Source organism: Canis aureus, chromosome X, assembly GCF_053574225.1.
Source record: "Canis aureus isolate CA01 chromosome X, VMU_Caureus_v.1.0, whole genome shotgun sequence".
Lineage (NCBI taxonomy): Eukaryota > Metazoa > Chordata > Mammalia > Carnivora > Canidae > Canis > Canis aureus.
In genome coordinates, this window is record NC_135649.1 from 41,550,864 (window position 1) to 42,524,854 (window position 973,991).

General features: G+C 39.1%; 7 protein-coding genes, 1 long non-coding RNA gene, 1 other non-coding gene and 4 pseudogenes across 21 annotated transcripts; 6 read left to right on the forward strand and 7 right to left on the reverse strand.

Moving 5' to 3' along the window:
* Positions 1–31,855: 31,855 nt before the first annotated feature.
* On the reverse strand, positions 31,856–37,146 carry LOC144307661 (uncharacterized). The gene is made up of 3 exons (XR_013374436.1): positions 37,024–37,146; positions 35,433–35,525; positions 31,856–32,188 (listed from the first exon to the last, which is right to left on the reverse strand). It is a non-coding gene; the product is annotated as an uncharacterized LOC144307661 (long non-coding RNA).
* A 51,100-nt stretch (positions 37,147–88,246) lies between these two features.
* Positions 88,247–88,829, reverse strand: LOC144308040 (methylsterol monooxygenase 1 pseudogene; annotated as a pseudogene).
* A 52,005-nt stretch (positions 88,830–140,834) lies between these two features.
* LOC144308846 (glyceraldehyde-3-phosphate dehydrogenase pseudogene) lies at positions 140,835–150,448 on the forward strand (annotated as a pseudogene).
* Positions 150,449–202,554: 52,106 nt separating this feature from the next.
* Positions 202,555–219,254, forward strand: IRS4 (insulin receptor substrate 4). Of its 2 annotated transcripts, XR_013374373.1 has the most exons (3): positions 202,555–206,380; positions 210,423–210,736; positions 216,620–219,254. XR_013374373.1 is itself a non-coding variant. In XM_077887374.1 (2 exons), the coding sequence occupies exons 1-2, from the start codon at positions 202,558–202,560 to the stop codon at positions 216,622–216,624; spliced, it is 3,828 nt and encodes a 1,275-aa protein (XP_077743500.1). In that variant the 5' UTR covers positions 202,555–202,557; the 3' UTR covers positions 216,625–219,254. The 2 variants fall into 2 exon arrangements, 1 of the variants encoding a protein (XP_077743500.1); XM_077887374.1 differs by lacking the exon at positions 210,423–210,736.
* Positions 219,255–227,171: 7,917 nt separating this feature from the next.
* LOC144309234 (U6 spliceosomal RNA) lies at positions 227,172–227,278 on the forward strand. Its single transcript, XR_013375296.1, has one exon. It is a non-coding gene; the product is annotated as a U6 spliceosomal RNA (small nuclear RNA).
* Positions 227,279–247,706: 20,428 nt separating this feature from the next.
* On the reverse strand, positions 247,707–521,031 carry COL4A5 (collagen type IV alpha 5 chain). 3 transcript variants are annotated; one of them, XM_077889027.1, is made up of 51 exons: positions 520,640–521,030; positions 418,041–418,100; positions 379,457–379,546; positions 371,874–371,918; positions 367,644–367,688; positions 367,297–367,359; positions 364,984–365,037; positions 364,609–364,635; positions 361,935–362,015; positions 359,339–359,401; positions 357,259–357,294; positions 357,128–357,169; positions 356,876–356,968; positions 355,232–355,285; positions 355,077–355,133; positions 354,782–354,826; positions 352,783–352,836; positions 351,188–351,229; positions 348,872–349,004; positions 342,255–342,428; positions 341,873–341,956; positions 329,123–329,215; positions 327,672–327,742; positions 327,182–327,373; positions 326,318–326,486; positions 324,808–324,900; positions 324,612–324,716; positions 323,503–323,600; positions 321,234–321,384; positions 309,109–309,222; positions 304,197–304,364; positions 303,488–303,577; positions 302,775–302,924; positions 300,848–300,946; positions 299,392–299,481; positions 298,837–298,976; positions 282,600–282,726; positions 278,143–278,223; positions 277,429–277,527; positions 276,994–277,044; positions 275,389–275,574; positions 266,089–266,222; positions 262,957–263,029; positions 262,750–262,821; positions 261,720–261,848; positions 260,282–260,380; positions 258,109–258,321; positions 252,767–252,944; positions 250,778–250,892; positions 250,273–250,445; positions 247,707–248,962 (listed from the first exon to the last, which is right to left on the reverse strand). In XM_077889027.1, exons 1-51 carry the CDS (start codon positions 520,718–520,720, stop codon positions 248,881–248,883), a joined length of 5,058 nt encoding a protein of 1,685 aa, XP_077745153.1. In that variant the 5' UTR covers positions 520,721–521,030; the 3' UTR covers positions 247,707–248,880. The 3 variants fall into 3 exon arrangements, with proteins under 3 accessions (XP_077745153.1, XP_077745152.1, XP_077745154.1); XM_077889026.1 differs by lacking the exon at positions 247,707–248,962 and adding an exon at positions 249,954–250,071 and having other exon boundaries at positions 520,640–521,031; XM_077889028.1 differs by lacking the exons at positions 247,707–248,962; positions 276,994–277,044 and adding an exon at positions 249,954–250,071 and having other exon boundaries at positions 520,640–521,031.
* On the forward strand, positions 314,594–315,120 carry LOC144308484 (U1 small nuclear ribonucleoprotein C). The gene has a single exon (XM_077889029.1). The coding sequence runs from the start codon at positions 314,602–314,604 to the stop codon at positions 315,079–315,081; it is 480 nt and encodes a 159-aa protein (XP_077745155.1). The 5' UTR covers positions 314,594–314,601; the 3' UTR covers positions 315,082–315,120.
* On the reverse strand, positions 473,762–474,146 carry LOC144307641 (protein BEX4-like; annotated as a pseudogene).
* On the reverse strand, positions 485,850–486,477 carry LOC144308231 (elongation factor 1-alpha 1 pseudogene; annotated as a pseudogene).
* Positions 521,032–522,234: 1,203 nt separating the features above from the next.
* On the forward strand, positions 522,235–808,709 carry COL4A6 (collagen type IV alpha 6 chain). Of its 7 annotated transcripts, none has more exons than XM_077889762.1 (45): positions 522,235–522,758; positions 522,956–523,007; positions 653,993–654,076; positions 740,838–740,972; positions 742,221–742,265; positions 748,604–748,720; positions 751,916–751,984; positions 753,634–753,669; positions 756,623–756,685; positions 757,503–757,538; positions 757,717–757,758; positions 758,757–758,849; positions 760,588–760,641; positions 767,911–767,970; positions 769,208–769,252; positions 769,939–769,992; positions 771,239–771,308; positions 772,273–772,380; positions 773,285–773,425; positions 774,290–774,394; positions 776,362–776,522; positions 776,991–777,170; positions 777,705–777,888; positions 783,585–783,656; positions 784,122–784,229; positions 785,332–785,553; positions 785,953–786,117; positions 787,743–787,913; positions 788,555–788,698; positions 789,166–789,291; positions 789,726–789,907; positions 791,966–792,029; positions 792,810–792,884; positions 793,350–793,457; positions 793,551–793,658; positions 794,367–794,438; positions 794,759–794,884; positions 799,079–799,195; positions 799,589–799,696; positions 799,889–799,987; positions 801,555–801,701; positions 802,437–802,553; positions 803,598–803,789; positions 804,524–804,810; positions 807,079–808,709. In XM_077889762.1, exons 1-45 carry the CDS (start codon positions 522,748–522,750, stop codon positions 807,337–807,339), a joined length of 5,016 nt encoding a protein of 1,671 aa, XP_077745888.1. In that variant the 5' UTR covers positions 522,235–522,747; the 3' UTR covers positions 807,340–808,709. The 7 variants fall into 7 exon arrangements, with proteins under 7 accessions (XP_077745888.1, XP_077745889.1, XP_077745885.1 ...); XM_077889759.1 differs by having other exon boundaries at positions 522,236–522,758; positions 799,535–799,696; XM_077889761.1 differs by lacking the exon at positions 757,717–757,758 and having other exon boundaries at positions 522,236–522,758; positions 799,535–799,696.
* A 1,966-nt stretch (positions 808,710–810,675) lies between these two features.
* Positions 810,676–865,998, reverse strand: ATG4A (autophagy related 4A cysteine peptidase). Its single transcript, XM_077889494.1, has 13 exons — positions 865,825–865,998; positions 830,370–830,480; positions 828,754–828,825; positions 826,445–826,543; positions 823,939–824,040; positions 823,683–823,755; positions 820,570–820,649; positions 819,644–819,831; positions 819,444–819,522; positions 815,234–815,379; positions 813,940–813,996; positions 811,941–812,049; positions 810,676–811,213 (listed from the first exon to the last, which is right to left on the reverse strand). The coding sequence occupies exons 1-13, from the start codon at positions 865,832–865,834 to the stop codon at positions 811,143–811,145; spliced, it is 1,197 nt and encodes a 398-aa protein (XP_077745620.1). The 5' UTR covers positions 865,835–865,998; the 3' UTR covers positions 810,676–811,142.
* A 46-nt stretch (positions 865,999–866,044) lies between these two features.
* PSMD10 (proteasome 26S subunit, non-ATPase 10) lies at positions 866,045–873,731 on the forward strand. 2 transcript variants are annotated; one of them, XM_077889495.1, is made up of 5 exons: positions 866,045–866,247; positions 868,854–868,952; positions 870,050–870,196; positions 870,286–870,452; positions 872,820–873,731. In XM_077889495.1, exons 1-5 carry the CDS (start codon positions 866,134–866,136, stop codon positions 872,971–872,973), a joined length of 681 nt encoding a protein of 226 aa, XP_077745621.1. In that variant the 5' UTR covers positions 866,045–866,133; the 3' UTR covers positions 872,974–873,731. The 2 variants fall into 2 exon arrangements, with proteins under 2 accessions (XP_077745621.1, XP_077745622.1); XM_077889496.1 differs by having other exon boundaries at positions 866,046–866,247; positions 870,286–870,373; positions 872,820–872,963.
* A 5,449-nt stretch (positions 873,732–879,180) lies between these two features.
* Positions 879,181–924,142, reverse strand: VSIG1 (V-set and immunoglobulin domain containing 1). 3 transcript variants are annotated; one of them, XM_077890269.1, is made up of 9 exons: positions 923,919–924,142; positions 910,577–910,842; positions 907,476–907,639; positions 897,990–898,097; positions 891,838–892,036; positions 886,484–886,639; positions 885,772–885,891; positions 881,083–881,230; positions 879,181–880,664 (listed from the first exon to the last, which is right to left on the reverse strand). In XM_077890269.1, exons 3-9 carry the CDS (start codon positions 907,626–907,628, stop codon positions 880,349–880,351), a joined length of 1,200 nt encoding a protein of 399 aa, XP_077746395.1. In that variant the 5' UTR covers positions 907,629–907,639; positions 910,577–910,842; positions 923,919–924,142; the 3' UTR covers positions 879,181–880,348. The 3 variants fall into 3 exon arrangements, with proteins under 3 accessions (XP_077746395.1, XP_077746394.1, XP_077746396.1); XM_077890268.1 differs by lacking the exon at positions 910,577–910,842 and having other exon boundaries at positions 923,919–924,141; XM_077890270.1 differs by lacking the exons at positions 897,990–898,097; positions 910,577–910,842 and having other exon boundaries at positions 923,919–924,138.
* Between the last annotated feature and the right edge of the window lie 49,849 nt (positions 924,143–973,991).

Here is a 973,991-nt window from a genome sequence, read left to right on the forward strand (position 1 = left end):
ATGATAGAATTAGAGTGAAAGAAGCTGACATTGCTTTACACTGAAAACAAGAATAATAGTGGCCTGAGTTAGCTACACGTTATAATCACTGGTACATAACTCCAAGTCTTTCAATAGTGCCTATTTTCTCAGTGTTTTGTTCCAAGCTTCATCCCATTAACTATTTACTAGTGAATTCTGTTCTCTCAGTCTAAATTTTCTTCTTAATAAAACATTTTCCCCCTGGTTATTTTCTACCATCACTTTTCACTTTTTCTTGTATCTGGCCACTTCTTCAGATAGTCTTCATTACTTTCTAAATTAATTTATTCTTCTGGAGAAGGTAAAAAGAGATAGTACCTAGCCACCCAAGTTTTAATCAGATATATCCACTACCAAATTTTCATGCAATTGTGATAAATTAACTATGTAAATAGTATAGAGTAGATCAGTGTTTCCAAAGAATGACATGCATACTATTTGTGATATGTGAGATGATTTTAAGTAGTACGTTGACGAATATTTTTATGATAATACTTATATATTTATTTTATTTTATCAATATACATTAACACACATACATATATATGTCTAGCACTAGAAAACTGTGATTATTTAGATTCTCTTGCCTAGGATAAGAGTAAGGTTTCTGAAGAGGAGGTAAGCTAATTTTTTAAAACAAGTAAATGATATATTAACAGATACGGCAAAATCACGAAAATGGTACCTCAAAGACAAAGTTTGGGAAACATCTATGTCATGATTAAGAACTCTCCCACTCTCTTATATTTGTTTGTTTGTTTTAAGAAGTCTCCCATGTTTTAATGCCCTGCTCTACAGCACTTGCCAGCTGTGTGACTTTGGGCAAGTCTTCCAAATTGAGTCTCAATTTTCTCATTCATGAAATTCATTGGTAAGAGCACATCTCACAGGGGTGAAAAACAAAAAAAACACAACCTTCCTTCCTGAAATAAATAAATATATCCAAATTAGGGATTCAGCCTTAAAAATGGTCAATGAAGATAGTGTGAACTGAAGGAAAACTATAGTTAACAGATAAAACATACCAACATCTGATAGCATAGGCACGGGGGAATGATTTGAGGAAGGATATTTCAGGCTTTGGTTAAACAATCATTTGAGACATCAGAAGCTATTTTTTGGTAGATATTGGAAGAATAGGTTAGGTTGAATAACAGACTCCCATCTGGAATAAGAAACTGCTCTTCAAACAACCTTTGCATACCTCTACACTTACCATATTGGTTTAGAAGTTACATGTTTCTTTTTTTCTTCCAATGTTTAATTTAAATCCTTATTAGTTAACATTTAGTGTAGTATCGGTTTTAGGAGTAGAATTTAATGATTCATGACTTACATATATGTTGCCATGCCTATTTCCCCCATCAGCTTATGAGCATCTTTAGGACAGCAACTATATCTATTTATGTTTGTATCTCAACATCTAGCAGTGTTTAGCTCAATAAAATGACTCAATAAATGGCTTTTGAACTGAAAATAGTAAGGCTGATTTTGTTTTTAAATTTAGAACCCTTAAAATCCTGGTAGCTTTATGACATAATATGCTATGTGTTGCTCATATATCAGTGCAAAGAGATTCACCTCTTACCTTTTAAATGCCCCCCAGAATATGAGAGGAATGTCTGTGTTTGTGATTAAGCCCAGATATAATGAAAATTGAAGGACTCCTGGGTGAATATAAAGACTGAGATGATAAATATAACGAAAAGGAAAACCACATTATTCCCCAAAGAAAATAGGCACTTTGAGAAATGCCAGTAATCCTTGAGGAGAGAAAAGAAAACTCTGCTACCCATAGATAATATACTCCATATCCCATTACCACAATTTAATTTATTGATAAGAATAAATTTCTATAATTTCCTTAATGAAATCTGGTAATTGAAGCATGATGCCCAAAAACATTGAGTCTCCTCACATAAACTGCTCTACTTTCCCTTATGATTTAAGTTAGTAAGTAAGAAGGGGAAGATAATCTTTATCATTGCTAACTAATAGGGAAATATATCTAAAGAATGAAGTACTATTTTCTTCTGTTTGGAGTTAGATAACAAATCAATTGCTCCATTTTTTCCCCAAGAATTTTGGCACAATTTCAATAGGTTTTCTATCTGCTTATAAGTAGACAATTTGGAGGGATAAAAATAGCACCTAAGACCAAGATTCCTTTCAATATCAGGTTTCATAGAACCTTAGCCTACTAATTATTGAGAGCTTGCTAGTGTGAACATAAATTTATTAAAATTATATTGAGACATGGTGACTAACTTATTTCATATGAAAATTAACAACAAAAGATCTGTGATATGGTAAATAGGAAGACAAATATATTAGATACTATTTATTGAATTGTGGCCATATTAAGGATATAGAGATAAAAGGCTAGGCACTCTACCATCTATTTTATATTTTCTTTAATATGTGAGCATCAATATATTTATCTAGGAGAGATGTAATACATAAACAGATTTGGGAGGCACACCTGAGAAAGAGTTATAATAAGACTTTCTGGTCATCCCAGGTATAAAATGTCACAAATGCCTTGGATTTGGTTCTGAATTTTATGCTACAGTAGGTGCCAGACAGTCTAAAAACAAATAGGCAAACAAACAAAAGCCCAAACTTGAGGCATTCCAATGACAACCCTCTTCTTAACTAGCTGTAGTTGGAGGAACATCTTTTTTATCTAAGTTATCACCTCTGACATTTCAAAAAGCAATAAAAGGAACAGAGTGGGAGGCAGTAGCCCTGGATTCTAATCCTTAGCTGTATCTTTAACTTATTTCACCCTGTCTTTTGACCTTTTGAAAACTTGTTTTTCCATCAGTATACCAAAAACAACATCTGCTTCACAAGATGGGCTTGAAAATTAATGAGATGATGTCTGAGAAGTACTTGAATATCAGGTGTTCTGTGAATTCTAGGTACTGTTATTCGATATTAAAATTCATTGCCCTTCTCAGAACCACCTAACTAACCTGCTGTATCTGTGATCTGATCTCAGCACATAGGTGTAAACAAGAAAACGTCAAAACTGGATGCCATGTTCTCAGTTTAATCAATTATGGTCAAGTTTCATCAGTGATTAAAAGATTTTATTTCCTTGCATTTTTTTATTTAGAATGTTGAACAAGTAGAGTTCATTAATGTTGCATGGCCACCATAGATAAGTATTTTGCAAACTGGTTGTTCTCCAATGTGAGTTCTCAGCAATACTAAGGATGAAAGATTTACACATGTTGTTTTGGGAAAGTCTACCCTTGACCAATTTTTTTCTCTCTGCAGAGGAAATGTGTATTTCCAATATCCAAGAATAACCTCTTGCAGTAATTAAAATATCACGAAGGAATAAATATTACGGGTTTGAAGTTGTAATTAATAAAATAAAGACTACAATTTTATAATTAGATAATTTTCCTGGTAGTCATGACCTGTACTTGACAGTTCCCTGGAGAAATGTAATTTTTTGTTTTAATAAACTAAAAACTTGCACCCTGAAATAACAACAATAATGATAAGTGATTTTAAGCAGGTACTTTATAATATATAATTTCATTTTCATTTGATACATGTCAAAAATACTTCTATGAGACAAATATTACTAGCTTGGTTTTCAAATGTGGAAACTGAGGTGCGGGAAGCTTTGTTACCTTCAGTGAGTGACAGATCTAATATTAAATCCAAAATACCTGAATAAAAACTTGATGTATTTTCCATTATACTGTGATAACTGAATATGTAGATCTTCCAAGCTCCCCCTCCAATCTCTTACAGTGTATCTGTAGCTCTTCTAATGAACCAGAATTCTATTCAAATGACTTTTCACTGAGGATTTATATAGGGTTACCTAGTTGGTCACTCAATCTGCTTTTTCTTTGTAAATCTGTCTGTGTTGACCTTCTTTAGAACTAGGATTGTAGAAATTTAAGGAATAGAGCTTTCAAGAATGTTTCCTGTTGCTATGCATAAATAGCCTTCCATCAACTCAATCACATTGCTTTCTTTGTGCTTCTTGCTCTTCTCTCTATATTTCTTTTTCTCCCTCTGTATTCACAAATTCTTTTGATTGTTTTTCCTCTAGGGCCCTGTCCCTAGCAAAGTTTCCACTTGAAGTGTAGCTATTTCCTATGAGAAATTCCAGGATATGAACAGTCACACCACCAAGTACCATATGCTGTGGCTCCAGCAAAAGGATCTCACAGAAAAACTGTTCTTTAACAATGGCCCTTCTGCTTCAGGAGCCTAACTCCTCCAATATTGCTTTTTTTCAACTTTAGTTTATATTTCCCTTGTCAATAGACTCTTGTTTCCTCTTTTTTGCGGGGGAAGAGTGTGAAGCAAGAACTTCTGATATAAAAAAAGGCAAAAAGTTAGCCAAGTCATTGAACTGGGGGAAAGTTGAAGGGGAAAGACTTTAAGAAAACATTCTTAGTATGGATGGTTAAGTAGCAACAGGGGATAAATGTAGGACACAGGTGGTCAGCATGTGTTTTGAGTAAAGGAAACATTATCCAACAGACAGCAGAATTCCTTTAGAATATTGCCATTTGCTATATAGGCTCAGAGAGTTAGAGGAGAGGTTTTCCTCAAGGCAATTGTTCCTATTGTGTCAGGTTGCATTACACCAAGCCAAGCCTGACTAAAAATCCTGTCTGATCTGTAACAAGTCTGTATTTTAATTCCACTGCCACACCAACCAATCCCTATAAGCCAGCAATCATAACTTATTCCAGGGAACAAAAGTACAGCCTGGCACAGGGCCTTCTGGCATACATCACCCACATTCTCCTTTATCTAAAATATCATCTTAAAGCTGACAAGGGAGATCTGTTATGGATATCAGCTTCTATATTATTCTAGAAAGTGTAGAAATTTCAGGTGACTCCATTTTATCCATCTCAGGAGCTAGAAAAGAATTTTGTTGTACAGATGTGTCCTTTAGGTATAGCTAAAAAATTAACAGATGACTCTAAAAATGATGAGCCCAGTGGTTTGGCTGTTAACTAATATCCCCAGGAAGATCTTTAAAACTGATCATTATGTGGGGTGCCTGGGTTTCTCAGTCGGTTAAGCATCCAGTTCTTGATTTCAGCTAAGGTCATGACCTCAAGGTTGTGAGATCAAGCCCCACATCAGACTCCATGTTGGGCATGGAGGCTGCTTAAGATTCTCTCTCTCCCTGTGCCCCTCTTTCCCCCTCTAAAAAAGCATATTGATCATTATAGTAATGCCACACCTGCCCATGTGACTCTAGACTCCTATGACCCAGGGTCTGTTACTTAAATTAGCAGAAACACACCTTGGTTTGGCTCCTAACTTATTAGCAGAGACAAAGTCTTATGGTACAAATGAGTGCTGTGTAACCACATAGTCATTCATTTATTCATCATCTAACAATTATTTTTTAAATGCATACCATCTGTTAGTACATTGTTCTAGGTGCCAACAGAGTGGCATATGGAATTTGAACTTTTAAGTCCTCATCTAAGTTTGAATAGACACAGGGCAAGGCTGGAGATGTCAAAGCATTAGTAAATCAACAAGCTTGACTCATTTCATTGAACAAGAAATGACAAAAGAACCAATTAAAGACCTAGAGAGTATTGGCCAGTCTCCCTGAATAATCCACTTCAGTGCATTCTTAGTTGTCTTCGTGATTCTTTGATCATGACAATTTGCTTGAGGGTGTTGAGGTGTAATGGTAACAGTTTGGAAAATGCTTCTGACCACAAATTTCTGCAGAAGGTGTTCTGGCAAAAGACAGTGGACTGAGCACATGTATTTACTTCTCTTCCTTTCCATAGTCTCATTGAAATGATCGAAAACATATTTTCAAAATAATTAAACCAAAACAGGGCTAGAAAACAAGAAAGGCATGCAGCAAGAGCCGAGAAAGTTTTGAGGAAATCCCTTAAAGATAGAAAGCAGATGGGATCCAATTAATGGAGGAAATAGAAGAAGGAAAACTGCAACCCAAAACTAGGGTTGTAAGAGTACTACTTTCTTCCAAGAGAGATCCAAGAAGTGCCAAACTCAGACTCAAGAAATACAAGAGTATAAGTGAGCCATGGAAGCAATTTTCAGTGCAATTAAAGAACTGCATTCAGGACAGCTGGGCTAATACAGCCCTTCTTCCTTCACATGGCCCTCTCTCCCATTCAGGGCAAACTGACTGGAAACTTAGACTAGCCTCCAGGATTAAACAAAAAAAAAAACTGCAACTGCATTATAAAAAGTGTAAACTACCTGCTTTGAGTGGAGAGGGTCCAAGGGTGTTGGGGCTTGAAGAGAATTTGAGGTAATTTAAGATCTCCACAACAGATATTTATGAACCAATGATTCTTAGCCCTGCTTTCATATTAGAATCATTTAGGAAGCAGTCAAGTTGAAATAAATTGCTCTAAAGCAATCTTCCTAAACTTTAATGTGCATATGAACCACTGGGGAACTTGCTAAAATACAGATTTTCATTCTCCAAATCCGAGGTAGGGCTTGAGATTATGTATTTCTACCAAGCTCCCAGGCTCCCTAATTCTAAGGATGTTGGTGGAAGGACTACACTTTGAGTAGCAAGGACCTAAAAGAATCACAAAAGTCTTACAGTTTCAAAACAGAATGTAAATACTGATTAAATGCTTGATCATATGATTAGATACTTGATCATATGAAAGTAAAGATATGAACACAAATTGGGAAGTGGGAATAGGAAGGCGGGTAGAGTGAAGTAAAAGGATCCTAATTTCATTATTTTTCATATCTCACCTTTAATGGTCAAGAGACACTATCTAAAGTTAAAAAAAAGAAATACAGATTTATTTTTTTTATTGAAATCCATTTTTAAAACCCTAAAAATTATATCACAACTATGAGGGAATAAAATGGAAAAAAGAGGCCATGAAAGTGAGATAAAATTTTTCTCTCAGGATAATAAAAATAATAACATTTACTGAACTCTTAAAAAGTAGTAAGCACTATTCTAAACATCTTGCTTATATCAACTCACATAATCTTCACAATGATACTGTGAGATGGGTACTATTATTACCTCCATTTTTATAGATGAGAAAATGGAGGCCCAGAGAGAGTAAGGGATTTGCTCACCATCACAAAGCCAGGATGTAACGGCCAAGATTCAAACCCAGGCAGTCTTGGCTTCAGAATCTATGCTCCTGAAATGAAATGAATCCCCAGATGCTATTTAAAAGACCAAGAAATAGAAGCGTGAACGTATTATTTAATGCTAAATTTGAAACCATCTGAAGAATTACATACCTAAGTAGTATCTCTATCTGAGGGACGCAAAGGCACTGGGGGAATGGAGATGAAGATATGAGTTTTACTTTTTATTTTATTTTTAAAAAGATTTTATTTATTTATGAGAGAGAGAGAGAGAGAGAGGGAGGGAGGGAGAGGCAGAGACACAGGCAAAGGGAGAAGCAGGCTCCATGCAGGGAGCCCGACACAGGAACCGATCCCGGGACTCCAAGATCATGCCCTGGGCCAAAGGGCAGGCACTTAAACGCTGAGCCACCCAGGCTGCCCTACTTTTTATTTTAGACATTTCTGAGTTGTTTGGAAGTTTTTTGCTATGTGCAAAGTTATTTAATCTTTAAAAACTAGTTTAATGCTTTTTAATGCTTTGAGGAATAGGGAAGAAACACACCAAGATATTAATGGTAATTACTTTCTAAGGGTGGGTTAGGGGGATCCCTGGGTGGCGCAGCGGTTTGGCGCCTGCCTTTGGCCCAGGGCGCGATCCTGGAGACCCGGGATCGAATCCCACGTCGGGCTCCCGGTGCATGGAGCCTGCTTCTCCCTCGGCCTGTGTCTCTGCCTCTCTCTCTCTCTCTCTCTCTCTGTGACTATCATGAATAAATAAATAAAATCTTTAAAAAAAAAAAATAAGGGTGGGTTAGGGCAGGGAATTTTTTTTCATTTTTTTCAGACTTTCTGTGTTTTTCAAAATTTCCAGTTACTTTTATCTTCTAAATAGTGGGGCAAATTTAAAATCTCCATGTGGAGGCCATATTGTCAGAGACAGTAGTACATATTAATCCATATATTAAAAACAATTGGCACAAAAGGAGTTGGAGGTGGTACCGGGACCCCTTTGGGACATTTTAAGAGGGAGCCCAGCTCAATGAAGAAATTATTATCTTAGAATGGATCTCCAAAATCAATATGCATTCTTATCTAAGTCATCTTGATCCCACTGCTTCTCTATCCTTCCCCCAACTAATGGGAAAGTAGGTATCTTTAATAGGTAATGCCAAGTAGCTTGTCACAGGCTACACTCTTTTCCAGTCTTTTAAATATCAGAATCAATTCCAGGACATCAGAAATAGCTTCTATCTAGGGCTTTCATGTAAACATATCCCGGATATGCTACATTTAGCATGGCCAAGATAACAAGAAAGCTGCCTTCTTGAAAAACGCTACAATTCCCCCATACAAGGCATTCTTTATAGACAGATAACTCATCTTGACAGGCTTGAAGGTCTTAAATTCCTTGGGTGGTTCCCTTATGGATACCCCCTTCTGGTTTAGTTCAAGACCCTGGCTAATCTGAGATCCCTTGCAGTTAATTGTGCAATTTGATCAGCCTAAAGAGCTGAATCTGGGAGATCTTTCAAAATCAAAATTTTCAGTGGAGGGAACTCAATATAACCTAGAATTCTCAGGGACAGACAGCTCAGGATATCATAATTCAACCAGCATAACTAGAAATTAAGCTAGGCACTCCAAACTTGTCATCCAGTGACTTGATACAAAGCATATCTCCTCCTGATTTGAAAAGCAATCCCCAGAGAGAGTTGAGATTAGTACAGATAGTAAAGAAATAGTCATGGAGCTACTTATGGTTCTTCTTAATTTCTGTTATAACAAGGTTGCTTAGTCAAATTGTGCAGAATTCTTATGTATAGATAATATCACTCTTAAGTTGCAACCAAGTGAAAATGTTGGTATAATCTGACTTTGGGGGCTAAGCAGAAGTAGGAGGATATGGGTGATGTCGACCCACCATTCTAGCCCACACATAGAAGCCAATAATTTCTTTTTTCTAAGAAGCCAATAATTTCTTGACTTAATTTGAAAAGTGTCCATATTCTGATAAACGAAACCACATACACTTTATTCTTCATTTTTAAGAGATTTTATTTATTTATTTATTTATTTATTTATTTATTTATTTAAGAGAGAGTGAGAGCATGTGAGAGATAGCATGAGGAGGTGGCACAGAGGGAGAAGGTGGAAGCAGATTTCCCACAGAGCAGGGAGCCTGACATGGGGCTCATTCCCAGGACCCCTGGATCATGACTTGACCCAAAGGTAGATACTTGGCCAACTGAGCCACCCTCGAGCCCCTCCACATACTTTCTTCTTGGTAGAAAATAAAGTGACTCAGAAATTCTTGACTTTTGTAAAAGAAAAACAGAGTAAGGACTGAGTTACCCCCAGGGAGGATTATAGATCTTGCTATTTTAAAAGGGAGGATTCCCTTGCATCTCCTTTTGCTACACATGGGTGGGATGGGATAGGGCTGATACCAATTAGCTAAGAAAATAACACTGAAACAATGGAAGCTTACTTTCTTGGTTCTTGTGTTTGATTGAATTAATCACATCTTGAAATAATACCCTCAGATATCATTGAAATACATTTTTACACCTGGAATCATGAGATGCAGTCTTTATGAAACACTGAAAAATTCCAAAGAAGATGGAAATTCAACTCATGACAGGTACTTGATTCAGGAGACTCTTTAATGAGAATGGTTTTATAGGTATCCTCAGTAGTATGATCTCTTGATGTTTGATTCACTTAGAAAAGGTCATTTTGCTGAGACTTTTCCAGTTTCAAGAATATCAAGGAGTTGCCTGACTCCTAGAGTTGGCTGTAGGGATGGGGTAAGTGCCTTGTTAACAGTGTACTAGTAGTCTCTGTACAGTCTTCAGGGCAAGCATTTGTAACTATTGCAAGGACTTGATGAAATATTCAATTTCTTTTGTAACAATTAGAGTAAAATTCATGGTGAATTGGTGTAATAGCTGAGTTACATTGAGTAACACTGGATACATCTTGAAAATTCCCAGGTCTTTGGAGAATATCTTGAGAAATCTGTTTCACTGCTTACTCTAGCTAAAATGTCCTATTTTTATAAATGTCTTTGACATTGATTTGTGTGGGTATGAACTAATTCCTTCTCAAGAGGACTCTGCATCATTCGGATGTTTCCCTAACAAAATAGATGAAACAACAGTTTTCAAGCATTTGATAGTGGATATGCAGGTCTGCTCTACTCAAGAGAAGAGGAATATTTAAGTTGAGGTCTACATACTCCATGGCTTTCTGCCTGTAGACAATTCCCAAACTGTAGTGAAAAAAAGTGGAGCCTGAACCAAAAGTAAATGCCCCTTAGGTGAGAAAAGAGATTAGAGTTGCTACACCAACTGAAATTTATGTGACAGTTACTTGACATGAGGAGGTTACAGGAATATTTGTAGTAGTACTCCCTCATTCCTTGGCCAAATCCTCAGCTGAACAAAGATTTCAGAACTCACACAGCACAGAGGATTTATTATTAGAGTTCTGACCCAGCCAAAGTGAAGAGACCTTGGTTAAGATACCAAGCATTCCCTTGAAACCTGAGGAAGACCACACTTTAGGAGTAAGAACCACAAACTAGAAATAAAGACTATACCTTAGGACTAGAGGCAAAATAGAAATAACCCCCCTCACCTAAACAGGCCTCAAACCAGGCCTTGACAGAATCAAGATGATGCTCCAGTAATTTAAGTCCCTTTCAAAACAAAACCCAATAATCTTTGAGAGAAGATAACATAATCCAGTCTCCCTAACATATCATTTATAATATCCAGTATACCATAAAAAAATAATACACATATGAAGAACCAGGAAAATGTGAATAATAATACTAAAAACAAAATTCATTAGAAACCTAGAAATCATCTAGCTACTGGAATTAACAGGGAAAAAGAAGAATGAAATAGTTATTATGTTTTAAAAGTACAGAAAATATGGGAAGTGTATAAACAGATGTGAGAATTCAGAAGAGAAAAGGTATCTCCAAAAAAAAATCAGATAGAAAGCATAGAACTAGGGACATCTAGGGGGCTCAGTCAGTTAAGCCTCTGCCTTCGGCTTAGGATCCAGCCCCGCAATGGGCTCCATGCTCAGTGGGGAACTTGTTTCTTCCTTTCCCTCTGCCTGCCACTCCACCTCCTCGTGCTCTCAGTCTCTCTCAAATAAATAAATAAAATCTTAAGAAAAGAAATTCTAGAACTAAAGAATACAATATCTAAGATAGAGAATTAATTGAAATGAAAGAAGACCAAACATTACAAAGAGAGACTGGTGAACTCAAAGCAGATCAGAAATTACCTAAATCAAAGCAGAGACAACAAAAATTAAAAAAAAGAAAGGAGAAATAAACCAGAACAGAACATCTGAGACCTGTAAGGCAATATCGAATGATCTAGCATATATATAAAATTGGAGTCCCGGGAGGAAAGGCTTGAGAGAACGAAGCATAAAAATATTTCAAAAGATAATGAGTAAATATTTTTTGAAAACTGGTAAAAAATACCAACCCATAAATCTAAGAAGCTCAACAAACCTCAATCAGGATAAATATGCAGAACACACTTAGAAAAATCTTAGTCAAATTCTGAAGACAAAAGGTAAATAGAAAATCTTGAAAGCGTCTAGAGAAAGAAGTAACATTTCATATAGGAGAACAATGATAAGAATGATAGCCACTTTCTTATAAAAATAATAAAGCCCAGAATATTGTAAAAATATCTTTGAAAAATGAAGGTGAAATAAAGATATTTTTGTACAAAGCTAAAAGATTTCATCTCCTAAAGACCTGCACTAAGACATACTTAAAGAAGTCAAATAAGCTGAAGGGAAATGTAATCAGATAGAAACCTAGTTGTGCAGGAAGAATTAAAAACCATCAGAAAGAGTAAATTGTTCAATAATATACATAGCCTTTATACATTTACTCTTATTTTAATAAATATATATTATTAAATCTATTTAAAGACTATCACATATTTAATGGGAACATAACAATGAAAGAATGCAGTTTACAGCATATGTGAAAACAAAATTATGACCAGAACACAAAGGGTGGGAAAATACTTGTCAGAAATATATTGTCACAAAATTATTAAATAGTTCATCAAATAATATTTTTGCATGTATGATGTATTAAGTTAAAGATCTATTCATAATTTCCACCATAATCATTAAAACAACACAAAGAAGAATAACTAAATAACAATGGGAAATACCCTGAAATACTTAACAAATTTGATTAATACAAGTAAGTTTAGGAAAGCAGAAACAAAAAAATAGAGAACAGGTAAGATAAATAGAAATGAAGCACCAAGATGGTAGAAATAGACTAAACACTCCAATTAAAAGACAAGATTGTTAGATTGGTAAAGACAAAAGAACAAAAGACAAAATGAACAGAAGAAAAAAGATATTTCATGAAAACCCTAAGCATAAAAATACATATGTAATACTTCATAAAATGAAATATTACTCAACCACAGAAAAGAGTGAGATCTTGCCATTTGCAGTAATATGGACAGGCCTAGGGAGTATTATACTAAGTTAAATAAATTAGAGAAAGACAAACACCATGTAGATTCCACTACATGTGGAATCTAAGAAACAAAACAAATGAACAAAGAAACAAAGCAACAAACAAACAAAAAGACTCTTAAATACAAAGAACAAACTGGTGGTTGCGAAAGAGGAGGTTGGATGGGAGGGATAGGTGCAAGAGATAAAGGGGAATAAGAAGTACAAACTTCCAGTTATAAAATAAATAAGTCACAGAGATGAAAAGCACAGCATAGGGGATATAGTTAATAGTATTGCAATAATGTTGTTTGGTGACAGATGATGACTACACTTACTGTAGTGAGCACTGAGTAATGTACAGAATTGTTAAATCATTATGTCATACACCTAAAACTAAGTTAAAACTGTATGTTAATTATACTTCAATAAAAAAGATGTTATGGATATATTAATATCAGGGAAAAAAGAATTCATAATGAAGAAAAATACTAGAAATAAAGTGGGACAGTTCATAATGATAAAATGATTGATTAGTCAAGAAGAGATACATTCCTAAATTTGTTGTACCTAATTAAAATCCTTAAATATATGAAGCAAAAATTGTTGGAAAATAAAGTATAGACAAATCTACAAATGTGAAGACTTTAAGACCATGTTCTCAGTAATTGATAGAACATGTAGGGAAGCAGATAGAAGGAATATGGAAGACTTAAACAATATCATCAACCATTTGACCTAATTGACATTTATGGAACATCACACCCATTAATAGCAAAGTACAAATTTGGCAAATAACATTCACCAGTGTAGACCACATATTGGACCACAAAACAAGTCCCAGTAAATTTCTAAGTATTGACATCATACAGAGTATATTCTCCAACCACCCAAGTATTGAAACAGAAATCAATAACAAGATCCATAGAGATTCTCCAGACATTTTGTATTTCTTGTAATAAAATCTGAATGATTATTTTTAAAAGATAATAAATCGGAGGATAAATCTAACAGGTTTGACAATAGACAACAAGAGTTCTGGAAACAATAGAGAAGTGGAGAGAAGGAAATTATTTAAGGAACCATGCAAGAAAACTTCCTGGAACTACAGGACACTAATTACTAGATTGAAAAAGCCCATCAAGTTTCCAGATTAAGAAAAAGAGAGTTAATAAAGATTCAAGCAGAACTCAGTGAAATAGGGACCAGAAGAACTGTGGAACAGATCAACAAAACCAGGAGTTGGTTCTTTGAAATAATTAATAAGATAGATAAACCATTAGCCAGCCTTATTAAAAACAAACAAGGAAAGACTCAAATTAATAAAATCATGAATGAAAAAGGAGAGATCACCACCAATACCAAGGAAATACAAACGATTTTAAAAATATATTATGAGCTGCTATATGCAAAACTAGGCAATCTAGAAGAAATGGACGCATTTCTGGAAAACCACAAACTACCAAAACTGAAACAGAAAGAAATAGGAATCCTGAATAGGCCAATAACCGGAGAGGAAATTGAAGCAGTCATCAAAAACCTCCCAAGACACAAAAGTCCAGGGTCAGATGGCTTCCCAGGGGAATTCTATCAAATGTTTAAAGAAGAAACCATACCTATTCTACTAAAGCTGTTTGGAAAGATAGAAAGAGATGGAGTACTTCCAAACTCGTTCTATGAGACCAGCATCACCTGATTTCCAAAACCAGACAAAGACCCCACCAAAAAGGAGAATTGTAGACCAGTATCCCTGATGAACATGGATGCAAAAATTCTCAACAAGATACTAGCCAATAGGATCCAACAATACATTAAGAAGACCAAGTGGGATTTATCCCCGGGATGCAAGGCTGGTTCAACACTAGTAAAGCAATCAATGTGATAGATCATATCAACAAAAGAAAAATCAAGAACCATATGATCCTCTCAATAGATGGAGGGAAAGTATTTGACAAAATGCAGCATCCATTCCTGATCAAAACTCTTCAGAGTGTAGGGATAGAGGGAACATTCCTCGACATCTTAAAAGCCAACTACGAAAAGCCCACAGCAAATATCATTCTCAATGGGGAAACACTGGGAGCCTTTCCCCTAAGATCAGGAACAAGACAGGGATGTCCACTCTCACCACTGCTATTCAACATAGTACTGGAAGTCCTAGCCTCAGAAATCAGGCAGCAAAAAGAAATAAAAGGCATTAAAATTGGCAAAGAAGAAGGTAAACTTTCCCTCTTCGCAGATGACACGATACTGTACATAGAAAACCAAAAAGACAAAAAAAAAAAAAAAAGACTCCACCCCAAAATTGCTAGAACTCATACAGCAATTCGGCAGTGTGGCAGGATACAAAATCAATGCCCAGAAATCAGTGGCATTTCTATACACTAACAATGAGACTGAAGAAAGAGAAATTAAGGAGTCAATCCCATTTTACAATTGCACCCAAAAGCTAAGATACCTAGGAATAAACTTAACCAAAGACGTAAAGTATCTATATCCTAAAATCTACAGAACACTTCTGAAAGACACTGAGGAAGACACAAAGAGATGGAAAAATATTCCATGCTCATGGATTCGAAGAATTAATATTGTGAAAATCTCAATGTTATCCAGGGCAATGTACACATTGAATGCAATCCCTATCAAAATACCATGGACTTTCTTCAGAGAATTGGAACAAATCATTTTAAGATTTGTGTGGAATCAGAAAAGACCCCGAATAGCCAGGGGAATATTGAAAAAGAAAACCAAAGCTGGGGGCATCACAATGCCAGATTTCAGGTTGTCCTACAAAGCTGTGGTCATCAAGACAGTGTGGTACTGGCACAAAAACAGACACATAGATCAATGGCACAGAATCCAGAATCCAGAAGTGGACCCTCAACTTTATGGTCAACTAATATTCGACAAAGCAGGAAAGACTACCCACTGGCAAAAAGACAGTCTCTTCAATAGTTGGTGCTGGGGAAATTGGACAGCCACATGCAGAAGGATGAAACTAGACCATTCTCTTTCACCATACACAAAGATAAACCCCAAATGGATGAAAGATCTAAATGTGAGACAGAATCCATCAAAATCCTAGAGGATAACACAAGCAACACCCTTTTTGAACTTGGCCACAGCAACTTCTTGCAAGATACATCTATGAAGGCAAGGGAAACAAAAGCAAAAATGAACTATGGAGACTTCATCAAGATAAAAAGCTTCTGCACAGCAAAGGAAACAGTCAAGAAAACTAAAAGACAGCCTACAGAATGGGAGAAGATATTTGCAAATGATCTGTCAGATAAAGGGCTAGTATCCAAGATCTATAAAGAACTTATTAGGGACGCCTGGGGGGCTCAGTGGTTGAGCTTCTGCCTTTAGCCCAGAGCGTGATCCTGGAGACCCACATCAGGCTCCCTGCATGGAGCCTGCTTCTTCTCCCTCTGCCTATGTCTCTGTCTCTCTCTCTGTCTCTCACGAATAAAGTAAAAAAAAAAAAAACTTATTAAACTCAACAGCAAAGAAAAAAACAGTCCAATCATGAAATTGCAGAAATTTCTCCAAAGAAGACATACACATGGCCAACAAGCACATGAGAAAAAGCTCTGCATCACTTGCCATCAGGGAAATACAAACCAAAACCACAATGAGATACCACCTCACTCCAGTGAGATTGGTGAAAACAAGACAGGAAACCACATATGTTGGAGAGGATGTGGAGAAAGGGGAACCCTCTTGCACTGTTGGTGGGAATATGAGCTGGAATAGCCACTCTGGAATACTGTGTGGAGGCTCCTCAAAGAGTTAAAAATAGATCTGCCCTATGAGCCAGCAATTGCACTGCTGGGGATTTACCCCAAAGATGCAGATGCAGTGAAACGCCGGAAGACCTGCACCCCAATGTTTATAGCAGTAATGTCCACAATAGCCAAACTGTGGAAGGAGCCTCAGTGTCCATCGAAAGATGAATGGATACAGAAGATGTGGTCTATGTATACAATGGAATATTACTCAGTCATTAGAAACGACAAATACCCACCATTTGCTTTGACGTGAATGGAATTGGAAGGTATTATGCTAAGTGAAATAAGTCAATTGGAGAAGGACAAACTTTATTTGGTCTCATTCATTTGGGGAATATAAAAATTAGTGAAAGGGAATAAAGGGAAAGGAGAGAAAATGAGTGAGAATCAGTGGGTGTGACAAAACATGAGAGACTCCTAATTCTGGGAAACGAACAAGGCGTAGTGGAAGGGGAGGTGAGCGGGGGGTTGGGGTGACTGGGTGATGGACACTGAGGGGAGCACTTGGTGGGATGAGCACTGGGTGTTATGCTGTATGTTGGCAAATTGAACTCTAATGGAAAAAATATTTTAAGTTTCCAGATTAGTAAATGAAAAAGAAACACACACTCACACACACAAGCACACTAAATCTTATAATTGCAAAATTTTGGAATATCAGAAACAGAGAAGTTCCTAAAAATTTCAAATTAAAAAGAACAGTTTTTTAAAAAGATTTTATTTATTTATTATCTTAGAGAGAGAGAGAGAGAGAGTACATTTGCAAGCTGAGGGGAAGGGAGGAGGAAGAGGAAGAGGGAAAGATTCTCAAGCAGAACCAGCACTCAGTGCAGAGCCCAACATGGGGCTCGATCCCACAACCCTGAGACCATGATCTGAGCTGAAACCAAGAGGCAGATGCTCAACTGACTGATTCACCAACTGCCCCACAAAAATGAACAATTTAAAAACGAACTAGGGGTGGTGGAAGGGGAGGAGGGCGGGGGGTGGGAGTGAATGGGTGACGGGCACTGGGGGTTATTCTGTATGTTAGTAAATTGAACACCAATAAAAAATAAATTTAAAAAAATAAAAAATAAATAAAAAATAAAAAAATAAAAAGAAGGCAACAAACACACACACACACAAAAAAAATTAAATGAATAATGCTAACCAAATAAGTCAGTCAGAGAAAGACAAATACCATATGATTTCACTCCTATCTGGAATTTAAGAAACAAACAAAAATAAGCAAAGCAGAAAAGAGAGAGAGAGAGAAAGAGAGAGAGAGACAGAGAGAGATAGAGAGAGAGAGAGAAGAGAGAAAAAAACAAGAAACAGACTCTTAGCTATTAGAGAACAACTTGATGGTCACCAGAGGGGAAGTGTGTGAGGGGGATAGGTGAAATAGGTGAAGGAGATTAAAGAGTGCACTTATCATGATGAGCACTGAGTAATATATAGAATTGTTGAATCATTATATTGTACAACTAAAACTAATATAATACTGTATGTTAGGTATGTTAGAATTTAAGATAAAATAAAAATGAGCAAAAATACTCAAATGAGAATAAGGAATGCTTTCATTTTCTCTAGAGTTCTGAATACTTCTAAGCTGATGGTGCATGATGGTATAATACTTTCAAAATTTGCAGGGAACATTATTTTCAAACACAATTTCTATATCCAGCCAAACTATTAATAAAATGAGATTTACCCTATTCCCCTTTTCTTTTTTAATTAATTAATAACTTTTGGCTTTCTTTTTTCCAAATTTTTATTTAAATTCCAGTTTTCTAACATACAGTGTAGTATTAGTTTTAGGAATAGAATTTAGTGGTTCATCACTTATAAACAACACTCAATGCTCATCACAACAAGTGCTCTCCTTAATACCCATCACTCATTTAACCCCAACCCCCACCTCCCCTCCAGCAATGTTCAGTTCTCTATAGCTAAGAGGTTTTTTTTTTATGATTTGCCTCTCTCTTTTATTTTCCCTTATGTTCATCTGTTTTCCATGCACCTTTTCTTAGGAAGTTAGCTGAGAATAAGCATTAGCAAAAGAATAACAAAAAAAATGAACAAAGAAACAATAGGTATGAGATTCAGGAAATAGTATATCCAATCTAAAGGAACAGTCAAGGGTGACAGCTATGGAGAGAGTAATTACACAGTTGAACGCAATTGGACAGAGGGTTTAGAAGGATTTTTCCTGGAAAGATGGAGGTCAGGGTAGAAGACCTGTTACGATGAACCTTTGGGGGATAAAACAGAAAGAAATTTTAAAGACATTGCAAAGTGAAAAAGGAGAAAAATTAGGAACTCTAGGAAAATAGCTACTCAGCACCTACTACATTGCCCAACTTGCCTCTGACGTGACAAATATTTGAGTAATCCAGAAGAATGTAAACATTGTTTCTTGATTAAACTAAAAAGAATGCTATAACTATAGTAGGATATCGGGGACCTGAAGTGGCAGTAGAGGAACAGAATGAAATCCTCATGTATCATATCTGGAAATAAATAGGTACTGTCTAAGACTGAAATATTAAAAATAGTGGTTTAAGCATATTATTTGAAGCTATGGAGTAAACAGCTAAAAATCAAAAGTGGGGCCTCCTGGGTGACTCAGTCGGTTGAGAGTCTGCCTTCGGCGTGAGTCATGAACCTGAAGTCCTGAGATCAAGCCCCACAGTGGGCTCCTTGCTCAGTGGGAAGCCCGCTTTTCCCTCTGCTCCTCACATCACTCATGCTCTCTCTCTTGAATAAATAAAACCTTAAATAATCAAAGTGGGTGAACATGGGGGAAAGGGAGAAGAAATAAATTGGGCAGAGAATGGTTGCTTTTCATTATAAGACTATAGTATTTGATTTTTAAAAGTCACATGTATATATGTACAGAAAAGAAAGAATTCTATCAAATAATCTCCATTTATATTCTGAAAAATATGAAATAAAGATATAGTAAAAAAGAATGTGACATAAAGAATCTTTTCCTTTAATTTCTGTAACACATATTGGAATGTAATAGACAACTGGAGTCTTTCCTTGGCCCTTTGTAAAACTCTATTATATGTAAGCAAATCAACACCTTTGGGTTCCTTGTTCAAGAAAGCTGATTAACTATACATATTTATCCCCCATTCCTTCCAATAACAATAACAACAACGATATTAGAAATAGTGAACACTTAAATAGCTCTATCTACCAACCACTGCTCTAAGTTCTTTATATACCTTAATTATGGTAATTCTCACAACTCCATCAGTTAGGTGTCATTATTATCTCTGTTTTACAGATGAGAAATTTGAGGCAGAAAGGCAAACTATCTTGCTTAAGGTCTCAAGGGTGGTTAGTGGCAGAGCCAGTAATCTGGTTCCAAAGTCCATTCTCTTAACAACTACATTATACTGCCTTTTATATTAAAATGCCACTAAAATGGGAGCACCTGGGTGGCTCAGTCAGTTAAGCATCTGCTTTCCACTCAGGTCATGATCCCAGGGCCCTGGAATGGAGCCCCACATGGGGCTTCCTGCTCAGCAGGGAGTTTGCTTCTCCTTCTCCCTCTGCCTACTGCTCCCCTGCTTGTGGTTCCTCTCTCTCTGTGTCAAATAAACAAAATCTTTCAAAAAAAGAAAAATAAAATGCCACTAAAATGATCATTAAAGAATTTAAAAATCATATAAAACAAAGGACCAGGGACGCCTGAGTGGCTCAGTGGTTGAGCGTCTGCCTTTGGCTCAGGGCATGACCCTAGATTCCCAAGATTGGGTCCCACATCAGGGTCCCTGCATGGAACCTGCGTCTCCCTCTGCCTGTGTCTCTGCCTCTCTCTCTCTCTCTCTCTCTTTCTCTCTCTCTCTCTCTGTGTGTGTGTGTGTGTCTCATGAGTAAATTAATAAAATCTTAAAAAAAAAGGACCAGGTTGTGTCATTTTCTGGGCAAAATCCCCTTCCAATGATCTTTCTTTACATTTACAATAAAATACAAACTTCTTACCATGCTTTTAAGACCACCTACTTTCATCTCCAACACCATTTCCTACTGTTCTTTTATTTCTTTTCTTTAAGATTTTTTTTTAAGTAATGTCTACACCTAACTTGGGCCTCAAACTTACAACTCAGAGGTCAAGAGTCACATGCTCTATCAACAGCCAGCCAGGCCCATTGCCCCACCCCCCTTTTTAAAGTTTTACTGATTTATTTGAGAAAGAAAGAAAGGGACACACACACTCACACACACACACAGAATGGGGGGAGGTGAGGCAGAGAAAGAGAGAGAGAGTCTTTTTTTTTTTAATTTATTTTTTATTGGTGTTCAATTTACTAACATACAGAATAACCCCCAGTGAGAGAGAGAGTCTTAAGCAGACTCCATGCTGAGCACAGAGCCCTATGTGGGGCTCAGTCTCATGACCCTGAGATCACAGCCCCAGATGAAATCTAGAGTCAGATGCTTAACCAATTATATCATTCAGGCATCCCCCCAGCTTTTTAAAAAAAAGATCTTTAAAAATCATATTTCTTCATTGATATACAGCCATTTGAACTTTTTTTGGCCTGTTCGGGGCTTTCTTACCTGAAGGTGTTTCTACTTTAAGGCTGTTCCCTTTGCCCCAAGTGCCCTTCCCTAGGCCAATCCAGGTTGGCTCCTTCTCATCAATCTATTTGCTCAAATCAAAATGATCTTCCCTGATTTAGGATCCCATGATTTTGGGGTCAGATCAGACACCTTCCTTGACTAGTTTCTCTAAAGTATCTCACCAGATCTCTATATCATACTACTCTATTTTCTTTGAAGAACTTAATACTCTGAGATTGCCTTATTTATTTGTTGCCTTGTTTATTATTACTAGGCTGACTGTCCTTTTGCTTAATACCTGTCTCTTCCACTTATTCTTTTGTCTATCACATCCTTAGTGCCTAGAACAGCACCTGGTGCAGAACCCTCTGAGTGCTCAAAAACTCCTGGCCTGGGGAAAGGGAATGCAAAGAGAATGGAATGGATTGCAGTAGATAAGAGACTTCAACAGATTTCTGGAAGCAGAAAAAAGCAGACGAAAGAATGGTAATTAGTAACTGGTAGAAAAGAAAAAGGCATAGCTTAGCAAATATTTTGAGGGGAACTATAGCTGGGCAATTTTCTCCTGAAAACCTTAGAATGGGAGTGAGAAGTGAGCTGAAAATGGGAGAATTGATCCAGGTCTCTATATGGAAATGTTGATCTCTGACTCACACATTTTCCATTCCCCCACATAGAATGCTATGAAGCTGAGCATTTACCCTCAGGCAAAAACTGCCTGACAAGAACCTAAAGAGCTAGTGTGGGAGTTGGTGTCTTAGAATAACCCCTCCTCCATTTTGAGTTTATCTTTGTGTATGGTGAAAGAGAGTGGTCTAGTTTCATTCTTCTGCATGTGGATGTCCAAAGATACAAATGCAATGAAACGCCGGGACACCTGCACCCCGATGTTTATAGCAGCAATGGCCACGATAGCCAAACTGTGGAAGGAGCCTCGGTGTCCAATGAAAGATGAAGGGATAAAGAAGATGTGGTTTATGTATACAATGGAATATTACTCAGCTATTAGAAATGACAAATACCCACCATTTGCTTCAACGTGGATGGAACTGGAGGGTATTATGCTGAGTGAAGTAAGTCGGAGAAGGACAAACATTATATATTCTCATTCATTTGGGGAATATAAATAATAGTGAAAGGGAATATAAGGGAAGGGAGAAGAAATGTGTGGGAAATATCAGAAAGGGAGACAGAACATAAAGACTCCTAACTCTGGGAAACGAACTAGGGGTGGTAGAAGGGGAGAAGGGCGGGGGGTGGGAGTGAATGGGTGACGGGCACTGGGGGTTATTCTGTATGTTAGTAAATTGAACACCAATAAAAAATAAATTAAAAAAAAAAAAACCTCCTCATTCTGGCTTCTAGGGTCCCCCAGCATACCAGCTAATTCACTGCCTGTTCACCCAAAGCAAAGCCTGACAGACCATAAGCCCTGCTCACATATACTGAGCTCTCAGTCAGCCTATTTTCTCATTCATGAATATTGATGGATAATCACTGATCACAGGACAACTAAGGAAAACCTCTAACCTAAAAGGAAAAGGTCAAATTAATTTAAAAATCTGATCTTTGAGGAAATAGAATATGTAGACCTGAAGATAACCCCAAAATAATAACCACCATCATAAAATTCCAAAACACCAGGAATAAAAAGAAGTTTCTAAGAATTTCTAGTGAAAAAAATTATCCCCAAATAAACAAGAATCAGAGGGTGATAGAACGAAACCTACAAAATTCTGAGGGATAATTATACTGAGCCTATAATTTTTTAAAAAAAGATTTTATTTATTTATTCATGAAAGACACACAGAGAGAGGTAGAGACATAGGCAGAGGGAGAAGCAGGCTACTTGCAGGGAGCCTGATGGGGGGCTCAATCCCAGGACCCCGGGATCATGTCCTGAGCCAAAGGCAGACGCTCAACCACTGACCCACCCAGGTGCTCAAGCCTAGAATGTTTAACCAAGCATATGTATCAACTAAGTAAGATGGAAGAATAAAAGCCATTTTCTGATGTGAAAAGACTGAGAAAGTTGGTCTCTCCAGCATTCACTCTAATCTGCTCTATAACCATAGTCGTTAAAAGGAAGTTCACCATTTCACTGGTGAGGGTTTTTTACTCAGAATATTTAAAACTCTGAACTTTTTTTTTAGTATAGCACTTTTACTTCATATTTAAACCTGTCAGGCATAATTCATCATCCTGCTATTACAGAATTAGAATTGTTGCTGACTGTACCTCCCTTATGTATTTCTCTTCATCTTCCTTCTTTTTGATCTTTATTTTCAACTGCCTCATTTGTTTGCTTGTTTCTCCTTCTCCTTTTCTTCTACCCACGTCTTAGGCCTACCACTGGCACCCAGTGGCACCCCATGGCATTGCTGATTGCACTCAACAATTCTAAGTGATTGCTGACCACTATTGTTCTTTCTTTAATAAGAAAAAGTCTTTTGCTCTTTATAGTCGCATATTAATTTTTTTCTTCAATTTTCAGATTTAATGTATCCTCTACTATAACATATGACTTTGTCCTGAAACACATGCCTTCATTTCTAGATGTCACCGCTCTCTTGTCTCTTTTACTAACACATTTCCCAGTACATAATTACCACCTGCCTTCATTCAAAATTTCTTTTTTTTTCAAGTGCCATACTTTTTTTTTATTGGTGTTCAATTTACCAACATACAGAATAACCCCCAGTGCCCGTCACCCAGTCACTCCCACCCCCCGCCCCTTCTACCACCCCTAGTTCATTTCCCAGAATTAGCAGTCTTTACGTTATGTCTCCCTTTCTGATATTTCCCACACATTTCTTCTCCCTTCCCTTATATTCCCTTTCACTATTATTTATATTCCCCACATGAATGAGAACATATAATGTTTGTCCTTAAGATGGTTAAAAACATCAGTCCAGGGACGCCTGGGTGGCTCAGTGGTTTAGTGCCTGCCTTTGGTCCAGGGCATGATCCTGGGGTCCCAGGATCAAGTCCCACATCAGGCTCCCTGCGTGGAGCCTGCTCCTCCCTCTGCCTATGTCTCTGCCTCTCTCTCTGTCTCTCTCTGTGTGTCTCTCATGAATAAATAAATAAAATCTTTAAAAACAAAACAAAACAAAACAAAAAAACCCATCAGTCCCCTTACCCTTTCCCTTGAATCAGAGTCACAAATATCTTTGCCCTTTGAAATACTTATCATCACAAATTTATTTCTTAGGCATGAGATGTGAGAAATAATGCAGTAGTTTAAGGAAATAAACTTGAAAGTTTAGCCATGCTTTGGCAAACAAACTCTAAATGAGATGCTTATTAGAAAAGCCCAGTCCTTCAAAAGTGAGCTGCGAATGAGGCGAGAAAATGGGTCTGGGAGCTAAAGGAGCCCACTAATGGAAATCAGCACTAGTTTCTAGTTTCTGTTTGTAGAGGCAGGTCAGCAGGAAACCTTGAGAACTCCCATTCTGGTATCTATTTAGTGCACTTCTGAAAGGATACTGGGCATTTTTCAGCTACTTTTCCAAAAAGATAACTTGTAGACAACCCAACTACATCAGATTTCTGTGTGTAAAGTTACCCATGTCTACTTTCATATTATATCTGACAGAAAAATTGCCTATATGGATGTCACTCTAAGTGCATACTACCATTTATTTTATTTTCCAAAAACTCAGTCACCGAAGACAATTTAAAAATAAGATTGGTCTTTCTACTACTCTATTAGTACTTATCTCCTATTATACTGAATGTTTTCCTCAGAGAAATGTTTTCCTGGCTGATAAATACAGAAAGGTAACATAATGCCCTCTCATGATAGACACCTCTGTCAGAAAAGAACATTGTATGGTGTAGTCAATTCTTAATTAACCAGGGTCATTGACAACAGCCAAAGTATGGATTAAGTGTAATTCTACAGGTAAGTCTTACAGTCCATTTTTATCCATTAATTTTAACCTCTTTCCTAGTCACAAGTTTTATCAGAGCTCTTGACAATTAAGTAAATGTAGAGATTTGTGTTTCACTTCCTTTTTTATCCCTGTCTAATGAGCAGGGGAATAGAGAGTAGGGAACAAAGGTAAGAGGTATTATCTACTAATATGATAATCAGTCACTGAATCTGAAAGAGTAGTCTGTTGGAAAAAAAAAAAAAGAGTAGTCTGTTGGTTCATTATATAGCTTTAGTTTCTTCCTGATGTTTCTGGGTTTTTTTTTCACTAAGACTGGACCACAAATCAGGAATCAAAAGAACAAAGCAGAGGTCAATTTTATTTGAAAAATCCAGAATTGTATAAATGTGTGTTATATAGGCTCTAGATATAGATGGCATCTAGAACTACCCATGTGGGTAGTTTCAGTCCTAGTCCTACTGCTACTTTTGTCTTCCTACATGATCTTTCTATTCCCAGGCTCTGATTTCCCATCTATGAAACAGAGATTCCTCCAGACTACTCTAGGATTATTTGGAGAAAACTTGATCATTATTAAAAATCATATTTGGTTAAAAAAAAAGAAAAGAAATGCATAATCAATGTGATTGTCAGCGAGCTGAGTTCTGGAGAGACTCTGATTCCAGCATGCTACCTTGGGAGATTTTGGCTAGTTGAGGATCCATAGTCTCTAAGTCTTATCTATGTGAATATAAATGTGAGCACAGGTCACTGCAATCTTCTGTGGGGGGGTGTGAGTGATCCCAGATCTGTGTGTTGATCACCCCTTCCTGGCACATACAAGCAATCAAAGCAATTGTATATGTGAACTGGGTGCTAATAAGATAGCTCAAAAGTGGGAGTACTGCATCCATTTCTACACACACACACACACACACCTTTACTTAGTCCTGAATTTCCCCTTTCTCTTGACCTAATTCACTCCCTATCTGTAAAATGAGGAGGTTGGACCAGATGATCTCTAAGGTGCTATCTAGTTCTATGAGTCCGTGCTGCTGCTTGTAAAAACTTGTAACTGCCCTTTTTCTTCTTTACTTTGAGCCTTGCCCTCAGCAGAAAATAAAAAACTTAGAAGTCAGTTCGAGCTGTACTGCTGCATAGAAAAAGAAGTATAGATTTTTCTCTCCTCTTTGGGTGCTTTCATTATACTTTGAAAACCAAAATAAGTATTGAAAGTAATGGTATAAACTATAATTTCTATGCTCTAATTCAGTTTCTTTCTTTTTTTAAAGGATTTTATTTATTTATTCTTTTTTTTAAAGATTTTATTCATTTATTCATGAGAAACACACACACACGGGGGGGGGGGGCAGAGACACAGGCAGAGGGAGAAGCAGGCTCCATGCACCGGGAGCCCGACATGGGACTCGATCCTGGGTCTCCAGGATCACTCCCTGGGCTGAGGGCGGCACTAAACGGATGAGCCACCCAGGCTGCCCTATTTATTTATTCAGGAGAGACAGAGAGAGAGAGAGAGAGAGAGAGAGAGGCAGAGACATAGGCAGAGGGAGAAGCAGGCTCCCAGTTGGGAACTCAATGCAGGACTAGATCCCAGGACCCCAGGATTATGCCCTGAGCCGATGGCAGATGCTCAACCACTGAGCCACCCAGGTGCCCCTCTAGTTCAGTTTCTATGCTTGGCAGTTTGACAAATTTTACCAAGGTGAGCCCATATATTAAATGAAACTGAAAAGAATAAAATACTACTTTACAGTGATGACTCAGTCTAGTTTGGTAATAAATAAATAAAACTTTTTTTTTCAGTAAAAAAAAGAAGATGTTATTCTGGTTTCAGAGGTTACATGCTTAGAAAGAATGGATCACTGTTATCTAGTATTCCAGAATAACATAGGCATATACATATAATGGACACCAATCAGGCATGATTTTCTTAAGCTAGTTTACTAGCAACAAAAAGACATGTAAATAAGTAAGTGCACAATATATATCTATATATGGCATAGAAGGTATCATGAAAGAGTAGGTCATCAATTTGAACTAGAGGCAGAGGAGGTAGCTAGGATAGAGGGGAAGATGGGAAAGTAAGGCTCAAAAACCAGATCATAAAAGACGGTATAAATATCAGTAAAATTTTTTTGCTTGATCTTTAGACCAGTGTGCCCCAAAGAGTGTTGTATATATGAGGAATGATATATGGATAAACATTATTTTTAATCATTTGCTATTTATTTTAAAGTATATTAGGAAAAAAATTAGACCTTCAAACCCAAGGTTTGATCAGGGCAAAGCTAAAACTTTTTTTCAGTGAATATACTTAGAGGAAAATGTTACCTAAAATAGTACAAATAGTACACAGATACAGCAAAAAATTATAAGGATGATCTACAAAATGACAGATAATTGGGAATTTCTATGTGAAGGTTCTTGAAGGGTTTTAGGCAATGGAATAAAATTATTAGATTTATTGTTAAGGAGGATCAATCTGTGTGCAGCATGGAAGATAGATAAAACAGGAGCTAGTTAGGTGAGTACTGCAGTAAAACCTGATTGAGGGCAGTAGCACGGAGACTGGAAAGTACAGATAGATATGAAAGATGTTAAGGAGACAACATCTATAATGCTTGGTGAATGGGTGCTTTAATCCATGGTCCAAACAGGAAGATAGAGGTCCTTTAAGTAACACAAAAGGAATTCTGCATAATAATAGGTTACATTAATAATAGAAGAGCTGGAACCCCTGCGTGGCTCAGCGGTTGAGTGTCTGCCTTTGGCCCAGGGCGTGATCAAGTCCTACGTCAGGCTCCCGGCATAGAGCCTGCTTCTCCCTCTGCCTGTGTCTCTGCCTCTCTCTCTGTGTCTCTCATGAATAAATAAATGAATAATCCTTAAAAAATAATATAAGAACTGAGATGATACATGGGGTATGTTGAGGATATATAGAGATTAGCAAGAGCAGGAAGCCCCTACCACTCCCAAGACTGAAAGGACAACAAGAAGGAACTTTTTCACCAGACACCAAGAGCAGAGGTCACCCCATGGAAACTGAGATCATAGGAAGCTTGTCTAGTGTTAGCTGAAGACATGGAGGAGATGCAGCTACTGCCAAGAAACACTGGATTCTCCTTTTCTCCCATTGTGCAATTTCCTAGTAGTGTTTCCTACTGGTTGAATCCAATCAAAGCTTCCTAACATGGAAACTTAGGGAATGCAGCCTGCAGGATCAATCCCTCTGCAAAAATAACAGAAGAATGGATACAAGAAAGGTGAAGAATGGATCCAAGGAAAAACAAGCCTATGATTGGTACAATGTGGATGGAAAGTGAGAAGAAACATCTAAGACAAAACTAGATTTGTGGTTTGGGTAGTGTTGTCATTCTCTGAGGTAAGAAATATAAGAGTAGAAATAGGCCTAAGGGTAAGATGAGTTCATTTCTTAACCTTTGAGTTACTTTTGAGGTATCTGTGGACCATCCAACTGCAGAAGAAAAAGAGGGGGTTGAAGCACAGTGGGAGAGCTGGCTGGTGATGGAGATTTAACCATTTTATGGGTGGTTACAAACATGAGGATAAGTTGCTCAGGTATATTGTATAGATTAAAAAGATAAGAAGGCAAGGGGGATACTTTTGAAGAAACTACCACTAAGGGCAGCCCAGGTGGCTCAAGCAGTTTAGCACTGCCTTTGGCTCAGGGCCTGATCCTGGAGACCCAGGATCGAGTCCCACGTCGGGCTCCTTGCATGGCGCCTGCTTCTTCCTCTGCCTGTGTCTCTGCTTCTCTCTCTCCTCTCTGTGTATTCTCAGAAATAAATAAATAAAATCTTTAAAAAAAAAAAAAGAAACTACCACTAAGACAACAGACCAAAGAAGAGAAGCCAGCAAAGGAGCCTGAGAGGTGGGATTACAATTAGTTTCTCAGGAGTCAAAGAGGACAGAGTTCCAAGAAGGGAATCTTAAAACAGTGCCAAATTCACCCAGAGTGATCAAGTAATATGAGAATCAGAAAAGAGTCTATTGGCTCTGGCTATTAGGAGATCCCTAGCATCTTTTACAAGGGCAGTTTCAATGGAGATTTACGGGGTAAATAGCAGTTTATAATGGTCTGAAGAGAGAAATGGGAAATTAGGAAGGAATTGGAAAGAGTGGTGTGGATCACTTTCTAAGAAGCTTTTGAAAGAAGAACAGGGGAGATAGAGGGTAGAAACTGAGGGGGATTCAGAGTCCAGAGAGGGTTACTGAATTTTCAGCATTACAGCAATTTGGATTTGTTTCTATGTTAATGGGAAGGGATAAGATATATTAAAGATACAGAGAAGAGAGAGAATAGCTGATACAGTTAAGTTCTTGAAGAAATATTAAGAGATAGACAACAAGGCCAGGTGGAAATATTAAACTTGAATGGGAGAAGGAGAACTTCCTTTTGATACCAGAGGGAAGGAAATGAGAGTGGACACAGATAAAGATAATTTTTAGGTGTGGGAAATTTAAAGAGTGCATCCATAATAAGCTCGATTTTCTCTATGAAATAGAGAATAAGCTTCTAAAGAGACAGTGGGGAAGGAAGTTTTGGAATTGTCACTATGAGGTTTGAACAAGGGTAGTGAACAGAAGTCAAACTGGAGAACGCAAATTTGCTGCCACACCAATTTGCACAGCTGTATGGCTTCCTGTAGCAGACTCAGTATTATTGGTTGTAGACGTTGAGAAGCAGGTATTTGGAATGATCCAAAACTCGAGATTAGCAAAGTAGTTATGTCAGAAAAGCAAGAAGTGGAGAACATGGAAATTGTTGATCAAGACAGAGGTTTCAGTGAAGTCTAGGCTCAAGACGAAAGGGATTACTGCAATAAAAGAGGTCGGAGATCCTACTATTGGACAAATTATTCCCCTAAAATTTATAAATATCACACTGGTACACTGTTGGATTCTTCTTGGTTTATTCCATTTTAGTTTTGTGGCCTAAGAAGAGGAATAAAAAAAATGAATTAGAGAGTTAGCTGTGTGGCATGTCCTAGCTACATTAAATACATTATTTTAGTAACCTTTACAACTATTTTATGGAATAAATTGTGCAGAGGACACAAATGAAGCTCACAGAGGTTGAGAAAACTAGTTGAATTTAAGCACAGCTAGTTATTAGCACAGAAAGGGTTCAAGTTCAAATCTGTCTGATTGAACATTCAGTACTCTTTCCACACTATTTCCTGTTGTTTCTCTACCAAAAAACAAAGAGAAGAAGATTATAAGTGAATTTACTGTATGATCAAATGAGCATAAAGTACTCTTGGAAAGCAACACTTCCAAAAATGGAGTACCCAAATGGGCCTGCCTATGGTCTTCAAAGGTTATCCTGAGCAGGTCCATCGACTGATCTCTTGTAGTGTTGACATTTGCAGTATGATAAAGGTCTATACTTTGGTTTCTGGCATGAATACCTAATTCGCTTATGATATTTAATCTAGACATCTCATGGGTATCTCATTTAAAGTAATGCCAGGCTTCCCATTAGTTTTTTTTTTTTTTTTCCCATTAGTTTTAAGGAGCTTCGGTTTTGCTTCTTGGGGCTTTGTTTTTTGTTTTTTGCCTGTGGCAAGGGAGAGTTGGAGGTGCAGGTGATCCACATAGTTTTTACCACTGGAAGAGGTCCACAGACTGAAAAAGATGGAAATCCACTCCATGAGTGTCCGGGAAGCCGTGGCCTGCCCTCAGGGCTTACTTAAAGAGGTGACTGTGTATTTGAGTGAGGTAATGCTTGACACTCAGAATCTTGACTAAAGTCAGTAAAGGCCTAGAGTCAAAAGCATATTAAATTAGCATAGCATTCAAAGCTGGAGAACCAGAATCCAGCATCCTTTCCTCAGAAATACTCCTGGTCTGGGGTGAACATAAAACAGCCAATTCCTCTAGGCTCCAGTGATCAGTAGGGAAAGAAGGAAAGAGTATCATTTTATCTTCAGACTTAGAGACATCCTCACCCTGGAAAGAAAACACTTATAATCAGAATATGATGAATTAGGCAGTGGACACTATGGAATGTGTCAGCAATTCCCCTCTTCCACTGAAATAAAAAGAAGCAAATATTTATCAAACACCTAATGCATGCCAGGCACTCATTTTATCCCACCATAAAACCCTTTGAAGTGAGCAAGCATTATTACCCTTATTTTACGGTTGAAAAAATGAGACACAGAGACACAGAGACACAAATTAAGTTTCTTTAGGTCATGTAACCAATAAACAATAGAAGCGGGACTTAGACTTACATCCACATGGTTCCAAAACTCCTTATAACACAAAGCATTAAATAACAAGGAAAAGGTAGACATTTCTGATAATGATCTAAGCAAGAGACTGTACCTTGTCTATCCTGGAAGCTATTTATAAACAGGGATGCTACATATTTACCTGAAATCTCTTGCAAGAGTTCCTAACATTTTTTGTGTGAATGTGTCATGGACCCCTTTAGTATATGGTAAAGCCTATAAAAGCCCTTTTTATTTAAAAAAATTTTTTTATAGGAGTTCAATTTGCCAACATTTAGCATAACACCCAGTGCTCATCCCACCAAGTGCCCCCCTCAGTGCCTATCACCCAGTCACCCTAACCCCACGCCCACCTCCCTTTCCACTACCCCTTGTTCATTTCCCAGAGTTAGGTGTCTCTCATATTTTGTCATCCTCACTGATATTTTCACTCATTTTCTCTTCTTTCCCTTTATTCTCTTTCACTAATTTTTATATTCCCCAAAAGAATGAGACCATATAATGTTTGTCCTTTTCCTTTTTTTATTTTTATAAATTTATTTTTTATTGGTGTTCAATTTGCCAACATATAGAATAACACCCAGTGCTCGTCCCATCAAGTGCCCCTCTCAGTGCCCGTCACCCAGTCACCCCCACCCCCCGCCCACCTCCCCTTCCACCACCCCTAGTTCATTTCCCAGAGTTAGGAGTCTTTCATGTTCTGTCTCCCTTTCTGATATTTCCCACTCATTTTTTCTCCTTTCCCCTTTATTCCCTTTCACTATTTTTTATATTCCCCAAATGAATGAGACCATATAATGTTTGTCCTTCTCCGATTGACTTATTTCACTCAGCATAATACCCTGCAGTTCCATCCACGTCAAAGCAAATGGTGGGTATTTGTCGTTTCTAATGGTTGAGTAATATTCCATTGTATACATAAACCACATCTTCTTTATCCACTCATCTTTCGATGGACACTGAGGCTCCTTCCACAGTTTGGCTATTGTGGACATTGCTGCTATAAAAATTGGGGTGCAGGTGTCCTGTAAAAGCCCTTTTAAAATACATGAAATAAAATACATAGGATTACAAATAAAGCCTGTTAAGTAATTTTAGTTATTAAATTTTTAAAAATACTCATATGACAATGTATGTGCTTCATATGAAGGTTTTAGTTTTTTAAAGATTTTATTTATTTATTTGAGAGAGGGAGAGTGTGCAAGAGCAAGAGAGAGAACACAAGCATTGGGAGGGGTGGAGGAAGAGGGAGAAGGGAGCCAGACCTCAGGACCGCAGGATCACGACCTGAGCTGAAAGCAAACGCTTAACCAACTGAGTCACCCAGGTGCCCCTATACGAAGTTTTTAAATACAAGATCTACCAGTGGGCCTAGCTATAGTTTCAAAGTACATTCATGATTAAAGAAAATGCAGAATTTCATGTAGAGCTTAATAAAAATAGAGATGTAATTTTCCTTAATAAAAGTTTTTTTTTTTAAGCGTAAACTCTAACCATAGACTCCTTATGCACTCCACAAGAAATCTACATAATGGCATGTTGGAACTAACATGAAGTGGCTTGCAAGAGATGATTGTTGAATTTTCAGTCAGTTTGGCTGTTTGCTAAATGCAACTATCGTTAATCAGTAAGTTATATAAATTTACAATTCAATATATCATATTAAAAAAAAGTAAATACATACTCAAAACATCACTTCCTAATTATTTCACTGTATTCTATTATTGTCCATGTTCTTGAGGTTATTTATCTAAAACTATTTTATCTGTATGGCAAATTACTATATTATGGCATATTACCATTCCATCTCTTTCCAACTCTATATTGGGTGACATCAGACTAGAAACTAGAAATTAGACATGGAAACCAGCAAATGCTATAAACCAGAGCTTTTAACAAGCAGAGCCAACTGTTAGATATTTAATAGCACACTACTGTGTCTATGGGCTCCAGGTAAGAACATCTAGTAGAACAAGTAACACCCCTGAAGATCTCTAGGGAACTCTTTTAATCAAGGGTCCTAGGATAAGCATAACAAAGAATTTTTAGATACAACACCAAAAGCATAATCCACAGGGAAAAGAGAATACTGGCGTTCATCTGAATTAAGAACTTCTGCTCTTCAAAAATACTCTTAGAAGAATGGAAGGACAAGCTAAGGACCTAGAGAAAATATTTGCAAATCTCATATCTGATAAAGGACTTATATACAAAATATATAAAGAACTCTCAAAACTCAGTAAGAAAACAAACAACCAAATAAAAGAAATGGACAGAAGATTTAAACAGACACTTCACCAAAGGAGATATATGGATGACAAGTAAGCCCATGAAAGATGCCAAGTATCATTAGTCATCAGGGAGATAGAAATTAAAACAACAATTAAATGCCACTGCATCTACTAAACTGGCTAAAATTTAAAACATTGACTATACCAAGTGTTGGTAACCACATGAAGAACCAAAATTTTCATACATTGATGGTGGAAATGTAAAATGGGAAAATCACTTTGAAAATAGCTTCTTGGGATCCCTGGGTGGCGCAGCGGTTTGGCGCCTGCCTTTGGCCCAGGGCGCGATCCTGGAGACCCGGGATCGAATCCCACATCGGGCTCCCTGCATGGAGCCTGCTTCTCCCTCTGCCTATGTCTCTCTCTCTCTCTCTCTGACTATCATAAATAAACAAAAATAAAAAAGTGTCCCTTTAAAAAAAAGAAAATAGCTTCTTATAAGGATAAATATAAATCTGCCATATGACCCAGCAAGTCTAGTCCTAGGTATCTACACAATAGAAATAAAATCATATGTCTATGTAAAACCTTGTACATGAATGTTTAGAGCAGCATTATTACTAATAGCTCCAAAGTGACACAACCCAAATGATAAGCAAAAGATGGTATAATTATATGACTGAATACTACTCAGTAATGAAAAGGAATATACTACTGACATACATACGTAACTGTCAGGTTTAATCCGATTGGTAGTGAAATGAAATAGAGAGGCCAGGCAAAATTTGGTCGAAACAGGTTTTTAATGGGACATGCTCTAGGGTGAGGTTGTGCGGCCCAGCAAGGGAGTGAAGCCGGGGAAGTCTCAGGGCCAGGGAAGTCGCGCGCAGGGGAGTATAAGTGGGCTTTTTTAAGGGGGAGGGGTAAGGCATTGTGTGTCTGTATGGGGTGATAGGTATTAGGGCCTGTTACTGGTGCAATCAGTATGGGGCGATAACTGCTTATGCCCTTACATGGGTTCTGGGTAAGGTATGGTTCAGGTTTCCTGCATAGGTCCCCTCTCCCCTGATGACGTGTCCTTGGGCGGTCTGCTGGTGGTGGGGAAGTTCTGAGGTGGGGGTAACAAGATGGAGGATCCACTGCCAGTTTGTTGGTGCCTCCCTTGATCCTGCCGGCCCAATAATAACAACTTGGATGAATCTTAAAAAGAAATTATGGAGATCCCTGGGTGGCGCAGCGGTTTGGCACCTGCCTTTGGCCCAGGGCGCGATCCTGGAGACCCGGGATCGAATCCCACGTCGGGCTCCCGGTGCATGGAGCCTGCTTCTCCCTCTGCCTGTGTCTGCCTCTCTCTCTCTCTCTCTCTCTGTGACTATCATATTTAAAATAAAAAAAAAAAGAAATTATGACAGGGGAAAGAGGCCAGCCAAAAAAAAAAAAAAAAAGTACGTACTCTATGATTTCATTTACAGAAAATTCTAGAAAATGCAAACTAATATGTCATGGCATACAGCAGGTCAGTGGTTGCCTGGGGTTAGAGAAAAATGGGGAAGGGCAGGAGGGAAGGATTACAAAGGGGCACAAGGAAACACATTCATCATCTTGATTGTTGACTGTTTCGTGGGTGTATACATATGTCAAAACTTATCAAATCGAACACTTAAAAGCTATGCAGTGTATTTCGTGTCAATTATCCTCCAAATTAAAGCTTATTTTTAAGAGTAGTATTGATTTTATTAGCAATGTATTTAAACAGACACTTCAACAGAGAAGATATATGGATGGTAAATAAATCTATTAAGCAGAGTTATTTTTTTTCCTAATTAATGTTTTTGAGGCACCTTCATTATGTCAAGCCACTGGAGGCCAATTATTTGAGGAGATAATCATTTCAGATTTGCTGGATGGTATCCTTATAAAAGTCTAAGATATTCTGTCTAAAGTAAGTTACAGACTTTCACCCATATTCCCTACTTATTAAGTGAATGTATGTGGAAGGAACAGAGTGTTTTTCTTTATAGGTGGAGAAGCTGAGACAGAGATACTAACCAACGTATCTTAGGTCCCTCCATAGGTCAATGGCAGAAACGAGACTGAAACTCAGATCTCCATCTTCTCAGTCAAATAATTAAGGGAAAGACCCTGTTGGAAGAAAGAGGTTTCTGTGTGGCTCCACAGGGTGATCCGAATTCATGACAGGTTACTGAAAGGTAAGCCCGCCTGTTGGAGGAATCCGTGTTCTGTTCAATTTTAACACACTCTTGGGAGAGATCGCAATATAATCAAACTTTGGCACTCTGAAATGTTTAAAGCATACTTTATGTTGGGTAGCAGTTTTGCTCCTTAATCAAAAGGTTTCTTATCAATATGCTATGGCTTGATATCACTAACCTGTCCATTTAGTACATTGAAGACTCACATTCATCCACAGATCCAAGAACAGTATCTGAGCCAACATTTCATTAACTTGTATATCTTTCCCAAACCAATGATTGGTTGTGTCCCTCCGCCACTCCCCGCACCATCCCCCTTTCCCCTTAGATGTTGCTGTGGAGATTTTGGCACAGCATAGGAAAGGGAGGAGGGAAATGAGTAGGAAAGGGGGGGAGGGAGTAGTTCAAGTGCGATTTACCAGGGGCCACTACTCTCAAAAAAGACAAAAAGGAAGAAACACAAGAGAGGGAAAAACCATTCTCTCAGAGTCAGGGCCTCCTTATATGGGAAGGCTGCCAGAAAATTTAAGGTAGCACTGAGAAGGAAGGCAACAAGGGATTAAGGATGTTCTTACACTCCTGTTTAAGGACCATTTACAGAGTACAGGCAGCCTATTACACCCCAACCCCTATTCACCAATGGAAGACACACACAGTCACTCACCCATGCATACACAAAGGTAAACAGAGACCTTAGCAACTATAAAGACACGTGCATGCTCTTGGGCTGAAACAAAGGGACAAAGGGACCACATCCAGAAAAGCACACATTTTATAAGCCCTCAAAAAATCAGTTAGGTGCAGAGGATGGTTAGGGGAGAAAGAGTAGGGAAAGCCATAAGTGGCAGGTGAGGCAGGGCAGGGGTGGAGGTGAGAGACTGGATAAACAGTTAAGTGTGAAAGAGAGTATAAATGAGTTAGTCTGAGTCCATAGAATCTCCACCTAAGGGTGGGTTAGAACAGAATGAGACACAAATCTCCTCAAATACTAGTGTTTCAAAGCTAGAATTTTCTCTCAAGCCTTTGCAGTCCCCACACTAAAATAAATTCTAATCACTTTTTCCAGTGATTTTTCCAGTGATAACTACTTTCTCTAGTACATTCACTTCTCAGCACAATTATGTGAGTGCAAAATGATCATATTAGCTGATATATTTGTAGATTTATTTTACTTAAATAATCTACGCCTTTAAGAAATGTAGTTCTTTTTTTACAGGCAGAGGGAGAAACAGGCTCCATGCAGGAAGCCTGACGTGGGACAAATCCCATGTCTCTAGGATCACACCCTGGGCCTAAGGTGTCACTAAACCGCTGAGCCACCCGGGCTGCCCAAGAAATGTATTTCTAAGGAAATGAGCACACGCCTCAGGTGATAGGAGGCAAAAAAGGCAATGTTAAAATTAGACAAAGATAATAAAAAAACCTACCTTTTTTCTTTTTGAATTGTTTTCAATGTTGGCACACATTTGAAGGTGCACATACAGACTTCTAAATCAATGCCCAATATAATCTCAGTATTGTGAGTCACTGGAGGCAGGGCTAAGTTGAAGTAGTGGAAAATCTGAAATACACAATATTTTTAAAGACATACATTTTTATTACTTTCAAGTGCAAACAGTTACTCCAACTATGTTAGGATAATTTGGCCAGTATGAGATCCGCTTTCAACAAAGAGTTCAGAATGTATTGTTTAGTCCCATTGCAGTTGCCCTGAACCTAGCCAGGAGAGTTTTTCAATGGAGCGATTCTACCTTAACACTTCATCTTTTGGAGAAATTACAATAACTAATGTCTATTGAGCACTTCCTACGTAGTAGAAAAGCACTGATCTTAGCAGTTTACTTGGATGGTCACATTTATTTCTCACAATTACTTTATAAAGTAGTTTCAAAAGCTATCCCCATTTTACTGATGAGGACACTGAGACATAGGGAGATTAAGTACCTTTCTTGAAATCATACAGTGAGTAGAGAGTTAGAGCCCAGATCTGAACCCAAATAAGCTGACTCCAGAGCCTGGGCTATTAACGAGAGTACTGTGCTACCTCAGATAAACAACTTTTTGCCTCAGGTAAAAAATTTGATATCAAGGATTTGTTTTCAACAGGAAAGAAACTTCCAGAGTATGTTTTAGCATCAGCACACACTGAACCCTCTCTTCTACTTCCTCGGGTCTCTGCAGCTACATACAGGGTTCCAAACAAAGATCACTGACTTTGGGAACGGTGAACCTCGGGGTCTGTAGGATCCTTTGGCATCAAAGAAAGAGCCAGTTATCTTCAGGAGACTGTATTGCTAAAGCAGGCAAGTAAACTAGCACCTTTCAGAGGAAATTTGTAGCACGGGTTGAAACACAAAGGTTTCCTGCTTAACTTTCGGTGTACCAGGAATATAAATCAATTACAACCTCCCATCCCTGAGCAGTCCAAGTAATCAAGACCTTGCTGAAAAGAGCTTGATGATCCTTTACAGGGACATGAATACAATTTAAGATTTGCACCTCAACTGTATCTGCATAACAAACTTTTCTCCTGTGGCTAGTACAGAGATGTGATTTGGTCCAGTCTTGCCTTATGACGATGCTCAAAGATTGTTAATTAGTGGAGTCAGGATTATGAAAATTCGCGTATTTACTTTTGATGAAAAATACTTAGTAACAATCTAATATAACTATTCAACACTTTTATTGTGTGGGGAGAAAAATAACACCAGGTAAATCAGGAATTATAACAACTACAGACCAAAAAAGGGGTGGAAGAAAACTAAAGAAATCATCTTTAGATAGGTTGAAAAGTTAAAAAGCTGCTGGGCAAGTTGCCATGGAGACCATGTCCTGAATGTAATACTGGGCTTCTCCTCACAGTTAAATACTAAAGGCCAGACTCTCCAGCTGCACACATCCTTTTTGTGCAGACAGTGGCAACTACTTGAAATGGAAATTCTCTGTTTTGATGAATGAGAATGCAATAGGAAATTTCCTGTGCAAGAATCCTAATCTGCTGAAAAGGTATTTGAATGAGATTAATTTCAAAAGCATTTTTATCCCATTTCTATGTCACCCAAGTCTTCTAAATCACACTCACGGCATAATGACCTTTATAAATCTACAGTAAAGAATCAGAAATCAGAAATTGGTCATAACCACAATAGACCTACATGGCCCTTTTTCATCACTGTCACTTGCCATCCAATGTCACGCATTCTTACTGCCCACTTATTGGAGCTGTGTGGAGCCTGAACAGAACAAATAATGTGGCAAATTGGGAATCCCCTCCATAGATCAGAGAGATACCATCCCAGAAACCTATACTCAAATAAGTTACCGTGTCAAGAGTTCACTGCTTTCTTCATAGTCTTTGGAATTTACAAAATGATTCAGACATTTCTGTCAAATTACAGAGTAAAAATTGAGCACATAAGAGGGATCATAGAAAAAAAGCAAAGAAGGAGCAGAAGCAGCCCTGTGGATAACACATAGCCTATAGGATAAAGCAGTCTAAGAGGTTTAAATCCCAGATCTGTCACTTTACTAGCTGATGACCTTGGGTAAATTACTTAATTTCCTTAAGACTCCATTTTACTAATTTATTTTCTTTTTTTTTTTAAGCAAGCTCTACACCCAACTTGGGGCTTGAACCCACAGCCCCAAGATCAAGAGCTGAATGCTCCACTAAGCCAGCCAGGCACCCCTCATTTTACTAATTTATAACATATGGACAATAATAGTACTTACACTATAAAGTTGCTATGAGGACAAAATGAGTCATATATGTAAAACCTTAGAACTGTGTTAATTCTTCCAAAAAAGTTACCAAAGGGTAACTTTTAATATTATTCTCCCACACCTCCAAAACATTGATTTCATTCTGGCTATAGAAAAAAAGCACAAGTTTATGGTGGTGCTAACTTCCACTTTTCATGTTCTGGGAGAGCACTGGCAAAATCCTCATTGCTTACCTCCTTTTGCATGCACCTTTTAAGTTCTCTCTCCAACACCCTGCCCTCCATCAACTTATCCATTAATTTACAAATCTTCAGGCTTTCTGCCTTCCTATCACCCAGTCCCTACTTCTCCTGGCAAGGCCTTTTATGTAGGTCATGTTCTTCACTGTCCCCTCATGTTCCCTGAGAAACCTGCCCCCTCTGTGTGGCCCTGTGACTTCTCTGCCATTAAGTTACATGAATCAGTGACTTTTCACAGTTTTTGAGAATTTGCCTTGTTTTCAAACTCTTGACTCACTGTTCCCTTATTTTTATTTTGCAAGCCCCCTGAGTAATCCTAAATGATCCCTTCTATCTCTGGTGGATATCCCGGTTTTTGCTTACCCATTCTATCCTTCCTCTCTATGAGCCTTGTGAGTTGCTTCTTTCAGAATCTTCATATACTGTAAGCAAGTCTTCTGTACACTTGAGAACACAGACGCATAAATCTTAAATGAAATGAATTAAATTTTAAGAAGTATGATCAAGAAAAACAAAAGAGAAGACACAAATAATGTAATTCACAAATCAAAAGAGAAAAACTACAAATAAAGATTATAAAATTATAAAATAATACTATATATTACTTTATATAAGTAAATCTGAAAGCCTAGATAAATTGGAAATATAAATAAGATGACCCAAATTGGCCCAAAAAGATAAAGAAAATGTGAATTGACCAATACTTACAGTAGAAATTTAAACAGTAGTCAAACATATACTCCCTAAAAAGCACATGAGGCCCAGGTGGTATTACGGGCAAACATTCAAGAAAGAGATAATTTCTATCTTATACAAACTGTTCCAGAGCACTGAAAAAGATGGACACTATCCAACTTATTTTTCACATTTTACCTTCCTAGAGAAAAAGCACAAGGAAAGAAACTATAAGGCTAATATTACTTATGAATTTAAATGGAAAAATCCCAAATAAAATATTAGCAAATAGGCACCAAAATTAAAAAGAATAGTATTTTCCCTACCCCCACCCCATTGCAAAATTGTAACTATATGGGATGATGGATGTGTTAACTAACCTTATTATGTACATAAGGTAGTCATTTTACAATATATACATATATCAAATTATTCTGTTGTACATCTTTAAGTTACAAAATATTATGTCAAATATACCTTAATAAATTTGGGGAAAAAGGGTAGTATGTCATGATAAAAGGTAGATAAATTCTAGAAAAATCTAACAATGAAATTTACACATTAAAAATGGAAAATGCCATAAAATCATTAATAAATTGGAGGGGGAGCAATAAATAAAATTCAACATATATACATCATTTAAAAAATCGTAGAATATTAATTACATCTTCCTTAACTTCACAAAGGATATTTACTAGAAACCTACATCCAGCATCATACTTAACTGTGAATCATTAAAACTCTCCTCATTTTTTTGAAATCCAAACATTTATGTATATATTTATTTATTTATTTATTTATTTATTTATTTATTTATTTATAAAAGGTTTTATTTATTTATTCGTGAGAGACACAGAGAGAGGCAGAGACCCAGCAGAGGGAGAAGCAGGCTCCCTTGAGGAGCCTGATGTGGGACTCGATCCCAGGACCCCGGGATCAGGCCCTTAGCCAAAGGCAGACGCTCATCCACTGAGCCACCCATGCATCCCAAAAATTCTCCCCATTAAAATAAAAATACAGACAAGGATGTGGGCCATTAGTACTATTATTCAACATATTACTAGAGTCTTAGCTAAGAAATGAGAATGAAATGAAATGGAATGAAATGAAATGTACTGTTTGGCAAGGAAGAGGAAAATGATTATGAAACACTCTTAGAGGGAAAATGTCATTATTTGCAGAACTATTGTCTACATAAAAGTCCTCAGAGATAAAAATTAACAAATGAATTCAGCTAAACAGACAATGGAGAAAATAAGTCGCTATAATATTGACATATAGAAATCAATCTTTCATGCCAGCAATAATCTATGTAAAAGTGATGTAGACAGACTAATGGAATAGAATAAAAGTTCAGAAATAGACAAAATCATATGGAAATTTGTATGTGATAAAAGTGGCATTTCAAATCTCAGGGACAAAGATGAGCCTTTTATTACTGTTGGAAGAAATAGATAACCATTTCGAAAGGAAAAAAATTGGATCCATACCTCACACCATAGACAAGAATAAAATCCAGCAGATGAAAAATTCTATGTAAAAAAGTGAAATTATACAAATTGAGTATGGGAAAAGACTTTCTACTATGATTCAAAATCTAGACTCAATAAATGAAAAGATTAATGAATTTAACCATAATTTTTTAATGCACAACATAAAACAACATAGGAATAATTAAAAGACAAATTACAAACTGAAAGAAAATATTTTCAGCATATAAAATTGTGTCTCTACTAACAAAGAACTCATAAATTAGAAGGAAAAAAATACCAAAATTCAATTAAAAAAAAAACAGGCAAAAGATAGGAACACCATTTTAAGTGATAGGAATGGCCTTTGAAGATATGAAAAGATGTTTAATTTTACTCATGATAAAAGAAATGCAAATTAAATTAATCCAGAATATCATTTCCAATCTATCAGATTGGCAAAGGTCAAAGGCTTTGAAGAGGCTGTTCATAAATGTCATTTCTGGGTTGAATAAAAGAATGGTACAACTTCCATGGTGTGGTTAGGGATTTCACATTATTTAACAAAATTACATTTGGTTTTTACTCAGCAATTCCACTTCCAGAAACTTAATCTGATGCAAAACAAAAATAGAAACAAACAGACAAAAAGCAAAAAGAAACAAACAAAAAAACCAACACAGTTCTTTATTGGGGCATTAATTATAAATGCAAAATAAATTGTTTTCTAGGATAAGTTAAGTTTAAAGAAAATTTTAAAGCAAAGTGGAAGCAAATGTGTATATTATCGTGTCTTTTGTGTGAGATATAAGAGGAAATAAGAATACATACACATTCGGGTTTTGCAAAAAGAAAAACATAAACAATGAAAATAGATACTATTGAAACTTGGCTACCTACAGAAATTGGGTGGGAACTGGGTAGAATGGATAGAGAAGAAAGTGACACTTCTCTGTAGATGACTTTTTGTATAGTTTTGACTTTTCAAATTGAGTTGTTTTACATATTCCAGAAATTAAATAAATCAGCAAGGACGACAAATAAACAAAAAGAAAATATAAGCAGAAATAACTTAACTGTTTATTAAATTGATACCAAATTCACACAAAAGAAAAACTGAACAGCTAATTCAGAAAACTTTTGAGCATAATATTTTGAGTATATATCTTCAGCCTAAAGACAAAAAAACTGCTATGAAATTTTGAGCTTCACTTGATGTGTTTATTTTGTCCAGGAATTCTGAAACCTTTGTGTGCATGCATATGCACTGTAGGGTTGAGTAAATAAGTAATTATACTAATATATTCATGAAATTTGCAACAAATCTTCTCAATGTGAGAGAGGGAGATATAAATATGTACATATATAAAAATGGGAAAGACAAGGACAGATCTTATGTTGTTAGGCTGAGGCTAGAGGTATTAGTTGAACTCAGATTATAAATATAACATTTTGGTACAGATCTGAGCCAGTGTGACACTGTAATATGGAAAAAAAATAGAATGTTTAATGATTGTAAAGGAAGAAAGAAAGCATCATTATTTTCTCATGATATGATTCTGTACATAGAAAATTCAGGAGCTCCCTGGGTGGTTCAGTGGTTTGGCGCCTGCCTTTGGCCCAGGGCACGATTCTGGAGTCCCGGGATCCAGTTCCGCATCGGGCTCCTGGCATGGAGCCTGCTTCTCCCTCTGCCTGTGTCTCTGCTTCTCTCTCTCTCTCTCTCTCTCTCTATCATGAATAAATAAATAAAACCTTAAAAAAAGAAAATTCAAAGAACCTTCAAACTATTAAATTTAACAAATAAATTAAGCAATGTTGCTGGAATCAAGGTTAATATACAAAAATCTATTTCTATATACTTCCAAGAAAAACTGGCAAATTTTTTTTAAAAAAATAACATTACAAAAAAAATAACATCACAATAGCGTCAACAATATAAAAGAGCTACTATGTTAAGTGTAACAAAAATGTGCAAGTTCTTTACACTAAAGCAAAACATTGCTGAGAGATAAGGAAGAAATATCAAAGATATAAGTGGCAAAGCCAGATACAACCCAAGTATTCTTCAATGAATGAATGGATAAACAAACTGCAGTAAATCCATACAATAAAATATTAGTTACCAATAAAAGGAATAAACTATTGACACACAGAATAATACGGGTAAATTTCACTGCTAAATGAGAGAAGTCAATCTTCTATTTATATGACAGTCTTGAAAAGGAAAAAAAATAGGGACAGAGAACAGACTAATAGCTGCCAGAGGTTAGATGGAGAGACTGAGTGAAAAGATGAAGCATGAAAGAACTTTTTAGGGTGCTGTAAAGGTTCTATATTCTATTTGTGGTTGTGGTTATAAAATCAGTGAGGGTGACAGAACATGAGAGACACCTAACTCTGGGAAATGAACAAGGGGTGGTTGAAGGGAGGTGGGCGGGGTGTTGGGGTGACTGGGTGATGGGCACTGAGGGGGGCACTTGACGGGATGAGCACTGGGTGATATGCTATATGCTGGCAAATCAAACTCCAATAAAAATATACAAGAAGAAAGAAGAAAGAAAGAAAGAAAGAAAGAAAGAAAGAAAGAAAGAAAGAGGAAGAAAGAAAGAAAGAAAGAAAGAAAGAAGAAAGAAAGAAAGAAGAAAGAAAGAAGAAAGAAAGAAAGAAAGAAAGAAGAAAGAAAGAAAGAAAAAAGAAAGAAAGAAAAAAGAAAGAAAGAAAGAAAATAACAAAGAAAACCCAGGACTAGATGGCTTCATGAGTGAATTCTAGAAAACATTTAAAGAACAATTAATTAATGCAAATCTTTCTCAAAATCTTCCTTCCAAAAAATTAAAGAGGAGGGAACATTTCTTACCTCATTTTCTGAGGCCAGAATTACCCTTATGCCAAAGCCAGACAAAGACACCACAAGAAAACTACAAGCCAATATCCCTGATTAAGATAGATACATAAATCCTCAACAAAATACTAGCAAACAAAATTTAATAGTACATTAAAGGGGTCATACACCATGACCAAGTGGGATTTATCCCTGATATATAAAGATGTGTCACCATATGAAAATCAATTAATGTGATACATCACATAAACAAAATGAAGGGTAGAAATCATATATCAGTAGAAGCAGAAAAAGCATTTAACAAAATTCAACACCTTTTCATGATATTGACTCTCAACAAACTAGGAAGAGAAAGAAATTGCCTCAACGTAATAAAGGCCATATATGACAAACCCATAGCTAACATCAAACCCAATGGTAAAAAATTGAATGTGTTCCTCTAAGATCAGGAATAACACAAGAATGCCCATTCTCACCATTTCTATTTAACACAGTACTGGAAATCCTAGCCAGAGCCATCAGATTAGAAAAATAAACAAAAGGCATCTAAATCAGAAAGGAAGAAGTAAAATTATTCTTTGTTGTAGGTGACATGATGTCATATATAGAAGACCCTTTAAAAACTCCATTGATGAATAAAGTTGCAGAATTCAAAATCAACATACAAAAATCCATTACATTTCTATGTGCTAACAATGAGCTATATGAAAAGGAACTTAGGAAATCAATCCCATGTTCAACAGCAGTGAAAAAAGTGAAATACCTAGAAACAAACTTAACTAAGGAGATGAAAGACTTCTATACTGAAAAATATAAAATATTGATGAAAGAAATTAAAGAAGATACAAACAAATGGAAAGATATTTCATGTTCATGAATTGGAAGATTAATATTGTTAAAATGTCCACACAGTTTTTAACTTTTTGAGGAACTTCCATACCATTTTCAAGAGTGGCTGCACCAGTATGCATTCCCATCAACAGTGTAAGAGGGTTCCCCTTTCTCCATATCCTCCATAGGGAAAGGGAAGAAAAAATAAAATAAGGTGAAAATTGAGAGAGAGGCAAACCATAAGATACACTGAACTCTGGGAAACAAAGTGAGGGTTGCTGGAGGGGAGGTGGGTTGGGGGAAGGGATAATTGAGTGATGAGCATTAGGAAGGGCACTTGATGTAATGACCACTGAGTATTATATCCAACTGATGAATCACTAAATTCTACCTCTGAAGCTAAAAAAAAATTACACTGCCTGAAGTCATATATAGATTCAATGCAATCTCTATCAAAATTCTAATGGTGTTTTTCACAGAAATAGAGAAAACAATCCTAAAATTCATATGGAACCAAAAAGACCACAGATAGCCACATCAATCTTGAGAAAGAAAAACAAAGCTGGAAATATCACAATTTTTATTTCAAATTCTATTACAAAGTTACAGTATTCAAGAGTATGGTATTGGCATAAAGACAGACACATAAACCAAAAGAATAGAATAGAAATTCTAAAATAAAGCCATGCATATATAGGCAACTGATCTTCAAAGGGCTACCAAGAATACATAGTGAGAAAAGAATAGTTTCTTGAACAAATGAAGCTGGGAAAACTGGATGTCCAGATGCAAAAGAATTAAATTCAACCCTTTCTTACACTATACACAAAAATCAACTCAAAATGGAAAAAGCCTTAAAATTAAGACCTAAAATTGTAAAACTCCTTGGGGAAAACTTTGTGACAACGGTCTTAGCAAGTTTGCTTATTGTCTTGTTGTTTCTTGGCTTTTTGGGGTCATATCCATGAAATCACTGCCATCATCCAGGCTACTATAACAAGATAATGGGTAGCTTATAAAAAATAGAACTTTATTTCTTTTTTAAAAAATATTTTATTTATTTATTTATTCATGAAAGACACACAGAAAGAGGCAGAGCCCTAGGCAGAGGGAGAAGCAGGCTCCCTGCAGGGAGCCCTATGCAGGACTCCATCCCAGATCCCAGGATTACACCCTGAGCTGAAGGCAGATGCTTAACCACTGAGCCACCCAGGCATCCCTAGAACGTTATTTCTCATAGTTCTGGGAACTAGGAAATCCAAGATAATGGCATGGGCAATTTTGGTGTCTGGTGAGAGATTCCTGGTAGAGAGACAGATTTTTTTTTTCTTTGTCCTCATTTAGTGGAAAGAGCAAGGGATGCTTCTGGAGCCTCTGTTATAAGAACACTAATCCCACTCATAGTGCTCTTCCCTAATGATCTATTCACCTCCCAAAGTCCCACCTCCTAATCCCATTTCCTTGGGGTTTAGGATTTTAATATATGAATGGGGGGGGGGGCATAAACAGTCAGACCGTAGTAGGGACTACATCAAACTAAAAAGCTTCTGAACAGCTAAGGAAACAATCAATAGAGTGAAAAGGCAACCTATAGAATAGGAGATAATATTTGCAAACCATGTATCTGAAGCAGGTCAATCTCCAAAACTATGGACGTCCTATAACTCAATAGTAAAAAGCGCCTAGTAGCCTGATTTTAAAATGGGCTAAGGACTTAGAGATTTCTCCAAAGAAGAAGAGATGAGTGAGCATTGGGTGTTACACTATGTGTTGGCAAATGGAATTTAAATTTTAAAAATCTGTAAATGATAAAAATAAAAAATAAAGCAATAAGGGGAATATGAAAAAACACACAAATGTTTAACAGGTATATAAAAAATGATCAACATCATTAATATTCAGGGAAATGCAAGTCAAAACCACAATGTGATATAGCTTTGCACCTATCAGGATGGCTATTATAAAAAAAAAGAACAATTGTTGAAGATATGGAGAAATTGGAACACTTTGTACACTGCTAGTGGGAATGTAAAAAGATGCAGCTGATATGGAAAACAATATGAATGTTCCTCAAAAATTTATAAAAATGCTGCAGAAACCAAACTATGGAAAGAGCCCAAATGTCCATTGACTGATGATTGGATAAAGAAGATGTGATGTATTTAGGTAATGGAATATTACTCAGCCATCAAAAAGAATGAAATTTTGCCATTTGCAACAACATCGCTGGAGCTACAGTGTATTATGCTAAGCAAAAAGTTAGAGAAAGACAAATACCATATGATCTCATTCTTATGTGGAATTTAAGAAAAAAAAACAGGAATATATGGAAAGGCGGGAAAGAGAGAGGGAAACATAACAGACTCTTAACTATAGAGAACAAACTGAGGGTTGATGGAGGGAAGTGGGTGGGGGGATGGCCTAAATGAGTGATGGAAATTAAGGAGGGCACTTGTTGTGATGAGCACTGGGTGTTATATGTATGTGATAAATCCAAATTCTACTCCTGAAAGCAATATTGCACTATATGTTAACTAAATAGAATTTAAATAAAAATTTGAAAAGAGGGGGATCCCTGGGTGGCTCAGCGGTTTAGCGCCTGCCTTTGGCCCGGGCGCAATCCTGGAGTCCCAGGATCCAGTTCCGAGTCGGGCTCCCGGCATGGAGCCTGCTTCTCCCTCCTCCTGTGTCTCTGCCTCTTTCTCTCTCTCTCTCTCTCTCTCTCTGTCTATGATAAATAAATAAATAAATCTAAAAAAAATTGAAAAGAAAAAAGTTAAAAATAGAACTACCATATGAACCAGCAATTCCACTTCTGGGTATTTATCTAAAAGAATTTTAAAAGATCTTTATTTTTAAAAATATTTTATTTATTTATTCATGAGAGACATACAGAGAAGGAGGCAGAGACACAGGCAGAGGGAGAAGCAGGCTCCCTGTAGGGAGCTCAATGTGGGACTTGATCCTGGACACCAGGATCATGCCCTGAGTGAAAGGCAGATGCCCAACTGCTAAGCCACCCAGGCGTCTTATAAATAAAATCTCTCTTAAAAAAAAAAAAAAACTAAAAAAAAGATCTTGAAGAGATATTAGCATTTCGAAGTTCATAGCAGCATTATTTACAATAGCCAAAGTGTGGAAACAACCTTAAATGCTCATTGACAGATAAGTAGATAAAGAAAATGGGTATATACATAAAATGGAATACTACTCAGCCTTAAAAAAACAAGGAAATTCTGAAATATGTGACAACATAGATGGACCTGGAAGACATTATGCTAAGTAAAATAAGCCAGTCACAGAAAGATAAATACTGCATTATCCTACTTACATGAAGTATCTAAATTAGTCAAATTCATAGAATCAAAGAGTGGAATGGTGGTTGCCAGGGGTTGTAGAGAGGGTCAAATGAGAAATTACTAATAAATGGGCATAAAGTTTCAGTCATTCAAGATAAATAAGCTCTATAAATCTGCTGTATGACATTGTATATGTATTCAAAAATAATATATTGTATACTTGAAATTTTGTTCAGAGGGTAGGTCTTGTGTGCTCTTTCCACAGTAAGATGAATTTTCTCTAAATATAGGGAACACCCTCTATCCCATAAATAAGCGGCTAGTTAAGAGATTGAGAGATTTGAAACTAATAACAGAAAATATTCTGATTCACTATGCTACAGAGTATAACTTTTCCAAATCTGCCTCTGATACAGTTTATTGAATGTATTAACAGGAAGTTGACTTTCTTACATCATTAACTTGTCTAGGTAATGCTAGTTTGATGTTTCTTGCTTTAAGATTCCTGAAATATCCACTAGTTTTAACTACAGCTAGGCATCTGTGCATACAAGGTCATAGCCAATAAGAATTTGAGTTGTCCTCTTGTGAGGAGTATGATGTCTCCAAGGAAACAACACAGGACAATTGTACCAGCTGCTGTTTGGGTTCTTGAAAAGCTCTTGGAAGCAAACTCTTTTAAAATTGAGACTATTGAACTTTACTGTACATTTTTTCTCCAAGGACATCAGCAGGAGCAGCACTTTATAAGCAAGATCATTATTATCTGAGAGTGGGTCAAAAGCACTGTACATTTATTTGATTCAATTTAACTGTCCCCTCCACCCATCCATCTTCTTATTCTTTTTAAGAGTAGTTGTGGTGTTCTTGTTTATGTACAGCAGGGCATATTTACTAAATTTTAAGTTAAGAGTGATAACTTTGTACCGCTCTAGAACTTTTTGTGAAATGGATCAAAGTATTTTTTAGGGAAAACTTCCTGATGTTGCCATATTCAAAAGAAATTATACAGGTTGTTTTTCTTTTGCACACTTTGCATAGCTAGTGTAATCAATAAGTAATGCTAATGCAAAAATGGAAAATAATGAGAATAGTTGGAAAGGACTCTAGGCCACATGCCTAATTCCAATGGGGAAAGAAGGAACCATGAGATAAGAGATTGCTTCTTAAAACACTTCAGTAAATAATAATACCTTGTTTCAGAAAAGCTCCTTTTACTAGTTGCCTTTACAACAATTCATTAATTAATTGAACATCATAAATACCTACCAGGTAGAGTAGGTATTAACCCATTTTCAGATGGTTAAGCTAGAAACAAAGAGGTTAAATTATTTGGCTGCTAGTGCACATGCAAAAAATGCCAGAACCAACCAGGGGTCTCAGAGCCCTTATAAGACATATCAGTGATTCTTTTAAATATTTTATTAAAGTATAACATACATGCACAAACGTGACTAAAAACCTGTTTTTAGCTCAATGAATTTTCACAAATTGAATGCTCTCATATAACCAGCATCCAGATCGAAAAACAGAACAAAACTAGCATCCCAGAAACCTCTCTCAATTCTTCCAATCACTCCCACATACAGGGTAACTACTATCCTGACTCATAACATCATAAATTAGTTTTGCCTATGTAGGTACTTTACATAAAGGAATCTTGATATATATATGTATGTGTGTGTATATATATATATACACATCACCCAATGTTTACCTGTTACAAATAGTGCTATATGCATCTGATAAATTATTGAATACTACATCTGAAACTAATGATGTACTTACTATATGTTGCCTAATTGAATTTAAATAAAAGAGACAAATAGCGCTACTCTGAGCATTCTTGTATATGTCTGTGTTAATCAAATAAGAGCATTTATGTTGGTTTAGTACCTAGGAATGAACTTGCTGAGATTATATATATGTATATATATATTCAGCTTTAGAAGATAATTTGAGAATTTTCCAAGGATAGTTGTCTCAATCTATGCTCCCACTAAAGCGTATGAGTTCCAGCTGCTTTTGACATCTGCTGTCTTTCTCATTTTGGCCATTCTGACTTTTGCAGTAGTATGTCATTGCGGTCTTAATTTGCATTTCCCTGATTACTAATGAGATTGAACATCTTTGGTTATTTATTGATTATTTACATATCCTCTTTGGAGAAGTACCTATTCAAATCTGTTATCCACTTTTCTATTGGGTATACTGTCTTTTAAAATTGATTTGTGGGTGTTCTTTATATATTCTGGATGTGTCCTCTGTCAATTAAATGAATTGCAAATAACTTTCTTTTTTTTTTTTTTGGAGGTAACTTTCTTACTCTGTGGTTTACATTTACAATGATAGCTAATTGTCAAGCATCAATAATGCCTATTTAAAAAGGCACTCCAGGGCAGCCCCGGTGGCCCAGCCGCCTTCAGCCCAGGGCATGATACTGGAGACTGGGGATTGAGTTCCATGTTGGGCTCCCTGCAAGGAGCCTGCTTCTCCCTTTGCCTGTGTCTCTGTCTCTCTCTCTCATTCTCTCTCTCTCTCTCTCTCTCTGCCTCTCATGAATAATAAATAAAATCTTTTAAAAATAAAAAAATAAAATAAAAAGGCACTCCAAATATCTAATTTATCTTCAGCCAGCCCCTTCAGATAGGCAGGGGAAGTATATTCTGTCCATCTTCCAGATAGCGACACTAATGGCAAAGTTAAGACATTAAAGCTGAAACTGGAATCTTATTACCCTGATTCTGTTAGTATTTCATTAATACCAGATTTTATTTTTAAATCCCTCTGTTTTTAGCAGCTCCTTCATCCCCTCCAATGACCACATGTCTACATACAATTTAACTGCACATTTAATTTCCTCTTGGAGAAAGGTTAATCTTGATGTCAACTGTAACCAAAATCAGTTTCTGGCTCTCTACTCCATTGTATGTTTACAGAAAGATTACATAATCATTAAACCCATCACCAACTAAACAAATGTATAATAATGCTAAACTGAAATACTGGGAGAAAAGTGCCTCACACATTAAAAGTACAGTAACTTTTATTTAATAACAGAACATTCATACTGGAATTTTAAGGTTAGCTGAGGCAAGAGACCAGGATACTCAGGGGAAAAAATGTGCTTTCAAATGCTTGCTCAATATTCATCAAATATTATAAACCCTGTAGGTGTTCAGTAGGACACATTTACCCACACCATAGTAAAGAATAATCATTTAAACTTCAACTTGGCTTTTTGTCAGAGTGGGAGAAAACGTATGTATACCATCACAAGGAAGTGAACCCAATATCCCGATGTCCATGCCCTTCACCCAATGCAAGGCTGGTGAAAGTCATTTATTGCCTTCTAATCCAATGAGTAATTTCAAAGATCTAAGGAACATCCATTCCACCTCACCCAGGCATTTGGGCATCATTTGGTTGAAAATCCAACCAAATATCAGAAAGGGAGACAGAACGTAAAGACTGCTAACTCTGGGAAACGAACTAGGGGTGGTAGAAGGGGAGGAGGGCGGGGGGTGGGAGTGAATGGGTGACGGGCACTGGGTGTTATTCTGTATGTTAGTAAATTGAACACCAATAAAAAGTAAATTTAAAAAATAAAAATAAAAAAAATAAAAAAAGAAAAAAAAAAAAAAAAGAAAATCCAACCAAAATTTTAATTTTCTACTTTAAGGTTTTATTGTTATTAAAATTAAATTTGGGTTTGTGTGGCCATGGTATAAGGAACATTTTTTGAAATTCTTTCAATACTTTCACTCGAATGGATTTGGATGAGGAAAAAATGTGAAAGGAAAAGTAACATATTTTTTGGAGGCCTCTAAGATACTGGGGCTTACATTGAAGATAGAGATTTCAGTAAATCTTTTGGTTTAAATGTAACTTGTTCTGTGTCTAGGCCCCTTCTAGTTGAGCTGTGGTCCAAGTTCGATTCTATACTGTTTTCCCAGTTTCAGTTCCTCCCACAGTAAGTGTCATTACCCTCAAGTACATATTGTAATTCAATGTAAGCCAACAAAATCTGTATCTGGAGAAGTCCTTAAGGAAATCTGCTTTAATGAAAATAGACAAGAATGATTGTTAATTAGGATATCAATTATTTTATATAAAACCCTTTAACATTTTTCTAGGGTCCTTGAATACAGTTACTATTATTTTGCAAAAATGAAGAGAAGAATTTCTAACCAAGGTAATCTTGAGGCTGGTTCATCTGGATTGTCTAAAATTCTGAATTAGTATAATTAGAATTCATGAGGTTTCAAATGTCTAGATTATGTAAGCACCTCATGTCTGATTAGTTCATAATCCATCCTGTACCATATCCAGTGCAATGGGCACTTAATAAAAATGATTTACATTGAGGAGGACATGTTTATTAATATATTCATGATTATTATTTGTGACTTAATGTATTCATGATTTATTTATTTATTTATTTATTTATTTATTTATTTTTAAAGATTTTTGCCATTTACTTGCCAGAGAGAGAGCACAAACAGGGGGAGCAGCAAGCAGATGGAGATGGAGAAGCAAGCTCCTCTCTGAGCAAGGAGCCCAATGCGGGGCTCAATCCCAGAACACTAGGACCATGACCCCAGCTGAAGGCAAGTGCTCAACCAGCTGAGCCACCCAGGAGCCCTGTATTCATGTTTTAAATAACAAATTAAATACCGATGCCAGGCACTGTTCTAGGAGCTGAGGTTATAAAATACATCATTCTTGCATATGAAAGCTGACAGTCTACTGCGGGGGACATACAGGTAAATAAATCATTGGAATAAAAATTGAGAAATGCTATAGTTTTAGCAAAACATTATAAGATCCACTATTTTGTGTCCAGAATCAGAAAAGTCTTCTCAAGGAAAGCAACATATGGGGGTGGTTCTTAAAGGAAGAGTAGAAGTTGGTCAAACTGATGGGAGTGAGGACTACTTGTGTAAGCACAGAGACTAGTATTGTTAAAGGCAGTGACAAGTCTAGAAATTTTATATAGGGGAACTTGGGACCATAATCTAAATGGTAGAAAGGTCTAGGGAACTTATCTTAAAGTAATAGTCATTTTTTTCTGAGAAGACACATCACTTTGAAGGATTGCTGGAGGTTATGGAAGATCCAAAGCTCTCCAAAGCTCTTCATTAAAGCATATATTACATTAAAGCATATATTTAGGAAATAACAGAATTTTTTTAGTTTGGCAGAAACATTTAGGTGTGTTGGGGGCTAGGAAAGGCAATCTACCCTTCCCAGTAGAAAGGACAGGAGATGAAAATTTCAATGCAGCAAACCAAAGCTGAAGGACAAGGAACATATTAATAAATAAGCAACAGTTTCCCTTTTTACAACTAAGACCATTCTTTTTTGTTTGATTTTAGAAAGAGAATCTACCTTCAGTTAACTCATTAAATCCTATGGTTAAACAACAGCATGTTTAAAATTTTTATCAATATTTGAAGTTCATGTGCTTATATTTCATAGAATACATAGCAGATTCCATCAATAATTTATATATTCATCATTATAATCAAGACATAACTACTAAATTTAGTTAACAAATGGTTATTTTCACATTACAAGTATAATCTTAACTTCAAATCATAGATTTACTCATTGTTCCTCCCTGTGGAGGACACGAACTCCTGTCCATGACTATCATCGGGTTATCTATAAATCAACATGCCTTAGTCTAGGCTGACCTACCAAACTCATGTAAGTACAAATTTTTCAACTGCAGTATTTTCTTCATTTTTCTATATACTACATGGCATAACCAAAATTGAGAGTAGCAATTAGAGTCTTTGTTATTAGTTATCATTTTCTTCCATTAAAGCAGAACATGTTAACCACTTCAATTTTATTTTCTTCTCTTGAATGGGCCAGATTTATAGTGGGAGAGAATACAAAAAAATGCAAGAAGAGACCAGGGAAGGAACAGAAATAGCATAAGGTGTGATTAATATGCTTATCAAGATATACTATGGGGCAGATAGTTAGCTTACTTGCCCAATTGGGAGCAATGGATCAGTGGTAGATAGGCAAGTATCTAAATGGAAAGTAGGCAAGTATCCTAAACAGAAAATTTAGGAATAAAAACTTAAGAAGAGGTTTGGTTAATAGACAAAAAGACACATAAGCAGGGACACATTAGCATGCTAGGCAAGGTGGAGATACATTACAGATAGGAAAGCTAGTTCAAGAGGTAAGGGCATACTAGTTAGCTAGAGATTGTTACAGAAAACCAAACCCTGGAGATAAGAATTAGTGAGTTAGACATGAAGTTGGGTTATCAAAAACTCAAGAGCTATAAAAGATACAGGAGTGAGTGATGATGTTCAGGCTGGAAAGGGAGCCCAACAAGGCATAAAGAAAATCAATGATCTAAGTGAAGTGAATAGAGTCAGAACAACCAAGTATCAGTGAAATCAGAGAACTTGTTAAGAAGACTGTGGTTTGAAATAGAGCTAAGCTGAATGACGCATTATTGTTGGTGAATGGCAAATGCCTCATGAAGGCAAACATTAAAGTTTAGAAGAGCAATGACTCATCTTATCTGTGGCATCTGATAGGTCACCAACAATAAATATTGATTGCTAGACTGTTCAGCATAGATGTTGCTGACAAAATGGCAAAAGAAGAAATAGCAGGAAAAGGGATCTTCTAGGTGCTAGTCATCCACAAAAGAAAAGGTAATAAAGAGGTGACAGGAGTCCAGGCTACCATACTTGTGATTAGTATATGAATGAACCTTGACATATACACAGATTAAGTAAAAACCTCTGGCCCTCACATTTTTTCTCTGACAAATGTGGTGTGGGGGAGGTTGGACTAATAATCAGTAGGGTCCCCATTTAGCTTTAATACCTCATGGTATATGTTCTATGATGAAGTTCTGAGTGTGCCACTGCACACTTCTGCAATCCCAGTGAGTTGAAAGGATCTCCATTGAGTTGAAAACGACCTCCTTGGTGAGTTAATAAAGAAATCTGTGTTTGCAGGAGAGAGTCAGAGTTCCACTCTGGTGAGATGTACTGGAGAAGTAAGAGGAAATGGGTTCAAAGATTTGGTAGAGATTTGGGGTTGTCCTACATAACCGATTGAAATAAAGAGAGAGATGATAAAGAACAAGCGGTGGTTTCAGGGATCCAGTATAAGAATGCTATGAAATTATTAGGAAGAGGGGACCTTTAATAAGATGTTTGAAATAGAAATGATAACATACAGAAGAGGGATGATGGAGGGATTTTATTGACTAATATATAGTAAAAATCAGAGGTAAGGAAGGCAGAAATTGTAAACTCAGGAACACAGGAGGGATATTAGTTTGAAATGAAACAAGAGATCTTTCATCTTCAGCTTTCTCTTCTGGTTCCTTTTCTTCCATCTATAAGCACAAACACTTGACTTCTTCATTTCTCTGAGGCAACATGCCACAGTGCAAACACAGGAGCTTTAGAACCAAACAAATCTGGTTTGAATACAGCTATGCACTAGCTAGGTGATCTTCAGTAAATGACTTCAGTGCTCTGTACTTCATTTTTCCTCAGCTGCAAAATGACCACAGCTCATACATCACAAAATTGTTGTTAAGCCTAAATAAGTTAATATTCACTAAGTTTAAGGCTTCTGTTCTGTCCTCCAACCTACAACCAACCAACTCCACACAACTGCTGCTTGATGTTACTCTTGTGCCCAAAGTAGGGACCTAAAAGATAAAAGGCCAGTGGATCTCAAAATCCTGTTAAATGTCATGTGGTCAGCCTCTTGTAGTGGAACGCAAACTACATTTGGAATAAGACAGAACTAGGTTTAACTCCAAGGTCTATCACTCATAAGCTGTTTTAAGTTTGCATTAGTGACTTAATTTCTCTGAGCCTTAGTTTCCACACCTTCATTGTGAGGGAGAAAGAAGATAACAAATATAAAGTGGCAAGCATATAGTAAGCATCAATAAACTTTAAACCTACACTTTTAATTACCAAATTTCTGGAGTGAGTTGTTAATACTGTGTATTAAAAGTCGCTAGATTTCCCTACCCTCGACTTGGCTTGTTAAGGTCACTGAAAACCTCAGTGCCACATCAAAAGATAGTTTTCCTTTATCATATCTACTTCTTTGCTGCTGTGGATACCATGAATAACTACATAATCCTAAACACATTCCCCAATCTGAGCCCCAGGAATATTAGTCTTCATCTGGTTTGCATCTCATATCTTTGGCTTCTTCTATAGTATCTGTTTCCATACTTCCACATCAAAGCATTTCCAATTGGCCTTAAGACTTCCATTTGGGCTTTTTATTACTATACAAATGAGGCCCTGTCTGTTCTTGGAGGAACTATTCGAGGTCCCCAAATCACTTCACTATGGGAAGAGGAGAAAAATTCTTCTAAAAGATGTCAACAAGAGAGATGAAGGTGCCTTTTCCTTGATTGAATTAATAAATCGGTCAAGCTAAAAGTACTATCAAGAGGGATTAGCAGCTACGTGCTGATTGCCCATAGCATTGGCTTCTGCTGAAATTATGAAACCAAGTTGTGCAGTTCTGAACATGGTGGGTTTACTGTACCAGGGTCAATACCATCTGTCTCCTGGATTCAATTATCGTCTCTGTGGATGACACACAAATCTACTTGTCTGCGCTGAGTTTAATCCCTGGGTTCAGTCCTGTATAACTAAGGCAACCATATTTTCTGCACCAAAAATCAGGAGACACTTGCATGGCCTGACAAAGGATTGGTTTTTTTTTTTTTTTCCTGATCTGTGAATTATTCATATGAAGACTTTCAAAGATACAAAAATTCAATCACATTTAGTTGTGCTTTTAATGAATTTACTTTACCAAAAAGATATCTAGCAGATGTCTATCGGTGTCACAATCAGCATGAGCATACATTTATTCTTTGTGGCTTCCTCCAGGCTAAACTTCTCTATCATAAGTAGGAAATTTGATCATTTTTTTATATTCTGAGAAAGGTAACTTAGGGTAATGTTTAACTCCTCTAACCCCTTGCTGCACACACTTAATCGGTTTTCAAATGATCACTTTTTGGGGGAAGAAATACTTTTTTCTCACTACCTTATTCTCCCTAATTTTCATACAGGCTGCTGGTTCCTCAGCTTATGTGTGCACCAGACCCTACTGGGAAGCTTATTAAAATGACAGAGTCCTTGGCTCCACCTCCACAGAGATTGATTTGATAATGCTGGGGTAGGGCCCAGAGATTTGAAGTTTTAAACAAGCTTCCAGTTGTTTCTGGTGCGGGTGGTCCAAGCACCACACTTTGTGTAACACTCTTCTGTGTGAACTATCTACTGTGTTATTAATGTTTGAATTCAACAGTTTTAGCAAAGGCTTATATTTTTTTACCATAAAAGGATACTGAGGGGAAACTAATGTCTGTAATCCAACTTGATAACAAAACATATGCCTTACAGATATAATCATAAATGATATCTGTCACACCTTTAGAAATCCCCCTGTCTTGGGGCACTGGGATAGCTCAGTCAGTTAAGCGTCCAGCTCTTGATTTTGGCTCAGGTCATGATCTCAGGGTCCTGAGAGCGAGTCTCAAGTTGGGCTCTGTACTCAGCAGGGAGTCCACTTGAAAATCTCTCTTTCCCTTTCCCTCTGCGCCCTCCTCCCCAAACAAACGAATACATCATAAAAATTCCTCTGTCTTTGTGATTAGGAGAGAACCATCTTTTTTTTTGTCAGTGATACTGTAAAAACATGGAATGGCTTATATTTTGCACTTATCTTGATGGTATAGTATTCTTTAGTGATATAATCATTTGAATTTTTGAAGCAAAGATTAATTTGTCATGAGCTTGTCAAACAGGGCCATAATTTGAAGTGGAAAAAGTTATCCTTAGTTCATCGTCACGATTTCTGAATTCATGAAATTTCCCTGCTTTTATATTTATACTGTGTTCCCTAAATCTTAATAAAAGCTTTATTGTGCCCTTACACTATGAAAAATATTTATGTACTATTATAATCTAAAATTTCTGCCAGGGGCAGCTCCAGTGGCTCAGCGGTTAAGCACCTCCTTTAGCCCAGGGTCAGATCCTGAAGACCCGGGATCGAGTCCCATGTCAGGCTCCCTGCATGGAGCCTGCTTCTCCCTCTACCTGTGTCTCTGCCTCTCTCTCTCTCTGTGTCTCTCATGAATAAATAAATAAAATCTTAAAAAAAATTTCTGCCAATCTTTGCTACAAATAAAGAGTTATTCTCTATAGATAGGTAACCCAATAGTTTTTTGACATTTGTGGCTAGCTGTAATATTAAACAGAAATTAAATATACTGCACTTACTTAAATGCTATTTTAAACATAAAAGAAGTAAATTTAAAAAGGACAATTTAATGTTGTGAATAATCCAATATCAAAGTTAAGATTTCTAAACCTGAAACAGACACTATTATATAATTTATACAATGGGAGAGATGAAATAAACTTTATAGTTTTTCTTTTTCTTTTAAGATTTCATTCATTTATTCATGAGAGACACACAGAGAGAGGCAGAAACATAGGCAGAGGGAGAAGCAGGCTCCCCATGGGGAGCCTGATACAGGACTCCATCCCAGGACCCCAGGATCACGACTTGAGCCAAAGGCAGACGCTCAACCACTGAGCCACCTAGGTGCCCCAATATTTTTTTCTGTTGGCCTCTTTGTATGTACAGTGTGAACTAACTGAGGCTTTTAATATTCCTGAAAGCCAAAAGTCTAATATTCAATAATTATCGAATTTTCAAAATATTAAGAATTGGGGGGGGGAGTTTTACTCATATTGATATTATCATTATCATCTTTAATGTGTAATAAAAATATCATTTTATTTATTTATTTATTTTTAATAATAAATTTATTTTTTATTGGTGTTCAATTTGCCAACATACAGAATAACACCCAGTTCTCATCCCATCAAGTGCCCCCGTCAGTGCCCGTCACCCATTCACCCCCACCCCCCCGCCTTCCTCCCCTTCCACCACCCCTAGTTCGTTTCCCAGAGTTAGGAGTCTTTATGTTCTGTCCCCCTTTCTGATATTTCCTACCCATTTCTTCTCCCTTTCCTTCTATTCCCTTTCACTATTATTTATATTCCCCAAATGAATGAGAACATATAATGTTTGTCCTTCTCCAATTGACTCATCTCACTCAGCAGTTCCATCCACGGAATTGGATCCAGTTCCATGGAGTTCACCCTCCAGTTCCATCCATGTTGAACCAAATGGTGGGTATTTGTCATTTCTAATGGCTGAGTAATATTCCATTGTATACATAAACCACATCTTCTTAATCCATTCCTCTTAAAAATATCATTTTAAGTAGACCTTAAACTGAAGTTCTAATTCTTTTGCCTTTATGATAAACCTTTCTTTTTCAGATCTTTTTGAATATGCATGTGTTTTCTTTTTAGTAGTGGGCCTAATTCTAACAAATTTCTGATCTCAGTTATGGCATTGAAACTTGAAGATAGAGTAGTTACAAAGAGTTTTGTCCTCTATGCAACCAAAGCCTAATCTATTGCCATTGGTACCTATAGCTACATATCTCAACTACTACCTTGATTGTTGTACTTCCCAGCTTAAACATCTTCATTGTTTCCTCAGTACTCAAAAGATAAGTTAAATTCCTTACATACATAAAAGACCCTTCAAAATTAGTTCTTAGCAGCTCTTCAGCCTCCTTTCTTAACACTTCCTCTCTGTGTCTCTCTCATTCTGCCACGTTTTGTACACACCTTGCAGTTCCCGCATCTATTCCTTCTGCCTGGAATCTCTGTTCCCTTCATTGACACAAAGATAACTCATTAATTTTCCAAGGCTCAGTTCAAACATTACTTTCTCTGTGAAGCTATACCTTACATCCCCAGGCTCCTTCTTTTTAGTCATGGTATACCAGATTGCAGTAACAAATAGATTCCCAAATTTTATCACATCAGCACTATATAAATATTTTCTTTCTCTTTTAACAGTTGTGAACAAATTTCAGGTTGGTGGGATAGCTCTCCTCTATGTCATCATTCAAGACTTAACTGAGAAAGCACACCAGTCTTCAGCACATGGCTTCCATGTTGCCCTGAATGTTGGCACCATTTTAGTATCATACACTTAAAATATAATTGTCTCTCATCAAGAGTATAAGAGGGTTCCCCCTTCTCTGCATCCTTGCAACATTTGTTGTTTCCTGATTCATTAATTTTAGCCATTCTGACTGGTATAGGGTGGTATCTCATTGTGGTTTTGATTTGTATTTCCCTAATGCCAAGTGATGTTGAGCATTTTTTCATGTGTCTGTTGCCCATTCATATGTCTTTTTTGGAGAAATGGCTGTTCATGACTTCTGCCCATTTCTTGACTGGGTAATTTGTTTTTTGGGTGTTGAGTTTGATAAATTCTTTATAGATCTTGGATAATAGCCCTTGAGGATGGAGGTTCCTCAAGAAGTTAATTGCACTAGTAGATGTTTACCCAAAAGAATACAAACATTGTGATTCAAAGGGGCAACTGCACCCCAATGTTTATAGCAGCAATGTCCACAATAGCCAAACTATGGAAGGGGCCCAGATGTCCATCAACAGATGTGTGGATAAGGAAGATGTGACATATATATATATTACTCAGCCATCAAAAAGGATGAAATCTTACCATTTACAATGATGTGAGTGGAACTGAAGGGTGTTAGGCTAAGCAAAATAAGTCAATCAGAGTAAGACAATTATCATAAGGTTTCACTCATATGGAATTTAAGAAACAAAACAGGATCATTGAGGGAGGGAAAAATAAAATAAGATGAAATCAGAGAGGGAGACAAACCATAAGGGACTCTTTTTTTTTTTTTAATTTTTTTTATTTATTTATGATAGTCACAGAGAGAGAGAGAGGCGCAGAGACACTGGCAGAGGGAGAAGCAGGCTCCACGCACCGGGAGCCCGACGTGGGATTCGATCCCGGGTCTCCAGGATCGCGCCCTGGGCCAAAGGCAGGCGCCAAACCGCTGCGCCACCCAGGGATCCCCCATAAGGGACTCTTAACTCTAGGAAACAAACTGAGGATTACTGGAGGGGAAGTGGGTTGGGAGGATGGGGTGACTGGGTGATGGGCCTTAAGGAGGGTACATGATGAGATGAGCACTGGGTGTTATATGCAACCGATGAATAACTGAACTCTACATCTGAAAGTAATGATACATTATATGTTAACTAATTGAATTTAAATACGTTAAATAAGTTAATTAATTTAATTGTCTCGAGTATTTCCTCTTTGTACATTCTGGGCTATTTTGTTCATTGATCTATGTGTGTGTGTTTATGTCAGTACCATGCTGTTTTAATTACTATAGCTTTGTAATATAGTTTAAAATCAAGATATATGATGCTTCCAGCTTTGTTTTTTCTTAAGATTGTTTTGGCTATTCAGACTCTTTTGTGGTTCCATATGATTTTTAGGATGACTTTTTCTATTTCTGTGGAAAATGCCACTGGAATTTTGATAGTGATCATGTTAAATTTATAGATGGCTTTTGGTGGCATGGACATTTTAACAATATTAGCCCATAAAATCTATGAACACAGATGTCCTTCCACTTAATTTTGTCTTCTTCAATTTCTGTCTTCTCAAAATCACATTCTTTTAATTAGATAAATAGAAATCTCATTATATGAAGTGGTCATTTGTTTTATGCAAATATTAATTCTGTATTTCATCTTAATGAAGTGTTTTATGAATTTATTTGTAGATATCTAAAAATCTCCAAAATTACAGCATTGCCTAATTTCTACTTTGTGAGGAAATTTGTATTTTTCTGGCCAAGTCTTTTTTATTTATTTATTTTTTATTGGTGTTCAATTTGCCAACATATAGAATAACACCCAGTGCTCATCCCATCAAATACCCCCCTCAGTGCCCATCACCCGGTCACCCCCACCCCCCGCCCTCCTCTCTTTCTACCACCCCTTGTTCGTTTCCCAGAGGTAGCAGTCTCTCATGTTCTGTCTCCCTTTCTGATATTTCCCACTCATTTTTTCTCCTTTCCCCTTTATTCCTTTTCACTATTTTTTTATATTCCCCAAATGAATGAGACCATATAATGTTTGTCCTTCTCCGATTGACTTATTTCACTCAGCATAATACCCTCCAGTTCCATCCACGTTGAAGCAAATGGGAGGTATTTGTCGTTTCTAATGGCTGAGTAATATTCCATTGTATACATATACCACATCTTCTTTATCCATTCAACTTTTGTTGGACACCGAGGCTCCTTCCACAGTTTGGCTATTGTGGACATTGCTGCTATAAACATCGGGGTGCACGGCCAAGTCTTGTAAAATGGATGTGGGCTACTAACTTTATTAACACATTTTACATTTTTTTTACCTTTTACATTTTTTTAAATGATATCTTTGCACTCACAAAAATTTTAGTGCTCTTTCCTTTTTCAAATATTCTGTTTATACTATGTATGTTGGCTCTTACACACATAGCAGCATTACTTACCTATGAGCCCAAGCTGGGCATTTCTGTAGTCTATGTGTAACTTGGCATTATAAATGATCAGTTTGCTTCTTCTACCAAATTGCTGAAAGGCAAGTTAAATATCCTCACATGCTGGCCCACATTCCAATTTAGCCATTTTCTTTTTAAAGCTTCTAAAAAATGTGTAAAAATACATATATACATATATTATATTATGTTCTTGCTTATTTTAAACCACTTCCTATATATGTCAATTGCACTTTTAAGAGAGTAGCATCCTAAGTTTCCTACAGTTTTCTTTATACCACTGTCATAGCCCTGAACCATTTTCACATGTTTGTTTAGTTTCTTTTATTCTAGTGAGGTCTACACTGGTCCAAATATGATGCTTTTCTTATAGTTTATATCGTGGTTTTTGCTTCTTAATACAAGATTCCTGATGATTTTTTTTAAGAAGAGCCTAGCCCTCCTGTGTAGCCTACAACAAGAGTTGTTCTGGGTTTTGGAGAATTTCTAGTGTTCAGCTTTTTTAAAAAAAATCCAAAACTCTGCATGGAACTGATGCTTTTTAGAAAGCACCAACATAGAGATTTTGGCCTTGAATTTCTTGTCTAGGGCACTAAATTTGTCCTCCAAGACTGTATTTTCTTGTCTTCATATTTAAATGTGCAGTGATTACTGGCATTTAAATTAATGAATGCATTAAAGATGTTATATAATTTTTACTACATAATTATAGTATATTTTATATATACTATATAAAATATATATTAATATATATAGGTATTTACTAATATGTTAATGCTATCCATAACATAGTGTATAGTGTATAATATACTATATAACATGAGTATCCTAATCTAGTCCCCTTTGCTTTTTTTGTTTCCTTCAGTCAGTCACCAGGCACTACAGATTCTGTCTTGAAAAAGTGTCTGAATAATACCTAGTATTTATTGACAATTACTATGTGCTGCACATTCTTCTCAGTATTTTACATGTATTTGCACATTTAGTCATGATAACTGCAAGATGTGGGTGTTATTTTTATCCCCATTTTGCAGATGAGAAATTTGAGGAGCATAAAGGACTAAGTAATTTACCCAAAGATATGTAATCTTCCTAAGATTAAAGTTTCAAACATAAAGAAATGCTGTTGAATAGAAATGTATGATTACTATCCAAAATAAGGTAATGTAGGTTTTACGTAGCAATAGCAGATTCCCAGTTTGAACTTAGGCAGTCTGTCTCTAGAATTCCTATTATTAACCAATATACGTTATTGCCTTTCCTCTATACTTTTCTCTATATTTCCATCATCACCACCATAGACCAGGTCCTCAATTCCTCCTAAAGGATTTCCCTGACTTCTTGTTCTTTTTCCTACAATCCATTCTTCCCACCTTGGTCTGATCAATATTCTTTGGTCACCATTTCACTCACATCATTATCTTTTTTAGGAACAAGTTATGATTCCTAATTGCCCATCAAGTCAAGTCCCAAATTCTTTCCCTGTTAACTCGTTTCTTTATAATATGGGCTTTATTCATGGTCCAATATGATTGTCTGCTATTCATCAATGTGAATCCTTTGCTCTAGTCAGGTGAATGGTTGGACAAAACCTGATCTCATTCAAATAAAGGGAATTTACTAGCTCATATAACTGAAAAAATCCAGAGATAATTCTGGCTTCAGGCAAGGATTAATCTAGCATTTTAGCAATGTTACCAAGGATCCAGATTTACTCTGAATCTCTTATACTCTGCTTTCAATGGTGTTCATACTAACCCTCAAGGTCCGGATAGTAGATTTTCGGTAACTCTGGCATCTGCCCACTACACACGTTATTTGGTTTTAAATGGCTAGAAACTTTGTATATCCAAGGTACACTAACCAATAGAAGGGAAAATTTGTGTTTTAGCATTCACAAAATATACACAGAACTTTAGTCTGACATAATCTTTTCAGTATCTACTTTAAATTAATTACTGGGCCCAGAGGAATAAGATGCAATAATTCATTTAGGCTTGGGTTACATGCCTGTACCAAGGCAATTATGATGTACACCTGGAGCTAGAGTCAACTCTGCCTAAAGCACATGGCTGAGAGTTGCAAATGGAATGGTTTCCCAAACAAGAATCCAGTGCTGTTGCCAGGAGAAAGGAGATAAAGATTTTTTTGAGACACTCAGCAAAAGTGTGCTACAGTTTCCCTCTCTTTCTCTTCCACAATTCAAATTTTATATTTTCTTTGATGTTTAACTTAATTTTGTTCACTCTGTCTCATACAATCGCTGAAGCCATATAGCATGCACCATATTGTGTACTGTAGTTGGGCTATACTGTTGTGGTACTTATATATATTTAGACCTTGTTACTCCAACAAGATTATAATTTCATTTAGGACATAGTCTATATCTTCTTGTTTTTCTTCAGACTATGTCTTCTAACTATAGCTCCCACAGCATCTAGAACATTTCTGGGCATACAGCCAATGTATACAAGTACTTGTTTATTTGACTTATTCACTTGTTGAGTTAGGTACAACCATTTTATTCATTCTGGTCATCCTCAAGATTGATGCTGATTTCTCTGGTTCACTCAATCATTTGGATCTCCACATCAGTCATGAGGATAACCAAAATAAATGGATTGTCTAGGCTTCAGTTCATTCATTGTGCACTTACAGATGGATACAGCCTTGCTGATAAATAGTACTTATCTGTACGTACCCAAATCATGTTTCATAGTTTTGTGTATGTTTTTGAAGATGTATCATTTTTATTTAGCTATAGCTACTATTAAAACCATTTCTATGGAAAACATTCTCTAATAATTGGTTACATCTGAGTTACTGGTAAGTGTTTTCCATTTTGCAGTGTTTACTTACATTAACTACTGTGCCCTATTTGGTGTACATCTGCTTTAATGTTTTTCTATTTCATTTTATTATATTTTTCATGTCTCATAATCAAACTTCTGGAAAACATCATTAGCCATATTGAGTGCAGTTCATCTTGTACAAACAATTTACTATTAGTCGGATTTCCCCTAAGTGGAACACTGAACTTTTCCAAGTCCATGGGAATTTTATTTTCCTATTGAAAAATTAAGTGGATCTCAAAGAGTTGTCTTGTCCTATCTTTTTAAGATTAAATTTCCAAAAGCTAATGAAAAGATGATGTGGTTAATTAAATACTAGTGATATGATTAGTACTCAAAGTAGGGTAATAGAAGGTATAAGATTTTGAGTCAGAAGACCTGAACTACAGTCCCAATTGTGCCCTTCTACTACATGATCTTAGTGAGTTCACTTATCATTTTGTAAACTTAGGTTTCCTCCTAAGTAAAATGGAGAAAATGATCTCTACCAAATAGAATGTGGAAAGAAGATGTGTGTGGATAAGCCTTGAAGACTTTCAAGTACTCCCACAGGACTGCCTATAACTACAGCAAAGGAAGTTTTGGAAAGTGGCTTTTTAAAAAGATATGATTGATTATGTCATCCCTTCCAATGGCTCCTGATTGAGCTTAAGAGTATTATTATGCCAAAAATACCCTGTATGACCTGGCTGCAGTCTCTCCATCTGTATTTTCCTCCTCATTCCCTCCCTACACCCTAGCTATATTCTTCCTCACTCACTATTAGATCTGAAGTTTTCAAGCTTTTCTTACATCTAAAAAATTTGCAGAAGCTCTCCATTCTTCTTTTTTTTTAATTTATTTTTTATTGGTGTTCAATTTACTAACATACAGAATAACACCCAGTGCCCGTCACCCATTCACTCCCACCCCCCGCCCACCTCCCCTTCTACCACCCCTAGTTCATTTCCCAGAGTTAGCAGTCTTTACGTTCTGTCTCCCTTTCTGATATTTCCCACACATTTCTTCTCCCTTCCCTTATATTCCCTTTCACTATTATTTATATTCCCCAAATGAATGAGAACATATAATGTTTGTCCTTCTCCGACTGACTTACTTCACTCAGCATAATACCCTCCAGTTCCATCCACGTTGAAGCAAATGGTGGGTATTTGTCATTTCTAATAGCTGAGTAATATTCCATTGTATACATAAACCACATCTTCTTTATCCATTCATCTTTCGTTGGACACCGAGGCTCCTTCCACAGTTTGGCTATCGTGGCCATTGCTGCTATAAACATCGGGGTGCAGGTGTCCCGGCGTTTCATTGCATTTGTATCTTTGGGGTAAATCCCCAACAGTGCAATTGCTGGGTCGTAGGGCAGGTCTATTTTTAACTGTTTGAGGAACCTCCACACAGTTTTCCAGAGTGGCTGCACCAGTTCACATTCCCACCAACAGTGTAAGAGGGTTCCCTTTTCTCCGCATCCTCTCCAACATTTGTTGTTTCCTGCCTTGTTAATTTTCCCCATTCTCACTGGTGTGAGGTGGTATCTCATTGTGGTTTTGATTTGTATTTCCCTGATGGCAAGTGATGCAGAGCATTTTCTCATATGCATGTTGGCCATGTCTATGTCTTCCTCTGTGAGATTTCTCTTCATGTCTTTTGCCCATTTCATGATTGGATTGTTTGTTTCTTTGGTGTTGAGTTTAAGAAGTTCTTTATAGATCTTGGAAACTAGCCCTTTATCTGATATGTCATTTGCAAATATCTTCTCCCATTCTGTAGGTTGTCTTTGAGTTTTGTTGACTGTATCCTTTGCTGTGCAAAAGCTTCTTATCTTGATGAAGTCCCAATAGTTCATTTTTGCTTTTGTTTCTTTTGCCTTCGTGGATGTATCTTGCAAGAAGTTACTATGGCCGAGTTCAAAAAGGGTGTTGCCTGTGTTCTTCTCTAGGATTTTGATGGAATCTTGTCTCACATTTAGATCTTTCATCCATTTTGAGTTTATCTTTGTGTATGGTGAAAGAGAGTGGTCTAGTTTCATTCTTCTGCATGTGGATGTCCAATTTTCCCAGCACCATTTATTGAAGAGACTGTCTTTCTTCCAATGGATAGTCTTTCCTCCTTTATCGAATATTAGTTGCCCATAAAGTTCAGGGTCCACTTCTGGATTCTCTATTCTGTTCCACTGATCTATGTGTCTGTTTTTGTGCCAGTACCACACTGTCTTGATGACCACAGCTTTGTAGTACAACCTGAAATCTGGCATTGTGATGCCCCCAGATATGGTTTTCTTTTTTAAAATTCCCCTGGCTATTCGGGGTCTTTTCTGATTCCACACAAATCTTAAAATAATTTGTTCTAACTCTCTGAAGAAAGTGCATGGTATTTTGATAGGGATTGCATTAAACGTGTATATTGCCCTGGGTAACATTGACATTTTCACAATATTAATTCTGCCAATCCATGAGCATGGAAGATTTTTCCATCTCTTTGTGTCTTCCTCAATTTCTTTCAGAAGTGTTCTATAGTTTTGAGGGTATAGATCCTTTACATCTTTGGTTAGGTTTATTCCTAGGTATCTTATGCTTTTGGGTGCAATTGTAAATGGGATTGACTCCTTAATTTCTCTTTCTTCAGTCTCATTGTTAGTGTATAGAAATGCCACTGACTTCTGGGCATTGATTTTGTATCCTGCCACGCTACCGAATTGCTGTATGAGTTCTAGCAATCTTGGGGTGGAGATTTTGGGTTTTCTATGTAGAGTATCATGTCATCGGCGAAGAGGGAGAGTTTGACTTCTTCTTTGCCAATTTGAATGCCTTTAATGTCTTTTTGTTGTCTGATTGCTGAGGCTAGGACTTCCAGTACTATGTTGAACAGCAGTGGTGAGAGTGGACATCCCTGTCTTGTTCCTGATCTTAGGGGAAAGGCTCCCAGTGCTTCCCCATTGAGGATGATATTTGCTGTGGGCTTTTCATAGATGGCTTTTAAGATGTCGAGGAATGTTCCCTCTATCCCTACACTCTGAAGAGTTTTGATCAGGAATGGATGCTGTATTTTGTCAAATGCTTTCTCTGCATCCAATGAGAGGATCATATGGTTCTTGGTTTTTCTCTTGCTGATATGATGAATCACATTGATTGTTTTACGGGTGTTGAACCAGCCTTGTGTCCCAGGGATAAATCCTACTTGGTCATGGTGAATAATTTTCTTAATGTACTGTTGGATCCTATTGGCCAGTATCTTGTTGAGAATTTTTGCATCCATGTTCATCAGGGATATTGGTCTGTAATTCTCCTTTTTGGCGGGGTCTTTGTCTGGCTTTGGAATTAAGGTGATGCTGGCTTCATAGAACGAATTTGGAAGTACTCCATCTCTTTCTATCTTTCCAAACAGCTTTAGGAGAATAGGTATGATTTCTTCTTTAAACGTTTGATAAAATTCTCCTGGGAAGCCATCTGGCCCTGGACTCTTGTGTCTTGGGAGGTTTTTGATGACTGCTTCAATTTCCTCCCTGGTTATTGGCCTGTTCAGGTTTTCTATTTCTTCCTGTTCCAGTTTTGGTAGTTTGTGGCTTTCCAGGAATGCGTCCATTTCTTCTAGATTGCCTAATTTATTGGCGTATAGCTGTTCATAGTATGTTTTTAAAATCGTTTGTATTTCCTTGGTGTTGGTAGTGATCTCTCCTTTCTCATTCATGATTTTATTAATTTGAGTCTTCTCTCTCTTCTTTTTAATAAGGCTGGCTAATGGTTTATCTATCTTATTAATTCTTTCAAAGAACCAACTCCTGGTTCTGTTGATCTGTTCCACAGTTCTTCTGGTCTCGATTTCGTTGAGTTCTGCTCGAATCTTTATTAACTCCCTTCTTCTCTTGGGTGTAGGATCTATTTGCTGTTTTTTCTCAAGCTCCTTTAGGTGTAAGGTTAGCTTTTGTATTTGAGTTCTTTCCAGTTTTTGAATGGATGCTTGTATTGCGATGTATTTCCCCCTCAGGACTGCTTTTGCTGCATCCCAAAGATTTTGAACGGTTGTATCTTCATTCTCATTAGTTTCCATGAATCTTTTTAATTCTTCCTTAATTTCCTGGTTGACCCTTTTATCTTTTAGCAGGATGGTCCTTAACCTCCATGTGTTTGAGGTCCTTCCAAACTTCTTGTTGTGATTTAGTTCTAATTTCAGGCATTATGGTCCGAGAATATGCAGGGGACAATCCCAATCTTTTGGTATCGGTTCAGACCCGATTTGTGTCCCAATATGTGGTCTATTCTGGAGAAAGTTCCATGTGCGCTTGAGAAGAATGTGTATTCAGTTGAGTTTGGATGTAAAGTTCTGTAGATATCTGTGAAATCCATCTGGTCCAGTGTATCATTTAAAGCTCTCGTTTCTTTGGAGATGTTTTGCTTAGAAGACCTATCGAGTATAGAAAGAGCTAGATTGAAGTCACCAAGTATAAGTGTATTATTATCTAAGTATTTCTTCACTTTGGTTAATAATTGATTTATATATTTGGCAGCTCCCACATTCGGAGCATATATATTGAGGATTGTTAAGTCCTCTTGTTGAATAGATCCTTTAAGTATGATATAGTGTCCCTCTTCATCTCTCACTACAGTCTTTGGGGTAAATTTTAGTTTATCTGATATAAGGATGGCTACCCCTGCTTTCTTTTGAGGACCATTCGAATGGTAAATGGTTCTCCAACCTTTTGTTTTCAGGCTGTAGGTGTCCTTCTGTCTCAAATGAGTCTCTTGTAGACAGCAAATAGATGGGTCCTGCTTTTTTATCCAGTCTGAAACCCTGCGCCTTTTGATGGGGTCATTAAGCCCGTTCACATTCAGAGTTACTATTGAGAGATATGAGTTTAGTGTCATCATGATATCTATTCAGTCTTTGTTTTTGTGGACTGTTCCACTGAACTTCTTCTTAAAGGGGAATTTTAAGAGTCCCCCTTAAAATTTCTTGCAGAGCTGGTTTGGAGGTCACATATTCTTTTAGTTGCTGCCTGTCTTGGAAGCTCTTTATCTCTCCTTCCATTTTGAATGAGAGCCTTGCTGGATAAAGTATTCTTGGTTGCATGTTCTTCTCATTTAGGACCCTGAATATATCCTGCCAGCCCTTTCTGGCCTGCCAGGTCTCTGTGGAGAGGTCTGCTGTTACCCTAATACTCCTCCCCATAAAAGTCAGGGATTTCTTGTCTCTTGCTGCTTTAAGGATCTTCTCCTTATCTTTGGAATTTGCAAGCTTCACAATTAAATGTCGAGGTGTTGAACGGTTTTTATTGATTTTAGGGGGGGATCTCTCTATTTCCTGGATCTGAATGCCTGTTTCCCTTCCCAGATTAGGAAAGTTTTCAGCTAGAATTTGTTCAAATACATATTCTGGCCCTCTGTCCCTTTCGGCGCCCTCGGGAACCCCAATTAAACGTAGGTTTTTCTTCCTCAGGCTGTCGTTTATTTCCCTTAATCTATCTTCATGGTCTTTTAATTGTTTGTCTCTTTTTTCCTCAGTTTCCCTCTTTGCTATCAACTTGTCTTCTATGTCACTCACTCGTTCTTCCACCTCGTTAACCCTCGTCGTTAGGACTTCTAGTTTGGATTGCATCTCATTCAATTGATTTTTAATTTCTGCCTGATTAGCTCTAAATTCTGCAGTCATGAAGTCTCTTGAGTCCTTTATACTTTTTTCTAGAGCCACCAGTAGCTGTATAATAGTGCTTCTGAATTGGCTTTCTGACATTGAATTGTAATCCAGATTTTGTAACTCTGTGGGAGAGAGGACTGTTTCTGATTCTTTCTTTTGAGGTGAGGTTTTCCTTCTAGTCATTTTGCTCAGTGCAGAGTGGCCAAAAGCAAGTTGTATTGGGAAAAAGAGAAAAAGAGAGGAGAGAAAGAAGGAAAGAAAAGAGAAAGAGAAAAAAAAAGGGAAGAGAAAAAAAACGAAAGAAAAAAAAAGAAGAAAAAGAGAAAGAAAAAGAAAGGAGAAAAAAAAAGGGGGGGTGGGGGAAGGAAACAAATCAAAAAGCAAAACATAACAAACAAAAAACAAAAAACAAAAAACAAACAAAAAAAAACACCAAAAAAAAAAAAAAAAAAAAAAAAAGAACCACAGGGGAGTATCTTCTGATTCTGTGTTCTTTAAGTCCCTTGGCTTCTCCTGGAAGTTGTCAGTCTAGCTGGTGTTCTGGGGGAGGGGCCTGTTGTGCTGATTTTCAGGTGTTAGCAGTTGGGGGAGCTGCTGTGCCCCTGCCTGGTGCAGGGCTCAGTGGGGGTTGTTTACCCCGTGAGGCCGCAGGAGGAACAGCCCCAGTGGCGGGGCAGCTCTGGAAACCTGGATTCAGCTCCTGCAGGAACTCCGTCTGCAGGGCCTGGAGGCTCCGGGGCGGGGCCGCTGATCTGCTCAGCTGGGGCAGGAGCGTCCTCGCTGTCCTGGGCCCTCCCGGCCTCTGCCTGTCCCGGGGGGAGGCCGGATCCTGGGCTGTGTCCCGGCGCCCTGGGCTCCGGAGCCTGCGCTGGTGGATTCGCGCTCCTGGGCCGCGCAACCCCCTCCGCGGAGCCGCCGTCCGAGCCCCTCCGAGCTGCTCCTGGAACCGTGCAGGCCCCTCTGCACGGAGCCTCTTCCTCTGCCCGAGCCCAGCCGAGCTGCTCCCGGGGCCGCGCAGCCCCCTCCGCGGAGCCGCCGCCCGAGCCCCTCCGAGCTGCTCCGGGTCCCGCCGTGCGCGCTGCAGCCCTTAGGGAGCTCGGCGCACTCTCGTGGGCGCGCAGTTGCTCTGTTACTGTCCCGGGGAACCCGACGGCATCCCCGCCCTCCTGGGTCCTGCTCCAACTCCCCGCGAGCCCCTTTCCCCCGGGAAGGTCGGTGCAGCTCCTGCTCCTCCGGGACGGGGCTCTCCTGTCCTGGGGACACTCGCCCCGGCCTCAGCCCGGCTCCTCGCGGGCCCCTCCCCCTTGGAGGCCTTTGTTTCTTTATTTCTTTTTCCCCGTCTTCCTACCTTGATAGAAGCGCGAACTCTTCTCACTGTTGCATTCCAGCTGGTCTCTCTTTAACTCTCAGGCCGAATTCATAGATTTTCAGGATGATTTGAAGGTTTTCTAGGTAGTTTGGTGGAGACAGGTGATATGGAGACCCTACTCTTCCGCCATCTTGCTCCTCCCCCCCTCCATTCTTCTTAAAGTAGTGTTTCCCTCCACTCTCCATCTATTATGATTCCTGCTCATTCTTCTAGTTGCAACTGAAATTTCACTTATTCATGAAAGCAAAGATTAAGTCTGTTTTGTTCACTGCTGTATTAGGTGTTTGGTAAATATTATTGACTGCCGGACTGAATGAATGACATATTATTTATGCCTCTACTAAACTTTAATTTGCAGTGAATTGATATAAGTATCATTTTTAAATCAATTCAATTGCTAATTTAGAAACTGCAAGGGTCATAAATATTTGTCTGTCAAAGAATTTTAAGATTTTGGAGATATTGATTTTAAACCAAGGTAAATGGAAGTGTAGTCAACAACAAAGATCTACACTAAAACTTTGCATCCTAAAAATTTTAGACTAAAGGAAATAAAACCCTAAGACTTAATTTGAAAGATTTATGTAGGTTAATAAAGAGCTTTTATTTATTTTTTAAAACATTTTATTTATTTATTCACCACACACACACACACACACACACACACACACATACATACATACACACACAGAGGCAGAGACACAGGCAGAGGGAGAAACAGGCTCCATGCAGGGAGCCCGACGTGGGATTCGATTTCGGGTCTCCAGGATCACGCCCTGGGCTGAAGGCGGCGCTAAACCGCTGGGCCACCGGGGCTGCCCAATAAAGAACTTTGAACTACAGAGTAGAGAACCTACTTCTAAAAGCTAGTACAGAGGAATCTCTATTTGGGAAATGTAAGTTAACTAAGAATTATATTTGGTATTTATTTCTCACAAACATCTATAGATTTCTGCTAATTCTGTACTTTGACCCATCAGATATTTCTTATCAGTTTTGATTTTGAAAAAAATTGATATAAACATTACATATTCTGAGAAGAAGACTTGAATAGATATTTTTCCAAAGAAGACATCCAGATGGCTATCAGACACATGAAAAGATGCTCAACATCGCTCATCATCAGGGAAATGCAAATCAAAACTACCATGAGATACCACCTCACAGCTGCCAGAATAAAACAAGAAACACCAGGGGTTGGCGAGGATGTGGAGAAGGGGGAACCCTCTTAACACTGTGTGGGAATGAAAGTGGTACAGCTACTGTAGAAAACAGTATGGAAGTTCCTCAAAAAGTTAAAAATAAAACTACCCTATGATCCAGCAATTGCACTACTAGGTATTTACCCAAATAATACAAAAATACTATTTTGAAGGGATAGATTCACCCCAATGTTTATAGCAGCATTATCTACAATAGCCAAATTATGGAAACAGCCCAAGTGTCCATCTACTGATGAATGGCTAAAGGAGAGGTAGTATATATACACAGGGGAATATTACTCAACTATCAAAAATAATGAAATCTTGCCATTTGCAATGACATGGATAGAACTAGACAGTATTATGCTAAGCAAGATAAGTCAGTAGAGAAAGACAAGTATTATATGATTTCACTCATGTGGGATTTAAGAAACAAAACAAAGGGGAAAAAGAGAAGTTATGAAGCAGATTCTTAACTATAGAGATAAACTGATGGTTACCAGCGAGGAGGGGGTGGGGAGATGGGTTAAATACGTGATGGGGATTAAGGAGTACACTTGCTGTGATGAGCATCAGGGTGGTATGGAAATGTTGAAATCACTATATTGTGCACCTGAAACTAGCATTACACTGTATGTTAACTAACTAGAATTTATTTATTTTTTAAAGATTTTATTTATTTATTCATGAGAGGTAGAGAGAGAGAGAGAGAGAGAGAGAGAGGCAGAGACACAGGCAGAGGGAGAAGCAGGCTCCATGCAGGGAGCCGATGCGGGACTCAATCACGGGACTCCAGGATCACGCCCTGGGCTGAAGGCAGGCGCTAAACTGCTGAGCCACCCGGGCTGCCCTACTAACTAGAATTTAAATAAAAACTTTATTTTTTTTAATAAAAACTTTAAAGAACTAGTTATTAAGCAAAACAAACAAAAAATAAAATCCACAAATATTGCACATTCGTGAAAGAAAAAAATTGGATAAATGTAGATAGAAAAATAAAATAGGGGATCCCTGGGTGGTTCAGCGGTTGGGCGCTTGATATATAAACTTTCACAAACTTTCCCATATTAGCCATTTTTAAATATATAATCCAGTTGCATCAGGTACATTCACAGTGTTAGGCAAACATCACAGCTACTCATTTCCAGTACTTTGTCATCATCCCCAACAGAAACTCCATACCTGTTAAGCACTAGATCCTCAATCCGCGCTCTAAAGGAAATAAAAATGATGGCCTGTAAACATATGGAAATATATCAAACTCACTTTTAAAAAAAAAGATTTTATTTATTTATTCATGAGAGACACAGAAGGAGAGAGAGGCAGAGACAGGCATAGGGAGAAGCAGGCTCTATGCAGGGAGCCCAACGTGGGACTCAATCCCGGGTCTCCAGGATCACGCCGGGGCTCAAGGCGGCGCTAAACCGCTGAGCCACCGGGGCTGCCCCAAACTCACTTATTATAAATGAAATGCAAACTAAACAACTGTGAGATACCATTTTTCCCCTATCAGATTGGTAAAGACCAGAAAGTTTGTAAATACTCTGTATCAGAAACTGTCAGAGGAATCAAGCAGTCTCATTCATTGCTGGTGTGAGTTTAAATGGTACTCCTTCAGTGAAATGAGTCAAACAGTGAAAGATAAATACTGTATGATTTCACTTATATGCGGAATCTAAAAAGAAAGAAAGAAAAAAAGCAAGAAAGAAAATGAACTCATAGAAACAGAACAGTTTGGTGGTTGCCAGAAGTGGAAATTGAGATATGGGGGATATAGGTGACAGTGGTCAAAACGTACAGACTTCTAGTTATAAGAGAAACAAGTCAGGGATGTGATGTATGGCATGGTGACTGTAGTTAATAATACTGTAGTGTATATTTAAAAGTGGCCAAGATAGTAGATCCTAAAAGTTCTCATCAAAAGAAAAGCATGTAATATGTCAGATTATGGATGTTAATTAGAGTTATTGTGGTAATCATTTCGCAGTATATACATACATCAAATCATGTAATACACTTTAAACTTCTACAAGATTATATGTCAACAATATCCTAATAAAACTGGAAAAAACACTTTGGAATATCCTCAGTGGAGGGAATTTTGAAAATAACATATCAAAAATGAAAAGGAACAAACCATTTGACTTGGAAATTCCACTCCTAAGTATTTATCCTACAAATATAGTCACATTTGAGTAGAATAATTATTGCAGCCTTGTTTGTACTTGTAAAATTTTGGAAACAACCATCACAGAGAACTAATTAAATTATGGTACATCTATATAATGGAACACTATGCAGTTACTAAAAAGAATATGGCAGCTCAATATGTAGTTATACGGAAAGATATCCAAGATATTTTTAAGTGAAAAAAGCAAGATGCAGAGCAGTGTGCTATGCTACCATTCGTGTGGTGAGAAAGGAATCAAGATACATGAGAAACTAGTATTACTCTAGGGAAGTTGCAGTGCACAGGAGAAAGGAAGACTTAGCAAGTTATCTCCACATTATTTATTGAACAATCTACCTTTCACTACTGGCCTTGGTTCATGCAAGATACTACCTTTGTCGTATATTGCATGTTTATATATCCTTGGCTCTGGTTATTCTATTCTATGGATTTACCATCCCAGTACCTCACCAACACAACATTGTTTCAATTATTCATTATTAAATTTTTAACGCTAAAAAAAAATACCTGCTATGGCAAATTTTCCTTCTTTCTCTTTTTTCCTAAAAATTTTCTTCTATATTCTATTATGCTTCTTCCCCCCCAAAAAAAGACTGAATAATCTCTTTGGCAAGAACCCCTCTCCCCAATACTACTGAGATTTCATTGAAATGATTTAAGGGACTCCTGGGTGGCTCAGTGGTTGAGTGCCTTCCTTCAGCCCAGGGCATGATCCTGGAGTCCCAGGATTGAGTCCCACATCGGGCTCCCTGCATGGAGGCTGCTTCTCTCTCTGCCTGTGTCTCTGTGTGTGTGTGTCTCTCATGAATAAATAAAAATCTTAAAAAAAGAAATGATTTAAAATTTATACATTATTTTCCTGTTATTCATTCTATAAATATTTGAGAACTTACTCTGTGCCAGACACTGTCATACATGCTAGGAATAAGTGAGAAAGTCAATGAATAAGTCAAAAACAAGATCATTGCTCTTGAGGTGCTTACATTTTAGTTAGTAGTGTTGGGAATATAGGTAATAAACAAGTAAATAAACAAATAGGATAAGTTCAGATAGGAATGAATGCCATGAAAACATTTTAATAACCAATATGAATCTTTGTTTCAGCAGATGGAGAAGGGAGGGGTCTTTAGATCAGGAGGCCTAGCGAGTTGACACTTATGTTGCTACCTGAATGATGAGAAGGAGCCTTATGAAGATCTGGAGGATAAATATCCCAAGCTGAAGTTAGAAATCAAGAGGCTAACTGCCCCATCTCTGAAATCAGCCATTTCTCCCTGGTTCCTTTTAGTATGATTTTCTTTTCAAAGGCTGGACTTATTCAACTCTATGAATATAGCATAATTTGTTTAAGCTTTTCCCTGTGATTGGACAGTCTACGTTGCCTCCAAGTGTCTCATTATTATAAAAGCAGCTGGGTGCTCTATTTGTACCTAAATTGGATTATATTTTGTAGAACCAATCCATGCTACAAAACCAGTGTTTTTAGATCCAAATACCTTTAAGGGGAGCTATTTGCATGACCTAATATACATGGGGGCTTGAAGTTTTCTTTTGTTGCCTGATGAAGGTTTTTTGTTGTTGTTGCTGACTAGGTTAGAGGGAGGCAGAAAATAAAGATAATGGACAGGTAAATACATTTGGAAAATGCTGGACATCATTGTAGGGCCAATTTGAAATTTCGTGACCCCACATTTTGACAATGTCAAAAAAGAAAAAGAGAAGAAATTATAAATCAAACATAGATTTTAGATTTGATTAGGGAAGGCCACTTCATATAGAGTGAGCAGGAAGGTGGAAGGATCATAAGGACACTTTTGTTTGTAGTTTCCAACTGCAGGCATATTATCATCACATTTAAATTATGGCAAAATAACTCATAATTTGAAAGCCATGGAACCTGTTTATTGTGAAGTTGCATGCTTTGTTTTGAAATCACCTGATCCTTTGAGATTTGGAATCTTTATTGAGTTTAGTGACCTATTTTTCTCCTTGATCCCTTCTCCAATAAATGCTAGCACTATGAGCAGGAGCTGGAAGAGCTGATAACTTTAAAACCAGTTAACAAGGGGGAAGTACTCCATAAGCACGTGGATGGATGAAAATGAGTGAATGTGAACTTGATCACATGATTTATGAAGTTGTTGGCAATTTATGGTTATGTAGAGTGAATCGCATGTTTGTGAACAGGGCTGAGAGAAAACAAATTATCTCTTTTGTATATAATTTATGTAAGGAATTGTGGAAGGCCATGGAAATAGATGGGCTGTTGTGTGGACCATCTGATAATCCTCCTGATGGCCTTTAATGACTACCAATAAGGATTCCTGGAAATAAGGAGTGGTCTTCCCCAGTACCTGGAAGCCTTCAAGCAAAATGTCCTTCTGGTCCAGATGTTTGAAAAACTAATACAATTTCCTTTCCCCAGATCCTCACATGCAAGTATATCTTTTCTTATCCATTCAGAATTAATTATTCATGTACTGGGATCTTGTTGATAAAATGATCCAATCTTTCCCTTTTTTCATACAGAGTGCATGTTGAAGGAAAAAATGGTTCAATTAAATGTAAAGTCAATATTTCTTACCTCTATGCCTTCAAATTCTTCTTTTCTATGAACCATAGCCTTGGAAGGAACTGAAACAATCCCCTACATCATACTGTAGGATAGGCAATTTATATTCAGGGCTCACTCCCTCCATGTACAATAAAAGAGATATTTTAGTCTCTATAACTTGGTTATTTGATTAGTTTCCCCAAATCTGAAGTGAGAAAATGGACTTTGGAGAAAACCTACCTGGATTTGAGTCTCACCTCTGCCATTCACTAGCTGTATGATCTCAGCCTTTCTGTGATATTGTCTCCTCATCTGTGAAATAAGAATGAGGAATTACAGTGTGGAAAAGATGGCATAGACTTGTCTTTCCCAGATCCTCCCCCACTAAGTACCATTTTAAATATAGGAAATAATGTAAAAAGATAATTCTAAATAAAGGTGACAGGAAGAGGATTTGGCTTGGGACCTAAGGACTAGAGAGACAGCACAGGGGCAGTGTGTAAAACCACCCAACAGAATAAGGTGACCCAAGTGCAGAATTTCCTGACTGCCACCCTAGCAACAAGAGGCAGTCCAGGTAGGCTTATTCCAGGTAGGCTTATTTGTTCTCTGATTAAACAGAAGTCCCACCAACAAGACCAGGCAAGCGAAGAAGCCAAAGCAATGAGGGTTAATTGACTGACAGTCCTGCTGACAATAGGCAGCCAGGTGAAATGTTCTCCTTCCTGAGATTGGGCCTGAGATTTTTCTCTACTACTAAGAAATACTGGAGTGGCAAGCACCTGCAAAGGGGCCCCACCACTGAACGTGGCCTGGCCTGGGAAGCCTTTTTGTCCTTACAGAGCAGACTTCCTTTTACTGCCCAGAGGCACCTGGGTGGATGGATGGCACCAGAAAGAAGAACCTTACTACAAAATGTGTTCAGGTTTGTACCCCTTTAATTTCCTGGGACTGAGACAACCCTCTCCCTCAGGGGGAGAAAACATACTGGATGCGCTCATTGGCAGAGTGGAAATGACAGAAAACAGAATTAGTGAACTTGCAGAGAGACCAAAAGAAATCACCTAACCTGAACAACAGAGAGAAAATAGAATGAAAACAACAACAAAATCAACAGAGCCCCAGGAAGGCTCTGTGGGGCAATAACAACATATCCAATACTCTTGTCATCAGAGTCCCAGAAGGAGAAGAGAAGAAAGTGAGGCTAAGAGTGCAGTTGAAAAACTAATGGCAAAAAACTTCCCCAGCTTGGCCAAAGACCCAGAACTACAGGCTCAAGAAGCTAAATGAACCCCAACCAGGATAAACTGAAATAAATCCATGTCAAAATACATGATAAGTAAACTTCTGAAAACTAAAAGAGAGATAATAAACATGGGGTCATTATGAAGATGAATTAGTGTAATTCATGGAAATTGCCTAAGGCATAGAAAGGGGTCAAATTATGTGAGTTATAATTTTTGTGTGCGTGAACTATCATTATAAGCCCTTTTCTTTTTTTTTTTCTCTACTAATGTTGAGATAGGTTCCTTAATCTTTTAGAAGGGTATCCATATAAATAGGTCCAAAAGCAGAGGTTTCTTTCTACATCTTCTAGGTTTCATAACTTTCAGAATCTGGATGTCTAATTTCTGGTTTTTGGGGAGGAAGGGCAGGGCAGGAAGAAAGTAGGGTAAATGACCTGAAGACTTAGTGCCCTAGTAGGCAAAAGATGTGTGACTAAATGTGCCCTAGTAGGCAAAAGATGTGTGACTAAATGGCATAATTGGGGAAAGTTTACTAAAGGTACTGTTAGCAGAGGTGTGGGCAGGGGTGGGGAAATCCAACAAAGGATGGCACAAGATCCTAAAAGTAGGAACAGTGGGGAGCCTATAGGCCCAGAGGGGCAAGAGGACTGCATTGTGACCAGAGTCCACAAAAAGCTGTGTGAAAAGGCTGCCGGACAGAAAGTATGGACTTTGTTTGATAGACAACTCTTGGTGATCTGGAAGAGAGGGAACATGGGAAATAAATATCCCAATCTCAGAATGCCTGGATTGCTCAGTGGTGAGTGTCTGCCTTTGGCTCAGGGCGTGATCCTGGGGTCCTGTTATCGAGTCCCACATCTGGCTCCCATGGGGAGTCCAATTCTCCCTCTGCCTATGTCTCTGCCTCTCTGTGTCTCTCATGAAGAAATAAATAAAATCTTAGAAATAAATAAATAAAAATCCCAATTTCACTATGATTCCCTTCAAAAATCTGCTGGTATCTCCCATTGGCCAAACCGATTGGGAAGCCAGAGGACAAGATGACCTATTTATGCAGCCCAGAGATCCCAGTTTCCCAGGCCACAGAGCAGGACAGAGAAGGGTGGGAATGGATCTGGGGGAACAATAGAAAATAGCTAGCCTAGGACTTTTGAGTCTATCAATCATTCCTGCCCTAATTAACATTGATTATGTTATTCAATAACCAGAAGTATTTCCTTTTTGGCTAGTCGACTGAGAGAACAAGATTTTGAGGAGGGGAAAGAGTGAGAGGGAGATTATTTTTTAGTATAAATCACTCTCGAGGAGGACATCCTGGGTTGCTTTTAACTTAGAGACAATGGGATGACACAATGGCTGTGGAAAGTGGTGAAGAGAGGCTACCTGGAAGTGTGAGTGGGGATCAGAATAGATGAGAAGGGTCAAAACCAATTTGGCATAATCTGCAATTTTGCCATTAGCCCTAGTGGTCATCCAAACCTTCCTGCCTCATTTCCTCTGACACGTTCACTGATATGCCATACAAAATGAATAAGGATAGATGCCTGAATCTTGGCTTAAAGATTTCAAAGCTTAACAGTATCACAGGAATGCCTAATGTTGGAGCCTTTCAAATTTTGAAAAGATAGGTCTACCTCTGCCAAAGCAACTAAGGAGAATAGATTTACAGTCAGTGGTTTTAAAGCAGGAATTTCCTCTATTCACATATTATCAGAGCTCAGATTTCATTTAATATACCTAAATGCACTAGCTCAAACTCTTGATAGTTATCTTAAAACCAAGTGATTAGAACCTTATTGTGGCTATTCAAAAGACAATTTCTCTTATGGATGCAAATCATCATTACATGATTCTGAAGCTACATTTGTAAGCACCATTAACAAAAATGCACATTTTTTTACTGCAATGTGTCCTATAGTGGTCTTGCAATCTAATATTTTAATAAAGAAACTGGAGGTCTCGAAGCATGTGAAAGAGGTACCTGCAATTCAAGGCAGATTATGAGGTTTTTGAGTATCTCTCTTATAAGAGCAAATAAAAAGGCACAAATTTCTAGCTACTGATTAAAAAAAAAAAGTACATTCTCAAAATTTGGATTTTCCAGGTCTCCTTTTCCTGGGAATAATCCCTTTTGGCTCTATGTGGTTGTAAGAGCAATGAAAACTATAATTCCACTGTCTAAACATCGATTCTAAATGGCTTATTAATGTTTTACTGAAAATTATGGATTAGGCCACATCGTTAGGTTTATAATTTTAAATAACAAGTAACTCTCCTGTGTTCACTGTGTTTGGGAGGTGAAAGGGAATGTTTCCCCCCAGGTTTTTGTTTTATATTTTATGGTGGATGCCAGACAAAAAGGAGACATCAAATGTTTTATGGATAATCAAATGAAAACAACATATCTATAATGAACAACAGCTGAAAAACAGAATGATATATGGAAACTTTAACTCCATTTCTCAGAATAAATTTCAAGATGAGAAGCAAAAGGCATATATATGTCCCAATGTTTATCTTTTACTGTTTACAAATATAGCTTTCCAATAGGAGAAAGACTTTTTATTACTGAAATCTTAAAATCTTTATCAATGGCATACATGATGAAAAAGTCACTGTTATAGCCACTTTAGAGAGCAGTTTGAATATTTTTAGTAGGTATTTACCTAAGGGAGAGGTAAGCATGTTTATACTAAAACCTGTATACAACTATTTATAGCAGCTCTATTCATAACTGCCCCAAATGAAAGCAACCCAAATATCCATCAACTAGTGAACAGAGAAACAAACTCTGATTGATCCATGCATACAATGGAATACACATTCAATAATAATAGGAACAAACTATTGACATATGCAACAACAAGGATGAATCTCAAATTTGTGTTACTAAGTGAATGAAACTATATACACAATAGCCAAACTGTGGAAGGGGCCTCAGTGTCCATCGAAAGATGAATAGATAAAGAAGATGTGGTTTATGTATACAATGGAATATTACTCAGCCATTAGAAACGACAAATACCCACCATTTGCTTCAACGTGGATGGAACTGGAGGGTATTATGCTGAGTGAAGTAAGTCAATCGGAGAAGGACAAACAGTGTATGTTCTCATTCATTTGGGGAATATAAATAATAGTGAAAGGGAATATAGGGGAAGGGAGAAGAAATGTGTGGGAAATATCAGAAAGGGAGACAGAACATAAAGACTCCTAACTCTGGGAAACGAACTAGGGGTGGTGGAAGGGGAGGAGGGCGGGGGGTGGGGGTGAATGGGTGACGGGCACTGAGGGGGACACTTGACGGGATGAGCACTGGGTGTTATTCTGTATGTTGGTAAATTGAACACCAATAAAAAATAAATTTATTAAAAAAAAGAAAAAAAATAAAGTATGGATTTCAGTTAACAATGTAATAGTAAAAAAAAAAAAGGCTATATACTGTCTAATTCCATTGATATGACATTTTGGAAAAAAGAAAAACTGTAAGAACATAAGTTGAGCCAGTGGCTGAGGGAGGGAAGGAGGGTTGATGACAAATGGAACATTTTCTATGATTGTAGTTCCATGGTTGTATACATTTGTTAACATTCACAGAATAGTTCACCAAAAGGGTAAATTTCCCCTTATCTCAATAAATCTCCCTTTAATAAAACACACTTTAAGATATTAAATTAACCATTACAGTGAAGATGATTAACCACTTGGTGAAATTTTTAGGCCCTTTGCTTCTCTTCTTGTCCACATTTTGTGTTGGTTCCTGGTGAATTCACACTTCTACCGAAGAGTGATGGAGGCTAAAATGAGAATGGCATAAACCTTAGATCCATTGATAGGTATTAATTATGGAAAGTATAGAAGTAAATATAGGAAAACCAAAGTCTAAAATTAGATTCTGGAGGCATGATATGGATTTCAATGATCTATATCCCCAGGGGTTCTGGGACAGGAGACCTCAAAGAGCTTTTGTTCATGTTAATTATATCCATTAATATCTACTGTATTGGAAATTAAAACTGAGAAATGTTAAAATCTTTATTTAATTCATTTAAAATCAACAATAATAAGCCCCATTATATGTTAACATGATAACATATGTTTGTAGGGGTGCCTGGGCACCTCAGCCCAGTAAAAATCTGACTCTTGAGTTTGGCTCAGGTTATGGACTCACATATCTGCTTCTGCATTCAAACTGTTGTGATAACCCACTACATGGTAAACTTCTTAGAGGATGAGTGTAAAGGAGACAAAAAAAAATTTAGTATTAATGCGAAAATAGTTTTGATCTCATGAGCCCCCTGAAAAAGTATTGGAGACACACAAGAATCCCCAGACCACATTAAGAACAGTAGTTCTATATCATTGGAGGGAAAAAGATACAGAATTTGTGAAATATCTACGACCCAGGCACTGTGCTTTATATTTTGCATACATTATTTCTTATTATCCTCATTTCATAGGTGAGAAGATGGGGTTCAGGGTCATTGAGAGGTTCAGATCACATGGGAGGGTTAGGATCGAAACCCAGGCCTTTCTGCCTCCAAAGCAGGGGCTTTCATCATTGTATCCCAAACCCATTTTTTACTGATAATTTAAGTGTGGCCATAGAACCTGCTTCCATCCAGTGGTTGAAAGACATGGGATTTTGTATTACTGGGGCAACTGGAGATTTTATATAATTACAGTTTTATTTCATATGTTTAGATTTTATTCCTGATAAAGTTGAACGGGATCAATGACTCCAAGGAAAAGCCTGCATTAATGTTAATGGGAATTGCATTCCAAACTCTCCTTTCAAAATTCTCCCTTTCCCTGTCTTTTCAAATCCAGAACACTAGTACTCTCCAACTACCTTTTCATCCCCCAGTGTCTCTTGCAGGAAGGGATCGATAAAATTAATTCTCACTTAGGTGGTAAGGACTTAAAGATACTCCTCTGAGGAGTATTTTTACTACCTGAGGGTGGAGAATGGCTCTTATTCATCTTTGTAACCCCAGCAACCTGTACACTGTCTGGAACAGTCAGCATTCAATAAATATTTGTTGCCTTTATAGATTAATGGAAAATAAAAAGCCAAAAAGGGAGTTCTTACAACCAAGGAAGAGTGGAATTTTAGTCATCCGTGGAGGAAATACATTTATTGTACCCAATAAATCACAGCACTCAGAAAACTATATATCTAACTACATGGAAAACCATTTGCTTTCACATAAATGCCCTTTGTATTCAGTTTTGATTTGATTGTTCTAGAGACTCTGGAAGGTAATTAATGTTTTAAAATGTTAACATCAGGGATGCCTGGGTGGCTCAGCGGTTAAGCATCTGCCTTTGGCACAGGGAGTGATCCTGGGATCCGGGATCTAGTCCCACATCAGCCTCCCTGCGGGAGGCCTGCTTCTCCCTCTGCCTATGCCTCTGCCTCTCTCTCATGAATACATAAATAAAATATTTTTAAAAATAAGTAAGTAAAATGTTAACATCAGCTGTTAATTACCAACATTAAAGCTAACCTTTTGTTGTTGTTACGTTATTATTATTTCCTCACAGAGTGTCGGAGTTTTGGAGGGAGAGTATAATTCCATTTCAACTAATAGTGATGTTGTTAATTGCTTCTCTCATCAATGGTTTGTCTTTATTAGAGTTTCTGTAGTAATCAAAAGAAAGCTCCTAGACTTTTCCATTTGTTCCGTTTGTGAGTTTGATCTAATCTAAGAAGGAAGAGCCTTAGTCATTGTGGAGAAGATCAGACTCAGGGCAAGGCACATAATATGTGTGTTCTACTATAAACTAGCCTTTGCTTGATATCAATATCAGTTTTATCTCTAGCTGAATTATGTTTACATTGCATACAGCATTTTAAACCTGCAGAGGAATAATGCAAATGATAATTGTGTGCAGTAATTGAGGAAATATGTTTTTAATTTAAAATTTGAAAATAACCATGTTAAAAGTAATAGCTTCCAGCCAGAACTCATCCTAAAAATGTTGATGGAGTTTGACTGACAATTCATGCACTATTATTAAACCTTTATTGTGTTGTTTGCAGTTCATTCCAACATCTTCTTTCACAATTCTTTTTTTTTAAACCATTTTTTTTAATTTGTGATAGTCGCACAAAGAGAGAGAGAGAGGCAGAGACACAGGCAGAGGGAGAAGCAGGCTCCATGCACCGGGAGTCCGACGTGGGATTCGATCCGGGGTCTCCAAGATTGCGCCCTGGGCCAAAGGCAGGCGCTAAACCGCTGCGCCACCCAGGGATCCCTTCTTTCACAATTCTAAGCCCAAAACTGAGTTGTCCATCTATGAAAAGTGATTGATAGAGAAGATTATTGTTTTGTCTCGTTGATGAGGCTGCTCTCTTAGAGTAATGAAAAATATTTATTTCCTATCCACCTCTAGGATAGATGACTGTTGTTATAAAATTCAAAAGACAACTTAGCCCACCCATGTGCTTGTCAATAAAGGATCAGTCTCAGAGGAATTCAGCTATTAATTATACAAGTTTCTTAGATACTTGGAATCCATTATCACTGGCAGCCTCTTTCTATGCATACTGATGTCTTATTTCCACTCTGGGCCTTGGATCCCTTATTAAGATGGGCAAAAGTATGGGGATCCCTGGGTGGCGCAGCGGTTTGGCGCCTGCCTTTGGCCCAGGGCGCGATCCTGGAGACCCGGGATCGAATCCCACGTCGGGCTCCCTGTGCATGGAGCCTGCTTCTCCCTCTGCCTGTGTCTCTGCCTCTCTCTCTCTCTCTCTCTGTATGACTATCATAAATAAATGAAAAAAATTTTAAAAAAAGATGGGCAAAAGTAGTCATCATGTATGTGCTAAAATTACCCTGGGCAAGGTAGATTCTACATCTTAAGGATTATTTAAATATGATCAGGCCTTTATTTTCCATCACTGTAGTATATAATTCTGAATTACTGAGCTAAGTGGATTCAGATAAGTAATTGTAGGTTGAAGTAACAGAACGTTGTGGATCTTGCTAAGAGTGTTTCTCAAACAGCACAAATAGCTAGTATTTTATGGTCACTTCTAATCACTAATTTTCTCCCTAAAAGCTCACCCTGGACTTAAGGGGTATGTGAAATGTTTGTTCTTTACTCCTTATGTTTCCTATCATGTAGAGAAATGGCCGTCACTGTGATGCACTTGGCCTCTCTCCGTCTTTTTTTTCCAAAAAAAAAAAAAAATCACATTTATTTCAATAGTTCAAAGTGCAAATACAGCAAGTCAGTTCACAATGTTTCAAGATACAGTTTTAAGTATAATGAAAACTTGATATACAAAAATGAAAGGGTAAATAGCAGAAATAAAGTTCATTTTTTTTTAAAAAAAAACTCAAGTAACCTGAAATCCTTTAAACTAAAATATCCCATTTATGACAATTCGAAAACGCCTTAATTTATAGATACCAGTAGCACATTGCCATCCAAAAGGGCTTCTCAAAGAAGGAGAATCACCCCCAAACCAGTCAGCTCAGGACCAGAGTGGAAGTTCTTGGGGCGGGCTATTCCGGATTTGGCCGCCTCACTCTCACTGTCGATCAATACGGTTCGACCCATGATACTTGGATGTTTAGGCAAATTCTAGAAAATGTATAAAGTTCAATATGAGGCCAACACCCTGCTAAGAGATACTGAAATGGCCACTATATATTTACAAGATTTTAAAGACAATCTTAGCTTCAGGCCTTTGGTGTTACGGGGGGAAAGACAGACTGATACTTTTTCCATTACTTAGAACCTTTCTGTAAGGTTAGCAACACAGCCTTTACAACCTCCTCATGAAAATCATACTTCGTTATAGATTTACTTATTTCTACACATACAGAACTTTTATGTAAAGTAGAAAAAGTTCCCGCTAGGAAGATAATTAAAGGTTGGTAATGTTCTTTGTATCACTTAGCAGCCAAGACACATGTTTATTTCTGCTCTGCAGAAGCAATGTTAACTATTCACTTCAATTCAGGAAGGTGTGTGCTTTCAGGATGATGGAGATGAGATATTTATTGCATCTTTTTCTCAATCCTCTTCATCTTTTCATTATAGGCAGTAAATTGAGAGTCTGTTCCAAAAATTCTATCCCACCATGTAAATGAGGAAGCATAGTTTCCGATGAAGTTCATGTGGTGGAAATCATGATGCCAAGAACCAGCATAGAAAGAGATCAGATTTAAAGTGTTCAGGGGAATGTCATAGCCACTATAGACATCAATAGTTTCTATCAAACAAATGGTCACCCATGCCCAAAGGAGAATGACATGATCACATAAAAGCATGATTCCAATGAAAAATCCAGTTCCAAGAATCAGAGTTTCCAAAGGATGTGCATATTCAGCTTTCATTCCAAATGCAGCCTGAAACTCATGATGAACTTTATGAATATATTTATATATTCTTTTGTGATGCAAGAGCCTATGCAGGAAATAGTGCCAGGTATCCTCAATCACTGCACAGCCAAAACATCTTGCTAAAAGCATATACCATCTTGGCATTCTTTCCCAATCATAAGGTATATTAAAATACTCTGTAAAATAATAAGTTCCACAGATCAAAGGAAGCTGGATACAAAAGTGATTAAAGAGAAGTACTTTATTTTTTTTTTAATATTTTATTTTTATTTATTTATGATAGTCACAGAGAGAGAGAGAGAGAGAGAGAGAGAGAGGCAGAGACACAGGCAGAGGGAGAAGCAGGCTCCATGCACCGGGAGCCCGACGTGGGATTCGATCCCGGGTCTCCAGGATCGCGCCCTGGGCCAAAGGCAGGCGCCAAACCACTGCGCCACCCAGGGATCCCTAAAGAGAAGTACTTTAAAACATTTCCATTGGTTTTCCCATGTTTCTGGTTTATCCTTTTGAATTTTGTACTTTTTCATGAAAGGTATAAATTGAAACAAAAATCCAGGTAAACAGAACAAGAAATAAAGAACTTCGTGAACTATCAAGGATCCCCATGTTGCAATCTGGAACTTTGTATAATTATTCAACATATAGTTCCAATCATTTTTTAAAAGATTTTATCTATTTATTCATGAGAGACACAGAGAGAGAGGCAGAGACACAGGCAGAGAGAGAAGCAGGCTCCATGCAAGGAGCCTGACGTGGGACTCGATCCCGGGTCTCCAGGATCAGGCCCTGGGCTGAACGCAGGTGCTAAACTGCTGAGCCACCTGGGCTGCCCAGTTCCAAGCATTTTAAAATGGTTCTTGTAGAGGGTTCTCAGTAAAAGTGAATCTACATACTCCACAGCCAAGGATGCTGAACTAAAGATGCTGATACTTTCATTTGTTGCCATTTTTCAAATCTCTGCAGAAAGCCTTAGAATTCTGGATGAGCGGCGGGAACGCCCTCTCTCCGTCTTTTACTACTCCTTTTCATGAGAGGTGGAGTGACACAGTTAATGGGTTTGCAAACAACAACTGGAGTTGATTAGACTCCTCTCTTCTTTTTTTTTTTCTTTTTTTTTATGATAGTCACAGAGAGAGAGAGAGAGAGAGAGAGAGGCAGAGACATAGGCAGAGGGAGAAACAGGCTCCATGCACGGGGAGCCTGACGTGGGATTCGATCTCGGGTCTCCAGGATCGCGCCCTGGGCTAAAGGCAGGCGCTAAACCGCTGCGCCACCCAGAGATCCCAGACTCCTCTCTTCTTCCTGAAAATGAGCTACATCCTATTTTGTTCTTCTTTTGCTCCTATAAAAGGACTCTCCACACACCCTATGGGGAGCGGCCTGATCATATACAGCACTGCCTGCCTCTGGGAGGAGAGATCTCTGTTATTTCTGGAATTCAACATCGGAAAATGCTCTTGACCAGTATCATTAGCCACATCTTCCAGCCTATCTCTTCTCAGTAACAAAAGCTCATTGTTTTGTCTTATTTGACAGTAGATACAGAATTCAGGCTGGGAAAGGGTGACCTTTCTAAGATGCCAACACTAATCTATCAGCATCATCTACCTAGTGAGCCATTCTCTCCAGTGCTAACTATTCTTCCATTTACTGGCCATTCATCTGTTTCATCCCTGTTCTACCTACCTTTCCACCAAACCATATTCTATCTGAAAAAACTCAAGTTATCACTATGTTTACTGGTAAGTGGTGTAACCTAGGAGCTTAGCTGGAAAGAACTCAATGTCCTAGCAACTGAATAAAAAATCAATAATGAATTTCAGACAGAGTTTTCTCTGTGGCATTGTGAATTTAAAATAGTCCGGGTCTCTTTGCACAAGGGAAAATAGATAGTGAGGGAGAAGTAATTAGCTTCATAAGCACTAAAACTATTGAGATTTTAAAACAAAAAAATAATCTCATAGCATCTACAGTTATCTCTAGTGTGAAATAATTGGACTACGCCTCCTTAATCCAACATATTTTTTTTAATTTTATTTCCTAAATGGAATGTTATCTCCAATGTACATGGGAATCTTATTTTACTCTAAGTAGGTTTACAAATATGAAGAGAGGTTGAGTGGAAGCACATGATATGATTTCCTTCATGACTTCTTCCTCTGTATGATGCTGGGTTCATGCCACCCTAAAGAATGCCATGATAGAGGGGTAAGTTGCCCAGGCCAATGAATATGACCTGGCCAGAGAGTCATTACCATGCCATCATGAATTTCAGGGAAGGCAGAAAGTAGGTATTCTGGTACATTTTTAGATCTGAAAATTCAGATACAACCATCATCCATTCTATTCCTACTATGTGTGTGAGTATACTAAGGACAATGGGGAATATGAAGATGTAGCCTACCTAGGAATAGTGTATTTGCAGAGTCCTGAAATTCTTTTAACACTATCCCAGAGTTCAGAATGTGTACCAGGGATGCTGAGAATACCAGACATTTGAAACATATGCAGAGGTTCCCCAGAGCCTAAGATTTCAGCTCTGGGTCATATAACATGAGGTATACACCCTTTGAGGATTGGTTTTTGAACATTAAACCTTAGAGTTGGAAGAACCTTAGAGATTAGCTAGACTAGCTTCCAACTCCATGTGGAAATCTCAACTACAATGCCACTTACAGATAGTCATGTAGTCTCAACTTCAAGATCCCCACTATCCTCAATAATTCCTAGCTCAACAAGACAACTTGCTATGTGCTTCTAAAACTTTTGTATAAAATTACATGTCACTTGTATATTTATGTAGGTAATTTAAATATTTGTTGTAAAAAACTTTTTTTTTCTACAAAATACTGAACAGAAGCTCTTATTACTAGGGCAACAAAAAAATGTGGTACATTATGGTTGTTGAATAAGATGGCTTCCAATGGTGTCCCTAAAAGAAGAGGATCCATGTAGAGTCTCAGCCCGAAATGAAAGGAGATAATCCTTTGGATTTCTCTAGCAACTTGCAGGGAGTGTACTTCTCTCTAAAGTTAAGCACTGGCTGTACTACCAAAAGCCATCTAGCTGCCATGTTTGTGGAGTAGGCAAAAAGTCTACAGACCACCCCCCTGGAGTTCATATTATCAGGGAGGGTGAAAAGCATCCACAACAATTGAGGTGGTATTAATAAGAGAAAACAAAGGAGTTTTAGATTCTAGCAACATAGAACTCAAAGCTTAGGCAAGATTGCCAGCCTTTCTAATTTTAACAACTATCAATTTGTATCCACAGCCCCTAAAACCAATGGCCTGCTCATATTTGAATTTGAGTTGAATGTGTTACATATGGGGAAAAGAAGAAGAAATAACACCACCACCCCTGACCCATTGAAGTGTATAACATGTCTAATAGGTGTGAAGCCTTTTACCCAGAGCATGAGACTTGATTTTTTTAAATAAGCAGCAGCATCTGAGGATTCATAGGGCAGATGCCATGGCTAAAGATATCAAAGACAGGAATATAGGGGGCTCCAGGGGGGCAGTTCAGAGAAAAGGAAGAGGAGAGGAATCATCATTGTACCACTGTAAATAGATACAGACATAAATATGTATGAAACATAATAACACACATGTGACTCTAATTACAACGGAGTGAAGCAGACCCTCTTGAAAAGGATAAATTATAAGAAGAATTCCTGAGTACCATTAGAAGTAAGGGTATGTGCTACAAACTCCTTGGGTCTTAGTCATTAGGATTTTTCACTGAAGGCACAGAGGAAGTTGGAAATAACTCAAATATGACCAGCCTTAATCTAGGCTATGCCATAGAGCCTGCAGAGACTTATCAAAGCTGTTGATTATTACCCATTCCTATTGATACTTTGACACCATCAGAAAATCAGGGAGATATCTTTAATGATTGTGGAATTCAAGGTAGTGAATTGAAGGGCCTGGGAACCTAGGAACACAGGTTCATTTTTGTTTTTCTATTTCTTCTTTTCAAAAGTTGGGCCTTTGGAAGAAGTGTAAACGGATTCTGAAAGGCAGCTGCCTGGTGATGCAGATTATGTCAAATAACAGAAAAATGCCCAGATATGCTTCTGAGTCTAGTTATAATGAAGGATAACAAGACAAGAAAGGGAAAACAAAGTTTAGGAGCTATCTAGTAATTAAGACAAGAAAGCTAATGCCCAGACACGGTATGTGTAATAAACTGAAATTTTTATTAAAACGAATGACACTAAACAGAAGCTCATTAGTACCATTGAGATTTGAGGGAATAGAACTTCTGGCTAGAAATTGGAGGGGAGGGTAACAGGAAGGCCTCCTCCTTGGACCAGAGTTACATCAATACCATAACACACCTCTCTGAACATTTGCCAATCATGCTGTCAAAAGGGAGAGCTTGCTGGCACTCTCTGGTCAGTTCCACCAATTATTTTTCCCGCTCATTCTGGGTTTTTTTTTAAGTTTTTATTTTAATTCCAGTTAGTTAACATTCCACCAGTCTTTCTTAAAATACTTGTGTTTGAGGAGAGCCATCGAGATGAAGAGACTGTTGAATAGCAGTGGTGAGAGTGGACATCCCTGTCGTGTTCCTGATCTTAGGGGAAAGGTTCCCAGTGTTTCCCCATGGAGAATGATATTTGCTGTGGGTTTTTCGTAGATGGCTTTTAAGATTCTGAGGAATGTTCCCTCTATCCCTACACTTTGAAGAGTTTTGATCAGGAATGGATGCTGTATTTTGTCAAATGCTTTCTCTGCATCTGTTGAGAGGATCATACGGTTCTTGGTTTTTCTCTTGTTGATATGCTCTATCAAGTTGATTGCTTTATGAGCATTGAACCAGCCTTGCATCCTGAGGATAAATCCCACTTGGTCATGGTGAATAATCTTCTTAATGTACTGTTGGATCCTATTGGCTAGTATCCTGTTGAGAAGTTTTGCATCTGTGTTCATCAGGGATATTGGTCTGTAATTCTCCTTTTTGGAGGGGTCTTTGTCTGGTTTTAGAATTAAGGTGATGCTGGCCTCATAGAATGAGTTTGGAAGTATTCCATCCCTTTCTATCTTTCTGAACAGCTTTAGTAGAATACGTATGGTTTCTTCTTTAAACGTTTGATAGAATTCCCCAGGGAAGCCATCTGGCCCTGGACTTTTGTGTCTTGGGAGGTTTTTGATGACTGCTTCAATTTCCTCCCTGGTTATGGCCTGTTCAGGTTTTCTATTTCTTCCTGTTCCAGTTTTGGTAGTTTGTGGTTTTCCAGAAATGCATCCATTTGTTCCAGATTGCCTAATTTATTGGCATATAGCTGCTCATAATATGTTTTTAAAACCATTTATATTTCTTTGGTATTGGTGGTGATCTCTCCTTTTTCATTCATGATTTTATTAATTTGAGTCTTCTCTCTCTTCTTTTTAATAAGGCTGGCTAATGGTTTATCTATCTTATTAATTCTTTCAAAGAACCAACTCCTGGTTTTGTTGATCTGTTCCACAGTTTTTCTGGTCTCTATTTCTTTGAGTTCTGCTCAAATCTTTATTAACTCTCTTCTTCTGCTGCTATTCTTCTTATAGTACTATAAGTCCTAGCCTCAGCAATCAGGCAACAAAAAGAAATAAAAGGCATTCAAATTGGCAAAGAAGAATTCAAACTCTCCCTCTTTGCAGATGACATGATACTGTACTTAGAAAACCCAAAAGACTCCACCCCAAGATTGTTAGAACTCATACAGCAATTCGGCAGTATGGCAGGATACAAAATCAATGCCCAGAAATCAGTGGCATTTCAATACACTAACAATGAAAATGAAGAAAGAGAAATTAAGGAGTCAATCCCATTTACAATTGCACCGGAAAGCATAAGATACCTAGGAATAAGCCTAATCAAAGAGGTAAAGGATCTATACCCTAAAGCTACAGAACACTTCTGAAAGAAATCGAGGAAGACACAAAGAGATGGAAAAATATTCCATGCTCAGGGATTGGAAGAATTAATATTGTGAAAATCTCAATGTTACCCAGGGCAATGTACACATTTAATGCAATCCCTGTCAAAATACCATGGAATTTCTTCAGAGAGTTGAAACAAATCATCTTAAGATTTGTGTGGAATCAGAAAAGACCCCTCAAAGCCAGGGGAGTATTAAAAAAGAAAACCATAGCTGGGGGCATCACAATGCCAGATTTCAGGTTGTACTACAAAGTTGTTATCATCAAGACAGTGTGGCACTGGCACAAAAACAGACACATAGATCAATGGAACAGAATAGAGAACCCAGAAATGGGCCCTCAACTTTATGGTCAACTAATATTCGACAAAGCAGGAAAGACTATCCCCTGGAAAAAAGACAGTCTCTTCAATAAATGGTGCTGGGAAAATTGGACATCCGCATGCAGAAGAATGAAACTAGACCATTCCCTTACACCATACACAACAATAAACTTAAAATGGATGAAAGATCTAAATGTGAGACAAGAATCCATCAAAATCCTAGAGAAGAACACAGGCAACACCCTTTTTGAACTTGGCCATAGCAACTGCTTGCAAGATACATCTATGAAGGCAAGGGAAATGAAAGCAAAAATGAATTATTGGGAATCTATCAAGATAAAAAGCTTCTGCACAGCAAAAGCAACAGTCAACAAAACTAAAAGACGACCTACAGAATGGGAGAAGATATTTGCAAATGACCTATCAGATAAAGGGTTAGTATCCAAGATCTATAAAGAACTTATTAAACTCAACACCAAAGAAACAAACAATCCAGTCATGAAATGGGCAAAAGACATGAACAGAATTTCACCAAAGACATACACATGGCCAACAAGCACATGAGAAAATGCTCCGCATCACTTGCCATTCGGGAAATAAAAATCAAAACCACAATGAGATACCACCTCACACCAGTGAGAATGGGGAAATTTAACAAGACAGAAACAACAAATGTTGGAGAGGATGTGGAGAAAAGGGAACCCTCTTGCATTGTTGGTGGGAATGTGAACTGGTACAGCCACTCTGGAAAACTGTGTGGAGATTTCTCAAAAAGTTTAAAATAGAACTGCCCTACAACCCAGCAATTGCACTGCTGGAGATTTACCCCAAAGATACAGATGCAGTGAAAGACGGAGACACCTATACTCCAATATACATCAACTGTATACACGCTACACTCCATTATAGCAGCAATGTCCACCCTAGCCAAACTGTGGAAGGAGCTTCAGTGTCCATCGAAAGATGAATGGATAAAGAAGATGTGGTTTATGTATACAATGGAATATTACTCAGCCATTAGAAATGACAAATACCCACCATTTGCTTCAACATGGATGGAATTGGAAGGTATTATGCTGAGTAAAATAAGTCAGTCGGAGAAGGACAAATATTATATGGTCTCGTTCTTTTGGGGAAAATAAAAAATAGTGAAAGGGAATAAAGGGGAAAGGAGAGAAAATGAGTGAAAATATCAGTGAGGGTGACAGAACATGAGAGACTCCTAACTCTGGGAAATGAACATGGGGTAATGGAAAGGGAGGTGAGTGGGGGTTTGGGGTGACTGGGTGATAGGCACTGAGAGGGGTACTTGATGGGATGAACACTGGGTGATATGCTATATGTTGGCAAATTGAACTCCAATAAAAAAAAAGATGAATAGACTCAAGTTAATGTCTTATGAAGATCAGAGGAAGGAACTAGAAATGTGGGAATAACAAGAGGACAGCAGGCTTTGGACTTGGAAGTTGAATCCCAGCTCTACCATTACTGGCTCCGTGTCTTGGGCACTGGGCCTCACTCATTCAAATCAATAAATCCTTATTAAACTCCTGCCATGTGTCAAGCAGTGGGTTAAGCGTTAAGACTGTGACAGTGACATTTTTCCCCCACAGGCGGAAAATGGGGGTTCCCATCTGCACCGATCTACACCGGGGATGCGGGGGCGCACATGCACCGCCAGACAGCAGCCCCGCAGCCGCCCCTCCCCAGGAGGCCACGAGGATGGTGGGTTGGGGCAGCGGCCCCGTGACAGTGACATTAACAAGCCTAGCCCTGCCATATGGAGTTCTCGTTTCTTTACTGGTAAAATGGGTTAACAATAGCACCTACCTGATAAAATCACTTTGGGGATGAAATGGGATGGTGCATAGTGCACTTGGGGAGTGTGGCTCAGCATACAGCAGTGGGGTTTTGTAGGCATGCAACAAATGGCAACTCTGTGTACACATAAAGATGCTGGACTGTTTTACTTCTCTTTGAGTGTTCGACTGAGTGACCTGTAGAAGATGGAATGAGCTTTTCTGTATGTTAGAAGTAGGAGGTAATGGGTAGAAGCCTTGCAAAGGGGTGATTCACTGCTTGGCATTGGAAGATGTTTCTAATACAACTGACCAAAGATGGAATGATTTGCCACAGCAGCTTCAGAGCTCTCCAGGGTGGGAAGGAATAAAGCAGAGTAAATAACATCCCGACAAAATGTTCCCTGTCTTAATTCTTCAATTTGTGGTCCGAATGTTTTGTTCAAGTTCCTTTGCTTGTGCAAACTGTGTAGGGCAATCAGATGCCGACCAGGCAGTGGATTTCTTTGCTGGTTTTTCCACTCCAGATATCGAATTCTGAAATTGGCTTTTTAGCTGGAATACAGGGCCAGGGATAGGATGAGACAAGGGAGGCAGTCAGGGTGCAAAATTTAAGGAGGTGCTCATTCTCAGGGTCATGGGAGTGCATGGGTGGCAGTTGCATGACCCCAAGATTAAGCACCGTCTTAAATTTTGGCATTCCTTTTGTCTTGCCCTACTCCTGGCCCTGTCGAGATACTAACACAGTTAAGAGTGGGTTTGGGTTTGCTCTGAGAGATCTTTCAAACAGCAGTGACACCAACCTTCTCAAGTCTAGGCACCTTGCCTTTCCAGTTCCAGTCCTCCCAGAAGCTGCTTTTACCAGCGGATTGATGAGCTAGGGGCACCCCCTCATTCCTGGGTGATTCTGGCTTGCTCATCCACTGCTCAGGTGCCAGTGCTGACAGGACATTGAGTATTCTGCGCCTGGTGAAAACTGCCGGTACTTTGAAAGTCTCTAGGGGAACACTCCCTGAAATAAATAACTTTTAAAAAGACATGTTTATGGCTTTTCTCTCACCCCATAAGTATGTGCCCATTTGTCTCTGTCACCAGAGATGCTGCTAATCTCGGATTTCACAGATTTCATGTCCTCATCCATCTGTAAGAATTTCTCCTTCCCCACCCCTTTCACTGAACCTGCAGCTGGAGATGCTCTATTGAATGAAGTCTTTGGCTCCCTTGCCTAGCTGTCGGGGATCTGGGATAAGGGCTCTCAGGCTCTGAAAGAGCCCAACCTAGGACACCTTTACTGGCATTCAAGGAAACTAGAGAGGAAGGTTTAGGGAACTCCCTAGGAAGATGGAGTCCTGAGGACAGAGGTATTGGGGCAAAGCAGCTGGAAACCTCTATTGCATGTAGTTTGGCAGACCCCTCTATCTCTGGTGCACAAAGGTCAGGGAAAGTTGTCACCAACGGAGTCCAGAGTGGTTGGCATGGGGCAGCCTGCTTCATCTTGGGAACCAAGTCTGGGAGTGATTCAGTTACCTGATTTATGCTACTCTGTACTTCCTTATTTTCCCTGCACCTGTTTGGAAGATTGCAGAGATTCCAGAAATGAATATAGTGAGGGCCTGTGTTGGCATGTAGGGAGGGAGGGAGGTACTCATCTCATACCCCTATCCCTACTTCCTTCCTGACCAACTGTTTGTTAGTGAGCCTAGTTGTATCAGGACTACTGGACCTTTTTGTTTTTAAAGATTTTATTTATTTATTCATGAGAGACACAGAGAGAGGGAGAGGCAGAGACATAGGCAGAAGGAGAAGCAGACTCCTCGCAAGGAGCTTGATGTGGGACCCGATCCCAGGACCCCAGGATCACACCCTGAGCCAAAGGTAGATAGATGTTCAACCACTGAGCCGCCCAGGCGCCCCAACTACCAGACCTTTTTGGGGCAAATGGTGAAGAGGATTTGGGGCCCAGCAGTCAGGCTGTAAGACAATGAAATTAGTACAGTAGGTCAAAGAGAGAACAAAAAGATGTGCCTACCGTCCACCTTCTGGGGAAGGGTATCATGGTGTTGAGTGAGAAAATATTTTACCTGGAGGTGGACGAGTATTGAGAGCTCTGGAGTATATACTGGCTCACATTTTCATTTTCAGGAGGAGCACTTAGTAAATACAAGGCAGTCCACCCCAGCTCTTGACAGCTTGTCCCAAGGCCTTAGGCAGAGGAGACTGTGAGCTTACAGAGCCAGATCTCCCTTTAGGAGCCTCCGGAAAAGAGGGAAATATTAGCGGGGTGAATAGGTGCCCCACTTCGGGCCAGGAAAGAGAAATTTCAGCTTGCTACCTTGTTCAGTCACCTCTACGTGGACCCCAGGATATGGCACATTTTCTAGCAGCTCCATAGCTGGGCCCTGACACACCCACAAGCTGCCTATACAGCAGCTGCTTCTGTTGTGGGGCCGGGGCAGAGGATGGAGTGTCATCTGCCTACTTCAGAGGATCCAGTGCTTGGAAAGAATTTGGAGGGAAGGTTGCAGGGGGGTAGGGTTGTGTGAGAAAAGTGAAGAGAAAACAAATCAATTAGCGAGGTCGTGCCTTGGCAGTTGCGGTAATTTTGGGAGATGAAAGTGGAGTATATATGGTCACAGGCAACTATGCCACGGTTTGAAGTTGGCTCAAAGTAGTGTAGTGATTACAGACTGTCTCCAGCCCAAGAAGAGGTGGGACAGTGTTTGTATGCTGTATTTATGTGCACAGTTGATCTAGGACCAAATGGTGAGGGAGGCACAATTTCTCTTTCATCTACCTACATTTTAACCAAACCGAACCATTTGAGTAAAATTGTGTGTGTGTGTGTGTGTGTGTGTGTGTGTGTGTGTGTGTGTGTGTGAAATCCCTAGAGGCATGTAGGATCTAGCCAGCAGACGGGCTTTGAATGCTTTCATTCCTGCCTTCCCAAACCTCTCTTTTTTTTTGTTTTTGCTTTTTAAAATTTATTTATTCTTGAGAGACACAGAAAGCGAGGCAGAGACATAGGCAGAGGGAGAAGCAGGCTCCCTGTGGGGATCCTGATGCAGGCCTGGATCCCAGGACCCTGGGATCATGACCTGAGCGGAAGGCAGATGCTAAACCTCTGAGTCACCCAGATGCCCCCAAACCTCTCCTTCTGCCACCCTTTTCCTCACCTCTCCTATAGGATTTTCCTGCTTTCCTCTCCCCTGCTCCCTTTTTGGTTGCCTGCTCCCCTGCTTCGCTCTGCTTTAGGTCCTCAACACTTTTCCAGCTCTCAGCTTATTTCTCCCTGCAGCTCTCCATTCTAGTGTCCTGTTCTCCACCCTCCCCTTCTCTGTACCCCTCTCTCCCACTTGCCTCCCTTCTGTCTTAATTCCCCTCCTGTTTTTCTTCCTTCTGATCCATTTGCTTGGATCTCCCAGATTTCTCCCCTCCAGGACCTCAGGGTTGATGTTCTGCTCTCCTCCTGACTTCTTTCTAGGACAAGGCAGAAAAGGCTAAAAACCTTAAGTCTGTACATACACCGAGACTGCCCTAATTTCCTCCGATTGTCAAGAGGAGGTGAGGGGTGGGAGAAAGGGTGGAGCTAAGGGCAGTCTGAATTAATGAAAAATTGAAGTAATAGAACATTTTGAAAGAATAATTGTATTACTTTCGAGTACATCCAGTAATACTGCTAACTGGAACAGAATCTAAGAGAGTAATATAAGTGCTTTAACAAAGAGATAAGAATCATGTATAATTAGCATTATTATGCAGCTGTTAAGGTCCTCATTCTTAAATAGGCTAGTTCCCTTATTTGTACGCTAAATGTATTTGGAGACCTCTTTCCGTGGCTACAGGTAAAATCCTATTACAAATTTCTTTATAGCTCTGATTTCCATGTCACTGCAGATGGTCCATTATAACAGTGATTTGTGGGTCTGGTTACCCAAAATTGCTAACAATAATGTACAATAAATGCTTTCTCTGGTCCCTATCTACTTAATAGGCATTCCTTTACAAAGATTGTGAGCTCTTTCCATTGCAGATGCTAAACAGGAGAGGGAAGTGGAGATGAATTAATTTTGGAGCAGGGCCATGTAGATGTGTGTATTTGTGTGTTTGTGTACACATCCATGGCTGTCTATTATTGAGCACTTATACAAGGGAGAAGGACTTAAAAGGACTGTATGTATAGTAGCATGCATAAAGGAGTCTGGCTATGTGTCTGTGTGGATAAAGGCATGATAATGCCTGGATGTGTGTTTAGGTCAATAGGCATCACTCTTCCTTCTCTTTCCTTCCTCCTCCTCCTCCTCTTCCTCCTCCTCCTCCTCCTTTATTTTCTATCTAATTTTATTTTATTTTTAAAAAGATTTTATTTTTTTATTCATAAGACGCACACACACACACAGAGGCAGAGACATAGGCATTAAGAGAAGCAGGCTCCCCACAGGAAGCCCGATCCAGGACTTGATCCCAGGACCCTGGAATCTTGCCCTGAGTTGAAAGCAGACCCTCAACCACTGAGCCACCCACATGTCACTTTCTCTCTGATTTTAAAGCAAAATCTCTTCAATCTTCAGCCAGTTATTTCCATCTTAATCCTGTCTTTTCTTCTCCATCCATAGCCTTCTTTGTTTTCCCCCAGGGATGTCTACCCATGATTAAATCAAAACACCTTTTAGAGATGTGCCCAGCGCCCTATTAGGTGTCAAGGAAGAGTTGGAGAGAGAAACCAAGGAAAAAGCCTTGTAAGGGTGACAGTAAGGAAGATACTAGTCTTCTTTGGTGAGTTCGGCCATTTTAGGACATAAAATTCCACAGGTAATTCTCAGACTATTTCCCTGGTGCCCCTGTAAACACCCTGACACCACAGTGACCTTGGCTTCTTTACTCCCAGTGATCTTCCTCACTGCTCACTCAACCTCCTCACAAAAGGCCAAACCTTTAGGATTTCTTACCCCTCATAGCTCTTCGACTTCCATGATTTCCCCCAGCTCTGAATTTTGGTCTCTCTCACTAACCTCAAAATCATTCAGTTATTCATTCATTCACACAACAAATATTTGGTGATGGATATTCACGTGTCAGATACTGTTTGTTCTTGGCATGAGGGATATATCAGTGAACTAAAGTCTAAAAAGTACTGCCCAGGAGCTCTTATTCTAATGGGGGGGGGGGACACACAGATAACCAGCAGGAAACAATGAATGCGTAAATGATATTTTATATTCTATCAAGGCGATGAAGTAAAACAAAGTAATAGAGATTGGGAGTGAATGTGGTCCAATGTTGGGGTGGGTGTCAAAAATGACAATTTTAGGCAAGGTAGTCTGATTTGCCCTTTCTTTTCTTTTTTAAATATTTTATTTATTTCTTCATGAGAGACAGAGAGAGAGAGAGAGGCAGAGACATAGGCAGAGGAACAAGCAGGCTCCCCGCGGGAGCCTGATGCGGGATTCCATTCCAGGACCCCAGGATCATGACCTGAGCCAAAGGCAAACGCTCAAACACTGAGCCACCTAGGTGCACTGATTTGCCCTTTCAAAGAAGGTGACATTTGAGCCCAACTTGAAGGATATGAGGGAGTACATAATGCAGATTTCAGGGGGCAAGGGGAAGAGCTTTGTAGTGCACACAATAGATAGTGCCAAGGTCTTGTGGTGGGAACATGCCTGGCATTTTTTAAGGCCCCAGGGAAGATGCACGGGGGCCAGAACACAGTGAACCATTAACAGGAAATGTGATCCAGAAAGGGAATGGTGAGAGATGGAGAGATTTATCCATACACTTCTTGTCCTCTACTGCCTGCTGTTCACCTTCATTGTGATTACCTCCTATATAAAATGCTTAATAAATAAGGTTCTATGGATTTAAAGAGAAAGCATGTAGAAGGAGCTTGGAACATTATAGGCCCTTCTGGTATGCGTCCTCTGTTTCTTCCAACTTCCTTAAGTCCTGGCTGGACTTCTCACCAAGAGTGTAGAGAGATTCCGTGAGACTCCCATAGTTTCAATTTCAAAATCTTTTTTTTTTAAAGATTTGATGGATTTATTCATAAGAGACACAGAGTGAGAGGCAGAGACATAGGCAGAAAGAGAAGCAGGCTCCCTTCAGGGAGCCTGTGGTGGGACTTGATTCCAGGACCCTGAGATCACGACCTGAGCCAAAGGCAGACACAACCACTGAGCCATTCAGGTGCCTCTCTGTTTCAAAACCTTTGACTTCCTCCTCTCTTTTGCTATATTCTATCCTTAAGAAAAACTTATTTCTCTCTTTTTGCTAAGGCTGAACTCTCTCTACCTGTGCTTTTTATTCCCATCTCTTCCCCTCCTGATCCCCTTTCTCACATGCATTTTAAAACCCTTCCTTTCATCTGGCTCTTGCTCTCCTGGAGACGAGTATGCACAGGCATCCCTTACCGTAAAATAGCTTCCTTTAACCCTACTACATACTCAAGCAATAGCTTCATCCCTCTCCCCTCTCAAATTTCATAAAAGAGTCCTGTTGCTTTTTCTGTTTTAACCCACATGCAATTTGGCTTCCAATTTTATTTCTGTGTTTAACTGAACTCAGGATGGTTACTAACATCCTCTTTCTCACCAAATACAGGAGCATATTTTTAGTCCTCCTCGTTCTTGGCTCTTTTGCGATGGGCTTTCTTGAGAGGGCAGAGATTTTGAATCAAAGCCAATGTGGATTTGGACCCTGACCCAGCCACTATGTAACTTTTTTTGAGTGGTGGAGCCACAGTTGTTGTTATTGTTGTTGTTGTTTTAATCTCTAAAAAGGGGTTGATAATATCTACTTTGCTAGGAGCTGGTACAACTTAGAGACAATGGATATAAAGTATATAGTAGAGACTATTTGGGTCATTTCCCTCCACCTTTTGTGATTGATTTTGTTTTGTTTTGCTTTTTTGTTTTGAGAGAGAGAGAGAGAGTGTGTGTGTGTGTGTGTGTGTGTGTACACAAGCAGGTGGAGGAGGGGCAGAGAGAGAGAGAAAGAGAGAGAGAATCTTAAGCATACTCCATGCCCAGCGTGGAGCCCAATGCTGGGCTCAGTCTCATGACCCCTGAGATCATGACCTGAGCTGAAATCAAGAGTCAAATGCTTAACTGAGCCACCGAGGTGCCCCTGTGATTGAGTTTTAAAATCACTTTTGCTGGGTCTTCCTCCTCTTGCTTTCTTAAAAAGTTTTGCATGTCCAAGGTTTCACCTTTGGATCTCTTCTCTTATCATACTGTACTTCCTTAGTGTCTTATCTACTACGACTTATTCAACAAATAGAGATATTTGGATACCTTTGACACTAGTTCTAGGTCCCTAGAAACCTCTCTTAAATGCCGTATCCATGATACCGTCCAGTATGTACTTTTGGCGATTCTCCTTTGGGGATAAATGAGAGCAGAGTTTGGAGGGACATGGACAGAGAGAGAGTTGAGGTAAGGTACTGAATTCTTAGCTGAGGAGTTTAATTTGATAAGGTCAGCAGACTAAAGGGATTCTGAGAAGAGGAGTAACATGATTTGAATTTAGCATCTTAGAGGAATGCACTAGAACAGAGAGAAGCTGGAGCAGAGAACCCATATAAGAAGATAATTAAGATAATTTAGATATTATTTGATGTGATTCAGGAAAGAAAAATGAAGCTAAAATCTAAGGAATCTTACAGAGAAAGGATTAAGAATCCTTGCCATCATATTGGATAGAGTATAAAGGTTTGAGAGGAATCAAAAACATTCCACAGTTTCAAGAATGAGACACTGGAAAACAAGAGGAATGGTGGCCATTGGTGCCATTGGTGGCAATGGTGAGGCTAGGAGGAATTCTTGTTTTGAAAAGGATCAGAAGAGTGAGGAGGGAGAGTAATTAAAATTTTGATATATTAAGTTTCAGAGGACAGAAGGAAACCCAAGGAAAAACTATCTTTTGGGTAACTGAAACTAGAATAGAAGAAAGAAAATAGGAAACTAGAGTTATTCAGTACTGGTGCTGGACATATTACATTCATTTGTGTACAAAGAGTAGCCAAAATTGGGAGAATAAATGAACTCCCCTAAAGGAGTGACTACAAAGGGGAATGGGTGGGGGGCAGTAATTGAATTTTGGGAGACAGCCAGAGGGAATAAGTGGGAGGAAAAAGGAAAGCTGGAGGAGCCAGAGACAGAGAATTCAAAAACATAAAAAGAGAAGCAGTGTGAGAGAAGCCTACTGACTTTTGCACTAGTTCATAGATTCCTAACTGACTTTTTCGTTATGTACCCACTCTCTTTGACTCCCCCACCTGGTCCCAAGCTTTTCTTTCCATCCATTGTTTATCTGGGCCTCCTGGGCCTGAGCCTAATTATTATTCCTACTGTCTAAATCACTCTCAATTCATGCTTCCCTGCATCCATCAGCCATTAACCCTTCCTTCCTAGTAGTTAATACAGTCAAGCACACTCATTTACAAAAAGCATACCTTTCTTTGCTAATTGGGTAAGTGATGTTGAAGAACTAGAATACAATAGTAGAGAATTTTAGAAACAATGAATGAAATATTACACCAGTACATTCTCATTAAGTCCCTATTGTGTGTCCAGCTGCCCCAAATCAGAAAATACTGTGAATAAATTACTATGTAATATGCAAAATAAGGAGAGTAATATCTTCTAGACTTATGTACATTCTCTTTCTACTTTTTTTTTTAAAGATTTTATTTATTTATTCATGATAGTTACACAGAGAGAGACAGAGAGGCAGAGACACAGGCAGAGGGAGAAGCAGGCTCCATGCAGGGAGCCCGACGTGGGATTCGATCCCGGGTCTCCAGGATCGCGCCCCAGGCCAAAGGCAGGCGCCAAACCGCTGCGCCACCCAGGGATCCCTCTCTTTCTACTTTTAAAGGCATTCTTTCCTCAACGTACATCTTGCCTCCTTTTCCCCCTATTTTCTTTCGTTACATCAATCATATCTCTTTCCTTTCACACACTCACATTGTACATGCATCCATAAGTACTCTCAAATGCCCAAGAATTTTCTATGTTACACCAACTTTCATGCAAAAAATTTCATTCATATGTTTTTATACTTTTCTCCAACTATTTAGCCAATTTAATGGAGCAATGTTATCAACAATCTAACATAAGAATTAAATTATTTATATTTTCCATCTTTGTATCTCTAATAACATTTTGCTAATAGAGGGTGTAACATAGAGATCTAATATTACCTTTGATTTAGAAGTAAATACTTTCTCTGTGATTTACATTTTACTTTATTATGGTTTTAAAAAATGAATAATGCCCTTATTCTTTCTTCTGATTATTGAAACCATACATATTCATAATAAATTATTAAAAATTTAGAAAACTATAAATAATAACCAGATATCCTCTGCCATCATGACAGAGTAACTGGCAATGGACTTACCTCCTGTGGTGAACAGCAATAAAACTAGAAAAAATATTTGTGGACACTATTTTCAGGAATTAGACAACAAGCAGTATAGAAATATGATTTCTGAGAGAAAGGAGATAAATGAGGTAAGCCACACATTTTCCCATCTCTCTACCTAGAAACAATTTTCTAACAATGACATAGATCAGAGTTTGTGAAAGAGTTTCCTTCAGACATTTGACTGAGGTCTAAACTGCACAAGTGCAGAATAAGTTGCCATGAGATCTAGCAGATGTGGCTGTTAGGAGTTGTGAGTAGAATGGAGATACTAGAGGTCACACAATTTGGGGAGATGTTAGAATTATGTTTCAGCCAGAGTTGAGAGACCTTGTAAAAACCAAGGCGTGCAGAACAGGCATCAGAAAAGCCATTCCTCAAGAATAAAGACCATCTCTTAGAGGTAGGGCTACTCTAGACATATCCTAACAAAACTTAACCTCTATAGATTAAAGGAGAACCACTACTAAACAAACTGCATATCAGAGCAAAAGCCATCACTCTAACAGAAGAAAACACATCCAGACTCCTTAAAAGGTATCATTCACTGTAACTGGTGGATGATAAAAAAGATCACTAGATATATGAAGAAGCAGGAAATATAATCAAAATCAAGAAAATATATGCTGTCAGTAGAAAAAAATAACCTCTGTAATGGTCCAGATATTGTAATGATCAGTTAAAGACTTTAATTCAATAATTTTAAATATGTTCAAAGACACAAAGAAAAATATGATCTTAATGGACATAAAGATGAGGAATCATAGCAGAATGGAAATTTTAGGAATGAAAAATACAAAAATAGAATATAAAAAAAGAAGCTAGATAAACCTAACAGCAGATAGAAAATGACAAAAGGAAGAGACAATGTACTTGAAGACAAAAACCATAGAAATGACCAAATCTGAAGATCAGAGAGAAAGAAAATTGAGAAAAAAAAATAAACAGAGTTGCAGTGACCGATTAGAACCCCAGATGGAGAGGAGAGAGAATGAAGTAGAAAAAATACTTGAATAAATAATGGTTGAAAATTCCTCAAAGGTGGTAACATTAAGCAACTTACAGATCCATAAAGCTAAGTGATTTCAAAGAAGAAAAAATACAAAGAAGTCCACACCTAGTTTCATCACAGTCAACCTGCCCAAAATAAAAATAAGGAAAAGCAGTAAAAGAGAAGTTACATACAAAGGAAAAACAATATAAATAGGGGCTGATGTATCACTAGAAACAATGAGAACCCAAAGTATATGAATGATATGAGAGAAATAAACAAGAAGGCAGTCAATCCAGAATTTGGCATCCATCAGAAAAGACTCTTCAGACACAATTTATTTTTATTTACTAATTTATATATTTTAAATATTTTGTTTATTTGACTCAGAGGGAGAGAACACAAGCAAACAGAATGGCAGGCAGAGGGAGAAGGAGAAGCAGGCTCCCTGATGAGCTGGGAGCTGAATGTGGGGATCGATTCCAGGGTCCTGGGAGCATGACCTAAGCAGAAGGCCAATGCTTAACCAACTGAGCCACCAAGGCACCCCTCAGATATGACAATTTTTAAAAAGATAAATTTTTAGTGAATAAAATCAGAGATAATTTATCTCCAATGGATCTTCTCTATGGGAATTATTAAAAAACTCTTCAGGCAGAAAGAAAATTATAATGTGATATTTAATTGAACATTTGTATTTCTTCTTACAAATTGTTCATGTCCTTGCTCATTTTTCTATTAAGGTGCTAATATTCTTATCTATCTTATTTATATAACAAATGTCATATGATCATCTGAATAGATGCAGAAAAAGCATTTGACAAAATTCAACATCCTTACATGATAAAAACTCTCAACAAATTAGGAATAGAAGGAAATTACCCCAATTTAATAAAAGCCATATATAACAAACACTCAGCTAACAGCATACTCAACAGTGAAAGGTTGAAATCTTTTCTTCTAAGATCAAGATCAAGACAAGGATGTCCACTCTCACCACTCCTATTCAACACAGTACTGGAAGTCCTAGCTAAAGCAGTCAGGCAAGGAAAGAAATAAAAGATATTCAAATCAGAAAAGAATTACAATTATCTCTATCTACTGATGACATAATCATATATAGGGAAAATCCTAAAGTTTCCACCAAAAACCTGTTAAAACTAACTAAAATTAAGTAACATTGTAGGACATAGATTAGGCACAAATTCAACATGCAAAACTTAATTGAGTTTTGATATACTAAAAATGAACTATCTGAAAAAGAAAGAAAGAAAGAATCCTATTTACAGTATCAAAAAATTAATAAAATACTTAAGAATAAATTTAATGAAGGAAGTGAAAGATCTGTATACCAATACATATAATACATATCTACTGTACATACTGTACAAATACATATACACTATTTTAAACCAAAAATCATAAGATATTGATGAAAGAAATTAAGGAAGAAAAAAATAAATAGGAAGTTATTCCATGATTATGTTATTGGAAGAATCACTGTTATTAATTCATATTGCTCAAAGCCATGTATAGATTCAGTGCAATCCTTATCAAAATTCCAATGGCATTTTTCACAGAAATAGAAAAAAATAACCCACAAATTTATATGGAACCACAAAAGACTATGAATAGCCAAATAAATATTGAAAAAAAGCAACATTGGAGGAATCATACGTCCTGATTTAAAACTCTATGAAAACGGCAGCCTAGGTGGCCCAGCAGTTTAGCGCTGCCTTCAGCCCAGGGCGTGATCCCGGAGATCCGGGATCAGTTCCACGTCAAGCTCCCTGCATGGAGCCTGCCTCTCCCTCTGCCTGTGTCTCTGCCTCTCTCTCTCTCTGTGCCTCTCATGAATAAATAAATAAAATCTTTAAAAAATAAACTCTATGAAAAGCTATAGTAATTAAAACAGTAGTACTGGCACAAAAACAAACACATAGACCAATGGAATGGAATTAAATAGCCAGAAATAAACCCATGAATATATGGCCAACTAATATTTGACAAGGGAGCCAAGAATTCTCAGTAGAAAGACTCTTAAATAAATAGTTCTGGGAAAACTGAGTATCCAAATGCAAAAGAATGAAATTAGATGCTTGTCTTATATCACTTAAAAAAATTAACTTGAAATGGATTAAAGACTTCAAGACCTGAAATCATAAAATTCATAGAAGAAAATATAAGGGAAAAGCTCCTTGACATCGATCTTGCATATGACACCAAAAGCACAAATTAACAAATGGAACTATAGCAAACTTAAAAAGATGAGCATGGAGTAATGTATGGAACTGTTGGATTACTGTACTGTACAATTGAAACTAATATAGCACAGCATGTTAACTATGCTGGAATTAAAATTCAGAAAAAGCAAAAGAAACAGTTAACAAAATGAAAATGCCACCTACAGAATTGGATAAAATGTTTGCAAACCATATATTTGGTAAGGTGTTAATATCCAAAATATATAAGAAACTTATATGACCCAATAGCCAAACTAACATACAAGCAAGCAAGCAAAAAACTACTGCAATCTGATTTCAAAATGGACAAAGGACCTGAATAAACATTTCTTCCAAAGAAAACATAAAAATGGCCAATAGTACATGAAAAGGTGTTCAATATCACTAATCATTAAGCAAATGCAAATGCAAATCATGATGATGTAGTGCCTCATATGTGTTAGAATGGCTAGTATCAAAAAGACAAGATAATGACAAGTGTTAGCGAAGATGTGGAGAAAAGGGGACTTTGTGCACTATTGGTGGGAATGCAAATTGGCACAGTCCTTATGGAAAACACTAAAAAGGTTCCTCAAAAATTAAAAAATAGACCACCATATGATCCAGCAATCCCAATCCTGGGTATATAATTCAAAAGAAATAAAATCACTATCTCAAAGAGATATCTCCACTCCTGTGTTCATTGCAGCACTATTTATAATAGCCAAATCATAGAAACAACCTAAGTGTCCATTAATAAAGGAATGAACAAAATTGTGATATATACATTCCACACCTCTTTCTCTCTCCACTCTTCTTAAAAACTGAACTTCTAGAAACAGAACAGATTGGTGGCTACCAAAGGTGTGGGAAGTGTGGCTAGTAAAAGTGGCCAAAATTAAAAACAATAATAAAAAAGAGAGATCCATGAAGTCTGTATAGAAAATCATAAAATAATGCTGAAAAACTAAAGATCTAATGTAAAGAGAGATTTAATGCATCCATATTTCTTATGTATAACACAAAAATCATAACTTAAAAATGGAAAAATTTTAATATCTCAAAGTTGAAAACTTCTGCTTTTCAAAAGATATTGTTAGAATCCAAATACAACACTGGTTTTATATGATATGTTGGAAAATTGAATTTAAATAAAAAAGAAAAAATAAAAACAAGCAAAAAGAAACAAACACATAAATAAGAGAGAAAACGAATACAGATACAAGCCACATACAGGGAGAAAATATTTTCAAAACATGTAGCTGATAAAGGACTTGTATGTAGAGTATATAAAGAACTTCAAAACTCAATAAGAAAACAAACAACCAGTTATATAAAATGGGCAAATAAAATTTTTAATGGCTTAGAACATTTTATTTTTTCCCAGCTTTATTGAACTATAATTGACATGTAACATTGTGTTAGTACAATGCATTGATTTGATACACAGATAAATTGCAAAATGATACCACCAGAATATTAGTTATCAACTCCATTCTGTCACATAATAAGCATTTCTTTTTGTGATGTGAATGTTTAAGATGTACACTCTTAGGAACATTCAAGTATATACTATTTTTAGCTATAATCAGCATGCTGTACATTATTCCTAGATTTCTTAATCTTATAACTAGGAATTTATATCCTTTATCTCCCCATTTCCTCTGCCCCCAAACTCCTAGTAACCACCACTATGCTCTCTATCTCTGAGTTTGTCCTTTTTATATTTCCAAATCTAAGTGATATCATACAATATTTGTCTTTTTCTGTCGGACTTATATCCCTTAGCATAATGCCCTCAAACTCTATCCAAGGTGGCACAAGTGGCAAGATTTCCTTTTTCCTCATGGTTGAAAAATATTCTTGTGTGTGTGCAATCAATCCATTTATCCATAGGTGGGCACTTAGTTTGTTTCCATATCTAGGCAATTGTGAATGATGCTGCAATAAACATGGGAATGGACATATCTCCTTAATATCCTGTTTTCACTTCCTGTGGATATATACACAGAATTGGGATTGCTGAATGATATGATAGTTCTATATTTAATCTTTTAGGGAACCTCCCTTCTGTTTTCCATAGTGGCTGTGCCAATTTACATACCCACCAATAGTGCACAAGGGTTCCCTTTCTCCCCTTGGCAACACTTGTTATCTTTTGTCCTTTGATGCTATCCATTCAGACAGATGTGAGGTGATATCTCACCATGGTTTTGATTTGTGTTTCCCTGATGATTAGTGATGTCAAGCATCTTTTCATGTACTTGTTGGCCATATGTATGTCTTCTTTAGAAAGCTGTTCAGTTCCTCAAAATGGGCAAAACATTTAAACAGACACTTCACCAAAAGAGATATATGGATGGTAAGTAAGCCAGTGAAAAAAGCCCAATATAATGTGTCACTAGGAAGATAAGAATTAAAACCAGGGACACCTGGGTGGCTCAGCGGTTGAGCATCTACCTTTGGCCCAGGGCATGATCTCAGAGTCCCAGGATCCAGTCCCACTTCGCACTCCCTGCATGAACCTGCTTCTCCCTCTGCCTGTGTCTCTGCCGCTCTCTCTCTCTGTGTGTCTCTCATGAATAAATAAATAAAATCTAAAAAAATTTAAAACCACAATGAGATATTGCTACATATGCTGTAGAATGGCTAAATTAAACTGAATATATCAAATGTTAGTGAAGATAGAGGAAACTGGAACTCTCAGACATTGCTAGTGATATTATAAAACAGTACACCCACTTGAAAAACAGTTTGACAATTTCTTAAAAAGGTAAATATTTCACCTACCATATGGCCTCAGCTTTTCCTCTCCTAGAAGTTTATCCAAGAAAAAGGAAAGCATATGTCCTTATAAAGTCTTATACATAAATATTTATGGCAGCATTATTTATGATAGGTAAAAATTGGAAAAAGCCAAAATGTCCATCAACAGAGAAATGGATAAGCAAATGATAGTTTGTCTATAGAAGGAAATACAAGTCAGAAAAAAAAAGGGTGATGATAACGCAATAGCATAGATGAATCTCAAATAATTATTTTCAGGAAAGGAAAGTAGACAACAGTGCATTTCATTTATTTACAATTTTAGAAATTCTAATCCATAGTTACATAAAGCCAGGTCATAGTTGCTGGGATGGGGGTGGGATGATGGGAAAGGGTGGATGTGTTGATTACAGAGGCACGAGGAAACTTTTTGGGATAAGGAATGTGTTCATTATCTCATTTGTGGTGATAGTTTCACGGGAGTATGTCAAAACTTATCAAGTTATATAATTTTAAAATATGCAGTTTATTGTATATTCAGTATACCCCAATAAAGTGGTTTTAAAAAGGAATTTAAGACCTTGAACTTTTTACTTAATACCCATATATTTTATCTTCAGAAAATTGTACTTTAAATCAAGTTGATTTAAAATGGAAAAAAGGATGGTAACCACAATTGGCATTTAGATGTATATCTTCTATGGTGTTTTCTATGCACATGGATAGAGATGGACATGTATTTTACAGACATATAATACATACTATTTAAAATTTGATTTTCACCTTATTCATTGAGAATATCTATTTCAATACATATAAATTGACAAAATATTTTAATGACTATATAATATTCTATTCTAATATACTATATAGTATTTAGTGGATCCCCATTTTAACCTTTGTTTATAATATTTCAGTATTACATACAAAACTGAGGTGAATATTCTTGAATATATAACCCTGCAAATTTTTATATTATTTTCTTACAATAAAATATTATAATTGATTTTTTTTGGTGCATATTGTCAAATAGTCATCCATAAAGGGTTATAACAACTTATGCTCCTGCCAGAAATATATGAGATTGCCTATTTCTCCATACTCAGTCATCACTGAATATATCCTTTTTTTCTTGGTGAACCTGATATGTGAGAAGTGATTTTCTCATAGCTATTTTAAATTACATCTCTTTGAATATTATTGGGAATGTATACACTATTAGTATTTTCTTAAGCATTTGTATTTCTTTTTTTGCAAATTAATCCATGTCATTGTCCATTTATCCATTAAGGTGTTTTCTTATTCATTTAAGATAACTATTTTTTAGTAAGGATATTAACCCTTTGACTGTCATGCATGTTTCAAATATTTCTCATTGGTTGTTTGCTTTGTCCTTTGTCTTTGCCATTTAGAATCTTTTATTTTTTTATTTTTATTTTTTTAGAATCTTTTAATTTTATATTCTATTTACAATTTATATTGTAGATGCTAAATTTTGTCTGGAAAAACAGGAGTTATCTTTAATCATCTCATGGATTTCACCATACCTTGAATTGTACTTATTTGACATTCATAAAATATAAGAATGCCTGACACTATATATGTAGAGCAGTAGGAACGATGCATAGCATATAGTAAATGCTCAATAAATTTTAATCACTACTATTATTGTTATAAATATTAAGTTAATAAGTGAGTCTGATGATCTGAGAAATGAGATAGTTATAACACATACAAAAATAAGGCTCCATTGTGTGGCTTCCATCCAGAAAGAGATACAAAGTTAACTTCATCCAAATATCAGACTATGACTTTCCTTTTGCTCACTTTACATGAATATTGAATGGCTTGATCTTTGGAGCTGATTTAAATCACCCAGAAAATCTCTTTGTCCTTTCTCCATGCTTATAAATCTACCCTGAAGCTTCCTCTGGATGTAATTATTTCAATGGAATATTATAATAAAGCAAAGATTTCTTAAGAGGGAGTGTGAAGAGAAAACTTTTGAGCATCCTACCTTTCCAGCTCCTTTAGCTGCAGGCATCATTCAGAATGAGAGTAAACAAAGATGGTAATGATGCCTTGAACAAAGATCTGCAGCAGTTGCCAGGCAGCTGAAGAAATTTGAGACCAGAGTGATGCTGGTAGGAAGGAAGTTGTCTGATATAAGGAATTACCATGCAATTGGGGTAGATGAGAGATAGTTATAGTTGGCCATCTCTCTCCAGCAGGGCAAATGGTGGGTGGAAACAGGTCCTTATCATGGTTATATGTGTGTATTAACCAAATTATATACGGATGCTCAAAGCATCTAGAGTACATGAATTTGGAGAGTGGTATAATGAATATGACATAATCATAGTCAATTCATTCATTTTATGAATGAAATTTGGGTCAAAATAACGTTGAAGATGGAAGCCTGGACCTAATGTAGCACTCTGCGGCATTTAATTGTAATCAGAAACTATGATTCACCTGGACCAATAAGAAAAAAAATTAAAGCAAAGCATGAAAGACTAATGAAGTTTGCATGAAAATTGAGACATGTGCTTAATTGCACACAATCATGATGCTTTTTAGTGTATTGTACCACAGAAAAAAGAATCACATTTGAATCTCTCCTAAAGATATCATCTAGTGATCAGATACACCCTCTGGTTTATCACAAAATCCAACCTGGCTTACACTGAGTTACGATGTTCCCATGCCCTCATGCCTGAAATGCTAATGTCATGCCTTCTGGCTTTTGCCCCTCTTGATAGATATGGGGGACCTCTCAGCTTTCAGCACCAACTGTCTCTGCTGTTTTTGTTGTGAAGCATAATAGTGTATCATCATGACAAGCTTGGAGAAAGTTGGACTTAGACTAAATGAAAATGTCCTGCAAATGATCTTGAATTCATTTTTTATTTTCTCTGGATTTCTTTGCCTTCTGTAAAGACAAAACTGATGAAGTTTGAAGAGAACATATGATGCTTTAGGGGCCTTTTGGACTCCATTATCCTTGACTTCTAGTTGCCTGTAACCCTTCCTGTAGATCACCCTTCTCCTTTTTGAAATGTTGTTCTTTTGGTTTCTATGACACCGTATGCTCCTCTCTCACCAACACTCTCTTTTTCAATCTTCTTTACTGATCTTCATAATCTTGTTTCCCAAATATGTGTTTCAGTTGGTCTTTGGCTGCCTGCTTTCCTCTGAATATACACTGTCCCAGCCTGTCTCAAATGCCATCAAAATATTCATAACTCCCAAAACTTTATCCAGGCCCTGATATTTCTCCAAGCTCTTTTCATCTTCAAATCCCTGCTGTGTATTTCCTCTTGCTTCTTTCACCTAAACTCAATACACCTTGAAATAAGTTCACTACCTTTGTTATGGATGGGTTGCATCTGGATTCTTGACCCTGTTCCACTGATCTATGTGTCTATCTAAATCCAGTCAGTCTTGATTACTTCAGCTATGTAAGTCATCTAACTTTATTCTTCTTTTTCAAAATTGCTTTAGTTTCCTAGTCCTCTTGCTTTTCCATACAAGTTTTAGAATAATGTTGGCTATATCTTTTAAAAATTTACTTTAAAAATTTTTTGATGGGAATTTGATAGGAATTTATCCTGTTTATTAATTTGGAAAAGAAATACACATCTTTACTATGCTGGGTCTTTCAAACCATTAACATAGTATTCATCTCCATTTGTTTAAATCTTTAAAAAAAATTCTTTCGAGGGGGAGGGCAAGATGGCAGAGGAGTAGGGGTCCTCAACCCGCCTGGTCCCACCAACTTACCTAGATAACTTTCAAATCATCCTGAAAACCTACGAATTCGACCTGAGATTTAAAGAGAGAACAGGTGGAATGCTACAGAGAGAAGGGTTTTCACTTCTATCAAGGTAGGATGGCAGAAAAAAATAAAAAAGAATCAAGTGGGGTGGAGGGGCCCTGCGAGGAGCCAGGCTAAGGCTGGTGGCGAGTGCCTCCAGCCCAGCCACAGAGAAGCAGGGACTTTAAAAAATCAACACCGGATTCTTCCGGGACAGAAAGACACTCAGCAGGGAACTCGGGCTGAATCACAGGAGGGGCAGTGGAGCCTCCAGTTTCCCGGAGTCACTAACAGAGGAAGTGCACCTGGGAGGAGAGTGCACCACACACCATAGGCCGATCTCGGTAAAGGGCTGGAGCGCGCGCCCAGCAGGGCCTCGGGGACAATCCAATCATGAAATGGCAAAAGACATGAACAGAAATTTCACCAAAGAAGACATACACATGGCCAACAAGCACATGAGAAAATGCTCCGCATCACTTGCCATTCGGGAAATATAAATCAAAACCACAATGAGGTACCACCTCACACCAGTGAGAATGGGGAAAATTAACAAGACAGAAAACCACAAATGTTGGAGAGGATGTGGAGAAAAGGGAACTCTCTTACACTGTTGGTGGGAACGTGAACTGGTGCAGCCACTCTGGAAAACTGTGTGGAGGTTCCTCAAAGAGTTAAAAATAGACCTGCCCTACGACCCAGCAATTGCACTGTTGGGGATTTATCCCAAAGATACAGATGCAGTGAAACGCTGGAACACCTGCACCCCAATGTTTATAGCAGCAATGGCCACAATAGCCAAACTGTGGAAGGAGCCTCAATGTCTATCGAAAGATGAATGGATAAAGAAGATGTGGTTTATGTATACAATGGAATATTACTCAGCCATTAGAAATGACAAATACCCACCATTTGCTTCAACGTGGATGGAACTGGAGGGTATTATGCTGAGTAAAGTAAGTCAATCAGAGAAGGACATACATTACATGATCTCATTCATTCGGGGAATATACAAAATAGTGAATGAGAATAAAGGGGAATGGAGAAAAATGAGTGGGAAATATCAGAGAGGGTGACAGAACATGAGAGACTCCTAACTGGGAAATGAACAAGGGATTGTGGAAGGGTAGGTGGGAGGGGGGATAGGGTGACTGGGTGATGGGCACTGAGAGTGGCACTTGACGGGATAAGCACTGGGTGTTATACTATATATTGTCAAATTGAACTCCAATAAAAAATATACAAAAAAACTAAAATAAATAAAAAATAAAAAATTCTTCCATCCATGTTTTATAGTTTTTAGCACACAATTTTGTAAATTTTTTTATGTTTTTACACAAATAATTTCTTTTTGAGTAATTTAAATACTTTTTTGGTTTTTAAAAATGTAGATATAATTGATAAATAACTATGTTAGTTTTAGATATACAACATGATTTAATATTTCTATAGAGTAGGAAAAGATCACAATAAGTCCAATTACTATTCATCACAATGGTACTCTATTTAAAATTTCAGTAGCCATGTATGTGTCCATTGTTAATACATAGAAATATTACTGATTTTTGTATGTTTATCTCGTACACTTTGACCTTGCTGATCCCACGTTTTAGATATAGAGTTTTTTAGTAGATTTCTTGGTTATTTCTACAAACAACATCATGTTATCTGCAAATAAGGACAGTTTTATTTTTTTTTCTATTCTGTATTCATTTCCTTTTCTAGTCTTATTATAAACTGGCTAGAATGCAAAGTGCTATGTTGAATAAGAGAGATGAGAGTGGGCATCCTATCTTTTTTCTTAGGAGGAAAGCATTTCACCATTAAATAAAATTTTAGCGGGGATCCCTGGGTGGCTCAGTGGTTCAGTGCCTACCTTTGGCCCAAGGTGTGATCCTGGAGTCCCGGGATCGAGTCCCGCGTCGGGCTCCCGACATGGAGCCTGCTTCTCCCTCTCCCTGTGTCTCTGCCTCTCTCTCTCTGTGTCTATCATGAATGAATAAATAAAAATCTTTTAAAAAATAAATAAATAAAATTTTAGCTCAGTTTTTATATAAATCTCTATTAAGTGGCACACATTGTCTTCTTTTTTTTCTGAGAGTGTTTATTTTAATCATAAATATATATAAATTGAATTTGGTCAAATTATTTTTCTGCATTGATTGATATAATCATGTAATTTTTCTTTTTTATCCTAGTAATAAGGCAGATTATACGATTGATTTTCAAATATTGAACCAGACTTGTATCTCTGGAATGAACTCCATATGGTCATGGTGGATAATCCTTTTATGTATTGCTGAATGTTATTGCTAATATTTTGTTGATATTTTGTGTTTACATTCATAAGGACTACTGGTTTGACATTTTCTTTTTTGTAGTGGCATTTTATTTTGATATCATGGTAATACTAGCTTCATATAATTATTCTCATCTTTCCTCCTATTCTAATTTGTGGAAAGTTGTATAGAATTGGCAAAAATTGTTCTTTAAGAGTTTGGTAGAATTCTCCAGTGAAACCATGTGGGCCTGGAAATTTTGAGAGGGTGATTTTAAAATCAGAATTTAATATTCTTAATAGATATCAGGCTGATTATCTATTTCATTTTGGATGAGTTGTGGTAGTTTTTATTTTTTGGTGAATTCATCCAATTTATGTAAGTAATCAAATTAATTTGTGTGGAGTGGTTTTTAGGATCCTTTTGATGTCTTCTTTCTTTCTTTTTTTCCTTTGTCAGTCGTGCTAGAAGTTTATCTATTTATGTTATTTTATTTTAAGATTTTATTTATTCATGAGAGAGAGAGACAGAGACAGAGACAGAGACAGAGGCAGAGGCAGAGGGAGAAGCAGTCTCCATGAAGGGAGCCTGATGTGGAACTCGATTCCAGGACCCCAGAATCACACCCTGAGCCAAAGGCAGACGCTTAACCATTGAGCCACCCAGGCGTCCCTAAGTTTGTCAATTTTATCCATTTTTTTTAAAAATCATTTTTTTCATTGAATTTTTAGTCTCAATTTCATTGATTTATGCTCATATCTTTATTATGTTCCTTCTTCGGCTTGTTTTGCATTTGTTTTACACTTTTTAGTTTCTTGATGTGGGAGTTTAGATTATTGACTTGAGACTTTGCCTATTTTCAAATGTAAGCATTTAGTGCTATAAATATTCCTCTCATCATTGCTAAAGCTGTAGCTTACAAAACCTGATATGTCATTTTTATTCTTCAATGTATTTTTCTATTTCACTTGAGACTTATTCTTTGACCTGTGGATTATTTAGAAGTGTGTTGTTTAATTTCCAAGTGTCTGAAGATTTTCTTGTTATCATTCTGTTACTGATTTGTAATGTGGTCCCATTGTGTCAGAGAAAACACTTTGCATGACTTTAATTCTTTTAAATTTGTTGAAGTTTGTTTTATGATCCAGGTTATGGTCTATTTTGATACATGCTTTGTAGGCACTTGAAAAGTGTATGTATTCTACTATTGTCAGATAAAGTGTTCTACAGATGTCTCTAAGATCCTTTCAGCTTTGATGATATTGTTGAGTTCTTCTATATACTTATTTTCTGTCTAGTTGTTATATCAATTGCTGAAAGAATGATATTTAGGTTTCTTACTGTAATTATTAATCTTTATTAATAAATTTTATTTATTTCCCCTTGCAGTTCTATCAGTATCTGCCTCACATATTTTGCAGCTGTGTTATTTGGTGGCAATGCATTATGGATTGCTACATCTTCTTGGTGTATTGACCCATTAATTATATGATATCCTTCTACCTCTGGTAATATTCTGTGCTCTGAAGTCCACTTTATTTATCTACTCCTGCTTTAGTTTTATTAATATTCATATGATACATCATTTCTTGCTATTTTACTTTCTACCTGCTTATGTATTTATATTTGACATGATTTTATTTTATTTTTTTTTAATTTTTATTTATTTGTGATAGTCACAGAGAGAGAGAGAGAATGAGGCAGAGACACAGGCAGAGGGAGAAGCAGGCTCCATGCACCGGGAGCCCGATGTGGGATTCGATCCCGGGTCTCCAGGATCGCGCCCTGGGCCAAAGGCAGGCGCCAAACCACTGCGCCACCCAGGGATCCCTATATTTGACATGATTTTATTTTAAACAGCAAATGATTTGGTCAGGTTTGAAAATCTAAATGGCCAATCCAAATAAATAAATAAATAATAAATAAATGGCCAATCCATATCTTTTAATTGGTGTCATTAGACCAATTTTACTTTTGATGCAAATATTATTATGGCTATCATTTGAATTATTTGTCCCATAGAGGCAAATTGTCATTTTTCTCTCGCTGTTATCCAATTTAATTTTGTCATTAACTTTCAGAAGTCTTACCATGAGGTTTTGGTGTAGATTCTGTGGGATTATCCTGTTTGAGACTTGAAACTCTTCTTGAATCTGCAGGTATGTCTTTTGCTAAATGTACAAGTTTTCAGCCACTATTAGTTGAAATATTTTTTCAGCACTGCTCTCTTTCTTGCTTCCTGGATTCCAGAGATATGAATCATAGAATTTTTCTTATTGTGTCCCCAGGACTCTGTTCAATTTCAAAATCTATTCTATTGTTCAAATTATGTAATTTTTTTATTGTTCTAACTTCAATTTCACTATTTTTGTCACCCCGTTCTGTTCTTTAGCCTATCCATTGTGTATTTTATTTTGTCTATTGTAATTATTTTTAGCTCAAAAACTTTAATTTGGTTCTATCTCTATCTCTATCTATCTCTTTAATTATGATAAAATACACACAACAGAAATTTTACCATTAGTTATTTAGTTCATTAGCTATGTGCAACCATCACTGTCATGTAGTCCCAGAATATTTTCATGACCCCATGGAGGAATCCCTTACTCATTGAGCAGTCACTTAAAATTTTTCTCTCCACCAAGTCCCAGAAAACTACTAATACTCTTTCTATCTCTATGGATTTGCCTAAATAAATGGAATAATACAATATGCGATCTTTCGTGTCTGGCTTCTTTCACCTAGCATGTTTTTGAGGTTCATGCATATTGTAGCATGAATCAGTACTTTGTTTTATTTTAATAGCTGAATAGTATTTCATTGTACGGATAGGTCAAATTTGGTTTATCCATTTTGATTATCCAAATTGATAATTTATAGACATGTGTGTTGTTTCTACGTTTTGGCTATTGTGAATAATACCGCTGTAAACATTTGTGTATATATATTTTTGAACAGCCATTTGTAATTCTTTTGGGAATATACTCAGGAGTGGAATGGCTAGATCATATAATAATTCCATGCTTAGTTTTTTTGAGGAATCACCAGTTTTCCACAGGAGCTTTACCTTTTTACATTGCTACCAGCAATGAATGAAGTTTTCAATATTCTCACATTGTCACAAACATTTATGTTCCTCTTTTTAAAATTGAAGTATAGTTGATGCACAATGTTACATTGGTTTCAAGTGTACAACAGAGGGATTCCACAACACTATATATTATGCTATGCTCACAACAAGCATATCTACCATTAGTCACCATACAACACTATTACAATATCATTGACTGTATTCCATTCCCTCTGTAGTACCTTTCATCTCTGAATTATTCATTTCATAACTGTAATCCTATGCCTCCCACTGTCTTTGACACATTTTGCTCATTCCCCTTTCCTACCACCCTGCCTTCTAGCAACCACGTTTGTTCTCTGTATTTATGGGTCTATTTCTGATTTGTTTGCTTGGTTGCTTTGTTTTTTTCAGATTCTACATATAAGTGAAATCATACAATATTTGCCGTTATCTGACTTATTTCACTTAGCATAATACCTTCTAGGTCCATCCATGTTGTTGCAAATGACAAGATCTAATTCTGTTTTAGAGTGAGTAATATTCCATTGTGTGGGTGTGTGTACATTTATCTGTTGATAGATCCCTTTGTTGCTCCCATATGTTGTCTATTGTAAATAATGCTGCAATTAATATAGGGCTGCATGTGTCTTTTTGAATGAGTGTTTTCATTTTCTTTGGGTAAATTCCAGTAGTGGAATTACTGGATTGTATGAAATTTTCATTTTAAATTTTTCAGGAAATTCTGGATGGCTTTCCACAGTAGCTGCACCAATTTGCACTCCCACCAACAGAGCACAAGAGTTCTTGCTCTCCACATCTTCAAAAACACTTCTTAGTACTTGATTACCTACATTTTGATACCAGCCATTCTGACAGATTTAAGTTGATATTTCATTGTGGTTTTGATTTTTTTATTTGTATTTCCTTGATGATTAGTGATGTGAGCATTTTTTCATGTGTCTGTTGGCCATGTGTATATCTTTTTGGGGAAAATATGTATTCTGGGCTTCTCATTTTTTAATAAGATTTTTTTTGGTGTTGAGTTATATAAATTCTTTATAAATTTTGGATATTAAACCTGTATCAGATATATCATTTGAAAATATCTTCTCCCATTCAGTAGGCTGATTTTCTCTTTTGTTGATGGTTTCTTTAACTGTACAAAAGCTTTTTATTTTGGTGTAGCCACAATACTTTATTTTTTGCTGTTGATTCCCTTGCCTGAGGAGACATATCTAGCAAAATGCTGCTAAAGCCAATGTCAACCAAGTTACTGCCTATATTTTCTTCTAGGAGTCTTATGATATCAAGTTTCATATTTAGGTCTTTAATACATTTCAAGTTTATCTTTGTGCATGGTGTAAGTGGTCTAGTTTTATTCTTTTGCATATAGATGTCCAGTTTTCTTAGAACCATTTATTGAAGAGATTGTCCATTCCCCATTGTATATTCTTGCCTCCTTTGTTGTATATTTTTTATTAAAATTTATTTATTCACAAGAGACAGAGAGAGAGAGACAGGCAGAGACATAGGCAGAAGGAGAAGCAGGCTCCTTGCAGGGAGTCCAATGTGGGACTCTATCCCGGATCCCAGGATCACACCCTGAGCCAAAGGCAGATGCTCAATCACTGAGCCACCTTAATTGAACATGTAAGAGTGGGTTAATTTCTGGGATCTCTATCCTGTTTCATTGATCTAAGTATCCATTTTTATGCTAATACCATACACTTTTGATTATTATAGGTTTGTAGTAGATCTTGAAATCTGAGATTGGGATACCTCCAGTTTTGTTTTTCTTTCTCAAGAGGGCTTTGGCTATTTGTGGTCTTTTTTGGTTGCATATCAATTTTAGAATTATTTGATCTAGTTCTGTGAAAAATACCAGTGGTGTTTTTTGTTGTTGTTGTTGTTTTTTTTTTTTTTTTTTTTTTTTTTTACCACTGGTGTTTTGATAGAGATTGCATTGAATCTGTAGATTGTTTTGGGTACTATGTTCTTTTTAACAATGTTAATTCTTCAAATCCATGAGCATGGAATATCTTTCATTTGTGTCATCTTGAGTTTCTTTCATCAGTGCTTTATGGTTTTCAGAGTACAGGTCTTTAATCTCCTTGGTTAAGTTTATTCCTAGGTATTTTATTCTTTCAGGCATGATTGTAAATGGAACTGTTTTTTTTTTTTCCATTTCTCTTTCTGCTATGTCATTATTAGCATATAGAAATGCAACAGATTTCTGTATATTAATTTGTGTATCCTACAACTTTACTGAATTCATTTATTACTTAATAGTTTTTTGGTTGAGTCTTTAGAGTTTGCTATGTATAATATCATGCCATGTGCAAGTAGTGACAATTTTACTTCTTCCTTGACAATTCAGATACCTTTATTTCTTTTTCTTGTCTGATTGCTGTAGCTAGGTCTTCCAGTCCTATGTTGAATAAAACTAGTGAGAGTGGAAATCCTTGCCTTGTTCCTGATTTTAGACGGAAATCTCTGGTTTTTACTGTTGAGTATAATGTTAACTGTGGGTTTGTCATACCATAACAGTTAATATGGCCTTTATTATGTTGAGGTATATTCCCTTTAAATCCACTTTGTTGAGAGTTTTTATTATGAATGAATATTGAAGTTTGTCAAATACCTTTTCTTCATTATTGATATGATCATGTGATTTTTAAAATTTATTTATTCATGAGAGATACACACAGAGAGAGAAGCAGAGACACAGACAGGGAGAAGCAGGCTCCATGCAGGGATCCTGATGTGCGACTCAATCCTGGGACTCCGGAATTAATGCCCTGAGCCAAAGCCAGAGGCTCAATCGCTGAGCAACCCAAGCCTCCCTGACCATACGATTTTTATCTTTCATTTTGTTAATGTGGTTTATCATGTTGCTTTGTGAATATTGAACCATAGTTGTATCCTTGGAATAAATCCCACTTGGTTGTAGTGAATGATCCTTTTAATGCATTGTTGAATGTGGTTTGCTAATGTTCTGTTGAGAATTTTTGCATCTATTTTCGTCAAGGATATTGGCTTGTAGTTTTCTTTTTTGGTAGTGTCTTTGTTTGGTTTTGATATCAGGGTAGTGCTGGCCTTGTAAAATGTATATGAACACCTGTCTTCTACTTTTTGGAATATTTTGAGGAAAATGGGTATTGATGCTTTAAATATTTAATAAAATTCACCTGTGAATCCATTTGGTCCTGGAATTTTTTTTTTAATACTAATTTAATTATGTTACTAGTAATTGCCCTGTGTAGATTTTCTGTTTCTTCCTGATTCAGTTTTTGAAGGTTATATGTTTCTAAGAATTTATCCATTTTTTCCAGGTTGTCCAATTTGTTGGCATATAATTCTTTTAGTAGTCTCAAAATCTTTTGTATTTCTGTGTTGCTAGTTGTCACTTCTACTCTTTTCTTCTATTTATTTGGGTCTTTTATACTTTTGTTGAGTCTGGTGAAAATATTAATTTTATCTTTTCAAAGAATCAGCTCTTGATTTCATTGATCCATGGATCTTTTCTTTTTTAAAAAAAATTATTTGTTTTAGAGAGAGAGAGTGAAGGTGGAGGGGCAGAAGGAGAGGGAGAGAGAGAGTCTTTTTTTTAAATTTTTATTTATTTATGATAGTCACACACACAGAGAGAGAGAGAGAGAGGCAGAGACATAGGCAGAGGGAGAAGCAGGCTCCATGCACCGAGAGCCCGATGTGGGACTCGATCCAGGGTCTCCAGAATCGCACCCTGGGCCAAAGGCGGGCGCTAAACCGCTGCGCCACCCAGGGATCCCCATACTTACCTGGCAGGGGAGATACCATGATCACGAGAGTCTTAAGCAGACTGTGTGCTGAGCATGAAGCCCAATGTGGGGCTTGATCTCATGACCCTGAGATCAATGACCTGAGGTGAAACCAAGAGTTGAGTACTTAACTGCCTGTGCCACCCAGGTCCCTCTCATTGTTCTTTTCTATTGTTGTAAAATCTCTATTTCATTTATTTCCACTCTGATTGTTGTTCTTTCCTTCCTTCTACTAACTTCAGGCTTTGTTCTTCTTTTCCTAGTTTTTTTAGGAGTAAGTTTGATTTTTTTTTTTTTTTTTAGATTTTTCTTGTTCCTAGAGTTAGGCCTATATTACTATAATTACTATAATCTTTTCCCTCCTAGAATTGCTTTCGCTGTGTTTCAAAGATTTTGTAATGTTGTGTTTTCATTTCCTTTGTCTCCATGTTTTTAATTTTTTCACTGACTTCTTTGTTGACCCATTGGTTGTTTAATAGTGTGTTATTTAGCCTTCACATGTTTGCATTTTTTTTCAGTTTTTTTATTGTGATTGATTTCTAGTTTTAAACCATTCCAGTCAGAAAAGATGCCTTCTATGATTTCAGTCCTAAATTTATTGAGACTTGTTTTCTAGACTAACATGTCATCTATCCTGGAGAATGTTCCTTGTGTACTTGAAAAGAATGTGTATTCAGTTGTATTTGGATGGAATGTTGTGTATATATCTATTAAGTCCATCTGTTCTAATGTGTCATTCAAAGACATTATTTCCTAGATTTTCTGCCAATATGATATATTACATTGATATAAGTGGGATGTTAATATCCCCTCTCTGACTATATTGCTATCAATTTCTCCCTATATGTATGCTAATATTTGATTTATATATTTAGGTGCTTCAATGTTGTATACATGGATATTTACAATTGTTATGTTATTTTCATTGGAATTATCCCTTTATCACATTATGTAGTGCCCCTCTTTGTCTCTTATATATATTCTTTGTTTTATTTTATTTTATTTTTTATTTTTTTTTCTGTCATTTCTTTCTTTTTTTTTTAATTTATTTTTTATTGGTGTTCATTTACTAACATACAGAATAACCCCCAGTGCCCGTCACCCATTCACTCCCACCCCCCGCCATCCTCCCCTTCTACCACCCCTAGTTCGTTTCCCACAGTTAGGAGTCTCTCATGTTCTGTCTCCCTTTCTGATATTTCCCACACATTTCTTCCCCCTTCCCTTATATTCCCTTTCACTGTTATTTATATTCCCCAAATGAATGAGAACATATAATGTTTGTCCTTCTCCGACTGACTTACTTCACTCAGCATAATACCCTCCAGTTCCATCCACGTTGAAGCAAATGGTGGGTATTTGTCATTTCTAATAGCTGAGTAATATTCCATTGTATACATAAACCACATCTTCTTTATCCATTCATCTTTCGTTGGACACCGAGGCTCCTTCCACAGTTTGGCTATCGTGGCCATTGCTGCTATAAACATCGGGGTGCAGGTGTCCCGGCATTTCATTGCATCTGTATCTTTGGGGTAAATCCCCAACAGTGCAATTGCTGGGTCGTAGGGCAGGTCTATTTTTAACTCTTTGAGGAACCTCCACACAGTTTTCCAGAGTGGCTGCACCAGTTCACATTCCCACCAACAGTGTAAGAGGGTTCCCTTTTCTCCGCATCCTCTCCAACATTTGTTGTTTCCTGCCTTGTTAATTTTCCCCATTCTCACTGGTGTGAGGTGGTATCTCATCGTGGTTTTGATTTGTATTTCCCTGATGGCCAGTGATGCAGAGCATTTTCTCATATGCATGTTGGCCATGTCTATGTCTTCCTCTGTGAGATTTCTGTTCATGTCTTTTGCCCATTTCATGATTGGATTGTTTGTTTCTTTGGTGTTGAGTTTAAGAAGTTCTTTATAGATCTTGGAAACTAGCCCTTTATCTGATATGTCATTTGCAAATATCTTCTCCCATTCTGTAGGTTGTCTTTGAGTTTTGTTGACTGTATCCTTTGCTGTGCAAAAGCTTCTTATCTTGATGAAGTCCCAATAGTTCATTTTTGCTTTTGTTTCTTTTGCCTTCGTGGATGTATCTTGCAAGAAGTTACTATGGCCGAGTTCAAAAAGGGTGTTGCCTGTGTTCTTCTCTAGGATTTTGATGGAATCTTGTCTCACATTTAGATCTTTCATCCATTTTGAGTTTATCTTTGTGTATGGTGAAAGAGAGTGGTCTAGTTTCATTCTTCTGCATGTGGATGTCCAATTTTCCCAGCACCATTTATTGAAGAGACTGTCTTTCTTCCAATGGATAGTCTTTCCTCCTTTATCGAATATTAGTTGCCCATAAAGTTCAGGGTCCACTTCTGGATTCTCTATTCTGTTCCACTGATCTATGTGTCTGTTTTTGTGCCAGTACCACACTGTCTTGATGACCACAGCTTTGTAGTACAACCTGAAATCTGGCATTGTGATGCCCCCAGATATGGTTTTCTTTTTTAAAATTCCCCTGGCTATTCGGGGTCTTTTCTGATTCCACACAAATCTTAAAATAATTTGTTCTAACTCTCTGAAGAAAGTGCATGGTATTTTGATAGGGATTGCATTAAACGTGTATATTGCCCTGGGTAACATTGACATTTTCACAATATTAATTCTGCCAATCCATGAGCATGGAAGATTTTTCCATCTCTTTGTGTCTTCCTCAATTTCTTTCAGAAGTGTTCTATAGTTTTGAGGGTATAGATCCTTTACATCTTTGGTTAGGTTTATTCCTAGGTATCTTATGCTTTTGGGTGCAATTGTAAATGGGATTGACTCCTTAATTTCTCTTTCTTCAGTCTCATTGTTAGTGTATAGAAATGCCACTGACTTCTGGGCATTGATTTTGTATCCTGCCACGCTACCGAATTGCTGTATGAGTTCTAGCAATCTTGGGGTGGAGATTTTGGGTTTTCTATGTAGAGTATCATGTCATTGGCGAAGAGGGAGAGTTTGACTTCTTCTTTGCCAATTTGAATGCCTTTAATGTCTTTTTGTTGTCTGATTGCTGAGGCTAGGACTTCCAGTACTATGTTGAACAGCAGTGGTGAGAGTGGACATCCCTGTCTTGTTCCTGATCTTAGGGGAAAGGCTCCCAGTGCTTCCCCATTGAGGATGATATTTGCTGTGGGCTTTTCATAGATGGCTTTTAAGATGTCGAGGAATGTTCCCTCTATCCCTACACTCTGAAGAGTTTTGATCAGGAATGGATGCTGTATTTTGTCAAATGCTTTCTCTGCATCCAATGAGAGGATCATATGGTTCTTGGTTTTTCTCTTGCTGATATGATGAATCACATTGATTGTTTTACGGGTGTTGAACCAGCCTTGTGTCCCAGGGATAAATCCTACTTGGTCATGGTGAATAATTTTCTTAATGTACTGTTGGATCCTATTGGCCAGTATCTTGTTGAGAATTTTTGCATCCATGTTCATCAGGGATATTGGTCTGTAATTCTCCTTTTTGGCGGGGTCTTTGTCTGGCTTTGGAATTAAGGTGATGCTGGCTTCATAGAACGAATTTGGAAGTACTCCATCTCTTTCTATCTTTCCAAACAGCTTTAGGAGAATAGGTATGATTTCTTCTTTAAACGTTTGATAAAATTCTCCTGGGAAGCCATCTGGCCCTGGACTCTTGTGTCTTGGGAGGTTTTTGATGACTGCTTCAATTTCCTCCCTGGTTATTGGCCTGTTCAGGTTTTCTATTTCTTCCTGTTCCAGTTTTGGTAGTTTGTGGCTTTCCAGGAATGCGTCCATTTCTTCTAGATTGCCTAATTTATTGGCGTATAGCTGTTCATAGTATGTTTTTAAAATCGTTTGTATTTCCTTGGTGTTGGTAGTGATCTCTCCTTTCTCATTCATGATTTTATTAATTTGAGTCTTCTCTCTCTTCTTTTTAATAAGGCTGGCTAATGGTTTATCTATCTTATTAATTCTTTCAAAGAACCAACTCCTGGTTCTGTTGATCTGTTCCACAGTTCTTCTGGTCTCGATTTCGTTGAGTTCTGCTCGAATCTTTATTAACTCCCTTCTTCTCTTGGGTGTAGGATCTATTTGCTGTTTTTTCTCTAGCTCCTTTATGTGTAAGGTTAGCTTTTGTATTTGAGTTCTTTCCAGTTTTTGAATGGATGCTTGTATTGCGATGTATTTCCCCCTTAGGACTGCTTTTGCTGCATCCCAAAGATTTTGAACGGTTGTATCTTCATTCTCATTAGTTTCCATGAATCTTTTTAATTCTTCCTTAATTTCCTGGTTGACCCTTTTATCTTTTAGCAGGATGGTCCTTAACCTCCACGTGTTTGAGGTCCTTCCAAACTTCTTGTTGTGATTTAGTTCTAATTTCAAGGCATTATGGTCCGAGAATATGCAGGGGACAATCCCAATCTTTTGGTATCGGTTCAGACCCGATTTGTGTCCCAATATGTGGTCTATTCTGGAGAAAGTTCCATGTGCGCTTGAGAAGAATGTGTATTCAGTTGAGTTTGGATGTAAAGTTCTGTAGATATCTGTGAAATCCATCTGGTCCAGTGTATCATTTAAAGCTCTCGTTTCTTTGGAGATGTTGTGCTTAGAAGACCTATCGAGTATAGAAAGAGCTAGATTGAAGTCACCAAGTATAAGTGTATTATTATCTAAGTATTTCTTCACTTTGGTTAATAATTGATTTATATATTTGGCAGCTCCCACATTCGGAGCATATATATTGAGGATTGTTAAGTCCTCTTGTTGAATAGATCCTTTAAGTATGATATAGTGTCCCTCTTCATCTCTCACTACAGTCTTTGGGGTAAATTTTAGTTTATCTGATATAAGGATGGCTACCCCTGCTTTCTTTTGAGGACCATTCGAATGGTAAATGGTTCTCCAACCTTTTATTTTCAGGCTGTAGGTGTCCTTCTGTCTCAAATGAGTCTCTTGTAGACAGCAAATAGATGGGTCCTGCTTTTTTATCCAGTCTGAAACCCTGCGCCTTTTGATGGGGTCATTAAGCCCGTTCACATTCAGAGTTACTATTGAGAGATATGAGTTTAGTGTCATCATGATATCTATTCAGTCTTTGTTTTTGTGGACTGTTCCACTGAACTTCCTCTTAAAGGGGAATTTTAAGAGGCCCCCTTAAAATTTCTTGCAGAGCTGGTTTGGAGGTCACATATTCTTTTAGTTGCTGCCTGTCTTGGAAGCTCTTTATCTCTCCTTCCATTTTGAATGAGAGCCTTGCTGGATAAAGTATTCTTGGTTGCATGTTCTTCTCATTTAGGACCCTGAATATATCCTGCCAGCCCTTTCTGGCCTGCCAGGTCTCTGTGGAGAGGTCTGCTGTTACCCTAATACTCCTCCCCATAAAAGTCAGGGATTTCTTGTCTCTTGCTGCTTTAAGGATCTTCTCCTTATCTTTGGAATTTGCAAGCTTCACAATTAAATGTCGAGGTGTTGAACGGTTTTTATTGATTTTAGGGGGGGATCTCTCTATTTCCTGGATCTGAATGCCTGTTTCCCTTCCCAGATTAGGAAAGTTTTCAGCTAGAATTTGTTCAAATACATATTCTAGCCCTCTGTCCCTTTCGGCGCCCTCGGGAACCCCAATTAAACGTAGGTTTTTCTTCCTCAGGCTGTCGTTTATTTCCCTTAATCTATCTTCATGGTCTTTTAATTGTTTGTCTCTTTTTTCCTCAGTTTCCCTCTTTGCTATCAACTTGTCTTCTATGTCACTCACTCGTTCTTCCACCTCGTTAACCCTCGTCGTTAGGACTTCTAGTTTGGATTGCATCTCATTCAATTGATTTTTAATTTCTGCCTGATTAGCTCTAAATTCTGCAGTCATGAAGTCTCTTGAGTCCTTTATACTTTTTTCTAGAGCCACCAGTAGCTGTATAATAGTGCTTCTGAATTGGCTTTCTGACATTGAATTGTAATCCAGATTTTGTAACTCTGTGGGAGAGAGGACTGTTTCTGATTCTTTCTTTTGAGGTGAGGTTTTCCTTCTAGTCATTTTGCTCAGTGCAGAGTGGCCAAAAGCAAGTTGTATTGGGAAAAAGAGAAAAAGAGAGGAGAGAAAGAAGGAAAGAAAAGAGAAAGAGAAAAAAAAGGGAAGAGAAAAAAAAACGAAAGAAAAAAAAAGAAGAAAAAGAGAAAGAAAAAGAAAGGAGAAAAAAAAGGGGGGGTGGGGGAAGGAAACAAATCAAAAAGCAAAACAAAACAAAAAACAAAAAAAACAACAAAAAAACAAAACAAAACAAAAAAAGAACCACAGGGGAGTATCTTCTGATTCTGTGTTCTTTAAGTCCCTTGGCTTCTCCTGGAAGTTGTCCGTCTAGCTGATCTTCTGGGGGAGGGGCCTGTTGTGCTGATTTTCAGGTGTTAGCAGTTGGGGGAGCTGCTGTGCCCCTGCCTGGTGCAGGGCTCAGTGGGGGTTGTTTACCCCGTGAGGCCGCAGGAGGAACAGCCCCAGTGGCGGGGCAGCTCTGGAAACCTGGATTCAGCTCCGGCAGGAACTCCGTCTGCAGGGCCTGGAGGCTCCGGGGCGGGGCCGCTGATCTGCTCAGCTGGGGCAGGAGCGTCCTCGCTGTCCTGGGCCCTCCCGGCCTCTGCCTGTCCCGGGGGAGGCGGGATCCTGGGCTGTGTCCCGGCGCCCTGTGCTCCGGAGCCTGCGCTGGTGGATTCGCGCTCCCGGGCGGCGCAACCCCCTCCGCGGAGCCGCCGCCCGAGCCCCTCCGAGCTGCTCCTGGAACCGCGCAGGCCCCTCTGCACGGAGCCTCTTCCTCTGCCCGAGCCCGGCCGAGCTGCTCCCGGGGCCGCGCAGCCCCCTCTGCGGAGCCGCCGCCCGAGCCCCCCGAGCTGCTCCTGGAACCACGCAGCCCCCTCCGCACGGAGCCTCTTCCTCTGCCCGAGCCCCTCCGAGCTGCTCCGGGTCCCGCCGTGCGCGCTGCAGCCCTTGGGGAGCTCGGCGCACTCTCCTGGGCGCGCCGTTGCTGTTACTGTCCCGGGGAGCCCGAGGGCATCCCCGCCCTCCTGGGTCCTGCTCCCACTCCCCGCGAGCCCCTTTCCGCCCGGGAAGGTCGGTGCAGCTCCTGCTCCTCCGGGACGGGGCTCTCCTGTCCTGGGGACACTCGCCCAGGCCTCAGCCCGGCTCCTTGCGGGGCCCCTCCCCCTTGGAGGCCTTTGTTTCTGTATTTCTTTTTCCCCGTCTTCCTACCTTGGTAGAAGCGCGAACTCTTCTCACTGTTGCATTCCAGCTGGTCTCTCTTTAAATCTCAGGCCAAATTCATAGATTTTCAGGATAATTTGAAGGTTTTCTAGGTAGTTTGGTGGAGACAGGTGATTTGGAGACCCTACTCTTCCGCCATCTTGCTCCTCTATATTCTTTGTTTTAAAGTCTATTTTGTCTAATATGGGTATTGCTATCTTGGATTTTCATTTTCATTTTCACTTTATTTTTTAATAATAAATTTATTTTTTATTGGTGTTCAATTTGCCAACATACAGAATAACACCCAGTGCTCATCCCGTCAAGTGCCCCCCTCAGTGCCTGCCACCCATTCACTCCCACCCCCCACCCTCCTCCCCTTCCACCACCCCTAGTTCGTTTCCCAGAGTTAGGAGTCTTTATGTTCGGTCTCCCTTTCTGATATTTCTCACACATTTCTTCTCCCTTCCCTTATATTCCCTTTCACTATTATTTATATTCCCCAAATGAATGAGAACATATAATGTTTGTCCTTCTCCGATTGACTTACTTCACTCAGCATAATACCCTCCAGTTCCATCCACGTTGAAGCAAATGGTGGGTATTTGTCATGTCTAATGGCTGAGTAATATTCCATTGTATACATAAACCACATCTTCTTTATCCATTCATCTTTTGATGGACACTGAGGCTCTTTTTTTTTTTTTTTTTTTTTTGACACTGAGGCTCTTTCCACAGTTTAGCTATTGTGGACATTGCTGCTATAAACATCGGGGTGCAGGTGTCCTGGCATTTCATTGCATCTGAATCTTTGGGGTAAATCCCCAACAGTGCAATTGCTGGGTCGTAGGGCAGGTCTATTTTTAACTCTTTGAGGAACCTCCACACAGTTTTCCAGAGTGGCTGCACCAGTTCACATTCCCACCAACAGTGTAAGAGGGTTCCCTTTTCTCCGCATCCTCTCCAACATTTGTGGTTTCCTGCCTTGTTAATTTGCCCTATTCTCACTGGTGTGAGGTGGTATCTCATTGTGGTTTTGATTTGTATTTCTCTGATGGCAAGTGATGTAGAGCATTTTCTCATGTGCATGTTGGCCATGTCTATGTCTTCCTCTGTGAAGAGGCTTTAGAACAGATATCTGTAGACTCTTTCTTAAGAAATTTTCATTTTATTCTCACCATATACTCATAATTAGAGATAAGGAAATGGAGACACAAAGTGTTAGACACTTGCCCATACCAAGTAGTGATTTATAATCAAATACAAGGAGTGAGCACAATTTTTCTGACCAATAACTTACAGTATTTCTATTAGATCACAACTGATAATCCAACCAAACTCTAGTCTTTTATGTACAGATAAATTATTTCATTGTAATAACAATGTCTGCATGCTATAACATACTATGGCAACATTGAGAATTCTTGAAGACCTAGAGAAACTTCAGCCATGGGCAACCTCAACCCATGTGTTATGATCAGATGGGATATAGCTTGGGTTCAGTAACATCTATTTCAGGGATCCATGTTACTAACATCAGGTAAATGACTTAAGGTAAATTTTCTGGTAGGAATTCCTAGTTAGTATATATTTTCCAAATATGATTCCTGGGGGCAAGTACATATCTTCAACCACAGGTAAATTTATAAATGTAAAGGTGAAAGTGGTCCCAGCTTTTTAAATGAATCCTGCTGCTTCTTAGAGCTAGAAAGCTGAAAGTTTTCCATCTGTGCTGGATGGAGAGAGCAAAATGAAACAGTAGCAATTAGATGTAGACAGATTGCATCTTGTTATATGACTTCTCAAACTGCCAAAGCTATCCATTATGATATGGGCTGTTTCTTTGGGTAGTGAGTCTTTATTACTGGATAACTTCAAGCCAAGGTATACTGTAGAATTAATTCTTGCACTCAGTGGGCACTTGGTCTAGATGAGTTTAGAAATCTTGACTTACTTTAAGTTTTTATCATGACTTCTTGGGTAAAATCAACTCGGCAATATCCTTTCTCTCCATGTTAGTCTGTTCAGATCGCCATCATAAAACACCATCAACTGGGTGACATAAACAACAGAAATTTATTTTCTCACAATTCTAGCAGTCTAAAATCAGGGTGCCAGCATGGTCAGATTCTGATGAGGGCTCTCTTCCTGGTTTGTAGACGGTCACCTTCTCACTGTCTGTGCATGGCCTTTTCTCCATGCATGTGCCAGGAGAGACAGGATTTCTTTTACTTACTCTTTTTTAAAAAAAATATTTTATTTATTTGTTCATGAGAAACACACAGGGACAGAGAGAGGCAGAGACTTAGGCAAAGGGAGAAGCAGGCCCCATGCAGGGAGCCCGATGTGGGACTCTATCCCGGGACTCTGGGATCACGCCCTGAGCCAAAGGCAGACTCTCAACCGCTGAGCCACCCAGGTGTCCCATACTTCTTCTTTTTATAAGGACCACCCTTGTGACCTCTTCTAATCTCCTAAAAGCTCTATTTCCAAATATAGTCATGTTAGGGATTAGGACTTCAACATATGAATTTTGGGGCACATAACTGAGTCCATAGGTCTCTATCTGATTCCTGCTCAAATTGTGCATGTGTGTGTGTGTGTGGGGGGGTGTCTGTGTGTCTGTGTGTATTCAAAACAATTCACTAGGATACAAGTTTACGGAGCTTATTACTTGACTGTCTGATTCATCTATGTAGTTCTCAAAGTAACTTGGTATAGTGCTTTTCACATAGTAGGTTCTCAATATATGTTGAATAAATGAATGAAGCACTTACACAGGTGGAATGAGATATTTTAGCCCTAACAGACAAACACTGTTTCCTTCAAAGGTTTAGTACTCACTAAAATGTCCTAACTCCAGAACATGGGTTCTAAAGTTCTTTATAGGGGATCCCTGAGTGGCTCGGTGGCTTAGCGCCTGCCTTCAGCTCAGGGAGTAATATTGGAGTCCCAGGATCGAGTCCCACATGGGGCTCCCTGCATGGGGCCTGTTTCTCCCTCTACCTGTCTCTGTCTGTCTCTCTCTCTCTCTGTGTTTCTCATAAATACATAAATAAAATCTTTAAAAAGTTCTTTATAATCTAGTTCCTCCCCACATTTTCTGCTTCATCTCCCACTTTCGATTCCTATCACCCAGAATCCAGCCACACCAAATTTCTTGCACTTCTCTGAACACATTAATTTCTTTCATACCTCCAAACTTCTGCCTGTTCACAAACCCCTTTTCTCAAAATTGTCTTTCTTATCTTTTCACCAGGCAACCCCTTCAGGACTCAATTCAAATGTCACAATCTTCATGAAGATTTTTCTGATTCCTCAAGAAAAAAATAACTTCATTATTTGGCGATTCCACAGAATTGTATTCATGCCTCTGTAATAGCCCTTTTCACATAGCCTTGTTGTTACTTATATCTGTTGCCCCCAGCAGACAGCAAACTACTCAAGGACAGAAACCGTCATCTCTTTGTATGCCTAGCATGTACTAAATAGTACATAGTGGGTGTTCAGTAAATGTTGGAAACATATGTGCTTTTGAGCTGCACAATCTGATATTACCTTGGATACTCTTTTTATTTAGAAATGAAGTTTAGTTTTATTTAAGTTATCAATCGTATGAAAAGAAAATAAATGGCAGAATGAGGCATGTGATCTTGCATTTATTTTAGATAGATAGATAGATAGATAGATGATAGATTATTTATAGGAAATTTTATGACATATGGAGATGGCTACGCCTGAAAAGCTAGTAAATTTGATGTGTCAAAAGTTGAATAGCCCGAAGAAATGCGTGTACATGCATACATAAATACTCATAGTTGTAATTTTCTTTTTCTGATTCAACATGATTTTGATTTTGGCATGTAGCCTTGTAAACTAATCAAATTAATACACACTACATCTAGAGAAAGGTAGTTAATTCAACTTTCCAGTTGAAATATTAAATCTGTGCATTTTTTCTAGACAGTCTCTATGTGGGCATATGTGAATAAGATCTGTTCCTACATTTCAGATGTGGTCATTTGGTAAAATTAGTTACTGAAGATGTTTTTCATCAAATTTTAAATTTCTAATATCAGTCCTGTAATCAAGATTGAGAGATATGGAACATTAAGGGAGCAGAGATTAAAGAGGATTTGGCATGGTTTTATACGCAGAAAAAAAGGAGATCCCCCCCAAAAAAGATGAAAGAAATAGTTATCACTACATCTCTATCTACAGGAATTTGTCCGTGTGGGCTAAATGAAAATTGGAACAATATTTTGGCCGATATAGGCTGGAATAGGAGAATTATCTTTCTAGTCTCTATGCTCTAGATAAATGTTTCTCAGTATGGTCCCTGTACCAGCAGCATTGATATCACCTGATAGCTTAATAGACACTCAAATTCTTGGGTCCCACCAAAGATATGCTGAATCAGAAATTCTTGGGGTAGGGCTTAGCAGTCTGTGTTTCGAACAAACCCTGCAGGTGATTCTGATTGAATTCAAGTTTGAGAATGAAGTACTGCTGTACATTTCTGGACTTCGTAAATTTCCTGGATAATCACCTATCTTTCTTCCTCATTTTTTCCTTTATGGGGTTAATGATATATTGTTTTTTGGAGTTAACTATTATTTTTATATTATAAAGACTGTCCCAGCCCCCTTTGTCTATGTGCTTTATAATGCTTGTATTCCTCAGGTTGTCCAGAAGCCTCAGGTCATATTTCCATCCTTTGATCATTAACTTGGCTCTTCATTCTTAGAATATAAACTTTATCTTCCCAGCTTTAAAAACCTGGAAAATATACACTCAGATAATAGAAATCACATACACTGTTTTCAGGGAGTGTGGAATGGGTGTGAGAATTAAGTCTTCCTAACTAAAAGTCCTGTTATTCCACTTCTGGGACTCTGTATTAGATATAATAAAACAAAGGTGGCAGTAAATATCTACAGTTTTTCATTATAACCCTGGTTGTCATACTGAAAAATCGGATAGTTCTAATGTTTGTTTACAGGGATACAATCATATAAATTATATTAAATTCATTTTAGTGAATATATATCTGCTAAAAAATTTCTTAGCTCAGTACGTACTCATATGGAAAGATGTGTTGTAAAGTGATAAAAGTAAAATCAAGGTGCAAAACAGTATTGTGTATACATTCTCATCACTTGGGAGAAAAAGACCATTTGGGTTTACAGCATGAACATATTTTATATTTAAAATATAAAAGAAAACACAATCTGTATTTATTGACAACAAATGTTAATCACAATATGGTTTTAACTACAAAAAGAGTACATTACAAAAGAACATGCAGCAAGAACTTTCGAAATAATGTGCCTGTCTCAATGGGGCATGCCTGTTGCATGGGTGTATGCATTTGTTAAAACTTATTAAGTGGTACCACTAAAATTTGTGTATTTCGGTGGATGTAAATTTTATCTGTGAATGAAACTGGACCTCTCAGTTCACCATATACAAAAACCAACTTGAGATAGCCTTGAATGTAATGCCTGAAACCATAAAACTCCTACAAGAAAACAGGGGATAAACTCCTCAACATTGGTTTTAGGAATGACTTTTTGGATTTGATACCAAAACCAAAGGAAATAAAAACAAAACTGAACAAGTGGACTTACATCAAATTAAAAAGCTTCTGCTCATCAAAGGAAATCATGAATAAAATGAAAGGATAGCACAGAATGGATTAAAATATTTGCACACCATATGACTGATAAGGATTTAATATCTAAATTATATAAGAAACCTATACAACTCAATATAAAAAATGACCTAATTAAAATTGGTAAAAAGACATGGAAACAACCAAAATGTCCATTGATGGATGAGTGAAGTCGTGATATATACATATACATATACATATACTTATACATATATATAGTATATATAGTATATGCATATATAATACATATGTATTACATATTAACTATGTTATATATAATATATGTAAATATTATACACATATATATTGTATATATATTTCAGCCCTAAAAAAATGAGGAAATTCTACCATTTAATGCAACAACATAGATGGGCCTCGAGAGTATTATGTAAGTGAAATAAGTCAGACAGAGAAAGACAAATATTGTATCATCTCACTTATATGTAAAATATAAAAACAAAAAAAACCCCACCAAACTCAGAGCAAAACAGATCAGATTTGTGATTACCAAAGGTGGAGGTATGGAATTGGAAAAAAATGGTCAAAAGATACAAAATTCTAGTTATCAGACAAGTACTAGGAGTGAAATGTAGATTATGGTAGCTACAGTTAACACTACTTTATGATATATTAGGAAAGTTTTAAGAGAGTAGATCCTAGAGTTCACATCCCAAAGAGAAATTGTTACTCTTTTCTTTTTATTGTATCTATATGAGATGTTAGGTGTTAACTAAATCTATTGTGGTAACCATTTCACATTTCACCATCATATGTAAAATAAAACCATCATACTGCACACCTTAAACTCATACAGTGATATATGACAGTTATTTTTCAATTAAACTGGAAATAATCGGGATACCTGGGTGGCTCAGCGGTTTGGCACCTGCCTTAGGCCCAGGGTGTGATCCCGGGATCTGGGATCAAGTCCCACATCAGGCTCCCTGCATAGAGCTTGCTTCTCCCTCTGCCTGTGTCTGCCTCTCTCTCTGTGTCTCTCATGAATAAATAAATAAAATCTTTAAAAAAATAAAAAATAAAAATAAGTAAACTGGAAAAAAATGTCCTTTAAATAGACATTAAAAAAAAACTTACAAATGTTCAACAGGTACATGAAAAGATGCCCAACATCACTCATCATTAGGGAAATGCAAATCAAAACCATAATGAGCTCTCATTTCATGCCTGTTAGGATGGCTATTATCAAAAAGACAAGAGATAATAAATACTGGTGAGGCTATAGAGATAAAGGAACACTTGTGCACTGTTGATGGGAATGTAAATTAGTGCAGCAACTATGGAAAACAGTATGGAGGTTCCTCCAGAAATTAAAAATAGAACTACTATATGACCCAGCTGTTCCACTTCTGGGTATATATCCAAATTAAACCAAATCATTATCTTGAAAAGGTATCTGTACTCTGATCTTCACAGCAGCCTTATTCACAATAGCCAAGGCATGGAAACAACTTAGGTGTCTGCCCATCAGTAGATAAAAGGACAGATAGATAAATAAATAGATAATGATAATAAGCATAAAGATAATGTGATATATATGCATATATATATGCATCACAGAATATTATTCAACCTTAATGAAGTGTGAAACCCTGTCATTTCTAACAACATGGATGAACTTGGAGTGAATTAGGTTAAGTGAAATTAGCCAAAGACAAATACTACATGGTATCAGTTATATGTGGAATCTAAAAAAATAAAAGTTGAACTCACAGAAACAGAGAGAAGACAAGTGGTTGCCAAGGGCTGAGGGGTGGGGGAAATAGGGAGAAGTTGGTATCAGGGCACAAACTTTCAGTTATAAAATGTTTAAGGTCTTAGGATCTAATGTATAACATGGTGACTGTAGTTGGTGACACTGTGTTGTATAACTGTATAACTGAAATTTGCTAAATGGAACAGACAATGAGCAAGTCTCTTCCTGCTTCAGCCTTGCAGTCTCCTTCTAACACTTGCTACTGGCAGAGCCTGATGTGAATCCAGTTGTCAAATGTAGAAATGTAGTTTTCTGACTCCCAGCCTCAGCATCACAAAGCATAGTATAGAAGAGTTGGTCTGAGTTAAGACACCATAACTCAATGACTGGCACATGTCATAAATGCTTCTCCTGAATCACCTCTTACCTTGTCCAATAGGAGCTCTTCCCTGCACCAGAGTGATCTTTTCTGTACAATTTTAATGTTTTACAAGATTCATGTATATTCAGCAAAAATAGATAACTCCATTTAAAAATTTAATTAATTGATTTTAATGATGACAGATGGTATAATTTAGTGGGGGGATGAGAGCTTTCCAACTTTTGCTTGAATACCTCTGGGGTTCAGGTGCTACCTACTTTAAGAAACATCTGTTCACTCAGCATAATACCCTCCAGTTCCATCCACACAAACATTATATGTTATCATTAATTTGGGGAATATAAATAATAGTGAAAGGGAAGGGAGAAGAAGTGGGTAGGAAATATCAGAAAGGGAGACAGAACATAAAGACTCCTAACTCTGGGAAACGAACTAAGGGTGGTGGAAGGGGAGGAGCGTGGGGGGTGGGGGTGAATGGGTGGCAGGCACTGAGGGGGGCAGTTGATGGGATGAGCACTGGGTGTTATTCTGTATGTTGGCAAATTGAACACCAATAAAAAATAAATTTATTATTTAAAAAATAAATAGACACCATCCATTTACCTATAAAAAATAAAAGAAACAGTCTGTTCTATTGCTGGAAAGGCTCTGATTGTAAGAATGATTTTGCTTATAACAAACTGAAATCTGCCCATCTCAATTTTTATGTTACTGGGAAAACACTGAACAAGATGGCATTCTACTACATAGTGATCCCATAGTATAAAGGAAACTTAGGCAGCTAACTGTAGCACAAAGTGTTGATGATGACATAGACAGGGAGCACTAGTGATGGCTATAACAAGAGTTTTTGAAAAGAAGGCACAAAAACTTCGAAGGTATTTGACCCAGGCACTACCTGGAGTGAGAAATGACAAAGCCACAGAAACTCATCTGAGACCTTTCTGGGGTCCCCAGTTGTTCTCAGCTGGCCTGTGTGCATTATCTTGCAAGGGGCACTGTATTTCTGGTGATTCTGCATAGCAGAAACACCACTTGATGGTGCACACTAGGCCTGAAATAAACAGCCATGCCACTAGAAATGCTCAGCAATCAGAAAACAATGAAATTCTAATCAAACTATCAAGACGTTGATAGTTTAGGTATATAATTTTATTATGCCTGAGATATATATTTAAGGAAAAATTCCCAAGTTTGCAGATGATGCTAAATGACACAGGAGCTGCTAGTTCTTCTCAATAACAGAATTCAATTAAAAATGATTGTGACTAATTTGGGGGAAATGCCCCTTACAGAAACAGGATAAAACTTAAAACGGAAAAATACAAGTTGTTACTTCTGGGACGGACTGACAACTAGGTACCTGCGTAAAAAGGAAAATAGTGAGTAGAATGAAAAGGATCATAATTTACCAGAATCTTTAAAAAAAAGAATTTACCAGAATCTATACCATAAAGTTCTTGTGGGGAAAGTATCCAACCAAAGCAGGCTAAAATTAAGATAAAATAGTTCTGGGAGATGAACTTTTACATTATAAATTTTCCAGAGCTCTCTCATTCACTTTCTCTCTCTGCCCTTTACCCATTTACTTATACCTCTCATTTTCCCAGAAAAATAGACATCTAATGACACATAAAATAAAATATAAGGTGAATTTTAAAAATAGCAAAGGAGAGAGAAACAAGTATTGGGATATAAAAAGGCTGGAATGGGGCTCAAAATGCAAGTTGTAAAGAAATATGTTCTTCCTATTGGTGGAAAACAAATTTAGTTTTAAGCTTACTGGCTGCTAATTAAGAAGAGAAGAAAGAAAAAAAGCAGGCCAGCTACACAGATTAGAAGTGTATGGTGTGTCTAATAGGCCACTATAGTACCAATATGTGTACAAAGTAGAAATGTGATTAAAGAAATTGAAATATCAGTCTTATGAGGAAAGGTTAAAGGAATTCAGACTATTTAGCTCAAAGAAGAGAAAGATAGTGAGTGACTTGGCTATTTTCAAATGTTTCAGTGGACTTTATGTGAGAGATTCAAAGCATTGGTTTCTGTGTCCATGGAGAATAATAAAAGGAAGTGGACTTTAAATAACAATCTGATAAAAAGTTTACAACACACATAACAATAAGGATCCATATCCATAATGTATAAAGCACTTCTACAAATTGGTTAGAATACTTAATAACAACTTAATAGAAAAATGGCCAATGACATGAACATGTAGGTTACAGAAGAAGAAGTACAAAAGACTGATACAAATGAAAAGATACTCAACCACACTAGCAATCAGAAAAAATACAAATTATATTAGCATCATTTTTTTCCTTCATCAGACTGGAAAACTTCAAAAAAATGCTATTAACAATTGTTGAGAAAAATATGGGGAGATCACAGTCTGATAGTGGTATACTTTGGAGTATAATTTGGGAGTGTATATTAAAATGGGAAATGTGTATGTTCTGCAGCTCAGTTTTCTTGATTATTAGAGTAATTAGTGTTATTTGCTGTTACTCAGTTTGCTTCACTTTCTGGACATACAGTAAGATTGCACTCAGTGGCTCTCTTATGGTTGCTTAGGACAGTATGTCTAATTTTGGCCAATGAGTTGTTCCTTCTGTGACACGTGGGAAAACCTGAAGAGCTTGCTTTCCTTATGCTATGAAAACTGTCTATGTTCAAAATGGTGACTGCTCCAGCAGCTTGGGTCCCTAAGTCCAATGAGCAGAGCTCTCTAACCCTCAATGGACATGCATCTTGAGCAAGAAATAATATCTTTTTTCAGTCATCAATCAATGTAGAGTGAAGTAAAAAAATTACTAGGTTAAAAACCATGCAAAATGATATACATAATATGATAACATTTATGTTAAAAGTTCAAACCACAAAGTAATGTATGTATCCTCTATAGTTACACTTAATGTATATTATTGCCAATGCACAGAAAAGAGTAAAAAAGAATACACATCGTAACATGCACACTCAAGATGGTGATTGCTTTGAGGACAGCACTGATTAGACCAGATTTGGAAATAGTGGGAAAAGAGGATTCAGCCTACTCTAATTTTTTTTAATTTTAAAAGAAGACTATATTAATTTTGAAAATAATTCAAAATGTTAAAATAATGTAGTGTAAGGAAGAGTTCTTTTGTGTGCAAGGGAAGAACTTGTTACCATTAGTTTTAAAATATCAATGGAGGGGGCACCTGAGTAGCTCAGTCGGTTAAGCATCTGCCTTTGGCTCAGGTCATGATCCCGGGGTCATGGGATCAAGCTTCGTATTAGGCACCCTGCTCAATAGGGAGCCTACTTTTCCCTTTCCTTCTGCCACTCCCCCTGATTGTTCTCTCTCTGTGTCAAATAAATAAATAAAATCATTAAAAATTTTAAAATTCAATAGAATGTAAACTCAGTGGAGAGTAAACTGGCCATATGTATCTATATAAAAATGCACACATCCTGTGATTCAGTATTCTAGAGGCACATGTGCATATAATGTATATACTAGGATGTTTGTTGCTGCACTGTTCGTAATAGGAAAAGACTGAAAAAAAAAACCCTTAACATCCTTCAGTAGGGGATTGGCTAAATTAGTTGTTTTACATTTATACAGTGGAGTACCTGGCAGTAGGTTAAAAGAAAGAAGCAGTTCTATATTATTGATATGGAAATATGTTCAAGATTGTTAAGTGAAATAAGCAATGTAGAGAATATTGTATATAGTATATAATCATTTATAGAAAGAAAAATTTAAAGATAACCTAGATGTAGCTCTTCTCTCCAAACCAACAAATACAGGAGCAGAATGATAACCTCACTGGACAAATTGTTCATCTTGTACAGAATAAGGAGGTGACAAAGGGCCTCAACATGCCTGTGAATTGGAAAGCATAGCCTATCCCAGCTAAAAAACATCAAAACAGTTTTTACTTTATCCTGAAACATTTAAAAGTATAATAATAGTAAAGAATGACTTTTGCAAGGATGCCTATACAGGACTAAACAAACCATGTCTGAGTAAGCAATGGCTACAGGGAGAAACAAAGTAAAAATGTAAGCATCAGAATCAACCAGGTAGTAGTAAAAAAAGGACCTGCATACAACTGGGAGATGCTGCAGGATCCCTGAGGGTGAGGAGGAAGATTTCAAGAGTATAGGTTCTACACTAGAGGAGACAATACAGGAGAATCTGGAACAGTGTTTTTAGAAGCCTTGTCCTGTGAAGGGGCAATTCATATGTAGGCAGCATCTAGGTAGTCTATAGAAAGTCTAGGAAGATATCTTGATGTGGAACAATAGGCTACTTCATGTTCCTCTATACCTGAGGCTCACAAACATCCAGTCATTCTCTGGCCTTAGACACCCCCACCATCGCAGGTGAGGAAATGAATGCACAGACTGTGTGCTGTATAGAGTCAGATTGTGGCCTCTAGGTACAATTGTACACTAGGGTGCTCATTCGCAGGGACCCAGAGTCGCTATTAGCTGAATGTAGGCAGTGTATTAAAAATATTAAAAAGGTCTCAAATAAGATTGAAATAAAAATGAAGACAAGCTGCCACCAGGCTCTCATGTCCATTTTTAAAGTTTTGCTTGTACTATTACCATTATTATGCAGTGATTCTTGATATACAGTCTTTGCCTTCAAGAGATTATTTTGTCTCCATCAGGGACTTTGCCCACAGTCTCATTCAATAATCACAGTACACCTTCACATTTTGAAAGACTGGGTCCTTGGGATGCCTCGGTGGCTCAGTGGTTGAGTATCTGCCTTTGGCTCAGGTCGTGACTCTGGGGTCCTGGGATGAGTCTCACCATCAGGCTCCCTGCAAGGATCCTGCTTCTCCCTCTGCCTCTGCCTCTCTCTCGGTGCCTCTCATGAATAAATAAAATCTTTTTTTAAAAAAAAGAAAGACTAGGTCCTTATGTAATCCAAAAAAAAATGCCAAGATATTGTAATATGGCTTTCACTCAGATTTATCACAGCTATGAAGAAAGATAACACTAAAGATTTTGATAACCTATCTTCAAGCACAGTGGTAAGAGAAGATGCAATTTAAGGCTTTCTCTTAAAAAATGAAGCAATGAATAATGCCTAAAGATTTCAGTTATCTTTTGTAATCTGTTTTTCATACAGAAATGCAGTTGATAGTAATGATTATAAGATAATTTATCTGCTTTTAATTATTGATATGTTGTTTCTAGTCCTTCAAGATCAACTGCATTATCAATCATGACTACCCTAAAATAAAAATGTTTTCAGACAAAAAATAATAGAATTTATTTTGTTGTATACAAAACATAGGAAAACATAAAACTACTATCTTTTTATGTTTTCTCTAAAAGGTTCCATTTTCAGCAATATAAGAAACTGTGTGCCCAGAATGATCTTCCATCTGAAAAAAACAAAAATAATAGTCAAATACTTTTAGTGACTTTTGGGGTCTGAAAAAAAGGTGAAGAATAGTTTGGCTAAGTATTTAAAAATATGCCTTCCATATAGAATTGCTGAATAGCTGTACTGTACACCTGAAATTAATATAACACTGTATATTAACTATACTGGAATTAAAATTTTAAAACTTTAAAAAAATGGCTTCCCAGAAAGCTAAATAGAACACTGAAGCTTTCATCTTGATAATATTCACTAAATTGGGTAGAATTAAACATTACTTTTTACATATTTAAAGGATGCAGGGAACAGAATACAAAGCCCAGGGACTCGTCAGGTGTGGAATCCACCAAGAGGTCCTTATACAAATTTTGAACCCCCAATTTCTGAGGTCATTTAAGAGTAATCTAGAAAGAAATCTGCCTTTTCAATAACCAAAAGGAATATATTGCCTATCTTGAGCCTTGGAGCTGAACAATCATGGAAAAATAAAAGAGAATATAGAGAGGGAAACCACCTTACATAAAAAGAAGCAAGAATAAGAATTACATTGACTTCTTTACAGAAACTATATAGGAAGAAGAACGTGGATTAAAATATTAAAGTGTTAAAAAAAAAACAAATCATTAACCCAGAATTCTGTGAACCCAGTGAAATGATTCTTCAAAAGTGAGAGTAATACTTTCTCAGACAAAACAAAATTGAGGGAATTTGTTACTACTAAATCTGTCTAGCAAGAAATGTTTCTAAAAGTTCTTCAGAAAGAAGAAAGATTATATGAATCAAAAATTCAGATTTATGCTATGAAAGGAAAAACATTAGAGGAGCATTAGGAATATATGAAGGTAAAATAAAATCTTTTATTTGTCTTATATTCAATCAAACAGGTAACATTTTGTTCAAAATAGTTGCAACAATGCATTCAGTAATATAACTCATGGATAGTGAAATGAATGACAACAATGCTATGAGGGATAAGAGGGAGGAAATAGGAATACTTTGTTATAAACTACTTGTACTATCCATGTAGTAATGGACTATTATTTGAAAGTAGACTTGGATTAATTATAAATGTATATTGTAAATGAGTGGACAACCACTTAAAACAGAAATGCAATTGATATGCTAAGAAAGTAGAAAAAAATGAAATCCCGTAAAATACTCAAATCCAAAGAAGACAGAAAAAGAGTGGAAGACCAGAAAAAAATAATAAATAAAAAAGGCAATTAATAGAAAATAATAGGGACGCCTGGGTGGCTCAGTGGTTGGGTGTCTGCCTTTGGCTCGGGGCGTGATTCCAGGATCCAGGATTGAGTCCCACATCGGGCTCCCTGCATGGAGCCTGCTTCTCCCTCTGCCTATGTCTCTGCTTCTCTCTCTTCTCTCTCTGTGTCTCTCATGAATAAATAAATAAAATCTTTAAAAAAATAGAAAATAACAAATGGTGGTTGATGTTACTACAACTATATCAACAATCACTTTAAATGTCAACAGATTAAATATACCAGTTAAAGACAGAGACTGTCAAAATGGATAAAAAAAAAAACCAAGACCAACTGTATGTTGTCTACAAAAAAACAAAGACACTTTAAATGTAAAGACATATATAGATTAAAGGTAAAGGGACAGAGAAAGATATAACATGCCAACAGTAATCAAGAGAAAGCTAGAGTGGCTTTGTTAATATCAGACAAAGTAGACTTCGAACAAGGAAAATTATTAGGGATAGAGAAGGGCATTACATAATGATAAAAGTTCAATTCTCCAGGAAGACATAGCAATCCTTAATGTGTATGCATTAATGTGTCTGCATAATGCATATAGCAGTGTCTAAATATGTGAGGCAAAAACTGATAGAACTTCAAGGAGAAATAGATGAATCCACTATTATAGCTGGAGACTTCAACACTCCTCTACCAATAATTCACGATCCAGGGGCACCTGGCTGGCTGAGTCAGTAGAGCATGACTCTTGATCTTGGAGTTTTAAGTTTGAGCTCCACACTAGGGGTGGAGACTACTTAAAAATAAAAATAAAAATAAAATGAACAGACGCAACATGCTGAAAATTAATGACATTGTTGAATTGAACTGTACCAACAGTTAACTGGATCTAACTGATATCTATAGAATACATTATCTAACAACAGCAGAATGCACACTCTTCTCAAATTCATACAAAACATTCACCAATATGGACCATAGTCTTGGCCATAAAACACAGCTTAACAAAGTTAAAAGAAGAAAAGCCATACAGTATATGCTCTTAAACTACAATGGAATTAAACCAGAAATAAATAAGAAAGAGATAATTGAAAAAAAAATACAACATGCTTCTAAATAACATGTGGTTCAAAGAAGTCTTATGAGAAATTAAAACATATTTTGACTGATGAATGGATAAAGAAGTTGTGGTATATATATCTACAATGCAATATTGCCCAGCGATAAAAAGAATGAAATCTTACCATTTGCAATGACATAGAGAGAGTTAGAGTACATTATGCTAAGTGAAATAACTCAAAGAAAAACAAATACCATGATTTCACTCATGTGGAATTGAAGAAACAGAACAGAAGGACATAGGGGGAAAAAGAGAGAGAGCGAGGCAAACCATAAAACAGACTCTTAACAATAGAGAACAAACTGAAGGTTGCTGAAGGGGAAGTGGGCAGGGAGATGAGCTAAGTGGATGATGGGTATTGGGAAGGGCACTTGTGATGAGCACTGGGTATTTTTTTTAAATTTTTATTTATTTATTTATGATAGTCACAGAGAGAGAGAGAGAGAGAGGCAGAGACATAGGCAGAGGGAGAAGCAGGCTCCATGCACCGGGAGCCTGACGTGGGATTCGATCCCGGGTCTCCAGGATCACACCCTGGGCCAAAGGCAGGCGCCAAACCACTGCGCCTCCCAGGGATCCCGAGCACTGGGTATTATATGTAAGTGATGAATTACTGAATTCTACTTCTGAAACTAATATTACACTATTGGTTAACTAACTGGGTTTTAAGTAAAAACTAGATCCTACAAAAATATTTTAAACCAATTTAAAAATAAAATGATAAAAAAAATAAAAAATAAAAAAAATAAAATGATAAAATATGTGGTATGCAGAAAAAGCAGTAATTAGAGGGAAATTTATTGCATTGGATATTAGAGAATAAAGACTTCAAATCGATAATTTAAGCTTCCACTTTAGGAAATGAGAAAAGGAGAACAAATGTTAAAATAAAAGAACAAGTTAAATACAAAATTAGCAGAAGAAATAATAAATAGAGCAGAAATCAATAAAATTGAAAACAAAAAATCAGTAGAGAAAAATCAACAAATCCAAAAGTTCGTTCTTTGAAGAGGTCAATAAAACAGATGAATTTGTAGTTAGGTTAAGTAAGTGAAAAAAGAGAACAGACACAAATTTGCTAAAACTAGAAATGAAATAAGGACCATCACTACTGATCCCATAGACATTAAAAGGATAATAAAAGAATAATAAGAACAACTCTCTGTTCCCAAATTAGATAACTTAGTTGAAATGGAACAATTCCTTGAAAGACTCAATTTACCAAAACTCACAAAAGAAGAAATAGACAATCTTAATAAGTCTGCATCTATTTAAAAAATTAAATCGATAATTAATGACATGACAAAACAGAAAGCAATAGGCTGAGATGGTGAATTCTACCAATGTAAAATCTACCAAACATTTAAGGAAATTATACTAAATCCATATAAGCTTATCTAGAAAATAGAAGTTGAGGTGATACTTCCTAACTCATTCTGAGGCTGGCATTACCCTAATACCAGAACCAAATATATTACAAGAGAGAGAAACTACAGACCAGTGTCTCTCATGAACATAGATGAAAAAATCCTTGAGAAAATATGAGCAAATTGAATACAAAAATGTATAAAGAGAATTATACATCATGACATTATGGGATTTATTCCAGATATGCAGGGCTGGTGTGACATCTGAAAGTCAATTAATGTAGTCCATCACAACAAGCTAAACAATACAAATCTTATGGTCATATGAAAAGATACAGAAAAAGCATTTGGCAGGCTTTCTGCTCTTCCCATTTAACAGATAGATGCATGTTCTTGTGCAATGCCAACCACATCCCTGAAACATGATAATGAAGGTCGAGTAAATGGATTTGCCTATATTGTGTGCTTGGCAAAGTGGATAATGCCTCTATCAATGACTCCATTGATTTCAATTACATGAGCTACATGTTCTAGTATGATTCCATCTATGGCAAATTCAGTGGTACAGGCAAGGCTGAGAATAGGAAACTTGTCATCAATGAAAAACCTATCTCCATCTCCTGAGAGTGAGCTCCTGCCGGCATCAGCACCCAAGTGATGTGGATGCTGAATGCATTGTGGAGCCCACTGGAGTCTTCACTACTATGGAGATGGCTGGGGAGTCACTTGAAGGTAGGGCCAAGAGGGTCATCATCTCTGTCCCTTCTGCTAATATCTGCATGTTTGTGATGAGCATGGACCATGAAAAGTATGACAACTCCCTAAGATTGTCAGCAATGACCCCTGCACAACCAATTGCTTGGCCTCTCTGGCCACAATCATCCATAACAACATTTGCATCATGGAGGGACTCATGACGACAGTTCATGCCATCACTTCCATGCAAAAGGTTATGGATGGCCCCTCTGAAAAGCTGTGGTGTGATGGCCAAGGGGCTGCCCTCAACATTATTCCTGCTTCTTTCTACTGGTGCTGCCAAGGCTGTGAGCGAGGTTATTCCTGAGCTGAATGGGAAGCTCACTGGCATGGCCTTACATGTACCCATCCCCAGTGTAAGAGTCATAGATATGACCTGCTGTGTGGAGAAAGCTTCCAAATACAATGCCATCAAGAATGTGGGCCACCTCAAGAACATCTTGGACTACACCGAGACTTTAACAGTGATGCTGGGGCTGCCATTGGTCTCAATAATCATTTCATCTATAGCTCATTTCTTAGTATGACAATGAATTTGGCTACAGGAACCAGGTGTTGGACTTTTTACGGTCCACATGGCCTCCAAGGAGTAAGAGACCCCTGGACTACCAGACCCAATGAAAGCACAAGAGGAAGAGAATTCTTCAGTTACTGGAGACTCCTAGCCCCAACCCATCCCTCAACACATTGAGACTCTCACAACCTCAATACAGTTTCAATCCCAGATCCCCTGTAGAAAAGGAGAAGCTTACAGAGCCCTACCTTGTCATGTATGATCAATAAAGTACACTGTACCCAGCCAAAAAAAAGGAAAAAGCATTTGATAAAATTCAACACCATTCATGATAGAAACTCATAGCAAAGTAGGAGTCAAGAGGAACTTCCTTAATTTGATAAAGAACCTCTACAAAAAACCTATGTCTAACATATTCCATAATAGTAAGAAACTAGATGCTTTTTCCCTAGAATAAGAAACAAAGTCAGAATGTTCATCTCACCATTCAACATCATTATCTATTCAGCACCATACTGAAATCCTAGATAATGCAATATGGAAGAAAAGGTATACAGATTGGGAAGGAAGAAAATAAACTGTCTTTGTGCATAAATGATATGACTGTTTCTGCTGAAAAACCCAGAGAATCAGCCAAAAAACTCCTAAGAAGCAGCTATAGCACAGCACATTTACAGGATACTAGAATAATACACAAAAGTCAGTTGAAAAATTGGAATCTGGAAATGAAAACAATAATGAGGTGCCTGACTAGTCAGAAGAGCATGCAACTCCCGATCTCAGGGTCATGAGTTCAAGCCCCATGTTGCACATAGAACTTAATTAGAAGAAAACAGTATCATTACTGTACGTGGTATTATGCACTTTAAAATATGTTAAGATGATATATCCCATGTCAAATGTTCTGACCAAAAACAAAGCAAAACAGAAAAGAACACAATGAAAATTGGGGTGGGGGGTAATGGATATGTTTAATATCTTGGTTGTGATGCTAGTTATCACGAGTCTATTTATATGTCCAAATTCATCAAGATACACATATTTGATGTGTGTAATTTTTTGTATCAATAAACAAACTATAATGAGTGCTTAAAAAAGTATTATATTTTTTAAAGATTTTATTTATTTATTCATGATAGACACAGAAAGAGAGAGGCAGAGACACAAGCAGAGGGAGAAGCAGGCTCCATGCAGGGAGCCCAATATGGGATTCGATCCCCAGACCCCAGGATCACGCCCTGAGCCAAAAGCAGATGCCCAACTGCTGAGCCACCCAGCCATCCCTAAAAAAGTATTTTAACCACAATAACACTTATATTAGCACCAAGGAAATGAAATACTTCAGTATAAATCTGACAAAAGGGCAACCCTGGTGGCTCAGCGGTTTAGCGCCACCTTCAGCCCAGGGCCTGATCCTGGAGACCCAGGATCGAATCCCACGTCAGGCTCCCTGCATGGAGCCTGCTTCTCCCTCTGCCTGTGTCTCGGCCTCTCTCTGTGTGTGTGTGTGCGTGTTTCTCATCAATAAATAAATAAAATCTTTAAAAAAATAAATCTGACAAAATATGTACAAGATCTATATGAGGAAAGCTCTAAAACTCTGATGGAAAAAAAATTCAAAGAATATTTAAATAAATGGGAAGATATTCCCTGTACACAGATAGGAAGAAACAATATTATCAAGATATTGGTTCTCTCTAACTTGATCTATATATTCAATGTAATCTCAACGAAAATCCCATCAGTTATTTCATGCATTTTGAAAAATTAACCCTAAAATTTATATGAAAATATAAAAGTCACAGAATAGCCAAGACAGTATTGAAGGAGAACGAAGTCAGAGGACTGACACTACCTGGCTTCAAGACTTACTATAAAGCTGCTTTAATCAAGAAAGTGTTGTATTGGTGAAAGAAGAGACAAATAGATCAATGGAACATAATAGACCAGAAATTGACCTACACAAATATAATCAACTGGTCTTTGATAAAGGAGTGAAGGTAATTTTATGTAAAAATGATAATCTTGCCAACAAAGAGTACTGGAACAACTGGGATAGTCCAATGCAAAAACATTAATCTAGAAGCAAACTTGAGGGGGGAGGAGCAAGATGGCGGGAGAGTAGGGTCTCCAAATCACCTGTCTCCACCAAACTACCTAGAAAACCTTCAAATTATCCTGAAAATCTATGAATTCGGCCTGAGATTTAAAGAGAGACCAGCTGGAATGCTACAGTGAGAAGAGTTCGCGCATCTATCAAGGTAGGAAGACGGGGAAAAAGAAATAAAGGAACAAAGGCCTCCAAGGGGGAGGGGCCCCGCGAGGAGCCGGGCTGAGGCCGGGGCGAGTGTCCCCAGGACAGGAGAGCCCCGTCCCGGAGACGCAGGAGCTGCACCAACCTTCCTGGGCGGAAAGGGGCTCGTGGGGAGGTGGAGCAGGACCCAGGAGGGCGAGGATGCCCTCGGGCTCCCGGGGACAGTAACAGCAACTGCGCGCCCAGGAGAGTGCGCCGAGCTCCCTAAGGGCTGCAGCGCGCACGGGGGGACCCGGCGGGACCCGGAGCAGCTGAAGGGGCTCGGGCGGCGGCTCCGCGGAGGGGGCTGCGCGGCCCCGGGAGCAGCTCGGAGGGGCTCGGGCAGAGGAGGAGGCTCCGTGCGGAGGGGGCTGCGCGGCCCCGGGAGCAGCTCGGAGGGGCTCGGGCGGCGGCTCCGCGGAGGGGGTTGCGCGGCCCGGGAGCGCGAATCCACCAGCGCAGGCTCCGGAGCACAGGGCCCCGGGACACAGCCCAGGATCCGGCCTCCCCCGGGACAGGCAGAGGCCGGGAGGGCCCAGGACAGCAAGGACGCTCCTGCCCCAGCTGAGCAGATCAGCGGCCCCGCCCCGGAGCCTCCAGGCCCTGCAGACGGAGTGCTTCAGAGTTCCTGTGGGAGCTGAATCCAGGTTTCCAGAGCTGCCCCGCCACTGGGGCTGTTCCTCCTGCGGCCTCACGGGGTAAACAACCCCCACTGAGCCCTGCACCAGGCAGGGGCACAGCAGCTCCCCCAACTGCTAACACCTGAAATATCAGAAAGGGAGACAGAACATAAAGACTGCTAACTCTGGGAAACGAACTAGGGGTGGTAGAAGGGGAGGAGGGCGGGGGGTGGGAGTGAATGGGTGACGGGCACTGGGTGTTATTCTGTATGTTAGTAAATTGAACACCAATAAAAAAAAAAAAAAAAAAGAAGAAGAGGCAGAAGCAAAAGCAGAAGAATAATCTTAACTGTTTCCTTATAACATACACAAAATTTAATATTGTTTTAAAATCAAGCTACCTTATAGCAATATTACTACACATTTTATAGCAAAATACTAAGAACAAATATGAGATGGATCATAGACCTAAATTCAAAACCTAAAGCTATAAAGCTTCTAAAAGAAATCATAGGATTTACCCCAAAGATACAGATGCAGTGAAACGCCGGGACACCTGCACCCCGATGTTTCTGGCAGCAGTGTCCACAGTAGCCAAACTGTGGAAGGAGCCTCGGTGTCCATCGAGAGATGAATGGATAAAGAAGCTGTGGTCTATGTATACAATGGAATATTCCTCAGCCATTAAAAACGATGAATTCCCACCGTTTGCTTCGACGTGGATGGAACTAGAGGGTATTATGCTGAGTGGAGTAAGTCAATCGGAGAAGGACAAACATTATACGGCCTCATTTATATGGGGAATATAAAAAATAGTGAAAGGGAATATAAGGGAAAGGAGAAAAAATGAGTGGGAAATATCAGAAAGGAAGACAGAACATGAGAGACTCCTAACTCTAGGAAACGAACTAGGGGTGGTGGAAGGGGAGGTGGGTGAGGGGTGGGGGTGACTGGGTGACGGGCACTGAGGGGGGCACTTGATGGGATGAGCGCTGGGTGTTATGCTATATGTTGGCAAATTGAACTCCAATAAAAAAAAAAAAGGAAAAAAAAAAAAAAAAAAGAAAATGAAAATCAGCACAACAGGCCCCTCCCCCAGAACACCAGCTAGACTGACAACTTCCAGGAGAAGCCAAGGGACTTAACACAGAATCAGAAGATACTCCCCGGTGGTTCTTTTTTTGTTTGTTTTTGTTTTTGTTTTTGTTTTTGTTGTGTTTTGCTTTTTGATTTGTTTCCTTCCCCAACCCCCTTTTTTCTCCTTTCTTTTTCTTTCTCTTTTTCTTCTTTTTTTTTTTCTTTCGTTTTTTTTTCTTTTTCTTCCCTTTTTTTTTTCTCTTTCTCTTTTCTTTCCTTCTTTCTCTCCTCTCTTTTTCTCTTTTCCCCAATACAACTTGCTTTTGGCCACTCTGCACTGAGCAAAATGACTAGAAGGAAAACCTCACCTCAAAAGAAAGAATCAGAAACAGTCCTCTCTCCCACAGAGTTACAAAATCTGGATTACAATTCAATGTCAGAAAGCCAATTCAGAAGCACTATTATACAGCTACTGGTGGCTCTAGAAAAAAGTATAAAGGACTCAAGAGACTTCATGACTGCAGAATTTAGAGCTAATCAGGCAGAAATTAAAAATCAATTGAATGAGATGCAATCCAAACTAGAAGTCCTAACGACGAGGGTTAACGAGGTGGAAGAACGAGTGAGTGACCTAGAAGACAAGTTGATAGCAAAGAGGGAAACTGAGGAAAAAAGAGACAAACAATTAAAAGACCATGAAGATAGATTAAGGGAAATAAACGACAGCCTGAGGAAGAAAAACCTACGTTTGATTGGGGTTCCCGAGGGCGCCGAAAGGGACAGAGGGCCAGAATATGTATTTGAACAAATTCTAGCTGAAAACTTTCCTAATCTGGGAAGGGAAACAGGCATTCAGATCCAGGAAATAGAGAGATCCCCCCCTAAAATCAATAAAAACCGTTCAACACCTCGACATTTAATTGTGAAGCTTGCAAATTCCAAAGATAAGGAGAAGATCCTTAAAGCAGCAAGAGACAAGAAATCCCTGACTTTTATGGGGAGGAGTATTAGGGTAACAGCAGACCTCTCCACAGAGACCTGGCAGGCCAGAAAGGGCTGGCAGGATATATTCAGGGTCCTAAATGAGAAGAACATGCAACCAAGAATACTTTATCCAGCAAGGCTCTCATTCAAAATGGAAGGAGAGATAAAGAGCTTCCAAGACAGGCAGCAACTAAAAGAATATGTGACCTCCAAACCAGCTCTGCAAGAAAATTTAAGGGGGCCTCTTAAAATTCCCCTTTAAGAGGAAGTTCAGTGGAACAGTCCACAAAAACAAAGACTGAATAGATATCATGATGACACTAAACTCATATCTCTCAATAGTAACTCTGAATGTGAACGGGCTTAATGACCCCATCAAAAGGCGCAGGGTTTCAGACTGGATAAAAAAGCAGGACCCATCTATTTGCTGTCTACAAGAGACTCATTTGAGACAGAAGGACACCTACAGCCTGAAAATAAAAGGTTGGAGAACCATTTACCATTCGAATGGTCCTCAAAAGAAAGCAGGGGTAGCCATCCTTATATCAGATAAACTAAAATTTACCCCAAAGACTGTAGTGAGAGATGAAGAGGGACACTATATCATACTTAAAGGATCTATTCAACAAGAGGACTTAACAATCCTCAATATATATGCTCCGAATGTGGGAGCTGCCAAATATATAAATCAATTATTAACCAAAGTGAAGAAATACTTAGATAATAATACACTTATACTTGGTGACTTCAATCTAGCTCTTTCTATACTCGATAGGTCTTCTAAGCAAAACATCTCCAAAGAAACGAGAGCTTTAAATGATACACTGGACCAGATGGATTTCACAGATATCTACAGAACTTTACATCCAAACTCAACTGAATACACATTCTTCTCAAGCGCACATGGAACTTTCTCCAGAATAGACCACATATTGGGTCACAAATCGGGTCTGAACCGATACCAAAAGATTGGGATTGTCCCCTGCATATTCTCGGACCATAATGCCTTGAAATTAGAACTAAATCACAACAAGAAGTTTGGAAGGACCTCAAACACGTGGAGGTTAAGGACCATCCTGCTAAAAGATAAAAGGGTCAACCAGGAAATTAAGGAAGAATTAAAAAGATTCATGGAAACTAATGAGAATGAAGATACAACCGTTCAAAATCTTTGGGATGCAGCAAAAGCAGTCCTAAGGGGGAAATACATCGCAATACAAGCATCCATTCAAAAACTGGAAAGAACTCAAATACAAAAGCTAACCTTACACATAAAGGAGCTAGAGAAAAAACAGCAAATAGATCCTACACCCAAGAGAAGAAGGGAGTTAATAAAGATTCGAGCAGAACTCAACGAAATCGAGACCAGAAGAACTGTGGAACAGATCAACAGAACCAGGAGTTGGTTCTTTGAAAGAATTAATAAGATAGATAAACCATTAGCCAGCCTTATTAAAAAGAAGAGAGAGAAGACTCAAATTAATAAAATCATGAATGAGAAAGGAGAGATCACTACCAACACCAAGGAAATACAAACGATTTTAAAAACATATTATGAACAGCTATACGCCAATAAATTAGGCAATCTAGAAGAAATGGACGCATTCCTGGAAAGCCACAAACTACCAAAACTGGAACAGGAAGAAATAGAAAACCTGAACAGGCCAATAACCAGGGAAGAAATTGAAGCAGTCATCAAAAACCTCCCAAGACACAAGAGTCCAGGGCCAGATGGCTTCCCAGGAGAATTTTATCAAACGTTTAAAGAAGAAATCATACCTATTCTCCTAAAGCTGTTTGGAAAGATAGAAAGAGATGGAGTACTTCCAAATTCGTTCTATGAAGCCAGCATCACCTTAATTCCAAAGCCAGACAAAGACCCCGCCAAAAAGGAGAATTACAGACCAATATCCCTGATGAACATGGATGCAAAAATTCTCAACAAGATACTGGCCAATAGGATCCAACAGTACATTAAGAAAATTATTCACCATGACCAAGTAGGATTTATCCCTGGGACACAAGGCTGGTTCAACACCCGTAAAACAATCAATGTGATGCATCATATCAGCAAGAGAAAAACCAAGAACCATATGATCCTCTCATTGGATGCAGAGAAAGCATTTGACAAAATACAGCATCCATTCCTGATCAAAACTCTTCAGAGTGTAGGGATAGAGGGAACATTCCTCAGCATCTTAAAAGCCATCTATGAAAAGCCCACAGCAAATATCATTCTCAATGGGGAAGCACTGGGAGCCTTTCCCCTAAGATCAGGAACAAGACAGGGATGTCCACTCTCACCACTGCTATTCAACATAGTACTGGAAGTCCTAGCCTCAGCAATCAGACAACAAAAAGACATTAAAGGCATTCAAATTGGCAAAGAAGAAGTCAAACTCTCCCTCTTCGCCGATGACATGATACTCTACATAGAAAACCCAAAAGTCTCCACCCCAAGATTGCTAGAACTCATACAGCAATTCGGTAGCGTGGCAGGATACAAAATCAATGCCCAGAAGTCAGTGGCATTTCTATACACTAACAATGAGACTGAAGAAAGAGAAATTAAGGAGTCAATCCCATTTACAATTGCACCCAAAAGCATAAGATACCTAGGAATAAACCTCACCAAAGATGTAAAGGATCTATACCCTCAAAACTATAGAACACTTCTGAAAGAAATTGAGGAAGACACAAAGAGATGGAAAAATATTCCATGCTCATGGATTGGCAGAATTAATATTGTGAAAATGTCAATGTTACCCAGGGCAATATACACGTTTAATGCAATCCCTATCAAAATACCATGGACTTTCTTCAGAGAGTTAGAAAAAATTATTTTAAGATTTGTGTGGAATCAGAAAAGACCCCGAATAGCCAGGGGAATTTTAAAAAAGAAAACCATATCTGGGGGCATCACAATGCCAGATTTCAGGTTGTACTACAAAGCTGTGGTCATCAAGACAGTGTGGTACTGGCACAAAAACAGACACATAGATCAGTGGAACAGAATAGAGAATCCAGAAGTGGACCCTGAATTTTATGGGCAACTAATATTCGATAAAGGAGGAAAGACTATCCATTGGAAGAAAGACAGTCTCTTCAATAAATGGTGCTGGGAAAATTGGACATCCACATGCAGAAGAATGAAACTAGACCACTCTCTTTCACCATACACAAAGATAAACTCAAAATGGATGAAAGATCTAAATGTGAGACAAGATTCCATCAAAATCCTAGAGAAGAACACAGGCAACACCCTTTTTGAACTCGGCCATAGTAACTTCTTGCAAGATACATCCACGAAGGCAAAAGAAACAAAAGCAAAAATGAACTATTGGGACTTCATCAAGATAAGAAGCTTTTGCACAGCAAAGGATACAGTCAACAAAACTCAAAGACAACCTACAGAATGGGAGAAGATATTTGCAAATGACATATCAGATAAAGGGCTAGTTTCCAAGATCTATAAAGAACTTCTTAAACTCAACACCAAAGAAACAAACAATCCAATCATGAAATGGGCAAAAGACATGAACAGAAATCTCACAGAGGAAGACATAGACATGGCCAACATGCACATGAGAAAATGCTCTGCATCACTGGCCATCAGGGAAATACAAATCAAAACCACGATGAGATACCACCTCACACCAGTGAGAATGGGGAAAATTAACAAGGCAGGAAACAACAAATGTTGGAGAGGATGTGGAGAAAAGGGAACCCTCATACACTGTTGGTGGGAATGTGAACTGGTGCAGCCACTCTGGAAAACTGTGTGGAGGTTCCTCAAACAGTTAAAAATATACCTGCCCTACGACCCAGCAATTGCACTATTGGGGATTTACCCCAAAGATACAAATGCAATGAAACGCCGGGACACCTGCACCCCGATGTTTCTAGCAACAATGGCCACGATAGCCAAACTGTGGAAGGAGCCTCGGTGTCCAACGAAAGATGAATGGATAAAGAAGATGTGGTTTATGTATACAATGGAATATTACTCAGCTATTAGAAATGACAAATACCCACCATTTGCTTCAACGTGGATGGAACTGGAGGGTATTATGCTGAGTGAAGTAAGTCAGTCGGAGAAGGACAAACATTATATGTTCTCATTCATTTGGGGAATATAAATAATAGTGAAAGGGAATATAAGGGAAGGGGGAAGAAATGTGTGGGAAATATCAGAAAGGGAGACAGAACGTAAAGACTCCTAACTCTGGGAAACGAACTAGGGGTGGTGGAAGGGGAGGAGGGCGGGGGGTGGGAGTGAATGGGTGACGGGCACTGGGTGTTATTCTGTATGTTAGTAAATTGAACACCAATTAAAAAAAAATGGGAAAAAAAATAGAAGCAAACTTTAAGCCTTTTGCAAAAATTAACCCCAAATGGATTATAAACCTAAATATAAAATGCAAAACTATAAAATTCCTAGAAGATAACAAGAGAAAACCTATGTGGCTTTAGGTTTGGCAAATAACCTCTTAGACACAATACCAAAAGCACAATTCATAAAATAAAAAATTAATAAGTTAGACTTCATTAAAGTTAAAAACTTCTGCTCTACAATAGTCGCTGTTAAGATACAAGCCACAGACTGGGAGAAAATCTTTGTAAAACACATGTCAGATGAAGAACTGGTATCTAACATATATAAAGAACTCTTAAAATTCAACAACATGAAAACAACACAATTTTAATCAACTGACAAAATACGTACAAAAGATCTGAAGAGACAGATGGACAAAAGATCTGAAGAGACACCTCACCAAAGAAGATATACAGACAGCAATGAGTATAGGAAAAGATGCTCAACATCATACATCATTAGGAAAATGGAAATCACTACACACTACCACTACACACCCATTAAAATGGCCAAAATTCACAACACTGACAACAGTAAATGCTACAGAAGATGTGGAGCATTAGGAATTCTCTTTCATTGCCAGTGGGAATGCAAAATGTTACAGCTATTTGGAAGACAGTTTCTTTCTTACAAAACCGAATATAATTTTACCATATTTTCCAGCAGTTGTACTCCTTTTTATTTTATCCAAATGTGTCGAAAACTTATATTTACACAAAAACCTGCACACAGGGGTCCCTAGCTGGCTCAGTTGGTAAAGCATGTGACTCTTGATCTCAGGGTTATAAGTTTGAGATCCACAATGGATGTAGAGATTATATTAAAAAAATTTAAAAACCTGCACACAAATGTTTATAGATTTATTAATAATTGTCAAAGTTGGAAACAACCAAGATATCCTTCAATAGATGAATGAGGGTAGCCCGGGTGGCTCAGCAGTTTAGCGCCACCTTCAGCCCCGGGCGTGATCCTGGAGACCCAGGATCGAGTCCCATGTCAGGCTCCCTGCATGCAGCCTGCTTCTCCCTCTGCCTGTGTCTCTGCCTCTCTCTTTCTCTCTCTGTGTCTTTCATGAATAAATAAATAAAATCTTAAAAAAATAGATGAATGAATAAACAAACTATAATGCATCCATACAATGGAATGTTATTCAGTAATAAAAAGAAATGAAATATCATGACATGAAAAGATCTGAAGGAACCTTGAATGCATATTGCTTATTGAGAGAAATCAACCTGAAAAGGCTGTATACTGTGTGATTCCACCATATGACATTCTGGAAAAGACAAAACTATTGAGGGAGCAAAAAGATCAGTGGTTGCCAGGAATTTGGAAGGGATGGGTGGATGAATAGTTTGAGCACAGGAGATTTTTAGGGCAGTGAATTTTCTGTATGACACTATAGTAATAGATACACATTAATATACATTTATCAAAGCCTGCAGAATGTACAACAGAAAAAGGGAACCTTAATGTAAACTTTGGGCTTTGATAATAATGTATCAATATTGGCTCATCATTTGTAATAAATACATCACATGAATGCAAGAAGTTAAAAAATAAAGGAAATTGCAGGTAAGTGAGGAGCATATGGGAACTCTCTATACCTTTAGCTAGATTTTTTTTCTGTAAACCTATAACTTCTCAAAAAAGAGGTCTATTAATTATAATTTTTAAAAAAATAATGAAGATCTCTGAACATTAGTTCTAGGATATACTGTTAAGTGGATAGAAGAAGTGAAATGTAAAAGTGTATTGTAAGTTTTTTTTCGTGTAAGACAGAAGGATATATAAAAAAAGATATATAAATTTTCATTTGTGCAAAAAGAAATATATGAAGTAAAAAGCAAAAATAATGAAATTAAAAAAAAAATAATAATGAAATTTGTACCTATGGCAGGGTGAGGGTGCAGGGTAGAGAGGATGGTGTCGGGAAACGGGAATAGAGGATGAACGTAATTATACTTTTCTGAATATACTTTTGTCTATGGTTCTGACTTTGGAACCACGTCAATGTTTCACATACAAAAAAATTTAAAAAGTATGGGTAAAAACACACAACAAAATGGAAACAGAGAGATCCCTGGGTGGCTCAGCAGTTTAGCGCTTGCCTTCGGCCCAGGGCGTGATCCTGGAGACCCGGGATCCAGTCCCATGTCAGGCTCCCTGCCTGGAGCCTGCTTCTCCCTCTGCCTGTGTCTCTGCCTCTCTCTGTGTGTCTCTCATGAATAAGTAAATAAAATCTTTAAAATTTTTTCAAAATGGAACCAGAAACAAGTGAATCTAGCTCATAACAAAGCTGAAGGAGGGGATAGAATAAACCCAGATAATGTTTGAACATCGTGTTTTGACTGTATGTCCTCAGACCAAAGACAAAAAAAAAAAAGTAAGAAAATATCAAACTTGAGTTATAGGTTTGTGTTTCACAGTGAAATGGATTAGCAATCATAAAACTGCCTTGTGCATTCTGTGCATAGGATTGAGCAAATCAGTAAATATATTTTGGATATTGGAAGCCAGATTTCTCACTGTTGGAAAATGGGAAGGCTAGAGTCAACTCTGTGGTGTTAGACTAGAATTAGAGGTATCAGTGTGAATGCTCAGATTTTTACACATACATACTATTTCATACATAATAATATAATATGTAATTTAATACATATTTATTGTATGTATTAAATATGTATTTAAAGTTATAAAATATAAAATAAAATAACAAATTTGCATTTTAGATCTTTCAATAACCATGGAAACACATATATATAGCTTGGCCTATACACATACAGAGGGTCTAGAAGCAATGACACTGCAGTAGCAATGAACACATATATGACCCAGGACTCCTTGAAGAAATGGCTCATTCTAGAGCTGGAGTGAGGAAATTAAAAGATGAGTCTGGGGTATCTTTTAAAGTCAGAAAGTAAAAAAAAAATAAAAATAAAAATAAATCAATAAATAAATAAAGTCAGAAAGTAAGGAAGTGCTCTAATAACAATAAGCACATGCCAAAAGGATATAAGTGTCTTAACAAAGGGCTTTAATTGGCCAACTCTTAGACTATTTGAGTATCAAAATAAATAATGATGGTAATAAATTATAACATCAAAATAGGAATACATGAATGCATACTATTACAAGTAAATAAATACATACATAAAAAATATCTTTTTATGTTGGAATTTAGACTAACAAATGTAGGATGAATTATGGAGTTAAAAAATCAAAGTCTGGGAACCAAACTATCATAATACTAATTGACTCAGGAAAGAATTTCCAGTGGATACTAAAAGAGACAGATAAAAGTTTGAGGAGTGGGATATTATATGTGCTGCCGAAGCGAATATCTCACAGGAGGAGTGAGATATTCACATAATTTCAAAGTTTCTCTCCTTAAGATACTTGTTACTTACAAATTGAAAAATTGGAAACTTACAGTAAAGAAACTTGGTAAATTCTACCTTAACCAGTAAATCAAAATTAATATCAACAGAAAGGGACAAATCAACATTGTTGACTCCTCATATAGTGTTCTGAGAAGGACACAATATTAATTCTGTGGTACTCCTACCAAAACGAGTAGTCTGAATCTAGTTATGGAAAAAACAAATAAACACAATTTGAGACTATTGTACAAAAATAACTGGGCTAAACTCTTTAAAAGTATCGAGGTCATTAAAGACAAAGAAAGCATTAAGGAACTATTCTAGATTAAAGGAGACTAAAGAGACAACACAAGTAAATGTGATATGTGATCCTGATTTGGAATCTGGATCAGAAAACAAAGATCTTTTTCTATAAATGAGACTATTAACACAAATGGCAAAATTTGAATGGAGTTTGAAGATTAGATAATAGTAATGAGCCAATGTTAATTTCCTGATTTTTATAATTGCTCTGTGGTTATGTAAAAAAAACGTATTTAAGGATAATGAGTCATTATGTCTCCAATGTACTTCCAAACTGCTCCAACTATATATATCTTAAGAAGTTAGTAAAAGAACAGCAAAATAAACTCAGATAGGTTACACATAAGTGATAATGAGTAAAAGTATAGGTTAATGAAATAGACAAAAGCAAACAATAGAGAATGAATGAAGACAAAAGATAATTCTTTGAAAAGACCAATAAAACTAATGAAATTACTGTCAAGATTAAACAAAGAAAAATAAGATAGAAGACAGAAATAAACAATATTATGAATGAACTGGGGTACCTAATTATAGATACAGCAGACAACAAAACAAATATAAAGCCTATAATAAAATTATGCCAACAAATTGTATCAATCTGTATAAACCAAGGACAGATCAAAATTGAAGTGGAAAGAAATAGAAAAACTGAATAGTTTCATAACCTTTAAGTAAAAGAATGATTATTCAAAAATATGTCTACAGGGGCACCTGGGTGGCTCAGTCAATTAAGCGACTGACTCTTGGTTTCAGCTCAGGTTGTGACCTCAGGATCATGAGATAGAGCCCTGTATCTGTCTCTGTGCTCAGCAGAGTCTGCTTGGGACTCTCTCTCCCTCTGCCCCTCCCCGCTGTGCTTTCTCTCTCTCAAATAAATAAATAAATCTTTTTAAAAAATATTTCTACAAAAAATTCTAGTTCCCACAAGATTTACCAGTGAATGATAACTCATATTCAGAGAATTCCAATCTCACATAAACTATGTTAAGCCAACCTCATTCATGAACCGAGACAAAAATAATTTTTAAAAATTAGCAAATCAAACATGGAAATATAGAAAAGATAGCAAATCATGCAAAAAAAGGTATTTATTCAAGGAGTAAAAATTTTGCCATTTTTATGTCTAATAATACTGTCTTATCTGCAATTTCACTTTCTGTACTTTCAGTTACCCATAGTCAACTACTGTCCAGAAGCAAATGCTCCTCCCTCTGATGTATCACAAGAAGGTCAATAGTAACCTAATGCCACATCACAATGCCTACACCATTCACCTCACTTCATCTCATCACACAGGTATTTTATCATCTCACATCATCACAAGAAGAAAGGTGAGTACAGTACAAGAAGATGTTGTAAGAAAGACATATTCACATAACTTTTATTACAGTATATTGTTAAAATTGTTCTATTTTATTATTAGTTATTATTGTTAATCTCTTACTGTGCCTGTTTTATACATTGAACTTTATCATAAGTGTATTAGTAGAGGAAAAACCTAGTATTTGCTACTAAATCCAGCATTTGGTGCTATCCACAATTTCAGGCATTAAGTGCTGGTCTTGGAATGTAACCCCCAAGGATAAGGGGGAACAGTTGTAACATAATTCACCACATCAAAGGTTTAAAAAGAAACACCAAATGATCTTCTCAATAGATGTGGAAAGGATTTGATAAAATTCAACATCCACTTATAAGAAAAATTATTAGAAAACGAAAAGTAGAAGGAAGCCTCTTAACCTGATAAAGGGTATCTACAAAAATTCTTTGGAAATGAGTAGACCAATTCATAAAAAAATGAAGACATTCCCTTTAAAATCATAAACAAGACAAAAATTACCCATTGTTACCAAGTCTATCTGCCATTGTACTGAAAAACTTAGTCCAAATAAATAGACAAAAAATTTAAATAAAATAAAATGCATAAGGATTGAGAAGGAAGAGGCAAAGCTGTCATTATTCACAGATAATATAGTATATACCAAGAATATGCAAAAGAAACTATAAATAAATCCTTAGGATAAAGTAAATGGTTTAACAAGGTAGCTGAACATGAAATCTATAAAAATTAATTGTATTTATATAACTGGAAACAAACAATTGAATAATGTTTATTTTATTCTTATTTTTTAAGTAATCTGTACACCCAGTGTGGGGCTCAGACTCACAATCCCAAGATCAAGAGTCACGTGCTCTTCTAACTCAGTCAGCCAGGCACCCCTGTGTCCATCAACTGATGAAAAATGTTTTTAAATGCTGTTTCTAATGTATATAACAAAAGTTTCAAAAACTGGGATCATATTTTATAAAAGATGTGTAAAAGTTCTATGGTGAAAACTATAAAACATTGCTAATAGGCATAAATGAATTGAGTTGCATGATGTTCATGAACTGGAATTCTCAATGTTGTTAAGATATCAATTCTTCTCAAATTGAAATATGAATATATTTTAATCCCAATCAAATATCCAGGAAGACTTTTTGTGGAAATTGATAAGCTAATTTTAAAATTTATATAAAGATGCAAAGGATCTATATAACCAAGACAAACTTGAACAAAATCGGAAGATTTATAGTACTAGTTTTCAAGATTTACAATAAAGCTACAGTAATTAAGAGTGTTATTGGTAAGAAGACAAAGATCAATGGATGAGAATAGAATCCAAAAACAGACTACCTTGAAAACTATCTCACACCATAGAAAAATTAATTCAAAATGGATCATATTTCTAAATGTAAAATGAAACAAAAAAGCTCTAGAAGAACATACAAAATAATAAACTTCATGACAGTTAGAAAAATTCTTAAATAGGACACAAAACATACAAATAATTTAAAAATTACAAATTTGACTTTATTGACATCAAAAACCCCTATTCTGTTTGCCAAAGTATCATTATTAAAATCACCAAAAAATAAAAACCTTTGTGCATAAAAGAACACCATGAAGAAAGTGAAAAGACAATCCACGGAGTCAGAGAAATTAGTCACATATCACCTACCTGATGAGACACTTGTATTGAGAAGTCTAACTACTTACAACTCCATCAAAAAAAGAGAACCCAATTAAATATGGGCAAAGGATTTGAATACATATTTCTCCAAAGAATATATCCAAATGGTCAATAAGCATATGAAAAGATGCTCAACATCACTATTTGTATATCAGAGATATACAAATCAAATCCACAATGAGATGTCACTTCACACCCACTAGAATGGCTATAATAAAAAAAATACTGGACGATAACAAGTGTTAATGAAGATATAGAGAAACTGGAACACACATATATTGTTAGTGGAGATGTAAAAATGGTGCAGCCATTTTAGAAAATGCTCTGGCAGTTCCTTAGTAAAACACAGAGTTAAAATATGATCCAGCAACTTCACTCCTAGATATGTTCCCAAGAAAAATGAAAACATATGTCCATGCAAAATCATGTACTAGGAGTGTTCATAACAGTATTATTCATAATAGCCAAAGAACGGACACACCATAAATGTCCATCAGCAGATGAATGTATTACAAAAAGTGGTATATTCAAACAAGGGGTATTATTCAGCCATAATAAGGAATGAAGTACTGATACATACCATTTGGATCGACCTTCAAAACATTATCCTAAATGAAAGGAGCCAGTCACAAAAGACTACATGTTATATGATTGCATTTATATTAAAGTTCCAGAATAGGAAAACCTATAGAGACAGAAGCAGATTAGCATTTGCCAGAGGCTGAAGTTATTGAGGAACAGTGAGAAGTGTCTGCTAATGGGTAAGAGGTTTCTTTTCGGGGTAATAAAAATATTCTAAAATGTATTGTGTTAATGGTTGCACAACTCCAAAAGCTATTAAATTATACACTTTAAATGAGCAAACTGTGTGATCTGTGAATTATGTTTCAGTAAGGCTTTTAAAAATGCAACTTTAATAAAATGAAAAAGCAAGCTAGAAGATACCAAAAGGTTTTTGCAATGCGTAAATCTGACAAATGATTCACATCAAGTATGTATTTTTAAAAACCCTACAAATTAATAAGAGGAAACCATAAAAACATGGCAACAAACTTGAGACATTTTACAAAAAATGATATGCAAATGACAATTAGCATGTGAACAGGTGTTCATCAGTCCTCAGTGCAATACAAATTAATGCCACAGTGAAATACAACCCACCAGACTGGCTCTAATTAAAAATATTGATAATTCTAACTGTTGGAAAAGATGTGGAAGAACTGGAACTCTCATACACTCCTCCTGGAAATGCACAACTGTATAGCCACTATAGAAAAAAAAAAAAAGAAATTTTCTTGTGTATAACTGAATTTTGTTAACTTTTCCTGTATGAATTTCCATTTCCTGAGGCATCTTTTTTGAAGTCCATTTTTGCCTATTGATGTGAGATGCCACCTTTATCATATGATAAGCCTCATTATGAACTTAAATTATTTTTGAATTTTCAATTTTATTTTATTAGTATTTCTTTTTATCCATGTGCTACTACCACACTGTATTAATCAGAAAATTCTTTAGTATGATTTAATATTTATATGTAATATTTTGCTTTTGAATATTTCATAATTTATTTTTAGTTTTCATTCTATTAGATGTGCATTTATATTATTTTCAATTTCTAGCCATTGCTTTGATATCCCAGTTGATATTCCATATGATGACTGGGGCACATGAATTTATGTTGGGTATAAATCTAATTTCTTCAGTCACAAAGGGTTTACTCTTCTAGTTAGTCTTTCAGATAAATTTAATAAGTATTCCATGTTTTCCTGATACGATGTAATCTATCCTTGTGAGGATACCTGCTTGCACCTAAACACCTCTCTGGAGTTATTATGTACTATATCAATCCATTTATTTCATTCAGGTTATAATTTTCTCTTTTTGATGAATATTGATATTGTATGTATCCTACAATATTTGCATGGCTAGATTTGTGATGCAGGTCATATTTTTCTTCCTTTGATAATCACACATAAATATTGTTCTTGACATTAGTCTGTAGGAGGGAGGGGAAGGAAGATGTCTAAAGCAGAAATTTTGGTAAAACATGAATTAAGTTATTTCTTTAATGCTTCAAAGGGACTCTAGAGTAGCAAAGTGAAGAAAAAAATGATCAAAATATAATTCCAAATCAAGAACCAGCATGCCTGTATCATAGAATCTTAGAAATTTGCTTTACAGTCTCTAGGAGTGTCCAAATTTATTGCTCTTCTATTAGGATCAAGGCATCCAACATATGTTCTGAAGAGTAATAAGCAGCCTACCTGAAAATCCTAGTTATAACATTTCTGAAACTGTAAGCAAATACCAGAATCATCCAATTAGTTGGCATACCTGCATATGTAAGCTAGTAGGGTGCCCAAAGGTACTAGCTAGTGCCTGTTGCTCCCAGCTTTTGGATAGAATTTACTAGAATTATATTGACTATTAGTTAAATTTAAAATTGTATGTAACTCACTATATAATGAAGATGTTTATACATTTTCTTCCACTAATGTATTAGCAAATAAAAAGCCCTTTGAGAATTAATGACAAAAATGCATTTGAATACACTGATCATGCATTCTCATATTTCAGATATTTACAAAAGATCAAACTCAATTGTCTCATCACTGTTACCAATTAAAAATTTCATGGAGTCCATAAAAAAAAAAAAAAAAAAGAAAACCAAGAGCATTTACCAGAGCTAACTATATGCCTACTCTGATCCATGATCTAGCCATTTCACTTGTGACCATATATCCCAAAATAATGTATGCATATATCCACAAAAAGACATGTACAAGATTTCTCCTAATAGCTTTATTTGTAACAGCCTAAACTGAAATCAACCCAAATACTTATCATCGAAAAAATTGCCAAAAAATTGGCATATTCATGCAATGCAGTACTGTGGAAAAACAACAGAAAGACATACTAATGATATCAAAACAACATGAATGACTCTCAAAGATACAATTTTATGTTTTTAAGATTTTATTTATTTATTCATGAGAGACACAGAGAGAGGCAGAGACATAGGCAGAGGGAGAAGCAAGCTCCTTACAGGAAGTCCTATGCGGGACTCTATCCCAGGACCTTGGGATCACGCTCTGAGCTGAAGGCAGATGCTCAACTGCTGAGCAACCCAGGCGTCCTTCAAATACATAATTTTAAACAAAAGAAGCCAGACTCCAAGAGATTACATACTGTATGATGACTGCATTCATATGAACTTGAAAACACAGTCCAAACTAATCATTAATGGTAGAAATCAGTATAGTAGTTTCCTCTAAGGGAATTATAGACAGGGAAGGCTTTCCTGGAACTCATACAGAGTGCTGAAAAATACTTATTTTTAGCAGGATGATGGCTATCTGGGTGTATACATAAATTTCAAAAATCAGTGAGATGTGCAATAAATACGAGTGTACTTTATTTACTTTGTAGTATGTTATCTCTCAATATAAAACAATATCTTCAATGACATACATAATTCAAGTGAAAGAAGACACAAAATACACATTTTGAGTTCAGGTATATGAAGTTCAAAAACAGGCAAAACTAAGCAATGTATTTTTAAGAATACATATTTTAAGTGCTAAAAACTTTAAAGAAAAGAAGGAGTTATTATCACAAAATTCAAATATTCATCTCTTGGGAAATGGGAGTGAAATATGTTAACAGAGGGTCGTGTATTGTGCTTTTGGGGTGTAGTAGTATCCTATTTCTTTTTTTTAGGATTTTTTATTTATTCATGAGAGACACAGAGAGAGGCAGTGACATAAGCAGAGGAAAAAACAGGGTCCCCGCAGGGAGCCCAATGGGGGACTCAATTCTGGACCCCAGGATCATGTCCTGAGCCGAAGGCAGACTCTCAACCACTGAGCCACCCAGGCGTCCCAGTAATATTCTATTTCTTAGACTTATTGGTACACACATGGATGTTGATTTTTACTTTTTCCATCAACTGTACACTTTTCCATACATTGTCTTGCATGAAAGCTAATTTTCAAAATTGAGAGAAATATTAAAAAGTAAAACTATTACCCAACAAAGGAAAATATATTAAAGTCTATCACATAAATTTGGTTTTCTGAGAATTTCACTCTTGTTCTAAGACTGGATAAAAACATTTTCTAAAAAGAAATACTCAGAATGTTATGTTTATAAAATATCTATCCAGGTATATCAAATATTTCCATAATTTAATAAAGAGTAATCAAATAAATTGTGTGTAGCACTGGAAAAGGAGTTTGAACTGATAATACACCAGAAAAGTGAACTATCTCAGTATTCTTTCAACATATTTCTTCTTTTTAAGTATTCATTGAAGTGTTGTTTATAATAGCAAAAACTGCAAGCAACTTATAACTACCAGTTAGGTATTGGCTAAATAAGTTACAGTGCATCCATTTGATTAAGTGTTCTATGAACTATTAAAATGAATGTGTAGGTATTATATACCTGTGTTGTCCAATATAGTAGCCACTAGGCATATGCAGCTGTGTAAATTTAAATTAAAGTTAAATAAAATTTAAGTCCAGTTCCTTAGTAAAACTATCACATGTGGTACATGACATAGCTACTGTACTGGGTAGAGCATAATGAAGCATTACCATCATTCCAAAAAAGTTCTACTGCATAGTGGTTTATTAGGCAAGGTGTATATGTTCTACAGTTAGGAAATAAGGGGCACCTGGGTGTTTCAGTGGTTGAGTGTCTGTCTTTGGCTCAGGTTGTGATCCTGCGGTCCTGGAATAGAGTCCCACATCAGGCTTCCCACAGGGAGCCTGCTTCTCCCTCTGCCTGTGTCTCTGCCTCTCTCTGTGTGTCTCTCATGAATAAATAAATAAAATCTTTTTAAAAAATAAGTTCTGGAGATCTAATGCACAGCATTGTGATTATAGCTAACAATACTGTATTATATACTTCAAAGTTACTGAGAGACTATACCTTAAATGTTCTCAACACACAAAAAAAGAAAGTGATAATTATATGACATGATGGAGGTGTTAGTATATTGCAAATATATAAATATATCAAATATATCAAATCAACACATTATCTTAAACTTGCATAATGTATGTCAATTACATCTCAACTTTTTAATAAAGAAGGGTAAGTATTAAGGATAGGTTCATTTTTAAATCTCTATTTGTATTTGGGGATCCCTGGGTGGCTCAGCGGTTTAACGCCTGCCTTTGGTCCAGGGCACGATCCTGGAGTCCCGGGATCGAGTCCCGCGTCCGGCTCCCAGCATGGAACCTACTTCTCCCTCCTCCTGTGTCTCTGACTCTCTCTCTCTCTCTCTCTCTCTCTCTCTCTCTGTCTATCATGAATAAATAAATAAATAAATCTTTTAAAAAATCTGTATTTGTATTTGTGAACATTTGTGGAAGGATATACCAAGATGTTAGCCTAGTGGTTATCTCTAGGACTAGGTTGTGGGATTGTGGGTGATTTTTACTTGCTTTCTCCTACTTTTTCACTACTTTCTGAAAATTTCTACAAGCATGTATTGCTTCTATAACCAGGAAAAACAATAGATTATTCCATTTTCTGGAAGAGAAATATACAAACTGTGCTCTTTGATATGTTTCTTGAAATGTATTCTAGGAGAATGATCACAGAGCTATCTGCTGCAACATTACTCATAATAAGGGAAAATTGGGGTGGGAATAACAGTAACATAGTTACATAAATTTCTGGTTTGCTTCTATGATGAAATGTTATGTAGCTGTTAAAAATAAAATGATCTGATATTTTATCTTATTTTTTCCAGCTTTATTTAGGTATAATTGGGAAATAAAATTGTATATATTTAAAGTATACAAAGTAATGATTTAATATATATTAATATTCACTTACATATACATTTAATAGGCAAATACATTATAAATATGTATAAATATATCATTGAAATATTACCACAACCAAGTTAATTAACACATCCATCACCTCACATAATTACATTTTTTGTGTCTCTGGTGAGAACACTTAGGATCTACTCAGAAAATTTTAAGCATACAATACAGTATTAGTAACTATAATCACTATGCTGTGCATTAGTTTACTCATTGTATAACTGAAAGTCTGTACCTTTTTTTAAAATATCTTAATTGAGAGAGAGGGAGAGATCACAAGCAGTGAGGAGGGGTAGAGGGAGATGCAGACTGCCCGCTGAGCAGGGAACCCAATGCGGGGCTGGATCCCAGGACCCTGAGATCATGACCTGAGCGGAAGGCAGACACTTAACCAATTGAGCCACCCAGGTTCCCGAAAGTTTGTACCCTTTGAGCAACATCTCTTCATTTCACACACCTCCCTACTGCTGCTCACCACCATTCTACTCTGGCTCTGAGTCTGATATTTTTTTTAAGATTTTATCTATTTATTCATGAGAGACACAGAGAGAGAGAGAGAGGCAGAGACACAGGCAGAGGGAGAAGCAGGCTTCATGCAGAGAGCTCAAAGCAGGACTCGATCGCAGAACTCCAAGATCATGCCCTGAGCCAAAGGCAGACGCCCAACCACTGAGCCACCCAGGCATCCCATCTTGTCTTTCTTTTTAAAGATTTTATTTACTTACGAGAGAGAGAGAGAGAGAGAAAATGAGCAGGGGGAAGGTGCAGAGAGAGAGGGAGAAGCAGACTCCCCACTGAGCAGAGAGCCCAATGTGGGGCTCAAGCCCAAGACCCTAAGATCATGACCTGAGCCAAAGGCAGACACCCAGCTGACTGAGCCACACAGGTGCCCCTATTTCTTACCTTTTTAATAATAGTCATCCTAACATGCATGAGGTGACATCTCATTGTGGTTTTCCTGATGGATTTGCATTTCCCTGATGGTTAGTGTGGTTAAGCATATTTTCATATATCTGCTGGCCATTTGTATGTCTTATTTGGAAAAATGTCTATTCAGATTCTCTGCCCATTTTTAATCAGATTATTCGGGCTTTTTGCTATCAAGTTGTATGGGGTCCTTACATATTTTGGATATTGATCCCTTATCAGTGTATAGTCCGCAAATATTCTCTCATTTTTTAGGTTGCCTTTTTGTTTTGTTTCCTTTGCTGTACAGAATGTGTCTTAGTCTGTTCAGGTTGCTGTAACAAAATACCGCAGACTGGGGAGCTTATACACAACAGAAACTTATTTCTCTCGGTTTTGGAGATCAAGATGTTAATATGGCAAGGTCCTGGAGAAGGCTGGGCTGCATACAACTGACTTCTTGATGGGACTTCATATGCAGAAAGGGACCCAGTGGGTCTCTGGGTAGACAGGGATTCTCCTGGACTTCAGCTAAGTGAGGCTGGAGCCTGTTCATGGGTTGTTGCAAAATATGCATTCAGACTGAGATTGGTGGGCCTGCGTGTGGGAGCACTGAGAAGTGTGTCTCCTGGTAGGTCCCTGAACAGGAAGAACCATGGCTAGGGAGGGAGGGCTGGAACTTGCCTACAGTAATGCTTCAAGTTCTGCAATTGGACTAGGAACTGTGGACCTACCTCTGGGAACACAGATAGGCATGTCTTCCAGTGGATCCCTGGAGTCAGGTCACTGGCCACTTCAGGGTTTCAGCAGGACCAATGTTGGTATGCTTGTTACCTGAGATCTGGGCATGTATGACTCCTGCAAGGTCCCTTGGAAGATGGTAGCACATAGTGATAGGGCCAAGCTAAATGGGGGCTGTATCAGGGTCCATAGGGACACAGAGCTGTTGCCCGGTCTATAACCAGGGCCACGGTGGATGAGTCTGCTGTCTGGGCATGGGCCAGACTTCTCAGAATGGTCCTACTCAGTCTAGTCTCCACTAGGGTTTCACAGCCTACTACCTGGATTCCATATCTCCCACAAAGGAACTTTTGTCTGTGGATAGCTGCCTAATTATTGTTTCTAAGGGTGTACAAGAGTGGGTAACCTCCTATTGTGCCATTTTGGTAATGTCACTTTCTTAGAGTTAAAATAACGTGAGAAAATACTAAATTTATACAAAGTTAAACAAAAAACAGAATTGTGGTTACAACATGTTCTTAAGAAAAATAGGAACATTTTTAAATTTATTATTTGTTGTTTACAATGGGAATGTATTACCCATATAATATGTTTAAGTTATGAACATAGACGATAAGTATTTCCCTATGAAGTCTTCCAGGATGCAAAATAAACTCCTAATGATAGAGGGCTTCCAAGCAAAGGTGAAAAATTAAATGCATACATTTATTTTTCTCCCTCCTGAAACCCCACTAAAGCAAGTAAGGGGAATTATGTGAAGCCATCAACTCAGAGAGGTCAAAAAAATAATGAAAGGGAAGATAAAATCAACAACATTTAGGTTAAGCAGGTGGACAAGTAGTAACTGCCAACTGTAAGGAAAGCCTTCTCTCCCAACTCAGTCATCAGGACATGGAAGCCAGGCCTAGGCCTCCTAGACAAGAAATTTAAAGATTCATTCAGATGAAGGAAACTTGCCACCTGCTCCAGAATACCCTTCAGAATCCCTTCCAATCTCTATCTGCTCCTTCATCACTTAGAAGTCAATACTACATTGATGTTTATGGTAAGTGTTGCCTTGACTTTCTTTCTAGTTTATTTTTTTAAGATTCTATTTATTTATTCATAAGAGACACAGAGAGAGAAGCAGAGACACAGGCAGAGGGAGAAGCAGGCTCCATGCAGGGAGCCTGACGTGGGACTCGATCCCAGGTCTCCAGGATCACGCCCTGGGCTGAAGGCGGCGCTAAACCGCTGAGCCACCCAGGCTACCCTCTTTCTAGTTTTACTACCTCAGTATGCATCCCTAAACATTACTGTTCAGTTTTGCCTGATTTTTTATATTTTATTTAAATAAAACCACATAGTATATGTTATATATAGCTTCTTACACTCAAAATTATATTTGTGAGATTCATCCAGGTTGTTGCATTTATTTTTGTTATCGTAGAACAGCAGTTCCCAAAAGTGAGAGTATATTGGAATCATCCAGTGGGCTTGTTAAAACACAGGTTTATAGGCCCGTACACCTAGAGTTTCTGACTTGGTAGGTCTAAGATGAGGTTTAAGAATTTGAATTTTTCCCCAAAGATAGGTAGACAGATAGATTGGTTGATTGATTGATTGACTTGATAGAGAGCATGTGTAAAAGAACACAAACAGGGGAGTGGCAGAGGCAGAGGGAGAGGCAGAAGGAGGCTCCCCAAACTAAGCAGGCAGCCTGACTTAGGGCTTGATCCCAGGCCCCCAGGATCATGAATTGAGCTGAGGCAGACAGACACTTAACAGACTGGGCCACCCAGGCGCCCAAGAATTTGAATTTCTAACTGCATTTTCGATGATGCTGAGGCTGTGGCTCCAGAAACCACAATTTTAGACTCATTACTGTATAATATTCCATTGTATGAATCTGATTTCATTATCCATTCTACTATCAATAGACATTTGGGTTGTTTCCAATTTGGAACTATTTAGATTACACTGCTCTAAATACTCTTGTACATGCTTCTTCGTGCACATATGCACACATATCTACTAGGAATATACTTTTGCTAGGTTGTAGGGTAAGGATATTTTTAAATTAGTGGATAGTGCCAAATAGTTTTTGCAAAGTGGTTGTACCACTATATACTTCCCTAAGCACTGTCGAGAGTTTTGGTTAACCTACATCCCTGCCAACACTTGGTATGAGCCATTTTACTGGATCGGTTATCTTATCACATGGTGGTTTTCATTTACTTTTTCCTTGAGACTAAGGAGGTTGAGCAAATTTTCATATGTTTATTGACCATTTGGATGTCCTCTTCTTGGAGGCTCATGGTTATGCTCATTTTTCTATAGATTTGTAGGTATTCTGGTTACAGGTTCTTTGTCAAACAGATATTTTGCAAATATGTTCCATAGCTTCACTTTCTCCTTTCTGAATACTTTGCTGAATAGATGTTCTGAATTTTATGTTATCAAATCTTTTCCTTTTAGTATTTTCTTAATCATATTTAAGAAATGATTCCTGGGAATCCTGGTTGGCTCAGTAGTTGGGCATCTGCCTTCTGTTAAGGTCTTGATCCCTGGGTCAAGTTCCGCATCGGGCTCCCTGCAGGGACCCTGCTTCTCCCTCTGCTTCTGCCTCTGCCATTCTCTGTGTGTCTCTCATGAATCAATAAATAAATCCTTTTTTAAAAAAGAAATGATTTCTTACTCTAAGATCACAAAAGTATTTTCTTATGTTACTTTCAAGAAGCTGTATTATTTTGCCTTTCACATGTAGACCTACACCCCTGGTGAAACCACTTTTTTTTATGTATGGTATAAAATAAGAATAAAATTTCATTTTTTCTTTCTAAATTGCTAATTGTCGGGATCCCTGGGTGGCGCAGTGGTTTGGCGCCTGCCTTTGGCCCAGGGCGCGATCCTGGAGACCCGGGATCGAATCCCACGTCGGGCTCCCAGTGCATGGAGCCTGCTTCTCCCTCTGCCTGTGTCTCTGCCTCTCTCTCTCTCTCTGTGACTATCATAAATAAATAAAAATTTAAAAAAATAAATAAATAAATTGCTAATTGTCTCTGAACTATCTATTGAAATAAAAGCCCTTATCACTACAAATATTACCTCTGTCTCCTTCTCTCTCGTATTCTGAAATTGTAGTTACATAATATGTTAGACCTTCTCCATGCATTCTCTATGGTTCCATTCTCAGTGATTTTTACCTTTTGTTCATACTTCATTCTGGCTATTTTATTCTGACCTTTTAGCTCACCAAATTACTCTTCAGCTATGTTTAGCCTGATGTTAAAACACATCCACCAAATTCTTTTTTTAAAAAGATATTTATTTATTTATTTATTTATTTATTTATTTATTTATTTATGAGAGAGTGCCAAGTGGTGGCAGGGGCAGAGGGAGATAGAGAATCTTAAGCAGGCTCCCCACTGACAGTGAAGCCTGATGTGGGGCTCAATCCCAGGATTCTGAGATCATGAACTGAGCCAAAATCTAAAGTCAGACAATTAAATGCTGAAGCCACCCAGGCACCCCTCACCCACCAAATTCTTAATCTCAGTTATCATGGTTCTTCAATTCTAAAATGTTCATGTTATGATTTTTCAAACCTCTTATGTCTTTTTTAAAAAAGTTTTTAGTCTTCTACCAAAATACTCAGTCTTGTCTTATAGCCCCTTGACATGGTAAACATAGTTATTTTAAAATTCATGTGTGCATGCACCCCAACACTTATAGCGGCAATGTCCACAAGAGCCAAAATGTGGAAAGAGCCCAGATGTCCACTGACAGATGAATGGATATATATATATAGGAACATTACTCAGCCATCAAAAATAATGAAATCTTGCCTTTCACAATGATGTGGATAGAACTAGAGGTTATTATGCTAAGCGAAATAAGTCAGTCAGAGAAAGGCAAACACCATATGATTTCACTCATATGTGGAATTTAAGAAATTAAACAGATGAACATAGGATAAGGAAAAATAGACAAAAACAGAGAGGGAGATAAATCATAAGGAACTCTTAACTCTAGGAAACAAACTGAAGGATACTGAAGGGGTGGGGGATGGGGGATGGAGTAACTGGGTGATGGGCATTAAGGAGGGCACTTGATTGAATGAGCACTGGGTGTTATATGCAACTGATGAGTCACTAAATCCTACCCCTGAAACTAATAATACACCATATATTAATTAAATGAATTTAAATAAGAATTTGAAATATTAATTAATGTATGATTCTTCATATTTCTGAATCCCTTGTTGAAAGGTTGCTATTGCCTATTTTTTCCAGTAGTTCTTGTTTGTGTTAGATTTTTTATGATTTCAATTTTTTTTCTAATTTTTATTGTTGGGATGCCTGGGTGGCTCTGCCTTTGGCTCAGGGCATGATCCTGGGATCTGAGATCGAGTCCCACATCAGGCTCCTTGTGGGAAACCTGTTTCTCCCTCTGTCTATGTCTCTGCCTCTCTCTGTGTGTCTCTCATGAATAAATAAATAAAATATTTTTAAAAATAAATAAAATTTTTATTGTTGAAGTATAGTTATCATGCCATATTATATCAGTTTCAAGCACACAACATAATGATTTTACAATTCTATACATTATGCAGTATTCACCATAAAAATGTAGTCACTATAGAATATTATTACAATATTATTGACTGTATTCCTTATGCTGTACTTTCATCTCCATGACTTACTTATTTTATAACTGGAAGTTTGTACCTCTTAATTCCCTTTACCTATTTCACCATTTCTCCTCCCCTCTCCCCTATGGTAACCACCAATTTGTTCTATTTGAGTCTGTTTCTGTTTTTTCATTTGTTTATTCATTGGTTTTGGTTTTCAGATTCCACATATAAGTGAAATTATATGGTATTTATCCTTCTCTGTCTGACTGATTTCACTCAGCATAATACCCTCTTGGCCTGTCCATATTGTCGCAAATGGCAAGATCTCATTCTTTTTTATGGCTAAGATTCCATTGTATATATACCATACCTTCTTTATCCATTCATCTACTGATGGACACTTAAGCTGCTTGGATATCTTGGCTATTGTAAATAATGCTGCAATATTCACATTGTTTTGTCTTCTGCTGTGATTTTAGTGTATATTAAACATTTTAATTATAAGTGTTTAAAAAATAATTTGGAATTTAGAATGATATTATCTTCAGAGAAAACTTACACTAACTTTTGCCAAGCACCTATGGAAAACAACAATATGGAACCACTAGACTGTAATTTCAGGGACAGATATGATTGGAAGATGGGCTCTCATTTCTGCCAAAGTTAATCTAGTTTAAGGATATCCTTACTTCTATAGTGGAGCCTTAATCAAAAACATATGGGATTATTCATGCCTTCTGCCTCTTAGCATGTTTTGAATTCTTTTGCCCCTCTAGACGTATCTTTGCCATGTCTTGTGGAATTGACAACATCCAAGGGGAACAGCAACCCCAAAAGGGCAGTTCATGTTTCTTGATTTCTATCTTCCTCAATTCAATGCCAGAATTTCTTCACTATCTTTTTTATTCTCTAGTCCACTGATGATTTTAGGAAATACATCTTTTCTTGTGGTTGTCCTCAGTGGGAAGGTTAGTCCAATTTACCAAATCTGTAATTGCCAGAAGTAGAAGTCCTCAATCAACATTTTAGTTCCACAACCTTTAAAATGAGCCAACAACCAATAATAACCTGATAAGTTTCTTTTATGAAGTTAGCAACCAAAAGATATAGAAGAGATCAACTTAGAATAAACAGACTATGCAGTCTATTAAATAGCCTATAGATTCAACTTCATGTAAATAACATGTTACCTTCCTCTCCCTACCCCACCCTCAAAGCAACAAAACAGTGGAATAGATACAAGATAAAATACAATAGAAACTTCCATTCAAGCGAAGTAAGAATGAGAACATGAGGTAAACACTGCCCAGTAGCATTTGTCAAATCCTGCTAAGCATGATTGAGGTGATTCCTTCCCTACTTTAGAAGTGAAGGACTATACTTTGAAGGCTGTAGTTCAGATCTATGGTGACAATTCTCCTATCTATTTACTTCATATTCCCCTGGTTTATACGTTGATGGTTCTTTCTTGCCTATTTTCTTCAGTGGGTATATAGGAGGGTCTTAGATGAATAGTATGCTCTTCTTTGGGGGCTGGAGAATTTTATTTCCTGTGGGTGAAAATGTGGGTGTGCAGGAGAAAGATTAAAGAGTTAAATACAGGATATTTTTAGCTCCATTTCCTCCCTACTTTTTCTCTGCAGAATAGTTTAAAAAGAGTAATATTTACTCAGGTTTTTTTGAACACTTATAAATGGTTCTTAAAATGCATATAGCTGTGGAACCACCACCATAATCTAGCCTTTATGGTGCTCCTTTGTACTCAGCCCCTGAAAATTACTGATTTGTTATCTGACCCTAATGTTATCCTTTCCAGGATTCATATCAGTGAAATAATACAATACGTAGACTTCGAGTCTGGCTTTGTTCATTTAGCATAGTGAATTCATGCTTTCATTTACATCAATAGTTCATTCTCTCTTACTGCTGAGATGTATTCCATTGTATAGATAGGTGAAGGGTTTTTTTTTTCTTTACTCACCAATTTAAGGACATTTGGATTGTTTCCAGTAATCCTGAAAAACAAACTGCTATGAACATTCACATGCAAGTTTTTGAGTGAACGTAAGTTTCCATTCCCATGGTGAAATACCTATGAGTGGACAGCAATCTATGTATTTCTGTAAAACAATAATGAAGCAGCAGAAAGAGAAATCAAGTAATCAATGTCATTTACAATTGAACCAAAAACCATAAGACACCTTGGAATAAATCTAACCAAAGAGGTAAAAGAACTGTACTCTGAAAACTATAAAACACCGATTAAAGACATTAAAGATGACATAAGGAAATGGAAAAAATCCATGTTCATGGATTAGAACAAATATTGTTAAAATGTCTACATTACCCAAAGCAATCTACACATTTAATACAAATCCTACCAAAATACAACCAGCATTTTTCACAGAGCTAGAACAAACAACCCTAAAATATGTATGGAGCCTGAAAAGACCCCAAATAACCACAGCAATCTTGAAAAAGTAAAGCAAAGCTGAAGGCATCACAATATATATATATATGATGATATATATTATATATATATATAATATATATATATAATGGAATATTACCCAGCCACAAAAAGTACAAAATCTTGCCATTTGCAATGACATGAGTGGGGCTAAAGAGTATTATGCTAAGTGAAATAAGCCAGCCAGAGAAAATACAAATACTTTATGATTTCATTCATATATGGAAATTAAGAAACAAAACAAATGAAAAAGGGACAAAAAAAAACAGTGAGGCAACCATGAAACAGACTCTTAACTGTAAAGAACAACCTGATGGTCACCAGAGGGGAAGAGGGTGGGATCAGGGGGGAAATAGGTGATAGGGATGAAGGAGTGCACTTGCTATGATGAGCACTGGGTGATGTATGGAAGTTCTGAATCACTCTATTGTACATCTGAAACTAATATTACCCTGTATGTTAATTGGAATTTAATAATGCCATTTTGCATTTTCCCAGCAATGTATGAGTTTTCCAGTTTCTCTTCATCTTCTCCAGCACCTTGTGTGCCAATATTTTATTTTGGCCAATATTAAAAGCATGTAGTGGTATCTCATTGTGGTTTAAAATTGCATTTCACTAATGACTAAGATGCGAGCAGTTTTTTTAAAATATTTATTTATTTATTTATTCATGAGAGACACAGAGTGAGGCTCATGTGTTTCTTTGTCATTTGTTTATTTCCTTTGGTGAAGTATCCATCCAATGTTTTTATCCCTTTTATATTTGTATTTTTAAATTGAGTTTTAAGAATTCTTTGGATATTCTGGACACAGGTGCTTATTCAAGCATAAGCTCTGCAAATATTAACTCCCATTCTGTGTCTTGTCTTTTTATTAATGAAGTCAGATTTATCAGCATTTTCCTTTACCAATTGTGTACATGGCATCATATCTAAGAAAGTTTTGCCTAACTGAAGGTTAACAGAGATTTTCTTCTAGAAATATTACAGTTTTACATTTAGATCTATAGTCTATTTTGAATTAATTTTATATAGAATGTAAGGCATGGGTCAAGGGTCAAAACGGCTTTTTTTTCTTTTTTTATATTATTTTTAATTCAAATTCAATTTGCCAAGATATAGCATAACACCCAGTGCTCATTCCATCAAGTGACCTCCTCAGTGCCCATCACCCAGTTACCCCTCTTCCTACCTACCTCCCCTTCCGCAACTCTTTGTTTCCCAAAGTTAGGAGTCTCTCATGGTTTATCTCCCTAATTTTTCCCACTCAGTTCTCCTCCTTTCCCTTAAAATCCCTTTCACTATTTCTTTTTTTTTTTTAAGACTTTTTTAATTTATTTATGATAGTCACAGAGAGAGAGAGAGAGAGGCAGAGACATAGGCAGAGGGAGAAGCAGGCTCCATGCACCGGGAGCCTGATGTGGGATTCGATCCCGGGTCTCCAGGATCGCGCCCTGGGCCAAAGGCAGGCGCCAAACTGCTGCGCCACCCAGGGATCCCCTTTCACTATTTCTTATATTTTACATATGAGTGAAACCATATGATGATTGTCCTCCGATTGACTTATTTCACTCAGCATAATACCCCTTTTCTTCTCTTTTTGTGCATATAGATGTCCAGTATTTCCAGTACCATTTGTTGAAAAGGTTACCCTTTCTCCTTGCACTTTGTTTCTGGATCCCTTCTTTGGTCCCATTAATCCATAATCTGCCTTTCAGAAAAACCACACTGCCTTGATTTCTCTACCTTTAAAGAAAATTCTGAATTCAGGATGTGTGAGTACTCCTACTTTACTTTTTCCAACTTTTTTGGCTATTCTAATTATTTTGTTTACCATATAAATTCCAGATTTGGGTTATTGATACTGACAAAAAAAATCCGTTTGGATTTTGGCTGAGATTGCACTGAATCTAAGGATCAGTTTAGGGAGTATTGACATATTAAGAATATTGAGTCTTCCAATCCATGAATACAGATATTTCTTCATTTCTTTAGGTCTTTATCAATCTTTTATAGTTTTTAACATACAGATTCTGCACATATTTTGACTTTTAGCCAGTATTTCATGGATCTTCTTTGTATCACATGCTTTTGAAGCCTTGGTTTGTAGGGTTTTTTGGCAATTTGCTACTGTAAAAAATTTACAGGCTTTTACAGAAATAAACTTCCACATATACAGTTAACTGTGATTTTTAAGGGAGCCAAGAATACACAATGGGGAAAGGGTAGTCTCTTCAATAAATAGTGCTGGAAAAATTGGATAAACAAATGCAGGAAAATGAAATTGGATTCCTATCTTATACGATTCACAAAAATTAACTAGAAATTTCAGATTAAAGATTTAAACATAAGACCTGAAATCATAAAACTTTTAGAGAAAACAAAGGGAAAAATACTCTGTGACATAGGTATTGGGTGTGACACCAAAAGTACAAGCAACAAAAGCAAAAAAAAAAAAATCAGTAAATGAGACTACACTAAAAGATTCTGAACAGAAAAAAAAAATCAACAAAACGAAAAGAAAACTTCCAAAATCAGAGAAAATATGGGGTTTTGCAAACCACATATTTGCTAAAAGGTTAATGTACTATAATCATAAGAAACTCACAGAACTTAATCACAGAAAACCAAACAGTCTGATTTTTAAAATGGGCAGAAGTATTAAGGAGACTTTTTTTCCAAGAAAATATACAAATGGATACTAGTTACTTGAAAAATGCTTGACATCACTAATAATCAGGTTATTTTAAGGCCACAAGGACAAGATTGCACCCCTCTGAGGAGCAATATCAGAGGCTTAATACTGCACAGAGGAAAATAAAATAGACTTCACTAATATATTTCAACTAATAACTAAGCAAACAATCAAGCAAGAAACAAAAATAGGTCCAGAAAGGGTGGGGGACAAGGGGCAAGATAGTACTTAGAGCTGATTGTTATCTATGATGTCTAGTTTCTAGCAAAATGCTACAAGAAAAGTAAAACCAGACAGATGTGATCCACTCATGCTGGAAAAAAAAGAACAAAAACAGGCAAAATAAACTGGGAATAAAAGCAACCAGTATCAGATTTGACAAAGATTTCAATGCAGATATTATAGCTACTTTTTAAAAATAGAAGAAATTATGATTAAATAAGCAAAGGGAAGATGACAATGTCACATCAAATAGAGAATATCAATACAAATATAGAACTTATTTTAAAAAGAACCAATAGGGGCAGCCCAGGTGGCTCAGCAGTTTAGCGCCGCCTTCAGCCCAGGGCGTGATCTTGGAGACCCGGGGTCGAGTCCCACATCAGGCTCCCTGAGTGGAGCCTGCTTCTTCCTCTGCCTGTGTCTCTGCCTCTCTCTCTCTCTCTCTCTGTTTCTCATGAATAAATAAATAAAATCTTTTTTAAAAAAAGAAAAGTTGTAGAGGATACTGAAAGTATATTACACTAGCCAGCTCACCTGTTAATTGCATTTACATGGTGAAAGCACTGTAAACACAGCATATTTATAATGGGAAAATGAAGGAGTGGAAAGAGTACATGTGTGGTATGGGTATGAGTGTGTGTGTGTGTGTATAAAAATTAAATACTGGGGATCCTTGGGTGGCGCAGCGGTTTGGCGCCTGTCTTTGGCCCAGGGCGCGATCCTGGAGACCCGGGATCGAATCCCACATCGGGCTTCCGGTGCATGGAGCCTGCTTCTGCCTCTGCCTGTGTCTCTGCCTCTCTCTCTTTCTCTCTCTGTGACTATCATAAATAAATAAAAATTTAAAAAAAAATAAAAAATAAAAAATAAAAATTAAATACTGTATGATCTCACTTATACAAGAAATATACAACAACCAAACTCACAGAAACAGAGTAGAATGATGGTTACCAGGGACTGGGGGAGGGGGTGTTAGTCAAAGGGTACAAACTTCCAGTGAGAAAATGAAGTAAGTTCCGGGGTTTAATATACAGCATGGTGAATACAGTTTACAATACTGTATACTTAAAAGTTGGTAAGAGAGTAGATTTTAAGTGTTCTCACCTGAAAAAGAAATGCAATTATGAGACTGTAAAGGTGGCGTGATCTAATACCACCACAGTAATCCTATTGCAATACGTAAGTGTATCAAATCAACACATTTCACACCTTATAGGTACACAGTGTTATATGTCAACTATATCTCAATAAAGCTGGAAAACAAATAAACATCTACCAAAAAAAAAAAAAAAAAAAAAAACCTTCTAGGCTTCTTGTCTCATTACTTCTGATCAATCCCACAAGGGAATAAGCACATACAAAGATCTTTCCTAGACTTAGTTTTTAATCCTATTCTTGGTATTTTATTTATTGGCCTCTGTTTCCTGGCTTGACCCTTTCTATCTCAAGCTGATGGTGGATACCTGGAGGTTATTTAAAAATTGGTTTGAGTGGGAAGGAAATTCCCTTAAATTTTTGTTGGATCCCACTGGCAGGAAGAAAAGTCTTAAACAGAGCCTCCTGAAAAATACTTGGAGGCAAAATTTTATCTCCTGCTAATGCCGTCTTATTGAGTACCACTACTTTCTCTTGGAATATTAATAGTTGTTGGTTTTCTTCAACACCGAAAGTTCTGTAAATTATAGGCATCTTAGAAAAATTAGATCATAAACCACAAGCACAGCATGCCTCCCTTTGGCTATCTCTGAACTGCACTCTCTCCCTTGTAAGGCAACTCAGTAGCTAAAAGCAGCACAAAGTGAAGGACATACCAACATTCTAAACTTTTTTTTTGTATTTTTTACTGGAGTTCAATTTGCCAACATATAGTTTAACACCCAGTGCTCATCCCGTCAAGTGCCATTCTGAACTTTTAAAACCATTTTCTGTAACATTGCAAGTTCAGTCAGCAATATGTTGCTTGCCTTCCAAGGTATCTTAAGTGACCGTTTCACCTTTAACAAAAGTCCGCCAGCTTTTCTGGTCTGAAAAATCTTCCCTTGTCACCTGCTGCCTAACCATTTCCACCTTTTGAAGATACTAGGAGGCAATGAATTTTCTCTGCCACATGCAGAGAGAATAATTATAACTATAATCAATATCCCCAGTAATATTAAAAAAGACATCACAACTATGAAATAATAGTATGTTATTTTAAAAATTTTTTAAATTTTATTTTTAATTGAGTATAGTTGACCTATACTATATATAAATATTAGTATATTATATTATATTATTATATTATATTATATATATTAGTGTCAACTATATGACTGCCTCTGGTGAGGAGCGAATGGGTGAAGAGGACTGCTGTGTTTATGACAAGCTTTGGAGGGAGATTTAATTTTTTTAGTTTCAGGTGTAGAACATCGTGTTTCAACAATTAAATTCATTATGAAATGCTGATCAGGATGGTATTTTAAGAAGAACATTTATTTATTTATTTATTTTAAAGATTTTATTTATTTATGAGAGAGAGAGAGAGAGAGAGAGAGAAGCAGGCTCCATACAGGGATACCAACGTGGGACTCGATCCTGGGTCTCCAGGATCAGGCCCTGGGCTGAAGGTGGCTCTAAACCGCTGAGCCACCCAGGCTACGCAAGAAGAACATTTAAAGAATGAAAAAAAAGAGCTCCTAGAAAAAATTGTAAATGAAAGGAGAATCAGAAAACTCAATAATAACAAAAAGTAAAAAATATGGAAAATGGAACAGCAAAGAAAATGCAAGGATTTCCTATATTGGAAAAAAATCAAAAGCATATTTAAAATCTAGTTGGGAAATATATGAGTGAGCTTTTTTTTTAGTTCGTTGAATTTATTCATAAACTCATCACTGGCACTATATTACATCCAGGAGATATTAGCACATTCACCAGAAATCAAATTTTTAAAAAAGGCAAGAGGAGAGAAGATTGGTCATAGAGAATTCAACAACAAGAAGAATAATTACTTAATTCCAAGGAAAATACAAAGTTGTAGAAGATAATGAAAGTATATTACACTAGCCAGCTCCCCTGTTAATTGCATTTACATAGTGAAAGCACTGTAAATACAGTATACTTATAACTGGAAAATGAAGAAGTGGAAAGAGTACATATGTGGTATGGGTACTAGTGTGTATGTGAAGAAAGCAAAATCTTCATATGCCATCGTGAGAAGAAGTCAACAGATGTCTAAAACTGAAAAAAAAAGACATAGCGAAAGACACACCTAGCTCAGAAACAAAGAGATAAGTATCAAAAGATAAAGATATAGGGGCACCTGGGTGGCTCAGTTGGTTTAGCATCTGACTCTTCATTTCGGCTCAAGTCATGATCTCAGGGTCATGAGATTGAGCCCCACCTCAGGCTCTGGGCTGAGCATGGAGCCTGCTTAAGATTCTCTCTCTCTCCTTCTGCCCCTCTTACCACCTCTACTTGCATGCATGCCGTCTCTCTCTCTCTCTCTCTCTCAAAAAAAAAAAAAGCTAAAGATACCAAGGTTAAATATAACTGCCTCTGGTGAGGAGCGAATGGGTGAAGAGGACTGCTGTGTTTATAACAAGCTTTGTAGGGAGATTTAATTTTTTTAAAAGCATATTCCCAAATGCAATGATAGCAATAACATACATATAACCCTGCCAGGCTTCTACAACCTAAGAATAGTTCCAGATTACACAGAAGCGCTAGAATCTGGCACTCCATCTTTTTCCTGGCTATCAAACACAGACTGTTATGGAGACCCCAATAGCCTTTCAGACTTTTTCGTTAGTGTCTTCTCTATGAGTCTCATTTAACTTGAAATGGCAAGATAGAATCTTGGCAAAGTAAACAAGAAGGATGGATGAAAGCAGGCATACTGATCTTCAGAGAGGAAATAACAAACAAGGAGAACAGAAGCATTGCCAGGGCATTCTGAATTTAAAAGTAAAAAATAAACCTACACAAAGAATGTAGCATTCTATGCTCAGCTGAGAAATAAAAGCAGCAGAAGGCACATCAGTTTGTTTTACGGGGCTATCAGAGATTGAATGACTGGTTCCAGGATAACACCGCTATAATCTGAAAAAAAATGATTATCATAAAGCTGTCAGCCATCTTCATATGTGTACTTGTTTTGTGTAACAGAGCCTTATAGTTCTAGACAAACATGAAGATGGCTACAGTTAATTCATATCAGGTATGACAGCATTAGTCATAAAGTGGCTTAATACTACATTTAAAACTAAATTGGCCAAAACTTTCTCAATGTTTTTGGGTGCTCAATGTCCCTAACCTCTTTCAACCTTGCCTCCAGAGTTGCACATTATTAAAAATAAAACATTTTAGAATGAAATGATGTGGCTGGTTACCTAGTAGGTAAACGTGCTTAATAACTATTTGTTAAAGGTGAAAAATAGGGGCAAGTAATGTAGTATTGGCCCCCAAATTAAAGTGGCGATGTTTCTAAAGAATACATTTTGAGATTTGAGTGATAATAGGAATAATAACAGGGGAATGAATATGAACAATACAGTCTTGCTGGAAATGACAAGGATTGCAGATTATGTTGATATACAGATTTATTTGTTTGAAATAATGTGAACTTAAAAATAACATCAAACAGGGGCGCCTGAGGGGCTCAGTGGGTTGAATGTCTGACCATTGACTTGGGCTTGGGTCATGATATCAGGGTCATGGGCTCAAGCCCCATGTCGAGCTCTGCATTGGGCTTGGAGTCTACTTACGATTCTCCCTCCCCCTCTGCCCCTTCTCCCTTCCCTCCCTCTCTAAAAAAAATAACATTGAACAGTTCAAACATTCTGCTTCACTGATTATACTTATACAAAATCATATAAGCCTATACTAAAGGATGAGAAAAGAAACGAAGTCACATAGAGCTTCATGTTAAGTGGGTTCTATTTTCTGTAACAATGTTCGAATTTTTTTTTAATTTTTATTTATTTATGATAGTCACACAGAGAGAGAGAGAGAGGCGCAGAGATATAGGCAGAGGGAGAAGCAGGCTCCATGCACCAGGAGCCCGATATGGGATTCCATCCCGGGTCTCCAGGATCGCGCCCTGGGCCAAAGGCAGGCGCCAAACCTCTGCGCCACCCAGGGATCCCACAATGTTCGAATTTATAATAACTCCACCTAGCCTCTTCATGCCAACCACTCAGGAGTTATCTTTGATTCAGTCCTGTTGCTCATGCCCTAAATTCAACCCTTCTGAAGCTTCAGTAGACTTTACCTCCATACCATAGCCCAACTTTGTCTTCGTATCTTTAATTCCACTACTATTACTGTTGTCTAAGCCACCTTTACCTGGAGCACTTCAAATATTCTCCTAGCTGGTCTCTCAGCTTCTACTTGTGGTCACCATCAATCCAACTGACAGCTGGAGTATCTGCTTTAAAATGCAAATCAGGGCAGCCCCGGTGGCTTATCGGTTTAGCGCCACCTTCAGCCCAGGGCGTGATCCTGGAGTCCCGGGATGTAGTCCCAGGTCGGGCTCCCTGCATGGAGCCTGCTTCTCCCTCTGCCTGTGTCTCTCATGAATAAATAAATAAAATCTTTTGGGATCCCTGAGTGGCTCAGTGGTTTAGCGCCTGCGTTCAGCCCAGGGCGTGATCCTGGAGTCCTCCGATCGAATCCCACATCAGGCTCCCTGCATAGAGCCTGCTTCTCTCTCTGCCTGTGTCTCTGCCTCTGTGTGTGTGTGTGTGTGTCTCTCATGAATAAATAAATAAAATATTAAAAAAATAAAATATTTAAAATAAATAAATAAGTAAATAAAAATAAAACGTAGATCAAGGAGCAGTCCAGGTGGCTCAGCGATTTAGTGCCGCCTTCAGCTCAGGGCGTGATCCTGGAGTCCTGGGATGGAGTCCCAGGTCAGGCTCCCATATGGAGCCTGCTTCTCCCTCTGCCTGTGTCTCTGCCTCTATCTCTCTCTGTGTGTCTCTCATGAATAAATAAATAAATAAAACCTTTACAAAAATAAAATGTAAATCAAATCACATCACTCTCCAGCTTAAACCTCTCCGATGCTGCCCACTGCATCTAGAATAAACTCCACACTCCTTACCTTGACCTAAAAATCCCTCCCTGATGTGGCCCCTGACTCTCTGACCCCACTCTACTCCCATACATTGCCTTCTTGCTGTTCCTCCAATACTTCCAGCTCAGGCCTGCTTATATGCCTTGTACTTTCCATTCCTCTACATGGCATTCCTTCCTTTGAGCTCCTCATGGCTACTACCTTCTTGGCATTGGCATCTCAGCACAAATGTCCTCTCCTTTGAGAGAGACCTTCTCAGACACTCAACACACTTATAGTCTCACTGGTTTCCATTTTTAAAATCGGACTTTCCACTCCCTGATATTTTCTTATGCCTTTATTTATTTGACTACCCCCTACTAGAATGTAAATGCCAAGAAAGTAAAAACACCATGTGTCTTATTCACTGTCGTATCTACAGTACCCAGATCATTATCTGGAAAAAAAACTGATTTGCAATAAACATTTTTTAAATATATGAATAAAAATAGGGATAAAGGTGCACCTGACTGGCTCAGTCAGAAAAGCGTGGAACTCTTGATCTCAGGTTTGTGAGTTTGAGCCCCATGGTGAGGAGAGAGGTTACATATGTGCATGCATACTTTAAAAAAAAAAAGGAGTTGAAACCAAATTTGTGTTTAATAATTTAAAGAGATGTTCACCTGCTAAGACATTTGTTCTTTTTTTTCTTAAGATTTTATTTATTTGACAGAAAGAGAGAGAGCACAAGCAGGGGGAGTGGCAGGCAGCAGGAGAAAGAGAAGCAGATTCCCTGCTGAGCAAGAGGCCAGATGGATGCAGAGCTATGTCTCAGGACCCCAGGATCATAACCTGAGTCACAAGTAGACACTTAACCCACTGAGCCACCCAGGAGCCCCAAGATGTTCGTTCTGAAGGCACAAGAGAGCTTTCCCTCTGTGTAAATATAAGGAGCAATCTGAATATACAAAAACTAGAAGGTATATGTTTGTCCTCTTTCTCCCTGTTTCAAAAACATTAGAAAACACTTATCTGTAACCTCTCATTTTTTAAAAGGATAAACAAAGATAAATAAGGGTAAATCATCAAACAGCTGGTATGTGGCAGAAATGGAACTAGAACCCACTGCTCTGGAGCTCCAGTACAGTATTCTTTCCACACTTCTCCTATGACTGAAAATCAATATTTTGTTCATTATCAAATACTGGTTCTATTCTATTATGGCATTACAAAAATTAAAAGGCAAAAAAAATTATTGAGAAGTGACAAATTAAAGTTTTATTTATGAATATGTGGTTTGCTATGGGTATTTGAAAGTGCAAAACAAAGATAAATCAAACAGGTACAATCCTTATGAACTCCTAACACCTAGCCAAAGCTGAATGATGACATCTAGAAGGTAAAGATGTATTGCAATACAGTTATTAAAGGTAATTTGTAGCATTGCAAAATGTCACAGATGATGATTAAATTTTAACATACTAGACTTTCAATTCACAGAAAGAATGTGTATAGTAAATCAGTTTCAATTTCAAGTATTAGAAATTTAAAGAAACATTTCTCAAATATTGGGGCATGTTTATGTTTCAGGCATAAACCTGTAGTTCTAGTAAATTGATAGAGCCTTTAAAAAATAACTTAGGGTTACAATGCCAAAAAGTCAACTTAACCTGCTGTCAGAAAACTTTCAAAATTGATTTGTAGAATTAATAATACATTAAAAGATTTACACATCACACCATGCTTTCACATGTATATTTCCATCATTTTAATTGTGCAAACACCTTAAAACTCACAACTGATGGTTATAATCACCATTAGGCTGCCTCCAGATCATATGCATTATAATCGAGGAGACTGTGAGCCTTATATTCTCCAGCACTTTCTTTTGGGTATAAAACAGATGAGACAAAGGAGTCACAAGCTATCAGAATGTGACATGTATGCATTTGCAAATCAAGCGAAAGTATTAGGTGACTAACATAGAGTGAGGCCATGCAGGAAACACGAAAAACAATAGATTATCCCTGGCCTCAAGAAATTTACAATCCGGTTGATGAGAAACAAATTTACATTAAAAACCCCAACTATGTTGTACACACTGAAGGTGAAATAGTAGAAAACAGCCTTTTTAAGAAAAAAGTTAAGTCTTCCCTTTAAATCAGTTTGTACTATTAGGTGCTGTGAACAGCGTTCTCAGCTTACATGGCTCACTTTTTAGAGTGCTCTTAGTTTTGATTCTCTAACACCTCAAAGATTCCACAGAAGTACTGAACCATGTGCCAAAAGTCTTCAGGTGAACCTGGAAGCAATCTTTAAAGAATCTCTTTAGGTAGGCAAAAACGTTTTATTTTGCTTAAATTTTGTTTTTTTTAATTCTGAAAGCAATTTTATTTTCCAAGGGACACCTCTTTTCAGATGCAAATGTAACTATTCCTTAAATGCTCTATTCAAATGTTAACATTATTCCTTTCTGAATGCTAATTAACAAAAGGAAGGGCTGATTTATATTTACTAGGGTCTGGATTTTGCATCAATGGGAAATATTGATATGTTTCCCTCTCGGACAATATGTTTCTTTAAGGTGGCTTTTATTTGATTGGAAAATATATCATATGTATAGACAAGTGTATAAAATACTTGTGTGCAGTTTAATAGTTACGTACTGAATGCCCATGTAACCATCACTCCGGTTAAGAAATAAGATCCCAGGTGTTTTCAATGCATTATCGCAGAAAGCAGGGAGCAGTTTCCTACCAGCCAGAGTCTAAATTTGCCTGTGGTTCCTTGATCAGAAATGAAAGTTTTCCCTCCTTATTTCTCATTTGACTTCTTAGCACCAAATTTGGAAAAGATCCTGAAGTAAAGAAGCACAAACAGCTTTCTTCCTAACCCCTAGACCCCAATTATTAACATAATAGTTCACAATACTCCCTCATGATGTATTTAAGGGGAAAATGGAATGTGTAATTAATGAAAATAAAGTATTTTAACCCTCTGCTGCTTCTTTGATAACTGTGATGTGCTCTCCCAGATTGTTGCTATTTTTAATAAAGCCCCATGTGAAAAAGTTTGGCAGGAAGGAGTAATAACGAAGCCTAAACAAAATGTGGTCTCTAACAAGACCCTCAAGTGCAGTGGCTCTAAATACGGAAGAGTGCATTCAGTGACGGATGTCTCATCTTTTGCAAAATGTCATACATTATCTCTGGGGCTTATCACCTGATGTAGTATTTTGCATTTAGGTAAAATCCTTCTTTCAACAAGTAGTTCCTGAGTACAATGCGGTACTAGGCACCATGAAGGGATGAACAAAAGTGGAAAAAACATAATCCCTGCCTTGAGGGGGGCTTACAAAACACTGGGGAAGATAAAGCAGCCACTAATGAGACAACTGAAAAGTACTTACAATCCGTAAACAATTGTCTGACAGTAAAGCACAGACTGAATGCAGAAACTCACGAATCTAAAAATGGCTGTATTTCAAAAGCAGCTTGAGAGGCGGTTGTTTTGAACTTTGAACACATTTTACCCACAGAAATGCTGTTCGATAAGTGTTGACTGGATTTATAAGTTTGCCCAAAGAAACCCATTTAATTCACAATATATAGACAATCTGTATATTTGCTATGGAAATATCATAGAAAGCAAAAGTGCTGTCATACTAACCGTTAGATAAAAATTAGAAAACAAAAACAATTATGAAATGGGTTTATACAATATATCAGGACATATTTTGAATGCTGATGCTTAACAGCATTTTTTTTATTTTTTTGAAGATTTTATTTATTTGGGAGAATGAGCAAGAGAGAGAGAGAGTACAAGCCAGGAGATGAGGCAGAGGGAGAGGGAGAAGCAGACACCCTGCTGAGCAGGGAGCCCATGCAGGAGTTCCACTAGATTCTTAACCCACTGAGCCACCCAGTCACCACAGGAAAGAGCATGTTTAATTAAAGTAGGTAGATGAAGACAGAGATTCCGAAAAGGATCAAAATCAAGAGCACTCATGGACTATGGGGTATCTCTATTTTAACTTCAAAACACATATTTTTCATTTGCCTTCACTCGTTCTGGTTTTTATTGAGAATCTTTACTGTGTCAGGCACTGTCCTAGGCACAAGAAATACATGGAGCTGACATTCTAGTGTTTGTGGGGTGGGGGTGGAGAAACACAATGGAGTCAAGAAGTGGAAAGTGTGATCCTGGGATCACAGCCCAGTTCCACATCGGCCCCAGGGAGCCTGCTTCTCCCTCTCTTCCTCCTCTTTACTCTTTCTCTCCCTCCCTCTCTCTCTCAAAAATAAATAAATAAAATATCTTATAAAAAAAGAAGTGGAAAAAAAAGAAGTGGAAAGTGCTTTTCTGCGATAGAGGTTTCGCAATCACCATGACTCTATGTTTAGGACCAGCATTAGTTGTATATCCATCACCCTACATGATCAGAGTTGGAATTTCCCTTTGTTCCCAAATGGAACTAAAAAAATAGAGGGGCAAAAATAGGGTACAGACATTTTCTGAGGTTTCTGATAACAACTGTAAGATGGGAAAGATTACGTGTAGGGAAAAAGTTAGCTCAGCTATGATGAATGAGAGGACAAAATGGGCATGATTGCTTTGAGAAGGAAGACATGTTACATCAGGCAGAAGTCACCAAGCCTAGCTGGCACTCACTGAGAGCTTGGGCACTATTAAAAACAAAAACAGGGCAGCCCAGGGCAGCCCTGGTGGGTCAGTGGTTTAGCGCTGCCATCAGCCCAGGGCCTGATCCTGGGGACCTGGGATGGAGTCCCACGTCAGCCTCCCTGCATGGAGCCTGCTTCTCCCTCTGCCTATGTCTCTGCCTCTCTCTCTCTCTCTCTCTCTGCCTCTCACGAATAAATAAATAAAATATTTAAAAAAAAACAAGAAATAACAAGCAGTGGCAAGGACAAGAACAACTGGTAACCCCCATGCACTGTGTGTGGGAAGGTAAACTGGTGCAGCCACCATGGAAGCAGTATGAAGGTTTCTCAAAAAATTAAAAATGGAGATACATGATCCAATAATTTACCCAAAGAAAGCTAAAACATCAATTTGAAAAGACATTTGCGGGATACCTGGGTGGCTCAGCGGTTGAGCCCCTGCCTTTGGCTCAGGGCGTGATCCTAGAGTCCTAGGATCAAGTCCTGGGATTGAGTCCCACGTCAGACTCCCTGCATGGAGCCTGCTTCTCCCTCTGCCTGTGTCTCTGCCTCTCTCTCTCTGTGTTTCTCATGAATAAATAAATTTTTTTTTAAAAAGACATTTGCATCCTTATATTTATTGCAGCATTATTTACAATAGCCAAGATATGAAAGCAGCCCAAGGGTCCATTAACAGATGAATGGATTAATAAGATGCAATCCATGTAATAGAATATTATGCAGCCATAAGAAGGGATGAGAGCCCGCCATTTGTGAAAACACAGATGGACCTAAAGGATAGTACCCTAAAGGATATAAGTCAGACAGAAAAAGACAAATGCCATGTAACTTCACTTTATGTGGAATCAAAAAAACCAATGAATAGACAAATAAGCTGAATCAGACTTATAAGTACAGAGAACAAACTGATGGTTGCTAGAGGGGAGGGGGTGTCGGATGGGCCAAATGGGGGAAAGGCAATGGGAGGTACAGGCTTCTAGTTGTGAAATGAAGTCATGGGAATCAAAGGTACAACACAGAGAATATAGTCAATGGCATTGTAATAGCATTGTGTGGTGATGGATGTTGGCCGCACTTGTGAGCACAGCATAATGTACAGAGCTTTGGAATCACTATGTTGTAGCCTGAAACGAATGTAACATTGTGTCAAATTTAAAAATTTTGAGGAGGAGGAAGCAGTCTGCACTGGCCATTTAAAGCTATATTAGACATTTCTCCTTTCCCCCCTTCCTCCTTTCCCCCTACCCCTCTTCTCTTCCTTTTCCTACCTTTATTCTTTCCGTGAGGCAAACAGGTATTGGCGATTTCCAGGCACCACACTAAGCATTAGGGATACAAAGCCATGGCCCGGTCCCTGTCCTAGCCTTGAAGGAGTTTATAGTCTCCAACAGTGTTCTAGCTCTGGGATTAGTGGTATCAGGGGTAGCCCTTTTAACTGCTTAAGAGCCTGAGTGTCACAAGCCTACCAATCAGAATGCACGTCAGTCAATGCTCTAGAATAGGGTCTTGGACATCTACTGCTGGGCCAGTAGCTAAGTTTGTAGTGGCTAGATATTGGAAATGTGGGAGGTCCTGAAAGAAGAGCTGAAGTAGCCAGGACAAATGGGTGAGTAAGAGCACTTGGGGAGGGGAGGTAGTTCTGGGGCAGAGGTGTGGTGAGGGGTAGCTACCTACCAAGCAGCAGAAAAGTATTAGTCATTGTAAGGGTGACTGTCACTTACCAATGATACGACTGTCTCAATACCAACTAAATCCTTAGCTCACCTCCATATCCAATGCTTAGGAAAATTAGGCACCAATTGTAGTGAGATAATGTGAGTGAGGGGAAGCTTTCCTGAATGACCCTTGAGCTTAGTCTTGAGGAAGGTGATGATTGGCATTCACAGGTAATTAGGAAGGGCAGGACATTTAGCCATGAGAGGTATCCTAACAGTGGAAATGGATAAATCATATACATAATGCCATAAAGAGAGCAACCTACCCGGTGGGGAGGGCAGTGAGAATGTACTATAACAGAATGGGGAGTAACTTAGGAAGAATGGGTTCTGTGCAGCCTGGGGATGAGAAAGAGGGTTGACTGTGATGTCAATCAGGAAGAGGAAATCTTTTAAGTTAGGAGTTCAGCTCCGATGGGCAGAGCAGAAAAGGGGAATGCTCTGTACATCCTTAAGCAAGGAACAGTGTGATGAAAGTGACATACAACAGAAAACACTCTGTTGACCATCTGGAGACTGAAAAAAAGGAGAAAGCCAGTTTAAGAGGCTGCTTCAGCAATGCTGGTAGAGTTGATTAGGGCCTGGACCAGGATGCTGACTATGGAAACAAAAGGAAGAGCTCCATCTGGCAGAGACTGCAGTCCCATGTGAGGAATGGAGAAAGAGGAATAAATGATGAGCATAATACAAATGACATCTTAAATAAGATAGAAGCAGGTGCACAAACATCCAAAAGAAAATGCATGGTCTCGAACACTAACCCTTTCCAAATGTCAGATTTCGCCATGTAACGGTGCTCTTTAATTTACAAAATCAAGAGTCCAACTTCGGAAACAAGGCAGTATGAGCCCATAATCTCATTGACACTCGTTACTGTAGGATGCCCATGAAGAATAGCATTAAGCAAAATGTTTTATTGTTCATTTATAGTTATGATTTTTAAAAGTACGGAGGGTAAAATCTTTGAAAGGGATGTGAAATCTACTAGATTTCATTGTTCTGATGTGTAGTTTACTTACTAAAAGTCATTTCCAAATGAGTTTTATCTTTCAAAGGCGGAGAGTAATGCTTGATTTTTAACTGAGTTAATTTTCAGTTGACTCCTAAGATAACAGGGAGGCTTTAGGAGCCTAATTAAACCATGCATTTGCTCTAATTACTTTAGCTGCCGAGTGCGAGGAAACAAAAGCAGCAAACAGACCTGTTCTGTGTGCAGCAGTCAGGCATTTGATGGTTGTTTGCTCCAGCAGAGTTTCTGAGTAGCACAGAAGTAACGAAGCTGAGGACTAAAGCCATCATATGCAAGTGGTGGCCGCAGCCACAAATCAGGGGGCAGCCCTTACCCCTGCATAGTATAGAAAGGATCATTCATTGTGCATGGTTTCATTTATGTCCAAACACAGAGAAAACAATCATCCCTAGCACCCGTTTTTAATAGCAAGGGCAGCCCTATATTTTTATCAACATAATTGGACATTAGCTCACAAAGACTATGGAGTTAATACTTAGAGAAAAATTTATATATTGGGCAAGAATAACAGTGCTTTTCTACTGGTTACTTTTTCCTCTTAGGCTTTCTCCTCTTGAACAATGCCCATATTTGATGCAACAGTTTAATTTTTAAGCTAAGTAAACCCACATTTCTATTATCCATTTTGATTTTAGCATAAGTGGAGTTTAGAATACTGATGATCATGTATGTGAGGGAAAAGGCTGATGAGTTTTTATTGTAGTGACTACTCAATTCACTCAAACAACTGCTTTCTGAAAACAGGATTCACAGGAAATTTCTTCTTAAGGCAAACCCCATTAAAGGCATATTTCTTCATTAGATAGAAAGTGTTTTAAAGGTACCTTGTCTGTGTTTCCCCATTTACCTTAGTATCTAGGTGTAAAATGCCAGCCAAAATGCTTGCATTTCTCCCTCCCTCAGCTAAACTGGAAAACAAGAAATATTAGCTGCTTTATTACATCTTACTCTGTTGTTTTAAAAATCTGTGTTTAAGAGTCTTGGTTCAGAATCCAGTCTTTACAGAAATTATACCTGGATATGAAAAACAATTTCTTTCTGGGGTAACATGTCATGAATATAAAAACAAAAACAACAGCAACAACAACAAAAAAGAGACAGGAATCTATAACCAAAAGGAGAGTAGAGCATTAAAGCAACCATCTGGTGAGTTCAAGCCAAATACAAAGTCTCTATTTTTTTCCTGAACCATCTAGATGTCTGTACCACCCCTCTGCTTTATTTTGCCTATGGAAACCTGACCTAAACTAAACAACTATCCTATATCATTAAGTTGTCCAGGAAGATGAAAGTTTAAATATATGTCAGACAAGCAGCAGCATCTGGTGCAATTCAGTAATGATGGTCTCTCCCAGAGAGCTTCAGTGTTGCAACAACTTTTAGAACTGAGGAGATCTGGTCGAGCTATGTAAAGAAAATAATGTTCTTCTAGCCACACATTCTCCCTGTTTACAAGTACTAATATTTGCTCCAACCTTCTCCCATTGTAGAAAACAAAGTAAAAATCCCTCCCCACACATCTCATTATATCTGTAACTCCATTTTGATGCAGCCAAGTAATATACTTTGGATACAAATCATCAGCATCGGTAACCTTTCACTGTTAATTGTTAAAGTTTTTTTTTTTTGTTCCATACTTCTTTTTTAACGTGTTTATTATTAGTCCTAGGGATTTCCCCCAGAGTAGAGAAAATGCTTGGCAAAGTATTGTTTACAAGGACCACATAAAATTTAACAAGTTTAGACACTCTCTTATAGTCTATTGATAAGAGAACAAACTTAGTTGTCTCTTTAAAAGACCATATAAGCTTAGATATATGAGATCGTTCAGAAGAAGAAATGATCATGGTGATATTTGTGTGTCAATCGCTCTCTCCCGTGCTGCACTACAAACTTCACTGTACCAAATTTACACACCTCTCAAAACAGGATAGACTCAAGTTAAAGGCAATGTTTTTCATTAATAGACTGGGGGAAAAAACTTGCAACAAATATGACAAAATTTTAATATCTTTATTATGTACACAAGTGGCACAAGATAAGGGAAAAAATGCTAAGAATCCAAGAGATAAAGCCAAGGGCACAAAAGACACTTTACAGAAAATAATCTATTGTCAGCAAATATATATAAAAGGTTTTTTTTATCTCGCCAGTAAACAAACATGCAAATTAAAAGACCAGTCAAATACCAGTTCACCCATCTTATCTGTGATTTTTAAAAAAATAAGAATGTCCAATTCTTCCAATCAGTATGGTGACATGGTAAACTGATATAATATTTTTGAAAAATAAAGCATCGCACATTCATACCTTTCACCCAGTAATTCTACTCCTTGGTTTCCACCCCAAGGGACTAATTTTAACCATTAAAAGAAAGCTATAGGAATAAGATGTTTGTTGTAGCATTATATATAATATTACAAAATAAAGCAACTTAAATGGCTCGTAGCAAAAGGATTATTAAGTACATTAATATACAGCTGCCTGGAATACATTGCAGCATTTATACATGATGTTTAGGCAGATCCATAATAATACAGGAAAATGTTACTTTGCAACATCAAGTGAAAAGAACAAGATACGAAATGATATACATTGTAAGCCTACTACTCTATGATAAAACTCTGTAAGAACATGAGGATCTAAAAATCGGTCATTTTCTGTATTTTTCAAATTTTACTCAGGATGCCATTTAATGTTTTTCAATACATTGTAAAATGTCATGTTTTTACTCACAGCACTTTCAAATGCATTGCCTTGTTTCCACATTTCTGTCTAAAGTAAAACCCTATGCTTGCAAAGTCTTATGAAACATCATCATAATACTCATCATAAATTATACTAAAATTATTAGTATAAATATTCAAATTATATAATTCATTATCATTTTGATTTTAAGTGTAGGAAATCTACATATGTGACCAGGCAGCTGAAACATGCAGGGAGCAGCTCCAGTTAGGGTTCTTTGAGCGTCCACACTCTCTGTCTCTGAGAGCCCCTTTCAGAAACCACCGCTGTTCCAAGCACCTGTGAATATGCTGTGCTTATAAGCCAGTGGCAGCAGAGGGGAATGTTCATGTTTCTAATATTTTGGAAACAACCAAAACCAATTTTTTTTCTCCCAAAGTGGGACCATCAAAACGGAGCCCTTCATCCACATATATTTACTCAGCTTGTAAGAGAGAACAAATTATTAAAAGGGCAGGGATAGGGTTTATTATTATGATGTATGCATTGTCTCCTTTACTATTAGGTTTTATAAATAATGCCTTTTGCAGCATCCACCGTCGGGGAAAGGTGAGCCAACATTCCATTCTTTAAGAGAGAAATATCATATGTCTCCCCCTATATTTGCCCCCAAATCCGTCTTCCCAATTGTGGTCACTCCTTTGACATTTTAATGTAATACCGACACATTTCCACACTTAGCAAGCTGAAATCCTACTAAAAGACAGAGAGAGACAAAGTCTGAGACGGAGGGGGGGTGGGGGAAGGGAAGGGGAGAGAGAGAGAAGGAAGAGACTTAAAGAGGTTGCACTTACACTCCAGCAGTTTTTCCAGAAACAAGGGAGGCAGTAGTTCTTATTTTTGTGATGTCAAACTGTAGACTGAAATTCAGCAAAAATCTTCTCTTGCCGCGAGGGATGTGAACTATATTCTAGGCTATGTATTCGGTGTGATCCTTTGTTCTAGGTACAAGCTTTTCTCTCTCTAAAGTTTTGCAGTCTCGCTCAAGGAAAGGGAAACAATATTATTTTGAAATTCCCTTAAAGGCGCCTTTCGGAGCATCCCTCACGGGAAGATACCACGACAGCCCATCTCTGGCGTAATTCAGTAAGAACCGAGTCCGAGTTTTCTCAACATGGCTGTGTACTTTTCAAGCCCCCAAATTCGTGCTTTTCGTAGACATCACTCAGCAAAGAGCCAGAAAATGCATCTCTAGCCACCCTGCGTTTGGTGGGGGACTTAGAAATGGGCTCTGATTAAAGGTCGTGTTCATTTTAAAGGCATGGCTGTCGTGCGGGTGCCTGAGAGTCGCGGGCTTTTGTCAGGGCTGAAGCGGGCTCGGGAGTGCATGCAGCATGGTGGGAGGCAGGTCTGAGGGCCCCGGTCGTTAACACGATTCCAGGGGGAGGGGGTGCCCACACTTTCTACCGAGACGTTCAGCTCCCGGCGCGCGGCGGGAGCTAGGGGACCCGCCTGTGACAGGAATAGAGAATTTCTGTGCGGGACAGGGAGGGAGGATATTAAAAAAAAAAAAAAAAAAAAGAGGGCGCCGGGCGCCGTCCCCAGGTCACCACGGCTCAGGGACCCGCACGAGTTTAGCACTACCATTAACAGCTCCTCGCAGAGGGTGGTTTACCGCCCGTGAGCGCGACAACCACACAGCGGAGCCCACTCCGGGACCCAAGCCCCGCCCCCTCGCCCCTCTGTACCCCTCCTGCCCCCCGCACTAATTAATTCACGGCTGACTCCGTTGCCGGACACTCCCATTGGCTCCCATCCCGCCCAATGAGAACCTCGCAACAGTTTCACCTGGCTCCCACTTCCTAAATAAACAAACTGTCCCACGGCTGGGCCAGCTCTCCACCCTGGCGCTTACCAGGACGGGCCGCGCTCCGCCCTCGCCACCACCCCTCGACCCCTCCAGCCAATAGAGCCCCAGCCGTGGCGCCCCCGTCCGGCCCCGATCGCAGGCAGCTCTCTCCTCCGCCCCTCCCCGCCTCCTCCCTCCCCCTCGTGCCTTCGTGGACTCGCGGTTAGGACCAGCGTGGCCAGAGCGCCCCGCCTCCTCGTGTCGGTCCTCCCGAGGCCCACAGGCCCGGAGGTTCACCGAGCGCCTAGGCCAGGGCCAGGGGCAGCGGCCGGGCGGGGGATCGCGGCGGCGAGGAGGCGGGCCCGCCGCCCCTTCCCCTGCACACCTTTAGCTGGCGGCCGCTCGCGCCCCTCCACAGCTCCGGTAGCTGGAGCCACAGTGGCCGCCGCGTGAGGCAGCGGTCACGTGTTGTTTTGCCCGCAGCCGCGCGCTTTGAGTGGAGTGGGCGGGGGCGGGGCCGAGGCGGGAGGGGCTGGGGCGGGCGGACAGGGGTAGACGGCCTCTTCCCCCAACCCTCCCTTCCCCGAGGCCCCCCCCCACCGCTCGCTCACCTTAAAACCATCGTGCATCACCATGGCGAGTTGCTCCTGCGCTCGCGACCAAGCGACCAGGAGGCTGAGCGCTGCAGCGGCGGCAACAGCGGCAGCTCTAGCTGTGGTGGCGACCACCCCACTTCTCCCCTTGGGCACCTCGACCGCACTCATTGGGACCGGGTCGTCTTGTCCGGGAGCCATGTGGCTCTCCACGGCCACTGGCTCCCGGTCAGACTCGGAGTCCGACGAGGAGGACCTCCCCGTCGGGGACGAAGTCTGCAAACGCGGCTACCTGCGGAAGCAGAAGCATGGGCACAGGCGCTACTTCGTGCTCAAACTCGAGACCGCCGACGCCCCGGCTCGGCTGGAATACTACGAAAATGCCAGGAAGTTCCGGCACAGTGTCCGCGCCGCGGCGGCTGCGGCTGCGGCGGCCGCCTCTGGCGCCGCGGTCCCCGCGCTCATCCCGCCGCGACGCGTGATCACCCTGTACCAGTGCTTCTCCGTGAGCCAGCGAGCCGATGCCAGGTACCGCCACCTCATCGCCCTCTTCACCCAGGACGAGTACTTCGCCATGGTGGCCGAGAACGAGTCGGAGCAGGAGAGCTGGTACTTGCTGCTCAGCCGCCTCATCCTCGAGAGCAAGCGCCGCCGCTGCGGCACGCCCGGCGCGCAGCCGGATGGAGAGCCGACCGCGCTGGCGGCTGCAGCGGCGGCGGAGCCACCCTTCTACAAAGATGTGTGGCAGGTAATAGTCAAGCCCAGGGGGCTGGGGCACCGAAAAGAGCTGAGCGGCGTGTTCCGGCTTTGTCTTACCGACGAGGAGGTGCTGTTCGTGAGGCTGAATACCGAGGTGGCCAGCGTGGTCGTCCAGCTCCTGAGCATCCGTCGCTGCGGGCACTCAGAGCAGTACTTCTTCTTGGAGGTCGGTAGGTCCACCGTCATTGGTCCCGGGGAGCTCTGGATGCAGGTCGATGACTGTGTAGTGGCCCAAAACATGCACGAGTTGTTTTTGGAGAAGATGAGAGCCCTGTGCGCAGACGAATACAGAGCCCGCTGCCGCAGCTACAGCATCAGCATCGGCGCCCACCTGTTAACCCTGCTGTCCACTAGGAGGCACCTGGACACGCTGCCGCGTGAGCCCGGTGGCTGGCTGAGAAGGTCCCGCTTTGAGCAGTTTTGCCACCTCAGGGGCATCGGGGACGGGGAAGACGAGATGCTCCTCGCCAGGCGCTACATGACACCCAGCGAACCTGTGCTCCCCTCCAGGCGAGGAAGACTGCACCTGCCCAGAGCGCGCCGCTCCAGGAGAGCGATTTCGGTTCCAGCCAGCCTTTGCCGCCGCCTCCCGCCCAGCCCGGTGCGTGTCCCGCATCCCGCCGAAGTCCCGAACGACAGAGCTTGCCTGTCTCCTGAAGCTTCTGGCTCTGGCAACTCTGGGGATGAAGGGAGTCCTCAGGGCCAAGAGGGACAGGAAGGAAACGGAGGTGACTACATGCCCATGAACAATTGGGGCTCGGGAAATGGCCGGGGCTCCGGAGGTGGCCAGGGCGCAAGTGGCCAAGGCTCCAGTAGCCAGAGTTCAGGGGGAAACCAGTGCTCAGGTGGGGGGCAGGGCTCTGGAGGTGGCCAGGACTCTAGCGGTGGCCAGGGCTCAGGGGGCCAGGGTATGGGAGGAAACCAACGTTCAGGAGCTGGCCAAGGCACTGCAGGTGGACACGGCTCTGGCGGCGGCCAGGGAGCGGGAGGTGGACACGGCTCAGGCGATGGGCAGGGACCGGGCGATGGCCACGGCTCCCGCCGTGGCAAGAACTCTGGAGGGGGCAAAGGCTCAGGAGGTGGGAAGACTTCCGATGGCAGTGGTGACCGTGGAAAATCTCTGAAGAAAAGATCCTACTTTGGCAAACTAACTCAAAGCAAGCAGCAGCAGATGCCACCACCTCCACCTCCTCCACCCCCACCCCCACCAGCGGGAGCAACTGGTGGTAAAGGGAAGTCTGGGGGAAGGTTCCGACTTTATTTTTGTGCCGACAGAGGAGCCCAGAAAGATCGCAAGGAGGCCAAAGAGGTCAAGGACAAGGCAGACAGCCCAGAAGGTGCAGCTCGGGGCCCCCTCAGAGCCAGGGCTTTTGATGAAGATGAGGATGACCCCTATGTGCCAATGAGGCCAGGGGTGGCTGCCCCTCTTGCAAGCTCTAGCGATTATATGCCAATGGCTCCCCAAAACTTCTCTGCTTCAAAACACCACTCTCGATCACCTTTTGAAGATTCAAGGGGGTACATGATGATGTTTCCTAGGATGAGCCCACCACCAGCCCCAAGTGCCCAGAAAGAGCCAGATCCCGAGAAGGAGGATGAGTCAAAGGACAATGACAGTGAGAGTGACTATATGTTTATGGCTCCTGGAGCCGGTGCAATTCCAAAAAACCCCAGAAATCCTCAGGGCGGCTCTTCCTCTAAAAGCTGGAGCTCCTACTTCTCTCTGCCAAATCCTTTTCAGGGCTCCCCATTGGGACGGAGTGACCACAGTGAGTATGTACCAATGTTACCTGGAAAATTCTTGGGAAATAGCCTGGACAAGGCACCCACGTCTAACTGGGGCCCCAAACATGCAGTTTCAAAGCCTCCAGTCGAGGGGTCATTCTCAAAGCCTAGGGATGGGGGGACATGCTGGAAGCCTTCAGATAATGGCCCCCCCAAGAACAAGGCCAAAAGACCCAACCGTCTCTCTTTTATTACAAAAGGAAATAAAATCAAGCCCAAATCACAGAAGCCCACACGTGCGCAGAGAGAAGCTGACAGCTCTAGTGTCTACGTCAACATTGACTTCACTAAAAGCGGGAGCAATATGCCAGCCCCCTTTATTCAAGGACTGCCCGGTTCATGGGGGATCATGGCTGGCCCCAGACCGTCAGCCTTTTCTCACTATGTGAACGTTGAGTTCGAAGTGCTATTTCCACACCCGGCACAAAACTTCTCGCATCTTTTCAGAGCTATTCCAGGTGCCAACCCCCTTTTCCTGGAAGGTGCTAGGTGGCCACTCGTGCCTCTTCCTCCCAGCGCCACAGGTGGCAGTGCCAGTGAGGAAGAGGGTGACTACATCGAAGTGATTTTCAACCCAGCAATGACACCGGCCGTGCCTTTCGGTGACAGCGCCATCCGCTATGACGCGGAAACAGGTCGAATCTATGTGGTTGACCCCTTTTCCGAGTGCTGTATGGACATTTCTCTCTCCCCCAGCCGCTGCTCCGAACCGCCACCTGTAGCCAGGCTGCTGCAGGAAGAACAACAGCTGGAGCGGAGGCGCCCGCAAGACCGTTCGCAGAGTTTCTTTCCGTCCGCCCGGGCGGCGGTCTCGGCTTTCCCCACCGACAGTCTCGAGAGAGACCTCCCCGCCTCCCTTGCCTCGGCCGCCGCCGCCGCCGCCGCCTCCGCCGCCGCGCCGGCCTTAGCTTTGGGCCGGGCGTTAGCCGCCGCCTCCGCCCTCGCCGCGGCCCCGGGCATCGGTGCAGCCGCCAGGGGCTTGGAGGCCGCTGCTGGGTTTGACTCCGCCTCCGTCCGCTGGTTCCAACCTGTTGCGGGCTCGGCAGCCGCCGCCGCCGCCGCGGTGCGGGGGACCCAAGCCGTGGCCGCTGGCTCGAACCCGAGAGCCCGGCACCCATCTGCAGACTTGGCTGGAGGTGAGAACTGGGCCACAGCGGCCGTCTCCCCGCCGCCGCCACCACCGCCGCCTCGCCGCCCGGTGCCGAGTCCCCCTGAGCAACAGGTTTCTGACAACGACGACGACGACGACGACGACGATACCTACGTGAGAATGGACTTTGCCAGACCTGACAACAAGAAGTCTGACTCTCCCCGCAGAGGTGGGTGGTCTGAGAATTCACTTCCCCGCGTTAATGGTCATTGCTTAACGAGTCGAAGGCTAGGGCATTAGGAAGAAGTGGGTTAACATTTCATTAACCGGTGCCTGTTTAGCATGAAAAGCACATTTTCAATTTTCACGTTATACCTTGTGATCTTTGCAGGAATTTAAGTTTTGATCCAATCATCAGTTTTTCTGGGGGCAGGGCGGGGGGGGGTGGGAAGCCATGACTATCATTTAAACAACGGTGAGGCTTTTTAGGATATATATATAGAGAGAGAGAGAGAGCATGGGATGCTTTCAGACCTCCTTCTCTAACACTTAATGACTTATGCAAACAAGACACCCTAGATTGGATCCCATCAACTCCTTTTCGAATCAACAGGTAAAAGCCACTTTGCTAGCAATGCCCATATTTTATTACAAGAATTTTGGTAAGAGCTCAGAATATTAAGCAGTGATAATCGACTGTAGCTTCTGGGGGAGGTAGACTTTCCTCTCAGCAAGTTACTTTTTAAAAAAGCAGTCATTGTTACTTTTTAAAAACTAGTCATGGTGATGCTAGTTTGCCCTGATTTCCCCCAGAAGATTCAATCTCTGTTGTTAGCCTGAAAGTCTGGAAGGGCACAGAATGTCAATAATCTGAAACAACAGGTGATTAAAAGAGACAGTGTTTGGCTCTGGAATGTGTTGTCCTGTTGATTTGTTTTGTTTTTACACAGGATACATTGCCAGAAACCTTGAGTGTCCGTTCCCTGTCACTAGTAGTGACAAGCAAGTCACCTTCACTGTGCCTCATTTTCTTCATGTATCTCGCCCCCCCCCCCCAAAAAAAAGGGAATGGTGACAACTTGATAATGGGTATGACTATTGCTTGAAAGGTTTAAAAAGCAATGAAAACTTCTAATTGGTGTGTCTTCTGGGAAATCCAGTAAAGCAAGATAATAAGGCTAGAGGACGACCTGACCCCAGGGGCAGCCTACCCTGGAACAGGGGAAGGTTCTTTTTTAAAGGGTTACTTGTCCAAAGGAAGCACTAAGGAAGAGTAGGAGCTGTCACACTTGAAAGGACAACTTTTGAGTAAATCTAACTGTGTACATTATGCAATGTTGATATCAGCGCATCTGCACACATTCTCAAGAAATGATTTCTGAAGCTGATGTCTCCATAGTCTGTGCCTTCCCTTGTGAGTAGAATGAGCTGCTTTCCCACTGAAGGAAAGGGATGGACCCCAGCAGTTTTCATTCCAGTAGGTCAGTTTAGTGGAGATTTTTGCTTTGCTTGCTTTGTGGAATGCCTTTGTGATTGGATCTCTGCCCACTGTGCTTGATCAGGCAGAACAAGTCGGGGACTGATCACAACAGTCACCTAACAAGCTCCCTGTTTAGTGCAGGTGTAGCCACCCTCCCCCACTCCCCCTGCTTTAGAAAACTTGCCATACAAAAACACACATTTGCAGCAAGGACGCATTAGAGAGGGATCATTAAGAAGACACAGGGCTACTTTGGCTTGCCAGAGGATTCAGTTCAGATCTCCTTTAAATTTTGACCTCCCTAACACACACACACACACACACACACACACACACACACACACAAATGAGATCACCACTACTGCCAGAGCCATGCACTCAAAATGTGTCATTCTGGTTTCAAGAATTTAATTCACAATCACCTTTTCAGGAACAGATCTGTTTTATTCTGTAAAAGGCATCTGAAAATTGGTCCCAAGCTATTGCTTGAACCCAATGGCTGAAGCTACAGCTTGTGATACTGATGGAAGTGTGCCAGAGCTGCCTATTTCCCTGTGGTTCTCTGGAAAGGACAAGTTTTCAGAGACATCTGCCTATACTTCTCCATACCCTTTGTTTAAACAGAGATTGCAATTAGCGAAATCTTGTTCCTGCAGCCAACCCTGACTTCCCAAGGATTATCTAGATCCAAGTATTATTTTAGCCTAGGTCACTGACTTAGAGATAACTTCAAATGCCTTTGTAGCTATTTTAGAGATTTCGTGTTTTCTAAATCTATTGCTCATTGAGGAAATTCCTGACTTTGTTGAGTAACTAGAGCAAGGAGGCTGTGTCTTACAGGAAGGTGCTTGGGTTAAAATAAGAGAATGGGCATGGAAGCATTGGGACCTGAGGGCACTTTACAAATATATTTTTATTTTGTGATTAGATTAACACTGGATCAAAGTTTCCACAGTTTAAACTGGTGATTTAGGTTCCTGCAAAAGTGATTGGTCCTGATGGTGACTCAGGCACATCATTTGTGGAGATCAGTATAAAAGGAAAGATATACAGAAAGAACATATTGCAGGAAATGACTTTGGTTTCCATTTTAATGGAAACTCATGTGGTAGAGTGTTGTCTGTGAAGTTCTGAGAATGGGTCAGATAATTCTGATAGGTTTGGGATTTTTGTTTCTTGTTGTTATTTTACTCTAAAGGTATAGAATAATTTTTTAACCCATTTCTGATCTCTCTTCATATTCATACCCATATTAAATATGAATGTATATATTTATCTCATATATATACATATATATGTCATGTTAGAGGAGAAAAAACTTTTCACAAAGGAACAAAGACATAGTCTTTATTGGGAGCTATGTATCTCAAAGGGTAGTTTTACTTGATGGCAAGCGCTTAGAACAGTGCCTGGCACCTAGTAAGTGTGGTACATGAATTATTAGATAAACATCATCGTTGTCACTGTTACTGTTTTTATTACTTGTAGAGGCACAAAATTCTATGTCTTTAAATCCCGCTTTTCCTGTTAGTGTTTACTTTCATTTAAAATGGTTTACGTGGTTGTTCAGGGTTGAGGTCTCTACAGTTGGGATCTGTTCATCACAAGTCACAGGAAGTGGGACAAGATAGCTTTATTCATGTAACACAAAATTAAGACACATTTTCATTTGCCTACAATTATATTGCACATGAGTAAGTACTTTGAAGCCATTTGTTCAAGACCATTAGAAATACCCAGAAATGTAACCTAGCCTTGACTTCTTAAATAAATTACATAATGTTCAAAGGGCAGAGTCCTCACATTTTAACAGCATGGGCTGTAAGCAGTTGCCTTTAGGAGGAGAATCTCCTTTTTTTTTTTTTTAACTTTTATTTTTTTAATTTATTTATTTATGAGACACACACACAGAGAGAGAGAGAGAGAGAAGCAGAGATACAGGCAGAGGGAGAAGCAGGCTCCATGTAGGGAGCCTGACGTGGGACTCGATCCCAGGACTCCAGGATCTGGCCCAGGGCTGAAAGCGGCGCTAAACCGCTGAGCCACCTGGGCTGCCCGAGAATCTCCTTTCTTATTTGGTTCTGACTCTTGACTCATGTTGCCTCTTTTACTGCTGCACCTGAGACAGAATTTGTAGTTTGAAGAATTCAGATTTTTCCACTCCAGAGATAGAAGGGTAAGAGCAACTCTAGAAGGGGTGAGAGAATCGATCAGGCAAATTAGTCATGTTAAGATAGCATTTGGTATTAGAAAGCAAAAATAAATAAATTAAATAAGTAAATAAATCCCTAGTAACTACCTTTGAAATGTTTGACACTGTTATTAACATGAAGGAGGTATAAGCATCTTTTCTTTTCAGTGTGCTACTGCCTAATCATCTTGCTATAAATTATAGGTGCTGAGAAGTAATTGCTTTTGTGGCATTGGACTTATTTACTATAAATTACTAGAATAAAATCTCCATACAGCAGAGATTTTTCAGTCACCATTGATGGGTCACTTATTTTAGGCAACATTTACCCCCACCCCCTGAAAAAAAAAAAACGGGACAGTCATTTGGAGTAGAGGTATGTGACCTATAACAATTAAAGGGGACTTTGCTCAATTAAAGTTAACTGAAGTCGTTGGCAGGGACTATGAGTTTACATTCATTCTAAGAGTGATGCTTCCAGGGTGAAAATTTCAGGCACTAGCAAACATCTTTAGACAAAGACTAGGACTTTAACACAGCAGAATATCACACGTGCATAAAGACATAAACAAGATCTCTTGCTTTCCTTTCCTCTCCCAGATTGCCAAAAATGAACCAGAATCCTCTACAGTCATCGGAAGGCAGCTGTTTGGGGGAACAAACTCAGGCTTCTTTAGAATGACACAAAAATCTTCATGTTAGGATAGATGAGAGTGACCAGTACATGGAGAAAACAATATTGTGTGTGATGTAAAAAAGAACGACTGTTGTTAACCTGTCAGCTTGTTGACTAAGGGAATGTTTAACAGTTGTATGCTGCCTTGTAATTTGCAAAACACATTCACATGGTGGGGAGGAGGATAGTAGGTACTGGAATTGAAGCTGCTGTTGAGAATTTTCCCATGGCCAAAGAGGTAAGTGACAGAGCTGAAAATCAAACCTTGTACATCTGATTTCGAGCCCAGTACTCCACCCAGCACATTACACTGTCCTTTCATCAGATGGTCAGTCTGTTTTTTCCTATTGATGAAAGATTATTATGTAGGCAAAGGTTGAAAAAATTACAAGTTTTCTTGAATTTAATAGTAGCATTTTTGGTGGTGGGGTGGTGGTGGGATGGTGGTGGGAGGTAGTAATTCATTCAGAGTGTTATAGCTGTGAACCATCTGCCAGAGCATGGGTAATTTTCATTGCATTGAACTGTTTGCCATAGCTCCTTGAATAAAAAAGAATTTGACCTGTGCTGGAATTGAATGTTTTAAATCTGCTTTGGGGAAGAGTGTGCTAATCTTTACCTCCTCAACAGAAATAGCCTGTGTAGCTATTTGGATCCCACGGAAACCCTGAAAGGAAAGGAAAGAGAGGGGGGTGCATTCACTAAACTCCCACTAATAGTCATGTCCTTAACTGAAGTCAGATATCTTTGGTTTTCCTAACAATCCATTGGCATTTGCCAGTTACCACCAGAAATCTCTTAATTTCATTTTTCCATTTGTACCAAATCTGATTTTCTAATCTAAACCGTCACAGTGGGCAAAGGAGGATAAGGCGAGGCAGGTGCAAGCAAAAGGATGGTAGAAATAGGTACTCTTCATTTGTTTAAAAAGCAAATTTGCTTTTGGCAGTCAGGCAGATAGATTTTAGAAGCCCTGAAAATCAAATCCTCGGGACTTAAAAATCCCTGTTTAAAATTAAATTCATTTTCTTAGCACCTTTTTAAAAAAATGCTTTAAGACATGTAAAAATAGCCCAGACATTTTATTGGCAGTATTGGAAAATAGCTTTTGTAAAATGCTTAATTAAAGCCTGCAGTATGTTTTGTCTAAGAGGTGCTGCCAGGCTCTTAGATAGTTAGGATCATTCACTGAAAAACATTGCTTGGTCCTGAGTGAGAAATGAGAAATTAAAAAGGATATCTTTTATAATAGCGAAATGAATACATTGCAATACATTCGGCTTTTAACACGACTATCAGCTTGCTAATTTTAAAGCTATTGATAACATTACCAAGATACTGTGCTTGCCATATGAACTTAAAACATATTCTCCAGCAATTCTGCCTTGGTTATTGGTCATGTAGCTACAGGTCTATTTCCATCTTCTTCTGGAAATGGAGGCTGAACTCTGGAGAAATAGGAATTTTTAAAGAGTTTTTCAAAGGTAGACATCTATCCTATTGAAGGTAACATTCTTTTTGAGGATACCTTGTAATTTCTTTTTTTAAAGATTTTGAGAGAGAGAGAGAACAGGAGCAGGGGAGGGGCAGAGGGAGAGGGAGAAGCAGGGAGCCCTATGTGGGGGCTTGAGATCAAGACCAGAGCGAAATGCAGAAGCTTAACCAACTGAGCCTTATCCCCCATCCCACCCCACCCCACCCCACCCCCGGCCCAGGCACCCCAAGAGGGTACCTTACAATTTCTGGTTAAGAACTTAATTCCTTTTAGAATTACTGGAAAACATGTACTTAAATACTTAGTGAAATGAGAAAGTTACTATTTTTTCACTTGCTTCATGACACCCCTTTCTCATGGGCTACGGGTGCATCGGTTGTACTGTGTGGGTCTTGCCCTCACGTGCCTTTTGTGCCTTTTGCCATATCTGTATCCCTAATTTTAGGAGACAGTATCATTTCCTGATCTCTCTCTGGCTGAAAAGGTGAGGACCCCTCTGGGATTCTTGCAGGGCCCACAGAGGACTCACTCCTCCCCTGGATGTTGCTTGTTCGGGCTTACTTACAGGAACAGCCTTCCTTGAAGGGCTCCTTGTTTTGCAGGTCCAAGGCTGTGCTGCCCACTCTGCTCTCACTTGTTGGCACAGAGGCAGCTGGGCCAGCGTTTAAAGCTATTTTCATGGTTGGATTGACCACAATATGTCTGATGCTGGCCAGACCTTCTGGATTTACTGAATATCCAATTCCCCCTAAATTGTAGTCACTTTAGCTAGTTTTCACACTTTCTATAATTTGCCTTTCTGTCATTACTAATTTTCTACTTGTAGACCTGAACCTTAGAGAGAATATCAATGAGGTCTATCTCTAAACCCATCTGGAAAATTATTCACACATGCACCCCCGGGGCATTGGAAGTCTAACCAGTAAATATGATTTTTAACTCCTGATTTTTCAAAATTGCACCTCCAGCCTCAAAGGCATACCAGCACTGCCCTTACCTTCAGAGCCCACCTGCTTCCCAGTTATCCCAGCCACTTGGGCTTAGGGGGACACCCTTCCTATTGCCGTGGTTTAGAAAGAGATTTTCCCCAGGGTCTTAAATGGAAGCTCCAAATATATCTGCCCATAGAAAAGAGGTTGTAAGTGATGGCTGGGTATAGGCAAAGCAGTTCTTCTGTTCCTTGAAGAACTGCATAGGTTAATATAGACATGTGCAGATGAACCTACAAACCTATCCACCATTTATTTATAATATGGCTTCTGTGGGATAATTTATTTTGAGTCTCAAACAATGAGCCTTGGAATATGTATGTCTCTTTTGTGAATTGGAGACCGCCTATATTAGAATTCTAGTAACTTGCATTCTTCAAGTCTGCAGTAACTAGGCAGCAAAGTGTGTGTTGGGAGGTAATAGAGAAGCTGACCTGAGATAAAAATCCCCAAATAGTTTGTATCCAGATAATCAAAACTAGAATGAACATGGATGCATGGTCCAGGGCCTGGAAGTGACTGGCAGGTGTGCAACGATCAAACTGTCCTTTGAGGAGATGAGAGGGTTACAAGTCTCATCACTTTCCCTTAGAGATTCTTTTGACTATTCTGTAACAAAACCATTGCCCCCATGGGGAGAAGCATTTGCTCTCCTAGTTTAGTAAGGAGACAATAGCCTGGTACGATTGGTGTTGCAAAGACTAGCAGCAGTTATTGCCAGTTTTTCACCCTTGAGGGATAACACTTAGCTTTTTTTTTTTTTTTAAATCAACTCCTAGAGAATCACCTTCCTGTATGCTCACAGCGCACAGAAAGGTGTGATGATCTGTTCTTATTGGGGAGGGAAAAAAAACTATATATAAGCCAGAGGCAACATTCAGCAAAAAAATATCATTGTATTATTGTACATTCATTTGGGGGGTATACGCCTCCATTTCTCTTAATTTCCTTTCATCTGTTTGCCTTGGACACTTTGCTTGGTGGCTCCTGTTTATGCAATCACCAGTTGATTGCAGGGATGGCATGTTGACTAATAAAGCAGAATGAGGAATTTCCTAAGAAGGTGACAAATGGTTTTTTGAGTTCTAGGAAAAATTGGGGTTGAAAAGATAAGTGAAGCAATGAGATCGGGGAGAGTGGAAAGAGAAAGAGAGAATAACTGGATATATTGTTATAGTTTTGGCTTTCTCTGGACAGAGGAACCATTGGTGCTTTGGACTTCAAACCTTAATAGAGGCATGTTTATGATTCGTATAAAGAGGTCTGGAATGCCCTGGAGGAACTGCTTTCTTGGCTTGCCTGACAAATTTCCAGGGATATTGAAGTCATGTGTGCTTTATTAGTATATTAAAGATTAATGTTCAGGTTTATAGCATTATACAAATTGAAACAGAAAAGTTTACTTCATTTGTTTTCAAGAAGAAAAAATAACACTTGCCAGGTTTGGGAGGGGCAGGAGTTGGAAAATGTTTTGACCCATTGGAGTCCAATGAGCTTTTCTCCCTTTCAGAGAAAAAAAAATACTTGAAGGCCATACCTCCCATTAAAAGGGTGGAACTAACTCATCATCAAAAAAGATCGTTGATTAATGAGAAAGTAAGACGATCCAATAAGGTAATCATTTGTAACCTGTCAGTATCGAGTGGCAATAACATATCGAAAACATGCCACATTATTAAAAACTTCACCGGTTCCCTTTCTGGTGGTAAAATGACATCAAAATGAACAAGAGACCAAAGGGGAAAAAATGAACTAGAGACGGAATGAAGATTTTCAGCCCTTTGATACTCATTTCGCAGTGCTTCTGGTGGAGTTTTAATCCTGAATTGCTTTCCTTTGCCACCCAGCAAGATTCAGAGTTCCTTCCTTCTGCTGTTCTTTGGAATGTGCTCAGGGAATGTAAACTCATTTTAATATTGGCCTAAGTAAAACAGGATTATAAAGGTAAATCTGTGGCTCAAGTTCCCATAATGCATTTCAAAAGCAAATTTAAATTATTTTGGGATTATCTTGTTTTGGATAGCATTATTCATTTCTACTAGCATAGTTAATCAGGAGTTGACAAATACATTTATGATGTAAACTTGAAGTCCCACCATTATTTTCTAGGTTTTAGTATGTTATCAAGCATTCATTCAGTGCTGGTGTAGGTGTTACCAGAGCATATGAAATACGATTCAATTTTTTAGTCGAGTCTTGTTTAAACAAGAGCAAAGAAGAACATAGAACAACTTAAATAGTAACAAATGCCCCTAATTTCGGGTTTAGTATAATTGTTGATGTGGTAGTCATATGAGGCTTAATGTGGATGTTTCTAGAAAAGATACGAAATGTGGCGCATTATAATGGTTAGTAAGAAATCCCCTTTAAGTAATGCAGTGTGGAATATAGGAACATGTTTTTATATTAAAACAAAGTTGCAGACTAAATTAGGTGAGATCCTTTCGAGCCTTAAATTTCTGTTCAGAGTATCTAGCTGATATTTATGCAAAATGCACTGATGCCCATTTTGCAGCAGATAATTGCATGCTTATGTGCACTCTCATGGGTAACTTACATAGATGCCTTTCGTCTTGTGTAAACTTGATAGATCCATGGAGCCTAAAATTTCCTAAACTCAGTGCTGACTGGAAAACTTAATATCTTAGGGTATTTTTAAAACACCTTTCAATGTGGGTAAACAGCCCTATATAATGAGTTATGAGAAATAGCTACAAGTAGGTGGAAGGGGTGATGGAGACATTTGATGCTTCATCCACCTGCAAGTTTGTTACATTTTTAAAACCTCTGCTGGAAGAATAAATAGTTATATTGTATACTGCTGCTTTAATACCAGACCTTGTACTCCCAAGCCTACCCTGGGGGATGCTTTCCTCCAGATTCTTTGAGATTGGTTGTAATAAAACAATGTATAATCCTTTGATGTGGCCTGATCTTAAAGGAACACTAACATCCCGTCATCAGTTTCCTAATCATTTATCCCCATCCATCCCCTCTCCAGTCTAGTGCCTTCTTCAATGTACCAGACCCCCTTGCTCTTGCCTCAGTCCGATTAGGCACCCTCTCAATAATCAGAAGGCCAAGAGAGTAATACCAGACCTGCTTTTTATTAGCCAGATGAGGATTTCCACCAGATCTCCTTTACAGATATGACTTTGCTCTTTTCGAAGAAATTCAGAGACCAAGCTTGGAGATTCTCACCAAGGCTACTCTTAAGTTCTTTGACTTGTGCCCCATAATCTGGTGAGGGCACAGTCAAGCATGCAGGCGAAGAAAAAAATTATCTTTGTCCGCCCAGTGCCCTTGGCTCACTTGCTGACCCCACGGGGAGGCAATAGAATAGGGCAGGCGCAAACAAAGTTGCCATCCACCAGAAATGTCATAGTGACAGCCTGAGGGCAAAAGGAGGACCGGTCCTTGCACTTTTGCGGGGGCTCGGAGCTAGTGTGCGTCAAAGGTGGCTGGCACAGTTGGGCATGTCCGCGCCAAGCCAGTCTCCTCCATGCAGCTCTCCAAAACCACCAGTTTGATTTTGTTTCATTTTAGAACGGGGCGGGGTGGGGGTGGGGGTGGGGGAAGCACTTTGCACTTTAATTCCGAAAGTAACTTTTTGTTTTGTCATCTTTTTTCCCCTCAGAGTGATTACATTGCCACAAAAAAACACATTTTAGAAGAAAAATGATGAGTTTCATCTTTGTCTACTCCAGATCTGCCGAAAAGAAAGAAAATTCACAGGCTTCTGAATAGAAAACAGCCTGAATTTCTAAAAGCCGACAAATGGATGCTGGCAGGTGAATGATCCTAACACTGATCATTCGTACTGCTGCCTTATGGATCAAGTAATTTTGAACCAAGAAATTCACACTATACTTTGTTTTTATTTTCTGCTTTCCTCTCCCCCAACCCGGCAAGTCTCTTTGAAAGGAAACAAACACTATAAAAGGAAGCCTCTCATAACTCTTTCCTTTCCCTTTTTTTAAAAAAAGTTACTTACATATGTGTAAATGTGGCCAACACCAGTTTTACCAACATATGATACTTAGATTTAGTTTCGAAGCTGAAAACCCTTTAAACAGGAGCAGAAAAAGAAAGAAGTTATGTTCATGAGAACATAGGTATGATCTGGAATCTTTCTTCTGAGTAGTACATACATAAAACATTTCTTGATCAAGGAGTTAAATGTTAACTGGACTGATACCTTGATGGGACATATTCAATATCTTAAAAAGACAGGACCAAAGGGCAGATTGTCTCAGTTTTTGCTCATTAACAAAACTATAACATTCTGTCCGCATTAAATGTCAACTGAACTTATATCTTGAATGAACATTTTCAACTCTTTAAAAAAGGCAGAACCAGGGAACAGATTATCTGCTCACACATAATACTGCAATGTTCTGCCTGCAAATCAATTGAGCATTTCCAAAACCATTTTTTTTTTATTTTTGAAACCTACATTTTTCACCTTAAAGAAGCAAAGTTATTCCAAGCTTCCTCACAAAGCCTGTCTCTGCCTCTCTGGGCCTCCCCCTCCCCCTCTGCCCCGCCCCGAGTGACCTCCCCTCCCCCCCCATTCTTCCCCTATCGCTGGCTCTCTGCTGGACCCATATTTTCCCTCCTATGCCCAGGGCTCCTATAAAGAAATCAGTTTCCCATATTCAAGAAATTAGTGTATATGCATCAATCAATATTCGGAGTAAAACAAGCCAAAAAGAACCTCTTATAAGGTCTTGTTTTCCTTTGGATAATGAGCCTCTATAAGATGTGTCAAATTTTTTTTTAAAAAATCAGAGCAAGCTTCCTCCTCCTGTTTTTGCTTGCCTCTGATGGAAACTGAATTAAGATTTTAGGAACCTGGACCTTTGAGAACATGACAATAACAGGTGGTGATCACAGAAGATAGGTACAAAGGTCTTGAAGCTTGCTTAGAGCTTTGTTACGTGGTGGCACACAACTCACCACTTGTGCCGTCACTGGCAAACCTCACCATATCACAGATGGGTGTGAGTGTCCATATAGTTGTGCAAGTGCTAGTGTGTGCGCGTGCACACATGCGTGTGGATGCACACCTTCGTGTACCTGTGTACATGTGATTGTAGGTGTACCTGTTGTCTGTAACTCTGTTAACAAAAAAAACAAATCGCTTCGCATTTAATGTGCCACTTTGCAGTAGTGTAATATTGACCTGAAGTTCTTTGCTACTCGATTTTGACATCTTTGAGTGTGTACTCCTATCTTCAAGCCGGCTTCTAGTACATGTGGCTACATTAACTTTTTTGCAGAACCGAGTTGACTTTTGTTGTTTTTCCTTGCCTACCAACCAGAGGGATGGAGGGGGCTCTTTTTTTCCCTTGAGAATGGCGCTGAGGAGAGGATGGAGCTGCAGTCCCCAGTCGATGAAGGAGTGCCTGGGGACTGCAAGAGCAGTGAGTTTCGTCAGTTCCTTTCAGACTCTTCTCTTTTCCCCACCTAACTGAATAATTCAGTGTGGCTTTTGTCCATTATGGTAACAGTGCACTCTCTACATAGGCAGCCTTTCTGCAAGCCTTCTGTCACCATTTTTATTTTCAAGTAAGTTTTAAGTCACAATCGTTCAGAATTGTGGGAAGAAAAGATGATTTGGGGGAAAATGCTATATTGCTTTTATTTGTATATTAGGTTCAGGGGCTGCCAGCAGACAGGGTACAGCACAGATGTTAACACTTGCTGAATAAATAAATGGGAAACCTCATACACAACAGTACACACAAGTAGTCACAGGTACAAATAGTCACAGGTACAGCATAACAAATATGCAGTTTCTTTGACACTACTTCTTAGTTTACAGACACAACTAATTTATTCAGTATTGTGCTGGAAGAATCCTTTTGGAATATGTGTACCAACATATCACGTACCTTCCAGCTGCCAGATTATGCTGCTGTTCAGGAAAAACAGTGATGGAACGATTTGTGTGTGTGTGTGTGTGTGAGAGAGAGAGTGACCTCTACATTTAATTTAGTATCAGACAAAGTCACTTGGTCAGTAAAAACTAAAACTTGACAGTTGCAGTGGCTCATTACATTTGCTGTTTCTGCTTTAAGATCTGCTTTTGAGTTGCTCTGGCTTTGTCTTCCGTTGTAAATACTCTTAGACTCTCATTTCCTTGTAAACATCTCATTTGCAGTTTTGGGAGACAAACTTGCAACTTTGTATAGTGTTTGTATATATATATACAGATATATCTGACTTGCCCTTCCATAGAGCTACTCGCAATAAATGTGTCCATGAAAGTTATGTGTGGAGACTCATTTTTCTTAATAGCGTCATCCCTACTCCATTTTAAGTGTATTTTTTTGTTCTGTGGCAGCACTGGCTGCATTTTTCAGGAAAAGTCATTGGAATAACTTTGGGTTTGGGCAAAAGTTATTAAGCTTAGAAAGTTTAGAAACAAAATGAGGCTTTCCAATGGTGTTAATACATTAACTCTTGATTCTCCAAATCTGGTGGTGGAATTAGTGTACAACTTATCAGAGTTTTCATGCTGACCATGATGTATGAATTATATACTGAATCGACTACTCAGTGAGGTGAGGTAATGATTTACAGTTTTCTTTTGTCCCCTTCCTTTGCCACTTACTCTTGCCCTTTCATCGACTCTTTTTATTTACAGTTGACCCTTAAACAACACAGGGCCCCAACACTCTGCACCGTCTAAAATCCACATATGACTTCTGACTTCCAGAAAGCTAACAGCTAATAGCCTACTGTTGACCGGAAGCCTCCCTGATGACATAAACAGTCCATTAACACATATTTTGTATGTTATATGTATTATATACTGTATCCCTAGAAAAGAAAATATTATTAAGAAACTCATAAAGAAGAGAAAACACATTTATGGTACTGTGGTGTACTTATTTTTAAAAAGAATCTGTGTTAAAAAAAAAAGAATCTGTATAACTGGACCTGCCCAGTTCAGGCCTATTTTTCAAGGGTCAAATATACCTATTTTTAACCACGAGGAAGGCAAATGTGAGTATAAAGAAAATACACCAATGAACAGAAAACATTTTTGCACAAATGGAATAGACAAGTATGGGTGGATCGAATATCAAGAACATATTAGTAAATTGTTGGCCTTATCAGAAACCAAAGATTTAAAGGAACACTAGAAAAAAATAATTGCCTTCCTTGATTGTTTCCTTTACCAAATTGCCCTTGCCACACAGAAGGGTGGTGAAAGTTAGTAAGACTTTGGGACCAACACTTGACCAAGGATCAATGGGCATTGGAGGAGGGATCTGTGGAGTCAGATGGGGAACTGAGTAGGGAGTCAGTTCCCACATTATGTGCATAATCCACAAGCTATATTGTACATTTGCAGACAATTTAGTTCATTGTACAACTTGACCGTACCGATATTCCAGAGTTGTGTTTAAGAATACCACAACAGGAGGGTGTAATTAGACTGCCTTTATCATAAGAAAGTGTCCACAACAGAGACCATCTTTTTTTATATAAAGATTTTTATTTATGTATTTATTTATTCATGAGAGACACACAGAGAGAGGCAGAGACATAGAGAGAGAAGCAGGCTCCATGCAGGGAGCCCCACATGGGACTCAATCCTGGGACTCCAGGACCACGCCCTGGGCCGAAGGCAGGCACTAAACCACTGAGCCATCCAGGGATCCCCAAGACCATCTTTAAAAACAATTTATAGGGGCGCCTGGGTGGCTCAGTGGGTTAACCACCTGCCTTTGGCTCAGGACGTGATCCCGGGCTCCCTGCTCAGTGGGGAGTCAGCTTCTCCCTCTCTCTCTGCACCTCCTGCTCCCCTCCCCTCCACTTATGCTTTCTCTCTCTCAAATAAATATATAAAATCTTTTAAAAATACATAAAAAACTATATATTAGGGCATCTGGGTGGCTTAGTTTGTTGACCATCAGACTCTTGGTTTCAGCTCAGGTCATGATCTCATGCATGTGAGCTCAAGCCCCACCCCCATGACAATCATCAGGCTACTGCTCAATAGGGAGTCTGCTCTAAGATTCTCTCCCTCTGCCCCTCCCCCACTCACACATGTGCATGTGTGCACATTCTTTCTCTCAAATAAAGGATAAATCTAAAAACACCAATTTTATATATATTCATTTCCACATTTTAATGTCACAGATTATATATGAACTCTAACACTAGTTCTCACTTTAGGAGAGGCAATCTTTATTTGTCAGGACACAGCCAGAATGTATTTTATTAATCCCAAACAGTCCCTCAAAGACATGGACACATCTGTGCTTACCAAGAGTACATGATCTTTGTATACTTGTTTGGTGATTCACATCTTAATGAGACTTGAATTCCTCGAACAGTAGGCATAGTTAGTGTGGCTGCTTTAACAATAAGCAGAACTCATTATCTGGAAAGATCTACATTGTAAAGTGTCTGAACAGAACTTCAGCTGCTCCACTTCCCTGGTCTCATACATAGTACCCCCATGCTCACTATAGAATGTGAAGTGGTATGTTTCTTTAAAGCATAAAATCTATCCAGAAGACTTATCAGGTAAAACATGCCTAAGTATACACTAGTTAAGCACCTCCAGTGACTGCTTAGAAAAATATTACTAGGTGCTAATTGGAACCAAAAGGCATCTTGAAAACACACCTAAATGCTTTTTTTTAATGTTTTGAAAACAAAACTGCCCAAAGGCAGAACCTGGAAAATATGAGTACGAGAATTTGGTAAACCAGAGCAGAACCCCTAATTTATAAAATGTGCAAAATAGAAATTATGCAAAATCAGTGCACAAAATGAGGTTGAACTGTATTCTGTTTGAGAAAAACCAATTCATTTTTCTTCCAAGACATGCATGTTAATGGGCGCTGGTTTTCAGGCAGCTACCTTAAGTCCCATTTTGCTGCTTAAGTGTACTTCGGAGATAAGAAATGCAACTGAGCTGTACAAAATGAGACAACTTTCCTCCTGTCTCTTGTGCATGATAAATGCTAAAGCAATTAGGAACCACTGTTGCATGTTACATTGGAATTTGTCAGTAACATCAGTGGTGTGCTATATAAATGGAGGAAACTTATTTATAATAAAGTCCCAAGAACCTACAGAGGAGAACACTGGTTTAACTTACTATTAAAACATTTGGGTCCATAGAACTGAACTAGAAGCAATCCCCTCCTTGATTTTTCAATCTCAGAATATCCATTACAGTGTCTTCTATTTGGCAATAATCTGAATTAGCATTTTGATAACAAAAGGAGCAATGAAATATTGCAATGGAAAGCAGGTTCTTAAATGTCTACAGAAAAATGTGAGACTTACAGTTCATTCTGTAACTCCAAGAAGCTTTTCAACATCTTTGCACTTTTCTGCATCATTTTCAGGGAATTAAATACATGTAGGCCTATATTAGTGCTCATATTTTTGTTACTATTTCTTTTAACTTTCTCCAAAGCAGTTTAGGAATCATCTACCTGACCTTGCTTTTTTTATTCATTTTTTTCTTCTTTCTGTGAGTTAGGATTATGCTCATTCTAGGAAGATGGGCAATATTAGTGGTGGTGCTTAGATGGCGCTGGGAATTTAGTTAAATATATCACATGAGTTACACAGTAGTAATAACAACCCATGCAAGATGTAGATACTGCAAAAAACCTCTTTTGCAAGACTACCATGTCTTTTTATGAGGCTGTAAGAGTGCTACTTGGTGAATATTGGAGTTGTCAGGGTTTCTCATCTGGTTCCATAGCACCTTAGAAAACTATAGTTGACTCTTGGTTGGTATAGAGTTGACATTCTGGAATTGGGCTTAGAACTACAAGGGATCTTAGACATGGTGTAGATCAAGCCCTACCACGCTTCAAACTATTCATCTATTCACCCACTGCTCCTCTTGGAGAAATTATTTTAATCACCCTTCCTTGCTATTAAAGTGCTGATAAGGAGTCTGGTAGGAAGATAGGATAAAATGATTGGAAATATTTCTTCCTAGTCTAGAGTTTATGACCCATGATACTCCATGGAAAAATGAGAGTTTGCCACATGGGATTTGAAAAGAGGATCTTCTCTTCTCCCTCCATGTCCCACTCCACCAAGAAATTCTTATTAGGGGATCCCTGGGTGGCTCAGCAGTTTAGCACCTGCCTTCAGCCCAGAGCATGATCCTGGAGTCCCGATATCAAGTCCCACATAGGGCTCCCTGCATGGAGCCTACTTCTCCCTCTGCCTGTGTCTCTGTGTCTCTCTTTCATGAATCAATAAATAAAGTATTTTTTTAAAAAAAAGAAATTCTCATTACACCAATGGTGCTCATGATATTTTGCTTTGTGGATCTAGAAATTTAAACCAATTTTCTACTTTCCCCACTTATGATAAATTTATACTTTATCTTGCCAGAATTAATGAGAAAAAAATCTTATCCGAAAGTCCAATTTCTAAATCACAACTGAGACGAAAGACCAACTTATCCCAACACAAATGGCCATATTACAAAAGACATATCAGAAGACCCTACATTGAAAGCCTTATGTACCACATAGTAAACAAAATCCTCTAGAATGATTTTGATGTACTATTATAGTGAATATATACCTGGAGCTGGCACCAAATCATTATTACAAATGAGATATAAGACTTCCACTTTTGGCCAAGATAGACCAGATTTATTCTCCCATCTGAAAAAAAAAACCCCACAAAATAACGACCCTTCAAAATATGAAACAAGGGTTTTCAAGACACCAAACATTTACTACCCTGAGTACAATTTCAGGCCACGGTGCAGGCTGGGAAATCTAAGCCAATCCCCTGAATGAAAGAAATGGACCTCTAGGTACAAGGAGGCCGAGATAGCTAGAATTCATGAGCTGTAATCCCATAGAGGAAGGATCTTCACAGAGAACTCTAGAGATGTAGAGAGGGTCCTCCCTGAGCATTCAGCAGAATACTGATCACACCAAACCTAGGAGGGAATTATCAGAGGCCATTGAAAAAACCACCTGAAAGGATTAGAGGTAACAGTGCTTGGTACTTAAACACAGGTGCAAAAGTAGGACATGTTCCTATCATCCAGAATGAAAAACCTCAAGATTTATGGGATACTGGATAGAATACTCAGAAGGATCTTGCCTCAGTATTGGGGAAAATAAGTCCTAAACTGAGCAATACTCAGACTTACCTAAGGAATCTTACAAACAAGATTTGAAAGGAACAGCTTTTGAATAATTCAACTGTGTTCTAGGATAAAAAAAACTAAAGAATGTTTATAAGATTACAAAATATCCAACATTCAACAAGCTATAATCACAATATCTGGAACCAAATAAAAAATTAGTAGGCATGCAAAAAAAAAAAAAAACAGAAATATGACCCATAATGAAGAGTAAAATTAATGGGAATCTATCCAGAAGTAACTCAGATGATACAATTAGTAGACATGGCCATTAAATAGTTTTTATAACTTATATTAAAAAGTTAATTAGAGAAAGGGAATATATATAAATGACACAAATGGAACTGCTAAACATTAAAATAATAATTTTGGAGATGAAAAAGCACACTGGATAGGATGAATGGCAAATAAGATATTGTAGAAGAAAAGATTGTTCAACTTGAAGTCATAGCAATAAAGCCAATTCAAAATAAGACAAGGAAGAGAAGTAACAAAAAAATTAACAGGGTATTAGTGAACTGTGGGACAATTTCAAATGTGTTACTATACGTGAGTTAAGTCCATGCAGGGATGGTGGTGGAAGGCGAAGATCAGAAAAATACTTTAAATAATAAGGGACAGGGCAGCCCGGGTGGCTCAGTGGTTTAGCACTGCCTTTGGCCCAGGGTGCGATCCTGGAGCCCCAGGATCGAGTCCCACGTCGGGCTCCCTGCATGGAGCCTGCTTCTCCCTCTGCCTGTGTCTCTACCTCTCTCTCTGTTTCTCATGAATAAGTAAATAAAATATTTGAAAACAAAAAAAAGTAAATAATAAGGGACAAATTTTTTTTCAAATTTGGTGAAAACTATAAATCCACAGGTCCAAGAGCCTTAATAGATATAAAACCCAAGAAACACAAAGAAACTACACCAAAACACATCGTGATCACATTATATGTCAAGGAACAAAGATGACAGCAGCTTTCTCATTAGAAATCCTGCAAGTGAGAAACATTTGAGCAACATCTTTACAGTTCTGATAGTATTTTTAAAAAGTCTATGCAGAATTCTAATCCCAGTGAAAACAGCTGTCAAAATCCATGGTGAGGGATTTCTGGGTGGCTCAGTGTTTGAGAGTCTGCCTTTGGCTCAGGTCATGATCCTGGGGTCCCAGGATCGAGTTCTGCATCAGGCTCCCTGCATGAAGCCTGCTTCTCCCTCTGCCTATGACTCTGCCTCTCATTCTGTGTCTCTCATGAATAAATACATAAAATCTTGTTTTTAAAAATCCCATGGTGAAATAAGACTTTTTCAGATATATAACAACTGAAGGAATTTGGTGCCAGCAGACTGCTCTTTAAAGAAAGGAAGTTTCTAAAAAAAATAAAATAAAATAAAGAAAGGAAGTTTCTAGTGCTTGGAAAATTAAAGATTGAAATAGAGATCTACACAGAAGAATGAAGGAATTAAAAAGGAAACTATATGAGTAAATGTATAAACTATTTTTCTTATTATTTATATGTCTTTAAAGGACACTTGAGGACATCAGTGGGAACATCAGGACCTCTGAAAATTCTTTCCCCTAAAAAAACCGAAGACAAGACTAACAAAAATGGTCAGAATCAACTTTTTAGAATTCTGGAAGTTAACCAAAGACTTGCAGCAATCTAGGAACTATTGACTCAAGAACAAAACAAAACAAAACCAACAAAAACCAATTGAATCTTGGTAAGAAAACTGACCTTTGTGGTGTTTTAGCTTGCCCTATTCCTACCTTTCCATGCCCAGTTCTGCGGTAGCCTGGAATACTAATAGCCCTCAATCACTGAAAACCAACCACTTGGTAGCCACTGGAGTGGGCAGAAAAGGGTAGGAGCTCCTTTAAAGCTTCCTTCGCAAATGACTGCTCTTATCGATCTGTTTGGTGGTTCCTGGGATTAACACGTTTTCAAAGCTTGTCTATATTTGACCTAACACAGAGGTGTACCAGTGCCAACAAACTTTTCCCTGGGGGCATTTGTTAAAACCAATCCGTATCAGTTGTTTAATATTGCAACTGCCTCAAACTGTAGATAACAGTTGAGATAAACAATAAGCTTACTAAAAATCTTAAAATGAAAATCTGGAAGATGTGATGTCCATAGGCTTTAAAAAGCCCTTGGAATGTTTTTGTGGACCTAGAAGGAAACGAACAGGTATAGTGATGTGAGCATGCTCAAGGCTGTGCACATGCTCATGAAAGACCTAGAAGACTCAAAGTTCTCACTGCTGCCTGATTGGGAGGATTCTAGACAAGAAGCAAGAGAAGGCTAAGAGGTGGTTGTGAACTGCCTGGCTAAGAGTTGAAGCTGTACCCCAGTGAGCTCATAGAGCCACTCGGCGATGACTGGGAGATTACTGGCATTCAAGAAAATCTCTGTAAAGTAATTATCTGGACACTAAGTGAGGAGAGACTTTAGGGGCCACACATGATAAAAAATACAAATTTTTATAAATTTAGTACTGTAACATCATTAAACAAACAAATAAACAACAACAAAACCTTTAAAGGAGCATTTGATATGCAAAGCCCTCACATTATTAAATTTCCAATTTTCAAGAAAAAAATTATGAGACATACAAAGAAGCAAAAAAGTATGGCCTATATAAAGGAAAAGAAGTAGTCAACAGTAACAGTTCCTTGAGGAAGACTTGACTTTGGACTTAGGTAGACAGGTACTTTAAATCAGCAATTTCTGTTTTCTTAAAGGTAAAGGAAACCATGAGAATTATGCCTCATTAAAGAGTGAATGTTAGGGATCCCTGGGTGGCGCAGCGGTTTAGCGCCTGCCTTTGGCCCAGGGCGCGATCCTGGAGACCCGGGATCGAATCCCACGTCGGGCTCCGGTGCATGGAGCCTGCTTCTCCCTCTGCCTGTGTCTCTGCCTCTCTCTCTCTCTCTCTCTCTCCCTCCCTCTCTGTCGATCATAAATAAATAAAATATTTTAAAAAAAAAAGAGTGAATGTTAATACAGAGATATAAAATATTTTAAAAAGAACCAATATGTGTGCTCCCTTTGGCAGTGCGTATACTAAAATTAGAATGATACAGAGAAGATTAGCATGGCCCCTGTGCAAGGATGACAAGCAAATTCATGAGGCATTCCATGTTTTTAACTGGAATTTAAATAAAAACTGGGTGTCATGCTATATGTTGGCAAATTGAACTCCAATAAAAAAAAATTAGGAGGATCCCTGGGTGGCTCAGCAGTTTGGCGCCTGCCTTTGGCCCAGGGCGCGATCCTGGAGTCCTGGGATCGAGTCCTGCATCGGGCTCCAGGCATGGAGCCTGCTTCTCCCTCTGCCTGTGTCTCTGCCTCTCTCTCTCTCTCTCTCTCTCTCTCTCTCTCTCTGTGTGTGTCTCTATGAATAAATAAAGTCTTTAAAAAAGAACTAGGAGAAAAAGAAGAAAAAAGTACAGAAATACTTTCAAAAAAGGAAGAAGAGCCAATAAGAATTACTGCAGTTAAAAATGTAGAAAAACTGAAATGAAAAATTCACTAGTGGGGCTCAACAATTCATCTGAACTGGCAGAAGAAAGAAACAGCACACTCGAAGATTAGTCAAATCAGATTATCCAGTCTGCGGAATAGAAAGAAAAAAGAATGAAGAAAAATGAACAGAGCCATCTGAGAACTATGGAACATGGTCAAGTGAACCAATATACATAGTAACAGGAGTCTCACTGGGAAAAGTGAGAGACAAAAGGGCAGAAAGAATATTCCAAGAAATGGTAACAAAAGGTATCAAAATGTGATGAAATACATTTCTCTGCACATCTAACGAGTTCAATGAACTCCAAATAGAAATAGCTCAAAGAGGGATCCCTGGGTGGCGCAGCGGTTTGGCGCCTGCCTTTGGCCCAGGGCGCGATCCTGGAGACCCGGGATCGAATCCCACGTCGGGCTCCCGGTGCATGGAGCCTGCTTCTCCCTCTGCCTGTGTCTCTGCGCCTCTCTCTCTCTCTCTCTGTGTAACTATCATAAATAAATAAAAATTTAAAAAAATGTTTAAAAAAAAAAAAGAAATAGCTCAAAGAGAATCTCACCAAGATACATGAGAATCAAACTGTCCAAAGTCAAAGACAAAGAGTCTTCAAAGCAGCAAGGCAGAAGAAATTCATCCGGTACAAGGGATCCTTTATAATATTACTAGCCAATTTCCCATCAGAAAACAATGAAGCTAGAATTACTGGAACAATATATTCAAAGTGCTAAAAGAAAAAAAAAACTATCAACAAAGTATCCTATTCTCGTAGAGCTATCCTTCAAAAATGAATGAGAAAATATGACATCACCAGACCAACTGAGGTGATTCATCATATAGAAATATAAGAAATATATATATAATATAAGAAATATTAAAAGGAGTACTTTCAGCTGAAATGAAAGGACACTGGACAGTAACTTAAATCCACATGAAAAAATAAAGAATATTAGTATAGGTAACTGTATAGGTAAATACAAAAAAGAATACATAGGTATATTTTATTTCTAACTCTTTTTCCTCCTAATTTAAAGTTAGTTATAGTTACATAATGCAATAATTATAAATCCATGTTGATGGGCATGCAATACATAAAGATGTAATTTATATTGCAATAAAAGCACAAAGATGGACAGACAATGGAGCTATGTGGGAGCAAACTTTTTGTATACTATTGAAATTGAGTGGCCATTTATCTGAACTGGATTGTCATAAATTAAGATGTTTAATTGTAAACCACACAGCAAACAAGAAGAAAATAACTCCAAATAAATATAATCTTTAAAATGACGAGGGAATGGGGATCCCTGGGTGGCGCAGCGGTTTGGCGCCTGCCTTTGGCCCAGGGCGCGATCTTGGAGACCCGGGATCGAATCCCACAATGGACTCCTGGTGCATGGAGCCTGCTTCTCCCTCTGCCTGTGTCTCTGCCTCTCTCTCTCTCTCTCTCTCTCTCTCTCTCTCTGTGACTATCATAAATAAAAAAAACTAAAAAAAAAAAACTTAAAAAAAATGACGAGGGAATGAAAATGCTATTTAACACAGGAGGGAAGTAATGGAGAAATGTAGGGAAAAAAGACATAGGATATAAAAAACAAGGAGCAACTTAGCCGTCATAAGTCCTACATTATCAGTAGTTACATTAAATGTGAATGGATTCGGGGGTGCCTGGATGGCTCAAATGGTTAAACATCCAACTCTTGATTTCAGCTCAGATCATGATCTCATGGTTGTGAAATTGAGCCCTGCATCGGACTCTGCACTGGGCCTGGAGCCTGCTCAGGATTCTGTTTCTCTCTCTGCCCTTCACTCCACTCTCTCCCTCTCAAAAAAAAAAAAAAAGTGTGAGTGGATTAAGCAATACCACCAAAAAAGAAGAGATTGGCAGAATGGATATAAAAATCATGGACTACCTATGTGCTGTACATAAGAGATACACTTTAGATTCAAAGACACAAATAGATTGAAAGTAAAGGGATAGAAAAAAAAGGGATAGAAAAAATACACCATGCAATGAGTTACAGAAAGATTGACTGGCTATAGTGATATCAAACAAAATAAAATATATTTTTAAAAGATTTTATGTATTTATTCATGAGAGACACAGAGAGAGATAGAGGCAGAGACACAGGCAGAGGGAGAAGCAAGCCCCATGCAGAGAGCCCAATGTGGGACTCAGTTCCAGAACAGTGGGATCATGCCCTGAGCCAAAGGCACATGCTCAACTGCTGAGCCACCCAGGGGTCCCCAAACAAAATTAACTTAAGACAAAAGTTGCTAGTAGAGGGCAGCCTGGGTGGCTCAGCAGTTTAGCACTGCCTTTAGCCCAGGGCCTGATCCTGGGGACCCAGGATTGAGTCCCACGTCAGGCTCCCTGCATGGAGCCTGGTTTTCCCTCTGCCTGTGTCTCTGCCTCTCTCTGTGTGTGTGTGTTTCTCATGAATGAATGAATGAATAAATAAATAAATAAAATCTTTTAAAAATTTGCCAGTAGATATAAAGACATTCTATAAGAACAAAAAAGACATTTTATAAGAGCATATGAAAATATGTATGTATATATATATATATGTGTGTGTGTATATCACATCAGAGTCCCAAAATACATGAAGCAAAATCTGACAGAACTGATGAATAGACAATCCAACAATAATATTTAGATACTTAAATATGCGAATTTCAATAATGAATAGAACAACCAGGTATAAAATCAACAAGAAAATAGAAGACTTGAACAACACTATATAAATCAACTATATCTAATAAACTTCTATAGAATACTTCACCCAACACAGAATAGAGGTTGTTCTAAAGAGCACTTGAAACATTATTCAGGACAGACCATATGTTAACCCATAAAAAAGTCTTTATAAATTTTAAAGGACTGAAGTCCTACGAAGTCTGTTCTCTTTTTTTTTTTTTTTTTACTTTTTTATTTTTATTTTTTTTTTATTTTTATTTTTTTTTATTGGTGTTCAATTTACTAACATACAGAATAACACCCAGTGCCCGTCACCCATTCACTCCCACCCCCCGCCCTCCTCCCCTTCTACCACCCCTAGTTCGTTTCCCAGAGTTAGCAGTCTTTACGTTCTGTCTCCCTTTCTGATATTTCCCACACATTTCTTCTCCCTTCCCTTATTTTCCCTTTCACTATTATTTATATTCCCCAAATGAATGAGAACATATAATGTTTGTCCTTCTCCGACTGGCTTACTTCACTCAGCATAATACCCTCCAGTTCCATCCACGTTGAAGCAAATGGTGGGTATTTGTCATTTCTAATAGCTGAGTAATATTCCATTGTATACATAAACCACATCTTTATCCATTCATCTTTCGTTGGACACCGAGGCTCCTTCCACAGTTTGGCTATCGTGGCCATTGCTGCTAGAAACATCGGGGTGCAGGTGTCCCGGCGTTTCATTGCATTTGTATCTTTGGGGTAAATCCCCAACAGTGCAATTGCTGGGTCGTAGGGCAGGTCTATTTTTAACTCTTTGAGGAACCTCCACACAGTTTTCCAGAGTGGCTGCACCAGTTCACATTCCCACCAACAGTGTAAGAGGGTTCCCTTTTCTCCGCATCCTCTCCAACATTTGTTGTTTCCTGCCTTGTTAATTTTCCCCATTCTCACTGGTGTGAGGTGGTATCTCATTGTAGTTTTGATTTGTATTTCCCTGATGGCAAGTGATGCAGAGCATTTTCTCATATGCATGTTGGCCATGTCTATGTCGAAGTCTGTTCTCTGACAACATCAGAATGAAATTAGCAGCAGGAAATTTGGGAAATTCACAAATACGTGGAATTTGATAACACATCCTTAAATACCTAGTGGTTAACTGAAGACATAACAAAGTAAATTAGAACATACTTGAAAATAAATGAAAACCAAAACACTGCAAAACCCATGGGTTATGACTAAAGCAGTGTTTAGAGAAAAGTATATTGCTCTAAAAGCCTATATTTTTAAAAAGCCTAAAAGATCCAAATAAATACCTAACCTAATACTTTAAAAAGATTACACAAAGGGGTGCCTGGCTTGGTCAATGGGCAGAGCATGTGACTCTTGGACTCCAGGTCATGAGCTCAACCCCACATTGGGTGCAGAGATTACTTTTAAAAAGTCTTCACGGGGTGAGGCAAGATGGCAGGGGAGTGGGTCTCCAAGTCACCTGTCCCCACCAACACACCTAGATAACTTTCAAATCATCCTGAAAACCTACAAATTCAACCTGAGCTTTAAAGAGAGGACAGGTGGAACGCTACAGAGAAGAGTTTGCGCTTCTAACAAGTACAATCCATTTTTAGCCACTCTGCATTGACTAGAAAGGAGAACTCACCACAAAAGAAACAGAAACAGTACTTGCTGCCACAGAGTTGCAGAATTTGGACTACAATTTGATATCAGAAAGCCAATTCAGAAGCACAATTATAAAGCTACTGGTGGCTCTGGAAAAAAGCATAAAGGATTAAAGAGACTTCATGACTGCAGAATTTAGATCTAATCAGGCCGAAATTAAAAATCAATTAAATGAGGGATCCCTGGGTGGCGCAGCGGTTTGGCGCCTGCCTTTGGCCCAGGGCGCGATCCTGGAGACCCGGGATCGAGTCCCACGTCGGGCTCCCGGTGCATGGAGCCTGCTTCTCGCTCTGCCTCTCTCTCTCTCTCTCTGTGTGACTATCATGAATAAATAAATAAAATCTTAAAAAAATCAATTAAATGAGATGCAATCCAAACTGGAGGTCCTAACAATGAGGGTTAATGAGGTAGAAGAACGAGTGAGTGACATAGAAGACAAATTGAAGTCAAGGAAGGAAGCTGAGGGAAAAAGAGAAAAACAATTAAAACACCATGAGAAAAGGTTAAGGGAAATAAATAACAGCCTCAGAATGAAAAATCTATGTTTAATTGGGGTTCCAGAGGGTGCCAAGAGGAGAGAGGACCAGAAAGCATATTTGAACAAATAATGGCTGAGAACTTCCTTAATTTGGGGAGAGAAACAGGCATTCAGATCCAGGAGATACAGAGGTCCCCCCCTTAAATCAATAAAAACTGTTCAACACCTCAACATTTAATAGTGAAACTTGCAAATTTGAAAGATAAAGAGGAAATCCTTAAAGCAGCAAGAGACAAGAGATCCCTAACATATGGGAGGAAATATTAGATTAACAGTAGAACTCTCCACAGAGACCTGGCAGGCCAGAAAGGGCTGGCAGGATATATTCAGGGTCCTAAATGAGAAGACAGATCTTGCAGCCAAGAATACTCTAAACAGCAAGGCTCTCATTCAAAATAGGAGAGATAAAGAGCTTCCAAGATAGGCAGAAACTGAAAGAATATGTGACCACCAAACCAGCTCTGCAAGAAATATTAATGGGGACTCTGTAAAAGAAAGAGGATGCCCAAAGAAATAATCCACAAAAACAGGAACTGAATAGGTATTATGATGACACTAAATTCGTATCTTTCAATAGTAACTCTGAATGTGAATGGGCTTAATGACCCTATCAAAAGGCGCAGGGTTTCAGACAAGATAAAAAAGCAAGACCCATCCATTTGCTGTCTATAAGAGACTCATTTTAGACGTAAAGACACCTCCAGCCTGGAAATGAAAGGTTGGAGGACCATTTACCATTCAAATGGTCCTCAAAAAAAGCAGGGATAGCAATCTTCATATCAGATAAATTAAAGTTTATCCCAAAGACTGTAGTCAGAGATGAAGAGGGACACTATCATACTTAAAGGATCTATCCAACAAGAGGACCTAACAATAATGAATATTTAAGCCCCTAATGTGGGAGCTGCCAAGTATTTCAATCAATTAATAACCAAAGTAAAGACATAGATAATAATACACTAATACTGGGAGACTTCAACACAGCACTTTCTGAAAATAACAGATATCCTGAGCACAACATCTCCAAAGAAACAAGAGCTTTAAATGATACACTGGACAAGATGGATTTCACAGATATTTACAGAATTTATATCCAAACGCAACTGAATACACATTCTTTTCAAGTGCACCTGGAACTTTCTCTAGAATAGACTACATACTGGGTCACAAATCAGGTCTCAACCGATACCAAAAGATTGGGATTGTACCCTGCATATTTTCAGACCATAATGCTTTGAAACTTGAACTCAATCACAAGAAGAAATTGGGAAGAAACTCAAACATGTGGGTGTTAAAGACCATCCTGCTAAAAGATGAGTGGATTAACCAGGAAATTAGAGAAGAATTAAAAAGATTCATGGAAACTAATGAAAATGAAGATACAACCTTTCAAAAATCTTTGGGATACAGCAAAAGCAGTCTTAAGAGGGAAATACATAGCAATAAATGCAGCCCTCAAAAAATTTGGAAAAAACTCAAATGCATAAGCTAACCTTGCACCTAAAGGAACTGGAGAAAGAACAGCGAATAAAGCCTACATACAGCAGAAGAAGAGAGTTAATCAAGATTGGAGCAGAACTCAATGAAATAGAGACCAGAAGAATTGTAGAAGATCAACAAAACCAGGAGTTAGTTCTTTGAAAGAATTAATAAGATAGATAAACCATTAGCCAGCCTTATTAAAAACAAACGAGAAAAGACTCAAATTAATAAATCATGAGTGAAAAAGGAGACATCACCACCAATACCAAGGAAATATAAACAATTTTAAAAACATATCATGAGCAGCTATATACCAATAAATTAGGCAATCTAGAAGAAATGGACGCATTTCTGGAAAATCACAAACTACCAAACCTAGAACAGGAAGAAATAGAAAACCTGAACAGGCCATAACCAGGGAGGAAATTGGAGCAGTCATCAAAAACCTCCCAAGACAAAAAAGTCCAGGGCCAGATGGCTTCCCAGAAGAATTCTATCAAACATTTAAAGAAGAAACCATACCTATTCTACTAAAACCGTTCGGAAAGATAGAAAGGGATGGAATACTGCCAAACTCGTTCCATGAGGTCAGCATCACCTTAATTCCAAAACCAGACAAAGACCCCACCAAAAAGGAGAATTATAGACCAATATCCCTGATGAACACAGATGCAAAAATTCTCAACAAAATACTAGCCAATAGCATCTAACAGTACATTAAGAAGATTATTCACCATGAACAAGTGGAACTTATCCCTGGGATGCAAGGCTGGTTCAACACTCATAAAGCAATCAACGTGATAGATCATATCAACAAGAGAAAAACCAAGAACCATATGATCCTCTCAATAGATGCAGAGAAATCATTTCACAAAATACAGCATTCATTCCTGATCAAAACTCTTCAGAGGGGTTCCCTGGGTGGCACAGCTGTTTGGTGCCTGTCTTTTGCCTAGGGCGCGATCCTGGAGAGTCGGGATCGAATCCCACATCGGGCTCCCGGTGCATGGAGCCTGCTTCTCCCTCTGCCTATGTCTCTGCCTCTCTCTCTCTCTCGTGACTATCATAAATAAATAAAAGTTAAAAAAAAAAAACCTTCAGAGTGTAGGGATAGAGGGAACATTCCTCAGCATCTTAAAAACCATCTACGAAAAGCTCACAGCAAATATCATTCTCAATGGGGAAACACTGGGAGCCTTTCCCCTAAGATCAGGAACACGACAGGGATGTCCACTCTCACCACTGCTATTCACCATAGTACTGGAAGTCCTAGCCTCAGCAATCAGGCAAAAAAAAAGAAATAAAAGGCATTCAAATTGGCAAAAAAGAAGGTAAACTCTCGCTTTTTGCAGATGAGATGATACTGTACTTAGAAAATCCAAAGACTCCACCCCAAGATTGTTAGAACTCATACAGCAATTAGGTAGCGTGGCAGGATACAAAAATCAATGCCCAGAAATCAGTGGCATTTCTATACACTCACAATGAAACTGAAGAAAGAGAAATTAAGGAGTCAATCCCATTTACAATTTCATCCCAAAGCATAAGATACCTAGGAATAAACCTAACCAAAGAGGTAAAGGATCTATACCCTAAGAGCTACAGAACACTTCTGAAAGAAATTGAGGAAGACACAAAGAGATGGAAAAATATTCCATGCTCAAGGTTTGGAAGAATTAATATTGTGAAAATGTCTATGCTACCCAGAGCAATTTACACGTTTAATGCAATGCCTATCAAAATGCAATGGACTTTCTTCACAGAGTTGGAACAAATCATCTTAAGATTTGTGTGGCATCAGAAAAGACCCCGAATATCCAGGGGAATATTGAAAAAGAAAACCAATGGCGGAGGCATCACAATATCGGATTTCAAGTTGTACTACAAAGCTGTGGTCATCAAGACAGTGTGGTACTGGCACAAAAACAGACACATAGATCGATGGAACAGAATAGAGAACCCAGAAATGGGCCCTCAACTCTATGGTCAACTCATTTTCGACAAAGCAGGAAAGAATATCCACTGGAAAAAAGGACAATCTCTTCAATAAATGGTGTTGGGAAAATTGGACAGCCACGTGCAGAAGATTGAAACTAGACCATTCTCTTACACCATACACGATGTCAAACTCAAAATGGGTGGAAGATCTAAATGTGAGACAAGAATCCATCAAAATCCTAGAGGAGAACACAGGCAATACCGTTTTTGAACTTGGCCACAGCAACTTCTTGCAAGATACATCTATGAAGGCAAGGAAAACAAAAGCAAAAATGAACTATTGGGACTTAATCAGGACAAAACACTTCTGCACAGCAAAAGAAACAGCCAACAAAACTAAAAGACAACCTACGGAATGGGAGAGGATATTTGCAAATGACATATGAGATACAGGGCTAGTATCCAAGATCTACAAAGAACTCAACATCCAAGAAACAAACAATCCAATCATGAAATGGGCAAAAGACATGAACAGAAATTTCACAGAGGAAGACATAGACATGGCCAACAAGCACATGAAAAAATGCTCTTGTAGTGTCTTTATCTACCTTTTGTATCTGCATATCACTGGTCTCATAGAATGACTTGGGAAATATTCCTTCCTCTTTAATTGTTTGGACATTTGAGCAGGATTGGTGTTCATTTTCCTTTAAATGTTTGGTCTAATTCACCAGTGAAGATATCTGGTCCTGTGCTTTTTATATGTTGCTTAATTAGATTTGCTAGTGGTTTCTTGTTGTTTTTTAAAAATCTTGCATCTATATTAATTGGAAATATTGATCTGTGGTTTTCTTTTCTTGTGATGCCTTTTTTATCTTTAAGATTTCATTTATTGATTCATAAGAGACACAGAGAGTGGCAGAGAAACAGGCAGAGGGAGGAGAAGCAGGCTCCCTGCAGAGCCTGATGCAGGACTCAATGCCAGGACCCTGGGATCAGGACCTGAGCCAAAGGTGCACCCTCAACCACTGAGCCACCCAGGTTCCCTCTCTTTTGATGCCTTTATCTGGTTTTGGTAACAAGATTTTGATATCCATGAAACATTGGCCTATTCCTATTTGAATGAGTTGAGAAGTTTTGCCTCTTCCCATTTTTTGGAAAATTTTGTGAATGATTGATGTTCTTTAAACACTTGCTAGAATTCAACAGTTACCTGGTCCCAGGCTTTTATTTGTGGGGAAATTTTAATTATGTAATTTCTTTATTTGTTATATCTATTCAGTTTTTCCATTTCTTCTTGTCACTTTTGGTAGTTTGTGTCCTTCTGGAGATCTGTTCCATCTAGTGTGTCTAATTTGTCTATATACAGTTATTCATAGTATTCTTTTACAGCTATTTTTATTTCTGTAAAGTCAGTAGTAATGTTCCTCCTTTATACCTGATGTTAATAATTTAAGACTTCTCTCTCTCTCTTTTTGTCTTGGTCTGTCTAGCTAAAACTCTGTCAACTTTGTTAATTTTTTTCAAAGAAGCAACTTTTGATTTTGTTGATTTTTTAAAGATTTTATTTATTCATGAGAGACAGAGGAAGAGATGCAGAGACACAGGCAGAGGGAGAACCAGGCTCCATGCAGGAAGCCCAACGCAGGGCTCAATTCCAGGATTCTAAGATCAGGACCTAAATGGAAAGTAGCACTCAACGCTGAGCCACCCAGGCTGCCCTGATTTTGTTGATTTTTTATATTGTCTTTCTACTCTCAACTTCATTGATTTCCACTCTAATCTTTAATAATAAAGATTATTATTTTATAATTTATCATTATAAATAATTGAATTTATATTTTAGAATTTATTTATAAAAAAGATCTTTCCTTCTGCTTGCGTTTGATTTAGTTTATTGTTTTTGAAGACTTTTTTATTTATTTTTTAAATTTATTTTTTAATGGAGTTCGATTTGCCAACATATAGCATAACACCCAGTGCTCATCCCATCAACTGCCCCCTCAGTGCCCATCACCCAGTCACTTCAACCCCACACCCACCTCTCTTTCCACCACCCCTTGTTCCTTTCCCAGAGTTAGGGATCTCTCGTGTTCTGTCACCCTCACTGATATTTCCCAATCATTTTCTCTCCTTTCCCCTATATTCCCTTTCACTATTTTTTTATATTCCCCAAATGAATGAAACCATATGATGTTTGTCCTTCTCCGATTGACTTACTTCACTCAGTATAATACCCTCCAGTTCCAACCACGTTGAAGCAAAGGGTGGGTATTTGTCGTTTCTAATGGCTAATATTCCATTGTATACATAGACCACATCTTCTTTATACATTCATCTTTCGATGGACACTGAGGCTCCTTCCATAGTTTGGCTATTGTGGACATTGCGGCTATAAACATTGGGGTGCAGGTGTCCTACCATTTCACTGCATCTGTATCTTTGGGGTAAATCCCCAGCAGTGCAAGAGGGTTTTCCAGTTCACATTCCCACCAACAGTGCAAGAGGGTTCCCCTTTCTTTTTATTTATTTATTTATTTTTTAATTTTTATTTATTTACGATAGTCACAGAGAGAGAGAGGCAGAGACATAGGCAGAGGGAGAAGCAGGCTCCATGCACCGAGAGCCCGACGTGGGATTCGATACCGGGTCTCCAGGATCGCGCCCTGGGCCAAAGGCAGGCGCTAAACCGCTGCGCCACCCAGGGATCCCGAGGGTTCCCCTTTCTCCACATCCTCTCCAACATTTGTTGTTTCCTGTCTTGTTAAATTTCACCATTCTCACTGGTGTGAGGTGTTATCTCATTGTGGTTTTGATTTGTATTTCCCTGATGCAAGTGATGCAGAGCATTTTTTCATGTGCTTGTTGGCCATGTCTATGTCTTCCTCTGTGAAATTTCTGTTCATGTCTTTTGCCCATTTCATGATTGGATTGTTTGTTTCTTGGATGTTGAGTTCTTTGTAGATCTTGGATACTAGCCCTGTATCTCATATGTCATTTGCAAATATCCTCTCCCATTCTGTAGTTTGTCTTTTAGTTTTGTTGGCTGTTTCTTTTGCTGTGCAGAAGTGTTTTGTCCTGATTAAGTCCCAATAGTTCATTTTTGCTTTTGTTTTCCTTGCCTTCATAGATGTATCTTGCAAGAAGTTGCTGTGGCCAAGTTCAAAAACGGTATTGCCTGTGTTCTCCTCTAGGATTTTGATGGATTCTTGTCTCACATTTAGATCTTCCACCCATTTTGAGTTTGACATCGTGTATGGTGTAAGAGAATGGTCTAGTTTCATTCTTCTGCACGTGGCTGTCCAATTTTCCCAACACCATTTATTGAAGAGATTGTCCTTTTTTCCAGTGGATATTCTTTCCTGCTTTGTTGAAAATGAGTTGACCATAGAGTTGAGGGCCCATTTCTGGGTTCTCTATTCTGTTCCATCGATCTATGTGTCTGTTTTTGTGCCAGTACCACACTGTCTTGATGACCACAGCTTTGTAGTACAACTTGAAATCCGATATTGTGATGCCTCTGCCATTGGTTTTCTTTTTCAATATTCCCCTGGATATTTGGGGTCTTTTCTGATGCCACACAAATCTTAAGATGATTTGTTCCAACTCTGTGAAGAAAGTCCATTGTATTTTGATAGGCATTGCATTAAATGTGTAAATTGCTCTGGGTAGCATAGACATTTTCACAATATTAATTCTTCCAAACCTTGAGCATGGAATATTTTTCCATCTCTTTGTGTCTTCCTCAATTTCTTTCAGAAGTGTTCTGTAGCTCTTAGGGTATAGATCCTTTACCTCTTTGGTTAGGTTTATTCCTAGGTATCTTATGCTTTGGGATGAAATTGTAAATGGGATTGACTCCTTAATTTCTCTTTCTTCATGGCCAGCAAGCACATGAGAAAATGCTCTGCATCACTTGCCATAAGGGAAATGCAAATCAAAACCACATGTGATAATTCCTCACACCAGTGAGAATGGCAACATTTAACAAGACAGGTAACAACAAATGTTGGAGAGGATGCAGAGAAAGGGGAATACTCTTGCACTCTTTTTGGAAATGAAAACTGGTACAGACACTCTGGAAAATAGTATGGAGGTTCCTCAAGACCCCAAATATACAGATGTAGTGAAATGCTGGGACACCTCCACCCCGATGTTCATAGCAGCAATGTCCACAATAGTCAAACTGTGGAAGGAGCCACGATGTCCTTCGACAGATGAATGGATAAAGAAGATGTAATATATATATATATATATATATATATATATATATATATATATATATATAATATTACTCAGCAATCAGAAAAGACGAATACCCCCCATTTGCTTCAAGGTAGATGGAACTGGAGGATATTATGTTGAGTGAAATAAGTCATTTGGAGAAGGACAATCATCATATGGTTTCACTCATAGGGAGAATATAAGAAATAGCGAAAGGGATTATAAGGGAAAGGAGGGGACTGAGTGGGAAAAATTAGAGAAGGAGACAAACCATGAGAGACTCCTAACTCTGGGAAACAAAGAGTTGTGAAAGGGGAGGGCGGTGGGTGGATGGGGTAATTGGGTGATGGGCACTGAGGAGGGCACTTGCTGGGATGAGCACTGGGTGTTATACTATATGTTGGCAAATTGAATTTAAATTAAAAAATGTGAATAAAAAAAGACACTACAAGAAAACTCTGGATTCTTATCTTTTATAGTATTGATGGAAAAAATCCTCAACAAAATACTAGTGAAAGAAATTCAAAAAGTACATTAAAAAGATTATACACCTCAATTGAGATTTATACCAGAATATGACGTTCATTTAACATATTAAAAACAATCAATGTAATATACTTAATCAATAGAATGAAGAAAAAATACCCATGTGCTTATCTTTATGCATAAAAAGAATCTGACAATATCCAACAACCCTTCATGATTAAAACATTCAATGACTAGGAATAGAAGAACTAATACTGAACTTATGAGGTGAAAGCCTGAAACCTTCCCCCTTGTATTAGAAACAATTAAAAAATGTTTGCTCTCATCTTTTCTATTAAATATTGAGCTAGAGTTTCTGTCCTGATCAATTAGGCAAATAAAACGAAAGGCATGAAGATTGGAAAGAAAAAAGTATAACTATTTCTATTTGCAGATAACATGACTTTACATACAGAAAATCCCAATAAATCCACTAAAAATTATTAGAGCTAACAAATGCCTTCAGTATAGCTTTAAGCTATAAGATCAACATACAAAAAATATATTTGTACACAATAGCCATAAACAATATAAGCAGAGAATTAAGGTAAAAATTCCATTTATAGTAGCACTAGAAAGAATAGAATACCTAGGAATAAATGTTATGAAAGAAGTACAAGACTTGTAGACAGAAAACTATAATACATCATTGAAAAAAATTAAAGAAGACCTATATAACTGGAAAGACAGCCAGTGTTTATGGCTTGGAAGGCTTTAATATTACTAAAATACAATATCCCCCAGTGATGCCAAGATTCAATGCAATCTATCAAAGTCCCAGCTGATTTTTTTTCTTGATGTGAGGAGCTGATCCTAAAATTCATATGGAATCACAAGGGACCCTGAATAGCCAATCATGAAAAAGAACAAAGCTGAAAGACTCACTCTTGACAATCTCAAAACTTACTGAAAAATTACAGTAATCAAGACTGTGTGGTACTGTCATAGAGACAGACAAATAGATCAGTGGAATAGAACTGAGAGTCCAGAAATAAGCCCATATATCTATGGTCAATTGATTTTTCAAAGGATGCCAAAACAATTCAATGGGAGAAAAGAATAGTCTTTTCAACAAATGGTTCTGGAACAACTGGATAGTTACATGCAAAACAATAAAGTTGGATCCTCCCCTCAAACCATGTACAAACATTAATTTGAGTGAGTTAAAGAATTAAATGTAAGAGCTACAACTATAAAGATCCTAGAAGAAAACAGGGGCAAATCTTCATGACCTTGGTTTAGGCAATGGTTTCTTAGATATGACAACAACAGGAAGAACAACGAAAGGAAAAATAGATAAATGGAATTCCACCAAAATTACAATGTTTTAAAGGACAACATCAAGAAATTAATATGACAAGCCTCAGAATGGGAGAACATATTTGGAAATCATACATCTGATAAGGGACTAATATTCAGAATATATAAAGTACACTTACATTTCAATAATTAAGTGAAAAATAACAATTTAAAATTGGCAAAGTATCTGAATAGACATTTCTCTAAAGAAGATATACAAGTGGCCAGCAAGCACACAAAAAAATATTCAGTATCATTAATCATTAGGGAAATTAAAATCAAAACCACAATGAGACCACTTCACATACACTGGGTAGTTATAATTTAAAAATGGAAAAATAAGTTTCGGAAGGGATATGGAAAAATTAGAACATCTGTACTTCACTGGTGGGAATGTAAATGGTGAGTCTGCTGTTGGAATACAGTCTGACAAATTCTTCGATAAATTAAACATAGACTTACTATATGACCAAGCAAATGTACTCCTAGGTATATACTCAAAAGAACTGAAAACAGGAATTCAAATACTCATGCATGAATGTTCATAACAGCATGATTCACAATCACCAAAAGATGGAAATGGCCCAAATGTCAATAGATCAATAGGTAAACAAAACATGGTATATCCATGCAATAAATTATTATTAAACATAAAAAGGACTGAAGTACTCATATGTGGTATAATGTAGTTGAATCTTGAAAACACAATGCCAAATGAAAGTAGCCAGACTAATGATGTACTATATGTTGGCTAATTGAATTTAAATTAAAAAAGAACCCAGACCAAAAAAAAAAAAAAGGCCAATACATATTGTATGATTCCATTTATATGAACATCCAAAATAAGTAAATCCATCAAGACAGAAAGTAGATTAGTGGCTGCCAGGGACTTTGGGGAGTGGGAAGTGATCGCTCAATGCGTATGAAAATGTTTTGGAACTGGGATGCCTGGGTGGCTCAGCAGTTGAGTGCCTGCCTTTGGCTCAGGGCTGATCACAGGTCTGGGGATTGAGTCCTACATCCGGCTCCCTGCAGGGAGCCTGCTTCTCCCTCTGCCTAAGTCTCTGTGTCTCTCATGAATGAATAAATAAAATCTTTTTTAAAAAGAGAGAAAATGTTTTGGAACCAGATAGAGGTGGTGGCTGCACACATTGTGAATGTATTAAATGCCACTTAATTTGTTTGCTTTAAAATTGTTAGCTTTATGGTATGTGAATTTTGCCTCAACTTAAAAAAAATTAAGGAATGAAGTATTGACACATGCCACAGCATGAATGAGCCTTGAAAACATTATGGTAAGTGAAAAAATAGGCACAAAGGGCCATATACTATATGATTCCATTTCTATGAATTGTCCAGAGAAGGTAAATATTTATTTTATTTTATTTTCATTGAAGTATAGTTGACATGTAACTTTATATTAGTTTCAGGTGTACAACATAGTGGTTCAACAACTCTAAGTTATGCTGTGCTCACCACAAGTGTGGCTACCATTTGTCACCACATAATGCTGTTATAATACCATTGACTATATTCCCTATGCTGTACCTTTTATTCCCACGACTTACTCATTCCATAACTGGAAGCCTGTACCTCCTACTCCCTTTCACCCATTTTCCCCATCCCCCCTAACTCTCCCACCCCTCTGGCAACCATCAATTTATTCAGAGTTTGCAAATCTTTAGGGACAGAAAGTAGATTACTGGTTTCCTGGGGCTGGAGAAGGAGGGAGAAGTAGAGGATGTGGGCGGGGAGGATAGGGAGTCACTGCTAAAGGGTATGGGTTTTTTTCTTGGGGGGATGATGATGTCCTGGAATGAGTGATGATTGCGCAGCTTTGTGAATATTAGTTCTATACTTTAAGAGAGTGAAGTTCATGGTATGTAAGTTATTCCAAATAAAAAAGAGAATGAACTGTTTAAACAAAAATAATAAGGAGGTAGTATGGGGTTTATAACATTAAAACTACAGTTATGAAAATAATAGCATAAAGCTCAGGAGAGGAGAATTGAAAGTGTACTATTGTAACATTCTTTTTTTTTTTTTTAATTTTTAAGGTATTTATTTATTTATTTATGATAGTCACAGAGAGAGAGAGAGAGAGAGAGAGGCAGAGACACAGGCAGAGGGAGAAGCAGGCTCCATGCACCGGGAGCCCGACGTGGGATTCGATCCCGGGTCTCCAGGATCGCGCCCTGGGCCAAAGGCAGGCGCCAAACCGCTGCGCCATCCAGGGATCCCTTTTTTTTTTTTTTTTTTTTTTAAATTTTTATATTGTAACATTCTTGAAGCATATGTGAGATGGTATATAACTTCAATATAGATTGTGTTAAATTAAACTCTAAAGCAGTCCCTAAATTTATCAAAAAGAATATTAGTTAATATATCACAAAGAAGATATAATGAAATCAGAAAAAAGCACTCCATTAATACAAAACAAGGCATTGAAAAGTGAACAAAACACAAATGATACAAATAGAAAACAAATGAAAAAATTATAGATTTAAACTTAATCATTTCAATAACCACATTAAATGTGGTCCACTAAAGGGCAAAGATTGTTAGATGTATAAAAAAGCAAGATACAGCTATGTATTTGCTGCCTAAAAGAAATGTACTTCAAATAGAAAGAGAGAAAAAGATGAAAAATTAGGTGATTGGAAAAAATATACCACACTAACACTAACACAAAGAAAGCTGGGTGGCTATATTTCTACCAATGTAGATTTCAGAGCAGAGTATTAACATTTTCTCTACCATATTACTATTATCATAATGATAAAGGGATTATTTCATCAAAAGGACAGAACAATCGTAAATATCTATGCAGCTAATAACAAATCTTCAAAATCGATGAAGCAAACCCAATAGTTGCAAGGAAAAAAGCCGTAGCATATTGTCTACATTGTCTGCCTGTGGCTGTTACTGCTAGCTTGGAAAGGCTAGAAAAAACACATTGGTTCCTCAGACCAGGGGAAGGATGTTTTTTTTTGAGAATGGCTCTAGGCTGCTGTCTCTTTCCACTCCGTGGAGGGGGGAGTCTTCTGTGCTGCTGCTGGCCTTAAGGTGGGCAGCAGTTGCACATCTGAAAGTACCCTAACGTCAGTCCTGTCCTTCACTCTTGTATCCTGCTGGCGGCTTCCAACTGGTTGAACTCAACCAGAAGCCAGAGAGTACAAGAACCCTCGGGGGCAGAAAGTAGGGCAAAAATGCCATGCGAATCTGGAAGAGGAAAACAAAAGATAAAATGGTATAATGTCAGCAATTAGATCATGTATTGGGCATGCTATCCACTCATAGAGAGAAATAGAGTGTCAAGGTTACATATGTGCGATCTTAGCTTGTCTACATATTAGGGAATGGCTTGATGAGCCAGCTTCCTTTGGACAGGTACTGCTGGCAAAAAGCCTCATGATCTATTCTAGTCTTAACCTAGAATCAGCAAGATTTTGTAGTCAAGTTGGAAAAGCATACCTCTTCTTAGGAGTATAATATAGTGGCTACATTATCTTTCAGGTTGAAATGATTTTGGACTGTTGTTTGTCATCGGGTGCTACAGCTAATAAATATCTAATGAATGTTGTTGTGCAACTTGGAAGAACAGAGCTTTCCAGGTTTATTCCTTCAGTGTCCTAACTTATGAGTACTTCCACCATAGAAACCTTCCAAACATCCTGAATATATTCTAGAAACCACTGCTTTAAAAAAAAAAAAAAAGAAACCACTGCTTTAAAATAAACGATGTATGATTTATAAATATTATTCAATTTATTTTGGAGCTGCCTAGGGATGAAGATATTTGTATAGTCCAATGTGAGAACAGAGCTTCTCTGCTACAGAAGCCAACTGAAGTTTTGGCCAAACAAAAGTGATTGCTCTTTGCTTCTGTGTGGAGAGGCATGGGAAGTACGACCAGAGCCAATTCCTAATCAGGCTCTTAAGAAAATCTTTGATAGCAAAGCTGTCCCTCATTTTGGATGCAGGCTTTGGGAAACTGGGCCACCTCTTAAAATACTTGCTTTTGATCTTTATGAGGAAGAAAGAATACATGAACTTTATTGTTTTTGTTTTTTTAATAAATTAATTTTTTATTGGTGTTCAATTTACCAACATACAGAATAATACCCAGTGCTCATCCTGTCAAGTGCCCCCCTCAGTGCCCGTCACCCATTCACCCCCACCCCCTGCCCTCCTCCCCTAGTTCATTTCCCCGAGTTTGGAGTACATGAAGCTTTAAAGAAGGAATCTGGAGGCAGAGCTTCAGACAACTTCACCATCAACGATCAACAATGAATTCAACAAATCATGACACATGCTTATTTATTTTTATAGGCAATAGTGCCCTCTTGTGATTAACACATGAATAAACTTTATGATAGCTTGGTATAACCAGTGAGTTTTCAATTAACCCTGCCAAATGAGGCAAAGAACTTCACGGACACCAGAAGAAATAGAAAGCATTCTTTAAATTTGGCCAAATAAGAAAATACACTGTAAAATAACAGAGTGTCCAGTAAAACCTCTTTGAAAGCTCAGAGTGTGACACCAAAAATATATGTATCACTTGGTTTGTTGATGCAGTAACTACTTGTGTCTGATTTAGTAAGAACAGCTCATTCATTGCCTGCTTCTGTGGGAAAACCATTAAGCATGTATGACTACAAAACTCTCTACAGGTAACTACGAGAGCAGTTACATCTAGTTACATCTAGAATAATCTTTGACCATTCAGTGGCAAGGGAGGGTCAACAACATTAAGGCCCTGGAATGGATTGAATTCGTGTACTTTAAACAACAAATCAGGACTGGTGATGGCTGGGAGTGGGGGGGCTGGCTAAGAAACACATGGACTAGCTGCATATGCAACTATTAAAATGTTAGGTTCTTTCTGAGGCAAGGTTTTCAACCAGATAAAAATGAGAAGGAAAGCTACAAACAGCAAAATCTCTGAAATTAGTGCTTGTGACTGTAACTCAAGGAACAACCTTCAAGTGTACACCATGTAGAAAAACCTATGTGATGTCATATAGTGATTTCATTTATGATTACCCATTAGTGTTTTCACTCATGTGGCTATATGGAAAAATAAAGCTAGAATTTGCACTTGGCTAGCTTTGAAATCAACAGTATTATTAAGAAATTATCATTGTTTAGAATCTAACTTCTACAACTAAAGACTCTAAGCTTTAGCTTTTGCATGGGTTCATATTATAGTCTAAAATGCTCAAAATTATTTTGGTTGTTTCATAGTTTAATTGAAATACAAATTTTATTATAGAGGCTTTTAATGCCTCTTATTTTTAGCAAGTTCTCAACTAGAGAGCTACATGTATTCAGTCTTAATCATTAGGAATATTAACTCACTAATCTGCTTTAAACATTATTAATGAATTTTTCCCTAAACAGAAAGTAGTTCTGCTTCCTTTCTCAGCCATCAACACAATAGTGTTAATAAATTTATTATCTCAAAAGTACTTTCCAATAGGTTGTTTTGTTTATTAGAAAAAGTTTACATTACTCTATATCTTCTATCAGCTATGAGAGTGATCAAAGTCTGCAGAAATCTCTTTGGAACTGCTCTAAATGATTCTCTGAGAAAGGACTACTTGTTGATGTGCAGATATATAGTCTACCTGTAAATGAGCAGATTTTTACACATAGTCGTAAGAGATACACAACAATCCATACTTACAACATAGGATATCTTTAATTAAATTGATATTGGTGAGTTAAACATTAAGTGAAAAGAGGACAACTAGGGAAATAAGGTATTCTATGACTATTTGTAATAAAATATTTAAAATAAAAAAAAAGGAAGAAACATCGATTGGCTTTGTAACTGAGGAGAGAAGACTAACCAAGAATTGTCTTCCCAGTCCTTGTACAAGCAGAGATCAAAGGAGAATAATTCTTACAGAAGAAGCACAGGGGATAAATCATCATTTTTTGCATATTTTTGTTTCTCAAAATTATTTGGGAGGACTTTGCCTAGGGATGAGCAAAAACAAGACGTAATAAACATTAAAAAGGGAGGGCATCTGGTATTAAGAATCTTGAAGAATACAGCAAAAGAGAAATTGTTCTATTAGATATTATAATTTGGTATGTTAACATGAACATTAAAATTCTCATTAAAGTGACTAAAATGACCTATTTTTTAAAAGTCAAATAAGAACTTAGGGGATGGAATGCAAAATAAACTTACTTTCAGTAGTAACTTGATGTAAGAATAGAAGTTCTTTCACTTTGATAAACATGGATACAAAATCTTGTCTGTATTCTAGGTTTGCCTAGGTTGTCTGTAAAGGGTGATTCACGTCAGATCACATCTAAATGACAACATTTTGAGCTAAAAGTCTGTTTACACAATATACACATTCTTTACTTACAAAGAAAAATAAGCTTAACACTTTTATATTAAAATCCTGGGATACAGTGGGATTAGTAGCACCATGAAAAATAATTCTTCCCCCAAACTGCAGTCTTTTATTTTACTCAGTATGATTCTTCTCTTAATTGAATTTTTAATGTGCTGTTTTAGTCACTGGGCAAAATATGTCATCTTCATCTTATAATCCTTGGGGAAAGTCATTCTGGACCCAAAAAGTAAATTCGTTTTCTTATTTCACTCATAAAAAAATAATAGAGACCTTGCTCTGGCACATTGTTGAGGTACATCCGAATCTTCATGGTTACTAGTCAGCATGTTCTCTTGGTCATATATAGTAGCACCATTGGTGGCAGCAGTGGTAAAAGTTGGGAAGAGTGAGACGTTGCATCCTGGGAAATATATATATATATATATATATATATGTATATATATATATATCACATTTAAAAACACGCAAGGTTCTTCAAAATGTTATGTCCTCTTCATGCACACTTGACATCGGCTAATACGTGTCCTCAAGTCTCCTGCTTTCAGTGTTTCTGACTGAGGTTTGCTGGGAAATAAGAAACAAGATGATCAAATTAGCCTTTTCTGGTATTTCAATTCTATTATGGTTCAAATTCACAACCAAACATTCTTTTTCTGCTTAAGTAGCTCTCCTATGACTTAATGATTAACTTTTGATCAATGTGATCTAGTGCAGTAACTGGTATGGCCAAAGAGCCATTACTGGTCATATTTATTTTTCTGACTCTTCCCTCTACCACTATTACCTTTATCTGCCTCTCCCTCTTTATTTCTTACACATTTTTATAATAGTCCTAGAATGAGGGACATCTGGGCAACTGATAATGAATAAATTATAAAACATATGCATACAAAGTGCAAAAAAATAATTGTTAAGAAAAATATCGAGTAAGGGTAACTCAAAAGAAGCAATATATAAAAATTAATTTAAACCAGAAAAAATCCAATAGATTGAATTATCCTGAAGTACATATACTGTATGTGATCTTACTCACTCAAACACTTGGATGAAAGCATTGAAAACATCTTGGGAAAGGGATGCCTTGGTGGCTCAGTTGGTTAAGCATTCAACTCTTGATTTTGGCTCAAGTCATGATCTCAGGATCCTGAGACTGAGCCTCACAATGGGCTACATGCTGGGCATGGAACATACCTAAGATTCTCTCTCTCCCTCTCTTGCCTCTCCTGCTCCTCCTCTCCCCTCCCTGCTCACGCTGTCTCTCTCAAAGAAAGAAAGAAAGAAAGAAAGAAAGAAAGAAAGAAAAAATAAAAGAAAGGAAAGGAAAGGAAAAGAAAAGAAAAGAAAGAAGAAAGAAAAGAAAAGAAAGAAAAGAAAAGAAAAAAAAGAAAAGAAGAAAGCAAAGAAAAGAAAAGGAAAGAAAAGAAAAGAAAAGAAAAGAAAAGAAAAGAAAAGAAAAGGTCCTGGGAGAAGAGATCACTGGACTTGGTCAGGGATCACAGATCACAGCTTTGATCTTTACTTCCTGGCGTGGCCTCAGTCTAGTTGAACAGCTCACTTATTGTTGAGCAGATCACATAACCTTTTCTTGCTTTGTCTGTTTAGCTACTGAAGGATTACTACAACCAAACCATCTAAAAGCACACATACCTAACATTAGCCGGGTGTTTTTCTGTCTTGAGTCAGGTATATGAAAAGAACAAGCAAAAACAAAAAAACAAAAAACAAAACACTGTCAACTAAGTCTTTAACATTTGTTGGGTATAAATCATCCATGAATTGCTTCTCTCTTCCCTAGCACCTCTGAAGGAAGCTTAGGATCTAAACTGAACTAAAGCCATTAGTACCAAAAAAAAAAAAAGCCATAAGTACCTTACCTGAACATATCTGACACATCTACTGTTGCTAGCCAAAAGCTGTAGGAGTTGGCATAGTAGTTGCAGGTACCCCGCCCATGACATTCAATGAAAGGAGCTGAACGAAACTCTTCCAAGCAGGAACCAGGGGAGGCCAGGGCTTGACCTGAGCCCTCTGCTCCTGCGCTCGTGTGCTAGAAAAGATAAGAGAAAATGTGCCACTAGTATCTTCGTGAATACCCAACGATATGTCCTAAATTTGCCCAAAAATTCAAATCCAGTGAAGGAACTAGGGCAAGAGGTAAGAGAAAAGTCTCCACATCAAGGGTACTCAACAGAAGTAACAGACAGATTATGTAAATATATTCCAGAAAATATGTGAAGGGGAACTCAATATCTGGACAGAAGCTAATTGATGTTCAAGCTTCGTACTGGGCAAATGACAGGGATTCCTTGTCTTGGGTAAGATATACAATATGATGGACAGTCAGCTATGGTGACAAAGATAAGGAAGAGTATTTCATACCATCATGAAGGAATAGCCAATCCAGAGAGAATCCCATCCGTGAGGACAATGGGGAATCTGGATGGTCTGACTGTGAACTGCAATCACCACAGCTGGAGCTTCGCATACTGCACATCTGGTAAGGGAAAGGGAGGGGAACACAATCTACACAGTGAGTATGTGGGAACTAGCAGTTTCTCTTCTGTCAAAGCCTTCCTGGTATAGAAGCCCATTAAGGTGTCATCTATGCTCACAAAAGCAGAAGAAAAATGCACTTCAAGAATTGCTTTTTTTATAAGCCCTGTCTCCCAATCTACTTAATAAAGTTATAAACAAAAACTGTAGGCTTTTTTCAAGAAACTATACTATAGTATATAGTATATCACTGCTATACCATTTTCATTTTCCATTCTTCCTTAAATTTGTATTCATACTTGCTATAGTCAATGCCATAATTGCTGTAAGAGTTTGGCTTCATGTATTGCACATACTACTTGCTGTCAAAGTGCCCAACTGTATGGTAGACATTTAGTAATGCTGAAAACTGTGGTAAGAACAGTGTCTGGTGAACTGGAAAAGATAAGAAACAGTATTTTCTCAATTCCCACCCATTATTTTTGGTCCAAAGGATATTTATTAACCATTTGGCCATATCTAGAGAAATACAGCATTTCCAGAATGCTGGGCAGCTACCCAGGCACGTAGAGATGTGGCTTAAATCTATAAAATCAAGTAAACCTTCAATAAAATAAACATAGCCAAGTCTACCATATCTTTAATAAATATTATGAAGGGACCTTCTGACTTATGACTGAATAAATTTGGTGAAGTTTATCTACAAAACAGGAAATAGGACCCTTTACTCCCAAGTGTTGGGACTGACAAAAATCACAAAAAATAAATTCCTCCCAAATCTGGGCAAATGTATTAAAAAAGGGCACCATGAATTTGTTACTGAGAGAAGTTGAACTAGGCTTAACCATTATATTCAATGTCAAAGAAACTAGACTAATGATTCATCCTTTGTGGTTAGTGGACTCTTAAATCAATTGGTCCATGATCAGAATGAAAATGGCAGTATCTAATAAGCCTAGGAGACTGAATTAAGCTAGGGTTCTAATGTGGCAAAACTCTAGGAAGTCTCTATTAATGGTACCACCCTCCTGCTAGTTACTCATGCTTTGAACGTCAGCTATCACTTCTTCCATCCCATAACTGATCCACTGCCAAATCCTATTCTATTAAAATGATACATGTTCCCCACTGACAGTTCCAATCCATTCCTACCAGGACTACAGCAAAACCTTCAGTTTAACTGGTCTCTCTATGTTAGGACTATCTCCTCTGTAATCCATGTTACATATGGATGGCTCTGTAATTTTTCCCTAAATGTAGCTCAAACACTCTTCATGGCTCCCCATTAATACCAGATTAATTCCAAAATAAAACCTGATGCTGAAAGCCTTCTACCATCTGAGTCCAAGTTAATTTTTTACTCTCTTCTTCCTATGGAACCTTTACAAACTACATTCTAGACACAGCAATCTTCTACCCATTCCCACGCCCTCCCCCCTTATAACTACCTGTGTCTCAAGTTCTTCCCATCCTTTAAGTACTAACCAGGTCAAAATACATTTCTTCCATATAGTCATCCCAGATTTATCCAGTTAAAATTAAACATTGTTTTCCTTATGCTTTCATAACGTTTTATTAGATCTATTGTAACACTTGGCCAAGCCTGCTAGATATTAGATTAATGTACATATATTTGCTTAATGATTAGTCTGATTTCTTTGTATACTATACTATACTATGTCTATCATAGGGTCTGGTCAAAAGCAAATCTCCAATTAATATGGCTTAAACTAAATACCTAATTGAATAGTATAAAGGCACCTCTGTTCGACCTAATGTGGGAAGAATATGATCGAATTATTAGCTTTAGACTCATTTCTGACTAGCTAAATTAATTGGGAATTGGTCAAAGTCAAAGCTACACCAATGTCTCACCGACTAATGAATGGCTGGATGCTCTGGCCCTTCAGGGGCTCCATGCTCATTGGCATGGGCTCTGGGGTAGACAGCCAGTAAGAATAATCATTTCTTGAAGCAAAGTTGCAAACATTGTTGATGTTGCAGAACATGAAAGGCATGGTACTGAAGCGACGAAGGCAACTGCCAGCCGTCCCTAGGAAGAATTGGGGAGAAAAAGATGAAGGACTGTACTATGATGATACTTTAATTTCTTTTGAAACCCTAACAACCTTTCAAGGAGAAACTTGTCTACATTTCTTAGACAATAAATATAATTCAGTTCTTTAACTATAAGATGCATGTTTACTTACATCTTTAACATTTCTAAAATCAGGATATAGCATATAATTTATGTAGACATTTATTGTTGTAGTTCATTATATATTTTTCTACAGTTTTTACACTGGTGATGCACTTATAAACAATGGTGTCTTATGGAGAATGTTTTGAGCAATTTATTGTGAACAAGTGAAGAACACACACAGAGTTCCTATAATATTTTTTAAAGGTCTTTTTTAATTTTTTAATTTTTATTTATTCATAGAGACACACACAGAGAGAGAGAGAGAGAGAGAGAGGCAGAGACACAGGCAGAGGGAGAAGCAGGCCCCATGCAGAGAGCCCAACGCAGGATTCGATTTAGGGTCCCCAGGATCACGTCCTAGGCTGCAGGCGGTGCTAAACCGCTGCACCATCAGGGCTGCCCCAGAGTTCCTATAATATCTTATTAGTACTTCTTCTCCAGGCAACTCTCTCTTCTTTGAAGACATCTCCAGTATGTATCTTATTTATTTTTGCAATCTCTTTAAGCCTAGGGACAACTGTAGTGCTGACCAATATGAACAGCAACCATGAACAGGTTTGGAGATGAATAATAAAAGTAAAAAGAGGGATCCCTGGGTGGCGCAGCGGTTCGGCGCCTGCCTTTGGCCCAGGGCGCGATCCTGGAGACCCGGGATCGAATCCCACGTCGGGCTCCCGGTGCATGGAGCCTGCTTCTCCCTCTGCCTATGTCTCTGCCTCTCTCTCTCTGTGTGACTATCATAAATAAATAAAAATTTTTTAAAAAATCTTAAAAAAAAGTAAAAAGAATAAGAGAGAAAGGAAAGATGCAAGGACAATGAATTTCAGAACTGATAAGGGCAATAGGGGTTATCATTACCAGTGATCAGACCTTTTATTCTCATTTACTCACCAAAGAATAATGAAAAACGGTGCACCCTCTCACACTTTTTTCAGTTTAGATATATTTTTTAATCAGAATTTCAAATTGATACTATGCCAGTTATTAAGATATTTGTTATTGTCTCTTGGGTCCAAAGCTACCTTTCTATATATAATCCACCTTGTGATACTGGAGCTTGGGACTTTGCAAATCATGTTTCAAATGTTACCAGCTATCATGTCTAGTGTTTTGTGAATATTTATATTTAAAAACAAACTTTTGGGCAGCCCGGGTGGCTCAGTGGTTTGGCGCCGCCTTCAGCCCAGGGCGTGATCCTGGAGACCTGGGATCGAGTCCCACGTTGGACTCCCTGCATGGAGCCTGCTTCACCCTCTGCCTATGTCTCTGCCTCTCTCTCTCTCTCTCTCTTTCTCTCTATCTATCTATCTCTGTGTCTCTGAGTGAATAAATAAAATCTTTTAAAAAAAATAAATAAATAAAAACAAACTTTTTCTCTGTCTTTTAAATATATCTAACATAATGATTTGAAACCTAACAATAAACATTTTTAAAAGTACATAAATTCAGTCATTCAATGCTTCTTTTGCATCTGGAAATTATATGTCCATTCTACTTCTTTCACGCAGTTTGATCTTTTTTAAAAATTTTATTTATTTATTCATGAGAGACACACACAGAGAGAGGCACAGACACAGGCAGAGGGAGAAGCAGGCTCCATTCCATGCAGGGAGCCTGACGTGGAACTCGATCCCGGGTCTCCAGGACCACACCCGGGACTGAAGGTGGCACTAAGCCACTGAGCCACCTGGGCTGCCCACACAGTTTGATCTTAATCGTGTTTTTATTTTTTGGTTTTTATTGATTGTCCTATCATATTTCTCTTAAACAAAAATGTAAAATAACTTTAAAAAACTATAAATAATAGTGAAAGGGAATATAAGGGAAGGGAGAAGAAATGAGTGGGAAATATCAGAAAGGGAGACAGAACGTAAAGACTGCTAACTCTGGGAAACGAACTAGGGGTGATAGAAGGGGAGGAGGGCGGGGGGTGGGAGTGAATGGGTGATGGGCACTGGGTGTTATTCTGTATGTTAGTAAATTGAACACCAATAAAAAATAAATTAAAAAAAAACTTTCTATGATTATAAGACTTTATGTATTAAAGATTTTTGTGCATTGCCATCATTACATTGAGAATTTATAAAAATACAGATATGATAATTTTTGATAATTACTAAACAAAAAAGTAAACTTTTGTTGGAAATGCATTTTCTAATGAGATGGATCCAAAGTGAATTATAGAGCCTCAGTTAATGGAGGCTTTAACGAGACCATTATTTTGAGTTGTCCCTTTGATTTTGTCCTCCAGAGGTTTTCACACTTCAAGACAATATGTGATAGGATGATGATTCTTTCATAAAGTGGGAGATGGGTGATAGTGAAAAGGGATGTGGGAAATGGGATTATTCAAAGCATATACACAGGCAGTTCAACTCCAGGAGAAAGTATATATGAAAGTTGAGTATTTGAAAATTGATTCCTTTGAAATTATGCCTGTGTAGTTCTTGGAAATTCCTCATGTATCCAAAGGGATACAGTTATCTCAGACTGAAGATGACTGAAAAAAGATCAACAATTCTTAAACCTAGTGGATCATCCTAATCATTGGAAATTTTTATAAAATAGGTTTGGGATGGGTCTAGGAATCTTTTCAGAAGATCCCCAGGTTGAAAATCACTGATTTAGCCTAATTAATTTTTTTCGGAGGAAAAAAATTGGATCAGAGAGAGGTTACTAACTCAAGGTCATGTGAGCATGAATGACAAATTGGCATAATTGAAAACAGATGGGTTTAGCATTGGTAGGTGTTGAATTCAGTTATCTCCATCATTGAGTGTGTGGGTTTGAATTAGTCATTTAAGCTCTTAGCCAGTTTTTTTTTTTTTGTGTATGAAATATAAGAAAACAATACTTGTCCTATATTTTTCTTGATCGTAGTTGTGAAAATCAAATTAGAATGGAAATCAACGTGCTTTTTATTTATAAAGTAATTTAAAAATAAAACTCACATCAATGCTAATTGAGGACAAGGCTGGAAATAGCCCTGGTTTTGGAAAGAAAAGAAAAGGAAGACGTACATAAAAGGAAGGCCCACAATGATGAGGACAGAGGAGTTTGGTTGCATCTGTGCTTTAGGCTACCCACAATGATGCAGAATTCTGAATTTTCAGAGAAAATTTTGAAGAAAAATCTCATGAATTCTCAACGCTTCCTATATTCTAAAATTATAAGGCTTTAATAGACTAATGATTCTTAGTATTTTTTTTTTGCTCCTATACAGAACGGTTTTAGTATTGCATCTGTGACCTCCACCTTCTTTTTTACACACCATAATCCTTTCACTAATCCAACACAGACTGTATTTATTGGATCATGTGATTGTTTCCTTAATAACATTAAAGCTATAGCTGTCTCCATTTTTTGCTTAGCCATCAAGCTCTCTTCAACTTGACCCCTGTGGGAGCCATAGAAGCGATTGCAATCTGGGATTACCCTTGGGATCTTAGGCCCTATATATATCATGGCTTTCCTATGTCTGAGGCTTATACTGTACCTTAGTCAAGGCCAGTTTGTAGCCTTCAAGTCTGAATACATAGTATGACAGCCCTTGTTTGATCAAAGACACGCATTTTGAAAGCTACGGTAATGTATTGGATAGCAGATTCCACTATCTCTTTTAATTGCATTTTTAAATTTCACGGTGCTCAAAAATTTCCAATGGTTCCCTGACTTCATAGGTCAGGGATTTAAAGTTTACAAGCTTGATTATAGGTATAAGTTAAGACTCTGATAGTGAAAAGAGAATGGCCTAAAAGGAGAACAATTTTATGGGAAGAAGACTAGAGAGATTTATGTAAAAGATAAGAATATTTTCACAGTGAAGATTTGTCAATTATAAAATTAGAAAAAGAAGATGTTACATAAAGAAAGTAAACAAAGTAAGGAAAAATAGTAGAGGAAAGATGAAAAGGAGACAAAGAAAAGTAGAAGTGGGAGAAGAAAGTTACTGGGCAAACTCCTACTTTATTTGGCTTCATAAAATGACCTGACCTGTGAGAAACTGGAAGCCCAGACTATCTTCTTAAATGTCTCTATAGAGACAAAGGGGATAATGATCCCCCAAATTGGCAGCCACAGGTCAAATAAAAGGGTTTGAAATCCAAAGTCAAAATTCCACAAAAAGAAATGTTGAGGATTGAAAGAGGTCTTGAGAGTCATCCAGTCCAGCCTCATCCCATCAACCAATCTATCCACCACAGTACAGAAAAAATGAAAAAATGCCTGGGAACACAATTACATGAAGTGTATTTTATTTATTTATTTATTTATTTATTTATTTATTTATTTATTTATGATTTTATTTATTTATTCATGAGAGACACAGAGAGGCAGAGACACAACACAGCCAGAGGGAGAAGCATGCTCCACCAGGAAGCTGGATGTGGGACTTGATCCCGGGTCCCCAGGACCATGCCATGGGCCAAAGGTGGCGCTAAATCGCTGAGCCACCCACGCTGCCCTTGAAGTGTATTTTATATAGAAGTATGGTGTTTTTGTATGGCTTTAATCTACTGTGATAATACTTTACAAAGGTAAAACACTTAATTTAGGAACTATAAACTAGCATAATTAAGAAATGACTTTACTTTCATTAGTTTAGAAAAGCAAGATTGTCTTCAGAACTTTTAACTTGATGAAGACTAGTATCAGAGAAGAAAAAACTATGTCCAATGAATAAACACTGCCTATTTAAGCCACTGTTATACTGTAGAGAGCCCAGGGACTCTATTTCCTTAATAATTAAGCTAAAAAAGTACATGTGGCCCTTCCCAAAATGTGCTGCTTTAGGCCAAGAATTGTACCTCATACTAGATAACTAAGGCATTTAAAGAAAAGTTATAATTTATGTAAAACTTACAGTGAATACATTTAGCTGCCCTTGACATGGTCTTCAATTTTCAAGCCCCAAAAGAATTAGAGAGATACACTTTGTCCAAGGCTACTCCAGAATCCAACAGGATTTTCAAAACAAAACAAAATGCACAGTAAAAAAAAATGCCAATTATCTCACCCAAGTCTTGACCGTGAGCTCTTTTATTTCCTTGGACATATAAGAGAGAAAAGCCTTCATAAATCTGGACAGTTCCATGTGGGCATTGTGGTGCATCTGTTGTCTGGCTGTGACGTGTGATGAGGAATCCATGGGCAATAGAGGAAGTTCCTGGAGGACCTGGAGGACCTTGCATTCCATCTGGTCCAGGGGGACCATCCAAACCACGGGTACCTATTTCCATGGAATCGTCAGTATAAGAAATTTAAGTAAACTCTGATCCACTATTATGGCTACTGATAATACAGTATGACCTCATTTGATTCGTTAATATAGTCAATATTTATAGAGTGCCTATTAAGGTACTGTCAGATATGGATGTGGAGATAAATTAAATATGGTCCCTGCCCTCAAAGAGATTTAAATACATATTTTTCCTAATGGAATTGGTTGACAATATTAGGTACTAAATGAGTACTGGGCGATGGAACATTAGATGGGAAGAAGTGATTCTTATTTGGGAAGTCTGTGTGTTATCTAGTCTCTTGCTCTACTAAAGGAGTCCAAACCCCATGACAAAATTTCAGTCTGTTTTGTTCATCAGCAAAAAAGGAAGGGTGTGGTTGCCATCAGTCTGCCAGTTTCAGTGCTGAAAAACATTTCCTTTGAATCTGTCTGAGGAATTATTCTCAGGCATACCTTTTTGTTTAGAGAATAGGCAGGGCACTACTAAAGCAGCCTTTTCAAAATGTCTATTTTCAATTTACCACTTGTTCCCTTTCTCTGTTTAACTTACTGATTTGAACTTATTTTAAAATTCTCTTTATGTATGGGCCTTTTACCACTGTGTATATGCATTTTCATTTTGGGGAAACTCCACAGCAATGCCCATATGTGATGAAGATGACACTAACTTGTTTCTTCCCTGATATACAGTTAATAAAATGGCAATATTGGTTCCAGGAAGGCCATAGGTATTATCACTTTGCCTTACTGCCACTGATATTTTTTGCCAATAGATATTCTTTATGTTTATATTATTTAGTTATATTTATATTGTCTAGAGTTGCTAATACGTATTAAAAATCTACTAAGGTAATGATTTTTTGTTTTAGCAATCTTCAGTGTTTTTTTATTTTAATTTTTTATTGAAGTATAGTTAACAAAGTATTATATTTGTTTTAGGTATACAATATAGTGATTCAACAATCCTATACATTGCTTAGTACTCATTATGATAATGAGCACTCTTAATCCCCTTTTTCTATTTCACTCACCCACGGCGCACCTCCCCCCTCTGGCACCCACCAGTTTGTTCTCTGTATTTAAGAGGCTGGTTTTTTTGTTTGTCTCTTTTTTCCTTTGTTTGTTCATTTGTTTCTTAAATTTCACATATGAGTGAACTCATATGGTATTTATCTTTCTCTCTCTGACATTTCACTTAGTATTATACCCTTTAGGTCCCTCCATGTTGTTGTAAATGACAAGATCTCATTTATTTTTTATGGCTGAGTAATATTCCTGTGTGTGTGCATATGTGTGTGTATCTTCCATATCTTGGCTATTGTAAATGATGCTACAATAAACAAAGTGGTGGGTACATCTTTTTGAATTAGTGTTTTGTTTTCTTTGGGTAAATATCCACTAATGGAATTACTGGATCATACGGTAATTCTATTTTTAATGTTTTGAGGAATCTCTATACTGTTTTCCACAGTGGTTTGCATTATCATCAACAGTGCATAAGGGCTCCTTTTTCTCCACGTCCTTGCCAATACTTACTATTTCTTGTCTTTTTGATTCTAGTCATTCTGATGGGCATAAGGTGATATCTTGTTGTTTTGATTGCATTTCCCTGACGATTAGTGATTTTGAACATCTTTTCATGTGTCTGTTGCCATCTGTATGTCTTCTTTGGAAAAATGTCTATTAAGCTTCTCTGCCTGTATTTTTTATTGCAAGGTGATTCAGATTCTTTTTGTAAGTAGTTTGAGAACATATTGGAAATCTACTGGATATCAGATTCAATATTATCAGGAACACCTATTAATGAATGAACTAAAAACCTGAATATCAATTTGTCATCTCAGCATAAGATGCCACTCTGACTCTCAAGGTTCTAACGGGGAGCACTTTAAAAAGTGCTCTCTCAGACTTGAGACTACTATCAACAGCAGTGTTTCACTTGTCTTACCTGGCTGGCCTGGCAGACCTGGGTCTCCTTTGCGCCCTCCAGCGCCATCAAAGCCAGGGAGTCCGTTGCGTCCTGGATCTCCTGGAGGGCCAATTGGACCTACAGGAAAAAAAAAAGGGACTTCAAATATGGGTATGATAATTCCATATCTAGACAAATCTAGGAAATTTAAGGTCCTTGACTGTCACTAAATTCATAGTCTGGTCTTGTCTTTAATCCAGGCACACAAAGGAACAGCCTAAGCCTGGGACAAAAATTTACTTTTAGTTTTAGACAATCAGTTTGTCTCTGTGGAGATTCCCCTAATATAACAGTTGTGTTCTCTTTGCCTCAGAATTAAACAGGAGAGCAAAACCCAACTTTTGTTATCTTTCTCCCCATAGGTAAGGTTGTTACTGCCTGGTACACTTAGTTTATGGAAAGACTAACAACCAATCACTTAGTAAGCAAGAAAGACTGAAGTTAGTTTCTATCTTTCTTGTATCATCAAAATTGGCTACAAGCATAGAGTCAAATGGCCCACTAGACAAGAGTTAGTTTAAAAATCATGGGGTACTTGATGGGATGAGCACTGGGTGATATGCTATATGTTGGCAAATTGAATTCCAATTTAAAAAAAACCAATACTATATGATTCCACTTACATGAGATGCCTAGAGTAGTCAAACTCAGAGACATAGAATAGAATGGTGGCTAGCAGGAGCTGGGAGAACAGGAAGAGGGAAGTTACTGTTTGATGGGTACAGAGTGTCGGTTCACAAGATGATTTACATAAGTGGGTGGTGATGACGGTTGCATAACAATGTGGATGCAGCTAATGCCACTGAACTGTACATTTAAACATGTGTAAAATTAGAGTGGGGAAAATTAGAGAGGGTGACAAAACATGAGAGACTCCTAACTCTGGGAAATGAACAAAGGGTAGTGGAAGGGGAGGCGGGCGGGGGGATGGGGTGATTGGGTGATGGGCACTGTGGGGGGCATTTGACGGGATGAGCACTGGGTGTTATACTATATGTTGGCGAGTTGAACTTCAATAAATAAAATGGTTAAGATGGTAAAAAAAAAATCATGGGGCATCATAGTGAGGAGTTGATGGCCCACCAAATTAGCTTTCTATCCTTCTGGTGGTTGGGATAGAGAAAGTACAAGATCTGAAATGCATGTTAATTTCATTATAAAGTTTTTAATAACATTAACCTAACCATTCAAATTAGAACAGCCAGAGGAACTAGCTAGAAGAAATTTGACTGGGCATAAAGGAAATTAGAGCATGAGAAAATTAACATTTTCAAGAAAAAAGGAAATGGGATCTGTGGTGGTCTGGTATTCTACTAGTTGTTGAGACTTCTCTTCTCAGAGAAAAACTATGACAAGTAAAAGGAGAACTAGGGAAATGTTCTCAGATAAGGCTTGGAAAGATGATCTGCAAATGTACCTGGTAAGCCCTGAGGTCCTGGTAGTCCTGGTAGACCTTTTAATCCAGGCTGGCCTGGGATCCCTGGTGGACCAACATCTCCTTTGATTATAATACTCTGTCCTGAAGGACCAGGTAGTCCAGGGGGACCTAAGATGCAAAACATACAAATTGGAAGGAAAGAAAGACAAAGGCCAGAAGGAATGGATGCCAAAGTGTCCTAAGGTCGAAATAAAAATTGGTGCAAAAGAAACAAATTACATGCATTGAAATGTTGGGAAATCTGTTAGGGAAAGCCATCATCTCACCCAGAAGACTAAAAGAAATAAAGAATTTCTTTACTGTCAATGGAAAAATTAGGCCTATTGTCCCTATTTTCTTTTTTTTTAATTTTTATTTATTTATGATAGGCACACATTGAGAGAGAGAGAGAGAGAGAGAGAGAGAGAGGCAGAGACACAGGCAGAGGGAGAAGCAGGCCCAATGCAGGGAACCTGATGTGGGACTCGATCCAGGGACCCCAGAATCACACCCTGGACCAAAAGCAGGCGCTAAACTGCTGAGCCACCCAGGGATCTCCTCCATTCTGATTCTAAAATCATTCTTAGTTACTGTTTGTTGTGCTTGTCAAGTGTCCCACTGAAGTAGTAAGGGAATTTAGTAGATGTCCTATTTCAGTTTATAGGACACTTCTATAAGTGTCCAGCAAAAAGAACTATTTTCATATTAAAAATATTTTCAATTAAAAACGACTTGCTCTTGTAATCTGTTCAACTGAATATGGGAAAGTTAGTATAAAAGCTAATAAAAATCTTAATGAAGCATTCTTGTTGGTCCTGCATCTATATTAAACTTAAAAGATCTGGACTCAAAATTTTCTTAACAAAAGCGAGAGGTTAAGACTTAAGTAAATAGAGGAAGAGTTTTGCCTACTTCCTTTCAGTTATTGGGGATTGAGACTCTAAAAGTTGAGTTCAGGCCTAATGCAAACTTTCAAGTTCTTCAATGTGCTTAAGTATCAGTTATAACTAACTCCTAGAATAAGTCTTACCTGGTGGGCCAACAAGTCCTGGATCCCCCTCAGGGCCAGCTGAACCTGGTACTCCACTGGGTCCCTTCATACCTGCAAAGAAGATGCATACAATGGCACAGCAAAGCAACAAAGTCATAGCATTTACCCAGTCAAATCAGAAAATGGGTATCTTATCCCAAAGGAGTTTAATATAAAAGGGGAACTTCAAAACATTCCTTCAAATACCTGGAAATCCTGGAACACCAGGGAGACCAGGATCTCCTTTCATTCCATTGAGACCTGGCCGGCCAGGATTACCCTGAGAAAACAAAATCATTAATTTTAGAAAAAAAAAATTGGAGGAGGGAGTGAGGTTATAAGTATTTATATTCATCTGTAGCACTTGCTCTAGGGTCATACTTCTAGGATTCAAATCCCAATTTTGCCCCTTACTAGCTTGTGTGACCTTGAGTTGATCATTTAACCTCTTTCATAGTTTTCTCACCTCTAACATAGAGAGATTAATAGTATCTACTTCATGGCTTTTTTGGTGAGGATTAAGTGAGATGGCTGCTATTAAGTACTTAGAAAACTGATTGGCTATATAGTATATACTTAATAAATGGCATCCATTACTTTACTATCATGAACAAAGACACTATTTTTAGTGTAGCACTGAGGTGATAAATGCTTCAGTTAAAATCACATGTGCAGAAATGATAAAGTCTGCAAGACTTAGCAAAAAATATAGCAGGGCCTATTACTTGGGTTTGAGGGCCAGGAAAACTATGGGAAGAAGAACAGTTGAGATTAAGTCTAGAATGTACCTAGAGGAAGAATAAGTATGGGACAATGAAACTTTATTAGTAGGAGTGTAAAAGGGGCAAACCCGGAACATATTATTACAACATGTAAGAAATGGCTAAAAAAATCAGGGCATGTTAGGATCCAGCTTGAAGAAGTTTCCAAATCCAGGATAATCTGAGCAGTGGAATAAACAATGATAGTTTACAAAATTATAAAAAAGAGAATTTATGAGTCCATACTAATAATAAACAGACAATACATGGAATAGAAGGGAGGCTTCGCCTATCAAAGGGCTGACTGGTAAATGTGGAATTAGGGCTAGAGGTAGAAAACTCATCATTTGCCACTATTCACTATATTCAACCACTACATTGTTTGGTTGAGGAAAATAAATAGATATTAAATATACAGGGAAATTTTGATGAGGAGCAGTATATTTGCATGATCTTAATGTGTCTTTCCATAGTTTTGCTTATTAGTTACAAGGGGAAAGTAGTAACCACGCAGTGGAGAAACCAGATAACTTGCTGGAATGATCAAAATTAAGATCACCAATGAGGAAGAGATGAACATTGTGGGCCTAAATGTCTGATGGAGGACACAACATCACTCATGTAGTATTCCAGCTGGGGATGCATAACTAGAATGAAGAAATAGCAGACAAAAGAAGGAATATTCTGTTTTAAAAACTGGGGGGGGGGGGGCTCCTGTGAGACTCAGTCTTTTAAGCGCCCAACTCTTAATTTCGGGGTCAGTTCATAATGTCAGGGTTGTGAGATCGAGCCCTGCATCAGGCTTCATGCTCAGCACAGTCGGCTTGGGATTTTCGCTTTCCTTCTGCCCCTCCCCATTCAAATAAATAAATAAATGAATAAATAAATAAATAAATCTATCTTTAAAAAACTAAAATAAAATAAAAAAAATAGGAAGGGGATACAGTCCTTCAACAATGTAAAGATCATGAAATTTAGAAAAATAGTTTAGCAACTGTTTCAGATTGAGAGAGCATAGAGTGATATGACCGTTAGATGCAATGTATAATTTGGTCTATTTTAGAGGAAAACAATGCAATAAGGGACAATTACTAGGTCAACTGATATAATTACAGTATATAAAGTATAAATAAAAGTTTATATTGATGTTCAATTTCCTGAAGTTGATAACTGTGCTTTTATTGTATAAAAGAATATCTTTAATTTTAGGAAAATTTTAAAAAAGATTTTATTTATTTATTTATGAGAGACACACAGAGAGAGGCAGAGACACAGGCAGAAGGAGAACAGGCTCCCTGCAGGGAGCCTAATGCAGGACTTGATCTCAGGACCCTGGGATCATGACCTGAGCCAAAGGCAGACCCTCAACCACTGAGCCACCCAGGCATCCCTACTCTTAGGAAATCTCATGCACAGAAGTATTTAGTGCTAAAAAAGCATGATAGTTGCAACTTATTCTCAAATGTTTCTCTCTCCCTCCCCATATACAAATATATATATATATATATATAAATTATATATGCATACATAACATATAGGGCAAAACATTAAAAACTAGTCCATCTGGGTAAATGATACATGAAAGTTTTTTTATTTTTTTTTACCATTCTTGAAATTTTTCTGTTTAGTATCATTTCCATTAAAAAATTAGAAAAGGTGCAAATATTAAGAACTTACACAAAATAAAATGAATAGAACTTTATAATATTAGATTTATAAAATTTTGGTATCAAGCATAGAGGCATATGAACTGGAAGCACCTGGGAAATGAATAAGGAGGGAGTAAATAGAGAATGAATAAAGAGAGGTCTCAAATTTTAAGAGTATGTGTCTAGAAGAATAGTAATGACATGAGGAAAAAAGGTTTGTTGTTGGAAAGTTTTAAGGACTACTATTTTAGATTTTTTTTTCTTTTTTTCTGCTATAAAGCAGTCATCAGAATTAAAAGATGAAGCCCAGGTTGTGCTGGTTGTGATATCTAACAACACTCCTCCTAAATGAATGCAAGCAGTGTTAATGATCCATAAAGAAGCATGTAACTTTCTGGGTCACTTAAGCCAATATGGAAAGTATATGAATGCAAATGTGGAGATATTATATTTCCTTTTTACAGGTGAAGACAGAAACCTAAAGTATCTATCTGCCTTCCTCATAGACACAAAGCAGAAGTGTTCAGTGGAGATGAAATTTGGCCCTAACTCTAATTTCAAAGTCTAAAATATCCCCACTCAGCTATAATTACTTCTGTATTAATGGTCTTATCCACATGCAATGCTCTAATATATTTGTCTTCTTTTATGAATTTGCTTTCACTGAAATGGAGGTTTCTCAAACTTAAGTAACATACATATCAATGACATCAAGTCAAATATCTTCTGAGGAACCCTTTAACTATAAAGTAGCAAAGTTCCTTTAGTTGGAAGAAGACAGAAAATCTGCCTTTTTCTTCCTTTGTAATTCACCGGTGAGGCATGCCTTAACCAGTAAATACTAATAAAAATAATGTAGCTTAGAATTCTCATTTTGTATGCAAATATCCACATCCCTTTCTCATCAAATTTTTACTCCCATTTTCTACCTGGATTCCTGGTGGTCCTTGATCTCCTTTCAAGCCAGGCAAACCAGGTTGCCCAGGTTGGCCTGGGTTTCCTCTCTCTCCTTTAATACCTCCATTTCCAGGGAGACCCCGGGGACCTTCTGGACCTGGTAGACCTTGACAATGCACAACAAATGGCCATATTTCAGTATAGCATAAGAGTAGTACAAAAGCCTGGCTTTTAAAATATCAGTAATCTAATCCTATTAGTTTGCAGAATAAGATACAGACTACATCAAAACATACAGACCCGTGCTAACTCTCTAATATAAATTAGACTGTGTTCTTTTTGTTATTAACATTGGTTTGCAGTTCCTTTTAGCTTGCATTTTATTATATGTTAAATCTTTTTTTTATTATATGTTAAATCTAATAAGCTCATAATTAAAGATAGGACTACTCAGGACATTATAATAAAGACTGCTTCTGTAATGCTTAAGTGTTTCACTTAAATGAAAAGAAACAAATACCAGGGCAGCCCGGGTGGCTCAGTGGTCACTGTTCTCAAATTGGAGCATACATCAGAATCCCCAGGAGAGTTTGATAAAACAGATTCCTGGGCTCACCCCCAGAGTTTTGGATTCAGAAAGACTGGAACGGGGCCCGTGAATGAATATGCATTCTAACAAGTGCCCTGTAACTAAAGCTGCTGATTCCAGACCACACTTTAAGTAGTGTTTCTTAAAGGGATTCAATACATTTGTCTCATTGGGATTATCAGCAGATTGCTTTACTTATAAATAGTTATTTTATAAGTGGTATTTGTAAGTAGTTTTATTCAGCTTTTATTACTACACAAGTAAGATAATTACTTAGGCAAAGTAATTTTAATTTCATTTTAGTGACATGCTTATTAATATATGGTAATATTCTAGCATCAGAGATTTATTAATTCAACATAGTACCTTTGAATTTATTTTAAACATGTTTTCATATTATTTGCATTTCAAATATTTCTGAAGAAAAATTCTGCATATGTCTTGTGAATAAATACAATTATTTAAAATAGGATTTTGCTAAGCTATGTTTTTAACTTTTCATTCTAAAGATATCAGGTCCATTAAACAACCAAGATTTTATCAGTGGCCACATCTTTTGTCACTAGGTGGGAAGTAGCTGTTACTTGCTTGTTAAGCAGTGTCTGAAGCTAAAACCAACTAGTTCTGCCTTAAGAAACTAATTATGCATTAAATAATGAACAGGCAACAGACTTACACATTTTCTCCTTTGGTAATCTTAGTTTTTCATTGATTTCAACAAAAAACAAAGGTGTGTAGATTACTTTTGAAGGAAATATCGTAGGCAAATGAATTTAGAATACTTGAGTTCATGCTTACCAATGGACAAAAGGTCATCGTTTTGATCTGAGATAAAATTCAGACTTTAGTCCCCTTCCAATACTCTTAAAACCCAGAATCAGTGACTACATGCTAAAAAGGCAGCATGGCATATGGATTAAGAATGCTGGACTGGAGCTGGAAGGCTAGGTAATCCCAGCTCCAATAATCATTAGCTGTTAGACCTTAGGAAGTTTATTAATCTCTTTGGGCACAATTTCTTCCTCTTTAAAATGGAAATAAGAATAGTACCTACTTCATCAGGTTGATCCAGGGATTAAATATGTATAAATTACTTAACATAGTACCTGGTACATAGTAAGAATTATGTAAGAGGTTTTTAAAAAATTATTACTACTATTACCTTCATTATTAGTAAAACTGAAAGTAAGAACATACCTTTAAAATATGAGCCCATTTAAAAATTTTTAGCTATTTCTGTGTGATTATTCTATATGGCCATGAGAAAGAGGAAACAGGTCTACAACAGTACAATAATTGTTTTATCTTTAAATAGTTTAAATTATATAGTCTCCCAAGGCCAGCAGCCAGGCAAGACACACTTAGAAATTCCTTTCCCAATCATAAAGAAAGGGTTGGAGTAGGTTGCACTAAAATTAACAAACAAAAGCAACTGCTGAGTTCACACCCCTGGATAGGGTTTTCTAAGCAAAATTATCAGTTTCATCCATAATGTATAATATGGACTAGAAAACAGGTAGCAAATCATCTTACTGGGGAAAAAATAAACTGTTAATCAGCCTAACAATGACAAAGTAAGAGTAAGATGGGGGAGAAAAGGGAATCTTTCATGATCCTCTTCCCAGTCTTAAAAGTTATCAGAATATTTGAAAAAAAAAACTAGGCATATTATAGGAATTGTTCTTTCTGCTGTTAAAAGAAAATATTAGGAAATTTACATGTTATTAATTCAGACCTGCTGTTCTGGAGTCCCTCAAATTTAAATTAATGATTTGCTAATGATATAAGGGACATATACGTATTATTTTTAATAGTACTCAATAGTAACCCTCTTCCACTTTTGAAAATAGCCACATAAAGATATCAGAGCAATGTCAAGCAACAAAAATCAATATGCCAGATGCCTGTCTAAAAATCTTATTGCAGTCTTAAAGATAACAGTAAGTGTATATCCGTTTAAAATTCAACATGTCTTCACATATGTATTACCTATTATAAATAACTGAAGCTACAAAGACCTAATGTCATTTCAAACTTGATTATAAACAAGTCACTTTACCTTCACCAATATGCTAAATACCAGAGCAGGTAGTATTTGAGGATAATAGCCCTCTTCAATGACTTCTGAGTTACAGCAAAAAAGTGCATTTCTCTTATCATACATACAAAACATAAAAAAAAAAAAAGAATTGACCAGTCTAACCTTGAAAACCTGGGAAGATCAGAGTTCACCAAAGCCCAAAGATCGATGTTAGCAGTATCAGACATCACACAGTACAAAATAAGATTATGAGTTAGAAGTGGTTCACATTATAGCACAAGTTAAACAATAAACCTCTTTGCCAGCATTTCTCATACCTACAGCATAATCAGTATGCAAACAGAACCATACAGAAGTATAGAGAGCCAAACATTTTCAAATAGAGCTTATTATAGGAAATAAGCTGCTAGTTTTCATTAATCCAAAAAATGGAAAACTCTACTAAAGATATCATGTTAACACTGCTACTATGGCTTTCCAAAAGTTAGCATCTCAAATATTAAAGTTGATAAGACAGTACCATTTCACTGGTTGCCTTCCATTCCTTTCACAAAGGGATAATATTGGATAAATGCTTACGTTTATCTTGGCCTCCACTTTCCTTTGGTAAAAACTCAAAAGTGCAAATTTCTGGATATGTTCAGACTACCTCAAAGAGGTACAGTTAAGTTTAAAGGCCTCATTAGACAAAAATACAAAGATCATAGGTAACTAAATGGAAAAATTAAAATACAAGTACACAATGGCCATTACCAACTATACTGCTATTTGCCTTCTTTGAAAATCATTATATGAAGCCACATTCTGATTTTTTTCATAACTCATCAAGAAGCTTTTTTCTGTGAATTATTACTTATAACAAGTTATTCAAAGAGAAAGAAACAATATGTATTTGTTCACCATTGAGTGTTAAAGAGCTCAATTTTCCAAAAATGTGAAGACCATCAGTGAAAGGGTACATTAAAATATTTTGACATGCGATATCCTACCCCAAACCACAGAAAATATCACATTTTCTTTATTATTATTCAATGCACATATTAAATCAGAGTATTAACTATTAAAAGAAGGATCATTAAAAAAGATAAAAAGACTATAAATAGGACAACTCTTGGTTAATGTTAATTAACTATAAACACAATTTCCTTTCCTTAGAAGTCTTGCTATGATTTATAAACTCTGAGGTTAGCAGAGAGAATAAATTGTGCTAGAGCCATGAATCCTAGGAATTAGAAGACCCGGGGTCCATTTTCAGTTCTACTGTTTACATCTATGGGACTATAGAGAATTCAATTTTCCTGAGCTTGTTTTCTCACCCACATAATGGCAACAATGTTATCTGCCCTAACCTCCCTCACAGAGTTGTATTAAAGATCAAATTTCATTTAAAAAATATAGACCTTGGGCAGCCCGTGTGGCTCAGTGGTTTAGCGCTGCCTTCGGTCAAGGGCATCCTGGATACCTGGGATCAAGTCCCACGTCGGGCTCCCTGCATGGACCCTGCTTCTCCCTCTGCCTATGTCTCTGCTTCTCTCTCTCTCATGAATAAATAAAATCTTTAAAAAACATATAGACCTCATATCTGCCATGTACAGGGTGCTACAGGGAACACAAAGATTAGCTAGACCCAAATTCTGCCTTCAAGGAGCTTTTAATAAAAGTACATTATATGATGTAAATGGTGGCATGTCACATAAATATAAAACATAACTGTTACAGCTAGGTAATAAAACTTTTAAAGAATTTGATAATTTGAAATTCAGAAGGCTAAAAATCAGCTTCTGTCTGTGTACATGGTTTCTAAACCACATAGAACAAACTGACTCAAGACAACAGTTTGAAAGAGTCTGGCCACGCAATTAGTTAAATAAAATAGAATTCCTACCTAAGGTAATTCCAAGTTTGAGTAAAGACATTTTATATATGTATTTGCTATAAAAGGATCAATAACTAGAATGCTTATAAAAGTATTAAAATATGTATTTTCATCTGAGAAAGTAACAAGGAAAAAACTTCAGATCATATCATAGCAAAACTTCTAAGATCATAACTTCTAAGAGTTAAAATTTTAATAAGTTATATGCCAAATCAATTTTGTACAGGAAGTTCTCAATCCATTATTTCTCAAATGTCCTAACAAAGTTTAACTGAAAAAATAAAATAAAAACCCTAAAGTATTGTACATAAGTGGTAATAACTAAAGGTAAGCTGATGAATTTATTGGCAAATTTTAAATACAGTTTCCACTGTATTTATTGGCAAATTTTAAATACAGTTTCCACTGTAGTTGTAGTTTCCAACAGTTTTCCAACTGTTGCGAAGAAAAGAACACCATAGACACCAGGTTCCAATAACTATGTAATTTAGAGTATATCTGGTAAATAAGATGTCAAATTGGTTTTAAAGTGGTATGAATACTAAAATCTGGAAGTGATCAAGGCCACAGACTTGTATGCAAGTCAGACAGGGGAGTACTCAAAATTACTTCAAAGAATGCCTGAAGTTTTCTCTTTATCATGGTGATAGTTAAATAGTATGCACTTGTCTTAATCTTTTTTATGACATCGATTTAGGAAAAACACAGGAAGCAGTTAATAGGGATTGATGGAACTTATAAGGTAACAGAAAACAAGAGAGTAGAGGTAAGGTCCAGTCTGCTATAACTAAGAGTCTCCTAAAATGGCAGAATAACTTTGCTTCATCACTTATTATAACTAGAATCAGAAGCCAGATCATAATCATTGATCCATACAACTGCCATTATCAAAGGATGATATATGTTACTAGTAAAACAGACACTTAACAGAGGACTGGAAAGCCCTAAGTCAGATTCCCAGCTAAAGAGTATGACCTTGAGTACGCTTCTTAACATCTTTGGGCCTTAGTTTTCTCATATGTGACAAAGATTCTCTCCTTGGATACACTTTAGACAGGCTCCTCTGAGCCTTCTCAACTAGGCCTCATTCTTGGGCCCTGTTTTTGGTAGGCTGAAGTCTAGTTCTAGCAAGAATTGTTTAGCAAGTCACTTTAGGGAGAGTCTTCCCACTGCTGATATCTGATCAAGTCCCTCATCCCCCAACCTAGATGTCTAAGTCTTTGGCCTGACTTTAGCAAGAATTCCATTGGGCCAGTTTAGCAAGAATATACCTGCCCTTGATGTTTCCTGCTAGTAATTTTTCATCCACTAACTCCCTCACTCCGCTGGTTGACTATAAATCCTCATTTACCCTTGAATTCAGAGTTGATCTCAGTCTCTTTCCCCCATCACAACATCACAACTGTTTCTCCCCTACTGCAACAGTCTCAAATAAAACCTGTCTTGCCATCTTTAACAAGTGACTGGTGAGTAATATCTCTTTGAAAAGTGTAAAACTTAGGTCTCTTCTAGATCAGATACTCTATGGCTCTATGAAATTATGGGTTTGTGGAAGGACTGAAGTAGGAGTAAGTAACTAGGGAATCCATTCAGATAGAAATAGATGGCTTCCAAGAAAGACTTTTGAGAAATTATGAATTTTAACTCATAAGAGAAAATTTCCTGCCATTCCCAATAGCCAGAACTCAGGAATATACTTTTAAATGAGATTAAGAGGCTTCTGATCTGTGTTGGTTGTATAGATTTTTTTATTCTGTACCTATTCATCCATTTTCATAGCAGGAGAATTTAGAACTTTGTGACAACCCAAAATAAGAAGATGGAATGGTTTAAAAATTATAAGAGTTGTGGCAAGTCAAGAATTGAATATTTGCAGGATCTGATAATACATATTATAGTTTTAAAAAGAGTATCTTTTCAAGGATGTGGGGAAAAGGGAACCCTCCTGCACTACTGGTGGGAATGCAAACTGATGCAGCCACTGTGGAAAACAGTATGGGGGTTCCTCAAAAAGTTAAAACTAGAACTACCCTATGATCCAACAGTTTCACCCTATTTACCCAAAGGATACAAAAATACTAATTTAAAGGGATACATGCACCCTGATGTTTAATAGCAGCATTATCTACAATAGCCAGATTATGGAAACAGCCCAAATGTTCATTGACTGATGAGTAAAGAAAATGTAGTATATACATGCAATGGAATATTACTGAGCCATAAAAAGAAAGAAATCTTGCTATTTGCAACAATGTGGATAGAGCTAGAGAGTATTATGGTAAGTGAAATATGTCAGAGAAAGACAAATACCATATGACTTCACTCATATGTGGAATTTAAGAAACAGAACAAATGAGCATAGGGGAAAAAAGACAGAGGCAAACCAAGAAACAGATTCTTAATTATAGAGAACTGATGGTTACTAGATGGGAGGTGGGAGGGGAGATGGATGAAACAGGTATCAGGGATTAAGGAGTACACTTTTTGTGATGAGCATCGGGTATTGTTTGCAAGTGTTGAATCACTAAATTGTAATTGAAACTAATATTAAACTGTATGTTAACTAACTGGAATTTAAATAAAAAGTTAAAAAAACAATGCCTTTTTGAAGGATAGTTTGATTTCATTTACATTAAGAGATATAAGACAAAAGTAAGAAATATACTCAACACTGAAAGTAAAGGTAAAATATTATTCAAATACATTTTTGGGTACTATAAATTTTTTACTACAAATGACAAAGATACATGAATTTTAAAATGTTAAACTAGTTTTCCTAACTAGGTAATTTTGGGTTATTCTAATAGACAGAAACATTGGACTCTACAGTTCTTTCAACTTTCAGAGATAGACCAACATGTAAGAATTGAATTGGCATATATGCTCTTAAAATATATTCAAGCACTTGAAAATATTAGGTACAGGTATATATATGTATATATATGGAGAGATAGAATTATATATAAGATGATATATATACACATATATACATATATGTATGCATATATATGTATAACTATATATACACACAAACATATAAATATATATATATAAATATAAGGAAAGTTTCAAGGTTCATGCAGTTACTACTTTGGAGTTAAGGAGCTAACCTGTAGGACCTGGATAGGGATCAAAGTTCACCAAGGCCCAATGTCATCATTAACAAAAAGGAAAAATATCAAAATTGTTAGCAATACCAAGAAACTAAAGCATTACACTAACTTCTTTCAAGTTAAACTTTAATTCAATAAAAGAATACTCTGGAAGTTCATATTCATGCACCTTTAGATAAACCAAATTATTACCACTTAGCATCAGCACTAAAATAAAGACAGCACATGTAATATTTTAAAAAGCAAAAAAACACATTTTTATAAAAATCATTACCACAAACTCAAAAACAACCAATTCTAAGACAATTGGGTTTCAAACTCCATTTTAATTTGTAGTTTATGAACAAACTGAGAAGTCACAAACTACTCTTCAGGGAGGTGTTCTTCCTACTGTTTAGAAACAGAAATTTTTTAAAGCATTTTTGTGACTAATGTCTTTACATTAACACATTAACACATTTCACAAAGATGTTCCACAGTGAGCTCCATTACTAGTAAAGAACAAATAACCAGAGTGCTGATTAAAATATAAAAAATGATAATAGTTTGGTTTATTTTATAATTATTGCATGCACAACCAAGCAAGACATTGGTGTCATTTCTTTACATGCAAGAGTTAATATGGCTGAGGAGGTTTTCACTGGTTTTTCAATAGTAAAAAGAGGTAAAATTCTAAATACCCTCTATAAACAGTCAAGTCAGATTAGATAAAATCTGGTTTTGAAAATGATCCTCTGAACAAAGTATGTGATCCCATTTGATTCATGTTTTCAGAGCATATCTTATTAAAATTAACTCAATTACTTCAGAGTCTATGGTAATTTAAATGGAACCTTTCATTTTTAAATACATTCAAAAAACAAGTCAGAGACTTTCAAAGGTTGAAAGGACAATTTTGTTTCTTTAACCTTAGATTTCTCTTATTATTTTAAATCAGTGAAGGCCAAATTTTAAGTTACTCAAAATATAAAAATTGAATATGAAGTCCCAAAAATCTCTTAATAATCTATCACCAGTGATTGTGCTCAGCAACATTAATCCTGGATGAAAACAAGCATTTCCAAACTTAGCAAAATGAAGTGACATAGCACATACACAAAATGAAAAGTGAACATTGGATGCAAAATTGAGACTACAAGAGCAGTTAACACGAGACAAATGAGGTATAGACATGAAGCTGGTATGAAGAAATCGCTATTCAATTTAATCATGCTGTGATGCTGAAGATAAATTTGATTGCCTAGTTCCTAGAGAAGATAAAATGTTTTTATTGTGCTTGGTGACATTTGCTGATCATGTCATGCTATGACAGAACCATAGCAACACTTTTGGTATGGACCACAAGCATCTATGGGGTGATCACTAAAATGATTTCTGTGATGACATGCTGAGAAGCTCACATTAAAAATGCAGATGGCATTTTGCTGCCAGGTTATCAGTATAGTTTTATGTTTAATAAAAAGACCAATAAATCCACTATTTCCTTTTTTCCTCCAAGTTGGTTTTAGTTCAATTTTAAGTGATGAAAGGCATTATTGAAAAGAATTATTAGGTGCCACAGAAATGGATGGAGCTAGGTATAAACCAAGCTATTTTACTTGTAAGAACTTCTTAGATTATAGAGTCTAAAGTCCTAAAAACTGAATAACCTGCCAGCAAAATGAAATAAATTAATGAATAAATAGACCATTCCCCTACTGCTCATGTACATACCTGGTCTCCCAGGAGGACCCTGAGGCCCAGGGTTGCCTTTAGGGCCTTCCAGAGCTGGACCTGGAGAGCCAGGAGGGCCTGGGGGACCCTGGACACCAGGGAAACCCTGAAAGCCTGGTTCTCCTTTTGGACCAGGAAGGCCAGGGTTTCCTGGAATGCCAGGTAATCCTCCATCACCCTTTTGACCTATAAAATATAAAAGCAAAGTGACATTAGGGAACACATTAAATGATACTGCCTGTATTAGGCTTGCCTGTAAGGCTAAATCTATTCATTCTTGTTAGAACAAGTGATGGGATTCAATAGGATCATTTCTATCTCCCACCAAATCCCTAACCCATCCAAAAAAAATTCTTATTAAATATATTCATCTAATAAATAAATAAATAAATAAATATATTCATCTATTATCAGAAATATTTATTAGAGTACATATAGAAATAGAAAAAGAATAATAGCTTGGATCATGAAAGATACCCTTTGTATTAGGACACAGAGCAATGATCACATGATCAGTGGCTGCAAGAAAATAAAAAATAGAAAAATAGAAAAATTTAAAGTATTGGCATGAACAGGTTAGAGATGGCTGGAGGAAATTCCTTGAATATTTTGAGACGAATGAAGATAGGCATCTTCAGTGTTTGCTGGATATCCCTGAAGACCATTCTGTTCAAGATTTAGAACTCAATCCAGAGAAACTATTCTCAACATTTTTTCTATACCACCAATATGGCTGAAAGTGATATAACAGTGGCACATTAAAGTAATAATTTTCACATTAGGATCATTGGAAGGTTATCAATATGCCTGTGGTTTGAAAAAAGCTTCCATAGAATAGCTAACGGTCATTTCAGAACATAAACAGGCATATCTGTACACACATTCAGTCATTCAATTAACTATTTGGTGCTTACAATGAAAGTAAGAACAAGTGAGGGCAAGTTTATGTGTATGAGCACATATCCCCTCAAAATAATGCAAGCTGTATCTTTATACGGAGTTTTCCATTTTTATTATCAGTACATATTTCTGCAGTTTCCTCATATTACCTTGGTTTTGTTTCCATGTGGAGAAAAGAGTATTTTTCTGGCTGAAAGACTTTTTAAAAATTTAGTGAAATCTACCCATTTCTACATATTAGCTTTCTTTCCTCAGCAGTTATTTATGAAATTAGTGAAGAGATAGTTTTATGTATATTTCTTTAAGAATGCATTTTTATATAGCACGACACTTTTTACTGAATTGTTAATTAAGAACTGCTTTAAGGGGTGCCTGGGTGGCTCAGTCGGTTAAGCATCCGACTCTTGATTTCGGCTCAGGTCATGCTCTCAGGATCTTGTAATCAAGCCCAATGTCAGGCTCCATGCTCAGTGGGGAATCTGCTTCTCTTCCTCTCTTTCCCTCTGCCCCAACCCTCGCTCCCACTCTCTCTCTCTCTAAAATAAATAAATATATCTTTTTTAAAAAAGAACTGCTTTTAGATATAACTTTAGATTTGAGTTTTCTGGGGTTGCATGTGCATTTTATAACAGTAAATGGTAAATGGAAAAATAAATGTACTGAAGCACGTTCCTTTTATATTGACTGATCTGCATGTTTTATTACCAGAAAGTCCTGGGAGTCCAGGGGGTCCTGGGATTCCAAAGCCTGGTTGACCTGTCAGAGCATAAACCAAAACTCTCAAATAGATAAAATAAATATATCTTTATACACATATAGATATATAAGTGGAATGTAGATTACATGTAGAATGTGAAATAAGGTCATCTAGAGAAGATGAAAACAGCTGGGTAACTTCTTTACATGAAAAACTGGGAAAGAAAGGATATGGAGTTCTTTTATAAGAAGGAGGCAACCTAATTGATCAATATGAAGTAATATTCTCAGTACAAAGTGCAAGAAGGTACTTAGGAAGGGAAAAGTGTATAGTAGCTTAAAGGTTAAGAAAGAATACATAATTTAATTGTGGTAAAAAGGGGCAAAAGTTAAAAAAGACAAGGAATGAATTAGAAAATTAGGAACAATTAAAAAATATAGCACCTGGTTCACCCTTCTGTCCAGCTGGTCCAGGAATACCATCTTGACCTGGGTTTCCTTTTTCACCTGGAGGCCCTGGTGGCCCAGGACGCCCTCCACCACCTAAAGCACAGGGCACAGCAGGTTATACCTATCTTCCCAATTTCCTTTCCTTCCAAATTACCCATTCTTTCCATACTAGCTTCAAATAGTTCTATCCAAATGACACAAAGTACTTCTGAGACACCCCTTTAAATCACAAAATCTTGTAAAAAAGCATAAAAGGAACAAAGGCTAATGAGATTAAGGAAGAACCTTATCTTCCTCCACTCAGTATCCAAAATCTTTCAGTTTCTCATTTTAATCTAGCTTTAGAATATCAAGTAGAGTAAGGAATGTGGGTGGAATGGGGTGCATTATAGGCCTCATATATGGGGCCAAGAGCTTTCTAAAAAATACCAGAGCTTCCACTAATTGTAGGATACTTGAAATAACTGTCCTTGGAAAGAGCCCCCAAAATAAGGTTCCAAAGTAGTAATTTTAAGTAATTTTTATTAAGAGTTGTTCACTTTGAAAAAACGAGTTGGTCACTTGTACCTAACAAGTAGTACTAAGTGAATGATCACCATGTTTTCTCATCTTAAAAATGTTCACAGCTCCCAGAAATGATTTGACTTTCCCAAAATGAATATGAGCTGTAGTTTTACAGAACAACAAACCCTTAGGTTTCATGCTTACCTACGGGACCAGGTTCTCCTGGAAGGCCAGGGTTCCCAGGAGGACCATTAATACCTTTTGGTCCAGGAAGTCCTGGGGTTCCTAGAATTCGAAGAGCTCAATTTAATAATAAAAGAAAAACTGTATTGCTTTAAGAGTTACAACTCAAGCTTATAATTTATAGTGCTGACACAGAAACAGTGAAGAATAGAGAAAAAATCCAAGAAAGATGCTAATATTTGCTGAATATTTTAAAGAATAATTTTAAGTCTTTAAAGTTATTTACCCAAAGGCTGGCATTATTATAGATTCATAATAAAAATAATCACCACAATATTACACTGGAAGAATTGGTAGGATTCCATTGTATGTATATACCAATTTTTTAATACATTCATCTATTGTTGGACATTTGGGTCACTGTTAGGTTTTCAGTGCTATGAATATCTATTTTATTCATGGAAACCTGTTCTACTCCCAGTTTTTAGCTATTATGAATAATGTTGCTAAGGAATATTTCTGCACCAGTATTTTTGTGGACATATGTCTTACTTTATCTTGGATAAATACCTAGATAGGAATGGAACTGATGAGTCAGAAGAGGTGTATGGTGTATATTATTAAAAAAAAAAAACCCTGCCAAACCATTTGACACTCACAACGTTTCAGAATTCCAGTTGCTCCATATTCTTGTACAACATATGGTGATTATCAGTTGTTTTAGTAATAACATTCTGGTAGGAATGTAATGCTACTTCACTGTGGTATTAATTTGCATTTCTCTGATGGCTAATAATATTGATCACCTTTTCATGTGCTTATCCATAAATCATCTTGGCCATCCATATATCATCTTTTGTGAAACATCTGTTCAAAGTTTTCCCCATTTAAAAAAGTGGATTGTATATCTTGTTATTATTGAATTGTAGAAGTTGCTTATATATCCCAGATATCAGTCATTTGTCAGATACTTGTTTTGCAAGTATTTTCTCCTAGTCTGCAGCTTCCCTATTCATTTCCTTAATGATGTCTTTTGATGAGAAGAACAGAAGATCTCAGGTTCTTTAAAAAAAAAAAAACAGCGTGGAGCAACTGAATATCTGTATGAAAAAAAACGAACCTTGGCCCCTACTTCAAACCATAAAAATATTTTTATTCAAGACAAATCATAAACCTAAATATAAAAGCTTAACATTAAACATTGTAGGAAAATAGAAGAATATTTCCATAAACTTGAGTAGGCAAAGATTTTGTGAATGGGACACAAAAAGCACTAACTATGAAAGAAAATGAACTAGACTTTATCAAAATTAACTTTTGAAAAAAAACAACTTTTGTTCACACAATAGCATTAAGAAATGTCATCACACAACAGCATTAGGAATAAAAGGCGAATTTGAGACAGAAAGAACATATTTATAGTACATGTATCTGACAAAGACTCATATCCAGAATATATAAAGAAATGTTTTGAATTAATAAGAAAAAAAGGGCAAACAACTCAATAAATGTGAGCAATAAAACATGGAGCAGGCATTTCAAAAAGATGCTATCCAAATGACCAGTAAGTATATGAGGGATGCCTGGGTGGCTCAGCGGTTGAGCGTCTGCCTTCGGCTCAGGGCGTGATCCTGGGGTCCTGAAATCAAGTCCTGCATTGGGCTCCCTGTGTGGAGCCTGCTTCTCCCTCTGCCTATGTCTCTGCCTCTCTCTCTCTCTCATTGTGTGTGTCTCTCATGAATAAATAAAATCTTTTTTAAAAAGTATATGGAAAGGTGTTTAATATTGTCATTCATTTAAAAAAAGTAAATTAAAATGTTAATGATACACTTCAATGTACCCACCAGAACACCTAAAATTAAAGATTGACAACACCAAATGAGGTAAGGACATAGGCAACTGGTCATTTCACAATACAAAGTACTGACCACAGTATAATTACGAGCTACCAGGAGCCACTTAAGAACATTTCATACATTGCATGTGAGATTGTAATTTATAAAGCCACTTTCAAAAATTGGCACCATGCACTAAAGTTAGATGTATATCTCTGCTATGATTCAATAATTCTATTACCAAGTTATTGTCTAAGAGAAAGGAGTATGTATGTCCACCAAAGGCATGTCAAAGAATGTTAATACCATCTTTTTTAATAGTCTTAAACTGGAAACAACCCACAAGTCCATCAAAAGGTGAATGGTAATTGATTATTATGTATTTCTTCAATGGAATATTACAATGCAATTATTAAAAAAACCAAACTATTGACACATGGCAATAAGATAAATGAAGCTTACAGACATGAGTGAAAGAAGCCAGACAGGAGGATATAAAATGTATGATTCCATTTATATGAATTTCAAAAACAGGTGAAATTACTTGATGGTGATAGAAATCATAGTAGTGATTACTTTGGGGGGCAGATTCACTGTGAAGGGGCATGGTTAAAACTTTATGGGGCAAGGGAACTATTTTATATCTTGATATATGTGGTAAGTACACAGATATATACATGGGTGAAAACTCATCTCCTAGTCTTGTACATTTTACTCTACATCATACTTCAATAAAATGTTAAGGAAAAGATAATCAAAGGCCCACTCTATCCTTGCCACTGTGCAATTCAAAAGACATATGAACAAATTAAATACATGCATAACAGAGGAGGTAGTATAATAATCTAGTTCAGGCTACCTACTTGACTATAGTGCTAAGTCTCTTTGCTTGCATGACTCAGTCCTTGTCATATAAATGAACTGAACAACTGTCCTACCAACAGTCACCGAAATGTGTACCTGAGCACAACTTTCTAAAAGAATCAGCAGCAGGCTAAGGTTTGGTAGTGTATACTATCACCTACAAAAATAGTAAGGCCTCTTTTTTAAAAAAAGATTTTATTTATTTATTCATAGAGACACAGAGAAAGAGAGGCAGACACAGGGAGAGGGAGAAGCAGGCTCCATGCACGGAGCCCGACGTGGGACTCGATCCCAGGTCTCCAGGATCACACCCTGGGCTGCAGGTGGCGCTAAACAGCTGCGCCCCTGGGGATGCCCTTTTTTTTTTTTTTTTTCATTAAACTTTTGTTTTAATGGGTCTCAAAATTCTGTGACAGATTTTTGGTCAAGTTGTTTCCATTAAAAAGTACTGATTTTAAAAACTAATAACTTAAAACTGCCACACACGCACACAAAAAAAAAGGTCCACAAAACATTCTCCTTTCCTTCTGAAGGTTTTACGATGCATTGTTATCATTAACCAGTCTTTTACTATTAAATGGCCAATTGACACAAACAGTTCTGAGACTGTTCTTCCACCACTGATTAAGACTGGGGTAGCAGGTATTGGGGATAATATTCATTTAGCCTTCTGAGCTTTCTGGGCAGACTTGGTGACTTTGCCAGCTCCAGCTGCCTTCTTGTCCACTGCTTTGATGACACCCACAGCAACCGTCTGTCTCATGTCACGAACAGCAAAACGGCCCAGAGGAGGATAGTCAGAGAAGCTCTCAACACACATAGGTTTGCCAGGAACCATATCAACAATGGCAGCATCCCCAGATTTCAAGAACTTGGGACCATCTTCCAGCTTCTTTCCAGAACGACGATCTATCTTTTCCTTCAGCTCAGCAAACTCGTAAGCAATGTGAGCTGTGTGACAATCCAGCACAGGTGCATATCCAGCACTGATTTGGCCTGGATGGTTCAGGATAATCACCTGAGCTGTGAAGCCAGCTGCTTCCATTGGTGGGTCATTTTTGCTGTCACCAGCCACGTTGCCACGACGAACATCTTTGACAGAAACGTTCTTTTTTTTTAATTTTTTAAAGATTTTATTTATTTGTTCATGAGAGACAGATAGAGAGAGAGAGGCAGAGACACAGGCAGAGGGAGAAACAGGCTCCATGCAGGGAGCCTGATATGGGACTTGATCCTGGGACTCCAGGATCACGCCCTGGGCCAAAGGCAGGCACCAGACCGCTGAGCCACACAGGCATCCCCGACAGATACGTTCTTGACATTGAAGCCCACATTGTCCCCAGGAAGAGCCTCACTCAAAGCTTCATGGTGCATTTCAACAGACTTTACTTCAGTTGTAACATTGACTGGAGCAAAGGTGACCACCATACCAGGCTTAAGAACACCAGTCTCCACTCGACCCACTGGTACAGTACAGTACAATAAGGCCTCTTAATTGACTTGTGGCTAGCAGTTAAAGATTGAAAAATGCTCTACCAAGCAGGTTTTGTGTTTTTTTTTTCCCCCACCGGTTATTGTTCTGCTGAGCTGGTAATACTGATTCTCATTTTATACAGAAAGAAATTTGGGCAAATAAAAGCTAAAGAGCTGGATCAAGATTATGTTGCTAGTCAGTATCTGATTGGGAAGTAGAAGTCTACCAAATAAGAAGTTGCTCTATGGTATGGGTTAGAGTAGACAGGAAGGAAAGAAGGAAGCATTAAATAAAAAGAATTTTACCGGGGAATCCAGGAAGGCCTGGTTGTCCTTTTGCTCCAGGGGTCCCTGGTAATCCAGGCAAACCAGTATCTCCCATAGAACCTTTGATTCCAGGGTTTCCTGGGTATCCAGGAAGACCAGCTTCACCCTAAAATCATGAATAGAAAGATAAAACTAAGTCTCTATATGACTTTAGATTGTATAACAACATAGCATTATCTTCAGAGCATTTATTTTAGGTCAGGAATTCTGCTAAGTGCTTTACATAATATGCTTTGTTTAATCACTTGTAGAAATTTAACTTGAAAATGCTTTGTTTAATCATCACAACAGCTCTTTGAGTTAGGCTTTATCATCTCTATTTATAAATGAGAAAACTGAATCTTGAAGAATTCAAGTGCCTAATGGCTCTAGTAACTGGCAGAATCAGAATTTGAACCAAGGTCTGTCATACTCCAGAGTTCATGCTATTTCAACAATATGTAGGTGTATTATCTCATTAATCCTTAACAACTCGATAAGAAATGAGTATTGTTATCCCATTTTACAGTGTTGCAACTAATAAGTTGTAGAGTCTGCATTTGGATCCAGATAGTCTGAATTAAACTTGTGATTGTTATTCCTGGTGTGCAACAATGAAATTCACTGCTTATAATAATCATGTCAAACAATAGTTATAGTAGGTTCTACTGCAAAAAGTATATTTAATTTTAACATGAATAAGCTTATCAATTCTTCAGTGAACATCTCAAATCCCATATACTGCATGAAGCATTCCAGGACCAAGAAAGCTTATGCTAAGATGTAGGGTAGGTTCTTATTCTGTCAAGTCAATAATGGTTTCATATATGCATGTCTTGACTCTTTAACAACTTTGAACACTCCTTTGGGGTCAGAGACAATACATAAATAACATTTTTACTCAGCGAAATTTTGCATTATGTTTCCTTCTAATAGAGCCTTAGAATGCATACCCACTTGAACAATTAAAACAAGTTTTCCTCAATAACAATGAAAACACGCTCTAACTCTGAATCTACTGGTGTCCAACTGCTTTGCTCATGAGGATCATGACTTCTCCAACAGTGTCAGTATTCAACATCATCTAATGAATACCTCCTTTTCTATTTAGTGCTTATGCTTGTCTAGGTGAACAAGATCATCTATTTGTGACTCAAATGATTCTGCATTATGGTAAAAGTTTTTTCAGCTAAATCCTTTTCTCCCTCTATCCCATTGGGCTGGGAATATATATATTTTGGTCCAAAACCTTACAAATCAAAGATTTAGCACATTCTTACACACATAATAGGTATAGGATTATATTTTGGATTGAACTGGTTCCATCTTATATATTTACACAAAAAGCTTTGGATAGACTATCATAATTCTTGTTATTTATGAACCAATGCCATTTATATATCAAAATGAAAAACAAGAACAAAATGCCAATAGTCTGGCAAACCTGAAAGGCAATAAGCAAGCTTCTGATGATTTATGATAAAGTATGTTAAGTTCTATAAACTACACCAATCTGAATTTCAACCAGAACTTGGTTCCCCACTACACTCTTACTACTCTATGGCCCTACTCTAAATTGTAAAAAGAAAGTATTTCACCAGGGCTTCAGAAAAGGACTAATGCTTGCTAGTTTAAATTTCATCTGAGATACAGATGTAGTGAAACACCGGGACACCTGCACCTCAATGTTTATAGCAGCAATGTCCACAATAGCCAAACGGTGGAAGGAGCCACGATGTCCTCTGACAGATGAATGGATAAAGAAGATGTGGTATATATATATATATATATACAATGGAATATTACTCAGTCATCAGAAAGGACGAATACCCACCAATTGCATTGACGTGGATGGAACTGGAGGGTATTATGCTGAGTATAAGTCAATCGGAGAAGGACAATCATCATATGGTTTCACTCATGCATGGAATATAAGAAATAGTGAAAGGGATTATAAGGGAAAGGAGGGGAACTGAGTGGGAAAAATTAGAGAGGGAGACAAACCATGAGAGACTCCTAACTCTGGGAAACAAACAAAGGGTTGTGGAAGGGGAGGTGGGCAGGGGGTTGGGGTAACTGGGTGATGGGCACAGAGGAAGACACTTGATAGGATGAGCACTGAGTGTTATACTATATGTTGGCAAATTGAACTTCAATAAAAACAAAAATTCTAAGTTTTTATTATTTATACACTTGCAGAGAGAACAATGAGCTTCTGAAAAGGTAAATAAGAAGAAATAAAAAAAGAAGAGAGTACTCAGTACTTCAACACACTGGCCAGAAATCTTGTAAACCACTCTGAGAAAGGAAAATTCTATTTACAAAGGAAAAGCTTGACATGACTTCAATAGACTTAAGCCACAAATATCTACATTTGTTCAAATGTCAATCTTTGATATAATTCTTTTTTTAGTTATGTAAAATTGACATATACAATTAGTTTCAGGTGTACAATACAATTTTATATTTGTATATATTGTGAAATGATCACTACAATAAATCTAGTTAACATCGATCACCACACATAGTTACAGAATTTTTAATTTTGTGATAAAAACTTTTAAAATTTACTCTTTTAGCAACCTTCAATATATGACACAGTATTAACTAAAATCACCACACTGTACATTACAGCCTGATGACCTATTTAACTGATGGCTGCACGTCTGTATTTTTAATCCTCTTCACTGATTTCACCCACCCTTCAATGTGTTCCACCCCCATCTCTGGCAATCACAACTTTGTTCTCTGTATCTATTAGCTCATTCTTTAAATTGTTTTGTCTATTTATTTATTTTTAGATTCCATATATAAGTTAGAACAAATGATATTTGTCTTTCCCTAACTTATTTCACTTAGCATAATGCCGTCAAGGTCCATCCATGTTGTCAGAATGGTAAGATTTTATTCTTTTGTATGGCTCAATAATATATATATATATATATATATATATATATATATATATATACACACACACACATATATATACACACACACATATATATACACACACACACATATATATATATAAATCTCACATTTTAAAAAAGATTTTATTTATTTATTCATTAGTGACACAGAGAGAAGGCAGAGACATAGGCAGAGGGAGAAGCAGGCTCCATGCAGAGAGCCCAATGTGGGACTTGATCCCGGAACTCATATCCATTCATATACCATGAACACATGGGTTACTCCCACATCTTAGCTATTGTGAAAATACTAAAATGTATATGGGAACATGTATATCTTTTCAAGTTAGTTTTTTCATTTTCTTTAGATAAATATTCAGGAGTAGAATTGATGGATCATACGATATTTCTATTTTAATTTTTTAAGGACTCTCCATGCTATTTTTCATAATAGCTGTATTAATTTACATTCTCACCAACAGTGCACAAGGGTTCCCATTTCTCACCATCTTTGCCAACACTTGCTAAAACTTGTCTTTTTGATAATAGCCATTTTAAGAGGTATGAAGTGATATCTCATTGTGGTTTGATTTGCATTTCCCCGATGATTAGTGATGTAAAGTACCTTTTCATGTATCTGTTGGCCATTAATATGCATTCTTTGAAAAATGTCTATTTATTTTCGCTGCCCATTTTTAATTGAATTCTTTGTTTCACTTTTTAAAAAGATTTTATTTATTTATTCATGAGAGACACACAGAGAGAGGCAGAGACACAGGCAGAGGGAGAAGCAGGCTCCACACAGGGAACCCGATGCAGGACTCAATCCCGGGTCTCCAGGATCATGCCCTGAGCCAAAGACAGACACTCAACCGCTGAGCCACCCAGGTGTCCCTTTTGCTTCACTTTTAATATTGATTGTATAAGTTCTTTGCGTATTTTGGATATTAACTCCTTATTGGTATATAATTTGCAAATATTTTCTCCCATTCAGTAGGTTGTCTTTTCACTTGATAACTTCTTTGGTTGTACAGATTAGTTTGATGTAGTTCCACTTGTTTATTATGCTTTTGTTGCCTTTGTTTCTGGAGACACATCCAGAAAAACATCGCCAAGATCAATGTCAAGGAGCTTACTACCTGTTTTCTTCTGGGATTTTTATGGTTTCAGGTCTTACATTTAAATCTTCTATCCAAAACAAAACAAAACAAAACAAAACAAAAAATAAATCTTCTATCCAATTTGAGTTAATTTTTGTGCATAAAATAGTAGTCTAGTTTCATTCTTTTGCCTGTGTCTGTAACTTTTCCCAACAGCATTTATTAAAGTGACTATCTTTCCCCATTGTATATAGTCTTGCTTCCTTTGTCATAAATTGACTATATTTGTGTGAGTTTATTTCTGGGCTATCTATTCTATTACATTGATCTCTGTTTGTTTTAATGCCAATATTATATTATGTTGATTACTATAGTTGGCTGTGTAATATAGTTTGAAATTAGGGAGTAGGATACCTCCAGCCTTGTTCCTCTTTCTCAAGATTGCTTTTGGCTATTCAGAATCTTTTGTGGTTCCATAAAAATCTTAAGATTGTTTGTTATGTTTCTTTGAAAAATACCATTGGGGATCCCTGGGTGGCGCAGCGGTTTGGCGCCTGCCTTTGGCCCAGGGCACGATCCTGGAGACCCGGGATCGAATCCCATGTCGGGCTCCCGGTGCATGGAGCCTGCTTCTCCCTCTGCCTGTGTCTCTGCCTCTCTCTCTCTCTCTGTGACTATCATAAATAAATAAAAATTAAAAAAAAAAAAGAAAAATACCATTGGGATTTTGATGAGGATTGCAATGAATCAGTATATTGCTCTGGGTAATATTGACATTTTTTTTTAATATTGACGTTTTAACAATATTAATTCTTCCAATCCATGAGCATTGAGTATCTTCACTTTTTTTGTGTCTTCTTCAATCTCTTTCATCAATGTCATAGTTTTCATAGTATAAGTCTTTCATCTCCTCAGTTAAATTTATTCCTAAGTATTTTATTTATTTTGATGTAATTGTAAATGTGAGTGTTTCTTCAATTTCTCTTTCCGATAGTTCGTTGTTAGTATATAGAAGTGCAACAGATTTCTAAATGTTGATTATGTACCCAACGACTTTCCTGAATTTTTTTTATTCACTCTAATAGTTTTTGGTGGAGTATTTAGGGATTTTTACAAATATAAGTATAAAGTATAAATATAGATACATATATACACATATATTTGTCTGAAAAGAGTGAGTTTTTACTCTTTCTTTTGCAGTTTGAATGCCTTTCATTTCTTTTTCTTGCCTAATTGCTCTGGCTAGCATTTCCAATGCTATGTTGAATAAAAGTGGAAAAAGTGGCCATCCTTGTTTTGTTTCTAATCTCAGAGGGAAAATCTTTCAGCTTTTCACCATTGCGTATGATATTAGCTGTGGGCTTCTCATATATGTCCTTTATGTTGTGATACATTCCTTCTATACCTACTTTGTTGAGATTTTTATCATAAATGGATGAATTATGTCAAATAAATTTTTTGCATCTATTGAAATTATCATATGATTTTCATCCTTTATATTGGTAATGGACAATATATCATATTGATTGATTTATAGATGTAAACCCTCTGTGCATCTCTGGAATAAATTTCACTTGATTGTGATATATAATCCTTTTAATTGTTATATTGTTTAATTTGGCTTGCTAATATTTTGTTGAGTATTTTTCATGTATTTTCATCAGGGAAACTGGCCTGTAATTTTCTTTTTTGTGTGGCATCTTGACTGTTTAGGTATCACTGCAATGCTGGGTCAATAAGGTGAGTTCAACGTGTACTCTCTTCTTCAATTTTCTGGAAAAGTTTGAGAAGCACACATATTCAGTCTTTAAATGTTTGGTAGAATTCACCAGTGAAGTTGTCTAGTTCTGGACTTTCGTTTATTGTGAGGTTTTTTTGATTACTGATTCAATCTGTTTACTAGTAACTGGTCTTTTCAGATGTTCTATTCCTTCATAATCCAATCTTGGAAGAGTGTATGTTTCTAGGAATTTATTCATTGCTTCTAGGCTCTCCAATTTGTTGGCATATAATTATTTATAATAGCCTTTCATTATTGTTGTATTTCTGTGGTGTCAGTTTTAAATCCTTCTCTTTCATTTCTGATTTAATTTAATTTTTAATTTGAGCCCTCTCTTGATAAGTCTACCTAAAAGTCCGTCAATTTTACTTATCTTTTCAAAGAACCAGCTCTTAGTTTCACTGATATTTTCTATGCTTTTTTAGTCTCTATTTTATTTATTTCTATGTTGCCATTTTTTTATTTCCTTCCTTCTACTAACTTTGGGGTTCATTTGTTTTTCTTCTTCCTGTTCCTTTAGTTGTAAATTTAGTTTGAGACTTTACTTGTTCTTTGAGGAAGGCCTATATCATTACAAAGTTCCCTTTTAGAACAGCTTTTGCTTCATACCATAGATTTTGGCAAATTGTATTTCAATTTTCATTCTTCTCAAGCTAATTTTTATTTTCTCCTTTGATTTCTTCATTGGCCCACTGATTGTTCAGTAGCATGTTATTTAATCTCCCGTATTTGTGTTTTGTTTTGTTTTGTTTTTAGTTTCTCCTTGTAGTTGATTTTTAGTTTCATGCCACTGTGGTCAGAAAAAGATGCTTGATATGATTTTAATCTTCTTAAACTTACTGAGACTTGGTTTGTGGCCCAACATGTGAACTATCCTGGAGAATGTTCTATGTGGATTTGAGAAGACTGTATTCCACTGCTTTTGGATGGAAAGTTCTGTATACATTAAGTTCATCTAGTCTAATATGTCATTTAAGGTAGATGTTTCTTTATTGATTTTCTGTCTGGATGACCTATCCATTGATGTAAGTGGGATATTAAAATCCCCTACCATTATTGTATTGCTGTCAATTTCTCCCTTTAGGTTTGTTAATATTTGCTTTATTTATTTAGGCGATTCTATGTTGGGTGCATTAATATTTACAAATGTTATCCTCTTGTTAGATCGATCCCTTTATCACTATGTAACACCCCTGTCTTTCATTTTTTTTTTATTTTTTATTTTTTTAAAGATTTTATTTATTTATTCATAGACACACAGAGAGAGGCAGAGACACAGGGAGAGGGAGAAGCAGGTTCCATGCAGGGAGCCCGATGTGGGACTTGATCCCGGGTCTCCAGGATCACACCCCAGGCTGCAGGCGGCACCAAACCGCTACGCCACCGGGGCTGCCCACACCCCTGTCTTTTAATACTGTCTTTATCTTGGGCAGCCCAGGTGGCTCGGTGGTTTAGCACCACCTTCAGCCCAGGGTGTGATCCTGGTGACCCTCCCTGCATGGAGCCTGCTTCTCCCTCTGCCTCTGTCTGTGCCTCTCTCTCTCTCTCTCTCTCTGTGTCTCTCATGAATAATTTTTTTAAAAAAAATACTGTATCTTAGAACGTAAAGACTGCTAACTCTGGGAAACGAACTAGGGGTGGTAGAAGGGGAGGAGGGCGGGGGGTGGGAGTGAATGGGTGACGGGCACTGGGGGTTATTCTGTATGTTAGTAAATTGAACACCAATAAAAAAATACTGTATCTTAAAGACTATTTTGAGTGACACAAGTATTGCTACCCCAGCTTTCTTTTGGTTTTCATTTGTGTGGAATATCTTTTCCCAGCCCTTTACTTTCAGTCTGTGTGTGTCCTTATACCTGAAATGAGTTTCTTTTAGGTAGCTCACAGCCTATAACAAGCCTATAACTTGTCTTTCTAAAAATCTAGTCAGTCATGCAATGTCTTTTGACTGAAGAATTTAGTCCATTTACACTTAAAAAGTAATTATTGATAGGTATGTACCTATTGTCCTTTTGTTAATTGTTTTCTGGCTGTCTTGTGGTTCCTGTCTGTTCTTTCTTCTTTTCTTGCTCTCTTATGTTGTGGTTTAATAACTTTCTTTAGTGTTACTATATTCTTTTTTACTATCTTTTGTATCTATACTATAGGTTTTTGCTTTGTGGCTACCAAGAGGCTCGCAGATAACAGTCTAGATATATTAAAATGTATTTTAAGTTGATAGCAACTGACCTTTGAACACATTAGAAAATTCTACATTTTTTGCTCCCCTCTCATTTTATATTTTTGATGTCACATTTTACATCTCATTTTGTCCATCCCTTACCTGATAATTGTAGTTTGAGTTACTTTTAGTTCTATTGTCTTTTAACTTTCACACTAGATTTATAAATGATTAATCCACTACCTTTACTATATATTTACTTTTACCTTTAAGATTTAAACACTTATGTTTCTTTGTCACTAACTAATGCACTTTCTTTTCAGCTTAAAGAAGTCCCTTTATAATGTTTCCTGTTAGGCCAGTTTGGTGGTAATGAGCTCTTTTAGCTTTTGATTGTCTGTAAAAGTCTTTCTCCATCAACCCTGAATGATAACCTTGCTGGGGAGGGTATTCTTGCTTAGAAGTTTCTTTCTTTCAGAATTTTGAATATATTGCCCCACTGTGTCTGGCCTACAAAATTTCTGCTGAAAAATCTGCTTACAGTTTCATTAGAGTTCCCTTGTACAAAACAATGGGTTTTTCTCTTGCTGCTTTTAAGAGTCTATCTTTGGACAGTTTACTTATATCTTAGTGTTGATCTTTTTGGGTTCATCTTACTTGGGCTCTTATGGCCTTTCTTGATCTGAATGCTTCCTTCTTAGATTAGGGAGGTTTTCAGCCATTATTTCTTTAAATATGTTTCCTACTCCTTTATCTCTCTCTTCTCCTTCTGGGACCCACTATAATTAAAGTATTATTGAGATTTATGTTATCTCATAGGTCCCTTAAGCTATCTTTATTTTTAAATTTTTCCTTTTTGATTTTCTGTTTGGGTGAGTTCCACTCTTGTCTTCTATATCACTTTCTTCTGCTTCATGTAGCCTCCTTTTCAACCTTTCCTGTTTATTTTTCCACTCAGTTATTGTATTCTTCAGCAAAACAGTTACTTCCCCCAGTCTTGAAGGAGTAGCCTTGTGTAAAAGATATAACTTATCCATCAACCTAAGACCTAGTTCCTTGTCTCTCAAACCTTTGTAATTATTTAAGCAGCCTAATTTATTATTATGTCCCAGCTGTTGAAGGTGTGCCAAGACCTGTCAGTGTTCTAAAGAGAGGAATCTCAGTCAGCACCTACTTTCAGGTTGATTGGAAGACACATCCTTAGGCAGCAGTTTAAAAGTATGCAAATTAATATAAACTCCTGTGGTACCACAATAGTAAACCCTACTGGCCTGTAGACTAAGTGGATCTGGGGGTGTTGCAAAAATTGGGGGTTCAAAAAATGTATCAGGTCCTTTTTGGGAGGTGTATCAAGGCTGAAGAGGAATACAAAGATGGCATCCTCCAGCCTGCATTCCCTGAGAGTACCCACGTAGCCTCTACATGTATGCCAGACTTTAAGTCTACCCCTCAGACTGAAGCTCCAAGACAAAAAACAGGCCTTTTTCGCAGACTGGGGATTTGTTTCAGTCCATTGTCTGCATAGTGCTCTGGAGGTTGGTAGCATGCCAAGAACTGTGTCTCTGATTGTTACAATCTTGTGGTATTTAGGAATATGAGTCCCCTGGCCACCAGAGCCAGATGGTTACAGAGTGACCCCAGTAAGGACTACGTGCATCTGCTGGCTTTTGCAGGGACCACTGGAGAGCACAGAACTGGTATATTCCACTTCTACATGGCTGCAGGAGAATCTAGGGCTGGTGCTTGCCTGCCATCTTTAGTGGGGCAATGGGAGAGTGCAGGGCTGGTCACACTTGCCAACACTATCAAGGGAGAGGGAGAGTACAAAAGTCATGCCTGTCAGCACTTCCAAACTTAAAGAGAATTCTAAAATACTCCTGCCCCTCTGGTAGATGCTTTAATATTAGCAAATGAATCTCTTTCACATATAATGCTGGCACTTTTTAAATTGCTGCTTTTGCACTGTTTTCTGAGGTGGATGAGTCTGCATGGAAACCCTTCAAGAAATGTATCTCAGTTCTTCAGTCCCTTGGATGTAAGCCCCTTTGGTTTTCAAAGCTAGATGTTTTGGAGGATTGTCTTTCTGTTGCAAGTCTCAGAGGTTAGGGTGCTTGAAATGGGGCATGAACCTCTAACTCCTCAGTGAGAAGGTCCAGATTCATAAGATCCCTTCTGATTGTAAGTCACTATAGCAGGGGTAGGATTTTGAATGAGACTATCTCTGCCTCTGCTACCTGTTGATGTGGCCCTTTTACTACCTGCTGTGAAGGAAGCTGTTCAGTTAGTTTTCCGGTGTTTTTCAGAGGGAAATAATTGCTCCCTATGTAGCTACAGATTTGCTGTGTCTACAGAAAGAGGTATGTTCAGGATCTTCCTATGCTATAATCTTGGACTGCCCCACCACTATTCTTAACAACTCACTAATTATAGAATTTTTTCTTATGCTTGACATCCCCCAATCATAGTATTATGTCTCCTGAATCTTTAATTCTACTCTCTTTTTAATATAGGAAGTCTCACTTTGCATAATCATACGGAACTATAATAATTAAGATGCAAACTAAACCACCTAAAAGGGATCTTTATTAATGAGAAAAGTACGATTGTTCCATGACGTTTAAGAGTTTTTCCCACAACTTTATCTCTCTTCATGTAGGTTATATATGTATAGAGAAAAGTCATATATTGCTAAATCTGCTTTCACTAACTTCCTTGTCTGCATCTCTCAAGTCTCTCAATGGTAGCAATATCAACATTCCTATGGCTCGCTATTTTCTCTGTAATCCTATTTGTATTAGATTTTAATGTCATTTCCGGTGTTATCACTTCCCATTTTTGCTGCACTTTTATCTCTATTGGTTAATTTTCTCTTTTAAGTACCCATATTTTTGGGATCCCTGGGTGGCGCAGCGGTTTGGCGCCTGCCTTTGGCCCAGGGCGCGATCCTGGAGACCCGGGATCGAATCCCACATCGGGCTCCCGGTGCATGGAGCCTGCTTCTCCCTCTGCCTGTGTCTCTGCCTCTCTCTCTCTCTCTGTGACTATCATAAATAAATAAAAAAAAAATTAAAAAAAAAAAAAAAGTACCCATATTTTTAAAATTTCATAGTGGTTTATCAGTGAGAGACAGATGCAATACAACCACATACTTTGCTATTAGGGCATTAAGGGAATAATAAATTCACAGTGACTAATCACTGACAGAATTTGAAAGAAGTGAAATAACCATTCACTGATCATGACATTCAACTGTTATTTATATATTGATTTATGAATTGAAGTGCCATGGTATATGCCATGGTAACTTTAGTTTGAACTATGTTGTTGTGGACTAATGTTATATAACTAAGTTGTGGTAACAAATTTGTGCATATCAGAACTGTGCAAAGTAAGGACTGCCTGTGCCTAGTAGAACTGAACTATAAAATCTTCTTTTTTCAATGTGTCACCATTATATGACAAAACAATACCATCTGAAAGAAACAACAGACTACTTCAAATACATGACTTCTTTGTTTTATTAGCTTTGGAAATATCTAAGTTTAGTGTAGAATTTGTTTACTGAAATATACTTGAAGGCTGCACAGAGAAAGAAACTAAGTCAGCTTCTTGCTTGAAGAGTTGAATATACTGTGAATATTTGCTAATCAAAACATGTTTTTTTCTGTAGACCTTCATTATAAATTCAGATACGACCTATGGTAATTTAGTTCCATTATATAAATGTTAACATTTGTTCAGTCCAGAAAAAATATATATGAAAAAATTTAGAAAAAAATTTTAAATGGAATTTCAAATCAATGAGTAAAGGATGGAATCTATAACAAATGGGGTTGGGTTACCTGGATATTTATTTTAAAAACATTAAGATATTCCCTCACCTCACATAATATAGAGAAAAAGCCAATGGATTAAATATGTAAATATACGGAACAAAATCATGAAAGTACTGGAAGAAAATATGCGTCTATTTTTATAATATTAGGATATAGAAATTTTTATAACAATCAGAAAATTATGCTCCTGATCTTTCCCACCAAATCTGCTTCCCCAAATCTCTCTTATCTCAGTATGTAGCAACTCTATTTTCCTACTTGCTCAGAATAAAAACTTGAGAGTCATCCATGATATCTTTCCTTTCATAGTCCATGATATCTCTCCTCTAATATTCCATAAGCAAATTTTTCTGGCTTGACCTGGAAAATATATTCAGATTCTGAATGTTTCTTATCACTTCCACTGCTACCACCCTGAACCACGCCAAAAAGATCTCTGGTCTGTATTATTTAAATAGTATCATAAGTGGTCTCACTCTTTTCATCCTTATTCCTTTATGATCTACTTCCAAAATAGGAGCTATGATATATATATTTTTATTTTTGATTATTAAAATTTTTTAAAGATATTATTTATTTATTCATGAGAGACACAGAGAGAGGCAGAGACATAGGCAGAGGGAGAAGCAGGCTCCATGCAGGAAGCTGGATGTGGGACTTGATCTGGGGACTCCAGGATCATGCCCTAAGCCAAAGGCAGACACTCAACAGCTGAGTGACCCAGGCATCCTGAGCTATGATATATTTTTAAATTTCAGTACAATCATGTTACTCCATCCAGTCACTCCCCATTTCACTCAGGTATAAAATCCTTAACTATGATCTACAAGGCTCTAGATAATTTATCTTCCGTTACCAATCTGATCTCATCTTTTTCTTAGTTTCACCTCACTCACTCTGTTTAATCCACACTAGCCACCTTCATGTTCTTCAGACATGTCTTTATGCTCTTATCTCAGAGTGTTTGAATGACTCATTCCCTCAATGCATGTGAGATCAACTGTTATCAGAACAGCTTTCACTTATTACTTTATTTCAAAATATAGCAATTCTCAGCAATTCCTATCCCCAAGCCTCACTTAACTTTTGCCATACCTTCTAACACACCATAAATGTATTTATTTTGTTTATTGACTAGATGCAAGATCCACACAAGCAATGAGTTTGTTTCATTCATTTTCTATCTCCAGCACTTAAAACAGTACCTGGCATCACACACGCTCATTAGGTATGTTTTAAATGAATGAATAAATAACATTTGCCTGTGTAAAAATTTTATACTTTACATGATAAATGCACAGTAAACAGGGTTCTACGACAAACAAATGACTGGGAGAAAATATTTGCAAGATATATAAATAGGCAATGGATGCATCTTTGTGAAGTACTTCCATAAATCAACAGGAAATACACAACCAAATCCCCTCCTGAAAATGAGGCAAGGGTGTGAATAGATAATTTGTAGAGGAGATATAAGTATAAGAAATCTCATTCATAATTAGGAAAATTCAAAATTAAACAATGATACTCTACTTTTCACCCACTAGACTGACAAAATTAAAATGACTAATAACACCCAACATTTGTAAAAAGAAAAAACTAGAAAATTTCTTACACTGATCAATATAGTATAAAATAGTAGAGATATTTAAGAGAAAAATTTGTGATCATCAATATTAAAAAGGCATATAATATGATGGGTTCCAGCAACTCTACTCAGAATTGATTCTATGGCAATATTTACCAAGTAATCTTAAGATATATATGTAAGATATGGGTAAGAATCTTCAGAGCAACATATATTTGTAATCATGAAAATATAGAAACAACTCAGTGTTCATAATTGGTTAAACTATTTATGGTTAACCCATATACAAAATACTATATAATTATGAAAATGAGTGAGGCATTTATTTATGGGCTGATAAAGAAAATTTGCTAAGACTTACTAAGTTATGATAGCTAGGTCCAGACCAGATATATAGTATGATTTTATGTATGTAAATAAAAACAAAAGATACCTATATTTGGAAGATGCAGCATCATTTCATGAATCAGGAACTGAGGAAAAATGCTTCCAATTATAGTTGTAAGATGCACCTCAATATGAGAGATTTTGAATGTAAAAAATTAAGTCTTAAAATTGATGAAATATCTATCATATATTCATGTTTATATACACATAAAATGTCTTTTGTGGATGACTACTAAAAATGGTTATCTTGGGGAAGAAATATGAATTTAAGGTATGTAAATATGTGGAAAGAAGAATTCTCATTTTACATTGTTTCATAATGGTTGTTTTTTAAAATCAAGTTTCTTGGTTACTATTAATATAAAAACTTTGAAAGACAAGAATCTAAATGTATTTATCTTTTGACCTGGATATTTAACGTTTAAGAATCTATACAATATAAATAATTAAACATGTGTCTAGATATGTGTCTAAGAATATTCATTATGAAATTATTTGCAGCAACACAATGTCATGCAACTATTAAAAATAATGTACAGTGACAAAGAAAATTGTCTAAGATATATTTAAAAAGAAAGATTTAAAGATATGTGATAAAGCAAATACAGAATAGTGTGTATTCTATGATTCTACACATATGTAGAAAACCCCAAATTTTGTATATGTACATAAAAATATGTAAGGCAAAGGATTCAAATTTACACACCATTATCAGTGGATCTCTATAGAGAAGGGAATGGAATAAAGAAGATATGTTATGAAGGAGATTTTCACTTTTACCCTTGATATGTCTATATTATCATTTTTTTAATGTAGCCATGTTATTACTGGTAAGATTTCAACAGAACAGAAAATATTCAACATCATGTCAATAGACTTTACACTGTTAATTTGAAGTTAATAAAGCAGAAATTTCTCTTGATTATCTCTTACAATAAGTTGATTGACTACACAAACAAAAGTTTTTTGTATATTATTAAAAAGAAATTACCTTTAAAACATTATTCAAATTTCACATGAGTGAAATCGTTGAACAAGAAAAAAGAGACAAAGCAAGAACAGACTCAATGATAGTGAACATCCTGATGATTACTAGAGGGAAGGTGGGTGGAGAGATGGGTTAAATAGATTATGGGGATTAAGGGGTGCAGTTGCTGTGAATACTGAGTATGGTATAAAAGTGTTGAATCACTATATTGTACACCTGAAACTAATATAACCTTGTATGTTAATTATACTAGAATTAAAATTAAAATAAAAATTTTTCAAAAGTTAAAAAAGGGCAGCTTAAAAGGAAAAAAACACATTATTCAGTACATTCTTATCTCAGTGTGAATTTTCTTTTTTTTTAAAAAAGATTTATTTATTTATTTATGATAGACATAGAGAGAGAGAGAGGCAGAGACACAGGAGGAGGGAGATGCGGGCTCCATGCCGGGAGCCTGACGTGGGACTCGATCCCGGGACTCCAGGATTGCGCCCTGGGCCAAAGGCAGGCGCTAAACCGCTGAGCCACCCAGGGATCCCTCAGTGTGAATTTTCATTAATTCCATGGAAAGTTAGTAACACTATACTTTTTCTAATACTTCCTAGTTTTGTGGTCTGACTGAATGATTAAAAACAATATTATAAGACAAATGATTGACTAAGAGAAAATATTTGCAACATATATAATAGGCAATGGATGCATCTCTGCTAGTTAAAAATTACTTCCACAAATCAGTAGGACTTGTTACCTTTTTACATGGAATTAAGCAGCTATCAAATATTTGTTGAGTTTAATGATTCTAAGATACAGTCTAAATTTAAAAATATTTTATTTATTCATGTATTTGAGAGAGAGAGAAAGAGAGAGAGAGAGAGCATAAGCAGAGGCAGTGGCAGAACGAGAGGGAGAAACATACAGGGAGTCTGCAGGGCTCTATCCAAGACCCCAGGATCATGACCTGAGCTGAAGGCAGACACTTAACCTACTGAGCCATCACTTAGGTACCCCAGATACATTCTAAATCTGATTGATTGAGAAACACTACCAGAATTCTCACACTGACTAGGGGCATAGAGGGAGATGTAAAACTGTTTTAAGAGAATACCTCAGATATACAGTTAGGAATACTACTGAACTTTCATTAATTGCATGTTACTTTGTTTAGGAAATAGATCAACAATTCCACCACTAAGAAGGGAAAAGAAAACCAGAACCACACAGAAATATACCTCTGGTTTACTGAAATATACTCAAGAGATTAAGATAGAGGGAAAGCTAAGAAATCAGAATATTTCCCCCCTCATACCTTTTTGGATTGGCTACAAACCCTAAGACATATCTCCTTACAATATAAGAGAAAACGGGAGGAATGAATTTCCAGAATATATCATATCATTGTATAGTTCGTTTAATGAAGAATTAAGAATGAACACAGTATTTGAAAAAAAAAATCACACTTGCTAAGGTATATGCCTGGAGTAGAATTACCTTTGGGCCAGGAAGACCTGGAAGACCAATGCCTGAAACACCAGGATCACCTTTTTCACCTTTTTGTCCAGGTAATCCTGGGGAGCCAGGTTGTCCAGGAACTCCAGGAGGTCCAGGAGACCCTTTCACACCCTGAGGACCTGTTGAAAACATGTAACATGCATTTTTTCAAAATATTCTTTATTCATGGCATATCTATGATGCTTATGACTAAGGGAAAAGTTTTTTTAAAAAAAGAACTCAGCAAATTCTGAATTATATAATAATCTTTTACAATTAGGATTATTTAAAAGTCTATTTTTCAAGAAAGTTTAAGTGAAAGGGTACAGCTAGAGAAAAGATTTATGTTTGTGGATTCTTACTCTTAAGTTTTCTAAAACTCTGTCCCTTAATTCCCACTTTAAATATTTGTGAGATGAGAGAGCTCTATTCACTGTATACCTTAGTTATTGTCTCAGTTTGATTCTATCAACACCAGTCTCTATTTTGTTAACAAAGATAGTGAACCATCTGCCATTAATAGTATTAAATATTTGGGAGATGTTCATCACTTACCTGGAAAACCCATATCACCTATGCTTCCTTTAAGCCCAGGAGGTCCTGTAAGCCCTGGTTTCCCAGGGAGGCCGGGGTTACCTTTGGGACCTATAAAAGTTAAACTGGTTAAATTAAGACAAGTCAACAATATTGAAGTTGCCTGATTTCTTGGCATAGGTTATAATTACAATGTAAAGCATGGGATTAGATGGATCAAATCTTAATATATGATTAAATTCCACAGATCTAACTCAGCATAAAACAGGCAAGAGGCACCTAAGAAATCTTAGGGACATATGACATTATAAACATATATGTAACAGAGGTACAGAGATAACAGAGGTAACAGAGGTCTCCTAATACAAATTAGTTTTTAAAATGCAAAAATTTTGCCAGGACACCTTGTTTCTTGCCCTAAAACAATTCCAATAACCTGAAGTCCTATTTGCTGTATGTGTATAACTACCCTTACTGTATTTGTCACAGATAAATGATACAATGAATCCGCTTTTAAAAATGGAGGAGTGGTTTTCCCATGTAAATCTGATTATATAAAAACAGTAAATGGAAAGTGGTATCCTGTTATGATATAGTCCCAGTAGATTAGGCCAGGGATAGATAAAGTTTGAAGGAGAAATACTGTACTGTCACCCCCAACTGTCACGGCTGCTGTGTTTATACATTCTTCCTAGAGCTGTGTGATATTACCTAGGGATTTCCTAAAGACCTCCATGTTGCCTTAAACATTTTTCTTTCACAATGACTTCCATCTTGGAGAAGAGAATGCAGAAGATGTGAAGGATAGGATGGAGCTATATCAATGCAATGTAGTACAGAGTCTAGAGCAGAATAACTGACCTGAAGGACTCCTATGAGGATGGAGACCAGCTCTTTATTCCTTTGGGGCCTAACTAAAAGAAAATGGCTTAAGAAGCAGCAAGAGTTTTATTAGAAATTAGAAAAAAAACCATGTTGACTCTAAGGGTGATTAATGCTGAAATAGACTACCAAGGTAGGTTGTGAAATTTTAGTCCTTAGAAACTTTAAAAAATAGAATCAGCAGCCATTTTTTACATGGTTTAATGACTGACTTGTCTGAAGGCAATAACTAAAAAAAGGTAAATTTTTCAGCATCTACCAGATAATTGTCTCATTTATATATGTTGAAATGTATGAAAATAACACACACCATCTTATTTGGATATACTTCTCATTCTGTATATATCCTCACTCCCACAAAAAAGAAGAAACTGAGCAAAGCAAAATATACTACAAATCTTGTCAGTTGACAGCTGGGCCAAATGGCAACATTTCTGCCAAAAAAAAGAGCTCCATATCTCAGTAGCTACCCAAGCATACTGGCATCATATGTCATGACCAGATCCAAAACATCATCACACATGGTAAGTACATAATTACTTTTTTAGGATTTAGGATCAGCCATTTAATTGCTACAGGTAGTCTGTATACCTACCTGATGGTCCTGGTAATCCAGGTTGTCCACTCAGTCCAGGTTGCCCTGGGTCTCCAGGCAAACCCTGGTAACCTTTTGGCCCTGAAACTCCGGGAATACCTTCCAAGGATGAGTATAAGGAAGACAAGTTAGGTTGATATCATTAATCCTTTAAAAATAAATTGGGAAAGCTAGCAACCCAAATTCTGAACTGTGAATGAAATATAGGAACCATGATATTCTCATGTAGTATGAACTAATAGCAGTGGACACATGTTAAACCCCTCCACTTTTTATTTAGCTACCATTAAGAAATTCAAAGCACTCAATAACTAAGTCATTTTCCTCTTTGGGCCTCAGTTTCTTACATTGTAAAACAAAGGAATTGGGGTAGATTATCTTTAAGCTATCTCTTAGATTCTACAACTACCTTTAATAGTCCCATTATAATAGAGATTACTGCCTCTATTTTACAGAAGGCATAATTGAAAGAGAAGACTTGTAAGGAGTAATTCAAGAAAGATATGTCATTTTGACAATAATAAAAACTTAGGTGGCCCTGCCTCTTTTATGATGATATATAAAACTACAGTAATGTCTTTTTTGAAGAAAAATCCTACCAAGTCCTGATCATAGAGAAACATAATATCTGTACACACATATGCCCACACACACTCACATGCACACATAGACTGAAAATATTAATGGTTACAACACCAAAAAATCCACAAACTTCACTATAAGCTGCAAATAAACATAGTTGGTTTTAAAGTTCCATGTTGTTTTAGAGGCTATTCTATATAGATTGGATTATAAGCACTTTATTAATTTGTGCTTATCTGCATTTTCTGATGTCTTATTAGATGTTATACTTTTATAAAAAGAAAAATGAACTTTTTATTTAAAAAGTGTGATACTTCATATCTTATTTGTTTCTAATAAAGTAACTAGAGTAACACAGTTGTACACTAAACCTACTTTCAGCAACTTCTAGGGCTGAGCTCGGCTGTTCACAGTCCAATACTTGTTTATTCTGCTAAAGCGAAATAACAATGAACTGCATTTTTTTAAGAAAATCTTTTTTTTAAACTTTTATTTATTTATTTATGATAGTCACAGAGAGAGAGAGAGAGAGGCAGAGACACAGGCAGAGGGAGAAGCAGGCAGAGGGAGAAGCATGCTCCATGCACCGGGAGCCCGACGTGGGATTCGATCCTGGGTCTCCAGGATCACGCCCTGGGCCAAAGGCAGGCGCCAAACCGCTACGCCACCCAGGGATCCCCTAATGAACTGCATTTAAAAGCCAAGCATGATGTGTATATCCTAACACTGCAGGGCAACAATGTACTAGTTATCTCATCGGGTTTCAAGGGAAAAAAATTTAAAGGACCAGCAAATTTCCCAAACACTGAAATCTGTTTTCCAAGTGATTCTGGCTATATATCCATTTTTCTCAACCACATCCTATATTGCTTTCTAGAAAGCCTGAAGATGACTACCTTAAGTCTATTTTTTAAGAGTTCATAGTTTGTGACTGATTAAACTACAAAGAAAATAAATAAAAGTAGATCACTTGGGGCAGCCCAGGTGGCTCAGCAGTTTAGCGCTGCCTTCAGCCCAGGGCCTGATCCTGGAGACCCGGGATGGAGTCCCACGTCAGGCTCCCTGCATGGAGCCTGCTTCTCCCTCTGCCCGTGCCTCTGCCTCTCTCTCTCTCTCTCTCTCTCTCTCTCTGTCTGTCTCTCATGAATAAATAAATAAAATCTTTAAAAAAGAAGCTGATCATGCAAACAATACAAATCAGGTTAAAAATATTCATTACCAAAAATGTGATATATCTAAGTGCCTTTTGTTGGTGACTACTACACTACAAGTCACTTTTCATGCTATTAAAAATTAAACTTCAGATATACCAGTTAACACATTCACAAATAAATGCATTACTCACCTGGTAAGCCAGGGTCCCCCTTCTCTCCTTTTGAGCCCAACAGATCTGGATCCACTGGTCCAGGAGGGCCTGGAAGGCCAGGCTCTCCTTTACCACCTTTTTCTCCTTCAGGGCCAGGAGGTCCTGGCTGACCCTGCAAACCATTATCACCTAACACCAACATGAGTGTGGGGAGAACACAACAGATCAGACTCATCCTTCCAGGATTAATGCATGTAAAGATTATTCACATGTTCCATAATTTAGTAGGCCACTGACCATACAAAATGCTTATGCACTATGGTTATTGTTTATGAGTAACTTGAACTCACACAGATTTTTACACTCAACACTCCCTCTATTTTCTGGGGTTCTTTGACAATTATAGAAACTAAAAAAATCAAAATTTAATCCCTGTATTTTGTTATTTTGAGCTGAGCATTTAGCACATTTCATGGTATCCAAACTATGCATGCCACCAAATTGAAAATAGAACGTACTTAAATGCCATGTCATATAAGAGATGAATCACTGAATTCTACTCCTGAAAGCAATGTTACACTATATGCTAAATAACTAGAATTTAAATAAAAACTTGAAAAATGCCATGTCACATAGAAACAAAATATAAGTAAGCATTGCTCGTTTTAAAGCACTAAAAATATTCTGTATTAACATAAAACAATGTTAATTTTCTCCCTTACATGTATCTTCCAGCCAACTTTGAATATTACCTTTTAGACCAGGAATACCACTCCTGCCAGGAATTCCCAAAGGTCCTGGAGGGCCGGGAGGTCCCATCATACCCATTTCACCTTTGGCACCTTTGAAGAATACCAATAATTAACTTTTACCTTTCCTTGACCTTCGAAAGATAAAAGATAACTTTTAAGATGTCAACTGGAAGATTATTGAGTGTTGGGAAGAAGGCACTAAGTTTTATCCGTTTTCAACTTTTGCAACCTTAGTGAACACTTCTGCTGATTCTATGAAAAAAAGACTCTGGGGTGCCTGGGGCGCTCAATCAGTTAAGCATCTGACTCTTGATTTTGGCTCAGGTCAGGATCTCAGGGTCATGGGATCAAGCCATCCTGGAAGTATATCATTCATCCCAACCACTCCAGTTGGTGCCACGTGGATCAAAGATAAATGACCCAATCAAATCGTGCCTTAATTTCTGACCCACAAAATCCTGAACAAAATAAAAAGGTTGATTTAAACCATTAAATTGTGGGATCTTTTTTTATACAGCAATACCTGACCAGAAATCTCAGAGAAAAAGTGTAACGAAAATAGCAAAGTGAGTTTCCTGCAAAGACATTTAATACTTTTCCTTAAGGGATAGTGTCAATCCAGAAAAATACAACAAGAAAATAATATATCAGAATCATGTTAGTTTTAATTTCCTGAATCCAAAAGCAGAGAAAACTTTAAATAAATTACCTGGAAATCCAGAGGCTCCTGCTTTTCCTGGAAGCCCTGGTGTTCCTGGGGGTCCCATAGGACCAGGTGCTCCAGGAATCCCTGGACTGCCTCTCTCACCAGGGGGTCCTAGAACGTCAAACCCAGGAGGCCCTGGATCTCCCTTCTCTCCTGGTATTCCGTGTAGGCCTAGTTAATACAACATCAATATTAACAAGTTTTGAAGTAGTTTTAAGATATGTATCTGATTATTTTTCTAGCAAAAAAATGATAGATTCCTGTGTATAACAAATCTAACCGTGAGTCAGAGATACTTTTGGTATTATGGATATAAAATGACCTAACAATCAAACTTTAGGATTTTCAAGCATATTCCTCTATGAAAGTGCTTCTAAAATTATTTCCAGTGAAAGACTAATGTTTTCTTAATTCCTGGTCCATCGTGGACTAATGTTTTCATAAAACAATAAAAATTACTAAAAAAACTAAAATAAACTAAAGATGTACAAAATACATGACTACATTTTGGTTATTATATTCAACAAATGCAATTACACTGTCAAATTACTATATAAGTTTCTAAATGTTTATTCTCAATTTCTTCTAATTCCAATGCAGACTGGTAATAAGCAGTTTGTGACTTGACATTGGTCCATTGACTGCATTTGGATTTGCACTGCTCTAAGGTACTATGGATTATTGGGATATTATTTCTATAATCTATAAAAATGATTAATTACTGAATAAGTCAATTATGTGGACCTTTTTTAGTTTGTTTTACATGTTATTTTAATAATATATTACCATCAGTTTTTGTTGTTAAATTTTGTTTCTCAGTATTCCAACCAGGATTTTACAGAAAAAATATGACACTGCAGAAATATTTAACCTTAGTAAATTTTGTAAGACTGAACTATTCCAAAAGACAAAATGGTTAAGAAAGAATATATTTTGGGGAAAGAATTACTCTACAAACAAAGCAAGTTCCCACTCTAATCCCTAACAGGTATGTGACTTAGTGAGTTACTTAATATTGTTGATCTACAGCTGTTAAGTGGGGATACAACTGAATGGAAGCTGGAGGCTGAGCCGGGTGACTGTTCTCAGTGTCCCTTCAACAATAAGACCCAATTGTATTGTTGAAGATTCACAAGTAATTATTTTTATAATAGCAAGACGCCGGGATTTTAAGATCTGTTTGATGTCATATACCAACATGTCCTTAGACCAATAAAATTCACTTTGAAAATTAGAGAATTCCATTTAGTTGGCACAGTGGTAATGGTTCCAATGCTGTCATTTCATAGAAAATATTATAAAGAGGGGAAAGATATTTTACATTATTATATTTGTGACATATGATGAGATACCTAATGATGAGCACTATTACAGCTCCCTGTACAGATTACTGCCTACTGTTACAGTATAGTTCAACTAGTTTTTGATAGCTAAGTTTTTAAGATAACCAATTTGTCCTTTGAAAGACGCTCTACAAAATAACAAAAAAAAAAACCCTCAAAGTATTATTAAACCTGGACAAATCTTGTTTGTTTTTCATGTTTAAAGCTTTAAGATTCAGCTTTTGAGAAAGAACTACAGTACTTGGCAGACCTGAAGTTCAACAGGCAGGAGTTACAGTTCAGCAGCAAGATGAACCACCCAAGCAGAAGCAAAGTTGCAAAAAGATTAATTAGGTTAGGAAACAAAGCTAAGCATGTAAAGATGAGAACAAAAAAGTCAACAAATAGAAGTTATTAGATACAGATTCACAACTATCATATATTAGTAATGAGTAAAGAAATTTATCTTAGGCATTCATTCAGATGTTCATATAGTATATTGTATAAGTGAAATGTATTTGCCAATAGAGATACAATAAAATATTTACATTCACAAAAATAATGCTCTTTGATAAAGATCAGCTTCATATTCTTATCTCTGATCCTTAGATTGCTTTGAATAATCCTCTTGGAACTTAAGTTCCTAAAGATAAGTTAGAATTTAAAACTAAATTTGATTTATACTGTAATAGCTTAGGTACAGAGAACTCAATAATCATTAGCAGATGAGTATGACTAAACAACCTGCATGTACTAGCAAAGATTCTTTTCATTGTTATTTGTTATAGTAACAGATATTATGCTGTACTTTTCACAGTATAGATCTTTCCCATGAATACTGTCAAAAATAGGCATCCTGGTAAGGTCAAGAATGAAGGCAGTCAACATAAATTCAAAAGCTCTGCTGAATTTCCTCATATAATAACAGGAATTATATGGCTATATCTATAGAGGATAAGTACATTAAGGGTATAGAGATGCTTTAAATTTATTGGCAGCCAAATGGAACCAGTGGAAAAAAAAAGGAAAATTTCAAAAACACATATTATCTGTGAGAACTTTACACAAACACACACACACACACTCCAATGATTTGATAGCTGAAAAAAAAAGTTAGAAAACTTCATAAATAAAGTGGGCTATGAAACTTCATCTATGAAATGGCAGGACTAATTCCTTGTTTCTTTGTTTCACGTAAGTAGAGATGAGGTTGAACTGATTCAGCTACACACTTTTTCCTGAGACTCAGCAAGGATTACAATACATTTGGCTCAGGTTAGGGTATGATTTATGGACATGGAATTGAGTATATTTAACTGACCTCTTAAAAATTCACTAAAGCAGCAATCTTCTAGCTAATAGCCAGATCAAATAATAAGAATCAACATTTCCATTTCTGCCTGGATTAGTAGGGCATGGAATGAAAAGCATTTTGCTTCTTATCCTTTGGCATTTTTTTTCTTTTATTTCCCTGCCGTCAAATGAGGACTTGATATTCAACAGTTCCTTAATTTATAAACATGCATTAAACTGTGTATCCTGTCTTGGAAAAGAGAATGACAAATAGTAAAGCTTAATTAAATTACAGCAGAAAACTGGAGTCTAAAAAGCTTAAAAAGCATAATGCAAACATTTTTATGCTGGGGAAATGACAATATAGAATACTTTGCATTAAGTTTTCTATTGCAAAATGAAACATAGCAAGTATATTAAATAAGCTTATTTAAAAAAATTGGTAGTTAGAATTTCAGCCATGCAGTGCAAGTCAGATGTATCAAGGTATTAGAAACCGTCTTGCTAATCACCCTTTCATTGAGATGTATGAACAGAAATTATAATGTTTTGAAATGGGCTAATATAATATTCTGCTTTGGTGATATAAATAAATTTATATAAAAAGTGAGTACATGTAGCTAGTATTAAATATAAAGTGTGGTCTATCTCGTAGTAAAAAAATTGTAATTTGATAATGTATCTTTATTAATAAGCATGCATTCGATACATTTTCATGCCAACTGCTATTAACTTCATTTGTTGAACCATATTAGTTGAGATCTTGAATTTTATGGCAAAGTATATATTTATGGAAGAATGAGATGAGATTAAATTCAGCACAATTATTTTTCCGTCTATCCTAACTAGACTTTATAAATTAATATACCTATATATCTATCAGTTAAAAAGAAGGTTAGATGAATGTAACATTTAGAGTACTAGCTAAATTTGAAAAACCAGAAAGCACAAATAAATGTATTGGTGCTGTTTTTGTTCAGATTGGTATTAACAGTAGTCTTTTCATTCTTGCTTAGCTATGACTTAAGAATTTAAAATCCTTTCAAAATCTCATGCAATTTTGGGAAATAAAAGAAATCACAAAACATAACAGAAATGATAAATTCATTTTAGCCATTTTGTGAAACAGTAGGCCAAGATTATAATGACCAAACCTAAAAACTGTTTTTTCTCAAGAACCCTGTGCTATGCTAGTTGAACAGAATGGTTTCTTCATGAGTGTTGATGCAGCTACTTTTTAACAACCCAGTTCAAAGCAACACAGCAAGTTTTCTCAGTTTTAAATCAGTAGTGACATGTTAGGGGCCATTTAAAAAAGGAACAATGGGCCATAAACATAAAATGTTTAAAAAGAACATAAGCAAAAATTACCTTTACTTTCTAGGCTTTTTTATTATTAACTGGTGTTTCCAGATTTTTGGCATAATAACTAACAAAACATTTATTGCCATTTAAGGTCAGAAAATATATTTCTACTGTTTCAAAGTACATCTGTGTATTTAAGCCCTCTGACATATTCATGTAAATTAAGGAATGATTAAGTTTTCCATATTTTTTGAACTTTATGAATTATTACACTGCTTTGCAATGACATGCCAGCCCAAGGGTGGCCCTTAATGTGCCTTACCAGATGGCTCAGAATCCACAAAACTCAAATAAGTTCTCACACAAATATAGAGAAACTATATGATTCTCTATTAGGTTACAAGCAGACAAAACTTGTTTTGCATATCTTGCTTGTTTTCATTTTGCATGTATGTATAAAAAAGTTTGCGGTGCTTATAAGTTGCAAAATGATTGCTGACTTAGGGGTGAGAGAGGAAATTCACCTCACTTGTTTTATTAAAAAAAGAAATGAGAATGCCTAAAATATATTTTTGACATGTTTTTAAGTCTAGTTCTTGTTTGCTAAGAAATGTTAATAGATTCCTCGATGGTCTATTAATTCTATACAGCTACTCAGGTCTGAAATAATCAGCACTAGAAGTTTTTAGCTCTGTGATTCCAAGTCTGTGACTGGTTCAATGATTATATGCTGAGGCAACATACTGCAATTGTGAAACTGCATTATTGTTAATAGATCGATTTTAAATGAACAGGGAGGGAAAGTATCACAGATTAAAGTAGCTCTTATGCTGTGACCTGTACTTTTTCAGTTTTACAAAATTATACAAGTAGACATGTAACCTCTCAAATCTGTATTCTGGAAAACTATTACATAGTTTGCAGTTTACTGATGAACTAGCCAAGCTCTATATAATGAGTGCTACAAAATGCACATTTATTTACTCCAATCTTACCAGGTTCACCTACTGGTCCAGGAATCCCTGGTGGCCCTGGTGGTCCCTGAACACCTATTCCTGGAAGCCCAGGAGGTCCCATTGTCCCAGGTTGTCCTTTTGGCCCAACATCACCTTTAAGAAATAAATATAGTTTAGATATTAAAAACAATAGCTGAGTCACTAGTCGTTAAGAACCACAATACCCATGTGAAAAGACACATCAAGTTGGGATCTTGAAAAGCTATCCAATCACTGAGCAAGAAAAGTATACACAAGTACCCAGAGCAGATGACAGGAAATGCATTAAAAGTTACAGACAGGGCAGCCCGGGTGGCTCAGCGGTTTAGCGCCACCTTCGGCCCAGGTCCTGGTCCTGGAGACCTGGGATAGAGTCCCACATCAGGCACCCTGCATGGAGCCTGCTTCTCCCTCTGCCTGTGTCTCTACCTCTGTGTGTGTGTGTGTGTCTCTCATGAATAAATAAATGAAATTTTTAAAAAATGCTTTAAAAAAAGTTACAGACATATAACTTATGCTGAACACTCAACTTTACTACTTAGATCAAACTCACAAAATAGTACATAATATTATGAACCACACATTTCCTTTACTTGTAACTCATCTTGGGCAAATATCTCTATGTTTAAAATATATTTTCAAAAAAATAGATAACCTTTAACATCTTCCTATTTACTAACTTCCTATAAAAATGCTAAAGCCTCTCCTATCATCAGTAAAATGCCTTTTTGACCATAGGCACTTCACTCTCCATCTTCTCTCTTTTACTTAAAAAAACATTACATACACTAAAATTCTTTTTCTAGTGTACTTTGATGAGTTTTGACAAATTTATAGTCATATAATCACCACCAAAATCAAGATAAGTGAGATACATATATAGTCCAACAAACCAAAAGGCTTCCTGTACCTAGTTGTAGTCAACCCCTCTCCACACTCTAATGCTCGGGCAACTACTTGATCTGTTTTGCCTTAGAGTTTTTCCTTTTCTAGAATGGCATGTAAATACATTTATATAATATGTAGCCTTTTGAGTATATACTATATAAAAGACATATACTATATATGTCTCCTTTCTTCTAACATAATGCATTCAGATTAATCCACATTGATGTACCTATTAGCAGTTGACTTTTTATTGCTGAATAGTATTCCATTATGCAAACATGCCATAATTTGTTCATCTATTCACCAGCTGAATATATATATAATATATATATATATATATATTTTATTGAGGTTTGATTTGCCAACATATAGTATAGTACCCAGTGCTCACCCTGTCAAGTGCCCTCCTCAGTGCCTGTCACCCAGTCACCCCATCCCCCCACCTGCCTCCCCTCCCCTCTGGTATTCATTTACCAGAGTTAGGAGTCTTTCATGTTTTGTCACCCTAATTTTCCCTCCCTTCCCCTATATAATCCCTTTCACTATTTCTTATATTCCCCGTATGAGTGAAACCATATAATGATTGTCCTCCGACTGACTTACTTCGCTCAGCATAATACCCTCCAGTTCCATCCATGTTGAGGCAAATGGTGGGTATTCATCCCTTCTAATGGCTGAGTAGTATTCCATTGTATATGTATACCACATATTCTTTATCCATTGACAGATGAATGGATAATGGCTATTTCTAATTCTTGGTGATTATGAACAAAGCTGCTTTAAACATTGATCTACAGGTTTTTGGTAAAGTTTCTCATTTTTCTTGGATAAATAAGAGTGGGATTGCTGGGTCATGTGGTAAAGGTATGGTTATATGAAACTTTCCATTTTTCTTTTTTTTAAGGTTTTAATTTAAATTCCAGTTGGTTAACATACAGTGTGATATTAGTTTCAGGTGAGAATATAGTGATTCAACACTTCCATACAATACCTGGCACTCATCACAACAAGGGTACTCCTTTAATCCCCATCAGCTGATTCACCTATCCCCTCAACCACCTCCTCTTGTAATCCTCTTGTAATCGTTAGTTCTCTATAGGTAAGAGTTTGTTTCTTGGTTTGCCTCTCTTTTTAATCCCCACTATGTTCCTTTATTTTGTTTCTTAAATTCCACATATGAATGAAATCATATGGTATTTTTCTCTACTGACTTATTTTGCTTAACATAATACTCTCTAGTTCTATCCATGTCATTGCAAATGGCAAGATTTCATTCTTTTTATGGCTAATATTCCATTGTGTGTGTGTATATATATATATATATATATGTATATTTGTGAAATTATAAATTATGGAAACACCCCAAGTGTCCATTGACTGATGAATAAAGAATATTCATGTTCAGAATTATGGGTGTTTCCATAATTTCACAATTATAGATGATGCTGCTATAAACACTGGGGTGCATGTATCCCTTGAATTAGTATTTTTGTATTCTTTGAGTAAATACCTAGTAGTGCAATTGCTGGATCATGGGGTAGTCCTATTTTTAACTTTCTGAGGAACCTCCATACTGTTTTCCACAGCAGCTGCACCAGTTTGCATTCCCACCAATAGTGCAAGAGGGTTCCCCCTTCTCCACATCCTCACCAACCCGTTTTGTCTTGTGTTGTTAATTTTAACCATTCTGACAGGTGTAAGGTGATAGGTCATTGTAATTTTGATTTGTATTTCCCTAACGATCAGTGAGGTTGAGCATCTTTTTATGTGTCTGTTGGCCATTTATATGTCTTCTTTGGAAAAATGTCTATTCATGTCTTCTGCCCATTTCTTAATTAGAAAATTTATTTTGAGGTGTTGAATTGTATAAGTTCTTTATATATTCTGGATACTAATCCCTTATCAGATATATCACTTGCAAGTATTTTCTCCCAAATTGTTTTCCAAGTGGGTCTACCATTTTGAATTCTAACTAGTAATGTATGAGAGTTCTTAGTTATGATGCATCTTTGGCATCACTTGGTATTGTCAATTTTCCTTCTTTTTTGAAGCCTATTCTGACAGGATATGTTATCTCATTGTAGTTTTGATTTGCATTTCCTAGATGACTGATTGTATTGAGAATCTTTATATGTGCGTACTAGCTAATCAGATATCTTCTTTGGTAAAGTATCTGTTCAAATGTTTTGCCCATGTTTCCAAATTTAAATTTGGTTGTTTCCTTGTTATTGATTTTTGAGAATTCTGTATGTATTCTGGCTAGAAGTCCTTTTGTCAGATAAATGATATGAAAGTACATGTCATCTTATGAAGTCCAATTTATCCATTTTTATATTTTTAAGATTTTATTTATTTATTCATGAGAGACACAAACAGAGAGAGACAGAGACAGAGACATAGGCAGAGGGAGAAGCAGGCCCCCTACAGGGAGCCTGATGTGGGACTCGATCCTGGGATCACACCCTGAGCCAAAGGCAGACATTCAACTGCTGAACCACCCAGGCGTCCCTCAATTTATCCATTTTTAAATATATTTTTGTTTTGGTGTTTTATCTAACAACTTTGCCGAACCTACAATCACAAAGATTTTCTTCTGTGCTTTCATCTAAAACAAGGGATAATGAAAGTACTGCCTATGGGCTAAATTTGGCTTACAGGCTAAATTTTTGAACTGCCTGTGAGCTAAGAATAATTTCTACATTATTGAAGGCCGTTAAAAAAGAAAAAATATTATATGAAAGAAACCATAAGTGGCCCATAAAATAAAATAAAAAAATATTGGGATGCCTAGATGGCTCAGTTTATTAAGTGTCTGCCTTTGGCTCAGGTCATAACGGGATCAAGCCCCAGGTCAGGTTCCCTGCTCAGTGTAGAGCCTGCTTATCCCCCTCCCCCTGCTCATGCTCTCTCTTGCTATCTTTCTCTCTCAAATAAATAAATAAAATCTTAAAAAAAAAGAAAATATTTACTATTGGGCCCTTCATAGAAAATGTTTGCCTGCCTCTGTTCCAATTTTTTTTTATCATTTTATGTTATACATTTAGATCTATGATCCATTCTGAGTTAATTTCTGTACAATGTGTGAAGCATGGTTTGGGGTTCATCTTTTGTTTTGTTTTACACACGGATGATGAATTGATTTACCACTATTTATTGAAAAGACTGATTCTTCTATTGAAATTGCCTTTGCAACTTTGTCAAAAATCAAATTGTATATTTCTATTCTTGGGTCTCTATTACATTCCATTGTTCTATATGTGTCTATCTTCTCACATATACTACACTATCTTAATCACTGTGGCTTTATATTAAGTTTAGAAGTTAAGTACTATGAATCCTCCAACTCTGTACTCTTTCTCAAATTATTTTGGCTTTTCTAGGTCCTTTCCTTTTCCAAATAAATTTTTTGAATAAAAAACTACTGCAGGGATGCCTGGGTGGCTCAGCGGTTGAGCATCTGCCTTTGACCCAGGCCGTGATCCTGGAGTCCTGGGATCGAGTCCCACATCAGGCTTTCTGCATGGAGCCTGCTTCTCCCTCTGCCTTTGTCTCTCCCTCTCTATCTGTGTCACTCATGAATAAATAAATAAATAAATAATCTTAAAAAAAAAAGAAACTACTGCAGAGTTTTGCTAGGGAACATGTTCAATCTATGAATAAAGCTGGAAAAAACTGTTTATGTTAACAATATTGAGCCCTCCAACTCATGAAGACAAAATATCTTCCCATTTGACTGGATGTGTGATTTCTGTCGTAAGTGGTTTTACGGTTTTCCACATACAGATCTTGCACATATTTTGTTAGAACTATACCTAAGTATTTCATGTTATTTGATGTCATTTCAATTAATACTGTTTTTGTTTTAATTTTTATTTCTAGTTGTTTTGTTACTAACATATAGAAACACAATTTATTTTTGTATATTTGCCTTGTATTCTATGACCCTACTAAATTTAAATTCAATTCTTCATTTTAGGAGTATTTTGTAGATTTTCAATTTTCTATGTAGAAAAATCAGGTCACCTAAATGACAGCTTTATTTCTGCCTTTCCAATGTGTGTGCCTTTTACTTCTATTTGGGGAGAGGGGTGTTATTTTGTCAGGAGTTTTTTTTTTTATTTGAACATAGTTGACACATAATGTTACGTTAGTTTCAGGTGTACAACATAGTGATTCAACTTCTCTATATGTTACGCTATGTTCACCACAAGTGTAGTTGCCATCTGTCATCATATTATTTCTATTTCTTGCTTTATAGCATTTCATTGCTTTACAGGACTCACAGTATAATAATGAAAAGGAGTGGTAAGAAAGCATATATTTGCGCTGTTCCATATATTTAGGAAAAAGCAGTCAGGTTTTCACCACTAAATATAATGGATCAAGTTTTTTGGTAAATATTCTTTATCATGCAAAAGAGTTCCCTTTTATCCCTAATTTTGTGAGAGTAGTTTTTCAGAATAAATGTTAAATTATGACAATTTTCATCATCTATTAAGATGTTAATATAGTTGAATTTTTCTTCAGACTGTTGATAAGGCAAATCACCCTGATCTTCAAATCAGCCTTGTAGGGGACGGAGTGGCCAACAGCCTGCAGAGCAATATGCTTAAGTTTTATTGTGACTACTGTGACACATACCTCACCCATGACTCTCCATCTGTGAGAAAGACACACTGCAGTGGTAGGAAACACAAAGAGAATATGAAAGACTACTATCAGAAATGGATGGAAGAGCAGGCTCAGAGACTGATCGACAAAACAACTGCTGCATTTCAACAAGGAAAGATACCTCCTACTCCATTCTCTGCTCCTCCTCCTGCAGAGGCAATGATCCCACCTCCCCCCAGTCTCCCGGGTCCTCCTCGCCCTGGTATGATGCCAGCCCCCCATAAGGGGGGCCCTCCAATGATGCCAATGATGGGCCCTCCTCCTCCTGGGATGATGCCAGTGGGACCTGCTCCTGGAATGAGGCCACCTATGGGAGGCCACATGCCAATGATGCCTGGGCCCCCAATGATGAGACCTCCTGCTCGTCCCATGATGGTGCCCACTCGGCCAGGAATGACTCAACCAGACAGATAAGGAGAGATAGGAACCTCTTTATATTCAGTTTATATTACTTGTTCTTACTTCACCAGGAGATCATGGTGCTGTGACTTTGGGTGTTTTCTAAAAGCACGACAAGGAAGACTTGCTTCCCCTTCCTATCAAAGAGAGAATAGTTTTTGCAGGGGAGTAGTGGGACAAAGGCAATTTTCACTTGTATTGTGAAACGTGAAAATAAAATTGTCTACTGTTTTAGTTAAAAAAAAAAAAAAACAAAGAAAACAAATCAGCCTTGTATTCGGAGGACAAACCTTGCTTGGTTGTAGCATATAACCTTATATTGTTGGATTTGATTTGCTAATTTTTTCTTTTAATGGTTTTTATTTATTTGAGAGAGAGAACTATCGAGAGAGAGAGAGAGCACAAGTCAGGGGAGAGGCAGAGGGAGAATCAGACTCCCCACTAAGTGGAGTTTATTTATTGATTTTATTTATTTATTTATTCATGAGAGACAGAGAGAGAGAGAGAGGCAGAGACGTAGACAGAGGGAGAAGCAGACTCCACACAGGGAGCCCGATGTGGGACTCGATCCTGGGACCCCAGGATCACACCCTGGGCCGAAGGCAGGCTCCAAACCACTGAGCCACCCAGGGATCCCCAATAAAATCTTTTATTAAAAAAAGCTTTCATACATGAATTTTCTTTTAATCACTTCTTTATCTGCATCCTACAAATTTGATATGTTTTATTTTCATTTTTATTAAATTCAAAGCACTTTCTAGTTTTCCTGGTGATTTCCCTTTTGATTCATAGGTTATTTAAAGGGTTTTGGTTATTTTCTGAATATGTCAGGATTTTCCCAGATAGCTTTCTATTACTGATTTCTTCTTAAATCTAGTATGGTGAAATAATCTACTGTATGATTTCAATATTTTTAATTTGCCAAAGTTTGTTTTAGGGCCTAGAATAATGGTCTATTATGATAAATGTTCCATGTGCCCTTTACAAGAATGTGTTTTCTTCTTTTATAAGGTGGAATATTCTGTAGATGTCAATATTGAGGAGTTATATTGATGAGAAACTCCTAACACTACCCTACTAGAATACTGTACATCCTATCTTTGTAACCTTCTACATGAAACCAATGCAAAGTATGGCCCATGGTAGTTGAATAAGTATGATAAGTCTAGCTGGTCTGAAGACAACCTGACGTTGGGCCTTACAGTATCCCAATTTTCTATTTGTAATTTTGTATTCTCTTTATTAAAGAGTCTTGCCAAAATTGTATATTAAGATGATACAAAAATCTTTCTGTCTTCCACATTTCTTATATTTTAAAAATTTTACTTTTTATATTTATGATTTTAATTCATTTTTAACATAACATGCATCAGAAATTTATTTATTTGAGACCATTTACTCAATACCAACTTTTAAGAATCTATTTTCTCCCTACTAATTGATGACATTTCTGTGAAATATCAAGTTACTACAGAGACATGAGTGTGTGTGCATGTGTGTGTATTTGTATTCCATATATACATGTTTCTTTTTTTTTAACTTTTTTTATGATAGTCACACACAGAGAGAGAGAGAGGCAGAGACATAGGCAGAGGGAGAAGCAGGCTCCATGCACCGGGAGCCCGACATGGGACTCGATCCCGGTCTCCAGGATCGCGCCCTGGGCCAAAGGCAGGCGCTAAACCACTGCGCCACTCAGGGATCCCTTTATATACATGTTTCTTAACTCTGTTATATTGGTCCCCTTGTCTATTCCAGCACTGGTTCACAATACTGTAATTACAAGGATTTTGAAATACATTTTAGTATATGTTTGATAAATGTTAAGTTTCAGAATTAGTTATGACAAGTGCTTACAAAAAACACCAACTTGAATTCTCATTGAAAATGCATTATATTTGGGAGCCTGATATGGGACTCATATCACAGAGCCTGCTTCTCCCTTTGCCCGTGTCTCTGCCCCTCTCTGTCTCTCATGAATAAATAAATAAAATATTTAAAAATAGATTTTTTTTGCAATTTATATTTTATTTCTTTCAATATTTCCATTTCTGTGCCATTCTATTTGTCACAATACTTTTGCATGTTATTCCTGCTACCCAGAACATCCTTCCATCAGGATACAGATCAAGTGTCACCTCCTATATGAAGCCTACCAAGGCACCTTAGATGAGGCCTTGAACCAAAGTAATATGAGGCAAACTGAATGTTTCCAAAGTCATCTTCTTTTTATCTTTTTTGTTTAATGTGATTCTAATGTTGAGTCTTCATCCTCATATCATTCTTTCCTGATAGATGATAGATGTTACCCTAACTAATTTATTATTGGTCACTATTTTGCTTTGAAAGTGCTGTATCAATCTCTCCTATTAGGAGAGATCACCAAGTTCTAATGCCCAGCCACTGGTATATGTGTGTCTGGTAGGTGAACTTTTATTGTGATCTGCTTACTGAATTCTGACTGTGGTTTAGTGACCCAAAACATTAGTGATACATTTTCATAAAAGTTCCAGATGAAATAACCATTATCATAGTGATACTACCTAGATTTTCTTACAGTAGTTAGAGAACAGACTCTATGCCTTTGTGTTCCTAGTGACTCAAGCAGTACCTGGCACAGAAGAAGAACATAATGTTTGAAGAATGAAGGAATTACATGGTAGAATATCCAAAATTCTTTTTCTTCTACCACCTTAGGAACTGTACTGGGGCTTTTATATTTCAGAATGAGTCTTATTAGGATATTAGAATTCCTATACTTCCTTTCAAAGATTAGGAAAATAAATGCCTGTTAAGACACTAATGTTTAAAATAGGCTTCAACTCATTTCTTCCTAACCCTTCTCAAAGACATTTTAATAAACAAAGTATCATGAGTGAGTAATTTCCATATGGAGACTGCTTGCCACATAGCTTATCATTTGGAATGTGTCTATCTCCAATTTTGGGGGTCACATGTCTAAGCTGTGGTAGATAATTGGTGGGAAACACAATGTGTAACTTTGAGTGTTAATGTTTACAGCTGGCCAGAACTGTTTAGTTGAAGACAAATAGGTATTTTTAAAAGGGCTTATCTAAGAAGAATTTGTATTGGGCTAGTTTGGGGGCTTTTGCTCACAGAATCTATGCTGGCTAAATTAGTCTATGCTGTCATATTGCTTTAATGAGAATCAATCCAACATGTTTAGAAGTACAAAGCTGTTTAGATTATTCTCTGGGGGCCAAAATATTGACCAGGAGAGTCCTGTTCCTTGAAAACCAGTAAGGAAAACACAATTGCCAAATCTATTCCTATTTATAATAAGGGGAATCAGAATCAAGAGGGTAGAAGAAACCAATGGTGAAATAAGCAAAGGCCATAAGCAGTTCACAGGAAAAATATGTCCTTTAAGCATATGAAAAGATGTTCAATTTTATTCATAATAATGGAAATACAAATTTAAACGACCTTGAGAATAAAGGCAAAGGATACTGTATATCCAAAGAATTTTTAAAAAAAGAATAAAGTTGATAAAGTTGGAGGACTTACATTACCTGATATCAAGTCTTATTATAAAGCTACAGTAATATAAACAGTTGGTATTGACTTAAGGCTAGTAAAATAGATAAGTAGGAATGATAGCACAAAATAGACCTACACATTATATTGCCATCTAATTTTTGACACAGATGCCAAAGTAATCCAATGGGGAGAGATCATTTTGAACAAATGGTGTTTAATAAAATTATTTGAGATGGATGATAATCTTAAACATAAATGCTAAAATTATAAAATTTATAAAATAAAAGTTATCTTTGCAACCTTGGGAAAGGTTTCTTAGATATAACACAGACAATAATTACATAAAAAATAGATAAATGAAACATCAATAAAACCAAAACTTTTATCATTAAAATACGCTGATTAAAAACAGGCAAACCAGATGGGGATAAAATACTCATAGATCTCTATTTCACAAAAGACCAGTATGTAGAATATATAAACATCACTTCCCACTTAACAATAAAAACATAAATTTTAAAATGCGAAAAATATCTGAATGTGAAAAATAATCCACCAGGACACAAAAGAGTTCAACATCATTAGTCATCATCAGGGAAATGAAAACTCAGACCAAAATATGTCACCAACGCACCTACTAAAACTCAAAAATGAAAAGACTGATGACACCAAATGTTGGAGAGAATGTGGAACAATTGAAACTTTCATACCATATTGGTTTGAGTTTAAAATGGTAAAACAATTTTGGAAAAAGGTCTAGTAGCTTCTCATACAACTAACATATACCTACTATTTGACCCAACAATTCTACTTGTAGGTATTTAACCAAGCAAAATGAAAGCACATATCCACAAAAAGATTTGTAAAAGAATGTTCTTACCAGCTTCACTCATAATAGCCAAAAACTTAACACAGTACAGGTGTCCATCAACAGAGAATGGACTAAAAAACTTTGGTATATTTATACAATGAAATACTCAATAATAAAAAATAAAACTCTTGATAAATACACATGAATGGATCTCAAAAATAGTACTCTGAGTGAAAGAAGCCTTACAAAGAATGTACCCACTGTGTGACTCCATACGGAGTTCTAGAACAGGTAGAATTAATTTACAAGGAAAAATCATAACTATACAGATGCCACTGTGGATGTTGGTGTACGGACTGAGAAGGGGGAAAAGGGAAATTTCCGGAATTATATCTTGATAGGGGATTAGTTACACAGGTATATGTATTTGTCGAAATCCAGCAAATGTCTCTGTGTATGTCATTTAATGTGAATTTTGTCAAAAGAAAAAAAACAACCACAGAATTGTAGTTATAATATACATGCTAAAGTACTTAGTGAGAAGTGTACTGTTGTTACAGTTTACTTCGAAATGCATCAAAAAATAAGTCAATGGATAAAGAAAGGGATGAACTGATATGTGACAAATCATGTAGAGTAAAATGTTGATAATAGAATATCAATAATGGCTATATAGTAGTCACTGAAAAATTCTACTTTGCTGATTATATGAAATTTTAAAAAAGAAAATGTTGGCAGAGATAAAATGTTAATTGTAGAATCTTGATGGTAGATATAGAAGTTTTCACTGTACCATTCTCTTAATTTTGTGTTTGAAAATTTTCACAATAAAATGTTTATAAAACTCTACCAATACCTACTTCTATCAGATTGGTGAAAATTAAAGAATTTGTCAACATACTCAATTACCAAAGCTATGGAGAAACAAGTACACTCATTCATTGCTGATAGGAATGTGTGTATGGTAAAAGAGAGAGGAAACTGACAATATCTAGAGATGCGTTTAGCCTTTAATTTAGAAAATGTATTTTTATTACTCTATTCTACTGTTACAACTATACATATATGAAATAGCATAAATGCAAGACAATTCACTGTGACATTATTTCTAATTAAGAACAGATTGTCAAAAACCCAACCTAGGGCAGCCCGGGTGGCTCAGCGGTTTAGTGCCGTCTTCAGCCCAGGGCGTGATCCTTGGGATCGAGTCCCATGTCGGGCTCCCTGCATGGAGCCTGTTTCTCCCTCTGCCTGTGTCTCTGCCTCTCTCCCTCCCCTCTGTCTCTCAAGAATAAATAAATAAAATAAATAAAATCTTAAAAAAACAACCCAATCTAGAAACTAGCAACTGGCAGAACAAGCTACAATAAACTCAAGCAGTTTATTACTAGGTAGCTATTTTTTAAAAAATCAGGATTTTGAAGTACTGACATAAGGTGATCTCTAGGATATAAAATTAAGCAAAATAATTAACAGCAAAAAGTCAAAAGGTAGTATTCTAGCTTTTAAGAAAGTTAGGAAATACAAATATATATGTTATTGGCTTGAATTTGTATGAAGAAATATTGGAACAATAAATTACTCAAAAATTGGCTACATATGGGATGGGGAAAACAGAGTGGATGGAGATGGGGTAAAAGGAAGACTTCTCAGTTCGACTTTCATACGTATATGATTGTATCATCTATTCAATAAAATAAAATGTATAAAACATCAATGAAAGATGAAAAAAAGCAGTGACAGAGTGGGAGCATAGACTTTCATTTAATTGGACTTATAACCCATAAACTTTCCTAACAGTTTCAATTTCTATAAAAGTTAAAAGCAAACTGAAAAATAGCTATAACTTCTTTACCTTTTGGTCCAGGGAGCCCATCCAAGCCAGTACGTCCGGGAAGACCTGGAGGTCCTGGGAAACCACGATCTCCTTTTGGACCAAGTGTTCCTTTGAAACCTGGGAGTCCTGGGGGTCCAGGTGGCCCAGGCAGCCCAAGTCCTGGTTCTCCCTTAGGCATACACATGAGAAAACATACAAAAACTCCAATGATTTTCTTGGTGTTTATTGTTTACCATGAAGAATGTAAAGCAGAAAATACAAAGTAGTAATTTTTTTTCCCTATGGGAGAAGGAATAGGATAACTAAATGAAAAATAATTGGCAAATTGGAGAGAACATCTGGAAGGATGAGAAACAAATTAAAGAATTTGGGGGCAGCCCTGGTGGCTCAGCAGTTTAGCACTGCCTTTGGCCCAGGGTGCGATCCTGGAGACCTGGGATCGAGTCCCACGTCAGGCTCCCGGGATGGAGCCTGCTTCTCCCTCTGCCTGTGTCTCTGCCTTTCTCTCTCTGTGTCTCTCTTGAATAAATAAATAAAATCTTTAAAAATTTTGGTTATAAGATAAGAAAGAGATAACTGAGAGCATGAGATTAAAGGACCCAACTGAGGAACTGTGATTACAGACTTTGTATTAGATAATTATTTTAAATTTGATTAAGTATGATAATGACATTGTGGTTTTTGTATGAAAAGCCCACTTACTTAGAGATGAATATTGAAGTATTTATAGGTAAAATAATACGATTTTGAGATTTGTGTTAAAATACTTTAGCAAAGAAAAAGGGAATAGATGAAATAAATGTAATGAAATCTTGATCATTTGGAATCTGAGTAATGGATATATGAAACTTCACTGTATTACTCTTTTTACTTTTGTGTTCATTTTAAAGGTTCATAATAAAATAAGAACAATTAGACAATAGAGAAGTGGTTTCTCATGAGACCTGTGGTCATGGTCAATTGTTCTTCCCATGGAAGAAATAGCAATGATGAAAACACAAAAGTTTAAATTAATTAAATACAGTGAAAATTCAAGAACATTCAGGAAAATTATAAACTACAGCAGTTTGCTGAAGGTTGACTAAGGGCAATTGTAAATTAGCTAAGATATAATAAAAAGAATAGAAAGAAACTCAAACACAGTACTTTATTATTATTATTATTATTATATTACTATTATTATTAAGCTAATAATAGTGGCTTGCATTGTGTAAGTGGGATGGAATTGGGACTGGGAAACAATATGGGAAGTTCTAAACATGATATTCAACCAGTCATCACATAGTCATGGACAGAGATTAAATGGTATGTTGATACTATAGAGAAGTATAAGGGGAGCTGATTGTATTCTCTCACCTAATCTCATCTCATCAGGTAACCTTTCACTCCAAAACAATTTCAGAAACTTTGTTGCTTCAAATATGACCTCTTGAACAATGAAAGACTGTTTTGGGTTAAACATGGGGCTCAAACTCACGACCTATGATCAAGACCTGAGCTGAGGGGATTCCTGAGTGGCTCAGCAGTTTAGCACCTCCCTCGGCTCAGGTTGTGATCCTGGCGTCCTGGGATCGAGTCCCACGTCGGGCTCCTTTTTTTTTTTTTATGATAGTCATACAGAGAGAGAGCGAGAGAGGCAGAGACATAGGCAGAGGGAGAAGCAGGCTCCATCCACCGGGAGCCCGACGTGGGATTCTATCCGGGTCTCCAAGATCGCACCCTGGGCCAAAGGCAGGCGCCAAACCGCTGCGCCACCCAGGGATCCCTCACGTCGGGCTCCTGCATGGAGTCTGCTTCTCCCTCTGCCTGTGTCTCTGTGTTTCTCATGAATAAAAAAATAAAATCTTAAAAAAAAAGACATGAGCTGAGATCAAGAGTTGGATGCCGGGATCCCTGGGTGGCGCAGCGGTTTGGCGCCTGCCTTTGGCCCAGGGCGCGATCCTGGAGACCCGGAATCGAATCCCACGTCGGGCTCCCGGTGCATGGAGCCTGCTTCTCCCTCTGCCTATGTCTCTGCTTCTCTCTCTCTCTCTCTCTCTCTCTCTCTCTCTCTCTGTGACTATCATAAATAAATAAAAATTAAAAAAAAAAAAAAAAAGAGTTGGATGCCTAACCGACTCAGCCACCCAGGTGCTCCAGGTAAAATATTTTTAAGTGAAAATATAATCAGATAACTGTATTTATATAGTGAAGATTTGGGATAAGACTTTGTCTACATCAAAATAGAAACCTAGGGCTAATAAGAGAAATAGGAAAAGGGGAAAGAATAAAGTAAAATGTCTCAGACCTTTGGTCCTGGAAAGCCTGGTGGCCCAGAAGGGCCTTCTAGACCAATTCTTCCAGGTGTCCCAGGTGCTCCTGGAGGTCCTTGAATTCCAGGAAAACCTGTGGGACATGATCAGTTATTTTTTAATCTCCAAAGAGAAGATACCTTAGAAAAGATACCCAAACTCCCAAACCCATATTTTTACCCTGTCCAATCATGCTTAATTAGTGACTAGAGTGAGATGTTAAAAGTACACTGATGTTCTAGATGACTTCTCAGGATCAAGCCTTATAAATACCTGATATTCCCTCTCAATCACCTTATGGTCCTGTCATTTTCATATAGGGCTAATATGTGTGGAAGATATACTCTTCTAAAGGAAAATAAGAGTTATTGCTAATGAGATAGAACGAAACATAAGGAATGACTCCCACACAAACATGCAGAAAAGCTTTGTTCTGCTTATATCTGAATATAGTATGATAAAAGGCCTACTATATATTTCTGGAAATAAGCTAAAAAGAATTATAAATATTATACACAAATATAAATATATAGGCAAATCTGACTCTTTAGAAGTCATTTAGTATAAATGAGCAAGGCCATGTTTAAGCACTGTTCTCAGACCAATGCATGCTTGACATTCATGAGAATTAATTCTAAGAGGAAAAAAACAGAACTGAAGCAATAGCCTTACAAAATTTCAGTAAATCAAGAGAATATGATTTAGGATAAAATGTTACTTGGATACATGTGTGAAATAAGTACGTTTTCTACTTAACACAATCCATTCATTCAACAAGTATCTATTGAGTGCTTACTATGTGCCAGGAACTTTTCTAAACCCTAAAAATACAATGGTGAACATAAAAGACAATAATTCTGTAATTTTAAAAGCTTATATATCATTTTTGCATATCTATGATTTAGTTATTTTTTTTTTGCCTGGACTATTTTAGATAAAAACAATAAAATAATATTGCATATACACTGTGACTTTTTACTTACATTATTTATGGTACCTAGAAAAGAGGCACAATTAATATATTTTATTTGTTGAGGGAATTATATCAAAGAATAATGTCATATTAACTAGTTAACTAGCCTGCATGCTGCCCAGTCCCACATACCTTTGGGACCAGGTGGTCCAGGAAGCCCAATTCCAGGGATACCTGGTTCTCCTTTATTACCGGGTATTCCTGGCAAGCCCGGCGGGCCGGGAAGTCCAGGGTCACCTATGGAGAAACAGTTTTTTTTTAAAGGGATACTTTAAAAGAAAGAAGCTAATAAGTAATAAAGACATGGCCAAATAAATTCCTCACATACCCGGAAGCCCTACTTCACCATGTCTGCCTGGATTACCAGGCAGGCCAGGCTTCCCTGGCTGAGTTATGGTCTGACCTGGATCACCTTTAGGACCTACGAATAAGAGGGAATCAAAAGTGGGTGAGAAGTGTTCAGTTGACTAAAGATCTCTTTAATTAAAAACAGAACAAGAAAGTATCGATAATCTTTTGAAAATGCACACTAACAAGAACCCACAAGAAACATAACCCCGTATTATATATTCAAGGAATATACCAAACAGAAGGATAAACTTTCAAAAAGAAAAAGTAGATGACAGTTTTAAGAGCTTCCAGGATTGAAGACAGCATCTACAAAAATACTTTAAAATATAGGTCAAAGGAGCCTAACAAAACTCAAACTGCAGTAAAAAAGAAATATTCTTTTTGGTTAACTAATGGTAACTTAAGGTGGTATTGTGCAAAGTCCAAGTACACCTACTTGCCATTAACTAAAATAAGAACTGGAAGTATGCTCAGGATAAAGATGGATCTCTAAAATCTGACATAAAAAGCACTAACCATGAGAGAAAAGATTGATACATTTGACTACATTCAAATTAGGTTTTGTTGATTAAAGACACCATATAGAGAGTGAAAATAGCAAGCTGTAAAGAGTGAAAATTTTGCAGAACAGATAACAACTAATACACAGAATATATACATATATATATATATATTTAAAAAAAAACTAAATCAGTAAGAAAAATAAACAATCCAGTAGAAAAATGGTAAAAAAAAAACACTTGAATGGGAATTTCACAAATGGAAATTGAAACAGTCAAACATATGAAAAGGTGCTAAATTTTAATGTTATCAGGGGAATGCAAAATAAAACTGTTATGAGATAAATCACACTCAGCAAACTGACAAAAATGTAAAATGTCTGACAATACAAAATACACATACAATAAGATACTATACAGCAATGAAAATGAATGTATTATAGCTATACACAAAGTTAATATAAAGAATACTTACCCTATGATTCCATTATTATGAAGTTCAAAAAGAAGTATAATTAAGGTACTTTATTTAGAGATCCATATCTAGGTGATAAAACTAAGGGGTAAATGGAAGGAAATTAGGCAAAAGTCAGGACAGTGGTTACCTCTAGAGAATGGAAGGGGATTATGATCACAAAAGGACAGAGAGGAAGATGGGGGTTTCTAGGATGATGGCAGTGTTCTGTTTTTTGACATATGTGGTAGGTACATGTGTGTTCCTATTATAATTACTTGTTAAACCTTATGTACAATGTACTTAAAGACAAAAAACAGTAACAAAGAAGACAGAAGAAATTTAAAGAAGGAACCTCCCCCTTTAGAGGAAACACAGACACTGTGCTCCCTTGGTATGAAGCTCTTAAAAGCCCAAATATAAACAGCAAGGGAAACACATCTCTTATGCAAGGAAGCCAAGAATGGCCAAAAGATACTATATTTCTGCTTTTAAGTGCCAAATTAAAACCAAAACAACTGTAGTAAACTCACCTGGTATTCCCGGCTGGCCTGGATTTCCTGCCACACCTTGTATGCCTTTTTCACCTACTGGGCCTGGAGGGCCAAAACCCACAGGGCCCATAGGCCCCCTATTCCCTGGGAGACCTGGCAAGCCTGGATTCCCAGGGGGACCTCTTTCACCCTTAAAAGCAATTCCACCCTAAAAAGGGAAACATTTAATATAGAAACATACAGATATAGGTTGGTATGTTGGTATTACTGAATACAACTAAAGAAATGATACAGCCATAAAAAGTTCTTCTTAGAACTGTATAAGTGTGTGTTATTATGGGATATGATGTGTGATCATTCCCCTTATTCATTAATTCCTTCAACAAATGTTTTTTAGTTCCTAATATGTATCAGGAGCTGGTGATACAGCAAAGAGCAAAAATAGACAAAAATCTCTGCCTTTACAAAGCTTACATTCTAGCAATAAGTCAAGAAGTTTGTAGTCCAGCTAACACATGGCCATCTACTCACACTAATCTCTAAGCTTACTATATATAAAATCAAGTTAGACTTTTGTTCTCAGGTCAAAAAAAAAAATGAGACAACGATACGTAGTACAAGAGAAGGGGAGCCTCGTACTAATCCATAAGCATCTTAACCTCCTGCTCATCTGTTCACAGCCAGTATTACTCAATATATTAATAGGTTAAGAAGAAGGAATTTATAAAACTGAGAGAAAAGAGTGGTAAAGAAACCCCATATAGTCAATAACAATATACCATTACTACAGTCACATTCTTTTAAGCACTAATTGGGTATTCATCTTAGCACAAAGCCCATCCTAGGAAACATCCCTAAGTAACAGTTTGATATCACAGAACCAAGAATATCAAACCAACTCACAGGTTCTCCTTTGGGGCCAGGAAGCCCTGGCAGTCCATCCTGTCCAGGGGTTCCAGGTAAACCAGGAAGCCCAGGGGCTCCAGGGTAACCCAACTCTCCTTTGTCACCCTTCATTCCTGGAAAAGTGAGGACGTCACCAGGTTCACCTTTAGATCCAGGAAAGCCTGGAGGACCTGGAGCTCCCGGTATGCCCTTAGGGAAGGAAAAGAAAGAAAGGGAAAAAGAAGAAGAGAAAAAGTCAGATTCTTTCTTTCCAACACATTTCTTTTTCCAGTTTGTCCTATCAACCCACCCAATAAGATTTAGTGTACAAAGCTATGAACAAAGTGAGGCATGTGAGCCAGGGAGAGTCAAGGTATAAAAAACAACACAAATTAATAAAAAACTAAATTTCTTTTATTATGTATATCCACAAGAGAAAACCAAAGTGTAAATGGATTTCTTCCAGGTTTGGTTTTTTTTTTTGTTCTATAATATACTCAAAACTTACTGTTAATCCTTTGGGACCTGTTAGACCAGCATGTCCTTTTTCTCCCTTCTGTCCAGGGAAACCAAGAGATCCTAATACATGCACATACACACACACAAAATAATGTGAACTTTGACCCTGAGTCCCTAACAAAGCTCATATAAAAAGCATCAAGTCAGGAAGTCAAGTTTTAAAATAAGAACCCCATTCAATCGCATTTAACAAATCATATTTTAATGTTCCTGTCTTATGCTCTCAAAATGAGCAAATCATCCTTTCTCTTAGATTAATCTTTCATATTACATACAATATTGTATCCTTAGGTGCTTCCAACTACAAAGCCTGTCAGAGCTCACAGCTACCAACTGCTAGGCACAGAGGTGCTAAGGTCCCTACAACCATCCTCTTGCCAAAGGGAGAAAGAGATAAGGATACAGTCTGATATCTTTCTTTGCAACAGTTTTCACAGATCCTTATCAGTCCTTTCTTTGGTTTATCACTTTGTAAAATTTGGTTTATGAGGAACATTTGGTACTCAAAGACTAGAGGAAATATTACTAAAGAAGTAGTTCCCAAAATTGGTCACTCAATAAACTGTATAACATCACCTTGGTACTGGTTAGATATCCTAATTCGTGGGCCCTCACCCCATATCTACTGAATCAGAAACTTTTGGGGTAGAACCCAGCAATATGGGTTTTTAACAAGTCCTCCAGATAACTCTGACGTACTCCCAAATTTGAAAACCAACAGACTGGAGGTTCAAAGCTAAATTATTAATTTCCAGTGGCAGCTATAAGACCTGCTAAAAATCTATTTCCAAGCGCTAAATGAATTAGTTTCTTTGGCAGACATACCAGACAGAAAGGTAAGAGATCTGTCTGCTCTCAGTCCTGACACAAAGTGTCATTTTAAGAGTCTATAATACTGGAATATCCCAAGAGGCAGTTGGGAGACAGTTGTCGGTCTGATGGATATCAAATATAATTTTGATTGGAAACAGGGAAGGAGAAGTTATATTAGAAAGAGGAATATGGGTAGTTGGTTGCCAAACTACAGTGGAAGCTCTGTCCCTTAATGACAACATGTGATACATCTTCAAAGACTCAAAGCTCTGCCACTGGAAACTATACTCAAGGGCCAGGCATTATGAACTTTTTCCCCAGCTTTTTGGAAGGAAGAAGTTTGACTCTGTAAGAGTTATTTTCTCCACCATATGGAAAACAGGGAAGATATATTTCCTAGAATAATATTGTCAAAATGCTTTAATAGAAAATATTGGTAGCTTTCAGGTATTAGAAACAAGAGCATAATTTATTTTATAGCAGATACAGGCATTTCATATTTAATTATTTATGGATATGAGAGACTTGCTATAAAATGAGAAGCTGGCATCACTATAAAACTATGAGCTCACTAAAATATAGCCAAGAAATACTTTACAAAGATTGCCTGGAGGCAGAATGTTTTACCTGGAGGACCTGGAAGACCTGGGAGACCAGGTTGACCTCGAGGCCCTGAAACGCCAGTTCCAATACAGTTGAAGCAGGTATCACCTTTGTCACCTAGAGAAAACCATAATGAGAAATAAATTTTACTTAAAGGGGTATGTCTATCTCCTTTAGATAGGTTCTAAAGAAGTTAGGACCAAGGGGCAACATTCCTACCCAACAGTATAGTTTAGAAAAGCCTATATTAGTATCAATTCATTTGATAAATATTTGCTATTATTTGCCAAGTAATTTTCCAGGTGTCTATGATATACTGGTACACAAACAGACAAAACAAAACAGGCAAAACAAAACAGGCAAAAATCTATGCCTTCATGGTGTTTACATTCTGTCAGTGGAAAGGGATAATAAACACTGAAGGTAGCACATTATTAACATATATATGTCACATATATATATAAATATATAAAAGTGTTATATTTATATATGTCAGATATATATAAAGGTGTTATAATATTTCCAGGGGGCAAGATGGTGGAGGAGTAGGGGTCCTCAACTCACCTGGTCCCACCAACTTACCTAGATAACTTTCAAATCATCCTGAACACCTACGAATTCAACCTGAGATTTAAAGAGAGAACAGCCGGAACACTACAGAGAGAAGGGTTTTCGCATCTAGCAAGGTAGGAAGGCGGAAAAAAATAAAAGAATCAAGTGGGGAAGGGGCACCATGAGGAGCTGGGCTAATGCCGGGCAGAAGCCTCCAGGATAGGAAAGCCCAGCCTCTGAGAAACAGGAATTTTAAAAATACGCACCGGATGCTTCCCAGATGGAAAAGTTCTTAGGGAAATTGGGCAGAAACGCAGGAGGGGCAGCGAAGGCTCCAGTTTCCCGGAGTCACTAATAGAGGAAGGGCGCCCGAAGGAGAGCACGCCACAAACTGTGGACGGATCTCGGTAAAGGGCTGAAGCATGAACCAGGCGGGCCTCGGGGAGAAGCCAGTCAGTTAGACGGGTGACTCGGGACAGAGGGGTCTGCACCCTGCTGCCTTCGGGAGCTGCGCCCCGCCCCCCGACAGTGAGATTCCAGAGCGGACACAGCCCATGATCCTGCACTGCCCCCAGGGACAGGCAGAAGTGGGGAGGACACAGGACGGCAAGGACTCTCCTACCGCTGGGCGCCCACAAGCGGCGCAGATCAGCGCAACAGCGCTGCCAGGGAGCATCTAGGTCAGTGCGGACTGGAAGACCGTGGTAGTTATTGTGGGGAGCTGACTCCAGGGATGGAGACCTAGCTGCCACCAGTGTGGTTGTTCCTCCTTATTTCACCCTGTGCCTGGGAGGGGTGGGGACTCCAGGGAACTGAGGCCTCATGGGGTAAACAGCTCCCACTGAGCTCGGTACCCGCAGGGGGCGGGGCAGCTCCCTCAGGTGCACACACCTGAGAATCAGCACAGTAGGCCCGCCACCAGAAGACCAGCTGGAAGAACCAGGGAAGATAAAGTTCTTCACCAAGCAGCACTGGAAAGCTCCAGGGGAATTCAAGGACTTTATAGTATATAGACCTAGAGGGTACCCCCCTTTTCTCCCCCTTTTCCAGTACAACTACTTTTATATCAGACTAAAAATTTCTTTTTTTTTTAATTTTATTTATTTATTCATAGAGATGCAGAGAGAGAGAGAGAGAGAGGCAGAGACACAGGCAGAGGGAGAAGCAGGCTCCATGCAGGGAGCCTGACGTGGGACTCGATCCAGGGTCTCCAGGATCTCGCCCTGGGCTGCAGGCGGCGCCAAACCGCTGCGCCACCGGGGCTGCCCCAGACTAAAAATTTCTAATATTTTTCTCATTTCCCGCCTCAACACAATGTTTTACCACCTCTACATTTTTAAGTTTCTCCTTTTTTGACTTTCATATTACTACAATTACATGTCTTAGGCATATTTTCCACTTCTAGATTCCCTTCAACATACTCAATTTAATTTTGGGAGATACACAAGATATGTTTTTTTTTATTTGTGTTTTTTGTTTTCTCTGCCTCATTTTGCTCTACAATGGTGGAAGTTAATACCTTCTAAAACATGACCAGCATGAACCCAAAACCAAGTGGAATACTGTGCTGGTTAATTCTGTGAGATTATATTCTCTCTTCATTCCCATTCTGCCCCCCTCTTTTATCCCGTTTGTGTTTTGGTGGTCAATGGTGGGGCTTTCTACAAGTATTGCTGCTTTATATAGATTTGGGACTGAGCATCTTCTAACATACAGAACTTAATACACTCAGAACCAAGAAGATAACCCTCTACATTCTCTCTCCAACTTCTTCACCATCATCTTCTTCTTCACCATCATTATGTCCTAGTCCCACCCCTTGTCTTCTCTTTTCTTTTTCTTTTTCCTCCTCTTTACTTTTGCTTTTTTCACTTCTTTTTCTCTTTTTTTTTCTTCTCTTTTGGGATTCTTGGCCTTTTATTTTTTACTACTCTTTTTTAAATTTATTTTTCACTTTGGTAGTCCTTTTGTTTTATTTTGTTCTGATCTTTATTTTCATTTTCTGGTCTCTGGCATCCTCAGAATCATCTAGGGTGAAGTTTACTTAGGTTGTGGTTGATATTCTTAACTCATCCCGCTCATACAGCCACTCTGCACTGAGCAAAAATGACCAGAAGGAAGAAATCACCACAAAAGAAAGAATCAGAAACAGTACACTCTGCCACAGAGTTACAGAACATGGATTACAATTCGATATCAGAAAGCCAATACAGAGGCACAATTATAAAGCTACTGGTGGCTCTGGAAAAAAGCATACAGGATTCAAGAGATTTCATGACTGCAGAATTTAGATCTAATCAGGACAAAATTAAAAATCAATTAAATGAGATGCAATCCAAACTGGAGGTCCTAATGATGAGGGATAAAGAGGTGGAAGAAAGAGTGAGTAACATAGAAGACAAGTTGATGGCAAGGAAGAAAGCTGAGGAAAAAAGAGAAAACCACTTAAAAGACCATGAAGAAATGTTAAGGGAAATAAATGATAGCCTCAGAAGGAAAAATCTATATATAATTGGGGTTCCAGAAAACGCTGAGAGGGACAGAGGGCCAGAATGCATATTTGAATATTATAGCTGAATACTTCCCTAATTTGGGGATGGAAAGAGGCATTCAGATCCAGGAGGTAGAGAGGTACCTCCCCAAAAATCAATAGAAACCATTCAACACCTCAGAATTTAATAGTTAAACTTGCAGATTCCAAAGATAAAATCCTTAAAGCAGCAAGAGACAAGAGAGTCTTAACTTCTATGGGGAGAAATACTAGATTAACAGAAGACCTCTCCATAGAGACCTGGCAGGCCAGAAAGGGCTGACAGGATATACTCAGGGTATTAAATGATAAAAACATTCAGCCAAGAATACTTTATCCAGCAAGGCTCTCATTCAGAATAGAAGGAGAGATAGAAAGCTTCCAAGATAGGCAGAAACTGAAAGAATATGTGACCACCAAACCAGCTCTGCAAGAAATATTAAGAGGGACCTGTAAAAGAAAGAGGAAGCCTGGGCAGCCTGGGTGACTCAGCGGTTTAGTGGCACCTTCCGCCCAGGGCATGATCCTGGAGTCCCGGGATCGAGTCCCATGTCGGGCTCCCTGCATGGAGCCTGTTTCTCCCTCTGCCTGTGTCTCTGCCTCTCTGTCTCTGTCTCTGTGTGTCTCTCATGAATAAATAAATAAAATCTTTAAAAAGAGAAAGAAAGAGGAAGCCCAAAGAAATAATCTAAATAACAATCAGGGACTGAATAGGTATTAAGATGACACTAAATTCATATCTTTCAATAGTAACTCTGAATGTGTTGGGCTAAATGATCCCATCAAAAGACACACGGTTTCAGACTGGATAAAAAAGCAAGACCCATCTATTTACTGTCTAAAAGAGACTCATTTTAGATCAAAGACACCTCCAACCTGAAAATGAAAGGATCGAGAGCCATTTACCATTCAAATGGTCCTCAAGAGAAGCCTGGGGTAGCAATCCTGGTATCAGATAAATTAAAGTTTATCCCAAGGACTATAGTAAGAGATGAAGAAGGACACTATATCATACTTAAAGGGTCTATCTAACAAGAAGACCTAACAATCATGACTATTCATGCCCCTAACGTGGGAGCTACAAAGTATATCAATCAATTAATAACCAAAGTAAAGACATACTTAGATAATAATACACTAATAGTAGGAGACTTCAACCTGGCACGTGCTGCAAATGACAGATATTCCAAGCATAAAATCACCAAAGAAACAAGGGCTTTAAATGATACACTGGACCAGATGGATTTCATAGATATTGACAGAACTTTACATCCAAAGGCAACTGAATACACATTCAAGTGCACAAGGAACTTTCTCCAGAATAGTCCACATACTGGATCACAAATCAGGTCTCAACCAATAGCAAAAGATTGGGATTGTCCCCTGCATATTTTCAGACCACAATGCTTTGAAACTGGAACTCAATCACAAGAAGAAATTTGGAAGAAACTCAAACACGGGAGGTAAAAGAGCATCCTACTAAAAGATGAATGGGTCAACCATGAAATTAGAGAAGAATTAAAAAGATCCATGGAAACTAATGAGAATGAAGATACAACGGTTCAAAATCTTTGGGATGCAGCAAAAGCAGTCCTAAGAGGGAAATATACCGCAATACAAACATCCCTCAAAATACTAGAAAAAAACTCAAATACACACGATAACCTCGCACCTAAAGGAAATGGACAAAAAAACAGCAAATAAAACCAACACCAAGCAGAAGAGGGAAAAAAATAAAGATTCGAGCAGAACTCAATGAAATAGAGACCAGAAGAACTATAGAACAGATCAACAAAACCAGGATTTGGTTCTTTGAAAGAATTTATAAGATAGATAAACCATTACCAGCCTTATTGAAAAAAGACTCAAATTAATAAAGTTATGATTGAAAGAGGAGAGATTATAACCGATACCAAGGAAATACAAACAATTTTAAAAACGTATTACAGCAGCTATATGCCAATAAATTAGGCAATCTAGAAGAAATGGATGCATTTCTGGAAAACCACAAACTACCACAACTGGAACAGGAAGAAATAGAAAACCTGAACAGGCCTATAACCAGGGAGGAAATTGAGGCAGTCATCAAAAACCTCCCAATACACAATAGTCCAGGGCCAGATGTCTTCCCAGGGGAATTCTATCAAATGTTTGAGGAAGAAATAATACCTATTCTACTAAAGCTGTTCCAAAGAATAGAAAGGGACAGAATACTTCCAAACTCTTTTTATGAGGCGGCCAGCTTCACCTTAATTCCAAAACCAAAGACTCCACCAAAAAGGAGAATTATAGACCAATATCCTTGATGAATATGGATGCAAAAATTCTCAGCAAGATACTAGCCAATAGGATTCAATAGTACATTAAGATTATTGACCATGCCCAAGTGGGATTTAACCCCAGGATGCAAGAGTGGTTCAACATTCATAAAACAATTAACGTGATAGATCACATCAACAAGAGAAAAAAACAAGAACCATATGATCCTCTCAATAGATGCAGAGAAAGCATTTGACAAAATACGTCATCCATTCCTGATCAAAACTTTCCAGAGTGTAGGGGTAGAGGTAACATTCCTCAGCATCTTAAAGGTCATCTATTGGAAGCCCACAGCAAATATCATTCTCAATGGGGAAAAACTGAGAGCCTTTCCCCTAAGATCAGGAACACAACAGGGATGTCCACTCTCACCAGTGCTATTCAACATAGTATTAGAAGTCCTAGCCTCAGCAATCAGACAACAAAAAGAAATAAAAGGCATTCAAATAGGTAAACAAGAAGTCAAACTCTTCCCTCTTCACAGATGACATGATACTGTACATAGAAAACCAAAAAGACTCCACTCCAAGATTACTAGAACTCATACAACAATTCGGCAGTGTGGCAGAATACAAAATCAATGCCCAGAAATCAGTGGCATTTTTCTACACTAACAATGACACTGAAAAAAGAGAAATTAAGGAGTCAATCCCATTTACAATTATACCCCAAACCATAAGATACCTAGGAATAAACCTAACCAAAGAGGTAATGGATCTACACCCTAAAAACTACAGAACACTTCTGAAAGAAACTGAGGAAGACACAAAGAGATCAAAAATATTCCATGCTCATGGATTGGAAGGATTAATATTGTGAAAATGTCTCTGCTACCTAGGGAAATTTACACATTCAATGCAATCCCTATCAAAATACCATGGACTTGGGACGCCCGGGTGGCTCAGTGGTTAAGTGTCTGCCTTCGGCCTAGGGCATGACCCTGGAGTCCCGGGATCGAGTCCCACATCTGGCTCCCTGCCTGGAGCCCGCTTCTCCCTCTGCCTGTGTCTCTGCCTCTCTGTGTGTCTTTCATGAATAAATAAATAAAATATTTTTAAAAAATACCATGGACTTTCTTCAGAGAGTTGAAACAAATAATCTTAAAATTTGTGTGGAATCAGAAAGACCCTGAATAGCCAGGGGAATATTGAAAAAGAAAACCAGAGCCAGGGGCATCACAATGTCAGATTTCAAGTTGTACTACAAAGCTGTGATCATTAAGACATTGTGGTACTAACACAAAAACAGACACATATCAATGGAGCAGAATAGAGAACCCAGAAATGGGCCCTCAACTCTTTGGTCAACTAACATTTGACAAAGCTTGAAAGACTATCCACTGGAAAAAGTCTCTTCAATAAATGGTGTTGGGAAAACTGGACAGCCACATGCAGAAGAATTAAGCTAGACCATTCTCTTACACCATACACAAAGATAAATTCAAAATGGATGAAAAACCTAAATGTGTGTCAAGAATCCATCAAAATCCTAGAGGAGAACACAGGGAACACCATTTTTTACCTTGGCCACATCAACTTCTTGCAAGATACATCTATGAAGGCAAGGGAAAAAAGCAAAAATGAACTATTGGGACTTCACCGAGATAAAAAGCTTCTGCACAGCAAAAGAAACAGTCAACAAAACTAAAAGACAATCTACAGAATGGGAGAAGATATTTACAAATGACATATCTGATAAAGGGCTAGTGTCCAAGATCTATAAAGAACTTACCAAACTCAACACCCAAGAAACCAACAATCCAATAATGAAATGGGCAGAAGACACGAACAGAAATCTCACCAAAGAAGACATAGACATGGCCAACAAGCATAGGAGAAAATGCTTTGCATCACTTGCCATAAGGAAAATACAAATCAAAGCCTCAATGTGATACCACTTCACACCAGTGAGAATGGTGAAAATTAACAAGACAGGAAATAACAAATGTTGGAGAAGATGTGGAGAAAGGGGAACCCTCTTGCACTGTTAATGGGAATGTGAACAGGTGAAGCCACTCTGGAAAACTGTGTGGAGGTTCCTCAAAGAGTTAAAAATAGAGCTACCCTATGACCCAGCAATTGTGCTACTGGGGATCTACCCCAAAGATACAGATGCAGTGAAAAGCTGAGACACTTGCACTCCAATGTTTATAGCAGCAATGTCCAAAATAGCCAAAATGTGGAAGGAGCCTTGCTGTCCATTTTTAGATGACTGAATAAAGAAGAAGTGGTCTATATATACGATGGAATATTACTCAGCCATTAGAAATGATCAATACCCACCATTTGTTTCAACTTGGATGGAACTGGAGGGTATTATGCTGAGTGAAGTAAGTCAATCGGAGAGGGACAATCATATGGTTTCACTCATATGGGGAATATAAAAAATAGTGAAAAGGATCATAGGGGAAAGCAGAAAAAATGAGTGGGAAAAATCAGAGAGCGTAACAAAACATGAGAGATTCCTAACTCTTGGAAGCGAACAAGGGGTTAGTGGAAGGGGAGGTGGGTGAGGGGATGGGGTCACTGGGTGATAGGCACTGAGAGGGGCACTTGACGGGATGAGCACTGGGTGACATACTATATGTTGGAAATTTTGAACTCCAAAAATGTATACAAAAAAAAAAATAAAGAGACAGTGTGGTTCTGTCACAAAAACAGACACATAGATCAGTGGAACAGAATAGAGAATCCAGAAGTGGACCCTCAACTTTATGGTCAACTAATATTTGACAAAGCAGGAAAGACTATACACTGGAAAAGACAGTCTCTTCAATAAATGGTGCTGGGAAAATTGGACATCCACATGCAGAAGAATTAAGCTAGACCATTCTCTTATGCCATACACAGAGATAAACTCAAAATGGATGAAAGATCTAAAAGTTAGACAAGATTCCATCAAAATCCTAGAGGAAAACACAGGCAACACCCTTTTTGAACTTGGCACAGCAGTTCCTTGCAAGATACATCCATGAAGGCAAGAGAAACAAAAGCAAAAATGAATTATTGGGACTTCATCAAGATAAAAAGCTTCTGCACAGCAAAAGAAACAGTCAACAAAACTAAAAGACAACCTACAGAATGGGAGAAGATATTTGCAAATGACCTATCAGATAAAGGGCTAGTATCAAGATCTATAAAGAACTTATTAAACTCAGCAAATAAACAAACAATCCAATCATGATATGGACAAAAGACATAAACAGAAATTTCACAGAGGATGACATAGACATGGCCAACAAGCACATGAGAAAATGCTCCGCATCACTGGCCATCAGGTAAAACCACAATGAGATACCACCTCACACCAGTGAAAATGGTGAACATTAACAAGACAGGAAACAACAAATGTTGGAGAGGATGTGGAGAAAGGGGAACCCTCTTGCACTGTTGGTGGGAATGTGAACTGGTATAGCCACTCTGGAAAACTGTGTGGAGGTTCCTCAAAGAGTTAATAGATCTGCCCTATGACCCAGCAATTGCACTGCTGGGGATTTACCCCAAAGGTACAGACGCAGTGAAACGCCGGGACACCTGCATCCCGATGTTTATAGCAGCAATGTCCACAATAGCCAAACTGTGGAAGGAGCCTTGGTGTCCATCAAAAGATGAATGGATAAAGAAGCTGTGGTCTATGTATACAATGGAATATTACTCAGCCATTAGAAATGACAAATACCCACCATTTGCTTCAATGTGGATGGACCTGGAGGGTATTATGCTGAGTGAAATAAGTCAATTGGAAAAGGACAAACATTATATGGTCTCATTCATTTGGGGAATATAAAAATTAGTGAAAGGGAATAAAGGGAAAGGAGAGAAAATAAGTGAAAATAACAGTGAGGGTGACAGAACATGAGAGACAGCTAACTCTGGGAAATGAACAAGAGGTAGTGGAAGGGGAGGAGGGTGGGGGGTTGGTGTGACTGGGTGATGGGCACTGAGGGGGGCACTTGGCGGGGTGAGCACTGGGTGTTATGCTATATGTTGGTAAATTGAACTCCAATAAAATAATTTTAAAAAAAGAAAAAAATAAAGATTGTTATATTTATAGAAAAACTACACCTGGTTAAATGCAAATGGACATACTAAGGATGGGTAGCAGTTTGCGATTTTAACAGTGTGGTCAAATGAGATGATGATATATGATTAAAAAAAAAAAAACTTAACGCAAGGGCATGTACCTAATGAGTATAGAGTATCCTAAGAAGAAAGAATGGTCATGTGTGGCATATTTAAGAAACATCAAGGATACCACATTGTTTAAGTAGAGAGAGGAAGGGGAAGCAGGTCAGAGAGTTCACAGGTTAGTGATTGGAAGTATAATAAAATGTCACATAGGCCACCATAAATCCTGGTTTTTACTATGAGTGAAATGAGAATCCAATAGAATAGGTAAACAGAAAAGCAAGATGATATGACTTAAGTTTAAAAGGATGTCTCTGGCTGCTATATTGAGAATAGAATGGAAATGCAATGATTGAAATAGGGTAACCATTTAAGTGGCTATTGCTGTAGTAATCTTGGAAAGATGATGGCTAATCCCAGAGTGATGGAAATGAAGAAGACGGGAACTGGTTAGATTCTGGATATATCTGAAAATAGAGCTAATGGGATTTTCTCATGGATCATACATGGAATGCAAAAGAAGAGAATCAAAGATGACTCCAATGTATTTTTAGCCCAAGCAACCAAAAGGCTAGGGAGGCCTGCATTTAAAAAAGGGAAGACATAAGTGGTAAAATTATGGGGGAGAGGTAGCAGAGATCAGGACTTTAGCTTGATCAAGATGTCAAGTTTAAAATGTTAGGTAGATAGTTGGATATACTAATATAGAGGAAAAGAGTTATATTTTGACAGGAGACATAAATTTGAAAGTCTTTGGCAAATAGGTGGTATTTAAAGTCATGTGACTGAGTGAGTTCGAATACAGAGGAGGAACAAGGACTAAAATGCTCAGGGCTTCCAAAATTAAAAGTTGGATAGATAAATTTAAAATACATATGGAAATGGAAAGTAAGCCAAGACTTAGTATAAAGCTACAAAATTCATATAGTCTAGCACTGGTGCAAGGAGAAACAAATAGAACAATGAACAAAATAGGTCAGAAATAGACACATATATAGTCTCGTAAGATTTATAACAGTGCTAATGTAATTCATTGGAGAAATGATGGTCTTTTGTACTACAATACTGAGTCAATTGGATATATGTGAATATGGATCAAATAGATATACGGTAGGGTCATATGGATATATGGGGAAAAAACTGATGCCTGCTTCAAACTATACACGAAAATTACTTGACACTTCGAAGATCAAACTGTAAAAGTCAAAATGATAAAGCTTCTAGAAGAAAATACACAGAAATATCATCAGGTTCTTGGGATAAGCAAAGATTTCTAAAACAGAATATAAACAACACTAGCCATGAAAGAAGACATTAATGACTGGATTTCTTTTAATTAATAACTTATGCAAAAAAAAAGAGTAAAAAACCAGGTCACAGAATGGGAGAAGATAGCTGTGATACATATATCCAACAACGCAATTAAAAATAGGAAAAAAGCATTTTACAAAGAAAATATATGAACTATAAGAAAAGATGTTCAATATCAGTAAGTCATAAGGTAACAGGAAACTAAAACCACTTTGGAAAATGGTTGGTGATATCTATGGAAACAAAACCTGCACCTACCCCTAGAACCCAGCAATTCCATTCCCAGGTATATACACAACAGAAAGGAATGCTTATATCCTACAAAAAATATATATAAGAACGTTCAGGTTTACTTATAATAGCCTTAGACCAAATATCCATTGACATTAGAATGAATATTTAGACATATAAATACAATAAATACCAAAGAGCATTGAAAAAGATTGCTACAAACAAAAATATAGGTATATCCTACAGACATAATATTCAGTAAAAGAACCAGACACAAAAGAGCCTATACTGTATGATTCCATTTATACAAAGTTCAAGATTAGGCAAATTACTGTATGACAGAGGATAAAATGATGGTTACCTTTATGAGTGCTGACTAGGGAACATAAGAGTCTTCTAAAGTCTTGGAAAAGTTATATACTTTGTTTTAGATGGCAATTGCATGGGAGATTATATAGATAAATTGATATACATATAAAGAGAATGAAATATATAGAGAGACAAATATATAACGGGCTATCGATATCTATATATCCGTATCTATATCAATCTAGATAGATAGAGGATTAGATAGATAGATAGATAATGTAGACATGTCAATCTCTATCACTACCTCTATATCTAATAGATGTAATATTCCAAGGAGGTATAAAAAAAATCAGAACAAGTGAAGAAGGTGTCAAAAAATGGAAAAATATAGTAAAAAACTGGATACTCTGGATTAGCAGAGTATAGGCTGCTGGTCACTTGGAAAAAATAGCATCTATGGAGTGGTGGATTAGGGCAGTAAAGTCTTGATTGAAGTGAATAGTATCCAGAGACAAAGAGTAGAAAATTCTGGAGTTTTGCTGCAATGGGAGCAGAGAAATAGAGCAGGATCTGGCAGGGGAAGTAGGATTATGATAAGGTATTTTTTACATAGCTGAAAAAAAGGTATATTTGTATGCTCCTGGAAGTGACCCAGTAAAAGGGAAAAACTGATGATGTGGGAGAGGCAGGAATTTCTGGAATGAAATCCTTGGGAAAACAAGAGGGAATGGAATTTATTGTACAAATAGAAGAATTGGTTTTAGATTGGAATAGTAACAGTAATAGGCAGGAAGGTAGAATATATGTGCATAGATACATGTAGGTAGGTGAATGTGGTAGTGGCAATCTGTGAAAATTCTGTTATTTTTTCAGTTGGTCAATGAAAGAGGAAGCAGGTCACAATCTTAAAATGAGAATGGAAGAGGAGGTATTAAAAATTTGAGGAGGAAAGAGCAGGTGTAGGGTTAGAAGATGTGGTAATCTAGAAGTACCAAAACCAGGCTTTTGTTCCAAGTGTGTATAATGAAGTGAGAAGAGAGCAAAGGAGGCAAGGTTTTATGTTTGGGATTGTTTACAATGATTGATCATGCATTTATAGGTTAAGAGGGAAGAAAGGACATCAAAAGGTTGAAGGAGAGTCAAAGTTGGCAGGTATCAGTGAGGTTGAAGTAATATTGGAGTCAGGTTATAGGTAGTGAGCTAGAAAGGATAAAGTGGTCAGAAAATGGTATTCATGAAATCAAGATTATGGAAGTATGCACTACTGGTAATGAGATGGTCTTGTGAGTAAGACCATGAGAGTGAGTGGATGAGGTAGAGTGGAAGATATATGGCATTTGGCTGAAGATCTGAAGGAATGAAGGAATGACTGCGGGGGAGCAGGGGGAGCCAAACCTTTCACTCCTTGTTCTCCTTGGAGTCCTCTATCACCTGGAGATCCGGGAGGGCCTGGAGGGCCTGTTTCACATATCTCATCACCTAAGATAAAGGATAGCAAGCTAATTGTTGCGAAATATCCAGAAGACTAAGCAAAAAGAAAGTTGACAGGCTAGAAAAAAGATCTATTTTCAGTTACTTCTCTGCAGTAATACAACTAACTATAAGCAAAAAGAAGATATAATATTGGTGATAATATGAAGAGAAAATCTAAGCATCAAAGAATTACCAAAAATCAAAAGTAGAAGAAGCAGTGGAATAATGCCAATCTTCAGCTGGATCTATTTACAAATGAAAACAAAACAAAAACCACAGAATTTAGGGAAAAAGTATAGCTTACTAGGAGAGATGTGAGGGCCAGGAGGGCCAGGAGGCCCTCGAAGTCCAGGAGCCCCAGGCTGCCCATCAAGTCCGGGAAATCCAGGAATAGATATTCCAGGTGGGCCTTCATCACCTTTCTGGCCCCTTTCTCCAGGAAAGCCAGGGGGGCCAGGAGGACCCATAACTGCAGTCCCTAAGATTAAAAAAAATTAAGGTGATCAAAATGATCTTATTTTAGAGATACTACTTTAGTTCTCAATGAGACATAAATAATAGGATCTTCCTTTAATGTATAATTCCAGTTATGTTTCTATATTTTCTATGAGAATCAACATCTGGAAAAGCATGAAAAGTTTTAAATAATGTAAGTACCAGTTTGAGTGTAAGAAAGAATAATTTAAGGTAGCTTTACTACTTTTGGAAGTGTACTAATAACCCTCTACCTGCTCTTATTTGATGGTATGATTTTTTTTTTGAGGCTATGATCTTTTTTAATCTAAGAAATACTAGAAAGGCATTAGCAAGAGAAAAATAGGCACCTCAAAGTTCTCATGTAAACATGGCTCTATTTCTGGACATTCTTCTGTTCCACTATCTATTCTTATACCATGAACATATCTTTTTATAATAATAAAAATAACTATATAATTATATATAATTTGAGTAACATTTTCTTTTTTTTTAATTTATTTTTTATTGGTGTTCAATTTACTAACATACAGAATAACCCCCAGTGCCCGTCACCCATTCACTCCCACCCCCCGCCCTCCTCCCCTTCTACCACCCCTATTTGAGTAACATTTTCAAAACTGTTAAGGAAAATATACCCATCTTTGTTCTTTTTAAAAACCATATTTACTAGACTCAGAAATTTATCTTCTAAATGCATTTTAGAATCAGTTTGTCACTTTCACTTTAAAACAACACTGGAGGGCAGCCCCGGTGGCTCAGCCATTTAGCGCCACATTCGGCACAGGGTGTGATCCTGGAGACAAGGGATCGAGTCCTATGTCAGGCTCCCTGCATGAAGCCTGCTTCTTTCTCTGCCTGTGTCTCTGCCTCTCTCTCTCATTCTCTCTCTCTCTCTCTCTCTCTCTCTCTCGTCTCTCATGAATAAATAAATAAAAATCTTAAAAAATAAAACAACACTGGAATTTTGAATGAGACAATTTTGAATTTAAAGATTAAATTTTGGGGCACCTGGATGGCTCAGTGGTTGAGCGTCTGCCTTTGGCTCAGATCATGATCCTTGTGTCCTGGGATCAAGTCCCGCATCAGGCTCCCCATAGGGAGCCTGCTTCTACCTCTGCCTGTGTCTCTGACTCTGTGTCTCTCATGAGCAAATAAATAACATCTTTTAAAGAAAATAGATTCAATTTTGGAAGAATCACCTGTTTATAATATTGAGTTCTCATATCAAGAAATTAAACATATCATTCCATTTATTTATTAATTTTATATTATTTAATGATATTTTACAGAATTCTGAAAAAAGGTCTTATACATCTTTGGTTTATTCATGGGTTTATTTGATTACCCCAATGAATTTTACTGCTATTACTATTGTTAACTGGATTTTTTTCTCTTATTTTTTATTGCTGGTGAAGAGAAAGGCAAATTATTTAAGTATTCAACTATCATATCTGGCCACTTTGCAAACGTTTGAAATTCTGGTAATTTGTCATTTGATTCTTTTAGATTTTCTAGCTAGATTATAATAAAGTTTGTGAATAACTAAAGCTTGTGGTTTTGTTCCATCCTTACACCTCTTTTTTCTTCCAGACCTAGTGTACTGGCTGGTCTCTCCAGTTCAAGGACAAACACTATAGGCAACTCTGAGTACATGTATCTTATTTTTGACTTGAATGGGAATGTTCCTGATGTTTCACCACAAAATTATGACAAAGTATGACATTCCCTGTACAGTCCTGTACTTCCTGTATGAAGCAGACAGCTTCATCAAGTTCCCTTTTAAACTTAGTTTGATAACTTCTTTACCTTTTAAAAATGAATGCGTATTGAATTTTATTGACTGTTTTCTTTGCAAATATTGGCCTATTCTCTTTTAATCTGTCAATGTAGGCAGTTATAGTAATGTTGAACCATCCTTGAAATCTTAGGGTAAAATCTACTTGGTCATATCATCATATTATTTAATATACTTCTGAATTGATTTGCTAATATTTTATTTAGGATACTTGTTTCTACACTTATAAATGAGATTGAACTATAGTTATTTCTAGTGTTATCTCCTTGGTGGTTTGGTATCAATGCTATTAAATTAAATGTTCTTCTAAAAAAAAAGTTCTGAAAAAGTCTGTAAAAAATCAGCATTATTCACCCAATAACTTAGTAGAATTCACGGGCAGCCCTGGTGGCTCAGCGGTTTAGTGCTGCATGCAGCCCAGGGTGGGATCCTGGCGTCCCGGGATCGAGTCCCACGTTGAGCTCCCTGCATGGAGCCTGCTTCTCCCTCTGCCTGTGTCTCTGCCTATCTCTCTCTCTGTGTCTCTCATGAATAAATAAATAAAATCTTTTAAAAAAAACTTAGTAGAATTCACCCACAAATTATATAACCATTCATATAATTCTTTTTCATGGAATTCTTTAACATTTCCAAGTCTTCCATGGTAAGTAATCTACTTTTTCCTTTTTTTAAAAAAAAGATTTTATTTATTTATTCATAAGAGACAGAGAGAGAGAAAGAGAGAGAGAGAGGCAGAGACACAGGCAGAGGGAGAAGCAGGCTCCATGCAGGGAGCCCGACGTGGGACTCGATCCTAGGACGCCAGGATCACGCCCTGGGCTGAAGGCAGGCGCTAAACCATTGAGCCACCCAGGCATTCCCGTTTTTTACTTTCTCAGGAAAATTTTAGTAATGTGTGTTTTCTGTTTCATGAGGAATGCATATTTCATTTAGAATTTCCAATATATTGATAGGGTTTTATAGTTTTCTTGTAATTTAAAAAAATTAATTGTAGCTATGATTAAAATATTTTGTTGGTATTATTTATGCCTTCTCTTGCTTTCCTCTTGATCATATTTTATTCTTATTTTTACCTTTATCAAGTTTCTCCTTCTATTTTGTTTATGCTTATTTCAGTTATTATTTTTTCAAATTAGCTCATTTATTTTAGTATCTTTAATTTTGTGATAAATTAAGGGTACCTTGGGGAATATAAATAATAGTGAAAGGGAATATAAGGGAAGGGAGAAGAAATGTGTGGGAAATATCAGAAAGGGAGACAGAACGTAAAGACTGCTAACTCTGGGAAACGAACTAGGGGTGGTGGAAGGGGAGAAGGGCGGGGGGTGGGAGTGAATGGGTGACGGGCACTGGGGGTTAGTCTGTATGTTAGTAAATTGAACACCAATAAAAAATAAATTAAAAAAAAATTAAGGGTACCACTTTCGCTATGTTTAATAAGTTTTGATATAAGGTTGCTTAGCATTCAGTCATTTCCATTTCTGTTCTTCCTTACCTCTAGAGTTGTTTACACATGTCTATGTTAATATACAAATGTAAAGATATTTGGGGCCTCCTGTTGTTAATTTCTAACTTCATATCACTATGGTCACAGAGCATGGCCTGCATATAATTTAAAAAAAAAAATTTAAGAGGGGGGGCATTTCAGTGGCTCAGTTGTTTAAGCATCCAACACTTGGTTTCAACTCAGGTTGTGATCTAATGGGTCATAGGATCCAGCTACACACCAGGCTCATGATCAGTGGTAAGTCAGTTGGAATCTGCTCAAAGATTTTCCTTATGCCCCTCCCCAACTTGCACGTGCTCTCTCTTAACAATAAATAAATCTTTTTTAAAAAAATAAAATATGCTGAGTGAAATAAGTCAATCAGAGAAGGACAAACATTATATGGTCTCATTCATTTGGGGAATATAAAAAATAGTGAAAGGGAATAAAGGGGAAAGGAGAAAAAATGAGTGGGAAATATCAGAAAGGGAGACAGAACATGAGAGACTCCTAACTCTGGGAAACGAACTAGGGGTGATGGAAAGGGAGGTGGGTGGAGGGTGGGGTGACTGAGTGACGGGCACTGAGGTGGGCACTTGACGGGATGAGCACTGGGTGTTATTCTATATGTTGGCAAATTGAACACCAATAAAAAATAAATTAAAAAATAAAAAGAAAAAATATTTTAAAAATATTTTTTCTGATCTAATAGAGTCAATTTTTGTAAATGTTTCATTTAAGTTTGAAAAGAACGCATATTCTCTGCTGCACAAAGCTTTTCTTTCTCCCACATACACAGCTTGATTGTGCTGCTCAAATCATTTATATCCTGATTTGTTTTTTATTTCCTTAATATGTTAAGGATTTACCAATTTGTCACTTGCAGTTTATCAGTTTTCACTCTATTCATTCAAAGCTGTATTTTTAGATGTATGAAGTCTCATGACTTTTACACCATTGTGGCATAATTTATCTATATCTGTCCAAATGAAATGTCTTTATGAAATGTCTCCTTTTTAATATATTTCTTGAATTGAATTCTATTTCATATTAGAAGTGTTAAATCAGCTATCTCTTAGATAGCATTTGCCTAATATCTTTCAACTGCTTTATTAAAAAATTTTTTATGTTCTTTTACTTTTTAAAAATTTTTTACTTATTTATTTGACAGAGAGAACACAAGCAGGAGGTGCAGGATAGGAAGAAGTAGGCTCCCCACTGAGCAGAGAGCCCAATGCTGGGCTCAATTCTAATTCCAGGGTCCTGGAATCATGACCTGAGCCTAAGGCAGATGCTTAACCAACTAAGGTGCCCCGTCCTTTTACTTTAAATAGGCCTATTACGCACAGTATATATTTTTATTTCAATTTTATTTTAGTTTTTATCTTTTAATCAGTACTTAGTCCTTTCACATTTTTGGGGAGTTACTGATTTGTTTTTGACTTTTTCTTGTCATCTTATATTTTATTTTTCTATTTACCAAAGTTTATCTGTGTCTGTTTTGTCCCAATTCTAACTCATATGATGGAGATCAAGATTTTTGGTCATTTTCTTTCTTTCAAAGGATGTGTAAGTCATGTATTTTATTTATATTCTTCTCTAGTGGTTATTACCTAAATTCTAACCTATGTACTTAAACTTCTATTTTTCTAAAAACATAAGGTTAATAGTATTAGTATTCTCTCTAATAAGACAAAAAAACTTACATTGACTCCCCTCTCTTCTCTCTGCATTCCTACATCCTATAGCAATAATGCATATAATTATAGTTCCACGAAATACCTTTCCCAACTGTTGGTTCTTGCAGTTTACCAATTCCCACCCCCAGGTTCATCCTGAATTCATTCCCTTCTTAGCCTAAACCCTCCAGTAACTATTTCAGAGAAGTCCTGGAGGTAGTCAACTTTCTAAGCATTACATCTTCATACTAGGATGACAGTTTGATGTAATACAGAATCCCAAATTCATAGTTACTTTGCTTTATCACTTTGAAAATTCTCCATTATATTCTTCTGACTCTCGCTGCTTTGTAGGTAATCTGCCTTTTCCCTCAGAGAGTTTTTAAAACTTTCTTTTTATCCTTAAATTCTAAAATGTCCCTACAATATGTCATTATGTATTTGTGTATTATCATTATTTTATTCTTGCTTGGTAATTCATATACCATTTCATAGGGACTCATGTTTTCTTTCAATAAACAGACGTTCTCAGTCATTAATTTCACAAATATTGCCTGTTGTCCCATTCTTTCCTTCTTGAAATCTTCCACGGTAAATTTTGGAACTTCTAGGTTTATCCTTTATGTCTCTTAATTTTTCTTTCATATGATCTAATTCTATAACTTTTTTGCTGCATCTTGGGAGAATTTCTTATCTGAATTTTCTAAACATAGTAGGTGTTTAGTGTACTATCTTGAAATTAGAAATTCAAAGTGTATACTTAGAATGAAATGAAACCCACATTTATTATTTCCCCTTGGGGGGATCACTGAGTGTCACTCATCATGTTAATAATTCATAAGTCACATTTTTGAAGGGTAAGGAACAATAATTTATTAAACATGTATGTTTGCCAGGTGCTATGCTAGATGCCTTTTCATATTTTACATAAATCCATACCATCACTTCTTTTTAGAAAACATTCAAATAAACATGCTAGACAAGAGTAGTACTTAGTCCATGGCCAAAACAGAAATGCTCTACTATGTTGTGTATCTTCAACAAGGGAATGATATAATGCTCACTCCTGAGCCCTCAAATTTTATTACAAAGCAAAATCACTATGGGGATTTTTAAGTAGATATTTCTGGATTTTTAAGTGAATAGCGCCATTTACTATTTTAATACAGTAAATCTTATAAAAATAGGCATTAGAATAGCATCCCTTTCCATAGCAGCATGAAAAACTTAATGATTAATTTTTGAATCACAGAAACATTGCACTTTATTAGTAACAAAAGGTAGAAATGACTAGGCTTTTTTTAAAAAGTAGAAATGAGAAGTTTGGTGAGAAAATCTATATAAGATTTGAGAAGTTTCTGTCAACTAAAAAATACTCATGTCCTCTACTGCCATGCTCATCCTGGAACTAATATGATAATACTGGACATGTGGATTAGTAAAGATGCCATAAACACAAGAACATTAAGTACAGTCTCCTTTACCTGGAGGTCCAGGAAGGCCAGGTGGACCCTGTATTCCAGGAAATCCTCGCTCTCCTTTTTCTCCAGGCAAGCCAGGTAACCCCATGTTTCCTTTCTCTCCTACAGTTACACCGGTCCCAGGCCTAGGAATTACCTTTATTATGAAAGAAAAAAATAAATGAACTCAAAGAGGAAAAGCCCTGTTCTCCTAAAAATAACCTAGCGGCTACATACAATTACAGTGCCATCATTTTCACAAAGCTCTCAAATGCAAAATCATTAAGACTGCTTCACAGATTATGAGTCACATTCTGTATCACTCCTATCCTTCAACTGATTATAAACTATTTAATACTAGTAATAATATTACCACCCTCCTGAGCCCAAGGCTTACAGAGCTAGAATTATTTTTGATGTCTCTTACCACATTCAATTCATTCCAAATACATAAGCCTGATAATTCTTTACTGAAAATGTCTCTCTAATTTGCTTCCTTCTTTCCTGTTGCCACAGCTACTATCTCCATCTCACACTTGGACTAGCAGAAGCACCTCTGAGCTTCTCCCCTTAAATCCAAATCTACTGCTAGGATATACTTCCCCAAAAATCAATTTCTTTGTGTTAGCTATCCTATTTAAGGACTCAAAATTGCTCACTACTTCTTACTATGTCTGATGCTACTTTTCACCCTGGACTTTGTCAAATCTCGTCTCACTTCCAATACCTCTCTCACCTATTTCACCTCCTGTTATTTCTAGCAGTGAATTTTTAGGAGAGTGAGGTCTGTCTGATTCTAACCGCTTCATGTATCTTGCACATGTATCTTCTGCTCTGAATATGCCATTTCAGATATCTATAATGCCTTCTTCCAATCTTTCCCTTTATCAACCCATACTTCTTTCTTCCTCGAAAACAAAATGAAACAAACTCATCACTTTCAGGAGGGCTTTATTGATTAGAATCAACTAACTTATTCCTTTTCTCTTGGTCTTCTTAGAATCTTAGTGCCTAAAGACGTTCATATTAAATAATTGAAATATAAAGAAATTAATCTCATAGAGCTATAATGATAATTAAGCTTTAGATTTAAGAGCCTGTTGGACTGAAGTACAAAGCAACACCTACTGGAAAAGTGCAATGTTTCATCCAGGCTCTATTGGATATAAGAAATATTCAGACAAAAGGAGACTGGAAGTTGTGGGACCTAGAATGGAGATATAGTTCAAAAGGGATAGTGAGGCTGCTGGATAGGACTGCACTCTCAAAATTTCCACTTCTGATAGTTATCAAAATGTTATTATCTCATTTTATAAAGAAACTATTTCTTAGAGATCTAGTATTTGATTTTAAAATGAAAGTGAGTAAAAATTAAATAAGGTCTCTAAGTATATCCTCATTAGATCTGTTAATTACTAAGTATCAATACCTGAGACTATGGGGATCCCTGGGTGGCGCAGCAGTTTGGCGCCTGCCTTTGCCCCAGGGCGCGATCCTGGAGACCCGGGATCGAATCCCACGTCAGGCTCCCGGTGCATGGAGCCTGCTTCTCCCTCTGCCTATGTCTCTGCTTCTCTCTCTCTCTCTGTGCGACTATCATAAATAAAAAAAAATTAAAAAAAAAATACCTGAGACTATGGACAGAAAGAATTAATGTTACTCAAATGTCTGAACATACAGACTTTATGACATTTGCATCTTTGTAGATTCAATGCAGTATAGAACCAAGAGTCTTACCAAATTTCAACCAAAAATATGACAAAATGTAGCAATAATATTTTATTCTTATTAACACTGGAAATATATTTGACCTAAATTTCATGTTGAATGCAAACATGACAAAATCTGCAAACCTCCTAATTATTCTTTCATAGAACAGTTTCCAACATTTGATTAAGAGCCCCTAAAAGCACATACCCAGGGAAGAAAGAGGTATGAATCAGACAATTACATTGGAAAAATCTATTGAGACCAAATCCATCTTTCCAGAGCTCTGCAGGGCCAATCCTTAGCTCCCAAAATTTCTTTTATTGAAACTTTATAAGCAACACTTGCACCACCTGCTGGTTACTTGAGAAATAATTTGGCATTCATGATGCAAAACAACCCAATGCCACAATTTTGGATCTTTACTATGGAGAAGTAATAGGAAGAACAATAAAAAGACTTTGAAGTCAACATTACTGAAGTTTTTAGATGTAGGCTTTTAAGCCAGTAAAAGTTACTAATTAATGACTTGGAATTTTGTATTCTATGAGGAAAAGGAACAGAGTATATCAAGGCACAAAAGTAAAAATACATCCATACATTTGATAAATGAAGACTAAAATAAAAACTTACAAGTCCAGGAGGCCCAGTTGAGCCAATGTCACCTTTTTGGCCCTGTTTAATAAAAGTGTAAAGTAGATTAGTAAAAACTACACCAAAATATCCATTTCCTTAAAACATAACATAACTTTCGTGAAGACCAAGGAATCGATAATAAAATATCTCAAAGAGAAATTCAACTCAAGGTAATGAGACAGTACTGAAATAAGTCTAGGAAACCCATGATGTTGTCTTAGATTTACTAGCTATATGATTTTGATCAAATCAATTAACTTATCTGCCTTATATATAGACCAGACTTCTAAGGTATTTCTAGATGCAACATCCTTTGATTTAAAGATTCCTATTTTCTAGTAAATTATGAATACTCTATAAAGAAGATACTGAATAAAAAAATTGGCACCACTAGAATCAGTGAAAACCATTATATTTTTAACTTGTAGCCATATTTTTTTTTTCATAAAACTTGTCGAGGGCATAAATTTAGTGTTATTTACGTTAGTGGCAGATATTTTAGAGCTGATGGACTTAACTATAATCAGGAACAGCTAATTAATTATAATTGCTTTTGAGAGCTCTCAGAAACCAATGAAAGACAAATTCAGAGACAAAAACTGTTACTCTTAACCAGTAACTACAACAGCATGAAAAACACAGTATGCAACTGTTATTCTACTGGCCAAGACCTAAGGATAGATGTTTCTCTCAGCCCTCAGTTCTTGTTCTAGACTTGTTCATAGGAACTTTTCATCTATCTAAAAGCTTCTTTTACTTTAAAGAGTTATTCAGTCCTATCACTTTATTTACTACTTGAAAAAAAGTCCTACTCTTTGAGTATTTATTATCTTCCTTAATTCTAGCTGTGTCACTTAGTCCAAGCTTGAAGTTGGAACTAATTTAGAAATAAGCCATCATTAAAATATACACCCTCTGGGTACATTCAGGTTTGCAACACCTTTTCCTCCCTGCCTGCAAAACAAAGCTTTTCAGTATTGGTTTTCATATAAAGCAATTAAAGACCACAGAGATTGGAAAACCGGATATTTTGTGCTCTGCTATAAATAAGGGAAATGTGTGCTTCATACATTCTTTCAAAGTCACTTTTAAAATAGATAACTAAATAAGTGACTTCCAGTCAGGCTGTATAGCCAAATGAAAAAAAAAATGACAAAAAATTAGCCACAGCCTTTCAGACAATAATTGCACAGAGAATGGAAATTTTTAGTGGAGACATCCTAAATTCACAGGTACAAGCCTTTTTAGTATGAGGACCTCACTAAAATAGTGCTGAAACCACTTTCTGGAGAATAAAAGTCTTGCCGATACATGCTCAAAATAAAAGCACCAACTTTTCACAATTGAAATGCTAAAGTTAAACAATTCTTCATGTATTTCCACCACATGGATTGTGATTTAGGACAATGAATGAAAATTTAGAGGAACCGGTACAAAAGAAAAAGGAGCAACACCAAAAGATGAATAAAGAATGTATGCTTTGAATACAAAAGCTAGTTATTTAGAATTTTTTAATTTAGAGCTCAACCTTGGGAGAGAAAAGGATTATGTTTAGAATAAAACCAGTCACTTCAAAGTATTAAAATTCTTACCTTTTCTCCATCCCTTCCTGGTTCACCAGGGTAACCAGGATCACCAGGTAAACCCTTTAAAACATAGAGATTAGGGTGACATCAGCAAAAATGGTGGAGTAAGGAAGTCCAAACATCCTCACCTCCATAAAAGCGACAAAGAACATTGGCAAAAATGGTCAGAGTCAACTTTTTTAGAACACTAGAAATTAATCAAAGAGTTGTAGCAATCCAGGAAGTATTTGTTGGGGAAAAGAAAATGACTGAATCTTGATAAGAACACAGAACTTAGTAGCATTTTAACTTACTTTAGTCCTATCACCCTTCCTCAGCTCTATGGTATCCTTGAAAACCCAACAGCTCACAATCAAGGTGAAAATCAGCAGACTCACAGCAAATGGAAGGGATAGAACTGGGCTGGAGCTTTCTCAAAGACCCATTCCCAAACAGTTGTCATTATTTGACCTGTCTGGTGACTATCTTTATTTGACCTGACTTGAGTTCTCCCAGTGAAAACAAAGAACAGTCTTTCCACTGAAGATATCTGTCAAAAACACTCAGAGGAAATTATTGACCATCACAGCTGCCTAAATCATGAAACAAAGACCAACTGTTCCCCCAAAAGCCAGGAACTAATGCCCTGAATTTACCTCCCCTTAAACTATTTAATGTTAAATTAATTTGTGATTCTAGAGTTTACAAATTGAGGACTGCCTATTTAGCAAAATCACCTGGAAACCAATTTATCTGATTTTATTACTTCCAAATTCCAGTTTTGTTAAGAATTATCCCTTCAAAATGGTCTCCAAAATTTCATCAAATTTTCTGGCCTTGAAAACCTCTTTTAACATCTCTGTGCATACTCTTGTTACTGAGTCTGCCTGGAATAATATTCCTAGCCTTGCAGGTTTTTATTTTCCTCTTTATTTTGTAGTAATTAGAATGATCTGTCATAACTTTTATTTAAAAATGTATGTTCAGGGATCCCTGGGTGGCTCAGCGGTTTGGCGCCTGCCTTTGGCCCAAGGTGCAATCCTGGAGTCCCGGGATCAAGTCCCACATCAGGCTCCCAGCATGGAGCCTGCTTCTCCCTCCTCCTGTGTCTCTGCCTCTCTCTCTCTTTCTCTCTATCATCAATCAATCAATCAATCTTAAAAATGTATGTTCACACAAAATATTGTATGTGAATGTTTTAAGCAGTTTTATTCATAATGGCCCAAATCAGAAACAACCAAAATATCCTCCAGTGGATAAATGTATAAACAAATCTTGGTACATCTCTATAATCAAATACTACTCAGCAATAAAGGAAATGAACTATCAATTTATTATAGTAGCATAATATTATTATGCTATGTGAAAGAATCCTGAATCAAAAAACTATATACAATATTACTCCATTTAAATGACATTCTAGAATAGGGAATATCATAGGGATGGAGAACAGATCAATTGTTGCCAAGGGCTTTGGATGGTAGGGAGGGAAGAAAATAAATACAAAAGAACACTGGGGGAACTTTTGAGGGTGATGGAACTTTTTATTTTAAAGCTGTTTTTTTTAAAGATTTATTTATTCATGAGAGACAGGAGAGAGAGAGAGAGAGAGAGAGAGAGAGAGAAACAGAGACACAGGCTCCCTGCATGGAGCCTGACCTGGGACTTGATCCGGGGTCTCCAGGATCACACCCTGGGCTGTAGGCAGCACTAAACTGCTGAGCCACCCGGGCTGCCCTTAAAGCTGGTTTTACAACTGTTAAGTGTTTGTCAAAACATAGAACTTTACATTGAAAATGGTCCATTTTACTGTATACAAGTTGTATCTCAATAAATCGGACTTAAGGTCTGAACTTCATTTTTTTAACAAAGAAATTTTAAATTCATATTCAAAAGAGATAGTATCACTTCCATTTATAGTAACTATTTCCAACCCCGAGCCTGTTTGCCATCCTGCTTCTCTCCACCACATAAAAGTGTTGCTATTTGGGGGGGTTAGGTGAGGGGATGAGCTTTATCTACTCACTGGAATTCCTGGTTGGCCATTCTCTCCATCTTTGCCCGGTTTACCCTGTAAGATTCAAATAATTGCAAGAATATAAATTTGTTATTTAGGATGTATGAGATTAAAGAATATAACAAGCTTTATTCCTGCCTTGGATTATTAAGTATACATTTCAGACTTCAATATTATAATAAATAAATGATATTACATTTTGAGACAAAGAAAGTAGGATTTAAGAGGAAAGAATAAAGTACACGAGCACGCTCACAAACGTTTAAAATCTTTTCCAAAGAAAATTAGTAGTCATAACACTTACTCTTTTGCCAGGCTCTCCTTGTTCACCCTTCTCACCTTTCATACCACCTGGAGGACCCTGTACACACACAAAAGTAGTTTTACACTGGTTCATGGAGTGCTATGTATCAATACCAATTTACATTAAATGATACTAAAGAATTTTAGGTTACTTACTGGAGGACCACGTATCCCTGGAGGTCCAGGAGGCCCTCGGTCACCAGGAAGTCCCTATGCAGTAGTAGGGGAAAGGAAAGCAACATTAATACTAGAGCTAGCTAAAGACGCTGTTAACAAGCTGAACTATAGACTCATGCAGGATAACCAAAGATAATAGGATGTGATGTTTCTAATTCAAAGTTGAAATCTTCCGGGCTAAAGAATTTGGAGCTATCTTTTCTTCAGTTATTTTCTAATGTATGCACAAGCTGAGTTTTAAGATAAGTAAAAAGACAACATTTAAAAGGAAATTATTATTTTTTATAATAAATTTATTTTTTATTGGTGTTCAATTTGCCAACATACAGAATAACACCCAGTGCTCATCCCATCAAGTGCCCCCTCAGTGCCCGTCATGCAGTCACCCCCACCCCCCGCCCTCCTCCCCTTTCACCACCCCTAGTTCGTTTCCCAGAGTTAGGAGTCTTTAATGATATGTTGTTAAAAAAAGCAAGAATACCTAAAACTAGGAGATATAGGGGTTACATAACACACATACATTTTGGCAGAGAATTAAATGACCCAATCCATATTGATGGTAGAATTTCAGTACAATGTGTTCTTTATTCTTAAGTTTCTAGTTAGCATTTCAGTGAAACAACAATGTACACACTTTGTTCAAGGTGGTCTCCTATGCTATAAAAGATATGTATGATCTCATCTACCCTAGGTATCAGATAATTATTTCTAAACACGACAAGGGTTTATAGAATAATACCATCTTTCGCTTTGTATATCAGTGAAATATAGAGAAGACGGTCATCAGGACAATGACAATAGACCTTACCATGACCTAATTTCATACATGAATGCATTATTCATAACAGCCAAAAATGCAAACAATCCAAATATCCATCAACTGATAAATGGATAAATAATACGTGGTATATTCATACAAGGGAACATTATTTAGCCACAAAATGAAATGAAGTACTGATACATGCTATAATATAGATAAACCTGAAAACAAACTAAGTACAAGAAGTCAGACACAGAAGACCATATATCATATGATTCTACTTATGTGAATTGATCAGAGTAGACAAATCTACAGAGCCAAATTAGATTAGTGGTTGCCTAAGGCTAAGAGTTTGGAGAGAAATGAAGAGTGACAACAAATAGGTATGGGGTTTTGGAGGGTGGCTGATGACAATGTTTTAAATTAGATTATAGTCATGGTTTCACTATCCTGTGAATATACCAAAAAAAAAATGGAATTGTATACCTTAAATGGGTGAATTGTATGGCATGTAAATTATATCTCAATAAGGCTCTTTGAAAAATTTAATTACCTCAAATCTTTGTTATTTTTTTTAAGATTATTTATTTATTCATGAGAGACATAGAGAGAGAGAGGCAGAGATACAGGCAGAGGGAGAAGCAGGCTCCATGCAGGGAGCCTGATATGGGACTCGATTCCGGGTCTCCGGAATCCGGCCCTGGGCTGAAGGTGGCACTAAACTGCTGAGCCACCAGGGCTGCCCAAATCTTTGTTATTTTTAAAAATACCTTCACATATAATTATATTCCAGCTTGTAGTGCATGTTAATGGAATGCCACTTTTTAGCAAAATGTTCATTGATTTCCTCTCTATATACTCACCTGATCTCCTTTCTGAAACTCTACATCAATTGGTCTTTTCTGTTCACTGATCTGCCCAGGAGGACCAGGGGGACCCTGAAGACCTTGCTCACCCTGTTTGCAAGATTTAACAAGTAAGTAATATTTCATAGTTTACACAGACAATAATATAAAATATAAGCTAAGTCAGTTGCAAGGACCAAAAATATGAGTTCAAATGATGAGGAAAGGAAAAAACTGAGGGCTGAATAATCAATTTCTTTCTTTACTCACCTTTTCACCTTTGGGTCCCTGGAAATTTAAGCCCATATTCCCCTGAAGAGAGAGGTTTTAGTTTAAAATCTCATTGACACTAACAAAAAGAAGTCACACCAAATAAAAAATATAAAGAAAAAGAAAATTACCTTTGGTCCTGGAAGTCCTGGTGGACCAGGAGGGCCCTAAGAATAGAAGACACAGAAAAGGAAACAGGGATACACTAATAAGTTTATTTAAAAATTATTCGGTTTCCAAAAAAATATTTGGTTTCACAAAAAGCAAGGACTGAAAAATCCCCTCAAAATAATATTTTCCTGGTTTTTTCTCACATCTGAATTGATTTTAACAAACTAGATGAATGTGGAGACTTCTGTGATAGCGTACAAGTGGACAGGGGAAGAAATGCAAGGGTGAATAGAGGCAGAGGGGTGACACCAGTACCAAAAATCAATACAAGAGTTAATCCCAACAAACATCAAATTTCTCATATCAGAATTATAGGTAAATAATTTAGGTATCATAAAGCAATTAACACTCTAGCTCTAAAAAACATGTGTTTACTTTTTTAGTTCAGTTTTATTTTTATGTGACCTGACTCTGTATGAGAGTGTTTCAAGGCTTGAAAAGTTATATAGGCATTTGTTTGCACAAGTATATCAAGTCTTTGATCTCAATGGATGTATTTATTTACACATTGTACCCTGGTGGCATTTCTAAGACTTTGCTTCACATTTTGAATCAGGGTTAATTGAAGGAACATTCCAAAGTGCTGAGTGAATCAGTTATACAGCCACACGAGTTGAGGACATTTAAGATGTAACAACACACCTAGGGTAGTCTGATGTAACAACAAAATTAGGAAAAAGTGCGATAGTCCAGAATCTCATGCTTTGCAGGACATCTACAACTAAAATAGACTAAACAAAAGGGTTTTCTATTTCTAATCCTCTTGTAGATATTTCCAGGAAAGCAGAAATCATGATCTTTTCTGGTATATTCTTTTAGTATTTACCAAATGTTATTTCCTTCATTCAAGAATAGAGGACCAATCGTCACAAGCAAAATTGTACAATCTCTAAAGGTATAATGAAAACTGTCACTTAAATATATGGTAGATGAGAGATAGAGTGGCACATGAGAAATTACTTTGACTGAAGTACAATTTTCTGCTTTTTAAAGAGGGCAATAGCAAAGCTCTAAGTCCAAAACATGACTTGAATGAAATCTAAGTATTTCAGGGGCAAAAATACTCAGAATTTAATTACAGTAGAAAATATGAGTGACTATAAAAGTAGTAAAGTAAGAGAACTGGCTACACAGTCAAAGTCTTTAGAAGTTTTTGCTTCTTCCCTGAAGTACAAAAATCCTTATCCCATTGCAGATTGATTCACTACCCTCACCAACCCTACGGTTTTGTCACATGGTGGCCCCTTAGAAATGAGAGACAATATATTGTTGTGAATACCTGCTTTTGTTCTTCTTAAACAGAAAACTGCAGTTTGAAGAAACATGTTTCATAAAGTGACTAGAGAACTGCCTTAAAAGACTTTATGCAACGGCCAGGATCAACTTCAACACTGACACATCAAGAGATAACCAACACAATATTTTGTTTTAAATCTTTCCTTTTGTGTACCTCATTCTCCTCCATCTATAAAATGAAGCTATTATTTAGCACATATTTTGTTCACCATAGCATTGTAAAATATACTGTAAATAAAAAAATAGATATAGGGGTGCCTGGGTGGCTCATTCCATTAAGTATCTGCCTTGGGCTCAGGTCAGGATACTGGACTCCTGGGAGTCAGGCTCCCTGCTCAGCAGGGAGTCTGCTTCTCCCTCTACCTCTGCCCCTCACCCCACTTGTGCACATGTGCTCCCCCGTCAAATAAATAAATAATCTTTAAAAAATAAAAATAAAAAATATAGGGGGTATCCCTGGGTGGCTGAGCGGTTTGGCGCCTGCCTTTGGCCTAGGGCATAATCCTGGGGTTCCAGGATGGAGTCCCGCGTCGGGCTCCCGACATGGGGCCTGCTTCTCCCTCCTCCTGTGTCTCTGCCCCCCCCATCATAAAAATAAATAAATAAATCTTAAAAAAATAAAAAATAAAAAATATATAGATTGTAAACATTGAAAATGTATTATACTTTCAAGTAGTAGAAATAATATTACTATTCCTGAATTTTTTTCAAGTAAGAAAAATACAATTATAGAAGCAAGCTTACCATCAAACCAGGTGGTCCTGGGGGACCAATTGGCCCTGGTAAACCAGTGGGACCAGCTGGGCCCTGTTATAAAGGAAGAGAAAGATAAAAAAAAAACCTCTCACTATATCACACAAAGAACTAAATGAATGAAATTTTAACTTAAGCAATTGCCAAATTTGGTTACACAATTCTACAATTCTGCAGTATTATAAACAGAATTTTAAAATGTATAAGAATAAAAGGATTAAGTAACTATAAAGAAATTTAACTAAAAAGAATGGCTACAGCTTTTAGAAAACTTATGTTTTACAGTGGTAGGTAACAAATGTAGGACAAATACATAGTACGGAAGTTTAACAAAATAAAATTATAAAGATGGGCATTTAGTGGGGCTTTTATGGTAGAAGTGAAAAGTGGCTTCTCTAAAGTAAAAACTACGTATTTATCCAAAGAAAATGAAAACACTAATTTGAAAAGGTATATGCACCCCTGTGTTTATTGTAGCATTATTTATAATAGCCAAGACATGGAAGTAACTCACATGTCCATCCATAGACGAATGGATAAAGAAGATGTGGTGTGTACACACACACACACCACAATGGAATATCAGCCATAAAAAAGAATGAAATCTTGCCATTTGCAACTCAGATCGATCTAGAGGGAATAGTGCTAAGTGAAATAAGTCAAGTCAAAGATAAATACCACAGGATTTCAGTCATATGTGGAATTTAAGAATCAAAACAAACAAATTAAGGAAACAAACAAACAAAAAGAACAGATTCTTACATAAAGCGAACAAACTGGTGGTGCCAGAGGGGAGAGAGATGAAATGGGTGAAATAAGTGAAGGGGATCAAGAGTGCACTTATTGTGATGAACACTGAATAATGTACAGAATTGTGAAATCATTATATTGTACACCTGGAACTAATATAATGTACGTTAATTATATCAGAATAAAAACTTTAATTTTAAAAGATACAAAAAATAATTAAATTAAATTAAAATAAATAAGAGTATAGACAAAGAAGAAAGTGAGAATAACTGGGACAACAGACAAGGAAATGATGCAACTATTTTGGCACCCAATTTGGCATCTTAAAAAGCTGAAAATTTGACATCAATGAAATCCAGCAATTCTCTATCTAGGTATAAATCCTGCATTATTTTGTAATTAAAAGATTAAAAACAACCAAATATTCAATAATAGGAGATCAGAGAAACAAACTGTAGTATGTAGTATGTTCACACAACGGAATGTTACATAGAAGTGAAACTGAATGAACTACAGCCACATGCAAGAATATGGATGTATCTTAATATATTAAGTAGAAAACTACATAAATGTTATGTTATTTTAAAAGCAAAATTAAAAACTCTGGTTTAGAGATACATGTATATATAACAAAAGTATAAGAAGCAATAGAAAACTCAAAATGGTACTTATTATCTTGGTAGAATGCAGAAGGATGTGACTGCCAAGGAAACCCCAAGTTGATTCAAAATTATTTGAAATGTTCTACTTCTTAAATGGTATTTTGGATCCATAAGTGTTCAATTGATGGTTATGCTTCAAAACATACATATATTTTACATGTATTCTGCTGCATTTTCAAATATTACATAACAACAAATTATAAGGGATAAGGGGCAAGATTAAGAGTACTTAAGGGGACACCTGGGTGGCTCAGTGGTTTAGCGCCTGCCTTTGGCCCAGGGGGTGATCCTGGAGTCCTGGGATCAAGTCCCATCTTGGGCTCCTTGCATGGAGCCTGCTTCTCCCTTTGCCTGTGTCTGTGTCTCTGCCTCTCTCTCTCTCTCTCTCTCTCTCTGCATCTCTCATGAATAAAAAAATAAAATACTTTTTAAAAAGAGTACTTAAGAACAAATGGATGGGTGTTATCAAGCATGGAATGAGTTGGTAGTTAATAAAAAATTCCCCAACATTGCACCTTAGTCGTCAAATACTAGAAAGTACTGATTTTTTTTTTTTTTTGGTAAAGGGATCAATCTTTGTGAAATATAAACTTCAAGAAATTGACAAAAAAAAAAAAAAAAAGAAATTGACTACCTGATCAACAGATAATGCTGTCTCTAGGGATGTTATCTACAGACTAACATAACTTTTTTTTCTTAAGATTATACCTGATGTTCACCATGCATAAATATTATTCCCTCAGCCTTCAAAATATATCCATATGTTATACATAACTAACAGTGTTACAAATGATGTCTTCTAATATCTTAAATGGGAGACCTTCAATTTTTATTTTTAATCAGACTATTTACAATTATCATGACTACTCCTACCACCTACTAATCCTCATAGCACAAGAATAAGAATATAGAAGCATATTTCTGCTGCCAAACCCCAAAACAAAAATTTCCATGGAAACTAGATAGAAAGATAAAAGAACAAAGAAGTCCTTTGTAAATTCTTCCTGGTCCAGACTGCTTTTATTTTCAGGTATGAGGTACCTGCAATGTCTATCAAACTTCAAATAATAATTTCTGTAACTAAAATAGAGTGTATTAAAAAACTGAAGGGAAAAAGGTGATGCTGTGATCTGATTTAATCAATATAGTAAAGAAGAAAATCACTGGATGCTTACTTGTATTCCAGGAGGACCTGGATATCCTGGATTACCCTTTGGTCCTGGCAGTGATGACATAATTATACTACCTGGTTCTCCCTGAAAGAAATCATCAGTGGAAGTTTTAAGTTACAGTTATGACACACAAAATAGTCAAGCGCATAAAAAATGATCTCAGAATTAAATCTGTCATATAAATGTCCTAAAGATTAGGAGAGCTCAGTAATTACCATGAATAAATTTACCTTTTAAAGGGAAATGGGGAAATGGCCACAATACACTGAATTACAATCGATTTATTAAGAGACTGTGGTACCTTCCATTACTCATTCATTAAAAACCAGTTATTAAATATTACTATTTGCCAAGAACTGTGTTAGGCTCTGGATACTCAGCAGTGAAGGAGATAAACAAGGCCTCTGTCCTCATTGTGCTAACAATGTACTGGATTTGAAATGCAGATTATAACATGTAAACAAGTAAGACAACAAAAGTTCTGTTAAAAGCTATGGAGAAAAGCAACACGGTACATGATAAAGAAATAGTGGAAGACTAAAAAGAAGTGATAATTATATGACATGATAGAGGTGCTAATTATTGTTACAATGGCAATCATAATATATAAATATATCAAAGTAACATGTTAAATACCTTAAATTTATACAATGCTTTACATCAAATATATTTCAGTTAAAAAAAGAAATAGTGGAGGAATTAGTTTGGGTAGTCAAAAAAGGCAATCCTTGAAGGCAACATTCAGGCTGAGATTTAAAAGATAATGAGTCAGCCAGGTAAAAATGGGTTAAGAGTAGTCAGTAGTTAGAGACACCTGGGTAGCTCAGTGGTTTAGCATCTGCCTTTAGCTCAGGGCATGATCCCAGGTCCCGGGATGGAGTCCCACATTAGGCTCCTTGCAGGGATACTGCTTCTCCCTCTGACTATGTCTCTGCCTCTCTCTCTCTGTGTTTCTCATGAATAAATAAATAAAATCTTTAAAAAAAGAGTAGTAGGTAGTTGAAGTAACATATACAAAGGATCCAAAAAATGAAGAGTTTGGTACATTCAAATAACTTAATTCAGACCAGTGTGATCAGCAAGCCAAAGGAAAAGTGGTTTAAAGATAAGTCTGGACCAACACAATGTGGAATATCCATGCAATGGAGTATTCTTTAGCCACAGAAAGGAATGAAGTGGATGAACCTTAAACAGTAAAGAATGAAGTCGATCCATGGATGAACCTTAAAACAATATGCTCAATGAAAGAAGCCAAACACAAAAGGTCACATATTGTATGGTTCTACTTCTATGAAATATCAAAGTAGGCCAATCCATAGAGGCAGAAAGTAGATCCACGGCTCCAGGGGCTGGAGGAAGGAAGAGACAGGGAGTGACTACTAATGGGTATGGGTTTTCTATTTGGGGTGATGGGAAAGTTCTGAGGCAGTGATGGGTCCACAACCTTGTGACTCTATCTTTATTAAATGGTTAAAATGGTCAAAAAAAAAGATAAGTCTGGAAATGTAGGCATGGACCAAAATATGCAGGTCTTACAGGCCTTGAAAGAGAATGTGGACTTTATCTTAGATGAAGTGGGAAGCCCTTGAAAGTTTATAAATAGTGATATTAAATTAGAATTATGTTTTTAAAAGATCATTCTTGGCTACTTAATCTAGAATAAGTCAGGCTGGGAGGTGAGGAGATAGTAGTGAAGAAAAAAAGACTTATTTAGAAGAAGCTATTACAATAGTCCAGATGAGACATTATGGTTAGTGTGGTGGCAGTGGATATGGAGAAAGTGGATGATTTTAAGATAATTTTATAAGCAAAACTCACAGTATTAGTGACAGAATGGAGTGAGGAGGTGTGAAGGGGTAGAAAATATAAATGCTAACTCTAAGTTTTTAGGGGTCTGGGTAAACTTTGAACATGTTAATCTGAATGCCTCAGAGATATCTGAGTAGAGCTGTCAGGGAGGCAGTTTAATACATGCATTTAACTCAGAAGAAAAGTCTATTTTAGAGATATAAATACAGGTATTCAGTAGCTGGACAGTAAGCAATACCATGAGCTATAACAATTCTGCTAGGCATAGAAGAGAAAAAAGGGTCAGAACTGTGTCCTCATACCTGCTTGTATGGGAGACTGGGTGATGATCAGATAGAATAAAAATCATGAAAGGGTAGTGTCACAGAAGTCAGGGAAAAAAAGCATTTCTAGAGGTATCAGATGGCCAACTATATCAAAATATAATGGGAACTGAAAGTATTAGAAAAGAAACTTGAGAAGCATCTTGATGGCTTAGTAGGTTGAGCATCTGATTTTGGCTCAGGTCATGATCTCAGGGTCCTGGGATTGAGCATCGCCCAGTCAAGTTACGCTCTCTACTCAGCAGGGAATCTGCTTCTCCTTCTACCTCACTCCCTGCTCATTCTCTCTCTCTCTCTCTCTAATAAAATCTTTAAAGAAAAAAGAAACTTGAATCTTATATGCATATTTACAAACATATCAGCACACAGAAGATACTTAAAGCCATGGGCATAAAGGAGATTACTTAAGGAAGACTTGTGGGTACCTGCATAACTTCTGGAAGTATCTATTTTAAGGCAGAATTCAGAAACATTATCTGATCAAAGTTGCAAGTTTTCCAAATATCTTATTCAAAATGTTTACTTTCCTAGCATGAGATGCTTACCTTCATACCTGGGATCCCAGGAGGTCCCTATTATTAAAAAGAAAAAGATTATTTTATATATATGAGAGGGGTGAGAGCAAAACAACACACTGCTTTCTAAATGGAGTCAATTATATAGACTACTGTAAGGTCATTCTAAGTAAAAAGTATCTTAGGATACTTAGAGATGACATTTATATTAAATACAATAGAATCCTTGCTTTTACCCAGCACAGAGCCATACTACCGACTTCTTTTTTTAAAAAAAATATTTTTATACTTTACTAGTTTAAAATGTACTACTTTGCTCCACATGAATGCACTGAGTTCACTTTCTACACTTCTGCTTCTTCTGTCAATTCCTGTATTCATTATAATCCCAACTGTATAACTTACCGGAGGACCCTCTAGACCAGGAAAACCAGGACTGCCTGGAAATCCACGTTCTCCCTAGAAGGAGTTAAAAATAAGAGTTTGGAAGAACAAGAAAGAAAGCATAGGTATACCAACAAACAATAACTTATTGAAAAGATTTCTGTAAAAGCCATTCTGAAACTTGCTAGGTTGCCAAAAATTCATTAGCCTTCACTTTCCAATTATTTCAATATCAACTGCCCATACCAATTCAGCCTTCTAAGATACCTTTATCCCTAGTCATCAATCCTAATCAGAAATAAAGAAAAAAATCTTCTATCCCAGTCATTTTCTTCTGACAAATTCATTTTGAGGCAATCACACCATAGATTCCTGGTCATCATCATAATTAATGATTTGTCTCAATTTCCGGCCCATGCATTATATAGATTCTTATTTTAACTGCCCTATTGCGTTTTTCTTTTATTGTAAACTATTGCAAATTATTTTTGTAAAGAGGAAAAGATGGTAAGAAAGAATGCCATTAATATCACCAAGAGGACAATAATAGCAATAGTTCTAGCAACTGCAGGTCATTATGTTTTTCTAGGTACCCAATTTTTCTCACTCACTATTGTAAAATACCAATATGGACATTTGGTCTAGAAAACAAAGGCTAAAATTGCTGCAGAAGAACCCCAATGCAACCTCCTTTCTAATACCTACATGCCATAGTAATCCTAGAGATATCCATGTCAGAAGCTTGAAAGAGTATGATTATTGCAGCTGTGTGTCTTTGAGTTGTTTTGTCCAGTACTCCTGTCTCCATCACTTTTTACATATGGAAAAAATAGGCCCAGAGAGAAAGGATATAGTCTTGTACATCAGGTTTAGAAGACAGAAAACAAAAGAACACATATATTCTGATTCCATTTCTAGGGCTCATTCTATTAGTTACATAGTAAGAAATATTTTTTAAAAAATATTTAATCTGAAAGTATACATAATAAATCCCATTCAAAAAGTTGATGCTCACATAATTGGGGGCTTCAAACATAAACTAATCATGAGATCTGCTAAGGTGCTGCTTTACAAAAAGAAAGAAAAAGATCCCTTCCATCATATGGCATACTATACACATTGTGGATACGTTAGTCTTCAAATTTAAAACTTTGGCTAGTGGTCTTTTTGTTGCTTAAGGCATGCTGGCAAATAAATAAACAAATAACCAGAATAGGCACAAGAATGTTGCCCACATTAAAACGCAATGTTCCAGGCAAACTACTCCACATTGGTCCTATCACTAGAAGTCTGCCCCAGCTGAAATGAAGAACTCAAGTAAGCCTCACAAATCGAAGGTAAAAAACTTGTTGTTGGCAAGGGTCACACTGACCTGGAGAAATAATGGAGGTTAAAATAATTTTATTGTCATAAAGTATATAGTACAATAATTAACACGAAATATATAGCCTTCATAATACAAAATAGTTTGTTCAAGTTATTTTAAATATATATACTAATATAAAATCTGACACATGCCATTAGTTAGATGGATTGTAGATATTTCGTGAACAGTTTCACAGAATATCATGTGTTGAATGGAAAACACCAAAAGGATATACAGAAAATAATAACATATTGCATTAATAGAAAGGAAAAGGAGAAAAGTGAAGGAATAAGAACAGAGGCTAGGAAAAACAGTCAAAAAAGTAAATTTTCCTCATCTTTTTTTCCTTGCTATCACTTTATAATAAATCCAAAGGGTTGATGAAAGACAAGAAAAGTGGTCTGGGAAAAAATTTTTCATGTGTAAAGTTTTATTTTTTTTAAACTGTTAATCATTTTTGCTGATGAAGAAAAGTTTCCATTTTCATACTAAAGTATATAGTAAAAATTAATGTCCTGTATTACAAGTAGATTTTTAAGATTTTTCTTAAGAAGCTATTAGGCAAGGTAAAAAATTTCAAAAACATAACTTTTTGAAAATTTACATTGAACCTAGTTTTAGAAAGGGCAAAGCTAATGAATGACATTCATAAGTATTACTCTTAACAACTGATGTAATATTTGAAACATATACATCCTAATTCCTTTTAACTTTCATCCTACTTTACACTAAAATCAAAATAGGATTTAATAAATAACCTTCAATCCAATGCATATCCCAGCTGATTACATGTTTAAAGAATCATTGATCTTTTAAATATATTGAAAGTGTTAACTCAGAACATATTCTATGTATCTCTTAGACACAAAGCTACTATATCTCTAATGTTCTTCATATTGATTTGTTTAAATTTTAAAATCTATTATTATCAAGCATATTGCCTAAGATTAAGTTGAAAAAAATCTCACCTTGGTTCCATTGCATCCAGGGATACCTTGAGGTCCTGGGGCCCCATCATGGCCTGGCATTCCCTTTGAAAAAGGATATAACACATGTATAATATTTCTTTGATTACTTTTTTTTAATGATAGTCACAGAGAGAGAGAGAGAGAGAGAGAGAGAGAGAGAGAGAGGCAGAGACATAGGCAGAGAGAGAGGCAGGCTCCATGCGCCGGGAGCCCGACGTGGGATTCGATCCCGGGTCTCCAGGATCGCGCCCTGGGCCAAAGGCAGGCGCCAAACCGCTGCGCCACCCAGGGATCCCCTCTTTGATTACTTTTTAAAGAATTTTCAATTAAAGCCAAATTCTACTTACAGGAAGACCCGGTGTCCCTGGAAATCCAGGAAGTCCAGGAGGACCCTATAATGAGAAATAAACTCCTTGAATCAAACAATAATCAGTGAGAATAAAATTATATCCTATGTAAGAGAATTATGAAAATTACATTTAGAATATCAATGGACAAATGTGTCTCATTGATTATTACCAAACATTCTCTCTATAGAAAAAAACCTCCCACAACACGTGTTTAAATCTCTTTTATAGGAAACTATAGAAGAAACTCCTATTGGAGGGAGCACTATCTTCATTGCACTTAGCAGAAGCAGGCAAATTAGTGGAAGTGGCCTTTCCTAAAAGATAAAGTGGTTCTCCCAGGTCTGTAATGAATACTGAATTTAGCAGGGGATGGGTAAGTGGCAAATATATCTGCTCCTGAGAACATAAATGTGATCACTCCAAAAATTCTTCAATCAAATTTTCCTGTCAGAATTGGCAAAATACAAGTTTGACAATATTCTCTATAGGTGAGGCTCTAGGAAAAATGTACTCTTGTACACAGCTAATGAGATTCAAACACCATAGAGAGAAATTTGAAATATCTAGCAAAATTACATATTTTTACCCTTTGAAGCAACTCGTTTCTAAGAACCTATTCCAAAGGTACACTAGAAATTATGAAACGAAATCTGAATTTCAAGGTTATTGACTGCAGCATTTTATAACTAAAGACCATATAACCACAATTACAGCTAAACACTAGAAACAACAGGGACATGTCTAAATAAATTATGGTACATCCACATAATGTAAACCTATACAGCCCTTTAAAAGAATGAGAAAAATATCTGTGTACTGAAATATGTAGTAATCTGTAGGACATAAAGTTAAGTAAAAGGAACAAAATGTAAGCAGTGAATATATTATATTACACTTTTATAAGAAGGGGAGTGATACAAAACAAAAATAGGGGGAAAGCAAGAATGGATGGGAAGCATCTCTGACCATACTGCTGTTAGAGAACAATGTAAATATTTTAAATAATTAAAAATTAAGAAGAGGTAAAAAAAGATAATAATGGCATTTAAGAATTTTATTATTACTATTAAAATTGAAATTGTTATTTTGTTCACTTGCAAATTGCTATTTTGAAGCTATCACGGGTATACTGTAGGATAAAGAACATAAATTATATTAATGTCATTAGGAATTAAGATTTTCAGTGTAGGGAGGGATAGGAGGCAGGGAAGAGAGAGAGTAAACATACAAACTTCTTTTGATTTTAAATTTCAATTGGAAGTAATATAAACTCATGATATTTTTTCTCTTAAAAAGATCTGTATTTTCTAATTCTGTCAACTGAAAGACATCAAAACAATTGACTACCAGTAGCTATGAAAACCCCTAACATTAGACTATGGTACTTCAATCACAAAAAAAAGAACCTAGAATCAGATATATGGCCAATTTCAGATCTGGAGAGGGAATGTACAAGACAAGCCTGATGAGTCTTTTGTGAGAAAGCAAGTTTTCAAAGATCGATATAGTTTTGTCAAAAGAACACAGGATGGGGGCCAATTTACAAGGCCTCCCATAAGCCAATAACAGGTTAATTTTGGCTTCAAAAAGAATAATGAGTACAACTGATTGCATCACATAAATTCTATGTGTTTATAATGATAACAAATTCTAAAAATCTTCCTATCACTCAAAGTTGCTGGTGTACGAACTCATTACCCTATTAGAATTCCAGCTGATAAATCAGAATTCTACCTGATAAATGAAGGATTTATAAAATTTTAAAAATCACCACTCTGCAACTCTGAACAAAAAAATGGACCTAGGCAATGATCATCAATGAATATTAAACCATTAGGTGAAAGTTCATGGGGAAATTCTGATGGCAAAATTAAGATCATATACCTGAGACCAATGATAAAGCCCAAAATAAAAAAAAGTGGGGTAACAGATATTTGTGCCGTAAGATGTAATTCAATAGTTAAGTACATAGCACTATGTATATTCTTTTTAATTTTAATTTTTTGCAGTATAATTTATATACAGTATAATACACAAATCTTAAGTATAGAGCGCTTCCTACATCCCCAGAAAGTTCTCTAGTGCCTCTTGTAAGGCAACCTCCAGTCTGTAGGAAATATGGAGGACAGAGGAACAATTTAAATGACATTATGAAGAAACAGTCAGATACAGAATGTAGAATGCAGTACAATACAAATGACCCAGTTTCTCCTATAGCATAATAGAAGAGGCTTGAGAAACATAGCAACCAAATGTAAATAATATGTGGAATTTGCTTGGATTCTGGTTTGAACAAACCAATTGTAAAAAGACACCATTGTGGAAATCTGAATAAGGACTGTTTTAAGGTATATCTGAAAGATTGCTAATTTTTTGAGGTGTTATAATGGTAGAGTGGCTATCAGTTAGAGAGACATATTGAAGTATTCATTGGTGAAATGAATGATATGAAGGATTTACCTAAAAATATTCCCCCCAAATAGTGGTGGGGTATAGATGAAACAAACTTGTCAAAATGTTGCTAACTTTGAAGCTGAATGATGTATACATGGGGGTTCATTGTACTATATTCTCTGTAAATTTAGGAATGTTTAAAATCTTCCATAACAATAAGTCTTTTAAAATTTGCATGTCAAGAGTTTCCTCTGGGCTGAGACATAAAGATGCTGGAACTATCAGGCTACCTATTCCTAGGTACTTCTGAAGTTCTAGTTGAGGCACTCCCAGACACTTGCAAATAGGAATTGAGAGAATGGACATTTTTTTAGTCTCAGCAGTCCTTGCAACTTAGTTAATGGTAGTTATAGCTATTATGAGATACATTATGATTCTTATGAAAGCTTTAACAATATATTGATATCCATTTATTACAAAATAACATAAAGACATGTGCTAATAAAAACCAAGGGTTTTGAGTTTCTTTCCTGCATCTCCAGGTCCCTACAAATACCAGGTGTGAGTAGTACATGTAAGCTACATGTTGTTAAGAAGTATATAGCAAACAGAGTGTTTTTAATGTTTATGTAAAATTTTTACATCTACTAAATTTCTGGAGATCAAGGGATTACAATGTTTAACTCTGTCACACAAATAAACATGATTTGTCATCACTTGTATATTTTATACTTGTATTATGGAGTCTCATCAATCTATGAACACAGAATTTTAGAGCTAAAAGGCACCCGGGAGATTGTATTGCTTGACTCTTTAATTTAACAAATGAAGAAACTGAGGCTCAGAAAAGTTAAATATGATTTTTCAAAAGCCAGGATTATTTTTAAACTCTAGTTCCCTCAAAAACAAAAATCAAAAAACAAAAAAACTCTAGTTCCCTCCCAATTATAAAACACATTGAAAGATATAGATCAACCTAAAAGCTTTTCAGAAAAATTACGCTAAATGTGCACTTCCATTTTGAGACAAATCCTGGTTTTCAGAACATTAAAATGAAAATATTATACATCTTAGAAATGAGAAGATGTTGTATACTTCCAAAGTAGCTACATTTTACTATCGTGGTTTAAATTAGTGCTTCCCAAACTGGCTCTCTTCAAAATACACAAAGAAAATTATAATATTTGTGTGTGGTATACTGGGAAGGGTATATAATGTGAGGTAATTGGCCCTCTGAACCCAGAGGACTGAGATGGTCACATGGTTGGGAAGTTCTGATTGAAAATAATTTGTATGATACCTATTTGTAATATACTAACAAATTGTTAGAATTTAGCACTTTTGTACTTCTTATCCATAAACTAATTTAAAACCTTCTTAAATTAGTTTAAATAGATATCTGGATATATAAAGATAACTACCAAAGTACTAAAGAAAGGCTAATTGTAGACATATATCTACTCTTACACTTAACTTTTTAAAGATTGTATTTTTCTTTTTGTATTTTATTTTTTTATTTATTTATTTTTTTTAAAAGTTTTTTTGTTTTTTATTTATTTATGATAGTCACACAGAGAGAGAGAGAGAGAGAGGCAGAGACATAGGCAGAGGGAGAAGCAGGCTCCATGCACCGGGAGCCCGACGTGGGATTCGATCCCGGGTCTCCAGGATCGCGCCCCGGGCCAAAGGCAGGCGCTAAACCGCTGCGCCACCCAGGGATCCCTCTTTTTGTATTTTAATATGAGTCTTTTTCAGTTATCTCATAATACTTAATTTGCTTTTTCTCTGTTTTGACCAACAAAAAACATTTGATATACAGCAAATGTCACTTACTCTGATCCCTTTTGGTCCTGGTGGCCCTCGAATTCCATCATCACCCTGAAAAATAAAACACATTTAGCTCTTGTTCCTCCAAAAATCACCTTCAAATAACTAATTTTATTTTACATTTGTTTTTATTTAAGTTCGATTTGCCCAACATATAGTTTAACACCCAGTGTTCATCCCATCAAGTGCCCTCCTCAGTGCCCATCACCCAGTTACCCCATCCCCCCCGCACACCTCCTTACTAATTTTACATTATAACAATAAGAGACTTAAATTTTTGTGAATCTCTGTGAGAGTGAGAAACTTCCAAACCCAAGGCAGAAGTATTTGTCATTGAGACTGAAAGCACTGAGGAAAGTTATATGATAAAAAATAAGAAAGGTCTTTATTTACTGAGAAGAAAACTGCTAACATGCAGCAAAAACTTTGTACCTAAAAAGTGAACTATGAAAATCATACAAAACAAAGATGAAATAGTAGTACTGATACTCTTCAAGTCATTTATAGATAAGCCAAATATAAGCTGAAATTCTGGGCAGTTTCTATATTGTGTCAATCTGCTTGCCACGCTGGTAATAAATAGCATCATTTCTGAGCCCAAATATGTGCTGCTCTTGATTCTGCTGTTTTAAACCTTTGCTTTGCTTTATAAGGCACTCTCTACTGGCAGAGCTCAGGAAAGAAAAGAAAGAACCACAGACTTTCCTTTCTAAGTTTCTTCTGTAGACTCCATGCAAAAGAGGCTGCCCACATGTGTGTTAATCTATGTGCCATGTCTAAGTTACAGTCACATTGTTGAGAATTTTTTAAGTTTTGCCTCACTGTTTTTATAAACTAGTTTTTAAAAAATGGAGTAAAGAAAACCTAATTCTGCTCCAAAAGATGGGAATTTCAGTGGACCATACAGCTAGTAGACTACCACCTGAGGCTTTATTTGTTTTAAGATTTTATTTATTTATCCATGAGAGACACACAGAAAGAGGCAGAGACACAGGCAGACGAAGAAGCAGGCTTCTCACGGGGAGCCCGATGTATGTGGGACTCAATCCCAGGACTGGGATCATACCCTGAGCCAAAGATAGATGCTCAACTGCTGAGCCACCTAGGCATCCCAACCACCTGAGGCTTTCGATAGGTTTTATTAAGCTGGGACATCTTGCTTTATACAGGTGATTTTTAAATTACACAATTCATAACCTTAGAAGTTCCACTGGACTTTCCTTGAAACCTATGTCACAGCCCTCCTTCCATCAATGCAGCTCTATTTTTATGTTTTATGTGGGGCTTCTGTGAAAATTTTCATTTGGTACAAGGGTTACCTGATATATTAGTTTTTATGCTGCTGTTATAAATTACTACAAATTTAGTGGCTTAAAACAACACAATCTTACAGTTCTGGAAGTCAGAAGTATGACAGTGGTCTCAGCTGAAAAACCCTGCTATTTTTTGGAGGTTCTAGGAGGAGAATCCATTTCCTTTTTTCCAGCTTCTAAAGCAGCCAGCATTCCTCATCTCATGGCCTTCAACCTTCAAAGCTAGCAATAGTTGAAGAAATCTAACATTGCATCACTCTGATATTGACTCTTCTGCCTCCGTCTTCCACACTTAAAAGACTCTTGTGATTACATCAGGTCCACCCAGATAATTCAGAATAATCTCCTTACTTTAAGACCAGCTGATTAGCAAATTTAATTCATCTTAGTTTTGCTTGTCTCTATAATCTAACATATTCACAAGTCCTGAGGATTACATCATAGACATCATTGGGGGTGGGCCTACTACACCTTAGTTTTTATAAAAAGTTTAATAATCTACTCTTTCCACACAGATGCATTAGAAAACATAATGGAAGAAAATATGTAATTTACAGCAGCAAAAAAGGTAAAATATTTAGGAATAAACTTAATAAGAAATGTACAAGATTCATAAGAAAAGTTAACATTTCTGAAGTTCAAAAAGGAAGAACAACAAATGGAAAGGCATTTCATGTTCTTGGATAATAGGAGTCAACATAAAAAATAGGGCAGCCCGGGTGGCTCAGCGGTTTAGCACCGCCGTTAGCCCAGGGCATAATCTTGGAGAGGCTGGACCAAATCCCATGTCGGGCTCCCTGTGTGGAGCCTGCTTCTCCCTCTGCCTGTGTCTCTGCCTCTCTGCCTCTGCCTCTCTGCCTCTGCCTCTCTCTCTCTCTCTCTCCCTCTCTGTCTCTGTCTCTCTCTCTCTCCCTCTGTGTGTCTCATGAATAAATAAATAAAATCTTTCTTAAAAAAGAAGTCAACATAAAAAATAGTCAATTCTCAACAAATTTAGTTAAAATTTGATATAATAAAAATATAAATAACATGAGTTACTTTTTTAACTAAGTAACGTGACTCTAAAATTCGTATGGAAAAATAAACAAGCAAGAACATTGAGGAAAATTCTGGAAAAAAAGAACAGTAAGGGGAACACTAGCTCTGTCAGATACAAAAATACAGAATACATCATCGAAAGAGTATGGAAGGTCTAAAAACAAGTCCATATAGTCACATGAATTTGGTTTATACTGGAAGTAGCACTGTAAATCAATGGGTAAATTTACATTGGGATACATTTGTGAGGACATCTGGGAAAAAATTAAGGTGGAACTTATATAACAAACTACACAGCAGGATGAATTAGAAATAGATAAAATATTTACATAAAGAAATGAAACTATTAAAATACTAGAAGAAAAAAATAGGACAATTACTTTATAATCTTATAGTGGCATTTCCTACTCAAAATTCAAATGCTATAAAGGACCTCTTGAAAAACACACAGACACACAAATACACAAACACACACACATACACACATACACATATTCAGCAAGGACACTACAAGTAGGGGAAATAATTGCAACTCACAACACAAAGAGTAATCACCCTAATATATAAATAGCTCATTAACACATAAAACCACCTATAATACTATAGAAAAATGGGCAAATTAAATGTCATATATGACAGCTCATAGAAAACACAACTGATTCTTGGGCCTGTGAAAAGATCCTTAATCTCACTCTTGAGAAATGCAAACTAAAGGCATTGAGAGACCATTTTTCACGTATTAGCTTGATAAAAAGCCAAGTTTCATAATAGGGCTGGTAAAGCTATAGGGAAATTGATCTTCTTGTATATTGCTGAACCAAGGATAAATTATACAACTTCTTAAGGGGCAATTTGGCAATATCCATAAAAATATATAAATACATGTACCCTCTGAGCTAGTAATATCACTTCTAGTAACTTTACAGAGATAATTTCTTATTGAAGAACGAAAGTCTATTAAAATTGTACAGCTTTAGTGGGAAATATCAGAAAGGAAGACAGAACATGAAAGACTCCTAACTTTGGGAAAAGAACTAGGGGTGGTGGAAGGGGAGGTGGGTGGGGGGTGGGGGTGACTGGGTGATGGGCACTGAGGTGGGCACTTGATGGGATGAGCACTGGGTGTTATTCTGTATGTTGGCAAATTGAACACCAATAAAAAATAAATTTATAAAAAAAAGAAAAAAATTGTACATCTTTACAGCATTGTTTATAGAAGAAAAAAATTGAAAATTATCTAAATGATCCTCAACAGGGGACTGGCTTTAAACATTGTGATTTATATGCACAATGGAATACAATGCAGTTATAAAAGATAATGAAGAAGTTCTGTGTATACTGATATGAGATATCTACAATGTGTATTAAGTGAAAAACAAAGGTCAAACATGTTGAATATGCTACCACTTTATAAACAAAGGGAGGCAAAAGTGTGTCTGTGTGTATATAAGCATGTATGTGCAAGTGTATATTTGTATCTGTGTGCATATACAAAAAAATCATTGAACATATTCACAAGGAAGTATTAGAAATTGGTACCTATCAGGGATATGCAGAACTCAGTGGCTAACGGATACAGGTAGAAAGGAAATATTTCTCACTATACATCTTCTTATGTTAATTTATTTTCAATAAAGTGAATATATTATCTATCAAAAATTAAATTTTATTTTTAAGAATAAATAAATCTTTTGGAAAATTTTAGATATACATTCCTATTATGTACTTGTTTTATATAGCTTTACTTTCTTTTTTTAAGATTTATTTATTTATTCATGAGAGACACAGAGAGAGAGAGGGAGAGACACAGGCGGAGGGAGAAGCAGGCTCCGCACAGGGAGCCTGATGCAGGATTCGATCCCGGATCCCGGGAACATGACCTGAGCCAAAGGCAGACGCCCAACCGCTGAGCCACCCAGGTGTCCTAGCTTTACTTTCGTATATAAGAATATACAAATTAAAGAACAATCCTACAAAATTTTTGACTGAGCATATATATTAACATATATATGCATGTATTAGAATACCCAATCACATAAAAAGTATAAATTCAGCTATTCTGGAAAGCATGAAGTCATACTTGAGATAGAGGCACAAAGTGTTTCAAATTTAGAATCCCAAAAGTTTAGAAAGCAGTGTAGCCTTCTCATTATACAGAGATTGACATGGAATCACAGCAAAAGATGGGACTACTTTCTAAATTTAAAATTCATACCATCACACTTTTAAAAACTAGTGCACAATAATTTTTGTACAATAGTCTAGTACAATAGTCCTAGTTAATGCTAAATCATTTCAAAGGGATTCATATGTATTTAACTTTTTAAAAATCTGCCACAAATCTGGGGTATCTGGGTGGCTCAGCAGTTGAGCATCTGCCTTCGGCTCAGGGCATGATCCTGGAGTTCTGGTATCGAGTCCCACATTGGGCTCCTTGCATGGAGCCCACTTCTCCCTACGCCTATGTCTGCCTCTCTCTTTCTGTGTCTATCAGGAATAAATAAAATCTTAAAACAAATAATCTGTCACAAAGCTTTATTAAAAGTGCTACTCCTCAGCAAGCATGGTGCACAAGAAAGTTGGTCCCAATCCTGGGTAAACTCAGGTGCAAGAAATGTAACTTTACTTTCCTATGGTTCAGCTTAATTTCTGTTTCAAAATACCTACTTCACTAACATGACTGAAATTTAATTTCAGTCAACAGGAGTCCCCATCTCATTTTCATAAGACTGTGTCTAAATTATGGAGAGCTTAAGAATTCCAAGTTGTTGAGGGGTGGGATAGTCCCGTCCACACTAGAATTAACTGAGATGTCCCGCACCAGTAGTTTACATGGATTACTGCTGACTTAGTGCTCAATTCCATCACACACAAAGAGTCACAAATATTGACTCTTTCAGATCTCTCTGCTACTCTGTGCCACTCCTGGGTGCACAAGAAACATTCTGCTATTTTACACCTCATTAGACATAAGAAATTCTGTTAAATGTCCCATCTACTTAACTTCTATGCAGTCATTTAGAGTCTTGCTTTCTCCTTAGCATACAAGTTCTGCTCAGGAAATTTAGCACAGGTCCCTTCTGCCCCTGAATCTAACAAAACTACCATGATGTACTGTCACCTCCTCAGAGATCATGCCCAAGCACACCCCCCACAATCTATGCTCTGATATAGTTAAGTGTTTAAAAGTACTTATGTATTTAAATTAATTTCCTCCTTTATTGGAAAAACTACCTGATGAGTATCCATTTGATCTCCTTAATAATCTAATGGCATAATGTACCACTATTACATGAAATAAAATTAGGGAAAAAAAAGGTTTTAAACTACTTTTTTCTTTCTAGGCAAATGAACAGAACTGGCCCTTTCATTATCAGCTCATCAGTCTACCTAATACAGATGGCAAAGGGCAACCAACCAAAAGAAATATTTTTAGAAAACCAAGAAAGTTCTCTGAATCTTCACATTCACTATTATCTACTCCCATTCCCTATCTTAACATACACCTAAGATGTTGTTCTTGTTTATAGTCTAGGAGAGACTGTGTGCACTGCAGTCAATGGGGAAAAGTCTTCCCAACTGATAGGACCACAGCACCTTTGGATCTATGAACCTGGGTATAGAAAAGAAAGGCTGTATGGATCTATCATCTCATCTTTCTCTCCCAGAGAACAGCCTATGTGACTGCTACCTCACCCAATTCACTGATAGACCTGTCCCAGCAAATTGCCACCACTCTGAATTTGACAAACTGCTCAATATGTCATCCACCATCCAATCCCATAGATAAATACCTGACTGCTATACCACTGAATACAACGAATGGACATTTCTCTAAACACAGAACTTTTTAGTACTTCAGATACCTCAACTTTATTACACTGGGCCTGATGTGTTCCCACTGTTGGACTCTGACACTACAGAAAGAAAATGCCTCCTCACAGGTCAAACTGCTCCTGTCTGAGATGGGATTAAGAGAAGCATCTGGCAAAAGGGAAATGGGATCTGCCACTGGGCCTATTTTGACCTCAATAGTGCTGGCCTCCTACCTCCAATACCAGTGCACACCTTACACAAACTTTCCAATTCTACTCAAGTACTCTACCCACCAGAAGGGACTCCTGGCTAGTTGACCCCATGGTAATCACTAGCTTTTATACTACCAGCACTGTGTGTGTGTCTCCCTAGGGTTATTATTTATTTTCTATAAGCCAGGCCTTCAACATTCTTACCAATGTAACATATACATATGGGGCATTGATAAGAGACTGTCAAATATTCAAGATAGCCCTTCCTATTGAGCACATCAAGCTAAACAGAGTAAGAATTCCAAAACCATGGGACGTGTGGGTGGCTCAGCAGTTAAGCATCTGCTTTCCGCTCGGGGAGTGATCCTGGAGTTCTGGGATCGAGTCCCACATCGGGCTCCCTGCATGGAGCCTGCTTCTCCCTCTGCCTATGTCTCTGCCTCTCTCTGTGTCTCTCATGAATAAATAAATAAAATCTTAAAAAAAACAAACAAACAAACAAAAAAAACCAGGTACTCTAGTTACTGAGGCAAACTGTCATGTGGTATTACTGATTCTACTCATGTGCATGCTCCAGCCAACTTTTCTCACTCAGGGTCATCCAATTCCAAAAAGTTGTTTGCAATATGTCTTTGACTTTTACTTAACTCATTAATGACACTACTTCAGTTTTGGAAGCTGAAGAGACTAGCCTCAAATTCCTTGGCCCAAATACTGTTGGATAACAGCACAGCCCTTACCTTCTTGCTGGCCAACCAAGGCAAGGTCCTCACTGGTACTGTTCCATAGGGAAAATGGAACAGTGGGGAAGTTGGTGCTTTTTCTGGTTAAACATTTTGCTTATTATACTGCCACAGTAAATGGCTTGACCATTCTTTCATTTTGGCTTGTTCTCTTAATCAGCTACTCTGACACCTGGCAGTTTAGCTCTCTCCAGCTCAGCTGAGCTCCTCACAAAACTTAATTTTTGTTAAGGATCCCAATAACCATATCCAACTAACAGCATCTTCCAAAAACATCTGAATATGGCAGCAATATTCAGGTTTTTTTTAGCCAACAATAAAATACAGACTCTTAGCTATTCTATTGTTTTTTTTCTATATTAATTTCTGGCTATAACTCAGTAACCTCTTAGTTGATTTGACACCTAGTCCCACATTTAGCATGGCCTAATGCTTCTAGTATTACTGGCTGACAACCTGGAACATACCTTTTGTCCCCGAGGCCCTGGAGGCCCTTCTGGACCTGGAAATCCAGGCAAACCTGGATGGCCTTCCAAACCCGGAAATCCTCTCTCCCCCTGCAATTGAACAAGAGTTAATGTCATTTTTGATGAAGTTATTTGTGAATTTTCAAGCACGGACATGGTTGAGATTCAAAAAGACCAAAAGCCTATCTAAAGAGCATTAATTTAATGATACTAAATTCATAGTATCTGCTAACATGAGAAAACCTACATGATCTAAGTGGGAAAACTGCAAAACATTCTGAATTTATACCATATACAGTAATATAGTTTCTTGCTTTCTTGTAAAAGTAAAAGGCATATCAGAGATAGAGTGAGGTTTTAAACATATTGACATCAAGAGTTTAACAAGGAAGATGGCAATAAGTCCAGGAAACCAGGTCTGTAAGGGTTACATTAAGTAAGTTTGGTGCAGGGATGAAATGTAAAAGAAAACCATCTGAGAAGTTTTCAGATTTGTTGCAGAATAGGAAGTTGCGGGATTATCCAGAATGGAAATTCATTAGCTGACTGCAGATAAATTAGTCAGAAAAGGGCTCTAGAACATCAAAAAATTTTATATTTCTTCTGATTGTAAAAATACTACAAAAAGGAATACATGGTTATTGTAGAAGACTAAAAAACATACAAAGAAAAAAACTACCAGTAATTCCTCTATTCATAATTACTAATTGAACTATAATGTCACTCAAGTCCTAGTTCTGACCACAGCACTTATCAACACTAGCACAGGAGGACTGCCAACCTACCAGTAAGGTTTCACCAAATTTTATCAGCATCTATGCAATAAGGTTGCCTGATGTGCACATCTGTACAGACAGATATATGGGAGTAGTAGACCTGCCATCTATACTAATATATCATTATATAACATGTTAGGCTTAGTTAACTTGCACATAGCCAATTATAGAAAGAGTGTGAACCCCAACACCCCTAGGAGATACAATCACAGAAAGCAAATTCACCACTATTAAGTTTAAGAACCCTGAGGGCTCACAGCTCCATGGCATGTGCTCCCAATTGCAGGGTTGTAAGAAATTCTTCGATTTTTCTAAGGCCTGAGGGCTGAGTCTCTGGCCAGAGGCTCTGGACCTCATTGTAGGAATGCTTGCTTTCACTAGATCCTAACCACAGTGACAGCCTAAGTAGCACCTGCAAAAGAGAAAGCATCCATATCTATAAAGCAACTAACTAATGGGCCATTGGAAGTGCATATCCCTAGAGGTTAAGGTAGGCTTTTATTATACCCCCAGTGTGTGTGTGTGGGGGGGGATGAGTGTGTGGTACTAAGTTTAGTCTAGACAATTTAGATAATTTTGTATTAAATAATTCCTTGTTATGTTAAGTCATAACAACTATAAGTACTTTGAAAAGACTACTTATGGTCAGTTTCCACTCATTACTTCAAAGCAAATGAAGCAAATGTTAGATAATTAATAGTAGGTTGAAACATTCCCATAGTCTTGGCAACAATTATTATTGATATATTAACATGCTTCCTATTTGTTATAAATATTTCTTTGTTGTTTTAATTAGTCATATAATTATGATAACTTAGTATTAATGTCATCAATTACTTTGAAGGGAATAGAGCAAGAGCGGAAAAATAAAAAGTTCAAAATTTCTAGATCTGGATTGTCTCATATTACTACACAGCTCACTTCTGGCAGAGTTGGTAGTAGAAATCTGATTGCAAGCACACGTCAGAAAGGAAGCTAAAAGGAAAAAAAAAAATCTAGTTCAAGTAGATTTCCGTAAGTGGAAAACAGAGCTACATTCTGGGATCTCCACTGGTATTTAAAGCGTTTCTCTGCCAAAACTTGAGTATAATGTTTGAAGAGAGCTATATTTTCTCAGAAGCAAAATTGCTGTTTGGGCAATAGATAAGAGAGGAATAAACCAGAAATTCCAAGTAGAGAGTGCTAGAAAGCTTAATGTGTTTTTATTAATATAACCGTAGACCTATAAATTATATATCCTTAAATCTCCTCATAATATAGTCAAATAATGTTGTGGGCCTATCTAGCTGACTGACTGACATTATACCAAGGAAGAGAGAAGGGTACCTACTGGACAGTAGCAAAATAATTGCAAGCACAATCCCCAGCCTTTAAAGGGTAGAAAGTTTCCTGCAGTAGAAACTATAGAAACCTGCCATGAGGTAGGGTGAGGGAGTCTTCTACCTAATTCCCGCAGATGGTATGAAGGTTGACATTTGTTGTTTGCCTACTGTTTGCTACTGGTGGCAAGGCAATCATCCACTCCTTAAAACTCATCTGCAGGGATCCCCTGTATTGAGCTATTCTAAACTATTTCCATGTTTTATTTATTTAATTCTCCCAATGACAATATAAGGTAAATATTACTATTATTTCCATTCTACAGATGAAGAGTTGGGACACAGACGAATTGTGTAATTTTCCTAAGGCGAATTTAACATAAGAAACGCTGAGTTCACTACCTTTATACCATCTTCCCTATTCCAGGAAATAGCACAACCTAGACCAGAAATTTGAAATAATCTTGCCTCTACTCTTTCCATTACTCTTTCATCTAGTCAATCATGCTATCTCCATCATTTCATTCTTAGTACCCAGTAAAACAAATACAAAATATCCTTTCAATGAATGAACTTCCTTAATGGATTATATAACACTTATGGCATATATTTTTGCCCCAAATACAGAAAAAATATAAGTTAGGGTTAGGAGAAATTATACAAAGGATAACTTTTTATGATAAAGGTCTCTTGGGCAGCCCTCGTGGCCCAGCGGTTTGGTGCTGCCTTCGGCCTGGGGCCTGACAGGGTCGAGTCCCACGTCGGGCTCCCTGCATGGAGCCTGCTTCTCCCTCTGCCTGTGTCTCTGCCTCTCTCTCTCTCTCTCTCTCTCTCTCTCTCTCTCTGTGTGTGTGTGTCTCATGAATAAATAAATAAAATCTTTAAAAAGGTCTCTTAGGGATCCCTGGGTGGCACAGCGGTTTAGCACCTCCCTTTGGCCCGGGGCGCGATCCTGGAGACCCGAGATCGAATCCCACGTCGGGCTCCCGGTGCATGGAGCCTGCTTCTCCCTCTGCCTATGTCTCTGCCTCTCTCTCTCTCTCTGTGTGTGTGTGACTATCATAAATAAATAAATAATTTTTTAAAAAAAGAAAAAAAAAGGTCTCTTATATACCACAAGCTAGTATTAAAAAGAATAACAGACTGACTTACTTAGAAGGAAAATCTACATTATGAGCCAAAGTTACCCATAATAATGTTACAATTTTACATGAAGGGCACTTTATAATCATAGTAAGAAAATTACATGATTATGGGATTGAAAAAAGATTTTAAGAATAGTTTCTTAAGAAAGATACAAAATTAACAGGAAAAACACTGGATTTCTTTTTTTTAAGATTTTATTTATTTATTTGAGAAAAAGAGTGAGCAAAGTGGAGCACAAGTAGAGGCAGAGGGAGTAGTAGATTCCCCCCTGAGCAGGGAGCCCGATGTGTGGCTCGATCCCAGGACCCTGGGATCATGACCTGAGCTGAAGGCAGATGCTTAACTAACTGAGCCACCCAGGCACCAAACACTGGATTTCTGCAGTCAGAAAAAAATTAAAAGTGGTACAAACTGCTATAATGACCATTGAGATTAAAATTATTTTGGGATTATAGTATCGCAAAAATGTAAAAATTATATAAACATTTGGGCAAGACAATACCATAATGGACTAATGAAAATAATGAACTGAAAAAATGCAATTATGGGCAATTTTGTCTTCTTTTTGAATAATTTCTATGTTGTTTTTGTAATTATATAGTACAAAGATATATTTGATGTAATATAGTTAGGAGAACAAGAATATGGATCTTTGACAACTGCCAAATGGAGATAATGTAGGTCAGATGATCTCAAACCTTAGCTTCCATCAAAACTGCTTGGACAACTTGTTAAAACACAGATTACCTGGTTAGAGTTAGATTGAGTAGGTCTGCTAGGAGCCTCAGAACCTGCATTTCTAATAAGCTCCCAGAAAATGTTGATGCCACTGGTAGGAACACCTTGTTTAGGTAATGTTTGAGTGTGACATTGATTTTATTTTACTTTATAATTTTTACTGAAGTATAGTTGACATACAATGTTATACTAGTTTCAGATGTACAACATAGTGAATTGACAATTCTATACATGTTCACCATGATAAGCAGTTACTATCTATGTGACATGACTTTTTGTTGTCAGATGGTTAATTTCTTGTCATCAGGAGTCTAGCAAGTTTTGTTTTTGGCAATGTGCACTTGGACACATTTCTTTGGCAGAATTGACATATTTTATTATTTGTGTGTTAAACTTACTTTTTAGAAGCAGTTTTATTGAGGTACAATTAATATACAATAAATTGCACATATTTAAAGCATACGATTTGAATTTTTTTACATCTGTAACAACCAAAATAATGAACATAGCCACCACTCACAAGAATCTCCTTCTTTTTTCAACAAATGTCGCTCCAACAAGTAGACATCCATATGCAAAAAAAGAATATAGACAGAAACCTCACACTCTTCATAAAAATCAACTCAAAATGGATCATACACCTAAATACAAAACTATAAAACTCCTAGAAGACAGTATAGGAGAAAATCTAGATGACTTTGGGTATGGTGATAATTTTTCAGATACAGCAAAGGCACAATCCTTGAAAAAAATAAGTAATAAGCTGGACTTTATTAATGACTTCTACTCTGTAAAAGACAGCATTAATGAGAATGAGAAGACAAGCCACAGACAGGGAGAAAATATTTGCAAAGGAAACATCTTGATAAAGAACTAGTATCTGAAATATACAAAGAACTCTTAAAGCTCAATAATAAGAAAACAAACACCCTGATTTAAAAATGGGCCAAGACTTCTTTAACAGATACTCACCAAAGAAGATATACAGGGTGATGGGCATTAAGGAGGGCACGTGATGTAATGAGCACTGAGCATAATATACAATTAGGCGTTATATACAACTGAAGTTTACCTCTGAAACTAATAATGCACTACGTATTAATTAATTGAATTTAAATTAAAAAAGAAGATATACAGATGGTAAATAAGCATATAAAAATATGTTCCATGTAATACATCATCAGGGAAATGCAAACTTAAATAACAATTATATACTGCTACATACCCATTAGAATGGCCAAAACAAAAAACCCACCAAATGAGGGCAAAGATATGGAGCAACAGGAACCCTCATTCACTGTTGGTGGGAAGGCAAAATCATACAGCCACTTTGAAAGACAGTTTGGCAGTTTCCTGCAAAACTAAATATACTCATATGATCCAGCAATGATGTTGCTTGATATTTATCCAAAAGAGTTTAAAATTTATATCGCCACACACACAAAACAGCATGTGGATGCTTATAGCAGATTTATTCATCATTGCTAAAACTTGGAAGCAACCAACATGCCCTTCAGTAGAAGAAGAGATAAAGAAACTGGTACATCCAGACAATGGAATATCATTCAGCACTAAAAAGAAATGAACTATTAAGTAATGAAAAGGCATGGAGGAACTTTAAACGTGTATTACTAAGAGAAAAAAGCCAATCTGGAAAGGCTACATACTGTATGATTTTAACTATATGATATTCTAGAACAGACAAAATTATGGAGGCAGTAAAAAGATCACTGGTTGCCAGGGATGGGAATGGTAGATGAACAGATGGAACACAAAAGAGTGTTAGGGCAGTGAAAATACTCAAATGATAATGATGGATACATGTCATTATACATTTGCCCAAATCCACAGAATGTACAACACCAAGAGTGAGCTCTAAGTTAAACTACAAACTTTGGGTGATAATGATGTATTAATGTAGGTTCATCAATTGCAACAAATGTAACACTCTGGTGGAGGAATTGATAATTAGGGAAGCTATGCCTGTATGCATGTGTGGGGCCAGGGGTATATGCAAAATTTCTGTATCTTTCTTGCAATTTTGCTGGGAGCCTAAAATAGCTCTAAAGAATAAGTATCTAATTAATAACAATATTGAAGTGAACATTATAAATATAAAAATTTTTTTGGGATCCCTGGGTGGCGCAGCGGTTTGGTGCCTGCCTTTGGCCCAGGGCACGATCCTGGAGACCCGGGATCGAATCCCACATCAGGCTCCCGGTGCATGGAGCCTGCTTCTCCCTCTGCCTATGTCTCTGCCTCTCTCTCTCTGTGACTATCATAAATAAATAAAAATTAAAAAAATTTTTTCTGTGTTCCCTTTTATATAATATTTTCCTCATGCTTCTATTCATCCTCCCCCAAGGTGATGACTGACTTACTGTCATTATAAATTAATTTTATTTTTCTAGAACTTATATACATGGAATTATACAGAATGAACTCTTTTGTCTAACTTTTCATTCAGCATAATTATTTGAGATTTAGACATGTTATGGTACATGTTAATAGTTCTTTCCTTCTTATTGCTGAGTAGTATTCCACTGTATAAATTATATTACACTTTGTTGATTCATCCACCTGTGAACAGCAATTGAGTTGTTTCCTGTTTCTGGTTATTACAAATAAAGCTACCATGAACTTATGTACTAGTTTTGTACAGACATATGCTTTCACTTCTCCTAGGTAAATGCCTAGGAAAAGACAATCATCTGATAGGTTTATGCTTATCTTTTAAAGAAACTGTCAAATTTATTAATATGGGTTTTCATTTTATATTTGTATCAGCAATCTATAATAGTTCCAGTTGATCCACATCCTCATCTATATTAATATGGATATATTTTAATATTTAGATATTCTAGGAAGTTTATGGTAGTATCTTATTATGGTTTTTTATGCATTTCCCTATTTAATGATGTTGAGTAACTTTTCATGTGTTTATTTTCCATCTACATATCTTATTTTGTGAAGTGCTTTAAAATATTTTGCCACTTTGTTTCTAGTTTAATTTTATTTTGGGATGTTTGTTTTATTATTGAGTTTTGAAATTTCTTTACATATTCTGTATATAAGTCTTTTTATGATTATGTAATTTGCAAATGTTTTTTCCCAGACTGCATTTTTTCATTCTCTGAATAAGGTCTTCAGAAAAGAATAAGTTCTGGGCAGCCCCAGTGGCACAGCGGTTTAGCGCTGCCTGCAGCCCAGGACGTGATCCTGGAGACCTGGGATCGAGTCCCACGTCGGGGTCCCTGCATGGAGCCTGCTTCTCCCTCTGCCTGTGTCTCTGCCTCTCTCTCTCGCTCTGTATCTCTCATGAGTAAATAAAATAAAATCCTTAAAAAAAGAGAAAAGAATAAGTTCTTATTATTGATGAAAACTAATTTATCAATCTTTTGTTTTATAGATTATGATTTTGGTATTCTAAGAAATATCTGCCTAACCCAAGATCATAAGGAATTCCTCCTATGTTTTCTTCTAAAATATTTATAGATTTAGGTTTTATATTTAAGCCTATAATCTATTATGAGTTAATTTTTGTGTACAGTGCAAGCAATGAGTCAAAGTCCATTTTTGTGTGTATGCATATATAATTGTTCCAGTACTATTTGTTGAAAGACTGCCTTTTCTCCACCTAACTGCCTCTGCATTTTTGTAAAAAAAAATCAATTCATTTTACATCTGTGAGTCTATTTATGGACTCTTCTGTTCCATTAATCTATATGTCTATTCTTTTGCTATTAATATACTATCATATTTATTATATAGTTTTATACTGTCTTGTAATTGTATATTTTATATTTCCTTCTTTTTTTATTTTAAATTTGATTTACTTGTCCTTTTCTAGCTTCTTAAATGGAAAATGTGGGTCACTGATTTTAAATCTTTCTTCTTTTCTAACATAGGTATTTAAAGCAATTTTCCACTAAGCCCTGCTCTACCTCCATCCCACAATCCTCAGGATACTGCAGTTTAATCATTATGCAATTTAGTGTATTTTCTAATTTTCTTAGTGATTTCTTCTTTGGTATATCAGTTATTTAGAATAGTGTTTTCTAATTTCAAAATAGTTGGGAATTTTCTACATATATTATTATTGTTGATTTCATATGTGGTCAAAGAATATACACTGATGTTTCCAATCTTTAGGTATTTATAGGGTATCTTTTATGGCACATCATGTGGTCTACCTTGGAGAAAATTCCATCTGCCTTTGAAGAAAAACACATTCTGTAATTGGATGTAGGACTTCATATATGTCAATTAGGTCTAAGTTGTTAATGAAATTCATATCATCTCTGCCTTTACTGATTTTTTTCTAGTTGTTCTGTCAATGACTAAGACAGGTGTGTTAGGGTCTATCAAATATGATTGTGGGAGGAGCAAGATGGCGGAAGAGTAGGGTCTCCAAATCACCTGTCTCCACCAAACTACCTAGAAAACCTTCAAATTATCCTGAAAATCTATGAATTCGGCCTGAGATTTAAAGAGAGACCAGCTGGAATGCTACAGTGAGAAGAGTTCGCGCTTCTATCAAGGTAGGAAGACGGGGAAAAAGAAATAAAGGAACAAAGGCCTCCAAGGGGGAGGGGCCCCGCGAGGAGCCGGGCTGAGGCCGGGGCGAGTGTCCCCAGGACAGGAGAGCCCCGTCCCGGAGACGCAGGAGCTGCACCAACCTTCCCGGGCGGAAAGGGGCTCGCGGGGAGTTGGAGCAGGACCCAGGAGAGCGAGGATGCCCTCGGGCTCCCGGGGACAGTAACAGCAACTGCGCGCCCAGGAGAGTGCGCCGAGCTCCCTAAGGGCTGCAGCGTGCACGGGGGACCCGGCGGGACCCGGAGCAGCTGAAGGGGCTCGGGGGCGGCTCCGCGGAGGGGGCTGCGCGGCCCTGGGAACAGCTCGGAGGGGCTCGGGCAGAGGAAGAGGCTCCGTGCGGAGGGGGCTGCGCGGTTCCAGGAGCAGCTCGGAGGGGCTCGGGCGGCGGCTCCGCGGAGGGGGCTGCGCGGCCCGGGAGCGCGAATCCAACAGCGCAGGCTCCGGAGCACAGGGCGCCGGGACACAGCCCAGGATCCCGCCTCCCCCGGGACAGGCAGAGGCCGGGAGGGCCCAGGACAGCCAGGACGCTCCTGCCCCAGCTGAGCACATCAGCGGCCCCGCCCCGGAGCCTCCAGGCCCTGCAGACGGAGTTCCTGCCGGAGCAGAATCCAGGGCTCCAGAGCTGCCCCGCCACTGGGGCTGTTCCTCCTGCGGCCTTACGGGGTAAACAACCCCCACCGAGCCCTGCACCAGGCAGGGGCACAGCAGCTCCCCCAACTGCTAACACCTGAAAATCAGCACAACAGGCCCCTCCCCCAGAACACCAGCTAGACTGACAACTTCCAGGAGAAGCCAAGGGACTTAAAGTACACAGAATCAGAAGATACTCCCCGGTGGTTCTTTTTTTGTTTGTTTGTTTTTGTTTTTGTTTTTGTTTTTAATTTGTTTTGCTTTTTGATTTGTTTCCTTCCCCCACCCCCTTTTTTTCTCCTTTCTTTTTCTTTCTCTTTTTCTTCTTTTTTTTTTTTTCGTTTTTTTTTTCTTTTTCTTCCCTTTTTTTTCTCTTTCTCTTTTCTTTCCTTCTTTCTCTCCTCTCTTTTTCTCTTTTTCCCAATACAACTTGCTTTTGGCCACTCTGCACTGAGCAAAATGACTAGAAGGAAAACCTCACCTCAAAAGAAAGAATCAGAAACAGTCCTCTCTCCCACAGAGTTACAAAATCTGGATTACAATTCAATGTCAGAAAGCCAATTCAGAAGCACTATTATACAGCTACTGGTGGCTCTAGAAAAAAGTATAAAGGACTCAAGAGACTTCATGACTGCAGAATTTAGAGCTAATCAGGCAGAAATTAAAAATCAATTGAATGAGATGCAATCCAAACTAGAAGTCCTAACGACGAGGGTTAACGAGGTGGAAGAACGAGTGAGTGACCTAGAAGACAAGTTGATAGCAAAGAGGGAAACTGAGGAAAAAAGAGACAAACAATTAAAAGACCATGAAGATAGATTAAGGGAAATAAACGACAGCCTGAGGAAGAAAAACCTACGTTTGATTGGGGTTCCCGAGGGCGCCGAAAGGGACAGAGGGCCAGAATATGTATTTGAACAAATTCTAGCTGAAAACTTTCCTAATCTGGGAAGGGAAACAGGCATTCAGATCCAGGAAATAGAGAGATCCCCCCCTAAAATCAATAAAAACCGTTCAACACCTCGACATTTAATTGTGAAGCTTGCAAATTCCAAAGATAAGGAGAAGATCCTTAAAGCAGCAAGAGACAAGAAATCCCTGACTTTTATGGGGAGGAGTATTAGGGTAACAGCAGACCTCTCCACAGAGACCTGGCAGGCCAGAAAGGGCTGGCAGGATATATTCAGGGTCCTAAATGAGAAGAACATGCAACCAAGAATACTTTATCCAGCAAGGCTCTCATTCAAAATGGAAGGAGAGATAAAGAGCTTCCAAGACAGGCAGCAACTAAAAGAATATGTGACCTCCAAACCAGCTCTGCAAGAAATCTTAAGGGGGCCTCTTAAAATTCCCCTTTAAGAAGAAGTTCAGTGGAACAGTCCACAAAAACAAAGACTGAATAGATATCATGATGACACTAAACTCATATCTCTCAATAGTAACTCTGAATGTGAACGGGCTTAATGACCCCATCAAAAGGCGCAGGGTTTCAGACTGGATAAAAAAGCAGGACCCATCTATTTGCTGTCTACAAGAGACTCATTTTAGACAGAAGGACACCTACAGCCTGAAAACAAAAGGTTGGAGAACCATTTACCATTCGAATGGTCCTCAAAAGAAAGCAGGGGTAGCCATCCTTATATCAGATAAACTAAAATTTACCCCAAAGACTGTAGTGAGAGATGAAGAGGGACACTATATCATACTTAAAGGATCTATTCAACAAGAGGACTTAACAATCCTCAATATATATGCTCCGAATGTGGGAGCTGCCAAATATATAAATCAATTATTAACCAAAGTGAAGAAATACTTAGATAATAATACACTTATACTTGGTGACTTCAATCTAGCTCTTTCTATACTCGATAGGTCTTCTAAGCAAAACATCTCCAAAGAAACGAGAGCTTTAAATGATACACTGGACCAGATGGATTTCACAGATATCTACAGAACTTTACATCCAAACTCAACTGAATACACATTCTTCTCAAGCGCACATGGAACTTTCTCCAGAATAGACCACATATTGGGTCACAAATCGGGTCTGAACCGATACCAAAAGATTGGGATTGTCCCCTGCATATTCTCGGACCATAATGCCTTGAAATTAGAACTAAATCACAACAAGAAGTTTGGAAGGACCTCAAACACGTGGAGGTTAAGGACCATCCTGCTAAAAGATAAAAGGGTCAACCAGGAAATTAAGGAAGAATTAAAAAGATTCATGGAAACTAATGAGAATGAAGATACAACCGTTCAAAATCTTTGGGATGCAGCAAAAGCAGTCCTAAGGGGGAAATACATCGCAATACAAGCATCCATTCAAAAACTGGAAAGAACTCAAATACAAAAGCTAACCTTACACATAAAGGAGCTAGAGAAAAAACAGCAAATAGATCCTACACCCAAGAGAAGAAGGGAGTTAATAAAGATTCGAGCAGAACTCAACGAAATCGAGACCAGAAGAACTGTGGAACAGATCAACAGAACCAGGAGTTGGTTCTTTGAAAGAATTAATAAGATAGATAAACCATTAGCCAGCCTTCTTAAAAAGAAGAGAGAGAAGACTCAAATTAATAAAATCATGAATGAGAAAGGAGAGATCACTACCAACACCAAGGAAATACAAACGATTTTAAAAACATATTATGAACAGCTATACGCCAATAAATTAGGCAATCTAGAAGAAATGGACGCATTCCTGGAAAGCCACAAACTACCAAAACTGGAACAGGAAGAAATAGAAAACCTGAACAGGCCAATAACCAGGGAGGAAATTGAAGCAGTCATCAAAAACCTCCCAAGACACAAGAGTCCAGGGCCAGATGGCTTCCCAGGAGAATTTTATCAAACGTTTAAAGAAGAAATCATACCTATTCTCCTAAAGCTGTTTGGAAAGATAGAAAGAGATGGAGTACTTCCAAATTCGTTCTATGAAGCCAGCATCACCTTAATTCCAAAGCCAGACAAAGACCCCGCCAAAAAGGAGAATTACAGACCAATATCCCTGATGAACATGGATGCAAAAATTCTCAACAAGATACTGGCCAATAGGATCCAACAGTACATTAAGAAAATTATTCACCATGACCAAGTAGGATTTATCCCTGGGACACAAGGCTGGTTCAACACCCGTAAAACAATCAATGTGATTCATCATATCAGCAAGAGAAAAACCAAGAACCATATGATCCTCTCATTGGATGCAGAGAAAGCATTTGACAAAATACAGCATCCATTCCTGATTAAAACTCTTCAGAGTGTAGGGATAGAGGGAACATTCCTCGACATCTTAAAAGCCATCTATGAAAAGCCCACAGCAAATATCATTCTCAATGGGGAAGCACTGGGAGCCTTTCCCCTAAGATCAGGAACAAGACAGGGATGTCCACTCTCACCACTGCTATTCAACATAGTACTGGAAGTCCTAGCCTCAGCAATCAGACAACAAAAAGACATTAAAGGCATTCAAATTGGCAAAGAAGAAGTCAAACTCTCTCTCTTCGCCGATGACATGATACTCTACATAGAAAACCCAAAAGTCTCCACCCCAAGATTGCTAGAACTCATACAGCAATTCGGTAGCGTGGCAGGATACAAAATCAATGCCCAGAAGTCAGTGGCATTTCTATACACTAACAATGAGACTGAAGAAAGAGAAATTAAGGAGTCAATCCCATTTACAATTGCACCCAAAAGCATAAGATACCTAGGAATAAACCTCACCAAAGATGTAAAGGATCTATACCCTGAAAACTATAGAACACTTCTGAAAGAAATTGAGGAAGACACAAAGAGATGGAAAAATATTCCACGCTCATGGATTGGCAGAATTAATATTGTGAAAATGTCAATGTTACCCAGGGCAATATACACGTTTAATGCAATCCCTATCAAAATACCATGGACTTTCTTCAGAGAGTTAGAACAAATTATTTTAAGATTTGTGTGGAATCAGAAAAGACCCCGAATAGCCAGGGGAATTTTAAAAAAGAAAACCATATCTGGGGGCATCACAATGCCAGATTTCAGGTTGTACTACAAAGCTGTGGTCATCAAGACAGTGTGGTACTGGCACAAAAACAGACACATAGATCAGTGGAACAGAATAGAGAATCCAGAAGTGGACCCTGAACTTTATGGGCAACTAATATTCGATAAAGGAGGAAAAACTATCCATTGGAAGAAAGACAGTCTCTTCAATAAATGGTGCTGGGAAAATTGGACATCCACATGCAGAAGAATGAAACTAGACCACTCTCTTTCACCATACACAAAGATAAACTCAAAATGGATGAAAGATCTAAATGTGAGACAAGATTCCATCAAAATCCTAGAGAAGAACACAGGCAACACCCTTTTTGAACTCGGCCATAGTAACTTCTTGCAAGATACATCCACAAAGGCAAAAGAAACAAAAGCAAAAATGAACTATTGGGACTTCATCAAGATAAGAAGCTTTTGCACAGCAAAGGATACAGTCAACAAAACTCAAAGACAACCTACAGAATGGGAGAAGATATTTGCAAATGACATATCAGATAAAGGGCTAGTTTCCAAGATCTATAAAGAACTTCTTAAACTCAACACCAAAGAAACAAACAATCCAATCATGAAATGGGCAAAAGACATGAACAGAAATCTCACAGAGGAAGACATAGACATGGCCAACATGCATATGAGAAAATGTTCTGCATCACTTGCCATCAGGGAAATACAAATCAAAACTACAATGAGATACCACCTCACACCAGTGAGAATGGGGAAAATTAACAAGGCAGGAAACAACAAATGTTGGAGAGGATGCGCAGAAAAGGGAACCCTCCTACACTGTTGGTGGGAATGTGAACTGGTGCAGCCACTCTGGAAAACTGTGTGGAGGTTCCTCAAACAGTTAAAAATATACCTGCCCTACGACCCAGCAATTGCACTGTTGGGGATTTACCCCAAAGATACAAATGCAATGAAACGCCGGGACACCTGCACCCCGATGTTTCTAGCAGCAATGGCCACTATAGCCAAACTGTGGAAGGAGCCTCGGTGTCCAACGAAAGATGAATGGATAAAGAAGATGTGGTTTATGTATACAATGGAATATTACTCAGCTATTAGAAATGACAAATACCCACCATTTGCTTCAACGTGGATGGAACTGGAGGGTATTATGCTGAGTGAAGTAAGTCAGTCGGAGAAGGACAAACATTATATGTTCTCATTCATTTGGGGAATATAAATAATAGTGAAAGGGAAAATAAGGGAAGGGAGAAGAAATGTGTGGGACATATCAGAAAGGGAGACAGAACGTAAAGACTGCTAACTCTGGGAAACGAACTAGGGGTGGTAGAAGGGGAGGAGGGCGGGGGGTGGGAGTGAATGGGTGACGGGCACTGGGTGTTATTCTGTATGTTAGTAAATTGAACACCAATAAAAAAAAATATGATTGTGGATTTGTCTATGTATCCCTTTAATTCTGTCACTGTTGCTTCATGCATTTTGAAGTTCCATTGTTATGCTTTAAACAGTCTTCTGTCCATCACACGAGATCCCAAATAGCCAAAGTAATCTTGAAAAAGAAAAACAAAGCTGGAGGCATCACAATTCCAGACTTCAAGTTATTATTTTTCAGGCTTCAAGTTATATTACAAAGCCATAGTAGCCAAAACAGTATGGTACTAGCACAAAAATAGACATGTAGATCAAGAGAAAAAACAGAAAACTCAGAAATAAATCCAAAACTATATGGCCAAGTAATCTTTGACAAAACAGGAAAGAATATCCAATGGAAAAGGACAGTCTCTTCAGCAAACAGTGATGGGAAAACTGGACAGTGATATGCAGAAGAATGAAACTGGACCACTTTCTTACACTATACAAAAAATAAATTCAAAATGGATGAAAGACCTAAATGTGAGACAGGAAACCATCAAAATCCTAGAGGAGAATACAGGCAGCAACCTCTTTGACCTCAGCCACAGTAACATCTTGCTAGACACATCTCCAGAGGCAAAGGAAACAAAAGCAAAAATGAACTATTGGAACTTCATCAATATAAAAAGCTTCTGTACACTGATGGAAACAATCAACAAAATAAAAGATAACTGATAGATGGGAGACGATATTTGCAAATGATATAAAGGGCTAGTATCTAGAACCTATAAAGAACTCATCAAAATCAACACCCAAAAAATAAATAATCCAGTTAAGAAATGGTCAGAAAACATGAACAGATATTTCTCCAAAGAAGTCATAGAGGGATCCTGGGAGGCTCAGTTGGTTAAGCATCTGCTTCCCAGGGTTCTGGGATCAAGTCCCATGTCCAGCTCCGTGCTCCGCAGGGAGTCGGCCTCAATCTGTGCTATTCCTCCCTGCTCATGCTCTCTCTTTCAAATAAATAAATAAAAGCTTAAAAAAAAACAAAGAAGATATACAAATGGCTAACAGACACATGAAAAAATGTTCAACATCACTCATCTCCGGGGAAAAAGAAATCAAGACCACAATAAGAGGAGGGGCAAGACGGGGGAAGAGTAGGGTCCCCAAATCACCTGTCCCCAACAAATTACCTAGATAACCTTCAAATCATCCTGAAAATCTACGAATTCGGCCTGAGATTTAAAGAGAGAACAGCTGGAACGCTACAGTGAGAAGAGTTCGCGCTTCTCTCAAGGTAGGAAGACGGGGGGGGGGGGGCGGTAATAAAGAAACAAAAGGCATCCAAGGGGGAGGGGCTCCACAAGGAGCCGGGCTAAGGCCGAGGCAAGTGCCCCCAGGACAGGAGAGCCCCACCCCGGAGAAGCAGGAGCTGCACCAATCTTCCCGGGTGGAGAGGCGCCCGCAGGGAGTTAGAGCAGGACCCCAGGAGGGCGGGGATGCCCTCGGGCTCCCTGGGACACTAACAGACACCTGCGCCCCAGGGAGAGTGCGCCGAGCTCCCTAAGGGCTGAGGCGCACACGCATTGACCCGGGAGCAGCTCGGAGGGGCTCGGGCAGAGGAAGAAGCTCCGTGCTGAGGGGGCTGCGCGGGTCCCGGGAGCAACTCGGTGGCGGCTCCGGCAGAGGAAGAGGCTCCGTGCGGAGGAGGCTGAGCGGCATCGGGAGCAGCTTGGAGGGGCTCGGGGGCGGCTCCGCGGAGGGGACTGCGCGTCAGGGAGCACGAATCCAACAGTGCCGGCCGGGAGCACAGGGCGCCGGGACACAGCCCAGGATTCGACATCCCCCCGGAAAGGCAGAGGCCGGGAGGGCCCAGAACAGCAAGGACACTCCCGCCCCGAGCTGAGCAGATCAGCGGCCCCGCCCCCGGAGCCTCCAGGCACTGCAGGCTGAGAGCTCCTAAGTTACTGTGGGAGCTGAATCCAGGGCTCCAGAGCTGGCCCGGGCACTGTGGTTGTTCCTCCTGGGGCCTCACCGGGTAAACAACTCCCACTGAGCCCTGCACCAGGCAGGGGGCAGAGGAGCTCCCCCAAGTGCTAACACCTGAAAATCAGCAGAACAGGCCCCTCCCCCAGAAGACCACCTAGACGGACAAGTTCCAGGGGAACTCAAAGGACTTAAAAGTATGCAGACACAGAAGATACTCCCCCGTGTTTTTTTTTTTTTTTTTTGCTTTTTGATTTTCCTTCCCCCACCCCTTTTTTTCCTTTCTTTCTCTTTTTCTTTTTTCTTTTTTTCTTCCTTTTTTCTTTTTCTCTTTTCCTTCCTTCTTTCTCTCCTCTTCTTTGCTCCTTTTTCCAATAAAACTTGTTTTTGGCCACTCTGCACTGAGCAAAATAACTAGAAGGAAAACCTCACCTCAAAAGAAAGAATCAGAAACAGTCCTCACTCCCACAGAGTTACAAAATCTGGATTACAATTCAATGTCAGAAAGCCAATTCAGAAGCACTATTATACAGCTACTGGTGGCTCTAGAAAAAAGCATAAAGGACTCAAGAGACTTCATGACTGCAGGATTTAGATCCAATCAGGCAGAAATTAAAAATCAATTGAATGAGATGCAATCCAAACTAGAAGTCCTAATGACGAGGGTTAACGAGGTGGAAGACGAGTGAGTGACATAGAAGACAAGTGGATGGCAAAGAGGGAAACTGAGGGAAAAAGAGACAAACAATTAAAAGACCATGAAGATAGATTACGGGAAATAAACGACAGCCTGAGGAAGAAAAACCTACATTTAATAGGGGTTCCCGAGGGCGCCAAGAGGGATAGAGGGCCAGAATATGTATTTGAACAAATCATAGCTGAAAACTTTCCTAATCTTGGAAGGGAAACAGGCATTCAGATCCAGGAAATAGAGACACCCCCCTAAAATCAATAAAAACCATCCAACACCTCGACATTTAATAGTGAAGCTTGCAAATTCCAAAGATAAAGAGAAGATCCTTCAAACAGCAAGAGACAAGAAATCCCTGACTTTTATGGGGAGGAGTATTAGGGTAACAGCAGACCTCTCCACAGAGACCTGGCAGGCCAGAAAGGGCTGGCAGGATATATTCAGGGTCCTAAATGAGAACAACATGCAACCAAGAATACTTTATCCAGCAAGGCTCTCATTCAAAATGGAAGGAGAGATAAAGAGCTTCCAAGACAGGCAGAAACTGAAAGAATATGTGACCTCCATACCAGCTGTGCAAGAAATTTTAAGCGGGACTCTTAAAATTCCCCTTTAAGAAGAAGTCCAGTGGAACAATCCACAAAAACAAGGACTGAATAGATATCATGATGACACTAAATTCATATCTTTCAATAGTAACTCTGAACGTGAATGGGCTTAATGACCCCATCAAAAGGCACAGGGTGTCAGACTGGATAAAAAAAGCAGGACCCATCTATTTGCTGTCTACTAGAGACTCATTTTAGACAGAAGGACACCTACAGCCTGAAAATAAAAGGTTGGAGAACCATTTACCATTCAAATGGTCCTCAAAAGAAAGCAGGAGTAGCAATCCTTATATCAGATAAACTAACATTTACCCCGAAGACTGTAGTGAGAGATGAAGAAGGACACTATCTCATGCTTAAAGGATCTATCCAACAAGAGGACTAAACAATCCTCAATATATATGCCCCGAATGTGGGAGCTGCCAAATATTTAAATCAATTAATAACCAAAGTGAAGAAATACTTAGATAATAATACACTTATACTTGGTGACTTCAATCTAGCTCTTTCTATTCTAGATAAGTCTTTTATGCACAACATCTCCAAAGAAACGAGAGCTTTAAATGATACACAGGACCACGTGGATTTCACAGACATTTACAGAACTTTACATCCAAACTCAACTGAATACACATTCTTCTCAAGTGCACATGGAACTTTCTCCAGAACAGACCACATACTGGGTCACAAATCCGGTCTGAACCGATATCAAAAGATTGGGATCGTCCCCTGCATATTCTCAAACCATAATGCCTTGAAATTAGAACTAAATCACAAGAAGAAGTTTGGAAGGACCTCAAACACGTGGAGGTTAAGGACCATCATGCTAAAAGATGAAAGGGTCACCACGAAATTAAGGAAGAATTAAAAAGATTCATGGAAACTAATGAGAATAAAGATACAACCGTTCGAAATCTTTGTGATGCAGCAAAAGCAGTCCTAAGGGGGAAATACATCGCAATACAAGCATCCATTCAAAAACTGGAAAGAACTCAAATACAAAAGCTAACCTTACACATAAAGCAGCTAGAGAAAAAACAGCAAATAGATCCTACACCCAACAGAAGAAGAGAGTTAATTAAGATTTGAGCAGAAATAAACGAAATTGAGACCAGAACTGTGGAACAGATCAACAAAACCAGGAGTTGGTTCTTTGAAAGAATTAATAAGACAGATAAACCATTAGCCGGCCTTATTAAAAAGAAGAGAGAGAAGACTCCAATTAATAAAATCATGAATGAGAAAGGAGAGATCACTACCAACACCAAGGAAATACAAACGATTTTAAAAACATATTATGAACAGCTATATGCCAATAAATTAGGCAATCTAGGAGAAATGGACGCATTCCTGGAAAGCCACAAACTACCAAAACTGGAACAGGAAGAAATAGAAAACCTGAACAGGCCAATAACCTGGGAGGAAATTGAAGCAGTCATCAAAAACCTCCCAAGACACAAAAGTCCAGGGCCAGATGGCTTCCCTGGGGAATTCTATCAAACGTTTAAAGAAGAAACCATACCTATTCTACTAAAGCTGTGTGGAAAGATAGAAAGAGATGGAGTACTTCCAACTTCGTTCTATGAGGCCAGCATCACCTTAATTCCAAAACCAGACAAAGACCCCACCAAAAAGGAGAATTCCGGACCAATATCCCTGATGAACATGGATGCAAAAATTCTGAACAAGATACTAGCCAATAGGATCCAACAATACATTAAGAAAATTATTCACCATGACCAAGTAGGATTTATCCCCGGGACACAAGGCTGGTTCAACACTCGTAAAACAATCAATGTGATTCATCATATCAGTAAGAGAAAAACCAAGAACCATATGATCCTCTAATTAGATACAAAGAAAGCATTTGACAAAATACAGCATCCATTCCTGATCAAAACTCTTCAGAGTGTAGGGATAGAGGGAACTTTCCTCGACATCTTAAAAGCCATCTACGAAAAGCCCACAGCAAATATCATTCTCAATGGGGAAGCACTGGGAGCCTTTCCCCTAAGATCAGGAACAAGACAGGGATGTCCACTCTCACCACTGCTATTCAACATAGTACTGGAAGTCCTAGCCTCAGCAATCAGACAACAAAAAGAAATTAAAGGAATTCAAATTGGCAAAGAAGAAGTGAAACTCTCCCTCTTCGCCTATGGCATGATACTCTACATAGAAAACCCAAAAGCCTCCACCCCAAGATTGCTAGAACTCATAAAGCAGTTTGGTAGCGTGGCAGGATACAAAATCAATGCCCAGAAATGAATGGCATTTCTATATACTAACAATGAGACTGAAGAAAGAGAAATAAAGGAGTCAATCCCATTAACAATTGCACCCCAAAGCATAAGATACCTAGGAATAAACCTAACCAAAGATGTAAAGGATCTATACCCTCAAAACTATAGAACACTTCTGAAAGAAATTGAGGAAGACACAAAGAGATGGAAAAATATTCCATGCTCATGGATTGGCAGAATTAATGTTGTGAAAATGTCAATGTTACCCAGGGCAATTTACACGTTTAACACAATCCCTATGAAAATACCATGGACTTTCTTCAGAGAGTTAGAACAAATTATTTTAAGATTTGTGTGGAATCAGAAAAGACCCCAAATAGCCAGGGGAATTTTAAAAAAGAAAACCATATCTGGGGGCATCACAATGCCAGATTTCAGATTGTACTACAAAGCTGTGGTCATCAAGACAGTGTGGTACTGGCACAAAAACAGACACATAGATCAATGGAACAGAAATAGAGAACCGAGAAGTTGACCCTGAACTTCATGGTCAACTAATATTCGATAAAGGAGGAAAGACTATCCATTGGAAGAAAGACAGTCTCTTCAATAAATGGTGCTGGGAAAATTGGACATCCACATGCAGAAGAATGAAACTAGACCACTCTCTTTCACTATACACAAAGATAAACTCAAAATGGATGAAAGATCTAAATGTGAGACAAGATTCCATCAAAATCCTAGAGGAGAACACAGGCAACACCCTTTTTGAACTCGGCCACAGTAACTTCTTGCAAGATACATCCACGAAGGCAAAAGAAACAAAAGCAAAAATGAACTATTGGGACTTCATCAAGATAAGAAGCTTTTGCACAGCAAAGGATATAGTCAACAAAGCTAAAAGACAACCTACAGAATGGGAGAAGATATTTGCAAATGACATATCAGATAAAGGGTTAGTTTCCAAGATCTATAAAGAACTTTTTAAACTCAACACCAAAGAAACAAACAATCCAGTCATGAAATGGGCAAAAGACATGAACAGAAATCTCACAGAGGAAGACATAGACATGGCCACATGCACATGAGAAAATGCTCTGCATCACTTGCCATCAGGGAAATACAAATCAAAACCACAATGAGATACCACCTCACACCAGTGAGAATGGGGAAAATTAACAAGGCAGGAAACCACAAATGTTGGAGAGGATGTGGAGAAAGGGGAACCCTCTTACACTGTTGGTAGGAATGTGAACTGGTGCAGCCACTCTGGAAAACTGTGTGGAGGTTCCTCAAAGAGTTAAAAATAGATGTGCCCTACGACCCAGCGATTGCACTGTTGGGGATTTACCCCAAAGATTCAGATGCAATGAAATGCCGGGACACTTGCACCCCGATGTTTATAGCAGCAATGTCCACAATAGCCAAACTGTGGAAGGAGCCTCGGTGTCCATCAAAAGATGAATGGTTAAAGAAGATGTGGTTTATGTATACAATGGAATATTACTCAGCCATTAGAAATGACAAATACCCACCATTTGCTTCAACGTGGATGGAACTGGAGGGTATTATGCTGAGTGAAGTACGTCAATCGGAGAAGGACAAACAGTGTATGTTCTCATTCATTTGGGGAATATAAATAATAGTGAAAGGGAATATAAGGGAAGGGAGAAGAAATGTGTGGGAAATATCAGAAAGGGAGACAGAACATAAAGACTGCTAACTCTGGGAAACGAAGTAGGGGTGGTGGAAGGGGAGGAGGGTGGGCGGTGGGGGTGAATGGGTGATGGGTACTGAGGGGGGCACTTGACAGGATGAGCACTGGGTGTTATTCTGTATGTTGGTAAATTGAACTCCAATAAAAAATAAATTTATTTAAAAAAAAGACCACAATAAGATACCACCTTACATCTGTCAGAATGGCTAAAATTAACAACTCAGGAAAAAACAGATATTGGAAAGAATGCAGAGAAAGGAGAACCCTCTTACAATGTTGGGGAGAATGCAAGCTGGTGCAGCTACTCTGGAAAACAATATGGAGGTTCCTCAAAAACTTACATATAGAACTATCCTATGACCCAGCAATTTCACTACTAGGTAATTACCAAAAGGATACAAAAATGCTGATTTAAAGGAGGCACATGTCAAAGTATGATCCCAGTAGGGAATCCTGAACAATTCTGATTGTCCCATGATCTATTCTAAATAACCACTTAATGTTTCATTTATTTTCTTTCATCTGGTGATCTCTTTGAGGCATGCTTCAGAGTTAGGCATGCAACATGAAAATAATAGGAAAAGCATTGATGAAGTGTGGGTGGAAATCTTGTTAAATATCTGAGAGTGAAGTTTGAGTTAAAAGACATTTGAACTTGGGATTGACTGGGAGGCCAAAGAATTAAAGAAGAGAAGATTCTCTCAAGACATGAGTAAGTTGTGTGTTAATGGTGTGTGCTTTGTGTGTATGAATGGGAATTATAAATGATGTTGAATTCTAGGTGAATTCATGGCTCCAACCATCAATGTCGACAGAAGATCAAGCTGCAAATATTTATGTTTTAAAACTTAAATTATAACGCTAGTTAAATCTAACAACTAGTTTTAATGTTCATGAGTAAATTTTATGTAAGTTACCTTTTACATTCCGTATGAAAAGACTAATGTTAAGTACAGACTGGAGATTGGGAATCAATTTGGGGAAGATATTTTGTGGTTTCTTTCATCATACAAAAGAAAAAAATTAGACATCTGGGGAATTGGACTAATTTTCTTATCTAGTTTTTAAGACTAGAATGCTAAAAAACAAAAATATGAAAGAAATTAAAAACCCTTATTATTAAATTGATCTGTGAAAACACTGCTACTGGAAATTGAGTGGGACTGGAGGCCTTTCTTCCAGAAAACAAGGACTTGATTGTCAGGCCTATATTAGGTTCTGAACCTTAATGCCATGTATTTGTACTTGTTAAAAATTGTTTCAATGAAAAATAGATTAGAAATATGAAGTTCTGGTTTAGTTGGGAGTTCTTCCATTTGCTTTTTTTATTGGAGTTCAATTTGCCAACATTTAGCATTACACCCAATGCTCATCCCATCAAGTGCCCCCCCTCAGTGCCCATCACCCAGTCACCCCAACCCCCTGCCAACCTCCCTTTCCACTACCCTTGTTCATTTCCCAGAGTTAGGTGTCTCTCATGTTTTGTCACCCTCACTGATATTTTCACTCAATTTCCCTCATTTCCCTTTATTCCCTTTCACTAATTTTTATATTCCCCAAATGAATGAGACCATATAATGTTTGTCTTTTTCCAATGGACTTATTTCACTAAGCATAATACCCTCCAGGTCCATCCACGTCAAAGCAAATGGTGGGTATTTGTCGTTTCTAACGGATGAGTAATCCATTGTACACATATACCACATCTTTATCCATTCATCTTTTGATGGACACCGTTTCCACAGTTTGGCTATTGTGGACATTGCTGCTATAAACATCGGGGTGCAGGTGTCCTGGCGTTTCACTGCCTCTGTACCTTTGAGGTAAATCCCCAGCAGGGCAATTGCTGGGTCGTAGGGCAGTTCTATTTTTAACTCTTTAAGGAACCTCCACACAATTTCCAGAGTGGCTATAGCAGTTCACATTCCCACCAACAGTGCAAGAGGGTTCCCCTTTCTCCACATCCTCTCCAACATTTGTTGTTTCCTGTCTTGGTAATGTTCACCATTCTCACTGGTGTGAGGTGGTATCTCATTGTGGTTTTGATTTGTATTTCACTGATGGCCAATGATGCGGAGCATTTTCTCATGTGCTTCTTGGCCATGTCTATGTCTTCCTTTATGAAATTTCTGTTCATGTCTTTTACCCAATTCATGATTCAATTGTTTGTTTCTTTGGTGTTGAGTTTAGTAAGTTCTTTATAGATCTTGGATACTAGCCCTTTTCCTGATACATCATTTGCAAATATCTTCTCCCATTCTCTAGGTTGTCTTTAGTTTTGTTGACTGTTTCTTTTGCTGTGCAGAAGCTTTTTATCTTGATAAAGTCCCAATAATTCATTTTTGATTTTGTTTCTCTTGCCTTCATGGATGTATCTTGCAAGAAACTGCTGTGGCAAAGTTCAAAAAGGGTGTTGCCTGTGTTCTCCTCTAGGGTTTTGATGGAATCTTGTCTCACATTAAGATCTTTCATCCATTTGAGTTTATCTTTGTGTATGGTGAAAGAGAGTGGTCTAATTTCATTCTTCTGCATGTGGATGTCCAATTTTCCCAGCACCATTTATTGAAGAGACTGTCTTTTTTCCAGTGGATATTCTTTCCTCCTTTATCGAATATTAGTTGACCATAAAGTTCAGGGTCCACTTCTGGGTTCTCTATTCTGTCCCATTGATCTATGTGTCTGTTTCTGTGCCAGTACCACACTGTCTTGATGGCCACAGCTTTGTAGTACAACCTGAAATCTGGCATTGTGATGCCCCCGGCTATGGTTTTCTTTTTTAATATTCCCCTGGCTATTCTGGGTCTTTTCTGATTCCACACAAATCTTAACATGATTTGTTCCAACTCTCTGAAGAACGTCCATGGTATTTTGATACGGATTGCATTAAACACGTACTTTGCCCTGGGTAACACTGACATTTTCACAATATTAATTCTTTCAATCCATGAGCATGGAATATTTTTCCATCTCTTTGTGTCTCCCTCAATGTCTTTCAGAAGTGTTCTGTAGTTTTTAGGTTATAGATCCTTTACCTCTTTGGTTAGGTTTATTCCTAGGTATCTTATGCTTTTGGGTGCCATTGTAAATGGGATTGACTCCTTAATTTCTCTTTCTTCATTCTCGTTGTTAGTGTAGAGAAATGCCACTGATTTCTGGGCATTGATTTTGTATCCTGCTACATTGCCGAATTGCTATATGAACTCTAGCAATCTTGGGGTAGAGTCTTTTGGGTTTCCTATGTAGAGTATCATGTCATCAGCGAAGAGGGAGAGTTTGACTTCTTCTTTTCCAATTTGAATGCCTTTTATTTCTTTTTGTTGCCTGATTGCTAAGGCTAGAACTAGTACTATGTTGACTAGCAGTGGTGAGAGTGGACATCCCTGTCTTGTTCCTGATCTTAGGGGAAAGGCTCCCAGTGTTTCCCCATTGAGAATGATATTTGCTGTGGGCTCTTCGTAGATGGCTTTTAAGATGCTGAGGAATGTTCCCTCTATCCTTATACTCTGAAGAGTTTTGATCAGGAATGGATGCTGTATTTTGTCAAATGCTTTCTCTGTATCTACTGAGAGGATCATATGGTTCTTGTTTTTTTCTCTTGTTGATATGATCTACCACATTGATTGCTTTAGGAGCGTTGAACCAGCCTTGCATCCTGGGGATAAATCCCACTTGGTCATGGTGAATAATTTTCTTAATATACTGTTGCATCCTATTGGCTAGTATCTTGTTGAGAATTTTTCATCTGTGTTCATCAGGGATATTGGTCTATAATTCTCCTTTTTGGTGGGGTCTTTGGTTTTGGAATTAAGGTGATGCTGGCCTCATAGAATGATTTTCGAAGTACTCCATCTCTTTCTATCATTCTGAACAGGTTTAGCAGAATAGGCATGTATTCTTCTTTAAACGTTTGATAGAATTCCCTTTAAACATTTGATAGAATTCACCTGGGAAGCTATCTGGCCCTGGACTTTTGTGTCTTGGGAGATTTTTGATGACTGTTTCAATTTCCTCCTTGGTTATAGGCCTGTTCAGGTTTTCTATTTCTTCCTGTTCCAGTTTTCATATTTTGTGGTTTTCCAGAAATGCATCCATTTCTTTTAGATTGCCTAATTTATTAGCGTATAGCTGCTCATAATAAGTTTTCAAAATCGTTTGTATTTCCTTGGTATTGGGAGTGATCTCGCCTTTCTCACTCATGATTTTATTAATTAGAGTCTTTTCTATCTTCTTTTTAATAAGCTGGCTAATGGTTTATCCTTCTTATTAATTCTTTCAAAGTACGAACTCCTGGTTTTGTTAATCTGTTCCACAATTCTTCTGGCCTCTATTTCATTGAGTTCTGCTGAAATCTTTATTAATTGTCTTCTTCTGCATGGTGAAGGTTTAATTTGCTGTTCCTTCTCCAGCTCCTTTAGGTGCAAGGTTAGCTTTTGCATTTGAGTTCTTTCCAGTTTTTGGATGCATACTTGTTTTGAGATATATTTTCCCCTCAGGATTGCTTTTGCTGTATCCCAAAGTTTTTGAATGGTTGTATCTTCATTCTCATTAGTTTCCATGAATCTTTTGAATTCTTCTCTGATTTCCTGGTTGACCTTTTCAATTTTTAACAGGATGGTCCTTAACCTCCACGTATTTGAAATCTTTCTAAACTTCTCCTTGTGGTTTAGTTCTAGTTTCAAAGCATTATGGTCCGAAAATATGCAGGGTACGGTCCCAATCTTTTGGTATTGATTAAGACCTGATTTGTGACCCAGTATGTGGTCTATTCTGGAGAAAGTTCCATGTGCACTTGAGAAGTATGTGTATTCAGTTGTGTCTGGATATAAAGTCGTCTAAATATCTGTGAAATCCATCTGGTCTAGTGTATCATTTAAAGCTCTTGTTTCTTTGGAGATTTGTGCTTAGAAGATCTATTGATTGTAGAAAGCGCTGTGTTCAAGTCTCCAAGTATAAGTGTATTATTATCTAAGTATATCTTAACTTTGGTTCTTAATTGGTTGATATACTTTGCAACTACCACATTCAGTGCATAGTCATGATTGTTAGGTCCTCTTGTTGGATAGACTCTTTAAGTATGATATAGTGTCCCTCTTCATCTCTGACTACAGTCTTTGGGATAAACTTTAATTTATTTGATATGAAGATTGCTGCCCCTGCTTTCCTTTGAGGACTATTTGAATGGTAAATGGTTCTCCAACCTTTTATTTTCAGGCTGGAGGTGTCCTTCTGTCTAAAATGAGTCTCTTATAGAGAGCAAATAGGAGGGACTTGCTTTTTTATCCAGTAGAAACTCTGCGCCTTTGATGGGATCATTAAGCCCATTCACGTTCAGCGTTGCTATTGAAAGATATGAATTTAGTGTCATCATGATATCTATTCAGTCCCTGTTTTTGTGGATTGTTTCCTTGGACTTCTTCTTTCTTTAACAGAGTCCCCCTTTAATATTTCTTGCAGAGCCGGTTTGGTGGTCACATATTCTTTCAGTTTCTGCCTATCTTGGAAGCTCTTTATCTCTCTTTCTATTCTGAATGAGAGCCTTGCTAGATAAAGTATTCTTGGCTGCAGGTTCTTCTCATTTAGGACCCTGAATATATCCTGCCAGCCCTCTCTGGCCTGCCAGGTCTCTGTGTAGAAGTCTGCTGTTAACCTAATACTTCTCCCCATAAAGGTTAGGGATCTCTTGCTGCTTTAAGGATCTTCTATCTTTGGAATTTGCAAGTTTCACTATTAAATGTCGAGGTGTTGAATGGTTTTTATTAATTTTAGGGGGGGAATCTCTCTATCTCCTGAATCTGAATGCCTGTTTCCCTCCCCAAATTAGGGGAGTTCTCAGCTATGATTTGTTCAAATACATATTCTGAACCTCTGTACCTTTTGGCGCCCTCTGAAACCCCAATTAAATGTAGATTTTTTCCTTCTGAGGCTTTTATTTCCCTTAATCTATCCTCATGATATTTTAATTGTTTTTCTCTTTTTTCATCAGCTTCCTTCCTTGCCATCAACTTGTCTTCTATGTCACTCATTTGTTCTTCTACCTTGTTAACCCTCGTCGTTAGGACCTCCAGTTTTGATTGGATCTCATTTAATTGATTTTTAATTTTGGCCTGATTAGATATAAATTCTGTAGTCATGAAATCTCTTGAATCCTTTATGCTTTTTTCTAGAGCTACCAGTAGCTTTATAATTGTGCTACTGAGTTGGCTTTCTGACATTGAATTGTAATCCAAATTTTGTAACTCTGTGGCAGAGAGTACTGTTTCTGATTCTTTCTTTTGTGGTGAGTTTTTCCTTCTAGTCATTTTGCTCAATGCAGAGGGTCTAAAAACAAGTTGTACTGGAAAAAGGAGAAAAAGAGAGAGAAAAAAAGGTGGGTGGGAACAAACAGAAAACAAAAAACAAGGGGAGGTATCCTCTGATTCTATATACTGTAAATCTCTCTACTTCCCCTGGAACTTTCCAGTGCTGCTTGTTCAATAACTTGCTTTTCCCCTGTCCTTCCAGCTGGTCTTCTGGGGGAGCAGCCTGCTGTGCTGATTCTCGGGGGTGTGCACCTGGGGGAGCTGCCCAACCCCCTGCCAGGTCTATGGCTCAGTGGGAGCTGTTTATCCTGTGAGGCTCCTGCTCCCTGGTGGCCCTGCTCAGTCCCAGGCACAAGGTGACACCAGGAGGAACAACACTGGTGGTGGCCAGCTCTCCAGCCCTGGAGTCAGCTCCTGCAGTAGCTACCGCAGCTCCCAATCTGCAGGGGCCTGGATGCTTTGGGGGGTGGGGGCGCTGATCTGCATAGCTTAGGGCCGCCCGGTGGCAGGAGCTTCCTTGCTGTCCTGTGTCCTCCTGGCCTCCGGGGTAGTGCCGGATCTTGGTCTGTGTCCCCCAGCGCCCTGGGCTCTGGGGCCTGCACTGCTGGAATTGCCGCTCCCAGGGCCACGCATCCCCCTCCGGGCAGTGCTGCTGCCTGAGCAGCCACCTGAGCTGCTCCCAGGCCCTGCCTGGCATGAATTCCAGCCCTTTAGGGAGCTTTGCCCTCGGTGTGTGGCACGCTCTTCCCTGGGGTGTAGTTCCTCTGTTAGTGCCCCTGGGAGCCTGGGGGCATCACTGCCCCTCCTGGAATCCTGCCTTTCCGTCTGGGAAGATTGGTGAAGCTCCTGCTTCTCCAGGGCTGGGCTTTCTTGTCCTGGGGGCACTCGCCAACCGGCATTAGCCTGGCTCCTCGTGGGGGCCCCTCCCCCTTAGATGCTTTATTATTTCTTTTTTTTTCCCATCTTCCCACCTTGATAGAAGCACGAACTCTTCTCACTGTAGCATTCCATCTGTTCTCTCTTTAAATCTCAGGCCGAATTCTTAGGTTTTCAGGGTGCTTTGAAAGTTACCTAGGTAAGTTGGTGGGGACAGGTGACTTGGGGATCCTACTCTTCTGTCATCTTGCCCCGTCTCTCAAATTCTTCCATTTGAAAAATGTGATATTTGCATGGAACTGTTTGAATCTTTGTTTTCTCAGTTTCCCCTCCACTGGATAGAATTGAAACTAGAATTTTTCCTTTTGTTAAAGGAATAAAAAGTGAATATGTTATTTGTAAATTGATGTTTAGTAACTAGAGATGAACTTGAAATACTAGAATACATTATAAGCCTAATCCTAGGTAGTCTTATGAAAATGTATCTGTTTTTATCTTTTGAACCTATCTATATTCACATTACTCTTCAAGATATCTTAAGTTGTATTTTTTCCTCTTTTCAGAGCTGCTTCTTTGGGGGCTTTTTATTGAGGTGCAATTCATAAGGGGCTATTTTTCTGATAAGGCTTCTTATAACTATGGCTGGGTGTTTTGTTCTAGCCTTCAAAGTAGGGCCATTTTATCTTTTAGAGTCACTTCTAAAGTCATGTGGTCTTTAACTTTGGGGACTATTTTGCATATAAGTGCTAATGCAAATAAATTTAAACCCAAGTAGACCTCATCACATATCACCCCATGAATGTTGACAATGGAAGGAATACCTTGCTTGTAGTATAGTATCAGTTCTGGACTGAAAAGCTGGGGAAGAAAATTTTCTTTTTTGCATAAACCAGAAAAACCGCTAGTGTGCAGTTTCCTTATTGACCTCAGCAGATAAACTGAGCTGATAGTGTTATTTCAGATTTCCGAAATTATCTGAATCTTGGTTTGTGTAGACTTGCAATCTACATGCAATTTTAACTAAATCAGATAGCTTTTACATTTTCAATTTGTACATAGGCTCTCCCCACCCTTTCCAACATCCATTAGGTAATTGATCTTTGTAAACTGGCATTGAAACATTACAGCAATGTTTTTTTGCACCAATTTTATAAACTTTTACAGTGGAATATATGTTATTTTTCCGAGACAAATGAAAGGTTAACTTCTCAAGTTTCTTGCTGCCTGCTTTACCAGAATTTGAAGGGACGATCTTTTATATACATTTGTAATAGATGAAAAATAAACTAGACTGCAAATCCTTTTTATAAAAAAACCTTAAACCATGTACCAAGTTTTTGGTCCAAATTGTGTAGGATAGGTTAAACTTAAATTGCATTCTATTAAACAATATAAGTGTATTTCTGTAAGCATAGTTATGTTGAAATAAACTTTTAAAAATCAAAATAATAATAATAATAATAATAATAATAATAATAATAAATAAAGGAGGCACATGCACCTCAATGTTTATAGCAGCATTATAAATAATAGCCAGATTATGGAAAAGGCCTAAATGTCCACCAGCTGATGAATGGATTATATTATTATATTATATACTTATGTATTATGCATAGTATATATACACATATACATATGTATACATATAATGGAATATTACTCAGCCATCAAAAAGAATGAAATCTTGCCACTTGCACCAACAGGGATGGGATTAGAGGGTATTATTCTAAGTGAAATAAGTCAGTCAGAGAAAGACAAATGATTTCACTCATGTGGAATTTAAGAAACAAAACAGATGACTAGGGGAAGGGAAGGAAAAATAAAATGAGATAAAAACATAGAGAGAGGCAAACCATAAAGGACTGTATAGTTAAGAGAACAAACTGAGAGTTGATGAAGGGGACATAGATGGGAGGATGAAATGAATAGGTGGGCAGCCTGGGTGGCTCAGCAGTTTAGCACTGCCTTCAGCCCAGGGCCTGATGTTGGAGACCCAGGATCGAGTCCCATGTCGGGCTCACTGCATGGAGCCTGTTTCTCCCTCTGCCTGTGTCTCTGCCTCTCTCTCTTTCTGTGAATAAATAAAATCTTTAAAAAAATAAAAGCATGATTGGCATTAAAGAGGACACCTGTTGGGTTGAAAAATAAATAAATAAAATTAGCTGATACTTTAAAAAATGGGCAGAAGACATGAACAGACATTTCTCCAACAACATCCAGATGGCCAAAAGACACATGAAAAGATGTTCATAATTACTTACCATCAGAGAAATGCAAATCAAAACTACAATGAGCTATTACCTCACACCTGTCAGAATTGTTAAAATCAACAGCACAAGAAACAAAGGTGTTGGCAAAGATGTGGAAAAAAAAGGATCCCTCTTGGACTGTTCATGGGAATGCAAACTGGTACAGCCACTCTGGAAAACAGTATGGATATTCCTCAAAAAGTTAAATATAGAACTATCCTAAATCTACCCTAGCAACCACACTACTGAGTATTTACCCAAAGAATACAAAAGCACCAATTCAAAGGGATACATGTACTCCTATGTTTATAGCAGCATAATTTACAACAGCCAAAATATGGAAGCAACACACATGCCCATTGGTTGATGAATGGATAAAGAGGTTGGTGTGTGTGTGTGTGTGTGTGTGTGTGTGTATTAGAGTATTATTCAGCCATAAAAATGAATGAAATCTTGCCATTTGCAATGATACAGATGATACAGATAAAGCTAGAGACTATCAAGCTAAGCAAAATAAGTCAGGAAAAGACAAATACCATATGATTTCACTCACATGTGGAATTTAAGCAACAAGACAAATGAACAAGGGAAGAAAGAGAGAGACATCAAGATACAGACTCATTATATTAGGTAACAAACTAATGGTTACCAGAGGGGAGGAGTGTGTGGGGCATGGGTAAAATGGGTGATAGGGATTAAGGAGTGCAATTGTCATAATGAGCAATGGGTGATGTATGAAATTGCTGAATCATTATATTGTACACTTCACACTAATATAACACTGTATGTTAACTAACTGGAACTAAAACTTAAAAATAAAGTAGTACGATTCCTAAAAAATTAAAGTTTTATGTCATTTAAATGAGAGGTAAAAAGATACTAGCTTTTATATGTACCCACATATATCAGTTTTTTGACATATATACCATTTCTAGTGCTTTTAATTCCTTCCTGGAAATTCACATTTCTGCCTAGTAACATTTCCTTTAGCCTGAAGAAATTTCTATTTTTTTACAAGATTTTATCTATTTATTCATGAGAGACACACACAGAGAGAGAGAAAGGCAGAGAAATAGCCAAAGGGAGAAGCAGGCTCCATGCAGGGAGCCCAATGTGGGACTCGATCCTGGGACTCTAGGATCACTCCCTGGGCGAAAGGCAGGTGCTAAACCGCTGAGCCACCCAAGGATCCCCAAAAAATTTCTTTATATTTCTTTTAGTGCAAATATGCTGATGAAGAATTATCTCATTTTATTAATGTCATAAATTTGACTTTATTTTTAAATTTTAAATTTTTAATTTTTAATTAATTTTTAATTAAAAATTTTAATTTTTAAAATTTGAAGTATAATTGACATACAATGTTATAGTAGTTTCAAGTGTACAGTATACTGGTTCAACTATTCTATACACTACTCAATGTTTACCCTAAGTGAAGTCACCATCTGTGAGCAATACATTATCACATTATTGTTGACTATATTCCCTAGTCTGTACTTTTCATTTCTACAATTTGTTTATTTTATAACTGGAAATTTGAACATCTTAATCCCCTTCAATTATTTAAACACTTCCCTGTCTCCCCATCCTCCCTTCTGGCAGACACCAGTTTCTCCTCTGTAATTAAAAGTCTGGTTTTTGAGGGCGGGGCAAGATGGCAGAAGACTAGGGGTCCTCAACTCACCTGGACTCACCAATTTACCTAGATAACTTTGAAATCATCCTGAACACCTATGAATTCAACCAGAGATTTAAAGAGAAAACAACCAGAATGCTACAGAGAGAAGGGTTTTCGCTTCTAGCAAGTTTCTTCCTTTTTGACTTTCATATTTCTACAATTACATGTCTTACATATATGTTCCACTTCTAGATTCCCTTCAACATGCTCAATTTAATTGGGAGATATATGAGATTTGTTTTGTTTTGTTTTGTTTTGTGTTTTTTCTGCCTCATTTTGTTCTACAATGGCGGAATTTTTTTTTTCCCTCCCGAACCAGTTTTATTTTTATTTTTTTTATACAAAATTTATTTTTTATTGGTGTTCAATTTACCAACATACAGAATAACACCCAGTGCTCATCCCGTCAAGTGCCCCCCTCAGTGCCCGTCACCCATTCACCCCCACCCCCCCTGCCCTCCTCCCCTTCCACCACCCCTAGTTCGTTTCAATGGTGGAAGTTAATACCTTCTAAAACATGACCAGCATGCACCCAGAACCAAGTGGTATACTGTGCTCGTTCATTCTGTGAGATTATATTCTCTCTTCATTCCCATTCTACCCCCCTCTTTGATCTCGTTTATGTTTTGGTGGCCAATGTTGGGGCTTTCTAACTATTACTGTTTTATAAAAATTTGGGACCAAGCACCTTCTAACATACAGAACTTAGTACACTTAGAACCAAGAGGATCATCCTCTAGAACCCCTCAGAATCATCTAGGGTGAAATTTCTGTAAGTTGTGCTTGATATTCTTGACTCAGCCCGCTCATACAGCCACTCTGCACTGAGTAAAATGACCAGAAGGAAGAAATCACCACAATAGAAAGAATCAGAAACAGTACTCTCTGCCACAGAGTTACAGAATATGGATTACAATTCAATATCAGAAAGCCAATTCATAAGCACAATTATAAAGCTACTTGTGGCTCTGGAAAAAGCATAAAGGATTCAAGAGATTTCATTACTGCAGAATTTAGATCTGATCAGGCCAAAATTAAAAATCAATTAAGTGAGATGCAATCCAAACTGGAGGTCCTAATGACGAGGGATAAAGAGGTGGAAGAAGGAGTGAGCGACATAGAAGACAAGTTGATGGCAAGGAAGGAAGCTGAGGAAAAAAGAGAAAACCAATTAAAAGACCATGAAGAAAGGTTAAAGGAAATAAATAATAGCCTCAGAAGGGAGAATCTATATATAATTGGGGTTCCAGAAAGCACCAAGAGGGACAGAGGGACAGGAAGCATATTTGAAAAATCATAGCTGAATACTTCCCTAATTTGGGGAGTGAAACAGGCATTCAGATCCAGGATATAGAGAGCTGCCCCCCAAAAAATCAATAAAACCCTTGACATTTAATAGTGAAACTTGCAAATTCCAAAGATAAAATCTTTAAAGCAGCAAGAGACAAGAGATTCTTAACTTATATGGGGAGAAATATTAGATTCACAGGAGACCTCTCCACAGAGACCTGGCAGGCCAGAAAGGGTGGACAGGATATATTCAGAGTACTAAATGAGAAGAACATGCAGCCAAGAATACTTTATGCATCAAGGCTCTCATTCAGAATAGAAGGAAAGATAAAGAGCTTCCAAGATAGGCAGAAACTGAAAGAATATGTGACCACCAAACCAGCTCTGCAAGAAATATTAAGGGGACCCTGTAAAAGAAAGAGGAACCCCAAAGAAATAATCAACAAAACAGGGACTGAATAGGTATTACGATGACACTAAATTAATATCTTTCAATAGTTACTCTGAATGTGTTGCTAAATGATCCCATCAAGACACACGGTTTCAGACTGGATAAAAAAGCAAGACCCATCTATTTACTGTCTAAACGAGACTCATTTTAGACCTAAGGACACCTCCAGCCTGAAAATGAAAGGTTGGAGAACCATTTACCATTCCAATGGTCCTCAAAAGGAAGTTGGGGTAGCAATCCTGGAATCAGATAAATTAAAGTTTATCCCAAGGACTATAGTAAGAGATGAAGAGGGATACTATATCATCCATAAAGTGTCTATACAACAAGAAGACCTAACAATCATGAATATTTATGCTTCTAATGTGGGAGGTGAGAAGTATATCAATCAATTAATAACCAAAGTAAAGACATACTTAGATAATAATACACTAATAGTAGGAGACTTCAACTTGGCACTTTCTGCAAATGAGAGATCTTCTAAGCATAAAATCACCAAAGAAACAAGGGCTTTAAATGATACACTGGACCAGATGGATTTCATAGATATTTATACAGAATTTTACATCCAAAGACAGCTGAATACACATTCAAATGCACAAGGAACTTTCTCCAGAATAGTCCACATACTGGGTCACAAATCAGGTCTCAACCAATAGCAAAAGATTGGGATTGTCCCCTGCATATTTTCAGACCACAATGCTTTGAAACTAGAACTCAATCACAAGAAGAAATTTGGAAGAAACTCAAACACGTGGAGGTTAAAGAGCATCCTACTAAAAGATGAATGGGTCAACCATGAAATTAGAGAAGAATTAAAAAGATCCAAGGAAACTAATGAGAATGAAGATGCAACAGTTCAAAATCTTTGGGATACAGCAAAAGCGGTCCTAAGAGGGAAATGCATCACAATACAAGCATCCCTCAAAATATTGGAAAATGCTCCGCTCCTCAAATACACACGCTAACCTTGCCTAAAGGAAATGGAGAAAGAACAGCAAATAAAACGTACACCAAGCAGAATAAGAGAGAAAATAAAGATTTGAGCAGCACTCAATGAAATAGAGAGCAGAAGAATTGTAGAACAGATTAACAAAACCAGGAGTTTGTTCTTCGAAAGAAATAATAAGATAGATAAACCATTAGCCAGCCGTATTAAAAAGAAAACAGACTCAAATAAAATCATGAATGAAAGAGGAGAGATCACAACCAATACCAAGGAAATGCAAACAATTTAAAAAATATATTATGAGCTATTATGAGCAGCTGTCACATGGCCAACAAGCACATGAGAAAATGCTCCGCATCACTGGCCATCAGGGAAATACAAATCAAAACCACAATGAGATACCACCTCACACCAGTGAGAATGCTGAAAATTAACAAGACAGGAAACAACAAATGTTGGAGAGGATGTGGCGAAAGGGGAACCCTCTTGCACTGTTGGTGGGAATGTGAACTGATATAGCCACTCTGGAAAACTGTGTGGAGGTTCCTCAAAGAGTTAATAATAGAGCTACCCTAAGACCCAGCAGTTGCACTACTGAGGATTTACCTCAAAGATACAGATGCAGTGAAAAGCTGAGACTCCTGCACCCCAATGTTTATAGCAGCAATGTCCAGAATAGCCAAACTATGGAAACACTTGGTGTCCATCGAAAGATGAATGGATAAAGAAGATGTGGTATATGTATATAATGGAATATTACTCAGCCACTAGAAATGATGAATAGCCACCATTTGCTTCGATGTGGATGGAACTGGAGGGTATTATGCTGAGTGTAGTAAGTCAATCAGAAAAGGACAATCATTATATAGTTTCACTCATATGAGGAATATAAAAAATAGAGAAAGGGATCATAGGGGAAAGGAGAAAAAATAGTGGGAAAAATCAGAGAGGGTGACGAAACATGAGAGACTCCTAACTCTTGGAAATGAGCAAGGGGTAGTGGAAGGGGAGGTGGGTGGAGAGATGGGGTGACTGGGTGATGGGCACTGAGGGGGACACTTGACGGGATGAGCACTGGGTGTTATACTATATGTTGGCAGGTCAATCTCCAATAAAAAATATACAAAAAAGTGTGGTTTTTTTATTGTCTTTATTTTTATGTACATTTTCATTATATGTAATGATTATGTTTGCAGAGTTTTCAACTCTCTAATGATGTGTTTACAGTATTGTATAATATCCATTCTCTTGGATTGGAAGCCCATCATCATTCATATCATTGAGCTCCTGTATGTAATAGGTATTTTTTCTCTGGCTTCTTTCAAGATTTTATTTTAATCTCTGTTTTTCAGTGGATTCATTATGATGTGCCTCGGTATAGTCTTATTTTTATTCTGCTTGTGGTGTGCTGAGTTTCTTATATCTGTAAATTTATATTTTTTATCAAGTGTGAGAAATTCTTGTCATTACTACTGTCCCGTTAATTATCATTCATTTTTCTTTCCTGTTTTCTTCTCTCCTGTAAATGGAGCTCCATTTACATTTGCATTAAACCATTTGAGAATATCCCCACCCCCTCAGTGAGGCCCTATCTTTTTGTTTCCTTTTTTTCTCTTTTCTTTCTTCAGACTGGATCTTTCTTCTGATTCATCTTTACATTCATTGACCCTTTCTTACATTGTGATGATTCTGCTGTTAAAAGTCCAAGTGGTTAAATGTTCTTTCTTATAAATCTAGATTTTCTTCGTTTTAGTTTCTAGTGCTCTATTGTGATTCTATATTTTTTCATTCATAGAAGTACATTTCCCTTTAAATCATTCATAGAAGTACATTTCCTTTTAAATCAACATATATATTTATCCTATCTCCTTTAAATCTTTGTGTATAAATTCTTATATCTCTGTTATTTCAGAGTTAGTTTGCATTCATGAGTCGTCTTCTTAACTATGGATCACTTTTACCTGTTACTTTTTATGCCTAGTAAGTTCTAATAGCGTATTAGACATTGTATATTATAGTCATCCTAGATTCTTTTATCTTTATCAAAGAGTATTGAACTTTGTTTTCAAAAATAGTTAACTCAAGTGAACTAAAACTTAAAGCTTTGTTTTCCCTTCAATGGACAGCAGTTAAATCTATATTCAGTTATTGCAGCCTTCCAGCTGTTCCTTCTGGTGGGAGGTATGAATCTTTCCCTATACATACAAAGTTCAGACAATGGAGAATAGAGTATGAACCTGTTTTTCCTAGCATAATTTTCTTTAGGCCACAATTCAGTATCCCTTTTTAATCTTCTAATTTCACTATCAGTCACTGACTCAGAGTGGCTCGGTTTATGCTATTTAATCCTCACCAATACTTACTTTGTAATTATCACATATATACAATAGGGGTTCTGCTATGGGAAAAGTGAGATAAAAATAAGGATTCACCAAACATTAACTTACATGGACTAGATAAAAATATATGAAATTGCTTAGCATGCTACCCAACACAGATTAGTAGCCTGATGTTAGGTTCCTTCTTAAGTGTTTTTCCCTTCTTTTGCCTCTTAAGTCAGTGAGTTCAACAAGATTGATCATAGGTTGACAGACTATAGCTCTCAGACCAAATGCAATAAGAAATCTGTTTTTTATAGTCTAAGAGCCAAGAAATTTTTTTATACTCTTAAAGAGCTATTTTAAACAATGAGAGAAAAATGTATGACACAAACCTTATGTGGTCCACAAAGCCTAAAATATTTATTCTATAGTCTTTTACAGAATATGTTTGCTAATCCCTGAGATATAGTCTAATCCTTACAGCTATCTAAAATAAGCAGTATGCTGGAATTCATTTTATTTACTTAGTCGCTGAGGTAGAAGCTCTATTTTGTTTAAAAAAATATTAAAACACTATTTTACTAGTTTTACTAAATTTTCAAAAGCTTGTCTAAAGTCTTACTTTAAAAAAAAAAAATAAAGTCTTACCTTTTCTCCTTTTACACCACTACAGTCACATTTTGATCCTGGAGAACACCCATAGCAAGCCTATAAGGACGAATAAAAGGGAGGAAAATTATTTAATAATGATAATAATATTTTGAGCCTGAAAACTAATCTCTGACTTACTTCTCAACTAAACAATCCAGACTTAAAAACCAAATAGCACAAAAATACCTGAAAGAATATATACCAAAAGGCAAACAATGGTTACCTCTGGGGAAGCTTTCACCTTTTATGGTACACACTTCCATTTGATCTTCTTACAATAAGCAGATGTAATTTTTATAATTTTAAAGTGAAAAATATCTTTTTAAAAAGATATGAAAAATTAAAAAGGAATTCAAACAACTTCCCAGTAATATGATTTGCCACTTGTCCAAGCTCTTAGGAACTCCTCTTTTTGTCCTAACATCACATGCAAGAAATGATCTTTCAATCTATATTAGGAATGACCTTGGACTAACCAAAGATGTCTACTGGCTGAAGTTGCTTGTATCTTGACATTTATGAGCAATCACAGGCATAAAATACATAGTACTATCTTTTACCAACTTTTTAAAATTTGCTTCCACTCTCTCATCACTAGTAGCTCAGTCTATAATGACTCCCAACAGTTTTGCCACAAATTTTCCCACAGCCTAGATATTCTAAGGAACCACTACTAATAAGTTAATTAACTCATATTAAGAATTGAGATCTTGAAGCCAAAAAAATATCCTGCTCTCAAATAATATCCCACAAGAGGGGCACCTTGGTGGCTCAGTCAGGGGAGCATGCGACTCCTGGTTTTGAGGTTGTGAGTCTGAGCCTCATGCTGGGTGTAGAGATTACTAAAAAATTAAAATCTTTAAAATAAAATAAAATAAAATAAAATAATAACATAAAATAAGAACCCATAAGAGAAGAAGACAATAGATGACTTCTGCCATCCAGATCTACCTCATACTCTGGCATAAAGCTGAAATGCTTAGAAAAACAAAAAGTAATTATTTTAACATATGTAGATAGCTCACCATTTATGTGCAATATAGTATAATGCTTCTCATTAAATAAGAGAAACTTTTATGTGATGTAAATACCAAATAATGTGTATCAATGCTTGGCCTTGGAAGACTGTGACTTAAAAAGTACTTTAGCCTCCTTCCCAACATTCCATGTGTTCCTGTACTCCAACCACTACTAGAATACTTTCCCACTCTGGAAAACTGTGTGGAGGTTCCTCAAAGAGTTAATAATAGAGCTACCCTAAGACCCAGCAGTTGCACTACTGAGGATTTACCTCAAAGATACAGATGCAGTGAAAAGCTGAGACTCCTGCACCCCAATGTTTATAGCAGCAATGTCCATGTGTTCCTGTACTCCAACCACTACCAGAATACTTTCCCCAATACTTATCAAGCTATTGACCTCATCCTTCTACTCATAACTCCTAACCCACTCAGCTGCAACTAGAAGCCAGCCACATGCTCGCATTCCTTTTCCTGATAAAAGCAAACAAAGTAGCTTGATGTTGGGAGTCAACCTCTTACACTGCAATATGTTGTTCCAACAAAAAAATGCTCCTGATGTCTCTAATCGAAAGTCTATTATGCAGCTATTATTTGTCATACATACGTGATAATACACTGGTTTTAATATTATACAGCAACTACATTACAAGTTAAATGGATTTATACAGACTCCCTCATCAAACATGAATTGAGCATTGTTAGAGGCCAGAAAACTCGTTAGCTGCTACAGATGAATAAGACTCAGCTCCTTCCAACATATAAAACTAATTCAACAAATACTTACTGATCACCAGTTATGTGCCAGCCACTGTTAATGTTAGGTGCAGGTAGAAGATACAAAGACAGTACATTTTTGCTCTCTAATGGAAGGGATAACTCCATACAGAAAAACTACATTAAACTGTGTCAGGAACAAAGGTTAATTTAAGAGATGCAATATTGTTTTTGCGTAAACATGAATTCTAGACTTCAAAGTACAAATTTACAAATTTTAGAGGATACTGATTCACAAGTTAAGAATTGTCAATGGTCATACTCACTGAATCAGATTGTATATATTATCAATAATCAGTTACAAGTATTAATGGAGGAGTAAAGGATAATGATGCTCCAAAATGGTTGTTTATCTAAAAATAACATTTGACTTTGGAATGTATGTTTATACTTTAAATGTAAATATATGAGCATCGTTTTCTGGTGTTACAAGTAAAAGATGGTATAACTCTCCATTTTCATCTTTCACTAAGAAATCTTTCTTTTTAAAATATAAATTAAGTTCCTGAGAATAATGCAAAGTAATAGAAAGAGAGGATTTGGTTAATATAAAGACGACACTATGTGAATTTTCTTTATAATTACATTTCTGGTTTCTTAGTATCCAACAAAATCCTCCAACTCCTAATATAATTTGTAAACAAACAACATAACTTTAAATATGTGTGCATGTCATTTTGGAAGTAATTTTATACAGTATTTTTCTTTAAAATTAGTAATGTCTTTTTGCACTTCTTTATTACTTAACATGTAGCTATACTTTAAAGAGGTCGCTACTTAAAACAAATGATATATGGTTTGAATTCAATTTTAAAATTTAATTTGTATTCTATTTAGTCCTCCTACATAATGATAATGACACTGGTTGAGGGAAGGTAGAGGGTGTTTAAAGACATTGTAATACACAAACTGACCACTAGATGCCACTTTCCATACAGTTATAACAGTGATGCCCACAAGGAAAGAGTCCCAATTTGACATTTGGATAATGAAGCAACTTGTTTTTTACCAACAGCCACTTTTAATTAGGTGCCCAATAAGCACAAAGCACAGTATTAGGGCTATTAGTCATACTAAAAAATGTGTAGACATGAGTGCTACCTTTAAGAAACTTCCATTCTAGTTTTTTTTTTTTTTAAATCAAGGCTTTAAAAAAAAAACCCTATGCCTAAGTAAATACAATGAAATAATGATGTAGGAGACAATGGTAATAGAATGAATGCTAAAATATAAGAAATACATTCTGAGTTTACCTCAATAATTGAATCATTAGGAGACTATAATTGAATCGTTCACATACCCTAGGTCTTAGTTTTTTCTCTTTGGTAAAATGACAAAGATGGACAATATAATCTCTTTAGGATGCATCCAGGTTTTAGTCTGTGATTCAGTAGGATTTACCAAGTAAAAAGCAGTAGTATAGTCAATAGTTGCTGTCAAAATTGAGAAAGAGAGTTCCCTTGAGCCTGGGAGTGTTCATAATAGATCTGTAGAGAAAGAAGGTAAAAAACTTGACTTCAACTCTGAAGGATGGAGAGAAAGATATCTAGAGGAAAAATGGCCACGACAAGTACTAAGATTAAAACACAAAATTTTTGTAGGCAGAGAGCCAGGTAAAGTAAACATTAAGTACTTCAGTCTAAGGGCTTCTTAAGTCCATATGAAAAAAGTATAGTAGGAGATAAGGCCAAAAAAAAGTCTTTTTAAAAACTGGAAAAACTATTTAATTCTGCAAAGTCACTGAACACTGTTAAAGAAAATGATGTAACCATAGTAATTTTTAGGGTGAAAATAGTAAAAAGTATAGAAGATTTTTTATTATGACATAGTAAAACACATCATGAAACTACAGCAATTAAAACAGTATGGTATCATTCAAAGAACAGACAGCTTGATGAACCATAATAGAAAGGCCAGAAACATACACACACACACACACACACACACACACACACACACACATTTACTATATGATAAAAGTTGGCATATCAAATAAATATGAAAATAATGGATTGTTCAACATACGGTGCTAGGGAAAGTATAGAAAACAGTAACTTCAGATCTTAGGCTCCTACAATAAAAAAAACAGCTATGAGAATTAAAAGTAAAAATAAGAACAAACTTCTATATGCATTGTGATCACTCAAAGAACCTCACAAAAATTCAGGTACTTGGACTCCATCTTGGAGATGCTGTTTCAGTAAGCTTGAAATTGGCTAAAGGATTCTGAAAATTTGGCAAACATCTCTAGGTAATTCTGATTCAGTGATTGAAAATATATACACTACAAAATAATGACATAGAAAATGCTAAAAAAAATGCCAAAAAAAAGAAATATTCCAACGTGTGGCTAGTTAAGTATCCCAACTGATACGACTGGGGCTTTTTTAAAGATTTTATTTATTTATTCATGAGAGACAAAGAGAGAGGGGCAGAGACACAGGCAGAGGGAGACGCCTACTCCATGCAGGAAGCTCAACGTGGGACTTGATCCTGGAACTCCAGGATCATGCCCTGAGCCGAAGGCATACACTCAACCACTGAGCCACTCAGGCACCCCATTAGGACTGTTTTATTTTTTATTTATTTTTTTTATTAGGACTGCTTTAAAAAAAAACTAAAAATGCTTTAAAAATGTGAAATTATCTTAAAGCATCAGAGAGAAGCACAATAGGATTTATCAGGCCAAACCCTAGAGAAAAAAACAAACAAACAGTAAACCGACTAATGAAACTACTTTTGTCCTAAGGGCATTTACCAAACTGAGATTTTGAGATTCTTGTTTCACAACTTCTTCAGTGTAAAGGTGTTTCATACATTAAAAAGTACCCCAAGATTGCATCCCCAGGAACCTTTAATAAAGATTATCTTGGCACTCAGCAGAGAAATACATAGGAAAAACATCTCTGAGAGCGAATAACCACAAACTGGCCTTCATACAAATTTGCAATCCAAATTATCATTTAGCTGGGTGGCCCAGGAACCTCAAAATGCAAATTTGCTTAGAGTAGACTCAATTTGCTTTAACCTCCCAGAGGCTGGGTAGAAATACACACAAATCCTATGTAGAAGAATACCTTCATAGTAAACTTCAAAGAATTCTAAAAAAAATTTTTTGGAGGCCCCATGGGTAGTTCAGTGGTTGAGCATCTGCTTTTGGGCTCCCTGCAGGGAACCTCCTTCTCCCTCTGCCTATGTCTCTGCCTTTGCTCTGTGTCTCTCATGAATAAATAAATTAAAACTTTAAAAAAATTTTTTGACAGGAAAATAAGATATGCTACTCAAAAATCACTAAGCATACAAGGAAGCAAAATATCATAAGCAAAAACCAAGAGGAACACCTGACAGCAGAAACTGCTTGACAAAAATTTCAGATATCAAAATTACTAGACACAAAATATATAACTATTTTTACAATTATGAAAGACATTTTTAAAATCTAAAAACAAATGAATCAAGAAATTGTAAAAAAAAAAAGTACTGTGGCTGAACTGAAATAAAATATAAATTTTAGAAGTAAAACTTATGAAATTTAAAACTCAGTGGATGAGCTTCACAGTAGACTAAATACAGCTAAAGAGAGACAGTGAAGTTTAAAACATGACAAAGTTAATAGAAATTGTCTATAATAGGGATGCCTGGTGGCTCAAGTGGTTGAGCATCTGCCTTTGGCTCAGGTCGTGATCCCAGGGTCCTGGGATCGAGTCCCACATCAGGCTCCCTGCAGGGAGGCTGCTTCTCCCTCTGCTTGTGTCTGCCTCTGTCTCTGTGTCTTTCATGAATAAATAAATAAAATCTTAAAAAAGAAATTGTCTATAATATACTATAGATATAAAACTCTATACAAAATGTGAAAATGTGAAATAATAGTTAAGAAGCATAGAAGAAAAAGTGAGGAAGTGTATAGCATACAGGTAATTAGATTTACAGAAGAGGTAAAAGAGGGAATGGGATAGGGACAAGAGTTAGAAATGATGGCAAAGAGTTTTCAAGAAATAAAGATATCTGTAATTCGGGCAGCCCATGTGGCTCAGCAGGTTAGCGCTGCCTTCGGCCCAGGGCGTGATCCTGGAGACCCAGGATTGAGTCCCACGTCGGGCTCCCAGCATGGAGTCTGCTTCTCCCTCTGCCTTTGTCTCTGCCTCTCTCTGTGTCTCTCATGAATAGATAAATAAAATCTTTAAAAAAAAGATATCTGTAATTCAAGAAGTCTAACAGATCCAATGGAAGAAAAATCAAACCTCAAACTAGACACAAAATAGTATAACCTCAGAACCTAAAACAAAGACAAGACTTTAAAAGTATCAAGAAAGACAAGAAGGATTTTGTTTAAGGGAATGACAATTAATTTATAGATTAGTTCTCAGAAGTACAATGGAAGCTAGAAGACTAGAATGACATCCTTTAATATACTGAGAGAAAACTGTCAAATTTTATTTCTTACACAGTAAAAATACCTTTCAAAAACAAGGTAAAAATATAGACATTTTTTAGACAAATAAAAACTGAGAAAGTATGCCTCCAGCAAGACTACACAAAAGGAAATCCAAATCTTTTGAGTATCTTCTTTTTTATGAAAGAAATGAAATTGAAATGTAAGGTATAAAATATCAAAAGTAATGGGGAAAAAAGTGGTAAATTTGTGGATGAATTTGAACAAATAGCAACTATAAAACACAATTATAAAAAGAGATGCAGTGTTCAAAAAAATAGAACTAAAAGAAAAACAATGATAATACAATGTAAGTTAGGGGAGGATGAGTGAATGTATTGTAAGATCACTGTAATTGTGTAGAAATTGGGTATGAGTATTGATTACTTTAGACTTTGATAAAGTATACAGCTTAGATATTCTAATTCCTAGAGTAAACCTTAGAGGAAGATAAGTGAGGTGTTAATTCCAAAGGAGTGGAGGGGACAATATTCAATAAATCCAAAAATGGCAAAAGAAAGAAAGAAAGTGGTATCTTAGAAAAGGCAGGATAAGTAAAAGAAGTATGTCAGTAATTATGTCAAGTATAGGGTACCTGGGTGACTCAACAGTTGAGTATCTGCCTTTGGCTCAGGTCACAGATCCTGGGGTCCTGGGATTGAGTCCCACATTGGGCTCCCCACAGGGAGCCTGCTTCTCCCTCTGCCTCTCTCCGTGTATCTCTCATGAATAGATGAATACAATCTTTAAAAAATTATCTCAAGTATAATTAACTGTGAAATGACATGGTATAAGGAAATAATCAGACAAATGTGGAATGTGGGCCATATGAAGCACAACTACCTTGGACTCTTCAAAAAATCAATGCCATGCTGAGGCTTTGTGAATGACAGCTTGAAGACCTCTGTGGATGGTCTCACTAGCAAAACAACAATAGCTGGTAACACTTAGAAAAAATAAAATTTATGTCTCTGGGTATTGGCCTAAGAACCTACAGCTAAATCTCAGTATGAACAGCAAGAATCTATGGCATTGTAGCCATGACCCACTCCCTTCTTTCTCCCTTCCCCGTTTAGCTTGACAAAAGCTCCACACAAGGTAGAAGCAGACATGAACCCAGAGCTCTTTCTCCCTCCAGTTCCTAGCTGAGCACTATAGCATCTCACTGGAAAAGGTCACCAGCATTTCTCACTCTCCCTCTTTCCGAGTTCCAAGTTGTAGAAGCTCTATTCAAACCTAAAACAGCTGAGAATTCTAAGGCTTTTGTTTTCCACACAACCTCAATTCATAGGAAAAAGGCTCTACCTCAGGCATGGCGACAGAGTACCTTAACCACAGCCTAACCACAGCTCATCCACAGAGCATAGGGTTGATGATAGCAGAAACAAGCTGAGGAGACCAAATGTTGCTGTCCTTCCCTGTGACCCTGCTCATAAAGGAGAGTGTCACTTCAAAAGAAGCAGGCCACTGTTCCTGCCCCTGCACTTGACTCTGGAACACTGTCACAGAGGTTTAATCAGGGTAGTGGTGGGGGAGAACCATAAAACCAGAGAGCTTTGAAGCTCTCCCTAAGGGATCTGAGTTTATTGGGGACATTCTAATTATAACAACGTATTTCTGAGTTTGTAACATATATAGATGTAATATGTATAAAAATAATAGCATAAAAAGGAGAATAGGTGAATAGAGCTTCAGAGGAGTAGTATTTCTATATCTTACTGGAATTAAGTTGCTATAAATCTTAGGTAGATTCTGACAGGTTATGATATCCATGGTAAGCACTAGTGCAACTAAAAATATACAGTGGAGAAAATCATTAAAGGAATTATAACATTTAACTAGAAAATATTCACTTAATAATAAAGAAGACCATAAAGAAGGAATAGAAGAACCAAAAATGCATGAGAAATATAGAAAACAGAAAAAGGCAGACAAAAATTCAATTATATCAATGATAACACTGAATGTGACTGCATTAAACAAGCCAGTCGAAATGCAGATTTTCAGACTATCTGTAAGATCAAATGATGTCTATAGAACATATTAGGTTAAAATATACAAAAAGTTTGAAAATAAAAGAATGGAAATAATAGTCATGTAAATAGCAACAGTAATAGACTAAATAAATGTTCATCCCCAGCAACCCAACTCCTGCAAAATTCATATGATGAAATCTTTTTTTTAAGATTTTATTATTTATTTATTCAAGAGACAGAGAGAGAGAGAGAGGCAGAGACACAGGCAGAGAGAGAAGCAGACTCTTCGCAGGGAGCCCGATGTGGGACTTGATCCCGGATCTCAGGATCATGCCTTGAGCTGAAGGCAGATGCTCAACTGCTGAGCCACCCAGATGTCCCCATATGCTGAAATCTTAATCCCAATTTTATGGTATTTGGAGGCGGAGTCTTTGGGAGGTAACTTGATCATGATGGTATGGCCCTCAGAGTTGGATTAGTGTCCTTATGAGAAAAGGTCAAAAAGTTACTTATCTCTCTTTCTGGCATGTAAAGAGATACAAGAAATCAGTAGTATGCAAGCCAGAAGAGGGTTCCCACCAGAACCTGACCATTCTGGCAGCCTGATATTAGAGTTTCAGTCTCCAGAATTGTGAGGAATACATTTCTGTTTTATATAAACCACCAGATTTGTGGTACTTTGTGATAGCACAATGAAGTGACTAAGATAGCACCACAGGAAAGCTGGAGTAGATATACTAGTAACAGACAAAATACATGCAAAACAAAAGCATTACTAGACATAAAGAAGAACATTTTATAATGATAACAGAGTCAAATCATCAGGAAGACATAACAAGTATAAACACAGACATACCTAACAAGACAGCCCCAAATATATGAAGGAAAAACTGAATTAAAGTGAGAAATAGACAACTCAACAACAATACTTGGTGACTTCAATACCCAACTTTCAATAATGAGTAGAACAGCAAGTCAGAAGAACAACAAGGAAATAGAGAATTTGAACCATAGTATAAAACAACTACACCTAACAGGCATCTATTCAACACTCTACCCAAAAATCGCATAATATACATTTTTCTCAAGATTTTATAGAACATTATATATGATGGATCATAAAGTAAATCTTAATAAACTTAGAAAGGATTAAAATCATACAAAGTATATTTTCCTATGACTGTGGAATGAAATTAGAAATAACAAATAGGAAGAAATTTGGGATATTCACAAGTATGTAAAAAATAAACAATTTAGTCCTAATTAACCTTTGGGTCAAACGAGAAATCACAAGGTATATTAGAAATTTTTTGAGAAAAAATGAAACTAAACCCACAAAATACCAAAACCTATGGGAACCATTTAAAGTATTGCTTAAATTTATAGTAGTAAACGCCTGTTTTAAAAAAATGTCAAGTCAATAAACTAACCTTTTACCTTTAGACATTAGAAATGAGAACAAGCTAACCTAAAGCAAACAGAAGAAAATAATAAATACGTGAGTTGCAATTAAGTGGAAAATAGAAAAATAGACAAAATAAAAAAAAAAAAACAGAAGTTGCTTCTTAGAAAAGATTGACAAAATTGACAAGCCACTAAGAAAAAGAGACACTCAAGTTAATGAGTTTTGATGGAAAGACTCAAATTGTTAAAATCAGGAATGAAAGAGGGGACATTACTATCAAAATAAGTAGGATAGCAGGGAACTTCCTCAGGCTGATAAAAAGCATCTACAAAAAACCCTTGACTAACATTGGTGAAATAATTAATGGTGAAAGACTGAATCATTTCCCTACATATCAGGAACAAAACAAGGCAAGGATGTTTCATCTGTTACTTCCTTTGAACACCATCCTAGAGGTTCTAACCAGGGTAATTAGACAGGAAGATGAGCCATTCATATTAAAAAGGAAGAAGTAAAGCTATCTCTATTCACATATAACATAGTCTTTTACATAGAAAATCATTAAAGCTAATAAGTTCATAAGGTTATAAGGCACATCAATATACAAAAAAATCAATTGTATTTCTATACACTAGCATGAAATTAAGTAAAAAATCCTCTACAACAGTGTGAAGAATAATAAAATACTCATGAATAAAGATAACTAATGATATACAAAACTTTTACTCTAAAAACTATAAAATATTATTGAAAGAATTTAGAGAAGACCTAAATAAATGGAAAATAACTTATGTTCACAGATCAGAAGACATAATACTGCAAAGATAGTAATACTTCTGATTTTTTTCAGATTCAAAGCAATCTTTATTAATATTCAACTGCCTTTTTTGCAGAAATGAACAAGCTGACTCTAAAATTGATAGGGGATTTATATGAAATTGCAAGGTACATCAAAAGTCAAAACAGTTTTGACAAAGAACCAAGTTGGAGAATTCAGATTTCTCATTTTCTAAACTTACTACAAATCTACAGTAATCAAACCGGTGTGGTACCAGCATCGGGACAGACATTTAAATCAACAGAATAGACATGAAACTCCAAAACTAAATCCATGCATCTATGATGAATTTGTTTTTATAAGGGGGTCAAAAACAGTTACTAAAGGAAAAGAACAGGTTTTTCAGCAAATGGTGCTGAGACAACTGGATATTCACATGCAAATGAACGAATTTGGACTTCCTCCTCATATCATACATAAAAATTAAACCAAAATAGAGGATAGATTAAGTGCAAAAGCTAAAATCATAAAACCCTTAAAAGAAAATGTAAGTAAATCTTCCTGACCTTTGATTAGTCAAAGCCTTGTAGATATGTTATCAAGCAAAAATGACAAAAGAAAAAAATAGGTATGTTTTAAATCTCATAAAAATTTATTTATTTATGATTTTATTTATTTGAGAAAGATCACAAGCAGGGTGGAGGAGGACAGGGAGAAGCAGACTCCCCACCGAGCAGGGAGCCTAATGTGGGACTCCATTCCAGGACCCTGGGATCATGACCTGAGCCGAAGGCAGATGCTTAACCAACTGAGCCACCCAGGCACCTCCAAAATTCATTTTTTAAAATTTTCATCAAGTTAAAAAAATTATGCTTCAAAAAACACTATCAATATAGTGAAAGACAACCTATAAAGTGAGAAAACATTTGTAAATCATGTGCATAATAAGGGGCCTATATCCAGAATATATAAAGAACTCTTATTAACTTACTGACAAATAACCCAATTTAAAAATGGGCAAAGGAAGCAACCAGTGTCCATCAATAGATGAATAGAAAAAAGTGTAATATATACACATAATGGAGTATGTGTATATATAAAGCCATTAAAAAGAATCAGAAGATCTTGCCATTTGCAATGACATGAATGGACCTAGAGGTTATAATGCTAAGTGAAATAAGTCAAACAGAGAAAGAGAAATACTATATGATTTCCCTCATACGTGCAATTTAAGAAACAAAACAAATGCACAAAGAAAATAGAATAAAACATACCCAAAAAAATCCCAGACTTTTTTAAAAAATATTTTATTTATTTATTTGAGAGAAAGAGAGAGAAAGAGCAGGAGTTGGGGGGCGGGGGGTGAGGAGAGGCAGGAACCTTGATGCAAGGCTTAATCCTTGGATCCTGGGATCATGACTTGAGCCAACTGCAGACACTTAACAGACTGAGCCACTCAGGCCACCCCCCCCAGACTCTTAAATACAGAAAACAAACAGGTGGTTGCTAGAGGGGAGGTGGGTTGGGGGCTGGGTGTCATAGATAAAGGGGATTAAAAGATACAAACTTTTAGTTACAAAATAAGTAAGTCACGGAGATGAAAATATTTGTACAGCATAGGGAATATGGTCAATAATATTGTACAAATGTTGTTTGGTGACAGATGATGACTATACTTAATATGGAGGCACAGTATAATGTACAGAATTGTTGAATCATTATGTTGTACACCTGAAATTAATACAACCCTGTATGTTAATTATACTTCTACATAAACAGGTAAATAAATGAGAAGAGAAAAAAATTAAAAAGTTTAGAATTATTGGTAATTAAATCAATTCAATTTTGAAACAGTTCTTAAATATATAAAGAATGGCAAAGATGAAAAAAAAACCTAGTGGTAGGGTAAGAAAGAAAATGCAATGTCATATGCTGGTCTTAGGAAAATGAATTTGTGTATCTTTATATGTGAGTTTGGAAGTATTTTAATACTTATATCCAATGAGGAGGATAATTAAGAAACTGAGTTAAAAATTAGTGATGTGATGAAGAAGGTTTTCTTAATGATAAAAAGAAAAATAAAGACAAAATCTTCAGGAAAAAAATCTATGAAAGAAAGTCATGGTCCTAATAGGAAAAAAACCAAATGAATCTATAAGACTACATTTGACTATAATTCAGGATTCTTCTTTGAGCTCCAAAGGCTTTGTGGCTTATAATTATAAAATTTTTGTCTGAGTCCAATCATAATATGAAGTTCTAAGTGTGACTGATACATACATAATTATATTGCTATCCATTTTTTTTGCTATCCATTTTTTTATCAAATTTTAGATTAACTCTGAAGGCAAATTCTAGGAGAATTAATTATCATGATAGAACAGCATGTAAGAGTTATGATCTCTGATAACAAAATAATGACATAGCTGAGAGAAACTGGTAGGAGGAGAATGTAGGAAAGTAATATAGGAACCTTTTTACCATAAGAAAATAAAATTAAAATAAAAATGGGCAAAGGAATATGAATTGACATTTCTCCAAAAAGATAGACAAATGTCCAGTTAGCACATAAAAAGATGCTCAAGATCATTAGCAGTCAGAAAAAATGCCGATCAAAACTACAATGAAATATAACTTCACACACAGAATAGCTATAATAAAAAAATGACAATAGCAAGTATTAATAAGGATTCCAAAGCAATTAGATCCCTCATATATTTCTGATGGGAATGCAAAATGGTACAACTGCTTTAGAAAAAAATCTGGTAGGTTTTCAAATAAAAATATGACCCAGTAAATCTGTAATTCCACACCTCAGTATATACATAAGTAAAATAGAAACATATATCCACACAAAAACATATACATGAATGTTCATAGTATCATTATCCAGAGCCGCCTAAAAAAGGATAAAACAACCAAAATGTCCATCAACTGGTAGACTGACAAGCAAAATGTAGTATATGCATGCAAAGGAATATTATTCACCAATAAAGAGGAATGAAGTACTGATTCACACTATAACATGGATGAACCTTGAAAACATTACACTAAGTGCAAAAAACCAGACACAAAATAACTACTTTTTTTTAAAAAAAAAGATTTTATTTATTTATTCATGAGAGATGCAGAGAGAGAGGCAGAGACATAGGCAGAGGGAGAAGCAGGCTCCATGCAGGGAGACCAATGTGGGACTCGACCCCAAGACTCCAGGATCACGCCCTGAGCTGAAGGTAGATGCTCAACCGCTGAGCCACCCAAAGCATCCCAAAATACTACATGTTGAATGATTCAATTTACATGAAATGTTCAGAATAGTCAAACTTATAGAGACAACAACTAGATTGGTGGTTGCCTAGGGCTGGGGAGTTGGGGAGAAATAAGAAATAAGAAAGCTAAGGGTTTCTTTTGGGAGTTGATTAAAATGTTCAAAAATTAGTATTGGTGATGGTTGTACAAGTCTGTAAATATCCTAAAAAGTATTAAATTTTGAACTTTAGGTGGGTGAGTTGTATGTAAATTACATCTCAATGAAGCTGTTAAAAAAATCAGTGTCATGAAAAAGTTGTAGGATGACCATTCTGTCAAGAATAGTCAAGTTTCTGAGATTTTTCCCTAGTTGGAAGCTAAGAAGTTAGCCTGCCGTAGATTCCTGGATACTGGCAGAAAATACAAGACATTTTGACCAGACAATAATTTATTATTCATAGCAATAGCCCTGGTTTCCCTGATCCACAGTTCCCACAGGGTGACATGAAGAAGACAAAGTAATGCCTTCTGATACGCATTACTGTTAGAGTAGATAAACTAAATGTTTAGAAAACCCACATATTTTATAATGGGCATTAAGCTTGCTTGACCTTTGCTCTGAGATATTATCTTTATTATACTGGACAGTAAACAAACCTCGTTTTTCCTCCAAAAAGAATTACTATTTCTATTTTCCAAGTTGTTCACTACACTAACACCCTTAAAAAATAGTACAGATCAAACATTATGTTCTCATTCATTTGGGGAATATAAATAATAGTGAAAGGGAATATAAGGGAAAGGAGAAGAAATGTGTGGGAAATATCAGAAAGGGAGACAGAACATAAAGACTGCTAAGTCTGGGAAACGAACTAGGGGTGGTAGAAGGGGAGGAGGGCGGGGGGTGGGAGTGAATGGGCACTGGGGGTTATTCTGTATGTTGGTAAATTGAACACCAATAAAAAATAAATTAAAAAAAATATTACAGATCAAAGAGCCAACACAACTCCTCTCAAGACATACAGAGATATGAGAGATCTATTGTAAATTTTCTTCCAACATACTCTAGATTTTTAAAAATTTAAGAAAGCAAAAAAAAAAATGTAGTACATGAACTACTATAAAAGACTTTTAAGGACCATCAGGGACATCTAAATATGACTTGAATATTAAATTATACTTTAAAATCATTGTTGGGGCACCTGGGTGGCTTAGTCAGTTAAGCGTCTGCTTTTGGCTCAGATCATGGTCCTGGGATTAAGCCTAGTGTCAGGCTACCTGCTCAATGGGAAGCCTGCTTCTTCCTCTCACTCTGCCCCTCCCCACACTTGTGATTTTTCTCTCAAAGAAATAAAATCTTAAAAATAAAATAAAATCACTTAATTTTTTCAAGTGCGATAACAATAGGTTTACATAGTATAATATCCTTTTCTTTTGGTGAGGCATCATGTTGGGGTATTCAGGTATAAAACATATGTGATGTCTGCAAATTACTTTTAAATGGCTTAGGAAAAACAAAATGTATATATACACACAAGTACTTAATCATTAAACTTGCACACAAAGACACTGGAGAGCAAGAGACATAAAAATATAAAGCAAATATGGCAAAATGCTAATAAGTATTGAATTTAGCGGGACAATATAGTGGTGTTCATATCTTCTTTCAATTTTTGAAAATATTGTCACTAAAAAATTAGGTAGGTAATTACATTGATAAAAGTGTTTAAGAGGCAAGTATCCTCAGACTGCAAAAATGGGTCAAATTGCAACATGTATGTTATTTACCAGAGAGAACAAAAGCGTAAGGTTACATGAAAAGTTTTAAATAAAAGATGAAAAAGCATTATAAATGATAAAATAGCATCACCTCAAAATGAAAAAAGGTTTGGTTCACAAGAAATACACTTTAAAAACACCTAAAGTTGTATCCACTAGTAATATCTTCAAATGTGCACAGTTTAAAGTACCAGATCTACAAGGAGAAACAGATAAATCCACAGTCTTAGCTGCAAATTTTAAGCAGATCTCTGATTACTGATACAATATGGAGACAAAATGATCTGTAAAGATGTAAAAGATTTAAACATGATTAGAAATTTGTCTTAGTGAACATACATAAAACAATGTACTCATCAAATGAAGAACAGACATTTAGATCAGGCACACCTTGGATATTTATAAAAACTGACCATACATACACTGGGCTTCACGGTTAGTCTAAGCAAACCTCAAAGGATAGAATTCACGCAGAACATGATCTCTGACCATAATGCAATTAAGTTAGAACAAACAATTTAAATATAATCAAACTCTTCCAGAAAGCAGAAGAGGAGGAATAAAATTAACATAACCATGATACCAAATCTAAATAGGACTGAGTACAAATGGAAAATCAGAGATCAATCTTAACAATGAATGTAAGTGCAAAAACTCTAAATAAAATGTGACAGAGTTGGATTTAACCTAGGCCCTAGCCATCATTGAAAGGAAAGAAAAGGTTTGAAAAAGAAACAAAAATGTCATTCACAGATGATATGATTGCATAAAAAGATAATTTAAAAGAATATATATATATAGAAATAATGAAATTGGGGTGCCTAGGTGGCTCAGTCAGTTAAGCCTCTGCCTTCAGACTCAGGTCATGACCCCAGGGTCCTGGGATAGAGCCCGCATCAGGCTACCTGCTCAGTGGAGTCTGCTTCTCCCTCTGCCTCTGCTGCTCCCTCTCTCACTGTCCCTCTCCCCCAGCTTATGCTCTTTTTCTTTCTCTCAAATAAATAAAGTATTTAAAAAAAAAGAAATAACAAAGTTTAGCAAAGTTGTTGGATATTAAAGTGAAGTACATTTTTATATACCATCAGAGAATCAAAAATTAAAATTTTTTTTTTAATATTTATTTATTTTTAATTGTGATAGTCACAGAGAGAGAGAGAGAGAGAGGCAGAGACACAGGCAGAGGGAGAAGCAGGCTCCATGCACCGGGAGCCCGACGTGGGATTACGATCCCGGGTCTCCAGGATCGCGCCCTGGGCCAAAGGCAGGCGCCAAACCGCTGCGCCACCCAGGGATCCCCAAAAATTAAAATTAAAAAAAAGACAATGGTGTCCCTAGTACAGTCTCCCAGGAAAAAAAAAGAAACTAAATATGATGGGCATTTCAAGAAAACAAAGTGTATGAAAAATGCATGTTAAGAATAGGTGAAATGTAGGGCATCTGGGTGGCTCAGTGGTTGAGTGTCTGCCTTCGGCTCAGATTGTGATCTCAGGGTCCTAGGATGATTCCCACATTGGGCTCCCTACAGGGAGCCTGCTTCTCCCTCTGCCTGTGTCTCTGCCTCCCTCTCTCTCTCTCTCTCTCTGTGTCTCTCATGAACAAAAGAAATAAAATCTTTTTTAAAAGAGAACAGATGAAAAAAATAAAAATAAAAATAAAAAAAGAACAGATGAAATGTAATTAGAGACTCTGGGGAAAAGATCAACACCAAAAAAAAAAAAAAAAAAAAAACAAACGAAAGAAAGAAAGAAAGAAAGGTAATCATAGAGTTTTTATCTGGTTCTACAATAAGCAACATATTCATAATATTCATATTTGCCAAATTTTGAAACATTGCTTAGTGATTTAACTGAAGACAGCATGACATACAATGAGGAGGTAGAAGATATAAGGGTGGTAGCAGAAAGAGCTCTTCATCTGTCCTAACACAAAGTAGATAATGTGTTGATAAAAAAAAAAACTTATTGCAAGTTTTTATACTTAAGGAACTGATCTAGGAAGTCAAAGGGGATGAGGAAAGCAACATGTTTTTTACTATAAGTTGTATTTTTTAAGCCATATACATACAATATAATACTATGTCATATTATTACACAATGGCTACTCTTGTGAGTCTCACAAATTCTTGGAAGATACTAATTTAAATTAACATTTCAAAACAGAAGTCATCTTTAACCTGCCAACTCTTAACACAGAACCTCTGATTTGGACGGCATGAATTTACCATCCTTTAACAGTCCAAGGCTAAAACATATCTTTTGTTACATCCTTTATTTCATATCCTATCACAATCCATAAATAGATCATGCTATTTTTCCTAATAAATGTTATCAATAAAAGAATACTCGCAGAGTCTTTTCCAAAGATTTTATTTATTTATTCATGAGAGGCACAGAGAAAGAGGCAGAGACAAAAGCAGAGAGAAAAACAGGCCCCCTGTGGGGAGCCCTATGGGGGGGACTCAATCCCAGAATCCTGGGATTATGCCCCCAGTCAAAGTCAGACATTCAACCACTGAGCCTCCCTTCTCCATGCTCTTCTGATCCCATCCTGTTGCTTTGTCATGAGTGCAATCAGTGTGTTGTTTCTGACTCCCCTGAGGGTGTTCAAGGGGCTCCTTACTAGCAGAGTTTAAAGAAATCTTAGAAATCACCTAATCTATTCCCCTCATTTTATTTATTTTTAAATGTTTTATTTATTTATTCATGAGAGACACACACAGAGAGAGAGAGAGAGAGAGAGAGGCAGAGACACAGGCAGAGGGAGAAGCAGGCTCCATGCAGGGAACCTGATGTGGGACTCAATCCTGGGACTCCAGGATCACACCCTGGGCCGAAGGCGGCACTGAACTGCTGAGCCACCTGGGCTGCCCCTATTCCCCTCATTTTAAAAAAGAAATAGAGGACCAGTCAATGACAGCCAGAGCTAGAATGAGATTTTTTTTGAATTTCCAATATTTTAAACTGATTCCTATTCACTTCCCAAATCTGAACAAAAGCCAAGATATTTTGCCAGATTTTCTACAAAGAGGAAACATTTTCTTCTATCATAAAAGCATTTCTTAAAAATCAAATTATAGATGAACACATTAATCAGTTTGAAAGCCTTGTAACCAAAGCAGCAGCTACCACTTTCTACAGAACTTAAAATATGAGGAGGCTCAATAAATTATGACTACAACATGTTGTTATTCACCAATACTAACATGTTAATGATTTTTTCCTTGATTAAAAACATAACGGTTTTCAAGATAACTAAAGAATAAAGATACATTCATTTCGTTTTCAAGAACCTATCTTTTTTCAGTTGGGATAGAAGAAGGTTGGGGAAAGGAGGTAACAGGTCTAAATAAAAACAAAGAGATGTATGCTGGACTTTAAGTTTATACTTATAAACTAACACTGTTCAAAATGAGTACAAAGATTTAAAGTCATCAGTTATCAGACACTGGTATCTAATCTGGACAAATTACCAAACATGTCATTATCATTAAGTACTGCAACATTAAAAATCCATACATGAGTAACTCAGATTAGCTCTAGTGATTTTACATTTAGGATGAGGAAGCAATGCTTATTTTGGGTAAATTCTTTATTTCCAAGTACTTCTGGATACCATTTGAAAATATGTGAAATGGAGAGCTTTTGAAAATTTGTTTTAAAGATTTTATTTATTTATCCATGAGAGACACAGAGAGATGCAGAGAGAGAGGCAGAGACACAAACAGAGGGAGTAGCAGCCTCCATGCAGAGCTTTTTAAATAATTGAGTTACTAGATGCTTTTAATGCCATTTGTGTAAATGGGGTTTTTACATTAGAAAGTTATCCTAAACCAGAATGGCATTTGTTAAGAGTACTTTCTATGACTGCCAGATAAGAAAGAAATAAAGTATAAGCTACACTAAACAGGAGCAATTTTACCCCAATTTTAGGTGCAAGTAACCAAAACTTAATTGAGTTTTTATTGAGTCTGGCTCTGTACAAATTAAATGGGATATACGGAGATTATTAAATATCTTATCTCCCTGGAAAATTTTATAACCTAAAATGAGTAATTAGAGAAATAAGCAAATAGTATTTATTAGACAGAATGAAATAAATGACATAAGATGAACATAAAGCATTCATTTTTTTTAACATAAAGCATTCTAAAGAGAAAAAGTGTTTAGAAAGCTGGTAACAAACACAAAATGTATTATTTTTCACATGCTACTCTAGTAGATTTTCCCTAGTAAGAATTTCCAAAGCTTTTAAGTGGGATAAGCAATATTTGAAGGAAATAAGCATATAGACACATTAATTACCTAAATTTGAGAATAAACACAAATAAAGATCACAACATAGCCCAATTAGAAGCTTTCAGTCCTCAGCTCTATATGATCTATGATATCCACCAAAAACATTTCTAGCCATCCAGTCTCACCTAGGTTATACCTCTAGCGATGATGAACTCAAAAGGTAGCCTATGATACTAAGGTTTAAGATACTTTTGCATTAAGATTTAACCTGTTTAAATCCCTTACAAAGAAAATTCAGCAATGAGAACTCAAGCAAATAACAGATTAAAATCATCTTAAAATGATATCAACCCAACCCCAATCACTTTATATTGTTTCTTTAAAAATATAACCAGCAAAAGAAACATTTAATTTCTGTATTTAAATTGAAGGCAGTTATTTTACTTTAGGGGTATAGGGAGATGGGCAGGGCTTTATACGTAAATGGTTTCTGTTGTAATGGTTATTATTCATTTTTAATACGAAGCTTTGTTAAGAAAATCTAGTGATAGACACGTTTTCATCAATAAAATGAAACATACATTCTCAAGTGACACCATCATATCTAACCTGCAACTAAGGGATTATATACATGCCATAGATATATTAAAGATTTAGAGATAAAAGGGCTGCAAAACAATAAAAATGATGCACAGCATTTGTGTAGCTCTTTACAATTTACAAACAGTATAACATATATTATATTTGGTCCTCTCAGTAATAATGCTGTGATATATGCAGGTATATTTATGCTTTCAGATGTAGATATTGAGGTTTAGAGAGCTTAAATGACTTGAATTAGGACCATTTAGTAAGCTAACACTTGAACTCAGATTTTTGTCTTTTGCCTCTAAATGCCATTCTTTCCACTACTAACTCTAGAAGTAAAGTATCCAAAACTTCCAACTAAAAATTAGTGGTCCAGAATGATGAGATGATAAACATGAATAACACAATAAAATCACTGGGTTTAAAGTTATAACTTACTTCTGTGTATTGTGAAAACTTCCAACACCACTTAAAATGGTTTATTTTCTGTTAAATAAGTTAATCACAGCTATGGGTTCAATGAGAAAAGAATACTTGATTTTGTGGCAAGAAGGTTTTATGGACTGGCTACTAACAGCACTGTGACTTTCCATTCTACCAGGCCTGTACAGACATATCCTGAGTTTCAACATCTTTCTTTGGATGGCAGTAATGCAGTTCCATAAATGTAAAGATAATAGCACAGGTTGAACTTATCTGTAGTTATTTGTTTTAACTTGGCCTTGGAAAAGTACTAACATCACAGATAAAAGAAACAAACAAAAAGACCACAGCACCATGATAATAAGAATAAAAATTTCAGAGTTGTGCTGAGCATAAATATGTCTGGAATGTCTCCTATAAAGCAGTCAATCTGTGTTCTAAGTGCATTTAAGATTCAGTGAGTACAACTCCAGGGCTCTATGCCAGTGCAAAAATGCACTAACATGCCCTAGGCCTCCCTGTTGTCTGCTGGCAGGGAGGTAAGAAGAAGAAATTGTTTTTTTGTTCTTCACTGAGTAGACCGACATTTCCTGTGCATTTCTAACAGAATTACTGGCTGATCATCTCAGCAGCTGGTATTCATGGTAGGAGAAGCTAATATGATCTTTATTTCACAGGCAGCAAAGCAGGAAACCCTACTACCACTTTCAGTAAAGCAAGTGTTCTGTATGAAAGCGTCCATGGTATTTTCCAGCATGGGCAGAAATCAGGAAAATCCTAGTTTAGTATAATCACAAAAAGCAGGAATGCTTCAGTTATGGCTGTGTTTCACCTATAATCAACAGGAAAAAAAGATCCACAATGCTCTCTTAATAATGTTTTTGATTATGGGACACTGATTACATAAAATCCCTTACCAAAGGTGGGAAATAGTAAACCATAACCACCACAGCCCCTTACAAATCATAAGAGCTCTAAATCATTGCAGCTCTGTGCAATAGTCTGGTAATTGTGCAGTCAATATTTAGAAAACTTCCAACTTCCTCTAATATTAAAGCTGGCAGTACTTTTTCAATATTTGTCACTCAAATACAGCAGTTATGTCCAAAGCAGCTTCAATTTATATACTACTCAAAATACATTGTTACTTTATGCTCCTGTCATGACAAAAATCTGTCCTTAACTTAGCCTCATTTTAGGGAGATTATAGGTGAGAAAGGAAGATTTAACAAACATCTGGGAGATGAAGACAGAAAACCTTCTACAAGCATAAAGTGTCCACAACATACCTTTCATACATAGTTAATCAATTAGCATTTTAATAAAAATAGCAACAACCTGGCAATGTGCTATTTAATCAAATTTGTTAACAAGGGATTATACCTGAGTTCTATCACCAGCCCATTTCTAGTGAGTGAAGAGTAGAGTGCTGGATGAAAAGCTTTAAGAAGCATACATAAACTAGCAAAAATAATTTTAAAAACCAAAGTCTATCAGGCTAGTCTTCTACACACATAATTCAAGGCAACACTGAATTTGAAACAAAAAGAATAAAATAAATATTGCATACCAGAAAATCATAAAAGGACATTCAAGTGGTACATCTAGTAGAACAAGAGCTACACATATGTGAGTAGACCAAATCAAAACAGAATGTACGCTATCTAGATTTGTGGCTAGAGTTTTGAAAATAGAACCTCTCTTTATTATTGAGGGAATACCAACCACATTCCTGGTTACTAACCCTCTGCAGTATGTGGGTACATCAAGAGATGCAGCTCAATTCCATAAACATTTATTGCATGCTTTACTATACAAAGAGAACTGCTGGGGATGAGGAAAGATGGTACAAGGATGAATACTGGTACACAGGATCTGCTTTCAGAGACCTGGCAATTTAGTTGGAGAAACACACAAAGCAAATCAATTATTACAATATAATAAAAACAATAGGAAATAAAAATACTATGATGGAAGTATAAATAAAGTACTATAAAAAGATAAAGGATTAATTCTAATCAGATATCAAAGGAAAATAATATGAACAATTATTTACTTGGACCTGCTCTGTCCAATACAGTCACCACTAGCCACATGTGCCTACTGAACACTTAAAATGTGGCCAGTCCAAATTGAGATGTTCTATAAATGTAAAATACATATCGGCTTTCAAAGACTATAAATACCTCATTAGTAAATTATACATTTATTATATATAACATGTTAAAATGACATTATTTTGGATACAATGGATTAAAGAACACATTACTAAAGTTCATTTCACCTGTTTTTTATGCTTTCTTAATCTCACTTCTAGAAAATCTAAAATGATACACATGACATGCTGCGACTTTTCTATTGAATAAAGTTGATCTAGAAAGCAAAAATAATGACAACTGTGGTGGTTACTTGAAAGATATATTTGGGCTGTAAGCGCAAAGAGTTATTCTTCTAGAGAATAAAATATTCTTAGGCAAGACAGAGGACCAAGGAAAAAAGAATAATTTGAAGAGTGGGTGGAAAAAACTATCTCATAGTTAAGTGGAGATATTAAGAAGATGGTAATGAATAAACAAAAATAAATCTTCTCATCACCTGGGCAACAGAAAAAGTTCTGCACAGCTTCTTTTTCCACTATAATAGTAGTCCTAAATCTGACTGCCTTGTCCACAATCCAGACCAATGAAGTCTAATGTGCATCCAGGGCTGAGAACCAATGTGTTTAAAAAATTTGGGAAGACTCATAGCCTTGAGAAGATGGTTGAAATCAGATTATTTCCAACAAAAGCATTTTGGACTTTAAGCCTGAGGAACAGAGTTGAATTGATTGACATCTGGCAGTAAAAGGAACCTAAGGATGAAAAACTATAATGTCAGATTGGAGTGGTTAATAATAAGGGAAGAGAAAGCGGAGTACACTTAACTTCATACCCTGTACACTAAAAAATCAATTTCTGAAAGTTCAAAACTATAACTATGATTTCATGAGCAAAGACTCTAATAGGAAAGTGATTATGTGCAATTCTAAAAAAGTAAAATTCATCAAACAAGTATGAGAACTCAAGGAGAAAGAAAATAGAGATGTGGGAATAAACCAGGGGTACAACACAGCAGACTCTCCAACCAAATCAGACTTTTAAAACATGTGAAAGATGAATAAAGGGGAAAACAAAATGAAGACAGGCACAAATGAGTAATGTAAACAGGTAAGAACAATCACAAGAAAACTAAAACCTGAAAGGAACCAAAGCTCAAGGGGGAAAAATGCTTAGAAAAGAACAAAAGTAGCAGAGGAGTGGTTCCTCTGCTATTTGGGAAACATTTGGTTTTCTTCATCTCCAACAAGAAAGGTGGTCTCAAACTAGAAGGAATAGAAGTTGAGACTCTACTTAAGGGCAGGCAACATCATAACTGCTGAATATATTCATGTTTCCAGGGGTAAAATAAATGATGCACTAAGCTAATGCAAACTTTCTCATAACCACTGTTAGGAAAAATTTTAAATGTACAGAAAGTAGTTAAGATGACTCAAATGGGAAAATTTTCAGTATTGTTAAAAAAGAATTACAGGAAATACAGAAAAGTTAATAGGACAAACTAAGAGAATAGTTTTTAGATAAGGGAAATGGAATACCATAGTGATTTGAATTTCAGCAAGATGTTTAACACAATATACTTACAGCTAAAATGGCAAAATATGCTTAGATGAAATCTGAATTTAGTCACATGGATTCCATGAAGTCCTGTCCACAGACCACAATATCTGACTCCCCTCCTACCTTTCTGACCTTATTTCTTGCACTGTCCTATTGCCTAACTTCACGTTCTGCCTCAAATGTGTCAAAGAGTGTTCATGTTCAAGCTTTGGGGCTTTTGCTTTTGCTGTTGCCTCTGGCTGGAATGCCCCAAATTCCATATATGCATATGCCTGGCTCACTCACTGACTCCAATCAGGTTTCAGGTCAAATATTATCTCTTCAGAGAATTCTGCTCTGATAATTCTACCTAAAAAGGCAAAAACATCATTTTCTATTTCATATTTTTCTTCGTATTTATAACCATGTGATGTGTGTGTGTGTGTATGTGTGTGTGTGTGTGTGTGGTGAAGAGAGACCACGGCTCATCCAACCAACCTCTGTCTTCTAAGTTGCCCCTCAGGAATACAGGGCCATAGGCACCAGGCACTGACAAATTGCTCCCAAATCATGAAGTGGATGTGCACAACACATGAAAATATAGGGTCATGGTTGATATACAGCCCAACAACATGCTCAGAACAAGGCTATGCTTTACCCAGGCTGCTCCCAATGATTGAACATACAGGAATTCTAGTACAGACCCATTCCTATAGAACAGGGGCCTCCACTAAGAGGTGACTGGCTCAAGGACTCTCCATTGGCCTGGCTAAAATTTGTTAGAACTGCACTGCAGTCTGACATGCTTCCTACTCAGCTTTCTCTTCCTCCTGTTCTTTCACAGATGTCAGACCTTCAATGCAATCTGAAGTTGCTCCCTGCTTTTTTTTTTGCTTCTCTGTAGTTTATGATACCTCTATGACTAGACAAGTATTAAAACTGAGCTGCCTACTAAAGGCTCTAACATTCTCAGAAAAAAACAATGACAATTCTAAAACAAAATTAATAAAGATTGCCAGGTAAATCTGTAATGAAAACATAAAAAATGTGAATTACCATTTCAAAGAGACTTTCATGATTTAGAGAAAATAAATAAACCAAAGTATATGTGAGTCAACTATTTTTTCACTAAAGTGCTATTAATCTACTTAATTCAGTCTAATTTCTTGAACACACACATAATAAGATGGCTAGTTCCTTTAAATTGTGTTTATATTTACTCTAATACCAGATCTGTTATTTATATCATCAAGATAATTACTATCAAAGAGTGTGAACTCTTTATTTTCATTGCTCTTCACTTTAAGCAGCCAAATCATTACTGTTGTACTGAAAACCAGCATGACGCTATTACCTGCAATGCTATCACTGAATACATTTGCAATAAACCTCCATAGTTTCAGATGACCTGCCCAAACATCTAATGAAGAGAAAAATAGGTAACAACAGTAACAAAAGTAAGCAAATTGCTCTACCTTCTCCCACTTACATAATAGGAACAAATGACAAGTTTTAAATTTTGAACCATTAGGAGAAAGCCATAGTTTCTGATTGAGGTTATTATGCAGATATCAACCTTTACAGCACACCTTTTAGTTATTGGAATATGGAAAGGAATTGGAAGAAATGGAGAAATAAAGGAAATATTTGTAAATGTATATGCAGAACTGTACTTTATTCACTACATTAAGTTTAACTAGATAGATGTTAGCAACCTCAAATATATATGGTTATAAATAAATCTATCTTGGGACACTTGAGTGGCTTAGCGGTTGGGCGTTGCCTTTGGCTCAGGGTGTGATCCTGAGGTATCGGGATTGAGTCCCACATTGGGCTCCCTGAGTGGAGCCTGCTTCTCCCTCTGCTTCTGTCTCTGCCTCTCTCTGTGTCTCTCATGAATAAATAAATAAAATCTTTTAATTAATTAATTATTTAATTAATCCTATATACAGGATCCCCAATGGTCAAATCAGAGACACAATAATCGGGAGACAATTAAGACAACTATTAATTGCTTTAGAGGCAAAAAAAAGTTCAAAGGATTATAAACATAGAGTTTCCACTTTGATGTGTAGCACAATACTCTTTTTTAACCACCATAACTTCTCAAAGTCCCAATTTTAAAAAGCAACATAACAGCATTATATGCTAGATTTCACCTTTAGGGACTGTGGGTAGAAGAAGCAGAGATGTGAATGGAATGAACTCTGGTCATCTTATTTACATACCCTGTAGCCAGAGAAAGTCTACTTTTATCTGCTTTATTTCTTTTTCAATTAAAGATTTTACTTATTTGAGAGAAAGAAAGAAAGCACAAGCAGCAGGAGGAGGAGGGGCAGAGGGAGAAGCAGGTTCCCCACTGGGGAGGGAGCTCCACATGAGGCTAAATCAGGAGCTGCATCACAAGCTGAACTGAAGGAAGACTCCAAGGACTGAGCTACTCAGGTGCCCCTATTTGTTCTATTTCTTTGAGACTTTTAAAATAAAATGATTGAACCTGTCACTTCTAGTATATCTAAAGGATACCAGACGTGTGAGGACCTGCCATTTACACCACATATATTTCTCTTATCTCTTTTCTGTATCTTTCCTCTCTGTTCTAATTAATCTCTTTCTTGCTTTTACTATTGTACCAATAATGCCACTGTAAATGGCGTCCCCAGGAGGTGAACAATGCAAAAGTAGTGCAGCGGCCCTAGATGTCTGAGTCCGACTAAGATTTCCAGGAAAGGTTAATAATGCTGGGTTCAAATATTCCCAAAGATCATGCCCCAAATTACACATATCATTAGTTTCCCTAATAAACAGTAGTGAGTTTTTTTAAGATTTTATTTATTTATTAGAGAGAGAGAGAGAGAAGCAGAGGCAGAAGCAGGCTCCATGCAGGGAGCTGGATGTGGGACTCAATCCCGGGTCTCCAGGATCAAGAGAGAGAGAGAGACAGAGAGACAGAGAGAGAGAGAGAGAGAGGGAGAAGCAGAGGCAGAAGCAGGCTCCATGCAGGGAGCTTGATGTGGGACTCAATCCCGGGTCTCCAGGATCAAGAGAGAGAGAGAGACAGAGAGACAGAGAGAGAGAGAGAGAGAGAGAGGGAGAAGCAGAGGCAGAAGCAGGCTCCATGCAGGGAGCTTGATGTGGGACTCAATCCCGGGTCTCCAGGATCACACCCTGGGCTGAAGGCAGCGCTAAACCGCTAAGCCACTGGGGCTGTCCATAGTAGTGACTTTCTGAAAATTATAATGGTTTATTTAACCAAGTTGAAAATACTCAAAGTGAATCATTATTTATATCAGGAAAGGACATTCATCCTTAGTTAAAATCTTGCTTTTCTTTATTTAGATCTTTTGCTTAGTCTTTGTAGGGGCAGAGACGCCTGGATGGCTTGGCGGTTTGGCGCCTGCCTTCAGCCCAGGGAATGATCCTGGAGTCCCAGGATTGAGTCCCACGTCAGGCTCCCTGTGTGGAGCCTGCTTCTCCCTCTGTCTCTGTCGCTGTCTCTGTCTCTGTCTCTGTGTCTCTCATGAATAAATAAATAAAATCTTGAAAAAATCTTTGTAGGGGTGTTCACAAACGTGACTTTAAGACCTAGTATACATGTACAATAATTAAGACAGTGTGGTAAAAAAAAAAGACAGTGTGGTATCATCATCATAATTAACAAATAAATCAATAAAACAGAATGTAGTATATTTGATTTTCAATAAAGGTGTCAAAGCAATTTAATAGGGAAAATATCTGCAAAAATGGTACTAAGATAACTGAATATCACTATGGGAAAAAATTAGCATCAATCCCTACCCCATACCAAACATAAAAATTAGTTGAAATGGATCATGGACAAAAACACAAAATGCTAAAAACCACAAATTGTTATGGGGTGAAGTTAGGCAAAGATTTTTTTTTAGACGGGACCAAGAAAAGAACAACCACAAAGAGAAAAAACTGACAAAAGTTCATCAAAACTCAGAGTGCGCCGAGCTCCCTAAAGGGCTGCAGCGTGCGCAAGGCTGGACCCGGGAACAGCTCAGAGGAGCTCGGGCGGCGGCTCCGGCGGAGGGGGCTGCGGGGTGGGAGCAGCTCGGGGGGGCTCGGGCGGCTACACGGAGAGAGGGCTGCACGGCAGGATGCGGGAATCCAACAGCGCAGGCCCGGGAGCACAGGGAGCCAGGACACAGCACAGGATCCGACCTCCCCCGGGACAGACAGAGGCCAGGAGTGCCCGGGACAGCAAGGACGCTCCTGCCCCGAGCTGAGCAGATCAGCGGCCCCGCCCCGGAGCCTCCAGGCCCTGCAGACGGAGTAGTTCCTGCAGGAGCTGAATCCAGGTTTCCAGAGCTGCCGCAGCCACTGGGGTTGTTCCTCCTGGGGCCTCACGGGGTAAACAACCCCCACCGAGCCCTGCACCAGGCAGGGGGCAGAGCAGCTCTCCCAAGTGCTAACACCTGAAAATCAGCACAACAGGCCCCTCCCCCAGAAGACCAGCTAGACGGACAAGTTCCAGGGGAAATCAAGGGACTTAAAGTATACAGAATCAGAAGATACTCCCCCCTGTTTTTTTTTTTTTGCTTTTGATTTCTGTTTGCTTCCCCCACCCTTTTTTCCCTTTCTTTCTTTTTCTTCTCTTTTTTTTCCTTTTTTCTTTTTTCTTTTTCTCTTTTCTTTCCTTCTTTCTCTCCTCTCTTTTTCTCCTTTTCCCAATGCAACTTGTTTTTGGCCACTCTGCACTGAGCAAAATGACTAGAAGGAAAACCTCACCTCCAAAGAAAGAATCAGAAACAGTCCTCTGTCCCACAGAGTTACAAAATCTGGATTACAATTCAATGTCAGAAAGCCAATTCAGAAGCACTATTATACAGCTACTGGTAGCTCTAGAAAAAAGCATAAAGGACTCAAGAGACTTCATGACTGCAGGATTTAGATCCAATCAGGCAGAAATTAAAAATCAATTGAATGAGATGCAATCCAAACTAGAAGTCCTAACGACAAGGGTTCATGAAGTGGAAGAACGAGTCAGTGACATAGAAGACAAGTTGATGGCAAAGAGGGAAACTGAGGAAAAAAGAGACAAACAATTAAAAGATCATGAAGATAGATTAAGGGAAATAAACGACAGCCTGAGGAAGAAAAACTTACATTTAATTGGTGTTCCCGAGGGCGCCGAAAGGGACAGAGGGCCAGAATATGTATTTGAACAAATCACAGCTGAAAACTTCCCTAATCTGGGAAGGGAAACAGGCATTCAGATCCAGGAAATAGAGAGAACCCCCCCCCCCAAATCAATAAAAACGGTTCAACACCTTGACATTTAATAGTGAAGCTTGCAAATTCCAAAGATAAAGAGAAGATCCTTAAAGCAGCAAGAGACAAGAAATCCCTGACTTTTATGGGGAGGAGTATTAGGGTAACAGCAGACCTCTCCACAGAGACCTGACAGGCCAGAAAGGGCTGGCAGGATATATTCAGACTCCTAAATGAGAACAACATGCAACCAAGAATACTTTATCCAGCAAGGCTCTCATTCAAAATGGAAGGAGAGATAAAGAGGTTCCAAGACAGGCAGAAACTGAAAGAATATGTGACCTCCAAACCAGCTCTGCAAGAAATTTTAAGGGGGACTCTTAAAATTCCCCTTTAAGAAGAAGTTCAGTGGAACAATGAACAAAAACAAGGACTGAATAGATATCATGATGACACTAAATTCATATCTTTCAATAGTAACTCTGAACGTGAACGGGCTTAATGACCCCATCAAAAGGCACAGGGTGTCAGATTGGATAAAAAAAAGCAGAAACCATCTATTTGCTGTCTACAAGAGACTCATTTTAGACAGAAGGTCACCTATAGCCTGAAAATAAAAGGTTGGAGAACCATTTACCATTCAAATGGTCCTCAAAAGAAAGCAGGGGTAGCCATCCTTATATCAGATAAACTAACATTTACCCCGAAGAGTGTAGTGAGAGATGAAGAGGGACACTATATCATACTTAAAGGATCTATCCAACAAGAGGACTTAACAATCCTCAATATATATGCCCCGAATGTGGGAGCGGCCAACCATATCAATCAATAACCAAAGTTAAGACATACTTAGATAATAATACACTTATACTTGGTGACTTCAATCTAGCGCTTTCTACACTCGATAGGTCTTCTAAACACAACATATCCAAAGAAACGAGAGCTTTAAATGATACACTGGACCAGATGGATTTCAGATATTTAGAGAACTTTACATCCAAACTCAACTGAATACACATTCCTCTCAAGTTCACGTGAAACTTTCTCCAGAATAGACCACATACTGGGTCACAAATCGGGTCTGAACCGATACCAAAGATTGGGATTGTCCCCTGCATATTCTCAGACCATAATGCCTTGAAATTAGAACTAAATCACAACAAGAAGTTTGGAAGGACTTCAAACACGTGGAGGATAAGGACCATCCTGCTAAAAGATGAAAGGGTCAACCAGGAAATTAAGGAAGAATTAAAAAGATTCATGGAAATTAATGAGAATGAAGATACAACCGTTCAAAATCTTTGGGATGCAGCAAAAGCAGTCCTGAGGGGGAAATACATCGCAATACAAGCATCCATTCAAAAACCGGAAAGAACTCAAATACAAAAGCTAACCTTACACATAAAGCAGCTAGAGAAAAAACAGAAAATAGATTCTACACCCAGCAGAAGAAGAGAGTTAATAAAGATTCGAGCAGAACTCAAAGAAATTGAGAGCAGAAGAACTATGGAACAGATCAACAGAACCAGGAGTTGGTTCTTTGAAAGAATTATTAAGAGAGATAAACCATTAGCCAGACTTATTGAAAAGAAGAGAGAGAAGACTCAAATTAATAAAATCATGAATGAGAAAGGAGATATCACTACCAACACCAAGGAAATACAAACGATTTTAAAAACATATTATGAACAGCTATACACCAATAAATTAGGCAATCTAGAAGAAATGGACGCATTTCTGGAAAGCCAAAAGCTACCAAAACTGGGACAGAAAGAAATAGAAAACCTGAACAGGCCAATAACCAGGGAGGAAATTGAAGCAGTCATCAAAAACCTCCCAAGACACAAGAGTCCAGGGCCAGATGGCTTCCCTGGGGAATTCTATCAAACGTTTAAAGAAGAAACCATACCTATTCTACTAAGCTGTTCGGAAAGATAGAAAGAGATGGAGTACTTCCAAATTCATTCTATGAGGCCAGCATCACCTTAATTCCAAAACCAGACAAAGACCCCACCAAAAAGGAGAATTATAGACCAATATCCCTGATGAACTAGGATGCAAAAATTCTCAACAAGATACTAGCCAATAGGATCCAACAGTACATTAAGAAAATTATTCACCATGACCAAGTAGGATTTATCCCCAGGACACAAGGCTGGTTCAACACCCGTAAAACAATCAATGTGATTCATCATATCAGCAAGAGAAAAACCAAGAACCATATGATCCTCTCATTAGATGCAAAGAAAGCATTTGACAAAATACAGCATCCATTCCTGATCAAAACTCTTCAGAGTGTAGGGATAGAGGGAACTTTCCTCGACATCTTAAAAGCCATCTACGAAAAGCCCACAGCAAATATCATTCTCAATGGGGAAGCACTGGGAGCCTTTCCCTAAGATCAGGAACAAGACAGGGATGTCCACTCTCACCACTGCTATTCAACATAGTACTGGAAGTCCTAGCCTCAGCAATCAGACAACAAAAAGACATTAAAGGCATTCATATTGGCAAAATAGAAGTCAAACTCTCCCTCTTCGCACATGACATGATACTCTACATAGAAAACCCAAAAGCCTCCATCCCAAGATTGCTAGAACTCATACAGCAATTTGGCAGTGTGGCAGAATACAAAATCAATGCCCAGAAGTCAGTGGCATTTCTTTTTTTTTTTTTTTTGTCAGTGGCATTTCTATACACTAACAACGAGACTGAAGAAAGAGAAATTAAGGAGTCAATCCCATTTACAATTGCACCCAAAAGCATAAGATACCTAGGAATAAACCTAACCAAAGAGGTAAAGGATCTATACCCTAAAAACTATAGAACACTTCTGAAAGAAACTGAGGAAGACACAAAGAGATGGAAAAATATTCCATGCTCATGGATTGGCAGAATTAATATTGTGAAAATGTCAATGTTACCCAGGGCAATTTACACGTTTAATGCAATCCCTATCAAAATACCATGGACTTTCTTCAGAGAGTTAGAACAAATTATTTTAAGATTTGTGTGGAATCAGAAAAGACCCCAAATAGCCAGGGGAATTTTAAAAAAGAAAACCATATCTGGGGGCATCACAATGCCAGATTTCAGGTTGTACTACAAAGCTGTGGTCATCAAGACAGTGTGGTACTGGCACAAAAACAGATACCTAGATCAATGGAACAGAATAGAGAACTGAGAAATGGGCCTTCAACTCTATGGTCAACTAATATTTGACAAAGGAGGAGAGACTATCCACTGGAAGAAAGACAGTCTCTTCAATAAATGGTGCTGGGAAAATTGGACAGCCACATGCAGAAGAATGAAACTAGACCACTCTCTTTCACCATACACAAAGATAAACTCAAAATGGATGAAAGATTGAAATGTGAGACAAGAGTCCATCAAAATCCTAGAGGAGAACACAGGCAACACCCTTTTTGAACTCGGCCACAGTAACTTCTTGCAAGATACATCCACGAAGGCAAAAGAAACAAAAGCAAAAATGAACTATTGGGTCTTCATCAAGATAAGAAGCTTTTGCACAGCAAAAGATACCGTCAACAAAACTAAAAGACAACCTACAGAATGGGAGAAGATATTTGCAAATGACCCATCAGATAAAGGGCTAGTTTCCAAGATCTATAAAGAACTTCTTAAACTCAACACCCAAGAAACAAACAAACCAATCATGAAATGGGCAAAAGACATGAACAGAAATCTCACAGAGGAAGACATAGACATGGCCAACACACACATGACAAAATGCTCCGTATCACTTGCCATCAGGGAATTACAAATCAAAACCACAATGAGATACCACCTCACACCAGTGAGAATGGGGAAAATTAACAAGGCAGGAAACCACAAATGTTGGAGAGGATGGGGAGAAAACGGAACCCTCTTACACTGTTGGTGGGAATGTGAACTGGTGCAGTCACTCTGGAAATCTGTGTGGAGGTTCCTCAAAGAGTTAAAAATAGACCTGCCCTACGACCCAGCAATTGCAGTGCTGGGAATTTACCCCAAAGATACAGATGCAATGAAACGCCGGGACACCTGCACCCTGATACTTATAGCAGCAATGTCCACAATAGCCAAACTGTGGAAGGAGCCTCGGTGTGCATCAAAAGATGAATGGATAAAGATGATGTGGTTTATGTATACAATGGAATATTACTCAGCCATTAGAAATGGCAAATACCCACCATTTGCTTCAACATGGATGGAACTGGAAGGTATTAAGCTGAGTGAAATAAATGAATCAGAGAAGGACAAACATTATATGTTCTCATTTATTTGGGGAATACAAATAATAGTGAAAGGGAATAGAAGGGAACGGAGAAGAAATGGGTAGGAAATATCAGAAAGGGAGACAGAACGTAAAGACTCCTAACTCTGGGAAATGAATTAGAGGTGGTGGAAGGGGAGGAGGGTGAGGGGTGGGGGTGAATGGGTGACAGGCACTGAGGGGGGCAGTTGATGGGATGAGCACTGGGTGTTATTCTGTATGTTTCAAATTGAACACCAAGTAAAAATAAATTTATTATTTAAAAAAAGAGTTCATGAAAACTCAAAATGTAAAACAAAAACAAAAGAAAACTCAAAATGTCTATTCTTTGAAAGACATCATTATCAGTATGAATAAGCAAGCCAGGGAATGGAAGAAGATATACTATATTTGACAAAGAGCTGATATCTTGAATATAAAAAGATACCTACAACTCAATAAAAATATTAATAAAGTAAATAAATAAATAAATAAATAAATAAATAAATAAATAAAAACAACCTAATGGAAATAGAGGCACAAGATTTGAACAGACATTTTACAAAATAAGACATACAAATGGCCAATAAGGACATGAAAAAGTGACCAACATCATTCATTATCATTGAAATGCAAATTAAAAGCACAATGAGGTACCACTGTACAATCAGCAGAATGACTAAAAAGACTGACAACATCAAATACTGGAGGCGTTGCGAAAGAACTGAAACTCTTTTTTTTTTTAAGATTTTATTTATTGATTCATGAGACACACACAGACAGAGGCAGAGACACAGGCAGAGGGAGAAGCAGGCTCCATGCAGGGAGCTCGACGAGGGACTGGATCCCGGGCCTCCAGGATCAGGACCTGAGCCGAAGGGGGCGCTAAACCGCTGAGCCACCCAGGCTGCACTGAAACTCTCATATACTATTGATAGTAATGTAAAATGGCATAAGCATTTTGGAAAAACTGGTAGCTTTTTATGAAGGTAATCGTGCATCTTCCCTATGACCCCAAAATTCCCTTCCTAGGCATTTATCCAAGACAAATAATAAAAACATAGGTTCACAAAAAGGCTTGTGATATGTTTGTGGCAGCTTCATTCATAATATCAAGACACTGGAAAGAGGTTAGGTATGTATCATGATAATGAATAAACAACCTTTGATTAATTCATATAATGTAGTACAAGTCAGCCATAAAAAGAATACAACATGGATTATTCTCAAAAAAGGCATACTGAGTGAAAATCTTACACCAAACAGTACCTATGTGATGCCATTTATATATAAAAATAGTAAAAGAGGCAAAATGATTCTGTGGTAGAAAAAATCTGAACAAAGTATGCCTCTCATAGGGTGTAAGAGAAAAGGGAACTTTCTAGGGGTGATGTTAATATTCTATTACATGATAGGAGAATGGGTTACACAGGTGTATGCATCTGTCAAAATTCAGTGAATGCACACTTAAGATTTATGCATTTCACTTTATATACTTTTATACAAAATATGTAAATACTGACTTCTGAATATATATTAATAATATATGTTGAAATGTTTAGAAGGAAATGTACTTATTTCCGCAATTTACTTGTTTTTCTCCAACAGCTTATTGAGCCATAGTTTCTTTACAGTTCAATGATTTTTAGTATATTCATAGAGTTTTACAACCATCAGCACAATAAATTTTAGAATATTTTTATCATCCCAAAAAGAAATCCTGTACTCATTAGTCACTCTCTATTTTCTTCCAACCCCCTCCCAGCCCTAGACAACCACTAATTTACTTTGTCTATTCGAATTTGTCTATTCTTTGCATTTCATATACAAAACCCATTTTTGAATTAAATTTTCTACATAGTGGAGGTAGGGCTCCAACCTTATTCTTTTGCATGCAGACCCAAGACCATTAGTTGAAAAGCCTATTCTTTCCTCCATCTAATTGTCTTGGCACCCCTGTCAAAAATCAACTGACTATAAAAATGAGGGTTTATTTCTGGACTCTGAATTCTATTCCACTAATCTATATGTCTCTCCTTATGTCAATACCATAGTCTTGATTACCACAACTTGGTAAGTTTTGAAATTGGGAAGTCTGAATCCTCCAAATTTGTTCTTCTTTTTCAAGATTATTCTGGCTATTCTGGGTCTCTTGTATTTTCATATGAATTTTATGTCAGCTTCTCAATTTCTGCAAAGAAGTCAGCAGCAATTTTTATGGAGACAACACTGGATTTTTAGATCAATTTGTGCAGTACTGCCATCTTAACAATATTAATTTTTCTGATGCACAATCATAAGATGTAAATCCACAATTTACAATTAAATACATCGAATAATTAGTATGAATTAACGGACAGGTAATGAAATGAATAAAATGACAGAGATAAAACAATTATAGCAAAATTTAATGGTAAAATCTAGGTAGTGGCTACATGAGTGGTCACTGTAAAACCCTTTCAACTTTACTCCAATCCCACTGTCAGACCTATCACGTTGACTTGGATTTTTGCACATTGCCTCCTACCAGCTACCTTGGTTCTTGTACTCAACTCATCTGTAAGCATTACCTACCACACTCAACCATGCTGTCTATACAGGTAACTGAACTAACAAACTGCCTACTGCTAAAACCTGCTTCCTCTCCTGGTTCTGGTCTATATTCTCTAAGTCCTATCCATGTTCATCACACATCTTACTACAAACACACTTACACACACACACACACACACACACGTGATACTTCAATTTGTCCCACCATAGGAGCTCCAGTTCCTTCTTCTTTGGTCTCCTACCTTTCAAATAATCAAATATGGAAACACAAATAACCCAACAAGACTTTGATCACTGGGGATCCCTGGATGGCTCAGCAGTTTAGCGCCTGCCTTTGGCCCAGGGCGTGATCCTGGAATACTGGGATCGAGTCCTGCGTCGGGCTCCCGGCATGGAACCTGCTTCTCCCTCTGCCCGTGTCTCTGCCCTCTATCTCTCTCTCTCTATGTCTATAATAAATAAATAAATACATACATACATACATACATACATACATACATACATCTTTAAAAAAAAAGACTTTGATCACTGCCTAAATGGGGAAAAAAGAGAAGACAGGTAGAATGCTTTCATAAATTTTCAAATGCTTTCCATAAATCTTCAAACTACCAAATCCTCAAATTACAAAAAGCACTACGATATGTAATGTTCCAAACAAATTGCAGTATTATGTAACTGGAAGTTCATTTACACAACTATGTCATGATCAAAGGTAACTTTTTCACACTACTTCACTTCTATCACAATCATTCACAGATAGCTTTCTGGGTAGGTTCATTCTGACTAAAAAATGCATACATATATACATATATACATACATTCATACCATTTATAACTTGACCACAAAGTGTACCTCATAATGAGCAGAAGAAATAAGCCAGAATATAGCTGTCCAGCAGGCAGTTGCCTAGGCTCATTTACAAACTAAGTGACCTGCTCTGTACTGGCTAAAGGTGCATTACTCAATTTGGCACCTCAACAAAACAGTGAACAGCTATAAATAGTGTACTTTTAGTTCAGTACTGAAAAAAGGAGTGATAAGACAAAACAAATTTGAAATTAGTGACATCTATTCCAGATGAAGGAAATGATCCACATATGTGTTTAAGGGGACAGGATGATGGGGTAGAAGAGGAAGGGGGTTATGGATTAGGACAAAATGAGAACAAATCAGCCTTTTACACTAGATAGCAGTGGTTCTCAAACCTTCCTGTTCTTCATCATTTTAATAGCCTGATTATTTGTTCCTAGCATCATTTAAATCTAGGTTGATGCAAAAATAACATACTTCAGACATTCTGGAATCATACAAATTTGGGAATGTAAAAAAACAAACACCTTCTTCACCCTATGCCCAGTACCCTTCCAGATTTTTCTCTACTTCATTTCTAGTATTTCTCTTGAACTCCCAACCAACTCTCATTCTTCTTTGGTCCCATTCCTCCTGCTATACTCATCCCTCAAGGTTGCTCTGAACAACCTAAATAATCTTAGACTTCTAATGATTTTATCTTTCTTTCCCCAATTTTGTTGAAAGGGAAGGGTTAGTACTGGATCTCTGCTTCTATACATGCACCTTTTAAAACACCCTCTAGTTTTCATTCTCTCAGTATTTCTTCTAAAACTTATAAGCTGTCACTTCCCAAATAATCAGTCAAGGAGTTTAGGTAACACCTTTAAACTGTCACCCCCTAATCATTCTACCTGCACCTGATGAAGTAACCATATGTTTTTTCCCCAATATTTCTTGAGAGAGAGCAATAAAGTTTATTTCTTAATTATCCTGAAACACTACATCAGTCGCAATGAATTACATGTTCTAAAACTTTTACTTTATCCTATCATTGGTCACATTAAACCAATTGCCTGGATAATTCTTCAAAATGATTCCTAATCTCTCTGTTCCCCTTCTCAAACAACTTTAAAACTTCAAGTCAATTCTCTGGTGTCTCCTAACATTGTGTAGCCTTCAACACTATAAACCAAATGGAACAACAACAATAAGAAAACACCATTGCTTTGAATATTTTCATCTCTTTAAGACTTTGAAGAAGAAGAAAAAATAAAAGCTGGACCTATTCCCAAAGAGCAAAAGTACCCTCTTAATCATTTGGCAATTCCCATGGGAGCCTGAAATACTATACCAACTTAGATATCATTTAACATTCGAATGTTGGGGGGAAAAAATCTCAAATGTGAACATTGCCAGAATTTGATTTACTATATAGTATGTTAGTAATTTCTCAACCTGTAATAGCTTAAGAAATCCCTTATTTTTTAATTCCCAAGAATAAGAACAGTCTAGGTTTTTTTCCTTCCTAATAAAAAACTGACTTTGACAGTCTGGAAAAAAATATAGAAATACTGAAAACTATGAAAAGAGCACAAGAAGTTCCTGAACTCTCAACATCTAACGTTGGACTGTGTTAACATTCCAATGTATCTAATACCAGAGTCTGTCAATCGTCCTATCTCTCTCAGCATGTGTGTGTGCATACACATGCATGCATATACACATATATTTATTATGTACATACACAATGTGTACAATATACTCTACTATATAGTTTTATATAGTATATAATGTAATATAAATATTCATACACATAGATGTATGTTTTAGAGAAATAAGCATCATAATTTGTTTTACTGTTTCATAATAAGAGATCAATAAGGGAATATATTTAACAACCAAAATATTCAAATGCAGGGGACTAATTACATCCATTACAGTATATTTAGTCAAATAATTATACAACTGAAAAAATTTTGATTCTTGAAAAATATTTAATGAAAAAGGAAAGTTCTCATGACATAATGTTCATTAAATAAGCACAATTTAAAACTGTATGATAACACAAAGAAAAATATAGGCCCAGATGGCTTCATTAGTGAATCTGATCAAATATTTAAGTAAAAAAATAATATCAATGCTACAAACACTTCCAGAAAATGCAGTAAGAGAAAATATTCATTTAGAAGACCTCTATTACATCCTGATACAAAGCTAGACAAATGAATTATAAGAAATTATAATTGAAGACAAATATCCTTCAAGAACATATGAACAATAGAATATCCTTCATTTCACACATGTGAAAATATTTAATAAAATATTACCAAATCAAATACAGTAACATATAAAAAGGATACTGCATCTTGTTCAAATAGGGTTTGATTCCCAAAATGCAAGATTGGCTTTGCAATAAAAAAAAATCAGTAAATACAACCCTATTCATTAACAGATTAAAGGAATAAAATTATATGGTTATTGAACAAAATTCAACACCATTCATAATAAAAATTGTCTCCTGGGACAATTGGGAACTTCCTCAACCTGATGATTTGCATGTAAAAAAATACATATCTAACAGTATAGTTAATGAAATATCAGGGATGCCTGGGTGGCTTAGCAGTTGTGCGTCTGCCTTCTGCTCAGTGCATAATCCCAGGTCTGGGGATCGAGTTCCACATCGGGCTCCCTGTGAGGAGCATGCTTCTTACTCTGTCTGTGTCTCTGCCTCTCATTCCATGTCTCTCATGAATAAATAAGTAAAATCTTTTAAAAAAATAATGAAATATCAAAGACGTTTCTTCTTATGATTAGGAACAGATACAAATGCCATCTCTTATCACTTCTACTCAACATTCTGCCATTGTGTCTAGACATTGTAATAAGAAAATAAATTAAGAAGCAAAGTAATAGAAAGGGGAAAAATAGCATGGTCTTTATTTGAAGATAACATAATTGTTAAAATGTTAGAAAATTCCAAGTCATCTGTAAAACAACTATGAAAACTAAGTGAATTTTGTAACATCACAGTATAAAAAGTAATTATATACATACATCAAATTAGCACTAAATGCTAATCATTTAGTGATCACTTAATTATTATAAAATGAAAAAATTTTAAATAATATCATTTGCAATGGCTTCTAAAATCATAATTAATTAGAGACAAAGTTAATGAAAGATGTACAAGACCTGTACAGTGAAAATAATAAAACATTGCTGAGAACAATTAAAGGGTCCTTAAACAAAGGGAAATATGTGCTAGCTTCCTATATTGGAATCTAAATACTGTTATCAATCTTCCCAAAATTAATCTATAGATTCAACTGAACCCCCATCAAAATCCTAGGAGTCTTTGTTGTAGAAATGGACAAACTAATTCTAAAACTTATATGGATAAATAAATAAAATATTTTTTAAAAATTTTAAAAATAAAATAAAACTTATATGGAAATAGAAAGGACATAAACTATCTAAAAATATTGAAAAGAGGAAGAAAGTTGTCAAAATTATCCTACTAATTTTAGACTCATTCACTATAATGCTACAGTATGGTGTTAGTGAGTGGATAGATCAGTCGAACAAAATGGAGAATCCAAAATTAGACACACACACACACAAAGTAAAATGATTTACAAAAATTGTACCAGAAAAGTTCAAGATCAAAAATGCCCTTAAATATATATTATTTTAAGGCTTCTAGAAAGATACTGTAAATATCTTTGTGACCTAGGCATAGGAAAATATTTGTTAGGTTACAGAAAGTATAAACAATAAAAGAAAAAACAGTAAGCTAGATTTCACTAAAACTGAAAAATTCTGGGGGATCCCTGGGTGGCTCAGTGGTTTGGTGCCTGCCTTCGGCCCGGGGCATTGTCTGGAGTCCTGGGATCGAGTTCCACATCAGGCTTACTGCATGGAGCCTGCTTCTCCCTCTGTCTGTGTCTCTGCCTCTCTCTCATGAATAAATAAATAAAATCTTTAAAACAACCTTGAAAACGTCTGTTCGTCAAAAAACACCATTAAGAAAATGAACAGGCAAGCAACAGACTAAAAGAAAATTTTTGCAAAACATTTATAATAAAGGACTGGTATCCACAATATATAAAGAACAGCTAAAACTCAACACTAAATGGCATTTTAAGCTTGAAGATATAGAAAACTAGAAAGACATTAGTCCTAAACTTGCAACAAGTAAAAAGCTAAGCAACCTGTAGATTAAGAACTTTTCTTGGAACTATCACAGATAATAGAGATCACAGGACAAACAGCAAGCCCAAATCTCTACAAAGAAACAAGTTTAAGGCATTTGCTTTACCTGGGGAAGACAATACTGAATGCCACATAAGGCAGGAAGAGGATTAAATTAGAAATTTTAACTAAATGCTGAAGGCCAAGCATACTAGTAGCATAAGTATGAAAACTCTGGGAGCTAGCAACATAGAGGAGCTCACATTCTCTAACAGCCTTCTCCAGGAATCCTGCCAGATACTGGTGGGAATGTAAAATGATGCAATCACTTTAGAAAACAGAATGTTAGTCCTCCAAATAATTAAACATAGAGTACCACGTCACTTGGAAATTCAACTTCTAGTTTATGTCAAAGATAAACAAAAACGGGCACCTGGGCGATGCAGTTGGTTAAGCATCTGACTCTGGGTTTCGGCTCAGGTCATGATCTCAGAATCCTGAGACTGAGCCCCACACTGGGCTCCCCACTTAGAGTGGAGTCAGCTTGAGATTCTCTCCCTCTCCTTCTCCTGTCATGCTGCATGTTCTCTCTCTCAGTAAACCAATCTTCTTTAAAAAGATAAATGAAAATACACATCTACACGAAAAGTTTTAGACAAATGTTCATATTAACATTATCTATAATAACCAAAATGAGAAAACCACCAAGATGTGCATCAACTGATGAAGTGATAAGCAAAATGAGTTGTATCCATATAATGGAAAATGATTCAATGATGGAAAGGAATGAGGTACTGATTTATGCTACAACATGGCTGAGCCTTGTAAACATTGTTAACAAATTCAGTCACAAAAGACCACATACAGGGATGCCTGGGTGTCTCAGTGATTGAGCACCTGCCTTTGTTTCAGGGCGTGATCTCAGGGTCCTGGGATGGAGCCCCACATCAGGCTCCCCACAGGGAGCCTGCTTCTCCCTCTGTCTATGTCTCTGCCTCTCTCTGTGTGTTTCTAATGAATAAGTAAATAAAAATCTTAAAAAAATAAAAAACCCAAAAGACCACATATTGTATGATTTCATTTATATGAAACATCCAGAATAGGGAAATCTATGGAGACAGAAGTAGCTTAATGGTTGCTAGGTCTAGGGGACTAGGGGAGAACAGAGTTAACTTCCAACTCACATGGGGTTTCTTTAGGAGGCAATGAAAAATTTCCCAAAGTAGATTGTGGATATAAATGTATGACAATCTGTGAATACACTAAAAAGCATTGATTTGCATGTTCTAAGTCAGTCAATTACAGCAGCTCAATAAAGTTTTTTATTTTAATAAAGTAATGACTCATCAAAAAATAAAGTTCCAGCAGCAATATTAAATTTTGACATCAAAGTCTCCAGGATAAGAAATATTATCAGAGATAAAGAGGAGCACTACATAATAATAAATAATCAATTATCCAAGAGAACATAACATTTCAGCATGTATACAAATAACAACAGTGGTTCAAAACACATGAGGCAAAACTTGATATAACTGAGAGGAAAAATGAGCAAATCCACAATTTTATTTTGAGACTTCATCAGTCCTCTCCTCAGTAATTGATAGAACAAACATGAAGAAATCAAGTAAGGATATTTATAAACTATATATTTATAAAATATTTCATCTAACAACAGCAAGATACATGCTCTCAAGTGTACATGGTACACTGACCAAGACAGAACAAATTTTGGGCAATGAAAAAGTATATATTTAAAAGAATAACAATCACACAAAGTTATCTGGCCACAACACAATGAAATCGAAATCAGAAACAGGGCAGCCCGGGTGGCTCAGGGTAGTTTAGCGGGGCCTTCAGCCCAGGGCCTGATCCTGGAAACTCAAGATCAGATCCCACATCGGGCTCCGTGCATGGAGCCTGCTTCTCTCTCTACCTGTCTCTCTCTGTGACTCTCATGAATAAATAAATAAAATCTTAAAAAAAAAGAAATCAGAAACAAAGATACTAGAAAACTCTCCAAATGTTTGGAATGAAACAAAACACTACTAAGTAACCTATGGATCAAAGTAGAATTCTTGAAAAAATAAAAAAAATATCTTGAGTAAATGAAAATAAAAACACAACATGTCAAAAATGGGTGGAGTATAGCTAAAACACTTCTTAGAGGGAAAATTACAGCATTAAATGCAGGCTTTAGAAATAAAGGTCTTCAGGTGCCTGGCACGCAACTCTTGATCTAGGGGTCATGAGTTTGAGCCCCACGTTGGTTGTAGTGATTACTTATAAAAATAAAATTCTAAAAAGAGAAAAAACCCTCAAATCAATAAAAATGTAACATTTATCTTAAGAAGTTAAAAATAGAAAATGCAAAATAAAACCAAAGCAAGCAAAAAGAAAAGACTAGAACAGAAATCATTGAAACTGAAAATACAAACATAGAGAAAAACAATGAAAACAAAAGCTGGTTCATTGAAAACACCAATATAATTGATAAACCTCTACCCAGGATGACTACAAAAAAAAAAAAAAAAAAACCACACACCTAAATGATCAGTATCAGAAATGAAAGAGGAGAAATCATTATGAATCCAAGAGACCTTAACATGAGAAAAAGGGAACACTATGAATAACTCTATGTTCATAAACTTGACAATGTAGATGAAATGGAACCAATTCCTAAAAGTCTACATACTATAAAATTCTCCGCAAATGAAACACATAACTTGAATTGTCCTTAAAGAAATTCAATTCACTATTTAAACCTCCTGAAAAAAATCACTAAGCCCAGATACTTTCATTGGCAAATTCTATAAATATTTGAAGAAGTAATAATACCAATTCTATATAATCTCTTCTGAGAAATAGAATATGGAACACTTCCCAACCTATTTTAAGAGGCCAACATTAGGCTAAGACCAAAACCACACTAAGTACAAAAAGAGAAAACTACAGTCCAATATATCCCTCATGAAAATAAATGCAATAATCCTCAATAAAATATTAGTAGACTGAAGCCAGAAATAAAGGATAATATATCAGAACTAAATGGGGTATGTCTCAGGAATGCATGACTGATTCAGTATTTGAAAATCGATCAATATAACCCTACAAATTAATAGTCTGAAGAATAAAAACATCAGGTACCAAAAGCATTTAACAAAATTCAATACTCATTCATAATAAAAACAATGAGTTAGAAATGTAAAACTAATTCTTCAACCTAATAAAAAGCACCCATGAAAAGTGCATATGTAGTGGCAAAAGTTTGAATGTTTTTGGAAAGAAGAATATCTCTCACTCAAGTCGTAGCCAGAGTAGAGAAGAAAGAAAAATATAAACCCTACGATAGATGAGTGGATAAAGAAGATGTGGTTTATGTATACAATGGAATATTACTCAGCTATTAGAAATGACAAATACCCACCATTTGCTTCAATGTAGATGGAACTGGAGGGTATTATGCTGAGTGAAGTAAGTCAGTCGGAGAAGGACAAACATTATATGCTCGCATTCATTTGGGGAATATAAATAGTAGTGAAAGGGAATATAAGGGAAGGGAGAAGAAATGTGTGGGAAATATCAGAAAGGGAGACAGAACGTAAAGACTGCTAACTCTGGGAAACGAACTAGGGGTGGTGGAAGGGGAGGAGGGCGGGGGGTGGGGGTGAGTGGGTGACGGGCACTGGGGGTTATTCTGTATGTTGGTAAATTGAACACCAAAAAAAATAAATTAAAAATATAAATAAACCCTACGATATTGGAAAAGGAGAAATAAGAATGTCTCGATTCACAGATTAGGATTTTCTACATAAAAAATTCCAGAGAATCTACAAAACATCTAGAATTAGTAAGTGAATGTATCAAATTGTAGCACAAAAGAATAACATGCAAAAATCAATTTAAATCAAATGTATTCCTTTATGCTAGCAAGGTGCAACTGAAAACTGAAACTAAAAAAAAGAGACATCATTAACAACTAACAAATAAAATAGCTTAATATAAATTAACAAAATGAGATGTTTTATATGATTTTTATCATTTTTACAATAAAATGGTCATACTGGAAATTAAAGACAATATAAATGGAAATGCAAACTGTAGACTGAAAGACGCAATAAAGATGTCAATTCTACTCAAAATGATATTACACTTGGTATAATTCCAATCACAATCATAGCAGGAACTTTTGTAGACATAGAAAGGTTAGCATTAAAATTTATATGGAAAAACAATATAAGTAGAATAGCTAAAACATTGTAATGCAATAATGTGTAAGAAACCCATTAAAGGATTTCAAGACTTAATGGTAAAGCTACAGTAATCAACACAGAGTGGTACTGATGAAGGGATATACACATAGATTAATATAAAAGAAAGGAAATAAAACCTTGCAAATATGGTCAAGAAATTTTTACCAAAGGTACAAAAGCAATTCAATGGAGAAAGAATCATCTTTTAAACAAATGGTATTCAAACTGGAAGTCCTTAGAAATATGAACCTTAAATGAAATTCCAAATCTTATACAAAAATTAACACAAAATGGAAAATACAGGAAAAAATCTTCCTTAGACAAAAAATTCTTAGAAAATAAAATTTATCTAACACACACAAATCCTTAGAGACATGACAAAGAAATCACATTCTATAGAAGAGAAAAATGATTAACTGAACTTCATCAACTTTTTATCTTGAAAAACACCATGAAGTGAATGAAAAGAAAAACTATAAACTGGGAGAAAACATTGAAAATCACACATTAAACAAAGTACTTGTATTCCAAGCATACAGAGAAATCTGAAGAGTTAGCAGTAAATAAATGTCCCCATTTAAAAATGGGCAAAGAACTTGAATAGATACTTCACAAAACAACAATAGAAGTTATACATATAAGCATATGAAAAGACATTCAATGTCATGAACTATAAGAAAATGAAAATTAAAACCATGATGAAATAGCACTACAAAGGAGAAATAATATATGAATAATTCAGTTTCTCTACATACTTGTCATTTGGTAGTGTCACTATTTTTTATTTTAACTATTCTTAGAGGTATGTAGTATCTTACTGTGGTTTTAATTTGCATTTCCCTAATGGCTCATGATGCTAAACATAATTTTATAACATCTGTGTATCCTTTTACATGAAATGTATGTTCATATCTTTTACTCCTTTTCTAATGGGATTTTTCTCCTAATGATGAGTTTTGGGTTTTTATATATTTTAGATATGAACCCTTTGTGGGATATGTGTTTTGCAAAAACATAAATATTGTATAAATAAAAAATTAATAAAACTTTTAGAAAAAAAATAAGAAAATCCCCAGTACCTAGTGCTAGGTGGAGTTCTTGCACTTGATACCAAATACTAATTATGAGAGGAAATACAAATAATTTGAACTTCATCCAAATTAAAAATATTTGTTTTGTGAAATCTCTGTAAAGAGGTTGAAAATACAAGCACAAATATTTTTAATTTGGATGAAGTTCAAATTATTTGTATTTCCTCTCATAATTAGTATTTGGTATCAAGTGCAAGAACTCCACCTAGCACTAGGTACTGGGGATTTTCTTATTTTTTTTCTAAAAGTTTTATTAATTTTTTATTTTTACAATTATGTCCATGATCCATTTGAGTTGTTTTAAAAGTGCAAAGTTTGGGTCTAAGGTTCAACTTTTTGGCTATGGATATCCAACTGCTCCAACATCATTTGTTGAAAAAGTTACCCTTCCCTCATCGAACTGCTTTTGTTTCTGTTACAAATTAACTGCGTATATTTATGCAGGTTTATCTTCTGATTCTCTATTCTGTTTCATTAATCCATGTGTCTACCATTCTACCAATACCACAGCTAGGCTAACTAACTGTAGCTATATAGCAGGACTTAATATCAGGTAGTGTGATTACCCCACCCTTATTCTTTTTAAAGACTCACAACTGGGATGCCTGGGTGGCTCAGCGATTGAGCGTCTGCCTTTGGCTCAGGGCTTGATCCTGGAATCCCGGGATCAAGTCCTGCATCGGGCTCTCCGCATGGAGCCTGCTTCTCTTCCCTTTGCCTCTGTCTCTCATGAATAAATTAATAAAATCTTTTTTTAAAAAAAGACTCACAACTGAGTTTCTAAGCATCTTCCTCTAACCCAGAATCTGAACACATCAACTGTATGTCTACGTACTCAACTTCTAAGTAAGTACTCATCGCCAAAGATGTGAAATTCAATCATGAGGATAGAGAGGATGAGAGAATGGAAAAGCTTAATTTTATGTTAATTATTACAAAATCAACATTATTTCTGCAGTATAGAATCTGTCATGCATGTATCTTAATACATATAAGTCATTTTGAGAACATGTTGGTGACTCATTGGATGAATATAAAAACAATCATTTCCGGGACACCTGGGTGGCTCAGCGGTTGAGCATCTGCCTTTGGCCCAGGGCGTGATCCCAGGATGCTGGAATCGAGTCCCACATCGGGCTTCCTGCACGGAGCCTGCTTCTCCATCTGCCTATGTCTCTGCCTCTCTCTCTCTGTGTCTCTCATGAATAAATAAATAAAATCTTTAAAAAAAACAATCATTTCCACATCAACCTCTCTCTATATTATCTATGCTATAAAATGCACTGAAAAACACATCTGAAAAGACATGTGTTTAATTTATAACGACAGACCAAAGTCCTTCTGGAAGTACATGCTTATTGAATGCTGAAATACAAATTAAGAAAATAGCATAAATATATTGAAACTAGAATATTTTCTTGTGTATAAAAGATTTAGCATGTGTCAAAATAAAAGAACCAGATATCCTCTTACATCCTGCCCATTGTACTTACTAACTGAAGCTGATTGCATCTTTACTTATGGATCTTTCCTCCTATTTTGCCCTTCCTATCACCCATCTGCCATAAGGATCCCTTATATAAAATGTTGTCTTATAAGAAAATCCATGTGTAAAAGTGAAATATTTTTCTAGAGTAATAATTTCCAGCAATTCAATAATGGGTCCTGCTATACCTTGAAGCAGTTTCTTTTATGCAGTCTCCATAGTGCTGTATCTGTTTGAATTTGCAGAGAAATTCTGCAAAACTACACAGAGATCTCAGTATTATCATTGTTTCAGTCAAAAACAGCCTTAAATATAAGCCTTCTGCTTAAAAATTAATTTACAAAAACAAGAAAGAAGTATTGTAGACTTAAAGAGCTGCAATCTATTTTCTTATTGAGATTTTTTTTATTATTTTCTGAGCACCAGGCAATTATCAAAATAAATTACAATGTAAACAAAGCATAGTCATAATTTAACATTGTATTTTAAGATGCTTCAGTTACATCTTTATCCTATTCCTGGAAAAATAATAATTTACAAGACAATTAAAGTGAAAGTTGATTACAATATCAAAGAACACTTACATGATACAATTCGTTGCATCAGTTCTTTTATGTTGGAGATATAAGGTAAAATCTATAAATGCTGGTTAATCCTCCCCTGCACTCCAGAAACTCCCTCTAGTGAAATATGGTACTTTATTTGATGGATATGTAGACTCAAGTATTAGGTCCCTCTAATCCCCGGATAACAGAGAAATCATACTGTACACACATTTAGTTTTTAAGAAAATCAGAACTAGAGTTATACAACAGTATATATATAATATCTATTGCCATACGATTTCTACTGATGATGTCACTCACCAACATGGAGTATATAAACAAAAACCAACATAAAAAAACAATACATAAAAAGCAGCCTACTCACTAATTTCAACTCTTCCAAAGATGGCTTACTTAATAAAAAACTTTAACTCATCTATAGGTTATACCAGTACATTTCCTAAATGCTCACTATTTGAGTTAGCAATTTATGAAGTAAAATTGTTACTCTCCTCTTTGACATCATTTTCCCTCTGAATTCATTCTACTCAAATTGATTCATATGCACTAAATACATTAAGTTAATAAATCAAGAGTCTTTTTCCCTTGTGTTCTATTTTCTAATGAATAAGATCCCTAAAATAAATACGCAATTCACTTACTCAACCCCCATCTACCACCACTTATAAACATACCTTTTTAAAAACTCTCCATCTCTTTGCTAAGTCTCAATAGCTATTCAATAGCTCAATAGCTATTAAATAACTCACTTAAAATCTATTTTATTTTTTAAGATTTTATTTATTTATTCATGAGAGACACAGAGAAAGAGGCAGAGACATAGATAGAGAAGCAGGCTCCCTGCAGGGAGCCTGATGCAGTACTCAATCCCTGGATCCCAGGATCATGCCCTAAGCCAAAGGCAGATGCTCAACCACTAGGCCACCCAGGTGTCCCTTAAAATCTATTTTTAAATGCTTTCTCTATAAAGATGAAAATGATAGTCCACCATACTTAATAAAGATGCTTATCAGAAGGTACAAGTGAGAAAGTAAAGCTTTCACAGTTGGGTTTCAGGGGCACTTGGTAGCTTAGTTAGTTAAGTGTCTGACTCTTGATTTCAGCTCAGCTCACAATCTCAGGGTCCTAAAATCCAGCCTCATGTCAGGCTTGTTGCTCAGCAGGGAGTCTGCTTGGGATTCTATCTGTCCCTCTGTCCCTCCTCCTGCTCGCATGTATGCACAGGATCTCTCTCTCTCAAATAAATAAATAAATCTTAAAAAAGGAGTTGGGTTTGAAAGAAAGAGAAATATAACAGAACCAGGTACTATTTTGGAAAGAGTTTATACATACTATCTTTATCTAGAGTCAAAGAAGCACAAATCCTGTAAAAGACTCAATGATGTTTCATAGTTGTGCAAAACTCTATTTGCTCACAGGAAATAGCTTAGTTTATACATTATTATGATATGTAGAAACATATCATAATAAAAAGAATAAAATTTATTTATAGGGTATAATGTTATAAAAATGGCCATTTTTAGAATAGTTTTCAATCTCTATAAAAGTGTATTTTACTAATACACAGGAATCCCTCTAGTTGTGTTAAATATTTTACTTGTCCTTTTAACTTGTCCAATTAGCTATGTATAACAGGTTAAACCTCTCCCACTCTACCATTTCCATACTTCCTTTTCATCTTTAATGATGAATGTTACATTTAAAAAAATTAAAAATAAAATAAAATAAAAAAATTAAAACAAACTCAAAATGGAAAAAAAAAAACTCAAAATGGGCCAAAGACCTGAACATAAGAACTAAAACCCTAAAAACTCTTAGAAAAAAACATAAAATAAAATCTTCATGAATTACATTGGATTTAGCAATGATTTCTTGGATAAGACACCAAAAGCACAGGCAGCAAAAGTAAAAATATATAAATTGGACTATATCAAATGTAATAGCTTGTGTGCATTAAAGGACACAATCAACAAAGTGAAAATGCAACCAAAATATGTGCAAATCTAATCTGATATAAGATTAAAATCCAAAATATATTTTAAAGCACTTCTACAGCTCAACAACAAACAATGTGATTAAAAGATTTGAATAGATATTTCTCCAAAGGAGATATAGAAATGGCCAAGAAGTACATGAAAAAATTCTCAACATCACTGATCATTATGGAATTACAAATTAAAAACCACAATGAGACAACATCTCTCACACCAATTAGGATGAGTACTAGGAAAAAATAATATGTTTTGGTGAGGATGTGGAAAAATTGGAGCCTTTGAACACTGTTGGTGGAAATGTGAAATGGTGTAGCTTCTATGGGAAACAATATGGTAGTTCCTCAAAAAATTAAAAATAGAATCACTATATGATCCAACAATTTCACTTCTGAGTACTCAAAAGAATTAAAAGCAGAGCCTCAAAGAGATACCTATACACTCAAATATTATTTTCAGTTGATCTTATTGTTTGTATGTTATTCCTTGCCCTGGGAGGCAGTGGTTAATATATTTGTCTTTAAGTGTTTTCCACAAGTGCCCCCCAAGTAGCTGCCTCGGTCTTCGGAGAGTTATGAGTCAGGCAAAATAAGGGCAAATCTTTTGAGCTAGTCCTTCAGGGACCCACCATACTGGTCAAAATAAACCACCACAGTTCTTTAAGAATGAGGCCACTGCAAAGCTTCTGCCAAACTAGAGAGCAAGGGAATGGAAACTAAGTAAGTTAAAATGCCACAAAGCTCTTTCACTGAGTTTCAACTGCCTTTTCCCTAATTAAGCATTTGCCTGGTTGCTTTTTATTTTTTATTAGTTTCCAAAATGCCAATAAGTTGATTCTGAGAATATTTGCTAGTTTACTTGCTGCTTTTGTGGAAAGATGAATTTTTGGCATTATCTACTCTGCCATGTTCATTGGAATCAAGCCTGATTACATCTAAACACATTTTCAAGCCAAAGAAATCAGCATAGCATCTATTAGTTAAAAACATGAAAAACAATGAATGAAGTGCCACACTTTGATATGGACAAGGGGGCCCCATAATTTAGCAGACTCCGCTCTAGCCATTATTCAGCTGCTCCCAGTTCGCTCTAGCCGTTATTCAGCTGCTCCCAGTTCTAGGACAGAAGAGTCTGTGGGGCCAAAAGGAAAAAGCCATCAGAAGCCTGTGCCTCCCCCTTTCTAGATCATAATTTGAGTACCCAAGATCTGAAAATTCCCGTCCAAATATCCCCAAGCCAATTTCATGAGCCCACGCAAAAATTCTCCTTCAGGTCTACTCTCCACCAGCCTTTTTCAGCCCACTAGCCTTTCTTAAACCCTAAAGAAAATTATTCATGTAACCATTTTCCCCATTCTCTCAAATATGGTACAAGACTAGTAACACTTTATTATTTTTATCCAATGAATGCCTTAGGGTTTGATGGTTTAATTCTCTTTTGGAACTCACTTTGAAGTGTTGTTTTGGAGGGAGGATCTTGCTATCTATGTGCCCACTGTTAGGTCCAAAGGGTTGTCAAAGCAAACTGGGGGTACGGACCATGGACAGAGCTTGAATGCATAAACTGGAGGGAAACATACATTTTTAGAGTGAGGCCCCCCATGCAAGACAGAGTCGAATATCAAAAGAGGAGGCCAGTCAAGCACTAGAAGTCATATTTTCCAGGGCAATCATATTCCTGTGTTAAACTATGTGGAGTTGGAGGATTCTAAACTGGAATTTAACTTTCCAGTTTATTATAAAGGCATATGTCAAAATATGAGGATACAACATTATTTGATAGTTTTTTAACTTGGTTTAAATTAAAGTTTTACACATATGGTATGTACAGTTGCATTTGTATTCTTGGCTCAGTCTACACAAATGTTGACACAGGCCTGAATAGATAAGCCAAAACAATCAGTTATCTCTGCAAAGTCAATGAGGTTCAAACTAGATAATGAACAAATGGTAGATTTACACTTTATTATATTTACACAATATACGTAAATATTGTAAGATGGAGATCTGAAATTTTTCCGTTTCTCCAAGAGTAATAGGTGCAATGTAAATGTTAGGGTATTAGCAAATTTATAAAAACAAGACCTAAGACAACTCCAAATCAACATTATACCACAGATAACTCTAACACAGTATAGATATTCTTTCTAAAAAAATGGCTTTTAGGCCTACATAAACCAACTTAAAGGTAGCATATTTTCATAAATTACTCTTTATTATTAATCATAGTGACAACTAAAGTCCTTGCTAAGTAAAATGGCCTGCCCACAGTCCCTACACAAGGACAGCCGCAAGCAGTCATGTTTTATACTACATGATCCAGAATACTCATACATGATTATAGGTAATCATAAAACATGAAGGAGCAAGGTAATTCAAAATTTGGTTGGCCAGTAGACAAGGAGGCGGCCAGCATGAAAAAAATAAACATACCAAACAGATTGATTAAATTTTCTCCCATTTATTTGAACTAGAAAAAAAAAAAAAGAACTAGAAAACAGCAAGAGATTAACCTAGGTAGCAATGGGAATGAAACCAAGAGGTCATGATACAGAATGGCCTCAAAGGCTATGTTGGCCACGTGCAAGCCAATATTAAGAGGAAACTAAAAGTATGAGGACAAGAAGAAAGAACAAAATAAATACATATAGATAAATGAAATCTTGAAGCTCAAAAACAAGTTATCTTCTCTCTGCTGGCTCACTATTTGAATGTTCTATAGTTCCATTCTTCAATAACCAACCCATTCATATCCTGGGATAGACTGGATATCTAGATCTCATAATCCAGAGTATCTCTACTATTTCCTAAAATAAACAGACTGTTTCTCTAATCAATATTCAAACATATCAGGGCACCTGGGTGACTCAGTCTGTTAAGTTTCTGACTTCAGCTTAGGTCATGATCTGAGGGTCCTGGGATAAGGTCCTGCATTGGGCTCCCAGGTCAGTGGGAAGTCTGCCTGTCCCTCTCCCCTTTCCCCCACTTGTGCTCTCTCTCTCAAATAAATAAAATCTTTATATATATATATAAAAGATCCATGGGGCTCCTGGGTAGCTCAGTCAGTTAAGCATCTGTTTTTGGCTCAGGTAATGATCCAGGGGTCCTAGGATGGAGCCCCTTGTTGAGCTCCCTGCTCGGCAGGGAGTCAGCTTCTCCCTCTGCCTCTGCACCTCCTCCTGCTTGTGCTTTCTCTCTTGCTCACTCTCTTTCAAATAAATAAAATCTTTTTAAAAAAAGATTCAAACAAATCACATGGCATTCATTATTTTGTTTGAAAGAGATTATAAATGTTTTGGGGCACCTGGGTGGCTCAGTCAGAAGCATCTGACTCTTGGTTTCAGTTAAGATCACAATGTCAGGGTCTTGAGATCAAGCCCAACAGTAGCTCTGCCACTCAGCACAGAGTCTGCTTGAGATTCTCTCCCTCTCCTTCTGCCCCTCCTCCCACTCCTATGCTCTCATGCTCTCTTTAAAATAAAACAAATAAATATTTTTTAAAACTAAAAAATAAAACTGAAAAATGTTTGTGCTCTAACAAATGAATTATACAAAGAAATCAATGGTTTGAAATATATAGTTTCAAATATTCCTATTAACATGTCAGTCTACAACATATCTTAAAATGGGTTTCAACTGTAACGTGTCAGGAAGCATGCTTATTTTGCTTGCCAGGATACCTATTTTTAAAAGATTTTATTTATTCAGAAGAGACAGAGAGAGAGAGGCAGAGACATAGGCAGAGGGAGAAGTATGATTCCTGCAGGGACCCCGATGCAGGACTCAATCCCTGAACCAGGGATCACTACCTGAGCCTAAAGCAGAGCTCAACTGCTGAGCCACCCAGGCATCCGTCCCATCCAGGATGTCTATTTTAATATGAACTTTACACAGGCTTCTATAGACTCTTTGGTCTCTTATGAATCTGAAGGAAAATACAATGCAACTCATATTTTTAATATTATCAGCCATTTATTTATATCAAATTTCTCATACCAAAGGTTGTACATGCCTTTCTTTTTTTTATTAAAAGATTTATTTACTTATTTACTTTTACAGAGACAGAGCATGCACGCACAGATGTACAGGTCGGAGTAGACCTAGAGGGAAAGAAATCTCAAGCAGACCCCTGCTGAGCAGGGAACCTGATGTGGGGCTTGATCTCAGGATCCTGAGAACATGACCTGAGCTGAAATCAAGAGTCGGATGCTTAAAAGACTGAGCCATGCAGGCACCCCATGCCTTTCTATTTGACGTATATTTTCAATTCACCAAATATATTTAAAATGCTGGGTATTAAAGGCTCAGAAAACACTTATTTAAGTCATAATTAATTCATTTGCCAATCAAATCAGTAACTTCAGATATGTAGATTCCAAAACCTTAAAATATAGTAAAATCAGAAATATCCCCGAATCTTATCTATCCCCTGTGATATACAAGGTTGGTATTCATTTTTGTACTGGCCACTAATATCTGTAAATAGGCCCATTCAAATAATAAATATATCATGCCATTTACCTGTTGGAAAAACATCTATAGATGCTGTTATTGCTATATTATGTATCATATTACATTATAAATTCCATGAACTCAAGGATCCTATATTTTTTAGCTTTTTTAAAGATTTTATTTATTTATTCATGATAGACACAGAGAGAGAGAGAGAGAGGCAGAGACACAGGTAGAGGGAGAAGCAGGCTCCACGCAGGGAGCCCGATGCAGGACTTGATCCCGGGTCCCCAGGATTAGGCCCTGGGCCAAAGGCAGGCGCCAAACTGCTGAGCCACCCAGGCTGCCCCTATTTTTTAGCTTTTTAAACTGCTTTATTGATTTCATGTTATGAAAAAAATAGTTTTTCCTAAAACTGGGTGAAATTGCCCTACTGGACAGAAAGTTTTACATAACTGAGACAAAACAGTGTTTGATTACAAACTTCTAAGTGGAAATATCAAAAAGGTTACAGAAAAAGTAACTTACAAAACTACATGCTTGTAGAGTATTAACCTCAGGGAAAACCTTAGGATTCAAGGTATAAGGCAAAAGTCATAATGATTATCAGGTTCAGGAGTTTAGAAGCACTTATGATGCCTCATTTGCTGCTCTTTAGTCTTTCTCCTGATTCCCATCATCTGCCCTATGAACTTTTCCACATCATCTCCCACTTCATTGTGGTCAATATGTCTGTTAGGTATGGCTCATTGAAAATTAGAGACAAGCCGCCTCATTCACCTCAGCCTGACATTTCCTCCAGGCTTCTGGCGTTCACCCCTCTCTCCAATCTCATGATTTCTTTGCATTCTGCACGAGGCCCTGTTCTTCTCTTTCATTTTCCTGCTGAGCATTTTCCACATTGAGATTTTTCACTGCTTGTTTCTCTTTGGACATCATCACTTCTGGGCCTATCCATGCATTCTCCTCCTCCCAAATATCTCCAAGAATGCACTGCCAAGACACTTAGACCTATACACCTGATCCCTCTCTGCCTCCTATTCTTTAGGGCCACCCCTGGCTCACATGCCCTCAGGGCTACAGGGAGCAGGTACTGAGAAGAGAGCCAGTGAATGCTGGGTCTTTAGATACTGACTTTTTAACAGCTATATATTGACAGGCCCCAGGAAAATGCAGGGAAAGTAGTTGGGGCTCCAAAAATACTTGTTGAATGAATAATTAAGAAAACTCAAGCAAAATAAATATTCCTATTTCAAGGAAGAGTTATAAGCTTACCTAAATGTTTCCATTTCTCCATAAAGAGATCTCTCTAGTACAGCTCTTAAATTTCTACTCTCTCCTAAATCATCACTTACTTGTACCTCCTGAGTTGACTCACTCCATACCCTCAATTTCTTTTGAATATGGGGTTAAAATAGCCAAATAAGAAATTTTTCAGAGTACACCCTCCCTCTAATAAGTCCTATTCTGTTAGTAATCCCTCCCTCTGCCCATCATATTTACTTAGTGCCAGAGATAAAAATCTTTACAGTAAATGTCATTACAAAAATTCCTTAGTTTATAGTAATGTCCTTCCTTTACTACACAGCGAATTTCTCACATATTTACAGGGTTATTTAAAATCAATATTAATACTGCAAACAAAATATTATCTGTTAATTGCAATGGAGCAAGATAAATATACCTGCATTATGAATGAGTGAATGAATAAGTAAACAAATAATAAATGAATATTAATGAGTTTTATCATTCTCAGCAAGCCTAAAAATTGGAAATCCAGATTAATGCATGCAATCTCAACTGACATCAAAGCAAGAAAAACACAAAAGAGACTATTCTAGGTAGAAAAATTTCTAAATAATAAATGTCATACCAAAAAAAAAAAAAAAAAGTCATACCATGCTCATGGATTGGAAGACTCTACATACTAAATATGCCAGTTCTCCCAAATGGATCTATAGGTTTATTTTCGTTCTTTCTTTTGTTAAAGATTTTATTTATTCATTCATGAGAGACAGAGAGAGAGATAGAGAGAGAGAGAGAGGCAGAGACACAGGCAGAGGGAGAAGCAGGCTCCATGTAGGAAGCCCGATATGGTGCTCGATCCCAGGACTCCAGGATCACGCCCTGAGCCGAAGGCAGACGCTTAACTGCTGAGCCACCCAGGTGTCCCTCTAAGTTTCTTTTCTTTTTTTTTTTTAAGTTTATTTTCAATTAAAATTCCAGCAAGGATCTATAGACACAAATAAATTATAAAATTTATATAACATGGGCTCTAGAATACCTAAAACTACATTGAGAAAAATGAATAAAGTAGGAGGAATCAGCCTCCTTAATATTAAGGCTTACTATAAGCTATAGTAATCAAGACAGTATTTTATTGGTGAAAAAACAGACACCTAGATCAATGGGACAGAGTAAAGAACTCAGAAATAGATCCACACAAATAAATTCAGGTGATTTTTTTTTTTTTAGAAAAGTATAAAGAGCACTTCAATAGAGAAAAGACAGCCTTTTCAATAAACAGTGCTAGAGAAATTAAAAATGGATCATGGACTTAAAATGGTAGAGATGAAACTATAAAGCTTTCAAAAAATCTTTAGTATCTAGGGCTAGGTGAAGAATTCTTAGATGACAACAAAAGCACAACTCATAAAAAGAAAATATTGAATAACTGGACTTCATCAAATTTTAAATCTTTTGCTCTGCAAAAGATCTTGTTTACAGGATGAGAAAACAAGCTACGGATTGGGAAAAAATTATTTACAAACCACATATTCAACAAAGGACTAGAATCTAAAATATATAAAAAACTCAAAAACTCAATAGTAAAAAGAAACAAACAGTCCAAATAGAAAATGGGCAAGAGACAATGAAGAGCCATTTCACTGAAGAGGATACAAAGATGGCAAACAAGCACATCAAAAGATGTTCAACATCATTAGCCCTTAGAGAATCACAAACTGAAACCAAATTGAGCTCTCTACACATCTATAAGAACAGCTAAAATAAAAAAAAATAGTGACAACTGTATATGCCAATTGAGGGTGAGGAGAAACTGGATCATTCATTTAGGATAAGAAAACTACTATGTAACAGTTTGACAATATCTTAGAAAAGTAAACATGCAACTACAATATGACCCAGCAATTATACACTTGGTCATTTAGCCCAAGAAATGAAAATTTCTACTTACACAAAAACCTGTACAGTAATATTCAAAGCAGCTTTATTTGTAATAGCCCCAAACTAGAATCAGCCCAGATTTCCTTCAATATGTGAATGATTCAACAAACTGTGATACATACATAACATGGAATATTCCTCATCAATAAAAAGGAATAAACTATTGATAATCAGAAAAACTTGGATATATTTCCAGGGAATTATGCTGATCAAAATGCTAATCACATAAAGTTATGTACCATATTATTCCATTTACAACATTTTTGAAAGGACAAAATTTTAGAAATAAAATTTTTAAAATTTTTAAAAACTCATGGATTGCCATGAGTTAAGTTAGTGGGGGTGGGGCATGGGGCTGTCTGTGGTTATAAAAGCATAATACAGATATCCTTGTGGTATTGGAACTGTTCAGCAATTTAACTGTGGTAGAGGATACATGAATCTATATATGTAATAAAATTGTATAGAACTAAAACACACAAATGAACACAAGTAAACATGGAATATGAATAGACTAGTATTTTGTTTTAATATTAATATCCTGGTTGTGATATTATACAATAGTTTTGCAAGATATCACTACTGAGAGAAAATAGGTATCCTGTACAAAGGATCTCACCATATTATTTCTTAGTATTGCATGTGAATCCACAATTATTTTAATAAATATTAAAATTTTAAAAAGCCATTTGAAAAGCTGCTTACTCTGTTATAGAATCTTCTTAAATTACTTAATATCAGCAATGACTATAACTTTTATTGCACATTTCAAATTGCCTACATAAATTGGGAATCTTAGTGAGATGAATCTATGAATATACCTTAACACAGTGTCCAATCTACCCACCACTGCACAGTAATATTTATTTATTTTTTAAAAAAGATTTTTTATTTACTTGTTCATGAAAGACACACACACACACACACACAGAGAGAGAGGCAGAGACACAGGCAGAGGGAGAAGCAGGCTCCATGCATAAGGAGCCCGATGTGGGACTCGATCCCAGGACTCCAGGATCACGCCCTGGGCTGAAGGCAGGCACTCAACTGCTGAGCCACCTAGGCATCCCTGCCCAGTAATATTTAGAAGTGACTGGGGTTAGAACTAAAACAGGACTTTGAAGGAAGAAAATGAAGAACAGTAAGGAAATAGGTACAATTAAAAAAAAACTACCTCTTCAATGCTATTATTAGAGAAGCACTTTGCATAATTCTTTTCAATACAAAGTCAATAATATTAGCAGAAAGCAAACTCCAAAAAAAAAAAAAAAATTAAAAAAAAAAAAAAAAAAGAAAGCAAACTCCAGCAGCATTAGAATAAGACATTACATAAAAATGAAATAAAAAATATGTGGAAAAGTATTTTTAAAAATGCAAACTCAGAATCTCAATGTAAATATGATTCAATACAATTCAACAAACATTTTATGAGTATGGAGTTTATGCAAAGCTCTAAGCTAGTGATAAAGGGGAATGCAAATTATATTCTCTAGAAGTTCACAATCTAGTGAGAAAAGCAGATACATAAATAACTAATGATGATACACAGCAGACATTGATAAGTGCTATAACAGAAGTCATATACAATGCCATAGACAAAGCTCTGTGAACAATTTGTTGTATGATGCAAAAGTCCAGAGCTATTTATGAATCAGCCAACACATTTAACTATACACTAAACTTCTAACCTTCCTATAATGTGTCTTAGGCATTGAGAAAGGAAACTGCAAATACATATTTCAAATGAGAAATATCATAATTTTAAGTAATTCCATGTAAATCCTAACAGTGATGTTTCTAAGAAAAGAATAATTTTATTTTTCTTAAGATTTAAAAAAATTAAAGTACAATATACACTAAGAAGTAACAAAATATTGACTTAAATTTCTTATGAGTGATTTAAGTCATTTAAAATTGGGCAGCCCCGGTGGCGCAGCGGTTTAGCGCCGCCTGCAGCCCAGGGTGTGATCTGGAGACCATGGATCGAGTCCCACGTCAGGCTCTCTGCATGGAGCCTGCTTCTCTCCCTCTGCCTGTGTCTCTGCCTCTCTCTCTCTCTCTCTCTCTCTCTCTGCATCTCTATGAATTAATAAATAAAATCTTTAAAAAAATAAAAAATAAAATAAAATTACTAGGGCAGGGGGATCCCTGGGTGGCTCAATGGTTTAATGCCTGCCTTCTGCCCAGGGCATGATCCTGGGGTCCTGGGATCGAGTCCTACAGTGGGCTCCCTGCATGGAACCTGCTTCTCCTTCTGCCTGTGTTTCTGCCTCTCTCTGTGTCTCTCATGAATAAATTAAAAAATAAATAAATAAAATAAAATAAATAAAATTACTAGGGGATGTTGGTTCAGTTGTTTGTCAACTATGTTAGCTGTATAATGAGTTAACTGTAAAAAGCTAGTGATTTTTAAAAACACATAAAATGTTCTGGCTTAGGGTTTATTTGACCTAAGGGTGCTCTTTGGAATTACCCTAGTTCTCTTATGTAAAAAAAACATGCCCATATGTATAAGCTAAGGAGAAAAGATATTATGCCATCTATCCAGTAGCATCCCAAACATCATAAAAAGGGAATTATATTTTATAAATATCACAGGGTTTTAAATATATGAAAAGATGCTCAACCTTATTCAGAACATAAATGAAAATTAAAACCACAATGAGATACCATTTTTCACCTATCATATTAGCAGAGGTACAATGTTTGATAGCACAATGTGTTGGTGAGGGTTGGGGAAACAAGCACTTTTATCTATTGCCTGTGTGAGTATAAATTGGTACAACCTCTATGGAGGACAATTTGGCAATTTCCATCACAATGACAAAGGCACATACCATCCAACCCAGCAATTCCCTTCTAGAAATTTATCCTACAGATAGTACACATCTGAAATGACCTATCACAAGGCTATTCGTTGCAGAAATGTAATAGCAAAAGTCAGGAAACAAGCTACGTATTTTTCAATAGAGGATTGGTTAAATAATCATGGCATATCCATACAACTGAATAATACTGCAGAGCCATAGCTCTTTATGTACTAATATGGAATGATCTTAAGCAAAGTACAGAAAATGTGTAAATATAAGGAAACACAAGTAAGTGTGTGTATGTTTGCAAATGCCCATTCTTAAATATGCATGAAATAGCTCTAAAAGTAAAAACAATGAAAGTTAACACAGGGTGCCTCTGAGAAGGAGAACTATGAGGCTGACCACAAAGAGTGGGAAACTTTTAATTGTATAGACTTTTATGACTATCAAAATTTGAACCTGAATGTATTACCTAATCAAAAATAAATGTAAGCAGAGGTGAGGGGGCAGGGGAAGAAAAACAATCCAAAGCAGCACAGCACATCTTCCAAAGCAAATTACTACAGCTAATTTCTACTGTCTAAAAAACACCTTGGGGTAGGGTAAGAACCAAGGGAACCAATTTATTTCAGTTACAAAATCAGCAGTTAATCAGGCTGATGTTTATTTCATGGCATTATAATTTTTCAAGTTATTATAATTATTGTTAAGTACTGTAAGTATTTCTCCACTGAAGTTTCCCAATTAGCTATATGAGCACCTTACCTTCAGCAGATTCTCCAGATCCTAAAGAGAATACCTGGTCAGAGAATTGACATTTTGGAATAAATAAATCAATACTGTGGACATACAGTGGAACTGTATTACAACACTGTGAGGGTGATTAGTTTCGAATTAGTGTATATGGAATAAACAACTTTGATTTACTTATTTTTCCTTTGAAGACTATCAGTTAACTCTCTTTTCTCTCTCTCTCATTCACACCCTCCCTTAGTCCCTCCCTCTTTCTCTGCCACTGTCTTACACACACACACACACACACACACACACACACACACACACACACAGTTTTAGAACTCAATAAAAATAAATATTTTGTTCTGTATCCTATGTACAATTCCATTATTGCACTCATCATCTATACTGTAATTTGTCTCTCAACAGAACCGTGGGCTCTTTCAGGGTGAGGAGACTATGTACTAGTCAATCCTGCATACATATTGGAAGGCAAATGCTTGATGAGTGTCTCACAAGCCATCTCTCCAAACACTTTCTAATGTAATGATCATTTGCTTATTCCAATTAAATCAGAAAAAATAACAGTGGTATCATATCCTTCCAAACTTTCTTGTTTTCAAAACTTTGGGAAATCCTAGTCTATCTGAACATTTGCATATTGGACTATTTAGATTTGGCATTTAAACCAATGGACATTAAAATGAAAATATTTTCAAGGTATCCTTTTTGAAAGCATAAATAAAAAATTTTCTTGGTCCAGTCACTCTGGAGATTCCCCCAAAAAATTAAAAATAGAATAACCCTATGATCTAGCAATTGCACTACTAGGTATTTACCCAAAGGGTACAAAAATACTGGTTTGAAGGGAATGTATCCCAATATTTACAGCAGCATCATCAACAATAGTCAAACTGTGGAGGGAGCCCAAATGTCCATCAACAGAAGAATGGATAAAGATGTGGTATGTATATATAATGGAATATTACTCAGCCACCAAAAAGAATGGATTCTGGCCATTTGCAGTGGTGTAGATGGTGCTTGAGTGTATTATACTAAGTGAAATAAGTCAGTCAGAAAAAGACAAATACCATATATCACTCATATGTGGAATATAGGAAAGAAAACAGATGAGCATATGGGAAGGGGATAAAGGAGAGAGAGAAACAAACCATAAGAGACTCAATGATAGAGAACAAACTGAGGGTTGCTGGAGAGAGGTGGGTGGGGGCTTGGCTATATGGGTGATGGGTATTAAAGAGGGCACTTGTTGTGGGGCACCTGGGTTGCTCAGTCTGTTAAACATCTGACTCTTGATTTCAGCTCAGGTCATGACCTCAGGGTTGTGAGATTGAGCCCTGCATTGGACTCTGCACTGAGTGTGGAGCCTGCTTAAGAGTTTCCTTCTCTAACCCCCACCTCAAAAAAAAGAGGGAGGGCACTTGTGACGAGCACTGGGTATTGTATGTGATGAATCACTGAATACTACTACTCAGAAACAAATATTGCACTGTATGTTAACTAAGTAAAATTTAAATTAAAATAAATTTCTTATGCATAGTGTACTGGTTTGAATAGTCATCCCAAAATTCATGTCCATGCAGACCCTCAAAATGTGACCTTATTTGGAAGTAGGGTCTTTGCAGATGTAATCAAGTTAAAACCAAGTCATATTACATAGTATTTTCCAGCCCAATTGTAATGAGATAATCAACAAAGGCATAAAAATTATTTTCAACATTTCCCAATGTGACACTCTGAGCCAGTTTACTCACATAGATTCCAAATAAATCAAGTGCATTTCCATGACCCAGATTTTGAGGCAAGATCCAAATCCAGTTTTCTGTGAACCATAGAGGGGCCTTCACCAGGCACTGGCTCTGTGAGTACATTGATCTTGGATTTTCCAGCCTCTAGAACTGAGAAATAAATTTCTCCCCCAGTCTATATTTTGTTACAGCAACCTGAATGAACTAAGATAGTAATTCACTCTATAAATACAATAAAGGAGAAAATACTATATAATTATCCCTGTAGATGCAGAATTTTAGTAGCCATTTTTGATTAAAACTCACCAAGCTAAGAATAAAAGGTAACTTCTTTAATCTGATAAAAGGCAGCCCATAAAACCCACAACTAATACAGGGTTTCTCAGCAGTGACATTATTGACATCTTTGCCTGGATAATTCTTTGTCATGCAGACTACACGGGTTGGGGGTACTGTGCATTATAGGATGCTTAGCAACATCTCTGTCTGATCATTACCCACTAGATGCCAATATCAGCCCCCAATTATGACAACCAAGAGTGTCTCCAGACATTGCCAATTGTCTTCTGTGGGCAATTTCCCCACCTTTTCGGAACCATTGAATCACCATCACATTTAATGGTAACAGACTGAATGCTTTCCCCCTAATAAGTGGAACAAAGCAGAGATGACTAATGTTAACACTTTGATCTCTCTGCTTCTATTGAATATTGTACTGGAGGTCCTATCCAGAACAGACAAAGTTAAACAATTAATAGGCAGAGAGAATGAAAAAAGTAAAACTGTCTGTTTTCAAAAATGGCATATAAAAAATCCTAAAGAATATATAGAAAGTAACTACTAAAATAATAAAACTGGTACACTTAAATATATGTCATTGCCAAAAAAATTAAATACCTAAAATACAATTAATTATACCATTGAAACGTAAAGAAAGATCCAAAAACATTAATGTCAATTAGTCTATAGTTGAAATACAATCCAAACTTGCACTGCCTGATTGCAAGCCTTATCACAGAGCTACAATTATCAAGACAGTGTGTTATTACTGTAAGGACTGGCAAAAAGACTAGCCAAACAGACTAGTGGGTCCAGAAAGTGAAAAGTAATTCACAGTAGGGAAAGGATTATTTCCCAAAAAACAGTGAAAGAATAACTGGATTTTCATATTAAACAAATTTTTTGACATTAATGAAATGGTGTAGGAAACTCTAAGCACCTGTCCCTCTGCAGAAACATCAAGAAGGAACTGTCAAAACCAAATCTGTCAGAACTCCGGAAACTGATCCAAAGTTGCAAACAACCAAACAAATGTTGAATCAAGAAAAATACAAACTAAAAGTGGTTGAAAAGGTGCTCTTGCTTGTCCTTACCCAACTGCCTCCCTGGCTCAGTGGCACTTTTCAAGAAATTAGCCACATTCACACTGTGGGACCCTTGTCCCTGGTACCAGAGGCAACAGAGTTGATTTCGTTCACAAAGAATTGTTTGTCTGGGCTAACCTATCTGGGGACCACCTGAAGGACCAATGCAAGGCATTTATCTTTGTCTCACCTAACTTGGAAAAGACTCAGGACAGTAGAGCTGTAGGCACTGTGAATAAACACTGTAGGCTGAATAAACAGCCCACAATTGCCTGGGGCAAAAGATAGAAGGTGAGGCATATGGATAAGGTGCCAAAAGCCTGGGAGGAAAAGCAGTGGAGCTTTTTGGGAAAAAATGGACATTGAAAAATGTCCATATATACTGAGGAATTTAAAAAAACAGGTATATGCCCAGGGGAGGACCCGTTCTCAGGAAAGACCTAAGAAAAACTGAAGCTTTCACTCTAGCTTGTCTCCAAGCACAATATAACCAGGAAGTGAAAGCTAAGGCAGAGTTGCAAATGTCCTGGCTAATTTTTGAAGGAATGTCATACCACAGAACCAATGCACAGAGACAGGAGATTTTTTTTTCTTCCCTCCTTTTTTTTTTGTTCTCCCTTTCTCTCTCTCTTTCATGGTTCCTGTCATTCAGAGATATATCTATCCAAATACTATCTGAACACAAGTTAAAGGAACACAGATTTCAGTACCACATATGATAAGGGATAGAGTTTCTACATAAATAGGTTGTAAAAGTCACTAAACAATAAAAAAGAAGGGATCCCTGGGTGGCGCAGCGGTTTGGCGCCTGCCTTTGGCCCAGGGCACGATCCTGGAGACCTGGGATCGAATCCCACGTCGGGCTCCCAGTGCATGGAGCCTGCTTCTCCCTCTGCCTATGTCTCTGCCTCTCTCTCTCTCTCTGTGTGTGTGTGACTATCATAAATAAATAAAAATTAAAAAAAAAATTCAAAAACAATAAAAAAGAGGAAACGTAAATGGCAAAGTCTGATTTTTTAGTTACTACACTTAATCAAATTTTGTTTTCAACCAAATATTACAAATTAAAAGGAAAGTGTAGTCTTTTTAAGTAAAAAAAAATAAATAATTGACAGAAATGATCACTGAGGAAGTCCAGATGCTGGTTATCAGACAAAAACTTTATTTTTTTTCTCATTAAACTTTTATTTTAATAGGTCTCAAAATTCTGTGACAGATTTTTGATCAAGTTGTTTCCATTACAAAGTACTGGTTGTAAAAACTAATAATTTAAAACTGCCAATCACACATACACACACAAAACAAATGGCCCACAAAAAAATCCTCCTTTCCTTCTAAGGTTTTCCTATGCATTGTTATCATTAACCAGTCTTTTACTATTAAACATAAATGGCCACTTGACACCAACAGTTCTGAGACCGTTCTTCCACCACTGATTAAGACTGGGGTGGCAACTGGAAAAAAGACAGTCTCTTCAATAAATGGTGCTGGGAAAATTGGACATCCACATGCAGAAGAATGAAACTAGACCATTCTCTTACACCATACACAAAGATAAACTCAAAATGGATGAAAGATCTAAATGTGAGACAAGGCTCCATCAAAATCCTAGAGAAGAACACAGGCAACACCCTTTTTGAACTTAGCCACAGTAACTTCTTGCAAGATACATCCATGAAGGCAAGAGAAACAAAAGCAAAAATGAACTATTGGGACTTCATCAAGATAAGAAGCTTTTGCACAGCAAAAGATACCTTCAACAAAACTCAAAGACAACCTATAGAATGGGAGAAGATATTTGCAAATGACCTATCAGATAAAGGGCTAGTATACAAGATCTATAAAGAACTTATTAAACTCAACACCCAAGAAACAAACAATCCAATCATGAAATGGGCAAAAGACATGAACAGAAATCTCACAGAGGAAGACATAGACATGGCCAACAAGCCCATGAGAAAATGCTCTGCATCACTTGCCATCAGGGAAATACAAATCAAAACTACAATGAGATACCACCTCACACCAGTGAGAATGGTAAAAATTAACAAGGCAGGAAACCACAAATGTTGGAGAGGATGCAGAGAAAAAGGAACCCTCTTACACTGTTGGTGGGAATGTGAACTGGTGCAGCCACTCTGGAAAACTGTGTGGAGGTTCCTCAAAGAGTTAAAAATAAATCTGCCCTACCACCCAGCAATTGCACTGCTGGGGATTTACCCCAAAGATACAGATGCAGTGAAACGCCAGGACACCTGCACCCCGATGTTTATAGCAGCAATGTCCACAATAGCCAAACTGTGGAAGGAGCCTCGCTGTCCATCCAAAGATGAATGAATACAGAAGATGTGGTCTATGTATACAATGGAATATTACTCAGCCATTAAAAACGACAAATACCGACCATTTGCTTCAATGTGGATGGAACTGGTGGGTATTATGCTGAGTGAAATAAGTCCATCGGAGAAGGACAAACATATGGTCTCATTCATTTGGGGAATATAAAAAATAGTGAAAGGAAAAAAAATAGTGAAAGGGAATAAAGGGGAAAGGAGAAAAAATGAGTGGGAAATATCAGAAATGGAGACAGAACATGAAAGACTCCTAACTCTGGGAAACGAACAAGGTGTGGTAGAAAGGGAGGTGGGCGGGGGGTGGTGGGGGTGACTGGGTGACAGGCACTGAGGGGGGCACTTGATGGGATGAGCACTGGGTGTTATGCTTTATGTTGGCAAATGGAACTCCAATAAAAATTTTTTAAAAAATGTTTAAATCTTAAAGAACTAAAAAAAGAAAAAAAAAGAATGGGGTGGCAGGTATTGGGGATAACATCCATTTAGCCTTCTGAGCTTTCTAGGCAGACTTGATGACCTTGCCCGCTCCAGCTGCCTTCCTCCTGTCCACTGCTTTCATGACACCCATAGCCACCATCTGTCTCATGTTACCTATAGCAAAATGGCCCACAGGAGGATAGTCAGAGAAGCTCTCAACACACATAAGATTGCCAGGAGTCATATTAACAATGGCAGCATGACCAGATTTCAAGAATTTGAGATGACCATCTTCCAGCTTCTTTCCAGAATAACTAATCTATCTTCTCCTACAGCTCAGCAAACTTGCAAGCAATGTGAGCTGTGTGACAATCTCACACAGGTGCATATCCAGCATTGATTTCGCCTCCATGATTCGGGATGATTACCTAAGCCATGAAGCCAGCTGCTTACATTGGTGGGTCATTTTTGCTGTCACAAGCCACATTGCCACAACGGACATCTCTGACAGATACATTCTTGACACTGAAACCCACAATGTCCCCAGGAAGACCCTCTCTGAAGACTTTATGGTGTATTTCATCAGACTTTACTTCTATTGCAATGCTGACTGGAGCAAAGGTGACTACCATGCCAGGTTTATGAACACCAGTCTCCACTCAGCTCACAGTACCAATACCACCAATTTTGTAGACATCCTGCAGGGGCAGACACAAAGGCTTGTGAGTTAGATGAGTTGGTCGCAGAATGCAATCCAGAGATTCAAGCAGTGTGGTTCCACTGGCATTGCCATCTGAATGAGGGACTTTACTTTTTTTTAAGATTTTATTTATTTATTCATGAGAGACACAAAGAGAGGCAGAGACATAGGCAGAGAGAGAAGCAGGTTCCCTGCAGGAAACCCGATGTAGGACCCAATCCCGGGACCCCAGGATCATGCCCTGAGCTGAAGGCAGATACTCAACCACTAAACCATGCAAGTGTTCCAATGGGTAACTTTCCATCCCTTGAAACAAGGCATGTTAGCACTTGGCTGCGGCATGTTGTCACCATTCCAGTCAGAAATTGACACAAATGGTACCTGTGTCAGGTGTATAGCCAATTTTCCTCATATAGGTGTTGACTTCTTTAACAATTTATTCATATTGCTTCTGGCTACAGGGTGGCCCAGCAAAATCCATTTAACACCAATTAAAATTGCTGTACACCCAGTGTGTAAGCCAGAGGGGCATGTTCATGGGTCTGCCCATTCTTAGAGATCCCTGCTTCAAATTCACCAACACCAGTAGCAAAAATCAGGACAGCACAATCAGCCTGATATGTGCCTGTAATCATGTTTTCATTAAAATCTTTGTATCCTCAAATATTTTGATAGTTCTTTTGTCAATCCCACCACATTTGAAGATCAGATGACCAGTAGTGGTAGACACCCAAATCTATGTGTCCAATGATGACAATGTTGATATGAGTCTTTTCCTTTCCCATTTTGGTTTAGGTTTAGTGGGGGTTTTCATGACACCTGTGTTCTGGTGGCAAACTCATTGTGAAAAAGCTAGGCAAAGACTTCAAAACAACTATTTTAAACATACTCAAAAAGCTAAAGAAAACTCTGGGCCAAGAACTAAAGGGAACCAGAAAAACAACATGTGAACAAAAGGAAAATATCAACAAAGACATAGATGTACAAAATGGAACCAGGTAGAATTTCTAGAACTAAAAAGCACAATATTTGAAATGAAAACCTCAGCAGAGGTGTTTAACATCAGATATCAGCAGGCAGAAGAAAAAAATCAATAAACTTAAAGATACAACAATTGAAATTATCCAGTCTAAGTGGCAGAAAAAAAAGAAGAGAGACAAACAAGCAGAGCCAGGAGACCTGTGGAACACCACCAATTTGAACAAAATACTACATTTTAGAAGTACCAAAGAAAACAGAAAAGAATATTTAAATATTTTTTAAAAAATGTTTTTACTTACTAAATTTGAGATAGAGAAAGGGTGCACATGTCAAGAGGGTACAGAGGGAAAATGGGAGAGAGGGAGGGAGAATCTCAAGCAGGTTCCACGCTCAGTCCAGAGCCTGATGTGGGGCTGAATCTCACGACACTGAGATCATGACCTGAGCCAAAATCAAGAGTTGGACATTAAGCAACCGATCTACCCAGGTGCCCCTAACTATTCTTTCTAAGAATATTTTTTAAACAGTAGCTGAAAACTTCCCAAGTTTGATTATACATGAATCTAAACATTCAAGAAGTTCAATGGACTCCAGGTAGGATAACTCAAAGAGATCCAAGACACATTCTAATCAAACTGCCAAATACAAATACAAAGAATGTGTAAAGCAGCAAGAGAGAAGCAACTCAACACTAAGAAAAGATTTTCAATAAGTTAACAGTTGACTTCTCATCAAAAACCATGGAGGCCAAAAGGCAATGTAATGACATATTAAAGTACTAAAAGTAAAGTAATGCTGAAAGTCAAGAATTCCCTATCTAGCAAAAACCATCCTTCAAAAATGGAGGTAAAATTAAGACATGCTTAAGTAAATAAAATCTGAGGCTATTCATTGCCAACAGAACTGCCTTACAAGAAATGCTAAAGAAATTTCTTCAAGCTGAAATGAAAGGATACAAGACAGCAACCCAGAGCCTTATGAAGAAATAAAGATCTCTGGTAAAGGTAGTTATGCAGGTAAATATAAAAGCCAGTATATAGGGGCAACCCAGGTGGCTCAGTGGTTTAGTGCTGCCTTCAGCCCAGGGCATGATCCTGGAGACCCAGCATGGAGTCCCACATCAGGCTCCCTGCATGGGGCCTGCTTCTCCCCCTGTCTGTGTGTCTGCCTCTCTCTCTTTCTGTGTCTCTCATGAATAAATCAAGTCTTTGGAAAAAAAAAAAGCCAGTACATAATATTATCAGTTTGTAACTCCTCTTTTTATTTCCTATATAATTCAAAAATCAAATGCATAAAAAGATAATTATAAATATATGTTAAAGGATACACAATGTACAAAGATACAACTTATGAGAAGAACAATATAATGTCCACTCAAATCAGATTTTGTAAATTTAGTACATTGATTTTATTCCCCAGGGTAACTACTAAGAAAATATGTAAAATGAATAAATAAAAGGAAATGATAAGAGAATAAAATAGTACAATACAAAAAAATCTATCAAACACAAAAGAAGAAATGAATGGAGAAAAAGAAAGGCAAAAGGGGTGTAAGACATACAGAAAATAAACAGCAAAACAGCAACAGTAAATCCTTTTTTTAAAAAGATTTTATTTATTTATTCATGAAAGACACAGAGAGAGAACAGCAGAGACGTAGGCAGAGGGAGAAGCAAGCTCCTGGCAGGGAGCCTGATGTGGGACTAGATTATGAGACCGCGGATCACGCCCTGAGCGAGGGGAAGGTGCTCAACCACTGAGCCACCCAGGCATCCTTAAAAGTAATTATTTTAAATGTAAATGGATTAAACTCTCTATCAAAAGGCAGAGGTTGGCAAAAGGAACTGAAAGTTATAGAAAGAAAAAGGATATTTCCTCCAAATAACGACCAAAAAAAAGCTAGAGTATCTAGCTATAACATTAGACAAACTAGAATTTAATCCAAAACCTGCTACAAGAAAGAAACAATGGCATTACATACACATATTTCTTACATTAATGCATAAATAATTTATAAATTATAAACATACACACAAAACAATAGAGCCCCATATATACGAAGCAAACATTGACAGGCTAAAAGACAGAATTAGACAGTTGTACAATAATAGCTGAAGAGTTTAATAACCAAGTTTCAAAAATGTACAAAACATCTAGAAAAAAGATTAATAAGAAAATAGAGGTCTTGAACAATATCTTAAACCTAGACCTAAAAGACAAATATAAGACACTTCACTCTAGAGCAATTACACATTCTTCTCAAGTGCACATGGAACATTCTTCAAGACAGAACCTATACAGACCACAAAACCAGCCTCAATAAATTAAAAAATATTGAAATCCTATGAAGTACATTCTCTAAGTACAATGGAATGAAGCTAGATTTCAATAAAAGAAGAAAAACTGGACATGAAAATTAAACAATGCACTCTTAAACAACCAAAGTTCAAAGAAAAAAATCACAAAGGAAATTAGAAAACAGAGAATGAATATGAAAACACAACAGGAACACCTGGGAGGCTCAGTGGTTGAGCATCTGCCTTAGGCTCAGAGCATGATCCTGGGGTCCCAGGATCCGGGATCTGGCCCCACTTCGGGTTCCTACAAAGAGCCTGCTTTTCCCTCTGCCTATGTCTTTGCCTTTCTCTGTGTGTCTCACATGAATAAATGAACAAAATCTTTAAAAAAAGGAGGAAAGGTCTCAAACAGTAACCTACCTTTATACCTTAGAAATATCAGAAAAGAAGAGCAAACTAAATGCAAAGCTAGCAGAAGGAAGTAAATTCTAAAAATTAGAGTGGAGATATGTTATATAGAAAATAGAAAAAACGATGGAGCGTAACAGCGAAACCAAAATTGACTCCTTAGAAACATCAACAAAATCAAACAAACTTTATCTAGACTGAAAAATTAGAGAAGATGTAAATAACTGAAATTAATGGAAGATGAAACATTATTACCAACTTTACAGAAATAAAAAAGGTCATAAAAGAATATTATAAATACTTGTACACCCAAAAAATTAGCCAACTTAGATCAAATGAACAAATTCTTAACACAGACTACCAAAACTAACTCAAAAAGAAATTGAGATGGAGCTAGAAAGTATTATGCTAAGTGAAATATGTCAGAGAAAGACAAATACCATATGATTTCACTCATATGTGGAATCTAAGAAACAAAAGAAATGAAGAGAGTGGGGAATAAGAGAGAGAGGCAAACCAAGAAACAGGCTCTTAACTCTAGAGAACAAACTAATGATTATCAGACGGGAGGTGGATGGGGAAGTGGGTGAAATAGGTGATGGGAATTAAGGAATACACTTGTTGTGATGAGCACTGGGTATTGTACAGAAGTGTTGGATCACTATATTGTATAACTGAAACTAGTATTACACTGAATGCTAAATAACTATAATTTAAATAAAAACTTAAAAAATAGTTGAACAGATAAAGAAGATGTGGTATAGAGAATTAAAAATTAGCCATTCCCACCAACAGTTCAAGAAGGTTCTCCTTTCTCCACATCCTCTCCAACACTTGTTGTTTCCTATCCTATTAATTTTCACCATTCTCACTGGTGTGAGGTGGTATCTCATTGTGGTTTTGATTTGTATTTCCCTGATGGCAAGTGAGGCAGAGCATTTTCTCATGGGCTTGTTGGCCATGTGTAGGTGTTCTTTGGTGAATTTTCTGTTCATGTCTTCTGCCCATTTCGTGATTGGATTGTTTGTTTCTTGGGTGTTGAGTTTAAGAAGTTCTTTACAGATCTTGGATACTAGCCCTTTATCTGACATGTCATTTGCAAATATCTTCTCCCATCCTGTAGGTTGTCTTTTAGTTTTGTTGACTATTTCTTCTGCTATGCAAAAGCTTTTTATCCTGATTAAGTCCCAATAGTTCATTTTTGCTTTTGTTTCCTTTGCCTTCACAGATGTATCATGCAAGAAGTTACTATGGCCGAGTTCAAAAAGGGTGTTGCCTGTGTTCTCCTCTAGGATTTTGATGGATTCTTGTCTCACATTTAGATCTTTTATCCATTTTGAGTTTATCTCTGTGTATGGTGTAAGAGAATGGTCTAGTTTTATTCTTCTGCATGTGGCTGTCCAATTTTCCCAGCACCATTTATCGAAGAGGCTGTCCTTTTTCCAGGGGATAGTCTCTCCTCCTTTGTCAAATATTAGTTGACCATAGAGTTGAGGGCCCATTTCTCAGTTCTCTATTCTGTTCCATTGCTCTAGGTGTCTGTTTTTGTGCCAGTACCACACTGTCTTGATGACCACAGCTTTATAGTACAACTTGAAATACAGCATTGTGATGCCCCCAGCTCTGGTTTTCTTTTTCAATATTCCCCTGGCTATTTGGGGTCTTTTCTGATTCCACACAAATCTTAGATTATTTGTTCCAACTCTCTGAAGAAAGTCCATGGTATTTTGACAGGGATTGCAGTGAATATGTAAATTGCCGTAGGTAGCAGAGACATTTTCACAATATTAATTCTTCCAATCCATGAGCATGGAATATTTTTTCATCTCTTTGTGTCTTCCTCAATTTCTTTCAAAAGTGTTCTGTAGTTTTTAGGCTATAGATCTTTTACCTCTTTGGTTGGGTTTATTCCTAGGTACCCTATGTTTTTGGGTGCAATTGTAAATAGGACTGATTCCTTAATTTCTCTTTCTTCAGTATCATTGTTAGTGTAAAGAAATGCCACTGATTTCTGGGCACTGATTTTGTACTCTGCCACATTGCTGAATTGCTGTATGAGTACTAGGAATCTTGTGGTGGAGTCTTTTGGGTTTTCTATGTACAGTGTCATGTCATCTGCAAAGAGGGAGAGTTTGACTTCTTCTTTGCCAATTTGAATCCTTTTTATTTCTTTTTGTTGTCTAATGCTGAGGCTATGACTTCTAGTACTATGTTGAATGTCAGTGATGAGAGTGGACATCCCTGTTGTGTTCCTAATCTTAGGGGAAAGGCTCTCAGGTTTTCCCCACTGAGAATGGTATTTGCTGTGGGCTTTTCATAGATGGCTTTTAGGATACTAAGAAATGTTCCCTCTATCCCTATACTCTGAAGAGTTTTGATCAGGAATGCAAACTGGTACAGCCAGTCTGGAAAGCTGTGTGGAGGTTCTTCAAAGAGTTAAAAATAGAGCTACCCTGTGACCCAGCAATTGCACTACTGGGGACTTACCCCAAATATACAGATGTAGGGAAACATCAGGACACTTGCACCCCAATGTTTATATAGCAGCAATGTCCACAATAGCCAAACTGTGGAAGGAGCCTCAATGTCCTTCAACAGATGAATAGATAAAGAAGATATATATATATATATATACACACACACAATGGAATATTATTCAGCCATTAGAAAGGACGAATACCTACCATTTGTTTCGACTTGAATGGAACTGGAGGGTATAATGCTGAGTGAAGTAAGTCAATTGGAGGACAATGATCATATGGTTTCATTCATACAGGGAATATAAGAAATAGTGAAAGGGGTTTTAAGGTAAAGGAGGGGAAATGAGTGGGAAAAATTAGAGAGGTAGTGGAAGGGGAAGTGGGCGGGAAGATGGGGTAACTGGGTGATGGGCACTGAGAAGGGCACTTGATGAGATGAGCACCGGGTGTTATAATATATGTTGGCAAACGGAACTTGAATTTTAAAAAAATAATAAATAAATAAATAAATAAATAAATAAATAAATAAATAACTAGGGCAGCCCGGGTGGCTCAGTGGTTTAGTGCCACCTTCAGCCCAGGGCCTGATCCTGGAGATCCGGGATCGAGTCCTATGTCGGGCTCCCTGCATGGAGCCTGCTTCTCCCTCTGCCTGTGTCTCTGCCTCTCTCTCTCTCTCTCTCTCTCTCTCTCTGTGTGTCTCATGAATAAATAGATGAAATCTTTAAATAAATAAATAAATAAATAGATAACAGCCATAAAAAAGAATGAGATCTTGCCATTTGCACCAATGTGTATGGACTTAGGAGCAATTATGCTAAGTGAAATAAGTCAAAGAAAGATAAATACCATATGATTTTACTTATACATGGAATCTAAAAAACAGAGAACAAACTAGCGGTTGCCAAAGGGGAGGTGGAAGATGAGCAAAATAGATAAAGGAGATTTAAACATACAAACTTAAGAGTTATAACATACATAAATCTCAGAGATGAAAATAAGCATAAGGAATATAGTCAATAATACTATAATAATGTATGGTAACAGATGGTGACTACACTTATTCTGGTGAACACTGAATAATATATAACATTGTGGAATCACTATGTTGTACACCTGAAACTAAGATAACTTCATATGTGAATTATATTTCAATACTTAAAGAAAAAGAAAAAAGAAATAGAGAATCTGAACAAGATTTTAACAAGAAACTGAATTAGTCATAAAAAAAAACTCACAAAAAAGTAAAATCTATAATCAGATAGCTTCATTGGCAAATTCTACCAAATATTTAAAGAAAACTTTTTTTTTTTTAAAGAAAACTTTAACACCAATTCTTCTCAAACTCTTCCAAAAGTAGAAGATGAGGTCACACAACCTAATTCATTCTATGAAGCCAATATTATCCTGATACCAAAACCAGACAAAGACAAACAAGAAAACTACAGACCAATACTCCCTATAAAAAACAGATGCAAAAAAATCTCAACAAAATACTGGCAAACTAAATCCAATAGTATACTAAAAGGATTATACACCATGACGTGGTGAAATTTATCCCAGGAATGCAAGAATGGTTCAACATAAGAAAATTAATTGATATAACAGGCCACATTAACAGAACAAGAAGCAAAAGCCATGTGATCATCTTAATTGTTATACAAAATACATATGACAAAGTCCAACACCCTTTCATGATAAATGCATTCAGCAATTAGGAATAGAAAGAAAACTTTCTTAACATGATAAAAATTATTTATGAAAAACTCACACCTAACTCAATACTCAATGGTGAAAGATTAAAAGCTCTTCCTCCAAGATCAGGTAGAAGATAAGAATGTTTGCTTTCATCACTTCTATTCAACTTGGTACCAGAAGCCAATGCCAGAGTAATCAGGTAAGGAAAAGAAATAAAATGCATCCAAATTTGAAAGGAAGAAAAAAAATTATGTCTGTTTCAGATGATGTGATCCTCTATATAAAGTCTTGAAGAATCTACAAATAAAATATTAGAGCTAATAAATGAGGTCAGCAAAGTCTTAGGGTACAAGATGAACAAAAAAATTGTTTCCATATAATCATAATGAACAATCTGAAAAGGAAATTAGTAAAACAATTTATAATACCATCCAAAATAATAAAATGTCTAGGAATAAATTTAACCAAGTAAATGAAAGACATGTACGTAGACAACATTGATGAAGGAAATTTAAAAAGACCTAAATAGGGATGCTTGGCTTTGTTGGTAAAGCATGTAACTCTTGATCTCAGGGTCATGAGTTCAAGCCCCACATTGAGGGTAGAGTTTATTTTTAAAAATAAAAGGGAAAAAAGATCTAAATAAATGGAAAGACAACTTGTGTTCCCGAATTGGAAGACTCAACAATATCGTGATGGCATTGCCACGTAAAGCAATCTACAGACTCAGTAAAATCCTTAACAAAATTTCAACAGCCTTTTGAGCAAAAATGGAAAAGTTGATCCTCAAATTCATATGAAATTACAAGGGGCCCCAAATAGCCAAAATATTCTAGAAAAGGTAAAGAAAGTTGAAGGACTCACACATCCCAGTTTCAAAACTTACTATAAAGCTATGGTTGGTACTGGCATAAGGACAAACTAATAGCTAGTGGAATAGAATTGAGAATCCAGAAGTAAACCCATACATCTATGATGAATTTATTTTTGACAATGGTGCCTAGACCATCTAATGGGAAAATAACAGTTTCTTCGACAAATAGTACTGGGACAACTGTATATCTACATGCAAAGGAATAAAGTTGTATCTCTACCTCATGACATTTACAAAAACTAATTCAAAATGGATCAATGACCTAAATACAAAATCTAAAACTATAAAAATCTTGTAAAAAATCATGGGAGTAAATCTTCATGATGTTGGATTTAACAATGGAATCTTAGATATGACACCAAAAGTATGAGCAACAACACCAAAAAGTAGACAAATTGGACTTCATGAAAATTAAAAACTTTTGTGCATAATAGGATATTATTAAGAAAGTGAAAAGATGACCTACAGAACGGGAGAAAATATTTGCAAATCATGTATTTGTTTAGTATCCAGAATATATACAGAAGTCTTATAACTCAGCAAGGAAAAGACTAACAATCCAATCAAAAAATAGGCAAAGGCCTTGAATAGATAATTTCCCAAAGAAGATATGCAAACAGGGAACAATCACATGAAAAGATGTTCAACATCACTGGTGATTAAAGAAAATGTAAATCAAAAAAAAAAAAACTACAATGAAGAATTTCTTCATGAACAAAATAAGATGGCCATAGTAATAATAATAGATGGCAATAAAACAAAATTTAAAAAAGATGGAGGAATTGGGATGCTCATGCATTGCTGATAAGAATGTAAAATGGTTCAGCCCTGTAAAAAACAGCTTGGTGGCCTCTCAAAAAGACAGGATTACCATATGGCCCAGTAATTCTACTCTTAGGTATATAACCCAAAGTATTGGAAACAAGTATTCTCTCTCTCTCTACACACACACACACACACACACACACACACACACAATGTTCATAGCAGTATTATTCACAATTGCTTAAGGGAAAACAGCCCAAATGTCCATCAGTAGATGTATGGATAAATAAAATGTAGTATATTCATAAATGCAATATTATTCAAATATAAAAATGAAGTGGTGGTAGATGATATGATGGGGATGAACCTCAAAAACATCATTCTAAATGAAAGAAATCTGTGCAAGAAGAAATGAAAACACCTTTTTAAGTGAAAGAAGCTAGACACAAAAGGTCACGTAATGTAGGATTCCATTTATATGAAATATCTGGAATAGGTTAATAGGCTCTGTCTCCACAGAGACAAAATGCAGATTGGCGGTTTCTAGAGGCTGGAGGGGAGGGGTGGAAATAGGGAGAAACTGCTCAAGTATGAGGTTCTATTTTGGAACATTAAAAATGTCTGGATCCAGATAAAGGTGGTGGTTGCATAGCATGGTGAATGTACTACATGTCACTGAATTATTCATGTTAAATGGTTAATTTTATATTATGTGAATTGTATAGTTATGTGAATTTTACATTATGTGAATGTAACAATAAATTCACGTAATACATGAAATTTGTGAATGAAATTCACAACAAATTTTTTAAAGAATTGAACCAGAATCCTATGTGCTGTACACAAAATAACTCTAAATGGTTCAAAAGCTAACGTATCAAATATATAGAAGAAAATAAGTGAAACTGAGAACTTGCATGTAGTTAAAGGCTTCTTATACATGACCAAAAAGCAATAATAATAAAAGACAAAATTGTTAAACTCAACTTCATCAAAAATTTTAAATACCTGAATTGAAACATACTGTTAAGGAAAATAAAATACAACCCACAGAATTATAAAACTACTGTGTGTGTGTGTGTGTGTGTGTGTGTGTGTACACATTTGACAAAGAATATGTATCCAGAATACAAAATTTTTTAATTTATGAAGATAATACACTTTTTTAAATAGGAGAAGATTACAGAAGACACTTCACAAAAGAAGATATCTGAACGGCCAACAACTACATGAACATATGTTCAGCATCAGGAAAATCAAAATAAAACAAGGTACTCCAACATATCCACTAGGATGGCTATGATTAAAAAGATCCAATACACTGCTGGTGGGAATGTAAAATAGTATAATTACTTTGACAAATATTTCAGCAGTTTCTTGTGAAGTTAAACACATTATACACTCCATTCCTCTATATCTACCCAAAAGAAATGAAAATTATGCGTATAAAATGACTTGTACACAAATGTTCATAGTGAAAGATAGCAGATCAGTGGCTTCCAGGGTACCAAGACAGGGCAAGATTTTACTGGAAAGGGACAGAGGTGAACTTTTGGGGGGTAATGAAACTATTCAATACCTTACCTATTGTCGGTGTATACATTTGTCAAAATTCAGGAACTGTACACTTAAAATGGATGCAGTTTATTGTATGTAAAATATTTTACATACAATAAATATATTGAAATATAAATTGAAATTTTGAAATAAAAATTTTGAAATAAAAATATTTCAAAAAAATTTGATTTAAAAAAAAAAATAGAAGGGAGGGCAGCCTGATTTGGGACTTGGACCTCTTCAGTAAGATTTCCACAGGCAACTCCCATGAGGGACGCTTCACTGAGGTCCCTGTTTGCGCCAAGGAATGCGGAGGCAAAACATTGTTGGAATAGCTAAGTTATTCACTTGTTCCCTTAAATTTACTAAATGGCATGCTGTATTTCCTGAAATATTCAAAGTATTTATTTAAATTTCCTTTGGGTAGAAATTAGTTTAGAAATAATAAACTTACATATATGTAACATATGCATACCAATATACATACACATACTGTAATTATCAAAATATTTAGTTTTAACCCAATAAATAATTTAATATTTAAAAACCTTAAGAAGCTTCCTAGGAAATCAAAGTGCTCAAAGCAGTTTTAACAGTTCTCCCCTATGACTACAGATAAACTTGCTTTCTTGTTTATGCATTACTTTTAATTTTTCCTTTATAACTACTTCCATTTCCCCATTTTCCCGTCTCTTTTGGTCCATTTCATCTCTAGTCAGATCACACTATTTAAGGAATTGTATCTGTTTTTTAAATATACCAAATATTGGTGTATGCATATTTAACTGACATAGGTCTAGCCAATACCTTTAGAAATAGACTAAAAAAGTTCTTTTATCTTTCTACTTTGTGGTAAAGACCAAAGATGAAGAAAAATAATCAAAAAGGAAAAACAAATTACTATGCTTAAGGAAAAGCAATTAGATTTCACTGAATTGTATTAAAAGAGACTACAGATCCTGTGGAAAATTAGAGTTATCAATTATTTAACACTTACTATGTGGTACATATTAAGACACTTTAGGTTAGCATTATTAGCCTAATTAGTAGGTGGAAGAGTTATAACTTAAACCAAGCCTGATGTCAATGGCCATGCTCTAAAACAAATCATTACACTCTTCTACTAGAGTAACTTTAGAACCAACTTTTTTTTTAATCTTTTTTAATTTATTTATTTATTTATGATAGGCACACAGTGAGAGAGAGAGAGGCAGAGACACAGGCAGAGGGAGAAGCAGGCTCCATGCACCGGGAGCCCGATGTGGGATTCGATCCCGGGTCTCCAGGATCACGCCCCGGGCCAAAGGCAGGCGCCAAACCGCTGCGCCACCCAGGGATCCCTAGAACCAACTATTGAAGGGGCTCTGTACTGCCATTAAAAGAGAAGAATTTGTCCTGCTTACTGCAAACACTAAAATGCTAAAGTAGTCTATCATTCCAACTCCAGGCCCCTTGGTGTCCAGGCTAAACTATTGCAGCATTCTCTCTTTACCCCAATTCTGAAATGTAACCTAACTTCCAAATTCTGCTCCTTCCACTAATTTGCTGTGATAAAGTGCTACATTAAAGCAACAATGAGAAGGAGCTAAACGTACCTCCCACACTACTCTTTGACTACCTGACAAAGGAATGGCTTTAAAGAGGATGCAGAATCTTTAAAGAGGATGGATGTAACATGTCTAATGGCATGCCGCCCTCACTGTACCTAGCTGCAATCACCTATACCATCTTCTAAACAAAATCAGAAAAATCTCCATCCTCTCAGTAATACAAACCCTAAGAGTGTACCTCCCTTCTATAACTCCGTCTCTTTCAGCTAGGTTGGAGTCAACTCTCAACCACTGAGGCTGACACAATTTTCTTCTTTTTCAAATTATAACTTGGGGGTAGGTATCGGGACAGCAACAGGAAATATGATTCAATATTTCCAATCAATATTGGGATAAAAAGCATAAACTACTTAAAATGATTTTATTAAGTCTTTGGAATAAATTATAAAACTCACAAGTAATTAAAAACTAAGACACATTTTTGAAGCGTTTAGTAAAGAGTAACTACATGTTTTACAAATCCTGAATATCCTAATTCAACTACAAAACACTCAATTAAAACATAAAGATTTAAAATTCTTTTTTTTAAGTAGGCTCCACACCCAATGTGGAGCCCAATGTGGGGCTGAGATACAACCCTGAGATAAAGACCTGAGCTGACATCAAGAGTCAGACACTCAACCAACGGAGCCACTCAGGCACCCCTGAAATTCCTTTTTTTCTTAACCAGGAAGGAATTTGTATTTTATAGCAGCTTTGGTGTCAATTTATCTAAAGATTTTGGATACATTCACAAGAACCTAAAATAAAATCATAGGTTTCATACATATATTACATATTTTGCTCCAAATATAAGTGAAAAAGTTGGATCCAGTATTCAAAATATCACTTTTTTTAGCATTGACAAAGTAAAAATGGAAAGGTGTTTGTTACTCAGTGGAGGGAAAAGATAAGGAGAATACATGTTACACTTTACATGAAAGAGTACAAAGTAAAGATGACTCCTCTTCATTGTGTTCAATGACAGAATTATTACTGGTTTTAGGTTATTCTGTCAGCCTCTGGAATTTTCTACTTAAAAACCCACTGAAGTTCTATTCTAGAAAAGCAGGTAAAGGAAAACTCTAAAATTAATATGAAATGTTTATTAAAATAATAAAATCTTGTTTTAGTTTCATTAATTCACCTAGCCTTTTTTCCTTTAATAATGATGGTATAAAAATAGTTAACTCTAAAATATGTTAACCTGTTTAAATCCAAAAATGTTAAAATATACAGTAGTAAACTAATATTCAATATTTTTAAAACATTTTTATTGCAAAAGTAATAAACATTTACTATAGATAGCTGAGGAAATACAGGTAAAAAAAATCCTGTAATTTCACTGTCATACTCTAAGTCTTTTTTTCTCTATTAATTTGGAATAAACATTTATCATGGAGATGAAATGTTAGGCCCTCAAGTATCCTACCCAAAATGAACCAAGTTAATGTTCCTAGTAGTACACATTTCTATTAATTGTGATGTAAACAGAACCTATTTCTAGACTCTTGTTTTCCAAAATAATTTACATTTCTATTAATGTTTAAACCCAATAAAAATCTTTATAGAATTTTTAAGTACTATGAGGTAAGAATACAGATGGAAAAGTAGACAGGTTAAGAAAAATTAAGAAAAGGTTATAATCTGAAATGATTTAATCCCTTCCACCTCTTGAATATTTTCAGTTTTATTCAGATTAAATCAGGACCTGATTTTAAAACTTTCAGTTTTATTCAGATTAAATCAGGACCTGATTTTAAAACAAAGCCAGGAAAAAATAAAATATAAAATAAAATAAAATAAAATAAAATAAAATAAAGCCCGGGAACGCTAAGTGAAATAAATTGGACAAAGATAAATATACGTGATTTCACTTATATCTGTTACCTATAAAACAAAACATGAATAAACAAACAAAAAGCAGAATCAGACCTATAAATACAAAGATGAAACTGATGGATGCTAGAGGAGAAGAGGGTAGGGGAATGGGCAAAATGGGTGAAGGGGGGTAGGAGATGCAGGCTTCCAGTTATAGAATGAATAAGTCATTGGAAGAAAAGGTACAGCATATGGAATATAGTCAATGGTGTTGCAGTAGTGTTGTATGGTAACAGATGGCAGCTACACTTGTGAGCAGAGCATAACCATAAGAGTTATTGAATCCCTATGTTGTATACCTGAAACAAATGTAACATTATATGTCAACTCTACTCAAATAAAAACAAACAAAACCTGGGTAAATAATGTTTACAATGTCTCTTGAAAATCAGAAAGACCTGATTTTGAACTCACCATTGTTTTTTAGCATACCGACAAATTCAAATTGTAATGATTTAACCATTTGGAGAAAAAAATATTTCCCTTTTCTTACGTGTGTATCATGAAGTAGAGGGGAAAAATGAGAATATCGGTGCGAAAATCTATTAAGAAACAGGTAAGTTTATAAGACAATGTTTTTTACATAAATGTTGTCAGTCTATAAATTAAAATATGTCAGTCAAATTAGTCAGGAAAACAAATCCAAGCCCCTGAAGATGAAACTCTTTTCCAATCTCTAAGAAAGGTGACCTTTTTCAGTTTAGTCTCATTTGTTATTTTTACAACATTAGTTTGTGGTTTTTTCCATTATACAGTATACACAAATGAAGGCATGAAGGCAGTGATAAGGTCTAATAAGCTTGTGACATTACAAAAAGAAGTCTACTGCAACTGTGGAGAAAAATGAAATGCCCAAACAGGCTGTAAAAGATAAGCAAGCAAATAGAATTGAGAGAGCAAGAAATGAATTTATCCACTATTAACCAAATTACTATAAATTGAGTATACTCATTCTGAAATAAAATCATCTTTAAAAATTAAAAACCCGGGAATTCAACTGACCATAAGAACTAGGGGAAAAAAGCTGTTATTTTCCTTCTTCCAAAATGTATCCAGTATATCCTCAGGGAGTGAGGGGAATGGAAGATGGGGAAATCCACAACCTATGGAGATAGATTTTACCAGATAGTGGAAACTTTCAACATACCCACATGTGAAGAAAGTATACAGCTTATTTTACAAATCACAACATAATAAGAATTGACTCTTTCACTTTGAAAAAAAAAAACAAACAATGAAAATTAACATGACCTCAAAGCCAGGGCAAATTGGCTCATTAACAGCCAGCTAGGAAAACTACTCAGAAGGGATACCAAAGCTTAATAAATGCTTCACATTTCAAAAGACTTCCTGAAACTAAATTAACTCAGAATGGGTAAGGCCATTTTAAATAGGGTCATTGTTCAAGCATTTCTCCTACAAAGTCAAAATGAAAGAAGGTAGAAAAAGAGTCTTCCTCATTTCAAAATAATTGTATTTTTAAAATATTTTTATCAATGGCCAAATCTGGGACCTCTTATAGCTGAATTCTTTGTTTCCTACAATATTATCAAATAAGACAGTTAAATAAACAGAAAATAAAAACTATCATAATTATCCTAATTTCTCATCCCTTAAACTTCACAGGCAAGATAAGAAATAGCTCTATATTATTATTAAAGGGATAGTATGAGTATGACAAAATTAATTAATCCTAAAGACTTTACTTTCCATTAATTATATGAAAGGCTTTCTGCTAGATGATGTGAAGTATAGAAGTAGAAAATGATCACTGCTCTGAGATAACTCTTATATTGTAGATTTAGATAGATAAATGGATGGATAGATACATAGGTAGAGACATAGGTAAATAGATGACAAAATCTAGTTTTAGAAGTCTTTGCAAAGGAAATAATCTGAAATTCAAATATTTTTGTTCAAAAATTTTGACAGCTGTGATAAAAAATAAAAGCAGGCTATGGGTAGCCCTGGTGGCGCAGCGGTTTAGCGCCGCCTGCAGCCCAGGGTGTGATCCTGGAGACCCGGGATGGAGTCCCACATTGGGCTTCCTGCATGGAGCCTGCTTCTCCCTCTGCCTGTGTCTCTGCCTCTCTCTCGCTCTCTCTGAATGAATAAATAAATAAATCTTTAAAAAAAATAAAAAAATAAAAGCAGGCTATGTTGGATCGTTATTGGACTTACCCTCTTGCCATAAACTACCAGAAAACTGCAAAATATGTGGAACAAATATTTTCAGACATTGGGAAAAGTTAGCAAAGACTGTGGTCTCAATATTTATTTTAAACTTTCTCCTGAAGGCCCTAACAATAAGATAGAGGAGAAAAAAGAGTGCAGAGTAGAATAAAAGAAGTAAATACATCCTAATTCACAAAATACATAAGGACATTTTCAGATAATTCTAAGTAATCCATAAAAGAGCTACCAGAAATAGTAAAATAATTTAGCAAGGTCACAGCATACAAGTCAATAAAAACATCAATTGTATTTCTATATACTATCAATAAACAACTGAAAAAAGAAAAAAAATGCCATGAATAATACTATTCAAACACTTGAATTCTAGGGATGAATTTAACAAAGTATATATAAGACCTACACACTGAAAAATACAAAACATTAGAGAGAGAAATTAAAGAAGACCTTAATGAACAAACATATATAATGTTCATTCATTAGAATGCTGAATACTATTAAGACATCAATTTTCGCCCCAAATGATCTGCAGATTAAACACGATAACATTCAAAATTCCAGTTTTATTTGTATGAATTGAAAAGCTAATTATAAAAGTTATATAGAAATGCAAAAGAAGATTAGGAAGAAAAGGAGGAAGAGGAAGAGAAGATGGAGGAGAAGGAAATGAACCAAAAATTTGAAAAAGAGCGAATCTGGAGAATTTGCACTACTAATCCTTATTATAAAACTATAGTAATGAAGATAGTGTGGTATTAAGAATATAGACATAAGTTGATAGAACAGATTAGAGTCCAAAAATAGTCTCATACATATATGGTTTGTTAATTTTCAACAAAGGTACCAAGGTAATTCAATGTGGGAAGGGATCATCTTTTCAATAAATGGTGCTGGAACTAGCTAAACAAATGGGAAAAAAGGGATCCCTGGGTGGCGCAGCGGTTTGGTACCTGCCTTTGGCCCAGGGCGCGATCCTGGAGACCCGGGATCGAATCCCACGTCAGGCTCCCGGTGCATGGAGCCTGCTTCTCCCTCTGCCTGTGTCTCTGCCTCTGTCTCTCACTCTGTGATTATCATGAATAAATAAAAAATTTAAAAAAAACAAATGGGAAAAATTAACTGAACTAGTTTTCTTATCAAATTCCATACAGAAAATTACTAAATGTGTCAAAAGTTAAAATTATAAAAGCAACTTTTAGAAGCAAACATGGGAGAAAATCTTGATTACTCTGAGGGCAGCCAAAGATTTCTTAAAGGACCCAGAAAGCCATAACCATAAAAAGGTGATAAACTGGACTGTGCCAAAATTAAACATTTACTCTCTGAAAATACCAGTTACAAAATTGAAAAGGCAGCCACTAAGTAGAACATATCCACAAAATGTGTATGTATTAGTTTAGACAAGATGTTGTATCCAGAATACATAAAGAGCTCTTACTATGCACCTATAAGAAAAAAAAAGAAATGGCCTACAGAACACAACATGGATGAAACACAAATGTATAATGTTAATGAGAAAAAATCTAGACTCAAAAGGTTACATACTGGATGATTCAATCTATATGACATAATGAAAAAAAAGGTACAATCATAGGAAGAGAAAATAGATGAGTGATTGCCAGGAACTGAGGGTAGATTGGAGGAAGGGGCTTATTATAAAGGGGCCGCATAAGGACATATTTTGAGGTGATGAAACCTCTCTGAATCTTGATTATGATGGTAGTTACATGATTGTATGCTTTTATCAAAATTCACAGAATAGTACACCAAATATAGTAAATTTTATAAATATAAATAAGATAACTACAATAAAACTACCAGGTGATTGCAATACTCAGATATCAAAATGGTTAAAAATACAAAGTAACTATAATAATAGCAAATGCAGGCAAGGATGAGGAAAAACTAGAACTTTCATACACTGGTGGAATGTACAATGGTACATTGTAGACTTATGTAGACTTATGATACAACCCAGCAACTACATTACTTAATTATTTATCCAAGAAAATGAAAGCACATGTCCACACAAACACTTGTTGCCACATTCATAGCAGAGAAGTGGGGAAACTTTGAAGATGCTTTTCTCCATTCTGACTCAATATTCAGTACTTTTCCACTCCTAGTCTTTCTTCTGCCCCGGCCCCTAGGTCCATAAAACTGTGGGAGCTTTTGTTTGAGGCTTCTTCATCAGTGAGATGACCTGACCCTCAAGTTCATGCTTATCCACAGGATCTGGAGCCATCTCGTTGAGAAAAATGTAAAATGGGAGGGAAGCGGAGTAGGTACTGTTCCTGGTTTAGTCTCTTGCTTATACAAATAATAGTAAGCAATTAAAGACTTGACTGTAACTTTCATTTTGACTTGTTTTAGTTGGTTACTCAAACTTAAAAGCTCAGCTGAGCTCCTAATTTGATCATTTGAATAGGTGCAAATTATTTCTTGTTAAAATTCAACATTTTTTTAAATCTCAGGATATAGGAATGGAAAAGGACCTCCTCAATCTGTAAGTATGAAAAATTTAAAGCAAACATAAGGGCAAAATACTGAATATCTTCCCCAAAAGACGGAGTATAAAACTACATGCCTTCTTAGCATTTCTATTAAAGTTGTACTGGAAGTCCCAGCCAGTTCAATAAGGCAGTCAGCCCAAAATGGCATAGGAATTGAAAAGGAAAATACCTCTCTTTATTTGCCTATAATATAATTATGTACATGGAAGATACAAAGTAACTACTAGAACTAATGAATAAATTCAACAACACTGTTTTATAACTTGATTATATATTACACTTACACTATTGTATGGATTATCGAAACTCACAGAACTGTGTGTAAAATGGGTGAATTTCACAATATGTAAATCAAATCCTAGAAAAAAGAAAAAATTAGTAGTATCTTAGGATAATAAGATCAATATAAAAGTGAATTATATGTATCTTAGCAACAAGCAACTTAAAATACAATTTTTAAGCAACAGCACTTACTCTAAAAACAATCAAATGCATGGGAAGAAACTGAGCAAATACTGTGCATGATTCTATGATAACCCAGTTAAAGAATATCTAAATTAATCTAGAGATGTACTGTGTTTATTGGAAAATTCACAGATTTTAAGATTTCAATGAGCACTGGGTGCTATGCTATATGTTGGCAAATTGAACTCCATTTTTTTTTTAATTTTTTTTTTATTTATTTATGATAGTTACAGAGAGAGAGAGAGAGGCAGAGACACAGGCAGAGGGAGAAGCAGGCTCCATGCACCGGGAGCCCGATGTGGGATTCGATCCCAGGTCTCCAGGATCGCGCTCTGGGCCAAAGGCAGGCGCCAAACCGCTGCGCCACCCAGGGATCCCTGAACTCCAATTTAAAAGAATATGTAAAAAAATAAATAAAATATTTAAAAAAAGAATAAAAAAGATTTCAATTCTTCCTATATTGATCCACAGATTTGTTCCTATCAAAATCTTAAAAAAATTTTTTTAGTAGGAATTGGTAAGATGAATCTAAAATTTATATGGAATTAAGAAACAAATGAGATGAATGGGGAGGGGGTAGAAAAAGACAAACCATAAAACAGACTCTTAACTTGAAAACAAACTGAGGGTTGCTGGAGGGGAGATGGGTGGTAGGGTGAGTTAGGTGATGGGTATTAAGGAGCACACTTGTGATGAGTGCTGGGTGAGGAATCTCTAAACTCTAATCCTGAAACTAATATTACACTATATGCTACATAACTGGAATTTAAGAACTTGAAACAAAAAAAATACTAAAAAATAATAGTAATAAAAATTTAATATTAAAGATCAAAAAATAAAAATAAATAAAATTTATATGGTATCAATAACCAAGACACTACTCAAGATAATCATGAAGAACAAATTCAAAGGAGTCACACTACAAGGGTTAAAAAGTTGTTAAAATGCCAAAATAATTAAGACAATAGGATATTGGCATAAGGATATACAAAAAGATCAACAGAACAGACTAATGAGTTCCAACCAAGACATGTATACATATTCAACTGATTTTCAATAAAGTCATCAAAGTAAATAAAAAAAAATGAGGTCTTTTTCAATATATGGTACTGGAATAAATGGTTATCTATATAGAAAAAAATGGGCCTAAAGACAAAATCTGAAACTATAAAGATTGTAGAAGAAAACATATGATAATATTACTATAATCTTGGAGTTTAAGATTTCTTAGAGAAGACACAAACACCAAAAGGCAAGGGGTATGAGGAAGGTAGGGGTAATGGAAAAGTTCTATATCTTGCCCTGGTTGGTGGTTACCGCATACGCAATTGTTAAAAAAAAAAAAAATCAAGCTGTTCACCTTAGATCAGTGCATATAACTTTTTGTAAATTACACTTCAATAAAACAAGGGTTAAAATGCAAACATTAAAATGTTCGCTGCAGCTTCACCTGTAAAAGCCAACAACCCAAATGTCCATTAATAGGAAACAGAAAAACAAAGTATGGCATATGCATAGGATGGAACACTACATAGCAAGAAAATAATGATCTATGGATACATACCACAACATGGACAACTCTCAAATGCTGAGAGAAAAAAGACAGAACAAAGAATGTGTACATACTATATGATTCCATTTATATAAACTCTAGAAAATGAAACAAATGTAAAAAAGCAGATCAGTGGTTACTCAGGGGTGACGAATGGAAGTAGGAAGTGAGTGAGGATCTACAAAGAGGTATGGAAATCTTATATATGTTTATATATCAGTGATATAAACATATATACTATTTATAATGTATATAAATATACATTATATTTAATGTGTGAATGGTTTCACAGGCATTTACATAGCTCACAACTACTCAAATTGTACACTTTAAATATGTGCACTTTATTGTATGTCAGTTATACCTCAAAGTTGCTTAAAAACTATAGAGGTGCAGATTTGAGCTTAATAAGAAAGAACTTTCCTTCTAACAATCAGAACAATAGAATTTTAGAGTTAAAAGACACTTAACGGATATTGCTGACAGGGTAGCATACATTCCCTATTTGAGCACTTTTAGTAATGGGGCATTTCCATTATTAAATAGTTTAATTGCTAGAAAATTATTAATACGAAGAGCTCCTGTAACTCAATCCATTGATTCTAGGTATTGTCTCTGGTGCTAAATCTACCTACCCCCAAATTCAAAATGCATTCAACAACTAGCTACAGAGAACCAACTATATACAAGCAACCACTCTATATGCTGTGGTGGGTGAATACAAAGATATGTGAGACAAGGACCCTGATTTCATGGATTTTCCAATTTTGTACCTAAAAATAAATAACTCTAATTCATTGTACTTCATCATTGTCTCCTTTGCTGTGGTTTATATAGTGAGAATGCTTCTGACTTGGCAATTAGACTGTAGATAGTAGAAAAGATATGAGTACAATCTAGTATCACCATTTTCTATTTGGTAGTTTAACTGTGTCTACTTTTGAATAAAATAACAAAATCATATTAACAGTTCACAAATCCTTAAACCAAAGTGGTATACTGGAAAGAGGACTAGAATAAAATTCCTGTTATGCATCTGCAATTAACTAGATGCATCCTTCATCAAGCATTTCACTTTCCTATAAAATGATGGGAGTTGGTTTCTGTAGAGTAGTGGCTTTCAAACTTTTTGGTCTCCAGATACTTTTACTGCCTTAAAAATCATTGAGGACCCCAAGAACTTTTGTTTAGGTGGGTTATATCTATCAATGTGTACCATATAAAATAAAACTGAGTGATATTTAAAATAATTATTTATTCATTCATTTAAAAGTAACAATACTATGCACTGTAAGTAAATTTTAAATTAAAAAAATTTTAAATGACAATAATGAACCCATTACATGTTAACATATGTTATATATTTTCATGAAAACTAATTACATTTCAAAAGTACAAGAAAAGTGTAAAGAGGGATTATTTGGATTTTTTTTTATTTTTGGCAAATCTCTTTAATGTCTGCCTTGATAGAAGAGCTTCTTCATATCTGCTTCTACATTCACTCTGTTGCAATATGTTGTTTTGGTTGAAATAGTTGGATCTCCATATCTGCTTCTGCATTCATTATGTTGCAGTATGTTGTTTTGGTTGAAATATATGAAGACAATCTGGCTTCATCAAGTTATATATTTGGAAAATTGAATACTTTAATAGCCTTTTAAGATAATTGTGGATATTTTTTCATATTATGCCAAAGCTCTATAAATGGTAGACTCTAAAGTTAATTGCAACACAAAATCTGAAACCTTATCAATTAACTATTTGTACTCAATTACATTAAAACTCATTGATCTATCTTGCCTCTGAATGTATCTTTTATCCATGCATGATTTTGTAACACCATGTATTAGTCATTTGGAAAATATTAGTTCACTGAGATTTGTACAACTTCCGAATGTTAACACATTTCATTATACAGTATCAAAAAATCATATACATTAAATGATTACCAAACTCATTTGAAAACACTAAGATTTGGGGAACTATCAAGCTCATAGTAGTTGATTCAAATTCTAATTCTAATTCTTACTTGAAAAGTTCAATTGTGTTTATTGGCAACAAATACTGCCAGTAGCTTTCCTTTAAGTGATAGAGGCACTTTGATTATTTTCGAGAAAATGCCCGCCAAGTACCCAAGTCTGAATAACCAGTTATTCTTTCGATAAAAATGTATTACATGCAAAAATCAGTTAGTTCAATTTACAACTCAATTAGCCACACACTTGCTTTTTCTTAAAATAAGATTTTTACTTCAACATATGAAGTGTTTTGTGTATACTTCCCATTTTTTCATATAGAACATTAAAAAGATGTGCCCTCAAGGGTCAAGAATTAATAAAATTAATACTACATTGAGACCATTCGTAAGTAAAATTGGCTTTTTATCCCCTGAGCATATGAAGAATACAACTACTAGGACAATTTGATAGACTGCACTAGCAGTTTTACACATCAGTGGAAGTGCCAACACAGTGAAAGGGGCAAAAAAGTCATCATACACTTGTTAAAATAGTCCTCACGTTCCTCCTGATAGGATCTTAGGAATCTCAGGGGTCCAGAGACCACACTTTTAAAACCACTGACCTAAAAGATCTTTAATGTCCCTCTAGCTCTAAAATGTCCATAATTATGTAAATACTCAACATCTTTTATTTGTACAACTCTATAAAACATTAGTTTCCCTATGAAGTAATATATCTTACATTTAACAAATACATCGATTTCTTACAAATCTATTACTCAAGTAATCCCGAGGACAAAATCACAAAGTCATGAAACAGGAAGTATTTCTTCCTTCCTAAAAGAACCTTGCTTTTATTCAGTTTCCCATCCTCCAACTTTTCCAGGCACCAATGTACTTTGGAAGCAGGGGTGTTAAGTCACTGGTCTAACTCTGCTTTTATGGTCCTATTTCACTTGCCAATGTACTAGCATAAATATATACATACATTAGTTATAACCAATGTGGCATAAGGAATGTTTTCAGGGTGGAGGTATGGGACTTGAGAGGAAATAAATGAACAAACAGTTCATATTCTTCTTTTACTGGTCATTATGGTGTCTGCATGTGATCTCTGGAACTGCAGTAGCCATCCTGCTGGTATGAACGGCACTAATCTGAGTAAGCTGCTAGGCAGAGTACGACAGAACAGAAGGTGGAAAGAACCTAGGTCATTATTTCGCTGAACTGATAACCTTGGAGATACTCTACTTTAAACTTCTTGTTAAGTGAACTAAAATTTTTCTTTATTGTTAAGACAGCTGAATTAGGGCAGCCTGGGTGGCTGAGTGGTTTAGCGCTGCCTTCAGCCCAGGGCGTGATCCTGGAGACCCGGGATCGAGTCCACGTTGGGCTCCCTGCATGGAGCCTGCTTATCCCTCTGCCTGTGTCTCTGCCTCTCTCTCTGTGTGTCTCTCATGAATAAATAAATAAAATCTTAAAAAAGACAGATGAATTAGTGTTTTCTACCACCTTCAACAGAAAAAAAAACTTATCTAATATAAACAGGCACTATTATGACTATCTTTCATACATAAAATGTTTTACTAAACCAATTAGATTGTGCAATTATGGACAGAGAAGGACCTATCCCTCATTAGCAAAGTCCTAGAGAGCTCAAAATGCAGAATACACTAAACGATATTTCTCTAGGGTCCCACTCTTTGTATCATTTCCCTCCCCAAGTTCCAAGATCTCCTTCAGTATTCCATTCATATCATATATACATGTCATATATAAGAAATTTTTATAAGAAATTTTTGAAGCAAATCAGCCAGTTCTCATAACATATAGGAAGAGTGCTATTTGACTGAATTATAAGATGATGCAAATGCCAACAGGATTTCTTATAGTCTTATTTTTGTACTCACTGTCATAAAACCAATTCCATTAACCCGACTAGCATTTGTTCATAAGTGGTGCTTAAGTCTCCGGTTAATAAATAAATGTAATGTTTATATCAGATTCAGTAAAATTTTTAGAAAATGAATCAAGAAACGAATTTAGGGAAAGCCTGTTTCCTCATAACATTTGCCTTTGGTTAGCACATAGCAACTGATTTAAGGTTCCCACTTCAACAGTATAACAAGTACCATCACAGACAACACTTTTGGTTAAAGACCAGCAGGAGCAGGGGATCCCTGGGTGGCGCAGTGGTTTAGCGCCTGCCTTTGGCCCAGGGCGTGATCCTGGAGACCCGGGATCGAATCCCATGTCGGGCTCCCGGTGCATGGAGCCTGCTTCTCCCTCTGCCTATGTCTCTGCCTCTCTCTCTCTCTCTGTGTGACTATCATAAATAAATTTAAAAAAATAAATAAAAAAAAAAAAAGACCAGCAGGAGCTGCTAAAGGAACAAAGGGCAGTTGGACCTGGATAGATTATGAAGGTAAATAAACTCAAGCATTGAGGTATAAAATGAGAATCTGGTTTGTTAAAATTAAAGGAGCCTATGTATCAGAGATCAAACTAAAGATGCCTCTCCCAAAAACTTCAAGAATTACTGCTATTAAAAACAAATCTTTGTAATGAAGATTTAGTTAAGTGGCTGGGTGGTTCATTTATAATGTTAATTAGAGAGAATATATTTTCAAAAATTACTTCTGTTCCACGGTTGCTACTGTCAGAAGGGGATACAATAATGGAATCATTAAATTTTAAGAAGAAAATCATTAGAGGATAGAACCAAATCAACCAACCAACTGGCAATCAACTGAGCATCAATTCCATAGTCACTGTACTAGATAAAAAAAATTATTAAGGTTGTCTCATAAGCACTCATACACTACTGATAGGAGTATAATTGGTAAAACCATTCTGGAAAGTAATTCGGCAAGAGCAGATCCCTATCATTCAGAAAGCTTAAAGTTCAGCTATTCAGATGCCACCTGGAAAAGCCATAATGTGTAACAGTTTGTGATTTTACAGGGAATACATTTGAATCACACAAGCTACAGGCTGGCATAAAGGCAATGATGTCTCTTAGCTAGTGAGGAAACGCAAGAAGGTAAAGTGGGAGTGGTACAAAATGGATGGGGGACCTCTGATCCCATATATACTTACAAGTTTGTTTCTCAAAAGAGGAGATGGGGGCTGGAATAGCATCACCTCAAAATGAGAAAAATAGATTAGCAGTTAATGGAGGAAAGGTCCTGGAGCAACACTAAGGGAAAGATGAAAGCAAGGAACAGGACTAGACAAAGACACAGCCATTTAAGTCTAAGCATGATAGGCAGCTATGGGGTAAGGGCTGGTGAAGAGGGTGAGAAGGGAGAGCAGAAGGGGCTCCCATTTCGGATGCATTCCAAAACTCTCCTAGGGAAAGAGAAATATCAATGGGTTTGGAGTGTATTATATCCTTGCTATTGCTAGGAAGAGGTGTTGGGGGGGGGGGCAGTATTCATGAAGGGCAGGCTCCACCTTCTGTCCAGGGAAGAAAAGCAGAGGAATGCATAGTTTACAAAATTAAAATTTATGCCCTTGAGGATGGATAGCCTAGGCAATTACAGTAAAAAGTTATTAAAGAATGGGCCAGTGGTGAGTGTAACTAAAATCAAGTCAAGTGACCAGTCACAGGAAGGGGTTATAGACAGGGCAGTGGAAATTATTCAACTTTTTCAACATGACTTTATTTTTCTATATTATCCATCATGTATGAAATAGGGACTGAGGAAAAATCTCATGAGCAGGTTCTAAAGCTAGACCATTCTGATTCAAATCTTAGCCCAATTAACTTACTAATTGCATGACTTTGGACGAGTTATTTAACTACCTTGTAGACTTCAGATTCCTGAAATGAATAGTATTATCTACCTAACAGGTATAACATAGTAACCAGTAAAAAAGTTAGTTATCATAATTAATCTGTTGATATCACCTTTCTAGATGTCAGGGTCTACTGCATATACCAAAGACTTTGAAAATACTAATGGCCTTTAACCCATTAATTCCCCAGAAAGGAGGCAGTACTAATAGAAGAATACAAAATATGGAATAAAACTTGTTCATGGCAGTTCTTCTTACAATGGCTTTAAAAATCTGAAATTTCAAAATGCATTCTATAGGGACACCTGGCTGGCTCAGTCAGTAAGGCATGCCATTCTTGATATCGGGGTTGTGAGTTCAAGCTCCATACTAGGTACAGAGATTACTTAAAAAAAATCTTTAAAAATACTCGATAAAAGTAAATAAGGGAATGAAAACTAAAATAAGATAAAGACAGAGAGGGGGGCAAACCATAAGAGACTCTTAAATATAGGGGACAAACTGAGGGTTGCTGGAGGGGAGGTAGGTAGAAAGATGGGGTAATTGGGTGATGGGAGTTAAGGAGAGCACTTGATGGCATAAGCACTGGCTATTATATGTAACTCATGAATCACTAAATTCTACCCCTGAAACTAATACTACACTATATATGAACTAATTTGAATTTAAATAAAATTTTGAAAAAAGAAAAGTGAATAGGTAATTTAATTGTGGTGTGTACAAATATAAATTGTATACAGTTATGTAAAACTAGTATCTTTATTTTTTTAACATTTATTTATTTGAGAAACAGAGAGAGAGAGCAGGAGGGGCAGACGGAGAGAGAAATCCAAGCAGACATTCCACTGAGCATGGAGCCTTATGCACGGCTTGATCCCAGGACCCCAAGATCATGACCTGAGCCAAAACCAAGAGTCAGATGTTTAGCCAGCTGCACCAACAAGGTGGCCTTAAAACTAGTATCCTTAAACAGAGAATTTTAATAACATGGGAAAATGCATAAGTGAAAAAAGCATTAAGATATAAAACTGTATATAAAGTAATCCCAACTTTTAAAATTTTTAACCAATTTACCTTAAAAAAAGAGATACATGAGAAGGAAATTCATCAAAACAATAATCAAGGTTATTTCCATTCTGTTGATAGAACTGTAGACACATTTTTATTTTCTTCTTTATAATTTTCCGCATTTTTCAAGTTTCCAATACTGATTGTGTATTCCTTTTGCTATTGCACAAAATCAACATGTAAATTGGTTGAATGATTGAACAAATACACAATTCTTGTGTATAATCTAATAGGGAGAACAGATAAAATTTCATGAAAAAAAATGCTTATAAGACCAAATACAGGGACGCCTGGGTAGATCAGCAGTTTAGAGCCTGCCTTCAGCCCAGGGCCCAGGGAATGATCCTGGAGTCCTGGGATCAAGTCCCACATCGCGCTCCCTGCATGGAGCCTGCTTCTCCCTCTGCCTGTCTCTCTCTCTCTCTCTCTGTCTCTCTCTCTCATGAATAAATAAATAAATAAAAATCTTTTTTTAAAAAAGACCAAGTGGAGGGGGAGGAGGGCGGGGGGTGGGAGTGAATGGGTGACGGGCACTGGGTGTTATTCTGTATGTTAGTAAATTGAACACCAATAAAAAAAAAAAAAAAAAAAAAAAAAGACCAAGTACATTTAGGTACTAGACAGGAAGAGGTTAAATATTACAAATGTTCAAAGAAGGGTAAAATCAACCACTGACATGTAACAGGAAGGCAAAGTTTCAAGAAAGACTATTCTCACTAGCATGTAAACTTCATGAAGGCAAGAAACTAGTCTTATTTGGTTTTATCCATAGTTTCTACCACAAAATGATTTTGTGAAAAGCACATATCCAAGATGGTGGAAATAAAACAACACATACAATCCTTAATAACTTACAAGTGCTGAGTAACTATCTGCTGGATAAATATAAATATCACACTAAAACTGAGCAAAGATTTGGATCCACAGGATTCCAATCAAAATGAAAACATAAAATAATGGAGAGGTAAAATATGTATGTAGTGCTCAAGGGATTACAGGAAAGCTCACCTAGGCTAGCATGGAGAACATATATTGAAAAATATAGAAAAATTAAGGTTGGATGGAGGGAAAGATCATGCTAGACATTGAAAATCAGAAAATTTGAGAATTAAAGCATTAAGAAAAGGCAAGTCAATAGTTTGTAATAACAGAAATGAAATCCTAAATTAATTCACTATTTGTCAAGTACTATTCTAAATGATTATAGAAGTCCTCTCATTTTATCCTCAAAGCAACCTTGACATAGGTACCACCCACTCCCTTTTGCCAATAAGGGAATTAAGCTTAGAGGTTACCACTTAGTTGAAGGTGACACATCTACCAGTTAGATTCCACATCTGACTCCAGTGGCCAAGCTTTTAAAGACTCCACATAAGACCTCTCTAAAGCCCACAAAACATGTCTGAGGAGGGATACCAGAAAGCAGTGATCTTCCACAGCATCAAAGATGTATTTTTATTCTGTGGTCTTAGATTTATATCAGTGATGTCAGTACGAATTCATGTTTTTAATACAAATATATATAAAAAGAGATTGCAAAAAATAGATATAGATGTGGGTATGCATCTGCGTATACATATGTTTCTTAATTTTGTCTGCTGAGAAGGCATAGAAACAATGACATCTCAATAGCAATGAGCACACCAAGCAACCAGACCTTTACCTCTAAATACCATTATCCAATAAAAAGAATCAGAGCTCCCTGGAGAAATGGCTCATTCCAGAGTTGGGGCAGGGAAAGTAGAAAACTGAGGCTAGAACATCTTGTGGTACCAGAATGTAAGAGAATGCTAAAAAAATGAGAGACACACTGAAAAGACACAGGATCCAACTGGAAGAGGCTCCTATGGGCCAAATCTGGGTTAATTTCAGCAAAAATTAAAAATAGCAAAATTCATTGTAACTCATAGAATAAAACAAATATCCATAACTCCATACCACTTTAAATAACTGAATAGATAAGTAAATAGTAGAAAAGATAAAGTACTTTGTGACATAAAAGCAGAAAATGTTAAAAACTGAAAACCAACATTTAGAAATGTCACAGTAATAATTATTCAGGCCAGAATCCTCAATAAATGCTAATTTTAAGCAGGCAAAAGTGTGATGAGAAACAGGATATTTACATTGTCTCACAGTATTGCCTCACACAGTATTACAAGATCAGCTCACTTTGTAATTACAAAAAGAAAAAATAGTGACTTTATGGTGTATAAACCTGGCAGACATAACCTGAATCAATTATCAAGGTTAACTCAAGGTGAAGAATTTCATGTGTTTCATATACAGACATCAAAAGCCAAATAAAAACAGAAAAAAGCATACACACTCTTACACAGTCAAAGGACATATATGTATATAAATATATGCATGAGACTAAAGTTATATAGATAGTTGACTAAATAGAATTGGATATGATGGGTAGGTAAATTGGTAAAAACAACAAAAGTAAACTGGGCATCTTAAGCACAGTGCCACCATTTACACATATCCTGTTTTATCATAATAGACATGCTAATGAAAAGATCAGTATATTTAAAATTATTATGGAAACTGACTAATTAAAAGAAGAATAAAGCCATCTTTATTCAAAATATTCATCCACCACAATTTATAGTTGTTTTATAATTCTAACTTTTTATATGTGACTGTATAAATCATACAATCTACAACAATTGTTTCTAGACTGCCTTTAAATTATTTCTGTATATGTAGACATATGCACAGAAATCAAATGGATCTCTATTATGATCCCTTATTCTAAATCTATTTCCATTATAGATGCTATATATTTCCAAAAAGATGCTACTTTTCTTAACATCAGCAGGAAGAGATGTAATCCATTATCATTTTCATTTCACTTCCTGTATCTCCTCCACCAAAAAAAAAAAAAGTAGCAGAGATCCAAACATTCTGAAGATCAAATAAATCTCTATAGACCACATGCAAAGGAGGCAGTATAATACTGGCATTGAGGGTAAAGAATTTGAAGTCAAACTGTCTCAATTTCCAGCTCTACAACTTAGTAACTATGTGATTTTTTGAAAGTCACTTAACCTCTATAGCTTTCTTGATCTGTAAAGCGGGGATAACAATAGTATGTATCTCATAGGTCTCTTGTGAAGATTAAATATGATAATGTACATTGCCATATTACCACAGCCCTTAGCACTTAGTAAACACTCAACAATGTATGTTATGCTCACAGTGTCAACAAAAAACTTCTTATAGAGCAGTTAATTCATAGTAGACTTCAGAGGAAAAACTGTTCCTGGTAACAAAGGACACTACTACACTCAATGAGTTGTTGCCACTCGTCACAAAAAAAGATAGTACATTTAGAGAAACCTATCCACTGCACAAAAAATCATTTGTATTTGTATGGCAGGAGTAATACAATTTTACAGACCATACCTATAAATCTAAGCACATATCCTATTGACAGTAAGTGCGGGTATAATTACCTTTACATAAAAGTATGTTATTTCCACCATTAGAAATGACTTTTACAACTAACCTTTTCAGCATAAAGGTTACTCTATTCCACCTACTAAACACTCTACCTAAAGAAAAAAAATCTTCCAAATATTTGTGATATCCCAATTTGGCATGACTTCAGAGATAAATCATTTAACTATGAAAAATTAAAGCAATTTAAGTATCAATGTTCTTCCTGATATAAAAGTACCAGTACCAGACTACTTCAGTCAACCATCAGTCAACCCCACCACCATCCATTTTACTCTTCAGAAGTTCACCAATATCCCCAGCACTAATATGGAGGAAGATACCATCCATATCTTTGAGATGATTAAAACATTTCATCTAACTAGGATATTGATATGTTAAGCAGAAAAAAAACTGGCTTTCTTAGAGGTACAATGTCCTAATGATAGAGAAATGGGATATAAAATGTTCTTTTAAAATTATATAGAAAGAAAAAGGTAAAAAACTGCAATGGTATGTTCTGTAACTACTTCATGAATACTCAATCATTAGAGTCCAAGAAAACAAGCTTGATCCTACAGTTTGTCAACCATAAAAAAGAAATCTCACTTTTAATATAAATTGATCTAATACAAGTGGATGTATGGTATTGTTATACATACCTGTATGACTGGTATCGGGTGCACATTTACTAATAGCAACATCAGAGGAAAAAAATCAGAAATATTTAATCAAACATCCACAAAACCTTTGGCCCTGTGCCAAATATAAGCAGTAAGCACCAAAAAGATGTTTTTAAAAGTATTTTCAACAACACAATTGTAGTTTTATAGGGGACAGGGAGGGGATTCTATAAGCACTATTGAGTAGCAAAACCCTATTAAGATGCTCTGCATCAAAAAAAAGCAATTATAAAAAAAGCGATTCTAAGTTATCTCTAATTTTTCAGAGGAAAAATTACAAGTGTAGTTGAAATTCATGGTTTTCCAGCAGATTTGCTATTATAATTATGTTGTGCTTAGAGTAATATGAAAGTTGGTTTTCATGCCTTGAGTACACATTTTCTAGAGGATAAAAGGACAATGTAATCTGAGGTATGCTGAGTGTATAGAGAAACCCAACAGCTAAATTAAAAGTGAACCCAGATAATCCATAACATAGCAGCTGCATGTATAAAAAATTGGTAAGTCACTCAACCACAGAAGGCCTAAGCCATGATCTCACATTAAAATGTTTTTTTTAAAGATTTTATTTATTTATTCATGAGAGACACACACACACAGAGACAGAGACAGAAACACAGGCAGAGGGAGAAGCAGGCTCCATGCAGGGAGCCCGATGTGGGACTTGACCCCAGGATTCCAGGATCATGCCCTGGGCCTAAGGCAGGTGCCAAACTGCTGAGCCACCCAGGGATCCCCACATTAAAATGTTTTTAAAATCAACCATTATGATCACTCAAATATAACTTTTTAATCGTTTGTCCCAAACTTCACTCTTTGGAGGTTAAGTGAAATGAAGGATGATGGGCTTCAGGCTGGAGAATATTTTAACAAGGCCATTTTCCTTTACATCTGCCTCATCCCCAGAAAGATAGTGAGTGGGACTACCCAGAGATCCTTTGGCGTTTTACTGTACATTCCTAAAACTGAGTGGAACTTTTTGCTCTGTCATGTCACAGGTGCATCCTCCTTCCACTGTCCTTTAAATCAGTACACTCAATCTCCTTTCAAAACAGAGAATTCTTTTCTTTTCAATAGGTAATGGGCATATTCTCAATTTGTTTAGGTGCCTTAACAAGTTTCTTAAAAAAAAAAAAAGTAAACAACAAACACCCAGAAATTTCAAAGGAAGAAATAAAGAAGGAAAGCTGCAGAAAACCTGAACCTGGGGCCATCAGTGTTTACCTGCTTCTTTGTTGTTACCTGATCATTTGCCATTAAGGATGTCAAAAGGGGGACACAGTGTCTACACAGGTTTTAGTGTCAAGAGGTGGGCTCCTGTGGCTTGATGAAGGGGCAAAAGGGAAGCACTTCACGGGCGCGCCCCACTTTGATGTAAGCTGGATTTCGAAAAAGACAAAATAGTAAACTACAGGCCAGCTTTAAAGAGTGCGTGGGTTGGGTACAGCTAGTGTAAAGGTTAGCCGGCAGGCAAGGGAAACCATACGAGGGCGGAGGCTGGGAAGGAAAAGTTTCAGCCACTCTCCGGAGCCTAGCGATTTACCAGCGTGCGGACCCCCACCCAGGCTCTGCTCTGGCCCCCAGAGCAGGAAGTTGCTGGAAAGCAAGCAGCCCTATTTTTAAACGTACACCTCTCCCTTGGGCTGGAGAAGGCTTGAGTTACCAGAGTTGTAAATAATGTTTCTTCCTAAGCAAGTGAGGGCAGATTGGAATTCTCTAGCCAAGGCCGAGGAGAGAGGAAGGTAAAGGGACAAAAAAAAAAAAAAAAAAATTAAATTTAAATCTAAAAAAAATTTTAAGAAGTAATTTCTGCCCTGAGAGTGAGGTGACTGGTGGGGGGCGGGGAGGAGCGGGAGGGAGGTGGGAAGAAGGAAGGACTTACCGCAGCCTCTGCGGGCTGCCCCCAAAGACTCAGGGCCAGTAAGAACCAGCCGGCAGCCAGGCTGACTCCACGCAGTTTCATTCTTCTCCGGCTCCCGCAGCTCCTTCAGCACCCGCACGAGGTCTCTGGCTAGCTCTGACCAACTGACATAATCTTGAGTTTGTGGGGAGAGAGCTAGAGGCAGAGAGGAGCAGCGAGGGTGTCCCAATTGTGCCCGTCGGCTTAGGTGAGGAGAAAGCTTTTTAAGAGTGGAGGGGGTGGGGAATAAAAAAGGAGACGCTCTCCTTCCCTCCCTCCTCCCCTCCCCAAAGCCAGTCTCTCGGGAACACTTTTCCCTTCTGTCTGAACGTGGAAACTTTTTCCTCACTCCAAGTCGCACAGCTCAACTCTCCGCCCTCTCTCCTCCCGCACCGCCCCCTCCCCACCAGCACTTTTGAGGATCACTCCGCCACCGCTTCAGACTGCACCAGCAACCTGCGAGGGAGTGACGCTCAGTTATTTGGGGGAGGGAAACTTCCAGATCAGTTGGCTGAGCACTCTGACTCCAATCGGGAAGCTTTTCTATTCGTTCACTTTCACCTTCCGTTGGCATACTCTTCCCTGCCCAGTCCCACTCTCATTGGTGAGAGCACCAAAGCCAATTACAAATAGACCTGAGCTGGGACTATTTTTTTAGCGGATGGGTCTTAGAAGAACTGAGAGTTTTTATTGTTAATGGTTAGAAACAAATTTTGGTCGCCACTTCCTGGGCTGCTGGTGTGCTTTCCACCCACCTGGTCGCAGGACAGTTTCTACATACGGTAGAATGTGTGAATATGTTAGAACTGTAGAAATATATTTATGTAATCAAATGTATTCTTGCAACCGAAGAATTAAGAAAATGAACCTAATTGTGTGTATATGAAAACTTGATGCGTGTTATAAACGTCTAAAATTGAGAAACATTCAGTAGATACTGCAATTATTATGTGGTTGCATGTTATTGTAATACAGTCACATCTTTTTATTTAACTACATTGCTAAATGCTATAATTTTTACTTTTTATATTGAACTAATGTAAAAGATACTGACTCTTTGCAGTTGCGTTTCAGAAGGATTTAAATAACTTTCGCGCAGTTTTCTTTAAAACTGACACACACACCGAATTGGAAACATATATATAGAGTTAAGAGCAGTTGAATTGATGTTTCCGACATAAAGTAGACTTGAGCATTACTTTGGTAATCCTGATTCAAAGATCTGTTAAAGTACTAACAGGCCAGAAAATACTTTGTGTGGACTCCTTGGAGGGTCTGCCAGGAATTTGCTCAATATTTCTTCACAACATTTCTCTTATTTCAGACTCGAATCTGCCGCTTGAGAGGCTTTCAAGGCTTTGGACCTATTCATGGGGGCCTACTTATCCATAGATTCTAATCAATTTTGGGTAGATTTAAAACTCCAGAAGCTACCACCACCAGCAGCAAGAGCTGAATATACATACATATACATATACATACAATCAATATACATGTATTGTATATACATGTACATTGTATATACATGTATATACAATGAATATACATACAATCAATTGGAATAAGTGTTGTATGCATTTGGGCTAGCGTGCATGGGCACTTTGGGGCCCATTGGCAGGAGTCCTATGCCCTAAATCTATTTATGTGTAATAGTTAACAGTGGTTCATGGAAGCTGCATAGTTGCTTAGAACTTAGTGTATAGGTCTCTATGGGCCTGCGCTTGAAGCTATGGAGATGCGTGGGAACGTTAAGTGCAGAGGTGCCTGAAAGTGAGAAAGACGCCTGGCAGCCCAAGGTAGGGGGGATGATTGACGGCAGACAGCCCCGCCCCTTTCCCCTCCATTCCTTCCTCTCCTGGTGTAGGGAACTATCTTTTGAGTGCGGCAAGTTGTAGCGGGCACCGCTGTTTTCCTTTGGGCACTTCTATCGAGAAGCTGAGTTAGTTTCTTCCAAAATGAGCCACTTCGTCCCCCTGGCCCGTCCTCCTGAATAAGGAAGCAACCGCCAAGCATCAGCGGAGCCCTGATGAGCCTGGGCTGTGAAGTCGCTTAGCTGTCTCCCGGGACCCAGCTCCGGAGGAGCCGCAAGCATGCACCCTGGGTGAGCTGTTGCTGCGCTGAGTTCCCCTCCCTCTTTCCTACTTTGAGCTACTTTGCCTACCGGGACTATACTTGTACTTATGTCTTTGCAGAGAAAGTGGGGGCGGGGCAGGCAGCAAAAAGGGGTCGGGGACTATGGACATAGGAGGACCCCGGAACCTAGAGAGTCCATGTTACTCACCCTTCCTCCTGTTTCAGGTTGTGGCTGCTCCTGGTTACGTTGTGCCTGACTGAGGAACTGGCAGGAGCCGTGAGTCTCTTTTCCGATCCCTCTCCCCCCTCCTCCTTTGAACCCCCTCTTCATTCCAGCTCCTGTGTTTGTGTTAGGGGGTTGCCGAAGGTTGCACTGTGAAACAGAGCTCCCATCACTCTCCTTTATAGTGGGAGTTAATGGGGTTCTTAGAGAGGGATAGCACAGTGTCACGCTTATGCCTTGGTGACTCAGGCATCTTCTGCCACAAAACTTCCTAATGCGTGGGGAAAATAAAAGTAGAAGACACAAGAGGCAGGCACACATATTTGAGCCTCTTCCCAGATGACTTAAGATAACTGACATATGATGCCTTTCTCAGCATCTATCTCCAAGGCAGAAGAAATGTGAGTTTGCCTGGTCTACATGAACATGAATTGGCACACAAGTTTGAGAGTGGGAGGAGAGCACAAGGAGTGGGACTTGAAAGTGCCAGGAAAGATATGGAAGTTAAACTTAAGTATTTGCTTGGGAGTCCTTTGATAGTACCAGATGACAACATCTAGACTCTAACTACCTGAACAGAATAATACCACATGATGATGTTCAATTTCTATCTGCTGTTACCTCTCACGGGTTTTCTGCGTCATCAGAAAGTTAAAAGGTAGGGATCCCTGGGTGGCGCAGCGGTTTGGCGCCTGCCTTTGGCCCAGGGCGCGATCCTGGAGACCCGGGATCGAATCCCACGTCGGGCTCCCCGTGCATGGAGCCTGCTTCTCCCTCTGCCTGTGTCTTTGCCTCTCTCTCTCTCTGTGACTATCATACATAAATAAAAATTAAAAAAAAAGAAAGTTAAAAGGTAATGTTTAGAATAGAAAAAAAATATTTGAAAGTTAACGTTTCATAGGCTGCTTAGACATCATCCATCAAATCAGCTAGGGACTGCAGGCAAAGGAATTTCTGTAGACATTTGGTCAAGAAAAGTTAATGGACCCCCGAGAGTAAAGACATCTCCAGTGTAATTACGAGGATACTTTACCAAAGGTGGGGTGACCCGAATAATCAGAGATAGTGCAGTTTTCCAGTCTCACTAGCTACTTATGCTGGCAGAAATAAAGTTAACCGCTGAATTCATACATGAAGTTGTTTGACTATTGAGTCCTATTTCACTGCTGTATTTAATAAACTGATAATAGCCAGGGTCATGCTCCCTATAGATGACAGATTAATATATATTCCAAATATTTACCTTGTGGGTTTGACAATTTATAATGATTGGCTGTATTTCAAATACTTAAATATTTTAAATACTATTTATAGAGCCATACTTAATTCAACCCAATAAAATCAGCTAATATGTTTATTGGGGGAGGGGGGTGGATTACTTTGTCCTGGCAGATATCTTTAAGAACATGTCAGAATGAAGTGAAATGATTTATCTTGTGAAAAGAAAATGATGCCGGAATACTTGACTTTTAACATATTGTGACACCCTCTACCAGCCCCCCAACTCAGGACATCAGCTCTTATGTAAGTAAATTCTAGACTTTGTCAACAGGATTATTGATCTAGGGTTCTGTGTACTTCTCTGATTCCCCCAGTACACGAGTTTAGTTATGTGTTACCTAGAGGCTTAATACTGCATTTATTGGAAATGCCAGGTTTTGATTAGTTAACAATTTGTCTGGGAATCTTGCCACTTGTAAAAATGTTATGCTTGGGCAGCATACCTTCCAGCAAAGACTATTTTCAGACTCTAGATGATTGTATTCAGTGTACTTTTGGGGAAAAGCATTAACAAATCATTCTAGATGGCTAGAGACTTCCCAAACACTGCATCTTATCAGTTGATATCCTTAAAAGTCACTGGAGGATTGTGCTTTAATTCTTAGAAGTATTGAAGTGTGTCTCCAAAATCAAGCACTGCTTTGGTCTGTGGATTTCAGATTCTGTCTCATTGTTTTACGATTTCACCTGCTATGTCAGTGTGAGTGACCCTGGTAAGACTAAAATAAACCTTGAACTACACTGACAATATTTTTTACCTTATTTACATCCAGAGCTGCTTCATTCACTGTTACTTCTGAATATTTGGCAGTGTAAAGCTTTTTTTTTTTTTTTCATTTTGGGGAAAATGGCAAAGAAAAAGAGGAGTACCGCAGGATAAGATCTCAAAAGGTGACTTTCTTTTAAGAATTTTATTTTTATTTATCCATGAAAGACAGAGAGAGAGAGAGAGAGGCAGAGACACAGGCAGAGGGAGAAGCAGTTTCCATGCAGGGAGCCCAACATGGGACTCCATCCTGGGCCTCCAGGATCAGGCCCTGGGCTGAAAGGCGAGGCTAAACCGCTGAGCCACCTGGGCTGCCCCAAAAGGTGACTTTTTTGAAGGGAAGTTTTTTTGTTCCCATTTACTCTTTGTAGTGGGTTCTCATATATATTAGATGGTTCTCATCTCCTCTCAGTTCCAGTTTATCCTCTGGTTTGTAATGTTTTTTCACCTTTCAAATGGTTTTAGTTCTTTTAATTCTCTGTACCTTGTTTAACTAATATTAATGAAAAATAACTTACAAATAGATTTACACGGAGCTAGGTTGTGCTTCTCTATAAGAAAGTTTGTTTGCCGGCAGCCCGGGTGGCTCAGCAGTTTAGCGCCACCTTCAGCCCAGGTCATGATCCTGGAGACCCGGATCCAGTCCCACATCGGGCTCCCTGCATGGAGCCTGCTTCTCCCTCTGCCTGTGTCTCTGTGTCTTCCATGAATAAATAAATAAAATCTTAAAAAAAAAAGAAAATTTGTTTGCTGTGAGAGTTTGGATGCCAATAATAGAATATTGGTGAGCATTTGAGATGGGGTCTTTTAGGTGCTTTTGATTGTTCTTTGTCAGAGTTTATAAAGCAGTGTTATTCAAAGGGATGGGAAGCTAAATGTCAAAATCTGGGATTAAAGAATGAGTTTCCATTAAATTTCTTTTAAAAGAGTGATGATCTTCTTTGAGGTAAACTACTTGCACAATTTATCTGAATGAGATAGAGCCTAGGATTTCAGAATATCCATAATCGTTTTTGGTTATTAAGTGCCTGAGACACAGCACACAAAGATTTATTCAAACATAGTCTCTAACTCTCTAGGATGTTACTTTCTCAGACAATGATGGTCATTATGTTCCTTAAAAGATAAGATACCTAATGATAAATTACTATCTGTATGTGTCTGCATTGTGTTAATGTAAAAACTAGAAAGATTTGTATATCACCATGGGCCAACATGTCTAGCAGTTAAAATATGTGACCAAAGTAGTCAGGGTCCTTATTTTTTCTTCCCACTTTGCCCCTAATCTACTTTCATGAAACTTCTAATACAACCAAGCATCATTAAAGCCAAAGCCTAGCAAGAGTTATTTGGGTGGAGAAGAGGCAAAAGGGAGAAAATATATGTCTGGTTATCCCGTTCTGTAAAGAGCATACATAAAATGCCTTAGCCGTATTCATATCAAAGTCTGATTGAAATACAAACTTCTTTCCTTAAAGTTGTAATTTGCCCAAGTTGGTCCTTTCCACTGTGATATTCAGTCCTAATTACAGCCATTGAAGTATGAATAGAGTGCTCGAGTTTATCAGAGATGGAAAAAGTTTCTTCCTACTCTAAGGATCAAGAGGAGTATTTGCCTTGTTTAGGGCTGTGTCTCTAATAATTCTTTCTTTTTTTTGAAAAACAACTTATTGAGATACAATTTAAATACCATAAATTCACTCATTTTATGTATACAAGTCTATGATTTTTAATAAATTTACCAAGTTGTGCAACTGTCACCATATCCAGCTTTAGAACATTTTCATCACCCCAGTAAGATCCTTCATATCCAGTCACAGTTAATCCTCATTCCCACCCCTAACCCCAAACAAACATAAATCTACTTTTATACCTCTATAGATTTGTCTTTTCTGGGCATTACATATAAATAGAATATAATTCTATTTATATAGAATCCTATATAAATAGAATTATATATAGGATTATATAATATGTGATCTTTTGTGTTTGGCATCTTTTACTTAGTATAATGTTTTTGAAGTTCATTCATGTTGTAGCATGCATCAGTATTTTACTCTATTGGTATTGGCTTTTAATATAGGTATTCCATTATGTATATACCCCATTTTTTGTACATTTACCAGTTAATGGACACTGGGTTCTTTCCACTTTTTGGCTATTATGAATAATGCTATTTTGAACATTAACATGCAGATCTTTGTGTGGACATACAATTTATTTTTCTTGAGGAGATATATACAAATGGAATTGCTAGGTCATATGAAAAATTTATATTTATGTTTATTTAAATCTTTTGCCCATTTTAAGATTGGCTTGTCTCCTTATTGAGTTGTAAGAGTTCTTTTTTTTTTTTGTAAGAGTTCTTTGTACATACTGTATACAAGTCCTTTGCCATACATTACAACTTGCAAATATTTTCTCCCAAGCAGTAGCTGATGCCTGGTCTTTTCATTTTCTTAATATGAAATTTTAAAGTAGTCTTCTGCTTTGCATGCTAGCAAATGTCCTATATCAGTTAGCTATGAATAATCACAATATATAACATATGTGTGTGTGTATACAGACTATATTATCTTGGGATGACTAAGAATACTGATCCATATGTATGAGTACATCATCAAATGAATCTTCAAATGACTACATAAGTGGATAACACTTAGATGATAATGTAGCTACATTATTGACAGGTCAAATACAAACATATTTTGAAACAGGAGAGGAGGGGAAGTAGATATTATTTAATATGCTACTAAAGAAGGAGATATATAATTCCATATCACAAATTTGTTTTATTATATGTTTTGATGATTATATTTCAATATAATTCATTTCCACTGTAATCCTATGTATTCTATTGGATACATTAAAAAATATTATTCTGAAAAGGAGTCCATAGGCTTCACTAGACTGCCAAAGTAATCTGTGACATTAAAAAAAACCCTAGTTATAGTGTTGGATATTATTTTATTTTTTATTTTTATTTTTTTAAAGATTTTATTTATTTATTCATAGAGATGCAGAGAGAGAGAGGCCGAGACACAGGCAGAGGGAGAAGCAGGCTCCATGAAGAGAGCCTGACATGTGACTCGATCCAGGGTCTCCAGGATCATGCCCTGGGCTGCAGGCGGCGCTAAACCACTGCACCACCAGGGCTGCCCAGTGTTAGATTTTAGAATAAACAAGTTGTCACTTTCTAAGGCTTGTTCAGGGATGAGGGCATTTGTATTGACTATGAATACCAATAGTCTGTTAGATTTTAGGTACATTATGGAGTCTCCAGCAAATATTCCCTTAGGTACTATAATCTTATAATCAAGCCAGATCACAGGAGCTAAGTATGCTATTTCCCTAATGACTTCATTAATATAAGAATGAAACAATTCAACATCATCTTGTAAGTCCTTGCCAGAGTAATTAGGCAAAAAAAGAAATAAAGGCATCCAAAATGGAGAGGAAGAAGTAAAACTGTCACTATTTGTAGATGACATGATGATATATGTAGACCCTAAAGACTCAATCAAAAACCTGTTAGAACTAATGAATTCAGTAAAGTTGCAGGATACAAAATTAATACACAAAAGTATGTTGCATTCCTTTACACTATTAAAGAACTATCAGAAAGAGAAATTAAGAAAACAATCCCATTTACAAATACATCAAACAGAGTCAAATACCATGAAATAAGTTTAACCAAGGTGAAAGACCTGTCCATTGAAAACAAGACATTAGGGATCCCTGGGTGACTCAGGGGTTTAGTGCCTGCCTTCACGCCCAGGGTGTGATCCTGGAGTCCTGGAATGGGGTCCCACATCGGGCTCCCTGCATGGATCCTGCTTCTCCCTCTGCCTGTGTCTCTGCCTCTCTGCCTCTCTGTGTCTCTCATGAATAAACAAATAAAATCTTAAAAAAAAGAAAACAAGACATTAAAGAAATTAAATAAGACACAAATAAATGGAAACATATTCAGTGCTCATGGATTGAAAATAATTATTATTGTTAGAATTTCCATACTATCCAAACAATATGCAGATTCCATGCAATCTCTATCAATATTCAGTGGTATTTTTCACAGAAATAGTACAAACAATTCTAAAATTTGTATAGAGGGATCCCTGGGTGGCGCTGCGGTTTAGCGCCTGCCTTTGGCCCAGGGCGCGATCCTGGAGACCCGGGATCGAATCCCACGTCTGGCTCCCGGTGCATGGAGCCTGCTTCTCCCTCTGCCTGTGTCTCTGCCTCTCTCTCTCTCTCTCTCTCTGTGTGTGTGACTATCATAAATAAATAAAAATTTTAAAAAAATGTGTATAGAACCACAAATGACCTCAAATAGTCAAAGCAATCTCAAGAAAGAAGACCAAAGCTGAAGGCATCACATGCCCTGATTTCAAATTATATTATAGAACTCTAGTAATTAAAACAGTATGATATTGTCATAAAAACACATAGATCAATGGAGAGCCCAGAAATAAACTCACACATATATGGCCAATTAATCTCTGACAGAGGAGGCAAGAATATACAATGGGGAAAGGACAGTCTCTTCAATAAATGGTATTAGAAAAATTGGACAGCCACATGCAAAAGAATGGAACTAGATCAATATCTTAGAGCATTCACAAAGATTAGTTCAAAATGAATTAAACACTTAAATATAAGATTTGAAACCATTAAACTCCTAGAAGAAAACACAGGCAGTAAGTTCCTTGGCATAACTCTTAGAGATGATTGTTTGAATCTGACATTAAAAATAAACAAGTGGGACTACATCAAACAAAAAAAGCTTCTGCACAACAAAAGAAACCATCAATGAAATGAAGATGTACCTTACTGAATGGGAGAAAATAATTTCAAGTCATACATACATACTAATATCCAAAAAAATACAAAGAACTCATACAACTCAATAGCAAAAAAAAAAAAAACAAAAAAAAAAACAAAAAAAAAAAAACAAGCAATCCTATTTAAAAACTGGACAGAGGATCCAAATAGACATTTTTCAAAAGAAGACAAGACAGATGGCCAACAAGTACATACAAAGGTGCCCAGTATCATTAAACATCAGAGAAATGCAAATTCAAACCACAAAGAAATATCACTGCACACCTGTTAGAATAGCTAGTATCAAAAAGACAAGAGATAACAAGTGCTGACAAAGGTGTGGAAAAAAGAAAATCCATGTGCAACATTAGTAAGAATGTAAATTGGTGTGACTACTATGGAAAACAGTATGGAAGTTCCTCAAAAAATTAAAAATAGAACCACCATGTGATCCAGGAATTCTACTTCTGGGTATTTACCTGAAGGAAATGAAAACACAAATTTGAAAAAACATATATACCCTCATAGTCACTGCAGCATTATTTACCATGGCCAAGATGTGCAAACTACTTAATTATCCATTGATTCTGAGTGGATAAAGAATTTGTAGTGTGTATATATATCTACAATGGAATATCATTCAGCCAAAAAGAATGAAATTTTGCCATTTGCAACAACATGGATGGAACTCAAGGACATTATGTTAAATGAAATAAGTCAGACAGAGAGAGACAGATATAATATGATCTATCTTATTATATGTGGAACCTAAAAAAAGAAAAACCAAGCTTATAGATACAGAGATCAGATCAGTGATTGCAAGAGGCATGGAGTAAGGGGTGGGAGGAATGGGTGAACTGTCTTTTTTTTTTAGTTTAAATAAATTGAATAAAAATTTTTAAAAGAATGAAGCAAATAGATTGACACCAGTTATCAATACGTGTTGGTTTTCACTTGCCTCGATTATGGAGATATTTCCATAATTTCACCCACCATGCTTGGAGTACAGACTTGTCCTATCCTCTATAGATGACAGGACATGCATATGTAGAAAGAATGTATTAGGAAAGGGCCATACTGTATTAAACTACCCAGTCCTTTTAAGCTAAGTGTCCCAGTGAGGTAGATCATAGGGCTCTAACTTGTTTTAAGATCTAATTAAGGGCAGCCCAGGTGGCTCAGCCCTTTAGCACCGCCTTCAGCCCAGGGTGTGATCCTGGGGATCCGGGATTGAGCCCCACGTTGGGCTCCCTGCATGGAGCCTGCTTCTTGCTCTGCCTGTGTCTCTGACTCTCTCTCTCTCTCTCTGCCTCTCGTGAATAAATAAATAAAATCTTTAAAAAATAAATAAATAAAATAAGATCTAATTAAATGTACATGAAAGGAAAAGCGTGCTCAAAGGAAAATAGTGATGGGAAAATTAGCTAAGAGCAATTATCCACTCTCTTACCATCCATCTTTAATTGATCCCTCTCCTTGACTTCTTTTCTGCTCTACAAACAATAGTAAAGTCTCCTCCATTATAAAAACAAGTAATAATAAAAAACATAGCTTTTTTCTCCATAACTCTAACCGCCTCCATCCAATTACCATCAAATTCCTGCTCATTGTCTACTCTTCTTCAACAACCATTTACCCTTAGGGGTAAAGCCTATTACAGTCTAGACTGAGACTACTCTCCAAAATTGCCCTCCTTCAAGTTACTAATGGCTTCCTAACTACCAAGCAGAATGGATTCCTTTCATTTTATCTGACTTACTTATTGGGGTTATCCCCCATTTTATTGAGAAATAACTGACCTATATCATTGTATAACTTTAAGACATACAGCATGATGGCTTGATTTATATATGTTGCAAAATGATTACCACAATACATTTAGCATCTTCTCATATAGATACAATTGAAAAAAATTAAAAAGGTGAAAAAGAAAAATTTCTCCTGATGATAACTCTTAGGATTTTTTCTATTAACACCATTCAGCAGTGTTAGCTGGAGTCATCATGTTGTACATTACATCCGTAGTACCGATTCACCTTATAAGAGAAATTTTGTGCCTTTGAAACACCTTCCTCCGATTCTCCCTCCTTCCATCCTCCACCTCTGGTAGCCACAATTCTGATCTCTCTACTGCAATGTTTTGCATTTTCCAATCATTCTGAAACTACCTTTCCTTCTTTGACTTTCAAGACATTGTGTCTCATTGTTGCTCCTAATACTTCTCTGAAATTTTTATTTTATTCATCCAACATTTATTTATTGAGCAAACACTGTATTCTAAATAGTATGCCAGACTCTGTTGACACAGTGGTGAACAAGGCAAGTATGATCTTTGATGTCATGGAGCTTATAAACTTCATTACTCCCTGGTCCTAAAATGGTGCTTTATTTCTCAGCATTTTATACTTTGCCTTCTTCTTGCCTCAACAGTTTTTAACTATAACTCCTATACATTGATGTAGAGTACAATTTATATTTCTAGCCCAGACATGTCTTTTGAATTCCAAACCTATATTTCCAATTACCTAGTCAGCGGGGATCTCAAGTAGTTGATACATGCAATGATACATACAAAGCATTTAAAACAATGCCTGCAGGTGCCTGGGTGGCTCTGCTGGTTTAAGCATGGACTCTTGATTTTGGCTTGGGTCATGATCTCAGGGTAATGCGATGGAGCCCCACGTCCGGCACTGTGCTGCTGATGGAGCCTACTTAGGATTCTCTCTCTCTCTCTCCCTCTGCCCCTCCCCTAGCACTCGCTCACTCTATAGGTCTTTCTCTCTCTCTCAAGTTAATTTATTTAAAAAAATATATAAAACAATACCTGGAGCACTCAATCAATGCCAGCTATTATTATTTTGTATTGCCCCAAATACAATGTGTCTAAAAATGAAACTGATTTCTAATCCTTTCCATGACACTCCAACTTCCTGCTCTCATTTTTTAATCTTTGTTAAATATCACCATCTACCAAGTTTCAAGCAAGAAACTATAAAATCAGCCACTAATTCTCACTATTTCCATCCTTCTCACCAAGCTCCATTAGTTTTACCAAAAATCTGTGGAATCTAGATTGGTTCCAAACCTCATAATCATATATCAATAGCCTCTTAACTAGTTTGTCTACCTCCTGACTCCATTCTAATCTCTACTCTGCCACCAGAGTTATTTTACTAGCAGTAAATCCAATTATATTATCTCCTGATTTCAAACCTTTGTTGGTTTCTTGTTTCTTGCAGTATGAAAGTACATACTCCTTAGCTTGGCACATTTAAGGGCCTTAATTATCTTGCCCCAACTACCTTTCCAGCCTCATGTCCATGTGTTTTTTCCTGTCAACCTTCCTTCTCAAGCTCATAGTGTACAGTACACTTCATTCAGATTGGACATCTCTCCATGTCCAAACTACCTTATATTCTTTCTTATCTCTTTGCATTTGCTTATGTGTCCTCCTTATCTGGAATGTCTATCTCCAGTATTTACACTCCTCTACCTAGTGAATTCCTACTCAATCTTTAATACCCAGATAAAATGTTATTTCTTCAGGAAACCATCCCAGACCTCCTCAGAAAGAATTCATTCTTCCTTAACCTGTGATTCCAAGTTTCTTTGGGCCTCTTTGGTAGCACCTGCAATGTCTATGTAGTCATGAACATTTTGTGCTTATATGTCTGTGTTGCCCTCTTCAGCCTTGTACATACAATGTCCAGGATATGGCCATGCACATAGTAGGTGATCAACAGACGACTTCCAAACAAATAAGCAGATTTATTCCTAGTGGCCTGCAACAAATGCCTTTTTCTTGTATATCTTAACAATTACTAATATCAATTCTAATAACAACTGCTTTGATGGCAAAATAGCAAACTTCTTCCATGGTATAATGTTTGAGAGAACGGACTCCAGAATCAGACTTTTGCTTGAATGCTGCCTCTGCTCTCTGACACTTCCTAGCTGTGTGACTTAAGGCAACTCATTTTACCTTTTATTTTTAATTTTTTTATTGGAGTTCAATTTCCCAACATATAGCATATCACCCAGTGCTCATTCTGCCAAGTACCCCCCTCAGTGCCCATCACCCAGTCACCCCAACACCCCAATGACCTCCCTTTCCAATACCCCTTGTTCATTTCCCAGAGTTAGGGGTCTCTCATATTTTGTCACGCTCACTGATATTTTCACTCATTTTCTCTCCTTTATTCCCTTTCACTAAGTTTTATATTCCCCAAATGAATGAGACCATATAATGTTTGTCCTTCTCCAATTGACTTATTTCACTCAGCATAATACCCTCCAGTTCCATCCACGTTGAAGCAGATGGTGGGCATTTGTCGTTTCTAATGGCTGAGTAATATTCCATTGTGTACAAGACCACATCTTCTTTATCCATTCATCTTTTGATGGACACCGAGGCTCCTTCCACAGTTTGGCTATTGTGGACATTGCTGCTATAAACATTGAGGTGCAGGTGTTCTGGCGTTTCACTGCATCTGTATCTTTGGGGTAAAGTCCCAGCAGTGCAATTGCTGGGTTGTAGGGCAGTTCTATTTTTAACTCTTTGAGGAACCTCCACACAATTTTCCAGAGTGGCTGCACCAGTTCACATTCCCACCAACAGTGCAAGAGGGTTCCCCTTTCTCCACATCCTCTCCAACATTTGTTGTTTCCTGCCTTGTTAATTTTCACCATTCTCACTGGTGTGAGGTGGTATCTCATTGTGGTTTTGATTTGTATTTCCCTGATGGCAAGTGATGCAGAGCATTTTCCCATGTGCTTATTGGCCATGTCTATGTCTTCCTCTGTGAGATTTCTGTTCATGTCTTTTGCCCATTTCATGATTGGATTGTTTGTTTCTTGGGTGTTGAGTTTAAGAAGTTCTTTATAGATCTTGGATACTAGCTCTTTATCTGATAGGTCATTTGCAAATATCTTCTCCCATTCTGTAGGTTGTCTTTGAGTTTTGTTGAAGGTATCTTTTGCTGTGCAAAAGCTTCGTATCTTGATGAAGTCCCAATAGTTCATTTTTGCTTTTGTTTCCCTTGCCTTCATGGATGTATCATGCAAGAAGTTACTGTGGCTGAGTTCAAAAAGGGTGTTGCCTGTGTTCTCCTCTAGGATTTTGATGGAATGTTGTCTCACATTTAGATCTTTCATCCATTTTGAGTTTATCTCTGTGTATGGTGTAAGAGAATGGTCTAGTTTCATTCTTCTGCATGTGGCTGTCCAATTTTCCCAGCACCATTTATTGAAGAGGCTGTCCTTTTTCCAGTGGATAGTCTCTCCTCCTTTGTCAAATACTAGTTGACCATAAAGTTGAGGTTCCACTTCTGAATTCTCTATTGTGTTCCATTGATCTATGTGTCTGTTTTTGTGCCAGTACCACACTGTCTTGATGACCACAGCTTTGTAGTACAACCTGAAATCTGGCATTGTGATGCCCCCAGCTCTGGTTTTCTTTCTCAATATTCCCCTGGCTATTCGGGGTCTTTTCCAATTTCACACAAATCTTAAGATGATTTGTTCCACCTCTCTGAAGAAAGTCCATGGTATATGGATAGAGATTGTATTAAATGTGTAAATTGCCCTGGGTAACATGGACATTTTCACAATATTAATTCTTCCAATCCATGAGCATGGAATATTTTTCCATTTCTTTGTGTCTTCCTCAATTTCTTTCAGAAGTGTTCTGTAGTTTTTAGGGTTCATTTTACCTTTTGGAGACTGTTTTCTCATCAGTAAAAATAGGATAATAATACCTTCCTCTAGAGAGTATTGTGCATTTAGAAGAAATAGCATATGCAAGATTACCATTCACAACGTAGGTGTGAAATTCCTACTCTGTCACCCCTACAGGTATTCTTTATTTCTTTTATTGCTGAGGGAAAATTTTTAAAAATCCCCAATTTTGTCAACTGATATATTGACAAAATGAGAAAAAGGGAGATGTCAAAGAAGACTCTCTCATCCATAGAATGTACGTCTGGGAAGATCGCTGTTTCTCAGTTGTCCTCTTCATCTCTTTTTCTCTCTTCCACCTCTTTAGTAATGACATATGATTTCTAGCGCTTTAAGTTTCCAGAGTATTTTCTCAATTATATTATTAGCTGCTCAAAGCGACCCTGCGAAATATATAGGGCAAATATTCTCAGCCTAGAGAGGCAAACTGATTTATTCAAGATCACAAATCCAGTCAATGGCAGAATTGGGGTTAAAACCCACTATAGTGTGCTGTCTCTCAAATTCAGGCATTTTATCATCACTTATCTGGACTCCTACAACAGACCTGATTGTTCTTCTTGTTTCAGTCTTCCACTGCCTCTTATCTTTCGTTCCTGATAGCCATCCTTTGTGCAGCAAGGGACCTATTCTAAAACACAAATATGATAGTGCCACTACACCGTTTGTGAAAGCTCCCTGTACCCATCATCATCTGGCCCTGCTCACCCATCCCACTCCATCTGCTGTTACTGTTCTCGTACTGATGTTTAGATTACAGTTATGCTTTTGGTGTTGGCTCAACATGCCATGCATAGTCACTCTTCCTGCTATTCCTTCTGTTTGAAACACCCTTATTTTCTCATCTTGTTTTCCTCCTGTCTTTGCAGATGGACATATTATTATTTCCTTAAGGCCCACTTTAGGGAATATTTTTCTGAATTGTCTCCTTTCTATTCTTCTGTCTCTCCCTCTGTTTTTCCTTTACTCCTTCCTTCAGAAAAATCTTTAGTGCCTACTAGGTGCCAAACACTGTGGTCATCCCTGTTGTTTGAAGAACCATGGCATGTACTAAACCAGTGTGGGTGGAATATGGGGAAGGGGAAGTAGAGGGAGGCTGGCAGAGCATGGTGTCAGATGACACTAGAGGAATAGGAATAGGAAATAGGAATAGGAAAGAGCTAGACTTACCCTGTACTCTGATTTACTCCCTGACTCTCCAGAGCATTTACCTAATGCCTATGGTAAGGTATATTTCTCTAAGTGGGGGATGATAGGCATTATAGTTATTGCTGCCACCTACTCGGTATCCAGCACTGGCAAACTTTTTATGCATGGAGGGCTCACTTCTGTGGCACACATCTGCTCATTCCAGGTTCATAAAATTTAGGAAGGCCACAAGGTATGTGTCTTTTCTCAAGCTCTTTTTGAATTCCATGTTTACGTCTGGAGGTCTATTTCCTGATTTTTTTCCTTTATGGATTATAGTGCAGTTAAAAAAATTTTTTAAAAGGGACACCTGTGTGGCTCAGCGGTTGAGTGTCTGCCTTTGGCTCAGGGCATGATTCTGGGGTCCAGGGATTGAGTCCCACATCAGGCTCCCTATGGGGAGCCTGCTTTTCCCTCTGCCTATGTCTCTCTGCCTCTCTCTGTTTGTCTCTTATGAATAAATAAATAAAGTCTTTAAAAAAATTTTTTTAAACCTCCAAACCTGGAGCCAAATGTTTCTAGGTTCAAATGTAGACTACAACACCAACTATGGCCTTAGGACAAATCACTAAATATATTATTAGCTGTAAAATTATTACTATTGTTATTCTTCTCTAATCACTCACTGTGACTGCCTGTGTACGAAAAATGAGTGGTGAGCCCATTTGGGGGACATCTGAGAGCACATTGCTTAATTATTTGTTGAGTTTGTTTTTCAAGCTTCCTAGGGGAGAAGAGTTAGAATTGTTACACTTGTGCCATTTTCCTTAAAGCTACCTCTACCTCTGCTGCCCTACCTTTGTGACCCTCTGTGGAGAACAGGGTCTCAACTGGAGATTATGTCTGAAGGGAGCTACCTAGGCATCCTTGAAGTCCCAGTTCCCCTTTGTCTAGCAACAGTAGGCCAGTATCTTTCAACCTGATTCACTCGTACCGAGGGGGAGTTGGTGCTCATCAATGGAAATTTCCCTGGCCATAAAGCTCTATGAGATCAGGCTTTCCCAGAAATGTCTGGGACTGCTGGCCAAGAGGCTGAAATGGTCCTTTGGGAGACAGATTTTCTGTTGAGGAGGGAATGAAAGTTAAGTAGTATTTCTCTTGCTCTCTAAAGCCTTGAGTGACTACTTTTCCTGACCCAGAGAGAAGAGGGTTAGCAGAGAAAAATCTAAAATGCCTAGAATCTCTAAATTCTTTTGTGAATGTAGCAGATCCCTTAAAGATGAGAATTAACTTTAGACTTATAAGATTTATGTGACCCTGCCTTGGAGAAAAGATTAAGTTGCATAAATATGTACCAGCATCTAGCATGCAAGTAGATATCCAGAGCATGCTCAGATATAATAATGTTCATGTTGATGTTGATAATGATGAACAAAAATAATTACTAGAGCATTTTTCAAGATTTACAGCAGTTGACCCTTTTCTCCCCAAACAAAAATTCATTTGACTCCCAATATAAAATCCCAACCAAAATAGCTGTTTTTCCAGTAAGTCAAAGGTTGGTTTTTATTTTTTAAATGTTTATTTATTTGTAAAGTCAGTAAAAAGGAAGAAACTGAGGGATCCCTGGGTGGCGCAGCGGTTTGGCGCCTGCCTTTGGCCCAGGGCGCGATCCTGGAGACCTGGGATCGAATCCCACATCGGGCTCCCAGTGCATGGAGCCTGCTTCTCCCTCTGCCTATGTCTCTGCCTCTCTCTCTCTCTCTCTCTCTCTCTCTCTGTGACTATCATAAATAAATAAAATTTTTTTAAAAAAGGAAGAAACTGAGAGAAAAAACATAAAAATCTGAAATTAAGAGCTATTAGTAGTCTTAGTCTCCAGTTACTGTTTTTTTTTTTTTTTTTTGGTTATATAGTATGGAGAACATACTGATGCACCCAAATAAATAGTGGAGGGATCCCTGGGTGGCGCAGCGGTTTGGCGCCTGCCTTTGGCCCAGGGCGCGATCCTGGCGACCCGGGATCGAATCCCACGTCGGGCTCCCGGTGAATGGAGCCTGCTTCTCCCTCTGCCTGTGTCTCTGCCTCTCTCTCTCTCTCTGTGTGACTATCATAAATAAATAAAAATTAAAAAAAAATAAAATAAAAAAAATAAATACTGGACATTGTAGGGTGAGGACTTTTTTGTTTAACGCTTAGTCTGCTGTCAGGATACACCCCAGTTAAACAGATGTAGCAAGAAAATCTGTGTTTCCTCGTCAACAGACACTGCTTTCTCTTTTTTTCTCTCTCACACATGCGTATAAGTACACATTGTTAACTTGGCAACATGCATTAACACAATCAGTGGTGATTTCCGATGAGTTAATGTTTGCTATGCAACCCATTTGAATGCTGCATGCTTTGTTTTATTATAGTTTTTAAATAGTTTAAAATATATTTTTCAAATGAAATTAAAATCAAATGTTGCAGAACTATTAAAACACCCCCCACGATTTTATTATTTTTTATTTTTAAGAAGATTTTATTAATTTATTTGACAGAGAGAGAGCTCAAGCAGAGGGAGCAGCAGACAAAGGGAGAAGGAGAATTCGACTCCCCACCAAGCAGGAAGCCCAATGTAGTAGCTCCATCCCAGGACCCCAAGATCATGACCCAAGCCGAAGGCAGACGCTTAGCCAGCTGAGCCACCCAGGCGCCTCACCTTCATGATTTAAAAACACCAAATTACATAATAATTGGGCATTAAAGTTCATAGGACAGAATGAGGTGAAAGATGAAAGAGGTCCATACAGGTTGTAGTTGGGGAAGGCTTCACAGAAGTAGGATTTGTGCCAGGCCTTAAGGGACTACCAGAAAATGAGTGTTAAGGGTGGATACTGTTTGTTCTCCATGTTCCAGGACATCCCTGATTGCAAATTTTCTTCTCTAAGTCTTTATAAATATGTTTGTCGGAAAAAATGATTCATCTTTGATTTAAAAAGGTAGCCTTGTTGAATCATCAGGTAGACAAGCTGATCAGAGCATGAGCAAGAAGACAGAGGCGGTAACAGGGTGCAGCATCTTTCAGGCAATTAGGAAAAGGCCCTTTTGTTAAGCAGTCACAGCTCCCTGCCATGTCTCACTGCTTGCTGAGTGGTGAGCAGTCTAGATTCCAATTCCCACTTGTGCCCTCAATCAAGCTTCCTTTTGCAGTGGACCCTATGAGCAATCATACACTGTGGCCCTAGCAAGAATGAATATGTTTAAGTGGGGGACAGTGAGAAGAGCTACCTGGCTACAAAGTATTGTTCTGAATGCTATAATCAGTGGATCTTTTGCTCGTTCTTCTTATGTCAGACAATTTGCCTGTACATATAATCCCCTATGTCCTATACATAAAACATAAACATACATAATAAGAATCTTCTTTATTTACATTATTATAAAGACAAATACTAGCTCTAAATGGTGGTTGAGTTTTGTTTTTTGTTTTGTTTTGTTTTGTTTTTTTGTCTTTAGTTTTCTTCCTCTCTATACTGTGCTCCTAAATCACCACTTTTAACCTTCCTTTGCTTAAAAAGTTGTAACATTACCTAGATGCCTACTCAATTAAAAAACTCTGCTTCTCCTCCTCCCCCCCCCCCATTTCTCCCTACTGGACTACCAGAATTGAAGGCACAGTGGTCAAGTTGGAAAAAATCCATAGCTTTTTCTGGTTTGATGCCCAGCATCTGTTTGGAAGCCTTCAGCTTGAGCTCTCCAGTCTTGAAGCCATGAGAGAAGCTTGAGGCTGAGAGAGATTGCTGCTTCTTTGACCACTTACTCCATTTATACTCTCCAAGTCAGAGTTTAAGTCAGTGGGGAAAGAAAGTTTTGACATAAAGCATTATTCTGTAGAGCCAAACTGAAAACAGTTCCTTTCTCTGTTTTGAAGGATCACTCCATGCATTTTTATGTGGATATTTCTCTGTAAGTTTGGTTATGCCCTCCTGTATACCTGTGAGAATATGTCTTTATTTGAAAGTTTTTTTGTTTTTCTTTTTAGGGTTAAGCATCATTTACTGTTTTTTTTTTTTTAATTTTGAAACAATCTCAGTATTACAGAAAAGTTTCAAGTATGGTGCAAGAAAAAAATTTTTTTTAACATTTTGAAAGTAATTTGCCAACACAATGCCACATCACTCCCTAATACTTCAGTGTACATTTCCTACAAAGATATTCTTCTATATAATCATTTTTTCCATTTAAAAAAATGAGGCACCTGGGTGGCTCAGTGGTTGTGCGTCTGCCTTTGGCTCAGGTTGTGATGCCAGAGACCTGGGATAAAGTCCCACATTAGGCTCCCCACAGAGAAGCCTGATTCTCCCTCTGCCTATGTCTCTGCCTCTCTCTGTGTGTCTCTCATGAATAAATAAATAAAATCTTTTAAAAAATAAAAAGTGAATAACAAGACAAAATGTTTTATGTAAAATATTACATAAAATGATAAAATGAACATGCATAATAATGTAATGGACAGGGCAACTGGCTGGCTCTGTTGGTTAAGCGTCTGCTTTAGGTTCAGGTCATAATCTCAGGGTTCTGGAATCGAGCCCCATCTGGGGTGGGGGGGGTGTCCCTGCTCAGCAGGGAGTCTGCTTCTCCCTCTCCTTCTGCTGCCTCCCTGTTCATGCTTTCCCTCTCAAGTAAATACATGAAATTTTTAAAAAAATAATGTAATGGACATAACATAATAAATTAAGTGAGCATTTCCAAGCTTAAGAAATAATATATTACTGGGGCACCTGGTTGGCTCAGTTGATGGAGCATGCAACACTTGATCTTGGAGTTGTGAGTTCAGGACCCACGTTGGGTGTGGAGATTACTTAAAAATAAAATCTTAAAAGAAAAAAGAAATAACATTACCAATGCAGTTGAAACCACCTGTGAATCACTCCCATAGGTTCACCTCCACCATCTTAAATTTTAATATATATCATTCATTCCTAACCTGGAGTTTCTATGTGGGTTTCAGGCGGATGTATGAGTGCCCTAAAACTGTATGTAAAATTTTCTGGTGGAAAGATCCATAGCTTTGATGAGATTTACATGGATATAGGTAAAGTGTGTGCAAAGTACCAAATTTCATGAAAAAATAGTTTACAGTTAGTGCACATCCTTTTCCACCACTCATTTATTATTTCACTCTCTGTATTGTGGCTTTCTTCCCAACCAACTCACTGAAATGAATTTATTTAAAGTCACTTCTTAATCACCAAAATTGAACTGCTACTCTTGAGTCCTCTATGTAACTACCAGTAGCCTCTTAACTCTTGACCCATTTGTCCTTCTAGACTCTCTCCTTCTGCACTTTCTCTTTTTTTTAAGTTTTTTTTTAAGATTTTATTTATCCATTCATAGAGACACAGAGAGAGAGGCAGAGACACAGGCAGAGGGAGAAGCAGGCTCCATGCAGGGAGCCCAACGTGGGACTAGATCCCAGGTCTCCAGGATCACACCCCGGGCTGCAGGCGGCGCTAAACCACTGCGCAACCAGGGCTGCCCTCCTGCACTTTCTTAACATTCTTCTGTCTCCTCTTTTGAAAAATATCATGGCTACCTCATATGGTTGTGAGGATTTGCTATAATGGTCATAAAGCACCTGGTTGTATGGGCTTCAGTGGATTGTAGCTATTACTGGAAGTTCATTCTCATAGTGCTGTGGTGCAGCTCATCATCTCAGTCCCCCATTTAAAATGTTGCTAATGGGATCCCTGGGTGGCACAGCGGTTTGGCACCTGCCTTTGGCCCAGGGTGCGATCTTGGAGACCTGGGATCGAATCCCACGTCGGGCTCCCTGCATGGAGCCTGCTTCTCCCTCTGTGACTATCATAAATAAATAAAATCTTTAAAATAAAATAAAATAAAATGTTGCTAATGGACAGAGGTCATGCCAAGAAGACAGCTTCTAATTACCCCCAGTTTCTGCAGTGCTATTTGCTAGCCTCCTCGTAGCCCTATACCTATTATTAATAGTTCTGGGTAGGGTAGGATCAGTGATCCTTAGAATCTTCAGGAGAAAATAATTTATTTTTTTATCCTTTTTTAGATTTTTTATTATTTTTATTGGAATTCAATTTGCTAACATATAGCATAACACCCAGTGCTCATCCTGCCAAGTGCCCCCATCAGTGCCCATCACCCAGTCACCCCCACCCCCCGCCCACCTCCCCTACCACTACCCCTTGTTCATTTCCCAGAGTTAGGTGTCTCTCATGTTTTGTCCCCCTCACTGATATTTTCACTCAAGGATAAAATAATTTATATGGAGATGAGTTAGCCTTACATTAATATAGGGACACACTTTTAATTTCATCCCCCAAAGTTTGTAATATTCCTCTCAGCCTGGTCACCTTTGAGGGCCTCAAATGGTGAAAAGGTAGTTTTTCCTTCCTTGTTCATTCAGCTTTTTGCCTACTCTGCTACTAAATAGATGGACTAGTGAAGGTGCCAACTCTATTATGGAGGACACCTGCTGGCTTCAAACTGGCCTAGAGCCTGCTATTCTGAACAGGCCATTGAAGAGCCGTATGATTTTTAGTCACTATTTACTTGGAACAGAATGAGAGGAAGGATTTATATCAAGTTACCAGTCCCTTGAACCTGCCCTGTCCTGAGTTGTCCTCTTTATTTTTCACGTACTATTAGCTGCCAGTAACAGTGACATACTTCTGTTTAGATCCATAATAGAACCTTCCAATATTTCAGGATGCAAGTCTCTCAGAAGCACCAAGGCCCTTAACTGAGGTTCATCTGCCAAGCAAAAAGCCGTGAAGCTATTTTTCCCCTCTGTTGGGTAGAGTGTTTGACCTCATAACTGCCATCCCTTCAGTCAGGATAGGATGGGTTATGTTGCTATAGCAAACGACTCCCAACATCACAGTGGCTTAAAATAACAAAGGATTATTTTTTTGTTTACACTGCGTGTCCATGATGGGTCACATAGGGGATATTATGTAGCCCTCAACCTCAGACCCAGATGGAGCAGCCACCATCTGTAACACTGCTGATTGTTGTGGCAGAGGGAAAGAGAGCTCTGAGGGTCTCATCATGCACCACCGATTAAATCTTATTTCTGCCGCTGATGCATGTCACTTTTTTCATTTATCATTGGTCAGCTTTGATCAGAGATCAGTTGAAGGCCAGAAAGTACAATCCTACCACATCCCCTGAAGGTGGAGAACTGGAAATATTCAGATCAGAATGTGCCCTGTGGCCCTATCCCTTTTCCTGGGATCATGTTGCTCAATCGATGCCTTTCAATTGCGCTCATTCCTGTTTTCTCGCTTTTGCAGAAGTCAAGCTACTTATTATGAATTAGATAATTACTGTCCTAAGTGTAGGCAGTGTTGTTTAATGCAAGGTGTTTTAATGCCCCCACCCTTGATTTGAATCCCTTCTGCCTCTTTGGTGTCCTGTAGCTGTGTGTTGCAGTGATATACACAGGTGTTAATCTAGAATAGTTTTGTTTCAATGAAATGCTCTCTTTTGGACTCTTCCTCACCTCCTGCTGTTTACTGTTAGAATAACAGAATAGCTATAAGTCTGTGATTTCTGACCATAAGGATGGGGTTAAATGACTTGCCCAAGGGTAGGTAGGTAGTTGGTATTAGAGGAACCTGAACTAGAACTCAGGTTTTCTGACTCAGAGTCTGTTTTCTTTTTATTACACCTATTACTCCTATTATAAAGAAAGCTGTAAAACTGATGGCTGTGTAATTTACTCCCAGAGATGACTAGTAACAACAGAATTTGGTCTTTAATCTTGAACAGAAGGAATTTTCCACTTAACTGTCTCCTTTTGAATATTTTGATGAATTCTATGTCATAAAATCAGATTCCTGGGATTCCTCTGCCAGTACATTTGTATTCTTTCTTGAAGCAAACAAACAACTAGCCGTAAATGAATCAATGACATGATCCTGACTATCTGTGAAACTCAAAAAAATCAGGAATTTCACCACCCCTGCTGCATTTCAATCTAAAATAAGGCATTGCATGCATTGTGTTATTGCAGGTTTGTTTCTTACTAGTGTTTAGGATGTGAGACAATGTGCAAAAATTAAAAACTACAAATAGCATCAAAACCATAGTGACAGGGGCAGGCGCCTGGATGGCTCAGTGGTTGAGGGCTTACCTTCCACCCAGGGCGTCATCCTGGAGTCCCGGGATTGAGTCCCACATTGGGCTCCCTGCATGGAGCCTACTTCTCTCTCTGCCTGTGTCCCTGACTCTGTGTGTGTGTGTGTGTGTCTCATGAATAAATAAATAAAACCTTTAATAAAAAATGTAGTGACAGCACTAGTGTGTATGCTGTGTCAGCCCGCCTCAATTTGGAGGTCCTTTTTGTGTGAACTGCTGTGGACTTTTCTCATGTATAGTTTGCCATAAAGCTCTACAATGATACTTCTTGTCTTTTTTAAAATTTTATTTATTTATTCATGAGAGACACAGAGAGAGGCAGAAACATAGGCAGAGAGAGAAGCAGGCTCCCTGCAGGGAGCCTGATACGACACTCCATCCCAGGACCCCGGGATCACAACCTGAACCAAAGGCAGATGCTCAACCACTGAGCCACCCAGGAATCCCTGATGCTTCTTGTCTTAACCAAATTTACTATTGCGAATGACTTAAGAAAAAGCCCTAGCCAATGAGACTGTCACTAAAAATCATGATGATAAAGGAAACATCTCTAATATAAAAGCAAATCTTTTTTTTTTATTGGTGTTCAATTTACTAACATACAGAATAACCCCCAGTGCCCGTCACCCATTCACTCCCACCCCCCGCCCTTCTCCCCTTCCACCACCCCTAGTAAAATTTGACTTTCTTTTTTTTTTTTTTTTAAATTTGACTTTCTTATGTCATTGTTTCTCAAATAGATCCATGAATCCATTCTAGAGTTCCTTGGCATTCTGAAGGATGAGAAATACCACTCTAAGGGAAGAACATAGAGTTTTATCAAACACGTTGCTATGGAAACAAATACATAGGCCCCGAAGTTTATACTAGTGCGTCCTCAGTAAACAGAATGTGGACATTCTGGTGAAGCAAAAAGCTTTCTGAAGAATATGAGGTTGAAAGAGGTGGAAAATAAGATTAGAAAGGTATATTGGGACTGTATTATTTAAATCAAAGCATGACATTTTACTGTAAGATTACTGTACTTTTGTATTTTCTATCAGTGAGATATTGTTTTATATGAGATGAATAAGGGATGTTGTAAATGTGGGTTCTATAAACTTGGTAAGTTTAGTAGGAGAATATTTTGGAAGTCATTTGCTGCTCTGCATGTACAGTGTAGAGGCCTGATTCAAAAATTTAGGTAGGATTCTGTACCAGGTTTTAATAATGTATAAGTAAAATAACATTCACTTTATTTTTGTTTCCATTAACAAAGCATTGAAATTGACAACAGTGAAGGCTTTAGTCCCTTTTAGTCATCCAGAACTGAACATTATCTTAATTTTATACCTATGTTACAGGGAACAATAATCAGCTAGGGGGAGGACTCCCCTCTGCAGACACATAGGTTACTTAGTGGCAGTCAGAGGATTCCAAGCAGGCTTTGGAATGGAAACTTACTAGTGCTTTCATTTCGGACTACAGAGCTCTTAAAAACAAGACCATAGCTTAAACTATTGTATGGGAATGCCTGCTACTACTACCAATATGATAACAATAGCAAAACAAAGATGATGCATCTGCCAGTCATTGTACTAAGAACCTTATTTACAATTTTATTGCATCCTTACAACAACCCAAGGGCAGTAGGGTGGTAGGATTTTCCTTCTTTGTTTGCTTGAGGTGCTGTTGATATCAGATAATGTACATTAGTGGAAGCTCCTAGAGCTCATCTGTTTGCATTTCATTCTGGCAGTTTCTCCTTTCTCATCTTCTGGTGTGGGTTGCTACTTCCATAATACTCACTCCCATATCACAGTATGAGCATTTCGTCAACATCTAATATTCATATGCAGTTAACCAAATCTTTTCTATGTGTGCTATCTCATTTGATCCCGGCCAAGAACACTATGAAATAGGAAAGGAAAATTTTATGGAGTGCTACACTCATTTCGGAAGGAAAAATAGAGGCTCCGGTACCTTATATTTGCTCAAGGTAGAAGTCTTCGTCACATTACCTTCTGCTACTGTTATACTCAATCTTGACCCTTGAGTTCTTTTGAACTGTTGAAAGTATATTTTCTTTCTTCTTTCTTTCTTTCTTTCTTTCTTTCTTTCTTTCTTTCTTTCTTTCTTTCTTTCTATCACTTAAGAGGGAGAAAGAAACTAATCTTTATTTACTATATCCTTCAGCCAGCATGATGTCAGGCATACAACAGGCATGTACTAAATGCTTGTTGACTTGACATGTTAGATTTTATATTTAAATGGAGGAAGGGCTAGGAGCATAAAATAAAATTTAGGTAAGGCGTGATGTTAGCATGTGGCTATTTATTAAGCTGAATAATCTTTAAATATTCCTAGGAACTCCTTGCTACACAAAGGTCCCAAATATTTTACCTGCCATTTAATTACACTCTGTCTAAAATTAGACTATTATAAATTCAGTCCTTTGGCCACTGGTGCCCCTAAACATTATCTTAATATATATATCTGGAAAGTATAGGTCATTTACACATTAGTACAAAATAGCTTTTAAATTTTTGCTGAGGATCTGGCCAGACTAGTTTGGAAAGAGGTAAAGGACCGTTTGGGGGCATGGATCACTACTGGGCAGAGTTGTGAAAAGTATATTAAGAGATTGTTTATTATCAAAAAAAAAAAGAGATTGTTTATTATCTACTATAACAACAATAACTAATACTTGTTAAGAACAAATGTGTGCCACATTCTGCCTTATTTACTATTATTTCCCCATTTTACAAATGAGATACTGAGATTGAGAAAAGTTGTACAGTTTGCTGAAGGTCATAAAGCTAGCAAGCAGCAGAACTGAGATTTAAACCTAGGTCTGGCTAACCCAAATCTGCCATTCTTAATCATTACTCCGCACTACCTAATCAGTGGGAGTAAAGAGAGGCAAGGAAGAAGAATGGAAAAGAATACATAAGTGGTTGCTAGGAAGATACCATAGCCATTTACTAAAGTCACAATGGAGACTGCAAATTTGTGAACTTAAGTCCTATGGCAGGTATTTTGGCCTGAATACTTGTAAGTAATCACCTCCCTCTCTTCCAGCATTACTGGCTACTTTGCCTTTATTTGTGCTTATTTGGTTACTCTCTTTGGTCTTCACTGTTGTTGCTTCTCAAGTGGAGCCTGAACAATATAGTCAGATCTCCTTTGTATAAGTCTTATCTCCAAGGTGCTGCTCAAAATGTGTTACTTACAAGTTTTCATGCAAGGCAACCAGGAGCATTGAATAATAATACATAATGAGAGTTGCTTTTTGCAACTAGTAAATTGAAAGGTTGTTCTCTCAGAGTGAACTTTAAACAACTCATTCTTACACACTGGAATGATTAATAATAATAATAATAATAATAATAATAATAATAATAATGGCATCACCTTTACACTTATGTTAAGAGCTTTCATATGTTATCTGATTTGAGCTGCTCACCAGTTATATGAGATAGGTAGGGATTATTATGCCCATTTTATAGATGGAAGGGACTGAGGCTTATTGATTTTAAGTGGTTATCTGGCTGATAGGTAGCCCGAATCCTGTGGTCTTCCAACAACCCCACATTTGCACAAAAAGATCTGCTATGTTATTGCAAGCCTCTCTGTGAACCAAATAAATGGTACAGGCAACTGAGTCCTAGAGTAGTCAGTTAGGGTGACTGAGGGAAGAGCTCATTTAGGGAGAAGTTAATCAGGAAAGTTTCCTTGGAGGAAATAAAATTTGAGTTGTGGGATGGTTTATCAAGTTCCATCCTTCTCTGATAAATCCTGTAGGTGGAAAAGGGATCCGTTTTCCTGATTCTAAATTGATGGGTTATAGGTATGTGCTGATAGGGAATGTTGAGTGTGTGTGTGTGGGGGGGGATGTTTGTAGATCTTTCAAAAGTAGGTTTACATGAAATGAAGTAGTTGGGGAGAAGAGAAATCCTACTCAGATGCCAATATCCATTCGAATTGCATTACCTTGGCAAAGCATGCTATAACCATCCTTTTCTCTGAAATTCTCTAATAACTGCAATCTAGACTAGAGGTTACATACTAGTGACCCATGGTTCAAAGACAGGTTTTGTTTTCCCTGGCAGTGATGTGTGCTAGTGTAGGACTTTATTGGCTTTCTTGGAGAGGAGGGCAGACCTTTGAGACCACAAGGCCCTCCAAATGCTCTGGTGTGATGAAACACAACTCTTCCAGGGTATTCAGATTTCAGCAGTTCATAGCTAAGGACACAAGTGGTTTGCTGAGCAAGATGACCCTCTACTTCCTCAGCATCCATGTAGAATATCCTTGGGAATTGTCTCAGTATCAGTGTCTTTCCAATTGGAGAGAAAACAGAAAATGGTATCAAGCTTTCTGAGAGATTAGATCACTGTCCTGTTATATTTATTTCTTTCTGCCTCAGAGCATTTTCCACTGAAATTGATTAAAGTCTTGTAGTTAACAGGCAGATTGAATATAATCTTTTCCTCCTCAACCTATTAGTCACTGACTACTGAGCATAACTCTGAGAGGTTTGATTAGAGAGTTCTATTAAAAATCATCATACACTGCATTTTCCATGTCTTTATGAATTTCCCTTTGCTCAGTGCAGTGGCCATAAACTTAACCCTCCACCCATATACTTTGTAGCAAATGAGATGGGGAAAGAATGAAACCTTTCATTAGTGTCTCTTGAGAATCTGATGGCTCTGAACAGCTTTGCATAGGTGAGACCCACTAGATACTATCCACACTTCCTGAAAACCAGTAGTCACAGATGTTCAACTCCTACATTGGATTTAGTCTTTGTGAGTCTCCAGAGTGCCCATGGACCTAGGCTGGAAATCCAGTTCTGCCTTGAGTACACAGGAACCAGGCAAAGCCAGTACATCGTATTGCTAGCAAAACAGGGGAAACTGCCTAAATGCTGTTAGAAGCATGGCAGATCAGGTTATTTCTTCACTTTGGGATCCTGCAGAGCATGCTGAATCAGCTCAGATGGACTGGATTGACCCTAGATCCCAGTGTTATGATTAATTTTGTAAGCCAGGCAATCCTCATTTCCCACAAATAGATAATTTTCTTTCTTTAAAAATATGTTAAAATTATATCTACTGGGGCACCTGGGTGGCTCAGCTAGTTAAGGGTCTGCCTTTGGCTCAGGTCTGATCCTGTAGTCCTGAGATGGAGACTCAAGCCTTGCATTGCATTGGGCTCTGTGCTCAACAGGGAGCCTGCTTCTCTCTTTCCCTGTGCCTGCCGCTTCACCTACTTTCTCTCTCTCTCTCTCTCTCTCAAATAAATAACTAAATCTTTAAAAAATTAAATGTCTTTTTACATCTGAATTTTAACATTCATACTTTCATTTGGAGATTCACGTTTTTACACAATAATTGTGTGTGGGATTGTGGTGATTTTCTAACATGACAATCCCCAAATAAATCCTTTTACCTTGTGTTACCTTAATGGATGTAGTAATCCTCCTGTGTGCCTTTAAGGCTACTAAATATTCCAAGTATATATTCTACTCTTCCAATTCCATAATAAGGTATTACCAACTTCAGCTTTCCCCCAAATAAGAGCTAATGGGTCAAATAATAGACTGCCCAGCAGTGACTAACAAGATCTTTCAAAAGAAAAGTCACTTTCTTAGCTTTGATTATTTGGCATGCACACCTCAAATCAATTTCACAGGACTCCAGGCTGTGCTGATGTTTTGGCTGTGCCAGAATTTTGTTGAATCAGCTGTAACATGAAATTCACTGGGTTCTTTCCTAGATCAGGGAACTGCCTCTGTTATGTGTGATTGTTTGGTTAACAGGTGTGTACCCACTTGAATCATTATATCCTGGCTGTCAGAATCCCAGAAACTTTTCTATGTCAACTGGGCTGCCTTTTCATTCAGGGAAGTTGGTCTCTGAGGTGGTTGGGCGCCAGAAAGTCACAGGAAAGGCAAAGTTAAATTAGTGGGGGAAGGGGTGGAGTGGAGTGATCCCCACAAATCTACAAACCCAAAATGGCCCTCAAATGGCACATTATGATGATGATGCTCCCTGACCTCTTACCTGTGCTTCCTCATTCCTTCTGAATTTATGGCAGTCCTGGATTTGGTAGAGTGCTGCTTCACATAATAGGCTTAAGACATGTTAAGCAGTGAGAAACTCTCTCTGCTTTCAGATTTCCAGTGAGAGAGACAGAGAAACTCTGGCCAGTATGTTAATACTGGATCTGATATTTCTGAGAGAATATAAATATTTGTTTGTCCTGTGTTGTTCCAGATCCTCTAACTAATATAATTAGAGTCAGTAGTAATAAACCAGTATTTACATACAATAGTTGTTTGGGGACAGCTAGATAAGCCTACAAATCTACTGACACCATCTCTCACTCCTTTTCCTGGGAAAGCATTTTGGATGGGCCCCAAAACACATTTCCTGCTTTTCTATTAAAACAAACACTAATGTTATTCCTGTGAGTATTTTCTTTTTCCCTGATAAGGCTTATCTCTTGCTCCTCTTCGTTAAGATCTAGGTATGCCTTTGTCAAAATGCCTATTTTAGCATGTGAAATGCAGTCCCCCCAGCACGGCAGGCACTCCTATTGTCTCCTTTGCATGGGTTCCAGATTCTCTCTTCCTTCCCTCCCTTCCTACCACTATGGTCAACATTGAGCATCCCCTCCTTCTGAAAAGCAGTGGAGGGGAAAAATGAAATTAAGGAGATGCACTTGAAATGCCTACAGCTTTTAAAAGAAAAAATGCTCTAAGCCATCAGCTTTGGCATGCACAGATGCCCTGGATATACAGGTCTCCAATACTTACAGTTTGAAAGCTGTTCAAGTGCATCTCACTCTTATTTCTGCTGTTAATATAGAATATCTTGGATAAATTAAATCCATAAATGACAAAAAATGACCTAGTACCATTATCTAACCCTTTGTTTTGAGGAAACAGAGGTAATAGAAACTCATTGGGTACCAATTGAAGGACTTCTGGCCCAACCATGGTGGCCTTAGTCAATTCACTTCAACTCTTTGAGTTGCTTCATTTGCAAAACGGCAATAACAGTATCTGCCCTGAGCACCTCCCAAAGTTGTAGGCAAGTTCTCACGTAATAACAGACATGTACTCAAGGTTCCACAGAACTTTAAAAAATTACATTATTTCAGACAACTCCCTTCCCTATCACAGAGTAGACAAAATTGCATACCATTTCCTATCAACTGGCAACTAGAAGAAATTAAAGGGTACACTTATGATAATCATCAGTCTCTCCTGTAGCTTTATTATATTTTTAAGGCCCTATCCACTTGCCAAGTGAAAGATACCTCCTCAGAAAGACTTTATGATCCTGGTATGTAATTATGATTTACTGGCAAGATTTTTAAGAGAAGATATTTACTAGTGCCTGCATTGGCCCACGCCTGGGCTTATCTTTCTTGTGCATTAATCATCATATTGAAGTGCAATTTATTTATTTTTTATCCACCTTTGCTGTGCCCAAATCTTTGCAGATGTTGATTGTTTTACCCTCCGACAGATTCCCCCCTCCCTTTAGTATGAGTTGATGTCTAGACAGATAGCAGTTATTAAAAATTGGGGAAATGATTGTTGTCCTAGGCGGGCTGGTGTATGGTTTGTTTAGGAGAAAACACTCTCTGTTTAAGCCTTAAAGAAGCACATCTCAGTTTTCATTCATACAAGATGGAAATTAAGTTCTTGGTGCAAATGTCACTTGAGAAATGGAAATACAGGGTAGTGAAGTGACATAAATGGCTGGCGTCTTGCTGGAGAGGGCCCAAAGCAAGCTTTTGTTCACCCTAAAATGGTGATAACCAGTTGTTGAAGAGGTATTTATTGATCAATTATTTTAATTATGCATGTATTCAGAACCCTCGGAGAACATATTGATCACTGCTGAAACACCCTCAGACATGCTGCTTGACAGCCACTTGAGAAACTCTTTCCTTATTTTCAACTTCTCACTTTCCCCAAGGAGCACTCTCCTGGATGATAAAAGGAGGATCCTGGAGAAGACTTTAAGGGACAGGCCTGGAATAAGCTGCTTGAGATACACAGAAAAGTTGATCATGCCCAACTCATGAGAAACCTTGTTGGGGGCAATGTCATTAGCCTTTCAGTGGAAAAACGAAGATCATTCTCCACCCTTAATCATATATATTGCCACTATTATCTTTGAGAAGAGCATAGCTTTCCACTAGAAATTTGGTCTTCAACCCATTTTCTGCCTGATGCCATCTTTTCCTACTACTTTTGAGGGGCTTAAATTAAAGAGAGCTGCATAGTGGAATTTTTATATAGCTGACTGGGGGGCAACAGGCTGTTTGCCATAGTGGTTAAAGGCAGAGGAGGAAGTGCTGGACAGACCTGGGATCCATTCCCACATATGGGATTGTTTTGAAGAATAAATGAGATAATAGATTTAAATCACTTAGCATAGTAATCACTTGATTACTGCTGATAGTTGTTCCCAATGTCATAGTTTCATTATAATTATTATAATATATAATAACTTCCTCTCTTTGTGGCCATTATGGAGGGTCTCCAGGAAGCTCTGTTAGCCATGGCTTATGAAGAACAGCTTGCTAGATTCCTCTCCTCACATACTCTGGCCAAGTTGCTTCTACCCAAGGTAATTACGCCTTCTGTGCATACAGATTATTTAAATGTTAGGCATTGCAACCACAGAGTTCCCAGCTATGGAGACCAAACATCCTACACTTTTCAGTTAGGCTGCATCCCTTCTTAATTCCCAAAGTCCAGTCCTTAAATGGTGCAGACCAATGTTTTTCTTTCTTTTTTTTTTAAAGATTTTATTTATTTATTCATGAGAGACACAGAGAGAAAGAGGTAGAGGGAGAAGCAGGCTCCATGCACAGAGCCCAATGTGGGACTCGAACCTGGGTCTCCAGGATCATACCCTGGGCTGAAGGCAGCGCTAAACCACTAAGACACTGGGGCTGCCTGGACCAGTGTTTTTCAAAGCTTTGGAACAAAAACTTCCATCTTTCCCCAAGTGAAACCATACAAAGAATCACAATACATAAAGTGTGTAAATGTAGTATTCTATTTGTGTGAAATTTTTCATAGGTTCATATATATATATATATATATATATGGTGTTTGTACAGTTAACCTTTGAACAATATGGAGGTTAGAGGTACAGATCCCCTGCATCATGAGAAATCCATGTATAATTTTGACTCCCCCAAAACTTAACTGCTAATAGCCTACAGTTTGACTGGAAGCCTTACTGATAACATAAACAGTTGATTAAAACATATTTTGTAGGTTGTATGTGCTGTGTAGTGTATTCTTACAATACAGGAACCTAGAAGAAAAGAAAATATTATTAAGAAAGTCATAAGAGGGATCCCTGGGTGGCGCACGGTTTGGCGCCTGCCTTTGGCCCAGGGTGTGATCCTGGAGACCCGGGATCGAATCCCACATCAGGCTCCCGGTGCATGGAGCCTGCTTCTCCCTCTGCCTGTGTCTCTGCCTCTCTCTCTCTCTCTCTCTCTCTCTGTGACTATCATAAATAAATAAAAATTAAAAAAAAGAAAGTCATAAGAAAAAAGAAAATCATAAAGAAGAGAAAATACGTTTATAGTATTGTACTGTATTTATCAGAAAAAAAATCTGTGTATAAGTAGACCCATGCCGTTCAAAACTGTATTGTTCAAGGATCAACTGTATGATTTTCGGTGCACAAAATTAAACTAGTGCTATGGATAACAGTTGTAGTCTTTTATCAGTGTCTCCAATACAATTTGTTTTTGCATTTTGTTTTCTGTCCAGTAGTATTTAAAACGTGCAATTCATACAGATGTAGTAATTGCAAATGGCTTCAGGGTTTGTTTCAACAATTGATCCAGAAGCTTAAAAGAATATTACTAGAAAATATTTGTGTGGCCTTGTATAAGCTACTTAACTTCCCTGAGCCTTGATTTCCTTATTCGTCTAATAGTACCTATCTCAAAGGGTGGTGTAAGTAAGATATTGTATACCAAGTCTTTGAGGATTTTGCAGACTTTTCAGAATGTCTGGCACATGATAAGCAATCAGTAAATACTACCTGGCAGTCTCATGATCATTACCATCACCACCACCAGCAGCAGCAACATTGGCTTGGATTCCTTAAATCATACAGCAATAAAATTTAGTCAATAAATTCCTTAGCTCTTCACTGTTGGGCGGGAAACACTTTTTCAAATGAATCATACAGCATTGAAAATGCTTAACCTTAAATGCTCCGCTAGGTCAGATACTAACTTTAGCTTCTGTGGTATACAATTTGGAAACCACTGATAGAGATGACTGCTACAGTTTCTGCAAAGTCCTTGCCTGGCAGGTTATAAGCTCTTTAAGGGCAGGGTCTCATTTATTTATTTATTTGTATATTCTCTGTGATGCCTGGGACAGCAGATGTTCAAAAACTACTTCATGGATTACATTCAAGTTCTCTGGGTTTTATTTTTATTTTATTTTTTATATGTACTGCTTTATTTTTTTATAAATTTATTTTTTATTGGTGTTCAATTTGCCAACATATAGAATAACACACAGTGCTCATCCTGTCAAGGGCCCACCTCAGTGCCCATCACCCAGTCACCCCCACCCCCCGCCCACCTCCCCTTCCACCACCCCTAGTTTATTTCCCAGAGTTAGGAGTCTTTCATGTTCTGTCTCCCTTTCTGATATTTCCCACTCATTTTTTCTCCTTTCCCCTTTATTCCCTTTCACTATTTTTTATATTCCCCAAATGAATGAGACCATATAATGTTTGTCCTTCTCCGATTGACTTATTTCACTCAGCACAATACCCTCCAGTTCCATCCACGTCGAAGCAAATGGTGGATATTTGTCATTTCTAATGGCTGAGTAATATTCCATTGCATACATAAACCACATCTTCTTTATCCATTCATCTTTCGATGGACACTGAGGCTCCATCCACAGTTTGGCTATTGTGAACATTGCTGCTATAAACATTGAAGTGCAGTTGTCTCAGCGTTTCACTGCATCTGCATCTTTGGGGTAAATCCCCAGCAGTGCAATTGCTGGCTCATAGGGCAGATCTATTTTTAACTCTTTGAGGAACCTCCACACAGTTTTCCAGAGTGGCTGCACCAGTTCACATTCCCACCAACAGTGCAGGAGGGTTCCCCTTTCTCCACATCCTCTCCGACGTTTGTGGTTTCCTGCTTTGTTATTTTTCCCCATTCTCACTGGTGTGAGGTGGTATCTCATTGTGGTTTTGATTTGCATTTCCCTGATGGCCAGTGATGCAGAGCATTTTCTCATGTGCGTGTTGGCCATGTCTATGTCTTCCTCTGTGGGATTTCTCTTCATGTCTTTTGCCCATTTCATGATTGGATTGTTTGTTTCTTGGGTGTTGAGTTTAATAAGTTCTTTATAGATCTTGGAAACTAGCCCTTTATCTGATAGGTCATTTGCAAATATCTTCTCCCATTCTGTAGGTTGTCTTTGAGTTTTGTTGAAGGTATCTTTTGCTGTGCAAAAGCTTCTTATCTTGATGATAAAAACTTGATGAAGTTCATTTTTGCTTTTGTTTCTCTTGCCTTCATGGATGTATCTTGCAAGAAGTTACTGTGGCCAAGTTCAAAAAGGGTGTTGCCTGTGTTCTCCTCTAGGATTTTGATGGAATCTTGTCTCACATTAAGATCTTTCATCCATTTTGAGTTTATCTTTGTGTATGGTGAAAGAGAGTGGTCTAATTTCATTCTTCTGCATGTAGATGTCCAATTTTCCCAGCACCATTTATTGAAGAGGCTGTCCTTTTTACAGTGGATAGTCTTTCCTACTTTGTCGAATATTAGTTGACCATAAAGTTTAGGGTCCACTTCTGGATTCTCTATTCTGTTCCATTGATCTATGTGTCTGTTTTTGTGCCAGTACCACACTGTCTTGATGACCACAGCTTTGTAGTACAACCTGATATCTGGCATTGTGATGCCCCCAGCTACGGTTTTCTTTTTTAAAATTCCCCTGGCTATTTGGGGTCTTTTCTGATTCCACACATCTCTTAAGTTATTTTGTTGCAACTCTCTGAAGAAAGTCCATGATATTTTGATAAGGATTGTATTAAATGTGTAAATTGCCCTGGGTAACATTGACATTTTCACAATATTAATTCTGCCAATCCATGAGCATGGAATATTTTTCCATCTCTTTGTGTCTTCCTCAATTTCTTTCAGAAGTGTTCTATAGTTTTTAGGGTATAGATCTTTTACCTCTTTGGTTAGGTTTATTCCTAGGTATCTTATGCTTTTGGGTGCAATTGTAAATGGGATTGACTCCTTAAATTCTCTTTCTTCAGTCTCATTGTTAGTGTATAGAAATGCCACTGACTTCTGGGCATTGATTTTGTATCCTGCCACACTGCCAAATTGCTGTATGAGTTCTAGCAATCTTGGGGTGGAGTCTTTTGGGTTTTCTACGTACAGTATCATGTCATCGGCAAAGAAGGAGAGTTTGGCTTCTTCTTTTCCAATTTGAATGCCTTTTATTTCTTTTTGTGGCCTGATTGCTGAGGCTCGGACTTCTAGTACCATTTGAATAGCAGTGGTGAGAGTAGACATCCCTGTCTTGTTCCTGATCTTAGGGGAAAGGCCCCCCAGTGCTTTCCCATTGAGAATGATATTTGCTGTGGGCTTTTCGTAAATGGCTTTTAAGTTGTCAAGGAATGTTCCCTCTATCCCTACACTCTGAAGAATTTTGATCAGGAATGGATGCTGTATTTTGTCAAATGCTTTTCTGCATCTATTGAGAAGATCATATGGTTCTTGTTTTTTGTCTTGCTGATATGATGAATCACATCGATTGTTTTACGAGTATTGAACCAGCCTTGCATCCCAGGGATAAATCCTACTTGGTCATGGTGAATAATTTTCTTAATGTATTGTTGGAGACTATTGGCTAGTATCTTGTTCAGAATTTTTGCATCCCTGTTCATCAGGGATATTGGTCTATAATTCTCCTTTTTGGTGGGGTCTTTGTCTGGTTTTGGAATTCAGGTGATGCTGGCCTCATAGAACGAGTTTGGAAGTACTCCATCTATTTCTATCTTTCCAAACAGCTTTAGTAGAATAGGTATGGTTTCTTCTTTAAACGTTTGATAGAATTCCCCAGGGAAGCCATCTGGCCCTGGACTTTTGTGTCTTGGGAGGTTTTTGATGACTGCTTCAATTTCCTCCCTGGTTATTGGCCTGTTCAGGTTTTCTATTTCTTCCTGTTCCAGTTTTGGTAGTTTGTGGCTTTCCAGGAATGCGTCTATTTCTTCTAGATTGCCTAATTTATTGGCGTATAGCTGTTCATAATATGTTTTTAAAATCGTTTGTATTTCCTTGGTGTTGGTAGTGATCTCTCCTTTCTCATTCATGATTTTATTAATTTGAGTCTTCTCTCTCTTATTTTTAATAAGGCTGGCTAATGGTTTAACTATCTTATCAATTCTTTCAAAGAACCAACTCCTGGTTTTGTTGATCTGTTCCACAGTTCTTCTGGCCTCTATTTCATTGAGTTCTGCTCGAATCTTTATTAACTCTCTTCTTCTGCTGGGTGTAGGATCTATTTGCTGTTTTTTCTCTAGATCCTTTAGGTGTAAGGTTAGCTTTTGTATTTGAGTTCTTTCCAGTTTTGGGATGGATGCTTGTATTGCGTTGTATTTCCCCCTCAGGACTGCTTTTGCTGCATCCCAAAGATTTTGAATGGTTGTATCTTCGTTCTCATTAGTTTCCGTGAAACTTTTTAATTCTTCCTTAATTTCCTGGTTGACCCTTTCATCTTTTAGCAGGATGGTCCTTAACCTCTACATGTTTGAAATCCTTCCAAACTTCTTGTTGTGATTTAGTTCTAATTTCAAGGCATTATGGTCTGAGAATATGCAGGGGACGATCCCAATCTTTTGGTATCGGTTAGGACCTGATTTGTGACCCAGTATGTGGTCTATTCTGGAGAAAGTTCCATGTGCACTTGAGAAGAATGTGTATTCAGTTGAGTTTGGATGTAAAGTTCTGTAGATGTCTGTGAAATCCATCTGGTCCAGTGTATCATTTAAAGCTCTTGTTTCTTTGGAGATGTTGTGCTTAGAATACCTATCGAGTGTAAAAAGTGCTAGATTGAAGTCACTAAGTTTAAGTGTATTATTATCTAAATATGTCTTAACTTTGGTTATTAATTGATTGATATATTTGGCAGCTCCCACATTCGGGGCATATATATTGATGATTGTTAAGTCCTCTTTATTGATGATTGTTAAGTCCTCTTTCTCTGGGTTTTTTTTTTTAAGAATTTTATTTATTTATTCATGAGAGACACACCCAGAGAGAGAGGCAGAGACACAGGCAGAGGGAGAAGCAGGCTCCATGCAGGTAGCCTGACGTGGGACTCGATCCTGGGTCTCCAGGATCACACCCCGGGCTTCAGGCGGCGCTAAACCGCTGAGCCACCGGGGCTGCCCTCTTTCTCTGGGTTTTAAATAAACTTATCATCCCTAGCCATATTCTCACGTAAAAGTAAATTTTCTTCTTGGGGCCCCCCCCCTCACTATTTTTTTCTAACATTGCTATACATTTTTTGGTTGTCTTCTGAATTAAGGGTTTCAGCCCTTTAGTAGGTAAAGATTTCCTCAGTTTCTCAGCTGGAACCTCCAGATTGTGAAGTCCTAAATATCTTCTAAATAAGTGAAGCGAAGTATCAGTGCTTAACAGTCACTGAAAGGTCACTGGCCCACCTTCTCACATCACAATTTGGTGTCCATCTGAGAGTTTGTCATTTAATGTTAATCTCTCACGGGAGAGGCAAAAACATTGTATTTTTTACTTGACCATTTCTAGTTATAAAAGATTCTTTTAGCAGTCATAGCAAAGCCATTTGATTACGTATATGATTTATTTCCATAATTGAAGTTTCCCATAGTAAAATCACAGATGCAATAAAATCTTGAGTGCTGTGTATTAATACAACCTGCCCTTACGATCCAAGAGGCAAATTTAGATTGCCATTGCTCAGAGTTAGAGAAGTCCTGCCTCGTTTTCTGCCTTCCTTCCACAGATGTTGTGTAACCACAACCACTACCACCACCATTCAGTCCTTGCTCGAGGAGTAAAGATCTAGCAGGAGAGACAGAAACCATAGATTTCCTTTTCATTCATTGCATGGCATTCTAATTGAGATATGCAAAGGATGTTGTGAAAGCACATGGGAGGGAGGTATCTAAAGCAGCCTTGATAAGACATCTGGAAAGATAAAGAGGAGTTTCCCAAGAAAAGAGGTGAAGATGTAAAGAAAGACTATTTAAGGCAAGAGGTTGTTGCACTAAGTATAAAACCAGAGCAAGAACCAGCATGGTGTGTTTGGAAAACCACAAGCAGTTTGATGTTAGAGAAGTATGATGTACCATGTAGAAATCAATGCAAAACAAAGCTGGAATAAGTATGCAGAAGATCAAGAAGGACCTTGGATAACATAAGCCTGGAATTTATCAGGTAAATGATAGTGATCTACTAGAAGATTCTAGTATAAGGATGGACACTGGAAGGTGCATGGAATGGTTTGGTGACTATTTTTGCAAATGGTCCAGTGAGTAAGAGGTGATAAGAGCAAGAAGTGGGCAAGGATTGTAGAAGTGGAGGGGAAAAAACAGACTCAAGAAATACTTAGGAGATATAATTGGCAGGATTCTGTGATTTAGTGCACAAGGGGCCAGAAAAGAGGGAATTACTAAGGGAAACTCCTGTCCTAGGTATCAAGCTTAGTTGTGATAATGACTGACATGGACAACATGGTAAGACGAAGAGATGTAGAAGGAATTGAACCTGACATCATTTTAGAAGTCGGAGATGCCCAACCTCCCTCCCTTGCTCCATGCAAGCAGAGATAGCCATAGGCAGTTGGAAATACTAGTTCTTGGTAGAGGTTTGGGCTAAATATGGATATAGGAATGGTGGATATTTTGATGGTAATTGAAACTATGGTAACAGATGAGCTTACCCAAGGAGAACATGTGGAAGATAAAGGACAGAAATCTAAGACTAGAACCCTGGTGCAACACCAGTATTGAACAAATATTTCCTGAGTGTCTATGCTAACTATAGAAGGGATGTCGGGATTCCTGGGTGGTACAGCGGTATAGCGCCTGCCTTTGGCCCAGGGCGCGATCTTGGAGACCCGGGATCGAGTCCCACGTTGGGCTCCCGGTGCATGGAGCCTGCTTCTCCCTCTGCCTGTGTCTCTGCCTCTCTCTCTCTCTCTCTCTCTCTGTGACTATCATAAATCAATAAAAATTAAAAAAAAAGAAGGGATGTCTATGCTGAACATAAAGTGCCCTGACTTTAAGCACAACCTAGTTAAAGATGATACTGAATTTCAGACTGCTCCTCAAAGTGCCAAGGTTCCGTGCAGCTACCATCCAGGCGACTACATGAGACAAGGAAAGACAGAGCAGCCCTCTCACTCGTACTAGAACATGTTTCCATAAAGCATGCTTAACTTCTGTGTGTATGTGTGTATGCACACATGTGCGTGTATTTTTTTTTTTCATTGTAAGCTTGGCTTGTGTGGGATTGGGTAGGAAGAACCCTACTGTTAAAAAAAGAGAAATGTGAAAAAAAATTTTTTTAAATTAAAGAAAAAGAGAAATGTGGCCACCAACTCTCTAAAGGACTGATTTAAAAGTAATCAAAACCCGAGGGCAGCCCGGGTGGCTCAGCAGTTTAGCACCGCCTTCAGCCCAGGGCCTGATCCTGGAGAGCCGGGATCAAGTTCCACGTCAGTCTCCCTGCATGGAGCCTGCTCCCTCTGCCTGTCTCTCTCCCACTCTCTCTCTCTTTCTCTCTCTTTCTCACTCTCTCTCTCTGTGTCTCTCATGAATAAATAAATAAAATCTTTGAAAAAATAATAATCAAAACCCAAAATATGTGAAATGGATACATGTTTCACACTCTACTTTTGATGAAAAAGAGGGATGATATCAATGTTAAAAATTGGTAATGATACATGTCTGGCATTCCATTCTATTTTATTCACTTCAGCATCATTAAATCATCACATATTGGGGCACCTGGGTAGCTCAGTGGTTGAGCATCTGCCTTTGGCTCAGGTCGTGATCCCCAGGCCTGGGATTGAGTCCCACATCAGGCTCCCTGCAGGGAGCCTGCTTCTCTCCTCTGCCTATGTCTCTGCCTCTCTGTGTGTCTCTCATGAATAGATAAATAAAATCTTTAAAAAAATAATCACATATCGCTAACTATGAAATAATGTATGAGAGGTGAAATACATATTTGTTAGAAGGCACCTGCTAGATGAAGTATTGGGTACATGAGACAGGCCAAGCAATGTAGATTCTTAAATATTACACTATTGAATTTGGGTGTGATTAGATGAATAATTAGAAGCGTTTGTTTTCTAGTGGGCTTCTGCCTTATGTGTCTTTTAGAATGATCAGTTTAACTTTTTCACTCACCACATGTGACGCATAAGGTCGATTGACATTTACCATTCCTTTTTTAAAAAAATTTTATTTATTTATTCATGAGAGAGAGAGAGAGAGAGAGAGAGAGAGGCAGAGACACAGGCAGCGGGAGAAGCAGGCTCCATGCAGGGAGCCCCACATGGGACTCGATCCTGGGCCCCCAGGATCACACCCTGGGCCAAAGGCAGGTGCCAAACTGTTGAACCACCTGGACGTCCCAACAATTACCATTCCTAAATGCTGAAATTTCCAGAAACTAAAAATTCTGCTGGAATGTTAGTGTTTCTATTGAAAACCAAGGATAAGCTGTATATGCAGGCAATAGTTTCTGTCTCCTCTCCATCCCACTCCAGTAATTAAGCATCAAGATGTATATCAGGCTTATATTTTATCAGCAGAGGAACTAAATCTCTTGAAATTAAACATTTAATCAGTGTTTTTTATTTTAGCCATTCTGACAGGTGTGAGGTGATATCTCATTGCAGTTTTGATTTGTATTTCCATGATGACGAGTGATGTTGAACATCTTTTCATGTGTCTATTAGCCATCTGTATATCTTCTTTGGAGAGATGTCTGTTCATGTATTCTGCCCATTTTTATTTTCTTATTTTTTTAATATTTTATTTATTTACTCATGACAGACACACAGAGAGAGGCAGAGACATAGGCAGAGGGAGAAGCAGGCTCCCTGCGAGGAACTTGATGCGTGACTTGATCCCAGGACTCCAGGATCTTGACCTGAGCCAAGGCAGATGCTCAACCACTGAGCCACCCAGGCACCCTTTCTGCCCATTTATGAATTGGATTATTTGTTTTTTGGTGTTGCATTTTGTAAGTTCTTTATAGATTTTTGATACTAGTCCTTCATTGGATATGTCATCTTCTCCCATTCTGCAGGTTGTCTTCTAGTTTTATAGTTCTTTGATAAGAATAGATTAATAGAGTTTACATACATAAAAAGTGAAAAATAAAGAAGTTATTGCCAAGCCTTTATTTATTATAATAAGGTATAATTGATCCATTGAAAAATAAGTGTGCTTATTTATTATATTATTATCATGAAAGCTTCTAAGTTTCCCTCCATTTGTGGAAAACCTGTATTCTAGTCAGTTTGGTTGTGAAATGAAATTTCATAGATCAAATATTGTAGCAGGAGCAGAGGGAGAACTTGAAGGGGGCCATGAGGAGTAGGGTGGGGAAAAGATCCACTCTCAGCAGGCAGCTGAAAAGGGAGTCAACTTTTACTTGCTTGGGTTTGATAAGCTCAGAGCAAATAACTTTTATATGACTCTCTGCCAAGTCAAATATCCAGGTAAGGCAGATGACATTTGTTGCTGAATTGTCAATTCTTTAAATTTAGTAATTTACATAAGATTAAGGGAAAACAAATTATGAATTTTAGATTATTAGTGGTCAGAACATAATAGTTTGTAGTAATCTATCTGAGCCTAAGAATAAAGGCATTTAATATAGTTATTGGGCATAAAAATCTACATTGCCTACACTTCTTCTCCTAGTCATATGATGTAATACACAGACTGGGAGTATTCTCTAACCCCAAAAATAATAAGGTCCTGGATAAAATATAGTTTTATGCATTTCTGGGATTCCAAGAACCACCTCAGTTCCCCAAATTGAAAAGAAAAAACCATGAACTAAAACAACAGCTGAGAGTAAGAGCAATAAGAAAGCCAGACATATAGAAATTGCCTTATGTGAAAATACCTATTGTAGTTCTGCTTTGGTTTCACTAAGACCTGGAATAGCAGCAATGTTGGGGGCACAGAGAAGGGGACTCTGAAATTGAGACTCCCTTATTAAAGCAGAACCGCCAGCATGGTCCCAGGTTAGTAGAGTCCTTCCTCCCCAGGAGAAGCAGACAAGAACACCCTTTGAAAAAATCCCCAATTTAGGCCTGCAGTTCTATAACACATTATAGACAAGCATCTGTGAGTTCTCAATAATCAAAGATCACCAAGCACCCGATGAAACAAGATGCCATAAGCAAGAGTCAGTAGAAACAATAATGAGCAAATTTGTATTCCTAAAGACTGAAGATATTCAGAATACCTATGCATGAAATGTTTTTAAAAATTAAGGATATATCACAAAGATGAACAAGCAATAAGAGACTAAGAAATTACCAAGAAATTTTGAAAAATAATTAAATGGAACTTTTAAAAATGAACAATATATTGATCGAAATAAGAAATACAGTGAATTGTTAAAATAACATTTCAGACCATAGGTTAAGAGACAATTGCTGAACTAGAAGAAAAATCTAGAAGATTTATCAACAAGGGACACTAAATTCAAGGAGTTGGAGTATGAAAAAAAATGAGAGGGATCCCTGGGTGGCGCAGCGGTTTGGCGCCTGCCTTTGGCCCAGGCCGCAATCCTGGAGACCCGGGATCGAATCCCACATCGGGCTCCTGGTGCATGGAGCCTGCTTCTCCCTCTGCCTGTGTCTCTGCCTCTCTCTCTTTCTCTCTCTCTCTCTCTGTGACTATCATAAATAAATAAATAAATTAAAAAAAGAGAGATACAGAGTATAGAATGAGAACTCTTACATCTGATTAGAGCCCCAGAAGAAGAGAATAGAGGGAATTGAGGAGAGGTACTATTTGTAGACATAATCACTAAGAATTTTCCAGAACTGATGAAATACATGAATTCTCAAATTCAGGAAGCACAGCATATACCAAACAGGATGAGGGAGGTAGAGAGATACAGAAATAGACTGAAAGAGAGAGAGTGAGAACCCTAGCCTACATGTAGTGATGAGATACATGTAGTGAATCTTCAGGGCACTACCAACAACAACAAAAAAAACTTAAAAGCAGAAAGGCAGATCATTTACAAAGAAGCTATAGTTAGGGTGATAGCAGATCACTTACCAACCAAATGGAATACAAACTTTAATGGTGATGTAGGAAGAAATTCACAAATTTAACATTTTAGAGGTAGATTACAAAATACTTCCCTAAATTATCGAACTTAAAGCACCTAAGAACTTAGCAAAACTAGAGAACATTTGAATAACCTGCCTGATTACAGTGAATTAACAAGCTAAATACAATGAATGTTGTAGAATACTGTACCCAGCAATTAGAGAATACATATTCTTTTCAGGCACACATAGAACATATGTAAAAATGGACCTCATATTGTGCCCTAAAGCAAATAATGACAGAATTCAAAGAAATTTTTATCCACAGAACATGTTCTCTAGATGCACTGAAATTTAGCTAGAAGCCAATAACAAAAAAATAATTTTGTCATCTTCATACATTTAAGCATTGAAAACACACATTAAAAAGGAGATAATTAGTAAAGTAAACATGAGAATTAAATGATAATGAGAATTCTACACATCAAAACTGTGAGATGTAGTGAAAGGTATACATAGAAGGAAATCTATAGTATTCAATGCTTATAATACAAAAAATAAGAGATTGAACATTAATCATATAGGCATTCATCTTAAGAAGTCAAAAAAAGAAGTACGGAATACATCTAAAAGTTTGAAGAAAATAAAAGTAGGAACAGAAATTAATGAAATATAAAATAAACAGGCAGTGGAGAACATCATTAAAATCAAAAGTTGGTTCTTTGAAAGGAATAATAAAACTAAAAAGCCTCTGGCAAGGAAAAAAGGTCCACAAATATGAGTAAAAAGAACATGTAACTACAGATGCACTAGATATGAAAAATATAATAATAGGATGTTATAAACAACTTTATGCCAATAAATTTTGATCCCAATGAAATGGATAAATTCCTAGAAGACTAATTATTTTAAAAATGAGTTCTGTAGTAAAAGTTTTACCAAATTGTCATGAAACAGATTGTCCCAATCTTTATACAAATCCTTCCAGAGAATAATAGTATGCCCCCCATACCCAACTCACTCGATGAGATCAGGATAACCTTTAAGGGAAAAAAGAGATAATGGCAATGAGAGAGAAAAATTACTGGATAGTTTCTTTCATGAACACAGATGTAAAGGTCCTAAACAAAACATCAGGAAATTAAATCCATCAGGATATAACAAAGAAAAATCTCATGACATGTTCAATTGATTCCAGGAATGCAATAGTATTCTTAACATCAGGACATATATAAATGTAACTTACCATATTAATAGATTAAAGAAGAAAAAATTTTCTGCTCTTCGCAGTAGAGAGATTTTCATACAATAATACATGGATAACTTCTTGACAATTGATTTGACCTTCTTAGAAGTTGAAACATTTTTAAAGCAACAAGCAATAAACTTCATGTCTCAAATTTCACTTTGGTTACTTTCTGTCAACATGTATATACTGTGAATTTTTATTTTATTTAAAAATAAAACATAATTTCCTGATTGCAAAATATATATCTTTGCTATAGAAAATAGGAAAATACCAAAAAGCACAAACAAGAAAACTGAGATCACCCAAAATTCCATAATCCCCACCATTTTAGTACATATTCTTCCAATAGTTTTTGTGTATGTGTGTATGCTTGTAATTTACATCAATGTAATCTTAACTGTTACATACTACTTTGTTATAACCTCTTATCTTCATTTACCAAAATTATAAATATTTTTCAGATTATACCCCTCATGGCTTTATACATAGTATTGTAATGACTACATTGTATCATATAAAATAGCTATACCATAATGTGCTCAGGTACTCTCCTTTTTTAGACATTTTAGGATGTTTTAAATATAAGTTCTTATGGTTAATGCTCTGATTAACATCTCTATACCTGAGGCTTTACACTTATTTATGATTTTTCTTAGGATACATAACTGCAAGTAAAATTGCTAAGTTAAAAGGATGTGCGGATATGCACATTTCTAAAGACTCAAGAACTTGAGCAGATTGCTAATCTGCAATTGCTAATTGCTAATTGCTAAGCAATTTCAGACACATATCCAAGTAGAGATATGAAGATAACATCTCAAATCAGTTTTTTATTTTTTTATTTTTATTTTTTTCAAATCAGTTTTTTAGATAGTTTACTAATAATTTTGAAAAATTCAAATCTGTATTGTGTACAATGCACGAAGATATATGCCAGGTATAATAAAGTTTTAAATGTAAGAGATAGGGCAGCCCTGGTGGCGCAGCGGTTTAGCGCCGCCTATAGCCCAGGGCATGATCCTGGAGACCCCGGATCGAGTCCCGCATGGAGCCCGCTTCTCCCTCTGCCTGTGTCTCTGCCTCTCTCTCTCTCTCTCTCTCTCTCTGAATAAATAAATAAATCTTCTAAAAAAAATGTAAGAGATAAAAACTGCAAAACTCCCAGAAGAGAATGTAGAGAAATATTCTCATAAGCGTAAAGTAGGAGATAATTATTGTCATAAAGATCTGAAAGCATAAGGGAAAATATTGATATATTTGATCACTTTCTAAACTTTTTGTTTTAAAAATATGTCATGAAAAAAATTAGACAAATGCCATGTACCAGAAAACATTCACGTTGCAAAAGAAAAGCATAATTAATTTATCACTGTGTAACAAGCTGAAGGCTACCTATTATTTATATGTTCATGTGTGTTTGTAAATATAAACATACATGCACACATACTTGCTTGGGTCTTTTCCAAGGAAGAGAAGTCAGCTTTCTCTTTTGGCCTTTTTCAGGCTCGTAGCTGGAGAAGAGATATTTCTGAGACTAAAATGTATATTACAAAAGGTTTCTTACTCTGACGTTCTGGTGAGGTGAGGCATAGCAGTTTCACCCTGCTATACTCGAAGCCCATATAGAAGGCATATTTCTTTCATCATTGCTGTGAGTTACAGCTCCAGTCTTGAGCTAAGGGCAAAAATAAGTGGGCTATGAAAATCTGGGAGTCACTATTTATTTATTTTTTAAAAATTTTTCAAAGATTTAATTCATATCCATTTGACAGACAGCACAAGCAGGGGGAGCAGCAGGCAGAGGGAGAGGAGGAAGCAGGCCCTTCACAGAACAGGGAGACTGATGCGGGGCTCGATCCCAGGACCCTACGATCATGACCTTAGCTGAAGGCAGATGCCCAATTTACTGAGCCACCCAGGCGCCCCTGGGAGTGATTATTTAAATGCTGATAATCTATTCCAAGCTAAAATGAGCAATGAGACAGTACCACCTCTATGTGATTTGCATGGCCAAAGTCTTTATACACTCACTGTAAACGAGAAGTCTTATATTTTAAGGCACTCTAAGGAGAGAGGGGAAAGAAGAGGATAGGAGAGGAGAGTCAATCTACAAACCTAGAGACTTTTCCTAGGGGTAGTAACCACAAAATATTAGCCAGGCAGTAAACGTGACAGAGAAAGCATTTCTTACAAAATTGTCTTAAACACATTTGCCTAGCAAATTCTAACTTTTACTAACCTTCATCTCATAATAAAGGAGGCTTAGTGTTGGTCTTCAGAAAAGAAATGTTTTATTGGCAGCCATGTAGTCTGGATAGAATGTCTTATAGAAACCATAAAGCATGCCTTGACTGGTAGTAATGATGACAATGATAGAATAGCTTTCAGGCACTGAAAGGAGCACAGAAAACTCCCTGAAATTTGCCATCTCCACTATCTTCCTCTGTGTGATACTGACTATCCCTAACTTACAAATCAGTATGACCTCTATATTAAAGAAGTAGGAAAACAGAGTAGGCTTGGGAAGTTTGGAAGTGTCTCCATTATCTGGGTTTATATACTTGCATGGACTTTTCCATGATCCTTTTTCATTATCAAGCTTTCAAAATGATTAATAATGAAAGATGCTGGGGTGAATCATTGGGCTATTCAATAGTTATTAAAATCTGCTGCATTCCCTGGGTGTCTCATCTTCTATCCAGCCATAGCATTTTGTGTGTTGAAAAGAACATTGCCTGAAGGGGAAACACTTGGACAAACAGTATGCTTGGAAATAATCCAACTAAAAACTTTGAGGCATGTTCCTGACCCAAATAGGAACATATCCTATTGTCTTTTTGCCCTAGTTTTGCTTGATTTATAATATCTAAAGAGTTGGAATTTTGAATAAATTGCAGTCTAACTTATACCAACCTAGAATGTAAATGTAATTTGGCAATTTGCAAATTAGACAGGTCTAGTACTTATGAAAGGCACAAAACAGAATCTTAGAGACTATTGAAAACAATCAACTGGGGCAGACTCTAGCATAGTACATTGAAACTAATAGGCCTTTAGTAAACGTTTGCTATATCAAACTGAATGAAACCATAAAACAGCATTTTCTCTTAGTGTCTTGCTAAACAATCTTTAGTGGTTTCCTATTAATAAGAAATGCAAGTTCAAAATCCTCTTCCCATTCCATACCTAGCAGTAGTTACTGGCTTTATTTTATACTGCCTACTGGCATGCTTCCTTCACCATGGCCAAACAGATAAAAAGTCTTTCAAGCCCTTTACTAGCCATACTATAAGAGGAACACTCTCCCTTCAACTTATCCAAACACTTCACATCTTCTTTTTTTTTTTTTTTTTTAATTTTTATCTATTTATGATAGTCACAGAGAGAGAGAGAGAGAGGGGCAGAGACATAGGCAGAGGGAGAAGCAGGCTTCATGCACCGGGAGCCCGATGTGGGATTCGATCCCGGGTCTCCAGGATCGCGCCCTGGGCCAAAGGCAGGCGCCAAACCGCTGCGCCACCCAGGGATCCCCCACTTCACATCTTCTATGTACAGCATGGATTCCACATCCTCTACTTATTCTGCCCTGATACTCTAGCTCCAAAGTATTTTATTCCCACTTTTCTTTTAGCTTTCCCAATTGTTTGACTCTTATCATGTGTCCTTCTTGGTTTCTTCAATTTTCAGGCTTTCCAGGGTTTTTTTTCCCCTCAGCCAGATTATTAACTCTTAGAAATGAGGAACTCTATCTCATATCTTTTTAGATTCTCCACCTCTTTTTTTTCTGGCTTCTTAGCCTAGAGAGGGGAATCCCTTAATGGTCTGTGGATAGAACTGTATTTCTTTTCTTTTTTAAGATTTTATTTATTTATTCATGAGAGAGGTGTAGACATAGGCAGAGGGAGAAGCAGACTCCTGTGGGAAGCCCAATGCGGGACTTGATCTCAGGACCCCAGGATCACCACCTGAGCCAAAGGCAGACACTCAACCACTGAGCCACCCAAGCATCCCAGAACTGTATTTCAATGTGACAGATATTTTTGTAATGCTACATATTATTTATTTCTGAATTTTTTCATTAAAATAGAACATGTATCCATAAAAAATGCACAAACCATAAATGTACAGCTCAGTGAATTTTTTACAAGGTGAACATAACTATATGTAATTAGCATCCAGAACAAGAAACAAAAGTCTTTGCTGCACTCCAGAAGGGCCTCTCATGCCTCATTCCAAAAAGAACCCCCAAGAGTAATACTTATCCAGACTTTGACACCATAGATTACTTTTGCCTGTTCTTGAACTTTAAATGATAAGAACCACTTTTTTGTGTTTTAGTTATGCACTAAAAAACATTATCCTGAAAAGGTGTCCAAAGCCTTTGCCAGATAGTCAAAAGGGCCATAGTGCATGCATATGTGTGAGTGCACATGCACACACACATGAAAGTGCAGAACCCCTGGACAATCTTTTGACAATCAATCTTCCTAGTTCTAGATTTCTAAAAGTCTGATCTTTACATAAAATGAGGGGAAAATTGCAGAACTAATTGCAAAAGTACGGTGACTCAGAATCTGATAATGCCTAAAATAGATGGGCAGTGCCCTAAGGTTTGCAAAGATTGATTCATCATTAAGTTAGTTCTTGCTGTAAGGGCAGGGTGGAGAGAGTACTTTTTGACTGAGGAAAATGAGCTTTATTTAACTATTTTATCATATATTGCTCATGGCTTTGTGTGTTTTTTCTTTCAAAATAATTTTCAGTATTGTCACCTGTTTTGTGGCTATTCCATCTAGCCCAGGGTCTTCCATGTAAAAGGAGCTCAATAAATATCTGATTATTTATTTTGTGCTTCAGTTGGCCATCCTGAAACAAAATGTCAGCCAATTAAACCTTTCAAAAAGGTAAACTTGTCTAATTGGCAGTGTGTGTATGTGTATGTGTATTTGTGTTTAAACAAACCAGTGGAATTTGTTGGCTTGGTGTCTGTTGTAGGGAAATATGTTTGCACTGAGGATAGATCTCCAAGTATAAGCAGAGACTAATTTACCTGATCAAGAAAAGCTACAAATGAGCATCAGTTCCTTGCAATGTTTTCATGACATGAATACATCACTATACTTATCCATGTGTTTTGCTTTGGGAGTTAGATGGCTCCTATCTGCATGTTCTTTTTGCCTAGCAGTTTTATTGTCTTGAACATCTTACACATATTCAATGCTATTTTTAGAGTATTTACTATGCACATAGCACTGCGTTCAGGGGCTGTGATAGATGAAACAGAGAAGATGCTGACCCTATCATCCAGTAATTTAATACCTAGTTTGAGAAACAAAATATAATAATAAAAAAGAGCTTAAAGAATGTGTAAGGCTGACTACATTTAAGCAACAATAATAAGTGACAATAAAATCATTGAATGTTAAGTGAATAATCTCTTTTGTGGGAGGTTGGAGAAAAACCTCAACGAAGAGATAGATCATCACCATTGTGGCTGATCCAGGACTTCCATATGGGAGAGGCTCAGGGGGTAATAGTCTGATAAGAAAACAGTGGGATGAAGGACTTGGCTTCAAGATGCATTTACATTAGCAAATGCTATATTCTTATGTGGATGATATGTTTATTTTTTTTCGATATGTTTATTTGTAGTAGACCTTGGAGAATAGATGGCGTCTGGCTAAGTGAAGGGATGAGGTTCTTCTTGGTTGAGGATTCGGAATCTGCTTGGGTGCATAACCACCTTTGCAGAAAATATAATGCGGAACACAAGGTTTCTGTAGTCTCAAGAGAGTTGTAACATGTATGAAAAGGTATGACATATCTACATGGAAAATCATTGCAAATAGAAAGAATTTTAAAATAAATGCTAAGTTCAGGTGATGAGTGATCAAAGGAGAAAGCACTCAGCATTTGCCTTGGTGGTCAGGGGAAGACTTCCTGGATCAGATGGAACTTTAGCTAGGCCTTAAAATAGACATGGAAATTGAATAGACAGAAGAGGGAGCCCAGGTCGATTTACCTTGATTGTCTTTTCTGACTTCTCAGTCACCACTGAACTCTAATCCTGTGACTCACCTTCTTTTTTTAAAAAAAGATTTATTTATTTATTTATTTATTTATTTATTTATTTATTTATTTATGATAAACATAGAGAGAGAGAGGCAGAGACACAGGAGGAGGGAGAAGCAGGCTCCCTGCCGGGAGCCCGACGTGGGACTCGATCCCAGGACTCCAGGATCGTGCCCTGGGCTAAAGGCAGGTGCTAAACCGCTGAGCCACCCAAGGATCCCCCTTGACTCACCTTCTGAATGACATCATTTTCTAAACCTTAAGTGAACAGTGCCTTGAATTGTTTTTGAGCCATGAGCCTTATGTACCAACCCCAAATCCAGCCTGGTGAATGATGATTTAGCATTGGGAGCTGAAGCTGGACCATCCCTTTCTGTCCTGAAAGAGTTAACAGGGCTCCTATAGGTATCTCATTGCCAGGAGTTCAGGCAGTGGGCCACAGACTTTCCATAAGAGAAATGCCTTTGTGCTGGAGTGCACTTACTAAGAGAGAGCACCTCCATCCCAACACATTTGATGAATTCCCCCAATATGGGAAAACCCAAGCCAGGGCACAGCAGAGACGTTAAGATGAGTAAAGAAAAAGCTCTGTTCACTTTCTTCATTCCAATGATATGAACTCATTCTTGGGAGGCCTTGAGAAGGGAGGGTAGAAGGAGTAGTAGGAGGAGGAGACCTGGGGGATACAGAGTTTCTGACCTGAATTCCACAACAGAAGAATGTGTGAACAGTGAGAGCACAGGTACAGGCTAGTGTTCTCACATACCTAGGGAAAGCAGCTTTTTATCCAACTCCCATTTACTCCACAGACAGTTGACGATTTGCTAGAGTGTATACTCTTTTCTTCTTTTTCCCCAGAGTTTTGGGGACTGGGAGAGGGTGCTATGAAAAGGGAGGAGAGAGAAATAACATTTAAAACAGTTCTAGGGATCCCTGGGTGGCGCAGCGGTTTGGCGCCTGCCTTTGGCCCAGGGCGCGATCCTGGAGACCCGGGATCGAATCCCACGTCGGGCTCCTGGTGCATGGAGCCTGCTTCTCCCTCTGCCTGTGTCTCTGCCTCTCTCTCTCTCTCTCTCTCTCTCTGTGACTATCATAAATAAATAAAAAAAAATTAAAAAAAAAATAAAACAGTTCTAAATATCTCTAGAATGACGATGTGAATGGTTCAATGCTAGTTAAAGCTGTCCTGGATCAGCCATGTTTAAATGAGGAAGACAAAGAACATGACTCATGTTCATTCTGATTCATCACAAAACTACAAGATAGGCAACTGGGAGAGAAACTGAGGTCAGCCCCCCTTATTAAAAATCCTTTGGAAAAGCTAGATTAATGTATTTTGAACTGTCTTAGTGAGAGACTCTTGGGTCAGGAGTTAGGTTTAGGAACTTCAAAGTGTCTGCTGGCACAAGCATAGTTCATGTGGCCAGGCAAACTGTAAGGGTAAATGTAAAATATCATTCAGGGCACATAGAAAAGTAAGGGAAATGCACAAAGTCCTTAATCAGAACAACAGGATAAACCGAAGTCAAGTTGCTTCTATTTTATCAGACATAATGCTTTCTAGATATGAGGTTAAAGAAAAATGTGAGATACCTATAGTTACACTATCTGCTGATTGTGTTTTTGTTCCCTTCCATAGTATTTTTCTTTGTGAATGAATACTGTCGGGGGGCTTTCGCTCCTCACATAAAGACTGATTCTTTTTTTTTAAAGATTTTATTTATTCATGACAGATACATACAAAGAGAGGCAGAGACATAGGCAGAGAGAGAAGCAGGCTCCCTACAGGGAGCCTGATGCAGGACTCGATCCCAAGACCTCGGGATCATGACCTGAGCCAAAGGCAGACACTCAACCACTGAGCCACCCAGGCATCCCAAGATTGATTCTTTTAGCTGAGGGAGCACATTTCATAGTTCATGCAGGATCTGCCATCATAGAGAATAGTCTCCCCCAACCCTCAAATGTATATTCTTTCCTCTTTAGACCGTAAGTCAGAATCTGATGCTCCAGAGGTAGCATGTGGAAGGTTAGTAACACGTTGTTAGCCTTTGATGGAAGAGCTGTTTATAAACTTTGCTAGTAAAGGGTAACCTTGTCCTTACTTTTTTCTGTAACGCATTAAGAGACAAAGACAAGCAGTAGTAAATTGGATGATGTTCAGGTGGGAATGGTGATAATATTAATATAAAAAGCAAGCTTTGAAAAAAAAAAAAAGCAAGCTTTGGGCCATCTGACTGGTGCAGTCACTTAAGTGTTCAACTCTTCGTTTCAGCTCAGGTCATGATCTCGGGGCCGTGAGATCGAGCCCTGCATTAGGCGCTATACACTCAGCACAGAGCCTGCTTGAAATTCTCTCTCCTTCTCCCTCTGCCTCTCCTGCTCATGTTCTGTCTCTAAAATAAATAAATCTTTGGGGAAAAAAAGCCTTCCTCAATAATCTGCATAAATATACTTCTCTAAAGAAAGTGGTGTTTAGGACAGCCCAGGTGGCTCAGTGGTTTAGCACTGCCTTCAGCCCAGGGCCTGATCCTGGAGACCCGGGATCAAGTCCCACGTCGGGCTCCCTGCATGGAGCCTGCTTCTCCCTCTGCCTGTCTCTCTATCTCTCTCTCCCTCTCTGTGTCTCATGAATAAATAAATAAAATCTTTAAGAAAAAAAACAAGAAAAGAAAGTGGCGTTTAGCAACACGGAACCTCAGAACCTGAATTCGTATATGGATCATTTTTAGTGTCAATTTTTTTAATATTTTTACATTTATTTATTTATGATAGTCACAGAGAGAGAGAGAGGCAGAGACACAGGCAGAGGGAGAAGCAGGCTCCATGCACCGGGAGCCTGATGTGGGACTCAATCCCAGGTCTCCAGGATTGCACCCCGGGCCAAAGGCAGGCGCCAAACCGCTGCGCCACCCAGGGATCCCTAGTGTCAAATTTTTATTGAGGAATAATACACATTTAATAAAATATAAAAACTTTAACTGTTCAGTTTAACATATAAAACAAACACTTAGGTGAAGATATAGAACATTTCTAGAGCTGCACAAGATTAGTTTCTATTGGGACGCCTGGGTGGCTCAGCAGTTTTGCGTCTGCCTTCGACTCAGGACGTGATCCTGGGGTCCTGAGATGGAGTCCCATATCGGGCTCCCTGCATGGAGCCTGTTTCTCCCTCTGCATGTGTCTCTGCCTCTCTCTCTTTGTGTCTTTCGTGAATAAATAAGTAAAAAAAAAATTTTTTTAAAAGACTTGTTTCCATTTAACTTCTATCACCATAAATAAATTTTGACTGTTCTTAAACTTCATAAAAATGGAATCAGAGTGTGTACTCATATATGTCTCACTTTTGATCTCATCAGGTCTGTGAAATTCATTCATATTATTTTAAGTAGCATTTAGTGCTAAATTGTGCTAGGTACTAGAAATCCATAGCCCAGACATATACGGCCCCTGCCTTCAAGGAACTCACAGTTTTAATGAGTAAGATAGGTTAAAAATGATACTATAGCCACATCAGCTTTCTTGGGATTTATATTTGCAAGGGGGACCTTTCCCATCCTTTTATTTTCAAGTGACCTATGTCTTTATAGTTACTAGGTAACAGCTTTATTGAGGTATATTTCGTGTAAGAGCATTCTACTCATTTAAAGTGTGCAATTCCATAGCGTTTAGTATATTCACAAATACATGCAACAATCACCACAGTCAAGTCTGAAACACTTTCACCATCTCAGAAGTAGTCTGGTATCCATTAGGAAGCACCCTCCCATGATCTCATCTGCCCAAATTCTAAGCAAATACTAATCAATATTCTGACTCTAGCAATTTGCCTATTCTGGACATTTGATATAAATGGAATCATACAGACTGTGACATTTTTAACTAGGTTCTTTCACTTAGCATAAATATTTTCAAGGTTCATTAATTTGTAGCATGAATTAGTACTTCATTCTTTTTTTGTGGTTGAATAATGTAACATCATGCAGATATGCCACATTTTGTTGATCCATTCATCAGTTTAAAGACATTTGGATTTTTCCCACTTTTTGACTATTATGAACAGAGTTGCTATGGACATTCATATATAAGTTTTTGTGTGGACATGTCTATGTCTTGAGCATATATATATAGGAGTAAAATTTGGGGGATCAAATGATAACTCAATGTAAACTTTTTAAGGAAATGTTAAACTATTTTCCAAAGTGGTTACACCATTTTACATTACCAGAATGTAAAGGTTTCAATTCTTACGTCCTTGTCAGTACTTGTTATTATTTGACTTTTGGATTACAGCTATTCCAGTGGGTATGAGGTATCTCATTGCGGTTTTGATTTACATTTCCCTAAAAGCAAATGATGTTAAGCATCTTTCCATGTGCTTATTGGCCATTTATATATTTCCTCTGAAGAAACGTCTATTCAGATCATTTGTCCATTTTTAATTGTGTTATTTGTTTTCTTATTGAGTTGTAAGTGTTCTTTACATATTCTAAATGCAAAAACCTTATTAGATATATAATTTGCAAATATTTTCTCCCATTATCTGGGTTGTCTTTTCAATTTCTTGATAATGTCCTTCGAGGTGCTAGAGTTTTTAATTTTGACAAAGTCCAATCTATTTTTTTTCTTTTGTTGCTCATTCTTTTGGAGTCATATATAAGGATCCATTGCCAAATCTGAAGATTTATTTCTGTTATCTTCTAAGAGTTTTATAGTGTTAGCTTTTACATTTAGGACCTTGATCCATATACAGGTAAATTTTGTATTTGGTGTGAGGTAAGGATCCAACTTCATTCTTTTGCATGTGGATACCCAGTTGTCACAGCATCATTTGTTGAAAAGACTTCTTCCCCATTGGATGATCCTGACACTGTCAAAAACAAATTGACTCAGATGAATGGGTTTATTTCTGTAGTCTCAATTCTATTCCATTGATCTATATACCTATCTTTACACCAAAACTACACTGTCTTAATTACTATTGTTTTGTGGTAAGTTTTGAAATCAGAAAGTGTGAAACCTTCAACTTTGATCTTATGTTACAAAACTATTCTGTCTATTCTGAGATCCTTGCAATTCCATATGGATTTTATTTATTTATTTTTAAAGATTTTATTTATTTATTTATGATAGTCACAGAGAGAGAGAGAGGCAGAGACACAGGCAGAGGGAGAAGCAGGCTCCATGCAGGGAGCCTGATGTGGTATTCGATCCCAGGTCTCCAGGATCACACCCCAGGCCAAAGGCGGCACTAAACCGCAGGGCCACCAGGTCTTCCCCCATATCGATTTTAGAATCAGCTTGAAGTTTTCTACAAAGACACCAGCTGGGATTCTGATGAGATATGAATTGACTCTGTAGATCAATTTGGGGAATATTACCATCTTAAAATACTGCCTTCTGATCATTCAACATGGATGTTTTTCTACTTATTTAGATTAAATTTTTTTCAAATATGTTTTATTGATTTTAGAGTATAATTTTTTATAAAATTAATTCCTATGTATTTTATTCTTTGGATGCTATTACAAATGGAATTGCTTTCTTAATTGCTCACTTTACAATTATTCATTGCCAATGTATAGAAATATAATTGGTTTTTATGTATTGATCTTGTATCCTGCAATTTTGCTGGGCTCTTTATTAGTTTTAATAGTTTCTCTTTTACTAGGTTTTTTCTTTGAAGTAGCCTCCACACCCAGCGTGGAGCCCAACATAGAGCTTCAACTCACTACCCTTGAGCTGAGATCAAGAGTCAGAAACAACCAACTGAGCCACCCAGGCACCCTTATTTTTTTTACTAGTACTAATGGCTTAATTAGGACTTTTATGTACAAGATTATGTTATTTGTGAATAGAGATAATTTTGCTTCTTCTTTTATGTGTATGACCTTGATTTCTTTTTCTTACCTAAGTGCTCTGGCTAGAATTTTCAATACAGAGTTGAAAGAAGTGATAAGAACAGACAGCCTTTAAAAAAAAAAAGAACAGATATCCTTATCTTGCTCTTGATCATAGTAGGAAAACCTTTAGTCTTTTCCAATTAAGTTTCATGTTAACTGTGGATTTTTTGTACATATCCGTTATTAGATTTAGGAAATTTTCTTTATTCCCAGTTTGTTGAGTGTTTTTTTTTAATTTTTTTTCTTTTTTTTTTAATTTATTTTTTATTGGTGTTCAATTTACTAACATACAGAATAACCCCCAGTGCCCGTCACCCATTCACTCCCACCCCCCGCCCTTCTCCCCTTCCACCACCCCTAGTTCGTTTCCCAGAGTTAGTAGTCTTTACGTTCTGTCTCCCTTTCTGATATTTCCCACACATTTCTTCTCCCTTCCCTTATATTCCCTTTCACTATTATTTATATTGCCCAAATGAATGAGAACATATAATGTTTGTCCTTCACCGACTGACTTACTTCACTCAGCATAATACCCTCCAGTTCCATCCATGTTGAAGCAAATGGTGGGTATTTGTCATTTCTAATAGCTGAGTAATATTCCATTGTATACATAAACCACATCTTCTTTATCCACTCATCTTTCGATGGACACCGAGGCTCCTTCCACAGTTTGGCTATGGTGGCCATTGCTGCTATAAACATCGGGATGCAGGTGTCCCGGCGTTTCATTGCATTTGTATTTTTGGGGTAAATCCCCAACAGTGCAATTGCTGGGTCGTAGGGCAGGTATATTTTTAACTCTTTGAGGAACCTCCACACAGTTTTCCAGAGTGGCTGCACCAGTTCACATTCCCACCAACAGTGTAAGAGGGTTCCCTTTTCTCCGCATCCTCTCCAACATTTGTTGTTTCCTGCCTTGTTAATTTTCCCCATTCTCACTGGTGTGAGGTGGTATCTCATTGTAGTTTTGATTTGTATTTCCCTGATGGCAAGTGATGCAGAGCATTTTCTCATATGCATGTTGGCCATGTCTATGTCTTCCTCTGTGAGATTTCTGTTCATGTCTTTTGCCCATTTCATGATTGGATTCTTTGTTTCTTAGGTGTTGAGTTTAATAAGTTCTTTATAGATCTTGGAAACTAGCCCTTTATCTGTTATGTCATTTGTAAATATCTTCTCCCATTCTGTAGGTTGTCTTTGAGTTTTGTTGACCATATCCTTGGCTGTGCAAAAGCTTCTTATCTTGATGAAGTCCCAATAGTTCATTTTTGCTTTTGTTTCTTTTGCCTTCGTGGATGTATCTTGCAAGAAGTTACTATGGCCGAGTTCAAAAAGGGTGCTGCCTGTGTTCTTCTCTAGGATTTTGATGGAATCTTGTCTCACATTTAGATCTTTCATCCATTTTGAGTTTATCTTTGTGTATGGTGAAAGAGAGTGGTCTAGTTTCATTCTTCTGCATGTGGATGTCCAATTTTCCCAGCACCATTTATTGAAGAGACTGTCTTTCTTCCAATGGATAGTCTTTCCTCCTTTATCGAATATTAGTTGCCCATAAAGTTCAGGGTCCACTTCTGGATTCTCTATTCTGTTCCACTGATCTATGCGTCTGTTTTTGTGCCAGTACCACACTGTCTTGATGACCACAGCTTTGTAGTACAACCTGAAATCTGGCATTGTGATGCCCCCAGATATGGTTTTCTTTTTAAAAATTCCCCTGGCTATTCGGGGTCTTTTCTGATTCCACACAAATCTTAAAATAATTTGTTCTAACTCTCTGACGAAAGTCCATGGTATTTTGATAGGGATTGCATTAAACGTGTATATTGCCCTGGGTAACATTGACATTTTCACAATATTAATTCTGCCAATCCATGAGCATGGAATATTTTTCCATCTCTTTGTGTCTTCCTCGATTTCTTTCAGAAGTGTTCTATAGTTTTTAGGGTATAGATCCTTGACCTCTTTGGTGAGGTTTATTCCTAGGTATCTTATGCTTTTGGGTGCAATTGTAAATGGGATTGACTCCTTAATTTCTCTTTCTTCAGTCTCAGTGTTAGTGTATAGAAATGCCATTGATTTCTGGGCATTGATTTGGTATCCTGCCACGCTACCGAATTGCTGTATGAGTTCTAGCAATCTTGGGGTGGAGACTTTTGGGTTTTCTATGTAGAGTATCATGTCATCGGCGAAGTTTGACTTCTTCTTTGCCAATTTGAATGCCTTTAATGTCTTTTTGTTGTCTGATTGCTGAGGCTAGGACTTCCAGTACTATGTTGAACAGCAGTGGTGAGAGTGGACATCCCTGTCTTGTTCCTGATCTTAGGGGAAAGGCTCCCAGTGCTTCCCCATTGAGAATGATATTTGCTGTGGGCTTTTCATAGATGGCTTTTAAGATGTTGAGGAATGTTCCCTATCCCTACAGTCTGAAGAGTTTTGATCAGGAATGGATGCTGTATTTTGTCAAATGCTTTCTCTGCATCTAATGAGAGGATCACATGGTTCTTGGTTTTTCTCTTGCTGATATGATGAATCACATTGATTGTTTTACTGGTGTTGAACCAGCCTTGTGTCCCAGGGATAAATCCTACTTGGTCATGGTGAATAATTTTCTTAATGTACTGTTGGATCCTATTGGCCAGTATCTTGTTGAGAATTTTTGCATGCATGTTCATCAGGGATATTGGTCTGTAATTCTCCTTTTTGGCGGGGTCTTTGTCTGGTTTTGGAATTAAGGTGATGCTGGCCTCATAGAACGAATTTGGAAGTACTCCATCTCTTTCTATCTTTCCAAACAGCTTTAGGAGAATAGGTATGGTTTCTTCTTTAAACGTTTGATAAAATTCCCCTGGGAAGCCATCTGGCCCTGGACTCTTGTGTCTTGGGAGGTTTTTGATGACTGCTTCAATTTCCTCCCTGGCTATTGGCCTGTTCAGGTTTTCTATGTCTTCCTGTTACAGTTTTGGTAGTTTGTGGCTTTCCAGGAATGCGTCCATTTCTCCTAGATTGCCTAATTTATTGGCGTATAGCTGTTCATAATATGTTTTTAAAATCGTTTGTATTTCCTTGGTGTTGGTAGTGATCTCTCCTTTCTCATTCATGATTTTATTAATTGGAGTCTTCTCTCTCTTCTTTTTAATAAGGCTGGCTAATGGTTTATCTATCTTATTAATTCTTTCAAAGAACCGACTCCTGGTTCTGTTGATCTGTTCCACAGTTCTTCTGGTCTCGATTTCGTTGAGTTCTGCTCGAATCTTTATTAACTCCCTTCTTCTCTTGGGTGTAGGATCTATCTGCTGTTTTTTCTCTAGCTCCTTTATGTGTAAGGTTAGCTTTTGTATTTGAGTTCTTTCCAGTTTTTGAATGGATGCTTGTATTGCAATGTATTTCCCCCTCAGGACTGCTTTTGCTGCATCCCAAAGATTTTGGATGGTTGTATCTTCATTCTCATTAGTATCCATGAATGTTTTTAATTCTTCCTTAATTTCCTGGTTGACCCTTTCATCTTTTAGCAGGATGGTCCTTAACCTCCACGTGTTTGAGGTCCTTCCAAACTTCTTGTTGTGATTTAGTTCTAATTTCAAGGCATTATGGTCTGAGAATATGCAGGGGACGATCCCAATCTTTTGGTATCGGTTCAGACCTGATTTGTGACCCAATATGTGGTCTATTCTGGAGAAAGTTCCATGTGCACTTGAGAAGAATGTGTATTCAGTTGAGTTTGGATGTAAAGTTCTGTAGATGTCTGTGAAATCCATCTGGTCCAGTGTATCATTTAAAGCTCTCGTTTCTTTGGAGATGTTGTGCTTAGAAGACCTATCGAGTATAGAAAGAGCTAGATTGAAGTCACCAAGTATAAGTGTATTATTATCTAAGTATTTCTTCACTTTGGTTAATAATTGATTTATATATTTGGCAGCTCCCACATTCGGGGCATATATATTGAGGATTGTTAAGTCCTCTTGTTGAATAGATCCTTTAAGTATGATATAGTGTCCCTCATCATCTCTCACTACAGTCTTTGGGGTAAATTTTAGTTTATCTGATATAAGGATGGCTACTCCTGCTTTCTTTTGAGGACCATTCGAATGGTAAATGGTTCTCCAACCTTTTATTTTCAGGCTGTAGGTGTCCTTCTGTCTAAAATGAGTCTCGGGGATCCCTGGGTGGCGCAGCAGTTTGACACCTGCCTTTGGCTCAGGGCGCGATCCTGGAGACCCGGGATCGAATCCCACATCGGGCTCCTGGTGCATGGAGCCTGCTTCTCCCTCTGCCTGTGTCTCTGCCTCTCTCTCTCTCTGTGTGTGACAATCATTAATAAATAAAAAATTAAAAAAATAAAATAAATAAAATGAGTCTCTTGTAGACAGCAAATAGATGGGTCCTGCTTTTTTATCCAGTTTGAAACCCTGCGCCTTTTGATGGGGTCATTAAGCTCTTTCACATTCAGAGTTACTATTGAGAGATATGAATTTAGTGTCATCATGATAACTATTCAGTCCTTGTTTTTGTGGACTGTTCCACTGAACTTCTTCTTAAAGGGGAATTTTAAGAGTCCCCCTTAAAATTTCTTGCAGAGCTGGTTTGGAGGTCACATATTCTTTTAGTTGCTGCCTGTCTTGGAACCTCTTTATCTCTCCTTCCATTTTGAATGAGAGCCTTGCTGGATAAAGTATTCTTGGTTGCATGTTCTTCTCATTTAGGAGCCTGAATATATCCTGCCAGCCCTTTCTGGCCTGTCAGGTCTCTGTGGAGAGGTCTGCTGTTACCCTAATACTCCCCCGCATAAAAGTCAGGGATTTCTTGTCTCTTGCTGCTTTAAGGATCTTCTCTTTATCTTTGGAATTTGCAAGCTTCACTATTAAATGTCGAGGTGTTGAACGGTTTTTATTGATTTTAGGGGGGGATCTCTCTATTTCCTGGATCTGAATGCCTGTTTCCCTTCCCAGAGTAGGAAAGTTTTCAGCTAGAATTTGTTCAAATACATATTCTGGCCCTCTGTCCCTTTCGGCGCCCTCGGGAACACCAATTAAACGTAGGTTTTTCTTCCTCAGGCTGTCGTTTATTTCCCTTATTCTATCTTCATGGTCTTTTAATTGTTTGTCTCTTTTTTCCTCAGTTTCCCTCTTTGCTATCAACCTGTGTTCTATGTCACTCACTCGTTCTTCCACCTCGTTAACCCTCATCGTTAGGACTTCTAGTTTGGATTGCATCTCATTCAATTGATTTTTAATTTCTGCCTGATTAACTCTAAATTCTGCAGTCATGAAGTCTCTTGAGTCCTTTATGCTTTTTTCTAGAGCCACCAGTAGCTGTATAATAGTGCTTCTGAATTGGCTTTCTGACATTGAATTGTAATCCAGATTTTGTAACTCTGTGGGAGAGAGGACTGTTTCTGATTCTTTCTTTTTAGGTGAGGTTTTCCTTCTAGTCATTTTGCTCAGTGCAGAGTGGCCAAAAGCAAGTTGTACTTGATAGAAGCGCGAACTCTTCTCACTGTAGCGTTCCAGGTGTTCTCTCTTTAATTCTCAGGCCGAATTCATAGATTTTCAGGATAATTTGAAGGTTTTCTAGGTAATTTGGTGGAGACAGGTGATTTGGAGACCCTACTCTTCCGCCATCTTCAGTGAGTTGACCTGTTGAGTGTTTTTAACATAAAAGGGTGTTGGGTTTTATCAAGTGTTTTTTCTGGGTCTACTGAGATAATCGTGTGATATAGTATATTACACTGATTTATTTTAATTTTGTTTACACTTCCTTTTTCTCATTCCTTAAAAATGTAAATTTAGATTATTGATTTGATATCTTTCTTAATACAATTTATATTTGTATATTTATAAATTATATTTCATATTTTATATAATATAAATTATATTTATATTTTATAAATTTATAAATTTATATTTATAAATTAAAACTATAAATTTATAGTTATAAATTCCTCTTTAAGCACTGTTTAAGCTGCATCCCATAAGTTTGGTAAGTTTGTCTTTATTTTCATTTATCTCAGAGTATTTTATGATCTCTTTTCTTATGTCTTCTTTCATCAATTGGTTATTTAGGAGTATATGGTTCAATTTCCACACATTTGTGATTTTCCCAAATACTTTCCAGCTATTGTTTTCTAATTTCATTACATTATAGTTGGAGAACATACTTTTTTTTTTTAATGATAGTCACACGCAGAGAGAGAGAGAGAGAGAGGCAGAGACACAGGCAGAGGGAGAAGCAGGCCCCATGCACCGGGAGCCCGATGTGGGATTCGATCCCGGATCTCCAGGATCGCGCCCTGGGCCAAAGGCAGGTGTCAAACCGCTGCGCCACCCAGGGATCCCTGGAGAACATACTTTGTATTACTTCTATCCTTTAAAATTTACTGAGTTTTGTTTCATGGACTAGCATATGGTATGTCCTGAAAAATGTTCCATGTGCACTAAAAAAGAATATACATTTTGCTGTTGTTCAAAAGAGTATTCTATAGATGTCTATTAGGTCTATTTGTCTTACAGTGTTCTTCAAGTCCTCTATTTTCTTACTGATCTTCTGCCTACTTGTATCCATTAATTTTTTAATATTTTAAAATATGTATTTATTTACTTATTTGAGAGAAAGAGAGCACTGGTGGGAGGAGCAGAAAGAGGGAGAGAGAATCCCAAACAGATGCCCCACTAAGCATGGAACCTGACATTGGGCTCGATCTCAAAACTCTGAGATCACAGCCTGAGTCAAAACCAAGAGTCAGATGCTTAGCCATCTGTGCCACACAGGCACCATTGTATCCATTATTGAAAGTGAGGAAGTGAAGTCTTCAGCTATTATTGTCAAATTGTTTAATTCTCCATTTCTGTCAGGTTTTGCTTCGTGTATTTTAGTGCTCTGTCAAAATGCATATACGTTTATAATTGTTATAGCTTCCTGAAGGATTGACCCTTTTATCATCATAAAATGCCCTCTCTTTACCTCTAGTAACACTGTTTTAGAGTCAATTTTACCTGATTTTCTCTTTATTTAAAGTGTGGCTCTTTATACTAAAATTGTGACTCTGTAATTGAGTCAGATGGGTCTTGCTTTTTATCCATTGTGGCAACCTTTGCCTTTAAATTGCAGTGTTTAGTACATTTACTTTGAATACGATAATTGTTATGGTTGGGTTTAAGTCTACTTACTTGCTATTTGTTTTCTATTTGCTACCCACCCCCATTCATTGTTCCTTTGTTTTTCTACTCCTGTCTTCTTTTGAATTAATCAAGGGTGTTTTTAAATTTTGTTTTGTTTGTGCTTTTTTTAAGATTTTATTTATTTATTCATGAGAGAGAGAGAGAGTGAGAGAGAGGCAGAGACATAGGCAGAGGGAGAAGCAGGCTCCATGCAGGGAGCCTGATGTGGGACTGGATCCCTGGACTCCAGGATCATGCCCTGGGCTGAAGGCAAGCGCCAAACAGCTGAGCCACCCAGGCATCCCTAAATTTTGTTTTGACCCATTTTATCTCCTCACAATATTCACTTCTTAGTTATGGCTCTTGGTTATTGTGGGTTTTTTTTGTTGTTGTTGTTGTTATTGTGGTTTTTAAGAGGGAGGTTGTGTGCAATGCTTGCTTTAGCAATTACAGTTCATCACAATATATATTTTCATGAGTAGAGAGGTGAGGAATAATCTGGCATGTTTGGAAACTAAGATGTTCTTTGTAACAGGATCTCAGAGATTAACGTAGAGGTTAATATAACCATTAATCAGACTGGACTGATGATAATATAGCTATCAAGTATTGTTATGTGCCAGGCACTATGCTAACTGCTTTATACACATTAAACCAAATCATTTAATACTGACAACCACCTAATGGAGTATATATGAGAAAACTGAGGCTTGGTAATCTTCTAACGTTCACAGAACAAGAAGAGGTTCCAGGATTAAAACACTGGTGGACTAGTGGAGATAAAAGAGAAGTTATATATTATTGCTGGGGTGTGTTTGAAGGATTTCTGAGGAGAGGCAAGATGTGAGTAGAATTATATTTTTTAAAGATTTTATTTATTTGAGAGAAAGAGAGAGCACCAATGGGAGGGAGCCTGACATGGGGCTCGATCTCACAACCCTGAGATTGTGACCTGAGCCAAAATCAAGATTCGGACAATAACCAACTGAGCCACCCAGCTGCCCCTAGAATTGTATTTTAAATCACTCTGGCTGCTGATTGGAAATGGATTGAAGGATACCATACCTAGGGCTGAGAAACCAGTGAAGACACCACTGCTATCACCTAGGTGAAAAATGATGAAGGCCTAAAATCAGACAGGAAGAATGGAGATGAAAAGGAAAATTCGCATTCAAGAGAAAAAGAGAAAGTAAGAAAGTATGCACTAGAATCAATATAACCTGGAATTGCATTAGTTATAAGGAGAGAGAGAAAAGAGTAAATTCGAGAATGAGAAGTCCTTACTTTGTGCCTAGTACTGTGCTAAACTGAAGAAGAATAAGTAATAATATCAATTATTAACTGCAATATGATTAATTCCATACAATGACATAGATATGCTAGACATTATACCAATGCTGTTGACATTAATAACATTATTGTTGCATTGTTAGTGACACTCTTGTTACCAATAACTTTTTAAATGTATATGGTTAGGATTAACGTTTACTAAGTGCTACCAGTGTGCTAGGTACTGTTCTAATGGTATTCTTTACATACATTGCCTCATTCAATCCCCCATAACAGCCTAAGAGTTAGATATGTTTTTCTCATTTTGCAGTTGTGGAAGCTGGGGCACAAGGAGGTTAAGTAACTGCCTAAAATCACCCAAGCAAGTAAATAGCAGAGCTGAATCTAGCCTAAAGTTGTAGCTATCTTTTATTTGATCTGTACACGTTTTTACATTAATTTGCTTTTTACATGTAGACAGAAAGGCAATTCACATTTTTTAAAGGTACAGATTGTTCAGCTTCTTTTAAAAAATATGCTAGAATCGGGGATCCCTGGGTGGCGCAGCGGTTTGGCGCCTGCCTTTGGCCCAAGGCACGATCCTGGAAACCCAGGATCAAATCCCACGTCGGGCTCCCGGTGCATGGAGCCTGCTTCTCCCTCTGCCTGTGTCTCTGCCTCTCTCTCTCTCTCTGTGTGTGTGACTATCATAAATAAATAAAAATTTAAAAAAAAAAATATGCTAGAATCTAGCTACCCTTGGCTTGCTTTCCCACATGGCAATATTCAGCTGGGCTTAATGAGCTTCCCCTTCATAGACCTCTACACCTACATGCAACCTGCTTAACTCCTTTATGTTATTTGACTATTCCTCTGGAGATACGAGTCATGAACCTGAAGATATAAGAACTAACCTACAAAAAAAAAAAAAAAAAAAAAAAGAACTAACCTACAGTTCTCAGGGAATTTTGGAGGTAGACACACATGGATCAAAAAATAATTAATTATACAACTGAAAATTGAAGAATACACTCATGATTGAAGGTAACAACGTTTTAAAGGGATAGTGATGAAGTGTAGCATTTTAATAGCAGATGGCTTACACTGAAGAGTGGATGAAAATAAAATCATAGGTGGAGTTGATATACTTTATGGAAAGTAACAGTCTAATAATAATGCTGCTCACCATGTCCCAGTCATTGGATGTAATTGCTTTATATGCCTATATCTCTTTGAATCCTTTCAACAGCTCTAAGAAGTAGATGATTATTATCCTCTTTCTATGGATGAGTAAACTGGAGCCCATACCAGTTTGGCGATTTGTTTAAGGACACACAGCTACTCAGTGACTCAAGAACCTTGAACTCCTGACTTCAGTGTCCTTCATAATACAGTTTCAAAAAGAGTTGAGAATCTAGACAGTTTTCCCATTCTCATAGACAGTTTGTAAACTGAGGTGGTAACAGTGTTGCTGAGACTTTGCAAGTAGGATTTGTCTCAGGTGTACCAGAATTGTCTCTAAATTTCTTTCAGGGAACTGTTGAATAAAAGATGAGACAGATCAGGAGTGGTGAAAGAGATCCCCAAAATTAATCAATACCACAGATTGTTCTGGATTGAAATTGATGTTATTGCCTTGTGGAGAAGCTCCTGGCCCAATATGTATCCAATGTTCTGTCCATTATGAAGCTCAGTAAATAACCTTTAGGCCAATGGAGACCTCACTATTCACTCTGGTTAGTACATAATCAATGTGTCTAGCTCTGAAGAAATCCAGTTTCCAAAAAGTGATTTAGTTAAGCTTTTTTTCTTAAATGACAATTCAGCTATTTATGTACTAGTTTACTCAGATAATCTCCTTAAACTGGAGCAAGCAATTTTTATAGAAAGAATATCAAAGGATCCCTGGGTGGCGCAGCGGTTTAGCGCCTTTGGCCCGGGGCGTGATTCTGGAGACCCGGGATCGAATCCCACGTCGGGCTCCCGGTGCATGGAGCCTGCTTCTCCTTCTGCCTATGTCTCTGTTTCTCTCTCTCTCTCTGTGACTATCATAAATAAATAAAAATTAAAAAAAAAGAAAGAATATCAACAATGATCTTGATTCACAGAAGTAAAAAATAGCATTCTTAAATTTAATCCATGTTAACGAAATATATTAAGATATCCATTAGCTTCTGTTCTGGAAATAGATTGATGCCATTGCCTGGTTAGCTGAGTGTAAAGTAGAAATTTGTCTACTGAAAAATCTCAATAATACATAAACCCAGGAGATTCCATACTGAATCTTTAGTGTGTTGAGTCAGTTAGCAGATTCTTGAGATCATTATCAAATATTGGTGGCAAAGGGATTTGTAGGACAGACCACCAGGTCAAGCCTTTTGAAGAGCTCTGAAGAGCTGTCTCTGGTCATTGGCAATAATGGAGAGAGGTCAAAAAGAAAGCAAATATTTAATTAAAGGTTATTGAGTGCCAACAGGAGACAAAATAGACTAAGTTCCTTATTTCATGGAGTTTATATTCTAGTGGGAGCAGAGGGAATCAGCAGGTAAAATAATCAGCAAATAAATATATAATGTGTCAGTTGGTATTAAGTCCTGTGAAGACAAATAATAGAGTAATGTGGTATAGAATGGCAAGAATGCATATAATATTTTAAGTCGAGTGGTCAATGGTGGGTGCTGGTTGCTTTCTGATATTCACCCTTCTTTGTTTTGTTCTGTGCCTATGGAATAGACAGTCTCCCAAGATGACATACAGTGAATCTCAGCTCCTGCTATTCACAACCTTGTATGGTTATCTCTCACATTGACTCAGAATCTCTGTGACCGACAGAATATGGCAGAAGTGACAATATGTGATTTTCAAGGCTAGGTTATAAAAGATATTGCAGCTTCCACTTTGACCTCTTGAATCACTCACTCTATGGGAATCCAGGTACCATGTCACAAGGACAGTCAAGCAGTCCTGCAGAGAGGCCAACTTAGGAAAGAACTGAGGTCTCTTGCCAACAACCATCATCAGCAGATCAATCCTGTGGGTGAGCCACTTTGAAAGTGAATCTTCCAGCCTTCAAATGACTGCAGCCCCAGCCGACATCTTAACTACAGTCTAGTGTGAGACCCAGGGCCTATACCACCAAGATAAGCTGACCCACAGAAACTATAAGAGAAAATAAATTTTCATTGCTTGAAAAGAAACTCAAGTGACTGTGATTCTTATTTGGGTTTAGAAACCCCAGGATTTAAGCTTTCTTCTCAATTATGTTTCTTTATAAGCCATGACATCCAGTGAAAATTCACATGCATGACACATAGAAATTTTTAACAGTGGCTCATTCTGAGGAAGGAGCCTAGAATGTACCTGTGGGAAGGGTAGGAGATTTTATATATTTTTTATTTTTTATTATTTTTAAAGTAATTCCTACCCCCAATGCAGGGCTTGAACTCAACTACCCCAAGATCAAGAGTCCTGTACTCTGAATACTGAGCCAGTCAGGCACCCCTGTGTATTTTATATATGTGTATAAAAATATGTATGCATTTTATATATGTAGATATATACTCCAAGATGCATTATTTCAACCCTATATACATGAGGATATCAAGTTAAGGATACTAGGAAACTTAGGCAACATGATGGAAAGGCTACAAAGTGGTGACGGGTTCTCTTCTGGACTTACATAGCACCTTAGGCAAAAGTCTAGCTTTGAACACATGCTGATATTAGATGATATGTCAGAAGCCTGACTAAGTTGAGCTGTCTCCAAGGCCTAACTAAACTACCTAGCACATAATAGATGCTAATTAAAGCTTGCTGAAGTTAACTGAATAGAAGAGCCATTGAATTATGAGGACCAGAATACAGTTAGGGCCAAACCAGCAATGATGGAGATGTTGCATTGAGTGTTAGGTTAGAGTTGAATTAGACCTCTTTAATACTCCCTGTCTCAGCTATTATTTAGATTTATCCTAGGGGTTGGAACATAGTTGAGGCTGCAGATGAAAAGAAAATGGCCTCAAAAGTGAGGACTGAGAAGGCTAGAAGCCAGGTAGGGGCCTGACTGGATAAGAAAAGGTCGTACGGAGTAGGTAAGGTTATCTATTCTATACCAGCATATGAAGAAGGGTATTAAAAGCAAATCGTTGGGGTCCCTGGGTCACTCAATCATTTGAGCATCAGACTCTTGATTTCAGCTCAGGTCCTGATCTTGGGGTCATGGGATCGAACCCCACATCAGGCTCTGTGCTCAGTGTAGAGTTGGCTTGAGATTCTCTCTCTCTCTCTCCTACCTCTCCTGCTCCTCAAATAAATAAAACCTTTGAAAATAATTTTAAAAAGCAGGGCGTTGATACCATTTTCTAAGAATCCCAGATAATCATGTTAAGTTTAACTCTCACTGTTCCTGCTTATAAAATGTCTCCTCCCCAGGTAGCTCAGGAAAAAAAAAAAGTATTTTAGGATAATACTATTTTTCTTTCATCTTCCAGGAAGGTTAGTCCAGATTCTTGAGATCAGCAATTTGTAGTCCTTTAAATGTTAAGGAGAAGTATACCAAGCATGTCAGATTAATGCTGTTCACCAAAGAGGTAGATTGTAACACCTACCCACAGAGTTGAGCATCTTTCATTAAATATCACATTTGAAAAAAAAAAAAAAAAGCTTAATTCCTGAGACAAGCATCATTGAAATGAGTGAAAAAACTACAGTCCAAATCATTCAATTCTTAATCCCTAGAGATGCTCTTCCCCTACAACCTAGCTGAGTAGAAAAGGCACTTCCCTGGAGATGGCAATTAGATTAGAAAGCCTGGAGCCTTCCCCTTGATTACTTAGAATGATACTAAGTACTTGAGCTAACTTAGATTGATGGTAATGGTTTCCAGGGGACAGACAACTCAGAAAAGACAACTTCATTGCACTTCCTTTCCAGTTTACTTACTAAATGCTTTGGAAACACTTCTGTAAATTTTATTAAAGAGGCTGCAAGCCTTCTTAAAATGGATCAGAGAGCTCTCTTCTGATTTCAAATAGCTGAATGAAATTCTGCCAAGTACTGATAATAACAATCCTTCTGTGTCAGGGATGGTCAACCCTTACTCTCACCCTTATAGTGAGTGTGAAGTTCTAATCAGTATAATGAATGAAGTAGTTATTAACGTCTCAAAAAATACCCGAAATTGCTGCTCTTTTGTGAATTATATTGGTAGATTCTAGCTCTTTTTCTTGGGTCAGACTGCTCGTCCAGGGACTCAGTGATTAAAAAGGCAGGAAGTTATTTACCAAATGGATAAATGAGGGGAGTTGTTTACTAAAGAAGTCACAACACTGGGAACATTCTCTCTGTATTGAAAATAGGATTTGATTTATACTCCTTTTAAAATTACCTTTGAAGACTAAAATTTGAGGCACACCTGTGTTTTAGAGACAATCCTACAAATGTGTAGAATATCCATTTCAGGTATGTATACCATGGACATCTTTAGGCCCCTACAAATCACTTTAGCCTGGCTGTCTCAGTTTCCCCGTTGGTTAAGTGTGATAGTAACACTTTGCTTCCTCAGAGAGGTCTTTTGATAAGTAATCAGTTAGTGGGCTGCTTTAAAGATGAACTACCATTCTTTTGTCATCTCTTTGCTTCTAGTCTAGCTCGGTTGCTACAACGGCTAAGTGTATAATGTTGCAAATAAGCGATGCTTGGTTTCCCTATAACCCTACTGTCTTAAAAACAAAATTTGCTCAAAATATTTTCCTCCTTCTCTGCCTTGGGTCTGTGTGGGGCTTGGGGTTAACTAGTATCCACAGGCTCTTAGCTAAGCCTTTTCGAAGGGCTAATTAACTAGTGTATACTTTGTCAAATTCTAATGAGAACTGATAAGGAGTCTTCTTACTTGGTTTTCTCTTCTCTTAGGGGAGGATATATTATTTTAGAAAACATTTGTTTTTTAAGAGACAATATTTGTTAATTTAACTGATGTTTGCTAAGCACCTTTAAGGCCTCTGGGGGATACAAAAGATGATGAAAGAGAAATTTTTAAAGGAGATGATGGATCTGAGAAGGTTAAGCTGGCTACAAAAAACTGTAAGCCACAAACATTATGCATATGTGTGAAGGGACTCTCCAGTAAATGAGCACTGAAGTGGGCTTTAAGTAGACAGGCTTAAAAACAAAAAAGGAGACAGGCTTAACAGATGTAGAGGCCTTGCTTTGGATAGTAATGAACAAGATGAAGTACATAGGATGGACTTGGTGGGGGAGATATAATGGCCTTAATCAGGGAAAGAGAGCTTAATCAAGGAAAAGGTTGGGAAAGCAGGGAGAGGCAGGCTATAGGGGAAAAAAAGTGCCGGACTGGGATTCAGGAGAACACCCAAAAGGATATATAGGTTTGCCTTCGGGTACCATATTGTGCTTGATTTCAGAGTCTGATCTTGAAACAGCCACCTAAACAAATTCAGAAGACATTCTATGAGGAAGATCTAAAAGCATCAAAACCTGAAGAGGGGCTCACTTTGCCTTCTCCCTTCTTTGTTCTCTACTCAGTAAAGCTGGGCAGTGTCAGCCCTCAAACTGACTCGAAAGAGAAGCTTAAGCTAGGTGGAGCTGCTCTCTCCTTTCCCCATTCTCTTCCCCCTCTCATTTCAACAGGTATAGAACATGATTGGCGCTGAGTCTAGCATATAGGAGGTGCTCAGTCACTGATAGCTAAACCCTTCTTGATCCCCTTCCCTGCTTTATTTTTCTTTATAACACTAGTTGCCATCTGCCATGCCGTATATTTTAGTTTCTTGATTGTACACACACACACAATGTAGGCCAAGCAGAGGCAGGAGTTTTGGATGGTCACTGCTGTATCAGTGCTATTAGCCCTTTGGATAGTACCTGACGCTAGGTAGTTGCTCAGTACATACTTTTTGAATAAATTAAGTAGCTTTTGTCTGTTTGCTCTTCTCTGGGACATTTGATTAAGTGGATACTCTGTTGATGACCTTAGTGAGCTCACTTCTTCCAAGTGAGGAACTGCCCCCAAGCCATCTCGCTATTGGTGGCAACTGGACCTGCAGGAAGGTGAGGAATCACCCACCTCAACACCAACAATGACAGTAACAATTCAAAGCTGTTTAGTCACCTAAAAGTGCATTGCTCTCAAATGCAGGTTTTTGTTATTGAGATGTCAAGATCATTTGATAAGATGAGGGGCACCTGGATGGCTCTGCCATTTAAGTGTTCAACTCTTGATTTCTTTCGGCTCGGTCATGATCTCAGGACCATGAGATGGGCCCCATGTTGGGCTCCATGCTTGGCCTGGAGCCTGCTTAAGATTCTCTCTCTTCCTCGCCCTCTGCCCCTCTCCCCACTCGCATATATGTACATGCCCCTCACCCCCCAAAAATTGATAGGATGAGGCTGCATTTCCCTAGAGAAGATAGATCTTTTCCCAGAAGATACATGATTCAGGACAGATTTGGAGGCTGGCTGAAACAATGGTCCAGAAACCTAAGAAGGCAATCGGCTAAGCAAGGTCAGGAGAAGCTTAGAGAAAGCTGAACTCTTACTTCAAATCTGAGTGACTTCAGCTGCTCCTGTGAAAGAATGGAGTGTTTTTCTTGTATAAAATCTCTAATTCTGCATCTGGCTTTACTACTGTCTTGCTTTGCTTTGGCTCAGAGATGCTGCTTTGAATGGGAAACTTTCTCTTTGAATGGACTTTCACCTGAAAACTTCCAATTTATTGGGGCCAATTTTTGAAATTTCACAGGATATCAGTATCTCAAGGTTGAAAGTTTAAGAGGGTGTTTAGTTAAGTGGTTTTCAAATTGTACTTCATGAATGTAAGTTAGGTATAATCTCTTTCTTTGGCAATTAAAATGTTGGCTTTGGCCAAGTGTTGTTGAGTGTGGGAAATGGTCACTTTCATACCTTGCTGGTGGAAGTGGAAATTGATGTAACTTTTTTGTGGGGGTGATGTGGCAACACATGTCAAAAATTTAAATTCAGGGGGAACCCGGTTGTACAGTCAGTTCAGTGTCTGACTCTTGGTTTCAGCTCAGGTAATGATCCCAGAGTCCTGAGACTGAGCAACTGCGTTGGGCTCCGCGATCAGCAGAGTCTGCTGGAGATTCTCACTCCCTCTGCCCCTCTCACTTGTTCTCTCTCTCTCTCTCAAATAAATAAATCTTTAAAAAAATTTAAATTTACATACTCTCTGACCCATCAATTCCACTCAGATTACTTCACAAATATACCATATTTCATCAATTTCAAAATGCACGTTTATTTTATAGATGTGTATTGTTTTTTAAAGATTTTATTTATTTATTCATGAGAGACACAGAGAGAGAGAGAGAGGCAGAGACACAGGCAGAGGGAGAAGCAGGCTCCATGCAGGGAGCCAGACGTGGGACTCATTCTGGGTCTCCAGGATCACGCCCTGGGCCGAAGGTGGTGCTAAATCGCTGAGCCACCCAGGCTGCCCTATAGATGTGTATTTTGTGCACATTTAAATATCTCTGAAATTTGGGTGCATTTTATTCAATATGGTACTTTCACATATTCACAAAAAGTTACTATATGGATTTTTATTGCAGCGTCACTTGTAATAGTAATATTGAGAAAAGTATAAATGCTTATGGATAGGAGACTGGTTAAGTAACTTGCCTTCATCCCAAATAATACCCTATGAAGCTACATAAGAGAATGAAATTGATCTGTAATAATTTGAAAAAATGTGTGACATATAATTAAGTACAAAAATTAAGGTACATAATACTGTGTTGAGAAAAAACTCTTGTGCAAAAAAACCTATTTTAATAAGATCCGGTGTATATATATAAAAGTTCTGACATATATGTACAGATGTTTTTCTGGTAAGAATCAACTGTTATCAAAAATTTCTTCTTGGGTGAGGGTTGGCTAGTGGGAGACTTTTACTTTTCATTTTGTACTTTTTTGTACAGTTGAATTTTCTCACCATGTTCATATATTGCTTCACTTTCTTAAGGACTAAATGAGGTTTCTGGGAGATGAATTATAGTCTTTTTTTCCCTTTTTATACTTTTCTGTGTTAAAAACACACAATAGATGCTATTTTACAAAGGAAACCAATAAGACAACTCCTGTCTCAGTAGAGTTCATAGTGTGAAAAATCAGAGAACAGATGCTTTACTAGGTCCAATAATAGAGATTTAACAAAGTGCTGGATGGGGAGAAGCATGGAGGGAAAACTATGACTGTTTCAATATCTGGATTCAGTGTCTCCAGAGGCATCAGGGAAGTGTCATAAAAGAGGTGACATTTGAGCCAAAACTTAGTAGAGCAGAGGACACATGGTGGGAATCAGTCCAGGAAGAATGGGCAGCACATGTAAAGGCAAAGTGGTGTGTGTGGAAGGGCATGGCTTGACCTGGAAGTGTTGAAAGGTTCTGTATGGTCGGTGTCTCTCTGTGCATGAGCATATGCAGGAAATTGGTGAGTAACAAAAACAGATGAAGGCATAATTTATTCCATTAATGCAGTGTTTAGGTGCTAGGCACTGGGCTAAGTGCTTTCAGCTTTTCACCTCCCATCCTTAGAAGAGTGTTCAAGAATCTGTGGCTTTAGGGCACCTGGGTGGCTCAGTGGTTGAGCATCTGCCTTTGGCTCAGGTAGTGATCCTCTGGGGTGCTTGGATCGAGTCCCATACCAGGCTCTCCCTCTGCCTATGTCTCTGCCTCTCTGTGTGTGTGTCTCTCATGAATAAATAAAATCTTAAAAAAAACTATCTGTGGCTTTGAGAACAGTAGTAGTAAAAACAGCCCAGGGTTGCAACATGGACCAAACTGGGTTCCAATCCAAGCAATTTAGTCTATCTGATTTTTTTTTGAGAGAGAGAGAATGTACGTTTGAGCTAGGGTAGGGAGGGGCAGAGGGAGAGAGAGATCTTAAGCACGCTCAATCCCCAGCACAGAGCCCAATCCCAAGACCCTGAGATCATGACCTGAGCTGAAATTGGTTAAGAGTCAGATGCTTAACCCACTGAGCTACCCAGGTGCCCCTGATTCTTCCTTAAAGTGTTGTGATGAAGTTTTAGGGAAGTTGTATATAATATGCTTGGTGTATACTCAGAACACACAAATTAACTGCTATTAATATTCTCGTCCTTATCATTCATTCCTTCCTACATCTAGCTTAGTGATGCATATATACAGTGGGAACTTGGTGAACCCCTGCTACAGAATGATTTGTGAGAGAGCTGTGTAAGGTAGGGCACAATATGACAGAACTGTCACTTCCTATTCCCCCCACTCCATCTAGCCCTCAGTGCCACAGAAGTTAGAACATTTTGCCAAACAGAACCTAGTATATGCTCTCTCTGAATATATAAGGAAGCAGAACTCTAGGAACCTGAACAAAATTGAGGGATTTGTATATTCTCTCTGTGAAGCTGATGACCCCAAGGCTTTTAAACTACATGGATGACGGAATAAAAAGTAAAAGTTAAAAAACACCAACACGAATCAAATCTAAGTCCCTTAGCATCAATAAACAAGGCAGTGTAGTACCAACACCAGGACTTAAAGTACACAGACCATAAAAAATGGCTGCCATGGTGTTATGGGAATTGAAGTGGGAGGTTGAAAGTCTCCACTTGGTCACTTATTAGCACTGTGACCTCGCACATGCCATTTCCCCTCTAGGGAAACAGTCCTTCTCTGTTCTCACCTATTAAATATGTGGGAGTTGAGTTAGGGTTGGATTAGTTGGATAAGGTCAGCAAACTGCAGCCAAATCTAGTCTGCTACCTAGTTTTGTGAATAAAGTTTTATTGGAAAACAGTTATACCTATTTGTATGTAAGTATTGTCTATGGTAGTTTTGCACTACAACAACAGAATTGCATAGTTATGACAGAGACTATATGACATACAAAGCCGAAAACGTTTGCTATTTGGCCCTTTGCAGAAAAAGTTTGCTTACTGCTGATTAGTATGTAAGGTCTTTTCCACCTTTGACATTCTGTGATTATCTGTGCTACTAAAGGCTTGATACATGAGATCATCCATAATCATTAGGTTCACCTTGGAAACCTTTATGAAATTCGGAAATGTTTCAGAGGTTCCATCTATACATTTATTATTAATGCTGCAAAACTTTTTAAGACATTTGCTGTTTCCCATGGACCATGCTGGTCTCTCCGTGTCTCTCAAAAATAAATAAATAAAATCTTAAAAAAAGAATACAGTATATAATCATATAACATACAAAGTATGTGTTGACCCTTCGTGTTATTGGTAAGGCTTCCTGTTACCAGTAGGCTGTTAAGAGTTAAGTTTTAAGGGAATCAAAGTTATATGCAGATTTTCGACTACAGAGGGGTTGGCACCCTGAACCTCCCATATTGTTCAGCAGTCAACTGTATAATTACAATTTATCAGATAACACTGTTGTTCTCCAGTTTCCAGTCTTTAAAGATGGTGGGATATGTTCTTTGGATCTTTCTAAGTTTCCTTTCATTTATGTTCTTTTCAAAGAAAGCGTGAGTAAGTGGGAGAATACCAGCCACCATTTCCGGAGTACTTACTCTGGTGCCAGACATTGCACAAAGTGCCTTGTGTGTATTATACCATTTAATCTTCATGGCAATCCTACAATAGGTACAATTCATCTTCCCCTTTTGAGATGATAATATATTTGAGGCTCAGAGGGGTTAAAAGACTAGCCCAAAGTCACACAGCCAGTAGGAGTTTTGGAGTTTTTTTCATTAATAATTAGTAACAAGACAAACACAAATAACCTCAATTTGATAGTCTGAACATTCAAGAGACATGATAGAAATTCATCGAATTTAAAACACTGATTGAGAACCTGCTAGGTTTCTAGCACCTGTTTGATAATACAAGTTCTGTACATCTTTCAGTTGAGTTCGTCTCTCTTATCTCCTTTCGAGAAAAAGCATTTTCTAATTCCCCGAGCAGCTTAGTTGGAATTGGACCCGCTTAATTCCAATGTGACAAAACTCCGTTCTCTACAAGTGAAAAGAAAGCATTGGAAAGTATGACAGTGGTGTTATACTATCAGTCCCCTGGCCCTGAAAATCTCCAAAACATAATCTCTAAAGAAAGGAAATTTGGGAAACAGTAGATTCCCATAGGATCATAACAGGCAACAACAGAGTGATCACATCACCAGGTTGGGAAAACAAACAAAATATGCATGGCAAGTGAAACCACAGTAGCAAGACCTCTAGGAGGAGATCCTGATCTTATTAAGAGACTCAAAGTGGTTTCTTTTAAATTTCTCAAAATAGAGTAGCAGGTGTCTCCCAATATTTTTACGTGGATAATGTCATTCTTCTTCAACATACAATAAGAATAGGCAGAGATAAATTCCTCAACGACTTAATAGAAGGAAATTAATAGCCTTTTGGGTCGGAGAATTAGAATTCTGAAGGCAGATTTCCACTCGCCAGATAATGAGCTGCAGTTAAAGAGAAGATTGGAGTAATGTGAAGATAATTTCGTAAGTGCCCCCTTTTAGGCCCCTCTGTTTTAGAATAGCAATCTGCTGCAGTATTTGATGAACAATTACTTTGCACTGGGAGTCCTACAAACTTGGTGTGGCTGCTGTCTCTAATCCCAGGTTTGAGTAACCATGGGAAAGTAACTTCACCTCCACAAGCCACAGTTTCCTTGTCCTGTAAAGTGGGAATGAAAACAAGACACCTGACCAACACTGTTGGATGAGGATGTTGTAAGGATCAGATGACAATGGTCCTTAGGAAAATGTCTGTTATAAAGTGAACATTTCGACAACAATATACAGTGGGAAGATGATATATCAAGTTCTTGCTCAAGAATTTACAATGAGGGATCCCTGGGTGGCTCAGCAGTTTAACGCCTGCCTTTGGCCCAGGGCGCGATCCTGGAGTTCCAGGATCGAGTCCCACGTCGGGCTCCCGGCATGGAGCCTGCTTTTCCCTCCTCCTGTGTCTCTGCCTCTCTCTCTCTCTCTCTCATAAATAAATAAATAAATCTTAAAAAAAAGAATTTACAATGAGGGCAGCCCAGGTGACTCAGCGGTTTAGTGTCGCCTTCAGACCGGGGTGTGATCCTGGAGACCCGGGATCAAGTCCCACATCAGGCTCCCTGCATGGAGCCTGCTTCTCCCTCTGCCTGTGTCTCTGCCTCTCTCTCTCTCTCTCTTTCTGTGTGTGTGTGTGTCTCATGAATAAATAAATAAAATCTTTTTAAAAAAGAATTTACAATGAGGGGCACCTGGGTGGCTCCCATCAGTTAAGCATCTGACTCTTGATTTCAGCTCAGGTCATGAACTCAGGGTAGTGAAATCGAGCCCCAGGTCGGGCTCCACACTGGGTGCAGAGCACACTTAAGAGTCTCTTTCTGTCCACCTCTCCCACTGCCCCTCCCCCGGCCTCGAAAATTAAGAATTTATAATGGAAAGTCCAAACTCCCCACTCAGAGTCTTTGGTATGGTTAATAATGTGGCCCTACCTAATCTTTCCAGTCTCATCACTAATTACGCTCTTATAAGACCTCTCTGCTCAGTTTATATGGTTCCATTTACTCTCCTGCAAACAAAACATTCTCTTACTTCAGTCACTTTATTTGTGCTGTTCTTGCTTCACCTCCATTATTTGTAACCTAACTAAAACAGGTAGGAAATGCACCTAGCTTAAGAAGTGCCTCCTCCAAGAAAGCTTTCTATATCCTTGCTACTCCTCAGAGTATGGTACTCACATCAGCAGGATCTGCATCACCTAGAAGCCTGTAAGAAATGCAGATTTTCAGGCCCCTCCCAGACCTGCTGAATCAGCTTCTGCACTGTTACAAATTTCCCACTGCACATTATAGTTTGAGAAGTGCTATCCTACACAGCTCCAGTCCTCACTCACTTCTTTCCCTGAACCTCTAGAATACTTGGGCTTGTCTGCCTTGTTACTGAATTGCTTTCCAGTTAAACTATTCAACTGTGAAACTGTAAGTACTTGGGGACAGTTATGTATTTAATAATTTCATATTTAGAAATCATTTTCTTTACTGCTTCCAATTCCACAGAGGTTTATTATGTGTTTGCTTCATGTGTATTTGTGGGTACAAAAATGAGTCAGATGTACTACGTACCCTGAAGAAGTTCAAGGTCTACTAAAAGAAGGGATTCCTTCCTTCCTTTCTTCTCTCCTTCCTTCCCTCTTTCCTTACTCTCTCCTTTTCTTCCTTCTTTCCTTCCTTATTTCCTTTGTTCAAGTGCTCAACACTTCCCAACCATGATGCTGTTCCAGACACTGCACTAGTTGTTGGGAATATGAGGATAGCCAGGACAAAACCTCTGCTTTTGAGCCTAGTGTAAATAAATACATATACATAAGCAACTTTAACAAATGTTTGTTAATGCTCTAACAGTGTTGTCTGAAGCATGCGATTGAGTGATTAATCTGGGAATTGAGGAGGTAGGAAAGGCTACAGAAAGAAATTATGGTTAAATTTGGAAGTTGAGTTTGAGCCTCTAGGGAAATGGGTCTCCCACACAAGGAACAGCATGAGTGGGTGCACCTCACACACACACACACACACACACACACACACACACACAAACATGTGGTATGTTTAAGGAATAGCAAGTAGTCAATTGTGGCTACATCATGTGGAAAATGTGTGTGTGCTGGGGTAGGGGGCAGAGAAGCCTGGATGGCTGGACAGAAGGCTCAAAATTAGGCCGAAAGTCACAATACAAAAAAAGCCTATATAACATGTATCACACTAAGTAACTTAAGGGTTTTTTTTTTTTTTTTTTTTAACTTAAGGGTTTTTTCCTCCATTCATTATACAATGGGGATTTCTTAGTGATTTTTCAGATATTATCTTGTAGCAAGTGCTCAATAAACTTCCTTGAATTGATTGTAGAAAGAGAGAAGAGTCTCTTCAGGGGTATAGGCAAAATGTCCCTTAATTTGCTCTGGATTTTGCAATCTTGATTAGGATTGTCAAGAGGCTGCCCTAATGGGGGAAGAAACTGTGCCTGACTGAAGAGACCTCCCTTTCGGAATAGCAAAGTCAAAGCACAGCTTTGTAGGTTCAGAACAAATTAATCTGAATAAAATATGGGTTATTATGTCATTGAAACCCAGACAGAATGTCTGATGTGACAAAGAACTCTTCAAGGCCTCCGTTACAGGTAGCAGGCATTTAGGTATCTGTAAAGTGAAGGTGCAAGTACATGTGCTTGTTGTTGAGATAAGCTCACAGCTGCGAAGATAAAGACTGGTAGTTTGGAGTCTGTACACCAACTTTCAAGCCTTGCTTTTCTACTTACTGGTGCTATGTGATGTTGCAGCAAGTTATGCCTGTGCTTGGGGGCTAAAAGTAGGCCCACACTTTCTATTTTTATCACCTTCTTCCCTATTTGGGAAAGATCTTCCTGTATAGAACCCTCAGGGCAGCTGTGGTGTTATACTACTAGCGCCTGCACTAGTTTCCGTGCAGGAACTTGCTTTATTGACTCGACTTTTGAGGACCCTCTGAAGGGGTTCTGATCATCCCGGGTACAGAGATTTATGGGAGATTGCAGGATGTCAGTTGATTCACAGAATCTGGATTTCTTTTTAAAAAAAATATTTTTTTTATTTATTCATGAGAGACACACAGAGAAAGACAGAGACATAGGCAGAGGGAATAGCAGGCTCCCCACAGGGAGCCTGATGTGAACTCGATCCCAGGACCCCAGGATTATGCCCTGAACTGAAGGCAGACACTCAACAACTGAGCCACCAGGCATCCCAGAATCTGAATTTCAAGGCTCATAGGGAATGGGGAAAATATTGCTGAGCCCACCCAACTCCCTCTACCATATGTGCCTACCAAGTAATAATCTCATTTTGTGTTTACGCTCTTCCAATGGACCCACATCACCTCCAGCTATACAGTTCTCTCCTATGCTACAGTAATTCTCTTCAGCTGCCCTGAGTTTGAGGAGGTTCACCCTTGTTTGGAGCTACTGTAATATTACATTGCATAAGTAGGAATAAAGATAGAAGACTCTCTAAACCAAGAGACTCGATTGCCCTGCATTGTCCTGCAAAGGTTTTTTTTTTTTTTTTTTTGTATATTTTTTACTGGAGTTCGATTTGCCAGCATATAGCATAACACCCAGTGCTCATCCCGTCAAGTGCCCCCCCTCTCAGTTTGAGGGGAGATCTGGGCTGTGAGGTTGAACACATATGTAAGGCAACTGACTTGAGACATAAAGGTACAAGTGAAGGAACTGGAGCCTGTTGACGCTGGAGAAGAGGAGACTTCTAGGACAGGTTAGCTGCCTTTAAAGACTGGGAAGGCTGTGGTGGGGACGAGGATTCACCTTTTGCTGTGTTGCCACAAGGACTAGAGCTAGGGTCAATTGGTTGAAGCTCCAGGGAATAAGTCTCAGCTCAAAATGGAGAAAAGCGATCTAACCATCTGAGCTCTCTAAAGGTATGATAGGCCACCTTTGGGAGGAAAGGACTTGCCAGTAATGGCAGTTATTCCAACATTAGCTGAATTTCAAAAATAGAAGGGATGTTGTAGAGGACATTCCGTCATTGAATCGGGTCCGTTTGGTAGACCCTGACATGCCCTCAAGGAACCTTGATAATTCATGGAGTCATTTGAAAACCAACAGTTCAGGTGACCTTTACAACTAGCTTATCCTATGATCATGCCTCAATATACTTGGTGATTTTACCCATTTGTCCAAGTTCTACCCTCTTCACAACCCGCACCTTTTTTTTTAATTTTTTTATTTTTATTTTTTAAGTGAAAAACAAATTTTATTTTTTTATAAATTTATTTTTTATTGGTGTTCAATTTACCAACATATATTTGACAAAGGAGGAAAAACTATCCACTGGAAAAAAGTCTCTTCAATAAACGGTGCTGGGAAAATTGGACATCCACATGCAGAAGAATGAAACTAGACCACTCTCTTGCACCATACACAAACATAAACTCAAAATGGATGAAAGATCTTAATGTGAGACAAGATTACATCAAAATCCTACAGGAGAACACAGGCAACACCCTTTTTGAATTTGGCCACAGTAACTTCTTGCAAGATACATCCACGAAGGCAAAAGTAACAAAAGCAAAAATGAACTATTGGGACTGCTCCTTTTTTTAAATGTTTTCTTAAACTTGTTCTACGTAGGGAGCTCGGTGCTGTCTAGTAGATTGTATTTCTCAGGTTTCCAAATGGGGACTTGAGCCAAATGACCTGTGACCACTCCACACAGTTACTAAAGTTATTATAGTTATGTGTTACATTCTTTCTCCCTCAACCTGTGTCCTACCTCCTCCCCCACCTTCACACACACACACACACACACACACACACACACACACACACACCTAGTTAGATGAAATTGAGATCCACAAATGCCAAATGACTTGTCCAAGATCATACAGCTACTGAACGTTAATTAAAATCCAGAAATGAAACCAGAACAACATGCTCTTAATTATTAACAGTGTGGCTGGAATTTCTGAAAAGATTTAAAACCCTTCTCCCTCAGTGTACTCCTGCTAAATATTTATTGAATTAATTTACTTGGAAGTATATGGTAGTAAGGTAAATCTATGGTTTCAAGATATAAAACAGTATCTGATGGTATTTTAGACTTCTTTTCTCTCAAATCAGTGAGGCTTCACTAGCCTCTAAAGCTACTGTGATCTGAATGCATGAGACTTAAGATGACTCTGAACACTCCTGTTGCTCCCAGGCTCTCTCCTGTGAAAATATTCTGGGATGTTCTTTATGCATGCTGTCCAGGTTTTATGACTTGGAAGTTCCATCCAGCTTCCTTTAAAATCCCTTAGCTAAAATGAAATGCTATCCCAGGAATGACTTAGTGTCCTGAGCCTGGGAGAGAGGGATTCCTCTCTTGGATTGCTGAGTAGCTCCTTTAATCTATTTACCGCAAGTGTTCATTGCTCTGGGGCTCTGGGATTCTTCAGGATGAAAGCTCTCTATAAATATTTGTTATTGTTATGATAACCAGTGTGGCTTCTTGAGTGAGATAAATTTGTCTTCTGCTTCTCATAGCTTCCTTCCCTCTCCTTTTATTTCTCTCTCCAGATAATTTTTATATTAGAGAAACAATCTATTTGTGCAGTTAATTAAGCTGAGTGCAGTGGGATAGGCATTAGTGACTTTTCAGGTTGTGAGTGCTAAGGGCCCAAGAAAGGCTTTGAAGCTGGGGAGTTCATATCATAAATATATTATTTTAATCAACCAGCAAAAAAGATCTTTGAAAACAGAATTTAAAGTGATAGCAGAAAAATAATTAAATATTGCACAGAGAGGTCATGGGGACTGGTTTCTACAAAATTAAAAATGGTAAATCAATGTTTGCAATATCCTGTAGACTATCATCATGATAGCTCTGGCTTTCAGGTTCCTATAGGATGACAGTCAGACTGCTTACTGGGAACATAAAACCTCCCTGATCTGTCCTCAGACTAGTTTTCCAGGCTCATCCATTCCTTCTCTCTCCAATGAGTCATTCTCATCCCTCATTGCTTATCAAGCCCTCCCCCATTTCTTAAATCACAACCATGGTGGTCCTTCAAGAATTCAGGTGACAACTTCTTCATGAAACAATCTTGACTCGTCTTACCCAAAAACATCCATCTCTCTGCCCTCTCTTCTGAAATCCTGAACACCTGCCTGCATTCTCATCTGTTACATCAGTTTGGGGTAGCAAATTCTAATAATCTCATATGTTATTCTTGTCTCCCAAATGTTAGTGGTTTGTAAGGTCCTGAGAGATGGAGCCTATTGCTGCCTTTTATGATATATTCTTGTGTTCCCAACAGCACTATGTGTGTAGTAGACACTAGATAGGTTAATAACTTCATGTTGAGGAGAGTCGTAGTTGAACAGAATAGAAAAGTGAGACTCGCAGTTGGATATTGGCATGAATGAAAGGATATGGGTACCCTAGCAATTGAAATGAAAGAAAATGATAGATCTCTAGGGCTTGGGATTATTTAGTGGTGGGGTAAGGGCATTTTCTGGAGCCACAACATAGGCTAAAACATCTGGTTGCCTCCAAATATGATTGACACAGCTGTTGGTGTGCTTAGAAATACTTCATTCCTGAAGTTAATGACTTTTGTCCAGCTGTGTCCAGTCTTCTAACAGCTGCTCTGAATATAGCAGTTCTGGATTTCATCTGTTGACTCTACACAAGTAAGATATGTATATGGAGCTTCTTTTTTTTTAAATTTCCGTAACTACAAATATGTTTGCAAGTGGTAATTTCCTGAAACCTGCACTTCCCAAAGGCAAATGGCGACAGCCTCTGTCACCAGTCCTTTAAATTTCCTGAACATGTGAACATTTAAAATAAATCCCATACATTTGCTCACTCACACCTACTCCGCACTGTCTTGCATTCCATATTTGTACATTTCTCCTGCTCTGAGCCAAGAACTTGTATTGGGTTCTGAAACACAGAATGGGTACCTACTAGGCACTTAATACATTTTTCCAGGTTTGGCTGATTTAATTAAAGATCTGCTAAATAGAGCCTAAAGGCTAAACCATGTGTGTTTAATTCTAAGAAGAAATGCTCAGAGATAGACATGATCATGAATCTCCTGGTACAAGGTAGAGTATAACATGGGTAGTGTAGGCAATTGTCCTCCATTATTTTGGAAGAAAGGCAAATAGGAACAAACCTGCAGTTGCAACTTGCCTGAGTTAGATAAGAAGGGAAACATTAGCAGAGTGGTTAAAAACTAGGACCTTGGAATCAGGCAGCTCTGGATTAAAGACCCGGATCTGGTCACTTACTAGCTGTATAGCCTTGGGTATTTTATATCATTCCCTGGCCCTTGATTTTCTCATTTCTAAATTGAGGATAGTGATATTGCCTACCTCATGGGGTTGGTTTGAGAATCAAATGAAATGATGCAGGAGATGTGTACATTTTGTAGGAGGTGGGGAAAGAGCCAGTAGAGAATGAGAGGCTGATGATATAGGAAAGGGAGGGAATCGCTGCTGAAAGAAAACTTGGAGATAATATCCTTTGATTGTAGTGGATAGATCTGCTTCCAAAATGGTTTGGGGTTCTGTTTTGTCTTAAACCATGTCAAACTGGATATCTCTACTATGGATCCAATCCCTATGATTCTGAAGCTCTTTCCACTTTACACGGTCTCCACATGCCTGATCTAGAAACACTGCCCTCTAGAAAGGATCTGGAGTCCCAACTTTCCATTTCAGCTACTTTATTCCACCCATATTTAACCTTATGCTGTGTTGCCAGCTCATAGAATTAAAAAGAAAGGGTTACTAAGGCAAGCCTCTGCCCGTATTATGTATGTAGCTCCCATATCAAAAAAAGTATTAAGTTCTATGATAACCAATGGAATTAAAAGATGAGACAGTTTCTTGAGAGCAAGCATCTATCGAACTTAGGTCTGCTTAGATGTGTTAGGTAAAATAAGGTGGAGCCATCTTGGTCCTCAAAGGAATTGTTCCTGTTTTCTTAGTTACTTTACCTATCAGTGCTTGTGCTCCCATTCAGCAAATGCCTACTCTGTACCATGTGCTGTGCCTGACACTGGAAATATAGAAATGAATAATATGTTGATTTGCTCTTGAGGAACTCATGGTCTATCAAGGGAGACAGGTAAGAAAACTGATAGTCTTAGTGCAGAGTATGAAGTGCTAGGTATAGGGGTGTGGTGGGAGTCTCAGGCACCCTAAATTGTGTGGGAGGTGTCTGGCAAGACTTTTTGGGGAACCTGAATACTAGTGATATTATATGGGAATGACCTTGAATATGCTTTCAATCATTTGCAAACTTGGGGACTTTAATAATTCTTTGTAACAGATTATTTGGATATAGCCTACGACTGATTTTTTTAAAGATTTTATTTATTTATTCATGAGAGACACACAGAGAGAGGCAGAGACACAGGCAGAGGGAGAAGCAGGTTCCATGCAAGGAGCCTGATGTGGGACTTGATCCTGGGACTCCAGGATCATGCCCTTAGTTGAAGGCCAACGCTCAACTGCTGAGCCACCCAGGCGTCCCCCTACGACTGATTTTAACAGACTGATGTATTATGAAGATTAAAAATATATAAGATAGGGCAGCCCCGGTGGCTCAGCGGTTTGGCGCCGCCTATAGCCTGGGGCGTGATCCTGGAGACCCGGGATCGAGTCCCACGTCAGGCTCCCTGCATGGAGCCTGCTTCTCCCTCTGCCTGTGTCTCTGCCTCTCTCTCTCTCTCTCTGTGTGTGTATTCTCATGAATAAATAAATAAAATTTTTAAATATATATATATTATATAAAATACCTTTCAAACTAGGAACCTTTCCAGTTCCTAGCTAGCCCTGTTCTGGACCATCTATACTTCATCGCCAGAGTTATTCTCCCCAAAGTCCCCAAAGTGTAGTTGGAAAGTTGGAGTTATCAAGAAAAGGTGGAGAGGGAGAAGTAAGGAGAGAGAGAAGGATCACATTGCAGGGAGAAGTAACAGTGTATGTAAAAGGACTGGGATGAAAGGGGCAATTTTTAGTATAAAACAAGGTTGGTGGACATGATAAGAGAAGGTGGTAGAAGCAGACATAGAGGGCTTTGTATACCATAGAAGGAAGTTGGACTTCACCCTGTAATGAGAAACCACAGAAAAACAGTTTACATAAGAGGGACCATCTATGTGTTGCCAGTGTCCTATCTCAATGGTTATTGAATAAGAAAACTGAGGCAAGGAGTATAAGTGGAATTTTTACCAAATTCCAGGTTGGAATGACATTTTAGGGCCAAAGCTTCTACAGAGTCAAGTCATTTTCTAATGTCTCTCCTGAGAAGTCACCCAGCTCTGGGCTATTGACTATGAAACAGCAAGTAGAGGAGGCCTTGCTTATTTGTTGCAGTGTTTGGAATCTTGTATAATCCCATTTCCAACATGTATAATAAAACTCTGCCATATGTCTTCTAGTTCTAACATTCCTTTTTCTCTTGTCCCAGTCCTATATATTGCAAGCTCTCTGCCCATCATTGTTAAGCATTCACTGAATGAAGTATCTATACTTGTCTGTTTGTACGTATGTATGTCAAGAAGATAATACTAAAAACCGTGTGACAGCCAAAAAAGAATAAAGGACAATCTAGAATGAGTGGTGTGGACAAAAAGTATTTACAGTTCAAAATCCTTCTTTTTTTTTCCCTCCTTACAAGGAATTGAAAAGACTTTTCGGCACTCTGTGGCTATATCTTGAGAACAATGAGTCAATGCTTGCAGGCATTTTTTTTTTTTTTCAGATTAAAGGTGTCACTTCTGCTTTTATTATTTCAATAGATAAAGTATTGCAGATGAAAAATTCCAGGGAAATGAAGAATGATGATTACACCCATGAACCAACTGTCTGTATTGATGACATGTTGCCAGCTTCTTCACAGTTATCTCATTTAATCAGGCTGTTTTTCTTGGAGAGCTCTTTAGGTAGGTGACGGAAACTTGGATTTATGGTAGTTGTTTATGAAGAGGGTTAATATTCCTACACTGTGGTATTTCCTGCCTTTTTTTTCTGATGCTTCTGAACATTTTGGAAAAGTTTAAGTCTGGATGCTCAGGCATAATTCCATAGACCAAAATTCCATGTTTCAAATCTGATTCAACATGGAATGCATTTGGTCACTGCTCTGACCCTACCCATTTCCTCGCACCCTGTTATGAGGTGAGCTCCAAAGCCATCTAGGTTACTTTGTAAGACTTTTCAGTGTGTGCTATACAAATTACTACCTTAAGGATAGATTCTGGTATTGCTTAAACACCTCTCTGCTATATGGTTGAGATATGGAGTTTGCAGCAGGAATGTTGAGATTTCAGTCCTAGACCTGCCATTCACTAGCTATTAACTTTGGGTTGGTCTTGCAACCTCTCTTTGTCTCAGTTTCTCCCTCTGAAAACTGGGGTTATTAATAGTATGGACTTCTTGTGGTTGCAGCGACAATGAAGAGATTTCGGTAAGCAAATCATTCCGACAGTGCCTATCACATGGTTAATATTATTTACCATTGAAACTCCATATTTGCATTCCCTCTATTTGTAACTTTCTTCCCTAAGGATATGTTGGCTGACTCTTCACCATCATGCCAACATCCACCCCAATGTCATCTCATCAGGATGTCATTCTCTGGCCACCTAAAGTACATCCCTCCCTGCCATGCTCTATCATATCACCCTGTGGTTTCCTTCATTGTCTGTATCCAGTCTCTGAAATTATTTGGCTTCCTTATTTATGTATTGTCTGAGTACCCTTACCAGAACATAAGCTCTATGAGGACAAGGACCTTGTCTGCCCTGTTCACCAATGTATCCATATAGTAGTGCATACCACATGGCAGTGTTCAATTAATGTGTGTTGAATGAATAAAAATTACAGTGATTCTATTTTCTGAACCAAAACTGTGACACCTCTTTTATCTGAGAACCTTTATATGTCTGAAGGTATAAGAAACAGTTGGAAGATGTACTTTGAATCTTAAAATATTGAAATTTCTTGCACATTTTTGATGGTTTAGGTGGGGCTAGGACAGAAAATATCATTAGCGTTGGTGTAGAAAATCCAAGTGTATGATCTCTAGCAATGGTAGTGTCTTCCACAGTGATCATTGCAAAATGGGTACCTAATGATGTTGGTCGCTTCCTTTTTTGTTTCCATGGGTCTGCCTGGATAGATCTGACATCTCAATGGGTAAGACTTTGCCATTTTTATGATAGTATCCCTAAAGTATTTAGCACGTGATTTGCACACAGTAGGAGCTCAATAATTGACCACTCCATTTACATTTACGAATGTTCACTTTTTCTTCAGCATCATAGCTTTACCTGTTAATGCGACGTGGGAAGAAAAGAGACCACTTGCATAGGAATTTCAAGAGTCAGGGCTTATAGTTGTGGTTTAAGAAGTGGATACACTAACCACTGCCAACCTCTTTTTTAAAGTATTTTTTAAATTTTATTTTATTTACTCATGAGAGATAAACAGTGAGAGAGAGGCAGAGACACAGGCAGAGGGAGAAGAAGGTTCCATGCAAGGAGCCCGACGTGGGCCGAAGGCAGGCGCTAAACCGCTGCACCACCGGGGCTGCCCCACAGCCAACCTCTTAATAAAAGATTGTCTAAACCAGGCCTTAGAGACTAATCAAAGAGACCATTGTTTGGTGATTTAAAGGTGGGCTCCCTCTCATACTTTCAGGTTGCCATAGAGATGGCATGTTTTTCTTCCTCAATGATATTTGCTTGTAATCTCAGAAGTCTGTTCAGCAAATTAGCACAGGTGATTTGGGAGTGGGGAGAGGGTGACTATGGACGCTTTGAGACCTTGCTACCCTATAAAGGCCTCATTTGTTAAATGAAGTGAAGAAAGAGAATCTAAAGACCATCCTATAAGAAAAGCTATTGTTGGAAAGCCCTTCTTTTCCCTTTTAGTGAGTGAGAAGTATGAACATGAGAAAGAAGGAAGGGTTCTGGTCACTGGGTTCAAAATTCAGGGCTGCAGTGTGCCCTCGGTAGTTGTTGCCCCAGAAAATAATATTTGTGTGTTGGGGGGAGTGGAAATGCATGTTCAGAAGTTGTTACAGTCAGTGTCCTATAATAAAGCACTTGTAGTACTGTGCTAAGCAGTATAGAATCACTTTATGGTGTTTCTTGGTTTTAGTTTATCTGAGTATATGCTTTTTGAGGAAAAATAATATATTAACACTCCTTTTGCATCCTGCATAGCACCTTATTTTGTTTCATTTGCAAGGTTTTCTCTCTTTTTCCACTCCCTGGTATAATTTTTCTAAATCACTTCTCCAATAGCTTCACTTTCTATCAAAACATTTAATGGCCTGCCCCGCTGGTTGAATAAAGCCAAACCCTTGAGTCTGACACTAAAATCCTTTCAAGATCTATCTTTCTAGCTTACTTTCTCACCACTTCCATAATATATTCTAATCTCAGACATCCTGGAGTACTTATCTTGCATTTCCTGGATATGCCCTTTGGCTCAATGTTTCCCACCACCCCTCCCCCACCAAATGTTTGCTTATACTGTTCCTTCCCCCTGGAATGCCTCTCTCTCACCCTATAATCTCTAGCTAATGAAATTCTTCCCGTCCTTTAAAGCTCATTTAAATGCCACCTCAGTGGGAAGTGATCTTTTGGTGTCCTGCATTCTTCTAGCCTTTTCTCCTAATCTTCTTTTCATCCTCCTGAGGCTTAACACAAAGCCTCCATACAGGTATTCAGATATTTGTGGAATCATAAATGAACTGTAGGCTGATTCACATATATCCCAAAGCCAGAGCAGCAGAAATGATGGCTGTCTAGCAAGGCTTGCCAAGACGTATGCTATGGAGTGAAGCCTATTTTCACATTGTCTCCCATGATAAAAAGAGAAGATGAACTTGGAGATTGAGAAGTGATAATCAGGCAAAAAGAAGGCTCACTTGTCTACAATTGGGAAGGACTTTCTGAGATGGGGCTTGTCACTGCACCCAGGAGTAGAACACAGGCCTTATGGGGAAGAGTATCAGAACCAAGAAACACTGAGAACTGGGGCCTTGTTTAGTGTTTCTTATTTCTTGCCACCATTACCCTGTGTAGCTCAGCCATATTATCAGAAAATTCCATGCCTTTACCATTACCTCTTCAACCAGTGGCTTATCACCCCTGATGCCAAAGAGACTGTGTAATGGGATTCCACAAGGAGGGGATTGATAAGAATCAAGAAAATCACTATTTATCCCCTTAATAAAGACATTCTCACAAGGAAGCCCAAGTTCTAGAAAATCTCATAAGATGGTAGATAAGAATTGCCTTGTTTAGAAGTAGTATAGCATAAGGTAATGCCAATGATGGAAGACCTAAGCACAGACCACTTAGAGACCTTGCCATGGTGCTCCAAACCACGTACCAGAAATTTGACTCTCATGTTTTATCTTAAAAATCAAGACCTATTTTGTGGCCTCCTCCATAATATAATTGTGGGGTTTTTTTTAGTATTTTAAAAAAGATTTTATTTATTTGAGAGAGAGAGCGAGCCAGAGAGTACAAGCAGGGGGATCAGCAGAGGGAGACCGAGAAGCAGGCTCCCTGCTCAGCAGGGAGCCGCAATGTGGGTCTTGATCCAAGGACCCTGAGATCACGACCTGAGCTAAGGCTGTGGGTCTTGATCCAAGGACCCTGAGATCATGACTGAGCCACCCAGGTGCCCCTTTTTTTGAGTATTTAAAATAATTTTTTTAAATAATATTTTAAGTTGAAGTTGATGCTCCAAAGATGTGTCCTAGGTTTATGCTGCGGCTCTCCCAGAATTACCTGGCACACTGCTGAATGTTACAAGAGTATCGTTAACTCTGCTGTAGTGAGGATTAAATGAGATAATGTATGGAAAGATAGCCCAATGCCAGACACATAGTAAGTGCTCCATGCATGAACCCTGTCTGTAGTTAATTCCTCTCAGGGTACAGTGTTTTACCCATTAAGCAATTGATATCTTCCTCAAAGGTTTGTTACAGGGATTCTATGGAGCATGTATGCAAAACACATTGGCTCCTTGCTTCCTGACAAAGCAAAATCCCACTTTTGAGGGGAGTGCTTTGCTGTTCACACCTTCCAGAGTAAAATGTTGGGTTGTACTCACATTAAACACACTTTTAGCATTTGCTTCTGATGGGCCAGGTGTGTCCCTTATTTTCTATCTGGAAATAGAGGAAGGGAAACAGAGGCAACAGCCAGGTGAGGAGCATGCATTCATGTGTGTGCATGTGCACAAAGATATATACACACACTTGATAATAGCCTCACCAAAACCCCTCCTAATACCTATGTTTACCAAACTCTAAAGCAAGGACTGTAGGCCAGAGCGTTCTGACCAAGATTCTTATGTACCTTGCCACATTGATGGGGAAGAAGAGGTTTTATAATAGCGTGGCAATTATCCAGGCAATTTGCAGAGGACATTTTATCTGCCAGTATGCTCTCTGGCAGAAATGATCTCTGATTACAAGCCTTGTGCAGTGAATATATAGATAGCTTGTTTCACTATCTTGCCTCTGTGTGTGTGTGTGTGTGTGTCTAATTTATGTGTTTCCTGCTACCTGAAAAAATACAGCTTTAGTGGTTTCTCTTTGCACTATTTATCCCAGTCGGAAATGACTTTATTTTGTTGTTCTTGCTTTTCTCCCCTTCTTTCTGCTCCTCTACAAGCAAAGCATCCTTGTGCATCCTGTAAACATCTGCCTTTAAGATCAACCTACAGTCTTATAAGAGTATTACCATCTGGGATCTGGCACAGAGGCAATGCAGCCAGGTGCCTTTAGCAGTAGATCATTACTACAGGTATTATTTGCTCAAAGTGTGGCTCTGAGAGTCTTCCCAGCCACCCTTCCAACACACACACACAACCATCAACTTTTTTTAAAAATCCTGCTTTGTTTTTATGTTTAAAAAGATACAAATGCAATGAAACGCCAGGACACCTGCACCCCGATGTTTATAGCAGCAATGGCCACGATAGCCAAGCTGTGGAAGGAGCCTCGGTGTCCAACGAAAGATGAATGGATAAAGAAGATGTGGTTTATGTATACAATGGAATATTACTCAGCCATTAGAAATGACAAATACCCACCATTTGCTTCAACGGGGATGGAACTGGAGGGTATTATGCTGAGTGAAGTAAGTCAGTCGGAGAAGGACAAGCATTATATGTTCTCATTCATTTGGGGAATATAAATAATAGTGAAAGGGAATATAAGGGAAGGGAGAAGAAATGTGTGGGAAATATCAGAAAGGGAGACAGAACGTAAAGACTGCTAACTCTGGGAAACGAACTAGGGGTGGTAGAAGGGGAGGAGGGCGGGGGGTGGGAGTGAATGGGTGACGGGCACTGGGTGTTATTCTGTATGTTAGTAAATTGAACACCAATAAAAAATAAATTAAAAAAAAATAAAATGTAAATTTTAAAAATCAAATCATACTCACTGCAAAGCAATTTATTTTTAAATTAAAAAACTGCAGGTAAATAAAGAAGAAAAGACACCTCTCCACAAAAAAAATAGCCATCATTAACATTTAGAATAGTGGCTATTATCTTTCCAGAACACGAACTCATTTAATTTCATTTTAGTAAAGAAAAGTAAGCTGTCAGTAGGGCATAGTGCTTTTGGGGATGACAGTAATGTAACTTGCAATTGAACAAAGTCAGGGTGTTTAGATGTGCACCTGAGAGCTGGATGGAACCCCTGAGGCTAATCTTGGCTCCAGCAAAATTTATGGTGGATAAAACAGAATTAAGTGCCAGAACAGAAGCCATTTCTGAGGGATTGACTGTCCTTGCGGAGGCTCTGTAGTATAAGCAAAACTTTCCCTGCACATTGTTCGCTAAAACCTTGAGTTCTGGCTCTTGAGAAGCAAAGAGGTAGATTTTGACAGTCACCTGCCCCCAAACCAGAAACAAAGTCAACACTAAGTACCAAGGTCCTTTGAACATCATTTATTTTTCAGTAACCACTCTCAAAACACTCAATTACTGGGGCTTTTGGGAGAGAGTTAGGATGTGTGGCAAAAAGACGTAAAACTCCATGTTCTGCAAGACTTAGTTGTTACTTCTAGAAATATGAATTATTTAAATCTTTCTTAAAGCTGTAGCACTTTAAGTATTCACTTATATTGTCACCACCTATAACCATTCAGGACAACATATTTATATGTAAAGATTTCCATAGACACCTAAATCAAATTCATTTTTTCCCCATTTTTTTTTCCCAACTACCCAGACAACTCTGGTTGTCAAACCTTGGAAGCACCTGAAAGGCTTGGGAGAAGCAGGGGGTTGCTCCCAAGTTTCTAACTTAGTAGGTTTGGAGTGGGAGCCTGAAAATTTGTGTTTCCCACAAGTTCCTAGGTGATGCTGATTTGGCTGGTTTCAGGACCAGATTTTAAGAACTGGTCAAAAATGTATAGCATTGCCACACAAAAATGTATAGCAATGGTCCTATCCCAAAATATTTCAGAAAGATGAAACTGTGGCAAATTCCCAAAATATTATTCTCAGTGCAGGCTAATTTTATTTTAAAAATTATTGGATTTAGCCACCACTACTCCACCACTCCATGCCTATTGCAGATTTTATTTTTTAGGTCTGTGATAGCATTTTTGTTCCAGAGTTCCTTTTTATCTACCCCTACCTTGTAATCAACAAAATTGTTTCTATGTTTTGTGTTTCTGAAAAAAAAATAGAGTCTTCCTGTACCTTCAGGTAATAACGTGGGCTAGTCTCTTTTGAGGAGGATTTCTGGCTCAGGGGGATTATTAGCTGTAGATCCTTGAGCAAATTACCTACCATCTCAGAACTTCAATGTCCACGTCTGTAAAAAGGACAAAACCCAAAACAAACAGAAGGACACCTGACTCACATAGGAAGTATGAGCATTAGACAAGACAAAGAAGATATAAAAAGTCTAGCATGGGGGCAATGAGTGTTAGAGCCACATACCCCTTTTATTATCGATATTTATGTTGCAAGTGATTCTCTACTGCAATCTCCAGTGCTGATTAATCTGTAATAGGTCATAAATATCTACCAAAGCCTGGGCAACATTCAAAGACAATCATAGCAAAGGAAGTTTTCTCTATAGTTTAAAGGCATTTTCGTGTCAGGAACAAGCAAGAACAAGTTCAATGATAATAGCGTTTATTGGTGCCTACTACTGTGATTTCTGAGAATGATCTCATCTAAACCTAGAAACTACTATATAATGAAGGTATGATTATTATTATCATTATCTTGCAGAGGAGAAAATGGGGCCCAGAGAAATTAGAGTAACTCACCTGAGCTACCTGAGCCAAGATTTTTTTTTTTTATTGGTGTTCAATTTACTAACATACAGAATAACACCCAGTGCCCGTCACCCATTCACTCCCACCCCCCGCCCTCCTCCCCTTCTACCACCCCTAGTTCGTTTCCCAGAGTTAGCAGTCTTTACGTTCTGTCTCCCTTTCTGATATTTCCCACACATTTCTTCTCCCTTCCCTTATTTTCCCTTTCACTATTATTTATATTCCCCAAATGAATGAGAACATATAATGTTTGTCCTTCTCCGACTGACTTACTTCACTCAGCATAACTGAGCCAAGATTTAAACCAAGAGCTGTCTTCTCTCCAGTCTGAACTTCTAACTGCTGCCTCTTCAGCTCAGGATCATAAGTTAGTCACTGTCTGGAAGGGACATTAGTCCTCTCATTGTAGAGATGAAGGAACTAAGGCCCCCAATCCGGGATCAGGAGGTGGCAAGATGCCCCCGCTGACTTAATAGCAGAGTGAAGAGCTAAACTGGGGCTGAATCCAACCTCTGCAGTTTTTATAGCAATATACTTTTGCTTTGGTGCAAATAAAAGTTTCATTTCCCAACTCAAGCATTGAATAAACAATGGCTCTGCTGAATTAGGAGGGGAAGTTAGATATTCCCATGTTTAACAGCCAGCTCCCTGTGGGAGGAAGAGAACGCTCTGATTTGTTGCATTTGCCAATTTACTCCCACCAAGGCCGATTTCAAGCTATCAATGTGATGTCACCGAATGCAGAGTTTGGGAAGAGACGCACACAATTTCAAAGTCTTAAACTGATGTGAGCTGGCTCTAGTGTACCTCTGCCTCCCTCTTTATAGAGAATGACAAACCAAACCCTGAGTGTTGTTCCAAGGTAAGATTCCAACAGTCAAGGGCGAAAAAAAAAAAAAAAGAGTGTTTCTTATATATGCCAGGATTCTGCAATTCAGTAGAATTGGTATTCTGGCCAGTTCTTCTTTTAGAGTTTAGGACTGGCTCTCTTACTGATATTGAGGCCCTTCTAAGGGCCTCTTGTGACTTATTTATAGAATCTTTATTTTCCCAAAGGATACATGAATATATTGTGTCATGCTCTATCTTTAGAAATGCAAATCCCTTTTCTCAAATGGTATCTTTGAGATTAAGGATAACTAAAACACTCATAAAACGTTGTTTGCTTGTTTTTACTTAAAATAACTCTACAACAACCAAAAGCCTTTTTAAAACTTATAACCTCAGGAATACATGTTTATTTTAGGAAATTTAGAAAATTTAGAAAATGCAAGCATACAAAAGAAGGCAGGTAAAAAAAATCATCTGTTATTCTAAGATCCAGAGATAAAAGTTAACATTTAAGCGTGGATAATTCTAATATTTTTCTCTTCTTATATGCAGATAAAATTTTTTTAACGGTTCTACTGTAAAGGAAATCCATTTACAAATGAAAAGATATCACAGCTTATTATCCTCCTCGTACAGGTCCTGCCACTCTTTGTATTCACGGAAATGATGTGTTAGCTATATTTATGCTGATGTTCTACATGCATTTGAAGATAACACTACTAATGGGGATTGTTATCTGTCAGGACAGATGGGGCTAAAACAGACCAGGGTGACAGTCTCAGCCTTTTCCAGTCCGTAGCCCACTGTTCACACAAGGACTGTTTTTGAGTTACAATTGCAGCTGTGCCGATATGGCTCTTGATTGGGACTCTGCCTCAGAGGCCTGAGGTCATCCTGGAGCTCAGAAAACAACCCCCTCCTGCACTCTCTTATTGCTGTATCCAGCCTGGCCTGCCTGCTGCTTGTTTCCTGCTGCCTGCAGCTAGGCCCCATTGTTTGAAGTGGGGCCTCAGAGCCACTTTAATGGGTTTTCTTCTGCCCTCCCATTGGGGTTGCCTCACTACAGCTCACCATACAACAGTCTGATCTGGTGTCCTGGGGCCATCCATCCTTCACACATGTCCAGCCCAGTGGGGCACTGTTAGGAATGGAATTTGTTCATTCCCTCCACTTAGTCTTGATTTTAGGGAAACAATACCCTAGAAAAATGTAACCATCATGATAACAATGCTAGATCCCTGACTCTGGGAAACGCACATTTCTTTATGGAATAGATGCTCATTATTAAGTTAGGGAACAGCAGCCAACAGGAGTGGCCAAAAGGTAAGGTAAAGTAGCTGACCTCTCTGGAATCTTTGCCTTTGGTTCCTTTGGCTCGCAGTCTCAAAGGTGGATTTTCTTGACAGATCCTCTTCTGTCATGTTTCCTGAGTTTGATTGCCTACTGGGAGGCCCAAGGTGATAGATGGATGACTGCAAAGTGCTTTGGGAAATGTAACTCTTAATTAGGAGCTTCTTCAAGTTGCAGTAAATTGCATAAATATAAATGGGTGCTCTTTGGTGGATTTAGGCTGACGTTTTTGTTACAATGCATGGTGATTGGTGAGGGTAGACTTCCAGGCTCTCTCCAGAGAGAAGAAAGCTTTTTCACTCAGAAAACATGACAGAAAGAGAACTCAGGCCTGTGGACACTTCCTAAAAGAGAAAGTATGTTTTTAATTTCAGAGTTGTTAAGGAGTAGCTGTGTAACCTTAGGAAAGTCACTTTACCTGTCTGGGCCTTACTTCCTCCTTAGTAAAAAGGCAATAAAAATAACATAGCCCTCAGAAAGATGTTATGAGGATTGAGTGAGATGGAGTGCCTGAAGTACCTCACACACAGTGCCTAGTACAGAGTAAATGCCCGTTAAAGGCTGGCTGTTCTCTACAAGAGGTAGGCTGCGTCCTCAACCCCTATAAGGTAGCAGTCCCAAGGCAGGGAGTTCAATGTCGATGCCATGGGGGGGGGGGGTGTCGTTAGCTTTCCCCACTGTGTTGCTTTGATTCCTTGTGAACCACATTTATACCTGTGGTTCTCAACCTTAGCTGTGCCTTGGAATGACCCGAGGAGCTTTAAAAAAATGCAGGTGCCTGGGCCCTACCTCCAGAATAGAGCTCTACCTCCTTAGTTCATTTATGGTGGGGCCTGGATCATAGGGTTTTTCAGAACTCCCCAGGTGATTCTAATGCACATCAAAAAAGTTGAGAACTACGTGATTTTCAGCAGATGCTACACATCTGTGATAAAGATGATGAAAATTAACATCATGCTATTGAAGGCAGCAGCATGCCCACCACTGCATCTACAGCCTTGATCATGAGTTTTTCCCAAATCTCTTGACCCAGGGCAATAATCACCAATCCACAAAATTTTCATTGTAGTTACCAGATGTCACCTCTGGCCACACTGTACCCCTCTCTATTTAATCTAACCAATTTGATAAGGGGGGAAAGAAAGTTCACACCTGGACTCATAATTAAGCTGAATAAACATATGACGGTCATCTAAGAGTTAATCTCATTAATGCCGAGCTCTTATGCTTGGGCTGTTAGCTATTGCTCAGCTTTTATTAATTTAGGCTTCAACATGTATCTGCCTTGTCCACAATTCCAGATGGTGCTATAACTCATACCCTTCTGTCGGTTCCAGAAGATGACTACATGTGTTTTATTTTTTTAAGATTTTATTTATTTATTCATGAGAGACACACAGAGAGAGGCAGAGACACAGGCAGAGGAAGAAGCAGGCTCCATGCAGGGAGCCCCGATGTGGGACTCGATCCTGGGTCTCCAGGATCATGCCCTGAGCTGAAGGTGGCGCTAAACCGCTGAGCCACCAGAGCTGCCCCATGTGTTTTATTTAGATAAACTGTAATTATGCCGACTTTCAACTGTTTTGGTAATTTTGGCGCATTCGTGGATGATAAGTGGTAAAATCCACTCTTCATTATTACATACTAAAACTCACCTGAAAACAGATTTTTCTGTTTAATGAAGTCTTATGGGATGGGGGATATAGGAGAGGGAGCAGCACTTGAGGAGGTTTTAGTTAAGTATGGATTAAAAACAAGTAGGACAACTTTTGTTTGCTTGGAGGGTAACAAAGCAACAAAAACCTACCTTGGGAGGGCAGCAGTTAGGAACAGGTCCCCACCCTATATGTCTATGATGTATTCTACCTTAGTGTAGACACTTAATCCAGGGTGGGGCCTATTAGTATCATAGGTACAATAATTTCCCCACTTACCCTCCATGGTTAGTATTCATCTGGGTAACAAGCTCAGTTTACAGTTAATTTCTATGTAAGATGGAAATATAAATCATAACCTCTCAAATACTTACATTTACACCTGGATTCTTCCTGTAAAAGTCTCATTGCCCTTGATGGGGGGGAATGTATATGGTTTTCACACAGGGGCAAGATTTATGAAGCCACTATCTAAACTCCAAAAAGCCTAGTTGCAGATGACTTAATCAGTTTGCAATCAAAGGATCTTGGACCAGAAACAAATGACAGCTGATCATACAATACTGTATTAATTCAAAGAATTCTTTCCTCATAAACATTCACTGGAAGTGAATTATTAATAATATGGTTTTTATTTTTGTATTTTTTGATCATATGTTTTTAACGTGTGACTTCAATTGCTGAAGGGAAGTTAAAAGTATCTTTTTGAAATGTTAAAAAAAATGCCTTCTGGAAGGGCTTTAGTGCTGAGGCTCAGCAAAATTCAAGTTTTATCTTAAGCACAGATCTTTTGTATTCCAAAATCTTCCCCCAAACCCTGAGATTCTGCCAAGTAGGATGAAGAAAGCAGGGAGGATAGTTGGGTTTGTTTTGTTTGTAAAGCTGTTCCCTTTTTCTTGTTTATTCTTGGTGGCCAGGAGAGAGGTCCTGGGCTGCTTTGTTCTTTGGCTGGGATGACTGTTCTTCCAAAGGAAGGGTTTTGACATCTTTAGTCTGCTCCCTTGGAGTGAAAGGCAGAGGCAGCTTTGCCTCTAAGTAGGTTCTAAGTGGAAATTCATGTTTTCGGTGTTTGGAGGGGCTGACTTTAGACACGGAGTCTCGCCTTGGAACTTTTCATGTAGATCTGAGTCTTTAAGAAACATTCCTTTCCGGAATGGAGTTGATTTTATTCTTGGAGTATGATAAAAATGTGTACAGTACTTACTAGCATAATTGGTAAAGTGGATCTTTATAGACAGAACATTCATGAAAGCGAAAACAAAAATCAAGCTATTGTATTTTATCCCTACAACTTGGTAAGAGGAAGTTAGGGTTGTCTAATCAATTTCACTGTTGCTGCCCTTCCACACTGCCTGATAGGGCCATCTTTGGTTAATGGCTAGATATGTTTAAATGGCAGGCAACTTAACTCTCCCCAGTCCTTCCTTCAACTCTCCCCCTCCACCTTTTTTGGCTTTTTGCCTTTGCAGCTAAAAATAACTGGTGAATTATGTTCATTTCATCCTAATTTGAAATGGAAGGATAAAACCAGTCACCCTGAACATTTATTGAGTGTCTGGATAAGGAACCCTCTGTTTTCTATTTCAACTAAGAGTTAATCAGTGAAATCAAATCTCAAATTTGAGATCCCTTCCAATCTCCAAATCCTGTTCATCTCTGATCCCAAACCTATATGCCACTATAGCTAGGAATGCTTATTCTTCTTAGGTAATGTGTTTTTTTGTTGTTTTTCTTTTTCTTGAAAGAAAGGAGCTGTTTGAAAAGCAGTGACTTCCAGTGTGTAATTAGTCCATACAACCAAAAATAAACCTAGAGAACTTAAGCCAATTTTTTGCTACCCTAGATTGTCTTCCCAAATATCCTGCCACTCTGCTTTCCTGTCCCCCGTGTTTATATGGCATGAAGACAGGAGCTATATTTTGGTGGCTTCCACATAGCAGATGTCTGTTCAGTTGAATTTAGTCTACCTTGTATTCTATGGGTATATGGTCAATCCCCACCTTGCACATATATAGCAGGTGCTCAATAAATCTTGGTGAATTGAGGTAATACTGTGTGTTCAAACTGGAATAGGGTAGGAATTGGAGAATTACTTTGGTTAGAATATAACTTGCAAATAAGCTTATGTATTTATGATGTATCCTTTGAGCCATATACACTCTGCCAGAAAACCAGATTACTGCTAAAGTATTCATATTCCTCAATTTAAAAGTATAGTGCAATTTAGATAAAAAATCCAATAAGTTAAAATTTTTTTATCATCATTTTTTGATATTTACATCAAAAAATTTTACATTTTTTCATGTAAATATTTCAGTATGTATCTCTAAAAAACTTTTTAATATTACTGCAGTATTATCACAACTATAAAAATTAGCCATATATTTTAAAAGTTAGATGTTCTTAACTATTTTTCAAAATTACCAGCTTCTACCTTTATTTTGCTTCTTCTACTCTGTTCTTTTGCTTCCCCAGAAAAGAGAGTCTCATGCAGTTTTTGAAGGAGCATGACCAATGCTTCTCAATCACCCATTGTGGGGTCCTGAGCTTGGGAATGTTTTTCAGGCAGATTTCTTGGGCTCGGGGAATATGAGCTTTCTTATGTGTGGATATTGGACCAGGCACATGAGTTGTCTCCTTTAATCCTCACATTATCCCTGCCAAATAGATTTTATCAACAAATACCTGATAGTTGAGTTCTGTGAGTCACTTTTGGACACTGGATAGGAGTTTATGCAGGTGACCTGGACAAGGCAGAAAGAGGAGTAAAAGAGGCCAAGAAGCATTTATTAATCACTTGCTATCAGCTGGGCACTATGCTATGGACTTTTTATGTATTTCACTTGACTCTCTAATAACCATAGGGCTTAATTATTCTAATCCCCAGTTTATAAATAAAGAAACTGAGATTCAGAGATATTAAATATTTTGCTTTTTTTAGACCTTTAGTTAAAAGAAAAATCTAAAAAAAAAAAAAAAAAGGAAAAAAAAAAGAAAAATCTGAAGACCCTAAAGGCATGAGATATGGGTAGAGTTGTTTAGAATAAGAAAAGGACTAAATGTTCTAGGCACACCTGTGCATGATTCATCACATATTCTCACCAAAACCCTCTATGATCTGTATCATTTATCCTCAATTTAAAGATTAGGCTCAGCAAAGTTAAATCACTTATTCAAGGCATAGCAGGTGATACAATAGTGTAAGGGGAACTTGGATCCAGGCCAACCCCAAAACTTGTGCTTGTCCCTTGCATTGCTGTGCTATTTCTCCAGCTACTGCTAACTGAACACAGAACTGTTTTTGCATCTTACTTATTAGTGTGCGTTATTAACATGTATTACTTCATATTCTCATGTGTGTATTATAGCTAACTGTATTCTCAGCTGAACTTAAACTCCATGAGGGCAGGGACCTGGGTCTATTTTGTTCATTGATAATATCCCCCAGGCCTAGAACAATGCTCGATATACAGTAGGTGTTAAATAAATAATTATTGAATGAACATGTGTAATTTTTCCTCCCCTAACATATACACTTTTCTGGGGTAAGTGAATCTTATGGCCATCTAAGACAGCAACTAGCACAGTGCCATGCACCTAATAAGCAACTAGTAATAATGCCTTCAATTTGGGCTTTATACTTACCAAAGTGTTATCATGTATGTTAACATAAATGAAAATCCAAGGCCAATTATTTATAGGAGATGGCAGGAGTTCGAAAACGGTGATCCCCAGAAGAGGCTGTGAGACTCTGAATGAGGGAAGGAAGAAGGAACAAGTGCCAGGGAAAGAGAATGAGCTTTTCTCCTTCTGGGGAAACCAGTAAGGGTTAGCAACTTTAAGTCTTACACAGACTTGCCTTGCATGTGCAAGGCTAGGGGGAGCCACCAATCCTTTTGTGACCTAGGGAAGCAGAGAGGGCCTGATCTCAGCCAGAGTACCCATAACCTCACCCTGTCTAGACCCTCATTCCCACTCCACCGCCAACCTGCCCTACAACTTTGCCAGTGACTACGGAAAGAAGATAAATATTTCCCACCTGCTTCCAAGATTTGGTGGGTGCTAGAAGGGGAGCTGGGGAGGAAACAAACTTCAGTCCCATTTGGGGGGTCATAGAGGGAACCAGTCAGCTCTTTCAAGTCAGTTCTAACTAGGTAGGCTCAGAAGCTGCTAGCAGAGAAGTTGTCACCTCCTCACAGTCTTGCAAGCCAGTGCAGGGGAGAAACATGGTAGTCAGTACACGGTAAAGGGACAGCAGGAATGGCGTGCTGTAAAGGAGAACACTGCATGGGAAGTCCCACGGTCCTGATGCAGATCCCTCACCTAACTTTTGTGTGCGTGTGTGATATTGTGTTAATTATGCCTCTTAGTGCAACTTGGTGGAAAAAACAAGTTTTTGTATTTCAGACATCCCCCGGGATGCTGAGAAAGGAAGGCCAGCCCAGACTGTATTCCATGAAAGTAATGTCAAATTGCATGGATGCAAGACCCAGACACATTCACCATTTAATTTGATCTCCGTGCTAATCCTGTGAATCAGAGCAGCTATTCTTATCCCCATTTTCTAGATGGATAAGCTGGATAACAAGGAAGGTAATTGGCTTACCCAGGAACATACTGTTATGCATTGGTAGTCTTCTGATTATAATTATTTTGTTCCTTCCCCATCTTTTCTCCGTAAATATTGAATAATTTTTTGTAGGAGCATTAATCTGGTTTTGGTATAATGGATATAAGGGAAAAATGAAGAGTCAGAGGACAAGGTGTTATTGCCAGGCAGCTGCAAACATCTCTGTAAAAGATAAGGAGCCTGTACTGTTACCAAATAAATTGTACCCAAGTCCCATGGTAACTTCTGTCCCTCTTATTTTTTTAAAGATTTTATTTCTTTTAACCTTTTTATGTAATCTCTACTCCCAATGTGGGGCTCGAACTCACAACCCTGATATCAAGAGACCACATGCTCTATGAACTGAGCCAGCCAGGTGCCCCTGTCCCTCATATTATTGGACCCCCTTTTAGTACTCAACAAAGTTGCCTATTCTTTCTTCTCTGGAAGTTCTTTCCTATTCTACTTTAGTGGCTTAGTTCCCTCTGACCTCTAAATGTTGTAATCTCCCAGGACTCGGCCCCAAGCCTTCTCTTTTCTTTGTATCCTACTCAATCTTAAGCATTTCCATGGCTGGCATTAGTGATGTCATACATGCTGATGACTTCCAAAATTATACCTCTAGTCCAGAGCTTTGTTCTGAATTCCAGATCCACTTTTGCATTCATTCATTCAGCAAATATTTATCAAGTGCCTGCTATATGTAAGGCACTGTTCTAGGCACTGTGGTTTCATCATTGAATAGAACTGACAACAGCTTTTATTTCATTTACACTGAGAAAGGAAACAGACAACACATATAAGAAGTTATTTGTATAGTATGCCAGAAGGTCATAGGTGCTATGATAAAAAGGAAAGATAGAGCAGGGTAAAGGGGGTTGAAAAAGCTGTGAAGGAAGTAGCAATTTTAATAAGGTGGTGAGGATTGGCTTCATTGAGAAAGTGAGATGTGAGCCAGCCCTTGAAGGAAATGAGAAAATTAGCCATTGGTTATCTAGAGGAAAAGTGTCCCAAGCAGAAGGAAGAGCCAGTCAGTGCAAAGCGCCCCCCCCCCCCCCACTGGGAATCTGGCAAGGAGGCCAGTGTGAGTAGAACAAAGTGAATGGGAGGTAGAGTTGTAGATGAGGTTAGAGGGTTTTTAAAAAATATTTTATTTATTTTTATTCATTCATGAGAGACACACAGAGAGAGGCAGAGACATAGGCAGAGGGAGAAGTAGGCTCCATGCACAAAGCCCAATGCGGGACTCGATCCGGGGACTCCAGGATCACGTCCCGAGCCAAAGGCAGACGCTTAACCACTGAGCCGCCCAGGCATCCCAAGTTAGGGGGTTTAAAAATAGAGTGTGTCAATCATGCACAGTCTTGTAGGCCATTGTAAGGATTTCAGCTTTTAGTCTGAGTAAAATGGGGGCCTTTGGAGAACTGGGGGCAGAAGGCAGATATGCAGTTATGTTTTCAAAGGATGAGTGGTATAGAGGGGCAAGAACAGATGGAGGAAGACCAGCTAGGAAATTATTGCAATCGAATTGTCTACTTGATAGCTTTTCTTGGATGTCTCAAAGGTATCTCAAACCCAACAAAAGACACCTGGCTTCCCCATTCCTACAAACACCCATCCTGGCCCTCCTCCATTGGTTTTTATCTTAGTGAATGTTCTACCACCTACCTAGGTGCTCAAGGAGAAATCAACTTATCCTTGATTCCTTCCTGTCTCCCACATCTACAAACCTGTTCTTCACTAAATCCTGCTGATTTTTATCTCATATTAAATTTCTCTAATCTGTCTTCCTCTCTTTTTACTCATTGTTCAGGCCACCATCCTCTTTAGCTTGGATTACTGCAATTGCCTCTGAGTGGTCTTCCTTAGCCAGGACAGCCACTGTTGTCTTCTTGTGTATTCTCTGCAGGGCAGTTAGAATGATCTTTTTTAAATGCAGATCGGCTCAACTCAGTGTCATTGCTTAAAACTCTTCACTTGCTTCCCACAAGTTTCAGGATGGCCCTCAAGATTCTGCGTGGTCTGGCTCTGCTTCCATCTCTGGGCTCAACTCAGCTCATCCTTTTCCCTCACTTACTACATTATAACTCTACTTTCTTTTTTTAAAGATTTTATTTGTTTATTTGAGAGACAGAGAGAGAGAGAGAGAGCACAAGCATGGGAAGGGCAGAGAGAGAAGCAGACTCCCTGCTGAGCAGGGAGCCAGATGCAGGACTTGATCCCAGGATTCTGGGATCATGACCTGGGCTTAACTGACTGAGCCACCCAGGTGCCCCTCTAACTCTACTTTCATTTCCTCCACAGTACCAAATAATTTCCCAACTGGGACCTGCACATGGTTTATTCCATTGTCTGCAATGCTCTTTCTCTCATTTGTTTCTTCCACTAACTACTACCTCGAGGCTCAGCTTAACTAACTTTACTCAGGAAGGCTGATCATCCCTGAAGTACTCATCTAATTTAAACTCTTTCATTAATCTTCGTAGCCCTCCTCTTTTTTCTCCACGGTGTTTATTACAATTTCTAAATGTATAGATTGATAGAAACTGCACATATACATACATACACTGCTGCTCAGTACTTTTCTATATGTTTGGAACAACCCTATGAGTTATGTAAGTTCCGTTAGGGTGAAAGCCACATCTGTCTTGTTTTCACTATATCCTCAGCATATAATACAGTGTCTAACATATATCAGGCACTCTTAAATATTTTTGTGAATTAATGACCAAAGTCCTTTTTTTTTCTTCTTAAACCAACTCCATACAGCTCTCTCACTATTACCATTTAGAGGGCATGTAGAGTCAAAGTTTCATTCCTTGATTATCTATTGGGTGCTTACCTAGTCCAAGTCCAAAGAATTTGCAAGCCCAAAGAATTTAGCAAAACATGCCTGCCCCCTTTTTTTTATGCCTGCCTTTTTTAAAGAAATATTTTATTTATTTATTCATGAGAGACACACACAGAGAGAGGCAGAGACATAGGCAGAGGGAGAAGCAAGCTCCATGCAGGGAGCCTGATGTGGGACTCGATCCTGGACCCTGGGATCACACCCTGAGCCAAAGGCAGATGCTTAACCACTGAAACACCAGGCATCCCAAAACATGCCTGCCCTTGAAAAGCTTATGCTTAAATAGAGATGCAAGGCACGCCTATCTAGCAAGACTTCTGCCTAAAATTATCCATAAAATGTGTCATTTCTTTTCCCATTCAATGAACACTATGTATTTTTTTCTCAGAAGGGGTAAAAGCATAGGAGGGCTCTTGGGGGAAGGTTAAATGGCCCTTTGGGTGGCACCTTACTTATTTCCTCACATTTCAGAATCTAGCTCTAAGCTTTGCCTACTTGGGAAATGAATTTTGTCCCAGAGGGACACCCAGAGGGAGTGTATCATCTTCTTAGGACACACCCACAAGAGCCAAGTTCCCAAGAAGTGGAAGTGGAAACTAGAATACCAATTTATTGATTTAGCATAAGAAGAAATAACTCCTAAGAACAACCAACTAATCACATGATTAAGTCTTCAGCCTGCAGGAAAATCCATGTGGGAACCCAAAACGTAAAAGGAAGGCTGCTTGGTGTGTAGGCACCACAGCAAGGTGAGTTGGTTGTATAATCCCAATATTTGCTGGGCGCCAATGCTAATGGGCTGATCCATCCATTTTCAGGATGAGGATGTGCTGACCTCAGTAAATGGAAAGTAGCTTTCTTGAGCCAAAGGTTCTTCCTAGCCTTGGCAGTGCTGCCTTGCCAAGGATTTCCTTTTGAAAAATCCCCATTTTCAATATTTCCAACTGACCTTCTCCCTCCCAATGGACTCTCTTTCTTTAGATATGATAATAATATTGATTGGGTTACTGTCTGGACTGGCTCTCAGCCAGGAACCTCTGCAATTTCTTTTAAGATGGCTTTGCATCTCACTGGTCTTATCGAACATGCTTTAATTTTGCTCATCAAATTTTTAGAGTTTGGTGGGTGCTCTGTGGATTCCTAATATAATTTAGTACAACTCTCAGTTGGGAAAGTGAAATGCATTTCTGACCCACTGCCATTTTTTTCAGGTAGAAGAAAGATTATTAAGTAGTAGGAGTAACTAATTTTGTCTTGTGCAATTAAGAAATGCTTTTCCAGAAGAGGTGACGTTAGAACTGAATCTCGAATTAGAATCTTTTGAGAGTAGGGTGGAGAATATGGTAAGTTCAAAGTAAGCTCAAAGTATCAATGTTGTATGTTATATATAATATATATATGAGTACAAATGTTCTCGCATACCTATAAGGTATTAGGGTAAATAAAACACAGCCTACTGGGAGTTGGAGAAGTCTAATGGCAGAGAACTCAGAGGATCTTCTGTCCCACGGCCCTCAGTCAGCCTTACAAAGTCAGCCTCTGTGACATAGCAACTATTGACTCTTCTGCCTGAAACACTGCACACCAGCCAAGCCTGGAGTGTTGAACTGTCAAAATCTCTTCTAAATATGCAATGACAAATATGAGAGTCCTTTCCCTACAAGCTTCTCAAAGTTTTTTTCTCTTCTCATGGCCTTTACAAAGTATAGTTATTTATGTAAATATACATATTTGACTTGCCCTCCTGTCCATCCCCCCTACTGGTAGGGGGAGTAAGTCCCAGAAAGAGAAAGAACTTGATTTTTTAAATGGACTGTCTCAGATATTTGTCATTCCTATGCACGTCTTTCTATTTTTACTATATTCCTCAAAAACATAGAGTATTGCTGGGCATGTTATAAACTACATGTAAATGATATAAGACACAGCGTTCTCCAGCTTGCTGTTTTCATTCAACATAGGTTTTTTTCTTTTTTTTTTTTAGATTTTATTTATCTATTCATGAGAGAGAGAGAGAAAGAGAGAGAGAGGCAGAGACACAGGCAGAGGGAGAAGCAGGCTCCATGCAGGGAGCCTGATGTGGGACTCGATCCTGGGTCTCCAGGATCATGACCTGGGCTAAAGGCGGGGATAAACTGCTAAGCTACCTGGGCTGCCCCTCAACATAGGTTTTAAGGTTCATCTATGTTAGAGTTCTCTTTCATTTTAACTGTTACATAGTATCCCATGTATGCATATAATCACAGTTTAATTTTTTTGTCTCTTGTTGGATATTTAAATTATTTCCCCCCCTTTTTTTTGGATAACACAGATAACCATTTTGAAAACCATTGGGCAATATCTAGTAAAGTTGAAAATGTACATGCTCTTCTACCCAAGCAAGTCCATTCCTAGATCTGTACACTAGGTCTACGCTATTCAACATGTTAGCCTTTAACCACATGTGGTTGTTTAAACTTTAATTAACTAAAATGAAGGAAAATTTAAATATTAGTTACTTGGTTGAACTAGCCACATTTCAGGTGGTTACTAGCCACATGTGGCTGGTGGCAACTGAATTGAACTGCACAGATACAGAGCAATTCCATCATTCTATTGAACTCTCTAGTGTTGCCTCAGAGAATAACTTCATTTGCATATTTTCAGGATACCATGAATGCAAAAAAGTACTTGTTGTTTGTGCAATGAATGGATGTAAAAATATTACACAATGAGGCTGTATATGGTAAGCGTTAGCTGAGTTCCAGAAATAACAGCTAACCCACGTTTCAAGGGGATGGGGTTTGAACAGAGTTTCAGGGCCCTGTGCATGAGGTTGGAGAACTGAGTAAGGCGTTCTTACTTACTTACTGTACTTACAGGGCAGTCTAGGGCAACGTAGCAAGAAAAGGAGTTGGAATCATTATTGCGGAGGAAATCAGATAGCCCCGAAACAGAGAAACTGTAGCAAGAATCGGATCCAAGGCAAGACTGTGAGTGGGGAAAATGAGTCATGAGGTCAGAAGCCAAAAAGATTCAAATGAGGCCAAGAGGTAGAGTCAAGGCAGGTCGGAGAGAGCAGTTCAGGACAGAGGCTGTGAAAAATGCAAAGCTCTGAAGCCTGTGCTCCTGGCTTTGAGATCAAAATCTGTTCATTTCCTAAGCAGATTGCCATCACTCACAAGAGGGGGAGGCCTGTCTACTTTAAGTGGAAGCTATGGTGAGGAGAGGGTTATCTGTAAGAATGTGGAGGAAGATTAGGATTTGGCTCCCACAACAAGTAGCTGTGAACATTTGGAAGGGTGAGGGTGGGGACTGCACCTGGCTGCTAAGAACTGCATTTCTGAGAGTGTAATTACTCTAAGAAGAGTGAGAGACAAGGGAGAGAGGACACAAGTGTAGTAAAAGAACAGATCAAAAAGGAGAAGGAGTTAAAGGGGGCAAGGGCCAGACGAAGACAGAATGCAGTGAGAGAGGATATTAGATATGTTTTAATATTGGTTTTCAGTTAACTGTAGAGGTCTTTCAATAAATTTTAAAAAAAAAGAACCAGCAGGAATGTGGTATGAGATTCAGAAGCCATGGGCCTGACTTAGTCAGAAAGTACAGTTCTAGCCTTAGGCTTTTGTCCAGCTCTGGAGCCGCTCTGTAGTCCATCCCTGGCTTTTTCTGAAAGTTTCTCCAGCCACCCACTCCCACCCCCACCTCTGTACCTCCCCTACCCCGTTCACTTCCACAAGTTAGAGGTAGTGATTTTTAAATTCTGGTTCATTTTTGGCGGGGAGGGGACAGGTGTGTGGCCACAGGGAACTCTGAGGATGAGTGGAAAATTAGAGATAGCCATTGTAAAGTGCACGAGTCAAGAAGGATATCTTGTGTCATTCTCTGATATCTTGTGAAGCTTAGCTTGACAATAAAAAGCCTCTCTCTCCTGGCCACCTCATACTATAGATAGTCCAAATGCAGTTAAGATTCCAGTTACCACTTTCAAAACTCAATAACCAGATCTGTGCCTACCTTCAAAAGAAGTAAAACCTATTGGAGGGCCAGACCAAATACAGTGTTTATTTGCTTGGTTACAGAAGTACAGACCTGTTTTTAAATAATGGAGAACCAAGGACTAGAGGTGCTAGAGATAGTTCACCCAAAGGGGCAAACAACCCTATCTGACCTTAGGAAAATAATTGTTCAAGTGGAGATTGTGCATTATGAGAGTAGCCAACTGTCCACCAACAGTGGGTTTGTAATCCCAGAAATCTTTCCCAATGGCTTTCTATACCCTCTAGCAATACTGACAGGGGTTTGGATTCCCCAGCAAGGCCAGTCTGAAAGAGCTGTGTGTGTGTGTATTGCTAATTCTTTACAAAGATTACAGTCCTTTAATTCCCAAGGCCATTTCTTGTTCTGACTCCTCCATTTCTTTCCAGCTCATGTCACTCACTCTTCAGCCTCAAATTCCTATGCCCAGGCATGAGCCAGTCTACTGAAATGTGGGCAACTGTCTTGGCATGCATGGGCAATCATATGTTTGAAGAAAATTGATGAATAACCATGTGTCCAAGAGATCCATAGGGCTTAGGGAATTAAAAGGCTTATTCTTGTGGTTAAACACTGGGAATGCCATCTCATTCTCATCCACTGATTTCTCTATTATCAGCTGGTAAGCCACAAACAGATCCCTTGTTCATCTGCCAGCATGAAAACTAGCCCTTCTTTCAAGTCCCACTTTTGTTCTCAGGCTTAGGAATGCTGCAGTTATTCCAAAAGGAATCTGGCTGGCACACTTAATTGGACTTATTAGGTCATAATCACAGTATCACAGCATCAGCCTGCATTTTCCCAGATTTGATTACTGAACCTTCCAAATATATATCTTTGAGTCCTGATGGTATCAGGACTGTATGGCTGAATTTACCATACTATAAACTACTAGGCTCAATGCTTCCCTGAGCCTTAGGTTGATGAATAAACTGTTTCCTTAGGAAGGAGGTTTAGGAAAGCAATTGATCATCACAAACACTAACATATGTTGAGTGCTTGCCACGTGTCTGGCACTATATATTATCTCATTTAATATTCACACAACCAAACAAAGGCAGATACCATTATTAATGTCTCATGTTTACAGATGAGGAAACAGGGGTAAGGTACCTTGCCCAAGATTATGCAGACAGTAAACACATAACTGGAGTTTACTCCCATATCTGTTTTGGTTCAGAACAAATGCTCTTAAATACTACATTATTTTGCCTCTTGGGAAGTGTCTGTCTGCTCCTTGCTTCAATAGTAAGAGCTCATCTGATTCTAATTTGTTGGAAACTGGAAGAAAGTAGAATAAACAGATGTTTCTTTTCTGATGGAGTGATGGGTTCCACTGTCCTATTGTGCATGTCAGCAGTGGATTTGAGGCAGATGTAGAAACAGGTATTGCCATCAAGAAGCGAGTATCTTACCAGGGAAATAGTGCTAACCCCCAGCAAACCCTCCCAAACATATTTACACGTACATAAAATAGTATGCCAACTCATGTGAAAACTCTAAGTGCTCTGGGAGACAGTGAGGTGTTCATAGAAGGGACACTGGCCTGAGAACCAAAACGTGTTATTTTCAGAAACAGTTGCATAATGGTAACCTTTAATGTGAATTCAAAAATAAAATATGCCTACCTAGGTTATTTTGGGTTTCTTGATCAGAAGCAGAAGTGAAGAAATGATCAAGGAAGTTCTCATGGATGAGCTGGACTATGAAGGATGGTTAAAATTTGAAGTGATAGGGAGGAAGGAGGAGACTCCAGGTTCAAGGAGGAATAAGGAAGGAATAGCCAGAGTATGGCAGAGAGGGGTAAATGAGCCTAGAGTGTTTATAGGCCAGCAGAAAGGAGATACTTGTAAATGCTTTAAGGAACAAACCCCACAAAGTTAGGCATAAGGGAAATCAGAGACCAGTGGGCTGATTGTTGATTGACTGATTTTTATTGTGGTAAAATACACATAACATAAAATTTATCATTTTAACCAGTGACATTCAGTGACATTAAGTACACTCACAATGTTGGGCATCCATCACTACTATCCAGTTTCAGAATTTTTCACCACACCAGGGGGATCCCCATACCCATTAAGCAGTCACTCTTCATTTCCACTTCTCCCTAGCCCCTGGCAATCACTTGACTCTTTTTATCTCTTTGGATTTGCCTGTTCTGAATATTTTATATAAATGTAATCACACAATATGTGGCTTACTGTGTCTGGCACTTAGCATATATTTTAAAAATTCATCCATGTTGTAGTAGGTATCAGAATTTCATTTCTTTTTATGACTGAATCATATTTTGTGGTATGAGTATACCACATTTTGTTTATTCATCTGTTCATAGATATTTGGGTTGTTACCACCTTTTGGCTATTGTGACTAGAACCTCTATGAAGATTGGTGTGTACATTTTGGTTTGAACACTTATTTTCATTTATTTTGAGTACATAACTAGCTGTGGAATTGTTAGATCATATGGTAGTTCTATGTTTAATTTACTGAAGATGGGACGCCTGGGTGGTTCGGTGGTTTAATGTCTGCCTTCAGCTCAGGGCATGATCCCGGGTTCCAGGATCAAGTCCCACATTGGGCTCCCTGCATGGAGCCTGCTTCTTCCTCTGCCTGTGTCTCTACCTCTCTCTGTGTGTCTCTCATGAATAACTAAATAGAATCTTTAAAAAATAATAATAATTTATTGAAGAAAAACAATGCTTTTCATGAAAATCTAGTATAGTGGTTAAAAACAAGGGCTTTGTTGTTTGAGTTGAATTATGGCTGTGCTACTTACTACTTCTATGACTTTGAGCAAGTGATGTAATCTCTGAGCCTCAGTTTTCTCATTGGCTGAATAAGGTTGTTTTGGGGATTACCTGGCATAGGGCATAAAGCTCTTAGCACAATGCCTGGCACATATCTAGTATCCTACTAGATACATGGTAGCTACTAAAGAATTCCCTAAATTGGTCTCATGCTAAATGTAATATATAGCCAACATCACAGATTAAATAGAGACCTAGCCCTCTTTTTGGCTTTGCTAACTGCCCCTGCCCCACCTTGCAGAACTCAGGAAGTGATCTGAATTTCTAGAAAAATGAGCAACTTTGGTTCCTTAACTCCCCAATATACACACTACATATTCTAGGGAAAAGGTTTCTTCAAAATGTCAAAAGTGTGTGTGTGTGTGTGTGTGTGTGTGTTTTATAAGATACTTGCTAAAAAGAGGCAATTCAATGTAGTAAAGAGCCTATGTTCTTGTCAAAACAGACGTGAGAGTAAATTCCAATTCTGTGTTTACTAGATGTGTAATCTTCAGCAAGTTACTTCATCCTGCTGAGCCTCATTCTCCTCATCTGTAAATGTGGGATATTAATAATAGTTCCTATCCTTGTTGACTTATTGTGAGTATTAAATGAGATAATGTAAGCATAGTATAAGGCACACAGCAAGCACACAACCTTCTGTTGTTGCAGGGATACCCAAAGCCTTGACCTTCCTTGCTTTCCAGCACCCCCACAAAGCCATCAAAGTAGCCCATGGGAGTCAGAGCCATGGGAGTCAAAGACCCAAGCCAAAGAGCCAGACCTGAAAGAATACCACATGAATATTCTTTACAAATGACATGAAATTCCATTATAACAAAAGCAGCTCAAGCCTCTGTAATCTCAAATGTATCTTTTGAGTTTCCTGGTTATGATTAGTCTCTCTGTTGGAAGTTGTGTTTTCCAAGACAGAATAGCTTTCCACCTACACAGAACAGAATCATATAGTATTTGAGCTGAAAGGGGAAGGGGCAGTGGAAAGAATTAACATCTATTGTACCCTGTGCACCCAATTTGTCTTGTCTGATCTTCAGAACAACCCTGTTAGTGAGATAAGTAGTATCCGTATTCCCGTCTTACAGGTGCAAAAATGGGCTCAAAAGTCATTCATGCAGAACTACTAGCTGTCAGAACCAAGGTTTGAATCCAGAGTTTTCTAAAGCATTCAACTTATTATACCACATTTGCTTTAAGGAATTTCTGAGATCTTGCTTTGCTGTTGGCAAAGCAAAAGCAGCAAAGCAAGAGCCAGGAAAGGTAAAATGAGTTGCCCAAGGTGACTTAGCCAGTTAATGATAAAGCAGGGGCTAGGAACAAGTTCCAAGAATGCCAGATCATGTTGCTTTATTGCCTCTTAATGGATGAATAATGTGGTGATTCATCAGTTAAAAAATGATTAAAATATTGGAGCAAATCTGGAAATAAATTCCATCTGTACCTTAATTACTTCCATTTCATGTTTCACAGGCTTAATTGAAAACCTTTTTTTCTAGTCAGAAATGAACCAGTGCCCTGGTATTCCTGATGTTTATGTGTCCACTGTATTTGCTACTCAGTGTTCAGAAGTAGTATGTAAATGCAGGCAGTCCACAACTGATTGCAATTCTTTTTTCTAATCAGATGTTGAAGACTTGTGGTGGTTTATTTTATGTGTTAACTTGGCTAGGCTCTCGTGCCCAGATGTTTGGTCAAATACCAATTTAGATGTTGCTGTGAAGGTATTTTTACACATGACTAATATCTAAATCAGTAGACTTTGAGTAAAGCAGACTACTTTCTATAATATGGATAGGCCTCATCCAATCAGTTGAAGACCTTAAGAGAAAAAGACTGAGGTCCTCGGAGGAAGAAGAAATTCTGCCTCCAGACTGCCTTTGGACTTGAGACTGCAGTGTCAGCTCTTCTCTGGGTCTCCAACCTCCAGCCTGCCCTGCAGATTTTGGACTTACAAGCCCCTACATTGTGTGAGCCAGTTCCAATCAATCAATCATATAAGCGTACATGTGCACTGCATACACATGCACACACACACACACACACTTTTAGTTTTATTTCTCTGGAGAACCTGACTAGTACAACTACTTAATAATATACTAGGCTCTGAGGATATAGAAAGAGGTCTCTGTTCAGAGATTTGTACAATATGGCAAAAAATGAGAAAACACACTGACTAAAGTAGGGCAAGGTGGGAAACAAAGCCACGAGGAAAACATCGAGGTGTATTTCTTGATGCTCTTTACACTTGCTGATAATACTAATGATACTCAGGCTTTATCTGTAAGGGGACAGTTAATTCTGAAGGAGAGAACTTGACACTGGGCAAAAATAGATTCTCCTCCTCTTAGACTCTTCTGAGAGTTTACATCTATTGATTGAATTTATTAATTCAGTAAACAGGCACCTGGGTAGCTCAGTGATTGTCTGCCTTCGGCTCAGGTCATGATCCCAGGGTAATTGAGTCCCACATCAGGCTCCCCGCAATGAGCCTGCTTCTCCCTCTGCCTCTCTTTGTGTGTCTCTCATGAATAAATAAATAAAATCTTTTTTTAAAAAAGAATGTATTAATTCAGTAAAGATTATTGAATCATGGATTCATGCATGGTGTGTAACAACAAAGTGATGATGGTCTGAGGAGCCTCAAAGTTACTAGGGCCCCTTCCTAATCTTGGCCTAATCTCTAGTACCGAGGCTAAGGACGGAGAAGTTGCTTGATTAGTTGCCAGAGAGACAAGTGGAGTGAAAAACAGGCACATGGAAGCTCCTGATCAGCCTTCTTGTCTCTCTGGCAACTTGATTTGGGCCAGATTAGACAATGCACCTATGAGCCAGACAGTAACCTGTCCCCAACCTTCTACCTCCTGGTTTCCAGGATAGCCTCCTCAGTTTTGAGGCTTTATCAGTGCTGACTCTGCATGAACCACCCATCAAAAAGGCTGACCCCCTGGGTATTTTAGGGAAGGCTTATGCCTTTAAAATGTGAATTCCATGTTTAAAGTCAAGTCCTATAAGTCTTAAAGCTTTGTTTTTCCATTTCAAAATTGTTTTGGGGGGTGTCTGGGTGGCTCAGTCGGTTAATAATCTGCCTTCAGCTCAGGTCATGATCCCAGGGTCGGGGATTGAGCCCCACATCAGGTTCAATGCTCAGCAGGGAGCGCGCTTCTCCCGCTACTTCTGCCTGCTTTTCTTCCTACTTGGTCTCTCTCTCTCTCTCTCTGTCAAATGAATAAATAAAATCTGAGACATACAGAGAAAGAGAGAGGCAGAGACATAGGCAGAGGGAGAAGCAGACTTCATGCAGGGAGCCTGATGTGGGACTAGATCCCAGGACTCCAGGATCACGCCCTGGGCCAAAGGCAGGTGCCAAACTGCTGAGCCACCCAGGGATCCCCTAAAATCTTTTTTTAAGTGGTTTTGGCTATTCTAGGTCTTCTAAATTTCCATATACATTTTAAAACTGCATTAAAGCAAATGGTGGGTATTTGTCGTTTCTAATGGCTGAGTAATATTCCATATATATACCACATCTTCTTTATGCATTCATCTTTTGATGGACACTGGAGGGTATTATGCGGAGTGAAATAAGTCAATCGGAAAAGGACAAACATTATATGGCCTCATTCATTTGGGGAATATAAAAATTAGTGAAAGGGAATAAAGGGAAAGGAGAGAAAATGAGTGAAAATATCAGTGAGGTGACAAAACATGAGAGACACCTAACTCTGGGAAATGAACAAGGGGTAATGGAAAGGGAGGTGGGCGGGGGGTTGGGGTGACTGGGTGATGGGCACTGAGGGGAGCACTTGGCAGGATGAGCACTGGGTGTTATGCTAAATGTTGGCAAATTGAACTCCAATAAAAAAATTTTAAAAATACATAAATAATAAAAAATAAAAAATAAAATAAATAAAACTGCATTGAATGTATTATGATCAGTGGGGGGGAGAAACTGGTTTTAACAAAAGCTTTCCTTTTTTTTTAGGTCTTCTTTAATTTTCTCAGTAATTAAGTTTTCAGTGTACAGGTTTTGCATATGTTTTGTTAGATTTATCCCTAAGCGTTTCATACATTTGATGCCATCATAATCATATTTTTTATTTCAATTTCCAATTGTTATAATTTTTTTAAAGATTTTATTTATTTGTGAGACACACACAGAGAGAAGGAGAGAGAGAGAGAGAGAGAGAGAGAGAGAGAGGCAGAGACATAGGTAGAGGAGAAGCAGGCTCCATGCAGGGAGCCTGATGTGGGACTCAATCCTGGGACTCCAGGACCACACCCTGGGCTGAAGGCAGGCACTAAACCGCTAAGCTACCCAGGGATCTCCTCCAATTGTTATTAATATCTAGAAATACAGTTTATTTTGTATATTGATCTTGTATCATCAAATATTACTATACTTAATTACTTCTAGTAGCTTTTTTGTAGATGTCATATGTTTTATACATTAGCATGTGTGGATAATGATAGTTTTACTTTTTCCTTTCAAATTTGGACATCTTTCCCTACCATGCTTTATCAGACTGGCTAGAACCCATAGTACAATGTTGAATAGATGTTTAAATGTGGGTATTTTTGTCCTGCTTCCAATCTTAGTGGAGAAAGCATTTGGACTTTTACCATAAGGTATAATGTTACCTGTAGGATTTTTCAAAGATACTCTTTAGCAGATTGAAGAAGTTCCCTTCTTTTCTAGTTGGCTTTGAATTTTTATCAGGAATGGATGTTGAATTTTGTCAAATCATTTTTCTGCATCTATTGAGATAATCATGTTTCTTTTTTCCTTTTTGGTCTGCTGACATGGTGAATTATACTGATTGATTTTTGAATGTTAAACCAACCTAACATTGCTGAGATAAATTGTACGTGGTCATAATGTACCATAATTTTTAATATATTGTTGGATTCAATTTTCCTAAATTTTTATAAGAATTTTTGTATTATACTCCTGAAAGATATTCTGTAATGGTAATGCTTGACCCATAAAATGAGTTAGAGGGTAATCCCTCACTTTCAATTTTCTGAAAGAGTTTGTATAGGATTGGTATTACTTATTCCTTAAATATTTGGTAGATATCACCAGGTAGACTAGCCTAGGAGTTTTCTTTGTGAGGAGATTTTAACTACAAATTCAATTTTATGAATCAAGTTAGGACTAGTCAGATTATCTATTTCTTCTTCAGTGAGCTTTGATAGTTTGTATATTTCAAAGGAATTACCAAAAATGCAGTTGAGGCTTTGCCGCAGATGAGCTTTCTGAAATCAGTTTTTATTTCAATTTGCCTAGAAACAAAAAGAAAAGTAGATGAGTTTCAATGCTTTGAAACAGAATCAGAGACAGAAACACTGGACCACTCCTTTGCTTATGTGTTTTGGCTAAGGCCAGAAAGTTTGAACTAGAGTTTGAACTTTGCTTGTGACATATAGTGCTGTACTTTTTTTAAGTATGATTCTTTTTAAAGTCTGTTCCCACCAACCAAGTAGACTACTTGACTAGTTTCTATTTTCTGCATATGAGAAGGGATTAGGTCTGTTTTTCCTAATTTTAGAAATGCAGGCATACGTGACAAGTTGGTTTGTCTTGTTCACCCTGCAAGCAAAATTAAAATTAACTTCTGAAAGGATTTACAGCTTAAAACTGCAGCCATAAAATTAGGTAAAAGTAACATGCTGTTCTTGGCAAATGAAGACAGAGATCCTGGTCTACTCTTTACTGGGTTTTGGGGGAGGGGGTTTCCCTCTCATTTTCCTTCTAGTCATGAGGGATGGATTTGCTACAAGTCATACTATTTTCCTGGTTCAAATCCTACTCCCCATTCATCTTTCCTCTTCTCTGAGCATAGCAAAACATTAGCCTCATCTACATCAGTGGGCCTTAGAGACATTAAGCTAAATATCTAGCTATATATTATCTTTATGGAAACAGCCTGTATTTGTCTCCCATTCTGTCTCCTTTTCATAGTTGCTACTGCTGGTAAACTCCACATGGACTTACCATCCATCTTACCTGGGCATTTGTTAGACTCCCTTCCTCTAGTACAAAATAAAGAAATGGCAGTGTACTTGATCATTTGGACTTGATAACAGATGAGTCTGTCTGTCAGAGTATTTCCAACAAGATGCAGCCTCTGTCCTAGAAGTCCCAATCCTTCCTATTTCTGTAGGTTTGAATCTTAGAGAGCTTATCAACTCTTCCATCCTAACTTAGGCTCCCAACCAGAAACCCTAAAGTATTTTGTTTTCAAATCCTTGGAAAAATTTTCCTAAAGACATTCTATAAATGAATAATAAGGCTCTGGGTTAAACCACTAAAGCCCATGACACTGTATACCTAAGGTCTAATAACAAGAGTAGGCTCACAAAAAGTAGGAGGATATGAAGCCTTACCATGCATTGCACAGCTGAGGAAAATCTGAGGATCAGCCTAACCACTCAAAATAATCTTGTGTATTATTATTTTAAAAACTATCATCACAATTTATATGAAGTAATCAAAAGGGAAAGCTATTAGAGTGGACAATGAACACCATAATGCAACAAAAATAGTGCTATTATTGGAAAAGAGATGACATTTAAGAAAGCATGTGTAAATGTATCATATATGAATTATATCTCACTGAAATTGTTTCAGAAAAGGAAAAGAAAGGATGTGACTGGAATTTTCAAAGAAATTGATGGGATATGGGAAGCATTTCATTAAAATGGATCCTCTGATAAATAGACCTCAGGAAATGGAATAATCGAAGTGATAGGTGGGTCTGCAATGGTCAGTTGAGCCTGATCTAGAAGGGCCTTTAAATGTTCTACTTGGATTTTGAGCTTTGCAACTTTGCAGGTAAGAAGGAATTATCAAAGGTTTTTGAGAGAAGACAGAACATAGCATAGCATCTAAGTTCTAGAAAGGTATCTCTTTACCTTTTCCAATGATACTTTTCACTTTGGTCTTTAGATTATAGTTACTCTTACATTAGGTTTTAAGTTCCTCGAGTACAATAAATGTTTTCTAAATATTTGTCTTTTTCATTTTTTTAAGATTTTATTTATTTATTCATGAGAGACACAGAGAGGCAGAAACACAGGCAGAGGGAGAAGCAGGCTTCTGGCGGAGAGCCCAACATGGGACTCGATCCTGGATCCCAGGATCACGACCTGAGCCAAAGACAGAGGCTCAACCACTGAGCCACCCAGGCATCCCTATTTGTCTTTTTCAATAGTGTCCAACAGAGTGCCTTGATACACAGCTGATGTGCATTAAAGGTTGTCCTCAAGTCAGTGAAGTGGGTTTGGTGTAAGAAAGCCTTGGTTCTAGTCTTGTCCCTTTCCAGCCATGCTCCCTCTATTTAATTATGTCTTAGAGCCACTCACTTCTCCCCATCCAGCCTCCATAACTCTGGTTCAGGCCACCACCACTTCAACGATCTCTTAATTGGTCTCCCTGCCCCTCCTGTCCATGATCCTTACTGCCATTAGAACATTTTTTTCTCAAATATCAATCTGATCAAGTTATTTCCTTCTTTAAAATTATTCAGTGACTTCTTGTTGCTCTGAGGATAAAAACTGACCTCCCTAACATGGTCTTCAAGACTCTATATGAGCAGGCATTTCTCTGCCTGTATAGAATCATCTTATGTCACTCTCACCTCTACTTTCTTCTTTCAGTCACTCTGGCTTTCTTTATGTTCCCATACATGCCATGCTCTCTTTCACCACAGGGCATATGCCCATATTGTCTCCTCTGCCTGGAAGATCCTCTGCCTCACTCCCATTCCTTGACTTAATTCATGCCATCTCATTCTTCGGACCTTAGTTAAACTATACTTTCTTAGATAAATCTTTACTGATCCCACCATGGAGGCCAAGTGCCCTATTATATGCCCTCATGTCCTTCTGTTGGTGTCCTTTGTATCATATAACACAGTTTTGATGAAAAGATTATTGTTTACTCTCCCAATGCCTGTCTCTTCTACAGGAATATACAGCAAAGAAGGAAGTCTGTTTTATTTAACAGTATACTCTCAGGGTATAATCCAGTGCCTAGCACAGGGTAGGTGCTCAGTAAGTCTTCAGTGAATGAAAGCATAATGTTTATGTCTTAATGACTTAAACATTGCAGATTTTCCTAACACCTTGTTTTTCTCTGTCACACTTTTCACAATTATTATTCTTTGAGTATTTGTATAAGTATTCATCTGTATTCCATATGAGAATATAGCTCCATGATAGTGGGGGACTATATTTTTTTAAACTGAGTTATTGTTTACAAACAATGAAAAGTACAGATTATAAACATATACTTTCAGGTACCTGGGTAGCTCAGTTGGTTAAACGTTCAACTCTTCATTTTGGCTCAGATCGTGATCTCAGGGCTGTGAGATTGATCGAGCCCCACATCAGGATTTATGCTCAGTAGGGAGTCTGCTTGAGATTTTTTTCCTCTCCCTCTGCCGCGCCACCCCCTTGCTTGTGTGCATGTGTACGCACACTCTTTCTCTATTTCTAAAAATAAACAAAACTTTAAAAATGTTTTTTAAAAACCATATGCTTTCATGAGTTTTGACAAATGTGTACACTCATAAACATCACTCTAAACAAAATATAGAACATGTCTGCCTTCCCAGAAAGCACCCTTTTACTCCTGAGTCAACTTCACCCTCCCACCCCTGCAGAGATAACCACTATAATGATTTCTTTTCTCTCAAACTTGCTTTGCCTACTCTAGAGCTTTGTGTAAATAGATTTATGCTAAATGTGCTCTTAAAAGTCTGGCTTATATAATATCTGTGAGACTCATCCATGCAGTTACATGTCAATAGTTTGTTCGTTTTTTTTATTTTTGAATAATGTCCTATTATACAAATATACTACAATTTGTTTACCCATTCACCCACTGGTGGAACTTTGAGCTCTTTCCACTTTAGGGTTATTATTAATAAAACCCTATGAACATTCCTGTACAAGTCATATTCAATGTTTTTATCATCATATTCCCACTACCTATCTCAATGCCTGGCACTCAATAAATATTCTTTGAGCAAATGAATAAATCTAATCCTCGCATTATCAGTTATAACTCTACCTTTACTTCTTGCTTTGGATATTAGAATGCAAATGAGGAAGAGTAACCCAATCACAGAAACTTGAGTACCCTCTTAATTTTCTAAAAAGTACATTGCAGAGTTTGTACCTTAAATATTGGTACTAGCAATTCCTTTAACACACCTTATAACCGACCATGTCACACAAGTTTGTGATATCATGTGCCACTTGTAGGATTTCCAAATTAAAAAAAAATAGGACATACAGTTAAACTTAATTTTCAGATAAATAACAAATAGGTTTTTCATTTAAGTGTATCCCAAATACTGCATGGAACATATTTATGCTAACTGGGGACATGCTTATAAAAAGTGTTTCCTTTATCTGAAATTCAAATTTAACTTAGCTTTTGGTATTTTGTTTGCTAAATATGGTCACCCTACGTGTGATCTGTGGGACCTCTCATCCATAGGCCCTTTCCAGCCTTAAAGCTTAAAGATTCCTCACCTGCTTCTAGTGACTGGCCCTAGGAAATGCTGTTCTTTCAACAGCTGCTTGGTAAGTACTTACTGGCAAGGGAAAGGGAGGCATCTATTTTAAGAACATTATGGACAACATTTAGTTTGTCTATTTGTGTGTTAAGCATTTGCTTGGCAAATTCATTTCAAGGTCTAACTGAACAGTACATCCCCGCAGGCCTTGGTTCATTCTGGCTGGCTAGGGTTTTTCCAAGTGAAATCCAGCATGGCTGTTTTCCTGCCTACCCGCTACCCCCATTAGTTGTGTTTGTGTATGTTTGTGAACACAGACAGATGTTGGAGGGAAATGCCTTCCTGAACTACTCAGTAATGTCTGGTATCAGCTTCTTCCTTAAAATAAAGTGTGGGTGATAAGTTCCACCTGGTAGGGAGCCAACTCCCACAGATCACTTCCTTCTTTCCTCAGAGCCTTTCATTCATAAAATCAGAGGGAGCTGTTTTTTTAATATTTTATTTATTTATTCATGAGAGACACACAGAGAGAGGCAGACACACAGGCAGAGGGAGAAGTAGGCTCCATGCAGGGAGCCCAATGTGGGACTTGATTCCCGGACTCCAAGATCACTCCCGGGGCCAAAGGCAGGCGCTAAACCACTGAGCCACCCAGGGATCCCCGGGAGCTGTTCTTAAAAGGCAAAAGCACGCTAAATACGGGACAAGACTCAGCTTGGTTTAATGTGTGTATATATGTAAATTTCAACGAACAGGTTTTGTTTTAAAATTTCTCAAAGTAAAGACAGGCTCTCTGTATTATTAGCATAAAGTTCAGAAACCTAGACTGATGCTAAAGGCCCATGGCTTGGTAGAAAAGCACTAGTCATTGTCATGAATGTGGCCCCGAAAATAGATTTGATCCATCCAAAGAGGCCTCTCTGGGTTTCTGGGCCCTGAGACCACCCACAACTGGAAAAATGGCACTTCAGTGTCTTGTATCACTTTTCCCTTTTAGAAGTTTAGCTGTGCACTAAAAAGAGAAGCCCTGGCTTTGAGTCTTTGCTTTGTAACTTAACTAGCAAGTAACACCAGCTCTCTGAGATTCAGATTTATTTTAATCTGAAAAAAGGACATATAAAACTTCTTTTGTATGTTCCAAAAATATTTGAGAAACATATATGAAGGTTGTTTATAAAGTATAGAAATGGTACAACTAATATTGTAAAGTAAATAAAACAATGTTAAAAAATGCAAAAGAAGGAAAAGGACACCTCTTTCTTGACCCTTTTTTTTTTTCATTTCCTGACTCCTCAATTTCAGACTAATTCCTGAAACTAGTAGCAGTGAGTCTGATGGGGGAAAAAACAAAAAACAAAATAGACAGTGAGGACACCAGAGTACTTATCCCAACTCTGACACTGAACTTCCTATATCAAGGAAGTCACTAACAGTTGAGCCTCCATTTCCTAATTTTGAAAATGCAAATCAGGGATGCCTAGGTGCCTCAGTGGTTGAGCGTCTGCCTTTGGCTCAGGGCGTGATCCTGGGGTCCCAGGATCGAGTCCCATATCAGGCTCCCTGCATGGAGCCTGCTTCTCCCTCTGCTTGTGTCTCTGCCTCTCTCTGTCTCTCATGAATAAATAAGTAAAATCTTTAAAAAAATAAAAAAAATAAATGAAAATGCAAATCAATCATTGAGTAGGCACCCGTGGGGTATGGCAGGCACAGTACTGGATACCATAACTATAAATACCAGCTAACATATGTTGAGCATACTAGATGTGCCAGGCATTTTGCTAGGGGAATCATCTCTAACCTCACAAAGCCCTGTGAAGTAAAATACTATCCCTATTTTATAGATGACAACATTGAGGCTTAGAGGGTTGGTTTTAAATTGATTTGCCTTATGGTGAATAAACCAAAGTCTTCAATGTCAGAAGAACTTACTGTCTAGGAGGGTAGTTGAAGATATGAAGAAATCAATGTAATACTGTATGTGGATGTATGTTCCTACACATACCTGTATATCTGACATACCCATTTCAGACTTGTGGTAGGAAATCAAATGAGAGTTGGTGTGAAAGGTGTTTTGAAGAAACCTCGTGTTATGAAAACAAATAGTTCTGTTATGTTGTATGAAATCAGGATTGAGCAACCATTTCAACCATTTACTGGGTTACCTCAAAGAGTAATTTATTATATTCGAAGGGGAATCTCATTTTCCACTATGGAGAGAATTAACAGGGCTGAGGCACCTGTTAACAGGGCTCTCTGTAGAACCACCTCTTCTTTCTTCCAAGATCCAGTCACAATTCTAAAACCCACACATTTCTTCAACTTCACCGGGATCAATCATCCATTGATTCTACTACCTTTTTCACTGCCCCTTACCCACTCCCTGCCTGCACTCACTTCCCTTCTTAGGAAGTCTAGATTCCATGGTCCACCATTAATAATTCCTTTTTTCTGCATGCCTTTGAATCCCCTGCCTTTCTTGTCCTTTATCATTCTCACCTAGCAGAACCCAACTTTGATTAAATCAAATTCTTCCAGTAATCTGCATCTGCACCCACATGGCTGAACAAGGCTAAAGAAAACTTCACAATATTGATAACTGCTGTTCCTTTAAGTTCATGACCACTAACCTCAAGTGGGTCCTTAGAGCTGCCTTGCAGTCCTACCACATTTCCCTTGTTCTCCTTCCTGAAATTGCTGTGGTCCAGATTATCACATTGCTAAATTCATTGGTATGTTCTCATCCCTCATTTTACTTGACTTATCAACAATTTAGCACAGTCTGTCACTCTTTCCCTACATTTACTCCCTTAGGAGTATCACTAGTCTTGTGTCTTTATATACATACCAATTGTGGCTAGATGGTGCTCACCAAATAATCCCTGTTCTCTCCTACTTTCCATGCTCTTGGGTCATGCACTGTGTCTAGTTCTTGCAAAGGGGAATATGAGCACAGTAGGGGGAAATTCAGAGAAAGTATAAGCATCTGAGATAGTGAAGTTGCTACACAGAAGCAGCTTGAAAATCCAAGTCACCTTGGAAAAAAGGCCACTAAGGAGACCTGCCTACCCCTCATTGGATCGTGACAGGAAAAAAAAATCTTAGCTGTCTTAAACCACTGAGATTTGTAGTTTGTTACCAAAGCATAGTTGATTCTGTACTGACTAAAGCACCACATGTATATATCCAAGGTAGCCATTCTTCCTGGGACTCCAGATTCCATAGGTAGCTAGACTATGGAATCTACTAGCTATCTGATTTCTCCACTTAGATGTCTAATAGACATCTCAAAACCAGAATTCTTAAATGTATTAAGATTTTATTTAATTGAGAGAGAGAAAGAGAGAGGAGAGAGAGAAAGAAAGAGAACACAGGTGAGGGAGGGGAGGAGAAGAAGGAGGGAGAAAAGAAAAATCCTTGCTGAGCAGGGAGCCTTATGTGGGGATCGATCCCAGGACCCCAAGATCATGACCTGACCCAAAGGCAGATGCTTAACAGATTGAGCCACCCAGGTGCCCTCAAAATCAGAATTCTTGACCTTCCACTCAGAGCCAGCTCCTCCAACAGGAGATGTCATTCCTGGGCTCAAAACCATTTTTTAAAGTTTTTATTTATATTCCAGTTAGTTAACATACGGTGTAATATTGGTTTCAGGTGTACAATATAGCGATTCAACACTTCATACAACACCTGCTGCTCATCACAACAACTTCACTCCTTCAGCCCCTCACCTGTTTCCCCCATCCCCCCACCCACCTCCTCTCTGGTGACCATCAGCATTAAGAATCTGTATTTTGATTCGTCTCTCTGCCTCTCTTTTCCCTTTGCTCATTTGTTTCCAAAGGCAAAGTTCTTACAGTGTTCTCTAAAATCTTTCATGATCTGGCTTCTACTACATCTCTGACCTCATCATCATTTCTATTCCCTTTACTCCATTCCAGCACTCTGACCTCCTTGCTGCTCAGCCAAAACATCAAGTATATTCTCTCATCTACCGCCTTTGCTCTTGCTCTTCCCTTTGCCTGGAAAGCTCTTACCCCAGATTAACTACCTAGCTCACTTCCTCATTTTCTATAGCAGGGTTCTTAAAATTTTCTGTGCAGCAGAATCACCTGAAGTGCTTGTTAAAACACAGATTGCTGGGCCGCACTCTGAATTTTATGATTGATTAGCTCTAGGAGGGGGCAGTGATTTACGTTTGCAACATTTTTGGATTTACAGTACCCAAATCCAAATCAGTGATTTACATTTCTAGGGCTAATGACACTGGCCCAAGGACCATGTTTAAAAGAAACACTATTCTCTGCTCAGAAGTTCCCATATGAAGAAAACCTTCCCTGAACTTTCCTATATAAAATAACCTGACTACAACACTTCATGTCCTTCTTACCCTGCTTTATTTTCCTCCATAACACGTACCATCTGAAAAATATGGATGCAGTGTTTCTTTGTTTACTGTTTGTCTCCCCCTCTGGATTGCAGACACCATAACAGCAGGGATTTAGTTTCACCTGTGGTTGTATGATACAGTCTCTAGCTCCCATGTCTAGCACAATACCTAACACAGAGTGATGATTAATACATATTTGTGGACTGAATAGTCAAAATGTTGCACAGCCAGTTTTCTGTGATTGAAGCTTCTGGAGGAATCGCTCACAAGAATAACTCACTTTTGCTGACCATTCAGTCCAACTAAGCTGTTCTTTCATTCTTACATTACATCTCTTGCTTCCTGGGTTACCTTTTGTGTCATTGTCATCCCTGCCACCACTCCTGACAGAAAGCACTGGTGATGCCTGGAGAAACATACTGGCTTCTGGAAGGAAAACTGTGATGTAAATCTATATTTCAGAAAACCAGAGGGAGAAGGAAGATCCTAAGTGGAGCCAGTCTAACACTTCTAAGTCCATTGTCCTGAGAGCAATTATTTCACAGTTCTTTACTTGAGTACCTGCTTGTGTAAGGGCTACAGAGAAGAATAAAACAGAGTTCCATTAGCAGTCTGATGGCAGAACCAAATGAACTGAATCAAATATGGCAAATCACCATTAGCAAAGAGGAGGGAGTAAAAACTTCAGCCTGAAATTGCTGAGAGGGGAAAATTGGTGTTGGGGCAGCAGGGGTGGGGGGTTTCTTCACCAAGACGTTGGTGTTTGAGCTGGGTTTTGAAGAATGCATAGAAGTTTGGTTTGTGATAAATGGGAAAACAGGGTAGGGAAGGCATTTTGAACAAAGAACCAGCATCAGCAAATGGATAGATGTGATACTGGTGCTATTAAAAATATTAAACAACCAATTATATACAGACATCAACAAATCCAAATGGATGTCCCAACCAAGCTGACTGGATAGACAAACTGGCATGGATATATTCATTGCATAGCACTTGACTCAGCTCCAGAGAGAGGCCAGGGTATTACAGGAATGCCGAAGAGTGTGACATAGCTAATATTAGTGTAATAATAATAATAATAGCTGACACCGAGTGCTTACAGTGAGCCAGGCACTGTACTTTGAATGCTTTATCTTATTGAATCATTCAGTCAACTCTTAGACAGTAGATATTGTCACCATTTCCATTTGCCATTTTAAGTAACTTGTCTAAGATCAATCCCAACTAGGCTGGGATATAAACCTGTACACATTGACTCCAGAACTTATAAACTTATCTAAGGTATACTGCCTCAGGTAATGGCTAGAACATAGGTTGCCCCTCTAACACTGTGGGAATATATAAAGAAGTAAAATAGGTTGGCCTTTCCCTTATCAATGTTATTGTTTGGTTGAGGAAACAAGACTCTCAACCATGCAACCTAGGAAACATTGCAAGGATGGTCCCACAGCAACAGGTGACACTTGCCCAATGGGTGGGGGCATGTAGTGCCTGCTGTGTCTTTTTACTGAGCTGGAGTGCTCATGGAAGAAATGGAACTTGAACTTGGCCTTGAGAGGTATGGAACAGTGGGACATATATGGAATTAGGATCAGAAGTGTGATGGTTCACTCACTAACAGTGTGACCTGGACCAAAGTTATTTCTTTCAGTGTTATTAGCTGGAAAATGAGTGATGTGGATTAGATTTCTAGTTCTTACCAGAAGTGCCTTACCCTGTGGAGGTATTTTGGAAATTGTGAGGGCGGTTTGTGTTGTTAAAATGATTGGTGGATGGCTCTTCGGTAGGAGCCAGGAATGATAGGCGTCCTGCACAGTATGAAAAATTGTCTTGTATTTTGCCCTACATTTAGAGGACCTCTGGACATTCGTGGAAGTGAAAACCCTGTTTATAAATGCCTGAGCCCAAAACATAACCACATTTTACATATTGAGATGAATTTTTTCATGGTTTTATTTTTATTGATTAAAACTACACCATAAACAAAAGAAATATTGAATTTTTTTCAGAACTTTACTATGAGTTATTACTGTGTTCATGGTACTTGAGTCACCAATACCACACCCTAATGTCACTCTGCTTCAGAAGGTCCCATTCATAGTGATCCTGTACCAAGCTGCTATCCTCTGATAACTTTGTCACATCTTCTAACATAGCAATGTATGACCATTTGCATATTGGCATACATATTGTTTCATTATAAATGACTTTAATTTTTTGCTTTGCTGTAGAATTATGGCATATCTGTGCTTTTTTAAATACTGTTTACATCTTTATTATAACTCATTCCGATGAATTTTCTTTAAGGATAGCAAGAAAGAACAATAAATACTTAGAATAAAAAATGGCGTGACGATCTGATAGATTTAAGATGAATGGATAAAGAAGATGTGGTTTATGTATACAATGGAATATTACTCAGCCATTAGAAATGACAAATACCCACCATTTGCTTCAACGTGGATGGAACTGGAGGGTATTATGCTGAGTGAAGTAAGTCAGTCGGAGAAGGACAAACATTATATGTTCTCATTCATTTGGGGAATATAAATAATAGTGAAAGGGAAAATAAGGGAAGGGAGAAGAAATGTGTGGGAAATATCAGAAAGGGAGACAGAACATAAAGACTGCTAACTCTGGGAAACGAACTAGGGGTGGTAGAAGGGGAGGAGGGCGGGGGGTGGGAGTGAATGGGTGACGGGCACTGGGTGTTATTCTGTATGTTAGTAAATTGAACACCAATAAAAAAAAAAAAAAAAAAAAAAAGAATGACTGTATTGGATGATCTCTCAGGGCCTTTCCAGTTCTGATTTTCTGTGGCTGTAGGGAGGGATTGGGTTTTGAGAGGAAGCAGAGACCATTCCAGGATGGGAATGACACCAGTGATGTGGCCTGGTTGAGCAGGGGTTGGAGTATCCCCAGACAAGCCAAGATAGGAAATAAACTTCCTCAGAGCCTGGTCTTGTCATGTTCCCTGGAAGCCACTCCTTTCATTCCTCCTCCATCCCCTCACCTCCCTGTAACTGAAGACTCCTGGGGAAACTGCCAGGGCCAGAATTACAGGAAATTGCCTTGTGGCCAGTGGGGCTTCTCTGGTTACTTTCCTCAGTGACAGAGGGCAATGATGGCTTCCTGTCTGTTAGCTGGGTGTCTTTGCCTCCTTGTTCTGCCAAGTTCACAAGAAACCTTAGCTTCTTTTCCTTACAGTTTTGTTCAGCTCCTATGAATGGGATTTCATCCCCTATCTTATCCAGCTGCCTTGCTCCATACTAGTGATCTGGAAACTTTTGGTCCATGATAGACAAATTTTATGGGACACCCAACAGGCATTGTTTGGAAGTAGGCCATAGCTCCAGACGGATACCACTTCAGCTCTGGCAATGCCTGTTGTGACTTTTATCATTTAGTAACATAACTGTTTTTCTTCTTATTAATTATATATGATCACTGAAGACTACTTGAAAAATACAGAAATATATGTGGAAGCAAATACAGATTATCTGTTACCCACAAGAAATATAGTACTCAGCATTAGACAGAGGTGACAGCATAGGTGAAGGTGAAGTTCAGTGCTGGTCTGTCTCTGTTCTTTACACTATGCCAGCCCACCTCCCCTCCCCACCGCCCTGCTTCCTTCTCCCACAGAACCTCTTGATCTCACCCTAATGAATACTTGCCTGTCCTATATACCATAAAATGGAGGGCAAACTGGAAAGTGTACAATAGCACTTACCACGTCAAAGGCATATAAGAGAGATAAAGTATCTCATATCAAGAAGGTGTTTGGAATCTAAAATAGCAATATTTTGTCATAGCTCTGCCATCACTACCTTATTACTGAGGTGTTGTGGTGATAAAGTGTTGTGGGAATGTCTAAAGAGATAAGAGACCATCTGAGAAATTCACAGTGCTCCCTGGAAACTGGGGAAAGACTCACAGTACAAAGAGGCAAGAATGATTAAGTACGAGGCAGGCTCATAAATATGCCTTTCTCTTTTGAAAAAAAAAAAACAGCCAATATTAAACAAAAAAAGTTGGATGATACTAAATCCATCCCAGAGATAAAGTTCTTGTTACAGATAATAGTTAGAATTAATGTTTTACGTTTTTTCCTCCAAGGTGGATAGGGTTAGAATGGCAGTTTCCTTATTTTTTGAGCCCTTGCATTGAGGCTCTGGTAGACAGAGGACTTGGAAAACTCTAAGACATAAGGGTTAAGGTCAGGGCTTTGGCACTAGTAAGACCTGGGTTCAAATCCCAGCTCCATTCAGATGGTACTCAAAAATTTCTATGTGCCATCTGCTCTTTTAGACATTGGAGATAAAACATTGGGCAATATAGATAAGGTAACTACTTATATGGAGCTTACATTCTAGTGGGGGGAGAAAGAATGTTTAATGTTGAAAGGATAGCACAGTGATATGATTGGAAGTAACTGCAGGCTGCCTTAGGTTGAGTAGTCAGGAAAGGTCTCTCTGAGAGTAGACAATTGAACAAAGACCTGGATGATGAAAAGAGGCCAGCAATAAAAAACATCTAGGGGAAGAGCATTCCAGGCAGAAGTAACAGCAAGGGCAAAGGCCCTGAGGCAGGAACAGGCTTAAGTTTTCATAGAATGAATACCAGTGAGATTGAAGCAGAGTGAGCCAGGAAGACAGTGAAAGGATGAGGTTACAGAGGGTCAGTACATGTCAGGTCATGCAGGGGCTTTGTAGAAATTCTGCTAGTAATCATCATCATCATCGTCATCGTCGTCATCATCATCATCATAAAGCAGATAAGAAAAAAAAGGAAATTGAACAGTTTAGGGTATACTGTATGATACCAACTGAGGAATTTGGATATGACTAACTAGAGCACAGAGATGTTACTGTAAGGTTTGAATGATGTGTTGAAAGTAGAGCCTGAGGAGAACAATTCTGAGAGCAGAGTACAGGGTAGCCATTTTCATCTATCATTACATTTCTAGCACTTGACTTTCAAGTTCTCTGCTACAGCTCCTGCTTTCTCAGTGAATGCCAAATACACAAGTCCAAAGTGACACATGACACCATCAAATGAGATGATTAATATACTCTAAATGTACTTAGTTAGGAGGAGTGTGGCAAAAGGTTAGATTCCCTGGGGCTACATAGCTTCTTGGTTCACATGGTTTACTAACTTTCTCTCTCTCCCTCTCTCTCTCTCTTTTAATAGGGAGAGAAGAAGTCCTATGGAAAGCCATGTGGTGGCCAAGACTGCAGTGGAGGCTGTAAATGCTTTCCTGAGAAAGGAGCGAGAGTAAGTTGCTTCTTCCATTGCTGAAAGACACATAGTCAAAGGAGTTACGATCTGGAGCATGTGTGTTTTCTTTAGAATTCAACTGATTAGAATTTACTCTTGTGACTTCATGGTACAAGCAAAGTGATGAGGAGCAGCTGGAAGGAGCTTTGCTAACCAGATGAGAGGCAGAACTAGATTGGTCAAGGTCTCTGAGGGACCAGGAAGAGGTTTCCTTTGTTGACTTCATGTCAGTGTTCCCTCAAGGTTTCATCTGGAGTATTTCCAAAAGCCAATTAGGTTGTGAAGAACCAGAAAATGTCTGTATATACATGTAAATTTTCATGGCTCATTTTTAGCTACTTGGTTCTTCCCTCTGGGGAGCAAGCAGTCCATTTGTTATCTACAGACCAGGGGTGTGACTTGTCAAAAAGCAAGTTATCAGGGTACCCTTAAAGTTCGAAGATACAAGAGATTGCACATAAAGGAAGATTTATAGATATTATATTAAAATTTAGGATTTGTTTAAAAACATTATGGGATATATTCAATATCTTGTTCCATCTTTGCAAGGCACAGCTCAAGTTGTGCAAAGTGCAATGAACACTGTGCATTGGCAGAGCATCTCCATCAACCCTTGTATATGTATATGGGAAACATTGGACCAGGTGATTTGTACCTCTGATTCTCACAGAATAAACCTACATCTTTAGTGTCACTCAGAAAAAAGTATTCAAGAGGGTTCAATCTTTGAAAAATAAAATATGATTTATGTTCCCGGAATTTATGGCCACTCTGTAGAATTCAGGTCTTCTGACTTTCAGCATTGCGTCTGCACTCTGATCATACTCAAACAAGCCTAAGCGCTTACACTGTCAAAGAGAGAGAGAGCATAAATGAATCAACCAAACCCTCAAAAACATAGCCAAACAGAGAATGGAGTGGCCACTCCACCTTCTCTTTCTTTATCTTCCATTTGGGGTAAAGTGACATATCAAACTATGCCAGAATTTGAAGGAAGAGAAAAAGCCATCTCCTCATCAAAAGGGACCAGACCCATTATACATTAAAGGCATAGACTTATAGAATCCTAAAATATCAGAAAGTATATTAGTGAGCTTCTCATCTTATCCACTGATTGTACAGAGAAAGCAGACTCTGAGAAGGAAAATGACTTCCCAGGGTCACACAGCAAATTGATGACAGATTATTACCTATTACCTGGGTCCTTTGATTTTATGTCAATTTACTTTTACCTACTGTTGCCTCCCAGAGAAGTCATGTTCACTGTAGCCACCAAGGCCCATGCCTTTGCCTCTGATCTTCAACCAGGAAACACTTTAGAAAAAAAGATAGTGCTATCATAAATATATGAATACATTCTTAAACAATATGCAAGCAATAGAGGTGAAGCAGAAGTCTCCTCTGAGACTCCAGTCCCTCTGTTGTCTTTCTAGTCTTTTCCTGTGTACAATACTCAGAGATATGTAGAAACATGAATAAACATAGTTTCATTTTCTGGTCTTTCTTCCCTAAAATACAATCATAAGTATATATTCTGTGCCTTGTTTTGTTTGGTTTTTTTTAAATAGCCATTTAATATGTCCTTAAGATCTTTTTCTCTACCCCATAGTTTAATCTAGACATTCGTTTCCCTTTTGATGAACACTTAGGCTGTTTCCAAATGTTTGCTATTTTAAAAAGTGGCAGTGCTACAGTGAAAATCCTTGAACTAACCTTCTTGGACTTATCTCTAGCATAGGTACTAAGGATCAAATTTCCAGATACAAGGTAATCAACATTTTTAATTTTCAAACCTATTGTTTAATTACCTCATAAAATATTCCAATTCACACTCCCATCAGCATTGTACAGGAGTGCCCACGCTTCTACACCCTTGCCAACACTTGATATTTTTCCTAATATGGGTGAAAATCATCCCACTTCCCAGACTACATGTGAGTTTAAGTGTCTTTCCACATATTCATTCAACATGTATGTTTTTTCTGTCAATTTCCTGGACATGTCCTCTATCCACTTTCATGAGTGATTCTTATTGACTTACCTTTCCTCTGCAGAGAAAAAAAAGTGGCCCAAGCGGAATCAGATGAGATTTGCAGTTTGACACAAAAAGTCATTTCCTGGCAGGTTGTAGGGGATATGCGTGGTGGGTTAGACCCCACAACCAGGGAACTGAGAATCAGCAGATCCAAGTTGCTGGTTGGGGTGCAGAGCCTTTATTTACTTTTTTTTTTAAAGCTAATAGTTTTTATTGTGTTTTAACATGTATATAATCAAACAACTTCAAGATCCAATTTCTACAATAATGACCTTATTATATATTGGAACAGAAGGTAGTCCCACACCAGGCAAACATGCAGAAGATGACCTCATCATTTAACCTCTGGCTGAGATTTTGATCTTTGAAGATGGAAGGCAGTGGAACCCTCTCATTTGGGTTCCAAACATCTGGAGCCCTAGGCCATCTTCTCCTTTGAAAACTTGAGTGGCTAAAGTGCTGTGGGACTGGGGGAAACAATATCGCCACACTGATTTTTTTTCAATATTAAATAGATTCAGAGTCCACATGGTTAAATGTGGTCTAAAGTTTACCAGTGAAGTCTGCAGTTGCTGGGAATGTTTGTCCAGGTTATTGAAGCAGACCAAGCTCTGTTTCATGAGTCATGACCTGGGATGCCCTATTTCCCAGGCAGATCAGGAGGCCAGCATGCTCGGGGCAGACCTGTGAATGAGGATGCTTGAGGCCGCCTGGGCCACCAGATCCATGTTAGTCCTTCTCCCTACCCTCCTGCGTTCCCAGGGCAAAGTGAGATTGTTTAAACTGGCCCCAGCACTGTTGACCCTGCAGGGCAGCCCCTCGGTACCCCCTTTGTGCAGATGTCAGAAAGATTTGAGACTGTTTTCCTTAGCTGAGCAGCGGGCCCCATTTGGATTTCAAACTGTTCCCCCTCAGCTCTGAGAGCTGGGAGGGGAATGGAATGTCGGGTCACCCCTGAGATATGCTGCAGCCCTTGGCAGGTCTGCCTCTTGCCTTGAGGAAAACATCAAGTACATAGTTTGCTGGGCAGTGTGTACTTTTTGTTTGCCAGAGGCCTCTTGAACTAAGACGTTTACACAACACCTAACACTCCTGCACAACAGCAGTCCAACCCCTTGCTGGCTCCTGCACTCTCAAACTGCTTTCTTGAATGCCTGCCCTGCATGGTAAAAGCCTTTGCCTAGCCTTAGGGTACTGCTTTTGTATTTTTCAAAGCATCTTTTCACAGGGTCTGTATTATCTGTATGCCACAAGTAAAGACACTGCTAAGTGTCTTGGCCATGCTCACGAGCCTGTTATTGGCTAAACTTACTTAGCATACTTTAGGAGAATGTCAACTTTGAAAGACAGCATACCTGCTAATGTTAAAGAAAGGGTTTCTTTTTTATTCCCCCCTGACATTGAATTATTGACTTATTATTTGACTTTTAGTTTTCTCTCTTGGGGTGGGGTGGGGGGTAGTATGTTTTATTACCTGGGAAGACCATTCTCTTTTTTAAAAAATTTCATTTATTTATTAATGAGAGACACAGAGAGAGAGGCAGAGACACAGGCAGAGGGAGAAGCAGACTCCCTGCAAGGAGCCCAATGCAGGACTCGATTCTGGACCCTGGGATCATGGCCTAAGCCAAAGGCAGACGTTCAACCGCTGAGCCACCCAGGTGTCCTTGGGAGGACCCTTCTTTAAAGTTTTTCCTCTCCCCGTATATTTTTTGAAGGGGAGGGGGCATTAGATTGAACAAAATATATCAGTTTTCCATCTCTGTCTCTTCTCATTTTTTCCCCTACTTGGATTTTCAAGTTGTCTCTGCATTGTACTGCATCAGTGTGTGTCTGTCTGAGTGGGGAGCAGGAGGGATTGTGTGTTTTGTTCAGAGCCTGCTATATTCCTTAATACTGTTTCAGACTTTTCCCCATTTTAAGAGTGTTCTGGCTGGTGTTTGTATATGGCATGGTGAGTTCCTCATTGTTCATGCCACCTAAAGGAGCATTATCATAGATAATCCCAAGCCATGGGGAATATTGGGATCCCTCCCCCCTACCCCGAGATCAGGGCTGTTTGCCCATTTTACAGCTGTGTCCTAGCTAGAAAGTTTTATGTGAAACACCCCAGGTCTCTTATCTCCTCATCTGCTGCCTGCTTCCTGCCACTTTTCTGTCAAAAACTGTGTGTATACCATGAATTCCAGGCCCAGTTGCATTAACCACGAATTTTGTTTTTTGGGGGTTTGGTTTGGTTTTTTGACTCTCCTCCTGCAAACAGCTGGTGCTCCCCGTGTCAGCTGACTGGAGCCAGAGCCACCAAGAGGCCTTCCCATTGGCTCCTGATTTGGGCAATTATTGTGTACATCTTTCCCTTCTCCCACACCCCATGCCCCTACCCTGACCTGCCACTACCACACATATCAATGTCTTCATCCTCTCCTGCCCCCAAGTCAAAGCTCATGTTGCACATGAGCTCCTTGGGTGGCCGGGCCTTACTCCAGCTGCCTGTATACAAGCTGCTTGGCTCCATTGCCCACCCACTCCTCAGCCCTCTGCAGGCTAGCCTCACTGCAAACACTGGTCACCAGTAACCTGCTAATTGCCAAATCCAGTGGACATTTTTCATTCTTTATCGGCCTTTGTTTCTCTTCTACATCAGACACCTCCTTTCCTGAAACCCTCTGTTCCCTTGGATTTCATGATGTTCTTCCTACTCTGATTGGGATTCCCCAGGGTTTTGTCCTCATCCCACTTCCCTGCTCATTGGAGGCCTCTCCTAGTTTATATACCACCCACACAATGATACATATATCTCTACCCTTAGCTCAGACCTTTCTCCTTAGCTTCAGGTCAGCAGTGTCAATTCCTCATTGGCTATCTCTGGTTGGACTTTTACTGGCACCATAACTCCATTTCATACAGAATTCCACCATCACTGCCCCCCTCCCACCAGACGTATCCCTTCCTGAGTCTTAGCTATGTCTTTTCTATCTCTGCAAATGGCACCAACTAGCACTTTATTGCTCAAGCCAGAAACCTTTCTCCACTACCACCTCCAATTCATCGTCACATCCTGTCCATTAATCTTCCACAACAAAGCCCGAATCCATCCACTCCTCTCCATACCTATTTGTCCAGTCCAGGTCTGTACGCTGTCTTGCCTGAATTACCATACTAGCCCCCACACTGGTCCTCCATCCACCAGTCTCACTCTTCCCTGGCTCTTTGCCACTCTACTGTCATAATCTTTCCAGAACATGAATATGATCCTGAGACTCTTGCTTAAAATCTTTTGATGGCTCCCAATCCATCTCACAGTAAAACCTTAGCTCTAGGGACACCTGGGTGACTCAGTGGCTGAGCATCTGCCTTCCACTCAGGGCATGATCCCCGGGTCCTGCACTGGGCTCCCTGTGGAGAGCCTGCTATTCTTTGTGCCTATGTCTCTATCTCTCTGTGTCTCCCATGAATAAATAAATAAAATCTTTTAAAAAAAAACCTTTAGCTCTAGTTGGCTTATAAAATCCTCCGTGGTCTGGTGCTTGACTACCTCACCAACATTAGCTCTCACCACCAGGAGCCTCCTCCTTCAGAAACAGAACCAAACCATACACATGAACTGAACTCTTTATAGTTCACGGAATCTGCTCTGTTATTTATTTAGTAGGCTCCAGGTTTTATACTTGCTACTCCATTTCCATGTACTCTCCTTCCGCCAGCTCTTCCCTCTCTGCTGACTTGCTTCTATTTACCCATCCTTTAAAACTGAACAAAGGCTTCACCTCCTTGTGGAGCTTTCCATGATCCACAAGGCAGAGGGTCTCTCTACTTTCTCATCATTGCTCTGGTGCTGAATTATAGCAAGCTATTGATTTGTCTGCTCTCCACTAGCTTATGAACTCCTAAAGGTCAGTGACTGGGTCTTCTTAGATTCTGTAGGGGCAGTAGGCACTACAAGCTGTTTCGTGAAGGACTAACTGACCAACCAATTTGGATAGGTATGGGTCCAGCCCTACTCTCCACATCCTGGATTAGCTGTGAGGCTGCTGTGAAGCAGGTGAGAGTCCACTGTCTCAGGAGAAATCCCTTCTGCTAAAAGAAGGCAACGAGCCAGGGCAGTCATTTCCTATTGTTTTTAGATCCTGTTAGCTGTAAGGTCTCCTGGTCTATCCCACACTCTGGTTCATATAGCTTGCTTTAGAATTCTGTTCTACCTAACTCTTCTGAGTTTTTGATGCTCATCTCTTCTTTTGCCTGATTGCTTCTTACGCTGTGCCTGCCAAGGCAAGGGACTTGCCAGAACGCTTATATTTTGCTACCAGCCATTGGTTCTTCCTCCAAGGTGAGGATATTCTTGAATAATTGCAAGTCAAAGGTGATCACAGTCTTTCTTTTGACATTGATTGCACTCTCTTCTCCACCAATTTTTTTGCTTAATGCCTCTTAGCTTTGTGCAAAGTCGATGGTCTTGAGTCTCTTGTTCCTCTCCCTCATGGGAAGAGAGTAAGAGCCTTTGTGCAGCACAATAGCCATTGGGTGGTAGTGGGGGGGGGGAGGTAAAAAAAAGTCTCTGTGTATTTATACTGTACTTATTTAGATGGAGGATAATTGATGATAAGGTTAAAATTTAGTGTCTCTGCACCAAATCAAGATGCAGTCATAACCTAGCAGATGTTTGTGGTTATCCTAATCCCTTCTTTGATCATTTTGGGGCAGTGTGGGGTTTATGGAACATATTATCCATACTAGTGACGGAGGCTTCTGTTAGAAAGGAGCCAAGGAGCCAGAGGAGGAGATAATACACAGCTGTGGAGTCAAGAGTACTGCTTTAGATATCCAGAGACCCAAGTGCCATGCCTGAGTTTTGCTCACTGGATGATTTTGGACTGATGCTTTATCCTCTCAGGGTCTCAGTTTACCTACACATAAAATGAGGAGTTCATGCTGGATAATCTCCAAGAACCCACCAGCTCTGATCATCTAAGTCAGACACTGTTACTGTACTGCCTTGTGACAGTTTCTTGCCCTCAGAGCATCTTATCATGCTTTCTAATGTTGCAGTGAGATATGGGAGGCAGTGTTTGACAGTGTTCTACCCTTTGGAGTGGTGTCTTGGCAGCTGCCTTGGATGTAAATCACTTGCCATAGCTTTTTGCTGCTGATGCTGGAAGCTCCTCATAGCTGAAGTTACACGGCTGCAAGATGTGCAGTCCTCCCGCCCCCTTAGTCATCTGGCTGGTGTGATTTGAAGAGAATCACAGGGATATCTCCACACCACCCATACCCCCAAAATATCTTCCCTTCCTTGCCTGGGAACCATTCTTCCTACAATTCTGGCTTCATAGTCCTACTCTTTAGGTTAGGTGTTGCTCTATCCTTGCACTGCTTGAATAAATTACATATGCCATTCTGATGAAACAAAGCAGGTCCACCCTGCATGCCTGGGGAAGAGTTGTGTGCACATCTTTAGAGACCACTTAGTTTTCCTTGGACTGGCCTGCTAACCCATATATCACAGACCTTGGGTATCAAGACAGGGGTGAGCATCTGGCACGCGAGTGTGACATATGTTCTTCCTTGTAGAGTCTGCCATCATCTTCCCTTGCCAGCTGTTTACCCCTTTCCTGACTTCCTCCTGTGCCCACCCATGCTTCCCTCCCTCTCGCTCCAGCATTTCTAGCTCTCTCACCCTCCTTCTCATTGTCCCTACCGTGGCCTCCTCACCCACCTCCTCCCCTCTGCTTTCAGTTGCCTAGGATCACTTCCTGTGTCACCAGCCCATGTCTTGTCATCTGTCAAAAGGCAAGCAAGATATCAGAAAGAGTTACTGTGATGTACTTTATAGAAGCATACTTACTTATTCAAAGATTCTCACCCTCAAAACCTGGATCAGTGGTCTCCAAAATTGGGGGGACTGTGCACACAAGTCAGTCCATTGGGGTATAATAGAAATTATTAGAACTTCCCATTTAAATTGAGAAAGCCTAGAAACCAGGGCAGCCCGGGTGGCTCAGTGGCTTAGCGCTACCTTCAGTCCAGGGTGTGGTCCTGGTGACCTGGGATGGAGTCCCGCGTCAGGCTCCCTACATGGAATGGAGCCTGCTTCTCTCTCTGCCTGTGTCTGTGCCCTTCTGTGTGTGTGTGTGTGTGTGTGTGTGTGTGTGTATCTCATGAATAAATAAATAAAATTTAAAAAATAAATTAAGAAAGCCTAGAAACCAATTAAAATTTGGATTAAATTATTTGATTTATATAAAGTGCTTACAACAGTGTGTGGTACACTACGCACTATGAGAGCGTTAGCCATTATCACTCCTATTATTAAGCCTGTTAAATACGTAATATGCACACTGTCATGGACATCCTCACCAGGTGGATCTGTCTTTGGCTTTCCCATTGCATATGCTCCATAAGGTATTCTGAGGGAAGAGTGAGGGCCCACAAGATAGAAGGGGTGACCCTGGGGCCCTCACATTTCTCCCTGTATCTCTACCAGAGATATTGGTATTTCCTTGGGCCCAGTTAAGTGGATTTATGGATTATATTATCTAACTACATTAACCCTCACAAAATGGATAAATGGCTTAAGAAGATTCCTGCGAATAAACCATATATTGAAGATAAAATTAATAATATGAGCATGTAAAAATGGCAGCGCTCACACTTCTCCTACTCCTAGACTGTTTTTCTTTTTTTTTTAAGATTTTATTTATTTATTCATGAGAGACACACACAGAGAGGCAGAGACACAGGCAGAGGGAGAAGCAGGCTCCATGCAGGGAGCCCGACGTGGGACTTGATCCCAGGTCTCCAGGATCAGGCCCTGGGCTGAAGGTGGCACTAAACCACTGAGCCACCAGGGCTGCCCTAGACTGAGTTTTTCCATCAGCTGCATTATAAGGTAAAAACCATGACAATCAGGATGCCTGGGTGGCTCAGTAGTTGAGTGTCTGCCTTCAGCTCAGGTCGTGATCCCAGGTTCCTGGGATCAAGTCCCGCGTCAGGCTCCCTGCAGGGATCCTACTTCTCCCTCTGCCTATGTCTCTGCCTCTCTCTGTGCCTCTCATGAATAAATAAATAAAATCTTAAAAAATACACAACAAAATACACAACAATCTAATCATACCCGACAAGAAGTTGGCAAAAAAGTAAAGCAAGAATAATCAAGAAGACTATATTAAATATGGATTTACACCCATTCTCAATAATGAAAAATCTTGTCCTAAGTATATATCGTGCCTTGAAATGTTAGCTAATAATATAATGAAGCCATCATGACAAGGCATTTGACATGCTATTTATTTTACCTTTTTACATTTTCTATATGTTTTGTTTCATAATATATATGTAGAGGAGGGCATGTAGATAACTTTAATAATAATGTATTGATGTATTGGAGAGAGAGAGGAAGCATGCTCATTTTTTTTTAAACTGAAAAAGGCATGCAATCAGAAAGATTTGTAGGCCACTGTCCCAGACCATACTTATAATAGATGGGGACCCACAAGCAGAAGGAAAAGAACTTTGAATAAGAGAAAAGTAACTGTCAAAATCTTTTGCTCTTTCCCTATAGAATGGCCATGCCATCAACTTTAGAGCTTCATCTTGGCAACTTTACACAACATAAAGCAATGGGAATCTCAGGAGTTGGGAGAAGTGAGACAGTAAAGAAATTTAAAATAATACAATTTCAAGCTTAGAAGGTCGGATCCAAGCCCCAAGTGGCATATCATAGTTTATAAAAGGCCTTTCCCAGCATGCCTGTGAAGGCTCTTACCCTCACTTTAAATATGAAGACTCACAGAAGAAACAGTTTCAGAGAGGTTAAGAGACTTTCCCAAGGTCCCTTGAAGTGACATAGCTGAGATTTGAAACAACTATTCCATCCCCCTGCCCAGTGTTCTTTCTGCCATGCCAAATGGCCTCTTAATCCCATGACCATAACCAGATGAACTCATTTTGGTTGGCTTGTTGTGGTTGGAGGAACCCTTCTAATGGAGAAAATCTAAGACATAGACGAGATATCGGAAATTCATAGTCCTTCCCCTGCCTGAGTGAGAAGTAACTCCTGACTGCATATCTAGCATCTCTTTACATCCTTATCTGCGTTTTACAATGTTTTTCTAATACTCCGGTCTTTTAAAAGTTAAGAAATAAAATGCACATGTTAGGAAAGGCTGGGTTTCAACTGTGACTACAAGTTATGTGAGGAGTCATATCAGTTTTTATAGTTGTGCTGCAGGTTTCTCCCTCTGTATAGGCCACTCATTGTATGGAAGTTAGAAATATGTGTAGATGAAATTCCTGAGTATATGTCATAGAAGTAATTTGGTGTCTATTCTGAGAAGACTTGCATTAATGGAAGTCTTCCAAGAATGTTTAAGGAAATTAATTGCATGGCATCTTTCTTAAGCTATAGTAGAAGTCAATGGGGAAAAAATGTGCATTGCTTTGCAGAAATTTGCTTCACTGTCATCTCTTCAAAAGAGCTTTTATTTTAACAAATGTAGCACATGGCCATTTATTTAATGGCCATCTTTATTTATAGAGGTAGAGGTCCTAGACTATGTTCTGTATTTGTTTTTGGTTTTTTTTTTTTCATTGTGCTGTGTGAGGTTCAAGCCCATTAGACAAGATTTAAGAAAGCACTCAGGGGGCTAAATATTGGTGGGGAATGCGAACTTATTACAAGGGCCAGGCCTCTATTTAGGAAGACTACACACACACACACACACACACAAAGCAGTGCTTCACAACATGCATTGCATCTGATTGAAAGTCTGAAAGGCAGAGCACAAATCCTCAAAAGGAGATATTGGTATGGACTAGAGTGATTTAACAAACTATTTTTTTTAATATGACAAGGTTTTTTTTAAGATTTTATTTATTTACTCATGAGACACACACACAGAGAGAGGGGGGCGGGGCAGATACACAGGCAGAGGGAGAAGTAGGCTCCATACAGGAAGCCTGATGGGACTCCAGGATCACACCCTGAGCCAAAGGCAGACACTCAACTGCTGAGCCACCCAGGCATCCCAACAAGACAAATTTCTTTAGGAAGATTAGTTTGGCAAGGGTTGTGCGGGATGGATTGGAGTGGAGAGACATGATAGACAGGTAGAATGCTCCCTATTGTTAGAGGGCAAGTGGCATATCCAAGATCTCCTAGCACAACAGAATGGAAAGTTTACATTAGGGGATCCCTGAGTGGCTCAGCGGTTTGGCCCCTGCCTTCGGCCCAGGGCATGATCCTGGAGGCCTGGGATTGAGTCCCACGTCAGGCTCCCTGCATGGAGCCTGCTTCTCCCTCTGCCTGTGTCTCTGCCTCTCTCTGTGTGTGTCTTTCATGAATAAATAAATAAAATCTTTTAAAAAAAGAAAGTTTGCATCATTTTCTGATGCTCAGATCCTGTTTCTTTAAATGATTCTCTCCAACCTTGGACACACAAACACATTCACCTAAAACAGTGATTGGATAATGAGGGCTTCATTTTAGATTAACGTATCACCTTTTCATTTTTTTTAATGAGCTGAAAGATAGAGCTAGCTTCTTTTTCCTCATATTCCTCTAAATCCTTGAAAATGCATGTCTTTATTGCTTAGTCCCTGCTGATATCAAATGAGGAAAATTCATCCCCAAACCCAGTGGAGTCAGTAGCACTGAGGTGACCCTTGTCTTGATTACAGAGGAGACTGTGTGATGCTTTTCTCCACAGGATGCGAAAAGCTCCTGCAGTCACCGGAGTGCCCAGTGAGAGAGGCCAGCTCAGCAGGTTCTGAAAGAGCTTCTGTTTCCTATTCAACACATTTTGTTACAGGAGTTATGAGTGAAAGGTAGGGCTTGGGAATCATGAAAGAAGGAAGCCATTGTTTCCTTGAAGACAAATTTTGAAGCTTGATCGGTGGAGAGATCTATGGTGTACCTCAAAATTGTGTCCTTACCAGCTGTGACCATAGCAGGCTCATTCCATGGACTTAACTGAGCACTTGGCATTGCTAGAACGGCTTTCACACTTTTGAATTCTGTTTTACAAGCTTAGTTTTTGTCTTTAATTTTTGAAAACCTGAAGGGGGAAAATGCTCATTCCTTTGGACCCCGGGGAAATTAATGTATATGTTTAGTTACTGTCCATATCAAAGAAACAATGGTCTCTGTCCCTGTGCATGTCTTTGCTAGTTCAAGTAATTGTCGTGACTTGGCATGCCATTGTTTTAGTTGGGCTCCCTCTTGGAGCTGACACCAGTGATGCTGCCCCCTTCATACATTGCTGGGAGAATGCCAGGAAAGCTATGAGCAAAGGAGGGAGCTTGGGAGAAACATGTTGTGGGGCCCAGTATGGAATGAGAGTTCAGGAGCCAGGTTTCCCAGAGAGAGACAAAAAGAAAGCAAACAAAAGGAAAATACAGGTCTAAACAGGCTCCTCAGGCAGGGCCCCTTTGCTGTAAGAATAGAGCCTTAAACTTCACAAAGCTCAGGGAGGGAAGGGAGCCCGGGGTTAGACATAGCCTTTGCAATTCAGTTGAAGAATTATTAACTGGGCATACCTGGAGAGAAAAGCCACACATGCTCATATAGAGCAACATTTATTTTTCTTTCAAGATTTTATTTTTTCATGATTGACACACAGAGAGAGGCAGAGACATAGGCAGAGGGAGAAGCGGGCTCCCTGCAGGGAGCCCAATGCGGGACTTGATCCCAGGATGCAGGGATCACCACCTGAGCCAAAGACAGATGCTCAACTACTGAGCCACCCAAGTGCCCAACATTTATTTTTCTTAAAACCCTTTCAGACACTCCATGAACTCAGAAATGTGCCTGAACCTGTATATCCATGTAGATATTGATCCCCACAAAGCTGAAAGGTACCCACCCTTTGAAAGAAACAGAGACTCAGAGAGGCTCAGGAGGGCAGAGACACCAGGAGCCCCATGGTGTCCAACATGGGCTAGTTTTTGAGATGTGTGATGGGGAGTTTAGTGACCTCATAAAATCTATTATTGGAAACATGAGCTCATGGCTCCAGTGACTGACACCAGAGTAAGGCAAACTAACTTCTGAGCTTTACCTTCTGTATCAGATCAAAACCTTACTAGAGTTCTGAGAGCAGGATGGAAGCCTGTCTCCTTCCTCCCTGGTGAAGTGAGGAGCCGGGTTTGAAGGCCTCCAGGGAGGGCAGCCCCGGTGGCACAGCGGTTTGGGGCCGCCTGCAGCCCAGGGTGTGATCCTGGAGACAATGGATCAAATCCCACGTCGGGCTCTCTGCGTGGAGCCTGCTTCTCCCTCTGCCTGTGTCTCTGCCTCTCATTCTCTCTCTGTGTCTCTATGAATAAGTAAATAAAATCTTAAAAAAAAAAAAAATGAAGGCCTCCAGGGTTCCTTGGAGGAACCGGAGCATGGAGTGTCACTGAGCCCCTGCCAGGCTCATTTACAGCCTAATGACAAATTGTCCCCATTCTTGCCATCCCCCACAGAGCCTCTACCAGGCTCCCCAGTTTCCCAGATCCAGCCAAGGGCCTGCACGGGTTCTTCACATGGTCTCCAGAAGTCTCCGCTCCCTGAGAGCCCCGAGCATGGAACCCACTCCCACACCCAGCCAGCCCCACAGGGCCCCAGAGGTCAGGTCTTTGAGGGAACCTCGGGCTCAGTTGCAAGGCTGCCACCCAAGGGAGGGGGCCCTGCCCAACCCAGCCCAGCAGGAGCCACAGCACCTCCTCTATAGCCCCGGGGGGAGGTGGCCACCCGGCCAGGAAGCAGCAGAGGGTGACCCTGAACCACCGTGCCTGTGGCCCAAACCAGAGTGGCTCTCGACCCTCTGCAATGGGAGAAATGGAAACCAGCACAGCCTGGGAACTTTGGAGCAGCTTCCACGCTGAAGGTCCTCAAGCATCCTTTGGCCCTCACTCACCCCCTTATGAAAAGCATTTACCTCCTGAAAAAAAAAGGGAGGACATTTAGACTCACAGGACATTGGAGCCAGAAGGTACTTTAGGAATCATCTGGTCCCACCACTTCATCTTACACTTAGGAGTCCAGAGTGAGGAAAAATTCTAAAGAGTTTTTTAAAAAAAATAAACTCCTTCCCTTGATTGTGAAGGCCAGGTGTGTGTGTGTGTGTGTGTGTGTGTGTGTGTGTGTGTGTGTGTGGTCTGTTTGGGAACAAGAGAGAGAGTCAGATTCAGAGACTTTATGCAAGCCCAAAGCACAGAACTTGTGATCAGAATGCACTTACTTGGCCCAGAGGTCAGATACTCATCATACTTCCCAAAAAACTGCAGGTACTTGGAAGAGGGTGGGGGAAATTTATCATCTTCATAGTACAGATAAGTCTACTGGTTGAGAGCACAGGTTTTGGAGCTAAATAAACCAATCTTTTAAGACCTGGCTCTATCATTTACTAGATGTGTGATCTTTACCCATAGTTCACAACCAAGGGCACTCTAGGGAATATGTGGCCAGGTCTAGAAACATTTTTGATTGCTATAGTTGGTGGTGCTACTGGCATCTAGCGGGTAGAGGACAAGCATGCTGTTAAACATCATACAATGCACAGGACCTGTCCCCCACAACATGGAATTATCTGGCCCAACATGTCAAGATGTCAAGGTTGGGAAACCCTACATCAAACAAATGGCTTAACCATTCTGAGCTTCAGTTTCTTCAACTGTGAACTGGAGTAGTAGTAAGTATCTCACAGGGTTGTTATGACCGCTGCATAGGCTAATTAATACACATAAAGCAATTAGTGTAATGCAACACCTAGTAAGTGCTCAATTATTAGCTGTTATAATTGTTACTATTATTAGCTATTACCCTCCTTTAACTTCATGTTTTCCTATAGTTACCATCCCATTTCTCTGCCTCCCTTATAGCATTCCCCCTTGAAATATCTGTTTGTACTGAAAATCTTCACTTTTCCGTTCTCTCTTAAGTCTACTCTAATCAGGCTTTCATTGCCACCACTCCTTTCTCTTAAAGGTCACCAGTGACATCCACATTGTTAATTCCAATGATCATCTCTCCATCTTCTTACTTGGCCTACCACCAGCATTTAAAATGGCTTTTCATTCTCTCTTGAAAAACTTTCTTTGCTTGACTTCCAGGATACCACTCCTTTGATTCTCCTCCTACCTCAGTGGAGAAAGCTTCTCAGCTTCCTTTGCTCTAAGTGGAGAGAGACTTGGCCTGATTTGTTTTGTTCTGTTGAATGAAGGAGCAAATAATACTTATTGTAAGGATAAAATAATATATGGGAAGAGCTTAGACACCTTAATAATTGGTCATCATCATCACCACTACAGCTGTTATCACTGATGCTATGGTTATTATTATTATTATTATTATTATTCTCACCTACTGGGCTTTGAGGCCCTTAAGCAGAGGATCAATGTTCAGTTTGTTTTTTATCTGTTTGCATTGAACTTTATTCAGTGGAAGAGTATATATTCAAGCCTGGATATATATTCAGAAAACTTTTACCAGGGACAGTAATTGCTGATGAGGGCATGAAACTGGAGCAGGACCTTAAAGGAGAAACAGATTTGTAAGAGCTTGACCCAGGTGGTGGTGCATGCCTAGAGGCTCATGGGAATCCTGAGCATCCAGAAGGGAGTCACATCCTAGCCACTTTTACTCTCCTCTTCATAAATGATGGGACCATAAAATGTAGGGAGTAGCAGTTCTCACCCATTAATCATCCCAAATCCTCCTCTCCCAGGTATGGGGGAGAAGTGGGACTGTGGCCAAATGTTAGCATGATAAGAGCTTATCTGTTGGGTTTGACAGAGTAAGCAACATAAATCCACTTTACTCATGGGACTGGTTAAAACTTCATTTTTAGTCATCTTGAACTTTGAACAATTTTGTACACTAATCAGCTCCTACCACTATCTTTAAGAACTAGCAAGTGGCATTTATATTAGATTGAGAATTTGGTCCCTTAGGGATAGATAGCCATTAGAAAAAAGCATACAACCCAAATCTTATTAGGAAACTTGTGAACATTCAAAACATCCATTAGATATTGCTGATCATTTTATTTATTTATTTTTTTAATATTAATTTTCTTTTTTTTTTTTATTGGTGTTCAATTTACTAACATACAGAATAACACCCAGTGCCCGTCACCCATTCACTCCTACCCCCCGCCCTCCTCCCCTTCCACCACCCCTAGTTCGTTTCCCAGAGTTAGCAGTCTTTACGTTCTGTCTCCCTTTCTGATATTTCCCACACATTTCTTCTCCCTTCCCTTATTTTCCCTTTCACTATTATTTATATTCCCCAAATGAATGAGAACATATAATGTTTGTCCTTCTCCGACTGACTTACTTCACTCAGCATAATACCCTCCAGTTCCATCCACGTTGAAGCAAATGGTGGGTATTTGTCATTTCTAATAGCTGAGTAATATTCCATTGTATACATAAACCACATCTTCTTTATCCATTCATCTTTCGTTGGACACCGAGGCTCCTTCCACAGTTTGGCTATCGTGGCCATTGCTGCTATAAACATCGGGGTGCAGGTGTCCCGGCGTTTCATTGCATTTCTATCTTTGGGGTAAATCCCCAACAGTGCAATTGCTGGGTCGTAGGGCAGGTCTATTTTTAACTGTTTGAGGAACCTCCACACAGTTTTCCAGAGTGGCTGCACCAGTTCACAGTCCCACCAACAGTGTAAGAGGGTTCCCTTTTCTCCGCATCCTCTCCAACATTTGTTGTTTCCTGCCTTGTTAATTTTCCCCATTCTCACTGGTGTGAGGTGGTATCTCATTGTAGTTTTCATTTGTATTTCCCTGATGGCAAGTGATGCAGAGCATTTTCTCATATGCATGTTGGCCATGTCTATGTCTTCCTCTGTGAGATTTCTCTTCATGTCTTTTGCCCATTTCATGATTGGATTGTTTGTTTCTTTGGTGTTGAGTTTAATAAGTTCTTTATAGATCTTGGAAACTAGCCCTTTATCTGATATGTCATTTGCAAATATCTTCTCCCATTCTGTAGGTTGTCTTTGAGTTTTGTTGACTGTATCCTTTGCTGTGCAAAAGCTTCTTATCTTGATGAAGTCCCAATAGTTCATTTTTGCTTTTGTTTCTTTTGCCTTCGTGGATGTATCTTGCAAGAAGTTACTATGGCCGAGTTCAAAAAGGGTGTTGCCTGTGTTCTTCTCTAGGATTTTGATGGAATCTTGTCTCACATTTAGATCTTTCATCCATTTTGAGTTTATCTTTGTGTATGGTGAAAGAGAGTGGTCTAGTTTCATTCTTCTGCATGTGGATGTCCAATTTTCCCAGCACCATTTATTGAAGAGACTGTCTTTCTTCCAATGGATAGTCTTTCCTCCTTTATCGAATATTAGTTGCCCATAAAGTTCAGGGTCCACTTCTGGATTCTCTATTCTGTTCCACTGATCTATGTGTCTGTTTTTGTGCCAGTACCACACTGTCTTGATGACCACAGCTTTGTAGTACAACCTGAAATCTGGCATTGTGATGCCCCCAGATATGGTTTTCTTTTTTAAAATTCCCCTGGCTATTCGGGGTCTTTTCTGATTCCACACAAATCTTAAAATAATTTGTTCTAACTCTCTGAAGAAAGTCCATGGTATTTTGATAGGGATTGCATTTTAATAACATAATTTGGCAGCATTTGTTTCTTTAAAAAAAAACTTTTTTTTTTATTCATGAGAAACACAGAGAGAGAAGCAGAGACATAGGCAGAAGGAGAAGCAGGCTCCATGCAGGGAGCCTGACGTGGGACTCGATTCCGGGACTCCAGGATCGTGCCCTGGGTTGAAGGCAGGTGTTCAACCACTGAGCCACCCAGGCATCCCAATTTGGCAGCATTTGGAGTGAAAAAGAGGTAATAATCAAATAGGCTATTTGCATCAAGTTTCTTTTTTCCTTTGAAAAGAGAATGTCTAGTTTTTATAATACTCATGCCATTGACTACTGCCAACCATGGCATTATATGATAGCTTGCCTTTTCTTTTCTCTTTTACCACCTACTTCAAGCAAAATGTCCACAGCTTAGAACCTAAGAAATGCTATTAAATAACACCCATCGGTTTCCAGTCCCTGATCACCCAGAACCTACACTCTTGCTTACTTGCATTATAGCTCATATGTGGTAACCAACCTCCTTTGCACATGGGTAAGCCTATCTAGCTTACATAAAACTCCAAAGACTTTTTGTAACTTACAGCACCCAAATCATTAACTTGAAAGGGAATTATGTTAATACAACTTTATTTTCCAATCAGCATTCATTTTCTTTGAGTTTGAACTTGCCATCAACTCAAAGTTCTTCCAAAAATTAAATTAGTTTCTACATTTAAAAATTTTTTTATTTTTTTAGTAAATTAGTTTTATATTGGTGTCAATTTACCAACATACAGAATAACACCCTGTGCTCATCCCGTCAAGTGCCCCCCTCAGTGCCCGTCACCCATTCACACCCACCCCCCGCCCTCCTCCCCTTCCACCACCCCTAGTTCGTTTCCCAGAGTTAGGAGTCTTTACGTTCTGTCTCCCTTTCTGATATTTCCCACACATTTCTTCTCCCTTTCCCTTGGGAAAGGGGAACCTTCCTGCACTGTTGGTGGGAATGTGAACTGGTGCAGCCACTCTGGAAAACTGTGTGGAGGTTCCTCAAAGAGTTAAAAATAGACCTGCCCTACGACCCAGCAACTGCACTGTTGGGGATTTACCCCAAAGATTCAGATGCAATGAAACGCCGGGACACCTGCACCCTGATGTTTCTAGCAGCAACGTCCACAATAGCCAAACTGTGGAAGGAGCCTCGGTGTCCATCGAAAGATGAATGGATAAAGAAGATGTGGTTTATGTATACAATGGAATATTACTCAGCCATTAGAAATGACAAATACCCACTATTTGCTTCAACGTGGATGGAAAAATTTTTTTCTTGATAACAGTCTTATTTTTAAGCCTTTCAGTAGGTGCTTAATAAATACACAATTCACATAAAGGTCGCCATGATTTTCCAACTGGCTGGGCTGTCGGTGGCTTTTGGCAGTTCTATTATTATTTGTCAAAGATCCTCCAATATCCATATGGGTCCACAGATAGCCAAGGGTCCTGAAAAAAGTGTTGATAGAGCCCAAGGGGGAAGTTGTAATTCATTCTGTAAAGTTGATCCAGCTGCTCGAGTCTCTTAGACCTCCTATAGATGCCAAATGAGCTTCTAGCCTTATAATCCCATCTGTGATCTAAATGTATCCAGAAACTACCCACCCATCTCCTCCTCTTGACTAATGTGTTCATAGAGATGCATTCTTCCTGCTAAGATATAGGGGTTGTCTTCAGAGCTATCAGAGATAGTGGTTGTCATATTTTTTGCTATCATCATCATCATCATCATCATAAAAGTGATAAGGATAGTACATAATTAGGAGATAATAGTTTTTACCATTTATAAAGTATTTACTCAGTACCAGGCTTTGTCCTAGGTATCTTATATATGTTGTATCCTTTAACATTTTTAATGAGATATAAATGCCATACCACAAAGTTCACCATTTTACAGATGAGGAAACAAAGATTTAGAGAGGTTAAGTGATTTGCCAATTTTCCACACCATGAAAGTGGTAGAGTGAGAGTCAGAGGCACATCTCAGTGGTCCCCAAACCCATGCATCCCTTTCTACCACCCTGATGGTTCTTTATGTGTGCCAGGATCCACTAACATTTTTACTCGTAGGAAAACCAAAAGAAAAACTGTAACTTTCTTATTGTCTCTTCTACCTCCTGCTCCTTTGTCCCTCAAGGGATTGATGGCTTTGGTCCCTAGCAACACCAGCTTCCTGCCAACACCTCCTCCATACACACACTAATATACCACATGCAGTTCCCCTGTCAAAATCTGCTCTCAGCTACTGAATTAATTTGCACTGAAGGTCTAAAAGACTTTTAATTCCTTAATTTGTTATACCATTTTAGGACTACTTTTGTTTAAAAATAAGCCATTACTTAGCATAGCTATGTGAAAAAAAACTTTGGCAGTAAGCTTGGATTTTAAGTTCTCATCTGGGTTCCCCATGCTACATGTGTTACTCTGGGCAGCAAACCTCTATAAGCCTCAGTTTTCTCAGCTGTAAAATGGAAATTATAGTAGTCCATACATCATAGGTCACTCATGAGGCTAAACTGTACATACTAATACATGTTCAATAAATGGCAATAGTTATTTTGGTGGCATCAGTGAATGAGTAGAATGGGGAATTATAGAGAACTCATCAAGCCATATGGCCTCGAATCTCCCTAGGCTGCCTGCCCATCAGGAAAACTTTAGTAAAAATTATTTGTACATGAAGAAGTGAATGATGGAATGCCAAGTAGTATACCAATCCCGTTCAATAGCTCTTGCAAATTCTTGCCAGTTTAATCAACTAAAAGCATAAAGATCACTTTTGGCATTAAATCTCTGACTGCTTTCCTTATAGGAATCACAGAATTTCCCTCTTTGAGAAACTACAGTGATTCCCTGTAGTCATTGAAAAGCAAAACTTCACTTGCCCTGTAGGATATTAAGCATATCTAGGAGTTGCCCAGTATCAGGTTGGGTCTGACCTTCCTGAGATCAAGTAGCCCTGCCAGACCTGTGTGATGGGAGAAAGGCAAAAGGCCCAAATAGAGTTAGTAGATTGAGATGAGAGTTTGAAAAATAGACTTCAAGCCAGGTTATCAGTTTAGGGATTAAGTTGCCTCCAACATCCTATCCAAACATGATCAGGGTGAGCAATCAGCAGAGTTCCAAACAGCAGGATGCCTCTACAAAATCTAAGAGCAAATACCAGAGCCCTGAACTTGACTAATAATAATAGTAGCCATGAATTACTTACCATATACCAGACACTTTGCTGAGGGCTTTACTCTGCATTAATTATCACACTTAATTCCTATCATCTTATAAAGGTAGGTAGTATCATCCACCCCATTTTAAAAATTCAGAAAACCAAGGATTGCAGAGCTGGAGAGTGGTGAGGCTAGGATTAGATGTCAGATCCATCTGGTTCCAAAATACATGCCCTCAACCATTATACTATACTAATGCCTCCTACAGCACTAGAGTGCTGCTGGTAACCATGGGCCACACACTTGGGAGACTTAGACACAAGGATAAAATGATCCCAGCAATAAAACTGATTTGCTGCTTAGCCAGAAAATTCTTGAAGTGAGTCTTATGGTATTTTTCTACTGTGTGATGTCAGGAGTTGGCCAAGAGTCTGAGGTGTGGCTGAGACCATCAGGGAGGGGCTGAGAGAGATTCTGGGTTGGATTGAGGCAGGTTAATGCAGGCATTTGGAGGGGTGGGTATTTCTCTTGCTGCTGCACACAAGTTCACTTTGTCCTATAGATGGGCCCTGGAAATTTTATCTTGAGTGCCTCATATGTTCTCATTTTCAGTGGTCCCAAATAGAATAATAGCTCCTATCACTCTACCTTTACATTTATTATCTACTTCCCTGGATCTATAAAGAAAATGCAACAAATAAGAGGAGATTGCTTTCTTCCTTAAAGAGCTCTGTAAACTTCGGGTAAATGAAACGACAGCTCTTCTAAGAGGTGGCCCCAAATTGCAAGTATGGAGTCTGGATGCAACAGAAATAGCCTCAGCAGGAAATAGCTGAAGAGTGTGACAGCGTTAAGTAGGTGGCTTCTGTTGGAAACCACTCTGGTCTTTTTGGAGGATGGAGATAACACTGTGAGCTACCTCTGAATGTTTTCTTCCCTCTAGTGGTCGGTGGGAGGAGAAAAGAATGATGGTATATGCAGTCCCTACTGTTTACTGTAAATGCAATCCTCGAAGTAACATCCAAAGAAGACTGCTTCCATAGGAACAATATTATAATTGGAGCTATATATCAGACCAAGGACACTGTATTGAATAAATTAAAAAATATGACCAAAATTTGTCATATTAGCAAAGATACAATTACAGTAGGACTGCAATAATTCTAAAGAATCAAATTAAGGCAGATATGTTATAAGGAGCATAAATATACTGTATATAACAATTATAAAAGGGGCCTCTGCTGTATCATCTTTTTCACCTAAATATAAAATGCCACCTAAAATAAACAAGACAATATACATTGACTAAACATTTTATATAGTTTTTTCCCCACCTTCTTAGATTTTAACTTTAAAGTGCTTTCCAAAGTAAGTTCTCCCCACAGAGCCATGTAGAAAATGAAGCTCCATAATCACTTAGATATTGTTCAAACCATTTCCAAATGTATCTCTAAAATTAATACTGGCAATTTCCCTTCCCAATTGAATTTTCTCTCCATTTTGGCAATATGTATCAATAATCTTAAAATTTTTCACAGCATTTGACCCAGTAATTCCACTCTTATAAAGTTAATTGAAGGAAATAATCAAAGCAGTACGAAAGATTTATGAATGAAGATATTCATCACAGATGAATAAACAGGTGGGGAAAAAAACTAAATGTCATACAATAGGGGAATGGTTAACTAACAAAATAAGGTATATCCCTTGCAGTGGAATATCATACACTCATTAATATGATGCTTCCTTGAAGAATGACTTGGAAAAATGCTTATGATAAATGTTAGGTGAGAATTATGGGAAACAAGTATTTGTACAGTGTGATCATGAGTTTGTAATAATTATAATTCATACTCGACTTTTTAAAAAGACTAAAAGAATGTGAAAATTATAGGGGAAATGTTCAACAGGCAGTGGAGGGGAGCCCTTGAAAAAGACCAAGAAAGTATACAGAAATAAAGTGTTAATGGGAGCTGAAGGAATGAGGTGACAGCTGAGTAGTGTTTCTTGGCAAGAGGTCTGGGTCTGTTCTGTGAATGAGAGGGAAGACTCAAGTAGGGGGACCAATCATTCTGGATTACCCAGGACTAAGGAGTTTTCTAAGACATGGAAATTGCTCCTCCCAGACTCCAGAAAACAGGCTGGAAGATGGGTAGAGTCATGATGAAAATCACACAGGTAGCACCAGACTGGGAGTTCAAAGGGCTTAATTTTACTCCCTGCTCTGTTGCGTATTAGCAAGAAACTTACATTGAGGCTTAGCTAAAGCTATAAACACTTACCTTGCTTCTTCACCATGTTGTTATACAGACTAAATTCAATTATTCACAAATACAAGAGATTATTAGTAACAACAAACATGTACTAGGTACATACTTACATTGCTTTGGGCACAGTTCTAAGATCAGGATAGAATTAATGATTCCCAATTTGTAGAATCGTGGTAGAGTAAATCTAAATGAGATTATATGTCTAAATACATGAGCATAATGTCTGTCTTCTAGTAAACAGTTATTAAACATTAGTTTTGATGGTTATATGTGATTGACTATATGTCTTGGTTTGAAAATACAGATTATGGGACTCCCATACCACCTAATAGCAACTCTGTGAGATAGGAAATGCTCCCATTTTACAGATGACAAAATTTTGGCTTGGAGAGATTAATAACCTTACCTAAATTTATAAAGCCAGTTAACAGGGCCTTTTGTCTCATGGTCCAGAACTCTTTTCCACTTCACTAAATTGCCAACCAGTAAAAAGCCATTTTGGATGATGGCATAGCCAACATTCTTTCCTTTTTACTATAGACTACCTTCTTTCTATCTACATCTTCAGTTTAGTCAAAGCTTACTCTTGGACTACATAGAGGCCACTGTTCTATGGGATATTTTGTTATCAATCCTCAGAGAACTTCAGAATCCTTTAGAAAGGCTGTAAAACAATTATAAGGTCTGCAGGACACTTCTCACAGAGTAAGGATTAAAGTCAGTAGTGTCCTGGTGAATGCTTAACTCCTGGCTCTGGAAGAGGAGGCAGAGGGCATGTGCAAATATCCATGTGGTAAATATTTCCACCATGGCTGATCTCAAGCTCAAGCTGCCAATGTGATTGTCTTCTGTGAACCAGCACTAACCAGTTTAAACCAGTGCCAGCTAATTTCAGCACACCATTAGAAGCAGAATACTAGCTTTGAGTCCACTGCTTTCCTGAGTTTACATAAACTCAGTGAGAATTAAAGCATGGGCATTATACAAGGAGCTTGGTTTTCATATGTGAAAAAGGGAGGTGAAGAGAGTACAAGGTGATGGTTAGGATACTCTAGACAATGGGACAATTTAAGGGAAGGCCCAGAAGAACAGAGAAGCTTCTGGTTACTGTCCAGGTCTGGGGACAAGTCCAAGTCTGGCCTGTCATGAAACCTCTCAGCAAAGCCAAAGCAAACACCTATAATAGGGATTAGAGAAACTTGTTTCCTTCTCTTTACTTGTCATGAGCTTTTTAATTTCCCACCAACTTTCTATTTTGAACATTTTCAAATCTTCAGAAAAGTTACAATATAACAATGAGCCCCTGTGTATATACCCTTCACCTAGATTTACCAATTCTTCATATTTTTTCCACATCTGCTTTTTCACTGTTTATTTTTATGAACCATTTGAGAATGAATTGCAGAAGTCTTGACTTTTCACCCCAAAATACTTGAGTAAGAGTCTCATAAGAACAAGGGCACTATAGCTCCATATAGCCCAGTATAGTTATCACAATCCGGAAGTATAATACTGATGCAATATAGTTATAACATCTGTATTCAAACTTCCCCAACTGTCTCAATAATTTCCTTATAGCTTTTTATTTTTGATATAGAATCTAATAAGACACTATTCATTACTTTTAGTTGCCAGTTTCTTTGGCCTCCTTTAATCTAGAACCCCAGACTCCCTCTTTTTCTTTTGTTTTTAATGACATCAACATTTTTGAAGAGTCCAGGCCAGTTGCTTTGCAGAATGTCTCTTAGTTGTATTTGTCTGATTATTTCTCTTGAATACATTGAGGTTAAACCTTTTGTTTTCTATGATATTATATCCTCCTCAGTGCCTCACAACCAGAGAAACATGATGTCATTTTCCCCATTATTGGTAATGGTGAGCTTAATCATTTGGTTAGGCTGGTGTCCAACATATTTCTCCACTGCAATAGTAGTAAAGCTTGGACTTTGTGTGAATATCCTGTTCCAGGAGAAGCTTCTTTATGCTGAAAGTACTAATTACTTTATAACTGGAAGTATAAATTACATGGCTCATTGCAGAACCATGGGTTGAAAAGGCATTTTCCCTAATTATAAGAAAAAATAGAAGACGAGATTTATTTTTAAAAAAATGGCACTAAGCCTCTTAGCCAAATTCATGAGCTGTTCACATGACAAAGGATCTTATCTAAATAAGGGGTTTCTTATCTAAATTGTGAACTGCTGGTGGAGGCTTATGCCCGGTCTGTACATATATTCCTAGAATTTAGCCTAGTGCCTAGGCTATAGTAGATGTTCAGGAAACTTTTATTGAATAAATTCCTCTCCAATTGTACTGTCTCCATGACTGAGAAATTAATCACACTAAGCAAAAAAATGTATTTTGTCAACTTGCACCAGCTGGAATTGATTTGGCTGCTTAAGCACCACTCTTCTCATGGGAAATGACAGAGATTTCAGTTTTCATCCAGGTATTTGACCTTACTTAGGCATTATTCAAGTCTCTGGTTATTCCAAAAATCTTAGCTTCTCTATATTAAAGTCAGATACTGTTCTAAATAAATCTAGGATCAACCCTGTATTTGTTAGGATTAGACTTGGCTGCAAATGACAGAAAACCAAAAATAACAGTGGGTTAAACAATACAGCCACTTATTTCTTTCTGATGTAAAAGTCCCTGGTTCTGGCCAAGATGGAGTAACAAGGACCAGATTTACCCTCTTGCCTGAAACAAGTGGAAAACCAGACAAAATGAAAACAATAGTCTTCAGACATTGGACACCAGGCAACAAAGAGCAGTGATCTCTGAGAGACAGGAAACAAACAAGGTGAGCCCTATTATTGCCCCAGCTTACTGCCTGAAGAGAGTTTCCAGGCAGTGAGGCAGGAAGAGGGAACCAAGGCAGGGCCACGTGGATGAAGAGACAAAGCCAAGAATCAGAAAAACCAAGGCAGCTAGAATTTTACAGGACAGAGTACTGGAGAAGAGAGAGCTGTATAGAAAGAGAATTTGGACATCTGAGAAGAGTTCCCCCTTAAATCTTTGGCTACATACTGATCAATGCACACATGTAAGACCAGGAAAAGAACCACCTAAAAGGAGCAGAAAGAATAATCCTCAGAGATCACCAGAATCAGGAATAGTGCTTGTCCCCACCAGCCAGAATGGAAAATCTCATAATTCATAGAACATCAGAGAACTCAAAATGATCTTGCCTCAGTCATGGTGCCAAATTAGCCCTAGACTCAAGGCTGCCCTAGACCCGCTTACGAAGTTTAAAAACAAGCCTTGAAAGGATCAAACTGTTTCCAAGTTACTTAACTGTGTTCCAGAACAAAGCTCAAGACTATTTATAGAAATATAAAGTATCCAACATCCAACAAGATAAAATTTACATGACAGCCAATGGAAAACTACCAGGCTTTCAAAATAAAAGGGAAAATACAACCCATAATAAGGAGACAAATCAATCAAAACTGACCCAGAAATAACACAGATGATAGGAATTAATAGACAAAGACTTTAACAGTTATTATAACTCTTCTCCATATGTTCAAGAGGCTAGAGGAAAGTTTGAGCTTGTTAAGTTAAAAAAAATGGAAGATAGTTAAAAGACCCAAATAAAACTTCTAGAGTCGAAAAACATAATGAAAAACTTAATGTCTGAGATGATATAAAATCTCTATAGGTATTGAGGGCTTGTATGGCAGCTCCATGATCACCAGAGACTCTGGCTCCTGTCTTATTGCTCCACCATTCTCAATATATAGTTTCCATTTTATGATCCAAAATGGCTGCTCTAGGGACACCTGGGTGGCTCAGTGATTGAGCATCTGCCTTTGGCTCAGGGCATGATCTCCAGTCCCGGGATCGAGTCCTATGTCAGGCTCCCTGCAAGAAGCCTGCTTGTCCCTCTATGTCTCTGCCTCTCTCTGTGTGTCTCTCATGAATAAATAAATAAAATCTTTTTTAAAAAATGGCTGCACTACCTCTAACCATAACAATCTGCATTCCAACCAGCAGGATGGGAGACTAGTTGGAATAGGGCATGCATCCCCACCCATTTAAAGACACTTAGAAATCACATGATTTCATTTTCCTTTACATCCCATTGACCAGAACTTAGTCCCAGGGTCATACTCATCTGAAAGTGAGATCAAGAATTGTAATCTTTATTCTGGGTGGTTTTGTGCCCAACCGCACGGTCAGAGTTCTACCACTTAGTGAAGAATGGGAAAACCAAAATAGGAGAACAGCTAACCATCACTTTTCAAGCTGAGAGCCTTATCAGGGCAAGAGAGGTCCAGATGCAGTTTGAATAAACTTAGGACTCCTGGCTTAAAAATAATCTGAATGAGACTGCACCTAAGTGTTTTTAATACTCAAAAATTTTAAATCTGATTAATTTGTTGTGGAATTGTTTGGCTTCCAGCTCTGTACCTCCATATACTTTTGTACTTATCTCAAACAAACTGCCAGAGTTGCTCCATTTCCCCAATCAGTGACACCAATCTAGAGGTGGAGTTTAACATTTTGTTTGACTTATGCTTATGTTTATCCTGGCCAAGAAACCAGGATCATTCAGTCTGTTTTTGCCCTAGTCCTAAAACAGTTCAGTTTCTTTCTTTCCTAGTAAAGTCACTAATACCTGCAGCTGAAACCAACTTTCACAGGGGCATCCATCCATATTGCATGTCCTTGAACCCCAGTGCCTTCTTCCTAATGGAGAAAAATTTGGTACATGATACAATCTTTTCTATGAACCATATAACCCTACCCAGACTTTCTTTTGGTTGGCCATATAACTATTCCCAAATCTCAAATAGCTTGGTCATTACAAGTCATTTATCATTTTGAACAGCCTTTCACTATTTCTGGGGTTATTATTACTCTCATAATGCCAAAATGGGTACCATTCTTTTTAAGAGATGGTAGGTAGGCATGCAATTGATCTGTTTTTGTTAGGAAAGAAAGCCTTGCTGGAAAATGGCAGTTCTTCCAAGGTGCCATACAAACCAAGTATATGACCAGCTCACTGAGTGATCCTACAAAGCATTTTGCACCAGCTCTGTGTGCTATGTTGAGCAGTCAGATCAGAAAATCTGCAGGAAGTCAGGCCTGGGCACTTTCCAGTCGCTAATGGTTTTGATTGCATTAACAACCTTCTGCTCACACATTGCAGTGTGACATATTTTACTTTCTCCCCATATAAGCTCTTTTCTCCTGTAATCACACTGCTTTTCTATTATTAGCATCACTACAGCCATTATTCTTTACACTAAATAATAGTGATTTTTGAGGTAGAATATTGATAGAAGTTTCATATAGCAAACTAACAACCGAGAGAAATGGTTCGGTGGAAGAGGTTGGGATGGAACTTCCAGTGCTGACATGCACCCCAGACTGTGACCTCAGGGGAAGACTCTTTTCCCCTGGGCTCTCCTATTGTGAACCTGTACCCTGAGATCACAATGGAGTAGATTCAGTAAACACATTCACTGACGTTCTGTGCCCTATCCAATTTGATTTCTGATTTAGCATCCAGTAGACCCAGAATATACGATCCGGGCCACTTGGGAAAAGAGCAGATGGTTTTTGACTTGACAAAAATGCTATTTGCCAAGTATGGTTTTGTTTTCAGTAAGACCTTACTGTTTGGATAAAATGAATAATGAGGGTGGAGAGTTGACATAAAGGAAAATAACTCATGGGATCGGGTGGGGGTTTTCACCCAATAAAAAATGGATACAAAGAGGTTAAGTTGTTTTCCAGGTGAAGGTGAGAAATAAACCTTTGTTAGGCATGGAAGCATGATTGAAGCTAGATGCTTTATGAGCTCTGAAAAGTGGAACTTTGTTCCATTTATCTAACTAACCCCTCATTGACCAAGATTGTCAAAAGATTGGGATGAATGCTTGAACTGTCAATGACTATTAACACTGTAAATTGCAAACACTTGCTAGTTGAGCATCTGTCTTACTGACCCCTCTTTTTTATTGATTTGGAAAACATAACATCCTTTGAACTGGTTGGCTCCAGATCTGTGAAGTGTTTGAATCCAAATACTGAATTTCCCCAAATGAGACCAATCAGAGTTGTGTGAGTGTGTACACTGTGGTCTTTAAGAAAAGGAAAAAAAACTTGTTGAGTTTCACCCAATAATACAAAAGGACAATTCAGCTGTAGGTCTTTGTATCTTTCTTTTCAGTGGATCAACCCTCAAGCACAAGAGCTGTCTGTCCTCTATTAGGCAGAACTATAGTATAATGTTAACAATCAATAAATAGGACACTAAACCTATCAAAGGTGTTATAATTCTTTCTGCCTCTGTATTTGGGATTTCTTCATCTGGCTCCCATTTCTCAAGTGTGGCCCCTCTTCAGATGTTGTCTTGTATCTCTGGAACATCTTTTCAAACAGCAAATTAGTATCTAACAATCTTCCTTCCCCCAGTACCCTCTATTAAAGTGGCCCTACCTTCCTCCCAGGCCATCTTTTTTCTTGAGAGCCCATGTCTAATACATTCTTGTCACTTTGTATTCCATTGTCATGGTAGACTTTAAAGGTTTTTTTAAAGTATCTCCCACTATTCCCTGTAATCAGGGATATCAGATCCCAAAATAGCCAGCTTTAAGTACTGAAGAGAATAGAATGATAGTCTTTGAGACTGGCTTCCCTCTGAAAAATTTAAAGGGCCACCCTATGGCCAAAAGAGGATATTCATCTTTAGGTAGAGACAACCCAGGGCAAACATTCTTTGAACCAACAGGTCCTCAGCAAGTATTTACTGAACACCCGTTAAACATACAGTATTGAGCTAGGTACTGGAGTAGAAATGTAAGACAGTCATGGGATGGATGGTCCTCATCTTGGATGATATTCTACTTTCAGCTCAGGGAAGGGGAAAATACACTGCAAAATCTAAAAGTAAAAGTTGACTGTCCAGCTTATGAACCATCAAATGTCAGACCTTTAGTTTTCACCTAGTAAAACAGTGTTTGAAACCATGGACCCTCAAGCCCTAAGATTCAGCAGAGTGCTTTCAACCTTCTCTCTGCCCTTCTTTCCTCCACCGCCTTTCAACCAGTCACACTGCTTTGAATTTCTATAAGATTTTGGATAACAAAGGATTCATAGCTTTTGAAATTTTTCAAACCATAAATCTAGTCCACCCCTGTCATGTTACAGATGAGGAAATAGAGCCCCAGAAAGGGAAAAGAATTTGGTTGAGGGTCCATAGCCTGTTAGAAGCTGAAACCCTCAGTTTTCGGATTTCAGTGATCCACTTCTCTGTGCCATCTATCACCCTAGCAACAGATATTTCTAAATATCAGAGTGGCCTTCTATGTTAGGAAGAGCCACTTGACACAGGAATTGGAAGAAGTTGCTTTGGGGTATTCTGAGCCAAGTGCTTAGATCCTGAGTTACTCCAGGAGGACAGAAAAAAAGAGAGATCAGTGAAGGATATTATTCAGGCTCCCATTTTGTTATACCCAAATGACTTCTTATCCTTTGCAAGGGACTAGAAGGATCCATTCAGGTCATGGATGCAAAGTGTCTGACACATGGTAGGTACTAAACAAATGGTAAATCTTGATGATATAGCTATTTTTTTGTAACATAAAGTGGTATCTTTCATTGATGTGTCTCTCAATTATTATATAGGCAAAATAAGGATTTGTGAATCAGAATCCAGGTCCACAGTAAGTTAACCTGGTATACCAGATGAATGCCAATTTTATACATAATTTGGTGGAGTCAGGGTACAGGCTTCACTTCCCAGGGAGCCTAGCAGATCTTGGCAATCCTAGTGTGCCTCACTGTGCCAGCTCAGACAGCTAAACAGATGATGTGGCACTCAGTTTCTTTTAAGCACAGGTCCGAAAAATACTATTCTTTGCTTTGCCTCTTATAATCTGGCATAAATGGAGGAGAAAATTGTTGGGACAGTTGTTTCTCTTGGATGAATTCAATTTCCAAAAAAAAAAAAAACACAAATGAAATTTCCTCAGTTGGAATTAACATACTCATACATCGCTGCAAACAGGAAGAATTCTGTTTTGGAGAAGTGGCCTGGGAGGCATCATTGATGACATTACCTGGTTTCATGGAGCATTTGCTTCCTATTTAATGTCTGTGACTTTGGCTGGAGAATTTTCCAAAGCAAAGGTTATGCTTTGGGCTTGAACTTCAAATTTCTATTCATTTGCACACCCGTTGCAGTCTCAGTCCTACACAGTTGACTTTATTCTAAAGACATAGTGGTTTCCTGTGGGTTTCTGACTTAGATATTTCAATTCCAGTGTACCCACTCTGTTAGTTCCCCTTGGATTATGAATTAGAGCCTCTCCTCTCAATTACTTTATCTTGTCTGCAATGGTCCTGACTTATTAAAAGTTAAGCAATTTACCTCGGATTGCTTAGCAAGAAAGTAGGAAGAGCCAGGAGTAGAACCTAGGCAATATAACCTTAGAGTTTCAGACCTTCACACATATTCTCTGTTGCTCAGAGATTCCAAAAGCAAGAGGAAACACTCATGACCAGTGGGATCAAGTGTTAGTTTGCAGAGAAGATAGCAGTTGGCCTTGAGGTTAGATAGAATTTTGACAGAAATAAAGCCGTGGAGTAATTGGAGTGTGCCATACAGGTAGAAAAGCATAGGGTAAAGTGTAAGCCAGGATACTTAGTTTGGCTTAAATATGGGATCATTTGAAGGGAGTATTGGAAGGTGACTCCTTGAATAGAGTTGGGATTAGGTTATGGAGAACCTGTTTGGACAGAATTGATTTATACTTAGTTTAGTAAGCAAATAAAGGTTCTTCCTTCTTCCCTTTTTCCCTTCCTTCCTATTTTCCTTCCTTGACTCCTAAATAATATATGTACTTTACAGAATAAAAGTTAACTTAAGATAAGAATACCACCAGAAAGTCCCTCAACAGAGATGATTCACATGAACATCTTCCAGACTTTTCTCCCATGCAAATATATACATATAAGTAATTACATAACTTGGAAGGCATAATCCTAAGATTCCTGCCACTTGCCTATATGCCCTGTATAATCTCTTCCCCTAGAGAGTGGGCAGAGATGTGAATATGATGTGATGTCACTCCCTTAAGTTATGTTATATGGCAAGGGTGATGAGATAGTCACACCTGTATCTACATTCCTTATATAAGAATTTTCATCTGGCTTTAAAAAAGAATTTTCATGTTGTGAGAGAGCCATTTGGCTAGGATGTGAGAGCAGCCTAAGGATGTGAGGGGCTGAGAGTGACTTCCAACAATCAGCCAGCAAGATATCAGTGACCTCAGTCCTAAAACCACAAGGAACTTAATTCTGCCAATAACCTGTGAGCTTGGATCCACAGCCCTGGCTTGATACTGTGATTTCAACTTGATGAGTGTCCTAACTATATTTTCTTAATTTCTGCATTCTTGATGCTCTGGCATCTGCAGTCTACTATCTGGAGAGAGGCTGCCCCCTCAGGTCTAGCCAATTTTTAGAGATAGCAAATGACTTTCCCAGGAGGGTACTTTTCATATGAAAACCAGACAATCCAGACCCTGTATCTGAACCAGATTGCTTCTCTGTCTGGCTTTTACAGAGGCAATATTCCTCTGCCCTAACCATCTCGGAGCCAGGTTCCAGCCTCCTGTATCCAGAGCCCTCCTAAATTATTCAAACTAGCAATCTTAAACCTGATTACCCTGCCTTGCATTTTCCATGGAAACTGCAGTAAAGGCTCTTGCCCCTGTTGTCCCCTTACTCCTTCTACCTCCTGACCAACCCTGGTGCTTCCCCTTATGGCCCTGTGTAGCATACTGTGCCCTCCTCTTGGGACCTGCAGTTACAAACTATCTTTTCAATGGCTATCATTCTCTAATATGTTAGCTCCATCATACCTGATTGGTAATAAAACCTACTTTTTAAAAAAGATTTTATTTATTTATTCATGAGAGATACAGAGAGAGAGACAGAGATGGGGGGGTGGGCAGAGACACAGGCATAGGGAGAAACAGGCTCCATGCAGGGAGCCCAATGCAGGACTCAATCCCAGGTCTCCAGGATCACACCCTGAGCTGAAGGTGGCACTAAACTGCTGAGCCACCTGGGCTGCCCCAAAGCCTACATTTTAAAACAGTGAGAGACCCTTAGCAGATGACCCAGTGAGACCATGCCCAGACTCCTGGTTCATCGAATATGTGACTTAATGAATTTGTGTTGTTTTACACTGTTAAGTTTAAACTGCTAAATTTGTGGAAATTTGTTATGCAGCAATAGAAAACTAGTGCACATGTAAAAATGATATTTTAACATCCTATAGGTAAAAACACTAGAGAAGAATACAGAAATGAAAAAAAACCTATACTAGACAAGAATACAGAATGTTTAAATTTCATTCCTATATATTTATATGTAAATATATATTATATATCTGCCATTAAAAGTTTTTGAGTAAGAGAATGAAACACTTGGAGCTGAGAATTTGTTTATTTATTTTTTTAAAGATTTTTTATTTATTTATTCATGAGAGACACACACAGGGAGAGGCAGAGACGGAGGCAGAGGGAGAAGCAGGCTCCATGCAGGGAGCCTGATGTGGGACTCGATCCCGGGACCCCAGGATCATGCCCTGGGCCAAAGGCAGATGCTCAACCACTGAGCCACCCAGGCATCCCATGAGCCACCCAGGCATCCCTGGAGCTGAGAATTTAAACAGCAGAGAAATGTGGGACAGTTGAGATAAGCAAAGGGTGGAGAGAACCTGTCAGATTATAGTGGTCATCTGGATTGGTGGTTCTCAACCTTGGTCTCCCCTAGAGTCATTTTAAAAATATTGATACCTAAAAAAATAATAATAAAATAAAATACTGATACCTGGGACTCCACCCCCAGAGATTTTGATTTGATGGTCTGGGGTACAACCTGGGTATCCGGTGTTTTAAAAGCTCCCCCAGGCAATTCTAGTACATAATGAAAGTAGGGAACGACCAACAGATCGGGTAGAGAGTGCCATCTTGAATTTAAATGGTCCTCCTGAAATAGAAAAGGAAGGATGGATAAAAAAAAAAGGCATTGCTGGGCAGCCCGGGTGGCTCAGCAGTTTAGCGCCGCCTTCAGCTCAGGGCCTGATCCTGGAGACCTGGGATCAAGTCCCATGTCAGGCTCCCTGCATGTAACCTGCTTCTCTCTCTCTCTCTCTCTCTCTCTCTGTCTCTCATGAGTAAATAAATAAAATTTAAAAAAAAAAAGGCATTGCTGAAGAAGCCACCAATAACCCAGCAGCAAGAACACTGGAAATCCTCCTACTCATCTTGCTTTTGTTGTTGTTTGATATGTTTCTTTTAAATTAGATTTCCATTCATCTCATTAGTGATATTAAGAGAATTTTCATGGGGAGATAGACACTTGAGGCTGGCTCTGCATACATGGAGTGGTAGGACCATTGGGGAGGTTTCAAGGAGCATCCCAGGCAATGGAAATGGTTTGAGCAAAGTCTCAAAGGTGGGAACTAGTTTTCCAGATACTAGCCTGAAGTTGGTGGTTGAGAGTAAAGTTTGAGTGATGTGATACCAAAAGAACTAAGAGTCATTCTTGCTCTTGAAAAGGGGAATGGGGGATCCCTGGGTGGCGCAGCGGTTTGGCGCCTGCCTTTGGCCCAGGGCGTGATCCTGGAGACCCGGGATCGAATCCCACATCAGGCTCCCGGTGCATGGAGCCTGCTTCTCCCTCTGCCTATCTCTCTGCTTCTCTCTCTCTCTCTCTGTGACTATCATAAATAAATAAAAAATTAAAAAAAAAAGAAAAGGGGAATGGACTGATTTTTCAAAATGGTAGGTGAGGAAGATGAAGGTGTGGAACATGAAGAAAATTTAGAGGAAACCTAGAAACCAGGGAACTTACAGGCTCTTAGAATAACGAAATCATTAGAGAACAAACCTTATTTTAAGGCAAAGCAATGGAAGAAGAGAAGAAGAGAATAAATCAGGAGATGCACCTGAAGAAAAGACAAATTGAAGGCCCTACTAGTTGTGGGAGTAAAGGGCAAGAAAGAGTTGCAAGCTTTTGGCCTCGGTAGGCTGGTAGGAATGCATATGATCAAAAGGTCTCTAGTTTGGCATTGTGGTTAAAGAAAGGGTAAATGGCTTAATTAGGCTTCTGGTGTTATTGTATGTACCTGGATAACAAGGGAATTCATCCACTGTAGACTCACCCTCGCTCAGGGTGGGTGCATGAGGGATGGATTTCACAAGAGAAACATTGTAGGAATAAAGTGGTTTAAAGTAGTCTGCCTTCTTTTGACTCTGTATAAAGGAGAGAACTCCCTTCGGACAGTTGCATAAATTGAGAACTAGCAATCCCAGCTGCCAATAAAGAGAGTGCACAGTTCTTTTTTTCCCCTCTAAAGACCCCCCCCCAAGGTGGAACTTGCTGGGGCTGTATCTGGTTGTGATTCATATCCTTGGCTATCGTTCAACCCTTGGCATGGGGCATGTAAGCTGGTCACTTACTGCAGGGAGCAGCAGATGGTCCACTCATCCCTCCCTTAAATGGCTGAGTCTGCCCTGAATCCTTAGGAGTATAAATAATTTACTCTCTATTCCTCTGAGCCCAGTTAATATTACTTCTCCAAATACTCCTGACATGTTCTTATATTTACTTGTGCTTTTCTTGCCAAGGCCTTCTAACTATCCCTTCTGATATTTTATTGGTAGAAATACTGGTCTGACCCAAGCTCTGAAATAAATTGTGAAGGATAGGAACATCTTAATCAGTCCAGTGGGGCTTTTAAGTACAACTCTCCCCCTCCTTTGGGGGAGTTTTGTACCAGAAATAACCGTGTGAGATCCTGCTTTTCATCAAGGGTTTATTGGTTAATGAGGCCTGTGGCTGGTGTGGTTTTCCTGTGTTTAGCTTTTGGAACTCTCAGAGACAGTTGCTTGGAATAGAGAGCTGACAGAATTATTGTCCAGCCAGCCTGCCGGCTACAGCCTACAAGACTCTACCAACACCAGTGAATTTTATGGCAGATTCAGTGAACAGGGCAAGTATTTGATGAGGCAGAGTGAAGAGCTGTTGGCATACTATTCTGCTGTCTAAAGAAGTCTGGGAGGCTTCTCATTAAGCCATCTTTTTCTCTATCACGTTTTACTCTAGGCTTTGTTATCCTTGCTCAAGTGCTTAAACAGGAATTCATGGGCAACCGTGGTTTCAGGAGGAAGTCACTGGAGTGGAACCTTGGGACTTACCTCCCCTAGTTTTCTTGTGGCAAAGGGGACCTTTTCCATTAAAACTTGTAATAACAGAACATGACCAAATTCTACTTTGCCCTACCATTACAGCCCTTTAAGCTACTTAGCCTCTCTTAGAACAGTCCCTTACATTTTATAAACCTTGGATACTTTGAAAAAGTGCTCTAATATATTATCACAGTTGAGACCCATATCACCTCTATAAGTTCCCATGTCAATTAGCTGTCACTCTGTAAAAAACCATCCCAAAACTCAGCAGCTTAAAACAACACTTATAATTTCTCATCAGTCTGTAGGTTTGCTGAGCATTGGCCAATTTAAGTTGGGCTCAGTCATGAGTCTGGGACAAGCTGGGGGTTACCTGAGGTAGGCTGGTTGTGGCTATGCTTCACATGTTCCTTATCTTCCTTCTAGAACCATGGGATAAGCTGAGCCTGTTATTCTCATGGTTAAGGAAGAGATGCAAGAGTGAGAAGAAACAATAATGCCTCCAAAGGCCTGGGCTCAAAACTGGATCATTGTTACTTCCACATCATCCAGTTTGCTATAGCTAATTACATGATTGAACTTAGAATCAATTAACAGGAAGTATACTCCACATGTTTTACAGAAGAAATGAGTCAAGTGGCACAGGCAGAGGAAGGGCAAAGAATTGGGGTCGGTAATGGAATCTTCCGTAGGTAGGCAGGGCAGATGTGATTGTTCTCACTTTACAGGTAAGAAATCTGAGACCCAGAAGGCTAAAATGATTTGCCCAAGGTCACACAGAAAATTTGGACACTGGGGTACCTGAGTGGCTCAGTGGTTGAGCATCTGCCTTTGGCTCAGGTAGTGATCCCAGGGTCCTGGGATTCCCCTGCAGGAAGCCTGCTTATCCCTCTGCCTCTCTGTCTCTCATGAATTAAAAAAAAGAAAGAAAGAAAATTTGGATACTGCTGGAATGCAAACTCAACTCTCATGGTTTCTAATTCTCTCAGCTTTTTGCCATACTGAATTCCATGATTCCATAACATATGCCCTGTCAGTTAGTTAAAAGTCCATGGCTCCTTTCTTGCTGGGAATGAATTCTTAGGCCTGGTCCTTTCTTTCTTTTTTTTTAAATTTATGATAGTCACAGAGAGAGACAGAGAGGCAGAGACACAGGCAGAGGGAGAAGCAGGCTCCATGCACCGGGAGCCTGATGTGGGATTCGATCCTGGGTCTCCAGGATCGCGCCCTGGGCCAAAGGCAGGTGCCAAACCGCTGCGCCACCCAGGGATCCCGGCCTGGTCCTTTCTTGTTCTCCCTTATGCCCCTGGGATTTGGCCCATGGGCCTCCTTCATAGTCATCACCATCTACTCTTCCATTTGGACCTGCTTGGAGTTGCAGGATAGATGAAATCCATCCCCCAACACACACACACACACACACACACACACACACACACACTGAAACACACAGAGATAAATTTTCCTGTCCCTGAAACAGACATATGAACCCCTCCATTTTTAATAAAAATAGATCTTTAAAACAAGAATCCAAACATCACATGATAGATGGACCAGAGTGAGGCCAAACCCTACCATATTATGGTTCTTTGAAAAATGGGAATATTATAATCACCTGCATTCTGTCAACATGTTTATTATGGACTCTGAGCTTTGTTTAGATGTTAATAGGTACAAGCTAGTTTTCTCTTGGCCCTTCCTTGACTGCCTTTGTACAGAGTTCTTTTAGTGGCACTCAGATCAAGAATCTGTGCATTCCTGCCCAGTCTGGGCTGGGTAGAATTTTAGTTCAAGCTGCTCAAACCTAGCCTGAAGAAATTTGAACTAGTACCTCTGATACAGCCTGTGAGACTTTTTTTCAGGTGTGAGTCTCCACGGCAACCCTGTGTTTCTGTCTTTCAATACACTCATGCTCCTAAATCTGGCTTCTAGCATCCTAAGGTACAAAGGTACCATCTAACCTTAAATTCTCCTCCTCTGGGTTTCTGGTCAACATGCATCAACAGCATGTTTGCCTCGTGAATCTTCTAGACAGAGGTCTCCATGGCCCTAGTCTCTGAAAGCCCCTCCCTTTTCCTTGAGATAGTTTTCTTTCCTGATCTTTTTTTTTTCTTCTGTAGCATAACTTCCAGCAGCTGCTTGATCTGGCTGTCTGGCTTTATTATTCAGGGTAGCTCTGCCTAATCTCTTGATTCTAAGGGCTAATGTGGCTTAGCCATAGCAAGGAAGGTTGAGTTCTGATCTTTCTCCATAGTTCCATAGAAGCCTGGAAGACAGATTACTTGCAATCATTTCTGAAGGCAGAAGGTAAGTGAGTGACCTTCATAGTGGTAGAGCCAAGAGAAAATTATGGTTGTCCTTGAGCTTTCAGAGACGATAGCTAAACTCAGAAGGAAAGTGAGGACAAATGAAAGAAAGAAAAGAGAGAAAAGAAAAGAAAGATGCTGCTAGAAAGAAATAGCTTCTGCTGATAAAGAACCTCAATATATTCAAGCAGTGTCCATCATGGGTTCTTGATTATCTTTTTGGCTCATTGTAGGGAGAGAGCTATACAGCTACCATGTCAGAGGAGATAAGGAAACAAAGAAATCTGGATAGGGGCATTGCCATAGATATTTTGCCTTCTGCTTTGTAATGATCCATCATTGGACTGTGAAGAGGAAGAAAGCAAGGAGGCAGCTGGCAGTGTGGTACCGCATATTAGGATTCTTGCTGGTCTGGTAGTTGACATAGTACAGTGGCAATAAGTGTTGGCTCTACAGACAGAGCCTGGGCTTGCATATATTTTGATAAGGGACATTTGAAAAGTTCCTTAACTCTAAGTTTTAATTATCTCATCTAAAAAAAAATGGGCTTAATGCACCCTACCTTATATGGTTGTTGTGAGGATGAAATAAAATAATATTTATAAAGTATTTGGCATAATGCTGGGCACATAATAAGCACTAAATAAATATTAACCATTGTTAATATTAGCTGACACACCTTTGTGAGGACTTTCAAGAAGAGTATATTGAGATTCTAAGGAATCTGATTGTTCCTTTTTAAGTAAACTCTTAAATATAGTAAAAGCTCCTCTCACTGACCTCCATTAAGCTGACTTGGTGGACAAAGTTGATACTTTTCCTTCCTACTAAAATATATACTGACTGATGCTCAGGGCACAAGGAAACCTCATGGACAGTAACTTATGCTATGGTTGACCCTTACACTTCTGCTACTATGTGTTAACACTTACCAAGAGCTAGTTGTTTGCTTGCCAAACCCATTTATGCCAGTTGTACTTGCTAATATAATTAGGTAACTTAATGTAAATTTATGAAATGTGAGTATAAAAGAGTAGCTATTGTTTCTGTGAAAACCAATGTCAATGCTTTGGAAATATTTGATAAAGAAAAGTTACTTTTAAAAGCAGCCCTATTGCTCTCGTCACCTGGGTGGCCCAGTCAATTGAATGTCCAACTCTTGGTTTGGGCTCAGGTTGTGATCTCAGGGTCGTGAGATTGAGCCCTGCATCCACTTTGTGCTCAGTGCAGAGTCTGCTTCAGTTTTTCCCTCTCCCTCTGCCCCTCTACTCATGCTAAATAAATAAATAAATAAATAAATAAATAAATAAATAAATAAATGTAAAAGCTGCTTTATTGTTAGAAAAAAAATCACAGCCTGAACTGGAACTCAAAGGAGATGCATTAGGGATGTAACCTATGCAAAAAAGAGTCTGTGAAGTTCCAGAGGGTACACACTCCAGTAAAGGCCTTGGTCTTACATCACATCACCAGATTAGTAAATGAATGTACAAATGTATGTGGTTTTTTTTAAGATTTTATTTATTTATTCATGAGAGGCAGAGAGAGAGAGAGAGAGAGAGAGAGAGAGCCAGAGACACAGGCAGAGGGAGAAACAGGCTCCATGCGGGCAGCCTGATGTGGGACTTGATCCTGGGTCTCCAAGATCAGGCCCTGGGCCGAAGGCAGCGCTAAACTGCTAAGCCACCCAGGCTGCCCAACAAATGTATGTTTTAAGTTGAGATAAAATGCTTAAGGATTGTATGTATTCTTTAATATGATTCTTTACTTTAATCAATTACTTATTCTGATAGTGTTATACAAGAGAGCTTCTACAGTACAATGAACCATGTTGTACATTGTGAGATCCCATGGCATCTACTGTGTATATTGTGAGATTCCGTGGTATCTAGTGATTGTTCCTTTTTTAGTAAAACCAAATATAGTAAAAGCTCCTTTCATTGACCTCTACTTGGCTGACTTGGTGGACTAAGTTGACACTTTTCCTTCCTACTGAAATATATACTGACCAAAGCTCATATACAAAGTGCTGTGTATGCTGTGGGCTTACAAAAAGGGAGCATTGTCCAATAGTGTGTATTTATGAGTTTTATGGATAGAAGATTTCAATAGGCAGAGTAATGCCTCCTCATCCCAAAGATATCCACATTCTAATTTCTGGAACATGTGAACATGCTACATTATAGGCCAGGGAGGAGTTAAGGTTGCAGATATGAGTAAAGTTGCTAATCAATTGACCTTGAGATGGAAAGATTCTTCTGGATTTTTCAGGGTGCCTCTGTTTAGTCACACAGATCCTTACAAGAGGAAGAGGAAGGCAATAGAGTGTCAAAGTGAATTGAGGTGGGAAAGACTTGGCCAATGTCGCTGGTTTTGAAGATAGAGGAAGGAGCTATCAACCAAGGAATGTGGACAGTCTTTTGAAAGTATAAAGGCAACGAAATGGATTATCTCCTGGAGCCTTCAGAAAGGAATGCCATTCTGCCAATATTTTTATTTTGGCCCAGTAAGACCAATTTCAGACTTTAGACCTGCAGAAGAGTAAGATGATAAATTTGTGTTGTTAAGCTAGTAGATCAGTGTTAATTTGTTACAGCAAAAATAGTAAACTAATGTAGAGGTTGAGCCAACTTGATAGCAAACAACAAAGCCTACCGCTTAACCACCCCCCACCCCCACAACTGTGCTTATAGGAAACCTACTCAGGAACCCTAGACACAAGATTCACACATTTAATATCTGGGTCTGGCCTTAAAAGTACCATATTTACTCACCTTTTACTATTTGCCAGGCAGTATGCTAAATGCTAAGGCCACATTGGCAAAAAGCATAGATAGAGTCTTTCTTCATGGAGCTCTCAAGCTATTTTTATGATCTCCCATTTCAAAGCCTATACTTTGTGGGAAAGGGATTCTCAACATCTTCCCATTCCAGAATTGAGATACACCTAGGTTTTTTGCTCATTTGTAAAACAGAATTTTTAAGCCATTAGAAACTATTTTTCCTCTAACCATTTTCCTAAGATTGCCTTTGATTTGTGACTCTAGCATCTCCATTTTCATCCATTCACCCATCTAACAAAGTGATTTCTAAAATTCTATCATTATAGTCTTCCAACATCAAACTACCAAAAACTAAACAGATATTTCCACCAAGAAAAAAGAATGGTGGTTCTCTCATGCTTCATCTTCACACATGGATGTGTTTACATCAAGATTTTCACTCCACTCAGGTGTTTTCCTTTATCCAAAAGAGCCACCTCATCAAACGCAAGTCTCTCTCATTTATCAGGTCCAGGTCATGTCTGCTTTCAACAATGCCCTCTCTAAACATACTGACTCACCTTTGCCTCTATAGTACCTATAGGTATTTCTGAGTCATGCTTTTGTACCCTTTATTATTTATGTCATTTTGTTCTCTATTACTTGTGTCATCTGTGTTTTATTCCCTGATTAGAAGCCCCTTTCGTGGTTTCCCACTGCACACTGAATAAAGTCTCAACTCTTCATCATAGCAGTGTGGGCCATTATGACCTGGTGGTTCTGTCTTCCTTTCCACATTGGAGTGTCATTCTCCCCACCCTTCCATCTGTTGTAGTTCATTTGGGCTGCTATAACCAAAATACCATAAACTGGAACACTTATAAGCAATAGAAAACTATCACTCAAAAAAATAATAAAACTATCACTCACGATCACCTGGGTGGCTCAGTGGTTGAGCGTCTGCCTTTAGCTCAGGTCGTGATTCTGGGTTTCTGGGATTGAGTCCCACATCAGGCTCCCCGTGGGAAGCCTGTTTCTCCTCCTGCCTATGCCCCTGCCTCTCCCTGTGTGCCTCTCATGAATAAATAAATAAAATCTTTAAAAAACAGAAATATATCACTCACAGTTCTTGGAGCTGGGAATTCCAAGATTGAGGTGCTGACAGGCATGGTGTCTGATGAGAGCCCACTCCCTGGCTCATAGGTGGCCATCTTCTTGCTGTGTCCTCACATGGTGGAAGGGGCAAGGTTGTTCTCTTGGGTTTCTTTTATAAGGGCACTAATCCCATTTATGAAGGCTCCACCCTCCTGAGCTAATCACCTCCCAAAGGCTCTACCTTCAAATACCAGCACATTGGGGGAGTAGGTTTCAACATATGAATTTAGTGGGAACATAGACAAGTTATTCTATAGCACTATCCTCAGCAGCCATTCCAGAATCCTCAAATGCACCATGTTCTCTTCAGTTTCTAGGCCTTCAACATGCTGCATCTTTCTGAAATGCTTATCATCAGCTGTTTTTTCTTTCACTCCTACCCCCACCCTCTTCACCTGGTTTACTCATCCTCTAGTTGAGAACTCACATATCATTTTCTTTTTTCTTTAAGATTCAATTTATTTATTTGAGAGAGAGAGAGAGAGAGAGTGCACAAATGGGGGTGTAGAGGGAGAAGCAACTCCCCACTAAGCAGGGAGCCCACTGTAGGACTTTATCCCAGGACCCTGAGATTATGACCCGGGCCAAAGGCAGATGCTCAATCGATCTAGCCACCCAGGCACCCCTCAAATATCATTTTCTACAAAAATCACTCCTGTATTGGACCTACCTTGTTACTATTCTCCCTTAGACATGTAAGCCCTTAGCACCATACATTTCTTTGTAGTCCCATGCATTTCTTTGTAGCATTTATTGAATTATAATTACTTGCATTTTTTTTTGGTCTTCCTCTAGATATAAGCATCATGTTTGTTGAAAAAGAGAGTGCCTGGGTGAATGAACTAAAGAACAAACGGTTCTTTAGTCTCGACTTTTAGAATTGTTTACTATCTGTCTCTTCCAAGTAGAATGTAAGCTTAACAAAGGCAAGAACTTTGTCTATCTTATTGACTACTGCTGTGGCTTATAGTGTATAAAAAAATGCTAGTTAAAAATGATTTTGGAATCTTTGTAGAATTTGGTCAAAACATACCTTTGTTCATTTTTATGCCATTTACACATAAAGAGAAAACCAATGAAGGTAGGGAAAGTTTCCTGTGTTTTCAGGATTCCCTCTGAATGTGGAATCCTGAAGTTCTCTCAATTTCGTTTCCTTCCGTCTAAATAATATTACTTGATACCACCTAGAAAATGTGTAATGATGTTTGCCTCAAGTACCTGTACAGTTTTCTCCATATGAATTAATTGTATTTTTTGCGGGACAAACAAGCTAAATATAATAAGCCTTATTATATAGATCAGTTGTTCTTTATTTTTTATTTCTTAATTTAAAAAAAATACTCTGAATAAGGTTCTCTACTTGTGGCAAATTGCTTCCTCTTCTGTTTTATTTTTATTTTTAATTCAATTTAGTTAATGTATAGCATATTATTAGTTTCAAGGGCAGAATTTAGTGATTCTTCAGTTGCATATAATGCCCAGTGCTCACTAAATCAGGTGCCCTCCTTAATGCCCATCATCCAATTACCCCATCCCCACCTCCACCCCTCCAGCAATGCTCAGTTTGTTTCCTATAGTTAAGAGTCTCTTATGGTTTGCCTCCCTCTCTGTTTTCCTCTTATTTTTCCTTCCCTTCCCCTATTTTCATCTGTTTTGTTCTTTAAATTCCACGTATGAGTGAAATTGTATTTGTCTTTTTCTGACTGACTTATTTTCCTTAGCATAATACCCTCTAGTTCCACCTAGATCAGTGGTTCTTAAACTGAAACATGAAGCAGAATCACCAGAGTATTTGCTAAAATGGCTTATTCCTAAACCCAAGCTCAATTCTGATTCTTTAGATCCAGAATGTTGCTGAGGAATCTACATTTTAACAAGCCCTCCCAGATCATTCTGATGCTGATCATCTAGGAATAATCCCTTGAGAAAGGCTAATATGGATTTTGAATTGGGTATCCAAGCGGTGTAGTGACCTGATCAAATAATAATATTAGCTACCCTTCATTGAGTGTTAGTGTTTGCCGGGCACTGATCTATTCCAAGAGGCTTTATAGAAAGCCATTACTGTCTAATTTAATCTTTTCCACTAGTCTAAGAGAAGGTATTATTATAATCCTCCATTTTATAGGTAAGATAACTGAGGCCAAGAGAGGTTAAGTAATTTGCCCAGAGTCACACAGCTAATAAGTGGTAGAGACATTCTGCATATTCTGACTCCAAATTGCTTCCTCTTTCCCTTAAATCCAGGCTGCCTACCTCCCACAGAGCTTTCTTCGTTGTCAGACTTCTGGATCCTTGGTGTGCTAAACATGTACTTAATTCTACTTCTCCAGTCCTAATCAGAATCATGATCTGTTGCTCTTAAAGGTGCTTTATTGCAGATTACCAAGGGAAAAAGCCCTGTCTTCCTGAAGTTCTTTGTTTGCATTTGTTGAAACAACTGGCCCCAGGGAAAGAGGCCCTTCTTTAGAAGAAATAAATATGTTCTTTCTGCCCTCCTCACATACCATATTAATTATCAGCTACAGAAGAAACCGCAGAAACTCCTGGCCCACTTGGCCCTTCTTCTCCAAAGCAGGAAGCAGCACAGCAAGAGAAGAGTTTCTTTGTGAAGCTCAAGTGTTCTCCCACATACAGTAATCTAGGAAAAACGTTCAGCATGCTGGGTCTGAGTCCAGTGATAAGACAACTACCCATAAATTGGTGGAATGTTCATGGAAAATAGATTGGGATGTACAAACAAGAACTCTAAACAGAGATTTGAGGAACATAATTGAGTTAATTCCCTTTAAACTTGGCCTTTCCTGTACACTTGGTATTAGATATTGATACAGAGACTCTTCATTAACCCAGTAGGAATAGAAAAGTTACTCTGCATAAGGTTCTCTACTTGCAGCAGAATATGGAGTTGAAAGAGCTTCACTGGGTAGTAGAGGTAGCCAAATGATGGATCTCTCTATTGCAGCCACCCGTGGCTTCTGCCTTCTCCTGCTTCAAAACAACAACATGGACACTTACATACTATATCTAGAAACAAAAGCCAGGAAGGGATCTTCAAAGGTGATTAGATTTCTGCGAGGCAAAACCTAAAATAAAGATGGCAAACAGTGGTTCTATCCCCACCTTATGAACAATGTAGTGAGAATTATGAAGCCACATGTGGGCAGGAAAGAGGGCCAGAATTGATTAGTGATGTCTGCCATGGACATGAAAATACAGAGGGCCAGCAAATAGGCTACTTTTTTTGCCCTCTGGCTCCAAGGTTTCTTAACCTGATTGCACACAAATTACTGGGAGCTTTAAAAAAATACTGGTACTTGGTGTCCACACCAGACCAATTAAATAGATTCTATGGAAGTGAGATTCAGGTATCTAAGCATCCAGAGTTGAGAGCTGAGTGGTTCTCAAATGTATTTCTTTCAACAAGGAACTGCCAGGTCAGCTGCATGAGAACTTTCTGGGGAGCTTATAAAATTATTGTTTCATGGGGCCAACTCTTAAAATTTCTAATTTGGAAATATGAGGATGGGTCCCAAGAGTTTATTTTTTAGAAGTTCAGGGAGGATGCTGACGTGTAGTCAGGTTTGAGAAACACTGCTATAAGCTATTCTTAATGCCTCAGATGAATAAGAACTTTGAACAGAACCTTTTGCTCTAGAACAGTGTTTATCAACCTTGAGTGCACACCAGAATCTCCTGGCAAACTTTTTAAAAACACCAGTATGTGGGTCCAACTCCAGATCAATTATATTAGACTCTCTAGGGTGGGACTTGGATGATTCTAATGTGAAGCTACAACAGAAAGTCACTGCTCTAAGAAGTGGGATGCAGGCATCTTATTTGAGAACTTAAGTGGATTTCATTTCTCTTTTTTTTTTTTTTTCATTTCTCTTTTTTTTATGGATTTAGTCACTGACTTAGTCTAGTGCTTTGGCATGATGTTAGGTGATAGAACCACTTCTGTTTCCTAAACCTTGTTTATCCACTAGAATCTATCATTTATGATGGTTGTGGTGGTCTTATGGGTCTTCCTGGACTTAATAAACATTGAAATGCAGCCACTCATTTTTTTTTAAACAAATAGCTACTGAATGTATCAGTGTTTATAAAATGTAGATTCCAATATCTTCTACCTCTGTAAACAAGTTTTTGATGATGGTTGATTTAAATTTTTTTAGATAGTCATATAAAATAGAGAGCAACTGATGCTTTTAAGAGACAGTACTTGTAAAGACAAAGTTGTATTTAAATATTAAATCTAGAGGCATGCAAATAGGCAGCTTAACTACTAATCTCTGACTGGCTCCTGTAGGGGAGGAAAAATTTTTCCTCAACCTTCTTAGGGTCCCTGTTGGGGTCTGAAAATTAAACTGACAGAAACAGAGTAACAGGGGAAAAGCACACAAATGTATTTTTTTCACACAAATGTATTTAATGTAAGTTTTACATGGCAGGGGAGCCTTCATAAGGAAATGACCCAAAGAAATGGTTAGACTTGTGTATTTTTATGCTAGGTTTGATGGAGAGTGGGCAGTTATGCAGAAATACGATGAGTATGAGGTGGGTGTAGTAAACTGGTGGGAACTTAGCAAGGCCTGTTTATTCATTCTTCCCAGTGCCCCTTTGTCTTTGGATATAAGGATGCTCCTTTCCTCAGGTATGGGGAGGGCACCTCTCACACGAGCATTTTATGACCTGTTTCAGGGGAGAAGGGTGTGGGGAAGGTCAGAGTTATCTTCCTGCCTCTGCTGTTTTCTTGGATTCCTTCAGCTTAAAATAGTCAGTATGCCAAGGTGCCATATTTGGGGGTAGCATGTTCTGAACCCTATCACCCTGCTGGTGCCTTTAGAAGCAAATGAAAGAGATGTGATTCTTCCCCTTTAGAAGCTTTGCCTTTATGTTTACCTGCCTCACATGAGTTGTGTAAGACAGCCAGGCAACCACAGGCAGTCAGCTTTGCAGTGATGGTGACACCAGAGATGGTGAGATTTGCAGGGTAGAGCCCGATTCCCCTTCTTCTTCAAAATGCATGTTAAAAATCACATTTCCTCGCTTATGCTTGAATTTCCATCATTAGTGAGTAATGTATTTGATTTAAACATTCCCTCTTTGGATCCTTGTTTTTAAATATAAACAAAACCAACACATTAAATCCTTAATACCTCCAAAATTCTCAGGAGGGGAGAACTGTGACTGTCTTGATGGAGAAATGGCACCAAAGGAGAGAGTTATAAAGGTCATCGTAAAGAGGGCCTAAGGCTTAGAGAACTAACTCCTCCTGTTAATGCAGATTAGTTGTTCCTTGCACTTACTTCCCATTTCAGGACTTCTTTGCAATGGTAACCTGCTTTGAAAAGCAATGTGAGTCCTTTAAGAAGTATTGGTCTGGGGCCTACCCATCTCTATAGCCCCAGAACCAGTTGAGAGTAGTCGAGGGAAGGGCAGCCAGTGAAAATGTACCATCCTAGACCTGCCGTGGGAGGTTTGGGATCCAGTCTTGGACCCAACCGGTTGAGTACCAACAGCCAAAGTTCTGGATGACAGCCTAATTGTCCTTGTAAACAAGACCACTTCCTCTCCCTCAACCCATGTAAAACAGGACCCAACAAACCCCTCACTGATGCAATGTCCCCATGCATGTGCTCTGAGAATAGACCATTGTGTTTTTGCCAAGAGCTGGTATCAAGTGAATAATCTGTTCCTATACATTTACACTCAGTGCAGAGTATCCTAGGACATGTTTATACTCAAGAAAGGTTAGTATTAACATTGTGTCAGGGAATTAATCCATTTTAATTATAAATGCCAAGAGCAAACTCCCATTTTTGGGGCCCAGATATAAGACTTTGGTTAAATATTTATAGATCAGTTGGAATGTTTACTCTTAATTCTGGAGCTAGGTATTTACTTGCATAATTGCATACTCCTCCCAACCTCCAACCCCATTTAGTGTTCTCCTGATGTTTTCTCTCTAAAATATAAGTGGATGGGACAGAAAGAAATGATGGGAACATCTGGCTACTGGAGTAGAGCTGGCGATATTGATGGGAGCTGACCCTGAGCTAGTAGAATAATCAGGAAAATACTCTAGGTATATTAACAGGTGATGGAATGAGCAGGGGCTTCAGAATCAGAAAGCCTGAACTCTTGTCTCAACTCTACTATACATTATCTGTGTGACCTCTGCCTCACAGTTTGCTAATCTATAAAATAAAGGAGATTAATTTGAATTTTAAAAACTCCTTCCAGTTCTGAATGTTCCTGGAAGCTTTCTCTAACCCATTTTGAAACTCCTACCACCCCTAGGTGTAATATACCTAGGCCCTCTGGAGCAGTACCATTCAATAGAACTTTCTATAGTGTTGGAAATGTTCTGTATCTGTGATGTACAATAAAATGGCCTCTGGCCACATATAGCTATTGAGCACTTGAAATGTGACTAATGTGGCCAAAGAACTGGATTTAAAATTTTATTTTATTAATTTAAATGTAACAGCCACTTGTGGTTAGTAGCTATCATATAGGGCAGCATAATGCTAGATGATTAGCAATAGTATTGGCTAGCTCCTTACAGAAGGCCATTATCTGTGCTAGTGATGGCTTCTAATCTGGGGAAGATTAAAGAAGTGGTTGGTAAACACTGTTTGGTAGGAATACTCTTTCTCCGATGTGGAGGGTGGGATACAATCAAATGTTCTAGGTGTGTTGAGGTTCCAAAATGCACAACTCCTGAGTTCTTTTTAATTCCACTAAAAAGTGAAAGAGGGTAGCAAGCCATTGAACTAATTTCCTGGTTTTTTTTTTCTGTCTGAAATGTTAATATGCTTTTAGTTGTACTATGTTAAACTGGGAAAACAGTATTACTCTAGGGCATTCTAAGATATACACAGCAGATTGCCCAGAATCAACTTTCATCATTCCACATTAATTAAACATTTTTCATACAAAAAAGAGCTTGTCAACTTAATTTGCAAAATTTTTCTTTGCTATTTAATAGTTTATTGATCTATATCCCATAGCATTGGCTGCAGAGTTATTAATCTGTCTGAATTAAAAACAGCAGCAGGTCTTCATTATACAAATCATTGAGTTGAAAATCAGCTATCACTGTTCCTGTACTTGCCTTTCCTGCTTCCAGATTTATATTTGTCTCTATATACCAAATAATATTAAGGATTATTATTAGTTATTACTACTAGTAGTCATATGCTTAAATAATAATAAGCATTTATTAGTCAAGGCTTTCTATTATAGTTCTTAGCATATAACACTCATGATTAAGAGTATTGGAAAGCATACCTAACTCCAGTTCCATTAATTGGTTAGAATGGAGGCTTCTAAGTAGTATGATCCAGTTGCTCAAGTGATATTGTGTGTCTGGGATGGTAAATCCATGGCATGAAAGCTGTCATTTCCCACCCATTCTTTTGTCCTTGTCTTTCTTTCCTGATGAGCTTGGACCTAGCTTCAGAATCCTTCTCCACACAGTTTCTACACAGCCAGGATCAAAACAGTTAAGTCAGGGCACATGAGTGGCTCAGTTGGTTAAGCAGCTGACTCTTGATTTTGACTCACGTCATGATCTCAGGGTTGTGGGATTGGGCCCCACAATGGGCTCCACACTCAGCAGGGAGTCTGCTTGAGGATTGTTGTTTTTCCTCTTCCTCTGCCCCTCCCCCCACTCTCTCAAACAAATAAATCTTAAAAAACATTTAAGGCAATCATCTGACAACATTTAAGATGAAACTTTTTTTTGCCTAATTTTTGCCATGGGGACATAATCAATTTGTAAGGAATAAAAATGAGGGCACGTTTATCTCTAGAACTGTAAGGAACCCTAAAGAGCACCCAATCTACTCCCCTTACAGAAAGAAGAGAGGAGAGAGGTAATGCAAGGTCACAAAATCAGTTGGTGGCAAAAAAGAGACCACATCCCAGCCTCCTGACTCACAATTGGCAACACACCACCTCCAACTCACCATGTAGTAATCATACCCTGGATGTTTGATGCAGATTATAATTGCCATTGAGTTTACCAGAAATGATGTTTACTTGCTTGGACAATTGAGGCTGGATAGCTCTGGCTATTCAACAGGGTAAATCCATTGGTTTGCAGGATGGCTACATCCAAACAGGTTATTTGGTATAGTTTCCCATGAGATGTCCTTACACATTTTCCAGACATCTGTGTCCAGTGACACCTGACTAGAAGGAAGAAATAGCATCCCATTAACTGAGATGACCAAACCTAGCTTAGCAGGACCTGCTGGAATGTGTGGTACTGATTAACAAATATGATCTTTGCTGCTATCATTAGCAAATTCCTGGATGTTTGCCTTTTTTAATGTTTTGCTCTTTACCTAATAATTTGCTCCTCTTACTTATGGCCTGTGCCCTCCAAGGGGTTGCTCCTATGCAAAAATTGTTTATTAAGTCAAACAACATTGATATAATTGTCAGGCAATATCTAAGAGTTGAGCCCTCACAGTTTCAATAGAGCGAAGCCTACAATAAGAAGCAACAGCAGGAACCTGGAAGTCTTGGTTTTCAGTTCTTTAGATTGTCTTTATGATCCTTTAGGTTGGAAATGTTAAATGATTTGCAAAGTGGGAATCATGATTATTTATTTATCTACTTATTTATTCAATAGTATAATTACTATAAATGTATAAATGAACAATCAGGAGAAAGATATAATTCTGATTACTGGCATTATCATTTGACTGCCAGGAGCATCTGTTTCTGACCATTCAGTGCCTCTGTTTATAAAATACGTTTATGTCCTAAAGTTTCCCTTGCAGTTGAACATCTTTACTACACAGCAAGTTGTATTAATTTACCTTCCTTTCTTTTTAAAAAACTCTTTGTTGTGTCTTTTTTTAAAATTTTTTATTTATTTATGATAGTCACACACAGAGAGAGAGAAGGGCAGAGACATAGGCAGAGGGAAAGCAGGCTCCATGCACCGGGAGCCCGACGTGGGACTCGATCTGGGGTCTCCAGGATCGCACCCTGGGCCAAAGGCAGGCGCCAAACCGCTGTGTCACCCAGGGATCCCCTCTTTGTTGTGTCTTAAAGATCCCATTCTTGGTTTTACAATTGGTTTCTTATAATCCTCTAAATTTCAGTGTGCCTGAAGCTGCTCAGCTGTTCTCAAGGCATGAGTAAGACAGGCTTGATCCTCCAGTTTCCACAGGAGAACTCATCCTTCAGCTAATGACTTCTACTCGTAATTTCATCTACAAGACTTACTTGGTTCTTGCCATACTCTGGAATCTTGAAGTGCTCCAGTTACCTGGGGTTTTATTTTTAAAGATTATTTATTTATTCATGAGAGAGAGGTAGAGACATAGGCAGAGAGAGAAGCAGGCTCCTCACAGGGAGCCTGATGTGGGACTCAATCCCCAGACCCAGGATCACGCCCTGAGCCAAAGCCAAAGGCAGATGCTTAACTGCTAAGCCACCCAGGTGTCCCTACCCAGGTTTGTTTGTTTTCCTTTTTTTTTTTTTTTTTTTTTTTTTTTTTACAGAAAAGAGCGTGTGAGTGTTCTCCCCACCAGGGCAAAAGTGGAAAAGGTAGAGTTGTGAATGTTTCAGAACTTTTTCCACATAATATATCAACTCCTCTTTCAAGGAGACACCACAGTTCATCCCTAATGAGCCTATTGCAATTGTTTCACAGATTGTGTCCTCTAAGGTGTTGGATTCTAGATTGTTATTTCTCCCAGGGATGTTTATCCCAGAAGAAGTCCCTCCCAAAGAGTGTATGTAGTAGAAATATACACTTTTAAAAAAGGAAAGTCTGACTGCCAACATCAGCTTCTTCAACTTCTGAAAAATCATTCTTCTTTTTTTAAAGATTTTATTTATTTATTCATGAGAGACACACAGAGATTGAGAGGCAGAGACACAGGCAGAGGAAGAAGCAGGCTCCATGCAGGGAGCCTGATGTGGAACTCCATCTGCAGACTCCAGGATCACACCCTGAGCAAAAGCAGACGCTCAACCACTGAGCCACCCAGGTGTCCTTCATTCTTCTTTCTCAATTGTGCTATCAACATCATTCTCATTTTCACATGGAATCAGATATCTTCCCGTCATTTAAAGGTAAACGTAACTCACCCCACGCTGTGATCCCCCTGGATCATTGATTCCTTCCAAACTACTCGGCTTATGGCCTTGTGTCAAAGCTTTTCCTAGAAATCCAAGAATAAAGAATAAAACCAGTATAAAAATGAGCTTTACAAATACTAACTTGTAAATGCCTGCCATTTGTCTCTATATTGCTGAGGGAATCTGAATGAAGCAGGTCCTCTGTTACAAAGGTCCAGGGTTAAGGCTATCAGAATCTTTACTTCTACTCTTTACCTCCCTGCATGTATGTTACTCGTAACCTCAAATCATCCAACCTCAAGATACTTCCAGAGTCCACATTGTCACTCATCCACCAAATCATGGCTAAGAAAGAAGCCTTTACTCATTAAGGACCTCTATAAAGCAGAATCTAAGATGGCATTTAGCCATACAAGAGATTTATTGAGTTTGGTGCCTGTGAGGCAAAAAGTGAAGGGATCTGAAGGAAGTAGGGGCTGTCAGATGACAGCGCAGGTCCAACTCTTGTGAAGGAGAGGGAAGGAAAAAGTATTGGATAAGTAAAATCTTAGATCACAACATCATTCTAAGAAAGTTTCAGCCTAGCCATTAAGGAGTTCTCAAGCCAAAGTCGCTCATCAGAGGAGTCCCTATCTCACAGAAATGGGCCCTACCTTATTCTTTCCACGTTCAGTCATTGGCTGGGTACTGCCTATTGGAAGCTTATCCTCAGCTCCAGTATAGTGATGGAGACAGAGGGCCAGCAGTAAGGCCATCTGTAAATTATGGCAAGAAACCTGAATGGCACATTTTCCTGGCTGCCACAAAACCCTAATAATCACTGGGCTTGGTTTATTGAAAAATCATCTCCAGCTGCTACAATGACCTAAGCACTGTATTACTTCACCCATGTCAGTGTAGTGGCTCACAGCACTTTGTTTGAATCAGTCACTTTTTTCCTTGATCAGTTCCCCTCCATCACCACTAAAAGCTACTCATTAGTTGTTGTTGTTGTTGTTTGTCAGACAGGCAAGAAATCCAAAGGATCAGCTTCTTCATCTTCCCGGGGTCAATCTCTGTCTTTTCCAGTCCTCTGAAAGATAGGCATCCTCAGTGTCCTTTGTGACTCTTTGATACTGATTCTTCCTCTTCTCAGTTTCCATAATCTGCTTCTTGCCCTTCTGCTATCAGTCATGTCCAAGTTTCTCCAATCCTGCATTAACCTTCACTCTATCTCAATTTGCCATCCAAATCACTCTCCCATCATTCCACACTTGCTGCTGTTGGTTCATTACAGCATCATACATGCTTGAATGTAAGTGTATGTCAGAATCACCTGTAGGGTTTATTAAAACACATGTTATTGGACTCTGAGTTTCTGATTCAGCAGGCTGGGGGTGGGGACCTGGTAATTTGAGTTTCTAACAAGTTCTCAAGTGATATTGATGCTGCTAGTTCTGGAACCACTTTGAGAAGCACTGATAAAGTGGTTAAAGAGTGCAGCTTCTGGATCCATTCCTCCTGAGTTCAAATCCTGGCTCAGACTCTGAAATTGTGTCACATTAAACAAGTTCTTCATCCCTCTATACCTGTTTCCTAATCTGTAACATAGAGATAATATAGTGCCTACCTCATAAAGTTCTTGTAAACACATGATTTAATACATATAATTCTTAGAACACTGGGACATGTCTGGCACATAATAAATGCTGTAAAGTGTTAATTATTATTGTTTAACTGACCCAGAATTCTAGAGCCAGAAGGAATCATTTAGCCCATCCTTCACCAAAACCAAGCCAAAATTTGCATAATGTGGGGCACCTGGGTGTCTCAGTGGTTGAGGGTCTGCCTTTGTCTCAGGGCTTGATCCCGAGGTCCTGAGATCGAGCCCCACAACAGGCTCCCTGCAGGGAAGCCTGCTTCTCCCTCTGCCTATGTCTCTGCCTTTCTCTGTATCTCTCATGAATAAACAAATAAAATCTTTTTAAAATTTTGCATAATGCCTTTACTCTTGCTATGTGTAGTTTTTATTATTCTACTAAATGTTTTTCTTTAGGTTGGTTCTTGCTTTTAGCTGGATACATTTATCTTAAAATGAAACTGTAGGTGTAAAACCAGTGTCTTCCAAATGTAAGATAGACTATATATGAAACTACTAGAATAAAAAAAAATGTTTCTCTCTGTAACACCTCAAACCACCAGTGGTTTGGGTATCCCTTTTCAAAAGAGGATTGATTCCACTTATAAGCCGCCTTTTTTAAGTAAGAAAACTAAGATCTAAAGAAAAGGAGGTACTCCCTTAAGAGCACAGGGAGTTGATGGTAGAGCTGAGACCAAGTCTCCTACTTCCTGGCTAGGATACTTTCTTTACTACCTATTGAAATAAATGCCCTACTACTCACTCCTCTTGCCTTCTGATGACCTTATAGCAACTATATCTCTAATACCGAAGATACTTCGTTTTCTATTAAGGCTTTGCCATTCAACCTAATTTTAAAGGTTTTGTGATGGCATCTGTTGTTATGTCATAGGCGTTTGGGGCAATGATTGAGTGTTGTCCTAACAGCTTAGAGTTGGAAGAGAAGCTGAATGTGCTGACTGCCAGATAATTAAGAGGACGTGAGAACGTGAGAATGAACGTGGGTGAGAAAAAGAGTCAGGGATTGCTAACAGGATAAGGTCGGCAGATCAGTGTGATGAGAGAGAACTGAAAACCATATTTAGAGTACACACAGAATTTTTATTTAGCAAAGTTAGGGGAAAGAGAAGAGCAATGAAAACAGCCTCTGAATGTGCTATTGTTTGTGGTAGGCCTTGGGCAGGCAAAGAAGAAGTTGATTCTGCTACCTAGTCTCTTTATTGAACCATTAGCCCACCCTCAAGTTCCTTCAGCTCCCAAGTGTTTAAACCCTCAGGACTTTGAGAAGTGCTGCTCTACATTTTAGACTTACTAACGTGTGGAGCACTAACACAGATTCTCCTAAGTAACATAGACCCTCTCCTTGGTCCAATTCAAACAGAAAGCCATCAGAGCAGAACTTTGCAGATACAGGTCTCTTCAGGAAGTAGCCCCCCACCCTCCATTCTGGGGGGGGGGGGCTTTTCTTTTTCTCTGTGAGGCTTAGAGTGGCTTGAGCCATCAGCAAAACCAACACTGGGGGTTCTTGGTGAGTGTACTTTCAAGAGCAATAGAGGCTTCTTAAGGCTTCCAACTTTTGTAAGGCTTCCCTGACAAATCTAAGTAAGAATTTATACAAAACTTGGTCAGGGTTTGCTTTTTCTCAGAGGGACCATTTTCCACTGTTGCTTTTATGTTGCTGTAATTAAGAAGTTGAGGATTTGCCTGGATAAGGTGAAGTAAACAAAATGCTTTGCTCTGGCTGGTGGTTTCCTCAAGCTTAACTTACCATCTCTCCAACTACTCCAATGCTTCCACCATAGCCCCTTGACCGTGGCCTATACGCCCAGCAGTGACTCCTTTTCCATTATGCACAATCCTCCATAATAAGCAATAATATTTAGAGTGTCCATTGGCATGACCACATCTATTGACACAAAATTTAGAGAAGTGTGGGAGCTATATAAAATGGACATTTCAGCCTCAGATTAGTGTGTATTTAACGTGCACAATTGGTGAACAGTTTCCCCCCTTTTTCTTCCTTAGGGGGGAACTAATTATCCCCCTTGTGTCACATTCTTTGGCGCTTGGAGTGTTTATCCAAACCAAACTACAATAATCCCATGATACCAACTTTAACTATCCAGGAGTGCTTTTGTTGAAACCCTATTTTGGCCATCTTAGGGAAGAAGATTATAGAGTGAAAGTCATTTCCCTTAAAATAAGTGTGCTCATGGGATTACAGCTATCCCATGAAATGCTCAGCAAAATCTTGATAAGCTAGAACCCTTGCTATCTGGGATATTTGTGGCATTCTTCTTTAGGAATAATCATATATGATAGGAAAGTGATCTGAGAATAAGTCAGGGATATAGCTCAGTAAAATGAAGGAGCCTCCAAGTAACATCCTGGGTTCCCTACTTAATAAGATATAGTGTCTTATATCTCTAACAACAACAGTCTCAGACAAGGGAAAATGATTGATCCACTGGAAAATAACTCAGAGTCCACCTAATCCTCAAACAGCAGAGAAGGATTTTCCACCATTCTCCCTGTGATTCTATCTTGTGAGGCCAGAATATTGCCTCTTATAATTCAGACAGATTTACATCAATAAAGGTTTTCCCTTTAGGCCTCAATGAACCAAACAATTCTGTAAACTTTCATAGTCCGTACTCCAAGAATCCATGTTCCATAAAAGATTGACTTTTAATCTCTACCACGTGACTTCATAAATTAATGAGTTCTCTGAAAGATAGGACCCACAAGAACCCATCAATCCTAGAATAAATTCTCAAGGGCTGAGGTAAAGGCTTGTGAATCAGATAGTGCCTTCCCAGCGTGGGAAAAAAGTGAGGATTCTAGTTCTGCTCTGGCCTGACCTGGGCTCCATGGGGCTGGAGGCAGCCTCTCAGTCTTACTTGGTTCCCGGGCTTTTACACAAATCATTCCATGGTCTCAGTACTTATGACTGGGTCCAGGATTCTCATTTCAACAAAACCTTTTAACCACCTGGTTGAGTTCTAGGAATACAAATATGAGTGAGACATAGTCTCTGTCCTCGAGTGCCTCATTAACCAGGGATAGAAGGAGACCAAGAGATTAACAATCACAAGTCAGAGAGATAAATATTATTATAGAAGTATAAACATAATGCAAAGTGAGTACTTTTTGTTATTTAAAAAGATAGTGGAAATAGCTATAAGTGTAGATGCTTTCCTTTGCTGAAAACCACTTTGTTATTATGGGTTAAGATCGGATTCATCTGAACTAGAAAATGAAACGAAACATAATCAGTTCATGACTGTACATTACAGGGATAGACACTGACCAGGGTAAGACTTCTTGCAAATATTTCTTGGTTTGGGCCTTTATTTAGTATGTAGCATAATATTACTTTTATATATTTATCTCCTTAACCATAATGTAAGCTACATAAAGGCAAGGGATTTTTGTCTGTTTCATTCACTGTTCCATCTGCAGAGCCTAGAACTGAGCCAGTAAACATGTAACAAATATTTGTCAAACCAATGAGTAAAGTAAATATAGATCATTAAAAAAATATGATACATGCCGTGACAGAAAATGAACCTGTGTGGATACTCTAACAAGGGGATGGTATGTAGATCTGTGCATCCAGATAGGTCTCTCTGAGGAAGACACACTTGAGTAGAGACCTGAGGAGCTATAGCCAAGACAGAACTCTTACCCTCCAGACTATAGACAGCCCACATTGGGCATACAAAAGCCCCTGGAAATCTGAAGATGCCTGGTTTTTAAGTGACTCACATTTGCAGGCTGCTCACTTGAATGTTAAGGAATAGGTTTGAAGTGGCAATTTGGGGGCTTTCTGATTTAAAAGATTCTGAGAGTCCTGGCTCTCCCTAAATCCTTCCCTCTAAAGCCAAGGAAGCTAAAGTTCAGACCCAAGTGTCTCCTCCCTGCCTCAGTCCCTATGTGGGATTTTGGATAGACATAGTTTTGTGCATTTGGCCTCTTGAAATTCCTGTGACCCCTTTGTAGCTGGCACAGCAGCTCAGGACACTCTTCTTCCTTGGCTTGCCTGGAAAGAGATGGGTCTGCCATCTGGAGTCAGAAAAACAGCCTGCCAGCCACCAAACAGTTCAGCCTGGGCTCTGGACAATGAGAATCGGGCAATAGCCAATTCCTTGTCTGCAATTTGCTGATTATCACACCCCAGGGTGTGGGATTGTACAGCCAGAACCGCTTTGCTCTGCCTCTCATCAAGGCAAAATGAACACAGATCCTGACAGGTCAAATCTTCCCCCAGACCTCAGAGGTTGCTATACAAAGGACCAGGCTTAATCTCTGGCCAAGTGTATAATTCATTTATCTGCACGGTCATGAATTCTGGGCTCTCAGGGCAGGAAGTGTGGGGCATTGTGAGTGGTTCTACAGGCCCAGGGAGTCACTTAAGCCCTGATTGTATTGTGGAGGGAGGGATTTTGGAGACAAAGGCCTCTGTCCTCCAGAGATTGAGCAGACTGGAAGGGGAGCCTATGCACACAAAGGAATGGCGCTTTAGGGAGAGGTTGACAGCCTTGTCATCAATGCCCATGAACTTCTCTGGATCATGCAAGCGATGACAAGGGGGCTGGAATTAATTATTTCATAGACTTTAGCCAGGAGGAATTGAAATAGGTAAAGAGTTCATCTCAGGATGTTTGCCCAATGCACATCTGCCACTTTGTAGTGGAGGGAAGTTTTAAATACCAAGAGCCAGTTTTTCACATGTCCCCTTCTCAGGGAATTGTCAGGGGTTAATTTTTGCCTCCAGCTGTCAGAGCTCTTTTACTACCACCCAAAAGACTTGAAGTAAAAGGCAGTGCTCTATCGAGAACTGGTGCTTTACAGCTAATTGGAAATTTTTGGAAATTTATGGTTTCTTAGTTTGGTCAGCTGGTTCCCTCTCTGATCCTCTGGACTTCCTGTTGAACATATGGGAATGGGATGCCATTCTGTGTTCCTGGAGTTTCATTTGCACAGTTCCACAGCCTGATGGAGATTGACCCATTGCAATACATGTAGCTTCAAATTTAGAGTTACTTGGATTCTGAAGTGTTTCAAGCTCCATGTCTTCTATGTAACTGCAACCTACATTGTACTGTGCAGTGGAGGGCATTGTAATCACAAATTGTATGAAAATATATATATAAACAGCCTCCAGAGAGGGAGGAGGCAGATTGTCATGGAAGGCAGATAGCACTGCAGAGGAATGCAGAGAGCAGGGCTCCAAGTGTTTACTTTGACCTCAGACAGGCACTTTACCTCTTTGTGTGGTGAAAAATCCTGATATCCCATTCCTCCTCCCCACTCCTCTACTTATTTTGGGGGTGTGATGTGAAGGACAAGAGGAAATCTTAAGCCCATATCTCCCCAGCCAATCCTGTTAGTACCTACGACTGAATCATTCATTACTCCACTGAAGGTCTCTCCGTGCAACCATTATCTAAGATGAGGTCAGGCATTAACTACATTATCAGTCATTAATACTTTGCCCCTCAAATACATTTATCAAATCAGTTCAACAGAAAATTGAGACTCCTGGAGGAAATGGACTGGAAGTGTAAAGCTTTCTGGGGGAACTAGAGAAGATTTTGTTTGCTTAGGCTTTTTACCCTTTGACACCTGGTTTCAAGATCATCTGCGGGTACTTCATGTGAGTTCACTTATCTGTCCACCAAATAGCCTTATCATTGATAAGACCACCAGAGGACTCAATGTCTCAGTGTATCCCAAGCAGCTTGTCGCTTTGGTTCCATTCAGCAAGTCTCTCTTAATCATTGGTTCTAGTACTGTGCTAGGTCCTATTGAGGATATGGAAAACATTTCCATAATCTGCTTTTAATGAGCTTGCTTTCTGGTTGTTGGAGATAAGTCAATAAAATCTACACATTGAGGACCCATCTGCTGAAGTGACATAATGAGCACTCCAGATAGTTGTGTAGTGATGTAGCAGATGGATCAGTCAGGATAGGCTTCTTGATGGAAGCGGGACTTTTCCTGGAGCCTGGAAAAATGGATCTAATTTTAATATGGAGAGGAGGATGAGGGCAGTCTGTGCAAAGAGAAGCACACGAACTAAGGTCCAAAGGTGGGAATGAGCCTATAACATGTGGAGAGGGGTCACATAAAAGACACAAGCTCAGTAAAAACAGCTTTGGACCAGAGAGCAAAGAGCTCTCTGAATTTTGATTTGATTTTAAAGCAGGATCTTCAAAACTGTCTTAATCATACATGCCTATCAGAAAACTACATTAGCGGGGATCTCTGGGTGGCGCAGCGGTTTGGCGCCTGCCTTTGGCCCAGGGCGCGATCCTGGAGACCCGGGATCGAATCCCACGTCGGGCTCCCTGTGCATGGAGCCTGCTTCTCCCTCTGCCTGTGTCTCTGCGCCTCTCTCTCTCTCTGTATGACTATCATAAATAAATTAAAAAAATTAAAAAAAAAGAAAAATACATTAGCTATTTTCTGGTTAGAGTGCCCGGGTGGCTCAGTCCGTTAAGCCTCTGCCTTCGGCTCAGGTCATGATCCCGGGGTCCTGGGATAAAGCCCCATCTCAGGCTCCCTACCTGCTTCTTCTCCCACTCCCCCTGCTTATGATCTCTGTCTCTCTCTCTCTCAAATAGATAAGTAAAATCTTAAAAAAAGAAAAATACATTAGCATAACCCAATATATGTATTTTTATAAACTGTATACTTGTACTAATGCACTCATACATAATAAAGCATATACAAAAATCATAAAAGATGATGTAATGAAAATGTTGGAGTTCTAATATTTCCTTCTCACATGCCAAAGAATCATCTTGTGCTCCCCCTGGGGTGCCTGTGCCCCCACCCTGTATACCACTATCCTAGAACATCAGCTAAATATTTTGGGACAGCAGAGCCCTTAAAGAATCTGATAAGAGCTACCTATCCTCTCCCCTCCCCAGGAATCCATGCACAGATGCTTTTTTTTTTTTAACTGTTTCATACATTTAATTTCAAGAATGGTGGGGCAGGCAATGAACCTTCCTAAGCTCATTTGTGGACCCCAGCTCAAGAACCCCTTTTCTGGATAAAGAAAAGCCTGAAGACTTTTGAGTAGCTTCGTGGTCTCTAGATTTTAATCTTTTAGGATGCTGAATCTGCTCATTGTGCATAACATGAATCAGCTATGGCCAGAGTGGGCTTGGGCAGGTGGTAGAAGCACAGAGGCAAGTTGATAGGCCATTTTAAAACCCCAGGCCTGAAATGCAAATATAATGACAATAGAAGAGAATAGAGGCAGGCCACATTTCAAAGGGAGCCTGGACAGGTCTCAGTGATCAATAGAAGATGAAGGGGGGAGGGGCATCCGTGACAGCTCTGAGGCCTCAAGTTTGGGGTGGTCAAGGGAAGCCAATGGCTACTGGAAATCATAAACTGGCTCAGATGACAGCTCAGCATCTCAACAGAAATGGTCTGAGGACAGTGAGAAATGTGGGGCCGGGGGATGGGGTGGGCAGTGAAGATGGGGGAAACAATCAGATGGAAGACACAGACTGGGGAGTTGAAATTTGGGAGGAGAGAAGCTATGAGAAGAGACTGAATAACAATAGTAAATCTTTCTGTACCAGGCAGGGTGGTGAGCAGTTTACCTAAGTTGATTTGATTAATCCTCGTGACAACCCCTGCGAAGCGAGTGCTGTCTTTGTCATCATTTCATAAATGGAAAACTGAAATATTTTTATGGATGGGGAAACTGCCCCTCCCCCCAGGCCACACAGCTAGAAGGTATCAGTATGGATACCAACCCAAGCAGAGTCCAGAGTCTGTGCCGCTGAGCACTGTGTCACGCTGCCCCTCAGGAGTGGAGAGTGGGAAGTGAGTTAGAGGAATGTCCACAAGGCAGCAGGGCAGGGGACGAGCAGAGAAAAGATCTGGCACCAACGGAGTACCCGCCTCATATCAAGCATGATGCCCGCACCTGATGATAATAATAAGCAGCAGCAGCATTAAAACCAGTAAGAGCTTTCAACGTGCAAGGCACTGTGCCAAGCACTTTATGGGGCAAAGTGAATATATGTCATTTCTAAATCACTCAGCACCCAAATTCATTTTCCAGTTGGAAAGAACCTTTCATTGTAGGAGTCTGGGTTGTGGGCTGGGGCCCTGCCTCTCACTGCTGCAAGACAAAGGAGGCCAGATATTTTCGTTACCTGCTCCTGGATGGCTAGGGTGGAGGCATAGGACCTATGCTGAACCAGTAGGACACTTCTCCAGGAACTTGCAATCTGCACCAACTGAAGGCTAAAATGCTGAGACCAAATTCAAGCATGGTGGTAGTCAATGGCTGTGGCCATGGCTTCCTGACCACATTGCTCCTGCTTACATACACTCCAAAGTCTCCTCTCCCCACCCCTTCCGTCTATTCTGGAACTATGTCACAGCTGGGACAAATACAAATGAAGCAAAATAGGGGTTTTCTGGAAGGAGAGCAAGCAGGAGTGGGCAGTTTTTGTAAAGGGCCAGGTAGTAAATATTTTAGGCTTTGTGGGCAGCCAGAGACAACCTAAAATATGCTTTAATATATGCAGGGTTGATTTTTGTCATTTGCGGCCAAGTTTAACCATTTTTACTGATACAAATGAGTTATCTCACCTAATCCTCACCACAACCCAGATGAGTCAGGGATATTGCTAACCTTACATGGAAGCGAGGAAAACGGAGACCCAGAGAAGTTAAGTCGTTAGCCTGGGATCACACAGATAGTAAGTGCTGGTGAATGACACAGCTAAAATGCCACCCCAGAGCTCTCTGACTCTCACACATGAAAGAGACAAAGTAAACAGAGATGAAGCACTTAGTGGTCTCTGAACCTCTTGTGAGATAACAAAAGAAAGAAAATTATTGCTCCCAGTTGTTCAGAGGCACCAAAGTGATCAGTGCCATGGAAACAGGAAAAAAGGAATAGAGATGTGCAGCAGCTTGAGTTTGATGTGTTTATCTCCCTCTTGGCTGCTTCTATGTAGTCGATTAGAATACTGGTTGGAGTCTCTGTCGGAAGGTTACCCTGACCTCTCAATTCTTGGAGCCTCTGTGGGCCTTGTGCTTGCTGAGAAATCTAGAATGTATTTGAGTTGCAGCCCCAAACTATACTAGGCTGTGGGGTTTGAATTCCCTCTTCAGGTCACTGGGACCTACACAGGACCGGTAACAGTAGCCAAAGTACCGCATTGTTTCTTCTGCTAAGATTTATACCTTTTGAGGACAGGGTGTAAAGCTTATTCACTAATTTCACATATTGAAATATGTGGTCCATGCACCCTTTTTTTATTTTCAATTTAGAGAGAGAGGCAGAGACCCAGGCAGACGGAGAAGCAGCCTCCCAGGGGGACTCAATTCTAGGACCCCAGGATCACCCTGAACCGAAGGCAGGTTCTCAACCACTGAGCTGCCCAGGTGCCCCAGGCCACACCCCTTTTGGCGGTGGCTCATGTGCAGATGACCACAAAGCCTGGTTCCAATGGCAACCCCTGTCCTCTCAGTGTGGTGAGGGCAGATGATTGCTCTCACATTGAGCTCAGCCGTCTGGAGTTCTTGCTTTGCTATATGCAAAGACTATGGCCAAAATGCTGCAGGTTTTCAGGGGTTGGTGGAAGCAGTTTCGGGCATATACAACTTTTCAGACTTACCCACTGGGCCTGGAATGCCTTCCTTGGGGCTGCTGCGAATGCTTACAATAACATGGTGCTCTCTCTGCTCAGTGCACCATTTAATTGAACTAATTAATAACAAGTAAACATCTCACAACAGTAGGCCTTCTGTTGGAAGAGTCAGAGGTAGGATCAAAATACAGACTGGTGAAAGAGGCTTCTTGGACCGGGCCATTTGGAGTGTTATTGGCCTGACCTGTTCCTGTGGGTGCATGCACGTGTGCACCCTTCTGCTAAAATAGTCTTTTTAAAAGAGCTAGTTGGGAAAGTTTTCAAGAGCGTTGCTTTGTCTTGTCACATGTACTGATGGCGTATTTTCCCTCTGTGATTTTATCCCCAAACTTCTGTGACAATTAAAGAAGAAAACCTTATTTCTGCCAAGCTGTGGGCTGAGAATTTGTGAGGGCCCTGAGTTTTGTAGCACATGACTGATTCCCCCCCGCATCTTCTTTTTACTCTCAGCTCATGTGGCCAGGGAACACCTAAATGGTGTCAGAAAACAGGTATCTCTGCTGTGAATCAAACCAAGCTCTGTGGCTGTCCAAGATGTCTCCTTTTCTTTTCTTTCTTTTTTTTTATGAGTGCCTGGAGCTAACTAGCAAGAGCGAACTCAGAGAAGCTATTAGGATTTCCATTATTTCTTGATTATCTGCATGTGGGAAAGGAGTGGTGGTTACAATACTTGAACCAGCCTGCTTACAGTTTGCTCATCCCAACTATTTCAGCACGATCAAACATTCTAATGACCTAATCACCATGCTGTGATCATATTCACTTAGTATTGAATCCTTTTCCAAAGCACTTTCCTGGGACGCCTGAGTGGCTCAGCAGTTGGGCGCCTGCTTTCAGCCTAGGTCATGATCCCAGGATCTGGAATCGAGTCCCACATCAGGCTCCCTGCGAGGAGTCTGCTTCTCCCCCTAAGTCTCTGCCTCTCTCTCTAATAAATAAATTTTAAAAAACAACAACAACAACAAAGAACTTTACCATTGAAGATTTGTGTTTGACCCTCACAACAATCCAGATGAAGTTCCAGGATTAGGAGCTGCCCCATAGATCAGTTGGTCAACAGCCATGCCATTTGGCAGGTCAAGGGCTTAGGTATGTATTCCCAGGTGCTCTGGGCCTGGCACTTGGGAAACTGTGGTATCCCTGGTCAGCCAAAATAGAAGCAGAGCCTAAGCAAACCGAGCTCACAGTTGCATGGTTTTTTGATTGGTGACCCCCTTTGCCCAGTAGATGACCGATAAAAGACTTTCATTCATCTCCCTCGGTCCTTTGATTTTGCCAAAAGGTCTTTCAAATTAAATCTATTATTTTATGGCCAAACTTGATGTTGATTCTGAGCATTCTAACTCAGAATATGTTGCTTAAAGTGAGCACTAAATAACACATCACAGCAGTGCAGCCTTGATTGGTGTAATCAGAAAAGAGTGATAGCTCTCCTTTCATTCTCCTGTGAAGGAATCAATGTTGATGAACATATCTGAGAGTTCATTCTTCACAGGACTTTCCAGATGCCCACTCAGGTTAGAAGAGCATATGTCTTGGTTAAGGCCACGAACAGAAAATACAAATTATAACATTGTCTACAGCTTTTCTCCTGAACAGAACTAAGAACATGCGACAGTTATCATTTTTTAAATGTCACATAAGCTGTCCCAACTGTTAAGCAGAACTCTCATGTCTTTGATGGATATTACTAAGCTGTTTGAGCAGGACAAGGACTTGTGTCTGTCCTCTAATGAATCAGTGACATGGGCTGACAGTTCTCCAAGTATATGCAGGAGAACTTGTGTTCACACAGGTGCTAGGATGATGCAACTCTGATATGCATTCACTTCAACTACGATTTAGAGCAGAGGTTTTCAGCCTCAGCTGCACATTAGTATCACCTGGGGAGCTTCTTAAAATCCTGATGCCCAGCCCATGCCCTGTCTCAGGATGGGCTGTCATAACAAAATATCATCGACTCAGTGGCTTGAACAACAGACATTTATTTTCTTATAGTTCTGGAGGCTGGAAGTCCCAGATCAGGGTGCCAGCATGGTTGGGTTCTGGTGAGAGCTCTCTTCCTGGCTTGCAGATGGCCACTTTTTTGCTGTGTACCCACATGGTGAAGAGAACTCTGATGGCTAGTGCTCTTATTATAAGGGCACCAATTCTTTCCATTCAGAACTCCACCCTTCTGATGACCTCCTTTAACCTTTATGACCTCCTTAAAGACCCTTTCTCCAATACAATTGCATGGTAGAGGGGTGAGGACTTCAACATATGGACTTTAGGGAAACATAATCCAGTCCAGTGGATACCCTAACCTAATTAATTAAATCAGACTCCCTGGGAATGGGACCTAGACATCAGAGGTTTTTGGAGCTCCTCAAGTGATTCCAATATTCGGCCAACTTGAGAACTACTAATTCAGAGCCTTGCTATTTGAACTGCAACCCACAGATTAACAGCATCAACATCACCTGGAAGCTCGCGAGAACTGCAGAATCTTGGGCCTCACTTCTGACCTAAATCAGAGCCTGTATTCTGATAAGATCCCCAGGTGATTGAGAGCATCTAACATGTGTCTACCCAGAGAATCTTTATCCTGTAGTCAAACACTTGAAACAGTAACGATGTGAGCTCTTTAAACTATTTTCTCCAATTCCAGGTGCTTGACTATGCAGCCTTCTGGCAATTACTTGATGATACAGAGTCCATGAGGTGGTGCGCTGGGGTTCGATCACTTACGTGCCACGCACATTGTTGGGTAACTTCCAGGCAATGAATAAAGTGACTGGTTTTAGTTTCTCTATAGGGAACAGGGCTACAGTCCCCTTTTTCTTCCTGGTAATTGATTTGCTTAGGGATTGGTTGCACAGTTACTTTCTCTCAAAACCATTTGTAGCTGCTTGTTCAGGCTATGAGTTTCACTCAGAGGGGTTGCTTAGCTTTTTATTGTTAAAGTTTTGTGTATTAAGAGGGTTTACCACCAACCCCATCTAGTTGTTTCCTATATGTACTGCTTATACTTAGCTATTTCCATGGTTTCCTTCTAAATCAACCTCTTTGTCCGATCTTGTTACAATGTAGTTGCTAATTGCATGGTTGCATGTGTCTCTCTCTGACTCCTGCTACCCTGAACTATAGGTTTTCTTGGCGGTAGAAATGCATTTTACAAGTTTCAGTTAAGGAAGATGACAAAGTTCTAGGGATGGATGGTCATGATAGTTGCAAGATAATGTAAATGTACTTAATGCCACAGAAATATATACTTGAAATCAGGTAAAATGGTAAATTTAAGGTGTGCATTTTTACTGCAATTTAAAAAATGTAATGCATTTTAGTAAATGTGTTGATATATCCCCTTTGGGCTCTTGGAACAGAAAAGAGGGATTGGTATAAAAACTGATGAACTCTGAATAAAGTATGGAATTTTGCTGATACTATCATACCTAAGTTAATGTTTTAGTTTTGATACATGTACAGTAGTTATGTTAGATGTTAACATCAGGGGAAACTAGGTGATGGGGGTGTGGAGTATATGGGAACTCTGTTAATTTTTGCAAGTTTTCTGTAAATCTAAGATTGTTCCAAAGTAAAAAGCTTATTAAAAAAGAAAAATTGGGGAAAAAAAAGAAAAGAAAAATTTGGGACACCAGAGTGGCTCAGCGGTTGAGTGTCTGCCTTTGGCCCAGGGCGTGATCCTGGGGTCCCTGGATCGAGTCACACATCGGGCTCCCTACATGGATCCTGCTTCTCCCTCTGCCTGTGTCTCTGCCTCTCTCTCTCTCTCTCTGTGTGTCTCTCATGAATAAATAAATAATCTTTAAAAAAAAGAAAAATTGATTCTATTAGGACTCATCATTTTGAAAAGGAGGTAGGAATGAACAGTAGAAACAGTCTGATGGAAAGCAGTAAGAGTGAGAACCCTTTTCTTCTCCAGCAGGTGCTTTTCTTTCAGGGTTCTAAGCTGTAATATATATATAAGCTGTAATATATATACACACACATGCATATATATACACACAGACTTGCATATATTTATATATAATATATATTATATGTTTATTATATATATTTTATAAGTTTATTATAATTATAAAATGTAAGTATATACAATTCTGTTTATTATATATAATATATTTTGATATATTTATTTTATATATATTATATTATATTTTTTTATTGACGTTCGATTTGCCAACATATAGTATAACACCCAGTGCTCATCCCATCAAGTGCCCTCCTCAGTGGCCATCACCCAGTTACCCCATCCCCCCACCTGCCTCCCCTTCCACTACCCTTTGTTCGTTTCCTAGAGTTTGGAGACTCTCATGTTTTGTCACTCTCTCTGATTTTTCCCACTCATTTTCCCTCCTTTCCCTTACAATCCCTTTTACTATTTCTTATATCCCCCATATGAGTGAAACCATATATTTGTCCTTCAACTGACTTACTAGTCAGCATAATACCCTCCAGTTCCATCCACATCAAAGCAAATGGTGGATATTCATCCTTTCTAATGGCTGAGTAATATTCCATTGTATATATATATTTGGTTGAATTTTATTTGGTTTATATTTTTTAAATATATAAAATATACTAGCACTATTTACTTACTGTCACTTCAGCATAGGGATTAAGAGTGCAGAAACCTGGCTTTGCATAGGGCTTCTCTCACTTTCCAACTGTATGACTGTAAGTAGTAGTTTAACCTCTCTTTGCCTCATTTTCCTTATATATAAAGTGTGAATGATAATGATATGTCCTTCATAAGACTTTTCCTGACATTAAATGAGACCATCCTTATAAGGTGCTTAGCACAAACATGACATAGGGTAAATACTAGATGTTATTATTCTGTGCAAGCACTATATTAAGTGTTTTGTATACATTTATATTACTCATAGCCTCCCTAGAAGTCTCATTTTTTAACCTTTTTACTTTTAAATTATATATTATATATACAATGTGCCCAAATCGTAAGTGTACAGCACGAGGAATTTTTACAAAGTCAACACACCCATGTAAGCAACAACCAGATCAAAATATAGAACATTATCATCAACCCAAAAGCCTCCCACACATCCCCTCTTGGTTACTGCCTACCACAATTAACTTCCATTTGTTTTGGTTTCTTTTTTATTTTATTTTTTTTGTATATTTTTTTTATTGGAGTTCGATTTGCCAACATATAGTACAACACCCAGTGCTCATCCCATCAAGTGCCCCTCTCAGTGCCCGTCACTTGGTTTCTTTTTTTTAAAAAAAAATATTTTATTTATTTATTCATGAGAGACACAGAGAAAGAGGCAGAGACATAGGCAGAGGGAAAAGCAGGCTCCCTCTGGTGAGCCCGATGCAAGACTTGATCCCCGAACCCTGGGATCATGACCTGAGCCAAAGCCAGATGCTCAACCACTGAGCCACCCAGGTGCCCCTGTTTTGGTTTCTATTCAGTTTCAAAGATCCTTCCCCCTCCATCTTTCATAGTTTAATTTCATTTGGAGGGAGGGATATATAAAACATTAACATGGTTCAAGTCAAAACTATATATTAGTAATAATCTGTTTTTCCTCCTTCCCTCTGCTTCCTCCAACATCTAATTTGAAGTAACATGGCATTTAGTTTTAAATGAGAATCGTGGAATTTTTGTCAGAAAAATTACATGGATGGGAATGTCCAGAGCATCCTGAAGTACTTTGCAGTCCCCTCTATTCAGTTTAACTAGTAATGTTAAGTGATAACCTACTATGGCAAAGCATAGTATTGGAAAGAAAGGTGAACCAAAGGCCTGTCTTTAGATGCTCCATGCCCAATTAGGGAAACAAGACTTTGGACAAAGACTTCTAGTTCACTGCATACTCTGAATACTATGACAGACAAACAAAATTCTACATGTAAAACCACCATTCACAGTATCAACAAAGGGGATCCCTGGGTGGCTCAGTGGTTTAGCGCCTGCCTTTGGCCCAGGGCGCGATCCTGGAGTCCTGGGATCAAGTCCCCACATCGGGCTCCTGGCATGGAGCCTGCTTCTCCCTCTGCCTGTGTCTCTGCCTCTCCCTCTCTCTGTCTATCATAAATAAAATCTTAAAAAAAAGACCACAATATCAACAAAAAAGAAAACCTGCAGGACGAGTACTGGGTGTTGTACTATATGTTGGCAAATTGAATTTAAATTTATTTTTTTTAATTTTTTTAATAAATTTTTAATTATTTATGATAGTCACACACACACACACAGAGAGAGAGAGAGAGAGAGAGAGAGAGAGAGAGAGAGGCAGAGACACAGGCAGAGGGAGAAGCAGGCTCCATGCACCGGGAGCCCGACGTGGGATTCGATCCTCGGTCTTCAGGATCGCGCCCTGGGCCAAAGGCAGGCGCCAAACCGCTGCGCCACCCAGGGATCCCTGAATTTAAATTTAAAAAAAGAAAACCTGTAACAAATCTTTTTTGTTAGTAATTCATCTAACAAAAAGGATATTAGACATTTTATAGATAAAATTTTTAAATTCTAAGAGGTATAAAATATCTGAATAAATGGTGATAGACACCATGCCGATGAATGGGATGACTTAGCATAGTCCAGATGTCAGTTTTTCCCCCAAATCTACCACTTCAGTAACATTCCAACAAAAATTCCAAAGGGATATTTTAAGGAACTTGAAAAAACTTATTCTAGAATGCATACAGAAGAATAAATGTCTATAAATTTCTAAATCTGCTTTGAAAAAGAAGACTTGCCCTTCTATAGCTTTAGACATGCTGCAAAGATATAATAATAATAATTAATAATAATAACTATAGAATTGGCGCAGTAAAAGTCAAATAAAACAAAAGAAGAGAATATAGAGCTGAGAAACATGATAATATCAATGCAATTTCACAGCAAGGTAAGGATGGATTGTTTGATATTGGAAAGGGTAGATCATCACGTGTCAGAGCTTCTCAGCCAGTGTGTCACATGGAAAGCCACACATGGATTACAAGTGTGTAAAGCTATTGTTGATCTCCTTGACCCTTTGGATAGCCAGGCGGACCTAAAGTGGCCAGAGCTCCCAAGCTGATAGCCTCAACCCCTGGCCATGAGCAGCCCCATTAGTTTCCCACATTATGCCAAGAATATACCATCATATTCTCTCTGTGCCATGACATGAATAGGATTGGGAATCACTGCTATAATGGAGAAAAATAAAGTGAGATTTCTACCCCCATATAACATACAAAGGTGATTTTCAGGTAGATTAAAAGCCTAAGTGTGAAAAGTAGAACTATAAATGAAGGAGAATTTCTCTATAATTTGAAATAGTATAGGACTTCAGAAATAAGACCCTGAAGTTCAGAACGCAAGGTAAAGAAGTCATGAATTTTCCTACATCAAACATGAGACTTTTTGATTCAATCACAGACATCATAGACAAAGTTAACAGACTGATACTAGGCTAGAAAAGATACTTGTAATGTCTAAACCGCAAGACATTGATATCCAGAATGACCAAGGAACTCTGGTAATTAAAAAGAAAAAAAGTTCTGGTAAGAAAAAGGCAGAACACACAACAGGAGAAAAGGGAGGGGGGGCAAAGCATATTCACAGAATGGACAACTCCCCGTACAGGGGAAACTGGATTGGCTAATAAGCATGAGAAGAGCTAATAGGTCTAGCTGGTATTCAGAGAAATACAATTTTTTTTTAGGAATACAAATTTTTAAAAAAGATTTTATTTATTCATTCATGAGACACACACACACACAGAGAGAGGCAAAGAGGCAAAGACACAGGCAGAGAGAGAAGCAGGTTCTATTCAGGGAGCTCGATGTGGGACTGGATCCAGGATCCCAGGATCATGCCGAAGACAGAGGCTCAACCACTGAGCCACCCAGGCATCCCAAGAAATACAAATTAAAATAGCAGCAAGGAGCACCTGGGTGGCTCAGTGGTTTAGTGTCTGCCTTTGGCTCAGGTCGTGATCTCAGGGCCCTGGGATTGAGTCCTGCATCAGGCTCCCAATGGGGAGCCTGCTTCTCCTTCTGTCTATGTCTCTGTGTATCTCATGAATAAATAAATAAAATATTTTTTAAAATAGCAGCAAGATACCAAGTTATATTCATCCAACTGACAAAAATTAAAAAGATAACACCAAGTGTTTATGAGCACATGGGGGAAAAGGAATCCTCAGCATGGCTCATGGGAGTGTGAGCTGGTATAAATTTTGAAGAGCAATGGGATGGTGCTTATTGCTAGTAACAGTGTATACGTTCCTAGAACCCAGAAGCCTCACTCCTGAGTATGTATCCTGGGGAATCTCTCCGTGGTTCTAAAATGGGATGCTTACAAGGATATTTATCACATAATCCTTTGTTTATCACAGAATCATTTGTGTAAGAGATTGGAGACACAATAGGTGTCCATCAATAGGGAAATACACATGTAAAGTGTGCTGAATGCATACTAACAAGGATTAAAAGCCATAAAGTAGTTGTGCAAATACCAAAGAGATCTTGAAAGTTCTCTTGTGAAAAAAATAAGAAATAGAAGATCTATGGTCCAGTGATATTTATATCAACTTAAACACACATACACACACCACTACCACCACCAACTATCATCTATCTATCTATCTATCTATCTATCTATCTATCTATCTATCTATCTCCTGGATTTACATCAGATACATTATAGGAGGTCCCTGTGAGGGGACAAGAATGAGAATGGAGATTTGGGTGAAGGAAAGTAATAAAATCAAAGGAGGGACCTTATATGGACTAATGATAATGTTTTGTCATGAACTGAGGTGTGTGATTAGCTCAACTCTCCAGCTGAGTCCCAAAAAGCACACACAAAAAATTTAAGGGCTATGAGAAAGGAGACAATAACCCCACCCAGGGAAATCCGAGATGTCTTTCTAAAAGAGATCCGATTTGAGCTGATCTTTGAACGATAGAGCCTTGGTAGAAAGTTGTGGAAAAGAGGGGCATGCTTGGCAAGGGAACCACTTGGTTGAAGCCAAATGGTGAGTGAGTACAGGATGGATTTCAGTAGCAGCAAGGAGACTTATGCCTGGAGTCTGGGGCAGACAGGGGTGTTTAGTGGAAAATAAGCCTGCAAAGACAGGTGGGAACTGAATGGTAAAAGGCTTTCAGTGCCTGGCTAAGGAGTATGGATTTTATTTGGAAAGTAACAGGGAGTGATTTACAGGTTTTAAGCAGAAGAGCAATAGGATCAGATCTAGGAAGATTAGAGTCCTGCATGTTAGATTGGCAACAATGTTTGGATGGAGACATAACTCTAGAGGCTGTAATCATCCAGGTGAGATCTAATGAGGGACTGAGCTAGGTTTTTGTTATTGGTCCCTAAGGGGATCAGTAAGAGGACTATAGACATGGACTTGAGAAATTGACAGGACCTGAGAAATAAACTAGAGTGGTGTCTCATCTTTATAGAGGAGATAGTAGACGCTTTAGGATGTGGATAGAGTCACTGAGAGAGGAGCAAGAGCCTTGAAGCAGAAGGGAAGGGGCCAGTGGAGAGGACTGAGATGATAAAAGACCGGAGGACCCATAGTACTGTGTAGTGAAAGCCAAGGAGATGGTTGCAGAAGAGAAAAGAGTGTTCAGCAATGACAAGAACTGCAAAGAAGTTCTACAGGATTAGAATTTACTTTCCAGTTTTCCCGTGACTTTCCCAAGAATGCTTTCAAGAGGGAAGAGCTGCTAGGCCCAAATTGCCAGGAGTCAGGAAGAGTGGTAAGAGAGGAAATGGAGGCAGTGAGTGTTGTCTGGTCTTTTTTTTTTTAATTTATTTTTATTGGTGTTCAATTTACTAACATACAGAATAACCCCCAGTGCTCATCCCATCAAGTGCCCCCCTCAGTGCCCGTCACCCATTCACTCCCACCCCGCGCCCTCCTCCCCTTCTACCACCCCTAGTTCGTTTCCCAGAGTTAGGAGTCTTTACGTTCTGTCTCCCTTTCTGATATTTCCCACACATTTCTTCTCCCTTCCCTTATATTCCCTTTCACTATTATTTATATTCCCCAAATGAATGAGAACATATAATGTTTGTCCTTCTCCGACTGACTTACCTCACTCAGCATAATGTCTGGTCTTTTGAGAAGTTTGTTTTGGAAAGACAGTGGTGGAGAGATGGTGTGATCAAGTGGTGGGAGGAAAGATTTTTGTTTTACTTTTGAGCATCAGGCAGACCAGAGTATGTTTTGAAGACAGAAGGAAAGCAACTAGTCTAGCAGATAGAAGGGGGAGTAAGGATAGTTACTGGAATAGGGTCATGAGGGATAGGAGGGCTCCCCTGAACCTTGGTGCAGTCTATGGCGATGCTCATCAAAAGCAAGCCTTGCTCTACACCTTGATTTACATCTCTCCCCTAACCATGCCTCTTTGCTTTGCCTTTAGGAAATCTTCCCTCTCTCCTGTGGCCTTACTAGAGCTCCCCCGCATTTTGCCCCCTCACTTTCTTTTCTTCCCCTGGGTTCCAGGAAATGGTTGAAAACTGGTCTAAACAAACCTCTCTTTGTCAGTCAGCAAGTCAAGAGAAGCAATTAGCTACTGGGTTCTCAGGCCAAAGGACCTGAAGCACTCAAAGCCTTGAAGGGGAAATAAAGCACTTGAAGGTTTGTTTACCACTCAGCTTCATGGGACAATAGTTGCTACTCTTGGCTATGACAGGCTTCACTGGGGACCTTATCTCTACTGAATTCTCTATTAGATTTTTCTGAAATGTTGCCAGCATCAGACCTAGAAGCTTTTTAAAACCCACACAAAACCAGAGAATGAAAAAGAAGTCGTGATGGATGGACAGGTAAGGGGCGGGGGGTCTGGAGCCTCTTGCCCAGTTAACCTCCCCAGGCCAGGCCCCTGGACTGGCTGGCAGCTTTTTTATCTCTTTTTCTACCCCAGGTCCTAAGGTTTAGCTAGTTCTTCTTCCTCTTCCAGCTGCTGCTTCCTACTTCCCCAATTTCTCACCTGGATTCCTCTCAGAATAGTTTCCTGATTTATCCCTAGCTCTGCTTTCTCTGGGAAGCAGACCATTGCTTTAAGTCATTTAAAGTGCTTTCATTGCTACTAACACTAAGGGAATCGTTGGCCAGAGCATGATGTAACAAAAACGTAAATGACACTATTGGAAGTGGGGAAGGTACAGTGAGCTGGGAACGTGAGCTATCTGCTTGCCTCCTCACATGTGGCGTTGACTCTGCATCAGTGAAAGCTATCTCGCTTCGAGGTGGTTACTAGACCAGACTACAAGGTCTTCAGTCTGTGGTATGTGTGCCATTGGCATTGCTAACAGTGGGTTTTCCCCATGTGTGAATCTGCAGGTTGTGCTCTCTAGCTCCAGATTTATCCTGACAGCACTGCCTCCAGTACTAAATGCTATACATGATTCCCAACTATAGCTAGTTGAGACTTCTCACTTGGAGCAAAGCCAACTTTTCTAGTAAATCATTTGTTTATCAGGAATTACTAGCTCCCTTCTGGATCACTCTCTAGCCTGGACCTCAAGATCAGCTATGTCAACAAGGCTCTCGTGTCCTCCTCTTGTATTTATCCTCTCCATCACCTCCATCTTCACCCCCAATACTACTAATGTATGTTCCAGAGTCCAACCCTGGAAAACCCCACCACCCACTTTGCCTGCTCCTGCTCCTGGGCTGCCAAATATTGTTTGAGGAAAGCATCCTCCACAAAAACATGTTCTCTAGTGTCAGCAGAGCTCCTAGGGCTGCTTGGCAGCCCTTCACACTTTTCTAACAATTGACTTCCTGCCATGTCCCCCATAGCATCTCCTCCCAGCTCTTTCCAGCCATCCCAAACCTCAACTACCCTCACTCTTATGTAACCTTGCCTCCTACATTTATTGAGAAAATTGAGGTCAATTTGAAACGGACTTCCTCCACTTCCCTCTTACTTACCAAAACTTGTCCCGGGCTTTTTTTTTAATGCATCCTCCTCCACTCTCTACTTGGGAGGAATGAAAGGCCCTCCTCTATTTCTAAGACCAACTTATCAACGTTCGTTGGTTGGGTTCAGAATCCCATCCCTCCTGCTTTCCTCTGCCTTATGATATACTCGTGTGTACATAAGTCATCTTTCTGACTCAGACTGACATCTCCCAGGCAAGGTCAATATTACATTTCTTTCTATGTTCCCAACGTGTAGTACCATGGCTGACACACAGTAAGCACTCAACAAATTATTATTAAATTGGTGAGCTACGAGGGGACCAAGGAGATTGACTCGAGTTCTTTATCCTTGGTATATCTACTTCATGGGGTTACCAAGGGTGCCAACTGGGCAGCAAGAAAGATGAAGGGAAGAATCCAGAAGACTCAATAGGGATCCCTGGGTGGCGCAGCGGTTTGGCGCCTGCCTTTGGCCCAGGGCGCGATCCTGGAGACCCGGGATCGAATCCCACGTCAGGCTCCCGGTGCATGAAGCCTGCTTCTCCCTCTGCCTGTGTCTCTGCCTCTCTCTCTCTCTCTCTCTCTGTGACTATCATAAATAAATAAATAAAAGAAAAAAATTAAAAAAAAATAAATAAATTCTGTTCCTCATTTCATTCAATTTTGTTCCTACTGAAACTTCCTCCTCATAAGCCCTTTATTCATCTCAGGGCTTCCTGCCTAATAAAGCTAGCAAATGGGGATTTCTGAAAATTGGGAGTTTGGTTATTAGAGTTTTTCCCCAAAAAAGCAAAGCTTTGTTGCTAGAATGAGCCCTCAGCCCCTCTCACATACATTGTCTCAACTGATGGTCAAGGCAGCCCAGGAAATTAGGTGGGATGTATAAGGTCCTCATTTTGCTGCTGAGAAAAGTAAGACCTAGAGGTGAATTGGCTTTCTCAGGACCATAGAACTAGAAGTGAGAACAAGGAATAGAACCTAAGTCTTAAGATTCTCCTTTAAACAAGAGGCTTTGACAGGCAATGACAACATCAATCGAAGTATGCTGGAAGGCTTTCTTAAGAAAGCCATCAATCATACACAAGATGCCTTCAAAATTTGAAAAAGGGAAACAAAATTATGGCAAAGTAAGTATTGCAAGTGTGTCCAACTCGTCTATCGGTTTTAGGTGAAATTCATCCCAAGAAGAGCCATATTTATTTTCTCATGAAGTACAGAAACTCAGTACATGCTTTATAGCACACTGGGGCTCTTTGTGTAGTCTCCATGACCATCCAAAGGGGTGCAGAGGCTCATTCAACTGTCGGTAATGGCTACAGAAGTGGTGGTCCTGTTTTTATTTTTATGGCCTATTATTGGTCATATTTATAGGTTTGTTTTATTTTTGGTTCTTGTACTTCCCAATTACAATATTGGCACAAAAGGAAAGTCTGGTCTGGTTTCTGATGTGGTTTTATGAGACCTGAAAATTCTTCATCAACTTACTTGCTTCTATCTAGCAGACATCTCTGCCTCATCCTATTTTAACAATTATTGGCATTCCCCAGGGGCAAGGGAAATTATAACACATTTAAAGACAAAATTCTCCAATTTCTGCTCAGCACAATGATCATCAAATTAGTATCCTATGCCTATATTCCCTTTTCTGCTCCTAATTTAATATGCTGGCATTAGGGACTCATAGCACATCAGAATTCATCTGCAAGAGCCTAGTATATTTTAACTGTGGAACAATTAAAGGAGGAGGAGGAAGTAGAGGAGGGGGAGAGGAAGGAGGAGAGGATAGGAGAGGAGGAGGGGGAAGGGAGGAGGGGAGGGAGAGGAGGAGAGCAGAAGGGAAGAGGGGAGGAAGGGGAGGAGGGGGGAAGAGGAGAGAAGAAATTAAACAAAAAGAAATCTTCCTTTTTCTTTAAGTTCTGGGAGTGCCATTCCTTTAAGTGCCTTCTATGACTTTATTAATTCCATTAAGTGAATTTCTATTAAATATTACCTATTCCCATGAAAAGATTGGGCAAATTGAGATCAGTTGTTTTGCTATCAATGAAAATTCCTGTATCTGCCACCCAGAGTAGCTTTCACTGCCCCTTTTCAAGTGGATTTGGGATTCTACATTCAGAGCATTGTCCAAGACAGAGAAACAATGCAGCTTGGTAGAAGAAGCAGAGACTTTCGTATCACCAAGATGAGCTTCACCAGTTGCTGGATGTGTGACCTCAAGCAGGTTTTTTATCCTCTCTGTATTTGGATTTCAATTTCCTCACCTATAAAATGAGTCCAAAACCTACCTGTTAGGGATGTTAGAGGATTTAAAGAGATGGATTAGAGGAGATGGGATTTTGTAAGTGCTTGGTAGAAAGAAGGCCATTATTATGTTAGAAGGGACATATTAGGGGTGTCTGGCTTGCTCAGTTGGTAGAGCTTGTGACTCTTGATAGCAGAGTCATGAGTTCAAGGCCCACATTGGGTATGGAGTCTACTTAAAATTTTTTAATTAAAAAAAATAGAAGAGAAACGTGAATGAACAAGTGGAAGGGAAGGATGCAGAGTGTTGCCTAGCAAGAGTTAACTTTATCACTCTGGGAGGTGTCTTTCCAAAAATTTCAACATGCTCACAATAGCCACTGGAATGGGTGTGTGTGTCTTTGCAAACAAAACGTGTAGATGCATGTCTTCATGCCTGGGCTGGCTGCTTCAAACACTGTTTATAGCTTAAGAACTGGAAAATAAATGTGTTTTCATTTGGCTGTTGAGGGCAAGCCTCAGATGCTGCTTCTTAGCTGTGGCAGACGTTAACAATTTGGGGAGGTTTCATACTTTGCTAGACACTGATCACCATTTATGTATGTATGTATGTATGTATGTATGTATGTATGTATTTAGATGGGGAGGGTCACTGCCCATACTGGCAAACTGTAGATGATGCTCTCATTATCAAGCTGAATCAGGGCTTCCTTGGCCACAAAATTGGTCTATCTGTATGATATGAGTCTTTGACATACCCTAGACCTATTTTTCCCCTACTGGTGTTCTTTCTCTTTTAATTTACTTATACAGCCAATGCTAGCCCATTAGTGCTATTACTAGCAGAGTGGAATGTAGGGCTCTATAGATGGATGTCTTCATATGTTCCAACAGAAGGAGCACAGAGTTGATTTGGAGGCCCTGATACCAGCTCTACGACTGACCAACTGTATGACATTAGCAAGCCCAGTTAGCTAACTGCTTTGCAGCATGATGCCCTTAGCCTACTACCCAGATGTATTGTGATCTTCCAAAGGAAGGGCGAGAGGAAAAGTATCCTGATGTGTCTTAAGTATTTTGCCCTTCTGGGTGTTATCATTAGTGTCTCTCTTACCACACATTTCATGGCTAGGAGACAGACTCCAGCTACTTAGGCCAGAGTCTCAAAAGTTCTTGCATTTCCTCTGCCCCTGCACTATGGGTAAGATGGGAATTCGAGTTGGAATAAGGACAAAGTGTAGAATTCAAGCCACCTAGTTCCTAGGCTGGAGGTCAGGGAACTCTGCTTCATTTTCCCCAAAGGCCACACAGGGCTTTTTCAGGATAGCAAATAAGTCTTTTAGTATAATTGTTCTCCTAGCTAATGAGACTTGGAGGTGGCCTTCTCAAAGATTCCCAAGTGCACATTTAATTCTGTGTTTTCATTCATTCCACGGTTACTCCTTTTCCCCACAATTCTATTTTGAGTGTCTACTGCATACCAGACATGCCATATCTGGAGATATCATGGTAAAAGTGTCAACTGAACTCCCTGCCCTCTCAGACCTTGGTCTGGTGTGAGTAACAGGTATAGAATATCTCTCTAAATGGTCCCTAGGTATCTTAATCCCCACTTCTGCAAAGGTGGACTCCTCCTCTTCCACCCTAGACTCTTCTTCCCCCAGGCTTCCTTATGTCAGTGATGAGATCCATTCAGTTGCCCAATCAAGAAACCTAGGGGTCATCCTTCACACCTCCCTCTGTCAAACCCACCAATTCCAACCTAGTATTATGTTTCATTGTTCTTACCCTCTGAAATCTCTCTGAAATCTCTCTTCTCCCTGTCTTCACTACCATGAACCTAGTCCAAGTCACTGTTATTTCTCTCCAGGAGGTCACAGATTCCTCACTGGTTTCTGTGTCTCTGGTCTTCCTGCCCCATCCATTCCCTTCATGTGTAGAGTTGATACTGTATGGACTTTGGTTAAATTCCGTTCCCTTTCTGGGCATCAGCTTCTCCATTCTGAACTGGATGAGTTCCTAAGTCTTGTGCAGCTCTCTTTTCTGTGGTTTTGTGATGAGATGGTTCTTAATTGCACTCTGGTGAGGCTATCTGGACTTCCGACAAAGCTATTGCTGGCTTCTCAGGGTGCATATTCATTCATTCACTTACTCATTCATTCATCTCTCCATTCATTCAGCATTTACTGAGCTCCCACTGTGTACTAGGCACTGTACTTAGCACAGGTGATTCAGTGGGGAATAAGACACAGGACTCGTCCTTAAGGAACTAATCTGCTGTGGGGTATAGACACAAATAAGCAATCTAGCCCATTCTGTGGGGGTTGGAGCAATTATGGAGGGCTCCCTAGAGGATCTGTTATCTTTTACATTTTTTATTTTTTATTTTTTATTTTTTTAGACAGAGAGAGCATGTGCAAGTGGTGAGCAAGAGGAGGTGAGGGGTAGAGGGAGAGAGAGAATCTTAAGCAGGCTCCATAACCAGCATGAGACCTGATGCAGGGCTCAATGAAGGGATCAATCTCATGACCCTTAGATCATAACCTGAGCTGACATCAAGAGTCAGACACTTAACCAAATAAGCCACTCAGGTGCCCCTGGAGGAGCTAGTATCTTTATTAGAGCCTGAATGATAAATAGGAGCTAACCAGGAGAGCAGAAACATATACAAAGGCCCTGTGGCAGGATGCTAAGAGAAAGTAAAGAAAGATTGGAGGATGGAAGACCAGTTGGGAGACCAGATAACAGATCCTCTAGGGAGCCCTCCATAATTGCTCCAACCCCCACAGAATGGGCTAGATTGCTTATTTGTGACAATACTATAGGGGAGACATGAGGAAGACCTGGATGAAAACCATGGGAATAGAGAGAAATGGACAAGTTTAAGTTGTATTTTTGGAGGTGGAATTGACAGTCCTTGCTGGCAGATTGGATGTGAAAGATGATGAAAGAGAAGTCATGGAGAACTCTTCGGTTTCTGCTTTGGTCAACTTTGTGGATTGACTGTCATTTGTGGAGTTAGTTCCATTGACTCCAGAGGAAGGAGCTGGTTTAGGGAATGGGGTTGAGAAGAAGATGATGAGTTCAGCTTTGGTCATGTTGAGTTTGGGATGGAATATCCAGGTGGAGAGTCCCAGTAAGCCATTAGTTATAAGGATCTGGCACACTGAGAAGAGAAAGCAGGGCTGGAGTTTCAGATTGGGGAGTCATTAGCGTGTAGAGAAAATTCCTTTAGGACGATGAGCAGACACTAAAGAGCTGAGTGCCCAGAAGAGCCAGGACACAAACTCTAAATAAGGGGGGGGGGGGAGAGAATGCTCTCACAGATGTGGGGTGCTAGCATATATGCTCATTCATTCCTGGGCACACACCACTGCCCCAAAGAGAGTTTCTCAATGCTATGTGTGCATCTCCCACTCTAACTTAAGAGAAGGAACATTAAAAGCACTCAATCATAACTTCTCCATTTTACCGTAAATGATACCTAATGAGGAAAGGGAACTGCTGCTTTCAAGCTACCTGCCAGGGTGTTTACATTCATTAACCCACTTAAATGCTTACAATAACTCTACACAGGAGCGACTATCTCTCAGAGCTCTGGAAACTTAGTGGTGAAGTCACTTGTCCAAGATCACCTAGTTCTTAAATGGCAGTAAGGAGATTTGACTCCAGATCTGATTCCAGACCCAGCACCATGATACCAGGTAACAGCACCACATCACCTCCTGCTCTATGGTTGGATCCTTAGGGAAGCCTGTACACACTCCCTTTTTCCCTTCTGCTTCATAGACATCATTTGCATCCCCTAGCTTAATGCTTTGCTCTCCATTAAAATACAAATTCCCTTGGGGAGAAGTAAACCTCTGAGTTGTTGTCAGTCATTTATGCCTCAGTGAGAATGAGTTTCAGATTCTTCCATACCCATAAATTTTAATTTTATGGGAGAAGGACATTGGAAATTTCAAGGAGGGCTATGAAGATGGAAAGGGACCTAATATGGAAAAGCTAGTCCCCTCTCCATCTCACAATTGTACCTAGTCTGAGGTGGGTGCTTTTAAGAGTCTTAGATGCTATTTCTGTGCAGGTGTACTACACGAGTTTCCCCATCCATGGTTTTGCTTTCCATGGTTTCAGTTACCTGTGGTCAACCATGGCCCTGAAGCATACAGTCCTCCTTCTGACCTGTGGTCATAAGGTCACTAGTAGCCCTAATGCCACATCACAGAGCCTACATTGATCCCCTCACTTCATCTCAACATATAGGCATTTTACCATCTTATATCATCACAAGAAGGGTGAGTATAGGACAGTAAGGTATTTTGAGAGAGAGAGAGAAAGAGAGACCACCTTCACAGAACTTCTATGACAATAAATTGCTACTGATTATTCTATTTTATTATTGTAAATCTTGTTTGTGCCTAGTTTACAAACTAAATTTGATCCTGGGTATGTATGTATATATGTACAGGGAAAAAGAAAAAAAAGATATGTACACACACACACACACACACATAGGGGTTTGGTGTATCTGCAGTTTCAGGAAACCACCGGAGGTCACGGTGAAACATATAGCCATGAATAAGGAAGGACTGCTGTCTTTTATATTGGACCCATTTCTGGGCCTGATACCCCAGTTATGTGGCTGGAGCTGTGGTTTGATCTGATTTGAGGTGACCTGAAACTGCATACTAAACCTCCATGCACTGTGGTCAGCGGGAGGCAGCCAGCCCAGGCTTCAGGCAGGCACTGCAGTTCCAGGCCTCAGACACAAGTCCCAGATCAGTCTCTTGACGATTAGACCCTGCTGTGCGTATTTAAAATCTCTAGCAGATGGAGGCAGGAGAGCTTGTTGGAAAGACTTGGAGGAGTCCCTTCTGCCCTGTCTGGGTCTATTTGCCAAAATAAATGACATGTATCAGGGCAGGGCATTGGTCCAAGCCCATTGAAATTCTGCAAGCAGTCCAAACAGTGATGGTGTCTCAGATTGGTTCTATGAAATTATCAGAGTTAGGAAGAGCGAAATGATGTGTGAGCATCTGGCCGCCATAGCCTACTGATGCGGACAGTCCCAGGGGCGGGTCCGGGGTAAGGGGGGCAGCCTCAAGGACCCCCTAGGACATCTGCTGCTGGCAAACAGGGAAAGAGCCACATGCTGGCAGCAGGCAGTTTGGTTTGAGTCCCATGCTGTTTTCCTCACTAGCTATGTGACCCGAACAAGTCCTACCCCTTCTCTCGGCCTCTTTTCTCCCCCATGTATAAAACAGAACCTAGATGAAATGGTCTCCAAGGGCCTTTTCTGCTCGAACATTCTGTGACTTCTCTGACACCGGTTTGATTTCTTTTTATTTGGAGTGAGCGAGGCCCACCCACCCACAGGCTTATCTGCAGCCACTGTGTTCTCACACTGACCTCTGCTGACCAGTATGAAAAGTGCCACCTATAGCTTCTTTGGAGGACAAAAAAAAAAAAGGGGCAGCTCATCATTGATTTATTTTTATTTTTTTAAAGATTTTATTTATTTATTCATGAGAGACATAGAGAGAGATGTATAGACATAGGCAGAGGGAGAAGCAGACTCCCCACGGGGAGCAGATGTGAGACTCGATCCCAGTACCCCAGGATCATGACCTGAGCCAAAGGCAGATGCTCAACCACTGAGCCACTCAGGAGTCCCTTATCATTGATTTAGTCTTAAGCTTCAGTAGTAGAGTGGACATAGCGAAAGAAACCCTGTGCTCCGAAGATGAGCCAAAAAAGGACATACAGCTGGAAGCACAGAGTAAGCATATTGAGAGATGGCTGACAAAGCAACCCACAGAAAAATGCATCTCTTGTTTCTTTTCTTTGCCATCCTCATCCGTTTCTTGTGCTCTGCGCCACCGTTCGGCAGGACCAGGGTGGGTAGGAAGATTCCTTGTCTCGTATCCCATGGCTGCTGGCCCCAGAAGGGCCTGGCACCACAGTGAGGAGGCGATTCTAGGCCAGTAGTACCTCAGAGGCCTCGAGACATCCTCCAGGACTCCCCTTCTGGCCCTTGGGTGGGGTCTGAGAGGTTTCTAGCTGGGGCCAGCCCAGAGGCTGTACCTCAGAGGTATGGATTCCCCCAAGGGCTGCTATTTCAGAAGCCCCTTTGGAAAAAAATTTGAATCCAAAGAATCCATGTGTTCTTGACAAGACTCACTTTAAGCTCCTCATGGCAAATTCAGCATGGCTAGCCAGCCAAGAGGAAGGGAGTGGGCCAGGGAATCCTGCCTTTTCTGGATGTAATCAGATTTCCTGTTAAATCCAGCCCTAGAATCACTGCACTCCTACCTCTCCTGGGTTACTCTGGCTGAGCATGTGCTCACAGAGGCAAGAGACCAGTGTTAGAGTGTGCCAGCCCATGTGCCCATGCCAGGCACTGCTCCGGCTCTAGTGATGTGAGCAAGATGGGAATTGGGCCATACCAAAATCTCTCTCAGTTCAGTGCTTTATCATGCTCTCTACCTCCCATCCCTTGATGTGGGAAAGCTTTGGGTAGGGCTCAGATTTGGGTCAAGCATTCAGTGCCCTGCCTGCATCCTCTCTGCTAGTAATAACATGGCCTTAGTAAGCCCAGCTTGCCCCCTTATCCTCCCACTAACCAGTCTCCTCCTCCCGCAACAGCCGGTTCTTATCTATCTCCCTTGTTTCAGCCTCAGGCAGGCTGCCCTGGCCTCATGCTGACACACACATGTTCTCCTGAATGCTCATTGATGAGTTTCAGCCCTGCAAGGCTGCTTTCCTCCCATCAGTCCCCTGTCCCCAAACCTCTGAGGGTTTGCTATGTGCTACTCTACCAAGTCTTCGAATTTCCTTCCTTGCTTTCCAGGCCTGCCTCAGTTGGAGCCCACTCAGCCTTTCCAGTGGGGGGCCATGACCCTCCCCACCCCAGCCGTGGGCAGAATGTAAGCATTTCCCAATGCTCCATGGCCAACCCTTTCTTTGTGTTCTTGCATCACTTAGGCTCTATTCTGGACTTATGCTGTTTGCTCTAGTTTTGTGTACATTAGTCTTGAAAGCTAGGCCCATTGGAGACTGCTTCATTAATCCTCAACACCCTGGCATTTTTAAAAAATCTTTTTCTTTTTCTTTTTCATTTTATTTTGTTTCGTTTTGTACAGTAAAAACCTACAAGAGTAATAAATAACAGAATCATTATAAACAAAATTCCAATGGGAGCTAAGAGCATAAAAAGTAAAAGTTCATGGTCTCACCCTGTCATGCCAGAAATAAGCCCATTAAGTAGCCTGCAGCCCAGCACCCTTTATAGGCCATATGCTGGGTGCTGGAGAAGGTTGAGTGGTAGATGGTGCCCCCAAAAAATTGCATCTCCTTGGGAAGAGCATCTCTGTACTTCTTTGCATAATGAGTCCTTGTCTTCGTGGGCCTAATTGACGCTGGAACTTTTACTCCTGCCCCCCCGCACAGCAGGTGACCATTTACATCTCCCCTACTTGACTCTACCCACTATGTAAAGCATCTGTCCTGTTTGCAGCTTTTAAAAAGTAACCCTTGAAGGTGAATATTAAAGGGCATATCTAATGGGCTTTTCAGAGTTTTTCCCAGATCTGTAGGAAATTGCAGACAGTGAGTAAAAGGGCCGTGAGGTGGAAACAGAAAGTGTTTATGAAAACAGGCTTTCTACCTGGTATTGACGTTGTGTTCTCTGAGAGGTAATGCACATTAAAAATGCTTTTCATTTTTCTGCCAAGAATATTCAGTACCTACTGGGATTTGTTCTAAATGATAGACTAGCCCGCCTGTGTTGCACCCACTGGGGTTAATTCTCTGTCTCGGTCAGCTTTGAAATGTCAGCCTGAACTCTCAGACTTAATTGTTACAGACACTTTATAACTAGCACATTCAAAATCCCCAAGCTGCTCCCTCTTGCTATCATAATTGATACTTAATGGATATTCTCAGGCTTCTTGAATTTTACACATTCAACACTCTACAGATGGTGGGTTGAAGGGAGAGGGAGAGAAATAGAGAAGGAACAAATAAACCATGTGTGTGTGTATGTGTGCCCACATGTCTTGTCCCTGTAAGCATCTGTTTCCAGTTATAGCGATGGGGCCCTGGTATCTGCCAGCAAAGATGAGCTTTCACAGGTTGGTCAGCCCATGGGTTTCTGGGTTCTCCCCTCTTTGGACCCCTGAGGTAGTGTTCTTTAGGCATAGCCATTTCTGGACTTCACTGCAAGTATGGGGTTGGCCATTTGAATGTGAATTATAAAATGTCACGATGCTCTCCAGCATCGTGTTCTGTTCTGTTCCTACACTATTTTGACAATCTGATGGATGGCCTGGCATTAACTAGGAAGAGGACAATATTATCCTGCCTGAATAACTAATCTCCTAAGAAGTACAAAGTTGAAGGATCTTGGTGCACGTGAATCTTATTAAATGTGCTTATAAAATATGTTCTATCCAAATAAGCTTAGCAGCCCCGAAAATAGCCTTTTCTGATCTGTGCCTGGAACTTTGGCATGCTTTACAAGTCTCTAAGCCAAAATTATTTAGTGACGTGATGACAGTGTTCTCTGTGCATGGGAAAATAGGAAGTGTTGACTGTTAATCCCCCTTTTGGCTAATTGCACCCCTTCTCTCCATCTTAGGGGCAACCAGGGCCAATCGGAATTCAAGGTCCAACGGGTCCTCAAGGATTTGCCGGCCCTAGTGGTTTAGCAGGGTTGAAAGGAGAAAGGGGCTCCCCAGGCCCCCTGGGACCATATGGACCAAAAGGAGATAAGGTAAACAAAACGAAACAAAAACAAAAACAAAAACAAAAACACCAGAGCTTGATTTTTCTTTGGGTAATGGACCACAGGTATGAAGGTGAAAGGTTCTAAATCCCAGTTCTATTATGGAACTAATGGAAATAATACTAATCCTGAGTACCTTGGTACCAGCCTACAAACCTTAATATGAGACAGGCTTGGTGATATGGGGCTAATGGATTGACTCATTTCTAGAGAGACTCCATGGCCAGCCAGCCATCAAGTGCAGGCGTTGGCTATTTGCTAGATAAGTGGGCTTGCTGGGGTGGGATTTCAGGTGGGTTTGAGGTGGACATGGGTCAGAAGTTCAATCAGATGGGCAAGTGAAATCAGGAATCCAAGGAAGGAGACTGGGAAGCAAGGTTTCAGAATGCTTGGGAGCAATCTGGGCCACAAAGATAGGGAAAGAGATGCAAAAAAGGAGATTGATCATGTCATGGTAGCTGGCTGGGTTTAGCAGCTTAGTTTAGGTTCCCTGCAGATTTTAATCACCTCCTATTCACCTATTGTTAAGGGAGGGATTCCCACCCTAAGGTTCTGGGGATGGCAGAAGACATGACACCTGATACTGGATGGAAGAGATTAACAGCAGGTTTATTAGTCACATATACTCACACCCCAGGGGAGAAGGATACCACACATCATGCAGGGCCACATGAGGGGTTGCACTCTGGAACAGAATAAACCAGAAGGGGCTGTGGGAGGCAGACTTTGTAGTATCAAAAAGGCAAGGTGCCTGTTGGTTCCTGAGGGAGGATGTGGTTGGCTTGTTTGAATAATTCAGTGGGCCATCAGGGAACTGGAAACCACAATTCAGGGATAAGCAGGAACTGCACCTGCTGTTTGATAAGGATGGCCACTTGCCTAGGAGACCTTATTTATGGGGGCAGAGTGGACAGGGGAACTTGTGGCTAGGCCTTTAGAGGCCCTCCCAGTTTCCCCAGATGTCAAAGTAGTGTGTAATATCAAGCCATTGTTTTAGGTCTTGCACTACATTGCTTAAGATTAAAACTGATTTCAGAACACAGACACATTTAAGACCTTGGTTAGAGGTAAGTCAGTCATCTGGACCTGGAGTAGGAAGCAGGGTGACACAATGTGGCAAGGGAGGTACACAACACTTAGCAACTTAGGTCATGGATCATATGAATGAACCCACTGAATCTAGAGGAGATCAATTCAATTGTCTCTTATGTTCCTCTTCTTAATTCTTTTTTCTAGGGCCCCATGGGAGTGCCTGGCTTTCTCGGCATCAATGGGATTCCGGTGAGTATTTTTCAATACTTCTTCTAGGTTGTGTTTTTTACAGCATAAGCATCTTGGCCTTCACCACATCTTGTTTCATGCCAGTGTGTTTCCGGGTCAAATGTTGAGATGCACATGATGAGGTGTGAAGAGAAGTGGTCACACATACTTTCCCAGGAATTTAGTTACAGGTGGCACTAAATTAGCTGGCTGGGCCATGTGCAGGCTTGACCATCAACATCTTAGGCACAATAAGTACAGTCTTGTGGGCTGAAAGGAGCTTTCATTGGGGATGATGTGTGGAGATACATATCACAGTGCATGCATACTCATATTAAGAAAATTAAGGGAAAAAAAGAATATTAAGAGGATACATGAAATTAGAAAAATACTTAGTGGTATCTTGATACATTTCATTCCCATAATTTGTTCTCTTCAGCCTTATCTCATTTCACAGTGAATGTCCCTTTAGTTTTTACAGAGCGACTGACTATTCCAAAGATCATGCGGAGACAGCCCCTTCCCTTTATCCTGAGGACCTGGTTTTGCTGGAGATAAGTGAGGAATTGAAGCTTACAGACATCTCCTTTTCCCATTTCATCTAGGCTGACCCCTGGGTTTCTCCAGTTTTACCCTGTATCCCCACTCATCTGGCCACTGGAGAGTCCGTGATTAACATTTTAAATGCCAGCCTTTAAAATACAGTATTTGCAACTTGCTGCTACCAGTGTTGAGCTCTGCCTTTTGGCACGTGTCTATATATTTAATCTTTAGCCTGGGCTGTGTTCATTTGTAGCAGTGGTTTTTAGTCTTGTTTAAGAGAAGACACAATGTGCGGAAGCTCAGCATATGGATCAGGAGAGAGTAGAGTTTCTTTGTCTGAGGGAAGTCTTAGAGACTGCTTTTATCCTTCCAACAACCTCTAAGGGCTTCTTCTGAACCATATCTAAGCACAGTTTGGCGAACCCTCGACTTAACAACTTCTTACGTGATACCGAATTATCATCCAGAATCAAGGAAGGGGGCTTCAATCTCTTTGCTGATCTGTAGGTGTTTCTCATGCCCCTGCTAGGTACTGTCGCTCTACTCCAGGGATAGAGGAAAAGCACATGGATCTACCCTCAAAAAATTATCATCTGACCCATTTTCTTTCCAGATCTAATATACATTTTTAGAGTTGGAGGACAGAAGTCTCATTTCCTTGTATCTGTTATATGTATCGACAAATGGGCCATCAGAATTCTGCATTTTATTCAAGTGCAGAGTCTGCAAAATGTCCCAAAATGGGCCAGCAGGGAAATGAATGGATGGGGCTGGGGGTCCTTTTATGACATTCTCTGGCATTTTCCCGTTACTCTGTTCCTATCTGCACTCCATCTTGAGTCTCCACTCAGATTGTATGTCTTCCGGGAGCCAGCAGGTAGGAAAACTAGAAAGCCGGAGAGCACCTCTTCCATTCCTCCTGTGGAGCTGAGTGGGGGATTTGGAGCTTGCAGCAGTAATATGCCCTTCCTCCTGTAGTCTCTTTTTAATGGGGGCTGGAAGGAGGAAGCACATCCCATGATACAGAGGCTGATTCCCATCCTGAACTGGAACATGCCCCAGCATCCAGGTGGATGCTTCTGCCTCCAGCTTGTGGCCAGGAGAGCCCTGGGGCTTGTAGGAATTGATCATTTCTCTCCTTGGCTTCATTGCTTGGGAGGATGAGGCACAGGTGTCCAGATTCCTCCAAATGAATGTGCTGCTCCCAATGGAAGTCCCCACCCTGTTGGCCCCTCTCTTGACCAAAGGTTGTATCTGTTTTCTTCTATTGATTGCTTCAGCTCCAGGCTCCAAGCCTCTCTTACTCCATGAAATTTTTCTCCCTTATTCCTTCCCTCTCTTCCTGTTGTTCAAGATATATTTATTGGGCACCTACTGTTTACTGCTTACATCTCCCTTCCATCCCTAATCTCCTAAGAGTCCTTGGTGTCCATTCCATGCACTCTAGATCCTTATTACATATGGCCCATGGCATTTATTAGTGGTCTTGTAGTGATGGTCTTATCTAGCTTTCTTGAAATCACAGAATACATCTTCTGCTCCACTCAGAAGCCTCAGAAACGCCAGGGCTGAATTCGCCATATACTAGGAACACTAGAAATATTTGAGGGATTGACTCCAACCCTTAGTGCCCGCAAAAGCAACAGTCGTCAGACTGGCAGGACTCTTTCAGACACGGGAAAACATAGAGACCTTTGGCCCAGCCAGACTCATTATTTTGCTCAACATCTGGCAGCTAAAACCAACAGCTTCCTCAGCCCATCTTTACTAAACTGGATGGCTGCACAAATCTGATGCCCTACTTAATATCGGCTGATTGCCAACATAGGCATCACTGATTTTTGTCCCCAAACTCCATTTTTGCTGTCATGTGGGTAGTTTCTGTGCACCAAGGGGCATAGCAACCAGTTGGGAGAATGGACAGACAAGCATTCAAGATATTCAACATGAGAATAATGTAGATTCGGGGCGGCAGGATTGCGGTTTTTAATGAAATCACAGCTTGGGGCTGTTGGCACCCACAAGAAATGTATGTTTATCAAATATTTCCAGTTCACCCAAGTTGGGAGCAGAAGTTTGCAAGTTGTCCTTTGCAACGTATGTTTAGCTTTTCTCATGGAGTTCATCTCAAAAATTTCCCTTCCTAGCGACTTGTAAATGAACACACCAGATTTATATATCTTTCAAAGTGAACACATACATACCACTCGCCAAATGGAAATTCTTCCTTTGAAATCTGGTTTCTGAGAAACACTGTTTTTACAGATTACAGCGCATCTTCTTTTTCTGTATGTTCGGTGCCTTGCAGTTGTACAGAATCCTGGTTTCCTCCCTCAAAGAGTTATGTTCTCTTTGAAAGCTAGCACACACATAGGTAAAATCACTAGCTAAAACCAGAAGGGGCAAGGTGCCAGAAATACTGTGGTACTACTGAGAATTAAAAGGAGATAGAGGGACACCTGGATGGCTCAGTGGCTCAGATCGTGATCCCAGTGTCCTGGGATGGAGTCCTACATCAGGCTCACTGCAGGGAGCCTGCTTCTCTCTCTGCCTATGTCTCTGCCTCTCTCTGTCTCTCATGAATAAATAAAAACTTTTAAAAAATAAATAGATAGATAGATAGATAGATAGATAGAATATTAGAGTTCAGCCCAATTGCCAGTTGCTTATCCTTGCTGACTTGCCTGGGAGAAGAAGACTGCCTGTTTATTGAGCTCCTACATAGAAAGCTTAACCTTGTTTAATTTTAATCATAAACTTGTTTTTAAAGATTTTATTTATTTTATTTTATTTATTTAAAAAAAGGAATTCAGGCAAGAAAACTACAGGATTGGGATCCAAGTTAAAAAATGTGGGTACCCATTTGCTTCGACGTGGATGGAACTGGAGGGTATTATGCTGAGTGAAATAAGTCAATCAGAGGATAAACATTATATGGTCTCATTCATTTGGGGAATATAAAAAATAGTGAAAGGGAATAAAGGGGAAAGGAGAAAAAATGAGTGGGAAATATCAGAAAGGGAGACAGAACATGAAAGACTCCTAACTCTGGGAAACGAACTAGGGTGTCCAGATTCCTCCAAATGAATGTGCTTTTATAAAAAATAAATTTATAAAAATAAAAAAATGTGGGTACCAAGAGGGTAAGAAGCCAGGCAGAGGTTTGGGTTTCAAACAGAACCAAGGCCTCAGGAGTAAGGAGGTCCCTAGTACTGAGTCAGCCTGTTGTCTTGCCTTAACTCATCTCTGTTACCCAGTTGAACAAGATAACCCCTAGCACATTTGGCTGGGATATTTTATTTTATTTTATTTTATTTATTTTATTTTTTTCCAAGTTGAATATTTTTTTTGTATATTTTTTATTGGAGTTCTATTTGCCAACATATAGCATAACACCCAGTGCTCATCCCATCAAGTGCCCCCCTCAGTGCCCGTCACCCAGTCACCCCATCCCCCCACCCACTTCCCCTTCCACTACTCCTTGTTCATTTCCCAGAGTTAAGAGTCTCTCATGTTCTGTCGCCCTCTCTGATATTTCCCACTCATTTTCTCTCCTTTCCTCTTTAATCCCTTTCACTATTTTTTATATTCCCCGAATTAATGAAACCATATAATGTTTGTCCTTCTCCGTTTGACTTACTTCACTCAGCATAATACCCTCCAGTTCTATCCATGTTGAAGCGAATGATGGCTGGGATATTTTAAAGTGGCGATCAGGATCCCAGGAATAGACACTCTACCTGAAAGGGTTAACTGAACAGGATGGCATGAATGGTATATGTCAAGGATGTAGGCATGATTCAGGGGAACTAAAATGGATTGCAAAGCAGCTGACACAAAGCTTTGCCCTCCCCTAGGCCCAAAGAGGAAAGAAAGAATGGTAACACTGGACCCCTGTTAGACCTGGAGTAGTTGCTGCTCAAGGAGAGCTAAGACTTGTAGACCAATGTGGCCATTGTCAGCAATATGGCCAAGGAGGGAGGGCATGTGGGAAATAAACAGTCTGCGCTCTTTCTCCTCCCCCCATTCTTTCATCTTCTGCCTATGTCTCCCAGTGACCAAATACAACTGGGAGACAGAGGGAAAGGGAGCCTCGGCGGCACTGTTCATAAAAGTCAGCCGCCCAAGGCAACAGGATCTGGGGAAGGTAGATCGTAGATCTTCAGGGCAAACAAGAATGGCCATCTCATTTGGGAATAACATGTTGGGACACCTGGGGGGCTCAGTGGTTGAGCATCTGTCTTTGGCTCAGGGCATGATCCTGGAATCCCAGGATTGAGTCCCACATTGGATTTCCTGCATGGAGCCTTCTTCTCCCTCTGCCTATGTCTCTGCCTCACTCTCTCCCTCTTTGAACAAGTAAAATCTTAAAAAAAAAAGGAATAACATGTTAATGGCTTAGTAAGCTGTCTTGGTTTCCCCCATGCAGCTAAAATTCATCACCTGAGTCTGGGCAGGCACAGATTGCAGCAAGTGTATTGTGAAAATAAGTTTATTGACCATTCTTCCATTCTTAGTATTCCATGAGTCCAGCAGTCTAAATTCATACTCTTGCATCAATAGACTATCTCCTACCACTATAGTGACAATGAAAATGAATCAAAGGGCACCTGGGTGGTTCAGTGGTTGAGCGTCTGCCTTTGGCTCAGGTCATGATCCTGGGGTCCTGGGGTCCTGGGATGGAGCCCCTCATCAGGCTCCCCACAGGGAGCCTGCTTCTCCCTCTGCCTATGTCTCTGCCTCTCTCTGTGTCTCTCATGAATAAATAAATAAAATCTTTTTTTTTTTAAAAAGGAATCAAAATCCTATGGAGCATTTCCTCAATAAGAATCTAACCAAAGCTTATTTCCCCTAATAATTTGAAAAGTTGAGTTTTGAATGCATGGCTTGTTTTCCTCAAATTATTAAATATCCATGATTGGCTTTGAAAAGTGCAAATGGGAGGGTAGGAGTCTACCTTTAATTGACCCGTCCAGACTGCTGGTCTTTCAGGTCATCTCTTTACTCCCCACCCAGCACATAACCCACTTTTGATAGATTTAAAAAGATCTATTCCCTACAAAAAGGTGGACTCTATGCACCATGGGAACTCAACTCTGGAAAAGTATTGAATTCTGATCAATTATGTGAATGATTGCTAATTCCCTGGAAAAACAAGTGCCTCAGTAGCAAGTATGGAGAAGAGGAAAAAGTATAGTTCCCTAACTGGAGCCATAGTCAGACATGATAGTGACTCAATAAGACTGGAAGTATGATTTTTCCAAGACTTGCTTATTTTTGGCCAAGCAGCTTTTAAGAGAGGTGGTGCTGTGGAAACTGATTCTGTTCTGTGGACCAAAAGTCAGCAGCATTTCCTGGGCAGAGCCATAAAAAGGCCCCAGGCTTTTCTAATACCAAAAGCCACGCCAGGCTGCCTAGGCTCCAGTCTATTCTACCATCCCAAGGCCTGATGTGATTCCCTGGTGGTAACACTTCAGCTATCAGCAAGCAAAGCCCTATCTTAGTACATCTTTGTACCCAGGGAAGATGAATTTCCCCACTCTGTGTCTCCCATCTCATCAGGCTTGATCCCTCTGGTTTTAGCACAGGTCCTATCAAAGCATTGATCCTTTGTGGGGAAGGGTAACACTAAGCTGTCATCAGCTCCATACACCTGACTATGAAGGAAAGCTTACAAAAGCATAGTCCTCATATGGCTAAGGGAATGGACAAGGAACCAAAGTTGGGCAGCATACTTGGTTTCTCTTATTGTGGAGCTTGTTAGAATAGTTATGAGTTCTGTGGCTGACTTGATCTTTTCTTTTCTCTCTGAACAGGGCCACCCTGGACAGCCAGGGCCCAGAGGCCCACCTGGCCTGGATGGTTGTAATGGAACTCAAGGAGCTGTTGGATATCCAGGCCCTAATGGCTATCCTGGGCTTCTCGGACCACCTGTACGTTGCCAGATCTTTGTACATTTTTCCAAATGGCTTTCTTTGCCTCCCAGTGTGCTCTTTTCCTGCTTTTATGGACATCTCATTCAGCATCAGTGTAGGGCAACCACTGTAGCCCCTTGTCCAATGCAGGAGCCTATGCTGACGGCATAACAACATTAAAAAGTCTAAAGAAGAATACCAGTTGCAGGAAGTGTACACATGCTCCGCTACTTAGAGGGTCATTTTTTTTTTCCAAATGGTGCTTTCAAAGTTGGCAAAATTGTTAAAGGACTAGTAATGTTCAGAGCAAAGTACACACTTGGGCTATTTGATGTGTTCCCACATCAGATGACTTTGGAAGATGCAGTACTTGGAAGGATCACATGGGATCATAGGACTGATAGTGACCCAAAGGACTTGGCAAGCTTGGTCTAAACCAGTGATTCCTAACCAAGATTGATTCCCCACCCCAAAGGACATTTGGCAGTTACTAGTGACATTTTTGGCTGCCACACCTTGGGGTATGCTACTAGCACAGTACACCTTCCCCCCAACATCAAGGAATCATCTGTCCTAAAGCATCCATAGTGAGAAATAATTGAGAATCCTTACTCTACATTGACATAGTTTGCCACCCTCCCCCCCCACCTCACCCCATAACCCTTGGTTCTGGGATTGATAAAACATTTATTAGATCCTGGTGTCACCACATTAATTCTATTCATCCAGGTAGGGCTCAAATATTTTGATCTAAAGGATATGTAATAGATACCATGCTTTTGCAAGGCTTCTTTTACAAGAGACTGGAAAGAGAAAAATAATACCTTCAAGCCCATTACCAACCTTACTTGAAATAATCTAAGTTACTAAGGGTACTGAGGTGATATATTTAGCTAGAAATCATACTATTAGATTCCATAGCTACATTAATTAATTGGCTTTTTTCAATACGTCTGATTCCAGTGCTGTACCATGTTCTTTTTTTGTTATTATTAAAATATTATTGACATCTAACCTTATATTAGTTTCAGGTGTACAACATAATGATCTGATGTTTGTATACATTGCAAGATGATCACCACACTAAGTCTAGTTACCACCTGTCACCATACAGAGTGACAAATCTTTTTTCTTATGATGAGAACCTTCAAGGTCTCCTCCTTCATAACTCTCTGGTACACAATAAAATATTATTTACTCTAGGGGCACCTGGCTAGCTCAATAAGTGGAGTGCACAACTCTTGATCTCAGGATTGTAATTTCGAGCCCCACATTAAGGTGTAGGGACTACTTAAAAATAAAATATTTTAAAAGTATATTATTTACTGTAGTCACCACACTGTACATGATATCCCCATGACTTCCTTATTTTGTAACTGGAAGTTTGTACCTGTCTATCCCCTTTGGCCATTTCACCCATCCCCTTACCAGTCTCCCCTCTGGCAACCACTAATCTGTTCTCTGTATCTGAGATTTCTTTTGTCTGATTTTTTCATTTGTTTTGGTTTTGCTTTTGATTCCACACATAAGTGACATCATATAGTATTTGTCTCTGTCTGTCTGACTTATTTCATTTAGCATAATGCCCTTAAGTTCCATCTACATTGTTGCAAATGGCAAGATTTAATTCTTTTTTACAGCTGAGTAGTATTCCAGTGTGTGTGTGTGTGTGTGTGTGTGTGTGTGTGTGTGACATCTTCTTCATCCATTCATCCATTGATGAACACTTAGGTTATTTCCATATCTGGGTATTTATACCAAGAAAACAAAAACAATAATTCAAAAAGATATATGCACCCAATATTCATTGAAGTGTTATTTAATTAACATTTTATTGGGAGAGCAGCACCACTGCCTTCGGTGACTGAGTTGTGGGTATGGGTATATGTGTAGGAAAGTGAGACAGACAAAGCACAAGCCTCAGATTCTCAGATGGGCATAAAGGACCTTGACATCTAAAGACCAAACCAATATGCGGTGGGGGTGGGGGTGGAAGAAACGTCTTACCAACATAGTAAGAGCTGTTTGAGTCACAAAGGCCTCCAAATGGTGCCATGGCAACAGAAGAGGAGAGCAAATCACATCTGTGTTAAGAGAATGGAAATCCAGCAAAGTAAGGAAATGCTGCCCCCAAGAGGGAGAAAAGAAATCTTGAGATAATAAACATCCCCTGACAGCCAAGGAGACAAGGGTAAAACCTAGTCCTGTCCCTACACCTCCCCTTAAGCCTAAATAGGAACTTGGGCATTTATTTTACTAAGCTGAACCCTTACTAACCTTGCTGAATCTCAAGTGGATATTCTGTCAAGCTTCTTTGATGAAAGGAGTGGCCATGAGAATGGCCTTTCCTAACAGGAAAGAAGGAGCTTCTGGAACCACCTTGTTCTTCAGTCGCCAAAGCTTAGTCCTACCTCCAGTACTAATCCTGACTTCCCCTTAGGCATAGGGACACTGATTTTCCCCAGGAGGATCACATTTAGCAGACATTAGTCAGCATCTGCTACAGAGTTATTTAACAGTCTGGTTGATAGTCAGGTTTGGTGTACTTTTAACATGTTCTCCACGTTAGCCTCTTAGACAGGCATTGAAGCTGAGGTAGGTTTTGTGGCAGAAACCGAGGATGGAGATGGTTTTGTAGATATCTCTAAAACCGGAGGGCCGCAAACTGGCCCGTGTAACTCTTGACGTGTGGCTTGGTTTTATATTTTTAAAAGTTTGTGTGGAGGAAGAGAAGAAGGACATAAGACAGAGCCCAGATATGGCCCACAAAGTCCAATTTACTATCTGGCTCTTTACAATAAAGTTCTCTAACCTCTGTCTTAGGCAGAGCCTAGGCATAAGATGTCAGCAGCATACCTGTGAGGGGTGGAGCAGGTGAGCAATATATAGGCTTATGAATGACATGTGTTAAATGCAGTTGTTCAGATCAGTATTCTGAATAGAGTCCAAGTCTTCTACTTTCTAATCCCTTTACAGACTTCTGACTTGGGGGCTGGGGCAGCAGGCTTTGAGACACAGCACCTGTTTGGGGGATATACTTTGCCCCTTAGCACAGCCAATCCTGCCATAGAATAAACCACATAATTCCAGACTCTCGCAGTTGTTTCCTTTATGTGATCAGATCATACTGTTAACAAAACTCTGTGTGTGTGTGTGTGTGTGTGTATGTGTGTGTGTGTGCATGTCTTCACAAACATTTCTTCTTTTATTCAGGGGCTTCCTGGTCAGAAAGGCTCTAAAGGTGAACCTGTCCTTGCCCAAGGTACTTTCAAAGGAATGAAGGTAAGAGCCTCTAAGGCAGACAGCTAAGTAGACTGGCTGTAAGTTGAGTTCCCCGGGATTGGGCTCCAATAAAAACATTTCCAGAACTAGCATCTGTGTCTCTATTTAAGAAGCAGACCAAGCTAGATTTAAAAGGGATCCAGAGCTTTTTGTAGTGGCAACACTGACAGAAATGTTTGCAACCATACTGTCAAAGAGATTTGTTTTGTAGGATCTAGACCAAAAATAGGAGACAGATTAGCAAACAAACAGTTTGCATGGGTATAATTTCCTTTGACAAGCCAAGACATTTCCTGGAGGCAGATACCTTTGGTCTATTCTGTAGTCCTTGATGTCTGCATACCTTGGTATGAAGCCATGTAATGACTCTGCCCATCTGGACATGGCCACCAGTCCAGGATCCTGGCCCTGCCCTTTTCTGTACCTGCACACCAGCCCATTACCCTAGCAGGACCCCTGGATGTCTGCAAAAATTGCCCATCAACTCTACAGCTGGCTGGAAACTTTCATCTCTTCCTAGAATTGATAAGAACCTTCTATATTCTTGTGACTGTACTCTTGGTATATGCTACCTGGTATCCTGTGGGTGCCTCAGTAAACTCTGGTGCCACATGATTGACCCCATTCCCTTGCAGAGTGGGAAGTGAGCTCATCATTTCCCTGGAGCAGATGGGAATCTGTGTGCCCAACATCTGAAGGAAAGATGCACCCATGTTCGCTCAGAACCAGGAACCCTGGGAATCAATTTGGAAGGCAGTGATGAGGGCGGGTGGCTGAGAACCGGAGAAGGTACAGGGTTTGAGCTCTTGGCTTAGATTCCACGGCAGAAGATAGAATGGTAGATTTGGAAAGGACCTCATGATTGTCAGCTTCATGTTGCTCATTTTACAGATAGAAAAACTGAGGTACACTGAGTCTATGCAACTTGCTGAGGCTCACATAGCCAGTTTACTGAAGAGCTAAAACCTGGGCAGTGCTCCTTCCATGCTGCAGAGAGCTGGTTTTTGACCATAAGCCAATGGGGGTAAGACTAGCAGGTGTCAAAATATAGCCATTGTCATAACAAATGCTGATTGAGTGGCTTTGCCAAAAATCACAGAGACCCTGGACCCAGTGGAACACAGCAATTTCCACAAGATGGTTACATTACAGATTCACAACAGTGGCTTAAGATGCTGCAAAGTAATTAAAATGTAATCAGAGACTGTATGCTCTGTTGATTCTCCCTTGAAATGTCTGATTTGCATTGTATACATATGGGCACAGATTCTCTGGGGATGAAGGCACACGGGAAGGTAGCTTTGCTTTCTTCCAAAAAGAGCAGGAGAATCACCAGCCCACAGAAGCAGTTTCTAATTGATAAGTTCCTAGCAAAGGTGAAAATTAATTACTCCAAGTAAAATATGAAATCCTGTTCAACCAAGGCTATAATATGTGTCTTCTGGAGTCCGGATTTTTCTAAGGGGGAAAAAAAGTAAGTGGTTGAATATGCCCAATTCATGCATTATGTAAAACACAAGACCTTGACAGAGGAGGCCCAAGCATCAGCAATGCATTTTTCTGCCCATGAAGCGTAGGTCCGTTATCTATGAAATAATACCACAGGCTTAATTAATCTCTTCAGTGTCCTGCCTTTGTCTGTTTCTCAGGGGGAGCCTGGGCTTCCTGGACTGGATGGAATAATTGTAAGTTGTTACTTATGTGTGGAGGTCTCAATGTTCTGTAGACCATCACTGCGGGTCCCTTTGCATTTTTCTTTATGGCAGCTTGAAGGCCTTTGTAAGCATTCTCAAGGAAAATCCAGACAGTTGAGGTAGAATGGGTCACACTGTTGACATTTTTCCAGGTGAGAAAGTTCTGAGAGAGTCCACTGTCCCCCTCAAGTGACATAGGAGGCAGCCTTTCAAACCTTTAGCCTGAGGACCTGCATACTCCCAGCAATGCATTAGAAAAGAATTTTGCCTTTCATCCAGCAAGCATCTGCTAACTGTTCTCTGTGTGTTCAGAATACTGTGGGTAAAACAGAAAAGGCAGGACGCTCTTCTGTGAAAGCCATCCTATCTAGAAATTCCTTTTTGGGAACTCTTAATAATAGGGAGTCCATGAGAGGCCGTGAATTGTATTCTTAAGGGCTTTCTATTTCTTTGTGTTGCCACATCGCTTTCCTTTGAAGGGGCTTCAGAGAAGCTCCTTCTTTCTTCCTTCTTTCCTAAGTTAGGGTTCCTTCCTTTCTTCTTTCATTCCGATATTGTGCTCCTACTGGATATAAAGTACTCTGAGCGATCCCGGAGAGTGCAGACATGGTCTCTGAATTCCCCCCCGGAAAGTCTACACACACACACACACACACACACACACACACCAAGATGTGAAAAACTAGTAGGACCATGGCATGAGAATCCCACACCAGCTTGGAGGAAGAGATACCGTCCACCTAAAGATATATCTCATGGGAGACTTTGTATCTAAGATGGAGAAAGGTAGCCTCTGAGAAGTGTGGGTGATGTTTGGGCTGGCCAGCAGTGGAAGCATTCTAAACAGAGAGAGCAATGTCAGAAGAGGGGAGGCAAGAGACAGGATGCACACAAGCACACAAGCACAATCAGAGGAGGGTGAGGACCAAGGGCATATGGGTCCCCAGCACTGGACAGCACCAGCTGAGATGGCTTGTTAACTACATATGTAAAATCACATCCATGCTGTTGGCACTGCATAGCTTCTAGGAATTCATTTCTCAGCTTACAAAGGTACAGTGTTGGTCTATAGTGTTCACAGGTATGATAAATCATTTAGGTAAAGGGAGGATCATTTAGATCACAAAGAGATTTGTGATCACAGATCAGATTTGTGACCCCAGGTTATTTTGTCGAAGCAATGTTCTGTTTCCTGGGGACCTTGTGAACCCCTGCTTTCACTGGACTTCACTTAGCCTCTCTATTCCTTACGTAACACCTCACTACCATCGCCCACCCCCCCAGTTTTCATCAGGCCATATATTTCCCCATAACGTCTTTCTCTTCAGATTTTATTGTCTTGCTTGTACTATTGTCCTTATCAATCCAGTTTCAGATAGTTTCTTGTTTCTCTTCTGGTTTTCTCTTTGACCCATGGAAATGTGTCATTTGATTTCCCAATATTTGGCAGCCTCCCAGCTATCTTTACAGAGTTGATTTCTAGTTGGATCTCCGTGCAGTTAGAATGAACACTCTGTATGGTTTCAGTCCTTTTAAATCTGTTGAGGTTTGTTTCATGGCTCAGCATATGACACTGTCTTGGTGAATGTGTTTTGGGGCATAGTGATCTAAAAAATGTCCATTGGGTCAAGGTAGTTGACAGTGTTGTTTAGATCTTCTATGTCCTTACTGATTTTTTTAAAATTTAGTTGTTCTATTAATTACTGAGGGAGGGATGTTAAAATTCTCCAACTGTATTTGCAGATTTATTTCTCCTTGCGCTTCTGTCAGATTTTGCTTCATGTATTTTGAAGCCATGCTCTTAGATTCATATGTATCTAAGACTGTCGTGTGTTCTTGATGAACTGACTTGATTTATCGCAACAAAATTCCCCCTCTTTATCTCTGGTAATATTCTTTGTCCCAAAGCCTACTTTATTTGATGTTAATACAAATGTCTTGCTTTCTTTTTGTTTTTTACATCACTTTAATATAAAAATATCCAAATATAGAGCAAAGGGGAATGAATTTTGCCATGAACACCCATACCATTAATATTTTACTATACTTGGGTAGCCCTGGTGACTCAGCGGTTTAGCGCCACCTTCAGCCCTGGGCGTGATCCTGGAGACCCAGGATTGAGTCCCACGTTGGGCTCCCTGCATGGAGCCTGCTTCTCCCTCTGCCTGTGTCTCTGCCTCTGTGTGTGTGTGTGTCCCTCATGAATGAATAAATAAAATCTTTTAAAAAATATTTTACTGTACTTGCTTTATCCCACTTCTAGCCATCTATCCATCTCTATCCATCTTACCATTGATGATTTTTGAAGTAAATTATAGGCAATAGTACTCTTACCTCTAAATTCTACAGCATGACTACCATTAGCTAGACTTTAATATGTATTTGCAGCTCTTCTTTTTATGTAAAAGTTACATACAATGAAATAAATTTTTAATGGTACATTTGTCGAGTTTTGACAAATACATACTCCTATATAACCCAAACCCATCTTAAGGTATAGAACATTGTCATCACCCCAGAAAGTTCCCTTCTGCCCCTTCCCAGCCAATCCTTGCCTCCACCCAAAGAAAACCACTGTTCTGATTTCTCTCCACCATTAGTTCAGTTTGTCCCATTCTGGAACTTTGTATAAAGGAAATAATATAATACGTAGCTTTGGGGGGTCTGACTTTTTTTCACTTAGCACAATGCTTCTGAGATTCATCCACATTGTCACGTGTATCAGTAGGTTGTGACTTTTTATTGCTGAGTATTTATTCTACTGTGTAGATGTATCACAGTTATTTGTCAGTCCTTGTGGCAGCAGGCCCCTGGGATGTTTCCAGTTTTTTACTACCATGAATAAAGTTGCTATGAACATTCTCATGCATTCTTATGAACATACATTTCCGATTTTCTTGATAAACTCTTCTTTTCTGATATTAGTAAAACCTTGCCTCTCTAGGGCCCTCCAGGAGCACCTGGGTCCCCAGGAGCCGTAGGACCTATGGGACCACCAGGATTGCAAGTAAGACCAACCTAAATCTACCATGTGATCACAGTATTCACATGAATGCTTTCCCCACCAGGCCAGGGATTAGATATAAGCCTATGTAGGCTCTCCTAGTGGAAAAAGGCAACTTCCATTCTTAGAGGATTAAAGTGAAGCATGCTCTTATAAGGAGCTGTTTGTTGTCTTTATCGGAGTTTTTCTGACCATCCACTCTGCATTTCCAAAGCCTCCAGCTCTAGCTCAACCTAAAGTACAGCCCAGGAATGGCAGATGCCTGGCGCACCTATTGCCACCTTCCACTCCTCTTGTCCATGACAGACCCTGCTAATTAATCATACCATCACCACCACACCCACCTTGAACACAGGAGAAGCTTCAAAATCCTTGCCCACACCGCACCTTGGACAGTGCTACCTACCTACCTGTCTTGCGGATACCAAACCTATTTGCCCTCACTAGCATAGAAACAGCATAGCCAGTTATCCATGTGGTTCCATTCCCAGACTGTTTACTCTCCAGTGCATGAAATCTCACCCACTGATGACTTTGGCTTAGCTTTACCAAAAGCCATTATTTCTTAACTTTATAGCCTCTTGGGCAGGATGATTCATGAGGTCTGTACCACCTTAGCATGAATATGGTTATCAGGTCAATTTGGGAGATTTCAAAGGAAATGTGTTTTTAAAGGGGTACCACAGGAGAGGGAGCTTGAATATGCTATACTAAAGCCAAGATATACTGAGAGGGTGGGGACTCATCTCTGGTGACTCTCAACACTGCCCATGTTCTGTTTGAAACTAACAAGCGGGCATTCTTTTCATTTTTAATACAGGGTCCTCCAGGCCCTCCTGGCTTCCCTGGTCCTGATGTAAGTATACTTTGTCTTGGGGCATTTGGGCCTCCTACCACTCAGTCTCCTAGTTTCCCCAAAGATAATCTGGTGTGGTGAAACACACTTTCTGGTAAAAGACTGCATGCCAATTGAAGTTCCTGGCGCTTGTTTAGTAATTGATTTTGTTTTTCCTCCCTGTAACCCTGTACCCCAGGGGAATATGGGGTTAGGTTTCCAAGGAGAGAAAGGAGTCAAGGTAAATAGATTTTGGAAAATACAATCTGCATTCCATATGCTCCGAGCAACATCTCTGGCTGCACACGTGCCTGCTCATTTTAAGGGGAGCTGGATCTTTGCCTCAGGAGATGAACAGTTCCTCCTCCACATGGGTCCTCTGGTGGGGGTCCTGAGAGGGCTGCCACACATAGGCTCCTGGGGTCTTTTTCCTTCCAAATACTGTAGTCTGCCTGCTTCCTACCTGTGAGGTGTGCATGTCTTACAAACATACTCTCTTGAAATCGATTCCCTCCTCCTTCCACCTGGGTATTTTCCTGGTGTTCTGCATATTGTACTACCTTCTCTTTCCTCTTCTTTGCTTCTCCTTTCCTTCCACCCTTCCTCTTCCTCCTCTTCCTTCTCCTCCTGTCTCTCTCTCTATCCCCTGTCTCTCTCCTCCTCAATCTCTCACCATTCTCTTCGACTTTCTTCCCCTTGTTTCCGTTTCCATCTGCACAAACCATATGGGTGATTTGGGAGCCTCGAGGGAGCCTGGAAGCTTGCCCTCTCCACCCTTCACAGCTGCCTCTTGTAGATCACACTGCCTCCAAGGAGCAAATCCAACCTCCAGTGTTCACACGCAGATTTCACTGTTGCTGCTTGTACTCTTGCCAAAGACTGGACCAATTATTAGTCTGATCGCTATTGCCAAGAAGTGGCCATTTTCCTTGCTCAAAAGCCTTTTTTTTGATGTCTTCTCAACACCCTTTGATGCATGACACTGGCAACCACAAACCTTTTCATCCATCTTGCTTCTTCCCTCTGCAGTGCTAGTACAGAATGCATTTGGCCAGACTTATAATTCTTCCCACTCCTTGGTACTGATAGTTTTGCTTCCTCACTGAGGCAAGGGCGAGGGTAAGGAGGCCAAAGTGATGGGCAGTTTATTTGTGAATTACATCCAGAGGACAAGCTCAGCCTCTGGAGAAGTGGCCAGTGTGGTTTCTGTTTTGCTTAACATTCCCTTTGATCTTACAGGGGGATGTTGGCCTCCCAGGCCCTGCAGGACCCCCACCATCCACTGGGGAACTGGAATTTATGGGATTTCCCAAAGGGAAGAAAGGATCCAAGGTAGTGAAATGCTAACAACCCTTTTCCTATTAAGACCAAAGTTCAACTCTAACAACCAGACTATACTGGAAGGATCAATGGTTCTGGGTCATGCTTTTGTTTTGTTTTGTTTTGTTTTCAAGAATTTTTTTTATAATAATAAATTTATTTTTTATTGGTGTTCAATTTGCCAACATACAGAATAACACCCAGTGCTCATCCCGTCAAGTGCCCCCCTCAGTGCCCGTCACCCATTCACCCCCACTCCCCCGCCCTCCTCCCCTTCCACCACCCCTAGTTTGTTTCCCAGAGTTAGGAGTCTTCATGTTCTGTCTCCCTTTCTGATATTTCCCACCCATTTCTTCTCCCTTCCCTTCTATTCCCTTTCACTATTATTTATATTCCCCAAATGAATGAGACCATATAATGTTTGTCCTTCTCCGACTGACTTATTTCACTCAGCATAATACCCTCCAGTTCCATCCACGTTGAAGCAAATGGTGGGTATTTGTCACTTCTAATGGCTGAGTAATATTCCATTGTATACATAAACCACATCTGCTTTTTTTGGTTTGAAGTAAAGGTAAAGCCACCTTTGTTTTGTCCCTTATGAAAAGCTTTCTAAAAAGTCTGTGTTTGGGTGTGTGACTTCTGAGTATTTGTTTAAGTCCCATTTTCTGTGCTTTGGGTTTTTTTTTCAGATTCAATTATCAAAATACCAAGTAACTTAAAACAAACATTAAGTAGTTGGGGTTTTTCCCTCCTGACTCCCACCCCTCTCAATACTTACATTGTCCCCAAAACACTGTGACAAAATACATAGGAAATAAATAGTTACTTTCAAGTTATCTTTATAAAGAAGTTATTTGCCCTCAAAACGTGACCCTACAAATAAGGTACACTGTCACCAAGTGACAGTAGATGCTCTAATTCACCTGATATGAACTACTGCAGCTGGAGCTGTAGACCTGTTCAACTGCAATACGTCATGATTTCTATTTCGATGTGAGTGAATGTATACATGGTAATTTTCAAACTGTATGCTGTTAAGGTGAGTAGATATCTTTTAGTAACCTGCATTCCCTTCTTTTCCTAGGGTTCCCTTCAGTTTTGTGATTCTGTGCCTATGGCCAAGGGATCTGGGCAGGGAGAGGTGTTTACTCCCATTTCTTGAATTTTGTCTTTGTGAAAGCAACAGCTCCAAGGCCCTCTTTTGGTTTACAGAAAGCAATCATTAGTTTGGAACAGCTTGGGAACATATGAAAGATTGCCTGCCTCCCTGATCATTCTCAAACCTTAGGGAGCCCTTCTATGGCACAGATAGTTAAATTAGCATATTGGGGAAGGACAGATTACAGTGTTATGGATCCCCATCCAAACTGTAATTGTTACTCCTTTCCCCAAACTGTTGATTTCTTTGCAGCCCGTAATTTTCAACAGGAAATCACACTGAATGGCTCCTTCCCCTAGAAAGACAGCAAATGATCATCTTTTGTGTCTCCCAATTAGCTTCAACATTTGAGATTCTGTTTTAGACAGTTTTTGTTCCTTGCCATAGACCCTTGGCCCTTCCCATACCACAAGGGCTCCCTAAACTGATATCCTGGTGCAGGTATTAGCACCTGGGGATCCTGGGGAGTTTATACCACCTGATACCCCCCTGGTTGCCTGCTGCCCAGCCCAAGCAGCTCAAGGGAGCCATATCCTTTATGTTCACTGTTTCCTCCTGCTACTCACTAATCTTTGATTGGTCTTCCAGGGTGAACCAGGGCTTCCAGGTTTCCCAGGAATAAGTGGCCCTCCAGGTCTCCCGGTAAGTCTCCCCATTTGGTCAAAATGTATTCAAGGACCTGATTGGACAAAAGCTATAGCAATAGAAGGCTACCAAGAAGACCTCTTCCTATGGTTATTGTAGAGCATTCTATCATCTTCATTACTAGAAGGCATTCCAGGAAATGTTATTGTTTCTTGAACCCATGAGGACATTACCAGGGTACTCTATGAGGCTATATATCTTAGCGGTTTTTAGCTCAAGCTCTGGAATTAAAACAGACCTAGGCTTGACTTCTGATTTCACTGATTTCTAACTATATGACCTTGGACAAGTTTCTTAACTTTCCTGAGTTCCAATTTCCCTCCCCGCCGCCCCAAAAATGAGGGTAGGATGATAATGGCATGGTTATGAGGACTACATGAGATAATATGCATGGAAAGGACTTAGTATGTGCCTGGCGCATATTCATTGTTCATTAATCTTAGTAATGCTATCTTCACTCTCCTATATGCCCTTGTATCTTAGTGTCTTTCACTTAAACCTTTTTTTTAAGTATTTTATTTATTCCTGAGAGAGGGAGAGGCAGAGACACAAGCAGAGAGAGAAGCAGGCTCTATGCAGGGAGCCTGATGTGGGCCTGGATCCTGGGTATCCAGGATCAGCCCCTGGGCTGAAGGCGGCGCTAAACTGCTGAGCCACCAGGGCTGCCCAACTTAAACCTTTTGAGGGTGATTAGGTGCCAGGCATTCTGCTGGACAACACTAAATAACGGTCAAGGAAGTAAAAGTTCTTGTCTTGGGAAGCCCGGGTGGCTCAGCAGTTTAGCGCCACCTTCAGCCCACGGCCTGATCCTGGAGACCCGGGATCGAGTCCCGCGTCGGGCTCCCTGCATGGAGCCTGCTTCTCCCTCTGCCTGTGTCTCTGTCCCTCTCTCTCTCTGTGTGTTTCTCATGAATAAATAAATAAAATCTTTAAAAAAAAAAAAGCTCATTGTATTAAAAAAAAAAGTTCTTGTCCTGAGGAGAATACATTCTAATGGGGGAGCGAGGGAGGAGACACAATAAACAAGGAAACAGATGAATTGAGAAGTTTGTATCGTAATAAGTAGTACATAGAAGATTAAAGAAAGGGTAAAGTGATGGAGTGTGGATCAAGAGTATGGTGGGCTACTTTGGGCAGAGCGGTCACACAGAGCCTCTCCGAGGAAGAGCACATTATAAGGAAGGAAGTCACGTGAAGATCAGGAAGAGAGTTTTATGCAAAAGGAACCACAAGTTCCCAGACCCTGGGGTTGGAAAGAGCTCACTGCTTTTGAGCAACAGTGAGAAAGTGAGTGGATGGAGTAGAGGGAGCAAGGGCAAGAACCAGGGAGATAGGCAAGAGCCAAATCATGAAGCCCTTTGTAGATCGAATGTGGCATCTGTGTTAAATGGAATGAGAACCCATTGGAAAGCTCTAACATGTGTTTTTGTTAGAGATTTATTTACTTATTTTAGAGAGAGAGTGACAGAGAGTGGGGGAGGAGCAGAGGGCGAGGGAGAGAGAGAATCCCAAGCAGACCTCCACTGAGTGTAGAGCCCAATGTGGGGCCCAATCTCACACCTCCAAGATCATGACCTGAGCCAAAACCAAGAGTTGGGTGCTCAACCAACTGAGCCACCCAGGCAGCCCTCTAACTTGCATTTTTAAGAAGAACACTCTTGCAGAGTTTGGGGGACAGGGGTGTGAAGGATGAGGGAAGGCTGGGGCAGCAGAGGCTACTGTACCAGTCTGGGGGAGAGATGGTAGCAGTTTGCACTAGGGTGCTAGCAAGGAAAATGGAAAGAAGTGCATAGATTGAAAATGTAAAAAATGTGAACTTGTTATTATGGAACATTTTAAACATATGCCAGGAGGAGAGATGGCATAATGCTCCTGCTGTGTCCTCATCGCTCGGCTTTTACATTAAGCTACTCCACCAACTGGAAGCAAATAACAAACATGTAATTTATTTTTCATTTTTTAAAAGATTTATTTATTTATTTATTTATTTATTTATTTATTTATTTATGAGAAACACAGAGAGACAGTGACATAGGCAGAGGTAGAAGCAGACTCCATGCAGGGAGCCCGATGCAGAACTTGATCCTAGAACTCCGGGATCACGCCCTGTGCCAAAGGCAGACGGTCAACTGCTGAGCCACCCAGGCATCCTCAGACATATCATTTCAACATAAAATACTTCAGAACTTCTAAGAGACAGGAACACTTTAAAGGCATAGTTACAAATCATCTGAGTGGCTCAGTCAGTTAAACATCCAACTCTTGGTTTCAGGGTCCTGCTCTCAGGGTCGCAGTCTCAGGGTTGTGAGATCGAGCTGGGGCCCTGGCTCCATGTTCAACAGGGAATCTGCTCGAGATTCTCTTTCCCTCTCCCTGTCTCTAAAATAAACAAATAAACATCTAAAAATAAATAAATAAAAGCATAGTTGCAATATCATCATCACTCATCAATCAAAAGTAATATGCTTAATATCAGTTAACTCAGAATTCAGACTTAATGATTTTCTCATAAATATATTTTTTGCAATTTCTGTGTTTGAACCAGAGTCCAAATGAGGCCCACACATTATATTTGGTTGATAGGTCTCTGAAACTGCACGATGTGTTTTGAGGAAGGAGTTGACAAGATGTTCATGGAGCAGGAGGGAAATGGACGAGTTAAAGATGACTAGGCCTGCCTCTGCTTGCTAAGTGGGGTAGATGGGCTCCAGGCTTTCCCTACAGTTCTTTGAAATACTCTGGGTCTCTCTGGGTGGCCAGGAAATGGAGCCAGTAGAGCCAGAAGCACAAATTGCTTCCATGATAGCCTGTAGAAACACAGGGCCACAGGGAATCATCTGTTCGACGTCATTGATCTTAATTAGCCCAGTGTCTAATGAGTCAGAAAGGAAGAGAACTCCAAAGTTAGAGACAGGACACCTAGACTTCAGACTCAGGTCCATCTCTGGGACCTTTTCAAGTGTCGAGGCATCTCTGTCTATCTGTAGTATGGCGATGGTCATATCTACCGTCTCAAGGGCCAATTCACAATGTACATGAAGTTTCTTTACAAAGTATAAAGCTGTGCATCCAATATGATGACCACTAACCACATGCAGCCACCAAGCCTTGAAATATGACTAGTCTGAAATAAGGTATACTGTAAGTGTTAAGGACACACGGATTCCAAACTCTAGGTATGAGAAAAATAATCTAAAATATCTCAATGATTTTTACTTCAATGTTGAAATGACACTATTTTAAGATATATTTGGTCAAACAAAATGTTACTGAAATTAATTCCACCTATTTCTTTTATGTTTCTGATGTAGCTACTAGAAAATTTAAAACAACATAGTGGTTCCCATATTTCTATCAGGCACCACCGGTACAAAGCACTTTGCGAGTGGGTTGGGGAAAGGGTTTGCATTTTCCTTTGTGACCATTTCATAGAGACTCTAGCCACCTCACATCATCCTCAGGAGGTAAGCAAGTTGGGACGGGTTTATCTCCCTGTACTGAAGAGGAAATCATGGCTTGAACAGATGAAGTTCTTGTCCAGAGACACGCAGACAGTTATTAGCAGAGCTGAGGCTGAAATCCAGCTTTTTTGAAAGCTAGGCAGCTCAGGGCTCCCCCCCACACACACTCATTTCCCCATATCATACTGCCCCCTACAGTCCAGTTCCTTCTTGGTATGGTGGTGGTAGACTATGATACTGGAGGCTTTTCACCTAAAGCATGCTTCTCAAATCCAAAGCCTTCATCACACCAGCTGTCAATTATCCACACTCACTGAGAAATGAGGCTGCACCAAGGATGCAAATCTCTAGGGAGTCCAAACTATCCCCCTTTGACCATTTGTTTCTTCTCCATCCCAACCATAATCTTTGAAGGAGCTGCTGACAACTGGCCAACCTGACCAATGTTATGTCTCACCTGTTTTGTCTGGCCCTGTCTGGCATAACTAAACATCCCTGACTTTCTGGCTCAGCCCCAGTATCCCTCATTTTGCCCTAGTATCCCCAGCAGTCCACACGCACATCTGGCACAGGGTCTCTCGTGGAGACTGTCAGAGAGAATCATATACCTGTGTGCATTCTATCCAAGGGCCAGTGAACACAGGGTGAGGCAATGTGGAAGAGATGAGGGAAGGGAGAAGAGACTGGCAAATCCTGAGGGACCTATTGAGTAGATGTGAGGCAACTACTGGGCATGTGGGGTGCTCCTTCAACTGGGCTCCAGGCTTTCCGTGCCCTTTAGGTGGGTCCTTTGGAGGAGGAGCCCCAACCTCACAGACTTGAGGGCAAAGAGGAGGCAGGTGGTGGGGATGCCCTTGGCCCTGCTCTCCTAAGGGGCAGAGGCTAGAAGGACACTTGATTTGCCCAATCTCTCACGTTTCTAATCTCAGGGACCCTTGCAGTGCCAAGCAGAAGACATCTCTGCAGTTTAGCTTCCAAGACAGTAGCACCCCTTACCCCCCTTCTCTCCCCGCTAGCCTCGCTCCCCCTTTCCATACTCCAGCACCTCCTCCTGCTTTTCCCAGTTAGAGAAGCCACCCTAGGTGTGCAGGTGGCTCTAGCCATCTCCACCGCCTCAGCTGGGGCCACAGGGAGCCTGCTTGGGGTTGGGGGGAGAGGCTTGAGCAGAGGGGGACTGCACGGTGGCTCACCTCTTGAGCGAGCATGCCTCTGAGGACCTGTGGCCAAAGCAGCTTTTTTCACTGGGCAGCAGGGCCCACACCCCCTGGCCCCAGCCTAGCATTGGCAGCTCGCCTTTTCCTGGTACCACCTGCCTCACCCTACCTCATAGACTACATCACCCCTATGCCCTCATTCCTAGCCACGTGATTCAAGTTGAGTTTTTACAGAGCCACTAATATCCTTGAACCAAAATACTAGGAGACAGGGCCCTAGTGAGTAGGCCTATGAACAGCTAAGCTAGTGCTCTAATGAGGCTTTCTTGGACATGGATGAGAAGGGGTATGGGAGCAGTGGGTGCAGGACAGCTCCTGGCAAGGACTGCCTGTGACCTGGCAGGGTCCCAGGACATCTTGCTAGAATGGCTTGCTCAGCAGGGCCCTGTATGGTGCCTCCCTGCCCTGGGAGACAGACTGAGCCTATGACCCAGTATCTTGCCAAGTCACGTATGTTCTATGGCTTTAACCACCCCCCTACACACACACACATACACACACACAAATCAGTTTCTTTTATTTTTTTCATTTTTAAACTTTTTGGTAAAGATTCTATTTATTCATGAGAGACACAGAGAGAAGGCAGAGACATAGGCAGAGGGAGAAGCAAGTTCCCTGCTGGGAGCCCGATGCGGGACCCCATCCCAGAACTCCAGGATCATGCCCTGAGCCAAAGGCAGATGGTCAACCACTGAGCCACCAGGTGGCCCTTGTTTTTGAACTATTTATTTTTGTACACATGATAGCACAAGCTCTCTGAGAAAGCATGAGTCTAGAGAGCCTTTCTGCTTTCTGAAGAAAGAGGACAAAGTTCCCTTGTCTTTGCAACTGTGGGCAAAATAGGTGGACAGCATGAGAGTTCCTGGATATGCTTCACGTTTGGCAACAGTTTTGTTTTCTGAGTCATTCTTTTTAACTCAACAAGTATGTATGGAACTATCTTGTATGTGTTTAGCTTGCAGTAACGTGTCCTGGAGGAGATGGAAGTGAGTGTGGTATAGACCTCCTGCTGACAAACTTTCATATACAACCCCTGTTAGTGCTGCAAGTGTCTGGGGCAGTGGGAGTTGCTATAGCTTCCATGGACAGCTCAGGGAAGGCTGCATGGCATTTGGCTTCAGAGGCCCAGAGATGTGTGCCACCAGGTGGCAGCATTCCTGGGTTTCCAATTTGAGATGCAGAACTAAGATTTCACAAAAGTTTGTGTTCAATTTGAGCCCCAGGTTTTTCAAATAGAAATCCCATTCAGCATGAGGTCTGAGCCCTTTGACACACAACTATAGATGCATAAAAAAAGAAAGACAAGCAGGAACCAAAGTCTGCTTTGAACTAGACCCTTCACAGACACACACTCCACCCTCCACCCCACAACAAAAAGACCAAAAAAAGCCCACATTAAAAACAATGACGATAACAATGACAAAAACCCACTTGGGCCTAGAAAGAGAAGGGCTATTCAGCCAGCTTTCAGGACCCAAGGGAATGCTCAGAGTATATAAGAGAAAGAAAAAACTGTAAGTGGGATTAGAGCATTGGCTGCAGAACCAACTGAGCCAGGTCACATTGAGAAGGGACGAGGGGAGACGTGCCACAACATTTACCGCCTTTCACAGGCTTACATTCAAGAAAGCTTCACTGCCTCCTTCACTCTCACAATAGGCCTAAATGTTGTTTGCCAGAACCTATGCTCCAGAAAGTCCCACATTTAAACCATAACAACAAAATGGCCTTGATTCAGCTTGCCATGAAAGACTCCATCCACTTTGGTAGTGAACTCTTCTGGTTCTTGGGGCCCAGAATATGCTTGCTTTAGACCCAGAGGGAAAGAAGCTTCCTTACTCATTCTGCTTTTTGGATTTCTGCTTGTCCCTAGAGAGTCCCAAGTCATGTCCATGGCTGCAAATCCTCACCTTCTGTGAGCAGGGCAAGAGGGGTTGAAGACCATCTCCTAGTACCCTTCGGAGTACTGCTAGGGCCTACAGGATTCTAGACCACATCTAGATAGATATAATCCTTTCAAAAAAAAAAAAAGAAAGAATCCTTCCCACCAAAGAGAATGATGCAGCCATCACGCCCCCAGAGGGCAAAAGCTCTTCCCTCCAGTCTTGACCCCCAAGGACTAATACAATTTTCCATTTGCGGGTCAAAGAAACAAGCTCCTAGGTGGTAGAAGGCAGCCTATTCTCATGGAAAGGGCCCTGGAATGGAAGTTTGAAGACATGGCAGTCTCATCGATTCTGTAATGCACACAAGATGCTTACCTGTTCTGAGTGTCTGCCTCCCCACATGTCAAACCAATGAGGTTAGATAGTTAATCATTTCTATGCTATTAATCCAAGGAGCTGTGAATATAGGTAATCATGTTTAAGGGGACAAGACATTACTTCTAAAACCAAGAGGGAACCTTAGATGAATGGTCCAACCTTTGTTCAGGCCCTGTGTGCTTCTTAGACAGTGACAAGAGGCTCAACATGGTGAGCCTCCCCAACTCGCAATGGCATTGATTCGAAGTCACCTCCCTACTTTGGATAAAGCCAGGAGACCTATGAGGAAATGGATGTTATAACTTGTGGTTTCTTTTTTTCCTTTAGGGACTTGGAACTGCTGGAGAAAAGGGAGAAAAGGGAATCCCTGGTTTGCCAGGACCAAGGGTATGAGCCTGGACTGTTGCTTGCCCGGGTCTGGCAAGTTACCCGGTCCATCGGGTCCATGTTTTGTCCTGTTCACATCTCTATGTTATATAACTTGATGGCCACCAAAGCTTCTCTTCTTTCTCTTCCTCAACGCTCTGCCAGGCCCTTGAGACCTCCTCCTCTTCACTTTGCCCCACTTCCTTGACTTAGTGACTCCCTTAAATAAGAAATGGCTCCTCAGCCTACTGACTTTCCTTGTCCTCATATATAGTTTTCTTCGGGGCCAAAAGTGGGGTAAGCGTGGTCCTGCTTTCACTACATTCTATCCTGAGGGAATGTGGGCTAGGGTGCAAATGTTGCTGTAATGAAAGAGGACCGAATATCATCTTTATAGAACAGAAACAAGCCTGGGATGGTCTAAAACATAGTGAGTGACATTTGCAGTCTACAATTTGCAGTAATAACCCCTCTTCAAGTGAAGAAATAATTGTTAGCCTGTGTGATTCTAAGTGCTTCAGGCACTTAGGTGTTAGGCTATAAGCAACTGGCCATCCTTAGCCTTAAAGAAGTAACATTTTAGAGAACTACGATTTTGGCTTAGTCATAAAGCTCATTAAGAATCTTTTGAGTGTTCAGCAATGTTCACCTTTTACCCTGCCATTTCTGTCTCTACTTTTCTCTACTCTCTTGTCTTGAAAAGACATAATCACCAACAAAGAATGCAGCTGGGGTGAGAGACAAGAGACCCTCCCACAATCTATTTAAAAATGTCATGGGCAGCCCCGGTGGCACAGCGGTTTGGCGCTGCCTGCAGCCTGGGGTGTGATCCTGGAGACCCAGGATCGAGTCCCACATCGGGCTCCCTGCATGGAGCCTGCTTCTCCCTCTGCCTGTGTCTCTGCCTCTCTCTCTCTCTCTCTGTCTATGAATAAATAAATAAAATCTTTAAAAAAATGTCATGACTTGGAACTAATGCAGACTAAGTATAATACCACCCAGCCCTTCTACCAAATTCTGCCCAATTCTTATAATGTTTTCATTTATTTTGCTCTTTTAAAATGCTCCATGTGGCTATTCAGCTTGATGGATTAGTACTTAGAAAGGAGTCATTAAGCCAAGTCTAGGGACATTCTCTTACCTAATTTTAGGAGCGGCTAAGTCCTGAACTCAGTTGGGAAACTTTGTTTTGTAAGTCTATTGGCTTTCTCTAGTGTGGGCTATTAATCTTTCTAAGGTGGCTTCATTCTCTTTACAGGGTCCCATGGGTTTAGAAAGACTCCAAGGCCCTCCAGGGATTCAGGTATTTTGGTTAATGTCATTAAAAGCCCACATGTAGGGATCCCTGGGTGGCGCAGCGGTTTGGCGCCTGCCTTTGGCCTAGGGCGCGATCCTGGAGACCCGGGATCGAATCCCACATCAGGCTCCCGGTGCATGGAGCCTGCTTCTCCCTCTGCCTGTGTCTCTGCCTCTCTCTCTCTCTCTCTGTGTGACTATCATGAATAAATAAATTAAAAAAAAAGCCCACATGTAAAGTCCTAATCGAAAAGCCCCCTTGCTTTACTTAACATGGGCATCTGTACAAAGGGAGCCACTGCTTATAATACAAATTACCTACCTCTTTTTGATGGGTATAATCCCAGCCACTATCTTCTTTCGTCCTCATCCAATAAGCTGAGTATCTAGTGTTACCAATCCAGTGCCATGCAGTGGTCCTACTTCTTTATTAAGTTATCAGGGTCTAGAAGTCCAGCCTGCCTTTATTCATCTCTAGCCTTGTGGCCCTTATACCTCCTAACAGGCAAGTTGGCTACCTTGTGCCATATTGCCTTCTGGAACATTTTATACCCTCCAGAGTCGGGTAGAATCCATGCATACCCTGGAATGCCAGCCAAGATCCCTGCACCATGTGCCCTGGTCTCATCCAAAGACCAGTCCCTCTTATGTTCTTAGACATTTGATTTAGCTGTAACTCTGTTTCTGTCACAGGGCAAGAAGGGGTCCTCAGGTTTTCCTGGGCTTAATGGACTCCCAGGAATTAAGGTAATGTTGGGAAGTGAAAATCCAGGACTGGGGAGGTAGAAGGGTAAAGAATTCCCCTAAATGCTGTTTAGTCCATTTGGCTGCTTTAAGAAACTATCACAGTCTGGGCAGCTTATAAAAAACAGAAAATTATTTCTCACAGTTCTGGAGGCTGGAAGCCCCATATTGGGGCACCAGAATGGTTGAGTTAGGGTCCTCTTCCAGGTCACTGACTTCTCACTATGCCCTCACATGGTGGAAGGGGCGAGCTAGCCTTCTTGGCCTTCTCTTATAAGGGCACGAGTCCCAATCCTGAGGGCTCCATGCTCGTGACCTGATCACCTCCCAAAGGCCCCACCTCCTAATACCATCACTTTGGGTATGAAGTTTTCAAAATGAATTGGGGGCAAAAAGGACACAAACACCTGAACCATAATAAACACCTACATATGAGATGAAGTGTTTTTTTCCAGTATCTTAACATTTTAAATGTAACCCTTTTCACATGAAGTGTGTGAACCCTACTTTGAGCACTAAAAAACCAATAGGCCTGCCTTAGATACTACTTGATCGGAGGTAGACTAAAAGCCAGGGGCGGGGGGGGTGGCGGTGGAGTACGGGAGCAAATCCATCTCTACAAAGAGGAATATTCTACTATTTACATTGTTTAGAATTGCTAAATTTTTGTCTTTATTATTGTTTTTCAATTCTTTACAGACAAAGTGTCCCCTTATTGTCTGTACCAGGGGCAGGCAGCTCCCACCACCCCACTTGGATATGCCACTGTATCTGATTCTGATACCTGAGCCCCCCTTCGGGGGGACTTAGAACTCCTTTGACTTCCTCTGCCTGAAATCATCCACTAAACAAGGCCAGTGACAGTAGCAGAGTCCTGGGCCTGCTAGAGCGGGAAAAAAAAAAAAGTTAAAATTGCTCCTTCCTTTGCACCTTTTGGTGCAGCAACATGGTCTATTCTTTGATCTGTGTCCCAGGCCCAGAAGCAGATTATCCTGGAGTCAGGTTGTAAAATGTAATCGGGATCCCTTATTTTTGACAGGTTTACCATTGAGTATTAGGTCTCTGGCCTTCTTTGCATTGCCTTCATCTGAAATTTATTAGACTTCAGAATTAACCTGTGGACTAGCTGGCCCATAGAATCAAGGGTTGTAGAAGGAGAAAACTTTTATTTTCCCGAGGAATGGCTTTGAGGGCACATAGAGCTTGAAGTCACGGGAATGTTTGCATTTAACCAATTGAATCTTTACAGGGTGAAAAGGGTGGCATTGGCCTGCCAGGCCCAGATGTGTTCATCGATACAGATGGTGCTGTGATCTCAGGTGCAACTTTTCATTGATTGCAGTGAAAAAGAAAGGACCATGGGTTACATTCTATATTCCCTATAATCATAATGAGGATATTTTGTCAATCATTGGATTGCTGCTAGAGCCAACACCCTCAAGGGCCCCTCATGGGTCCTGTATTTGGGGGAAGGAAGCTAATTCCAATGTCTTTGGGCAAAGAAGCCAAGCCCTACACTCCATGTTGGCTCCACCAAGACTAAGGTTGTGGTTGGACTGGGCCTTGACTTGATGAAAATTGTTCTCCTAATGAAGCTTGGGGAAAGACCAATATCCTCCCTGTCTAGGTTGACTTGACCCTGATACTATGGGACATTTGGGGTTTTATCTACATGATCCCATGCATGCTTGGGTTTGACAATGTCACAGGAGGTGGAAGAGTATCCAACTGTTCTCATTGCCTTCTACAAGCACCTGTATGCCCAGTGTCTCCAGCTACTCCTTGCTTCAGCAAAGGCTTCTACTACTATACCTCTTCTGCCCCAGTCTCCGAAATGATCTCTCCCCTGTCATCCTCTCTAGCCCATGCCCTGTCCAGTACACTTAATGAAGCCATGGTATTAATGATTGACAGTGGATTCCTGTGTTCCACTTCTAGGGAATCTATGTGCATAACGTGAATAGTAGACTTTAACACCTTAGTCCAAATGGTAGACATTTGAGGCATGACAGCAGGTTGGTAATAGTAGAAGGACGTTCCTAGTACTTACCAGATCTTCCCATCGAAGGTTAGCCCTGGCCAGACTGGTTCTGAAAACTAATGAAGCCTTAGCTCAAGTAGGCCCATTATCACATGAGGCCATTAGATTCAGGGAGGCCTGTGAAGGGCGAGAAAGAGAAATCTATCCTGAGGACATCTCCTTGCAACTCTCCTTAGGCATTTTGTGACATTTATGGGCCTCTTCTGGTTTGCTTACTGATTTTTTTTCCCTCAAAATGCCAGGTTATCCTGGAGATCCCGGTATGCCAGGTCTCCCAGGACTTAAAGGAGATGAAGGCATCCAGGGCCTGCCTGGCCCTTCTGGCATCCCTGGCTTACCAGCTTTACCAGGTGAAACAAAGTACCCCACCCCCTGCACAGATCTGTCCTCTAACCACGCTGGTGCCCAGCATCCCCTTCTGTACCTCTGGTTTAGATACATATCAAGCCAAAGTTAAAGGAAAGGTAGACTATAGTCATTATATTCCCTACTACCAGCCCAAGGCTAATGTACATGAGGATAGGACCTGGGTGAGAAGCTTTCCTTTGGCCTGGATAATGTAACATTGCTAGACAGGCAATCCTTTTGAGGTTTCCAGCAACCAGATGGCGGCCTGCTTTGGACTCTTCTATGGATTTTCCATCCCAGCTAATGTTTGCTAGTAGGAGCTAACAAAAGCCCAGAGGAGAATTTGTCCCCAGACCCTCACTCTGTGCTTCGCTCAGGCACTGAATGGCCCAGGATCCTATGAATGAAGGAAGCATTGGAGAAGCACACTCATATTTCATTCTGTAGTAGCAAATAGAGAAAGGCCATGCCAGATTCAGAGAGGGCCATGATGGGCCAAATATAAAGCTTCAGACATTACTCTGAAAGACATTAGTTTCTAAATTCCTTGGAGATGGGCATCCGTAAGGATACCTGTGCTTTTAAAGCAACTGCCTGAAGGAGGGACAGCTGATCTGACCCCTAAGGTTGAAAAATCCAAATGTAGGAGACCAGAGACCAGGTTTCCCTCTCAGGTTTGCCACCAAACATTGCCTTCACCATGTTCTCCCTGCCCTTTAGGCCTCAACTTCCCAAGAGGTTGGGCTAGACAATTCCTAAGGACCCTTCTAACTCTAATGTAAGAGAAGGGCAATTGGTCTTCCAAATTCTTTCCTTGGAGTGGGTTCCCAGCATATGCTGCGAATTGAAGAACCCCAAAGAACAGGGTAATGTGGTCAGCATTATTGTGTGGGCTTGTCCTTCCAGGTGTCCCAGGTGCTCTAGGCCCCCAGGGAGTTCCAGGTTTAAAGGGGGACCAAGGAAGCCCAGGCCGTACCACAGTTGGGACAGCTGGCCCCCCAGGCAGAGATGGTTTGCCAGGCCTACCAGGCCTACGAGGCCCACCCGGTAAGTTGTTCATTTCGCTCTTTGGTGTTGAGATTCAAGTGCCATCCAGACTGCAGAACAGTCATGATTTTTGAGGGAGAGAGCATTTCACAGGAGAAATAGCTGGGCTGCATCATGACCCCAGAGGGGCAGTGCCAAAGGCCCTGTCCTCCTGATTCAGGGCCCTCCTTCTACAGAGTAGTGACCAGAGGAGTCAGAGGGTTCATCAAGGAACAACAAGGCAGGCTAAAGCCACCTCTATGGCCACACCTACCCAATGCATTCCAATCTGTGTACTCATTTCATCCCACCCTCTGTTGTCCTCAGCCCCCCCAGCCTCTGGTCTTGTGGCCTATGAAGAATCAACATTGGCTCTCTCAAGCTCCACCTAGTCCTCAGGGCCCCAGCAGGGTGGGCTGAGAGCCTGAGAAATGGGAATACAAGCCTGGCCCCTCAAGATGGTTGCTAAAAGCCTCAATGGGGCTTATTCTCCTTAGGTCCTCTCTAGAATCTAGATTCTAGATTCTAAGAGAAGGGCTGGAAATAGGCCCACCTGTTTCTTGGTCATCTAAACCCTGAGACTACTGCATTTCCTCTTTTGTCCCCAGGGGACTTTCTGGGATAGGCACTGGGACTGCTGACTCCCTTCAGTTGTTGTGGTCATTCTGATCCTCTCTGTGTCTAGTCTGGTGCCTGAAACATAATAGCCCTTCTGTAAAACATAGCAGAGTGAAGAGCACCAATAGGGGATAAGACTTGCCACAGCCTCTGGGTCTCTGGCTCTGGTTTGGTTGCTGAGCCTCAAGGACACAGGCCTTAGTGACAGAGCCACTGTGCAGCATCACCTGCAATGTGTCAATGGCTTATGTTCCCTTTTTCCTGAAGGTCCAGCATTTGAGACTGAAACCCTACAGAACACAGAGCCAGGGTTCCCTGGTCTCCGAGGAGAAAGAGGTCCAAAAGGAAACCCAGGCCTCAAAGGCATAAAAGGTGATTTTCGCCCTCTTGAGTGTTCTTTGCTCCCCAAACTCCTTCTTGCAGAAGGCTCTCTGGGAGAAGAGCAGACCAACGGCTTTGGGAACCTGAACAGCAGCTGTCTGGGGTCTTGATGGGGGGGTGATTATAGGGTTGTTGGAAGTGCTCTATATTTAGGGCTCAGAGAACGAGACTGGTAGTTGAGGTCACACAGGACCAGGTGGCTCTGGGGCCCTGTTCCTACCCCATACACCCACAGAAGTGGCTACCAGCAGCCCCAGCTGTTAGAGCCAGCATACACGGCAGCCCTTCTCGGTGTGTGAGGCCAAGGCCAGAAGTCACTCATCATTACCTTCAGCCTGAATGAAAGGACTCTGAAGAGGTCAAGACTTGGCAATCTGTAAAAGTCAACTGGCTCTAGGAAAACAGCCATGGTCCCCACTGATGTTGAAGGGTTGATCAATTACCCCAGCCCGCAGTGGAGGCAGCAGTGGCACCTGCTCTGTCCATCTTCCTGCTGCCTCTGGGTTGTTCCTCTGTTTCATGCTCTTGAGGGGCAGATGTTAAAGCTCAAATAATCAATTCATTTTAGTTGCAGCCCAAGCCAGGGTGGAGGAAGAGGTAAGATGGCTAGCCAGCAGAGGAGAGGTTTGGGGATGGCCTAGAGGCATCAAGTGCCAGAGATCTTTCCTCTTCTCCTGCTGAATTACCAGCTCTCCTCAACCTTGGGCAGAGAGGTCCTAACTTCCTCTTCCCCTTTCTCAGTGCTGTATCAGAAACTGCTGCTAGTTAAGTAGAGGAGCTAGTTCAGAATATTTTACAAGTTCCATCTCTGCTGTTGAGCTCCAGGAAGGGCTATTTGGAGGGAAAAGAGATTGAATTGCAAGTTTTGACTTAGGCTTTTAGCCTTGGCCCATCCCTGACTCACTACAGAGCTAGTGTACTTCTTGATACCATTTGCACTCCTAAAACAGGGACAACTCTAATGCTCCCCTTCCTGTATTGTGCAGCCAGAAGGTTTTTTATTTTTTAAAGATTTCATTTATTTATTCATGAGAGACACAGAGAGAGGCAGAGACATAGGCAGAGGGAGAAGCAGGCCCCCCACAGGGAGCCCGATGCTGTACTCCATCCCAAGACCCCAGGATCATGCCCTGAGCTGAAGGCAGATGCCTAATCCCTGAGCCACCCAGGCATTCCCAGAAGGTTTTCTTTATGTCTGGAATAGTGATTGTGATCCTCAAGCTCCTTGTTCATGAGAATCACCTAAGGGAGATCACTAAAAATTAGTGATGGTTCTGGCCTCCTGAAAGTCTGCTTTATTAGACCTCTGGTGATGCCCAGCAAGCTGCCTTATAAACAAGCAATGTACCTAACTTATGCAAAAGGTCCATGGCTCATTTGGAGAACATACTGTTGTTTCCAGATTTCAGAGATTCTCAATTATCTGAAAGTAAAAAGAGGCCCCCCAGGATCTTAGGGGACCTCAGATCACGTACATTCGTCTAAATTTTCATTTTCTGGCTATAGTGTTAGTGGCTCCTTGACACCTCTTCAAAGGTGCTTTGCTGAAATCCCTGTCATAAATTTATTTGGCCTTTGTTTCTGTGTACAAAAGGCAAGGGAAAAGGCATTTTGGTGAACAGAACCTTTGAGGTGCTTGCATTCCAGACTCACCTGGTTAGCATGGGTCAGTGGTTTCCAATGCCAACTGTCTGCAACCAGTCTTAATTAGACTCACCAGTCACTGGGCCCTCTCTCCCCAGACTGATGAAATCCACATCATTGGTACAGATAAATGTATTTTGGTGGAGAGTAAACAGGGTTTGTAAACCTAGTTCATTTATTTGAGTCTGCTCTCCGCAGGCCTTCTGATTCCTCCATGGAGTTGTTCAAATCACAAATTACCACGGTCACATCATCTTTTTTCTGGGAAAGATAGTCCACTTTGTTTAACATTGTCTTTTTTTTCCCACCCCCAGGAGATTTGGGCTTTTGTGCTTGTGACGGTGGGGTCCCTAACACTGGACCACCTGGGGAGCCAGGCATGCCTGGGCCACCAGGTCTCATAGGTCTTCCGGGCCTTAAAGGAACCAGAGGAGATCCAGGCTCTGGGGGTGCACAGGGCCCATCAGGGGCTCCAGTAAGTCTTACCAAACTTTGGCCCTGGGGGAGCAGTGGGAGCTCTCAAGTGCCCCTTTCTGCCTCCTCAAGCACTTTCCTAAAACATAGGAAAGAAAGATGGGGGTAAAACAAAGTTTCAGGCTTTTGGCGTAGTATGAAAGAATCACATCATCTCCTTTTGGCTTTGACCTGCCTATGTTCCCTCCATTCCTTCATTCCTTCCACAAAATTATTTCTATTTTCCCAGCCCTGCACTGGACCCTGAAGTTAAAAATCAAATTAAGACAAGGTTACCATCCTCAAGGACTTCAACATTTGGAAAGGATAAGCAAATAAATGGGCAGTTGTCATCCAAGATAATGACATATTCAAGTGCCTAGAGCAGTGCCCAAACGTACCCCCAGATCTGCTTTAGGTTAGACCTAGGCTAGGTGTCAGTCCTCTGATGTCTACATCTCCTAATTATTCCCTTTTGTCTCTTTGTCAGGGCTTATTTGGGCCTCCAGGTCCTGCGGGCTCCAAAGGAGATAAAGGGGAGCCAACTTTCAGTTCTGCATCAGGGGTGCCAGGGGAGCAGGGTGATCCTGGCCCCCAGGGGCTCCCTGGGGAGATGGGAGCTCCAGGCAAGGATGGAATACCAGGTCTACCAGGTCTGCCAGGTCTTCCGGTAAGTTGATCGTTCCTGGGTGATTAGCTCTATAAATCCTTACATCTGACATCATGGGGGCTTCTTATGGCCACTAGCCCATGAGACAGGGCAGAAGGGAGTCTCCATTACTCTTCTGGCCTCCACCCCTGACACTCTTCACTCAGTGCTATTCCTTTCTGTAAAATGGGAATCTTTTCCTGGGAATGGATCATTGTCTCAGTTGGTAGAACCACTGACCTGATCACTTAAAATGCTTTGACTTCTCAGTAGCTTTTCCTCGCAAGTAATACAACTGCTTTCTGGGACCCCCAGGACTGTTTCCTGCCCCCTCCCCACCACTGATCTAGAAGTTTTTGTGTTATCAGATCTCCGAGGGTTACAAGCTTCATTCCCATTACCTTAATCAGAAGACATGATTGATAAACCAGAGGGAAAGAGAATCTTAGCAAAAACCAAAGCACTGGTCACACTGGTTATCTCTTTCCTCTGGTCAGAAGGGTCTCTTGATCAGTCTTTAAGTTGGGCTTTCATTCTTTCTTATGTGTTGTCTAGGGTGACGGTGGACAGGGCTTCCCAGGTGAAAAGGGGTTACCAGGACTGCCTGGTGAAAGGGGCCACAGTGGCCCAACTGGCCCCCCAGGAATTGGGCTGCCAGGATCTCCTGGACCTCGTGGGCTTCCTGGAGATCAAGGAATAGATGGATTACCAGGGCAACAAGGCCTCCCTGGGCTTCCAGGTGAGTCATGGAATCAGATGGCCTTGGACTTAAAAGACTGACCCCTTGTAGAGTGTGGCTGTGACCCAAGTGCATGAAATGTGTCATAAGAAGAGGCTTGGCTGATTGTAGTCACCACTTGCAATTTCTAAGGGTTTTTGTGTGGGAAAAGGATTACAATTATACTGTGGTACACTTAGAGCAATCTAGATTTCAGTTCTACTTAGAAAAAAAAAAACAACTTCCTAACAGACCAGGTAACAGAGCTGCCTTGGGAGCTTATGAGCTCACAATCCCTAGGAAATTTCAAGCAGATGCTGGATGGCCATTTTATTACAAGTACCATTGAAGCAATGAGTGGAAGATGGGATAAGTGTCCTCTAAGTTATATCGTAATATCATCAGCAGAAAAGAACCTTTCCTTCATTCCTGAGATATCTCATATTGACAAGAGACCCTACTTGTATCTGGTCTCACCTCTATTTCCTACCTTAAATCCCTCCCACTTATAGAGCTGCTTTTCCTCCCTGAATTTCAGGAATTACAACGAGTGACAGCCTTGCTTGTAGATTCTTATAGATTTGTGAAGGTGCTATGCCAATAACTTGCCTTCTTCCAGACAGCCAGAACAGCTAGCTCTTCATCCCAACTTCTATTTCCATTAGTGGCACCACCCTTCTTATGGTGATCTGGTCTGAAAACTTGAAACTCATCTCTTATTCTTCATTTGCAGTGCTTCTTATATTCTTTCCTTCCTCTTCTTGCTATTAGGCTCTCATTATCTCATGCCTAACTTATCAAATACTCCCATGCCTGTTGGAATAAAGGGATGGCTAGAAGGAAGAATGGGTGGACAGATGGATGGGTGAGGGGTGAATGGCAACAACCTCCTAAGTGGTTTCTCACCTCCTGCCTCCAGACTTCTCCCACTGAGTTCTGCTATGAACCCTGCTGCTGATTCACTATTTGTGAAGTACTCCTGCTATCATGTTATGCCCCTAGTCTGAAGCCACAAGTGGTGGCATTTTTCTGGAATGTTCTTCCTATTTTTTTCTATGCAGTCGGGTTTTATCCATCTCTCAGGGTCCAGGCCCCAACTTCCCCACTAAGCCTTTTTCTGACCTCTATAGGATGTCACTGCCACTTCAATGATATATTTTCTTCCATTAATACTTTTACTTTTCCCAACTGCTTTGTAAGCATCTGAATACCGAGGCAGGCAATTCTTTTTTAGCATTTCTCAATTTGCCTCGTACAGTGCAATGTTCCATAAGAGACTAATATACACTCACAGAAGAAAGGGGCTTCTCAATAACCAAGGGGCTTTCTTAGACCTCTTTTTTCTCTTTCTACTTTGTCACCTGGAAGAATTACCCAAAAAAGAAGACAGAAACCAGATCTTGTAAATTTTCATTTACCTGAAAATCTACTTGGATGCATTGGTATAGTGAGGAAGACAGTTCAGGTTAAGAATTGATGATTCAAGATTCTTTTTTTTTTATGATAGGCACACAGTGAGAGAGAGAGAGAGGCAGAGACACAGGCAGAGGGAGAAGCAGGCTCCATGCACCGGGAGCCTGACGTGGGATTTGATCCTGGGTCTCCAGGATCACGCCCTGGGCCAAAGGCAGGCGCCAAACCGCTGCGCCACCCAGGGATCCCTGATTCAAGATTCTTAAAACCAAGTCAGTATTTCAGTTTACAAACTCCTATGTAGGCTATGAGAAATTTTATCAGACAAGATCATCCTGCCTTTTGCAACTCCTGGTGTCACCTATAGCTTTGCTTATATGTCTCTGTTCCCAGAGACATTATTCATGGTCATTCCACTGCCCCTCTGCCAACTGGGTCTTAATTTTAGGCCCCCCATTTGTGTAGGCAACTAAGTTTTAAACTGAGTTATAGTGACATGGTACGTACATATTTACACATACTCAAATCTGAATATTATAAACATTCTAATTGCTTTAAAACAGGCTGAGTGAACAGAAGGAGGCCCATGGGGCCATTTCTATCCTAAATGTCACTATGCCCCAGACACAGAAAGTTCTTACAAATATAGTCATATAGTAATCTCTAACCTGGAAGATGCCTTATGCAGAAAATTGTCTTGTTACAGTACCAAGATCTTCCAAAAAATTACTTCAACTAGTAGCATCAGCTTTCTTTTTCTCTCCATGGCAACCAAGCATAATTCCTCAAACCTAGGAATTTTTTTCTACACAATTTCAAAAACACATAATCTCTGAGCCCCAGACATTTGCATTGTGGCCATTACTATTGCCATGAAAACCAAAGATGCTAATTTTTTTTGTCTGAGAGAGAGAGCGCATGCGCGCACACATGTAGGATTGTTGGGATGGGTGGGCGGGGGCAGAGGGAGAGAATCTTAAGCAGACTCCATGCCCAGCATGGAGCTCAATGCAGGGCTCAATCTCACGACCCTGAGATTAAGACCTGAGCCAAAATCAAGAGTTGGATGCTTAACCAACTGAGCCACCTAGGTCCCCCCTGAAGATGCTATTCTTAATGTACTCACTCCAACCAGTGGTGGCCCAGACTAGGACAGCTGCATTGCCAGTAAGGAAATGCAGTTGTTAGAAGCCTTTCAACCAAGTGGTATGAATTATTACAAACCTTGGATAAGCAGACAACTGGCTGTTTCCAAAAAGGCTCTGATCCAGATGCTCATAGTAATCAATTACCCTGGTTATTACTGAAACAGCTACTGTGTCCTTGATCCTGTGTGCATGCCAGCCTGCTCTCTTCAATCCAGATAGGGAATGTGATCAATGGACATACCCAGGCTGCAGACAAGACTTCCCATGGGCCTCAAGAAACTCCTGTCCTGGTTTAATTTTCTTATTCTCTTGATTGGTCTAGGTGACTGTTGCTGCAGGGAGAGCATTGGTACAGGAAACTTAGTTACAGAGGGAGGTGAGAGCTAGCTCAGTCTCCAGGTTCTCACACACCAATGTTGGCAACAGCTCCATTCCTTTCTATTCACCTCAATCTCGGACATTCATGATAGCCTAAGCACAATGCTGGAGCCTCTAGTTGGGGGAAGGGGGTGATCCTAAGGCAGGGGCACAAAGGCTGACACTGTCACTCCTGATTCCTGGGAGAGCATATGGGAGTAGGTGGGCATGTGGTCTCTGAGAGGGGTTGATATCATTCACCATGCATGTTGATGGCTTGGCTGATGTCTAGCTGGAGCACCTTCATTTTGTGAACTTAACTGAGGCCATAACTCACCTTGGGAGGTACCCGGAAGGATGCACACATGTCTGGTGTTCACTCATTCGATGCAGAGTAAAGTGAGATGTTAGGATCTTGGGAAGCACAGGCACTTTTTATTCTGAAGAAGAATTTGGGCAGGAGCAGGGAAAATTCTGACTTGTTAAATCGTGTGTTGTACTTATGAAACAGAATGCCAATAGAGCTGATTTCTGCTGTGTGGGGGAGAAGGCTCTGAATTCAGGGTTGGAAAGTAGAAGAGGTATACTGTAATACCAGGGTAACTTGAACTTCTCACCTCCTCGGCATTTTGCCCCCCTGCTCCCAATACACAAGTGTGCTGTCTGTGGTGTGCAGGCCTGGTCTGAGGTCAAAGGGAAATATGCCCTTGATTCCCATCTTCCCGTTTATTATTAGTTTCCCTATCTGGAACCTTTCCAGATGCCTGTCCTTGGCCATCCTCTAAAGGTGTGTTTTTATCTGGCTGTCAAGTGAAAAGAATTTATGAAACTTATCTGATGAATGGAGTGAGGATGGATGGTTCATGTTTGCAGCCAATGCAGAGATATTTGTATTCTACCCTTTGTTTCATAAGACTGAAAGCAATGGAACTGCAGTGTTTGATACATTGGAGTCAACAGACTATTGAAGTAACAAGGATATGAGAATCTTCTGCAGGGCCCCTCGCATGATACCATCTGGGGAGGCCATTCTTCAGCCTTGTCCAAAGAATGGAGGACCAAGCTGAGCACAAGATTGGCAGCCCTTACCCAGCCAGGCATCTTATCATGAAGTGCTTGCCCACAGGGTATAGTTCCCTAGTAGGAAGATAGCCCTCAGGAATAGCACCATTATCTCAGTGTCTGGCAGGATGAACATGAGTATGACCACCTATGGGCGAAGATCAGGCCTAATGCCCTCTCTCCAGCTGTAGAAGTGACTCCCAGAACCTGAGTCTAGAAGGCAGGAAATTGCTGCCCAGGCTACAGAGTAGTTTCCTAACTTGACTAAGGTAGAAACCAGGGGATGGCCTTGGAGGAGCTCTTTGAATACTCCTCCTTAAATAAGAGGATAAAAAAACAAAACAAAACAAAACAAAACAAAACAAACAAACAAAAAACACACCAAACCTGCCGTTCATTGAGCAACCATTAGAGTGCCAGGCACTGTGCAAAATGCTACTGGTATCATCATGTCCCGTCATCCTCACAAACACTGTATGAGAAAAGTAGCTCCCGTTTTATGCATGGGACTCAGAGAGGGTAAGTATCTGACCCAAACAACTAATTAGTAGCAGAACTAGGATTGTAGCCTAGCCCAGGTCTCTCTGGCTTCGGAGCCCAACCTCTTAACCAATATATGATGCTGTTCAATCTCCCATCTTGCTTTAGGAATAGAACAAGTGGAAGAGAAATGCCAGCCAGTTGAGAATGCAATCTGAATCATAGCTTGTACACATATTTTTAAGAAACGCAATTTGTGATTTAAGTACAGGCGAAAGCTATAGCAGTTCACTTAAACTGTTGGCTCTGTGGCTTAAAGCAGGCCTTGGGGAATTGTTTTAATGAATAGGCAAGACTAATTTTAATTAACATGGCAATTGTTTGTAAATGGCACTTGAGAGAGCCAACACACAATTTGTTCATCAGTGTTTTATTAAACCTCCCCTCTGTGATCTTATGTAGACTCTTTTTATTTGCTTTATGGACAGACAAGTAGGAATTTGCTAGGGGAAGGGCTCTGCCTGCCAATTTCAATATCTGGAATGCTGAAATTTACTACCGATTCTTCCTGAGTAGCAGAGTTGACATTGTCAAATGAGGAGCTGAGGGAAGGGTTATCATTTGTCTGTCATGGCCAGGAGAGCAGCCTTCAGTGTTAGCCTAGTACAGAAATACAGCTACCTGTATGCTACCTGATGTGACCCAGGGTCAACCACAATAGATCCCAATCTGTAGATCCCAAACAGGGTGAGTCAGAAGAACCCAATGGGTTGTGCTCATTTCAGGAGAAGGGCAGACATGTGAGCTTGAGGAGTCTTGGCTTCAAGCCCTCTAGTCTAGTCACATGGCCGTAATGGATCCTCAGGGCTAACCCCAAGTACCCGTCCTAGAGAGGCTCCTACTCACAGGGCAAGTAGGCAGTTGCCCTTTGCTGCTGCTCCTGCATAGGCTACCTCTCAGAAATCTTGTTAGGTGACAACTTAATGCATAGGTGACTGCCTGCTCACTGGACATTGATGGTTTAGGAGGTGGCTTTCTGGCACTTGGCCCCTAGGGGTACTCTTATCTGTAAGCAATTGCACTAGGGGTAACTCCAGAGAACTTCTGATGCCAGGATCCTTCTGCATGGACTCCCAGCTGCTGGGTGGGAAGAACTTGGTTGTCCCATCTGAGGGAATGGGAATAGAGGATCATGCTAGAGGGAAATCATTCCTGACTTGGTGGGCTTACCAGATGCTTATGTGTTACCACTTATAGGAATCACCTTGCCGTGTATAATTCCTGAGACATATGGTCTATCTGGCTTACCAGGAGCTCCCGGATTCCCAGGTATGGAATGAGGCCAGAGAAAGCCACTGAGCACATTTGGAAGGGCCATGAGCCCACAAAAGTGGGGGACAGCCTTGCAGCATTTGGGGAGCCATGTTCCTCCCGAGAGGGCAGCCTTGAGCATTGAGGAAACAGAATGTGTCCTGGGGAGGTCTGTGTGGGGAGGTAAGGGTAAGAGGCCCTCCAAGAGACTAGGATTCTTTAAAAAAAAGATTTTATTTATTTATTCATGAGAGACACAGAGAGGCAGAGACATAGGCAGAGGGAGAAGCAGGCTCCCCACCAGGAGCCCAATGTGGGACTTGATCCTAGGACCCTGGGATCACGCTCTGAGCCAAAGGCAAATGCTCAACCACTGAGCCACTCAGGTGCCCCCAAGAGATTAGGATTCTTGAGTGAACATTACAAATGTGGCCAGCCACACTGACTTCCTTTTCTCCTCACTGCTCACGTGTGGGTTTGTAGGCCCTAAAGGGGCCCGTGGCCTCCCTGGGACCCCCGGTCAGCCTGGATTGCGTGGGAATAAAGGAGAGCCCGGAAGTCCAGGATTAGTTCACCTTCCTGAATTGCCAGGTAAGGAATGAAGCTTTTCCTCATTTGCTTCTCCTTTGCTGTGACTGTGTCTGAATTGCAGTAGCCATCCACCGATCATAGGAAGTGAGGTTTGCACTCTCGTGTGGGTGGGATGGTTTTGATTTCATACTCACACAAGACAGAACTTAAAGCTAAAGAGCAACAGTGAATCAGAGCAGTAAGGGCCATTGGCTGGGACAAGCCTTCTTCACTTTCGGATGAGGTGATCGAAGCTCAGATGAAAGTGCCTTGCCTGAGCTCACGAAGCCACTAGTGACAGAGCTAAGACTCTACCAGGTTATCTGGCTGCCAGGACAATGGCAAGTTCCCAGTTGACTCCTGCTAGGTTAGACAAAGAGATTCAGATGAGTCAGAGGGAAGTGATTCATTCCTATCCCTTTGTTCACACCCTGTTGTAACCTTGTTCTACACTGCACAGGGGTTCTTAAACTGTGTTCCCTGGACTTGCAGCACCAGCATCACCTGGAAACTCATTAATAATGCAGACTCTTTGCCTCTCAGCAGAGCTACTAATCAGAAGCTCTGGGCAGGGCAGGGGGAGGGTGGAGTGGCAGTAGTGTCCAGCCACGTGGGTTTTACCAATCACGCCCCACTACATATACCCAGGTAGTTCTGACCCACACTCAATTTGAGAACCACCCTGCTCTGCCAGACAGGGCTCATCTTGGATCATACTCTCCATGGTTTATTTATCCAGCTTCATTTCCTTCCAATCACCCAGGAAGAAGGAGGAATGACAGCAGGAGATGGATGACTCCAGAAAAAATTGGGCCTTTGACAGGGAGTCCTGGGTATAAGCTGTGCTCTTCAGCCCATGGAACAGCCCTAGGAGTAGGTTGCTGGGCTTCGCCCAAGGCCTGGCCTCACTGAGCTAGAACCTTCTACAGTTCACATGATGCAGTTCCTGCCTCTGGGCAAGTCCTCCCAGGACCGGGGGCTCCTGACTTCCAAAAGAAGTGACATACATCATTGATATGTTAGCTTTTGTAATAGGGGAAAAAATCTGTCTAAGAGATCTCTACCCAGACCTATCTTTTTTAAACATCCATGGCCTTTTATTTTTTTGCCTCTTTACATTTAGGATTTCCTGGACCTCGTGGGGAGAAGGGCTTGCCTGGGTTTCCTGGACTCCCTGGAAAAGATGGCTTGCCTGGGAAACTTGGCAGTCCGGGTTTACCTGGTCCCAAGGGAGCCCCTGGTGACATCTTTGGTGCTGAGAATGGTTCTCCGGGGGAGCAAGGCCTACAGGGATTACCAGGGGACAGAGGACTTCCTGGAGACTCTGGCCTTCCAGGACCCAAGGGTAACCCTTTTTAATTCGCTTATATAACCATCTCCAGAAAGTCTTTCAGTGACTGCTATACTTTCATGAATACATGCATGAGACTGGGGTGATGGATTCCTTTGGGGATCACGATGAAAAGTTATTTTGTTCTGTCTCTCTCTTCTTGGAAGTTTTTCTTACATCACCTGAGTCTGTCCTCCTTTCATAGTAAATCCAGAAGTAACCATAATGGATAATCAAGTTCCTTATAAAGCCTCTGATTTGCTGCTAGGATACTAACAGCTAGGGCTGGAGCAGAGAAGACAGTGGTACCTGGGATGTACCTGGGGCCAGGCCTTTGCGCTGGAAATTGGTTTAGTGACCAGTCCCTGCTGTCGATCCAGGCTGTAATCGATTATCTGTCCTTCCTTTCATTAGGTTTGCTTGGAAAGTCGGGCCTGCTAGGCCCCAAAGGTGAACGGGGCAGCCCTGGAACACCGGGCCACATGGGAGAGCCAGGGCCCCCAGGGCCTGATGGTCTATACGGCAGCATCAAGGGCAAGCCAGGGCTCCCTGGAGTGCCAGGCTTTCCAGGCCCTTCAGGTAGGTCCTTTGGAGGAGGAGCCCCAGCCTCACAGACAAGCCAGTGCCCTGGGCCCTGGTGCCCTGAGGGGCAGGGGCTAGAAGGACACTCGACTTGCCCAATCTCTCATGTTTCTGATCTCAGGGAGCCCTTGCAATACCAAGCAGAAGACATCTCTGCAGTTTAGCTGCTAAGCCAGTAGCACGCTTCACCCCACCCTCGCCCCTCCCTGCTGGCCTTGCTCCCCCTTTCCATGCTCCAGCACCCTCTTCCTGTTTTTCCCAGTTAGAGAAGCCACCCTAGGTATGCAGGTGGCTCTAGCCATCTCCACCACCTCAGCTGGGGCCACAGGGAGCCTGCTTGGGGTTGGGGAGAAAGGCTTGAGCAGAGGGCGGCTGCACAGTGGCCCACCTTTCGGGCGAGCATGGCTCTGAGGACCCGTGGCCAAAGTGGCTTTTTTCACTGGGCAGCAGGGCCCACACCCCCTGAACCCAGCCTAGCATTGGCATCTCGCCTTTTCCTGGTACTACCCTCCTCGCCCTGCCTCAGAGACTATGTCACCCCCCACCCCTTCTGGCCATGTGACTCAAGTTGAGTTTCTGCCAAGCCACTAAAATCCTCTTTAACATTCATGTTTCTGGGGTCTTCACATAAGGCCATCCAGGTGAGAAACCAGTACGTGAGCTCACAGACTCACCACTCCCATCAGCTTTGCTGCTCCAGGAATTATCTGACTATACACTAGAACCTGGCAAGGCCAGGGGTCCCCGAGGTCCTGCTGGGGGTTCGCCCCCCCCCTTGAATTTCCTTTCCTTGTTGTGGAATCCCCTTGAGGGGGAGCCCATTAGAATCCTGGGGCTTGCAGCTACTTGATGCTTTTCAATTCATGGAAAGCCAAGTCAGCCATTCATTTAGGCCCTTGGGGGCCCAAATACCCCTGTTGTCACTGATTTAATCCTTTGGTTTTTAATTTCCTTGCTTTGTACCTGAACATTCCACTTTGGCAGCAGCTCAGGAGGTTAATCCCATTGACCAATTTAAAGCCTAGTGAAAGAAGTCTCAGAATACCTAGGAGACCAAACGGGCCTTGGGGATTTCTACAGAACTTGGCACTAGGGGGTCTTTCAAGCTTAATGCCAAGGAACTGGCTGACTTAACTGCTTGCATGGGAGATTAAAAGCCCTGTATCCATGGCTCCCCGGGGGGCTGAAACAATGGCTCAGCTTTAACCTCTACTTCACCGATTGACTCAGGAAACACCCACTGTGGCACAATTCAGACTGGAAGTACCAGGATACTGGAGGCCAGTTACCACCCTGGCTCCCCAGAGCTCCATTCACAGGCTAAGATGTGAACCACATTCATAAAGGGAGGTGGAGTTCTAATTGGTAGGGGTTTGCGTGCCCTGCCCACTACCCTGCCATGCTGAGAGTTATAGCCACTGGCCTGGTGCTCTGGATGGTAAGTGCTAATGCTTCAGCCAGCTACGGAATCCTGCCAGTTAGCTGCCTGCCTAAGGCCATTGTTAAAGGACCATTTCCAACAGCCAGCCAGCCAACCAGAAGCCATGGGAATGGGCAGTGACCCAGATCTGGACACAGCCTCACTTGATGGCTGTCCCATGTTCTCTCCTGTGCTAATTCAGGACATCCTGGAAAGAAAGGTTTAAGAGGCGAGACAGGTTCCCCTGCATCAGCTGGAAAGAGAGGCCTGCCAGGGCTGAAAGGCCTTCCGGGATCTCCAGGGCTGATTGGCTTCTTGGGGAGCTCAGGCTTGCCAGGGAACACTGGGTTGCCAGGCCTGCCAGGTCCAAAGGGTAAGTGAACTGGGTGGGACTTTTTGTGGTAAAATGGTTGGACAAAGCTAGTGCTAAGGGAAGACTGTCACATAAGTTGAGTCACCCTTGCCTCAGGCTGGGTAGAACACTGGGCCCAATGACGCTGTCAGTAAAGCCCAGCACAGTCACAGCCATGCTGGGTGTACTCATTTGCACCACCCCTACCATGGAGCCCTGTGGCTCTGTTTCTGTGATTGTCCTGCTAGACCACCAGAGATTGGATGGGAGGCAACTCCATTTTAAACATGGGGAAATGACTGGCCCAAGGTCACACAGATGATTAGCAACAGCACCCAGCTAGGATTCATCTCCCTGTCTTCTGGTCCTAGCTTGTTTTTTTCTTTTTCTGTACCACACATGAGCTCTAACTTGGCCCATCATAAGAGAGGCACCCACCTCTTCTTTCCTTCCTGTTTGTTGCTTAGTGCCATGTCCCTGTTCAGGGAAATAGTATATGTAAGGACTATTAGATTGGGCTTCAGAGTTAGAGAAACCTGGGTTTGAATCCTTTCTCTGCAACCTCCAAGCTATGTGATTTGGGGTAAGTTATTTAACCTCCAAGCTTCCATTTCCTTGTATGTCAAACAGGGATAATGATAGAAGTTCTGGTTTCTCAACAGGTGAAAAGGGGTCTGTTGGGCTGGTAGGTTTTCCAGGGATGCCAGGTCTCCCTGGTATTCCTGGCACGAGTGGAATAAAGGGAATTTCTGGGTCAGCCGGAAGAGTGGGACCATCTGGAAAGGCTGGCCATGCTGGTGAAAAAGGTGAGCCGGAGGACTGAATTCCGAAATCACTGGCCATGCTGCCCAAGGCACATTCTGTTCGTCGACATTGTGACTGGTGTGGCTTATACCAATTCTGTGTTCGATAATAAGATTCGGGGTTTTGGAACCCCAAAGCTTGGCTTTTAAACCAAAAGACCTAATTTCTTCTGAGTTTTCACCACGTGTTGAAAGGCCTCGTCGTGCATTCCCTGACGCTCAGTGGTGGGCTGTTTGGAGTAAGGTCCAAAGTTGCTGGCCGACTTTGGGGCTGTCATAGGAGAGGGAATGCACATAGGTGGGAATTTGGGGAAACGGGTGGGAAGGGCCTGGAAAGGAGGCCCGGGGGTAGTGTGGGAGGAGGAGAAATGAGAGGTCAGCTAGTGCCTGACCCCGTGTCTAAGCTTCTTCTCACAAGGTTCTCACGATCTTCCCCCACCCCCCATCCCATCCTCCACCTACCGCTGCAGGAGACAGAGGCGATCCAGGGCCAGCTGGAGTACCCAGTCCAAGACCTCCCATGCTGAACCTCCAGTTCAAAGGAGACAAAGGCTCTAGAGGCTCAGCTGGATTGGATGGATTTCCCGGGCCCAGAGGTGCTGGGGGCAGGCAATGGGCAGGAGAAATGCTCGTGCTCAACTTCCTTCCTGAGAAAAGGGCCAGTAGTATAAGACTCCCCCAGAGCAGTAGTGTGGGTGGCAAGCAGGGCATCCATGAGGCTGACTTCTCGGGGGCCCGAGAGGCACCCGGACTGTGAGGCTGTCAGTCTTCACTGCCACTCTGAAATTGAAGTTTTGAACCACAGGTGGTTGTCACCCTAGAGGAGCCTGGCAGATGATGGGGCATAGGTACTAGCAGTGCTAGAGCCAGGGTGGCCCTAACAGATGCCCCCTAAGGCTGAAACCACCTCATCCACCCACACTTTAAGGTAGCCATCCCCAAGTCCCCAAGGCTGCACTTGGCCTGCCTGTGATCCCAGGTACCTGCACCCTGGGGAGTCTGTTTTCTAAACCCTTTTCTTCTTTCCCAGGTGACAAAGGAGAGGCCGGTCCCCTGGGGCCACCAGGCTTGCCTGGAGCTCCTGGCTTCCCCAGTACCATCAAGGGGCTTATTGGGAGGGCAGGCCTCCCTGGCTCCATAGGACTCCGGGGCTTACCTGGCCTGAAGGGGTCCCCTGGAATCACAGGCTTCCCGGGAATAGCAGGAGAAAGCGTAAGTGTGCCCAGCTCTTGGTCTCTCCACCAGGGAAGGGTCTCCATAGCAGGGGGCATGCCCTGTTCCCCAATTTTCTGGCCCCTTCCCCTCGCTCACCGCAGACAAAACCCTCTCCCTGAGTCTGACAAGTCTTCCTCTCCCATCCACCCCAATCCCCTTTCCTGAATGTTCCTTCCTCTGGGCCTTTGTTCATGCTCTCTCCCTCACAGGGTAGAGCCTCCTTCTCAGCAACTAACTGGCTAATGTCCACCTGTGCTTCAGGCCCCATCCCAGGCACCTCCCCCGCCCCAGGAGCCTCTGAGCTCCTGCTCTGCTGGCATGCTGCACTTCTCACTGCTTATACGAATCCCACTTGGTTCTGTGCAGCCCCAGTTTCCTCAATGACATTGTCAGGACTCGAGAAAAAAATCCTTCCCATGATCTCTGGTCTGCACGCCGCTGTCGGCATCCCCCACTGTACTTGGCACATCGTCAGAATTCGGTGCAGGCCTCTTGATGTTTGCATTTCAGAAAGGTCACCATTGCCTCCACCAGAGGCAAGAGGTGGCAAATTACCAAATAAGCCTGTCTGGGCTCTCCAAAGGAAGAGCGATAGAGCAGGAATAGCCAGGAGATGGAGTTGGGTTTGAATATCTGCCCCACTGCCACTTGTTAGCTCTGTGATTCTGTGCATATTGCTTACCTTGCCCAAGCCTCACTTTTCTCATCTACGTGAAACAGGAACAATATTCACACCTCCTTCAGCAGACAGCAGTGAGAATTCAACGAGATGATCTGGGTAAAGAACTTAGCCCGGTATAGGGCAAAGGGGGGGCTCTAAATAAGTAGTCAACATCATAGTAGCAGTATTGAAGTTGCTGAATGAACTGGATCCCAGAAAAGATGTGCTCCCTGCAGGCAAAGTCCCTGATGCTTTAAAAGCGTCAAACCGTCTGATGGAGAGAACACACACACACACACACACACACACACACACACACACCAGAAGCGACTGCAAAAGAAATCATTCTTAGCCGGGAGCTCCTGACTCCTCATACACTAGGAAGGATGGAGTCAAAGTGGGAAAGCATTCTGGGAGGGTTCCTGGCATGAGCAAAGGCTCAGAATCAGCAGATATCCCAATGCCCAGGAAAGACCAGGCAAATGTGTGGAGGGGGTGATCCTGGGTAGGGGGTCAGCAAGGACAGAGACCACGCCCAGAACTCTGACTCCCACCCAAGGCACTAGGTAGTGTATGCCATTATGAGGGACAGCTCCACAACTCAAACCCATACCAGCTATCAGGGAAATAACTACCAATGGCAGCTGACATGCCCACTTCCCAGAATCAGTGTATTGGGCATGAGTCAGTAAAGGCAATTTGTCCTGTGAAAATGGTAACATCAGCCCAAACTCAGACTCCAGGACCTGCACATGTACATCCAGCGGCTAAGGGGTAGAGAGCCCTACATGGGGAAGCAATACATTTTTTTTGTGCAGAATGGCTCCAGAGCTTTGGCACAGGTGGTGGTTCCAGCTGTCTGCAGAGCACACCACGTGCCCGGCCTGATGGCCATGTCCCATCTTTTAAAAGAGACTTGCCACAACAGCCACACCTCGATTTCCCAAGAATCTAATTTTGATAGCCATTGAGAAGGTATGCAGATAGAATCCCTTCCCTATGGGACGCTTGGGTGGCTCAGTGGTTGGGCATCTGACTTTGGCTCAGGGTGTGATCCCAGGGTCCTGGGATTGAGTCCCGCATCAGGATCCCCTCAGGGACCCTGCTTCTCCCTCTGCCTATGTCTCTGCCTCTCTCTGTATCTCTCATGAATAAATAAATAAAATCTTAAAATAAAAAAATAATCCCTACCCTAAAAACCATGACTATGCATTTCCATCCTTTGCTGGTTACCTTCCCTTCTGCAGGATGCCCCCCCACACACCCACTCCACCCCTGCCACAGCATCCACAAGTAGACTTCTCTCAGGCAGTGGTTTGGGTAGGGCAGGGGGGTAACAGCATGGGAGGCTCCAAGCTCTGGGTAGAAATAATGATTTCCATATTGCTTCAAAGGGTTCACAGGGTCTCAATGGAGCTCCTGGACTCCCAGGAGCATCTGGTCTCCCAGGTTCAAAAGGTGAGGAAAGTTTTATTTCTTAATGTGTGTTTCTGGAGGGATCCCTGGGTGGCGCAGCGGTTTGGCGCCTGCCTTTGGCCCAGGGCGCGATCCCGGAGACCCGGGATCGAATCCCACATCGGGTTCCCGGTGCATGGAGCCTGCTTCTCCCTCTGCCTGTGTCTCTGCCTCTCTCTCTCTCTCTGTGTGTGACTATCATAAATAAATAAAAATTAAGAAAAAAAATTTAAAAAAAAATGTGTGTTTCTGGAGCAAGGTGGATTTCTAGCAGGCTCAGGGCTTTTTGGGAAGGAAACTCTGTGTTCAAGGGGAAGTGAATCGATTTACATTTCCCCTTTGGCCAAGCCCCCTTTGAAGGCGGGCATTGCTCCTCAAAGATGTGTGACAAATAGTGGTTTGACCCATTTGCCTTCCAAGATCAGTGGCAGAGGAGAGCCTTAGCTCTAGACAGTCATTTTCCTTGCTGAGTCCATGCTTGCTGTCATCATTGTTCCATTCTGGTGATGTTATAGTGCCCCTCCTGTCATCTTCTCTGCCCATACTGAGCATAGTGATGTCTTCCAAGCGGAGATATGCTTCATGTAGCAGCATTTCTTGCCAGTTGCCTGATAGCATCCCAGCCTTTTTTGGGTGATTGATCATGTCTTACCCAATGCATACTTTTGTCAAGGATCTCTGGCTACACTGAATCTGAAAAAGTTTTGCCACTAAAAGACCTCTTTGCTGCAAAAGGAGGTGTAACTTCTCCTGACCACTTAACCAGTATCTTCATATCCCCAGGAGATCAAGGTCAAACACTTGGAATTTCTGGTAGCCCAGGACTCAAGGGGCAACCTGGGGAGTCTGGTTTTAAAGGTGAGTTGACTGTACTCCTCCAAACTGAGGATCAGGAGAAATTGGGGAGGGAGGTCAACACCAAGTTCTGTAACTTCTCTCCAGTTTAGAGAAATGCCTACCCTGATATGTATCCACTTACAGGTAGCCCCATGGTTTCCCTGAGCAAACCAGCCTGCTCTTCCTTTGAGACTCAGGGGAAAAGTCTAATAAGATCTTTGGGATGATGGTGCCTACCCTCTTGGTTTATAGTTAACTGTTTCTCAAACATCTCCACCCATTGCTTCTACTTACAGAGACAGTCAGAACAAGTTTATTTACCTTAGCAGGCAGCACCTTTCAAATGCAAAGACAGCCGCTATACTCTCCTTTGCTCAGTCTTTTCATTGGACCTAGCTCTCTTGACAGTTCAAGGAGCTTTATCTTCCTGTTCCCTGTCTCCGAAGTGTGGTCCAATCACTCAGCACATTTTCTTGATTTTTGTAGGCGTGCAAGGAACCAATGGACTGGTTGGTGATGTGGGTCTCCCAGGAAGCAAAGGGGAAGATGGGAAAGTTGGTATTTCTGGAGACCTCGGCCTTCCTGGCTCCCCAGGTACCGTGCCACCCGACAACTGGATTCTGAAAAAGTGAAGGTTAGCTTCGAGCCATGATCTATTCTGAATTCCTGCCTTGGTTTCACCTTCAGGACTCCCCGGGATTGCAGGCATGAGAGGAAATCCAGGGCTTCCGGGTTCTCCAGGCCATCCAGGGGCAACTGGGACCCTTGGACCCCCTGGCCTAATAGGAACCAAAGGTATGTGTATTTGAGAGGAGACTGTGAGGAAGGGTTTCTTACCTTAGAAAAAGGACAGCAATTCCTTTATATGAGGAGACCCTATCTGATGGCAAGCCATATCTGGGGGAGTCATCCACTGGGCCATGTGACAGATGATGGGAAGAGGAGAACATGGACTCCATGGAGAGAAGGGTCAGTGAGGAAGGTTGTTGTCCTGGCCTGCGTGGCCTACCCCTAGGAGCTGGCAATTCTAGGTCTTGGCATTGACACTCTGCCTTCTTGAAGATACCTAATTATCTACCACCTGCTCTTTTTTTTAAAGATTTTATTTATTATAAGATTTTATTTGAGACAGAGAGAGAGAGAGAGAGGCAGAGACACAGGCAGAGGGAGAAGCAGGCTCCATGCAGGGAGACCAACGTGGGACTTGATCCCGGGTCTCCAGGATCACGCCCTGGGCCGAAGACAGCGCTAAATTGCTGAGCCACCTGGGCTGCCCCAACTACCACCTGCTCTTAAAGCTGTATTGGTTTCTAATAAGAGTCAGGAAGAGCTAGGGTGGAGGGTAGAGGTTAGGGAATGGTCCAGTCTCCCTTAGGGCATGAAGTCGTGCCTCGTGCCTCAAAAAAGACCATGACTTCACAAAGCCCTTGGGGGTGGAATCTTTTGCTGGCCCCCTCATGAATCAGAGTTGCTGGAGCCATTTCTGAAATACTGTCTCTTCAGGTTTCCCTGGACTTCCTGGTTTACATGGACTCAATGGGCTTCCAGGAACCAAGGGAACACATGGAACTCCAGGTAAAGAAGAGGCTTGAGGCCCACGAGGAGAGCATGGGCTTTTCCAGAAGGCTAGTGGGGCCTGGCCATGAGTTCTCAACTGTGGTGGACCTCGTATCCTTTAGCTCATAGAGCTCCTTGCCAGCCCCCCTTGATTTGTGGAGGGAAGGAGGAAAGAGGTTGTCCTTCTATCTGGGACCAGCTCCCCTTCCCTGCCCAGTTATTTCAGGACTCAGCTTCCAGTGCGGGTCACGCAGACCTGCAACACATGAACTAGGCATCAGGGCCTCACCGGCACTGAGTTCTGTCCCCCCCCCCAACTTTTCTGCATCTCCTCCTAGGACCTAGTATAAGTGGTGTGCCGGGGCCAGCGGGCCTGCCTGGCCCCAAAGGAGAGAAAGGATCTCCAGGAACTGGTATCGGAGCCCCAGGGAGGCCAGGCTCAAGAGGGCAAAAAGGTGGCCGAGGTAAGTGAGCCCATTAGTCCTCAGATAGGCTGAGAGAGGCCTGGCTGAGGAGCCATGGGTGGGGCTCACAGGGTCAAGTTGTGCATGTCTGCCCATCTCTGGGGACCTCAGAACCCTGTGGAGCTGACTGCTGAGAGGGTAGGCCACACCTAGGGCTTTCCTGGAAGGCATGCCAGGGAGCAGTCCAGTGAGTTCCATATTCCTAGCATCCATATTCATTCCCACTCTCACTTATTAACCCCAGGGTCTCATACCCTTGGCCGGGGCCTGCCTTTGAAAGTCCTGAAGGACAGGGCTTGTCCGCTTAGCAAGAGATTTGCCAGAAGTTCCTCAAGTCCAGGGTGGATGGCACTCCACTTCCAGGGCCCCAAGAAGACAGCATGGCTGCTAGAAGGAGCCCAAAACTGAGAGGATAAATGTGTTACTAGGACAGGCATACACACAAGCCCTAAATTAGGATCTGTGGGGTTTACTAGAAAGCAGGCGTTGCCCTAATCTCAGCCCCTGGCTCGTGGTATCATCTGACATCTCTCTATGGGCCTCCCCTTCCCCACCTCACAAATGGTGAGAAATGAATTCTAATTCTCTTCTCCCCCTCCTTGGAAATGTCCTGAAGACCCATATACATCACACTCCATGTAAAACAGGATATGAATTTAGTATAGCATCATGGCGAGGAATATGGGCTCTGAAGTCAGACCACTGGATTCAAATCCCCACTCTACCCCTCATTAGCTATAGGACCCTGAAGAAGGTAGTACTTGCTCCTCAATCCCCACCAAACCCTTAATTTTCCTTTCTGGCAAAAAAGGACACCATAAGAGAATCTACCACATTGGTTTGGTGAGGAATCAATCAGGAGTGAGGTAATATGTATAAAAGCATCTAGCGTGGCACCTGGCACACAGTAGTTGCTTAAGAAATGTTGTCCATGATATTGTTCTATGCTCCCCCGGGGGCAATCATCTTTGCAAAATGTTCTGCTCCTCCATTATAACTCTGGAGCTTGGAGTCCCACCACATTTTATTTGTTTGTATGCCTGTTTGTATAATGTCTGTCTTGTTTTCCAGGAATTCATTCCTACATTAATTCACTTTCTGCTAAATGTTATATTGGTGCATCTGCTCTCTCTGTGTTTACTCTTTCCTCTGGTCTGGACCAACCTGTTCTTTTCTAAAAGCCAGCAGCTTCTCCAGAGGGTGGGGTTCCAACAAGGTCCTCTTTCACAGGAGGCAGAAAGGAGAGGCCTTGAATAGAAGCGAACCCCAGTTGTTTTCCAACCTTGACTATGGATGTTTTGTCATTAAATTATCCATTTCCAAAAAAAAAAAATTATCCATTTCCTTTTACTATCTGAGCTAATAAAAAAATCACAATTACGAATGTAGTAAACAGCACACTGTGAAGATGGATACATCTCAAGAACATGACGTTGATTTAAACACACACACACACACACACACACACACACACACCCCGCAGTCGCAGAGAAAGACTTTGGGTATGATTCCGCTGATCAAAGTTTATAAATAAATGAGAACAAGCAATATATTGTTTAGGGACACAGATACACATGGTCAAACTGTGGGGATGCTGAATGCAAAATTCAGGAGTGCTTGCCCCTGAACGGGAGGGAAGGTGGTAGGATCTGTGAAGGGCATGCAAAGAAATTCAAAGGTTAATGCCATCTTCTTTTCCTTAAATTGGGTGGTTGGAACACAGATATTCATTGAATCTGCGTTGTTTTTAACTTGTGATTTATAAATAGTCTGCTCTTCTCAATATCTAATTAAAACATTGTTTTAGAAGTATAGAGCAAATATCACATCTCCCGCCATAGGAACCTGTGTCTGATATGATGGTAGAAATCAGTGTAAAATGAGGATTTATCCCTAAGCCAACTTCCTAAAGAATTCCCTGTCCCTTTATCCAGAGAACTTTGAATTATACCATTCATTTTTGCATTCACACTAGATATTTAGAGTCTGCATTTGTGGGTCTAGGGTTTTCTTAAGTCTCTGATACTGAAATGAGTTGGAAAAATATACCATTGTCCATTTTCACGGGCTCGTTTAAAGTGTCTCATTCTTAAAGAAATACGTGAGCTTTTATTTTACTACTTGAGATTGGTAGTACCTTTATGTCAGTTTTAATGATAGATTGGTATAATTGTAAAATCGAGAAACAGGTAAAAAGAGAAAGTAGCTCCAAAAACTGCTATGGGAGCTCTTTATAATCTGTGTGCTGCCCATAGTACTATGGTGTCTTATTTATTGGTTTTTGCGTAATTTCAGCATTTATCTATAAATATATCTATATCTATGCTAGGCAGATATATATTTTATGTAAAAAATATATATGTATGTGTATATATAAAGCTATATTTTCAGGAAAAAAATGCAAAATATCTTTCTTTTCAGATGTTTACCTTTGTGACAAAGAAAAGTACTTTAAAGGTTCATCAAGACATAACTGACCATACTGAAAGTAGCACCACGTAGCTTTCCAACTTGGTTTTTTTTCCTTTTGTTTTTTGTCCAGACCTATAATGGAGCCTTTCTTGAAATTTATTTTTTTTATTCTTTATATTTCCTTTGCATTCAGTTCACTAATGAGCTGGAAGAAAATCCACAATTAATAGATCCACCATCTTTCTTTATGTGTCTTTACGGATTTACTATTTAACTAAATATAAGAAATTGCACATTAATATTTTTGGCTCACCTTGTCAGAAAAACAAAAATTCAACATTAATATTTTTGGATTTTATTGTTACAAAAAAAAAAAATCTTGACCACCAGAATAGTTTATCAACCAGTGAGAATCCACATCTCTTCATTTGAACGTATTCTAAAATATGCCAAAATAATAAGTACACTACTTTCATGCTACAAGTATAAGATGGACTTCTACATGTGTACATATGGCTTCAATGTGTTTTCCCATCAAGACTCCCATGTATGTATTCCACGTGCGCCTATTAAATAAATCTTCCGTAATCAGTTGAAAGTTTTTGGTTTGGAACATTATAGTAGAAATCATTACACAAACAGAAAACACGTAAAGCGATACTAAAATCTGAGCAAACACGTATTATACATCTACTCTAATAAGCGGCTTTTCTCTTTGACTAAAAGAGGGGAAGAGACTTGATATAGAGAAATTTGTGGGGCTTTTTGTTGTTTGGTTTTTTGTTTGTTTGTTTGTTTAAATTATTTATTGATTCATGAGAGACAGAGAGAGAGAGAGGCAGAGACATAGGCAGAGAGAGAAGCAGGCTCCCCATGGGGAGCCCTATAGAGGACTTGATCCCAGGACCCAGGATCATGACCTGAGCCAAAAGATGCTCAACCACTGAGCCACCCAGGTGCTCCCAAGAAATTTGTTCTATAGGCAATTAAGCAAGCATTCAGCTGATATGTACTACTGGAAAAAGCATTTTCCAGTTTGCCTAGCAGACCCAGAAACTAGCCCTAGAAGACACTGGGAGCCCCAGTGCCCTTGGGACCTGTTTTTTTTTTTTTTAAAGATTTTATTTATTGATTCATGAGAGACATGGAGAGAAAGGCAGAGACACAGGCAGAGGGAGAAGCAGGATTCCTGCAGGGAGCCCAATGTGGGACTTGACTCCAGGACCCTGGGATCATGCCCTGAGCCAAAGGCAGATGCTCAACTACTGAGCCAACAAGGTGCCCCCTGGGACCTGCATTCTGACCCAGCAGGCGTCTCTCCTGGCTCTTGGAGCCGGTGCCCCCACCTCAGCCTGTAACCTCCTCTGGACATCCCCAGGCAGAACTGGCTAATAACTTCATGAAAACATGCCACAGGGACAGTAGGTTTAAAAATGCAGGTACTGTAGTCATTATGCCTACCTTTTTTCCCGGTTTGGGGGAAATCAGCCTAAAATATTTCCATTTCCAGTGATGCCAGGAACTAGAAATTTCCAAAGCTCCATCCCAAGCAGGCGGACCTGCGGCGCCTGCTGTGGGGTGCAGGCAAGGGGTGCTCGGGGATGGGGAGTCTCTGGGCCCCAGTGTGGGCCCTGTTCCCCTGCTGACTGCAAAGGGAGACAGAGGGGAGGAGAGCCCTCTGCTGGCGGTTTGTGGGTCTGGCTCCTACCTAACCGCTTCCGTTTCTCTGGGAGAGCCTGACCACACCAAGCCCACGCGGACTCTTTGATTTATTCTTTGCAGGTTTCCCGGGTCTCCAGGGCCCTGCTGGTCTGCCTGGTGCCCCAGGCCTCTCCTTGCCTTCGATCATAGTAGGACAGCCTGGCGACCCTGGGCGACCAGGGCTAGATGGAGAGCAAGGTAAAGACAGGAAGCCCCAAAGCCCCAAAGAGGTTTGGCCTTCACCTTTTGTCCGCATTTTGGGGGAGGTCCGAATTCAGTCCGGCCCCATTCCTATTGCTGGACATGCATCGGCCTGCTCGGCCTCACATTCTTCCCCCAACAGGAACACAGGGGACTGGATCGGTCTGTGTTAGCTCAAAGAGTTCAGGAAAGTCCAGGCACTGGGACCCCACTCACAGCCAGGGAATATTCTCGGCCCTGGGAACAGGCTTTGGCTTCCTAGCAGCCCTCTGAAGTCTTCAGCGAAGGCCACTTCCTGCTCACCTGCACTCATTCCTCTTCTGATCTTATCCCTAGGCCGCCCGGGCCCCCCGGGGCCCCCGGGGCCCCCTGGGCCATCCTCCAATCAAGGTGACCCTGGAGACCCTGGCTTCCCTGGAGTTCCTGGCCCTCAAGGGCCCAAAGGAGTCCAAGGAATTCCAGGTTTCTCCGGCCTCCCTGGAGAGCTAGGGCTAAAAGGTATGGCTGTGTGGCTGGCTGTTGGCCCCTTTCCCACTCCACAGTTAGAGATGGCCCCTTCCTGTAGCCCTATGAAGAGGGGCCAGCCGATCGTGCTCTTCTCACCCTCAAATCTGCCCAGCCTCAACCCCTCAGTTCCCCCACCAGCACCACTGTGCCAAGCCCTGACTGCTTTCCTTTGGACTTTGCCAGGCATGAGAGGTGAGCCTGGCTTCATGGGGATTCCAGGCAAGGTTGGGCCACCTGGAGACCCAGGACTTCCCGGGATGAAGGGGAAGGCAGGGCCCCAAGGTGAGTTGAGAGCACATGCCCGGCTGATTCTGAGCTCGAGGGACAGGTCTGGGGGTAAGGTGCTGACAGGAGCCACTGCTCACCACACCAAGAAAGCCTGGATGCCTGAGGCGTCTATGAAGCTCCTCCAGGAAGGTGAATTCCCCACCTTGGGGACCTCTCAGCCTCCAGCAGCTCCAGGAACTAAAGGTCACGGTCCAGCCGCTGAGCTCCCCTCTGTGCTCTTCCTGAATCAGCAGGCACACTTGGTTTGTGCTCATCACCACTCACCCACGTGCTCCATCCAGAAATGAAGGACACTTTCCATCCTTTCCCGTCATCCCCTCATGCACACGCAACCTATCAGCAAGCCCTGTGGGCTGCTTCTCAATGCACCTCACATCTGCTTACCTCTCAGCATCTCCCTTGCTGCCACCAGGGTCCCAGGCACAGAAGGTTCTTAAGGAAATCACTGCAGTGACCTGCTAACTGGCCTCCTGGCTCCTCCCCATGGGGCATCTCCCCCAACAATCATTTCTCTCTACCAGGTGGTCAGAGAGATCTAAGACATAAATCACCCACTGGCTTCCCATAGCAGAAGAATAAACTCTGGCTCCTAGAGTCCCATATGACACCTCCCCTTCATCCTCATCATCAGTCCTTCCTCTTTTCTGTTCCCTCCTCTTTGCCACACCAGCCTGGTTAGCGAAACTGGTTGACCGCAGGGCCTTTGCACAGGCTAGTTCTGCTTCCTAGAATCCTCTAGCCCCACCCCACCCCCAGCTCCCTCTAATCCTTTAATGGTCTCAGCTTTAAATGTCACTACTTATAGGAGGCCACTTAGCACTCTTTCTCAAGCAGGTTCTCTACCCCAGAGCCCCCTCACTATCCCTGTCACTGCATTGTTCATTTCCATTGTAGCACTTCTCACAACTCACAGGACCAATGGTATTTGTCAGGTTATCCATGTTTCATCTTTATCACCAGACCGTAATCTCCATGATGGTCTGGCTTCTTCATTGCTCCAACCCTCAGTCTGCCAGGGCTGTGGCACATAGTAGACACTTCAGAAATGTTTTTTCAATAAATTGGTAAGCACATGGGCTTATTTGGCTTCTATTAGCAAATCGACAGGCCAGGCTCAGGATCCTAGGCCATGATGCCCACTGTACTTCCAAGATCGGATGCATCCCCTTGGCCTCCTTGGCACTGTACTCTGACCAGTGAGGGAGTGAACCAGCCATCCCCAGCCCCAAAACAAAGGCTCAGCCCCACCGCATTTGCTCACAAACATGTCTTGACTTGCCTACCATGCGCCAGGCCCTACGCCAGGCCTGGAGGAAACACAGCCTGTCATCTTCTGCCTTCAAGAAGCTACCAATTCCCTGGGGAGGCAGGTGGGTAAAGAGGATATCGGGTAAAGCATGCAGAGAGAGTCATCCTGGAGCTTTGCGGTGGAGACTGTGGGGACAAACAGCAAAGGTAGAAAGCTGATGATTGCTCGGTAGAAAGGAAGTCTTCTGAGGACCCATGCCAGCTGTCTCCTCTGCCTCCATGTGATATTTCCATCTCTCCTACTTGCCCCCAGGCTTTTCCGGACCCCAAGGTGCTCCTGGACAGACAACAATTGCAGAAGCTGTCCAGGTTCCTCCTGGACCCATGGGTCTACCGGGCATCGATGGCATCCCTGGCCTCACGGGAGATCCTGGGGTTCAAGGTCCTGTAGGCCTCCAAGGTAAGGAGAGCACCACCCACAGGAGATTTCTGGGGTGGGGGTGGTGAGCTAAGCTGACCTTGGATGGGAGGCTGAAGCCCCCCCCCCCCGGCTGGGATCTCCAGGTCTCAAGGAGCACCTCCAGCAAGCACTTCCTCCCTTCCTTCGCAAAGCTGCCAAGCTCCTCGCCAGGAAGGAGGGTCAGCAAGGGCCATCATACTTGGCTTTAGAGAATGTGTGGGCAGACCAGAGCAACTACTCCCGCCCCCTGGCCCCTCTGTGCTGGGCCGCTGAAGGCAGGAGGGAGTGCAGTGGGGATGAAAAAGCCGGGACTGGGGGAGCAGGGAACTCCAGCTTCTAATCTCAGCTGATGCACCTGCTCTGATAAGTTATCAGCTTCTCCCCAAGGGCCTGAGTGTTCTCATTTCGGACGTGGGGCTCTGACAGTTTCTGTGCATTGCTGTGAGGATGAGAGGAAGGGAGGGAGAAATAGGTGTGAGGGGGCTCAGAGGGGCTAAGTTCAGAGTGATGGTCCCACTACTGAGAAGCCCGGATGCCAATTAAGGGCTAACCTTAAAAAAAAAAAAAAAAAAAAAAAAAGACTAACCTAGCAGCCTCAGGCCCAGTGTTCTAAAATGATGGCTAGTGCACCCTCTCTTGGTAAGTCCTGGTCATGACATGCGAGTCCTCTAGGGAATGGTTCTCTTGGCGGACCTCCCACGTTGAGTGGGTGCTCCCGGCCTTCTCTGCTTGCAGGCTCCAAAGGTTTACCTGGCGTCCCTGGCAAAGATGGTCTCAGTGGAATCCCCGGTCCGCCTGGGGCTCTTGGCGACCCTGGTCTCCCTGGACTGCAAGGCCCTCCAGGATTTGAAGGTCTGGTGATGTCGGCACCAGGGGAGCAGTGTCTCTGTGAGGGTCTGGGGCTTTGGAGTGAGCCAAAATCTCAAATCTGAGGAACAGGAAGCAAAGTTTGACACCACTAGGAACCAGGGAAACCCGACTGCACTCCATTCGCTCCCACCCGCCTCTGAGCCTCTGAAGGATGAGAGCCCCGTATTCTGGAAGGCAAAGGACTCCTTCCAGGCCCCTTTCTGGGTTCTCTTCCAGCTCTCGAGAGCTATGACTGTCCTTTCGCATGGCCCCCTTCCCTGCACCTCCCGTTTCCTACTCTGGGATTCTGACGTGGATGGGAAGGGTGTGGTTCAAGGCCTAAGAAAATCTGAGATGAGGAATGGCTGCTACTTAACTCCCTTTTTAAAAACTGGGTTTTTTTTTTGTTTATTCATGAGAGACACAGAGAGAGGCAGAGACATAGGCAGAGGGAGAAGCATGCTCCCCATAGGGAGCCCAATGCGGGACTCGATCCCAGGACCCTGGGATCACAACCTGAGCTGAAGGTAGACGCTCAACCACTGAGCCACCCAAGTGCCCCTTAAGTCCCATTTCATATCAGAGATGGCAAATCAGTTGCCCTGAGTGGGGGACAGGTCTGAGGCTCAATAGAAAAGTGCTGTGATTAACAAGCCATGTCTGCTGTGGGCAGGAGAGAGGGTATGATTTTGCCCTGCTACTCCCAATTCTGCTTTTGCTGCCTCTGACCCAGCAGGTACTCACTCACGTCCTGTGAGAGCCTGCAAGGTCCAAGAAGTTGCCCCCTCTGCCCCCGCTCACCCCCTCTTAGAGGACTCGAGGCCCGGTGGCTGTGGGAGGGGAGCTGGATAGCATGCTTTTTCAAATAGAGACTCCGCTGCTGGATACATCTGAGTTGGCATTCCAGCGAATCCAGGTAATAAGGTTGCCGTGCAGATCCAGTGAGCTGACGTGTGTGTATACGATGTGCCCTGCTCAGTGCTCGGCGCCAAGTCAGTAGGCTGCTGTTATGAGCAGCTCACGCCTTTTCTGCTCTCTCCCTCTCAGGAGCTCCAGGGAAGAAGGGTCCCTTCGGGAGGGCTGGAGTGCCTGGGCAGAGTGTGAGAGTGGGCTACACCTTGGTGAAGCACAGCCAGTCAGAACAGCTGCCCCTGTGCCCTGCCGGGATGAGCCAGCTGTGGGTGGGTTACAGCTTACTGTTCGTGGAGGGCCAGGAGAAAGCCCACAACCAGGACCTGGGTGAGTACTGACTCTGACACCAGCCCTGGCCCTCCACCCTCACGAAGATCAGGAGCTCCTCTCCTTGGTCCTCCCAGCCCTGGGTGGGCCCACTGGTGGGTAGTGGGTTGTGAGCACTAGCTATTGCATCAGGCCGATCTGAGTCTAAACCCTGGCTTGACCATGGACTGGCTGGGTACTCTGGACAAGTTTTTCCACCTCTCTGAGCTTCCACTTCCACCTTAAATGGAAACACAGCTAATTCCGGTACCTATCTCACAGGGCGGTGGAAGAATGACATGAATCACTCAACATAAAATGCTTTGGACACCGTTTGGCATGTTAAGCATCCATTACACTTTAGCGATTAGCAGCAGTAATAACACTAATATGACTTGTGGGGCAACAGCAATTACCCAAGAATTAATTGTATTGTCTACAGGTGTGCTGACTCTGAACCACAGACTATTAAATGCTGGTTTTACATAGTAGATTAATTAGGGAGTCATTCTGCGGCTTATAAAAAGATTCCACTCATTATCAAACTTCCCTGGCGTGTTGAAAATAGGATTTGACCAACAGACACCAGTGTTTGTACAGTGTGCCAGGATTGAAGGGAGAGCCATCCCCGTTCGGGCACAAGCGGTGGGATGTCAGTCAACCTGACTAGTCCAGTCCCAGTGGCGCTGGGGACCATCTCAGCCCCACCACTCAGCTGGACCTTACTGGCTCTTGCCCACTTGCTTTCCTTCCAGGTTTTGCTGGCTCCTGCCTGCCCCGCTTTAGCACCATGCCCTTCATCTACTGCAACATCAACGAAGTGTGCCACTACGCCAGACGCAATGATAAATCCTACTGGCTCTCCACCACCGCCCCCATTCCCATGATGCCCGTCGGCCAGGCCCAGATCCCCCAGTACATCAGCCGTTGTTCGGTGTGCGAGGCACCCTCACAGGCCATTGCTGTGCACAGCCAGGACATCACCATCCCGCAGTGCCCCCTGGGCTGGCACAGCCTCTGGATTGGGTACTCCTTCCTCATGGTGAGACCCTGCCCTGTCCCCTTCCCCAGCATAGAGGCGCCCTGGGAGGGTCCCTTGGGCTGGTTCATGGGCCCCAGTGACATGAGGTAGGTAGCACAGAATGCGGAAAGAAGGAAAATGCTTGTCTTGACCTTGGCTAAAGAGCAGAGGGCAGTTCTGTTTGAATGATGGGTGATCTTGAGGGTGAGTACAAAGGAGCAGTTTGTACCCAGTGGTCCAGGGGTGAGAATATCTATGAATCACTGGCAAAGGCCCTAACATTTAATGCCTGCTTCAGTTATGCTGCAAGCGAGGGAAAGAGGAGACACCTGATCCCCGGTGGACAGGCTGTCCCCACTCAAGGCCGGGACACACTCTCATTGCCCAGGCTGGGCATGGGGACTCTTCCTCTTCTTCCTGCTGGCCCAGCACCCTGCCCCCACCTGGCCACCATCATGTCCTCCTGAAAGGCTCAGATGAGGGCCTGCTGTGTTTCTGCATCCTTTCTGGGATCTTTCTGCTTCTCCATTTTGGTGGGAAGGCTGTATGTCTTGCGAAGAAAGAGCTGAGAACATCTGTAAGCCCAAGGAGGAATCAGGTCCCTCATACGACATCCCGTGAATATCAGGAGACATTGAATGAGGAAAAGGTTAAGTTTAGGGCCAGAGTAGCTCCCAGGGAAAACCAGTGTGGCATCCATTGAAGGACCCCGCCTCACCAGCACTTCCTTGCTAAGTCATCAGAGGTGAGTTGATGAGAAAGTGTCTGAAGAATTACCAAAGCCTGAGGCTTCCTCACATTGGTTTACCACCTGCAATGAGGTACTTCCTTATTTTTCTCCGTCTACATGAATTGGGCAGTTTATCCAACGTAAAACAGGATCGCTGTACCTATCCTTCTATCCCATCCACCACCCAGACCAGGAGATAAGTCGAAAGGCCCCTGAGCTTCCACAAGGAGTGGTACAAAAGCTCTACAAAATCGCATGTGTTTTGCTCACAAGAGCACTCTTAAGTCCTTATTCAGGCTTTCTTTACTCTTACTTTACACATAATGCTAACATTCTAGAATATCTATTTCTTACTGAAAACCTGTAGCTTTGGTAATTTGGACTGCCTAGTACGGCATCTTGAAGCTATAAGGCATGCCTACTAAAAAGGAGAAAAGAGGGATAAAATGATTAAAAGGTGGCCTAAGAACCTACGAGCTGTGTCCGTTGGTATGGGGCTCCTCCACACCTGCCCAACACAAAAAGCAACATTCACAACAACAAGCCTGAGTCATGTGCAAAGCGCAAAATACACAGCATCTGCCATTAGTAAGGCAGGGCAAGCGTGTCTCGTTTGTTCCAGAAAGTTCTCCAGGTGAGGATCAAAACAAGGGAAGCTTTGATACTTCATGTATCAGGGTACAGGAAAGGTCACTTATATGGAGATGAACCCTCTCAAACTTTTGTTAGGCAAGCCATCCCTGAGCGTCCAGCTCGGGCAGGTGCCCCATTGGCCATTTGCTGACCTGGGTGTGTATGAAGCCTCTTCCTCGCTGGCTGTGGTCCAGAGAATAACCCAGCTGACGTGAAGGGAGAAGGGATAGAGAGCAGAGAGACAGGGACTGCTGGCTTGTGGGTACAGTGACTGGCGACTATGGGTTAATGAATGACGTTGACATTGTATGCTGAAGGGCCCCAGAAGTGAGGGTCAGGAGGTTGGGCCAAATATGAGGCCCACTTGGGCCAAATATGAGGCCCACTTGTACACAGCAAGCAACAAACACTACATGTTGCCCTAAAGGGTGTGGAACAAATCAACAACATAAGAAGTTCTAACGAAGGTCACTTCAGAGTAAGCACTATTCCTAGATATGCTGGGAGAAGGGCCCACAGTTTAGCCACTTGGAGGCGTACTGCGCGCTTTCTCTTCTTGGAGTACACAAAGGCTCTGAGAAGATCTGCATTCTAAAACCTACTGAATCTTCCTTAATCCAGCCTTTCTCAGACCCACCTGCCTGTGGGGATTTTCTGGGAGGCACTGAACATACCTCAGAATACAGTGGGATGCCAGCAATTAGGGGGGCACTGGCGAAGATGTACCCACTTGCCCAAACGCAGTGGGGTAGGAGGGCACCAGGGGGCTTGGAGGGGATGCTCTTGGCCCCAAAGGGCAACGAGGGAGGTGGAGCAGTCCCTAGTGCTATGATACAGTTCTGGGTATTCTGCGTAGATGCTGGAGCTGAGCTGATCCCCCGGTGGCTGTGGCAGGTGCGGCTCACACGCTGACTCTGTCGTTTCAGCACACTGCCGCTGGTGCCGAGGGCGGCGGCCAGTCCCTGGTCTCACCGGGCTCCTGCCTGGAGGATTTCCGTGCTACTCCTTTCATTGAGTGCAGTGGGGCCCGGGGCACCTGCCACTACTTCGCCAACAAGTACAGTTTCTGGCTGACAACCGTGGAAGAGAGGCAGCAGTTCCGGGAGGAACCAGTCTCTGAAACGCTCAAGGCTGGGCAGCTCCACACCCGAGTCAGCCGCTGCCAGGTGTGTATGAGAAGCCTATAGGAGGGGGCACCTGCCACCCTGTCCCCTGCTCTGCCCTCCATCACACAATAGGTCACCTCACAAACCCAAACAAGCTGAAGAAAGAAGGCCTAAAGGCCCTTTTGCTCATCCGTCAAGTTGTACATTGGAGTCTTCCGGGGGCTGGAATACTGGCCACCGACCACCCTGACCCTCAGGCCCGGCCGGTAAGCTCCCCCTACTGAGTTCTGGTGTCCCACTTCAGTCAACCTGGTGCTACCATTTGATTCGGATGTTTGCGTGGTTATTCATGGCTACCTCAGAAAGACCTGCGGGGCTACTGCTTTCTTAGACTGCTAGCTCTCCCATCGCCTTGATCAGAAAGCCCTTCGTGACAGCTGACAAGTCATTTCTTATGTCCAGAGATCACCACACATTTATTTGGCTTAAACCAGAACCTGGTGTTTCCACATTCAGAAGGAAAATTCTCTAAGCATTCGTGGATGGCTCCAGCCTGCATGAGACAAGCTCTCTCTCTTTAAGGGGATCCACCGTGTCTAGGCAGGTGGCAGAAGACCTGGAACAGGGTGCCAGTAGCCCAGGGGGAATTATGATTCCTTTGAGAGTGAGCAATGCTGGGCCCCAGAATGCTTAAGGAGGGGCTTGTTAACTTCATATAGCCCCAGACAAATCACTTCCTCCTCGCTGGCTCCCTCCCCAGCCAGAGACCTAGGACTTGGCCTCGTCCAGAGTAGAGCAGAGGATGCACCAGATGCAGCCAGGCCAGTCCATAAAGGGAAATGAGAACCACAACCTTTTCTCCCAGGCTGGGGGCAGTAGAGAGGTGGATGGATAAGGAGGTGTGATTTTTGCTTTTGACTCGAGGAACAAAAAAGGCAAAGCCCTTGTCTCAGTTGCTCAGAAGTCCCTGCTTTATTCCAAATGCCATCCAGATGTGTGCAGTGTGTCAAATTGAAGCTGCAGTGTGTTGGGTCCTTTGTGTTCTGAGGCTGTTGTTAGAGACTTCCCATTAAAATGTCCATCCAACTGCCCTTTCACAGGTAGCCTGTTAAACTATTTTAAGACGTTTGTAAACCTCATAAAAATCTAGCATACTCCTCTCTTTAGCAGTTGGCAGACCTAAAGCAAGTGTGAGTTGACTATAAAGGGTATTGTATTCTGTTCAGGGGGAAGTGTTTTAACCATTTCCTCCGATTATCAATTTTCCAGAATACTTAGCTATGTTAACATGAAACGATTCCTTCCAGGTGATTCTGTTTCCTTAAATATTATGTAAACCGTACCAACACAAAGTATAATTAGTATAATCTGAATTATTGTTGCCTTCACTTCCTGAGTAATAAGCATGATGTCAGGTTTGTACATTGCAAATAAAAGGAATCAAACATCAACATTTGACTCTTTTTACATTCTCTGATGAATACCTCTCTAAAGCCCATTTTGCTCCAATTTGTGAGTGCCCCTCAGAGCCAGTTACTGCAAGCTGAGCTTTATAACAAACGTTGAGGTAGGAAAAATACAATTAACGTCAAAGGGCAGAAGGCAACAAATCCACAACCAGTTTCAAAATAGGCTGACAACTGTTTTTAGCTCTGTCCATGCTAGAGTTCAAGAAACAGGTTTCCATACTTCTGGGGCTTCAGGATCCTTTATAGATAAATCAAAAGTAGGGAAATGTTGGGGGCACCGGGGACATGAAGTCAGTTAAGCATCCAGCTCTTGGTTTCAGCTCACATTGTGATCTCAGGGTCATGAGGCTGAGCCCCCGTGGGGCTTGCATCCAGCGCAGAGACTGCTTGAGACTCTCTCTCCCTCTCCCTCTACCCCTCCACCGCCCCCACATGTGCGTGCTCTTTCTCTCTCAAAAATAATCTTTTTTAAAAAGTAGAGAAATGTTGAGGTTGTTAAAATCAAACCCAAGACATATATGCATAATTTGTATATGCATAAAATATATCTTCTGGATGGATAAACAAGAAAGCAATGACACCGGGAGCATTCAGGGAATAGAACTGAACTGTGGGGGGAGAGACATTGTCACTTCATACCATTTTGCACCTTTTGATTTTTGAACCACTGGAATAGATTAGCAACTGGAAAAAAAAAGAATAAAATGGAACTTAAGGAAACAAGTGTTCTAATATTCCTGTATATACAAGCAAAACAAAACACAAACTTTGGTTGGGTGCTAGCTTTCAAGCTAGTGGTTGCTGGCCTCCTTGGGAGTTGATGAGGATGGGGGTGAAATGCACACAAATTAAGAGGGAAGGAGAGGAATATGGGAAGACACAGCTTGGGCTTGAGGTGCATCCTCACAAAAGAGGGTTTAGCAAAGCCAATTTGATGAAAATGTGCTCTAAGATTTGTTATGTTGCTCATCCTGAAATGGTTCAGAATTGCATTTGCTGCACGGATTAAAAGTTCCCACATGAATAATTTTTTCTAATTATGGCTGTCAACCAAAATGGAGTCTAAGTCAAACACAATTTTTTTTATTTCCCCCAATCAACTATTTGTTTTTTTAAAGATTTTATTTATTTATTTTACAGAGAGAGAGAGAGAGAGCACAAGGGTGGGGGGAGTGGCAGGCAAAGGGAGAAGGAGAAGCAGACTTACCATGGAGCAGGGAGCTTGATGCAGGACTCGATCCCAGGAACCTGGGATCATGACCTGAGCCAAAGGTAGATGATTAACCAACTGAGCCACCTAGGGGCTCCCAAATCAACAATTTAAGTCAGAGAGTGGCAAACGACAGCCTTCAAGCCAAATCCAGCTCTCCAACTGATTTTACAAATAAAGTTTTATTGGCTTACAGCCAGGCCCATTTGTGTACATGCGGGCTACGGATGTTTTTGCACTTTGAGAGCAGAGCTGAGTAGCTATGACAGAGCTGAGTAGCTGCAACACTGAAAATGTTTACTATTTGGCCCTTCACAAGAAAAGTTTGCCCACTGCTGATTTAAAGTGATCATGACTTGGGCTGCTTGGGTGGCTCAGTTGGTTAAGCATCTGCCTTTGGCTTGGGCCCGGTATCAGGCTCCTCAAGGGGGTAACCTGCTTCTCCCTCTCCTTCTGCCCCTCCCCCCTCGCTCATGCTCTCTCCGTGTCTCTCTCAAATAAATAGATACAATCTACTTTTTAGAAAAAGAATTTTAAAAAATAAATAAAAATAAAGTGATCATGACTTAAAGACAGGGTGACATCCAACAAAAATATCAGTAAAGGACGGTGACAGTGACCCATCAGATAGTAAGGTTCCCTCAGGTAAGGAAGAGATCAACCAAGGCACATCTGAGGTCATCTCTTTGACAAACTGCCATTTAAAATAACACCGTGAACACCATGAAATAACAAGACTTCTTTGTCCCTGATGCAATCACTTTATTATTAGAGCAAGAGAACAGATTGCTTCTTAGTATTCAGCCCAAAAGAGGTCACGCCTGAAAGGTGAAGAAACATGGGGTAACCATCTCTCCTCTGCTGGTGCTTGAAGCAAGGTGTGAGTTGCTGTCTCTCTCCCAGCTACCACCTCCTCATTTCAGTAGCTGAAGTCTCGCCATGGCCAGGGAAGACAAGCTGGGAAGCAAGAGATGACTCCTAACCTTTCTGCTCCTACACTCCATGATTGTTCTAGTTCGTTCTGGGGAAGGGTTGTTATTGTTTGTTTTCTGAAAAATGGTGATTGGCTCACTCATGATTGCTATCAAGTTTGTATGCTCTTGGCATATCAGGCACTTGCTGACTATAGAGAAGTTTTGTGTACTGGGTTCGTGTTCCTCTGGTGCCAGATGGAAGACAGACCTCCACATCAAGGTTCTACTCTTTTAGACGCTCAGGATCTCAAAATCTTCCTCTAGGTCGAAGTCCTCTAGTTGTTCGGTGGAGTCAATGAATTCTATGGGAATATGGAAATGAGAAAGAGGAAAGCTTGACACTCAGGTTGAAGTCGTCAGTACAGTTACTCAGCTAGTTAAGGCTATGCATTTTTTTTTTAAGTTGTTCTGCTGCAGAAAAGCTTTTCGGGAGGAGACTTGCAGGTGAGACCGCTGACAAGTACTAAAGATTCTTTATGAAGAAGCAAAATAGGGGCACTTTGGTGGCTCACTGGTGTCTGAATGTCTGCCTTTGGCTTGGATTGTGATCCTGGGGTCCTGGGATCGAGTCCCACATTGGGCTACACGCAGAGAGCCTGCTTCTCCCTCTGCCTCTGTGTCTCTCATGAATAAATAAATAAAATTTTTAAAAAGAAGCAAAATAATTGAGCTCATTAAACACTCTTACTCACAGGGACCAGGATGGGGCTCTGGGATCTTGGAGGTATCTTTCCAATCACCCATGGCCTCTGATTTGTTTTTTGAACCAGACCATGGGAAACAAGTTCTAGTCATTCTGATTTTGTGTGGCACTTTTGTATCGAGCTCATTTTCTTCTATCCATCTGTGAAATTGGTAAAGATCAATTCATCAGAAGATTAAAATCATCAGGGACCCCATTTCTTGATCAGCCCTGCTGAATAGCAATTGTACATTCCATGGAAAGCATGAGCTACTGCTGTTTCAGTCTTGTAAAACAACTGTTACCCAAGGGTCTGCTGGCCCAGGAACCCCTGAACAATGGCTTACCTGCCCCAGTGGTTGTCACTTCTGGCTTGGCTGGTGGAACAAAGGGAGGCCAGTGCGATGGATGTTTCTGAACCAGTTCAAACATCCTTAAATTTTCCTTTAGAATTTCCTAAGGACACACAGAAACAGCTGTAAACATTTCAGAGCTACTCCACATTGCTGTTCTGTTGTCTGTCCATCCATGGGCCCAAGCCCTAAGAGAGTGGTCTGGCTGTTGAAAGGTGAAAACAGGGGCAGCCCGGGTGGCTCAGTGGTTTAGTGTGGCCTTCAGCCCAGGGCCTGATCCTGGAGCTGGAGACCCGGGATCAAGTCCCATGTTGGGCTCCCTGAATGGAGCCTGCTTCTCCCTCTGCCTGTGTCTCTGCCTCTCTCTCTCTCTCTTTCTCTCTCTCTCTCTCTCTCTCTCTCTGTCTCTCATGAATAAATAAATAACATTTTTTAAAAAAAAAAAGGTGAAAACAAAGCCCTAGCCAACATGCCCACCCACTACTCGACCCATCCGAAGACCCAGCCCTCTTCAGTTCTAGATCTGGTCAACCGGGAAGGAGGGACGCTGGAAAGAGTATCTGATGGAAGTCCACACTCACTAATTCATTGCCTATGGTCCGTCATGCGGTTCAGGTCACATGCCAGTTTCCCGGGCCTATCTCAATTCAGGGCCGACATGTTTCTGAATCATTGGCTCATGCCAATGTGTGTTAATTACGTTAAATCGGCCCCAAGAGAATACTAGTATGAGTTGGCATGGTTCTGGCTTTCGTCCAACACTTTGTAGTAGTATATGTCCTAATTTAGATGGCATATAGTCTTACCAGTGAATTACCATTCAGACTTTAAATGTGATGTGAATACAGTTTTGCTGCATCCTGAATTGTTAAGTATTGCCTTTAGAAAATAATTCTTCACTATGTCTCAGCCACTTATTAACTGGGGTTTCACATTCAGCGAGGGATATTAATGTCAATTATTTGTTCACTTGTGAAGAAAAATCTGCCCTCCTTACATTTGCAAGAGGATCTGGGATCCCATAACCCCAACTTCTTTTTATTTTCTCCAGGTAGGAGAACAGCATGTCTCATGCCTCCCCATCCAGGGTGCTTTTCAACTACTCCCTATGATCGCCATTCTTTCGATAAACATTTTTATCAATGTCTCCCACATGTGTGGCATATGTTAGAAGCAAGGATTGGCGGGGGGGAAGGCAGATACAAAGACTAGTGAGCCAGGAAAACAGTAAATACCCTTCTACACAAAATACTGAGAGGGGAGAATATCTGGCTTTAAGTCTTTACACAGACTCCTGCAAACTGTGTTTCCTTTGATGGCAGCATGCCTGTATTTTAGAGAAATGAGACAGTTAAGAGGGAGACAAGCTCCCTAAACCCTTCTGGACTATATGAAACTGTAAATGGACCATGAAATAAACAGAAAAGCAGCTTAGTTCCTTCGACTATCTTAGCACTACCAATGGAATGAGGAAGACCTGAGATGAAATATGAAATGAGCATTTTAAAGGTAAAATGGTGGAATATTCATTGACTAGTTCATGTGACTCATAGGCATAATTAGTTGAAATATTACGAAGCTAAAAATATCACTCACTTGATGTACTAAGCATATTTCTTTTTTTTTAATTTTTATTTATTTATGATAGTCACAGAGAGAGAAAGAGAGAGAGGCAGAGACATAGGCAGAGGGAGAAGCAGGCTCCATGCACCGGAAGCCCGACGTGGGATTCAATCCCGGGTCTCCAGGATCGCGCCCTGGGCCAAAGGCAGGCGCCAAACCGCTGCGCCACCCAGGGATCCCCTGTACTAAGCATATTTCAAACAAAGGTTTTGCTCTGGTTCCCCAGAGTTATGCATAATCCCCCATATCTCAGTTTTTTTCTTGCAGTAAAATCCTATCAGGCTCAATCTATGTCACTATGTGAAGCAGTCTTGGAAAGGGACCCTACCAAATAACTTCTGTTAAGACTAAGGAAAACATGCATCTTTACCTTCTGCACGAGGCTACACCAGCTATCAAAGTCCTTTTCTTCTTTGCAGAAAAATCCCTTGGGGGGAAAGCAAGAGAACATAACTTAGAACTGGTCAAGGGCACCACCTCAGGCCCTTTGGACTGCAAGATGGGGCCACTGGCCCAAAGACAGGATGTGGGCCACTCTCTTCAGATGTGTCTTACAGCAATAACAAAGCACTGCTCTGTCTCCCAGGTCATCACCTTACCTGGACACACACATTGATGAGTTCATTCCATTTCTCTCTCTCTCCTTCTTTTTCCCTCTCCCTCTTTCCCTGTCCCTGTCCCCCTCCCTGTCCCTCTCCCTCGTGCTGTGAAGTATAGTAGCTTGAAGCCAAATCTCCAAAGCATGAGGTTAATTCCATTACGCTTAAGCACACACAGAGGCACATTCATCCAGAACAGGCAATGAAACCAAGTGACAAAAGCCAAATAGTACTTTTATACTTTTAGCTAAAGGCAATACATAATACAAGGGCTTTGACCTGAAGGAAATGATCTATTAGAATAAAGAGAATCATCTCCCTCCTTCCCCATCCTCAGGACCACCCTACAGTAGCAACAGAATGGTCCCAAACAAGAGGAGGCTCTGTCAGTGACCAGGCTCTCGTGCTCTGACAATCGAGTTAAACTGGGAGAGAGGGTGTAGACAGAACTCAGGACCACTGGCAGCTTCACTGGTGGCGTGTGTAGGTGGTAGTGTAGACAGTCCCAGTTCTAGGGGGAAAAGCCCTGCAACCTCCTGGAGGGCACACCCCAGAAGAATGAGCACTTTCCGCCTGGAAGATCCTCACTCCATGATGTCTCCTTGACTGTGTCCCACCTTATTCCCTGTGCCTGGCTGGCAATAATTTGGGGGCAAGAAGTAAAAGGGGAAGGACTAACAGTAATAGTGACTAATGTGTACGGAAACCTCGCCATGTGCCCGGCACTGTGCTGAGCGCCTCATGCATGGTATATCTCACACAACCCTGAAGGAATGATTGTTTAGCTCCTTTCTAGGGATGAGAAGAGTGAGGCTCAGAAAAAGTTAAAAGGACTCCCCCTAAGTCCACAGCCAGTAAGTGGCAAGGCCTGGATTCCAACTCTAGTCCTGCGCCTTTGGGGTCCATCCCTTCCCCCACAACACTATGGTACCTCTGAGTGGGGGGGGGCATGGCCAGTGAACACCTTCTTGCCCCCCTACCTAGCAACCTAGGTGACTCCCAGGGAACCAATCTGTAACAGGGTGGTGTTGGATCTCTTGGCCCACCCAACCAGTAGATACATACCAGGGCGACGGAAGGATCCAAGTTCAAGATGTTCATTCGCTGTGGGGACTGCAGGCAATGGAAAGTCTGGTCATCAACCGTTCCATTCTCTTCGGTGTCAACAAAAGTCTGGGTTGTATGAGGGTCCAAGAAAATGAGCTCATCGCCTGTTTGGAATGAGACATACTTCACCTAGAAAGAACCACTGGCCCCAGTTCCACCCCTGTCCCTCAGGAGGAGGCACTCTGTTCTTCTTAATACCACCCTTGGTGACAATGGGAATGAGATGACAGAAAGCCTGAACCTGGGTGACCATGCTTGAAGGAGGCCAAATCTAATCATTCACTGAGAAGACTTGCCCTAGCACGTGCACCCCCTCAAAATCCAAGACCAAAAAATGGAGAGTGACAGGTTTGAGAAAAGGTGGGAATGAGAAACCACAGATGACATGGCAGGCTCTGTGAGCAGCAGTTTAGCAAAGAAGCAGTGGGTACAATCACCAGGGCATGAGCCCAGGTGCCATAAGGGAGCTTCCTGCCTCTCTCCACATTGGGAAGCATCTCTGCTCCATACCACTGGTTCTCAGACCTATGGTCAGAGAGCACATCTGGTAAGAAAAAAGCCTTGGCCTCTGAAAGAAATGGGAATGCTGACTCTGCTATGGATGGGCTCTGACTGTTGATCTTTATTAGCTGGCAAGCTAATCGTCATTAGCAAGTTAGTGACTTCTATTGTAAACACTGCCCCGGTCACTTTGACACCAGTACAGATATACCTCACTACGAAAATTCTTACTGCACAAATGAGAGAGATGCCATACTTCATCCAATTGAAAAAGCCTAGCCCAATAATGACCTGGGAGGAGTTTGAAATAGTAAAATCTCTCCTTCGATATTCAAAGGGTCAAGAGTCCCTCCAAAGCTCATCAGTGGCATGCTGAGTTGGCAAAAGTGGCACCTCAACCTCGCTTTCCAGGCCTCGGGACCATCTGGGTCTCTGTGCTCTAGACTGTGTTTGACAGCTAAAGAGAGATTCCCTGAGGCAGGAGGATGCAGTAGAGAGAGATGCCCCACTGAGACTCTCCCTGGAATGGCATCCAAGACTGTGCTGGGCCACATCTAAGTGCTTCTGCTAGCAAAGCATGTGTTTCTGATGTCTGGCAAATAGTTTAACTTGTGTCTATCACAGACCTGGGACAAACCACTCATTTCATTCTGTACTTATTTTCTTGTTTTTAAACCGGGGTCACACGAGGCCTGTTCCAGTTACCTCACAGGGTATTCTAAGAACTGGGAGGTTTCTTCTCTGTGAAATGATTAAAACACAATACAGATATAAGGTGGTCATAGCAGTACCGTGCTTCAACTCAAAAGTACTTCCCTACAAATAGATGTTTCAGAGTATGTGAAAATCAATTCCCTCATGTGACTTGCCTTACGAAAGTCAATATATATATATATATCCATTCCCGCTGGACCACAGGTGGGTGAGATCAGTTACACCCCAAAAGTCTCAAGTCACAAAGAAAAGCAACAACCAGAATGTTTAGAATGAAGTCTACTTACGACCATTAAAAAAGTAAGAAGAAAAGGAAGCTTTGTACAAGAAAATAGAAATCCAGAGTGGGGTTCGGATCGAGCATTCTGCCAGAGTGTTTCAAGTTAAGGTGCTAGGGATAATTGGATAGTGAGAGCATCCTCTCTGATTCTGGCCCTTTCTGTGAAAGTGTGTGTGTGTGTGTGTGTGTGTCTGGAGTGGACCATTGCAGGACATGCTGTTTCTGAGAGTACTTAAAAGAGATACAGTGGAATCCCTAAAAAGTCTTAGAAGTGATGTGGGAACCAACCCAAGGTTTCTTATTGGGTCTGAAGACAAGAGGCAGCCTGCTCAACCATCTGTGGACATAGGGCTCATGCTATGGATCTCAGGATCACTTCACTCAAGTGCAGGGGACAAAATCTCCTGTGCAAGCAGGCAACTTTGAACAGACAGACTCTCATCCTGGCACTTGTGTCACACACCGAGAGCTTTGCCCAGCTTCCCACCAGGAAATGGGGCCCTCAGGAAGCAACGTGGCATGGTAGGCAGAGATGGCCAAATTGGGATTGAACCCTGGCTTTGCTACTTTCTGGCTGGGTGATCTTGAGACCACAACATCTAGCTCTTAGTTTCACTAGAGTAAGCTTTGACTCACAGGGGTATCATGCTAACTCTATCGCTACATCTCAATATAGGACTATCTATCTATCCCTATATGTGTATATATGTTCTCTGTCTGTCTGTATGCCTGCCTATCTAGCTGTCATTAAATGTCATCTAAAAATGTCATTAAATGACTATCTGTCTGGGGTTGGGACTTTGCAGGGAATTTGGCACAAGATAGCTCTTCAGCAAATGGTAGTTCTTATCTATTCCCTCCCTTCAGACATTTGACCAATCCGGAACCCCCAACCTAATACAGCAAAGGGGGTAAGTCAGAAAAGGGGATTCAGGAGGACTTTAACCAACTCTCTCTGGGTAACATGGGGGTAAGGGAGGCCAGGTCCCCCAGCGGGTGTCCCATATATTATTCTTTGAGGTCCCTCCAAAATCATTTTCCAGTATGTTTCAGCCTTGCCCTTGAGTACAGAAAAAGAGAACACTGATTTTTGCCACCTTTTCTCTGACAGGAACCCAAAAGCTTAGAATCAGAAGATATCTGTGTTTATGTAACTCCCAATACTGGATTTTGTACTTAGAAAAATAAACGCCTCCCTGGTTTGCCAATTTCCCATCAAGCTGTAGTTCTCGGGTTTAGCCAATAGATGGCAGCAAGGGAGAGCGCTGAGGCCACTGTGTAGAAACCCTGCCTCAAAGAGAAGGGGGCAAAGGCAAGATGTGCAGGGGGTCAGGAAGGGTGGGGCCACCTTTCACTGGCTGAGTACTACAGGCTTGACTCTTCACTGAGTGCTCTACTGTGAGGTGACAGCACCGCGAGGCAGGTATGAGCCCTGTTTTCTTTTTTTGTTCTTTAACATAAGCTCTATGCCCAACGTGGGCCTCGAACTCACCATCCCGACAGCAAGAGTCTTATGCTCTACCAACTGAGCCAACCAGGCGCCCCAGCCCTATTTTCTACAAGAGAAACTGAAACAAAAGAGTGGATGTTTCTTTTCCTGCTATCACACAGCTGGCAAGTGGAAGACTGTGTACAGGGCCAATGACTTCTCACCTCTCTGAATCTCCAAGGAGTAGGGCAGGAGGGGGGCCAAGCCCATTTCACCCTCTCCTCTGAACAACCTCCCTGCCATGCCCCATGCCTGCTCTGGCTCACCCTGGCCTACCCAAGGCTCTCCAAGCTCATATTCCTTGATGCCCAGTTTCAGGCCATGTCACTCCCTTCCCTGTGCTCTACCAGCACTAACCAGGTATCTGGGCCCCTAGCACTCAACATGTGGTGTGTACACCAGCAGCATCAGGACCCCCCAGCCAGAAATGCAGGGTCTCAGGGCCCAGCCCAGGCCTGCTGACCCCGCATTTTAATCAGTTCACAGGGTGATCTGTGTGCACATCACACTTTGAAAAGCGCTGGGCTAGCTCACCTTGCGTGCCAAGGGCATTAAATGACTATGACTGTCATCACAGCTAGTGTATATGGTGGCTAGGTTTCCAGAGGCATCAATTGAGGCAGGGAATGCTGGGCTGCTGGTTAGGATCCGCATTAGGACATCAGTGGTTTTAAGGCTTAGCCCCCATTACTAGAGAAAGGATAGCTCTGTCTTGGCCTCCTCTCACCTCTACCTGGTCATGGCTCCAAATAATGAGGCAGCAGGCCCACACAGCTGGGCCTGGGTCAAAGGATGGTTCCCAGCCTGAATGCCCAAGCCCCAAGAAGATGGAGACCCACAACGCCAGGGCAGTGAAACCCTGCCACCCTGGGCCCCACATAAAGGAGAGAGAGATGCTAAGATGATGCTGTGCCCCTGGGGTGGTCCAGTGGGAAAGCAGCTGTGAAACTATCTCATCAAGAGGCAAGGAAGTGGACGTACTGAAGAGGGATCTGCTCTCCATGGTGCAGAGAGAAGTGTTATTCTCCACTGATCAGGCCAGAGGCAGAATGAGCTCACCAGAAGCCATGGAATCTCTGGGCTGGATGAGGGCCCCCTGACCAGAATTGCCTGGGCTCCCAGGCAAACCTTCTGCCCCCCACCCCTAGCCCATGACGACTTACTTGTGAGTCCTCTTTTCTTACCTAAGAATCCTATGAAATAATAGGCGTTATTTGGTTTTCCTCCTAATGCCCCTAAAGACTGTGGCATCTTAAAACACTCCTAGAGGGAAAGAGAATGCAACATTCTCAACTCACTTGTGGACTGCTGCTCACGGATCTCTGTGCTCACATGGCGGTGTGATGGGCAGGCAGCAATGGGCCCGGGAAAAGGAGTGACTTACTTTGAATGCATCAACATAGACAGGGTTGATTTGGTTTATGCCCAGGCGAAGGGGCACGATGAGCAGCAGGGGTTTCCAGGCTGGGCAGGAGGCAGGGGCACTCTTACTCTGGTTTGAAGCATTCAGAGTGTTGAGGGGGCTCTCACCAATTGTGTCTGCACTCAAGGGGAGGACACAGCACATTTTTTCTAGAAACGGAAGACAAGAGAGCTGGGTTAAGAGGGGTACCTGGTCATCCGAGATATGCCCAGGGCCAAGCTAAGGGCAACCTCCTGTGACATCTCCTGCCTGGAAGGCCTTCCCCTCTGCCCCCAGGGTGTAGTTTGTGCCACCTTGCACAGGACGCCCAGGCCCACACCTCCATCCCCTTACCTCTCTTCCTTCTGGTAACTGAGCACTCACCTCCTGCCAGATAGTATGGGCTCATTGAGAAAATTTTATTTCTCAACTAGTCTGCAAGGGCCTTTGAGACAGGGACTGTATATTTTGGTTTCTCTAACCCTGTGGTGGAGAGCATAGGGCTGGGTAAGTGGGGGCCCTGTTTATGGCTTCACTGGTTATCCATACTCTGAGTATCCTGCAGGGAAAGGGTCTGATAGTTCATTGAGGGCCAGAGAAGACCCTGTCATTGTTTTCTTCCTTTCAGAAAACTGAAAGGGTAGACAAGAAAAGGCCCAGGGGATAATTAACCAGACTCCTGTGCTCTTCTAAGTCTCCCTGCTTTGGTGGAGCAGGCCAGAGTCAGTGTCTGTTTGTCTACCTGCCTGTCTCTCTGCCTGTTTCCCCCTCCTTCCCCCTTCTCTCTCTCTCTCTCTCTCTCTCTCTCTCACACACACACACACACAAACACATATACAATTTCTGAATGTTGAGGAAGGGGCCTCAATCACCCACCACCCAGCAAGGTAAACAGGCTAGGGACTCACTGATATCTTCAATGACCACAGTGTTATCCATCGAAACATAAATAGCCAAGGAATTCCACTCGTCAAACAAAGCAAGTTTTCTGCAAGGCAACACACAGGGAGGTCAAAATTGGGAGAGATGGGTAACATCAGCAGGAAAGCAGTACCGTCTACGCCCAGTGGCCCTAAAGTCACCAAACACTGGGCCACAGAGAAGTTAGGGATTGGGTCAAGCTCTGGCTCCCTTGACCAAGAGCACTGGAACATCCCATGTCCAGGGACCTTGGGAAAGCCAGAGTCACTGTTTTCAAACCCTGAAAAAGAGAAGCCCTGCTTTACAAGATGGAAAAATCTACCTCACAAGATGATGTTACTCCTGCTGGGTGAAAGAGAAAAGGTACCAGCATTTCTGCTCCCAAGAAATTGTATTTTCTCTTTTCAAAAGGCATTTTGACTGCTTTTTTCCCAAAACAGGAAACTTCCATAAAAATATAAATTATATATATACATACATATATATACACATATATACATACATACATATATATGCATATATATGTAAATACATACACGCATGTTTGGGAGCACATAATATGGAGAATATGCCCAGGAAGATGGAGAGAGAGAGAGAGAGAGAGAGAGAGATCTCTTACATCCCTCCCACAATGCAGTACGAAAGCTGTTCAAGAGATTTGGGCTGCAGATGGCCTTGATATGGTGCTTCATTGGCCAGCAGCTGAAGAGAAAGAGTATGCTGAACTGAGAGAGTACGCTGAACTGTGTGACTTCGGAGAAGGTTAGAAAGAAAACCCCTTTGACAGAGGGATCATCCAGGATCTGAGTAAAGCACCATGACCATATCTCCCTTACATTTCCCTCTTGCCTGTCTGAAAGAAGGCATGTTCATTCAACCTGGGTACTTCTGGGACTCTTGGGTAAAGTCCAGTCTCACTGGACAAAAGAAAAAAAAATATATATATATATTCTTTTCCTAACCAAAGTAGCTCCCAGGAAGAGACTAATTACCATTGTACTTTAATTTCATTCCTTTTGAGATATCACCTTTCCCTGATGTACTTATATTCTGTTGTTAATGGTCACAATCACAATGAATCAAAACTCACCTAAATTCTTTAAAAAATGTATGTTTTGGACAGCCCGCATGGCTCAGCGGTTTAGCACCACCTTCAGTCCAGGGCCTGATCCTGGAGACCCAGGATCGAATCCCACATTGGGCTCTCTGCGTGGAGCCTGCTTCTCCCTCTGCCTCTCTCTCTCTCTCTCTCTCTGTGTGTGTGTGTGTGTGTGTGTCTCATGAATAAATAAATAAAATCTTTTAAAAATGTATGTTTCCATTTGTCTGCTGTTAAGAACTTCAGAATTTAGAAGAAAAAAGCAAATTCTGAGGGACATCATGTAAAAATCTCTGGGCCTCCAGCCATTTCCAGCTGAGTTTGGGGTGCAGCACAGCCCTTCTGATTCACCTTCCAGGCTTTTTTTAAAAAAGATTTTATTAATTGATTCATGAGAGACACAGAGAGGCAGAGACACAGGCAGAGGAAGAAGCAGGCTCCCTCCGGGGAGCCCAATGCAGGACTTGATCCCAGGACCCTGGGATCATGCCCTGAGCCAAAGGCAGACGGTCAACCACTGAGCCACACAGGCATCCCACCTTCTACAGTTTCTACCTGGGGCTCCTATGCTGGTTCCTGAAATACTGCCGGATCTTCACTCGGCAGAATCAACCATCCCCCAAAAGGAACTATGGACTAAGGCAAGAAAGTGGTCTCAGGGGGGTTGGTATCTTAGCAAGGAATAAAGCCAAGATACAGATTTCCCCCTTGAGTCCCCAGGAAATCCAGCCTACTCCCCACATGAGCACATTTCCAGAGCCTTCTAGATCATTGAAGAGTGGTTAATAACTGAAACAGTGCTCCCTCAGTACTTTTTATGGAGCGGATCCCACTGTCATCCTCCGGAGAGCCCAGGAATTGAAGAAGCAAGCTACACCCAAGGAGTCCAGATGGTTTCAACCTTCTGATGCCTAAATCCAGCCCCAGACTCTGGATGCCATCTTCATTCATCCTGCAAGTATTTATTGAACTCTTGTATGCTCCAGGCAGTTTTATGTGCTAGTGTTATGGTAGTGAATGAGACAAATACCATCTCTGCCCTCATGGAGTTTTCATTCAGTGGCAGGCTGTCAGGAAGGAAAGTGACAACAGGTGAGGTGGCCTGCAGATGTAAATGCTGATGCCACTCACGCCATTCCCTTCTAAAATGTCAGGCTTATGGGGCATCTCGGTGGCTCAGTGGGTCAAGCGGCTGCCTTTGGCTCACAGGGCATGATCCCAGGGGTCCTGGGATTGAGCCCTGTGTCAGGATCCCTGCTCAGCAGGGGGTCTGCGTCTCCCTCTAGCCTCTGCTCCTCCCCCTGCTCATGCTCTCGCTTTCTCTCAAATAAATAAATCTTTTTAAAATTACTTAAAAATTAAAATTAAAATGTCGGTCTCCAATTCTCCACCTTGCCTCTTGCCATGGGAGGTGAATTCTGCAACTTGACAGAGCAACTGCCAAAGCGGACCTGGAGTCTGCTAAGAGATGACAAACTGACGCCCTTGAGGTTTGTCTATTCGTGAGTTCCCTGAGGCAAGGGCTGCATCTAATTTATTTCTAGATACCCAGCAGGTAGCACAGGAGGGCCACTCAGTAAATATTGAAGGAACAAATGAATGAGTGAGGTCTTTTACACTCTACGGGGTGGGAGGGAGTCCATTGTCTTGCCTAGGCTGTCTCAGCCTCCACCACTTAGTGTTAGCCCTCTGGCTTCAAAGTGACCCTCAGGCTGATGGTCCCCTGGAAGGCGAGCACCAACCTGGAGAGGGAATGGATATTGAGGGAGTCTTGGGGTGCCCCCCTCACCCCGATATACTGGTACAGATGGATATAACTCTGATAATACTAGAACAGATGTCCACACATGCACATTTCAAAGAACTGTCCAAGCAAAATGATACAGATGTTTGGTGGCTTAGTGATGGCAAGAACAGTTAGCTTGATGGGACACTGAGCTGGCAGAAGAGGGAGGCACAGGAGACAGTTCTGTAAGGCGGATGCCAGGCTCTTTTACTTACTTTAATACCTGTGCAACTGTATTTGGTCCAAACCATTCGCCAATTGATTTCCCTTCTCCTACACCCATCTGTGCTGTTTTTATGTGGGGAGGGGGAAAAAAAGAGACGTTAGCAAAAGTTCTTCCAGCATGCCACAAACTCCTAATTTTTTGCATGAATAATTAAGCAGATGGACAAGTTTGCAGAGCCCATATAAGGCAGGGGATGAAAGCAGAAGGTACAGAACACTGCCTCAAGACCACTGATGTGACCTTACCCATTTGATGGATAGAGTAGCAACAGTCCTTTCTATCTAAGAAGCACTGGAGGATCCGTTGGTATTCTCTGGGTTGTTCTTTCTGTTTCTCCCAGCTCCAGTCTTTTGAGGGAAAAAAAATGTATGAAAGTCATGTTTGTAACTGCTTATTACCTCACTGCCCTCTTACTGCCACTACGATGTTACAAAGAAAACAAAGGAGTTCCAGCTAAAAGGCAGGGGCTATCGGGTTAGCACATTCCTAATTAACTTTGATTTTGATGACAAAGGCATCTAGAGACATTACTTTCAAAGTCTCTGTGGGTGTAAAGTATAAGCAAAATAACAAGCTGACTGAGGAACTGACTTAGCCCGGAGGCTGGAGCTAGATAAGTATTACATGAAAACAATGTCAGAAAAGGCTTTTCTGGTCTGTTCAGCTACTGAGGTCACTACAAAGCCCAGAGGTATATCCTTAGGCCGCCCTGACGCCATACTCTCTCATCTCTACACAGATAGCAACGGCTTTGGTTCATGTATTTTGGCAACATTGCGAAAGAGTCTCACTAGGGAAGTGCTATTCAGACACACAACAGTGCACTGGGGAAATACACACAATTCACAACTGAGGAAGCTCAAAAGAAATTGCATGCTGTCATTTTTACACAACCTTCAAAGAGTCCACACTGACCTTTAGAAAAACGAATAACCTCTGTGTTTAAGGTTTCTTTGTGACCAAAACTAAAATAATCATACCTATAGGAAGCCCCTCTGTGCCTCAGGCATGCCAATCTCCCCACGCCCCCGCAAATGCTGCAGAGTCTATTTATCCCAGGATGCAGGACAACTGCAAAGATTCTCCATGATCACCGCTGTAGACAGGATGTGCCTCTCCCATTCCCTCAGCTCTAGGAACTCTGTCTCATGGGACAGCTCTCTGGGACTTAGTTGGCTTCCAAGACACAAATTTCTCTCTCAAGGTTTTAGACACTATTTAACTTCACAACTGAAGTATTCTTGAAGCCAGAGGCCGGCCACTGTCTCCAGAATCTTCTGTTTTCTTTGCTTCTAATAGTTCTGAAATCAAAGTTTTAAACTTTGTAGCCAGCACAGTCTTCAGAGGGTGAACTGCATCCAACTTTTTTTTTTCCATTTGCTACTGAATTGTCCAAGTCTGGGGAAATCCTAATTAGCTGGCTGCTAGGTACCACTAAATGTGGACTGAAGACAGTGATAAGTGAGCACTCCACCTTAGCTATGAAGTAAGTGAATAGGAAGCACTCCAAAATACTTCTTCACAGAATGGCGTCTTTGAATTTACCTCAGCTGCAAGATCGATTTCCAAATTCTTCTTGCTGTTTGCTTTTCTGTTAGAAACAACTGAGACTGCTGCTGACTGTGGGGTTTAATCTCTTCCTCATTTGCTTCCCACAAAATTCACTTCCAGGAGAATCGTCTTGCTGTGTTTTATAAATGGGGAGGAGGGTTAAAGAGAACAGATCTCCTCTGAGCAGGATGCATATCACAGAGACATCACTGGACAAGGATTCAGGAGACCTGCCTTCTTCTGTTCCCAAATCCATGCTTTCTTGCTGTTTGACCCTAAGCAAGTCACCTTACTTCTTGAGCCTTAATTTCTTCCTCTGTGAAACCAGAATTATGATGCTACCCAGAGGAAATGGGTTCAGATTATTCTAAGCCCTGAAAAGAAGGCCTTAAAGCCTTAAAACCTCCCTGGACCTTTCCCCAATTTGCTCTGGTAACTGCAGGTGGATGTGTGAGGCTGCACTGTGGAAGGATGTTTCCATAACTCAGAATCTCAAGGAGTAACAGCCAATGAGCTCAGCAGGCCAATCTTGTCCAAGGGGTCCTCTTCCTCCCTCATCCCCAGGTCAAGCCCAGCTTTCACCCCCAAGTGCACGCACTGGCATCCAGCCAAGGTCATCCTCCAGATGCCCACGGGGAGGACGCACATGTCTTAAGAAAGACTCAAGGGTTTCAACGAAGATGACCGGAAAGTTCTTAATGAAGCAGCCTCCTGAGAGGGCTAATTTAAGGATTCCCTCATCATCGAATGGATATTGGCAGCGAACCCAAACCAAATAGCGCCAGCTCCCTCATTAGGCACTTCCTTTAGGTCACTTCCATCCTTCACCAGGCAGACATTTTAAACGAGGTCAAGAAACAGATATACCGCCACACCCTTCTTCCTGTTCCCTTTGTTATCTGACCTGTTTGGACTCACTCGAACAATAGTGAAGTTGGAAACTCTAAATGACACACCTGCCTCAACGTTCAATTCCATCCCAGGAAAGTAATTCTGGCTTGGTGAGTCACAAGGAAATGCTGGCTGTTTCCTTCTCATGGGAGGCTTTATTGACTTGTCAGCCCTGCCACTTAGGCTTGCAGAGAGCCCATTAGGACCTTCAGCTCTGTTACCTAGTATTCCTGAAGCTCAGCCCCAATGCTAAACTGCCAGCAGTTGGTGCTCCTGCAGAGCGTCTGAGGGAGGACAAATTTAACTCACCCCTTCCCAAGTGTCTGCAGATAAGCGCCTGGGCCAGCATCATTTGTCCACAGCGTAGCATACATCCCCAGCCAGCATCTGATGAAGGGCCTGTTCCTCCTGTTGGCAAAACGGATGGGAATGAATATGAGTTCCTTAAATTGCCCTTTCCCGAAACACCAGCATAAATGGGAATCATACGAGACAGACAGACAGACACATGGACTCTGAAAAGAGAGGAGAGAGAGAGAGAGAGAGAGAGCGTGCCAGATAGCAAACAGGGTTGGTTACAGGGTGGAATTTGCAAAGATAATGCAGAGTTAACTGAAACAGTTTCTATGGCCAAAGATGAAACCAACAAATGCACAAAACCTGTCCCCTATGTATTGTGCTTGGAGACTTCTAGGTGTGCATCCAGTTGTGGCAGATGACTGCCAGGTAAGGCTACCAACATTAACACCCACCACATCATTATCTGCCTGAGCCAACCTAGCTTTGCATGGCTCACTTCTCAGGGAAGCCAGTCTTAATCTTAGTTAAGGAAAAGTGCGGCCAAAGGTAATCATGAGCACATGAGCATGGTCAAAGAAATCCGGAAGGTTCCTGACTGTGCTCCAGCAGAAAGGTCCAGCAGAAAGGTCTGAACAGCAGGAAGGACTGAACAGCAGGAAGGACAATGAGGAAAGGTTCTGAAGTTAGGCATCAGAAGGACCATCTCTAGGTACCTGATCCAAGTTTCAACTATAGATTGGGAATGACAGCACATATCCTGCCGGTTACTGGGGGATATTATAAAAACTAAAGGAGAAAATATCTGTGAAAGGGTTCTACAACCCACTCAGGATGATGGAGATATCTAGTGTTATGAGCAAAATGGACGGGAATGACTAAAACCAGTTAAAAAATGAAGAAAGACAACAGGTTCCCCTCCCTCTAAGAACACTTGATATAAGAACAAAAGTTCCATGTATGTGGCCAGCCAGAGCTCAATATCCTTTTTCAAGGTACCAGTGAAATCAGGTAATGTGGAGGGCAGAGGAGACCTGCTTTCATTTGCTTTCCATCCCCAACATGGAAGTGGGAAACAATGCTATGAGCACAATCTTACCAGACTAGCTTTAAGGAGGGTCATCAGCCTCGTAAGACAAGTGGGCCATAGTGGCCACCCTTCTCCTTTTGTTGTGGGTACCAAAGGAGAGCTGCTACAGTAAGATGGGGAGGATTGAGCCTCCCCCTTAACTGGATGGGGAACCCTCTGGCTCTCCCTAATGGCAGAATTACAGGCCAGATTAGTACAGGAAAGATGCAATGAAGCCCACATAAAGAAGAGATCATCCATTGCCAAAACACTGTCAGAGGTAAGCTGCAAATGTTCTCAAGCCTTCTAGAGATCTCTTCACCTACAGAAAGTTAACAGTTTAAACCCAGGGGTAACTTGATGGGATGAGCACTGGGTGTTATACCAGTGTTGGCAAATCAAACTCCAAAAAAATATATACAAAAATAAAATAAACCCAGGGGTACTAAAGATCATTCTTTGGGCTGTTTCCAGCTTGGGTACTTCCTGTGGAGAGTGAAAACTGTCTGTGTGGCCTTGGCTTGGGACACTTATCAGAAAGGAGGATTTCACCCAGTTACTAGGTCCAGTCCTGCCTCAAAACCAGTCTGACAGATTTTTTTCTCTTAGGAAAATAGCTTCTACCATTTGGATTTGATACTCTTCCTACAGGGCCATGATGCTAGGAAGAGGCCACTATACTTACAAACATTTTACAGATTCTTCTCTAAATAGAGCCTAGTCTCTTAACTTATAGATCTGTCCTTTTTTCCTAGATAGCAGCTGGTACTCTAACAGCCTATCATTAGCTCCAAGGAAATCTATAATAATTCACCTTCCAGTAGCAAGGTGCTTTCATTCCATAGGGGAAGAAAACGAAGGATTTCTCTTCTTTCTTTCAAGGTCTAATTGTCTTTAATAATCATGTAGCTCCACAAAGAAGTGGATTGGAAGTTAGTAAATATTAGCCAAATTAGAAGCTTGACTTTCTCCTTGCTCCCAGAAGTAAAAGAAGGAATGCAATCTGGTGCCCGAACCCTCGGAGGTAGACTCAAAAGCATACTACTGTTACACATGAACACCAAGGAACCATATGTGATGAGGTACTTTGGCAATGAAACTTTCAAATAAAATTTAAGACTTAACATATTTCCCTAAAGCAAAATCTTCGCCATAGTGAGCTGTTAATTCTGAGGATTCTGTGAAATCACTGATAACCTCAGCCAAGCTATCTACAAGGAAGAAAGCACAGTATAACAGATGATATACCTACCAATTGGTGAAAATTTCCTTCTGTATGTAAACCATAGACGAGCTCTTATATCAGACAACAGCTTAGATTTTTCTGTAATTAAATGTGAAATTACAATTAAATCACCACATCTCATATAAAGATCTCAGCCTTTGATTTCTGAGTCAGCAGCAAACTCACTTTCAAATAACCAGTCGATTCTATTGTGATGGGGCTAGGGAAGCTCAGAGGAAACCCAATCTCATCTTTGCCAAGTGATTTCAGCATTCCTTTTCTTTCTTTTCTTTTTAACATTTTATTTATTTATTCATGAAAGACAGAGAGAGAGAGAGAAGCAGAGACATAGGCAGAGGGAGAAGCAGGCTCCATGCAGGAAGCCCGATGTGGGACTCGATCCCCGGACTCCAGGATCATGCCCTGAGCCAAAGGCAGTCACTCAACCACTGAGCCACCCAGGCGTCCCTCAGCATTCCTTTTCGCCTAAGTTTTGACAAGAGCTACTGGCCAGGGTGGTTCCTGTCTCCTCACTGAGCAACATACCCTGGCAGGCACTAACACTGGGGGCATAGCCAAAAGACAAGGAATAGAAAAATCAAAGATAACCCACTAACAAGGCAACCAGCCCCTACCTGAATGATGATTGTTGGTTGGATCTCTCATTGGTACCTGCTGTCCATTATCTAAACTAGGTGTGTGTGTGTGTGTGTGTGTGTGTGTGTGTGTGTGTGTGTGTTGGGGGGTTCATGTGTGTGCATGCATGTATGTTTAACCAAAAAGGAGAGATCCCTGCTAAGCAAATTGAATGTGTAAAAGTACTACCTACTGCAACTGGCATTTGAAACCTAAATGGATATATAACATCACAAATGCTTTTGCATCTTTCTTCAAAGCATTTCTTGCATTGTGATCAGCTGCTTCCTATCTCTTCTGCTATGCTAGGACCTTCAGAGACGATCTCTCCTCAGATAAACAGAAAAAGTAGAGCTGACTCTCTCCAAGTTCAGGCTTTTCACCCAGAAAAACTGGGTGCTGGGTTGTTAACAGTTTCAGGTGAAAAAGATCTTCCCCAATCCAGAAGTATATAAGGGTAGGGAAAAATATTCCAGCCTCTTTTCCACCTAGCTGCAGTGGCTAAATGTTCTATACAAAGTCAGAATACACTGAGATGGTGCTAACAATCAGCAAAAGAGCTACAAGACTAGGTGGCAGTATTTTTAATCTAGACAGAAAAGGACACGAGGGGAATGAGAAGTATGTAGCCCAGGCATTACAGACTAAGTACTGATTAGTGATACTAGGAGTTTGGGGCATGGTTTTTGAAAGCCAAGGCTTACAGAAGTCAGGGGTTCTTCTTTAAAGAAACGAATTCAAATACATCTGACTTTTTCATATCATATCAACACCTATGACCATGTGAACTCCCTGCTATGGATTTTCAGGGCCTTGGAAGGGACTTGTACAAGGAAGGGGTCTAAGGCTTGAATTCCTCTGGCCGTGAGTAATATATCCACCCATGGGTGGCATTAATGGTGACCAAGGTAACACTCCACCAACCCGACAAGGAAAAATGGATAGGACCTTAACCTCGGGCACCCACCTCACTTGGGTTCCTACAGACAAATACTAACAAACCTTACCCGTTTTGAGGAGATGCTGTTTCCCCAAGATCCATACCAGCTCATCTGAATCTGGAAATTCTTCTAGGTAGTCAGCAAAAATAGTAATCTGGTTTTCATACTTGGATAAAACTGAAAGAAAAGAAGATAAACTTAAAGCAAAATATAATAGAGAGGGTTTGCTTCTGTGGCTTACTGATTATTACCTCTGTCCTGGAGGTGAAAGGTCATTGGCTGGAGTCTCATAGAAGAAATACTTTTCTTCAAGGATCAAAGATACTCACAAGACCCCAACATCCTTTAGTAGAGGGATTTCCTTCCGACCACCCATCTTCACCTTCCATTTCTCACAATCCCTTTTTGTAACATCTCTGAATATTTAGTCACAGTCATTTCAGAATCTTTTCATCGTGGTTGGTTTTTTTTTTGTTTGTTTTGTTTTGTTTTTTGTGAATAGCCACTTACGTAGCTTCTCCTAGCAAGAGTGTGTTGTCAAGGTAATGCAATAATACCTAATGCTTGTATACCCAACTCCTGCCCATATTACAAGGAACACTGTGAGGTTTCTAGCAGCCAGTGGCTCTGGAAGGGACTGTGACAAACCTGAAAGATTACTCAACTGTGAAAATGAAAGATTTCACCCAGAAGCCCAGATGTTCTCACAATACTTTTGCCACTTTATTCACATATGACTTCTGCAAAGAAGGATCTTGAAGCTAAAGATAAAAAGAACTTGTGATTGGGATTCACAGCTGCCTGCAGTTCTCTTAAGATAAAATAACCGAATAAAACATAATTACACGTTGCGAGTTCACAGGCCAGACTCTCAAAACTTAGGACCACGTAATGTGGGATGAGGTAAGACTCACTTTTGTACCACTTGTGGTAAAAGAGTCTGCTAGAAGAGTAAGGACTGGCTTATGAAAAGGCCCTATCTCAAAAATTCTCTTTAAGTAATGTTCTGAGAGAAATAATATTGTAGGTGGTAAATAAGTTTCCAAGCCAGCCAACAAAAACCTATTTTAACTTGTAACTGGAGAAATCAGATTAATAGTCCTATTTCAACACACTGCAAGTTCAAAGCTAAGACATCCAACACACATGCCTTCTCTGAACTCTGGGAGGTTCCCCAGCCCCCTATGGGGGAAAGAGCTCAGAGAGAGTAGGGGTCCTTTTTTGCAGCTCTGAGCAGCTGCAGAGACTCTCCCAAAGCAAGCCCTGAGAGCCCTATGGGAATATTTTTCCTGTAAAAATGGCATTGTGAGATATGTTTAACCCACTTAAAAGGACAAATTGTTTTCTTTTGGCTTTGTTTTCTAAGGTAGGGGCATGCTGTTTTCATAGAAATAAATGTTCCTAAATATAAATGAGTCCTATCTGATCATGAAAACAATTTCACCTGCTCAAAATACTTGGTTGGAGGCTGAAGTTATACTTTGTATAATTTGTGCAGATTGAAGTTCTAAGTGTTTGAAGGTATAATTTTAGAAACACAACTACTCAGGGATACCCGCTTGTCTTGAAACTTATTACAGAAGTCCAATCTTCCAGGGATTTAAGTATCTTTTCTCCTCGGGATGCTTTAATCATCAAGGTTATAGTCTCTGGCAGTATTTCAAACCTAAAGAGGTTAGAAAGGAGGCAGCCATTTTGTTCTCCAGTGAAAGCTCATCACTGCCGAATCTGCCAGAGAACCTGTGCCATCTTAGCCTTTCTGCCACTAGCCTCAGCCCCTGGCCCAGGCCCAGGAAATACCAGGCTAAAAATGACCACCGATGTCAGGCCATCCCCAGGAGGTGATGGGACTGCGGTGGCGTAAGTCACACTGTGTACCTTCCCACCCTACCCTCTGCCCCTCACAGGCAGGAGCAATCAGGTTAAAAGGAACATCCAGTGTAGCCTAGAAACAGAGTCAGAAAATAAGTAGCTAGAGAGGGGTGTGAGAAAGGGGCAACCTGTCTGGCATTCCCCTGGTAGGGGTGAGGAAGGGCAACACTGGATGAATGTACAGCATGTATGCATAGAAGCCTTGGGTCTTTTTTTAGTATTGGCCCAAAACAAACAAAACACCATTTCTCTATCACCAACCCTGACCCAGTGAGTCATGGCCCAGCCATCTGGTCAAATTAGTACAGCCCCTTAAAGCCTGTGAGAACTGTGCTGCTTCATTTGGGATGGCCCTGACCAAAATGGTAGCCAAAGGATTGTCCTCTTGCTCTTCAGCCCTCCCCAGGCCAGCAAGAAGGTCATTACCGTCTCTATTCTTCCTGATTCTTTCTGTAGAACATGGACTCCCAGAATGCAGTGTGTCACGCTATCACCAGCCCCAGGTGAAGCTACATGGATGAAGCCAATGAAAGCCGGAACAAAAGATGAGATTAACAGAAGCAAAGAGCAGTAACATGGGGAGGGTATATATGAGACAGTCTGACAAGGAAAGGGGACTAGGTCTTCCACAAGGAAAGATGAAGAAGGAAACTGAGAAGCAGAAGTGAAGTCGCATTTCCAACAGAATCACTTCTGACGAACACAGCCCTTCTTATTGTTTTAAAGATTTTATTTGGGATCCCTGGGTGGCGCAGCGGTTTGGCGCCTGCCTTTGGCCCAGGGCACGATCCTGGAGACCTGGGATCGAATCCCACGTCGGGCTCCCGGTGCATGGAGCCTGCTTCTCCCTCTGCCTGTGTCTCTGCGTCTCTCTCTCTCTCTGTGTGACTATCATAAATAAATAAAAATTAAAAAAAAGATTTTATTTATTTATTCTTGAGAGACACACAGAGAGGCAGAGACACAGGCAGAGGGTGAAGCAGGCTCCCTCCGGAGAGCCTGATGCAGGACTCGATCCCAGGACCCAAGGATCACTCCCTGAGCTGAAGGCAGATGCTCAACTGAGCCACCCAGGTGTCCCAACACAGTCCTTTAAAAAAAATTCTCATAAACTACCTTTGTCTTGCCTTGAAAGCAATAAACAAGACATCAGCCCCATACGAGTTTCCTGCCCTTTCTGCCTATTTAAAGAGATAGGAACTATACAGGCAGAGCTACAAAGACCACAGCTGGAAGGACCTAGAATTTGTTCTTACAAGGTCTGATGAACAACAGCCTTCACTCTCTTGCATTTTACTTTACTAAATGATTATTGCACTGAAGTCTATGATCTCCGCTGGGTTGGCTCAGTGGTCAGCTAATAACTGAACAAAGACTTCCTTAAACTCCTGGAAGCCAGCAAGTCTCCCAGTCTTGGCCAAGAGGCTCTGTGTACATTTTGGGACATGCCTTCAACACAGCCAGGCAGCTGATAACTCTGCCTTAGCCTTCCCTTGTGCAGAGCTCGGAATCAGCCAGAGTGAAAGCCTAGAGCCCCCTCAGGCTTTCCTGACCATGCACACAACCCTGAGCATGCAAGATAGTCTTCTAGATTCCTAGGGATATACCCAAATTTTTCAAGCTCCCATGGACATGTTATTCCTTAGCTTTTTCTTTTGAGCTTCTTGGTTATCTACAGCCTCAAGCAGCTATGAAGTTAATCAATTGCCTCTGTAATAGTTTTCTTATCATTTTATTTTACTTTTAATTGAAGTTTAGCGGACATACAATATTATATTAGCTCTAGGTGTACAACATAGTGATTTGACAATCTATACATCACTTGATGGTCACCACAATAAGTGGAGTCACCATATAAAATTATTACAGTATTACAATATTCCGGACTATATTCCCTATGCTGTACTATTGGTCCCCACGATTTACTTATTTTATAACTGGAATTTTGTACCTCTTAATCCCCTTCACCTATTTTAGCCATCTCTCACCTCTTTCCCCTCTGGCAACCAACAGTTGTTCTTTGTAAATTATTAATCTGTTCCCGGTTTGTTTGTTCGCTTGTTTTTTAGATTAAACACACAAGTGAAATCATATGGTATCTGTCTTTCTCTGTCTGACTTATTCCATTTAACGTAATACCCTCTAGGTCCATCCATGTTGTCATAATTACCAAGATTTCATTTCTTTTTATGGCTGAGTAATATTCTATTATTATATAATGTAAAGATATATATAATCCCATTATTGAAATTATATAATTATATAATATATATACATATATATTATATATATATATATAATGTAGATACACACACATCTTCTTTATCCTTTCATCTATTGATGGATAGTTGGGATGCTTCCATATCTTGTAAATAATGCTATAACAAACATAGAGGTGCATATATCTTCTCTAATTAGTGTTTTGTTTTTCTTCAGGTAAATATCCAGAAATGGAATTACTGGTCATATGATATTTCTATTTTTAAGTTTTTGAGGAACCTCCACATTGTTTTCTATAGTGGCTGCACTTATAATAGTTTTCCAAAAAAGCCCCTGTCACTCTAAGTCAGAGCAAATAAAGTCAGCCTTGCAAGTGGGGTCCTCCAAGGAATCACCAGAAAGATCAAATAATGACAATTCTCTAAAAATGAGTCTCAGGGTGCCTAGGTGGCTCAGTTGGTGAAGTATCAGCCTTGGGCTCATGTCATGATCTTGGGGTCCTGGGATTGAGTCCCATGTCAGGCTCCCTGCTCATCAGGGAGTCTGCTTCTCTCTCTCTCTCTCCTCTGCCCCTCCCCCTTCTCATGCTCACGCTCTCAAATAAATAAATAAAATATTTAAAAAGCTAAGGTAAAAATGAGGCTTTACAGGAGCTCCAACCGCATTCTATGTCCTACAATGGCTGTCAGGCTACTGGCTTCCCCTGTGATTGGAGGCTGTAAATTCTCAAGGCTTCTGTAGGGCTGGAGAACAAGGGATAGGCATAGAATGAGTGAAAACACCACAAAGCTTGATATTCTTATCAAACTGCAGCTGTTTTTCTTGAATAAATACTCCCCCAGATTGTTGCAAGCCTTTGGTGGATTTCCACAGTTTTGAAAAAGTTAATTCTGACCATTTTTGCTAGTTTTTTTTTTATTGCTATTATAGATGGAATTTTCAGAGGTCCATACACTGCCATTTCTGCTATGTCTTAATGTTTTCCAGTCATTGACTTTATTTCTAAGGGTTATTTCATAAAATTGCAAGCAAATGAAAAAATAGCTTTGAACAACACATATTCTGATAGCGCTTAACAGAGACACTTGTACATGAAGGCTCCTAGGTTCTGTGGGGTTTGTGTCCCACAAACAATACAAATCCCTCAAGTGAAATCTCATGGTCACAGCATCTCAGGGCCAGAAGGGGCCTGAGATACCATAGCATATCTCCCTGGAAGGCCACCTGATTCTAAAGGCCTGCCAGGATATTGCTGATGCCAGAACAGCCTTCTCAGCAGAGCATATGTATTTAACATACTATCAAGTAAGAGCTTCAAAAACATAAGTGTCCATGGATGACAGGCATGGTAAGGGTTGAATATTCATCCATATGTTCATTTCATAAACTTTCACTGAGTACCTGCGATGTGCACAGAAATTAAAATATCACTGAGCTCTGGCATCCATCCTCCAAAAGCTTTTAATCTAGTGGAAAGGACAGGTCTGGAAACAACTAATAACAATAAGTACTATAATTAAAGGAAAATGATGTAACATGCAGCATAGGGAATAGAGTCAATAATATTATAATAATTTTGTGCAATGACAGATGGTAATTAGCCCTACCAAGTGATCATTTCATAATCTATCAAAATAGCCAAAAAAATATCAAAACACTATGTTGTACACCTGAAACTAATATATTATTGTGTGTCAATTACAATTCCATAAAGAAAGAAGGAGATGTGGAAGACAGCAAATGATAATTTCAACTGGGAGTGAATGGGCCTTCCACAACCTAGAAAAGGTTATGGTACCTGAGCTGGGCCTTAATGAAAATGAGATATAAGGGGGAAGGGGGAAGGGAAGAAATTCGTAGTTGGGGGAGCATCCAAAGGATTTGGCAAGCAACTGAATGTGGGGTGGGGCTGGGGAGAGTGAAAGAGTGATACAGAGAGGGGGGAGGCAAGGAGGGAGAGGAGAGAGACAAAATTAACGCAGTTTGCAAGTGGGGTTGATGAAATAGGAGCAGAAATACATGATGTGGGGTATGGAGATAAAGTGTGGTCTAGCCAGAACATGTAGGTCTCATGGGTTTGGTTGCTAAAAGAAGGAGGGGGTTAAAGAAAAAAGTGGAAGAAGTCTACCTGTACAGAGATTGTGAAGAGGAACATGGTAGATGGCAGGTAAATTAGCAGAACCTTGGAAGGCAGGTGGAGTTCAAAACAACAAAGCTGGGGCACCTGGTTGGTGCAGTCAGTCAAGTGTCTGCCTTTGGCTCAGGTGGTGATCCTGGGGTCCTGGAATTGAGCCCAGTGGGGAGTCTGTTTCTCCCTCTCTCACTGCTCCTCTCCCTGCTCATGCTCTCTCCCTCTCTCAAATAACATCTTTTAAAATTAATTTTAAAAAAAGTTCAGCCTAAAATGTGCCTTCCCGTCCTTCCTCCTGGGTCTACTTAGTATTCTGGTCTTCCCAGCCTCTGCCCACCTATGCATATGCCCTGCCCCATCTGTATTACTTTTTCTCCCAATGCCCTGCTTTTCTGACAACCGAGAACTTAGAACTAGGGAAATAGGCGACGATTCTCATCATTTTAAGGAGGACTGTCATGTCCCAAACTGCAAGTTTTCCTGAATTTATTCTGCAAGTCAAATCCTAGTGATGCTGGGTTGTCAAATAACACAAAAGACATGAAGTGATTTCTCTACAGACCAGTATAAACCTTGGAGTCTTGAGAAAACATTTTTAAAAAATATTTTATTTATTTATTCACATGAGACACACAGAGAGAGGCAGAGACATAGGCAGAGGGAGAAGCAGGCTCCCTGCAGGGAGCCCGATGTGGGATTTGATACCAGGACCCTGGGATCATGACCTGAGCCAAACGCAGACATTCAACCACTGAGCCACCCAGGTGCCCCGAAAACATTTATCATTTTAGACTGACAATATAGAATCTTAACCAAAGGGTCATCATTCAGCTGAACTTTATGACTTTATGAGATTCCACTGACTGATACTGGTGGTGGTGGAGCTCAGGAGGCCATGCCTGACAGATTTCAGGGCAAGTCAGCCAAGGGATAACCAGTCCAGTTGTCAAGGGACCATTGTTAAGTGATTGATAAACGATAGTACCCTTTACTTTTCTGCTAGGAAATTCAACTGGGCCATAGGTAACTTGTCTCCATAAAATACAACATTCCTTAAAGATTTCAGTCAACTCATCCTATTGACAATGGTGGTAAGAATCAAATGAAATGCAAAATTGGACTCTTTGGTTTTCCTCTGAAGTGATTCTTTTGGGGGCACCTGAGTAGCTCAGTCCATGAAGCATCCAACTCTGCATTTCGGCTCAGGTCATGATCTCAGGGTCTTCGGATCCAGCCCCACGTCTGGTTCTGCACTCACTGGGGAATCCACTTGGGATTCTCTCCCTCTCCCTCTCCCTCTATCCCTTCCCTGCCTCTCTCAAATAAAAATAAATAAATCTTTAAAGTGGTTCTTTTGGAAAAACTTGTTGCCTTTTTTTTTTAAGTTCAGTTCAGTTGCACTAACCACATTTCAAGCACTTAAGAGCCACATGTGACTAGTGGTTATCATATTGGACAGCACGGCTATAAGATAGTTCCATCACTACATTTATTTATGACACACACACACACACACACACAGAGGCAGAGACACAGGCAGAGGGAGAAGCAGGCTCCATGTTTAGAAACATCCATGAGGAAACGGGATTCCATGCACAAACTGGTGAGGAATGCACCTAACACATGGCACACGGCACCTCTAAATTGCTGCCTCTTTTTGCTTTTGATGAGGTAACTCTGCTCTTTTTGGAGAGATGCATTTTTCAGAAGAAAAAGATGCCACTTCTGTAAGACTTACTTTCATTAATAAGACATACAAAGAAGGTAGGATACAGGATGGATGGATGGATGGATGGATGGATGGATGGATGGATAAAAAATATGATTGGCTTTATAATTCAAGACTTGAGGCAACTATCCCACAAACTGAGGTGAGAATCACCTTGATTGTTTAGCAACAGGTTTTGTTGTTAAGAATCAATCTGCTAAGGGGAAAGAATGGTTGTATTCCCAAGCAGTACAAATTGCTAAGTCACCCAGTGGGTCCCAAAAAAGCCCCTGTGGTATTGTATCTTTGATTTTGGACAGTGTCCAAACCAAAAGAGGAGGGATGCTCAAATATAAAGCTCATGATTCACGTAGGAAGCAAGATATCATGAAAATACTTAGCCAAAATGAAGAGTGTATCAAATAATTTTTCTCTAACATAAAAAAAATGAGGGCCATGTGGGTGGCTCAGTCGGTTAAACATCCGACTCTGGATTTCAGCTCAGGTCATGATATTAGGGTTGTGAGATTGAGCCCTGGGTCATGCTCTGTGCTGGGTGTAGAGGCTGCTTAAGATTTCTCTCCCTCTCTCTCTGTTCCTTCCCTCCTGCATGTATGCACACAAACGTGCATACTCTCTCTTAAAATAAATGTTCTTTCTGCAGGTGAAAAGGAGGAATCATTCCTCACTCTTAAAAATAGCTCTAGCCTAGGAAACCTGAAATTTAGGTTCTAGTGCTACCCTGCCACTAACTAGCTATGCGACCTTGGAGAATTTACTGCACTTCTTAGGCCTTAGATTCTCTATCTATAAAATGAGCAGTGTGTCTTTCTTTCTTTTCTTAAAGATTTTATTCATTCATTCATTTGAGAGCGGGAGAGAGATAAAGAGAGAGCAAGAGCAAGGGGGAGGGGCAGAGGGAGAGGGGAGAAGCAGAGGGAGAGACTGAGCAAGGAGCCTAACATGGGGCTTGATCCCAGGACCCTGAGGTTATTACCTGAGCTGAAGGCAGATGCTTGGCTGACTGAAACACCCAGGTGCCCCTAGTGTGTTTTTCAAACAGCACATTGTAACTCCTCAGTGGGCTATGAAATCTACACAGTGGCTTGCAACCAGCATTTTTTAAATGAAATTAAACAGAAGAGAAAAATATTAGACTATATGACACATAATAACGATTACATAATACCATTTCATGAAACTTGTTTGTGGGTATATAAACTGGGTTGCAGTATATAATGTATTTTCCACTGTATTTTTGGATCAAAAATATTGGAAAGCCAGAGGTCTAGACCTATACTATCCACACAGCTACATGCAGCTGCTCACATTTAAATTAATTAAAATCAAATACAACTAAAATTTAAGTTTCTCAGTTCAGTTGCACTAACCACATTTCAAGCACTCAAGAGCCACATGTGACTAGTGGTTATCATATTGGACAGCACGGCTGTAAGATAGTTCCATCACCACAGCAAGTTCTATTGGGCAGGTCTATCCAAACAACCTACCTATGGTTCTGTAGGAAGTAGAGGTAGGGAGGGTTGTTAGGAGGGCTATTCAAGTTCTGGGAAAGGAAAATGGGTTCACTTGTCTCTCTCTTAAGGGAGTCTGCATGTGAATGTCTAAATAAATGAGACTAAATAAATAAGTAAATAAATGAGCCAACAATTATTTACTAAGTTCTATACTTGGTACAGAGGAAATAGTCTCATAAATATTCACTAAATGTTAAATGAGCAATCCAAGGCATTATAAAGCATAGTATCTAAAGATCTGAGCCTTACGTCCATTAAAAATCTAATAATAAAGGCAATGCATAAGCAAGTGTTGATAATAACTGAATGTTATCAAAATTCAGAAAAGGGGAAAATCAGTGAGCATTAGAATCATCAGGAGAGATTTCAAAGGGGATATAGGATTTTAACCGGTCCTTAAATTATTGCTTCAATTAGGATAAACAGAAATAAGATTGGAGAAAAGTCCAGATAGGGGAATACTATTAAGTATATATGAATCCAAGAGTAGGGGGTAAATTCTGGAGAATACCAAGCAATGAGATTAGAGAGGTGGCTCAGGATTGGATTGTAGAGGGCAGAAAGCAAGCCAGTAGAGCCCAAGTCTTAGTCAAGACACTGACAGTTTTCAGAGCATTTTCATATGATCCTTGAGACAGCCTCCTGAGATAGCCAGGGCAAAGATCATTACTTCCAGTTTAGAGTTCAAGGATCTGAGACTTAGAGAGGTGATAAAACTTGCCCAGAGTCATATAGCTAGTGAGCAGTATAACCAGGATTCAAACCAAGTTCACCTTACTCTCCAACCAATATTCTTCCCACTACACCCTGCTGTTATAATAAAAACTAGATCCCAGGCATTGGAGTCAAGGGACAGCAATGAGAAAGTTGTTGTAATAATCCAGGCATGAAGTGCTGAAGACCTAGCCTAAGGTGACAAGAAATCAGATGCTCTGGTTATATAACATACTATAAAACAAACTGACAATGCAGTACTTGCTGTTTATAGGGGAGAGTAAGTGTAGATAGTCTGAAGTTAGAAGAGTATAATTATTTTTAACTGGAAGCTATATGAATTACCCCAAAGGAATAAATATTAACAATATAATATATATTGTGTCTGGATTTTTCCAGACGGCTGAAGGCAATGTTTTGGACACGGTTCCTAAGCAAACAACTCTATATACGTCTTTGCATTTTTATGAGCCATTTCTGTCTTGCTGGTGGTTCCTTCCTCTGTCAATTTCAATGTTCATTTCTCAGAACTAATTGGCCATATGATCTCTTGCCTCATCTAGATTTACAGTGAGAAAGGACTAGTGCAAAAAGGTCAAGGAGCTACAGGCCTTGGAGTTTTTCCACACTATTTAATAAAAGTAATTATCAGTAATTAATTAGTTAATAATAATTTACTAAGAAAATACTAAAATACACAATTACCAGACTTATCTTAAAGGATCTCTTCACTTTTGTCCCCGAGCAGCTCAAAAACTTCCCAGGCTTCCAAGTTTACTCCAAATGATAGGAATCCCATATAAACTCACCAGCTTGGAATTTCAGGCTCTCTCCAATATGACCACCTCGTACATTTATATTTGTTCCTGGTTGCTCATTACTCCTTCAGATCTACTCTTTTCAGCCAAAAGAAACCATATGATACATCAGAGGCGTTTTGCTCATTCATGTCCAACTTATATTTAAGTCCTACCTCAAATGCCACTTTCTCTATGAATACTTCCTCAATTTTCCCAACAAGAAGTACTTTTTTATTCTTCTAAGCTTCTAAAATCCCTTATTTTTTTATTTCTTTTGTGGCACTGGGCACCTTGTTCCCTAGATTATTATTATTTGCAGGCATGTCATCTCTCTGCTATTGGAACGAACTCCAATCTCAGTCCAGGTTAGGGCTTTTCTCCATATCCCCTAAAGTTCTAATCATAGTGCCTTGAGATACATTGTCCCCTTAAGCCCATCAAATGGTTATGGAATGAATGGGCATGCTGACAAAAGTCTAAAGGCTGGTTTATGTGTTTATGTAAATATCAATTTAACAATCCTTTGTGGGGTACCTACCATATGACCAACATTGTACTCGGCCTTGGGGGCAGTAACACATGTTAAGCAATTTCAAGTCTAATGGGAAGAGAGAAAAAAGGAGAGTTCATTTTTATATGGTAAGGTTAGTGTTTGCATGGTCGGGGGGGGGGCGGTTAGTGGGTGGCTAAGGAAGCACAGCAGAGGACCATCGAAGCCAGTCTAGGGTCCAGAGAAGGCTTGGAGAAGAGAGGCGATGACAGGCCTTAGCCTTAAATGATCAGAGTTAAGCACATACGGTAGGAGAAGGATGTTCCAGGCAGAGAAGCTTAGACCAGAATGCCAAGGGCTGAGAGACTGTGGAACAGAGATGCTACAGGGAGACTGTCAGGGGTTAAGGCTGGAGAGACAAAGAAGCCTAGGCAATGTTGGCTTTGGAAGCCTCAGTAAGGGTTCTGGACTTAACACAGATTTCATGGAGCCCCTGAACACTTTCAAATCCACTCAGGAGGAAGTCTGGGTATCTCATCATTATCAGAATAGAAACAGTGCAAAAAGTATTTGCCTGTAAGTCCAATCTTAGTTGATGGGTTGGTTAGTTTTTTTTTTTTAAGATTTCATTTATTTATTCATGAGAGACACTGAGAGAGAGACAGAGAGACAGAGACACAGGCAGATGGAGAAGCAGGCTCCCTGCAGGAAGCCCAATGTGGGATCACAACCTGAGCCAAAGGCAGATGCTCAAGCACTGAACCACCCAGGTGCCCCTTAGCTGTTGGTTTTTAAACATTCAGTATCAAATTAACTTCTGTTAAAAAAAAAAAACACCCAAACCTGAAGCAACCTTCTTTGGCAAGGAAGAGGTTAAGGTGGGTGTCTGTCTTGTGGCGAGCTCACTGCTACAGCACAATGAGAGAAACTCTTGAGTGCTTTCCAGGAACAGTTAACTCTTCATTCAGAGCACTTTCCCACTTATCTCCTCTGTTTACAATCACCTCAACCACTTCACAGACCACCGTAATTTCCCCATACCGTTTCAACATCACACTTTATTAGTGAATGTTGCCAGCAGACATAAAATGTTTAAAAATTCTTTACCTTTGATGTCATGTAAAGTTATACTGCCAGAGTCAAGTTTTTGGATTGCGTAAAATTATACATGTACCTTCACTTTTCAAACAAAAGATGTATTCCAAGTTAATCCTAGGGCAGACTTCTGTGAAGTGAGCTTGATTTTCCAACATGATTTTATCATTATTTGAGCCACATTGCCCAAGAAAAGACAACTTTATTCCATCTAAAAAAAAGATGCAACTTGCAATAAAATGGCTCCTCATCCCTGATGGGCACTCTGTGTACCAGGCACTGGGAAAATAAATATCTATCTACCCCAAAACATGAAAGACCCAACCCACCTACCACAGCAAAAATACCCTAGAATATCTGACAGGCAGAGAATCTTGATCTGCTAATCAAAACACAGATCCATTTATAACTCCAGAAGTGGCTCTTCATAAATTGGGGTTTCTTATAAGATGCTCAGCCACCAGTTCTTTCAGTAATACTAAGTTAACTTATTCTAAGTTAAAAATGTCTTTTATTGTACCTACCCTAGCGATTTCACTCCTAGGTTTTTGTCCAAGAAAAATGAGTGCTTGTGTCCACCAAAAGATATGGTCAAAAATGTTCGTGGCAGCTTTATTCATAATATTCAAAACCCAGAAACAATCCAAGTGTCCGTCAGTGGGGTGCTATCAACACATGAAGCCCTAATCCCCAATACAGTTGTATTTGGAGGTGGGTCCTTTGGGAAGTAATAAGGTCATGAAGATAGAATCTCCATGAGTGGGATCAGTTCCCTTAAAAGAAGAGACACCAGAGAGGTGAGCTCTCTCCATCATGTGAGGACACAACAAGAAGGCAGCCATTCACAAGCCAGAAAGAGAAACCTCACCAGATATCGAACCTGCTGCTGCCACAACCTTGGGGTTCCCAGCCTCCAGAACTGTGAGAAATAAATTTTGGTTGTTTAAGCCACCTGATCTATGAAATTTTGTTACAGCAGCCTGAACGGACTAAGACAAGGGGAATGGATAAATTGTGGTGAATCATTCATGGCAGTGGCATAGAACCACAAAAATAACTAATATTATGTACAAAACAGAGATGAGTCTCACAGTCATGCTAAATAAAGAAAGCCAGGCACAAAATAGTACACACAATATGACTCTGTTTATATGAACTCAGAAATCAGCCAAAACTAATCTATGATAATAGCGGTTAGAATAGTTGTCACCTTTGGGAGGTGGTGTCGACTGGTGGGAGGAGGCAAAAGGCAAACTTTGGGGCAGCAGAGGTGGGGGAAGAAATGTTTTTTATCTTTTTTTTTAAAATATTTTATTTATTTATTTATGTGAGATAGAGAGAGAGAGAGGCAGAGACACAGGCAGAGGGAGAAGCAGGTTCCATGCAGGGAGCCTGACGTGGGACTCAATCCAGGGTCTCCAGGATCATGCCCTGGGCCAAAGGCAGGCGCTAAACCACTGAGCCACCCAGGGATCCTGAAATGTTTTTTATCTTGATCTGGGTGGAGGGTGCACATATATAAAATTTCATTGAGCTGTACACTTAAGATTCATGCACTTAATTGGATGTAAAGAATGCCTCAATTCAAGAAAAGATAAAAGGTAAATCTCTATACTGGATTTATTTCTGGTACAGATTAGTGATATAGATAAAAATTATGCTAACAAGAGAATATTCTTCTGTTATCATGTAAGTTTTCTGTTATCAGGAAAAGAGATATAGTTCTAAATTTCTCCCCTCCCCCAACACACACACATCAAATCCAAGTGAAAGTATTTGGGGCTTCAGATATTATTTAGATGTCAGGATAATTTATTGGATTTCTCAACTTACAGCATTCCAAAATGCTATCTCTTTTTCAGGCTCACTTTGATTACGAATTCACAAATGTATTAATTCTTCTTTTCCACTATAGTATTAGCTGGCCTTCATCAGAGAAATACATTGAATTTTCCCCAAAAATCCTAATGGAAGAAAGTAGACTGAAGAGAACACTGGGTTACATATTAGAAAAGCCAGGTTCTATTTCTGCTCTGTTTTTTTTTTTGTTTGTTTGTTTTTTTACTATGCAAGTCACCTTGGGCTACTCTTTGAAACTAAGATTCCCTTTCCTTATCCATAAAATGTGGATAATACCTTTCCCCACAGGGGAATGGTGAGGATCAAATGAGAGAATGGATGTCAAAGGACTTTGTAAGTTTCACATGCGTGTTAATATCTCCAAAGCTACGTGTTTAATTAGAATTGGCACAACATACTTAAATTTCAAAGCCTGTACATCAGTTTCATGTATCTTACTTTACACCAGTGAATTAGGATCAGCACTCAGAGTGTACTCAAATTCTAACATCTCTGAAATATTGAAGCAATTCCATGATAATAAATATGAAAATAGATGTGTACTGGGAAGTACAACAAATAATTGTTTCCTTCATTTTCCCAATTATAACTTTTATGTATATCCCCAGCTTTGTTATGTCCAGTATATTCAGCTCACACTTCTAGAACTTCGAACTGCTTCTGCAACACCCATGACATAGTTCCCCATCTCTGCTATGAATTTCTCAGTAACTGTCCCTAAAGGCGTTCCCATTTCTCCTTTCTGCCCATCCATCATTACCATGATAGTAAAATTAAAAAATACTCCCCACTCTGAACTCTTTGTCAGAGACCTGAGTAAATAGAAAGTGCCTTTTCTTAAGTGTCACTTTTTGATTTTTTTTTTCTGATGACAGGAAGTGATACAGGCCAGAGTTGCCTCAAAATGCTTCCTGTCACCAACTATTCTTTCCAGCAGATCCAGCAGAAAGTGTCAGATTGGAGAGTCATGAAGTGTGAGCAGAGTTTGACAGAGGGAAAAATCAGGGTGATCTAGTTTCAAGGGCCCCAGTGGTTCCTGTTCCTAGAGATTTTGTTCTTAGTCCCACAATTAGGTTCTCCAAACTAGAGCAAGCTTACAAATAAACAAAAAAGACTAGAGAAGATAAACCCTGAATCTTTCAAGACCCTTGAGAAGCATTCCCTTCAGGCACTGAGTCCCAGTTAAGAGACCTTTTGTGAGTCTTCTGAGCTAGGGGATAAAATAGATTTTTTAGAAAAGTAGATTGACGCCAGCAAGAAGGACAGGCTGACAAGGAAATAGAATATCATTAAAAACTAATGCAAATTTACATATACCCACATTCTCTCTCTCTCTCTCTCTCTCTCTCTCTCTCTCTCTCTCTCTCTCTCATACACACACACACACACACACACACACAGACTAAATGGTCTGGAACTGGGATCCCTGGGTGGCGCAGTGGTTTGGCGCCTGCCTTTGGCCCAGGGCACGATCCTGGAGACCCGGGATCGAATCCCACATCGGGCTCCCGGTACATGGAGCCTGCTTCTCCCTCTGCCTGCGTCTCTGCCTCTCTCTCTGTGTGTGTGTGACTATCATAAATAAATAAAATTTTTTTTAAAAAATACAAAAATAAATGGTCTGGAACCATTCAATGCAGATGCAACTATTCAACAGGCCTTAGATTACTACTGTATTATAGCATGTAAGAACTGATAGTCATAACAATGATCCTTACTCAAAAATTTAGATTGTGTCCATAAATGCTGTGTAAGAAACCAAAGGAGTAAATTCCTTTTTGGTTGGGTTTTTTTCACTTTGGAGAATTCCACTTATGATAGTTAAAATGCTAAAAGCTTCTGGGGAAATCATGAGCCATTTAGAAAACTGGTTACTCAAAATGCCTTTTCCCCCAGAAAAAGTAAGGCAACTGGGGCTCCACTTTAGTTGGTAAGATGAGATGAGTGCTGGTTATATAATACACACAAGTGTTATCAGGAGGTCAGAAAAAGCAGATGAACATGTGATAGCATAATCAGAGAAGGCTTCATGAAACAGGCAGGGCTCAGGGTTGGGTTTACTTTGAAGTCTCTCTCCATCCAAAGCCGGGTTCTGCCTTTCTTTATTGCCACCCTTAAAAGTAGTCCTGCCAGGGTCTCAAGTTTAGAGTCACTAAATGAGACTAGTTTTAAGGGAAATGTAATAATAGTGAATAAAGAGAAAAATGGGATGCAGATCCTTGCCCCCCATTCTATTGTACCATAAAGGAGCTAGCTACGGTTTCAATGACAGAATAATTGCTGGTAGTGGCAGCAATTGTGCCAAGCAGCAAATAATTTCTGGGAACAATGGATGGTATGCCATCCATACTTCTGTACTCTGAAATTACTGGAAAAGCAAGGTTTAACAAAGAATTTTTACTTAATAATCTACTTTTACTTAGTATATAGAAGTATACCTGTGGGAAACTACAAAACATTACTGAAAGAAAATAAAAATGACACATAGAAATACAAAGACATCTGTATTCATGGATTGAAAGACTTAATATTGTTAAGATACCCATGTTACCCAAAACAATCTACAGATTGAACAAAATTCTTCAAAATCCCAATGGCATTTTTTACAGAAATAGATAAATTCATAAGGAATCTCAAGGAACTCCAAATATCCAAAATGATTTTTAAAGAGAAGAACAAAGTTGCAGGATTCACACTTCCTACATTCAAAAGATATTTCAAAGACATAGTAGCCAAAACAGTATGATACTGGCATAAAGGCAAACAAATAGGGATCCCTGGGTGGCGCAGCGGTTTGGCGCCTGCCTTTGGCCCAGGGCGTGATCCTGGAGATCCGGGATCGAATCCCACGTTGGGCTCCCTGCAGGGGAGCCTGCTTCTCCCTCTCCCTGTGTCTCTGCCTCTCTCTCTGCCTCTCTCTCTCTCTCTCTCTCTCTCTCTCTGTGACTATCATGAATAAATAAATAAAACCTTTAAAAAAAAGGCAAACAAATAGACCAAGGGAACAGGCTAGCAAGCTCAGAAATAAGCCCTTGTATATATGGTCAAATAGTCTTTGACAGGGGTGCCAAGACAACTCAAGGGGAAAAGGACAGTCCCTTCAAGAAATGGTACTGGGGAAACTGGATATCCACATGCAAAAGAACGAAGTTGGACCCCTGTCATACACCATATACAAAAATCAACTCAAAATGAAGACCTAAACATAAGATCTAAAAGCATAAAATGCCTAGAAGAAAACAGAGGAAAAACTTCCTGACATTGGACATGGCAATCATATCTTGGATATGACACCAAAAGGACAAGTAACAAAAGCAAAATAGACAAACAAACAAGACTACAAAAACTTCAAAGCTTCTGTGCATCCAAGTACACAATCATCGCATTGAAAAGGGAATCTATGGAATGTGAGAAAAGACTTTCAAATAATATATCCATTAAGGGATTAATATCTAGAACACATAATAAACTCATTTACAACTCAAAGACCAAAAATCAAATAATCTGATTTTTGAAATGGACAAAGGACTTGAATAGACACTTCTCCAAAGATTATCTGAATAACCAACAAGTATATAAAAAATGCCCAACATCACTAATCATCAGAAGAATGTACATCAAAATTTCAATGGGCTATCACCTCATACACATTGGGGTGGCTACAGAAAATAACAAGTGTTACCAAGGATACAGAAAAACTGGAAGACTTGGACACTGTTGGTAGGATTATAAAATGGTACGACCACAATGGAAAGCAATACTGGAGGTTCCTCAAAATATTAAAAATAGAATTGCCTCATGATCTAGCAATTCCATTTCTGGGTGTATGTTCAAAAGAATTGAAATCAGGGTCTTGAAGAGATATTTGAACATCTGTGTCCACAGCAGCATTATTCTAAGTAGGCAAGAGGTAGAAACAATCCAAATGTCCATCAGTGGATGAGTGAATAAACAAAATGAGGTATATATGTATATATTGTACAATAAAATATTATTCAGCCATACAAAGAAGGAAATCCTGTCATCTGCTACAACATGGATGAGTCTTGAGGACACTACACTCAGTGAAAAAAAGCCAGTCAAAAAGGACACATACTGTATCATTCTATTTTATATGAGATAACTAAACTAGTCAAATTCATAGACAGAAAGTAGAATGGTGGCTGCCAGGGACTAGAAAAAAGGTAAATTGTTGTTTAATGGGTATTGAGTTTCAGATTTTTAAGATGAAAAAGTTCTGGCGATCTATTTCATGATAACGTAAATATATTTCACAGTACTAAACTTTACATTAAAAATTAGAGAGTAATTTATCTTATCACAGTGTGAAAATATCCACACACACAAAAGTACACCAATGGGGGTAGGAGTCCGAGTGATTTTATCCATTCTTAACTACATTTTTACAGGGAGAAAGACTATAACTAACACAGAATTCATGTTTCTTTAACCCCTTATACATCTTCTGGTTCCAAGAAAAGACAGAATAAACACACTTTCTTTATTCTTCCCAATAAATATGGCTAAAAACACTGAATATTATATATATATATAATATAATATATATAACATATACCAAACACTGGATGTTATTTCATATATGTATAAAAATACATATAATATACATATATAAAATATATTTTATATTTATATTTATAAATACATATATTTATATTTATAATTTTATATTTATAATTAAATATAAAAATATTTATATTTATAAATATATATTATTTTTATACATATATAAAATATATAAAATAACACAAACATATATTAATATACAACATTTGTATATTATATAGTTTTGAAAGGTAGAGAGAAGATAGTCTGGCTAGGGACCTCAAGACTCAAGTAAGTTCCCTGGGTCTTGCTTTTGAGTAATGCATCCTGGACCCAGTGATGGAGAAGCCAGCCACTCAGAAATACCAATGGGTTCAGATGAAAATAGACCCTTAAAAAAGCTCTAGCCAAAGGAATGGAAAGTGGTAGCCTAGCAAGACAGAAACCTTTTCATTTTATTTTTTAAAGATGTATCTACTTGAGAGAAAGAGAGAGAGAAAGAGAGAGAGAACACGAGCAGGGGGAGGGGCAGGGGGAGAAGTAGAGAGAGAATCCTTAAGCAGACTCCCCAATGAGCTCAGAGCCCAACGTAGGGCTCAATCTCCAGATCCTGAGATCATGACCTGAGCCAAAATCAAGAGTTCGACACTTAACCAACTGAGCCGCCCTGGTGACCCAAGACAGTAACCTTTTAGACAATAATTGCTCTAGACAAGCACCAAAGAAAAAAACTGTGGCCCCTACTCCACACCCATCAGTGAAGACCAAGTGCAGAGCCTAGACCTCCACCTTCATCTGGCAGTAAACAGTCACACACCCACCTTCCCTCTCTCTGAGGCAGGTTCAGAAGAGGCTTAGCAGGTATCTTGTACTTTTATCCCTGCCTGGCAGCAATGAAGCCCCCAGAACATGATAGAAAAGGAGGCCATGAGCAGTAGCAAGATGCTCCTCTCTCTCCAAGCCAGGGTTCTGTCAGCAGAGGTCTAGTGGGGAGCCTGAAATTCTACCCCTACCCAGTTATAATAATATGCCCCATTCCTACCCTAGTATCAATGAATGGTGAGTGGGAAACCTTGAATGCTGCCTCCATCTGGCAATAATGAAGCCATGCCCCCATTCTTTCATCAGAGCAGTCTCAGAGCAGTCTCAGATCAGATACGCTAAAATAGAATATCCAGAGTCTCATAACGTAATGCTCAAAATGTCCAGGATACAATGGAAAATCACTCAACATACAAAAATTCTCAACATCTCAGGTTGAGTAAGAAAAGACAACAGAAACCAAAGTGAGGTGATACATATATTGGAATCACACAAGAAAAAAATTTTAATAAATTTTTTATTTTAATTCCAGTATAGTTAACATACAGTGTAATATTAGTTTCAGGTGTACAATATAGTGATTCAACAATTCCATACAACACCTGATGCTCATCATGACAGGTGCACTCCTTGATTCCCATCACCTATTTCACCCATCCCTCCACCCACCTCCCCTCTGGTAATCATCAGTTCTCTAGAGTTAAGTGTCTGTTTCTTGGTGTTTTTTTCTCTCTCTCTCTCTCTCTTTTTCCTTTGCTTATTTGTTTTGTTTCTTAAATTCCACATATGAGTGGAATCATATGGTATTTGTCTTTCTCTTATTTTGCTTAGCATTATACTAGCATTATACTATAATCTAGCTCCATCTATGATGTTGCAAATGGCAAGATTTCATTCTTTTAATGGTTGAATAATATTCCATTTATATAATATACAAATATATATATATGATAATTTCTTTATCCATTCATCTATTGGTGGACACTTGGGCTGCTTCAGTATCTTGGCTGTTACAAATAATGTTACTATAAACATAAGGGTGCATGCATCCCTTTGAATTAGTGTTTTTGTGGGTTTTTTGGATAAATACACAGAAGTGCAATAACTGCATCATAGGATAGTTCTATATTTAACTTTTAATATTTCTTTTTCTTTAGATTTTTTTTATTTAAGAGAGACACAGAGAGAGAGGCAAAGATATAGGCAGAGGAAGAAGAAGCAGGCTCACTGTGGGGAGTCTGATGTGAGACTCAGTTCCAGGACCCCAGGATCACGACTTGAGCCGAAGGCAGATGCTCAACCACTAAGCCACCCAGACACCCCTCTATTTTTAACTTTTATTTTATTATTTTTTTTTACTTTTTTTTAGCTTTTAAAAGATTGATTGATTGAATGATGAATTGATTTGAAAGAGTGGGAAAGCAGGGGAAAGGGCAGGGGGGGAAGGGAGAGGGAAGAAGAAGGAGAGTGGAGCCCAACTCAGGGCTCACTCTCACAACCCTGAGATCATGACCTGAACTGAAGCCAAGAGTCAGACATTTAACCAACTGAGCCACCCAGGTAACGCTCTATTTTTTAACTTTTTGAGGAAACTAAATACTGTTTTCCTCAGTGGCTGCACCAGTTTGCATTTCTACCAACAGTGCGTGAGTGTTCTTTTTCTCCACATCTTTACCAACACTTGTTGTTTCTTGTTGTTTTTTATTTTAACCATTCTGACAGACATCTCATTGTAGTTTTGATTTGCATTTCTTTGATGACGAGTGATGCTGAACATCTTTTCATGTGTCAGTTGATTATCTGGATGTCTTCTTTGAAGAAACGTCTGTTCATGTCTTCTGCCCATTTTTAAATTGGATTATTCATTTTTGGGGCATTGAGTTGTATAACTTCTTCATATATTTTGGATACTAACCCTTTATTAGATATGTTATTTGCAAATATCTTCTCCCATTAAGTAGGTTGCCTATTAGTTTTATTGATTGTTTCCTCCACTGCATAAAAGCTTTTTATTTTGATATAGTCCCAATAGTTTCTTTTTGTTTTGTTTTTGTTTTTCCCTTGCCGCAGTAGATATATCTAGAAAAATGTTGCTATGGCCGATGTCAGAGACATTGCTGCCTGTGCTCTCTTCTAGGACTTTTATGGTTTTGGGCCTCACATTTAGGTCTTTAATCCATTTTGAGTTTATTTTTGTGTATGGTGTAAAAAGTGATCTAGTTTCATTCTTTTGCATGTGGCAGACCAGTTTTCCCAATACCATTTATTTAAGAGACTGTCTTTTTCTCATTGGATATTCTTTTCTGCTTTGTGGAAGATTAATTGATCATTTAATTGTGTGTTTATTTCTGGGTTTTCTTTTTTCTTTTTTTTTTATTTCTGGGTTTTCTATTCTGTTCCATCGTTGAGGAGCTTTGCATCTATGTTCATCAGAGACATTGGCCTGTAGTTCTCCCTCTCTCTGTCTCTCTCTCTCTCCCTCTCTCACTCTTTGTGTTGTCTTTATCTGGTTTTGGTATCAGGGTGATACTGACTTCATAGAATAAATTTGGAAGTTTACCTTACTCTTCTATTTTTTAGACTAGTTTGAGAAGTATAGATATTAAACCTTTAAATGTTTGGTAGAATTGGTCTGGGAAGACTTTTGGTCCTTGAATTTTGTTTGTTGCGAGTTTTTTGATTACTGATTCAATTTCCTTGCTGGTAATTGGTCTGTTCAAATTTTCTATTTCTTCCTGCTTCACTTTGGTAGGTTATATGTTTCTAGGAATTTATTTGTTTCTTCTAGGTTGTCTAATTTGTTGGCATATAGTTTTTCATAATATTCTCTTACAATCGTGTTTCTGTGGTATCGGTTGTTATTTTATCTCTTTTGTCTGTGATTTTATTTGTCCTTTCTCTCTCTCTCTTTCTCTCTCTCTCTCAAAAGATTTTATGTATTTATTCATAAGAGAAAAAGAGAGAGAGAGAGAGGCAGAGACATAGGCAGAGGGAGAAGCAGGCTGCACACGGGGAGCCTGATGTGGGACTTGATCCTGTGACTCCAGAATCACGCCCCGGGCCGAAGGCAGGTGTTCAACCGCTGAACCATGCAGGTCTCTCTCTCTCTCTTTTTTTTGAGGAGCTAAATATGAAAATGTAGCTTCAGAAATAGAGGCTTATCAATTGCTAATAGGTGTTTTTTTGAAAAGATCAGCAAAATTGACAATCTTTAGCTACATAAGCTAAGAAAATAGAATGCCCAGATAAATAAAATCAGATATGAAAGAGGAAATATCATAACCAATGACACAGAAATTAAAAGGATTATGAGAGACTACTATGAACAACTATATGCCAACAAATTAGACAAGCTAAAAGAAATGATTATGTTCCTAAATATATGCAACTTATCAATACGAAATTGTGAAAAAAAATAAAAAATAAAAAAAGAATAAATTGTGAAGAAACAGAAAATCTGAACAGAAGTATAACTAGTAAGGAGATTGAATCAGTCATCAAAAAACTGAACAAAGAAAAGCTTAGGCCCAGATGGACTTACTGGTGAATTCTATCAAACATTTAAAGAAGTAACTTCCTTTAAAGTATTACTTATTTTTATTTATTTATATATATGTATTTATTTGTTTATGTATTTATTTAGAGAGAGAGTACACAAGCAGGGAGTGAGGGGCAGAGGGAGAGAGGGATAAACTCTTACACAGACTCTCCATTCAGCACAGAGCCTGAAGAGGGGCTCTATCTCACAACCCTAAGATCATAACCTGAGCTGAAATCAAGAGTCAGATGCTTAAATGAGTAAGCCACCCAGGTGCCCTGAAATTTATTCTTTAATTCTTAAAGAATTAGGTTTATTCTTTTTAAAAAATAATTTCTGGGGCAGCCTGGGTGGCTCAGCAGTTTAGCGCTGCCTTCGGCCCAGGGCCTGATCCTGGAGACCGGGTCCCACGTCAGGCTCCCTGCACGGAGCCTGCTTCTCCCATTGCCTGTGTCTCTGCCTCTCTCTCTCTTTCTCCCTCTCTCTCTCTCTCTCATTCTCATGAATAAATAAAATCTTTAAAAAAATAATTTCTGAAGACAATTTTTCTTAAACTCTTCCAAAACATTGAAAACGAGGGAACACTTCCAAACTATTTTTGTGAGGCGGGCCCTACCCTGATACCAAAACAAGAAAAAGACATTAGGGAAAATGAAAATTGCAGGCCAATTTCCCTGATGGTTATAGATGTAAAAATCTTCAAAAATATGAAGAATCCAAATTTAATAACATATTTTTAAAAATCATACACCACGACCAAGTAGAATTTCTCCCTGGGATGCAAGGATGACCCAACGTATATACAAATCAATTAATGTGATACACCACATTAACAGAATGAATCAGGAGGGAAACCACATGATCATCTCAATAGATTCAGATTAGGCATTTGAAAAAATTCTCAACGCCTTTTTATGTTGAAAAGTTGAAAAAAAAAAAAAGAAAAGTTGAGTATTCTAACAAACTAAGAATAAAAGGAAACTACCTCAAAATAATAAAGGTCATATATAAAAATTCCACAGATAATATACTCAATGGTGAAAAAGTGAACGCTTTCCTCTAAGATCAGGGATGAGAAAGGATACCCAGTGTCACCATTTCTGTTCAATCTAGTACTAGAAGTCATAGCCAGAGCAATTAGGCTAAATAAATTTTAAGAAGACTTAAATCAGAAAGCAATAAAATTAGCTTTGTTTGTACATCATATAACTTTATATGTAAAAACCCTAAAGACTACAAAATTGTTAAAATAAGTGAATTTAGTATGTACTATAAAGTTTTTATAGTATACAAAATCAACATACAAAAAATCAGTCATATTTCCATATAATAGCAATGAGATAGATATCTGAAAAAATATTTAGAAAATTATTTCATTAAAACAGAAGGAAAAATAATTTTTAAAAAGTTATAAAAAAACTTAACCAAGGAGGTGATAGACTGGTACACTGTAAATTATACAAAACATTACTGAAAGGAATTCAAAGACACAAATAAATTGTAAGACCCCCATGTTCATGGATTGGAAGACAATATTGTACAAAAACCCACACCATCCAAATCAATCTATATACTGAATATGATCCCTATCAAAATTCTGGTGGCATTTTTACAGAAATAGAAAAAACAATCTTAAAATTGATATGAAACTGAAAATGACCTCATATAGCTAAAAGAATCTTAAGAAAGAAAAACAAAGCTAGAGGCCACACATTTCCTAATTTGAAAATATATTACAAGGTTATAGAAATCAAAGCAGTATGGCACTGGCATAAAGACAGACATATAGACCAGTGGAATAGAACACACTGCCCAGAAATAAACTCACACATTTATGGTCAAATGATTTTTGACCAGGGCGCCTAGAGTACACAATGAAGAAGAGATAGTCTCTTCAACAAACAGTGTTGGGAAAACAACATCTACATGCAAAAGAAAAATTGGACCCTTATACTATACACAAAAATCAGCTCAAAATTATAGATTTCAACATAAGCTCGAAAACTGTAAAATACCTCGAAGAAAACAGGACAAAAGCTTCATGATATTGGTCTTGGCAATAACTTCTTGAATATGACACTAAAAGCACAGGCAATCAAAGCATAAACAGACAGGTGAAACTACATCAAACTAAAAAGTTTTTGTTGAGCAAGGAAACAATCAACAGAACAAAAAGACAACCTATGGGATAGGAGAAAAATATTTTTAAACCATGTATTTGATAAGGGGTTAGTATCCAAAATATGTAAGGAACCCCTACAACTCAATAGCAAAAAAAAAACAAAAAAAAAAACAAAAAAAATAACTTCATTTAAAACTGAGCCAAGGATTTGGATAGATATTCTTCCAAAGAAGACATATAAATGGCCAAAAGGTATATGAAAAGATGCTCAACATCACTAATTGGTAGGGAAATGTGAATCAAAACCACAATCAGGTATCACCTCACACTTATTTGGATGGCCATTATTTAAAAAAAAGAAAAAATTACAAGTGTTGGTGAGCATGTGGAAAAACTGGAAGCCTTGGCACTGTTGGTGGCAATGAATAAATAGAATAGCTGCTATGTAAAACACTATGGCAATTCCTCAAAAAATTAACAGCGTAGGGATCCCTGGGTGGCGCAGCGGTTTGGCGCCTGCCTTTGGCCCAGGGCACGATCCTGGAGACCCGGGATCGAATCCCACGTCGGGCTCCTGGTGCTTGGAGCCTGCTTCTCCCTCTGCCTGTGTCTCTTTCTCTCTCTCTCTCTGACTATCATAAATAAATAAAAAAAAAATTAACAGTGTAACTACCATATGATCCAGCAATCCCATTTCTGGGTATTTATCCAAAAGAATTAAGATCAGGATCTTAGAAAGATATTTACACTGCCATGTTCATTGCAGCATTACCCACAGCAGCCAAGAGGTAGAAATAACCTAAATGTCCATCAATAGATGAATGGATAAAGAAAATGTAGCATATACATGCAATAGACTATTAGTCTGACATATAAGTAGAAATCCTGTCATATGCTACAACATGGATGAACCTTGAGGACATTATCCTAAGTGAAATAACCTAGTCACAGAATGTCAAATACTGCCTCATTCCACTTACATGAGGTATCTAAAGTATTCAAACTCAAAGAAACAGAAATAAGAACAACAGAGGTTTCCAGAGGCTGGGTGGAGGGGGAAATGGGGGAATTGCTGTTCAATGGGTATAGAGTTTCAGTCATGCCAGATGAAAAAGTTCTGGAGATCCGCTGTACAACACCAAACCTATAGTTAACTGTCATGTATACTTAAAAATTTGTTGAGAGTGGATCTCATATTATGTATTTTTTACCAAAGTAAAAAAAAATATGACATGCAGCTAAACCACTGCTGAGTGGGAAATTTATAGCACTAAATACATACCTTAGAAAGAAGGAAAAATCTCAAATTTAAAAATATAATTTCTCACCTTAAAAACTACAAAAAGAAGAGCAAAATAAACCCAAAGAAAGCAAAAGTTAGGAAATAATAGATGAAGCAGAAAATCAATGATACTGAAAAATAAAAATCAATGAAATAAAGAGCCAATTCTTTGAAAAAATCAATAAAAACAAGAATCCTCTAGCAATAGTGACAAATTGAAAAAAAGAGAGAAGACACAAATTAATGTCAGAACAAGACAGGATATCACTAGAGATTCTGCAAACTTCAAAAAGATAATAAGGCACTACTACAAACAAATTTACACATAAATTTTACAATTTAGATAGATTGGACCACTTCCTTGAAAACTGTAAATACATACTCACCCAATATGAAATAGATAATGTGAGTAGTCCTATGACTATCACAGAAATTGAATCTGCACTTTTAAAACTCCAAAAAAAGAAATCCCTGGGCCCAGATGATCACACTGGAGAATTCTTCCAACTACTTGAAGGAGAATTAATACTGATATTACATAATCTCTTCCAGAAAATAGAAGAGTGAATACTTCCCAGCTCTTACAAGGCCAATACTTCAGGGTTCAACTCTCACCATTGCTATTCAACATACTAGAAGTTCTAGACAGAATAATAAGAAAAGAAAAAAATAAAAAGCATATCGAGTAAAAAGGAAGAAATATCATTGTCCCTATTTGCTGATGACAAGATAGTCTACAAAGATGGCATGCCTGGGTGGCGCAGCAGTTAAGCGCATCTGCTTTCAGCTCAGGGCATGGTCCTGGAGTACTGGAATCTAGTCCCACATCGGGTTCCCTGCATGGAGCCTGCTTCTCTCTCTGCCTATATCTCTGCCTCTCTCTTTCTGTGTCTCTCATGAATAAACAAATAAAATCTTATTTTAAAAAGTCTACAAAAAAAAAAATAAAAAAAAAAATAAAAAAGTCTACAAAGAAAATCCCAAGAAATCAACCAAAACAAACAAAAAACAACCTCCAAAACTTAGCAAATTCAGAATCATTGCAAGGTGCAAGATGATCATCTGCATTACTATATACTAGCAACGAACATATTGAAACCAAAAATAAAAATACAACACCATTAAGAGTCACTCAAATAAATGAAATAGTTATAATTTTCAAAAAATATGTACAGGACTTGTACCCTGAAAATGACACAATGCCAAGAAAATGAATAAAATACAATCTATTTGGAGAGACATTCCCCATTCACAGATCGGAAAACTCAACATAGTAAAGACATCCATTCTCCCTAAATTGATATACAAGTCTAATATAATTCCTATCAACATCCCAGGAAAAATTTGTTTTAGATATAGGCAAAGATTATTCTAAAACATATAGGAAAAGGAAAAGAAACAAACACTATTGAAAAAATAATAAAGTATGAGGAATCATTCTATCCAATTTTTAAACTTATTAGAGCTACAGTAATGAAAACTCTAGGGCATAGCAGAGTGACAGACACATAGAGAGACATATGAGTCAGAACAGAAAACCCAGAAATAGGCCTATACAAATTAAGCATACTCATTTTTTTAAACCACAGTGCAAAAGCAATTCAATGAAGCTGAAGCAACTGGGTACTCATAGTTTAAAAAATTAATCTCAACTCAAACCTCACACAATATACAGAAATTACCTGGAAATGGATTGTGGACTTAAATGTAAAATGTAAAAAAAATAATAATAATAAAAATAAATTTTAAAAAAGTAAAATGTAACTAGAAAATTTTTAGAAAAAAGCTAGGAGAAAGTCTTTGGGCTCCAGGGCTTGATGAAGAGTTAGACAGAACAACAAAAGCACAATACTGAAAAGAAAGAAATGAATCGATGAATAGGATATCATCGCAAATAAGTTCTTACTCTGTGAAAAAAATCCTATTAATAAGATGAAAAGACAAGCCATAGGCTGCTAGAGAATACTTGCAAATTACATATATGACAAAGAACTTGTATCTAAACTATTTAAAGAACTCTAAAAACTCGACAATTAAAACACACAAGTACAGACACACACACACACACACAACCAAACCCAAACAATGCAATGAGAAAATGGGCAAAGTACATGAAGGAATATTTCATTGAAGAAGAAATGGGGATGGCAAATAAAGACATAGAACAATGTCGACTATGATAGCCATGAAATAAATGGAGATAAAATCACAATAAGGCATCAATCACTGTGCACCTATCAGAATGGCTCAAATAAAAACAATGACACTACTGGTACCAGCAAGGATGCAGAGAAGCTAGATCTCTCATACATTGCCGGTAGGAATGTAAAATAGTATAGCTACTCTGGAAAAATCATTTGTCAGTTTCTTTAAAAATTAAACATACACTTACCATATGACCCAGCAACTGCCCTGCTGGGCATTTATATCAGAGAAATAAAAATTTAGGTACACAAAATCCTATACTCAAACGTTCATAACACTTTTATTTGTAATAGCCCCAGACTAGAAATAACTAAAATGTCCCTCAATAGGAGAAGGGTTGAACCTGACTCTACTTTTATTATATCCAAGGCATGGAATACTTCTCAGCAATAAAAAAAGAAGAAACTGTTGATGCACATATCAATTTGGATGGATCTTAAAGTCATTATGAAGTAAAAAAAATGAAAAAGTCACATATTTTATGACTCCACTTATATAAAATTCTCACAATGACAAAATTATAGAGAAGGAGAACACAGTATTTGTCAGTAGTATGGATGATGGAGTAAGTGGTGGATGTGATTGTAAAAGGGTAGCTTTCCAGTGATGGAATATTTCAGTATCTTGGTTGCAAAGATAGTTACACAAATCCATTCATGTGATAAAGTAACATGGAAGTGTACACACATATCACTCCAAAAACAATTTCCTGCTTTTCATATGGTATTATTATCATATAAAATGTAATGATTGGGACAAACTGGATGAAGAATATAAGGAGTCTTTCTGTACTATTTCTACAACATGTGAGACTTTTTTATTAAAGAGTTTAAAAAAGAAACCACTTATAAAGCAAATAACTGAGAAACAAGAACATGGAGGCTAAAACCCAAGGAATAAGTAAATAAAATGTTTTATTATAATAGCCGGTTGTATGAAGGGACAGATTTTAAATGGGGAAGGTGTAAATAGGCCAGTGAGATGTAATACCAAAGACATTCATCCTTAACACCAAAACATGTGCTTAAAAAATATCATAGCCACAGATTAAAACATCTCCTCTTAAACTAGGCAACTGACAGTTGTGAAGTGTTTGCAATAAGCCACATAAACGAATTATATCTTTGAATAATGAATTGCAAAGTGTCTTCAGGCCCATTGTTCAAACTTTATCCAGTAAGTGGTAGGGATGGAGGAGTTTTTTTCTGGATAACCCAGAACATATTTCTGAGCCTGTTATACAGTTCATTGATTTGCATTCACCCTGTGTAAGGTGTCCTCAAGTTTGTTTTACTATAGAATATATTTGCTTCCAGTTATGCTATGAAAAGAATATTTGCATTGAGTAAAATAGTTAGCGATAATTAGAAGGGGGCACATGGGGTAAAATTGTCTCTCTCTCCACTGCCCAAAATGATAACCACTAGCCACATTTAGCTGTTCAAATCTAAAGTAATTAAAATTAAATGAAATCTAAAATTTAGTTCTTAGACACATTTCAAGTGCTCAATGTGACTAGTGGCTACTGTGAAAGTTAATAAAGGGTAACATCCCTAAAATGGAGTCAAGAGGCCAGAAGGGAGGCTCTCACACCCTACCACTTGTCAATTGCAGACCTCCCAACAAGAAGAGACATATCTCCTATTCCCAACAGGAAGTCTATTCTTTTCTATGCCAGCAGGAAGAAGAAAGATTTTCTCCTTGGGTGGAAATGGTCCAGCCAATGAGACTGTCACAACTCAATCAGTAAAAAGCCACTACCCTTCAAGTTCCCAGTTTACTTCAATGGGCTTTTTGCTTAAAACAGCTCCCAAATCCTCCCCTTCTTTCCTCTACAAAACCACATTCCTCACCTTTTTTCTCCAGACATGTCTATGGTTTTGCTGTAGCCTGCATGTCCTGAATTGTGATTCTCTGCTATTCCTGAATAAATCCATTTTTTTGCTGCTAAAATAACTGACAGTTTTATTTTTAAAGTTAACACTGCCATACTAGAACAACATAGATATAGAACCTTTCCATCATCACAAATAGTTCTAGACAACAACATTGCTCTAAAGCACAAAAAAACATGTCACTTTCATACCATCAGAAGTAGAGTTACAGCCCAAAGAGCTACAGAACTTAGTACTGTATTATCTGAGGCTTTAATTTATACATAATTTCATATTCAGCAATACTGAGCAGTATTTTGTAGTAGTTAAGTGCTAGGGCTTTAGGCCTGGATTTCAATTTTAGCTTCAACTTTTACTAAATTGTGTGGCCTTAGGCACGTTAGACTACTTTGATTCTCTGAACCTGCATTCTCATTTTTAAATAGGTGGGGACTGGAGGGATAATAGTACCTACCTCGTAGGGTTGTTGTGAAGGATTAAATGAGATAAGATCAGTATCTGACACATGTAATCGATAAATGTTATTCTTCACCTTATTAGGTCCAGAAGATGAACTTGGCTTGTTCTAGGACCTAAAATCTAGGTGATGAGTAGAAATGGCAAACAGGAAACACTTAATCATATGAGCAACAAGGGACTCAGTCTCTAATAGGGGCCTCCTTTGACTCTTAATAGAGAAACAGTAACCACCTTGTTCCTCCATAACTTGGGGCCAGAGACAAAAGCAACTTTCTCCCCTATAGATCTGTTTGTCTTTCAGCCTTCAAAAAGTCAAGGGTTACCTTAGCCTTTAGCCTCAAAGGACTCAGAATTAAAAGTTAACTTCCACGTTGTGTCAAAAGAAAAAGTAAAATGAAATTTTAAAATGATTAAAGAAAAATAAATAAAAGTACAAGACACCATCTATAAAAGAAGAAAACCCAAACAAGTCACTCAGTAGGAGAGGTACTGAGTTGTTCTTCCAACTGTTCTTGGCAAGCAAATCCAATTCCTTGGTGTATTAAGGTAAAATGTTACTATATTCAATCCTGGGTGAATATTACACAACTAGCCTGCTCTATCTCTGTAATCAACAAGATAAATATTTATTGAACACCTACTACATACAAGACACTTTCACTCTACACCAGCCATCAGCAAACTGCATCTGGTAGGCCAAATTAAGTCTAGTTGTAGTGTTTTTACCTGGGAAACAAGGTAGAATGATTTTTACATTTTTAAACTGTTGGACAACCTGCCCTCAACCACTATTATCAGACACTGAATGGCTCTAGAAACAAGCTTTCACGGCAGACTTGATAATGTTTCTTAATTAATTCAACCTAAAATAACAAGGCAAAACAGCACTTCTTTGTGAAACTCACATTGTAGAAAAGTCATTTCAACAACTAGCACTGCTTGAACCAAAAGTAATTGTCAACAAGCTTTATATACTTCCCATGCTGTCACAAGTCAAAACAACAAAATCACAAAGAGATACCACTTCACACACACTAGAATGGCTATAATAAAAAAGATAGACATTAACAAGAGTTGGTAAAGAGATGGAGAAATTGAAACCCTCATACATTGCTGGTAGGAATGTAAAATGGTGCAGCTGTTGTAGAAAAAGTTTGGCAGTTCCTCACAAAGTTAAACAGAGCTGCCATATGGCCTGGCAATTCTACTCCTAGGTATGTACCAAGAGAAATGAAAACATATGTCTGCATAGAAACTTGCACACGAATGTTTAGAGAAGCGTTATTCATAACCAAAAGGCAGAAACCACCCAAATTCCCATCAACCGATGAACAGATAAATAAAATATTGTATAACCATACAATGGAATACTATTCAGTTATAAAGAGGAACAAACAACTGATAGATAGTAAAATTTGGATAAAGGTCAAAAACATGCTAAGTGAAAGAAGGCAGACACAAAAAACCACGTTGTATCTTTCTGTTTGCATGAAAACACAGAAATTTAAAATCCATATAAACAGAAAATATATAATTGGTTGTCTGAGGCTGGGAGTAGCAATGAAGAGTGACTGCAAATGAGCACGAGGTTTCTTTCCAGGGTGATGGAAATCTTTAAAATGAGAGTGTGGTGATGGTAACATGACTCTAAAATACATTGCTAATAGGGGCACCTGGGTGGCTCAGTGGTTGAGCATCTGCCTTTGGCTCAGGGTGTGATCTTGGGGTCCTGGGATCAAGTCCCACATTGGGCTCCCCGCAGGGAGCCTACTTCTCCCTCTGCCTATGTCTCTGCCTTTCTGTTTGTCTCATGAATAAATAAAATATTTAAAATGAAATTATAAAATAAAATACATTGCTAATAATTAAACTGTACACTTTTAAAAATGTACAACACCAAAAGCATGGTTCACAAAAGAGAAAAATTATAAATCGGACCTCATCAAAATTCATAACCTTTGCACTTCCAAAGACACCGTTAAGAAAATGAAAAAGCAAGCCACAGACGAGTAGAAAATATCCACAGATCATATAGCTGGCAAGGATTTGTGGCTAAAACGTATAAACAATGCATTCAACTCAACAATAAAAAAACAATAACGATAATAACTCAGCTCAAAAATGGAAAAAATATATGAGCAGACACTTCACCAAAGAAGATACACAATTGGCTGATAAGCACACAAGTCGATGCTCATCATCATTAGTCGTTAAGGAAATGCAAATTATAATCACAACGGGTTATCATTTCACACCCATTTAGAATAGCTATAATAAAAAGACAGTAACAAATGTTGGCAAGGATTTGGAGAAACAGAAATCCTCCTACATTGCTGGAGGAAAGGCAAGATAGTGCTGCCACTTTGGGAAACAGTTTTGCAGTTTCTTAAAAACTTAAACAGAAATTTGCTACATGTTCCAGTAATTCTGCTCTTAGGTATCTACCAGTAAGAAATGAAAACATATGTCCGCAGGGAGACTTGTACACAAATGTTCTTAGCATTAGTAGTGAGAGCCAACAACTGGAAACAACCTAAGAGCTAGTGAGCAGACAGAACAAGTGTGTTCTATCTGTAAAATAGAATACCATCCAGCAAGAAAAATTAATGAGGTACGGATACATGCTAAGTAGGAATGGACCTTAAAAATATCATGCTAAGTGAAAGAAGCCAGGCACAAAAGACCACATACTGTAAGATTTTATTTAGATGAAATGTCAAGAATAGGCAAATTTATAGAGATGGAAAATAGATTAGTCATTACCTGGGGACTGGGAGTGGGAACAAGGATGAACTATAAATGAGCATGAAGGATCTTATTGGAGGGAGCGCAAATGTTCTAAAACTGATTATGGTGATGGCTGCACCACCCAGTAAAGTTACAAAAAAATTATTTATACATTCAAAGGCAGTGAATTCTATGGTATGTAAAATACATTTCAATAAAGCTGTTAAAAATAGGAAAAGGGAAAAATTAATTAATTTTTTAAAATAGGAAAAGAACAGTAGGGGAAAGTGGATGAAGGGTACACAGTAATTCTGTGCTACCCTTTCAACTTTTCCTTAAGGCTAAAGCTATTGTGAAATTTTAAAAAATAAATAAAAATTAACAAGAATATGTTTGTGGGTCAATGGCAGTATTTGGCAGCACCTATCATTGTGAAAAGACATCTACAAAGATGAAATAAATGAATCTCATTACAGATCAGCACTAACAGGCGAACATTTGACATGGTTTTTATGATGGGGAACTCTGATGGTGAGCCCCAATTAAACAAAATGTTATCCCCCTAAAACAAGAATTACATTTCTATTAGTAGTCCTGTATAACAAAAAAAGGTGCTCAACTATTGTTTTATTTTGGATTTAATCAATTAACATTTGTTGAAATTTGTTTTCTCTCTTGTTATATAAGTGCCTAAAAATTATCCACAATTTAACCTTATGGCCTGCAACGCCTAAAATATTTACTGTCTGGCTCTTCACAGAAAGTTTGCCAAGCCCTGTTCGACACCATAACAGGATAAATATAAACATAATCAGTCTCTTCCTTGAGTATATTCTTATCATTACCCAGTTTTGGCATAAGGCCCTCCTCAATATGCTCTATAAAGGATAGGGTTTGCATCCCTTCTGCTATGACACTATTTGGGATTTCTACAAATAGAAACACTATTAGCTTAATATTTCTATTAAGCCTCGATGTGATCGTTATTGTCATGACATTAAAGGGCCAACACCATTCCACAGTATCAAGATGACTCTCATCAAGTTGTGATGTCACCAGACCATGGACTCACCGAGGTCAATTAGATATCAAGTAGCTCCTGTGGCCTCACACCCTGCCTTTGGCATCACCCTGGCACATCACCTTACTATGGAGTCATATGCTATCACTGCTGTGACAGAATTCTGCCCTGATGCCACTCTGCCGAGATGTCAGAATAATTAGCCCCTACTTCTTTCCACTCCTTAGGCAACGGCAGGGAGGGGGAAGGTGGCCACAGACACCGCATGAACCCAGGAGGTAGTCCCCAGCTCCTACTGCTGTTCCTTCCGCCTGCCACTGCAGGTCAGGGCCCCCGTGGGACAGGACCTTCAGACTCATGTAACTCTCTTGCCAGGACCCCACACCCGTTTCTCGTGGCCGACTCAATGGCCCAACAGCGACCACCCGCCCCGGTTCCATACGAAGCCGATCCCCGTACCTGACTCCATTCTCCAGCTGTCATCCTGGGCCAATTCCACCCGGCACTTGACTACGGCGGCCGCAAGGGACCCTGGGACCTGTAGTTCCGCGCTGCGAGGGGCAGAGTCTGTGAGAACGGTAAAGGCGCCTCTCCGCCCGGAACTACGCTCAAACTGCAACTCCCAGAGGCGCCCTGCGATGGGAAAGAAGCAAAGGAACAAGGAAGATCAGTGATTGGTGGAACTCTGCCGCTCTTTTGATTGGCAGTCATAGCTGGAGACGTGAGGCCGTCGCTGGTCGAGTTTCACCGAGGTTCTGGGAAAGCGAAATGGAGGGTTGTGTGTCTAACCTAATGGTCTGTAACCTGGCCTATGGCGGGAAGCTGGAGGAGTTGAAAGAGAGGATCCTGGAAGATAAATCCCTGGCTACTAGAACTGACCAGGTAAAGCGACTCTGGGGCCTCCGGGCAGGCGATGGCGTCAACGAGGCCCAACGTGGCTGCCTAGCCCGGCCCAAGGGAGGCCGGTTACTTAAGGGCCAGATTCCCGCCCCCGCCTCCCCATCCTTTCCCGGGGTCACCTCAGGACTCGGAATCAGGGTGGCAGGAGCTAGTCCCGCAAACCACAAATATTTTGGGGAGGGGGAGCGATAGTTAGCTCGCTGAATTTTGAATAGTTCTAGAACGTTCACCGCGTTTCTCAGAAATGCTCAATCTTTGCGCTACCCTTAAGGGGGAAAGGTGTTGTTGTTGTTTTTAGTGGATTTATTTTTTTACTGGTAGTTTTATTCCATGAAACATGTGTAACTGAACGCCAGTTCTGTGCCAGGCAGTTTGCTAGGAGTTGGGGATACAATCAAGGGGAAGAAGCAGACTTTAATAAAGTAACCCCAAATAATATGTCCGGTAACAAATTGTGGTGACTACTCTGGAGAGAAGTTCACGTAGTACTTTCAGAACGTAGAATGGCAGGCCCTGATTTAATCTCCCTTAGAAGGGCGAATGTTGTGGTCATTGAAAAAGTTTTGCAAAGGAGGGAAGGTTGGTTACATCTTGATGGAGGAGTGAGATTTTCCTGGCGGAGTGAATGGGCATTCCTGGGCAGAGGCAGAACAAAAGTGAATGGACTCTGGGAAGTGTTTCTACTCAAAGGACCCTCATGCTTTCATCCCGAGTGTTCTAGAAAGATTCACAGTGACCTCACCAATCCAACAAATATTTATAGATTGCATTCTATGTGACAAGTACCATGCTAAGCACTAGTGAGACATTGTCAGGGACTTACAAAAATCCATTTTGTGTCTTTGGGAAGAGTAGAAGTCAGAAGACCTTTTTTTTCTGGAACTTTCCTTTATTGCTCAACTTGAAAATGGCTTTACCTCTACCTAATTTACCTTCATTATGATCTGATAATGTTTAATACTTTAAATTTAATTAAATAATGTCAAAATAAGATTTAATGTATTCTTCAAGTCAATGGCATAAAACAGGGAAACTATTCAAGGTAAAGAGAGTTAAGAAAAAAAAAGAGAGTTAAGAACCAACAATCATATGCAAATTATGGGTCTTGTAGGGATTGAAACAAGACAACTATTAAAAAACATTTGGGGGATAACTGGGGAAATCTCAATACAGACTGAGTTTTAGATGTCATAAAGGAGTTAATGTTAGTTTTGATAGGTGTAATAATGGCTTAGTGCTATGGAGGACAACCTTATTTAGGTACTGAAATATTTACGGATGAAAAATCATGATATTTAGAATTTGTTTTTAAAAACCTTATCGAGGAAGTGAGGTGAGACAACTACAGCAAAATGGTAAATCTAGGTGAAAGGCATATGGGTTTCTATTACAGTCCATCTGTGTTTGAAATTCTTTTGTAATAAAGTTGAAAGTACCACTTTCTTTTCCATAGAACTAAGAAGTACAGCTGTCACTGCAAAAAAGAAATTCTCTTTGAGAAACATGACTACTACAAGCTATCTATCTATTTATTTATTTATTTATTTATTTATAGACTTTTTTTTATGATAGTCACACAGAGAGAGAAAGAGAGGCAGAGACATAGGCAGAGGGAGAAGCAGGCTCCATGTACCGGGAGCCCGACGTAGGATTCGATCCCGGGTTTCCAGGATCGCGCCCTGGGCCAAAGGCAGGCACTAAACCGCTGTGCCACCCAGGGATCCCTTATTATTTTTTTTAAAGTAGTGTTGCTGTTTAATTTTGCGTGTGGTAGGGATCCCTGGGTGGCGCAGCGGGTTTGGCGCCTACCTTTGGCCCAGGGCGCGATCTTGGAGCCCCGGGATCGAATCCCACGTCGAGCTCCTGGTGCATGGAGCCTGCTTCTCCCTCTCCCTGTGTCTCTGCCTCCCTCTCTCTCTCTCTCTCTCTCTCTCTGTGACTATCATAAATAAATAAAAAAATTAAAAAAAAAATTTTGCGTGTGGTATATATTTTAAACAATTATGTAGATAATCTCAAAGAGTTTTATGAACATATCTTTCCCATAAGATTCATTCATTCTTTCCAGAGCATCTAGAAATGTCAGTGGCAGACAGGTATTTGTAGCTCAGCTTCACCATTTACTAGTTGTGTGACCTTGGACAAGTTGTTTACCCTGAGGAGTCTTAATTTACTCACCTGTAATGGGCATAATGTCCACTATGTGGGATCACTGAGATTAAATGAGATGATGACTGCAAAATTTCTAGCACAGTGCCTCCCATAAAAGAACAGCAATAATGTAACAGTAAATACCCAAAGCTCTGTTTCTGTCAAAACAGTGAATTCAGTTTCGTGCTTCACTGCTTTCAAGGCTGTATTCTGCCCAGAATTGTATTTATCAATAGATTATCCCCCATGTTAGTAAAACCTTGGTCTCTCTTAACAGTAAGTAATAGTTTAAGATTTCCTACCTGAGGATCCAGTGCTCTCCATTTCTTATTTCCAAACTATAGCTTTGCTGGCCCCAATATTAACTTTTTCTGCGTTCTTGCCTTCTATTTCTCTTCAAGAATATTGATAGTCTGTCTTCTCTGTTTCCTCTGCAGGACAGCAGAACCGCATTGCATTGGGCATGCTCAGCCGGACATACAGAAATTGTTGAATTCCTGCTGCAACTTGGAGTGCCAGTGAATGATAAAGATGATGTGAGTCCTAGGCGGATTTGATAAGTGCCCAGTTATCTTTAGACTCCAGAGTGGTGTTTACCGAGGACTGAGTATTAAGCCACAAAAAAAAACCTGTAAACTTTATGACTGGGCAGTTACAGTAGGGCCTTGGTGACCTCGCACAGGTCTAGTGGGTGCATTACTTTAGAATGTTAGTTTCTGCCACTCATATCTCATAATTTATTAACATGCAGATTAAGGCTGCAAGACTACAAATTCTTTATATTATGTTGGAAAGCTTTTTATTTTATATATATATATAATATTTTATATATATATATATATATATATATATATATATACACACACACACACACACACTCTCACTCAGGGCCTGGATATCCTTTTGTTGTTGTCATATAGAGATTTATTATAACGGTATTGGTTATATTAAGATAAAACTTGGTGGAAGAGGGGCACCTGGGTGGCTCAGTGGTTGAGCATCTGCCTCCAGCTCAGGTTGTGATCCCGGGGTCCTGGGATCGAGTCCCACATCAGCTTCACCACAGGGAGACCACTTCTCCCTCTGCCTATCTATGCCTGTGTCTCTCCTAAATAAATAAATAAAATTTAAAAAAACTTGATGAAAGAATAAGAATAGAAACGTTTTATAAGCAACAATTCCTTTGCTCACCAAAGTACTATTTATAATAGCAAAGCAATAAAAACAATTCAGTGTAGGAATGGTTGAATACAGTAGGTATACCCATATAATAAAATAAAATAATATGCAACCAATAAAGTTAAGAATCCAAAGAAGGAGATAGAAAATTCTCACAATAAAAGAAGTGGACATTGTGAGAAAGGCAACTCACAAAACTTTATGTCATATAATCCCAACTTGAAAACACATTAGAATTACTCTCATAGATCATTATCTCTGTGTTACGGCCTTATGGGTGGTTCCTTGTGTCTACATCTGCTTTCCCAATTTTCTGCAGTGTTTAATGAGGGGGAAAAGGAGGTTATTTTTTTTAAACCATTCACGCCCCGCTTTTTGTAAACCCTACCTAGATGTCAGCATTAATCCCTATGCCTTTCACCCCTGGCTCTTATACTGCCTACCTCTTTCATAGGCAGGTTGGTCTCCTCTTCATATTGCTGCGTCTGCTGGCCGAGATGAGATTGTAAAAGCACTTCTGGGTAAAGGTGCCCAAGTGAATGCCGTCAACCAAAATGGCTGTACTCCCCTGCATTATGCAGCTTCTAAAAACAGGCACGAGGTAGGATTCTGTTCTCTGGCAGCTACTCTTGAGTTCTGATCCTGTACACGAACACAACTAGACGTCTGCATTGTTCTCCATGGTTCCAGATTGCTGTCATGTTACTGGAAGGTGGAGCTAATCCAGATGCTAAGGACCATTATGAGGCCACGGCAATGCACCGCGCAGCAGCCAAGGGTAACTTGAAGATGATTCATATCCTTCTGTACTACAAAGCATCCACAAATATCCAAGACACTGAGGGTAACACTCCTCTGTAAGTGACAAGTAGCAATCATTTGTACTCTCCTTGACAGCCCACTTGCACTAATACTTATACATCATTTCTTTTTTTATTCTGCTTATAAACATACTCCATGCTTATAACAAAAAATGTGAAAGTACAGACATATAAAAATGAAAATTGCCCATGTAATTTTAATCTATTTCCTCTCCATTCTTCTGTATGCAAATGTGCGTATTAAAAAATTTTGCAAAATTGGGATCGGACAACGTATGTAATTCCATCCTGTTCCTTTAACCTCATAGTATATTGTGAGCACTTTCCAATGTTATTAAATATTTTTAAAACTTTTTTGAATGGCTGTATACAGTTCCACTTTGTGGATGTGCCAGAATTTAATTATTCCTCTTACTGTATGCTTAAGCTCTTTTGAGTTTTCCATGTGTATAAATGATGTTACATTGACAAAGTTTATACAAAAATCTTTGGCCATGTTGCTGATTATTACCTTAGTATAGACTCCTAGAAGTAGGACTGCTGAGTCAACACACACACACACACACACACACACACATTTTAAGACTATTGCTATATATTGCCAGATTGCTTCCAGAGGAGTTATACTATTTACCCTCCCGACAGCAGTTTGAGAGTGCCTATTAACCCTTCACCAACACTGAAAATATCCTTTTGTTCTATCAGACATGGTATTTCAAACTTGTACTTTGCATTTTTATTAACAGCAATGTGAAATGTCTTTTAATGACTACAACTAATTAGATTTCTTCTCTAAATTATAACCTTTTGTGTCCTTTTCTCTGCTTTCAGGGAACTAATTTATTTTCCGTGTTTTTTTCTTCGGTGTTCTCAACTTCACATACTAAAAATATTAACTTGCTGTGTTAGTCAAAACTATTTTTCTTGGTTTGTCTTTTCGCGTTCATTTTTTTTTTTAAGAACAAGTTTTTTCAGCTTCTAAGTAGTCAAAACTATTAATCTTCCCTATGACTGGAAAGTCCTATCTCAACCTGAAATTAGTTAAATATTTACTTGTATTTTATTTTTTTTTTTTAATTTTTTTATTTTTATTTATGATAGGCACACAGTGAGAGAGAGAGAGAGAGGCAGAGACATAGGCAGAGGGAGAAGCAGGCTCCATGCACCGGGAGCCTGACGTGGGACTCGATCCCGGATCTCCAGGATCACGCCCTGGGCCAAAGGCAGGCGCCAAACCGCTGCGCCACCCAGGGATCCCTTACTTGTATTTTATTGCAGGCTTTTTTTTAAAATATTACATTGGTTTTCGTTGAGAGTTACTGTTCTTCATTTAACTCAGATCCATCTGGAATTGATTTATGCCTATGACCTGAGGCTATCCTCTGCCTTGGTATTTTTTTTCCTGCAAGACATGGCTACTTTTTTTTCTCCTTAGTGAGTGGTGACTTTTTTGAACCAGAAACTTTGAGTCTCCTTTTTTGTCTAAAGAGAGATTCAGTCTTTTTTCAAGCATTGTTTTCTTAACTCTTTTTTTTTTAAGATCTTTTCTTTAGGCCCAAGTGGCTCTGTTTAGAAAGACTTATGCATTCTAGCTCTTTTCTCTGCAGCAAGGAAGAAACCTAGGAGTGAAGCAGGTCGGGGTCCCAGGAAGAGCCTGGGATTTAGGGATAGCTAGTTGCTGTTTACTCAATTCCAACTCAGCCATTTATCCAACTATATTAAATACTTACACTGATTTGGAAAGGTAACTTAACTTCCCGAACCTCAATTTCCTCATCTGTAATATGAAGGGAATAATTCCTTCCTCACTAGATTGTTGTGAGGCTTAAATAAAATGATGTAAAGTACCTAGTGCCTTGCCTGATAAACCCTAAGTGCCTGGCAAGGTTTCCCCCTTCGATTACTGCTCAGCCTTGTTGGCATAGGTAAAGACATCAACCTCTGTCACAATTTCAACTGTAAAGTGTCGATAATACCTCCATGTTCTCTTTCAAGGTAGATATAAGGAGCAAATGAGATGAAACCTTTTAAACGGCTTTTCTAAAATTTCAACCACACAAATTGCAATCAGCAAATTATGAATTGGGGCTTTTCTAAACTGTAGCCCTGAAGTACTGTGTATCTGGTACAAACTACTCTCCAGAAAACATGGAAGTTGTTCTTAGGCTGACATGTAGATCCCTTCTTCGACTGTGGTGTGTCCAGAACTCTGATTTATGATATGGTACCGTAAGGCCATTCCACTGAATTTTAGCTTATGAACAGCCTTCCCCATGCACATTCCTGATTAAATATTCTGATATTATACTCCCTAATAATACGCAGTTCAGACCACTTCTCAGGAAGTCCTCATCACATCAAATTGGCCAGGAGTAATCAGTCTCTGTGGTCCTTCAATTTCAGACACTTAGCCTGTGATGAGGAGAGAGTGGAAGAAGCCAAACTGCTGGTGTCACAAGGAGCAAGCATTTACATTGAGAATAAAGAAGAAAAGACACCCCTGCAAGTGGCCAAAGGTGGTCTGGGTTTAATACTCAAGAGAATGGTGGAAGGTTAAGCAGCTTGGATTTATTCTTACTATATATGTTTTGTGGTTTTTCCCCAATGTTCTGGAAACTAATGTAATTGTGCACAAGCCATCATCTGTGAATGATAAAGTTTTTGCATCTTCAAAGTCTCATATAAGTGTGTTGAATATGGTTCCTGCTGAGGTATTTGTTCTGAGCTTACAACTAGCTTTCCAGGCATTGAATGACTCTAGAGATTGTCCTACTATTGTGTATTATTCCATGCCGAATTTTGGTTCATTTTGCGTTAGTGGTTCTGTGGCTGCTGTGAATTGTTGGCACCCTCCCCCCTGAGGCAGAACACCCCAGTAGCCCCAGGCCATTTGTTCTGTCCCATGTTTCTAGGTAGTTCTTGAATGTCCAGTTGAAACACATTCTAACTTGTTTCTCAAGCCCACTCAGGGGCCTATACCAAAAATTTGTGTTTCTTTCAACAGTTCGCTTGTTTTATTTTTGTTATGGGAGGAATACATACATATTTTAAAGGACCAAATTTTCAGTTGGGGGGGGCATGCAAGTTTGGAATTCATAAACACTAAAATAATGAAAAATAAGAGCCTGTGTATCCATGTATCTTTTTAATGAGCTCTTTCCCTCCAAAATAAAAATGTATTGTTTTTAAAATGAAAGTTTTATCTGTATTAAGTCATCCTGTACTGGAAAAAAATACCAAACTTGTTAACATGGTATGTAACAAAAATGTATTTTGATTTGTATTTCAGAAACAAAAAATAAAATGTTGAGAGAATCTCCCAGTTTCTCTTTCAAATCAGTTAGACACCCATGTGAGCCTTGAAATCCTTCATAAATACATTTCTCAGTTTTTGCTAGCTCTGAAGTCAATAAAACTAGTGAAGCTTGAACTGCAGCTAAAATCTTTAAAAACAGTAATCTTCTGAATTGCTAATTAAATGTGGAGCAAAAGAAAATAAGTGTAACCTTGATCTCAATTTAGGGAAACAATGTAAATGATTACTAATCATAAAATCTAATGAATTCCAAGTGACTCTTCAAATTATTTGTTTAATTTGAATCTCATGCTGCAAATATTGCTTGAAATAAGTGATCCTAGTGAGCCCACAAACTTGCTTCAATTGTGGGTCAGCGACTTAACGACCAGTAGCTGAAATGAGTTTTGTGAATACGAACAGTGTCATTGATAATGTAAAACCTTTACATAAATAGTTGAGTGTTGAGCTTTATAAATATTAATCAGGGAAGTGTCTTCTTATGGAACTAAGTGTTTGTTTATTGAATGCCAAGGATAGAATTGACAATGGGAAATAATTTCTTTCCAGTGGTTTTTAGCAGTGAATAGAGTAAAGTTGTATCTAATCTAATTGGGCCTGTTAGGTCTGAAGGCATTTACTCTTCATAAACACTGATTTTATTGTCTGAGATAATTGGCTTCATGGGTGTGAAAGAAAACTGATCTCAGTTCTTTAATAAAAAACAGGTGGAACCAAGCCTCAGTTAATTTGTGGGCTATTGGCATTTTATAAATATAAAGTATATTATGAGGATACGAATGGCCCTGGATGTTGATCAGATTGTTATCGGTTCATATAGGAAACCCAGTAAAGATGAAGCTGATTAAAGGTCAGCAGGTTTTGCAATTGCTTCCAAATGAACTCCAGAAAGATGAGAATTTCAGTTGTAAAGCTTACCTGAATATAAGATGAAAGATGTAGGTAAATAGGAAGAGTGGGGGAAAAAAGTGTAAGTATTGGAGGGAATCTACAAATTGAGTGAATTTCTGTGATATTCAGGGTAAATCAGCATTTTACTTCATAATCTTTGACTTAGCAATTTGTATGATCCCTGTGTTTTGATTCCCCAGTTTCTTAACTATACTGACTATAATGAAGTCATGACATGGCTGTGTTTGCTTTCTGTTTCCATATCCAATTATACTCTCAAACCCCCAGATCCATCTGGGTGCAAGTCTGATACGATCTGGGTGCCCTTTACTTTGGGTTCTGTGGCTCCAGCTTCACAGTTCTGGCTGCCTGAAAATGCAGAAATTTGTATGTACGTTTTTCTGGGAAAAGGGTTCTGTAGCTGTCACCAGATTCTTAGAGGGATCTGTGACTCCCCCAAAATGTTAAGAATCTCTCATCAAGAGAAGAATATTGAACTCATCATCAGGGGATGTGGTTTCTACCACACTATAGTTTATAAATATTTATCATTTATCATTCTCCACTGCAAACTTTAAGAAGCCAAAAATCATCTCCATTTTATAGTTGAGAAACCCAGAGCTAGAGGAATCTAGCTTTCCTGGATCCTGCTCCATTTTCTGTCTGCCTCTAGTCAAAAACTGGACCAAATGGAAAGTACTGTGGCATTTTGATAGCAACCTGTTAGTTTTAAGCCCTTTCCTTTCCCCTTCCCCTTCCCCTTCTGCCAGGCCTTCTCAGCTCTGGATGGATTGTTTTTGGTTTCCTGGAACCTTCATTAACATCTCTAAATCTTTGTTTTGTCTTGTCCCTTTGAAACCAAAGCTTCAGATACAGCTATTGACTTTTTATTGATTGGTTTGAACCTTTCATAAGACCCTCTAACCTGTTTTCCAGCACAGAGATGTCATGTAATACTAAAACTTTGGGTTTGTTTCATTGAAATTAATGTGTTGCAGTTGAAAGAGCATTATACTGGGAATCAGAGAACTTGAGATCTAGTCAATTTTGTATAATTTCAGGTAGATAATTTTCTCTCTTCACTCAGGGAGTCTCCTCTGGGGATTGGGTGGGGATAAATAGGAATGATCCAACTTTTTAAAACTTCACTTAACCTCTTCCTTGGTCCCCTACTAAGCAGATAATTCTCTGTTACCCCTACCCCCCATGCCATCATGGTCAGGAGTGAGCCATTGAGTGTGTTACTACCAGTGTACTGCAGTTGACAAAGGTCGAATGCTATTCTCTCAAAGCTCCCTTCTAGCTCTTCTAGCTTCTCTTTATTTTTTAAAAAATATTTACTTATTTGAGAGAATACAAGCGGAGGGAGGGGGGATAAGAAGAAGCCGACTCCCCACTGAGTCAGGGAGCCTGATGCAGGCCTTATCCCAGGACCCTGAGATCATGACCTGAGCCAAAGGCAGACGTTTCACCAACTGAGCCACCCAAGTGCCCTTATTCTAGCTTTTCTTACTGAAAATTCATCAAACCTGAGTTTCACAGCTGCAAATACTAACTTCCCAGCATACAGTATTGGTGGTAAAGGTCGACTGGTACTCTGAAGGACATTGGAGCTATCAATATTTCTAGCTATTGGGGATCCCTGGGTGGCGCAGCGGTTTGGCGCCTGCCTTTGGCCCAGGGCGCGATCCTGGAGACCTGGGATCAAATCCCACGTCGGGCTCCCGGTGCATGGAGCCTGCTTCTCCCTCTGCCTGTGTCTCTGCCTCTCTCTCTCTCTGTGACTATCATAAATAAATAAAAATTTAAAAAAAAATATTTCTAGCTATTGGTCAAGAATTACTATGTTTTCATCGTTTTTCCTCATAAACTGCTATAATTTGGAGGCCCTCCCCCATGCAGTACAAATTCCAGCCTTCCTCGCCTGCCATCAACACACTACTGTTGATGTGCAAGAACATGTCACAGTGGGGCACCTGGGTGGCTCAGTGGTTGAGTGTCTGCTTTTGGCTCAGGTTTTGATCCCAGAGTCCTGGGATCGAGTCCCTCATCGGGCTCTCCACAGGGAGCCTGCTTCTCCGCCTATGTCTCTGCCTCTTTCTCTGTGTCTCTCATGAATAAATAAAAAAAATTTTTAAAAGAACTTGTCACAGCAAGGCTTCAAACTCCTCAGGGACAGGAGCTAGCTCTGATTCTGCTCACCATTGTAACACCAGCCACAGTACCTGGTTTACAGTTGCCACTCAATATCTAGTGGATGACTGAATAAACAGATGAATTTGAGGAGAATAAGGACCTACAGTCAAAACAGCTGTTCTGTTGACTTTAGCATATCCTCGTTGCTAAGTACATAAAGAGATGAGAGAAGTTCCTGAAAATCGTTTTGGGTAGTGAGAAGTGAATTCTTAAGAAACCCATGGGATTTGATTGGGACCACCTACTTAAATTTTAACTCTCCGCGGCAAAATAAATCAGGTAGTACCCTCTCTGAATGAGAATTAATGCTGAAATAATTTGAAGTTTAATCAGAATGTTTGGGTAATGACCTATTCCAATACTTATTTTCTGATCCACCTTTGCTTTGTTCCCTTGATGGAAAGCTCTTTAACACGAGCCCATTGTCCTGCCCAAGTAAAATTTAGTGAAAATTTTGCTGTGATTTCATATTTTACAGAGTCTTGGATTTATCACAAATACATGGTGTATTATGGATATGCTAGTAGGACACTAAGGAGATGGAGATGAAAGTTGAACTCACCCAGAGTGCCCTTACGAGTAGGTAAAGTAGATGGTAACCCACATGGTTTGATGTGAAAAGGCTCCTTTTTCCAGAAATAGTTCCCCTTGGGATTGTTCCAGTGCCTGAAATTCCACCATTTAGACTCTTTGGGTTAAGGGCCTGTGTTCAAGGGCCTCCTTTTAAAAGGTAAATACTCAAAAGAGAGCTAACCCATTATCAATCCAAATGACATCACTGGATGATAAAAGATCCAGACAGACAAGAACAGGTTACAGAAAAGCTGCTTTTTAAAATGGGGTCAATGGGGGTGTCTGGCAGCTCAGTCGATTGAGTATCCAACTCTTGATTTCAGCTCAGGGTCCTGAGATGGAGGCCCATCTGCACTTGAAGATTCTCTCCCTTTGCCCTTCCCCCACTCATGCTCGCATTCACTCTCTCACTTTCTCTCTGTCAAATAAAAGCTGTAAAAAATTAAAAAATAAAGTGGAGCCAAGGGTAGAGGTAGGTCCTGAGCCATGAATTCTGCCTGAAGGATGCAGAGCTGAGTGGGCCACTGAGCTACCAGATGCATGAGAATCCTGGGTGTTTGGAAAATAAGACACCAGATGGCCAGGAAGAGCACTCAAAGGAGAGATCCAAAGATAACTACTTCAGGTTGACCTCACCTACTCCCCTTGCCCAGCTAAGGTTTCTGCACGGGCAACATGTACACTATATTTTTAAATCTGGATTTTTCTCTCCATTCCTGTTGATTTTAGCTCAGCTTCAGGCTATTGAGATCATTTTTGAGTTGTACAACATAGTAATCATTCTCCCCAGGAGGAGGGCATCCACAGATTTATTAAGTGTTTTTATCTAAGTCACTAGTTCTTAATCTTGGATTCAGGGAGTCTGTAATTTACCTAAAACTGTACATGACACTTTGTGTACATAAGCGTTTTTCTGTGGAGAGGGGTCCAGAGTTTTCAGCAGATTTTCTTTTTTTTTTTCAGCAGATTTTCGAGGTGATCCATGTCCTTTAATCCAACTAACTATATTCATCAGTTTTTTGAACAGTGTTACTAAGGACAGAGCTCTGTAAGATCACCAAGAGTGACCTCCTTCCTGCTCAGCAATGATCCATCAGTTTCTTTTCTTGCGATTTGCCTCATTATAAAAGTGAAAGAGAAAAGTGAACTCCAGCTACTTTGATGGTCTGGTACCATCTGGTGTTTAGTTTTTAATCTTTAAATATTAGATCATTCTCAAAACCTTCATCATTTTGCCTACTGGACCCATCAGACACTATGTATCATTATATTTAATGTGAATGGCATTATAGATGCTTCAAAAATCCCTATGATTGGCTGAAAATTGACACATTGAAGTAAGTATCCAAGTAAAAGCTTGTTATTTCTCTCCATGGCTCTGGACGAATGTAAATGTTAAGTTGCAATCTACCTTAAAACCAACAAAGACTCTACTTCAATTAGTGTATAGGTACATTTTCTATATAAAGGGCTTCACAGCTTAAGAAAATCCTCTACATGAAAATCTGGATGTGATAAATTAGAGATTCATTACTTCATTTAAAAAGGATTCACGTTGGAAAGAAGTCAGACACAAAACAAGTCCAGACTATATGATCACATTTATACAAAGGTCAAGAAAAGGCAAAGCTAATCTCTAAAGATGGAAAGCAAATCAGTGGTTGCCTAGGTCCAAGGTGATGGTGGGATTACACGAAGGCATAGGAAACACTTTGGATTGACAGAAATGCTCTCTTTAAATTGTGGTGGTTTCATGGGTGTATACATCTGTCAAAACTCATCAAATGGTACACCTGAAATGGGTATGCTTTATTGTACATAAAGTATATGTCAATAACATTAATGAAAGATTTACCTTAGGATCATTAAAATGAGATTTTATTGAGTGTTATTTATGGAACTTCAAAATAAGATTTAAAATCTGATTACACAAATGAAAAAATCTACCTTTAAATTTCTTCAAGGTGGTATATGGGTAAAATATCAATGGAGAACACATTTTGGCAGGTAAAAAAGAGGTAATATCAATGCATGTTAGGTTAATATTTAGCACTTATATGGTTATCTACTACTGTGGAATATCCCAACAGTGAAACAGATTAAATAATTTGTTCAGATTATCTAAAATAGATCTTAAGTATTCACTTAGAACAGTTTCATATTCTGGCCCTTCTTAAGTAAGGTAGCATCAGATATAGTGATAACATAGTATCTCATTAAAAGGTAAATTGTACATCACCTATGGTATCAACATTTTTTAGTCACCGAAGGAAAATGTTATCTGGAACTGTTTGCCTGTAGATTATCTTGCATTTGAAAACTAGGTTATTTAAATTTTTTGCTATGCTTAAGATACTGTATAGCAGAGTGGTTCCTTGGGAGATCTAATATGATAAATGAAGCACTGATTTTAAGACCTAGATTTAAATGCTATCTACCAATTAATATGTACCCTTTACATATTCTCCTCTGCAATTTTTGAGGATTCCCCCTGCCCCCAATCTACAAGAGAATGCTAGCAAATTCTTGTCTTCATGGCCAGTGTCAAAATGAATAGGGAAGCCCTGACAGCTCATCCTAGGAATAATATCGAATCCAATTAATGCCACCTTGTCATGTGTGCATGTGGAACATAATAAAGATGAGCTGAAAATAGAGATTTTCTGAAGTACAGTGTAGATGTTGCTGCAAAACAAAACACTTTCATCTGAACGAGAAATCACTCACTTTGTCATCGGTTAGGCTTACATGTTAGTAAAAGTGTAAGTCATGCAGGAACCCTTGTATTTATCTTGACCTATTTGTTTGGGATTGATGGTAGGGGCGCCTTGTTAGAAAAGGGTTAGTCAGAACAGAGGAAGGGGGTGGGAGACTAGTTAGGGCAGCTGAATTCCAAATACCAGTAATAAGTTCCTTAGCGATGAACACTGTACTTAGGCTACAGCCTATGGCTTACTCACTCCCTATCCTTCTCACACAAGGGCTCCACTATAATCCCAGGCTCAGACTCAGACTCAGGCTCCAGCTCCGGCTCCGGATCTGGGTCTGGCTTCAGCTCTGGCTCCAGCTTTATCTCAAGCTCCAGCCCTGGGACAGGCTGCGGGGCAGGCTCCTGGACAGCCTCTGGCTCCGGGATAGGCTGATGATCTGGCCCTAGGATGGCATCGGGGTCATCCTCATGGCCAGAAGGTGGCAAGGTAGCTTCTAGCTGGATCACGTGTTCATCTGGCATTGCCTCAAACTCTGTACTTTGGTTTACCTTTGTCATTGGTCTGCAGGAAGAAGGCCCAGGAAAGAACGAGTTAGGGTTCGGCATTTCATGCAACCACGTGTTCCAGTCTGTTCAAGGCTTATGGGATTTCTGATATTCTGACTCACTGTCAGACCACACATTCATCTTGTCTCCTAACCAGACGGGTTAGGTCTCAACAAGAGAATGAGAGTCCCAAGAGAGAAAAACTAGTATACCCACGGTGGTTAAATGAGTTGATAGACATAAGGTGCTTAGAGCAGAGTCTGGCACACAGCCATCAGGAACTGGTAGCTGCTGCCACCTGCTTTTATATAAGCAGTGAGTGGGAACAGAAAGACGACCTCTGATAGGTTAGGCTAAAAGGGGTGCTGAGGAAGGGCTGCCTGATAGAGATAACACCCTGACAAATGTCAACATTCAAACAAAGAAGATCTTACTCGAGTTCTGTGGTGGTCTTTGAATTTCGCTTCCTTTCTTTCCCCTTTGCCTTTGCTTTTTTCCTTGCAAAGCACATGACAGAGACGATGATGGCAGCACCTACGAGGGTCCCCACCAGCGCCCCAACGATGATTCCAACTTCTGGATCTTGAAGAAAGAAGCAGCTGGTTGGTAAAGTGGACTGTACTGGCTGCCTCACATGTGTGCTTTCATGACCAGGGTGGAATATCTGGAGCCTCCATATAGTGGGAATATGACCCGTGTAGGCTGGAAACCCCCAGAACTCTGCCAGTTGGACTCACCCTGGCTCAGCAGTGTAGCTTACCCATTCATATGGATAAACATAGAGAAGACCTATGCCATCTTGGGGGGAGCTTCCTTTCAAAATGGGGTGGAAGGAAGGGAGTATTTGGTGGGCATCTGCCTGATCAAATGAAAGAGACACCATAAAGCTACAACCTGGTAAGCAGAGAAAGGACCACTGTTACAGGCAGGGAGGTTTCACCAGGCTTATCCAGAGCACAGGTGAAGTAGATCCCTAAAAACCTCTCCCACACATGCCATGCTCACCAAAAAGCCTCATGCATTCTGGCCACTGGAAAAGGCCATGCCCATTTCTATAAACAGGCATCTGGTTTACTAGATCAGTCTATGGAAAAATTCAACAAATGTGCGATGATCCAGCTGAACACCAGACTTCCCACCATCCCCAAGAGACCTTGTCTGAGTTCCAGTGGGCCCATCTCCATCCGCCTCCCTTCAAATAAGGCTGGACATCTTACATTCTGCGAGGAGAGACTAGCAGAGTTGCCCCATCGTTCTTTCAACTTTTATGGTTAAAGGAATCCATGTACACGATTCGGAAAGTCATACAGCTCTACTAGACTTATAGCAAAGAAGCAGCAGTCCCTGTGCCCGCTCCCACCAACCCCTACCCCCATCACTGTGTCCCATTCACTAGAGGCAACCACTCTTAACTCTTTTTCATGAATCATCTGGTATCTGCCTCCATGTTTCTATTGTGCTTGTTTTAGTTTTCCAGTTTTTGTCATTTTTTTTACAACTTCCTACCCCAGAAGATGGGGATTGTATTCTTTTTTTTTTTAATTTTTTTTATTTATTTATGATAGTCACAGAGAGAGAGAGAGAGAGGCAGAGACACAGGCAGAGGGAGAAGCAGGCTCCATGCACTGGGAGCCCGATGTGGGATTCGATCCTGGGTCTCCAGGATCGCGCCCTAGGCCAAAGGCAGGCGCCAAACCGCTGCGCCACCCAGGGATCCCGGGGATTGTATTCTTAACTCCACCCCACTCACACATTCTCCTGATATCGCCATAGTGCAAATTGTCATGACATCAAAGTTTACAGGATTATGGTTATGTAAATATAGTTCACAGCTGCAAGAACCTAATACATCCTATGATTCTTTTTTTAATTTTAATTTTTTTAAGTAAGCTCTACGCCCAGTGTGGAGCCCAATATGGGGTTTGAACTCACAACCCTGAGATCAAGACCTGAGCCAAGATCAAGAGTTGGACACCTAACCGACTGAGCTACCCAGGTGCTCTCACATCACGATTCTTGTACATTTAAATTTTTCTCTTTGGGGCTAATAATTGCCTCATTTAGAGATGTTTTAAAATGGATTACCACTAACTTCCCAAATTTCCAACCAAAACTGTTAAAACTCCTTTCAGTAGATTTAAACACATCAGATAATCTATTGATTTCTTATGATTTTTTTCCCCCTGAGGAAACAGCCCTCCTGGGGCCCTCCATCCTCCTTCCCCCAGCAAGACTGGTTGCCCTCCTAAGCCTGCCACCATAGTGTCACCCATCAGCTGCCTTTCGCCTTCATCCCTATTTTATAGATAAAGAAACAGGCTTTGCAAGTTCTTTCAAGATCCAGCTCAAATAGCACTTTGTTGGGGCAGCTGGCCCTGGTTCTATAAGCATAATTACTTGTTTCTTCTTCAATGTCTTAGAGCCCCTGTCCAGACTGCTATTGGAGCATGTAACACATTTTACTGTTTGTCCCTCTGGCTAAACTGTGAGTTCCACAGATCCTTGGGTGGCTCAGTTGTTTGGTGCCTGCCTTCAGCCCAGGGCGTGATCCTGGAGTCCCGGGATCAAGTCCCGCATCAGGCTCCCTACATGGAGACTGCTTCTCCCTCTGCCTGTGTCTCTGCCTCTCTCTCACTCTCTCTCTCTTTGTGTGTGTGTGTGTGTGTCTCATGAATAAATAAATAATCTTTTAAAAAATAAATAAATAAATAAACTGTGAGTTCCTTGAGTGTAAGACCTAGATCTTATTAATCTCTGTATCTGCATCACCTATGAGAGTTTCTGGCATAGAGTAGATATCCAATTAATGTTTGAAGGAGGGAGACAGGGAGGAAAGAAGGAAGGAAAGAAGGAAGGAAAAGAGGAGGAAGGAAGGAAGGAAGGAAGGAAGGAAGGAAGGAAGGAAGGAAGGAAGCCAAATGCCACCATCATTTAAAAGGAATATTTGAGTGGAAGCAGGGCTCGAGTACAACTCCTGAGCCTCTACAGGTTATACCACTTAACCACTTCTGGAAAGGCAAAACAGGATTGGGGAAGATATAGAGATATAAAGCAGGAATGATCAAGGGACTAGGGGTAGAATGAAACCATAGACAAAGACCAAAAAGATGTCTCTTCACCTTTGACTCAAAATTAGGCGAATGAAGAAGCAACCTGGAATTGGAAAATGCTTGATTCAGGACCACCGAAAGGACAAAAGCTTAGCTTCCTAGGAGAGGAATGGTCCAAGGGAACTGGCTACCTGGATATAGTATATATTAGTTACAGATTCAAAGTGAGTTAGAAATAATGATTAGATGACATAGATGATCCTAAGTGTTATTAAGGCATCATTCAAAGGTGTGGCAAGGGGCCCCTGGGTGACTCAGTCGGTGAAGCATCTGCCTTTGGCTCAGGTCATGATCCTGGGGTCCTGGGATCAAGTCCCATGTCAGGCTCTCTGCTTAGCAGGTGTCTGCTTCTCCCTTTTCTTCTTCTTTTTAAAATTTCATTTATTTATTCATGAGAGACAGAGAGAGACAGAGACAGAGAGAGAGGCAGAGACATAAGGCAGAGGGAAAAGCAGGCTCTGTGCAGGGAGCCCAACGTGGGACTCGATCCTGGGTCTCCAGGACCACAACCTGGGCCAAAGGCAGTGCTAAACCGCTGAGCCACCCAGGCTGCCCTCTCTCTCTTCTTCTGACCAACCCCCTCTGCTCATGCTCTCTCTCAAATAAAATCTTTTTTTATTTTTTATTTTTATTTTTTTTAAATCTTTTTTTAAAATAAAGATTTTATTTATTTATTCATGAGACACACAATGAGAGAGAGAGGCAGAGGGAGAAGCGGGCTCCATGCAGGGAGCCTGATGCAGAATTCAATACTGAGACTCCAGGATCATGCCCTGTGCGGAAGACAGGCGCTAAACCACTGAGCCACCCAGGGATCCCTCAATAAAATATTTTTTAAAAAGTGTGGCAAGATATCCCTTGTGAGAGCTTGCCCCCACCTGGCCCAATTTGACAATTCCAGGCCCTCAAGTCTATATGCTTGGTGACAAAGCACCTTTGAACTAGAACGTTGTGTTTTAAGACTCTGCCAGTCGGGATCCCTGGGTGGCGCAGCAGTTTAGCGCCTGCCTTTGGCCAGGGGCGCGATCCTGGAGACCCGGGATCGAATCCCACGTCGGGCTCCCAGTGCATGGAGCCTGCTTCTCCCTCTGCCTATGTCTCTGCCTATCTCTCTCTCTCTCTCTCTCTCTCATAAATAAAAAAAAATAAAAATTAAAAAAAAATAAGACTCTGCCAGTCACTCACTGCATGACCTTGGGTAAGTCACTTACCTCGCTGAGTTTCAGTTTCCTTTGCAGTAAAATGAAGCTAACAATCTGCCGTGCCTCCTAGGCAGGGTGGTTGGAGGATTGAGTGAGAGAAACTCATAGCACCTGGCCATGTGCCTGGTACATAATTTGTGCTCCACAGATATTAGCTACTGTGATTGAAGGTACAAGTGTTATTATGACCACTATTATTAGAGGCAGATCTTAACAAATTACTGAGGAACTGGAAAGTCTATGAGCTCCATGTTCAACATAGACTGCTAGTTTCCCCTGGATTCACAAAGAAAATCCAGTCTGGTACTATCAATGGGGCTGTTATTCTGCTTATTAAATAGTAAGATCTACTTTCTAGAAATGTTGTGAGTGTGGAACAAAATTTTTGTAAATGATTTGTGGTAGTGTATGGCACATAGTAAGTATCATGTAAGCTTTAGACATTAGGATGGTAATAATTCAGGGTATCAATCTATAAATAATCCACCAAAATCTCCAGAGAGGCCAAAGGATGAAGCAGGGGATCCTAGTTAATTTACTTGGTTGGCAGGCCCAGGACACTTGACTTAAGGAGAAAATGTGTTAAAGATGGATGATCAAGGGACACTTGGGTGGCTCATGGTTGAGTGTTTGCCTTCGGTCAGGTTGTGATCCTGTGTTCCTGGGATCGAGTCCTGCATCGGACTCCCCACAGGGAGGCTGCTTCTCCCTCTACCTATGTCTCTGCCTCTCTCTCTCTCTCTCTCTCTCTGTGTGTGTCTCATGAGTAAATAAAAAAATATTTTTTTAAAAAGATGGATGATCAACTCACGAGAAGAAGTCAGATCAATTTCACAGGAACTATTGCCAAGGTTGTTGATAGCTGTGCACTGGTAATAACCTTGTTCAAAACTGGTCAGATTTCCAATAACCAAAGTCCCAGTGGCTGGGTCTGTAAAAACAAAACAAAACAAAACAAAACAAAAAAACAGGAAATAGACTTTTGAAACCTCTTAGGGGGGTATGGATCATGTCATCACAGCAGAATCACTCAATGCCTGTCTGCCCGCTCCCTCACATTTGCCCCCCCTTTCCTGAGTTGCCAGGGTCCAATGAGACACCACCACCCCCTGGCCCCAAGATTCTTCCAAAGGTAGCCCATCTGGGACCATGCCTCTCGCCTCCATACCCACTACCCTCTGAGCCAAAAACAGGCTTGACCTCTAGAGGTTGGGGGTAAGACCAGACCGCAGTCATCTTGTTAGGATATCTTTGTACATCTTCTTCCCAGAGAAAGAAGAATAAGGAGAAGGAGAAGGAGAAGAAGAAAGAAAAGAAAGAAAGAAAGAAAGAAAGAAAGAAAGAAAGAAAGAAAGAAAGAAAGAAAGAAAGAAAAGAAAGAAAAAGAAGAAGAAGAAGAAGAAGAAGAAGAAGAAGAAGAAGAAGAAGAAGACGACGACGACAACGACTGAGCTCCAAAGACAAGCAACCAGCCAACCACACATGCCAGACCTTGCCAGGGGCTGCAGGAGGGCTGGACTTACTGAAGTTTTCTTTCACTGGGATGATGTCTCCGCCTTCAAGTTTATACCAGTAGTATACAGGGGAAGGTGTCCCAAGCAGCGAGAGGCAAGAAAGAGATATAGGATGGCCAGTTTCTGGTACTCCTTGGATGCTGCAAAAGGGCTTAGAAGGTTTCACTGTAAGGCAATGAGACAGAGTCAAAATCCTGCAGGCAGTGTTGCAACCTGTCACAATTGGCAGGTCACTTGCTACTGTCATTTTGTAGAATTCTGGGCCCTGCACTCCGTTTTGAAAGCTTTGCAAACTGTGTTTGATCATTTTTTCTGCTTGTACCACCAGATGGGAGTAGAGCACTTCAGGTTCAAGGACCTGCCAGGCACCAGGCCATTAAGATTCCATCAGCATCTCTTCTGTCTGCCTTCCTCCCCAGATTCATGACCATGAATTTCCGCATTGTGTCTTAAAATACGCCTTTATTAAAACAGCCCACATGTAAGCAAACACTAAATGACTAAAGTCAGTTTATACATTTGAAGCACAGCTTTAAGGGAAAAAGTGGGACCCTTAGATCCCTTAGATACTTTGAGATAAGTTGTTACTTACTCTTTTTACATTTGTTTCATTAATGCTATATTTTCCCTTTCCTTTATGAATCATGTTTGGGCATTAACTTCTCTGGGGGTGAGTGACCTAAAATTGTTGGAGGGTCTGAAATGGTCTGTGTCCCTTGTTGGTCAGGGAAGCCCACTTTGGCAGGTGGGGGACAGGTGAGTGCTACACGAAGCTGAAATCTTTATCCATTTTTTGCCCCACAAGCATTTACTTCTGTGCCTTCTGTGTACCTGGCACTGGATTAGGCACCAGAAATGCCCAAGTAACTCTGAAACAGTTCTGAAGTGGGGTGGGGGAGTATTGGGAGATGAGGCCAGAGAACAGCAGAGATAATAGCTGGGAGGGCATTGTATTTCATGTATTTTACACAGACAGCAGGAGGACCACGGAAGGAATTTAAGTAGGGGAAGGATGGTGTCCATTTTTTTAAACTTTTTTTTAATTAATTAATTAATTAATTAATTAATTTATTTATGAGAGAGAGAGAGAGAGAGAGAGAGAGAGAGAGAGGCAGAGACACAGGAGGAGGGAGAAGCAGGATCCATGCCGGGAGCCTGACGTGGGACTCGATCCCAGGACTCCAGGATCGCGCCCTGGGCCAAAGGCAGGCGCTAAACCACTGAGCCACCCAGGGATCCCCTGGTGTCCATTTTTAATGCTTTAGATGGTTTTCTTGCACAGTGGGGGTGCCTGAACCAAAGGAGTGGAGGGGACATGGTCAAGAGGTATCAAGGAAGTATAATCAATTGGACTTGGTGACCAAATGAATAGGGGGCATGAGGAAGAGGGTGCAGGCAGTGATGGCTCCCAAGTAACTGATGTGGACAGCTGGATACATGCCATCCAGAAATAAACACAGGAGGAGCATGTTTTCAGGGATGGGGGGGGGCGATGATATGGTCATTTGGGGATATACTGAGTTTTAGCTGTTTATGAAACATCTCCATGGAGCAGTCCTGTGGGAAACTGAGAATCTGAATTTCCTCATTCATCTTACAGCTCACAGCTTATTCTCAGTGTTACATATAGATAACCATCTGAATTTCAGTACTTACCAACTCACCTCCCTTAACTTAGGTATAAAATCCTCTGAAGACACAGGTACTCTAGCTTAGGCTAGTTATACCTTAAATGCTCTGGACTCTTCAGCCCTCCAGCTCTTACTTTAGAAACAGCAGTTAAGAGCACAGTCTTGGATCCATCCAGACTGCTGGCTCTGCAGCTTTACTTTAGATATGTTTAGGCAAGTAACCTCACATCACCAAACCTCAGTTGACTCATTTGTATAAATGTGAAAAAGAAACTTTCTGACCTCTGATGAAACCAAACACATCGACTTTATGTAAATAAAATGATGTCTATAGTGCCTTGCACATGGAATTGCTGTTGGCTGTGGGCAGGACTAATTTCTACTGCCACATTTTATAGCCTGGTACTGAAGTTAATCTTTCAGTCTTAGACTCTAACCCCCTGTACGCATGAGCGAGAAGACAAATGGAGACAGCTGTAGCTCTTTGAAACACTTTACCATCCCTATCTTTTAAACGGGTGGGTTTTTTTTTTTTTAATGAAAATAAGTATTTTCCTCTTTAGCTCTTTTCCTTACCATTGATTTTCTCAGATGGGGACATCTCATTGATTTGCCTACCCTAAGCTAAGCTATTCAACCAGAAGTCCATTGCAACCATCACTAGATTTAGATACTGCCTGTCTAAAACCATGATGATTTGACAGCCTTTACAGAATAGTGTTTTGAACAGAAAATTAAATGGGGGTCAGAATCAGCCCCAGATAGGCTTTTTCCCCCCTGAACACAGCTTTCTCCTTTTATTTTATTGTTTTATTAACAAAACACTTAGTAAATCACTTCGAACCATGTCCCAAACCTATATATTTTCTAAAACTACCGAATCAGGATTGAATTGACATTTCATCCAGCTTACGTCCCCAGTAGAACTTGGATGTCTTACTGGCAAAGCCATTGATCTACCATTTAGCATTATTGCTTTCAACAGAATTGGGGTGGGAGAAAAGAGGCTCGCCTCAGAAAAATCCATGAAAATGCTTCATTGCATCCACAGCCTTCTCTAAATTCATCATTTCCTTGTTATGTGCCAAATCGCAGAAGGAATATGATGCTTATCCCAAATTTATACAAAATAATTATTCAAACCTCTATCTGGTTTTTTTCAGAGATGCATTTGCCAAGGCTCTCATACCTAATGGAAGTCTCTCAAATGAATGGTCATCCAAACCACCTGGGCCTTGGCTCATTGCTGTTTCCTTTAACTAAATTGTGCCTGGCCACCTCAGCCCCTATTCTCTAAAGTTTTGGAGGGCTGAAACCCTATCTTTTATATATTTCCATCTCCACAATGTGGCACCGTAATCAGACGTGTGTTCAGGATTCATTGAATGAATTTCTGCATGAATGAGTGAATGCATGGGCTCTCCATCCATCACTGCATAATGGAATGTCTCTGGGAAATGCATTGCTAGGAAGAGTGATTGCTAAGGAAATGCCAACACCTCTCCCCACAGTTGGCCTCCCTGACCCCCTTGCCTCCCTCCCCATGCCCCGCCCTCTGTCAGTGCAAGCAGGATGGGCCCTCATAGGCAATGGAACTTCAGAACTGCAAACAGCCTCTGAGATTTTTAGAGAACATTATCAGTCTCAAAATTTCCAGAATGGTCTTTGGAGAAGACCTTTGTTCTTACCCCAATTAACAGAAAGTGGATTTTTGAGAGTTCCTAAACAAGATAATCCACAGACTCTCCTGCCTTTTACCTTGCCTGGATCCTGGATGCTTAAGGAAAAGTCGTGACACAGCCATTGAGGAAACAAGTGACCCCAAAGCCTTGAAGAGGAAATGACTCTCAACTTCTTATAGAAGTTGACTAAGGATTCTCCGAACTTGAAATTTAAGAATATGAACCTTCCTGTCCAACTTTATCTCAGAGTTTTTTGCAAGCTCAGAGGTAAATGGGCTCAGTTTCTTTAGGTTGTTTCTGGTCAGAAGGACAATCCAGAGCCAGGGAGCAGCAGGAAACCAATAGACTACTAATCCCTCAAATGCTCTAGGTATTGAATCTCCAGTCTATCGTTTGATCCTCATAACAAACCTGTGAATGTAGGGCAGAAATTACAACTCCACCTGAAAATGGTCAGAGAAAAGTGGACTGACTTTCCTGAGGCCACTGAGTAGCAGAGTACAAGCTAGAACCTAAGCCTTCTGATTCCCAGCGTATGTATTGCACTGTTTAGTTCCCATGTAAATGACTAGTCTTCCAACCTGGAGCATCAACTCTCCCAAGAAAGGGCTTGTGTGTGTAATTCTCTTGTCTTCCCCCTGCGCCCTGTTGCCTAGCATGGGGCTCACCAAAATATAAGCACAATTGAGCTACCCCACTCTTAAACTTCGCTCCCAATCATCTTTCCCTCTTTTCCAGGTGGGTAGATGCAGTAGCAAACCTCATTTGGGGCGTCACCTGGGAGGCAAGCTCAGACAACTTTGGACGGTTCTCCTAGGTGTGCACCTTTTACCAGTTGCTGCTTTTTTTGCAAGCCAGTCAATGATCAAGTCACTGGTTTGATCTAGTTCACCCTTTCCTTTGATGGATGTACATAGCTTGAAAGGAACAATGGCTCAATCAGCTCCATTTGGGATTACTTAGAAATGGAAGCATCCTTTGCTCAATTGGTTAATCGGTAAGCGTTGACAGCCTTCACTTTTACCCCTTCAATACTTCCGAAGGTCTGCAGACAGGACCTGCTAGGCCCTTAGATGGGGGCAAAACCCCCATTGTCCTCTCAGAGGTTGGAACGGTGCTAGAAATCACCAAAAACTGTGAACTCTCTAAGAGTGGAAACCATGCCTCCATCATTGTAAACCTCATGGCTCCTGGCACAAAACAGGCACTCAGTAAATGCCATATAGGGATCCCTGGGTGGCGCAGTGGTTTGGCGCCTGCCTTTGGCCCAGGGCGCGATCCTGGAGACCCGGGATCGAATCCCACATCGGGCTCCCGGTGCATGGAGCCTGCTTCTCCCTCTGCCTGTGTCTCTGCCTGTGTCTCTACCTCTCTCTCTCTCTGTGAGACTATCATTAAAAAAAAAAAAAAAGTAAATGCCATATAAATGAACCACTCCAAGCACATTCGAAAAGCAAGAAGGACTTGCCGAATGTCACACGATGAGCAGCTGTATATAAATAAATTCTCAACTCTGGCTTACCTTGTGGTCCTTTTTCTAGAGAGTGCTAACATTTTTTAAAGGGCCTCTCCTGCCTTTACTCCAAAGAATGATTTAACAGTGGGAATTGCAGCTGGCTTAGGAGAGATAATAGATTGGCAGTTATCTCCCCCAGGTAGGACTGGATTTAATTGGAGGTTTCCTCTGAAGGAGTCACTAGTGATCATTTAGTGGGGACCATGTGTTGCCCATCTGTACTCATTCCACCCTTCAGAGACACGGATCCCCAGAAGTTGGGTCAAACTCCTGCTCTCTGTCATTTTGGCAGCACTTTCGGTTTGGCAATTGTTTCAGCATGTTTTGTGAGTGATTTCTCAGTATTACTCTAAGGGTTGGATTGTTGGTGTGTCTCTATTTCCCCGACAAGAAAAGGAGCAGACAGGTTACTTACTCCCTGGGACTTAATTAGCACCATAACTCATTGTCCTGGCTCATGGAAGGTCCTAAGTTGTCCCAAGAAGAGAAAAAAACAAAACAAAACAAAAAAAAACAGAAAAAAATTGCCCATACCTAACACATTGACTTTGAGGATGCCTTGATTTTTTCCAACAAAATCAGGAGGGTTGTTAACATCGCAGATGTAGACACCACTATCTGCTGGTTGCATATGTGAAATGGTGATAGATGCATTATCTGGACTGCTGGACCCTACAATTCGATCTTTAAATTGCCCGATGGCTACAGCTTGTCCACCTTCGGAATAGTAAATCTAGGACAGAAAAATGACAGAAATGAGAACTGGAGCATGTCCAGGGCTAAGATAAGCTACCCAGAAGCACCCACATCCCCACCCACCCCCTCCTGCACAGAACAGATCCCACGGTGAAGGGGGTGTGTCTCAACTCAGTCGGGTGCTTTAGCTTTCTCATACCTGTGCACAACCACCTCCTCATTTGTGTGCACAGCAGTTTTGTGATGTCATCAGAGCAGGGATGCATGCCTATCTTACAGATGATAAACAGCTGGAGTTGACAGGGTTCAACTGGTAAGCTTAGGCTAGATCAAGATGCTCACCTGATGAGTCTACCTGGAGGAAACTCACTGTATAAAACACAAATGCCTGATGGGAAAGCCAAAATCATCATTTTTCCTCACTTTATATAAGCTTTTAAAATTTGACTTTACTCAATGGGACTACGGGACTTTCTGATTTCCCTAAGAGAATATTCATACTCCTTTCATACACATGTACTCCTCTGGATAAGCAAACTTGGGTTTATCCTGTTTGTTAGAAGAGTAACATTTCAGAGCAGAGAGGCCCCTGAGAAATCATCTGGTCCCATCCTCTCATAGTGGCCTAGAAAATGCTTTGTCAATGACAGCTACTACCTTTCTGCCCATGTGGCAGGAGGTAGAACTGGAATTATTATTTCATTTAGACAAATAAGGGCACTCAAATCCAGAAAGATTAAATGATTCATCCAAAGTCACAGGATTAATTTATTATTATTATTATTATTAATTATTATTATTATTATTACTATTTGCCACACTCAAGGAAGATCTGGATTCTAGTCCCATCTCTATTAAGGATCATGAATAGTTAGATCAAAATGGCAACCATGGAGCAGCATGATGAGGTGAAAAGAGGTCTGGTCTTGGAGTCAGATGACCTGGGTTTTAGCCACAGCTCTGCCTCTGACTATGACAGAGTCAGGGAGTGTGGCCTCTGGTCATGCCTCCATGGCAACCTGCTTTGTGATAAGAAACAATGTGATTAACTCTCTCCAACCTTTCGTTTTCACATTACATCTGAACGAGGAGCCAAAGCAATGTCCTCCAAATTATGAGATGTATTCCCCAAGTATAGGTACATAAGCTGATTTTAAGTGGCACATAAATGAAAACTTATTAGAAAGACACATACCTAGTACATTGTGTCTGTGACTTCATGGATATTATTGTTTACAGTGACACTAAGGTAGATATTTTTAAATTTGTAAGAAACCAAGTCAGTATAGAAAACATTAAATAATGCTGCTGGTGAGGCACAATTATGACAAACATCATAAAGATGAGACATAAAGGCCTGAAGCTTGGGAGTCACCAAACTAGGTGATCCCCAAGGTTCCTTCATCATACACACACATCATACACACTTTGTTAGTTTCATATAAATGTGTGTAATTCAAATGATGGTTTATTATTCAATAAACTGATATTGCCCTAGTCTAGTGGAATTAATTAATGTTTTCATAGAATCTACTAAAAGGGCCTTATTCATTGAATTCACTCTCCTCCCTTTCTAGAGGAAACTGAAGCCCAAAGAGGTTAACACACACACACACACACACACACACACACACACACAAAGTTAACAATGGGGAAAGGTCTAGAACTCAGTTCTAATTCCTTGTCCGGTGTTCTTTATCTTTATAGGATAATGAGAGAGGAAAGCCAATTAGCAAACCAAAAGATATTGTCAAGATAAAATCAGATATATTCTCCATCAAATAGCAGGCCAATAAATCTTAAACTAAAGCAGAAAGGTAGATTTGGAGGGAAAATTCAAAGGCCATATTAAGGCGAAAAAAAAACTTGTCTCCCTCCTCCACTTCTGTAACATCAACTAACTTTCTTTCCTGCCCCAAATGAGGCATTTATAATTCATTTTGTCCATTCATGCCTGCTGAAGTCACAAACTTTTGCCCCAAAGGAGTCTTGTGGACCGATATGCTGGAAAGCCAATGTTAAGGAAAGGTAAGCAAATGGTCCAGGAGGAGGTTCAGCTCATCAAAGGTCTCTTGCCTTCATCTGAGTTGAAACTCAAGCTACCCAGGTTTCCATTTCACTAGCCAGCATGGGGCCTATTTACTTTCTTTTTTGGTAAGATTTTATTTATTTGAGAGAGATAAAGAGAAAGAGCAGGAGGAGGGGCAGATGGAGAGGGAGATGCAGGCTCCCTGTGGAGCAGGGAACCCCTGTGGGGCTCCATCCTGGGGCGGGGGGGGGGGGGGGGGGGGGGGGGGGGCAGGATCATGACCTGAACTGAAGGCAGATGCCTAAATCCTGAGCCACCCAGGTGCCCCCAGGCCTATTTACTTTCTAATCAACAATCTAAGATCCTATGGACTCTTAACTAGAACATAGCCTACAGCCCATCAAGGAAGCCCTTTTACAACTTAAAGATCTGCCTGTTTCCACTGCTCCCAGGAAGACTGGAGGTAAGTCAGTTTGTTTTATACTGAGGCTTGGTGACATCACAGTAAGATCCAACACATCAGTCCTGTTTATGGTGTATAGTAAGTGCCAGGAGGTCTGGGAGAAAAGACCTTGCTTCTGCCGAGAGCAGGGAGCCAAGAGAATATGTTTTAGGCCAGGACTAGAACACGCCAAGAAGCCACTGTAAAAAAAAAGTCTCACAGTTGGTCATGAATCTAGAGGACATTAGCAGGTTAGTTATGAGGCCCTGGACTTGTAACTTCCCTATCAAAAGGATTTTCACCAACCCTTCTACCTCATTCCTCATACCATAGTACCCCCATGCATTTCGCCCTCTCACAAATAACACTAAAAGGTGCCAGGGATAAGAATGGAGGTAAAGCAGGTTAACAATGGACACCTAAAAGGGAAATGCCTTGGCCTGAGAAAGAAAGTCCCCAAGGCTAGCCAGCAGCCAGACACAGAGATGGAGGGACTTTCTGTTACGGGAAGTCCATGCTGTCACACTGTCCTTGTAAATAAGAAAAAGAGGGAGAGAGAGAGAGATAGAGAGAGAGAAATGTTTTCCTGAAACTGCTTATCTAATCACAGAGGAAGTACTGAAACATGGTTCCATTTTCCACAGAAGAATAACTCTTTGAAAAATCAAAATTGAACAATGGCCAAGGCTCAGCCCATGATCCTGTGAGGCTTGTACCTTTTCAAAGGAAGTATATTGTCAATTTAGAAATCAAAGCGATTGAGGTCCGCGAAAAGCTGTGGATGTTTGACAGGCCACATCCTTTGGGGGAGACAGGGTGGCAAATCTGCTTAAAGAATATCCATCCATGTGTCCCATTAAGGGGTACTTGTTAACTGTTTGCTTGGTAGTCTCCCTACTTCCCCCTGACCCCCCACTAAGGTCCTCTCTGCTCATCGAAGACGTCAGAGGCTGATATGTAGACTCATAATGACCCATTCATCATAAGACCCCCTTAGAAATCACTTGGTTTAGGGTTTCTAAGGCTGATGACACTTCAGGAGCCAGATGGGTATTAAAAATATGGGAAATAATGGCACCTGGGTGGCTCAGTGGTTGAGCATCTGCCTGGGGCTCAGGTCATGATCCCGGGGGTCCTGGAATCGAGTCCTGCATTGGGATCCCCACAGGGAGATGTCTCTGCCTCTCTCTGTTTGCTCCTCATGAATAAATAAATAAAATCTTAAAAGAAATATGGGAAATAGCTGAGAGGGGATGTTGGATGGTGGTAAGATCACAGAGGACAATGGGGCCTGTGGTGAACTGGAGGACCAGTACAAACGAGGCTTTCAAACTGTGGAAACAGACAACTAAAATACTGGGCTGGTCAACCAACATGAATCCACTGGCCAAATCGGGCTTGGGGGGCCTTGAGTTTGCAACCTCTGATTCAACCTTCTATAACAGAACCCCAATAGAGGAAGTGATTTTTCCCCCAGGTCACACAATTGATAACCAGACCTCCTGATTCTCCCCAAACACCCGAAAATGGCACTCATCATCCTGCCTCCAGCGAGGAAGATGATTCCTAGGTAATGCTTCCCTGTTGGGGCCATTCGATCTCTCCCTCTGGCCTGACCCTTCTCCTGCCAACTGCTGCTACTCATTGGCATGATGTGCCCATGCCAAGTGTATTTGCCACCTGAAGCCTTTGACATTTGCCAGCTGCAATAACAGCCTTTCTCCCTCCCACTGTGCCAAGTTCCTATTCACATGAGGCCGTGCAGCTGGGAGCCAGATTTGGTCAAAAAGATTTTTTTATTCCCCCTCAGCTTTGTGATACAGTTCTCTGACTTGAGGCTGGAACATAAACAAGAAGGGTTGAAAGAATTCAGTCTGCTTTCTGTTTGCATCTGAGTTGGAAATAGTAAACACATTTAGCCTCCAGATCTGCTTTTGTGGGTTCCTTTTGGAAACGTGGAGGGTGTAGAAATCCACGACAGAGCACCCACCCATCCCTTCCCCTTTTCACTTTCATGCACTACCCAGAAAGGGGTGAGCCATGGGAGAGAAGGAGTGTGGAGTGGCAATGGGTCAAGCCCTGCATTTTTCCTGGATCATCCTCGGGGATGGGGGGTTGCTGAGATTGCCCATGGAAGGGAAAGCACACCAAAAGAAAGATAACCCTGCCTTTAAACCACTCCCTTCCCAGCCTGCCACTTGCCTGAGATCCCTGCCAGTTGAACTGCTTCTTTTGAACAAAGGCATGGAAAAAGTCTATGTTTAATTTTTTTTTTCCTTTGGAAGAGAGCAAAATCAACTATTACCAGTCCCTAGCACCTTAGCATTAGATTGATTTAACTGGTTTAGCAAGAATAGACACCTGAGGCCATGGGATATAGAATAGATGAACTTTGATAGGAGGGGTGGTGGGAAGGGAAGAACTTAGGAGTGTTTCTCAATACCAGTGACACTGCTATTTTGGGCAGGCCATGCTTTCTCCTGTGGGCTCATCCTACGTATTGAAAGATGTCTAGCATCTCTAGTCACCACCTACTAACTGCCAGTAGTGACTCTCATTTGTAACCATTACACCAACACCCCCCTAATTTTCAAATGCATGTGAGGAGATAATACCCCCCCCACCCTGCCAACATTTGGAAAGCATTTGATATAATGCTATCTGAAGAGGATGGGCTAGGTGTGGAGAATCTGAACAGCCAGAGAATATGAAGACACTAGGTTCTGGAAGAAAGTTGTCCACATTAAGAGTATGCTGGGGTGTTGAAAATAGCAAAGGGTTTCATCCACTATGGATGTCCTAGAAGAGTAAGTATTGTCTGCAAGACCCATGCTAAGTAGGATCAATGCCTATTCTGCTCATGGGGAGGTGAGGTCTCTTTAGTTCTACCAGTTATTGGCTGGGTGGAAAAGTAGAAAATTGGTGTCATCAGAGGGGCACCAAACCACCCAAAACTTCCATGCTAGTGTGCCTGTTCCAGAGCCTAGAGTCTTCAGCTGAGAGTCCCAGTTAAGGGACTGATCATCTGAAGCTGTCCTTGTCTTCCAAAAGGAGGGCTTCAGTAAGAGGAGGACCACACTAATAACTATATTGGCCCTCCTGGGCAGAAGACTTATGAGGTACTTATGCAGTCCCCATTCACCAAAGTAACCCCTTGGAGGAGATAGTCAATAAGCGATAACACCCCCTCCCCCGCCCCGGGGATTGAGAAACACTATGCCTTGGAGTCAACTGCTCCTTTTGGGGTAGGAAGAGAATATGAGCTTATAGCAAGAATAGGCCTCTGCCCTGCTGAAGGCGGCAATAAGCCCCTGAGCCTTTTGAAGGAAGCTGAAAAGAATTCCAGACATGGGCATGAGAAGGCAAACTCAAGACTGTCTCAGTTTTGCCGGGAGCCTGTACTGATCTGGACTGTTACCAAACATGGACCATCCCATCCCACTCCTAAAGGTTGGTGCCTTTGCCCTAGATATTCCAAACAGTGAAGGGGTCCAGTAGTACACCAATAGGTGTTCTTACCTGAGAGGTCCAGCTACATCTTCCCCGAGCGTCTCTTGCATGCGCCATATTTAGACACTGACTGACTGCCTTTTCCTCCATACCCTCAGTATTGAGGCACGGGCTGTGCTGTGTTTGAGCAGAAATGGGTGGATCTGAGAGCTGATTACTACATGATATACTGCCACATCAACCCAGGAGCTGAATTGAATCACTCAGTGATCAGTCTGGCAACATCTTACTCCCATAAATCATAGAATCGTCTAACAGCACAGCAGTCTCTTTTTATCATCTCCAAAATATTCACCAGCCATCCCTAGATTAGCATACAACATGCTCTACAAAATCATGAATGCATGGAAGCACTCAAAGAAGAAACAAATTTGAAATAGAGGCCAAATCCCATTTTGAAAAATACCATTTCAACTGAAGATGTCTCCAAACTTCTTTGTTGAGCAGGCTCTCTGTTCAAGGATAGGAGCAGGCAGAGAAGTCTGACCCCTCCCTTCAGCCACAGGAACCTGGCAGGCAGTGAAGCAGGAAACTAATCCTGGGCCAGGATTCCCCCCACCCAGGCTCTGTCCCAGCTGTTCAGCTATACTAAATGTCTTTTGTTGGGCTGGATTCCCTAGCACTCATGATGCAAGGGGTATGGATGCGATAGGGATTTTGCAAAATCCCCATTCTGTAAGTTATGATACTACTAATAATAGCTCACATTCATTGAGTGGTTACTATGTGGAAGGCTTTCCAGTGCTTTACAAGCATCATCTCATTTAATCTTCACAGTAAACCTCTGAGGTACGTAAGCAGCCCCATTACACAGATGAGAAAGGTCAACTGATTTTTTTTCTAAGGTCATCCAGTCAGCAAGTAAGTAGCTGAACAAAGAGTAGAACCAAAATCCATCAGGAGCTTCCCGCTGGTTCTCCAAAACTACTCATCTGGAAAAGCAGAGAGAGGCACATGACTGCAGCGTACAGGGGAAAAGGAGAGGGACTCCAGTTCTCTAGAGGTAGGTTGGACCTAAGGATGGTTGAAATAGGGATCTTGATGGGGTAAGCTGAAGCAAGATGGAAACAGAGAAAGAAGAGAAACTGTGACTTTTTGGAGGTAGCTTTCACTGTCTCTAAGCCAAGAGCTAGACCCCCTCTACACTATCTTCTACACAGCTGAGGCACAGGCATAACAAAAATCTCAAGCACTTGGAGAAGCATCTAAAATGTTCTAAGATCAAGAAGCATGTTCTCACTGAATCAGTGGCTCAGTGCAAAGGAGCACCTTTGATCTGGACATCCCAAAAGCCTAGATACCTTAAATTACTTGCCCTGCCTGTACCTGACATTATGAAGAATGAGGCAAGTGGCAAGTAAATAAGCTACTCAATGAATACACATTTGTTAATAAAGCTTATTTCTGAAATGCCTCTAACAGACGTTCTGAGCTCAAGCCATATTCCATTCAATCACCTACACCTTCTGTGTATCTCCAGGTCTAGAAAAACCTCATTGCTGGTCATGAGATCCTTCTGCCCTGCATCCTTCAATTCATACCTACATGGTTCAACCAAGGGATGGGCTTGTAAATTCCAGTGTCAGAGGAGGCATAAAGAGCAGTTTGTATTTTTGAACTCAGATTGGCCTGGCCTCACTTCTTGGCAGTTGAAGACATCTGGATTTGAGTACCATGCATAAAAAAAATAGCTCAAAATATATTGGCAAGGCCTCTCTAATTCCAGCCACCAATGGCAAAATGGGAAGGACTTCAAGCCTACAGACCAAGAATACACTGAGAAGACTATTAGGGAAACTGAATTTTAAAAAGGAAGAAAGTTCATGTGATTACTGCTATCCACAATCTAAGAGAGCAACCTGCAAAGGGATGATTTCTTGGTTGATTGCAATCTACAATCTGGGTCAGGGCATCTAGGTGACAAACAGTGGTATAATCACTGTTGCTGCTGCTGCTGATGATGATTAAGATGATAATGGTATTTACAAGGGAGAAAACTTATAGGTCTTTATATTTTTCCCAAGTGTTTTCACATGCAGTGTGTCAGGTGATTCCCCATGAGATATGTAGAAGAGTGTCAGTGTTCCACCATGTGTTGAAGAGAAGGACAGAGTGATTCAGACACCTGTCTGAGGTAACCAATGCTGAGCAAAAATGTCAAACACTGACGAGAGGGTGGCCCTAATGAAATCACCCCTTGAACGGTGTTTCCTGCTACAAAAGTGTTCAGGATCTCTAGTGAAGAGAGGACCTAGCACCTCCAAAGGACCAGACATGCCTGAAATGACACTGGCCAAGGTGTGGCTCCTCCAAGCTAGCACCTTCCTTCATCTCTACCCTCTGTCTGTCCTTAAACCTCCTCTAGCCCACTCAACTCGCTCTCCATTTTTCTACTAATCAAAACCCCAATTCAACAACATTCCAAATATTCTAAACCATACTGACTTGTTTCTTCTCTGAACTTCTTGTTTTGTTTTTTTTTATAATAAATTTATTTTTTATTGGTGTTCAATTTGCCAACATACAGAATAACACCCTGTGCTCAACCTGTCAAGTGCCCCCCTCAGTGCCCATCATCCATTCACCCCCACCCCCCGCCCTCCTCCCCTTCCACCACCCCTAGTTCGTTTCCCAGAGTTAGGAGTCTTTATGTTCGGTCTCCCTTTCTGATATTTCCTACCCATTTCTTCTCCCTTCCCTTCTATTCCCTTTCACTATTATTTATATTCCCCAAATGTATGAGAACATATAATGTTTGTCCTTCTCTGACTGACTCATTTCACTCAGCATAATACCCTTCAGTTCCATCCATGTTGAAGCAAATGGTGGGTTTTTGTTATTTTTAATGGCTGAGTAATATTCCATTGTATACATAGACCACATCTTCTTTATCCATTCATCTTTCGATGGACACCGAGGCTCCTTCCACAGTTTGGCTATTGTGGACATTGCTGCTAGAAACATCGGGGTGCAGGTGTCTCGGCGTTTCATTGCATCTGTATCTGGGGTAAATCCCCAACAGTGCAGTTGCTGAGTCGTAGGGCAGGTCTATTTTTTAACACTTTGAGGAACCTCCACACGGTTTTCCAGAGTGGCTGTACCAGTTCACATTCCCACCAACAGTGTAAGAGGGTTCCAGTTTCTCCACATCCTCTCCAACATTTGTGGTTTCCTGTCTTGTTAATTTTCCCCATTCTCACTGGTGTGAGGTGGTATCTCACTGTGGTTTTGATTTGTATTTCCCTGATGGCAAGTGATGCAGAGCATTTTCTCATGTGTGTGTTGGCCATGTCTATGTCTTCCTCTGTGAGATTTCTGTTCATGTCTTTTGCCCATTTCATGATTGGATTGTTTGTTTCTTTGGTGTTGAGTTTAATAAGTTCTTTATAGATCTTGGAAACTAGCCCTTTATCTGATACGTCATTTGCAAATATCTTCTCCCATTCTGTAGGTTGTCTTTGAGTTTTGTTGACTGTATCCTTTGCTGTGCAAAAGCTTCTTATCTTGATGAAGTCCCAATAGTTCATTTTTGCTTTTGTTTCTTTTGCCTTCGTGGATGTATCTTGCAAGAAGTTACTGTGGCCGAGTTCAAAAAGGGTGTTGCCTGTGTTCTCCTCTAGGATTTTGATGGACTCTTGTCTCACATTTAGATCTTTCATCCATTTTGAGTTTATCTTTGTGTATGGTGAAAGAGAGTGGTCTAGTTTCATTCTTCTGCATGTGGATGTCCAATTTTCCCAGCACCATTTATTGAAGAGACTGTCTTTCTTCCAGTGGAGAGTCGTTCCTCCTTTACCGAATATTAGTTGACCATAAAGTTGAGGGTCCACTTCTGGATTCTCTATTCTGTTCCATTGATCTATGTGTCTGTTTTTGTGCCAGTACCACACTGTCCTGATGACCACAGCTTTGTAGTACAACCTGAAATCTGGCATTGTGATGCCCCCAGCTATGGTTTTCTTTTTTAAAATTCCCCTAGCTATTCGGGGTCTTTTCTGATTCCACACAAATCTTAAAATAATTTGTTCTAACTCTCTAAAGAAAGTCCATGGTATTTTGACAGGGATTGCATTAAACGTGTAAATTGCCCTGGGTAACATTGACATTTTCACAATATTAATTCTTCCAATCCATGAGCATGGAATATTTTTCCATCTCTTTGTGTCTTCCTCAATTTCTTTCAGAAGTGTTCTATAGTTTTTAGGGTATAGATCCTTGACCTCTTTGGTTAGGTTTATTCCTAGGTATCTTATGATTTTGGGTGCAATTGTAAATGGGATTGACTCCTTAATTTCTCTTTCTTCAGTATTACTGTTAGTGTATAGAAATGCCACTGACTTCTGGGCATTGATTTTGTATCCTGCCACACTGCCAAATTGCTGTGTGAGTTCTAGCAATCTTGGGGTGGAGTCTTTTGGGTTTTCTATGTAGAGTATCATGACATTGGCGAAGAGGGAGAGTTTGACTTCTTCTTTGCCAATTTGAATGCCTTTAATGTCTTTTTGTTGTCTGATTACTGAGGCTAGGACTTCCAGTACTATGTTGAATAGCACTGGTGAGAGTGGACATCCCTGTCTTGTTCCTGATCTTAGGGGAAAGGCTCCCAGTGCTTCCCCATTGAGAATGATATTTGCTGTGGGCTTTTGGTAGATGGCTTTTAAGATGTTGAGGAATGTTCCCTCTATCCCTACACTCTGAAGAGTTTTGATCAGGAATGGATGCTGTATTTTGTCAAATGCTTTCTCTGCATCTAATGAGAGGATCACATGGTTCTTGGTTTTTCTCTTGATGATATGTTGAATCACATTGATTGTTTTACGAGTGTTGAACCAGCCTTGTGTCCGGGGAAAATCCTACTTGGTCATGGTGAATAATTTTCTTAATGTACTGTTGGATCCTATTGGCTAGTATCTTGTTGAGAATTTTTGCATCCATGTTCATCAGGGATATTGGTCTCTAATTCTCCTTTTTGGTGGGGTCTTTGTCTGGTTTTGGAATTAAGGTGATGCTGGCCTCATAGAACGAATTTGGAAGTACTCCATCTCTTTCTATCTTTCCAAACAGCTTTAGGAGAATAGGTATGGTTTCTTCTTTAAACGTTTGATACAATTCCCCTGGGAGGCCATCTGGCCCTGGACTTTTGTGTCTTGGGAGGTTTTTGATGACTGCTTCAATTTCCTCCCTGGTTATTGGCCTGTTCAGGTTTTCTATTTCTTCCTGTTCCAGTTTTGGTAGTTTGTGGCTTTCCAGAACTGCGTCCATTTCTTCTAGATTGCCTAATTTATTGGCGTATAGCTGTTCATAATATGTTTTTAAAATCGTTTGTATTTCCTTGGTGTTGGTAGTGATCTCTCCTTTCTCATTCATGATTTTATTAATTTGAGTCTTCTCTCTCTTCTTTTTAATAAGGCTGGCTAATGGTTTATCTATCTTATTAATTCTTTCAAAGAACCAACTCCTGGTTTTGTTGATCTGTTCCACAGTTCTTCTGGTCTCAATTTCATTGAGTTTTGCTCGAATCGTTATTAACTCTCTTCTGCTGGATGTAGGATCTATTTGTTGTTTTTTCTCTAGCTCCTTTAGGTGTAATGTTAGTTTTTGTATGAGTCCTTTCCAGTTTTTGAATAGATGCTTGTATTGAGATGTATTTCCCCCTCAGGACTGCTTTTGCTGCATCCCAAAGATTTTGAACAGTTGTGTCTTCATTCTCATTAGTTTCCATGAATTTTTGAAATTCTTCCTTAATTTCCTGGTTGACCCTTTCATCTTTTAGCAGGATGGTCCTTAACCTCCACGTGTTTGAAGTCCTTCCAAACTTCTTGTTGTGATTTTGTTCTAATTTCAAGGCATTATGGTCTGAGAATATGCAGGGGATGATCCCAATCTTTTGGTATCGGTTCAGACCTGATTTGTGACCCAGTATTTGGTCTATTCTGGAGAAAGTTCCATGTGCACTTGAGAATAATGTGTATTCAGTTGAGTTTGGATGTAAAGTTCTGTAGATATCTGTGAAATCCATCTGGTCCAGTGTATCATTTAAAGCTCTCGTTTCTTTGGAGATGTTGTGTTTAGAAGACCTATCGAGTGTAGAAAGCGCTAGATTGAAGTCACCAAGTTTAAGTGTATTATTATCTAAGTATGTCTTAACTTTGGTTATTAATTGATTGATATATTTGGCAGCTCCCACATTCGGGGCATATATATTGAGGATTGTTAAGTCTTCTTGTTGGATAGATCCTTTAAGTATGACATAGTGTCCCTCTTCATCTGTCACTACAGTCTTCGGGGTAAATTTTAGTTTATCTGATATAAGGATGGCTACCCCTGCTTTCTTTTGAGGACCATTTGAAAGGTAAATGGTTCTCCAACCTTGTATTTTCAGGCTGTAGGTGTCATTCTCTCTAAAATGAGTCTCTTGTAGACAGCAAATAGATGGGTCCTGCTTTTTTATCCAGTTGAAACCCTGCGCCTTTTGATGGGGTCATTAAGCCCATTCACGTTCAGAGTCACTATTGGAAGATATGAGTTTAGTGTCATTATGATATCTATTCAGTCCTTGTTTTTGTAGATTGTTCCACTGGACTTCTTCTTAAAGGGGAATTTTAAGAGTTCCCCCTTAAAATTTCTTGCAGAGCTGGTTTGGAGGTCACATATTCTTTCTGTTCCTGCCTGTCTTGGGAGCTCTTTATCTCTCCTTCCATTCTGAATGAGAGCCTTGCTGGATAAGGTATTCCTGGTTGCATGTTTTTCTCATTTAGGACCCTGAATATATCCTGCCAGCCCTTTCTGGCCTGCCAGGTCTCTGTGGAGAGGTTTGCTGTTACCCTAATACTCCTCCCCATAAAAGTCAGGAATTTCTTGTCTCTTGCTGCTTTAAGGCTCTTCTCTTTATCTTTGGAATTTGCAAGCTTCACTATTAAATGTCGAGGTGTTGAACGGTTTTTCTTGATTTTAGGGAGGGATCTCTCTATTTCCTGGATCTGAATGCCTGTTTCCCTTCACAGATTAGGAAAGTTTTCAGCTAGGATTTGTTCAAATACATATTCTGGCCCTCTGTCCCTTTCAGCGCCCTCAGGAACCCCATTTAAACGTACGTTTTTCTTCCTCAGGCTGTCATTTATTTCCCTTAATCAATCCTCATGGTCTTTTAATTGTTTGTCTCTTTTTTCCTCAGTTTCCCTCTTTGCCATCAACTTGTCTTCTATGTCACTCACTTGTTCTTCTACCTCGTTAACCCTCGTCGTTAGGACTTCTAGTTTGGATTGCATCTCATTCAATTGATTTTTAATTTCTGCCTGATTAGATCTAAATTCTGCAGTCATGAAGTCTCTTGAGTCCTTTATGCTTTTTTCTAGAGCCACTAGTAGCTTTATAATAGTGCTTCTGAATTGGCTTCCTGACATTGAATTATAATCCAGATTTTGTAACTCTGTGGGAGAGAGGACTGTTTCTGATTCTTTCTTTTGAGGTGAGGTTTTCCTTCTAGTCATTTTGCTCAGTGCAGAGTGCCAAAAAGTAAGTTGTATTGGGAAAAGGAGAAAAAGAGAGGAGAGAAAGAAGGAAAGAAAAGAGAAAAAGAAAAAAGTAAAAAGGAAGAAAAAAAAGAAAAAAAAAGAGAAGAAAAAGAGAAAGAAAAAGAAAGAAAGAGGGGGAAAAGTGTGGGGGAAGCAATCAGAAATCAAAAAGAAAAAAAAACACGGGGGAGTATCTTCTGATTCTGTATACTTTAAGTCCCTTGATTTCCCCTGGAACTTGTCCGTCTAGTTGGTCTTCTGGGGGAGGGGCCTGTTGTGCTGATTTTCAGGTGTTAGCACTTGGGGGAGCTGCTCAGCCCCCTGCCTGGTGCAGGGCTCAGTGGGGGTTGTTTACCCCGTGAGGCCCCAGGAGGAACAACCACAGTGGGGGCGGCCAGCTCTGGAGCCCTGGATTCAGCTCCCGCAGTAACTACAGAGCTCTCAGCCTGTAGGGGCCTGGATGCTCAGCTTGGGGCAGGAGCGTCCTTGCTGTCCTGTGCCCTCCCGGCCTCTGCCTGTCCCGGGGGGAGGCCGGATCCTGGGCTGTGTCCCCCGCGCCCTGTGCTCCTGGTCTGCGCTGTTGGATTCGCGCTCCTGGCCGGGCAGCCCCCTCTCCGCGGAGCCTCCCCCCGAGCCCCTCTGATCTGCTCCTGGGTCCAGCCGTGTGCGCTGCAGCTCTTTAAGGAGCTCGGCACACTCTCCCTGGGGCGCAGGTGTCTGTTAGTGTCCCTGGGAGCCTGAGGGCATCCCCGCCCCTCCTGGGGTCCTGCTCTAACTCCCTGCGAGTGCCTTTCTGCCCGGGAAGATTGGTGAAGCTCCTGCTTCTCCAGGACGGAGCTTTCCTTTCCTGGGGGCACTCGCCCTGGCCTTAGCCCGGCTCCTCGTGGGGCCCCTCCCCCTTGGAGGCCTTTTGTTTCTTTATTTCTTTTTTCCCTGTCTTCCTACCTTCATAGAAGCGTGAACTCTTCTCACTGTAGCATTCCAGCTGTTCTCTCTTTAAATCTTAGGCCGAATTCGTAGATTTTCAGGATAATTTGTAGGTTATCTAGGTAATTTGGTGGGGACAGGTGATTTGGGGACCCTACTCTTCCGCCATCTTGCCGAATTCCCCTGAACTCTTGTTTTGGATCAATACATCCTTTTGAAAAATTGATGAAAGCTGTAGGCCTTTCTTTTCCCTCAAGGGGGGGATATATATTGGCAGACGTGTTGCACCCATGCAGACTCTTGCACCCAAGTGTGTTCCCTCTCTCTCATACAAACACACTTTTGAGTATACAATAAATTAGATCTTGGGCTAATTTAAAAAGGAATCATCTTTAAGGCCAGATGAAGAAAACCTGAGAATAGATGGCTTACAGGTAGAATCATTCTCCTTTGGCTTTTACCATCCCTCTTCTAGCAATCTTTTACCCCTCACCCCAGCCTACTTGTCCCATCCTCTACTCTCTAGCTTCTTGTTGTCCTTCATTACCCAGGGTTCATCACCACCTTGCCCCTTCTCCACCCATCTGGGAGTCTCATTCCATCAGGACTCAGTCAGGCACAATGAGCTAGCTCACTTGCCAATCACTTGGCAGATCCCAGATAATACATTTGACAGGGATCTGCAGATCAAATGGGACGTGTATTTGAACTGGAGTCTTCTGGAAATAATAGGGGGGTTTGGAGGAAGGGAGGGAGAGTCCTTTCAGAACTCCTGTCCGTTTCACCTAGGAGAAGGACTATGGCTATCTACTCTAGAAAACATGATATACTTGATGTTGACCTACTCACATTTGAGATAATAGGCTATCACTGAATATGAAGAGAAGACAAAGGCCATGTCACATACATGACGGTCTTCTCTAAACAACTATCTTCAAACTCTTTGTACCTGAGGTTCTGCCATTGTCACTGGCTTACCACTCCTGCACACACTGTCCGCAACAGTTTATGTCAGAACTACCATAGGGGAATAGTTGAAGAAAAAAGTCCTTACGGAAGTTGGTGGTAAGTCCTTCTTGTGAAAGAATGACCACTGGATGGAGAGCTTGTCTCGGGAGGCCACAGTGCTGGTGTAGGTGCAGACAAGTGTGACATCAGATCCAATAGTCACGTTCACAATGCTGTTTGGGATGGTCACCTGCACCATACTAACTTGACCTGAAAAAGTAATCATCAGAACAAAAATGGTACACTCTCACATTCTGACAACAATCTTTCATTACAAAGCATTTTCAAGGACATCTTATTTGAGGAATCCAAGGTGAGGAGGAGGAGGAAGAATGCTGAGCAAGCAATTGGCGTGGGGATAGGGAGTTTCTCACAAATGACAATGTAATGAAACTCAAATCCTATGTGATGGTGAGATAATAACACCGAACTGGGAATTATTCTGTATAAGCATGGCCTTAAACAGAGGTTCTTGAGCAGCCCGGGTGGCTCAGCGGTTTAGTGCCGCCTTCAGGCCAGGGCGTGATCCTGGAGACATGGGATCAAGTCTCCTGTCCGGCTCCCTGCATGGAGCCTGCTTCTCCCTCTGCCTGTGTCTCTGCCTCTCTCTCTCTCTCTCCTCTCTGTGTTTCTCATGAATAAATAAATAAAATCTTTTTAAAACCCCCCAAAAAACAGAGGTTCTTAAAATGTTGTCCAGGGACCCAAACAGGTCCATGAGCATGGAAAACAATCCAGTTTGCCCAGGACTAACAGATTTCTCATATATGGAACTTTCAGTTTTATTTTTTTCCTTCCAAGTTTTTGTTTAAATTCCAGTTAGTTAAAAAAAAATAAAATAAAAAAATAAATTCCAGTTAGTTAACATGTAGTGTAATATTGGTTTAAGGAGTAGAATTTAGTGATTCATCACTTACATACAACACCTAGTTCTTATTAATTTTTTTTTAAATTTTTTTTTATGATAGTCACAGAGAGAGAGAGGCAGAGACATAGGCAGAGGGAGAAGCAGGCTCCATGCACCGGGAGCCTGACGTGGGATTCGATCCCGGGTCTCCAGGATCGCGCCCTGGGCCAAAGGCAGGTGCCAAACCGCTGCACCACCCAGGGATCCCAACACCTAGTTCTTATTACAACAAGAGCCCTCCTTAATGCCCATCACCCATCCAGCCCTTGCCTCCACCAACCTCCCCTCCAGCAGCCCTCAGTTTGTTTCCTAGAATTAAGAGTCTCTTATGGTTTGCCTCCCTCTCTGTTTTTATCTTATGACAGCATTGCTTTGGCAGCTATGTAATGTGTGCTTATGTATTTTTGTTTAAATAATTTTTAGTTTTAATTTCTAATTCAGTAAATATAGATAGAAATAACTGACATAGCAAAGATTCTTTGGGGTTCCTCAGTAATTTTAATTAAAATTTTACTGAGATAATAGTAGATTTGCATACAGTTCTTAGAAGTAATCACAGATATCCCATGTACACTTTACCCAGCCCCTCATTACAGTAACATTTTATAAAACTGTACTATAATATATCACAATTAGGACATTCATATTGATACAATCCACCCATCTTATTTTTATTTCTCCAGTTCTATTTGTACTCAAGTGTGCATATGCATTTAGTTTTATACACTTTTATCACATGTAAGTGTGTGTATCTGCCATTGCAATCAAAATACTGGACGGTGTCATCACCACAAAGATCCCTAATGTTGCCCTTTTATAATCACTTACCTTCCTTCTGCAACCCCATCCCTGATTCTAAGCATGGGTAGCCACTAATCTGTCCTTCATTGTTAAAATTTTGTCTTTTGTAACCTTTTGGGATGGGCTTTTTTTCACTCATAATTACCTAGCAGCATACCCAAATTGTTGTATCTGTAACTCATTGCCATTTGTTGATTAGTAGCATTCAATCTGCGTAACAATTGACCCATTTAGGAACATTTGGGTCATTTCCAGGACTTGGCAATTGAATAAAACTCCAAGGTACAGATTTTTCAGTGAATATAAATTTCTATTTCACTGGGATAAATTTCCAAGAGTGCAATTTTTGGGTCAGATGGTAGTTCCATGTTTAGTTTTATTAAAGAACAAAAACAGGGACGCCTGGGTGGCTCAGTCGGTTGAGTGTCTGACTCTTGATATCAGCTCAGGTCTTGATCTCAGGCTGGTAGGTTCAAGCCCTGCTTTGGACTCCATGCTGGGCACAGAGCCTATCTAAAAAAAGACAAATAAACAAGCCAAAAACCAGCCACATTGTTTTCCAGAGTGGTTATATCAATATACATTCCCACCCATAAGATATGAGTGGTCTAGTCTCTCCACATCCTCCTCAGTCTTTGGTATTGTCACTAATTTTCTACTTTAGCCATAATAAGTATATAGTAATATATCATTGTGATTTTAATTTGTCTTTCTCTGGTGCAATTTTATGATGCTAAACAACTTTTTATGTGAAAATTTGTCACTTGTATGTGTTCCTTGGTGAAAGGTCTGTTCATATCTTTAGACCATTTTCTAACTGGATTATTTAATTTTCAACTGTTAAATTTTGAGAGTTCTCTATGTAATCTAGATTCCAGTCTCTTCTTGGACAGAGATAGTTTTATTTCTTCCTTTCCAATTTATATGCTTTTTGTTTCTTTTATTACCTTATTGCAATGGCTATAACTTCCAGAACTTTACATGTACAACATGTACATGACATAATACAGGATATGTTGTTAACTGTAGGTTATTTGTAGATGCTTCTTATCACGTTGAGGTAATTCTCCTTTGTCATGGGTTGAATTGTGTCTCACCAAAAGGTATGTAAAAGTTCTAATTCCTGGTATCTGTTAATGTGACCTTATTTGGAAATTGGTTCTTTGCAATGTAATTAAGCTAAGGATCTTGAGATGAGATGATTCTGGATTTAGAGTGGGCTTTAAATCCAATGACTGTTGTCCCCATAAGAGAAAGGAGAGGGAAATTTGACAAAGATACACAAGGAGAAAGGCCATATGAAGGTAAAATCAAACACTGGAGCAATGTACATACAAGCAAAGGAACACCAAACATTTCTAGCAGCCAAGTAGCAGAAAGCCATGGCACAGATTCTACTTCAGAGCTTCTAAAGAAAATCAATATTGCCAAAGCTTTACCTTCAGGCTTTGGGCCTCCAGAACTGCGAGAGAATAAACTTCTCTTGTTTTAAGCCACGTGGTTTCTGGCAATTTCTGACAGCAGCTCTTGGAAAGGAACACATCTATTGCTTAATTTGCTGAGAGTCTTTATCATGAATGAGTACTGGATTTTGTCAGATGCCCTTTCTCCATCAATTGATATAATCATTTGCTTTTTTTCCTTAAGCTTGTTGATATGATAGATTACACTGAATGACTTTGAATGTTGAACCAGCCTTGCATACCTGAAATAAATCCCATTTAGTCATTGTGTAGAATTCCTTTAAAACATAGTAGAATTCAATTTCCTAGTGTTTTGTTGAGAGTTTTTGAATCTAGGTTCATGAAAGTATTTGGTCTATAGTTGTCTATTTCTGTACTGTCTTTAGTTTTAGTATCAAGGTAATACTAGCCTCATAAAATGAGTTGAAAGCCTTCACTCCTCTTCTGTGTTTTGGAAGAGACTGTGTAAAATTATTGTTAATTATTTTTTTCTAATGTTTGGTAGAATTATCCAGTGCAAGCATCTAGGCCTGGGTATTTCTTTTTCAGGAGCTTTTTAAATTGTGAATTCAATTTCTTTAAGGGTTATGGTATCTTCAGATTATCTATTTTATATCAGGTGAGCTTTAGTAGTTTGTTGTTTTGGGGGAATTGGTCCATTTCTTCTAAGTTGTCAAATAGATGCATGTAAAATGTGCACATTTCTTTATTATATTTTTAATGACTGCAGGATCTGTGCTGATACCACATATTTCATTTCTGATATTGGTGATCTGTGTCTTATCTCTTTTTATTTTTACCAATCTTGCTAGAGATTTGTCAAAATTATATATCCGTTTTTTCAAGGAACCAGATTTTTATTTCATGTAATGATTTTCCTATTTCAATTTCATTGATTTAAGTTCTTATTATTTCCTTTCTTTTCTTTGTTTTGGGTTTATTTTACTCTTCTTCCAGTTCCTTGATGTAGAAACTTCAATTATTGACTTGATGCTTTTCTTAATTGCAAATGGAAGCATTTAGTGTTATAATTTTCTGTTTTAGCACTGTTTTAGTTGCATGTTACATTTTTCCATATGTTATATTTTCATTTTAATTCAGTTCTATGTATATTCTTTAAACTTCCTTTGAGATTTCCTTTTTGGTCCAAAGATTATTTAGAAATGTGTTGTATAATTCCCAAGTGTTTAGAGATTTTCTTGTTGCCTTTCTGTTCTTGATTTCTAAAAGTTTGATTCCATTGTGCTCAGAGAACAGATTCTGCATGATTTTAATTCTTTTACATTTGTGGAGGGTTTTTTTTATGGCCAAGCATATACTCTATCTTGGTATATTCTGCAGGTGCTTGGGGAAATAAATGCATTCTGCTATTGCTGGGTGGAATACTTTATACAAAAGATGTATTTTAAAATTATGGGAATGCCTGCGTTGTACAGCCAGTTAAGCATCTGATTCTTGGTTTTGTCTCAGGTCATGATCTCAGGGTCATGGGATTGAGCCCCATGTCAGGGCCCTTGCTCAGCATGGAGTCTGCTGAAAGATTCTATCTCTTTCTCCCTCTGCCCCACCTCCCATCTCTTAAATTATCAAATAAATCTTTAAAAACACTATGAATACTCACCAAGATAGACCACATTATGGCCTTAAACAAATCTTAACACATTTAAAAGAAGAGAAATCACACAATGTCTACTCCCAGACCACAATGGAATTAAAACAGAAATAAAGTAACAATAAGACTACTGGGAAGTCCCAAAATACATGGAGACTAAACAACACACTTCTAAATAACACATGAATCAAAGAAATCTCAAGAGGAAATTTAAAATACTTTTAACCAATGAAAATGAAAATACAACTTATAAAAATTTGTGATATGCAACAAAAGCAGCACTTAGAGGGAAATTTCAGCACGAGTGCATATATTACAAAACAAGAAAGATCTAAAATCAATCATGTAAGTTCTCACCTTAGGAAACTAGGAAAAAAGAATAAATTCAAAGCAAAAGAAAAGAAATAATGAAAATTAGAGCAAAAATCATTGAAATTGAAAACAAGAAATCAATACAGAAAACCAATGAAACCAAAACTGGTTGTTGAAAAAGATAGGTAAAATTGATAAGACTCTAAGTTAGCTAACTAAGAAAAAAATAAAGTGAACACAAATTGCTAGTATCAGAAATGAAAGAGCGCCATAACTTTAGATACCATGGATATTAAAAGGATAATAAGGGTAGCCCTGGTGGCGCAGCGGTTTACCGCCGCCTGCAGCCCGGGGTGTGATCCTGGAGACCCGGGATCGAGTCCCACATCAGGCTTCCTGCATGGAGCCTGCTTCTCCCTCTGCCTGTGTCTCTGCCTCTCTCTCGCTCTCTCTGAATGAATAAATAAATAAATCTTCCACGTTGAAGCAAATGGTGGGTATTTGTCAGTGAAGTAAGTCAGTCGGAGAAGGACAAACATTATATGTTCTCATTCATTTGGGGAATATAAATAATAGTGAAAGGGAAAATAAGGGAAGGGAGAAGAAATGTGTGGGAAATATCAGAAAGGGAGACAGAACGTAAAGACTGCTAACTCTGGGAAACGAACTAGGGGTGGTAGAAGGGGAGGAGGGCGGGGGGTGGGAGTGAATGGGTGACGGGCACTGGGTGTTATTCTGTAAGTAAATTGAACACCAATAAAAAAAATAAAAAAAAAATAAATAAATAAAAAAAATCAAAAGGAAAAAAAAATAAATAAATCTTAAAAAAAAAAGGATAATAAAAGAATACTAGGCACATTGTTCCATCCACATTGAAGCAAATGATGGGTATTCGTCCTTTCTGATGGCTGAGTAACATTCCATTGTATATATAAACCACATCTTCTCTATCCATTCATTTGTCGATGGACATCAAGGCTCCTTCCACAGTTTGGCTATGTAGGGGAGGTGGGCAGGGGGATGGGGTGACTGGGTGACGGGCACTGAGGAAGGCACTTGACAGGATGAGCACTGGGTGTCATACTATATGTTGGCAAATCGAACTTCAATAAAAAAATATATTTAAAAGAAAATGAATACTAGGAACAACTCTCGGCCTACAAATTTGTTAACCTCAATAAAATGGACCAATTCCTTGAAAAACACAACCTGTTAAAGCTCACACAAGAAGTAGACAATTTTGACAGGCTTATATATACTCTATATGTACTAAAGAAATTGAATCAATAATTAATAGCCTTCAAAAAAAGAGGTTCCAAGCCTGGGGCCCCTGGTGAATTCTACCATACATTCAAGGAAGAAACTTAACCAAGTATCTACAATCTCTTTCAGAAGATAGAATAAAGGGAGTATTTCCTAATTCATCCTATGATGTCAATATCACCCTAATACTAAAACCAAAGACATTACAGGAAAAGAAAACTATAGACCAATATCTCTAATGAACACACAAAAACCCTTGATAAAATATTAGTAAATCAAATCCAACAATGCATAAAAAGAATTCCATACCATGGCCAAGTAGGATTTATCTTGGCAAGGCTGACTCAAAATTTGAAAATGAATTAATGCAATCTATCACATGAACATGTTTTTAAAAATCACATGATCATATCAGTATATTCAGAAAAAGAATTTTCCAAAGCCCAATGTCCATTTGTTATAAAAACCTTCAACTAGGAATACAGAGGACTTACAACTCAATCAAGAACACTTACAAAAAACCTGCAGCTAACACCATCCTTAATGGTGAGAAACTAGAAGCGTTCTTACTAAGATCAGGAGTCAGACAAGGATATTCCCTCTCATCACTCCTTTTCAATCTCATTCTGAAGTTCTAGCTAATGCAATAAGATACAAAAAGTATACAGATTGTGAAGGAAATGACAGATTACATGATTGTCTATGTAGAAAATCCAAAAATAAACCTTATGGAACTAATAGTGATTAAAGAAAGTTTTCAGGATACAAGGTTAATGCACAAAAGTTAGTTGCTTTCCTATATACTGGCCATGAACAAGTGGAATTTGAAATTAAAAATACAAAACCATTTACATTAGCAACACCACCCCCCTCCCCCCGCCAAATGAAATGCTTGAGTATAAATCTGGAAAAATCTGTACAAGGGCTATATGAAGAAAACCAGAAAACTCTGATGAAAGAAATAAAAATAAATAAATGGAGACATAAGACATAGTCTGTGTCTCAATAGAATAGGAAGACTCAATATTTTCAAGATGTCAGCTCTTCCCAACTTGCTCTATGGAGTCAATGTTACAGTCAAAATCTCAGGAAGTTATTTTGTGGATATTGACAAAGAAATTCTAAAGTTTGTATGGAGAAGAAAGAGACCCAGAATAGCCAACACAATATTGAAGAACAAATTTGGAGGACTGACACTACTTCAAGACTTCCTATAAAGCTATAGTAATCAAGACTGTATAGTATTGGTGAAAAAAATAGACAAATAGATCCATGAAACACAATAAAGAGCCCTAAAACAGACCCACAAAAAATAGTCAACTGATCTTTGACAACAGAGCAAAAGCAATACAATGGAGCAAAGATAATCTCTTCAACAAATGGTGCTGAAACAACTGGACGCTTATGTAGAAAAAAAAGAATCTTGCCACAGAACTTACACCCTTCACAAAAATTACCTCAAAATGTATCTAACAGATCTAAATGAAAAAAGCAAACTATAAAACTTCTAGAATATAACATAGGAGAAAATCTAGATGACCTTAAGTATAATAATGATTTTTAAAGATACAACACTAAAGGCACAATCTATAAAAGAAATAATTGATAAGCTGGGCTTTATTAAAACTAAAATATTTTGCTCTGCAAGGACACTGTCAAGAGAATGAGAAGACTAAAGCCACAGACTAAAAAAACTATATGCAGAAGACATATCTGATAATGGTTTCCTATCCAAAATACACAAATAACTCATAAAACTCATGAATAAGTAAACAAACAACCACATTAAAAATGGATTAAATGGACACCTGCTCAGCAGTTGGGCGCCTGCCTTTGGCTCAGGTCGTGATCCCAGGATCCAGGATTGAGTCCCGCATTGGGCTCCCTGCGAGGAGCCTGCTTCTCCCTCTGCCTATGTCTCTGCCTCTCTCTGTGTCTTTCATGGATAAATAAATAAAACCTTTAAAAAAATGGATTAATGACCTTAAAAGACCTCTCATCAAAGATGATATACAGATGGCAAATAAGCATATGAAAAGATGCTTCACATCATTTATCATTAAGGTGATACAAATTAAAACAATGAGATACTACTACACATCTATTAGAATGGCCAAAATCCAGAACACTGACAATACCAAATGCTAGTGAGGATGTGGAGCAACAGAAACTCTCCTTCATTAATGGTGGGAATGCAAAATGGTACAGGCACTTTGGAAGACAGTTTGATGTTTATTTACAAAGTAAACACACTCTTAACCGTAGTGCCCAGCAGTTATGCTCCTTGATGTTTACCAAAAAAAATTGAAAATTTATATCCACACATAAATCTGTGCATGAATGTTTACAACAGCCTTATTTATAATTGCCCAAACTTGGAAGAAACCAAGATGTCCTTCAGTAGGTGAATGGATTAATAACCTGTGGTATATATGGGTTCCTGGAGGCTCAGTCAGTTGAGTGTCCTGATTTCAGCTCAGGTCATAATCTCAGGATCCTGGGACGGAGTCCCATGGCACGTTGGACTCCCCACTCAATGGGGAGTCTGTTCGAGGATTTTCTCTCTCTCCCTCTCCCGCCCCCTCTGTCTCCGTCTCTCTCTCTGTCTCTGTCTCTCTCTCTCCCTCTCCCCCTCCCCACCCTCACACTCTCTTGCTCTTTCTCTCTCCCCTTTAAAATAAATAAATCTTTTAAAAAATACTTTAAAAATAAATAAAAACACAAACTGTGGTAGACACAAACAATGCTAAAAAGAAGAGCTGTTAAGCTATGAAAAGATATAGAAGGACATTAAATACATATCACTAAGTGAAAAAAGCCAATCTGGAAAGTCTATATACTATATGATTTCAATTCTGATATTCTGGAAAAGGCAAAGCTATGGAGACAATGTAAATATCATTGGATTCAAAGGGTTGGTGGAGGGGAAGGCATGAATAGGTGGAACACTGAGCAGTGAATATATTCTACATGATAATATAATGGCAGATGCATGTCATTATGCATTTGTCCAAACCCACAAGCATTTTGTCTATCATGTTAGGAATCCCCTCTATTTAAATCTGTCATTTTAGGGATGTCTGGGTGGCTCAGTGGTTGAGTGTCTGCCTTTGGCTCAGGGCATGATTCTGGAGTCCTGGGACTGAGTCCTGCATCATTCTCCCCACAGGGACCCTGCTTCTCCCTCTGCCTATGTTTCTGCCTCTCTCTGTGTCTCTCATGAATAAATAAATAAAATCTTTTTTAAAAATCTCATTTTAGCAGACAGTCTCTTTTATTTTGTTTCATGTTTTACACACAGCCTACTTTTGTGGACTGGGTTTCTAATGCTAATTTAATGTCCAGAGTTTCTACAGTGTTGTTTTGGTCTGTCTGGTTTAACCACTGTCACTGGGGCTTCTGTGTTTGTCTCTGATTCTATTGCCTGAGCGATTGGAAGTGTTTCTCCAGGCCAGGTTGCTGGGTGCTTCTCAGTGGGGGAATCGCTATGGTGGGACACTCCACTGTAGCCCTGTGTCTGGGGAGTAGTGGGCGGGTTGGAGGAAGAGTCTCAGACTCACACAAAGAGTCTTCCAGAACTGAGCATTTGCTGTGACTTCATTCCTTTTGTCTGTTGTACCCTCTGGCCTCCTCAGTATCTCTAGATGAAAGTGAGGAGTCTCAGGCTCAGTGAGAAAAAGAATGCTTCCTTTGTCTACTCTTCTTGGTGTGGCTTCTTATGACTCATCCAGTGGTGTTGGGCTCACTTGATGTAAGAGGGACTCTCATTAGATCTGGTGGAAGAATAAGCCTCCCAAGGCTGCCCTCTGTTACTAGGTTGAGATCTGGAAATCCCAGAACTGTTTACCCTTCTTCACTTGGATGGAAAGAAATAAGACCCCTTGCCACTGTGTTATTCCCAGCACCCAAACCACTGCTTTCTTCTTATAGTCTTTCAGAACTCTCCCTGGATTGTCTTTTACGTTATTTCCAGGGAGAGTTTAATACTTGTTTCTAGCAGAAAGAAGCAAGGACAAGCAGCTCTATGCCCTTTTATTCAGACCAGAAATCTCCCTCAAGTTTTAAGAGTGTAAAAGGGAAAAAAAAGAGTGTAAAAGGGTCCTGAAACCACCAAGCCTGAGAATTGTTGACCTTCTGAAATGATGAGCTGCCCCTATGATTTGGGGGAATGCCAAAGAGTCTCCCACTCCAAAACCCAGCCTACCACTGTACTTGAAATTCTCAGTACTATACAAGCATCTTTCAAAGGGCTGTTATAGGGAACAATACTTTGGGTAACACTCTAGAGACACTGGCTCATCTTATTAACTGGTTATTACCCATTGCAAAGTCAGAGAGCATAGAAGTTCTCCAGGATGGAACGTAAGACCATCAGATAGGTATTAGAAAAAAAAGATCAAGTTTAATAGATGCTCTCTATGCTGCAGGGGAATCTGAGAGAGAGTTCTGGCTTCTTTCAGGGTTACAGACAAGTAGTAGAATGAAAGTACAGAGATCATGAAAAGATCAGAGGAAATGTACAGGAAGACGAATCCTTGCCCCCTTCCCAATTCTGCACACCTAAAGACTTTAATTTTATTTTCCTTACTTAACTACAGGCAAACATAAGTCATGAAATTGACAAACATTTTGAAAAATTAGAAGAAAAAGCAAACCATTGTACTGAGACCCCTGGTTTTCCATATTCAATAGCCAAGTAGTCTGTCACAGCCAGGCCACCTGGTCCAGCTGTTTCTCTGCCAGAGGTTGGCTGCTTATATGGCAACTGATGCGGTGATAAATTGAGATTAGTGATTTAGGATAGGCATCAAAGCAGCACCTTCTAACTCCATGCAGTTTCCCTCTTCTCAATGTTGTCTCCAGGCTTTCCTGGTTCCCATTATTTATGCCTTTCCAAAAAACAAAACTGACCCTATGGAAAATAGCTACTCTTTCCAATGGAAACTTTATTGGGGAAGGCTAAGTGGCTCTCTCCTGACCTCACAGAGCCCATCTTGTTTTTCCTAAGTTAGTCACACCTTTGACTATGCTTAAATGATGATTTCCAAATGCCTTTAAAGTGTACAAGATAAAAAGGACAGAATAGTGATTTGGTGGCCATTGAAGTCCCCGAAACTTTCCCCTAAAAACAGAGATTTTAGAGGTATTATTCGGCTATCATTTTTGTCTTCTAGTTTGGGTCCCAGCGTCTGTTATGGGATTAGTGTAATGGTGGGAGCTTATGACAAAGTAAGCACCCTGCCCACCCCCTACAAAATGCCCCTCAAAGGCTGCTCTCTGCAAAAACATTAGAAGGCAAAGTAAGCACAGCTCTACAAGGCAAGCCATGGAAGAGGCTGTGGTGTCTATCAACAAATACCCGTTGAACACCTGTTTTGTGCCACCTACAGTGCTAAACATGGAGGAAGCAATAATGAACAAATCAGACACAATCTCTGCTCACCCTGTCCACATGGCAGGAAGCCATTTGGAGCACAGAATGAGGACAAATGAAAATCAAGGATTGGGGAATATAAATGTGATATCAGCATTTTGAACAGTTTTTTTTTAAATAGACATACAAATACATAAATAATTTGAGGTCTGTAGAAGCTCAACAACATCACCTCAGAATAAGGATGGTCACCTCCAAATCTACTGTGAGATTTTTTTTTTTGAGAAGACTACATATTGTCCTATAATAGGTAACAATTGGCAAGGCAATATCTCCAGATAATTTTATTGCCCAGATTCCCAGTACTCATCACCACAATCAATCCTCAAATTCTGAAGAAAAGACGGTTCTCAGAAATTGCCCTTCCCTCATATAGCAACAGTATTCTTCAGAGCCCAAAGTTACATATTTTCAGATGAACTTACAAAAAATATTACATGCTGGGCATTGAGGGGGGCACTTGACAGGATGAGCACTGGGTGTTATTCTGTATGTTGGTAAATTGAACACCAATAAAAAATTAATTTATTAAAAAAATGTCACATGCTTCCATTAGTACGCATTACTTAAACCATTGAGATCATCCTCTAGCCCATTCAATAGGATTCCCTGTAATTGTGGAAATGTTTTATCTCTGAACTACCGTTCAATTTAGTAGTCATTACTCACATGTGGTTGAACATCTGGAATGGGGCTGGTGTGACTGAGGAACTGTATTTCTAAGTTCATTTCATTAGAATTAATTTAAATTTAAGTAGTCACATGCAGATAGTGAACAGCACAAATGTAACCTTAAACTGAAAGTGATTCTGTAAGTGGCAGGTAAAAAAAAAATCCCTTCCTTTGGATTAATTTACTCTAAACTGGGAAAGTATTTTAAAATTGAGAAGGTCAGAAAAACCTCTGTATTATTAACAAGACAGTGAATGAATAGCAACATATAGATTAGTGCCTGATGTAAACAAAACTCAGAACTGCAATCTCCCTCACTGCCTTGGCTGAATTAAAAAACAAAACAAACAATACATATGTGGTTGAATATGCATAATTGTTTTTAAAAACCAGTGCTTGTTATTAAAAGAAACTAACCCAAAGTATATACACATATTTATCAATGTTTTCAAAAGATTTTTTTCATGTTTTGGTAATGATTGTTTACTCGTGTACTTAATGTCTACAATATGGCAGGCACTGTGCTTATAGGAGAATCATTCTCTTAATATACCACAGCAAAAATATTCCTCAAATAACCATATTTAATATGATGCATTTGAAGTGATTTAATTTCCAGCAACTTCACACATAATTGCTTCATTTTTGACCTATAATATAACTAAAGGATCACTTATGTTTTGGATTTGACCATGAGACCAAAATTCAAGTATATTACTGCTTTAAAATGCATAGCATGTATCTCCAGAAAATGAAAAAAATTAAAATATCTTTTTAAGAGGTGACTAATATATAGTACAAGTATCTAAACAATATATGTGAACTTTTTGCACAGACATTTTTGATGAATATGATGTTCCTGAAATGGAATGTAACTGACTTCCGAAGAAGTCATCAGAAAGATTTTTTTGATCAAATCAACTTTTATTGCAGTATAATTGTCATATGCCATTGTACAGAAAGATTTTGATTAAAATCTGTCTTGCCTAGTTGTACAGAAAATTGGTTTTAAATACACATATGAAAATTGTTTCTGGGGACCCTGGGTGGCGCAGCGGTTTGGCGCCTGCCTTTGGCCCAGGGCGCGATCCTGGAGACCCGGGATCGAATCCCACATCGGGCTCCCAGTGCATGGAGCCTGCTTCTCCCTCTGCCTGTGTCTCTCTGCCTCTCTCTCTCTCTGTGACTATCATGAATAAATAAAATAAAATCTTTAAAAAAATTAAAAAAAAAAAAAGAAAATTGTTTCTGAATGCTTGTGGTTTGGGAAGGTAATTCATTCTTTTATTTTTCCAGGTTTATGGACATATCATTGACATACAACAAAGCACGATTGTAAAGTGTACAATGTGTTGATTAGATGCACTTACATATTTCAAAATGATTACTACCATAGTGTTAGCTAACACCTCCATCACATCACATAATTACTATTTCTTTTTTTGTGATGAGAACATTTAAGACCTGCTTTCTTAGCAACTTTCAAGTATATATACAGCATTATTAACTAGGGTCACCATACTATACATTAGATCCTTAGAATTTGTTCATCTTCTAACTGGAAATTTGTACCCTTTGTCTAACACCGTCCAGCCCCTGGTAACCATCATTCTACTCTGTTTCTATGAGTTCGACTTTTGCAGATTCCACTTATAAGTGATATCCTACAGTATCTGTCTGATTTGCTTCACTTCGCATAACACCCTGAAGGTTCATCCATGTTGTTGCAAATGGCAGCATTTCCAAAGGTAATCCATTCTTTCAACACTTACTATGAGCCCACTGTGTGCCAGGCACCGTGCTTGACACCAAAATATGACATTCTTCCTGAATGAAGAAACAAGACCAGGTAACACATCAAATTGCACATTGATAAAAACATGATCAGCTGTTTCACAGCCATATCTGGATCAACTGAGGGACACCACCAATGCCAGGTATAGATTACTGAAATCCCCCTTTCTCCAACTTCCATACGTATGTAAGCACAGCAAACAATAATAAATTATACCGTATTTCCATTCCACCTGCTAGAGTGACACTACCATATTTTGCTATGGGCCAGCTAGACTGTATATGTATAGATACATAGTACACACTACAGGCCAACAAAACCAGTTACATAGTCACCAAAGAACAAAGGCTCTGTAGTATTTATTGGTCTTGCTCTAAAACCCACAATCAAATAAGATCCTGACATCATGTAAGTAATTTTTTAAACCATAGAAAATTGTATACAAGGTATAAATCCAATTTTGTAATGTGATATATATACCTGTGAAGGAAAAAATATAAAGGTAAGACATTCACTCAAATCTCTGAGTGGTAAGATTGCTGGTGATTTTTATTTCATTTATATGTTTTCGTGTTTTGAATTTTTTTTTTTAAATTTATTTATGATAGTCACAGAGAGAGAGAGAGAGAGAGAGAGAGAGAGGCAGAGACATAGGCAGAGGAAGAAGCAGGCTCCATGCACCGGGAGCCCGATGTGGGATTCGATCCCGGGTCTCCAGGATCGCGCCCTGGGCCAAAGGCAGGCGCCAAACCGCTGCGCCACCCAGGGATCCCTGTTTTCGTGTTTTGAAACCTGTCTACCATGTCTATACACTACCTTTGTAATCAGTAAAAATTAGTTATAGTAAAAACCATTCTTGCAACTATTCCAAAATTCATGTCTAGCATAGGCCTAAGGCCTCATGTAAGGAAATAGGTATTGACCACATGTGTGATTTTAGGGGACTGGTGTAGAAGGCCTGGGAGCAATCCAATTAGCTAATGACTGGAAGCTCTTTAAGAAAGAACAAAGACTTTCACTGTCTAAAGTTTAAAATGAATATTACTGGGGGTGATGGAGGGAATAGTGACATGTTCCCCCAAAGATAGAAGCTGAGAAAGGTGGCTTGTTCCAGCTCTAAATCCTAGTTAGATCACGTGATAAATGCAGTATTGCCTTCTGGTGACTCCACAGAACATGTAGGTTGAAACATTTAGAAATGAATATTTCTAGAACTATTACTGAATACCATATGGTTTTAAAATGTCACACTTTTAAACTATAAAACTGGCCTAATATTCTTTGTAGAAACTCCAGAAAATATGGAAAAGCTTGGGAATGAAACAAAAATCATCTGTAATCCCATCACCCAGAGGTAATGACCATGAACACTTTGGTATATAACCTTCTAGCAATTTATTCTAGTCAAATGTGTGTATCTGCCTTTTCACCTAATATTTATCTTGGGTATTTTCTTATGCCATTAAATATGCTCAGTGAACCTCATTCTAATGACTGCCTAATATTACCAATGGCTTAAGAATATCAGAATGACTGTAAACAATATTATTGTACCTACTATGAAGCTAACATCATAAAGATAGATTCAAATGGATCTGGTCTTTGAAAAAGTGAGCGAAGGGATTTTCTGAACTGGTGAGCTCTCCTGGGTCTTACCAACATCAGGATTTTGACTCTAAGAATGATTTTGTTTTTCTCAAATGCCTAAAAACACCCATATCGTGCACAATGACAAATCACTCACGTAGTTTCCAAAATAGAGTCTTAGGTTTGGAAAACTGCAACTCTTAAAGAAACATTAGAGAGTAAAGCATAGCAGGCCCTCCAAGTCAGGCTCTGTTTGTTGTAACAAAGCAAGTGGATCACAGTGGGAAACCCTAAAATAAAAGAGGAAAGAAAAACTATCCTTGGTGTAAACTTCAGCTTCTGAGCAAATTAATCTGTTCACCTTCCAATTTAAGAGAGAGAGGGAGACAGAGGCGGTGGGAGGAGGGAGAGAAACACTGTGATTTTTCTGAGAAAATTTTAATTCAGGAGCTACATAAAATTCCATTTACAACATGGCCTACATTTGCTAGGCTAGAGTTCTGAAAATTACCTTATGCAGCAAACTAATCATGATTCCTTTGAAGTGAAAGAGGAGAACATTCATGTAAAAATTTGCGATTTCGGTTTAAAAGAAAATTCCAGTTCCCAATCACCTTTGATGGTTTGGAGACCCTTTCCTTACCTGCAAGGCAGCTTAGGATCAGAAAGACCTTCCAAAACGCGAACACCATTGTGTCAGGGTTTGTCGAGCGTAGCCGAGGACCGGTAGCTTGCCTGAGCTAGGCTGAGTCTCCAACTGGCTTCTTCAATCACACTGAGGTTTGCCAGGCTTATCTGCCGGCATCACGAAGCAAATAGCCTTTTCAGGCTTATTGGGTACAGTCCTTTCTCTGAGCGGATTTGTGTTTCTTTGAAACACTTTTTACGGGCGTGTTTCCTTGATATATTTGCTACTGTGTTAATAATAAACCCGTGCATTTAAATTCTTCAGGCTCTTTGTACACAGATTCTCTGAGTTTTATTGTTTAAAATCAATCCTATTAAAAAGTTAAACTTGGGGGGGTGTATGGTTGGAAGTGAACCTATACAAATAAAAGCTGACAAGGCTAATTAATTTCAAATATTTCCATCGAAGTCTTCCAGCATGGATTCACTAACCTCGTTCACAAATTGGGTTAATAAATTGGTGCTCTAAGGTTTTCTCAGGAGCCAGGGTTCACAGGAAGGACAGGGGGGTTATGAAGCAAAAAGCATTCATTTATTGTGTGAACAAACTCTGGACACGTCACACTTTTTTGAAGCCCTGGCAGTTCTCACTACCTTGGCAGTAGAACGCATAGCATGCTATGGTCTTCCTGGTTAGAGACCCTATAGCATTTATTCACTCACCAAACGCTATATCATCAGGGAAGTGAATAAATGCTTTAAGACTTCCACTGGATGAGTCTGAATTTTTGCAGAATTAGGTTACTGAGTAGGTACAATAGGATTTCTTTGGAGGAGAGTTTCCCTAGGAGCGAGTGATGGTAGGCTGCCTCCATGAGAAGCCTTCACTAACAGATTTCCTCTCATGTTTGAGATACATAAAGGCCTCTTCCAGCTTTTCCTATGCGATCTCCAAGTCCTGTTGTGTTCACCTGTGCAGTGGCTCTCAGATCTGTCCTTTCACCAATCCACTGCCTCCACCCCGATCCTGGTACTTTGGTCCTTATCCCTGGCCTACTGAGGCAGCTTCCTATGTGATCTCCCTGACTTCTCTCTCCCTCATCCTCCATACCAGCCGCATCCTGATGGTTCAACCCTGACCAAGCATCTTCAGTTAACACCACTATGGACTCCTTCTGACAAGACCAAAGTCCTCAATCTGGATTCCCAGCCTTCCAAAGACCTGACCCTCACCTCCTCTGAACTTCAGTCACATTAAATCACCCATCTGAAAAATGCTGTCACAATTTATTGCCTCAGAGTATTCAGTCGCATGAAACAAGGGCAAACTGCAGTGATAGGTTTTATGAACTTTTTCTTTTTTTTTTAAGTTTTCATTGATTTAAGTAATCTCTACACCCACCGGTGGGGCTCATATCCATGACCCCGAGATCAAGAGTTGCATGCTCTTCCGACTGAGGCACCCCAGTCCCCCTCTATTTTAGGAACTTTAATTTACAGGAAATGTTTGAGCCCTGCTCACCTTAGCCAGGCAAATATCCCACTGTTTCCATCAGGCCTGATTCCTTCCCAAAGCCTTTCCTGGCCATGCTTAGGTCTGGTGCCAAACCTTGGCTCCAAGTGAATTCCAACACTGCTTATGATTTTTCTCCTCAATCCTCTTGCTGTCTAAGTGTATTCTTAGGGCAGATCGGTCATGCTATCGTATGTGAAAAGTTTGATAAACCTGTGTACCATCCCTCTCTGGGATCCACCTTGGAGAGATTTGCATTATACTTAGAGCCAATACCTTACAGTTGGCACATGATTGCTCTCCAGTTGTTTCCCATTTATTAACTGGGTCTCTCTTAAATCCAATAGCTGTGAGCCCCTCCAGGGCAGAGACAAAGCCTCATAAGGCAGCCCCCAACTTAAGAAAGGGTATATACCAGAATGTATTGGTAAGCCCATTGATTGGATCCAAAGCAGGATGTTTTGAATAGAAATCTCGCTCCTGGACTTGTGAGGCACATAGTCTACCATCAGTGTGAATTCTGGGTGCTGGGCCATACAGAGCAGAAGAAGAGCAGCAGGTGGCCGAAAAAAGAACAGTCCTTTCCCTTCCTAAGACATGGGTTGAGCACACAGCAACACCCCCCACACCAAAAACTATTGCATGTTTTTGACACCCATCTTCCTTTCTGCCCCCAACTCTTATGGCCCCCAGGCTCCTTGAGTTCCTAGGTTGCCCTAAGGGAGGGTCTTACTCACCAGAATAACTCACACTCCAAGACTACCTTTGCTTTTTTAACCTTATGCCTCCCAGAAATACTCCTGCTCCACTGTACGAGCATCAATCAACTCCATGTTAGGAGGGGAAAATGATCAATTGCTATGAACATTCCCCCACTGGTTTGTACTCCTGAAGATAGAATGCTTATTTCCCCCCACCCCAAATGAATCTCCAACCAGGAGCATCAGGCAATGCAATAAAGAGAAATGGTCTGATGGAGGAGGTTTTGCAAGGAGGACAATTTGGAGGGCAGGCCTCTGGAGGTGCACATCAGCTCCTCTCAACCTTGACCCTGCATTTACCTCCGAATCCATTAAGTCTCCGAAAGATCCATGAAAGCCAGAGACTTCCTGTGTCTCTTCCCATGCCCAATAGGTGAGCATAAAATTCATCATTAAAAGTGGGACATTTTTGAGATTGACTAGGCTGCTATTAGCAACTACATGGGACAGACAGTATAAATCATAAACATTCCCAGGCGAACTTGGATGTCTGGCCACCTGCTCACAGTGGAATGCTAAGCACAAGGCAGGAGCTAAATAAAAGCTTTCTAATTAAGATACTACCATCCAAGCTAGCTGGACCTGAAATGGGTGGGGTGGAGAGTATGACTTAAGGCTATTGCCAAAACCCATCTGCACCAGAACATCTCAGACAAACACAGAACTCTCTAGAACATTTCAGTAAAATGCCTATATCACTGTTACGTGGGGCCTGATCAGGACAGGAAGAATTCTGTTAAAACAAACCCAAAGAGATCATCTAAATTCTCTTCTTGATATTCAATTTTGATGTTACTGACAAAAAAGTGGGTCATTAGCACGCAAAATATTATTAAATATCCTTCATATTTTTCTAATCGGGCTTTATAGTTTTTAAGCTGCTTTTCCATTTTATCTTTGTAGCTGACTAAAATAAACAGGGGAGTTATTATCTACATTCTCTTTATTTAAAAAAAACGGAGGCTCAGAAACGTTGTGTCTTTCTCAAGGCCACAGAGCACACATTCAATGCGGTCTCTCCCGGTCACAGTGGCATAGTGTGAACATAACGTATCAAACATGCTACTTCTTCCAGGATTCTTCTATGGGAACTTTCAGAAATCTGCAGCCTCTGCCTTATTTCTCACTTTTGTTCACTGAAAAAAATACAAAACCAACACATTTTGATTGTAAAGGGATTTCAAAGAACAAAGGATTGTGCAGAGAACAAAAAGAAAGCCTCCATTCTCTCACCCACGAGTAATTATCCCACGCTGTGCTCACAAGAAATAGAAGTTTCAAAAAAAAAAAAATAGAAGTTTCACATTTTTCTCAGAGCTTCTGTGAGTTTACACACACACCTATGGCAGTGTTTTGTTTTGTTTTTAATCCTAAAGGTAATCATGCTACACCTATTGTTCTATAGTTTGTTTTCCCCCTTGAAAGCAACCATTTTTATTGTTTCCTTAGGTCAGCATGTGGGATTCTACTAGACGGCTACCTTATCTGTTTGCAGGCTGCATGGTATTTCACCTTCAGTTTTTCACTATTATTAACAATGGTGAAATGGCCATTCCTTTGCCTATATCTCTGCCCGCTTGTGTGATTATTTCTGTAGATTAGATACTTAGAAATGGAACTGCTGGATTAAAGCATAGAAACACTTTAAATTTTGGTAGAGTCTGTAATACTGTCCACCAGAAATCCTTTACAAATCTACACCTCCATTAAGAGTGTACGAGAGTGCCTGTTTCCCTACAGCCTTGTCAACAATGAAAAGTATGTCATTTACTTTTACTAGTACCATGGGTGAGAACTGGTGTTGCATTGCTGTTTTAATTTGCAGTTCTCTAATGAGGCTGAGCCTTTTTTCCATAGGTGTACTGGCCTAATTGTTGTTCCTTTCCCTGCCATTTGCCTATTTATGGCCTTAGAACACTCTCCATGGAGTTATCTGTCTTTCAATATAGTAGAAGTGCTCTTTTTACCTTAGGAATCTTAATTCATAACCCATAAGTAAGGAATAGTTAATTGACTGATGATTAAGAACTAATTAAAAAGGAATAAAGTTTGGTGTATATATTATAAATATTTTCTCCCAGTCTGTCACTTTTCAGAAAAAGTTTACATCTTCCACCATGAAGAAAATTTGCATTTTGTTGTAGTTAATCCAGCAATTTTTTTCTTCGTAGCTTCTGAATTTCATATCTTCCTTAAGAAAGTTTTCCCCAGTCCAAGACTATAGAAATGTTATGATAGGGATTCCTGGGAGGCTTACTGGTTGAGTGTCTGCCCTTGGCTCAGGGCATGATCCCAGGGTCCTAGGATGGAGTCCCGCATTGGGCTCCTTGCAGGGAGCCTGCTTCTCCCTCTGCCTATGTTTCTGCCTCTCTCTGTCTCTCATGAATAAATAAAATCTTTTTTAAAAAAGAAATATAATTATACATTATATTTATTAATATGTAATATGATAATTTCTCTTAATACTTCTATAACTCTGTTCTGCCTTTCAATTATGGCAATTCTGTCCTTCCATTTGCTCAGGCCAAAAGCCTTGGTATCATCCCTGATTCCTCTCCTTCCTTCGTGTACCACCTCAAATCGTCAGCAAATCCCTTTGGGTCCATGTTCAAAATATACCCAGACTCTGATGACTTTCCTCACCTTCGCTGCTACCACCCTGGCCTGAGCCGCCAGCATCAATTGCCTGGCTCACACAATGGCCTCCTAACTGGTCTCCCTGCTTCTTCCTTGTCTCCTTACAGACTATTCACATCACAGCAGCCAGAATGATCCTTTGATGTGTAAGTCAGATCACATTTCACTTTTGCTCAAGATCCTCCAACAGTTCCCAGTGTCTCTCACAGTAAAAGCCAAAGTCTTTAAAATAGCCTATGGGGCAGCTGGGTGACTCAGTCATTTGATCATTCGACTCTTGGTTTCTGCTCAAGTCATGATGTCAGGGTGATGGGAACCAGCTCCCCATTGGGTTCTGAGCTCAGTACAGAGTGTGCTACAGAGTCTCTCTCTCCCTCTCTGTCTGTCCCCCCCACCACACACACACATCCCCTTCTCCCTTCTCTCAAATCTTTAAAAAAAATTTTTTAAGTAGCCTGGAAGAGCTCATAAAATGAACCAGCTCTTCAATCTACCTCATCTCCTACCATTCTTCCCCTCTTACTCTGCTCCAGCCACACTGTTATTCTTGCTGACCCTTGAACCAGCCAGGCACATTCCCACTTTCTTGGGCATTTGCACTGGGGGTTTCCTCTATCTGTGATCCTTCAAACCCAAGTATCAGCAGGGCCAACTCCTATCTTCTTCAAGTCTTTGTTTAAATGTCAGTTGTCAGCAATGCCTTCCCGATCACACAATTTAAAACTGCAGATTTCTCCACTCCAGCCCTCTCAAACTCCCACTGCCTTTTCCTTTTTACATAGCACTCATTACTTTCTAACATAACATACTACACAGTTTACTTATGGTTAACTTTTCCATCCAGCTAGTAATGTGAGTTTCAAGAGGGCAGGGATTTCTGTCTGTTTAATTTACTATTTATTCCAAGGGCCTAGAACAGTGCCTTGCACATAGTAGGTCCTCAATATTTGTTAAATGAATGCATTTGGGAATCTGAATTTAATCCATTCAGAATTGATTTTTGTGTATTGTATGAGATAGGCAGAAATGGTTTTTAAGGAGTGCCTGGGTGCCTCAGTCGATTAAAGCATCTGCTTTCGGCTCAGGTCATCATCCCAGCATCCTGGGATGGATGTGGGGAAGATTCAACCCCACATCCAGCTCCCTGCTCCACAGGGAGCCTGCTTCTTCTTTTCCCTCTGCTCCTCCTGCTTGTGCACATGCTCGCTCTCTCTCTGTCAAAAAAATAAAATCTTTTTCAAAAGGAAGAAACGGGGCATAATTATAAAATAATGAGCCTGCTGTCCTTGTGTAGCCTGGGAACAGGCTCAGAAGGCAGTCTTGGGTTTTCAAAAGACAGACTAAGGCCATTCTTACTTATCGCACTAGTATGAGATAGAGACAGACAGATCAGGGAGTAAAGTTTCTCATGTATATTTTTGATCCCTGAGGTCGTCATCATGGGAAAATCAAAATTTATTGGACTTCCTTCTACATATATTATGCTTTTGTAGGACTTTTAAAATTCCAAATTACATATAGAAAGGCATAATCTAATCAGTGCTTAGAATCTAAAGACTTTAATTCATTTCTGTTGGAATGTGTTTCAAAAATTGTTTTGTGCAATCTAGCACTATCGACTCTTCATTGCTTTTTCTGACTCCCTGCCAGGCAACTCCACTTCTGTGCCCCACTAGCGCCTCAAAGGTAACTTCACACATTGTCTCCATGTGGTCTCCTCTGGTCTCCAAACCTGTGCCACTTCCCAACCACTTGTTACTGCATCCCAATTAATTCTTCATTGGGGTGGGCATCTGGGTGGCTCAGTGGTTGAGCATCTGCCTTTGGCTCAGGTCATGATCCTGGGGTCGTGGGATCGAATCCTGCATCAGGCTCTTCACAGGGATCCTGCCTCTCCCTCTGCCTATGTCTTTGCCTCTCTTTCTGTGTATTTCATGAATAAATAAATAAAATATTTAGAAAGACTTCTTTATTGGGGTATACTTTGACTCCTGCTTTACTCACTCTGCCATTCCAGGAGTACCAGATCCTACTGAGAACTTCTCTTCAGCTCATCTTTTCTTTTCCATCTCCTGAGGCTTTGACCAACAATAGCCTTATCAGCGAGGAAAATGACTGGCAGCCATTTCCCAATAGGGAACTGGGAAAGCAAGATTTCAATGGATGCTCTCTAGGGGTGCCTGGGTGGAGCAGTTGGTTGTCTGACTCTTGGTTTTGGCTCTGGTGGTGATATCAGGGTCATGAGATCTTGTCCTGCATCAGGCTTTGCACTCAGCGCAGAGTATGCTTGAGACTCTCTTCCTCTCTCTGCTCTTCCCACTTGTGCTCTCTCTCCCTCTGTCTCTCAAATGAATAAATAAATAAATATTTTTTAAAAAATGGCTGCTCACTAGGTGTGTGCAATAAAGGATAGGGAGGGGGAGCAGGAGCCAATAAGTATCACCCCATGAAGAGAACAGAAAACTATCCAACTACATGTGAAATAGGGTGTGGGTTATATAACAGGAATAGTTGAGGCCAATTGAGAGACCTAAGAATGAGTCCTGTCATCATCTAGTTTGGACCCTGTTAGGTCTCACGTAATTGATTGTGGTAGCCTCCTAGCCTACCTCCTGGCCTCCAATTTTCCTCTCTCTCAAATCCATCCTAAGCAGTGCTGCCAGCTAAATTTTCCTAAAGTACAATCTAATCCAGTCATTCTCATGCTCAAATATCTTCCATGACTCCCTATCACCTTTCTCCCTAGACATAAAAATTTTTTATCTGGGCTCAGCAGTTTGGCACTGCCTTCAGCCCAGGGCATGATCCTGGAGATCTGGGATCCAGTCCCACATCTGGCTCCCTGCATGGAGCCTGCTTCTCCCTCTGCCTGTGTCTCTGCCTCTCTGTCTCTCTGTGTCTCTCATAAATAAATAAATAAATAAATACATACATACATACATAAATACATAAAAATCTTTAAAATATTTTTATCTAGCATTTAATAGGTGCCCAGGTTCTACCTTTGCTGCCTGTTTTCTGCGATTTGTGACACCAAAGAATGTCACCGCTGGCCAAAGTCTTACAAGCAGTCTCCAAACAAAACTGAATATTCCCTGTTCCTTGAACATATGCCTCCCTTTTCCACCCCTGTGCCTCTACAAGGCTATTCTCTCCTCCCAGATCTACCACCCTGCCAAGCTGAATTGTCAAAAATTTACTCATCCTGTGAGCCTCATCACAAATGCTATCGCTTCCACAGATTGACTCTTGATTCCCACATGATGTGATCTCACCTTAACAGCATTAGTTAATACCTTTTGCACAGCACTGAGGGGATAGCACAACTCTTCATGTACTGGTCCTCTTCTTTTTAAAATATTTATTTATTCATTCATGAGAGACATAGGCAGAGGGAGAAGCAAGCTCTCTGCAGAGAGCCCGGTGCAGGACTCAGTCCCAGGACCCTGGGATCATGACCTGAGCCAAAGGCAGATGCTCAAAAGCTGAGCCACCCAGGCATCCCTGTCCTGGTCCTCTTCATACCTCTAAAGAAGGCAAGGACTGTGTTTAGCTAATTTTATACACACACACACACACACACACACACACACACACACACCCCACATGAGCTAGTTATTGGCCAGGCATTGTGTTAAGTGCTTTATATGCAATATCTCACTTAATCTTCTCTATAGCCTTAATGAGGCAAGTAGTATTATTATCCCCATTTTATAGAGGAAGAAACAGAAGCACAGGGAAATGAAGCAACTTACACAAATCTCATCTATAGTAACCGGTAGACTCAGGACTCATTCTCATCTCTCTCAACTGATCTCAACTATTCTTGTTATATAACCTGCATCCTATTTCACACATAGTTGGATGGTTTTCTGTTCTCTTCACTGGGCGCTACCTATTGGCTCCTGCTCCCCGTCTCCATCCTTTATTATGCACATCTAGGGAGCAATCATTTTAATCTTGCTTTCCCAGTTCCCTGTCGGGAAATGGCCACCAATCATTCTCCTCACAGATTGGTCAAAGCCTCAGTCCCTGGTAACCCCCTTCTTGCAAAAAATGAGGCTCAGACAGAATTTTTTTGAAGACCACATAAATGCCAGAGTCAGGACCTCAGCTCAGGTCAGCTGGCTCCAGAATAAGTGCTCATAACTTATGATATACTGTGACTTCAGGGACCCAGAGTAGTTATGTTGGGTGAGTTCACTTTTTCAAGTTTATGATATGCCAAAGGGACTATTTTTTTGAGTCATTGCACTTTATTTTCAGCAAGCAAGAAGATCACAAGGAATAACTTCTAATGCTGTGACTCCCTGAACAAGGGTGAATGGGTTTCTTTTATTTAGAGTTAGGATGAACATTTATTTTTTTTATATTTTTTATTGGAGCTCAATTTGCCAACATATAGCATAACACTCAGTGCTCATCCAATCAAGTGCCCCCCTCAGTGCCCATCATCCATTCACCCCCACCCCTCGCCCACCTCCCCTTACACCACCCCTAGTTCGTTTCCAAGAGTTAGGAGTTTCTCATGTTATGTCTCCCTTTCTGATATTTCCCACTCATTTTTTCTCCTTTCCCCCTTTATTCCCTTTCACTATTTTTTATATTCCCCAAAAGAATGAGACCATATGACGCTTGTCCTTCTCCGATTGACTTATTTCACTCACCATAATACCCTCCAGTTCCATCCACATTGAAGCAAATGGTGGGTATTCATAGTTTCTAATGGCTAAGTGATATTCCATTGTATACATAGATCACATCTTCTTTATCCATTCAGCTGTCAATGGACACCAAGGCTCCTTCCACAGTTTGGCTATTGTGGACATTGCTGCTATAAACATTGGGGTGCAGGTGTCTTGCCGTTTCACTGCATCTGTATCTTTGGGGTAAATCCCCAGCAGTGCAATTGCTGGGTCATAGGGGTCGTAGGGTAGTTCTATTTTTAACTCTTTGATAGGGTCGCACTAATTTGGATGCACATGATCTGGTATATTTGTTGAAAAACAAACCTAGAAATCATCATCATGATCAACCATGACACATTTCCTTATTCCAGGTTAGCATCTATTTGCCTCAAAAACAGCCAAAAGAAGAAGTGGCACATAATTTCACAATTCTCCAAACCAAGAGACTGGGAGTCCCAGATTATGGACCCTCAAGTGAATCCTATGATGGTGTGATTCAGTGAAAGAGTTTCCTTTCTCTCTTCCATCTCTGTGTGTAAGGAATGGAATTTCTCTTGACGATTAACCTGGTGTGAACACCATCCTTAAATGTGTTCTTTGGACACCTTACTGGGAGTCCTCCAGAGATGACCCTTTTTTTAAAGATTTTATTTATTCATCACACACACACACACACACACACACACACACACACACACAGGCAGAGACCAAGGCAGAGGGAGAAGCAGGCTCCATGCAGGGAGCCCAACACAGGACTCAATCCCGGGTCTCCAGGATCAGGCCCTGGGCTGAAGGCAGGCGCTAAACTGCTGAGCCACCCAGGCTGCCACAAGATGACCCTTAATAAGACTGTGAAACAGTAGTATACACAGGTAGGGCCATGGAGTTTCTCTCCTCTTAAATTGGGGAAATAGTTGTTTCTTGTTCTGGAGGGAAGAATCCTGTAGAAAGTTCTTTGGCAAGCCATGTTTTAACAATAAATATGAGTCAGCTTGTGTTGAGTAGCCTAGGATTGCTTACCTAGCGATAGTAGGGAGTCTGGAAAGGGTTAGTACCAGGAACTCTATGTTAACTGATAGTGTGACTCAACCTGCAGTGTACATTAAAGTATTTGGGGAAGCCTACTCCTAGGCAATTTGTGTTGACGCACTATACAAACACATGTCATAGGCCCTGGTTTGAAAAAAATCACATGTATGTGTAGGCACAAGCATGCTCACGTGCGCACACATGCACCAAATTCAACTGATTCAACCCAAAGAGGTCCTAGATCTTCCAATTCCTTCCAACTGGGAGAGATCAAGCTTAACTTAAACCAAAAAAAAAAAAAATTACATTCTAATTGTACAATTGTTGGGTCTTGGGTTTCTTTTAGCCAATCCTTTTCAACACTTCCTAAAAATGCCAGAGTGAAATTAACCCTAAAAACCAGAGACCTTTTTGAAGACTTTCAAAGCTGCCTGAGCTGGTTAATGGTACCTGTTACATGGTAATAAGAGTGGTCAAATGTTAAGGCTTACTAGATGATAGTCCCTGAGTTAAGCATTTTATTTGCATTATGTCTCACAATAATCTTACAGAGGAGTTTCAGAGAGGTCAAAAGAGTTGTCATAGGTCACATGGTTTGCAATTGGCAAAACCAAGGCTTGAGCCTAAACACGAATGCTCCAAAGCCCATACTTTTGCCAATTACGTGATGTGACTTCTTGGCACTGAAAGGGATGGTAGAATACAGAGTCAACACGGTCCATGCTTGTCTGGTTTACACTCTTGCTGGAAAGACAAGAAAAAATACACATAAACCAGGGATTAAACTAAGTATTAAACTTAGAAGTACGTGACTGTAAAAGACTGCATTGTGCAACACAGAAAATAAATGACTACAAATACAGAAAGACAAATTTCAGCCGTTGCAAGGAATGGTTGTGAACCTCCAAATCTTCATTGCAAAATAAGTTCCATGGGATCCACCTCTACCTGGCAAGAGACAGGGATGCTGGGAGGGATTTGAGTAGTATTTTTGAAGGCAAAGATCGAGAATGAACAATGAAAAGTGAGAGGTAGCATTTCAGAGAGCAAAAATGACAAAGCAACGAGGCCAGGTTGTTTTAGAAAAGGACTGAAAAGAAATTAATGTTGGGAATATCTAAAAACGAGAGTTGTTAAGATGGGGGTCGGGCATGAAGAAGCCTACAAAGAAGGCAGACAACAAAAGCAGAAGAAAATGGCAAAGTTGTCAAATTCTGTTGGATTTGGTTTAAAGTGGAGGAAGCAAATGAAGGGCTTGTTTTTTGTTCTGCATGGTGGTGTTTTTGTTTTTGTTTTTTGCTGTTTTTTGTTTGCTCATTTGCTAGTTTTAATGAGGCAGCATAACATAGCGACAAAGAGTAGGGACTACAGAGTCAAGCATTTTGGCTTTACATCCAGCTCTGCCTCTTACCAGCTGAGGGACTGTGAGCAAGTTACTTAATTTCTTTGTGCCTCATTTTTCTCATCAATAAACGAGGTAAAGGAAGAACTACTTCATGAGAGCATTATTTTTATAAGCATTGAAAAGTTATTGTTTGTAAAGTGCTTGAAACAGTGCCAATATGTAGTAAGCAGTATTGGATGTGATTGCTGCATAAATACAAATATAATTCTCTTTTTAAAAAAAGGTGTATTCATTTATTTTAGAGAGAGTGCAAGCAGGAGAAGGGAAAGAGGGAGAGAATCCCCAAGCAGAATCCATACTGAGCATGGAGCCCGACCCAGGGTTCCATTCCATGACCCATGAGATCATGACCCATGAGATGAAGACCTGAGCCCAAACCAAGAGTCAGACACCGAACTGACTGAGCCATCCAGGTGCCCCATACAAATGTAATTCCTTATTAACACTGAAACACGTGGGAAATTCCTAAAATCATTGTGTAAAGATCTTTCTCTTAAAAACAACTGGTAGGTATGCCATCCAGGCAGATTCCAGCATGGCAACTGAGGACAGCTGAGGAGTGGCTGCTGCCATCAGATGGGGCTCTCCCAGTCCCCACCTTCAACTGCTTATATTTGGCTCCCTTCATGTGATCTTGTGACTCCTGGTTTAAAGTGGAAGGACATCCGAATTCCTAATATGCCCCTATATTTACAAAGAGAGCTCATAAAAAAAAAAAAACAAAAAAAAAAACAAAAAAAAAAAACAAAGAGAGCTCATAAAGGAAGTAATTTGGGCCAGGGACCCAGACCTGACTGAGCTCTCAGCATACTCTAACCTTTAGAGTCTAGGAGAAGTATCTGTTCTCCCCCAACTAGGGTCTCTCCCTGGCCTCAGATGTTGGGCTACTGGGCTGCAACAGCATCTCCATCCTCATAGCGTCCTCTACTACTGCCTAGTTTGACGCTTCTTTTTTTAAAAATTGTGTTTATTTATTTGAGAGAGAAAGAGAGAGCATCCACAAGTGGAGAGGAGGATAGGCAGAGGGAGAGGGAGAAGCAGACTCCCCACCGAGCAGGGAGCCTGACGTGGGGCTCAATCCCAGGACCCTGAGATCATGGCCTGAGCCCAAAGGCAGATGGTTAACTGACTGAGCCACCCAGGTGCCCCATAGTTTGGTACTTCTGATGAGAAGGAGGACTTAGGGCCCCCACAATCCTTTTTAACAGCAACTCTGGGGAAAGCACAGAGCTGAAATCAGTAAAGCAGGAATGTGCAAGCTTCCTCTGAGTAACCAGTCCTTGACAAATTGTGTCCTCCTCCTTATGCTCATTTAGGGAGTTAAACTGTGCCTCAAGGTCATGAAGAATTTACACAGCAGCTATCCCCAAACCAAGCTACAAGGGCGATCGAGTTTTTCTTCAGAGCCACCATCCATTACAGCGTTCCCAGGCAGAGATTCTTGTGGGCCCTTTTTCATCTTGTTCTGGAGCTGCTCAGAGTCACTTGGCAGGGAGCCTGGACTGAGCCTTTCTCAGTGGTTTTATGACAGTCCTGGAACCTTGTGTCTCTCCCTCACAGATGTCCTTTCTTTCTGCATCCCAGGAAGATGATTGAGTCCTGCTTTGGGAGGTTGGGTGTATGGGCCTGCAGGCTTCCGGGTGTCCCCTCTGGAGATGGCCTTCCACCTTTGCTTGTGAAGAATGATTAATGGTGGGAATGTCAGGGCATGCAGGAGAGTAGAAGGTTTAGGAAAAGAGACCTTGGGACTTCAGTCAAACCTTACCATTCCCACTGCTTTTGAATAGGTGGCACAGCTATTCTCATACCTGGTTGCAGCTATGAGAAGAGGGCTATATATAGAAGGCCCACCTCCAAGGTAATAAATCAGGTGGCCCATCATGCAGAAAGAGTCAAGGCACTAGACTCATACAGCACTAGAACATTAAGTCTCAATCCTTTATTTTGAAGAACACCAAACCTACCCTGGCTCTCACAACCCATTGTGGAGGTCAAGCAGGAAGTAGAACATATGTCTCCTGACTCTTTGGCTATGACTTTCTGGGAGAGGAAAAGGTGTGGAATTGGGAAACTAAGGACTTGTTCTAAACAGAAGCATATCTGATGAATAACAACTCAGGAGCCTTTTCCAACTGGGCGGAGGTGTGCAGCCTGGTCCCAGCCCCAACTAGCAGGAAATAACTTTGGCCAATCTCCACAGCTTCATGACCCTCCCAAGGCAAACAGTGCCTGGTCTCAGGTGGGACCTGCATCTGAGAGCCCTGTGGTAAAGACTCTGGGTAGTGAGGGCATTATGAGAAGCATATATCTGTGAGGAAAGCTGTTTTGACCTATGCATATCTCCCTGGCACTGCTACCACACATCCCAGCAAGACTGACATTCCTTACACCATTATTCACCAAGGTTTGTGTTCAGTGGGTGGTTGAGAGGGGTGATGATAAGATGGTCTAGCCCTTCATTGCCTCTATGACCTCATATCCCACCACTCTCCCTCTTGCTCACTCCTCTGTAGCCACTCTGGCCTCCTTGCTATTCCTTAAATATACCTATCATGCTCCCACCCCAGAGCCTTTGCATTTGATTTGCTGTTCCTTCTGCCTGGATGGTCTTTTCCATCTATCTATATGGTTTGCTTCCACCCTTCCCACAAACCTTTTCTCAAATGTCACCTTCCCAGAGATCCCTTCCCCAGTTACTCTATTGGAAAGTATATTAATCACCCTCTAAGTCCTTACTCTGCTTTTATTTTCTTCTAGCATTATCACCATCTTACATTATATTACATATCTTGTTTAGTGTCTTCCCACACTAAAATATGAGATATGTGAAAGCAAGGACTCTGTCTGGCATGTCCATTCCTGTATCTCCATAACCTAGAACAGTCCCTGGGATATAATAAGAGCTCAATAAATATTTGCTGGATAAATGGATGGATGGATAGAGAAGGGGACTTCTATATATTTCTTGGTGCATGTTTACCTATTGCAAGTGATACTGCAGAAATAGTCATTCCACTTATTCATTTACCCAACACAGATTTACTGTATGCCCTTATATCCCATGCATAATATACTCAGACTTGTGGAAAATATAAACAAGTAGACAAGGAATGGCAATAGAGTGTAGCTAATAGTATCCAAGTTTTGGGGAAGCACAGGTAAGGAGTTAGTGAAGGCTTCTCAAAGGACAGATGGCTCTTGAAGAATAGGGGGTGTTAGGAGAAGAAAATCGAAGTGGGAATGTAGACAAAGGCACTTCAACAACCTATGCATGAACACAGAGGTTCATCTGAGCAACAGTTTTACGGTGTTGGGCCACATAGTGGCAGGGAAGGAGAGATGTAGGGAAAAACAAGGCTGGAGATGAAGTAGAGGTGCTAGCTGGAGGGCCTTACTTGCTCTACTAAGTGCAGAGTTAAGCTTTTAAGTGCAAGCTTGTCAACCATGAAGAGAACCAACCTACAGATGCATATAGTTGGACCTATAAATTCATTTTTTAATTTAATGGCCAGTATTTTAAATACATATATTTTACATAAAAATTCAAAATCTCAGTTTTCTTGAAATATCAGAATATTACACCCAACCAGCCCACATGGTTATGACTACCAGCATCTGAGCAGGAGTTGTCCTTGTTAAACAGGGCTTTTGCTCTCCAATTTGTCAATCTTCACCAGCCAGCTTCACTGATTATGTTATGGCTGATCCCAACCCCTGGGATGTCCAGGAAGTGGCGAAGCTTGAGATTTGAGTCTTTGTCCTCAAAACCCACACTCTTACTCAGAACACGATTAATGCCTGGCACAAAGAAAGCCCTCCATAACACTCTTTTTGAAGAATGAACAAACACATCATTATCTTCTACTGGAAGGTCTTTCCGTCTGTCTCTACCCAAACAGATTTTGTCCTATCTCTCAAGGCTTAGCTTGTACAGCCTTCTCCATGAAGTGTACCATGATTTCAGACTCCCCACTCAACAGATGTGACCTTTCCTTTGGCTATGGGGTGGAGGACATGAGGGCAACAAAACTGGCTTTCAAGGGAGTTTGGGGGGCACTAGGATGATTAGCACTAAGCTGTAGGGAGAGGGAAAAATCAGAAGTTTGAACTTGAAGATTTGTGTACCTGAATGAAGAGTATATATAAATAGTGGAAGCTGAGAGTACTGTAAAAAAAATTAAAACAAACTCCAGTTTTTCCTTGCTTGGAATGTTGTCTCCTTTCTTTTTATTTCCTCTTATGATTTCCTTTCTTTTCTAGACCTCTGTTCTCTGTATCTCAATTGGCATTAGACAGTTAACAGACAACTCACAGGCCAACAAAGATCACTTTCGGAACTGTTCTCAAAGTAGCCAAAATGAGATTGTACCAACAATCCTGAGAAAGTTGTAATAAACGAGGACAATCTCCAACCACTTTAACTACAAGTTGTGTGGCACTTATAGATAAAGAAAATTGCATCCTAGGGCAAGACTATAGTCCTATACACCTCTCTTCTCACCCTATGAAAACTCCAACCTACTTCAGTTCAGGGAATTACTGATGTCAACGCCATAACTGAATAAAGCCTGTAAGCGCTATTTGAATCACTTTAACTATTTTTATCTGTAACAGTCTGATGATATGACTCTAATTTGGCCTGGATAAGCCCTACTGAGATTTCAGAGAAAAACATAGCAAGTCAAGGAATCTCTTCCTCCCCTCTCAGAGTCCCCTGTTGGGTCTGAGGGTAGGTTGTCTTCCCACTCACATCCTCCAGTTCTTTGTTGTAGCAGTAAAATTGCAGGCTTTAATTCTTTGAAAGGGTTAACCTATTGTCTGATGGAAGACACTGCCTCTATTTCTTTTTATCTTTGAGAATTCTCTGGCCCTCTATTTTCTCTGGGAGCACAGAACAAGATCCTAAGGTAGAATGCCTTTCTCTCTTCTTTAATGGTGGATCTTTTATTATGACCTAAGTGGAATAACTTTGAGGAAGGCAATTTTGAATTGCAGTGATCCATTTGGGATTCTTGGGACACATCAAGACTTGTGCCTTAAAACAAAAAAGAAATAAAATGGCTAACTAACTAATGAGCAGCTTTCTTTAACTGGTAAGGTGATGCTGAGAAAAGAAAAAGATCAGAAAGATTCCAATCTATTGAGTCTTTTTTTAAAGCAACTTCAGCCTTCTCCCTCCCTAAAGAACTCCTTCTTTCTAACTCTGTGTCTGCCCCTGATAACCCAACTCCCTCCTGGATTTCTGCCTCTCCTGTTTTCTGTCCTTTGCTCTGCCCTCCTTCTCTTCCTCTTTCCATTTTTCAGCTCCCTCTACCTTTTAAATCACTACCTTCAGAATTCTCCAGGCATGCAAAAGCCATAGAGATAGAGGCTGCATGGAGGAGGGGTATCTGAGCTGGGCTTTGAAAAATGAGACAGGATTTGCCTGAGCAGAGACAGAGGGAAAGACCTTCTAGGCAACCCCTGAAGCTCTTCTCTCTTTCCTTTACTGAGGAATAATCCAAACCTGTCAATAAGGGTGTGGTGAATCTGTCTCTAATTTTAGAGACCCATTACAAACCACATTTAAGGAATACTCAGAGTTGAACACCAATACTAACACCCAAACAGCAATTTGCACATTTTTTGATAATGGCCTTAAGCCTGAAATATCAGAGGCTATTCAGAAGCATAAAATAGGCTGGTAGACCACACCCAATCATGAGTTACATTTTGAGTACATCACTTTTTACTTTAGCATTTTGTGGGGAGCATAATAAGCAAAGAAAAAAGCCACACACCGCAAATTTGTCATTATAACTTAAACAGTTTAAGGGAAATAAAAGGCCCTCCACAAATACAACACAGGGAGGCATGAGTACTTGCAGATATTGCAGAGAAAATGACAGGGGCTTGCAAATGTCCTGCTTTGGCCAGGAAACAAGACACAACCTGGGTTGTCAGATTAAAAAAACAAAAATACAGGAAATTTTGAATTTCAGATAAATGACGAGTAATGTATTAGCATGAGTATGTCTCATGAAATATCTGGGACACACACTAAAAAAATGATTCATTACATCTGATATCTAAATTTAATTAGACATCCTGTGTTTTATCTGGCAACCCTACAAACGTGGCTCAGTCATAAATATAGTGATTCTGAAGAGAGATGCTGGGAGGATGGCCGAGTAGGAGGACCCTAAACTCACCTCATCCAATGGGTACAATGAGATAACATTCACACCAATGTAAGTAACCCAGAAAACAACCTGAAGACTGGCAGAACAACCTCCAAAACTAAATCTAGAGAAGAGGCCATATTGAAGAGGGTAGGAAGGCTTGAGACTCAGTGGGGAAGGTAAACAGACCCACGGGACTGTCTCTGGAAGGAAGAGAGCCATGGGCACTGAGAGGGGAGAAAAACAGCTTATCACACCACAGAGCCTGTATGGGGAAGACAAATAATTATGACATTTGGTTTTGAAAATCAGAGGGACTGAGTGCATGAGTTCTTACAACTAGTAGGACTTAAAACCTAGGATTTAAAAAATAAGTGGGCTTAGCTCTGGAAGAACTGGGAGTAGGAGGGTAAACTGAGTGCCCACCCTTAAGGAGATAGTACAACAAACAGCCCATGGAGATATAGCAAAGAAGCACTGGTTTGAAAAACAACTGGATCATACGAGAGAGAGAGAGTTACTAATTTAAGTGTGTATCCAAGAGGGACAGAGATCATTGGGAGACTCCTCCCGGAACAAAAGAACTGGAAGGCTCCATTTCCCTCTCCTGCAGCCCAGCATAAACACATAACCATCTGCAGGAACCAGTGCAATGGCAGCACTTGCTACCTAACTTGCTAACAACACGTACCCAGCACCTCCATGCTTTGTGGATCCATTCTCTCCAATCACAACTGTTGTAGTCCTGGCACTTACAGGTTTCCTCCTCCAGAGAATTGGCACAAACCTTGCTAACACCATATCTCCCATCCCCACACCCACAAACTTTGCAGATCTCTCCCCTACAACCTGGCTGGCCTCAGTCCAGGTGGTGGTGACAGGTGCCCTCTTGCAGAGGTCCAGCATGCAAACCTTGCTAATGTAGTACTTACCCCCACTCACATTTTGCAGATCTGCCCCTCCAATATGCTCTTAGCCAGAGCCCACCCAATGTGGTGCCACAAGCCTGGCAGTGTGCAAGCAAGCCTCAACAGTGACAAGTACCACCTCAAAGTGGCTCCTGTCCTGGGAAGAGGAAAAGATAAACATACACATCAATCAGACTGTAGCCCCAGCAGTGGGGCTGGGGGCAGAGAGCCAGTCTAATTGCAGATCCCATCTACCAATGAAAGTTTCTCAGGGAACAAAACAGGGGAAGCACTCTGTAGTGTGGTGCTACTGCATCTCTGGAAAATGCCTGGTCTGACTCAACTCAAGCCCAAGGAGGCCCCAGAGTGGCCCACTAAAACCATAGGAACCAAACACTGCCCACAACCGAAAAAGAAAGGCACTGCAGACAACTGAATCGAAGGAAAAGCCTCCTCAGCCACAACAGCAAGGGTTACACAACACACACAGGAGACACACTTGAAGCTCCAGGTTCTGATGAACAGGGGACATTACACAGCAAGGCACTACAGAAACTCATCTTCAAAAGACCACTACTTGCAAGAACAAGAGATGTAGCTGACTTTCCTAACACAAAGAAACAGACACAGAGAGGTAGACAAAATGAGGAGATGGAGGAATATGTCCCAAAAGAAAGAATAGGGCAAAATCACAGCAAGAGACCTAGACAAAATGGAGATAAATAATATGCCTGATAGAGAATTTAAAGTAATGATCATAAAGATACTCACTGTACTTGAGAAAAGGGTGGAGGAGATCAGTGAGACTCTAAAGAGACAAAAAGAACCAATCAGAGATGAAGAACACAATACATGAAATTGAAAATATAATAGATGAAATAAATAGCAGACTAAAGGGAGCAGAAGAATGAATCAGTGATCTAGAGGACAAAGTAATGGAAAGTAATCAAGCTGAGTAGTCATGAGAAAAAAATAATGCAAAATTAGAAAGGACTTAGAGAACTTACCAACACCATTAAGCATAATAAAATTCACATTACATCAAAGCAAATGGTGGGTATTCGTCCTTTCTAATGGCTGAGTAATATTCCATTGTATATGTATGCCACATCTTCTAAGGAGGGCACTTGATGGGATGAGCACTGGGTGTTATACTATATGTTGGCAAATTGAACTTCAATAAAAAAATATATATATAAAAATAAAAATAAATGAAATTCACATTATAGGGATCCCAGAATGAGAAGAGAGATAAAAGGGGGCAGAAGAGTTATTTGAAGAAATCATAGCTGAAAACATCCCTAATCTGGAAAAGGAAACAAAAATCCAGGTCCAGGAGGCACAGAGACACCCCAACAAAATCAACCCAAGGAGGTCCACACCAAGACACAGTAATTAAAATGGCAGAAAATAGTAATAAAGAGAAAAATTGTAAAGCAGCAAAGTAAAAGAAAACATACAAAGGGAAATCCTATTAGGCCTAATTTTTTTAGCAGACACTTTGCAGGCCAGAAGAGATTGGCACGATATATGTTCAAAGTACTGAAATGAAAAACTCTGCAGCCAAGAAGACTCTATCCAGCAAGGCTATCATTTAGATTAGAAGAAGAGATAAAGCATTTCCCAGACAAACAAAAATTAAAGGAGTTGATGACCACTATACTAGCCCTAAAAGATATGTTAAAGGGGAGTCTGAGTATAAAGGAAAGACCATAAGTAAAAGTAACAAAAGTAGGAAGCACAAAAGCAATAAAAATATCTGTAAATGACTCACAAAATAAAAAATATATAAAGGATGACACCATATACCTAAAGAAAGCCTAGTCCTAAGAGAAGAGAGCAAAGGAAGAAAAGAATAGGGAAGAAATACAAAAACCATAGAACAAGTAACAAAATGGCAATAGATACATACCTATCAATAATTGCTTTGACTGTAAATGGACAAATACTCAAATCAAAAGACATAGGGTGGGGTACCTGGGTGGCTCAGTCAGTTAAGTATCCGACTCTTGATTTTGGCTTAGGTCATTATCTCAAGGGTGTGAGATCAAGCCCCATGTTGGGCTCCACACTGGGCATGGAGCCTGCTTAAGATTCTCTCTCTCCCTCTGCCCACTCCCTCTTTCTTTACCTCTCAAAGTAAAAATTTTAAAAAATTTTCAAAAGACATAGGGTGATGTAATGGATTTAAAAAAAGACTTATCTATATGCTACCTTCAAGGGACTTATTTCATAGCTAAAGAAATATGCAGTTTGAAAGTTAAAGGATGAAGAAGCATTTATCATACAAATGGTTGTGAAAAAAAGGTAGGGTAGTAATACTTGTATCAGACAAAAATAGACTATTTTTTTAAAATATTTTTTTAATTTATTCATTAGAGACACACAGAGAGAGGCAGAGACACATGCAGAGGGAGAAGCAGGCTCCATGCAGGGAGCCCGACGCGGGACTCGATCCTGGGTCTCCAGGATCACACCCTGGGCCAAAGGCGGGGCTAAACCGCTGGGCCACCTGGGCTGCCCACAAAAATTAACTTTAAAACAAAGACCATAACAAGACACAAAGAAAGACATTACGTAACCAGAAAGGGAATAATCCAACAAGAAGATATGACAATTATAAATATTTATGCCCCCAACATGGGAGCATCAAAATACATAAGGCAGTTAATAACAAACATAACGGAACTAGTCAATAGCAATACCATAATGGTAGGGAACTTTTAACACCCCACTCATATCAATGGACAGATTATCCAAACTGAACATTAACAAGGAAACGGGCTGTGAATGACACCTTGGACCATATGGATTTAACAGATTTATTCAGAAGATTCCATCCTAGAACAGCAGAATACATAGTCTTTTCAAGTACACATGAACCATTCTCCAGAATAGATCACATACTGTATCACAAATCAGGTCTTAACAAATTCAAAAAGATTGAAGTCATAACATGCATCTTTTCTGAACTCAATGCTATGAAGCTAGATATGAACCAAAAAAAAAATAAATCTGGAAATCACAAATAACTGGAGGTTAAATAACATGCTAGTAAATAATGAATGTGTCAATCAAAAAATAAAAGAGGAAATCAAAATATACGTGGACACAGATAAAAATGAAAACACAATGGTCCAAAATCTTTGAGATGCACCAAAAGCTGTTCTAAGCAAGAAGGTTAGAGCAATACATGCCTACCTCAAGAAGCAAGAAAAATCTCAAACAACCTAACCTTACACTTAAAGGATCTAGAAAAAGAACAAAGTCCAAAACCAGTAGAAGGAAGGAAATAATGAAGATTAGAGCAAAAATAAATGAAATAGAAACTAAAAATGATAGAACAGATCAATGAAACCAGGAGTTAGTTCTATGAAAGGATCAGAAAAGTTGATGAACCTTTAGACAAACTCATCAAAAAAGAGAGAATAAGAAAGAGGGAGAAAGAAGATTCAAACAAACAAAATCAGAAGTGAAAGAGGAAAATAACAACAACAACACAGAAATACAAAGGATTACAAGAGAATATTATGAAAAATTATATGCCAACAAGTTGGAAAATCTAGAAGAAGTGGATAAATTCCTAGAAACATATAACCTCCTAAAACTGAATCAGGAAGAAATAGAAAATTTGAACAGATCTATTAGCAGGAATGAAATAGAATCCATAAACAAAAAGTTTCCAACAAACAAAAGTCCAGGATCAGATGGCTTCACAGGTGATTTCTACTAAACATTTAAAGAAGAGTTAATACCTATTTTTCTCAAACTATTCAAAAAAATTGAAGAGCAAGGAAGTTTTTCTAAATTCATTCTATGAGGATAGCATTACCCTGATACCAAAACCAGATAAAGACACTACAAAAAAGAGAGCTACAGGCCAATATCTCTGATGGACATAGATGCAAAAATTCTCAACAAAATATTACCAAACTGAATCCCACAATAAATTTTAGAAAATCATTCACAACAAGTGGGATTTATTCCTGGGATGCAATTCCTGGTTCAATGTTTGCAAATCAATGTAATATATCACATCAATAAGAGAAAGGATAAAAACCATATGATCATTTCAGTAGATGCAGAAAAAGGACTTGACAAAGCAAATATTGTTTCATGATAAAAACTCTCGACAAAGTAAGTTTAGGGATGCCTGGGTGGCTCAGTGGTTGAGCACCTGCCTTCGGCCCAGGGCATGATCCTGGGGTCCCAGAATCGAGTCCCACATCAGGCTCCCTGTGTGGATCCTGCTTCTCTCTCTGCCCCTCTCTCTCTCTCTCTCTCTGTCTCATAAATAAATGAAATATTTGTAAAAAGTAAGTTTAGAGGGAAATATTTCAACATAATAAAGGCCAAATATGAAAACTCAAAGCTAACATTATACACAATGGGGAAGTATGAGAGCTTTTTCCCCTAAAAACAGGAACGAGACAAGGATGTCTAGTTCAACATAGTATTGGAAGTCCTAGCCATAGCAATCAGACAATTAAAAGGAATAAAGACATTCAAATTGGTAAGGAAGATGTAAAAATTTCACTATTTGCAGGTGACATTATATAGAGAAAACCCTAAAGACTCCACCAAAAAAATTTACTAGAAGTGATCAATTCAGTAAGGTTGTGGGATACAAAAATCAATGTACGTAAATCGGTTGCATTTCTCAACACTAATAATGAAGCATCAGAAAGAAAAATTAAGAAAATAATCCTATTTACAATTGTACCAAAAATAATAAAATATCTAGAAATAAATTTAACCAAAGAAGTGAAAGACCTGTACTCCAAAAAGTATAAAGCACTGATGAAAAATATTAACACAAACAATTGGAAATATATTTCATTTCATAGATTGGAAGGAAAAATATTATTAAAATGTCCATATGGAACAAAGCAATCTACAACTTTAATACAATCCCCATCAAAATACCAACAGCATTTTCACAAAACTAGAACAAACAATCCTAAAATTTGTATGGAACCACACCCTGAGTAGCCAAAGCAATCCTGAAAAAGAAAAACAAAGCTGGACATATTACAATTGCAGATTTATATTACAGAACTCTAGTAATCAAAACAATATGGTGCCAGCACAGAAATAGACACATAGATCAATGTAACATAATAGAAATCCCAAAAACAAATTGACAATTATATGGTCAATTAATCTTTGACAAAGGAGGAAATAATATGCGATGTGAAAAAGATAGTCTATTCAACAAATGGTGTTGAGAAAACTGGACAGTTAAGTGCAAAAGAATGACACTGGACTTTTTCTTATACCATACACAAAAATAAACTCAAAATGGATTAAGGAATCTTCTCATGGTGTACACTGGGTGATGTATGGAATTGAATCACTATATTGTACACTTGAAACTAACACTGCTATATATATATATATATATAATTAGAATATATATACTAGAATTAAAATTTTTTAAATGGATTAAGGACTTAAATGTGAGATCTGAAACCATAAACATCCTAGAAGAGAGCAAGGCAGTATTTTCTCTGACATCAGCTGTAATAACATTTTTCTTAATATGTCTCCTAAGGCAAGAGAAACAAAAGCAAAAATAAACTATTGGGAGTACATCAAAATAAAAAGCTCCTGCAGAGCAAAGGAAACAATCATCAAAACTAAAAGGCAGCCTACTGAATGGGAGAAGATATTCACAAATGACATATCTGATAAAAGGTTAATATCCAAAATATATACAGAACTTATACAATTCAACACCAAAAATATATAATAGTCCAAATAAAAAATGGGCAGAAAACATGAATAGACATTTCCCAAAAGACACACGGATGACCAATAGACATATGAAAAGATGTTCAACATCACCATCACTAGGGAAATGCAAATCAAAACCACAATGAGATATTAGCTCACACCTGTCAGAATGGCTAACCTCAAAAACTCAAACAAGTATTGGGAAGGATGTAGAAAAAAGGAACCCTTGGAGTAGTAATGCAAACTGATGAAACCACTGTGGAAAACAGTATGGACGTTCCTCAAAAAATTAAAAATAGAATTATCATATGATCCAGTAATCACACTACTCAGTCTACACCCAAAGAATATGTAAACACTAATTTGAAAGGATATATTCACTCCACTTATTGTACCATTATTTACAATAGATGAATTATGGAAGCAGCTCAAGTGTCCACTGACAGATGTATAAACAGGAAGTGATTTCCCTCCTCAAAGAAAGGCATCCTCTACTTTCGCCAATTGCCTTTGGATCAGCAAACAGGAATAACTTTCTGTATTAATAAATGATCGTTAAATCTCATTTTTAGTAGACACTGGAGCTATACTTGATACCTTTAATTGCTTCTAATTTCCCACCATCCTTTGCCAGGATAATTAAAAAATCTCAGGTGGGACTTACCCATTGAACACATTTTCTCCCTCTCTTCTAACCATTTGCTTTCTCTTAGGGACTCTTAACTTCTCAATATGCCTTTTGCTGCAGGACTTCCACCCTCCTCAACCTATTGAGAATAGACCTTTGGGCACATTGGGTAACTACTATTAGGTGTGTACCCCAAAGGCCTTTTTCTTGATCTCTTAGAGTCTGATAGCTCAGTATGCCATCTTATGGTGGCTTCCCTCAACTAACTAAGTACAACCTAAAGACTACTCCTGAATTCCCTTAAAATTACTTCAGTTTTCAGTTTAATTTCTTCAGTATCCAATATCCTCTGGGCTCCGTCATCTACAGACATGGGAAAAAATAAAGTACATAGATAGAACCTTTACAAGTCTATATTGACCCCACTCTGCCTCTGGCTGAACTGGCCAGTATTCCCTAAAACCCGAAGCACCAGAGGGAGTATGACCATTGTGGCAGATTTCATAGTTAAAGGCTTAATCATTCTTTGAACTAGTGCCTTCAAACTCCTAACTATCCAGTAAAAACAGACTAATGGGCATAGGTACCACTTTATACAAGACATAAAGGCTATAAATCATATGGTATTGCCCACATTTCCTTACAGTCCCCAACCCAAACACTATCCTGGTTTCTATACTTCCAAATTCAACACACTTCAGAGTAGTAGATGTCTGTTTAGCCTTCTTTAGTGTTCCCCTACATCTTGATTTCCAATCCCTTTTCACCTTAACATGGGAAAAACAGCAACTTTGTTGTGTTAACTCTAATGCCACAAGACCTCACTGAAACCCCTTCACACTTATCTCAGGTTCTCAATCATAATCTCTAAGATTTACAATTTCTCTGTTCCTCTATCTTAATCCAACATGTAGGTGAGTTGCTCTTATATCCACCTGATCTAATCCCTTCTCAAGAGGGCTCTCTATCTCTTGGAAACTTGGACTATGAAAGAACATGCAGTTTGTAAAGATAAATTACAACTTTGTTGGACTCAGATACACTCTCTAAAACCTGATATAACCTAGGAAGACAAATCCCTCTGAGTAGATAGAAGTAAAGCCATTCAAAACTGTCCTCATCCTATTACCAAAAGACAACTTAGTAGATATAGAGGATTGAGAGTATATTGCAGGTGGTTGATTCCCAACTTTTCAGAATTAACTGCCATCTACCATGACATGACTAAAATTGGCATCCCTAATCTTCTGCCTTCAGAGGTCACTACAGAGTTAGCTTTATGAGGAACTCAAAGTTACTATCCACAGCCCTACCATTCTGAGGCACCCCCAAATTATACTAAGTATTTCTTTTCTGTTTATACGTAAAAGGAATGGTTAAGTTCTTAGGGTTTTATCTCAGAAATACAATGAAAATCAGAGATTCATTGGGTATTACAACCTTTTTCTCTACCCAGCAGTTAAAAGTATCTCTCTTCTCTAAGGGCAGTAGCTGCAACTATACTTAATCTTGGGGTCATCTTTCTACCTAATGGTATCTATGCAATTCAAACTCTTCACCAAAGCACTTGACATTTCTCTGTTTTCAGAGTCACTTCCTATTAATTTCTGTTTCCCTCCTCAGCATATATTATCATCTATAGGAATCATACTCATTTTAAAAATTGAAATACAATTGGGGTGACTGGGTGGCTCAGTCGGTTAAGTGTCTGACTCTTGGTTTTAACTCAGGTCATGATCTCACAGTCGTGAGATCAAGCTCTGTGACTGTCTCTGTGCTCAGTGCAGAGTCTGCTTCAGCATCTCTCCCTCTCTTTACTTGCTCTCACTCTCTCAAAGAAATAAATAAAATATTTTTTTAAAATGAGGCATAAGGGATCCCTGGGTGGCGCAGTGGTTTGACGCCTGCCTTTGGCCCAGGGCGTGATCCTGGAGACCCGGGATCGAATCCCACGTCGGGCTCCCGGTGCATGGAGCCTGCTTCTCCCTCTGCCTGTGTCTCTGCCTCTCTCTCTCTGTGTGACTATCATAAATAAATAAAATTTAAAAAAAATAAATAAAATGAGGCATAATTCACATGTCATAAAATTTATCCTTTTGTAGTGTATAATTAAGGGGTTTTTGGTATATTCACAATGTTGTGCAACCATAACCACTATCTAATTTGCAAAGATTTTCATCATCCCCAAAAGCAAAGCCATACTTATTAGTAGTCACTTCTTGGTCCCTCTTTCCCCCGACCATGGCCAACCATTATTATACCTTCTATTTCTTTTTTTTTTTTTTAATTTTTTTTTAATTTTTATTGATTTGTGATAGTCACAGAGAGAGAGAGAGAATGAGGCAGAGACACAGGCAGAGGGAGAAGCAGGCTCCATGCACCGGGAGCCCGACGTGGGATTCGATCCCGGGTCTCCAGGATCACGCCCTGGGCCAAAGGCAGGCGCCAAACCGCTACGCCACCCAGGGATCCCTATACCTTCTATTTCTATAGATTTGTATATTCTGGACTTTTCATGTCAATAGAATCAAACCATATGTGGGCTTTTGTGTCTGGCTTTTTTCACCTATTATTCTTTAAGATTCATTAATGTTGTATTATGAAGTATCAGTACTTCATTAGTTTTTCTTGCTAAATAATATTCCATTGTATGCATATACTGTGTTTTGTTTAACCATTCATCAGTTGGTAGACATTTAGGTTCTTTCCACTTTTTGGCTAATATGAATGTTACTATGAACATTCATGCACAAGTTTTTGTGTGGACGTACATTTTTAATTCTCCTAGGTGTATGCCTAGTAATGAAATTGCTAGATCATTTAATTCTATATTTAACCTTTTGAGAAATTATCAAACTCTTCTATAGTGACTATGCCACTCCTACCAGCAATGTATAGTATTTCCACTTCCACATCTTCACAACACTTGTCTTTTTTGATTATAGCCATCCACGTGGATACAAAGCAGTTATCACAATGTGGTTTTGATTTAAATTTTCCTGATGACTAATGTTGCAGAGTGTCTTCACTGTTTATTGGCCAATTATATATTTTGGTGTCATCATATTTTGTCTTCCAGAGAAGGGAGAACTTCATGATTGTTTAAATTTCACTTAAGAAAAAAAAATTTCACTTAAGAACTTTACCTGCAAAAGAAAAAAAAAGAACTTTACCTGCCTCCCTCTCTTCTTTATTTATTTACTTACTTATTTACTTATTTATTTATTTATGAGAGAGAGAGAGAAAGCATGAGTGGGGGTATGATGGCAGAGATAGAGGGAGAAGCAGACTCCCTGCAGAGTAGGGAGCCCAACTCAGAGTTCAATCCCAGGACCCAGGGACCATGACCTAAGCCAAAGGCACTTAACCAGCTGAGCTACCCAGGTGCCCCTACTTTTCTCTCTCTTATTTCCTTGAAACATGTCTATAAAACCCCGACTAAGGATTCCTTGTAGACAAGTCATATCTTGAGATTAATCAAATATATTCTGAAGTTGAATATGCTGTCACTATTTCCCAACAGCTTTTTGAATAAAATATCCTTCCTGAAGCCAACTTAGCATAACTGGCTGAACTTACAGGATTGACTCTAGCCTACCAGGTAGCAAGGAATCAACAGACTAACATATATACAGAAAACAGTATGCCTTTCATTTGTTTTTTGTTTGTTTGTTTGTTTGTTTGTTATTTTGGCATGCTACACTAACAACAGGGTTTCTAACAGCTGCTAGTACTTCCAAAAAGCAGTGTGAGGACTTAATACTCTTAAGATGGCAATACTCAATGGATTAATCTACAGACTCAAAGTAGTCCTTATCAAAATTCCAAATGACTTTTCTGGAGAAATTGACGATCTGATGCTAAAATTCATATGGAAATGAAAGGAACACAGAATAACAAATTCAATCTTGAAAAGCAAGAACAAAGCTGGAGAACTAACACTTTACAACTTCAAAACTTACTACAAACCTAGAGGAATCAAAACAGTGGGATACTGTCATAAGGACAGACCTGTAGATCGGTGGACAAAGTTGAGAGTCCAGAAATAAATTCATACATCTATGGGCAATTGATTTTTAACAAGTATGAGAAGATCATTCAATGGGGAAAAAAACAGCATTTTTTTCAACAAATGGTACTGGAACAATGAATATCCACATTAAAAAAATAATCACAATTTGACCCCTAATTCAAATAATATACAAAAATTAATTCAAAGTTAATTGAAGACCTAAATGTAAGTAACACTCAAAAAACACTTAGAAGAAAACATAGTCTAAGTATACTTTGGATTAGGCAGTCATTTTTTAAATAAGATACCAAGAGGGCAATCAACCAAACAAAAAATAAACTGGACTCCATCAGTGAAATGAACCCACAACTATATGGTCAATTAATCTTTGACAAATCAGGAAAGAATATCCAATGGGAAAGAGTCTCTTCAACAACTGGTGTTGGGAAAACTGGACAGCAACATGCAAAAGAATGAAACGGACCACTTTCTTTTTTAAAAAGACTTATTTTTATTGATTTTAAAGAGAGAGAGAGTATGCAAGTGCAAGCATGGGGAGGACAAAGGGAGAAAGAAGATCACAAGCAGACTCTGCACTGCATTCAGGGACGTTAGATTGAGCACATGTTGGACTCCACGCTGAGTGCAGAGTCTGCTTAAGTCTCTTTCTCCCTCTCCCTCTGCCTCTCCCCCCGAACTCTCTCTCTCTAAAATAAATAAATCTTGGGGGACCTGGGTGCTCAGTGGTTGAGCATCTGCCTTTGGCTCAGGTCGTGATCCCAGGGTCCTGGGATTGAGTCCCACATCGGGCTCCCCGCAGAGAGACTGCTTCTCCCTCTGCCTATGACGCTGATTCTCTCTCTGCGTCTGTCATGAATAAATAAATAAAATCTTTAAAAAATGAAAACTTCTAAACATTCCAAATACTTGCAACTACCTTGGCCTAAGGCAGTCTCATTGGCCCAAAGGAGCCCTTCCTGGTGAACATCAACTGTCACCTTTTGAATACATCACAGGCAGACCAGGGAGATTGGGGCTAACAATCTGATTTTCGACTCTACTTTGCTGCAAGCAAATTAGGACCTAGTACTGGAGAACACTAATGCAATATATCTAGACTTATCACCAATAGGTTCAAACTGCCTTTCTGGGCCAGATCCCCTGCTTTCATAAGGAGATTTTCAACATTTATTTCATACCCTGGAGTTGAGACTCCCATAAGGGTATAAATAAAATGACATACTGTGACTTTACTTTCCTGTTGAGCAGATCTCAATACATGGTCACTCTTGTCACAGTGCAATGAAATGATTAATACTGCCACTCTTACAGCCTACCTTGAGGCAACAAACTGTAGGGTTATCACAACTACAAACCTTTTCACACTAATACTGATGGGTTAGAGTAGAAAATCTCACAAGCATATGCAGCCCCTGGTAACCACATGACCACAGGCACCCCATCAGCAAAAGGAAACAACATGGCTCATAGACCACTGCACATGTGCACAGAGGCTGGGGGGTGGGAGGGGTAGCAACATGTGCAAATAGGCCCTTAGGGACTTTTCCTGACCAGAGACTGGCGATGAGAGACTAAGTTTTGTGGGGGTTTTTTCTGTTTTTTTTTTTTGTTTGTTTCTTCTTTGTTTTTGTATATTTTTTTATTGGAGTTCAATTTGCCAACATATAGCATAACACCCAGTGCTCATCCCATCAAGTGCCCCCTTCAGTGCCCATCACCCAGTCACCCCATCCCCCCGCCCAACTCCCTTTCCACTACCCCTCGTTTGTTTCCCAGAGTTAGGGGTCTCTCATGTTCTGTCACCCTCTCTGATATTTTCCACTCATTTTCTTTCTTTTCCCCTTTATTCCCTTTCACTATTTTTTATATTCCTCAAATGAATGGACCATATAATGTTTGTCCTTCTTCTCCGATTGACTTACTTCACTCAGCATAATACCCTCCAGTTCCATCTTACTTCACTCAGCATAATACCCTCCAGTTCCATCCACATTGAAGCAAATGGTGGGTATTTGTTGTTTCTAATGGCTGAGTAAAATTCCATTGTATACATAGACCACACCTCCTTTATCAATTCATCTTTCAATGGACACTGAGGCTCCTTCCACAGTTTGGCTATTGTGGACATTGCTGCTATAAACATCGGGGTGCAGGTGTTCCGGCGTTTCACTGCATCTGTATCTTTGGGGTAAATCCCCAGCAGTGCAGTTGCTGGGTTGTAGGGCAGGTCTATTTTTAACTCTTTGAGGAACCTCCACACGGTTTTCCACAGTGGCTGTACCAGTTCACATTCCCACCAACAGTGCAAGAGGGTTCCCCTTTCTCCACATCCTCTCCAACATTTGTTGTTTCCTGTTTTGTTAATTTTCACCATTCTCACTGGTGTGAGGTGGTATCTCATTGTGGTTTTGATTTGTATTTACCTGATGGCAAGTGATGCGGAGCATATTCTCATGTGCTTGTTGGCCATGTCTATGTCATCCTCTGTGAAATTTCTGTTCATGTCTTTTGCCCATTTCATGATTGGATTGTTTGTTTCTTTGCTGTTGAGTTTAATAAGATCTTTATAGATCTTGGATACTAGCCCTTTATCTGAGAGGTCATTTGCAAATATCTTCTCCCATTCTGTAGGTTGTTTTTTAGTTTTGTTGACTATTTCTTTTGCTGTGCAGAAGCTTTTTATCTTGAAGAAGTCCCAATAGTTCATTTTTTATTTTGTTTCCCTTGCCTTCATAGATGTATCTTACAAGAAGTTACTATGGCCAAGTTCAAAAAGGGTGTTGCCTGTGTACTCCTCTACTACGGCCATACCACCCTGAACGCGCCTGTTCTCGTCTGTGTTCTCCTCTAGGATTTTGATGGAATCTTGTCTCACATTTAGATCTTTCAACCATTTTGAGTTTATCTTTGTATATGGTGAAAGAGAGTGGTCTTTTTCATTCTTCTGCACGTGGCTGTCCAATTTTCCCAGCACCATTTATTGAAGAGACTGTCTTTTTTCCAGGGGATAGTCTTTCCAACTTTGTCAAATATTAGTTGACCATAGAGTTGAGGGCCCATTTCTGGGTTCTCTATTCTGTTCCATTGATCTAGGTGTCTGTTTTTGTGCCAGTACCACCCTGTCTTGATAATCACAGCTTTGTAGTACAACTTGAAATCCGGCATTGTGATGCCCCAGACTCTGGTTTTCTTTTTCAATATTCCCCTAGCTATTCGGGGTCTTTTCTGATTCCACACAAATCTTAAGTTGACTTGTTCCAACTCTCTGAAGAAAGTCCATGGTATTTTGAAAGGGATTGCAATAAATGTGTAAATTGCCCTGGGTAGCATTGGCATTTTCACAATATTAATTCTTCCAATTCATGAGCTGGAATATTTTTCCATCTCTTTGTGTCTTCCTCAATTTATTTCAGAAGGGTTCTGTAGTTTTTAGGGTATAGATCCTTTACCTCTTTTGTTAGGTTTATTCCTAGGTATCTTATGATTTTGGGTGCAATTGTAAGTGGGATTGACTCCTTAATTTCTCTTTCTTCATTTTTCTGTTAGTGTATAGAAATGCCACTGATTTCTGGGCATTGATTTTGTATCCTGCCACACTGCCGAATTGCTGTATGAGTTCAAGCAATCTTGGGGTGGAGTCTTTTGGGTTTTCCATGTATAATATCATGTCATCTGCAAAGAGGGAGAGTTTGACTTCTTCTTTGCCAATTTGAATGCCTTTTATTTCTTTTTGTTGCCTGATTGCTGAGGCTAGGACTTCTAGTACTATTTTGAATGGCATTGGTGAGAATGGACATCAGTCAATTGAGCGTCTGAGTCTTGGTTATTGGCTTGCTTCAGTATTCTATTTCTTCCTGCTGCAGTTTGGAAGTTTGTGGTTTTCCAAAAATACATCCATTTCTTCTAGATTGCCTAATTTATTGGTGTACAGTTGCTCATAACATGTTTTTAAAATTGTTTGTGTTTCCTTGATATTGGTGGTGATCTCTCCTTTTTCATTCGTGATTTTAGTAATTTGAGTCTTTTCTCTTTTGTTTTTAATAAGGCTGGCTCCTGGTTTACCTATCTTCTTAATTATTTCAAAGAACAAACTAATGGTTTTGTTTATCTGTTCTACAGTTTTTCTGGTGTCTATTTCATTGAGTTCTGCTTGAATCTTTATTAATTCTCTTCTTCTGTGGGGTGTAGGTTTTATTTGCTGTGTCTTCTCCAGTTCCTTTAGGTGCAAGGTTAGCTTGTGTATTTGAGTTTTTTCCAGTTTTTTTTTAGGGATGCTTTTATTGTGATGTATTTCCTTCTCAGGACTGCTTTGGCTGTATCCCAAAGATTTTGAATGGCTGTATCTTCATTCTCATTAGTTTCCATGAACTTCTTTGATTCTTCTCTAATTTCCTGGTTGACCCTTTCATCTTTTAGCAGGATGGTCTTTAACCTCCACGTGTTTGAATTTCTTCCGAATTTCTTCCTGTGATTGAGTTCTAGTTTCAAAGCATTATGGTGTGAAAATATGCAGGGGACAATCCCAATCTTTTCCTATCAGTTAAGACCTGATTTGTGGTCTATTCTGGAGAAAATTCCATGTGCCCTTGAGAAGAATATGTATTCAGTTGCATTTGGATGTAAAGTTCTGTAAATATCTGTGAAGTCCATATGGTCCAGTGTGTCATTTAAAGCTCTTGTTTCTTTGGAGATGTTATTCTTAGGAGATCTGTCATTTGCAGAAGGCGCCAAATTGAAGTCTCCCAGTAGAATGTATTATTATCTAAATATGTCTTAACTTTGGTTATTAGTTGATTGATATACTTGGCAGCTCCCACATTAGAGGCATAAATATTCATGATTGTTAGGTCCTCTTGTTGCATAGTCTCTTTAAGTATGATATTGTGTCCCTCTTCATCTCTTACTACAGTCTTTGGGATAAACTTTAATTTATCTGATAGGAGGATTGCCACCCCTGCTTTCTTTTGAGGACCATTGGAATGGTAAATGCTTCTCCACCCTTTCATTTTCAGGCTGGAGGTGTCCTTAGGTCTAAAATGAGTCTCTTGTACACAGCAAATAGATGGGTCTCTCTTTTATATCCAGTCTGAAACCCTGCATCTTTTGATGGGATCATTAAGCCCATTCATGTTCAGAGTTACTATTGAAACATATGAATTTAGTGTCATCATAATACCTATTCAGTCCCTGTTTTTGTGGATTATTTCTTTGGGTGTCCTCTTTCTTTTACAGAGTCCCCCTTAATATTTCTTGCAGAGCTGGTTTGGTGGTCACATATTCTTTCAGTTTCTGCCTATCTTGGAAGCTCTTTATCTCTCCTTCTATTCTGAATGAAAGCCTTGCTGGATAAAGTATTCTTGGCTGCATGGTCTTCTCATTTAGGACCCTGAGTATATCCTTCCAGCCCTTTCTGGCCTGCCAGGTCTCTGTGGGGAGGTTTGCAGTTAATCTAATAGTTCTCCCCATATAAGTTAGGGATCTCTTGTCTCTTGCTGCTTTAAGGATTTTCTCTTTATCTTTGGAATTTGCAAGTTTCACTATTAAATGTGGAGATGTTGAACGGTTTTTATTGATTTTAGGTGGGGGGCCTCTGTATCTTCTGGATCTGAATGCCTGTTTCCCTCCCCAAATGAGGGACGTTCTCAGCTATGAATTGTTCAAATATGCTTTCTGGCCTTCTGTCCCTCTCGGCGCCCTCTGGAACCCAAATTAAACAAATATTTTTCCTTCTGAGGCTGTCATTTTTTTCCCTTAACCTTTCCTCATGGTCTTTTAATTGTTTTTCTCTTTTTCCCTCAACTTCCTTCCTTGCCATCAACTTGTCTTCTATGTCACTCACTCTTTCTTCTACCTCATTAGCTCTCCTCGTTAGGGCCTCCAGTTTGGATTGCATCTCATTTAATTGGTTTTTAACTTCAGCCTGATTAGATATAAATTCTGCAGTCATGAAGCCTCTTGAATCCTTTGCTTTTTTCCAGAGCCACCAGTGGCTTTATAATTGCGTTTCTGAATTGGCTTTCTGACATTGAATTGTAATCCATATTCTGTAACTCTGTGGCAGAGAGTACTGTTTCTGATTCTTTCTTTGGTGGTGAGTTCTTCTTTCTAATCATTTTGCTCAGTGCAGAGTGGCTATATGTGCGGGTTGCATCAAGAATATCAACCACGACCTACGTAAATTTCACCCTAGATGATTCTGCGGAAGTCAGAGACCAGGAATTGAAAACAAAGATCAGAATGAAATAAAACAAAAGGACCACTAAAGGAAAAACAAAGTTTAAATATAGTAGTAAAAAATAAAAGACCAGAAATCCTAAAGAAGTGGAGAAAAAAAAAGATAAAAAGGGGGGACTGGAAGATGGTGTTGCTGACAAAGTTGTAGTGGAAGGAGAATGTAGTCTACCTGAGGGGTCCTAGAGGGTGATCCTCTTGGTTCTGAGTATATTAAGTTCTGTATGTTAGAAGATGCTCAGTCCCAAATTTATATAAATCAGAAATACTTATAGATGGCCCCAACATTGATCACCAAAATATAAATGAGATAAAATAAGGGAAGCAGAATGGGAATGAGCAATCTCACAGAAAGAACCGGCATGGTATACTACTTGGTTCTGGGTGCATACTGGTCATGTTTTAGAAGGTATTAACTTCCGCCATTGTAGAACAAAATGAGGCAGAGAAAACAAAAAATACAGAACAACAACAACAACAACAAAAAACACATCTTGTATATCTCCCAAAATTAAGTTGGTTATGTTGAAGGGAATCTAGAAGTAGAAAATATATCTAGGACCTGTAATTGTAGAAATATGAAAGTCAAAAAGGAAGAATCTTAAAAATGAAGAGGTGGTAAAATACTGTAATTAAGGTGCGAAAAGAGAAATTTACAGTCTGATATAAAAATGAGATGTACTGGAAAAAGGAAGAAAAAAGGGGGGCACCCTGTGGTTCTATATACTGTAAATCCCTCGACTTCCCCTGGAGCTTTCCAGCACTGCTTGGTTAAAACTTGCTCTTCCCCTGTCCTTCCAGCTGGTCTTCTGCGGGAGGTGCCTGCTGTGCTGATTCTCAGGTGTGTGCACCTGAGGAAGCTGCCCTGCTCTCAGCTGAGTGCCAGGCTCAGTGGGAGCTGTTTATCTTGTGAGGCCCCTGCCCCGTCCCAGGCACATGGTGACACCAGGAGGAACAACACTGGCGGCGGCCAGGTCTCCAGCTCTAGAGTCCGCTCCCGCAGTAACTACTGCAGTCTCCCAGTCCACACTGGCCTAGATGCCCCTGGGGGCGGGGGTGCTGATCTGCATAGCTGGGGGGCGCCCAGCGGCAGGATAGTCCTCCCTGTCCTATGCCCTCCCCGCCTCCGCCTGTCCCTGGAGGGAGTGCAGGATCCTGGGCTGTGTCCCCTGGTGCCCTGGGATCGGGGCCTGTGCTGCTGGAATCGCGCTCCCGGGGCCGCAGCTCCTGAAGGTAGGAGGGCACAGCCCCCTCCGCCCGGAGCCGCTGCCTGAGCTTCTCCCGAGGCCCCGCCGGGCGCGCGCTCCAGCCCTTTACTGAGATGGGCCCACAGTCTGTGGCACGCTCTCCCCTGGAGGCACACTTCCTCTGTTAGTGACCCCGGGAGACTGGAGGCTCCACTGCCCCTCCTGCAATTCTGAGCAAGTTCCATGCTAAGCGCCTTTCTGTCCGGGAAGAATCCGGTGAGGATTTTTAAAGTTCCTGCTTCTCCGGGCTGGGCTTTTCTGTCCCGGGGGGTTCTCTCTGCCCATTCTTAGCTCAGCTTCTTGCGGGGCACCTCCCCCACTTTTTAATTTTTTTTTCTACCTTCTTCCCTGTGGGAGTGAAAACCCTTCTCTCTGTAGCATTCCAGCTATTCTCTCTTTAAATCTCAAGTTGAATTCGTAGGTTTTCAGGATGATTTGAAGATTATCTAGGTAAATTGGTAGGGACAGATGACTTGGGGGACCCTACTCCTCCGCCATCTTGCCCTGCCCCCCAGACTCTAAGTTTTGCACCTGAGTTTGCATATTTTAGTTGAAGCTGCTATAGACAATTTCCAATGTCACCAATAGAGGCAGGCCTCTGATATTGGGGAGCAGGAATTGTACAGGCTGTAAAGCAACATTCCTGCCCGTTACACAATTACTTTTGAGCAGGAGTGGGAGCTGCCTCTTTGGCTTGAAAACAGGAGGCTGCTGTAGGCAGTGAGGGAGGTGGGGTGAATGGGAGTACAACAAACAGGTATTTGGAGCCCAGGTCCCTCTGATTCCAAAGCCCATGTCCTTCTAACCTAAACCTTGCTCTTGGAGCCCAGCACATAATAGTTATCAGTAAACATCACTTGAATAAATAAATTTGCACAATGGCTTTTTTCTGAAAATCTCTTGCCCTTCACCTCTAGTGAAATCCTGCACCATCTGTCAAGGCCTAGCTTCAGCAGCCTCTTCCATGAAGCTTTCCCTGATTTTATGCCCCTCTTAACCACAACAGATGTGACCTCCTCTGCAGGTATAGAGTGGTGGGGGGATATGGGTAGACATTATTGCTGGGAGTGCAGAAGTATGTTGGGTCCTCTGGGATAGGACAGAATTGGACTGAAGGGAGAATCCTGAGTTTTGCAGATGGATTTTTGCACTTGAGTTTGTCTATTGCAGATAAAGTTGACACAGAGGAATTTACTTGGTTAAATCCATGACATAACAACCTATACTGAATCCTACTTTAGAGAAGTGCCTGGAAATTTTTATTTTTAACAAGTAGATCTGGTAATTGTTATAATCAGGCATATTCTGGAAACTGTCCTCATCTAACCCTCTCAATCTGCAGATAAGAAAACTGAGGCCCAGATAATGAAACTAAATTATGCAATGTCACATAGCCAGTTAATGATAGAACCAGGATAAAGTTTAATCAGTTATGTCTTCTAAAATAGCCTTATATTAATTCCTCAGAAACAGTGCTGTGTCTTAAATGTACTAAGTCATTTGGCAACTACATGTATGAATGAATATATAAGACTAGCACTTGCCGCCTACCAGGATTCCAGGGAATGGAATGCCAGATGGGTAAACTTTGATATAAAAAAAGTGAAGAATTGGTCAGGAACATGAGAGAGTACACAGCTATGTGAATAAAGCAGGGGGACAAGGAATAACATAGAATGTATTATAGGGTTTTTTTTTGAAAATCATAATAATGTATTCTTTCATTAATTCCACTATTTTTTCAAAGATTTTATTTATTTATTCATGAGAGACACACACACAGAGAGAAGCAGGCCCCATGCAGGGTGCCTGATGTGGGACTTGATCCCGGGTCTCCAGGATCGGGCCCTGGGCTGAAGGCGGTGCTAAACCGCTGAGCCACCAGGGCTTCCCTAATTCCACTAATTTGTACTGAATGCCTACTACTCGTCAGGGATTGTTCTCGAGTAAGGCTATTGGAGGAAACCAAACAGACATTCCACAAGCCTTGGATATGGAAAGAGAAATTATGTTCAGAAGATATTCTGAATAATAGGAGGTAGATAGTTATGTACCTCTATGAATCCGGACCTTGAGGGATCAAAGTATGGCCTGGAAACATAGACCTGGTAGTCATCAGCACATACATTGAAGTTGAAGCCATGGAACTAGGGAGAGATGTTGAGAGGAGCAGAGATGAGGACAGAAGACTGAAGGAACAGCTGTTTAAGGAAAAGATACAGGAATAAGAGTGTACAAAGGAAGAAGCAAGAGGAATGGAAGGCAAATAAGCAGTGAGGGGGATGGGATCACTGGTTGCTCTGTCACTGAAACCCCCTGAGATCTTAATCATGCCACCTTCTTCTCTAGTTGCTATTCATCATCACTTGAATGTTCCCTACAAAATGCCAGAGTGAGCCTTTAGAGATTATTTATGCCAGGGAATCTCAACCTTGACACTACTGACATTTGGGGCCAGAAAATTCTTTGTTGTGAGGAGCTGTCCTGTGTATTGTAGGATGTTTAGCTGCATCCCTGGCCTCTACCCACTTGATTCAATAAGACACACACCCTCCACAGGGCCACAGGCCATTACCACTAAAAATGACTCCAGACGAAATGGATCTCAGTTGATAACCACTGATCTACACAATCCTCTCATCTCTGAAATTCTGGTAGGAGACATTCAAGTGGTGAACCTCAGGCAGATTGTAGGAGAGTCTGGGAACTCAGGAGAAAGGTATGGATGAGGGTACAGATTTGGCAGTTTATCAACATATTGTGGTAGTTGAAGCCATGAGCATGGATGAAATCACCCAAGGACAGATACAGCATCAAAAGAGAACAAGATACAGTACAGAACCCTGGAGAGCACTGACATTTAAAGGGGAACCTAAGAAGAAAATTCAAAGAAGGAAGAATAGTTCTATGAATGCTACTACTATCACTTACTACCACTTGCCATGTGCCAGTGGCTGCTAAGTGTTTCATCAGCATCAGCTCATTTAATCCTGAACAAAACTTTATGAATAGGCATTATCATCCCCTGAGATGGAAACTGAGCCCCCAGAGACATTATGTCCAAGTTTATTATGTGGCTAGTTGGTGGCAGAGCCAGGATTTAAACCCAGATTTGGCTGCCTTTTCAGTTCATACCCTTGCTGCCAGGAAACCTGGAAACAGTGATCCTGGGACCCAAGAGATAAAGGAGTATAAGGAGCAACTGAGTAATCCATAATATAGTATCAACCAGGGCAACAACTTGGGTAGGTCAGATAAGTACAGAAAAAATCTAGTAGATTAGCAACAAAGATGTCATGGGTGACCTTGGTGAGGATGGTTTCAGTTGGTGGTGGGAATTCAGTCTATATTGCAAACAAGTGAGAGACCAGAGAGAAAATAAATGGAAACAGTGAATGCAGACTATTCAAAAACTTTAGATTTGAGGAAAAGAAGATAGATAAGGTGTAGCTACAGGGAGAGAATGGTCTAGTGTCTAGGGAGGTTTTTTTCCTTATTACAAAATTTACATGTTTAATGTAGAAAGTTTAGAAAATATTGGTGAATCAAAGGTATTCCACAAACCACAAACAACCCTGGATAACATTTTAGCATCTACCTCTCTGGCCCATCACTGCCTTATACAACATACACATACATTTTTACAAAAATGCTATCAAACCATTCATATTGTTCTGTAATTTGTTTTTCAATTAAAATACATTGCAAACACTGCTGTGATAATAAATGTTCTGTGCAAGCATCATTCCAATAGATGCTTGATATTCTTATAGGCTGTATTGAAACATACAATATCTTATACTGTCAAACATATCTTATACTGTCAGCATCCTTCTCTCTTCTTCTCCCCTCTTCTTTCTCTTGTGTTTTCTTGTCTTCTCTTCTGTTCTCATCCTTTCCCTTCCCTTCCACTCCTTTTCCTTCTATTTTCCTCGTTCTCTTCCCTCCTACCCCACCCCCTACATACATAAGATTTTGTGCAGTGAAAATGTAGTTAATTCAGTGAAAATAGATTTAATTTTGAGTAAAATATCAGAGAAATACTTTTTTTGACAAGAAAATTTGTTTTTTCAAGATGAATCATACTTGAGCTATTTATACCCAGCAGTGTATGTGTGTACAGTGTATGTATGTGACAAAAAGAAGCTGGTAGAGAAGGAGAGGTTGAAGATACAGCTGAGTAACAGGAAGGGGGGTGTTCAAACAATGGATCAAAGTTCCTAAGAAGAAAGGAGCATACAGAACATAGATGTCATGCTTAACCCTAGGCAGATGCCTATAAGCCTGTGAGTTGAATCAGATTTGGTGGCAGGAAGTTGATGTTATTTCTGGCCTCTGTATTTATGGTAAAGTGAGAGTCCAGGTTATCTGTTGAGAGACAGGAGGAAAGGAACTTAGGAAAACTGATGAGCTGAACTGGCTTTTTGGGTGAATGGGAGGAAATGCTGATGAAAGGCATAGAAAGGATCCATGGCAATGTGGAAATCCCAGCTGAGACTGAAGTTAATCCCCATGCATAGGAGACAGACATTTTGGGTTGACCTAGGTTCATGATTCTGCTATTATAAAAGTACAGTGGGTGGACTAGTGGTAAGGAAGTTTGAAAATATTAGTAAGATAGTTAACTGGGGTTGAAATGAAGAAGACAGGGTTGATAGATTGCTCTGGAAATAATGGAAGGGCCAAAGGACTAGAGAGTTAAATGAGTTAGAAGAGTAACTTTAGTGACAATAAAACAAAGACTAGAGGGATAGAAGGTGTTGGTCAGAAAAGTGGAACTCTAGCCATCAGGGATGCCACAACTCCAGGACACAAGGATTGAGACCTGATGCCTGAGACCGGTGCCACTCCAGGCCATGCCAATACAGAAACTACAACTTCTGGATTTGCTACCATAATTAGTCCAAATGGGCAGAAGCTATAGATGCTAGGTTGAGGGATCTCTAGCCATTAGGCTTGATTTCCATTCTCCTACAAGATCTGCTCAGACTAAATCCACTAGCCCTTCACCCTAGTTATCACTACTACTCCTCCCCCAGCACCTATTCCACCACCATCCCCATAATGCCATGTATTTCCTTGCCCCTGATTCAGCACTCCACTCTTCCTCCACCCCCAGAAATTTTCCTCTGTACCCACACACTGCCTCACCATATCCAGTAAACCATCATATATACTCAAACGCTTCATCAAATCTGTTATGTAAGACCTCGTGGCCACCTCTGCAGCCCTCTAGAGTAGGGCTAATCTTTTCTGTTCTCAAAGCAAGGTGAACAGTGAAATTCATATTCTGCTTGCTCCCCATTTCTGCTTTCAGACCATTACTTCCCTATGCTCCTGAAACACACCCCAAAAGTATAAAAACTAAATCCAATCCTTTGAGGTCATGTAATTATATGCCTTCTTTCCCTCTTTACCACTCATCAAATTCCCTTTGGGCCACTCCTTTTTTTTTATTGGAGTTCGATTTGCCAACATATAGCATAACACCCAGTGCTCATCCCATCAAGTGCCCTCCTCAGTGCCCGTCACCCAGTCACCCCCACCCCCCGCCCACCTCCCTTTCCACCACCCCTTGTTCATTTCCCAAAGTTAGGAGTCTCTCATGTTTTGTCTCCCTTTGGGCCACTCCTTTTTATTTACTATTGGCTTTGGCTCCTGATCCACAGCTTTTCTTCCCACTTTAAGGTCGCCCTATCTTGAGTGATTTCAATATCTCCACAACTAACCTGACATCTCAGTTCCTTGACCCCTTCATCTCAAAATACCTTCTCTTTCTCTGTAATCACACACACCCATAGCTAAGCCCCAGATCTTGCTATTACCTGAAACGGCTTCATCCCCAAAGTCATGAGTTCAAGCATCCTTATCCCTAGCCATAACCTCCTCTTCCCAGGTTTTTTCAATTAGCACTGTGATCACTCCTCAGCAACTAAAGTCCATGGAACTATCTATTTTCTCCCAATCTATCAGGGCTCTATTTTTACTTCCTTCATTACTTAGCCAAGATGCCATGGTTCATTATTTCAGTAACATTTTTTGGCCGTATTAAGCTTCCTTGCCTTAAACTTGTTTTGTAAAACCCCTACCCCGCTAAATCCAACTCTGTATTCTCTGTATCTTCACCTGAGCACTGTTAGAGAAGTTCACACAACAGATCGCACTGATTTACAAGAAATTCAAGATCATTGATCCTAAATACATCCACATCACTGCCAGATAATCCTAGTAAATTTCTTTGGTCAGCTCATTCTCCAGAACAAATATTTCTATCATTTTCCATCTCAAGCCCTGAGTTCTCCTTCATATATCTGTATCCTCTCTTCACATCCACCCCTGCTCTCAGCAGTTCTTCCAGCATCACAGAGAAAATTATCTGCTTCCATCCTCATCTTATTCTCATTTGTTTCAAGAGAAAAAGTGGTACCACTTCTCTCCAATAGTAATCTCTTTATGCATACTTTTGATCCCATTGTCTGCTATCTTTCAGGAGCCTTGTGTTGTTATTAATGATCCCTTCTCTTGTTTGTTCAATTTTTCCCTCCCCATTGGATCCTTTCACAACAAATTTGAACATGTTCAAGCACCTCCATTTTTTAAGTGCCTCCATTTTAAAAAATGAACAAAAAAGGCTTAACTCCACACTTCACTCAAGCTACCACCATTCCTTTCACAGCCAAACTTCTTGAAAGAGTTGTCTCCTCTTAATGTCATTGTTTCCTTGCCTCCTATTTATACTGCATCCCATTTCCATCTGGCTTCCAGCCCCTTACTTATGGCAAAACAGCTCTGAGTAGGTCACAGTAACCTCTATATTGTCAAAACTGACAGGCATTTTTCATTTCTTATCTTGCTAGACTTGGCAACATTTGACCAGTTAATCACTTCCTCCTTGAAATGTTCACATTCCTTGGCTTTTAAAAAATTGAACATATTATGATTGTAGATTCATATGCAGTTGTAAGAAATAATACACAGATCTCACTTAGGCTTCACCCACTTTTTTCTAGCTGTAACATCCTGCAAAACTACATTGTAATATCCTAACCAGAATATTGACAATGATAGTCAAAATACAGAATAATTCCATTACTACAAGGATGTCTTATGATGCTTTTTATAGCCACAGCCACTTCTAAGTGCTCCCAGATCCTTGCTCTTCCCTATTTCTGCCCTTAATCACTAATATGTCCTCCATCTCTAAATTTTGTCATTTCAATAATTTTATATAAATGGAATCATAAAGCATGTTGTCTTTTGAGATTTGCTTTGTTTTACTCAGCATAATTCTCTGAAGATTCATCCAGGTCATCACATGTATCAATTGATATTTCTTTTTCTTTTTTTTTTTTTTAAATGATTTTTTTTTTAATTTTTATTTATTTATGATAGTCACAGAGAGAGAGAGAGGCAGAGACACAGGCAGAGGGAGAAGCAGGCTCCATGCACCGGGAGCCCGACGTGGGATTCGATCCCGGGTCTCCAGGATCGCGCCCTGGGCCAAAGGCAGGCGCCAAACCGCTGCGCCACCCAGGGATCCCTGATATTTCTTTTTATTGCTGAGTAGCATTCCAAGGTATGGATGTACCACATTTTTAAAACCTATTTACCTATTCTCTATTCATCTGTTGAAGAACATTTGTGTTGTTCTCAGTTTGGAGTTATGAGGAATAAAATTCCAATGAACATTCATATATAGGTTTTTATGGGAACGTAAATTCCCATTTCTCTGGGATAAATGTCCAGGAGTACAATGACTGAGTCATATAGTAGTAGTTGTATGTTTACTTTTATACGAAACTGACAATCTGTTTTCCACAGTGGCTATACCATTTTATATTTCCACTAGCAATGTATGACTGATTGTTTCTCTGCATATTTTAAGTATTTAGTATTATTACTGTTTTTATTTTTGCCATTCAGGTAGGTGTGTGGTGGTATTTTATAATGGTTCTATTTTCATTTCTATAATGGCTAATAATGTGTAACACTGTTTTATGTACTTATTTGACATCTGTATATATTCTTCAGTAAAATTTCTGTTCATGTCTTTTGCTCATTATCTAACTAAATTGGTTTTACTGTTGAGTTTTGAGAATTCTATATTTTAGACACAAGTCCTTTGTTGGATATATGGTTTGTAAACATTTTCTCTTGGCTTGTGGCTTGTCTTTTCATCCACTTAACAGACTCTTTTGCAGAGCAAAATTTTAAATTAATTTTTAAGTTTCACGTATCCCTAGATCCAGAAGATTTTCTCTTATACATTTTCTAAAGTTTTATCATTTTATACGTTATATTTACATATGCAATTCATCTTATTTTTTGTATAAGATGTGAAATTTAGGCTGAGGTTCACTTTTTCTTTTTTGTGTGTGCCTGTGAATATTGAATTGCTTATCAAATTTGCTATTTGTTGGAAAGGCTACCCTTTCCTCCATTGAACTGCTTTGTAAAAACAAAAAAAGTTGAGCATATTTATGTGGGTTTATTTCTAAGTTCTCTATTCTGTTTTAATGATCTAGTTGTCTATCCCTCTTCCAATGCCACACTGTCTTCATTACTATAGCTGAATAGTAAATCTTAATAAATAATGCTTGTTTTGCTCACCATTGCATCCTCAGCTCCTTGAATAGTACCTAGCAAATTGCAGATACACAACACATTTTAAAATATTTTTGAGGTGGAGCAGTTTGGGGTGAGAATGATGTCATGAGTTATGCTAATAGAACTTTCTCTAATAAAAAAATTTTCTCTATCTGCATTATCTAATATGGTAGCCACTAACCATGTGTAACTATTGAACACTTGAAATCTGGCTAGTGCAACTGAGGAGGTGATTTGAAATTTTTACTCATTAAAATTTAAACAGGCATCTGTGGGTAGTAGTTACTGTTTGGGCTACACAGGTCTGGAGGGTAGCCATGAAAGAGGGTAACTAAAATGGAGGCATTAATAAATCATTAGGTTTTAAGAAACCTAGAATTGCTAGGCCAAAGTTTTGGATACATAAACCAGGTGAACAGTGAAGCCTCCAGGACGGTGACATGAATGTTGGCAAGAAAGGCTATGTGTTAGAGGCTAAAAGGCCAGGATTACTTTGAGGGCATGACCAGTGTCTATGCAACAGAAACGAGGTATGGTTAAGTGATTGATTTGGCTGGCAGGTGCCTTAACATTGTGTTTCCAGCAGAGCAGAGAAACAATGGCCTAGAAGCTTCCTCAGAAAAGCAGGAAGATGCAGGTCCCTCTTTCAGTCCCTATAAATGAATGTCCTTGGCAAAATGTCAGAGTTAGCTAAGATAAGGAGGAACAAGTAGCATTTGCTGAGGAGGAGTAACATGTAGAACTTATCACATAACAAAGGTTCTGGTGGACACAGTGGGCCTATTTGTGAGGGAAGGGTGTTATGGAAAGAAGAGCTGGGGAGAAGTAGCACAAAATAAAATGAGAACATGAGAGATGGCTGCAGCAAAGCTGCTCTCCAAACTGCTGAGGTGGTGGCAGAGCTGGTGTCTTGGGAAAAGGCCCTGTTGTGCTGATTATGAACTCTATAATACAGTATTGAGCATTTGAAACTTTTTTTAAGGAAAATGACTTCCCGTAACCATGCAATATATATTAAACTTTGCATAAAAGTCAATATTTTGTGTAATAGATGCTTTTTATTGTGGTAAAATAAACATAACATAAAATGTACCATTTTAACCACTTGAAAGTGTATAGTTTAGTGGTACTCAGTACAATCAAAATGAGTAAATGATTTTTTTAAATATTTTATTTTTTTATTCATGAGACACAGAGAGAAGGCAGAGGAAGACATAGGCAGAGGGAGAAGCAGGCTCCCCGTAGGGAGCCCAATGTGGGACTTGATCCTTGAACTCTGGGATCACAACCTGAGCCAAAGGCAGATGCTCAACTGCTGAGCCACCCAGGTGTCCCTGAGTAAATGATTTTAAACAAAAAAGGGGGGGTGCATCTATGGTGGCAGCCATTAATGGGAATCTGGTGGCCTTCACTGTTCTCACAGTTCCAAATGAATGAAAATATAGTGTCAGGTTTCAGACTAGGTGCTGGCTGAGGTACTTCTGATCTTGAAGCAGCTGGTGGCTCTTGTTTGTAGGCTCTGTATTGGGTACACTTGAAAAGAAGGCATAAGTGAATGTTCAGTCTAGTTCCCTCCTTCTGCCTCTGAATAGGCCAGTAACACACTATTTTCAGCCACAAAAGTTAATGAAGCTTCTATTAGCCTTGTTTCCCAAACTATAAAATGTAGCAATAGTCTCAGAGTTGTAATGAGGAATATATACGTGAAGAACATAATCACATAGTGCCTGACACACAGTATACTCTCAATAATTGGTGGCTATTATCATTATTAGGTTATAGTCCTGATCCAACTATGTCTTCTATTAGATCTGTTAGAATGGAGAATGTATCCTCTGTGTTCAATTGTAATCATGTTAGTGCAAGGACTGTGCATTATCATTTTTTATACCCTATAAGTCCAGCACATAATAGGAAGTGCATACATATTTGTTGAATGAAATAATTATTCTTTTATGTTTACTCCCTTCTTTCTCCAACCCTAGACAGAGTCTACATGGAGAAGTACGGTTGTTAACAATGCAAGTTTTGGGGTCAGACAGGTTTGAAGTTTGGCTCTGCCATTTACTACCTATGAGACCTTTGGCAAATTACTTGACAACTCTGCAACTCATATATAACATGAAAAAAAAATCTACTTCATAGAATTAAACAAGAAAATATAATACCTAAATAGGAAACCCTAAATATTCCACCAGAAAATATTAGAAGTAATAAATTCAGCAAAGTTGCAGGATACAAAATTAATATACAGAAATCCGTTGCATTTCTATACTAATAACAAAGTAGCAGAAAAAGAAATTAAGAAAATAATTCAAATATAAAATTGCACCAAAAATAATAAAATACCCAGGAATAAACTTAACCAAGGAGGTTAAAGATATGTGCTCTGAGGGATCCCTGGGTGGCTCAGCGGTTTAGCGTCTGCCTTTGGCCCAGGGCGTGATCCTGGAGACCCGGGATCAAGTCCCACATCGGGCTCCCTGCATGGAGCCTGCTTCTCCCTCTGCCTGTGTCTCTGCCTTTCTCTCTCTGTATCTCTCATGAATAAATAAATAAAATTTTTTAAAAAAGATATGTGCTCTGAAATCTATAAACATTGATGAAAGAATTTGGAGACAACACAGACAAATGGAAAAACACACCATGCTCATATATTAAAAGAATTAGTATTGTTAAAATGTCCACAGTACCCAGAGTAATCTACAGATTCAAGGCAATCTCTATTAAAATACCAACAGTATATTTCACAGAACTAAAACAAATAATATTAAAATTTCTATGAAACCACAAAAGACACTAAATATGCAGAGTAATCTTGAGGAAGAAAAACAAAGCTGTAAGTATCACAATCCCAGGTATCAAACTATACTACAAAGCTGTAGTAATCAAAACAGTAGGTACTGGCACAAAAATAGACATGTAGATCAATGGAACAAAATAGAGAGCCCAGAAATAAACTCATGCCTATATGGTCAATTAATCTATGACAAAGGAAGTAAGAATATACAATGGAAATATGGTTTTGGGAAAACTGGGCAGCTAGATGCAAAAGAATGAAACGGGACCACTTTCTCACACTATACACAAAGATAAACTCAAAATGGATCAAGGGACTTAAATGTTGAGACATGAAACCATAAAAATCATAGAAGAATACATAGACAGTAATCTGTTTGACATCAGCCTTAGCAACATTTTCTAGATATATCTCCTCAAGCAAGGGAAACAAAAACAAAAACAAACTATTGGGACTACACCAAAATAAAAAGCTTTGCACAGTGAAGGAAAGCATCAACAAAATGAAAAGGCAACCTACTTAATAAGATAAGAGAAGATACTGGTAAGAGAAGATATTTGCAAATGATATGTCTGATAAGGAGTTAATATCCAAAATATATAAAGAACTTATACAACTGAACACACAAAAAACAATCTGATTAACAAATGGGCAGAGAGAAGCTGAACAGACATTTTTCCAAAGAAGATATACAGATGGCAAACAGACACATAAATATATGATCAACATCACTATCGTTAGGGAAATGCAAATCAAAACCACAATAAGAGGGGGCACCTGGGTGGCTCAGTCTGTTAAACATCTGACTTCGGCTCAGGTCATGATCTCAGAGTCCTGGGATCTGGCCTATATTAGGCTCTATGCTCAACAGGGAGTCTGCTTGTACTTCTCCTTCTGTCTCTCCTTCCACTTGTGCACACTGGTTCTCTCTCTCTCAAAGAAATAAATAAAATCTTTTTTTTTTTTTAATCACAATGTGGTGCCACCTTACACCTGTCAGGTGATTAAAATAAAAAAGATAAGAAATAACAAGTGTTGCCAAGGATGTGGAGAAAAAGAAACCCTTGTGCTCTATTGGGAGAATGTAAATTGGTGCACCCACTTTGGAAAAGAGTATCATGGTTCCTCAAAATATTCGAACTAAATATGTTCTCATTCATTTGGGGAATATAAATAATAGTGAAAGGGAATATAAGGGAAGGGAGAAGAAATGTGTGGGAAATATCAGAAAGGGAGACAGAACGTAAAGACTGCTAACTCTGGGAAACGAACTAGGGGTGGTGGAAGGGGAGGAGGGCGGGGGGTGGGAGTGAATGGGTGACGGGCACTGGGGGTTATTCTGTATGTTAGTAAATTGAACACCAATAAAAAATAAATTTAAAAAAAATATTCGAACTAGAAATACCACACAATCAAGTAATGCTACTACTGGATATTTATCCAAAGAAAACAAAAACACTAATTTGAAATGATATATGCAGCCCTATGTTTATTTCAGCATTATTTACAATAGCCAAGATATGGAAGCAACCTAAATATCTATCAATAGATGTGTGGATCCTATTGATAGACATTTAGGTTGCTTCCATATCTTGGCTATTTCTCTCTCTCTCCCTCTCTCTCTCTCTCTCTCTCTCTGTGTATATATATATGTGTGTGTGTATGTGTGTGTGTATGTATGTATGTGTATATATATACACACATA

Excerpts from the sequence above, each read along its gene's own strand:
- VSIG1 (XM_077890268.1), bottom strand. The coding sequence starts at position 923,967 with ATGGTGTTCGCGTTTTGGAAGGTCTTTCTGATCCTAAGCTGCCTTGCA. Across the intron at positions 907,640-923,918 it reads GATCCTAAGCTGCCTTGCAG|GTCAAGTTAGTATGGTGCAG; the intron begins GTAAGGAAAGGG and ends TTACTTTTTCAG. Across the intron at positions 898,098-907,475 it reads AGGACTTACCACCAACTTCC|CACAGCCCGTGCCTCAATAC; the intron begins GTAAGGACTTTT and ends GCTCAAACACAG.
- ATG4A (XM_077889494.1), bottom strand. Across the intron at positions 826,544-828,753 it reads AAGGAAATTTTCACCAATTG|GAGGAACAGGCCCTTCATCA; the intron begins GTAGGTATATCA and ends TTTTGCCAACAG. Across the intron at positions 813,997-815,233 it reads TGGATCCTTCCGTCGCCCTG|GGATTTTTCTGCAAAGAAGA; the intron begins GTATGTATCTAC and ends TTTCCCCCCAAG.
- COL4A6 (XM_077889759.1), top strand. Across the intron at positions 742,266-748,603 it reads TCGGCATCAATGGGATTCCG|GGCCACCCTGGACAGCCAGG; the intron begins GTGAGTATTTTT and ends CTCTCTGAACAG. Across the intron at positions 787,914-788,554 it reads AGGCCTGCCAGGTCCAAAGG|GTGAAAAGGGGTCTGTTGGG; the intron begins GTAAGTGAACTG and ends GTTTCTCAACAG.
- LOC144308484 (XM_077889029.1), top strand. The coding sequence starts at position 314,602 with ATGCTTAAGTTTTATTGTGACTACTGTGACACATACCTCACCCATGAC.
- COL4A5 (XM_077889026.1), bottom strand. The coding sequence starts at position 520,720 with ATGAAACTGCGTGGAGTCAGCCTGGCTGCCGGCTGGTTCTTACTGGCC. Across the intron at positions 418,101-520,639 it reads GGCAGCCCGCAGAGGCTGCG|GCTTGCTATGGGTGTTCTCC; the intron begins GTAAGTCCTTCC and ends TCGTCCTTATAG. Across the intron at positions 356,969-357,127 it reads AGGGACCCAAAGGTGAAAAG|GGTGAGCAAGGTCTTCAGGG; the intron begins GTGAGTAAAGAA and ends TCTTGCAAACAG.
- IRS4 (XM_077887374.1), top strand. The coding sequence starts at position 202,558 with ATGGCGAGTTGCTCCTGCGCTCGCGACCAAGCGACCAGGAGGCTGAGC.
- PSMD10 (XM_077889495.1), top strand. The coding sequence starts at position 866,134 with ATGGAGGGTTGTGTGTCTAACCTAATGGTCTGTAACCTGGCCTATGGC. Across the intron at positions 866,248-868,853 it reads TGGCTACTAGAACTGACCAG|GACAGCAGAACCGCATTGCA; the intron begins GTAAAGCGACTC and ends TTTCCTCTGCAG. Across the intron at positions 868,953-870,049 it reads CAGTGAATGATAAAGATGAT|GCAGGTTGGTCTCCTCTTCA; the intron begins GTGAGTCCTAGG and ends CCTCTTTCATAG.